This window comes from Schistocerca serialis, chromosome 1, assembly GCF_023864345.2.
Source record: "Schistocerca serialis cubense isolate TAMUIC-IGC-003099 chromosome 1, iqSchSeri2.2, whole genome shotgun sequence".
Taxonomy (NCBI): Eukaryota; Metazoa; Arthropoda; class Insecta; order Orthoptera; family Acrididae; genus Schistocerca; species Schistocerca serialis.
The window spans coordinates 607906582-609055751 of record NC_064638.1 but is presented as its reverse complement, the minus strand read 5'-3'; the positions used below and the strand labels follow the sequence as shown (position 1 = coordinate 609055751).

At 40.4% G+C, this 1149170-nt stretch overlaps 4 protein-coding genes and 1 long non-coding RNA gene across 12 annotated transcripts; 3 read left to right on the top strand and 2 right to left on the bottom strand.

Annotated features, from left to right (window-relative positions):
• Positions 1 to 63992: 63992 nt before the first annotated feature.
• On the bottom strand, positions 63993 to 145265 carry LOC126477701 (uncharacterized). The gene is made up of 9 exons (XM_050103639.1): positions 144884 to 145265; positions 144550 to 144784; positions 131488 to 131718; positions 104990 to 105084; positions 104837 to 104906; positions 104529 to 104690; positions 91021 to 92361; positions 67618 to 67844; positions 63993 to 65359 (listed from the first exon to the last, which is right to left on the bottom strand). The coding sequence occupies exons 1-9, from the start codon at positions 144889 to 144891 to the stop codon at positions 65191 to 65193; spliced, it is 2538 nt and encodes an 845-aa protein (XP_049959596.1). The 5' UTR covers positions 144892 to 145265; the 3' UTR covers positions 63993 to 65190.
• Positions 145266 to 220361: 75096 nt separating this feature from the next.
• On the top strand, positions 220362 to 396983 carry LOC126477645 (transcription factor cwo). Of its 5 annotated transcripts, XM_050103634.1 has the most exons (6): positions 220362 to 220612; positions 310197 to 310259; positions 360731 to 360806; positions 389495 to 389684; positions 392849 to 393040; positions 393250 to 396983. In XM_050103634.1, exons 1-6 carry the CDS (start codon positions 220551 to 220553, stop codon positions 394257 to 394259), a joined length of 1593 nt encoding a protein of 530 aa, XP_049959591.1. In that variant the 5' UTR covers positions 220362 to 220550; the 3' UTR covers positions 394260 to 396983. The 5 variants fall into 5 exon arrangements, with proteins under 5 accessions (XP_049959591.1, XP_049959592.1, XP_049959595.1 ...); XM_050103635.1 differs by lacking the exon at positions 310197 to 310259; XM_050103638.1 differs by lacking the exons at positions 220362 to 220612; positions 310197 to 310259 and adding an exon at positions 330599 to 330742.
• Positions 396984 to 481129: 84146 nt separating this feature from the next.
• On the bottom strand, positions 481130 to 904472 carry LOC126477588 (helicase domino). 4 transcript variants are annotated; one of them, XM_050103629.1, is made up of 45 exons: positions 904265 to 904472; positions 903699 to 903889; positions 881886 to 882570; positions 870191 to 870435; positions 860662 to 860847; positions 850007 to 850147; positions 842258 to 842471; positions 827760 to 827962; positions 818622 to 818765; positions 804669 to 804828; positions 792865 to 792974; positions 785106 to 785201; positions 775452 to 775629; positions 773073 to 773210; positions 772204 to 772378; positions 768254 to 768440; positions 767927 to 768063; positions 749708 to 749894; positions 742793 to 743096; positions 742568 to 742651; positions 729524 to 729763; positions 726877 to 727295; positions 721227 to 721525; positions 716032 to 716234; positions 700051 to 700220; positions 687578 to 687774; positions 679606 to 679720; positions 679311 to 679427; positions 675348 to 675572; positions 671978 to 672202; positions 653434 to 653469; positions 644028 to 644199; positions 616290 to 616534; positions 616028 to 616164; positions 580056 to 580434; positions 572770 to 573147; positions 566642 to 566798; positions 561938 to 562152; positions 550370 to 550558; positions 537967 to 538212; positions 531279 to 531413; positions 514339 to 514482; positions 508830 to 508994; positions 486238 to 486411; positions 481130 to 482369 (listed from the first exon to the last, which is right to left on the bottom strand). In XM_050103629.1, the coding sequence occupies exons 2-45, from the start codon at positions 903876 to 903878 to the stop codon at positions 482361 to 482363; spliced, it is 8745 nt and encodes a 2914-aa protein (XP_049959586.1). In that variant the 5' UTR covers positions 903879 to 903889; positions 904265 to 904472; the 3' UTR covers positions 481130 to 482360. The 4 variants fall into 4 exon arrangements, with proteins under 4 accessions (XP_049959586.1, XP_049959585.1, XP_049959588.1 ...); XM_050103628.1 differs by having other exon boundaries at positions 903699 to 904472; XM_050103631.1 differs by having other exon boundaries at positions 508926 to 508994; positions 903699 to 904472.
• Positions 904473 to 904716: 244 nt separating this feature from the next.
• On the top strand, positions 904717 to 1109815 carry LOC126419029 (DNA repair protein RAD51 homolog 4-like). Its single transcript, XM_050086130.1, has 6 exons — positions 904717 to 904720; positions 905510 to 905643; positions 987481 to 987599; positions 987688 to 987898; positions 1084404 to 1084590; positions 1109036 to 1109815. Exons 1-6 carry the CDS (start codon positions 904717 to 904719, stop codon positions 1109365 to 1109367), a joined length of 987 nt encoding a protein of 328 aa, XP_049942087.1. The 3' UTR covers positions 1109368 to 1109815.
• Positions 988542 to 1042934, top strand: LOC126477634 (uncharacterized). Its single transcript, XR_007587434.1, has 2 exons — positions 988542 to 988610; positions 1039662 to 1042934. It is a non-coding gene; the product is annotated as an uncharacterized LOC126477634 (long non-coding RNA).
• Positions 1109816 to 1149170: the final 39355 nt, after the last annotated feature.

Here is a 1149170-nt window from a genome sequence, read left to right as displayed (position 1 = left end):
TACATGAGTTCCTAATACACATAGGTAATGGTCAATTTTAGCAGTGGTATCAACTGTCCAGCAGCACCTACTATGGTGAGAATGTCACCACGATATTGGGCCTCCACCTCCCCACTATCTTCTAGCACCAAGTCCTCCTTCATGGACTTTGTCTATTTCTGTTGGTGAGCCACCTGCAGGCTCAGCCTAGCAGCAGCCAGACTCCTGTCCTCTAGGGCATCAGATTAAGATAGGGGCAATACAGCAGCTCACCCTTCTGCACTGATGTGAGTGATCTCTCACCATGCACCCCGTCACTCAAAGGAGCAAGATCCAACACTGGAGGTTCTCATCCCCAGAAAGTATACCAGCTACCGTACCATGCGTAGCTGGAGTGCACGCCACTGAGCAAGCTTCTGATCGCATTCCTGGGCACACATGTCATGGCCTACTGGCTGATAGTGGGCCATGCACCGTGAACCATCCTAACCATGTGCTGAGGGGGCATGGCCACCACATCAAGACACTGCAAATGTAGCTGCATGAGTTTTATTAAAATATTTGATTTTTAATGTTTGCTATCTGAGCTGCCACCGGCCTCCATCCTTGCTGTGACACACCACCCGAACTTGACTGTGCACATAAGTGGCCCTTCACCCCAGTTCCACTTCACCTCTCTAAAATGTAAGTTCTAGGCATCCTTCAGCAGCCTCGATGCAGTGCGACAGTGGGATGTTGTGTCACAGGGAGTGAGGATCTTGGGTTAACTGTTCAGATTATGAGGGGTGGTATAAACTTGTACAAAAATCCTCAGTCTCAAGGTATGCTGTGCACCAATGAGGCATGTGGCTGTTGAAGTGAACAGTCATTAGGGTCACCTCTGTGGAACCTATCACACCTCAGTTGTACATAACTTACACAGGCAAGCATGGTTCTGTCTGAATGGACCCTTATTTCCTTGCTGCTCATGGAACCATCTAACTTTATCCAGTCAACTTCTAGTAGCATTGGAGTACCACTAGTGGGTTTCAATTCCCAGTCCATGTAGCCCAACTTATGTAGCCAGTCCTTCTGTAACAGGCATCATTCCAATTTCTTCAGTTTATAGTAACAGAACACATTAGATCACATACTACTAGACAGAATGTGTTTTTAATAGTTAGCAGAAAACGGGGCAACTTTGAGAAAGATCGACATTTCTACAGCAAAAGGTTTTAGAGTGATTTGCTGGCAACTTAAAATGTATAGAGTAATTGATAAATGGGACACTATTGGTGAGGCATCTAGTTCCCAACAACCAACAAACCTCCAGGCAGATAAATGCCTTGGAAAATCAGCCACTGAAACACAGCTACACAATATCTTGTACTATAGGAAAGTTGTTGTGTCATGAAACAATATTAAAGATATTCTCAAAGAAACGAAAGATGAGTGGACTCAAGAAAGTGTGATCAATTTGCAAAATGTGATTAAAAAGGATAGATGGCTAACTGGTAAAATCAGATGCCATTATTCTTAAGTTCAGTAGTACAATTCTGCCTAAACTTGAGGCCCTACATACCCAACACAATTTGCTTTTTTAAATGTCCTTCCAGGCATACCACATTAGCTTTGAGGGAGAGGACATTTGCAACAGTAAGGCTGCTCACGTTTATCTCCTCCAAACTGTCAGAGAGTATATAAATACTGCAGTGTATACTTTGAAGAAACATACATACAAGACCTTTAAGCTACATTGCGTGTCTCATATGATGATGCAAAAGAAAGATATGTAAATCAATGCAGCCTTCCACTTTCACTACTTCATTTGTCTCAGCTGTCATGGAGCATATTCAGAAATCTGATGCCTCTGTGGAAATAGAGGTTAATAGTGTTAGAACTAATATGCGTATTTGTAAGTGCAGTTGCCACAGTGGTGTTGTTACGAAGCCTATATCTTCCCCCAGAACATCAGAAAAGCTTGGTTGTAGATCTCCAATACTTCACTAGGCAGACTCCGGCAACAGGCCAGGGCTGTCACAGCCACAAACATTTCTCCAAGTCTCCTCCGACAAACAAACCAAAGGAGAAGCATCAACCACAGAGTAGGACAGGCTGTAAACTGTCAAACTTTGCAGATCTCATTCTATCTGATGGTTGCAATGATTACACATTGAAGACAACAAAATATGAAATTTGCCTGAGGCAATCATTTAGCCCCTGACAAGTACCCCCACTTGTACTGAACCTCCAGAAATGTCTCAGTTTAGCCAGTGAGACAGCAGAGCATGGTATAAGAGGTGTACAGTATGACTGGCCATGCTTTTCCACCCAAATGTTGTGGAGACTAAGACAGCCCATCCTTGGACTATCTTAGTGAATTGTCTTGTAGGAATCTTTCTATCTTTTTTGCCAAGAAGCTCTCGAAGTAAATGCCCCTCACAGAAGCAGTATCAGCGCTGTTGGATTTTCTGTAAATTGTAATTCCACTTCCTGTGATCCTAGGTGATGAATGGGGAAGCTGTATTAATTGAAATAACATCCAAAAGGTATGCTACTATGATGTATTTATTTCCTAAACACCATTTATTTATTAATTTGATTGATTTCTGGTGTTGTAATATAGTTGTGAGAAAGTGCTTATGACCTGTAGGCTTCTCCTAATAACAGTACTGGAATAAGTGACTTTTATTAGCAAATATTTATTAAACAAGATTACTTGCTTCATGCCAGAATAGCAGTGCTTTCCCTACATACCTCACTGCTGATGTAACAGGCATTCTCACATCTAGCTGCAGTGCCTCACACTATCATCCACTGGCAGGACCATATGGTCCAACAGCTCCTTCAACCAGCATGGGGACTGAAATCTTACTCCCAACTGTGTGTGTTCTGCAGTACTGCTTACTCACTGAATGCTCTGTGATATCTGCAGACATGATACAAAATTGTAAAACTGAGAAATCTGGAAATAATATGTGGCTTGAACAGGAGGTGTACCTTCCATCCTCAATTAAGCCTCCAATAGTCACAATCAAGATAAACTTCATGAATAACATGGCTCCCATACTTCAGTCAAACATCAGTGGGTTCAGGGCACATTAGGAACTGAAACTCCTTATGCAAGAACATCCCATGTGCTTGTGTTACAGGAAACACATTTTAAATTTACTTAGGCCCCTGTGCTAAAATATTATGTCCTTCACTGATGGCCTGACGAGGTAGAGTAAAGGGAATGGTAGTTGTGTTTGTCAACAATACTCGCCACTCCTCTGCTCTGGCCTTGATTACTGACATGCAACCAGCTGTAGTTGAAATTCATGTAGGTCAAAGGATTGCTATCTTCTTATGTAGAGCAAACAAGCATTGAAAAATTGAAGTGTGGTTTTCTCAGCATGATTAATAGTGGCGTGCTTCTGAGTGGTCTGCTGAGTCTTGTTTTCATTTATGTGCAGTATTTTGATCAGTAAAGCAGTGGTCTTGTTCAGGTTCTGCAAGTTTTTCTCTTATATGTACTTGCTGCCTTATCCCCAACCAGACTGTGAATTTTTTTGGTCTCTTCCTGTTATTAACCCTGAGTTCCATTCCTGGCACCGACTACACCCTTTGATACTCTTTTCTTTCTCAGAGCCCACACTGATATTCTGTGAACCGCACATTCTCCAAACATTTTTTGGCTATGATGAAGTGACAGCCGGCACGATCTTAACAAACTGAGTGTCAGACCCAAAGCCTAGTTTAATTGAAGCCTCTGTCCCTGTTTACTAGGTTTTCTGAAATCTTTATGTAGCGGTGTGAGGCCAACAATAGTTCACAGTCTGTTTGGAGTCCAGGCAGCGAGTACACATGACAGAAAAACTCACAGCACCTGAAGAAGATGTCTGGACCAGTCATTGAAATATTCTGCACAAAATGGAAGCAACAACTTAGCAGAACACCTGGAAGGACATAATTAAGAACTGAAATATTAATGAATATTTTAACTAAAAAACTGTAGTCTTTCACTGCTGGGCCAAGAAGTTTTCACCTTCTGCTATACATTTTAAACACCACAGCATGTATTTGTTTTTGTGCTGTTAATTGTACAAGCTTATTATAATTATAATGTACAAAAGTGGTTGTTGTTGTTGTGGTCTTCAGTCCTGAGACTGGTTTGATGCAGCTCTCCATGCTACTCTATCCTGTGCAAGCTTCTTCATCTCCCAGTATCTACTGCAACCTACACCCTTCTGAATCTGCTTAGTGTATTCATCTCTTGGTCTCCCTCTACGATTTTTACCCTCCACTCTGCCCTCCAATACTAAATTGGTGATCCCTTGATGCCTCAGGACACGTCCTGTCTTCTGGTCAACATGTGCCACAAACTTCTCTTCTCCCCAATCCTATTCAATACTTCTTCATTAGTTATGTGATCTACCCATCTAATCTTCAGTATTCTTCTGTAGCACCACATTTCGAAAGCTTCTATTCTCTTCTTGTCCAAACTATTTCTCGTCATGTTTCACTTCCATACATGGTGTAACGTTCCCTGGCAAACTCACGCTATTAATGAACAAGAGTTTATTTGTACCATATACGCCGCTCTGAGCAAGTTGTATATATCGTAATTATTGAACAAAATATATTATTGAATTTTGTGTAAAAGACATTTGTTATTATCGTAATACTTTTTGTAGTAATATTCTCTCTGTATTTAGGATAGTAATTTTTCTATATTTATTATGTGATTGTGAAATGTGTCAGTATCTGTGATAACAGAGATGTGAAATTTAGCCAGAGGAGAAAAATATTATCAAATTACATAGAAATGTTAATAGTCAGCAGTAGTATAAAAGAACCATGTACAGCGTATTCTTTGGTCTTCTCTGTATAGACCTGAATGCGAGAGTAAGCTGTGTCGAAGCGATTTATCAGTGGGTAGACTTCTTTTGTCTCTGTCTAGATTCAGCCGCCATTAGAGCAGAAGTTACAAATTAATGTGAGTTCAATTATTGTTTGATCTAAATATATCAGGATTTATCAAAAGTGTGTATTATTAATGTAAATTAGCTTGCCCATGTCATCTATAAAATTTCTTTAAAGAATTTTCAGCATTTTTAGCGGTGTTGCTGGGCTGTGCCGCGACCGATCGATTTGCAGCGGCGGCACATTTAAAAAATTGTTCCGCTAAAGGAAAAATCAACCAAACCCGTAAATCGGGAACAGATAGATAAAAATTAACAGTGAATTAAGAAATTGTTCTTCTTTTACAGTGATCCTGAGACTGATGAATTTTAAACTAATTATACGTTTGTGCATTCGTAGGCGGATAGTTAATGTTAGTTAACATTGAAATTTAACAATTTTGGTTCTTTCAAATAACTTAAATGTATAGCGAAGTAGGTTTGATCAGTAATAATTAAATGTCGGCTTGGCAATAATTAACCATTTTCTGCTAATAGAGATAATCTTGTGTTCCATAGTTAACGCCGGGATAGAATTCAGTAAATATTTAACAAAAAATCCACTGCATTTAGAAAATGTGTGCCAAGGCCGAATTATGTAAAGGATTTAATTCTCAACTAAATATTCTTAATCAGTTAATATGAGTTCACGTAATTTTTAAATGTACGTAATTCTTTTGAAAGTGAATTTTTTTATTACCACACGTAAATAAAAGAGAGGTTCTACAACAAAGTTCGTACTTACAGAAGAAAGTTAAAGAAAGGCAAATTAAGTAACTAAAAGCAATAATAATTATTATACTATCTTTAACGAAAATAAAAGCTATTTCGTTAAAATGGCTACACTCCATAGAAATACTTTCAGAAATGACTTCTTGACACTTAAATCTATACTCGATGTTAACAAATTTCTCTTCTTCAGAAACCATTCCTTGCCATTGCCAGTCTACATTTTATATCCTCTCTACTTCGACCATCATGAGTTATTTTGCTCCCCAAATAGCAAAACTCCTTTACTACTTTAAGTGTCTCATTTCCTAATCTAATTCCCTCAGCATCACCCGATTTAATTCGACTACATTCCATTATCCTCGTTTTGCTTTTGTTGATGAACATCTTATATCCTCCTTTCAAGACGCTATCCATTCCATTCAACTGCTCTTCCAAGTCCTTTGCTGTCTCTGACAGAATTACAATGCCATCGGCGAACCTCAAAGTTTTTATTTCTTCTCCATGGATTTTAATACCTACTCCGAATTTTTCTTTTGTTTCCTTTACTGCTTGCTCAATATACAGATTGAATAACATCGGGGAGAGGCTACAACCAAGTCTTACTCCCTTCCCAACAACTGCTTCCCTTTCATGTCCCTCGACTCTTATAACTGCCATCTGGTTTCTGTACAAATTGTAAATAGCTTTTCGCTCCCTGTGTTTTACCCCTGCCACCTTAAGAATTTGAAAGAGAGTATTCCAGTCAACATTGTCAAAAGCTTTCTCTAAGTCTACAAATGCTAGAAATGTAGGTTTGCCTTTCCTTAATCTTTCTTCTAAGATAAGTCTTAAGGTCAGTATTGCCTCACGTGTTCCAGTATTTCTATGGAATCCAAACTGATCTTCCCCGAGGTCGGCTTCTACTAGTTTTTCCATTCGTCTGTAAAGAATTTGTGTTAGTATTTTGCAGCTGTGGCTTATTAAACTGATTGTTCGTTAATTTTCACATCTGTCAACACTTGCTTTCTTTGGGATTGGAATTATTATATTCTTCTTGAAGTCTGAGGGTATTTCGCCTGTCTCATACATCTTGCTCACCAGATGGTAGAGTTTTGTCAGGATTGGCTCTTCCAAGGCCGTCAGTAGTTCCAATTGAATGTTGTCTACTCCGGGGGCCTTGTTTCGACTCAGGTCTTTCAGTGCTCTGTCAAACTCTTCACGCAGTATCGTATCTCCCATTTCATCTTCATCTACATCCTCTTCCATTTTCATAATATTGTCCTCAAGTACATCGCCCTTGTATAGACCCTCTTTATACTCCTTCCACCTTTCTGCTTTCCCTTCTTTGCTTAGAACTGGGTTTCCATCTAAGCTCTTGATATTCATACAAGTGGTTCTCTTCTCTCCAAAGGTCTCTTTAATCTTCCTGTAGGCAGTATATATCTTACCCCTAGTGAGATAAGCCTCTACATCCTTACATTTGTCCTCTAGCCATCCCTGCTTAGCCATTTTTCACTTCCTGTCGATCTCATTTTTGAGACGTTTGTATTCCTTTTTGCCTGCTTCATTTACTGCATTTTTGTATTTTGTCCTTTCATCAATTAAATTTAATATTTCTTCTGTTACCCAAGGATTTCTACTAGCCCTCGTCTTTTTACCTACTTGATCCTCTGCTGCCTTCACTACTTCATCCCTCAAAGCTACCCATTCTTCTTCTACTGTATTTCTCTCCCCCATTCTTGTCAATTGTTCCCTTATGCTCTCCCTGAAACTCTGTACAACCTCTGGTTCTTTCAGTTTATTCAGGTCCCATCTCCTTAAGTTTCCACCTTTTTGCAGTTTCTTCAGTTTTAATCTACAGGTCATAACCAATAGATTGTGGCCAGAGTCCACATCTGCCCCTGGAAATGTCTTACAATTTAAAACCTGGTTCCTAAATCTCTGTCTTACCATTATATAATCTATCTGATACCTTTTAGTATCTCCAGGGTTCTTCCATGTATACAATCTTCTTTCATGATTCTTAAACCATGATTAAGTTGTTAAACTATGATTAAGTTGTGCTCTGTGCAAAATTCTACCAGGTGGCTTCCTCTTTCATTTCTTAGCTCCAATCCATATTCACCTACTACGTTTCCTTCTCTCCCTTTTCCTACTACCGAATTCCAGTCACCCATGACTATTAAATTTTCGTCACCCTTCACTATCTGAATAATTTCTTTTATTTGATAATACATTTCTTCAATTTCTTCATCATCTGCAGAGCTAGTTGGCATATAAACTTGTACTACTGTAGTAGGCATGGGCTTTGTATCTATCTTGGCTACAATAATGCGTTCACTATGCTGTTTGTAGTAGCTTACCCACATTCCTATTTTCCTATTCATTATTAAACTTACTTCTGCTTTACCCCTGTTTGATTTTGTGTTTATAACCCTGTAGTCACCTGACCAGAAGTCTTGTTCCTCCTGCCACCGAACGTCACTAATTCCCACTATATCTAACTTTAACCTATACATTTCCCTTTTTAAATTTTCTAACCTACCTGCCCGATTAAGTGATCTGACATTCCACGATCCAATCTGTAGAATGCCAGTTTTCTTTCTCCTGATAACGACATCCTCTTGAGTAGTCCCCACCCAGAGATCTGAATGGGGGACTATTTTACCTCCGGAATATTTTACCCAAGAGGATGCCATCATCATTTGATCATACAGTAAAGCTGCATGCCCTCGGGAAAAATTACGGCCGTAGTTTCCCCTTGCTTTCAGCTGTTCGCAGTACCAGTACAGCAAGGCCATTTTGGTTATTGTTACAAGGCCAGATCAGTCAATCATCCAGACTGTTGCCCTTGCAACTACTGAAAAGGCTGCTGCCCCTCTTCAGGAACCATACGTTTGTCTGGCCTCTCAACAGATGCCCCTCCATTGTGGTTGCACCTACGGTACGGCTATCTGTATCGCTGAGGCACGCAAGCCTCCCCACCAATGGCAAGGTCCATGGTTCATGAGGGAAAGTGGTGTCCGATGAAAATCTGCTGGTTCTGGAATCTACTCAGCAACTATAGATACAACATATATTTTCATTTAATACACACAGACACTTCATACCACACATTATTTTGTCTTGTATGCTTCAACATTATCATGTGGAGCCATGCAATAAACTTCAGAAACAGGGATAATATTGGCCCAACAGCTGTGTTATGTACATGTCAGTAAACTTTCTGGTAGTCTGTTTCTAGATTAGTATCTATTTTTGCTCTGCACCTTACAGATCTATGATCAGTTGAAAAATCAAAGTGATTTGGGACTCTCACATCCTATACGGTTGCTTTATGATTTGATGGCACAAAAATGCAAATAATATATCCTACTAATGTATGATCTCCACCATTTCTACTATTCTTCAGCTTCAACATTTCATTGACAGGGAACAGCAACTTTATTTAACCCTTCAGTGGGTGCGCTTGCGGCAGATAGCCGCAAGATTTTACTTTCTGTTAGTATCACAGATATCATTACAGTTGCGTCCATGTCCAGATATGTATTTGTTGTACTCAACGGATGTCGCCACTTACGACATTTGCACTATTCATGCTTTCAGCAGTTTGGGTGCTATTGTTGTTTGAAATGTGAGTGTTGCATTTGCAGTGTGTTTGCTGCTACATGCCTTGTTATGTAAGTATTTTCTATACTTGTGTTTTTCTTTTGCCTCAAGGCAATCTTTCTTTTATATTAGTATATAATGAATATTGAAATTGAATCAAAGTTCCCATCTGCAATTTTCATTACTTTTTACAGTCTTGGATATTGATTTGCTACAATATATTACTTTTACAAAAACATGTTTCATTAGGTCTCATAAAAGCGTGGAAATGGAGAAAAAGAAGGCATTTGACAGGCACCGTCTAATTGTACATCTTGAAGACTATGAGGAACTGCTGCAAGAATTGTCAGAAGAAGAATTACAAGAATTGTTAGATTCATGTGAATCTGAGTTGAAAGAGGAAGTTATTGAAGAAGAAAACCACAGCAGTGACTCTGAACAATCAACAGAGGAAACAGATGACCACCTGGTTGAAGAGGGGAGACAACAAACAGAGGATTACCGATTTTACGTAGGAAAAGATAAAGAAACTATTTGGATAAGTAAACTGCTTACTTCTTCTCCTAAAACCAAGGCCAAGAACATCCTAAAAGTTTTGCCAGGTCCAAAAGCAAGCGCTGAAATTACAGAAAAAGAAATTGATGCATTTTACCTATTTATTACTGATGGGATGATTATTTTTCCTTAGGTTAAAAATGTAAAACTAATTGCGGTACAAAAGCCGCAACGCACCCACTCATGGAAGTATGAAAGCCACGCCCACTGAAGGGTTAAATTCCTTAAAGCATTTATTTATGGTCCTTTCAACAGTTGCACTAATTTATGAGATGACCATTTTCGAACCCTTACAGGTTCATTCTCAAGCCTGGTCCACTGAGGTTGCACTGACAGTGCTTGATGTTAATAATAAAGTGAAATGACAACACATACTCTATAAATGTCAGCAGGATGAACGTCACAATCCACACATGCCTGTTACCAACTACAACTGTTGACAGAACTGTTAATAAACACTTTAAAGGATTTCTACTATACTATGACCAGCATATACGTTGCAAGAGAATTCAGCCAACTGTGTTGAAACTTAAATTTAAAAAAATAATTTATTTTTCCATCTTAGTTGCATATTTTATTTAATAGCATGATTAATTTTAGTCAACACTGATCATCTTCAGATTATGCACTTGTGTAAACAACCCATCATGTCTATACAGTAACTCACTATGAGACTACTGTAAAGTATTCTGTTGAGTTCCTGAATTGACAAGACAGGTTTCTCACACATCAAAATAGATCATAAGATGATCATCTTTGTTTGAAACTAGTCATACTGTAAAAAATGTGTGATTGAGATGAGAAAATAATTAGTTACTAACTTTCCAATGCTTGTCTTTGGCCCAGCTGTCTCATCCACAAATGAAACAGGGCATTTTTGTGTAGCCGGATTATTGACCACTTAATATGCCACTTACTTTTAAATTCTTGCATATTGTTCAAGAATGTTTCTCATGGTTTACATATTTCAATACAGATTCGAGGTTTTCAGGATCTTTTCGTGGTGTACTGAATGTATGAGTACCATGTGTTGTATGTGGCTTTTGTAATATCACCAAGCTTTGTACTAAAGTATGCATAGCAGACATTTTCCATGAAACTATTAATGTCCTGTCTTTGCTTAGTAATTATCACAAATGTAACAGCATCTGTTTCACTTATTTAAACACTTGCAGGAACTCATTCCTAAGAAACTGAAAAACTATAACCTCATGACACTTCAGGATGTCAACAATCAACTAAATTTTCCTACCTAACAGAGAGATGGGTGTGATTAGAGTAGATTAGATTAGATTAATACTTGTTCCATAGATCATAAATACGACACTTCGTAATGATGTGGACCATGTCAGGTTAATAAAAGATGTCTGTACGAGATATTACATTACACATAATATTGCATGACACTAATGTTTAGCCGGCCACGGTAGTCTCGCGGTTCTAGGCGCGCCGTCCGGAACCGTGCGACTGCTACGGTCGCAGGTTCGAATCCTGCCTCGGACATGGCTGTGTGTGATGTCCTTAGGTTAGTTAGGTTTAAGTAGTTCTAGGTTCTAGGGGACTGATGACCACAGCAGTTGAGTCCCATAGTGCTCAGAGCCATTTGAGCCACTAATGTTTAAGTTGTTGTTGTTGTTTTTCCCTTAATTTATATCTAAAATTCAGCCAATAAGTAGAAGGAGTTGTTATCTAGAAATTCTTTTAATTTATTTTTAAATGTTAGTTGGCTATCTGTCAGGCTTTTGATGCTGTTTGGTAGGTGACCAAAGACTTTTGTGGCAGCATAATTTATCCCTTTCTGTGCCAAAGTCAGATTTAACCCTGCATAGTGAAGATCATCCTTTCTCCTGGTGTTATATCTATGCACACTGCTATTACTTTTGAACTGGGTTGGATTATTAACAACAAATTTCGTAAGTGAATATATATACTGTGAGGTTACTGTGAGGATCCCTAGATCCTTAAATAGATGTCTGCAGGGTGACAGTGGGTGGGCTCCAGCAATTATTCTGATTACACGTTTTTGAGCAATGAATACTTTTCTACTCAATGATGAATTACCCCAGAATATGATGCCATACGAAAGCAGTGAATGAAAGTACACATAGTAAGCTAATTTACTGAGATTCTTATCACCAAAATTTGCAATAACCCTAATAGCATACGCAGCTGAACTTGGACGTTTCAGCAGACCATCAATGTGTTGCTTCCAGTTTAGCCTCTCATCAATGGACACACCTAAAAATTTTGAAAATTCTACCTTAGCTACAGACTTCTGTTCAAAGTCTATATTTATTACTGGAGTTGTGCTGTTTACTGTACAGAACTGTATATACTGTGTTTTATCAAAATTTAAAGAGAGTCCATTTGCTGAGAACCACTTAATAATTTTGTGAAAAACATCATTTACAATCACATCACTTAGTTCTTGGTTTTTGGATGTTATTACTATAATTGTATCATCAGCAAAAAGAACTAACTTTGCACCTTCATCAATGTGGAATGGTAAGTCATTAATGTATATCAAGAACAGCAAAGGACCTAAGACCGAACCCTGTGGGACCTCGTACTTGATAGCCCCCCAGTTTGAGGAATCAGCTGTTGTTTTAACATTACATGAACCACTTATTTCAACTTTCTGACAAGTGTGGCCCTTCCCTTACTTGCAACAAAATTCCTCTTGTTGACCTTCAGTTTAAATGAAAAATGTGTTTACTTCATTTGTGAAAATAAAATATGCAGTAGAAGAAAAACCTAAAACAGATCTGAAATTAGCACGAAAGTACTTCAGAAACAATCAAAATTATGCAGACATCAAAAATTACATTGCATGGTATTATTTGTTAGTTTTAGGCCTTTTTTCCTTAATATACCCATTACCATCTTGTATTCTTTGAAGAGACCTGCCTCATCATAAGAATGTGAGCACTTTGGTGGATAACTGTAGATGATTTCCATGTAACATGTTTTGTTTATTTTCTAAATAACTCTCGACTTTATCTAAGATTCCTTCGATGCCTGTAATATTACTTCTAATGTTATTTTTTACAATAAAGTCTACATTTAATTTCCATCTTAATCCATTACTGTGTAATAAACTATGCATGTTTTTGCCATACTTTTGATACCCCACTATTCCATTTTATCTTATTTAACTCCTCTTCTAACTTCACTATCCTGTTTTCAGGTCTTGAAGTTCTTCAATTATCAAGTGGTAGAAGCAGTTGGCATTCTAAGTTCTACATTGTTATTTATTTTGCCAAACTCCTTGTAACAAGGTGTGGATGCAGAAATAGTTGGTCAAGCCTCTGGCCTAAAGCCATTGACTGAGTTCCCTCTGTACACAACTTTGCACACCAGTGAGAATACTGACATCACTAACTGACATATAGCAGTTGGGCATGTGACTACTACTGCCAGAGGAAATCCAGTTAAAAATAGAGGCCCCCATTACATTATGATATAGAGCCTTAACATGTTAGTATTATTGCTGGATTCAAAGTTCTCAATAATATCATTGCCATGCCCTCAAAAATTCTACGGTGTAATGTACCACATTATACTTCTCACCATGCCTGGGCTGTACACTGATATTGCTGCATGGTTATATTTTGGGGGTAACCCCTCACTATATAGTTGAGCAGTCAATAAGCACACAAACAAGACTAAAAACATTGACGAGCTTTCATACAGTGCTGTGCATGTGCACATGCATGGTCACATTGCCCCAGTGCTGCAGTTCAACTGGTCTGAGTAAATATGTTGAATGGAATGGGTGAGAGGAGTAAGGTAGTAGGGAAGGGAGACAGACTGCTGATAGGAGAGGCAGGAATGAAATGTGATAGAAATGTGGCACTGGTGTGCCTGCTCTTGGGCAGGCGTTGAAGGTTCCATATTCTAGCTAAATATATTTTTTTAAAATTTTACTACTCATACTTAAATATATTTACATGGTGAGAGAGTATGTTTACTTTTATTTATCTATAACAATCAAATCCTACACAATGCTGGAATGCAATCATGCTATATGTTTGGGTCATAAATTGTTGTCAAGAAAATTTTCTTTTGTATGAAATGCTAGTAACATAAAACATTGTAATATTTCATCATTTATGTTAACAAACATCTTTAATAAAACAGGTCCACTCCAAGCCAAAGTTCCCTGTGATTTTAGCTTGTGGGATTTGAATAAGATCACTGAAAATGTTTCACCGTGTCGCCTATCAGGAAAATCGTCAAACTTCTTTAATGTAATGTCAAAAACTGCTTTTTCAGATATACAGAATTGTTAAATGTAGGTGAAGCTGACTCTAAACTCTCCCACAAAAACCATGTCTTTAACATATGGCACTTATCTCACAATATTTTTGAATTAAGTTGTGACTGGGATTGCTTAAATAATACACACCACTTTGAATAACACTTTGCTTTAAAATTATGTTTTCAACACTCATTCACATTAACAGCAATCAGAATCAAATCAGCAAAGGAATGTGATGTGAATGAGAATACAAATGCTAATGAAAGAGTCTACATTGTTTCGTCACTTATAAATAAATTGTGAAATAACATTCTCATCATGTACTTACATAATCTTAGCCACTGTGCTTGAAAATTACTATTATTACTTACACATAACTAAAAAACCATAAGCATTACGTAAAAGCTCTGAAACTTGAGAGAAGAGATGCCACAATACGAATCGCAGTGAAGTAAAGGAGTGGAGTGGGATTTTTTCCCTTTTTCCCAGGGGCTAGTGGAGGTTGAGGTTAATAGGATTCTGGGATTGTGAATAGTGTGTTGCAAGGGGAATGCCTATCTTCATACTGCAGTTTCTAGGCCTATGGATTTTGTGAACTATGTAGTCTTGAGTTAACCATGTAGAAGATGGATAGGTAGAGGGTAGTTGAGGTGTGGAGGAAATGGACATGGGGCAAGTGGTCTGGGGTGGGTCAGGAATTTAAGTAGGGTTTGGATGATATGCTGGATTTCTAGTAAGGGATCACTACAGCAGGACTTGAAGGTGGAGGACGAGATATTTGGTGGATACCACCAAGTTGGGGATTGCTGTGGTTCATAGCCAACAGTCTTAACAATGAAATCAATATCATTACAAAAAATATTCAGAACAAAACAGCAGTGTGGTTATGACAAACACTCACTTTCATTTAGCAAAGAACAAGAGTCCATTCTATTAACTGCCTAGCTAAAATTTCTGCTTGTTGCTTCAACAAATTTAAATCACGAATCAGATCATTAAGATTCCTTTGATAAAAAAGTGTGCCTCATTTGATTCACAGTGGCTTTGAAATTTTGGGTCGGCACGCATATCTCCTTCTCTGTCTTCTGTTAATTTGCAGTATATTTGCCTTCACTCACTTCACATTCTCACCAGGCCCTAGTATCGGCAAGACTTCACTGTGACATACAGGCATTGTAACAGACAGTAATTTAGGAAACTGAACAATTTTCCTTGTTTGCAAGCTGTTTCCTCATACACTGCCTAAAAAAGGTGAAGCCCCTGGCAGATATTGTCAGATGCACATATACATCACTGGAAGGTCAGAAAACTAGAAAAGTTGCAATTCTCTGTGACAGTTAGTACAGTGACCAGGGTGCACCAGTGTTGTTCATGTTTAGTGGTGTTACCAGGCCTGATAGAGTAAGTAAGGAGTGTGAGCAGTGTCAGATGTTGAGTTATCACTATGACATATGCAGACAAACTACATACTTGTTAGAGATCAGAAATGGAGTGAGTCTGGCTCTAATGTAGCAGGTTGCGTACTTTCCAGGTCAAGGCACCACAGTTATATCAGTGCTATACCACCTTCCTTCTTTCCTTCCTTCCTAGCTTCCTTCTTTCCTTCCTTCCTTCCTTCCAGCTGTAGTTCCACAATCATGACAAATCTGAGAACAGTGGTGCTGCAGTAGCTTACAACTCGTTGACTCATTCTCTCTTACTAAAGTGTGCAGGAGTGTAGGGATAGTCGTGACTTAGTACAGTAGTTGAGGAATGATCTTACTGTAATACAGTAGCACTGAAAATGTAAAATTACTGAATGTCAGGATCAGTTGGCTTTTAACAAAGCTATGTTTTGTGAGACTGTGGAGGGTGTACAATGAAAATTAAGTGATGCAGTTTATGGAATTGCAAAAGTGTTCCATTAAACAAAAGGTGATATATGGAATAAGTTCCAAGCTAAACTGCTGGAATTGCTGTTCTGCTCTATGCCGCATAACCATTGTTGGTGAGTATGGTGGTGACGTGGGAAGAGATTCCTTTCTTCTAACGTTTTGCAGACACACAGTGGTACTACTCCTAGCATTATGGTATGGGGAGCCATCAGGTATGAGTCCAGATCAGGCTGGCATGATTGAGAGAATTATGAGAGCACAACATTACATAATGGGCATACTATGTCCTTATGTGTTACCTCTCATGTCACAAAACCTTAGTGCCATTTTTCAATAGGACAATGCTTGTCCACAAGTGGCATGCATGTCTGTGAGATGATGAGGTACTCCTGTGACCAACAAAAACCACAGATCTGTTTCCAAAAGAAGATATGGGGAACCAGCTCGGATGACGAATCCATCTCAGTGACAGTATCCAGGATATCAAGGGCCAGTTAACCCTTTCACGGGTGCATTTTTTGTAGCATCTTAGTGGAGGAAATTTTATTACTGTCCTGTTTTTGAACAACAGTACTGATCCCACAAAAAACAGAAACTGATTGTTGTAACAGTTTTCATACACTTGGTGCAGTGTACTACCACAAGATGACAGGTGCAGACATTGGTAGTAAGACATCTTCCCAAAATCTTTGGGATACACCTAGGTTGGTTGTATGTATGCTTCCCAAGGACCTCAAATGACAGATTGCTTTTGTGATAAGAATACTTCGCAAGCCCCTTCCAGAAACTACTTTGGTGGTAACTATACTTCCCAATAAGCTTTAAAACACCATTGTTTGTTGGGATATATATTTTCCACAGTCCTGAAGGCTATATTAAACCGTTATGAAGGCTATATTACACAGAAACTATAGCTGGTGCAACAGACTGCCACTACATGCCAGAGTGTACAGAAGTGGTAACACATATTCCCTTAAACACTGTACAGAAATACTTTTAGTGGGAAATATGTCCCCCATGGCACACGAAAGGATGAAAACAGTAATTGTGGAACAACTTGACTCAGTGGAGGGTACAATGGCTTTGTGACATCTTTCCCAACCACATCAGTGATTGCATCAAGGTCAGATGGGGTACAACATTTGCTCTGATAAGTGGTCTCATACTGACAAGCCCTTCATACATTTGACTCAATTTTTTAATCACTGAAATAACATCATGTACCCTCTCAACCATGATGTCTCATTTAATTTCCTCCTTTCCTTTTAGGTGCTTCACTTTTTTTTTGTCATGCAGTGTATTTTTTGTCAGACAAAAATCATCTGTTACATGGTCTGTCGGTTTGGCAATCACAACAATTCATATCCTATAAGATAGCTTTAAAACTGGGCATTCTGAGCTGGTGGAGTTGGTAGTCATGCATGTGTGAGGCATACTTGCTTGTGTGAATGTATAGTGTGTGTTCCTCTTTTTCCAATGAAGGCTGTGGCCAAAAGCTTATGTGTAAGTGTCTTTTATTAATTGTGCCTGTCTCTAGCTTAGCATGTCATCTTCACAGTAAGTAGAAGCACAGTCTACTAAAGGGGACTGATGACCTCAGACGTTAAGTCCCATAGTGCTTAGAGCCATTTGAACCATTTGAACAGTCTACTAAAATGTGGTACACTGTGGTCTGTGCCACAAGCATCACACATTGGAGGTTCCTCTCACTGGACCAGGAAGCCATGCATCATAGTGCTGTGTTCTATGCAAAGCTGACTAAGAAGTACTTCATCCTGCCTGCATGGCTTAAAGGAGGTACATCATGGCCAAGTTGTTGATTTTACCAGATGTAGCTTATTGTCTATCAGTCCCAGCCACTCCTGTTTCCACCGACACATGACACTGTACCTCAACAGCAAAGTGATAGTATGTAGGGCGATGGCACACCAAATAACCAGAGTATTGTAACAGTCTTCCTTGGCTGCTGCATCCATCATTTTGTTTCCCTCAGCACTCCTGCTCCCTGGCACTAAGCAGAAAGAGATCTCCCTCTCCAGCCTTTGTAGGTGAAGAAATGCACCCTGGATTATTTTACCCATTAGGTACAAGTGTTGTAACGAGTGAAGGGCACTCAGGGATTCTGAGCGGATGAGGAATTCGGCAGCTGGAACATATCTCATCTGCTCCACTGCCCTCAAGATCATGTATAATTCTGCAACAAACACAGTAAACTGTGGAGGCAATCAGATCTTGAGGATTCCATCATGGAAAACAACAGAGCAACCAATGGAGTGCCCCTCTTTGTACCTCTGTATAGCTGGCATAAAATGTGGTATTGAAAACAGATATAGGAATGCAGCCTCTCCTTTCCCACACTATATCTAAAATTTTTCTGGGCCTCTGCAGTAACTAGGGTGGCAGCCAGTTCCAGCTTTGGATTTGGGTTTGAACTTTCCCCATACCAAGTGACTCCAGCAGATGCTTCACATGGATCCCAAATGGACTTGTTGCTTATGGATGATTTGAGAAAAGGTATTGCATAGCTGGACAAGCAACACGTGGAATAGAGGTCTGCATCTGGCCTTTATGCTTGCTTTAATTGCCGGTTCATGAAGTTATGTGAAAGTCCTGCAGACTTCAGTGTAGCCACTTTGCATGCTATGCATTCAACTTTACTCATGCTCAATGCTTGAATGGCCTGACTGTCCTCTCTAGGAAAGGGGGATCGCGATTCGATGAAGTCTGCACACTTTTAGCATACTGGTAGTGTCAAATACTTCTGGAGAGACAAACAAATTACTATCAAACAATGCAGGCCTAGTATCTTGTGATTTTAATCATTAATTTTCAGGTAAATCCAAACTTATACAAATTTTTCCCTCAGTGATGACGCTAAAATACTTGGAGGTATATAAAATTTTGGTGACATGGTGATTATATGTTACCTCTGATTGACAAAACAAACATCACTGTCCTGTGTAATAGAGTGAATAATAATATCTGTGATGGTTTAGTATGCGTCAAGCCTCTGACCAGTCTAAGACACTGATGTAATTCTCTCCAGCAAATGAAGTAAGGATCTGTCTACTACACTCCATGTACCATTTATTACGTATGCATTCCCACTGGTACTGCACATCTTACATTGGTGACCCCATCTAACTTGCCACGTCATGGTGTTGTGCAAATCTACCATACCGGTTGGACACTCAACAATGCTGTCTTTGTTCGCCACATCCCTTCACGACATCAGCGAAGTCACTGAGGATATTTCATGAACAGTGCCATGTTGTGATATGAAGATTCTGTGTGACAATTTACAATTAACACTTGACATGGACTAGAGGAACTTCAGAGTGAGATTTAGACAGAAACAATGCTGAGTGGAGTAATGAACAATGGTGCCCTGTTTATCCTGCAACTATTACCTCATGTGCTCCTGGTTTTTCCTTTGTTCCTGCTCCTTTCCAGTGACTTTTCAAATGGTATTCTCCAACCATAATGCTATACAGACACTCCTAATGGCACCTTTCCAATGCATCAGCAATGGACTCTGCCAAATAATCATGCCGTTATCTCACCTATCGCTTTGATGTGCGGACAGCAAATTATGATGGCCAATCATGCCACGTTGTCTGAGTCTCATGTTGCAACTATTTCTGCACCATTCCTTCTGCTCAAAAGTGATCCCCATGCATTCAACAGTGATGTCGCAATTGTTGCAGTCGCTCCTCCCATGCCATATACTGTGTTTAAGCTAACCACCACCACACACCTGAGGTCTCACGCCTCTCAGATGCATTCTGTGTACAGTGCTAACATGCCTCGCAGGCCTGAACTTTTGCAGCATTCACCACTTCAGGCTCCATCTACAATGCGCCAACCCCTGCCTGATGTCATATCCGCAACAGTCGCGCCACGCACTTTTGACCTCTTGTACACACTAATGGAGACAGGCTATGACCATTCAATTAACTGAGCATTATACATCCTGTACCTGCCATGTCAGTTTTTGAGCCACACAACACCATGATTTCACGACCGCCTCATCAGTATGGTAGGTTGCCCAAGGTCTATGCTCCATACAACAAGACGCCCATGCCATCCAGGTCACATGCTTTTGCAATGCTGCCAGACAGGCATTTCCAAGAGATGCAGAATCGTCATTGTACATGCTTTGTTGCTCCATGCTGGCTGCTTTGGTCAATGCCATGCTATGGTTGGCCCCACATGTACAGCCCATGGACAGTCTCCACACCATCCGGTCTCTTTTTAGACTGTCCCCATTTGCAGCAACCTTTCAGCAGTATGGTTCACTCAGTATGAGTGCTTGATGTCCACTCACAGGATTGTCGATGAGGACACAAGATCTATGACCTTACTCAGCCATCTTGGCAATGACGCGGACATAATCAGCGACCTATTCCTGGCAGCAACCAATCACAACAAGTATGAGATGACTACAGCTTTGCTGCACCAGCACCTCTCACATACCCTTGAACAACAACTATACATAGTCATCCACAAAGATACGCTCTTGAGACAACCCACCATCCTCGCTCTGGCGACACCTAAGGACGCAGATTGATTCTGCACTGACGCCTGACTGGATGCTCTAGACACAGTGGCTATTGAAACTTCCCACACACATCCAGACTGAAGTGCTGTCACATGAGGATAATCCCCTCAATGCCAGACTTTGCCTTGCAGACCAAATTCATGCCTGGCGCATCATCATACTCTCATCAACAGCTACCTCTGATGTCAGCAAGGCCATCGCCCTGGTCAGCTATGAGGTGACCAAGGGTAATCGCCGACTACTGTCGAGCTGGCCCGAGCTCTACCACTCGCCTCTGGCCGCCATCATTGCCTCTACTCCATACAGCCGCGACACGTCTGTGGTCAACCAACTCTGGCAGATCCAGTCTGCCACCCCCCCCCCCCTCCCCGCACACTGCCAGGCCACGCAACCTTCACAGTGCCAAAAGACAACAATCACTGAATAATACTGTGCTGTCCATCTCCAACCTTTCAATGGCCAAGCGATACTGTTGGTTCCACAGCAGATTCGGACAGGAGGCTAGCAACTGCAGAGTGCCTTGTGCTTACCCACATGAGCACAGAGGCCTGCTGTAGGTGCATGAGGTCACTCTACAACCACAAGAGGTCTTAATTAACCACACCTGCACAATTCCACCGCCTCACATTGCCCTTCTGTTGGCTCATGCTTATATGTTTATGACTGTCTGATCCAAACCCACTTCCTCATCGACACAGGTGCTGACGTCAGCACCCTACCACCAGCTCAAGTGCCAACTACTCTCTAATCAGCATGGCATCAGTTACATACCACAAATGACTCTGTCATTGCAGTTGCCAGCACCACCTCAGTCATTGTAGTTATCAGCGAAGTTCTCCTGGAACATTTTGTCCACCTTCCACCACTTCATCACACAGAAATACACCACTGGACTTCCTCCTAAAGTGTTTAGTGGTCTTCGGCAAACTTTGCTCTCTGATATCCAATTATTCTTTGCCACGCACAGCAAATGACATCACAAGGTGCAAAAACACAAATCTTTGGCAGCCAATTGCTGACACTACAGCATCACTTCACACTCCCAATCACAACCTTGCTGTTCTCTGACATTCTCAACAGCCATTCTGCATGTCTCCCTCTTTGCAGGACACTAAAATACTTCCAGAGCCTATCTGCAGGGAATCTGAACAGCTTAGTGAAGTGCTGTATCCAACTTCATTGCATGGTTCTGACAGTGTACCCACTGCTCTACCCAGTGACCTGGCTCTACAAAATGGCGTTTTCCCGGCCACAGATGTGCACCGTACTACCAGACCACATGCAGTTTGAGCTATTTATGATGGTACTGTTCATTGTATGAAACTACACCCAGCCCTCCTGTCCAATATAGACCTTCACGCCTCCCTCCCCACATACTGAGAGTGGCAAAGGCCGCCATGGACAAACTAATGGAGGCAGGCATCGTCCATCCATCGGACAGCCCCTGGGCGTCAACTTTAAAGCTCATTTTAAAGAATGACAAATCGTGGTGCCTGTGTGGCGAGTACAGGTGGCTCAGTGACCGAACTGTTATAGACAATTATCCAGTCCCTAAGTTACAGGACTTCATTCAGTTGTTAGCTGATGCCAAAATATTAAGAGTTATTGACTGTAAATGAGTGTATGTCCAGTTTCACATGGTGGAAGAAGACATACCAAAGACAGCAATCACTACATCTTTTGGACTCTTTGAGATTTTGTATATGCCTTATAGATTAAAAAACGTTGCACAAATGTGGCAACGTTTTATTGACAAAGTTTTGTTCAGTCTCCCATTTTGTTACGCCTACATAGATGATGACGTTATATTCTCAACATCTGTGGAAGAGCATAAGGCTCACTTAGAACAAGTCTTTGACAGATTAGCTGCCTGTGGGGTCGTCATTAATGAAGACAAATATAAGTTGTGGGAAGCACACCTGACATTCATCCACCACCGTGTAGATGTCTCGGGCATCTGCCCGACACTGAAGAAGACCAACAACTCTTTCCACCTCCCTGCAGCTATGAAGAGCTACACAGATTTTTAGGTGTCATAAATTTCTACAGGAGACACAGCCTGCACACGGCTGAGACTCTCCTTCCTCTGACCAAAGTCCTGCATAGGAAGAACTGTGTGAAAATACTGCCTCAAGTGCTCAGTCTTTGATGAAATCAAGAATGGCTTACTGCACACGACTACACTGGCTCATCCATATCCCGACACCCAACCTACTATAACAACAGACACAAGTGACCTCACTATTGGTGCCATGTTACAACAGGAGACAGCCTGCATTCCCTACCCTCTGCAGTTTTTGTCTTGTAAATGTTCAGATTCACAGCATAAGTGTTCAACCTTTGACCGTGAGCTACTCACCATCTAAAAGGCTGTCTGCTACTTCCGACAAGAGATAAAGGGCAGCTCCCTTACTGTTTATGCAAATCACCATTCCCTGGCTGACGTGTTACACAACCCATCTGAGGACCCGTCCCCCTGACATTTTCGATACCTCAGTTTCATTTCACAGTTCATGACTGACGTGTGCTACATCAAAGGCTTTGACAACATTGTCATGGACTATTTGGAGTACATCATCTCTTCCTCTGTCCAGCTCAATTATGACCAGATTGCTGAGGTGGCAGACTCGGCTCAAGACTTACAGAACCTCCTTCATGACCCGCACAAGCCACAAACTTGAGCAACATACTTCCCTGGCTTCACCAAACCAGTTTGGTGCAATGTGTCCTGTGACTGGGTCTGACCAGTTGTCCCAAAACCTTTTTATAAAAAAAAACTTCAATCTCATCCACAAACACACACATTCCGGGGCATGGCCTTCTGTACTTTTAGTGACAGAACATTTTGTGTGGCCCCATATGTGGAAAGACTGTGCCACATGAACCAGAGCATGCATCCCATACCAAAAGAGGAAAACAGACCGCCATGCTCAGTCCCCGATTGGCAAATTCCCAATCCCCAAGGGGAGGTTCCAACACGTGCACATGGGCATAATATGACCACTTCCAGTCTCAGATGGACAGCATTACATTATATCACAGTGGTTCGAGGCCACACCTACTGCTGATACATCCGCCAAAACTATCAACAATGTCAAAATATCTACGGGTGTGCTGCCGGTCTATAGTGTCCAACGGGCACAATATTTCGGTGATCATACATGTCGCCATCAACAGGTGAACTGACAGACTGAACTCCTGTGAATGTGCCGGCACGGAGATCCGTATGCTATGAATGCTTAGAGGGAACTGGGTTCAGTCGCGGCGGTGGCCGATTTAAATACCCTCCGCCCGCGGCGCGCTCCCTCCGCCGTCCGTGCCACGGTCGCGCGGTGGAACAGATTTTGACGGTGTCTGAGATGACATCAGTGTGATGGCTCTGTCCACCGTGGTTGTCACAACCATACGTTTGCTCGATTTACTTTTGATTAACCCAATCGCTGGTTCCCAAGCCTTGCTAAGATCATAGCCACAGTCACGGTTTATGAGGTCGTCATTGGTGCGAATTTCGATGGCCTCTCTAACAACGCTGTCCCAGTATCTCGACGTCTGTACCAGAATCCTCGTGCGGTCATACTCCATGGCGTGATTTTCTGACAAACAATGTTCAGCGACCGCCGACTTGCTCGGATACATCAGTCGAGTGTGCCTCTGGTGTTCACGGCATCGATCCTCGACGGTACGCATCGTCTGACCAATATACAACTTGCCACATTGACATGGAATCTGGTGCACGCCGGCCTTCCTCAAACCGAGGTCATCTTTGGCGCTCCCCATCAGTGCACGAGTTTTATTTGGAGGACAAAACACAGTTCTGACCCGGTGTTTCTTCAGAATGCGGGCGATTTTCCCCGAGAGTGCGCCTGTGTATGGAATAAATGCAGTGCCTACCTCCTCCCTCCTGACTTCATCCATCTCAACAGGTTGTGCTGCAGTGGTTGGGCGGAGAGCACGTTGAATCTGCCACTCTGAGTACCCATTTTTTCGAAATACAGTTCTCAGATGTTCCAATTCCCGGGGTAGACTCTCTGCGTCTGATTTAGTGCGCACCCTATGTACTAGAGTCTTAAGTACCCCATTCCTCTGTGAAGGGTGGTGGCAGCTGTCTGCGTGTAAATACAGATCAGTGTGCGTTGTCTTCCGATACACCCCATGACCTAGGGTGCCGTCAGCCCTTCTCTTGACCAAGACGTCAAGGAAAGGTAATTTACCCTCCGTTTCAGTCTCCATAGTGAATTTGATGTTGGGGTGTATGGCGTTTAGATGTGTAAGGAAGTCAAGGAGTTTATCCATACCATGTGGCCAGATGACAAATGTGTCATCCACGTAACGGAAAAAGCAAGTAGGTTTCCATACGGATGACGACAGGGCTTCCTCCTCGAAGTTCTCCATGTACAAATTCCCAACCACCGGTGAGAGTGGGCTACCCATGGCGACTCCCTCTGTTTGTTCGTAGTATTCTCCATTAAAAAGAAAATACGTGGAAGTCAAGATATGCCTAAAAAGTTCAGTGGTCTTCTCGTCAAACTTCTGACTAATCAATTCTAGTGACTCTCGCAGGGGTACCCTCGTAAACAAGGAAACGACGTCAAAACTCACCATGATATCTGACTCTTCCAACCTGAAGCTATCAAGGCGTTTAACAAAATCCACGGAATTACGGATGTGATGAGGGCATTTACCCACATAAGGACTTAATATTCCCGTCAGGTATTTGGTCAACAAATATGCAGGTGCCCTGATGTTGCTGACAGTGGGGCGTAATGGTACCCCCTCTTTGTGAACCTTCGGGAGTCCATATAGTCTAGGCGGTACCGGACCTTGGGGTAACAATTTCTTAGCGTCACCCTCCGGTAAATCTGCGTGCTTGAGAAGCGCCCTCGTCTTGTTCTCCACCTTCTTTGTAGGGTCAACGCTGATCTTCCGGTAGGAATCGTCATTTAGCAGGCTCTGCATCTTATCAGTGTAGTCCTTATGGGAGACAATGATTGTAGCATTGCCTTTGTCAGCCGGTTTACGAGCGTACCCCTGTGAGAGTCACTAGAATTGATTAGTCAGAACTTTGACGAGAAGACCACTGAACTTTTTAGGCATGTCTTGACTTCCACGTATTTTCTTTTTAATGGAGAATACTACGAACAAACGGAGGGAGTCGCCATGGGTAGCCCACTCTCACCGGTGGTAGCGAATTTGTACATGGAGAACTTCGAGGAGGAAGCCCTGTCGTCATCCGTATGGAAACCTACTTGCTTTTTCCGTTACGTGGATGACACATTTGTCATCTGGCCACATGGTATGGATAAACTCCTTGACTTCCTTACACATCTAAACTCGATACACCCCAACATCAAATTCACTATGGAGACTCAAATGGAGGGTAAATTACCTTTCCTTGACGTCTTGGTCAAGAGAAGGGCTGACGGCACCCTAGGTCATGGGGTGTATCGGAAAACAATGCACACTGATCTGTATTTGCACGCAGACAGCTGCCACCACCCTTCACAGAGGAATGGGGTACTTAAAACTCTAGTACATAGGGTGCGCACTATCTCTGACACAGAGAGTCTACCCCAGGAATTGGAACATCTGAGAACTGTATTTCGAAAAAATGGGTACTCAGAGTGGCAGATTCAACGTGCTCTCCGCCCAACCACTGCAGCACAACCTGTTGAGATGGATGAAGTCAGGAGGGAGGAGGTAGGCACTGCATTTATTCCATACACAGGCGCACTCTCGGGGAAAATCGCCCGCATTCTGAAGAAACACCGGGTCGGAACTGTGTTTTGTCCTCCAAATAAAACTCGTGCACTGGTGGGGAGCGCCAAAGATGACCTCGGTTTGAGGAAGGCCGGCGTGTACTAGATTCCGTGTCAATGTGGCAAGTCGTATATTGGTCAGACGATGCGTACTGTCGAGGATCGATGCCGTGAACACCAGAGGCACACTCAACTGATGTATCCGAGCAAGTCGGCGGTCGCTGAACATTGTTTGTCGGAAAATCATGACATGGAGTATGACTGCACGAGGATTCTGGTACAGACGTCAAGATACTGGGACAGCGTTGTTAGAGAGGCCATCGAAATTCGCACCAATGACGACCTCATAAACCGTGACTGTGGCTATGATCTTAGCAAGGTTTGGGAACCAGTGATTGGGTTAATCAAAAGTTAATCAAGCAAACGTATAGTTGTGACGACCACGGCGGACAGAGCCATCACACCGACATCATCTCAGACGCCGTCGCAATTTGTTCCACCACGCGACCGTGGCACGGGGCGCGGACGGCGGAGGGAGCGTGCCGCGGGCGGAGGGTATTTAAATCGGCCACCGCCGCGACCGAATCCAGTTCCCTCTGAGCAGTCATAGCGTACAGATCTCCGTGCTGGCACATTCACAGGAGTTCAGTCCATCAGTTCACCTGATGATGGCGATATGTATGATCGCTGAAATATTGTGCCTGTTGGACACTATAGACCGGCAGCACACACGTGGATATTTTGATTATCAAATACGCCGGGAGAAACTCAAGAATCATATCAACAATGTTTTCGTCAACATGTGGATTACACAATTTAGTTGCCCTGTGTTGCTCGCTACTGACCAGGGCAGAAAATCTCAGTACTCTCTATTCAATGGACTGTGTCGTCTTTTTGGCTGCAACCATTTTCGTGCCAGTGCAGTCAAACAGTCTTGTTGAAAGGTTGCATCACATTTTAAAAGCGGTGCTAATGTGTCATCCTGAACCATGGACAGAAGCCCTTCCCTTGGTACTGCTTGCTATCTGCACCACCCATAAGGAAGACCTTGGTGCATCTTTAGCCGAGATCCTGTGCAGCGAGACATTCTCTCTTCCCACTGATTTCGTCAGATAGGCTACATCCACCTCTGATCATGACGTACCAGAGCTCATCGCCCACATCAGATGCCACATACAGAACCTGCTTATACCCCCCATCACATCATGCAATGCCATGTGTCTTCTTCCATAAGGACCCATCCAGCTGCTCACATGTGATGCTACGCATTGACGCTTTGTGACTGGCCATGCACCCGCTGTAGGCAGACCCTCATAACGTAACTGCTCCCACCACAAATTCAACATCATGTTCAGGGCAAATGATCAACAGTGTCAGTTAACAGACTGATGTCACCTTGGGCCATCGCAAAACTGACTCCACAGCTGCCGTCTAGCCCTGCACTCAACCAACCATCTTTCACCCCTTTCACAATGCAGCTCAACCTTTCCAACTTTCTCCCTGAGGATATATTTGTGACACTCATTTACAAAAATCTGTCCATCTTTGTGCAATCCGAAGACAGGAGATCAAGGATCAGCATGATTTCACACCGTTACCACCACTCCTTGCCTATACCAGCTGATACCTGAACACACTGTAATTGACATCCTGACTCACTACCGAGGGCTCCCTCATAACTGTCCTGGTTTATGGTACAGCTGTCCCAGCAACAGCTGACAATAGAACTATACCACTGGCCACTCCACCCTCAACGCCGACAGCCAAGGCTGCTACTGACAACAGTGCACTGGTACAGACTACTTCCCGATACGGACGTGCCCTATGGCCTCCTGCCAAAGAATATGAGATCTCTGGCATCACTGTGGCCATTGACCACCACAGATCGACGCTGACACTTCACTTCCTTGTAACGTTTTCCCTTCTCCTACACTACGGGGGAAGGGGGCTCTGTGGTGCCATAGTGACTATACATGATCTCTGACTGACAAAATAAACATCACTGCCCTGTGCAGTAGAGTGAACAATAATATCTGTGATGGTTTAGTATGTGTTGAGCCCCTGACGATGTAATTCTGTTCATGAGATAAAGTAAGGATTTGTCTACTACATCCCGTATACCGTTCATTACTTATGCAGTCCCACTAGTACCATATTTCGTACAAAACTACACCACATTGTTTTATAAACTTTTTTTCATCAAAAGCTTTATTTTCCTTGTGAGAAACGAAAATCCCTTTTCATTTGTGTAATTTTTTAGTTCAAAAATGTTTCTCACTCGATTTTGAAGAAAGTATACAGTTAAAAAAAATATGACTTCTTTCACAGGTGGTAGCATGAAATCTTAGCTTCTTTTCATAATTTGTAACAGTCATTGTGGAAAAACACTATCTGTCAAGCATGTGCACTTGATTTGCAAATCTTATATTGAAAAAGTTTAATAGCATGCAACTTACTGAGCACTATGTTTTAGAATGTATATCACTGCGAGTAAAATATAGCTAAAAGTACAAAAGAGATTTTGGAGTGGCAGTGACACTGATATATGTCTTCCTTCACAAGTAACTGTTAGTTATTAAATGGCATAAATGCTGCGATGGCAAGCTGACAGAGTCCGCACAGTTTTAACATAGTGTCAAACACTTCAGGGGTGAAAAACAAATTACTAGCAAATTATTCAGGCCTAGTATCTCAGGTGATCTTAATCATCCATGTTTGGAAAACTCCAAACATATATGAGTTTTTCCCTTGGCAATGGCTGATTATGTGGGAGAATCATCTGCTACCAAATTACAGTAGCTTGTATGTTATATCATAAAAGCAATTAATTTTTCTCCATTTCTTGTGAAACTGCAGAAGCTCTTCATGCCTCTCCCTTCTTAAATTGATGTTGTAAACAGGGGCTTCTAAATATTTGAGCCTAAGGGTTACACTGCATCTTCCAGTAAGTCCTAAGAGCTGAGACCTAGCTATAATCTAAGTTTTCTTGAGGCCTGATACCCTGCTAGTACTGCTTGGAACTCCTTGGTACAGTACAGAAGTTTCTGTGGTGCTTATCACTGCTGCCAATCTTTATGGTGTGACAATGAATGGCACTGTAGTAGTCACTACGCAGTGAACAGCTTATTGTTTGACCTCGAGCTGTGGCCTTAATTTCATTTCATATTCATTGTTACATATACCACTCTTGAAAGTAGTTGTAATCCATTTTCAAGAAATCTGGTTACTTCCATGTGTCATTAACATCACATCAAGTGATGAGAATGTAGCAAAAAGTGCATTGGTGTCAGCACTGCGAGACATCCTCCCACCGAAGCATTCCTCGCCGCACAGTGGCAGTAGTGATTGCCTCTTTGTAATCTGAAGACACCATTGTCATGGCTCAAGAAAACTTTGACAGATTATTTTTGTAGTGCATACTAACATGATGTAGTTTTAGAGTGGCAGTGGACTCCACTCTGCAATTTCTGTCGGCACTTAGGAGCAAGTGTCCTGGTCATTTCACTGCCATGGTAGTAGCCTATGCACATGTTGCATGCTGTGGTAATAGCCGATGTGCGTACTGCGTACCGTGGTAATAACCAATGCACCTGCTGCATATTATTATGACTACTTTATAACTACCTCTGATAATGCTGAATGGGTAGCACTGAAGTCTTGCAGAGAGTAGAGAAATGCAGTAATACAGCAATTCGTGCTAGTTTCTGCGTGGCTCACTCAAAAGATAAATATGAAAACTTGACAGTGAATTAATAAAGGATTGCATGATTGCAGCAGTTGAAGAAACATGTCCAGAAAAAGATAATTTATTTGAAAATATAATATTGTCAGCAAACATTGTGGCTTGGATAACATGTTGCGCGACTGGCTCCAGTACTTATGTCCCACTAGGGTCATCTTTGCTTTCGATTTTCCTTTGGCCAGCCTTGAGTCAGTTGTTCATTGTGGGTCCAGCAGGGGTGGTGTGTGGTCTGTTGGTCAACTACAGAGTCGGGAGGTTGGCCCTTACTTGATGTGCATGCTCATTGCAAATGTTATGAGTGGTATGCTACAGCCGGAGATGGCGGCAAAGTTGGGTTCTGGCAGGATGCATGGTGTTTGGTTTTGTGCTCACTATGCAGTGAACAATGAAATGAACAGCTTGCCAGAGCATCACCTGGATTAACTGTTCACCTGCTCATATGGTTTGATTAAAGCAGGTGCAACTGTGTGCTTAGTTATATCTATTAATGGTTAATCAATGTTGTCTGCAGTCTGTGAGTTTGGTCCCAAGTGTGCCATGGCAAGTTAAGTCACACACGTCATGATAATGGGCCTTAGGCATTCCATCTTTGTTTCTTACTACTTGATAAATGATCAGTAGATATATGTATGGAAGGCTGGTGAGCTGCTCACTATTTAGTGATTGTATGTTTATGGAGGTCCTAACCGTGCCTTTTAAATACAAGTATCTACACGTTTATAATGAGTAACAGAAGATGATGCTGTCTCATCAGAACACATCATGTTTCATGAAAATATAATTCTGCTCGTCCTTGTCCTTAAAATAAACTAAGCTGTTACTATCATGTGGCATTATGATGTTTAAATGAATGTTTAAGTTGCTGAGTAAAAACTTTTTTTTCACGCTAGCTTTCCTGTTTTAAATGTTAGTGTTTTATGTTTTGTGTAGTATGAATGTGGAAATGCAAGTGTGCTGTTGTAGTTGATTTATTTTTCAGTTACGTGGTGTACACTGCATTTCGTCTTCTACGGTGGGGCATGGCATCAGGGCTTGTTGCCAACAGAACTGCGATTGTTTGACTGGTTTCATGTGGAGGCCCTCTTCCTCAGTACATCTTTATATTGCATCTCTGGCTCCATCAGGTCACTAAGCTTGGTACCCCATTCCTCTGCCAATGTACTTTGGGGTTGATGTACAACTTTGAACTTGTAATGTTAAGTGGCACTATGTCATTAGTGCCCAATCAGATTCATTAAGGATCCACTTGGTTAATTGTCCTTTTTTTATCATACAGGATGTTGTTATTTGTACCTTGTGTGTGAGTTATAACGGATTAAATTTTTATAAAGCAAGGGGTTTTATGTGTTTATCTTACCAAGCAATCTTTAGAGGCAAAGGATCTCTTTTATTAATTGTTTGTTATTTTAATTGGTGTTTATCTGTACTAGCACCTACTTGATTATTCTGTAGTCAGAAGTTTGGGCATTGGCTACCTTCAGTAGGGAGCGTTAAGATTTTAGAAATGACCTTTTTATTCCTTGGGTTTTGTAATATTTATTTACTTTATTCCTTTGGTGTTGTTGTTGTTGTTGTTGTGGTCTTCAGTCCTGGGACTGGTTTGATGCAGCTCTCCATGCTACTCTATCCTGTGCAAGCTTTTTCATCTCCCAGTACCTACTGCAACCTACATCCTTCTGAATCTGCTTAGTGTATTCATCTCTTGGTCTCCCCCCACGATTTTTACCCTCCACGCTGCCCTCCAATACTAAATTGGTGATCCCTTGATGCCTCAGAACATGTCCTACCAACCGATCCCTTCTTCTGGTCAAGTTGTGCCACAAACTTCTCTTCTCCCCAATCCTATTCAATACTTCCTCATTAGTTATGTGATCTACCCATCTAATCTTCAGCATTCTTCTGTAGCACCACATTTCGAAAGCTTCTATTCTCTTCTTGTCCAAACTATTTATCGTCCATGTTTCACTTCCATACATGGCAACACTCCATACGAATACTTTCAGAAATGACTTCCTGACACTTAAATCAATACTGGATGTTAACAAATTTCTCTTCTTCAGAAACGCTTTCCTTGCCATTGCCAGCCTACATTTTATATCCTCTCTACTTCGACCATCATCAGTTATTTTGCTCCCCAAATAGCAAAACTCCTTTACTACTTTAAGTGTCTCATTTCCTAATCTAATTCCCTCAGCATCACCCGACTTAATTAGACTACATTCCATTATCCTTGTTTTGCTTTTGTTGATGTACATCTTATATCCTCCTTTCAAGACACTGTCCATTCCATTCAACTGCTCTTCCAAGTCCTTTGCTGTCTCTGACAGAATTACAATGTCATCGGCGAACCTCAAAGTTTTTATTTCTTCTCCATGAATTTTAATACCTACTCCGAATTTTTCTTTTGTTTCCTTTACTGCTTGCTCAATATACAGATTGAACAACATCGGGGACAGGCTACAACCCTGTCTTACTCCCTTCCCAACCACTGCTTCCCTTTCATGTCCCTCGACTCTTATAACTGCCATCTGGTTTCTGTACAAATTGTAAATAGCCTTTCGCTCCCTATATTTTACCCCTGCCACCTTTAGAATTTGAAAGAGAGTATTCCAGTCAACATTGTCAAAAGCTTTCTCTAAGTCTACAAATGCTAGAAACGTAGGTTTGCCTTTCCTTAATCTTTCTTCTAAGATAAGTCGTAAGGTCAGTATTGCCTCACGTGTTCCAGTGTTTCTACGGAATCCAAACTGATCTTCCCCGAGGTTGGCGTCTACTAGTTTTTCCATTCGTCTGTAAAGAATTCGCGTTAGTATTTTGCAGCTGTGACTTATTAAGCTGATAGTTCGGTAATTTTCACATCTGTCAACACCTGCTTTCTTTGGGATTGGAATTATTATATTCTTCTTGAAGTCTGAGGGTATTTCGCCTGTTTCATACATCTTGCTCACCAGATGGTAGAGTTTCGTCAGGACTGGCTCTCCCACGGCCGTCAGTAGTTCCAATGGAATATTGTCTACTTCGGGGGCCTTGTTTCGACTCAGGTCTTTCAGTGCTCTGTCAAACTCTTCACGCAGTATCGTATCTCCCATTTCATCTTCATCTACATCCTCTTCCATTTCCATAATATTGTCCTCAAGTACATCGCCCTTGTATAGACCCTCTATATACTCCTTCCACCTTTCTGCTTTCCCTTCTTTGCTTAGAACTGGATTTCCATCTGAGCTCTTGATATTCATATAAGTGGTTCTCTTATCTCCAAAGGTCTCTTTAATTTTCCTGTAGGCGGTATCTATCTTACCCCTAGTGAGATAGGCCTCTACATCCTTACATTTGTCCTCTAGCCATCCCTGCTTAGCCATTTTGCACTTCCTGTCGATCTCATTTTTGAGACGTTTGTATTCCTTTTTGCCTGTTTCACTTACTGCATTTTTATATTTTCTCCTTTCATCAATTAAATTCAGTATTTCTTCTGTTACCCAAGGATTTCTACTAGCCCTCGTCTTTTTACCTACTTGATCCTCTGCTGCCTTCACTACTTCATCCCTCAAAGCTACCCATTCTTCTTCTACTGTATTTATTTCCCCCATTCCTGTCAATTGCTCCCTTATGCTCTCCCTGAATCTCTGTACAACCTCTGGTTCTTTTAGTTTATCCAGGTCCCATCTCCTTAAATTCCCGCCTTTTTGCAGTTTCTTCAGTTTTAATCTACAGGTCATAACCAATAGATTGTGGTCAGAGTCCACATCTGCCCCTGGAAATGTCTTACAATTTAAAACCTGGTTCCTAAATCTCTGTCTTACCATTATATAATCTATCTGATACCTTTTAGTATCTCCAGGGTCCTTCCATGTATACAACCTTCTATCATGATTCTTAAACCAAGTGTTAGTTATGATTATGTTGTGCTCTGTGCAAAATTCTACCAGGCGGCTTCCTCTTTCATTTCTGTCCCCCAATCCATATTCACCTACTATGTTTCCTTCTCTCCCTTTTCCTACACTCGAATTCCAGTCACCCATGACTATTAAATTTTCGTCTCCCTTCACAATCTGAATAATTTCTTTTATTTCATCATACATTTCTTCAATTTCTTCGTCATCTGCAGAGCTAGTTGGCATATAAACTTGTACTACTGTAGTAGGTGTGGGCTTCGTATCTATCTTGGCCACAATAATGCGTTCACTATGCTGTTTGTAGTAGCTTACCCGCATTCCTATTTTCCTATTCATTATTAAACCTACTCCTGCATTACCCCTATTTGATTTTGTGTTTATAACCCTGTAGTCACCTGACCAGAAGTCTTGTTCCTCCTGCCACCGAACTTCACTAATTCCCACTATATCTAACTTCAACCTATCCATTTCCCTTTTTAAATTTTCTAACCTACCTGCCCGATTAAGGGATCTGACATTCCACGCTCCGATCTGTAGAACGCCAGTTTTCTTTCTCCTGATAACGACATCCTCTTGAGTAGTCCCCGCCCGGAGATCCGAATGGGGGACTATTTTACCTCCGGAATATTTTACCCAAGAGGACGCCATCATCATGTAATCATACAGTAAAGCTGCATGCCCTCGGGAAAAATTATGGCTGTAGTTTCCCCTTGCTTTCAGCCGTTCGCAGTACCAGCACAGCAAGGCCGTTTTGGTTATTGTTACAAGGCCAGATCAGTCAATCATCCAGACTGTTGCCCTTGCAACTACTGAAAAGGCTGCTGCCCCTCTTCAGGAACCACACGTTTGTCTGGCCTCTCAACAGATACCCCTCCGTTGTGGTTGCACCTACGGTACGGCGATCTGTATCGCTGAGGCACGCAAGCCTCCCCACCAACGACAAGGTCCATGGTTCATGGGGGGGGGTTCCTTTGGTATGAAATAATATTGCAAATGGAAGTCATTGTATAGCCTAGTCTTGCCAGTTTTGAGTTTGGCAAGTTTTGGTTTTATTAAATTTTTGTGCCAGGAGCAACTTTAATTAATGCTTTATACATTGGTAAAGTCCCTCCCCCCCCCCCCCCCCATGAACCATGGACCTTGCCGTTAGTGGGGAGGCTTGCGTGCCTCAGCGATACAGATAGCGGTACCATAGGTGCAACCACAGCGGAGGGGTGTTTGTTCAGAGGCCAGACAAACATGTGCTTCCTGAAGAGGGGCAGCAGCCTTTTAAATAGTTGCAGGGGCAACGGTCTGGATGATTGACTCATCTGGCCTTGTAATACTAACCAAAATGGCCTTGCTGTGCTGGTACTGTGAACAGCTGAAAGCAAGGGGAAAGTACAGCCATAATTTTTCCTGAGGGCATGCAGCTTTACTGTATGGTTAAATGATGATGGTGTCCTCTTGGGTAAAATATTCTGGAGGTAAAATAGTCCCCCATTTGCATCTCTGGGCGGGGACTACTCAGGAGGACGTTGTTAGCAGGAGAAAGAATACTGGCGTTCTATGGGTCGGAGCATGGAATGTCAGATCCCTTAATCGGGCAGGTAGGTTAGAAAATTTAAAAAGGAAAATGGATAGGTTAAAGTTAGATAGAGTGGGAATTAGTTAAGTTTGGTGGCAGGAGGAACAAGACTTCTAGTCAGGTGAATACAAGGTTATAAATACAAAATCAAATAAGGGTAATGTAAGAGTAGGTTTAATAATGAATAAAAAAATAGGAATGTGAGTAAGCTACTACAAACAGCACAGTGATTATTATGGCCAAGATAGATACGAAGCCCACACCTACCACAGTAGTACAAGTTTATATGCTAACCAGCTCCGCAGACGATGAAGAGATTGATGAAATGTATGATGAGATAAAAGAAATTATTCACATAGTGAAGGGAGATGAAAATTTAATAGTGATGGGTGACTGGAATTCGATAGTAGGAAAAGAAACAGAAGGAAACGTAGTAGGTGAATATGGAATGGGGGTAAGGAATGGAAGAGGAAGGTGCCTGGTAGAATTTTGCACAGAGCATAACTTAATCATAGCTAACACTTGGTTCAAGAATCATAATAGAAGGTTGTATACATGGAAGAAGCCTGGATATGCTGAAAGGTTTCACATAGATTATATAATGGTAAGAAAGAGATTTAGGAACCAGGTTTTAAACTGTAGGACATTTCCATGGGTAGATGTGGACTCTGACCACATTCTATTGGTTATGAACTGTAGATTAAAACTGAAGAAACTGCAAAAAGGTGGGAATTTAAGGAGATGGGACCTGGATAAACTGACAGAACCAGAGGTTGTAGAGAGTTTCAGGGGGAGCATTAGGGAATGATTGACAAGAATGGGGGAAAGAAATACAGTAGAAGAAGAATGGGTGGCTTTGAGAGACGAAATAGTGAAGGCAGCATAGGATCAAGTAGGTAAAAAGATGAGGGCTAATAGAAATCTTAGGGTAACAGAAGAGATACTGAATTTAATTGATGAAAGGAGAAAATACAAAAATGCAGTAAATGAAGCAGGCAAAAAGGAATACAAACACCTCAAAAATGAGATTGACAGGAAGTGCAAAATGGCTAAGCAGGGATGGCTAGTGGACAAATGTAAGGATGCAGAGGCGTATATTACTAGGGGTAAGATGGGATACTGCCTACAGGAAAATTAAAGAGACCTTTGGAGAAAAAAGAACCACTTGTATTAATATCAAGAGCTCAGACGGAAACCCAGTTCCAAACAAAGAAGGGAAAGAAGAAAGGTGGAAGGAGTACATAGAGGGTCTATACAAGGGCAATGTTCTTGAGGACAATATTATGGAAATGGAAGAGAATGTAGATGAAGATGAAATGGGAGATATGATACTGCGTGAAGACTTTGACTGAGCATTGAAAGACCTAAGTCAAAACGAGGCTCTGGGAGTAGACAACATTCGAAAAGAACTATTGATAGCCTTGGGAGAGCTAGCCCTGACAAAACTCTACCATCTGGTGAGCAAGATGCATGAGAAAGGCGAAATACCCTCCGACTTCAAGAAGAATATAATAATTCCAATCCCAAAGAAAGCGGGTGTTGACAGATGTGAAAATTACCAAACTATCAGTTTAATAAGTCACGGCTGCAAAATACTAACACGAAATCTTTAGAGACGAATGGAAAAACTGGTAGAAGCCGACCTCGGGGAAGATCAGTTTGGATTCCGTAGAAATATTGAAACACGTGAGGCAATACTGAACCTACGACTTTTCTTAGAAAATAGATTAAGGAAAGGCAAACCTACATTTCTAGCATTTGTAGACTTAGAGAAAGCTTTTGACAATGTTGATTGGAATACTCTCTTTAAAATTCTGAAGGTGGCAGGGGTAAAATACAGGGAGTGAAAGGCTATTTACAATTTCTACAGAAACCAGATGGCAGTTATAAGAGTCGAGGGGCATGAAAGGGAAGCAGTGGTTGGGAAGGGAGTGAGACAGGCTTGTAGCCTATCCCCAATGTTATTCAATCTGTATATTGAGCAAGCAGTAGAGGAAATGAAAGAAAAATTTGGAGTAGGAATTAAAATCCAAGGAGAAGAAATAAAAACTTTGAGGCCCGCTGATGACATTGTAATTCTGTCAGAGACAGCAAAGGACCTGGAAGAGCAGCTGAACGAAATGGACAGTGTCTTGCAAGGATGATATAAGATGAACATCAACAAAAGCAAAACGAGGATAATGGAATGTAGTCGAATTAAATCGGGTGATGCTGAGGGTATTAGATTGGGAAATGAGACGCTTAAAGTAGTAAATGAGTTTTGCTCTTTGGGGAGCAAAATAACTGATGAAGGTCGAAGTAGAGAGGATATAAAATGTAGACTGGCAATGGCAAGGAAAGTGTTTCTGAAGAAGAGAAATTTGTTAACATCGAGTATAGATTTAAGTGTCAGGAAGTCTTTTCTGAAAGTATTTGTATGGTGTGTAGCCATGTATGGAAGTGAAATGTGGACGATAAATAGTTTAGACAAGAAGAGAATAGAAGCTTTCAAAATGAGGTGCTACAGAAGAATGCTGAAGATTAGATGGGTAGATCACATAACTAATGAGGAGGTATTGAATAGAATTGGGGAGAAGAGAAATTTGTGGCACACCTTGACTAGAAGAAGGGATCAGTTGGTAGGACATATTCTAGGCATCAAGGGATCACCAATTTAATATTGGAGGGCAGTACGGAGGGTAAAAATCATAGAGGGAGACCAAGAGATGAATACACTGAACAGATTCAGAAGGATATAGGTTGCAGTAGGTATTAGGAGATGAAGAAGCTTGCACAGGATAGAGTAGCATGGAGAGCTGCATCAAACCAGTCTCTGGACTGAAGACCACAACAACAACATTGGTTAAGTAAATGTTCATAGGGGTTTGAGAAAAGTCATATTGTAACGGTGGTGAGGTTATTAAACTCCAAGCTGTCTTGTTGTATTAAATTGTGTAAGGTAAATAAAATTGTTTAACACAAGCTGTGTATGTTTGATATTATGGCCCTACTGCTTTCTGTGTAATGCTAAGATGAAAATGCGTGTAACAAATGGTAGCAGAGCCTTCGTTTCCTTAATAAGGGGCGTGGGGGTGGGAAGGGGGGGCAGATACATCCATCATACACTCCTGGAAATGGAAAAAAGAACACATTGACACCGGTGTGTCAGACCCACCATACTTGCTTCGGACACTGCGAGAGGGCTGTACAAGCAATGATCACACGCACGGCACAGCGGACACACCAGGAACCGCGGTGTTGGCCGTCGAATGGCGCTAGCTGCGCAGCATTTGTGCACCGCCGCCGTCAGTGTCAGCCAGTTTGCCGTGGCATACGGAGCTCCATCGCAGTCTTTAACACTGGTAGCATGCCGCGACAGCGTGGACGTGAACCGTATGTGCAGTTGACGGACTTTGAGCGAGGGCGTATAGTGGGCATGCGGGAGGCCGGGTGGACGTACCATCGAATTGCTCAACACGTGGGGCGTGAGGTCTCCACAGTACATCGATGTTGTCGCCAGTGGTCGGCGGAAGGTGCACGTGCCCGTCGACCTGGGACCGGACCGCAGCGACGCACGGATGCACACCAAGACCGTAGGATCCTACGCAGTGCCGTAGGGGACCGTACCGCCACTTCCCAGCAAATTAGGGACACTGTTGCTCCTGGGGTATCGGCAAGGACCATTCGCAACCATCTCCATGAAGCTGGGCTACGGTCCCGCACACCGTTAGGCCGTCTTCCGCTCACGCCCCAACATCGTGCAGCCTGCCTCCAGTGGTGTCGCGACAGGCGTGAATGGAGGGACGAATGGAGACGTGTCGTCTTCAGCGATGAGAGTCGCTTCTGCCTTGGTGCCAATGATGGTCGTATGCGTGTTTGGCGCCGTGCAGGTGAGCACCACAATCTGGACTGCATACGACCAAGGCACACAGGGCCAACACCCGGCATCATGGTGTGGGGAGCGATCTCCTACACTGGCCGTACACCACTGGTGATCGTCGAGGGGACACTGAATAGTGCACGGTACATCCAAACCGTCATCGAACCCATCGTTCTACCATTCCTAGACCGGCAAGGGAACTTGCTGTTCCAACAGGACAATGCACGTCCGCATGTATCCCGTGCCACCCAACGTGCTCTAGAAGGTGTAAGTCAACTACCCTGGCCAGCAAGATCTCCGGATCTGTCCCCCATTGAGCATGTTTGGGACTGGATGAAGCGTCGTCTCACGCGGTCTGCACGTCCAGCACGAACTCTGGTCCAACTGAGGCGCCCAGGTGGAAATGGCATGGCAAGCCGTTCCACAGGACTACATCCAGCATCTCTACGATCGTCTCCATGGGAGAATAGCAGCCTGCATTGCTGCGAAAGGTGGATATACACTGTACTAGTGCCGACATCGTGCATGCTCTGTTGCCTGTGTCTATGTGCCTGTGGTTCTGTCAGTGTGATCATGTGATGTATCTGACCCCAGGAATGTGTCAATAAAGTTTCCCCTTCCTGGGACAATGAATTCACGGTGTTCTTATTTCAATTTCCAGGAGTGTACATAGCTTGTGGTGTTTATTTTTGTGCTATTGATTGTGACCTTGTATATATATTCATCTATACTAATTCTGTCGTGTTTTGCTGTTACCGTGGTCGTGGTTAAGCACACGCCATTCCCAGCATTGCTCATTTACACAAGGAACATCTGGTATATGAACTCCAGATCAGAGGATTATCTGCCAAAGGAGAAGTGATTAATTTTGCCACCTGTCTCTGTGCCACAGTACAAACATGAATTACCTTCTATCTGGAACTTTTGCTGCTCTTGGTGTCGCAGGAGCAGTTCAGGAAGTAACATAAACTGTAGAATTTTTAGAACTGTCTCGACCTACCCAGCATCAGGTGTACCGTGTTCAGGATCATTTGGCACATTACAGTAATTATTTAGCTGATATAACAATCATCAATCTGATGGGGTTGGATAACCACCTTCATCAGAAATTATGCGATAAACTGCGCTCATTGCAGATTCGCCTGGGTCCTGAACATGATGAGGCCTAGATACATCCTTTATGAACTGAACAGTTGGCACTGGATAGTTTAGCTGATCAATTTTTTCATTTGCCTAACCCGATATTGTTGCTTATTAAGGATATTAAGGAACTATTCTTAGATTCTGTGAGTGGCTGTTTGTATGCCTTCAGGTTCATGTGAATGCCTTTCAGGTTTGTCACCCCATTTTGCTAGCCTTACTTTATCCAGTAACTAAAGGCAGGTTAAGTATACTTTGGGCGGAAGTCTTGCAGGAACTTGTGTTGTTAGGGCAGCTTAGGCAACGTGTGTTTAATCAAAAACTGTCAGCATGTATGCGTGTTCATTTAGAGCAAGCATATTATTGGAAAGTGCAGGCGCAGCATGAAACCTTGGGACAATATTTTGACTGGGTATGTATCACTGTCGAAGCATTAGACTTGCGCATCCCAGAAGCACAGAGCATTGATCACATTATTGAACAGATGCGGCCCTAAGACCATTCACATTTTACGTTTGCGAATAAGCCTTCCTCATGGAGACAGTTGCAAGATCTTGTAGATACAGCAGAAACTCTTGCATTTTCTGACAAACAGTGCGTTGCTATGAGGGATGGTCAGGACAGTGTGAGTGAGTCCACGTATAAACAGAAGCAAATACCCAAGATCCAATGTTGTTTTCACTGAGGCACTGATGGCCATTTCGTTCACCAGGATTTGAAGCAATGAGCTTCCCGTCCTAATAGTTGACATTTAAAGAAAAGTGGGTAGCTCATTGTAGGAACTGGCCAGTTAATTGTAGGGCTATTGGCCCATTGGCCACCCACTCCCTCCCTTATGTTTGTACATGCAATGGCAATAAACCCATATGTGCCCTGCTTGATTCAGGCAGTTCAGTTTCTCTCATTGATCAGAGCTGGAAACTGGAGTATCGACATTATATCGATTTTCGGTTCCGAGGCTGGTCCCACAAAGATGTAGACTTGCAGATGGCCAAGAGTTGCATTTGTTAGGCAAGAAACATGGCAGTTTAGTGGTTCAGGGGTTTCATGGCCCATGAAATTTGCTATTGCTAAAAACTAGAGCACACTGGTCATCCTAAGCTGTGATTTTATGCATCATACTGGGTTAGTACTTGATTATCCTGGCAGTACCTTCCACTTTCAGTTCTCACCTGGAGACTGTTTTGGTTTCTGTGTCTGCCGTAAGGGCAGTGGGGTGCATACTGCACACAGCTGTGAGGGCAACATTGGTCTTAGTCACTTAGTTGATCTGCACTGTAAGTCTATGAGGGAATGGTTGAATCATTATCCTGATGTTGTATTGGACAGGCTGGGTGTCACAACCTTTATCCAGTATGATATCCATCTTCTGGATAGAATTCCTGTGCACCAGGCACCCTTCAGACTTTCTCCTAAGATTAAAATCCTGCAGGCTAAAATCGACTGTTTGTTGGACGGTGTTATTCGTTGTTCTACCTTTCTTTATGCCTTTCTGGTCTTGCTTGTGCCTACAGGGCAGGGTGGCAATTTTCAAGCTGTCATTGATTATAGGGCACTGAACAAGAAAGTCATCCTGGAATCAGTTCCCTTGCTCGACCTTCAAAATTGTTTCACTTGGTTTTCGGGAGTGCACTTCTTACCCATTTTGGACTTAAATTAGGCATACTATCAAACTCTGCTGGCATAGGACTTGAAGGTGGCTACAATGTTCTGTACCAATTGGAACTTATTTGAGTTCAATTGAGATCCTATCAGCCTTGCACTGGTGCAGCTGTTCTTTCCCGTCTGTTGGATAATGTTCTGGGAGATCATAAGTATAACTGTGTTCATTATTATCTAGGTGACTTGGTTATTTTTAGCAAATCTTTCTCTGACCATATTGAGAATCTTGATCAGGTTTTTTTTAGACTGTGAAGGGCTGGTCTTATGGTCAAGCCAAATAAGATTAGCCCGTGTCAGCCTTGTATTTCATTTTTGGGACATGTGGTCTCTGCCGATGGTGTTAGAATTGATCAAGAGCGTACTAAGGCTCTCAGGCAATGTCCTCCCCCCAAAGATAAGAAGGGCATCGCCAGGTTTATTGGCATGACGAATTTCTTTTGTAAGTTCATTGCTAATTTTGCCACTTAGTGAGCTGTTTAAGAAGCATCACCCGTTTGTTTGAGGGGAAGAGCGGCAGCATGCCTTTGAAGCAATTAAAACAGCTACCTCCAATCCTCTGGTTTTAGCAGTACCTAACTTTGATGAGACTTTCATTGTGCAGACTGATGCTTCTCATGAAGGAACTGCTACCATTATTCTTCAACAACACAAGACGAAAGGCGTCCTGTAGCATCTCATCAGCCTACTTTGGCTGAGGCTAATTATTCCATCTACACTCCTGGAAATGGAAAAAAGAACACATTGACACCGGTGTGTCAGACCCACCATACTTGATCACACGCACGGCACAGCGGACACACCAGGAACCGCGATGTTGGCTGTCGAATGGCGCTAGCTGCGCAGCATTTGTGCACCGCCGCCGTCAGTGTCAGCCAGTTTGCCGTGGCATACGGAGCTCCATCGCAGTCTTTAACACTGGTAGCATGCCGCGACAGTGTGGACGTGAACCGTATGTGCAGTTGACGGACTTTGAGCGAGGGCGTATAGTGGGCATGCGGCAGGCCGGGTGGACGTACCGCCGAATTGCTCAACACGTGGGGCGTGAGGTCTCCACAGTACATCGATGTTGTCGCCAGTGGTCGGCGGAAGGCGCACGTGCCCGTCGACCTGGGACCGGACCGCAGCGACGCATGGATGCACGGCAAGACCGTAGGATCCTACGCAGTGCCGTAGGGGACCGCACCGCCACTTCCCAGCAAATTAGGGACACTGTTGCTCCTGGGGTATCGGCGAGGATCATTCGCAACCGTCTCCATGAAGCTAGGCTACGGTCCCGCACACCGTTAGGCCGTCTTCCGCTCACGCCCCAACATCATGCAGCCCGCCTCCAGTGGTGTCGCGACAGGCGTGAATGGAGGGACAAATGGAGACGTGTCGTCTTCAGCGATGAGAGTCGCTTCTGCCTTGGTGCCAATGATGGTCGTATGCGTGTTTGGCGCCGTGCAGGTGAGCGCCACAATCAGGACTGCATACGACCGAGGCACACAGGGCCAACACCCGGCATCATGGTGTGGGGAGCGATCTCCTACACTGGCCGTACACCACTGGTGATCGTCGAGGGGACACTGAATAGTGCACGGTACATCCAAACCGTCATCGAACCCATCGTTCTACCGTTCCTAGACTGGCAAGGGAACTTGCTGTTCCAACAGGACAATGCACATCCGCATGTATCCCGTGCCACCCAACATGCTCTAGAAGGTGTAAGTCAACTACCCTGGCCAGCAAGATCTCCGGATCTGTCCCCCATTGAGCATGTTTGGGACTGGATGAAGCGTCGTCTCACGCGGTCTGCACGTCCAGCATGAACGCTGGTCCAACTGAGGCGCCAGGTGGAAATGGCATGGCAAGCCGTTCCACAGGACTACATCCAGCATCTCTACGATCGTCTCCATGGGAGAATAGCAGCCTGCATTGCTGCGAAAGGTGGATATACACTGTACTAGTGCCGACATTGTGCATGCTCTGTTGCCTGTGTCTATGTGCCTGTGGTTCTGTCAGTGTGATCATGTAATGTATCTGACCCCAGGAATGTGTCAATAAAGTTTCCCCTTCCTGGGACAATGAATTCACGGTGTTCTTATTTCAATTTCCAGGAGTGTATAAATGTGAGTCTTTGGCGGTCTTGCTCATGCTCACTCTTGAGAAGTTTATTTTTTATTTGGAATGCCACACCACCAGTTTCTTCTTGAGATGGACAATCAAGCCCTGAGTTGGGTGTTAGCCAGACCTCACAAGACCGTTCAGATAGCCCATTGGGCAGTCCGGATATCTGCCTTCCGCTTTGCTGATGCTATTAGCCAGATGCTCACAGAAGAGTTGGGGAAGGTGAGGAGATATCTCAGGTGGTTCTTGGAGTGAATAACATCCTAACTGAGACACCTGGGCTCTTTGGTGATCTGAAGGCTAAGCATGGAGAAGATCCCATATGGGGACCCATTCACCAGCACTTTGAGGCAGGAGAGCGGAGTGCAGAGTACTTCCTGAGTAAGGGCATTTTATGTAAAAGGGTGGGAGCCCGGCAGGAGATGAGGGTCTGCCTATCTGGTGATTTGGTACCCATGGTGCTGCACTATTTTCATGATTCTGCTGTCGACAGCCATCTTGGACTTTATAAAACTCTGAATCGGGTCCATGTGGGATTTGTGTGGCCATATATGTATCACATTACTCATCAATTTGTGGTGAGGTGTGATCACTGCAAACACGCCAAGCCTGTTTTGGTGCCCATAAAGGTCTTCTTCAGCCTCAGAGGGAACTCTACCTGCTAGATAGCCTCAACATGGATTATATAGGTCCTCTGCCTTGTAGGAGGAGAGTTAATCGTTACGTCTTAGTAGTTGATGCATTTTAGTGCTTCATGTGGTTGCTCCCTACTCACAGTGTTACAGCCAAGAACACTATCAACCAGTTGTCTAAAGTCTTCTCTTGGTTTATTTATTTATTGTTCCGTGGGACCACATTTAGGAGAAGTCTCCATGGTCATGGAACGAGTCAATACATGAAATTATAACATGATTGTAGAAACAGATAAAATGAAATATAAGAAACATATTCAGGCGACAAGTCGTTAGTTTAAATAAAGAAAATCAAGAATGTAACACTGGAATTTGCTTAATTTTTTAGCTCTTCCAGGAGCTCCTCGACAGAATAGAAGGAGTGAGCCATGAGGAAACTCTTCAGTTTAGACTTAAAAGTGTTTTGGCTACTGCTAAGATTTTTGAGTTCTTGTGGTAGCTTATTGAAAATGAATGCAGCAGAATACTGCACTCCTTTCTGCACAAGAGTCAAGGAAGTGCATTCCACATGCAGATTTGATTTCTGCCTAGTATTAACTGAGTGAAAGCTGCTAACTCTTGGGAATAAGCTAATATTGCTAACAACAAACGACATTAAAGAAAATACATACTGTGAGGGCAGTGTCAAAATTCCCAGACTATTGAATAGGGGTCGACAAGAGGTTTTCGAACTTACACCATACATAGCTCGAACAGCCCGTTTTTGAGCCAAAAATACCCTTTTTGAATCAGAAGAATTACCCCAAAAAATAATACCATATGACATAAGCGTATGAAAATATGCGAAGTATACTACTTTTCGTGTTGAAATGTCACTTATTTCAGATACTGTTCTAATGGTAAATAAAGCGGCATTTAGTTTCTGAACAAGATCCTGAACATGGGCTTTCCACAACAGCTTACTATCTATCCGTACGCCTAGGAACTTGAACTGTTCCGTCTCGCTTATAACATGCCCATTCTGTCTGATTAAAATGTCAGTTCTTGTTGAATTGTGGGTTAGAAACTGTAAAAACTGAGTCTTACTGTGATTTAGCATCAAATTATTTTCCACAAGCCACGAACTTATATCATGAACTACATTATTTGATAATGTTTCAATATTACACACAAGATCCTTCACTACCAAGGTGGTGTCATCAGCAAACAGAAATATTTTTGAATCACCTGTAATACTAGAAGGCATATCATGTACATAAATAAGAAACAGCAGTGGCCCCAGCACCGACCCTTGGGGAACGCCCCATTTAACAGTGCCCCATTGGGACTGAACATCATTACCACTCTCAATATTGCGGAGGATTACCTCCGAAATCTCTTGTGCGTGATAATAATCCTGCTCTTGGTTCTAGGTTCTTTAAGAATTTTTTGCTTTAACCATGGGATTAAACACATCACCACCACACCATATTATCCTAACCTGTCTTTTGCAGAATGGATTAATAGGAACCTTAAGGCTGCACTTAGTATTTACCATACCATGACTCCAACCCGCTGGGATGTGACTTTACTGTGGCTTAGCCAGACTTCTAATTCAGCCCGCCATGAGGCTATCGGGACAATGCCTGTGTCATTTACGTTTGCCTACTCTCTCAATTCTCCGTTATCTAATCTCTGGAGTATTAGTGACCTTTTCCCTGTGACCATTACTCTGGTGGCCCTAAGAGAACATTGGGATTGAGCCAGGTGAAATATTACTGAAGAGGGTTCTAAGAAATCTGAGTCCATCTCATGAGTTCTGTCTTTTCATGAGATCTCAGTTGATACAGTGTGTTTTGTGAAAAGGACTGTTTGAAATGTCTTCTGACTGGGGCCACAGATGAGTGAAGTATGTTGACTATCTGCAAAAGAGTGATATACAAGACAAACAAAAAATCAGACTTTGTTCAGGTTGGGAATAAGTGTTCTCATTTGAAGACTCTGTTTAAAAGTGAAGATGTTTCTGGTGATGACGTGTTGTGTTCTAAATGTTTTGACAGAATAACAACAATGATAGTATCTGAACAAGGTGAAGCCTCCCGTGGTACAGATGATGCAGATTTTGCATCAATAGAGGAAGAATTAAATACCCTGAATCAGTCAACTACATTGGTAGCTATTAGTCTTGTTAAGAAACTGTGGTCAATGAAGTTGAGTCATAAGCCCTATGCATCAAGAAAGTAAAGACAAATTACCAAAGCTATGGATGAACACACTACAGCAAAACTGACCACACTCTTCTAAACATAAATTCCATCTTCAGAAGAAAATGAACCAAAGCATTCTTGCACCTCTTGCCAGGAATTTCTCACAAACATCAATTCAGCTGTTGAATATTGTGCATCCTACAGTGAAAAGGTGCACGTTTTAACTATTATTCCAGAGACATTTTCAAACAATTTTGAACCTTGTTCCATCAATATCAAAGTACATGGTAGACAAATCAAGAAATGTAATGTGTGTAAAAGGAGTCTTTGGAAGACCAGATCCCTATTATGGTCATCCTGTAGAAGCAGCTCAAGTTCAAATAGTGCAGTCATTTTATCTGGAAGATAAATGGGACTGTTCTCATCAGAGTGCCAACAAAAAAGACACTATAACTGTTACAGCTGAAGGTCAAAAATTTGTGAAAGTGAAGAGGTACACGAGTCACAGTATTAGAGAAACTTTTGCAATTTATAAGAACAACTATACAACTTCACATATTGGAAGATCAAAATTTTATGCATTATGACCTATTATGACTATCATGTGTGTACTGTGCGAATTTTGAACTTTGTGTGGTAACTTTGAAGAACTTAGTGGAGCACATGACATATGACACCTTGGTTGGGCGTATGAAGTCATTAGTAGTCTGTGACGTAAAGCAGGAGACTTGTTTGTTTCAAGAATGTGGTGACTGCCCTGGAAAGGGACTGTCTTTACAGCCACTTGGACTGGAAGACATAGCAGATAACTCTGCAGAAATTACATATGCGACATGGGAGGAAAATAACCTAATTAAGAAAACTGCTGCCTTTAAAATTTCATTGATGAACTTGGTACTTGGTCAGTGAGAGCAGCAACACCAGCATCTGAAGAAATTACAAAAACAACACATTGCAGAAGTGAAAGGGTGTGCACAGGCTGAAGAACTGTGTTTAGTGCTTCACAGTGATTTTTCTGAGAAGTGATCTGTAATTCTCCCACAGGAAGTACAAGGGTATCATTGGAGTAATAACCAGGTTTCAATTTTTGCAGAAGTGACATATTTTCAAAACAAGACCACAAGTGTTGCAGTTATAAGTGATGACACAGGACATGACTCAGCACATGCTTTGCTAGCAATGCGCAAAATTCTTCAATTGCAAACAGGGGCAGAGAAGATGATCTTTATTTCTGATGGTGCTCCTAGCCATTTTAAAAATCATTACCAGCTGTTTGAATTTGTCGCCTTACCCAAGTGAGGTGCCATTTGGCATTTATCAGTGTGATGAGTGGCTTATGAACAGCCGGCCGACCATGAAATCCAAGTTTTCGCACCTCCCGCTTAACTGTCATAGTACTTGCAGCGGATCCTGATGCAGTTTGGAATTCCTGTGTGATGGTCTGGATAGATGTCTGTCTATTACACATTACAACCCTCTTCAACTGTCGACAGTCTCTGTCAATCATGCTGTAGATGTCCTTCACATTTCCATTTTACTATCACATCGGAAGCAGTGGACCTAGGGATGTTTAGGAGTGTGGAAATCTCCCTACAGATGTATGACACAAGTGACACCCAATCAACTGACCACGTTTGAAGTCTGTGAGTTCCACAGAGTACCCCATTCCGCTCTCTCAATTACGTCTAATGACTGCTGAGGTCGCTGATATGGAGTATCTGGCAGTAGGTGGCAGCACAGTGCACCTAATAAGAAAAACATATGTTTTTGGGGGTGTCTGGATACCTTTGACTACATAGTGTATCTGCTGATCCTTATCAAGTAATAAGAAACCAACGTGGAATGCCTAAGGCCTGTTACCGTGGCATGTGTCACTTGACTTCCCATGGCACACTCGGAACCAAACTCACACTGCAGGCAACACTGATTAACCATTAATAGATATAACTAAGCACACAGTTGCACCTGCTTTAGGCATAGTCCATATAAATTCAGGCAGGCTAGGACAAAATCTTACCTTCTTAGTCTCACATGTTACTGAATATAACATTTATGTTAAAATCAAGGACTAAGTAAGGAACATCTATTTTCTGTTCTGAGATACAGCCCTCCAAAAACGACAAGGCGCATACCATTTTGAAGATGTGAATTTTGGAAAAAATTTTAAAATGCTGTGTTTGGAACAGTTCTAGATATTTTGTTGGTTTTTTTTTATTATTTGAAAGATAACTGCTTTATGATTACAAAGAAATCCTCAATTTGGACTTATTTGTCAAGTTCTTCTACTATAGTGTTCTTAACTTTTTTTTTGTAATTTATGGAATTTTTTTTTTTTTTTTTTCAAAAATGCCAGTTAAAAAAATTTTGATTTTTTCTGTTGATTAGTACCATATAGTTCTACATTTCCTGAAAAGGAGAGCTTCCACTTTTAAGCTGAACAGGTTTTGAAAACAACTGAAATTTTTGCCATAATTAAAATCTGTTTTATTACCACATTATCACATAACAGGCTCATAAAAATCAAAACCTAGCCGTATTTAACATAATTTTAGTTTTGGAAGATGAGAAAGTGATTCATTTTTCAAGTATTTAAAATGGTTCCAAAATGTTTATGAAAGGCCCAAAGACTTAAAGGTTTCAATTTATACAACTTCTGTGGACTCTTGTTTTGTTCTGAAATTAGCCAGTTAATGAACTAAAAATGTGTTCCACTGCTTCAGTATCTTCCTTTGAAGTGAAAAATCATGGCATTGTTGCTGCCCTTCAGCTGGAAACCTATATCCAGCAGCTGGTCCATGTGCTACCATAAAGTTCACTACAATTTCGTTTAACACATAACTGGTGTCTATAATCTCTGCAATCCACGAGTCACAGTTGTTCACACACGTCACAATCATCCCCCTTCTCAGGTTGTGTATCTGAATATTATGCTGCTGTTTCTGAGGCGTTGGCCGAATGAACGAAATTTCTTCTTTCTTGTTCTTTAAAGTGCGTGCAGTATGAATTCGTCCATCACTTTGACTCCAAAAATGTCTCTTCTGAATTCCTTTCACAGGAGTAGTTTGTTTGGACAATTCTTCTTTTTTCTGATCATGGAATTCTTCATTTTCCTCTTTGGATAAAAGAATGAGGACTGTGGATGTGTAAGATTTCATGATTCTCATAATATCCTCAGCATCCTGAATCGCAGCTGTATTTGGTCTGGAAAGATTATGTTTTGTAGCGTGGTGTTTCAGCAGGCCTCCTACACCATCACAAGGCCCCTTCCCATGACTAGTAGCACTGTATACCCAGTCAGTTGGCACAAGCGACTTACTCAATTCAACCAGCTGGTAATGATTTTTAAAATGACTAGGAGCACCATCAGCAATAAAGATGATCTTCTCTGCCCCTGTTTGCAGTTGAAGAATTTTACGCATTGCTAGCAAAGCATGTGCTGAGTCATGTCCTGTGTCATCACTTATAACTGCAACACTTGTGGCCTTGTTTTGAAAATTGAAACCTGGTTATTACTCCAATGATACCCTTGTACTTGCTGTGGGAGAATTACAGACCAGTTCGCAGAAAAATCACTGTGCAGCACTAAACACAGTTCTTCAGCCTGTGCACACCCTTTCACTTCTGCAATGTGTTGTTTTTGCAATTTCTTCAGATGCTGGTGTTGCTGCTCTCTCTGACCAAGTACCAAGTTCATCAATGAAACTTTAAAGGCAGCAGTTTTCTTAATTAGTTTATTTTCCTCTCATGTTGCATATATAATTTCTGCAGAGTTATCTGCTATGTCTTCCAGGCCAAATGGCTGAAAAGACAGTCCTCTCTTTCCAGGGCAGTCACCACATTCTTGAAACAAACAAGTCTCTTGCTTTACGTCACAGACTACTAATGACTTCACATGCCCAACCAAGGTGTCATATGTCATGTGCTCCACCAAGTCCTTCAAAGTTACCGCACAAAGTCCAAAATTCGCACAGTACGCACATGAACAGACATCTGTAGGTGGGTGTGGAACTACCCACTTAGGTCGTAGTGCATAAAATTTTGATCTTCCAATATGTGAAGTTGTATAGTTGTTCTCATAAACTGCAAAAGTTTCTCTAATACTGCGAGTCATCTACCTTGTCACTTTCACAAGTTTTTGACTTTCAACTGTTACAGTAGTGTGTCTTTTTTGTTGGCACTCTGGTGAGAACAGTCCCATATATCTTCCAGATAAAATGACTGCACTATTTGAACTTGAGCTGCTTCTACAGGATGACCATAATAGGGATCTGTCTTCCAAAGACTCCTTTTACAGACATCATATTTCTTGATTTGTCTACCATGTACTTTTGATACTGATGGAATGTGGTTCAAAATTGTTTTCTTTGAAAATATCTTGGGAATAATAGTTAAAACTTGCACCTTTTCACTGTAGGATGCACAATATTCAACAGCTGAATTGATGTTTGTGAAAAATTCCTGGCAAGAGGTGCAAGAGTGCTTTGGTCAGTTTTGCTGTAGTGTATTCATCCATAGCTTTGGTAATTTAGCTGCACTTTCTTGATGCATAGAGCTTATGACTCAACTTCACTGACCACGTTTTCTTAACAGGACTCGGTAGCAATTGAAACTGAGCCAGATCATACAGCAGTTTGTATAACTGAGCAGTCTCAATCTGCAGAGGGTGTCAAACAGAACCCTGCACCTGCTGAAGACCCTTTTGCAGCTTTATTACACAGAATTGTGCTCTTGCTGAACACAATGAAGCACAGCTGCAAAAGAAAGAGAAAACAAGAAATCACAAGCTGCTAGGTAAAGAGAATGTGATAAAATGCCCATTAAGCGAATCACAGAACATGACAGGCAACACGATGAAATGCAGGTGGCATAAGAAAGAGAATACGATAAAATGCAAGCTCCAAGAGAAAGAAATCACAGTGAAGCATTAGCAGCAAAACTGAATACTAGTTTCAAAAGTATTATGAAAGAAGTCTCAGTAATGCAAAAGATCACTAAATTCCTGGCCAGTGCTCTACAAACGGCACAGAAAACCATTGAAGGGACTATAGAATCAGTGCAAAGGGCACAAAAGAAGATGGAAGAGTCTGTTGCACAATTAGCACAGGTAGTAAATAGTTTCTGTCCGAATCAGATCCAGCTGCTACGGCTAAAATAGCTGAGCAAAGTGGGACTGTAAATAAAGAATTCCACGACTGGTTGAGAGAAAAAGACAAAATGATACGTAATCTGATTAAATCCGAAGTAAAGAGCGCGATAGCCAGCACTAGCGGCGAAGAAACCATAGAACTAAATAAAACTAAGAAGGTTGCTATGGGTTAAGATGACCATAGATACCATAGCCTCGCACCAGATGAAATGGGATAGCCAGCAGTAAGATGTAAACTCTTATCGCCATTCAGAAAAAGTCCATGGAAGCAATGTCTTTGCCAGATGAACAAAGACAAGATTAACGTTTACTTTTGGAGAGATATGTTCTGGTCTTTTCCAAAAGGCCTGGCATCATAAAATGATACGAATACCGGATGGACGTATGCCCCCATAAGACCTCTGCACATGCAAATTACTCTGCCCCATGGTCTAAGTGCAAGGCTGCCAAATGATTCAGTGGTGCATCATCGAACCATCTTTCTTCCCATAAGCAGCTCTCTCTTAGACGGAGGCAAAGGAGTTGGAGGGGTGCAAATTGTCCTGGATGCAAGGACAATCAACAAGATTATTGTTCCAGAGAGGACTCAACCTGAGAGTTTAGAGGAACAAGGAATTTTATTGGGTACAGTACTTGTCATCACTTGACTTGTGCTACTCATGCTGGCAAGTGGAGTTAGCAGAAGAATCTAGAAAGCATACTGCTTTCATGTTTGCTGGCAGGTCTTAATAATTTAAGGTTTTGCCCTTCCACCTTAGTGTCAGTGATGGAGAGTTTATCTATGCCCTGGACATGGCCAAGGGGCCGGAATTGCTGGGTCAAGTAACATTGTATGTGCATGATTTGCTAGTTGCAACACTCTTGTGGGAAGATCAATGTTACAGTTCAAGACTTATTTCTTTTTACATCTTTATTGCCATGCAATGAACCAAGCAGAGGATGTCAATGAAAAAATTCAATGCCCTCATCTAAGTGTTGCTGATCTGGAGAAAAATATATGAGGACTTGATTTGTATATTGAATGGAAGGCATGATAGTTTTGAACACTTTTGGGAATTGTGTTTAAAAGAAAAACCTTCACAAGTTGACAATTCTTCACTTCCTCGGAATCGAAGTATACCAAAGAAGTATGAAAACAACGAAGTCAGCTCACCACACACTTTTAAAACCCAAAGGTACACTACAAAGCTATTTACATTGAAGTTTGTGAAATGGTGCAACCTTGCATTACCGAGCTATTTGCTTCAATTGGACTCACACAGGCCATTGCAGTTGAACAAGAATGCTTGCTTTTAGTAAACAGAGGTGAAACAAATTTGGAAAAATCAACTGAGTTTTTCAAAAATGACCTAGACATTGAGAGACTGTGCTTACAGTTGAATATGTTAGCTGATATCACTAATAAAAAACAACTGGTGTTAAAAAACACGCTTGATGTAAGAAAGTACATTACACATGAGCCGGCAGTTGGAGAAATGTTATGTGACGCAGTGAAGTGCATTAAGCTTCTCCAAGAAGTTCCAATCACGACAGCAACAATAGAACGGTCATTTAGTGCCCTTAGACATCCGAAATCTTATCTCCGATCAACAATGGGACAACAGCGACTGAACAACTTGGCTGTTCTTCATGCTCACCAAGATGTTTTGGATGAATTGGATATCCGAGCAGTCATCAACAACTTCGTATTCAGTAATCCAGTCAGACAGTCAACATTTGCACCTTTCTAAAGACACACTAGCCCTAATAATGGCATTAAAAATCTTTATATGAAATAGAGAATTAAATACATACATAATGTTAAATTTTCATTTTCGAAATATTAGTACTAGTTTAGAACTGTATTACTATAGTACTGTATTAGTTATTTTCAAATAATTAAATACTTTTAGGGTATAAGACCCAATTAAAACCTGCTATTTACATAGTTTTTTACTGAAAGTATTAAGCATACTGTATTAAAGCATTAACTTTGAGATATTGTTTTTATTTAATGAACCTTGTGTCTTATTCGAAGTAAGCTTAAATTAGCTAGTTGACTTCAAAGTGCTATTACTGTGCGACAGCAATATTTTATGTTTTATTCTTTTAATGATAGTTTAGGATTTATTTAAATATAATTTCAGTCTTTTCCGAGCTATATATTAAGTGCTCCATCTATAAGCATGATTATTACTGTAAATAAATTTTTTACGAATATACCGTGCATGTTTATGTTTTGTTTCTTTTTTCAAAGCCAAAAAATGTGTCAGGCTTGTCAAGTTTCACAGAGTGTTGAGTTATCGAGAGTCCAGTTTTCAGGCTTCTAATGTTGATCATATGACTCTAAAATGCTTAAAAAACTTTAAAACTCACTATTTTGCATCTAAAATTTAGAAAATTTACCAGGGCTATACCCCCAGTCTGGGGCCCCGCAATATTTTTTTATAAATTGATACCCCTGTTGCATACTGCTTTCAGAAAACTTTTGATCCCGTCATACATCTCATTATACATCGTAGAAATATATTTACTTTAGAAGGTGTCTATCTAGTACTAAATCGTGGCACTGACATTATGAAGAACGTGAGTTGAGTTTTGTACAAGTTATGTTTTTGGAATCAATGCTAATTGCAAAGTTTGATGTTTCAAGTGAGTCATCATGTTTCAACTCAGATGTTCTAAGTGTCTACTACAAACAGATGTGAGTGATATAGGACTATAATTCTGGGCTTGATTTGTGAATTCTTTTTCATATATAGATGTACGCTGTACTCTTTTTGAATTTCAGATAACACATCTCTGCTCAAGGTACGACGTAAATTATGGACGAAAGAGAAGCTAGTTCACTCAATTCCTGTGCAGAAGTTGATAGTGGGCCCTGGGTCCTTACTGAGTTTTTGTAACTTAAGCTGCTTTTTAGTACCACTAATACCGATCACTGTTTTACTCATCTTAGCAGCGACAAGGCTATTTAATGACTATATACCACTGTTTTCCTTTCAGAAGGAACATTTGAGACAAAATTGAATATTTTGGATTTTGTTTTGCAATTTCCTACTTCAGTTGTTGTCTTGGCACGATTACACATGAGTGAATTTACTTGACGTTTTGGAATAGGTCCTGTGATAACATTTTGCTACGAGAGCTACAGGAAACATCACACATTACCATTTTAGTAGTCATGAGTGTTACAAATAATATCTGCCTATGAGTGGATTTTAGTATTGTTTTGCAGCTATTGTACAGTAGCTGCTATTTCTTAAATAGCTTCCTGGTACTTTTTATATACAAAGTGTTCTCTGTCCCTGTAATTATTCTGCTAGGTATGTATTCTTTTTAGAGCTTGACCAGTTATCTATTTCAGCTTGAGTCATAATTCCTGTATATGTTCACTGGGCCTTAATAAAATGATTCTAGGTGCTGACAAGAAATGAGATAAGTTATTCATTATCTTTTTTACTGAATGTACAAAATTTTCTGCTTACTGGCCCAGATAGTCATGTGGGTTACAATACCACTTCCTGGACATAGAGGTAAGTCAACCATGGATTGAATCTGCTGGGTGGATTAACAATGAGGTTTGGTGTGTCAGTCAAACTGGATGCAGTTTCCCACATCTCACTACGTGAATACTGGGCTAATACCCAAGTCCCACACCAGTTACATGATTTCACAAATGTTAAGATAACTTTTGCACACTTTCACTTGGATAACACTACTTGCAGACATTCCATTCCATCCAGGGGCAAGGGGTGCTCCTTGGTGCCTTTTTGCTGCTACAAATGGACTCCAATCTTGATATGATCGTTGTTAAAGGGGTTGGATCTTTCTGTCAACAAGTATAATAACTTTCCATAATTGTTACGAGGCATAACGATTGGTTGTAAGTAATTTTCAGAGAATGCTTTTATAATAGTTTCACAGGAGGTTCTCTATTATCTGCTTGTTGTGGAGTTGTAAATTTACCACTCAGTTGTGAGGTGATTCAAATCTACAACTGTTATAGTATGACTTGAAAACAATTGTTCTAGGGCATAGAGGTTTTCTCTGAAATTCTCATTTATTTCTGGAGCTGAGTGGTGGCAAGTAGAATGACCCTGCTATAGCATTTATGCCAATTATAATTGTTACCCAGGCACAAACCATTTCACATATAGACAACTATGAGGGCAAATCAAATATAAATGGGATTTTGGTTCCTGAGCATCTGTGGTCAGTAGGACTGGATCCATGCTTCTAATAAGCTTGGAAGGGGTTATTAGGAGTGGGGAGAAATCGCTGTTCCAGCTTCCAATCAATTCATCAGTAGTGCTCACAATGTCAAAGCAACAGATGCACGCCTTAATTATAAAATTTCTTGCTCGTGAAGGAATTCAAGTGATGGGAATTTTTCAGAGACTGACTACACAGTTCATGGAAAAAACACTATCAAGGAATTACGTGTTTGCCTGGCATTAAGAGTTCAAGGAATGACAACAACAAGTGGAAAATCAGGAACATTCTCAGCGTCCTTGGACCAATATTACAGATTGAAACAATCATGTGCTTAAAGACATTCTCGAAGTCAACAGATGTGTGTATCCAGATTAGATTAGATTAATACTTGTTCCATAGATCATGAATACAACACTTCGTTATGATGTGGAACGTGTCAGGTTAATAAAAGATGTCTGTACAAGATATTACATTACACAAAATAATGCTTGATACTAATGTTTAAGTTGTTGTTGTTTTTCCCTTAATTTATATCAAAAAATTCAGCCAATGAGTAGAAGGAGTTGTCATCTAGAAATTCTTTTAATTTATTTTTAAATGTTAGTTGGCTATCTGTCAGGCTTTTGATGCTGTTTGGTAGGTGACCAAAGACTTTTGTGGCAGCATAATCGACCCCTTTCTGTGCCAAAGACAGATTTAACCCTGCATAGTGAAGATCATCCTTTCTCCTGGTGTTATATCTATGCACACTGCTATTACTTTTGAACTGGGTTGGATTATTAACAACAAATTTCGTAAGTGAATATATATACTGTGAGGTTACTGTGAGGATCCCTAGATCCTTAAATAGATGTCTGCAGGATGACCGTGGGTGGGCTCCAGCAATTATTCTGATTACACATTTTTGAGCAATGATGAATTACCCCAGAATATGATGCCATATGAAAGCAGTGAATGAAAGTACGCATAGTAAGCTAATTTACTGAGATTCTTATCACCAAAATTTGCAATAACCCTAATAGCATACGTAGCTGAATGCAGACGTTTCAGCAGACCATCAATGTGTTGCTTCCAGTTTAGCCTCTCATCAATGGACACACCTAAAAATTTTGAAAATTCTACCTTAGCTACAGACTTCTGTTCAAAGGCTGTATTTATTACTGGAGTTGTGCCATTTACTGTACAGAACTGTATATACTGTGTTTTATCAAAATTTAAAGAGAGTCCATTTGCTGAGAACCACTTAATAATTTTGTGAAAAACATCATTTACAATTACATCACTTAGTTCTTGGTTTTTGGATGTTATTACTATACTTGTATCATCAGCAAAAAGAACTAACTTTGCATCTTCATCAATGTGGAATGGTAAGTCATTAATGTATATCAAGAACGGTAAAGGACGTAAGACCGAACCCTGTGGGACCCCGTACTTGATAGCCCCCCTGTTTGAGGAATCAGCTGTTGTTTTAACATTACATGAACCACTTATTTCAACTTTCTGCTTTCTTCCAGTTATGTTTGAATTAAACCATTTGTGCACTGCCCCCCTCAAACCATAATGATCCAGCTTAACCAAAAGAATTCCATGATTTACACAACCAAAGGCCTTCGAGAGATCACAAAAAATACCAATGGGTGATGTCCGGTTATTCAGAGCATTTAATATATGATCAGTAAAAGCGTACACTACTTTCTCAAAAATTTTTGATAGAGCTGTCAGAAGAGAGACTGGGCTGTAGTTGTTGACATCCAACGTATCCCCCTTTTTATGCAATGGTTTTACAATGGCATATTTCAGTCTATCGGGGAAAACACCCTGCTCCAAAGAGCTATTACATACGTGGCTGAGAATCCTACTTATCTGTGGGCAACAAGCTTTAAGTACCTTGCTGGAAATGCCATCAATTCCATAAGAGCTTTTACTTTTCAGTGAGCTTATTATTTTACTGATTTCAGAGGGAGAGGTTGGTGGAATTACAGTTATTTCAAACTGCACAGGTATGGCCTCTTCTATTAGTAGCCTTGCCTCTTCTAGTGAAGATCTAGATTCTATTTTCTCCACAACATTTAAAAAATGATTATTGAAAATATTTTCAATTCTGATTGTTTGTTAGTACTCTTGTCATTCAGTTTTATGGCACTAAAGTCTTCCTGTGCTCTTGGTTGCCCTGTTTCCCTATCAATAATATTCCAAATTGCTTTAATTTTATTATCAGAGTTACTGATCTCAGACATGATATACATGCTTCTGGACTTTTTAATAACTTTTCTTAGTACTGCACAATAGTTTTTATAATATTGAAGAATTTCGGGGTCAGTACTCCCTCTTGCTGTTAGATACAGTTCGCTTTTACGGTTGCAAGATATTCTTATTCCTTTAGTTAGCCAAGGTTTTTTATATGTTTTCTTGGAATTATGTTTAACTATTTTCTTGGGAAAACAATTTTCAAATACACTTAAAAATATATTGTGAAATAAGTTATATTTCAAGTTTGCATCGAGTTCCTGTCTAGCTGCTGTAGGCTTTCCCTAAAGTTTGCAATATTTACATTGTTAATTGAACGCACTGCTTTGAAAGTCTGATTTGATATACTGCATGGAGCTATGTCTTATACTGTAACTAGCTGTGCACCATGATCTGAAAGACCATTCTCAACAGGATAAGCATTTATGTCCTTAAACTTATCTTGGTCTATAAAAAAGTTATCTATCAATGTACTGCTGTTCTTTGTTATCAATGACGGAGCTCAAATTGAAAGAACTGAGTAATACTACAAGGTCATTCTTCCTATTACACTCTTTCAGGGAATCAACATTGAAATCACCACAAATGATAATTTGCTTCCCCCTGTCTGACAGATAGCACAACAAAGTATCCAAGTTTTCTAGAAATAGCTGGAAATTCCCTGAAGGGGACCTATACACCATTACAATTATGAAAGTGCCATCATTTAGTTTAAGTTCAGTGGCACATGCTTCCATATGTTGCTCTACACAAAATTTTTTAGTTTCTAAATTTTTTACACTGTGGAAGCTTTTGACATATATGGCAACTCCTCCTCTCATCAAATTATCTCTATATCTTCTAAACAAAGCAGAAGCTCATCAATTTTATTCTTCAATCCCCCAATATTTTGATGAAATATACTAACATTAGTTTTCACTTTACTTTTGTGAGTATCTTGAACTTTTTTAACATCTTTAGTGCTTGCCTGGCTGAGTTTCCCACTGGACACTGATCTTACACTAAAAAAGAGTTTCCACCATGAGATGTAGTTCCTCCCCCCTTAAAATTTCCTGCTATCAGCCCAGCCAGTTTACCCTTCCCTTTCTTGTTGAGGTGTAGGCCATGTCTAGTATAGTCCCACCTACAGAGTGAATCAACAGGAACCATACCGATGTGTGACCCTGCACCAGATCCAAGTAGCCGTTCCAACTCCAAATTAACTCTCCTGACAGAAGAGCTCAACTGAGGTCGGTCATGGCGCACCAGAAACGACACAAACCCAACACTGGTATGACTAGATGTTGACGCAATCTTTGCCAGGTCACACTCTATGCTGTACCCCGGATCTCTGTCAATACTGCTGCCCTGCCCACCCACAATAAACACGGTATCTTCCTTAGTAAAACCTCTACATAGTGAACCTAAATCCCCTGTAACCTGCCCCAGTCCAGCACTAGGTTTGAAAAAACTTGTGACCTGGTATTCTGACACTAATTCATCCTGCAGAAGTTGGCCCACACCACTAGCATGCGAACTACCTAGCAACAAGACTTTCTTTCTCTTTGCAGACTTCCCTACAGTCTTATTCAATTTGCTGCTGAAAGCTTGTTGAGCCCTGTCTGCATCTACTTCTGTGAGAGGCTCATCAGTTTCTGACTGAGGCAACAGGTCAAACCTATTTTGTACATTAATAACAAAGCTGTCAGAAGAATTTCTTGGCCTGTTCCTTATGCCTGTTGCTACTTCCCACCCGTTTACCCTTCTCCCCCCTTAACCTGCCCAGTTCTCGCCTAGCCTCATCTAACTCAGCCTGAAGGGCAGCAATTTTCTCCTCCTGTTCCACAATCTTTATATCTCTACTACATAGCCTACAGAACCACTGATGAGTCTCGCTCATTTTCCCAATTCCCACGCCACTACAATCGCCCCAATGAAAAAAGTTACTACATCCATCACACCAGACCCCGGAGCTAACGATTCTACGGCATGTCAGGCGCTTCACACTCATGGTACAAATCGATTTTGGTGACAGAAAGACAATTAAGTTACCGGAAAACAATGAAAATACGTGTACGAAAAATTAGGCCTACTCGCGACTATGTAAACAGTGGTTCAGAAGTTTTTTACTGGAAATTACTTAAGAGATGACGATACTCTACAGATATAAAGGGGCAGCAAACATATTTAACACACTAAACTATCAGTAAATGCACTTAAAATTGTGGTATGAAGTTTAATCTGAAAGCTCAAGAGTTCGGCCTGGCCGCGATATGTAAACAAAACGAACTTTACGTGATTACTGTGAAAATACGCGAGTAAGACAAAAACCTTTAACGGTACGCTTGAAGAGCACTATAATTAACATAATAAATTAGTTTAAAGTGTTAAAAAGAGTTTATTACTACATAAATTACTTATCTTGTACGAGAGCTGTGACTCAGACATCCGTATAGCAGGCGCAGGGCTACCAAGAACAGTTCAGAATAAGTTATGGGAGCTGCCAAGCAATCATCACAAATGACAAAGTTCCCTTTAGATTGTGCCAGTTGGGACCCTCACCTTTTGACTGCAGATCAGAAGTTGAGGTGGTCTGTCAGAGGCTTACAGCAAGGTATGCAAAAGAGGGTGATGCATTTTTGAGTCAGATTATGATCTTCAGTGAAACATGGGCCCACCAATACACTCTTGAGTCCAAACAATCCAATAAGGAGTGACAGAGGAACAGGGACACAGCCCCAGTGAAAGCCAAGACTTGACTCTTGGCTAGCAAGCCTCGTTCAAGTGTTTTCTTTGATAGGTGAGGCATTTTTCTCAATGATTTTTTGCATCAGTGATGTCAATTAATGGTTTTTACTACTGTGAGCTGCTGAAACAGATAAGGGCTGCTTATTGCTGCAAAAGACACGAAAATGCCACACCCAACACGGCATCTCTAATGGTATCAAAACTTGAAGAAATGCAGTGGACTCGACTCACTTGATCATCCTTCCTACAAACTTTACCTATCATTCTGCGGTTTTCATTTGTTTCAGCCACTTAAAGAAGCTAGAGGAGGGTACTGATTTGAAGACGATGAGAGCATGGAGGGATTCATGCACAACCGGCTCCTGACACAGCCAGCTTCATTTGACAATTCTGGGATACAGAAACCTTCCTTTTCACTGCGAAAAATGTATTTCTAAAGGGGGAAACTACGTAGAAAAATAAACTGTATTTGCCTTTTATGTTTCAATGAATAATTTTTTTAAATAAAATACCAATAATAATTGAGTTACCTTTGTATATCTCAACCGATTAAAGATTCTTGTCTATTGGTATCAATACACTGCCTCAAACCTCATTGAATTTGTCTTTCCAGTAAACACACTTTCCCCACAGAACTCTCACTACTATTGTTTTGAACTTGGGCACTTTTCTGCACATGCTTGTATAATTTATCACTGATAAATTGACATTATTGCATATTTTGAAGCATTTATTGAGATCTGATAAGAATACATTTTGGAGCCCACCACGCAACATTTATTCTGGCTGGATGGAAATTTATCTATTCTAAAAGTCCCTGTATACATTCCCCACATAGTCAGCTGCCTCTGGCATATTTATGGGGACCCTGCACCCATTAATCCTGTGGCACAAATCTAGTAGTTGATGGCTTCAGTTGTTAAAGAATCTCCAAAATCTCTGTTCAGACCTTCGGCTCAGCACAAAACTACCGGTTGTGGTCCACAATCACAGTCATTTCTGAAAACAAAGTTAAGATTGTGAACTTCACCACAGCATGACAAGCAAAACATCACCTTCTCTGAAAGGAACTAAATATGACCTCAGAAGACACGTGACAAAAATTTGTTCCAAAATATGCAGTAATATACATGTGGTTGCACTATGTGCCTTCAGTTGCTGTGGATGGCCTCTTCAACCTATTAAATAAGTTCCCTTAGCATACATACTAATGATGATAGGTTTGTGGGCGCTCAACTATGCAGTCATCAGCGCCCATACGAAGTCCCAATTTTTACACAGTCCCATTTTTTTTACACAGTCCCATTTTTTTTCCACAGTCCAATATAGACACTGTCACAAATGATGATGATGATGACAGCAAAAAACCCAGTCCCTGAGCAGAGAAAATCCCCAACCTGGCCATGATTCAAACCTGGGATCTCGCTATCCAGAGGCAGCAACACTACATAAATATTGAATGTGCATAGTAGTTTTCCTTTCCATACTTTGGTGCATTTCTCAGGGGTACCATCATTTGCCATTAAGTTTGAACTACTGACGACTAACAGATCCCTTTCTGTACACACTTCCTTTGATATCATGTAGCATATATATGGTTTTCCAATGGTACAACTGTACACAGCAGTTCAGGTTAACTGCCAGTTTATGATAGCACTCCATACTTGTTTGTGGTAGTTGTTGATCTATGGGTTCTACCCATATTCTGCTTCCCTTGTACAGGGTACTTGGTCCTGTTACAGATGAGCCAACTAGGCTTCTCTGCAGAGTAAACATCACCCGTGAGAGTAGACAATACTTGCTGTACGTGAGTGTGTTCAGGTACTTTTTTGTTGGGATAGTTCCTCCGAAACACCCTCACACATCTGCTTACAGTTCCATTGAGCATATTCAAGGTAGATTTCAACCACCACAAATTTCAGCCAATCCATTCCACGCCTGGAGACAGCATCTTCAATAGGGTTCCACCCTATTTGAGTTGCATGAATGTACATCCTACAGGTATATTGAATGTCTACTTTTATGACATTGACTTTCAGACCACTGAAAGTTCAATATCATAAATTTGTTCGTCAACTGACCACTGACGAATAATTATACTAGTAATCTCTCACAAATCTGCTTTGAATGTCACAAATATCAAAACAGATGTACTATCTCCAGACTTAAATAGGAACAAATTTTCTCAGTCTGTGTTTGATTGAGAAGAAAGATAGTGGAATATTCCCCTGAGAAAGTACACAAAAAATTCTCTCATTTCAAAGAGTAGGAGCAATTATTGATTTTCCAAATACAAACAAAATAGCAGGTGGGACTTCCTTACATTTTAAAACCGTGTGTCATACTATGACTCAAACCTGGACCTTGGCTTTTGCAGGCAATGCCATTATGAAGTTATCCACTCATCACATACCTCAAAACTTCCCTCCTACCTCCCGAGCTTCTCAGCAGCATTCCTCATACCTTGTTAGACTAGTATCTCTAGGAAGAAAGGATATTACAGAAAATAGCTTGGGTAAATCCTCTCTTCAGTGGAGATGATTCAAACGCCAAATACTGACTACTGTGAGCAGCTAATTGTCTTGCATTATTCCAAATGTAAGTTATATATAAAACAAAAATGCAGAAAAACAGTTTACAAAAGAAATAAGAGAAGTCACTTTTCGGTTATTTGTGGCTTTTTATTTGTTTTCTTTCTGGCTCATGAACAATACTGATAAATCCCGTCACAGATGGCTACTGTGAGCAGAAGTGCCATCTTTCAGTGAAAAGTAGGGGCTAATACCTTAAATACCACTCTAGTGTGTATCCACTGCAGATCAGATGCATTTTATTCTGTTAAATTCTGTTCTACCCCTTGCAATCGGGGAGAGCCCTTTGAATCCCCATTATTATTTAATATTTTATCAACCCATTCTTCATTCACTATAGGGTTCGTTCAAAACACGCAATTGCTAAACATGGTTGTTTGTAAGATACACATTACCTGGAATGTAAATACCTACAGCAACTTCTATAATAACTGTATTCCTTTTTCCTATAATTCAAATTTGTTTGCCACCTGGAAGGTCTGTCAAGCACAGTACAATGGGCCAGCATGTTTTTTATCTCTGTCTCCTCACTTGTTAATGGTTACAAACACACGTATCATATGCAAACAGTTGGGACATCAAGCAAAATGATGGCTTAAAACTAAAATATTTGTACTGTAGGCTAATTACAAAAGTCTGTTAGCATAAAGTTTTCATTCATTACATTTAAGGACACTGACTAGTAAGTGTGTGCTTCAAATAATTTGAGTTAAGCTGTTAAAATATGCTAATAATTATAAAAATTAAATATGATTAACAAAACAATAAGTAATAACATAATCACATTACAGAGTATAAATACTAATCTCTTATGACAGTGGCATTGTGTGGCACCCAATACTACAAAGAGAATTTGATTGAAATTGTTTTAATGTTACTCAAACTTGAGAATAAAAACTAAATTCACCATGTTACTTCCTTCCATTCACGCTATTTTTCAAAACAATTGCTTCATTATTAAGTATCTTGTTACACATTTTAACAAATTAAAGACTAATGGAATGATTTTATTTTAAAATCTCTTTATGAAGCAAATGTTTTAAAATTTTGCAGAGACACAATAAAACATCACATTGACTGAACAGACTGCTTTTCTTTTTACAATCTGCAGCAAATATGTCATATAAATAAAATATTTACATTTTATAAATGCAAATAAAACTTAGGCATAAATAGAAAATCTTTCCATAAAGCCTTTACAATTATATCACATTTCTGGACAGGCATGAGAAGTTTAACTTCTACACAATTGCACAACAATAAAGCATTACAGTAGCACTATTCCATGATCACGTTCCAATCTGCGTCTAGCTTTCAATGAAACAGTTCCCATTAGGTCAGATGGTGTGGGTAAACCAGCTGTATCGCCAGTACTCTGTTGATAGAATACTTCTGTATTTCCACACTGATAACCATAAACTGTCCTATCTTCACACCTGGAATTAAAACAATTATATTTGAAACTGTATTAGAGACAGTCCAAACCATAAAATTCCAATAGTCAGAAAGTAATTACGGTTTTCAAAATGTTTCAAACTGCTGACAACAAAAAGCAAAATGTCAGGATCTCAAGCTACTGGAATCAGAAGTTCTCTTTGGAAGGAAAACATGGGCATAAGGCTGAAACCACCTGTGTCAGAGAAGCCGCCACACTGATATAACAATACGAAATCCAGAATGAGATTTTCACTCTGCAGCAGAGTGTGCGCTGATATGAAACTTCCTGGCAGATTAAAACTGTGTGCCCGACCGAGACTCGAACTCGGGACCTTTGCCTTTCGCGGGCAAGTGCTCTACCATCTGAGCTACCGAAGCACGACTCACGACCGGGCGTGAGTCGTGCTTCGGTAGCTCAGATGGTAGAGCACTTGCCCGCGAAAGGCAAAGGTCCCGAGTTCGAGTCTCGGTCGGGCACACAGTTTTAATCTGCCAGGAAGTTTAATACGAAATCATTTGGTGGGATAGAATCCATCACCAGAGAGCAACAAGTAGGAATTTAATTACTAATAAGTAAATTAGCTTCCTTGCCAGAAATAAAACAACAAAAACATGGAAGAATAGTATTTAAGATCAAATGTTGGTTGAGAGAATACGTAGTGGAATGAGAGTGAACACAGTACCAAGACAATTTTACAAACATATTAATAATACTTCACTTATTTCATCACTAAATCAAGAAGGTGTAGTGACAATATATCACTGGCAACATGAAAAAAAAGTGACTTCAAAGAAAAAGAACTGTGCAAACAACAGCACTTCACGCATTATTTCCTGTAGCATAATTTCACATCTAATTCAGTTCCATGCACTAAGATCCTTAGCATTTTGCAGGCAAGCTGTGTTTGTTCTCACCATTAATAGTTAGGTGTCATAGCTACAATGGGAGACATGTACCTGTTTAATGTTTATCTGCGCACCTTATTCCACAATACAATGTGTAAATTTAAAAAAAAATGCACTGTCTACCATGAACATTATTTTAGTTAAGCTAAAACTGCCAGGAATAATATTATTCTCTTCACATGTACAATGTCTAACTCTGTGTTAATTAATAAAAATTTTCAACAAAAAGCACCTTTAAATTTTTATACACTTGAAAGATGATCCACACTGAGAAACTTGCATATTAAAATTACATGAAATTATGAACAAGGATTCTCTTTATAATAACAGTAACACTATTTTTGTTTATATCCTTTATTGTGACTTGAGTAAGACATTAGAAAGTTGATATAAAAACTGTCACTTAAAGAAATGTGGAAGAGAACTCATTCTATACTCTGGCATTACCAAAAGAATTGGTATAATGAAAGGTAAGAAGAGTTAAATATGCTGTCAAGGGTAACTTCATTAGCATACTATCCAAAAGGGAAAGGGGGAGGAAATCACAATGATTCAGCTCAAAGCCATCATCCCACTATTCACTGTAGTCAGTTCAGATAAACCACAGAAACCCTAAACCTGAATAGGCGACATGGATTGAACTTTGCTCCTCCTGAATGTGACTCTAATGTCTCAACTACTATAACCACCTCAATCAGTACATGGTAAAATATCTTGGACGTTCAGAAATAAAGCTCTTCCCAGTACAACTACTTTTACTTCCTTAATTCATTCTGAAAATTATCATCTCAGCTTGAACACCTCTCATTGCCCCTCACCTTATAAATTCTTGTTTACATACTTATATCTATTGCATTCTTTCGTGCACTGTAAAATAAATGTCTTGTATGAGAACATATTTCCTGCATAAACTGTTTTTATTAACATTGATTCTTGTAATTGTTGATAAATACAGCACATGCAGGAAAAATGTTCTCATGTAACTAAAATAATTATTTTTATCATGGATACACCACAGTGAGCTGTATATTCTTTATTGTCTGAATAACGTAGTCTACTTTTGATATTTCTGAAAACAGATTTCAGCCAGTATAGACCACCCTCAGAATTGAAAATGCACACCACTTGCTGCAAAGATGTTTTGGATCTGAAAATTACTTACACTGGCTGAAACTGGTTAACAGATATATAATAAAATTATTGTATATACTGTGCTATTCAGACAAGTTCTCACGTAAAACATGTACTTCAGTTAACAAGTATCCTAATTCTGCATGTTGATCCTCAGGTTAGTGAAGATGCTGTTACTTGGACAATTCATAACTAAATATTTTTTAAAATATACATTTACCTTACAACAATTTCAGTAAGATTTGGTGAATGAATAAAGCTTTCATGTAGGCAGCTCACTGTATCAAGTTCTGATGGTCCCCATGGCCCTCCTCTATGCAGCATATCCCAGTTAGGGTCCAAACAGAGGAAACTATACTGTTCTGAAACTTCTGTGTGAGGGAAGTATTCCAGACAGTGTTTCAGACGAGCCTCCAGATGGTTTAAGCCATTGACACTGGTTTGCCACTGACAGGAAGAAAAGGCAAAATAATATTTATAATTTTTGCAGATACATTATAAAGCATGTTGTAAACGGAGACTGTACATGTCTGAAAATATGTTCAGCATACACTAATACACTTTTCATCTAAAAAGTTGAATCAAAAGAAACACAAAACAGCTCTTCAAAATTCATGCCAGCACTGTGCTGTACCTTATTTCCTAATACATACAACAACATCATAAACATGTCATAATAGCATTGTAGCAAGAATGTCACTACAACAGTCATAAGAACGAGTAAAATTACGTATGTAAGTGAGACGTTGATTGCAGTTTATGAATGCAGTTGGAATATCCATATAAATTGCTAGTGCAGCCCTCCTTGATCGTTATTGCTATGTCATGGCTCACAGACCTCCAGTACTGCAGCACTGTATCACAGGTGGCCTATGCCACAAGTCACAGGGGCTACATTGGCTAACATCCCACTGCAATTCTGAGGGCATGCCTCACTGGCAGGTGGTTGCGGTATCACTACCAAAGGGCACAGTTGGCATAGCTCTAATCGCTTATGCAGATTCATGTGCTCAAAAACCAGAGTCACTGTGTTCTGGCACTTCAGTAATATTTACACTAGTACTCACCATTCTCGATAGATGTGTTCTCTGCGCAATTACACAAACCACTGCTGCAGTTCCTCAGTCTGAAGCTTTCCTAGAGTCATCCCACAACCTGTCGGCCCTTATCAGCCTACCAACCACAAATCTTATGCCTCCAGTGTGATGTGGAGCACCCAGCAATCACCTTCAAGCCACAATGGACTCGCATTCGAGAGGACGTCGGTTAAATCCCACGTCTGGCCATCCTGATTTAGGTTTTCCGTGATTTCCCTAAATTGCTCCAGGCAAATGTCGGGATGGTTCCTTTGAAAGGGCACGGCTGACTTCCTTCCTCATCCTTCCCTAATCCGATGAGACCGATAACCTCGCAGTTTGGTCTCTTCCCCCCAAACAACCCAACCCAACCCTCACCCTCAAGCTATACTGAGACCTCTCAGTGTGGACCTCCTGGACTTTGGTATTTGGCCCAACACAAGTGTTGTATGCTTGGACATTCTTTGTGAACCACACATTGATTCTAATAATTGTTATTCATATTTTTTGTAGAGGGTAGTCCTCAGGACTTAACATTTCCTTTTCTCTCATTTGAAAGACAGAAACTTAATTGTGAACAATTACCTAGGTTGGCTAGTTATGGTCCAAGGAAGGAGAGCTGAAGTTTTATGTTCAGTCTAATAAATTTACTTTGCATTGTCCACCTGGGCATTGGTTTCTCTGTGCTAAAACTGGTATGAGCTGCTTCAATATGGAATGAGGTTTTATGTGGACTCACTTTGCATATTTGTATTATGCCCCATGTAGACGTTGTTTCTTTATGTGCCTTCCAAGTTTCTGGTAGACTAATGTTTGTTATTCACTCCAGTGTGTCTACATCTATGGATGCGACTATTTAGGTCTTACAGCTTTTCCAAATCATGCAATAGGCTCAGGAGTTAATGTTACAAATGATGGCTGCCATCACAACCTTGCCACCAGGAATCTCTACACAGTTGTCTCACATCAACTTGTTGGTAAAGGGATCCTGGATAGAATTTTCACTGTGCCCAGTGTTTGACAAAAAGGTGAAGGCACAGCCCACCTTGAACAGCACATCATCACTCATGGGATATCAGATGATGCCCAGCAGTGTGGTTTCTTTCCCCCCCCCCCCCCCCCCCCCCCCCCCCCCACAGCAGCAGCAGAAGTTTATCTTCTGTTGCAACAGCTCAATTCTGAGGTCAAGTCTCATGCTTTGCATTATGAACATTCAGAATCCTGTTTGTTGGACTACTTTGGCTCTCAAGTGAACTCGGCAGCTGCCCACAGCAAGTTTTTTAGCTGTTGTACACAAAATGGACAGTCATATAGGGAGTGGGTAGCCCAGTTGCAAGGCCATTCAAGGGATTGCCATTTCCATTGTTCATATCCTTAGTGCAAACAGTTTTCCTGGTACTGCAGATCAAGGAACAAGCTGTTATGAGAAATGTATTGCCACCTGGGTTCCCCTCTCCTAAACCTTTTTCCATGCACCTGTAAAGCTGTAGTAATGACACCATCGAAGTAAAGTGTCAGTTGAGCAGTCAAGTTCAGTACCAACAGCCTCCCTGACAGCCGACATCTTTGTGGTCGACACATCAGCTGGTCCATGAACATTTTGCGATTGAATGTACTCAATGCCCCTTGGTTTGGAAGTCCACAGCTCAATCAATCGCATTAAACTGTTTGTCTCGAGCTTCTACCCGCATAAATTTTGTGCAAAATATGCCTGGGTTTTCTCACATCCATCAACCAGTGTCACCAATTTTGAAGTGCACTTATCTTTGTCCTTCAGTGAACATAGGTTTCCTTAAAGCATAGAACGTTCTGTTTGCTTTGCACAACAAGCTTCATCTTTAGCTGCAGTGCTTGCGGGGAAGGAGGAATTCTGACTCCTACTACAGTCAGTGGGCCACACCTATAGCAATCGTTAGGAAACCAAGTAGATCGTTCACGATTGGTGAAGATTTTAAGGCAACTGTCAATGCCCAGTTCATCATTAACACATACCCTATTATTAAAGTGAAGGATATCATGGTGCGCCTTGCTGGAGTGGAAGTTTTTGCAAAAATGGACCTACAGGATACTTACTTGCAGCTTCCACTGGATGAAGCCTCCAAAGATATCTTGGTCATCAATATTCTATTTGGTCTTTTTTCAATATAATTGTCTACCCTTTGGTACCATCAGCGCATCAGACAAATTCCATCACTATTTGGAACAACTCACATGGAACATTTTAGGGACAGCAAATTATTTGGAGAAAATAACTGTCACTGGTAAAAATGCGCAGGATCTCACACACAATTTCAAATTCTTGTTTGGTGTGCCCAATGGGCTAATTTGAAATGTAATAAGGAAAAATGTTGCAGGTGAAGTATCTGGCATATGTTTTCAGCACAACTCAAATCATTGTTAGGTCAAATGAACTACTGCAGAAAATCCATTCCCCACGTGGTAGCTATTGCCAAACCACTACATAAGCTCCTTTGCAGGAATGTTAAGTAGAAATGGTAGTCCTGCTTGTGACAACACTTTTCAAGAGCACAAACAGGATCAATTCGCTCAACGTGTCTCATGGTGTACAATCCTTCCACGTGCCTGATACTGGTGACAGATGCGTCTGACTGTGCTTGGGTTCAGGTCTTTCTCACGAAGTTGACCACCTGACTGCAATTTGTTTCCAAGACATCAATGCAACTGCAGCAAAATTACAATCAAATCATATCTGTGTTGAAAAACTTTCAGAATTATGTGTATGGATGGAGATTCATCCTGTTAACGGATCATGCTAATACACAGACCAGGAGCAACAACTGCCTGCAGAGATGGGCATTTTCTTCTTTGGGTACCACTATGGAATCTAGCATCGGTCCACAATGCAACACGCCACTGCAAACATCCCATTGTGTCTACCCTTGGGATAAGACCCTCAGATTGATATGGCTCCTGATGCTGAAGCTGAAGCAGCAGTGGCCGGCTTGCCTTGATGCTGCAGTCATCGTATGTCGGTCACCAGAGGACACAGACCTCCATGAAGTAATGCGATTAGTGAAGAACAGTTTGTCACTGGACTGCAAGACTCCTGAACGTTGGGACATTCAGGCCTGTTGGTATTGTTGATATGAGCTGTCCTCTGTCAAAGACACCCTCTTGTTCCCTGGAGATAATGGCCCCCACCAGAGTGGTCATTCCACAAACACTCCAACACTGTGTCATGACATTACTTCAGAAAAGCCATTGTGGTATGGTCGTCACCAAATGGTTGGCTCACCAACACATCATCTGGAGGGGAACTGACAACGATATCGAACACGTGGTTGTGGCATACACGACATATCAAAGCAAGAAGGCAGTACTGGCTCATCCGTACTTTCATTGGCCTGATGTGACATCTCTATGGTTCTGCATTCATATAGATTTTGCAGGGCTCTTCCTACACTACACTCGGTTGGTCTTCATAAATGTCGACCACAGTTTCCCATACATTACATGGATGCAGTCAACATCATCAACAATAATCATCCAGGCCTTGTCTCACATGTTCTCAATTCAACGGCTGCCAGGAACCATTGAGAGTGTGTGTGTGTGTGTGTGTGTGTGTGTGTGTGTGTGAGTGTGTGTGTGTGGGGGGGGGGGGGTGGAGAACAGCATAGCTTTGGCACGTAAAGCACCATTTAACACTGCTTAAAATGGACTGGCAGAGAAGTTAATCCACACTTTCAAAACTCGACTATCCAGACAGAATAATCCCCACAATTTTCTGTTCCAGAGTTTGTCCCATCAAGGCCCAGGAACATCGATCACGACCATGACCACAGGACTCACAGGCCACAGGAGCTGGGGACACAGTCTTTTCATGGGCCAGGTGCACGCTTCTATGGACGCTGATGGCACTCCCCTGATCCTCCATTTGCCCAGGATGCTGACAGTGGCACCACCACCTTCTGGCATGTCAAGATGTGTCACAATATCTCTTCTATGGCAGGATGTTATGTGGGTCTGACAGCCCTCCAGCATAAAAGCAATGCATCGCGGGTGGCCTACATCACAAATCACAGCAGCGACATTGGCTAACACGGCCACTGCAAGTGCAAGTGCAGGCCTCACTGGCAGGCAGTGGCAGAATCATCATCAAAGGGCACAGTCAGTGCACACCTACCCACGACAGAGACGTAATGGTGAACTATTACTTGTGTTGTGTAATTAGGCTACAAAGAAGGAGAATTGAAATTTTGTTTTCATTCTAATAAACTTAATCTTCATCCAAAGCAAATCAGCAACCAGTGTCTTTCTTCAGGGCTCCAAATTATGGGAAATTGCATGGGGGGAGGTTGGGACTTATGGAAGATGTGTAAGGGCTTCCCAGCAAAACTTCCAAAGCATACTCTAAACAGTCTTGGCAACTTGTGGGCAGGCAACTCTGCAATAGAATGATGTCATCCAACAACATTCCTTGGTGTTTAGACTTGATGGGGCACCTCTGTTTTTACAAAGCCACCACATACCACTGTGCATTAATTGTGGTGCCATGTTCCAGATAGTCAATGAACAGCAAAAAGGCCCTTGCATTCAAAGAAAAAGGTTATCACAACTTTTCCAGAGGTGGCATTCGTATTGTTTTGAGTTTGCAGCTGAAGTTTTGCTGAGAAGCCTTCACACATACTCCATACCATTCCAACCTCTCTCCACACAATTCCTGCAATTTTGGAGTCCTAAAGAAAGACATTTGCAGCTTTCAATCTGCTTCAGATGAAGAAGGGTCCAATCGTGGTTCCACAGGCAACTGCAAACATTTTTCCACAAAGGCACTGATCATCTTGCCTCTCAGCAGGATAAATGTATTAACACCTATGGCAATTACTTTTGAAATAATGAACAGTTTCTTACTTTCCCAACTTGTCTTGGTTTCATTTGACTGCCCATTGTATGTAGAAGATATACTGCATCCAAAGAAATCCATTGTGAATAATCCTCCTCCTCCTTTTTAATAATAATAATAATAATAATAATAATAATAATGTGATTTCTCGAGTTTTTTTTATTTATTATTATTATTATTATTATTATTATTGCATGATTGATTAACTGTGTGCCTTTTCAGTGTCTGGTCCATTTCACATTTTAATGCACACTATTTCAAACATCCAACATAAGCATCATGTTAAGATGCTGTGAGCTGTGTTATTACTCATATTCAATGCTTGAACTCCATCTTGACTGTGGAGTTTTGTTGGTGTCATACTGCTACTGATGGCAGAGATGGACTCCTGATGCTCACTATGCTCTTTGATGCTCTGATGACAAGATGGCTGGCAAGATCTTAATAAATTGAGTGGTTTCTTAAACTGAAACCTCTATCTCAGTTTATTAAATTTTCTGTCATCTTTTATAATATTCAAGACAGTGTTCAGTGACAGATGATCCAGTTCAAGTCAGGTATGTCACCGATGCTCCTTGCTTTTTTGCTCAACTGTCCTAATAGTCTGATCAAAATACGACACGCCACATTCGCATGGAATGTGGTACACACTTGGTTTTTGGAGACCTAGATCACTTTCAACATTACAAAGACTTATTTTTGTTGATGGGAAGAAAGGAAGATTAAGAGTTTAGCATCTCGCAAACAATGAGGTCGTTGGAGATGGGGTACAAGCCCAGATAAAGGAACGATGAGGAAAAATCAGCATTACCCTTTCAAGGGAACCATCAGGATTGCCATAATCAATTTAGGGACACCGTGGAAAATCAAAATCTGGATGGCTAGATTTGAACTCTTGAGTCCAGTGTGTTATCCTCTGAGCTACCTTGCTTGGTCTTTGTTGATGGGGCTGAAACACAATGGCTGCAACGTTTCCATGGGAATCTACTGATCCTTTCCGGATACTGGGCCAGCATAAGGCAAGTAAGTGATTCTTCACTCTTCTGTTTCTTAGTTTCAAGTTTTGTCTCAAATGTTGGTTCTAAATGCAACACCCACTAAATATGCCAATCTGAGCACTGATTCTTCAGAACACTATTCATAGGTGCTGTAATTCTTCAGCGAGGCTCTCCTTGTCTGCCAGTGTTCGAGCTCTGTGGATTAAAGGCTATGATGTATATAAGTACCAGATGTAGAAGCATATATCACTAGGGATAAGATAGATACTGCATACAGGAAAACTGAAGAGATCTCCACACAAAAGAGAAACATCTTTACGAATACCAAGAGCTCAGATGGAAACCAGTCCTAAGCACAGAAGGGAAAGTCGAAAGTGGAAGGAGTGTATAGAGGGTTTATATAAGGGAGATGTACTTGAGGGCAATATTATGGAAATGGAAGAGAACATAGATGAATATGAGAAAGGAGATATGATACTGCATGGAGAATTTGACAAAGAACTGAAAGACTTCATTTGAAACAAGGCCCCGGTAGTAGACAACATTCTGTCAGAGCTTCTGATATCCTTGGGAGAGCCAAACATGACAAAATTCTTCCACCTGGTGAGCAAGATGTATGAGACAGGTGAAATACCTGCACACTTCGAGAAGAATACAATAATTTCAGTTCCAAAGAAAGCAGGTGCTCACAGGCTTGAAAATTACCAAAACTATCAGTTTAATAAATCACAGCTGCAAAATGCTAACACGATTCCTTTACAGAAGAATGGAAAAACTGGCAGAAGCCAACCTCGGGGGAAGATCAGTTTAGATTATGGAGAAATGTAGGAACATGTGAAGCAATACTGACCCTATGACTTCTCATAGAAGATAGGTTAAGAAAGATACACTTATGTTTATAGCATTTGTAGACTTATAGAAAGCTTTTGACAATGTTGACTGGAATAATCCCATTCAAATTCTAAAGGTGGCAGGGGTAAAATACAGGGAGTGAAAGGCTATTTATAATTTGTACAAAAACCAAATGACAGTTATAGGAGTCGAGGGGTATGAGAGGGAAGCAGTGTTTAGAAGGGCTGGAGACAGGGTTGTAGCTACCTTCCCCAATGTTATTCAATCTGTATACTGAGCAAGAAGTAAAAGAAACAAAAGAAAAATTTGGTGTAGGAATTAAAGTCCACAAATAATAAATGAAAACTTTGTGGTTTGCCAATGACGCTGTAATTCAGCCAGAGATAGCAAAGGAATTGGAAGAGCAGTTGAATGGAATGGACAGTGTCTTGAAAGGAGGATACAAGATGAACATCAATAAAAGCAAAATGACGATAATGGAATGTAGTCGAATTAAATCAGGTGATGCTGAGGGGAGTAGATTAGGAAATGAGACACTTAAAGTAGTAGATGACTTTTGCTATTTGGGAAGCAAAATAACTGATAATGGTCGAAGTAAGGAGGACATAAAATGTAGACTGGCAGTGGCAAGAAAAGCATTTCTGAAAAGAGAAATTTGTTAATATTGAGAATAGATTTAAGTGTCAGGAAGTCCTTTCTGGAAGTATATGTATGGAGTGTAGCCATGTATGGAAGTGAAACATGGACAAATAAATAGTTTAGACAAGAAGAGAATAGAAGCTTTTGAGATGTGAAGCTACAAAATAATGCCGAAGATTAGATGTGTAGATCACGTAACAAATGAGGTACCATTGGGGAAAAGAGAAATTTGTGGCACAGCCTACCTATAACAAGGGATCAGTTGGTAGGACATATTCTGAGTGAGGTATCAAGGGAGCACCAATTTAGTGTGTGTGTGTGTGTGTGTGTGTGTGTGTGTGTGTGTGTGTGTGGGGTGGGGGGGGGGGGGGGTAAATCTTAGAGGCAGACCGAGAGATGAATACAGTAAGCAGATTCAGAAGGATGTAGGTTGTAGTAGTCACTTGGAGATTAAGAGGCTTGAACAGGATAGAGTAGCAAGGAGAGCTGTATCAAACCATCTTTGGACTGAAGACCACAACAACAAATACCAGGGAATGAGATCAGAAATTGGAATTAATGGAAAGCTGAAGAAAAATCAAATAAAAAAGAAATAAAAGCCAGACTTCACCATTTCTGTCAGTCCTACCAAAGTGAGAAAAATATCTCAAATTCCTTTAATGCATGTTCTTTTCCAGCCTTGCCATAAAGTTTTGGAAATATTACCTGTTTGAAGACACATCTCTGCAATTTGTATTGTGTCTTACGGGCCTCCATGTCAAAATATAGGATGCATTACTCAAAAGTCCTGCACACACAGAATGATTCTACATAGACACAAAAATTACGGAGAACAGAATTGCTCCAACTTATTTCCACAATAAGCAGACTGAGACTACCAGTTGCTTGACTTGGTCACTCGTATGTAAGGAACAAGCAACAAGTGAAAACTGATGGACTTCAGAACCACTGCATGACAAGTTCTATCATGCTCACCCTCTGCATACTCATATGGTATTTAAGTGAAAGCTAGTCAACGCTAAAACATTCCCCATTATATCGCACTCAGGAGTCATCCATACCAGGCTTCCAGAAAATCTTTCTGCAATTGGCATCATGAAAAGCTTCATAATACTGATCGAAAGTCCATGAATCTTAGGGTCTATCAAATTGTCCACAATTCTTTCACAGTGAAACAATATTAATGTTACTTTTTGTACTATTTATTATTAACAACACTCTTGTCACAAGCTTTATTAAAGTCTCTAGCAGTTTTCTTGGTAATATCTTTGTCTGACCAGTCCTAACAAATTGCTTTCCTTTGGTGTCATTACTGTGGTCTTCAGTTTGAAAACTGGTTTGATGTTACCTCCATGCTAGTCTATCCTGTGAAAATCTCTCTTTCTCTGAATAACTACAGCAACCTATATCAATGTAACCCACTTACTGTAGTCAAGCCTTGGTCTTCCTGTAGCTGTAGAATTACAACCCCCCCCCCCCCCCCCCCCCCCCAAACACACACATACACAAAAAAACCATCCCACTATTACCATATTTGTGGTTCCTTGCTGCCTCAGGATGTATCCTATCAACCAAAGTCTAGTTATGCAATACATTTCTTTCATCTCCAATTAAATTCAGTACCTCTTCATTAGTTATACAATCTATCCATTTAACCATCAATATTCTTCTGTTCACCACTTTTCAGCAGTTTATTTTCTCTGCTTGTCTGAACTGTTTATTATTCACATTTTACATCCATACAAGAGTACACTCCAGACAAATACCTTCAGCAAAAGGCTCCTAACATAATTTCTTTTTTCAGGAACACTTTTTGTGTTATTATTAGTTTGAATCTTATATACTCTCTACTTAACTCATGATGAGCTATTTTGGTGTCCAAATAACAAATCTCAATTACTAGTTTTAGTGTTCCATTTCTTCAACCAATTCCCTTAACATCGTCTGAAGTGATTTGACTACATACCATTATTCTTGTTTTACTTTTGTTGATATTCATCTTATAACCTCTTTTCAAGACACTGTCCATTCCATTCAACTGATCTTCAAAGTCCTTTGCCATCTCTGACAGAACTATAATGTCAATGGCAAATCTTTTTCTCACTTAACATTAATTTCCTTTCGAAATTTCTCCTCGGGTTTTGTTTACTGTTGGGTCGCGGGTCGCTGTACAACTACTGCCTCCCTCTGAGATCCTTTGACTCATATAACTGCAATCTGGTTTCTGTACAAGCTGTAGACAACATTCCACTCTCTTTATTGTATCTCAGCTGCCTTTGGTATATCAAATAATGTATTCCAATAAACACTGTCAACAGCTTTCCCTAAATCTACAAATGCTAAAAAGTTAGTTATATCCTTTTCAGTCCATCTTCTACAGTAAGTTGTAAGGACAGCATTGCCTTGAATGTTTCTACATTTCTCTGCAAACCTAACTGCTCTTCCCCTAGGTTGGCTTCTACCAATCTTGCTAGTCTTTTGTCAATAATTCTTATCATTCTAGCAACCGTGACTTATTAAACTGATGGTTCAGTAGTATTTTTACTTATTTTATTTATTTAAGTCTTACATTGAACCATGGTTTCACACATACAGTACCATTTTTACACCATAATTACCTAAGAAATATCAATTTTAATATGACAAATGTTATTACATGATCTGAGTGTCTCAAGTGGCAGTGTGAGTAAATTGTACTGCGTATGCAATACACTGAAGCACCAAAGAAACTGGTATATGCATGCATATTCAAAATACAGATATATGTAAACAGGCAGAATATGGCACTGTGGTCAGCAATGCCTATATAAGACAAGTAGTCAACAAGTGTCCAGCACAGTTCTTAGATTGGTTACTGCTGCTACAATGGCAGGTTATCAAGATTTAAGTGAGTCTGAACGTGGTGTTATAGTCAGTGCACGAGCAATGGGGCACAGCACCTTCGAGGTAGCATTGAAATGGGGATTTTCCATATGACCATTTCGGGAGTGTATCGTGAATATCAGAAATCAGCTGAAACATCAAATCTCTGACATCACTGCGGCTGGAAAAAGATCCTGCAAGAATGGGACCAACAACAACTGAAGAGAATCGTTCAACATGACAGCTGTGCAATCTTCCGCAAATTGCTGCAGATTTCAATGCTGGGCCATCAACAAGTGTCAGCATGCGAGCCATTCAATGAAACATCATCGATATGGGTTTTCAGAGCCGAAGGCCCACTTATGTACCCTTGATGACCACACAACAAACGCTTTATGCCTCGCCTGGGCCCGTCAACACTGACACTGGACTGTTGATGACTGTAAATATGTTGCCTGCTCAGACGAGTCTCATTCCAAATTGTATCGAATGGCTAGACATGTACAGGTATGGAGACAACCTCATGAATCCATGGACCCTGCATGTCAGCAGGGAACTGTTCAAACTGGTGGAGGCTCTGTAATGGTGTGAGGCACATGCAGTTGGACTGATATGGTACCCCTGATATGTCTACATATGACACTGACAGGTGACATGTACATAAGCATCCACCTGCATCCATTCATGTCCATTGTGCATTCCGACGGACTTTGGCAATTCCAGCAGGACAATGCAACACCCCACAAGATCATAATTGCTACAGAGTGGCTCCAGTAACATTCTTTTGAGTTTAAACACTTCTGCTGGGCACCAAGAACATTACTGAGCATATCTGGGATGCCTTGCAACATGTTGTTAAGTAAAGATCTCCACCTCCTTGTACTCTTACGGATTTATGAACAGCCCTGCAGGACTCATGATGTCAATTCCCTCCAGCACTACTTCAGACAACAGTAGAGTCCATGCCACATTGTGTTGTGGCACATTTGTGTGCTCGTGGGGATCCTATGCGATATTAGGCAGGTATACCAGTTTCTTTGGCTCTTCGGTGTAATAAAGTTAATACTGGCAGTACTTGTACTATTGCAGCTGCTGCCACTAATAGTGATGATGATGATGATGATAATGATGATGATGATAACAATACGAAAAAGAACTAGAAGAATAAGAATAATGATGACAATAACGATAGTGGCAGACAGAAGAATAATTTGTGTGTGTACAAAATAGATTTTTTTGGTATGGTGAGTTCTGGGGAAAGGAAATTCAAGGAGACTGCAATGGTTACGAATGCTGGGAAATAAGGAAAGTTGGAAAGAAGGATGTAAAAGGGTAACAAGTGCACACAGGAATAATGGTAATCCTTAATGTTGCTTTAGCAGATATGTCATTAATTATCTTCTGAAGATGATGATGTTACTCAGTTGTATAATATAATGTAGGATGTTATTCCAGAGTCAGGTTCCTGCTACTGAGATGCATTTCGAGAAAGAAGCTGAACAATGTGTGGAGTGGGACACAAAGAATTTTGTTTTGATAGGAGTATGTGTTTCTGTCACATTGTTCAGACAAGACATTTAAGATTTATGAGAGATATGAGGGACAGTTTTCATTAATAAGCCAGTAAATAAGACAGAGTATGGAAATCTTTGCATCAATTGCCTGCATACAGCCAGGACATTTGTGCATAATATGGTGAAATATGATCACAGAGTTGAACATCAAAGGTATAATGAACACAAGCATTCACACCAGTTCCAGGTACCACAAGCTTTCCTGAGAATGGCCTTCCAGAATAACATCACTCTAATCAATAATTGGAAGGATAACTGTTTGTACACGTTTCTTATTCAGGTCCAGATAGAGACTTTTTTTTGTATTTCTGTAGGGCTTAGAGAGATGCTGATGCCTTCTTGTTCATTGCAGTTATGTGCTCAGTCCAATTTAGATTTTCTACTATAATTATTCCTAGACTCTTTGCTGAAGGAGAGAAGTTGATATTTTTCCCATTTACAGTTAAAGATTGTAGGCATTCCTGATATTTTGGGCTAATGAGCCCAGAATTACCATTAAGTACTGCTTGGGTTTTGGATGGGCTGAGCTTTAACTCTATATGCGCTCCACCTATTTTGATAGTGCACCCGGGTCAGTAATGAGATTCTTGATAGCTGTCTTCAGGTAAGGTTTTGCTCTCGGGTACAGCTGGAAGTCATCAGCGTACATGTAGTATTTGCAGGAGGACAAAACTAATGAAATATCATTTATACACAATGAAAAGATTATAGGACCTAACATTGGGCCCTGAGGGATGCCTAATACTACCCACCTTCACTGTGATTTTATGGTTCCGGATATGGTACACTGGCGGTGAAACAACAGGTATGAACAAAACTCTTGCACTGCACTTGGCAAGAAATTTAAGCTGCTCAGTTTGGCAAGTAAAATATCATACTCAACAGTTGGGGAGGGGGGGGGGGGGGGGGGGGTTGTTGCGGGGAAGGAGACCAGACAGCGAGGTCACCGGTCTCATCGGATTAGGGAAGGACGGGGAAGGAAGTCAGCCGTGCCCTTTGAAAGGAACCATCCCGGCATTTGCCTAGAGCGATTTAGGGAAATCACGGAAAACCTAAATCAGGATGGCCGGACGCGGGATTGAACCGTCGTCCTCCCGAATACTCAGCAGTGTCAAAGGTTTTGCTGAAGTCTAAGAAGCGTATGATAGTTGCCTCTCGTGCATCTGCAGCAAGATTCAGATCATCTGTTACCTTTATTAAGGCAGGTAATATGCTGCAATGTTCACAGATGCTGATTAACATTAGTCTAGCCTAGTAGGTTGATTGTAGTTAAGTCATTTGTTAGTTGGTGGTGGTGGTGGTCAGTGTTTAACGTCCCGTCGACAACGAGGTCATTAGAGACGGAGCGCAAGCTCGGGTTAGGGAAGGATTGGGAAGGAAATCGGCCGTGCCCTTTCAAAGGAACCATCTCGGCATTCGCCTGAAACGATTTAGGGAAATCACGGAAAACCTAAATCAGGATGGCCGGAGACGGGATTGAACCGTCGTCCTCCCGAATGCGAGTCCAGTGTGCTAACCACTGCGCCACCTCGCTCGGTTTGTTAGTTGGTGATGGACAATATGTCCTAATGCCTTGGACAGTGCAGGAAGCATGCAAATAGGTCAGTAATCAGAGGGTACTGAGGCAATGTCCCTTTTAAGTAATGGATTAACTAGTCCCTGTTTCCAAACACTTGTGGTTAAAGACTGGTTGACAATAATGTGTTATATTGGGCAGTGGTGGGTCATTAATACACTTCATCATTTGGACTGTGATGTCATTATGTCCAGTAGATGCTGATCTGATACATATGATGGCTTTCTGATGGTACTGCGAGTAACATGCCTTAGATAGAATGTTTCGGAGCTGCAGTCACTTACTCCCATGAAGTAATCAATGAGTCTGTTTTGTTTGTGGTTCAACTGTGGTTGTAAGTAATGTGAAGCACCAGTTCAGTTCATCGGTTGGAACTGTAGGATCAGTTGCAGCTTTTACTTTGCCTATACCAAGACTACACAGGTTTTTCCATAGGGCAGTGGTCCATTTCTGTTGTCAGTTATTGTATGAGATGCCCGAGTTTTGCATTTCTCACAGCTTGACTGACTCTGTTTTGCTTCTGCTTGGAAGTAATATGTTTTTAAGGTATTGGGCGTAGTTTATATGCCTGATGTGCAGTGTCTCAGAGATTCATATTCACACCTGCCTTTTATGAAACTGGAATGATTTTCTTTATCTTGATGTCTGAGGGTATTTTTCTCTGTCTCATATACCTTGTATACAAAGTGGGACTGTTATGTTACAGCTCACTCTACCAAGTATCTCAATAATTCCATGGAAATGTCATCCATTCTAGGTGACTGGTTTCAACTTTTTCAAATTTTGTCAAATTCTTCTTGCAGTATCTTTTTTCCCATCTCATATACAGTCATGCAAGTATCAAAACCCTCTTACATTTCTCCTCTAGCCTTTCCTGGTTTGGCTTTTTTTTCTGTCAGTAACAGTTTTTTATATGATCCACCCCCTTCCACCTGCTTCACTTTCATATTTTCCCTTTTTGTCGAGTTGAATGTATCCTGGATTATTCAAGGATTTCTTCTGGGCCTTGACTTTCGGCTTATTTAATCCTTGGCTGCCTTCACCATACAATCTCTCAAAGCTACCACTCTTATATTGTATCCTTTTCCTCTGTTTCTGTCAGTTATTGCCCAAAGCTCACTTTCAAACACTCAACAACCTCTGGGTTTCCAGAATGAGATTTTCACTCTGCAGCAGAGTGTGCGCTGATATGAAACTTCTTGGCAGATTAAAACTGTGTGCCCGTCCGAGACTCGAACTCGGGACCTTTGCCTTTCGCGGCCAAGTGCTCTACCATCTGAGCTACCGAAGCACGACTCACGCCCGGTACTCACAGCTTTACTTCTGCCAGTATCTCATCTCCTACCTTCCAAACTTTACAGAAGCTCTCCTGCGAACCTTGCAGAGTGAAAATCTCATTCTGGAAACATCCTCCAAGCTGTGGCTAAGCCATGTCTCCGCAGTATCCTTTCTTTCAGGAGTGCTAGTTCTGCAAGGTTCGCAGGAGAGCTTCTGTAAAGTTTGGAAGGTATGAGACGAGATACTGGCAGAAGTAAAGCTGTGAGTACCGGGCGTGAGTCGTGCTTCAGTAGCTCAGATGGTAGAGCACTTGCCCGCGAAAGGCAAAGGTCCCGAGTTAGAGTCTCGGTCGGGCACACAGTTTTAATCTGCCAGGAGGTTTCAACCTCTGGGTTTTTCAATTTATTCACATCTTCTTTAATTTATTCGGTATTAATCTGCAGTTCTTAATCAATAAATTATAGACAGAGTTCATAGCTGCACCTAGAAATGTTTTGCAGTTTAAAATTTGGTTCTGAAATTTCTCTCTTACCATTATATGGTCTAACTGAAAAAGCTTTTACAACTATAGAATTCTGTATATAGCTTTTGGGTACACTGGATTTGAAATTAAGATTATAACTGCTTTAGTAGTGCGAAAATACAATTAAATTAATTATACCCAGGTACATAAATGGCTTGAAGACTTCTTAAGTAACAGAACCCAATATATTATCCTCAATGGCAAGTGGCCATCAAAGACAATGGTATCCTCAGAAGAGCACCAAGGAAATGTGATAGGACTGCTGTTTGCTGATGATGCTGTGTTGAATGGAAAGGTGCTATTGTTCAATGATTGTAGGAGGATACAAGATGCTTACACAAATTTTCTAGTTGGTGTGATGAATGGCAGTCAGCTCTAAAAAAAGAGGAGACTATGAACAGGACACTAGTGCGACCCACTGTTGAGTACCTTTCGAGTTTTTGTGATCCACACCAGGTCGGATTAAAGCAAGATATTGAAGCAATTCAGAGGTTAGCTGCTAGATTTGTTACTGGTCGGTTCAAACAACTGACAAGTGTTATTAAAGGGCAGTATTGAGAAAATTTCGAAAACTGGCATCTGAGGCTCACTGTATAGAAATTCTACTACTGCCAACGTACGTTTTGCATAAGGCCATGAAGGTATGATTAGAGCGATTAAGACTTTTATAGAGGTATATAGACAGTCGTTTCTCCCTCACTCTGCGAGTGGAACAGAAAAGGAAATGTTTAGTAGTGGTACAGGATACCCTTCAATACACACTATATGTTAGCTTGCGGAATATGTATGTAGATGTAGATTATTGGTTGTAATGGTCTTTCAGACAATGTTTTATTTGTATCATGTTTCTATCACTGGACTATTGAAATTTTTGCTAAAGGCTCCAAGTATTCTGAAAACCAAACTTTTAATCAGTAATACATTTATGAAATCAGAGCTCTATTTGCCACATACAAGTAGTGCTATGCTGCGACAGGCACACAGAAAGGGCAATAAATTGCTTAGTTTTTGGGCGATGTACATATGCATGCAAGCATGGATGTTTGGTGGGGACAGGGACGAACAGAATGGAAGAGGATTTGTAAGGATCATGCCAGTGTGTACCTTGTAGGTGCATTCAGGGGAGGTGGCAGGCACCTGCATTATTTCTCCCTAAAGCTTATGTAAATTTCAGTTTTCATACAACTTAAACATATTATGGACAAAGTTGATTTCTGTGTTTGTTTTATTTCAGTGTATTATTCATAACCAAAACATTCTTGCTAACCACGCATTCCAAAGCAAATAATCAGACATATAATAGTACTAGGATAGTACTAGGAACAAGAATCTTAAGTTGGATCACATCTAGAGAGCAATCAAACTGTCACACTACATAACATTAAATGTTCTGTGATACAGAAATATTGACTGCCATTTAAGGTACCAAAGCAAAAACATCAGTTCTGCCAGATAAAATCCATTCCCAAAATTATACAGAACCACAACTAATTCTTGCGAGGCTACACTTATGTTGTGGATGAAACTGAGTTCCACAAATTTAGATACATGTAGGACTCATGTTTATGTTTCCAAAATGTTGACTCAGAGGAAATATTGTGGAATTTGCACAACGTGATCCAGTGGCAAACCCATGAAGACTATTTACAACATATCTGCCAGGAAAGCTTAAGGAGTCCTCTAGTCCCCATCTTCAACAAATATGCCAAAGTGACAATCACACACCTTATTAACTATGGAAAGAATGGCCTCTAACGCAGTCTTTTTTAGAATACAACTAATCACTGTCGAATGTAATAAGAAAATAGCTCAAGAACCAGAGGTGCACAACAATTAAATTTGCCTCCCCTAAAGAAGTTTTGATTTATGAAAGTTTTTTTTTCTGTGTTGGAATACACCAGTTGGAATACACCAAAACCACCGCTTTGAACCCTCTCTAGCCATGATTTTTTCCAAAACTGTTTCTCCATCTCTATGCTGCTCAAGGTAGCACTTCAGTTTTAAAAATGGCGGCCAAGTCGAAAGTGTATCATGTGTCTCCACGAAAAAATGTAAATTTCGGTAGTAAAAGGAAAAGGTGTGCAAGTTGTAAGAATGAAATACTGAAGCTGAACAAAAGGATATCCAGTCTACAGTTTACAATCGACGCTTAAAAGGTGGAAATAAGTAAACTACAATCTGAAAAACGTGAGACGCTAATGAAGAAAGAAGACTCGGTCTCAGGAAGATGGAAGATAATGACTGAATGAAGTTGTACTCAGAAGGTGAAAGATCTGAAAGACAGTGAACATTTAGTGTAAAAAAACTCTTTTGAAGTGGTTTCTGCTATGGATTCAGTGAACATATTGGAAAGGGTTGAAAAGTTGGAAAACAAAGTAGGCAAACCATTGCTCATTGTAAGTAGGTCAAACAGTGAAAATACTGCATCAGGAGAGATTCTAAAAACTCCAAAAATAAGTGCGCACACCTACACTACCACAGACTTCAATGCAACAAAGGTAACTACGTTAAAGAACGCATCTCCAGCGAAACTGCAAACTGAAGAACATTGAAGAACCTAAATCTTTACAATAAGTGTGAAACACAAAACAATCTGTGTGTTACGTGATAGCCATGACCGTGAAATTTCTGCAGTGTTGATGAGAACATGTAGTTTGAAGGCATCTGGTTTCATAAAGCCAGGGGCTCCATTGAGTGAAATAACGGACCTAACAACATCAACTGACGTGGATAGTTTGAATAAAGACGATTTCGCTGTGTTAATAGGAGGATCAAATGACGTCTATAGAAACGAGACATAGAAGATTATTACAGAAATGAGGAAATGTTTAAATAATTTAACCCACGCAAATGTATTCATTGTGAACATCCCACATCGTCATGATTTACCACCCTGGTCATGTGTGAACCGCAAAATTAATGTTGCAAACAAGTATATCACTGAAATATGCACTAACTTTAAGAATGTCAATATTGTAGATATAAACAGATTGGAGCAAAGGTTCCATACAGTCCATGGACTTCATTTAAATATGCCAGGAAAGAAATTACTAGCCAAAAAAATATGTACTCGCATCTCAAAGAAGAGTGAAGAAAAAAGTATAAGTGACAAACAAAAGGAGATTAATAAGTGCTTTAGACGAGTTACAAGCTGTGCCATCGGCCAAACACAAATTACCAAGTGGTTTAAACCAATTAGGTGAGAAACAAACAATCAAGTTGTCAGCCAAACGAAAATTATGAAATGGTTTAAACCAAAGAGGACAGATGTGGATGAAGCAAAACTTATACAAGCTCCAGAAGTTAACTCACCTGCTGATTGCCACCAGCAAACAGAAGCCACACACAAGAAAGATACCGAAAATTTTTTTGGGTAAGTGCTGTATTAGAAATGCCATTAGATAAAGAATCAGAAACCATTTCAACTAAAGTTACTAAATACCCAGATTTTGCTATACTACACCATAACGTTCAGTCACTCACAAATAAAATTTCTATGTTGGAAGCACTACTCCAGTATGCACTAAACGTAGAGATAATTTGCATTACTGAACATTGGCTACGAAATGACGAAGTAAAATCAACCTCAATCTCAGAATATAGATTAGCAAGTCATTTTAGCCGAGAGTTTTCCAAACACGGTGACTGCTATCTTTGTGAAAGAACAAATAAAGTTCTGTGGTGTCAGTAAAAGTTATATTGACCCAATTGAAAAAGACTTCGAACTTTCCTTTACTAAACTGCCAGAGCTTAATTTCATAGTTATTAACATATATAGAGCACCAATTGGAAACCTGCCAATCTTCATGAATAAACTAGAGGTTCTGTTGAACAGGATCAGTACACTAAATATGAAGATAGTGCTTTGTGGTGATTTCAATATTGAGTTTTCAAAAGACAGCAGCACCAGAGATGCTTTGATAAATATGACCAATACATTCAATATGATCCCCACAATACACTGCCCAACAAGATTAATAGAATGCACAAATTCCATTATTGACCAAATATTCATCTCAGAAACAACTTAGTTTGGCGAGCAGAGTACTGAGCATGGGTTACAGTGATCATGAGGCACAGCTGCTGTGTATAGAAATGCCAACAAGTAGTAGTAGTTCCAAAAAAATAGTCGAAAAAAGAACCTTTTCTGAAGATAACATTAGAATTTTTAATCTCTTACTGGTGAATGAAAACTGGGAAAGCATTGCCACTCAGAAAAATGTTGATAGCATGTACGTGAGTTTTTGGAGCATCTTTCTTCACTATTTTAATGAAGCATTTCCAAAAGTAGTAAAAACAGTAAACCTAACAATAATAAGCAATGGATAATTAAAGGAATAAAAATTACCAGTGAGAGAAACAGATTTCTGCAGTGCTGATGTAAGAAATATAGAGTAACCCAAGAATTCGCAGATTATTCAAAAGCCTACAAAAGAATCTATGGTAGAGTAGTCAAAGAGGCAAAAATTATGTGGAATGACAATTTGATAAGAAACTCATCTAACAAAATGAAATCCACGTTGAGAGTTATAAAGAAAGAAAATTGTAGTTCATCTCCAAAGAAAAAGAATGTTTCATAACACTAGAAGGCTCAAAAGTCACAGACCCAAATTCAGTTGTGGAAAAATTCAATGAATACTTCACTTCACTAGCTGAAGACCTCATTCAAGTACACTGTCAAGAACCAGCCCCAAGTTTCTCCAGCAAGTCAGTGATCGCGACTGCTTCTATGTATGTTTATGAAACAAACCCCAATGAAATTACAAGTAAAATTAAATCATTAAGCAATAAAATGTCAAGTGGTCTTGATGAAGTACCTGATTTCAAATTAAAAGCATGTGCTCACCACACAGCAAACCCCTTGGCAAAAATTTCCAACCTCTCTTTAAAAACTGGTGTATTTCCAGACATTTTTAAAATAGCAAAAGTTTCACCACTGCTAAAACAAGGTTCTTCTGAAAAAATATCAAACTACTGACCCGTGTCACAGTTAAGTTCCTTCTCAAAAATTCTAGAAAAACTCTTCTATGACAGGCTTTTAAGTTTCATAAATAAATATGCACCTCTTACAGTACTACAACATGGTTTTAGAAAGTCTAAATCTACACAGACAGCAATTTTCGAATTCTTAGACTGCATTTTAAAATCCCTTGATCAACATAAATTAGCTGCAGGTATTTTTCTAGATCCATCAAAAGCCTTTGATGTCCTGGACCATAACATTATGTTCGAAAAATTAGAAAGACAAGGAGTAAGAGGTGTAGCACATAGCTGGTTGTGTTCATACCTAAAAAACTGCAGGCAGAAAGTATCACCTCAGTATGAATTCAACAAAATGAATAAAACATGAAACAACTCCTTTCTTTCTAGCAAATTACCAATAAAATATGGTGTACAGCAGGGCTCAATCTTAGGTCCACTACTCTTCTTGATTTATGTGGACGACTTAGTTCAATATATGAGTCCCACAAAAACTATCCTGTTTGCCGATGACACCAGCATATTGCTCACTGGATCCAGTCCAGAAACTTTGCAGTCCACAGCAGAAAGTTCTATGAAAAGACTTTCTGAGTGGTTCACAAAAAACAAGCTCATTATAAATACTGAAAAAACTGTGTGTGTTTATTTTCATTTAATTGCTCCAACTAATCAAATGCCTATTCAAGCACAATTAAAAATGATCCCCTAGAAAATGTAAGTGTCACAAAATTTTTGGGTCTGTGGGTTCAGCAAGACTTAAAGTGGGACACACATATAAGTAACTTACCTAGAAAACTATCATCTGTGTACTATGGCCTAAGAATTTTAAAGGCTACAACAAGCAAAACAACAGTACTGTAGGCATACTATGCACAGTTCCACTCACTAGTCTGATATGGGATTATTTTCTGGGGCTACTCAACTCACAGTGTAAAGGTTATTAGAATGCAAAAAAGAGCTCTAAGAATAATTTGTGGCCTTAAAAAGATGGAGTCCAGTAAATCCTATTTTACTGAGCTGTGTGTTCTAATGTTCTAAGTTTATTCATTTATGCAACTATCTTGTTCTCTAGGGACTACATCCTGAAAACAGGCACATTGTTACAAAAAATGTACACAACTGTAGTACCAGAGGGAAATCAAATATACATCAAAAATATCACAGAACAACCACATATCAGAGGAGCATAATTAACATTGGTGTAATACTACACAATAAGATACCAGAGGAAATAAAAAATGCTTCTCATCCGATATTTAAAGCTAAACTAAAGGCATTTCTAATAAAGCACTGTTTCTATTCTGTCAGAGAATTTCTGAAATTAATTTAATAGGTACCTATTTTTAATTTGCCTACAATTTTGCTAAGACTACATATTATTGTAACTCATCTTTGACCTGTCCAATATCAATTGTACAATTTGTGCTGTATGATAAAACTGGACCAATAAAAAAAATCAAATCAAATCAAATCATATGTCTGAAGCACTGAATAACCAGTCCTTAAGAAAACCATGATCAAATTCCTAGTGAATATTCTCAAGTCTATGAAACCATCATGTAAAAGTCATTACATATTTTAAAATTTAGTCTCCATTTTCAGCAGTACTATCTCACCAGCACTAACAAATACAAAGTTCATAGAGAGGAAATTTTCTGTGCGAGACAATTATTCTTAATCTTCAAAAGAGTAAAAACAGTCTATATGAACTGATCTTGAGATCGCAGGAGACTGGTTTACACACTGGCAGTAAGGTACAGTGCAATGTTATGTAGTGACACTTCACATGTAACATATTGTCTCCAACTTATCTTAACACATCCATCAATATATATACGTTTTTTTCCCACAGGACATTTTAGTTAACATATTGATCATGACTGCATCATACAAACAAAACCAAATAGAACTTGGTCTACGTTCTGATTGCCAAGACATATGCAAGTTTTTGCAGTGTTAGGTGAACATCTACTACTTTAAAATTAACCAGAAAATGAAAATGACATCAAAAGATGCAGTTCACAGGTAAATAATTGTCTATTGTAAACTATGGTCTTACAAATTAGCTATCCATATACCTGTCGAATACAGCTCAGGACGTCAATCTGACATTACCTCTCTCATACTTTCCAAACTCTGGAAGGCTGTCCTGAGTAACCCATTCAGTAAATGCATTGTTCATGAAACTGAAAGATCTGAATATGAGGTCATGTGTGGAGCACAGTTTTTAACTATCAGAATGTTTCACAACAGCGTACATTCTGTTACCGAGTGGGAAGATCATTTTGGAAATTTCCTTGTTTCCTCTTTTCTCTATAATATGAAGTTTAAATACAGTACTGGCTAATTAAATAAACACTTGTCATTTCCATGAAACTCTGCATTTGCAGTTAGAACTTACCAGTGAATGAATAATCTCAGGATCCTGAGCTGCAGAAAGTTCTAACACAAGTGCCATGGTCATATGCTGCTGCCTGTATACATATAAACAGGCTTCTTTTGGTAATGCTGATTGGTGGACTTCCTCCTCCACTTTTATGGTGTTACCAGATTTCTCTGTGCACTTTCTATTCTCTGTGTTGGCGGGAAAAATGGATTCTTCATGAATTTTTGAAAATTTTAAATCTGAAAGTTCATTAAAGCTTTTATCTTTTTCACTGATGCCACCTGACTTTTCATCATGAGCTAACAAACTCAATTTGGACAGAAGAGGGGTGAGTTGCAATGGACCAGTATATTTTGGTAGCACTGGAGAGTCAACCTCACCTTCACAGCATGAAACAGATCTCTGTCGATCACTGTCTCCACAATCTTCAATCATGTTAATTGTTTTTAAAGGTAAGCTAAGAGAACGTCTGTACATTTCCTGTTTGGACAATGAAGCACCATTATCTGACGCACTTGCAATTTGACCAGTTGGAGCAGACTGCAAACTGCTGGAGTTGGCGTGGTTTTCGGTTGTTACATTTGAAGAATGGCTAACATCAGGTACACTAATTTCATCCTCATGGGACACAAGTTTCACATTACTTGCAGCAGTATTTTCTTGTGTTCTCTCCATATCTAAAAGCTCATAATGGCGTGAAACATATTCATCAAATAGGGAATGTGATATTGGTACACCATCCCAACGAAAAACAGGAAACAGAGGATCTGTAATTGTATTAAAAAAATGTTTCCCTGGAGATAATTTTTCTTCTGGAGAAATGTCTTCCTCATGGCACAATTTCCGAGTAACTCGTGGAAGACCAAAACTGTAGCACCTTAATGGAACTCTTTTACTTGTGATCTTTGTGTTTTTATTAATATCATTTAAGCTGAGGCTGTGACCTTCAGTTTCACAGTAATTTGACAAAAAATTGTTGATTGACTTGGAATTTTTCAGGGTCTTTTGTTTAAGTATCATCTCATTGTTTCTTTTAAGGAAAGAAGGAACTTTTTCACTTTTGGACTCATCATCATTCACTGTATTATTTGAGCCACGACATATTGACATGACCTTTGCATGCAACACCTTACCAACATTCAGTTCTTTTAATGGTGTTGCGGCAATACTATATGAAGGTTTGTCAGGCATGTCATTGTTTAGTGATGCATTTTCTCCATTTAAGCCATTGAAACTAGTAGTAGTTTCAACATGTTCTCCATCTTCTTTTTCTTCTGGCACTGTAAATATTCTTGAAGTATCTCTCTTCATAGACGACAACTGTTCCTTTGTTGTCTGTGGTTTTCCACTGGAGACCTAAAACAAAGAACTACAGTAGAAGTGGAACGTGTGGTAAAATATCATACACCCATTCTTCTAGTACATCTACGTTAGTAGTCCAGAAAAAAAAAATTAGAGTGTACCAAATACAGTTACTTGCAGTTTTAGTTACTTTGCTCCCTTTTTCATTCACAGTAAAAACAAGGAGATGCTAAATGTAGGCTAAATATATGCTTTGATCTCAATTTTTTATGCTTCATCTGATCAATGTATTTTTACTATAAAAATGTGTGCAAAAATATTGTCTTTATACACAACTAACAAACTTATTACAGGACGTATGACTTCTCTTGTAATCTAATGAAACTTCCTCACACACTTTGTTCATTAGTAACTTCAAGAATTTACAGTTAAATACTGTATAGCAACTCTGAAAAGGGCTATATCAAGGAAAGCAGCTGGTGTGCAGAATAGGAATGTAGGAAGAAGAGGCAGCAGGTGTAAGGGATAGTATTGTGACTTACGGATACTGGTGCTACTGGGTTGAGCGATGCACAATGACGCGACATGGAGGTCTGGATTGGGAGGGGGTGAAAGGACGAAGAAGAGTGGGACTGTTGGGAGGATGGTGTGGATGCAATGGTTTATCAGAGACTGAGATCAGGATGATTACAGGAGAGAAGGATGTACTGGGAGGGAAGGACCCCGATGGCAGGGGTTGTGGGTGGGGGAAGACACCACACATGTATGTGCTCTCTATCTTGTTAAAGGATTTTTTCGAAAGCCATCAAGTTTTTATTAGCTTTCAGGTGGATGTCAACAACTCAACACTTCTACTATCCAGCGAGTGGTCTTGTTTACTCCTAAATTATTTGCATTCTACCAGAACTTTTCTTACTATGTTACTTACCATATTAAGTATTTATCTGAAAAGATTGACATGTTTTACCTATTTTCACTCTATTATGATTAATAATTTACTGTGGTAATAAACATTTGCTCCAGAAAGTAAGCTGCAAGCCAACTGTGTTTGACTAATAAGTATAATGGATATACCTTTACAAAGATCTTCAAATTTAAGATCCTCTATTCTTTATAGCAACATATCGCTATGCTGTGAGATTCAGGAAGGACCCGCTGCATATACAAAAGCAATATTATTACTCACTAAACAAAAACTGTTTTGTTGACATTTCTGATAAATATTCTGCTATTTGATTTCAAACATACAGCATGAATTGACAAAAAGTAGAGTATATATATATGGTTATAATAGAGGGAAACATTCCACATAGGAAAAATATATCTAAAAAACAAAGATGATGTGACTTACCAAATGAAAGTGCTGGCAGGTCGACAGACACACAAACAAACACAAACATACACACAAAATTCAAGCTTTCGCAACAAACTGTTGCCTCATCAGGAAAGAGGGAAAGACGAAAGGATGTGGGTTTTAAGGGAGAGGGTAAGGAGTCATTCCAATCCCAGGAGCAGAAAGACTTACCTTAGGGGAAAAAAAGGATGGGTATACACTTGCACACACACACATATCCATCCACACATATACAGACACAAGCAGACATATTTAAAGACAAAGAGTTTGAGCAGAGATGTCAGTCGAGGCAGAAGTACAGAGGCAAAGATGATGCTGAATGACAGGTGAGGTATGAGTGGCGGCAACTTGAAATTAGCGGAGATTGACGCCTGGTGGATAACGGGAAGAGAGAATATATTGAAGAGCAAGTTCCCATCTCCGGAGTTCGGACAGGTTGGTGTTAGTGGGAAGTATCCAGATAACCCGGACGGTGTAACACTGTGCCAAGATGTGCTGGCCGTGCACCAAGGCATGTTTAGCCACAGGGTGATCCTCATTACCAACAAACACTGACTGCCTGTGTCCATTCATGCGAATGGACAGTTTGTTGCTGGTCATTCCCACATAGCAAGCTTCACAGTGTAGGCAGGTCAGTTGGTAAATCATGTGAGTGCTTTCACACGTGGCTCTGCCTTTGATCGTGTACACCTTCCGGGTTACAGGACTAGAGTAGGTGGTGGTGGGAGGGTGCATGGGACAGGTTTTACATCGGGGGCGGTTACAAGGGTAGGAGCCAGAGGGTAGGGAAGGTGGTTTGGGGATTTCATAGGGATGAACTAAGAGGTTACGAAGGTTAGGTGGACGGCGGAAAGACACTCTTGGTGGAGTGGGGAGGATTTCATGAAGGATGGATCTCATTTCAGGGCAGGATTTGAGGATGTCGTATCTGTGGTGTCACCGCCAGACACCACACATGCTAGGTGGTAGCCTTTAAATCGGCCGCAGTCAGTTAGTATACGTCGGACCCGCGTGTCGCCACTATCAGTGATTGCAGACCGAGCGCACCACACGGCAGGTCTAGAGAGACTTCCTAGCACTCGCCCCAGTTGTACAGCCGACTTTGCTAGCGATGGTTCACTGACAAATTACGCTCTCATTTGCCAAGACGATAGTTAGCATAGCCTTCAGCTACGTCATTTGCTATGACCTAGCGAGGCGCCATTATCATTTGCTATTTATCTTGTGATGCATGTACCATCAGACCGATGTTCACCAATTATGGATTAAAGTTAAGTATTCCAGAAGCTACGTACCTTTTATGCTAGTCTCTATTCCTTTAACTGTTCCAGACCTCACGCCAGCCTGCGTGAGCTTAAACGCATGCCTTCGGCTTCCTCTCATAGTGGCTTGGCTGTCTTGCCAAGTCACAACAGTTTGGCGACGAGCCAATTCGCGTTCGTAACTATACAGACTGCTTTACTTGTGTCATGGCTTCGCCACAATCTCCAGATGTACTGTCCGAATTTTATCGCTTACAGAATCAGCAGACGCAGGCCCTACTGGATGCCCTTGGACAGCTCGTCCAGGGTCAACGTGCAATGCAAAACAATGCGGCGGCCGTCGCTCCACCGCTCCCACAGCCACAACACGCAGTTGCACCACCTTTTCGTCCTTTTGATGCGGCACTGGAAAGCTGGACGGAGTGGTCCCGCCAATTTGGATTCCATCTCGCCGCCTACAGAATTCAAGGTAATGAGTGGCAGCCTTTTCTCCTTTCCGCTGTCGGCGTCCAGACGTACCGTGTGATAGTGAAATTATTTCCCCAATGCGACGTAGCAACTCTGTCCTTTGAAGAAATTTTGTCTGCATTAAATGCATATTTCAAAGAATCAGTCAATGTAGTTGCCAAACGGTATACCTTCTTTCGTACAAAACATACGGCAGGACAGACTAATCGGGAGTGGGTTGCAACCTTGCAAGGCCTTACTAGGGATTGTGCTTTTGAGTGTGAATGTGGACTCCCTTATTCAGATACTATGGTACGTCATGCTATTGCACAGAACGTTTCTGATGTTCGTATAAGGGAACAGATTTTGAAACTAGTCAGTCCCTCCCTTCAACAAGTGATAGACATATTGGATCGGCAGGACACACTTGACTTTGCTCAGGAATCGTTTGAAACTTCACCAGCCATGTGTCAGGTTAACCGGCCCGCCAGGCGCGCTGCACGGAACAGTAAACAGCCCTCGCGCCCGTCCGCGCAGCTGCCGCCAAGCTCTCAGCCACGTGTGCCGCGCAAGCAAGCAAATGCAGTGATAAAATCATGCCCGCGATGTGCTACTAGACATTCGCGTGATAACTGCCCGTCACACCAAGCTATTTGCTTTTTCTGTAATACAAAAGGACATGTTCAAAGTGTTTGCCAGAAAAAGCTCAGAACGGACACTCACAACCATTCCAGGCCCTTTGCTTTGCGCCGGAATAGAAATCGAACCCAGAATACTCAGGCTCGTGAACCTTTGCCCATGGAAATTCATAGTCATTCCACTCCGCCCAGTGCCACTCTCTCTAACAGTGACTGTGTTCGTCCCACAAATAGTGTGCGTTGACATCGCCGGACATCCCGTCAAGACGCAAGTGATTCTGTACCAGTGTCAGTTCACGTTGCACGAGACAGTCGCTCTTGTCGTCAGCAGGACAATAAACTTTTTGTAGACTTGGACATTAATGGCAACGTGATACCATTCCAGCTCGATACCGGAGCTGCAGTTTCCTTGATCAATCGAGACACGTACAAACAGCTGGACAGCCCTCCGTTGCGTGCCGCAAATGTTAAGCTCAGTAGTTATTCAGGACAAGCAATCCCTGTGTTAGGACAGTGCAGCCTTCTTGCAGAATACAAAGGACAAACAAAACTTGTGTCATTTTACGTCCTTCGTTCTTCTTCTGCAGTGAACTTGTTTGGTTTCGATTTATTTCAGTTGTTTGACTTGTCTATAGTCAATCAGGTCCTATCAGTGAACCAGACTGTGCCTTCAGACAGTGTTTCTCGTCTATGTGAAGAGTTTTCAGACATTTTTGCACCGGGCCTCGGTTGCGCTAAGAACTATAAAGCACATTTGGAACTGAAAGTAAACGCGCAACCGAAATTTTTCAGAGCGCGCAATGTTCCCCACACATTGCGTGATGAGGTCGCAAAAACATGAAACGATTTGGAATCACAAGGTGTAATTGAACGTGTGCAGGCTTCTCTCTGGGCATCACCCTTAGTAATTTTGCCAAAACCTTCCGGAAAATTGAGACTGTGTGTGGACTTCAAGGCAACAGTGAATCCACAACTAGTGATTGCAACTTTTCCATTACCCCGCCCGCAAGATCTTTTTGACAAACTGTGCCCGGGTAAATATTTTTCGAAGTTGGACCTAGCAGATGCGTACTTGCAAATACCGGTGGACGAAGAATCCCAGCTCATTTTGGTGGTTAACACGCATCTTGGTTTGTATCGATTCAAACGACTGCCATTCGGGTGTGCATCCGCCCCTGCATTGTTTCAGCAATATCTACAAACTGTTTGTGCGTCGGTCCCTACTGCAGCAAACTATCTGGACGATATTGTGATCTCTGGAAAGACGGAAGAAGAACATTTAGCCAATCTCAGAACATTATTTCAGGTCTTGCGACAAAATGGTCTTCGCTTGCGGAAGGACAAATGTGTGTTTTTTGCTCGTGACTTGCCATATCTGGGCCATGTACTCAATGCCCAAGGCATAAATCCCAGTCCAGAGCACCTCCGTGCCATACAAGACTTACCTTCGCCGCAGAATTTGAAGCAGCTACAGAATGTGCTGGGAAAAATAAATTATTACCATAAATATGTGCGCCACGCCTCTTCCATTTCAGCTCCGCTTCATCGCTTACGCCGTACAGGTGTTCCGTTCGTCTGGACGACGGAATGCGAACGCGCCTTTCGCCAGTTGAAATCGGCGTTGCTTTCCAATACTTGCCTTATGCCGTTCGATCCCCAGAAGCCCCTTTTGTTGATGGTGGATGCATCGGATTTCGGGATCAGTGCTGTGCTTGCGCACAAAGATGGATCGCACGATCACCCTATTGCCTTTGCGTCCAAATTGCTCTCGTCTGCGCAAAGAAATTATTCACAGATCGAGAAGGAAGCTTTGGCTCTAGTATTTGGTGTTACTAAATTTCATGATTTCTTGTATGGTCGTCACTTTACCATCATCACAGACCACAAACCTTTGACATCGCTTTTTCATCCGAAAAAGCCTGCACCTCCGCGTACAGCGCAGAAATTCATTTGCTGGTCTATTTTCCTCTCGCAGTACCGCTACGATATCTTGTATCGGTCCACTGTTAAGCACGGAAACGCTGATGCGTTGTCTCGCTTGCCTGTTGCTGAGGATAGAGCATTCGATTCTTCCGAACTTGCTTGCATGTTCATTGATGCGGAAACCGATGACGTGGTCGAATCGTTTCCGATTGATTTTCATCGTGTAGCTACAGCCACAGCTGCTGACCCTGTCCTTGCTACCGTTCTGCATTTTGTTGCTACGCAATGGCCCTTGTCAAAGTCACGGATCGAGGATCCGTTGGTTCGCCGAATTTTTGCTCACAAGGAGAGACTTTTTGTTCGACGTGGTGTTTTGCTGTTGCGTTCTGATAATGATCAGTCCAGGGTCGTGGTCCCACGTTCGTTACAGTCCTCTGTCTTATGGCTTCTCCACCAAGGACATTGGGGTATAGTGCGAACGAAACAACTTGCTCGTCAGCACTGTACTTGGTTCGGAATCGATGCTGCGATTACGCATATGTGCTCTTCTTGCATGGCGTGTGCCGAACAACAATCCGCACCACCGCGGAAATTCTTTGCATAGCCAAAAGCCACTTCCCCTTGGCAACGCTTACACATCGATTTTGCTGGTCCATTCTGGAATGCTCGATGGTTAGTTGTGGTAGATTAATTCAGTACTTTTCCTTTTGTTGTCCGGATGTCTTCCACGACGTCTTCTGCCACCATCCAAGCGTTATCCGCTATCTTTTGCATTGAAGGTCTTCCACAGACTATTGTTTCCGACAATGGCCCACAATTCATGTCCGCAGAATTTCAGTCATTCTGCAAGGCCAATGGTATTCAACATCTGACGTACGCGCCGTTTTCGCCACAGTCAAACGGTGCCGCTGAATGTTTGGTCAGGACTTTCAAGTCACAGGTGTTGAAGCTGAAAGAGTCGCATCCTCGGGAGGACGCATTATTGCTCTTTTTGTCCTCGTATCGCTCTCAGCCTCGAGATGGTCGCTCGCCGGCTGAGTTGCTTCACGGTCGCCCTCTTCGAACCTTGATGTCTTTGCTACATCCGCCGCATCAGGTTCCTGTGCAGTGGCACACCTGCTTTTGCCCCAGGCGACGTTTTATACTATCGCACCTATCGAGGTTCACGGCGTTGGTTCGAAGGGAGCATTCTTCGCTGCCTCGGCCGCGCTATGCATCTGGTTTTGGGGGCCTCTGGTGAGGTGCGCCGGCATCTCAATCAGCTGCGTCTCTGTCGTCGCACGGGATCTGCCGCTCCCCATCTGCTTTCAGCGACAGTGCCGTCCGGTCAGCGCCCTGGGCACCCATCTACTGGCTCGCCTCAGCCCAAAGTGTTACCGACGCTGCCTTCCATTTTGCCCCATGGCGACGCGACGCTGCCGCCTGTTCTCCCGCCGGCAACGCCCGCAGTGGACGGGTCGCTGCACCCGCCGGGCGCTTCCATGGGTCACGTGCCGCCGATCGCTTCCCGTGACCAGTTGTCCTCTGCAATGGAACTCCTGCCCGCTCCGGACCATTGGTCGTCTTCGCCCGTCGGGTGCCCCTGCTCGATGGAGGTCGACCCTTCGGCCCCTCCTGTCTCTCTAAGGGCGTATACACCGCATGTTGGCGTGCACCCTGGACTAGGTTTTCAGGCGTTTCCTAGCTCCCCTCAGACCGAATGGCAGGGTGCGGGTGGCACAGCCTCGCCTGTTGTTAGGCTCCCCACCTCGTCGCATACGTCAACATGGGGTCCTCCCCACGGCGGGCGGATGCCTTATAACACAACCGTACGCCGATTTGTGGGGGAGGAATGTGGTGTCACCGCCAGACACCACACCTGCTAGGTGGTAGCCTTTAAATCGGCTGCGGTCAGTTAGTATACGTCGGACCCGCGTGTCGCCACTATCAGTGATTGCAGACCGAGCGCCGCCACACGGCAGGTCTAGAGAGACTTCTTAGCACTCGCCCCAGTTGTACAGCCGACTTTGCTAGCGATGGTTCACTGACAAATTACGCTCTCATTTGCCGAGACGATAGTTAGCATAGCCTTCAGCTACGTCATTTGCTACGACCTAGCAAGGCGCCATTATCATTTGCTATTTATCTTGTGATGCATGTACCGTCAGACCGATGTTCACCAATTATGGATTAAAGTTAAGTATTCCAGAAGCTACATACCTTTTTTGCTAGTCTCTATTCCTTTAACTGTTCCAGACCTCACGCCAGCCTGCGTGAGCTTAAACGCGTGCCTTCGGCTTCCTCTCATAGTGGCTTGGCTGTCTTGCCAAGTCACAACAGTATCCCTGCTGGAGAGCCACATTCAGAGTCTGATCCAGTCCCGGAAAGTATCCTGTCACAAGTGGGGCACTTTTGGGGTTCTTCTGTGGGAGGTTCTGGGTCTGAGGAGATGAGGAAGTGGTTCTGGTTATTTGCTTCTGTACCAGGTCGGGAGGGTAGTTGCAGGATGCGAAAGCTGCTTTCAGGTTGTTGGTGTAATGATTCAGGGATTCCGGACTGGAGCAGATTCGTTTGCCACGAATCGTGACAAACAAATCTGCTCCAGTCCGGAATCCCTGAATCATTACACCAACAACCTGAAAGCAGCTTTCGCATCCTGCAACTACCCTCCCGACCTGGTACAGAAGCAAATAACCAGAACCACTTCCTCATCTCCTCAGACCCAGAACCTCCCACAGAAGAACCCCAAAAGTGCCCCACTTGTGACAGGATACTTTCCGGGACTGGATCAGACTCTGAATGTGGCTCTCCAGCAGGGATACGACTTCCTCAAATCCTGCCCTGAAATGAGATCCATCCTTTTTGAAATCCTCCCCACTCCACCAAGAGTGTCTTTCCGCCGTCCACCTAACCTTCGTAACCTCTTAGTTCATCCCTATGAAATCCCCAAACCACCTTCCCTACCCTCTGGCTCCTACCCTTGTAACCGCCCCCTGATGTAAAACCTGTCCCATGCACCCTCCCACCACCACCTACTCCAGTCCTGTAACCCGGAAGGTGTACACGATCAAAGGCAGAGCCACGTGTGAAAGCACCCACGTGATTTACCAACTGACCTGCCTACACTGTGAAGCTTGCTATGTGGGAATGACCAGCAACAAACTGTCCATTCGCATGAATGGACACAGGCAGACAGTGTTTGTTGGTAATGAGGATCTCCCTGTGGCTAAACATGCCTTGGTGCCGGCCACTACATCTTGGCACAGTGTTACACCGTCCGGGTCATCTGGATACTTCCCACTAATACCAACCTGTCAGAACTCCGGAGATGGGAACTTGCCCTTCAGTATATCCTCTCTTCTCGTTATCCGCCAGGCTTCAATTTCCGCTAATTTCAATTTGCCGCCGCTCATACCTCACCTGTCTTTCAACAACATCTTTGCCTCTGTACTTCCGCCTGGACTGACATCTCTACCCAAACTCTTTGCCTTTACAAATGTCTGCTTGTGTCTGTGTGTGTGCGGATGGATGTGTGTGTGTGTGCGCGCGAGTGTATACCTGTCCTTTTTTCCTTTTTTCCCCCTAAGGTAAGTCTTTCTGCTCCTGGGATTGGAATGACTCCTTACCCTCTCCCTTAAAACCCACATCCTTTCGTCTTTCCCTCTCCTTCCCTCTTTCCTGATGAGAAAATTCTGCACAAAACAGGTACCAAATACTTTGACACACTGATACTTGGTTTAAACACTGAATTCTAGTACAGCCCATAATACAGTACATCCACCTTTCATTGTCGCTATTCAGTTAACACCTTAATGAAAACTGTTATGAGTAATATACTTCTCTTTTTAAACCAACAGTTCAATTCATAGAAACAATACAAGGAATGTGGCTTAAGGTCACTCACTTTAGTTCATAAAGGTGCCCTTCATCAATGAAGATATTTTCTACAGTTTTCCAACAGCTATAAAAAGTTTAGCTAACAATGTCTAGCTTCAGGAGGGCCTAAAAAATTTATGGCGGACAACTTTCCCTACTCCACTGATCAGTTTCTTAACAGAACGAATTGATGCACATATTATTAACTATATCACATTATAAGGATGTTATGTAATGGCAGCTTCAAGATTGTAATGTACCTATGTAAGAGAAGATATGAAGAATGATGAGATGCAATAGTAAACCAGTGAACCTGAACTCCAAAACAAAATTTTGAAGGTTATTCGTTAATATTGTCTGAGTATTATCAGGAATAACTGTTCCACTGACTCCAGTGGCTCATTGCAGAGAACTTTCATTTCATTTGATTTTTTTACCAGCACTTATCTTTGTATCTGTTTTGCACTGAAAACATCTGCACAACAGTACAAATGTCAACAATGTCCACAGTGTGTCTTGCCTGAAAACAATGATGCCTGCTTTATTCTTATCCCTAAAGCTTGCAATCAGTGCTGCTCAGTTGTTTTCATTTTCAGGTTTGCTTTTTCTGGCAGTGAGAGTTGTGCAGTAGCATTGATATGCAACAATACGGGTTGGTTTACTGATCAAAAGTCAGGCATTGTGAACCCTGTGTATGAGTTCTCTGAATACACTGGGAGAGGCATGACAACAATGTGCTGAGCTGTTTGCACAGAGCTGGCAATCATATTGCAGTGTTTTTGCATCTGAGGATCATAGCATTATTTTGTGTTTGCGTTTGATACTTTCACTTTAGTGATTGCCTAGTACAGGTTTTTTCCCTTCTATGGAAGTATTTTCATAGAAACAAAGATAGTTGGGAACAAACTAAACAGGAAAAAATCATAATTATGTTGACATGAGCCACCAAATAAAACTAACTCTTATATCAAAATACTCCGAAAATATCCTTAAACAACCTCTCAAATTTTGTCAGTGGAGTTCAAACTCATCCTGTACAAAATTTTAGACTGCAAAATGACATCTGTGAAAACTGATTTACATATAAGGTACCATCTCCATTTTCCTGTATATATACTCATCTAACATGACAGTGTCACATGGGGGCAACAGAAGTTCTCTTTTCTGTTTATGTCATTGCTATATTCTCTGAAAAAATTATCAGTTATTATGATAAACAATGCCTCCATGATGGTTCCTCTGTTTACACCTTGGTTCTTCAGTTTTTCAGAACTATGGCAATACAGACTGGCTGAATGGGCCAATTCTCAAGTAGAAAGAAGGAAAGGAACCACCTCCAAGGAGAGCACTCTTGGACTGAACTAACCTCGTACTTGCCAAATGTTTTAGTTTATTTTCTCCCAGTAATCTCTTGAGGACTACACCACCCTATTTTATACTATCAAGATTTTTCTCCTAACATGACAAAAATAGTTACACAGATTTTGTATCTCACAAGCATGAATGTACCAGGTATATACATTAATAATCACAAGTCACATGTTTAACTGAAGCCCTGTGTATAAAATGTGTTGAAATCCATGGTGCTGACCTGTTAGGGAACTAACACGCTGATAGACGATCAATCAAGTTCAGCAAGCCTCACGCTATCACTATTCTAGCCTGCAGACAAAAATACTATCTTATAAAATTTACATTCTCTGGATCATTAGATAATTATTTTCTGAGACAATGCTGCTTAAGATAACGTATTTTTTCTACAAGAGCAAGTAGTAAGATTTGTTGTGAAACAGATCATTAGTATTTCACAGAAAATTCTCCAAAGATCTTGGAAGTACTGCACTCATTTTCTAGTACACATGACCTTTAGTGATATTTTTGGTTGATAACAACAATCAGTTTATTGGAAAATGTGACACAAACAACCACACCACTACACAAGAATCTTTATTCATCACTGACTATGTATGTAGCCTGTGGCTAGGAGTGGAAGTCTATATCCTGATGCAAAACTCTCTTTACAAGTTGAGCATAAATGCCTGCAAAATTCAAAGTTAATTAAAAGCATTCTTACAGCTACTACCTCAATAAATTACCTGATGATCTACATACAGAATATATGAATACCTTTAGTAGTGCACTAGATAATGACACCACTGCAATCATGATCCTTTGAAATTTATTAGCGTACCCATGAAAATGATTACATGTTAAAAAAAGCACCAGGAGATAAAAATCAATTGACTGTTATAAGTTATAGTGTGACAGTCTCCTTCAGTTTGGATCTTTCTTGCTAATTGCTGAGATGCTTATTTAATGCCTTCATGTGACAAATCTGATAATCACTAGTTAGTGTTAATTTTATTATAGCAACTATTTATCGGTTCACTTATACCCCAAATTGTTTTACACCCTAGGTGTTCTGCTCCATAATGTAGTCTTTGAAACAATTATGAATGAATTAATGAAAGGAAACAAAGAAGACCAAATCAGTATAGTCAGTTCTTTAACTCAGAATGTCAGCAGCCTGGTATCACAAAAAACAACCAGTCCAGATTGCGAATTCTGTTTATAAATATAAAGCATCTGCAATAAGGGCAGACAGTTTTTTTGTTTCAGTGTACTGAGCTGTGATGTAATTTGTTTCCCTCTCCATGAACCATACTGATAATATGAACCCTATCATAAAGCAAGGATAGGTCCTAATTATGATAAGTACATTGGTTAATATCATCCTTTTACCTTTGGTTGTTGTAATTTTTGTATAGAAATATTCTTGACAGATGTTCCAATAGTATTCAAATTTGTTAACATTTTACTATATTCATTTCCATCGACATACACTTTTAACAGCTGCACACCTATTGGGAGGTGGAAATGTGTTTCAAGGTGTTCAGCTGGTGACTGAAACAGAAAGACCAGAGAGATAGAGCTATCTTAAATAGTCCCACTGGTCAGCTGTGTTAAGAACCACATGTCAAAATTAATTTTCTAGTATAAAATAATGAAATAAAATTAATAATTTAAACAGGTGTGCTTTTAGTACTTACTCTAATTCTATATGGATCAGTGTAGATAATTGTTCTTGTGAGATCTGGGCTCAGCTGTGTTGCAACAATCCTACAAAGACAGACAAAATTTGTGTTTATGAAACAAGAAGAGCCAGAAGGAGATCTCATAAATTGTTTAACTTTTGAATTTACCTATTCTGATGTAGAATTGTTCCACTCAACACACCTTTCTTCTCTTGACAAGAATGAAGGATTTGTATTGCTTCTAAGAAGATACTGCTGGCACTCTGAAAACATTTATTAAAAATTTACCAGGTGCTCTCAACAATAACAAAAAAGAACATATAATCTTCACCCAAAAAAGTAATATCAATGATTATGAGATATATCACAAAAGTTACTGAAACTGGAGCAAGGCAAACAGTGGCACAAAAGGTACATTTGCTGACTCCAACTACAGAATATCTACGAGGGTTGTTTTTTAAGTAAGGGCCGTTCGCGCATATAGTCCCGTAGTTCACGTGGATGCTGCAACAAGCCACCGCGCCACTTGCCGGCATCCTTCCCGTTCACACTGATGCAAGTTGCAGCTCTGTAGCTGATGTGTACGCATCGCTGTGCTACTTTATAATGTTTACGATTATTGAATTGCCCGCCGCGTGTGAGATACGGTCAGAGATACGTTTTTTGACCGCGAGAAGCCTATCAGCTGCAGAAATTCATCGTCAGTTAACAGAAGTTTATGGCTTGAATGCAATGAGTGAAGGTAAAATGCGTCAATGGGTTAGAGTGTTTAAAAATGGTCATCAAAACGTCCATGACGAAGAACGCTCAGGCGGGCCCTCTGTGATCACTGATGATTTGGTGGCTGCAGTCAAAACAAAGATTCGTGAGGACAGAAGATTCACAATTTCCACTCTTTCTTTGGAATTTCCACAAGTTTCAAGATCGGTTTTGTACAAAATTGTGTCTAAAAACCTAAACTTTAAGAAACTGTGTTCTCGGTGGGTACCCAGACTCCTCACAGAGGACCACAAAGGGAAGAGATTTGCCACTTCATTGGACTTTTTGATTCGTTACGAGGAAGAAGGGGATGACATGTTGAGTCAAATTGTCACTGGAGATGAAACATGGGTATCCCATATCACTCCCGAAAGCAAGCGACAATCGATGGAATGGCGACACACAACCTCACCCGTCAAGGTCAAAGCCAAACAGACGCTGTCAAAGCGCAAGATTATGGCAACTGTGTTCTGGGACCGGTGCGGTGTTTTGCTAGTGGACGTTATGCCACGAGGAACGATAATCAACTCAGATGACTACTGTGCAACTCTAAAGAAGCTCCGTAGAGCAATTCGAAACAAAAGGTGCGGCATGCTGACAAAAGGAGTTTTGCTCCTGCATGATAACGCTAGGCCTCACACCTCTCAAAAGACTCGGGATTTGATTGATTCTTTTGGCTGGGAAGATTTGGACCATGCACCACACAGCCCCGACCTTGCTCCTAGCGATTTTCACCTTTTTCGGTGCCTGAAACACCATCTTGGCAGCGTAGCGGTCGCTCGGTTCCAGACTGTAGCGCCCAGAACCTCAAAACAGGTATAAAAGGCAAACATATCATGGTGCATGCACATTACAATATATGTCCCTTTTGGCAAGAAATCTAAGGCACTTTTCCTCCTCTTCACTACAGTATATCATTTCTTAGGCATTGTCTTGGCCTTCCAAAAGAAGAAGCACCAGATCTGAAAGTTCATTACTAATTGTCTTTGCAATTTATGTTTGTGCTGAAAATCTAAATTTAAAAAACCAATTAGGAATTTGCTCCCCATCCTTCTAGATATGACTCCAATAATTTAATTACTTCTTCACAACACTCAGTTTCTTATATCTGTAACACATGTTTCTCAATGGAGAACTGCCAAACAGTCAATAAATGTTCAAAGATTGGTTTCCTTGCACTTAGATATAATCTGTCTCTAGTGTAGCAGTTACTGCCCTCTGGTAGTATTTGTGTTCATTTCTCAAATTCCTTTTGAGTCTGCTTAAGTACATTTGACCTGGTTATTTTCCTTTAACTCTTATCTGTTACTTTGGGACTGTTTTATCTTTACCTCTTGCAAGATTTTTGTCAGTCTATGACTCTCACAGTCAATACTGCCTTCAATCTATAAAAGGTTGTATGTCACTACAAACTGATATAATTTCTGCTAGTCTGCTTTACTACATAGAAACTGTGTGTTGTGTGTGTTTTTGTGTCACACTTGCAGCCAAGTTTGTGATTATGACATTATGATTGCTGTGTGTAGCCGTGTTGCATACTTCCCATGATACAATGAGCCTATTAGATTTTTTATTCGCTACTGTAAAGTCAGTCTTTGATTTTGCTTCTGCTCTGTTGCTGTACGTGTAAGGCTGACCTCCCTGTTAACTATATATAGGTTGGTCATGTTTATCTTGTCATTAATGCAGCATCCCTGGCTATCTGTCCATGATGAGTGCCATAATGTTGAACAGGTGTTCATATCTGCAGTGATAATTAACTTTTTACGTTGTTCATGTTGTGCAGTTCTCTCTATCCATTCTCCGTGAGGATGGGCTTCATCAGAGAATTGCACATAAATTGATGAGACTACCTATATGTCATTCCCTTTACATATTTCTCCAGAATTACCTGGTCAAAGCATAGTTGTCACATCTTTGTCACAGTCCACTGCCTGTTGACTAATGTGACCACAACTTCTGGACTGGTACTCCCTGTGATCACTATTGCATGGTTTGCGAGACGAATCAGATGTTCATTCCTTGTGTATGGCTCCTAGGAGCATACCACATCCACACAACTCATCCAGGGCCTTTTGCAACTCCACATTTATGACAGTGCTCTGTACAGTGTTTAGTTGGAACAGCTCCAGGGATGATTGGTGAAATAAGAGCATTTCATAACTGTTCCTGGTCAGGACAAAGACTGCATGCCATGTGCTCTTGCAGACACTCTGTCCATTTGGTCCAGATCGAACACTTGCAATCTTCACATATATGCTCTCCCTATGAGTTCATGGGGATCTGTTGGGAGATTTCAACCTGTAAGATCTTTTGGTCTGATTGTTCACTACAGGAAAAACATACTGTGCTCCTTTTCGAGTTCATTTTGCAAGTTATGAAACACTGTGAGGTTTCAAAGATATCTTGCTGTTGCAATCTGTAAATGCACAAGTTCTCCTCTAGGGGTCCAAAGTCACAGAAGCAGTTTTGTTGGATTTTGTGAACATCTTACTCTTTTTCTGCAGTTTGTGGTTTGTGATAAGTTTCTTCTTTGTGTTCAGCAGATGTCTGGTTTTGTGTGTTGTGTTGTCTGTGATCTGTTGCAGCTGACTAGATGCATCTGTTTGTGTGTGGTCATCATTGTCAAGTTGTTGCCTATCCCATGTTTTGTTGGTTGCTGTTTATCGTTGCCGATACAGTCATTGTTCTGTTATGAAATGTGATGTGCTGCATATCGTTTTTGCTGTGAGTATGTAGTCCCTTGATACAAAGTGCACTGGCTTGATGTATCAACTTCTTTTTGTCACATCATATTCCTTTTTCTCTATTGCATCTGTCATTATTTTTGCTGTCTGCCTACTCCTCCTGGTCACCCGGCTTGTGTTGTGTTAATGGTTTGTGTGTTCATATGTGTGTCTGGTCTTAGATTTGGTCTGAACTATCTCAGTGATATGTCTACAATGTAAGGAAAAGGTAGACTCCTGCTTCCCGTAAAGACGAAATGTTAAGTCGCAGACGGGCACAATTGAAAGTCACTTACACATTAACTTTTGGTCAAAGTGAAAAAGAAAGAGAAATATACACCATTCACTCACACAGGTAAACAGACCTCACACACATATGACCCCAACTCCGACAGCTCTGGAAGTGCCACAGTTGGTGGTTATGTGTGCATGAGGTGTGCTTGGTTGTGTGAATGAATGGTGTGTGTTTCTCTTTCTCTTCTTTTTCTGATGAAGGCTGTGGCCAAAATCTAAAGCCTTTTAATTGTGCCTGTCTGCAGCGTAACACGTCATCTTTCAGTATGTAGCAATCTATCTTTTCCTTACATTGATGATATCCCAACCCAAAGTTTCTATTGTTCGGTTTCAGTGATACATCTCCAACAGAGGGGTCTGTTTGGTGTTAGTCTGCTGGTGACTCTGATGTTCTAGCAAAGAATGCACTTGGTTGTGCACTGTGTGTGTGTGTGTGTGTGTGTGTGTGTGTGTGTGTGTGTGTGTGAGAGAGAGAGAGAGAGAGAGAGAGAGAGAGAGAGAGAGAGAGAGAGAGATTTCCCTACAGTACACTGGCACATTCGATTATGACTAGTACATTCCCTGTTTATGACATTATACTCTAATTCCTCAACGCGTAAAGCAAACACTATTTGTGTAAATGTGTGTTGGTGTAGTCCATGCTTCAGTTGCCTAGCTATGTTGTAGTCCATTAGGACCTGCATTACAATCTTCTCTCAGTAGTCTATCATACCAAAGTATATGGTACATATTTCAGTCAACAGTGTATGAGGCAGAGAGCATGTTTGCACGTTGACTTTGGCCTGGGCAACTGTGTAGTGCCAGGCACATATCCTGGTAGAGAGTGATCTGTACTACTTACTCATTGTGTTGGAACTGAAGTTTACGGTGCAATCGACACGCTCACTGTCATTCTCTTGTACCATGTAAGTGAACATGTGCATGGCCATATACAGTGACGCAATCTCTCTATCACATAGTTGTCTGTATGACACACTCTCCCAGTCCACCTACCTTATCGCAGTTCCTTATTCACCTTTTGCGCAGTGTGCACCCTACACTTTCAGACATCCTGCAATCTGACTGTCTGAGGTCTGGTTTGCTACACTTGGCACAAGTTACTTCCCATTCTCTACATTTATTTTCTGCAAGGTCTAGGTCTTAAAAATTACAGCACTATTGAACACACACAAAATCTTTGATTTGCAGCTCCTTAAGTCGATGTATACTTGGTCCTTCAGGGGTAGAAGGTAGCGAACTTGAGGGCTCTCTTCAGTTATATTGTTTGGAACCATTTACCCCTTTCTCCTGTTCTGAGTCATAACTTGACCCATCTCGTGAATTCCTCTTTATCTAGATCATCACTTAAATTGATTTTATACAATTTGGCAAGAAAGTTTTCATTAGAAAATGTTATCAGCACTTGATACATTGCCAAGCACGGCCATCTCTTTTCTGACTCTTCACACCTAAGTCCTTTATCAGAGCGCAGTTTTCCCTATATCTTTTTGTGGTCAATCTGTGACACTTTTTCTACTGTTGCCATGATGGCTGTGGATCTGATGGTCTTTACCCTAATTTTGTATTGTCTAGGATTGAGTGTCTTCATCAAGGTTTCCCTAACAGCATACATATCTTGATTATTGTTTACTTTGAAAAACAGAACATTTGTTTGCTATTCTCACTACTCCTATCCTAGGTTCTACCTTATTTTCTGGCTTGCTCGCAGTGCCTGCCACAACTATCTCCATAAAGAAAGTGGGAGGTGGTCTCACTTGGTTTCTAAGTTGTATATATTCCTGCTTCATTTTCTTTATTTCTACCTCTAGTCTTCTGTCTTGTCCTTCCAGTGCACTCACTACAGCCAACTCGCAGCATAGGTAATCATTTTCTACATGTGACGTGACACTATTCTGTTTTTCAAATGTTACTTATGTCAATGTGAAGGCCCAGGTTTTGTTTCTGACTCTCACTGTGATTGTTGTCAACAATCTTGTTTGTTTCATTCAATCTGAAGGTCACTCAGTATCTCATCGACGGCTGCAATTTTCTCTGTAGTTGAAGTGCTCTAAATTGCATCCTGATCAGCTACGCTACCTGAATTAGTTCTCTTATTAACACCTGGTTTGCTACTCAGTGGTCTCCTGATTGTTTGTTTGTTTTGTTTAAGGGCGCAAAAACAACTGGGGTCATACACATGCAAGTCAAAAGTACAGAACACAAAGACGGAGAGGAGTATAAAAAAAAAAAAGATACATCAATCCCAACTGATGTAAGAGAAGACAGCTACAAACAGGGACGCGGAGAAACAGCTACAAAAGACACCACACCGAAATGGAGGTCCAGAATTAAAAATTACATGGCCTTCGTCATATTGCTACAACAGGTACAAAGTAAAAACTGGTCAACAGCCCTCGTGTCATTTGCTAAAACGGCCAATAACTCAGATGGCAAACCAAAGCAGGAATGTAAACGGTTAAAAAATGAGCATTCCGTCAGGAAGTGGCGGAAAGTTAAAACTTGGGCGCAATGTGCACAAGGGGGGGGGGGGGGGGGGGGGGGGGGCAGGAGCGCCACTTAACAAATGACAATGGGTAAAGAGGCAGTGCCCAATGTGCAACCTAGTTAAAGTGACCTCCTCCCAGCGGGAGGGCCAAGAGGAGGTCGTCCAAGCCGCTGGGAGAGGCTTAATAATGTGGAGCTTACTCCCATAAAGGGAAGACCAATGGTGATGCCAAAGTGATACCACCTTCTGACAGACGGCAACAAAGAGATCATTGGAGGGAATATAGTAATTAGTGGGCTGAGGTACAAGGACTGCAGCCTTGGCAGCAGTGTCAGCAGCCGCGTTTCCTGGCAGCCCGACATGACCAGGAACCCACAAAACATCACACTGGCTCCAACAGGAGTGAGCAAGTGACAGTTTTCCTGGACCTGTTGCACTAATGGATGGCTGGTGTACAACACACTTAGACTTTGAAGGGTGCTGAGAGTGTCTGAGCAGAGGAAACAATTGAATAGTCTGTGTCTCTGCATGTACTCCGTGGCCACATACAGAGCGTAGAGCTCGACTGTAAATACTGAGCAGTGTGCCAGAAGCCGATATCGAAAAATGTTGGCGCCAATGACGAAGGCACACCAGACACCACAGTCAGTCCGAGAGCCATCAGTGTATGCAAAGTTACTATTGTGAAGTTCCATGCGAAGGTCGTGAAACCGAAGATGATAGAGCGAGCCCGGAGTAGTGTCCTTAAGAAGCGAATGACAGCCAAGGTTAACATATGCCACTTCATGAAACCAAGGTGGTGAAGGGTTCACACCCACTGGGAAAGCTGCAGGTAGTGTGAAGTTAAGCCGCTGGCGAAGTGCCGAAAGTAGACTCCAGGAGGTAACAGAGAAGAGGGACACACACCCTACTGCTGCTCAAAGGAATCATCGAAGAAAGAGGCATAGGATGGGTGGCCATGAATGGCAGACAGGCAGCATGCATACCTGTTGAGGGGAAAGTCACGGTGATAGGGTAGTGGTAGTTCAGCAGCTTCAGCATACAGACTCTCAATCAGGCTAGTGAAAAAGACACCAGTGGCCAAACAGATGCCATGATGGTGGATAGTGTTGAGACGGCATAATAGGGACGCACATGCAGATCCTTAAACAAAGCACCCATGGAATGGACAAGGGACTGGTACAAATGGAGGAGAGTGGTTCAATCAACACCCCAGGAAGTACCACTGAGGACACGTAGGACACTGATAGACCAAGTACAGCGGGCTGCCAGGTTAAGAGACATGGGAGGACCAAGAGTGTCGTCTACCGAGCATGAGCCCCAGGAATTTCATAGTTTCAATGAACAGAAGAGCAATAGACTCAAGATGTAAGGATGGTACAAGAAACCAATTGCACCACCGGAAATTCATACAGATGGTTTTATCAGTGGAAAAACAAAAGCCATTGTTGACGCTCCAAGAGTAAAGACGATCAAGACATCACTGAAGATGCTGCTCAGTGAAACAGGTCTGTGGAGAACTCCAATAGATGGCAAAATCGTCAACAAAAGGGGAGCCGGAGATGCACGGCAGGAGACAGATGACAGCAAAGAGGACAAAGCTCAGGACGGAACCCTGAGGCACACCGGTTTCCTGGATGAAGGTGTCGAACAAGGCAGAACCCACATGCACACTGAAAAGTCAGCTTTTAAAAATTTCTGAAGGAAACGGGGCAAGCAGCCATGGAAGACCCACATGAAAAGTGTACGGAGGATATCAGTTCTCCAACAGGTGTCGTAGGCCTTCTCCAAATCGAAAAACACGGCCACAATCTGGGATTTCCACAGAAAACCATTCATGACATGGGTGGACAGAGTGACGAGATGGTCAACTGCAGAACGACACACTTGAAATCCACACTGTGCAGTCATTAGTAAATTGCAAGACTCAAGCCACCACACCAGCCAGGCATGAATCATAAGTTCCATCACCTTCCAAACATAGCTGGTGAGATAGATGAGGCAGTAGCAAGAAAGAAGGTTTCTGTCCTTTTCAGGCTTAGGTATGGGTATGACAGCAACTTCATGCCAACATACGGGAAACGTGTCCACTGCCCAGATGCGGTTGTACGTATTAACAGAAAGTGCTTGCCCGAAAGAGAAAGATGTTGCAACATCTGAATGTGGAAAGCATCTGGCCCTGGGGTGGAGGATTGCTATGGATTGAGAGCACGATTTAGCTCCCTCATAGTAAAGGCGGCATTGTAGCACTCACAATTCTGAGAAGAGAAGGGTATCACCTGAGACTACTCTGCATGTTTCTGCTGGAAGAAGGCAGGGTGATAGTGGGAAGAGCTCGAAATTTCCACAAAATAGCGGTCCAAGCTGTTGGAGATAGTAATAGGATCCACGATGACATCATCTACTACTGTCAGACCAGAAATTGACAAATAGATCACGGTCCTGGACAGCTGTTGGAGGTTGGCCCACACAACAGCGGGAGGGGTGGAACTGTTAAAAGAACTAGTGAACGAAATCCAGCTAGGTTTTTTGCTATCCCGAAGAACGCGACGACACTTTGCACACGTCTGTTTATAATGAATGCAGTTTTCCATCGTAGGATGACAGTTAAATATGCAGAGCACCTGCCTCCATGCCTGATTTGCATTGTGGCATGCCTCAGTCTACCAAGAGCCTGGGACACGGCACACTAAAGAGGAAGTGCGAGGAATGGAACACACTGCAGCAGTAAGGATAATGTTTGTGAGATATTCCACCTGGCCATCACAACTGGGGAAATATTGTTCTTCGAATGTTGCCAGGGAGGAGTAAAGCTGCCAGTCAGCCTTAGTAAGCTGTCATTTGGGTGTGTATGCAGGTGGGGTAGGAGTCAGAAAACGGACAGCACATAGGAAATGGTCGCTTGAGTAGGTGTCAGGAAGAACGGACCACTCAAGACGATGGGCAAACTGGGCAGTGCAGAAGAATAGGTCCAAAAGTGAATAGATGTGCGAGGAGTCGGAACAGAAAGTGGGTGCTCCAGTATTAAGGCAGAAGAGGTTAAGTTGGTTAAAAAGGTCAGCCAAGAGGGCACCTCTCTGACAGGTCCTGGGAGAACCCCAAAGGGGATGATGCACATTAAAGTCACCGAGTAGCAAAAATGGAGGAGGTAGCTGCCCAATAAGCTGAGAGAAGTCTGCCCTGGTGACACTGAATGACGGAGGGACATAAATGGCACAGAAGGAAAAAGTCAGGTGCGGGAGGAAAAGGTGAACTGCAACACCTTGAAGATCGGTAGTCACGGAGGTAGGGTGATTATGAATGTCATCCCATATGACCAGCATGATGCCCCCATGAGAAAGAATGCCGACCTCAGGGGGAAGGCCAAATTAACTGGGAATAAATGTGAAAGCTCAAAGCATTCATGAGGACACAATTTTGTTTTCTGAAGGCAGAATACAAGGGACTTTGTGATGCTAAAAGCAGTCGTAAATCCTCTTTGTGGGACCAAAGGCTGCAAATGTTTCATTGGAGGAGAGTCATGATGGGGAAGAAATGAAAGGATAATACCTCGGCGGCTGCCGAGTGGCAGCCTGCAAAAACTTGCTGCTACAGGGCACAAAAGCAGGATCCTCCTCCACGAGGTCCACAGAAGCATTGGCTGGCTTGGGCTGTGTCTGTGGAGTCCAACACAGAAAAACAGTTGATGGTGCACACCAGCGACACGGAGGCCGGACAGGCTAAGGTATCACATGGCAACACTGTCAAAGAGGATCTTGCCTTTGTTGAACTACTTCAAGCCTTTCCATTTAGCAGAAGAAGACTCAGATGTTGGTTGGCTCGAGGGACGTAGGAAGTCTTCACGGGAGTACTACTCCCCTTTTCAGCCTACTGGTTGTGTAGCTGGTGGCTTCGCCCTTGAGGTGAAAGTTTGATGGCTTGTTGCTCAGCTGGACAAGGGGATGGTGATGCTACCTCGACACTGGGCAATTTCACAACTTTAGAGCTGAATTTGAGGTTGCATGCTTGGGTGGCCATGTTCTTCATGGAGCGAGAGGTAGTAAGAACAGAACTATAAGTGCCAGATGAGAGAATGTGGTGTTTGCAACTAGCCAGTAACTTGCGAGTGACTGGGTAAGGCACTTTTTCCTTTACCCAGATCTCCTGGACAACCCGCTCATCAAGATGCAAGGGACAATCCTGAGAGGAGGTGGCATGGCCACCATTCCAGTTGATACAGTGGGGAGGAGGAGGCGGTAAATCGCCCTTGTGCGCATCCCTACCACAGGTTACACATTCGGGTGGGTGCTGACAAGACATACTTGTGTGGTTGAAACGATGACACTTGTAGCAGTGCATCGGGTTTGGAATATAAGGTCAGACTGTGATAATTTCATAGCCGGCTTTGATCTTGGAGGGAAGCACTACTCTATCAAAAGTAAGGTACTAAGGAGGAATCTTTCTCATCACCCGACGGACGCAATGACACCGTAATCAGAAAGGTATGATTGGATTTCGGCCTCGGTGAGACCTTCAAGCAGCCTAGTGTAAACAACACCACAGGAAGAATTCAGAGTTCTATGGGCCTCGACACGAAGAGGATAGCTGTGGAGAAGTGATGGGATACGCAGTTGTTGTGCTTGAGAATCAGAAATAGTCTCCAAAAGCAAAGTGCCATTCCATAAACGAGAGCAGGATTTCACAGGGCTGGAAATTGCATCAACACCTTTCTGAATAATAAACAGATTTACCATTGCAAAGGATTGACTGTCTTCAGTACATGCAACCATGAGGAACCGTGGCGCAGCTGGAAGGGTCTTAGAATCGTTAGCCTCATTCAGTTTACATTTCGTAGATGCTGATTGTGAAGATGATTGGCTCAATGTGAGAAAATTCCCCATGATTGCCAGTGTCTCCAATCATGCACTCCTGCCAACTGAGGGCTCCCTTCACAAGGGGGCACACCCACCTTAGGTGATTGTTCACACCTTAGGTCACACTTCGCCGAACACCTGACAGAGGGACCAACTGGCAATTTGGGAAGGTAGCAGCTCTGGCAATCATCCACCCCTGGGTCTGGCCTGTACCGGGGGTATATGCAAACCCTATCTTTCAGCCCAGGGCTCGGAATTACATGTTACCCAGTCACCTGTTACGCATCAGACGCATGGGCCGGCCGTCAGTAGTGTACAGGGAGGAAGAAAAAAAAAAGAGGAACCTCAAACGCCGAAGCAGAGGAACAAGAGGAGAAGGAAAACAAAGAAAGCAAAATGGAATGAAAAACAGTGGTGAGACTGTTCTTATGTCAGCGACGGACAATGTAGAACATTCCGATTAACCATTAACACCCCAAGGGTGGAGAAAAGGGATAGCAAGAGGATAGACATGCAGTACGGAAGGGAAAAGATCCTGCTAAGGCTGGGGCGCAGGGTAGCCACGCACAAACCCACCAAAGAGTGGCGAGCCCCCTGGGGGTGGTGTCTTGTTTCTTATCATCTCTGATATTACAGTTATGCTATTTGGACTAACGGTGGCTGCTGCCAGCAAAGCCCATGTAATTTACCCCAGTGTCTGAGTTACAGAGCAAGTATGGAACCCTACAGGGTAGAAAGCTGGACATCCACATCTCAAACAATATACAGAGGTGAGATGATGGGAGCTTCCATCAACTAATAATGCCATGCGACAGCCAACCCCTAATTTAACAGTGAAGCTCTGAGATGTTATGGTACAAGCTGAGAGTTTGAATCAGGATATCATACAGATTTCACTATTGAGAACACCTGCAAAACAGCTTTTTGTAAGATACACCACAATGGAGCACTGCCGACATGTTCCACAACAGTGTCGACTGAGTCACCAGCAGTTGCCAGTGACAGCTGGGCAGCTGGCAACACTTGATGTGGAGCTAAAGGCATTGTGTTGCTCTCTCAGCTCAGCTGACAAAGCATGACAGACCGATTAACAAGAGCACTAGCTTGCAATAAGCAATGTGCGAGGGTGACGATACCTCCAAGCTAGTGGTGACCAGTTTCACTTCAAAACAGTTATCACTTCAAATGTGTTATTTGCACTTAATATCTCTTTCAAATACCATGCACCAAAACAAATGTCACTTATGGCACTTGTGAGAGTAAATAGGCAACTGTTAACTTCAACTTTTAGTACGCAAAAACCTCATCTCAGCATGGAGCTGATATCAAGACAATCTTGGCTATGTTTGCCAAAGCTAAACTGCCTCTACTTCATGAACTTAACTTTCACTAAAATTCAAAATTATCTCATACAGAACAAAATCTCTACTTTATCGTAAATAGGTAATAAATTGTAGTAAGGTGCTGGAAGTGCACTGTGTGTGTGTGGGAGGGGGGGGGGGGCGCAGGGGGGAGGGAGGGGGCGCACGAATATGTGAGTGTGCACACATGTGTCACAGAATGGTAAAAAGATGTTGTGAAACCACAATGACAAGCTTCAGGTGTGGATAAATAGAACACTCTCTCAGGTAAAAACTAATACCAGAACCACCACTCAGACAAACAGCAGAAGCAAGTAGTGGCCAATCTTCAGTGTTTGCAGCCAACTGGAGTGGGTCCTCCCATCTGTAGATCTGACCATGAATCACACAGATGTAGCCAATACAAATATGACAAAACAGATGTTCCCTTTGGGAAGAGTGAAGGAAAACTTGCTTTACAATAGGGGAATCTTCCATTGCTTGTAGATTGTTTGTAGCGGTATAGGTGTCTTTCGGAGCAAGAAATATGTCAAGATCTGAGTGGAAGAAACATCAAGCTCAACAGAGGCAGGTGGAAGTCAGAGCAAAGAGATTCTACGTGAAGCTTCCTGGCAGATTAAAACTGTGTGCCAGACCAAGACTTAAACTTGGGACCTTTGCCTTTCGCGGGCAAGTGCTCAATCAACTGAGTTTTCCAAGCATGACTCACGACCCATCCTCACAGCTTCAATTCTGCCAGTACCTCATCTCCTACCTTCCAAAGCTGTGAAGACGGGTCATGAGTTGTTCTTGGGTAGCTCAGTTGGTAGAACACTTACTGTGAAAGGTAAAGGTCTCAAGTTCGATTCTCAGTCCAGCATACAGTTTTAATCTACCAGGAAGTTTCATATCAGCGCACACTCTGATGGAGAGTGAAAATTTCATTCTGCATTCCATATGAACTGCTGCTGCAGCAGCAAACCTGGGTTGTCTTTCTAGGCAAAGAATGCCACTGCTGGGGAAAAGGATATGGTGATTCAGGTGTTCAGGACAATTGCAAACATGTATTGCTTAATTCAGTAACAACTTGTAGTGCCTTATATGTAGAGGAGGAATCCCAGGAGTCTGTCTAAAAGGCCAACTGGAAGTCTGACCCCGGAATGGTGCACAGGGTGTAACACACATTTTGCCAATCGAATACTAGAAGTCATGGGTGAGAGCCCACAGCTGAAGTTTCATTATGGCAGCTTGTAGTTGGTGTTCAGCAACAGTCGTGACTGAACAACTGCAGTAAATACAAAAGTCAGTGTATAGGAACAGTGAGACCATAAGCCCCATAGCCTCTGTGTGGGGCTCCTTTCTCTTGTGTATGAAGGATGCTAGAATTGAATGTGAAACAACTGAAAAAAATGGAAAATCGTGAATAAAACTCAGATGGTGAGTTCTGAAACGCCATTCACACAGTGAAGTAAACATGTGGTAAGTCCAAGAGATGTCACAAGCCTTCTAACGTTAAAGAAGATAGCAATGAGATGTTGATGATGGGAAAAATCCACCCTAATCACAGATTTCAGGTGAACTGAAAAGGTCAGTTGTTGATGACTATCACGAAATTAACACTAGGAGTTGGACAAAAGAACCTTCGGCTCAAGAAACCAACACAGCTGTCAGTTCACTATTCATTTGACCAATTTCCATAGAATAATTGTGAGGCTGATAAGTCCAAAGCGCTCCATCTCATATGAGGTTTTACCCAGTTTCAAGAGAGGGACAATCATGATTTACTGGGCTGGGAACTCACCCTCACTCCAGAAACGATAAGAGATCACAAGAACATGATGTCAGTAAACCACAGATAGGTGTTGCAATATTTTATTGTAGATTCTATTAGGTCCTGGGACCATGTCATGGCCGAGGATAGGATTGCTAAGGAGTTTCCATTCAGTGAAAGGAACATTATATGGTTCCAGATGTAGTGTAGTGTAATCCTTGATCCATCTTTCATGCAGCTGGAGGGTGGAGGAGTAGTTGACAAACACAGATTATTGAATGAAGTTTCCACCAAGAGTTCCAATACAACAGGAAGGTCAGTATGAAAACTGCCCATCTAAAAGGATAACAGGAACACTGGTTGCTAGCTGGTAGCCATATATACAACACAGCTTGGCCCACACCTGGAAAAAAGAAGCATGGACACCTATGATAGTGACATCTTATTTCCGTACAGAGTGTTTTCTAGAGTTTTACTGCATTGTGTGCCCAAGGACAGGGCCCTTTAAACCAATAAGGTTTCCCAATGACAGATGATAATTATGTCGGTGGGGAGTGTCAGCCAATGATGTACGATTGCCTAGGAAATTTTCCGTGTCCAGCATCAGACTGGTTTCTGATGAGGCTTTCCTGAGAAAAGGGACATTGTTATGTCTGCTGCTGTTAGTCTAGTGGTAGTTGTATCCCGTAGTACATCATCAACATTCCCTTGTGGAGTAGCACTGAATGGTTTGGTAGAGGAAGGTAACACTCTGCTTGGGTGTGCTATTTGCGTGAGACAATTTTCCAACAGGAATTCAGGGCCCTGATACAGATATAGTGGGAAGAGAGAGCATATTGCCACACTCATGAGGTTGGTTGGTTGATTGATTGATTCAGGCAAAGCAATCAAACAGCGAGGTCATTGCTCACATTGGATTAGGGAAGAATGGGCGAAGGAAGTCAGATGTGCCCTTTCAAAGGAACCATCCCGGCATTTGCCTGAAGAGATTTAGGGATTACATGGAAAACCTAAATCAGGATGGCTAGACATGGGTTTGAACCGCATTCCTCCCAAATGCGAGTCCAGTGTTCTAACCACTGCGCCACCTCGCTCAGAACTCTCATGAGCAGACGTATTCACACAGCCGTCAGGGCCCAACACTGGCAGAAATGTAGATGTGATCACCCTCAGTATAACTAGGACTTAGTCATCGTATTTGCACAGTTTACTGTCATTTCAGTTGGGTGTAAGCATTCACAGTTTTTCCTCATTTCAAAACATGAAACACAGTCAACAGTTTTTACTCTGGTGTCTTCATTCCTTCTCCGAAACAAGACAATTAAAAGACTGAGGGGAATATTGTCCTCGGCGGTTGATATATATTGAGAATTGGTTGCACAAAGTATCATCATGCACCATCTGTCCACAGTTTCCACAGATGGAGGACATTTGTGCAGTGTGACAACTTTTGCCCAAAATACAAACATTTAAAATAGCATGTGGGGAAGAAGGTATGGCTTTTCATTGCAACATTAAACCATTAACTTTACCTTTTCTGGTAATATGTCCCCTTTGACAACCAAAATATATGTACAAGTGAGTATACTGTTATCTTTTGGTGCCCGTTGTCTATGGTAGATACAACGGAGACACAGCTGTTCCAAGTTTGTACACAGTTCTTCATATGTCTGCAAGGCGCAGTCACAATGAACAACAAGCTCCTGGGCTATATTGAGGCTCTTCTCATGAGTGATGATGATGATGGGAATCTTACCACATTTCTCACAGAACTGTCACTGAGTATGGTTACAATATTTATCAGGACGGAGCTGCTTCACATTTTGTTAATAGATATTCCTTCCCCAGAATTTCATTCAATATGGAAAGAAAAAAATGATCTTGTGGTCCAAAAAATATATCTTCAGTTTGAGCACAGTCCAGATACTGAGAGGAGCTTTCTCTAAATTCTTTTTGAATCTGCTATCCTCGTATAACAAGACCAGAGAAGGAAAAGATTTGGGATCATACACTATGTGATCAAAGTATCCAGACACCTGGCTGAAAATGACTTACAAGTTTGGGGGGCCCTCCATTGGTAATGCCGTAATTCAATATGGTGTTGATCCATCCTTATCCTTGATGACATCTTCCACTCTTGCAGGCATCTGTTCAGTCAGGTGCTGGAAGGTTTCTTGGGGAATGGCAGCCCATTCTTCATGGACTGCTGCACTGAGGAGAGGTATCGATGTCAGTTGGTGAGGACTGGCACGAAGCCAGCGTTCCAAAACATCCCAAAGGTGTTCTATAGGATTCAGGTCCGGATTCTGTACAGGCCAGTCCATTACAGGGATGTTGTTGTGTAACCACTCCACCACAGGCCATGCATTATGAACAGGTGCTCGAACATATTGAAAGATGTAATTGCCATACCCAAATTCCTCTTCAACAGTGGGAAGCAAGAAGGTGCTCAAAACACCAATGTACACCGGTGCTGTGATAGTGCCACACAAAACAAGCCCCCTCCATGAAAAACACAACCACACCATAATACCACCACCTACGAATTTTACTGTTGGCACTACACACTCTGGCAGATGACATTCACCGGGCAATCGCCATACCCACACCCTGACATTGGATCACCACATTGTGTACTGTGATTTGTCACTCCACACAACATTTTTCCACTGTTCAATCATCCAATGTTTACGCTCCTTACACCAAGTGATGAGCCATTTGGCATTTACTGGCATGATGTGTGGCTTATGAGCAGCCACTCGACCATGAAGTAAAGTTTTCTCACTTCCCCCCTAACTGTGATACTACTTGCAGTAGATCCTGACGTAGTCCGGAATTCCTATGTGATGGTCTGGATAGATGTCTGCCTACTGCGCATTATGACCCTCTTCAACTGTCGGCAGTCTCTCTCAGTCAACAGGGGAGGTCACCTTTATGCTTTTGTGCTGTACGGTCCCTTCACGTTTCCACATCACTATCACATGGGAAACAGTGGACCTCGGGATGTTTAGGAGTGTGGAAATCTTGCATACAGATGCATGACAAAAGTGACACCCAATCACCTGACCATGTTCGAAGTCCATGAGTTCCGCGGAGCACCCCATTCTGCTCTCTCATGATATCTAATGACTACTGAGGTCACTGCCTGGCAGTACGTGGCAGCACAATGCACCTAATAAAAAAAACATGTTTTTGGGTGTGTCTGGTTACTTATGATCACATAGTGTATCTTTCTACATTGAAACAATATATTCTCTCCAGTGAGACTGCTGGGGTCTTGCAGCCATCAGCATGAGAAAATTTGATCTTCCTCACTGTGAATCATCTGTTACTCTGCCACCTGCTCTGACCAGTGGCTCTCCCCGTAGGAGCCACCCCACTATAGCAATGGCTGTCCTGCACAGTAACTGTTGCCCAGAATCCCAATGCCCCAGAAACTGACAAGTACATCCTCCTTAGCACACACAGGGAGTTTTCAACTCTGTCACAAACAGAGCATTCCTTGCACTGTCAGGCGACAAAGACTGTGCAGCTCCTAGGAAACTTCACACAATGGACTGGCTGCCTTGTTAGGTTTCAGGGACCTAACTCTATCCACATACACAAAAGGTGATTATGAGTCAATTACTCAGTGGGAGGTATATCCACCACTCTCGGCAACCTTCCACGCATAGCAGACACAATTTTAAAATTTTGAAAGAATGGTGGCCAAATCCTGAAGCAGGAGCAAAATGTGAGTTAATCAAAATTAATGAGGGAAAAAGGTCTGCAAAATCAAAGCAGCCCAACCACAACCAGTTGCATAAAAATGCCAGGTTGTCAACAAGGAATTCGTTCTACATACTACGTCAGAGAAAAGTAATAGTGTGCCGAAATATAGCACAGATAAGGAAGGAGTATTGCAATGGTTAGGAAGCCCATGTTTGTGTTGTATTTATTCTCAAAAAAGTTGGGCCCAGTGAGATGAATATAAATCAGTTACAAATAATTAATTTTCTTGCGTTTCAAATAGTGAAACTGTTTCACTTTTCCTTTTGGTTGATACACTACTTAGTGACATGTCACACAGGGTGTAGAATCAATATGATATGTTTTGAAATGCATTTTCTTTTACTATTTATGAGTCATTAGCTAATAAATTAAATAAAGCCAACTACTTTACATTGCTATTGAAGTAACCAATATGCAGCCATCTATGAACTGACTATTAAACCATGAAACTTTAACAGATCAGGGGATGACACATCTACTCTAAAACAAAAATCTAAGTGTCTACTAAAATACAGCCTTCAAGCTCTGAAGAAGATCCTAATAGTTTAGCATATAGTCACTTCTTTTTTTTCTACTTTTTGTGTGTTTCCCCATGACTAAGCACTTCATCTTATCACTGACCCATCCCTTGAATGCATGCTAATTTTCCACCTACAATTACCCATTATTATACTTGTTACAGTGACAAAAAAATCGTGCTGTTATCTTTATCTCTACAATACTAGAAAGTCCAAGATGGAATACAAAATACAAACAATGGAAAATGTGACGATAACCACTCATAGTACACCTACGGCACTGAGCAACACACAGACACACAAACAACAGTTTTATAATTTATTCATTCATCCAGAGAGCTTTCAATAAATCTCCTTCTTCATTCCGACCAAAAAAAACTAAAAAGCAGGGTGGTCCAAAAGTCACTACCCATAACAACCTAATTGATAACAAAACAAAAAATTGGAATTCGGAAGTAACTGAACACTTTAATGAAGTCTAAAATTGAACACTTTACTACAGCTACAGGATTATTTATAACATTCCTTCTCAAAGTGTTTTTCATCACTATTGATAAATTACATCAGGTGACTTATTACTACAATATCAGTGAGTCACTGTCGGAATTGGCCAACTCATGAAAATACCTGGGTGCAACACATTGTAGGGATATGAAATGCAATTGCTTACATTATTATTATTATTATTATTATTATTTGCATACAGAACAGTGTTGAATGACATGGGGAGTAGGTAATTGAAAGATTGTGATTGCGTAACTTGCCAGAAGCTGCTGTCGTCTAACAGTAGTGGCGGGACACCGGCTTCCGCCAGGAGGCTGTCAACAGGGCTTGTACAGAAGGACCCCGTTGCCAAGTGCATGCCAGTGTGGTGAACAGGGTCCAGCAGGCTCAGTACAGATGGTGCTGCCGACCCATAGGCGACACGTCCATAGTCCAAGCGGGAAAAAATCAGCGCTCTGTAAAATCTCAGAAGAACTACCGGGGGGGGGGGGCCAAAAACAACCGGAACTTCTTTCTAGAAAGCATATACTTTATTGTTTTCAAATACAACCTTAATCTCCTTCGAAGTACTCTCCATTAGCATTAATACACTTGTCCAAATGTTCATTCCAGTGATCGAAGCACCTTTTAAATTGATACCTGCTAGCACTTTCATGACATTGCATTTTACGTCTTCCACATCCGCAAAACGCTTCCCTCTCAAGTCTCTTTTCATCCTCGGGAATAGGAAGAAGTCCGAGGGTGCTAAATCCAGCGAAAATGGCGCTTGGGTCAAGGTAGTTGTGTTTGTTGAGGCCAAAAACTGGCAAACGCTCAGAGCCGTGTGTGCAGGAGCATTGTTGTGATGCAGGAACCACACACCAGAATCCCACAAAGCCGGACGTTTTCACGCCAAACTTCTGCGAAGCTGTTTCATAACCTCCAAATAGAATTGTTGGTTTACTGTCCGGTTTTCAGGGACAAATTCAGAGTGTATGATCCCTTTGATGTCAAAAAAACAGATCAACATCGTTTTCACATTCGATTTCACTTGTCGAGCTTGTTTTGCTCGAGGTGAGCCAGGTGACTTCCATTGTGATGACTGTTTACTTTCTGGATCATACCCATAGCACCATGACTCATCACCTGTAATGATTTTGTTGAAAAAATGTGGATCATCTTTGAACGCGTCCTTCATTTTGAAACAGGCTTGAACACGATGATCCCTTTGATCTCCGGTACGAAGCTTCAGCACGAATCGATGGTCAAGATGCGCTGAATTGAGCTCCAGGACAACCAGACAAGTTCTCAAGTTGGTCGATTGTCCTGCGTCGATCTTCACTGATAAGATCACGGTTTTTGTCGATGTTGTCTTCGCTTTGAGCAGTTGAAGGTCGACCGGAACGGTGCTGATCTTCAACCACAATTTCTCCCTTTTTAAACCGAGAAAACCATTCGTACACTTGCGTTTTACTAAGAGCATGGTCTTTGTAGGCTGTCTGAATCATCGCAACAGTTTCTGCTGCGTTCTTGCCGAGCAAGAAACAAAACTTCACTGCAGCACGTTGTTCGCAAGAACTAGCCATTTCCTAGTGCCACATCTGCACTGTACACACACTCAAAGAACTGCCAAAGAAACCACACTTCTCACTGTTGGGTGACGCTGCGTGGCAGAATGACTCAGCAGAGCTCCTACTACAACCCTCTGGCGGCGCAACCTGCTACTACAAGTACACGATGTGCAGCGTTACAATTCCGGTTACTTTTGGGTCCCCCCTCTTATGTGGTCCGTACCCCATGAGGAGTGACTAAGAAAACAGAGAGCATTCAGCTTCTTCATGCAAGAAGCTTTGAGCCAGCAGACATGCGGCAGCAAAATTAGCTTCTGGTCAAATAAAATACTTAAGAATTGAAGAGTGTTAATGATTTCAAGTAACTGGACACCAAGATAAATTTCTGGGTGTAGGTGAACAGTCTGGAGTAGAAAAAAATGCATGACTCATGATTCTGCATGGGAAAATTGACAGTCGCATTTCAGCAACCACTCATTGACTCTCCAGACAGCCCCCTAAAGCTGGCACTCAGCAGTGCACAATGATGCAGAGGAATAGTACAGGCAAAGATCATCCATGTACAGTGGCAGAGAGACTGTGGGGGCCACTGAATTTATGATACATTGATGATAACAAAGAGCATTACACTCAGAACTGATCCCTGAGCGACTCCAGTTCCTTTATATATTGGCTGCTGACAGTTGAACCTATCTGGAGCCGAAAATGTCAGAGATACGGAATTCTGGATAAAAATGGGTAAACTGCCCCAGAAACCCCACTTATGCAGTGTAGCTAGTATGTGATGTCACCAGGTGGTATCATATGCCTTTTGCAGGTCAAAAAACACAGCAAACAGATGTTGGCAGTGCAGAAAAGCATTGCGCACTGCAGATTCCAGATGAACTCAATGATCTGTGGTGGACTGGAAAGCCCGAAAGCCACTTTGGAATCATGATATATGCCCTCCAGCTACAAGGCGCCAACAAGACGATGGTTGACTATACGTTGAAGTAGCTTACACAGTCCATTTGTCAGAGACATTGGCTAGTAGTTAAAATATGTAGGTCCTTTCCCAGTTTCAGGACAGGAATAATAAAACTTCCTGCAGTTAAGAGGAAATTCTCCTTCCAGTCAAATATGATGATAAAACCCAAGGATATGTTTCCTGCTGTAGGCATGAAGATGTTTCAGCATTTGGTTGTGGATTTTGTCAGCTCCAGGGCACACATCTCAACACTCTGCCAAAGCACTGTGCAACTCCCATTCATACACTTCAGTGATGTGTACTGCAAAACATTTGGCAAGTACCACGGGATCAGTGCAGATGTTACCACTGACACGGGACCAGTGCAGATGTTACCACTGACAAGGTGATGGGGTGGGTGATTGCATAGGTGACACATACTGCTCCCAACACTCCTGCTTCATTTTCTTTATTAAAAACTATGCTTTCACCTGGAGTCCCTTGAATCCTATTAATTTATCCATAGAGGGTTTGCGCTTGTACCACTGAAGTGCCAGGTTGGCACTTGTGCCAATGAAGTGCCCTGCGGCATTCCCTTATAGCTATATCTTCAGACCACCATGGCACTGGTGGTCATCAGAATGAGCCAGAGGAGTAGGGTATCTTAGCTGCAGTAGTACCACTTTGTTGATATCCGTCACATGACTGGCTGCAAAAAAGTGGCTGTAGAACAGATAGCCTGCCAGTCAGCTTTCTGAAGCAGCCAATGTGGAGCACGTTCCAGATGTCTGTGAGTGGAGAGAGAGAAAATGAAAGGAAAATGGTCGCTGTCACACATATTATGGTGGACACACCACTCAATCAGGGGTAAGATACTCAGGCTGCAAGCTGTGAGTTAAATAGTTGACTATTTTCCGTGGGCTGCACTGAAATGTATTGTACTTCCAGCATTGAGTAGGCAGTTGTCCAGGTCTGAAAGGAGGTACCCAGCCTCTGAGAGATGTAGTATCACCGCCCTACAGAGTATTATGAGCATTAAAATCACCCAGAAACAGGAAGGGAAAGGTAGCTGTTCCACTCACTCTAACAGTTCGTGATAATGGAAATGTCCATCTGGGGATAAATAGACATTACAGATTTCATCCGAACTGACAGACATTAATGACCACAGCCTCTAGCTCTGTGGTAAGGGGCACCTACTCACAGAAAATATCAGGGCATATGAGGGTACAAGCGCCACTCAATGTTTTCTCAACTTTAAGCGATTGGTACAGTAGGATTTTTAGTTTTTCAGAGCAGGAAGATGTGTTGCTGTAAACAGTGTTTCCTGAAGTACTATGCAAATTACAGAGTAAGTAGCCAGTAAATGGCGGAGTTTGGTCAGATGGTGATAGCAGCCATTATAGTTCCATTGACAGAGCACTGGAGTCAGGTCTGAGAAAGTGGTGAATGGAAAAGGTGGGTGTGAATACTTTGCTACAAGGCTGCAGTTCACCTGGTTGTGTAATATCTTGTCAAGATGCACGTTTGACCTTCGCAGGGGTGGGGAGCGGAACATCTGAAATCTCAGAAAGCAGTTTATCTTTCTGCTTGTCCTTCTTATCCATGTGAGACTTCAATTTCTAGGAGTGAAGAGGACCATACTTTTCACTGGCCCACAGTCAGTGGCTGCTAGTCCTTGTCTCAAGAGAGGGGACCTTGACAGATGTCCTTGCCCTGACTAGGCATCTCTGGCCACACCGATAGTGTGTCAACCACCAGTATTGCAGGGGTATGGGGTGTGAGATCAGACATTCCCTCCCCCAACTGTGGGGCAGGCCCTGGAATGTGACCAGGGCCAGGAGGTGTCGTGCAAGACCTCGTCATTACGTGAGGTACAGACTGTGACACAACAGTCACAAAATTTGATACCTTATCAGTCAGGTAAAGTCTTTCAAACTTATTCTTTGCATCTTGACAAGACAGGTGGTCATGGGTTTTATTCTCCTGAATTTGCTTCTCCCTCTTAAATAATGAGCATTGTGGTGAACAAGGAGGCTGCAGTTGACACACTGAGGGGGTTGGTCACAACGGCTGCCCTCATGGGATGCCCGTCTATATGCCCGGAGGATAGCCTCATTAGAACAGTGGGATGGCATGTGTCCTAACCTCTGGCATCTGAAACATCTCTTCGGAGGAGGAAAATAAGACGTGACATCACACCTATAAACCATGACCTTAACTTTCTCTGGCAAAATGTTGCCATCAAAAGCCAGGCTGATAGCTCCAGAGTCCATTAGTATTTTAGGTCCCTTGTGGATGCAGCGAACAAAATGGACTCCACACTGCGCCAGATCAGTATGCAGCTCTTCATCAGTTTGTAGCATTAGGTCCCGATGGAAGATAACATCTTGAATTCTACTGAGATTGTTTTGAGGAAAAATTGTGACTGGTATATCTCCTATCTTTACACAGATCTGAAATGCCCGCGATTGTTTGGTCAGCACAGATCCATTTATCATCTTTTCTATTGCTGCAACCTCCCCAAAGCGATCTTCAATATTCTCAATGAAAAACAGTGGCTTTGTTGTAGAGCAAAGGATCCACCATAAGTTCAGGAATAAACCAAGAACTCAGCAAACTGTCGACTTCCATCTCTCCTTATCTGGCTCTCGTCTTGAGGCACGGTTAAAGATGGAAATGCCATATGATTATAAACTTCTGCAGCAAAATCACTGTTCCTGACTGTTGAGGCAGCTGTGTTGACACAGCCAATGTTAAGATTCATTGCAAATCATCCGCCCTGATGTGACTCACTCCCATCAGAGGCTCACCTGTGGATGCCATCCCGCCAAGGCAAAGGTCACCTGGCACAGTAGACATAGCCCAGTTTGTCAATACCCCAAAGTTGATAGGCACCTACTCCTTGGCCGACATGGGGAGGTTACAGCTCAGGTGTCAGCAGTCAAATCCCTGCATAGTCACGGGGCTACCACTGAGTGGGTACATAACACCCCCACCAAGACAGACTGGCTCCTGTGCTGGATTTTGGGTGCAGAGTAGATCCACTTGATTGGTGGGTGCAAAAGAAAACACCACACTGTGGAGAGTTAATGCACCTCTAAGGTATTGTTTCCAAATGGCCCAGTCTTCTGTAAAATTTGGAAAGGGGATGTCAAACCCAAAATGGGGACCAGAATTTAAAAAGTAAAAAAAGGTGAGGGAAAAGCATTAAAAAAGCAAAAAGAGGGAAAACCTTCAGAAGTCCAAAGAATAATCAAAATATCAAGGTAAGAATGTGACCAAATAAAAAGACTCCTATTAGTCGCCTCTTACGACAGTCAAGGAAAGGCTGTGGGTCTATTCTAGACCTCGACACCACAAGTGAAAAGGTAGCTTACAAATCATTGGTGTAACCAGTGAGAAGGGCAGTGTGAGTGCTCACAGGTTTGTTTGATCCATGGGGAGTCTCACAGAGATAATGAAGAAACTGAACTGGCGGACTCTTTCAGATAGACGTAAACTATCCCGAGAAAGTCTACTAACAAAGTTCCAAGAACTGTCTTTGAATGATAACTCTAGGAATATACCACATGCCTCTAAGGATCATGAGGATAAGATTGGAATAATTACAGCAGGCACAGAGCTATTCAAGCTATCATTCTCCTTGCACTCCGTATATGAATGGAGTGGGAAGAAAACCCAGCATGTAGTACAATGGGACATACCCTCTGCAATGCACACTACCGTGGTTTGCAGAGTATAGCTGTAGGTGTAGAATGCTTAGGCGTACTTTTATATAAAGTTGTTTATTAAATTCAGTATCTTCAAAAGCTTCTTTCAAGTCCTTCACTTTGATTTTGTAGTGTACACTTTATCTTTAACATAACCCCAAAAGTAGAAATCCATTGGTGATCTAGGCAGCACTTCTATTGGCCTTGCTGCTCAATAACTTTCCCACCAAACACCTTGTCAACACAGTTTTGCAATAACTATTGCATAACACGGTGGGGCACCATCACGTTGAAATTGAAGTGAATTGAAGTTACTGTAGTTTATTTGTAGTCCTGGAATGACATAGGTTGCCAACACTTCCAGATAGTTCTTCAGTTACTGTTCCATCAAACAACCACATCCTAATTAGCCCAGGACAAGAGATACCATCCCTAATGTAACACCACATGGATTCAACTGGCTCTCAAAAACAATTCTATGGTTCTCTTTATACCAATAGGTAAAGCTGTATCTATTGAAATGGCCTGATAATTTGAAAGTTGTCTCATCACTCCAAATTATCTTAGAAAATGACTCATTATCATCTTCTCTGAATTCATTTAATATCGTTTCACAAAACTGATGCTTAGAAATAGGACTGTATTCCAATATCCCATGTTTGAACAAGTTATGTAGTTTGAATTTGACAATAATATTGAAAAGGATAGCTGCTACTCACCATTTAGTGGAGATGGGCATAACAAAATAGACTGTCAAACAAGTAAGCTTTTGACCAAAGAGGCATTATACACACACACACACACACACACACACACACACACACACACACACAAAACCACGGTCTCTGGCAGCAGAGGCCAGAAAGTTTAATATTTGAATCTGACATTCTGTAAAATTCTCTACGCAAAAGTTGATAAATAACCTACTTCTTATGGCTCTGGATAAGCACTTTTAGAACTTTAAGCTTAGTTTCATCACTTATTAACAGCCTACCTGACCCGTAGCAATCGGCTGCATTTGCACGTTGCTCAAAATGTTTCCATAAATTGTAGGCACCCTTCCTTCCAGATGGAATAGTGTCGAATTATTATTCCACTCATTTATTATTACATTGTAAGCACCATGCTATCACATTTTTAAAGCAAAAACTCTGTCTTCATTAGAAATCATCAGAACAGGTTAGAATCAACAATGTCAGGAATGTCTGGTTTAATAAGAGTACTATCTGGTGTCTGTATCTATAATTATCAGTAACAAACAAGACTAACTAAATGTTTTCAATGTGTTACAATGGGTAGTCACTTTTGGCCCACCCTGCATTATTGCACTTTGTTAATATAAAGACTATACCTACTCTAAAAATAAAAATACAATATTGATCTCTTCTGATATGTTTTAACAATTTCCAGTATTCTTATAACTCATTAGTACAAACCTTTGGCAGACGAACGGATGGCATGTTTGCAAAAATATTGCCAGAATGCTGCACTATAGGCACATATATTTCAAAAATCTGCTGCAATTTCTCTGCAAATTTACTTCCATCTGGGCCAGCAGATGAATGTATGGTCTCAAAATCATTATGATAAAATCGAAGAAGATCAAGTAGTACTTTAGATCTGTATTTAAGTATCCATTCATCAATGTTCTGGTCCGTGCCCACTGTCTGTTAAAAATAATTTGAAATATGAAATACACAATAAATTATGGGCTAGCAGAATTTCTTCAAAATTATTACACAAATATATTAAAATTCAATTAACTTCTCGAAGATTTTTTCTTGCGAAGGGAAATGTATCAGTTATTGTGTTGCTTATGAAGGAAAGTACAGACTGTTAATATGCAAAATAAATGTCTTCCAGAATTAGTACAATTTTATTCAATCATCAGTTAATTATGTATAATGTGATCATTGTGGACAGTAGTCAAGTCATTCAAGTAGCTTTTTCCAAGCCATATTGAGACAGACATTAGAACTCCCATACTGAACAATCAGGTTTCTGCCGGTCATTCGCATCTTTCTTGCATGATATTTCAACTGTGTGACTTGTAGTCTTCTTCAGGTGCTGTCTGATACTGATTCCAGAATGGAACGAGTCCGGTATTTATGCCTATGTCGTGCTAGGTGCTGTGCCTGTGTCTCGCACCGTGACAGGTGCCGTGTCAGGCGCTCAGTTTGTGGTACATGTCAACCAAAAGATGCGACTGTAGTGTTTTCTTCTAATTGTGGCTGTTCTGAACACTGTGCGTGTACTTTATGGTTATTGTCCATTGTCGTCATCATTTAAACCCTCCTGTGATCTTGGACAGTTACTGTGGCGTGCTGTGTCAGGCACTCCATCTGACCTAAGACTATAGACTTAATACCTAAAGATGTTGTACCAAATCTCAAACGGCAATTTGAACACCACTGGCCTGAAAGTAACACTACAGGCACTGCTTGTGGGCACGAGCTTTGAACAAAATGCCTTTAGGTTAGCATCTCACTTTTGTAGATCAGAAATGGAGAAAGGAGGAGTTGCCACATTCATTAGGAACTGTCATAAATTTAAGAACATAGACATTCATAAATTTTGCCTAGAAGAGCATATGGAAGCATGTGCAACAGAATTAGAATTTCACAAAAAATCCTTGATAATATTAAGTGTATATTGAGCACCTGCAGGTAACTTTAGTCTGTTTGTAAACCACCTTGAAGCTGTACTGGCCCATTTAACAACCAAAAACAAAGAAATAGTGGTTGCTGGTGATTTCAATGTAGATTTCCTTAAATACTCTCCCAATAAGAACTTATCTGTGTTAGTAACACTATCATTCAACTTAATTCCCACTGTAAAGTTCCCCACTAGGGTAGCCACTTGCTCACAAACAGCCATTGATAATATCTTTATAGAAAAGTCCAGTGAACAAAATTATATAACAAAACCAATAGTCAATGGCCTCTCAGACCATGACATGCAGTTCCTTCTGTTAAATGTTAATACTGAACAGGATATAAAATCTGTTAAATCTGAGCTCAAGAGGGTAATCAATAAGCCAAAAATTGATTATTTTAGGACACTCTTCAGAGACATTCACTGGACTGATGTTTACAGTGCTCATGGCATGAATGAAAAATATAACACTTTTGCTAATAAAGTGCTTACCTTATTCGAACACTGTTTCCCCCCAAAACTTACCAAGGTTAGAGCAAAGTCTACAAAAAAAGCCATGGATTACTCGAGGAATAGGGGTATCTTGTAAAACAAAAAGAAAACTGTATCTGTCAATCCGAAACAGTTCCGATGTTGATGCTATAGCACATTACAAGAAATACTGCAAAATATTAAAGACTGTAATACGGATGTCAAAGAAAATATATTACAAGAAAAAGATAGTCATATCAGATAACAAAATAAAGACCATATGGGATATAGTGAAGGAGGAGACCGGTAGAACCAGACATGAAGAGGAACAAATAGCATTAAGAGTAAATGATACATTGGAGACAGATGTGTATAGTGTTGCAGAACTTTTTAATAAACATTTTATAACTGTCACCAAAAAGATGGGGTTGTCAGGTTCGGTAGATGCTGCTATGGAATACCTCAGACCAGAAATTTCAAGCAACTTCCATAGTATGAATTTGACCCTCACTACCCCCAACAGAAATAATGTCCATCATAAAATCTTTAAAATCAAAAACATCTAGTGGGTATGATGAAATATCAACAAAGTTAATTAAAGAATGTGATTCTGAGCTAAGTAACATATTAAGCTATCTGTGTAACCAGTCATTTATCAGTGGAATATTTCCTGAATGGCTGAAATACGCTGAAGTTAAGAAGGGAGATAAAGAAATAGCATCAATTTTCCATCCAATTTTACTGTTGCCAGCATTCTCAAAAATTTTCGAAAAAGTAACGTACAGTCGGCTTTATAACCATCTTATCTCAAATAACATACTGTCAAAGTCACAGTTTGGATTTCTAAAAGGTTCTGATATTGAGAAGGCTATCTACACTTACAGTGAAAATGTGCTTAATTCATTAGACAAAAAATTGCAGGCAACTGGTATATTTTGTGATCTGCCAAAGGCATTTGACTGTGTAAATCACAATATCCTTTTAAGTAAATTAGAGTATTATAGTGTAACAGGAAATGCTGCAAAATTGTTCAAACTTTATATCTCTGGCAGGAAACAAAGGGTGTTATTAGGAAAGAGACATGTATCAAGCTATCAGGCATCATCCAACTGGGAACTAATTACATGTGGGGTCCCACAAGGTTCCATTTTGGGGTCCTTACTTTTTCTTGCGTATATCAATGACCTTTCATCAGTAACATTACCAGATGCCAAGTTCATTTTGTTTGCCGATGATACAAACATTGCAATAAATAGCAAATCAAGCGTAGTCTTAGAAAGATCAGCTAATAAAATATTTGTGGACATTAATCACTGGTTCCTAGCCAATTCTTTGTCACTAAACTTTGAAAAAACACATTACATGCAGTTCAGAACTTGTAAGGGCTGTCCCATGAGTATATGTCTAACATACGATGACAAGAAGATAGAAGAAGTGGACAGTGTTAAATTCTTGGGATTACAGCTTGATAATAAATTCAACTGGGAGGAGCACACCACAGAACTGCTGAAGCATCTTAACAAATCTCTGTTTGCAATGCGAATTTTGTCAGACATAGGGGATATAATAATGAAAAAGTTGGCATCCTATGCTTACTTTCATTCCATAATATCATATGGGATTATTTTTTGGGGTAATTCATCAAGCCAAGCTAAAGTTTTCCAGGCACAAAAACGTGCAGTAAGAGTTATATGTGGTGTGAACTCAAGAACATCCTGCAGAAGACTGTTTAGGGAACTAGGGATACTAACTACTGCTCCCAATATATTTATTCCTTAATGAAATTTGTCATTAAAAATATATCACTTTTTCAAACCAATAGCTCAATTCATGGAATCAATACTAGAAATAAGAATAATCTTCACAAGGATTTAAAGTCACTTAGTCTTGTACAAAAAGGTGTGCATTATTCAGGAACACACATTTTCAATAACTTGCCAGCAGCCATAAAAAGCTTAACAACCAATGAAATTCAGTTTAAGAGAAGCCTAAAGGATTTATTGGTGGCCAACTCCTTCTACTCCATTGGTGAATTTCTCAGTAAAACCAACTGATTTGTGTAAAATATATATATATATATATCCCACGTGGAATGTTTCCCTCTATTATATATATATATATATATATATATATATATATATATATATATATATATATATATATATATATAAAAATAGAGGGAAACATTCCACGTGAGAAAAATTATATATATAAAAAAAGATGAGGTGACTTACCGAACGAAAGCGCTGGCAGGTCGATAGACACACAAACAAACACAAACATACACACAAAATTCAAGCTTTCGCAACAAACTGTTGCCTCATCAGGAAAGAGGGAAGCAGAGGGGAAGACGAAAGGAAGTGGGTTTTAAGGGAGAGGGTAAGGAGTCATTCCAATCCCGGGAGCGGAAAGACTTACCTTAGGGGGAAAAAAGGACAGGTATACACTCGCACACACGCACATATCCATCCACACAGACAGATGTCTGCTTGTGTCTGTATGTGTGGATGGATATGTGCGTGTGTGCGAGTGTATACCTGTCCTTTTTTCCCCCTAAGGTAAGTCTTTCCGCTCCCGGGATTGGAATGACTCCTTACCCTCTCCCTTAAAACCCACTTCCTTTCGTCTTCCCCTCTGCTTCCCTCTTTCCTGATGAGGCAACAGTTTGTTGCGAAAGCTTGAATTTTGTGTCTCTCTCTCTCTCTCTCTCTATATATATATATATATATATATATATATATATATATATATATATATACATATATATATATATATATATATAAAATAGAGGGAAACATTCCACGCGGGAAAAATATATTTAAAAACAAAGATGATGTGACTTACCATACGAAAGCGCTGGCAGGTCGATAGAAACACAGACAGACACATACATACACACAAAATTCAAGCTTTTGCAACAAACTGTTGCCTCATCAGAAAAGAGGGAAGGAGAGGGAAAGACGAAAGGAAGTGAGTTTTAAGGGAGAGGGTAAGGAGTCATTCCAATCCCGGGAGCGGAAAGACTTACCTTAGGGGGAAAAAAGGACAGGTATACACTCGCACACACACACATATCCATCCACACATATGCAAACACAAGCAGACATATTTAAAGACAAAGAGTTTGGGCAGAGATGTCAGTCGAGGCGGAAGTGCAGAGGCAAAGATGATGTTGAATGACAGGTGAGGTGTGAGTGGCGGCAACTTGAAATTAGTGGAGATTGAGGCCTGGTGGGTAACGGGAAGAGAGGATATATTGAAGAGCAAGATCCCATCTCCGGAGTTCGGATAGGTTGGTGTTGGTGGGAAGTATCCAGATAACCCGGACGGTGTAACACTGTGCCAAGATGTGCTGGCCGTGCACCAAGGCATGTTTAGCCACAGGGTGATCCTCATTACCAACAAACACTGTCTGCCTGTGTCCATTCATGCGAATGAACAGTTTGTTGCTGGAAGTAGAATGCATCACAGTGTAGGCAGGTCAGTTGGTAAATCACATGGGTGCTTTCACATGTGGCTCTGCCTTTGATTGTGTACACCTTCCGGGTTACAGGACTGGAGTAGGTGAAGTAGAATGCATCACAGTGTAGGCAGGTCAGTTGGTAAATCACGTGGGTGCTTTCACATGTGGCTCTGCCTTTGATCGTGTACACCTTCCAGGTTACAGGACTGGAGTAGGCAACAAACTGTCCATTCACAGACACTGGTTGCGAAAGCTTGAATTTTGAGTGTATGTTTGTGTGTCTATCAACCTGCCAGCACTTTCGTTTGGTAAGTCACATCATCTTTGTTTTTAGATATATTTTTCCCACGTGGAATGTTTCCCTCCACTATAAATATATAAGTACAATATAACTTCTGCGCAATTTCAGTGCAGTAATGTGTTCATTGTAAGTGTGTGTGTGTGTGTGTGTGTGTGTGTGTGTGTGTGTGTGTGTGTGTGTGTGTGTGTGTAAGTACAATCTAACTTCTGCACCATTTCAGTGCAGTAATGTGTTCATTGTAAATAAGTATTATAGTAGTTGTATTACATGTTTATTACCTTATAAATAAATAAAAAACTTTTTTATTTTAAATTCAGTGCATTAGTATTTGTAAAATGACTTTCATATAGTGTTCATTAAAAAATGGCGATCATTCCACTTGGGACCTGTGGATGGTACATTAGCTTATTTGTTTTAGTTGTAAATATTTGTCATGTATTGTTGTTTTTCTGACATGTTCCACATCCTGGAGGACCTCCTCACTACGGATCAATTGGAATGAAAGTAAATCTAATCTAATCTAATCTAACCTGATACGGCATGCCACAGTAACAGAACGTTCTAGATCACAGGAAAGCTTAAACGACAAAATTTGGAAGATAAAATGTCTAGCATGACTTGGATGTCATTGAGAACTTCATACAGAAAGATTGACAACAGATAATAAGCACAAATTATAAGCACACAGCAATTGCAACAGCTGTGGCTAGAAGAAAACACTACAATTGCTGCTATTGGTCAACGCATACCATTGCTTGGTGCATCATGGATCAGAAACGGAGCACCTAGCACAACACAGGCATAAATACCAGACTCGTTCCACACTGGAATCAGTATAAGACAGCACCTGAAGAAGACTGAAAGTCACACAATTGAAATATCATGCAAGATAGATGGGAATAACTGGCAGAAACCCAACTGCTCAAAATGACAACACCTCGGTACAAAATCCTGAAGGCATTAGAACTGGTAATACCATTCGTCAGTATAATTCTTTACATTTTTTAGTGTATCATGAATATATCTTCAAAATGAGAATTTTATGTAGAAGAGTAAAAGAAAACGATGTAATAAACCTATATGATTGTGCCACTTCTCATGTTTTAAGAACTGACACTGATTCACTCCCATAAAACATAACACATGCAGGATATCTTATGATAAGACATATGGGCAAGAACAACTTATGTATACAGACTATAATACAAACATCCAGTCATTTGTATCACTGTACATAAAGCCTACTGTAAGCCAGAAGAGGACAATTTACAGGCCTAAATTATGCCAGGAAAATTGAGTAATGTAGCAGCTAAATGAATTAAATCTATACTTGACACATAGCGGATTCTTTGATTTAAAAAGAGTTCAGATGCATTGCAGTGATTTCATAGTGCCTATACCGTATACAAAATATTCCAAGATTTGTCCTTAAATACAATATGTTTTGGAACAGCAAATATTTTGGGGCTGAACATCTGTAGTTAGAAAAATGACCTATAATTAACATGTTCTCCTTGTGAGGCAGTTACTCTTCAAGAAAATAGAACTGAAAAACAAAACGCCAAATGATGAAATCAAATATTTTTCAGGCAACATATGAATTGAGGAAAGGATGGATAAAAGGAAGAATAAGATGATGATGATGATGATGATGATGATGAGGAGGAGGCGGAGGAGGAGGAGGAGGAGGAGGAGGAGGAGGAGGAATGCATTAATACAATTTGTTTTGGAATGACCCAGTATTCCCGGAGATTAGATGGTTCAGTTTATTAGAATATTTATTGGGCTACATATGTCATGTCACAAATCTCAACTTGGAATGACACTGCAGATAAAGATAAGAAAGGAAGAAAAGATTTTAGAAATCCTGTCAATATTAAGACTGGAACACTTGCTAAGACTTGTTACACATGGAAGAGGAAATTAATCACACCTTGTTTAAAGAATACCAGCAGCAGACACATACCAAGATCTAGGAAATTTTGTCATCTGCTAGGTCAGTTTAATAAAAATGAAGTGTTTTTGAAAACTGTTACCAAATGACCTACATAGATGAAAAACATTGCACACAATAAATTAAATGTAACATTACAGTAAATAAATTACATATTGTACAAACTTTCCAAAAAACTAAGACTAAAACAAAATCTATGTCTTACAGTTTATAGCAGCTACTCCACATTCATTCTAGTATGATATATAATAAAGAACAAATTTTATATGCTTCTCATTAATTATTAACAGTTCATAAATCATTAATCCATTGTTAAAGAAAATGGGCTACAACTGAATGTTGAGAACACATCCCATTCCAAAAATTGTGTTTTTTATTATAATTTTACTTTCCATTTCCTAGCTTTGAGCAAAGCAAACTCATTGATTATTTCACTGAAATCAAATTTAGAAGCAGTGCCGTACTCGACCAACAAGACAGCTGAATCTGACAGTCTGCTACACCTGTACACGGCCTTACATAGCATTTTTTTAAAATCATCTTTGATTTGCTAAAACTGCACTGACAAAATGCTGCAGTCACTGGAACTGGCATAAACAACATCAAAACTTTACCATCCTCTGAAAAAGCAATCACAACCCACAAAAAAAAAAAAATAAATAAATAAATAAAAATAAACTTCAAAGTAACCAAATGAGAAGCCGTGGCAGTGCTCATCATCAGCTCTTCTACTGGAGTCTGAAAGCCACTGTTTCATTAACTAGCTCAGCTGAATAAATATTTCTGTTATATTTGGAGCCAGCGTTGCAGCATATATTTCAAAATTAGATACAGAGCTATCATTTAAGATGAACACGTCAGGAAATTAAAAGTGAGATCAAATAGTGTGTTATATGTGAGATCTGTTTCCCATTTTATTTACTATTCTGTCAAATATGTTGAAGCCGTCTAGCTTCAGTTGTTTCACTCTAGCCGTCAGCTGGCAGAGAAAGGGAAAAGTCACAAGCCTTAGACTGTTAAACAACAAGTTTGCTTCAGCACCTGCTGGCCAACCTTTAAGGTCCTACATTACTGGAGCAAAGAAGGAGCAAAAATTCTAGTGTTAAACAAGAGCTAGCAGTGTAGGCGGCATCAGTATGAACCAAGCACACTGATGACACACAACCCACATGACGCCTATTTGGTAGCAGTTATTTCTTTATGACACTATTTGGATGAAATGGCAGTGTGACAGCAAGGTCTCTCTACAATCCGGGGTCACGGGAAAGGGTTCTTCTCACAAGCAGAAGATACACCCATGCTCATAAATTAAGGATAATGCTGATACATGGTGAAACATCACTCTGTTGGGCGCGGGTTTAATTCACCTCAGGGTATGACCATGTGGTGTATTTGACCTGCGGTCGTCGCACGGTGGCGCTGGCAGCAGTCCACATACACAGAGGTGTGTTGGTGCATGTCAGAGTATGGTGCAGCGAGTAAGTGTGCAGACATTTTCAGACGCGCTAATGGTGACAGTGTGTTGAAAATGGCTCAAAGAACACATATTGATAACATTATGAGGGGTAGAATACTAGGGCGACTGGAGGCTGGTCAAACACAGCAGGTCGTAGCACGGGCCCTCCGTGTGCCACAAAGTGTGATCTCAAGATTATGGCAACGATTCCGGCAGACAGGAAACGTATCCAGGCGCTACAGTACGGGACGTCCACAGTGTACAACACCACAAGAAGTTTGATATCTCACCATCAGTGCCCGCAGAAGGCCACGGAGTACTGCAGGTAGCATTGCTCGGGACCTTACCACAGCCACTGAAACCGTTGTTTCCAGATACACAATCTACAGACAACTGAACAGACAAGGTTTATTCACCCGGAGACCTGCAAGGCGCATTCCACTGACCCCTGGTCACAGGACAGCCCATAAAGCCTGGTGTCAAAAACACAGTACATGGTCATTGGAACAGTGGTCCCAGGTTATGTTCACGGACGAATCTAGGTATAGTCTTAACAGTGATTCTCGCCGGGTTTTCATCTGGCATGAACCAGGAACCAGATACCAACCCCTTAATGTCCTTGAAAGGAACCTGTATGGAGGTCGTGGTTTGATGGTGTGGGGTGGGATCATGATTGGTGCACATAACCCCTGCATGTCTTTGACAGAGGAACTGTAACAGGTTAGGTGTATCAGGACATCATTTTGCACCAGTATGTCCACCTTTTCTGGGGTACAGTGGGTCCCACCTTCCTACTGATGGATGATAACACACAGCCCCACCGAGCTGCCATCGCGAAGGAGTACCTTGAAACAGAAGATATCAGGTGACTGGAGTGGCCTACCTGCTCTCCAGACCTAAGCCCCATCGAGCACGTCTGGGATGCTCTTGCATCTACATCTACATTTATACTCCGCAAGCCACCTAATGGTGTGTGGCAGAGGGCACTTTACGTGCCACTGTCATTAGCAGCTTTCACTCAGTTAATACTATGCAGAAATCCAATCTGCATGTGGAATGCACTTCCTTGACTCTTGCGCAGAAAGTTCTGCTGTATCCATTTTCAATAAGCTACCACAAGAACTCAAAAATCTTAGCAGTAGCCCAAACTCTTTTAAGTCTAAACTGAAGAGTTTCCTCATGGCTCACTCCTTCTATTCTGTCGAGGAGCTCCTGGAAGAGCTAAAAAATTAAGCAAATTCCAGTGTTACATTGTTGATTTTCTTTATTTAAACTTACGACTTGTCGCCTGAATATGTTTTTTTATATTTCATTTTATCTGTTTCTACTATCGTGTTATAATTTCATGTATTGACTCGTTCCATGACCATGACCATGACCCACGGAACAATAAATAAATAAATAAAATTACCTCTTGGTCGACATATCGCTGCACGTCTTCAAACCCCTATGGCACTTCAGGAGCTCTGACAGGCACTGGTGCAAAAATGGGAGGTTATACCCCAGCAGCTGCTTGACCACCTGATCCAGAATATGCCAACCCATTGTGCGGCCTGTGTACGTGTGCATGGTGATCATATCCCGTATTGATGTCGAGGTACATGTGCAGGAAACAGTGGTGTTTTGTAACACACGTGTTTCGGGACGGTTTTCTCATCTTGCCACCAATACTGTGGACTTACAGATCTGTGTCGTATGTGTTCCCTATGTGCGTATGCTATTAGCACCAGTTTTGTGTAGTGTCACATTGTGTGGCACCACATTCTGCAATTATCCTTAATTTATGAGCATGAGTGTAGGAACACAAGGGGATGAGAACTTTGGTGCTTTCCTGGTTAATTTTTAAAGCACAATTTTTTTTCTTGTTTTTAACTGGTCAGGTTTTGCACCCACTCCACACTCCATGAGTGTGCCCTTGGCAGGGGCCTATCTCACCATGGCCTCAGAATGGCCCTGATCAGCACAAGAACCTACGAAAACGTAAATCAGAAGGAACTGTTGGCTATTTAAACCCCATTCCTACTGACTGAGTCCGGAGTCTTAACCACTTGGTCACTTTTACCTAGGAATTACAATTACGAACAACTTAAATTGGAAAGAACACACAGAAAATGTTGTGGGGAAGGGTAACCAAAGGCTGCGTTTTATTGGCAGGACACTTAGAAAATGTAACAGACCTACTAAGGAGACTGCCTACACTACGCTTTTAGAATACTGCTGCGCGATGTGAGGTCCTTACCAGATAGGACTGACAGAGTACATTGAAAAAGTTCAAAGAAAGGGAGCACGTTTTGTATTAGCGCGAAACATGGGAGAGAGTGTCACAGAAATGATACAGGATTTGGGCTGGAAATCATTTAAAAAAAGGCGTTTTTTGTTGACGGAATCTTCTCACAAAATTCAAATCACCAACTTTCTCCTCCCAATGCGAAAATATTTTGTTAACACCAACATACATCGGAAGGAATGATCACCATGATAAAATAAGGGAAATCAGAGCTCGTACGGAAAGATATATGTGTTCCTTGTTTCCGCGCGCTATCCGGGATTGGAATAATAGAGAATTGTGTATGTGGTTCAATGAACCCTCTGCCAGGCACTTAAATGTGATTTGCAGAGTATCCATGTAGATGTAGATACCTCAACTGACAACATAAAAGTGTGTGTTTTGTGTTGGGCAGGGGAGATGGGAGGGGGCGTTGGGAGCAGGGGGGTGGGGGTGGGGTAGCAAGAGAGTGAGACATGGGTCTAATGAAATAAGCAGGAAATAATTATAGCAAAATTTCAGAATATATTGTGACAGAGGAGCTGCACTTCATCATCAGGCACGAGGAAGTATCTACAAATGTTCAGTTTTCATGTCACTACAAAAATCACACAATACGTTGTGACTAGCGTTTTCCTGATTTCATTTATCTTCATATGAAACTCTCTAAGATATTACACGTGTTAACTGAGCTGTTGCAGAAAGTACAGAACAATGAATTTCTCATTGTTTAAGATGACTAGCTCTGCAGGTCATATTAACCACAAAGAAAGAGTACTAGGCACTGTATCTGTTGAACATAGATCAAAAACAAAGAAAGTTGTACATACTATAAAATGACAAAAATTATTTAGCAATGAAACTTGGAAAACATGATCAGCAGATATGTGTGGGATAGTATTTCATGGAGAACTTCTTTACATTATTGGTAAATCTAACAGCTTCCATCATGTAAGCCATTACATTTGTAAGAACACTAACAATGTCCCTCCTATATGCTTATCAAGCAGTAATAGGTGTACTTACCAATATGATACAGGTCTGCTGTGGGTTGCTTAAAATGAAAAGCTTTTAATTTCACTACTCACACAGCCTGTGTTGAAACAATGCTCAGTGCTTCAGACAGGCATCTTTGTGGAAGATTATTCAATTGAAAATATGATCTTGTACAGAATCTAGTCATGAATTATCTTTAGCTTTCAGATGAAAATTAATATAAATGAAATAACCACCTTCATTTATACTTGGGAGGTCACTGAAATATTGATGGGAAAGGAATTAAAACACACACGGTCAACGATATGAGTTACTGCTCTCATTGTGCCTCTCTGTGATTAATTAGTATAATCTTATTTACAGATCTATAAAGTAATAGTTCATAGGGATATGCGGTATGGCATATTACCAGATTTTTTTCCTAAAATAAATTCTTTGACTTTTGTAAGGTTTTTCTTGCAGTGGCATGGTTCAGATGTCTGCTAAACCAGATTTATCATCATTCCAGTGTCACTTCCTCAAATGTTCACCTACAGTCAATTATACTTCCCTTCATTATGTAATTCCACATTACCCCGATTCAAAACCAATCCCGCACTTTACAACAAGAGTCCAGATGATGTTACAGATTTGTTATGTAAGCAATCTCTTACACAAATTAGCGCAGTTTTAAAGTTCTGAACCACCGACCCAAAGCTTCCCACCACTTTGCCCAATAGCTATACTTCTGTATTCAATTAATTCCATATTTCAGTATATTGTAGCTCACAGATCTCTAATCACATTAAAATATTTTTAGATGGTACTATCTCCATGACACAGCAAATGCCCCTGAACAGGCTGTCTCACTGAAAGACTGGTTTAATGATGGACAGTGTCTAATTGTGATTTTATAATTATTCATATAATAAACAATTGATAACAATATAAACTCACAAGGATAAATCTTCCACACTGCCATACGAGGAATTTCCCACTGTTCAGACACAAGATATTGGGACAGCTAAAAGACGACCTGAAGAACTGTGTTGCCCCCATAAGCTGCCCACACAATACCATTTTCTGCTGCTCAGTTACCCAGGCAGGATGAAAATAAACAACAGCTTCTTGTGGATCGTCCTCCTCCTTCTGACACTTCTGTGTGTCATACACAAACATAATAAACAATTCCCTGAAAATAAATAAATCACGTAAAATGAGTACCAATAAAATATTGAAACACATAGACCGAGTCCCATTCTGTAACTGTATTTACACATCTGGTTCTTACTTTGCCATTTTTAAAGTTACAACTCTTTCATGTGATCTAGTGGGTGACACTGGCTCGTAAATGTCCGGCACTTGTTCCTACGGCTTATAGAGTATATTTGTTTACACTGGCTAAAACTTCAGTTCCAAACTGTTTTGCTGTGCTCGGGGCGGGTGCGTTGCGCACAGCTTTTGGAACACATTGTGTTATGTAAGCGGTCAATTATTCAGCCCATATTTTCTTCTTTCTTTTTTCTACTGGATGACTGCATGCAGGTGTTCATGCATTCCAGAAATTACATGGCAGTAGCCAAGTCATCCCGAAAAGGGTGTGTATTTCCAAACTTGACAGTGCTCAAATTCATCAAAACACGCATGATCAAGCTTTCTAGCACTAGCTGTCACAAACTCCGACTATTAAATATAATCTTTGTTCATTGCGTCAGAGATGTGCGTAAATTATCTTAAATTCCCTCCAATTTCGTATTTGTTGTCCAGTGAATAGCCTGCTGAAGTATTACTTAACCTGTTTGATTATAATAGTTGTCACATAGATGCTTTGGGTTTTTTTTCAAGAAATATTTGACTACGCAAGAATTTAATTTGCAACACCTGTTCCATGGACTACATTGTTACGTAATCTTTAGACTTTCTCTACTGCATATTGGAGCAAATTTTTCGCATGTTCGTTTATCAACGAACTTACCTTTAGGGGACGAATCTAGGAACATCCGACAAATCGCTACCAGTAACTTCATTTCCATTCTTTCATAAGTGAATTGCCATTCACTTTGTGTATACATTTATTATTTTCTGCCACAAGACTTTCCTATGTTGTTGGTAACATTTTGATTTACATGTTAAATTTTATAGACCTATAGCATTGCTACCTGGCTTTCTAAAAATTATTATACATCTCTTTTGAGCTCAGCTAAAAGAATTTTTCAATCAGAATAATATATTAAAAGCCAGGATGTGTTTAGAGAACAGTGTTCCACAGAGACTATCAAGCGATGTGGAGTAGTGGTTAGGACATTGGACTCGCGTTTGGGTGGACAACGGTTCAAACCCGTGTCGGGCCATCCTGATTCAGGGTTTCTGCGATTTCCCTAAATCGCTTCAGGCATCATTCTGATTTTCCCTTTGAAAGGGCATGGTCGACTTTCTTCCCTAATCCGATGGGAACGATGACCTCGTTTTTTGGTTCCCTTCCCCGAGCCAACCAGTCCCCGAGACTGCTACTTTTAATTTTGTCAACTACATCTGAAATGCAGTTGACAAATATTCCAAAATAGCAGATATTTTCTAAAGGCCATTCAACATGCATCGATCTATCTACATCTACACCCATTCTCCGCAAGCCACCTGACGGTGTGTGGCGGAGGGTACCTTGAGTACCTCTATCGGTTCTCCCTTCTATTCCAGTCTCGTATTGTTCGTGGAAATAAGGATTGTCGGTATGCCTCTGTGTGGGCTCTAATCTCTCTGATTTTATCCTCATGGTCTCTTCGCGAGATATAAGTAGGAGGGAGCAATATACTGCTCGACTCCTGGGTGAAGGTATGTTCTCGAAACTTTAACAAAAGCCCGTACCGAGCTACTGAGCTTCTCTCTTGCAGAGTCTTCCACTGGAGTTTACCTATCATCTCCGTAATGCTTTCGCGATTACTAAATGATCCTGTAACGAAGCGCGCTGCTCTCCATCAGACCTTCTCTACCTCTTCTATCAACCCTATCTGGTACGGATCCCACACTGCTGAGCAGTATTCAAGCAGTGGGCGAACAAGTGTACTGTAACCTACTTCCTTTGTTTTCGGATTGCATTTCCTTAGGATTCTTCCAATGAATCTCAGTCTGGCATATGCTTTACCGACGATCAACTTTATATGATCATTCCATTTTAAATGACTCCTAATGTGTACTCCCAGATAATTTATGGAATTAACTGCTTCCAGTTGCTGACCTGCTATATTGTAGCTAAATGATAAAGGATCGTTCTTTCTATGTATTCGCAGCACATTACACTTGTTTACATTCATTGTTCAATTGCCATTCCCTGCACCATGCGTCAATTTGCTGCAGATCCTCCTGCATTTCAGTACAATTTTCCATTGTTACAACCTCTCGATATACCACAGCATCATCCGCAAAAAGCCTCAGTTAACTTCCGATGTCATCCACAAGGTCATTTATGTATATTGTGAATAGCAACGGTCCTACGACACTCCCCTGCGGCACACCTGAAATCACTCTTACTTCGGAAGACTTCTCTCCATTGAGAATGACATGCTGCGTCCTGTTATCTAGGAACTCCTCAATCCAATCACACAATTGGTCTGATAGTCCATATGCTCTTACTTTGTTCATTAAACGACTGTGGGGAACTGTATCGAACGCCTTGCGGAAGTCAAGAAACACGGCATCTACCTGGGAACCTGTGTCTATGGCCCTCTGAGTCTCGTGGACGAATAGCGCGAGCTGGGTTTCACACGATCGTCTTTTTCGAAAACCATGCTGATTCCTACAGAGTAGATTTCTAGTCTCCAGAAAAGTCATTATACTCGAACATAGTACGTGTTCCAAAATTCTGATCGACGGTAGAGATAAAGGTCTATAGTTCTGTACATCTGTTCGACGTCCCTTCTTGAAAACGGGGATGACCTGTGCCCTTTTCCAATCCTTTGGAACGCTACGCTCTTCTAGAGACCTACGGTACACCGCTGCAAGAAGAGGGGCAAGTTCCTTCGCGTACTCTGTGTAAAATCGAACTGGTATCCCATCAGGTCCAGCGGCCTTTCCTCTTTTGAGCGATTTTAATTGTTTCTCTATCCCTCTGTCGTCTATTTCGATATCTACCATTTTGTCATCTGTGCGACAATCTAGAGAAGGAACTACAGTGCAGTCTCCCTCTTTGAAACAGCTTTGGAAAAACACATTTAGTATTTCGGCCTTTAGTCTGTCATCCTCTGTTTCAGTACCATTTTGGTCACAGAGTGTCTGGACATTTTGGTTTGATCCACCTACCGCTTTGACATAAGACCAAAATTTCTTAGGATTTTCTGCCAAGTCAGTACATAGAACTTTACTTTCGAATTCATTGAACGCCTCTCGCATAGCCCTCCTCACACTACATTTCGCTTCGCGTAATTTTTGTTTGTCTGCAAGGCTTTGGCTATGTTTATGTTTGCTGTGAAGTTCCCTTTGCTTCCGCAGCAGTTTTCTAACTCGGTTGTTGTACCACGGTGGCTCTTTTCCATCTCTTACGATCTTACTTGGCACATACTCATCTAACGCATATTGTATAATGGTTTTGAACTTTGTCCACTGATCCTCAACACTATCTGTACTCGAGACAAAACTTTTGTGTTGAGCCATCAGGTATTCTGAAATCTGCTTTTTGTCACATTTGCTAAACAGAAAAATCTTCCTACCTTTTTTAATATTTCTATTTATAGCTGAAATCATTGCTGCAGTAACCACTTTATGATCGCTGATTCCCTATCATGCGTTAACTGTTTCAAATAGTTTGGATCTGTTTGTCACCAGAAGGTCTAATATGTTATCGCCACGAGTCGGTTCTCTGTTTAACAGCTCAAGGTAGTTTTCAGATAAAGCACTTAAAAAATTTCACTGTATTCTTTGTCCTTGCCACCCGTTATGAACATTTGAGTCTCCCAGTCTATATCCGGCAAATTAAAATCTCCACCCAGAACTATAACATGGTGGGGAAATCTACTCGAAATATTTTCCAAATTATCCTTCAGGTGCTCAGCCACAACAGCTGCTGTGCCAGGGGGCCTATAGAGACATCTAATTACCATGTCTGAGCCTGCTTTAACCGTGACCTTCACCCAAATTATTTCACCTTTCGGATCTCCATCAATTTCTTTCGATACTATTGCACCTCTTATCGCTATAAACACGCCTCCCCCTTCACTTTCCAGCCTGTCTCTGCGGTATGCATTTCAATCTGAGTTTAAAATTTCATTACTGTTTACATCTGGTTTCAGCCAACTTTCTGTCCCTAGTACTATGTGGGCAGGCATTGTGACCGTTTATTAATGAGAGCAATTCTGGGACCTTTCTATAGACGCTCCTGCAGATTACTATTAGCACATTAATATTGTTATTCCCTGTTGCATTTTGCCTACTACTACCTTGTCGCATCTCAGGAGGCGTCTTGTCGGGCCTAGGGAGGGAATCCTCTAACCTAAAAAACCCACATGTACATTCCACACGTACTCCGCTACCCTTGTAGCCGCTTCCTGCGTGTAGTGGACGCCTGACCTATTCATGGGCACCCTACATTTCTCCAACCGATAGCGGAGGTCGAGAAATTTGCACCCCAGATCTCTGCAGAAACGTCTAAGCCTCCGGTATAAGCCTTCCACTCGGCTCCAAACCAGAGGACTGCGATCGGTTCTGGGAACGATACTACAAATACTTAGCTCAGATTCCACCCTGTGGGCGAGGCTTTCCGCGTTCACCAACGCAGCCAACTGCCTGTATGAACTGAGGATGACTTCTGAACCCAGATGGCAGGAGTCATTGGTGCCGACATGAGCAACAATTTGCAGTCGGGTGCACCCAGTGCTCTCAATCCCCGCCGGCAGGGCCTCCTCCACATACCGGATGAGACTCCCCAGCAGCAGAGTGAACACTGGCTTTCTTCCCCGACCTTTCCGCTATTTCCCTAAGGGGCTCCATCACCCGCCTAACGTTGGAACTCCCAATCACTAATAAACCCCTCCCCCCATGTGCCTGCTCGGACCTTGCTGCAGGAGCGGCCACATGTCCATTCACAGGCAGAGCGGGCGATGCCATACGGCCAGTCTCCACATTGACCCTCCGCCTCGTGCGCCGCGAACGCCGCTGAACCCTCCACTACCCTTGGGGAGAGGCTGGCCCAACCGCCCCCAGTACCCACGAAGATGTCTCGACAGCAGCGTATCACATCGGCGCAGACAGGTCATTGCATGTGAATAAGAGATTTGCGCAGATTTGAGTTGTGTGCAAACCTTGAAGTCGGAGATTTGGTCGAAATTGCTCTAATCTGTGGGTTCAAATCACATCTTCGCAGACAAGTTGGACCTTGTAGACTGGAGGTCGCCACACGTCTGGCACTAAAACGTGTTTGAGTCAGCTGTTTGTTCACTCGGGTGTTTCTCATCTGTGTGTGCATAGTGATTTTCAAAATGGTAGATACACATCAGTGTTATAGAGAATTCATTAATGAATTATCCAAATGTATAGGAGTCATATATGTTTATGGAAAATTAAAAGCATGGAATACATCATTAGGAATAAATAGGCAGCTGCTTATGATTCTTTAGTTGAGAAATTACGAGGGGTTCACCCAACGGCAAATAGGAAAACGGTACCGCCACATAAAAAAACAACGTAATGAAATCTTTTCGATTTGGTACCTGGGAGGGGGGGGGGGGGAGGGTCTGTTAGCATACTTCCACTCAGCAGCGGTACTGTGCTTTGCCGTAATTCAATGTGAATTGTGGGAGCATAGCAGAAAGAAGTAGGGCATATCTGTTCTAAAGGAGAGTGCAGTCAGAATATTGTGTTAAGCTGATGGCGGAAGATCTTGGACTAGCGTCTTCAGGGACATACTTATTATTATGCTTGTTTTACTTCCTAATGTAATATATGTTTCATAACAAGAGTGCTTTAGAAGTGAACTGTAGAATTCACTACCACAATACTGGAAGCAAAACGTTCCAGGTCCACGAAATGGAATTTTATATTCTCGTGCTAAAATAACTGGTAAACTTCAGGCAGGAAATTGGAAATCTCGACTTAGAAACGAACTGAGCTCTAGCTCAATGGCTATGAATATAAATTCTAAGAATATAATATATCTCAAACATTTCTAAAACTGTAAAAATATTATCTCCGACTTGGCAGAACTGAGGTATAGTATTTTACCTGCTTTCATGAAATCATCCTGCAGGGCAGTGTAAATAGCTTCACGTGTGTTGGGTATGATTTTATTCAATGCTTGTTTCGAAATTGTACTAGGAAATTCTAGATCCTTGTAGTTCCTGTTACCAGGCTTCTCTCCTCGTACAAGTCTTATATGCTAGAGGCTATGAGTGTCAAATCCTCAAATAATTACACAGTCGTCGAGTTCGCCTTGCAATTAGTCAAGTAAATTCATGTGCAAAAACGTCTTAGCTTAAGCAGACTCTATTTAGACTATTCTGATCTGTCTTTCTGTTTCTCGCATTTTTTTTTTGCATTTTTTTTTTTAGCAACACAAGTTGTGAATGCAGACCGTAAAAGAATTTCTTCCATTTCTGAATAAATGAAATAAACTTTGGGGCCACTGTAAGATTGTGTAGTCGCTTGCCATATCGACAGATGGCGCGTGAGCAGTAGATTGGGACTGATGTCATGTGAACATACTGTGTTTACAGCACTCTATTGCATGCACAGACATTTGCTCAGAAATCTCCACAGATCGTTGCCTGTGGACAGACCTTTAGATTTGTCAAAGGCTTTTGATAATATAGATCATTCAGTTGTCTTAAACAAACCGCATCATTATAGTGTGTGAAGTGCATCAAATGCATGACTGCAACTTTACTGAAGTAATCGATCTCAGATTACAGAGGTCAAACAGAAGTATGGTACCACTACACAGAGCTACCACAGCCTAACATAACATATGTGATAGACTGCAGAACTACCTTCCATAATCATCCTTACTGTCATCCAGAGTACCATAGGGCTCTGTCTTAGGACCACCTGTGTGAAGAATGCAGAAGCAGTACTGTTTGCAAATGATACTAGTCTGCTTATTGAAGCAAAAAATAGATCTCTTACCACTTCTGTAGGTATCAACACAGGTGAAGTTTCTCAGTGGCTCTATAGAAACAGTCTCATTTTAAACCCACAAAAATCTGTTATTTTACACTTTCAGACTCAGCAAAAAAGCAGAAAAGTCAGTAATTCACACCAAGAATCAGGATATTGAAAATGGCAGTGAAACAAAAGTTTCAAGGCCTTTGCCTACAACAAAATCTAAAATGGATTTCCCACATATCATCCTTAAATATCTCTAAATTAACATACAGTAGTGCTCAAAAGTATTTTCACAAAACATATTAATTGGATTAATTAAAAAAATATGAAACATGAAAATCATTAATTTATTTCATTGATGGATGTTCAGTGTTCTACAGAATAGTGACGAAGTAGCCCTTGTTCGCAACCTAACAGAGTGTATTTTTTTTAATGAGGAGAATGGTGCAGCAAAAGTATTTTGACATTGTTGAAAAAAACATTTTTAACTCATAATTATCGTCTACCATAATAAGAAAATCAATATTTAGTAGGACATCCCTTGGCTTTTATGACAGCCTCACACTGGTCTGGTAGTGAGTCGACCAATATTTGGAATCGATCCATCGGAATTTTATCCCACTCAGTTTTGAGAGCTTCAAAACAAAGCGTCTTTGTTCGAATAATTTTTTATTCTTATTCTGCTATCCAACTCCTCCCACAGATGTTCTGTAGTATTCAAATACGGACCATGACTTGGCCACTCCAGAACCTTGACTTTTTTATGTTTAAAAAATCGCTAATGTACTTGAATTTGTGCTTGGAATCGTTATATTGTTGAAAATACCATCCAGCTGGCAAGCGGCGTTTGGCGTTTGGTAGCATTTGAGTCTTCAATCCTTATTCATAAACTAATCGATCCATATTACTTTCAATTTGAACTAACGATCCAACTCAAGAGCATGAAATACATCCTCAGACCATCACACTGCCACCTCTATATTTGACTGTGGGAATTTGGCACCGAAAGTTGTATCTTTGATTTACAGGATGTCGAACGTACTTGACACCATGAGATGACATTAAATGAAATTTGCTCTTGTCACTCAACAGAATCTTAGACCACTCTCAACTTGACCATGATCTGTGCCATTTTGCAAATGCAAGTCGGGCCATCTTGTGTATATATATATATATATAAAGGTTTTTTCGTCGATCTTCCTCCATGTACTCCAAAGAGTTTCAAGTGTCGTTTGACAGTGGAAACGTGAGAACGTGAGTGTTAACTTTATACTTTTCTTTCATTTCTCTGTGTATCATGACGGACGACCTGCGAACATCACTTGTAATAAGTTCTTCACGATATGATCGACTTTAGGAGACTTTTTTTGGACGTCCACTGCGTGGCTTATTTTCGACAGTCTTTCGTTTATTGTACAGTTTCTTCCATATAATAACTAGCTGACGAGACACATTAAAAATACGAGCAACTTCCGTGCTTTAGTGCATTTATTATGGTGTTTCTAAAGTCACTGAAATATTCCTTACGTTTTGGCATATTGAAATAATCACAATAAGTAAATATCAGTAGAAATCAAAACTATGAAGCAAGTAACGTCCATGAATTCCGGAGCAAACTGCGTGTCAAAATACTTTTGAGTTCGCTGAAAGATGCATTCTTCTGGCAGCGCAAAGTGTAAACAAAAAAATCGCAACCTGACACCTTCAAATAATCGCAGTTATTTTGCTCTCCACTATACTCAAGACACTTTCCGATAGTATTTTGTTTTAAGAGAAATAATAACGAATTTTATGTTGTCAAAATACTTTTGAGTGCTACTGTATGTAATCAAGGTACTATCCAGGAATGCAACTCACGGAATTAAAACCGTATTTTTCTCAGATACACTAGTTCTTAAGATAAGTTGTTGTCTTTTGATGCAGTTGTCGGCATGCCTTAGTAAAATCTAGGAAGCAAAAGAGAATAAATAGAATAATAAAAAAGCAAGCAACAAAAGTTCATATAGTCTTTTTTTAGAGATTAAATAGTTTTCCTCTTCCTTGCCTTTATATTGAAACTGTACTATTCATAAGTAAAACTATGATGAAGAAGGAGAATGTCTTTATCCCAATCACTGCTGCACATGAGCACAATACTGTATGGAGGGAAAATATTCATATATTCACATAAAATATTCCAGCACAACTCTGTGTCAGAAGGGTGCTTATAATTCAGGTGTAGCATTCTATGAAGGTCATCCAACATATGTGTTCTACTATTTTATTTCTCTGCAAACTAGCTGTGTCCATGATACGTGTGAGCTGGCGACTTTGGTATGCTCATAAAAGCTTAGGATGAATACCACAGTATCTTGCCAGTAAGCTTCCAGTTAGTATGGAGTTACCACTACAAAGTGCGTCCTCTTGTGAGCTGTTCCATCATTCGTTTCTCTTTTTTTTTTGCCGCGAAACAGCTGTCTGCTGTGGACATCCATCAGGAGTTAAAGTCTGTTTGTAAGAAAGGCTGTATGAGTTTTAAATGGGGATGTACCATGTGTCCTTCATTTGACACCTGAGACAAAACGTCAGATTATGATGTCGAAGAAATTTTTTAACATTTTTATGCAGTGACAGCAACTGATATTGTTTATATAAGAATATACAGCCTATAGTTGCAGGTTAACTTTATCTTTTACCTAGGTTTCAACGTTAGTAATAACATCTTCAGAACCTGCGACAAGTTAATATTATAATGTGCTAGTAAATTATATTAGATATGGTCATCCTACAGGCTGCAACGTGTAGTACTTACATAAAATATTATTTAAATGTTTGCCTAAAACAGGCCATGTCCTAAGTCAACTTTATAAAACTTGATGCATAACCATAAGGTTTTGTCACTTCTAATAAACAAGCTGTAGTAGATTTACTTTAAGCCCATTGTATGGGCCTCGTCGTGCGACTAGAGACTGCGGACCACGAGGGCTTCACGGTCTGCCTCACAGAGGGCGGCGCACATGTGTGAGACGTATAGAATCAAACTCTTATTACGCACGCGTCAGATAAACTTTTTGCTATGAATTAATTTTATATTTTACTATTGTAAGTTAATTACAGTATCCAGCAGTAAAACGTAGTCATGCTGGATACTGTAAGAAGCCTCTACTGAGAAGGGAATCTTGACCAAGCAACTAAAGGGCTAGGTTATATTGCAAGTTTGTATGTCACAGAATAAATATCCCACAAGTGATATAAGAACATCGGAAGACTGATGTTTTATAATTAAATAACACAGTAACTAAATAATGGAATTTGCACACAGTGATTTGATCAGAACTTGATGTGATATCTTCAGAGATAACAGAAACAGGAAGATTATTTCAGATGATCCCCAAATTATTCTAAAAAAAATTCTAAGTTTCTGCCTGAAAGAATGGATGTGAATAAGAGAGTTGAAGAAGTGAAACGTCTTCATTAAAGTCCTTAGTAGTCTTGGTGATATGGATAAAGAGCTATCTAGGTTAGTCAAACAAATTTAAACTGCTCAACAACACCAGAGGGAAGGAAAATAATTATATGAATGCTACAGTACATTAAAGGAAGATAGTGGCAATAAGGTAATGCATGACATGATGAGAAACAAAATAAGATAACAGAAAATATATCAATACTTAACCAATGCTAAAAATCTGATGTTAAGTTCAGTTCATTCAACTGTGAATAGGCAGTAATCTAAGAGCACAGCTAGAGTTGCTGTGAATGAACACAACAGCAGTCATATCTGTAGCCTTGCTTGCTGTGATTGAATCCTTAACAATGCATTCATGAACTTGGGGGTCAAAACGAAGATCGTACCATACAGCAAGTGAAGAACATCATGTGATCACTTTCTGATCTCAGCTATTCATTGTTCTTGTTTCAGTTGTGCTGTTCCTAACGAATGGAGGGCGTTCTTATTTAAACATAGTATCGTTATTTCATAACATACTACTGTTAAATTAATAAGAAAGCTCCAGAATCTGTTACAAAATATTAAAAGTGAAATAAAAATAATTGTAAAAAGTATGCCACAAAACAGAAAGCTTTAAATTTACAGTACAGTACCTCCTCTACAATTTTATCGCTGACAGACTTTATACAAGTCTATGTCTTCGATAATACGATGTCTTAAAGGTTTCAGCTGGCGAAATGTCCTTACCTGATACGACGCTTTTTTGATAAATAGTCAATGGGACATTGCCCTGAAACAGAACACTTTTATACCATGCAAATTCTAATACCAAAGACATGCCGTTTTATGTCATTTTATTGTAAAAAAATCATACCAAAAATTACGGAATTTCGAGAGATCGTAAAAGTGATGGTGCTTTCCAGCTAGGAATATCGACAAGACTTGAATTATAATGTACAAACCACCAATTACTGGCTTCAACTGCAATACTGAGTAATCAAAATGCTGCTTATTGTGTATAAAGTGATCTTGCATCTCATTGGCCTTGTTACTCTCCATGGTGCATAAATCTGACACATCTCGTTCTGTCTTTCAGACTTGAGAAAGCTCCACAGCGTGAAATTTTATATTATGACGTCAAAAAACTCGTCCAGCTTCACATCCACGTTAGATTCCATGTCTCTTATGATGTGGTTTGAGAATCTGTGAACGTGTTTCGCTTCAACGATTTGCCTACAGGATTTATTAATACTAGAGGAGTGAATGACTCTCTGCTAAAGTCGTTGAGACACGCGTGATCATTGATACAGAACCGAGTTGCAGTCAGAAAACGTGAAATTCAGGCTGGGGATGAGTTTGATTGATACTACATATTTTCAAGAATGGTCGCTTGCGCAACTGCTAAACACTACTGCATCTCTGAGTGATTTTCAGCCGTACCAAAATACAAAATGTTGTGGCTGGGTGCCTGACGGACAATGAACGTGGACGAGGTACAGTACATACGGGATTCCACAGGCATGAATTTCTTACATATGCATATGCATCCCTGCACCACCATTCACGTAAGTCAATTCACATGTAGAAATGCCATACCTGCGAACTGTCATGCCAGCTTACATAATGGGCTTCGTCTTCAGTTAAGTAATTAAATACTTTCAAAATGTCAAAATGTTCTTAAACAGTGTGATAGGAATATCATTCCAGCATTCAGAAAATCATTGTAATCACTTATTTGTAACAGAGTAACATACCATTCTTTGAAATGGGTTAAAGTATTGAAACAGAGAGTGTGCACTTGCTAAGGTCCATATTATTGCACAGCAGTGAATACCATAAACGAATCTTTTTATTCCTCGTGAAATGGAAATTAATTTGTGCTTCAGAGATTTAAAACTACTCTTGACCCTCATTGAAAACCTATATAAATATAAAGGTGTTTATATTGGTGCTATCACTGAGTAATGGCCGTTCTGCATTGTAATACAATGTTTGGCTACAAAATTAAGTACCATACTGATAAAACAAACGAATATTTATAGCACCTGTGACCTGTCAGAACGTTGACTAACTCTGAAAATAAAAACAAAGCTGAACTGCTGAGACGAAGACCTTACTCTCTAATGCACTTCCAGTGTATAGTAGATAAAACAAAAAATTACAAAAAGTCCTCTTCAGAAGGTAATACATATATTGCAGTGACTCCTGTAGACAGATATTTCAATGTTACTTGTAATCTAATGTTAGCTGGCACGGTATCTCATATATTAGTATCAGACTTTTGTACAGAACCAGAAATATTGTTCAAAAAGATTTCCAGATTGATTTTACTCATTCAAAAATGATTTTCGAACTAAACGTCGTCCTCATCAGATAACTCCCTTATTAACATATTTGATATTCCCAAACGATTCCTATAAGATGACCATTTCCGTATCAAACATCAGTGGGGTCGTTTTTTTTTGTCAACGTCACTATAAGATCTACTGTGGAAAGCTGCACAACTCCTGCATGAATAATTCCATTTGTCGCCATCTTGAAAGTCATGTAAGTAGTATTTTCAACACAGTTGTGTGGAAACACCAACTTGCTGGTGAGGGTAGTGGTGGAGTGATTCATGTGTAAGAAATTCATGCCCGTGGAAACCCAGATTACCACTATGTTCTATCTCAAGGTAACAATTGGGTAATTAGGTTGTGTTCGATGAGTAAACTCACCTGAAGTTCATGTGCATGTCTACTCCGACTGTACACTCCCTAACAAGACAAATGTCCACATTTTTGATGATTAAAGTGTGAATAAGCATACCATATAACAATGACCAAATAAGAGGAGTCAATTGTCTCTTCCCAATGCCATCCTCACATTTGGTACTTTATTGCTAGCACAATACAATGGTCTTTTTGTAAGTTCATATTTTCAGAAACTGCTATGTAGTTGAAGATAAGATTAGATTTGATTCAGTGGGTGTGGAACATGTCAGAAAGTACAGCATAAAAACATAAAACATTTTAGTATAATACTATCCTGATTATTTGTCAGGAGATAGTCGAAATAGGTTAATATAATGCGGTAAACTGGAACAGCTAATATTTACAGAACTAACACACTGTCAGAATGAAACACTGTTATGCACTATTAATAAATTTATCATACACAACATACCTAATCTTGGTCGGCCGCTGTGGCCGAGCGGTTCTAGGCTCTTCAGTCTGGAATCACGCGACCGCTACAGTCGCAGGTTCGAATCCTGCCTCCAGCATGGATGTGTGTGATGTCCTTAGGTTAGTTAGGTTTAAGTAGTTCTAAGTTCTAGGGGACTGATGACCTCAGATGTTAAGTCCCATAGTGCTCAGAGCCATTTGAACCACACCTAATCTTGACTGTTGTGACCAAATGTTGTCAAAACCTGGTCTAAAAGTCTCTGTTAAGATATTCATCTATGGAGTGGAAGGAGTTGCCTATCAAAAAGTCTTTCAAACTCTGTTTAAACCATACTTTATCTGAATACTTTGTCCAGCTTTTCAATCTCTAGAAATTGTTTTGCAATCACATAATTATTTCATTGCTCTGAATGTCATTAAGGAAATGTAAGCCATGTCCATCCAGACACGCAACTAATGTGATGCGATTGTTTGTGGCATTCTGTAGAGTCACTGTAAATTACCATTTACATATAAGATATAAGGAGGTTGTTTGTGTTGTTACCCCCGGGTGATAATTACACGAAATATTTGTCAGGATTCGTAAGCGGTGGGTCCCTGAGGTATAGAATAAGCAAACACCGAGAAGTAAGTTTAAACAGTTTATTATAAAACACACACGCTACACGCACCCATCATCACTGTGTCTGACATCCTAACACCGGCTAATTACGGTCATATCGAAAGGCTCCATGGTGAACTAAGAAAAGAGACATATTCGCGCCCAAGGTCGCGCTAGTTTTATGGCGCCCTGCGGATGGCGACGGCCAGTGGCATACTCTCTTGTGGCCAGACGCACATCTACTGAACAAGCAAATTGTCAGCATTCCAAGATCGGTCGGCTGGCGAGCACGTGTTACGTACTGTAGAGCTACATGCAAACCCATAGACTCTTACATCACTCTCTCCAGAGAAAAAGAGCAATCACAGGTGGCTGAAAACGACCTCCTGGGCGTTATGATTTTATATCGCCATTCATGGCATCAGGAGGCTTTGCAACATGTATTGCATTTGCAGACACAGCAACGTTCAGTACAGAGAAGCGAGCTTTCAGGATGAGAATTTCATACATGACAAATGCTGTTGACAAAAGACAAATTAATGAAAGCAATAAAAACACAATACTGACAATCAAGTATGCATTTACATTACTGGATGAATCGAGGGACTTAATTCTATTAGCTGCTTCAATGAAGTTTAACTCATTATTGGAAAAAAATTACATTTTCATGGATATCTTTAACTAAATCATTTTACCCAAGAGGATGCCATCATCATTTAACCATACAGTAAAAGCTGCATGCCCTCGGGAAAAATTACGGCTGTAGTTTCCCCTTGCTTTCAGCCGTTCGCAGTACCAGCACAGCAAGGCCGTTTTGGTTAGTGTTACAAGGCCAGGTCAGTCAATCATCCAGACTGTTGTCCCTGCAACTACTGGAAAGGCTGCTGCCCCTCTTCAAGAACCACACGTTTGTCTGGCCTCTCAACAGATACCCCTCTGTTGTGGTTGCACCTACAGCACGGTTATCTGTATTGCTGAGGCACGCAAGCCTCCCTACCAACGGCAAGGTCCATGGTTCTTGGGGGGGAATGAAATCATATCTGCAGTTATTAATGTTATAGTGCAGGTAATGGCATTAGAGCTGTGGCAAAAGTTAAATACAAGGAAGACAAAACCCAAATATTTCATCCGACAGTAGATTTTGCGTTGGATAGATCAGGCACCACAAATATGTTTATTGAAGAAATAGTACTTGAAGACAAAAATGGTGTCTGCTATGCAAAACTGACCGATATCTGGCATATAAATATTATCTGCAGATGTGCAACTCTTCCAAGATTTTCGAATCTTATTGTGTTGTCACACTTGGAGGCAATTTGCTGCATGTAATCCACAATTCATACAGTGCCTGGTCTCACAAACAATGAGGTTTGTATGGCTCACTTTTTTTGGTAACATATTAAGTTTACCATTTTTATTAATCGAAAATGGTTTAAAGATTGTGGGCTATATCATTTGCTTGCAAATACACACACGTGTGCATACACACAAGTGCAAGTGCCACTACAGAACATTTAACAGTACTATAGTAATATTCGACTGTTGTTCTTGTAGTTTCAGAAGCTGCAAAAATGCGCTTGACAAACACCGTTTTGACTTGTTTCAGTAATAAAATGAAAACACACTGAAATCGAATGGAGTGCAGCAGTAGCTACTCCACAGTAAGTGCAACAGAATGCTCGTGTTTCGAACTATAGCCATCACAGAACAGTGGTGGAAGGCCACTGGTATCTCAAAGCCTCATACAAGTGAGTTCAATTTTTTGTGGCGTGACAATAGTTGCAGCACTTGAACGACGTCACTGCAAATTAAATGTTCACATGTGTTCACACAGTCGATAAAGCGTCTTCCCATAGCTAAGTTCTCATTTCTCTGCATTTCTCATATGTCAAAGCCGTCTTTAGATTTGGGAACCAGACTGCTCGTATTTTGTCACACTTTCCTGCTGAGTCTTGTCATTTTTTGCTGAGTGTGATTGAGATATTCTAGTTTGATTCATTGCATCATACACATTTAAAAGTCTCAAGGCAGGACGTGTGATTACCAAGACACTCGTTGGGGATGCTCTGCTGACAGGAAGAGATAGCAATTTTTGAAACTCTGTAATGCAACAGTCTATTAGAGCCTCTATGAGGTATGTGACAGTGGTATAAAAAAAGTTTTGATAGACAATATTTCACAGAATGGAGAAATCCAGTTACTTCCCGACAACAGTGTATGTATGGGGCTATTCACCTGTCACTGTATTGGAGTATCTATAACCATCTTTACACTGGTGACACCTACTAGCAGGCCAGTAACTTACGAATGTTGGTTATGGCAAGTCACTATAGAATGATAATCAAAGTGTTGCTTGAGTGGGCAGGCTGCAATAAACACCCAACCTAAAGTTTCCAGAATATGACTTCTAAAGCTTATTAGTCATGACAAAAGACCAGATCTATCCTGCTGCAAACTTGGATGGCTAAACATTGTGCTTCAGATATAAGTAGACATATATTAAGGCACATTCCATATTTTGTTCATTTAACTAAAACCAACTTTTTGGGCAGGTTGTAGCTGTAATGGTTTTCCTATGATTCTACAAACCTCATAACTTTTAGAAAATATAGTATCACATTGTCAATATTCAACTTCAATTGCGCCTGGTGATTTGGTTTTTTAATTTATGCAGATTATTCAATCACTATGTTTGATTAAGTGGTCTATGCTTCACTATATTAATGGTGCAGCGTAAATGGTATCCATAAAAAAACCACACACACACACACACACACACACACACACACACACACACACACACACACACACACAGCTTTGACACACTTCAGTATCAAAATTATTCACCTGACTTTTCATTATATTGTTTAAGTTCTTCTATTTGACAAAAAAAGTCAGTCAGTATTACTCTGTAATGCATAAGACATTAATCTCAGGAAAACGAAAGGAGATACATGTTATTCATTACAGACTTTTAGTATAAAGTGTCTGTTGAAATAAATTGTTGTTGTTGAGGCTTTTCAGTCTGCAAACTTATTTGATGCTGCTCTCCATACTAGTCTATCTTGTCTAAGCAGTTTCATCTGTGCATAACTACTGCAACCTGAATCCAGTTGAACCTACTTAGCAGAGTCAAGCCTTGGTCTGCCTCTACAACTTTTACCTCCAATCCCACCCACATGTCATTTTGAAACTAAACTGATGATTCCTTGGTGCCCCATGATGTGTCCTATCAACTGCTCCCTTCTTTTGGTTAATCTGTATCATAGATTTCTTTTCTACCCATTTCATTTCGTTGGTCATCAGCAGTTATTTTGCTGACAGCATAGGAAAGTTTCATCTACTACTTTTAGTGTCTTATTGTCTATCAAATTCTCTCAGCATTGTCTGATGTAATTCAACTGTACTCCATTATCAACTTTTTCTTTTGTTGATGTTCATCTTATAATCTCTTTTCAATACACTATCCATTCCATTCAATTGCTCTGCTTATCAATAGGCACAGCTCGTCTTGAAACAGGAACAACCAATAGCATTTCACAGTATTGGGGTCAGATCACGTGATGTCCTCACTTGCTACTTTGGAGAATCCATATTGGATTTCATCATATGTTGTTGTTTCTATATTATAACTTGCACGTTATGAGAGTATGCCATTTCAAACAAAGGTGCACTGTAAACTTATCACATCATTACTCTTGCTAAGATTTGTTGCACTTAGGTGGCAGGCAATGAGACATCATCTGTAAAGAGCCTTAAGGAGATACTAAGACAAACAGTACTAAGAAACTGACCCCTTTGTGAATGGCATAGTCTTATGGTTTAAAATATGTAGGTATGGTTATGGTGTTGGAGGAAGTAGGTTTACATTCTGCTGCACACAAATACCTTTTTTTCATTTTCGTGGTTGTAAAAGATTCTGTTTCTTTCTTATTCATGTAATAAATGTATGTTCTGCAATATTCTATGTAATTTATATATAACAGCATGCTCTCTGTGGAACTAGTTTCTACCGTTTTGTAACTTCAGTCTGATTAAAAAGCGAAAAATGAAACTCCTGCAAGTGAAACGACCAATAATGACATTTGAATTCTGGCTTGTTTAGAATATCTTGCTGTTTATTACGAATATGTCGCAAATTACAAGGGTGTGCATGTAATGTCCCAAGAGGACAACTTAAATTGCTGTGTGTGAAACAAGCAGCAATCATATTTCATGCCTCGCTTGTCAGAAATACTTAGCTTTTTATTCCGAATATGTCACGAGTTTTGAGGGTGTGGATGGGCAAGAACCTAAAACCTCAACTTAAATTACTACAAGTGAAATGAGCAGCAATGACATTTATATTCTTGAGTGTCACAAATATTTAGCTGCATTTGAATTAACAACACTTTTGTAAAAAGTCGTCAAGATAGAGATTGTACCATACAGTGAGTGAAACTGAACTTTTAAATCTCAAGAATGGACAGTCATGCTATTATGCCTGACAATGATTTGTACCATAATTTCCATATTTCAAGTTCTACTTCTCAGTAAGTAATCCTTTAGTCCGAGAAGTACCAACTAAAGAAAAACAAATTTTGTTAATTGTTGTTAACTTTTACTAACAGCATCCTTTTTAAATAGGTGCAGATGTATAAGTAAGTCCAGGACCTGAAAACATCTTTTAGCAGAATCTTACCAATAATGACATAGTTTCTATTACATATACACAAGAGAAAGGATACTTTCTGATAACCGCAAAAAATGTTAAGAAACGCACATTTCGGTAATTTTCATTGAGTTTTATTAGAAACATACTTTTTAAAGATATACAGAAGAGTAAGATGGGTCCTGAACCTGAAAATATAAACAAAATATTTGTTGCAGAACATCACATCGCTAGTAAAATTAAATTTTTTGTTACATTCTACTGAAAATTTCAAAACAATTACAGAATCTGTTATAAGAAATCATTAGAAGCAATAAATATTCTTTCAAAACTTTAAAACACAAAGTACATGAGTAGACTACAATATACTCAAAAGTTCTTTGTAAAGTACCCCTCCCCCTCCCTTTGGTATTTCAAGGCTTAAGGGCAAAATATACACCCAATTGTAACAAGGATCTCTATTTGCCAAGACAACTATTGAATACACAAATTACAGAAAATTTGCTGAATCTTTCCAATATGTGAATGTTCCAGAGGCAGAAGCCAGAAAGATAAACATTCACACATTGAAAATGTGAGCCAAGTTCTATTTCCTCCCCTTTTTCACAAAAACTACTGCAATGACAAAACAGACTTTTCTATGAATCACTTGGTGGCAAATTGTTCTTGCAATGTTTTTTCCAATTTCTCATTGATTTTATTCACAGCCTGTTGCATATAGAGATTAAATAACACTGAGAATAGAGGACAACCCCATCTCACCCCCTCCTCAACTTCCACCTCCCTCTGAGGTCCATTGCCTCTTACAACAGCAGTCTGGTTTCTGTATGAGTTGTAAAAAACTTTTCACTTTCTGTTTTGTATCCCTGCTATCTTGAAGTCTGGCATCGTTTAGCCTGTCTCGTGTATCTTGTACACCAGGTAGGATAGTTTTGTCAGGATACAGTCTCCCAAGGCTCTTATAAATTCAGAATGAATGTCATCTGCTCGTGATGCCTCTCACCACCTCTTCCTTTTGATTAATAATATCTTTAAGTTTTTTTCCTTCGTAGAACTCTTCTATATATTCCTTCCACCTTTTAGTGTTAGTACGGGATTGCACCTAAGCTCTTAATATTCATACAGATGCTTCTCTTTTCAACAAAGCAGTATTCGATTTTTTTAAAGTGACGCCTATCTATCCCAAAGTCAAGCTTGTTTCTACAGCTTTAAATTGCTTTACTGGACACTTTTGCTTTACCATTTTTCACTTTCTGTCAGGCTCATGCTTCAGACTACTTAATCTCATTTCTATGCATAATTTGCTATGTATTTATATTTTCTTCTTTTGTCAATTAAATTTAGCAGCTTGTGTGTTAGGCAAAAGTTCCTATATGACCTTGTATTTTCCTATTTTTTTCATCTTCAATCACTATACCATTCATTTACCTTCTACTGTATTCCCTTTCCCTGTTACAGTCAATCATTGCTTAATGCTAGCAATGAAACTGGTTCTTTCAATTTATCTATTTTGAATCTCCTTAATGCTTTTCTTTGCTACAACTACTTCAATTTTAATCTGAAATCCATAATTGCCTCTGTAAATGATTCGCACTTTGAAATCTTGTTTTGACCACATATTATGTGATAGATTAGACGTGTACTTTAGTATCCAAGTTAATGATTTTTAATAAATGTTCAGGAAACCTGTATCTTCATCTCATAATTTGGAACAAAAGAGGTATATGGTCATGGAATTCTTGGAGTTTCAATTTTTCTTTATGTGCCTGACACCTGGTTAAATTCTATAAAATAGTTCCTGCTAAATCTTGAGATGCAGAAAAGCTGATGTGAAATTTAATGTACTTCCCAATAATTTTTGGCTGGTAGCAGAAATCAGCGTTCCAACATAAACATATAAAAACTACATAAAAAAGAGAACTTTAACATGTTTGACAGCTAAATTGGTTTAAACATCTTATATATAACATTGTGGATAAGTAAATTGTCTATATTACCTGCATTGTGATAAATGGTGCAGTGTATGAAGAAAAGTTATTCGAAGTTCTACAATGTTTTTATGATATCATATAAATCAGTAATATTAATAACAAGTTATATGCAATGAAATCAAACAACACGTTAGCCAAAGAACAAGGAATTATCAATGTTAAGCTAAAGAACTATTTCACTGGTGACAATACACAAGCTGCAAGTACATTTAACAACAATTTTAGTAACTTGTTTGATGTTGCAGGGTCAAATGTATCAGTTAAAGGGGTAATGGGATATTACTTGTAAAATAATTCACTCTACAAAAATATAATCAACTTCAAGCATTACCTTTACCATTTTTCGAAATTAGTCAATATACACAATTTCAAAAAAACAAAAGCCTACACAGACCTAATAGAATGTTGCAATTAATTATTAATATTTCTTCTAATTTATTCATTCATGTAATAATGCATTTGTAGCAATTCAAATTCTTTATCCACATTGATTAAAGTGTGGGATTATTTATCTTTATGAGAGAGGTGACAGGAAAAATGTAAATAATTATACCAAAATTTGTTACAGGCATCTGTTTTTAAATTTATTGAGAAAGTAATACTGGTGATGAAGATGCACTATAAAAACCACCCTGAAAAAGTAGTCAATAAACAAACATATTTCAATTACTCTCCACTTCTTGACACTGTTAAATCTAACTGATTGCCTATTAATATCGTTATTTATGCTTTATACAATCCTCCAAAAACAGACTTGATTTAGATATCAATATATCTTGCAAAAAACCGATAATCAGTGATTTGAATGCTGATTTTCCTCCATCAGTTATGAAGTATTAATGGATCTAGTGAAGCTGTGGAAGAATTCGTATCTTTGTATATGATATTACCTGTATATAAGTACAGTGACATACGCTCTTACATGCATTATAATGGTAATACAACAAATCCATATTTAACGTTGGCATCTTCTCATACTGGCTGTTACATAACCAGAAAACCATAGTTGATTCTGGCAGTGAACACTATATGATAATTTTCAACTTGAAGTACAAAACAAAGCAAAAAGCAGATTAACTATATGAACACAAAGCAGCTGAAGCTTCAAGTAGGCAAAATGGAATCAATATCTAGAAGAATTAGGAAAAAAATTTATTTTGTCTAATTGTGATTTCATTAAAAATCTAACAGAGAAAAACAATAAAAAAACTGTGTAATAGCATATAAGGCAGCCAAAAGAGATATCATCAAAGCAAACAATTTAGATATACACCATTCTGAACTTGGACACTGACAAAACTGAAAATAGATACAGAGAATGTAAGGAAGAAAGCCGAATCAACAGGAGAAAAAAGGGATGTTGTAGAATGGAGAAAGATAGAAGTGAAATTTAAAAAGATAGCAAATGAATCCAAAAGAAGTGCTTTCAGCAATTCGCTGAAAACTTAAATTACAGAAAACACACGAAAAAGATCCATAAATTAAATCGAAAATTTGAAAAAAAACCTATACTACAATATAAAGAAAAGTCGTCTTTAACATGGTTGCCAAATGACGAATTTCATTTATATTTTTATACAATACTCTAACAAATGTTCAGACGGACACAGGTTGTATATTTTTGAAAACTATGTTTGGAACATGAATATATATAAATACAATTTTTTTACTACTACACAAACATAAGTCATTGTTTAGGCTTGTTACCAAAAATCTCAAAGAGATCTTGACCAATTTACTTCTAATTTTTACAGGATACTGAAACAGACATTTAGATAGACATATGCTAAAGACTTTTTTAAATATTTATGGGTATATAAATATAGATCTACTGTTTAAAGTGGGACTCTAGAAAAAGTCTCAAAAGATGTTGTGCAGTTTCCTTCATCTTTTTACAAGATATTTTTTAAAAAGTGAATGGATATAGGTTACACATTTACTTTATAATATGGTATATAAATATATATGTACTACATAAATCGGAAATATTATTATCAAAGGTCTCAAAAAGTTCTTGACCAGTTTAGTTCCCATTTTTAGACGGTTCTCTAATAAACATTTGGGCAGTCATAGGCTATATAAACACACACACACACACACACACACACACATATATATATATATATATATATATATATGTATGTATGTCTGGGGGGGGCAACAACATACTTAATAGACAGTGCAGTGATCCTTTTTATTGTTAAGATGTTCTCAACTGACGAGTTTGCCGGCACTCAAGTTAACATGATGTCCAGCATTGTACCACTATCACATCTGAATGACCCATAAATCTGGGTATTGCACTATTCGACCAACCAACAATGCCTGGTATCAACACTCAACACAAACAATACTAATACACTTTAGTTGGAATTATTCCAATCCCAGAAAATTGCAATTTCGATAAATCATATAATCATCAATGGCATGTACATGTAAGAGGTTATATTGATATCCTATCTTGTCTTCTAGGTGTATCACTTCTGTTGTTAGGCTGTGGACTTTGACTCTAATAACTAGTTTTACTTAGAAGACAATGTCTTAATTTATTATTACTGTCGTTAATTCGCCATTTAGGAAAGTGTTAAAACACAATCAATTTTCATGGCACTTTTTTTGTCTCTTTCTTTTCTCTTCCCAAAAACCTCTCATATATTCACTAGGTTTCTTCTTCCTCTCTTCTGTTCACTTCTTCCCTAGTTTCTTCTCTTTTGGTGTTTCCTCGAATTTCTGTTTCCTGATTTTTATCTCTGTATTTTTCTCTGTTTGTTATTTCTTCTGTAGAGATATTTAGTTTCTTGAGGTCTTCCGGGGTTTCTTTTGCTCAATTAGTTTTCATCGAATTACTCATCACTATGTTAAAAGTCTTCTCGATCAGCCTATTTTCGTACATAATATAAATGTGCCCATGGAATTTAGCCCTTCTTTTTCTGATGTTGTCTGTAATTGTCTCTGTATGTACAGTTCTTTTGTCGATCTTTTTATCCAGATCCCCTGTCTCTGAACTGGCCCATAGATCTTTCTCAGAATTTTCCTCTCTTGCTTTTCTGTTTCCTTGATTTTCGTTCTTCTCCTGATTACTGTAGTTTCTGAAGCATACAAGGCATCTGGTAAGACTATTGTTTTGTAATGTCTTAATTCGGCATTAACAGAAATACTTCTTTTGTTGTAATGATTCCATGTAAGTCTGTAAGCCTTATGTAGCTTTGCAACTTTTTCTTTATTGGCTGTAGAATTTAGTCCTGTTTTCTGTATAATCTCTCCCAGGTATTTGAAACTTTCTACTTGTGCTATCTTTCCATACTTACCAATGGGTTTCTGTCTGTGGATTTTGTATCCATGTACTGGTTTTTTTCATACCAAATTTTTAGTCCTGTCCTGGCTGCAATTTCATGTAGTGTCCGTAGGCTTCTTTGGCTTCTTTTCTGTTATGTTTTATTATGGCTATATCATCGTCAAAGGCCAGAAATTTCACGTTGATGGTTCTATTTTTGTGTCTCCCCATCTTTAGCCCATTGACTCCTTTGTCCCATGTCCTGATTATTTTCTCTAAAACTGCATTAAATAAAATGGCTGACAGGCCATCTCCATGTCTCACTCCTGTCTTGATTTTGAGTGGTTCTGAGATCTCTCTCATAAACTTCACTTTGGATTTTCGATTTGTTAATGTTTCCTGGATTAGTTTTCTGGTCTTGCTGTCTACCTTCGTTTCTTCCAGTATACTGAAAAGTGTTCTCTGTCTATGAAATCGTAGGCCTTCTTGAAATCAACAAATATTATTTTGGTTTTTCTAGACTTTCTCATTGTTAATATTGTTCTCAGACACCAGATCTGTTCACTGCACGATCTTCCCTTCCTGAACCCTGCTTAGTACTCTCCAATATGTGTATCTATCTGAGGTTCTAGGCGATTTAACAGAGCTTTGGATAGAATTTTGTATGTCACATTCAGTAATGAAACTCCTTTATAATTATTAGGTTCCGTTCTGTCTCCTTTCTTGTCGAGAGAGTGTATTAGGGCTGACTTCCATTCTTCTGGCACCTTTTCTGTTTCCCAGATGTTTTTGATTATTCTGTGTATTTTGGTTGTAGTGTTTTCATGGTCTAATTTCCATATTTCTGCAATCAGTCCATCGTCTCCTGGTGCTCTGTTATTTTTCAATGATTTTATTGTTTTCACTACTTCTTCGTGTGGTGAAGGTTCGGAGTCCTGGTTAGGACCTGGTTTTGTAAATTGTAATCTCTGTTTCGGTTCATCACAGTTGGGTAATGTGTCAAAGTATTGAGCTAATATTTCACAGTTTTTCTTCGGATTTGTCTCCAGTGTTCCATATTGTCTTTTGACACATAAGCTTGGAGGTTGATATCCTGTCATATTTTTTCGGAATATTCTGTAAAAATTCCGTGTGTTGTTTCTGGTGAAGTCCTCTTCTATCTCCTTCAACCTGCTGTTTTCGTAACCTCTTTTTTTCTTTGTGGTTTATTTTTGAAGTTTCTTTCTGTATCCTGTTGAATTCTTTCCATTTTTCTTGTGTTCTATGGCTGTTAAATTTTTTCCAGGTTTGTATTCTGTCTTCTATGGCTCTGTCGTGTGTCATGTTCCACCATCGATGTTTCCTTTTTCTCGGTGGTTGCCCCAATTTTATCAGTTCTCTAATTTGTTCTGACAGTTCAGTCCAGTTGTTGCTGTTCAATTTCGTAATTTCTTCTATTAGTTTGTTCTTGTTTAGTTGCAGGCACTCTGGATCTGTTCTGAAAGGTCTGTTAGTTCTCTAGATTTTTCTGTTGGGTATAAATTTTGCTTTGATTTGGAGAAGGTTATGATCAGACTCAAAAACTCCTTTCTAAGTTCTTACATTCATTATTTCTCTAGCGTTTTTCATATACATTACTATGTGTGCTACCTGAAATTCTCCTAGAGCATTGTTGGGGGATTTCCAAGTTATTAGTTTTATGTGTGGTTTCTGGAATTGCATTGAACTTCAGCTCAATTTTCCTGCAGAAATTTATCAAGTTCTCTCCATTTTTGTTTGTTCTCTTGTGGGCTGTGTGTTTCCCTGTCGTGTCTCGGAATTTTCTTTTCTTACCTAGCTGGGCATTGAAATCAGCTAGTAACAATTTTACTTGATTCTTGGGGATTTCCTGTATTGACATAATTTTGATGTTGCATTTATCCATGGTGTTTGGTAATTATTTCAATTTATGTGCTTCAGTAGTGTGTTTGTGTTGATTGTTCCCATGTAAAATATTCTCTTTGTCTTGAGGGTTTTTTGAGAAGCTCCGATTTTTCTCTTCATGACATATCCAATACCCTGGAATCCAATGATCAGGTCTATTACCCATCCTACTGACTAGGGCCCAGGGAAGTGGATTCTTTCCCATTGTTCTGCCATAATGATTGGTTTATGTTGAAGTTTTGGTGGTGATATCACGAAGGATCTCACACGATTTCGACTGGAGTTTTAAGTTGCAGAATATTCAATCACAGCCGAGCTCACAGAACCAACAGACGCCGACCAGGGTACCGGTGGCTACCACATAGACGTGTCTGGATTTTTGGGCTTCACCTGTAACACAGACAGGGGCCCCCACAGGGTGCTCCCATCCAGAGCTAGATGGACCCAGGTTTCTTTTACGAGGTGTTACTCCTCACCCTCCTCCTTCCTCCTCACTTACAAGATGAGGCAGCGGGCTTGGGACTGGCAGTGGTGGAGTTACAATGCCTTAATTATTATTAATTATTTATGACATCAATAACTTTTGTAGTATTTTAGTAGACGAACCACAGTTTCAATTTTGTATATATCACAATGACACTCTACAATTTGCTTTTTATTTTTGTATTTTTCCAGCGACTTTTGGTTTTGTTTGTTTTCGGCCATTCAACCTGCTTCTGAGTCCTATTCAGTCAATACAGAAACTGCATAAAAGAAGAACAGTCAATTTGCAGGGCACTGAATGTCATTTACATACAGTAATTTATCCATGTAGCTGGTCCTCTACTTAACTTAACCCTTTCAGACTTGGTGGCCAGAATGGTGTACATAAAGTTTATTGACTAATATTTCTCTTACAAGAAATATTATGTGCATACAAATCCACTGCGCACAATTGTTTTAGCCATGTGCAAGTAGCTCCTGCACTCTTGTCAGCAGTAACTAACTAAGTAGTGAATTATACTATGTGGTGTTGTGTCTCTGTGGGAAGGCAATACTGCTTGATTATTGCTTTCACTGGAAAGTTTTCTGCAAAACATTAAAGGCAAACCAAGCCCATGGGGAACGAAATTCTTAATGTGTGTGGAAAGAGTGGAATAGTGCTTGATGTTCTTTTGTATCAAGGTGCTTCAACTGAACTAAATTCTGCATGCTATAAAAATTTGGATTAGGTCTTGTTGTTGTGTTGAGATTTTCTGTTCCGCTCTCAGAAGCTAAAGCTCATAACGTATATTTTGACAACTTCTTTTCATCTTATCATCTGTTTCAAATTCTGAAATCTCAAGGTATCACTCCAGCAGCAACTGCCTGGCAAAGTAGATTTGGAAATAACTTGCCATTTTCTGGTGATAACACAATAATGAACAAATCTGAGGTATCTGCGAAGAAAACACTAGTGTTGATGCCATTACTTTGTGTAAGTGGGTAGACAATTGTGTTCAGACTTCGTTAGTATAGGCACAGTGGATGAAGTTGAGCACTGGAATAAAGAAAGGCCATGTGTGAGTCTCTAAAGACCTGAAATAGTAAAAAGATGTAACACCGCAGGGGATGGTGTGTATATGTTTGATCTATTAGTAAGTTCTACAGAATTTTATTACATCTCGAAAATGGGTCTGTGTGGATGATTTTTCATGCTGTTGACTTGGCCATTGTGCAAAGCTGATTAGATTACAGACAAGATGCAGAACGCTTGTCTATCGCTAAGAAAAACAACTGTATCTTCCCTCCTTTAATACCAGCGTAGCAAGTGAATTGATACTACACCACAAAAAAGTACCTGAAAAGAATACAGTTTGATTCCATTCAACAGTTACCTGTCTAAGTCACTGGAAGTCACTATCTAAGTCACTGCAAATTGCCAAAATGTACAGGGTGTTCTGGAATTAAATACAAAAAATAAGAAGTACATTTGTTTTTCCAGAAGGACACGAGCTGTTCTTTTGCAGTTTCATGCTGAACCTCACGTTCAATGTGCTGCTTATACTCATTTAATTAATTGCTATAATTTGGAATTATTTTTATTTAAAATGAAATAAAGATTGGTTAACTTGATCCTTAGCATTAATTTCCTTAAGGTATGAGATTATGCTGGAAACCTGATGTACACAGTTGTGTACATTAAACATCCAGAAGATTAGGGGATGTTTGGAAATTTTTGTTAGACAAAATGTTTTCCGGGAGAATCTTGAATGTAAAATGATGTCAGATTTGTAAATAATAATTTAGATTGGAAGAAGTTAAAATTGTATGAAACTTAATTTAATTCTTAAGACAAGCTGTAATTTGAATGTAGAGCTTGTCTGAGGAACTGGAAATTATGTCACAAGACAACAGAATAAGAAAAGCACCCTCAGCTGTTGTTGGGAAGTTTTGGCATGCTTTTGACAGGCGTGGCATGCACAGGCCTTAACAGCCACAGATGTATACATTTTCAAACTGATACTGCATTATTTTCGCCTGATGTGAAGGTGACAATACCGATGCAGTGAGAAGGTTCAGTGCATCTCAATTGTATTGTTATTTCCGCCTGGAAGCCAAAGAAACATACTTGCCATAAAGTTTTTGTTTGTTGTTCTTGCTGTCATGGTTTACACACCCCCTCCCGCCCCTCTCCCTCCCCCCCACCCCCCCCATACACACACGCACACTTCCTTTCATTACCAAACTGACAATTTCTCGACGGCTCATGAAGTGTCCAATCAACTGATCCCATCTTTTAGTCAAGTTGTGGCAATTTTTTTCATCCTAATTCGATTCAGCACCTCTTCATCAGTCATTCGATCTTCCCACTAAACCTCCATTCTTCTACAGCACCACATTTCTAAAGCTTTTATTCTCTTCTTGTCCTATATTCAGGAATACACATTTTCAATAAATTGCCAGCAACCATTAAAAACTTTATTTCAGATAAAGCGCGGTTTATACAGAGATTGAAAGATTTTTGATAGGCAACTCCTTCTACTCCATAGATGAATATCTCAACAAAATCTGTTAAGCCAGCTTAAGTAAAAATATCTCTTAGATTTCAGTTCTGACAGCACTTGGTCACAACAGTCAAGATTAGATATTTCGTGTATGATAAATTTATTAATAGTGCATAACAGTGTTTCACTCTGACAGTATGTTAATTGTGTAAATATTAGCTGTTCCGGTTTACTGCATTGCTTTCACCCATTTAAACAATCTCCTGACAAATGATGAGAGTAGTAAGTGTTATATTCAAATGTTTTATGTTTTTGTATTATACTTTCTGAAAAGTTCCACACGCACGAGAATCATCTTATTTTTTGGGTCTATGGAACGCAAATTAAATCTAATCTAATCTAAAACTTGTATGAGCTGTTTATTGCCCATGTTTCATTTCCGCACAAGGTGTCACTCCATACAAATACCTTCAAGAAAGACATGTTAACGTTTGAATTTGTATCAGATGTCAATAAATATTTCTTTTTCAGAAATGTTTTTCTTGCTGTTGCCATTTTGTATCTTCTCCACTACAGAGTCATCAGTTATTTTGTTGCCCAAATAGCAAAACTCAATGAATACTTTTAATGTCTCATTTCCTAATCTAAATCTCTCAGTGTCATCTGATTAAATTCTACTACATTCCATTACCTGTGTTTTACTGTTGTTGATGTTCATCTTGTAATCTATTCAAGATGCCTCTCATTCCATTCAGTTGCTCTTCCAAGCCACTTGCCGTTTGTGACAAAAATACAGTGTCATCGAAAAATGCCAGAGTTTTTATTTCTTCTCCCTGAACTTTGATTCCCTTTCCAGTTTCGCCTTGGCTTCCTTCACAGCTTGCTCGTCATATAGATGGAAAAACATTGGGGATACAATTGTAACTCACTCCTTCCTGAACTATTGCTTTTCTTTCATGTTCTCCGCCTTTTAAATTTCACTCGATTTTCTATACAAGTTAGAAAAAAATCTTTTGCTCCTTTTTTTGTCCCTTATACCTTCAAAATTTCAAATATTCTAGTTCAGTCAAAATTCTCAGCAGCTTCCTCGTAATCTACAAATGTGGTAAATAAAGGTTTGCCTTTCATCAGGCGATCTTCTGAGATAAGATTTAGTGTCAATATTGCCTTGTGTCTTTCTAACTTTCTAAGGAACCCAAGGTAGTCTTCCTTGAGATCGACTTCTACCAGTTTTTCTATTCTTCTGTAAATAATTTATGTCAGTATTTTGCAACCATGACTTATCAAACTGACGCTTCGGTAGCATTTACACCTGTTAGCACCTGCCTTCTTTGGAACTGGAATTATTACATTCATCTTGAAGTCTGAGACTATTTCGTCTGCCTCATGTACCTCTAAGAGTATTTCATCTGTCTCACATATCTTGCACACAAACTGGAATAATTTTAACATGGATGGCTCTCTCAAGGATCTCAATAATTCTGGAGGAATGTCGTCTACTTCAGGTTCCTTGTTTCCACTTATGTCTTTCAATGCTCCATCAAATTCTTCTAGCAGTATTATATTTCACACTTCATCATCGCCTACTTCTTTTTCTCCTTCTACAACATTGTTCTCAAGTTTGTTTCCTTAATACTGGTTTGCTATATGAGCTATAGATATTCATACAACTGCCTTTCTTTTCTCAACACATCTCGTTAATTTTTCAATAGCTGGTATCTATCTTTCATGTCCGTGTATTTTTCCTCTAGCCATTCCTTCTTAGCCATTTGCTTTTTCTGTCAATATCATTTTTTAGAAGTTTATATTTCCTTTTATCTGCTTCATTTGCTGCATTTTTATATTTTATCATTTTGTCAGTTAAACTCATTATATCCCCTGTACAGGAATATTTAGGTATTTTAAATCCTAACAAAGAGTATTTATAATGGGCTTCTCTGTACTCTGAGCAAGTCGCAACCTTGCAGTGTCAGCCAACAAACAGTTTCTGCATGGCAACATTCTACTGTATGTCTACTCAGGTAATAGTGGTACATGCAAATCGACTACTGTTTTCGGTGATTTTCTGGAAAAGAGAGCCATTTGCTCCTAAACTTACATGGATCTGCATTAAAGGACGACAGGAAGTAGATGGAGTGATCGGTTGAGAGTGAGAGAGGAAGATGTTGTTGCAGGTTTATCAAGCATTTAACGACTTTCTTCCGCTGTTCTCTTGGGATGCATCAGTTATGTAGTAAAACCTTGTAATGTTGTTACTTTATTTTGCTATGAAAGCGGTACTGATAGACAATAAAAGCGGTTTAAAAGCTGTGAGCTGTCTGGGGAAGTTAACGTTGCATTACTGACCAACTGTTTCACCAGGTATCCAGTCTAGCTTACCAAATTCCCAACCAGACTAACATTAATTATAATCTTTTAATAGTCATATGACAACCGGTGATATATATATATATATATATATATATAAAAGATCATTTAAATAAAAAGAAATAAATCAATTTATATTTGGAAATTTATTTTAACATTGATCATTGAAATTTCAGCATATTAAACTTGATTCCTAACTAAACTGGTGCCTTATTTAGGATTGTGAAAATGTGAGATTGTAATCTTACGGAACACATCAAATATGGAGCCAAGATTGGGAGACTGCATACAACACTGCATTTATAAAACAACACACAAAGAACGTTGAAACATATCCAAGAGAAAGTTAACCACTACCAACCGATTCAATTTTTACCCAAAGAAGTTACGTTCGTAGCACAATCCTGTCCGTCATGTAATTACCACACACTGGTATACTAAATTCATATTAACTCTTTGTGAAATCTTCGCGAAAAGAATAGCTGAGGGCTACTTTGATGATTACACCACATGCTTCACGTGGTCAACTTGGTTTACACAAACAGTGTAACTCCACAATAATTTTGATAATTAAAATAAATTAGATCGAAAAGCAATTTACAAAAGAAAAACCTCGAACTGGTTACTATCGTCTTACTATTAACCTGATGGGTCAAACAATTATATAAGCACGTGATAGTGGCCTCACAAAGTACATCCCACATGGGTTGAACATAAAGAAAAGTTGCTATATTGAAAAATACTGTCAAGACGAGACATTATAATCTCACGCACATTCGCATTTAAGATTGATGAACTTAGTTAGAGTTACTGATCAACACGTGGTTCCACTTTACTCACAAAGTAGTGACAAAGCAACTACTGGAATATATTCTGAACTTCACACGAGAATTACACTGTGCTGCAATTTAAGATAACATTAGATATTTTAGAGCTAAACCTGAAATAAAGGTGATTAAATTTTCAGTTAGGCTGAACTTAAGAAATCCATTGTCCTATGGACTTAGCAGACACGCGCTTAGCCGGAGATCTTACCACTTCAGACGCTCGCCACGGACTGACTGACTGGTCCCTTTCTGTGGGTGGCTCACAAATACAAACGGAAGTGGCCAGAGGGGCAGCTTCCTATACCAACATGACAAGAGATGGACAGGACCATACTAAGGATAGAAACCTCTTTGCTTTTAGAAAGCGTAGCTACCTGTTCCGACGTTGGTCCTACTATTCTCTAGCAGACAGGCTTGTCTGCTACCCTCAAGCATGCAACTAGAAATACATTTGCTCATTCAGCCTCTCACCCAGAAGGAAAGGGGGATGACAGTATCTTATCATATACAGTATATAAAAGAAAGCGGATGTAGGTTCCGTATGAGACTGTGTGACATGAATTACATATAAACTGTGTTTTAAAGTGTAGTAGTGTGACAGATCGTTCTTGTTTATGTGTAAAAGTAACATGTTCCACTACTCAGTCTCCTCCCAGATAGTCAGAAACGCCACAGTAAATTTAGAAGAGGAATTTATGCCGTAAATGACAACAGATTTAAGAAATTAAACATGAAAGGAATCCAACAGAGACCTTTCAACCTGCGATTGACTTGTTTACAATTGTGTGTTCTGCGTGACACTTAGAGTGGATCTCTGCCACATCTTGGACGTAAATCGAGTCTTTAGTTTCATATAGGTACAAAACGAGTTTTACTATACTTTTATGTTCGTTCTATCCTCAATGCATGCAAGTAGATCATTGGAGAGAGGGCAAGTCATGACCCTCTGGAAACCTATGTAATGTTTGTGTTACAAAGAATCGATGTTTTGTTTGGTGTGCAAAATAGTAGTTTTTTCACTTTACAGTTTGTCACCATAGTTTATCGTAGAGAAACTTGCATGGAGAATGTATGTCATACGCTGGAGATATATTTCTTACATTGGAGTATTAACAGCATTGCATTCTGCACAACTAATAGGTCGGGAGTCGCGCTGCTCTAGAGTTATAGCATGTTTTAAGTGCAGAACCGTGTAGCCTAAGGAATGTATGTGTTTTATATTCTCTCTTACCAATACCCTCTTGGTACTAACCTCAGACACTTGAACAATACTTCTGAATTGATAGCGCTTTAGATTTACGTAAAATGCTTCAAACTACATCTGTCTGTAGCTTTGTCATGCATAAACCACATGTTTCTTCTTCATAACAATCTATTATATCATCACAACACTTTCATATCTACTACACAGCGATAAGGTATGTAAACCTCCTCAAGATGCGCGCATGAGGAGAGATCTTGTGACATGGATGGGTGCCGTGATTATGATTGGTGTGGAACAACAGTTATGGACTCAGCTTGTTCTGCTCCTTCACGAGACGTGTAATGTAGGGGTTGAGCCATGCTCCGGCTCGCCTTCGTGCCATTGACAGGTTGGTGTCATGTATTGGGATTGTCACCTCTCGTTTTCTTAGTCTGTTCACTGGAGCCACTACGTTTGCTCGCTTCCTCTGTCCGTGAGTGGCAGCAGCAGGGTTTATCGATAGTGAGTACTGTGGTACTATATTTGGAGCGACCTCTAGTTTTCCGTGTCGTGGTGTGTCAGGCCAGTTCGGTTGGGACGGAGGACCAGTGAGGTCCGCACAGCCCCAGGACTCGCCGAGGCAGCTGGCAATGCATGCACTATGGCCGGTATTACACTATCAAATTTCTTTGTCTAAAATTTTATCAAACATGTGATCAAATATTCCATCAAATACATTTGACAAAGATCTTTGATGTAGCGCTAGAAGGGGTATTACACTGTCATCATATTTTTTGCCAAAGTTCAAGATGGTTGACAACAACTTGTTATTAACCGCAGCAGTTGCATGTACCACAATTGCACTGTGTGCACATGCGGAGGAGAAGCGAGGGAAAAAAAGGAAACATACCTGGGTGAAGCCGTGGGTTTTACGACGACACGATAAAAGCATTCAACAAAACTTGTTACATGAGCTTATAGTGGAGGACGTCAAGTCGTACATCAATTACTTAAGAATGGATGAGCATACATTTCTGTATGTGCTCAATGAAGTGTATCCTCATATCACAAAGCACATTATTCACTTAAGAACTGCTACATCTGCAGAAGACAGGCTCACTGTAACACTCCGATTCCTTGCTACAGGAGAGGGTTAGGTTAGGTTAGGTTAGGTCAGGTCAGGTCTCCAATCTTCTTAATCTATTTTTGTGTTCAGCGTGCCTCACATTGTAAAGCGCCTCATCAGCTTCATACATCTCTATTAATTTTGTAGTTGTCGGCACACACCAATTGTATTTACAGGCGAAGTTCATATAAACACTACAGACAACAGAATGCTGCAGCGATGCTAGCGCTCCATGTGGTAACATATCACATTGCAGTGAACAGAAGACAAGCGACTTCTTTGATCAAATCTACAGCGAGGACCTAGATTTGATCAAATATTGGACGACATTTGACAATGTTCCCTATTAAACCATCAAATTTCTTTGACAAAGATATTGGACAAAGATATTTGACAAAGAAATTTGATAGTGTAATACCGGTCTACCCAATGGAAAGATGTGGTCGCGAGAGGACCGGATTCAGCTAATTTAATTTGAATGGATCGTTAATCCGAGTAGCGAAACTGCCACCATTGTATGTGTCCGTCCATTGAAGTGACCTCATGGTAACAAGCTGTTAGTTGGCGATTCATACTGGGACGTTTGCCTTGCCTGACTTGATCCAGAGCGACCGTTGGTTGGTCGTTCAGTCGGTCGTCTCAACGTACGACGTGTATTTGGTCTTCTGACGTCTACGGGTTCTCTGTGTTTGTGTCGCCTTGTAATTCGTCCCTGTTGCTCCACAGTGACTGGTTTTATTTATTTATTTATTTATGCATTTATTTTACCTGGCAAGATTAGGGCCTTCAGGCCCTCTCTTACACCTAACCAGGAATACTCAGATTCAACAAATTTCAGTTCCTACAGAACATTAAGGACATATAACATGTTATACAGTATTAATGTTAAAGAAAAAAAATAGAGACTATAAAAGTAGTACAATGATAATTATAACAATCAAAAAATAATTATAACAATCAAGAATAATAATAATAATAATGACTATGTATATGAAAGTAAACATATTTTTCTTTTATGAATGTCAGTCCTGTTGCTAGTTGGAAATTTTCTCGTTATATTCTTGCAGCTTGTGAGTTATTCTCATCAAGCAGAGACATAAGACGATGGAATGGGGTGAAAGAGATATAGAAGAGGTAGATAGGTTAGAGGAAGAGAAATAGAATGGTAAAATTCGAAGGTATGATGGAGAGGAGAAAGAAAAAGATGAGAGGGGCACAACAATGGTGGCTATACCGTCCCTAATATGTAAGTCTTGAGTTCCCTCTTGAATGTTGAGTGGTTTTGGATAAGACGCAGATCACAGGGGAGCGCGTTCGATAGTCGTATGGCTGAGATGGAGAATGACACGGAGAAAGATTTTGTGTTATGTAAAGGCACAGCCAAGATGCTAGACGTATCCGATCTGGTATTGCGGTTGTGGAATGATGATAGGTGTTTAATGTGAGAAGATAAGTATTGGGGGCACCAGTGGCTAAGAAATCGATGAAGTAAGCACATCGTGTGGAGATTGCGTGCCTTATGTGGGCGTATCCAACCTAGCTGGGAGTATGAAGGACTGATATGATCATACAACCGTATATTGCATACGTATCTAACGCAAGCATTCATCACTAGCTCGAGGCATCTCGAATTTTCACTATTTGTGCCGTGTTAAACTACATCACAGTAGTAAAGATTAGGCAAGACTAGTGTTTGGACTAATTTTTATTTAACTGTTTTAGTACTGTTTGAGTTATTTGTAGAATTGTTTTCGCGTATCCGCGTGTATCTAGTGTGGTTTTGAATGAGAAGTCATTTTACCGCTGTCTGCATACTGGATTCGTGGAGACAACTTGTGATTACCTCGGATTATTCTTGCGTTTGAACACGTTCGCTTGTATAATTTTTGTCGTTTTACGACATGGGTTATTCTGTCATGTATTGGGCATCGATTTTGCGAGAGTGTTGGTCTTGCGTTTAACTGTGACTGCTTTTAGTTGCCATCCCGTTAAGTGAGTATAGGCCTAACACTGGGCTGCCTGTCTCACTGCTTACGCAGCTGTAGGGACTTTCTCAGATCGATCCTTGGAGCACTGTCTGTGGAGCACTCCCTTCTTTATTTGATCTGATTGTGTCAATTGTTTAAAAATAACATTTGTTTAAATTATTCCTATTGCTTGTGGCCTTCGGCCGACAAATAATTTGAATTCTTCTTAATAAGGCCTTCAGCCGTCAGTGTAGCTTGTGTTACAGTCAATTTTTAATGATTATTTAAAGATTATTTTGGTATTTTTTAAATTTGTAATTGTCTTCCTCATTTGTAATTCAGGCCTTCAGTCATTAATTGTTCTGAAGTATTGCTCGTGGCCTTCAGCCGACAAATAATTTGCATTCTTTCTTAATAAGGCCTTAAGCTGTTACTGTTGCTTGTGTTGCAGTCATTTTTTAATGATTGTTTTAAAAATTATTTTGGTATTTTCAACATGTAGTTGTGGTGGTGGTGGTGGTTAGAGTTTAACGTCCTGTCGACAACGAGGTCATTAGAGACGGAGCTCATGCTCGGGTTAGGGAAGGATTGGGAAGGAAATCGGCCGTGCCCTTTCAAAGGAACCATCCCGGCATTTGCCTGAAGCGATTTAGGAAAATCACAGAAAACCTAAATCAGGATGGCTGGAGACGGGATTGAACCGTCGTCCTCCCGAATGCGAGTCCAGTGTGCTAACCACTGCGCCACCTCGCTCGGTCATGTAGTTGTCTTCCTCACTTGTAATTCAGGCCTTCAGCCGTTAATTGTTCTGAATTATTGTTTGTGGCCTTCAGCCGACAAATAATATTGAATTCTTTCTTCATAAGGTCTTCAGCTGTCAGTGTAGCTTGTGTTCCAGTTAATTTTTTTTTTTTTAAAGATTGTGTTGAAAAAATTATTTCCTTAAATAAAGTGTATGTGCTTACTGTGCAACCAACGGTAACTGATTAGGCCCCGTCCAGACCTTTTCCTGCTTTCCCCAAGTCCCACGTTGCTCCAGTTCAGCCGACAAAACGCCCCACATCTCAGGGGTCTACTTGGTTAGCTGCAAACTAAATCATCGATTATCCTAAGAATGCGAGAATGCTCTGTGATTCTCATCCATATAGGGAAGGATGGGCAATCGTAATCGTAAATTACGCACTATGGTTGATGTGCTAGAAAATATGTAGATCACTGTCTGGTATACTTTGGTGTATATGTTAAAGAATTAACAATGAATGGACGTACTGAACAGTCATCTATCTACATTTGCAATCTAGTACATAGTACTCACAAAGTAGTTGAAGGGTGATTTAGCAATAATACAATAATTTGGGAGCATGCTGCAGCATTATTGGTCGGTGTTAAAATTATAGAAAAACTGGTAAAATTGCTCAAATTGGTCACACTGCCGGCCGCGGTGGCCGAGCGGCTCTAGGCGCTCAGCCCGGAACCGCGCGACTGCTACGGTCGCAGGTTCGAATCCTGCCTCAGGCATGGATGTGTGTGATGTCCTTAGGTTAGTTAGGTTTAAGTAGTTCTAAGTTCTAGGGGATTGATGACCATAGATGTTAAGTCCCATAGTGCTCAGAGCCATTTGAACCATTTGGTCGCACTATCAACTATGACGTTTATTACAGTGCATCAACAGTGTCTTTTTCATCCCATCTGTCCATTGGTACGCTGTTGATTACCACATAACGACAGACTGACATCGCCTGTTTGAGATGGAGAAGAGTCTTCACAGGGGGGCAACACTTTACAAGGGGCCCTAGCACCGAAACAGTGATAAGATACACGACTGCAGTACGAGAAATCAATCGAAACTGTGAAAGATGACTTTAAATGAGCAGACTGTCAATTACCTTTGGACAGTTGTTTGGAAATGCACCACAATGCCGCAAAACTCTTCTAGTTTCCATATGTTGCGACTGTCTTTTACTTAAAATCATCCTGTGTGTGTGTGTGTGTGTGTGTGTGTGTGTGTGTGTGTGTGTGTGTGTTGTGGGAGCAGCAGCATAATTCACACTGTGCATGTCCAGCTTTCAGTCAGAGCCAATGAATCGAAATGAGATAATGCAGTTTGGCTCAAATGGTTCAAATGGCTCTGAGCACTATGGGACTTAACTTCTCAGGTCATCAGTTCCCCAGAACTTAGAACTACTTAAACCTAACTAACCTAAGGACAACACACACATCCATGTCCGAGGCAGGATTCGAACCTGCGACAGTAGCGGTCACGCGGTTCCAGACTGCAGCGCCTAGAACCGCTCGACCGCTCCGGCTGGCAATGCAGTTTGGAACATGATGCTGATCTCAAAGTCATGGTGGAGAAAACGAAATGCTTGGCGATGTACAAAAGTGTGTCATACGCCCCTTGGACGTGTTACAGCAGAAAAAAACAATGCATCAAGCAACAAAACAGGGACCCTCTCTAGTCACTGATAGTCTGTGGGATATGGTCCTCCTACAGTACAGGCAATGACACTTTACACTGGTCTGTGAAGGCGACTTCGATCACTGAGTGAATCGATACCTGTATATTTAATGGGGGGTCAGTGCATATGCTCGATGCCAGCATGCAGACTGGGACACGGTAAAAACTTATCAAGTTCTCTACTGGATGACCATAGTGGAGTTTATATAGTTTGTAGTTTTATATTCTCTGTTAGATGGTGCAAAATAACAATGATAGAGAGAATGTTTGGGTGACAGACAGGAAAGCACCCTGATGGATCCAGATCTTCGGGCTGCAGTACCTCTATGTAGTTTGGAGATTAACCACAATGTGGTAGCCAACTCGTCATCCTTCTTCCAGTTCCCATGCTGTATTTTTCTACTGCTACCTCACGTTGCAGGAGAAAGCTTTGTTGGCGTTGGCGTTACACATCGTACACTGTCGACGGAGCTACAACAACATCTTCTTATTATCACCGAACAGTGATAACGAGGTCCTGTTGCATTAACTCAGCTCACCCTGTTTCTACATGGAATGCAGGAGGTGGTAGATATAGCGCTCTACGACTTCTGCTCAGTTCCGACTTATGGAATGATCACATACACAGAGCTGCAGGGAGTAGGGCTGTGACTGAGGAACAGTTACAAGATGCATAGGGATTGCCTAGAAAACCACAGTGGAGTTTTACTGTAGCAGATGGGTTCGAAAAAGGTGACTCGTTTTCAAGATATGAGAGTTGCACGAATGTGGTTCACTAGTGGCTGTAATCATTAAAAGACATCTCCATAGGATTCAATGTAGGTAAGTTCTTGAATGGAGCATTTCTACCAGAAAGCGTAACGCTATCAGCGACTCTTGTGTGTGCCTGTAGAACCAAGACCGCTTTTTATGCAGGGTGACCGTAACATAGTCGTAGTGATCGTGTTTTTAATAGCGTGTACCTTACGCGAAATGTATGTTGCTGGCGGTAGAATCCTTCTCTGGTCAATTTCAAATGTCGGTTCTCAATAGTGTTCCTCAAAAAGAACATCGTCTCCCCTCCGGAGATTTCCATTTCAACTACCTGGTGAGTCTAATACGATTACTGAAAAAGAAAAATTTTGCGCCATGCGAAGTGACTCTCATGATCAATGTAATTCATAGGCCTATCAATTTGATATCAGCGACCTGCCACCTGGTGAGTGGAGGTGATGGCTAGGGCACCATGGAAATCACTTGGCGTTTTTTTTCTTTGGGATGATATCTTTTAACAATAGTTGAATCTCTCCCCTACAAAGGGAGGGACTACCATCGTAATAAAATCAGATATATTAGCGAATTTATAAAGTGATATGTAGTATAAACCTCATATTTACAACTTCTCTGTGCTGTTACTTTAAATGAGAGTCTGAAAGTGAGGAGGCATCCTGCAACAGTGGTAGATCTTAGCACTCTATCATAAGCAGTTCTGTGATGTAGCAGGACATGACAGATAAGAAAAGATATTTTTCCACCTGATGGGAGAACACATAAAAGGTCTATAGCCTATACCATGGAACTGTACAGGATTTTCACAACAAGCAACGATACTTTAACGATGTGAAAACGCTCGTATGGTCAGATTTCTTCCATCTTCGAAAATAACTAGTATAAAAGGGAGATATCTGCATTTCGCAGAGAAATTCGAGTTGTATGGCCTACAACATCGCTGCCTCGGATTGGGTAAAGTAGATTTTTTAAAACTAGTGTGCCTTTGTCAGGTTGGTATTGTTTAGAACCACTGTATACTTCCAAGCTGTACCTGCTTGTTTCACAGTGCACCACGGCTGGCTGTACGGCGTTCACGAGGAGTCGGGGACCGGAAGTAACGGACTAACTGAGCCTGGGCCGGGTACAAGGAATGCGCCGACCTGTCCGATCTTGCCCACGGCAGCAAGGGCTGGCGACGTGACCAGTGTGCTGGGTTACCACGACAGAGAGATATGTGTGTGTGTGTGTGTGTGTGTGTGTTGAATGAGATAAGATTCAAAAAGATGGATGTTTGTGCAGGACGTATTGATAACACCTGAAACTCTACCACTCCTATCATCCCCGCATGCCCTCCATGGCTGGGGGTGGTGCATTCTGGTATACACACACGTCCACAACTGTGGCTGCAGCCATAGCTATACTTTCCTCCAGTCCCTGAATGTTGGCGCTGATGATGTACAAGAGAACGGGCATACTGTGTGTGGACATCTGGGGGTTAGTGCATGGGATATGTGAGTGTTCCAGTGATCTCTGACATCTACCCATGGCAGCTGCTGCTACAGACTGGGTCGTAGTTTAAGTGTCACGTCTTTAGCGATTCTCAATACATAGCAATAGACTCTGCCTTGCAGTGGTGTTTGCTGTTGTGTCTGTCCTATCACGCAGTAGAACTTTCCTTCTTCCGAGTGTAGCGGAGAGAATCAATTTAGGAAGTGTATAGTACTTTTAAAAACCCAAGTGCGATGTCAAATTTCTGATTGATCAATTTATTGTTTCCGATAGTTGTATTACATGCACACATGCGTTCAGTATGGGTAGGTATGGCCAGCATGGGAGTGGATCTCTCTCCCAGCCGGCACGGGATGGGGCTACCCTCCAGTCAGCGGACAGCACCCTTCATGTTTGTGGGTTTGTGTAATCATCAGGATTTCTTTTTCCACCAGACATGTTTAGTGGAAACGTCATGGTGGAGGAGGGTGTTTATGCTCTCAAACGTTGGTGCAAACAGGACCTCGGATATATTTAGTGCTATAATCTATTTGGATTTGGTGGACACCATTGAAACTAACGGAAAAAAGTATGGAATGAAAATTAACACAAATAAAACAAAAGTATTGGCGCTAGGAGGAAATAAGGAAATAAAAATTATGCTGAATGGAGAAATACTAGAATAGGTGCAAAATTTTAACTATCTTGGAAGCAGGATAGACACTGACTGGAAGTGCACCACAGAAATTAAAACAAGGATAGCAATGGTAAAAGAGGAGTTTTATAAGAATAGGAGAATTTTCTGCAGCGCTCTGGACAGAGAACTCAGGAAGAGACTCATAAAATGTCTTGTATGGAGTGTTCTTCTACATGGCGTTCAAACATGGACTATTAGGAAGAAAGACAGGGAAAGGCTTTTGAGATCTGGACGTGGCGGAGGATGGAAAGAATAAGTTGGATGGACAGAGTAAAAAATGAAGAGGTACTGAGAAGAGTGGGAGAAAAAAGACAGTTACTAGATGTAATAAAGAGAAGAAAAATAAATTGGATTGGGCATATATTAAGAAAGAATGACAGACTGATAAAAACAGTTTTAGAAGGTTATGTCGAAAGGAAAAGGAAGCGAGGAAGGAAGAGATTCCAGATACTGGATGACATGATGGATGGTACAACATACAGCAGCCTTAAGAAGGAAGCAATGGATCGCAGATAATTTGCTTGATTTGGATAATATTTGTGTGTGATACTCAAACGTTGAAAATATGTTCTATTATGGAAAAGGATCTTAGTAAGATGGAAGTGAGTGTTTTAAGCAATCTATTTAACTCCTCTAAATTGTTAAACAATTAATTTGACACCTTAGTGCAAATGATTTATTTCACTTTATTTTTAATGCCGAAATTGCGTCAGCTTTCCCTTTGTCTCCAGCATTAGCCAATAGGAATACAGTATTATGAGGAGAGCTGAAAACCTCCATCTTGGTGTTGGGAGACGTTGGTTCATACAGGCAAGCAGGTGTAATGTCCACACAGAAAATACCGTCTACCATGCACCAAATAATCATTTTCAATCAAACCATCCAAAAGTTATCTGATCTGATTTTCTCCTAATATATGCGGCGACAGCTCGTCGACGCCAAAGTATTTTCTAGTGCGTTTATTCTTTGAAGTAACAGAGATGCATATATGCATTCTCCATGGTTGTTAGAGTGGTAACTAGGACAGCTTCTGGAGTATCTGTTGAGGTATTGACGTGTTTCTGAGAGATACATATTCTACTTTTCTTCTCGCTAAAGCGAGCCAATTAACATTTGTGCCGCTAGCGGTTTGTTTGAAGAGAAAGAGACTGTAAACGGAAAATAATTAAGGCGTGGAATCACCGGAGATCTGGACATGTAATGGAGATGGATTTAATACACAATTTCCTCCATAAATAAGGTTTGTGACTTTTTTGTTCTGGAGTGAATGAACGAATGAGTTTTTTCTGAATCATTTGATGATCACGTTGGCCCTGTAATTAGTGGGGAAGTTTCAGCTGTGTCGAAGAGAGCCTGCAATCACTGAGTCTGTGTTAAATCGTCCAAAAAGGCTTTGTACACATCTGGAATTCGCAATCTTTCGTAAAAGGAACAAATTGTCCAAACGATTGATTCTCTCGACTGACTGCAGTGTTTAACAGTAATAATAAATGTAACGATCTCTTACAGCAAGCCAGCCGCTGATTACCAAGACGAAGGACTCCACCAAAGATCCTGTTTGGCTGATTTCATGTAATGAAATATTATATTACAAACTGTACATAGATAAAGGAGAGAAAGAGAGAGAGCGAATGAAAATAGAGATAATACTAATAATCCTCCAGTAGTCTAATTTTTCGCCTGTCTTATCACGGATCAGCCAAAAACGGGGAGGGCCTTACTTTACTGTATAGATTTATGTGTGAAGGTGAAGTGATCTTAAAGGCAACAGATACACGTCTATACAGACAAGACATTACACAGAGATAGCGGCTAGCTGCATTCGTCATCTATTCTTAGATAAAGAGATGGCAACTTATTATCCGAACATTTTAAAAATGTTAAAATGGCGACCGGGACAGGACACGTTTTTGGACGTTGCTAAAATAATTTTGTTCTCTGTTTCATGTCAACTCCGACGAGCTAACCTAACTGACGCTTGGAAAAGAGAGGAAAGACCCGCAGGTGATATAACTGGATCTACAAATAAAGCCAAAAGACAGCACAACAGGCCCAGAGAAAAGGCCAGATCTATATTTTTGTTATTAAAGCTTGCTAGTACAGTTGAAGTATACTCTTTTCTGTTTAGTGTTATTTGATATTTGAACATTGATTAATTGTGTTCATGTTAGATATAGCAAGTGTTCTGATTGACGTGTCCAAGTTGCATTTATCTGTACATGTACATTAAGAAAGTAGACACAGAAGTACTCTTGTGTGAAGGGAGTTACATATAGTGACAGTAGAAGGGAGTTATATATAGTGGCAGTAGAACATTTGTATGGTTTTAACTAGGGCAATGTTTAGGATGAGTCAAGCAGAGCAAAGCAGCACGCATCAGCCTTCAGCTGTTAGCACTGATAATAATTATGCAGTAAGAAGTCTTGTAGGACCAATGGCTACAGATAGCGCAACAGAACGCCCTGTAGACACGGCTGGAGGTGTAACAGCAGGGATTAGATCCATTGGTAATTATCATGAGAAAGATGCAGATGATAACTGAGAGCATGATTACTCTGAAAACCGACATAAACGCGAAATTAGCCTCAATTACTGAAGGGCAGGAAAATATGAAAACCGATATTAAAACACAATTAGTGACAGTCACTCAAACTCAAGAAGAGATGACATTAGTCCAGACTGAGATTAAGCAGCAGTTACAAGACAGTTTTTCCGAATTAGAGCAGCGGATAGAGGCGAAGACCAAGGAACTCAAAGATCAGGCCGAAGAGATGGAACGAAAATTAACTGCACAAATAGAATTGCTGAAAGCACAATGTGAGGAATCTACTTACCGTGTACGTGTCGGAATGAAGGAGTATGTGGCTATTAAGATAGAGGGAGACCAAGAGATGAATACACGAAGCAGATTCAGAAGGATGTAGGTTGCAGTAGTTACTGGGAGATGAAGAAGCTGGCACAGGATAGAGAAGCCTGGAGAGCTGCATCAAACCAGTCTCAGGACTGAAGACCACAACAACAACAACAACTGTACGGGAACAAGTGGAAATGGTTCCACAATTAGTACAAAAGCAAGATGCCATGTCATGTGCAATTGCGCAACTTCCTGAATTGTTACGTACACAGACTAACCTAAAGGATAGCGTTGAACATCTGACAGAGCGTCAAGACGTTATAGACCACCAAATCAACGTATTAACGGGTAGATTATCCGAAATCACATTAGAAAACAAAAGGCTAATGTATGAAAACGTTGAGCAAAATGTTAAGGCAGCATTCCAGAGTTTATCTGGCAAACAGGAAGAGAATTTGTTTGCGAAAGGACTTGAGGAGGTGCGAGAGCAGTTAGGTGCTGATTTGGAGCATTTGAAACAAACGATAGAAGAGTCGATGCGCGCTTCACAACAAAGAGAGCCAGTTACTGCCCATTCGCACACAATACCGACTTGTGCAAGTAATTCAAACATTAAATTGCCACAAGCTGGTTGTTCGCGTGAATTCTTATCTAACGGAGATTACGAAAGCCTTTGCCACGCCGAAGAAAAATTGATAAGGCATCGGCAATTCCAGATTTTTAACTCTGACAAAAGGGGGGGTCCATCCAATTGTTTTTATTCGAAGTTTCAGAGGAGTGCTACCCAGAAATTGGTCGGAGTGGCAGAAGATCAGTTTAGTTACAGGATATATACAAGGTTCAGGGGCGATCTGGGCCTCGGACATGACTTCTGTTTGCCCGACATATGATGAATTTGAGAAGGCGTTTTTAGCAAAGTTCTGGTCAGAAGGGGTACAGGAACGCCTAAGGCAGGAGGTGCTCTACCCAGAGCCTTTCTCCTTTTCGAAAGGAAGCCTTAGAAGGTATTTCGAAAAATATATAAATAAAACGAGATACTGGGACAGACCTATGCCCTTGCCAGACATAATAAACATACTTAAGGCAAGACTACCAACTAGCATCCGGAATCAATTGATTTACAGCAACGGCAAAGACTTGGAGTCGTTCCTCACGACGTTAGACCATATAGATATTATCGAAGAGAACAACCAGAAAGCCCGTGATAACAGATTCCAATATAGGGCGATAGAACCTCCGCCAAACGGTAGGCAAGGTGGAAGTATGGGTTATACCAATGGCGATCAATCGACACTTAGAAGGAATGAACAGAGATCGTTAAATAATGGAGGAACCCCTAAAAATCTCAATAGTAATCCCGGCAATGGTCTTGCGAGGGACTATTCAAGGAACAATAGAAACGGGAAAAGATACACCCCCGTGTGGGGGAACGAAAGAAATTTCAGACCCAAAGCCTGGAATAATAACAATAATAGAAAGTGGAATCAACCGGGAGGAATGAATTCAAATAGCCAACATCAGTGGGGACGGACATCTACGAATCAACCGGTAATTACTGAAGTGACGGATGATGTCAAACAGCAGACAAATCAAAATCCAACAAACTTGTAAGGACCCACTCGTGCCCCGGAGGAGTGCCCAACAATTCAACAGGATATGTGTACCCATGCTAACGTATAATGATGGACGATTACTGGCAGATGAACTGACCGAGGTGGAGGAGGAGATTTAGTGTTCAACGTCCCGTCGACAACGAGATCATTAGAGACGGAGCGCAAGCTCAGCTTAGGGAAGGATGGGGAAGGAAATCGGCTGTGCCCTTTCAAAGGATCCATCCCGGCATTTGCCTGAAGCGATTTAGGGAAATCACGGAAAACTTAAATCAGGATGGCCGGAGACGGGATTGAACAGTCATGCTCCCGAATGCGAGTCCAGTGTGCTAACCACTGCACCACCTCGCTCGGTAACTGACCGAGGACTTAGAACCACAAGATGAGGATAAGGAACAGGTGGCAGGCTGGCAGTAGGCCGAAGTGCAAGTCATTATGGAGACCGTACCTATAGTGGCGGTTTTAGACACAGCTGCAACCACAAATGTTATTTCGAAGGCACTATTCAACAGGATCAGAAATATAAGACGAGTACCAGTTTTTCCAGTTCAGAATTGCAGAATAATAGGCACCGTTGGGGCTCGATCGGCTAATGTAAAGGTGCAGTCACTGCTTGGTGTGGAATTCGGAAATGTAGCAATATTAAGCACATTCCTTGTTGTGAAAAATTTGGTGGTAGACTGCATTATCGGAGTCGACAGCCTACGTCAATACGGATGCAGAATAGATTTTTAAAACAGGAAAAATTTGGTTGAATGTTAATAAACAAGAAATTGAGTTGGAGTTGTCGAAAAAAAAGCCTTACGAGAAAATATAATTGTGGGATCAGTGTGCAAGTAATCAGGACGGCCCAAAATTCTAAACAGCACGTAATTAATGAGTTCCAAGTCAAAGAAGATTTCGGTCAATTAGTGTTTGAAAAGTTAAATGAATCCGACTGCATTATCGAAGATCAGAAGAAGCAGCTCAATGAATTATCATTAACGTATGAAAACGTTTTTGATGAAAGGCCAGGAGTTATTAAGGGATACATATGCCACCTCTACGTTAAGCCGCACGAAACGTATTGTAGAACTTCCTATCCTGTTCCCTGGAGGTTAAAGGCTCAAGTTCAAAAGGAAATAGATCGCATGTTGAAATGGGGTTTGATTGAACCCTCTCAAGCCCATACTGCTCCCCATACGTGGGCAAATTATGTGGAAGAATTTGAGAAGATATACAACAACATGCCCCACTCCTCCACTGGATATACACCTCATGAATTGATGTTCGAGGCAAAAGAAGAAAACTTCTGGACTGAACATATGCCCAAAATTCAGGAAACGGAGATGCCTTGGGAAGAAAAAAATAAGACAAACCATCATAAATATGACGCAAAAGGCTGGTCAGAGAAAACAACAATACGACAAATTAATCAAGAGGGTACAGGCGTACCACGTCGGAGAGAAGGTAATAGTCAAAAGACATACCAAATCATCCTTAATAAAGAAGAGTATAAAGAAATGGGAGTTATTATATACTGGCCCATACATCATTCTACAAATTCCAAACCCTGGGGCTTATCTGTTAGCATACCCGGGATCTAACAAAATTAAAGGGTTATTTTCCCATAACGACTTGAAAAAATTTAATGAAGATTAGAAGATAGGAAGGAATGGTGTTGCGAGTGACAGAGATGAACGCTCGTAAAAACATAACAATAAACTGTGTGTGTTTAGTGTTAGAAAACTTTACTCTGAAATAATTAATAAGTGACACAGATTGTAGAAATAGTGACTAACTGTTACTATCGAGTGCTGCAGAGAAGATAGTGAAGATAGGCTTCACCTGTGTTTGGGTAAACATAGAACTTCAGCATTGCTAATGTCATCAAGAATTATAAAGGATCTGAATAACCTTCAAGAAGAAAGAAATATTTCCCGAAAATGACGCTGTGTAATCAAAAGAGGTTCCCAGTGAATGTTCATATATAATTTCAAGTGCACGCTTAGATGTGTTAACGTGTGAAGTGAAGTTTTGCAGTTAAGTAGTGAATCATGAGTGACGGTTAACGCCGCAAAAATAATTTCCCGCGCAAAACAATTGACGTCGGCGCGAGAGTTAGAATCGATATAGACGACACAGATATGCTTTGTGAGAGACTCGCATTAAACGTGAGGGGAAACTGATTGATGTTGAACTTCAAACAGTGTCATAATTAGACGTTAAGAGTTCTTGATTTATTGTTTAATATCAAAAGAAAGTAATATTCATAGAATTAGTGGTCTTGTTCACTTTGGAATTTTGTTTGAAAATCCATTTCCATATATGTGCATGTATGAATGCCGGATGAATCGGAGAATAAATGAAAGAAGTGAATCCACATTCCTCACTACTAATAACTTTTACATTACAGCAATCAAGCGGAGAAATATATGTATTTAGGATAAAATTTTTATGAGTATAGATAAATGATATGACTTTTCAAGGAAAGGATGGATTATTTCTTGTATAAAATGAACCACACTTTCCGTTATTCGATGATTTGAATCCAGAATCTACTGCAAGTTGCATGAATCCTTTAAATTACGAAGAATAAATCATTGACAGAAAATATGTCAGAATTTTTGGACTTATAAGCACAAGTGGTGATGCGAAGTCTAAAAGAAAATTCAAACTAGAGTAAATATTATGATGTTTTCGGCAACAGCATTAGTCAATGGATAAATGGAAACCGTAAGTCAATGGCTAAATTCATTGCAATACATCATAAGAAAAAGGATGCATGAAGCCATAGGGATTTTGTTTTCAAAACCAGTTCTTTTACAGGAAGAGTTTCCCTTTCGGTCTTTGCTAATTCTTTTGGAATGAATGTTGCATGTAAAATCTGGTATCCCTGTCCCTTCTACTCTTCCCATTGTGGGCCGCGTAGAAGACCGACTACAAACGTGGACGTCGGAGACATGCAAGATGCGAGGGAGTTTCAGCACCGCAAGATATTGTCCTGGGAACAAGATTGTAAAAAACAAACTCGAGTTATTGATTGTAAAATTTTTTTTAGCTAGAGGCACAAATCATTCTTCTCCAAATCGTTATATAAATCGATCCCTATCTTTCCTTTAGATATCAATTTCAAAATTATTTTTTCTCTTCTGTAGGCTATCCTATCTTCTATGTACCTTAGGCTGGGGGTCTAGGCTTAAGAGGCTTTCCAAGGGTTCCCTGCTTAAGAAAGTTCCCGAATGGGTAGACCCTGATAACAGTTTCATGAAAGATCATCTTCCTTGGTTGTGCATAGCAGACATAACACCTTGATGCACCTAAAAGCAATACAGCTACTGTACCTGTCTCTTCATTTCTTCTGTTTTCAATGTTTCTTTTCTTCGTCTGTCTTAAACATAATTTTTTTTTTCAGTCGGAGGACTGACTATCATCACTTTCGGGTTACCCACACTAATAGATAGCTCGCGAAGTATGTTCGGTAAATCAAAATTAGGCTCACAAACTTCGCTCGCTGCGAGGGGCATTGTAATGTCCCCACAGAAAATACCGTCTACCATGCACCAATTAATCATTTTCAATCAAACCATCCACATTCATTCACTTTGGAAAAGTTATCTGATCTGATTTTCTCCTAATATATGCGGCGACAGCTCGTCGACGCCAAAGTATTTTCTAGTGCGTTTATTCTTTGAAGTAACAGAGATGCATATATGCATTCTCCATGGTTGTTAGAGTGGTAACTAGGACAGCTTCTGGAGTATCTGTTGAGGTATTGACGTGTTTCTGAGAGATACATATTCTGCTTTTCTTCTCGCTAAAGCGAGCCAATTAACATTTGTGCCCCTAGCGGTTTGTTTGAAGAGAAAGAGACTGTAAACGGAAAATAATTAAGGCGTGGAATCACCGGAGATCTGGACATGTAATGGAGATGGATTTAATACACAATTTCCTCCATAAATAAGGTTTGTGACTTTTTTGTTCTGGAGTGAATGAACGAATGAGTTTTTTCTGAATCATTTGATGATCACGTTGGCCCTGTAATTAGTGGGGAAGTTTCAGCTGTGTCGAAGAGAGCCTGCAATCATCAGTGATTGCAGGCTCTCTGTGTTAAATCGTCCAAAATGGCTTCGTACACATCTGGAATTCGCAATCTTTCGTAAAAGGAACAAATTGTCCAAACGATTGATTCTCTCGACTGACTGCAGTGTTTAACAGTAATAATAAATGTAACGATCTCTTACAGCAAGCCAGCCACTGATTACCAAGACGAAGGACTCCACCAAAGATCCTGTTTGGCTGATTTCACGTAATGAAATATTATATTAAAAACTGTACATAGGTAAAGGAGAGAAAGAGAGAGAGCGAATGAAAACAGAGATAATACTAATAATCCTCCATTAGTCTAATTTTTCGCCTGTCTTATCACGGATCAGCCAAAAACGGGGAGGGCCTTACTTTACTGTATAGATTTATGTGTGAAGGTGAAGTGATCTTAAAGGCAACAGATACACGTCTATACAGACAAGACATTACACAGAGATAGCGGCTAGCTGCATTCATCATCTATTCTTAGATGAAGAGACGGCAACTTACTATCCGAACATTTTAAAAATGTTAAACAGGGAGTGGCCTCTTGAGAGAGACAGAGACAGGAACAGAGTCTGGAATTTTCTGATCAACAGAATGCCGCCACTTTATGCTTTGTTTGGGGGCTGTGAAATCAAAGGAGGCAAATATCCGGTCCTTGGTTTGTGGTATTTAGGAACGTGATCCGTAATTAGGACATTGGTCTGTTTTGACCTTTGTGGTGGCACCCTGACGATAGACACACACATGGGAGACCCTCAGATAGTGGCTACTATACTGCACTTCATTCCATTTTTTGATGATTACAGTTATAATGTCATGGGGAGCAAGCGTGGGAGAGTTGCAGTCTTGATGTCTACCCAAGTGGGGGAACCCTGTCTCCCATAAACTGATTAAATAAAGAATATGTATCAATATATTATTGTCTTTGATTTGAATTCAGTGTCGTGAGATCCTTCCTCTATCAATTTTTTGTGGGATACATGGGGAGGTTCAAATGGTTCAAATGGCTCTGAGCACTATGGGACTTAACATCTGTGGTCATCAGTCCCCTAGAACTTAGAACTACTTAAACCTAACTAACCTAAGGACATCACACACATTAATTCCCGAGCCAGGATTCGAACCTGCGACCGTAGCGGTCACGTGGCTCCAGACGGAAGCGCCTAGAACCACACGGCCACACCGGCCGGCACGTGGCGAGGGATGAGCGAGGGAGGATGTCCTCTGGTGTTTGCACTATGCGCTAGCTCAGTCGATCCCTGCATGTCAAGGTGAGTGCACACGTGAAAACTTTCCAATAAGACGACTCCTCCAATCTGCAATGGTGTAATTATGTAATTAGGATAAGTAGTTACTGAACTTGAGCTTTTCCCACCAAATAAAATTGAGACCAAGCCCTTGCGAAATGAATTTCGTAAATAAATGGTATATTCTATGCTATAAAACTGAATTTCCTGTCGTGAGATCTTTCCTATGCAGCACAGACGGCTGCTCAGAGCCCATGGCGGAATCCATTCACATTGAGGCATTTGCCTTAAAAGGAGTTCTCACATGCATCAGTATTTCACAGGTGTTTACTGGATAAATGCTGCTTTCTTTGCAATTCAGTCCAACCATGACTGACAGTGTGTACAGGACTGTGTGTAGGACGCTACAGGAGGAGAAAGAGAGAGAGCAAATGTATCAACAGGAATTCTTTCATCTGGAGATTAGCGTGGCTTCCAGTTTGTCAGTCATGGGGCATGTGGTGTCACCACTGACAGACGTGTCGCTTCTCAGGGCCCCCGTGCACCCCAACTCTGGGCAGCCTGCACGGGTGGCGTTAACTGGCACTGGGTGTGGGCTAGCAGATAGTGCATGCTTCACGACTGAAAGATTTTTAACAGTTAATTGTGCTTGATGACTGTTTCATGATGGTATTCCTTGTACAATGGGAATAAAAAGAAAATTGATTGATTTAATTACCTCTTTTCAATGTATATTACGAAAGACCTGCATCTTCCCAAATGCAAGATAGATCCAATCCCTGTAAACTTTATTTTTTATAAATAAACAATATACCTTCTGCTATGTAATTGAATTTCCTGTTGTGAGATCCTTCCTCTCCAGTAAAGTGCCGCCAATTTCCAGGTAGGGAAGGGGCAAAGGGGAGGGGAGGGTTGGGGGTTTATCAGAGGGGGAGAGTTTAATGAATTGATAAATTTAATTAAGAAGTCAATCAAATTGAAAGAGTGAATGGGGAATATTCGAATAACTCAGGCCTGAAAGTGTACTTGTATCAGCAAGGAGGAGGGGGGAGAGGTGGAGGTTTCCTGAGAGGGTTGGGGGAGGAGGGGAAAGGAGAGTCAGGGGGACGCTTCTCAGAGAGACCCACATGCCGACTGGGGAAAACGCATGACGTCATCATAAGGATGGGGTAATTAATTGATCAATTTAATCAATTTGTATAATCATTTTGATATAAATTTCATATATATTGATCTAATTCCCGCTTTGTCCTACTACTATGATTGTACTAGTTAATCTACTGGTCGCCCTTGGGAACTCACAAGTGATTCCTTCTGCTGATTTCATGCATGTTTTTACAACCACCCTCCACTACACTCGATGATCCCAATCCGAGGACTTTCTAGTCTTGGGGTTAATCTGTGGTTGTTTCTTCACGTTTTCACTTAACAGTATCATCACTGATAGTCGAATTGGGCACCTTTATTAAGGATGAAATGTCTCTAATGAACCTGTTACTCAAGTGACATCCAGTGACTAGTCCACGTTCGAAGTCACTGAGCTGCTCTGACTAACCCATTCTGCTGTTACAGTTTTACTACTGACAATGCAACACTACCTGCTCCTTTTTATACTGCAAGGTCCACCTCTCATAACAACTAGTGGTCAATTACACATTACATGGGGGCGTGCAGACACTTTTATCGGTTAATGTTGTGATATTCTACTAGCTTCCGTATTAAATCTGTCAAAGATACCCATTCGTATTCAATTGAATTCCTTTCACCTGTTTCACGCCAATGTTACTTAATGCTCACTCTGGAACTCTCAGCAAACTCTGATTCCTTCAGTTTCTCCTAACCTCATCAACTTCATTTCCTACCTTTCCGTAATTTCTTCAGTTTTAATCATAAGTCCATGACAATAAATTATGGTTAGAGTCCACATTTGTCCCTAGAAACGTCTTAAAGTTTAAAACCGGGTTTCAAAACCTGTCCCTTGTTGTTGTTGTGTTCTTCAGTCCTGAGACTGGTTTGATGCAGCTCTCCATGCTACTCTATCCTGTGCAAGCCTTTTCATCTCCCAGTACCTACTGCAGCCTACATCCTTCTGAATCTGCTTAGTGTATTCATCTCTTGGTCTCCCTCTACGATTTTTACCCTCCACGCTGCCCTCCAGTACTAAATTGGTGATCCCTTGATGCCTCAGAACATGTCCTACCAACCGATCCCTTCTTCTAATCAAGTTGTGCCACAAACTCCTCTTCTCCCCAGTCCTATTCAATACCTCCTCATTAGTATGTGATCTACATCAGTAAAGCTGCATGCCCTCGAGAAAAATTACGGCTATAGTTTCCCCTTGCTTTCAGCCGTTTGCAGTACTGAAACAGCAAGACCGTTTTGGTTAGTGTAACAAGGCCAGATCAGTCAATCATCCAAACTGTTGCCCCTGCAACTACTGAAAAGGCTGCTGCCCCTCTTCAGGAACCACACATCTGTCTGGCCTCTCAATAGATACCCCTCCGTTGTGGTTGCACCTACGGTACGGCTATCTGTATCGTTGAGGCACGCAAGCCTCCCCACCAACGGCAAGGTCCCTTACCATTACATAATCAGTCTGAATGCTTGTAGTGTTCCCAGGTTTCTTTCACTAACACAGCCTTCTTCCACAATTCTTAAAACAAGTATTAGCGATGATTAAATTATGCTGTATGTAAAATTCTGCAAGGCGGCTTTCTCTTCCATTCCTTTCATCTAAGCCATATTCTCATACTATTTCCCCTGCGCTTCCTATTCCTTCTATCGACTTTCAGATCCTAGCTAGAATTACAATTTTCCTCTCCTTTTGCTATCTGAATAATTTCTTTTATCTCATCATACATCAGTTCAGTATCTTAATCATCTGCAGAGATAATTATCACATAAATTTTAATTACTGAGGTAGGTGTTGGCTTCATGTCTGTCTTGGCTATGAAAGTGTGTTCACTATGCTGTTCATAGTAGCTTACCTCAATTTCTGTGTTCTTATTCATTACGAGGCCTTCTCCTGCATTAACTCTGTTTGATCTTACATGGATAATCCTGTACTGACCTAACCGGATGTCCTGTTCATCCTGTCCCATACTTCACTAATTCCCATTATATCTAACTCCAATCTGTCTATTTCGCTTTTTAAATTCTCTAAAATGCGTGCCTGATTAAAGGCTCTAGCATTCCATGCTCCGACCCATGGAATGCCTTTTTTTCTTTCTCCTCATAACGAAACCTTCCTGAGTAGCCGCCTCTCAGAGAATCAAATGGGGGCAGTTTTCCTATCCGGGAGCATTATCATTAAGCTGTGCAGTAGAGCTGCATGCACTAGGGAAAAAGAATGGCTGTAGTTTGCTTACACCTTTTCTCAGTGCCAGCGCAGCAAGGTCATGTTGGCTAATGTTGCGAGGCCAGATCAGTCAGTCACCCAGATTGTTGCCCTTGCATTTACTGAAAAGGGTGTTGCCCCTCTTCAACAGCTACAGGTTAGTGTGTCCTCTCCACAGACACCCCTCCATTGTGGTTGCACCTATGTCAGGGTTGTCTGTGTCATTGTGGCATACAGGTCACCCCATCTCAGCCAAGTCGATGGGTCATGGGGTTTATGAGCTTTAGTTTATTACACGCAGCTTCAAGTATCATTTCAAACATAAAATAGAGCTTTGAACCTGCAATCATGGGAAGCTAAAGACCACAAGATAACTTTATTCACAGGTGTTGTGGTTTGGGGTTTTTACATAATTAGTGGTGGCTTATATTAATGCAATTTCAAAAAATAATAGGTAGATCTCTGTACTTTGATGATATTGGCAAATTATTTGACAAGGTAATTACTCAGACAAACTATAGAATACTCACAGGGAGCACGTATCGAGAAGTGAAATGTGTACACATAGCTGAAAAAGGAAAAGGTTGATTTGTACCATCTGCTTCCAAGATGAATATCATTTACTTTCTTCAACGATATTTGGACAACTGTAACTGCAAATTGTATGTCAAGCATACATCCATCAATACACATGCTCATGCATAGATTCTAGTACCCAATGGAAGATGTGTAAACATATTTATTCCGTTTGTCTTCACAAAATAAACAAATTAAGTGAGCTCGATAACTTTTCTTTCTATTAGTGACGATATCCACAAAGATATATTAACCACACGTGAACAAAGGAATAGTAAGTGAGAAAGAAATTATTCTGGTTTACCCATATCCTTGTGGGTTACTAACAGAAGGGTGGCTGTATAGAAATATCGTTACCATGACAAGTTTTTTACTGTGTCGCATTCCTAGTGAGTGAATAACATGTTTGTGTCCCCTAAGTGGGTTCCTATAAATGGCGTGTCTAAGTGCATTCTCAAGTTGGAATTTGCTACAGGCTTCAGCCTGTCAGGGAAGCAATGTGTATGTGGTGGCTGGAGTCAGAACAAAGAAAAGCACAAAACAGCAGACAGGAGTGGACTCATCTAAGATTACATCGCTAGCACACGTCTGGTTTCTTGTTTTGTATACTTCTCCTATTCTTGAGTAGTTTTCCATACACATTGTATAGTAACCCACTAACACTGTGACCATTTGAGAGTTGCACATTGCATTTATACATGTTGATAATAGTCAGTTTTGAGATTTCTCTGTGTAAAACTATATAATATTTATGTATACTGGAAGGTGATTTGTTACAAATTCAATGTAACATGGAGTATTTTGTAAGTATTTTTTCTATAACATAGGATAAATTTTGACTTTGGTACAATTTGTTAGTTTTGGTGCAGTTGGTTACAGTTTTTGGGCAATTTGTTACAGTTTTGGGGCAATTTGTTACAAATTCTTGATGAACTGCAGTAATTTCTCACAATTTTCAGGCAATTTGTCATAGTTTTGGGGGCAATTTGCTCCAGTTTTGAGGTAAGTTGTCACAGGTCTGAGGCAGGTTGTTACAGTTTTGGAGCAATTTGTTACCATTTTGGGGTAATTTCTTATAGTTTTTTAGTTATTTGTTAAGGTTTCAGATGCAATTTGTCACAACTTTGATTTAGCATGCAGATGTATGGGGTGACGTGTTATGTAATCTCCACTGTTCAGTGCAGGAATTGTTCAGTTTCCGTGTCATATTCCTGCTTCATATTAAAAGTTCAAACTTCGTCCAAAAAACTTCATAGTAGCCTTCACAAAATCTAACACCGCACAACCATGAATAGCTCCAAGTTTTACGACTGTCACAAAAAACTGCACAAAAAAGGATCACTTTTTCGAAACCCTCTAACTGTCTCTCGTTGGGACGCATAAGTTTGAAACATGGTTCAAAGCTGCCTACGACGTTCCTCTGTTATGGTGCAAAAGGGTTGCACGCTGCGACGTCGCTCCCAGGCTCGGCAGCGCTTCAAACGACAAGGTGCTGACATACAAAAAAGGCCAGAGCTCAGAAGTTCAGGTGAGGTGTAACGTAAGTTAATGATGCCACATTGGCACCAAATTTCACAACTCTTCTCAACGTCATAATGGGTGTGTCACACGATGGGAAGGTCATCACTCCCCCCCTCTTATTCACATTCAAGCGCTCCTTTGATGCCTCAGCAGTGGAGGTCAGAATCGTATTGAAATCACGTAGTTTTCTTATGGGTGGCCGAGGAAAACATTTCAAACACACTCCCGCAAATAACTGACATTAAAGGCTTCACGGGATGGCATAAAGGTGTGTAAATGAAACCAGCACTTCCCTTGGGGTGTTGATTCCTGTCCACTTTGCGATTGAAAACGACATTTCGCAGTGTGATGATCAACAGGACGAGGTTCTCGACGACACTGCTGACATGCCCCCCGACAATTCAACCCTTCTCTAAGGACATAATTTGGTTGCAACACCGCCGAAAGTGATCTGATCCCTTTGGAGCGTAGCGCGATCGCAATTTTTGCAGTTATATACATGGTGGAACCACTGGGGACCATTCGAAACCACTCCTCCTGTTTCTCACCCATCTGTCGCGCAAACACAGAGGGAGGGGGTTGGAACATTGACTAGTACGTGAATAAAATGGCGAAAACTCCAGCTAATACCCACCAGCTCAGCAACACACTAGCTGCAATCAGCGCACTGACCGTATAAAAAAGGTATCTATACAGAGACTTTGACGCCCCTTCAGCTAAGTGACGCTCCACTGTCACCCTATCGCCTGAGGCAGGAAACCCAGTCGACACCCCTTTATATTCCATATACCAGCAAGCAAGGCACTTGAGCAGCAGTGGACAGCCACTCAGCTGAATGTACTGGCACATTTTTAATGTGATCAACAAAGGTGCGCAGATTGCAACGAGGGTGTTGCCGACTTGGGGGATCTTAGAGGGAACCTTCGCTATTATATTCATGCACTGATCAATGTTTCACCCCCAGTGATTACGCCACAGAAGGGCACGAAAAGCATGAACATCCTTTTATGCTCCAATTACATTCGAATTTCGTCGAATGGTCCCTAGAGGTTCCACCCAGTGCACCAAAGCAAAATAAACGCCAAAGTGGTCAGATCACGTTCATGGGATTGCGACCCCACGATGTCTTTAGAGAAGCGTTGAATGGTCCAGGGGTGTCTGCAGTGTTGGACATTGTCAAAAACGTCGTCCTGTGGCTGATCACACTGTGAAGTGTCGTTTTCATCCGGAAACTGTGTGGGAATCAACGCCCCAAGAGAAGGGGTGGTTTCGTTGACACCCTGTATATCACCCGCTGAGGTCTTTTTGTGTCGATTCTGAGCTGCGGTGTGTCTGAAATGTTTTCTACGGCCACCCATAAGAAAACTGCTTAATATTAATCAGGGCATAGCGATTCTGTCCTCCATTGCAAAGACATCAAAAGATGTTGTGAAACGTAAGAGTGGATGTGACGACCGTCCTATCGTGTGACACGTCCACTGTGATGTTCGGAAGCATTGTGGTAAAATTTGATGCCAGCGTGACTCATTAACCCACCTTACACCTCACATGAACTTCTAAGCTCAGGCCTTTTTTACCCATGTGTCGACACCTTCCCGTTTGGAGCATCGCCGAGCCCGACAGAGATTTCGCAGGGCGGTACGTTTCTGCATCATTACAGAGGAATATTGTAGGCAGCTTTGAGCCAAATTTAAAACTTATGAATCATAATAGCTGACAATTTCGGGATTTTGGAGAAATGATCCTTTCTTTTTTTGCGCAGTATATTTCACTATAGTCGAACATACATTCTAAGACAAAAAAAAGACGTACCAGGAAGAAATTATCCGAATGGGACGGAAATCAGTAGATGTGATGTGCATGTACAGACAAGCAACTGATTGCAGTTTCAGAAAAAACGGATGATTTGTTCAAGAAAAAAAGCTTCGCAAATTGAACAAGTCAGTAATGTGTTAGTCCACCTCTGGACATTATGTCTTGGCAATGATTGACAGAGTTGTTGGATGTCCACCTGAGGGATATAGTGCCGACTTCTGTCCAATTGGCGCGTCAGATTGTCAGAATTCCGATCTGGTTGGATGACTCTGCTGACAATGCTCCAAATGTTAACCATTGGGGAGAGATCCGGCAACCTTGCATACCAAGGAAGGGTTTGGCAAGCGCGAAGGCAAACAGTACAACCTCTCGCCGTGTGCGGGCGAGCATTATCTTGCTGAAATGTAAGCCCAGGATGGCTTGTCATGAAGGCCAACAAAACGGAGCATAGAATATCGTCGACGTACGGTTGTACTGTAAGGGTGCCGCAGATGAAAACCAGAGTGGCCATGCTATAAATGAAAACACAACTCAATCCATCACTCCTGGTTGTCAGGCCATATGACAGCCAATACTCAGGCTGGTATCCCAATGCTGTCCGGAGCCTCTCCAGACACCTTTTTTCTGGTAATCAGGTATCAGTTCAAAACGATACTCATCATTGAAGATAATTCTACTCCATTCAATAAGATTCCAGGCCGAAGACGTGTCTGGGGACGCCTGGACAATGGTGGAATAGCGACCTGAATGTCGCCTGCCATATGGTCCTACAACGAGGAGTAATGTTCTGGGGTGATACTTGTTTTCATCCCTTTGGTTGTCATCCACGGCACCCTTACAGCACATGCAATTGTCAAAGATGTTTGTCAAAGATATTCTATGCCCTATTTTATTGCCCTTCATGGCAAGCAATCCTGGGCTTACATTTCAGCAACATAATGTCTGTCTGCACATGGTGAGAGATTCTACAGCTTTTTTCGTGCATGCCAGACCTCAGCTTGGCCAGCAAGGTCGCCAGATACCTCCCCAGTTGCTAACGTTTGGAGCATTGTGGGCAGCGCCCTCCAACCAGCTCTGGAATTTGACGATCTAACGCGTCAATTTGACAGAATTTGGCACGATATCCCTCAAAAATACATCCAACAACTCTGTCAACTAATGTCAAGTCGCCTAACTGCTTGCATAACAGTCAAAGGTAGACGAACACGTTATTGACTTGCTCAATTTGTGAAACTCTTTCTCTTAAATAAATCATCCAATTTTTTTGAAATTATAACAATTTATTTGTCTGCTTTTGTACACCAAATCTCCCGATTTCCATCCCATTCGGATAATTCCGTCATGGTGCGCCTAATCATGCCCAGTATCACGCGATATTCAAGCTTGAGGTTAACAGTGGGGTCATGGAGAAGGTCTTGCAGTTGCTAGTTCTGCAGCTGTGTCTCCGCTAACGTATCATAGTAGATTTGTGTACAGATGGGATTTATCCATAAGAGACAGACTGCATCAACATTGTCTGTGCTCATAAGGTGATGGAGCTCGGTCATAAGCTGTGCAATATAGTCCAGGAGCCGGATCTGCCTTGGGCAACTGTCGACCACTTAGGCTGTGAAACTGTCAGTGTACGTGAGAAAAATCAAAATGGTTGCTCTACACCTGTCATTTCCGCATAGAGAACCGCCCCATTAGTGAGGTCAGTTGCATCAGACATAACAAAGCTGACTGCAAGTGGGTGTGCCAAAGTCATTTCATGTGCAGGACAGTCTTCAAGTTAGTCAAATGCAAGCTGCATACTTGGGGACCGGCGCCAGCTTACGTCTTGACCTTGCAGCAAACGTTCATTCTCTGCAGACCTTCCTGCGTTTCGGCACAACTTCCTGCCGTTGTGACTTTCCTGTACAGGCCATTATCATCCACCAGCAGATTAATAGAGCGTCCGACGCTTTCCATATAATTGGTTGCAATGCTGTGAACATTAGCAGCCATATAGAAATGCAAGTGTTCTCATCGGCGAAATCTTCTGGGGATATCAGTCGAATGGCAGTAACGTCTTTTAGCAACGTTTCAACGAGTTTGCTATTCTCTTCGCTTTATGATGACTGGCAGGAAACCTGCTGAAACCTTGCTTCAAGACGACACTCGTACTGAGGTGATATTCCGAGATTTCAACAGTAACAGACATGTAACACTCTCCCATCGCACACATCAAATTAATTCCACATCTGAGCATTTATCTTTGTTAATAATAATGAGCTGAACTTTGTAACGAAAACTTTAATGGAATCATAAAACTTGGCCAGTATTCCGTACCCTGTTTTGTGCAGCAGACAACAGCACAAAGCTGTGACGAATGCCTCTTGAAAGTCCCTCTCGTCTTATTTGCTGTCGAGAACATGAACTTTCAGAATCGAACAGCTTCACCTCATTCAGGGAGCTGAGGACAGAGAAACAGTTTGTAAGTTTGGAGATGCAGTGTTTCTTCGAGAGATGAGGATCTATTTTTTATAAGTTGGAGTCTAGAGTTTGCTTCGTAAACTATTTCTCTTACCTTCAGAAACAAATATAGCCCATTTAACTGTGACTGGTGGTATTATAAGCAGGAAAACTCCTGTAAAGTTTGGAAAGTTGGAGGAATCTACTGGGAAATGGAGGCCAAGAAGACAGACTGTGAAACATACTCGGCGAGCTCAATTGGTAAGAAAGACAAGGGTTCCAGTCTGAGTTCTGTTCTGGCGTATCTTTCAGGTAGTCCCAGAACAGCGCATACTCTGCTGCCTCATGAAAGATTCATTCAGACTTATTATTAATAATAAAAAGTGTCGCTAGTTCAGCGGATAGGTGACAGACTGCAGATCCAGAGGCCGGGTGTTCCAATTCTGACAAGATCGAGCGTCCAGCTTGGCACATTGACCAGCAAAAAACTCAATGCCTACCTGCACGATTTTGATGGAGGGGGTGTGGTAATCAACAGGCCCTATAAAAAAAAAGGCAACAGACAGATTATCTGACATGGTCTTTCTATCTCCTTCCTTTCCCTCCTATTCTTGTTCTTAACTTGTTCATTCATTTCTAACGTCCTTCTGTAGCATCACTAAGCCGTGCGTGGCTCGTGTTCGTCCCGTTTATTGCTTGACATCTTGTCTTTGAGGTACTGCCGTTCCGTTTCTTATTCGATTTACTGGCGTCAATACGTTGCTGGCTTGCCTGCCCGTGAGTGGCAGCAGCAGTGCTCATCGATAAGAGCACTGTAGAACAATCTTTGGAGAGACTGCTAGTATTTCCGGGTCGTCGTGTGTCGTGAGTTGAGTTGGGACGGAGAAGCAGTGAGGTCTGGACAGCCATGACTCGCTAGACCGTTGCCGACACACGTGACTTGAGTGGGGACGACCTTGGTTGGTCGTTCGGTCAGTCGCCTCATCGGATGACGTGTATTTGGTCGCCGACTGCTTCTGGGTTCTTCGTGTGTGTCGACTTGCGATTCGACCTTGTTGTTCCATAGCCACTGGTTTTAGTATTGTTTGAGTTGTTTGTGGAAGTGTTTCGTGGAACCGTGTGTAGCTTGTGTGGTTTTGACTGAGAAGCTATTTTAATGCTATCTGTGTGCTGCAGGCAGTCAGTTGGGTGGGACGGAGCAGCGAGGAACTCTCCGCAGCGCGGGGCCAGGCTGGAACCGCTGGCGGCGTGCAGGCGCTGTCGGATCGTGACGTGCTAGCTGCGAGAGCAACAAAGTTCGTTGCCCACCGAACCTGGACGCTGTAGTTGAGTGATCATTTAACCTGTTCTGAAACCTCAATTATTGTTGCATCTCTTCTTTCATTTGCGGCTTGTTGCTCCCTGGGCCATTCGGGCTAGCAGCAACGTATGATGTGTTGGAGTCGGCGAAATCTTGCAACTGTCTTCCTATATTGTGATTAATTATTAAATTGACTATTACTTGCCAGTGAAGTGCACCAGCGGTATTTTATGCCCTGTGCCCGTTAACGCCCCAGTTACCTGCCCTGGTCGATAGCGTACTTTCCGGCAGTGTGCCTTTCCTCGCCGTGTTGATGCTGTCCGGCACGGCATGTAGTTCGACAGTCTTTTAAGTTATTTGGTTCGTATTTGCTTAGAGTGGTTATTATTCTCTTGGCTGTTTTAAAACATCAATTTCTGAAGACGTAGTGCTGTTCGTATCCTCGTCCTCGTTCGATATTTTCCATCGTTGTGCCGTTGGTCGTACGGAAGGGAATTGGTTAAATTGTTGGTCGGTCCTTGGGCAGTCCCTAGTTTGGGTTGCCACCTGATTATTTAACTTCAACTCTTGGCTGCCTGTCTCACCTCACCTTACGTTTGAGCTACCTTCTCAGGCCGACCGTTAGAACACTTCTGAGTACCACTTACTCTGTTTGTTTAAGATTGTGATTTTCATTTCAGTTTGAAGAATTGTGTGAGGACTTCGGCTGCGTATTAATTCAGTTCCTTTTAAATTTTACATAAAGGCCTTCAGCTGTGTTAAATTAAAATTTTGAAGATTGATTTTATTTTTAAAAAGAAAAAAAATTCTTCCTTAAAATTGGTTATGTGTATGTGTGGCCTTCAGCAGAGGATTTACGTGAACCCCTTTTAATAAGGCCTTCAGCCATGTCTATTCTTTAAAGGAAAATTTTTTATAAGAAGGAAGGGCCTTATTTTAAATTGTTTGTCTGATCTTCAGCGGCCGGCCGGGGTGGCCGAGCGGTTCTAGGCGCTTCAGCCTGGAACCGCGCGACCTCTACGGTCGCAGGTTCGAATCCTACCTCGGGCATGGATGTGTGTGATGTCCTTATGTTAGTTAGGTTTAAGTAGTTCTAAGTTCCGGGGGACTGATGACCTGAGATGTTAAGTCGCTTAGTGCTCAGAGCCATTTTTTGACCTCCAGCCGTTGTATCAAATTTGTTAGTGGCCTTCAGCCGTGCAATAAGTTAATATTTCTTTAGTTACGCCTTCTGCCATTCTGTTGTAAATTTAAGAAGAAATTTCTTGGTTGGAAAAATTGCTTATTAATGTGTTTTAATTATAGTCGTCCTTCAGACGTGTAGTGTAGGCCTTCATCCGCTAATTGTTTTCAATTGCATGTTTTTTTTAAAGAAAAAATAAATTTTTATCTTCTATTTTTAATTACTTTTGATTTCTAAGCCAGGCCTTCAGCCTTTCTTGTTTTTGGTGTGGTTTTGGGCCTTCAGCCCAGAAATCATCTCAAGTTCTTTTATTAGGCCTTCAGCCGCATTGTTTAGTTGTGATCTTTTAAAGCAATGTCTAAATCACTGGTTCTTAGAAAAATAAAGTTGTGTGTTTGATTGTGTAACTCACAGTAACAGTTTACGGCCCCATCCACAACCATAACCATATCCTGTGCGCTCTCTGAGCACCTACCCAACCAGGTCTCAATCACCTTTCACAAACACTTTTTTTTTTTTGCTCCCACAGTCCATGTGTCACTTTCCTACAGTCCAAAGTGCCAGGCATATAGTTTTTGCATTCCTTTTTCGTTATTTTTTTATGTACTAATATTTGACATCAGTAGAACTTTTAAGGACCATCGATAGCTGGTGAAACAATAAATGCTGCAGGTTTTGGAAGAGCATAAGTGAAGACATTGCACGTTTATTTTTGTACTGAGGATGTGTCTGTTCATAAGCTACAGTATTAACCTCACTTTCCCTCTGTTCCTCACGTAGTAAACTTAATAAACCACGATTTCAGAAGTCACTCGTAACTGCGTCTGCACAACTAGGTATGAGGGACATTGTATAAACTCGCTGTTCTGGCAAAAGAAGCAAATTTTAACGTGGTTACAAGAGAAATGTAGGGTTTGCTCAAAATTCGCCGCTCATGACGCTTCTCTGAAAGTTACAAATGTAAGCCAGACGAAAATAAATCGTTGCTTTTGTCGCATTTTCAGCGGAAATTTTTCTAGGCGCTAAGCAAAGTAGAGGTGACAGTAAATCTTTTTGAATAGTTACCATGCAAGTGTGAGCGTGGAGTGGTTCCACTTAACATTTAGAAAAGATGCGAGCGTAGGGTTCACTTTAGAACGGCATTTCCCCTCTAGCGCTCGGCATTTCATCTACAGCATCTGCCCACAACCCCCACTACTATCCCTCTGCCAATGGGTGCCTGCTGATTGCACATCCATCAGTCACATTATTCTGTGGCTTTCCTTTCATTTCGACATTTTGTGTAATTCTGTCTCTTAGAGAACGGAATTGCCTCTTTTATACAGCGTCTTCCTCTGTTCATATGTTTAGCGAAGTAAAATTCTCCTTCACAATTTCTCCGTAGTTTCACATTTGTGTTATTTATTCTTAACCAAAATTCTATGCTATCCTGATTCTGTCGAGCCTTACTTACTCTACGCAAAATGAGAACTACTACCTTGGTAGCTTTTCCTTTCACAAAAGCAATGTGACCCTTGTACAATGTCACTTCAGCTGTTCTTTCTGCTTCCTGCACTCTTCAGTAGTGTGATGATAATGCTTTTCTGTAAACTTGATGGCAATGGCTCCCACTTCATGAGCCTTTAATACCAGATAAAACGATATCTGAGTTCTTATCCCATCCATAAATTTTCCTTTTCTTCTTCTTCCTTTTTTCTTAGGCTAAAGCCTGTTTCCTTCAGTGCTCCTCAATCTGCCCTGAGATTGTCATTCCATCTTTTCTTTGGACGGCCAATGTTTGTTGTATCATCTGATGATTTATTTCTTATGATTTTCCAATCTTCTGTTCATCCATCCTCTCTGTGTACCTTCTGTTCACACTTTCTCTTACGTAGCCATTAATTAATGGAGTCCACTTGACAATCTTTTCTAATGCTTTCACTTTTCTATCGATCTCTCAATGTCTTATCTGAAATCCTTCACAGAATTTCTATTTCTGTGGTTTCCAAAAGTCTTCTAGTTGTTGATGTTTAATTTCTTGTCTCAGCTTCGTATGTCATAATTGGTCTCACTATTGTCTTGTATACTCTTACCTTTGCATCTTTTCTTATATGCCTCTGTTTCCAAGTAGTATCACTTTAACACCCTACCACTTTGTTTGCTTTTGCTACTTGTTTTCTTAACTTAGTTTTTGGCAACACTGCTGTACAGTTCAGTACCAAGATATTTAATTGCCATTAGTTGTTAAATAACGTTTCCATCCACTTACAGTCTTCATCTAATTGGTTCCACAGATGTGGTCACATATTTGGCTTTTTCAATGGATATGACCATACTTAGATTTTTGGCTGCCACATTAAATATATGTAAAAGTTTCTGCAAGTTATCTTCACTGTCTGTTAGCTGAACTGCATCGTTAGTATAAAAAATAATCTTTATTTTTTAGTACCCCATTCTATAACCACTTCCAGCCAATATCTTTTTATCACTTTGTCCATGATAACATTACAAAGTAGCTGGCTCAAACAATCACTGTGTCTAATACCACTGTTAACTGCTATGGAAACTAGTGAATTGTGCGAGTAATGTAAAATAGCTGCTGAAATATAAACTGTTTACAGCCCTCCTGTTTTTTTGTCACATAAAAATAGGCCTGTCGGTACCATAAACTATAAGGTGTTTGGTCCAACGTAAGAGAAAACCTGAAGGACCTCTTTCCCCACGTCAACGTCTTTGTTATCTCCTACCTCACTAAAGGGCTCTTCCACATTACAAACTTTTGCTGAAGTCCCGCCCCATATTCACTTTTATTCCACTCTTCACATAGCCTTTCCATCTTCTTTTCATCTCATTTTAGTTTCATTCCGCCGGCCGCTGTGGCCGAGCGGTTCTAGGCGCTTCAACCCGGAACCGCGCTGCTGCTACGGTCGTAGGTTCGAATCCTGCCTAGGATATGGCTGTGTGTGATGTCCTTAGGTTAGTTAGATTTAAGTAGTTCTAAGTCTAGGGAACTGATGACCTCAGATGTTAAGTCTCATAGTGCTTAGAGCCATTTAAACCAGTTTCATTCCAAAAAAACTTCTCTCTCATAGACGACTGCCGAAATAATTTTGCTGTAAAAAATGTTCCCTTTTACTTAAGCCAAGGAGGTCTAGTTTTTCACATGGCCTTGTATGACATTTTTACCCGGAAGTCACTTCAGTGAGGCCGATCTGGAACTGCTGGTATTTAATGAGCTGCTCGTGCAATCGCGTATCATGCGTGATCGTCATACTGCGTATCTTGAGCAAGTCATCGACTTTACTGTGTATACACATGACCAGTTATACACATTCACATATTAGGTTCTGACCAAGGTTTTCGGTAGGTTTCGGCTGCTGGAACTGGAAATCCCCTCCCATATATTCCCATTTAGGATTCCCCTTACACTACTAACAACTCGTCAGCTGGGCTGAGAGGTAACTGAGTGATGGCTCGTTACTTGAAGAGCTTGCTTTACCTTTAGGAATACGGATTGAACAGTATTTAAAAAATTGTATCGCAGCACGCACTACACATAAATAAGCAAAAAACAATACTTTTGTCCAGAACAATGGACAATATTGTCCCATAAATAAATGTAATACTTCCAATCCATGCACCACCGCTCCCCTCACCGCGCCGACCAGCGTTTTCGGAATGTTTCCCTTCGTTATCAGACGAATTCTGCGTCAGAATCGTGCTGGGGCTCGCCAGTTGTGGGTGCTGTCTGTCTACGACACTTCCCACGACTTAAACATTGAAATGCTAGACGAGCGTGTGCAATGCTCGTTGTAGATTAATTTACGTAAACTGATCAAAATCTCTAAGTGCGGGCGCCGCTATTGCAACGGAAATACCATCACAATGAGACAGCAAATTAATCCAAATATCTAACTATATTTATTATTTAAAGTGTCACCTAGTTCGTATTAGTTGTACGACGATCGGGTTTATAATAGTAAAATAAGAGTGCAATGGACAGTATCGTGATAAAAGTTCTACATGAACCAAAGAAACTTACTAGTAAGCGAACGAACATCAGTTCTCCCACAAGTAACGGCAAACAGTGGCTCAATAGAAGCTTAATTGTATCTAAATGTACTCCTAACACATTGGACAATACCTCTAATTTAACTGGAAGACTACTTGGGAAGTGCAGTAAACTTTCGTAATTTGTGCAACTTGCAAAGGCAAAATTATCGAGTGCAAGACTTGCAAAATAAGAGAAGTAATCAAGCAACCCAAGCTGTGGTGCAAATACTGCAAATTGCGAGCTGCTCAGATAACAGGCAGCGCTAGAACTCAGCGAACATGCGCCCCAACGCAGAAGTCAGCACTGAATGCAAATGGCTGAGATGGCGGCGGAGAAGAGCTGCTGCCGACGTCGGGACAGGTCCACGCATCTTCTCCACGGCAAGTGCCGAAACGGAATCCGCGTCTCCACGTAATTTTCTAACCCTCGAAAAATTCAGCACGGAGGGAAGGATATCTAGACATTGCCATAGTGACCAGGGAGAACTTCGCTTTCTTTTCTTGCACAAATTTCCCATTCGAAAGGTGAAATCGTCACACATGACAATCGCCTGGGGGCTAGTCGTGAACTCTTTTCAAAGGAGAAAACCGCATATGTAGCCGAAATGTAGGGTCGGCTGTTTACTACGACACCTCGAGTCCGGCTTCCTTCCAGCAGAGCCTCGGTGACAGACCTGTGTTCAGGCCAGAAACGCAACGCGGTCACTCAGCCCGCTCGCTTTCCATCAGTGCAAACTGAAACCTTCCTCCGTAGCTAGACAGCCTTGTGCTTTCCTCAAACATAAGCAAATATGAGCAAATAGAAAGATAAACATCACATAGTGATATGTGACTGCAATGTCATAATCTACAGCAGCCTGCCCAGCTCTCGTAAGCAGGAAATGAAACATGTAAAAATAGAAAAATAAAAATGTAAATTTCGTATGGCACTGTTAGCTATCATAACACAACAAGATGTTGTAAATAACAGATTTCAGCTATCAGTCGTCCTTTTTAAATTTTATTGGCAGATCTAGATTTCAGCTAGAAACTAGCCGTTCTCAATGCACTATCATTTTTGATCAATGCATGTAATGCCTGTTGGTCGGGCTTCATCCACAGTTCATAGTATTCAAAGAACTGTGGATGAAGCCCGACCAACAGGCATTACATGCATTGATCAAAAATGATAGTGCATTGAGAATGGCTAGTTTCTAGCTAAAATCTAGATCTGCCAATAAAATTTAAAAAGGACGACTGATAGCTGAAATCTGTTATTTACAAGTCAATATAACAGTCGCTGCGTGCAACAGCCTTCGGAATAGAAGGTAACCTGACAACAAGATGTGGTCATCCGCCTATGGAAAATACTGGCCTCTTTCGTTGCGAATAAGTGTGAGTGGTATCGTAGGTGTGATTGTACAGTGCAGGCGAGTGTAATGGATGTGAGTAAAGTGTAGTTTTAGGTATGTGTTGTATGATGATGAGAAAAAGGAGAGGGAGAAGCCTGGTGCCGGAACATAGCACACTCCTATCGAACAGCACCAAAGAGCAGAGATGTTTGGGATTTAATCCAGGACACTGGCGCAGAGGTTGGTGATCAGGAGCTCCACGCCATCCTATCTCCTCGCCTTGTGGGCTAAACACTGAAGAGAAACTTTCATTCATCACCATGATTCGAAAAGGCTTACCTCCGAAGCACAGAAGCAATACATATAAAAACAAAATCGCCGTAAGGGCACTGCATATCAAAATGGCTCTGAGCAATATGGGACTTAACTTCTCAGGTCATCAGTCCCCTAGAACTTAGAACTACTTAAACCTAACTAACCTAAGAACATTACACACATCCATGCCCGTGGCAGGATTCGAACCTGCGACCGCAGCGGTCGCGCGGTTCCAAACTGTAGGGCCTAGAACCGCTCGGCCCCTCTGGCCGGCCATTGCATATCATTTACAGCTGCAGTACGTCTTCTAGTTGATGACCAACTCCATCTCAAATAATACTCGATTTCTGGAAAGAACGAAAAAAAAAAAAACAAGATTACATCATAACTGATTACCCGATGCCGACGAAATACATGATACTAAAGGGCCATGGTCCACATCTACTGTATCGACGAAGTATAGACGACAGATACAGATATATGTGCTACGAAACCAAGGCGACTTTTGTTTAAAGAAAGAATAAAATAAAACTGTCCTCAACCCAAAAAGGTCACAGGGCGTAGTCGTAGTCTGACCTTGCCTTCCGCCGACCTTTGAAATGACTTAACCAACCACATATCGTGCGACTTACCATTTTACGTGGACTCGGAGCCACTGTGTTATTTGACTTTATCCCATTAAAATTGGGGGTGTGACACGTTACAGGAGGTGTAAGTGACAGAAAAAAAGTCCTAGGACCGACCAAGAATTGAAATTCAGACCTCTAAATTTAAGGCGTGACACCTACTCACTCAGTAACTGAGGAGCCACAAAATATCTCTGGAATTAGGCATTATAATCTAATGTCTTTATAGAGATGGAGCGTTCAGAAGCTTGAGCTCATTTTATAGGTGACGGCCTCGCATCCTACCTCACTAGCCTAGTTGTCAAGAGATGCAGCACGGCTAGAAGTTCTCAGACAATTGCATTTTAGTTGAAAATGTAGAATTCACCACAGAAATAAATATTTAAAGAACCATTGCAAGAGTAAGTCAGAATTCATCACAGATATAAACATCTTTTAAAGAAATGCTACATGAAAAGCTGCACAAAAAATATTTAATCGATTTCATCTGCCGGAAAGATTACGCACGGTGAATCCTGGTATTCAATGCCTTGTAGTGGGTAAAAAAAATGAATGCTAAGAATCTCGTCCAAACAAATCGAATGGTGACAATACGCGAGGAAAGACCTGAATTGAAAAATTAAAAAAAGTAATTTGCTCATAAGCGTATTTGGACAATGGGAAAACTGAGAAATTTCAAGTGTAACCAATTCGTGCAACCAATCTGTTCGCCGAATTTGGTACCCAATCATCTGAATCCAGTGAAGAGATTACTGCAGCTGTAGATGGGTACGAATATACGAGGGGCATTCAATAAGTAATATAACGCTTTGTTTTCCCAAGCAATTTCGCTGAAAAAATGATGGATTTGTCATGAACATCGAGCAATATTTACGCGTCATCTTCTATAGTTTCATGAAGTTCCGGTAGATGCCGGAGCTATACGTTGCCTTCAAAGTGACGTGTGTAGCGGAGATGCGTTCCAAGCAGAGAGCTGTCATTGAGTTTCTTTTGGCAGTAAACCAGAGCATCGCAGGTACTCATAGGCGCTTGCAGAATGCCTATGGAGACCTGACTGTAAACAAAAGCACGGTAAGTCGTTGGGTGAGGCATCTGTTATCATCGCAAAATCACGAAACCTGTCCTGTGTGCGGGCAGGCGGCACACAGTTGTGATTCCTGCTATGATGGAATGTGTGGACATTCTCATTCGAGATAATGGGCGGATCACAATCAGACACCTCACTGCACAACTGGACGTCCCTGTTGTTAGTGCTGACACATCGTCCACCAATTGGTGTACCCGCTAGATTTCTCGCCGTCTAATAGAAAAACGTTAAGAGCAAAGAGTTTTTGGTCCAATGAATTGATGCCCTCAACGGGGAGCAATACGTGTATGATGGGAAGTTGTTGCTGCAGTAAGCAGTTGTCTCTGGCGTCAATCAATATAGTGGTATCATGCAGGCATATATACCCTCCCAATAAAGTAGCGTAATACCGTTGCATTAAACGAAGATTATGTTGAAAAATAGGGTATCGCATCCAGAATAATGGGGAATAATATGATGTACTGGAATCCTGAATAAACGAACCTGCTTTCAGAAAGAAATGTGTTGCATTACTTAGTAAACGCCTCTCATACGGTACTGTACTTTGGTGCACACCTGACGTGGCGTTAGATCAGCAGATTATATCGTCAGCTTGACGAAAATCACATGACCCTATTTCACACCCCGAGGCAGAGGGGATTCTCTTTTAAATTTTTCAATCCTTACCTGTGATACGGTTTTCTTATTGCATAAACTGACAGTCACACCACCAAAATGGTTCAAATGGCTCTGAGCACTATGGGACTTAACATCTCAGGTCATCAGTCCCCTAGAACTTAGAACTACTTAAACCTAACTAACCTAAAGACATCACACACATCCATGCCCGAGGCAGGATTCGATCCTGCGACCGTAGCAGTCGCTCGGTTCCGGACTGAAGCGCCTAGAACCGCTCGGCCACCGTGTCCGGCTTCGCACCACCAAACTGGAACATTCACAAGCTGCAACATTGTCGCGAATAAAACAGTGACCCACATATCGAATAAATTTACTTTAATTTACGTCTATGGTCACAAACTTTTTGTTCAGAGATTACCGGTTTAGGTCTATAATGACCATCTCCAGATCCGTGTTTTTATAAAACACAGATCTGAAAATGGTCATTATAGACCTCCACTTCTAATCACGCGTACATGACCACAAGCCTAACGCAGAAAAATATTCTAGTTTAAATTTCCTTTAATTTGCGTCTACGGTCGAAAACTTTTTGTTCACAGATTACCGGTTTCGGTCAATAATGACCATCTTCAGATCTGTGCTATAAAACACAGATCTGAAGGCGGTCATCTGTATTATAAAATACAGATCTGAAGACGGTCATTACAGACCGAAACTGGTAATCTGTGAACAAAAAGTTTGTGACCATAGACGTAAATTAAAGGAAATTTAAACTAGAATATTTTTCGGCTCAGGCTTGGGGACATGTACACGTGATCAGAAGTGGAGGAGTGAATATTTGGAAGAAAAGTTAGAAATATTAGGGTGTAACATTCCGTCGACGAAAAGGTGAGACGGAGCATGAGCAGCGTTTGGGGAAGGTAATCGGCCGCGTTCTTTCCAAAGGAACTATCCCAGAATATGACGAAAGCGATGTAAAGAAACTGTGGAAAACCGTCAAGCCAGGATATGAACCACTGTCCTTCGGAAAGCGAATCCAGTGTCTGCCCCACCTTGATCCGTCGAACATTTCGAGGGAGTGAACGGAACACCTTGCAGGAACGCTCGTCACGTGCTGATAAGAAAAACTCCACGTCTTCATTTCAAAGTATGCCGCCTACATAAAGCGCCACGTGAGCTCGGCAGCGCTCATGGAAATGGAACACAGCGTCTGACTAACCCATTTATTAGGCGCCGGAAGAGCAGATATCTGGCAATGTAACCAGCTATGAAGATGCGCCTTTCCACTTATTCATCGAGATGGTCAGGGATAAAGGCGACGTTATACTAATGGAGGCAGCTGCGGTATTCATATTAGACATCCGCAGCATTTCACTTCTGCAGCAGCAAGATAGAAATCCATTAATGTCATAACAAGAGAAAGGCTTGTTAAGCAATCTCTACATTCGCCTCAAGTGGTTTAGAGATGCCATGAAAATCTAAATCAGAATTGGCGGATGCGGATTTGAACCCTATCCTCCAGACTCCAGTATTATAATTCATATTAAAAATGGCTCTGAGCACTATGGGACTTAACTGCTGAGGTCATCAGTCCCCTAGAACTTAGAACTACTTAAACCTAACCAACCTAAGGACATCACAAACATCCATGCCCAAGGCAGGATTCGAACCTGCGACGTAGCGGTCGCGCGGTTCCAGACTGTAGCGCCTAGAACCGCTCGGCCACTCCGGCCGGCAATTCATATTACCCCCTCGCTCTGCAACACAAACTGTTATTATATGTAGATAACAAGAAATAAGCATAATATGTCTCTTATTTACTCCTGTTAGCACACTCTTGCTTAATCTGACAGGGGGGAGTGCATGTTTAGTAGGGAATATTTATATCTGGACCCGCAAATATAAGTGAGAACAGTGTACCAGCTTATAAAGCATGATTTCCCAAAACACCGGACTTTACATTGACGAATGTACGTTAGCTGTATCTTATACACTGGCCCGTAGAAAGCTATGGGATCTAACAAAGACACTGACGTACAAGATGGCTATGATAATGTGCCCCTGAAAGTCTCCTTTCTCCTACTATTGGCGGAATTCTAGTGACAAAAATTACTTCCGTCGCAGGGATTTTTGCTTGCGATCTTCAAGTCGGGAAGCATCTTCAATAAATCACATTGGAAACAATGCCTCTTCTGATTAAGTGCGACAGTGTAAAGGAGTGTGTAGACGAGTGTTGCACGCAATACACAGCTCAATAGTTACAGGATGATAAAAGAAAAACGGAGGTGTCAGCAGTTACATTACGTCTTCTAAACGCTCGTTTCAGCCTCTCACGGCAGGGGAAAACACGGAGACAGCGGGAAGGTGGTGTGGCTTGCTGGAGGAGCTAGGGTCGATGAAGGGGCGGGGCATGGGGGGGGAGGGGGAAAATCAGCGGAGCATGCTGACACAAACGTGACCGGCGCAGGCAGCAGGCAGCGCATGCGCAGAAGGCTCCTGGACCCCGCCCACTGGCCGCCTCACGTGTGCCTACATGCTGCCGGCCACTCGTCTCCGTCCACTTCGTGTAGTTCCGGAGTCGAATCCCACATGGATACAGTGTCTAATTCAGTTTATCTAAGTTCGACTCGTCTGTCATACTGAACAAGGAAAATCCCGAGGCCGATATCAGTGATAACTGCACTTTCTCGTGTCTCTTTTTAACATATCCATATTTAGCCCTAACTCTTTCTTTGGGCCAATTACCTTTTTTATGCAACGTCTCGTCGACAATATCATCGAATCGAAGCAGTATTTCAGTTCCTTACTGAATTAATTATTACGAGTAGTTTTCAAGAAAACTATAGAAAATCGATATCGAAACTGCAGAACCGACATTTCAACTTCGTACTTTCTGAATAGTAAAAAGTTATTTTTACGCTCTGTCTTAAAACGTCCGTTATTTTCTACATCCATACTTTGCAAACCGCTGTGAAGCGCAGGGCAGGGGATTCAAATGTTCACTAAAAGAGTTGTACGCTTCGGGACTATCATAAAATTCACCTTGAGGCGTTAGAATAAACGCTAAGAATGGAACATTGGCGACGGAAGGCAAAATCAGCTTGTGGCCCTGTTAAGCTAATAGATAGGCCACGTGTTGAAACAAACCATACCTTTTTTTTTTTTCAACTTCTGCTACTGAATGTTGATAATGACCGAAGCACATGTATGGCTTTCGAATACACATATTACCATCATGTATAGGCATAGAAGCTACTGAGCTCTATGTGCCGAGAACGTGGGCCAAGTACCTATCCCCACCCATTGTAATTCAGCTTTAATTTTATGGCTGGCTGATGTTTCGTGTTGCGAGATCAGGAGCAGTCAACACTTCACTAACTATTGAGCGATCTTGGCAAGAAAGCGATCTCTGAAAGCCTCGCTGATGGTGATTTATATACTTATTTATTTATAGATTTACTTGTATATTTATTTATAGATTTTATGGCAAGATTAGCACGTCCTGCGCCTAATAAATTGATTGGCCGCTATAGTATCTTTTACTTTCAGAGCGGTACAATCCATCTTGTTTGCAGAGAGTTCTGTAATTATAAGAAGCTTAGAGTTTTCCGTTGACTTTCACTGGACTAATTCTTCAGCGAATTTTTGCAAATCAGTTACACGCAGTGCGGCTGCAGTCAGCGCTTGTGATTGCAACTTCTGCACCTATCGCGGAGAGCGTCTAGAAAAGTCCTTGCTGCGCGGCGCTGCGGCGTTCTTGGCAACGTGCTGCAGACACTGGCGGCGCGGTCGCGTTGGCTGCCACGTGACCGCTGGGGGCCGGGCACATGGCGATCGTGTGACTCGGTGACGTCACTGCCACCGGCACGTGTGCCAAGGCGTGGAAACAAGTGACTGTTCAGTAGCTCGCGCAGCGCAGCAGTGTTCCTTCTTGGTGGTTGGCGTTATGCAATTGTACCTGTCAAAAGAAGGTTTCAGCAGTTTGTTCGTCGTAAACAGCAGCATATTTCTTGCCACAGCATCAGTTGCCTACATCTGCTACTAGTCCCATGTCAAGGAAATCATTTGATCCACTATGGAGACGCACGGTTACTGGGATGAAACATCAGCGTCTTCTCAACATCTGAAATTTGAAACGTGAGTGCCAACTTCCTATGTTTATTTATTGCGCAGTTAACATTCAGCGCATTGACAAAGCTCTTGCGAGTAGCTCTGTCAGTGACACGCGCGACGAATCCTTGTTCGTGCACGTGTGTCACATCTTTCGGTCGCACTGTACCTAGTCACGTTTTCCGCAACGTGCTACGCAACGGCTGAAAGTTGTGTCGGTGCAACAATGTTTCTGCGCATTGCAAGTAGTTCTTTTGCATAGTGCTAAGCTAAAATTGTAGTAGTTTTATTAAATTATTTGCCTAAATGATATGAATGCTTATGAGGAAGGTCAAGTTTGGTTTATTTTGTGGGAAGTAAGTGCGAAGTCAGTGTCAGGTGTGCCACCTGTGAATAGAAAAAAGTGCTGAATACATGAACATTCAACTGTAAAGCCAAAAGATTAGTTAAGCTACCGTATTCTGCATATAATCTATTGTACTAAATTGTTAGTTTATTTCTCCTTTTTTTTTTGCTGTACTGTTACGTCCCCTAATTACATAAGATTGACATCGGATATGGTTCAAATGGCTCTGAGCACTATGGGACTTAACTACTGAGGTCATCAGTCCCCTAGAACTTAGAACTACTTAAACCTAACTAACCTAAGGACATCACACACATCCATGCCCGAGGCAGGATTCGAACCTGCGACCGTAGCGGTCACGCGGTTCCAAACTGGCGCGCTTAGAACCGCACGGTCACACCGGCCGGCGACATCGGGTACCTTATTTCAATTAAAATAGAGGATATTTTGTTGTTCATCATGTAAATCTTGTCTGACGTGCAGCGGATGGATTTGATTCTTGGCGGATAAGAGGAAGGGGAGGAAGAAGGTTATGTGGTAACGTTTCCGCGATAAAAACTATGACAGTTGTTTCGATTATATACTTTTGTATTCGGGTATATTTGCAACGCATCAGTTATTGATTTGATTAGTACATGTAGAACGTGACGTCAGAATCACGCCCCGATTCGGTTTTTATCATCACGTGAGGGTTTCGCCGCATCGTTCACGTGATAGGGGAATGGAACAAGGTTGTAGGAAGGTCGCATGCCAATAGCGAACGAATTTTTGAAGCGTTTGTGACCGACAGATGTCAGAGGCGTGCTCCTTTTTCAGCTGTGAATAGAATATGTTTGTAGAAAAACTGGAATTTGCAATTTCTGACACGATATGATTGCGAACTCTCTCGTACTGTTTTTGAAGCGTTTGTGACCGACAGATGTCAGAGGCGTGCTCCTTTTTCAGCTGTGAATAGAATATGTTTGTAGAAAAACTGGAATTTGCAATTTCTGACACGATATGATTGCGAACTCTCTCGTACTGTTAAAAAAAATGAAAACTGAAGCAAAACAGTATAATAGCTGTTACTTGGCTTTTTAAAACTACTTTTGTTTTTCCGACGTCGAGAAATCATAGACTGATGCCAAGGTTTACTCGCTTTTATGTACATTTCGTTAAAAATTCTGCAGAAACAGTTAGCCCTATTGGTAAACGCACTTCATTGATATGTTTTTCCTTTGTTCTAGTTCTCGCAATTTGAAGCTGGTGTTTGTTAGTTAATCCTCATGAAGCTTGACCTTTACTGTTGATACTGGTCACGTGCCGAGACCTTGACTAGTGCGTGAGGGAACTGCTGAAACTAGAGCAGACACCCCCCCGTAACTTTGTTACCCACATTTGCTTTCAGTTCTGTCGACCATTTTTCGTCACTTTAAAATCTGATGGTAACAGGGGTTTCACCATTTTTTTATTATCGCTCACAAATCTTCATATTATGAATACAAATTAAATGTTGTATCGCCCACAGCTTGCTCGGAAAATTTTAGCCGATTTTGGTAATGTTAAGTGCTGTTACAACATTGCTTCTCGGTTGTGCGTTCTACATTCTAAACAAACATCGGTAGTTCTTGCGTGCAAAAAAGTGTGCTGCGAAAACATTTCAAAACGGTAAAGTCATACTTTCTGTATTTCTAATTGGCTTGGCATTTGCTTTACGGATCTTTACTTCTTGCCTATGTTTCCCCTACGGTTTTTTTTTTCCTTCCTGTAGTACGTCATTCATCAAGTTAGCCGAAATGCTATAGTTTATATTTTCATGCGAGAGAATGTACACAAAATTGTATATTTCGCAAAAATTATGGGTCATTTACTGGACGTGACTTCAGCTATGAGTTTGTTGCAGATCACAGGGGAAAATTTTGTTCCCAGAGAATACTTGCTCGATATTGATTAACTGCCACTTCAGTAAGGCTATATATTTCAAACTTGTACCGTACTTCTTGTAAATCATATCTCTTTCAAGCTAGTTACTTCATTGGCACAATATTACTGTCAGAAACGAATGGTAAACACGACACGGTTGAGTGAATATTTATGTGGATCCTTATGTATGAAAACAACCATGTCAAAGGTGTTAGTAAAGCTCATTTTCGTTCCTGTGTTATAATTTCTGGCTTACGGTGATTTTAACTTTTGAAATGAGCTGCATCTTTGAGATGTCAAAGAGCTCATTTCTTACTGACAAATGTGGTACGTAATTTGCTTTGAAGTCAGGGATCTAGGTACCATTTAAGTGGTGGTGATTTATCCTGTATTCGGACTACGTGCCCAGTGATGTGAAGAATGCAATAGATGATAAGACTAATTTGAAACACAAACTGAAATCATATCTGCTTGACAACCCATGTTATTCCATATAAGAATTCCTGAATATGTAGCACTGTAAAGTGTGTGTATGTGTGAAAAAAATAAACATGTCTTGAGATCGATCTAAAAGATACGTGATCAGATATTATCATATTTTTTACTGAGTAAGTGCTTTACATCTGTTGATTTACGGACTGACGTGTTCCACATCAAAGGCAAAGAAGCAAACAACTAGCTACGAGTGGTAGGCGCACTGGTCACGTGTTGCATAAAAAGCAATCTTTCACCGATAACACACAAGGGGAACCTTATAAACTAGCTAACCTTATAAACTAGCTGTAAATCTGCCTGCGTTGTCTGGATCTTCCTCCGGAGGAATCATTTATCTCCACAACAGCCAAATCGAGACTTGAAGACATGAATTTCGCTTGTGGAAGGTCAAATTTTTTTATCATGATCGATTTGTTTTATGAGTTGAACTGCTGGTAAAATGTATTAAGGAATCTACATCAACATGAATACTCTGAAATCACACTTACGTGCCTGGCAGAGAATTCATCGAACCACCTTCACAATAATTCTCTATTATTCCAATCTCGAAGAGCGCGCGGAGAAACGAACACTTACAGCTTTCCGTGCTAGCTCTGATTTCCCTTATTTTATTGTGATGATCGTTTCTCCCTATGTAGATCGACGTCAACAAAATATTTTCGCTGTCGGAGGCGGAAGTGGTGATTGAAATTTCGTGAGAAGATTCTGTCGCAACGAAAAATGGTGTCCACCCCAAACCCTGTATCATGTCAGTAATAGGCTCATCCCTATTTGGGGATAATACAAAACGCGCTGGTCTTCTTTGAGCTTTCTCGATGTACTCTGTTAATCCTATCTGGTAAGGATCCTCGACCGAGCAGCAGTACTCCAAAAGAGGGCTGTCAAGCGTAGTGTAGGCAGTCTCTTGAGTAGATATGTTGCATTTTCTAAGTGTTATGCTAATAAAACGCAGTCTTTGGTTTACCTTACATTTTCTGTGTGTTCTTCCCAGTCAGTCTAAGTTGTTCGTAAATTTAATTCCAAGGTATTTAGTTGAATTTGCGGCCTTTAGGTTTGATTGTTTTTTAGTGTAAAGGAAGTTCAACGGATTCCTTTTAGGGGTACATTGCCAATTTTCGCATCAAACAGATATCTTTTCTAAATCGTTTTGTAGTTTGTTTTGATCTTCTGATGACTTTACTAGACGATAAACGACAGCATCGTCTGCAAACAACCTAAGACGGCTGCTCAGATTGTCTCCTAAATCAGCAGAGGGCCTAAAACATTACCTTGGGGAACGCCAGAAATCACTTCTGCTTCACTCGATTACTGTTCGTCAATTAAAGTAAAACTGTGACTTCCCTGACAGGAAATCACGAATCCAGTCACGTAATTGAGACGATATTCCATAAGCACGTTTTGACAACAAGCCGCTTGTGTGGTACTGTGTCAAAAACCTCCTGGAAATCAAGAAATACGGAATCAATTTGAAATCTATTTTCAGTAGCACTCAACACTTTGTGTGAGTAAAGAGCTAGTTGTGTTTCACAAGAACGATGTTTTCTAAATCCGTGTTGACTGTGTGCCAATAGACCGTTCTCTTGAAGGTAATTAATAATGTTCGAACACAATATATGTTAGAAAATCCTGCTTCATATCGACGTTAACGATATGGGCCTGTAATTTAGTGGATTACTCCTATTGTCTTTCTTGAATATTGGTGTGACCTGTGCAACGTCCCATTCTGTGGACACTGATCTTTCGCCGAGCGAGCGGTTGTGTACGATTGTTAAGTATGGAGCTATTACTTGAGCATACTCTGAAAGGAACCTAATTGGTATAAAATCTGAACCGGAAGACTTGCTTTTATGAAGTGATTAAAGTTGCTTCACTAGTCCGAGGATATCTCCTTCTAAGTTACTTATGTTGGCAGGTGTTCTTGATTCGAATTCTACAATATTTACTTCGTCGTCTTTGGTGAAGGAATGTCGGAAGGCTGTTTTTAGTAACTGTTTGGCAGCACTGTCGTCGAAAGTATTTTCATTGCCATCGTGCAGAGAAGGCATGATTGTGTCTTGCTGCTAGGATACCTAGCATACTACCAGAATCTGTTGTAAATATCCTGCCAGGTTTCGAAACAAAGTTTCGTTGTGGAAACTGTTATAAGCATATCGTAGTGAAGTCCTCACTAAATTTCGAGCTTCTGTAAAAGATCGCCAATCTTTTAGGTTTTGTGTTCGTTAAAATATGGTATGCTTTGTTCCTTGCTTCTGCGGCAGTGTTCTGCCCCGTTTTGTGTACCAAGAGGGATGAGCTCTGCCGGTTGTTAATTTATTCGGTTTTAAATCTGTCAATTACTGCCGATACTATTTCTTTGAATTCAAGCCACATCTGGTGTACACTTACACGTTAATTTGGAAGAAGTGGAGATTCTCTCACAGAAAGGCCTCAAGTGACTTCTTAGCTGCGTTTTTGAATATGTATATTTTTCATTAATTTTTGGAGGATTGGGGGTTGGAGTATTCAGCCTCGCTACGACAACACCGTGTTCACTAATCCCTGTATTCGTTTTGGTGCTCCTCAGGATTATTTGTTGCTAAGAGATCAAGTGTGTTTTCACAGCCGTTTACTGTTTGCGTGGGCTCATGAACTAACTGCTACAAATAATTTTCAAAGAATGTGTTTAACACAATTTCGGATGATATTTTGTGTACCCTCGGGTTTCAACATGCATTATCGCCAACATATCGAGTGTAAATTAAAGTCACCATCAGCTGCAATTGTATGAGTCAGATGCATGTTTAAATTAAGCACAAGTTTTCTTTGAACCTTTCAGCAATTGTATCATCTGAGTTGGGGGTTCGTCAAAAGGATCCAGTTTATTATTGTATTCAGGTCGCCAAGAAAGACCTCTACACATACTAACTCACAGGAACTACTTCAGTTTCGTTAGAGGATAAATTACTTCTAACAGCAACAAACACGCCGCCGCCAACTGTGTTTAACCTATTTTTTCTGAACACCGTTAGGTTATCGGTCCTGTCAACTATGCTGCAAATGGTGAGCTCTGCAGGCATCTTGCAAGCAAGACTGGCAGCATTTACCACTTCTGTTAGCCACTCGAAACCATAGAGAATCTCTTCCGATCCAAAGCGACACACATTATTGGTACTGATGTGAGCAATCAGCTGCAGATGGCTGCACCCTGGCTCTTTGTTGCATGTGGAAGGACCCGTTCTATATCTGGAATGGGTCCACCCAGTATGCACACAGAGTGCACATTGGCTTTCTTCCCCTCCTTGGCACACTGGACGCGCATTTGGGGCGATGACAGTTCAAACCCACATATGGCCATCCTGATTTAGATTTTCCATGATTTCCCAAAATTGCTTCAGGCAAATGCTGGCATGGTTCCTTTGAAAGGGCACAACTGGCTTCCTTTCCCATCCTTCCCTAATCCGATGGGACCGATGACCTCGCTGTGTGGTCCCCTCCCTGGAATCAACCAACACTCCTTGGCAGCTATGTCCCTAAGTGGCCCCATAACGCGTCTAACATTGGAACTCCACCTACCAATAATCCCACACTCTGTGATTGCCTCGACCTTGCAGGCTGAGAGCTTCCCTCTGAAACATGACAAGTGACTGCATCTGGCTGAGACACAGTGTCAGCCACAGGCAGCACCCTGAAACCTGTTTGTCGACTAACTGTGGAGGCTGTAACGTATGGCCCCCTGGAAAGTATTTCGCTGCCTGCCACGACCCGAGGTGACTTCCCACTTGACCACGAGTAGGGGTCAACTTCAGTGCAAGAAGTAACTGGACTTGTGCGAGCTGATCGGCAGACACATATGTGCTGGACATCCGTTGTGTCTCCACTGCCGGCCCACAAGAGTGATGCCCACCCACCGCAGCCTCAAGCTGTGTAACTGAAGCCATCACAGCCTGGAGCTAAGAATGGAGTGTCACAAACTCGGCTCGTCTCAGCACACAGCAATAACAGTCCCAGACCATGGAAAACTACACTACACAAACAGGAACAATCGACATGTGCTACGGAACTCTACTGTGGACATGGAGGAAAATGCGCAACTGTGTCTAATAAATCAGATTAACGCTCAGAGATTCAGAAACTGAACTATCAAAGCTCTCAGCTGAGGTTAAATAATTGGCACGTGATTAGGTACTTGTAATATATCAGAAAATCAGGTTACTTTCCGACGCAAACAAAAACGTGAGAGCTGTATCTCTTAAACATTAAGTTAACACGCAGAAACTCAAGAAACTAAACTACCAAAGTATACAGCTGAGACTACACAATTCGTTCCTGCTAAGGAACGCATAAAATGTCCCAAAATGGGTTACTTCCCTGTCGCTGCTGTGCCTCGGCTGGCTGCTGCTGCCTAACTATGGATTATGACGTGCTTCCTCTGTTTGTTGCATTTCCTTTGCAGTTCTGGATAAGCCTGCGCGATAGTGTCGGCGTTTGAAAATAATGTGGGCACTCATTCTAAGCGATTTCCGAGGGGCAGCCACTGGAAGGAGAACATGTGCACACATTCTCCTTGTGTAGTAAATGGTTCAAATGGCTCTGAGCACTATGGGACTTAACATCTGAGGTCATCAGTTACGCTAGAACTTAGAACTACTTAAACCTAACTAACCTAAGGACATCACATACATCCATGCCCGAGGCAGGATTCGAACCTGCGACTGTAGTGGTCGCGTGGTTCCAGACTGAAGCGCCTAGAACCGCTCGGCCACATCAGCCGGCCCTTGTGTAGTAGTGACGTCATAGTGCTCCACCAGCGTTATGTGACGCCTTCAGGACTGCGCAGCATCCATCAAAACTGACGTCAGATGAAACGCGAGCTAAGAAGTGTGGGTGTGTTTCTGGCTGCAAAACTAGCCTGTAATTGTATAGACGACAGATGATAGGCCAAAAAAGGGCCATTCACTAACTCCTCTTCAGACTCTTCTTCAAAAACTGAGAGAAACTACACTAATAACTATTATTATTATTATTATTATTTCTCCATACAGATACGACACTTCACCGGCTATTATCTGTGGAGACTTGCAGACTTTTTTATTTGACTGGGAACCAGCATTTCGTCTCCTGCGACGCTTTTGTCTCCTGCGACTTAGAAATTTCGTAATTGGTTAGAAGGAATATTGGAGTTCAGCGTCCCATCGACGTTTTTGTCGTTAAAGAAGTAGGGCTATGTACATGTTGTATATTACTGTCATAGCGGACTACGTTAATAGTAATCTGAACCTTTTTGCAGATTATCCAGTAATCTGATGACATACTTCACTAGAATGAAGCACTTCGCAAAACTCGAAAATGTAGTACCCTGTGAACACAATATCCGTGAGTCAGTTAATGGGGATATGAAATAAAATAGGCTTAATCGTAGGTAAATCAGTTGGCAGACTTCGGTTCATTGGCAGGAAAACAGCTGTCCGTCATAAAAATGGAGACAACTTACAAAACAATCGTGCAGGCGAGCCTACACCATCACTCAACACTATGGATTCCATAAGAAACAAAATTAACTGGGTACTTTGAACCTATACAAAGAAGAGCGACAACAGTGATCACAGATTTGTGTGACTCAGCCGATGAAAAACGGGAACTGGAAGACGCTTGAAGTCAGACATAAACTACCCATTACAAACCTACACAAAATTGCAAGAACCAGTCTTAAGGAATCAGCATCCAACGTATCGTTTCCATAGGGATCATGGAGCAAGATTAGACTAATTATAGCATGCACAGAGGTAAAAGCACAGTCATTCTTCTTGCACTCCGTAAGCGGATTAGATTGGAGCAAACCCTAATTTGTAGTACAATGGCAAATTCCCTCGGCCATGAGTATCGCAGTGGTTCTTAGAGAATGGATGCAGATTTAGAGTGGAAGGGTGAGGAAGGACATTGCTTGTTGCTGTAAGGCAGCGTAACGACGTTTGCCGAATGTGATTAAGGGGAAGCATGGAATATCAAAATCTGTATGGCCAGACTATTGATGGCCTGTACCACTGCCTTCCCAAATCCGAGTCTAGTGTTGTAACGACAGCATCACTTTATTCCGTATAACAGGCTCGAGGCAGATACCGGAAGTTATAATACTGAGCATGGACTTTATTTTCACAGAGCTGCACTTGTATATGGACAAACCGAGGAGCTTAAATTGAGTATTCCACATATGACTGATGTAAAACGCCTCTCATTTTTATACGTTTCCTAGTCTCTGCATTCTTCGCTAAGTAGTCTTGTAACGTACCCGTTTCAGCTGCGTTACTCATGGTGCTTGCATTCATCTTGAGTTTGTCTGAGTCATTTAATGTGATCGCATTTCGTTTTTTCTGGTTGAACAGACGAAGAAGCACTGGTTATCTCAGTACCTGTCCAAAGATGTAAATGAACTCGTAGCTTCTTCCCCCTACTGAAAATATGTGAAGAATAGTAAAATGTCTCTCTCAACTTGCTTATATAAAAATCGTCAAGGATAATTTTCCCAGGAAATTCTGCAGTCAACTGATGTTTATGTTATCATCATGTGATTATACTGTCATTTTTGTTTTCTTTATTTAACATTCTATTAACATGATGATCGTTGGGGACACTTTTATCTCTGGTGTCCAAGAGTGAGGCCGCAATCTGTTGTTAATTCACTTCGGCCTTCACCTAATATTCTCCGAAGTCACAGGAAGGCAAATCTTGTGCCTTGGCGAGCAATTGAGTCCAGCTCTTCACAAATGTGCTGTCATTGCTGTAACATCTGCACGCCCCTTTGAAGTGGTGATTTTACCTGTAAACATCACAGTTGAAGTTTTTCGCGTCATACCTCGATCGGTTGTGTTACCCTCTCCGCATCCCGTCTTAGCAACTGCAAAATACACTACAGGCCATTAAAATTGCTGCACCAAGAAGAAATGCAGATGATAAAAGGTATTCATTGGACAAATATATTGTACTAGAACAGACTTGTGATTACATTTTCATGCAATTTGGTGCATAGACCCTGAAAAATCAGTACCCAGAAAAACCACATCTGGCCGTAATAACGGCCTTGATACGCCTGATCATTGAGTCAACCAGAGCTTGGATGGCGTGTACAGGTACAGCTGCCCATGCAGCTTCAACACGATACCACAGTTCATCAAGAGTAGTGGCTGGCGTATTGTGACGAGCCAGTTGCTCGGTCACCATTGACCAGACGTTTTCAATTGGTGAGAGATCTGGTGAATGTTCTGGCCAGGCAGCAGTCGAACATTTTCTGTATCCAGAAAGGCCCGTACAGGACCTGCAACATACGGTCGTGCATTATCCTGCTGAAATGTAGGGTTTCGCAGGGATCGAATGAAGGGTAGAGCCACGGGTCGTAACACATCGGAAATGTAACGTCCACTGTTCAAAGTGCTGTCAATGCGAGCAAGAGGTGACCGAGACGTGTAACCAATGGCACCCCATACCATCACCCATCATCAGTAATGTATCTCTTACCCTATTTTTAAAATGCCGTTTGATTGTGGCACATAGCATTTTTGTAGCTTTGTACTCACGTCATCGTTTGATGTGTATGTAATATAGGATCCAAAAAGTAGTTCAGCTTACTTTATTTCTGTGACTATTTTGCCTTTAAGTCTTTCACATCCTCCAAATGTCATTACTTTTCAGAGCACAAGCGAACGAAAGATTACCTGTCTTCTTTCCGCCAGCAGTGCTCGGTGTATCGCCCTATAATCTACCCTCCATCTTTCGCTTCTTGTCCCTCTCCCGCCACTTACCCCTCCGCTTTCAAATTTATTTACAATGATCACCCCTGTGCTAGGCGAAGGGCCGTGGGGGGGGGGGGGGGGGGGCGTCACAGGTCACAGGAAACTCATAGATAGAGAGGGTGAGAAAACGATGCACATTTTTTTACAAAATAATGCTGAAAGACGTTGAAAAACAAGAGTTTATTAACCATCAAACATACTTATTTTTCTAATCATTCCATGCTGCCTCCAACTGTTAATTTTTACTTTTAGTATTGTTAAACAATTTCGGCCATATACCCTTTTCATTATAAAAAGAATATATATCTTCAGTACACTGATCTTTAAGCTAAAGTAATGACTAAACAATATAAATTACACTAGATGAACTAATTTTCTAGATAAATTTGTTAGCTGTGTGATTATCCAAAATCTGCAATGACATATATTGTCAATTCAGTCGGAGGTGTTGTTACAGGGAACTTAGCTCCATGTACACAACATATTTACAGTGATGATGATGTTTGGTTTGTGGGGCGCTCAACTGTGCAATTTTTTCACAGTCCAATTTTATACACAGTCCGATCTAGCTACTGTCACGAATGATGATGATGGTGATGAAATGATGAGGACAACACAAACACCCAGTCCCCGGAAAGAGAAAATCCCTATCCCGGCCGGGAATCGAACCCGGGACACCGTGATCCAGAGGCAGCAACGGCTAGACCACGAGCTGCGGACATATTTATAATAATGACACACACACGCATTGCGGGTACTTCATATACATCTAATAGCGTGGATACAGGGCAAGTAGCAACTTTAATGGCATTGCAGCTCTACCACTTACAATAAAATACACTGACAGAAATAAAATCGGAACACGAAGAAGGAGTTGTACGACATAAACGGAAGTTGGTAGGCGTGTTTCTAAATCTGAAAGATGGTATCTATTAAAATTTCGTGCCAGTCGCATAAGTCAATTAGTTTTGCTTTAAATACGCTCTGTAATGGTCGTGAGCGTTAGTTACGGTTGAGAGTGGTGTTGATGTTAGTCAGCAAATATGCCATTGGCAACGTCTTACTGAGTTTGAATGAGGTCGTGTAATAGGGCTACGAGAAGCTGGATGTTCCTTCTGCGATAATGCAGAAAGTCTTGGCAGGAATGTAGCCACTGTACACGATTGCTTTCAGCGGTGTTCGCGAGAATGCGCGGTCACAAGAAGACTGTGCTCCCTTGGACCATATGGCACTACCGAGAGATTTTTTTTTTTTTTAATGGTTCAAATGGCTCTGAGCACTATGGGACTTAACACCTGGGGTCATCAGTCCCCTAGAAATTAGAACTACTTAAACCTGACTAACCTAAGGACATCATACACATCCATGCCCGAGGCAGGATTCAAACCTGCGACCGTAGCGGTCGCGCGGTTCCTGACTGAAGCGCATAGAACCACTCGGCCACATCGGCCGGCCCGAGAGGAAAGAATATCTTGTTCGGTGCATGGCTCTGGCGCATCGTAATGCATCTCTAGTAGCAATTTGAGCAGCAGCTGACCATAGTGACACAACGAACTGTTAAAAATCGGTTACTTCAAGGACAGCTTGGAGGGAGGTGCCTTGTAGCGTGCATTCCACGGTCCCCAAGTTACCGCCATTTGTGACTTCAGGGCTGTCAAATGAGAGTCATTGGAGGGCAGGGAGGAGGCCTGTTGTATTTGCTGATGAAAGCTGGTTCTGCCTTGGTGCCAGTGACGGCCGCGAGTTGGTTGGAAGGAGGCCAGCTAAGGGCCTGCAACCAACCTGTCTGTGTTCTAGATACACTGAACCTACACCTGTTGTTTTGGACTGTGGTGCAATTTCTTACGACAGCAGGAGCACTCTAGTGGTTATCCCTGACTGCAAGTCTGTTGATTCGATCTGTTGTGCTGCTATTCATGAACAGCATTCCAGGGGGTGTTCTCCAACAGGAAAACGCTTGCCCGCATACCGCTGTTGTAATCCACATGCTATACAGATTGTCGACATGTTGCCTTGGCCTGCTGGCTCACCATCGGGCATATATGCGACATCAACGGACAACTCTAGCGGCATCCACTAATTGCTTTAACGTTCCCCGTGTTGACCGACCAGCTGCTAGAGATACGGAACTCCATCCAGTCGTGTGAAGTTAGCACCCCTTTTTCGAGAAATATACATTTTTTTCAGAGTTCTTGATAGATATGGCATAGTTCTAGAGTTCTTTGTACAAAATTTCAATAGTTCTGCAGAATTTAGCGAAGAAAACAACAATATTCGAAAAAATTTTCGTATCGAAAACGTTCTTTGGCAATTTCCGCAAAATGTAAATAAGTACAAGAGTTCTGAGCACAGTTCTGAATAGAGCTCCAAGAGTTCTTTCGAAAATCCAAGTAACATTTTTTTGTGCAGCTAATAGTTTACGAGATAATTGCATTTTAATGAGAAAATCTTTTTACTTACTGTGAAGTTGGCACCCTTTTTTTCAGAAAGATATATTTTTTTCAGAGTTCTTGATATATATGGCATAGTTCTAGAGTTCTTTGTACAAAATTTCAATAGTTCTGCAGAATTAGCGAAGAAAACAACAAAATTCGAAAAAATTTTCGTATCGAAAACATTTTTTGTCAATTTTCGTAAAAATTAAACTTGTACAACAGTTCTGAGGACAGTTCTGAACAGAACCCCAAGAGCTCTATCGAAAATTACAACAACATTTTTCTCTGGCGATAATGGTTTGAGATAAATTGATTTAATATGGGACACACTTTCTTTACGGAAAATATAAATATATTCGTACAACAGTTCTGGACACCACGTGAAGAGTTCTATCGAAAATCCTAGTGAAATTTTTTTGTGCAGGTAATAGTTTAAGAGGTAATTGCAACTTAATTAAGAATTCCATAAGAGCTCCTACTGTGAAGCTGGCACCCTTTTTTTCAGAAATGTATACTTTTTTCAGATTTCTTGATAGATATGCCATAGTTCTAGAGTTCTTTGTACAAAATTTCAATAGTTCTGCAGAATTTAGCGACGGAAACAATATTCGAAAAAATTTTCGTATCGAAAATATTCTTCGTCAATTTTCGCAAATTGTAAATAAGTACAACAATTCTGAGCACAGTTCTGAACAGAACTCCAAGAGTTCTATCGAAAACCCAAGTAACATTTTTTTGCGCAGCTAATAGTTTACGAGATAATTGCAATTTAAGGAGAAAATCTTTTCACTTACTGTGAAGTTGGCACCCTTTTTTTCACAAATGTATACTTGTTTCAGATTTCTTGATAGATATGCCATAGTTCTAGAGTTCTTTGTACAAAATTTCAATAGTTCTACAGAATTTAGCGACGAAAACAATATTCGAAAAAATTTTCGTATCGAAAACATTCTTCGTCAATTTTCGCAAATTGTAAATAAGTACAACAGTTCTGAGCACAGTTCTGAACAGAACTCCAAGAGTTCTATCGAAAAGCCAAGTAACATTTTTTTGTGCAGCTAATAGTTTACGAGATAATTGCATTTTAATGAGAAAATCTTTTCACTTACTGTGAAGTTGGCACCCTTTTTTTTAGAAATATATATTTTTTTCAGAGTTCTTGATAGATATGGCATAGTTCTAGAGTTCTTTGTACAAAATTTCAATAGTTCTGCAGAATTTAGCGAAGAAAACAACAAAATTCGAAAAAATTTTCGTATCGAAAACATTTTTTGTCAATTTTCGTAAAAATTAAACTTGTACAACAGTTCTGAGGACAGTTCTGAACAGAACCCCAAGAGCTCTATCGAAAATTACAACAACATTTTTCTCTGGCGATAATGGTTTGAGATAAATTGATTTAATATGGGACACACTTTCTTTACGGAAAATATAAATATATTCGTACAACAGTTCTGATGACAGTTCTGGACACCACGTGAAGAGTTCTATCGAAAATCCTAGTGAAATTTTTTTGTGCAGGTAATAGTTTAAGAGGTAATTGCAACTTAATTAAGAATTCCATAAGAGCTCCTACTGTGAAGCTGGCACCCTTTTTTTCAGAAATGTATACTTTTTTCAGATTTCTTGATAGATATGCCATAGTTCTAGAGTTCTTTGTACAAAATTTCAATAGTTCTGCAGAATTTAGCGACGAAAACAATATTCGAAAAAATTTTCGTATCGAAAACATTCTTCGTCAATTTTCGCAAATTGTAAATAAGTACAACAGTTCTGAGCACAGTTCTGAACAGAACTCCAAGAGTTCTATCGAAAACCCAAGTAACATTTTTTTGCGCAGCTAATAGTTTACGAGATAATTGCAATTTAAGGAGAAAATCTTTTCACTAACTGTGAAGTTGGCACCCTTTTTTTCAGAAATGTATATTATTTTCAGAGTTCTTGATAGATATGGCATAGTTCTAGAGTTCTTTGTACAAAATTTCAATAGTTCTGCAGAATTTAACGAAGAAAACAACAATACTCGAAAAAAATTTCGTATAGCAAACATTCGTTATTAATTTTCGCAAAAAGTAAATTCGGACAACAGTTCTGAGGGCAGTTCTGAACAGAACCCCAATAGTTCTATAGAATATCCTAATTACAATTTTTTGTGCAGCTAACACGTTACGATATAATTGCAATTTAATTAGGGAACCTCTTCACTTACTGTGAAGTTGGAATCCTTTTCTTCAGAAATATATATATATTTTCAGAGTTCTTGATAGAAATGTCATAGTTCTAGAGTTATTTGTACAATATTTGAATAGTCCTGCATAATTTAGCGAAAAAAACAACAATACTCGAAAAATTTTTCGTATCGAATACATTCCTTGTCAATTTTCGCAAAAAGTAAATTCGTACAACAGTTCTGAACAGAAGACCAAGAGCTCTATCGAAAATCCTAATAACATCTTTTTGTGGCGATGATAGTTTATACGGTAACTGCTTTGATGTTAGACCCACTTTCTCCACAGAAAAAGTAAATTCGTTCAACAGTTTTGATGAACAGTTCTTGTTAACACGTCAAGACTTCTATCTATAATCATAATAACATTTTTTGTGGTTGTAATAGTTTGTATGGTAATTGATTAATTGTGGGGCACTCTTACTCAAAAAAAAAAAAATTATGTCTGTTCGTATGCTCTGATGCCAGCTCTGGATAGCATTGTAAGAGTTCTATCGAGAAAACTAGTAACATATTCTGTGCAGGTAATTGTTTACGTAGTAACTGCCATTATTAAGGAATGCTTATGAGCATTTCCCGTGAAGTTTGAACCCCTTTTACGATAAATATAAATTTTTTTCACAGTTCTTGATATATATGCAATAGTTCTAGATTTCCCTGCTCAAAACACGAATAGTTCTACAGAATTTCGGGAAGAAAACAATAACACGGCAAAATTTTGGTATGGTAAAAAATTATTTGTCAGTTTGGAAAAAATAAATTTGTATAACAGTTCTGTTGGCAGTTCTGGATAGCACCGGAAGAGTTGCAATGAAAATGATAAGAACATTTTTGTGGCGATAATAGTTTATACAATAATTGTTTTAATCTGATACTCACTTTATCTAATATAGCAAAATTCGTAGAATAGTTCTGATGACAGTTCTGAATATCACCCACAGAGTTCTACCAAAAACTATAATAACATTATTTGTGACGATGACATTATATGAGATAATTAATGTGGGACTCACTTTTGTCATGTAAAAGTAATAAATTCGTACAAAAGATCTGACGGCATTTCTTAATACGACCCTAAGAGTTCTACCGACAACTGTAATAACATTTTTTGTGGGGATAACAGTTAATGAGATAATAGCATTTTCGAGAGACCCACTTGGTCTACATTATAATAAATTGGCACAACCCTTTTGCTACCAGTTCTGGATAGCACCGAAAGAGTTCTTTTAAAAATCCTCATAACATTTTTATTGTGCCAGTAGATTATGAAATAGATTGTGTGTTCACTCTGCAGTGGGTGTGCGCCGATGTGAAACTTACTGGCAGATAAAAACTGTGTGCCGGACCGGGTCTCTAACCCGAGGCTGTGACCAAAGAATATCGTCACAATATCCTTTCGTCCAGGAGTGCTTCTTCTGCAATTTTCGTAGGATAACTTCTACGAAATTGGGAACGCAGGAGATGAAGTACTGCTGGAAGTACAGCTATGAGTACGATCGTAAATTCTCACTTTTTATTTTGGAAAACCGAAAATCGAAAACCGGATGTATATTCTACTAAATACAAAAAGTCTAAATGTTCAGCACTATACAAATGCCAGTACACCTTCTTAAGACTGACTGTAGTAACTGTAGGTGGAAGCGTGGGATGTGCACGCTTAGATGATTCAAGGAGAGAAGGCTCGTCAGTGCAAAACAAACAGATGGCTGAGAGAGCAGATACATTCACACGCGCCACTAACCAGATGGTGTCACACCTGTCGAGAATCGCACCAGAGGTACAATGCGCTGTGGTGGAGTGCTGTTGGCGTGGTTACTATGCAACTTACTTGATGGGCATCAATACACCGTTATATTAATGTACCATACTTGAGAAACAATGTCATTCACACACTCCGAGTTCCTTATCACTCAGTACTAGACTAAATTACCGGCCTGGTGATAAGCAGCCTATGTACCTCACCGACTACACATCTTCGTGTTATAAGAAAAAAAAGAGAAAAATACCAAGGGACACAAAATATGAATCCGGATAAACCGGAAATCCGGATTATTGAGGACCAAATAAACGAGATTCTTATTTACAAATTTCGAACTTCTTATTAACTTTAATACTGTATCCCCTCAACATTATAACACCTCTATTAGTCATGTATTGAATTAGGATTTAAACATACTACTTAGTTCGTTTGTACGATATATTCAGTAAATATACTTACATTTCTATACATTGTAAAGACTTTTAACTCTCGCTGTAGTGTAACTCATCAAACTTCCACACTTCCTTTCTAACTAGAACAAATGTTTGCAACAATATTAACGACATCAATTTCAAATTTATTCGTTACACACAGCACATGTTTTATGTATCCTAGCGGCTGGTGATGTTGCAATATAACTTTCATCCATGAGGGTCCTGTGCATATTTTTAGCTGTTAGTGGGTCCTGGATGTCATGAGAGTTCAAAACAATTACTGTTTTACGTGATGAAATTCATCTGGTTCTTCCTGATTCTAAAAATATACACTTCATGTGTGCCTTTCATTGTTGTATGTATGATTCAGTATCGACGCTAATGCTCTCTTGATGAGATATGAGCCGATTGCTCGTTTTTATCCACTGTGCCCTTTCGTATTTCATTTCAGCGATTAGTTTATTTGTTTATCAACGTAGTAAGTAGTACAAAGCTAATCCAGAATGTAAACTGCACGTAAATTCTGTTTGAACTGTTTAATAGTCAGTGTCCGCTGTCTGAACGTCAAATATCAGATTAATACACTGCACCTGGTTGCGTTATTTTATAGGAATTTTATTATTTTAAGTGGGAAGTACTAGATAATGTTGAAGAAATTCGAAGCATATTGTTCGAAGAGCATAATATTATTCGAAATTTACCTGTACCAATAGGTGCAGCCAAAGCAGCATTTGTGATGCTGTAATTACCTCATAGATGACGATATTTGTCTATTGTAGTTTTGTATTCCAATCAGAATTTTGAGAGCATCAAAGCCTCATTTCAGCGTGAGAGAGGGGTAAAATCAATAGATGATATTGAATTGAAAGCCTTCATCAGTCTCTTGTTTTTAATTGTTGTTAACAAAAGTAACAGATAAAGCCTGGAAGATCTGTGTGGAACTGATGGTGATGGCATTGAAAAATTTCACCTCGCAAACGAACATAAAACGTTTCAAATTTATTCTGGAGAGCCTTAGATTTTACAGTCGCGCTATTCGTGATGAAAGGAGACAATTAGACAAGCTAACAGCTATTCGGGAAATATTTACTGTGTTTGTACGCAACTACCACAAATCTTACACCCTTGGAGAAAATGTTACAGTAGGCAAGAAGCTGGAAGGATTCTGTGGAAGGTACAGTTTTCGCCAATATGTATCAATCAAAACAAACGAGTATGAATTCTTAAGTGTGGATTGTTAAGTATTGTACCTGTACAATTTGGAAATATACGCTGTGTTGCAACCAGAAGGATTTACCAACTGAGCAATAAACAATTTGATGTTGTTCTGTGACTGTGTAAACCTATATATCAGTCAGGTCGAAATGTGAAAGCGGACAACTGGTTTACTAGTACTGGAATGATAATAGAGCTATGAAGGGAGAGTTTTTCTTTTGTTGGCATGATGAAGAAAAACAAGTGTGGAGATTTCTCTAGAGTTTGCTATCAGTAAAAGAAGGGCTGCCCACATTTCCTTTTTTGACTTCCACAAGACTGAACTCTAGTTTCCTCCGTACCTAAAAGGGGAAGTGAGTGATCCAGGCATCACGTTTGCATGAAGATAATTCGATAGATGCTGACATTGTAGATAAACGGAAGCCATCCACCGTAAATTTTAAAATAACGTTAAGTGTGATATTTTCACAGCGGATAAGCCGAATGCTTTGTACAACGCTGCAAGAAATGTGCGCCGCTGGTCAATGGTTGTATTTTTGTAATGATCAGTACAGTTGGAATCTATGCACAAGTGATTTATTGTGGCAACAGGAAGAATTGTATCAAAAGGAAAGGGTTCCTGAATCAGCTTTGTTATACAATGTTGTTTTCTTCGCTAAATTCTGCATAACTATTGAAATTTTGTACCGAGAACTCTATAACTATGACTTATCTATCAAGAACTCTGAAAAAAATATATATTTCTGAAAAAAAGGGTGCCAGCTTCACAGTAGGAGCTCTTATGGGGTTCTTAATTAAGTTGCGATTACCTCTTAAACTATTACCTGCACTAAAAAATTCTACTAGGAATTTCGATAGAACTCTTCACGTGGTGTCCAGAACTGTCATCAGAACTGTTGTACGAATATATTTATATTTTCTGTAGAGAAAGTGTGTCCCACATTAAATCAATTTATCACAAACTATTATCGCCATAGAAAAATGTTATTAGGATTTTCGATAGAGCTCTTGGGGTTCTGTTCAGAACTGTCCTCAGAACTGTTGTACCAGTTTAATTTTTGCGAAAATTGACAAAAAATGATTTCGATAGAAAAATTTTTTCGAGTATTGTTGTTTTCTTCCCTAAATTCTGCAGAACTATTGAAATTTTGTACAAAGAACTCTAGAACTATGGCATACCTGTCAAGAACTGTGAAAGAAATATACATTTCTGAAGAAAAGGGTGCCAACTTCACAGTAAATGAAAAGATTTTCTCCTTAAATTGCAATTATTTCGTAAACTATTAGCTGCACAAAAAAATGTTAATAGGGTTTTCGATAGAACTCTTGGAGTTCTGTTCAGAACTGTGCTCAGAACTGTTGTACTTATTTACAATTTGCGAAAATTGACGAAGAATGTCTTCGATACGAAAATATTTTCGAATATTGTTTTCGTCGCTAAATTTTGCAGAACTATTGAAATTTTGTACAAAGAACTCTAGAACTATGCCATATCTACCAAGAAATCTGAAAAAAGTATACATTTCTGAAAAAAAGGGTGCCAACTTCACAGTAAGTGAAAAGATTTTCTCCTTAAATTGCAATTATCTCGTAAACTATTAGCTGCACAAAAAAATGTTAATAGGGTTTTCGATAGAACTCTTGGAGTTCTGTTCAGAACTGTGCTCAGAACTGTTGTACTTATTTGCAATTTGCGAAAATTGACGAAGAATGTCTTCGATACGAAAATTTTTTCGAATATTGTTTTCGTCGCTAAATTTTGCAGAACTATTGAAATTTTGTACAAAGAACTCTAGAACTATGGCATATCTATCAAGAAATCTGAAAAAAGTATACATTTGTGAAAAAAACGGTGCCAACTTCACAGTAAGTGAAAAGATTTTCTCATTAAAATGCAATTATCTCGTAAACTATTAGCTGCACAAAAAAATGTTACTTGGATTTTCGAAAGAACTCTTGGAGCTCTGTTCAGAACTGTGTTCTGAACTCTTGTACTTATTTACATTTTGCGGAAATTGCCAAAGAACGTTTTCGATACGAAAATTTTTTCGAGTATTGTTGTTTTCTTCGCTAAATTCTGCAGAACTATTGAAATTTTGTACAAAGAACTCTAGAACTATGCCATATCTATCAAGAACTCTAAAAAAAATATATCTTTCTGAAAAAAAGGGTGCCAACTTCACAGTAAGTGAAAAGATTTTCTCATTAAAATGCAATTATCTCGTAAACTATTAGCTGCACAAAAAAACGTTACTTGGATTTTCGAAAGAACTCTTGGAGCTCTGTTCAGAACTGTGCTCAGAACTCTTGTACTTATTTACATTTTGCGGAAATTTCCAAAGAACGTTTTCGATACGAAAATTTTTTCGAATATTGTTGTTTTCTTCGCTAAATTCTGCAGAACTATTGAAATTTTGTACAAAGAACTCTAGAACTATGGCATATCTATCAAGAACTCTGAAAAAAATGTATATTTCTCGAAAAAGGGGTGCTAACTTCACACGACTACTCCATCCCACAAACTGACATCCAGCACCTGTACGACATAATGCATGCACGTTTGCATGCTTGCGTTCAACATTCTGGCGGTTACACCGCATTTCACATTTGCAATGACTTATCTCTTAAGCCGCGTACACACTGCCACTGGAAACATGTTTCTGCCGGAAACATTGTTTTCTGCGATGTTTCGCAAATGTTTCCGACTTTGTTTCTGGTCTGTGTTTCCGTCCACACTGGCGGCAAACATTTCTCGTGTGTTCACGCCGTCTGCAGTGCCCCTTGTGTTATTGTGTTCGTATCGTCTGCTGCTGCGTTATGTCTGGTGTCGAAGAAACAATAATGATATGTGGAGCTGCATTATTAATGCTAGAAGGTTTACACATACAAAATGAAAGGCGTCCTCGTCGTTGGTGGAGAAAAACATTATATAGAAGAACTGGCGGAAATAACCTGCTACGTGAGCTTCCGCAACTTCACTCGGATCTCACCTAACGATTTTGAATATCTGGCAAATATATCACCATTTGTTCCAAAAAAAGACACGAATTTCAGGAAAGCTATTTCAGTCAACCAAAGGCTTGCAGTTACTCTTCGTTTCCTGGCAACAGGAGATTCATTTCAGAGCCTTGCGTATTTATTTCGCATTTCGAAACAAGCAATATCTAAAATAGTACCCGAAGTATGTGGAACTCTGGTGGAAGTACTGAAGGATTATGTAAAGGTAAGTAAATGAAAAACATCGTTAAATAAGCACATTTTCGAAGTGTTATTATTTCTCAATTACGTTACATAATTCGTCAAACACAACTTCTTCAACTGCGTTGTCACTGTCTACATAGCTTGTAAATGTAACAGGGGAATTGTTACTTGATAATGATGGCCCTGCTACATTCATACCCCTTTTCGACTGCTCACTTTCTAAATACGCTACATTTTGTTTCATTAGTACATTATTAAGCAAAGCCATTGTTTTTGCTCGTTGTAACTCGGGCAATTTCCGTAAAACTGAGGCCACATACTGCCCATACGCACTGCATTCATCGTCCTTGTCTTCTTGTTTTTGCAGCACTTTAGTTAGCAATTGAGACGCAGTCTTGAAGGGTTGCTGCATGTCTTTTTTCTCGCCCATCATCCTTCTGATTTTTGATGGTGGAGGACTGGAAGGTCCAGCTGCAACCTCTTCATCCTCATTTGTGCCCTCTGGCGAATGTACGAAAACCTGAAAATCAAATTTCTTTCTTTCAGATACCTGCGACTGAAAACGACTGGAGTGAAACAGCATGTTTATTCTCACAGATTCTTCAGTTCCCCCATTGTGTCGGAGCAATTGACGGGAAACATATCGTGCTACAGTACCCTGTTGGTAGTGGAAGTGAATATTATAATTATAAAGGTTCATTCAGCATTGTGCTGCTTGCTGTTGTCGATGCCAGCTACAACTTTTTGTACGCAGATATCGGCTGCCAAGGCAGAATATCAGATGGTGGTGTGTTCAAAAACGCGAGCATAAATGAGTTAATTAACAAAAAGAAACTTAACTTGCCACATGCCGAATGCTTACCAGGTGGCACCAAGGCCCTACCATATGTTTTTGTAGCAGACGATGCTTTTCCCTTACAGGAAACATTATGAAACCCTACCCGGGAAAACATGTTAAAGGTTCAAAAGAGAGAGTTTTTAATTACAGACTTTCAAGGGCCAGAATGGTTGTTGAGAACACTTTCGGCACTATGGCTTCAGTTTTTCGTGTGTTTAGAAAACCTATGTTGCTACAACCGGAAAAGGCAAAAACTGTCACACTTACAGCTGTATGTCTCCACAATTTTTTAAGGCGAAATGCTGCGGCAAGGAACACCCCACATGGAAGCTTCGATTCCTACGATTTACAAATAGGTGAAATGATTCCAGGCACGTGGAGACGAGATGACGCTGCATCAGTTTTCATTTCAGCACAGAACATACCAAGGAAAGCTGCTTCCACGAATAAACAAATTCGAGACGAATTTGCTAATTATTTTTTAAGCCCACAAGGAAGTGTACCGTGGCAAAATAACTATGGGTGAATGTGAATGTGTACTATAAAATACAAATAAAGACAAACAAGCATAATTTTCGTACCTCATTTTCCACAGTATCTGTTGTCTCGTTTGGCTCATGTACATCGTCCAAGAACTGCAGCAGCCGATAGCCGAACCAGTTCGAGTCATATGCAGTGTCTGCACCACTACCAGATGGTCTGCTGGCAATAATTTTTCTTTTCTCGCGCCTGTACGCAACCACGAGCGATCGTATTTTCTTCTCAACACTTCCCTTGTCCGTGCCAAAAGCTGCTGTAATTTTTGCAAGTGCATCGTGTTTTTTAACGGTATTTTTGTAATCCTTACTCCGGACGTTCCATAAACAATTCTCCCCCTGGTGCATTGCAATTAAATCGACAATTTGTTGTCTTGACCACTCCATTATTCTACAAAAACAAAGCGAAAACGAAAACGACAGTAAACAGAACACCGCTAAAAAGTTGACGACACACACACACATACGCTAGCGCCGTGCAGCGGTGACAAGTGGTAGCTAGCCGGAAACATTGTTTCCTTTGATCTGTACCGACACTGCTACGGATAGATGTTTCTGTGTTTCCAAACATGTTTCGAAACATGTTTCCAAATGGTGTCCACATCAAGCTACCGGAAACATGTTCTAAAAACATGTTTCAGTCTCAGTGTGTACGCGGCTTTACACACATTAACCTGTGACCTTGCAATGTCAATCTTTTTGGTGTTGCGATTGTTTCCGTCAGTGTATGTTATAACATTTTACATCTGCATATTAACAGTTGTGGACGAAAAGGAATAATTTTAAAATACTTAGGAACGGTGGACCCAGGTTCAAAGAAAATCAAACTAATACTACCACTTTGTAATAGGTACCTACTACACACAATGTACTTTATTGAGGGAGCATACTTTGTACGAGATTTGTACCTGTTATTTTGCTGTCAAGCAGGTAACGTCCAGATGTATGCGAATGCTTTCTGTATTCACATTTTTACCGGTTTTTGATGCGCAAATGTGACTCGAGAGAAATGACGCGAACTGAAAAGACAGCGCTATTGCAGTTCTTCAGAACCCAGAGCCATGTGGCATTTTCCGTCGCGAGGTGAATAGCGAAAATCGACAGCCTAGTTGTCATATTTCGCGACAAACTACTCTGGGGATCCATGCTGCTAGTCAGTCTCGTGTTCTGGCTTTCTTTGGACTGATGCTCAGTTGATACTTTTGTCTACATGGCGGGGCAGGGAGCGAGATCGGTTTTATTTAATTTAATTTATTTATTTATTTATTTTTCCTTGGGGGAAGGGGGCGTTTGTTTCCTCTTCCCAGGCCACTCTCGGGGAAAGCCCTTTTTGAGACGTAAGCATGCAAGATGCTTTACGGCAATTATAGTGATACGATGGTTGCGTTGCTGCAGCTTTTTTTTACGTCTGTGGGATGGAGAGCGTGAGGCTGTTATTGCGCAGCTCAACCGCTTTTCAGTCCAGGTGCTGTAGTCCTGATGTGGCATTGTTTTATTCACTGCGGGCGCCGCGCGGAAAGAGTAAACATTGGGTCGCTTCTTTGCGACATTCGAGTGAGAAATGCGTCTAGAAATCGGCGGAGATGGTAGAAGTGCACGAGCTGTCCTTGGCGGCGCTCGCGCCCGGGAGAAAATGTGTCAGTAGGGCGGCCGGTACGGCAGCGACACGCAGCCAGCGGGCCTCGGCTGGCACACAGGACAGGAGGAGGGGCTACACGTGTCAGCTGCAGTCTCATGGGCGTGCTTCACAAAGCGAACTGTTCGCTAATGCCGCCCTCGCTGTGTGGGCACAGCGGCAATACGAGTGCTAGGAGAACAGATGCAGATGCTAAGCTTTGCAAACAGCCCCCCCTCTGGCCAAGGGTGTGAAAGGTTTAAGAAGTGTTGAGTGTTGTGCACAGATTTCGAATGTCAGAATTACGGCTACGTCCAAAAAAGACAAAGTCGGGAGCGACGAAAAGAGGTAGAAATAAAAACACTTTAGAAGACGTGTAAGATTATTTGTCTGTATAAACCAAGAATACTCAAGATGCAGAAAGGAAGAGACACAAATTAACTTAGCGGATACCAAAAAGTTTTTCTTTATTTGGTCCAGGTATCATATATGGGCTTTGAAATTAAGAAGCAGTTTCTGCAGTTGGAAATTGGGAGCACATGGAAATGAACCCTAAGCAGTGGGAAACTACACACTGAGGTGACAGGTCATCGGACACCTCCCAAAATTGTGTCGCACCTGCTTTTGCCCGACGCAGTGCAGCAACTCGACGTGGTATGGACTCAACAAGTCGTTGGAAATCCCCTGCAGGTATATTGAGTCATGCTGCCTCAATAGCCGCCCATAATGGCAAAGATGTTGCCGGTGCAGGATTTTGTACACGAACTGACCTCTCGATTATATCGCATTTAAATGTTCGATGGCATTCATGTCGGGCGATCTGGAGAGCCAAACCATTCGCTCATTCATAAAAATTCCATCGTTGTTTGGAAACATGAATGGCTGCGAGTAGGCGAACATAAACATTCCAGTCATGATCGGTTCAGTTGTACCAGAGGATCCAGTCCATTCCATGTTAAGACAGTCCACATCATTATGGAGCATTTCCAGTTTGCTCAGTGCATTGTTGAGAACCTGGGTCCATCTTCTCGTGGGGTCTGCGCCACACTGGAACCCTACTACCAGCTTTTACCAACTGAAATCTGGACTCAACTGATCACCCGTCTAGGGTCCAACTGATATGGTCACGAACCCAGGACAGGCCCTGCAGGCAATTGTTGTGCTGTTATCAAAGGCACTCGCGTCAATCTTCTGCTACCATAGTCCATTAACGCCAAATTTCGTCGCATTGTCCTAATTGATATGCTCACGGTACGTCCCACATTGATTTTCGCGTGTATTTCACGCAGTGTTGCTTGTCTCTTAGCGTTGACAGCTCTACGCAAACGCCGCTGCTCTGTCATTAAGTGAAGGCCGTCGGCCACTACGTCGTCGGTGGTGAGAGGTAACGCCTGAAATCTGATATTATCGTCACACTCTGTCAATCTCGGAATACTGAATTCCCTCACGATTTTCGAAATGGAATGTCCCATGCGTCTGGTTCCAATCACCATTCTGCATTCAGATTGTGTTTATTCCCTTCGCGCGGCCGTAATAACATAGGAAACCTTTTCACATGAATCACCTGATTACAAATGATAGCTCCGCGAATGCTCAGCTCTTTTAGTATGCGCGATACTACAGCCACATGTATATGTGCATACCGCCATCCCATGGCTTTTGCCACCTCACTGTACACATCCCTCTCACTTTCATGATCAACGTGCCACAAAGGAAAGGTAAGGTAAAAAGTAAAATTGGCATTGTGTGGTTTGAATACACAGTGCTGTGTTATGCAGGGTTCTTATGAAGGTGGTCTGACGTTGCCTTCCTCCGACATTTCAACTGACTTCCGCAGTCAGTTATAGAGGGACCTACGGTTTTAAGGCGGGCTCCGAACTGCGGCGCGACGTGACATTTTACACATTAACGAATACTGCCAGAGCTGAAGGATTCATTAGTGACAGACTGGACTGGGGTTCGAATCCGCTTTGTAGTCTGGCACTTTTCCTCTGAGCCAGCGAAGTTTGAATCACGAAAAAGGTAGAGATTGACGTAACTTAGTAATTGAACCTTGGTTGCTCAGTGCTTAAATGTGAGACTAATAGTCCAAAGATGTGGAATTGAAACCCCAATTGGCCCTAAGATTTTTATGTTACGTACCGCCTCTTCACCCCTGGAAAACATATGTTAACTGGAAAAATGTCAATTTGCACCAAGGCCCGGAATCATCCTGCAACTGGCATATGTGCCCAATGGAACACCGTCTTCAGTACGATCGTGCCCAGAAAAGCTCAACGGTGCTCATACTAATCAGTGGCTGGAAGACGGCTTTATATTTTTCATTCCTAGAAAACTTCCCAGCTAAGAATCCCAAGCGTCTTTATTTTACACTAGAAACCCTACGTTCTTGGCAATTCGTTTCCTCTCAAAAAAGAATCGCTTCGTACTGAGAATTTTCAGTCTTGTTACGCAGCTTGACAGAAAGCGCTTTTCTTCCTCGGTTTGCCTATTCGTAAGAAAGGAAATTAACATTAACATTATTAACATTAGGAATAAACATCCCGCTGCCGCCGAGGTCATTAGATACTCGCAGTTCGCTCACGTCTTCTCAACAGACAAATGGCTATTTGACTGTAGGACGGCTGTTGGTGCTGAGAGTATACTGCTCGGAAAATAGACGTAATACACTCCTGGAAATGGAAAAAAGAACACATTGACACCGGTGTGTCAGACCCACCATACTTGCTCCGGACACTGTGAGAGGGCTGTACAAGCAATGATCACACGCACGGCACAGCGGACACACCAGGAACCGCGGTGTTGGCCGTCGAATGGCGCTAGCTGCGCAGCATTTGTGCACCGCCGCCGTCAGTGTCAGCCAGTTTGCCGTGGCATACGGAGCTCCATCGCAGTCTTTAACACTGGTAGCATGCCGCGACAGCGTGGACGTGAACCGTATGTGCAGTTGACGGACTTTGAGCGAGGGCGTATAGTGGGCATGCGGGAGGCCGGGTGGACGTACCGCCGAATTGCTCAACACGTGGGGTGTGAGGTCTCCACAGTACATCGATGTTGTCGCCAGTGGTCGGCGGAAGGTGCACGTGCCCGTCGACCTGGGACCGGACCGCAGCGACGCACGGATGCACGCCAAGACCGTAGGATCCTACGCAGTGCCGTAGGGGACCGCACCGCCACTTCCCAGCAAATTAGGGACACTGTTGCTCCTGGGGTATCGGCGAGGACCATTCGCAACCGTCTCCATGAAGCTGGGCTACGGTCCCGCACACCGTTAGGCCGTCTTCCGCTCACGCAACAACATCGTGCAGCCCGCCTCCAGTGGTGTCGCGACAGGCGTGAATGGAGGGACGAATGGAGACGTGTCGTCTTCAGCGATGAGAGTCGCTTCTGCCTTGGTGCCAATGATGGTCGTATGCGTGTTTGGCGCCGTGCAGGTGAGCGCCACAATCAGGACTGCATACGACCGAGGCACACAGGGCCAACACCCGGCATCATGGTGTGGGGAGCGATCTCCTACACTGGCCGTACACCACTGGTGATCGTCGAGGGGACACTGAATAGTGAACGGTACATCCAAACCGTCATCGAACCCATCGTTCTACCATTCCTAGACCGGCAAGGGAACTTGCTGTTCCAACAGGACAATGCACGTCCGCATGTATCCCGTGCCACCCAACGTGCTCTAGAAGATGTAAGTCAACTACCCTGGCCAGCAAGATCTCCGGATCTGTCCCCCATTGAGCATGTTTGGGACTGGATGAAGCGTCGTCTCACGCGGTCTGCACGTCCAGCACGAACGCTGGTCCAACTGAGGCGCCAGGTGGAAATGGCATGGCAAGCCGTTCCACAGGACTACATCCAGCATCTCTACGATCGTCTCCATGGGAGAATAGCAGCCTGCATTGCTGCGAAAGGTGGATATACACTGTACTAGTGCCGACATTGTGCATGCTCTGTTGCCTGTGTCTATGTGCCTGTGGTTCTGTCAGTGTGATCATGTGATGTATCTGACCCCAGGAATGTGTCAATAAAGTTTCCCCTTCCTGGGACTGAATTCACGGTGTTCTTATTTCAATTTCCAGGTGTGTAGAACGGCCTTGAGACGTCAGTTACTGGATGAAATGTGGTGAAGGTCCATTGATGGATAAGATTCATTCTGAAAGGAGATATCCAGATGGTTAAATTTAAGGCTATCTGTAGTTCGTAAACTGTATTCACAATTACTAATTGCAAGTTTCGCACCCAAATGGTTCAAATGGCTCTGAGCACTATGGGACTTAACATCTTAGGTCATCAGTCCCCTAGAACTTAGAACTACTTAAACTAAGTACATCACACACATCCATGCCCGAGGCAGGATTCGAACCTGCGACCGTAGCAATCACGCGGTTCCGGACTGCAGCGCCTAGAACTGCACGGCCACCGCGGCCGGCTTTCGCACCCAGAAAGTTACTGTCTAAGATGGTCAGTGGCTACCAAGGGGCCATGTGACCGATGATTGTTGCTATGCACTTGCAGGAATAGGTGGCGACCTCCATTCCAACTCGTTGCCGCCATCCCAGGAGTGATCAGCGAGTACTGCGGTCAGCATGCGTCATAAACACAGGACGCGCGTTAGGCGACCAGACCACATGTGCAGTGCTCTGCTTTTACCCTAGGAAATAGTGTTTGCAGTTTGTCTGTAGCTGTGTTCAGTGGATTTCGGATTAAAGCAGGGTCGTTCTCTTCACGAATGAGCCTTAGTTCAGCTTCCAAAGTGGGAGAGAATGTATTGCAAATTGGCGAGTACTTAGAAACCATTTCAAGCGGTAAAATATATCCCTTCGTAGCTGTGTTTATGTATGCGGTGCTATTTCCATAGGTGGTTGCAGAGATCTCCATTTGGAAGTGTAGCAGCGCAGGTCTGTAGGAATGACATCATTGACTCCTATGTCCGCTTTTGTGCCCGTGCAATAGGTTCGACTTCAGACTACAAGACGACAACACTAGACAACAAAGGGTCTCGTGGACGAATACTTCCAAGAGCAAACAACTCGTCGCCCGGAAGGGTCAGCTTGATTTCCGGATGGGGATGGCATAGAACATGTTTGGGTGGTGAGCAGTTCTTCTACCAAGTCCCATGCCGCTCTGAGAGCAGCTTTGCAAGAAAGATGGCGTTCGCTTCCAAAGGATCTCATAGACACCATCGTTAATTACTTCACACACCTCAGAATGTGCTGTTTTGCTGCTCGAGGTAAAGACGACCCCTCTTATAGACGCTACTTGGGCTACAACAAACTGACACATCAATTTTGTACATTTGAAAACGTAGATTCTTTGTCTGTTGCTCTGTTGTCTTGTTTTACTTGCTCAGTGTCGTATGTTCTACTCTTCGGCCAAACGTCATCGCATTCTCAACCTTTATTGTTCCTTCGTTTATCGAAATCAGTGTAATACCATACACTACAATCCTCACCCGGGGATTGAACGAAAGTTTTCACTTGAATTATGACGTACACTGGGTGTCCTGCTATTTTGCGCTGTTGGCCTTTAAAACAGCAACACTGTGAAGTCGGTATGCAGCAAACGTCAAACTGGGATGAAATGTATTACATGTTGGGATAAGCAAATGATTAATATGTCAACGAATCCCGCGCAAAATAGAATGAGTTACCCCATCTACATTCTGTGTACATATAAGAAAAGACTTCGCAGCTAATTTCTCATTTACGATACGCCTTTGAATGTTGGTTGTTTGTAAAAGGTCGTGTTATGCCTCGTGTAAAAAGGCAAACATCTGCCAGCACCTGACGGATTTCGACGTCAGGGCTGGCGACTTCCGAGGCTGCGGCAGCAGACAGTGGTGCTTTCAACGACAGCTTCGGGCACAGAAGTGGCACCACGTCGTCGTCTTTGCAGACGTCCCGGTTCTGAGTGCAGTATCACCAGGGACGTGTCCATGAATGGACGCTCCATGAAGAACGGACGTTGCCATATTGCATTCGTCACCGATGGACGGGTCTGTTACCTAGCCTGATGATATGTGGGCCCATTGGGTACACAACACGGTCAGCTCTGGTTCATGAAGCCGGTAATTTGGACAGCGGATGTTGTATTTATCACATGGTAAGGTCGTTGTCCTGTTTTCGAGGTCTCCATTACTTTACTTTTCAGCAAGATATCGCAAGACGGCATGTTGTCGGTGCTGTCTTGGCAGGGGTTGCCAGGTGTCCGGCTGTCGCAGGACATGTCCGGCCTTAACGGTTTTGTCCAGGCAAGTATATGCGAGTCCGGCTTTTGTTAGCCTTTTTAACGCAGAAGTAGAGAACGCATAACTAAGGTCTGTTCCAAGCTAATGACGTAAGCACGAGTGATAAGTGTAAGGAGGAATAAAGGAGGTACACCGTAAGAATACACAGGGCGACCCAGGAGGAATGGTTAATATTGAGTGATTCGACAGGAACGATCGTTCGAAGCAAAAGGTCTAGTAAACATGGACTTTAAAAGGCATATCTGAAGAGCTATGAGCACCTCTTCATCTTCCATACTGTTAAGCAAATCTCTTCTACTGCACGCCGACTGACTTTCTTACTTTAAGAGTGACAGGATGGACCGAAAACAGAAACGAAACCTTCACTTAACACGGTCTCTAAAGTGTATATGTTAAGAACTATGAGCCTTTTTCATCCTCGCTGTCGAACTCATCTCTGCTACTGAGCATGTGTTCTTAAGGTACACACTTTAGAGCCCATGTTTGCTAGTCAATGTTTTCTTGTTTTGGTCCATACTTCCTCCTCCCAAATAAGGAAAGCAGAAAGTTGCGGTAGAAGAGATTTGTTTCACAGTATTTAAGATGAAGAAGTGCTCATAGCTTTTAAGATACCGGTATGCATTTTAGAGCGCTTGTTTACTAGAATCTTTTGCTTCGAATGGTCGTTCCTGTCATATCCCTGAATACTGACCATCCTTCCTGGGACGCCCTGTATGCATATACCAACCAGTACCACTTTTGTCTGTGTTCTAAGTTTTTCTTCGTAGGCCGAACGAGCCTCACACAGAATGTCACAATCACACTAGGGGCAGAGCGAGCGAGACAAAGTACAAGGGCGTGCTGAAAAGTAACGCCTCCGAATATTTGTGTGAAAACTCTTTAAGGTTTTTAAACAAAATAAACGTTATTACGAGTAACATTCTACATCCTTTTTTCTTCATGTCTACATATTTATTTCTCGACATAGTCCTCCTGGCGACGAACACATTTGTGCCAACTAGAGACCAATTTGTTGATACCGTCACAGTAGAATGTTGGACATTGTTGACGAAGCCACAACCTCAGCTCTGGTGGTGGTGGTGATAAGTTCCTATGGGACCAAACTGCTGAGGTCATCGGTCCCTAGGCTTACACACTATTTGATCTAACTTTAACTTACGCTAAGGACAACACACTCGCCCACGCCCGAGGGAGGACTCGAGCCTCCGATGGGGGGAGCCGTGCGAACCGTGTCAAGGCGCCGTAGACCACGCGGCAGCCTCAACTCTGCTTGCACCGTTTCATCGCCATTAAAGTGAGGTCGTCGAAGGCGTTCTTTAAATTTTGGAAACAGTTGAAAATCGATGCTCCTTGTGTAGACGATCTCTTCGGATTCGAAACCCTATTATAGCACGCTTTTTCTCACTAACCGATAAATTACCTTACTCACCGCTATGTCACTCTACAATTCGGAGCTCTTGTGAACACGAAGAATAAAGATGTAAAATTATAATAAGGCTTGTTTTATTTAAAAAGCTTAAAGAGTTGTCAGATAAAAATCGGATGCGATACTTTCAGTACGTCCTCGTAGAATGTACGGTCAGCCAATGGTAATTTCCCCCACACGCCACACTCGCTCGTCGTTTCTACCGATGTTGAGGGACACGAATGCGCAAGACAGTTAGTCTGCGCTGCATCTTCGCTGGGAAAGGCTGTTTGCAGATTTCTTTTTTTTTCTTTAGTTTGAGCACATTTAAGTTTGATTTCAAAAAAACCTGCAGTAACTGATTATTAACAAACGACTAAAAACAGCCAACTGACTCCATCTAAAATAGGTAGCCCAGCTTTTAGAACAGAACGAGTGGCTAAATATAACGCCAAGGCCGGCTTTGTGTTTTTGGACCTGACGATGCTAGTAAGACCTACTTCGTAACAGAGGTCGTTGGACTGCTGCCATGGTCAACACTTACCCCAGATATCTCAGCCATTGGAAACATCTGGCCATGGGTTGCCGAGATACTGAAATGCCACTACTCGCTAGTCACTACGATTGTTTAACTCTACCATAGAGCTGAAGCAGCATGAAATGTCGTGTCCATATGTCATCAAGCTTAGTTCTACTCGTTGAATATTGCTCGTCAGTGTGGCATCCGCACCATACAGTACTTATAGAGGAAATAGAGAAAATACAAAGAAGAGTAGCGCGTTTCGTTACAGCTTCATTTAGTTAGTAAGCACGATGGCGTCACAGAGATGATCAACCAACTCCAGCCGCAGACGCTGCGAGGGAGGCGTTCTACATCACGATGTTGTTTAAAGTTCCGAGAGCGTACATTCCAAGATGAGTCAACAGACATAATATTGCTTCCTCCTACGTATAACTCGCGAAAAGGCCGCGAAGATAAATTTAGAGAGGCTCGAGCCCGCACGGAGGCTTACTGGCAATCTTTCTTCCCGCGAACTGTTTGCGTCTGGAACAGGAAAGCAGAGGACGGGAGAGTGACAGTGGTATACAAGAATGACAGTGGTATACAAGACAGGTAAGTAGAGTTTACTGTACTACATTTTGCACCCTTTATACCCCAATATAATCATGTATTCTTCCTACTGTAACTGTATATGCGGAATAAGTGCAATTTTGTTATATGTTGCCCTTAGTATTGTAATCTTACTGGTCAGCCGTGTACTCACAGCTTATTAGGTTATCTTGTTTCAGCCAGTTTATTAATTATTGTAGCCACGTGCTCAGTGGCCTCATTGTAACTCGAAGTTTCATGCGAACATAATTACGCTGCATATTTTTAACTGTTCCGGAAGTGAATGCAAGAAGTACCGCAAGTAATCTTGAGAAGGATACGTCAAGGCGGGCTCGAAAACAAGAGCGTTTCACGGTACGGCTCACACAAAATTATCTCTGATGGGACCGTATCGTCCACTCCGTCAGACGTGTGTGATTGGTACTAGCAGAAGCTTTCGTCATCCGACAGAATTAGTGGCGATACTGTACACACTCAGAAGTAGCGTAGAACTACACGCCGGGCATTCACCAATCGGGTCTGTTTGTCGTGGCTTGCAGCCTGTAATATCTAGCCTAATGACCTAACACCTAAAACTTGTAATAAAAATGAGCCATCAAATAAACTATAACATTTATCTAAAACATATTTTTTTAGTTCAAACACTAATGCAAGTGTGAAAGCCAGTAGTATTTTAATTATTTTTATAAGTTGTGCGGGTTTTTGAAATTTGTGTGTAAGAGGACAAGATCCATTAATGCAAGTGTGATCACATTGTTGGGCAGGATGCCAGAAACTTTTTTTAAAGTGGTCGGATAATTTCAGTTAAATATTATAAGATGATGTTTTGAGTGATATGGTAAATAATTCTAGCATCAACATGATGAATTGTTGTAAGCTTGTAATGGAGGACGAGAAAATGGAATGAATTTGATTTCAGTTTCTGTTCTTCAGACCAAAACTTTCATTCATTGTTAACATGACATTTCTTTGACGTCTACTGTCTTCCATTACTAATGTAAAATGTAGGACAGAGTGTTAGTGAATATCACACACACACACACACACACACACACACACACATACACACACACACACACACACACACACACAAAGCTGAGTAGACTCCTAAAATTTTAAGTTCTGATATTTTTCTCATGACAAAGACTATGTATAGCTCCAAGCTACACTCTTAATTACTTGTTAAAATCCATCCACCGGTTTTGGAGGTTAGTGTTTTCAAACGGATAGACATGATAGCTTTAGAGAAAACTTTAAATCATGTTGGCTTTTATACACAATTTTAATGAAATAATGCCTATATGATGCTTGAAGCTGCGCCCAAGTTATGTGGGAAAACTCCTTGAAAATTCATCTAGTAGTTTTGGTGATTAGTGTGTTCAGACAGCAGACGCGACGGTTTTAGATAGAACTTTAAATCACAGTATCTTTTTCACATGATCCAGTTTTGATGAAATAAAGCCTGTATGTTGCCCCAAGCTACACTAAATTTACCCATGAAAACCTAATGAAAATTGGTCTAGTATTTTCAGAGATTAGTGTGTTCAAACAGACAGGCAAGCACAACAGTTTTACAGTATTGATATTATTGTATGTGTCAAATGACATAATTGGGATTTCACCTCTTGGAAGTACATTTTGGCCAGCCATTTTGTTTCCTTGTATTTTTAGGTCATACGAACGTGGTAACTACTACGTATGAAACTGTTAACATATAAAAAAAGTTTGTGAGAATACAAAAAGGACCTGTCTACCATTTCACACTGAATGAAACTATTGTTGTATGTCATTCATTCTTATGCAGCACTCATTGCCAATCTCCATTGTCTGGAGAGCCAAATAACTCGACGATTAATGAAATAGTTCACTGTTGAAAACGAAAGATCTTATAATTAATTGTTTCCTTGAGACATTTAAGTCTCTTTTTATTATCTAAGATAATGATCGAAGTAGACGAATGAATTAAAATTCTTTTTTCTTTTTTTTTTTTTTTTTCTCGTTGCGGACGTCACATGACATCAGCACAAGTTCGTTTTTTTTTTTTAATCCTTCCACTCTGTTTTTTTTTATTACAGAGGCCAATCAGCTCTCTGACCGAACACGCAGAGCTACCGTGTCGGCTCCCTTACACCACCACAGCACAATGGTCAACATTGCTGCACAAAGTACCTAAGCGTAGTGCCCTCCTCAAAAAAAACTTCAATTCATTTTTCCCTCACATATTGTCACTACTGCCAGGGCTCTCCGATATTGGCAAGCACCCCAGCACTGGACGTAAAGGGACGTCCTTGTACCATTGATGATCTTATAGATCATTAATTAAATGTTTCCCTGAGACATTTAAGTCTCTTTTTATTATCTACGGTAATGATCGAAGATGTGGTGGTGTAATGGTGAACATTTATGCCTAGCAAGCAAGAAGACCCGGGTTCGAGTCCCGGCCGCAGTACAAATTTTAATTCATTTCATCTGCTTCGATCATTATCGTAGAAAACGAAAGAGATGGAAAAAGTAAGTAAACTGTGTATTATTTCAAGAGTAATCGCCACAATTGTTAATACATTTATCCCACTGTGAGGCAAGCCAATCAGTGGCTTAATGGAAAAATGTTTGCAGTTGCCTACGGAACCAAGATTGTACCCAGCCGTGCGAAGAGGTGTACGCCTAAATAAAATCATGGTTCCGTATGCAACTGCAAACATTCTTCCAATGAAGGCACTGACCGTCTTGTCTGACAGTAGGATAAGTGTATTAACAGTAATGGCGATTTATTTAGAAATAATAAATGATTTACTTACTTTTATCTGTTTGTCTCGTTTTCATTTGACTGCCTCTTATAGATTGCCTTCTTCCTGAATGCCGCAGATATAATTTTGTGACGCATGCTGAATGGTATTATGAAAGAAAAATCAGAAGAAACAAACTTAATACTTTCATTTGCCTCCAAATCATCTTTGGCAACTATACTCTTTTGACGTTTACAAAACTGATAGAAGCAGTGTGCGCTTCATCTTTTTTAATCTATCTCACCGTTGAAGTCATATATCTTTCGGTATTGGTATATCTTCAAAAGCAAGCTTTTCATTATTCCCTCGGTGTGAGGCAACACCAAGAAATCTGCGGGCACCAGATCAGGAGAGCACGCTGCATGCTCAAGAACCGTTACACGGCACTTGGCCAACAAGCTGTGTGAAAGTTGGCATCTTGTCTAATGTGCCTCCTTTCAAGATGGTTTAAATGGTTCAAATGGCCTGAGCACTATGCGACTTAACTTCTGAGGTCATCAGTCGCCTAGAACTTAGAACTAATTAAACCTAACTAACCTAAGGACATCACACACATCCATGCCCGAGGCAGGATTCGAACCTGCGACCGTAGCGGTCACGCGGTTCCAGACTGAAGCGCCTTTAACCGCACGGCCACCCCGGCCGGCTCAAGATGGTTTATATTTCGTTTGTGTTTTAAAATCGATCACAACCTTTTTGGCTGGACCATTCAATCCAAACTTCCACTCATAGCAATCTGAGAAATAATTAATACCCAACAACCTTATGTGAATAAGAGAATAAGAAATAATTTTATTATGGGTTTCTGTAAAACTGGTTGAGGCCGTGTGCGCTTCATCTTTTTTTAATCTATCTCACCGTTGAAGTCATATATCTTTGGGTATTGGTGTATCTTCAAAAGCATGCTATTCATTATTCAGCAAAACAGTTTGTGAGTAGATTCTTTCGAAACGTACGAATTCTCACTTTGGATACTTTGGGTGACGTCTTAGAAAATGGGCCTGTCAGTTGGCCTTATGTATAAAATTCGCCCGGTTTCACTTTTATGCGTAATAGTGTTATTTATACTGTTTTTTTTTTTAATTATGTTGAGTCGGGGGAACTTTTAGCTTATGTGCGGTTTATCACCACCGAAGGTCATCCAAGGCAAGAAATCTGGTTCATGACCTGTGATTAAAGAAAAGGGTGGCTCGAGTCAAACGTCAGCGAATTAGTCATGAACGTAATCAACGTTAAGGAGGAACCAAATCCGCAACCGTGGATGATAACTTTTAGAAAGTGAACAGTATGTTAGTGAACAGTGTGTGAAATGATGACTCCACAGGAAGATTTGAAGGAAGAGTATAGAACAGTTTACACTAATGACTGATCGTGAGAAAGTTCTCTACAGGGAGGATGCCTTATTGTGATTAATTCTGACCAAAAGCGACTTCGAAACCATTTTTAGATTTTCCTGTGCGTAAATGAAGGTGATCCACCTTGTGCTGGAAAAGAAACAGCACTCAAAGCGGTGGGGTGTACGTTGGTAGACAAGAGTGAATTTAGTCCTAATTGGTTTTCTTAAAAAAAAGAAAAGAAACAAAAAACAGAGAGTGAGGGAGGGAGAGACGTGTGTGACAGTAGAATGTACTCGTATACTACTTATCGGCTAAAACGGTGCTCCATGCGCATACCAGGTAGCCTACCTAACGCTTCCAGGGACAGTGAAAACCTTATTTTCAGTATGTCATACACTATGTGATCAAAAGTATCCGGACACCTGGCTGAAAATGACTTAAAAGTTCGTGACGCCCTCCATCGGTAATGCTGGAATTCAATATGGTATTGCCCTTGATAACAGCTTGTATCTCGAGGGCATACATTCAATCAGGTGCTGGAAGGTTTCTTGGGGAATGGCAGCCCATTTTTCATGGTGTGCTGCACTGAGGAGAGGTATCGATGTCGGTCGGTGATGCCTGGCACGAAGTCGGCGTTACTAAACATCCGAAAGGTGTTCTATAGGATTCAGGTCAGGACTCTGTGCAGGCCATTCCATTACAGTCATGTAACCACTACGCCGCAGGCCGTGCATTATGAACAGTTGCTGGATTGTGTTAAAAGATGCAGTCGCCATCCCCGAATTGCTGTTCAATAGTGGGAAGCAAGAAGGTGCTTAAAACATCAATGTGGGCCTGTGATGTGATAGTGCCACGCAAAATAACTAGGGATGCAAGCCCCCTTCATGAAAAAAAACGACCACACCATAACACCACCGCCTCCGAATTTTACTGTTGGCACTACACACGCTGGCACATGACGTTCACCGGGCATTCGCCATACCCACACCCTGTCATCGGATCGCCACATTATGTACCGTGATTCTTCACTCCACACAACGTTTTTCCGTTGTTCAATTGTGATGTGTGGCTTATAGCAGCCACTCGACCATGTAACCAAGTTTTATCACCCCCTGCCTAACTGTCATAGTACTTGCAGTGGATCCTGATGCAGTTGGAAATTCCTGTGTGATGGTCTGAATAGGTGAAGTATGCCTATAACACATTACGACCCTCTTCAACTGTCGGCGGTCTCTGTCAGTCAACAGACGAGATCGGCCTGTACACTTTTGTGCTGTACGTGTGTCTTCACGGTTCCACTTGACTATCACATCGGAAACAATTGACCTAGTGATGTTTAGGAGTGTGGAAATCTCGCATACAGACGTATGACGCAAGTCACTTGACCACGTTCGAAGTCCGTGAGTTCCGCGGAGCGCCCCATTCTGCTCTCTTACGATGTCTAATGACGACTGAGGTCACTGATATGGAGTACCTGGCAGTTGGTGGCAGCACAGTGCACCTAATATGAAACCGTATGATTTTGGGGGTGTCCGGATATTTTTATCACATAGTGTATGATTGTATATTGAATATAAAAATGTAAAATGCTGTCAAGATCTTCTCATGAAGAGGTATTATCTTACGTTAAACGTTTACAAGTCAAGTATTAAAGTTAGACGCTGAGTATATGTCATGAGGCGGTGTAACTCTTAGCGCAGAAACTACCCAGACCCTATGTATCCGGTATTGGAGAGTGAGAGCACTTAGTAACTTCCAGCATACTCTACAAATAATTTTAAACCTTTTTGAAACTTTTTCTTGCTGACTCCTCTCACCTCCTCCCTCACACATGTTAATGAAAGGAAAAAAAGTTTATCGTTAGTTTATTTTCGCTGTTCACGCACGACGTCTTCATTTATTTCTTCTTTATTATTAAGTCTATTCGCAGCACATTTTGCAGATGGTATCCACATGTATCAGTGAATGTACTTGCAAAATGATATCATTGTACAACGCATAGTTCAGGAGAAATGACGTCACAAACATTGAAACGCGTGAGAAGCTAGCTTGCTCGTTTTACGGAGCGCAAAATACTAGGACTATACTTGCCAGTGTTTGATAATGAAAACATTTAGCGACTTAACAACAAAATTTTAAATTTAACTTCACACCTTTCAAAAACTTCATATTAGTCCGAAACTAATAAAACCAACACAATTTTGCGTCTTCAGCTCAAAAGGTTTTACATACTTAACGTCAAATTTTAGCACATTAACTCAATTAGAAAGTAATCTGACTGTTGAAGCTGTTTTATACATGGGAATCGATTTTGGTGAGGCAGAGGGGAGGAGGGTTAATGGTGTACTCCTGCTGTGTGACCTTCCTTTCGCGGACAATGCTCTTATCGGCTGAGCTATCCACTCAAGGCGCACGACTCGTCCAAATAGCTACACTTCCGCCAGTAGCGCTGTCTCTCACTATCCTCCTCCCCCCTCTCTCTCCCTCCCCCTCTCCGTCTCATTCTCCCCCTCCCTTGCAAAAAAATGGTTCAAATGGCTCTGAGCACTATGGGACTCAACTGCTGAGGTCATTAGTCCCCTAGAACTTAGAACTAGTTAAACCTAACTAACCTAAGGACATCACAAACATCCATGCCCGAAGCAGGATTCGAACCTGCGACCGTAGCGGTCTTGCGGTTCCAGACTGCAGCACCTTTAACCCCCTCCCTTTCATTAAGGAGTTCTGTGCCGTGAATAATGCAGAGAACCTGTCAAGTCTATAAAACTAGAGAGAGCTACAGGCAGGAGCGAAGCTGTGGGGGCTGGATAGCGCAGTCGGTAAGAGCACTGCCAGGGCAGATTGTCCTGCATACAGTTGTAATCTGCCAGCAAGTTTAGATTACTTCCTCATCGAAACGTGATAAGTCGCTATTCAAATTACTTTTGTGCCTTTTAATCAGTTTTACAAGTGACGCGCCAGGATAGCCGTGCGCATTTAGGCACTGGGCTTCCGCGATTCGCGGATGCGCGCCGGCCCGGGGAGAACGAAACCGTCCGGTGGATGAACGAGGAGGGTCGGTAGGCCGCCTAGCCTGGATGTGGTTTTTAGGCGGTTCCCCACATCCATCTAGGTGATTTTCGGGGTGGTACCCACGTCCCGCCTCAGTTACACGAGTCGCAAATATTTCTAAAATGGTTCAAAAGGCTCTGAGCACTATGGGACTTAACTACTGTGGTCATCAGTTCCCCAGAACTTAGAACTACTTAAACCTAACTAACCTAAGGACATCACACACATCCATGCCCGAGGCAGGATTCGAACCTGCGACTGTAGCGGTCACGCGGTTCCGGACTGTAGCGCCTATAACCGCACGGCCACTCCGGCCGGCGCAAATATTTCTAACTCATTCTCACGCTGTCACATGGGATAACACAAGACGCAGACAGATGGGGTGCACAAATTCCGCTCTGGAGGGAAGGGTTGGTGACATGGAGGACACCCTGCATTTCTTTACCTCTAACGTAGCCAAATTCCGAATAACATGACGACCCCGAGAAGATAGGGGATAAGACCAGGAAAAAGAAGAAACTTGAGTTTTAGAAGTGCACGTATTTACGTATATTTTTTCAGTGAACTTACACATCAAAGGCACAGCTTTTGTGTCTAGCACGTCTTGATATAACTGGAAGAACGCAGCAGGATGCTAAGGTAACAACATACAGGTTATCCCAGGAGGAATCATCAGTATTCAGCTATATGACAGGAACGATCTTTCAAAGCGAAAAGACTTAGTAAACATGGGCACTAAAACACATGCCTTAAGAGTTATGAGTACTTGTTCATCTTCGCTAATGTGAAACACATCTTTTCTACTGAACAAGTGCTTATAGCCCTTAAGGTATGTGTTTGGATCTCTTTTTTCTTGTTTTGGTGCACATTACTTCCTTCCGAAATGTGCAAAGCAAAGAACTTGCATTAGAAGAGGTTTGTTTCGCGGTATCGAAGATGATGAAGTGCTCATAGCTCTTGAGGAATGCATTTAAAATCCCATGTTTACTATACTCCCTGCTTTGGATCTTCGTACCTGTCATATACCTGAAAATTCACAATTTCTCCAGGGAAGCCTTGTATGAAACTTAGGTTTTACCGAGGTATTCTTTTTAACCATTGTAAAGTTAGGAAATCTTCAGCCAAATACCTGGCGACCTGATAGTGTGTCAGAGGGAGTCTCAACTAAGAATATTGGGGATGGGATGTCCAGTTCCGGCTTTTGTCTTACAGCCATGGAACCGGAAACCTTGGATATAACCCGATCATGGGATCTGTTTTTAACTCTTGGTATAATATATAACAGACACAAATTCGAAAGCCTGATGTATAGGACCTAGTATTTTCTACGTATATAAGGAGTAAAGTCGATAACTTGCTGCTACGTCAAGTATAAAAAAAAAAATGGTTCAGATGGCTCTGAGCAGTATGGGACTTAACTTCTGAGGTCAGCAGTCCCCTAGAACTTAGAACTACTTAAACCTAACTGACCTAAGGACATCACAGACATCCATGCCCGAGGCAGGATTCGAACCTGCGACCGCAGCGGTGCGGTTCCAGACTGTAGCGCCTAGAACCGCTCGGCCACCCCGGCCGGCCGTCAAGTATACATACGTCGTTGCCGATCGCCGGCGACTCATACATGATTATGAGAGGTACAGTATACTGAGTACTTGGTGTATTTATGTAAACTCCAATGTCATTTGAAATGTCAATTTTATAACTGTGGAATCGTGCCCATTGAAGTCGTACTGTACAATTTAACTTAAAGTATTTATAGTTTTGAAGTATCTCTGTAATTCTATATACGAGGACGTGCTGGAAAGTAAAACCTCCGCATTTTTATGTGAAAACCCTTAAAGCATTTTAAATAAAACAAACATTATGAACATTCTACATCTTTATTCTTCATGTCTACTTATTTGTTTCTAACATAGTCACCCTGGCGACGAACGCATTTCTCCCAACGACAGAGCAGTTTGTTGATACCGTCACTGTAGAATGTTTGACTTTGTTGACGCAGCGACAGTCTCACCCCTGCTTGCTCTGCTTCGTCACTATCAGTGAAGTGCTCGATGGTGGTTGGTTCAAAATGGCTCTGAGCACTATGGGACTTAACATCTGTGGTCATCAGTCCCCTAGAACTTAGAACTACTTAAACCTAACTAACCTAAGGACATCACACACATCCATACCCGAGGCAGGATTCGAACCTGCGACCGTACAGTCGCGCGGTTCCGGACTGAGCGCCTAGAACCGCTAGACCACCGCGGCCGGCTGCTCGATGGTGTTCTGTAAGTTTTGGTAAACTAATTAACATCGTATTGCGTCAAGTCGGGACTGTGTGGAGGATTATACGGATATCGCAGCGCTCGTGTGTATGTAGCATTACCATGCTGAAGGAGAGGGTGCTCCATCTGTCAACATCTCTTCGAATTCGAAACGTTACGCACCACCATGTTATATACTACGATTCGGAGCCATCTAGCGGCAGAGGGCTGCAATTAATAATGTGTGTTTTATTTAATAAGGCTTAAGAGTTTTCACATAAAAAATTGGGAGGCCTTACTTTCCAGCAGGCCTTCGAAGAAAAGTCAAAGTAGTTCCGCACTCAAGAAATGAGCGCAGGGAAGCAGATGCAGGAATCCTGCATCGCGTCTCATGGCGAGATCCTAGTGGAGGCGGCTTTTCGTCGCCTTTCTCCGATTTGTTATGAAGTGTCAGGTTGTGTGTTGTGATGAGTGCTTGTACATGGAAGTGTCGTGTTTGTGTTATTGTGGACGAAAGGAAGGGTAAGGGTGAAACTCGGTGCCCACACGTAGCTTGTTCCTCAGGATCGACACCGAGGGAACCCCCGAATTTAACGCCCCCATCCGACGGACAGATCGCCATCAACAGTGCCACATACACGTCGGGCAGGTTTGGAATTTAATTCAGTACATTGGTGCAAATACCGGTGATCAGGAACTTTACGCCACCACCTCCCATTCGCTTGCCGGCTAAATACTGTCTGTGAAAATTTTCCTTCACAAGGATTCGAACCGGCGTACCTCGAGTCGAGCGCCACTGCATAGGCGTGCGTTAGCGATCTCGGCTACGCGGGCGGATTAATTTTATATATTTTTTCCTTCCTGGAAAGTGTGGTGTTTATTGTCACTTCTCGTCACTTTTTGAGATTTTGTATAATATTTCGTTCGCTCCTATTCTGTCCAACGATATCACTCATCCTGCCTATCCGAACCGACCTCAAATAACCCCCACGAGCACTGTAACTATTCCGTGAATCCCGCAGACTCTGTCATTCGTTCTTCCGCACACAAAAGACAGGGATACGCTGGCATGCGACCGTACAAAACTGTTGAAAGCAGAAAAACATTGAGACTGGTATCACACATGAACAACCCCCAGTACAACGCTACCAAAAAACTTCAGTAGGTACTGAAAGGCCTTCCATTCACTTATAGGACACAGTCCTACTTCGCACTATCCACTCGAATTTACAGCGAAAAGCGCTAGCCGCTAGGCCGCCCCTTGTGCAGCAAGTATCATTTGCAACGGTGACGGACCGTATGCGAAACTCCTCGCAGTGAGCCAGGGCTTTAAATGCCGTCTGATGCGTCCATGCCTGTCGCAACACTATTGAGATCGCTAAGCTCAATGACACCAAAGACGTCAGCACTACAATTGATATTTGCTGCCGAAGGGTGGCCTAGCGGCAAGAGATTTCTCCTGACCTCCTAAGCTCTGTAGAGCTGTTGGATGGGTTCCTGTCCTCAACATACCTCCACAATCACTCGAAGTTTGTCAGTATACTCGTATTTTTTATATCCTATGTATACAGTGATATAATTTGGGAATGTGGTGTCTGATAGCTCGTAAGTACGCAAAACAAAGTATATACATCGTATTTCAACCACCTAGTGCTGCTGATAAACAATTCTTTACTCACAAACAGTTTCGATCTTCAAAGCAGTTTGAAGTATATTACAATAATTTGTAACAATTTACAATAGCATTATTAAAACTAAGGCGTCAAATAACATATAAGGCACTGCCGTCATTAGTAAAATTAAGTGTTGGTATAGCTGAGAGGTCGTCGTGGCTGGCCGCCATGCAGTGGGCCCGGATTTGGTTCCCGGTACGGCCAAGGATTTTTCCTTGGTGAAAGTATGGTAAGGGGTGCACTCTGCCTCATGAGACCAACTGAGGGGTTGCTCGACCGATTGGTAGCAGTTCAAAGGTCAAAAGACTGGGAGAGTGGTATGCTGACGACATGCTTCTTCATATCGCATCTGATGACTCCATTGGCAGTGGATGACACGGCTGTCGGTCGGACCCGACTGGTGCATCGGATCCCAGAACGTAGAACTTCACTATTTTACATTTCACTATTAACTATGTAATGTATTTTACTATCGACAGAATTGATGTAGGATGATTTTTTATGGTGTGACGCCAAAGTTTTAATTTTGCAAAGTAAGTTTTTATAGCTTAAGACACCTGAAGGTAGCGAGATGGTCAGAACCGGTTATGAATTAAGAATCTTTTATAAGCAGCTCTTACACCTGAAATACAAAGTTTTCTCTTACCCGTATACAGAGTGATTCAGACCCACCAGGATAGCTGAGAACGCTAACGCGCTGCCTCCTGGACTCGGATAGGCGCGCCGGCCCCGGATCGAATCCCCCCGGCGGATTAACGGTGACGGCCAACCTGGATGTGGTATTTAGGCGGTTTTCCACATCCTACTAGGTGACTACTGGGCTGGTCCCCACGTCCAGCCTCCGTTACACGACTCGCAGACATTTGAAACACATTCACACTATTTCGCGATTTACACTAGACACAGACAGCTGGAGTACACTAATTCCATCCTGGGGGGTATGGGGTGGCGGCAGGAAGGGCATCCGGCCATCCCTTAAAATTCACCTTGCCATATCCGTACTTAACCCTGCCGACCCTGTGCACAGTGCGGGATACAGGCAGTAGCAACAGAAAGAAAGGAAAAGGTACAGGGTGATTCAGCTGCCCCTACCTATGAATTTCATGCAACATACAACGCCTTCAGAAACCACACGCAAGATATTCATGCTCTCGCGCGCTATGCACAAACTATTAGTCCTACAGAAAAAATGAAGAGGATCTCTTTGTAGGAGATTTAATGTAGCTAAATTTTGCACCAGAATACCTTTTCGCTGGAGGCCACAGTTTTCGAATTATTCAAGAAAAACCCCTTTCAGGGTCACTTTTGTATTTTTTTTGTCGAATACGTCGAGAACTGTGGCCGCTAGCGAAAATGTGTCCCAATGCAAAATTTAACTATATTAAATTTCCTGCAAAATGAGCCTGTTCACTTTTTCTGTACCGCAAATAGCTTACGTGTAGCCAGCGAGAGAATACGAAAATCTCGCGAGTCGTTTTTGAAGGCGCGGCGGGTTGCATAAAACCCATAGGTAGGGGCAGCTGAATCACTCTGTGTAGTCACATGGATTTTATCGAAACTTAAGATTTAAAGCCATATTGGCTGTTATTCAGCACTGACTGTTGGTTAGAGACTGGACACATGTTTTCCTTTAACTTGTTTAAATTATGAATTACTCCATCATGTATTATGTTTTTGAGAACTGCGACTACCACTTAAATGATGCTGGCCGGAGTGGCCGTGCGGTTCTAGGCGCTACAGTCTGGAACCGAGCGACCACTACGGTCGCAGGTTCGAATTCTGCCACGGGCATGGATGTGTGTGATGTCCTTAGGTTAGTTAGGATTAAGTAGTTCTAAGTTCTAGGCGACTGATGACCTGAGAAGTTAAGTCGCATAGTGCTCAGAGCCATTTGAACCATTTTGAACTTAAATGATGGAAGAAACGTATTAGTCTGTATCAGTCACAAAATTTTATTTTATCAAAAAAATGGTTCAAATGGCTCTGAGCACTATGGGGCTTAACATCTGAGGTCATCAGTCCCCTAGACTGAGAACTACTTAAACCTAACTAACCCTAGGACAGCACACACATCCACGCCCGAGGCAGGATTAGAACCTGCGACCGTAGCAGCAGCGCTGTTCCGGACTGAAGTGTCTAGAACCACTCGGACACAACGGCCGGCTTTATTTTATCAACTGTGCGTTTCGATGGTTAACCATACCAAGTGGAAGGCGTCTTCGACATGGGTGATTTTAATGCCAAAAACTATTGATGTCGTGCAGCATCAAGTGAGGCGGCCAAGAGGTTACATGGTGATTTGCACTGTTGATAATTGAGGAGATTAACCCCAGAACTTCAGCTGTAATATAGCTGTAGTTTAAAGATATTAAAAGTGCTTGCAGAGCAAGTCCAGAAGTATTCATTGTACATGAGTCACACTATGTTGTTACGCAGCGAAGATGTTGGACGCCTTTCACCTGATAATGGTGGTCAACTATCGAAACGAGCAGAAGATAAAATACATTTTCGCGACTGACGCAAATTCGGTCTATACGTTTTTCGTTCGCTTAACTAATCCGACATTTGAACATATTTTGAAGTGTAACCTCATTATCAGGCAAAATGATAATACAGAAACATTTCACATAAACACGAGTATGTCTTGAAGTAGTAGTGTTCTACTTTGCCTTTTGCTTGCCTGCCAATGAAGAAAGAGAAGTAGGCTACACCTCATATGGAGAGTGTTAACGCCTTTTGTTGGTCTGCTGCTAATACAAAAAACCTAAATAAATACTCAGTCTGTTTGAGTGGTTGCCTTCCTGTGGCGTATTCACCTACATCTATTGCTGTAGCTGTCTGTACATAATTGTGCACTGTTTACGAACTCGTTGTTAATTACAATCAACAACATGCGCAGTAGAAACACGTTGGCGGTAAAAAAAAGTTGGTTCGACTTGACTACTGATGTGCCGATCGTGGTCTTCTCTATCACCTTTTAATGTCACCTGCACACAGATGTTAGTAAATAAAGTGTGTTACAGTAAGAGAGAATATAAACTGCTTAATACCAATAATCGACACATATATCTATTTTTAAAAAATACAAAGGTTGGAGTTGAAGATATATACATATTACTAATCATTCCAGATATTTTGATTCAACGGTACTGAGTTAAAGTTGGTGCAAAACTAAGAATTCTGTAAATCAGATGTTTCATTCAGGATTTAATTTTTGACCTCATCCAAATGTCCATTTTCCATCTCTTTTCTGATGTGGTACTCTCCGTCAGGCGCGCCCCAAAGAGGGGCAAGGTTAGAAGCGCGGACTACAGTTGTAGCTATTTTATTTTCAAAAGGCGCAGGTTAACTCACTGAAGGTTGGACTTTCACTGGCTCAAAGCTCACTGCCCTACAGGAAGCTACTAGTTCCGAAACATGTCTGTGCCTGATAGAAGCGGGAAAGCAGTCCTTAGTGTTCGCAAGAGTTACGCTTGTAGTTCATGCTACTATCCAAGGCTTAAGATAATTATTTATTAAAACACTGTCGGTTTCGCCTGTATTTTTATCTGTAAGTGCTTTGCTGCGTTTGTTTGAAACAATGTGCTTTTGCAAGCTACTGCGTGAAACTTTTGTGCGTAGTGGAGCGATTAGTGTGCTGGAAAGAAGTCTCAACATCTCATTCATGTTGGATAAATGCTCTCGTTTTCAGATTTCAGGACTTCGTCTGTTATCCTGGTAGGTTAAAAAATCTAATCCCATACTTTGCCAAAATTTTCCCAATGCGACGAGTAATCTTGTTTGTAAATGGTAGCAAACTTTTCTCTGTAGCAGGTTGTTGTTCTTGTTAATGTCGGAACGTTTTCTTGTTTTTCTAGTGCACGACCCTTCTTATTATAGTTACTATTTTTATTAATAACTATACTGTTATTGGATAACCCGTACCGTTGTTTTATTGGTGGTATTTAATTAATATGATCGATTATAAAATTTCGTCAGTAGACTTGCTTGTGGCAGTCCACCCACTGTGACAAACACACACACACACACACACACGAGCGCACACACGCACACACACACACACACACACACACACCTTTATGTTCTCTTTTGGGCGATGGCTAGATTCCTGATGTAAATACCGGTCTTTTTCTGTTTACCCTTTATAAAAAAAGCTCTCGTTTGGCGAGTCTGGCCAGCAGGTTGCCGCACGCTTGAGGCCACGTGACACAACCAGGTGCGCACGGGCACGTGCTCGCTGCACTGCGCCTCGCCTCGCCTCGCAGTGCTGTGCTGTGGCTTCGTCTCGTGTTCCGGCTGGCTCTGCTGCCGCTGTGCTCCTTCACACGTGATGCGCTGCGCGTCGTTCCTGCTAAAATCAACTCTGCAGTTTCCGTTCGACGCGAATCACGTAACAGTGAAAGAGGTATTCGAAGCGGCCTCGCCACGTGTACACACGAAGTGAGATAAGGGCGACAGGAAACACAGCAAGAAGTGGCTGTAGAACTGAAAACCATTAATAATCCGGGTTGGTTCAAAAAATGGCTCTGAGCACTATGGGATTTAACATCTATGGTCATCAGTCCCCTAGAACTACTTAAACCTAACTAACCTAAGGACATCAAACGACACCCAGTCATCACGAGGTAGAGAAAATCCCTGACCCCGCCGGGAATCGAACCCGGGAACCCGGGCGCGGGAAGCGAGAACGCTACCGCACGACCACGAGCTGCGGACACTCCGGGTTGGTGCTTGCGGTTGATACTGACAGTATGAAACGGCTTCAATAATCAAGTAACCCATAGTCTTGGCAGTGTGAACCTTATAAGAATATCGTTAATATCGCTATAGCTACTGAAAACTGTCGAACTCTGCACAACGGATTAACTATAGAATTATGTAACCACTGGGCAAAATTTTCTAGAGGTAAATAGTTTTCCTGCTGGTGTACGTAAGACGTTTCTTTTAAAGATTTTTCTACATAAAAAAGCGTATATCACTCAACTGTCAGTACTGCTTCACAACGGTCACTTTAACACAATTTCCACAAAGATTTTTCAGTCAGAGCTGTCAGACGAAATGTATCTTCCATTTTTTCCCCCATTCTAGCCATCCAACTTTATACAAAGAATTTTTCAGTTCCCTGTCAGCCCAGTACTTTTTCATTCTCTCGGATCTCATCCTTCTTTCTTCATCGGAAATCACACTTCCGATTGTCTGTTGATTCTCGTTTGCAGTCTGGTTTGTTTGTCTGTGTGATTCCTGATTTTGTCTGTTTTGTTTCTTAGATCTTCCAATGTAATCTGTAGCTCATCCATATCTTCCTTGATTTCTGTAATCCACTTAATGTTGCACTTACTATTCCACAATTTTTCTATTAGTCTCCTGATGAGGCTATCAATAATTCTGGTGGAATGTCGTCTACTCGTGGGACCATGTTTCGACTTAGGGCTTTCAGCGCTCTGTCAATCTGTGCGACCTTGTAGCTCTTCAAATACAATTTTTGACTGGTTTGAGGATTTCTTAGTAAGAAGCACGCAGCATACTATCTTAGCTGTCGACGACAGAGAAGATAATATGCGGCGATTTAGAAGTAACTGCAGGCGTGTCCCAGACATTTCTTGCTGTTCATGATAAGTATTCTTGATCTGATAGACAATGTTAGTAGCAACCACAAACGTTTCGCAGAGATGCAGTTACCTATAATAAAGTACTATCTGCAAAAAAAAAATCCATAAATATTCAGTCAGATCTTGATAAGATTTAAACTGGTGCATACATTGCCAAGTTCCCTTAAGCGTTCATAGATGTAAAACTGTGCACTTAACAAAACGTAAAAAACGTATATCCTGTGACTACAATGCAAGTCATAAAACTACCTGAACAATTGGTTGTGAGAATCGGGTGTGAAAGGAAGGGGTCAGGAAGTGGTATGAAATGGAATGATCACATAGACACAGTCGCAGGTAAAACAGTTGGTAGATTTGGGTGCATCGTGGATAATTGGAGCATGCAGTCAGTCTACAAAGGGTAATGCGTACACAATATTTGTCCTAGTCATCCTAGAGTATAATTTGGGTGTATGGAACCCATACCAAAAACGACTAATAGGGTTTTTGAAAGTATACAAACAAGGGTAGCATATGTGGTCACAGGTTTGTTCAACTCACGAGAGCGTCATTGAAATGCTGAAAATCCTGAACTGGAGGACGCCTGAAGATAGAAGTCAAATATCTCATGAAAACTACATAAGTTCCTAGAACCAGCCTGGAGGAATCTAGTAATAAACTACAGTCCTCTACGTATTGCTCCCGTAATGATGATTGGGACGGCAGAATTTGACAAATATCAATGCCCGCAGTGGCATTTAAGTAGTCTTTCTGCGACCCATATGCAAATGGAACTCGAAGAATCCCTAACATGTGGAACAATTGGAAGTTGCCATCCACTTCTCAGTGGGTTGCAGAGTAGGTGTGCAGATGTGTGGTTGAAATTCTTGTAAAGGGAATACTTGAAGAAATACGTATCTCATCCACATCCACAAGAATAAGATTCGTCCTGTGAAGAGGGAAATGCTATGCATAGATCCCTGCCACGAGTTCAGGGCTAACTACGAGCAGCGCAGAGCAGTGTGTTGTGACGTAAGCGGCCGCACGTGTCGCCGTATCAACTCCTCTTCGCTACGTTCCCGCCCTCTAATTTCTTCTTATCATTTTGTCGTCCGTATTGTGCTTTACTACGCCGTTACCTCCCGTTATGGCATTCCCATATTCATGTCAAACGCAACAGGAAGCTTCGAATCTAAACTCTAATGATGTTGCAGTTGCACACATTCACGCTTTGAATTAGCAGCAGCCGAACATTTGATTGTAATTTGCGTTTGTTATCGCTGTGCTCTCTGCAGTGTATAAGCAAAGGGAAAACAGTTAACGTTTGAAGCAGCATAAGGAACAATATGTCATCCTTCTAGTATTCAACTATCTCGTTCGGCGAAGGAGGATTGAGCTGAAAATGTAACGGAAAGCAGACCAATGAACAAGTGATCAGCTCTGGAAAGAAGAACCACTTTCGATGAGGCTCGAATCGAGATCTGTGCTGGAGACCGTGTGTGTGTGTGTGTGCGTGTGTGTGTGTGTGTGTGTGTTTCACTGGGGTAACCCTATATGCGGTTATCCGAGCTTTATATGGCGCATGCAACTGTAGAGCAATCGGAGCATTTCATCTCCTTAACATAAGTGTGTTCAAATCCAGAACCGGATTCAGTAAATTTAGTGGGATTTTCCCTGCCTTGCTCTTCACTCCGACTAAATGTACTCACGCACCTGACACGGCCAAGAAGAACAGCACCTTAGAGAAAGAGAGAAACAAGGAAGGAATATAAAAGTTAAGCGCCTTTTCGACAACGAGTTAAACAAGGAGCACTGCCGTAAGACAGGGGCGAGGGTTAGAAATCGGTCGAACCATTTACGCGGGGACAATTCCAGGATTCGTGTTCATCGATTTTGGGGAAACTACGGAAAACCTAAATTTGGATGCCTCAACGGGGATTTTAACCAGACTCTTACGAACGCAAGTTCAGAAATTGACACGAAAGGTGAGCACGTTGTGAACACATTACCGCCACACTAAACCACCATTTGCGTGCCAATGTACTAAAATAATACCATGACTGGTGGAGAGGGCGGGTGGGGTGGAGTTCAGTAGAGATGACCGCATTGAGGTGTATGTAAGGGAACAGTAACTGCGATTTCATTTTACAAGTCGGGGACAATCGAATAGCCATAGCCGGCCGCGGTGGCCGTGCGGTTCTAGCGCTGCAGTCCGGAACCGCGGGGCTGCTACTGTCGCAGGTTCGATTCCTGCCTCGGGCATGGATGTGTGTGATGTCCTTAGGTTGGTTAGGTTTAAGTAGTCCTAAGTTCTAAGGGACTGATGACCTAAGATGTTAAGTCCCATAGTGCTCAGAGCCATTTGAACCATTTGAATAGCCATAACCCCGTGGACGAATACCTTTCAACAGCAAACAATTTATCGAATGCAGTGGTCAGCTCGGCCGCTCAATCTTAGTCTCATTGAGTGAATGTACGCAGGCTGCAAACACGGAGCACTGGTGAGCCATCTCGGAGAAATCCATGGGTGCAAGGCCTTCTCTGTAAGTTTCGTCACCTTCAACACGTAGCTCTGTGAGTTACCATTATTTCTGCGAGTGCATCACATACAGCACACGTTACAGTTATCTCGTCCGTCGTGCCTCCCTACTGCTGAAACTGAATTTTTGCCTTGATATCGTGCTTTTTCATGGTGATATTGCCCTTCTCATCTGCCGCACACTGAGTCTGGGGACCCTTGACACTTCCTCCTTTGACATCTGCTTCCATCACCCCCTTTTACTCTGTTTTAATTGCATTTAGATACGGTTTGCCCCTTTTTTGAACGAACGTACCCTATTTTCCGTTTTAGGCAAAGCACTCTGTTGAATAGTGGCTGCTGAGCATACCAACACGAACATGCTTGAGCTTATGTACTGACAAAGAGCAGGCTTATGTAAGCAAACCTCAGTTGTGGAGCAAACTTCGTAACTATACTTCGAGATAAATCCAGCAGATCAGTAGTAAATTGCTCGAAAAGTTTGTTCGAGTATGTGGATACTTGGCCATTTTCTCAGGAACAGTAAGGTAAAGAGGGATGTTGCATGCGTTATACATTTAACCAATACAAAGCAATTGCCTCGTTATAGACAAATACGGAGTATTCCAGAAGCATGTACAAAAGGACAATGAAAAAAATCGAAGGTATTTATTTATCTGTGGCAGGAAAGGATGTACGTAAATCAACATTTGCGTTTTGCAGTTGTGTATAGATGCGTACTTGTGGCTTCATATCTGCTACATTTAGCAAGAAGTGCCAATATTACTCTTATTCTTTCAACTAGTGTTATAACATCTCTCATCATTGCATTCTGCTTTTTAATCCGAGGTTTTACGGGTGATAGGAGGTCATTATGTTTTTCCATTGATCCTGGAATAATTGTACCAATCATGTGGACATATCCGTGACTCGCAGAGTGAATTACTGTGAGAAAAAGTTTTTCATTTCATTAAAGAATGCTTACGTAGTATATCACGTCTCCTTTTTTTGTTTCACACCTGTAAATCCCGGCGAGGACGTCCAAATCGTCGTTCTTCTTCTTCTTTTGCCTTTTCCCGTTGCTGATGTTAGATCGCCATTGTTGTATGGATTTTGGCCATGTTAATTGGTGGCCAGATGCCCTTCCTGCTTCGTGACGTCACCAGCCTCCCCCCCGCCCCCCGTCTGCCGCTTGACGGACTATTTCAGCAATCTGCGCCAGAGCAAGCTCGTGAGTCCAGGGTGGGAACACCTGCCATATGTTTGCGTACCGTCTGTCTCTGAGGCCATGTGTTTATCTAGTTGTATGTGGAAAACCGCCCAGAAACCACATCCAGGCTGGCTCGCTGCCTGGCCCACGTGACCACCTCGTCAGTCCGCAAGGCGGATTCGATCAGGGGGCGGGTTCGCTCCCCGTATGCCGGAAGAGGCGCGTTAACGACTCAGCTATCCAGGCGGGTCACCGAATGGCTGTCATCCGAGCTCCACTTTGTGCTCGTCAAGCTTGCAGTAACGTGTGTTGCCCTCTTTAGGTAACGGTAGGGTAGGAAGTATCTCACGGGCTCCTTAAACAAACTATCGCGGCATTCGTGTGAAATGATTTGAGCAAACCACGGAAGACGTGTCAAGATGTCTGCACAGCGTTTCAATCCGCGCTACTTTTGAATTCGAGTGTCACTTCACCGCCCTCCCAAGGTAATAAACTGTTCAAATTTGGTCTGGTAACTACATTATTTTGATCTTCCTGGCTTTCCACATTCGAATGGCAGGCAACAGTCATAAATAGAACATAAATCCGATTGAATCCTCGTGTACTTCGCAAGATGCACTTTCTGATTGTTCTCTTAACTTAGTTAGGCATAAAGGAAAATTTACATGTCCACTTTCTTGTTGAGTTAGAAATATCCTTGATTTTTTTATCGTATGTTCATTTGTGAAAAGAACTTATATTTAGTAATTTTAGTGTATCGTGCCGTAAAGCTTTAAGAACGCCACCCAGACGGACACCAACGCAAATGTGGATGATATCATGTGCCAGAAGTTAAGAGATTAAACCTAGACACGCATAGTAGAGTGTTAGCGCACATTTAAAAAATTGTTTTTGGTTATGCATTTCGGTTTATTTTTATACTATTACATATCCACTAGCGAATTACCCTGAGAAACTGTATGCAAAAACCTTTGCGACAACATTCACGTGAGAGAGACGGTGGCAAGCATATGAGGTAATTATAAACAAATGTGATTCAACGCGAAGTGGTGCGGGCGGGCGAATAAAAAGAGAGACGGCGAGAAACGCTTTTGGATCCTATTCCGTGAGTAGCGTGCCGTTTACGTAACGACGGGAAGTTGGATTTACATGGGCTGTATGGGGGAGAGCGTGGCGCGACTGCGTGTTGGGGACGCCTGCGGACGCGAGAAGGCGTCGGCCTCGGCCAGTGGAAAGTTTGGCGCCGGTCACGTGTGCGTCACCTGACGTGCCCCTCCCCTCCCGCCCCTCCAAACCCCACCACTGGCCGGGACTATGCAACAGCCTCCTCCTAGTCCTAGACAGCTGCCGACGGGCGCGTTCTCTGCACGGGTGTCAGTGTACCGACTGTGTTTTTATTAAGAAAGAATGCCAGCCAGTTCTAACTGAGCTACTCCTGTTACACGGATTTGTATACTTTCTAACAAATGCGTTAGAGTGTACCTCGATGTATTGAGTGACAGCAGCATTGTTTTTATTGTCGGTCGTTCGGCTGGGTTGATGCCACTTTCGTATCCCGCGATTATTTATTGCATTTCTGCGTACATGCTACTCTCAGCTCTATTGTAATCTTTGTCAGCCCCAAACATCTTTTCTTCTACACCACATCCTTCAGCGCGAAGCTGTAGCAGATTCCCCACTTACCTGTTTTTGCATTTGATAAAGCAGTTCCGTGAGCTTAGTACCACGCCTATTACACTCTTAAGACAGAACTATGCACCGCGAAGTGGTCAGAAATCGGTAGATGTGATGTACATGTACAGACAGAAAAATGATAACAGTTTCAGAAACACTGGATGAGAAAAAGAGCTTCAGAAATTGAGCAAGTCAATAACGCGTTGGTCCACCTCTTACGCAAGCAGTTCCACGACTTGGGATTGACTGACACGGTTGTTGGATGTCCTGAGGGATATCGTGCCAAATTATGTCCAGTTATGTCGTCGGGGGACACCAACTTGCATGTCACTCGTCATACGGCTCAACAACCAGGAGTGATTTTCCGGGGTGATATTTCTTTCCATAGCAGGACCCCTTTGCTTTTTATCCGCGTCATCTTTACAGCACAGCGCTACGTCGACGATATTGTACGCTCTGTTTTGTCGCCCTTCATGACAAGCCATCCTCGGCTTAAAATGGTTCAAATGGCTCTGAGCACTATGGGACTCAACTTCTGAGGTCATTAGTCCCCTAGAACTTAGAACTACTTAAACCTAACTAACCTAAGGACATCACACACATCCATGCCCGAGGCAGGATTCGAACCTGCGACCGCAGCTGCCTCGCGGTTCCAGACTGCAGCGCCTATAACCGCACGGCCACTTCGGCCGGCATCCCAGGCTTACATTTCAGCAAGATAATGCACGCCCACACTAGGCGAGAGTTTCTACTGCTTGTCTTCATATTTGCTAAACCCTGCCTTGGGCAGCAGGGTCCCCCGATCTCTCACCAATTGAAAATGTTAGAAGCATTATGGGCAGGGTCCTCGGACCACCTTGGGATTTTGACAATTTGGCGCCCCAGTTGGACAGAATGTGGCACGATAGCCCTCAGGAGGACATCCAACAACTGTATCAATCAGTGCCACGTCGAATAACTGCTTACATCAGGGCCATAGCTGGACCAACGCGTTATTGACTTGCTCAATTTGTGAAGATCTTTCTCTGGTGAACAAATCATCCAATTTTTCAAAAGCTGTAGTCATTTGTTTTTCTATATATGTACATTACATCTGCCAATTTCCGATCCATTGGGATAATTTTTTCGTGGTGAGGTTTTTTATTTTTCTTTATTTTTTGCCTTACAGTGTACTTTTAGTTCCTGTCCATTTCGTTCTTCATCTCTCTACACAATTTTTAATATCCTTGTACAGCACCAAATTTTAAATACTTGCACTTTCTTCTTCTTGTATTTCGGCACTGTGTAGGTTACACCAAGACACTTCCAAGGGCATCTTCCAGTAGTGAACTATGAGTGTTTTTGATATTTTCCCTTATTCAGCCATGTATGTGACCTTGCATTGCAGTCAACAGAATTCCTTCATTTCTTCTATCTCCATAATTATAATAATAGTAATAATAATATTAATAACAGAACGATAGTGCAAGGAGTGAACGAATTCTCTACAATGTAGGCTCACACAGATGGCCGAATAAAGAAAGAAGTAAAAAATAGATTCCTGTATGAAAATTCCTCTGGAAGTGAGTGAGTTAAACGTGTACAGTGGTAAAATATGCAGAGAAGAAAATTGGAGCATTGAAAATTTGGTGCTATAGAAGGATATAAAAATTATGTAGAGGGGGTAAAATACTAATTGGAGAGAGACTAAAGAGAATAGGCGTGATAAGAACTTCGGAGACGCAAGAGCAGGTGAGGGGGAAACCTGTAAAGCTTCGTTATGAAGAGGACGGTGGATTGTAAAAATTATTTGGGGCTATTCTTAATACCTTTGCTAAACAGTTCTCTGTTCTCTTTCCTTCCATTCCTTACCACTTCAGTCTTTCCTTTGTTTGTCTTTCAACCGTGTTCTTTAGGAAGTATTATGTCCATTCAATAACATTCACAAAAAGCAAAAAAGTAATATCCTATGACTACAACATTATTGAGTTACAGTTGTTTCAATTTCTACAGCTATCTGGTTGTAACAGTTTGCGAGGATTTGAGGTTGAATGATGACAGAGGCTCAGTTGTATGTTACTACCGTGTCAGACTTTGGTTCACTCACAGAATATTGTGAAAATGCAGTCAAGCTACAAAGGAGATAGCTCGCAAAACACTCAATGCGACAATCATAGAATACGGCTGTATGGTACCTATATCAAATAGGGCCGACAGGGGTATTGAACGTACAGAATGGAAGGCAGCACGTAACGCCACAGCATCGCGCAAACGCTGAAAGACTTGAACTAAAAGACACTCCAAAAAATTGAAGTCAAGCGAAAGCCTGCTTATAAAGTTTCAAGAAGCAGTAATCACTGAGAAATCCAGGAATATACTACAGCCCCAACACAGACGGACCGCGAAGACAACTAGACTATTTAAAGGACGCACAGTGTCATTTAAGTAACCATTTACGAATCGAACGGGAAATAAGTCTTGGAACGGGAATTGCTCCCTGGTATGCACTTCACAGTGAATGTATGTATACGTAAGCACCGCGTCCGCATCATGGCGTTCAACCAAGAAGAGCGCGAGTGTGGCTACACGAAACGTGCCATCGAATAGGCGGATGACTCATAGAGGTTCAAAGTGTTGTACTTCCCTTAGTGGGAGCGCTTTATCGCCTAAATGTATCGCATAGTTGATGGGACCACGGACTACTTGTCTGGTTACACAAGAGCCCTCTGCTTACACGCTTCACGTGACAGCCTTAGCGGAGCTTGCGCACACTCATCCGTCTGACTCAGACCAATATGGCGAACAGTTAGCAATGCTGGCAGGCCTTTAGCTGCCCACCAGTAAACCCCGATTCTTTAACAGATCGAAGTCTCATGTATAAAGCAGCTTCAAACGTAGTAAATATTTGACGTTAAGCATACGAGCGAGAAAAAAGTCCAAAAAAGATTTGAAATTCAGTGTAAAGTTTGTTGGAAGTCACTAAATGCTCTCATCATTAAACTCTAGTCCAGGTAATTTGCACTCCGTTTTACGCAAAAGCTAGTTTTTCGCACATCTCGGTGTTTACCAAGTCATATCTCCTGAACTGTGTGTCGAACAGTGACAATTTTGCAGGTACGTACAGCAATATACGCGGATACTGTCTGCAAAATGTGTTTTGAATAAAGTTAGTAGTAAAGAAGTAATAAATCACAACGCCACGCCTGAAGCTGAAATGTAGTAAGCGACAAACTTTTTCCCTTTAACGTCTTGTGTATGTGTGTGTGTGTGTGTGTTTGTGTGTGTGTGTGTGGGGGGGGGGGGGGGGGGATATACCAGCAAGAAAAGCTTTCGAAAAAGGTTTGATATTAATCCTAAAGTTTGTCGGAAGTTCGCAAGTGCTCACAATCTCAAATACTAGATGAATAAGTCCAGTTAATTGCGCGTCAGTAGTCATGCAGTCTCAAGACATGTACCCAGTCTTAGTGTGTTACACCTTTACCATAAGATTGTACAGGGTAATCAATCGTTAACGTAACGGCCTGGTAACGGCCGGCTGCTGTGCCCGCGACGCGAGCCGTAAGATGTCCGCAATAAATATAGTACGGTTTGTCGCTTCAGTTATTTGTAACATACGCAACATAAACATAAATTACTCACTTATATTATGCATGGAAATGCTGGAACTGCCTCCTTTCGTTATTCAGGCATTTGTAACACCTGCTTAGTAAATTGCTCGTTACATTCTGCTGTTCTCTCTGAGAAATGGCAGCAGTTTCTGACAAATGTTAGTTTTATGTTCGTCTAAAGTCTGTGGATTTGATGTGCAAACTTTCTCTTTTAATGACCTCCAGAGATATTAATCGCAGGGGGTTCAATCGGGGGAAGTAGGAAGCCATATGTTCTTGGTGACGACCCTGTCTTGGAACACGACACGAATTTCCTGTAATGAGAAGTTGGCTGTATATGTTGTCGCAGAGTCGTGCTGAAAGGTCGAGAAAGAACGTTCTCTCTCAGTTAATTGGCCGAAAAATACCACAAAATGTTTTGCACATATCTCTCACTCTTAACTGTTTCCTAAAAAAAATAGGGCCTATTATTCTCTCATAGGGCACTGCAGTCCAATTTTTTCATCATGCAGGGATGCCTCGTTTGTTTCAGAACTCAATAACTGTTGTTCTGTGAATTAACATATCCACTTAGGTGGAACGATTACTCGCTCGAAAAGGAACTTAGGTGAGGGTCAATGTATCCATCATGCACGCTGTTCAAGCTCTGTTGACTTTTTACAGGGTCATCCAGATTAAGTTCTTGCACTGCAGTTAATTGATAGGGCTGTAACTTCAGTACCTTTGTAGCCGTTTGGACAGACCCATACGAAAGTCCCATTTGCAGAGAAAGACGCTTAACTGCCTTTTTTATATCTTTCCAGAGAATGCTCAGTGTTACCCAGAGTTTCTTCTGTGAGTAGTGTACGCCATTGTCTATATTTCATGTCAAGAACACTTCCTGTTTCAGGAGGTTTATTTACGAATCGATGAATCATACTCGGATTACGAACTTGAACATCAGGAAATTCCTCTGATCTGTACACACGTGTATGTCGTACCTGAATACCTTTAAGGATTGATGACTCTGTAGCTCTTAATAAGCAGATCATGACAGCATTTTAAATTCAGTCAATAATTATATGAAATACTGAAAACCTACCATTTGTTGCCCCAGGAAGCAGTTAGACAGCAACCTGCATGTGTAGTCGTGGAAGCCGACACGTTCCCTACCTCATACTGTTTAGTGAGCCATTACCTGTTTTCTGTTTGGGTTTTACACGTTTCTACTTAGATGTCATTCGAGTTCTTGTGGGCTGCTTAATCAGCTGCTTGTAAGCTCTGCGTTTGTGCAGTGCACTCTTGGACTGCGAGCACACAGGGACTTCGCCCTCAGTAATCACAAGTAGGTTACCTTAGTTCGTAGATGCTGTAGTGAATTCGATCAGGGCAAATCATTGGTAAGTAATCGTTGTGTTCCCTTAGGGTGCTAAGTAGACCAAATGGTGAATCCAAAGTAAGCTTCTTCCTGTATTCCATTAGTAAAAACTTAATGTTGCTTCTCCCGCATCCAGGGAGGCAATCAGTTCCTCCTGTTAATATGGACCGACACATGGTTCTAAGATTCCGAATGGGATTAACTCGTGAAGAAAATAAAACACCAAGTGCGAACGTAACTTTGGTTTTATTTTATTTCTGTTGTTTATTTGGCTGGAGTTTGTTGAACCATTCTTCCAACAGCAATACAGAGGAATCAGAGTAAAAAGAATTAGATGGTTTCAGAGTATTTTACAGTGTACACACAGGCGTAATAATTACAGTTAAAGACTCTTGGTTGGTTGGTTGGTTTTGGGGAAGGAGACCAGACAGCGAGGTCATCGGTCTCATCGGATTAGGGAAGGAAGTCGGCCGTGCCCTTTCAAAGGAACCATCCCGGCATTTTCCTGGAGCGATTTAGGGAAATCACGGAAAACCTAAATCAGGATGGCCGAACGCGGGATTGAACCGTCGTCCTCCCGAATGCGAGTCCAGTGTCTAACCACTGCGCCACCTCGCTCGGTACTCTTGGTGTGATACCAACTATAGACAAGGAAAGTACATCAAATTTCTAAACACACGCTACAACTCATATAAAATCGAAGTGCTTTTTATATTTGAATATCTTCATGACAACAAAAAACCCGTAGTAATTTCTGGTAAGAGCACCTTCACTTTCACAAGGTTTTGCAGTAAGCGGTTTCGCCGTGCGTCGAAGAATGTGCAGGAAAACAGACTGGTTTATTTTTAGTTTGGCGCACAGCGCAGTTGATCGCTTCAGTGACTGAGGAGTGAGAGTGCCGTACGGTCGATACCTGATACTACAAAAGAATTTTCCTCTGGAAGGACTGAGAAGGGTTAAGATCTTGTGAGATACTCAATGCGAATTTGACAGAGAAGTAGCGATTCTGAAACCCAGAGAAACTTTGTGTTGGAATCCAAGCAATCGTAAAAGTCCCATATTAGTAAGAACTTAAGGTGTTGTAACGATGCTGAAATCAATTCCAGTTCGAGGAAAAGCAAACCTAGGCACAGAAAGGAGACCAGCGAAATATTTTCGTTCCTTGCACAGCACGTATTTATGTAGAGTAATTAATCAAGTACAGCTGCTTGTGAACTAACCCGTTGGACGTCGTTAGAGTATCTTGTAAATCATTTTTGTAACTTGGCAGTTCCTAACGATCCTGTCAGTACCTTAAATACACTCCTGGAAATTGAAATAAGAACACCGTGAATTCATTGTCCCAGGAAGGGGAAACTTTATTGACACATTCCTGGGGTCAGATACATCACATGATCACACTGACAGAACCACAGGCACATAGACACAGGCTACAGAGTATTCACAATGTCGGCACTAGTACAGTGTATATCCACCTTTCGCAGCAATGCAGGCTGCTATTCTCCCATGGAGACGATCGTAGAGATGCTGGATATAGTCCTGTGGAACGGCTTGCCATGCCATTTCCACCTGGCGCCTCAGTTGGACCAGCGTTAGTGCTGGACGTGCAGACCGCGTGAGACGACGCTTCATCCAGTCCCAAACATGCTCAATGGGGGACAGATCCGGAGATCTTGCTGGCCAGGGTAGTTGACTTACACCTTCTAGAGCACGTTGGGTGGCACGGGATACATGCGGACGTGCATTGTCCTGTTGGAACAGCAAGTTCCCTTGCCGGTCTAGGAATGGTAGAACGATGGGTTCGATGACGGTTTGGATGTACCGTGCACAATTCAGTGTCCCCTCGACGATCACCAGTGATGTACGGCCAGTGTAGGAGATCGCTCCCCACACCATGATGCCGGGTGTTGGCCCTGTGTGCCTCGGTCGTATGCAGTCCTGATTGTGGCGCTCACCTGCACGGCGCCAAACACGCATACGACCATCATTGGCACCAAGGCAGAAGCGACTCTCATCGCTGAAGACGACACGTCTCCATTCGTCCCTCCATTCACGCCTGTCGCGACACCACTGGAGGCGGGCTGCATGATGTTGGGGCGTGAGCGGAAGACGGCCTAACGGTGTGCGGGACCGTAGCCCAGCTTCATGGAGACGGTTGCGAATGGTCCTCGCCGATACCCCAGGAGCAACAGTGTCCCTAATTTGCTGAGAAGTGGCGGTGCGGTCCCCTACGGCACTGCGTAGGATCCTACGGTCTTGGCGTGCATCCGTGCGTCGCTGCGGTCCGGTCCCAGGTCGACGGTCACGTGCACCTTCCGCCGACCACTGGCGACAACATCGATGTACTGTGGAGACCTCACGCCCCACGTGTTGAGCAATTCGGCGGTACGTCCACCCGGCCTCCCGCATGCCCACTATACGCCCTCGCTCAAAGTCCGTCAACTGCACATACGGTTCACGTCCACGCTGTCGCGGCATGCTACCAGTGTTAAAGACTGCAATGGAGCTCCGTATGCCACGGCAAACTGGCTGACACTGACGGCGGCGGTGCACAAATGCTGCGCAGCTAGCGCCATTCGACGGCCAACACCGCAGTTCCTGGTGTGTCCTCTGTGCCGTGCGTGTGATCATTGCTTGTACAGCCCTCTCGCAGTGTCCGGAGCAAGTATGGTGGGTCTGACACACCGGTGTCAATGTGTTCTTTTTTCCATTTCCAGGAGTGTATTTAACTTGATTTTTCAGACCTCCAAGTATACGACGTCACAAGCAGAGGACGAGGAAATAGAAAAAGTATATGAGGATATTGAACGAGTAATTAAGTATATAAAGAAGGGTGATAATCTACACTGGTGCCCAAAATTAAAGCAACAAAAGGAAATTTTGGAACGTTGCGTTTATTTTGACATAAGATAGTGTAAACAGGTGACAGTAAAGTAAAAACAATGTAATGAATACACAATGGAAACAACTGCAACATGCATAATGGTAGACAAATATGTTCTTCCTTTTTTCTAACTTAACGGGTTTGCATACACACTCCGACTACTGGTTAATGTGCTGAGTGTTGGATGTGATCACCTCTAACTGCAATACAGGCCTGACAACGACGGGTCATGCTGTGAATGATGTCGTCAGTCTCATGTTGGAGGCAGTAACGCCCATTCTTCCTGCAGAGCTGCTCGCAGTCTTGGAGAGTGGTTGGTGGATGCTATTGTGATGCAAGCCGCCTCCCTAGTGGATCCCAGACATGATCTATGGGGTTCAAATCGGCAGAGCGAGCAGGCCATGCCATGCGTGCAATATCTTCCGTTTCCAAGAAAACATCAACCACCAGTGCTCTATGACGTCGAACGTTATCGCCCATTAATACAACGTCTGGGCACACAGCACTTCGCAACAACCGCAGATGAGGTCCCAAGATCTCGTCAGAATACCGGACAGCAGTTAAACCTTGCCGAGTCACCAGTATAATTTCATGAAGAAGGGTTCGTGTGGTAAACATAATCCCTACCCTCACCATTTAGGAATCCTCATGTCGGTATCTTGGGTCCCGGAATTGTTTCTCACGTTCCCTCCAGATGTGAATCTATCGAGAATCACTCTCCGGAATAAATCGAGACTCATCTGTGAAAAGAACATTGGACCACTGTTCGACTGTTCAGGTGGCATGTTGATGACGCCACTCTAGACGTTCTCGTCTGTGAAGACGAGTCAGAGGTAGACATACAGCATGTCTCCGACAATAAAGGCCTCTCTGTTGACCTTCTGCACGCAGTTGGACTCGATGCAACACGCCCAGCGGATGCTGCGAGCTCACATGCCAATTGCCGTGCTGTACTAAGGCGATACTGTCGTGCTGTTACAGCCAAATAAACGGTCCTCTAATCATCTTGCGGTGTTGCAGTTCTTCTTCTTATGTCCGTGCTTGCTATGAAAATAGGACGAGGAAGTCTGCCTTATGCAAGACACCTTTTCTGTTTTGTTTTACCCAGACATGTTTCAGCCCTTTTGTGCTATCTTCAGTGGGTTATTTTCTGTTTTCTTACTTACATGATGCTGTTGGACATTTATGGTGGTGGCTAGTCTGCCACGCAATCTACAACTTCTCATGGTTTTCATGTTGTAGTGCTTTCTCATATGTTGGCGAAGTGTGAATAGGCTGATTTCGTGACCTATGGTCGCTTGACACTGCACTTTCTCTGATTTTTCGAAACATGTGTGCACAGCTATTGTGGAGTTGGGGCTACCAGGCAAGCACTACATCATTTCATAGTGCCCTGTCGTCATCGTTGGGGTGGTTATCCGTTGTCCGGAATGCCACCTTCCGTGCAGAACACTACCGTTCGGACATCTGGTTGACAGTTAGTATGATTATATCGAGGATTAAACACAGGATGGGGAAATAGTGGTTTGTTGCTTTAATTTTGGACTCCAGTGTATTAATCATGAGCAATTGAAACGCTGTAATAGGAAAAGGGATAAAAGATAGAGTTATGTGAGAATATGGGCTTGGTAGTAGGTATGAGAGAGGAGAAAGACTATGTGAGTCCTGCAGTGAACTTTTAGTTTGAGGAGTGCACTGACCAAAAATCGCAAGAGGAGGAGGTATACTTAGAGACACGTAAAATTGCAGCCGGATTACGTCATGCTCAGACAGACATTGCGAAATCAGATACTGAATTCTGAGATGTAACCAGGTGCAGATATAGAAGACAGAAGTTTAAGAGATTCTCCCGGAAGATTCAATACTGAAAGAAATGGGGTAGTGAATTACTGAAGAATACGGACAGGTGTTTGAGGTTCTCTAAAGATGTATATACTGCCATAATGAATACCAAAGTAGGCAGTTCATGTGAAGAGCAAAGGACATCTCTAATTAGAGCACAGAAAGTGAATAGAAAAACATAGGTACAACGAATGCAACTCCCAAGATACTTCAATTAATCGGCGAAAGAAAGAAATACAAAAATGTTCAGAAAAAGACAGGAACACAGCAATGTAAGGCACTCAGGAATGAATTAAATAGGAAGCCAAGACGAAATGGCTGCAGGAAAAGTGAAGAAATCGAAAAAAAATGGTCATTGGAAGCATAGATTCAGCATGTAAGAAAGTGAAAACAGCGTTCGGCGAAATTAAAAGCAAGGGCGTTATCATTAAGAATGCAATGGGAATTCCATTGTTAAATGCATAGGAAGGAGCGATTAGGTCGAAAGGGTATATTGTAAGTCTCTGTGAGGGGGAGGATGTGTCTGGCGACGTGATAGAAAAATAAGTGGGAATCGATGTGGAAGACATACACGTACAGGATCCAGTATTAAAGACAGAATTTAAAAGAGCTTTGCAAGACTTGCGTTCAAATAAGGCAGAAGGGATGGATAACATTCCTTCGGAATTTATGAAATCATTGGGGGAAGTGCCAACCAAACGACTCTTCAAGTTGGTATGTAGAATCTATGAATCTGGAGACATACCATGGAACTTTTGGAAAAATATATCCACACAGTCCCGGAGATAACAAGTGCATACTAGTGCGAAAATACTTAGCCACGGTGATCTTAACAGGCTGATGCGTCCAAGTTGCTGACAAGAATAATATCAAAAGAGTGGAAAAGAAAATCGAGGAGCTGTAAGAGGACGACAAATTTGGATTTAGGAAATGTAAAGGCACCAGAGAGGCAGTTCTGATGAAGTTGCACTTGATAATGGAAGCAAGACTTACGAAAAATTACGAACACGTTCACTGGGTTTGTCGACGCAGAAAAAGCGTGCGATAAGGTAAAATGGTGCAAAAATTTCGTAATTCTAAGAAAACTAGGAATAAGCTATAGGGAAAGACGGGTAATGCACAATATGTACAGGAACTAGGAGGACAGAATAAAAATGTAATATCACGAAAGAAGTGCTTGGATTTGAAAGGGTGTAAAGACAGAGATGCAGGCTTTCGCCCCTACTGTTCAGTCTACACACCGAAGAAGAAATGACGCAAAATAAAGAAATGGCGAAGAATGAAAATAAAATTCAATGTGAAGAGATAGCATGATAAGATTCACTGATAACATTGCTATCCTCCGTGGAAGCGAAAAATTACAGGATCTTCTGAATGGAATGAGTACAGAATGTGGATTGGGAGTAAACATAAGAAAGATGAAGGTAATGAGGAGTAGCAGAAATGAGATTAGAACGTCAAAATTGTGGGCTGTGAAGTAGGCGAAGGAAATCTACTACATCGAAAAAATAACACGCGAGAGACAAAACAAGAACGATATAGGAAAGAGATTGCCACAGACAGAAAATGCTTTCCTGGCCAAAAGAGGTCTACTAGTATCAAACATCGGCCTTAAATTGATACAAAATTTCTGAGAATGTGTCCGCCCCCATTAGCTGAGTGGTCAGCGCGGCGGAATGCCACGCCAAGGGGCCAAGGTTCGATTCCCGGCTGAGGCAGGAGATTTTCTCCTCTTAGGGACTGGGTGTTGTGTTGTCCTCATCATCATTTCATCCCCATCTCCGATGCGCAAGTCGCCCCATGTGGCGTCCACAATGCTGTTCGCTCATTTCCATTTTTCTGAGAATGCACGTCTGGAATACAGCATTGTATGGGAGTGAATAATGGACTCTGGGAAATGGAAAATAAAATCGAAGCTTTTGAGATGTACTGCTATGGAAGGATGTTGAAAACTGGATGGACTGGTAAGATTAGGAATGAGAAGGTTGTCCGCGGAATCAGCGAAGAAAGGAACCAACGGAAAACGCAGACAAGAGGAAAGGACAGAATTATAGGACATGAGTTACGACAACAGAGAATAGTCCCCAAAAGGAGTGACGTTGCCACAAAAAGAAAACGAAAAGCTTTTGCGGAAAAATCATGAAACCACTTGAGATTGTAACTTCTGCGTAGGTTTTACTTATGTTGGTCACTGAATGATTATTGGCATTAGTGGCGTCTTGGCTGGTAACATGTGACCCAGACGAATCTCTCCACTATTTCACAAGACAGTAAATTCGTGCCGCCGAAGCTAATAGATTCCGCGCCCAGTTTGACAGTGACTCACTCTATCGACATCTTCCGGCAGTCAAATCTGAATCTCTCTTTCATAGTCAAAAGAAATTAGCACGATATTTTAAAACTGTTTGCGCGCTACCATTTCATTAGGCAGTGATAATATGCTCATGCAGATTAAGGTTTCAAAGAAAGAAGTGGTCTGGCTAAGCGACAACGAGTGATTGATTTGTTACGTTACCCGAGCTTGACTGATAGAAACCACTTACAATTAATCTGGTTAGAGCACAAGATCATCTCTCACAGAACCTGTCCGAGACCGAGAGGCCAGTCTTCGAGATATCACACAGTCATTTGGAAATGAACATGCAGAGTGTAGATCACTACTTTTATTGCTAGAATTTGCTTCCGCTGAATTAGACCGTCGTCAGATATTTTGCCGCCCCGCACTACATGGTGATACCTGTGATAACTATGATTCTACCCGAAGCCGGCCATGGTAATGAAAGTACATGATCTACCCTGTGCTTTGATTACAAAATTGTGAAACAAGGTCTCCTGGCGACACAATCTGGCTCAGGTGCGTATCCGTACCATCAACGCTTTTTTTAATGTTCTGCATGTGTGACAACTGTGATCAGCAACTGTTAGCAGCAGAAGAAATACTAACAGTCATTTAGTCATGTAATAATTTGTATTTGTGTACAGTGCTCATCTGTTCCCCGATGAGCTATTTACTCTTAATTCCAATGACGAACCCTATAAAATTTATTCCAGTGAAAAATGCTTACCAGTTGTTATGTTATTTGTAGTGATAATTAAAAATGGTGAGGTGTAGCGATAATCCCCTATTAACGTAACAGATTATGTAACTGTGATGTACCGTATTAAGCAACAGTGCAACTGGCAAAATGTCTAGGCAGCTAGAGGCTAAATAAATACAATAAAAATAACAATAAGATATGTCAAATGTATTAATACACTAGTAACGATGATAGTAATATGTTTACATCAGTGTTTGGTGTATAAGAGAAATACAGCATTTGAAAAGCTTTAGTCGAAAAATTTGAGAAATAGTAAATCAGTTTATTTAAGTGCTGTAATAGCAACAAAATGACAATCAGAATTTGTACAATGTTAAATCGAAGTACGTTTTCAACATATCGGTATTTCACTTAGCACTACGATTGTGGAAACAGATCTTCAGACTACGGCTATGCGAACGTGTAAATGAGAAGACGGAGCCATTTCCGGCTTCACGCGAGAAGTCAGTCTTGCTGTTATTCTTTGGTGGAGGTTGTCTTTCCCTTCTGCATAGGTTTACTATATTACCAGTGGTTTGACAATTCTGCGAACCTGCTGATGTCAGCAGGTATTGTCAGACAGTGAGTGCTTAGAAGATCCTTTGCAGTCAAGCTCTTCCAGATGAGGAACTGACTGAAATAAGTCCTGCGTTAAACATAGCTTGTAATGTTCTACAGTCCCTTGCCATTCTTGAGACGTTTACTTCAAATGGTTCAAATGGTTCTGAGCACTAAGGGACTTAACATCTTAGGTCATCAGTCCCCTAGAACTTAGAACTAATTAAACCTAACTAACCTAAGGACATCACACACATCCATGCCCGAGGCAGGATTCGAACCTGCGACCGTAGCAGTCCCGCGGTTCCGGACTGCAGCGCCTAGAACCGCACGACCACCGCGGCCGGCGAGACGTTTACTCTTCATATTACTGTCCTCGCGGTTTTGGGGTTGTGGGCTCGATCCCCGGCCGGGTGTTCTCCGCTCGGAACTGGGTGTGTTTGTTATTCTCATCATTTCTTCGTCCTCGACATGCAAGCCGAACTGCCCAGAAAGGGACTCGAGGTCAAATATGTCATATGCACATTAAATTTTTTTTCTTTATTCTGCGTAAGCTGGTTGAGAAATTTGGAAATTAACATATGTAAACACTGTTACTAAAATGAACTCTTTTTTTTTTGGGGGGGGGGGTGTCATGATACATCCCCCGCCCCTTCTACCTCGGATCCGTGCTAGCATTGCCGCTATTCTGAAAATAGGAATCGCCAGCCGCAGTCGCTTAGGTCAACGTGTCTGGCATTGGTGTTACGGGGGTACTGCGGAGTAAAGTACCATTTCCGGAAAAAGTCGTGTCTAATTCCGTCCCGCGGCCTGCGCTGAGTGACGTCACGTAACGGGGCGACGTCACGGCCGGCGGTCTCGTGTGGCGCACGCTTGTGGGCGGCGCGGACGCAGGTGCGCGGTACGCGCTCAACACGTGGCCGGCGCAACGTGAAGCTGGCTGCCCGCGATCAATACTCGCGCGGCCCACGCCGCTTGCGCACGCACCGCCGCCCACATCGACCTGGCGACGCGCCGATTGCAGCCGCGGCCTTGACCTTTATCTCTGCCGCCCCCGGCCCACTCTGCCCTTCCCTGCGGGGTTCAGCGGCCCGCCCACGCAATCGCGCCTCCTCACGTGTTCCATCCTTTATTAACATAGGCCACTGTCCGCACAGCGGATTACTTTGTGGGCACGTGCCCGGCTAGACGGCAAAAACTCCTTACTCAGTCTACTATCGAAATCTGGCTTCTGCGTTATGTAGCTGATGTCGCAATCGTAGCAGCTAACCACTTATTTCACGTAACATCCCCTCCCCGCAACCCGAGAGACGCGTGCTGTGTTCTGTGCATAGTAACATTCTTTTAACTACAAATATTTCCTCCCCGACTTAAGTTTGCTGAAACTAGAAAAATTTGATTTCAACAGACGATTATTATATTCCAGTATAAAAGTATCTGAAGCTGCCATTACTCTCAACTTTCGCGTGCCTCATTCAGTTGGCCGGCCTAGCCTTTTGCGTAACACGTTTCCGCTTAAGCGTATTCGTTGTACTGAGAGCAGAGATCTTTTACTGCCTGATTGGTTACTGTGTACAGTTTGTTAATTTTCTTCTATTGCCTTACGCAATCACAACATGATATGTTAATTCCATACAACCCGTTTCGAGGCTCTGTACCTCCTCTTCAGTTCTTCTATGAAGTATTGTGCTACGAAAAGTGTAAGAAATTATTATATTTTAAATTTTACTTGGTTATTTTTATAATGGTTTCTCTCTACTGTATACGAATGAGGACGGACTGCTCGAGCTCTGAGTTTCAGAAACGGAATTTATATGTTTCTTATCTTAACCTCAGTCTATCACTTTTTACGTGACTGTTGCTAGCGAGGTTGCAGTCATTAATCATTCAGACTGGTTTTACCAGAATGTCAGTCCTATCTTGATCTACATTCGAGAGTCTGAATAGAAAAGAAGGGCACAGTGTTGAATTATTGCTCTGTGTACTACAACAGAAATGGACAAGCAACCTTGAATCTGCAGGTATTAAAGTGAGAAATTGTGTAAATCATATCCGTGGAGGGCAGTCTCCTAGTTAATAGGCAATTGGTTCAACCAAGGAATTAGACTTCTCATTTTTTTTTTTTTTTTTTTTTTTTTTTTCATGTGGGGTACCACAGCCGTGAACTTGCCATGGTTCCATCTCGGTTATTGCTTGATTAACAAATATTTGCTATATTACATTTCGCACGATTGGCTGTAAGCTACTTATAGTCGTGTAATATACAACAGGTACGGTACCGGTACCGGTACGGTACCGTGCAGTGGATCACCCGATTAAACACCAGTGTAGTGGTACTGCTTCAGGAGCAGTTTTTCGGCTCGTAGCTAAAAATCTTTCTTTTGTAGATGAGGACTGAATATACTATCATTGCTATGTTCTTATTGCACATGTAAATCTCAGAAGTGCTTTTGGTGTGGAAACCCAGAGGGATTCAACGTCCAAAATCGCTCCCACTGGTGATCTTTCCTTGCGAAGTGTGACATTGTACATGACGTGCAGTTTTTATATAAATTGTTTCAGAGTTAGCTGCAAAATAATTTATTTGGCTTATACAGGACGTGTTTCTTGTTTCGGCTATTGCGCCATTGTCATGTGTACCTGTTAATGTTACGATTACTAAAGCTTACTTACGTCTATGGGTGTTTCACATAAAACTGTTTTATAATTTTACTTGCACCTTGGTGGAGTAACGTTCATAATGCATCTTGAAGCGTATATCTCTCTTGTGACAATTTGTATGAATCACGTAATTTCGTCTGTATAGAATACTATTTTTGACAGATAAAATGACAGTTCTCGCTCCTGTGATGCTTTATGTTTACAAAGAGTAACGCATCTCTGACGTTCAGGGATCTTTTTCATTTAATTATCGTTAATGAATTTTGTTTGTGAGTTCCCCCTTCCTCCAAAATTTTGCACGAAGCTCTTGATGCGTTGCACAAAATTAGATTTTGCTGTCACTTTTATGCTTTCCTTCAGAGATACATATAACATCATAGGAGCGATAACTGTCATTTTATCTGTCAAAAATAATATTCTATACTGAAGAAATCATGTGATTCATACGTCATCAGGCAAATATCTTCTCCAAGAGGCGTTATGAAAGTCACTCCATCTAGACGTAAGTAAAACAGAAAAACAACTTTGCATGAAGCATACATAGACGTAAGTAAGCTTTATTAATTTTAACATCAAAAGCTACACGTGACGGTGACATACTAGCCGAAACCAGCTTGTAGTGAAGAAATATAACCAGAGAATGGTAAATAAAGTATTTTGCAGCTAACTGGGAATCAAGTTATGTAAAAATGTCACATATTGACCTCTTTTTTTTTCTGCGGTCGCAGCAGAGAAGAAATTATTGAAGTGCATTTGTTTCTCATATGTCAATGACTTGTATACGTGTAGTGCCGTGCTTGTTTCGCTGGTGATGATGTTGGAGAGAGAAAAGAGGGTTCGAAGCCGGAGTCTGTATACGGCCTATTTCTGTCGAAAAGCACCAAGCAGTTACTGGCCGTAACCTAGGCGACGGATAAATCGTCTACGGCAGCGTTGAATAGCTGTATCTCATGAACAACTGCTGTGAGGTTTCGATCATAATCCAGGCCATTGGTATATCGTCTTTTAAAAAGAAACCTAACGCTACCGAGCCTCCTGTCTTTTGTTCTTGCTGTAGCACACATATACCTGCTCTTAATCTCGTACGTCTTCGAGACTGTGGTGAGTACAACATAAGTGAATAAATACAGTCCAGACCAAAACATGATGGCGGCTCAGCGTATAGCCAGTTACAAGCACTAGACAAACGTCGACACCAACTCTGAATGAGAGAAGTCGCGCAATGCTCAAGCCGCTGCACATGCATTCTGGAGTAGAGTTTTCCGTGTTTGTGTGTTTTTTTTGTGTTCTACTTAGGATGAAGGGTGCGGTGGGTACGTAGAAAAAGCCCACGACCTATTTCTTCTATACCTTTTCCTCCGTCTCTGATCTTCCCTGTTCTTTTCACCAACAGGCCATCATTCCTTTTCAGTTGCGCAGTTTATCGCCTTGCTAGTTTACCGGAAGCAGTTATCGGTGCGTAGTTGATTTACGCATTACTATAACATAAGACTGACTCACGTTCTTTCCAGTGTAGAGTCCTTTTAAGCCGAGAAAACTTACCACGACGTAACGGTGTTCTTTCCGCAACGAAGAGAGTTATCACAGAACTGAGTGAGTCCCCCTGATTTTAAGGTGATAAGCGCAGACATCGATATTACGCGGAGCGCCCCGTTATCTTGCTTCTCCGGATAAGCGAGCAGCGTGCAATTGCTCTGGCCGCTAGTCACGCAGCGGGGAATCCCTTGCGCAAGTTTTATCTTTGGATTACCGAATTCATGCAAAAGTATGCTCATACTGTGCGTATAACGCAATTCTGGTGTTCACCACAAATGTATTACTTATTGCCATAGCACTATGCTATGCACCCAACACACATTTCGAACAAGATGTTCAAAATAATACGTCTTAATAACTGAGGAATGAGTGTTCTTATCTAGCAACACAACTGTCAAGTTTATGAGTTAACCTGGTCCAATAATTATGTGGAGCTTCAAATAATTTTCGTACGCTGCAGTTAGCTTTGATAAATAGGTCGTCTCGTTATAAGGAAAACTGCCCCGTGTTTCACAGTGTCGTAGTTGCTCAGAGTGACAAAAGTAAATGAAAGAGGGAATCCTTTTTGAGGAGGACGCGGACCTTCCAATACCTGCCATGTTACATTTAAAGAACATTTTATCTTACACCGCATGCACTGTGGAACGAAGATTTTTGGAGTAGCATTTTGGGTGTGTCTGACACTTTTTACCAAGGGGTTTTTGTGCATTGGTAATTATTCTTTTATAACTGAAAAAAAAAACAACCTTCTCACCGACTTCTGTTGCTAGTGAACTTTTATTTTTGACATATTACAAAAAGGCTATGATAAAAATGTAAATTTATATGCTGCGCACACTTTGAAAATTTTGAGCCTTTATCGTTAGCAGTTTACTTGAAAATGTTTCTTACATGGCAGAAACCTTATTTGTGAGAAACTCTATTGAATGTACAACAACAAACCGCAGGAAGAATTTTCTGTGTCGTTAAACAACTTTTCATCTGTTCTTTTAGCAGCTTTCGCTCTTCATCTGGCATGCCCCTCGAAATCATTGTTTCCTTTTAGCATTCTTCTTTATCGCGTTGTCTATGAATGACACTGAACTATGGTCTTTTTCAGAACACATGAAAGTAATATGCCTTGTTTTGTATGTGGCAGTAGCATCATATGTTTCAAAACGTTGAGTGTAATATTGTCTGTCTACAGATATTGAACCTTTGCATGAACTATGTCCGGCGGGACCAAAAACTTGGTGCAAAAACAGTAGATAGCGCAACACGTTCATACACGTAGCCACAGTCTAAAAAAGGTGTCATGAAGGTTATAAAGTTAATATCCACAGATCTGCCTGATATTGAATTTAAAAAATTTCTTCATGATCTACACAAACTCAGGATGAGAGTGTGAACAATGTAATTTTGACCAGAATTCTCGTTCTTCAACCCATGGCGCTTCCATGCATTGGATTACTGCTAGTAAAGTTGTCCCCTTAGAAACTGTCATTATTATTTTACTTATGCAGCTTCGTGGAGGTTTCATCTTTTTACAAACGCGACTACTGAATCGCGTCATGTTAGCACTAAACAAAAAATTCAAGTCACAAAGTAACAACAAATTTATTATGTTATTCTTGAGACTTGCTGTCGGAGACAGGAACACTAGCTTGCAGTACCTTGTTAGCTAACTATGGAAATTCTTCCAAAAATGTTTTAAATGAATTTTTTGGAGTAAATGTTGCGACAAACCTGTGTCAGCATATTTTTAGACAATAAATTAAAATACTTAGTATAATGCTAAACACAATATAATGTGTTACTTTAATGAGGAAGGGCTCTGTTATTTTAGTATACAAAAGATCCAGAAACGAAATTTTCATTATTTTCTGGAGCTTTGTTCTCTTAAGGAAGTGCAATAGATCTCTTCCTGAAAAATATGCAACAATTTTTGTTGCAGACACAAGAGAATACTGAAATAAAATCGATGATGATATATAGAGACGGAAGTATATCCTCGAAAACACAGTCAGTTAATGCTTTCTTTTCACTGATGAATGGCATAAAAATTGTAAGTTATGTGTCCTCGCGATTGGCTACGTCCTTCGTCATTGCATCGTTAAAACGTATGAACCAAGATCACACGTATCTCAGACAGTTCTGACTACGGCATTCAGTGACATACGAGCGCTGCTGTAATCAATATTACTATGGCGAAACTACAGTCAGGTAGTGTAAAGTACATATTGCAGCTCAGCAAGTTTGCGTGAGCTTAATCGCTGATATACACACATCAAAAATAGTTTTTCATCACCCAGGTCCCCAGAACTCATGAAGATAGGCGTTGAGTGTGGATATTGTGTCACAGACACAGTCCCTTTGACTGTTCAGAGATGTCACTAAACCCGCCCAAAGATGTAAACAACCAGGCATGAGCAGCGCCTATTAGACGGAGGGGGTCCGGCAGCCCATCAGTTCCAGTCATTCCACTAGGAGGTACACGGTTCGTGTTGCCTGTAGTTTAACTATGCCTAGACGGTCAATACCACGTTTCGATCGCGTCCGCGTTGTTACTTTGTGAAAAAAAAAAGAAGTTCAAATGGGTCTGATCACTATGGGACTTAACTTCTGAGGTCATCAGTCCCCTGGAACTTAGAACTACTTAAACCTAACTAACCTAAGGACATCACACACATCCATGTTCGAGGCAGGATTCGAACCTGCGATCGTAGCGGTCGCGCGGTACCAGACTGTATACTTTGCGCCACGAAGGGCTCTCAATAAGGGAAGCGTCCAGGCGTCTCGGAGTGAACCAAAGCGATGTTGTTCGGACATGAAGGAGATACAGAGAGACAGGAATTGTCGATGACATGCCTCGCTCAGGCCGCCCAAGGGCTACTACTGCAGTGGATGACCGCTACCTACGAATTATGTATGGCTCGGAGGAACCCTTACAGCAACGCCACCATGCTGACTAATGCTTTTCGTGCAGCCACAGGACGTCATGTTACGACTCAAACTGTGCGCAATAGGCTGCATGATCTACAACCATCGTTGCAACCACGACACAATGCAGCGCGGTACAGATGGGCCCAACAACATGCCGAATGGACCACTCAGGATTGGCGTCACGTTCTCTTCATCGATGAGTGCCGCATACGCCTTCAACCAAACAATCGTCGGAGAAGTATTTGGAAGCAACCAGTTGAGGCTGAACGCCGTAAGGCCGGTTCCCACTAGGGCTGCCGCGCGTCAAAACCGCGCGTCAGCGGCGTGGTTGCCATGGAAACGGCGTCAGCGGCACGGCGCCGCGGGTTCTGCGTCGCGGTTTGACCATGTCGAACCGCTGCCGCGCTCCAGGTCCGCGCTGCCAATCACAGAACGCGCTGAGCGTGACGTCAGGTACGGAACCCCGGGCCACACGAACTTTCGCCGAACCGCTGGCGCGGACGCGGCGGCAGCTATGAAATACTTATCATCCGATTCCAAGGAAACTATTCGGCAGAAAAATTTGATTCTAGGGCATGTTACAGCCTGATATCTTCTCTCGATAAAGGACCGAATTTCTTTTCGTTATTCGTCGTGGTTACTTGCCGTATCGCATTTGCGTAAACCTTTACACGAAATTTTAATGTGTGTGCAGAGGTAAAAACGCATTGCGTGGACTTTGCGTACAGTTCATTTTAGGTAATACATTATTGCGTATGAAATTTAGTCAACATATCGACATTGTTTTTAAAGCTAAGAGCAGATCGATAGCTTTCACCGTTCTCGAGATATTGAATGATATGTCGGCGGACGGGCTGTGCCGTGACCGCGCGCGGGTTGCTCGCGACGCGACCGAATCTTCGTCCTGCTCGTCGTAAACCATGTGGTTGTATCAACCGCAAGTTTCGTAAACGGTTCGAGAAATCGAAACGTGTTTTTTTGCAAACGATAACATGTGAAAAGTCATGTATTTCGTCGCATGATAAATATCCTAAATCTGTTTATCTACCGAGATATGAAAGTAACTACAGTTTTTCAGAAGGGATAGATGAATTTTTTTTAAACAGCATTTAATAGCATGTGGAATGAGAAGTTAAACCGAAACTAATTTGCTGGTATGTCATAAGATGTAATTTACTAAATATCTACAGCTATTGATTATTTCCTTTGGTAAGTAACAAACTTTTTTTTCTTTATCCAGTGTACTTTACTGATTCAAGACGCGTTTCGCCTTTTACTTTAAGGCATCTTCGATGGAATCTAGAATGATTCAGTTTTGTTTTGATCTGTGATACTTGCAGATTATAAAACAGTTCACATCTTTTTTTACGTGAATGACTGATTGCTTACAGTGAATCGAGTTTTTGGCGGACATATACGTTTCCCCTCACCTGGTCACATGCTGGAGGTTGAACTAAAACTTAGATTATGGAACATCATCACATTCTCATGTTCGCTCTTTTTTCTTCTGTCACTAGCAGTAGACGTTTTACCGAAAACTGTGATTTGAAGTCGTAACTACAGTGTGTTCACCACATGTCCCTTCCTGTCTGATTTGTTTCTGTACATGTTGCCAACCTGCAGAATTATATGCTGAAAACTAATGTTTGTTTATTTTTGTTCTCCTTATATCTGTATGTGTGTGTGGCTAGCCAGTGATAGTTATAGAAAGTTGAAAGTGAATCCAGTAGTTGTCAGACAGTGGTTGAAAGATTTGGTGTTCAGCTGATTTCAGTTTTGGTTTAAATGTTTTGTGGAGGAGTGCATGGAAGAGTAAATTCACTCCTTACATTAATAGATAAAATAGTAGGATAGTATTTCAACAGATGATTGTTATCAGAATACTATCACCCAACCCCTTTGTCCTCACTCCTTGACGCCCCATAGTACGTCCTGTCAATTAACTCCTATTGTTGTCAAAGTTGTGCCGTAATTTTCTCTTCCTCCTCTATTTAATTCCGTACCTCTTCTTTAGTCACACGATCCTCGTATCTAATCAGCATTCTTATTGATCACCACGTTTTGAAAGCGTCCATTGTATTCTTGACAGAACTGTTCTTCGTCCACGTTTCACTTACATACAAGACTGCACTCCACACAAATACCTTTGTAAAATAGTATCCAACCATTAGAATTTATATTCGGTGTGAACAAATTTTCTTTTTCAGAACGCTTTTCTTGCTATTGACAGTCTTCAGTCAGGTTTGCATCTGCACCAGGAAATGCCTTACAATTTAAAATCTGGTTTCGAAAACTCTGTTCCAAATATATATTATTCTTTTGTGATTCTTAAGCAAGGTGCTGGCGATGATTACATTATGCTCTGTGGGAAATTCTATCAGGTGGCTTCCACTTTCATCCCTTCCACCTAGCCTTTGTGTTCTTACTGTTTTCGTGTACCTGCTACCGTATCACATTTTAAATTTTTGTCTCGCTTAACTATCTGAAAATCTCTTTTATCGTACATTGTTCCAATGTGTTAGGAGATAGTGAACAATCATGAACGGTAGTCATGAAATCTGTTTATGTTGAAATGAGAAAACATGAATAATGAAATATGTGAAAGAGTACATTGTACAGAAAATGAAAAATTGGTATGTCTTCACCCAACTTTGTCTTTCCTTCATGTAGATGTAAGATACAGTTAATCAAACGCACCGGGCGTTTCAGTGGGTCCCGCCCCGTACCTCAGTGGCTGTCCGTCATGGCTACCGCTAGCGTCTGCCGCTTCCAGATGGGAACGCCAATTCCGCGAGCCGCCGCGTCAAAGCGGAAAACGATTGCCGCTGCCGTTGCCGCACGCCGCGCTGCCGCGCTCTAGTGGGAACCGGCCTTTAGACACACTGTCCAGCGAGTACAACAAGGTGGTTCCCTGTTGTTTTTGGGTGGCATTATGTGGGGCCGACGTACGCCGCTGGTGGTCATGGAGGCGCCGTAACGGCTGTACGATACGTGAATGTCATCCTCCGACCGATAGTGCAACCATATCGGCAGCATATTGGCGAGGCATGTCATCCTCCGACCGATAGTGCAACCATATCGGCAGCATATTGGCGAGGCATTCGTCTCCATGGACGACAATTCGCGCTCCCATCGTGCACGCTCGACTAGAGCGGCCAGCCTGTTCTCCAGACATGAACCCTATCGAACATGCCTGGGATAGATTGAAAAGGGCTATTTATGGACAATCCTCTGAGGGATTTACGCCGAATCGCCGTTGAGGAGTTGGACAATCTGGACCACCAGTGCCGTGATGAACTTGTGGATAGTATGCCACGACGAGTACAGGCATGCATCAGTGCAAGAAGACGTGCTACTGGGTATTAGAGGTGCCGAAAAAAAAGGGGGGGGGGCGGAAATGATGTTTATGTTGATCTCTATTTTAATTTTCTGTACAGGTTCCGGAACTCTCGGAACCGAGGTGATGCAAAAGCTTGAAACTGCAGGGCAGTCTTGTGACTGCGTTCGTGGAACTATTGGGATTCAGAATTCCCCAGCCGTCAATACACATGTTACAGGTTCATATGGTTTGCATATACAGGGAAAGCTATACAACATCTGAATAAACGGGAAACTTATACTAGGGAATCATGCGTCGTAGTACCATGCGCCTTGTTCTTTAGACCTTGCAAATGCATATTACTGTTCCGAAGAGGTTTACAAAATTTAGAGCAAACGCTGTGTCCTATTTTAATATATCTGTTTTGGGCTGTAAGATCAACTAATTATTAATTCATTATCATCGTCATGTAATCAGCGTTCCAAGCTACGTAAATATCATTACTTTGCAAATGTACAAAAAAAAAAAAAAAATCTGGCGAAATAAGAAGGTTGCCATTGCGGAATCGCATATTCAATAGATTGACAAACTGCAAGAAATGTGCAGTTTTTGTTTGATACCAAAATGGAAGTGTAGATTTTCCAATCAGACGTTGATTGTAACATCGGAGAAGAATTTGCTTTGAGATTATAAAGACATTTTCGGAGTGTCAAATGCCCACTGCTTCAGAATAGGCAAAGTTTAGCACGTATTTAATCGATAACGTCAAAGATTAGGAATGTGTCCCTCACTCAATACATATCGAAATCGTTGTAAAATATCTCAAATGGAACCGCATGCAGTTCAAAAAATCTCTGTCTGGTTTTTCTTGGAAGCGAGCAACAAAAATTTCCGTATCTACAAAAATATATTAAACAGTATTAATGATTTTCGCTTTTTTTGCACTAACACACTTTTTAGACTACACAGACGAAAGGGACGAGTTTCTGCTCGTTGTGTGCGACACTTTCCCTTTGTGCCAATTGCATTAGCTCAGTTTCGTGTTTTAACTCGTGTACGTCAAATTTCAAGGATGAAATGAGCAAAACCAGCCAACCGTTCTCCGAATTGTTTGTGGGAAACATCCTGGCTTGCACGTATAGCGTAACGCCCATCGCGCTATACTGCGAGACTTGGAGGTGAGCCGGCACCCGGATCAAATCCGTGTGACGGGGTAACTGCTGTTGATTCAACCTGAATGTAGTTTTAGGCGATTGTCACGCTCATTTATGCAAATATTAGGCTGGTTTCCATACTGTTAACATACAGGGCAAAGCGTCTGCAAGAGCATCCAGCCACAAAGTTAAATATTATAAGTCTGGGCGTTGACTGTTTCGGCTTGGGCTCTCCTCCTTGGCGCCCTGCGAACTGTGCTGTACGTGAAAAGCAGACACGAGTGTAAAGAGACACATTACTTTGACGACAACATTTAACTGGTGGCACCATTTGTTTTGAAAAAAAAATTGTTACTGTCAAGAGGCTTTTGAAACTGTAATTATTATTGCCTAGTTAGTGCTATTTTTGTCACATTGAGTAGGTGGGACAGAAATAAAAGTCATGTACATAAAACGAAAAGTAGCTAAAGTAGACATTTTCACAGCAAGCGCTTATGTGTTATTCACTGGCCACTTTATTCTATAAAAAGAAAAAAAAATATCGTGTGGCTGTACAACACGAAGCAGACAGATAATTTTCGGAGAAACTATTATTTCCATCTTGTAACAAGTAATGTTTTCACGCATTTAATCAGATGTAAGTAACCGAACATCAAATGATTTTATGCGACAGGTTAAGAGTGTTGGCTGGACTGGGTCTCAAACTTTTCCGGGTCAGTGTGTTTCCAACATTCGCGGTCAAAAACGACAGTTTACAATGCCATGTGCAACAGAACGACGTTCTTGACAATCATTGACACTGCCGGTAACCTCTCGGACGATTTAACCCTTCTCTAACGACGTCGTGGTGCTGCAACCCCACTGAACCTGATCCGACCCCGTTGGAATGTAACACAACGGCAACTTTTGCTCTGGTATGCAGGGCGGAACCGCTAGGGACCGTTCAAAACCATTCGATAAAATTTGAACGTAGTCCAAAGCAGCAAAACTGTTTTGTGCCAAGATCACGGCGGGAAGTAGGGATGGGAATGGAGGAGGGGGATGCGACACACACATACATGAATGAAACGGCAAAGGGTCCCTCTAAAACCACCGAGTTCGGCAACATCCTCGGCGCCACACGCGCTTCACTATTAGTACCTGAAAAATGTTCCTGTACACGGACAACACTTGACCAATTCCTAGGCTCTTTGGGGCAGGTGCCAGCTTGCGGGCATGAGTAATGTAATGGGTGTCAAAGGGTTGGCCTGCCCACAGGTGCTCAGGAATCGGTCAAGGATTACTTCTGTACAGGTACATTTTTAAAGTGCTCAACAAAATCGCACGCGTGGCACTGAAGGTGTGTCCGAACGGGGATTGTGATCACGCCACGACATGGCACGGAACAGGTGGACTGAAACAGCATACCTTTGCTGCTTCGCTACTCGACCGAATAGTAGCGGCTCCGGTCAAAGAAAACCATCATAACGACCGGGAGAGCGGTGAGCTGACCACACGACCCTCCTATCCGCATCCTCACCTGAGGCTGACACGGCGGTCGGATGGTCCCGATGGGCCACTTGTGGCCCGAAGACGGAGTGCTTTTGCTGCTTCGGATTACGTTCACATTTAGTCGAATGGTTTTTATATGTTGTTGTTGTTGTGGTCTTCAGTCCTGAGACTGGTTTGATGCAGCTCTCCATGCTACTCTATCCTGTGCAAGCTTTTTCATCTCCCAGTACCTACTGCAACCTACATCCTTCTGAATCTGCTCAGTGTATTCATCTCTTGGTCTCCCTCTACGATTTTTACCCTCCACACTGCCCTCCAATACTAAATTGGTGATCCCTTGATGCCTCAGAACATGTCCTGCCAACCGATCCCTTCTTCTGGTCAAGTTGTGCCACAAACTTATCTTCTCCCCAATCCTATTCAATACTTCCTCATTAGTTATGTGATCTACCCATCTAATCTTCAGCATTCTTCTGTAGCACCACATTTCGAAAGCTTCTATTCTCTTCTTGTCCAAACTATTTATCGTCCATGTTTCGCTTCCATACATGGCTACACTCCATACGAATACTTTCAGAAATGACTTCCTGACACTTAAATCAATACTGGATGTTAACAAATTTCTCTTCTTCAGAAACGCTTTCCTTGCCATTGCCAGCCTACATTTTATATCCTCTCTACTTCGACCATCATCAGTTATTTTGCTCCCCAAATAGCAAAACTCCTTTACTACTTTAAGTGCCTCATTTCCTAATGTAATTCCCTCAGCATCACCCGACTTAATTAGACTACATTCCATTATCCTTGTTTTGCTTTTGTTGATGTTCATCTTATATCCTCCTTTCAAGACACTGTCCATTCCACTCAACTGCTCTTCCAAGTCCTTTGCTGTCTCTGACAGAATTACAATGTCATCGGCGAACCTCAAAGTTTTTATTTCTTCTCCATGAATTTTAATACCTACTCCGAATTTTTCTTTTGTTTCCTTTACTGCTTGCTCAATATACAGATTGAACAACATCGGGGAGAGGCTACAACCCTGTCTTACTCCCTTCCCAACCACTGCTTCCCTTTCATGTCCCTCGACTCTTATAACTGCCATCTGGTTTCTGTACAAATTGTAAATAGCCTTTCGCTCCCTGTATTTTACCCCTGCCACCTTTAGAATTTGAAAGAGAGTATTCCAGTCAACATTGTCAAAAGCTTTCTCTAAGTCTACAAATGCTAGAAACGTAGGTTTGCCTTTCCTTAATCTTTCTTCTAAGATAAGTCGTAAGGTCAGTATTGCCTCACATGTTCCAGTGTTTCTACGGAATCCAAACTGATCTTCCCCGAGGTTGGCTTCTACTAGTTTTTCCATTCGTCTGTAAAGAATTCGTGTTAGTATTTTGCAGCTGTGACTTATTAAGCTGATAGTTCGGTAATTTTCACATCTGTCAACACCTGCTTTCTTTGGGATTGGAATTATTATATTCTTCTTGAAGTCTGAGGGTATTTCGCCTGTTTCATACATCTTGCTCACCAGATGGTAGAGTTTTGTCAGGACTGGCTCTCCCACACCAGAGCAAAAAATACCGTTGCGCTGCATTCCAAAGGGGTCAGATGACGTTCTGTGGGGTTACAGTCCAATGATGTCATTCGATAAGGGTTGAACCATCTGGGGTATATCGGCAGTGTCGAAGATTCTCAAGAACGTCGTTCAGTTGCACACATCATGCAAACTTTCGTTTTCGACCGCGAAATATGTGTATAAGTGATCGCCCCAAGGATACCGGTTGTTTCATTGATGCTCTTTATGCCACCTCCTGAGATTTCCTCGTGTCGATTTTGAGCGACGGTGTGTCTGAAATGTTGTCCTCAACTACCGACAAAAAAATTGTGACTTCAATGCTGGGCGTCGCGGTTCTGACCTCCAATGCAAAGGCGACAAAAGAAGGGGTAGGATGCACAGTTGCAGAGAAAGGTTGTAGTAACCTTTGAGCCAAATTCCACGCTTCTGCGTCAGGGGGGGGGGGGGGGCATTGTTTAGTATATCGGAAGAACTTTCCCACACCCTTCGACACGGAATTTAGGCGTTTACCAAAACTAGAGATAGTGTTACTTGGTGTTAGCATGATGTTTCTGGAGGAGGGGGGGGGGGGATTATTTTAATGCTCGGTGTGCTTATATTGTGAGGTGAAATGAATATCAGGAGCAAAAAATCAGCACAAGAATCTGAAAGCTTAAACGAAAACAATACACAGGGCATTCAAAAAGTTTTGTACAGTCGTCTCTTAATTTTTTTATTTTTTGCAGGAGGAGAATAAATTTTTTTGTCAACATACATGGAACATTTACCTATACATTGAGCCTACTCAGTGTAGCTTGCATCAGCTGTGACGCATCTGGCCTAACGTTCACTCCACGATGTAAATGCGCTGTGGTAAAATTCTGGGAATTGACTTTTACACCATCGCTTGACACAGGAAATAAGATCTTTATCACCATCAAATGTTTTACCACGCAGGTAGGCCTTCAGACGACCAAAGAGGTAAAAATCAGACGGAGCCAAGTCCGGACGGTAGGGAGGATGAGGAAAAATTTACCAACCCATTTTCCTGATTTTCTACTGCATCATAACGGCTGTATGGGGTTTGGCATTGCCATGGTGTAGTCTGATGAGCTGAAACTGAAGCTGTGATCTGTGGATCTTGATTGTACGTCGCAACTTGTCCAATGAGAAACAGTAACGGTCCCGGATAATTGTGGAGCCAGGTTCCAAAAAGCCAATGAAAATGACACCACACTGATCCCAGAAGAAGGAGGCCATCACCTTTCTGCTGTTCGTGGAAGTCTTTGTTTCTTCTTCCGAGGGGAACCCGGCTGACCCCACTCTGTGGATTGGGTTTTGCTCTCAGGTTCGGACAAAAACAACCATGTTTCATCTTGTGTAATGATGCCGTCAAAACACTGTTTCCACTCTACAGTAAAGGTCTTCATGAGACCCTCGCACACATTCTTCCTCATCGTTTTCATTTCTCTTGTCAATAATCTAGGCAGACAACGTGCACAGATTTTTCTGCACCCTAGTGACAGTACCAGTGATGCCACACTACCCAATGACAAACGAGTCATTTCAGCAAGCTGTCGTGTTGTCACACATCTGTCATTTTGGATGATTTGATCAATGGTCTTCTTATTCACATCACTCACTGTCGTCGATGGTGTGCCTCATCGTGGATTGTCCAGTAGAGAGAAATCACCTTCTTTAAACTTCTGCAACCACCGCTGGATACTGCTGCCATCCACTGTGTCCTCCCCACAAACAGGGAGCAACTTCCTGTGATCGATGTGGCAGAGTCACAGCCGATCTTGAAGAAGAACTCCATCACCGACAGTTGTTGCAACCTGACATCTACTTCACGGTTCGTTATGGCTCACCTGTAAATAAAAGAAAATACTTTTATATACCAACTTATAGCTACATGTTCCAAGTATGTTCACAAAAAATTTCAATTTCCTCCTGCAAAAAATAAAAAAGTTAGAGACGACTGTGCAAAACTTTTTGAATGCCCTTTGTACAACGATAATAAAGCTGCATTTCGCTTCCTCCTTCATTGTGGACAACGACGACGGTTTTAATAAAAACCTTTTGTAGTGTTGGCAAATTATTAATGGATGTTTTAAGTTACCAATGCCGCGCGGGATTAGCCGAGCGGTCTATGGGCGCTGCAGTCATGGATTGTGCGGCTAGTCCCGGCGGAGGTTCGAGTCCTCCCTCGGGCATGGATGTGTGTGTTTGTCCTTAGGATAATTTAGGTTAAGTAGTGTGTAACTTAGCAGTTAAGGCCCATAAGATTTCACTCACATTTGAACATTTTTTTGAAGTTATCAAACGGTGCATTTAGCACTTTAGCATACTTGCTGAGATAGTAGGAGCGATAGCCATCTGAGTAGATCGAAACTGATGTCCGTTCACAACAGTCAATTCTGAATTAAGAAAACTGAAGTACTAACTGGAAAACTCTTGTAAACATGATAAACGTAATCGTTGACTTACAATAGAGCTGCCGTAAGAGTACTCAGAATGGAAGACAATATTTCCTTTTAGTTTTATATCGACCTAGCCGAGTGCCCGGCGTTGCCCGGGTACCTATTTACTCAAATCTTTTATTAGTCAGTCACTTTCTGTCCCTCTCTCTGTCCATACACCCATGTCTTCCCTCTGATTCCATATCCCTGTCCACCCGCCTTTTGTAAGTCTCCTCCTCCCCCCCCCCCCTTCTCCCTGTTCATATCCTTTCCTTTCCTTTCCCTGTCCATCTCCTAATCCCCCACATCTCCGTCTATCTTTTCCTCCACTTGTCTCTGTCCATCTCCTTCTCCTCTTGTCTGTGTCTTTTCCTCGTTCCCCCTTGTAGTCTGTCCATCTCCTTTCTCCCTTCTCTCTCCACGTTATCACGCTCACCCCAATAGGAGGGTGGTCGTTACCGCTATAGTATTTCTTTCCGTATTGTGACCAAAATGTGTACCAAATTTGATTGAAATCTTCCTTTTTTTTTATCCACAACTTTTCTCGCATACGCTCATGTCAGAGGTATTTTACATATATTTAACGAAGTTCGTGCGTATTGTGTACATATTTCACCTGTACGTCTAGTGAATTTGGGCGAGCCGTTTCATTTTCACTCAGCTCAATGTTTATGACATCGTATCTCCTGAACTGTGTGCTGTACAGTGATATAACTTTGCACGTACCTCTAGTGCTGTGTGTCTACTGTCTGCGAAATGTGTTGCGAATAGAGTTAGTAGTAAAGAAGTAATAAATTAAAACGTAATGCTTCATATGGCAGTTCTACAGCATGAACAGCGAAAATGTAGTAATCGTAAACTATTTTCCTTTCATTATTCTGTGAGGGTAGTCAGCGAGAAAAAGTTTCATAAAAATTGGAAATTAGGTGTTAATTTTGTTACAAGTTTCTACGCGCTCTCATCCACAAATACTAGATGACAAAACTATGGGTATGCTTACGTCGTGGGCTACACTCCTTTTTCACCTCCACTCCTTCCCGTGTGGTACGTAGGTGGTTCCTGCCCCACAGCGGTTCTTTTTAGACAGTAAGTGATACGTGTACCAAGTTTGGTTGAAATCGATCCAGTGGTTTAAGAGGAGATTTGGGAGGAAGATACATACATACATACATACATACACTCACACATACATAGGTACATCCATTTTTATGATTCTACATCTACATTTATACTCCGCAAGCCACCCAACGGTGTGTGGCGGAGGGCACTTTACGTGCCACTGTCATTACCTCCCTTTTCTGTTCCAGTCGCGTATGGTTCGCGGGAAGAACGACTGTCTGAAAGCCTCCGTACGCGCTCGAATCTCTCTAATTTTATATTCGTGATCTCCTCGGGAGGTATAAGTAGTGGGAAGCAATATATTCGATACCTCATCCAGAAAAGCATCCTCTCGAAACCTGGCGAGCAAGCTACACCGCGATGCAGAGCGCCTCTCTTGCAGAGTCTGCCACTTGAGTTTGCTAAACATCTCCGTAACGCTATCACGGTTACCAAATAACCCTGTGACGAAACGCGCCCCTCTTCTTTGGATCTTCTCTATCTCCTCCGTCAACCCGATCTGGTACGGATCCCACACTGATGAGCAATACTCAAGTATAGGTCGAACGAGTGTTTTGTAAACCACCTCCTTTGTTGATGGACTACATTTTCTAAGGACTCTCCCAATGAATCTCAACCTGGTACCCGCCTTACCAACAATTAATTTTATGTGATCATTCCACTTCAAATCTTTCCGCACGCATACTCCCAGATATTTACAGAAGTAACTGCTATCAGTGTTTGTTCCGCTATCATATAATCATACAACAAAGGATCCTTCTTTCTATGTATTCGCAATACATTACATTTATCTATGTTAAGGGTCAGTTACCACTCCCTGCACCAAGTGCCTATCCGCTGCAGATCTTCCTGCATTTCGCTACAATTCTCTAATTCTGCAACTTCTCTGTATACTACAGCATCATCCGCGAAAGCCGCATGGAACTTCCGACATTATCTACTAGGTCATTTATTATATATATTGTGAAAAGCAATGGTCCCATAACACTCCCCTGTGGCACGCCAGAGGTTACCTTAACGTCTGTAGATGTCTCTCCATTGATAACAACATGCTGTGTTCTGTTTGCAAAAAACTCTTCAATCCAGCTACACAGCTGGTCTGATATTCCGTAGGCTCTTACTTTATCAGGCGACAGTGCGGAACTGAAACGCCTTCGGGAAGTCAAGGAAAATAGCAGCTACCTGGGAGCCTGTATCTAATATTTTCTCGGTCTCATGAACAAATAAAGCGAGTTGGGTCTCACACGATCGCTGTTTCCGGAATCCATGTTGATTCCTACAGAGTAGATTCTGGGTTTCCAAAAACGACATGATACGCGAGCAAAAAACATGTTCTAAAATTCTACAACAGATCGACGTCAGAGATATAGGTCTATAGTTTTGCGCATCAGCTCGACGACCCTTCTTGAAGACTGGGACTACCTGTGCTTTTTTCCAGTCATTTGGAACCTTCCGTTCCTCTAGAGACTTGCGGTTCACGGCTGTTAGAAGGGGGCAAGTTCTTTCGCGTACTCTGTGTAGAGTCGAATTGGTATCCCGTCAGGTCCAGTGGACTTTCTTCTGTTGATTCCAGTTGCTTTTCTGTTCCTTGGACACTTATTTCGATGTCAGCCATTTTTTCGTTTGTGCGAGGATTTAGAGAAGGAACTGCAGTGCGGTCTTCCTATGTGAAACAGCTTTGGAAAAAGGTGTTTAGTATTTCAGCTTTACGCGTGTCATCCTCTGTTTCAATGCCATCATCATCCCGGAGTGTCTGGATATGCTGTTTCGAGCCACTTACTGATTTAACGAAGGACCAGAACTTCCTTGGATTTTCTGTCAAGTCGGTACATGGAATTTTACTTTCGAATTCACTGAACGCTTCACGCATAGCCCTCCTTACGCTAACTTTGACATCGTTTAGCTTCTGTTTGTCTGAGAGGTTTTGGCTGCGTTTAAACTTGGAGTGAAGCTCTCTTTGCTTTCGCAGTAGTTTCCTAACTTTGTTGTTGAACCACGGTGGGTTTTTCCTGCCCCTCACAGTTTTACTCGACACGTACCTGTCTAAAACGCATGATTGTATAAATATTCTCCTTGGTAATCTCTTGAATGTGAGGAGATTGTATAAATATTCTCCGTGGTAATCTCTTGAATGTGAGGAGATTGCCTCCTCTGAGTGCAGTAGAATTACGTGATCACGTTGAGTTTGATTTTGTAAATAGTGACGGGTTTCACTTGTTCATATACCACGCATGGAACTGAACTGTGTAAAAGAATCAACTTTCAGCAATCACTGGGTAAAAAATATAATTTTTTCATTAAGTCTGAGGAACCAGTATTTTTTTGTATTTGTACCTCTTGCGAATGGATACGAAATGATTTGTAGAGATGAAACTAGCTTATTATAGATGTACAGTGTAGGATAATGAATTTCTCGGAGGCACGATTACCAGTGAGAGGAAGTAGCTGTCACAAAGGGACGGTTTGCTGTTTCAGCTGCAGCTCCGCCGACGGGTCGTCGCGCAGGGATGATCAGACCATCTTCCAGTACTGTGACGGGTGAGTTCTCGCTCCAGGCGACCACTCAGATAAAACGACATTACTCGCTGGAGCTTCCGCTTCCACACGCTCTAAATTCACAACACAAATGATCTGTGCCACAAACTCAGAGAAAAGACAGATCTTGCAAGGAGAACCGTTTCTTGTCCAGCAACCGTTAGTACCCCGATGAGTCCCCATGCCGAGGAGAGTTACGAGCATTCGTCCGCGTTTCTAGTTGCGCTCACTGTTAGTTTGAACCTCTTTGACGGGCGGTAAGCAGTTCGTTATTCTAGCGAAGATACAAGCAGAGACAGCATTTTTGTGCTTGTGTGAGAGGGAACGGAGGAGAGGGATCGTCCATCAAGAAAAAATTAGAGGCCCACTACTGTTCGTGTGAAAAAGTGAAGAACCCACGAGGGGAGGAGGAAACAAACCAAAAATTCACGGTTGGAGAGGGGTCGTGATGTTGTTTCAATGATTACAATACCGAGGCAAATTTAGCAAGACTGGCGCTGTGAGTCCACTTATCAGTGTGACGTTGCACCCCCTGTGGCCTGGGTGCGGGCACTGATACGGTTGGGAGAAATGTCATAAAGCCGTTGTGTCCTCTCCTGAGGCGAGCTGTTGTAACTGGACCAGGGTACCCTGGGCGCAGACACTAGGCACAAGTTCACGTCCGAGCTGGTCCCAAGTGTGTTCTGTTGGGGCAGATCTGGGGACCTTGCAGGCAACGGTAGTTTCCTCAACATAACGCCGACAGTTCATAGAGATGTGCTCCACGCGTCGACGAGTATTGTCCTGCTGAAACGTGGCACCAAGATATTGTCGCATGAGAAGTAACACACGAAGACGCAGATGTCCGTGACATACCGATGTGCCGTCAGGTTTCCCTCAGTTAGTAGCAATTGTTATCCGAGGCCACACCCGATGGCTTCCCACGCCATAAAGCCACACCGCTGCGGCTCTCTGAAAAATTGAAAGAACGGAACATCTACTCACGAAGCCACCATACTCGCCGACGATGGTCATTCGGGGTAGTGAAGAACCACGATCCGTCGCTGAACACAAGGCGACACCATTGATCGGCGGTCTATACTTCCTGGTCACGGTAACACCACAAACGCAGCCGTTGGTGTTGCGGTGTTACCGGCAGGGGCAGGCTACGCTTGGGATGGCAAATCCGTAGGCCAGCTGGTGCTACTCTGAGACCAGTAGCGCGGGGTGACACAGGGTCTGGCAGCGAGCTCGGGTGGCAGGTGCAGATGTGGAGGGGTTGCGGTGTGCCTGGTGCACAGCACGGCGATGCTTCCTCGTAGTAGTCAGACGTGGCCGGCCGGAACCTTGACGGCGAGTGTGCCTGCCCTCACGTTCGCATGTTGTCCTGCATAGGGTCACTGTTACATCCAAATACCCCACATATCTGGATATTGCTCGATTCGACCATCCACCGACGGTGAGACTCCTTCCAAACTCTGACTGGTGCTGATACCGCTGCCTCAAATGAGTACGCAGCATCTTCGTGTTGTGCACAGTGAGCGCTGGACAGCCGACGCTGTTCGAGCCCCTTGTTCACCCTACCAGGCCTGGCAAGAACACTGAGCGCGAAAATCACTAGTCCACTCAGGTGCCCGAATAGCAGTGACAGAGAACGCCAATTCTAATCACTTCCGCGCACGACCCCCCCCCCCCCCCCCCACACACACACACACACTCCGTGGTGCATACGTGCACAAAATTGCACTCAAATTGTATTCTGAACGCTTCACTTTATTTTGTCAGGCATTGTAGTTATTCGAGGAAGTTTTAGCCATTAAAAATTATTTTGGTATTTTGTCAGATTTTGACAAAACATCAGCCTCGTGTAAAACTTGTTAGTCGCTTTCAGTGGGGAGAAAATGTTAAGCTCTGCGCTTCGCAATATGTAAAAAATATAATCTCCTTTCACTACGTATTCAGGGAGATGCAACTGGAGTCAATCATATCACAGGAATGTCTGGAAGTAACAATGCGTGGCGGTATGAAATGCAGCGACCACGGGCAGTCTGGCGGTTGGATACAGGGAACCTGCGGTATTTTTGCTAAAGATATCGCTCACAAGGCCCTTGCAAGCCGTATATTGGTCAATCATGTGAGATCCGTATCAGAGTACAAAGAATATCAGCCCGCATCACCCAAATCCTCGTTTTAGTCGCGCGACTACTTGGTTCAAATGGCTCTGAGCACTATGTGACTTAACTTCTGAGGTCATCAGTCGCCTAGAACTTAGAACTAATTAAACCTAACTAACCTAAGGGCATCACACACATCCATGCCCGAGGCAGGATTCGAACCTGCGACCGTAGAGGTCACTCGGTTCCAGACTGTAGCGCCTAGAACTGCACGGCCACTCCGGCTGGCGCGCGACTACTAAACTACCCACAGTTTGATTAGAGTTAAATATTGTCGATACAGTCTAATGTCTTGCGATTATCGGTTTACTAATGACTTCTTTTGCAGGTACGAGTCCTTATGAGGTACCTTTGATAAAATACTCGGGCGAAGAAGCAGAAACCCAATTTTTGCGTTGCTTTCCGTAATTACGATCTTTACACACCGAAATAATATTACCTTGTAGAGACTTTCTGCGGCTGCAGATGTAACAGAGATATTATTCCGTATACAGATTGCTTGGCCAATAAATATGCTATCCTACACGAGATCCATCGTCCCACTGAGTTTGTACCTACAGGGTGTTTCAAAAATGACCGGTATATTTGAAACGGCAATAAAAACTAAACGAGCAGCGATAGAAATACACCGTTTGTTGCAATATGCTTGGGACAACAGTAAATTTTCAGGCGGACAAACTTTCGAAATTACAGTAGTTACAATTTTCAACAACAGAAGGCGCTGCAAGTGATGTCAAAGATATAGAAGACAACGCAGTCTGTGGGTGCGCCATTCGGTACGTCGTCTTTCTGCTGTAAGCGTGTGCTGTTCACAACGTGCAAGTGTGCTGTAGACAACATGGTTTATTCCTTAGAACAGAGGATTTTTCTGGTGTTGGAATTCCACCGCCTAGAACATAGTGTTGTTGCAACAAGACGAAGTTTTCAACGGAGGTTTAATGTAACCAAAGGACCGAAAAGCGATACAGTAAAGGATCTGTTTGAAAAATTTCAACGGACTGGGAACGTGACGGATGAACGTGCTGGAAAGGTAGGGCGACCGCATACGGCAACCACAGAGGGCAACGCGCAGCTAGTGCAGCAGGTGATCCAACAGCGGCCTCGGGTTTCCGTTCGCCGTGTTGCAGCTGCGGTCCAAATTACGCCAACGTCCACGTATCGTCTCATGCGCCAGAGTTTACACCTCTATCCATACAAAATTCAAACGCGGCAACCCCTCAGCGCCACTACCATTGCTGCACGAGAGACATTCGCTAACGATATAGTGCACAGGATTGATGACGGCGATATGCATGTGGGCAGCATTTGGTTTACTGACGAAGCTTATTTTTACCTGGACGGCTTCGTCAGTAAACAGAACTGGCGCATATGGGGAACCGAAAAGCCCCATGTTGCAGTCCCATCGTCCCTGCATCCTCAAAAAGTACTGGTCTGGGCCGCCATTTCTTCCAAAGGAATCATTGGCCCATTTTTCAGATCCGAAACGATTACTGCATCACGCTATCTGGACATTCTTCGTGAATACAGTGGCGGTACAAACTGCCTTAGACGACACTGCGAACACCTCGTGGTTTATGCAAGATGGTGCCCGGCCACATAGCACAGCCGACGTCTTTAATTTCCTGAATGAATATTTCGATGATCGTGTGATTGCTTTGGGCTATCCGAAACATACAGGAGGCGGCGTGGATTGGCCTCCCTATTCGCCAGACATGAACCCCTGTGACTTCTTTCTGTGGGGACACTTGAAAGACCAGGTGTACCGCCAGAATCCAGAAACAATTGAACAGCTGAAGCAGTACATCTCATCTGCATGTGAAGCCATTCCGCCAGACACGTTGTCAAAGGTTTCGGGTAATTTCATTCAGAGACTACGCCATATTATTGCTACGCATGGTGGATATGTGGAAAATATCGCCGGCCGAAGTGGCCGTGCGGTTAAAGGCGCTGCAGTCTGGAACCGCAAGACCGCTCCGGTCGCGGGTTCGAATCCTGCCTCGGGCATGGATGTTTGTGATGTCCTTAGGTTAGTTAGGTTCTAGTTCTAAGTTCTAGGGGACTAATGACCTCAGCAGTTGAGTCCCATAGTGCTCAGAGCCATTTGAACCATTTTGGAAAATATCGTACTATAGAGTTTCCCAGACCGCAGCGCCATCTGTTGTTGAAAATTGTAACTACTGTAATTTCGAAAGTTTGTCTGCCTGAAAATGTACTGTTGTCCCAAGCATATTGCAACAAACGGTGTATTTCTATCGCTGCTCGTTTAGTTTTTATTGCCGTTTCAAATATACCGCTCATTTTTGAAACACCCTGTATATCATGACACAATGTGACACTCCGACAAGTGATGAATGAGATGCCTGTGGCACCAGAACTTTTAATAAATAAATAAATAATTTATTTGTTAAGTGAATGCGCTTTCATAGATAACGTTTGTGCGTCGTAATTCCACCGTCCGCCAGGTATTGGAAGCCTGCGTCGGAGCTTTTGGCAGCTGAACGGTCGCGGCTACGTGCCGGTTTCAAACTGACGACCCGGCGTTTCTCCCTGTGGCCGCGTCTCAGGCTCAGTATTCAGACATCACCACAGAAAAACGGAAAACTGTATACAGTTGCTACAGCAGGCTTAGACTTCGACTCCGGCACCAGCTCCTAGGCTCAGAAAGCAATAAATATGGATCCACGTCGCCGACGGTGAACTCCGCTACTGCTTTATTTGCCCTCTAGCATTCACAGAAGAGGCTGCAGAAGCAGAGGACAGACTGGAGCTCCTGACCGCCGCATAAGGCGTGACGCAAGACCTAACTGTAAGGCTAACGGCACGCGCACAGGCTTTTACAAGTCCGGTCATCGAAACTGTGCTGTGTCATCCCTGCTTCGACTGAGGTTTGGATCTGCAGCTTAACTTCGAAGTTCCTGCTGCACTGAACTATATCCTTGCCTGCTCATTGTCTGAACTCAACTTGGCCGGAACTACTGTCGTTGCCACACTACCCGTACTCGACAACTGGCAGTATGTCTCTGATTATCTCACGGTGCCGCCACGAAACACGTCAGTACGTCATATTGTAGGAGTATAGCTAAGTTAACGACAGCATTTATATTACAAATTTTTAAAGGAGGAAAATATTATGCTAAATACCCTGACAGAAGGATGACGAAGTATTTAAAGAACTGAAATGATGCAATAACGAGCTTCAATTGCAGTTAATCTAATTCCTAAGATATCTTTAAGCTAAAACTTAACGTTTCAGCTTCGTAGGAAGCGCCCTTCAGTAGTTTGTTACTACTCTCAAGCGGTCGATTTCACCGTTGCACGAGCTTATTCTTGATGAATAATTGCCTTGCTTTGGTTTTATTGTGAGATTTTTTGTATGGAACCAGAGCTGAATGTAAGTTTCCGTAGCCTCCTCTTCTCGAGGTACACACAAAAATGTAAACGTTATGGTGAGCTACTTGAAACAAACAGTTAAAATCAGAATGAAAAGTTCTCCAAACGGCCGAGCACCTACGTGAAGAGCAAATTGCAGAATTCGGAATTACTAGACACTTGCTCCACCTTTTCTAAATTGCGGAGAAGTGCCATCCCCTGCTTGCAGCTGTAAAGTGTAACAGTATCTCATATTGAGAAATGAGACTATATTTCAGTTGCCAGCAGCGATAATTTTTATTCCACTCTGTGGAGTTGCCGATGGGTACGTAAGAAGCTCTGCGGAAGGAAAACAGGAACAGATAGAGATAATCGTGAATACGAGACAGAGTAGCGTGTAATTTATGTAGCTGTCCGAAGTTTGACGTACCAGTGAAAACAGAGTTTCCGGGCGGAGAAAGCACTGCGCTACGGAGAAAAGAATTCAGTGCTCGTCGCCACGGCTCGTCTCTCTGTAATAAGGAGGTATCGAACGCTGGATGCAGCCAACAGTTTCGTCTCACTCACGAAAGTCACGATTTTGAGTAACGCTATAGAACGCCCCTCACGTGAACTACCGAAGCAAATGTCGCATCCACACATGGACTGATTTTAGCTGTGCGGGAAGTAAATTCGTAGGAAGAATAACACAGCAGTTCCATCCGCGTCCCCCGTCACGAGATAACGCATATTTGATTCATGTAACTAACTTTTACTGCGGCTTCTCTTGGAGTCGAGCCGTTGTTGTTTGATAATATTGTACGTAATTTTAGGAGTTCAGTATGAGTCAGTTCTTGGTGTTTCCGAAGATGCCCACCGTCGGGAGCGGCCGTGGCGTCGCCATGGCGGCGTAGAACCTGCAGGTAAGTGAGACACTCTTTTTCTCTTCTGCGCGGCGTTGCGGCTGCCGGCTACTGTTTGCGAGCTGACGAGCTCCGCCCCGGAGGCAGCAGGTATCCACGCCAAGTAGCTCAGCGGGCAGACGTCTCTGCAGCAGCGCTTCCACACTCCCGATCGAACCAACAAAACTTAAAGGCGAACGCCGTTAGACTCACTACAGTGGATTCAGAGGGCATGAAAATAGGAAAGATATAGTGGCATGAAGTGAGAAGAGGAAAACTGTTCTGTGTAATGAATGTGTTGTGACTAATGAAAATTTGTACCAGACCGGAACTCGAACTGGGCTTTTCTGTTTTTTGTAAGCAGCCGCCTTAACCATTAGGCTGACACTGAACACCACGCCATCACGCCTCACTCAAACTTCCGTTGTCACTGATGTTTCCATTTACACCGTCCGTCGAAAAACTTAAGATGATGATTTTATTCCTGGCATCCGCGCAGTAACTACGCTGGCAGCAACTGTAAACAACAGATATGCATTCGACCAGTCGTTTGTGCGCAGGTAAGTTGTGGACGCCGACCCTAGCGTTGTTGTGTCACAAATCGCAGTGGCGCAACATCTCTAAATGAAGCGTTCAAAACATTCTGCAGGCTATTTTGCAGAAGATAAAATACTGCGCAGAGTTTGTCGCGCACACCTTGACTATTGTACAAAAACGCTTGGATGCCCGCTGCTTGACTGAAATGCAAAACGGGGACCGTTCTTTTCTGGAATAAACAATTGGTCCGCAGTTCGTGGTCGTGCGGTAGCGTTCTCGCTTCCCGCGCCCGGGTTCCCGGGTTCGATTCCCGGCGGGGTCAGGGATTTTCTCTGCCTCGTGATGACTGGGTGTTGTGTGATGTTCTTAGGTTAGTTAGGTTTAAGTAGTTCTAGGGGACTGATGACCATAGATGTTAATCCCATAGTGCTCAGAGCCATTTAAATAAACAATTACTGGTGGCGAGACTTGGTGAGTATTAAAGCCACCATCTTAACGTTTCTCTGTTTGTTGTTAATCCGGTCTCGAAACTGGTAAGAAAGACGGTGTCTGTGAAGTTTGTGAGAGGCCTGGTGGCGTTTTCGGATAGACTAACGGTAAAGGCGACTACTTAAAAAAAGCAGAGAATCCCAGTTCAAGTCACGGTTTGCTACAAATTTTCATTAGGCACGATACATTCGCAAAGAATTCTGCGTCAGATATGTCGTTCAAACCGCTTCGATCAGGCCATTCTATTCTAGTGCTTTCTCATGCAGGGTGATCCCTAACTCCATTCACAAAGTGTCAGCGATTGTTCAGGGACATCTATTTTAGTGTAAAGGACCCTTGGCGTCCGGTGGTGGTTCGTTACAGAGTGAAAATTTAATTATGATGTATTCTGTTTCTTACATCACTCACCTATGTTGATCTAAAATTGCCTTTACAACATTGAAGAAGCCTAATGTGCAATCGCAAAACGCCCAACGCGAAACACAAGGTAATACGAGAGCACTCAGTCAGTGGTAAAAGTACTGCGATACGACTGCCGTCGCCGCGGAAACAACTCAGCGTAGTCGTTATGCCGCTTTGGCAGAGCATTCAGTGAACCTTGTACACGAGGTGCATTTCAGTAAGCACGACATCTGTGAATTTATCCATACCACTGCGTATCACTGTTAACGTGCAACCAACACTATTGGTAAAATAAATCCGAGACAGAACCGGGGAAAATAGGCCGAAGAGCGTTATTGTCGTCAGCAGCACGAACGGTGAGTGAGGTGTACAAGTTCGTTTCTAAACAAGACACGCAGCGCATACAGTCTATCGCTATTCTGTTGCTATTTTTAGTGGAATACAGATACTAAGATAATAGGGGTGAGGAAATTAAACGAAATACCCTAAATCCTTGACGAGCCACTGGAGACCACAGGTCTTTTATATTAAAACAATCAAAAGCTACGACATTTTGTCGGCGAAGTTCGCGTTCACTCTGTTAACAAACATGACATTGGACGCACATTATTGCAGCCTACCCTTTCTTGTAATTTTAATGTTCATGATCATAACGCGGATGGGTGATGGTTCAGGAGGACAGGGTAAGTAATATTACATTTCTTTATTCTTCTAGGAAAGCCGCTTTCTAAATTTCAAGGTTAAGCCTTTATGCGATGTATAGAGTCTTTCCTGCCAGTAGAGATGATTGGAGACAATTTCTAACGCTATCGCCTTAAATAAACGAACCAGTAACAAAATAACCATCTCTTTGCGCTTTCTCTGTCTGTCTTGTTATTAAACTTTTGATGACGGTGCCACACCGACGAGAGTTCGGTAAATGACTTTCTTGGTGTAAGGACTATTCTTAGTTACTGTCCGAAGTGGAAGATAGCCTAACATAGGGGAAACCCCTTGGATATATGTGGGAGTTGAGAGTTATGACTGATTTCAGTGATTGCTCCACTATGGTTTAACCTAAAAATACCGGCCCATGTTTCTATATACGCATTCCATTAACATTTTTTTTTTAAATTTTGGGCGGCATATACCTGTCTTTGCGCCAAGCGTTGATAATTCCTGCTGGTTGTAACAAATTTCTGACCAAGAGTTGCATTTTCAGTGCCACTGTCGTTTTGATAATACATTAGCGTGACAAAAGTCACGGTATACCTGCTAATATTCTTTCAGTCTTGCTTTTTCCAGGCATAGTGCAACAGCTCGACGTGGGACGGAATCAACAAGTCTTTGGAAGTCTCCAGCAGAAATATTGAGCCATGTTGCCTCTATAGTTATCCATGATTGCGGAGGTGTTGCCGATGCAGGATTATGTCCCATAAATATTCGATAGCATTTATGTCGGGTGATGTGAGTGGCCAAATCATTAGCACGAACTGTCCAGAATGTTCTTCAAGCCAATCCCGAACAATTGTGATCTGGTGACATGGCGCATTGTTATCCATAAAAAATTCCATCGTTGTTTAGTAACATGAACTCCATGAATGGTTGCAAATGGTCTCCAAGTATCCGAACATAACTGAGGACCTACTCCATTCCATGTAAACACAGCCCACGCCATTATGGAGTCACCACCAGCTTGTACTGGACTCGCATTCGGGAGGACGACGGTTCAATCCCGCGTCCGGCCATCCTGATTTAGGTTTTCCGTGATTTCCCTAAATCGCTCCAGGCAAATGCCAGGATGGTTCCTTTGAAATGGCACGGCCGACTTCCTTCCCCATCCTTCCCTAATCCGATGAGACCGATGACCTGGCTGTCTGGTCTCTGGTCTCCTTCCCCAAACAACCCCCCCCCCCTCCCCCCCTCAGCTTGTACAGTACTTTTGACAACTTATGTCCATGGATTCGTGGGATGTGCGCCACATTCGAATCCTCCAACCAGCTCTTTCCAACTGAAATCGGAACTCATCTGACCAGGCCACGGTTTCCCAGTAGTCTAGGGTCCAACTAATATTGTTACGAGCCCAGGAGAGGCGCTGCAGGCGATGTCGTGCTGTTAACAAAGGAAAAGCCATAGCCCATTAACGCCAGATTTCGCCGCACTGTCCTAACAGATACGACGGTCGTACTTCCCACATTGATTTCTGCGGTTGTTTGGCGCAGTGTTCTCTGTCTGTCAGCACTGGAAATTCTAAGCAAACGCCGCTGCTCTCGGTCGTAAACTGAAGGCGGTCTGCCATTAAGTTGTCCGTGGTGAAAGGTAATGCCTGAAATTTTGGTATTCTCGGCACACTCTTGACACTGTGGATCTCGGAATATTGAATTCCCTAGCGATTTCCGAAATTGAATGCTCCATGCGCGGAACTTCGTTTACCATTACGCGTTTAAAGTGTTAATTCCAGTCTGCGGCCGTAAACACGTCGGGAACCTTTTCACGTGTATCACCTGAGCAAAAATGACAGCTCCGCCAATGCCCTGCCATTTTATACTTTGTGTACGCGATACTACCGCCGTCTGTATGTGTGCTTATCGCTATCCCATGACTTTTGTCATCTCATTGTATATCAAATAATGACTGCGCCTCCCCAATGTAATGTTCCTTTGGTGTTTAAATGCAATATTAAGAGTATTCAGCTAAGTCATCCGCCATGCTTTTCAGAAAGGCGCAGACGATAGCTTATCAAATCATCGTGTGTAGCAACGGTCCTATTACGCTGACCTGAGGCACACCCGATATTACTCTCGCTTCCGACAACTCGCACTGGAGAACGACATACTGAATTGTCTTCTAACATGGCCGGCCGGTGTGGCCGTGCGGTTCTAGGCGCTTCAGTCTGGAAGGTGACCACTACGGTCGCAGGTTCGAATCCTGCCTCGGGCATGGATGTGTCTGATATCCTTAGGTTAGTTAGGTTTAACTAGTTCTAAGTTCTAGGCGACTAATGACCTCAGATGTTAAGTCGCATAGTGCTTAGAGCCATTTGTCTTCTAACATGTTGTCAAGACAGTCACATAAATTTTTCCTTAATTCGTAATTACGTATTTTATTTACTTGATGGCAGTGCAGAACAGTTAGTAAGACATTTCCGGAATGAAAGAATACGAAATTCATTTGGTGTGCCCCATCTACGGTCTTCTGGAACAAAGTGAGTTTGGTTTGAAATCGCTTGCTTGCTTGCTTTCGCTTACGCCGTAGCCCCGCAGCGATCGCAGGGTCGGCTTGGTTACAACGGATTTGGCAATGTTAGTGTTAGGGATGGCCGGATGCCCCTCCTGCCACCACCCCATACCCCCCAGGATGGAATCAATGTACCCCAACTGTCCGCGTCTAGTGTAAATCGTGAAATAGTGCAGACGTGTTTCAAATGTCTGCGACGCGTGTAACTGAGGCAGAACGTGGGGACCAGCCCGGTATTCACCTAGCGGGATGTGGAAAACCGCCTAAAAATCACATCCAGGCTGCCCGGCACTCCGGCCCTCGTCGTTAATCCGCCGGGCGGATTCGATCCGGGGACGGCGCGCCTAGCCGAGTCCAGGAAGCAACGCGTTAGCGCTTTTTTTTCTTTCTTTTTTTTTAGATCTCATTTTTTTCTATATTGTTCGTTGAATTTGTTCGGGGCGGACGTCCGACGACACCCGTTCAGGTTCTGTGTTGATACTTTCACTCAGTTTTTTATTACCCAGGGTAGCTAACCACTGACCGAGCACGCTGAGCTACCGTGCCGGCTGCGCTCTCGGCTACCCTGGCGCCTCGTGGTAAAGGAAACGTGAGTGCTTGCATTCCAACATGGCCTGTTAGTGCGCGACTGACTTTCGCCATATAACTGTGTCCTTATGCGAAACAAATTTCGAAAATAGATCAGCTCAGTGGCACGGACGAGCGACACATTTAGCGATGCGTCAATTCGCTCCTCAGGAAGGCTAACAACACATCGGGGTTCATACTCAGCTCACGGAAAACAACAGCTAGAAATGTTTTCAGGCGTGGAAGGAACCAATATACACACTGCTATAGACTCAAACGGCACCTACTTTGCAGGCGACCGTTAATAATTGAACTTATTTGTTAAGGAAACAAATGTTCGGGGATAATTTAATTTTTTTAATGTGAGACCTCGTAACATAATATTTCCTGTCGCAGCGCAAGATGCTGTATTTAGTAAGCTGCTCGTTCTCTACCACAGAAACTATCGATTTTGTTGAAATTTGTCACCGTGTTGAACTCGGTTGTTTTTGTTGTTATTGTTTTCAGTTTGAATACTGATTTGATACAGTTCTCCAAGCTAGTCTATCACCCACGATTTTCTTCGTATCTGCGTAATTACAGCACCCAACGTCAACAATCTTATTGTTTTGATGCTACTATCTCCCTCTACAAATCCCCCTTCCGGTCACACACACACACACACACACACACACACACACACGCACACACAATAGCCAAATTAACTAACACTATGTGTCTTTCAGTCTATCTCTTCCTTTACTCAAGTTGAAATTTTTTTTCTCTTCCGTTTCGATCCTGTACTCCTTCTCTTCCGATTCGATCCTGTACTCCTTCGTTAGTTCCCTGATCTACTCGTACATTCTGCATCGTTTTTCTGTAGCGCCGTATTTAAAAACCTCTATTATCTTCCTGTCTCTGCTGTTTACCGGCCACAAATTTATATTAGATATTAACATACTTCTCTCTTTCAGAAATTTTTTTCTAGCCATTACCTGTCTGCATTTTATATCGTCTTTACTTCTAGCGTCGCCAGTTACTTTGCTGCACAAATCGGAAAACTTGTCATTAATTTTTATGTCTTGTTTCCTAATTTAATTCCCTTGCCATCACCTGATTTAAATCCACCACACTCCGTTATCCAGGTTTTACTTTTGCTAATGGTCATCCTAATACGATCGATTCATATAACTGTAGTCTAGTTCCTGTAGAAGATGTAGATAACCTTTCGCTCCCATTATTTTGTCCCTGATAACTTAACAACTTCAATTTAACGCCACAAAACAGTCGTGCACAAATACGCTACGACAATAGTTCCTTAGTAATCTGCGTATTACGGTTCTATACTGTTAGATAATATAATCTTTGTTGGTTCTTGCGAATGGATTATCAGTCTTCGAAAAGAATTTCGTGATTCTACAACAACAAGTCCGTAGACCTAAGCATCATTCCAGTCCCCTCTTTTCGGTTTTGGAACGGCATTAGCATAGTCCTAAGAGCGTTGGAACTTTATTAGTGGTTCAAATGGCTCTGAGCACTATGGGACTTAACATCTGTGGTCATCAGTCCCCTAGAACTTAGAACTACTTAAACCTAAGTAACCTAAGGACATCACACACATCCATGCCCGAGGCAGGATTCGAACCTGCGATCGTAGCGGTCACGCGGTTCCAGACTGAAGCGCCTAGAACCGCACGGCCACACCGGCCGGCCTTTATTAGTGGCAACTATTTATTTACAATTCATACAAAATAGATACATGGTTCACAGCTTTACTGTCCTTCAAAGTAGCTGCCAGAATTGCGTGTAACCAGTTGCCACTGATGCGGAAGCCGCAGAATACCCTTAGCAGCACCAGTTGTTTCGATATTTCGTATGGAGCGTTCTTTTGCTCGACGAATCACTGTAACAGTTATGAAGCGAATGCCACGAACTGCTTCCTTAATCTTAGAAATAAAGTCAAAGTCACTGTGGCGAATGAACGGGGAGCATGGTGGATAATACAGCATTTACAGCTCCATCGATCTAGAAAATCAGTTTCAGCTTGAACTGTATGCGCCCATCCATTTTCCTGCAAAGTGGCTGACGGGCTCTGCACTGAAAGTGTCGCCGGTTCTTCTCCAAACCTGGTCGCAGATTATACCCCAAAAATCGACAGAAATACGGCGAATTAACGGTCATCCGTTGGGAAACAGTATGCGTTGCGATAACACCATCGCAATCGCACACCAGAAAAAAACATAACTTTCACATTACTGAGGTTCAGATGAAATTTTCGGTCGTCTTCATGACACGTAGTGACGCCATTTCTTTGATTTGCATTTCAATTGTGACTGGTTCGGTTTGACTAGTGCTTTATCCATCGCTTGATGCGGCGTAAGAAAGCCTCTCCTCGCGTTCATAGCGTTGCAGATGGACGCCAGCAGCGTCGTGTCATAACCATTTCCATGTTTCCATCAAATCATGAGGAATCAATCGTCGTGGGATTTTTCTCATGCTCTGGTGTTGCCTCAGAATGAAAAGCACAGTCGTATCCGCTAGTTCTGTATCTCGGGCCATCTAACGAATCGTTTGGCGTCGGCCCTTGTCCAGTACTGTGGGAAGAGCAGAAATTTTTTCTTCATCGGCAAAGGGGCTAGCCGGCCAATGAATGCCTGCCACACTTTACCGTGCCTCGTTGACAGCTTTTACATCCACCTCGCGAGGGTTCTGTAAAGGCAATGCAGATTCTCCTCTGTCCTCTTCAACACTTTGATGACACTGTCGTGCTATACGTCCTCTGTCGCATTCAACTTCTGTCAAACTCGGCCCATCTTTGTTTCGAAAATGTGACAGCACGGGATTTTGACCGTCCAAGCTAGTGATGTATGAAGGTAGAGCCCTTTTGCGCTGAGGTGAAAGTTTTATATTACTAACGAGCGATATAAGCGCGTATCTTTGTCAGTGTTGCAAAGCTCCAAACTTCGTAGACACGTGAGGTACCAAAGATAAACTGCTGCTCTAAGGAGCCAATCTTGCAGATAATCAGTACATGTCTGAAACTTGCTGGCAGCTTAGATCTTTGTGCCAGGTAGGGACTCTAACCCGGAGCCTTGCCTTTCACGCGCAGTGCTCACACCGTCTGAGTGCTCCAGATACAACTCGCAGCTCTCCCTCACAGCTTCACTTCCGCCAGTACCTCAACTCCTACGTTATAAATCCCACATAAGTTCTCCTGCGTACATTACTGGATTACCTCACCTGGAAGAAAGGATATTGCGGATAAGCAATCCCATAGGCTGTGGCTGAGCCATTTTCCTGCAATATCCTTCCTTCTGGGAGTGATAGTCGAGCGAAGTATGCAGGAGACGTTTGGATTGTGGGCAGCACGGAAGCTGTGGGGGCGGATCCTAAGCCTTACCTAGTAGTTGACTCGCTAAGAGCGTTGCCTGTGAAAAACAAGATTCCGATTTCGAATATCAGTCCGGCACATAGTTTTAATCCGACAGGAAGTTCCAGACCAGCACAAACTGGGGTACCTGTCCCGGGAGGCAATTTCAGGGGGATCAACGCCAAATTCATATTCTTGAAGGAAAAAACCTTGTTTCACAACGCGCCTAGCATCCAACGCACGTTGGTCTATCGATTATCCACATGATTTTGAGACGCATCGCTGTTGGTTTTTGAACATTGTAATTGATTTCTGAACTAATCGTAAGTTGATTTTTGAATGCATACCTAGGCGTACGCGGTGTCTATGCCAGCGGAATCCCCGTCGCATCTACAAATAAAATAAATAAATAAATAAAAAATAACTTTCCCGTGGGCAAAAGGGGACGGGGCTACACGAGTTCAGCCGAATAAACAGAACGGCTGAATGCCAATCGCTGTTTATGTGGTTGTCTAGGTGTGCTAATGATCAGCGTTGTTTTAATTATTAGCGAATAGATTCACACTACCAGAGTGAAAATAAACGACTAAACGGAATAACAAATAAGAACGATTACATACTAATCTTCTTAGTGTATCCAAGAAAATGAAATTTTGACAGAAAATTTTTGCCAGATGGCTAGACTACCGAGGGCCAGTTGTACAGTCCACAGATAGCAGCCTCTTAAAAGTTCTATTCTCGGAATAGCGCGGAAAAGCGCTTTGTATGAACACGTAACAACGCCTAACCGGAGAATAAACGCTGGATAACTAAACTGGTGATTTTGGCACGGTTAGTGAAGTTACCCAGAGAATACGTTTTGACTATGGCAGGAATAGTTACGGAATTAGTAATGACATAATTGTGTGTAAGAATGAGGAAGGAGAAGAAATGGCAACATCACACAAATTATATGGAAGAATATGACTATTCCAAATTTATCTAAAAATTACGTACTACTACTTTTCGATTTCATACTTGAGAAGAGTTATTTTTTAACTTACTTTGATTGTAAAGACTGTGTAGTTATACGACCGCGTGTGATAAGAGCAGCAAACTGAGCACACGCTAAATTAAATGTGGGAGGGCTAAAAAAACTGACAGTAACTCGACTGGATGACTTACGTAGAAAGAATTGTTTGGTATAGAATGAATGTGCGTCACTGCGAATTACTATACGACGATAAATTCAGTAGTATAAGTCAACGTTAAAGCTGTTCTCAGTTCAAGATTTCCTTTAATTGATAACGTATCATTTAAAATAATATCAACAAAAGCAAAACGAGGATAATGGAATGTAGTCGAATTAAATCGGGTGATGCTGAGGGAATTAGATTAGGAAATGAGACACTTAAAGTAGTAAAGGAGTTTTGCTATTTGGGGAGCAAAATAACTGATGATGGTCGAAATAGAGAGGGTATAAAATGTAGACTGGCAATGGCAAGGAAAGCGTTTCTGAAGAAGAGAAATTTGTTAACATCGAGTATTGATTTAAGTGTCAGGAAGTCGTTTCTGAAAGCATTTGTATGGAGTGTAGCCATGTATGGAAGTGAAACATGGACGATAAATAGTTTAGACAAGAAGAGAATAGAAGCTTTAAAAATGTGGTGTTACAGAAGAATGCTGAAGATTAGATGGGTAGATCTCATTACTAATGAGGAAGTACTGAATAAAACTGAGGAGAAGAGAAATTTGTGGTACAACTTGACTAGAAGAAGGGATTGGGTGATAGGACATGTTCTGAGGCATCAAGGGATCACCAATTTAGTACTGGAGGGCAGCGTGGAGAGTAAAAATCGTAGAGGGAGACCAAAAGATGAATACACTAAACAGATTCAGAAGGATGTAGGTTGCAGTAGGCACTGGGAGATGAAGAAGCTTGCACAGGATAGAGCTGCATTGAGAGCTGCATCAAACCAGTCTTAGGACTGAAGACCACAACAACAACATATATCACACCTGGGATGAGGACTTCGATTGTGATCCGATGACGGCAGATGGGTTATGCTGCCTGGGAAACAGTAGATGTACTGATGGCGGTTTCTTCTCCATGGATTTTAATACCTACTCCCAATTTTTCTTTTGTTTCCTTTACTGCTTGCTCTCTCTCTCTCTCTCTCTCTCTCTCTCTCTCTCTCTATATATATATATATATATATATATATATATATATATATATATTTGAGAAAGGATGCGTGGCTGCCGGGAAGCTTCGGCATTGCATTACTTTATTCACAGATCTAAGTCAGGGTATTATCATCGCTTAGTCGAACTTAGTGAAGTCATGTGACAAATTAAGGCTATCCATCGCCATATTCCATGAGTCATTAAGCATTAAAATGATATGAGTATAAACGTTAACATTTAGCAATATGCAATTCATAATTTTGACAGTTTTTTTCATGTCGCCTAATAGTATGTATTGTAATACAGCTTACAAATATATTTTGATTTCAGTGCAACTGAGACGTGGAAAATGAAGGATAATTTTAACGTTTGACTTAGTAGGTTGATCCAGAATTATTTCACAGAACGAATTAAAAAAGAAAGACTGCAGAACTGAAAATGCCATCGTTTGTGCCGAGTGCAGAAAGAGAGAAGAAGAATCTCTGAAGATAGCTGATACTTTTCTCAGAGTGGTATTTATTCTCGGTGCAGCAATGCCTCGCTTTATATTGGTTACTGACGATGACGCCAATAATAAGAGATGAGGTGGTGAAATATGGAGATGCCTGACGCGCATCGTTTGTTAACAGCATGACCTTGTGTGGTGTGGGTACGGACGTTAGAAAAATAGGGACGTCGCGGCGTGCGAGCAGCAGGTGCATTATGCGCGAGCGGAGCTATGCATGAGATTCGGCGCGCCTGCACCTGCGACGCGAGCGGTCACGTGGCTTTAGGCCCTCACGTGACTCCTGCGGCCCCCTCCCCAGCATACTTGGGTCTTCCCGGCACCGCCCAACGAGCGGCACGCGGCCGCGCGTGCTGGACTTCGCACTTGTGCCACCGCTGGCGTTTATAATCGCCTCGCCTCGTTGTGTATGCGGCAGCTAACGCAGATGGGCGTCCCTAGTTGAATACGTGAAGGGCATAGTCAGCTGCGTCTTTTTTATTCCAGGCCATTGTACCTCCAGCTTCTTCTTTTAAGATCATCTTGCTGATACGAAAGCTCGCTTTTTATTTAGTTTAACATTGTTAAAGTTGAAGAACTTAAGTTCGATGATTATATTCCCACTTTTTATAATGATATGTTTATTGTAGCCAAATAGCCATACAAGTTCAAAGTACAATTATAATCACACACAAAATTATAAATTTTACATATTGTTGTTTGCATAATCACTTATTGACGTGTGCTTTTAGTACAGATTTCTATATGGAAATGTTTGCATATTCGATGACACAGTTGACACTGACACATTACGTTTGTTTAATGATATGAAGTGTTATTGCAAATAATGTGGTAGAAACCATGGACTGCCATTCTGATGGTCACGAGTCTCATTTCAAAGTTTTCCTTTGTCTTTCTTCGGTCGGTCATGGCGCCTGTGCTGTAAAACGCTGGAAGTATGTCTTCCCTTTTCTCCTCCAATGTGTTTAATAGACTTTCCGAAGTGCTGGTGTTGGGTAGCACCAGCTTTGTACGTAGGTCTTCAATGAGGAAGCGTTCTCTCGACAGCAGGTACACAAGTCTGGATCGTGTCGTTTTGGACACTCCGATGGCCTTTTTTTATGAGGGATGCCTACACACCTAGTGTCGTTAGATTTTTCACTGTGAGATGTAATCCAACGATTTCTGTTCCGTACGGCAGTATTTGCGAGATTTTAGCTCTGAAGTGTCATTGCTGTTTCTAGGCTGAGCGATCTGATGTGTTCTATTTCATGGATAGCCCTTATTGTTTGCTTTGCTTTCTCTGTTATATGTTTTGTGATACATTTTGCACTTGTTTGTATCGTAACCCCTAGATACTCGAAGTCTGGTACATTTTTCAGTATTTTCTCCCGTGTGAAGATTTCAGCCGATGTACGTGCTCTTCCTCTATTTTTGAGCTCAATCATTTCTGTTTTGCCACATTTATTTCGAAACCGTTGGTTGGTTGGTTTGTTTGGGGGAGGGGACCAAATAGCGAGGTCATCGGTCCCATCGGATTGCGGAAGGGCGGGGAAGGAAGTCGGCTGTACCCCGTTTCAAAGAAATCTTCCTGGCATTTGCATGAAGCGATTTAAGGAAATCACGGAAAACCTAAATCAGTATGGCCGGGCGCCGGTTTGAACCGTCTTCCTTCCGAATGCGAGTTCAGTGTGTTAACCACTGCGCCACCTCGCTCGGTATTTCGAAACCGTGTTCGACGCACCAATCTTCCATATCATTTGTCGTTTCTTGTAGCTTTACAATGTTCTTTGAGCCTATTACAATATCGTCTGCATATGCGTATGAGATTACATCCTCTCATTGAGGTATTCTTACAGTTTCTTGCTCTGCAAGGATAAATAACGGAGCACTCGGTGGGTCTTCCTGAAGTACTCAGTTTGTTTAGAGTATCGGCTCTGATAGGGAGAGGTTATCCGCGATACTTATTTCGTTCCACCTCAGTATTGCACTTATTGTTCGTGACCAAATGTTGTTTTCACCTAGGGTTTCCTTTAGATTTTTTTTTTTTTTTTGTCACCAACTTTCGGTTTATAAAGTCAAAGGCTTTTGCGAAGTCTATAATACTACATAAAGCTCTTCTCTCGCTTCAAGGGCTTCCCATACGCTGTTTCACAGGAGTTCTATTGCGATCAGAGTTTACCTTCCTTCCCCAAATTCCATTTGGCTTTCGATTTTTCTCGTCGATTGTTTGCTTCATTCTTTCCGTTATTATTTTTGTGAGTGTTTTGAAAGGTATGTTTTCTAGTGCTGTGCTTCTGTATTTTGTAGGGTCGTCGGCGTCCCCTTTCTCTTTATATAGCACTTTTCTTATTGGTTGTCCCCACTGTTCTGGAATGGAGGCTGTGTTAGCATTTGGGCTGTGTCTTTTAAATGTTCGGTCCGGCACACAGTTTTAATCCGCCAGGAAGTTTCACATCAGCGCACACTCCGCTGCAGAGTAAAAATTTCATTCTGGATTCCCTATACAGTGTGTCAGGGCCTACAGCTTTTTTCTTCTTGGTACTGTTAATGGCGTCTTTAACTACTTCTGTGGTCAACGGGACTCATTTCGTAGTTGTTTATAGCGATGTCTTCTGTTTGCACTCTGGTAAGTCTTTGCAACCATTTATGAAGTTCGTTGACAGTATTTGAACTGCTGAACCTCTTGGGGAAAAATGTTAATTATTGCTTCGTATTTCTTTTCAGAAAACCATATTTATGGTCAGTGTAGAAACCAGACGAAATTCATTTGCAGACCAACATTTATTGAGAAAAGTTGATAATGCTTGTAAACATAAATACCAGGGGAAGTACTAGGTGAAGACTTTGGATTACACAAAGAAGATAATAAAGTAAGAATGCCAAAACTAGTAGTTATGTCCGAGATAATTTAAGTTATTTATAATATCAATAAGAGAATGGTGCATTACCACACAGTAACCAAGCTAGTAAGTCTTAATACCGTTGCCTGCATTTTCTCGATGATATAAGGGAAAAAACAAAGCAGGGAGAGAAAGCATTTAAGAAAAATTTAATGATAGAAGAGAAAAAGTAAGTTCAGAAGCAGCGGTAATGAAGATGTTTTCAGGTATTACTTATTAAGATACCGTAAAAAAGATGAGTTAAATCGTTTGGCGAAGTAGTGCTTGACAAAACGTGACGCACCAGACGAACTGCTAATCATGTTTGTTGTTGTTGTTGTTGCCTTCAGTCCAGAGACTGGTTTGATGCAGCTCTCCATGCTATTCTGCCCTGTGCAAGCTTCATCATCTCCAAGTAACTACTGCAATCGACATCCTTCTGAATTTACTTAGAATATTCATATCTTGATCTCCCTCTACGATTTTTACCCTCCATGCTGCTCTCCAGTACTAAATTGGTGATCACTTGATGCCTCAGAACATGTCCTACTAACCGATCCCTTCTTATAGTCAAGCTGTGCCACAAATTCCTCTTCTCCCCAATTCGATTCAGTACCTCCTCATTAGTTATGTGATCTACCCTCTAATCTTCAGCATTCTTCTGTAGCACCACATTTCGAAAGCTTCTATTCTCTTCTTGTCTAAAATATTTATTGTCTGTTTCACTTCCATACAGGCCTACACTCCACACAAATATTTTCAGAAAGGACTTCCTGACACATAAATCTACACTCGATGTCAACAAATTTCTCTTCTTCAGAAACGCTCTCCTTGCCATTGCCGGTCTATATTTTATATCTTCTCTACTTCGACCATCATCAGTTATTTTGTTCCCAAAATAGCAAAACTTGTCTACTACTTTAAGTGTCTCATTTCCTAATCTAATTCCCTCAGCATCGCCTGATTTAATTCGACTATATTTCATTATCCTCGTTTTGCTTTGGTTGATGTTCATCTTATATCCTCCTTTCAAGACACTGTCCATTCCGTTCAACTGCTCTTCCAGGTCCTTTGCTGTCTCTGACAGAATTACAATGCCGTCGGCACACCTCAAAGTTTTTATTTCTTCTCCATGGATTTTAATTCGTACTCCAAATTTTTCTTTTGTTTTCTTTACTGCTTGCGCAATATACAGGTTGAATAACATCGGAGATAGGCTGCAACCCTGTCTCACTCCCTTCCCAACCCCTGCTTCCCTTTGATGCCATCTGGTTTCTGTACAGATTGTAAATAGCCTTTCGCTCTTGTTTTTCACCCCTGCCACCTTCAGAATTTGAAAGAGAGTATTCCAATCAACATTGTCAAAAGCTTTCTCTAAGACGACAAATGCTAGAAACTTAGTTTTGCCTTTCCTTAATCTGTCTTCTAAGATAAGTCGTACGGTCAGTATTGCCTCACGTGTGCCAACATTTCTACGGAATCCAAACTGATCTTCCCCGAGGTCGGCTTCTACCAGTTTTTCCATTCGTGTTTGTATTTTACAGCCGAGACTTATTAAACTGATAGTTCGGTAAATCTCACACCTCTCAAGACCTGCTTTCTTTGGGATTGGAATTATTATGTTTTTCTTGAAGTCTGAAGTTGTTTCGCCTGTCTCATACATCTTGCTCACCAGATGATAGAGTTTTGTCAGGGCTGGCTCTCCCAAGGTTTTCACTAGCTCTAATGGAATGTTGTCTACCCGTGGTTTTTGTTTAGACTTAGGTCTTACAGTGTGTTCTGTCAAATTCTTCACGCAGTATCATATCCCTCTTTTCATCTACGTCCTCTTCTACTTCCATAATATTGCCCACAAGTACATCACCCTTTAAGTGTCTCATTTCCTAATCTAATTCCCTCAGCATCACCCAACTTAATTCGACTACATTCCATTATCCTCGTTTTGCTTTTGTTGATGTTCATCTTATATCCTCCTTTCAAGACACTGTCCATTGCGTTCAACTGCTCTTCCAACTCCTTTGCTGTCTCTGATAGAATTACAATGTCATCGGCGAACCTCAAAGTTTTTTTTTTTCTTCTCCGAATTTTTCTTTTGTTTCCTTTACTGCTTGCTCAATATACAGATTGAATAACATTGGGGAGAGGCTACAACCCTGTGTCACTCCCTTCCCAACCACTGCTTCCCTTTCATGCCCCTCGACTCTTATAACTGCCATCTGGTTTCTGTACAAATTGTAAATAGCCTTTTGCTCCCTATATTTTACCCCTACCACCTTTAGAATTTGAAAGAGAGTATTCCAGTCAACATTGTCAAAAGCTTTCTCTAAGTCTACAAATGCTAGTATCGTAGGTTTGCCCTTTCCTTAATCTTTCTTCTAGGGTAAGTCGTAAGGTCATTATTGCCTCACGTGTTCAAACATTTCTACGGAATCCAAACTGATCTTCCCCAAGGTCGGCTTCTACCAGTTTTTCCATTCGTCTGTAAAGAATTCGCGTTAGTATTTTGCAGCTGTGACGTATTAAACTGATAGTTCGGTAATTTTCACATCTGTCAACACCTGCTTTCTTTGGGATTGGAATTATTATATTCTTCTTGAAATCTGAGGGTATTTCGCCTGTCTCATACATCTTGCTCACCAGATGGTAGAGTTTTGTCAGGACTGGCTCTCCCAAGGCCGTCAGTAGTTCTAATGGAATGTTGTCTACTCCCGGGGGCTTGTTTCGACTCAGGTCTTTCAGTGCTCTGTCAAACTCTTCACGCATTATTGTATCTCCCATTTCATCTTCATCTGCATCCTCTTCCATTTCCATAATATTGTCTTCAAGAACATCGCCCTTGTATAGGCCCTCTATATACTCCTTTCACCTTTCTGCCTTCACTTCTTTGCTTAGAACTGGTTTTCCATCGGAGCTCTTGATATTCATACAAATGGCTCTCTTTTCTCCAAAGGTCTCCTGTAAGCATTATCTATCTTACCCCTAGTGACATATGCCTCTACATCCTTACATTTGTCCTCTAGCCATCCCTGCTTAGTCATTTTGCACTACCTCTCGATCTCATTTTTGAGACGTTTGTATTCCTTTTTGCATGTTTCATTTACTACATTTTTATATTTTCTCCTTTCATCAATTAAATTCAATATCTCTTCTGTTACCCAAGGATTTCCGCTAGCTCTCGTCTTTCTATCTACTTGATCCTTTGCTGCCTTCACTATTTCATCTCTCAAAGCTACCTATTCTTCTTCTACTGTATTTCTTTCCTCTGTTCTTGTCAATTGTTCCCTAATGCTCTTTCTGAAACACTCTACAACCTCTGGTTCTTTCAGTTTATCCAGGCCCCATCTCCTTAAATTCCCATCTTTTTGCAGTTTCTTCAGTTGTAATCTACAGTTCATAACCAATAGATTGTGGTCAGAGTCCACATCTGCCCCTAGAAATGTCTTACAATTTAAAACCTGGTTTCAAAATCTCTGCCTTACCATTGTAGTATAATATATCTGAAACCTTCCAGTGTCTCCAGGCCTCTTCCACGTATACAACCTTCTTTCATGATTCTTAAACCAAATATTAGCTATGATTAAGTTGTGCTCTATGCTAAATACTCCCTGGCTTCTTCCTCTTTCATTCCTTATCCCCATTCCATTATCACCTACTACTTTTCCTTCTCCTACTATTGAATTGCAGTCCCCCATTACTTTTAAATTTTCGTCTCCCTTCACTATCTGATTGATTTCTTTTATCTCATCATACATTTCTTCAATCCCTTCGTCATCTGCAGATCTACTTGGCATATAAACTTGTACTACTGTGGTAGGCCTGGGCTTCGTGTCTACATTGGCTACAATAATGCGTTCACTATGCTGTTCGTAGTAGCTGACCCGCGCTCCTATTTTTTTTTATTCATTATTAAACCTACTCTTGCATTACCCCTATTTGATTTTGTATTTATAACCCTGTATTCACCTGACCAGAAGTCTTGTGCCTCCTGCCACCGAACTTCACTCATGAAATTACAATGATATCCAGATCTTTAGCTGCTTACCGGCGTTGATAAATATAAACGCAGGCAGTTGAAAATGTGTGCACCGACCGGGACTCCCTGTTTACATGGCGGACGCTCTATCCGTCTGAGCCATCGAGGACACAGCGGATAGCGCGACTGCAGGGATCTGTGACACGCTCCACGTGAGACCCACAGTTCCACCTTACTGTCCACACACTACATTTGTAGTGCCCTACCCACTATACTCATTACTCGCGGCAGTCAGTCTACCGAATCCCGTACGAGTTAGGGCAAGTGAGTGCATCCGCACTCAGGAAGATCATTGGCCAGTAAGCCTTTCTATTTGAAGATGGTATCTGTTCTTTCTTTCATATGAAATTCACTCATTCCTAGTATTTCTAAATTTAACCTATCCATTTCCCTTTTTAAATTTTCTAACCTACCTACCCGATTAAGGGTTCTGACATTCCACGCTCCTATCCGCCGAACGCCAGTTTTCTTTCTCCTGATAACGACGTCATCCAGAGTAGGCCCCGCCCGGATATCCGAATGGGGGACTATTTTACCTCCGGAATATTTTACCCAAGAGGACACCATGATCATTTAACCGTACAGTAAAACTGCATGCCCTCGGGAAAAATTACGGCTGTAGTTTCCCCTTGCTTTCAGCCGTTCGCAGTACCAGTACAGCAAGGCCGTTTTGGTTTATGCTACAAGGCCAGATCAGTCAATCATCCAGACTGTTGCCCCTGCAAATACTGAAATGCTGCTGCCCCTTTTCAGGAACCACACGTTTGTCTGGCCTCTCAACAGATACCCCTCCGTTGTGGTTGCAGATACGGTACAGCTATCTGTATCGCTGAGACACACAAGCCTCCCCACCAGCAGCAAGGTTCCTGGTTTATTTGGAGAGGAAATCATGTTTACAGGAGTGAAAAGTATAGTAATATAGTTTTGGGGGAAATGGCCTAGCTTAATGAAAGATCACTATTGATGGGAGAACATTCACATTTCCAGTATGTTGGGTCAGACATTAGTTATACTTTAGTCCTGATAAGCCACAGGACGAACACTTGCTGGACATGTGACGTCTTATGACATTATAGCAAGAATGTTTCATAATGGAATTTTACAAGTGTTGAACATATGGGGGTTAGAATGCTTGACTCCAAAGGAAAAAGCCCTAAACCAAAAACAAACATCTGAAAGAGTTCCTTAGGTCGAAATTGATGAAACTGAAAAAGGGTGACCCTTTCTAAACTTGTCAAGTCAGAAGAACAACGCGAACATGAGCGGGAACATGGACAACAGAACACGAAGAACACTCTGCCAATAGCGAGTTTCACCTTAATTCCTCCACGCCTAAGGCTAGAGTAACGTAAGTCATTACAGCATCATCCAGTGTCGTCATCAGCATTATCGTCACAGCACATTGCATAATGGAGACGGGGTGAGGTGTCGCAGTGGTTAGGACACTGGCAGGAGTGGGGTTCTAATCCCCTTCCGGCTGTTCACATTTAAGTGTGTCCTGAATCGACGAAGGCAAATGTCGGGATGAGCCAGCCGATATTCTTCCCACTACTCAATCTCTCCTAGCACCGTCTTAAATAACTTCGGTGTCGACAGACCATTAAACTGTAGACTACCATCCGGTGTTTTTTTTTATTATCTCATTCGCCAAGTTTGGCATTCTCTGGTTAAGGCTCTTTTTCACCATTCTTTTAATTTTACAGTATCGAATTTATCCTGGTGTCGTCTGTTAGTTTGCATTTTCTTGCTCTTTGAGCTTTTGCCCAGTCGCAATTACCTCTAAACCATCCCTTATTACGCAAGGTTTTTTCATCGAATGTCCTTATTCATTACATTTATTACCTTTGATTGTCCTCAGAAACCGCCTTCCTTTACTCATCTCCTCCTCCATAATTTTGCTCTCCGAATTGTTTACGGTTCAGCACCGCAAAAGTTCACACTCCAAACGAAACATTCAACTAATCCTTTTCGTGGCTGCTTACCCAAAGATCTTCAGAAGTTTATTCTATGAAAACGATATCTTTGGCGTAGCTCCTGTTTTTAAATAATAATAATATTAATGATCATATTTGTATAAAGTAAGAGAAAGCTGTCCACAAACCAAAGATTGGTTTGAATACAACTGTGTTTTATATCATTCGTGCACACCAAGACGACTCGTGGCTCAGGGGCTCTTAGAAGTAGCTGAATCGATAGAAATTAAATTACATCAAAAGTTTTTGATTGCTTTCTGATAGTTGCCTACGTTAACTAGCAGACATCATTGTGTTTAAGGCATCTAAAACTATCCAACCTAAGCTACACGCGGAGTTTACAATCGCTGAAACGTTGAACGTATTTGAGTTTGAAATCACTTATATAATGTTACATACATTAAACATTATGTCGCCTGCTATCTAAAGTGGATAGCTATCCTAAAGCATTCAACGTCTATTAACGTATGTTGGATTCTTTCGTTTCACTACTTCCATCAGTCACCTCGTCGAGAATGGTGGCATTGCCCTTTCGAAAGCGGTAAGCCATTGACAGTCTCCCATTTGCCATCCTCCGACCTTTGAACTGATTTACGCAGCCAAAGAAAGAAAGAAAGAGAGAGAGAGAGAGAGTGTGTGGGGGAGAGGGGGCGGGGGGTGAGGGGCGGAAACTACAGTTTAACCTAGACTCCGGACCCCAGTAACCCTACACATTTTTCACATTAACGCCACTGCGAAAGACACCGAGGACACATTAGTAAACACTGATAGAGTAATACTAATGTTGTCCTTATTACTGAAAACAAGGATAACAATGAAGTTTTCTGTAATAATGGCAATAGTAATGTTATTATTGAGAAAAGGTTAGCAATGAATGATTCAAAGAACAACTACATAGGCTCAGTTGCGCAGAAGTATCACGTTCATGCAATAGTTGGAGGTGACTTTAGTCTAGCGAATACAGACTGAGAGGTCTAAGGATTCGTTACAGGTCGAACGAGCAGTCTTGCGAAGTACTTTCGAACGCTTTCTCCGGAAACATTGTAGATTTTTTTAATGTCTCCTCTTTTCAAATTACAGATTACACAGTTTAAAATATGATCCATAGTTGGAAGTTCACCGCTCTCCGAAAGCTGTCCTGAACAATTAGTCCGACACCCTACACACTTTGGGCCGGCCGGTGTGGCCGAGCGGTTCTAGGCGCGTCAGTCTGGAACCGCGCGGTCGCTACGGTCGCAGGTTCGAATCCTGCCTCCGGCATGGATGTGTGTGATGTCCTTTGGTTAGTTAGGTTTAAGTAATTCTAAGTCTAGGGGACTGATGACCATGGCTCAGAGCCATTTGAACCCTACACACTTTGGAAATATACTGTCCAGTCACATAAATGTGATCACCTGACAAAAGCCGGTACAACCACCATTTGTAGCGCGGACGTGCGTGAAGAGAATCAGTGAGATGGAAGATACCGACAGGGATGTGGAGCCGTGCCAATTCCAGTGCTGTGATCAGCTGCTCTAGTGTTTAGGTTTCTCATTTGAGGATCCATTGCGGGGAACAGCCCGATCAAGGTGGTCCTACAAATTCTCGATTGAGTTAAAATTCTGGGAGTCTGGTGGCAAGGGGAGTACGATAAATTCATCCTGGTACTCTTCGAACCACGCACCTACACTGGGAGGTCTGTGGCACTTTCCTTGTCCTGCTGGTAGATGCCAAAGTGCCGAGGAGAAAATAAACTGTGGATATGGTCACCAAGAATAGATGCATAATTGTGTTGATTCATTGTGCCTCCCACGGAATGCTACGAAAAGATTCCCCATCCTTCTCCGGCCTGGACCCTTGCTACGATTGTTGCTGGGTGTTTGCTTTCAGACGTTTCACGCCGTGCACACCAACGGTCTCTGTTCGATGGAGCATAAAACGTGATTCGTCTGAACAGATTACTTGTCGTCAGTGGACGTCCAGTTGTGCTATACGGGTACAAATTCCAGCCTTCGTCGCTGATGAACAGCAGTCTTCACGGGTGCATGAAACTGGCGCCTGCTGTGGAGGACTATATGCAACAACGTTCGCTGAACGGTCGTTGAGGAGAGTCTGTTGGTAGTCGCTTGGTTCATCTCGTGGTCAGTTGTTCAGCTGTTGCAACTCTTTTGCCCCGTACGTATCTCCGCAGCCGTTGTTCACCCCTGTCATCTATGGCCCATGGCGCATCACAGTTGCCGGCGCCGGTTTTGGATAACGCCATGTTGTCATGCACGGTGTTCCTTAACCGCGGCGGCACGCACGCTGTTTACAAACTGTAGCCGTTTCGGAAATGGTTCCATCCTCACCGCGAAAGCCAATGATCATGCCCTTTGGGACGACACATTAATCGTTTTCTTTCTGCATCACAACAACAACTGCACTGTTTTCCGCATCCCTCGCATCACGCTTTATATACCCTCCCCTGCTAGTGCTGCCACCTGCCGTCTGTGAGTAGTTATTGCACGTTGACGTCGAACATAGGATGTGATAACATTAATGTGACTGGACCGTGTATTTTAGACCACCTAGCTGCAGACACCCTTGACGTTATCGACAGTACCAATATAGAGACCCTGGCCACTCAGGGATCTGTGGCAATGAACAAGCCGATAGATTGGCTAGGATGGGGGCAACAACTCCATTTATTGGACCGGAACCTGTCTTGACAATCACCAAGGCTATGATCAAATTAGAACTACGGAGCTGGCTTAGGAAACAGCACGTAGGACATTGGACCAAGGTCCATAAACAAAAACATGTTAAGGTAATGATGCCCAAGCCATGTTTTAAAAGAAGTTCTGTAATCCTGGGATTGAACAGGAAAGAGATCAGACTCATGACTGAACTGATGACCGGCCATGGGAACTTCAAAAAACACCTACACACAATGGGTATAATGGAAGAGGACCCTAAATGTAGGATCTGTGATGAGGGTGAAGAAACTGCACCTCACACTTAATCTTTGAATGCATGGCATTGGAGAGTAAAAGATACAGATCTTCGGGACAACTAGACCTGAAGAAATTGTGTCTAACAAAAAACTGGTAGAGGGACTCCTTGCACTATTTAAGGGCACTGGTTGGCTTTACTAGATATACAGGGAGCGATACCGCACAATAAATCCAGTTTCGGTGCGGGCATTGGCGGGTTAGACCTAAGCTGTTTTAGCTCTCCTGTTAAAATCAAATCAAACCAGTATAGAGATAAGGATTAGCTATCACGATGTCATCCTAGCCATGATGGTTTCTAAAGTTAATAAATCCATCAAAAAAGGCTAGGAAGGTTTTTATGTTCGAAAGAGCAGATAAGCAATTGTTAACATCCTACTTAGACTATGAATGGATATCATTTAGTTCCAGTATAATGAGGGTAGATGAGGTTCTCGCAAAGTTTAAAATAACCGGAATCGCAGTCTGCAGAAGTATACGCGGAATAAGTGATTAAAGGATAAAAAAGACCCACCGTATCTTAATGAAAAAATTCGGGCAATGCTGAGAAAACAGATTGTTACACTCTCGGTTCAAGAAAGGTCGCAGATTTGTCGAGAGACAAAGGTTAGTTGAAACTTGTGCGTCTAGGACGGATACGTCAAGTATGCAACTACTTCCAACGTCATAAGTTAGCGAAAGAACTTACCGACAATCCTAGAAAATTCTAGCCCAACGTAATTGGCTTCTAGTCAGTCACTCGTACACCAATATGGTGTGGCAGTACAAGACTGCAAAAAGAAACCAAAAGTTTTAACTTTCGCGTTTCAAATATGATTCACGCAAAAGGCTCGAACATATCTAACATCGCTTGATCGCCACACCGAATCCTATACGGAGGACAAACATGGGCATCTTTGGTGTTGAGAAGCAACTAAATGGCTGAAAAGAAATACGTCGCCAGGTCCAGATAGGATGCCAGTTGAGCTTCACAGAGAACAGTCTTGGGCATTGGCCTCATACTTACACTGTGTTATCAAAAGTATCCGGACACCTGGCTGAAAATGACTTACAAATTCATGGCGCCCTCCATCGGTTATGTTGGAATTCCCGCCCTCCATCGGTTATGCTGGAATTCAATATGGTGTTGGACCACCCTTAGCCTTGGTGACAGCTTCCACTCTCGCAGGCATACATTCAGTCAGGTGCTGGAAAGTTTCTTGGTGAATGGCAGCCGATTCTTCACGGAGTGCTGCACTGAGAAGAAGAAGAAGAAGAAGAAGAAGAAGAAGAAGAAGAAGATGATGATGATCTTTGATTTGTGGGGCGCTCAACTGCGCGGTTATCAGTGGCCGTACAAATTCCCAGCCTTTGGTCAGTCCAGTCTCTCCACTGTCATGAATGAGGATGAAATGATGAAGACAACACAAACATCCAGTCATCTCGAGGTAGTGAAAATCCCTGACCCCGCCGGAAATCGAACCCAGGACCCCGTGCTCGGGAAGCGGGAACGCGACTGCAAGATCACGAGCTGCGGACTGCACTGAGAAGAGGTATTGATGTCAGTCGGTGAGGCCTGGCACGAAGTCGACATTCCAAAACATCTCAAAGGTGTTGTATAGGATTCAGGTCAGGACTCTGTGCAGGCCAGTTAATTACAGGGATGTTATTGTGTAACCACTCCGCCACAGGCCGTGCATTATGAACAGGTGCTCGATCGTGTTGAAAGAGGCAATCGCCATCCCCGAATTGCTCTTGAACAGTGGGAAGCGAGAAGGTGCTTTGCATATGATGACCCTCTTCAACTGTTGGCGGTATCTGTCAGTCAACAGAAGAGGTCGTCCTGTAGTCTTTTGTGCTGTACGTGTCCCTTCACGATTCCACTTGACTATCACATCGGAGACAGTGGACCTAGGGATGTTTAGGAGTGTGGAAATCTGGCGTACAGACGTATGACACAAGTGACACCCAAATCACCTGACCAGGTTCGAAGTCCGTGAGTTCCACGGAGCGCCCCATTGTGGTCTCTCACGATGTCTAATGACCACTGAGGTCGCTGATATGGAGTAACGTGCAGTAGGTTGCAGCACAATGCACCTAATATGAAAAACGTACGTTTTTGGGCGTGTCCGGATACTTTTGATCACATAGTGTAGCTTCCATTTATAGCGAATCATATTTCTCAAAGCTTTTGACACATTGCCACGCTACAGACTGTTAACGAAGATCCGAATATACGGGAAAGGTCCTCAGTTATTTGAGTGAACCTAAGACTTCTTTTTTAAGCAATAGAACGCACTGCTTTGTTTGGGACGACAACTGTTCAACAGGGACAAGGGTATCGTCCGGAGTGATACGATCATTCTTTTACATAAACGATCTGACTGATAGGATGAGCAGCAATCTGCGATTGCTTGCTGATGACGTTGTGATGTACGGGATAGTGTCGTCGCTGGGTTACTGCAGGAGGATACGGGATGACTTACCTAGAATTTCTATTTGGTGTGATAAATAGCAACTTGTTCTAAACGTAGAAAAATATAAGTTAACGCAGCTGAGTAGTAGAAACAATCTTCCAATGTACAAATACAGTATTAGTGGCAAGCTGCTTGAAACAGTCACGTCGATTAAATATCTAGGCGTAACGTTACAGAGTGACATGAAATTCAGTTGTAGGGAAGGCCAGTGGTCGACTTCGGTTTATTGAGAGGGCTCTAGGAAAGTGTGGCTCGTCAACAAAGGAGACCGCGTATAGCACACTTGCACGATCTACTCTTGATTACTGTTCGAGTGTTTTTTTTTTTTTTTTTTTTTTTTTTTTTTTTTTTTTTTTTTTTTTTTTTTTTTTTTTTTTTTTTTCACCGAAACAATTCAGAGGTGTGCTGGTAGATTTGTTATCGGTAGGTTCGATCAGTATGCGAGTATTGCGGAAATGTTGCATGAACGCAGCGGGAAAGCTGTAGGGAAAAAGTGCTATTCGCGAAACACGATTGAGAATATTTAGAGAATCGCCATTTGCGACAGAACTACCCTGTTGCCAGCAACAGCAAGGGCCGTCAAGACGAGACAAAGCAATGCTCCTACGGAACCTTATAGATAGTCGCTTTTCCCTCTCTCCATTTGTGAATGGAACACGCACCGTATAGGGGCTTGTAAATGTATCTAAATGTAGATGAGTGCCAAAGAAATAGTTTTCAAAGAAAATAAATTTCCTGTGAGTCTTTGGGAACGTAACGAACAGTAGATTCGTACATATCACTGCTTACTCGATTACAAAAATCAGTATCTTGGTCTGACAGTATTTTATTAAAATTGATTGTCGGTTTCGGGTTTGCAGCCTTCAACAAATCTAAAAATTCAGCAACGTCACGTAGGCACGTAGTCAATTTTAATAAAGTACCATGTGGTCAAAATATTGATTTTTATGGTCAAATCCGTCACAAGTGTCAGTGGTCTCCTCAGGAGATACAAACGGTCTCTTTCCGCGGCATTGCTTATTCTGTAAACACACATTAAAGGACACTATAAGGATGATTTGAAAAATTCCTCTGGCGGTTTCTCGAGTTGGTATTCGTTTTTATTAGGCGCAAGCCGATGGTACGACAGGACATAGGGGCTGTCTCCAATGGCCCACATACTTCATGTGGGAGTTCCCCACAGTGACGGAGTCGACCGCTCTTATCGACTTTGGCCGCGACCGCGCGTGCGTGGTTGCAGTTCCATCACGCAGGAACCGAATGACGACAGGCAGCAGCCGCTGCGTGCTCGCCTGCACGTTACAGCGCCGTAGCTGACGCCACACGTCTCCGCTTTCCCTCATCTCGATCCGAACCACCACGGCCTCAGTTCTGGCAACTTCCGAGCTCTCACAGCCGTCTTGTGGGTTAAAGTGTGCACCAGCCCGACACTCGAATGATTAACCGCATTCCTGAGGCATGTTTTTATGCCACTCACAGAAGCGATGCTGCAGATGTATGCACGGGCTCCCAAATCCGCCTTCTGTGAACCGATTTCCCAAAACCGCCTCTGATTGGTTGTGTAAACACACCATTATCTTCTTTTACAATTGACATAGTGCCAACTAGAAGTCTGAGATATTTGTAAATGTTTTTATAATAATTTATTAAGTCACAATAGCTTGAATATATGTAAACTATTCACACTATTAGTTTCAGCAAGTAGTTGCCATCTTCAGGAGTGATAAATCCACTAAGTAGGTTCGCACAGATATAAAACTAATATAGTTAGGCTCTTGAGACATCACGAAGCCAAATAAAATATTTAAATTTATATCACATCACCACGTGGCCAAAAACTGTATTTGTTATACACGAGTACAAAACTTTATTAGAGGATTTGTCATATCTGATGGTAGCAACTACTTGTTGAAACTCGTAATGTGAATATTTTACAGATTTATTTAAATTATCATGATGTAAGAAGCTGTTATACAAACTTCATATTTATCTATTCCGGTGATGCAGACTTCGGTGCCGGATTTGTGTCGCTACCCACTTTCGCTTCATGTAAACACTCTACTGCAGTTGAGTCGTCATTGTGTTGTCAGGTTGCTGCTTCCTTATACGATGTTGGTTTATGTGAACGAAGTGATTTTACGTTGAGTGAAGGGAAAATAGTAGAGTTGGACTGACCAACAAGTTATTCATTTTTTTTATTTAATTGATAATAAGTACCTTCTTATTTTTATAAGGTGCAAAGTAGTACGTAAAAACTGATACTTTGTATAGTCGAACTACTTGGTAGCAGTCACAAACAGTAGCTGGTGACAGAACATTCACTAATTCTATACACAGGATTATGAGTTTGTCTTTACGCGTTAGGAAATTTTCTAGCCGTTCCAGGTCTCTACAATGGATATTGGACATTGAGTTGGATAAGAGTTACGAAATGCGTCTTGCAAAACACAGCAGTGATTACTTTTATATTTACTATCAATTTCGATCACATTCTGACCATCCAAAGACCTTGTGGACCGTTGTAGCAGTAGACTAGCCACTAGACATGTTCCAGGCATATTAATGTTTATATAGCAAGACAGAGTGTATATTTGTTATATCACATGGAAGAGGTTGCAGTGTTACAGCTGAGGAATGCACAGTTAAATACTTCTTTAGTAATTGAGACTGTATTAGCGCATGTAATACTCGATGAACACTGTTTCTCGAGGCACTATGCACAGTCATTGTATGCACTTTATATGAACAATATCTGGTCAGAAACATCTGGACCCCTATTGGTGGAATCTCTTTGCCATTATAACGGATTCAACTCTGCTGGGAAGATGTTGTAACTCATACCTGAGGTGTTCAGTTGGATTTAGGTCGGGACTCTGAGCAGGCCAGTCCATTTTGGGAATGTTATGATCTACAGATCATTGCCTCGTGGGTGCTGCTTTCTGACACAGTCATCGTCTTCGAATCGCCTCTACAGTACGCAGTACACAGTACTGTAAAATATGTTCATATCGTGCATGTACGTTTTTATTAAGAGCAGTAAGAGAGCAACACCCTAACCACAAGAAACACCCCCGTACTGTAATACCCACCCCTCCTTACTTCACAGTTGGCTTTCAGCGTTGACTACAGAAATGTGTGGCTTGTGATGAGCTGCTCGACTATTGTGCCCCTTCTTTTTCGTCTACACAGTCATTGTGCTAGACGAACTGCTGGAAGTCACAAGTGATTCATGCAAATTTAAATAACCACCCTCTGCAGTGTTAGACAGTACCTGTCAAACGAAGCGTTAGACCTGCCTGGTCTTGGTTTAGTTGTGATTGTTCCTTCACAGTGACATCACCAGCAGTCTGCTGGGAAGCTTTAGAAGGGCTGTAATTTCTCTGATGGATTTTTTACTCAGGTGACAGTCAGTGACTAGGCCACGTGCCAAGCCACTGAGCTCGCTTGACTGCCCATTCTGCTGTTAACTTTTCTACTAACAACACAACATTCCCCGCTTCCTCCGCCTCTCCTGACATCTAGTGGTCCATCACTCATTACATAGGGATATCCAGGTGTAGTGGGGCTAAGAGAGAATGGCCACAGCCCGTACCATTGCCTGGTTCCCCGTCCCCTCCTCATTGATATAGAACAATTTACATATGTTTAAAGTGGTTGTAAATTCAATAGCTCAATTGTTCTAGAGATTTTCGTCCATCCTTATGACATCACAGGTCAGAGCCCAGTTGTTCGAGTGTAAATTGGCTGGAAATCCATGATGAGCAGGTATCCTGTTGGACCTGTAATTATGAGCAGAGCCTGTATGATGTAACAATCGAAGAAGGCAGACCTGGGTGGTGGTGGTGGAGGTGGTGGTAAGTTCCTATGGGAGCAAACTGCTGAGATCATCGGTCTGCTGACCTGCGAACATGACTACAGTCTGCATAGTTGCTAGGTTAATTGTGTCCTGAGTTTGGAATCCAAAATGACCAGCCGGTTTTCCCCTCAAGTCGCGGACCACTTACCCTAATTTTAAAATGGTGAAGAATTAAAAAATGCCAGAGGTCGCTTATGTTAATTATAGAATGGTAGGAGTTCAAAGTCATTGGTTTTCCACACTTGCAGTTCACTAGCACACATTTTAAAATGTTGCTAACGCGACTTTCATACATTAAATAATTTCCCCTCATCCATGTAATTGCCACAGCATGCATATTTAAACATATTCCTCCACACCAAGTACCCCAAGTTTAAAGTGATGGGAAATTAAAAAATCCACTTCCCCTAAGTTTGACATGGTGGGAAGCCCACTGGTTGATAGAACTGGAGCACTTTCCCGAAGTTTAATTTCTGTAGCTCCTTGGTGTAACCTGTATGGTCATTAAATAACTGCCACGTGTAAGCTTAGCAGGAAAGAAAAGGAGTAGATATGCACTTGCTTTTTATTTGTTTAAGTGTTGCCAGTTGTGTCGCACCGACCCACTCACATTCATGCAAAGTGTTTGGTCGTGTATTTATAAGGACCACTGACTTGCCAGTGCAGCCCACAAGTCCTCGAGAGACGGAGTTCAATGTTGTAAACCTCAGGCAGTTACGGTATACATGCTGAGACCCTGAATCTCAGGCACAATATTCGTAACTGAATGCTAGGCGCTCCAGTGGGCCACTGGATCCTGTGTATTCAGCCACTTTCGCCTAAACAGCTTGTGTCTGAATCGGCCGGTGACATATCTCGCAGCTGGAATGCGGGTAGGTTTTTGTCACCTGTTGTGCGCTACTGGGAGGCATCCTCATCAGGGCTACACAATTTCACAGTTAGCCTGCTCTAATATTAGAGATGAATTGTTTCTGGCCTCTTATACGTCTGGAATGCATCATTTTCAGACACATTACCAAGGCCATAATTAGTTTTATAACCTGACAGGCACTTATTATGCCAACATACATCCAAGCTGAGTGTAGAAGCAGGAACCAACACTGTTGCATTCACTGCTCCAGACTGCACTGCTGCTAGGTGCTGTAACGCACCTCGAGGAACAGCAGAATGGTGCACTTCTGTCAACTTACGTCTCGCGTAAGGACAGCGAAGGTAAGACAAAATCAGAGACCAGATTGAATCATATCGTCATCGTTCCTTCCATCCGTTTACGACTGGAATATAACTGAAATGAGTAAATGAATGAATATTGTACTGACATCACTAAGTTTTCCGTTGAAATCAGTGACTGCAGTAATGTTATCAACCAATTTTCTGTGTAAATCTGGGAATTTGATTTGGCTACATGCCAGACAGTTATGTGTTATTGGGCAAATGATCAAACATTTTTGTTCTGCATATTGAACTCCTTTTTGAGCCACTGACAGCTTTAATACTGGGTAATAAGGGTCATTGCTTCCTCTACCGTTATAGATTCTAGACATTGCTTCCCTACTCAGATTGTGATGTAATATTTTAATTGGTGAGTATATGTTTTGTACAGTTAAAATGCCTAACTTCCTGAAGGGGTACCTACATGATGACTGCAGGTGAACACCACATATTATTCTTACTGTTCGCTTTTATTCAATCAGTTCTTTGTTTGTAAGTGGTGAGACAACCCCAGAAAATTACTCCATAAAACATTATCGAGTGAAAATTTGCAAAATATATATGGAGGTTGATTCGTGTGTTCCCAAGACTAGCAATTACATACGAGCGAAAGTAGTTGAATTTAAGTTTGAGAAGCGCAGTTATATGCTTCTTCAGTTCAGGTTTTCATCAATATTTACACACAAAAAATTCTACCCTATTTATTGACTCTTGTTCCTGTGCTACATCAATTGTCGGCATGACTCTGTTTGCTGTACAGAACAGAATTTCTCAAAATTTAGGGAGAGTCCATTTTCAGAGAACCAATTAATAATTCTTTGGAAAGCATTGTTAACAATCTCTTCTCTGTCTTTCTCTGTAATGGGATTTATTATAACACTAGTATTGTCTGCAAAAGGCACCAATTCTGCTTGTTGAATGTCAAGTGAAAGGTGATTCACATTTATAAGGAATAGGAGTTGACCTAAAATTGAAAACTATGGGACTACTTTCGTGATTTCTCTCCAGTCATTAAACTTTTATACCCTTCCAACATTGTTTGAATTAGTTGTCACAATTTTCTGCATTATGTTTATTAAGTATGATTGAAATCAGCTGTGTGCAAAGCCATCGATTCCATAAAACTTGAGTTCTTTTAAGAGTGTAACATTATCCACACAATCAAATGCATTGGAAAGATCACAAAACTACCAACTGGCGATATTTTATTACTTAAGTCTTACAATATTTGATGAGTGAATATAAAAATAACATTTTCATCTGAGCAACCATTCTGGAAACTCAACTCCGGTATGCTAAGTAATTTGTTTCTACTCAGGTGGGAGGCCGCTCTTGAGTACATTACTGTTTTGAATATTTAGAAAAAAGATTTCAGTAAGGAAATTGTATGATAATTATTTAAATCTTTCTGTTCACCTTTCTTACGAAGAGGTTTAGCAATTGCATATTTTAATCTGCCTACAAAAATTCCTTGTGTCAGTGATGCATTACATACATCACTAAAGATATTACTTGTGTCGTAAGTTAGAAGAACTTTTCATATTCCTGTTTGAATTCCATCAATACGATATGAGCTTTTGTTTTTTAGAATTTTCATAGTTCTGTTAATTTCACTGAAGGATATTGGTGCTACATCTGGTTGCTTAAAGTTTTATGAAATCACATTTTTATGATTATTAATAATATCCAATATATATATGTTATGATTCTATGGTTTTTATTTATTATCTCTCCCTCAGAGTTACGGTCCCCTGATATTGACTGCTCAGTGCCTGATACGTTTAAGCAGCAGTGGCAATCAGCTCACCATGCAGACAGACTCCCTCATGCAGGACTTCATGTATTGAAGCAGGACACAGAATTGCTTGCAGACTTCGAGATTCCTATACCTCCCGTAGCTGCACTGATCATCAAGCCACCAGCCTGATACATTGGAGCAGAAATCAAGTCAACACGTAGAATTATTTCCAGACTTTGAGTTTCCATTATCACCAACATCTGCACCACTTGTTGTGCCTTTAGCTTTACACAGAGCGCCTATGAATGTGGTGTTATTCCCGCAAGAAGTGCAGTCTAAATGCGATTGACAGTAAAAATGTTTTTGTTGGCTTGTCCACAGATCAAGAGTTCAGTGCAGTCATAATTTTTGAAAATCCACAGTTTAGTGACTTAAAATTAGTGCTTTCACGCTATGCATGGTATTAATTATGACATAATTCAACACAAATAACTGCAGTATTTAATGCTCAAATACTTGCAATGTTACTTGATTGTTGTACCACATGTGTTGGGGAATGCCTGTAGCGTACAGTAGGTGACAAACACCTACCCACATTCAAGCCACATGACTTGTTGCCATCTGATTTGGACACGTATTGTGAAGCTGGCTACATAGGACCAAGCGGCTTACTGGAATGTCTAGCCCTCAGTTACAAATACGGTGCCTAAGAGACAGGATCTCAGCACGTGCACTGTAACTGTCTGAGGCTTTTGGCAGTGGAATCCTGCTCTTGATGGCATGGAATACGATGCGACAGTGGCACTTACAAGTGCATCGCCAAAAACATTGTAAGAATACAAACAGATGAGCATGGCATGAATGGAAATGCTCAAACAAATAAAATACAAGTACATACCTACACCTTTCCTATCCTGCGCCACGAGCGCGCGCACACGTACACACACACACACACACACACACACACACACTCACACACTCACTCACACCGCAATTGTTTAACAACCATGCATGCTACATCAGTGAGTTTTACAGCTATGAACAAGTACTCTATATCGACAGCCAGTGGTCTTTCCCGCAATTTTAAACTTAGGGTAAGTGTATTATTGGATTTCTCGCCATTTTAAACTCAGGATGAGTGAATTCTTTTGAAAAAAAAATCGCCATTTTAAACTTAGAACAAGAGGTTTTTTAATATCCCACCATTTTAAATTAGAGGTAACTGAGGTGGAGGAATTTGTTTAAACATACAAGCTTTGATGTCAGAGGGGTGAGGGGAAATTGCTTTAACTTACTACACAAGTGCTAGCAACGTTTCAAATTTAGGGCAAGTCATAGGAATGGGGAAAACCAACGATTTTTAATTTCCCGGTGTTTTAAACGCAAGACCGGATTCTGTACTTAACAGAAGAGCCCATGTTGTATTTTTTTTAAAATTTCTCATCATTTTAAAACTGGGACAAGTTCTGTATGAATTCAGGCGAAACCCTCTGGCCACATTGGATTCTAAACTTAAAATGCAAGTGACCAGACAATCGTGCAGGGTACGCTCATATTTCCAGGTCAGTCTTCTTGGATTGTGATGTCATAGAGGCTGTGCTCGTATTCAACCAGTCGGATAATTGCCCATCTTGGATTTCCAACCAATTTACACTTAGAATTACTAGGTTCTGGGCTAGGATGTCGTAGTAGCAGGAGGAAAACTTGTAGCACAATTTGGTTATTGAATTTCCTATGATTTTTTGGAATTTTCCCCTATTTTTATACATAGCGAAATATTGGCCAATATCAGTGGGGTATGGAGTGGGAAGTCTGGCAACAATGTAGACTGTAAAAAGTTTTCAGTGGCGCCGAGCCACAGTCGTATAGTTATTTTTGGAAAGAATACGCCGCCCTTTGACTGTATATTAATGTATTTATCTTCTGTACTTTCTAGATTTAGGGTTTTGTGCTATTATCTAGTACAGTGCTAAAAGTTCTTAGGCCATTAACACATAACATGTGGTAAAGGTCGTCCAAAGCAGGTAAACAAGACTGCTTTGGACTGACTTTACCAGGTATGACATGTTAATGAACTAAGCACTTTTAGGATTGTACTCGATAATGGCATAAAGCTGAAACCTAGATAGTACAGAAGATAAATATCGTAGTCCCACTACTTCCAGATGCTTTTTGATCAGATAGTGTAGCTGTTCTCGTTTGGTCCAGATGGTCCACAGTCAAAATTTGACCGAAATCGATAGTCAAAATAAAAATAAGTAGATCTGTGTATTACATGATGCAGTTCCTAAATTTTACGAAAGTCGCCCGAGACTGCGTTCACAAAATATTTCAGTTAGATAAGAGTTTTATAAAAATCTCCTGGCTTGTAGAACGTCTCATGCTTTCAAATGATTTACCAACGTTTCAGTCCTTGCCTCAAGTGTCCTTCATCAGAGTAATACTGTTGGGACAATGCAACTCTTATCACAGTACAGAAAGTTTCAGAAAGATATTAATGATTTGAGAATACTTTATCGTTTTCGTGAATGAAAGTAGAAACTTTGGGTGGATTTTAAGTTACATATACGACTAAAAATATTTTATTAAAAATAACCCCTGTTTTACAAAGGTATATGTTTTACACGCACGTACATACAGTCTTGGGGTGAATTGTACAATTACATTTATAATCACAGTTTTCATGTACCTTTCATAAATGTTCAATGTGTCCTCCAAGGGACGCACAACAAACATAAAAACTATAGTAAAACTTGTCCTGTACTTTTGCGAACAGGTCTGCATTCACTGCTGTTGTTAGGCGGCGTTGCAATTTACTCAAAGTTGTTGAAAGAGGAGCCATACAGATAGAGTCTTTTACAAACCGCCACAATAAAAAAAGGGTCACATTCCCTGAGGTTAGACAATATTGGAGGCCAGTGGAGCAGTGCGAGATATGTCCGCCCCATACGGCCGACAATTGCTGAGGCAACTCATTAATGAGCTCCTACGATTCACGTTAAAATAAGTTAAACGTAAGACTGGATGTCGTGAGTGGAGGGGAAGGGAGATATTACATACTCTGATGACCATCACTAGCAGTACTGGCCGAAAAATGGTGCACCGTTTCACGACAGGACGCAGTCTCTGACTCCGAAGAATTTTGTTGAAATTGACTTCGTGAATATGAAATTAAATACGAAGATCATGAGCAGGCGGGGAACTTTAGGGCCGCTGTAATAAAGGAGGCCGTGGAGATGAGTGTCTCGGATAAATTAGTTGGTAAGGGCGGACACTTTAGTTGAATTAAACCGTGGGCTTGGGCGCTGAATTTGCTGAGATGTCGTCGGAAGTCGCAACGCTCCATCGAGGTGTACACTGCTGGCATGTTGCCGAAAATAATAATTGCAGCTCTACTTCTACACCATACTCCGCAAGCCGCCCAATTGTGTGTGGCTGAGGGAGCGTCTGGCACCACTTAACTCCCCCCCCCAACCATGATGCACTTACGAATCGCACGCGAGAGGAATGATCGTCGGTAAGCCTCAGGATTGGCTGTAATTTCTTGAATTTTCTCGGCGTGGTCATTACGCGAGTTATACATTATGTGATCAAAAGTATCTGGACACCGGGCTGAAAATGACTTCGTGACGCCCTCCATCGGGAATGCTGGAATTAAGTATGGTGTTGACCCACCCTTAGCCTTGATGACAGCTTCCACTTTCGCAGGCATGCGTTCAATCAGGTGCTGGAAGGTTACTTGGGGAATGGCAGCCCATTCTTCACGGAGTGCTGCACTGAGGAAAATTATCGATGTCGGTCGGTGAGGCCTAGCACGAAGTCGGCGTTCCAAAACATCCCGAAGGTGTTCTATAGCATTCAGGTCAGAACTCTGTGCACGCCATTCCATTACGGCATTGTTATTGTCGTGTAACCACTCCGGCACAACCCGTGCATTATGAACAGGTTCTCGATCGTGTTGAAAGATGCAATCGCCATCCCCCAGTTGCTCTTCAACAGTGGGAAGGAAGAAGGTGCTTAAAACATCAATGTAGGCCTGTGCTGTGATAGTGCCACGCAACACAAGGGGTGCCAGCCCCCTCCATGAAAAACACGACCACGCAATAACACCACAGCCTCAGAATTTTACTGTTGGCACAACGCACACTGTCAGATAACGTTCAGCGGGTATTCGTCATAACCAGACCCTGCCATCGGAACGCCACATTGTCTACCGTGATTCGTCACTCCACACAACGCTTTTCCACTGTTCAGTCGTCCAATGTTTCCCTCCTTACACCAAGTTCCATGCGGCTTTTCGCGGATGATGCTGTAGTATACAGAGAAGTTGCAGCATTAGAAAATTGTAGCGAAATGCAGGAAGATCTGCAGCGGATAGGCACTTGGTGCAGGGAGTGGCAACTGTCCCTTAACATAGACAAATGTAATGTATTGCGAATACATAGAAAGAAGGATCCTTTATTGTATGATTATATGATAGCGGAACAAACACTGGTAGCAGTTACTTCTGTAAAATATCTGGGAGTATGCGTGCGGAACGATTTGAAGTGGAATGATCATATAAAATTAATTGTTGGTAAGGCGGGTACCAAGTTGAGATTCATTGGGAGAGTGCTTAGAAAATGTAGTCCATCAACAAAGGAGGTGGCTTACAAAACACTCGTTCGACCTATACTTGAGTATTGCTCATCAGTGTGGGATCCGTACCAGATCGGTTTGACGGAGGAGATAGAGAAGATCCAAAGAAGAGCGGCGCGTTTCGTCACAGGGTTATTTGGTAACCGTGATAGCGTTACGGAGATGTTTAATAAACTCAAGTGGCAGACTCTGCAAGAGAGGCGCTCTGCATCGCGGTGTAGCTTGCTCGCCAGGTTTCGAGAGGGTGCGTTTCTGGATGAGGTATCGAATATATTGCTTCCCCCTACTTATACCTCCCGAGGAGATCACGAATGTAAAATTAGAGCGATTAGAGCGCGCACGGAGGCTTTCAGACAGTCGTTCTTCCCGCGAACCATACGCGACTGGAACAGGAAAGGGAGGTAATGACAGTGGCACGTAAAGTGCCCTCCGCCACACACCGTTGGGTGGCTTGCGGAGTATAAATGTAGATGTAGATGTAGAAGCGAGGCGCCGTTTGGCATTTACCGGCGTGATGTATGGCTTATGAGCAACCGCTCGGCCATGGGATCCAAGTTTTCTCAACCTACCGCTTAACTGTCATAGTATTTGCAGTGGATCCTGGTGTAGTTTGGAATACCTGTGTGATGGTCTGGATAGATGTCTGCTTATTATACATTACGACCCTCTTCAACTGTCGGTGGTCTCTGTCAGTCAACAGAAGAGGTCGGCCTCTACGCTTTTGTGCTGTACGTGTCCCTTCACGTTTCCACCTGACTGTCACATCGGAAACAGATGTTTAGGAGTGTGTAAATCTCGCGTACAGACGTATGACACAAGTGATACTCAAATTACCTGACCACGGTCGAAATCCTCGAGTTCCGCGGAGCGCCCCATTCTGTTCTCTCACGATGTCTAATGACTACTGAGGTTGCTGATATGGAGTACCTGGCAGCACTGTTGCAGCACTGTTCCGTTTGTTGCTTTAGTTTAGGATACAAAATGGCTCTGAGCACTATGCGACTTAACTTCTGAGGTCATCAGTCGCCTAGAACTTAGAACTAATTAAACCTAACTAACCTAAGGACATCACACACATCCATGCCCGAGGCAGGATTCGAACCTGCGACCGTATAGGTCGCTCGGCTCCAGACTGTAGCGCCTAGAGCCGCACGGCCACTCCGGCCGGCAATTTAGGATACAAATGAATTTGTCACTTGCCTTACATCGGGCTTAGAGAAGACACAAAATGTTTCATAGCTGTAAAGCGCAGGTAATTTTCGCTTCGAAACTCGATGACAGAACCAAAGAAGTGTTTCTCAATAGTTTTAAATGTCCGCTACTGGACTGCAGCAATCTCCAGAAGAATAAAACGAAGTGGGCACTTGACGCTATAGCCGTCCTTACCGTACTACTGCTTCACCTGACCGCGATGGAGCTCCTCAGATGAAATTGTATTTTTAAATAGTGGTCAAGAAGGAACTGTATTTTGTTTAAAACTGGTTCCCTAACCATACATTTATTATTGAAACAAACATGCACGTGAATAGCTTTTTGAGAGGGAAGAAATCCTAAAGAGTGAAATTAAGCTACTTTGAAAATTTATTTTTCGCCCCAAAGTACGTCTATACTCGACAAAATAGGTGTATACTTGACTCGTCTGGTACTTTTACATTAAGTTTTTTCCTTCTAATTATGTGGTTTTACGGGGTCTCAGGAACAGTCCGAAAAGCTTGTAAGGGTGTAACAGGGAAGGCCTTGAAGAGAAGTAATTGTTAAGAAAAAAAATCGATACGTTGCGCCGTTTCAGAGATATTTAGCATTGAAGATAGCTAATCAGGTCGTTGCGCGCGCAGATTCAAGCACTTGCACGCGCTAAAATGCGGTAACGGACAGACATCTGTGAGTTGCCACTTGTAAAAGTGCTCAGTATCAGTTAAAATGTGCCATTTCAGGAAGTGATAAATTTAGGTTAGGTGAGCAAAAGCGGCGTTTGCTCGGTCTGATTAAACGAAAGGAAGAACAAGTTTAGGGGCACTGTCTCTAGCAGGCTCCAGCGCGACGACTTGATTGGCTAATTTCAATTCTAAACAACTCTGAAACAACGCAACATATCGACTTTTTTTTCGTAACAATAATTTCTCAGGAACCTTCCCTGCGATGCCCTTACAAGCTTTTCGGATTGTTTCTGATCACATGTCACCTGTAAGGCTATTTCGTGTACACTTCACTACAGAATGACTGTTACATTATCTATGGAATGTGTTCCAGTCGTCAATTGTCAGACCAATACATCTGCTTGCAAAGGTGCTTTGAAAACTCGGAAAACTTAAGTTTTTGAACTACAGCTAGTTGGAATATCGTCCTTACGCACCGAATTCGGCAGGGACTGCCTTCAGCCTATTCCTGTGTGTAATGAAATTTGTGCTTGAAAACCGTATTGAGTGGAGTGAGGAATCCATGAGACCTGTTGACGAATGTTTTGCAGGACAACCAGAATCACACGTCAGAGACAGAATCAGTGCACTACAAGAAAGGGGCTATGTGGAAAAATAATTCCGTCTTTTATGCCCGAGGAAACATTATCTTTTTCAGAAAGTACGAGAAATCTGTACTTTACCTTTTTACTCTGAAGTCTTACTGAATTATGAGTTGGTATGTTTTCCGAATAAGTTTACCTGCCTCTGCCAAGCAGGTATCCTGGAATCTAGCAGAAATCTGAAACGAAAATGATTGAAGCATAATAGGCTGACGTAACGCCAATGGCTGTGACGCATCCGCGGCCAGTGAATGTCTACGTAAATGCGCCTGTTAGCGCCTGGAGACGACTGCAGGACTAGCACATCACGGGGCTGCTGCTTGCGCCCGTGGCGCTAGTCGTAACAGCGGAACGGTTGAGTTCACGTCACACGAGGCGGGAGTCACGCAAGCAAAACAAACTGCAACATCTCGAAGGAATCCTCGAAAGCATAAAACAAGTGTTACGGACAGTTACGAGCTTTATTGTTAAATACTGCGCATCGACCTCGCTGCATTACGATGTATGTTGCGCGTGAGCTGACGGCGTTGCTTTGTCACATGAAAATGAATTAGGCTGTACCAAAACAAATAACAAATGCTAAGAAAGTGACAAGTATTCGAATGAATACAGGTAAACCGGTATACTTCACCTTAACCCACCTGCCAAAAAATGATAATGCACTGCAAATTAATAACACAACCTTTGCGAAGAGTCATCATCAGATGTAGAAGTAACTTCGGTGCCCCAGGGAAGTGTGTTGGGATCCTTCAAATGGCTCTGAGCACTATGGGACTTAACATCTGCGGTCATCAGTCCCCTAGAACTTAGAACTACTTAAACCTAACCAACCTAAGGACATCACACACATCCATGCCCGAGGCAGGATTCGAACCTGCGACCGTAGCAGTCGCGCGGTTCCGGACTGCGCGCCTAGAACCGCTAGACCACCGCGGCCGGCGTTGTTGGGATCCTTGCTGCTCATGTTGTACATCAGTGACATTGTAGACAATGTTAATAGTAACCTCAGACTTTTTGCAGATGATGCACTTCTCTGTAATGAAGTATTATCCGAAAAAAGCTGCGTGCTAATCATGGCAACTTATTTTACATGTACATACATGTAAAATTGTGCGCTTAACAAAACGAAAAAACGTAGTATACCATGTCTGTAATATCAGTCAGTCGCTGTTGGAATCCGACAACTCGTACAAATACCTGGGTGTAACATTTCGTAGGTATGTGAAATGGAATGATCACATAGGTTTAGTCGCAGCTAAAGCAGGTGATAGACTTCGGGTTATTGGTAGAATACTGGAGCAGTGCACTCAGTCTACAAAGAAAATTGCCTACAAATCAGTCGTGCGACCATTTCTAGAATATCCCTTAAGTATGTGGGATTCATACTATATGGGACTAATAGGGGATATTGAACGTATACAGAGGAGGGCAGCACGAATGGTCACAAGCTTCTCAGATCCCTGGGAGAGTGTCGCAGAGATACTGAAGAAATTGAACTACCAGACTCCCGAAGACTGGCATTAACTGTCCTGAGAAAGACTTTTAACAAAGTTTCTAGAACCAGCTTTAAATGATGATTCTAGGAATATACCACAATCCCCTACGTATTACTCGCATAGGAATAGTGAGGATAAGAGTAGAATAATTACTGCACACACGAGGCATTCAAACAATCATCCATCCCGCGCTCCATACGTGAATGGAACGCGAAGAAACCCTAATAACTGGTTCAGTGGATGTATCCTCTGCCATGCCCCTCACGTGGTTTGCAGAATATAGATATACCTGACCAATGAATTTCGTTAACTTGGCGACTGCTAGCCTCTGATACTGCACAAAAGCCGAAACCGAATACTTCGTGCAAAAGGATAACTTTTGTTAATATGGCCGTATGACAGTTTTCAAAAGCGAGTTCACTCTAGAAAATCTAAATCTCTCACATCAAATCATTAACTGTATCAGTTTGAACCGACATCCCTGAAACGTATACTTTCACAAAAAAAGAAAGTAAATTAAGGATATTTTGGCCTATAAGAGTTAGCGACGCCAATACTACGTAATGACGAAGATTATGATTTACACAGAGAACCAGATACAGTAGCAAGAATGAAAACCTTACGATTGCAATGCATAGGGCTTGGCATTAAGGCACTACCAAATAAGACCTTCAAGAGAGTTAAAGAAGAGTTTCCCATCGGAGGACGACCTCTTGGACATACACATAAAAGAGATTTTGACAAATATCAAACTGGCTTGGAAAAATTAAGATTGTGTGGAGACTGGAAAATTACTTGCGATGACAGAGGAAAGTGATTCAGTGGTGTTCACTCCTCAGCGGAGAACCTTAATTCCTTGTATAATAATAATTTAAAGAGTTCGTTCGCGCACATCCTATTCTTGCTTGCTTTGTTTTTATGGCTCTCCTGCGAGATAAACTATGAATGTACCAGAATCCGTTTACAGTTCATCCCGAATGTTTGTACGAGGTCTGTTCAAAAACTTCTGGGACTTTGTCCACAAATTTTTTTTACGCTTACTTTTTGTGTGTCGTGCAATGTGTTCGAAATAATCTCCTCCTCAATTGATGTACCACTCCTAACGCCGCATCTACTCCTGGAAGCAGTCTTGGTACATGTCTTGCTGAATAGCGCGAAGCGCCGTCTACGAATTTTCTTATGTTTCATATGTCGTTGCAAATCTTCGTCCTTTCAACGGGGATTTTCAATGAAATTTAAAAAAGTCCGCAGGGGCCAGGTCTGGAGAGCACGGAGGATGAGGCAGCACAACGATTATGTTTTTTGTGCAGTAGTCATGCATCAGTGGGAATGAATGAGCGGGTGCGTTATCGTGGTGCAAGAGACATGGATTGGTTCGCCACATTTCAGGCCGTTTCCTTCTCACATTTTCTCGCAGGCGTCGCAACACTTCCCGACACTACTATTGATTTAAGGTTTAACAGTTTGTCCCTGTGGCACGAATTCATACTGAACTAATCCATTAAAGTCAAAGAAAACTACCAGTATGGCTTTGACGTTTGACCTGACTTGATAGCTTTTTTTGGTCTTAGAGAATCTTTCCCAACCCATTGTGAAGCTTATACCTTGGTCTCAACATCATAATCGTAGACCCATGTCTCATCACCAGTTATGATTCTCTCAGGGACATCTCGTTCTCATTTGCGCAATCCAAAAGCTCTTCATAGACTGCGAGACAAAGATCTTTCTGGTCTTGACTCCATGGGATGAACTTGGCGGCAACACGATGGGCTCCAAAATGTTGTGTCAGGATTTCACGACATGATCCAATTGAAATGTTACATTTTTATGCAATCTCTCAGACAGTCAGTCTTCGATTGGCACGCACAATTTCATTGACATTCGTGACATGAACGTCATCGGTAGACATCGAGGGGCATCCTGAACGAGGGTCATCTTTAACTTCCGTCTAGGCCCTTTTTAAACCGTGTGAACCATTTGTAACACAGACGAGTGCTTCTCTGACTCTGTTATTTCGAAATTCGCAAATCGTGCGACACACAGCGCCGAACAATGAGTAACAGACATGCAACATAATACTTCCGGCTGTTACACATTAAACATAAGGGTGTGCAGGGATGCCAACTGCATTTGGCTTCAACACACCATTTGCGCGAAATTACGAATGTTTCGGAATTTTTTGAATAGATCTCGTACTTTAAACTTTCCAATTAAACTTCCACACAAAGAACGTCTTTCTTCCAAAACTTCCATGATTTGAAATCTCTGGGTTTGTTCATTCCATTCTCATACTGAACTGATCGGTCTTTAAAAATCTGTGAGCAGCCCTCTGAACTACTGTAGTCATCTACTGTAATCCACCTTGACATGGTCCCCAAACAGACGAGCAACGCACAAGAAGAAATAACAAATGTCAATTGAGGTCTATTTTGTAGCTGTGGTGCACTTTCCTATAAACCTCCCAAAGAATCAGTCATTCTGAAGAAAAGATTAGTTGTTTGACGAAGTCCTTATTAATTACATGCTCCATCAGTTCTTGCCTCTCCCATGATGTTTAGTATCAGCAATGTAGTTATGATTCCAACGGGCATGCTGCTTGAAATGTTCATTTGGGGTACGTTCGTGGTATGTGCTGTCTTTCCTTCTCAACTCTCAACTTCTGCTGGCGATATTACGAGCATCAAGACGATGTTAAAGTCAAGGGAACTAACGGTGTAGTCGTTGTGTAATATTACGCACAATAAGAGACAGGATACATTATAGTTCATTTGTTTCAAATGACGTGTTTGTGTCCCTCTTCCCACTCTGTTTCCAATTTAGCGGCTGTTGAGCATGTGATGCTCTTCCTTCCAAATCAGTTCGTCAGTGCAAACTACAGCTGCTCTTCCAGTTGTTACATTTCTCAATTGCTTGTGCACTTTGTTATACTAAATGTTTGTTGTAAGTCGATGTAATGTGCCAAGCTGGCAAGCATATGTTTAGTGTTGTTTTGCAGTATCAGACTTAATTTTCTTACATAATTTTTTGAACTATTTAAAATGTTGACGTTATTACTGTGTCTGAATGCTTACCGAAGCGAGTTTGTTTCAGGAATCTCAACTTTACAACTGCAGCAGCTACATCAGAAGACGACGAATTTAACTTTCATAAGAAGAAAGTGTCAAGGGTGAGTTGTGATCTTCAGCTACCAACATTATCGTAGTTGTGTTCTTGTTAACACATTCTGTTTAGCATAAATTGTGTACTTTTGCATCAGATAAATCCGATGCACTAAATGAGTTTCCGTTTTAATTCCTTCCCCATCTACCCAAGTTCGGTCTTAACCCTCGGACGCCTAAGCTTTTTTTTTTGTAGGAGAGCCGAAAGAGGAGGCTGAGTTCAGTGAAGCCACTGGTGTTAAAATAATCTGCAGGTAAAAAAATTACAGGTTTCAAAAAGGATTACATATTTTAGAAGACTGTATAAATGTTGTCAATACTTTCAAATACTAGATTGAATCAGTAAAGAATTGGCATATAGCAACACAAAATAAAAATGTTTTGATATATTACACATACTACTCTGATACTCAACTTCAAGCAGGAGATACACTACACAATTCTTTCTGAATGCATGTTACACACATGATTATGACACTGTCCACAGTACTAAAAATGGCTCAAATGGCTCTGAGCACTGTGGGACTTAACTTCTGAGGTCATCAGCCCCCTAGAACTTAGGACTACTTAAACCTAACTAACCTAAGGACACCACACACATCCATGCCCGAGGCAGGACTCGAACCTGCGACCGGAGCGGTCGCGCGGTTTCAGACTGTAGCGCGTAGAACCGCTAGGCCACCCGGGCCGGCTGTCTACAGTAATGTTTTGGTTTTGATTGTTGTACTTCTGCTTCTTTTACGCAAAAATGGCACCGACCTTTTCATACAGGAAGTTGATCTTTATGTGTTGTCACTTCTTTGATTTTCTTTTGTAGAATACTTTCCATTGACTCAACAGTTTAGTTAGAAAACCCTTCTGCATTAGTACCTATTTCTGCTGTTTGCAGGTTCACTAGTTGGAACTCAGGTTGCAGAAGGAAAAGTTTCAATTCGTTGTGTTTCTTCTCATTCGATCTTGGATGTTGCTTGATGAATATGGTGGTTACATAGATACTGATGGCTGCACTGATATCGTTGGGATAGTAAAATATTGTGAGAGGCCATCTCTTTGTTCCCTTCTTTCAGGTGTATGAACCATTTGATCAGTGGTATCAATTCCACCTTTAGTGGAATTGTAATATAGACTCTTAATCTTCTTTCTTTCTTCAGTGCCTTTATGTTGGTAGGAAGTTAATAATATTAGTAAGTTTTAACTTGGTTTTGTTTTTACTGTGTAAAATACCAAAATAACTTGTGGCTTACCTGTCGTTGGATCTGTGAACATGAACATTGACGAATATAACTTTCGATTTGAGGTATTCTTGGTTATCTCTGGAATGTGCTTCCTGAGTGACTGGAAAGTTTCTATTGTAGGAACTTTCTAGTCTTGGTATAACTCTCCTGTCAAATGCACTGATCTGTAGTGTCGCTTTATAGTACGAGGGTAATCCCAAAAGTAAGGTCTACTATTTTTTTTATAAGTACATAGACCTGTTTATTTCTACAATGTTTTACATCAGTTTACAGCTTGAACATTTAGCTATTTTTCGACATAATCACCATTTCTGTCGGTGCATTTTTGTAGACGCTATGGCGGTTTCTGTATGCCCATGTCATACCAGCTCTCCGCCATGCTGTTCAGAAAGTTATGAACCTTATGAATCTCTTCTCTCACCTCGTCGTCCGAGCTGAATCGCTTCTTTTAACCCAGGGAACAGGTGATAGTCACTGGGCGCCAAGTCAGGACTATAGAGTGGGTGGGTGATTATGTTCCACTGAAACTGTTGCAGGAGAGCAACGGTTTGCCGAGCAATGTGTGGGCGAACGTTGTCATGGAGAATGTGTACGCCCTTGCTGAACATTCCTCTTCTCCGGTTCTGAATTCCCGTTTTAGTTTTTGCAAAGTCTCACAGTACCTGTCAGCGTTAATTGTGGTCCCAGCGATTCAGCTCCGACGACGAGGTGAAAGAAGAGGTTCGCAACTTTCTGAACAGCATGGCGGCGAGCTGGTATGACATGGGCATACAAAAACTGCCACAGCGTCTACAAAAATGCATCGACAGAAATGGTGATCATGTCAAAAAATAGCTAAATCTTCAAGCTGTAAACTGATGTAAACCATTGTAGAAATAAACAGGTCTATGTACCTAGAAAAAAAATAGGAGACCTTACTTTTGGGATTACCGTCGTAATATTTCGACCAATATTTTTCAGATGCACTGCCAAGCGTTTAACGACAGCTGCTGAACCTCGTTCTTCCTTGGATAGTCTCCATACTTTACCTGCGTAGTGTTCCATATTCATGAAATATCTGATCTTGCGCCTGACATCATTCATACAAGGATGCCATACTTGCCCAATTCCTCCTACTTTGAAGGAGCAGCGTCCTCTAAACAAGCTTGAGCATCTCATCAATGGTGAGATGCACTCATAGTTTATAAAGTAGTGGAAACCTGTCGTTCACTTTTTTGTGAACTTGTTGCTTCATTCCTTTGCTGGCAGCTAGTTTCGTCATCAAACCTAATAATTCCAATTGAAAGTTTTCGCTCTGACTCGAGCTTTCGTTCGTTCAGGAGTATTAGAAGGTTTGTCTGTTTTTTATTGAACCCTGTATGTGCTGTCCTCTGTTGTAAAAAGGCTGAACTGAAATAACTATTGCGAACAGCTTGTCAGTGCACAAATTTACATAAAAACGGAACTAACTGGCGTAGACTGTGCAGAAAATTAAATCAAAACTGTTACTCGGAAACCACTACGAAAATCCAACTGTGCACTGTCCAAAACAATTACGTAGCAACACTATGAAACACACACTGTCCACTAGCCCATTAAAAATCTGAATTACAAGGAAATGCTTAGAATTTGCAAACGAAGGAACCAACAAAAATGAAAAGAATCTTACCAGAAAAATTACAGCGTAGTCAGCAAGAACAGCACAACATGAAGAAATCGCGCCGGCTGATATATGCTAAAGTAAAACAAAAATACTGGGAGAAAGATTGGGATGATTTTCTCATTGGTAGAAGTAACATTTAGCCTAATTGTCTCTTCATTTAAAGGTTTTTCTATAATGTCCATGCTGTCAGGTGTAAAAAGTAACATTAAGGCGTCTCCAGGAGAATGGCAAACACTGGCTGGAGTTCCTCCTGCCTGCTCTCTTACTATATTTGCAAGAGACCTCCCACATCTGTTTAAAATTAGTTGCGACTTTCTACAGTTCGGTACGGTGTGGGTCGACGATGGGTAAACAGCAAGCCACGAAAGCCGGCCCATCTACAATCTTTCTCTCACTATCTTAAAGAAACTATTCGGTAATAAATTCTTGGTTCTCGCACATACAGCTTAATTCGTCAGCTTCATGATGAACTGTCTATCATCTCATTAATCATCATGTTGTTGTTGTTGTTTTGTGGTCTTCAGTCCTGAGACTGGTTTGATGCAGCTCTCCATGCTACTCTATCCTGTGCAAGCTTTTTCATCTCCCAGTACCTACTGCAACCTACATCCTTCTGAATCTGCTTAGTGTATTCATCTCTTGGTCTCCCTCTACGATTTTTACCCTCCACGCTGCCCTCCAATACTAAATTGGTGATCCCTTGATGCCTCAGAACATGTCCTACCAACCGATCCCTTCTTCTGGTCAAGTTGTGCCACAAACTTCTCTTCTCCCCAATCCTATTCAATACTTCCTCATTAGTTATGTGATCTACCCATCTAATCTTCAGCATTCTTCTGTAGCACCACATTTCGAAAGCTTCTATTCTCTTCTTGTCCAAACTATTTATCGTCCATGTTTCACTTCCATACATGGCTACACTCCATACAAATACTTTCAGAAATGACTTCCTTACAGTTAAATCAATACTGGATGTTAACAAATTTCTCTTCTTCAGAAACGCTTTCCTTGCCATTGCCAGCCTACATTTTATATCCTCTCTACTTCGACCATCATCAGTTATTTTGCTCCCCAAATAGCAAAACTCCTTTACTACTTTAAGTGCCTCATTTCCTAATCTAATTCCCTCAGCATCATCCGACTTAATTAGACTACATTCCATTATCCTTGTTTTGCTTTTGTTGATGTTCATCTTATATCCTCCTTTCAAGACACTGTCCATTCCGTTCAACTGCTCTTCCAAGTCCTTTGCTGTCTCTGACAGAATTACAATGTCATCGGCGAACCTCAAAGTTTTTATTTCTTCTCCATGAATTTTAATACCTACTCCGAATTTTTCTTTTGTTTCCTTTACTGTTTGCTCAATATACAGATTGAACAACATCGGGGAGAGGCTACAACCCTGTCTTACTCCCTTCCCAACCACTGCTTCCCTTTCATGTCCCTCGACTCTTATAACTGCCATTTGGTTTCTGTACAAATTGTAAATAGCCTTTCGCTCCCTGTATTTTACCCCTGCCACCTTTAGCATTTGAAAGAGAGTATTCCAGTCAACATTGTCAAAAGCTTTCTCTAAGTCTACAAATGCTAGAAAGGTAGGTTTGCCTTTCCTTAATCTTTCTTCTAAGATAAGTCGTAAGGTCAGTATTGCCTCACGTGTTCCAGTGTTTCTACGGAATCCAAACTGATCTTCCCCGAGGTTGGCTTCTACTAGTTTTTCCATTCGTCTGTAAAGAATTCGTGTTAGTATTTTGCAGCTGTGACTTATTAAACTGATAGTTCGGTAATTTTCACATCTGTCAACACCTGCTTTCTTTGGGATTGGAATTATTATATTCTTCTTGAAGTCTGAGGGTATTTCGCCTGTTTCATACATCTTGCTCACCAGATGGTAGAGTTTTGTCAGGACTGGCTCTCCCACGGCCGTCAGTAGTTCCAATGGAATATTGTCTACTCCGGGGGCCTTGTTTCGACTCAGGTCTTTCAGTGCTCTGTCAAACTCTTCACGCAGTATCATATCTCCCATTTCATCTTCATCTACATCCTCTTCCATTTCCATAATATTGTCCTCAAGTACATCGCCCTTGTATAGACCCTCTATATACTCCTTCCACCTTTCTGCTTTCCCTTCTTTGTTTAGAACTGGGTTTCCATCTGAGCTCTTGATATTCATACAAGTCGTTCTCTTATCTCCAAAGGTCTCTTTAATTTTCCTGTAGGCGGTATCTATCTTACCCCTAGTGAGATAGGCCTCTACGTCCTTACATTTGTCCTCTAGCCATCCCTGCTTAGCCATTTTGCACTTCCTGTCGATCTCATTTTTGAGACGTTTGTATTCCTTTTTGCCTGTTTCACTTACTGCATTTTTATATTTTCTCCTTTCATCAATTAAATTCAGTATTTCTTCTGTTACCCAAGGATTTCTACTAGCCCTCGTCTTTTTACCTACTTGATCCTCTGCTGCCTTCACTACTTCATCCCTCAAAGCTACCCATTCTTCTTCTACTGTATTTATTTCCCCCATTCCTGTCAATTGCTCCCTTATGCTCTCCCTGAATCTCTGTACAACCTCTGGTTCTTTTAGTTTATCCAGGTCCCATCTCCTTAAATTCCCACCTTTTTGCAGTTTCTTCAGTTTTAATCTACAGGTCATAACCAATAGATTGTGGTCAGAGTCCACATCTGCCCCTGGAAATGTCTTACAATTTAAAACCTGGTTCCTAAATCTCTGTCTTACCATTATATAATCTATCTGATACCTTTTAGTATCTCCAGGGTTCTTCCATGTATACAACCTTCTTTCATGATTCTTAAACCAAGTGTTAGTTATGATTATGTTGTGCTCTGTGCAAAATTCTACAAGGCGGCTTCCTCTTTCATTTCTGTCCCCCAATCCATATTCACCTACTATGTTTCCTTCTCTCCCTTTTCCTACACTCGAATTCCAGTCACCCATGACTATTAAATTTTCGTCTCCCTTCACAAGCTGAATAATTTCTTTTATTTCATCATACATTTCTTCAATTTCTTCGTCATCTGCAGAGCTAGTGACACAAAGTGCTCCCTAGTGGAAAGTGCCAACTACTCATTATTATTAGATATTTGATTTCCTTTACTTTGTGCCTACAAAATTCTATTGATTACTCACACTATCCTTTCTGCTTCTCTTATGTAATATGACAAAATTTTCTCCCTTCTTCAGTTAGATATATTCTGTAGTATATGTAAAAAAAAAAAAAAAAGTTTCTTCCACTTCTGCTCCACCTATCATGGTGACGCTCCTTCATACTGTCCCACTAAACAGTGTAACTAGAGGAAGAGATCAAACCAGAATACACAATGTGCCTATGTCATCACAAGTGCATCACATACAGAAACATAAACTCAAATCAATGCAACGATGCCAAATAAACTGTTATGCCTGTCCTGCAATGTCTACCCCCCTAAAAAAAAAAAAAGACGACAAATGGCCATGTAAAAGGGTTTAAGGAACAAACAATAAGAGAAAAACGAAAAAGGAAAATATAAAAACGAAAACATATAAAATGACAATAATATTAACCATCACTAGGATAATAGATTAATAGAAAAATGTCTTTTTTTTTAATGTATCGTTGTTAAAATATTTAAATAAATATATATGGTTACAAAAAAAAAAAAATGACCACAGCAGTTGAGTTCCATAGTGCTCAGAGCCATTTGAACCATACTCTACAACACCATCCTCATCTTCACTTTCTTCTCTCTCGATTAGAATAGTCATTTAAAATAACATTCATAATTCTTTCTAAAGATGATTCACGAATTCTTTTAAACATTCCTGAATCTCAACATGAACAACGGGGAACTGACTGAACTAACTCGCTGGAAGTACACAAGATAAATAGCAACTGAATGTTATCAACAACCACTTCCGCTAAAAATAAACTGATTGTTGAGGATATCAAGAATGCCAACCAACAAGACACACAGGCATGCATAGTTGTAGAGACGAGAAATAAAAAAAATATTACGTAGAAAAATTTTCTGTAGTATGGAAACATAATGGGAGGCGGGCTTGTTGAAATTACATTGAAAATTTCATTTTTTTCCAGAGAAATTATCTACAAAGTTTATGGACAGTTAACTTTACACAATATCGAAAAAACAATAACTTGAAGGGAAAATATTGTATGACATTTACATGAGCAGAGCAGAACATAACCTGTTGTGAGTTGAAGGAACACCCCCTACCTCCCCCTAGGCACCCTAGGCTTGATACACATCGTATACGTTATCTGCCGACAGACAGAGTTAAAATTGCAACTTTTAATATTATTCGTCCTTCTCATGGTAGTAATAATTTATGGGCTTCATCGGTCACGGCAACGAAAAAAATATTCAGATGTGTGTGAAGTCTTATGGGACTTACCTGCTCAGGTCGTCAGTCCCTAAACTTACACACTACTTAACCTAAATTATCCTAAGGACAAACACGCACACTCATGCCCGAGGGAGGACTCAAACCTCTGCCGGGACCAGCCGCACAGCCCATGACTCCAGCGCCCAAGACCGCTCGGCTAATCCCGCGCGGCACGGCAACGAAAGCACCAACGTTTGGCTGTAAATTTGTGATCTCTTCATCGTGCTCGTAAAACCAATAAATTATTCGGAATTGGAACGCTAATCTTGCCCAGAATTCAGTACCAAGTCGCACACATCATCAGGGCCCCATTTGACTGAGGTCTAACCATAGTTAGTAATATGTGAAAATTAGTGCTAACGGTAACATTCGTCTGGGAGACCAACATGACCAAATTTTGCATTTTATGTCCACTTTAGTGACTATCGAAAATAAATGACAATTTAAAAGGTTGATGAAATATGAAAATTAGTATGTTTATTGTGTTTAAATCAAAATTTGGCATCAAATATGCAAAAATTACAAAATTATGTACTAGGTTTTCAAATGAAATAGTTTATAAATTTGATTATTCTTATGCACAAAAACAAATATTAGCGTTTCGAAGGAAATAGTTTCTAAAGTTGACATGTGTTTTCTCAGATAACTTGATATGTATGCAAACAAAGGGAAAAAAATTAACAGATTTTCTACACTAATTTTAACATTTTCATCGAGCTCTGTAAGCAGTTGGGTTTATCACATTTCGCACGCTTGTATGCCGCCATTCTGTTCAGCGTGTAGGGAAAATGTCTCTGCAATATCCTTTCTTCCAGTAGTGCTAGTTCTGCAAAGTATGCAGGAGAGCCTCTGTGAAGTTTGGAAGGTAGGAGACGAGCTGTGGGGTGGCGTCGGAGTCATGCTTGGGTAGCTCAGTGGTAGACACCTGCCCGCGAAAGGCAAAGGCCCCAGTTCGAGTCTCGTTCAACATTGTGTTTAGCATACAAATTAAGGAACTATCTCATAAAGAAATAAATGAGATAGTATATATATATATCTAGCAATCTAAATAAGAATTGAGAAGAATCTCATTAAACACACACGAAAACTAGAACTGAGACTGAGAAAATTAATAGTTTGGCGACTAGAGAAAAGTTTCTCATTTAGCTCGTTCCCAGAACATATATCTTAGGGTGTTCTTTTAACAACCTAAGCTGTATTTCCTTCGGAAGCCTCCTGTTCGATACTCGATTGCTGAGCTTACGTTCCAACAACATTTGAGCAAATCCTTTGAGATAAAGTCTTCTTTTGTAATTATTTTCTCTAGCGACTTCGGCTGTATAAATTTCGTACGAGTTAACTCTAGCAAATCGAGTTTTCTGAAGAAAATCGCCATAGGCCAGCTTCTTGTTTTCCTAGCTGCGCTCAATGTGAAACACATCTGATCCGCCGTGTCCACGCCCCCTTTTATCATATTACGAAGTACTAGTAGAGGCTTAGGTGATTGCGAGTTGATTTCAGCAGTATCGTGCGGAGTAGGCAAGAGAATTACGGCATTTTTCTTTCAGTTAAAAAACTCAACCAGAACATGCCATACCGAAAACCAAATAATGATGATCCTAGAACGTGAAGGATCATTTGCAAATTGTATCAGACGGAAGAAAAATCTTACCTGTACGGTAAAATCCGCCTGTGAGTCAATGTGGGTGACGTGTGTGCGCGAGTAAAAAAAACTATCACGGAAATGAAACGATGACGTCCACACAGTAACAAGTTCCACTTACAAATGAAGCATAGCTGAAATATCAGATCAAATTAACAATGCACGTATGCCAACTATACATTGAGAAATTTTATATTTTTCTTTGAGACGGACCCGCGCGAGGTAGCCGCGCGGTCTAGGGGGCGCCTTGCCACGATTCGCGCGAACCCCCCGTCGGAGGTTGAGTCCTCCCTCGGGCATGGGTATGTGTGTTGTCCTTAGCGTAAGTTAAAGATAGATTAAGTAGTGTGTAAGCCTAGGGACCGATGACCTAAGCAGTTTGGTCCCATAGGAACTTGCCACAAATTTCCAAAAATTTTGAGACGGATGATACTAATAGCTAAATATGCTTGCGCTTGTTATTTCGTAAATTCAGTTGCATAATTTTCACTATCATGATTCGACTTGTAATACTTCTTGCTGCTGATGCCCACGCTGTTAACTGTTCGAATTTTTTTCCGTGTGCTGTCTTTTTGCAAGCCCGCATCAACCATAGGTACCAAATATGGTTTTCAGTATTCATTTGTTTACTTTCAGTGGCAGAGTTCGTAGAGAAGTGTGTCGCAGAATGAACAAGTCCCTGTATTACTTGACTGCAGTTATCCGTTTTAATGGACAGCGATTATAGAGACATATCAAAGTGCTTTTCCTTTGCGACAATTGATTTTGAGCTGGAGTCGAATGTGCATAGGGGCACTAAGCAATACTTTAAAGTAAGCTCCACAAATTGCATGAAACAAGTTGAAGGAATGTGATACAGCAGTCATAAGTACTGACGTAGATTTTCTACGTCTGAGGAAGCACCAGGAAAAAAAATATATTTGTAAAAATATGACTTTGAGATTAATTGTGGGATACAGTCAGGGTAACAATATGAACGTTAATCTTGATCACTGGTACAATCAACTTGGAGACTATGATGTCATCCTTGGTGGCTAGTTAAAAACCAAGTAAGCGCTCAGATGCGGTGTACTGCACTTATTTGACTCAGGTTGAAATTGCGAACAGATCAATTTGAAAATAACCATTGAGTCATGTGCCGAATCGGTCGTTAAATAAGTTCACTGGTCAATGTGTGACGCGTTTATCTTCTTGAGTAACGTCCTCATGACATGCCACGACATTTAGGCTGCCAATACCACGCCCGTTGCAGCATGACGCCCGAGATGTAAATACGAGAGTTCGAATGCAGCTCGATTCATTCAGTCATCGATTGTGTATTTCCATACTGTTCTATCATACGAAATTATGGAAATGTAAAAGAGAACCATTTCTCGGCAGTTTTTGTCAAGAAGTGTGTGAATATGACGCTTAACGAGCGGAATTCGGTTGTATTCTGCGTGGGTCACTGCTTAGTGTTAAAAGTGATCTTGCCTTTTCATTTTGTCTGTGTATATGGAACTGGGAAATGAGGTGGGTGAAGATGAAGTGGAAGATTGGGAACAGCGAGAAAACTGGACAGAGTACTGATAGAGCAGGACACCTTCAGTAGACGATATTCCCTCAGGAGTATTAAGATACGTCGGAATAACTACCATGACTATCCACGCAAGACGATACTGACATTACGATTTACACTCTTAAGACATAAAAACGACGCACCACGAAGGAATTATCCGAATGGGACTGGAATCAAGAGATATGATGTACTACTTAGAGCAAGCAGTAATGTGGAAAATAAATTGAAGTTTAGAGAGAAGAAATAAAAACTTTAAGGTCTTCAATTCTGCTAGAGGCGGCAAAGGATAGTTGGTATGATAAGTGGGGTGATGCTGAGAAAGTTAGGGTAGTAACATAATAAAGATAATTATAGTGAAATGGCGAAAATCGTGTCATGTAGATAAGTTTAAGCTTTCGAAAGGGTTTTCTGGAAATATTTGTCTGACTGTAGCCTTATATGAGCTTGAAACATGGACGATTAAGAGTACAGAGAAGAACCGAGAATACAAGCTTTTGAAATGTGCTGCTGCTGAAGATTAGGTGGGCAGGTGGGTAATTAATGAAGAGGTACTGATACTAGTAGGGGAAAAAATAACTAAAAGAAGAACTGGGTGATAGGACGAGGCATCGAGTCATAGTTTCGTAACGGATGGAAGTGTTTATGTTTGTTGATTTGGAGGGGAAGGAGGGGGGGGGGGGGCTGGGTGAGCAGGTTGAAGTACGCAGTTAGGGGAAGATGGAGAGTCTTGCACAGGATAAGCAAGAGTGGAGAATTGCTTCAAACTAGTCTTCAGACTACAACAAGTGTAAAGGCGAGGTAAAATATTTCTTACGCTGTACTGAGTGATTCCATGATAATGTTACAGTTTCAGGGATGACGGAGAAGGGTAAATGTGTCAGTTTGTGGTGACCGACCGGGGCGAAAGTTACAAGCGAAAGTCTTTCAGCTGTACTAGCATGAAACACATCTCTTCTACTGAAGACGAGGTCATAGCTCTTCAGGTAAGCATTTTAGAGTCTTTGTTTACCGGAATTTCTTTCCTGTTTTGGTCCATGCTACGCCCTTCCGAAGAAAGGAAAGCAAAGAGATTGTAGGTACCAGAACAGTTTTCGCTTAGAACTTTCGGCTCGGCTGTCTCCGGATGTGGTCCCGTAACAAAAATTCGTTATTTATCCGACTTCGACATCACTGAAAGTGTGTTACATCATTACGGAATCGTCCTGTATAGTGTTCTCCGGCAGTCGAAGCATAATTTAGAAGACGCGTCTGTCCCAGAAGGGTGTGGGCCGTGACCAGCTCCCGACGTCTGCCGCGCCCGCGCAGTGTAAACGTGGCCCAGAACTTGGAAGACGACATTATTCTTGGCCATTGGCCGCCGCCCATTGTTGACCGCGCTAAATACGTATGACGCTTGTCGGTCAGTTCCGTCGCGATTCGGCTCGCGGCCGAACGGACGGCTGTGCGACGTGCGGGCCGGCACGTGCGGCCGGTGGACTCACGCGAGGCGACCACGTGCCTCGGCCCCCGCCCTCCCGCCTGTGTGTCTTCCCCCCCCCCCCCCCCCTCCTCGGCCCGCGCCTTCGCTTAGTCCCTGTTTTTCCCCTCCAATCCCTCGCTGCTTTTTGAACTTCTCAGTCATGCGTTATGAGGAAATAAATATTACTTTTCAGAGCCAGAATTACCAGTCCGGTTCCATAAACAAGAATCAAAACAATTTAAGAAAATATTTCGGTCCAACCACGCTTAACCATCTTAAAATTAAAATTGACTGGTTTCGAAAGAGATAGCTCCCACCTACATTCGTTATGAAAAGAATCAGAATAATTCATCGTATAGAAACTACTGGTCAGGTCCTAAATGTATACAATAAACGAATGTCAGACCAGGTTAGTTTTATTTCTTATTTATGAATTGATTAGTGGTTTTTTTGTCTGATTCTTGCTTTGGTGTGTGAAGATGGAAACTCGCTTTTCCGAAATATGTTAGTGTTGTTCCGATCAGATTTTAAGGCGAGTAACCCAAATATCTTGTTAAATTAAAATCGCGACCTCGCTTCCTTGTAGCTACAGATAAGCGTAAAGTGGGAAGACAATTTAGAAGGGCGATAAATGCCACGTAACATGAAGTAAACCCAGTGATAATGTTATTGTAAGGTTATGCAATCTTATCTAAGGATCAGTAGTCTGTTCGATTTGCCAGTTTTTCCCTCATCTAATACAAATGCACAGATAGTTTTTAGGATCGGAATTGAAATTCCCATCCAGCTTTCGAATGAGTGTTTCAGGTGTGCATCGAAATTTTTCAATACAAAATATCTGGTCTGCTATGGGGGAATGACACAATTTATAATATCCATGTACTAATGCTCTGGCTAATAGTATCTTGATATTCTTGTCTACATTTTGTTTTTCTATACGAAGAAAGCTGCAAATGCTTCATTGCCACAGCTGACTTAATATGCTCAGGAATACAGCAGCAAGTGTGCGTTTTATTAGCGAAGAACCTGCACTGTCGCCATGCCGCTGCGCATCTGATAGAATTATAACCAGCTATGTCAAATCAAGTAAGTTATACCTCTGCCTTAGAGTGTCGGACGCTTCTAGCCCAGCTCACGTTGTCGGTTCTCGTAGTTGACGGAATGATTAACCAAGGAGGCAAAAAATATGGCATTACACAGGTTCTACAACTGGCAGCACCCGATATTACAGTGGTTACCTTATTTGGCGATATGATACCCAGGTATGTACACACACTAAGGTATTGGGTGTTTCCAGGCCTTGACACGCCCTGAGTATGGGGCAGCTCTTGTATCTGATCTTGGACCTCTCAACGATTAACGGTTACCCTCCGTCTTACTCCTCGAATCTTAAAGAAGTGTTAATCATGTGTCACATCGGCTCAGGTTTGCATTAAGATTCAGACATTGCGCCAGGCCTCTGAAAGTCATGGAATTGGCTTTCATCATTGGACTAAAGCCTCATTTCTGCCCTGATCATCGAAGTCGCTCGAATAATAAACTTTTTGCTGACCCGGATAATATAGAAAAGCGACTAGCGAAAATGGTTCAAATGGCTCTGAGCACTATGGGACCTAACATCTGAGGTCATCAGTCCCCTAGAACTTAGAACTACTTAAACCTAACTAACCTAAGGACATCACACACACCCATGCCCGAGGCAGGATTCGAACCTGGTAGCGGCGACTACCAGGACACAAGATCTTTAGGTACTCTAACACAGGTGCTTGCAGAGCTTTAGTGTGAAGCGATGAAGGGTATTAAAATGCCAACAACTCTCACGATACCAAAAAATGTAACGTATATAATATACACTGATGAATCCAAACAGTATGACCACCTGCTTAATAGCTTGTTTGTCCGTCTTTGGGACGAAATACATCAATGATGCTGCATATCAGGAATTCGACAGTTTGTTGATAAATTTGTGGAGGTATGTAGCATTAGATGTCTACGCATAGGTCATGAAACTCCCGTAAATAACGGGCCGCTGACTCGCGTACGCGGTAATGGCACACGATAGCGAAACAGATGGGTTCCATAGGATTTACGTCAAGCGAATTTGGCCGCCGAGACGCTATAATGCCCCTCAAACCATTGTGTCACGGTTCTGGTTCCGAGACACGAACAGTTATTCTGCAGAAGGGTGGCGGCATCACCATCGTGGAAGAAGTCACGCATAAATAGATACAGTTGTACGCAGCTGTCAGCGTGTCTTCGATTAGTACCACGGATCCCATACAAGCGCAGGAGAATGTCTCCCATAGCTTAATACTGCTCCGATCAGCCTGAGTCCGTGACGCGCTGCACGTTTCGAGCCGCCGTTCACTTCGATGACGGCTTTTGTGGAAACGACCATCGGCCTAGTGTAACAAAAATGTGATTCATCCGAAGAGTTGACACGTTTCCATTGATCGACGGTCGAATCCCGACGGTCCCGTACCCACGGCAATCGTAATTGACGATGTCGTTGGGTCAACATGTGAATACGTAGGGGTGGTCTGCTGTGGAGCTCCATGTTCGACAATGTACGATGAACGGTATGCTCTGAAATACTTCTCTGTGCACTAGCATTGTGCTCTTTCGGCAGAGGTGCCATATATCACCATCTATCCTGCTTTACAGAGCAGGCAAGCCTCTGAACTCCACGTTCTGCGAAGAGTCGTGGACTTCGAACCATTTAGCGCCTAGTGGTAGTTTCACTGTCCTACCTCTTTCCGCAGATGCTCACGACAGTAGCAGGTGAATATTCGACCAGCTTCGCCGTTTCCGAGATTCTCGTTCACAGGCTCTACTTGATAATAATCTGGCCTTTGTCAAAGTCGCTTATCTCAATGCATTTCCCAATTTGCAGCCCATATCTTCGCTCGGGTGATCCCCCGTCCGTGTCTGCTCCGCTTAGGTACTTTTGTTACCGCGTCACGTTCTCTCACCGTCACCAGACGGCTTCCAACGTGGTGTTGGGCAGTGGTCGCAATGTTTTGGCTCGTCAGTGTATATTTCATGCCTGTTTTTTTTCGGAATATAGACTATAAGTTCATTGTATTGTCACAACTTAAGAAAAAGATGATGGACGAAGTAATTAGCTAGAATCAATTTTGTACCTTTTTTGGTACATCCATTTTTTATGTTGTGCTTGTTTATTGTAACTGCATAGCTTGTGCATAAACTCTACTAGATGTCCTTTCATTAGCTTCAAAGAGAGCGTCCGGCAGACTGGACTATGAGTGTTTGAAATGGATGATGACAAAATTCATAGTTGGTGTTAAATTCAAGCCGGCCGGTGGCCGAGCGGTTCTAAGCGCTACAGTCTGGAACCGCGCGACCGCTACGGTCGCAGGTTCGAATCCTGCCTCGGGCATGGATGTGTGTGATGTCCTTAGGTTAGTTAGGTTTAAGTAGTTCTAAGTTCTAGGGGCCTGATGACCTCAGCAGTTAAGTCCCATAGTGCTCAGAGCCATTTGAACCATTTGTTAAATTCACCAACACAGTAAATAATCTGTTATGAGTTCTCAGTCGTGTGTGGTTAAACGAGTAACATAGGCAACCCATCACAAGATAAATAGATTAGCCAAACTCTTTGTAATTGTCTTAGATCCACTATCACAGAAACTCGCTACGAAAAAAAAGGAAAAATACAGCGATCTTGGCACAGCACAGAATATATTATCAGTATAGAATAACTAGAATGTATCTGCTAGTGAAACCGTGAAAACTGTATTTAACATTAAGCTCGATTGGGATAACGGAAAACATACATGCCATAAGTAATTTAACAGGAATATAGAAGTCAAATTGACATATAAATGTTTGCTATCAAAAGCGTGGTGCGGGGCACAGTTTTTTATCGTCACGAAGGAGAAAGATGGAATGATTACACAACTGATGTGTTAGCTAGCGTGCCGACGAAATGTTACAGTTAATTTATGCTGCGTACACATTCAGTTCACAGGAATGAGAACTTGGGATAACTGATGTATTTTCAAAATGTGCAGCGCTATTCTTTCACTGAAAATTTTCCACAACAGGACATAATAAATTTTGTCCTAGCTATCAGTACTACAAAAGTACAGTCACAATCTGAAATCCCATCCATGATCTCTACCTGATCCAGTGATCAGTATGGTTCCTCACGCAGAGTTATGTTCCTAAAGAAAAAATCACTTACAAACCAGAACAGAGAAGAGATTATCTTATTAATGGAGACGACGTTCAGCAACAAACAGGTTCGAAGCGAAATACTCGTATTTTAAATGGAAAATCACCGCGAGATGTATTACATTGCATTTCCTCCCATCATCTGCCGGCAGTGATGGTTGAAGTGATCGCTATAGCAAGTAGAAGTCTACTAATACCAGTATTGCTGCCCCTGTTTTGATCAGAACCGAGGCCTGAAGATGGTGTAGAAAAATGCTGAAACTGGTAGCCAAATAAAATAAGTTTGGAAACTAGAAGACGGAAAGGTGTTTAATTTGAAATCCTGTATCGAACAGCTGAGTCTCGCAACCATCTCTAAAAAGATGGACATTCAGAGACGTATTTCTTTATTTCTGACCGAAAAACCAAACACCAATTTTCGTAGTTTTAACTTCCAAGTTGCTTTAGTTGTGACATTAAAATAAAATTTCATCCCCTATTCCACTCAGTTAAGGGTGAAATTTCGAAAAATCCCCTTTTAAACGAAACCTACAGTATAAGATCAACACCCTCTGCAAATTTCAGTTTTCTGTCCTAGCGGTGTGGGCTGGGCGATGATGTCAGTGAATGTGCCTGAATATTTTTCCTTTATATAATTGATTACTCGCAGGATACGAACTATTGACAAATTCAATGTTTTATATCTCTTACGTCACACTAGAGTGACACTGGAATACTGAATTAGGTGCCAAGGGTATGTAGCGGGGGCGGAGACTGCAAAATCAATGCTCAGTCTGATAAAAGAACTGTACAGAGCAGAATAGATAACAGCACAGTGATAGCACCGAAATTCCAACCACGTCCGTGCACCAAGCAAGAGAGCAGGAATGGTGTGGGTCGTGGCTCACATGGCTCATGCGCTTTTTGGTTTGTGATAGAAGAACAAACTTCAGTTCTTAATAAACAATATCAGAAAAATATACCATGTAGAAGATACAATTTTTGCGTCTAGCCACTGAGACAGCGTTTGCCACATTATTAACACGAATAACAGAACGACATACCAGGAACCTTCCATTTGACCACAAAAAGCATTGAGACTAATATTAAAGCAGTCAAATTTAACCTACAACCACGAGAAATCTAACGACCTGAATATTCTCATTTATACGCTGAAACAAGACGTTTATACAGGGTGGAGCAGAGGAAACGCATAGTTTTCACTATTGAATGACTGGGACACGGTTTGATAAAAACAGTAAAAACAACCATTAAGTGATAGATTTTTTAATGCAGTTTTGAAATAGACATACTTGAATTAGGTTCGAAAAATAATGTCTTGGAGATGACGTCCTGCCGGCCGCGGTGGTCGAGCGGTTCTAGGCGCTTCAGTCCGGAACCGCGCTACTGCTACGGTCGCAGGTTCGAATCCTGCCTCGGGCATGGATGTGTGTGATGGCCTTAGATTAGTTAGGTTTAAGTAGTTCTAAGTTCTAGGGGACTGATGACCTCAGAAGTTAAGTCCCATAGTGCTCAGAGACATTTGAACCATTTGATGACGTCCTTCTTGCTGGATACAAATTTGGATCCTCTCCCGAAAGTTATGCATGGCTCTCTCCAACATTTCATTCAGCATGGCTTCAATTTCCTGACGAATGGAATTCTTAAGGTCATCGATTGTGCGAGGTTTGTTCGTGTACACTTTTGATTTTAAATATCCCCACAAAAAGAAGTCGCATATCGACAAATCGGGTGAGCGAGGGGGCCAATAAACATTACCATATCTCGAAATAGCATGTCCTGGAAACATTTGTCGAACCACTTCCATGGATGCTCTCGTCGTGTGAGCTGTGGCACCGTCTTGCTGAAACCATATTTCTCTCATGTTCACTTGACGCGTTTCAAATTCTGGACGAAGAAAGTTGTTTAACATTTCAACATAGCTAAGTGATGTCACAGTAACTGCAGTTCCTTCCTCTTCAAAAAATAGGGTCCAACCATCCTCATCTTTGAAATTTATCACCACACTGTTACTTTTAAACTGTGGAGAGGTCTCCGGTGTAATTCATGTGGGTTCTCCGTCGCCCAGTACCGACAATTTTGAACATTGACGTAACCACCAACATGAAAATGTGCTTTATCACACATGAAGACTGTAGTATCTCACTCATGAAGACTGTAGAATCTGCATCTTCCGTAAAAATGTCGTTCATTACGCGACAAAACTCTCTGCGCTGCACAAAATCCCCTTCACTAAGCTGCTGGACGATCATTATTTTGTACGGGTGAAACTTACCCAGCGCTACGGCTTGTCGTCGAGCCGATCGTTTCGGTCTACCAAGTGCTGCCGTTCTCACTCGGTCTATATTTTCCTATTTTCCAGAGTACGAACTGAACGGGGAAGACCAGGTGGTTTCTTTTTAATCACAGATCCTGTACTTCTAAATGCTGCAACCCATCGGAGTACAGTATTTCGATCAGGCGCTGCACCTCGACGTCAAACTCTAAAATTTTGACGGAAAAGACGTTGCACTGTGACTACGGAATCATTGTTTCTAAAGTACGATGCTCTACGCTCCAACGCTCCATACCGACTGAAACTGCATTGTATGGGCAGTCTGCCAACATTCATTCAAGGTAAATACCCCCTCTCGTCGCCGCGTACTAGCGGTTCAAAAAACATGTTTCCTCTGCATTGCAAGCAGTTTATTGCGCATCAGACTATGCACGAAAGTTCATTTCCGTGAAGATTAACTGTTCCTTTGCATCTTTGTGCACTGTTTTCTTATCAAAGGCGAATGATGTATGTAGTCACATTCTAACGATGTGAAATTACAATTAAAATGCTGTGATGCAAAGAAATCAGCAATCTTGCTGTAAAAATAAACTTGGACCTAGAATTGCATGGTTAAACTGACTCTTTACTGGTGTCAATTGATTTCACCGAAGTGATAATGAAAATCTGCTTCCTAGGAAGAACATGAGAACAAGCACAACCACTGTGGGAGAAGTGGAACAATTGGTGCCTTGAAGGGAGATGCTTCTTTTGCGAAACTGCAGACAGTAATCTCTTTTTTACGGCATGAAGCGGCTGATACGGTAGCGTCACTCTCACGTCCCACAAAACCACAATACTGGCATAAATCAGATGTCGCTTTCGCACCTTTCCTGTGTTCACGAAGAATATATTATTTGCGCACCGTGAAGCAGGTGTAATACATAGTGCTGAACTGTATTCTCCAGTTACCGAAAAATTAGCATTCGTTACGTTCTTCCTTGTTTCTTTTTAGTAGACGACGAGCAGTTAAAACCGCTAATTTTTATATTGCTTTACGTGTTTATCTATATGGCAAGTAAGTTATAAATAAACTTACTTGCCATATTTAAAGTTTCATGAAAGATTTGTAAGTGTTTAACTGAAAGCAACCATTTTCCACCCAAAAACATTGACACTTGTTTTGCCTTTCCGTCTGATAGGAAACGTTGTCGCCGTACTCAATAGCTTAATTATCCGTAATATTTCTTTTTTACTTTTTTTTACGCGAAAGAAACGTAAAGCCCTTGTCATTGCCTTTAGATACTTTTTGTGCAAGATATGTCACCGTTTTGTAGCTGTGTTTCCTTCGAATTACTAACCATTATTGCGTTTTTCTCGCGGTTAATCTCACATTTGAGCAGCGCTGCTTTCCTCGGTTCTGTCGTTCAACCCGAGATGCTAGGTACCCCAACAAATCACAACATATTTTACACTCTTCCTCAGACATCGTTCCAGAAATCTCCGCGTGCTGTGTTATTCATTCCGATCCCCATTCTCTGCTGCACCTCTTCGAATGTTTACTCGGAGCTATCAGAATGGCGAAACTCCGTCGCGAGTTCCCTTGAAATCATAGATTCGTGGTGTTCGTTTTATCCGCATTGAAGCTTTCTAAATGGTAGGTTCTGGGTTACGCAACAGTATTCATCATTTAATGTCGCGTCCCGGCACAGCCTCACTATACCAGAATGAAGTAAGTGCGAACTGCGTAGTGCAATCGGGACGTTAACGACAATGGGTTAGTTATAAATTGCTGTCAACCTTTATATCGCAGATGAGAGGGAGAGAATCTCCTTGGTTTGAAGCAAATAAGTTTCTTGAAAATTGGTTACAGAATTGCAATAGGCAGAAAATACTGATTAGTTTCTATCAATTTTATTCTCACATATACTTATGTGAGCTGTTGGACCATAAACCCCTTAGTAAGATTCAGTTTATTTATTCGGACTTGCTACTTCAAAGCTAATTGCTGGTACATATAAGAAACAAGTACAAAGCAATCACTTGTTCTTGGTTAGCACTGAAATCTCTCTAAGTAATTGAGACAAAGACTGACAGCCTCTGTTCGACACTATTCCAATGAAACTCTAAAAGTCCTACTTGACCTGCAGTTCCTGAATGTCCACCAGAGTCTATCACCGTCTTCTCGTAGTTGAAGTCTTTATCAGCTGTGTCGGCTGCTACGGGCCTACTCGGCCCCGCTGGCGTCTCGCTGCGGAATCTCCAAACTGCCGGCACTGGCTCTGAATCTGCATCTGAATCTCTGCCTCTAGCTATTCCACTGCCTGGCCTTTTATTTCGTTTCTCATGTACTTGGGTGCAAGCGAGTTAATTTGTTTCACACGACCCTTGATTGCACAAGAATGCCTATGGTTCCACATGGCACTCTCGTTTCTAATTGGTCGGCTTGCGCAAGAATGCCTTCGGTTCCACACGACACTTTCGTTTCTAGCTGCACACAACTTAATTTGGTTCCACACGAGTCTTTTCCGCACGTGACTGACACTCTCTCTTGCTGTATTATCGCCCTGGTGTTTGCGTAAGTTTCATTCATGCTGCTTCCTCTGGCAGGGATTCAAACACTAAGTTATTTGATCAACAAGCCATACTTGGCTGCCTCCGCCGCTTATCTTGTCCCTACGTCCTGGTGGACTATTTCTTAATGTCGGCTGGCTGTTTACCTATGGAGCCTGGACTCTTTATTATGGTCACAAAAGCAAGAATAAAAATTAAAATTTTCTACAGTCACAACACTACGCACACCGTGGTTTATTAATTTACTATGTAAAGCTGAAATGCTGTATCTGTACAATGTGTGTGTGCCGTGTAGTAAAGTTTAAACTCATAGAGAAGAAGTACATATTTTCTTAAAAATATCCGCTTTCAGCTTACAGCAGATTATATCATGTAACTGGTTCCTTGCTCACAACTAGGAATATATACCCATTATTTTGTAGTACACTAAAATTATATACCCATTATTTTGTAGTACACTAAAATTATCTAACAGTATTTGGGAATTTTCGTAACAAATATGGTGTTCTACGTGTAGCAGAAACCATTCAAGTCTCGGCATGCCATAAAAATTGATTTTTCGTCTGCTTTTTGGTTGTCTTTCAGCTGATGTAATGCTGACGTTGCATTAAGGTTTCTCATAGTTAATTATTCATACAGAATGTTCCGTATCCTTTCTTGTGATGTATCTAATACTTCAGCCTTCAGCTGTTGTGAGAATTCTCAAATAGCAGTCGAATGAGGGTAATATACTGGTCGCGGACTTCTAGATATGTAAGGGTTATCACTTATTCCTGCGACTGATCGCCAGTCGTGTACTCAAATTACATAATATGTCATTCCGTTTATTGCGTTGCATTTGTCATGGTGAGGGCCAACGGCAAATCCTTGCATGAAATGTCGATCCTCTGCAACCTGACGAAGTAATGATTGCATGTGGAAGTTAAAGTTTTTACGCCGGTTACTCTCGAGTAGCGTGATATGATTAACGAGAATTTTCATACTCCTCCATTGGACAGGTTCTGTCGGCAGTGTATTAGATTTTAGAACTTTGCCGACTAAAATTGTTCATCAAATTCATAAACTGGCCAAACTGTTGAGCTTCAAGTGTCTCTCTTACCACAGATCCAGATGTTAAATTGTTGTTAATCGCTCGTAACCTCCAAGTTTGGCGTCCTAAACACAAGCCAATGAACCAACCGACCATCGATATTAGATTTCATAACTTTCTTAAAAGGGTCGTTTTCCATTTATATTTGCGCAGAACTATCATTAAGGTTAATATCGATTTTACTATTGGCTCTGAGCACTATGGGACTCAACTGCTGAGGTCATTAGTCCCCTAGAACTTAGAACAAGTTAAACCTAACTAACCTAAGGACATCACACACATCCATGCCCGAGGCAGGATTCGAACCTGCGACTGTAGCGGTCTCGCGGTTCCAGACTGCAGCGCCAGAACCGCGCGGCCACTTCGGCCGGCGATTTTACTATTGCTTCTCAATTCTTCTAAGATGCAGCTATTACCTGAGGTGCCTCATAAATTCTGTGGTGAAGTGCTTTACTTACAGTCTATTGTGTCTCTCCTAAGACTTGTCAGGCACATTTTATCTGGAGTTTCTGCAGCAATTTGCAATTTCGTTTTTGCAGTGTGTAACTAGAGTCGGTCCAAACAAATACTGCCCTTCAGGTCTTCTTGACAACTTACGAAACTATATTCTCCGTGCGTGTGGTTGGCTGGATTATCTGATCTTCGAAAATTGTAATGTAGGCTATTTCACAGCTTTTCAGGCTTACTTGATTACTAATTAGACGTCAAAGAACAACAGTTTTGAAGCATTCGTGTACGCTCATGGATAAGTAGAAAGACTGGTAATATTCGCGATAGACAATTTCAAGCTCTTGATAGCCCATGTTTCCCTTCGTATACACGGGCGGCCGAAAAATTTTTCGCCAAATGGGGAAAGATTCAAAACTTACCAGATTTTATATAACTGATTCGGTGACTATGGAAACGTGTAGGCCCCAAGAACTACATCTGATACGAATTACACCAAAACTTATTGTACCCCAAAAGACAGGTACTTACCTACTTAGTATTTTAAGGAAGATTACTCTGGCAGCCAAACGACAAGCCCTTTTCATTAGTACATGCAAAGTATATTTTTATGTTATCAACATGAACATGGGGGCCACATTTTTGACTGATTTATTCGCGCTTCCTAATGTTAAGTTGAAACTGAAAATTAAAAATCTGGAATAGGGAAAAAAAGTGGAATGACTGTAGAAAATGCTGCTGGATATCAACAAAAAATACCATATTAATACCCCTCGAAATTAAGAAACAGGGAATAATCATTTAAAAAGGCTTATCTACAACAAGTTGTATGTAAAACTTCACAACTGTTCACATTAATGGATTTATTGTATTACTTACATGATTTCTTTTTTTAGCGTCAACTGGCATAATTGAAGTGGAATGAAATGTGTTTCAAAGCTACATTTTTTTGGAGTTGGTTAGGTAAAGTGTAGCGCAGGGCCAGTATACGACTAGATGAATGTGGGAAATCTCCCGAAACAATCCTTAAATTGGCCAATAGAAACAACTTTTAGCAGCATCAGACTGCAACAAAATAATTCTTGTATCTCCAGATTGTCATATTATGAGTATGACGACTGGAATGCAGAATTCGTATCTCTGTGACTGCATTTGCTCCCATAGACATTAAGAAAGTACCATTTCTGGAGAGCACATCTTTTCATCCCCGAAATTTCACACCTTTTTCCGTTTAAATTCTTCATTTGTGTGGCCGTAGTGTCCGTAGTTGCATTATAATTCTTGAGGGTATTTTTGTTCTGTCGTTGCAACTACAAAAATTCGTGATTTTTTTTTCACCAGACGCGTTTCGCTTTATTGGGGCAAAGCATCATCAGTGGCCTGTAATTAAGTTATTTACCTTTTGATTTGCTTTTAGATCGAAAAACATTTCATTAAGAATAGGTTGATTTGTACTTATGGTGATTTTTCGTCTGATTTCTCACTTACATCGGGAAATGCCGTCTGCTAGCACATCGTTGTTTTTCTGTGTTAGACGCTGATAATTTCTGACTAATTTTTAGATGTTCCGCAGCACTATGCATTTCTTTTCCCTTTCTACCGATTTGAGATTAAGCATAGAGATACACATCTATAACAGCACGGCAGTGTTCTTCCGAGTGTAAAACTGAATGCAGCATCAGTAAGACATCACAGGTTTTCTTTTTCGCGGAAAAATGACAAACTGTTGTGATTACGTTGTGTGCCGATTGGAGGAGGTGCCCTGGTGGTAACAGGAGGGGCTAGCATTCATAGGTGAGGAGAACCCTACGTCATAATGATGTAACGCTACGTCATCGTGACGTAAATAACCTAAATCGGCTAAATGAGTACGTGTATCGATCTTTGCAGTTGTACCGATAACGTCAAAGCTAAATGTAAATACATGTGTACAAACGAAGTGGCAGGAGTTGTGTGATATGCTCATCCCAGCTGAATGAATTGTTAAATGTAATCCCAACAATTTGCGATGTTATTGTGTATTTCATGAACATAATTAATGTCTGAGCGAAGGAGCCATAACGAAATAAAAAAAAGCTTGTCATTCTTTTTAAATCCGATGAATCGTGCATAAATCGTGTAGACAGAAAAGTGAAGTAATTAATTATTAAGCTGCAATCCAAAGAATGTGGGATGTTATTGTGTGTTTCGTGAACGTAACGAATATCTGAATGAAGGAATCATAACCATAACGAAAGTTTAGAAAGTGTCTAGTCACGTTTTCAGTCCGATTAATATTGAATAAATCATGTGGATAGAAACGTGAAATAGGAAGAAATTAAAGTGTTTCGTATTTTTATAAAATCCAATGAATTGTACATAATTCATGTGGGCAGAAACGTTAAACTGAGAAATTGAAGTGGTTCTGAAGATAATTCCGAATGTTGCTAGAAACATTAAACCATCTAGTTCCATTTAATTTTGCCTTAGTGTTGTAAATCAGCTAAGAAAGATAGTGAAATTTTTCAGACTATCTTCATGGATCTGCTCGAAAGTTCTCTCATCTCCGTTAGGGCCCATGTTCAGAACGACGTACATGCTAGCAACACCGGGCATAGGACAATGAAAGCACATAAACAAATAACAATGTAGATTCAAGACACACACAACAGTCGATATTCACAGAATGCACACAACAGTCGATAGGACAACTCGTGAAACTCATGATGACGCGTGCCTACGTCACTATGACGTAGGGCTCTCCTCACCTAGCGTGAGATGAATGCTACCCAACCCCAGGCGGAAGACTGGCCCATATAGGCCTGCTGCAGCCATGTTGATGCGCTGGGAAACGACAGTTGAATCGGTGCATAAGGTTTCTATAGACTGTGTGCCTTGGTTTGCGATTGTCCCAGTTTCGTCAAAGACTTGGGGCAAACAAATTGTTGTATACGATTGAGACTCTACTGTTCTTCGGTCCTATAAAACAGTGATTGCAATGCATCAAATGTAACCAAGCTCTCTTATATTGGTTTCAGTTCGTCTTGGAACACCTGCATAATTTCGGATTTTGCATTTCCTCCGTCCCGTTTTTGGAGCATTACCTTACGCCAATTGATAAGAGCTTGCTAATGAGCTTTGGTCAAATTGTGCAGAGTCAGAAGGGAACATAACTTCTTCATAGCTAACAAAGTGTTCATGCAAAATCGAACGTACCGCGTAACACTCCTTCCTTAAATGCTTACTGTAAACAAACTACACGACTTGTTTCTGAACTGCCATTGTTTTAACATTAATATAAGACAAATTTTAAAACAGTACTAAATAAATCACATCTGAATAGCATGGTCGTTTGTTAAAGCTTAAAAGGTGACCCTCGTAATGATTGTAAAGCGTATCGAATAGACTTTGTTTCCTACCGTATTGTTAGATTTCTGTCTTTCGTTGTGTAGTCACAGGCTTCAGGTTTCCTTAAAACTGCAACTTTCCGTTTTTGTACTTTCCGAACTAGTTGCCAGTCTTTCCGTCCGCCTGATTTTTGTGGGAGAAGTACTGGACTAGGTATGACGCAAGTTTACATCGGGGGCAACGTGAGCTCTAAGTCTCATATGATTTTATTTTACGGTTAGGGCTCTACACGACTCTAGCACCGCAAAGGCCCACTGAATCGAATGTCTTCAACAGTTAACTCTCAATATCGCACAGTCTCAGGTGCAGCGAAATATTCTGTTTTCAATGTATTTTTATTTTATATTAGTTTTTGTCCGTAACACTTGTAGTCTTCCCTTTTTGATCAATTACAGCTTATCTCCGTCTGCTGCAGAGATGCAATGTAGTGGCTTCAAATGGCTCTGAGCACTATGGGACTTAGAACTAAGGTCATTAGTCCCCTAGAACTTAGAACTACTTAAACCTAACTAAACCAAGGACATCACACACATCCATGCCCGAGGCAGGATTCGAACCTGCGACCGTAGCGGTCGCGCGGCTCCAGACTGTAGCGCCTAGAACCGCTCACCGGTTCCAGACTGTAGCGCCTAGAACCGGCCGGATGCAATGTAGTAGTCAAGCAATAACTTCTATTTTTTCTCAAGCTCGAACATCAATCAACCCAAAACACAAGTCAATATGAAGAATACTAATAAAAATCAAAGAGTAAAGCAGATCGTCCGTACGCTCGTCGCCGCAGGATAATGCTGCGTTTCTTGTGCATTCAGAGGTGTTCTTCCGGCGACTCCCACACCTTCAATTGTCGTACCTTTTCAGCTCACGCACGAGTGCCAGTATTCGAAGAACCCACCATTGGGTAATACAAAGCCGAACTGTAGCATTTGTAAGTTATTTTTTGCTCCTGTTTGCAATTTTCGTGTACTGCCATCAGGAGGCCAAAAATAGCTGTAGCGCGTTTCAGCCTCGCACCGGCGATGTTTGCGATCGCCGCTCCCTTCCTCGCTGCCACAACGTGAGCGAACCCGTGAGCGCGAGCGAGAGGCGTAACCTGCAACGTGACGTTGCCTGCCCCCACCACCGCCACATAAAACATGACTACCAGGGGGCCAGTGCTACAGTTGCAACCGGACTCTGATGAGAACTTGTGGTGTCAGTCGCGGAAATCTTGGATAATGGTTACGCACAATGCCACGATGCTGGAGCAGCATTTACTTGTAGCTGGAGAATCTCCTCTGAATGCGATTCAGCGAAATAGACGGCGTTTTCTCAATAAAGAGGTAAAAGCTCAAGTGGAGTGCACCTAAGGTGTTGTTTCGATTTGCACTGTACTGCGTTCTGCTCACGTGCACGTGCACGTGACGGAAGCCTTCGGCGGAATGCCTGGTGATGAGTGCGTGTTCCCATTACTTCGTAGCAACAGCGCAAGAGTTTCGCTCTATCGTCGTCGAATATGGTGATTTACCTGTCTGAATTTTCGTAAAAACTTGTAACGGAAGCGAAAGAATAGAGTAAAGCGAAACATTACACCGTCACAGAACAAAAATATTCAGAGCATGTGCGAGTAAGATAGTTATCAGGGTGGCAGTGTGATGAAATGTTAATATGAGTGACGATATTATTGTACGGGGAAAGGTCTGAGGACCAAAAAGTGCCGGTTTTACAACAGTGTCATGTGTATACGGAATATTTATGTTTTGATAAGCCGTGTTCATTATTTGTATTATTGGACAGTAGTGATCATTAGAGCGCACATGAGATGAAGGAGATGGGTGCAACACGTTGTGAGGAATTGTATTGTATTGTATTTTTATTGATCCAGGCAATCATAGTATTGTACAGCTGTACATATGATATTGGATAGGTCAAGGGAGCTATTTACAAGTTATTTTTACAAATTGATTTTTACATTATTTTGTAGCAAGGAAATTATCTATCTTAAACAAAACCGTTAATACAAATCATAGAAATGTAAGGTTGTTCATACGATATTGGATAGGTCAAGGGAACATATTTGCAGGTAAAATTTAATAAATTGATTTTACATTGTTTTGCAATGAGGAAGTTAGCTATCTTTAACAAAACAGTAAATACAAATGTTGTATGGTAAAATACAAACAGCCAATACAAATGTAATAGTAAAGTAGTCCAGTGTATTTCATAGACATGCACAGTATATAATTTTCAGACCTAATTGAACATTTATCATATTTTTTACATTTTTAACCCCTTTCAAAAAAATGATCAACTGCATAAAAGCAATGGTCCAAGAGATATTTTTTTAACTTATGTGTGAAGGCTCTTGGGTTCTTTGTTGTTTTGATTTCATTGGGTAAATTATTATACATTTGTATCCCAACATTTAAAACACTTTTGGATTTGAGCTACGAAAGACTTTTCATTGTAATATAATAATATTGCAGAAGTATAGCTTATTATTCTACGGTTGTAAGGATCCAGTGAAATACTGTACAGTACTTCAGGAACGCATGGGAACAATTCCCTTACTGAAGCAAGAAGTCTAGTTTGTGTATGGGTGGTGGTACTATATTATGTACCAATTTCGTCACAGTTTTTCGCGGCATTTTTACTGTGACAGCAATAAATTCTATATTAATTTTCAGTTGTGTTTCCTTACATTCACTTGCATAGTCTTTGGCACATAAAATTTTAATTAAATATATAAATACAAAAAAGGCGTAATTTACACAACCCATACCCAGCAAAAAAAAAAAAAAAAAAAAAAAAATTGTGTTATGTTCTGTTGCAGGATCCAATGTCACATCGCATAATAGAGAAGCGGCGGCGGGATCGTATGAACAATTGCCTGGCTGACTTATCACGATTAATACCAGCGGATTACCTGAAGAAGGGCCGTGGTCGCATTGAAAAGACAGAGATAATTGAGATGGCTATCAAACATATGAAGCATCTTCAGTCTCTGGCGTGTCCTCAGCTAGGTAAGAAAAAATCTCGTTACCACGGTACTTGAGCATTCAAGAGTGATGTGGCTGGCCAATGACATAATTCTCCCTAATAAACCTCTGGAGTGATTGGGAACACTGAAGAAATAATTATTTTGCCTAAGCCATCACCCCTGCCCCTCTCCCCATACTTCTTATGGAGAATTAACATGATTGCTGTTACTTTTTAGTTGTTATCGTTTAGAACTTTTGTGAGACAATGGCAGATTAAGATTCATTAACCCATGAGGAGCATTCAGAGAGCTCACTTGCCATAGAAAGCCTTGAAGTTGGAACTTAAGTCCTTATTTGGTACACAGTTTTAAATATGTAACAATCTGCTGTTCATTGGGAGTCTATTTATTTTATAAATTTACAAAATTATTTTGTTATCTACAAATAACTGGCTTCATTTATGGACTGGAGGAATGTTTCCGAATGGCTTATTGTGATTATTTGCTGCTTACGTTGAAATTTTCTTTCCTCTATCTTGTGATTCATGTGCTTAATAAAACAATCCTCTGTGTTACTTATCATTGTAGCTTCTAATATCATGCTTTAGTGGTGGTGGTGGTGGTGGTTGTGTTGATGATGATACAGGTTTCAGGCCCCTCGAAGACATGATTGTCTTCTTCTAGAATATGTATCAAGTGTAACATATGTAATAAAATAATAGTAATTTTCCATTTCATTTATGGTAAGAAATTTGTTGTTAATTAGTTAAATAGTCACCCTATTCCAGAAATTCTTTTGGTTCATAATACACATTTTTCTCCTATACCACAAATTTCAGTAAATTAACAGTAGACAGCAGTAGGGAGATATGAATATAAATATAAGTATCAATGAAGAAATTAGGAATGTCAGTTTCTTGTTTTATGTTTAACGAGAGTTTGTTGAATGCCTTTGTACAGGAGCACATAACACTACTCTGAATTCTAGACAAAGATACAAAGACTTCATGAAAATTATACCATTTATTGTTTTATGATAATGGAAATCATAGTTTAGCTGGAATTGATAATAATTTTCAGCAACAAAAACAAGAAGTTAATAGACTGGGGAATCAGTGTAAGATTCTAAGACCCTTACAATTATATAAGCTCTATACATTGCACTTACTTCCTGCATATTAAGACAGAGGTTTAATTTTCTCATACAAGCCATACTAATCAATGGACTGAACTAGAAACAACAGCAGCAGTATGGATTATAAATAGAAAATCAATCCTTTGTCTTATAACACTTAAAGGAGGGCTTTTCAGGAAGTAAGTGCAATGTGTATAGCCTAAATAAGTGTAAAACTGTGTAATCACAATTTTTTTTATATTTTAGGACACAAATGTAAAACTTGCAAAGAAGTCAATGCTATCATCTAACGATGGGTAATGCCCAAAACTTGTAATAGTACAATAAAATCATTTCAAAGAAACTTGTGACTAGTTGTAGTATTTCCTAGCGCATAATAATCTGCAGTTTCTACTTTTTAGTGACACGATGTATTTAGTAATCTCTTTAGGGATTGTATTTTTGAAACTGTCTGCTGAAGCAAATATAATGTATCTGTAATTCATTATTTATTTGGTGCCACTATTAGCATATAATCACCAAATCTGGAAGCTAATGATTTCAGTGTGTCATCATTTTTGCCATTTATTTTTTGTGAGCACAATTTCTCTCTTGATGAATGGCATTTTATGCATACGCATATTATGGAGATTGCTTAAGGGGAGTCCTGTGAAACCAGCACAAGAATTTAATACTCTTCTAGAAGCACCATACTCTAAAGCATGCTGCCCAATCTATTGCACGATGAAAATGTCCTAAAAATCAATTAAAAGTTAAACTAAAATTTCTGAGGAAAAAAATCCCAGAAACTATGAGGCCATGATAGTATATTAAACAACCATTGAAAATGAGCATACAGCCCAATACTAGTCTGGCCAAAATAAAAAGAATCCACAAACAAGCAGCGTTGTCTAAGCATATACGTAAAATGTCTTTCTTTAATTTCATACAAGGTGCGAGACACAATGAATCTCAAAATTTTAGCCTTGTTTGTGTTAAGAGAAAAAAAGCTTTTAAGTGCTGTATGAATAAGGTTAAGAAAGAGTTAAGTTTTCCATCTACACTCTCTGCTTCACAAATATTTTCTCATAATTCTTCACATAATTTTTCTCTATATTCTACGATAAAGTCACTGTTCATGATTCTGAGCATATGATTAACTTCTCATGGTCAGGGTTCATAGTCATGTAGAATTTTTTAAAAGACAAATATGATGTTCTTTAAAAAGTAAGCAGCATAATATTTTACCATCATGGTTAGATATGACTGATTATTGCTTTTGCATCTAAATCGGTAAAGACAATTGGATCTAAACACAAACTGTCAGTGACTGTTGCACTATGTCCTATTCTCAGAGGAATCTTCACTGTGGATAGTAATCTAGATGTGTAAATCAGCATTTCTATCTCATTGATCAGTGTTACCTTATGTACAGTATTTAACATAAATTTCACATAGATATTTTACCCTCAATGGCAGTCTACAACAGTAAAGTACAGAATTATTAACAGTAGTATGTATGAAAGGTATTCTCAAAACACTTGGAAAATGCAGTCATGTCAATAGTCTTGTGATCAAACATGTACATATGCATTAAGTTACAATTGCCAAGCTATTTAAAAATTATTATCATTACAGACCTTTCATAACACCGTGAATAATGCCTAGTTGCATATAAAGTTGTCTGCAATATATTAATTAAAATAAAATAAAGTGCAGGAATACCTGAAGAAAGTTGCAAATCAAGTGATCAGACTTGCAGTATTTATTTTTGGCTGTGGTAGTGCCATGGCAACAGGTGAAATAACAATGGTCCAAGAGACACTGCTGTGTTTCAGTGATGATTTATAGTCTGAATGTGACCACTGAGGCACCAAGTCCTACAATAAGGACTATAACAAACACAATGTTAACAAGAGTGTAACTGTTACAATCACAATAAATCTCTTGTCATTTCTTATTAACTTTGCTTGCATTGCAAGATGCTCACTTTGGATTGTCTTGTAGGAAAATAAATGGAAAGGGAAATGTCATAAAAGTAAAAAGTTTAGTTTTTCTGATTCTGTTGTCTTATATCAGATTTACCATTGCAGAGAACTGTGACCTAGTGCCGGAACATACTCAGCCAGGTCCAATTGTACTGGAACATTATCGGCTTGGCTATCAGGAATGTCTGTCTGAAACTATGCATTTCATGGTTGAAGTAGAAGGATACTTTGCTGGGGATCCTTTGTGTGTCCAACTTATTAACCACTTACAGAAGCACTGTGACAAAATACTCAAAGGTAAGGCCAACTCAGTCCTTTTAATATTATAAGCCCACTAGTTACATTGTTAGTAACTACAAACCATGTACTGAATCATTTTGAAGCAACATATCAAAAACTCGTTTGAAACGTTTCATTGTATATACTGAGCTGCCATTGACAATGTGTACAATTTAGTATTCAATTGACCAGATCACCTATTTACTTTTATTTTCCACGCTCTCCAGGTGACAGGATCAACTTCCCACGAACAAATGTGGCAGAGACAACAAGCACTTCTTCTGGCAGTTCTGGTGGTTACGGGCACCATTCGCGACCCATCGGTGCAAGTTCCGGCCTCGGATCGAGCTCTTCACCAGGTTCAGGATCTGGTTGCAGCTCTGATTCAGGCAACAAGGATACTCCATCAGAAATGCTTACACAGAGGCAGACAGTTGCTCCAGTTCCCGGGATCACTGTGGAAGACAGAGAAGCAGTCCGATGCAGTCAGTTACGGGACATGCTGCAGCAACATCCATCTGCCACTGTCTCCTCTTCAGCAAGTATGTCATCAGTTGATCAGAGTTCAGCTCCCCCACTTTATAAGTTCAAGAACAATATCAAGCAACGCTTCACAGCAGAACACGATGCTTCATCAGTGATACCTCTGTCAGAAGTGTGTAATGGCAGCAGTGCCAAGAGAGCACGGTACATGTCAGAGATGAGTGAAGAAACAGGTGGAAGTGCAAGTAACATCCTAGGACTGCCTATTTTGACAGTAGATGCGAAACGTCGTGATAGTGAAACGTGTTCAGTTCCGTCTTCTCCTCCGTCACCGAAATACAACCCTCCGATGTCTCCAGTGACAGACTTGGCATCTCGTGTTACACCTCCTTCGCCACCTCAGCCTTCACAACCTCGGCACAAGTCTCACATTCCACACAGTCGGGGAATTCCTATATTTGCTCTACATTCGAAAGGTTCTTTCTATATACCTCTGACTTTGGAAGCAGAGGTTTTGGCACCATATTTAGCTGCAATAGGTGTTGACACTGATATGGAGAACAGTCATGACATACCTTTGAAGTCTGTTGTGCTTCATCCTGTAACTATATCAGTCAATTTCCAGCAGGCACAGAACAATATAAAAATGTATCACATGAACTCTTGTTCCTCTTCCATACCTTGGAAGATTGATTCTAACGGATTTTCCAGTACTGTGTCCAAGTGGCCTGTTTGTGTTCAAGACAGAGGTTAGACTATTGAAAACGGTGCAGTGAAAAGTTTCAGAATGGATGCTCTCATAATTTATTAAGCCAGAACAATGTGGCGACTGAATTCTGTGTTGTGTGTGAAATGTTTTTTACAATATTTGTCAGAGCATGTTGGTATATGCCTCACTGCAGTTGGAGGGACTAATTTGGTAGGAAATATAAAGTATAAACTTGTATTAATTCTTACGGTCTCAAGCACCTCAAGATTTCTACAGACTGATATTTCTAGTTGAACTAAAGTGAGTATACCAGTGATATGCCTTAATACAAAGTATTTCTGTGTACTTTATGAAATGAATTTGCACTATGTGTCAGGTATTAGTAAGGAGTGAGTAATAGAATAAAATTTTCGTGTACTGATGAATGGTTTGGAGTTGTCACATGACAAGTTTTTGTCAGGATCCAGTCACTACCTGATTTACATGAAGGTTGAAGTCGATAATTCAATTAACTCTCCACACAGTAATTTAAATGGTAAATGGTTTGTTTCACACCTACAAATGTTTTTTTTACAAAGGAAGTTGTTATGTTACATCAGGCAAACTGTTGCAGTGTAATATTTATACTATTCAGTTTGCACATTTTACAGTTTTTTAGATAAAATCTTTCATTTATTAGTGGTAGAAACTTTACATAAACTATTTTCAATTCTGCAAGAAGGTAACTCTTTCTTCTGTTTGACATAGAATGTAGCTGACACAGTGACAGTTTGAAAGCTCCACAATATAAGTTTATGTTTAACTATATTTGACCAGATTAGTGCCTGCTGCTTCACTCTTGTAAACTATATTGACTGCATAGATTTTTTTATAATATGTATAACCAAATTTTTATGTTGATACACATGTTGTTCATGTGTATATGTGTACACTATACAAGAGTAAGTGACCCATTAATGGCTGCCAGTATTTGGATAATTAACATATTCCAGTGGGTTCAATTCAGTTTCATAGAACAAGTTTAAAAAAAGGAAGAGACAAATTGGATGAGTGGTTCTATGGTCTTCAGCCGGTACTGAAATCTCTCATCTCAAACGGATAATCCAGTACAAGGAATCCCAGTTAAATGTGGTATCTATTTTATCATCAGTAAAGATTAGTTTGTATAGTAATTACGATGAAAGTAATTTTTTAGACATATACTTACTCCACTGAAAAATGTCCATTTCGTTTTCTATGCAATTCTGATAAAGCCGATTTGTTTGGTGGGTGCTAAATAGCTTTATTTTATTTAGTTCACAAATTGCAACACCTTCTAAATTTTTCACGCTAATTAAGGCTATAGAAACATGGTCTTTACCAAATGTATTTATGATGAAAAAGAGATTCTGGTACCTGCAGTCCAAGGTCTTTAGAATCTCACATAACTATTGCTGGCAGTCTCATGTTTGTGGAATCACATTCTTTTTGGGTTTAGCTCAGAAAAAAGTGGTAGTTGTAGAAAATGAAAGGCATTTCCATGAAAATTTGGTATGAACAAATTGCTATTCTATGTGTATTGGTACCTGAATTCATACTTGGGACAATAAATCATAGTTTTGCGTGCTTTGGATTGGTCCACACCATTGCAAAATGTTTACTGGTCATTAGTTGTGGGAGATTTACCTCACTGCTCTTGTGTGCCCAGCATCTGTTCATTTCTGCCTAGCTGGGAAGTAGGAAACCTGAAGTATGTGACAGAGCTTGATGTCTTGGTTGTTTTCTCTCAGTATTTCAAAAATTATGCTAAATAACAATAAATGTGAAGCAGCAATAGCTTTGGTTTTGTGAGCAGATTTGAAACTAACACAATAAATTAAGAGAGGAAATTCAGCCTCCATATTGCAATTTAAACTGTTTATTGTGTTGATGTGAAAAGAAATTTTATATAATATTGTTACTGATATTTAGAATTATTAAATAACATAGTCAGTGACCGACATTCCTTTCACAACGTGGATTGTATGTCAGCAGTGTATATGTTTTACATAGGGTGAGACTGATGTAACTTCTTGTGGGTAATCTTCAGACTTTTATAACAATTTGTGACAGCCTTCCATAACACTTTATGATTTTGTCCATCTTCTGATTTCTTCTCATGTAGCTTACTGAAAAAAATTAACATTGCACCTAATGACAGATTACTGACATACAACATCTTACAAATATGTTAATGGAATTTATATATTGGCAGCTAACAGTGTCAGTCAGTTCAATTTCTGATAATTTCTCAACAGAATTAGCACTTTATTTAACTTCTTTCTGAATATATAATGTTCATAAATAGCATATCCAGACATTCGAAGGTAACATGCATTACTCAGGGCTAACCAGACTTTCAAACAGTGTCCATTAAATTTCTGTCAACATACATTACTGTACAAAATTATAACAACATTGCACACTGCAAGGTCTGATGTGTGTTATTTATTATGCCTGCATGACTTTTTTTAAAAAAATTGTGGTGTGGACATGATACACACTGCTGTGTAATGGTAAATATAAAACTGATCATTTGAGGCTGTGATGAAATAGTGACTGTGTAACTAATTGAGATGTGATTGAATGGAAAAGAAAAATATTTTTTGTTGAAAAGACTAAAGATTCTATTGTTACTATATTTTTTAAGTTACAAAATGAATTTATTTACAATATGTTGAAAGTGACTGAGGATTGTAAGTAAAAGGATTTATATGTAAGTTTTATATGTAAATAAAAGAATGTTAACTATCTGGAGTTATTTCTTTGACAAATTGTGTATTTCATTTATAGTTTTTAATAAGGAGACATATGCTGTATATATGTAAATATAAACTTCATTTAGTTTATCATCTTGTTACAAACAGATCCATTAAAATTCACGTTTAATATTCCACCACAAAAACAGCTAGTGCTGGAAGAATACTGTGTAGGTAGTTGCGCGTAATTACAACAGGATCGCTTCTATATCCATAGGTACACTAACTGAAGCAAATATTAAATCAACATTTTTTGTAATTCCAACATTGTGTTGGTATGAAGATCAGCAACTCAGTGTGCTTGTAATTTATTAATTGAAGTTTGCATCAGGATTGCATATCATACTGTTATAAGTGACTAGTTCCAAACATTTTTGTTCATTGTCAAACTATTACTTGCATTTGTGAAGTTTGACTATACGTAATAGATTTGTGTTTACATCAGATCAACATAACAAATGTTATTTGAATGTTTTATAATTCTCTTTGTACAATCAAAACTTGATATACATCTTCAGCTGTTTGTACATTAAAATTTGACAGGCTCCTTCAGTTTATTGTGTGTTCATGTGATGTCTCTCTCTCTGGAGAGAGAGTACATAAACACACAAACAGCTGGAGGCACATGTCAAATTTTAATGTACAAACAATTAAAGATGCCTATCAAATTTGCATTTTACCAAGGCAATGAGTATATGGTCAAATAACATTTGTTTTATTCACATGGTGTAGAAACAAATCTGTTATGTACAGTCAAATATTGCAAATGCATGGTTTGAGAATGAGTGAAAATGTTGGAAACTAGTAACTAATAAAAATGTTACATGCAGCTCTGGCAGAAACCTTATTTAATTTATTACAAGTCAACATTTTCTGACGTGAGAACCCACCCCACGTCTGTTGATTTTCCCACATTTCACATAGGGACTGAAGAAAATAACACCTACTGAGAAATTTTATTTAAATTTCAGTATGGATTATCTCCCTTATTTTTGAAGGGACAGACAGATATTTTTAATCCGTAATGTAAGTGTAACATTTTATAAAACAGCAAATGGAATAGTCACTTCTTATTTATTAGTGTAGCAAAAAAGTAAAATATCAGGCTTTACTGGTGAATCTGTTGCATATAGGACTTTCACATCTGCTAAAGGAAAGCAATATTTCAAAAATTGATTACTACTAAGTAGCAACTGCTGGTGACCACACCAGGTTAAGAGTCTCCGTTCAGGGATTGAAATTTGAACTACTAAATGTGCACAAGAATACTAATCCTGCAGCTGTGCATTGCTGCAGCCAGATGTCCAGCAAAAATTAGACACTTGGTAGGTTTTTGGGCCCTTTGTTATGCTGCAATGGGGCTTCTGTTGGAAATTTTGATGTTGCTCAGTGTGACCTTTTAGGTCAAAGGGTGGATTTCCAAGATGTGGAATCTTGAGTCCCTGTTGATGAGGTTGTCTGACAGGGCAGTATGTATCATGTCTGTTACACTGAAGTCCCAGGAGGAGGAAACAGAGAAAATAATTTTTGTCATCTTGTAAATCATTTGATGTTCTGCACTTTGACAATGTTTGGCTATGTATGTTGTTTACATCCATCGCATTGGTCTTGTTTGTGTGACACATGTAGCTAATGTATCCTAGTCCATATTGACACAGAATAATTTCCTAGCTAAGACTGTCTTTTTACCAGAGCTAGGGGATTCTTCAATTTAGCAGTTAGATGACAGATATTCCTGATGTGTCTGTTAAGTATTTTTCTTATTCATGAAGGACTATTGCCAAAAATGATGTTACGGTAGATTATTTCATTTCTTGGAGATATTTCCTGTCTGCATTCACTGTGGTCAGAGTGCGCAATGAATTGTTTCTCTGACAAGCCATATTGGAAAACTGCCGCTAGGTGTAAGAGCTAGAACATTCTGCGAAACAACATATTCTTGTTCTTTAACAGTCCATAACTGGGATCCATTGAACAGGCATGTAAAAGCCGTAAATTCAAATAAATACCTAGGTATTACAATTACGAACAACTTAAATTGGAAGGAACTTATAGAAAATGTTGTGGGGGAGGCTAACCAAAGACTGCGTTTTATTGGCAGGACACTTAGAAAATGTAACAGATTACTAAGGAGACTGCCTACAATACACTTGTCCATCCTCTTTTAGAATACTGCTGCACAGTGTGGGATCCTTACCAGATAGGACTGATGGAGTGTATCGAAAAAGTTCAAAGAAAGGCAGCATGTTTTGTATTACCGCGACATACGGGAGAGAGTGTCACAGAAATGATACAGGATTTGGGCTGGAAATCATTAAAAGAAAGGCGTTTTTCATTGCGACGGAATCTTCTCACGAAATTCCAATCACCAACTTTCTCTTCCGAATGCGGAAATATTTTGTTGACACCGACCTACATAGGGAGGAATGATCACCACGATAATATAAGGGAAATCAGAGCTCATACAAAAAGATATAGGTGTTCATTCTTTCCACGCGCTATATGAGATTGGAATAATAGAGAATTGTGAACGTGGTTCGATGAACCCTCTGCCAGGCACTTAAATGTGATTTGCAGAGTATCGATGTAGATGTAGAACAGAAGCAGGAGAAACTCTTCAGCTACAGTGATAAGCCTTACACAATGCTACCTCATTTAATGTAAAATAGTTATAATCTTTGATACAATAACTTGAGTACAACATTCATGAAATAATTCAATGGTCAAAACATGTTAATCATATTTGTTTGGTATCTGTAATGCACCAAACTTGTTTGACGTTGGTGCATCAAACACTGTCTTATATAACACTTTGGGAGAAACGGCAGCTTTTAATGGCAAACTAAAGAAAACTGTTGTCAGATCATATGAGTGCTGTGCATTCAGGAAAATCATCAGACCAGTTATTGGTTACTCTTTGTTTATTACTATTTACAGTTTTAATTTATTTATTAGAGAGAATAAAAGTCACTGTAGAGTAGGAGTGTGACTGCTTAACTGCTACATAACTGTCATGCAAGAGAGCTACAGTGTTGTAATTGTCTTAGAACTGCTATTCACTGCCAGTAAAAATGCCTGCATCAGTGACTGGACATTGTTATCCAAAATACTTTTAAATACAAAGGAAGGTTAATATCTAATATCTCATTGTGGATCAGATCGTTAGAGAAAGAGCACGGGATGAAACTAAATATGGTTGGGGAAGGAAAGTAACAGTGTCCTTTGCAAAGGAAAGTAACAGTGTCCTTTGCAAAGGAACCATCCTGGTATTTTCCTTAAGAAATTTAGGAAAACCATGGAAAATCTCAATCTTGATGCCTGGACAGGAGTTTGATTGCTGTTCGTCCTGAAAGGGAGTCCAACAACTTAACTATGATGCCATTTCACTCATTGAAAATTGTTTCAAAATTATATCAGTTACTTTTATTTCAGTGTGACTATGGGACCAACTAGAAACCATGATGTGACTATCATGCTCCATAGCTGAAAGAAGATTATCAGGAATGCCTACATAGAGAATGACCTGTCGCAAGTTTAATCTTTGCTGGAATATAAATCTTAACTTCTTTCTCAGTGACAACTATAACTTATAAATATGTGGTATTAAGTGAATTGAACTTGACACAGCAATTGTAGCTGTGGTGAAACACTCCATCAGTATGTGATCTGTGTGTCTCATGCTAATATGGAGACTCCCATTTTACATTAAAACTGTAATTAACCTCCTCACTTTTGGTTCAAAAATACTTATTATGGTTTCTCACTCCACGTGGGCCTGCTGGAATGGTTTATTGTGCTCAGGAAATTTCACCACAATCTCCACTTGCACGTATCAATACTACCTTTTCAACCTGAAATGGCAGAAAATTCCCTGCAACTGGCCAGCATGAAAAATGTTACAGAGCTGTTTGCTGGTCTCTAATTGCAGAGTGACACTCCTCACTCAATCAGTGAACACAGGGTGTTTGTAGCTGTTCTGGAGAATTCTAACCAAAATCATCAGTATTATGGTTACTTATGTTTATAATGAGATCCACCTATTCCTGGATACTGTGCCAATTTTCATACAAAGGCAGTTCACTGTGATGTGTCCATTTTGCTTCGCTGAGTGCCAGACATTATTTGGGTAATACTCTGTCCAGTAAAAATATCAGTACAGCGAAGCAGACACTGGAGTTGGAAATCATTGGCCACTCCTTACTGAGCAATTTCTACAAGACTCTCAGAACAAACTGCAACATCAGTGGCAGAGAATTATCTTGTAGTGCTGCTCAAGAGTGTTTACTCTCTTGTTTTATTATGTCTATTTGATACCTGGCTCACTCCACTGTGTCACTAGCAGAAGTAGATCACTGTGTCACTTGCAGAAGTAGATGTGCTTCTTTCAAGTGTACCCAGATTTTTTTCCCATCATTGAGTAATGGCATGTCATCAGCATACAATATTTTTTATTCCTCCTCACTAACTTGAATATTGTTTACAAAGTGATTTAATGATAGTTGACCAGGTACTAGGTGGTAAAGTGAATTGATGTCCAATTACAAAACTGGATATCAGCAAAGTACCTCTAATTTCAGACCTATATCACATATAAGACAGAGATTTAGGAACCAAGTTTTAAATTGTAAGTCATTTACAGGGGCAGATGTGGACTGTTGGTTATGAGCTGTAGATTAAAACTGAAGAAACTGAAAAAGGTGGGAATTTAAGGAGATGGAACCTAGATAAACTGAAAGAACCAGAGGTTGTGGTGAGTTTAAGAGAGAGAATTAGGGAACAGTGGACAAATATGGGGGAAACTAATACAGTAGAAGAAGAATGGGTAGCTTTGAGAGATGAAATAATGAAGGCAGCAGAGGATCCAGTAGGTAAAAGATGATGGCTAGTAGAAGTCCTTGGGAACCAGAAGAGATATTGAATTCAAATGATGAAAGGAGAAAATATAAAAATGCAAGTAAATGAAACAGGCAGAAAGGAGTACAAATGTCTCAAAAATGAGATTGACAGGTAGTGCAAAATGACTAAGCAGGGATGGCTAGAGGACAAATGTAAGGATGTTGAGGCCTATATCACTAGGGATAAGATAGATACTGCTTACAGGAAAATTAAAGAGACCTTTAGAAGAAAAGAGAACCACTTGTATGAATATCAAGAGCTCAGATGGAAAACCAGTTCTAAGCAAAGAAGGGAAAGCAGAAAGGTGGAAGGAGTATATAGAGAGTTTATAGAAGGGCGATGTATTTGAGAGCAATATCATGGAAATGGTGGAGGACGTAGATGAAGATGAAATGGGAGATATGATATTGTGTGAAGAGATTGAAAGAGCACTGAAAGACCTAAGTGGAAACAAGTCCCCAGGAGTAGACAACATTCCGTTAGAGCTTCTGATAGCCTTGGGAGAGCCAGTCCTGACAAAACTCTACCATCTGGTGAGCAAGATGTATGAGACAGGCGAAATACCTTCCGACTTCAAGAAGGTTATAATAATTCCAATCCCAACGAAAGCAGGTGTTGATAGGTGGGAAAATTACCAAACTGTCAGTTTAATAAGTCACGGCTGCAATATACTAACATGAATTCTGTACAGATGAATAGAAAAACTGGTAGAAGCCGACCTCGGGGAAGATCAGTTTGGATTCCATAGAAATGTTGGAACACGTGAGGCAGTACTGGCCCTATGACTTCTCTTAGAAGATAGATTAAAGAACGGCAAACCTCTGTTTCTAGCATTTGTAGACTCAGAGAAAGCTTTTGACAATGTAGACTGGAATACGCTCTTTCAAATTCTGAAGGTGGCAGGGGTGAAATACAGGGAGCAAAAGGCTATTTACAGTTTGTACGGAAACCAGACGGCAGTTATAAGAGTCGAGGGGCATGAAAGAGAAGCAGTAGTTGGGAAGGGAGTGCGACAGGGTTGTAGCCTATCCCTGATGTTATTCAATCTGTATACTGAGCAAGCAGTAAGGGAATCAAAAGAAAAATTTGAAGTAGGAATTAAAATCCAAGGAGAAAAAATAAAAACTTTGTGGTTTGCTGATAACATTGTAATGCTGTCAGAGACAGCAAAGGACCAGGAGGAACAGCTGACTGGGATGAACAGTGTCTTGAAAGAAGGACATAATACGAACATCAACAAAAGCAAAATGAGGATAATGGAATGTAGTTGAATTAAATCAGGTAATTCCATGGGAATTAGATAGGAAATGAGACACTTAAAATAGTAGATGACTTTTGCTATATGGGGAGCAAAATAACTGATGAGGGTCGAAGTAGAGAAGATATAAAATGTAGACTGGCAATGGCAAGGAAAGCATTTCGGAAGAAGGGAAATTTGTTAACATCGAGTGTAGATTTATGTGTCACAAAGTCCTTTCTGAAAGTATTTGTGTGGAGTGTAGCCCTGTATGGAAGTGAAACATGGACAATAAATATTTTGGACAAGAAGAGAATAGAAGCTTTAAAAATGTGGTGTTACAGAAGAATGCTGAAGATTAGATGGGTAGATCACTTAACTAATGAGGAAGTACTGAATAAAACTGAGGAGAAGAGAAATTTGTGGTACAACTTGACTAGAAGAAGGGATTGGGTGATAGGACATGTTATGAGGCATCAAGGGATCACCAATTTAGTATAGGAGGACAGTGTGGAGTGTAGTAATTGTAGAGGGAGATCAAGAGATGAATACACTAAGCAGACTCAGAAGGATGTAGGTTGCAGTAGGTACCTGGTGATGAAGAAGCTTGCACAGGATGGAGTAGCATAGAAAGCTGCATCAAACCAATCTCTGGACTGAAGACCACAAGAACATCACACCTTTCAGTGTTTCCAAAAGTGTTCTAGAAAATGGATTATGATAGAGTATTAACTCATTTAACTGAACAGAATGTGTTGACCTCATCATAGTCTGGCCTTTGTAAAAGATTCTTCACAGAGAGAGCTCACTCTTGTTTCTAAATTACATAAATGAGTTTCCAGTCACTTTAAAAGGGCAGTTCAAAAACTGATATGTTTGCTGATGACACAAGTATACTAAAGAGGGGTAAAACTGAACCATAGTAGACACAGCTCTGCTGAAAGCATAGCAGGCCTACAAGTGGTTCACTACTAACAGTTCACGTCATAACTTCACAAAGCATCATACACTGCTGGCCACCGTAAATGCAACACCAAGAAAGACAAGAGGTAGCACAACAAGATTTATTTTGTAGATAACATGTTGACCAAGTATCAAATGATTACGTTTACAGACATCTGTGACATGTGGTTCCTGCCAGAATCAGTAGCCAGAGTAGCCGCCATTGTTGGAGATCACCGCTGCCACACGTCTCGGCATTGAGTCAAAGAGACGTTGGATGTGTTCCTGGGGTACAGCAGCCCAAGCAGCTTCCACACGTTGCCAAAGATCATCTGGTGTGGCAGCTGGGGATGTTATCTGGGTCACTTGTTGAGCAACCATGGACCACATGTTTTCTATCGGCGAAAGATCCAGAGAGCGAGCTGGCCAGGGAAGCAATTCAATCTGGTTACTGATGAAGAACCTTTGGACAATGCGTGCCACGTGTGGTCGCGCATTATCCTGTTGAAATATGGCTGTGGCCGAGCCCTGAAGGTAAGGAAGGACAACTGGCTCCAGCACCTCGGATATGTAGCGCCGGCTATTTAAAGTACCGGCAATGCGTACTAGAGGCGTGCGAGAGTAATATCCAATACCGCCCCATACCATAATACCCGTTGCAAGACCAGTGTGGCGGTGCATAATGCAGCTCTCCAGCATCCTCTCTCCACGGTGTCTCCACACTCGAATCCGACCATCGTGGTGCTGCAGACAGAAGCGTGCCTCGTCAGTAAAGACAACGTCATTCCATTCTGCCGTCCACATCCGTCTGTCAACACACCATTGGCGACGGAGACGTCTGTGGTTCTGCGTCAATGGTAGACGAAGCAATGGACGTCTTGCGGACAGACCACTCTGCTGTAAACGGCGTCGAATGGTACGCGCAGACACTGGATGATGCGTTACAGACGCAATGTGCTGTGCTATGGTTCGGGATGTCACTGAGCAATCCGTCACTGCCATGCGCACAATTTGCCTATCAGCACGTGCAGTGGTGCACCGAGGTGAATGCGATCGACCACGTCGGTCCATCGTACCCTCCTGCATCCAACGGTCACGTATCCGCATTACAGTTGTTTGGTTTCGTCCAACACGACTAGCGATTTCTCTGTATGATAATCCACAATCTCGGTAAGCCACTATCCTTCCTCTGTCGAACTCGGATACTTGATCAAAAGTTGTTCGCTGTTGTCTACGAGGCATAACTGATCGTCTTGTGAAACAACCACAAGGTAAACACACGTGCCGAACGTACACTCGTCGAAATTGCCAAGCCTTAAATGGTGCTATGAGGTGGCGCCACAGGCGCGAGTGATGTGTGTCTGCGCTGAAATTCTAATCAGTTGCATATCTCGTCGCTGCAAACCCATGGTGTAAATTTCACAGATTCGGATGCTTCCTTCAGGATGTTGCATTTACGGTGGCCAGCAGTGTATTATGCGATTTCAAACTACGTTCTAACACCAGAAGGAGACGTTAATTATGATACACAGAACTGACTACAGTGTGTAAATTGTCTTGGGCTCCAGACAGATAACGGTTAAAATGGAGGCAACATATGAATAAACTGATCAAGGAGTTCAGTTCAATGTTTGTTCCTTTAAAAACATCTCTTAATTGTGTTGACTTAAAGACAAGACTGTTGGCAGATTTTCAATATTTTCACTCCCTTTTGTCTTGTGAAATAATCTTCTAGGGCTGTAAATAAAGCATTTGTTCTGCTCAAGTGAGCAATAAAAATATTTTATGAAGTAGATAACCATCCACCTTTTAAGGATCTCGGAACTGTTACACGCACTTCACAACAGATTTGCTCCTTAATGGTTTTAGTTGCTGATATTAAAATGAAGCAGGCGAAGGGGAACACAAACGTTTAAAAAATTTAATTGACAGAAAGTGCAAAATAACTAAGCAGGAATGGCTAGAGGACAAATGTAAGGACTTAGAAGCATATTTTACTAGCGGAAAGATAGGTACCACCTACGGGAAAATTAAAGAGGTATTTGGGAAAAAGAGAAGCAGCTATATTAATATCAAGAGCTCAAATACAAAAAAAGTCCTAAGCAAAGAAGGGAAAGCTGAAGGTAGAAGGTGGAAGGAGGGCCTATACAGGGGACATAAACTTGAAGGCAATATTTTAGGAAGGGAAGTCAATTAGATTGAAGATGAGATGGGAGATATGATACTGAAAAGAATTTGACAGAGTTCTGTAATATCTAAGTTGAAAAAGGCCATGGAAGTAGATGATATTCCGTCAGCACTACTGATAGCCTTGGGAGACCCAGCCGTGACAAACATCATCCATCTGGTATGCAATAATTGGGAAATATGATTTATTCATTTCATAACATAAATAAGCTGATCATTTGATTAGAGTACAGGAGATATGTCAAATTTGGTTTATACTTTTTCATTTATATAAAACTATGGTTAATAAGATGATTTAACCATTAATGTAACTTTATGTGAAAAGATACCTTCACATATAGCAGAGATGCAAAGGCACAGGTAGGCACAACAAAAAGATTGTCACATATAAAGCTTTCAGCCTGTAAGGCCTTCGTCAAAAATAGACAACTCTCTCTCTCTCTCTCTCTCACCCACACAATGTGCACACACATGACTGCAATCTCAGCAACTGTAGCCACAATGCGAGCACCAGTACCTTTGCATGATGGAAGGTGGTAAGGAGAAGGCTGGGGAAGGAGGGGAGGAGGGATGGTTGAGTAGGGGTGGCAGACAGTGTAGAGCTGCTGGGGAGCATGCAGGGATGAGGTGGAGAGAGGATAGGGCAGCTATGTGTAGTTGGGAGATTAGATGGAGGAAAGGGGAGAGGTGCAGATTGGGGGGTGGGGGGTGGCGGAAAAGAAGAGAAGTAAAAAGACTGAGTGCAATGGTGGAATGAGGACTGTACAGTGTTCAAATGGAAACAGGGAGGCTGGATGGGTGATGACAATGACTAACAACAGTTGAGGTCAGGAGGGATACGGGAATGCAGGATACACTTTAGGGAAAGCTCCCACTTGTGCAATTCAGAAAAGTTTATGTTGGTGGAAAGGATCCATGTGACACAAGCTGTGAAGCAGTTATTGAAATGAAGGATGTCATGTTTGCTAGCATGCTCAGCAACAGTATGGTCCAGTTGTTTCTTGGCCACAGTTTGTCAGTGGCCATTCATGCTGTCAGACAGCTGGTTAGTTGTCCTGCCCACATAGAATGGGGCACAGTGGTTGCACCTTAGCTTGGAGATCACATGACTGGTTTCATAGGTAGACCTGCCTTTGATGGGAGAGGTGATGTTTGTGACCGGACTGGTGTAGCTGGTGGTGGGTGGATGTATGGGACAGGTCTTCCACCTAGGTCTCTTACACGGGTATGAGCCATGAGTTGAGGGTTTGGAGCAGGGGTTGTGTAGGGATGGACAAATATATTTTGTAAGTTTGGTGGACAGTGGAATACCACTGTGGGAGGCATGGGAAGTATAGTGGGCAGGACATTTCCCATTTCAAGGCATGACAAGAGGTAGTCACAACCCTGGCGGAGAATGTAATTCAGTTGCTCCAGTCCTGGGTGGTACTGAGTTACGAGTGGTATGCTCCTCTGTGGCTGGATGGTGGTACTTTGGGAGGTGGTGGGAGACTGGAAAGATAAGGCACAGGAAATTTGTTTTTGTACATGGTTGGGAGGATAATTAAGGTCTGTGAAGGCTTCCATGAGACCCTCAGTATATTTTGAGAGGGACTGCTCTTCACTGCAGATGCAATGAGCATGGGTGGCTAGGCTGTATGGAAGGGACTTCATGGTGTGGAATGGCTGGCAGCTGTCAAAGTGGAGGTATTGCTGCTGGTTAACAGGTTTGATATGGATGGAGGTCCTGATGTAGTCATCTTTGAGGTGGAGGTCAACATCTAGGAAGGTGGCTTCTTTGGTTGAGTAGGACCAGGTGAAGAAAATGGGGGAGAGGTTGTTGAGGTTCTGGAGGCATGTAGATACGATGTCCTCACCCTCAACACAGATTGCAAAGATGTCATCAATGAACCTGAACCAGGTGAAGGGTTTAGGACACTGGGTGTATAGAAAGGATTCCTCTAGATGGCCCATGAATAGGTTGGCATAGGTTGGTGCCATGCAGGTGCCCATAACTATACCTCACATTCTTTCATAGGTAGTGCCTTCAAAGGAGAAGTAATTGTGGGTGATGGGATAGTTTTTTCATGGCAACAAGGAAGGAGATTGTTGGTTTGGAATCCTCGGGCATTTGGAAAGGTAGTGTTCAATAGCGGTAAGGACATGGGCATTAGGGATGTTAGTGTAAAGGAATGTGGCATCAAAAGTCATCAATAGTGATGAGCAGGGCACTGTATGGTAAAGGGACAGGAATTGTGGAGAGTCGGTGGAGGATACGTTTGGTATCTTTTGTATGGGAGGGTAGGTTCTGGGTAATAGATTGATGGTGTTGGTCTATGCGTATATGCATTGCAGGAGAATTTTGCGGATGGAGAAAAAGTACTGCAAGGAGGTTTTCATTAGTTCATATGGTTGTGCAGGACTATGTTGGTGAGGGCTAAGGGCTGGCGGAGTCTGAAAAGGTGGAGGTCATTGTGGAAGGGGGAGTGGCAGCCGAGGATGGGTAATTTGATGGTAAAGCCATTTGGGGGACTCCAAGAGCCAAGCAACAATGCAGGAACAGTGACTCCATTCCAGAAATCCAGCAGGATCCCCAGTCACCATTCAAATCCTTAGACTCATCCCAGAACCTCTACCCAGAGTCCATCTCTCTGCTCACCCCTACAACTCCCCACAGTCCTACCATCTACATGCTTCCTAAAGCCCATAAAGCCAACCACCCATGACACTCCATTGTGGCTGGTTACTGTGCCCCTTCTGAGAAAATCTTTGCTCTCAGAAAACCAATACCTTCAACCTATTGCCCAGAACCTATTCTCCCATATAAAAGGTACCAACCATTTCCTCCAGCGACTCTCCACAGTTGTTGCCCCTGTACCACATGGTGCCCTGCTCATAACTGTTGATGCCAACTCCCTTTACACTAACATCCCTAATGCCCAGGGCCTTACCACTATTGAATACTACCTTTCTCAACATCTGACGGATTCCAAACCAACAACCTCTTTCCTAGTCACCATGACAAACTATATCCTCACCCACAATTACTTCTCCTTTGAAGGCATCACCTAAAACAAATCCAGTGTTCGGCTATGAGCATGCTCATGGCACCATCCTATGCCAACCTATTCATGGGCCATCTACAGGAATCCTTTCTATACTCCTAGAGTCCTAAACCCCTCACGTGGTTCAGTTTCATTGGCAACATCTTTGCGAACTGTATCGAGGGTGAGAACATGCTATCCACATACCTCCAGAACCTCAACAATTTCTCCCCCACTTGCTTCACCTGGTCCTACTCAACCCAAAAAGCCACCTTCCTAGATGTTGATCTCCACCTCAAAGATGGCTCCATCAGTTCCTCCATCCATATCAAACCCACTAACCACCAAGCAATACCTCCACTTCGACGGCTGCCACCCCTTCCATACCCAGAAGTCACTTCCGTACATCCTAGCCACCCGTAGTCATCACAGTTGCAGTGACGAGCAGTCCCTCTCAAAATATATTGAGGGGGCCACTGAAACATTCACATACTGTAATTATCCTCCCAACCTTCTAGAAAAACAAATCTCTCGTGCTTTATCTTTCCAGTCTCCCACCACCTCCCAAAGCCCCACCATTTGGCGACAGAAGAGCATTCCCCTCGTAACTAAGTACCAACCAGGACTGGAGCAACTGAATCACATTCTCTGCCGCAGTTTTGACTACCTCTCATCGTGCACTTAAATGAGAAATGTCCTGTCTACTATCCTTCCCAAGCCTCCCACAGTGGTATTCCACCGTCCACCCAACCTACACAATATACTCTTCCATCCCTACAGAAACCCTGCTCCCAACCCCTTTCCTCACGGCTCATACCTGTGTAAGAGACCTAGATGCAAGACCTGTCCCATACATGCACCCACCACCAGCTACACCAGTCCGGTACAAACATCGCCTCTCCCATCAAAGGCAGAGCTAGCTGTGAAACCAGTCACGTGATCTACGAGCTAAGGTGCAACGACTGGGTATGACAACCAACAAGCTGTCTGTCCGCATCAATGGCCACCGACAAACTGTGGCCAACAATGAAGTGGACCACCCGGTTGCTGAGCACGCTGCCAAACAGGACATCCTCCATTTTAATGACTGCTTCACAGCTTGTACCATATGGATCCTTTCCACCAACACCAGCTTTTCCGAACTGAGCAGGTGGCAACTTTCCCTGCAGTATATCCTACGTTCAGATAACCCTCCTGGCCTCAACCTTCGTTAGTTGTTGTGCTCACCCACCCAGCCTACCTGTTCCCATTCCAGCACTATACAGCCCTCATTCCATTATCACACTCAGTCTTTTTACTTCTGTTGTTTCCTGCCACCCCCTTCCCACTCCCCACCTACCCCGTGCCCACCGTCTAGCCTCCTGACTGCACATAGCTGCCCCATCCTCGCTGTCTTGTCCTTGCGTGCTCCACAGAAGCACTGCACTGTCTGCCACCCCTACCCTACTATCCCTCTCCCTCCCCACCCTAGCCTCCTCCTTACCACCTCCCAGTAGCCACTCCCATCATGCAAAGGTGCTGGTGCTCGCAGTGTGGCTACAGATGCTGAGACTGTAGAGTGTGTGGTGAGCACCAACAGCAGTATCCCCACATTTGTACCAGATTGAAAAAATCAAGACACAGCAAAATGATTCAAATTTTTTGATTATATTTGATTTGATTTTTTATTGGTCCAGTTTTATCATACAGCACAAACTGTACAATTGATACTGAACAGGTCAAAGATAAGTTACAATAATACATAGTATTAGCAAAATAGTAGGCAAATTAAAAATAGGTACCTATTACAATTAATTTTGTTACATATTCAGAAATTCTCTGACAGAATAGCAACAGTGCTTTATTAGAAATGCCTTTAGTTTAGCTGTAAATATTGGATGAGTAGCATTTTTTATTTCCTCTGGTATCTTATTGTGTAGTATTACACCAATGTTAATTATGCTCCTCTGATAGGTGGTTGTTCTGTGATATTTTTGTTGTATATTTGATTTCCCTCTGGTACTATAGTTGTGTACATTTTTGTTCTGTAGCAGTTTGCCTGTTTGCAGGAGGTAGTCCCTATTGAACAAGATAGTTTCATAAATGAATAACCTTGGAACATTTAGAACACCAAGCTCAGTAAAATGGGATTTACAGGACTCCATCTTTTTAAGGTCACAAATTATTCTTAGAGCTCTTTTCTGCATTCTAAAAACCTTCACACTGTGAGTTGAGTATCCCCAGAAAACAATCCCATATCGGATTAGTGAGTTGAACTGCAGTACTGTTGTTTTGCTTGTTGTAGCCTTTCAAATTCTTAGGCCATAGCACACAGATGATAGTTTTCTAGACAAGTTATTTATATGTGTGTCCCACTTTAAGTCTTGCTGAACCCATAGACCCAAAAATTTTGTGACGCTTACATTTTCTAGGGGATCATTTTTTAATTGTGCTTGAATAGACATTTGATTAGTTGGAGCAATTAAATGAAAATAAACACACACAGTTTTTTCAGTATTTATAATGAGCTTGTTTTTTGTGAACCACTCAGAAAGTCTTTTCATAGAACTTTCTGCTGTGGACTGCAAAGTTTCTGGACTGGATCCAGCGAGCAATATGCTGGTGTCATTGGTAAACAGGATAGTTTTATGGGACTCATATATTCAACTAAGTCGTCCACATAAATCAAGAAGAGTAGCGGACCTAAGATTGAGCCCTGCGGTACACCATATTTTTATTGGTAATTTGCTAGAAAGAAAGGAGTTCTTTCTTGTTTTATTCATTTTGTTGCACTCATACTGAAGTGATACTTTCTGCCTGCGGTTTTTTAGGTCTAAACACAACCAGCTATGTGCTACACCTCTTACTCCTCATCTTTCTAATTTTTCGAGCAGAATGTTATGGTCCAGGGCATCAAAGACTTTTGATAGATCTAGAAAAATACCTGCAGCTAATTTATGTTGATCAAGGGATTTTAAAATGCAGTCTAAGAATTCGAAAATTGCTTTCTATTTTGATTTAGACTTTCTAAAACCATGTTGTTGTACTGTAAGAGGTGCATATTTATTTATGAAACTTAAAAGCCTGTCATAGAAGAGTTTTTATAGAGTTTTTGAGAAGGAACTTAACTGTGACACAGGTCGGTAGTTTGATATTTTTTTCAGAAGAACCATTTTTTTAGCAGTGGTGAAACTTTTGCTATTTTAAAAATATCTGGAAATACACCAGTTTTTAAAGAGAGGTTGAAAATTTTTGCCAAGGGGTTGGCTATGTGGTGAGCACATGCTTTTAATATGAAATCAGGTACTTCATCAAGACCATGTGACATTTTATTGCTTAATGATTTAATTTTATTTATAATTTCATTGGGGTTTGTTTCATAAACATACACAGAAGCAGTCGAGATCACTGACTTGCTGGAAAAACTTGGGACTGGTCCTTGACAATGTACTTGAATGAGGTCTTCAGCTAGTGAAGTAAAGTATTAATTGAATTTTTCCACAACTGAATTTTGGTCTGTGACTTTTAAGCCTTCTAGTGTTAATGATACATTCTTTTTCTTTAGAGCTGAACTACAAGTTTCTTTCTTTATTACTCTCCATGTGGATCTCATTTTGTTAGATGCGTTTCTTATCAAGTTATCATTTTGAATGCCCCTAAGATCTATGTGTGTTACCAGTCAAATTAAAATTAAAAGCAAGTTCAGTGCCTTTGTGATTCTGGCAAAGTGCTTATCAAATGGTTGCCAGTCATCTATCCGTGCAGGCTGTCTCATTTCTGATGGTGTTTGAAGGAATAGCCCAATACTTTCTCTTAAAACTATTCATCTTTGGGGATTAAAATGAAAAAAAGGATTCAAAAAAATTCCAAAACAATGACAACATCTAAGCAACTCCCCACAGCATGGATGCCACAAAGATTTAATGAATGAGCACTGCAACGAGAAAAAAAACTGACAATGGACTTTTTTAACATATGTGCTTCAGCTAATGATAGAGGCCACACATATAATTCCTGTTGTCTCAATCCTGCCCATAACAGCTGCTTTTACGTTTGTTTACTTTTTGTTTTAGCTTTTTCTGGCCTTTCGATACTCCCCAGCCATAGCCTAGAACCAAATTGGACTTAGAGACATCTGTGCATCTCAAAAACAATCGGCAGGCAAAACAGTGCAATGTTTGCTTTTGTTTGCTGCCAATGGGCCAATTGCTTTCTGAAATTGTCCCATTTTTTTAAGATGTGCACAAACACGTTGTGGCAAAAGATCAATTACTTTCTCAATTCATTTCATCGCATATTATTTTAGTGACTGACTGACGTGTCTTCTGGTCACAGTCAATAAAGTCTAGAAAATGCTCTCTAATTCTGTATTAATTTTCTTCTTTGAGGGCAATGTATTGCAGCATAAAAACATTTTACTGTGTCTGGGCTTCATTGGGAGTTGCCCTACCATAACAGAAAAGTATTTACTACATTTAACCTCTGTTAAAATAGTGGGGCAAACTGAGTCTCCAGCTATTTTAATAAACTTGTTCTGAACACCCTGTGAAAATAATGAATCATGTGTTTTCCTCCTTGTTGTGATGCTCCAACTTTTCTTAAATGCTCTTTCATAACTGGATCAAACTTCACCAAAAACTCTAAGACTCTCAAAAAATTTACTATTTTGACAATCTCTGACTAAATTAGCCCTCAAACATAAACCTCTCTCAGCGAGGAAAAGAGTTGCTTTGATTATGCAGTGAAATACTTCTTATGTTTCGATCTAAAAGATTTTCTATAGCTGAACTACTATTTAATGCATTTTCTAATTTGCTCCATTCGAAGTACAACATTCTGTGGTCAGTGCTGCTTTCATTTTCACTCTCTTTTTGTTTTAGCTTTTTCCAGACTTTTGATAATCCTTGACCATGGCCTACAGCCAAATCAGACTTAGAGAGCTGTGTTGGCAAAAACAAGCGGCAAGCAAGGCAACACAATCTTTGCTTTTGTTTTGCTTAGAATAAGCTCGACCCGTTCTGAAAAGTCTCCATTTTTGAAAATGTGCCCACACCTTTGAAGGAAAAGGTTGAGTACTTTTTTGGGCCCATGCCAGCCTTTTCAGAGTTTGCTCAGGTCCTCACCTGAAAGTGTCTTCTACCTCTAAATTGCTGAAGCATTTTTTTCCCCCCTGAAATATAAAAGCTTCTCATTCCCTATTAATCTAGCAGTTAATATATTCAGTTTATGGAATGATTTTGTCACTGTCACTGCTGCTTGCTCTAACGCTACCATAGTAACTTCTTTATGTGCACACCACCTCAACACAAATGCCTCCTATACTGTCGCCTCTCTCTTGATCGAAGTGTTCCCATTTCTGCACCGCCAGTACCACTTGCTTTTAAACAATGTCTTTCTTGCATATCAACATATACAAAATGTTTGAAAAATTGCCATAATTTTTGTTCAAGATGGTCATTCTTAAGCACCTGTACCACAACACCCTTAATCAGTTACACGTGGAACTGTCTTACTAATGACTTACCTTGTCTCTAAGAATCCTGATCCTGCTCACTATCATTTAAGAAATCCTCAACTTCATCTCCACATCCTTATTACTCCCTGACCATTGTTGATTTAGTGAGTGGCCCAAAAGGTAACAATGTCTCTTGTTGCCCTTCTTGCAGAATTTCCTTTTTCACCATTATACTTTCATTTTTGATAACCTGATAAAGTATCGTAACACTTTTTTCCACTCAGATAATTCCTTTCCGTTAGAACAAAATTCTTAGAACCGTGTAATGAAATGATACAGTACTTCTAAATACTGCAATGCAAGCAACAATACAAAATAAACAACAATGCAAACACCTACATGTTGACATTTGCACTGATTTGGGAAACTAATTGCTGTGATCTCAGTCTGTCAAAATTACTTTTGATTGTTGGGCCTTACAACAGCTTACAGTAGAGGCTGATGGAGTAGTTCAGCTAACAAGATGCCTTTTCCAGTAAATGGAACTGAAAGCGTAAACTGTTTTAAAATGACTGAAATGTAAACATTTTTGTCTACAATTTTGGTCTAGTGCACTAAAAGGTGAGAAATGAAAAGAAGCAAGTATCAAATACAAAAGTTGTAGACATTAGTTAATAAAATTTTTTGTATTTAATCTTTTATCTGGAGGGTAAATGAAAAGCTACCCAACAAAAAAATTGTTTAAAGACATTTAATTCTTTCAATAATGAATATGCTTTAAATAATTCTATTATTATCATATGAAACTGAAATGGTCTTTCACAGCAGGATCAAGCCCCATGTTCAACAAAACTTGTGGCTGACAACATCTAGATTTATTTTGTGAAAACATTTAAAACTTTCCTTTACAATGAAATGTAGAGAAAAGCCAGTTAACAACAACCAATAAATAAATAAAAATAAAAAATTACAAGATCAGCATCAATAATCACAGTGCCAGAAGGTACAGAATTTCGTTTAAAATTCTCTCTTTAAAAAAAAATTTACAACAAGGTCAAAATAAATAATCACCAAGTGCCAGAAGGCTTACAAATTGCCTTGAAATTTTTAAATATTACAACAATGTCAAGATCAATACAGAGCACCAAAAGACTTAGAAATACTCCCTTAAAAAATTAAAAAAAAACCTTTAACAGAAATAGATCAAGGTATTTCACAATTCTTCCAAAACAATTTAAGAGAGTAAATGCTCCACTTCAAGACAACTAAGTCACAGTGGTGGCTACCAGGGATACAACAAATGCAAAAAGCAATGACAGCAAGCAGGCTTGTAGGGACTTAAAAGTTTATAATTGGCAGTGATTCCATATACATATTTTCTGGGAGAGGAAGGCAGGCAAGGGCACATTTAATGAGGAACAGAAAATTAAGAAGATCCCTGGGACAGAGCATCGCACCAAGCATAAAACCTAAACTTAAGTGACACATGATCCACAACCACAACTTGGCACAGAATGGCAGTCCTAATGAGGTCCTAGTACTGGCCTCTACCCAGAACCATGCCCACTTCCTCTCCCATCATCAAGTCGGCCAGCTGATGGAGTACATCAAAACAGTTCGTTGGCCATTCGGACAACCAGGAGCTGGGTCGGCATACAACGTGGCTAAATAGTCCAGCCTGCAAAACTGACAACCTGACATTTGCGTTAGATTGTCCTAGACAGTAAACACATAAAACACAAGGACAATTCACCCTTGGATCTTCTGCAAATTTGTTCCCCTTTCTTTAGAAACAAAATGACAAACACTTAAATAAGATTATAACACTTAAGCCCGCAAAATAATCAAAGATAACTGCAATGAAACTATTATCTGTCCCCAGAACTCTGAAAATATATACAAATATACTGACAAACATTTAAAGAAAAGGGTAACATTTAAACACAAGATTAATCCAAGGTAATTACAGGTAATTACAACAAGTTGTCTCTTCAGATCCAGTACTCAGACAGCCTTTGACTAGATACAAAACAGTCCACAGTATTCTCTACATGACAGTCGTATCCCTGTGCGGCTTCTGCTAATGGACACCCTACTGGATGGTCAAAGTAATTCTAAAACACAATAAAAAAAAGGAGTTTAACAACTAGGTACAATAATTTCCCTGTCTATACCAGCAGGACTCCTATTAATTGGATCCCTTCACAGATCCACCAAAAAACCATACCACAAGCAACTCAAGCATTACCAAAACCAGTCACTGTGCAGCAACAGGGACAAACTGCAAGTAATCAGGGGCACACAGAGCCCAGAAGCAGCCCCAAAGACCCAATACACATAATTTTCTGAGAGGACTGACCGACCAACCAACGGTCATTCTTGATTAAATCACAGGCATGAGAAAAGGTCGCAAGTGAATTGCCAACTGACAGCTTGTTACCAAAAGGTCACTTCAACAGACGGAAACACAATGGATGGCTGCGGCAACAAACTCTTGATAGAAAACTGATAGCCATCAGCCTCTCGCAGAATGGAGCCTTTAGTCACTTCCCGCACAATCAGCCAACTAACTGCTTCAACTCGGAGGCCCAATTTCCACCCAGTACTGTCCAAATGAGACTCACCCGCTGCAAAAGTTAAGCCCACTGGCAGCAATGCAGCTGCATTGTTGCTGGACGGGGAAGGCAAGCAGAGGAAGTTGTCTGGAAGAAAATCAGTATGAGACAATGCTGCTCTACCTCCACTGAGACGATAACCCCAGTCCCACAGTTTATTCCTGACAGAAGAGTGACAGAACAGAGGGGCTCCACAGAGCTTGTTTAAGCTGACTGATGTGTACTTAGGAGGTCCTACTGCTAGCTAGATTATGGATTAAACTGTTAACAGGACCAAGCACTCAGAGAACCCGATAAGGTTCTAGAAAATGTGGCCCTAGCTTTCTAGAAATACCAACTTCGCTACTGGCCCCAGAGCTGAAATTACAATCAAAAGTTCAATCCCCAACTTTCACATGAGCAGGCTGCCTCTCCTGATTATAACGCTTGGCTTGTCAGTCATAATCCAGATGGATATTTTGCCTATCCCTGTGCCGATTCAGCAGAATAGCCTCTGCGGTGACCTTTTGTGGCAAAAGGTCATAATATTCCACAAATAGGACAAGGGAGAATTGAGTGCGAGTAAGCAAAGATTACCAGAGCAGAAGTGGCTTTCAAAGCCTCATGTTGGGCGGAATTAAAGGCAAGGTTGATCTGTGGGAGCAAGACATCCCATTTTGTATGGGTCTCAGTATGACAGATGATGAGAGCAGCCATAAGGTTCCTATGTACACCCTCGGCTAATGAGGCCTGGGGATAGAAGGGTGTCATTGTAATATGTGTAATGGCACTCTGAAAACAAAATTGTTTAAATTCTTTTGAAACAAAGGCTGGGGTATTGTCACTAAGGCCCCAGGTGGATCAAATATAGAAAACACCTTAGAAATACGGTAGGTAGTAATTGCAGCTGTAACTCTCCTAATTGGAATAAGTCAGCCGAACCGCAAAAAGCCATCCGTGACAACATTGATGTAATGATATACTGCCTTACTTTGGGGAAGGGGGCCCACGTAATCAATGAATAATTTGTCCATAGAGTGTTGTTCTCTCTCTGATTGAAAGAGGCCCCTGGGTGAGTTGTGAGGCTTTCCCAGATTACATAGCTCGCACTGCCTCACTAACTGTCAGACATGCATACTCAATGATGGCCAAATTACATATTGTTTCACATTAGTGATGGTCTTGTTAACCCCCAAATGGCCCCCAAGCAAAAAATGAACGGGACAATTCAACCTCACTACACAAAATTCCCTTAATCAACAGATATCCCGGCACCTGCTTCCCAGCAAGCAGATGCTTTCTAACTGTCCCCAGCTTGGGGTCCTGGTCCTGCTTAACACCACGATCAGCAAAGAGCTCCAGCATCTTGATTAAGATGGCACCAGCCAATTCCTCAGACACTTTGTCACACTCAGTTACCTCCTCATCAGTCCGGGTAAGTGCGTCAGCCTCCTGGTTGTCAGCCCCTTTTATACGCCACACCTGAGAGCGGAACGTGATTATGAACACTGCCCACCTAGCAATTCTGCCAGTTTTCCTGGGATGCGGAAGGACCCAGAGTAATGCCTGTTTGTCAGTTTTGACATCAAACTCTCTATGCTTGAGGTAGAATTTAAATTTTTTGAGTGCAAAGAGCGTGGCCAAAGACTCACACTCATAAACAGAGTATTATAATTCAGCCGGTGTCGAGCTCCTATAAGTGTAGGTGACAGGTCGGCCCTCCCCAGAACACTGACAATACCAGCATTGGATCCATTGGTCTAGATGAGAAAGGCCTTTTGAAAGTTTGCGAAAGCCGAGACTGAAGGATTACTCAAGGTAGTTTTTATGGCCTCAAAGGTTTCTGCTGTATCTCTTCCCAAATGAAGGCCTCCCCTTTTTCACATAAACTATTAAGAGGGGTGGCAAGCAAGGCAAAATCTAAAACAAATTTATGGAAATAATTAGCCGTGCCAATAAACCATCACAAGGCGGAGATGCACTCTTGGTAAATCTTTATCCTGCCCTCTGAAAAAGATGCCCCACGAAGAAATCTAGGTAGGCTGACTTTAGATGGTTTAACCATTAACCCAGCTACCCAAAGCAGCAATAATACCACCTGAATATGACACAGATGCGGTCAAAAGAACTGCTACAGATGTGAGTGTCGTCAAGATAGTTATATATACAGCTAAACTGGAGATCGCCCAACACATGGTCCGACACATGAGAGAAGACCACTGCCCACATAGATTAGCCAAAAACAACTCAACTAAACTCATACATGTTCCAGTCAGTACAAAATGTGGTCACCTGTGTAGAATCCTCAGTAAGTGGTATCTCATAAAAGGCTCGATTAAGATCAAGCGCATAAAACAGCTGGCCCCAGAGAACCATGTGAAACAATTGTGTACATCAGGCAACGGCACAGATTCAAGGATGACCTTTTGGTTAAGGGCCCTATAATTGAGTGCCAGCCTAAAATCCTTGGCTTGTCCCTTGGGAATGAGAAAAAAGGGCGATGCATAAAGTGGTGTGGAAGGCCTGTTAACCACATCCTTCAACATTTGGTTCACTTTCTGTTGCAATATCCACATTTTGGCGGGTGACAAACAACTGGAGCTTGCCCCAAAGGGACATCATCTGATAAACAAATTTTGATTTTTGTCCATTATGCCTAAACGGTTAGTGGGGACTTCGGGATAGCCTCCCCAGATCTTCAACAGCTGGTGAGCCTGACCTTGATCAAGATGTTTAATGATAAACTCAGATTGAAATGAGTTAAGTAGTTTGCATGTGCAACTGCAATGACAATAACAAAGGGCTATTTTTTTCAAAGGAAAAAACTTAAATGAAAAGGTCTTACTGGTGAAATCAAGCACCAACCCAGTTTGATGAATAAAGTCAAAAGCAGTAAGGGAATAGTCTAATTCTTAATTATGGCCTATTTAAATGGCCATGAAAAATAACAAATCGATAGTTTCCCCCGCACCCACCTATGAGAGACAATAATTGACCATTAACTGCTCAACATCTCTGAAGAGTGCTAAACAAAGGGGACATTCAACATAACCTACCACATTCCAAATACAAATGGTAATCTAGCAAAGAAACTGATCTGCCATAAACTGGTTCCTGGTTAAGTTGAGCAGAATTATATGGCAAGGAACAATGATTGATGTCGCAGACATGAGCGCTTCGGCTATGAGGTTAGCGTTGACTAGTCTCCGTTTGGTGCGTATGGTGTCACCTATTGGGTCTCAACACACACTGGATTGGACAGTCACACACCAGATGACACTCTTTTCCACACAGGAAACATGCTTTATGACCAGAAGGTTTAAGTGGTAACTGATGGGCTTGCTGCCTTGCACTTGGAATACGGATTCCAACCCCTTTTGCAGGTTGTGCTGCTCACCTATGAAACTCAAAGCCTCCATGGAAGGCACCAATTCATTTAATTTAGAAAACTTAGTGGGCTTCTGAGCAAATGCAACCTATGACCAATCTGCTGGTCTCATGCTCTGGAGAATGTTGAGCATCCTGTCGTTTTCCGTGACCATCACATTTAAAGTGGCAACTGTCGTGCACACACTCTCTGTGTATTTGAGCAATAATGGTCATGATCTAATTCATTACAGACATGGGGTGATAACTTTAACTGTATTATGTGACTCCACAGATCTCTTAGAGTGCCCCTTTAGTATTTCCGAAAGTACACTACTCAGTGAACCTCAGGTCAAAGGCTATAATAAACATAATGTAACTGAGTGGGGAACCTGCAAGGAATCAGCACAAATCTCAAAATGGACAATCAGTCATAACAACTCTTCAACCTGGTGCAGTTGGTCAGTGGCTATATTGGAAACACCCCGAAACAAATGCATAATTGGGTTAGGCAACTTAGCAAATGATTCTACACTCGAACTACCAGGAAGATAAGCGTTAGTATCCTGGACTGGCTCACCTGACAAGTCTTGGGTGGTGCCACCCCTCTCTGTACCACTAGCCTCTCCTTCTAATCTCATCACACATGTCAGTAAACTATTGACTAACCATGTCATCTAGCTCTTTTGTAAGAGGGGGGTGCCTCAGTCAGAGATATGGTCCCCCTCCAATGAAAAGTTGAGCCTGAACTCTCATTAACTGCTTGTGACTTAGCTGATCCCCTTCAAGAAATTGAATATTGCGACTAAGCTCACTGAGAACACTAGAACAAGTAGAAAGCAGTGCACCTACCTTGCCAATCAGGTCAGAAGAAATATGAATCAGGCTGTACAAGATCATGTGCAGCCTTGCTGCTAATTCAGCGATGCCACCATATATTGGTCGCGACTGTAACTTAAGCTCATATTCTAGCTGGTCCCTTTTAAAATAGGGCAGGCCAAGGCAGCTTCTGGGCTCCATTTCTTGTAATACGTCCCTACAAAACCACAACAAATATTACACAAGAATCTTAATCAGGAATACAATTCAATTATGAAAACACAAGTGATGTCAAACAAGGGGAAGACGAACTCCTCCCTCACTGCCCCCCTTTCACACAATGGAACAACCCTGCTCTGCAGCTACCGTTCAAAAGGTCTAGGCAGGAATTCATGGATGGGCCAAACCCCAGGTTCAACATCATTTGTGGTTGACAAAATCTACATTTATTTGGTGAAAACATTTGAAATTTTCCTTTACACTGGAATAAAGAGAAAAGCCTGTTAACAATAACCAATAATCACAGAGCGCCAGAAGGACTTAAAAATTTGCTTTGAAATGTATCCTATCTATTTTTTGAAAAAAATTACAACTAGATCAACATCAATAATCACAGGGTGTCAGAAAGCATAGAATTTTCTTTAAAATGATCTCTTAAAAAATTTACAACAAGATCAAAATCAATAATCATCAAGTGCCAGAAGGCTTAGAAATTGTGTTCAAATTTTTAACTATTACAACAAGGTCAAGATCAATACAGAGCCCTAGATGGCTTAAAAATACTCCCTTCAAAAAATTAAAAAAAAAAAAAAAAAACACTTCAAGAGAAATGGATCAAGATATTTTACAATTATTCCAAAAAAAGTTTAGCTCCGTAAATGCCCACTTCAAAACAACTAGGTCACAGTGGTGGCTACGAGAAATACAACAAATGTAAAAACAAAAAAACAGCAAGCAGACCTGTAGGGGATTAAAAGTTTTATAAATTGACAACAATTCCAAATATATATATAGACAACAGACACACACAAACACAAACACACTCAAGCAAACACAACTCACACACACACACACACACACACACACACACACACACAAACACACACACACACACACACACACACACACACAACTGCAGTCTCTGGCAACTGGAGCCACACTGCGATTGGCAGCACCAGTGCATGATGGGAGTGGTGGCTGGGTATGGGTACGGAGAAGGCTGCGATGGGGAGGGATAGTAGGGTGGGGATGTGGGACAATGAAGTGCTGCTGGGGAGCATGCAGGGACAAGGTCAGAGAGGGTGGGGCAGCTATGTGCAGTCGGGAGGTTAAACGGAGGTCAGGGAGGGTAGATTAGAAGAGAAGTAAAACACTGGGTGTGATGGTGGAATGAAGGCTGTGTAGTGCTGGAATGGGAACAGGAAAGGGGTGGATGGGTGACAACAATGACTAATGAAGGTTGGCGCTAGGAGGGTTACGGGAACGTAGGATATATTGCTGGTAAAGTTCCCATCTGCGCAGTTCAGAAAAGCTGGTGTTGGTGAGTAGGATCCATATGGCACAGGCTGTGAAGCAGTCACTGAAATGTAGGATGTCATGTTGGGCGGCATGCTCAGCAACATGGTTGTCCACTTGTTTCTTGGCCACAGTTTGTAAGTGGCCATTCATGGAGACAACCAGCTTGTTGGCTGTCATGCCAACATAGAATGCAGCACAATAGTTGCAGTTAAGCTTGCAGATCACATGACTCATTTCTGATGGGACAGATGATATTTCTGGCCGGACTGGAGTAGATGGCGGTGAGAGGATGCATGGGACAGGTCTTGCTTTTTGGTCTATTACAGCGGTATGACCCATGAGGTAAGGGGTTGGGAGCAGGGTTTGTGTAGGCATGGACGAGTATATTGTTTAGGTTGGGTGGATGGCAGAATACAACTATGGAAGGGGTGGGTAGGATAGTGGGTTGGACATTTCTCATTTAGAGCACGACGAGAGGTAGCTGAAATCCTGGCGGAGAATGTAATTCAGTTGCCCCATTCCTGGGTGGTACTGAGTTACAAGGGGAATGCTGCTCTGCAGCCAATGATGAGGGTATGGAAGATGGTGGGATAGTGGAAAGATAAGACACGGTAGATTTGGTTTTGTACAAGGGTGAGGGATAATTACGGTCTGTGAAGGCTTCAGTGTGACCCATTGTATATTTTGAGAGGGACCGCTCGTCACTGCCGGTGAGACGACCATGCATGGCTAGGCTGCATGGAAGGAACTTCTTTGTATGGGATGAGTGGCAGCTGTCGAAGTGGAGCTACTGTCGGTGGTTAGTTTGTTTGATAAGGACAGCGGTACTGATGTAGCCATCTTTGAGGTGGAGGTCAAAATCTGTTGAGTAGGACCAGGTGAAGCAAATGGGGAGAAGCTGTTGAGATTCTGGAGGAATGTGGATAGGATGTGCTCGCCCTTGATCCAGATTGCAAAAATGTCATCAATGAATCTGAACCAAGTGAGGGGTTTAGGATTCTCGGTGTTAGGAAGGATTCCCCTAGATGGCCCATTGAATAGGTTGGCATAGGATGGTGCCATGTGGGTGGCCATAACCATACCCTTGTCTTTTTGTAGGTAATGCCTTCAAAGGAGAAGTAATTGTGGGACAGGGTATAATTACTCATGGCGATTAGGAAGGAGATTGTTGGTTTGGAATCCATCGGGTATTGAGAAAGGTAGTGTTCAATAGCAGTAAGGCCATGGGCATTAGTGATGTTAGTGTAAAGGGAGGTGGCATCACCAGTGACTAACAGGGCATTGTGTGCTAAACGGGCAGGAACTGTGGAGAGTCAGTGGAGGAAATGGTTGGTACCTTCATATAGAGGGTAGGTTCCGGGTAATAGATTGAAGGTGTTGGTCTATGAGAGCAAAGATCTTACATTGGGAGCACAGTAACTGGCCACAATGGGGTGTCCTGGGTGGACTTTAGGAAGCATGTAGATGGTAGAAGTGCGGGGAGGGGTAGGGTTGAGCAGACAGATGGACTCCAGGGAGAGGTTCTCAAATGGACTTAAGGATTTGAGAAGTGACTGGAGAGTCTACTGGATTCCTGGAATGGGGTCACTGTGGCAAGGTTTGTAAGTGGATGTATCTGACAGCTGGTGGAGTCCTTCTGCCAAGTAATCCTTTTAGTTCAAAACAATTGTGGTAGAGCCTCTGTCTGCAGGTAGGATTATAAGGTTAGGATCAGTTTTGATGGAGGACTGCGGTTCTTTCTGTGGATGTAATGTTAGTTTGCATGTTGAGGGATTTGGGGAAGGATGGTGAGGCAAGGTTCAAGGTTAAGAAATTCTGGAAAGTTAAATATGCACGACCTGTCTCATACATCCCCCCACTATCACCTACTCCAGTCCGGTCACAAACTTCATCTACCCCATCAAAGACAAGGCTACCTGTGAAACGAGTCATGTGATCTACAAGCTCAGCTGCAACCACTGTGCTGCATTCTTTGTGGACATGACAACCAACAAGCTGTGTGCCTGCATGAATGGCCACTGACAAACTATGGTCAATAAACAAGTGGACCGCCCTGTTGCTGAGCATGCTGTCCAACATGAAATCCTTCATTTCAGTGACTGCTTCACAGCCTGTGCCTTATGGATCCTTCCCACCAACATCAGATTTTCTGAACTGCGCAGGTGGGAACTTTCGCTGCAAATATCCTATGTTCCCATAACCCTCCTGGCCTCAACCTTCATTGGTCATTGTTGTCACCCATCCAACCCCTTTCCTGTTCCCATTCCAGTGCTGCACAGCCCTCATTCAATCATCACACCCAGTGTTTTTACTTCTCTCCTAATCTATCCTCCCTGCCCTCCTTTCAACCTCTCGACTGCACATAGCTGCCCCACCCTCTCTCCACCTTGTCCCTGCACACTCCCCAGCAGCTCTTCAGCGTCCCACACCACCACCCTACTATCCCTCCACTCCCTGCTGCAGCCTCCTCCTCACCCCCATCCAGTCATCACTCCCATCATGCACTGGTACTGCTACTCACAGTGTGGCTTCAGTTGTCAGAGAATGTAGTTGTGTGTGTGTGTGTGTGTGAGTTGCATTTGTTTGTGTGTATGTGTATGTTGTCATTTTTTGATCAAGGCCATGCTGTCCGAAGCTAATTTGTGAGTCTTTTTGTTGTGCCTATCTGCGACTCAGCATCTCTGCTATATGGTGAGTAGCAACTTTCCTTTTCATAACACTGTTACATTCCATCCTGGATTTTCCAGTGTGTGAAATACATATATATATCTGCAGTTAACTAAACTTGCAATAGAGATTAACTTGGTGAAATTTAGTAATTGTCCTAGGGCTAATCTTCCCGTTTGCACAATTCTGAAGCTTGATTCTGGGAGGGGAAGGCAGGCGAGGGCACATATAATGAGGAATGGAAAATTAAAAAGATCCGCAGGACAGAGCATTGCAGTGAGCATAAGAACTCAACTTAAGTGACAGACGACCCATAACCACAACTCAACACAGAATAGCAGTCCTAATGAGGTCCTAGTACCGGTCTCCGCCCAGAAAAATTCCTGCTTTCTCTCCTGCCATCAAGTCAACCAGCTAGTGAGGCACATCGGAAAAGTTGGTTGGCCATTCAGACAACCAGGAGCTGGGTCAGCATAGAATGTGGCTAACTAGCCCAGCCTGCAAAACTGACAACTGATATTAGTGTTAGATAAACCTAGACAGTAACCACATAAAACACAAGAATAATTCACCACTTGAACCTTCTGCAAATTTGTTCCTCCTCTCTCTTTTCCTTCCTTCTTTCTTTCTTTTTCCTTTTTTTTTCTTTTCCTTTTCTTTTTTAAAAAAGAAATACAAATAACACTTAAATAAGATTATATATCCAGAATGAGATTTTCACTCTGCAGTGGAGTGTGCGCTGATATGAAACTTAAAACTGTGTGCCGGACCAAGACTCGAACTCAGGACCTTTGCCTTTCGCAGGCAAGTGTTCTACCATCTGAGCTACCCAAGCAAGACTCACAACCCTTCGTCACAGCTTCAATTCTGCCAGTAGCTCATCTCCTACGTTCCAATCTTCACAGAAGCTCTTGTGCGAACCTTTCAGAACTAGCACTCCTGGAAGAAAGGATATTGCGGAGGCAAGTGCCTGTGAAAGTCAAATGTCCCAAGTTCGAGTCTTGGTCCGGCACACAGTTTTAATCTACCAGGAAGTTTGATATGAGCACACACTCTGCTGCAGAGTGTCAAGGTCATGCGGTTATTAATATGGACATTATTATTGTCACTGGTTGGTAGTATGTGACGTCTGAACGATCATATTACATGTATTATACAAGGGTTGGAATTTAAATAAGGCAGCTATTTATTCACAACCAATACAAAAGAGTTACATGTTTGTAGCTGTTACTTTCCTTCAAAGTAGTCACCAGCGTTGTATAAAACCCATTGCCAGTGATGTGGAAGGTGTAGTATACCGTTAGCAGAGCCTGTTCTGTTGATGGTGCGAATGAAGCAGTCTACTGCCAGTCGAATCTCTAGAACAGTTCTGAAGCGCATGCCATGAAATGGTTCCTTCATCTTCACAATCAAATCAGTCACAAGGACTTAAGTCTGTGGAGTATGGTGGATGACACAGTACTTCCCAGTCCCATCGAGCGATCAGAGCAACCACTGCTTGCACTGAGTGCATCTGCGCATTGTCGAGCAAAATGATAGGTGGGCTGCACAGAAAGTGTCGCCACTTATTTTGCAAAGCTGGTCGCAGCTGATGCTCCAAAAATGAACAGTAATACTGTGCATTGATGGTCTGCTGTGGAGGAATGTAACGCGTTAGGATAACACCATCACAGTCATACATGAGAATCACCATAACCTTAGACAGCTCCATTCGCACCATCAACAGAACAGGATCTGCTAATGGTATAATACGCCTTCCACATCACCGGCAATGGGTTCTACACAATGTCAGTGACTACTTTGAAGGACAGTAACAGGTGCAAACATGTAACTCTTTTTGTATCAGTTGTGAATAAATAGTTGCCACTATTTAAGTTCCAACCCTCGTAAATGACAAGTAGATGTTGTGTTATTGTACTGTGCTGTCATCTTTAGCATTTTGAAACTGATATTGTTTTTGTAGTTATTCTATCCTATGACAGGTCATTTGTTTCAACTGTCTATTTCTTATTTGTCTAACCACATATTTGTTATGTTCAGCATTACAAAATGTTGTAAATTTATGATATGCGTGACCTAAGAAATGGTGTATGTTACAGAATAATATGTCGGAATGAAATTAGCAAATAAAAAAAATGCATCCCAAGCCAGGATTGAACCCTCGACCTCCTGCATGCTAACCCAAAACTTTATACACTGCACCAACTGCAAAAAACAACCAATGTGTGCTGACAGAGGTAGTCACCATACATGTGGTTACAGTGATGCCAGATTGCCACTCTTTAATGTCCTTTTTCTGCCGGATGTACTCGCCAGCCAAAATTTTGCGACAGACATTTTTTTATTGCTGGCATGTGAGGAGTCGCGCTGCGAAGCCCAAGTGTGCGAATTTCGCTTCACCCTGTATATATTATAATAATTCAAGGTAAATGCAGTGAAACTATTATTTGTCCCCAGAACTCAAAAAATATGTTCATATATACTGAAAACATTTAAACAAGAGAGTAATACTTTAAGACTGACTGCTCATTCAAAAATTTCACTAGATACAAGTACTGTACCTTACCAATATAGCACATTATCAACAGTCCACAGTATCTGCTACATGACAGGTGTCTCCCTGTGCAGTTAGGGCTCAAGGACATCCAACTGGATGGCCAATGTGCATGTAAAACACCATCAAAAAAAGGAGTTTAACAACTAGGCTCAATAATTGTCCTGTCTATCCCAGCATGACTCCCATTAGTTGGAGCCCTTCACAAAAAAACAATACCACAAGGTACTCAAACAATACTAAGACCCATCACTGTGCAGCAATAGAGATGCATTGCAAGTAATCAGGAGCCCACAGAAACCAAAAGACCCAAACACGTTGTCCACTAATGCGACTAACCTAGCAACCAATGGTCATTCCTGATTAAATCGCAGGCAAGGGAAAAGGTTGCAAGTAAATCGCCAACTGACAGGTTGTTACCAAGAGGTCACTTCAACAGATGGAAACACAACGGACAGCTGTGGCAACATACTTTCAATGGAAAACCTATAGCCATCAGCCTCTTGAAAAATGGAGCCTTTGGTCATTTCCCACACAATCAGCCAACCATCATCCCAACTGCTTCAGCTTGGAGCCCCAGCTTCCTCCTAGCACTCTCCAAACGAGACTCATCCACCATGAAAATTCCACCCACTGGCTATGGCGTGGTGGCAGCGCCACTGGACGACCAGAGGAGAAACCTAGCAAAGGAAGTCGCCCAGAAGAGAAATCAATACGAGCCGACATGGCTCAGAAACTAGTAAAAATGGTGTAAGCTTGTCAGAACAAATACCACAGGTGAGCCAATATGCAAAACCAGAACTTGATGAGGGGTGTGAAGCTTAAAATTTGTATATGCATACTCATACATATTACTTAACCTACATGTTCCATATGGTTAGGAATATACTGCCCTTATTTGGTAATTAAAGCATTGTCCTTACTTTGATTTTTTTAAAAAAAATTATACTTCCATTAAAATCTGGTATCAACTGATGGAAATTAAAATGTGTTCATAAGTATTACAACACTTGCACATATGTAATAATAATATTTTATTCTCTGCAGTGTCTTGCATTAATTTAACTACTAGTTGCATATGCATATACATTTTTTAAAACAATCCTGTAGGTTTGCAAAGGTCCTCCAGCACACAGGCCTAAAACAAGCGAGCCTGGGATTCTTTTGCCCCACCACTTCCCCACAATAAATATTGGGTCTGGTTATTGAGAAGTGATAGATCTTGCATATCAGGGAGAGGAGATAGTATCCTCAAGGGAAGAACGTACTTGAGGTACCTGTGGTATCTCTGGTGCATGACTATAGGTAGTTTGTCCAATACATCCATTCACAGTAGCTTCCAATTGCCTTGATGGCAGTCAGAGCGAGTTCCAACTGCTTATGAACAGCAGATAACTCATCCCGTACCTGAGAGCAACGGTCTTCTGATGGATGCAACTTTTATTTGAACACTAAACAAATAAATTTAAATTAATCTCTCAGATTGTTTTCATTTCAGGGACTATTACGCTACTAGGATTGCAAGTTCCCTTTAAGATCTGGAGCTGCAAAACTCCTGACAGTAGCTTGTGTAGTACCATGTGAAGCGTGACATGACATTTTCAGTATCGTGTGTCACACTTCGAAGTTTCCGTGGTGACGAAAGATGTTCTTGACATTTAAAAATAAGCAAGTGCTGGGACATCCCACTGCAGAAGATATTATTATGATATTTATTGATGGGTGAATGGCTTGAACCATCATTCTACAATGCGAGACATCGAGTGAGCGTCTCCACCTGCTGTGTAGGGCTGCTTTTTCCTTGGCAGCTGGCTTTGAAGGTGTTTAGAAGACAAGGAGAGAAGGAGGAAAGGTCATGGCTACAATGGACACTGAAAAATGACTGTTGAATTAGCTTATGGAAAATATATTTCGCATCTTGATCTTGCACAAGCTACATATGTGCAAGACAATCTATAAACTCGCTTTGTATATGAGTTTTGTTGTCGTGGCAGTGTGGCTTCAGTTTCCAGAGACTGCAATGATGTGTGTGTGTAAGTTGTGTTTGTGTGTGTGTGTGTGTGTGTGTGTGTGTGTGTGTGTGTGTGTGTGTGTATTGTCTATGTTTGACATAGCCATATTGGCCAAAAGCTAAATTCCATTCTGGATTTTCCTTATGTTCATTTTAGTCTTTTGAATGGTTGAAATGTGTGAGATAAAATTTCAGATTCCTTGAAGACAACTTTGTTTCTCGAACTTTCATCACAATCATATAATTCCACACTAATTTAGAAGAAAGAAATTAATGAGGAGAACAAAGTGGAAAATTTTATTATAAGTATCAGTTTTTTCTACCTACACTGCAATAGCGGAAAGCAATTTTCTGAAAATATATTTCTGCCTAAGTTAGGATAATGTAAAACTGAATCTCACAACTTACTATGAAATACATTATTCACAACACTCACAAACTTCCAAAAATTCTCAGAATTGAAACTGAGGGAAAGATTATCTGAACAAAGATAACACTGCTGAAATATTTATTCAAAAATTGTAGTACATATTCTGAATCACCTACTTTGTATTTAATAGGGGCTTTGATGCACTATAATCAGCACACAGTGCCCAGTAATGTTTGATAGGACACAACATTGTGTAATACTGCTGCTAAATGATCTAGCTCGACATTCCTCTGCATCATATCATGTCATATGTTATCCACGCCATAACCCACTTTACGGACCTACACTGTTACTTGCAACAACTGAGTTACAGCAAATACACACCAAACTGGATTCTATGCATCAGCAATCTTGCCATTGCATGACATTGTAATTCATGAAATATGCAAACATTTGCAGTGCTAGAGGACATAGTGCCTTGCAACCAACTCTCTGACAAAGTGTCTTTTTCCAAAGCGACAGTAACACTCACCAGTGCAGTGCATCAACAATTGTCAATAATGTTGAACAATGATGTCATATAACTGACTTATTGTGTGACTTTGCCACTGCTCAAACTTTGCAAGTGGCTCAGTCTGAATCACTAGTAGCCGGCTGATTGTACCCAAGATTGTCAGTAGTGAATGATGACTCTTCTGCATAGTGTAAGCTAATTTTTGACCTAGTGCTGACTCAGCCACCAAGGCAGACGCATTGCCTGCCCATCCTTTCAACAGTGCCATGTTTGGAAATGGGACATTTGCCTATGTTACTGCTCCAATTCTTCTGTGGCAATTGGAACAATCATCCACAGAGGCCACCACCAACTGACTTAGTGTTCACCCCAAGCTACCACCATTTCGTACACTGAGCCCTCCGTATGATTCACCATAGCGGACAGCATGCTCATTACCCATGATGTCACAAGTGATGCTACAAAATTTGTCACACTAATGAGCCACTCAGATGAACATGCAGACATGATAAGCAACATCATCCTTGCACTACCGGTGGACGACAAATATTCTGCAGTCAAATCAGCTCTTCTGCAACACATTTCCCAGACACCAGAAGAGCAACTGCAACAAGTGATGCACAATGAATAATTAACAATCAAGACTCCATCACAACTAAGGTGACAATTACAAACATTAATCAACTTTAAATTGATGCCTGATCACATGCTGTGGACATTGTGCATAGCTAAACTCCCATCTCAGTGCACCTCATCATGATCACCAATGAGGGGGAACTGCCACCCTGCATGTCTGTTGGTGCGACACATAATTCGGCGACATCACACATAACAGTGTCTGCCCTTCAACCACCTAAAAATGCAGCATGGCGCACAATAGATGCTCTGGACTGCAATTATCATTCAAGGTGCCTCATCTCAAGCCAGACATTTCTCAGATGTGGGATAATGCAGGCTCTGCATCCTGTCTCATCTCAGACAGCAACACTGTTTAGTTGATCCCAGTTCTGACGTAAGTGTAGCACTCTGAGCTTTCCTGCTACAGCACATGACAACAGCGAAAAACTCGACAATCACTGTTTATGCTTCTGGACCCAGCATATTAGACTGGGTGTTTATCATGATGGTCACACAGAACTTTCTAATAGCAGATGTCAGCGAACCAGTACTCTCCACACCCTCTGGGAGATCCTTACTTCATCTCCTCCACAGACAAGCAGCAGCACACCCAAACAGATAGCCATTATTGTTATCTATTTTACTGAGTCAATTCATTCACTAAAACTCAACAAAATCAGTTTCTTTACTTCGAAACCCACCTGGAGTGTCTACACCTCCAACAGGAGGATGAAACAGTACAACTGGCAATTCAAAAAACATGAAGAGCTCACCACAGTACAACATTGCTTAAGAAACTTTCGACCAATCTTACATGTTAATGATTCTGTTGTTCAGGTGAGAAACACTTCCGATGTGCCTATAAAAGCCTCAGAGGATGCACCATCATCTACACAGCCTTCACATAACAACAACGTTAGTAATGCATCTCCTGCACAAGTGGTCCCTGCTCTTATCCTGCACCCATGAATTCTTCTTGAGCATTGTTCACTCAGTGTGACTTCACAAATGAAATGGGACACAAGATCCCCACCCTGTTGTCTTACACAGACTGTGCTGTCTTCTGCCAAACAATCTTTGCATGGCCAAGGTAGTGGTCAATGATCTTTTAAAAGCTGAAATGATCAGACTTTTGGTCAGTTCATGGGAACTGCCTATTAAACTAGCACCAAAGCATGGTGGTACTTTACGTTAATATGGTTACTACAGATCTCTTAATGCACATGTCCTATCTCACAGTTACTCGATTTTGAATATAGAGGATGTTACTCACTACCTTGAAAGTATTCTTCAGCATCCTGGACTGCAAACGAGCTTATCTTCAGATGCCAATGAGTGTGAAAGAAATGCAGAAGATAGCTATCATCACACATTTTGAACTATTCAAGTACCTTTTTACACCATATGGCCTCAAAAGTGCTGTCCAAATCTGGCAACGGTTTTTGGGCAGTATCTTGTTTAATAATTAATGATGAAAAAAGCCACCTCCAATAGCCAGAGGTTATTTTCCTCTATCATGTTGTCAGTGCTACAGGCATCCACCCTACAATATAATAAATGGTACCCATCCACTAACTACCGCCCGACAAGGCTACCACAAATTATGTAAGTTTCTAGGGATGATCAACTTCTACTAGCGCCATCTCCTGCAGGCAGTCACTATTCAAGATCCACTCACAGAAGCCTTCAAAGGAAAAACACACTAAAAGTAAATGGAAGATAATGTGGAACTCCAATATGCAGAAAGCCATTGGTGAGCTCAGAGACTGTCTCTCTCTCATGCGATGACCCTGACACACCCACTTAATCATTTAACCATAGCATCGAATGCAAGCGATTTCATAACCCGTCGAAAGACTTGTGCCCCATACGTTTCCAACACCTAGATTACATTGCACAATTTATAGCTGACATAGTCACTTGAAGGTGTCGACAATGTCATTGTTCAATATCTCATTGCTAAGCCATCAGATCAATATCATCCCTGCACCGATCGGCTACGATAAATTTTACAGAGATTCAACAGCAGAACAAACAGCTCCAAAACATCCTCAGTGATACAAATACTTATCTTAAACTCGAACATTGTCCAATATTGGGCTCAACAAGACTGATCTTGTTTGATATGTCATGGAACTCAACTCCTCCTTTGTGTCTCAACCATTTCGGAAGTTCATCTTCAACCAGCTGCACAAGTTGTCACATCCCAGCAATTGACTGATGAAATGCTTCACTACAGATCATTTCATATGGCCAAACACCAAGAAAGGGTGCAAGGAGAGGACATGCAGGTGTATAGCTTATCAAGAATACAAAGCAGGACACCATGCACAAACACCCTTTGGAGAGTTTACAATACTGAAAGGTCTGTTACAACATGTGCACCTTGAGCTGGTGGAGTCCCTCCCTGAATCCAAGGATTATCAAAACATCCTTTTAATCATTGACTATATATCATGGTTGGTAGGGGCCATCCCTCTCTGACACATGTCGGCAAAGTCAACAGCCACAGCTTTTATTGACACTGGAGGTGTCCATAACCAATGACCAAGGTTGAAAATTTGAATCTGCCCTTTCCAGTAAACTATGTAACCTCTGTGGTACTCATTTCTATCAAACTGCAGCTTACCACCCTCAAAGCAACAGCATTGTGGAGTGAAGAGATTACACACTAAATGCCTCCTGGTGTGCTGCAGCAGTCACTGGACAGGAGCTTTACTATGGGTGCTATTAGGCATATGCACCACTCGCAAACACAGCCCACATAGCTCCCTCATTGAAATTCTCTATGGCAAGATGCACATCATTGCCACCAACTTTGTGCTACAGGTGCCGTCGGCAGAAACCACTAAACATTCCACCCCATCAACAGGGTGAAAGAACGTATTGTAAGTCTCAAGATACCACCTCCACAATCTCACAGTACCATTTAAGTTTTCATTCATAAAGCAATTGTGGACTGCAGCCATGTCATGCTTCGTGAAATGATTTGGCCCACCATACAGCCTGTAACATTATGGACATGTTACCAGTAGATACAGTAGAACTTTCTGTTTGATCTTTACAATCTGTTCAAACTGTTCACACAATATTTCAACAGATAACATTTGTAGACACCCTATAAGTTCAGTTGAGAAGAAATATAGGATGGATTTTATAGCTTATCGAAAATTATGTACAATGTAGACTTAGAACCAAATTTGCAACCACACAGTTATCAAGAAAATGCATATTACATACTAACAAACCTCTGAGCGCTGACATCATAGAGATAGTCATGTTAATTTCAATAACAAACCAAAAGACAAAAATTACAAAGTGTGCTATACTGTTAAATTATTAATGAAATCACCTTTTGGAACTTTATGTCTCACCCAAAAACTTAGGAGACAAAGACACTGAAATGCTTCCTAGTTTTTGTCAGTTCTAACCAAATAGAAATAGCTAAATTTGAAATATGAAAATTGCATCATAATTTTGAATTAAAAAGTGTTATTGATTTGGAAAACTGTTCACACCAAAATTACTTTTATTGTTTGTAAATCCTGAAGTGGAACATAAAACAGATGTAACCTGTAGAAAAACAGAAAACTGCAAAGCACCTCTCTGACAATCAGAGTGGAAAACACACCGAAGTCAAATTGAGTATACCATTACAACAGAATATAAACATCATATTCTTGTAAATAATTACCAATAGTTACTGTAAGCATTATTGTCAACCTGTAAGTTTCATGTTTTTCTAGTTTTTGTGGTAGCATTAACCTGTGTCAGAAAACTGTGAACAAAATCCAGAATAACTACTACAGCCTGAACCTGGAGGTTTTACGAGGTCTTTGACATCTTGAGGCATATGACGTGCTTGGTTGTCAATGATGGTAGGAGTATGATGTGTTTTGAGGGCCACTCTAGAAACCGTTGTCATCATTAAAACATGTGAATATTGTAACCAGTGGCGAAAATGTAATCAGAATTTGGAAGTAAATCATCTGGTGGAAAATTAAATCATGTCCAAGATCTTTTTTCCAGACAAATGTTAAATGTCTTACCAGAGCCTATTTTTATAAACTTGCACAAGATGCAGCAGCAGCAGCAGCATCAGCCTGGGAGAAATCACCCAAAACTTCAACAACACCAAAAAGCTCAGCAGAAATCAATTCAGCTACACATTCTTCACTTTGTCCAAATTTATATACTGTACGGTAGAAGACGAGCACTGGAATCTGATCATACCCAAAAGATATAAGGACAGGTGGATGAACTGACATTAGAGACCTCTTTATCCAGAGCCACACAAAGTTTTAAAACATGGCACATATACATTCAAAATACTGTTGAAAGGAAGACCCAGCAAAGTATCTATCAACTGAGTAAAATCCATGTGGACACTTCACGAAGATCCATTGACCACTGACACATTGACCTCCACCACACATCACGGCAGCTCAACTGCATACCGTGACCATCAACAACTTTATAATACAACTTGACTCAATGACCATAGCATCAAACTGCTCAACCAATTCCTGGTTGTTGAAGGTCACCACTCCGAACACAGTGCTGGGACTGGTTTCATTAACTGGCGTTCACACATTTCTATGAACTGCCCAGCAATGTGGACACTGCAGCCATGACATTATGAGCATTCCCCAAAGGTTTGATCACAATCACTGTCTCCAAAACATCACACCCCTCCGCCACCGCAATTGAGGATAATGAGGTCACCTCTCAGCCGACTGACCATGTTGAATTGCCCCCAAAAACCAGTATTCCACAACAGTTTCATTACAGCCAGACTTGGTGCCCATCCATATATCCACAAGATTACAAGTTTACCATGCTGATGCTCTGAAATGGGAGGGTGACCACAGTATCTCTGACACATCTAGCTTGGATGCCGTCCTGCTCAATACCCACAAGATATCGCCCCCCATTGCACTGTTGCACAGGTGCCACCTTACCACACCATCATTGGCCCATGGTGATCACCCTCCCCTAGTGCTCCACAATGGGGGGTAGGTGGGGGGGGGGGGAGGGGGGAAGGGAGGGCTCTCTCTGTGGTGATACCACATTCTGTAATACCGCTCACAATCGATCTCGCTCTGTGCGTATAGTCAGTATGCTCTGTGGTCTTCAATTGTGTAAATGTGCTTTGCTATTATGAACTGTTGAACAATAAAATTACTTTCTTCTGTATTTTATGGTGTTGTATGTTAAATCAAACAATGGAAAATCCACGATGGAATGTAACAATACGAGAGAAGGAAATTTGCTACTCACCATTAAGCGGAGATGCTGAGCCACGATAGGCACAATAAAAAGATTCACATAATCATAGCTTTCGGTGATTAAGGCCTTCGTCAGCAGTAGACACACATACACACACACACTCACACAAGTGCAACTTACACACACATCTCCAGTCTCAGAGAGCAGAGTGTGGTTTCAGCTCTCTGAGACTGGAGATGTGTGTGTAAGTTGCGCTTGCATGAGTGTGTGTGTGTGTGCGTGTGTGTGTGTGTGTGTGTGTGTATGTATGTCTCCTGCTGACAAAGGCCTTAATGGCCGAAAGCTATGATTGTGTGAATCTTTTTATTGTGCCTATTGCGGCTCAGCATCTCTGCTATATGGTGAGTAGCAACTTACCTTCTCCCTTATTGTGTTGTATGTTACACGCACTATGCCCCACCTTATGGATCTTCAAGTTTGTTTCAATGTTCACTATAACCTTGAATTTTGGTTCCTAATTCACTTTTTTAATTCATGTAGTCACTGATTTTAGATAAAGCTTACCTATCACACTACTTTCACTATCTACCTCACTGAGATTTCCAGGGTAATTACTCGCCGGACAAGCACATTTTTTCTAACCATACACGCTTAGTCAAACAGGATGCAGGTGCCCATGCTAGTCCAACCTTGCCCACAGCGGGTAACTGGCATGTTGTGATTTTCTACAGAGACCACAGTGTACAAGTGCTGGCAAGATGGCAGAAGAAACAGAAAAACTGACTGACTTGTTGCATGAAAATGAATTTTTGTACAATACACAACACACTGATTATAAAAATGTGATAAAAAAGGGCTACAACATGGAAGAATACAGGTGCAGCTCTAAATCAAACAGATATTTTCTTTATTTATAAAAAAATGCATAGTTGCCATCTATATAGTGCCAGATGACTATGCAGTTTAAAAAATACAGTTCAGTTGAAGTAATAATATGCTTGTACAAACTAGTGGTAGCAATGTAATATGATTCAAGCTGCACACAGACGATTTACAATAAATGAGCATATGTTAACAAAAAATGTCAAAAATTGGTCTCATACAGCGTAAGCAGAACCGCAGAATCTTTCCTGTAACCTTTGCATGTTTGCGAAGTTTCAGCTGGTCTGTTGTCAGGCTATTCCTCTCAATCAGTAGATGACATGCCAATGGACAACAACTTCTGCTGTATGGACTTGTAAGTGTACAGGCCTTAAAAAGACTCGCCACTTTTGAACATTTTCCAACACATGATGGGCCCTGCATATTCATTTATTTAAAACTGCCTTTGAAAGACCCTCCACGGATGCTGATTTGGGGAAAAAGCACTTCTGCAATGTTTGTAATTTAAACCTGTAGAGTAAACCTATGTGAGGGTGGTCCATGTTAAATAATGGAGATCCTGAATACTGTGAAGCAGCACTTTACTGCTGGGTGAGATACATCAGAAAATGTGGATATACCACAAAAGACCAAAATAGACTAGTTCAAGGATTGTCCCGAGGTGGAGCTGCAGCATTGGCGGAAGAGTTTCCTCATGCTGCATCATGCAAATCACCGCTGCATTGCCACATAGCCCCCTATCCTGGGAGTGTGGAGCATGGCTTGGGGGGCTTGCTGCTGTAGACCTTGTCTTTGTGCATGTGCACATGACCATTGCTTATACAGGGACTTGGTTGGACTCTTTCTTGCTGTGTTGAGTAAGTGGAGTGTGCACAACTGGTAGCTGTCAAAACAGACAGTATTATGCAAGGTGACATGGTAGCCAGTGAGGTTGTCCAGAATGGGACTGGAGGTCACGGTAGCTGAGTGGTGGAGGCTGAAGTAAGGAAGGCGATGATGCCAAAAAAGTGCATGTTTCTAGGTCCGGTGGTGAAAGCTGGAGCTGACCATGTTTTTCAGCAGCTGTGACCATGAGAACCTCCATCTGCTGAAAATGTGGAAATAATGGAATCCAGATCAACATCCAATGAGAGTCTGTATTGTCAAGAGAATATCCCTGGAAGTGTGTTATCACGGACACATTGCTCACATTGTTGTGTTTCCATGACAAGGATGTTGTAGATTAGTTTGACTGAGATATCTTCAGGTTGGAACTGGTTCAAGTCAACTCGGGCTATAATTTTGTTGTCATCCAGGTCTTTGTGCAGAGTGTCATCTATGTGGTTTATGCTATTCCCAGACAACCCAACAGACTCCAAGTCTGTTAACTGTAATAGTAGTCAATTTCTCATGCAGAAAAATGGCAAAGGTGTTGTTGCCCCATCTTATCACCTTATGTGAGCCCTAGTAGAACAGGTGTAATGCTGGTCAGATAGTACTATCTCTCAGTATAATGTGATGAAAGTGCTGCACAGATTTATGGAAGAAGATTTTCTGAAAACCTTTCAACTGTGCGTGTGGCATCTTTAGATGTGCAATCTGTTACATGACTCTGCAAACAAAATGCAGCAGTTCTTTGTCGGTAGGCAGTTGGGAGGACACTGTGAAATCTACACAAAGTGTGAGTGATTCTCTATACAAGAGTTTCTCCCAAGACAAGCGGAGATCCTCTTTACAAGCCAAATGTACACCCAAAAGAGCCCAACACAGGGCACCTATCAATTCCTTTCCATGAAGCAAGAGAGCTGTTTTAAGTCTGCAGAACTAGCAGTCTACCAGTTCATTAATTTGTGGACCGTAAGCTGTTGTTCAGAAGAACTGAACACGACATAAGTGAGAGTTCGGTAAAATGTACTGACTTGAATTGTCTACCTTGATCTATTGTTACTGCAGTGGGTCAGCCAAAATGAGAAATCCACAGACTGAAAAAACTTAAGCAGTAGTTTGGTAGTGATGTTAGAAATTTGTATAGCCTTGACCCAGAATGTCACTCTGTTGATCACTGAGAAATATATCAGTAACCATTTGAATCAAGGAAGGGTCCAACAAAGTCTAAGCAGATTCACTGAAAACAGTCCTTAGGGATAGAACAACAGTCATGTTGTGATTGTGCATGCCATTCTGTTTTAGAGCCTTGGCAAGCAGTACACGCTTGAGCTGAGATTTCTGGTCTTCTTTGACATTTGGTCATATGAAGTGGTCTGTGAGAAGCTTTGCTGTATGTCAGCTCCCACAGTGAGAGTAAGTTATCGAAAATGGTTCGCCTCATAGCGACTGGTACTAGCGGATGAAGGCAGCTTTGTGAGACATCACACAGTACTTGTCTTGAAGAGCCAGGTACAATGCAGTGTTCAATGCACAATATTGTTACCTTTTCATGTAGGAGTTTGTGTAACTGTGCATCCTTTAGTTGCACAGTTGCAAATTTGTTGATATCAATACGTACTAAGAGATCATTGATCCATGAAAGGAAATCAGTGACAACATTGTTCACACCATGAAGATGTTCACCATCTGTTGTTACGTTGTGTGATGCAGTCCAAATGGTGGAAGCACCATGGGCAACAATCTTTTTACTGGGCTGCGAATAGAATCCAATAGGTGGCAATGATTCGTATACACTGTCAAAGATCTGCCCTCAAAGTCATCTTTAAAAATCATACTGCTTTGTATACTATCACCAGTTCCTTGTCAAAGACCAAATACTTACACTGGGAGTCTGTCAGCTTTTTGGAAAAGGTATGCAGTGGCTGTCGCATGCCGGCTACCGACTGTTGGAGAACACCACCCACTGCAAAATTGCTCACATCAGAGTTGATCGCCAGGTGAGTATGCCAGCTCTGTAGCCTGAAAACAGCAGTCTTCAATTTTTAAATGATTTTTGCATCTGCAGGGTCCAGTTAATACACTTTTTGCCTGAGGTGTGCTTGCCTGGCTGGCCGTTGTGGCCGAGCGGTTCTAGGCGCTTCAGTCTGGAACCATGCGACCGCTACGGTCGCAGGTTTGAATCCTGCCTCAAGCATGGATGTGTGTGATGTCCTTAGGTTAGCTAGGTTTAAGTAGTTCTAAGTTCTAGGGGACTGATGACCTCAGATGTTAAGTCCCATAGTGCTCAGAGCCATTTGAACCATTTGTGCTTGCCTGTTAACACATTCCTAAGAAGTACCTGGATGACAGTGCATAAGGCAGATGTTTAAAATAAAAGTTTATCATGTTGAGAAATTGGTGTGTGTACAATAATAATTTATCATGCTGAGAAATCAGTGTAATTCATGAAAGGTATGTGGCCACAGTAGTTAAAGAATCAGTTTGACACACTGTTGTGTACGCTGTATTCCACCATGGGAAAGCAAATGGCTGAGGAAGGTACCTGAGATTGTCTCAGATGACTTTTATGATCACTGATCATGACCCCATGTTTGCGTGAAGCATCAAAAACTAGTTTGTGATGCTCATCATATTACCTTTGGGAAGCACAGAAGACTAAAATATCATCGAAGTAAGCATAGTTGAAGGGAAATTTGAAAAGAGCATTTGTCTACGAATCTTTGCCAAGTCTGTGCTGGATTTTATCTCTGTATAGCAGATACAGGGATCGATAAAGTCCAAAAGGGGTGATAATAGCTCTCGTCAGAATGTAATCTGTGTTCACAGGGATCTAAAAATATGCTTTCTTACAATTTGACACACTGAATGCTGAGGAAATAAAATAATGTGCAAAGTCCTGGATATTCAGAACAGAATAACCATCCAGTATCATACAGGAGTTAAGAGCCTGATAGTCACCACTCAGTCTATAGGTGCCATCCTTTGATATGAGTCAAATGAGCAAGGCCTAAGATCTATTGTATCTAACAATTACCAGCTTGCAATAACTCCTCTATAACCAACTTAACGATGGGAAGCCTAATTGCTTTGTGGCTGCTCTTGAGCGAGCTGTTCTGAGTACAGACTTGTGGCGGTGAGCTTGTCTGTAGATGCACAACTTTGTCGTATATAGTGTGATTCTTTTTGCAAAGACAAAGCATTTTCTCCTGTATGTTGAAGTATTGCTGAGCAATTTGTTGCAATCCCAATGTTGACGATATGCAGTCTCACAGAATCTGTTGATAGTGTTTATAGTCTGTGTGCTGGGGTCAATGTCAGTGCTTGTATGAGAAATGGTGGGGCACCAGTGATTCCAGTCACAGAACGTCCGCTGCTGTGATATAGAAGAGTTCCACTGGCACTTTGGGGGGAGAGATGGAAATTTCTCAGAGTCAGCCCAAAATACTGAGTCACTGATGTCACGGATGAAAAACTACCAAGAGAATATGTCATCTACGCGAAAGTCCAAGGTTCAAGATGTGTTAACATCAACTGCAATGTGTGAATCATTCACTGCATGGAATTGAAATGGAGGTACAGTTTTTCTGGTAGTCTGTGAGGGGTGATGCTCACCTCAGACCCAGTGAAAATGAGGAAATAGTGGATACATGCCTGATACAAGATGTAGAGTCCTGCCATAGGAGGATGGTGTGCAATGAGATTGCCTCACTTGACGAAGCAGTAGGCAGCTTGAATTTGTGCAGTGATATTGATCATTTATCTTATGTGGGTGCTCGCAAGTCACCACATGATTACGTGCTTGATCGCCGAAATGGCCACGAAACCAACATAGGTGTAGTCGTGTCTTCTTGTCGATGGGTGGTGTGTCATTGTTAGCCAGCCATGTATTTATTTGCTGGTTGTGGTTACAGCCAGAACAGGTGCAGGTGACGTCATCCTCCACAGCATCTGTGTGTGCTCGGAATAATTCAGCTGCCTGCTGCCACACATTGTGGCATGATTCCTGAATAAGGCAGAGCTGGTAATTGTTGGCTGTTGAATTAACACATTGTTGCTGTTGTAACAGGGCTACAAGACAGTCCTGCATAATTAATTTCATCTTTAATGGCTCATTTTCATGCAAGGTCATTGTTAACTGCAACTGGGGAGGTAACTTTATGGTCTTCAGTGTCCATTGGGTGTGATCTGAAATGAGTGTTGAGTTGATGAGTGCTCACAGTTGCCTCCAGAGTTGCACAGGTGTCTTCGTGTCTAAGCCTTCATTACAAACAACCTGACGCAACAATTGTTCCAGCATTCAGGCGAGATGCTGGATAATGGTTGTCTTTGCCATATCATATTTGTTCGTAGCTGGGGGTGACAAAATAATGTCACTAACTAGGTCATCATTCTCGACAATGTGGCACAGTAATGTGATGAACATAGAGCTGTCATCACGAATCCATTATTATGGAGAATGCACTTGAAATAGTGAACGACATAGCAGACTTTTTGGCTGGGAAGGTGACAGCTTGTGTAATGAGTCAAAATTTTGGTATGCCTGTGGCGCCATATCTGGACAGATGGCAGGTGAAATTTCTTGTGTTTGCCAGGATGTGGAAGGAAATCCTGGTAAAGTATTCGTGCATGTCTTGACCGAGTGGAATCCACTTGGTGATGCTAGTGAATGTGGCATAATTGTATGTGATGTGGTAGGCTCGACACAGTCGATCAACATTATTCCATGTCTGTCAATGACAGTTTGCTGAAAAGCGTCTTGCTGGTATGCCAATGAGTTGCATCATCACTAAACTCAAGCAGAAGATCAGTAATTGGTACACATTGTTCAGGTTCATATGGTTCATTGTTGACAACACAGGAACTGTCCCAGAAAATGTCACTTACATGTTAAACCCAAGGCAAGGGTTCTGACTGTTGATGCAAAGAACTGGACTGAACACCATATAAATCACTGCCTTGAAATTTTTTGTCTCCAGCACAAAGGTTGTGAGGTGGCTCCATAGTTATTGCAAGCAAGATGAGTCACAGAACATAGAATAATCCACAGCTAATAAAGACATCTAATGTGGGGTCACCAATGTAGAGTAGACATAGCTGAGGATGCTCAAAGTTAAATAATGGTGCTCATGAATACTGTGGATCTACACTTCATTGCTAGGTGAGATACATCAAAGAACACGTGTACACCACAGAAGACCGGAATACACTTAGTGTACACCACAGAAGACCGGAATACACTAACTCAAAGACTGTCCTGTAGCAGAGCCATAGCACTGGTCAAAGAGTTTCCTCATGCTGTATCACATGATCACTGCTAGATCGCCACAAAACCTTCATCACCACCCACGCATGATGGATGGAGAGGTTTTTAAGGGCACACGACAGCAAGGTCTTCAGTGCCCGTTCAGTAACAGATTGAGATGGGTGTCAAGAAAAGACTCAGAACAATAAGATAAAACAGAATGTAAGACACAGGAAAAAAGCTTGGAAAAATATGTGCCTACCCACACCAAAGTGTGGGACGAAGCATGCCGCCAGAAGTAAAACATGGACAACCCAGGAAGAAAGTGGTAGAGGGAACTAAAACAATATAGCAGATGGAAGTGGCTGGCTGACTGAAAGGAAAAAAGGGAGGAGCCAGCCACTCTGCAATACACTAAAACCTCCAGCCTAAAAGTTTAGGCCAGAGTCTAGACACATCACAAAACTTTAAAACCCTAGACTCACATGTCTCACCATTAGCTAAGACACAGGGCAGATCCCCATCAACTTGTGCTTCTGCCCTTGCATCATGGTATAAAATGCAGTTTGTTCAGGGTGTATACGTGGACGAGGAAAAAAATTCCCGGATTTTTCCCGGATTTCCCGGTTAAAAATACACTTTCTCCCGGATGAAAATACACTTTTCCATGTTAAGTAACAGTATACTTTTCCTCGGAACTGTAAAACTTATCAGTCCTTTCAATGGTTGTGGTTTTATACACCGGTGTAGAATTTCCCGGCACTCTAGAAAACGAAACTCAGGGGAAAAAAGACATTTTGGAAAGATGTCTGATGTGCAGCAACATGTACACCGCATATTTTCATATTAGGAAAGTATAATTCGAATTCCACCAAACACCGTATGTTTCTTTCTGACAAAAATAACTTCATTGTTCTGAAAGGGCCGGCCGGGATGGCCGAGTGGTTCTAGGCGCTACAGTCTAGAACTGCGCAACAGCTACGGTCGCAGGTTTGAATCCTGCCTTGGGCATGGATGTGTGTGATGTTCTTGAGTTAGTTAGGTTTAAGTAGTTTTAAGTTCTCGGGGACTGATGACCTCTGAAGTTAAGTCCCATAGTGCTCAGAGCCATTTGAATCATTTTTTCTGCACGGCGATTAATGCTTGACTATCAGAAAGGCGGAAACAAAATAAAATCTGAAACTAATAACATATTTTAGCCTTCTGTAATTATGTGAGCATATTTTAATTCACGTGATAGCTCCCGGCCACAGAAATCCATTTTGTTTCCATTTGATGTGAGAGCAATTAACGAAGAGGAAACAGCAAAATCACTTAAACATAAACACAAGTCACGTGGAGACTACCACCTCTCCACTACAACTCAGACTGCTCCAGATCTACGATATTTCTGAACCGGGACAATATTTGATAGTGGCGCTCCCCCTCCCTCAAGCGTTTGAGGTAGGATGCCACAAATTTTAAAAATCGACTTTTCAAAAATATCTTCATTTTGTAGCGCACATCTCTCTGAAGAGTACAATAGATAAAACATATATGTTTGAGGGAATGTAAGACATGTTATTTGGTCTGTTTGCCGAAGATCAGTGCCACGCCTCTTCACATAGCGTTCTTCCTTTGCACGTCTCTCTGTGGAATTCATATGTATGATATTTTGTAATGGGTGCCATCAAACTATATTCAGGCCAGTGAAAATTAAAATGTCCTGTGGTGCCTCTCCTGCTACTAGTCAGCCGGTTTGACATCCTGCCCCACTTTAAAAAAATCTCGCAGTTAACACTGGATAGGATTATCTGTAACCGGCAGAACAAGAACTCTTTAAGAAAATTTGCAGTCTTTACTGCCTATTAGCTAATAACTTGCTGTTTTGTGTGACATAAAATTAAATATAGGATACACAAAACAAGTAAAGACATGAGACAAGCAAGATGGTACACATTTCTTGAATCCTCAAGTTCTTGTTTTTTTTTTTCTCTCTCTAATCTTGCCACAGGCGTACTTTCCTTTCTGGAAAAGAATCTATTACCTCATCAAAGTTCGTCAACATTTTGCTACATGAAAAAACGAAATGTCATTTTCTACTACTAGAAAAGCTGTTAATACAAGTAGTACCCAAGACTGGTGTGGTTTCTCGATCTGTTTGTGTGTATTTTGCCACTGTCTGCTAGATAAAACGAAATAGGCAAGCCTAATATTGCAGCAATTGTTACACACACCAAATAAATGGGACTGTTTTGGCACAAATGGTCATTTTTATAACGACACGACAGAATTTAATGAACGTAGTACCAATATCAAATGCCTATTAGGCCTACTACATGCAAAAAGTTTGATGTTAGAAAATAGTTTCACATTTCATTCACACTCTCTAGCTTCTGAAGAAAAATATGAATTTGCCCCCCCACCAAACCCGAAACTGCCACCTGCACAGATACCCTGGTTTGTCCCCGCCCCCTAGTTCCGGGCTTGTTACGCATACGTGGATCTGGCAGCTTGTTGCTATTGCTTATACAGCTAACTGCCACCCTTCTGTAGCCACAAGCGGAGAAGGTACTACTCATACACGACTCAACTCCACATGCGCATAAGCTCGCTTGCAACCCCTCATACGAATCTAATGTAAACAGTTGTGACATCACGCTCAGTGGAGGCAATTTGTTGTTATAAAACATTGCAGTCTTCCTAAAGCCTCTGACACATTTTGCTGCTTGCAGACGCATGTATGAGCACTGTGTTTTGTTCTTGTATATGGTGCATTTCCCTTGCAACCTTAGTGCTCAGAGCCATTTGAACCAGCCTTGCAACTTAAGTTTTATTTTCGTCTTTTTTTCTCTCATTCATGTTTTATTGCTGCAGTATTATTCTGCAGTAGTGAGATACAGTAATATTCTTTCTCAGAGTATTGGTTCTTACCACCCAAAGTTACAAAAATTTAACGGAAAAATAAAACAATGAAAAATTCCCGGAATTCTAAAAAATTCCCGGATTTTTCCCGGTTTTCTCCTGGATGGAAAAATTCCCAGATTTTTCTCGGATCTCCCAGTTGTCCCGGGTCGTATACACCCCGCTATGTATGTGACGGACAGAGATGAGCACACCACAAGCATCACAAAACGGTGGATCCTCCTGCCGTAATAGAAAGCTATGTGTGAGAGGACATTGCCCAATCCGAAGATGCATGAGGGGCACTTCTTTCCGCCTGAGCAACCGGCAGGAGGAACGTCATGGCCGAGTTGTTGACTTCACCAAACGCAGTTTATTGGCCATCACTGCCAGCCATTCTTCCTCCCACAACTCCATGCGCTTCTTGTGGAGTGCAGAAATGACAGACTGTAAGGGAATAGGACACTGGATCACATCCTGCTCTCTGCAGGCTTCCTTGGCAGCTCGATCAGCCTGTTCATTGCCCCATATTCTTACATGACCAGGCACCCAGCAGAAGGACACCTCCTTACCCCACCGTTGGAGCAAGTACAGTTGGTCATATATTAGCTGGACCATCTCCTCAGTTGGGTACAGATTCTGAAATGATTGTAAGGCACTAAGAGAATCGGAGCAGAGGAGACATCGATTGCCCTGAACACGATTTAACCCACACGAGGGACGAGCATGTTTGTTGCTGGCAATGGTTTGAAAGGCATAATACATTTGCCTTGTATGAATTCTTGGAAAAACACTATTTTAAAAAACCATGCAGTCAGAGTGTCTGCCATAGCTACCCATGTCAACAAACATGAAATTGTAATCATGATCAACAACTGCAAGCAGGACAATTGAAAAAGTTCCTGTGACAAAAAATATTTTTACCCACAATTTTTAGGGCACTTTATTCTCAAATGCTTCCCATCTATGCTGCCAATGCATTTATGAAATGGCCATCATTCCACAAAGCCCATCTCAATTTTGTACACATTTCCAACGATTCAGGTAAATACGATGATTGTAAAATGTTGAACAGTTCTTGGCACACACATTTGTTTATGATGAAAACAGTTATTCTTTCCATGCAGGATGAAAAAGCAATGGTGTGCTGTGAGTTACCAGTAGTCAAATATATGGAACAAAATGTACTATACGACATCTTAGTAATAAATGAAATAAGTGATTTGTGTGTTGTCCAATTGACAGGTCAGGCTGTACAATCAAAATGGAAGAACCTAGAGACTCCTACTGCGACTACCTAAAATTCATTATGAAAGGCATGGATTCAGCCAAGAAGTATCAGAACTGCCCATGGGCAGGTCATTTGGGGTTTCTTTCAGACACACTGTCATCCCATCTTACATTATTAAATGTTGAAGAGTCTGTGGAATGAATGGCTGATGATGGGGACTGAGAAGAAGGAGCTTTAAATGAATCTGCAATATCAGCTCCTCCACTGAAAAAGCCAAAATGAAAAAAAATGATGATGTATCTGCAGTCATAAATTATCTTCATGACATGTGTTGTAAAGGAGAGAGAACTGTGAGTTCGACACTATAGAAAATTTATTTTTGCGTTATGCACACTCATTCAAGACATTTCTTGCTTGAAGACAAACTAAAATAAAACTTGCACACTTGTTTGGAAAGGCTGAACTTGCGGTATTAAATTATGAAACACCACTGCAACTATCCCCTGCGGTCCCTACATCACACATCTTGGTGATGCCACAATGTGGTGCTGATAATGAATCATCAAATGAAATCACCATTACTATTCTGGAACTAAGGGAATCTTCCAGTGACTTTTCTTCTGTAAAAGATATGCACGAGAAGGCAGAAATTATGCTCACATTTGTTTGTACACAACACTGACAATATATAGTCATGGTAAATAGTAGAATAAAGTAAATGATGTCTATCATAAATAATGTTCTATCAAGCAGCGAAGGAAAAATCTATTAACGCCATAAATAATGTGCATACCTCAAACAAACCGACAATCCATCCGATATAATAATATGAAATATAGTGCATCACTACCCAAGGCATTTTTCTACAGAGACTGAAATATGATATTATTAAACCCCTCTTTCAGAAAAGTTATAAGAGAGACATCAATAACTACTGACCTGTTTCATGTTGACATCATTTTCCAAATTCTTAGAGGAGGTGATGTATTCTAGAATAGTATCTCACCTTAGTAACAATAACATTCTCAGCAAATTGCAGTTTGGGTATAGGAGGAGTTGCTCTACTACGAATGCCATTTACATGTTCACTCAACAAATTTTGCAAGCAATAAAGAATAAAACAGCACCAGTTGATGTTTTTTGCGACCTATCTAAGGCATTTAACTGTGTGAATCACAGTATTCTCCTAAATAAACTGAACTTTTCTAGGGTTAATGGTATAACCAACCAATGGATAATGCCATAGCTAATCAACAGAATGCAGCAAGTTGTACTTAGTAATTCAATCATTACAGTTTAGGGACATAATTCTGTCTGAGGAGATATCAGGTACGGGGCTCCTCAAGACTCAATCTTAGGTCCACTATTATTCTTCATATGTGTAAATGACCTTCCTTCTAACATACAACAAACAGAATTAGTTCTCTTTGCGGATGACATTAGTATTGTGATCAATCCAAACTTAAATACAGAAGAAGTGGTAAACAATGTTCTCAAAAGTATCACTGACTTGTTTTCTGCAAATGGTCTCACCCTCCATTTTAAAAAGAGACAATGTATTCAGTTCTCCACATCTAGTGGTAATAACTCAATGGTAAGTGAAACACATGGCAAGGAAATAATAAATAGGGTAGAATTTCAAAATCCTTAAGTGTCCAAATTGATGAGAATTTAAACTGCAAAAAGCACATTTTGGAACTCCTAAAACAATTAGTTCAGCCACATTTGCACTTAAAATCACTGCAAATGTGGGGAAGAGACAAATCAGTAAGTTGATATATTTTCATTCAATAATGCATGTAGAATGATGTTGTGGGTTAACTCATCTTTAAGACAGGAAGTCTTTATTACTGAAAGAAGTGCTGTAAGAATAATATGTGGTGCACACCCATGATCTTCTTGTAGACATCTGTTTAAGGCATTGGGCGTTATGACTACTATTTCAAAGTATATTTATTCACTCATGAAGTTTGTTGTAAATAATCCACTACAGTTCAAAAGAAACAATAATGTACATAATTACAATACCAGAAGGAAAAAAATGACATTGTCTTTAGCACAAAATAGGGTGGACAGTGCTGCAACAAAAATTTTTGATCACTTATCTAGTGATATAAACTGTCTGACAGACAGCAATGTAAAATTTGAAAACAAACTGATAAAATCTCTCCTTGACAACTCCTTCTATTCCATAGAGTAATTTCTGTTATTGTAATGTGTAAATGGAGATGGGTAGGAATTCCTAACACATATCTGCATTTCTTTCACTTTCATATGTTCAACATGTAGTCATGTTTAGAAATTAATTTGCGCTATGAATGTAAAATGACCCATTCCATATCATTATGATTTACCATGCTACATGATACATAGAACATGAAACTAACTGACTTACTAACTAGCCTATGACATTACTGGCTTCCTCCAGATCATTTCAATTTTGCAAATTTTTGGTTGAATGAGCTTGTGTAACATTTCATATTGATCATGAGACATTCAAAAATAACTGAAGAAACAGTCTTCACAAGATCATAGTTCCTTGCAAAGAAAGTGAAATTGACCATAATCTTGTTGTTTAGTGTTACTTTCATACACACACTTTCTTCGCTTCCTGGAAGTGAGTGCTAATAAAAGTAACCGTTGATGGTCATCAGAGCTGTTACTCATGTTCTAATGTTTTTCGGACGACAAGAGACGGTGCGGTGTTGGGTTGCAAGGCTCACACATCTCTCAAGTCATTTAAATGGTTCAAATGGCTCTGAGCACTATGGGACTTAACTTCTGAGGTCATCAGTCCCCTAGAACTTAGAACTACTTAAACCTAACTAACCTAAGGACATCACACACATCCATGCCCGAGGCAAGATTTCAACCTGCAAGGTCGTGCAGTTCCAGACTGTAGTGCCTAGAACTGCTTGGCCACGCCGGCCGGCTCTCAAGTCAGTTGACTTGACCGTTGTGTGTAGCCAATACTCTTCTTTGGGTAATCAGCTATGTCGATCTCCCAAAAGCTTCTTCTCTATCCTTGAAATAATTTGGATACTCAAGTCAGTTAACTTGACCGTTGTGTGTAGCCAATACTCTTCTTTGGGTAATCAGCTATGTCGATCTCCCAAAAGCTTCTTCTCTATCCTTGAAATAATTTGGATACTTGTAGAATACTTTTCAGTTCAATCACTTTATATTTTCAAAAAATGGTTCAAATGGCTCTGAGCACTATGGGACTTAACTTCTGAGGTCATCAGTCCCGTAGAACTTAGAACTACTTAAACCTAACTAACCTAAGGACATCACACACATCCATGCCCGAGGCAGGATTCTAACCTGCGACCGTAGCGGTCGCGTGGTTCCAGACTGTAGCACCTAGAACCACTTGGCCACTCCGGCCGGCTTATATTTTCAACTTCCACACACAACAACTTCTGCAAGCTAACTTAGTCCTTAAACATTAGACTCATTTACACATATTCAAATATCATTAGTTTGCTAACCAAATAATTTATGAACATCATACTTGTGTCTTGCTTCATTCACAACCTAGACATGAAGTAAGTTAAAAGTCTCTAGTCTCAAGCGAGTCCAATACGTGAATATACATAGAAATCTATATTCAATTGTTCATTAGTCTTTTTAAAATCAACGCAGACACTAAAGAGCATACTACATAAACTTTTCTTGTTCTTCTCTATCTGTACACGGAAACTTTGTGGACCATACAGCAGGTACTTGTCTGCTGCCGTTCGACTGCCAGGTCCATCTTTTTCTCGTGACTGTTTTTTGACCTGCACATACAAATAGGTGATGTGCAGTAGGGCATATTTGTTTCTCCCATTCACCTCTAAAATATTGGGTGTTCAAAACAGTGGAAGGCCGAGTGGTTCCAGAATTTACTCTGAAATTCTTGAAGCACTACATATTCTCCCCCTTAAATTGAACACGCGATATTTTGTACAATCATTATGTAAATTTATATCATATACAATTCTAACAATATACATTCCAACATAGATCTTTGTACTCATTTAGAATAAATTTTAGTTAATCTTTAATTTATTCTACTCTCACTCTATTTTGACATCAACCCCCAATATTCCATCGTGATCTGGTAAGTTTTCCCATTAGTTAGGATTCGTTAGGACTCTGTCTCAATTTCCAATCGCAAACTCCAGGTGTTCATGACATTTGAGTACTTTATTCTTTATTCCAATTCTTTGCACTACTTCTTTAGTACGCAATGGTCTTATCATTTATAAACTTTTTGTAGTCCGGAGGAACTCTGGGCAAAATAAAAGTGTTCCTATTGACACTCGTGAAACATAATAATGCTACCAGAATAATATGTACAAAATTTTGTGACTTTTGTCACGATACTGTCCATTCTCCTCTAGAAACAGTACCAATACCTCACATACGAGTTGATCCTATGAGTACCCTTTCTCCTGTTTTGGTAAGTGCACCCCTTTTTTAATTCCTATATTCCTATGGTACAGGTCAATCCCCTTCTTGGTGCCCCTGTCCACACAGTATAGGTCAGCCTTTCTTAGGTCTGCCTATCTGTCCTTTTCATCCAATACATGCTGGGTGTTTTGGACTGGCAAGGCAGCCAATCCACAGTGACGGGTAGCCGAAAGGCACGCGTTTAAGCTCACGCAGGCTGGCGTGAGGTCTGGAACAGTTAAAGGAGTTATACTAGCAAGAAAAGTACGTAGCTGCTTGAATACTTAACTTTAATCCATAATTGGTGAACATTGGTCTGACGGTACATGCATCACAAGATAAATAGCAAATGATAATGGCGCATTGCTAAGTCATAGCAAATGACGTAGCTGAAGGCTATGCTAACTATTGTCTCGGCAAATGAGAGCGTAATTTGTCAGTGAACCATCGCTAGCAAAGTCGGCTGTACAACTGGGGCGAGTGCTAGGAAGTCTCTCTAGCCATGCCGTGTGGCGGCGCTCGGTCTGCAATCATTGACAGTGGCGACACGCGGGTCCGACGTATACTAACGGACCGCGGCCGATTTAAAGGCTACCACCTAGCAAGTGTGGTGTCTGGCGGTGACACCACACTGGGTGCGTCCCTCTTATCCTTCTTGAATAGGCCTCATGGTTCACTGCCCTAGTAAACATCTTTATGTACACTATAACTAAATATTATCTGGTAAAACTAAAACCTACTTCACCCCTCATGCTCGCTTTTTCATACTTCTCTTTTATACCCTAGAGTCCTCCTTTACTTATCAAGTTCTATGTTTCCAGCATCTATTTCATGCATACATACACTGTTCAATATATAATATGCTTACTTGGGTTATAAGAGTCCCACTATCCTACAAGTCATCAGAATATTTGTTAGACTGACATTCCTGGATAATTATCACAATTAGTTCCTCCCTGACTTATACTCATTAGTTATGCTCCTTATCAACATGACAGCTTTTTTTCAAGTACCTAGGTGATTGAACAACCATAAGTGCAATTTCTTTATGTGCATGTTCTTTCCCCCTACAACACTTGACGGTTCTCACATCCTTTTAATCTGGACTTTCGTTGTTTGTGTCTTCGTGTTATGGTGTGTGTATGCAGAAGTGTGTTTGTGTAGCCTGATTCTTCTACCTACTTATATGAAATAAATTGCTGGTTATTGGAGACCATGGAAAATAAGAAGGACTTCAGCGATAGAAGTATATGCATATGGAAAGAGGGAAAGATAGACCGGTACTCAGATGGGCAGTAAGAAAGGAAAAAGTAGAAATGGTTGCTAAGATTGAAGAAGAGAAAGAAGATAGCCCCAACGGCAGGAAAACCATCCCATCCCCATTCCCCAGGATCCCTACTTCACCGGTACTTGAGTGAGAAGCTGGAGGAGGTATGATGTTAAACGTCTCCTACAGAACAGACATTCTCACCTACACCTTTGAAGTCATGAAGAAAAATCTTAGCAACCCCTGTGGAACAGCAAATGGTGAAGAACCAGTCACACTTGTCTGCAAGGGTTGTCTGAAAGGTGTGGTGTGTGTTTAGTGTTAGTCATGCTTGTACTTACACTACCCACCCCTTCCAAAACAAATATAAACTCTCCCCTATACATCACATCTCATAAAAGGGTAAAAAAACATTCTGCATTATGTGTAAAATTATGTATCATATTATCACAATTATGTAATGATTCATACAAAATCATATTTTCTATTAATCTAACATTCTTTGCAGTTTATTAATCTGCACCCAGGTTTGCGTAGACTAACAGGATAAGAGATTACTTTCAAAGAGTAGCTTAGGCAAAAATAGACCTAACTATACATGAATGGCATGAGAGACTGGCTGGCTAGACAAAAATAAGACCTAACTATATGTGCCTCCTCATGAACCATGGACCTTGCCGTTGGTGGGAGGCTTGCATACTTCAGCAATACAGATAGCCGTACTGTAGGCGCAACCACAACAGAGGGGTATCTGTTGAGAGGCCAGCAAACATGTGATTCCTGAAGAGGGGCAGCAGCCTTTTCAGTAGTTGCTGGGGCAACAGTCTGGATGATTGACTGATCTGGCCTTGTAACACTAACCAAAACAGCCTTGCTGTGCTGGTACTGCGAACGGCTGAAAGCAAGGGGAAACTACAGCCATAATTTTTCCCGAGGGCATGCAGCTTTTACTGTATGGTTAAATGATGATAGCATCCTCTTGGGTAAAATATTCAGGAGGTAAAATATCCCCCATTCGGATCTCCGGGCGGGGACTACTCAGGAGGATGGTGTTATCAGGAGAAAGAAAACTGGTGTTCTACAGGTCAGAGCATGGAATGCCAGATCCCTTAATCGGGCAGGTAGGTTAGAAAATTTAAAAAGGGAAACGGATAGGTTGAAGTTAGATATAGTGGGAATTAGTGATGTTCGGTGGCAGGAGGAACAAGACTTCTGGTCAGGTGAATACAGGGTTATAAATACAAAATAGGGGTAATGCAGGAGTAGGTTTAATAATGAATAAAAAAACAGGAGTGCGGGTAAGCTACTACAAACAGCATAGTGAACGCATTATTGTGGCCAAGATAGACACGTTTACAGCCTAGACATGAAGTAAGTTAAAAGTCTCTAGTCTCAAGCGAGTGCAATATGTGAATGTACATAGAAAACTATATTCAATTGTTCATCAGTCTTTTTACAATCAGCACAGATACTAAAGAGCACAGAATACTACATAAACTTTTCTTGTTCTTCTCTACCTGTACACGGAAACTAGGTGGACCGTACAGCAGGTACTTCTCTGCCGCCATTCGTTTAATAATGTATAAAAAAAACAGGAGTGCAGGTAAGCTACTACAAACAGCATAGTTAACGCATTATTGTGGCCAAGATAGACACGAAGCCCATGCTTACCACAGTAGTAGAAGTTTATATGCCAACTAGCTCCACAGATGACGAAGACTTTCTTCCATTGGTTTATTGGACTAAATACAATTACTGGAAACAGTTCTTGTATCCTGTTAGGCCTGGTTGCTATGGAAACTCATAATATCTTCTCCCCATTTTTGTCTTAAAATTCCCGTTTTCTTCGGGTCCTGTCACTTGGGTCGCCACGTTCAAATGTTTTTCGGATGACAAGGGACAGTGTGGTATTGGGTTGCAAGGCTCACATGTCTCTGAAGTCAGTTAACTTGCCCGTTGTGTGTAGCCGATAATCTTCTCTGGGTAATCAACTATGTCGATCTCACAAAAGCTTCTTCTCCGAAGACTATAGCTAGTGAAAGGAATTTATTAAACTATTTCTCTATCCTTGAAATAATTTGGGTACTCGTAGAATACTTTTCAGTTCAATCACTTTATATTTTCAACTTCCACAGACAACAATTTCTGCAAGCTAACTTAGTCCTTAAACATTAGACTCATGTACACGTATTCAAATATCACTGGTTTGATAGCCAAATAATTTATGAACATCATACATGTGTCTTGCTTCGTTCCCAGCCTAGACATGAAGTAAGTTAAAAGTCTCTAGTCTCAAGCGAGTCCAATATGTGAATGTACACAGAAATCTATATTCAATTGTTCATTAGTCTTTTTACAATCAGTACAGACAATAAAGAGCACAGAATACTACATAAGCTTTTCTTGTTCTTCTCTACCTGTACACGGAAACTCTGTGGATCGTACAGCATGTACTTATCTGCCGCCATGTCCATCTTTTTCTCGTAACTGTTTTTTGACCTGCACATGCAAATAGGTGACGCGCAGTAGGGCATATTCGTTTCTCCCACTCACCTCTAAAATATCAGTGTTCAAAATGGTGGAAGGCCGATTGGTTCTAGAATTTACTCCAAAATTCTCGAAACACTACAATGTTTACTGCACACCAGCTCACTCACTCGCAACGAGTGCCAGTTGACACCTGGATTGCTGTGTTCTGCCTGGGCTGTGTCCATAGCCGACCGTGGTGTGCATAAGGCAATCTACCCACATGGGCAGTCCGGACTCTCACTGAGCCCTAACACTGTAGTGACTGTGTTATCTATGTTACTGTTTATCACTGTATCTCCACTTGTCAGTTTTCTTACTGTTTCCTACTGATATGGGTACATTCATATATTAACAGCAACCTGACTTGATCGGAGAATTCACACTCCACTACATGTACCAGTACCTTGCTCCATTGGCTTGTAAGCCCATTCTATGATGTCTACTAGTTTAACACAGCGATTGCCAAGAAGCCACATGCAGCCACAGCAGAACTGCACATCTGACACTGTTTGGCCACTGGTAGCCACAGCAGAGCCTCATGACTAAAGTGGTCCATGGACAGGTAATAATACAGTGTGATTCAAAAAGAATACCACAACGTTAAAAATGTGTATTTAATGAAAGAAACATAATATAACCTTCTGTTATACATCATTACAAAGAGTATTTAAAAAGGTTTTTTTTCACTCAAAAACATGTTCAAAGATGTTCAATATGGCCCCCTCCAGACACTCGAGCAATATCAACCCGATACTCCAACTCGTTCCATACTCTCTGTAGCATATCAGGCGTAACAGTTTGGATAGCTGCTGTTATTTCTCGTTTCAAATCATCAATGGTGGCTGGGAGAGGTGGCTGAAACACCATATCCTTAACATACCCCCATAAGAAAAAATCGCAGGGGGTAAGATCAGGGCTTCTTGGAGGCCAGTGATGAAGTGCTCTGTCACGGGCTGCCTGGCGGCCGATCCATCGCCTCGGGTAGTTGACGTTCAGGTAGTTACGGACAGATAAGTTGATTGTGGAATTTGCAGCTCTCTGCTAGCTCTGCGAGTCGATTTTCCTGGGCTGCGAACAAATGCTTGCTGGATGCGTGCTACATTTTCATCACTCGTTCTCGGCCGTCCAGAACTTTTCCCTTTGCACAAACACCCATTCTCTGTAAACTGTTTATACCAACGTTTAATACACCACCTATCAGGAGGTTTAACACCATACTTCGTTCGAAATGCACGCTGAACAACTGTCGTCGATTCACTTCTGTCGTACTCAATAACACAAAAAGCTTTCTGTTGAGCGGTCGCCATCTTAGCATCAACTGATGCTGACGCCTAGTCAACAGCGCCTCAAGCGAACAAATGTACAACTAAATGAAACTTTATAGCTCCCTTAATTCGCCAACAGATAGTACTTAGCTCTGCCTTTTGTCATTGCAGAGTTTTAAATTCCTAAAGTTGTGGTATTCTTTTTTAATCACCCTGTACTGTCCATTACATTGCGCAATGTGACAGTCAACCAGGGTAGCTTTTTAATGGTAAAGGTGTCTTTGTACAACTTACCACTTTTGTTTCATATAGTTGTTGGTCTACTTACTTGCATTATTTTGTGCTGAAAGTAACAGTTTTATTGAAGTTAAGACCTTCTGGGTTGTAGGCTGCGTCATATTTCTTCAAACAAGTGATGTTTCAACCCCTGTGCTGGGATCTTTTGGTATCCTCTGTAGATTGGGCACTGTCAGAGATCAGTTTCACCTTGTCTAATAAAGGGTAGTTTACCCACGCTCGTGCTGGAGAAATTGGATTATTGGGTAAAAATCTTGGGCTACCATTAATGGGCTATTGTCATTTAACAGAAAGAGAAGTTTTACCACACCAAAGTTGAAAAAGGGGGTTATTGGTTAAAACTCCTGCAGCTACCATTGGTGGGCCAACATCATTGGTTAGAAGTGGAATGGGCAGAGCATGAGAAGGGGCATGTTTATCCAAAATATTATTACCATATGCATTCTTAGAAATTTCAATTGCTCTTGGACTTTTCTTCTATAAATGTTAGCTTCCTTAGCCAGCACATGTACGAGGGCAGTTCAATAAGTAATGCAACACACTTTTTTTCTGAAACAGGGGTTGTTTTATTCAGCATTGAAATACACCAGGTTATTCCCCAGTCTTTTAGCTACACAACACTATTTTTCAACATAATCTCTATTCAATGCTACGGCCTTACGCCACCTTGAAATGAGGGCCTGTATGCCTGCACATTACCATTCCACTGGTCGATGTCGGATCCAACATCGTACTGCATCAATAACTTCTTCATCATCTGCGTAGTGCCTCCCACGGATTGCGTCCTTCATTGGACCAAACATATGGAAATCCGACGGTGCGAGATCGGGGCTGTAGGGTGCATGAGGAAGAACAGTCCACTGAAGTTTTGTGAGCTCCTCTCGGGTGCGAAGACTTGTGTGAGGTCTTGCATTGTCATGAAGAAGGAGAATTCGTTCAGATTTTTGTGCCTACGAACATGCTGAAGTCGTTTCTTCAATTTCTGAAGAGTAGCACAATACACTTCAGAGTTGATCGTTTGACCATGGGGAAGGACATCGAACAGAATAACCCCTTCAACGTCCCAGAAGACTGTAACCATGACTTTACCGGCTGAGGGTATGGCTTTAAACCTTTTCTTGGTAGGGGAGTGGGTGCGGCGCCACTCCATTGATTGCCGTTTTGTTTCAGGTTCGAAGTGATGAACCCATGTTTCATCGCCTGTAACAATCTTTGACAAGAAATTGTCACCCTCAGCCACATGACGAGCAAGCAATTCCGCACAGATGGTTCTCTTTTGCTCTTTATGGTGTTCGGTTAGGCAACGAGGGACCCAGCGGGAACAAACCTTTGAATATCCCAACTGGTGAACAATTGTGACAGCACTACCAACAGAGATGTCAAGTTGAGCACTGAGTTGTTTGATGGTGATCCGTCGATCATCTCGAATGAGTGTGTTCGCACGCTCCGCCATTGCAGGAGTCACAGCTGTGCACGGCCGGCCTGCACGCGGGAGATCAGACAGTCTTGCTTGACATTGTGGCGGTGATGACACACGCTTTGCCCAACAACTCACCGTGCTTTTGTCCACTGCCAGATCACTGTAGACATTCTGCAAGCGCCTATGAATATCTGAGATGCCCTGGTTTTCCGCCAAAAGAAACTCGATCACTGCCCGTTGTTTGCAACGCACATCCGTTACAGACGCCATTTTAACAGCTCCGTACAGCGCTGCCACCTGTCGGAAGTCAATGAAACTATACGAGACGAAGCGGGAATGTTTGAAAATATTCCACAAGAAATTTCCAGTTTTTTCAACCAAAATTGGCTGAGAAAAAAAATGTGTTGCATTACTTATTGAACTGCCCTCGTATGTTATTGAAATTAATGTCAAGGCCACAGTTCTCGTAAGCTTCTGCTATTGCTGTTTTCACACTTTATTTCAACTGCGTGTGACGTTCATGTTCCTTAATACGGTACCTCAATAGTCCTTTCCATTTCGTCTATGCACAATTTGTTACAGCCACACGTCATTTCATAGACAGTGTGGAAGTAATCAGGTGCATCCGTTTTCCATTGGAAAAAGTCTTTTACTTTTTTCTGCCTGAAGAAAGTGGTCAGAATACCATTTTTCCTGAGAATTCTGCCTATGCAATCAGTGACCCCAGAAACAAACAGTAAGGCAGTTCGTCCTTCATATTAAGATACTTAATATTTTCTTAATAGCCCTGTCTATGGACAAACTGTCATAGCTGTTTCTGGGGTCAGTGACAGCATAAGCAGAATTCCACGGAAAAATGGTATTCAAACTGCTTTCTGCATGCAAAAAAAAAGTAAAAGTTTTTTCTGATGGAAAACAGGTACACCTGTTTGCCTCCATGCTGTGGGGGTCTATGAAATGAAGTGTGGTTGCAGCAAAGGATGAAGCAGGAAGGACTATTAAAGTATGTATTAAGGAACATAAGAGTCACATGCAGTTGAAACAAAAGTAAGAAATCAGAGACACTGAAAACTCATGAGAACTGTGGCCTTGACATTGATGTCAATAACATACATGTGCTGGCTAAGGAAAACAACATTTATGCATGAAAAGTCCAAGAAGCAATTGAAAGTTCTAAGAATGTATATAACTTCAATAAAAAGGATGGCTATAGGATTCTGGTGTCATGGCTCTCCATCGTGAAGGAAGTGAACAAGCGACAGCAGCATTTTGGTCATACGTCCCTCCTCTCATGCTCTGCCTGTTTTGTTTCTAGCTACTGATATGGGCTCACTAACATCAGCAGGAAAAATTTTAAGCAATAACTCTTCTCCAGCATAAGTGGGGGAGAAATCCCTTTTGAACCATTGACATTGGTCCACCAATGGTAGCCTCAGGAGTTTTAGCCAATAACCCCTTTCTTTGGTATTAGCATGGAATAACTTCTCTTGATGACCCACCAATGGTAACCCAAGATTTTTACGCAATGATCCCACTTCACCAGCACAAGAGCAGGAAAACTTAGTAAGGGAAGGTGACACAGGTCTCTGACAGTGCCCAGCCTATATAGGACACCACAAGATCTTGAACAAGATGCCATTTGAGTGGTTGAAACGTTGATTGTCAAGAAAATTGATGTGGCCTAACAGTTCAGAAGATTTTAACTTCAGTGACAACGGCCACAAAAGCTTGCAAACTTACATAAAACTGTTTTATTTCCTCTGTGATATCCAGTTAGTATTCCAGTTGTCTTTCTGACCTCCTACAAGCTCTCTGGCTTGTGATCATCCTTTATTTGCGTCGGCTGTGAAACAGAGCATCTGGCGACGGTGATTTAAGTTCGATACAAATACCCTGATATTTGAACATTGTTTTTACTTCTTAATAACATGTAGAGGAACTCTTGCTCAAGTTTAAAAGAATAATTGACCAGGCACTGGATAGATATGTACCAAGTGGAACAGTTCATAATGGGAGGGAACCACCATGGTATACTGTCACTGTAAAGAACTTCTAAAGAAACAAAAATTACTGCATCACACATGTAAGACAAAATGTATGACTATAGATAGAGAGATGCTGAATGAAACGCATTTGGCTGTCAACATAGCAATGTGTGATGCCTTCAATGACTACCAAATCCCAAGAAATCCTGGTCATAAGTAAAGGCTTTAGTGGTACTAAAGTTAGTGTCCAGACCCCAGCGAATGAGACAAGAACTAAAATTGAGGGTAGTGAAGCAAAAGCTGAAATGCTTTACTCTGTAATACAAATGTTCCTTTACAAAGGATAACCCAGGAGAATTGAGCCAATTTAATCCTTGTGCCACTGAAAAGATGAATGAAATAAGTACTAGTGTCAGTGGCGTTGAGATACAGCTGAAATAATTAAAACTGAGCAAAGTTCCAGGCCCTAATAGAATTCCTGTCAGATTCTATACTGAATTTGCGGCTTATTTAGTCCCTCTTCCAACTATAACCTTTCGTAGATCCCCCAGACAAAAAAAGAAAAAGAGGCTCTGCCCAGTTCTTGGGAAAAAGGCACAGGTCACACTCATCTACAACAAGGGTAGTGGAAGTGAACCGCAAAAATATCGCCCAATATTCTTCACATCAGTTTGTTGCAGAATCTTAGAACATATTCCGAGGTCAAACATAATGAGATATGTTGATCAGAATGATCTCCTCAATGTAAAATAGCATGGATCATGTGAAACCCAAGCCACACTTCTCTCACATGACATACTAAAATGTTTGGATCGAGGCAACCATGTAGATGCAGTGTTTCTTGATTTCTGAAAAGTATTGGACTCAGTACGGCACCCATGCTTATTGTCAAAAGTATGGTCATATGGGTATCAAGTGAAATTTACGACTGGGTTGAAAAATTTTTGTTAGGGAGGACACAGCATATTATTTCAAATGGAAAGTTATTGTCCGACGTAGAAGTAACTTCGGGTTTGCCCAGGGAAGTGTGTTGGGACCCTCGCTGTTCATGTTGTATAGTAATGACCTTGCAGACTAACAGTAAAATCAGGTCTTTTGCAGATGATGCAGTTATTTACGATGAAGTACTATCTGAAAGAAGCTGCATTAATATTCAATAATATCTTGATAAGATTTCAAAGTGGTGCATAGATCTGCAACTTGCTCTAAGTGTTCAGAAACATAATATTTTGCACTTCACATATCTGTGAGTCACTGCTGGAATCAGCCGACTCATAAAATTACCTGGGCATAACACTTTGTAGGACTTCTGTTGGTAGAATACTGGGGAAGTACTATCAGTCTACAAAAGAGATTGCTTAAAAATCACGCGTGCAGCCCATCCTAAACTATTGCTCAAATGTGTAGGACCCGTACCAGCTCGGACTAACAGGGAATATTGAAAGTGTATGAAGAAGGGCAGCACGAATGTCACAGGTTTGCTTAATCCGTGGGAGTGTCTCACATATCACAAGGTGGTTTGCAGAGTAAAGATTTCATTCTGGATCGATCTAAATTTATCTTGAGCATTAGATAGAGGAAAAAAAAAAATTTTTTTTTTAAGTCTAGTCTGAAGTTGCCCTGCATGACAATGTAACTTTGTACCAGAGAAATTGTTGGCGCCATGATAAAAAAGCAAAACGCTACAATGAGATACATATTTCCACAAGTTAACTAGCGGTGAAATATCCGTCACTAGGAGACGCCAGCCAACGTGTTAAGTATCATAATTTAACTTTCGCCATCCATTTCGACACACTTAATGTGATACCAATTCTTCGAAAACGCGTCGCACAAAGTATTTCATCACTCGGTTTCACTTTTACCTTATACTACGCGCAAATAGGGTTACTCCGTATGCGGCATCTTCCAATGCATTAAGAAACTCGCATTTTCATTGCATTTTGCCTTTAAAGTGAACAGTGCATAACAAATCGCACTATCAATTTTGACACTGTACTAAACCCTGGTACATACCGGCACTGCGTAGTAATAATAACCCCCAAAAATAACTGATATCGAAGGGTAACTTTAACAGCGACAACTGATATCCCAATATGATTGTATTCGCCCAGCTGGATATTATTAACACAATCCTACATTATAAATAAATCGATTTTTGATGATGAAGGAATAACTAGTTTAAATAGCCGAAAGTGGTAACGTCGATATAATAACAATCCAGTATTCTGTTCGTGATGTGACGCGACAATGCTGGTGTCATGCGACTATATCGTACTTTCACACGGGCTTACTTAGCCTCAAGACGGTGCAAGTGACATAAAATTTGTGTTCTCGTGGTACAGATACAATATGTTCGTTTGTGATTCACCATTAACAGACTTAATTAACTTATTAAATCTGTGGTGATTTCTACATCATGCGCGATACGCAAAAAGGCGTTTTTTCCCCGTAACGTGACAGCACTAGATTTCACAGGTCATCGACAGTCAACAACTAAAATGTAAGTACAGTACAGTATTCGTTGTGTTTCCGTAAATGCGCTATATTGTTTCAGGCTGCCAATAGTTTTCTGTTTTACGTAAGACGCGAAACATCCACGTACTTATTGACTGTAGGCTTTCAGCTTTACAACTTACCAGGCACCAGAAAAGATTAGCCGGCGGTTAACGTACAGTGAGCTGAACCTCTGACGCCAACTGCACAAGCTAGGTGGTGCCGTGCCAGGCTCAGAGGAAAGAAGTTTATGGTTGAAATTTAGTTTGAACGTAAGCACAGACCACGGCGGAAATGTTTGTTTTGGTAAACTGTGTTTTACCTTAAAAATACCAGATTTCAAATAGGAGAGAAAGAAATTTTGTGGCGGATGGACGCATAACAGCAGATCAAGATTCAGAATATAGAGACTTCTCAGTAGCCCCTAACTGCGTTTCCGCGCTTGAAATTGGGAAAATTTGCCATTAAAGTCAGTGAAAAGAAATAAAAGATTGAATATTGGAATCGAAAATGAAATGCTTAGTGACATACAGAGGCATGAAAAAAATCCTTGTTAGCATTCTACGTGCCCTAAACAATTGGTGCAAATTAGTTACACCATGAAGAGTCAAGTTTCTGGAGGATGTACATAGTTACCAAATGAAGTTGAGAAGCATGACCTTTGGGTTTACATATAGACGTGTGCTATGGAAGGAAGGGATTAACAGCAAAAAGGCAGCTTACATGTGAATTACGGATGAAAAGTGATTTAAAATTTATTAATAGAGTGCTTTCGGGTACTGGGATTAGGAATGATCACAGATGTTGAAAAACTTGAAGGCACATATTCAGAAAACACTAGAACCCCACTATCATTTTAACACCACACTACATAATTTGTAAATAAGTATCTGAATTACTAAATTTCAAAAGCAAATAAGAAATACAAGTATTTTTCATAATTAGAGCTTCAAAATTCTTTCTAGATCATTGATGCTTTAGGTAGTCCACATCAATTCAGGCAGGCTAGGAAAAATCTTATCTTCAAATCTCGGATGTTGTTGAATTTAGCATATGGTAAAATGAAGGACTAAGTTATGAACACATATTTTTTTGTTTACCCCCAAAAAATTTCTGCTTCGAGATACAGCCCTCCAAAGATGACACTGCACATACCATTTTGTGGATGCAAATTTTGGAATACATTTTAAAATGCTGTATGTCTGGAACAATTTTAGATACTTTGTCACTGGTTTCCTCCATGTGAGCTTATCTGTCAAATTTCTTTTGCTATAGTGTTCTGAACTTTTTTTATAATTTATGAAAATAATTTTTTTTTTCAAAAAGTCCAATCCATAAAATTTTGATTTTTGTTGTTGTTGATTAGTACCACATAGTTTTACATTTCCTGAAAAGGAGAGCTTCCACTTTTATGTTGAACAGGTTTTATAAACAATTGAAATTTTTTCCATACATAAAACCTGTTTTATTATCACATAACAGGCTAATAAAAAACAAAACCTAGCCTTATTTAACATAATTTTAGTTTTGAAAGATGACACTTAATAGTAACAGAATGACACTTTCACTTGAAAATTACCAGTTTTATTCTGCACTGCTGACTGGGTAGGGAAAATGGTACTTATTCCTCTGATCTATAGTAGGCGCAGCTAGTTTCTCTACAGTTTGATCTTTTTTTACCCAACATTTATCTTCCTTTGAGGTAAATGTAAATATCTTTCCATTGGCATCATTCTTTGTAAGAAATGAAATTTTATAACCATTTCCAACATAAATCACCTGTCTCATAAAAAATCTTGATCTCTTTCTTTGCATAGGAAACCAGAGCAAAATCCCCTTTATGCAAGGCCGTATGATTGATCAGGTCCTGTAAATTTTCTTTGGCTGAAGATCACTTTTTGCAATTGTGCACAAATCTCTTGGGAGATAGCAAGTAATGCTGGTATTCAATAATAAATGGAGTGATAGATGTAACAGCATGGATGGGTTTGGTCTGCTCTATTGGAACTATTCCCATCCACATTTGATCTAATTCCTCCTTATTCTCTTCAATTTGCAAGACAGAGATTAAAAAAATAATGTTTATGCCACAACATCTTTTACATGCAATTTTTGCTAAGTCCTCAGCACCAGTCTCAGCTTTTCAGATATTCCAGACTGCACACTTTACAGTTCCACCAATCCTGCCCACAACACCTTGCCACCCATAACACCTTTGCTATGTGATGTGGCAAAGAAGTCCCATGAAATATTTATTTCATAGCATTCTCTGAAATATGTCAAGCTGGCAAACAGGAAATGCTGCTTGAGTTGACTGGCTGCACCATGACTCATGAATGTGACAGATTCTGCCTCTGGGTTCATGGTTATAATGTGATCTACAATCTGATTTAGGAAAGCAGGCACTGAATATTCATTATGATCAGGTTCATCACTAAAAACAGCACAAGAATATCCATCATTTTGTGATTCCCAAACATGTAATGTTATGCAAGAGATAGTTTTGACCAATGAGCACTGTGGACTTCATTCTGCAGTTGGACAGTATAATCTTCTGCAAAATCTACTTGCACCAAGATGTTCTTCTTATTTTTGTTTTTAAAAAAATTTGATTGTTGTCTTGTGATGTATGTTGTAAGAACTGGAGAAGTGTGTTTGAAAGAGCATCAAGACTCTGACCAACAGTACCATGAATCTCTTTTAGGGTGATTTGCTGGTTCACTGTTTGCCATTGGGTCCATTTGATTGGCTTCTTCATTAAGTTCTCATCCAAAGAATACTTATCGTACAAAGATTCATTTGCACACTTTTCACATTTTGACATCATGCAAACTTCTTTCTCTCGATTGCAGACTGTTGTGCTGATCAAGTCAGAAAATGTGGTTTTTCCTTGAGGAACAACCTTGTTTATAACTTTCAAAAGTAGCTTTACATTCTTGTGGTAGCGGCAGACACACACGTTGTGCAGTGTATCCTGTAAGCTGCACACAAACTTTAGTCTAAATGTGCAGAACTTGGACAATTTTATTGGCATGTCGGGGAATTCCTCTTGATATATAGCACGTGCTTCTTTCAAGGTCATGATCATGTACCTCTTCTGGACTGTGGTTTTCCTACCTTTCTTATCCTTCATTATCACATAATCTTTCATCCCAGCAGTTTGCCGTGAAATGTCATCTCGAACAGAAAAAGCTCATTTTTCACCTGTTGTTTGTTTACTAAAACTCCATGAGCAGCAGCTAATTCCAAGACAACATTTCTTGCCTTTTCTTGGCCTTGTAGGTAAACAAGTTTCCACATGTTTAATGCTTTCCTTAATGTAGCTGGAGATTTATATGGACTATTGGTGTAGATGACGCAAGCATCACCGTGATTGCCTTCACTGCTGCCTCTAACTTTGTTTCTGAATTTTCTTTGATTAAGTTTTTCTTTTTCTCTTTGCTTCTTAAGTTGAGCAGCAGTTAAACTGTGCCATTTTAGCCTTTTGCTTTCCCCTGTTCTTTTTCTTAATCTCATCAATGAACCCTTTCTCCTTGAGTCATTTCCAGTATTCTCTCATTTTCTCAGATGATGTGAGAGGCATGATAACAATTGTAAAAATGAAATAGCTTATTTGAGAATTATTGTGGAAACAGTGTATTTGTTATAAATAAGCGAATGTCTGTTTTAAACAAAAAAAATCTATTCAATATAGTGATCTTCTAACAACACAATACATAAAAATGTCTATTATTTAGGCATCATACATAGTGAACTTCGAAGATATCAACATTCTGCTGCAATACATAGGAAGTCAGTAACTTCTTTTTCTATAGGCAATATTGAGGTTTTTTATAATTTGGTGTTGCCATTGCTTCCCAGAAAAACCATAGGTTATGGAAGAAGAAATACTGTTTATCAATATAATTAATTCCATTCTACATGTAGTATGCAGCCATTTAGTCATTCATTGTAATCTTTATTAAAGAAGCTTATTAACTCACCTCTCAGCAGTTACTCTTCAGACTCACTGAACACAAGTTTCTTCTCTCTGAATAGTACATTCTTGATTTGTGGGACTTCCCCACTTTCCCTCTAATTTTTACTAACAATTTAGTCAACATACAAAATTACAGTATTGTTGTTGTTGTTGTAGTCTTCAGTCCTGAGACTGGTTTGATGCAGCTCTCCATGCTACCCTATCCTGTGCAAGTTTCTTCATCTCCCAGTACCTACTGCAACCTACATCCTTCTGAATCTGCTTAGTGTATTCATCTCTTGGTCTCCCTCTATGATTTTTACCCTCCACGCTGCCCTCCAATGCTAAATTTGTGATCCCTTGATGCCTCAGAACATGTCCTACCAACTGGTCCCTTCTTCTCGTCAAGTTGTGCCACAAACTCCTCTTCGTCCCAATTCTATTCAATACCTCCTCGTTAGTTATGTGATCCACTCATCTAATCTTCAGCATTCTTGTGTAGCACCACATTTCGAAAGCTTCTATTCTCCTGTCCAAACTATTTATCGTCCATGTTTCACTTCCATACATGGCTACACTCCATACAAATATTTTCAGAAACGACTTCCTGACACTTAAATTTATACTCGATGTTAACAAATTTCTCTTCTTCAGAAATGCTTTCCTTGCCATTGCCAGTCTACATTTTATATCTTCTCTACTTCGACCATCATCAGTTATTTTGCTCCCCAAATAGCAAAACTCCTTTACTACTTTAAGTGTCTCATTTCCTAATCTAATTCCCTCAGCATCACCCAACTTAATTCATCTGCATTCCAGTATCCTCGTTTTGCTTTTGTTGACATTAATCTTATGCCCTCCTTTCAAGACACTGTCCATTCCGTTCAACTGCTCTTCCAGGTCCTTTACTGTCTCTGATAGAATTACAATGTCATTGGCAAACCTCAAAGTTTTGTATTTCTTCTCCATGGATTTTAATTCCTACTCTGAATTTTTCTTTTGTTTCCTTTACTGCTTGCTCAATATAGAGATTGAATAACATTGGGGATAGGCTACAACCCTGTCTCACCCCCTTCCCAACCACTGCTTCCCTTTCATGCCCTTCAACTCTTATAACTGCCATCTGGTTTCTGTACAAATTGTAAATAGCCTTTCGCTCGCTGTATTTTACCCCTGCCACCTTCAGAATTTGGAAGAGAGTATTCCAGTCAACATTGTCAAAAGCTTTCTCTAAGTCTACAAATGCTAGAATCGTAGGTTTGCCTTTCCTTAATCTTACTTCTAATATAAGTCGTAAGGTCAGTATTGCCTCACGTGTTCCAACATTTCTACGGAATCCAAACTGATCTTCCCCGATGTCGGCTTCTACCAGTTTTTCCATTCGTCTGTAAAGAATTCGCGTTAGTATTTTGCAGCCGTGACTTATTAAACTGATAGTTCGGTAATTTTCACATCTGTCAACATCTGCTTTCTTTGGGATTGGAATTATTATATTCTTCTTGAAGTCTGAGGGTACTTCACCTGTCTCATACATCTTGCTCACCAGATGGTAGAGTTTTGTCAGGACTGGCTCTCCCACGGCCGTCAGTAGTTCTAATGGAATGTTGTCTACTCCCGGGGCCTTGTTTCGGCTCAGGTCTTTCAGTGCTCTGTCAAACTCTTCACGCAGTATTGTATCTCCCATTTCATCTTCATCTACATTCTCTTCCATTTCTATAATATTGTCCTCAAGTACATCGCCCTTGTATAGACCCTCTATATACTCCTTCCATCTTTCTGCTTTCCCTTCTTTGGTTAGAACTTGGTTTCCATCTGAGCTCCTGATTACAGTATAGCCAACATATAAATGTGTTTGACCTACAACATCTTAAGGAGTGTCAGTCAAATTCAGTTATAAAATTGTTGTCATTCTGTTACTCCATTTACATCATTCTGATACCGCATGTGTGTCATTTGTTCAGTTCCAGCACTTCTTAACGTGAAAATGAAACTTCAGATTAAAAAAAAATTGTGTTTCAGCTAACAGAATTGATAATCAGATTCGTAATAAGAATATTTTTAATTTTTAAGGTTTGTGTCCATGTTCTCACGGGACAGCCCTTCTATCTCCTAGATAATTTATCATGCAGACCCCAAGTGGAGAAAATCTTTGACCTAGCCAGGGATTGAACCTGGACCACTTGTATGGCATTCAGTCACTCTAGCAACCTGACTACGGAGGTGGACAATTAGTTGAAGACCATCGTGGACGATTCGGCACCCAAAACACTGGCTTGTCATGAGTTATATCACTTTCTTTCTTATCAACATATTTCTACATCTACATCTATACTCTGCAAACCACTGTGAGGAGCATGGCAGAGGGTATGTCCCACTGTACCAGCAGTTCTTCCCATTCCATTCATGTAAGTAGTGCAGGAAGAATGATTGTTTGAATGCCTCTGTGCATGCAGTAATTATTCTAATCTTATCTTCACGCTCTCCATGTGAATAATACATAGGGGGTATATTCCTAGAGTAATCATTTAAAGCTAGTTCTCAAAATTTTGTTAATAGACTTTCTCAGGATAGTTTACGTCTATCTTCAAGAGTTTGTCAGTTCAGTTTTTTCAGCAACTCTGTGACACTCTTCCTTGAATTAAGCAAACCTGTGACCATTTGTGCTCTCCTTCTCTGTATACATTCAATATCACTTGTTAGTCCTGTCTGGTATGGATCCGACAAACTTGAGCAATGTTCTAGAACTGGTTGCATGAGTGATTTATAAGCAATCTCCTTTGAAGATTGATTGCACTTCCCCAGCATTCCACCAATAAATCAAAGTCTACCATCTGCTTTACCTACAACTTTTCATTTCAGTATCCCTGCAAAGTGTTACACACAGGTATTTGTATGAGATGACTGATTCAGCAGTGACTCATTGATGTCAGAGTCATAGGATATAATGGTTTTTTTTTTTTTTTTTCATTTTGTAAGTGCAAAATTGTACTTTTCTGAACATTTAAAGCAAGTTGACAACCTCTGCACTGCTTTGAAATGTTATCAGGATCTTACCGAATATTCATACAGCTTATTTCAGATACTACTTCATGATAGATAACTGCATCATCTACAAAAAGCCAGATTTTTCTATAAATATTGTGTGCAATGTCTTTGATATACAACATGAAGAGCAAGGTTCTGAAAGCACTTCCCTGTGGCACACCCAAAGTTACTTCTGTATTTGACAATGGCTTTCTATTCAAGATAACACGTTGCACCTTCCCTATAAAAAAGTTCTCAACCCAGTCACAAATTTCGCTTGATACCCCTTATGATCACACTTTTGACAATAAGCATAGGTGTGGTACAGAGTAAAACCCTTTTCGGAAATCAAGAAATACAGAATCTGCCTGATGTGTCTTGATCCAAAGCTCTCAGTATGTCATGTAAGAAAAGTGGGTTTCACATGATTGATGTTTTCAAAATCCATGCTGGTCGGCATTGAGGAGGTCATTCTGTTCAAGATACCTCATTATGTTTGAGATCAGAATATGTTCTAAGATTCTACAATAAATTGATATTAAGGCAAATGTGTTTATTGGTAGAATATCTGCAAATATTGTTGACTTTTAAACAACCAATACAGTGTTTTTCCTGCGGTTTTATGAACTTTGTCTAGTAGAAACTTTCAGAACTCCCCTAAAGTGCTCAGATTAAATGTCATAACAAATATATGATCCCATGACACCAGAACATATCTAGTCAAGTAGCACATAACTCAGTCTTATGCAAATAATCTAGAAGAGGAATCGATGACCTTCTGTAAAACAGTTACACATTCAACTGAAGGTACTGTTGGTTTTCTGAAAAATAAGTTAGAAAGACTAGTGTATAGCATGTCCACTATTGCTGCATTATCTATTAAAGGTAAAACTGTTCTTCTAATTTTGCTCTGTCGACTGCAAACTATTTCAGAGAATATATTCACAGAGTTTCATTGTGATCTGCAGTTCAAGGCAGCTTCAACAAAAATAAGCAAAAAGTGTCCTATTTCTTAGTGTTGAGGAAAAAAAGGGAATTTCCTTCAGTTCCAAGACTTACTATCTGAGCAGTACGAAAATGCCTCAAGTGTAATAATCATTTGTTTATCTTTCTGATGCTCTCCATGATAATGTGATTACGCATGTCCTTAACTTACATAATGTTTTAGAACTATTTCTGATCATTTACACTTTGAAACAAGATTGTGTGCTTGCACCAAGGAGGCTAGGATGTAGGGAGACGCTTTTATGCTGAAAAAGTGAAGCTTGCCTCTGCCTTGTTGGTGAGTCTTAGTCAATGTTTGTATTATATTGCTGCTCTCTGATTTCACTTAAAACAGGAATAAAATGTTCAGCATGTATGCCATAATGTAGACCATGCTGGATGAGTGAGAACTAGCAGTAAAAAAATAAGTTTTCAACTGTTTGATGATGGGTAATCATCCACGAAAGTAAACTGTTTCAAAGTACATACTCATAATTGACTGTCAGTTCAATACATTAATACTGAGAGTGTAGGTCCAACATAGAACTTAACAGAGAAACAGATTTCTAAGACTTACCAAGAGGGCAGAAAGGCTTCAACTGGTGTCTGTGCTCAGGATAGTCAATGCCATCTCACCTTTATTCTAATGTCCTTGGCTTGCACCAACCCTGTTCTTCCATACTTACTAGTGATGCTACGCGAATACAGCCAGTTAACAAACAGTATAGTGCAGTCATCCCAGGTTACATGATCTACATCTCAGATTTTGCAGAAATGGAAGATGCACTTTCGTACTACTTTTAATATCTATGAAGTAGCCTTGATGTGGAGAGGAGATTGTGTGTAGCTCATATATCACAGTGTGGCTTCAGATGCCAGAGACTGCAAGTCATGGTGTGCGAGTTGTGTTTGTGTGTGAAAGCTACACCATTTACTGCTACAATAACGGGAAAAAGGACAAAAAATTGATTTTTATCCAGCAAAAATGAGATAAGTTTTGAAGATCATTTGAGAAGGCCATGTCTCCAAGATATAAATTTTAGGAAGAGCACAGATCAGTAGCATGCAACTTCAAACATCTAGAAAAGTTTGAAATATTAGTGACACCAGTTTTCCTCCAGTTATTTGTAGCAAACTGTGCTGTGGTTCAACAGCTTGTAAAATTCGTTAGACTGGGGTGTTGGAAGCTTATGCAGAACCACTACTCACTCCTTTTTTGGTGCTCCGGTTTTTACTTTCAATGGGTTATACAAAAACCTGTGAAGGAAGCAGTGCACTGCAGCTGACAAGCTGAAAAATATTTGATGCAAGATTCAAAGTATCTAAAGATAACTAAAGATGTACAGCAGAGGCAGAAAGACACTGATAGGCCAAAGTTAGAATGTCCTAAAGCTAATCAAATGCAAGTTTCAGCTGGTTGAGACTGCAGTTTGTGTGAGCTGTGTTTGCATGAGAATGTGTGTGTGTTGTTGTTGTTGTTGTTGTTGTTGTTGACAAAGGCCAATGGCCGAAAGCTTTAATTGTGAAAGTCTTTTTGTTGTGCCTGTCTGCGACCCAGAATCTCTGCTCTATGGTGAGTAGCAACTTTTCTTCTCTTAATATTGTTACTAACCAAATGCAATGATGCGCTGCATGAAGAGGCGGCACTCTTCGTTGTAAAACACGAGTAATCTCAAGAAACTACAGTCGAAAGAAGTGCTGACTAAGAAACAGGTAGGAAGATCAGGTTTTAATGTCCTGGCAAGGTCATTGGGGAGGGAGCACAAGGATGGAGTGGAAATCAGGTCTGTCCTTTGGAACCACCAGGGCATTTGTCTTGAATAATTTAGGGAAATTATGGTAAAACTAAATCAGGATAGCTGGGCAGGGATTTGATAGCTGGGCAGGGATTGGAACTGCCATCTTCCTGAATGCAAATCGAGTCGCCCTGTTTATACCTCCATCCAGCTGTGAACCTTCTCCACTCTCACTGACTCACCTCTCTGTTTACCCAGGGAGCGCTGACATTGACGTGACCTCACTCTCCTTCCCTAGGTCCCCTCCCTGTCCCACAAACCTTTCGACTGAGGGAAGAATAGCTGTCCTCAATCTTCAGACTGACTCCAATTTGTCACCCTAATAGTGGACAAAAACTCCACAATTTTTGGAATGAACCATAGTGGTTACTTGACGGAAGGTATCTGCCAACTGTCTGCAAGACCTGCCATAGTGTTCCCAACCCAGAATTTCAATGTAACATGCGATCTCTATTAAAATCCTTAGACCCACCCTAGAACTTCCCACCAAACCCGTCTTGTCTTCACCTGAATGCCACAACTAACCCCCCCCCCCCCCCCCCCCCCCAAAAAAAAAAAAAAAAAAAAAAAAAAAAAAAACCCTCTTCCCTCCCTCCCATCAGTGCTGCATGACTTGCTTTCCGAAAATCTATAAACCTAACCATCCTTGATGATTACTTGCTCTTAAGGAGTATCACGGGACCAACCAACCAAGTGTCTGCAGCCTAGCTTTTTATATCAAAAATACAAACCAAATTCTTCGCCATCTCTTTACTAGTTTCATCTATTACCTCCTGGATCTATTCGTCACTGTTGATGGTACCTCTCTATTCCATAGCTATGGCTTGACTGCTGATGAACACCACCTCTCCCAATGTCTTACCAATTCCAGATCACAGTTGCATTCATAGGTATGTCCATAGGCATAGCCACGTGCACCCACATGGCGCCCTCCTCTGTCTACTTTTTTATGGGTCTTCTGGTTGAAAACTTCTTAGCCAACTCTCTTGTGTGGTTCAGGCTCATTGATATCTTTGTAATCCAGACTCAAGGCCAAGAAACACTATCCTCATTCCTCCACAGAATCAACACCTCTCTCATCCGATTCACCTGGTCACCGTGCTATCAATTCCCTGACACTTGCCTCCATATATCTGATGATTACATAGGTAGAAACTTTTATCCATATCATCTGCACTAAAGTGTGGAAGACCTGTGTGCAAGACTATCGATGTACTCTACACAGATATTGACATGGGTGTGACAGCGTGCACTAACAATATGTTCCAAAAGTGCTGCACATAAAGACGGGATTTTTTTGGAGCTTTACCTTGTGTTCTATTGGTGATAGAGTGGTAGGGAAAAGTGTTTTGCTTAGCCCTTGGGCTAAGGACCATTTGTATACCCAACGGAAAGATTGTCTTGCTGTAACTATCCTATAGTACAGGATCAAAGTTTGAACACACTTTAGGTGTGTCCTACAGCACACCTTAAGGGGCTTATTGATGTACTATTTAGCCCACAGGCGGTTTCTGAGAAAATCCATAAAAAGCATTTTTCACTACTGCTTCGCGATCAGCAGTGGATATCTAAAGAACTGAGTGCAGCAAATTGCTCTAATTTTAATGGTATGTTCTCTACGCATTTTTCTGGAAGTGTCTTCTCTCGTTTTCAAACATCTTTATCTGTTATTGAGAAACATTCCAAAAACACGGTTTTTGAGTACCAAAACTAGGCCACAGATTCCAAGATGGCTATGTACAGCAAAAAGCTGAAATTTTTATGATATATTCCTAATATTCTGTTCTCGAACAACCTTGAAAATTTTCTTGCTATCTTTACCTGATTCTGAGATACAGAGGTTCTATGTTACCCTACTTCTACATGTAAAATACACATGCAAAATCCAGTATGAGGCAAAAACGTAGTTTATAAAGTGATGTAGCTAGGAGAAATATGCTGTGAAGTGTCTTCATTATCATTGGAACTGTTCTGGGAACCCAGTGAGGGCAAAAAATTTTATTCGTGTAACATCGAGTCTGAGGTACGAAATTAGTTTTGTGTTATTCAGTTTCTCATAAGTAAACTACCAAATTTTGCTGACCTACAAAGTTCTTTTTATATGAGTGACATGCTCTGCTGTAGCAGGAAAAAAAAGGAACCAGTGGAAAAATGCTCTATCAGAGCACTAAAAAGGTGAATATGCTCCTGTTTAAATGACTCTGAATGGAAAGTGGGGAACCAGCTGCCTCATTCTACTCTCCTTAGCACCTTTAAAAATTTTCCCAGAAAAATTGGCATATGAACATATCCGTGCTGTTTTATTCTAGAGAGAAGGAGACAGTGGGAGTGTGAAAGATATGGAAAAATAATAAATATTGGAATGTAGTAGGCAGCAGTTGTGGTATAGAAAGAATGAAGGAGACAATGACAGTGTGAGAGAAGCAGAGGGACACAGTGGCAGTGGAACTTAGTTGACAGTGACAGAATAGTGCTAGTAGAAGTGTGAAGGAGACTGTGGGATGGGAAACTGACAGTTGTGTAGACACAAAGGGATAGTAAAAAATTAGTTGAGCTGAATGAGTGAGTGAGAATGGGCAACTGGTAGTGGATGGCTATGAGTGATTACAACAGTGGACTAGTGGGTGTGAGCGAGTTATAGGAGCTTGAGGGAGTGAGTTAAATGTTAAGAAGAGCGTGAATATGTTTCCATACCAAAATTTTTAAAGGTGCTGAGAGAGGTAGAGTGAGGCAGCTGGTGCCCCACTTTTCAGTCAATCTTTTAAACAGGAGCATGTGCGCCTTTTTTGTGCTCCGGTACGGACATTTTTTCCACTGCTCCTATTACATGAGAGGCAGGGTCACCCACAAAAATAATCGTATACCACCTCCACTCAAAATCTTTTCATAGCCTTTTGAGTAAGCATAATCACCAGCCAGTTATCCACTTGAATAAATGGCCACTTCTTAACTGTGACCAAAAGCAGCGTCAGCTACCCAATGATAGGACATGCTGTTGTAACACAAAATACTCAAGTTCAGTGGTTGCTTCACAACCTATACCAATTGGTTCCCTCCTGCCCAATACCAGTTTCTCTGCACTCTGTAGATGGGAATTATCTTTACAACATGCACTTCTATCCTACAATCCTCCTTAACTCAATCTCCGCTGGCCTATGTTTTATACTCGTGTCCACCCCTGTACCAGTGCCCCTCTCACCCCTGCCCACGCCCTTTTCATTCATTCTCCATTCACATACTCCTCTCCAAGTCCCTCTCTTATCCGTTGTATCTCCCCCTCCCAGTTCACCCCTCCCCATCAATTTTTATTACTTGCAGCTTCTGCTGCCTATGCCAGAGCAATCTTACTTTTACTACATTCTTATCCTATGCCTCTCCCTCCCAGCCATCAACCCTCCTCATTTGTTTTATCCCCTCACCCTTATCACTCAATCCAGCTGCAATGTCTGTACAATGTAGTCAGTCTGGACAATACAGCTGTTCAAGTGTACGTGTGTCTTTGCACATTTAGTGCTTGCTTACCTCTGCAGAAGGGCATTACCTGAAAACTTCAATATATTCGGTCTTGTTTAAAAGTCTATCGATGACTTGACACCTGAACTATATAGTATATACGATGTGTTTGTTTCTTTGCTGCTTCTGTTATTAGCTGATTGAATATGGACATGTGAACAGACTTGACAGAGAATGTGAATGGGGAAGAGAACCACTTGTGATGGTGGTGCAAGCTATGGGAATAAAGAACAGGCCACTTCAGTCTGCTGTTGGTACCATTACATGCTTCCATTCTGTTTTGTTGGTCTAATTGTTTCCATTTACTGGATATGAATAGGCACTATTATTTGCTCCATTGTCATGATCAAAAGGGTTTTAAAAGAACAGTATCCACTTGTTGTTATCTTTGTGAACAGTGCTCGACATATTTGGTACTTTGGACATAGCAAAATTTACATTGACATGGACAGACAGATTATGGGTATTTAAAATTTTTTGGTTCAGAAGATAATTTTTGGCATATTAGTATGAATTTAGGTATCTATTATGGACTGACTTTTATTTTTAACTCATAATATATAGAAGCTCCATTTCAGATGTTGTATTTCCACAATTTATCCCACTCTATTAGTATTTCTTGTGTTTAGCTTGAACCTTTCTGAAATGAAACATAAACTATACATGTTACTTTCTGCATATGTGTTCTGTTCTCTAGCTGTAGCAAATTTTTAGTAGTCATGCCTGCACTCCCCACAAACTTTTCACCCTGGTGTAAAAGATGAATACACTGTCTTGTAAATGTATTGTCAATTATAAATTTTCTTTTTTTTAATGATGCAGCTGAGGGTTTATTTGTTGTTTGTAGAAAGTTACAGTCAGATTTATTCTTAACCGTATCTTCTGTGAATTTCTCGTGGAGAAGGTTCCACTAGAGGGAATGAAATGACCTGTATTTAAGACTTTTGGCTTAGAATCACCGACTTAAAACTTCCCAATGGCCTGCACAATATCCACTCCACACAAGTTGTAGCATGTTCCCTTACTAACAACTCTGCATATTCTACAGACCACCATTATTGCAGTAGAGTTAGTAGCCCAGTCAATGAAGCTAAAAAAGGTTGATTAGGGGAAAAAATTTACATTGTTGCAAATTTTTGTACGATGGTACCATGGAGTGCCACAAACAACATACTAAAAATCCTGACTGATAGGGTGTGAGCACTGGGTTGGGGTTAGCATGTTAAGGTCACTTTGTTATGTTCCTCTGGAATAACTTGAAAAATGTAGCTTCAAGCAAATACGTTTCCCAGTAAAAAAATTAAACTACATTAAATTTAATAAAAAGAAACCCTATCATTTTTTCTACAGGACTCATAGTTTCCATGTTGCAGGTGATGAAAAAATCACAGATTATTAAAAATATTGTTTTAACAGTAATGAACCAATGTTTACTTTTAAATGAATTGTAAAAATAAAAAAAAAAAAAAAAAAAAAAAAAAAAAAAAAAAAAAAAAAACAGAAACTGAATGTGAGTATTGTATCAAAATGCAGTAGATTAAAGTATAAATTGTGTTCTGGGAGTGTGACAGGTTAGAAAGGGGGGGGGGGGGGATGGGTAGAAGTGTGAGGGAAGGTAGGTTGCTGGATTATGGTCATGCACTTTCCTCCTCCATATGTCAGGAAACTGAAGAGCGAGCAGGTGATTCCCCACTCATATACAGTGCTATATTACAAGAAGTACCTACAGGGTGTTTCACCAAGTTATAACGACACTCCGTATCGTGCCTTATGAATCACTGGCCAGTGCACAGACATGCATGAGAGGGGTGTGTAGTTTCCATGAAGTATGTTAATACTACGTGGAAAGCATATATGAGTCAGTAATGATGCTAATGCAAGAAATGCATATGGACAGAATCAATGCATATATCTGCACACCATTCTACACTGCTAGAGGGGAAATTAGTTTTTAGTCATCCTGTGCAGCAACTATAGTGTTTTTCTTGGCTAGATATCTCCTGCACCAAGAGCACTACTTGCTTTTCAGTTTACAGACAGACTGTCTCTCCCCTGCATTTCTTGTTCAGCTCTCTTACATGGGTATAAAACGTAACTTTACTGAGCTCTTTTTGTTTATTCAGTGAGTATATATTTGGTGTTCTTATTATGTAAAAAAGCTCAACAGCTGGAGCTGTCAGCTGCCTACCACACTGAAGAGCCTCTCCCAAGTGTAACAAGTTGTCGGATCGTATTCAACAATTACGACTTCATTATCTCCACTGTCACAAGAGGGAATACTTTTCACTGCATGAGATGTCTCAAATGCATATAGTCTCAGCTCTTATAACATCTGAAGAGGACTGGGTATTTAAATTCTCTCCCTTGCAACAGAAGCAAGTCAAGCAATACATTAGAGCAGCTTACTGATCAGACTTGAACATGATCTGTCCTATACTATTAGACAGAACCATGCTCACTTTGGAAGATATACTGTGGATGTGCAGTAGGTGGCTCCACTCTACAAGTGCCAGCAGTTCCTCAATGGAAGTCATTTAGGTAGTTTACCAGCAACATAATTAATGGTGAAGAAATGCAGTAATTTTCCAACCATTTGTTAATTAATCACCAAATGACTACAACACAAGTTACATTGTTTCACAACACGCTGTCAACGTTAGAAGGCAGCAAGGTGCTACATTTACCATTCCAATCCCTTTCGCAACAAAACTACCTAGGTCACTGACAACATCACACTTAAAATTAAACACTACTCAGCCATTGCTTACAGGAATGTGTTTCACATCAAAGCATATCATCAACGTCGAATACATTTTGACTGTATTTTACACTTGGGAGAGGCACTCCAGCGTAGTTGGCAGTTGACAGCTCCAGCTGTTGAGCAGTTTTATATAACAGCTCACTTAACAACTGCAAATAAGCACTCATTTAATAAATTGAAAATAACTCCAATATATAAACACATGCCCACTGAAGTTATTTTGCCTATTCATGTAAGAGAAATGGACAGGAAATGCAGAGAATCCTGTATGCAAACTCAAAAGCAGCTCGAGGTGGGGGTGTTGTCTTTTCTGAAAGAATCCCACAGCTGCCAAACAGGTTGAGTGAGAAACAATTTCCCCTCTAGCAGTGTAGAACAGTGTGCAGTTATTTAAATAAATTCTGTCCATATGTGTTACTTGAATTCGTATTATTATAAAAATATATCTGCATTCCATGTGGTGTTAACGCAATTTGTGGAAAATAAATGTGCTGTCCCAGGCATATTTGCGTACTGTGTTGCCAGTGATTCATCAGGCGTGATGAGGGGGGCTGGTATAACATTGTGAAACACTCTGTAGTTGCTTCTTGTGATGTAATGGGGTAGAACAGGTGTGGAATCATCTCCTCACTCTTCAGTTTGCATAAGTATGAGGAGGGAAGCACATGACCACAAACTGGTGACATGTTTTCTTCCCTTGTACTTTTACCTTACCCCCCCCCCCACACACACACACACACATGTTTAATATTTGTTTTTAACCCACTTCACTTAAAGATAGACCTTGATTTTATATTATTAGAACAATCTGAGATTTTTCCAACCCCTGAAACACGGAAACTGTTAGTCCTCGAGAAAAAATGAATGAGGTTTTTTTGCACTATATTTAATGCAGTTTGATTTGGCACTGGAAGACATTTTTGACAGAAGTCACTGTTTTTTAGTTATTCAAGAAAAACATAAAAAAATGACCTCTGGATGTGGCCCCCCTCCCTAATGCACATGCCTCAGTGGTCAGGATTTTTAGTACGTTGTTCACGGCACTCCTTTCTACCAACACAAAATTTTGTGGCTCCATGTTTCTTCACCCTAATTTTTGTTGTTGATTGGGCTGTAGGCTTTTTGTGCAGTGACCACATGATGACAAGATAAATATAATTGTTGCCTCACAGTCTATATTACAGGGAGAGGTTATGGGTATTTCATCTCACCCTCCCCCTTCCTCTCCCCTCCCACCACCACCCCTGAAAAGGTCTTATATAGAGGAGGAACAAAGGAAAAGAAACAGATGGGATTTGGATCTTCACAGAAATACAAACTCATTTTATGTACAAATTCAGATCACTGTAATTTACACGATTTTATGAAAGATACAACAAGTCTTCCACTTACAGTCTTCAGACATCCATTTAGTTACACTCACTTAAATATAAACTTGACAGTTACATTTATTTTATCACATACAAACATGACAATTATTTGTTTCACAAATGTGCCTAGCCTGGAGTGTCTGTTGGTTTTAAAACTGTGTTTGTTAAAATGTGCATGTATCATCTTTCTCTTCTCCACATTCTATTCTTTTCAAGGACAGATCATACTAAATTGTTACAACTATGACCATTAAAAAGCATTGTAACAAACAAGATTAAAATAATATAGTATGCAATACAGTGAAAATACAATACAAAATGAAAGTTATGAAATACATTAAAAACAGAGGAAATGGTTATTTAGACCTACATTACTAGTCCATCTGTGAATGTTAACTTCAGGAAGCCATTTTTTCCTATCTCTAACATGTATGTAGTGCATTAAACACTACTTGTTGACACAAGAAGAATCATCTACAGGTTATGAAGAAAAAAAAAATTTTTGCCAGCATGCATCAGTACATAAATATTTCATGGAGTTCCATACATGTATATGTTTTCACTCATTATATATTTTTTTTTAATTTACCAAGAACTGCAACTTAACACTGTAGGCATTTCGCTAAAAGTTGTTTACAGATGGATGCTAATTTAAATGATACTTGAAGCAGGGTAGGTGAGGATGTCCATGAATTACAAGTAAATTGTATAATTACTAATATTACTGAAAAAACTTTTCTTGGAACTAAATACGATTCATGGGTGGTTATTTCAAGAATTCTCTTAAGTACAAATCTCTCACTGAACATTCAAGTTCTTCCGTTTGAGTTTCAAACATCAGAAAAGAGTCTGTCCTTGAAAATAAGATGTGTGAATCAGTTTAAGCAGAACACTTCTTTATGCTGTAGGCCTGTGACTCACAGTAAACTGAAATGGTACACACATCAAGTTGTGTTATACTGTGATTTACTCATTGCACAATTTGACATCGACATTTACGTTATGGTACACCTTTTACAACTAAATGCTATGGCTAAAACGATAAGCCAACATCAGTATTAAAATACACATTGTACAAACTGGATATGGGAGGGAACAAATTATTGAAAAATTAAATTACTGATGTTATACACAAATTGATACTTATATCAACAGTCTCTTCTTTCTGATTCATTTCCACATTTCACTGAGCCTGGAACAAAAGCATAATGTTAGAATACAGTGTAAAACACCGTGTGTGTGTGTGTGTGTGTGTGTGTGTGTGTGTGTGTGTGTGTGTGTGTGTGTGTGTGTGCGTGTGCGTGTGCGTGTGCGCACAACAGCGGAATGTGAATTCTTAGGTTAGTATTGTAAGTTCAAAAGATGATAAAACTAAAGGGCTACTGAGCAATGGAAGGAGATTTTCAGTAAACCTGTGAGCTAGGATTGTAACTTTAAAAAGGAAAACTGATTGATCACTAGTAGTGTCTGGTTGCTTGAGACATGTGGTTCACTAGGAAATAGTCAGTGTCATTTACAAAGTTAAAGGAAGGAAAGAAAAGAAGAGTAGGGTTTATATAGATTTTCTTTCAGAATGCATTGCATCCTGGTTCTGGGAATATCCAGCTGTTGTGAACATTGGAGAATAGATTTTACCAGACGTATACCTGCAGAACGACATAACAGGAGGGCACCCCCCAATGTTCACCCATGCTTATATGACTAAGTAAGGAGTTAAATAAAATAGAAAGAAACATTCCATATGGGAAAAATACATTAAAAACAAAGATTCCATGACTTACCAAACGGGAAAGCGCTGGTAGATAGACGCAATAAAAAAACACAAACACACACACAAAATTTCAAGCTTTCGCAACCAACGGTTGCTTCGTCAGGAAAGAGGGAAGGAGAGGGAAAGACGAAAGGATGTGGGTTTTAAGGGAGAGGGTAAGGAGTCATTCCAATCCCGGGAGTGGAAAGACTTACCTTAGGGGGAAAAAAGGACAGGTATACACTCGCGCGCACACACACACATATCCATCCACACGTATCAGACACAAGCAGACTGCGTGTGTGTGTGTGTGTGTGTGTGTGTGTGTGCATTGACTGTTTTCGATGAAGTCCTTGTTGGCCAAAAACTCAGCATCTCCACTACATGGTGAACATATTCTTTCCTTTACACATTTAATTACTGTATTAACTCACTCAAGCATGGTCTCTTGTACTGGGAAGACACTGATTGGATGCTCTAGTAATTTCCTCTCCCACTCTGTCCCTTCCTTGGCCAGACCACATCTTGTTCACAGTAAGAAACTTTGATTTATTATAATGAAGATCTCGCACATCTTAATGAAGCTGTGATTGTTACTTGGCAAAATTTTCTTATATTTTGTTCCATGATATTTGCTTATTCATTTCTATATGTACGTCTTTCATCAGACAAGGTCTGATGAGGGCCCACTGCAGTATCACACCACATTTAACTCTATCAATACATGCTATTTATCATAAGCTGCTGATTCCACCTTCAATGTATTAGTACTTAAAGCTAATACTGTTTGCAGGAAAATAATTAAATATATCAAATAAAAAGTACTACCTTTTAACAAGTGTTAACATTTCATCAGGTGCCGTATGGAAGTTCACTTTCATAATGGAACAACTTTCATCGCTACGGAAACTATTTTCACTTACTGCTCAAAACAGTGTTTGTTGTTGAATGTGAGAACATATAATATGAAAAACTTCAGAGATTAGAGGGTAAATTACCGTTAATATCCCATAAGAAAGCAATCGGCCACAAGTAGAAAATAAGTATGTGTTGTTGTTGTGGTCTTCAGTCCTGAGACTGGTTTGATGCAGCTCTCCATGCTACTCTATCCTGTGCAAGCTTTTTCATCTCCCAGTACCTACTGCAACCTACATCCTTCTGAATCTGCTTAGTGTATTCATCTCTTGGTCTCCCTCTACGATTTTTACCCTCCACGCTGCCCTCCAATACTAAATTGGTGATCCCTTGATGCCTCAGAACATGTCCTACCAACCGATCCCTTCTTCTGGTCAAGTTGTGCCACAAACTTCTCTTCTCCCCAATCCTATTCAATACTTCCTCATTAGTTATGTGATCTACCCATCTAATCTTCAGCATTCTTCTGTAGCACCACATTTCGAAAGCTTCTATTCTCTTCTTGTCCAAACTATTTATCGTCCATGTTTCACTTCCATACATGGCTACACTCCATACGAATACTTTCAGAAATGACTTCCTGACACTTAAATCAATACTGGATGTTAACAAATTTCTCTTCTTCAGAAATGCTTTCCTTGCCATTGCCAGCCTACATTTTATATCCTCTCTACTTCGACCATCATCAGTTATTTTGCTCCCCAAATAGCAAAACTCCTTTACTACTTTAAGTGTCTGATTTCCTAATCTAATTCCCTCAGCATCACCTGACTTAATTAGACTACATTCCATTATCCTTGTTTTGCTTTTGTTGATGTTCATCTTATATCCTCCTTTCAAGACACTGTCCATTCCATTCAACTGCTCTTCCAAGTCCTTTGCTGTCTCTGACAGAATTACAATGTCATCAGCAGACCTCAAAGTTTTTATTTCTTCTCTGTGGATTTTAATACCTACTCTGAATTTTTCTTTTGTTTCCTTCACTGCTTGCTCAATATACAGATTGAATAATGTCAGAGAGAGGCAACAACCTTGTCTCACTCCCTTCCCAACCACTGCTTCCCTTTCATGCCCCTCAACTCTTATAACTGCGATTTGGTTTCTATACAAATTGTAAATAGCCTTTCGCTCCCTATATTTTACCCCTGCCACTTCAGAATTTGAAAGAGAGTATTCTAGTCAACATTGTCAAAAGCTTTCTCTAAGTCTACAAATGCTAGAAACGTAGGTTTGCCTTTCCTTAATCTAGCTTCTAAGATAAGCCGTAGGGTCAGTAATGCCTCACGTGTTCCAGTGTTTCTACGGAATCCAAACTGATCTTCCACAAGGTCGGCTTCTACTAGTTTTTCCATTCGTCTATAAAGAATTTGCGGTAGTATTTTGCAGCCATGACTTATTAAACTGATAGTTCGGTAATTTTCACATCTGTCAACACCAACTTTCTTTGGGATTGGTATTATTATATTCTTCTTGAAGTCTGAGGGTATTTCGCCTGTCTCATACATCTTGCTCACCAGATGGTAGAGTTTTGTCAGGACTGGCTCTCCCAAGGCCGTCAGTAGTTCTAATGGAATGTTGTCTACTCCCGGGGGCTTGTTTCAACTCAGGTCTTTCAGTGCTCTGTCAAACTCTTCACGCAGTATCTTATCTGCAATTTCATCTTCATCTACATCCTCTTCCATTTCCGTAATATTGTCCTCAAGTGCATCGCCCTTTTATAGACCCTCTATATACTCCTTCCATCTTTCTGCTTTCCCTTCTTTGCTTAGAACTGGGTTTCCATCTGAGCTCTTGATATTCATACAAGTCGTTCTCTTATCTCCAAAGGTCTCTTTAATTTTCCTGTAGGCGGTATCTATCTTACCCCTAGTGAGATAAGCCTCTACATCCTTACATTTGTCCTCTAGCCATCCCTGCTTAGCCATTTTGCACTTCCTGTCGATCTCATTTTTGAGACGTTTGTATTCCTTTTTGCCTGTTTCACTTACTGCATTTTTATATTTTCTCCTTTCATCAATTAAATTCAATATTTCTTCTGTTAAAAAAATAAGTATAGTCAAAAATATATTTGAAGAAACTAACTAAACGTCATAGACAAACTCCAGTCTGTGACGTTATGAGTTCACAATGTGGGAGTCACAAGGGTGGGAACCGTACAGTACAGAAATGAGTTGATGAGGGAAAAAATGGAGACAAAGAAAGAGGAAATACGGAGCAGTATAGGAAAAGTGACCCAGAGTAGACAAAATGTAAATGAAAATGCCCTTGTTCTGTTATTTGTCTCCTCCACCAGTAATCTGAGTTTCTATATAACCTTCTTCCACAAAAGAATGCTTTTTTGGTTTTTGGAGATACTAGCACGGTTAGAGGAAGTACACTAATAAAAATTTCTCACCGTATCGTTTGATGAGCCAGGTGCTGCTTGTGTGTGTGTCACCTGACTCGCAGGCTGCACAGCAACTGCTACTAGTGGAGCAGTGCCACTGGTTGCTGCCTGGATGCGAACTGGGCTCTGTGATGTCTGGCGCACTGTTACAGGTACTGTTTGACCTTGTAATGCTGCACTCACCTAAAAAACACAAAAATGTTAATAAGAGTAAAATTAATTGTACTATCACAAAAATTAGTACAGCTGCACTTAAAAGTAAATGAAAATAAATCCTTATTTTAAGAATGTGGAATATGATGCAGCTGATTTGCTGATAAAGGTAAATTACAATGACATGAAACAGCTTTTCATTTTGAAGCCCTGCTATACGGACTGTGAAAATCTGGAAATGTAATAATAGTAACAAAAAAGTGAAGAATGGAATTCTAAATAACACAGTTGACCTAGTGGCATCACAATATATGGCTCCCTTGCATTCCAAAAGAAAACAGTCAGTCTTATCACATGACAGATACTGGGCACTTCATGAGAGTTTTAACATGTATCCCTTATTTACAAAGGTTTTATCATATTTTATAGAAGTTTGTAAAGAATGGAAGAAAGGGGCCAAAAGCCATAATAAACTAAAAGGTCAACATGGAGCTCAGTTCCCTGGGAAAAAAATTCTCCATAACCTGTCAATAGTTTGTTCCATTAAATAATTCATGAAGGACAATTTTACAGTTTGAACAGGAAAACTAACTACTCTGTAGATTATAGTTCAATAACATGTGTAAGAGAATGGGGACTATTGCTTTCTCTTTCTCTTTGGTTAGGCGATTAGGTTTGTCATGAATATGGCATCTTCCTTATAACAAACATTTACAACAAGAGATTTCCTCGGAGCAACTGTGCGGCATCTTCAGGTGGTTCATCCTTGCTGGTGGCTAGGTACAACAAACTGTATGCGCACATCGACATCCTGCATGTAGAACATGCACGCAAAGACAGCGCAGGTGCGGAAATCACGCATGCGCAATGATTTGCAGCTGTATGGTGCCATACTAAAACACCCTCTGTTGACAATCGCAGAGCGGCCCTCCTGTGCATGCGCTGTGCGCTATGTTTACTAACAGTGCGGCCAGATGTCACTCACTAAAAAAACTATAATAGACCAGTGCCATGACAGGTCTGTTATATAAAAAAAATCTTGATTTTCTCATCGTGATTTAATAGCAGCCAATGCAGGGTTCCAGGCTGTGCTCAGTTGGAATCCCGCATATCTGCTGATGAGATTATTGGATGTGTATTGCTTTCTTAATGATGCAATCCCAGAAAGATGATGCTGGGGCTAAGACTTCTGTCTTTTCATAAATCATGTGATATCCTTTATTCGGACTATGTTCCGCAATAGCCGACTTTACCGGCTGACACAGGCGTATATGACGCTGATGTTAAGTGCATCATTCTTGTACTGTGAACATGTCTGGGTTATATATGCTGCCCCACATCGAGAAGGGATCTTGTACACACCACATTTCCTCAGGCCAAAAGCATCCTTAAATGAAAGTTCTTCAGTTTTGCAGACGGTCGAAAAACACACTTAATGTCATATCGTCCGAGGACTCTTCCAATTCTTGACGACATGGCACCAAAATATGGCAAAAATGCCAAAGTGGTGGGTGTCTTTGTATTTTAATTTTGCTCCATAGACTGAACTCACTTTGGCCTGAATGCATGACGTATCTGTCTCTCAGAGTAACCATTTTGTCAGAACACTGCTTCAAATTATGTATTTCACTTGACAGGCTTTCAGGATCGGATACTCCATGCTCTATGAACTAACATATGTAAGGTACTACTACATTTGCACATGATGATGGCAGCTTGTGGCCAGGAGATATAGATCTGTATGTGTTGGCTTCAGTAGCCGCTATGTCTTAAGGTTCCATCTGCTTTCCTACATACCAAAACATCAAGAAAAGGGTAAAGTACCATCTTTTTCCACTTTCACTGCAAAGCTTATATTTGGATGGCGCAAATTTAAATGCTGAAGAAATGTAGGTAGAGTATCAAGTCCATGTGGCCACACCAGAAATGTATCATCCACATACTGCAGAAAACAAGAGGGTTTGAGAATAGCTGAATGTTGTGCTTTTTCTTCAAAGTCCTCCATAAAATAATTGGTCACCACAGGAGACAGAGGGCTTCCCATGGTGACACTGTCCACTTGCTCAAAATATTGGTCATGAAATAAGATGTATGTTGGAGCAAGCACATGTTTAAATAATGCCACTATGTCCTCCTCAAAGTTTTTGCTAATAAGCTCTAAAGAGTCCTGTGAAACAGCACCTTTGTAAATAAAGACACAACATTTAAACTTACTAAGAGATCTGATGATTGCAACCTAAGAGTTTTCTTGCGACCTATAAAATCTTTAGAGTTTTGAATATGACACTTGCACCTGCCTATGAGTTATCCCAATAGTGACGTCAGATGTTTGTCAACAAAATAAGTAGGTGCTTCTATGTTACTTAACAATGGGATGGAGAGGCACCCCATTCTTATGGATCCTGGGTAGGCCATAGAGTGCAGGAGGAACTGCAGCCTGTTGACACAAACCTTTAGTGACTTGCCCTGGAATCGAGCTCTTCCTGAGTTGCAGAGTCTCTCTTTGTATCCTACCTGTCAGATCACTTTTTAATTTACGGTATGCAGAATCATCGAGCAGTTTGTGCATCTTGTTATAATATTCCGTGCGTGGGAGAAGCACAGTAGCATTTCCGTTGTCATCAGGTAAGATAATGTCTTGGTCTCCTCTCAATTCTCTTTCAGTTGAGATGATGTTAAAATTGGACTTCTTAGAGAGCTCGAGTCAAGATGTGGCATGTGTCACACCTAATCTCTTTGACAGCATCGTAGGAAGTTTCGAAACAGCCTGCTCTATTCCACTAATCACATCTCAGATGCGAATGGTGTAGGTGCAAAATCCAGACCCTTCCCTAGCACTGAAACTGCAGCATCGTCAAAGTCTTGTCTGTAAGATTAAACAAGGCACGTCTTCTTGGCATGTCTTCTTGCATTCGGGCTTTGAGTCAATCATATTTTGTCATTTGATGAACCTTAGATTGTAGTTCAGTCCAATTAGCTAATGAGCAAGTGGCACTATCTACCCAGTTCCAGGATACCGCTGAAAGGTTCGGTGAAATCTTCAGATGGAGTGGTAGTAACTGTCTGGACAGCAAACAAAATTCCTGACGTGTATAGCACATCCTTTCTCTCACAAGTGCTGCATTCGCCCATTGTTTAATTCTAATGGCAGCCACAGAATTTATATAATGTTTAAATTTAGCAAACATAGGAATGGTTTGCTTGTCGTGGCATCTCAGTAAAAATGCAAGGCTGCCTAACAGTCTACCTCTCTTGAGACATAACTTGTCAAACTCACATATGTACCAGATGTGTAAATTTAAAACATATCTGCTGGGAAAGCTTGAAGAGTCACAATTGATAACTTACTTCTATGAAGTTTCCTCTTACCCTCAGTCTTTTCAAATATTTTTGGATGGGACAGTCAATTTTGCATGTTGCAGCTCAACAAAGGATGTATACGTGGGAGTTCAAACCAAGGGATTATCAGCATAATGGCAAGAAATTAAGAAACATAAGGAATTTTTAGTACAGGAAGAAATACTGTAAAAATAAAATAAAATAAATAAAAATAAAAAATATAAAAGAAGAAAACCAAGCCTAATGTAAGTTGTAAATGAAGGAATCAATCCTCATTCTATGGCCGAAAGGTATGGTGCCTAGGCAGTTTAAGCTTTTGGCACCACAACATATTATTATTATTATTATTATTATTATTATTATTATTATTAGTAGTAGTAGTATATTCATTTACTACAATGGAACAGCATGAAATAAAATATGATGAGAATGGAAACTGAAGGATTTGAGAGAGTGAAATGAGAAGGGGTGGAAGTGGGGAACTACTACTCACCAATGATGAATGAAGGGTGACACACAGAGCAGATAAGGAAAAATCATTCTTCTTCTAACTGTTGATCCAGTTGGGACAACACTTACTGTTTATGAAAGGCTGTCCAAAGCCACGGGTGTATGGAAAAAGAAAGGACTGTCAGCAATGAGGGGTAGGGGATGAGGGGAGATGTGTGTGGGACAACGAGGTGTAGGGAAATATTATGGCAGTAGAGGGAGAGAAATGGCTCTCGGTGGAAGTGGCAAAATTGGATTAACACTGTTTACAGTAAGAAAACTGAGAGGGTTATAGAGAAGAGAGTTCGACAGGAGGCAGGCAAGAGGAATTTGGGTGAAGTGGCAGTAGAAGGAAATATGAAAGAGGTAGTCAAAGTTAGGGACTTGAAGAGGTTTACGTCAGGAGTTTGCATAAACAGAATATACTATGAAGGAACAGCTCTTGACTAAGGCCAGGGGAGCTAGTAATATGAAATAGCACAGGTTATTGAAGCTGGTGTAGGTGCTTAAGTTTGCAGTCGGTCATTTGGCAGTGGGTAGATAGCTGTTTATTTTATTTGTCTGATTTTATTGGTATTTGGTATACTTACCATACATTAGTACTAGTGGGTGGTTATAATTAAATTGCAGCTACTCACAGAGGTACAATGTGGGCAGTAATTATCGTATGGCAGCAACACTAGGTAGATATGCATTAATTGGGAAAAGATTTATGCTGGAAAAAATTAGTTCCAATTGTAGCTACCATGTGCAAATATGGTGCTGTACACGGTTTGTATGACGGTGTGACATTTGACAAGCTATAATGTGAATGAACGGTTTGTCTATCAAGAAGAGAGACCGTGCACTGGTAGTGAAAATGTTTTACGTGAATAGCAGCAATTGCGGTGCTACATTGTGAGAGTATCCCTGACTGAAAGGTTTGAGGAAAGGATCAACGTCATTACATTGTGTAAAGATAACGAATATGAAATTAAAAAACACGGATGAGCTTGGTGCAGCACCTGGAAGAGGAAGACATCGTATCACAGTGTAAGTTACTGATCAGGTTGCTGTTGCTGTTGCTGACCATGCAATATTTGCCCTGGGTAGTCTAGTGCTCAAGCAGTGTCTCGAGAATTACCCATTCCACAGTCAGCAATACCAAAAGTATTGCGGTCTATTTTATACTGGTACTCATACAAGATCCAGATGGCGCAGCAACTGAAACCTCACGATCCACAGTAACGTTCTGAATTTGCTCTTCCATTTCTGCCACAGATCAAAGTTGATGACACGGCCAGGCAATATTCTATGGAGCGACGAGGCACATTTTACACTACATGGTGCGATGAATACACAGCCAGTATACACGAGAATGTTGCTCAGATTCCACCAGAAACGCTGTGAGCAACTGTTGATCTTGTCGTTTGACAGATGCTGCATTTCGTCGATATCTCCAGTGCTTGTATGGAACTATTTGTGTAAGCAGCAGTTAATAATAAAATCAACATTATGCCTTTCACACGTGTTTGGCCTTTTCTGCCCTCTTCCTGTTCCTAATCCATTATGTATGGTATGGAAATATTCCTATATGGGCTAGATTTGTACCTGGTGGCGAAAATTGGAATTAACTTTTTTCCAGTGTAAATCGGTTCTGTATTGATGTATTAGTATATCTACCATGTTTTGCTGACATACAATAATTACAGCCCACAGTGGACCTCTGTGAGTAGCTGCACTTTAATTATAACCACTTGGTACATCTATTAATTACAGCCAACTAATATTAATAATAAATTATGTTTGTAGGTTACTACAGTCTCTTAAAAAGTAAGGGATTATTTCATATTAGCATGTTGACAACGTGAGGATAGTGGTGCCTAGCCTCTTGTACAAAGTTACACTAGTGTGCAGAATGTAAGGCCTAAAATAACTTCTGCATAATGTGTGTCTGGCAAGTAACGTAGCTTGATGAAACTTGGGCCATACATAGAATGAACTGCTACAGTACATAGTACAGAAGGTAACTGAAAGAAATATGCAATGAAATGAACAGAAATTACGCTTTTTATTCAAAGATAATGCTATACATAAGTCACCGCAAATTATGATGGTTCCCAGGACCTTACAAATGGTGAGGCACAGTTTTTAGTAGGGTTTGTGATAACCACGGATGGTAATGCACGCTTTGCGATGCGCTTTCATGCTGGCCACGAGGTTGGTAAGGTGGTGTTGTGGTAGGGTGTTAAATTCCTGCACGTAGACATGCTGCAATTCACCTCACCAATGAATCCCATCAGTACTCAGTGGCGAATAGCAGCTCAGTCCGTTCGCCGAATATCCTCTTGTTCCAAAAGCTCCTCCACCTGTGCTGTTTGATGCAGTCATGCATTGTCATCCATATAAATGAAGTCAGGACTGAATTTACACCCGAGAAGATGCATATGAGGAAGGAGTAGAGTATCACAATAATGTCGAGTGAGTGAGCATACCACATTCAAATATCTGGAGGTCAGTATGCCCGTGCAACATTATATCTCCTCACACCACAACACTCTGTTCACCGAAATGATCAAGTTCAACAATGGTGCACATGTAATGCACCCATAAACAGTGTCAAACATGACACCCAGAAACAATGTCAAACATAATTGCCTTGGTTGGCCTGGAGTTTGGTGATTCAGGTGTTAAGGTGCATTTGGCCCTTACCTCATTTTTATAGCTGACAATGCATCAAACAGTGCAGGTGAAGGAGCTTCTGGAATGAAATAATATTCGCTGGATGGACTGGGCTGTCCAGTCCCCTGAATTGAATCCTCGAGCAATGATCGAATTCATTGGGGAGATGTACTGCAGCACGTCCAGTTTATCAGTGACCATCCAGCAGTTGTCAACCGTACTCGTGGAGGAATGGAGTGCCTTACTACAGCACCACCTTGCCAACATTGTGGCCAGCACGAGCACGCTTTGCCATCTGTGGTGATAACGCACCATATTAAGAACCACGTCCCGCTGTTGGCGAGGTCCAGAGGCCGTCGTAAATTGCAGTGACTCGAGTACAATTATTGTCTTTGAATAAAAGTATCATTTCTGTTCGTCTCATTGCGTATTTCTCTCAGCTACCTTCTGCAGTATACTGTAACTGTTCTTTCTCCTTATGGTCCCAGTTTCTTTGAGGTCTGTTACTTGGGCGAGACACATTGTGCAAAATTTACTTTTAACCTTAAGTTTTGCACACCAGTGTACATGCATATTACTGTACCACTAACATGAAAACAGTGCTTGACTTATATCATTTTCTGACACTGAGTCACGCAAATAACTTGAGGAGGAATCTCTAATATCCATCCTGTGGCTGTCACAGCAGAAGTTCCTGTGACGGAAATTCATCCACTGGGAACTGGTGTCGACATTAAGAAATGTGGCCACTTCTGAGAACAGAGTATTCGGCAGTGTTGACGGTGTAGTTTCGACAGACAGAGGTTCTAATGCAGTGTTATTGTGTTTTGTCCAATCTGACAAGTGCCAGATGGATGACATTGTAACCCACTTGACGGCACATCAGCATTCAGTACAAGTTGAGAATTGGGGTGGGTGTGTTCCCACCTAGTATGAGGCAACTTTTCTTCCAGTCTCAAAAGAGATGTTAGCCGCAAGTGTTGGATTAGCCCAGCAACTGAGGTTACTAATGTCATATTGCCTCCCAGCTTCATCTGCACATCAAGCTGCTGTAAATATTTGCAGGGTGATATGGTTAGCCCATTTCTGCAGCCAGTCAGCAATATGACAATGTGATCTAAACTTTGGCAAGTATCTTGGAGGGACATGGCCATTGTGGCACCCTTGACATTGAGAAACAACTGAAAGAATTGAAAACAGATAAGTAACTAGGTCCAGATGAAATCCCAATTTGATTTTCGAAAGAGTACCCCAACAAACTGGCACCTCACTTGGCTCAGATTTATCTTTAACATCTCACCCAGTGCAATATCTCAAGCAACTGGAAAAAGTGCAGGTGACTCCTGTATATAAAAAGAGTAAAAGAACAAAACTTCAAAATTACAGACAACATCGTTGAATGCTAGAACGTTTTCTTAGTTCAAATACAATAAAATTCCTAGAGAATAAAATGCATACATTCACGAATAAGCACAGTTTTAGAAAGCATCGCTCATGTGAAACTCAGCTTGACCTTTCTCACATGATGTACTGCAAACTATGGACAAGCAGATACCACCATTTCTACATTTCCAAAAAGCATTTGACATGGTGCCCCACTGCAGACTATTAACAAAGATATGAGTGTATCTTTGCTAACAGGTTAAAATATGGAATAAGTCCCCAGATATGTGAATGGCTTGGAGACTTGTTAGGTAATAGAGCCTAGTATGTTGTCCTCAAAGGGGAGTGTTCATATATAGCTTAGACAAAATTTCTAGTTAGTGTGATGAATGAAAACTAGCTCTCAATGTAGAAAAATGTATGTTACTGCAGATAAGTAGGAAAAAGAAACCTGTAATGTTCGGATACAGCATTAGTAGTGTCCTGCTTGACACAGACCCATCACTTAAATATCTGGGTGTAATGTAGCAAAGCTACATGAAATGGAACAAGCATGTGAGGATTGTGGTATGGGAGGCGAATGGTTGACTTCAGTTTATTGGGAGAATTTTAGGAAAGTATGGTTCACCTGTAAAGGAGACTGCTTATAGGACACTAGTGTGACCTATTCTTGAGTGCAGCTCAAAAGTTGGGGATCTGCACCAGTTCAGATTACAGGAAGACATCGAAGCAATTCAGAGGTGAGCTCCTAGATTTCCTAGGCTAGGTTCGAATAACATGCATGTATTATGGAGATACTTTGAGAACTCAAATGGGAATCCCTGGAAGAAAGGCGACATTCTTTTTGAGGAACACTATCAAGAAAATTTAGAGAACAAGTGTTTGAAGCTGAATGTAGAAAGACTACTGCCACCATCATACATTTCGCATAAGGACCATGAAGACAAGATATGAGGAATTAGGGCTGATACAGAGGCGCACAGACAGTCGCTTTTCCCCTTGCTCCATTTGTAACAGGAAAGGAAATGACTACTAGTGGTACCTGGTACCCTCCACCATACATGGTATAGTGGCTTGTGGAGTATGTATGTATGTATGCATGTATGTAGATGTATAATATATACATAGATGTCTACATATTATAGGCATAGTCCATATCACCCTCCCATGAACCACGGACCTTGCCGTTGGTGGGGAGGCTTGCGTGCCTCAGCGATACAGGTAGGTGCAACCACAACGGAGGGGTATCTGTTGAGAGGCCAGACAAACGTGTGGTTCCTGAAGAGAGGCAGCAGCCTTTTCAGTAGTTGCAGGGACAACAGTTTGGATGACTGACTGATCTGGCCTTGTAACACTAACCAAAACGGCCTTGCTGTGCTGGTACTGCGAACGGCTGAAAGCAAGGGGAAACTACAGCCATAATTTTTCCCGAGGACATGTAGCTTTACTGTATGGTTAAATGATGATGGCGTCCTCTTGGCTAAAATATTCCGGAGGTAAAATAGTCCCCCATTTGGATCTCCGGGCGGGGACTACTCAAGAGGATGTCATTATCAGGAGAAAGAAAACTGGCGTTCTACTGATCAGAGCGTGGAATGTCAGATCCCTTAATCGGGCAGGTAGGTTAGAAAATTTAAAAAGGGAAATGGATAGGTTAAAGTTAGATATAGTGGGAATTAGTGAAGTTCGGTGGCAGGAGGAACAAGATTTCTGGTCAGGTGACTGCAGGGTTATAAACACAAAATCAAATAGGGGTAATGCAGGAATAGGTTTAATAATGAATAAAAAAATAGGAGTGCAGGTAAGCTACTACAAACAGCACAGTGAACGCATTATTGTGGCCAAGATAGACACGAAGCCCACACCTACTGCAGTCGTACAAGTTTATATGCCAACTAGCTCTGCAGATGATGAAGAAATTGATGAAATGTATGATGAGATAAAAGAAATTATTCAGGTAGTGAAGGGAGACAAAAATTTAATAGTCATGGGTGACTGGAATCTGACAGTAGGAAAAGGAAGAGAAGGAAACGTAGTAAGTGAATATGGATTGGGGCTAAGAAATGAAAGAGGAAGCCGCCTGGTAGAATTTTGCGCAGAGCATAACTTAATCATAGCTAACACTTGGTTCAAGAATCATGAAAGAAGGTTGTATACATGGAAAAACCCTGGAGATACTAAAATGTATCAGATAGATTATATAATGGTAAGACAGAGATTTAGGAACCACGTTTTAAACTGTAAGACATTTCCAGGGGCAGATGTGGACTCTGACCACAATCTATTGGTTCTGAACTGTAGATTAAAACTGAAGAAACTACAAAAAGGTGGTAATATAAGGAGATGGGACCTGGATAAACTGACTAAAGCAGAGGTTGTACAGAGTTTCAGGCAGAGCATAAGGGAACAATTGACAATGAGGGGGGGAAAGAAATACAGTAGAAGAAGAATGGGTAGCTTTGAGGGATGAAGTAGTGAAGGCAGCAGAGGATCAGGCAGGTAAAAAGACTAGGGCTAGTAGAAATCCTTGAGTAACAGAAGAGATATTGAATTTAATTGATGCAAGGAGAAAATATAAAAATGCAGTAAATGAAGCTGGCAAAAACGAATACAAACGTCTCAAAAATGAAATCAACAGGAAGTGCAAAGTGGCTAAGCAGGGATGGCTAGAGGACAAATGTAAGGATGTAGAGGCTTATCTCACTAGGGGTAAGACAGATATTGCCTACAGGAAAATTAAAGAGACCTTTGGAGAAAAGAGAACCACTTGTATGAATATCAAGAGCTCAGATGGAAACCCAGCTGTAAGCAAAGAAGGAAAAGCAGAAAGATGGAAGGAGTATATAAAGGGTCTATACAAGGGGATGTACTTGAGGACAATATTATGGAAATGGAAGAGGATGTAGATGAAGATGAATTGGGAGATACAATACTGCATGAAGAGTTTGACAGAGCACTGAAAGACCTGAGTCGAAACAAGGCCCCGGGAATAGGCAACATTCCATTAGAACTACTGACAGCCTTGGGAGAGCCAGTCCTGACAAAACTCGTACCATCTGGTGAGCAAGATGTATGAGACAGGCGAAATACCCTCAGACTTCAAGAAGAATATAATAATTCCAATCCCAAAGAAAGCAGGTGTTGACAGATGTGAAAATTACCGAACTATCAGTTTAATAAGTCACGGCTGCAAAATACTAACGTGAAGTCTTTACAGACGAATGGAAAGACTAGTAGAAGCCGACCTCGGGGAAGATCAGTTTGGATTCTGTAGAAATGTTGGAACACGTGAGGCAATACTGACCCTACGACTTATCTTAGAAGAAATATTAAGGAAAGGCAAACCTACGATTCTAGCATTTGTAGACTTAGAAAAAGCTTTTGACAATGTTAACTGGAATACTCTCTTTCAAATTCTGAAGGTGGCCAGGGGTATAATACAGGGAGCGAAAAGCTATTTACAATTTGTACAGAAACCAGATAGCAGTTATAAGAGTAGAGGGACATGAAAGGGAAGCATTGGTTGGGAAGGGAGTGAGACAGGGTTGTATCCTCTCCCCGATGTTATTCAATCTCTATATTGAGCAAGCAGTGAAGGAAAGAAAAGAAAAATCAGGTATTAAAATCCATGGATAGTGTCTTGAAAGGAGGATATAAGACGAACATCAACAAAAGCAAAACAAGGATAATGGAATATAGTCGAATTAAGTCGGGTGATGCTGAGGGAATTAGATTAGGAAATGAGACACTTAAAGTAGTAAAGGAGTTTTGCTATTTGGGGAGCAAAATAACTGATGATGGCCGAAGTAGAGAGGATATAAAATGTAGACTGGCAATGGCAAGGAAAGCATTTCTGAAGAAGAGAAATTTGTTAACATCGAGTATTGATTTAAGTGTCAGGTCATTTCTGAAAGTACTTGTATGGAGTGTAGCCATGTATGGAAGTGAAACATGGACGATAAATAGTTTGGACAAGAAGAGAATAGAAGCTTTCGAAATGTGGTGCTACAGAAGAATGCTTAAGATTAGATGGGTAGATCACATAACTAATGAGGAAGTACTGAATAGGATTGGGGAGAAGAGAATCGGTTGGTAGGACATGTCCTGAGGCATCAAGGGATCACCAATTTAGTATTGGAGGGCAGCGTGAAGAGTAAAAATCGTAGAGGGAGACCAAGAGATGAATACACTAAGCAGATTCAGAAGGATGTAGGTTGCAGTAGGTACTGGGAGATGAAGAAGCTTGCACAGGATGAGTAGCATGGAAGGCTGCATCAAACCAGTCTCAGGACTGAAGACCACAACAACAGTCCATATCAATTCAGCCAGGCCAGGAAAAAAACCTTACCTTCACAGTCTTGGATGTTATTGAATTTAGCATATTAAAATGAAGGACTAAGTAAGGAACATGTATTTTTTTTTTTGTGTCTCAAAAAAAATTTCTGCTCCAAGATACAGCCTTCCAATGATGACACTGCGCATACCATTTTGAAGATGGGAATTTTGGAATAAATTTAAAAATGCTGTATCTCTGGAACAGTTCTACATATTTTGTTGGTTTTTTTATTTGTAAGGTTCTGAACATTTTTTATAATTTATGGAATTTTTTTTTTCAAAAATGCCAATCCATAAAATTTTGATTTTTTTTTTTCTGTTGATTAGTACCATATAGTTCTACATTCCCGGAAAAGGAGAGCTTCCAGTTTTAGGTTGAACAGGTTTTATAAACAACTGAAATTTTTGCCATACATAAACCCTGTTTCATTACCACATTATTATATAACAGGCTCATAAATATCAAAGCCTAGCCTTATTTGATATAATTTTAGTTTTGAAAGATGAGTAACAGACTCGTTTTTCAAGCATTTTAATTGTTTCCAAAATGTATGTGAAAGGTCCAAAAACTTAAAGGTTTCAATTTATCCAACTTCTGTGCACCCTGTTTTGTACTTAAATTAGCCAGTCAATGAAATAAAAATGTGTTCCATTGCTTCAGTAGCTTCATCTGATATAGAGTATCTTGGAGCTGAGAATATTCGGTTTGGCCGTCGACACGGAAGCATGGCCGGGATATTCCCATGATTTTTTTGCATTTAGGGTTATCATAATGAACCCATTTTTTGTTTCTGGTCACAATGTGATGCAGAAATCCCTTCCGTTTTTGCCTCTGTAGCAACTGTTCACAAACACACAAATGCCGTTCAATGTCTCTTGGTTTCAGCTCACAAAGGACCCAAGCTTCTTCTTTATGAATCATGCCCATAGCCTTGAGACGTATTGAAATGGCTTGCTGTGTCACTCCCACTAATCGTGCTGATTCTTCTTGAGTTTGATGTGAGTCTTCACTCAGCAATGTCTCCATTTCTGCATCTTCGGAAACATTCTCTCTTCCACCACTATGCCAGTCTACGGTGTTAAAATCACCGTTCTTGAAGTGTTTAAACCACTCACGTCACGTTCTTTCACTAATAGTGTCCTTACCATACGTACTTGAGAGTATTCGATGGGACTGAGAACAACTTTATACGGTGCAGACACAAATCGACTAATGTTTGAATGGGGTTATGTTGACTGAGGTCCAAGCTGACTGCCTGATATCTGCGATCTGTTTCTTTCGACCACTACCTACCGTCGTCACCACCTGTCAGCAAACAGTGGAAGCAAAGTTGTACACCTTGTATTTAAGACCAAAAAGGTTAAAAAGCTTATACCTAATTCCAATTAATTTTAAAATTAACAAGGGAATGAAATTAAAATTACAACGCAGGGAAGTTGTTTTGTATAGTTAACTGGCAATGTGCTATATATAAAAGACAAAACCTAAGTAATTATCAAATGATAAAAAGCATCAAATTACAGTGTAATGCTAGAAATATGAACAACGTACCATAATCTCAAAGGATGCAGGTAATAAACAAGGATAAAAGGCCAGTTGCATTACTAAAAATTGTGTCATGTGCCATTATTTGCAAGTGTACAGAAGGAATTATAGAGATAAAATTACATGAAAGGGTAACAAGAATTGTCATCTGTTCTCTAGCTGTGAAAATAGGAACCACACAGCTTTGCAATCAACGGTCATAGAATTAGAGAGAAATACCATACCCTGGCTTACAAAGGAGTGAGCCATCGTGATGTATAAAATATTTATCCCTATAAAATATGCGCAAGTTGAAGATTAAAAGTAAAATGCCACAGGGTTAACAGTCTTAGCAAAAAACGCCAAAACTAACTGAATTATGCAAGGGCCTCCTGCCGCCTAACCGGAGTAACCGAGCCCAACAAGGGTGACAGGTGGTATGGGTGCGCTTGCATTTACAATAATTGGTACAATAATTGTACCCTATGTGTAGAGTTTATAAAAAAGAACATGCTGTTGTTGTTGTTGTTGTTGTTATGGTCTTCAGTCCTGAGACTGGTTTGATGCAGCTCTCCATGCTACTCTATCCTGTGCAAGCTTCTTCATCTCCCAGTACCTACTGCAACCTACATCCTTCTGAATCTGCTTAGTGTATTCATCTCTTGGTCTCCCTCTACGATTTTTACCCTCCACGCTGCCCTCCAATACTAAACTGGTGATCCCTTGATGCCTCAGAACATGTCCTACCAACCGATCCCTTCTTCTAGTCAAGTTGTGCCACAAACTTATCTTCTCCCCAATCCAATTCAATACCTCCTCATTAGTTATGTGATCTACCCATCTAATCTTCAGCATTCTTCTGTAGCACCACATTTCGAAAGCTTCTATTCTCTTCTTGTCTAAACTATTTATCGTCCATGCTTCACTTCCATACATGGCTACACTCCATACAAGTACTTTCAGAAATGACCTGACACTTAAATCAATACTCGATGTTAACAAATTTCTCTTCTTCAGAAATGCTTTCCTTGCCATTGCCAGTCTACATTTTATATCCTCTCTACTTCAGCCATCATCAGTTATTTTGCTCCCCAAATAGCAAAACTCCTTTACTACTTTAAGTGTCTCATTTCCTAATCTAATTCCCTCAGCATCACCCGACTTAATTCGACTATATTCCATTATCCTTGTTTTGCTTTTGTTGATGTTCATCTTATATCCTCCTTTCAAGACACTATCCATTCCATTCAATTGCTCTTCCAAGTCCTTTGCTGTCTCTGACAATTACAATGTCATCGACGAACCTCAAAGTTTTTATTTCTTCTCCATGGATTTTAATACCTGAATTTTTCTTTTCTTTCCTTCACTGCTTGCTCAATATAGAGATTGAATAACATCGGGGAGAGGATACAACCGTATCTCACTCCCTTCCCAACCACTGCTTCCCTTTCATGTCCATCTACTCTTATAACTGCCATCTGGTTTCTGTACAAATTGTAAATAGCTTTTCGCTCCCTGTATTTTACCCCTGCCACCTTCAGAATTTGAAAGAGAGTATTCCAGTCAACATTGTCAAAAGCTTTTTCTAAGTCTACAAATGCTAGAAACGTAGGTTTGCCTTTCCTTAATCTAGCTTCTAAGATAAGTCGTAGGGTCAGTATTGCCTCACGTGTTCCAACATTTCTACAGAATCCAAACTGATCTTCCCCGAGGTCGGCTTTTACTAGTTTTTCCATTCGTCTGTAAAGACTTCACGTTAGTTTTTTGCAGCCATGATTTATTAAACTGATAGTTCGGTAATTTTCGCATCTGTCAACACCTGCTTTCTTTGGGATTGGAATTATTATATTCTTCTTGAAGTCTGAGGGTATTTCGCCTGTCTCATACATCTTGCTCACCAGATGGTAGAGTTTTGTCAGGACTGGCTCTCCCACGGCCGTCAGTAGTTCCAATGGAATGTTGTCTACTCTCAGAGCTTTGTTTTGTCTCAGGTCTTTCAGTGCTCTGTCAAACTCTTCACGCAGTATCATATCTCCCATTTCATCTTCATCTACATCCTCTTCCATTTCCATAATATTGTCCTCAAGTACATCGCCCTTGTATAGACCCTCTATATACTCCTTCCACCTTTCTGCTTTTCCTTCTTTGGTTAGAACTGGGTTTCCATCTGAGCTCTTGATATTCATGCAAATGGTTCTCTTTTCTCCAAAGGTCTCTCTAATTTTCCTGTAGGCAGTATCTATCTTACCCCTAGTGAGATAAGCCTCCACATACTTACATTTGTCCTCTAGCCATCCCTGCTTAGCCATTTTGCACTTCCTGTCGATCTCATTTTTGAGACGTTTGTATTCCTTTTTGCCGGCTTCATTTACTGCATTTTTATATTTTCTCTTTTCATCAATTAAATTCAGTATTTCTTCTGTTACCCAAGGATTTCTACTAGCCCTCGTATTTTTACCTACTTGATCCTCTGCTGCCTTCACCACTTCATCCCTCAAAGCTACCCATTCTTCTTCTACTGTATTTCTTTCCCCCATTCTTGTCAATTGTTCCCTTATGCTCTCCCTGAAACTCTGTGCAATCTCTGGTTTAGTCAGTTTATCCAGGTCCCATCTCCTTAAATTCCCACCTTTTTGCAGTTTCTTCAGTTTTAATCTACAGTTCATAACCAATAGGTTGTGGTCAGAGTCCACATCTGCCCCTGGAAATGTCTTACAATTTAAAACGTGGTTCCTAAATCTCTGTCTTACCATTATAAAATCTATCTGATACCTTCTAGTATCTCCAGGTTTCTTCCATGTATACAATCTTCTTTTATGATTCTCGAACCAAGTGTTAGCTATGATTAGGTTGTGCTCTGTGCAAAATTCCACCAGGCGGCTTCCTCTTTCGTTTCTTACCCCCAATCCATATTCACCTACTATGTTTCCTTCTCTCCCTTTTCCTACTGACGAATTCCAGTCACCCATGACTATTAAATTTTCGTCTCCCTTCACTATCTGAATAATTTCATTTAATTCATCATACATTTCTTCAATTTCTTCGTCATCTGCAGAGCTAGTAGGCATATAAACTTGTACTACTGTGGTAGGCATGGGCTTCGTATCTATCTTGGCTACAATAATGCGTTCACTATGCTGTTTGTAGTAGCTTACCCACATTCCTATTTTCCTATTCATTATTAAACCTACTCCTGCATTACCCCTATTTGATTTTGTGCTTATAACCCTGTAGTCACCTGACCAGAAGTCTTGTTCCTCCTGCCACCGAACTTCACTAATTCCCACTATATCTAACTTTAACCTATCCATTTCCCTTTTTAAATTTTCTAACCTACCTGCCCGATTAAGGGATCTGACATTCCACGCTCCGATCCGTAGAACGCCAGTTTTCTTTCTACTGATAACAATGATGATGATGATGGCGTCCTCTTGGGTAAAACATTCCGGAGGTAAAATAGTCTCCCATTCGGATCTCCGGGCGGGGACTACTCAAGAGGATGTCGTTATCAGGAGAAAAAAGAACATAGTAATGACAAATAAAAATGAAGGCAGTGTTTAATTTACACCTAAGTATGTACCCAAATACTTGTAAGTGTATAAATAGCAGGAATTAAAATATTGTCACCGGCATACAATTTTACAGAGAAAAGTAAAAACATTCGTCGAGATAACGTGACAGCTGACGGTGACAGGTGCCGCCTCGTGCGAAACATTTTCTAAGATTTTCTCTCGAATTATTGATAGTTACATAGGACTTACCTTTTACACACGGCATGTTGCCAGTTAACTATGGGTATATAACACAGTTTCCTTACCTTTTAATTTTAACTTCAGTCCCTTGTTAATTTTAAAATTACTTGGATTTGGGTATAAGCTTTTCAAGATTTTTGGTCTTAAAAGTTTCTTTCAGCAAATCTGAAGGAGGGTGTGGACAGCAACCAAAACTAGTCACCACGCTTTGCTCATATAATGAATTCTGTGGTTCAGGCATTGAAAGTTTTTTGCATTAAAAACTTTTAAGTAAAAAATTACGTTAAGACTGCTGTCTCCTTCGTAACAATGTCAGGCTTCACTATTAACTGTGTTACTGCTAGACTGCATTCAGGAATTGTGGAGACTTGTAGAGTGGGCTGCATGGGTGGAGCCACTTACCACACCTCCACAGTATGTCTACAAAAGTGGGTGTCAATGTCTGACGGAATAGACAGATCTAGACAGTAATCTGCTGTAATGCACTGCTTGACATATATTGAAATGTTTGAAGTTCAGTAACACATAAGTGACCTACTTCTGTTATAAAGGGAGCCAATTGAAACCTTTGGGCTCTTCAGGTGTTGGAAGATCTGAGGCTGGGGTGTCGTATTTGATACAACTCATTCTGCGAAAAGTATTTCAGCCGGTGATAATGGAGACAGTGAAATCAGCATTGTGGAATACATTTTGCCAGCAAGTTGCACTTGAAACAGGCTCTTCACTGTGGCAGATAGTTTACAGGATCTCATTTACGTAATAGCTCATTCAATAATGGCAAATATGGTACTTAATAAAGTGAAAATAACTCCACTATATAAATACAAACTCAGTGAAGTTACTTTGTCTACTCATGTGAGAGAAATGGAAAGGAAATGGTGGGAAAGCATAGTCCGTCTGCGAACTAAAAAGCCAACAGCAATCACGGTGCAAGAAGCTACCTTTACTGGAAGAATATACAGCTACAGGATGACTCAGAATCAATTTTCTCTCTAGCAGTGCAGAATAGAGAGCAAAGATTTACACATATTCTGTCCTGATGCTTTTCTGGCTTTAGTATTATTAGTAATTCGTATCTGTATTTCAAGTAGTGTTAATGCACTTTGTGGAAAATAAACTAACCTGGGTGTGTCTGCACACTACATCACCAGTAATTTGTAAGGTGAGCTGCAGAAGGGTTGGTGTAACTTTGTGAAAGAGCCCTGTAATTGGTTTTTGTGATAGTGCAACTCAGAAACTATTGGTCCTAGGGAAAAATGAATATGTCGTGCTTTTTTGGGAAATTTAATGCAGTTTAATTTTGTGCTGGGGAACATTTTTGCTACATCTTTAGTTTTCAAGCTATCAAAGAAAGACATAAAATGTTACCTTTAAACGCCTCCATCCCACCCCAAAGCTCATTCTCACACCCTCACACCGTACCAGTCAGGATTTTTAGTATGTTGTTTATTGGACTTGCCTCTACCACTTCCTTCAGTGACTGGACTAATTAGAAATGTGCATTCACCATCACTGTAAAAGGTAAATACCCAAATGTTATTGAGCAAGATGATGGTGAGCATTTACAGTGATTGCCATGCCGTGGTACTGACATATTATGCTTGTATTGGACCCACTATCACAGAAGCATAGTACCAAAATCTCCAAAGAGGTTACGGGAGGCTGCCAAGACGAACTGTCGTGGGAAACTGGACGAGGGGCAAATTTTGCTTCACGACAATCCTCGTGCTCATTCTGCTCAGGACTCAAGTCACACATGCTGGCTATAAAATTTTGCCACATTCCTATTTCCTCCTGACACTTTATCCTCTTTCCTCGGAAGAAGAGACCATTGTGCGGCAAGTATTTTCAGAACAGTTTTTGAGGTGAAACATTTCCCGATTTCTCGATTTTATTGAGGTGTTAATTAAAACTTCATTACTATCCCTCATACACTTTATTGATATTTTGGATGACGCCATGACTATGAAGCAGGTGCATATGAATGTAGGTGTCTAAATATTTTTGCTGCTTTATGCTGCTTGCATTCAGTAACATGTTGGCACAAGTGATTGATTTAAAATATATTTGAATTGTGCTCCTGCCAGTATTGCAAAAGTTAACAACATAAATTATTAATAGTGACTTTGAGCCATGTGGCAACTTCCTGATAACAAACAAGAGGGTGAAGTTCCTTGCATTCTTGTCCTTTCCTTCCACATTTCATGCCCCTTGAGCTTTGGAAGCACTTTACTGGGTCAGCTCTGGTCATGTCCGCATTTAGATTCCTGTCTTCCCCATTTTTTGAATTTTCATTGCTCTGTTTGGTAACATATTCATTACATAATTTTCATTGCTAATCTCCTAAGATTGTTCCCCAGTATCCCATTGCTGTCTGACTTGATGATTGGCAACCTGGTGAGATTCATCTAATTCATCTGCTAGAGAATTGTGAAGAGTTTCTGGGAATGACTGTCGTAGTTCCGCAAGTTAGTTGGCAGTCGGCTCCAAGCTTAGCTCAACATTTCTATCTTCATGCTGTTTTTGTGGTTTTTGGTCTGGTTTGATGCAACTCCCCATGCTAGCCTATATACAAACCTCCTTCTTCTCTGCATAGCTATTGCAACTTACATTCATTTGAACATGCTTACTGTAGTCGAGGCTTGGTCTCCCTCTATTATGTTTACAATGCCACACTTCCCTCCATTGCTAGACTGACAATTCCTGGATGCCTGAGAACTTGTTCTATCAATCAATACCTTCTTTTAGTCAAGTTGTGCCTCATATTTGTTTCCTCCCCAACTCAATTCAACACCTCCTCATCAGTTATTTGATCTACAAATGTAATCTTCAGCATTCCTCTGAAGTGCTACATTTCAAATCTTCTAGTCTCTTCTTGTATGAACTGTTTATCATCCACATTTCACTTCCATACCAGGCTGCATAAAGAATTTCCAACACTTAAATCTGAATTTGGCTTTAAGAAATTTCTCTTTTCAGAGATGCTTTTCTTGTTACTGCCAGTCTGAGTTTTACACTCTCTCCACTTCGACCATTGTCAGTTTCTTTGCTGCCAAAATAGCAAAGCCAGTCTACTAATTTAGTGTCTCAATTCCTAATCTAATTCCTTCAGCATAATCTGATTTTACCACATTCCTTTACCATTTTTACTTTTGCTTATATTAATCTTAATACAAATTTTCAAGACATTGCCCAGTCTGTTCAACTGCACTTCAGGGTTCTTTGTTGATTTTAACACAATTACTATATCATTAACAACCCTCAAAGTTTCTTTTTTTCCCAAGAATTTTAATTCCCTTTCTAAATGTCTCTTTGGGTTTCCATTATTGCTTGCTCAATAGACAGACTAAATGTTGGCAATAGGCTACAACCCTGTCTCACATATTTCTCAACTGCTGCTTACCTTTCATGCCCCTTGTATTTTATCTCCGCTCTCTTGAGAATTAGAAAGTGTATTCCAGTTAACAATGACGAAAATTTTCTCTAAATGCCATAAACATAGGTTTACCTAAGTCCTAGTGTCAGTACTGCTTTGTATGTTCCAAGTTTTTTTTTTTTGAGTTATCAGTCTTGTGACTGGTTTGATGCGGCCCACTGCAAATTCCTCTCCTGTACCAACATTTTCATCTCAGAATAGCACATACAACATTAATCCTCAATTATTTGCTGTATGTATTCCAGTCTCTGACTTCCTTTACAGTTTTTGCCCTCCTACATTTATTCTAAAATCAAAACTGATCTTATATGAATTTCAATTCTATCAGTATTTCCATTCTTCTGTAAATAATGTGCGTTAATATTTTGCAAGCAGTACTTATAAAACAGATGGTTCTGAAATTGTCCTGTCCTGTCCTTTTCTGTCCACAACAGTCACGTGAAATTGGAATTATTACACTCTTCATGTCTGAGAGTACTTCACATGTCTCATGTACAAGTATCGTGAGATCCAGCCCAATATAGTGTGTTGCTGACAAGGGACACTACTTTAATGACATAGTATCACAAATATGTGGGCCTGAGTAATGTGCTGTTAATTATTGAGTCAAGACCACACTTTCTATGTGATTCAAAGCAAAGCGACTAGTGTACCATGCACAAGGAATTATGCACACTCGTAAACTTCTCCAATTAATCTAAATAAGTCAAGAAAATTAGAGTAGTGAAATTCTATAGCACAGCTGGTGGCTGATATCGATTCTCTCACATGTAGCCATACCTTTGACTGGATAGAAATTGGCCTCTAATGTTATTAGTATGTTGCATGGTGGGTGGGTATGGGACGGATCTTCCACGTGTCATCCACTCAAATGACTCAAAGGAGCAGGATTGAGAGTAGGGCCAGTATAAATACAATGCACAGATGGAGGGGCAGCGAGAATAACACTGTGAGGGGCAAAGGTATGTTTTTGGGTAGGATAACCACTATCAAAATGTTGCATGTTAAAGGGAGTACAGCTTAATTTGTATGTGAAAGGGGCAGCTGTAGCTGTAGCAGAGCACAATATAGTCAAAATATTCTTAGCAACCACGTTGTTTTTGGGTTCTTTGATTTTCACAATTGTCAGCCATTACACTTAGGTAAGTCCACTCACAACAAATTTCTTCCCAAATTCTTCTATGTGTATACATGTTTAGTTGCTCTCCTCAGCTCTGTACATTTATAAAAAAGAATTAGCAGTTTCATCATCATTCTAATATCTCTCAAATGTTCTGACCTGCTACTTCCTTTTATATCGAAGAGGATTCATGTTAATTTAACCTCACCATTTTTCAATAAAAGTAATAGTATCCAAAGTGAGAAAGTACTCGAACAATAAAATTACAGTGGTAATATAGGGTATAGTATTTCAGGACAGAAAAAAACCACATTATTATCATTAATAATATTATGGATAAATGTGAGCAAAAACACAACTCTACAGCGAAGGTATTGCAAATTATTTGCTGAGAAATGCTGGTGCTACCTGAGATAAAATTGCCTGTTGTTGGACAGTTGATCCTGACTGAGCCACTTTTATGGTATTAGCAAGTGCAGAAGACAAGGTTGAAGCTACACTCACTTGAGGCCTTCCACAAGAGTCAATAGTAACATTTGGTACTGAACTCCGGACATTTGGTGCTGCCACAACCTGAAATTTCAAAAAGAAAAAGATAAAAATGTAGGGAATTAAAAATCCTATCACAGTATAAATACTGTCTCTTCCAATGTCACAAAACCTCTGAGTTTTGTGCAGCAAACTTAGACATTACCTCACAGAGTACAGTACAAATATCACCTATTGTCAGGACTTCAATTTTTGGCTTCTAGACCCTACAGAAAAGCTGGGTGTCAGAGGATGGAGATGGAAACCATAGACTGGATAGAATGGCAGGATATTGTGATGCAGGCCAAGGCTCTCCAAGGGCTTCAGAACCGAGGAGTAGTAGTAGTAGTAGTAGTAGTAGAATCTACAGTATTTTGCATCCTTGATGACGTAACAGACATTTTTAAAAATTTGGTGAGAGTATTCTCAGCAGCTCATTGCACCATAAGCTGTTATCAAACAAGAAATCCATAGTCATAAAAAATTATAGAGTATATGCTGGTATAATCAGTTTGAAGGACAAGCCTGAGTAATAAGGTTAGTAACAACATGGACATTGCTGTGGTGAGGTGACTTGCATGCCTTAAAGACAATAGCTGAATCGTAGGATACACTAAGAATTAGTAAAGTGAATTAGCAGGAAGATTTCTGGTAAGGTGAGTATGGGGATATCAACACTACACCAAATAGGGGTAAATCACTATGAACTGCAAAGACAAAAACCCATGTATATATGCCTTATGGCTCCACAGATGAAGAGATTGAAAAACATGTACAATGAGATAAAATAAAATTATTCAGTACATTTAGAGGAGACAAAATTTTAATTGTGATAGGAAGAGAAGGAAGGCAACAGAACATGGACTGGGGAAAAGGGGTACAGTTTTGTGCACAGCACAATTTAATCCTGAAATGAGTGTATATGTGGAAGTGTCATGGAGACATCAGAAGGTTTCAGATAATTTTATAATGGTATGATAGCGATTTAGAAGCCAAGCTTTAAGTCATCATACATTGCCATATGTGGACTTGAAGCAATAATTCATTCATTATGAAATGCAAATCAGAGGTGAAGAAATTATAGGAAGGTAAGAAATTAAGGAGATGGGGTATGGATAAGTTGAAACAACCAAAGGTCATTGAGAATTTTAAAGGAAGCATTAGGCTATAACAGTCTGAACCAGGTGAAAAAATATAATACAAGATGAATGGGTGTCTTTGAGAAATGAAATATTGAAGGCAGCACAGAAAAAAATAGACAGAAAGACAAGGAATCCTTGAAATACACATGAGATATTAAATTTAATTGATGAAAGAAGAAAATATAAAAATTCAACAGGCTAAATGAAACACAGTTATTCAAAAAGTGAGGCTGAGAGAAAATACAAATTTGCTAAGCAGGAAGGAATAGAGGAGAAATGCAAAGTTGTAAAAGCATGTATGACTAAGGAAAGGATAGGTGTTGTAAATACAAAAACCAAGAAAAACTTTGGAGATAAGAGTAACAGGTGTATTAAATTTAGAGTTCAGATGCTGAGCCAATATTAACCAAAGAAGGGAGACTGAAAAGTGGAAGAAATACATAGAAGGACTACATAAATGAAACAAACAAGACAGTATAATGGAAAGGGACTCGAACCCAGATTTCCTGCTAATTGCGAGCGGCTGCCTTACCATTTGGCTATCCATGCACAACCCACAGCCAGACCCAAAATTCCATATGTCGTCCACCATGCATCTATGACCTGTACTCATACATCCATTATGTATATTCCCATACAGGTCAAACACAGTGCCTGTTCCTCTGGATGTGCATGCATGTCAAAAGGAACTTTGTATCATAATCATAATAACACAGGCACTGCAATATTGTATCGGCAGCTTCAAATGTCAAGATTTCAACATTAAATTGCTGAGGCACTCATAAAGTCCCTAAATTTACCACCTAGTAGGAAAGCTGTCATGCTCAAAATATTCTTAGAATGGAGAGCTGGATGAAACCTAAAATAGAAAGCTCTGAAATATTTAAGAAGACATGGAATGTATATCCAAGGGCAGGTTAGATATCATAAGAAGGGAAGTGTTCATTGCAGTTGATAGAAATATTATGTCACTCGAGATCGAAAATGAGTCCAGCTGCAAAGTTTCCCGGACATGAGTAATTGTTACTTTTTTTGTGTCTCACCACAAATTTCTCTCCCTCTGAGTAGCAGTTGTACACAATGTCTTCAATTATTTGTTGCAGTTATTCCAATATCTGTCTTCCCCTACAGTTTTTATCCTCTACATCTCTTGTCTTATCATCCTGTTCCTTCTTTCTGTCAGTGTTTTCTAGGTTCCTTTCTTCACAGGTTCTGTGGGGAAGTCTTCATACCTTATCATATCAGTTCACCTAATTTTCAACATTTTCTAAAGCCTCATATCACAAATGCTTTGTTCTATTCTTTTCCAGTTTTCCCACAGTCCATGAGTTACTGCCATACAATGCTGTGCTCCAAAATAACATTCTCAGAAATGCAGAATTCTTCCTCATATGATACTAAAACTTACAATGGAAAGCCCATGATGCTACTACGTTTGATATTAGTAGACCCTGCTTTTTGGATAGGAATGCCTTCTTTGCCATTGCTACTCTTGTTTTTTTTTTGTGTCCTCCTTGCATCCATCATTGTTATTTTGGTTCCAAGGTAGCAGAATCCCTTAATTTTGTCTGCTTCATGCTTGCCAATTTTGATGTTAAATTTATCGCTAATCTCAGTTTCCTACTTCTCATTGCTTTTATCTTTCCTAGATTTACTCTCAATCCATATTCTATACTCAATAGGCTGTTCATCCAAAAGGTCCAGTAATTCTTATCACTCCTTTCCCTATGGCTGAATCCCATTTTTCTCAGAATTTTGAAAATCTTGCACCCTACAAATGCTGTTTCTACGTCAACAAACACTTTGAGGGTGTCTTGATTTTACTTAAATATTGCTTCGATTATAATCACTACATCTTTTCCTTTCCGAAAGCCAAACTGACCATCATTTAACAGATCCTCAGTTTTCTTTTCCATTCTTCTGCATATTACTCTTGTCAGCAATTTGGAAGCATGAACTGTTAAGCTGATTGTGTGATAGTTCTTGCATGTATCTGTCCTTGATATCTTCGGGATTGCGTGGATGATATTTGTCCAAAGTCTGATGATATATCTCCAGTCTCAAACATTCTACACTTTAACTTGAATAATCATTGGGTTACCACTTCATAAAATGATTTTAAAAATTCCGAAAGAAAATTACCTATTATTTCTTTCCCTTTTTTCTGCAACCATTTCACACTGGCTTCCACAAACTTCCTATTTGTTGTATTTCTAAGTGCCTTTCCCTGAACATTTTTGCAATTCATTCTTTTCTGGGTCAACTGAAGTATTTCTTCTGTAAGCCAAGATTTCTTCACTGATCTAGATGAACTCAAATTAATCACTGGATATTTTTACCACCCACTTGATTCCACCGTAACAGTTGCAGAATGATTCAAAGGAAGTCTATGCTCCATAGGGCAGAAGTACCCTTGCAATAAAGTATTAGCTGGTTACTTTAATCTTCTGAGTATAGACTGGGATGTTTATGGATTTGTTGAGGTGGTATGAACAGTCATATTGCAAAGAAGTTCTGAATGCTCTCTCTGTTAACTGTCTTGAACAACTCATGTGACAATCCACATGCATTAAAATATTTTAAGCCTTGTAGTTACAAATAGACCTGATCTTACTGACAGTGTCAGTATAAGGGCAGACACTGGTGATCATGGAGTCATCATAGTCACATTGCTTGCTAAAGTTAATAAATCCATCAAGAATGCTAGGAGGGTTTTTATGCTGGACAAAGCAGATAAACAGTTGTTAGCATCCTACTTAAACAATGAATGGATGTCATTTAGTTTCCATATGACATATGACATACATAGATGAATTTTGCACAAAGTTTTAACTGATTACAAATCGTACTCTGGAGCAATGTGCTGAGTAAGTGTATTAAGGATGGAAAAGACTCACTGTCGCTTAATAACAAAATGTGGAACTTGACGCATTCTTGGTTCAAAAAAGAACACAGAGCTGTCAATAGGCAAAAGAAAAATCTCCTACGCAAAACTGATAAGCCAGTCGAAGGGTTCTATTCAATCACTCAAAGACCTGTCTGTTGTGGCAGTAGAAAATAGGAAAAGAATAGGCGATGTTTTAAATTTTGGTTTTAAAAATTCATTTACACACACACACACACACACACACACACACACACACACACACACACACATATATGACCACAGCCTCTGGCTGGCAAGGCCAGTGGATGATGGGAGAAGCAATCTGCGTGATGGAGGTAAGGAGACAGTTAGGGTGGGGAAGGGGAGGCATAGCAGGGTAGGGGCGGGACACAGTGAAGTGCTGCTTGTGGGAGCATACAGGGATGAGGTGGAGAGAGGATAGGGCAGCTACGTACAGTTTGGAGATTAGATGGAGAGTAACCCACGGGGTTGGGGTGCTGCGGAAAAGGAGAGAATTAAAAAAAAGACGCAGGTGCATTGGTGGAATAGAGGGCCGTGTGCAGTGGTGGAGTAGAGACAGGGGAGGAGATAGGTGGGTGCAGGACAATGACTAATGAAAGTTGAAGCCAGGAGGTACAGGAATACAGGATATGCCACATGGAGAGTTCCCACCTGCGCAATTCTGAAAAGCTGGTGTTTGGATATAAGGAAAGCAAATTGTTGACTTCGGTTAATTGGGAGAATTCCAAGAAAGTGTAGCTCATCTGTAAAGGAGGCTGCGTACAGAACACTTGTACAATTCACTCTTGAACACTCTTGAGTGTTTGAGTTCACCACCAATTAGGATGAAATTAACACATTCAGAGACCTGGTAAATTCGATCAGTATGTGAGTATTATGGAAATCTTCTGCGAACTCAAATGGCAATCCCTGGAGGGTAGATTACATTATTTTCATGAAACACTATTAAGAAAGTTTAGAGAAATGCAATTTTTAACAGACTCCAGGACAATCGTACTGCCTCCAACACACACCTTGACTTGCAGGACCAAGAATACAAGACATGAGAAACCAGGGCTCGTATGGAAGCTTATAGACAGTCATTTTTCCCTCATTCCATTTGCATGCAGAACAGGAAATAAAATAACTACCACTCGTACCAGGTACCCTTTACCACCCACCATATGGTGACTTGCAGAGTATGAATATAGATGTATATTTCCTAGAAGCTTTCATACTTGAATAAAGCAGATGTGGTTTTTATCTGTTGAATATTATTCAACACTTATGGGGTATAATTCAGAGAGATGATTCAACTCAAGAACAACACATTCATTTTATTTAGTGACCAAATATTCACCTGTATTTGCTTCAATGTCTGCTGGTTGCCTGCAACAGGGAGCATACGTGTGTGCAATGTAGCACCGGACACTTGTGTACCCTTTGCAAGGGAATAAACTTGGCTTCCAGACACCTGGGTGGCTAATGTCTGTGCTCCAGATGCCTGCAGAATACAACATATAATTTTTACTACAGAAATCTTCAATATTTCAGGAAGAAATAAAGTTCTGAGAATATACTTAACACTTATTAAATGGAACTAGACTTTTTAAACAAATCTGCAATCTTTAGTGGAATAGTGCAAGACAAACACTGAAAATTCTGCAGGTCATGGGAAGCAAAAATCCAAATTGATAATGACACACAAAAGGAAGGACTGAAGGATTTTTTGTACTTGTAGGTGACTAACTAGTAAACTAACTTCCTTCTCATTTTTTTAATGGTAATATGTGGCCTATCTCCAATGAAGAAATGTTTTTTTTGTGAAAGTCTGATTATGCTTGCCCAGTAATACCTAGTTATAATAGCCAAACCAATGTTTAATATGATGGGATATGTGCATCATTCTAATTTGGTTTTCCTATTCTGAGACCAGATCAACACATCACGCAGTTTATGAAACAACATTATAGAGTTATTCCTAAAAAATAAGGTGAACAAGTCATTGTTGACTTTTTTTTTTTTTTTTTTTTTTTTTGGGGGGGGGGGGGGGGTGGTGTAGTTGACAGTTCTGTTTTACACAACTCAAAAACTTGAAAATGGATAACCAGTAAACAAACAAAAATCATTAGTGCACTGAAATAAAATCATCAGTTTTATTTCCAAAATAGAAATACAGCTCACAGGCCCGCTTAGAGAGACCACCTGGGTTGGCTCCCTGGTGTGCTTTGGTGAGCCCCCAAAGAAACAGCATCATTTAAGTGATCGTGAAGAATGTTGGACCTATTCTGTGTCCTGTATCACGGTTTTCCAGTCAATGTGATCAATGCTACACATGACCTGTACTTCATTGTATCTTATGTTTTTATAGAGTACTGCACTCCATAAATCATTTGTTCCCTGCTACCCCAGTTTACTTGCTGCCTTGGCACCAACCAGACTGTGAACTATTGTTGGTCTCACACAGCTATTTACAATCAAGTTTAATTCCCTATGATGCAGAATCCACAGGAGCAGTATTCCTGGACATAGAGAAAGCATTCGGCCGCGTCTGGCACGATGGCCTAATATTCAAACTAGATCACATAGGGTGCCCAGAACATAGCATAAAGATCATTGACTCATTTCTTGCGGAGCGTCACTTCTTCGTAAGAAATGGGACAGGATCGAGCCAGATGCGACCGATTGCGGCCGGAGTTCCGCAAGGTTCGGTTTTAGGTCCCGTCCTATACTCCATTTACACGAACGACATACCGAAGCAGGTCGGCGGAGAGATCGCTCTCTACGCCGATGACACTGCCATCTACAGGAGTAGCCGCAACCTTGACTTCGTACGACGAAAGCTGCAAGCCCACCTCGACTCCATAACGCAGTGGTGCAATTTATGGAAAATTAAAATCAATCCGAGTAAAACCCAGGCCATATACTTCACAACCAGGCTAAAACTCCCAGACCAACAACTAACAATTGGTGGTCGGGACCTAGCCTGGTGAAATTGTATTACCTACCTCGGGATGGAGATTGACAACCACCTCACATGGAGACAACACATAAAGAAAGCGGCAAACAAGGGGTGCGCACTCCTGTCCCAACTATACCCTCTTCTGAAGGGTGAAGGACTCACCTTGAAATGCAAAATGCTTCTCTGGCGCCAACTCATGCTTCCGGTCATCTTGTATGGTTCGGAAGTGTGGTCAATGGTGTCAGACACCTCACTTTCAAGACTACAACGGCTACAAAATAAAACCTTCCGGGTAATCACAGGTGCTGACAGATACGTCCGCAACACACAAATCAGAGATTTCTTGGAACACCCCACCATCTATTCCCTCATAAAGGAAAAATCTGCCAAACTTTATGAGAGGACACAAACATTGCCCCATCACCTCATTCGAAATTTAGGCTGTGAACATCCAGACCTTCAACATAAGAGACCTAAACTAACCCTTACGCGCCACTTTAGGGACATTTAAAACACACAAACACACACACAAAACAAACATTTACTCAAAAACACGCACACAAACCAAACCACCATCTTCATGAACCCCCTAGCGCATTCCTAGAAGTCAGACGGGCACAGCCCAGTGGTACTTCAGTACAAGAGTGCAAACAGAAGGCCTGTCCTATGATGCCCGCTATGCCCAATGATGCTATTTTGTTTCTCAGAGCTCGCACTGATATTCCGTAAAACAAATTCTCTCTGAGTTTCCCAACATATACACCTTACGAAGACATAGATTGTGTTTAACTTTACAATGAATACTTGAAAAGGATCATACAACCAGTTGTGATGTTACAATGAAGTTGCAAGTTCATTAGTATCCTTGGCCTAAGTATTGATAATCATAAAATTATCTTCTTCAGAAGATTCTTTCCAAGATTCTTGCTGTACACTTGCTGTTTACAGCCATGTTCAAGATTTTAAAACAATCTTATCTTCGTTGAAGGGAGTAAAACACACTGGATGCCTTGTTTCTGTAGGAGTCTGCTGATAGTTCCTATTATTGGGCCAGCATATGATAGATCGGCAGTTTTTGGCTTCTCTTCCTCACTGTCAGTTTCAGCCTCTTTCTCAGGTGGTCGTGATTCTGATTGTATCACCCAGTCAACTTTATGATCTGAATAACTACTCCTTCAGAACGTTATTCATAGGAGTTGTAATTCTTTGGCAAGGCTCTTCTTGCCTCAAAGTGTTCGAACTCTATTGAGCAGAGTCATTAGCACCAAATTAATTTGTGGTGAGAGATGATGGCTAGAGGTCTGGACACAGAGGTCAGTGTACAAAGATTTTCTATATACAGTGCAACTCAGGGATCTGTCCATTCTTCTCTTAACTAACACATCTAGGTAAGATAGTGGGTCCTCTTTTTCAGTTTCTATCACGAGTTTTATATTACGAAGAACAGAGTTTAAATGTTATAAGAACTGTCGAAATTTTTTACTCCATGTGGCACATACTACAAATGTGTCATCCATCTACTGATGTTGTTGTTGTGGTCTTCAGTCCTGAGACTGGTTTGATGCAGCTCTCCATGCTACTCTATCCTGTGCAAGCTTTTTCATCTCCCAGTACCTACTGCAACCTACATCCTTCTGAATCTGCTTAGTATATTCATCTCTTGGTCTCCCTCTACGATTTTTACCCTCCACGCTGCCCTCCAATACTAAATTGGTGATCCCTTGATGCCTCAGAACATGTCCTACCAACCGATCCCTTCTTCTGGTCAAGTTGCGCCACAAACTTCTCTTCTCCCCAATCCTATTCAATACTTCCTCATTAGTTATGTGATCTACCCATCTAATCTTCATCTACTGATACGAACAATTTACTTTCAACCTGGTGTGTTCTAGTGCCTTTGCTTCAATGTGTTCCATGTCAGGTTTGCCGTGATAGGTGATAAAGGACTATCCATCGCCATGCCATTGGTTTGTTCATAACAATTTCTGTCAAACAGGAAACAAGGAGATGTCAGAACATGCCTAAAACATTCTGTGACACAAATGTTGAACTCTTCTGCAAGTAATTCCATGGAATAAGACAGGGGAACTCTCATAAAGATGGAGACTATGTTGAAACTGACCTGAATATCTTCATCCTGGAAACGACAGTTGATTGAGGTACTGTACAAAGTCTGCAGGGTTGCAAATGAGGGGTTCGCAATGATGTGCCAACATTATTATGGGTCTCAGGAGGAATTCTTTCATTGGGTACTTGTTTTACAGCCCTTAATAATGTTATGTGGGAAGCCTGACTCAGTGAGAAGAGTCATCATCTCCCTCTCAGTTTTATTCATAGGATTGACATCTATCCGTCTGTATGAAATGTCATTCAAAAGATCAAAAATCTTCTTATTGTAGTCCACTTGTGACACTAGGAAAATGATGATGTTTTTGGTTGAAAAACCTTCAGTTTCCTTGTATCCCGCGGCTTTCTCAATGCTACTCATTGTCCCTTGGAAGATATGGGTTCTTAGCACATTCACCTGTTGTGGCGAACCTATAAATCGGACACTTTTGAAGCAAAGGCACTACAATCCGCTAACATGTTTCTGTTGGTACAAAGGTGACAAATCTGTGGTGAAGCCACATGGAGTTGAAAAGCTACAAGAGTTCCTGGAATATTTAAATTCTCCTCATCGTAATATTAAGGTCACAATAGACCTTGAAAAAGAGATAAATTGAACTTGAATAAACTGCAGACAGCTACTGTGCAAAGATTTACTAATGACCAGTTTCACTGTGTTAAAGCAGCATCTCCAGGTAGATAGTAGTGTCACGTAGATAAGGGCCCCCAGCATTCTTTGTCATATAATCCAATCCCATGAAGAGGGGAAGATGTGAACAAATAACAAGTGTCAGAGCACTGGGGCAGGGGATGAGGCACCTGCAGGTGGTTACTGGAAAGGTAAAGCTGACAGCCTCCAGTGCTTTTGCACCCATACACATCTCCACAGCTGTCATTCAGCCCTGTTATCTATGATTCGTGGTGCACCACAGTTGGCTCAGTGCTTTTGGATAGTGCCATTCAGTCAGGCATTTTTTTTTTTAGCTTGAAATGAGTATAAAGGTCTTTCACAACAACAAAAATGCCAATGTCTCCGACATCAACAGAAAAATAGACACACACACACACACACACACACACACACACAGAGAGAGAGAGAGAGAGAGAGAGAGAGAGAGAGAGAGAGAGAGAGAGAGAGCGGTAGTGGTGGTGGAGGAGGGGGGATACGTAGCAAGTGTCATTGCTACTGATGTACAAGAACCAGTTAGACAAGTACACAATAGAAACAAATTAATATTATCTGTATTTACTCCGTGGTGTGCAGTCTCCACTAACAATTTCCTAGGAAGCAAGTGTTTACTGCACAATAGGAGTAATGTAATGAATATTATCTTCATTTACTCTATGGTGTGCAGTCTCCATTAACAAGCTTCTGAGAAAACGGAGACTGCTGCACAATAGGAATAACATAAAGCACAGGGATATAGATAAAAGAAATACTAAATGAAAGGACAATACATGTAGTTTTCCTGGCTACTGTAGCAGAATGTTATCACAAAACCCAAAGATATTCTGGTCATATAAAAAGGCCACGAGTGACATCAAAGTTAGTGTACAGACACTTATGGAAGACTGAGGAACCCAAATTAAACATAGCAAAGCAAATGCAGAAATCCTGAACTGCAGCTTTGAATGTTCCTTTGCAGCAGAAGACAGAAGAGTGCTGTGCCCCAATTTAATTCTCACGCTACTGCAAAAATAATAATAACACGTATTATTGACACAGCGGTTGAGAAAGGAAATTGAACAATGTGCAAGGACCCATTCATATAGAGAATTTTCAACAGACTGTCTTCTAAATCATAAGATACCACAGATTTCTCAAAAAACCCCGAGATTAGCTGTTAGAAGAATGCACAGGTAAGATCCATCTACAATAAAGGGAGCAGAAGGGATCCACAGAAACATTGTCAAATAACACATTCATCTATTGCACAATCTTAGAATATATTTTGAGCTCAAACGTAATGCAGCACCTCAAATGAATGATCTTCTTTATACTACCCAGCTTGGATTCTGAAAATATAGCCATATGAAGCCCAACTCACACATTTATCACAACACTTTTACGTGGATCAAGCAATAAGGAAAATGCAGTACGTCTTGACATGTAAAATTTGACTCAATACCACACACTGATGCTTATCAAAAAATGTATGATCATATTTGGCATCAACCAAAATTTGTGACTCAATTGTGCATGCTTAGGTATGCAATTTATTTACAGATGTAGAAATAACTTCAGGCATGTTGGGACCCTTGCTGTTCATGATGTATGTAAATGATCTTGTCAACAATATCATTAATGATCTCAGACTTTTTTTGCTGATGATGCAGTTATCTATAATATAATATCTGAAAAAGTTCCACAAAAATTGAGTCTGATTTTAAAAAGATTTCAAAGTTATGCAGTGATTGACGACTTGCTTTAAATGTTCAAAAGTATAAAACTGTACACTTTACAAACCACAAAAATGTAGTATGTTGTGAGTACATGAGCCACAATTAGAATCGTCCAACTCGTACAAATTTTTGGGTGTAGCATTGTGTGGATATGTAATTGTATGATCATATTGGCGTAGTCGAATATAAAGGAGGTGGCAGGTTTGGTACATTGGTAGGATACTGGTAAAATGCAGTCCGTCTACAGATTGCTTACAAAACACTCTTGTGACCCTTCTAGAATACTGCTGAAGTGTGTGGAACCTATATCAGATAGGTATAGCAGTGGATATAGAAAGCACTAGTCTGAATAGTCAATCATGTTAATACGCCGCTTCCAGGATGCGATGGCATGCTCGCTCCGGATGGAATCTGCTTGGTGTACTGACAGCCAGCCAGCCTGAATGTGGTTTTTAGGTGGTTTTCCACATCCAACTAGGTGAATACCAAGCTGGTACCTAAGTCTTGTCTCAGATACACGATTTGCAAACATTTAGAAAACTTTTGCTCACTTCCACATGAATATTATTAAACACAGACAGTAAAGGGTGCACACATTCAGCCCCAGGGGAGTAAGGTGTGGCAATAGGAAGGACATCTGGCCACGCCTTAACTAACCATGCCAAATCCTTAATCAACCATGTCAACCCTGTGGAGGTGAGGGACAAAGACACAATAAAAAGAGGATGAGTTGCTATTGAAAGCACACACACTAACAGTTAAAGCATATATGAATTGTAGCTGTGTTCAGGACTCAAGATAATGCAAATTTTTGTTGTAATACTCTGTAGAATTATGTTTTGAAGAGAGCTTTTGTATAAATTACAACATCAAGATCTGTTGTCATTATTACGAAGGCCTTCCTTTATAAACCATATGTTCAGTGGACACAAAACAACTTATTTTAGTAAACTAAACTCATGCTCATAAATTAAGGATAATGCTGATACATGGTGAAACAATGCTCTGATGGGTGGTTTGCGGGTTTAAATCACCTCGGGGTATTACCATGAGGTGCATTTGACGCGCGGTCGTCGCATGGTGGTGCTGGCAGCAGTCCACATATGCAGAGGTGCTTTGGTGCATGTCAGAGTACGGTGCAGCGAGTAAGTGTGCAGACACTTTCAGAATGCTAATGGTGACAGTGTGCAGGAAATGGCTCAAAAAACACATATTGATGATGTTATGAGGGGTATAATACTAGGGCGACTGGAGGCTGGTCAAACACAGCAGGTCGTAGCACAGGCCCTCCGTGTGCCACTAAGTGTGATCTCAAGATTATGACAACGATTCCAGCAGACAGGAAACGTGTCCAGGTGCTACAGTACGGGACATCCACAGTGTACAACACCACAAGAAGACCGATATCTCACCATCAGTGCTCGGAGACGGCCGAGTACTGCAGGTAGCCTTGCTCGGGATGTTACCACAGCCGTTGTAACAGTTGTCTCCAGACACACAGTCTACAGACGACTGAACACACGTGGTTTATTCACCCGGAGACCAGCAAGGTGCATTCCACAGACCCCTGGTCACAGGAGAGCCAGTAAAGCCTGGTGTCGGGAACACAGTATATGGTCATTGGAATGGTTATGTTCACGGACGAGTCCAGGTATAGTCTGAACAGTGATTCTTGCTGGATTTTCATCTGGCATGAACCAGGAACCAGATACCAACCCCTTAATGTCCTTGAAAGGGACCTGTATGGAGGTCATGGTTTGATGGTGTGGTGTGGGATTATGATTGGTGCAAGTACACCCCTGCATGTCTTTGACAGAGGAACTGTAACAGGTCAGGTGTATCGGGATGTCATTTTGCACCAGTGGGTGCCACCTTCTTCCAGATGATAACGCACAGTCCCACCTAGCTGCCATCATGAAGGAGTACATTGAAACAGAAGATATCAGGCAAATGGAGTGGCCTGTCTGTTCTCCAGACCTAAACCCCATGGAGCACGTCTGGGATGCTCTCGGTCGACCTATTGCTGCATGTCTTCAAACCCCTAGGACATTTCAGGAACTCTGACAGGCACTAGTACAAGAATGGGAGGCTATACCTCAGCAGTTCCTCGACCACCTGATCCAGAGTATGCCAACACGTTGTGGGGCCTGTGTACATGTGCATGGTGATCATATCCCATATTGATGTCGGGGTACATGTGCAGCAACCAGTGGCATTTTGTAGCACAGGTGTTTCGGGATGGTTTTCTCAACTTATCACCAATACCGTGGACTTACAGATCTGTGTCGTGTGTATTCCCTATGTGCCCTATTAGCGCCAGCATATTCTGCAATGATCCTTAATTTATAAGCATGAGTGTAGGATGAGGAGGAATGAAATGCTGATAGTAAAAATCCATCTATTATAATTTTCCTGCAATCAATGTGGATTTTAAAAGAAGTGTTCTAGTGACAAGATCTACAATTGTCAGTGATCATAATGTCAGCATCAAGGGTCAGTTTAAGAGTCAAACGACAAGAGTTGCCACGAGCTAAGAGAGGCACAAGAAGTAGCAAAGTCAGGGTGTATACGACCCGGGAGATCCGGGAAAAACCCAGGAATTTTTCATTGTTTAGTTAGCAGTTAAAATTTTTGTGATTTTGACTGGTAAGAACCAATACTCTAATGAAGGATATTACTGTATCCCACTTCTGCAGAATAATACTGCAGCAACAAAACATGAACGAGAGAGAGAAAAACGAAAATAAAACTTAAGTCGCAAAGGAAATGCGCCATATACAACAACAAAACACAGTGATCATACAAGCTTCTGCCAACCAAAGTGTGTCAAAAGCTTTAGGAAGAATATGCAGTGCTTCCTAACAACAAATTGCCTCCGATGAGCGTGACGTCACAGCTGTTTTTACGTTAGATTCATTTGAGCAGTTGCGGGCGGGCTCTTGCGCATGCGCATTTGAGTCGCATCTGAGTAGTACCTTCTCCTGCTTCTGGCTACAGAAGTGTGGCTGTGTGCCACTATCTAGTATTGTCCCAGTTCGGATATATTGTAGATCCGGGGCTGATGCACAGAGCAGTCTGAGTTGTAGTGGGGAGGTGGGTAGTCTCCATGTGACCTGTGTTTACGTTTAGTAATTTGTGCTGTTTCCCCTTCGTTTATTGCTCTCATATGAAATGAAAAAAAAAAAAAAAAAAAACAAATTTCTGTGGCCGGGAGCTACCAAATGAATTAAAATATGTTCGCATAATTACGGAAGGCTAAACTATATTGTTAGTTTCAGGTTTTATTTCCACCTTTCTGACAGTTAAGCATTAATCACCTTGCAGAACAATGAAGTTATTTTTGTCGGTTTGCTAAAGAGATTTGGCTTTTATTAGTCTTTTGTGATGAGGCAGTCAATTTATTTGAAACGAAGTGTTTAATTTCACACTGTTGGATAGTTTCAATTGTTCGCTGCATTTCAAGTGCATGTTTTCCATCTTATAGCTCGTATGGCATTATGCCATAGTAAAGAAGCAAACATGAGATAATGCAGTACTGGTACTCAAGTAAATTAACATCCGAATCTGGACATACGATTGTGCACTTTAAGGCGAATTATGCATTTTAGTATGGTTCATGAAATTCCGATGCTCTTGAAGTATCCTTTGGTGTCTTGTTTCTTTTATGACATAATGCAAGATCTTTTAATGTTTTACACGTTCGAAATGCGGGCTTCCTGCATCATCGTAGCTGCGCAGGCACAGTGACGCCTGTTATTTGGCGCTCTCTGGCAACTGCTGAAACGAACCAATTTCTAACAGGTCACGGGAAAATATTGCGAATGGTGGTTTGAAAAGTATTACTTTCAAAGTAAATTTCCTTTTACACAAGATGAATTATGTGCGAGAATGTACAATGAATTTCTTTAATCACAGAGTGTTTGACTCTCATTTAAAAATCAACTCATTGAGGACGACCATCTAGAAGAATTTCGAGCCCAGAAGATCAGACATTTACGTCGTTATTAAATATTTTACTGGCACATTTTTGTGACGTATCTTATAGTGTAACACGTGCAAAAAGATCAGCATTATATGTGGAACCTTAGCTTCTCTTGCAGCTTATTAATCTTCGTGACCAATATTATTTGTGAAAGCTTTGTTTTTCTTGTAGCAACAGTATGTATATTAATTTAAACCATTAACTTTTCTTTTTGTATGTTTACGCTACTTAAGAGTGATCTTGCTATTGGTTGACTACATCACGTGTCCTATGCTGTCATCAGCTGGCGAGATCACGTGACATGAGCTATGACTTGTTTTGGTGGAATTCGAATTTATACCTCCGTAACACGAAAAAATGCAGCGTACATGTTGCTGCACATTAAAGATCTTTCCAAAACGTGATAGTCAGTCAGCTGGTACTTTAACAATGTGTGAGCCAGTTGGTCCTTCCTGCAATATAAAATGAAAATTTGAAAGTTTTAAATAAATTGGTAAGGAGGTCATAACCCTATCAAACAGGTGAAAAATTAATATCGTGTTCCCAACTTAAAAGGGTGAGAACAAGAAAATCCAGAAGTCAGTACTTTCTGATTTTTCTAGAGATGGCTATGCTGTGGTATGTCACACAATATGGATAGATTTTTGTGTAAGTCTGTATTTTTATTCAGTAGGAGGGTGGAATAACTCTAATGAGTCACTAAACTTTTATAAAAGTTCCACAGGGTGTCAAACAGAGATGTATAACTGCAACAACACATTCTTATTTTAATAATTCTCAGCATGACACACAATGTAAGCCAATAATAAAAATTCTCCATTTTGAAACCAATGGTATTGTCATGTGGATTACATCATGCTGGATAATGAAGATACGAGATAATTTAAATTTGACAACATAAATAGAACTGTCCACGACCACCCTAGCCTCAAAACAAATATGTGGCTTGTAAAAATAGCAAAGGTTGAGACTAGTCAGACAGTTATAATAAACAGCAGCTTTGGTATTAAAATGTCTTTTCTTCAGTACCTGAGTGATGCAGGACTTGATATGCTAAAAAATGTTTAGCCTTAAAATTAATTTTTTTGGTACCTTATAGCTTGTACAGCCATGTGTTTATTAAAAAATAGGTTTGAGCTTGTGGGCAATCAAAACAAGAGCTTCAGCTTTATATACAATATTCATGATTTGGAGATGCGGGATTGTGGAAAACTAAAAGCTGCTAGCGTGGCTCTTGACACTGTGTTAACTGGTGGTAAATGTAAATGTCGTGTGACTAGGACCTCCCATTGAGTAGACCGTTCGCCGGGTGCAAGTCTTTCAATTGGATGCCACTTCGGCGACTTGCGTGTCGATGGGGATGAAATGATGATGATTAGGACAACACAACACCCAGTCCCTGAGCGGAGAAACTCTCCGACCCAGCCGGGAATCGAACCCAGGTCCTGAGGATTACTAACCACTCAGTTTCGGGCGGTGGACAACTGGTAGTAATGAATATGAAATCAGTGGGAAGGAACCAAATGATTAAGTGTTGATCTTAGCACCAATTGTTTCCGCTGAAAGATCTCCATGAAGCTCATTAGTCACATAATAGTTACATAATAGAAAGTAATGTTATTGACATTTTTCCCAATACTTCTGTAAGCTTACAAATATTCCTAACTTGTCCTACACCTGTCACTGGCGGTAAAAGGCATTTTTCAAAAGTCAAGTTGATAAAAATACACCTTAAGTCAATACTTTCTGTAGAATGATTGTGCAGACTGTCAACTTTAGCCTTTGAATGAATTAGCTAGTCAATAGTTTCAGATTCTATTTTGAAAGATTAGTATGGAAAATATTCTTGAGTTAGTCCAGTTAGTATCACATCTGTCTGCTACCTGTTTATGTTTAATTTAGCCACTTACATGTTCCATGGGTCATTATTGTGACCTATCGCTATGATATGTTGTAATGACTCCACACACAAACCATATTATTACACCCTGCCCATGTGGGGTTGCTGGTCCCCCACTGGGTGCCTCCCCAAGGGCAGACAGGAGAACGTCCTCCAGAAACGGAGGGTACCAGGGAAATAAAATACCTGGGGCGGACCAAAACCAGCAGGTATGAGGGCCAATGGCTTGGAAGAAAGGCAGAGGAGCCCCCAACCATCAGCTGCTACCTTGCAGTCAGTAGAGGGATCTACAAAGGCTAAGGATGTTACCCTGAAAATGGAATCAGCTACCCGGCGAGCTGTAAGAGGCTACCCCTCAAATGGTTGGGCGGAAGATTAACAATCTTTCCCTGTAAAAATCTCTTGTTGTGGATGCTAACAAAGGAATAAGCTGGACAGTTATTTTGGTGACTAACTCAGCAAACAAAAATAGGATAAGAGATATGTACATAGGAACATGGAATGTGCAGAGCCTATACCAAGCTGGAGCTCTATGGCAGCTGCTCACGCAAGTAAACAATTACGGTATAAAACTATTGGCTCTCCTGGAAATTAAGTGGAAGGGAAGTGACACACTGGCCTCAGTAAATTTCACAATCTTCTATACTGGTGGGAGAATGAATACCTTTGGTTCAGGTTTTGTGGTCGCTAAAGGACTGGAACATGCTGTAATGCGACATCTGTTCGAACCAGTCAGTGAAAGGATGTCCACATTAAGGTTTAGGGGAAAATTTTTCAACTTAACAATTACAAATGTACATGCACCCACAGAGGAGGCAGATGAACAACAGAAGGATGAGTTTTATAGTAAAGTAGAGCAGTTGTATGATCAGGCTCCTCAAGATGATGTTAAGATCTTAATAGGAGACTTGAATACAAAAATAGGAAAAGAAGAGGGTTATCAGCCAACTATTAGAAGACAGAGCCTCCAAGAAGTAACAAATGACAATGGAATTTGGGTTGTAGATTTTGCTATAAGTAAAAACATGACTGTCAGCAGTACATGGTTTCCACACAAAAATATACACAAAGAAATAAAAAATATACACAAAGAAACATGAATGTCACCAGATGGACAAACTAGAAATCATGTAGAGCATATATTGATTGACAGGAGGCATAGATCAGACATGAGCCAACATGGAGCTCACTGCAATTCAGACATCATCTAGTGAGAATTAAGTACAGGCAAAGGATCTCACTATTGAGTAGACAAAAAGGCCACAAACAGAAAAGTTTTGACATTAAGAAACTAAAGTCAAAAGAAGAAATACAGTGGGCATATCAGGCAAAAATAGAAGAGGGGATTAAGATCGATACCGACACATCAAATGGACATATAGAAATAAAGTGGAAACAATGTAAGACTGCAATCCTCGAGGCAGCTGGGGAGATTTTGGGACATGTATGGGCTCAAAGGAAGGCAGAATGGTTTGATGAAGATGTATGAGAAGAACTGAGGAGCGTAACATAGCACGAATGCAATTATTTCAGAGAAGAACTACAGCAAATCTGAATGAATATAATGAGAAGTACCGTGTACCTAAGAGGGTTTACAGAAAGAAGAAAAGAGCACTAGAAAGAAAAAATTGGAAGAAACTGAACAGCTAGGAGAAGAGAAGCAAGTACGTGAAATGTACCAAAAGATAAAGATGGAAAGGCTGGGTTTCAAGCCAGAAAAAATATATGTAGAAATAAAGAAGGGGATTTGATAGGGGAGAGTAATAAAATACTCGACAGATGGGCAGAATACTTCCAAGAGTTACTGAACCCAAAAGTAGAAGGATTAGAATAAGAAGAAGTGGTGGAAATAACTTATTATGGACCAGAGGTCGTAACACCAGAACCCACGCTGGAGGAAGTGATACCAGCCAAAGACCTTAAAAAATAATAGAGCACCTGGAGAAGATCAGATCCAGGTGGAACTTCTCAAATATGGTGGGGAAGTACTGTGGGAAGCAATACATAATGCCCCATACATAAAAAAGGAGATAAATTAAACTGCCAGAATTACCAAGGAATATCCCTGCTAAATACTACATATAAAGTGTTCTCCAAGATCCTAACTAGGAGGCTTATTCCCTATGTGGAAGAGAGAATTGGAGACCATCAGAGTGGCTTTAGAAGAAATAGATCAACAACTGACCAAATATTCACATTACGCATACATCTTGAAAAATGTTATGAACATCAAATAAACACACATCAGCTTTATATCAATTTTAAACAAGCCTATGATATCATCTCAACAACACTGCGGAATGTGATGGAAGAGGCAAGAATACCTAAGAAGCTTGTTAAACTTACTATGATGACCCTCAGTGAAACCAACTGTAAAGTAAAAATACAGGGTGAAATCTCCAGAGAAGAGGAAGTGAAGATGGGACTGAGACATGGTGACAATATCTCCTCACTGCTATTCAACCTTTGCCTAGAAAATGTCATAAGTCAGGCAGAGATAAATAGAGGAGGAAACATTTTTAATCATTCACTGCAGTACCTGACCCACGCAGATAATGTGGCATTACTCGTACGAAATACCGCTGTGCTGGCTGATGCTTATCAACAACTGGAGAGAGGTGCAAGGGAACTTGGCCTGGTAGTCAGTGTCGAATGGATGAAACATGTGGCAATGACCAACCAGTGAAACCTACCATATCTCACTAGCTGACAAGGAGTTTGAAAGGGTGAGAGACTTCAAGTACCTCGGATCAACTATCACAGAGACAAATGACATTGCAGCGAGGCGAAAGTTAGAACAGCAGTAGGCAACAGATGCTACTTTGCCACACTACCCATGCTTAGGAGCTCACTTCTATCATGAAAGTCTGAAATCCTCATTTACAGAACAGTAATAAGACCAGTTGTTATGTATGGTGCAGAGACATGGACAATGACAGTAAATGAGGAAAGGATCCTTAGCATTTGGGAGAGAAAGGTTCTGCCTAAAATATACAGCCCAATATATGACCAAGAAGGTTGGCACATCCGTACGAATGCAGAATTAGAACAACTTTTTGAAGAACCTGACATTGTCACTACCATTAAAATAAGAAGACTGCGACGGGCAGGACGTGTGGTCAGAATGGAGGAAGACGGAACATGTAAGAAGATTTTTAATGGTAAGACTGGAGGCAGACAACAGAAGGGACGTCCCAGAAAGAGATGGATGGATGGAGTTGAAGAAGACATGAAAAAGACGGGTGTCAGAGGATGGAACCGGAAAGCCATGGATTGGATAGAATGGCAGGATATTGTGATGCAGGCCAAGGCCCTCCAAGGGCTTTAGAGCTGGGTAGTAGTAGTAGTAGTCACGCTATGTATGTAACAACCTAACTGGTGCACTGTTTTATTAATTAAATCATTTAACACTGGTTTCAATTTAGAAATTTACTTCTTTTGAAGAGGAAGTTTTATGTACTGCTTTAAATATGATATATAATTATACATACCTTCTGCCATGGCCACTAGATTTAGATTGATTTTTACGTGCCCAAGGAAAAAATTAATTTCTAAAGGTTTGGGATAAATGATATAGTGTTTGTGTGGAAAATGTTCTGGAGTTAGTCCAGTTAGTATCACTTCTGTCTGCTACCTGTTTTATTTTTAATTTACAACTTACGTGTTCCATGGGTTATCATTGTGACCTATCGCTATGATATGTAATGACTCAGTTTTACAGTCTCTCTCTCTCTCTCTCTCTCTCTCTCTCTCTCTCTCTCTCTCTCCCCCTCTCTCTCTCCCCCTCTCTCTCTCCCCCTCTCTCTCTCTCTCTCTCTCTCTCTCTCTCTCTCACACACACACACACACACCATATTATTATACAGTTACAAATTCTTCTATGAAGTAGGAGTTGTTAAACGGATATGATTCAAGTTTGTGTTATAAGTTCTTTACACTACTTGGTAGGTGATAAAAGTACTTTGCAGGAGATTTAATGGGCTGTGAGACTGTTGCCAGTATGCCAAACTGTTTAAAAAGCTCTCTGCAAGAGGTACTACAGTGGGCAACACATATTATCTTTTTTCATGTTACTGCGCAAGAAATATTCTCTCCTTCTATGATGAAATATTCTAGGATATTATAAAAATAGGAATGGAAAGTCAACTTTTCCCTCTCCAAACTGCATTACTTTCTGTAACACGGAAGTTGCAGAGCTCATCATAATACTTCATTTCAACACAACAAATACTGCAACTAACGGAAATGTTTGCTGGTTATAGTGGATGACTGGTTTAATTTGGAAACTGTAATCACGAAAAGGCAACTGTAAGTAATAAAAAATTAAGAACTTTGAATGGGCACTTTATAAACTTTTCCGAACAGATTTCACATTTCCATAACCTAGCTTATGTTTCCACTGTGATTTATTAAGTACAAGGTAAAAAGAGTGCCTTCCTAGAGAGAGAGAGAGAGATAAGGAATGGGTGTAAGACCTGATGTAACAACAAAGTCTAATTTAGCACACTAAAGCTACAATGGAGTTCTATAGGGAAAACAATTCAGTGGGGGAAGATGATATTGTGAGGATAATGTTCACTGACATACTGCCAGTGAATGTGTAATATTAGGCGAAGCACAATAATTTTAAATTTATTATAGGATTATGATCCCCCCCAGCTCTCTCCCTCTCCCTCCCTCCCTCTCTCTCTCTCTCTCTCTCTCTCTCTCTCTCTCTCTCTCTCTCTCTGTGTGTGTGGTTTTTTCCTTCTTCTTCTTTTTTCAAAAAAGGAGCAGGATTACCGGATTAGGAGTATATGGATGATGGATGTCACAGTTAGGAGAGCAGACAATGTAGCATTTCAGGAAAAATACAATAACTCCTGTTAAAAATGAAGATGCATAAGTATTTGATAGAAACTGAAATATATAAACATTTTAAGAACAAATACTGGAAACCACACTTACATGTGTGAATTGTTGAACTGTCTGTGGCTGTACTTGCTTTATGACCTGCTGAATATGCTGCACAGTCATTGTGGATGGTAGAGTTTTCTGTGACTGTACAATTAACTGTGTCGGTACTCCAGCTTTATTGGCCACCTGCTCATGAACAACATAAAATAACTATTTACTTATGAAATAAAGTAACATCATAATGAGATAGCTGGCGAAGTACATAAAATTAATAAATCATGGCCCATGGGTGCATTATACCACTAGCCTCTATGAAAAACAATAAATAACTAAAAGGAACATATTAACAGTATTGAAAGTTCTTATTCTCAGTGCATATCTTTCCACATGTTTTCTTTCTCAACGTTGTTAAGCATGTGCATTACCAGGCCTGATCGGTGTAATCGTATGTCACCTTTGGGTCATCCTATAGCACTGATTGTGACTGCTTTGACTATCCTCCTTCCACCCTGTCTGCTGGATCACAGTTAAACATTACTTAACTAGCGCATTCCTACATTTCACTTCCAACTCCAAATGGATCCATCCCTCCTCTACACATCATTTTATGGCAGTTACTTATTTTTCTGCAGATGTTGATTGCTAATGCAGCCTCGCATCACAGAATAATCCTAAAGTTCCCAATACAGCTTCTTTCTGCGTTTTCATTTCCCTAACCCACAAATTATATCCATAGTTCCCTTTAGAACTGACTAATGCTTTCATCTGTCCATTTTCTGTGTTTTGTTTCACATTTTTTACTTTGTTTTCTCTCTCATCAAACATCAGCTTTTTATACCTTCACTGTTACCCTGTGTTTACCCATCACTAATCAAACCATTTACAATCCTTTCCTCCTCTCTAGTGACATCCCACCCCAAGTGTGCCTTTTGTCTGCATCAGTTCAAAAAAGGACTCCTACATTAAAATCCAGTCCCACGTCCTGTTCCTTAAATGCTGCCAAAGCTATGGGTCATGGAATATTGGTTTCAGCATGGGATCCACAGCAGATTGGAATGATACAGGATACACAGAAGATTCAAAGAGCAGCACATTTTGTTATAAGTTCATTTAGTAAGTACAAAACCATCATGGAGTACTAAATTATTTATAATGGCAGACACCACAAGAGAGATGTTCAGCATCATGGTACTGTCTACTCTTGAAGTTTCCTACAAGAGTCAACAAATACATTGCTGCCTCCTATGCATACCTCAGGAAAAGACCATCAGAATAAAATTAGAGACATTTGAGCTCACACAGAGACTTACCAGCACTTGTTCTTCCTGCGAATTACATACGACTGGAACAGGAAAAGGTGGACGTGACAGTGGTACACTAAGTACCCTCCACCACACACCGTAAGGTGGCTTGCAGGGTATAGATCCTGATTTAGATCTCTATGACACACCCATTATCAACCCCTTGCATGTGGCTCATATCCCTGTTAAAAAATCAGGCGCAGGACCTGTCCAATTCATTGACCCAGCATACCCTAGTCCAGTCCAAATTACAGGTTTATCCTATCCGACCAGAAGCAGGGCCACCTATGAACTCGTACAAGTCATATAACAGCTCTGCTGCAATTTCTGCACAGCATTCTGCGTGGGCATGACCACCAACCATCCACCCAAATGAACTGTCACTGTCGAACTGTAGCCACCCAGTGGTGTACCACGGTGCCAAGCATATTATGTTCAATTTCAATGGCTCCTTCATACTGCATCCTTGCCCCTCAGCACCAGCTTTCATGAACTTAAATTTCCTCATCCACACACACTTTTCCCCAAGAGTCTCTCTTTCCTACGTCCCTCGGTTCTGTCGTCCCCTCCCAACCAACTCCCTTGTCATCATCATCATCATCATCATCATGTGTTGCAAAAACTCACCAGTGCCACTGCCTGTGTGTCATTCTGCTATCCTGTGCACCTGCTGCCCTCTCCCTCCCACATTTCTATCATTTACACCTGCTGCTTATCTCTGAGTCTTCATCATCCTTCCCCAACCCCCCTCCGTCCCACTCCTTGTCTCCTCTCTTACAGACTACAGCCCTGGCATTGTGTACTGAGCAGGCACAAAGTAACTGCAAAGGTTGTGTGTGTGTGTGTGTGTGTGTGTGTGTGTGTGTGTGTGTGTGTGTGTGTGTGTGTGTGTGTGGGCGCGCACGCGGAAGTACGTATGTGTAAGATAACTTGAAAAAGAAAGGAAGTAGATTAGGGATTAATGTCCTGTCAACAATGAGATCTTTAGAGACAGAACACAAGCTTAGATTGGTTTGAGGATGGCAAGGAAATTGGCTGTACCATTTCAAAGGAACCATCCCTTCATATGTCTACAGCCAGTCAGGGAAATCAAGGACAATCTAAATCTGTTTAGTCAGACAGGGACTTGAACCGTCATCCTCCCAAATGTGAATCTAGTATGCTAACCTGCACCACCTTGCTCGGTGTTTGGAAAAGAATTTGTCTAAAGCAATTCGTCTGAACGCCAGCGAAGTTTTCAGGCTTGTTTATGGGCCTGCAAAGACTCAGTGCCTCTGCTGTTAATTTAAAAGGAACGTATAGTTCACGTACCACACAGTCCAGGGCAGGTGCAAGGCTCGTGCAAAACATGTGGCTGCAAGAGGCACCACATCTGCGGGATGACAAAGCAGTGGCAGGTTCGCTGTGCCTTTTGGACAAGGCAAGGGAGAGAAGGGAAGAGGGATATTGTGAGAACTCACCTCTTTTTTGTTTTGTTTCGAGGGTAGCCACGGTTGTGTTTATGTGGCTCCTGAGAATGAAAGCTATTTTTGTCAGCTGCTATCTTTATTTTTGTAAGAACCATCGTAGCTATTGTTGCACATCCTTTTTGAATGAAAAAAACAGAATTTGTTTTGGCAGTTGGTCAAAGGAGTCAAGACTAATCAGATGCACTTCTACTGCTTTTTCTAACCACAGAAAGAGAGGCATGTCACAATTTACATTGATGCAACAGGTAAGTATTTTTCATGTACAGTACCATTAGTATTGTGAATGCACATTGTTCATAAGTTAGACTTTTTCTTCTTCAAGGTTGTAGAAGGAAAATTTGTTTTCTCATGATCTGTTATTTGAAAAATTGGTAGGGCAGTAAATAAGCGTGCGCTGACCTAATAGCTAGAATGAAAATAATGGGAAGAAAAGGCAGCGATATTGCAATGAAAACTAGTTTGTTATCCTTTATTGAATAAAGAAACACGAAAGAGCTAATACTTGACAAGGATGACATACTATCAGTGGCGGTTCTTTTTAATGAGCGATCACAGTGTAGCGTGTAAATAGTTTTCTATTTACATTCTTAATTTCAGAATTATATATGAGAAAGTTATGAAAAATGAAAAGAACATCAGTCCATTTGCTTGCTGTCATGACAAATTATCTCCTTATCTGTGTAAATGGTATTGTAAATTACATAGTCTCTGCTAAGCACTAAATCTGAAACAGTGAGTTCAGAAGACAGTGATAAAAAACTGTTTCAGCAGGCTGCACTTTTCTGTAACACTTGCTTCGCTGTTGTATGAGGGGTGGGGGGCCACGGGAAAGGATAGGAAATGGCTAAGTTCCACTGCATAAAAGCACACCTAGAAAGAGGGGTTTAAATTGATTTCATTGGCAGAAGTCAAATTTTATTTCATGTACAGTCAAACAGGAACATAGTTTGTTGGAGTGACATCAAGTGTTTATTCCTCCAAAATTATTTCACTGATAAACATGTAATTTTGAACTTTTATAGAAATTACTAGGGAGCATGGTAATGCCTTGCAATTATTGCTAAATATACATGGGAACTGCATACATACTCTAAATTCCTTGCCCTCCCCATTCTCTCACCCCATCTTCTCTACCCTCCCTGTACACCCCCCCCCCCCCCCCAACCCTTCTCTGTAAGATCTGTTTTTGGTAACAATGTTATCCCTTTATATGTTGTGTATCTCAAAGACATCCTGCTACCGCAACAATCCTGCCCACCAAGTCCCCCAGTGATGTAACAGCACTGAGCACATGCTTACAGAGACTTAAATTATTCAATTGTCGAGTGAAAGGGATTTCACAGCGAAAACCAGGAAGGTTCCATATGTCTAGTTCTTTTTTTTAGTTCAGTTGCTTAGTTCTTTACCATATTGCTTTTTATTTTGTTCACCCCAAAATAAATTGTAAGTACACATTATTATTCTAAGCAAATTAATATGTAAATTTTAAATTGTGTTGCAATTACATTTTTTTTTACACAGAGATTATCAGCAGACAATCATAAAAAATGTTCATTTATGGTAGCCATAAATTTGAATTGTTTAGTAAATTTCTTTTAAGAGCTTGGTTTGTTTAAAACATATGACTGACTTTTCCACTCACACCAAAAAATGGACAGATTTTAGCAATACACAACAATGGGTGTGTGTGTGTGTGGGGGGGGGGGGGGGGGGGGGGGGGGCAGTTTGCAGTTAGTCTTACACGCGCAACACTTTACTTTAAAGGTGTGAAGTGGTCTGTCTTCTCAATCTTTGTTTAAATTATGTGCATGACTTTCTGTTATCATATTAAATTCACACTAACAAACAACAGAAAAAAAAAGAACTCTCTCTCATCCACAGGCAACCAAGAAACGGACTCAGTGGTTTTAAAAAGTGGTGGCACATGACTGTCATAAATGAAAACAATACCAAAGTCTGTTATACACTGAAGGGCCAAAGGAACTGGTATAGGCATGCATATTCAAAAACAGAGATATGTAAACAGGCAGAATACGATGCAGCGGTCGGCAATGCCTATATAAGCCAAGAGTCTGGCACAGTTGTTAGATCAGTTATTGCTGCTACAATGGCAGGTAATCAAGATTTAAGTGAGTTTGAATGTGGTGTTATAGTCGGCACACAGCATCTCCGACATAGTGGAGGATTTCCCGTACAACCATTTCACGAGTGTACCACAAATATCAGGAATCCGGTAAAACATCAAACTTCTGACATCCTTGTTGCCAGAAAAAGATCCTGTAAGAATGGGACCACCGATGACTGAAGACAATCGTTCAAAGTGACAGAAGTGCAATCCTTCCGCAAAATGCTGCAGATTTCAATGCTGGGCCATCAACAACTGTCAGCATGAGAAACATCATTGATATGAGCTTTTGGATCCTAAGGTCCACTTGTGTACCCTTGATGACTGCACGACACAAAGCTTTACGCCTTGTGCCTGGGCCTGTCAACACTGACGTTCGCCTGTTGATGACTGGAAACATTTTGTCTGTTTGGGCGAGCTCGTTTCAAATTGTATAGAGCAGATGGACGTGTATGGGTATGGAGACAACCTCATGAATCCCTGCAAGCAGGGGACTGTTCAAGCTGGTGGAGGCTCTGTAATGGTGTGCGAGTGCAGTGGGAGTGATGGGATCCCTGATATGTCTTTATATACTCTGACAGGTGGTACTGTAGTGTTTCGGGATATTTGTAAACATCCCAACACACCATTGGGAAGCTGTCGACAAGAGATGCTCATGAGTAACTTGAATAAGGATAAATGTAGTGGGAAAGGGAAACTGTGGTTTTCCTTTCTTGTATGCCATGGATGTGGAGCAGTGGTGGAGCCAGCAAGAAGGGGACCAGTAAATATGGTATTGCAACTACTGGTCGTCCGGGAGTCATTTGGGCCATGGTGCAGCAAGTGCCTGAAAACAAGACCATGGAGTAAATGATGCACCAACAAGGGTGTAATGAACATTTGAACAGCAGTAGTTGTTTATCTGTGTTTGCTCTCTCAGGTTCTAAAGTACACTTGTACAGACGTTTCTGAATGTACTCAAGAGGGTGGTATTACTGTAGAAATTGTTTATTGTGTTGTTAAAAGAAATAGTGAAAATCTTGGGCAAAATATACCCCTGTTTGTGAGAAGTGTGGCTTTTAATTTAGTAGCGCGAACTTGCGGAAGCATTCCAGGAATCTTCACCACAGTTGGATCGACAGGAGGTGGCACAGAAGGATCTGGATCACCGAACAACTACTCTGGGAAGAGAGGATAAAGGTAATATTACTTTCATCTGGCAGTGTATTAGGGTAGGCAAAATACTGCCCAGTTATATCAGCTAGGGACACTGCTAATGCTTGTATAAGACCCACCACAAACCCTACAAAATATACATCAGCAGGAGAAGAGGGAAAAATACACCCCAATACGTACGTAAGCATCCTGTCTGAACACCTGCATCCATTCATGTCCATTGTGCATTCCGATGGGCTTGAGCAGTTCCAGCAGGACAATGCAACACCCCATACATCCAGAATTGCTATAGAGTGGCTCCAGGGACACACTTCTGAGTTTAAACACTTCAGCTGGCCACCAGGCTCCCTAGACATGAACTTATTGATCTGGGACGCTTTGCAATGTGCTGTTCAGAAGCTTTTCGTATGCTTACAGATTTATGGACAGCCCTGCAGGATTCATGGTGCCAATTCCCTCCAGCACTATTTCAGACATTTAGTTGGGCCCATGTCATGTCGCGTTGCAGTACTTCTGCATGCTTGCGGGTGCCCTACACAATATTAGGCAGGTGTAACAGTTTCTTTGGCTCTTCAGTGTATGTTGATTTGTATTAAATTATTTGCATCAAATGTTCTTGTATGAATCAATAAGAATCAAAAGCAAATCTTTGCGGGTTATTTTATTAGAAATGTTTGAAAAGCACAAACCTGGGTGAGCTGTGCCACTTTCTGGCCAGCCATCTTGCGCTGCTGCAGAAGCTGCTGTTGCTGCAATGCAAGTTGCCTCATCTGTTGAGGCGTTGCTTTCATTGTGCCTGGTGTCAGTGCCTTAACCTGTGGTATGGTCACCCCTGCGACTGGGATAGTGACACTTTGCTGACTGCCACCAGCTGCCGATACAGCTTTAACGAGTGTAGCAACCTGCGTTTGGCCTGAGGTTCCTGCTTGCTGCACCTAAATGGAAACATTGTTGTATCTGCTTCATTTCTTTCCAGTGTTTCAGAAATTTTCAATGGTGTCTGATTACCGCCACTTACTTATTATTTTTCTAAATTTTGTTATTACTTATTATTCTAACATGCACAAATGTATATAAATATAGGTTCATTATTAATAAAATGGGAACAGTGGGCTTTAAAGGTATGTAAATTATTTACTTTCCAGAGATTCATACTTTGCAGTCTATTTCACACATTCTTTTTGTTGGATAGAAATTCTGGTCAAGACATATTTCTTCAAAAATGTTATGGTGATCACCTTGCTGAATTTTTTGAGCACTAATTTGTGCTTCAGATGTAAGTGTTGGTATCATGACAAGTATGTGTAAACTGTAAATACCTAAATGATGAATCTTTCCGCAGTGCACTGTTAGTGCCAAGAAAAACAAAACAAGGAACATGCCTCAACAAAAGAAAGAAATAATATAAAAACAATCAACTCTAAATATAAAGAGTTAGAAAATAAATAAAGAGACATACAGTGCCCAATTCATGACAGTGTAGTTGTTAATAGCCATACTTCACAGAAATCTCATTGTGCCAAACAAAACGTGCAATCAATTACAACAAGTAAATGTAGCTCCAGTAATATAGCTATGAAAAAAATACCTGACACTAGATAAAACAATCAACACAGGTGAAACAAAAGGAAACAATAAAACTTATGATAAAGCTTCAAGTAAGAACATTCTGACACCAAGAGGTACAAAAATACTTGCACATTAAATCAACTACAATAAGACCTCTCTGTGCCCATCTGTGAAAATATATACACAAAGTATTATGTATTCATAATAATTCAACCTGATATAATGTTCAACATAATGGTAGAATATATAAATGTAAAAACAAGTCACCTGAGAAAAGATGATCACATTAATTATAGGCATCTATAAAAACAATAGCTACGAAGTTTTTAGAAACCTTTTATTGTACCTACATAAAATGAATGTTGTCATGGCAAATGTGCCAGTGCAACATACTTTGCCACAATAGATACATGTTAATATAGAAACAGGGTATTACAATTCAGACTAAAAGAAATGTGATAAATTTAATTAGGTACAGCTGCCCCATAAAGCTGAAATGAAGTGCAAGGAACACATAAAAAATGGTCTGCCAAAAAATTTCATTAGCTATACTTGCCCCGTAAAGCTGAAAAGAAGTGCAAGGAACACAGAACCATGGTCTGCCAAACAAGACCTATATAGTTGGAGCCTCTGAAAATCATTTCTAATGATTCTGATAATACTGTATCTCAAACAAATGTGACTCCTGTGGAACTAACATGAAGGGTACAGATTGTGAACTAAATGTTTGATACTTCAGAAACAAATCTCTCTTACTGCAGTAATTTGTGCAGGAACATTCATCACATGCAAAGCTGAAATGCTCAACTCTGTTTTCAAATGTTCCTATACAAAATAAAACCCACAGGAGAATTGCCCAATTTTATCCTCGTGCCACTGGAAACACGAATGAAATAAGTATTAGTGTCAGGGGTGTTAATAAACAACTGAAATCATTAAAATGAACGGAGCTCCAGGCCCTAATGGAACCCCTGCCAGATAAGCTTTTGACTTTGTATACCAAATCTTAGTTTGACAACAGAAAGCGTACAACAGTGTGATCTCCAGTTATGTGTCTTTTAGTGACATTACCGATGAATCATAAATGAATCACAAAAATAAAATGTAAAATAGATGAAAATATAAATTTTCAACTCTCTAGTGAAACAGTAACACAGGTTGTACCTCAGAGCTCAACAGTTGATCATTTTCTCTTCCTCAAATATATTAACAACATAGTGCAATCCCATTAAGTGCCATATAATAACCTATTTAAATTATACCCCAATCTCATTCTATGGTAGACAGTACAAAAAGTGGGAATCTTTAGTGACTAATGGTGAACTTTCATCATCATGTAAATCTCAGTCACTGACATGTAAAACAGGCAGTTCTCATCACGCCAATGTGAATTACATATATAGTCTTGGGAATGGAAAATGGTAACTGTAAAATATAGTCTCTAACAAAAAAATTATATATTATGGGAATTTCCTTTATTATGGGATTGATTTATGGGACTGTGCAGTGGACATACGTTTTCATTCATTATACCTTTTCACATTACATTTTTTCTGGTCCAAAAAATGAAACAAATTAGTGATGTATATGATCACAACACCAGGGGAAAAACTACTTTCAGCAAAAGACAAAACTAAAAATAGCAGTTCCACTTAGCATTGGTTTGATTTGGTTTAATTATCTGTCAAAATCGTTAAGGGAATTATTTAAACATAAAATTAATTTTTTTATTGGCAAATGTGTATTTTCTTTCACAAGTTTAAGCGAGAATTCTGACGTGTGTTATCATGTTGATGATGTTATGAATCATTGGAACCATAACATATGAGCTGCAATATTGTGAAAAAATGTAACAACATATAAAGTAGATATAAGCTGCGCCAATTGTTTTGTTGTTATGGCTTTCAACCTGAAGACTACTTTTATGTGCAACTCTCCACACTAGGCTATCCTGTGCAAGCATCTTCGTCGCTGCATAACTACTGGCACCTACATCAATTTGAACCTGGTTTCTACAGTCAGATCTTGCTTTCTCACTACAATTTTTAAGTCCCAGACATCCCTCCATTACCAGAAGGCAATTTCCTGATGTCTCCAGATGTGTCCTATCAACCAATTCCTTCTTTCATCCAAGCAGTGCTATAAATTTTTTTCTACCCAATTCAATTATGCAAATTATACTTACAAAGTATAATTACTGTACTAACATTATGTGTGAAGTATGAAAAATAAATTGATTTGATGACCTCATGAAAAAAGTAAATAAATACAATCAATCTTTTGGAAACACTTTGCTTTCTCTCAGATTTCAGATTTGAGAACGGGCGAGACAGAACAGTCAAAGGACAATATACTGTCCACATCTCTGACACACTGTTTTGGATAATCCATTATTGTTCCTCTTACATCATATTCCTGCTCTCTTTCTCTTCTATCTCTTCTGCTCCTAGTGTCTCCACTCATCTGTTTCATGTTTATAACCGTTCACTATAGTCAGACCACAAGACCAGAACAATGAGCACTTTGAAGAAGTGATGATATTAGCTTTAAAATACTATATTATGGGAGGCCCAATGTCCACACATGAAAATTACAAGTCAACAGATTTTGTAAAAATTAATTTTATGAAATGGAAAAACCAATTAATAAAATTGTTAAAATTAGAGAGGCAGAATGGCTAGCCCAGTGCTTATTTTCACTGAGCACATTTTCAAATATTGTGAATATAATCAGTTAAAGTAGAAATCAAGACTTCTAGCTGTCGGAACTGTATAGCTGTCTCTACTTTATCGATGAGAAGACGACAACAAGAGCATGTTTGCAAGCACAATGGAGGTACAGCTGCAGCTGTGACTTAAGTTTGTTTACTGGTTCCACATTTCCTTTTGCTTAGTGTGAGCAAATTGTACAATTAAAATTAAAGTATTTCAGTCACAATAATTTAGCAATTGTTTAGTGCTTAGACTAGAGCTGCACATTTTGCATTACTTTCCCAGGGTGAGCATTCATTGTAAGTGGAAGAGCTGGTCACAAGTGCAACAAGTGAGTGGATGAGGAAACGGGTGTTACTAACATGGCAATTGTCATTGGTTGCTAGTTTACTCTTTGGTGACTGAAACTTGGCAAGCACATAACAGAAGTAGAAATTCACATTACAGGAGATGCAGTTTAATAAAACAACATAAATCGATTATTTCTTCTTAGCTGTTGGAGAATAATAACAATGCTTTATATGCCAAACTGATATAAATAGCGAAAAGGTATCAATATGGAGTGATATTAGAGTGTGAACCACATGTTTGAATGTAGCACTTTCACTGCAGAAGAAAGCGGTCCACAACATAAAGGAATTTTTTAAAATAATAATAATGAAATTAAACAAAAAACAAGGTTAAGGGTTTGATAGGCCATTACTCGCACTCAAGTATTGTGTCAGTAAACATATTGCTTACTGTGACACTTTTTCTCCTTTGATCCCATAGGTCCTTGATACTTACAACAAAGTTGAACTAGATATGAGCTTACACATTTCTCTAATGCTGGCAAAGGCACAAAAACAATTTCTGACGGTGTACTGAAAACAATAGCTGGTTTCATATCTAAAATTATGAAAGATTTTGCATATAAAGTTCTCTGAAATGATTTCTAATTTTTAATAATGTTTTAGAATGGTAGATTTATCTGACAGAAGAAGTCATGATCTTGCTCCCCCTCTGTAGAATTGAAGCTATTACATTTCTACAAAGCTCTTTAATTTTGTATTATTCTAGGGCCCCACATCTGGCAAAGACATCTTGATGCACACTTTTATGTTCAGCTGGCAGAACTCCCAACTGATTCCAGAAGTTCTTTCTGAAAATTGCTTTGCACAGAGAAGAACTATTCAACTCTTCTGGAATATTATCTGATTTTATTTGCCAGATTGCAAGCAGATTAGAATTCACAATTCAAGTTACGACTCATTAGTAATACAAAGCGTGACCGATCTGTTCCAAGTCTATTGGCAGAATTCTCCTTTACTTCATTTTTACACTTTCATTTTACCACCATCTTGGGATTTCATCATGGAGGGGCTCGATGGTGCGATACATGGCACTGTAGACTCTGTGCCTAGTTGTGATGAATCGGTTTCAGCATAGATGGTCTTTCTGCAATGCACGACACCCCAGGAGCAGTTCTAACAAAAAATCCAAATACAATGAACCCAGAATCAGTTTAATACTCTGACTAACAATAACAACATAACTTAAACTTGATTGCCTATCGGCTAGCAATGATTTCTCAGTTGTATCAGCTGTTATGGGGGCAGGCGTTTTACAGAACTACTGAATGATTAATTCACATCTCTGCACCTCACATCTGCTGCCCCTGTAATCACGATTATGGTAATTTGTGACTAACTTATTGCAGCCACTATAGCACAATTACGCTGTCTACCACACAATATGTATAAAAATGTATCAATCTTTGAATAAAATTTGTAACTCATAACAAGTTTAAGTGTTCTTACTCACTGTCATTTTCCCACACTACGAACTCCCTAAACTGATAGTTGGTAAACTGTGTGCCCACATTTAAAAGCAAGTTATTTGGTCTTTCCTATATTCCTAAAATAGTGGTCCCTTAGTGCAGATATCACTACACAGCTTGTAGCTTTTCTTCATCGCCTATAATATAACTAACTTTGACCAGCATCCAACCACAACAACAATGCCTGCCAACACCCCCCCTCTCCTAGTCCCCCTGCCCTATAGGCAGTGGACCAACATGATTCACAGCCCCAAAATGCCAAAGAGCTTTTGGCATTATTGTGTATAGAATAACATATATGCTTGAAGTAACTGGTTTCTCCTCATGACATTTTCTGTAGGTTCTCACTGCACTGCTTCCTGGACTCACGTCGGCACGCTGGCCCTGGATTGAATCCGCCCAGCAGCTTAACAATGAGGTCCGGTACACTGGCCAGCCTGGATGTGGTTTTTAGGCAGTTTCTTCATCCCGCTAGGTGAATACTGGCTGGACCCCACGCTCCGCCTCGGTTACACGACCCACGGACATTTGAAAACGTTTGCGCTGTTTCATAGCTTAAACTAGACGCAGACAGCTGGGGTACCCTACTTACGTCCCGAGGGGGGTGGGGGGGGTGGGGGGGGGGGGGCAGGAAGGACAACCGGCCACCCTCTGACACTTAACATCGCCAAATCCATAACAACACGGCCGATCCCACGTGAGGTGGGACAAGGCCCAAAGAAAGTAAGAAACTAAATGTAATTTTAAAGTAATAATGTTTCTTCATTGAAATCACAGGCTTATTTTGGTCAAAATATAAATTCTCCAATTGTACGCTGATCTCATGCCTGATATATTCAAAGTGTAAGTAAGTACTACTATGTGAATACTGCATAAAAGAACTCTTATCTTCATCATTATGCAATGAGAGTTCTTCTTCATCATTATGCAATGAGGTTTGTACCTCAGCTTGTGTAGCAGTAGTGCAAGATAGTAACCTATCATTAGTAACAACAGGCAGTAACTTATTAGTAGCAATAGATGTTAGTAATGTATCAGCAGTTACAGATGACGGTAAATTTTCAGCAACAATGGAAAACAATAAATTTATTGCAGTAACAGAAGATATTAAAAGATTAGCTAATAAATCCCTATTACAATCAGTTCTTCCAATGTTGCTGTCTATCTTACCATTTAGTGGGGAAGTGAAACAATATGTTACATTGCTTACTTGGTCTAGTCTGCTAGCCTATCAACCCCCCCCCCCCCCCCCCTCCCCGCCCCAGCAAATTTAGAACACTGCTTCATCATTGTGGTTGACTGTAATGTTCATTTCGGTGAATCTGTCATCTATCTGATTTAGTCTGTTAACAATGTATGAAATGAGAGATTGTTACTTACCATAAAGAAGACACATCAGGTTGCAGACAGGCACAATTAATACACACTTACATAAAGCTTTTGGCCATAGTCTTCATCAGTGAAAAAACACACACACACACACACACACACACACACACACAAGCAAGCACACCTCATGTACACACGACCGCCAATTCCAGCATCTTGGGCAGAGAGGCTGGAGTTGGCGATTGTGTGTGCTTACTTGTGTGTGTGTGACTGATGAAGGCTGTGGCCAAAAGCTTTATGTAAGGGTCTTTTAATTGTGCCTGTGTGCAACCTGATGTGTCTTCTTCATGGTAAGTAACAATCTGTCATTTCCTACATTGTTGAAATTCCTACCTGGAGTTTTCATTGTTTGATTTTGTCTGTTACCTATTTGATAGAATTTTGTATCCATATTAGGATTTAATTAAGTAAATATGCACATCAAATTCTCCATATATGGTTCAACTGCAAACTGATTTTCCTTTTGAGCCATCTTTGGTCCAAAACCATTAACTAATAATTTTAGATACCGTATATACAATCATACGACGAAAAAGGTATACACGCTATTGATGTCAACAAGGTCACCGGTAGATTTCAACTATAGGAATATTGATAGCACTATCAGCTATCGTGCATCCCTTCTTTAGCCGAGACCAACTACTGTACATTGTTAGCCTTACTTGAGCTCAGTTCTTACTTTCAGTTGAATTTGCCTTTACTGTTTTAGTGCTGTGTGCCATTATGAAATCTTCTAATTTTGGATACATTTGGAGCACGAAGGAAGAGAAAAATGATTTTGATTCAGTCAGTAACATTGCAATAAGTTAAAAATATGCATGCATTACTGTAAAAGTACAGTTACATATCTACAACTGTTTAATGTTATCACTAGACTCGTTATTTGGGGACTGGTAGAACTTTAGGGCTATAATTTTTCATTATTACATAAGACTGTGGAATGGTAAACATGATTGCAAATAGCATTATATTAAAATCAGTGCATAAACAATTAACTTGGATTTGTCTGTGACACCCAAAAATCACAGTGATCAACACAAATATCACCCAAAAGTTGATGGTTGCATTTCTTTTAAAAATTTGCTTAAAATTCCATAATTAGTAGCCCAAATAGAAAAGTATTGCCACTGGTTACCTAGGCTGAGGGGGAGGTTGTGGAAAGGGTACATCATGACAGCACTTTCTACAGTACGTTTTAAATGTCCCCCCCCCCCCCTCCCCCCCTCAGTGGGCCACCTGAATTCGTCTGAATCAACTGTACCCTGCAACCCCTCCTCCACATATTTCACCCAAAATCTATTTATGCTCTTGTAATACTAGAATAACTGAAGCCAAGAATGGCATGCACAATTTAACCTAAAAATAATCGTGTGTTCATGCAATATCAAATGATCAGAAATGCACAATTAAATAAAAAAAAACATAAAATATCGGAATTCCTTCTTTTATTTGTGATGCATTTTAATTTATTTTCAAACACTGTACAACAATAACTTTTCCCAAATTCTCCACCACAAGGGTAGCTCTGTGAAGGCACTGAGCTAGCAATCTCTGGATTTGGAAAGTGAGGTGGCTCGAATCCATCTGCCGGCAACCTTGAAATTGGATTTCTGTGGTTTCCCATTTTCAATTTAGGTAGATGCCTGGGCTAGTCTCTTATTGTATGAAATGACGAAATTAGGGAAAATGTTCAGTTGAATGGCTACAGATCCTTTGCATTTTCTCCATAAAAAATTGTTCTAGTTTCTCTTTCAAACACAAAAATAACAGATCTGTTTATTCCAACAGTCCTGTCATTTAATAATCCGAGCGTCCTGAAAAATTCATGCTTGTTCATTCCTAGTCACTTCCTCAGCTCAATTCCAGTTGAAAGAAGAGTGTAAATTGATCTTGAAAAGAGATTAGCGGATGACTACTTCTTAACAGTTTGCCATAATACAGAACTCCTAAGTAATGAGATTATAATTATATCTGCTTGATGAAAACATTGACACTATTGTCAGGTTTTTCGTTCTTTATAGAAATTCCGTATTTCATGGAGAAAAAAATGAGAAAATGCGTTATTATGCAGATCATCATAATATTATGCACTAAAGTTAGAAAAAGGTGATTAATATGTAGGATTAAAGTGTAAAATATGTCATTAAGTACAAAAAATAAAAATACCCAATATGCATGAATTTACTTCTTTTAAGATCAAAATATGCACTAGAAAACTCTGAGCCTGCCAGTGACATGGCACAAATGATACTGATTTGTTGAAAATGATAGAAATTTTATACGACCTGCATGGGCAACTGCACCCATTAGCATACCACTTCTGCGATTCAAGGAAGTGATAGTGAACTGTATATTAGAAGACTGAGCTGTGTTTTGATAAGAGGCAATATATTATATTATAATTATAATTTATTTGGCAATAGAGTGAAGTTATCATACTGTCAGGTTATTTCTTACATGCTGTTGAGAGTACATATTATGCTTTTTTGAGAAAAGTTTTTCTTGCTTAATTTTATAGAACTAATATTATTTGTATGAAGGTCTTCCAAAAGCGAATTACGTACAAAAAATTAAAAATAAATAAATGTGTCTGTAGAATAAACGAAAAATATGAGCCCTTTTAAAGGCATCTTTAACAAATCAGAGGTGTCCCCCCTTGACAGAATCCTGGTTACATCCTTGCACGCTTAACTAAATATAAAATATATTATTCAAAAATTATTTATCACTTATCACTTAAATATGGCAACTGCTATTCCTTTGTGCAATAAATCGGAAACAATTAATGATTTTCATGGATTGTTACTGCCAGTACTGTATGTGACACACTATAAGCACTCACAATAAAGTCTGCTACTTCTCACTGTAAAACATTCGGCTACCCACTGGATAATTTAATATTGTCAGTGGTCATTGCTGCTGTCATGTATGCCTATTCTTTGGTGGTAGTGTGATGGACTGCTGCAATATCGTCTGTCAGCATCTCACCGTAGAGGTGTGCCATTACTTCCACATTTTGCTATACTCCCACTGGTGAAGAGGTGAGCTACTGCTACTGGCTCGGCTGCTTTCTTGTTATAACCGCTCACTGCTGAGGTACAACCCTCGATAAATGTTGTCAATCATTGCTGCTATAATTCCATTTTATAGCTGTGATCATGCAAATTCATAATAGTCAGTTTTGTTTGATCTTAGTCATCCTGAATACTGCAGTTACAGTATGTGTTGTTGTGACAATAATCATCTCAGAAATTTCTCAGTTGTATCATGTAAATTAATCTTGAATAAACTCTTCTCGATAGGTCGTGTCAATGGTTTGCCTTTTTGTTTATTTGCCTGGCAACAAATTATATTCTTCTGGTCAACTCTGACTCAAATGTTCATACAAGTAATTCATACTCCACATGTACAGTTGTTGTAAGCCTAACTCATAATGTTACAGTTGCTAACACTACAACACTATCACTGGCATCAATGTACCCACACAATATTTGTGAGTTCATGTCTTTTACTTTTTATCACTTGTTATGTTGTTGCTAAATTTTGTTATTACTATAAGTTTAATTACTAATGTGGTCGCCTCTTGGTTGGCTGCCACAAGTCTTCTTGTGCAATATTTGTGTCGCATGACATCAGGTTTGAGACATTGTGTCAATATTGCCATTCTTTTATCAAAGAAACACAGTCACCATGTGGTGGCAACCCTGCCAGGATAGTAATTACAATAATTTACTCAAAATTTGCCATGATTACTCAATTATAGAATCAGCAGATATGAAGGGTACAAAGATGCAAATTAATAATTTGGGAGTTCGTAACACATCTGCCCCATAATAGGATATAATTGAGAGATCATTGCTAGTTAGTAGGCAATAAAGTTTAAGTTACATTACCAGGGTTAGTCAGAGAATTGGACCAATTATTGGTGTGTTGTGTTTGGATTTTTTGTTGAGATGTTCCTGGGGCATTATACGGTGGAGAAAGGCTGTCTTATGATGAAACCAATTCATTGCAAGTAGCCACAGAGTCTATACTGCTGTGCATCACACCAAGGAGACCCTCCATGATGAAGTTCCATGACAGTGGTCAAGGATGATCTAAGAGTGTAAAATGAAGTAAAGGAGCATTCTGCCAATAGCCCTGGAACAGTTCAGTCATGTTTATATTACTAACTAGTTGTAATTTGAGCTGGAAATTCCCATCTGCTTGTATCTGACAAATAAAATCAAGTAATATTTCAGAACAGTTGAATATTTCTTCTTTATAAAAAGCAATTTTCTTGAATTTGTGAATCCTTAGAATCTGTCAAGTTCATGCATTACAGATGTATCAGGCATCTCTTCTTAGAGGTGTTGGGCACATGTTGTCTGGTGTTCAGCAAATATTTAAAATTTCATTTTCACTATATGTAGATTGCAACAGTCCAAACATCACATTTCATTCAGTGTCCAGTGTTGACAGAAAATGTTTGTTAGTTTATTTCTTGCTACAAAGAATTTTTGAGTGAAATTTATTTGTCTTTTCAATAAAGCTGGCACAAATTAGTCTGCTATCATAATTGGTTTAACAATATCTACTACTAGGGGCACTGGAAAGCAAAAACCAGTGTCCCAGCAGCAACAGGGCAATGCTGCTGCATGACAGTGGAATACAAACAGTATGGAGTCGTATGGGTAAATATCCGGCTGCGACACATCGGGCATACGGAACTGAAACACTACGCCATTTTAAAGAACCATGTTACAGTGATGCTGTATCAGGCTCTATTAGCAATTCACCTCCATGGCTCTAACACACACTGAGAGATCAAATGAAGGTGACATTTTCTACAAATGAAGGTGACATTTTCTGCTTAGGTGTAACACATTTTACGACCTCTTCTTAGTGACAGAGGAGATCTTAATACCTATTACTGGCCAAATTTGTGTGACAAATTTAGGGCTGAGGTGCCCTGTATGAAGAAGACTTGTGAAAGATTAGTCAACGTTTGTTTGGTACATACTCTGTACCCAACGTTTCCCATCTCGAGTGCCAGCACAGGCCGCACTGCCTGTCTGCTACCGCATTGCTCAGTAGCACTGGTTATTCTTTATATTTGGCTATCCTTGGTAATATTTTACATATCATTATATTGAATATCACACTGGACTAATTTGAGATTGTTCTACTGAACGGGCATATAAAATTTTAATCTGACATCATTTTGTCTGTAATAAGAATCAAACTGATGCCTGTCGACATCGGGCATCGCACAAAACACATGATGAGGAATGTTCATCTGGGATGACTCCATCAGCATACTGCAAATAACTGCTGAAATACTAGAGAAAAGGAAGTATAGCGAATTGTGCAATTCATCAGCAGGTGAAACTTCAAGAACACAGTTTCATCAAGTTATGGATAGCCTTAATTAAAACTTTTAATTATATCCATTGTTATAGAATTATTAATTTACAAGTTTATGAATAATTGACGTAGTATGATTGTATCACTTTTTTTTTATATTTTACATAGAATCTTTCAAAAATTATCCCATTCCCAAAATGGGTTGTTCAGGCAACAAAAAGTTGGATGGTGAAAATAAAAACACATCAGAATGCCAACCTGTGCCAGAAAGTGTGCAGGTGTCAGATTGCCCTGTGTGGACACTTGGACTTGTGCCTTCTGCTGCTGTACAATAAGTTGTTGGCGTTTGAACATGGCTGCCATTTCGCTATCCGGCACAGCTCGTGTAACAGTCTGCTTCCCACTTGCTGCAACTGCAGTAGCAGCAGCATGGTGTTTTATGAGCTGCTTTTAACATAGAAACGGTTCATATTCAAGGAATAATCAGAACTGTTCTAGTAAAGCAATCATATAAAGAGAAGAGGATAACTTAAATTATTAGTGTTTTGTTCTATAACACTAAATTCTTACAATAAGCCTGGTCCAGAAACTAAATAATCTAAATACAAATAGCAAACAATAGTCATCATCAAATATTAATCACGTAATGCTTCCTTCCTTAGAATCTGCAATTAACTTTTAGATGTAAGTGTACTTGACTTTGTTGGACATACTCATTTTACTTGATTTTGCCAGATGTTAACTAAGCTAAAACAATTTGTATTTCTGTTACATCATATATCACTAAAAAAAGTTAGTATTTCTTTTACATGACATGTCACTATGAACATTTACTGATTACACCCTTTTTAGCAGTTTCCATTAATATTGCAAAAATATTCACAATTCTCGAAAACAGTACTAAAGAGAAAAGATAGTAGATAAGATATGGAAGATTCTTTCATTACCTAGTTTAATGTGAGGCAGTGTTTAATACAATCTGACATCAGTCTATCTTTGCATACAAGTAACTAGTATCAATAACGATTTGCTTAACAAAAATCCATACTGTATTATCCTTCATCATTATTGCCATAAATTATTTTATCAATGAGCCAAAACACTATGACTAAATATTGGCCATGTTTGCAGATAAAAATATTGAATATAAGATTATGCACAACATTGTTTTTCGTATAGAGCAAAACATGTCCCAGCATCCTTGTGCCATCATCATGTCCCAGCATCCTTGTGCCATCATCAGGTGTTTCCTTTATTCAAACCTGTGAAATGTGAACATGTAGTAAGTGATAACTAATATACAAAAATGAAGCCTAAAGACACTTTTTGTTTGTTTGCCTTTGCGTAGAGCACTGTAATCGGTCATAATCTGGTTTCCTTCTGTCAATGGCTCCTGTACATGGAAGTCTTCTTTTGTTGCAAGTTAATCATATAGGCTGTAGCAGAATTTCGTATTTTTAAAAAAATTGTTTATATTTTAGTTGTGTGTTGCTCGCAGAATATTAGGTGATCAGCAATGTGCTATGGGGGCTGTTATTTCTTTTACTTTACTGTATTTTTGTCTTGATTGACAAGTGTTGCATGTTATGTTAATGTATGTCTGATCTGTTGAATTTATCTGTGGTGTTTCCCGTGTTTTAGATTTTTCTGTACTGTGTTGTCTGTCCTTTCCTCTACTTGAAGTCCCCATTTTTTTAATGCTGCCAATTCCGGGAACTATTTTATTATTCTAGGTGAGTATGTAGCATTTTGTTTTGTGTGTGGATCATTGCTCTGTTGTGTCTTGCATACAGTCATTGTCTGTTGTGGTTTGTTGTTTTGTCTTGTGAAAGATCTTCTTTATATGTGGCCTGTTAATTCCTTTTCTATTTACATATTTGTTGGTTTGATTTCTCCATCTTATGAATATCATAACCTTTTTCTACTGCTACTTGTGTTATTTTGTTTAGCTCCTGTGTGTGTGGTTCAGTCGGATTATGGGTGTTCTGTGTAATCTATGGAGCATGACTCTGAAGCTTGTTTGGTGGTGGCAGTGGATGATTTGATTGATTGCGAATGGTGGTGCTTGTGATTGTTGGTTTTGTGAATACTGTCAAGTCGTGAATGTTGTTTGTTCTTCGAATGAATCGAGAGAATTTAATATGTTGTATGTTTCTGTTCCTAATGTGAAGGGAATTTTTGCATGTAACTTTATTTCATTATGTAGCTGTTAAGTGTATAGGTGATTAGTTGATCAGGCATATTATGTCATCACCATAATGATGCCAGTGTATAACTTTATATTTTCTTGCAATGGAAAATCCAGGATGGAATAATGATAATATGAAAATAAACAACACACACACACACACACACACACACACACACACACACACACACACACACACACACAGACACACACAACTGTGTCTGGCTGTGGGAGGTGCGTTTGTGTGAATGTGTGTGTTTTGTCTATTTCAGAAGAAGGCCTTCTGGTCGAAAGCTTCCATAATTAGTAGTCTTTTTGCTGTATTTGTCTGCAACTCAACATCTCCACTATATGGTGAGTACCTATACTCGTATCTAGATTTTTAAGCTGTTCATGAACGTGTTGGCTAAGAGGTCATTAATTGCTGATCCCATTGGCAGTCCTTCATGTTGTGCTGTTATGGCCTGAAGTATGGTTTGCTATTTTATCAATGTGTGTGTCTTGTATGTTGCCTTGTCGTTTTAGTCCTTGCATGATGATGTTGATTGTTCCGTCTATTGGAATGCATGTGTACACTGATGTGGCATCGGATGATATAAGGCTTTCTGTGTTCTTGATTGTATTAAAATTGTTTGGGTTTTCCAGGTTCTTATTGTTTCCAAAAATGTATATTTTCTTTGGGAATGTTTGTGTATGTTCTGAAGTTAATGGCTGATATTAATGGAATATTTTGTTTGTGTTCATATAGCACGGAATTTAGAATGATTGCTTTTGGATCTTTCAGTGTCATTGTTTTTATCTGGCCATCATGAATATGTTTTTGATGTTTTTCAGTCTTTCGTGAATGAATGTTCTTCTGTTATGTTGCTGTTGGGTGACTAGTCAACTTGGTAATATTGTTGTCCTTCAGGAAATCTACTGCTTTATCTATGTATACCTTCTCATTCATAACCATTATATTGCCTTTGTAGTATGGCAGAGTGTTATTTTAGATTTTATTTTAGTTTATAGGATGTGATTTCTTTAGCTACTCTATTATTGGAGATTATGGTGGATTTGTGTGTTCTAATTTTTTGTGTGATTTCTGCAACTACTAATTCTCTTGTTAAACTCCTATTGGAATTTGGCGAGATGAGTCTCTTTGTCTTTAAATATGTCTGCTTGTGTCTGTATATGCGTGGATGGATATGTGTGTGTGTGCGAGTGTATACCAGTCCTTTTTTCCCCCTAAGGTAAGTCTTTCTGCTCCCGGGATTGGAATGACTCCTTACTCTCTCCCTTAAAACCCACTTCCTTTCGTCTTTCCCTCTCCTTCCCTCTTTCCTGATGAGGCAACAGTTTGTTGCGAAAGCTTGAATTTTGTGTGTATGTATGTGTCTGTTTGTGTTTCAATCGACCTGCCAGCACTTTCGTATGGTAAGTCACATCATCTTTGTTTTTAAATATAGGAACATAAACAGATGGATGAAAGCTCATCATATGTTTAGCAGTCTTTTTGTTGTGTTTGCTGTGACTCAACATCTATGGCGAGTGGCAATCAATCCTTTTCATAATATTTAAATATTCCATCCTAGGTTGTCCATTGTTTGATTCATGACTTCACAATATTCAGAAAACTGGCAACCACAAGCACCACCATTCCCACCATTCGCAATCAATCAAACCTCCGTCTGACACACAAACAAGCAAGCTTCAGATTCATGCTAAACAGATTAAACAAAACATCCATAATCCAACTGAACTAAACATAGGAGCTAAAAAGTAGCTGTAGAAAATTGTTATGATACCCATACGATAGAGAAACTAAACCAACAAATATATAAATATATACCATAAATATATACACAAGACCTTGTACAACACAGAACAACACAAGACACAGACAATGAGCTTAAGTAAGACAACAGAGCAACAACCCACATGCAAAACAAAATGATACATGCTCACCTACCATAATAAAATAGTTCACAGAATAGGTAATATTTTAAAGAAACAGTGACTTCAAGAACAATTTAAGACAGGCAGCACAACACAGAAAAATCTAAAACACAGGAAACATCTACATACAAATTTGACATAGCAGGCATATGTGAACTTACATGCAACACTTGTCAGTCAGTGTACATAGAACAAATATGCAGAATCTTTAAAACAAGATATTCAGAACACTTCCCAGGTCTAAAAAGTAACAGCTCTCGTAGCACAATTGCTGACCATCTAAACAACTACACTATTCTGTGCAGAGGCACATAGCTTACAAGACAGACACAGACACAGACACACACACACACACACACACACACACACACACACACACACACACACACACAGAGAGAGACAGACAGAGCCAGAGGGAGAGAGGGAGGGAGGGAGAGAGAGAGAGAGAGAGAGAGAGAGAGAGAGAGAGAGAGAGAACAAAATTCAAATTTGGCAGTAAAAGCATTTCAAAATTACATTGTGTTAACTCACCAAGCAAATTCACATTAACATCATCTAGTTTCAGATGACAAGCTATTAGTACCTGATAATGTGCAGAGTACTGCATAATCCTACAATGTAAAATTAAGGTGATGACAATAAACAGACTGTCTTTAGGCTTAATTTTTGTAGATTCATTATCACTTAAATCATGTTCACATTTCAAAGATTTGAATAAAGAAAACCCACTGATGATGGCACAAATGTGCTGAAACATGACAGTGTTTTGCTTAAAAGTTGTCCAGTCCCATTAATGTGACCATCTGCCTGAATAACCAGCTTTGGAACTGCAGACTGCAGCAAGAAGTGCAGGAAGAGAGTCCATGAGGTTCTGGAAGGCACTGAGAGAGATGTGGAGCTGTGCCGACTCCAGTGTTATGGTCAGCCGTGCCAGGTTTCTTGGCTGAGGAACCATGGCATGAACAGCCTGATTGAGGTGTTCCCACAGCTTAAATCTGGGGAGTTTCATTGCAGAGGAGTATGGTAAATTCACCCTGGTGCTCTTCAAATCGTGCACATACACTGAGATCCATATGACATGCTGCATTTTCCTACTGGTAGATACCATTGTGCTGAGGAAAACCAAGCTGCTTGTAGAAGTGAACACGACCCCCAAGGATAGACATACTTGTGCCAATCAACTGTGGCTTCCAGAATTATGAGATAGAATTACAAAATCACTCAGGCAATACCCTTCAGCCTGATCCTTCTGAAGATTGTTACAGAGTGTTTGCTTTCAAACATTTCGTGGTGTACAACCCAAAGGCCATCTGTCCTTGAAGCATAAAATGTGATTTATCTGAAATGGCCATCTGTCACCACTCAGTGGATTTCTAGCTGCGATACTGACATGCAAACTCCGGCCTCAGTCACTGATGAACAGCAGTCGGCACAGGTGCACAGACTAGGTGGCTACTATGGAGGCTCAAATGCAGCAACACTTGCTGAACGGTCATTGAGGAGACACTCTTGGTAGTCTCTCAGTTCATATAGACAGTCAGTTGCTCAGCAGTTGCACGTCTCCTCACTCCGCAGCCATCGCTCCCCCGTGTCATCTACGGCCTGTGGTGCGCCACCGATAGTGCCATTCTGTCATGCACGGAATACTTCAATCGTGGCGGCATGTAAACGGGTTCCAAACTCAGCCGTTTTGGAAATGCTTCCACCATCGGCCCAATAGCTAACAATCGTGCCCTTCAGGATATCACTGAATAAATAGCTCCATTTCCATGTTAACAACAACGGCTGCACTGTTTCCTGCGTCTCTCTGATACGGTTTATATACCCTCGATTGCTAGTGCTGCCACCTGCTGTCTGTGAGTGTTTATAGCCCACTGATGTTAAATATAGGCGGTGATCACATTAATGTGACTGCACACCATCAGCTCCCCCAGATGCTTGATGCTTCGCTGAGGCCGATTTTGTCATCCGGCTGAATTACTGTCGGTGTCAAACGATCAGAATTGTGCTACAAATGTTTGAGATTCGTGATAGTGAACTCGTACTGATGTCTTGGCCAACAAATCTGCCTGATCTGAACCTGATGGAACACATCTGGGATGCTTACAGGTGCCAGCTCTCTGCTTGTAAACCACCAGATTGTAATTTTGGGGAATTGTATGACCTGTGTGTACACATCTGATGCCAGATATCCCTGGAAAGCTAGCAGGAATGAACTACGATATCCAGGAGGTTTGGAGCATGATGCTCTTCCGTTTCTTGACTTATGTCGATGAGTTACTAAGATTATTAAAAGATTCTCTGGAAACAGTAATATTTGTTAATTACACAAGTATGCTCATAAAAGGCCAAAACTAACCACAGCTGACACATTCAAGACAACAGCTGAGTCTCTGACCAAGAGAGATAGTTCAACTATTAATCTTGTCCAATTCCAAACTAATAACAATGATTTATAGGCCCCAGAAAAATATGGCATCACTCATGTGCTACAGGAATCTCCTCTCAGTAAAGACTCAGATCAACCTAATTTGCACTTAAAGATATCTGCTATTATTGTGATCCCTATTAAAAAATATTTTGCATTGTTTTATTCTATTTTACAACAATAGGCTTATTTGTGTACACGCCTTTACTAACCATATTAAAATATTGCGAAACGTGTGATTAAAAATGACAATACACTAAAAATTTCCATTTGAATAAAGTTAGCATATCCTAAAATGCTTGTGTCCATATGCATACATCTTTGTGCTCAATACAAACAACAATGAAACACACACACACACACACACACACACACACACACACACACACCAATTCTAACTAACCCAGGTTTTCAAACTTATGTGTAGAAGGACATATTCAGTAGAGAAACAAGTAAAATATCACTGTTAATATCTGTGGCTGGAAGATCACTGGACTAAATGTTGATAAGCCAACCACTCTGCAACACACTCCCAACTAAAAGCTTTGGCTGGAATTAAGAGAATAAAGAATTTTTTAAAATGTGTGCCACAGTCAGTCAGTCTGTTGTGATCTAAAATACAGGGCTGGTTCCCACTTTAAATTAAGAATGCCATCTTGGCACAATATAAAAGCTATCCTATTGGAATGGTGGTATGTGATGATTCTTAATCCACAATTACCAAAAACTATGTCATCCTCTGGAAACAATATGAAACCATGCAGAAACATATCATGAGGGCTTCATCTTGTATATGTGAATGGAATTAGACTTATCTCGGCCATACAATTAGTTTCATTGACTGCAGTTTGTTGTACCTCACTGCCAGTCATACGTGGCTCTCCAATTCAGCTGTGAGATACAGGGGAATGGGGTATTGTGCCACATACTGCTGCCCACTGGCCTTCTTGGCTACAATTCCTGCTTGATAGGTGTGCTGGATTCATATGCATCCATCCGACAGAATGATATATGCTTCTCCTACTGTTACAAGAGGGCAAGACAGCCCTGAATACTTTTCATCATTTTCTTTGCCAGATATTTTTGTCATAGGGTTTAAAGGGAATTTAGTTAATTGGAGCAGATGTGAGAATTTCTTACCTCACCTGGCACCCATCTGTTTCAGTGATTTAGGATTACATAGAGCTTAGCCCAGAACACTATTAATTATCTGGGAAGCCAACACTTGACAATACATTGAATGAAGACTATGAATCAATATTTCTGCTTTGAATTGCCAGCATACACTATGATGAAATAGTGATGCTCATCTGAACTACTGCAAAAGAGAGGCAGATACAATTTGGAAAGCAATCCTGCATGCACAGGTCTGTGCATAAACCTCTAAAGGCTTCAGCATAAACTGCACGTTGTTAGTCACTCAAATGTTGTGCAAGCCATGGCATAAATGTAGATGAATACAGATTTGTGTACATTTTGTTTATCTATCACACTATATGAAGTTGGTATCTGATGAAAAGTACCGGCTCTTCAAGCTCAGCTCATCTATACACTTATAGTATAATCTAATTTGGCAATAAATCATAACTCAATAAAGTATTTATTAGACAATGATGAGCAATAGCAACAGTTTGAGAAGTCAATAATAAGACCTCTTGCATACTTATCTACAAGGATATTAGATTTCTTACATTTAATGTCAATTCATTCACTTTTGTTCACCTTTCTTAGTGCATTAAGCCACATTGTTGGTTACAATTCTGATTCTTAGTAACTGTCTTGGTCTTTGTAGTTCTCCTTGGTCATGCAATTCACTTTGATCTTTGTGCAACTGGTTGATATCTATATTTATTTTTGCAAAAACTTTTTCTCTTTAAAAATTTTTAGTAATACATACTGATTACCAGAAAATTATGATCACTGCCCATTACAAATATAAATGCCATTTAGTGATGTTGCACACAGAACACAGTAAGAAGGTAAATAATCAGAAAAGAGGCAAATAGGGATCATTCTAACAATGATATGGACTGCAAATAGGGAAATCCTGTTTCCCATTACACCAGGTTTGATGGTCATTTTGCGATGTGTCATCATCCAGGGGAACAGCTGCTCAAAATATGCACCAGCAGGCTGCTGGTGGCAGTATCAAGCGTCATTCACCTGGGCTTACACAGAATCTGTGATAGTAATCAAAGGCACTGCATCAGCCATCGACTATGTGACCATAATTGCGTACCACCAGCACTGTTTCAAGCTTTGTATCTTCTCCAATGACGATGGAATCATCCAGGTGGATTACTGTTCATGTCACAAGGCCAGAATCATTCTGCAGTTGTTTGAGGAGCATGACAGTGAACTAATGTCGACGTCTTGACCAACCAATGGAACTCATATGGGACACTATTTAGTGCCGGCTCTGCATGCAATAATCACTGGCTCGTAATTTATGGGAAGTGCATGATGTGTGCATTCACATCTTGTGCCACATATCCCTGGGAAACTACCAAGGGCATGTTAGATCCATGCTATTCAGAATTGTTCCTGTATTGCATTCCAAAGGTAGACTTATATGCTACTAAGCAAGTGGTCATAATGTCTGACTTATCAGTATATACCAATCCATGAGAACATTATGATCACCTACGTAATAGCTGGCGTGTCCACCCGAAGTACAGATGTCAAACAGCTGTTCCCCTGGAGGAAGACACATTCCTGCCCTCCCACCGGCATGATGAAGAAGCTATCAGGATTTGTCAGACTGTGCAATGTTCTGCCACTGCAACAACATCCAGTGCCCATCTCAGTTGTAGTTGCCGAAGTGGTGTTAACATTGGCACAAGCATGAGCTGCGGAGGCTCATTGTTAGGAATGTTCAGTACACTGTGTGTTCAGATACACTTGTACTCTGCCCAGCATTAGAGTCTGATGTTAGATCCACCACAGTTTGCCACCTGTCCTGTTTTACCAGTCTGCAACCAAACAATGTCCAACATATGTAAAGAGGGGTGGCTGCCCAATCTCATGATGCCTGGACAAAGTTTCACCTCGGTTTCGCCACATATTGAACACACTCATCATGTTTCACCACACATTGAAGACACTCATCACATCACTCCTCCAACCCCTGACAAGTTGTGCAGTTCCTGAAATGCTAATGCTGCACCTCCGGGTCATCATAATTCGGCCTCGGTCAAACAGAGATAGATCACATGCCTTCCCCATTCTATATACATACAGCACACTCACTGATACTACATGTGCATGTGTCTGACTAGCAGTCATTCCTTGTCACGGTGACTATGCTATCACCTGGACAGGTTGGTGGTCATAATGTTCTGGCTGATCAGTGTGTGTGGCTACAGTTTAAGATACAAAAATAACTTGCACACAAGTTCTTCATTAATATGATGCATTTTTCAAAAAATTTGCTGGTCACAGTTGACAACAACTAAAAGCATACATGGGCACAACAATGTGACACAAGTGACATTTCATTATGCTCTTTGTTGTAGCCAGCAGATGAGTACAGTTTAACAGAGTGCTTCCTTACTATCTGTATTTACTGCAGCAGAGGGCTCCAAGTATCAACACGTCTTAAATATGCTATGTGGTCAAAAGTATCTGGACACTCCCAAAAACATATGTTTTTCATATTAGGTGCATTGTGCTGCCACCTACTGTCAGGTACTCCATATTAGTGACCTCAGTAGGCATTGGACACCGTGAGAGAGCAGAATGGGGTGCTCCGCAGAACTCACGGACATTGAATGTGCTCAGGTGATTGGGTGTCACTTGTGTCACATGTCTGTACGTGAGATTTCCACACTCCTAAACATCCGTAAGTTCACTGTTTCTGATGTGATAGTGAAGTGGAAACTTGAAGGGACACGTACAGCACAAAAGCATACAAGCTGACCTCGTCTCTTGACTGACAGAGATCGCCGACAGTTGAAGAGGGTGGCATTGTGTAATAGGCAGACATCTATCCAGACCATCAACAGAAATTTCAAACTGCATCAGGATCCACTGCAAATACTATGACAGTTAGGCGGAAGGTGAGAAAACTTGGATTTCATGGTCAAGCGTGTGCTATAAGCCACACATCATGCCAATAAATGCCAAACGACGCCTCGCTTGCACTGGACGATTGAACAGTGGAAAAATGTTGTGGAGTGATGAATCACAGTACACAATGTGGCGATTCAATGGCAGGGTGTGGGTATGGTGAATGCACGGTGAACGTCATCTGCCAGCATGTGTAGTGCCAACAGTAAAATTCAGAGGCGGTGGTGTTATGGTGTGCTCGTGTTTTTCATGGCAGGGCTTGCACCTCTTGTTGCTTTGCCTGGCACTATCACAGCACAGGCCTACATTGATGTTTTAAGCACCTTCTTGCTTCCCACTGTTGAAGAGAAAATTGGGGGATGCAATTGCATCTTTCAACACTGTCAAGCACCTGTTCATAATGCACGGCCTGTGGCGGAGTGATGATAAGACAATAACATTCCTGTACTGGACTGGCCTGCACAGAATCCTGACCTGAATCCTATAGAACAACTTTGGATGTTTTGGAACGCCGACTTTGTGGAGGACCTCACCGACTGACATCGATACCTCTCCTCAGAGCAGCACTCCGTGAAGAATGGGCTGTCATTCCATAAGAAACCTTCCTGCACCTGACTGAATGTATGCCTGTGAGAGTGGATGCTGTCATCAAGACTAAGGGTGGGCCAACACCATACTGCATTTCCACATTACCGATGGACAGCGCCATGAACTTGTAAGTCATTTTCAGCCAGGTGTCCAGATACTTTTCATCACATAGTGTATGTGTACCAGTCTTGAGATTTATATCTGCAAACATGTCCAATTTGCTGCCAGTTACCTTTCCATAGATATGTAAAAAATGAAAATCTAGTCTATGGTGTTTTAGGAATGTAATGGTTTAAATGGATAATACTTAAGATTCAGCAGTTAACAGAAATAAGATAAAAGTTAGGCGTTAAGGTCGGAAAAATATTCTAAATTTGGTAATAGACCTTGCAATTCAGTGACACTAATAGCATTTATGAATAATGCTGAGCTATTTAATTTAGAGGATAACGGCTGGGGATGACAATATAAATGATAGTTGAAACAGTTAAATTTATGCACTGTTAGTAGGGAATTAAACTCCAATTAATCACAATGTTTTCAAGACCATAATCTACAATAACATTGTTCATAGATTTTAACACTAAGGAACATTTATTAGTTTGTAATGTCTCACCTGTGCTCTTTGCTGCTGAGCTTGTGAAACTTGCACTGTGGTAACACCTCCAGCAGTCATAGCTACTGACACTTTCTGACCTGCTTGTGCCTGCAGAACTTTCAGCTGTTGGGTAGCAATTCTTTGCTGCCTCAACAGTGCCTGTTGCCTGTACAGTTGCAGCTGTGCTTGGGTTATTGTTGTCTTTGTTGTTGATCCCGTTACTGTTGGTACACCTGTTCATAAAACAATGAAAAGAAATTACTTCAAATGCATGTTTAAATGTAAGTATACTAAAATAATTAGAAACATTTGTAGAACAAACTGCTTCAGCTAGAGAAAGGTGTATCTCTCAGCACTCTTCAATTACTGCATTTAAATTTATTTCTGATTTCTGAAATATGATCACTAAAAACTATAGTAATATTTAGTCTCACATATTAAAGGCAGTAATGCCTACATAGAACTAGAAACAAGAATCTGAAACTGCAATTGATAACAGGAAAATCTTAAATTTAGATTGGAATATATACTGCAAGCATAGACCATGCCTAATGTTACTGTAAGGAATTCTGGCAAAGTTATTACAAATTACTTGTTCAGCTTTTGACAGCCAATCAATTTCATAAATGATGGTCGCACATATGTCAATGACAAATTTTGTGAACATTGTCCAAAAATGTTCATGCTGTGTGTTACATGATCAGTACATATAAGTTATTGTGAGACAGAGGCATCCTCAGGCTCACCAAACACTGCCTCAGGCTCACCAGACACTGCAGTACATTCAATACTACATGAAATTTAGCTGTGAAAAAGATCTGTCCCCAACATATTCCACATCATTTTGTCAAAGCTCATAAATGGGCTTGTATCAGTTGGAGTAACGAAAATCTCAAAAAATTTGACAGAAGAAATGTGAGATTTATTCATAAAATTGTAACACGAGACCAAATGTCAAAAACTACACAGCAACTGTTTGTGTCTTCCAAGATGAAATGTCATTGACAACAGTCATTTGTTCATGAATTACATCCACGAAAATGTCTATTCTTTTCTTCAGTCAGATATGACATATTGTGACTGCAGCATTACAGGATTGAAGAACAGTTGTTGTGACATGGTGCAAAAATTTATCTGACACCAGTAGTCAATGAAACCAGAAAAAAAACAAAGATATGATAATGCAATTGATACTAGCAATACCAGATGCCACACAGTAGATTGAACATCAAATTACTGTCTCAGTGCCAAAATTTAATGATTTATCACCTAGTGATACATTTTGTTTCTTTGAGTCAAAGAAAAAATGCATGAACAGTAATTTTCATCATATCAAGAAGCTGCTGAATGCTCATACCAATGTCAGAGTGCAAAGAAATATTTCCAGAATTGTCTCAAATGCATGCAAAAGTCTACAAAATTTTACAATCAATCCTCTGACAAAGAAGAAATTAATTTCTATGAAAAACAAATTTTTTTCCTTTGTTTTTATAAAAAATTAACAGCTGGCCAACATAATTTGTGGATGGTCCTGTTCCACCTATCACTAGTTGTGTAGCTCTTCTACGGCATTAACTTTTATAACATTTAAAGAACCACACTGAATTAGATTGAACTGCCAAATCTATATTTAATGTTCTGACAGACCCGGTAAATTAGTATAAATATCTACATCTACACTCTGCAAGCCTCCGTGAGGTGCATGGCAGAGGGTATGTCTAATTGTTCCAGTTATTAGGGTTTCTTTACATTCCATTCACATATGATGCATGGGAAAAATGACTAAATGCCTCTCTGTGTGCAGTAATTATGCTAATCTTATCCTCGCGACCCCTATGTGAGTGATACATAAGGGATTGTAGTATACTCCTAGAGATAACATTTAAGGCCAGTTCTTGGAATTTTGTTTCTCAGAATAGTTAATGTCTGTCTTCAAGTCTTCTAGTTCAGTTCCTTCAATATCTCTGTTACGCTTTCCCACTCACAGTTAAATAAATTTGTGACCATTCGTGCTGTCCTCCTCTGTATACATTCAGTATCCCCTGTTAGTCCTATTTGGGTCCCACACACTTGAGCAATATTCTTGAATTTCTTGCACAAGTGAATATAAATGCTATATAAGTAGGAGTCAGAACCATCTGATTAAATGATCCAATCAGCATGGGCCGACAGATGAGGCTCTGGTGTCTAGTTGGACTGTCAGCACATTAGTGGGCATGGAGGAATACAACTTCTTTCTGTGACATGTCCATCCACATTTGGTGCTACTGAAACTACAACTTTTGCTGTCCTTTATAGGAGCATAGAATATGGTATACCAGCTACACTCATACATTCTCTACTGGTGAGGAGTTATGCAACACAAGTACTGCAATACTGAGAAAACACTCACAGGACAACGAAATACTGTGGGGCCACACTGTGTAACGATGGAAACAGCTTCTTAGAACTGTAGCTATAAGAGGAAACACATGTGACCATACTGTCGTTACCCCTCGGTTTACAGATCAGAGTGATTTCATACCATCCGCAGTGACTGACCAGATTTGTACACGAAGAGAGTTATGACAAATTAAACCTACTTTAATAAACTTAATCCAATATTTTTGATTAAAAACTTATATTACCCACAAACTGTAATATAAAAGATCAATTCTATAAAATATACTAAGACAACACAAAACAAAAAAATTATTTCTATTACATAATTAAATGACGAAAAACCCAATATAACATATTGAATAATCAAGATATCCTTATTTGCACAGAAAAATTTTCAGTGTAAGCGAAATACTTTACAGATGGTATGTAACATTTACAAAGCAAAGGATTTAGACTGACTGCAAGGCCTCAAGGCATGCACACAGTCATTATTAATACCTAAACAAAAACTAGATTTATTGCCTCAGTTCGAGTCTTTTGTGGTTCAAAGTATCGTTCAATAACATCAGTCATACTGACTGCCATGTAAGCTATGTAGAATCAGGAGGTGATAGCTCGAGTAGACATGGGGATGTATAACAGTATAATATATGTGCCTAGATGGCAGGCAATGAAGCAGTTGATCCAGGCTGAGGAAGCAGTTGATCCAAGCTGACCGTGAAGCAACAGGAAAAAATATATGGACAACTTCTTTAGGGTGCTTAAGTTATTATTTTATTTTATTATCAATCTCCTAAAATCAACAAAGCATAGTGTTAAAAAAAAATTGTAATGGGACCTGCACCGAACTTTAGAAATATTGATAGTTTTAATATCACTAATTTGTGTTCTAATATTTCTTATTAGTACTAGTACAAAGAAAGTGTATACACTTGGGAATGAATGTCCTGGTGAGAAATACAAAGTGTGAGGAACAATTTCAGCATAAAGGGGTCGCCTGGAGGGACTATCGACTGCAGCGCACGTACCATATCCTGGTGCACTAGTGGGGCATGATAGGAGACAGTTACATGTCTTTGACGCACCGAGTAGGATGTCACTCTTTGCCACAGCATGTGCAGGACCCCCAGTGACATTGACAGGCTTCTTGGCAGTGAGCAGAAAAACACCGTGTGCACAAAGGGAAAGGCCCCCCTGACGTCAGATGACAACGAATGACAATGTTGCTGCAACTTGGGGGTTGGCCACAAAGTGGGAGGACCCTCTGCTGAAGAGAACACCACACCAAGCAGTTGTTGAGATAAACACACCTGACTGACAGCGGACGAGACACAGACTAGGATGAGCCCAAAGCAAACTATGCAACAATGAGGTACAAAGAGATAATCTTCACCACAATGATGTCAACAGGTTAAGAACAAAAAGACACACTATACAAAATGCGACCAAAGAGAAGAATAAACTACCAAGTGAGGTTTTTATCAAATAGTCCATAGTACAGCAAAGATAGTAACCGACAATATCAAATGCGAGTACAGAATTGACTGACCATTCACTGGGAGGCCATTTTTGTACCAGATGCGAGGAAACTACCTATTTATGCATACAGCAATGCCACAAATTTACTGATTGAACAAACTGACCTAAAGCACAAAATGTACACAGAAAACTTTATTCACATTATAAAGCAAGAAAATAAAACAAATTCTAGGCAAAAACATAATTAGAACCAAACCAAAAAATAATAAATATGAACTGAATTTCCAAACATCAATAATGGTAACTATGTAAACATGCAATATCACTGTTCAGTGTCATACAAGCTGTCAAGAGGAAAATAGCATACATCAAAACTGACTAAAAGTCGGATATGTCTCCAACGTACATCTAAAGAGAAACTAATAATTCTAAAAGAAGACAGGACATCACAGTAACATGTAAAGTAAAAAACCAAACAAATGTATTATAACTTTTCTCATCACAGTTACAGACCATTATATTAAGACCATCACGTAGTTATGTATTTACAGAGCACCTGATGATGGCAATATGCCAAAATGGGCTCATTGTGAATGATTTATAAAATAAAAATCATTTAACGAGCAGTGTAGTGGGTTGATATTCATAACAATCATGTCACTAGAGGACATATTTTTCACTGTGGGTCCCAAAGAACAAAAAATTATAACTTATTTGTAATTACATGCAGACAATAAAAACAAATTTATTGTGGCGTAATTGGAAGTGTACAAACTTACTGACCAAAACACAAGGGGAATGGAAGTGTCCTGCAATACAGCTATACAATTTGCATGTATTCTAAAACTGTTGTCTGCAAACCTTTGGCAACAACAGCTGTTGCAGATGAGGTGGCTGCAGAAGAGGACTGTGCTACAAGGCGCTGAGTTGCAGCTTGCACCTGAGCAGGTGTGAGGCCAGCTACAGACACAATGGGTGTGGAGCTGGTTACGGTACGCACCTGGCCGGATGCACCATCCTGAAATCCCCACATTCTTCAGATACATTCAGATATAAAAAGTTTGATTACTAATGGGTTGAACACTGATGCACATTAAAGCAGGTTTGGCATTAAACACAAAAAATAAACACTAAATAAAACATGTATAAATAATTAATGGATTGCATATCACAACCAAAATTAAACTGTTTGGGGATATGTAACTGCATATTAGTGCTTTGCATCAACTGTCTTTGGTTAAACTCCCACACACTACCCCTTTTTCCATTCCTTAACTTTGGTACGCAATCTAAGTCAGTATGCTTTTCTCGGATGTGTGAATTGCATGTTTGAGTGTTAGGAGGAGGAAGGGGAGGGGGGGGGGGGGGGGGGCAAAATCTGAAAACTAGGCACCGATCTCTCTACCCTATGTATTCTGACCACGCTTTTCCTCTGAAACATGTGCTTTTCTCCTACGTACAAGTATGTAATGTGCAGTCATATTTTGTGCCAGTTAGTTATGATGTTGGTGCAGAACTGTACTGATGAAGATAAACAAGAGCATGATAGTTCACAGTAGTTGACTAGGTTAAAATGTCACAGAACCCAAAAAAATATAAATTCTTTGAATTTTAGTACATGATACGTATATATTTTGCAAAGCTGACAAGATATTGATTGTACCCAAAAGAATAAATCAAAGTTAGTCAATCACTTTTATTGTTGAAGTTCTTTATAAAGTGCTTAATGCCTGTTTTATGCCAAAACCACATATGTGTGCAAAAACTTTTATGCAACAGCAATTTTTTGTGTTCTTCTAATTTTTAGCCTTGGTAGTTTAGGATGAAAAGCAAGGGTTAGTGCAAAAAGTGTGTAATTTGTAATACCACATTTGAGATTTTGGTTCTCTGTTAAGAGACCTTAATGAGGTATTTGCAGAGAAGAGGTGTGGCTGGAAACACATGTGATGAAGACAAAATGCTATCACAAAACGACCTATGTGTTGTAGCTGTAGATTTCCGACTACAAACCACACTGAACAATTCAGGGGGCGGGTTTGTAGCCAAATATTCTGCCTGAGAAAACATGAAGTATATGATCTGACCACATACAATTTGGAAAACTGAGGCAACATTTGTTATTTGTGGAATGACACAGAAAGTAAAAGAGGAGCAACTGCAATTGCCACATGGGAGAGGCACCTTGGAAATAACATATTGTGTACCTATCAGTTAGGACAAATGGCCATAGACAAAGGGTGTATACTGGCGACATCCAATATCCTGTTAAAGAGCATACTTTGTAACATGCAATCATGATCTCAGTGTCTGTTTCACCATTTGTGTCATCTGGATTCTTCCCCTGGACACCAGTTACTCAGAACTCCACAGTGGGAACTGGTGTTACAACATGTCCTTGGTTCTCACCGCCCACCTGGCATTAATGTATGTTAATTTCTTTGGCATTAGGATTTCTTCCCAGTAATATTTTTCCCTGTCTCCACTTTTACCACACACAATGCACTTAGCTTTCTGCTTTTATTAACCCCTGCATGATGTGTCGGTAATCTCTGTCTTGTTTGTTACCCTATCTTCCACCTGCACCAGGTTTTCAAATCACATTCAGTGCAATCCCCAACAATCAGTCTTTCCTTCTCATCCATTTTGGTAAGTCTCCCCAGACCCGGTGTTCTGGAAGACTTTTCCAAACTCTCAAAATTTTCGAACCTTTTCCTTCATCTCTCTTCCTTCTCCATCAACCCTTCTGCTATAACAATGAACCACTGGCTCTAAAAACTTCTTTCATTGTTTTATAAGACAGAATTTAAAGTCATCTTTAGTGAAGCAACATCAAAAAGAAAAGTGATGATCTTCAGCAAATGTTTCTGTTGCCAAGGCATACACAAAAAACTTCCGAAAGCAGTAGCAAAACTTAAGGATCTGTTCACTGTGTGTGAGAAACAGATGATTACATGGATACATCACGAATATTATCACTCTTTGTTGAGTGATGAAACTGTGCATGACATATTGCTTAAACCAAATACCGAATAGGACTCTGATGCAGATTAAAGGTTTCTGTGATTTAAATTGTTTGTTCCCAGTTTTACTGTTGATACGATCTTCAGTTTGTAGCTTTTATTGTTTATTTTGAAGCAATAGCATCTGATATGCCTGATGCCAATTCCAATTTTGTGTTGGATTTACTTTTAGTACACATGAGAAAATTAATTATGCCTTCATTATTCCAGATCAATGAATATGCATCATCCTCCTTCAATGGGAGGGAGTCACAGTTATGAGTCTCATATCCTAACATTTGTAAATATGGTAACAATAGATCAGATGCAAATCAATTTCTTAAATTGGTGTAGCTGATTTTTATGACCTTGTGAAACAACACCTGTATCTAAAAACTAGTATATACTGCACATTCACTGTTTTGGCATAAAGGGGGTGATATGTGCTATGTGTGAAACTTTTGAGAGCTGTTCTAGGTTCAGTTACATTCATTCACAAAATTTAATTGTTTGCACAGATATTTCCACATAAAACACCATGAAGCAACTTCCTGGCAGATTAAAACAGTGTGTTGACTGGGACTCAAACCTGCTCATGAAAGGCCCACCTCATGTTCGTGTCCCTGCCAACAGTTTCTATTGCCAGGAAGTTTCAAATCAGTGCACACTCTTCTGGAGAGTGAAAATTCATTCTGGAAACAATCCCCTAGTTGGTGGCTAATCCATGTCTATGCAGTATCCTATCTTCCAGAAGTACTAGTCCCGCAAGAGTACACAAGAAAACTTCTGTGAAGTTTGTGTCACATGTTTCATACTTCAATTACCTCTGAGGAGTTTACCTCTATAATTTGGCTGCAATAAAGAAATTCCTGAATGGCCAAAACATTATTTTGTGACTTTTTTAATCCAAAAACATTATTATGGTGAGGTGTATGCTTTGCTATTTTAGAAAGTTCAAATGCGTTGGATTGTTTCATCATGTTTCTCTGCCTCTCAGTTTGCACTCTAAAAGGAGCTGTAAGTACTCATAAACTGTTTCATTTCATTTGTAATACATTCTTTATTATGGAAGAAAATAGCTCATGAAGATAACTTCCATTTTTATTTCATTCATATTTGTGTTCTTAGGTCAAATTACTAGATGTTTACTATAAAATGTATCCTGGATTTGTGAATATAGTTCTAGAGTGGCAACTGAACTTAGTAAGTCTTCATCAAATGTACCTTCCAGTTGGAACTTGCAAACTTGCACCATTTTTAGCTTGTTCTCCATAATCACATCATCATACATAAGCATTTTCTTGTGCATTTTATCCCTTTTCTTTTCTGGTGATAAGATCTCTTATATCCAGAAACTGTAATATGACTATTTTTAATTGTGTTAATTTTATCTTTTCATGCTTGTTTTAAATCCAAGTCTGTATTACTTTCGTAGAATGTGGAAAAGGGGGGAGGGGAGATGTTGCATTGGTACAAGTATACAGTAGAGCCTTGTTTAACCAAATTTCAAGAGGTCAAAAAATAGCCCATTTAGTTTAATGAAGTTTGAATTAACTTTTTTTTATATAAAAATATACCACTGTTGAGTTAACCTTTTCTCACATTATGGGTACCAACAAATGAGGGTGCTGTATTTTCATGATCTATAAGAAGAAATAAAAATAACTACAGTGTATATGTACAATAGCATTTCTGTCATTTGTTTAACTGAGGAAGTAGATGTACATATTGTCAAAAGCTTGTCATAATTTTTTTAAACAATATAATTACATACATGTTTTAGTTTACAGCATTATTCTTTTACTTCTATATATTAATTTGAAAAAAAAAAGCCATCATGAATTGTTGTTTGCTGGACTGTTAGTTGTAATATATGGCACTCTTTCAACATACCACATTCAAAGCAGCCGCAAATGCCATGGAGACATCAGAAGTGGCAGAAAATCTCTCGTGAAGAGCAACTTCAGTGTGGGGGCAGTTTTGAGCTTCATGTTCCTCCACAGAAGGCAACAGTAAAGCACTGTCATTCTCTTCTGGACCATCAACAGAACTGATGACTGATTCTTCAGCAGCACAGATTTTGCAATCTGTCTGCATACATTTTTCTATATTGATAATACAAAACAGCACAACCAAGTGTAAGCCTGCATAAAGGTTGCATCAGAATCCAAAGTTGTATCCACATTATGAGTGAGTTCAAATATTGGTGAGTTGCATCTTCAGTTTCAGTTACTGTTAATACTGGCAGTTACTGTTCATGCCTTCTTAAAACAGTTAGTTATGGTGTGTGTTATAACTTCATCCCAAGCAGCATATCTGTTACAGGTAGCTTGCAGTACATTCTAATTTGGAACTGTTTCTTATAGTTTGACTGCATTGGTGGTAGCTTTAACAAATCAGCATGTGTTACTATGCTTCATTGAGGCGATTATTCCTTGCTCTAATGGCTGCAGACGGCTCGGGGAGTTAGCTGGGAACAAGACAACTTCTACGAGCAGAAGTTCCAGGTCACTGGACTTACGTGCTGAGCAGTGGTGCAAAGTTAGCAGAATATGTATCTTCCTTGCCGCCATCTGTTATTGAAACTTCAAGAGCTGGCTACAGAATTGAGATTTGGTCATCCAAGCTTTATTGCTATTCTCTTATTGGTATGGCAGATTAAATGGGTTAACTTTCTAAATCAATGTGGATTTTTGTATTTTCCAATCACTAATGGTTTCTGCTTCTCAGAACCATCCAAATTACAACACAAGACCACTGCCGGTCTCTCCCTGTGCGTTTTCCTCCATGATGTTTTTGTCTCTTGACATGTAGTGGTTTTTCAGGCATCAAGTTATACAAAATGTCTGTATTAAACAAGTCTCTTGGGTAACACAAATGACTGAAGTTCCCATGCCCACTCATTGGCATCTTCTTTGTTTACTCTATGTGCTCCCTCAGACACTGATGGCACTGATGTTGTACCTCTTCTGAAAAAGTGATAGCCCTCGGGACACACAGACCCAGAAATTCCCTTTTGGTGAGCTATTTCATGAGTCTTTTCTCAAAGCATAGGATCAGACAATGGAGCCTGCTGTAAGTGCACGTCTCGGAAGCATTTAAACAGTGAAAATCCTCCACTACCTCATCTTCAGCTGGGATCACGTGCTCACTGTTGTCACTAAATGAACAGACTTTGGGATCTGAAAATGTTCTGCAACCCTTGTTTCAGTCTTCTCTCCACTATTGACCATATGTAAAATTTGCCACTTTTCTTTTACCATCAGAGCATTAGGAGCTCATTTCTGTTTTGGCGGCATATTGTGAGTGATGAAGCAAAGGAAAGAAACACATATACTGTTTACAAACAGAGACACAGATATCTCTGTGTTTGGTGTATTGGTCAGCTCCTCTCCTGCCCTGCCCTCATGTCTTACACTGGGAAAGTGACACGTTACGGCAAGCAAGCGATTGGTCTACTGTTGCAAATTTATAGTGCAGTACCTTATCGAGAAAAAACATGTGAAATGTGTAACGGAAAATACTGCAGTGCACAGCACTACACATGAACATACTAACTCAGTTTAGACGAAGAATAAGATATGGAATATGTAACGTAGGGTCAAATTTTAGTTTATAGTACCAAAATTCAGTTTAAGCGGTAGATTTTTTTGACGTATTTCGAAAGGCACCGAGCAGCTAGTACGAGTCAACTGAGTTCTCGGTTTTATTTCGAAATAACGGGTACTGGTTCATAAACAGAAAATGTATCTCGTATGATCCAAACCTTGAAAACAAACACACAACTCCTACACTTTCAAATACCATATTAAAATTTAAAAAAGATCTGTAGCTGTAAGCATCCTGTAACAAAACTAGTACCTGCAGGACATCTTTGTACAGAGAAGAATATATCATGCATTATTATACAAAATAATGTAATATTTTTGCAAATACATCCCATTCGATAAGTTTACATTCCTATAATCTGCACAGAGTTAGATGACATACCTGCGATACTGAAGCAGTGACTGTTCTCGCATTACGAATGGCGTTGACAACAGACGAAACGACAGTTGCTGCTGTGACAGACGTTACAGTTGTGACAACAATTGGCAGTGAAGATGAAGCTGATGGGGAACTACTCGTAGCTATAACGGGAGCTACAGCAGAACTGGAAATACCATTGACTGTGGACCCTGTAGCAGCAACTGCTGTGGGTAATGAGCTAGCTGCCGTTGCAGGAGGCACAGGCACTGTGCCTGCTACTGCTGCGGCAGCCTGTAGCTGCTGACGCAGCTGATGGACCAGTTGCTGTTGGTGCTGCTGCTGCTGTGACAGCTGCTGCTGTGCCCTCTGCTGCTGACGCCTTTGTTCTTCTTGCTGATCCTAAAGAAATTACGAGTGAAGCTTTTTTACTTACCTCCAAAATAATTTAGTATATAAATGCCATGTGTAACCTTACACACAATACAAATTACACATACATTGAGCTCTTATTCCACAATAATGTGGGCTATATTTATGTAACTAGATATTATAAAATAATTAACAGTTATACATCACAGATAACCTAATATCCCATATACACTTTATAACTGGCACAGATCAGAGGAAATAGTGAGAGTAAGTCTCGCATGAAGAAGCATTTTGACATTTGAATGTAGGACTTCAGAAAACAAAAGACAGGCATGTTCTTTTCAGTGCATCCGTGACAAACTTATTTCAGAGTTCCACTGCACTTTCAACTGTCACAGAGATAATCAGTATCGGCATACAATCAGTGCAAAAGGTGTTAGCACACAGTAAGTCAGTTAGTAGCCCGGGCTGAAAATAGTTGAATATAAAAAGAAAGCACCCACTGTTATTAGCATTATCGCTATGGTCTAGTTCAAGCTGCTTATGTACAATGAAAGGGTGTCTCTGCTTTTTTATTCTTAGGAGGGCATCTTCATTTATGACCTAATACATTGTAGATCCGTGTTCTATGACGTCATGTTGAATCTCACCATTTCTTGGCCAGGCCATTTACTCTTATATTAACTTCTTCCACAAATTATTTAGGCCTGCACATTCAAGAAGTCTGTATCATCTTAATTTTATTTATTTGATGCTTGGATTTGGTAGTGTCTCTTGTATTTTGCCATCCTTCTATATGAAAGATCTACTGATGATGTTTGGTTTGTGGGGCGCTCAACTGCACGGTCATCAGCACCTGTACAAAGTCCCAATTTTTACACAGTCCAATCCAACCACTGTCACGAATGACGATGATGTTGAAATGATGAGGACAATACAAACACCCAGTCCCCGAGCACAGAAAATCCCCAACCCGCCCGGGAATCAAACCCAGGGCCCCGTGATCCAGAGGTAGCAATGCACGAGCTGCGGACAAAAGATCTACTGCCAATTACTTCTGAAACAGGGTGTTTGTAAGCAAATAACACAGTTTCGAACAGGCTCATCTTGAAAACAAAACGTTTTGAATTTTTTGCAAATATTATAATAGTAATTACAATAAATTAAATTCAATGATGGAATTATTCATTGTTTACTAGGCATTCAGTTTATGCTGTACTTTACTTTATTGTCAATTTATATCACCGTATCATCTGTAATGACAAAAGCTTTAAAATGAAGGGTTGTTACCGTGACCCTTAACCCTTTTCATTTCATACCTCTTACAATTAGGAATAAAAATGTTACTGTGCTACCTTGCTGCATACCATATTTTCTTGACCATTATGAATATCACTTATAGAACTGTATTTATAGTATCTCATGTTATGAATTAACACGAGGCACATTTCTATTTTATATACACACCTACATTTTATATCCCACATCTTTCCAATATACATGGAAATAAAAAAAATAGTTCTTGCTCCTATTGTTTATTAATTATAATTCTTACAGTGAATATCAAATCTGACAAAGCCGATTTCTTTTAAAAAAGGGCAACTGTTTCTCAAATTAGTAGATGTAGTGTTTACATCTTTTCCAAAATAAAGAGCACTATTAAAGTTTGAGTCCAGTTTCTAGGGTTTCTTTTTTTCGTGCAGAATTTGTGACACTGTGAACAACTGCTTCAGTCCTTTCATTGCAGCTACCTCGATCAAGTAAGCATTCACGTAATTTGTGGCTGTTGCCTTGAGTTCTTGTGCTAATTTTCTTTAGAGAATTTCTTACTTGTGTGAATGTCAGAAGATGTTTTGAACATTTTCCTCTTTTTCGGTATCATGCAGTTCATTCAAGCTATTTTCTTCACTATATGATTGTTTGAAGTAGAATCCCACCTCATTCCCAATCTTTTAAATGCCAATGTTATTTTTTTACCTTTCCTCATTGAGCCTTTTATTCATCTTTTTTACTTGTGAGAAACAAAATAAAAACTTGTCCTTCACTGTATTTACTGATGCAAAAATATGTGTGTTTGATGTAAAATATTAGAAGTGATCAGTTCTGAAGCTAATACCCTTCATCATGAACCAGTGTAACAACAAGCAATCAGTTATGTCATTAAGGCACGGCAACCAAACATTTCTGCGCCTTACAATTATTAAAATGCAATCCAGACCTAAAGGAAAGATACTAGTACACAATTAATAGTAAGTTCTTATTATAGTACTAAAGTGAAATGGAAGAAACATCTAAACCCAAACATTAAGGTCCCATATGATGGAATCAAAGTAACATATCACAATACCCAGCTAAGTAGTGGGCAATGTATTATTTTGAAACATGTGAAATGTGCATGAACATATGTAACCAACATTAGGCAAGTACCATAAATGTGACTAACGTATAAGTTGAGAAACAAAAGCTTTACAAAGGAACACAACTGTCAAAGCCAAGAGTGGAAATCTCACTCACTTAACATACATGGATCAGTACATGTTTAGAGCCCATTTTAGTTTGTGAACAGCTATCGTTAATAGTGTACCAATGTCTTTCCGTGATAGATATGTAGTGTGTTATGGTGTAACCACGGTAGTTTTTTAAACTTGGTTATTCATAAATGATGTATCTGATTGCTTTTTGGTATATGTACAAGTGCTGGGTGATGAAGCATATTAACTTTGAAATCAATCCTATTTCACATTTTTACATCAATATGTATGACAGAAGGAAAAGTTATAATTTTTAGTTAGGTATTTTATTGATTGAAGCTGCTTTTCATAGTCTTCAGCACTTAATATTCCAACTTTTGGCTGCATTTACTTTGTTTCAGGGCAAAGCTTCTCCAGGTGCTTGCGTTTTCAAAGCAGGCAACTCTCTTTGAGATCCAAGTCTCTTTAAATTCTCCACTTATTACGAGACTTTTCTAACTTTCTTTATTGCCATATTTCTTTACACCATACTTCTACTCTACTGTCATCAATGTAGCTTCACTTCAACATGGCATTGATCCCTATGCTGTTTGTTGCAGTTGCTTCTGTACTAATGCTGAGAATGTCTTGTGTGGAGCATACCTTGATATCACAACTGATAGTGCCAAAGGAGAGACTATTGTACTGTACTTTGTTAGGTTTCAAAGAGGCTAATCATTTTTGGGTGAATTATTCAGTTCACTGTTTTAAGTTTTATGGCTTACAGGACAGGTTAGACAACAATGTCATGGTATTTAGAAGCATCTACCATCTCCCACTAAAAGCACACTGTGCAATGTGCCTGTATGTCTACAAGAAATGGAATTTTATTTCCCATCTTTAAGCTTTCAATGCAAAACATTATCAAAAGTCGAGACATCATGATGACTACGAATTAAATAACAAAAATATGATTGTGGTTCTTTAGTTTCTCCCTGAGTTATTTCATAACAAAATAATTTATGTGTCTGCTTCTGGTTTCTGATGTACAACTGGCACAATATAACTGCAATCCATTCTGTTGTTATCATTACCATCTTCAGGTGTGCACTTGTTGATGGCAGCAGCGTTATCATTTGCTGTAATATTGTGCCCTTTAGAAGCCAACAACTAGCAGTATACCCATAGACTATTCCACCACAATATGACTAAGTTATTGCTCAGATGAGGAACATAATATCATTTTAAGACCTTGTGAAAACTTCTTATTTTCTTTAAAATAGGAAACCCCAACTCTACATGGATACAACACAGAGTATTCACCCTTACACAATTCCTACACAATATGACTGGAATGAGCACCTCTTCGTAGCCAAGACAACAGACAACTGTGAGCTACAACTTTTAAGTTATAAGATAAATTTTATAATAAAGATCAGCCTAAAATCAAGATGATGGTGACTATGTTTTTCACTTGAATAAGAATCTGGTCAGCATGGTCTTGTCACCGATGGGTAAGAGGTCTGCTTGGATAAAGAGAAATGAGACTGCATCCAACAGTGCCTTATCTACACAACCACATGACTCCATTTTTAGTTTTTCAAATACAATTTATCCCATTCAGTACACCAGACTGTGATGACAGGATTGAGGTTGGCTTAAATCTGCCTGTGCTAAAGTTGAGCCTCATTATTTACAATCCACTGGTTGTAGAGGCTGATCATGTTCGCACTTCAATACAAAACGTCCTGTCACAATTTTGATACATTCCTTATGTTGCAACTGTTTGCCATAATTAATGAAATGGATTTTATGAAATTTTCTGCAGAACATTTCCATGACACTGAGAAGACACATGAAGTCATGTTACATATTCTCTTCAGTTACTGCATACTACAAGGTGTGGCTATAAAATAATGGGACTGTTGTTGTCACAGAGTAATTCCGTGTATGCCAAAGATGAATGACAAATGACTGTGGAGCCTTCTAGCTGAAAGTAGCATCTCTGGTAACTGTAGACAAATCAGTGTGGCTGTGGTCATGGTTTGTGTAAGAGCTTTTATTTTTTCTGCTGGAAATATGACAAGTGTAACAATAGAGCAACAAATTGTTGTTAAGTTTCCCTGAAAGTTGGAAAAGATGCTACTGAAACCTATCTGTTACTAAAAGACTTGTATGGCAAAGATTGTTTATCATGTACACAAGTTTCAGAGTGCTTCAAGCATTTCCGAGCTGACCAAGAATATACCAAACATAACTCACGCCTGGGACACCCTTCAACATAAAAAACAGATGAAAAATTGAAAAAGTAGGTAACATGATTCAATGTGACCATTGGTTGAGTATTTGATCAATTGTTAAAACTATAGGAACTGACAAAGAGCGCAAATTTTACATAACCAACTTAACAGGAGGAAAGTATGTGTGAAACTGGTGTCAAAAATTCTCACGATTGAACAAAAGGAAGTATGTGAAAATGGTTGTACTGATGCTTCGAGTACCATTGAAAAAGACACTAATTTCTTTGAAAGAGTGATAACACATGAAGAACCTTTTTTTCCATTTATGATCTACAAAATGAGCACCAATCCATGCATTGGAAGGGCCCAATTTACCTGAGAGAGAAAAAAAAACTCGAATGAGCAAATCAAGATTCAAAGTAACGATGATCCCCCCCAATATTCTTGGATTTGTGTATCTTCACTGCGTTCCTGAAGGTCAAACTATTAATCAATATTACTACCTTCAGGTTCTTGCTCCATAAGAAAATAATAATAGTAATAATAATAATAATAAAAGACGTGAATTGTGAAATTACAAGTCATGGATTCTGTTAGAAGACAACATACCAGCTCATACCACATTGTCTGTTAAGAGGTTTCTAGTGAAGTACAGCATCCCAGTGTTGGACCACCTAGCTTATTTGTATGACCTAGTACAATATGACTTTTATCCTCCAAAGTCTGCATTAAAAGAAGCAAGATTTCCGTCCATTGAAGCAGTGAAAGAACAAATGGTAAGAAGCATGATCAAGGAGCTCACAGAGGAATATTTCCAGCACTGTTTCCATCAATGGAAAATTCACATAGAGTGTTAGAGTATATTCAGGATGACAGTAATTTAATAAATATGTTCTTGCAATAAAATGTTTTACAGTGATAGTCATGTTATTTTGTAGCCACACCGTGTATTTCAAGTTAGTCAAATGCTTCATTTATCAAATGTATGTTAGTTTACCATAACAGTGAATTACATTTCTCAGTGTACTGCACACTGCATGTACTAGTAAATATATTAAGAGCAATGTTGATAGATTCACTGATTTTATGTCAAACATTATTTATGTTGCACGTGATACACAAACAGCAGTCAGTCCATTAAGCTAAGGTTCCAATGGGTGGATAGCCTGGAAAAGTCCTCAGGTAGTTTTGTTGCAGCTTTCAGTAACTAAATAAGTGACATCTGTTAGTAAAAGTGAAGCAAGAGTAACTTACTAAAAGTAATACTGGAATGACTCAGATGTAAGGCAGCTGCTGGTGTGATAGAAATGAGACAAACATGTAAGTCTGTGGAAAACCAAGAAGCAAGAAGAAGGGCACGGCGCCACCTTCAGCCCTAGCAGACGTCAACAACGTATCTGCTTTGTACAGGACATAAAGAAGATTTAGGGCCCAAGCTACTTGGGGCACCAAGCTGAGAGGGGCGCCAGTGGCTCCACAACTGTAAGATTGCTGTGCAGGGCTTATCACAGTGTACTTGGAGTGCCTAGATGAGAGGAGTGCTGCAAGATTTGTATACAGTGTGTATCACAATTAGGAGCGAAAACTGACAGGGTGAAATTGGGTGAGGGAAAAGGGAGGGGGGGGGGGGGGGGTGAGAGGGGTGTCAAATTATGGAGGGGGAGGGAGGGGTGCCAAATTATAAGTTGGTTTTGAGGAGAAATGTTCTCACACTGGTTTGCCAAGCCACTGCAATTTACTCTTAAACAGAAAGTAATTATTATTGCAATTTTTACTTAAATACCTGCAAAATAGTTATTACTGTGGATATCTGTGGTTATATATGCAGACATCTGCATCTGTGCAGACCTCTACCAATGGACTGCATTTAAATGTAATGAGGGAAAGTCACATGTTCTGAAATGAATATAAATTCTATTTTAAAATCTTTAAGTACTTAAAAAGTCGCCAACTTTAATAACGTGTTTAAAAATTTAGTTTTTATATAAAATTTTAGATTTCTCACTTAAGACTAAAAACCCTATGGCACATTGGCAATACAAGCCAACTTCTCACACACAAATAAAGCATCTCAAAGAAACTCATAAATGACAGCTCATCTATTTAGCTTCATATTATGCTGCACCTCAAATATGTAGAAGATTTATGATACAGTTCAAACTAGCCAATATATGTTTCACAAATTCACTCTGAAGAATTCAAAAGCACAGGAGAAACAAAATATGACTGAGTAGGAAGGAGCCCATACCAATGTCTTTGTTTTGTCCCTGGCAATTCTTTCTAATCTTCTTGATGCTGCATCTCCAGGTGTTATCGGTTCATCGTAATCAATACCATTTTCTAAGAAGATAGGAGGAGGTCTCTGATTCTTCACACCAGGGGTAATCTGTGGCTTTTGAATTGGTTTCCTTTTACAGGCCATTTCTTTAATTACTTCAAATCTCTGAAGATATATGCTGGTGAATGAACTGTTGTTATCTTGCAAAAACAGTTGTGATGTTCTTAATGGCCTGCCTGCCTTCATTTGTGGTGGAAGCTTATAAACACCTTTTGTCTTCTTCTGCTTTTTTGGATTTGTATCATAAAAAACTTTGCCTTCTTCTCTTGGTACTATAACTGTTTCATACCTGAAATAATAATTATGAATCAACTGTGCTAAAAATCGAGATGTTTCCTTCATGATATCATCTATTTGTTAGATGTACAGTGATAAAAATTTTCAGGATTTTAATAAAAATTTCCAATTCACAAGTATTTAATTTAATTTATACATACACACAAACTAAAGTATGAACTCTTGAAACATTGCAGAAAAAGTCCCTAAATAAAAGAACAAAAATGGATAGTCAAATGATTAGGTATTCTGTATAGAACACCTTGACGTTTTGAGCAGTGAAGTTGATGGAATTCACTGAATTAATAATCTAATTCCAGGCTGATTTTAAAGATAAATGTTCATTAGTTACATGAATTAAACAGCAGTTTTCCACTTGTGCAGTAACTATCAAAGATGGCAACATAGTCACATATCAAGTTTCTTACGGACTAACTGACACCAGTTTTGCGTTAGACAGAAAGTGGATCTATCTAGCCACTGTGAACAGTACAAAGCCAGCAGTCATCTGCAAAGTAGTTACTAATATTTAACAAACACTGCTATACTTCAATTTCTCATTCCTCAAGAAAATAAATTTCGGTTGCTACGCAGTAATGCAGCGACACTCACCACCCAATAGTGATACAGGTTTACCATCATGTGTTTTGTAAATCAAATGTGGATCAAATAATTCTACTTGAAAAAGCAAACAACTAACCTAATTCTATGTTACATTTCTGGAGCAGTTTCTCTCTATGCTGCAGCAGCTCACAAAAACAGAATAATAATATTCAAGTTTATTTTTTGATGCATGAAGGGCTGTTCAAGAGGGCAAGGAACTCTTCCAGAAGAAATTTTCCTTACTTTTAAATCCAAAATTTTGGAAGTGCTTTTAAAGCACACAACGCGATGTCATGTCGCAAAGAGGTCTTTGATACTTTTAACTGTCTTCACATTATTTACAAAAATATTTAACTAAAAAAGAGGGGGATGTTCATCATTTCAGATCTTTACTGAAATACACTAGTTATTAATGGACATTCAGTTCAATGTACAATTCTAGGGTTCTGTCGTGCAATAAAATAAAACTTTTAAGACAAACATATTATTATTTTATCGATATAATTAAAAACAAATGGATTTTTTAATGCTACAGAAAACAGGTCACGGGTGTTACGACGGCATGGAAAATATCTTGATGATTATACTGCACAACACATTTTTTGCCTCTGCATGAGAATAGGTGATTATGACTAATTTTCATACACTGAATTCAGATTTGTCTTTAGTTTTTCTCCATCAAATACAGTTTCTTTTGGGTATCAATTTTACCCTATTATGGGAATAAGCTTCAGTTCACCTCAACAGGGAAACATTCTTTTCTATACGTATTTTGATCTCTGCGTTTGTACAGCTAGTGTTAGCTATCCTAAACAGAAGTCACAATTCTGTCTTGTGCTGCCACCTGGCAAGTTTGCATGAAAATTTGAAGAAAGAGTGTTCGTGCTACACTGTACTGGCAGTTATTATTATACTGTGTGTTGTGCATATTACGATATATGGGTATACTCTATCAGAACATTATGTACAAAACATCTTAGTCTGTGCTGGCGTAAGCTGGCACCAGCACTCAGTGAGTCAGCAAGTAGAGTCATCAGTCACAGCCCAATGGGAGTCATAGTTGCAGTTAGCTCAGCCTCTAGCTTGGAATCAGTCAGTACCTAGCGACCAGGTGGTGTACATAGCAGGGCTTGTACTGCACCAGTGGTGGCGGTGGTTGTTGGGATGTTTAAGGGAGACTAAACAGCGAAGGTCATCAGTCCCCCATTCCAAAAACAGGCGAGCCGAAAAGTTGCGGAGGAGGTTTTAGCGAAGGGGGAGGAGATGCCCCCCCCCCCAGGCGCTAAAAGAACACAAATGCAGCAACGAACACTACAGACACGAAGAGTACAGATGAACACCAGACAGAAAGAAACAGAAGAAAAGAAGATGGCCGGAGACTGGTTGACTGACCATGAGAACAAAAAAAAAGGGAAAGAGTCAACCATCCGACGACACACCAAAACAGCAACAAATATTGAGACGCGAGGACAAAAGACACAGAAAGGGAAAGGTGCAGGACCTCCCTAAATGGAACCATAAAAAGGACTACCACGGATAAAATTTAAAACATCGTCAGCCATGGAGGCATCGTCGCATAAAACCAAAGGCAAAGTGCCCGGGAGATTAAAAGATTGCCGGAGGGTGCGCAGTCGGGGACACTCCAACAAAATGTGGGCGACCGTCAGCCGGGACCAACACCGACACAGGGGGGTGGGGGGATCCTCCTGACGCAAAAGATGGCCGTGCGTCAGGTAGGTACGGCCGATGCGCAGCCGACACAGGATGACAGAGTCCCTGTGAGAAGCCCGCAGGGAGGAGCGCCACACATCGGTCGTCTCCTCGACAGCCCGCTGTTTATTCGGGGATGTCATGCCACGCCACTCAGCAGTCCACATCCCAAGCACCTTACGGCGCAACACCAGCTGCCGATCGCGAGCCGTGAGGCCGATCTCCAAGGCTGGGGCGTCGATCGCCCCTTTGGCCAGCCTGTCAACACGTTCGTTCCCCGGGATGCCAACGTGACCTGGCGTCCAAACAGAGACCACCGAACGGCCAGAACGGGTAATGGCGGAAACAGACAACTGAATAGAGGACACCAGAGGAGAAGAGGTATAGCAGCGGTCGATGGCCTGGAGGCTGCTCAGGGAGTCACTGCAGATGACGACGGATGTACCTGAGCAGAAACGCATATGCTCAAGAGCGCGCAATACGGCCACCAGCTCTGCAGTAAAAATACTGCAGCCAGCCGGCAAGGAGCGCTGCTCAACACGGGCAGCGTGAGCAAAAGCGTAGGCATGTACTGCACCAGTAGTGAGGCTAATGTGGACTATTATGGAAGAGCTTGTACCGCAACAACTAGTTTAAGTTAAGTAGCTTTTTTATTCTTATGAATAAAGAACCCTGTTAATATATGTGTGCAGTTGTGCAGAAAGAGGATACTGGCCACCAACCAATATCCTCTCCTTGCTTCCCATGGTACAAGCCTGCAGTGACAATGAGACAACAAAAAAACTGGCAACGAGTATAATTCAGTGCAGATTTTGCTTGCTTCTCTTGTGTTTTACCTTGTAGGGGTGTTCATTTTTCATTGCTAATCGTTGTGTTCTTGCATGTATTCCAGGAGGGGAGTTGCAGAACTAATCAAATTTCTCTTTCCAGATGCTTTGCTTGCTGTTTCTGCTATAACATACTTGCATAAACCACGGCTCCCTGCCACCTCTACCGTCTACCCCACGCCTCGGCTGCAGACGGCCAGTGTAATGGATCTAACACAAGCTTTTCAGTTTCAGACCCAACAAACTGCTGCCCTACTAATTATGGCTCAACAACTACTGGCTGCACAAGGTGCATCAGCCGCCCAATAGACAGACGGAACAAGCCCAACAAGTGCCGCAGACCAGCATACCACCATTCCGGCAGTTTAACAACACAGAAGAAGGCTTTGAATACCTGACACAGTTCCAAGCACACTGTCGAGTTAATCGTGTTGAAGGTAATGTAAAGCTACAATACTCTTTTTGATTGGGGGTCCCCAGTGTTTAGGTTAGTACAAAAGCTATTCCCAACTGCGTCTCCCGACGAACTCAGTTATGAGCAAGTAATCACTGAATTAACCAAATACTATGACCGGCAAGTTCAAGTAGCTGCAGCCAGATAACAGATGTACTGTCTGTGGTACATGGAATTAACAGGGATGACTAGGAAGTGTAAATTTATGTGTAATTGTGGCAAGTTTTACAGTGATTTAATGATTAGGGATGCAATGACGTTCAGTGTCCCAGGTAGTAGAATATGGAAACAGAGCCTAAAGTACTCTGATCCACCACTTCCTCAAGTATTGCAAATCTTAGAACAATACGATTTGAGTGCCATAGCGGTCAGTACATTTGACCAGACCCTGATTTGTCAGGTCGAGTCGCCCCTTGCTCACGACAACCCCAAGCAGCCACAATGACGAGCGTGTACATAGCCGCACCGACAGCCACATAGACATGTAAACAAGCCCGTGAATTTAGTTAAGTCTTGCACTAGATATTTTGGTTGTCATAAAAGACAAGATTGCCTATCACATAATGCAGCATGTTCCACATCTGGAAGACAAGACCATGTCAAAGCAGTTTATTTTCAACAACACAAAAATGCCAATTTTGCCCGCTCTCAGAAAAAACAGGCTCATGTACATGCAGTGAATGTTGTGTTTTCTAAACCTACAACAGGTTCTGACCAGAGTAAGATTAAGGTTGTGCCTCCTTCTTGCGCTAGTGCTGTGCAATGACGTTCAAAAGAACTATTTGTCTCGTTACAAATTGCTGGCCATTGTGTGAATTTCCAGTTAGACATAGGTGCCTCAGTGTTGAAATCAAAAGTCAATGAGAACATTTTCAGTTTAGATGCCTTTGATTTGTTTGGCTTGAGCATCCACAACAATGTACTATCAGCCTCTACATTGGTGCCAAAAGACAATGTCGCTAGCTTGCTTAAAGAATTTCCTGAACTACACTCCTGGAAATGGAAAAAAGAACACATTGACACCGGTGTGTCAGACCCACCATACTTGCTCCGGACACTGCGAGAGGGCTGTACAAGCAATGATCACACGCACGGCATAGCGGACACACCAGGAACCGCGGTGTTGGCCGTCGAATGGCGCTAGCTGCGCAGCATTTGTGCACCGCCGCCGTCAGTGTCAGCCAGTTTGCCGTGGCATACGGAGCTCCATCGCAGTCTTTAACACTGGTAGCATGCCACGACAGCGTGGACGTGAACCGTATGTGCAGTTGACGGACTTTGAGCGAGGGCGTATAGTGGGCATGCGGGAGGCCGGGTGGACGTACCACCGAATTGCTCAACACGTGGGGCGTGAGGTCTCCACAGTACATCGATGTTGTCGCCAGTGGTCGGCGGAAGGTGCACGTGCCCGTCGACCTGGGACCGGACCGCAGCGACGCACGGATGCACGCCAAGACCGTAGGATCCTACGCAGTGCCGTAGGGGACCGCACCGCCACTTCCCAGCAAATTAGGGACACTGTTGCTCCTGGGGTATCGGCGAGGACCATTCGCAACCGTCTCCATGAAGCTGGGCTACGGTCCCGCACACCGTTAGGCCGTCTTCCGCTCACGCCCCAACATCGTGCAGCCCGCCTCCAGTGGTGTCGCGACAGGCGTGAATGGAGGGACGAATGGAGACGTGTCGTCTTCAGCGATGAGAGTCGCTTCTGCCTTGGTGGCAATGATGGTCGTATGGGTGTTTGGCGCCGTGCAGGTGAGCGCCACAATCAGGACTGCATACGACCGAGGCACACAGGGACAACAACCGGCATCATGGTGTGGGGAGCGATCTCCTACACTGGCCGTACACCACTGGTGATCGTCGAGGGGACACTGAATAGTGCACGGTACATCCAAACCGTCATCGAACCCATCGTTCTACCATTCCTAGACCGGCAAGGGAACTTGCTGTTCCAACAGGACAATGCACGTCCGCATGTATCCCGTGCCACCCAACGTGCTCTAGAAGGTGTAAGTCAACTACCCTGGCCAGCAAGATCTCCGGATCTGTCCCCCATTGAGCATGTTTGGGACTGGATGAAGCGTCGTCTCACGCGGTCTGCACGTCCAGCACGAACACTGGTCCAACTGAGGCGCCAGGTGGAAATGGCATGGCAAGCCGTTCCACAGGACTACATCCAGCATCTCTACGATCGTCTCCATGGGAGAATAGCAGCCTGCATTGCTGCGAAAGGTGGATATACACTGTACTAGTGCCGACATTGTGCATGCTCTGTTGCCTGTGTCTATGTGCCTGTGGTTCTGTCAGTGTGATCATGTGATGTATCTGACCCCAGGAATGTGTCAATAAAGTTTCCCCTTCCTGGGACAATGAATTCACGGTGTTCTTATTTCAATTTCCAGGAGTGTATTTTCAGAAGGTATGGGAAAAGCTAATAACTTTGTAGCACATGTTACATTGAAAGACAATGCACAGTCTAAGTTTTTCTGAGCCCGCCCTGTTCCAGTTGCTTTAAGAGACAAAGTAGCCAGTGAATTGAAAGAATTGCAAGATAATGGTGTAATTGCTCCCATTCAAACTAGTCAATAGGCAAGTCCTCTTGTTTTGTTGCCTAAGCCTTCTGTTCACATTCGTGTTGACAGTCAACCCACAGACAGTAGTTGACACTTATCTGTTACCTTGCCCTGAGGAACCCATGGACAAGCTTTGTGCAGGACATTACTTTTCTAAGATAGATTTGTGTGATGCCTACTTGCAAATTCCATTGAATGAAGAATCACAGAAAGTGTTTGTTTTAGATACACACTTAAGACGTTCAAGTATTTGTGTTTGCCCTTCAACAGTGCTTCCGCACGTGCATTTTTTCAACGTTACTTGGAACAGCTGACTACAAAAGTGCCTATTTGTTCAAAATACTTTGACAATATTGTCATCTGAGGCCATACACCAGAGGAACAAATTGTCAGTTACTCTTTTTCAAGTGTTGTCAGAAGCAGTACTCAAGTATTGTCAGAAGCAGTACTCAAGTACTGTCTTGAAAAGCGTGACTTTGAACTGCAGTACTTAGGTCATGTGATAAACAGATAGGGTGTGCACCCCTCCAATCTCACTTGCTTGCAATCCATGATCTGCCTGTTCCTTGCAATGTGTCTGAACTGTAGTCAGTACTAGGCAAGATGACATATTACATTCGTTTCTTACTGAACGCCCCTCAGATTGTGGCTCCATTGCGTTGCAAAAATGTATCTTTTGTGTGGACTAAAGACTGTCGAGACGCCTTTCAGAAACTCAGAAATGCTTTGAAACTTCCTGGCAGATTAAAACTGTGTGCCAGATGGAGACTTGAACTGGGGACCGATGGCTTTCACAGGCAAGTGCTCTACTATCTGAGCTACCCAAGCACAACTCACGTCCCATCCTCACAGCTTTATTTCTGCCAGTACCTCGTCTCCTACCTTCCAAACTTTACAGAAGCTCTTCTGAAAGAAAGGATATTGCATAGGCATGGCTTAGCCACAGCCTGGGGGATGTTTCCAGAATGAGATTTTTCACTCTGCAGCACACACTCCGCTGCAGATTGAAAATCTCATTCTCAGAAATGCTTTGCTTAGTCACAGATGTTTAATGTATTTTGACCCTGCCAAGCCTGTAGTCTTGCAAGTCGACGCATCTTCCATCGCACTGTGCTTTTGCACAGAATTGGTGCACATGGCAGACCTGTTGTTTATGCCTCAATGTTGTTAACTCAAACTCAGTGCAATTATTCTCAAATTGAAAAAGAAGCTCTCACTATCGTGTATGGTGTGACAAAATTCCATCACTATTAGTATGGTCACGAGTTCTATTTAGTGACAAGCCTTTGCAGTCCTTGTTTCATCCGTCAAAGCCGGTTCTTACAAGCACTGCTCAAAAATTGCAAAAATGGGCTTTGTTGCTTTTGCAGTATCAGTATGTAATTGTGTACAGACCTGTGGCAAAGCTGCCAATGCAAACATACTATCTAGCCTTCGGATTGGCCCAGAATCTGATTTTGATACATCTGTTGCATCTTGTTACCAAATCGATGCACAATACTGTTCAATGAATGAGGCCAAGACGTTCAAATAAGTGATGAAGAAGAAGATGAAGACAAGTAATCGTCTTCTTCTTCTTCATCACTTATTTGAACGTCTTGGCCTCATTCATTGAACAGTATCCAGAACTCAGTTGTGTGCCAATATTTAGTATGTCAGTAAAACCTTTCAGTTCAACAGGGTGTGATTTTAGTTCAAAATGAGAGTGGACAGTCGTGTGTGCTTATACCCAAAGTATTGCAAAAGGATGTGTTGTGATTGCTCCACTAAGGACATTGGGGAATTGTTAGCATGAAACAATTAGTGTGACGACAAAACAATTAGTGTGACGGTACTGTACTTGGCAGGGTATGGATGCCCATATAGAACAGATGACGTCACAGTGTCGTGCAGATGTGGAAAACCAATCCGCTCCACCACAGGCAATCTTGGCTTGGCCTAAGACTCAATCGCCATAGCAACAAATGCACATTGACTTTGCAGGACCATTTTTGAACACTCGTTTGCTCATAATGGTAGACTCTTTTAGCAAGTTCTGATTCGCAGTGCCTATGAACTCTACAACATCACGTAGCACCATTCAAGCGTTGTCCTCAACATTTTGCATAGAAGATTTGCCAGAAGTTTATTTTGGACAACAGACCACAGTTCACTACAATTGCTTTTGAACAGTTTTGTGAACGAAGTGGCATTCATCATCTAACAAGTGCTCCATTTCGCCCTCAGTCCAACGGAGAAGCAGAACGTTTCACATGCACTTTCCTCCTGTCACTCTCATCCACGAGATGGACCATCACCTGCAGAACTTCTGCATGGCCGCCACCACTGGATGCTACTACACTAGCTACACCCACCGCAGCATCCGATGCCACCAACGGTCCACAAATATCATTTTGCGCCGCGCGATCTTGTTCTTTTTAGGATTTATGGCAACTGTGGGTGCTGGGAAAGAGGTGTAATCCAGGAATGCATTGGCTCTTCTTTGTATTTGATTTCAGGTCCCGATGGCTTGCAGTGTCACTACCAGAACAAAATTTGTGCATGTTATTTGCCCCTCAATTCTGCTGCTTTTCTTCCTCCAGACTCACGGCCTCACGAGACCGCACAGTCTTCGCAGCCACCCACTCGTGCCACCAGGGTACCCCTGGAGAAGCAGATGGACGATGTACCCTCACCCCCGCTGTCGCCACTCGCCGACCCCATTGACCAGGATCCTGAGGCTGAGACTGTGCTCAAGAGGGTGTAGGATTTCCTTTATCTTGTATCTTGTCTTCCCCAGACTCCACCTATTTTGCTGGATGTAGTGCTGCAGAAAGCAAGGAATTCAATAGTGGCTCACAATTTAAACTTCAACATATTCATGTACTTCAACATTTTCATGTTTCCTTTTCTTACAGAATGCTGACTTCATATCACATAACCCATAGGTCGTGTCATACAGCAGGATATCATCAAGAATCTAAGAGCACAAGCTCCTAGACCTCCTAGGCTGTACGGATTACCTAGGGTCACAAGGAAGGTATTCCACTGAAGCCAGTTGTTAGCACTATTGATTCTACTACCTACAGGCTGGCCAAATACACAATTAAGCTGATGACTTCGATAGTTGACCATTACGAACATCACAACAAAAATTCACATATTCGTTGAGAAAATTAAACAGATTATAGAGTTGGACCAAGTAATATTTTAGTCAGCCTGGATGTGGTCTCACTATTTAAAAAAGTTCCTGTGGAGGACACATCGAAACTGTTGGCACTACATTTTCCCCATGAAACAATAAAGTTGTTCTGACACATTATGAAGACCGCCTGCCTCTTGCATGGCAGTACATTTTATTAAATAACAGATGGAATGCCTATGGGGTTTCCCTTGTCTCCAATAGTGGACAATTTTTTTACAGAACATTTTGAGGAATATGCGTTAAATTTGGGTCCCCTTTGCCCATCTTTATTTTATTGTTACGTTGACGACACATTTTTGATCTGGCCACATGGCATAGAAGCTCTTGAAGCACTTCCATGAACACAAGAACAATATGCACTCAAACATCCAGTTCAGTGTCAAAACAGAGACAGTGGGAAAGCTGCCGTTTCTGGTTCAACCAAAGTCATACGGACGGCTTGACCACTCAGTGTATCACAAGCAAAAGCATACTAATTTCCATCTTAGCATCTAAAGTACAAAGAGAGACTATGGGTAACGTGGTATGAAGACAGCGTTCCCCAAGAAAAGGAAATGTGAAAATCTTGAACGTTCACTTGATGAGCCACTGATTGCAATCCTTCCTTTCTACGGCACTACATCCAGCAAAATAGGTGGAGTCCTGGGTAGACAATCTTTAAGATCTAGTTTCTGACCTGCTAAGAAGGTAAAGATAATGCTGCGCTCTGTTAAGGACATTCTTGGCCTCTGGATCCCTGGGATTTATAACCTCCCTTGTTACTGTGGAAGCAGTTACATCAGTCAGTCTGCCCGTACAGTTTCCAACAGCTGAGCCAACATCAATGGCATGCTACAAATCAAAGACTGGAGAAATCTGCAATTGCTGTGCACAGCCTCACAAACAGATACAAAAATATTGTTTGACAAAACAAAAGTTCTGTTGCACACTCCTGCATCTGTGGTTAAAGAGGCTATGGAAATAAGAATGTTTCGGAAGAATGTCACCCGTGGCAGCAGATACAATCTTAGCAGTGCACATAAGCAAGCTCTCCTTGTAGAGAAGACCCAGAGATATTCATTTCAATGTTTACGACATAGGTGTGCTATCTGTAACACAACTGCATAATTACTGACCAATTAGAAGCTGTGTATGGGCTATATAAAGCCACCACAGTAACAGTTTAAACAGTCAGTTTAAAGCCACCACAGCAGCAGTTTAAGCAGTCAGTTGCTACTGACTGAGACAATGTAGGAAATCGTTGAAATCTCAAATTTTTATCCCGAATTGTTGCTGCAAAAGTCCAACAATGTGTTATACAGTATAGAGATGCTCTCCAACAGCAGCAGCAACCAGCAAAGCAGGGTTCAGATTTGGAGTATTTGCCAGCACAATCAACCACCTCACTGTCTTTTCCTACAAAAGTTTGTGTATTATAGTGACACCAATCATTAGTTCGGAGAACTGTGTCATGTCCACAATTCTGACGAATGGAGACTCTTCATTGATTCCTTCAAAACAAGTTCAAGGGCAGTCCTCTTCCATAATTTCAGTCAGATATAGTGGAACCATTTCCCATAATGCGCAATTCAAATAACAAGCAAAACAAATTGTGAAAAAGTGACTCCTATAATGAGTGATGTTTTGCATAACGAGTGATGATGATGATTTAGCATGACATCACCAGCCATTCATGCTTGGCAGGGGAAACAATCAGTAATATGAACACCTTTCCTTCAGCCTGGGTTCAGCGCTCATTCAGTCTGTGTTCAGCGCTCATTCTGTTAACCTTAGTGCAGCATGTGATCACACATTTTTCTAAACTTGTGTTCACACAGTTTTTTTTTTGTGTGCAAATTTTAATAACCTTCTTAGAAATGTCCCCAAAGATAAAGCCACAAGCAGGTGACCATAAGAGAAAGAAAATGACCTTTGAAATCAAATGTAAAATCATTGAAAAACACGAACGTGGTGTGAGCCTTGCTGATTTAGCATGCACTTACAATTGGTCTACATTGTCTATTTGCACTACCCTCAAGAACAAGGACAAGGTTAAGCAGATAGGTGCTTCAAAATGCATGACAAGAGTATCTAAACAATGGTTTTGTATTCTGGACAATGTCGAAAGTTTGCTCCTTACAAGAATAAATGAAAAGTAATTGTGAGGTGACACTGTTAAGGAGATCTTTGTCTGAGAGAAGACAATGATGATTTTTGCCAACCTCATTAAGAAGCTGCCAAGATCATCAGCGGCCGTTTCTAAGGGAAGCCATGGGTGTTTTGAAAAGTTTAAGAGAAGAACTGACATCCACAGCATTGGGAGGCACGGCAAATCAGCCAGATCCGACACAAAGGCAGCAAAGAACTTCATCAGCAACTTCAAGATGCTCGTAGATTCCGAGGGTTACCTGCCCCAACAGGTTTTTAATTGTGATGAGATATGTCTATTCTGGAGGAAGATGCTGAAGCATACCTTTACAACAGCAGAGCAGAGGAGACTGCACTGTCCAGTAACAAGCCAATGGAAGACCATCTCACACTGCTATTCCGTGCCAATGCAAGCAGTGATTTTAAAATTAAACTGCTGCTTGTTTACCATTCAGAAACTGAAGGAGTCTTCAACAAGTGTAAAATCTGAAGTGCGTGTTAAATGTGACGTGGAGGTCCAACAACAAGGCTTGGGTGACACGTGATTATTTTTGTGATTGGATCAATGAAGTGATCTCCTTGAGGAATTTCAATTCATCAAAATCCAATTTCTGCCTCCCAACCTTACTCCATTATTCCAGTCTATTAACCAGCAGATTATTTCTAGCTTTAAGGAGCTCTACACTAAAACACTCTTCGAGCATTGCTTTGAGTTGACTGAAGCTACCAATCTTAGTCTCAGAGAGTTTTGGAAATATCACTTCAACATCGTTGCCTGCGTCAGGGTGATAAAAAAGATGTGGGAAAGGGATACCAAGAGAACTCTCACTTCCGCTTGGAAGAAGCTTTGGCCAGAGAGTGTTGTTGAATGTGACTCTGAGGCTTTTGAGTCGGAACTTGTGGAGCCTGTACTCAATGACATTGTGTCTTTGGCCGAGAGCATGGGATTAGAAGTGGATAACATTGATATCAATAAACTTGTGGAGGATCATAGCCGAGAAATGACCACCGAAGGGCTTATGGAGTTGCAGTGTATTTCACAGCAGAAAGTTGTGGAGAGGAGTTCAGAGGAGGAGGAGGAGGCAATAATAGCAAAGCAGCAATCTTCTGGTGCAGTAAGAGAAATGCTGAAAGCATGGGAATCAGTTGCATCGTACATCGAAAATCATACCCCAATAAAGCAGTGGCTATGTGAGCTACAAGTTTATTTGACAATAATGCTGTAGGTATAATTTTATTGGAATAAATTGCATGAATAAGACAAAACCTTTACTATTTTTTCTGCATGAATGGGCATTATCATATTTCACATTAATTTATGTGGGATTGATTGTTTAGCTTAATGAGTGTTTTGCTCTACGGGTACAATTCTGGAATGAATTATGCTTGCTATGCTAGGTACCATTGTACTTGTGTACTTGATTAACAAATAAGAAATTTGTAAAACCAATGCAGGATTTGGTCCATTACTTACACTGTGATATGTATAACTGGAAAATGTGTGCAGATATGAAAGTAACAGGGGCTATTGACTGTTATACAACCAGGTTACTTCTGTATGAGTGAGACAGTTGCAACAAGAACAAATATTACATACAGAAAGAGTGGCCTAAGCAAAATGCCTACACTGCAGGTAAAATGATTTTGTTGTAAGAGCCCGTAATAAGCCTTGAAGATGTATATCTCCCTCCACTGCATATTAAAAAGGGCTTAATGAAGATAAAAAGTACTGGACAGAGAAGGGGAAGGTTTGTGCAAAGGTTAGAAAGCCAGTACTTATTGCTCCCGAAATACAAAAATCTTTGCAACATACAGATTTCACCAACTTGTTAAGTGAGAGTGGAAAAGATGCATGGAATGCATTCAACTCAGTGTATATGTACTTTCTCGAAAATCACGACTATGATGACTATAAAGATATTGTGATTAACATGATAAGATATTTCCAATGTATGAACTGTCATGTGTCACCAACGTTACATTTCCTTGAATACTATCTTGACTTCTTCTTTCATAACTTGGGGGGATACAAGCAATGTACATGGGGAACATTTTCACCAAGACAAGACCTTTTAAACTTAACCTTGGGTGAAACATTTGTCTTTGCAAGGTTTCAAAATTATGTACTTTTCATAAATAATAAAACCCTTACTTTTGTAAAACAGTATGTGATGGGAAATTCTGATTTTCAAATCCTTTATCTCCATAGCCATGACAAGTGAAAAACTATAATTTTATCCAGAAGGGAGATGAAAAGTTAAGAAGTGTTACACGGTGTAATCACATAGTCTGCATCATATAAAGAGTGAACTGAACAAGATGAGCACCTTGCTGAAAAAAACTGAAAGCACTTAACAGTGTAGACTATACCACTGTATATATGACTGAGTCCTAAAGAAAACAAGATTTTCACTCAAATAAGATATGATTCCTTTTTCTGGACAGTGTATATGTAATTTCTTTTATTGCCAGTCAGTGTTTCTCCCTTATTTGCAAGAGGACGGGAGAAGGGCCTTATTTCTGATTGGGAATGATAACTTCTAATTTATAATTAGTACCTGAAAATCTAAAGGCTTTCATAAAATTGTAGTGTCAAGTTTCACAATTTCTTTCTGCTAAAAATCACTACCATGTAACAAACCAACAAAGGTTTGGTGCACTGGTCCTTAAAGGAATGAACATGTCTGTTCTGTAAAAGTATTGACAGTCTTGTGACAAAGTAATTCCCTCTAAAAGGTCACAACCATAACAGAGAAGGGTAAGAATATCGCAATGAGGAAGCTGGAAGAACACATGTGTGAGCTGGATTCAAGGGAATTCTTCAGCCAAACTATCTCAACTTGATCAACACAGAAAACAGAAGACGTAAAATCACAGAAATGCTATTCAACACTTTCATTAATACCACCTTAATAATGGGGTAACAGCCAGCTGTTAAGGTAGTAAAGCTTATTAATTGTTGTACAGTAGCTGATATGATGGATTACATGGTGCAAGATTTATTTCTATGTCAAACAATGGAAACTCTTGAGTTGGAATATTAACAATATAAGGAAAAGGATAGATTGCTACTTCTGTAAAGATGACATGTTGAATTGCAGACAAGCACAACAAAAAAATTGTTACATATTTAGGTTTCAGCCAAAACTTTCTTGAGGAAAGGAAACACACAATACATTCATTCACAAAAGCAAGCACACTTCTTGCGCACAAATGAACGCCGTCTCTGGCAGCTTGGATTGGAATGTAAGAGTCTTTTAGTTGTGCCTGTTGGCAACTCAATGTGTTATCTCTACAATGAGTAGCAATCTATCTTTTGCCATATACTATTCATCACTACGTTTTATCTAAGTGTGCACGGGTAGGTAAAAAAATACAATATTCCCAAGACTGCCACAGTTGCCACATGACACATCCGATTAATCACCTAATTTTTTTGTCATTATGATAATCCACGTGAAATGTAAATATCTAAGTCCACACAGCACATACTATGTGTACTTATTTTGACATCATTACTTAGTTTTAAATTTGCAGTAGTTGGAAAAATTTGGGGCCTTTGTGCTTTGTGCCTGGTGACTGCCAACCTTGGACAATCAAAAGATACTGTAGACAGCAGCACTATGCTGTTTCATTCCACTGATATATTTTGGCTTCAACAAAACATTCAAATCTTTATTAGCTCCTTGTTGTCACTTCTGTCTTTGTAGACACAGTCTATAAACCACAAAGTACAAGTATGTCATCTGCATTGCTTGAAAGAAGGTGGAGCTTATTCCCTCCTCACCACACAGCTTGTGTGAGGTGACAATTGCTTCCTCTTCTCACTACGCTCCCTTTTCAAATCCACCAAATTGCTTCCTCTTCTCACTACGCTCCCTTTTCAAATCCACCAAAAGTGTACATGTAGTGTACCAGGCTCATACCAAACATTGCCTTGGTACTTGTCAAAAAATTAAAAGGTCTCATACTAGAGTGAGTATATAGATGATTTTGGGCATACAGCTGTGAAGAAAATTGAGAAGATACAAGATGAAAAATTATCTTAAAATGTTACCATGGAAAGCAGATGCAAAGAAGTCTAATTTAATGTAATAATACTTGTTTTCTTCCACATCTTATGAAACCAGAATATTACCTCCAAATGTTTTGTTTAAAGCACCAGACATTCAATTTCTCTGACAACTGTGTACCAGCACAGGACTAGAACCACAACCTGCGCTCTTGCGGTAATGCTCTTAATGGGGTTAAAATCAGACTAAAACTTCAGGTTGGGTGATGAAGTGTACTTGGAGTCTCTGTAAGTGAGACTGTTACCTATGAAAGGTGATCTCGAGGTTCAAATCACAGCCCAGAGGATATAGTTTTAATGTCAGGGTATTTCATAATAGAGTATATAGACTGAGGTGAGAAAAGTCATGGAATAGCAATTTGCAGATATACAGATGGCGATAGGATTGCATACACAAGGCAGTGCATTGCCAGAGCTGTCATTTGTACTCAGGTGATTAATGTGAAACAGTTTCTGAAATGATTATAGCCACACAATGGGAATGTGAATTGGCTGTTGGAGCTAGATGCATGGGACATTCCATACTGGAAATTGCTTGGGAATTCAATATTCAGAGACGCATGGTGTCAAGACTGTGCTGAGAATGGCAACATTCAGGCATTAACTCTCACCACAAACAATGCAGTGGCTGACAGCATTCGCTTAGTAACCGAGAGCAGCGGTGTTTACGTAGATTAGTCAGTGCTAACAGACAACACTATGTCAAATAGCTGCAGAAATCGATGTAGGTCATACAATGAACATACCCGTTAGGACAGTGCAGCAAAATTGGGCGTTAATGGGTTATAGCAGCAAACGACCAACATAAGTGCCTTTGCTAACAGCACAACATCTCCTGCAGTGCCTTTCCAAGACTTGTGACCGTACTGATTAGACCCTAGACAACTGGAAAACCACGGCCTGGTCAGATGAGTCCCAATTTCAGTTGGTGAAAACTGATGGTAGGGTTCGAGTATGGTGCAAAGTCCACAACGCCATGGACCCAAGGTGTCAACAAGGCACTGTGAAACTGGTGGTGGCTCCGTAATGGTGTGGGCTGTGTTTACATTCTGGACAATTGCAGCAACTGATTTGGCCACCCACATTGGCCAACATGAATCTCATCAAACAGTTATGAGACATAACGAGAAACGGAGGCAGCGTAGCTCAATATTTCCGCAGGGAACTTCCGACAACTTGTCGAATCCGTGCCACATCTAGTTGACGCACAATGCTGGGCGAAGGGAGGTCCGACACAATATTATGAGGTATCCCATGACATTTGTCATCAATGTATTCCATGGAAGAGGTGAAAGACTCATTCTGCAAGAGATCTCATAAACTCTGAAAAAGTATTTCCTCTGCCATTTCGTTTTTCCTTGGAGGTGGAAGTCAAATATGGTATAGCAAAATATCTCTATGGAGTTTAGGAAGTATGAGAGAGAGAGAGAGAGAGAGAGACAGAGAGAGAGAGAGAGAGACTGGTGGCCACGGCATGACTGATTAATCAGTCTGGAAAAATCAGTCTTGTCACAGTTGCAGGAACATACATTCAGGTGCCTGCATGCTCATGTGTGTACTTTTGCTCGAAAAAGAGCCAGAGCTAAAAAAGCTAATGAATACCATTATCTGTCATGTGTCTGTGCGCCACACATCAGTCCAGTGCAGGAGAGTATTTGCCTTTCATTTGTTTTAAGTTTTATTCAATCCAGAAATTTCCACATTATTGTTCCAATTTGTTAGTTTGTTTCAAAACAGTGTCAAGTTTCTTGTGCAATAAAATATTCATTCCAATGAGCCAAAGAAAGGGCCTACCTACAAGAATCAAAGAGAACAGTGCTACCATACTTAATTACGGTTATATCAATAACCAAGGGTATGTGCATACAAGCTTCCATTAACAAAAATCATAGAAGCTCCAAACACAGCCAATAGCCAGAGCTATTATGGCCATAAGTTTATAACTGGACAGATATTGTGGGACTAAATGTGAGTTACACAGCTGTTTATCTTCTACAGTCACATCTGTAATGGCAGAATGGAGATTTATTTCCAATCACAGTTTCAATATGGATTCATTTAAGAGTTAAAGTATGATAAAAGATTACTACGCTGCAGGATATACCTTTTTCCTTTTAAACTGCAAATTCATTGTGGCTGAATTTGAGCTGGCCATTTCTAACATCAAGTCAAACAGAGTGGTTAGTGTTAATGAAATGTTTTTTATAATTGCACAAATTAAGAACTTTTGCCAATAACTCTGAAATGGTTTCTGAACACGATCAACACATGCATTACCTACTTGCACACCCCAAAGGCTTGGAGAAGGATTAGTGTGGTCACTTTGTAGAAACAAAGAAAGGAATGAAATTAACTAAACCATTTCCAATCTGTGTTATTGCTTTGCATGCTTTTAAGGTCCATGAAGGACAGATGCTCCAATGAATCACAAATATTCTGGAAGAGAAATTAGATAATCAGGAAACAGATTTCTGACCTGGAAAATCATGTACTTGCGAGATCCTAAACATAAAAAAACATAATGAAGACAGTTTTGTGTGAAAGAACATTACTTGAGAACCCTTCACTAACATAACAGCCGAAAGCACAGGAAGCTACTGATTAACCTGTTCGATTTGATGAGGATCACTATCTAACATCCTCAGTTGGCGTAGTCCTTTATAGCAGAAGATTCTATATCCGTCTCCAGTTAAAGTAATACAGGTAGAGGATACACAATAATGATTTACCACTAGGAAGAATCTTGGTACTAGCGAGCCACAGTGTGTACATGGTCAGCATGTGCTGCATCACATCAGGAAATTCATATATGACCCACTGACAATACATCATGGTAGTTCGAGGCTCCAGCTTTGCAGAGATCACAAATAAATTGATGCAAGATCTGAATTTTTTCTCCCTGTACAATCAGACAGTGGGAATTAGTGAAGTTCGGTGGCAGGAGGAACAAGACTTCTGGTCAGGTGACTACAGGGTTATAAACACAAAATCAAATAGGGGTAATGCAGGAGTAGGTTTAATAATGAATAGGAAAATAGGAATGCGGGTAAGCTACTACAAACAGCATAGTGAACGCATTATTGTGGCCAAGATAGATACGAAGCCCACACCTACTACAGTAGTACAAGTTTATATGCCAACTAGCTCTGCAGATGACGAAGAAATTGAAGAAATGTATGATGAAATAAAAGAAATTATTCAGATTGTGAAGGGAGACGAAAATTTAATAGTCATGGGTGACTGGAATTCGAGTGTAGGAAAAGGGAGAGAAGGAAACATAGTAGGTGAATATGGATTGGGGGACAGAAATGAAAGAGGAAGCCGCCTGGTAGAATTTTGCACAGAGCACAACATAATCATAACTAACACTTGGTTTAAGAATCATGAAAGAAGGTTGTATACATGGAAGAACCCTGGAGATACTAAAAGGTATCAGATAGATTATATAATGGTAAGACAGAGATTTAGGAACCAGGTTTTAAATTGTAAGACTTTTCCAGGGGCAGATGTGGACTCTGACCACAATCTATTGGTTATGACCTGTAGATTAAAACTGAAGAAACTGCAAAAAGGTGGGAATTTAAGGAGATGGGACCTGGATAAACTAAAAGAACCAGAGGTTGTACAGAGATTCAGGGAGAGCATAAGGGAGCAATTGACAGGAATGGGGGAAATAAATACAGTAGAAGAAGAATGGGTAGCTTTGAGGGATGAAGTAGTGAAGGCAGCAGAGGATCAAGTAGGTAAAAAGACGAGGGCTAGTAGAAATCCTTGGGTAACAGAAGAAATATTGAATTTAATTGATGAAAGGAGAAAATATAAAAATGCAGTAAGTGAAACAGGCAAGAAGGAATACAAACGTCTCAAAAATGAGATCGACAGGAAGTGCAAAATGGCTAAGCAGGGATGGCTAGAGGACAAATGTAAGGATGTAGAGGCCTATCTCACTAGGGGTAAGATAGATACCGCCTACAGGAAAATTAAAGAGACCTTTGGAGATAAGAGAACGACTTGTATGAATATCAAGAGCTCAGATGGAAACCCAGTTCTAAGCAAAGAAGGGAAAGCAGAAAGGTGGAAGGAGTATATAGAGGGTCTATACAAGGGCGATGTACTTGAGGACAATATTATGGAAATGGAAGAGGATGTAGATGAAGATGAAATGGGAGATACGATACTGCGTGAAGAATTTGACAGAGCACTGAAAGACTTGAGTCGAAACAAGGCCCCCGGAGTAGACAATATTCCATTGGAACTACTGACGGCCGTGGGAGAGCCAGTCCTGACAAAACTCTACCATCTGGTGAGCAAGATGTATGAAACAGGCGAAATACCCTCAGACTTCAAGAAGAATATAATAATTCCAATCCCAAAGAAAGCAGGTGTTGACAGATGTGAAAATTATCGAACTATCAGCTTAATAAGTCACAGCTGCAAAATACTAACACGAATTCTTTACAGACGAATGGAAAAACTAGTAGAAGCCAACCTCGGGGAAGATCAGTTTGGATTCCGTAGAAACACTGGAACACGTGAGGCAATACTGACCTTACGACTTATCTTAGAAGAAAGTTTAAGGAAAGGCAAACCTACGTTTCTAGCATTTGTAGACTTAGAGAAAGCTTTTGACAATGTTGACTGGAATACTCTCTTTCAAATTCTAAAGGTGGCAGGGGTAAAATACAGGGAGCGAAAGGCTATTTACAATTTGTACAGAAACCAGATGGCAGTTATAAGAGTCGAGGGACATGAAAGGGAAGCAGTGGTTGGGAAGGGAGTAAGACAGGGTTGTAGCCTCTCCCCGATGTTGTTCAATCTGTATATTGAGCAAGCAGTAAAGGAAACAAAAGAAAAATTCGGAGTAGGTATTAAAATTCATGGAGAAGAAATAAAAACTTTGAGGTTCGCCGATGACATTGTAATTCTGTCAGAGACAGCAAAGGACTTGGAAGAGCAGTTGAATGGAATGGACAGTGTCTTGAAAGGAGGATATAAGATGAACATCAACAAAAGCAAAACAAGGATAATGGAATGTAGTCGAATTAAGTCGGGTGATGCTGAGGGAATTAGATTAGGAAATGAGGCACTTAAAGTAGTAAAGGAGTTTTGCTATTTGGGGAGCAAAATAACTGATGATGGTCGAAGTAGAGAGGATATAAAATGTAGGCTGGCAATGGCAAGGAAAGCGTTTCTGAAGAAGAGAAATTTGTTAACATCCAGTATTGATTTAGGTGTCAGGAAGTCATTTCTGAAAGTATTCGTATGGGGTGTAGCCATGTATGGAAGTGAAACATGGACGATAAATAGTTTGGACAAGAAGAGAATAGAAGCTTTCGAAATGTGGTGCTACAGAAGAATGCTGAAGATTAGATGGGTAGATCACATAACTAATGAGGAAGTATTGAATAGGATTGGGGAGAAGAGAAGTTTGTGGCACAACTTTACCAGAAGAAGGGATCGGTTGGTAGGACATGTTCTGAGGCATCAAGGGATCACCAATTTAGTATTGGAGGGCAGCGTGGAGGGTAAAAATCGTAGAGGAAGACCAAGAGATGAATACACTAAGCAGATTCAGAAGGATGTAGGTTGCAGTAGGTACTGGGAGATGAAAAAGCTTGCACAGGATAGAGTAGCATGGAGAGCTGCATCAAACCAGTCTCAGGACTGAAGACCACAACAACAACAACAATCAGACTAACTCCAAAGCCAGGTTTGCAATTTCCATTTCTCTAACGGAGAAGTGGGGTGGAATAATCCAGTTATCTAGGATCACACTCCGACATTGAAGCAGCGTAGCATCGACATCAATGCTAATGTCTGCTCAAGGAAAAACATAATTATGTCCCTGACAGTCGCGAAATGCATTGCGGACCAGGATTGCTGCAAATGTCTGTTGTGGTACTGTGTGTCTCTGCCAGTGAATAAGCTGTTCCAAATATGGAGCACTTCTGTGCATGAGATGAAGGTGGACACTATAGTAAACAACTCAATGTAAATTTGATGGGATGCCTGAAATCATTTTCAGGACTGAAGCAAAACTCATTACTGGGATTGCACCCACTCCAAAGCACAAAGACATTGAATTAAGTGTGGGGAGGACAAAGACAGAAGGCAGACTTCCCCAACCATCTCCCTCCATCTTGTGTGGATCATAGTAGATGCTAGTAGATGTTTATTAGAACTATCAGCTGGAAGAATGGAGGACAGAGCTAGAGAGCTTGGACATGGTTCCAAAAGAAGGGCCTACTGTTGGATGTGACCTCCCTTACCTACTGTGGCAGGAACTGAACAGAACAAGGGTGTGAGTGCTGTGCTTCAATATAACCATTCAGAAGTTAGGTTTCTACAGTGAAGAAGTGGACTTTCTCTGCCTGTGGTATGAGACCTGGGTCACTTGCTGCTGATGCACCTTCCAACTACAAAGAACTGTTGATAGTTAATGATAAGGATGTCAGCAGCATAATTGTGGAAAAATTTGTTTGAATGAATAAACAGATAAATAAATAAATTGCCCGCTTTAAAGGGACATAATTGCCTGCCTTAAAGGGGGGTGGCTGACTCTTCATTATTCCATTTTGAATGATCATCATCATGACACCTGAAGAACATAACCAAACTTTGAAATGAGATATGAATAGTCACATAAATCTTCAGTGTATGTGTGGATTTTCAGCTTGTTAGATCCTCACAATCTCTAAACTGCCTCTGTTTCACTGTCAATGATTGCAGCAGCAAATTTAAAGATGTGAATAGGAATTTTCTATATAATGATATGTCATTCACTTCTTGTTATAATATTATTGATGATATTCAGTGTCTGTCTGACATGTTGTTACAATTTAAATATTTCAGTTATCTTGATAAAACTATCTGTAACTGCCATATCTATAAATTTAAGTATCTACCGTGTCATGACAATGAAATCAATTCTATTTTTTGTTTTTACTTATACATGTATTTTAATATATGTAGGACATCTGTAGGTAATTATACTCTCATTCAATAATTTCCATTAACACAAAAATTGGAAGTGTGACTATTTTGTTTGAAAAAGTATTCAAATTTATAAAATATGAAATAATTCTCGAGAAATTGATTGAAATGAGAGAAGAAAAAGAAACCTAGCGTACTGCTAAACACATGTTACATATATTATGATTAAGTCCACTGGTATTTATAATACACATTTTAGTGGCCTGCATATGCATGTACGACTTATTCTGAATTGTGTTTCACTGTTAGAAATTAATTTACTGATAATCAACACTACAGGCTCATTCACAATAAAAGTTTATCATCCTTCTTTCAACAGCACAATGAAGAAACCTGATGCAAATCACCTGTTCTTCTATTATGTCCAGCTCCATGATTACGAAATGATAATTCTCAGACTGCTCAGTTGTGGAGTTACGACGCTTTGTACTACATATTATGATCAATTGCTGTTTCTTCACACCACAGTAGTAAATACTACTAGCTGTAGTATTTCTGCTGACATAGTGTTCTTTGTGCTTCACAATTTGATCTGTGGTAATGTACACATCTTTCTGCACTTTTTTCCTTTATTTGTCACCTGCTGTTTGGTAATTTTGCATGTATAATTGTACTACCTATAATACAACAGGTATAATCTGCCATTGTGGTGTATCTTTTTGTCAAATTGACCTCAGAGTTTACTGAAATGACTTTAAGCACATCCTCTTTCAAAAGCAATGTAACATTGCTTACAAAATGTTCTCCCACATTTTTAGCAGCTTTCTGTCATGAAAATTTATTGCATTTATGATACTTTTAGCTTCCAGTTAAATGCATTAGTTAGTCCAGAATACTAAATAGTTGTAATAGACAGTCAAATACAAGATCTTGAAGTTTTTTGCATGTGATTATTACTTGAAAATTAGCACAATATTCAGTCCTTGGCAGTTCTAGACAAATGTTCTATCAATACATCCAGTGCTTGTGAATGCTGTGACACTTGATTAAAGCAATTCTTAGCATTTTATCTTCTGTTTCTGCAGTGGAATTGCATTTTTCTGTTTCTGCAGTGGAATTGCATTTTTCAAAAATTTGCTATGTTTTTTTAACTTAATTTGTTGATCATCATATACATTTTGGAATACTATTTAAGGAATTTATCAACTAACTCTTCTTTTTTTGTACAGAGATGAAAAATACGTATCAACTTTGTTACACTGAAATGCAACTATCTTATAATATGCACAACAGTTGAAACAGCTTGCTGTTCATCTGAAATGATTTTCTGCACATTAATGTAATCCAAACATCCATTCTGGTATCAATAAATATGCAACATGCTTTATGAAAGCTACACACGTTTATAGTTCCTTAACCACAACTTTTTTGAACAACTGGTCTTGTAGCATGTATGAAACTTATGAAAGTTACACAACCACACTATCCTCTTGCTGTTGGTACTGATGGGTATTATTGCAACTGTTCCCTCAACTTCTTCACATTCTTTCTTGTAGTTATGTAAGTAAAACAGTTTGCAAAGGTGGTGTCCGCATCAGTTATTTGATAGGTATTCATTTCTCAACACTTTAATCACTACAGATTAACGTGTCAGTGTACAAAAAGAGATCAATACATGACACCATAGCATGCATTTTAAGGTTGGTTGGTTACCACATTTCAGACAACAGAACTGCACCATAAAATAGTTAAAGACCACCATTTCACAAACAAGAACAAGTTTCACATATAATGACAGTATAGGTGTCCAAGGCTTCCAAGTATTAGCATGAGAGACATGCACACTTCATCCTTGGCATAAATAAGAAGTCAACCTCATTTGATCTCAAAGAAAGGCCAATGAATCAAGTATATGTGTCACTGATAATTTTAAAATATTTCTTCTTTACTGCATGTTAGCTTTTCCCTCTTATTTCAATGTCCTTTCAGAAGTATGTAAGTTTCCTCTCCCTTTAGACCCTTTTCACTCCGATTCTCTTTGGCAATGTTATTCTTTCCTTTTCATATGATGGGGTCCTGTTGTCTTAGTATAGACATTTCTGTGTCATCTTGCAGGTTCTCTATCTCATTTGCTCTCTTTAGCTGGAGTTTTACATTCTGTTTTTACCAACTCTTGCTTAAACTACTTGTCACTTATTTTTACTTGTTTACTTTCTTATCTTACGCTTCTGAATTGCAGCTTATAATTTTTAAAATGTGATGGTATTTTGATAACATTTCTGAATGGTGAAGATAAATGCACCAAATGTTCATTGCTTTATTCAGCAATAGCAGTAGAGATTATACCACACTTTTTGTCACTGACTAGGTCTTACTTTCCTATCAGTCAATATTCATAAAAGCAAAAAGATGTCCATAACATTTTCAATTTTCTCTACTGTCATGACATAATGAAAGCAGTAAATGCCTGTAATACATCCAATAGTTGAAATTAAATTAATCAATTAATTCATGATCAAATCAGTGCTCATTGTTTCACACCTTGTGATGCTTGTAGTTGATCTATGATTTGGTTTAAAAGTTCAGTTAGATTAGGATAATCATTTTACCAATTATAACTGCTCCTCAAACATTTTTTAATGTTTTTTCCCTCCTTTTTACCAGTGATGCACTGCATTTTAGAATGAATCAATTCATTTTTTTTTATATTCAGATTTACTTCAATACATAATTCTTCTTTGACACTTATTATTATTTTGCTTTCAGATAATAATGAAAAGCGCTGCAGACAATAGCCTTTCTCGATAGTAGAGGCTAACATTTACTGCTATGAAGGAAAAACCATAATCACAGTGTCTTTTAATGGATTTGGCATTTCTTATAATTATCCTGTATTGTCCCACAAAAACTTGTCTCACTGAAATTACTGTCACCAAACATTCCAGACAGCGTCTCCTAACAGAAGCAATAACATTACACGCCCAATCTTTACCATCTTGTCTTTCCTCTGTATGAACACTGCTACAAGAACAAGTCTGGAAATATTGGTTTTTAATTTCCTTCTCCTTTATTAAAGCCCAACGTGGAACTTTTTTTCACTTATGGTACTGTATGAGCTACTAAACTAAACTAGTGGTTTACACATGAACATCAGATTTTTCCTCATTCTTAATATTTACGCTTGATCAGTTTCTCACTTTAGACACTGCAGTTCCCCAAGAACATTTACATTGTTATTCTTGTAAAGAAAAACTGACATTCTAAAATTACTTGTATTTCTTGCTACCCTTTCTTCCATTGAATGCTACCTGGTAGGGCTACTCAGTGATTCCTCACTAAAAATAATGTTGCCAGATATTCTCGCATTCTATTACACATTGCTCCAAGTCTCAAGCTACCGCCATGTTTATGCCAGTAAATCAGCTACTGACACTAAATTAACTTCAAGCGACAACATGCACCTTGTTTTTTCTACTGCACTTCAGGTGACAATACACGTTTTTGTATGTCTCATGTGACATTGTTTCTTCCCCAGAAATAAAATTTGACATGTAGTCTCTTCCACTCGTCATTTACTTGCTTGTTTCTTACTTAAATGACAATTAATTACACTTTTTCTTGCATTACTTGATCAAGGTTGTGTCTATTATTTACTTTATGATTTGCATTCTTACTTGGTTACTGACTAGAATGCTATCTTGGAAAGTCAGTAAACAATTGTAGCTCACCCTAGATGCAATTTCCTCATATTCTCCCTCTTTATTTGAAGACAAAATCAGTACCACCTTTTTAACTATGATAGCTGCCACCCACAAGTAGTCTTCAAGAGCCGCTGCTGAGAGATGCTGGTACTCACAGGGAAGGTTTAAGATGAGACTTCTATGTCGACTTGTGACTATATCCAGCTACCACACAGTAGTTTTGATGCTTGGTACATCAGTGCACAACATTTCTAATAAATATAAATCTTAGTGATTCAGTAGCATACTTATTAAATATTAGGCACAAAATGCCACTATGTTGTCCAAAAAAAGTCACAACTCGCTCAGATTTCCTTGCATTTGTCATTTTTTATCAACTCGTTGCAGTATTGTAGATCCACTTTGTAGATGAATGATCAGCATATTATGGGAAGGACACACACACATCTAGTGCATGGGTGCTCATGGGGAAGATTTCAGATAAGACTGCTGTGCCAATTGTGTGACCATATTCAGCTATCACATAGTAGATTCAATGACCGATACTGCTGAAGATTTTTACTCGGTGGATGATTGCTACATTTTAGACTCTTAGTGGTGGTGGAGCATGTTGAAGATGTTAAACTACCACAGCCGATACGAGCAATCACTTCAGATTGCCACACATTAACATAGAAATTACTGGGCTCCCAGTAAATCTTCACACAACACAAGACTGTCATGCTTCACTTTCTTATTTGTATTCTTGTCTTCATTCAATATGCAGTCAGTTTCTAAATGTCTCTCTAGCATTCAGAGACTACCTGATTCTGACATATAGACCTGTAAGCTGGAATTCCTGGATAACAGTTCACTGCTTAACTGTTTTATTCAGAGATAAATTCATCTGTTTAATCTTAAAAATCATTATGCACACTGTCCTATTAACCTAAATAGTAATAAAACAAAATGAGCATTAACAATGCAATATCAACACTAACTGGACATATTGTTTCCAAGTGGGCAACACAAGGCTCTGCAATTCATACACCCAGTGACCATAGTATGATTGCAATACTTAGAGCCAAAAAGTGAACAAGCATACATCAGTATATGTAGTGTGCCAACAACAATTATTGCAATACTGTTGCATCAGTTTGACAGTGATATTCACGTTCTGTAGACTGGTGTTATTTAAACAGTTTATTCAAGACTGTAATCCTTTACTTAATTCCTTAATTGTTTACTTAATTCATATTACTTAACAATCTAGTGACCAACGAAGTTTTGTCTCTCTAGTTCTCTGCAGTATGTTCATTAAAATATGGTAACCCATCAGCAATAATTCCTTTAAATTTTTAGAAATATTAAATAAAACTGTTCTTCCCACAAAATTTATTCTGTGTGTTATCATTTTTTACTTCTTACTCACTCCCTAGGTGGTACATAATTTACAACATAGTCAGGTTGCAGTAATCCTGCTTTCAGTGGAAACAAAATCATGACTTTTTTCGGATATAAATTATTCATTAATTGTCAGGAAAATGCAATAGTAAAGAACATAACATATTTAGAAGTCCTTATTGGCTATTGTTAAAGCTTTCAAACCATGCAAAAACAAATAATAGTAAAGTATACATTACATAGAAATAAATTAATCCAAAATTAAACTTCAACTACAATAAACCCTTTTCTACAACAGAAGGTAAGGCACCAGTGGACCAATAATTATGCAAACAGGTAATAATAACTATTGTCCTTTAATGTGTGACTACTGTACTGTTGCTGCCTTTGAATCTGGTACCTAAATAATATTGTAACTAACAAATTTAATATTAACCATACTAGAAAAAGGACAGATCACTACTCACCATGAAGATAACATGTTGAGTTGCAAACAGGCACAATGAAAAGACTGTTACACATTTAGCTTTCAGCCAAAGCTTTCTTCATAAAGCAAACACACACACACACACACACACACACACACACACACACACACACACTGACACAAGCAGGCACACATGACCGCTATCTCTGGCTGGAATGCAAGTATCACATGGGACAAAAGCAGCAGTCTGGAGGGGGGCAGGGAAGGAGAAGCAGAGTACAGATGTGGAGAAGAGCACTGTCTGGTGGAGTGTGTATGCACTAGAAGGTGGCATAACAACACTGCCAGGTGATGGGGGGGGGGGGGGCAGGGAAGGGGAGAAGATGGAAAGATGCATTGGCAGACGGTGGCACACAATGAAAGAGAGGGGATGGAATAGGGATGAGGTGGTACTACAGAGGGGGCAGAAACTGTTGAACGGCAGGTCATGGGAACAGTAGGTTATCAGAAGTTGAACCCTCCACACAGCAGCTTTGCCCCCTCCATCCTATCACCCTCATTTGAATACTGCCCTCTGCCAACAGTTGCCAATCTTTCCGTGTTTCCTGTTACCTGCCCCACAGCCTCCTAATGCTGTACCTGGCAGTCTTGTCATGTCACCTTCTGGTTCCTGCATGCTCCACCAAACAGTGCTTTCCCCCCCCCCCCCCCCCCCCCCCCTCCCATCCAGATCCTGCTATACTTCCCCCTTCCCACCCCACTCCAGATTACCACTTTCATCCCACATGACAGCTGCATTCCAGTCAGAAATGCAAGAGATCGCAGTCATGTGGGTTGAGCTTGCTTGTGTGAATGTGTGTGTGTTTACTTTTCTGAAAAAGGTGTTGGCCAATTCTAAATGTCTAACAGCCCTTTCATTGTGCCCGTCTGCAACTCCACATATCATCTTTATGGTTAGTACCAGTCTACTCTTTTCATAATATTGTTGATATTCCAACTTGGAGTTTCCATGGTATAAATTTAATATTAAATTACTTCACAAAAAAAAGTAAGAGGAGGGGGGGAACGTAATTTATAGATAGTGGCAGGTTTATTGATAGGAACGAAAGCGGACACATTTTTTAGCTTTGCTATCTATCAGGCTGTTGCTGTTTTATTTCATGTGGTTGTCATTTCATTTTGGATTATTTTTAAATAAAACCACAGCATATTTCTAATAAAATGTTTCAGCATTGCATCATGTCATAGGCATTAAACTACAGGAAAAGTAACCAAGAATTAATGGACCACACGTAGCATATGTACATCTGTGAGACCTCAATAGCGAAATGGAAATACTAAGTACTTGTTCACAAACAAAAATGGGAAAAAACTGGAAGTTAACAGATATTTATTATGAGAAACATGAAGCATAGCATGTGTATCATGGGGAAAAGGGGGAAAAACTGCTGTAGATAAAATTATACACACATGTATACATAATGGAGTCAAAAGGAAATATCAATTTCAGAAAGTAAAAATTGACAAGAAGAGACAGAAAAGAATTCAGTAAATAACACAAACAATCCAAACAGAGTTGTGATAAAAAGTAAAAATTCAAGGAACAGACAGAAATAAGAAGGGAGGGGAAGGGGGAATGAGGGATAGAGAGGGGGGAGGGGGAGTAAGGGAGTTAGAGAGGAGGAAAAAGGGAGAAGGGGGGAGGGTGGAGAGAGAGAGAGAGAGAGAGAGAGAGAGAGAGAGGGAGAGAGAGAGAGAGAGTCATAGTGACACACACAAGGGAAAAACAGGATTGGACAATCAAGTCATAGAAAAGTTCTGGTTATGAGACAAAGATGAGGTAGTGATAGAAGAGATGAGATTGAACTGCTCTAATTATTGTTGCATTTTGAGGTGCTGATGATAAACACACACACACACACACACACACACACACACACACACACACACACACACACACAGAAGTCATGGGATGTAGTTTTGATGAAGAATCACCTGGTTTTGGACAAGTATCACAAAGTAAAAACAACAGAATCTAATTAACGCTCTAATAAACACAAAACGAGAAATTGGTTCCTCTGTCTTACCAATGAAGGGCTACTCTGAAAGCTTCAGAAAATTGTGTCAAATTTTAATTTTCTGAAAACTTTGATCTCCACTCAAAGCACGCTCCTTCAGTTTGTATACACTGATGAACTGTCGCTTCATTCGGTAAAAGTTTTTCTGTCACAAAATGTGCTGCTCTCTTGTGAATCTTTTACATATCCTCAATTTATATTACATAGTAAGACTCTCAGACCCATGATTAATACCTTAAATTAGTTTCAGGAGCTGTTAGCTACCTACTTCACAAACAAATTATGTTTCCTCTGGAATCTGCTTTCTCCACTACTTCCTAGTGTTCATTACTCCCTAAACCACTCCGGAAAAATACACTCACATTTTAATGTTTTACAGTTTATTCAGATTCAGTGGAAGATTGTACCAATGCAGCTGAATAATCCAATATGTTACTTTTGTCTGCGTCGAGGGTCGGCTGTCACTAGTCTCTGAGAGCTTTTTGTATTTTACTACAATTATGTACACACATCATTATCTGAAAACAGCCTCATGATGTTGGCATTATTATTCAGCAGTTGTTTATATATGTCAGTAACTGTAACAGCCTTACAGACTTCCTTGGTGGAAAGCCAAAGCTACTTTTACATTTGATAATTTCTTCTTGTTGAGAAGTAGGAAGTTCTCAATCCAATCAGAAAATTGATCAAATATTCAGTAAATTAACCTTTTCTTTTCTAAAAGGTCTCAGCACATGAGCATAAAACAAATTTCATTATGTGATAGCAGACCAGTGTTATCTGCAACCCTTTCATCTCGTCATACACGACCGAGTTGTTTTGCTAATAGTGAGCATTTTTTTACAAGCACAATAAGTCACTTTATATCTGATTAACATATAACAATTTTCTTTCTTAACGTACCTTTATTCTTCTACTGTAGGTAGCTCACTATTGATAAAATTTTTGCTGTAACATCTCCCACTGTCACCTCCCTCCTTCATTTCAAATTTTCTACACTTTTTGCCCTTATTTTTCTCATGTCCCACTCCAACTCCGAAAGAAGCTTAGGATGAGGAATTACAGTAGTGGGGAGTGCATCAAATGGTAGTGTGCATGTGATTTTCAGTGTACATCATGGTGTGGTCTGTAGAATGTTGGTGGCCTCTAATATAGGAACAATGTGTACATTTCACATTCACTTTGGGGGGGGGTAAGAGTTCCTGGTAACAAAATAATTTACTGTTGGTTATCAAACTTTACACAAATAGTTTCTACATTGAAACTGATATCCTGTCTGATCTCACACAACAACGGCGTTGTAAGAAAATTGTGGCAGTTGTTATGCTTTTAATTCACAAATCCTCAAGACATTCTAAACAATTATCAAATGGAAATGAGAGTGTAAAAGTCTCTTCTGAAATCTGCGAATGTATTTCTACAAAATAGTGATGATTGTACAAAGAAATGAAGACAAATGATTTTGAAAATTTATGTCAAGACCTCTTTAATGTCTGCATAACAGATTTTACTGGCATAGGGCATAGCGCACAGTAAACAAATAGAACTTCCAATATTGGTCTCAGGGTAACCTTTAGGAATGAGCAGCTCATGGGCTCAAAGTGAGTGTGGTGTGCATTTTTAACTTTGGTGTGGTGGATCCATACTTCTTTCAGGACAACGGTATTACAGTAAACAGTAATCATTACTGGCAATGTTACAGAACTTTTTACAGCCACAGTTGGTTAAAATCCTCAATTATTATGATGATAATGCACGGTTTCATTGTACAAAATTCCCGCCTCACGAACAATATTCCCTATCTCTGATGGTCTTAACAAAGTGATAAAAGAAGAAGCTGTTGGTATTGCACCTCAAATGATTGTCAAGTTCATGAATAATACTGAGAAGCGCAACAACATTCAAGATTGCTACTCAAGTTCCTTTTTGCTCAAAATAAGCTACAGTAATATGGCAACCTGTGTACTTTTATACATATATTTATTTTCCCTGAATTGCAAAGTGTCTTCTGTCACTCCCTGTAATAGAAACCACATACATACAGGGTGATTCAAAAAGAATACCACAACTTTAAAAATGTGTATTTAATGAAAGAAACACAATATAACCTTCTGTTATACATAATTACAAAGAGTATTTAAAAAGGTTTTTTCTCACTCAAAAACAAGTTCAGAGATGTTCAATATGGCCCCCTCCAGACACTCGAGCAATATCAACCCGATACTCCAACTTGTTCCACACTCTCTGTAGCATATCAGGCGTAACAGTTTGGATAGCTGCTGTTATTTCTCGTTTCAAATCATCAATGGTGGCTGGGAGAGGTGGCCGAAACGCCATATCCTTAACATACCCCCATAAGAAAAAATCGCAGGGGGTAAGATCAGGGCTTCTTGGAGGCCAGTGATGAAGTGCTCTGTCACGGGCTGCCTGACGGCCGATCCATCGCCTCAGGTAGTTGACGTTTCATAACTAACCTTTTTTGTAGGACTCTCCATACAGTTGATTGTGGAATTTGCAGCTCTCTGCTAGCTCTGCGAGTCGATTTTCCTGGGCTGCGAACAAATGCTTGCTGGATGCGTGCTACATTTTCATCACTCGTTCTCGGCCGTCCAGAACTTTTCCCTTTGCACAAACACCCATTCTCTGTAAACTGTTTATACCAACGTTTAATACACCACCTATCAGGAGGTTTAACACCATACTTCGTTCAAAATGCACGCTGAACAACTGTCGTCGATTCACTTCTGCCGTACTCAATAACACAAAAAGCTTTCTGTTGAGCGGTCGCCATCTTAGCATCAACTGACGCTGACGCCTAGTCAACAGCGCCTCAAGCAAACAAATGTACAACTAAATGAAACTTTATAGCTCCCTTAATTCGCCGACAGATAGTGCTTAGCTCTGCCTTTTATCGTTGCAGAGTTTTAAATTCCTAAAGTTGTGGTATTCTTTTTGAATCACCCTGTACTTTGAGGCCAGTACCAATTCAAGCATAGGGATGACAGAGGGAACTAAAGTGATGTAAATAATGAAGTGGTCACAGTAAACATGTTACTTTACAGTATATATTCTATAACAGTGTAATCTACCTTACTGATGTACACATTTGTAACTGTCTTGGAGCACTTTCAGAGATTTTACAGGATGTTCATCCAAATATAAATTGCTGAGTCGCAACAGTGATAACACTGAAGTGTGAGATCACTGAAGTTAAGCACTGTCGGGCTGCATCAGCACCTGCATGGGTGACCGTCCTGTCTGGGGAGCGCTTTTGGCAAGTGGGGTGCCAAGTCCTTGTGAGGCAAACTGAGGAGCTGTTTGATCGAGAAGTAGTGAGTCTCATAAACTGAGATACGGACAGGAGAGTGGTGTGATGACCACACACCCCTCCATAACTGCATCCAGTGACACCTATGGGCTGAGGATGACATAGCGGCTGGTCGGTACCCTTGGGCCTTCATGGCCTGTTTGGGCAGAGTTTAGTTTTTTAGAGTCTCAAAAGTAAGGATCGATTGGTTAAAATTATGACTTCCTGCGGCGATCAGCTAGCATGTAAGCAGTAGCAGGCACAAATCACGTGTGTGTGGGTAGCAACAGTTCATATGTTTATTGCTTTTTTCTTGCATGACACTGATTTACAATGACTGCAAAAACAAACAATGCATATGGTTTCTCAGTGAGAAAAAGTATAACACAGTTGAATTATATTGTGAACTGTGTGAAAATTTTGGGTCTTCTGAAATGAGTGAAGGAAAAAAAAAAAAAAAAAAAAAAATCTGCAGAATCGATGCATTTCAGGAAGACACACAAATGTCGGTAATGAGGAGAAAAGGAACAAGCAGAAGAAAAGTCCCAAAATTATGACAATTCCTCCCAAAATACAATGAATGGTGTCTGCATTTGGAATTTTGAAAAACGTATCAGGGATGGAAAGTAATTTATTTTCTCATAATATCACTGGTAAGCATTTCTCTTACAGTGTTATGGAATCTACAAGGCCCACCTGAAAATAAAAGGTTAATATCAAAATACCTTCACTAGCTTTCAAAGTAATAACCATTAGTGACACCACATGCCCAACATCAGTTGTAAAGCTGTTAGAAACTGTTAGGAAACACTTCTTGTGATATCACTCAAAGCACCTCAGTCATGTGCAACATCTGCAAAGAATAAGCCTTTCAACACTCATTTAAGGAGGGGCAACAAACAGATGCCAAATCAGAAGAATAAGGAGGGTGCTGTAGAACAGTCACTTTGCATCATGCGAGAAAGTTGTCACTTTGCATCATGCAAGAAAGTTGAACCTACAGATATTGTTGATATCCAACAACATACGAGCTCAGTGTTTCACATAGTTCTGCAAGAAGTGATTAGTGACAGTTTCCAACACCTTTACAACCTATATAGAAGTGCGTTGTAGACAACAGTAATTACTTTGAAGGCCAGTAAATATATTTTTTATGCATTTATTTTCTGAGACCATTCACCAAACTTTTCAGATGCACTTTGCATACAACTGTTCATTAAGTAGTGTCATTCAAACTCATCAAATATAAATAAGACCAAATGAACATCTGTCTGAGAAAGAATAGGAATTGTTTTGTGAGACTGACAAGATAGTGCTTGATTGATTTAAATTTTTTGGAGCTATGGAAGATTTAAAGTAGGTAAACTACAATGAGATTAATTAAAAGAAAATTATGTTTAAAAATAGAAAGAGTCAAATACATTCTGGTTAAAATTCATATTATGTCCCCACAGTCCAAGCATTTATGGTCTCATAACCTTATACATCTGTGTATCTCTGATTATTCCTCTTCAAGAAGTTCCAACTTCAGGGTGGCTACTCGAACTTGAGGGGGGTGGGGACTCCCTGAGAATTCCAGGTGTGAGGAGGAAGATGGTATCAATAAGCTCCTGATAAATTAATGGTGAGTAGGGAATGACTTTTCTTTCCTCTCGGCTGAGCTATATACTAGCTATAAGCAGCAGTTTAACTACAGTTTTTAAACATCAATAATTTATATAGAGAATAATATTCACATAATTAACACACTTTGAGATATTAAGTATTTTAAAATTTGTGGTGGTGGTGGTGGTGGGGAGGGGGGGGGGGGGGGGGAAGAAAGGGAAATTTCAATGCTAGCTTAAAAATGCAGAATTCCCTGAGACTTGATGAAATTCCTGAAATCCCCTGAGAGTTTGCTGATTTTTCCAGGTACAATGTAACTTCCTGATCGACTGGTTCTTCCTTTTTCACCACTTATCTACAATCCCCTCCCCCCTCCCATCCCCTCCTCCCCACACCACATGCACCCTCCCTCATCACTGCAGCTCATAATAATTCAGAGACTGATTATTTGCTCTGAATATATTATTCCTTCCTCTATATTCAAGCTGACATAACTGCAATTCGTGCATGTGTTAAGTATGGTCACTTTTCCTCTATACTTGTAATAACTGCTGGTTGGTATTTTGCCCTTTTCATTTACACTTCATCTATAATTTCAATAAGAATATACACGACTTACCTATTTCGGCACTGCTTTGGAGACCGATATGTACAAGAAACATTGTTTACAATATCTGATACCATATCCCAATTTGGTGTATGTGCTGGTGAAAGTACCATCAAGTTCAACGGTAATTGCAAGAAGCTCTGAACAGCCTGAAATAACAGATTAATGTAGTTATGCACATTAGGGACATGTTTTGCAGCTGTAATTTACACAGTACTAATAATTTCATTAAAGTTACAATTTAAGAAATGGATAAGATGGAAGTAGAATAAACCTGTAAAAGAGCCCATTCCTCATGAATATGCCATTCTGGCACATGCTCTGGTTCAGCTATTTGCTTCACAGTAGCTGCTGGCTTGAGGCTGGAAATGGATAACATGGGGCGTACTGTGCCACCACGATACTTCTGTAATTTCATGTCTCTTCGCATTTTCAGAAGAGCAGGAGAAGGTCGATCAAACAGAGAACGTGGTGCGTACACGGAATCTTCTCTGTGCCGCATTTTATGCGGCCGCCGAGCTGTAAAATAAAAGTTTACACAGGCATGATGACTTGTGTCAGTTTCCCACTAGAGAGAATTTAATAGTGAAGAACGGAATTACCACTCTGCTCCAGAGCTCCACAGTAATGAAACTTTATCACTGGTTAAACCACACGACAGTTTGGTATCTGAAACCTAAGATTTGATTTTCATGGGCAACAATACTCACTCAGCTGTAACAGCACAATTCATTTTCTACTTCACAGTCTACATCTGCCCAGTACTCCTCTCCTAATTTTCCAATTTACACAAAGATTATTGTGTTATGCTTTGCTGTAATAGCTTACTGGGAGAATGGTTATGGAGGTGAATGGATTAGCTGTTTCAGAATGAATCTAATTATGCAAAGGAGTGTGTGTTTAAAAAAAAAACTCATTGAAATACAGGGATGGCAAAGATTATTTAAATTCATAGAAACAATAATTTAACTGACTGTACATACTCGTGGTGTAGTGGCTAGCATTGCTGCCTCTGGATCATGGGGTCCCGGGTTCAATTCTCGGCCAGATTGGGGATTCTTTTTCTGCCCGAGTATTGGGCATTTGTGTTGTCCTCATCATTTCATCATCACTTGTGACAGTGGCTAGACTGGATTTTGAATAAATTGGACTGTGTATAAACAGGGAATCTGTACGGACACTGAAGACCGTGCATTGCAGTTAAGTGCCCCACAAACAAATCATCATCGTCATCATCATCATCATCATCATCATCATCATCATCATCACCACCACCACCTTTCATACTGATGAGCTAACACTAAAAATAACAACATTTTGTGAATTCTAATTCCAACCTGCTTAATAACTGTGAGAAGACAAAATCACATTAATGTCTTCCATTCCCAGGGAAGATTAGCCTACAAAATCGCATCAATGTTAAGATCACTGGAGATATCACAAAAGTCTGGATTACAAAGGATGATAAAGAAATTGGCCACAGTATAGTTTTGAGAACCCTTCTGGTATTCAAAGACAGTTCCATTTTTGACTTTCGCTGTCATACAATCAATGTCACGTACACCACACGACCAGCGGCTTCAGCGATGCACCAGTTTCAAGTGGTACCCCTGTCATCGTAATTTTACGCTGTCATCTTCTGTGGGTGTATACAAATGTGCATCTGTCATTTGAGTGTGTAACCACTGTTATTACAGACTTGTCCGAGAAAAACGTTGCATATTCGTCACCAACTTAACCCTTTCGTGGGCTGTGGGGGATATACTTCCCACTAAATATTTTTCTTTACGGCGTTTAAGGGAATATGTGTTACAGTATGCTCCTGGCAGCTAGTGGCAGTAGGCTGCACTGGCTGTAGTTTCTGTTTGTTATGAAATATAGCCTTCAGTACTGTGGGAAGTCTATACCCCACCAAACAAGATTGTTTTAATGGTTATTGGGAAGCATGGTTACCATCAAAGTAGTTTCTGGAAGGGGCTTATTAAGTATACTTACCACAAAGTTAATCTGTCTTTTGTGGTATTTGGGACGCATACTTACCACCAACTTAGGGGTATCCCAAAGCTTTTGGGAATATGTCTTACCACCTCTGTCTATGCCTGACATCTTGTGGTAGTACACTGCACCAGGTGTATGAAAACTGCTTCAACAATAATGAATAATAGTGTAATCAATAATAGTGTAAATGGTTCATGCACTATGGGCATTGAGGTTTCTAGTGATGGTACCACAAATGCAGAAGAAGAGCCATCGGCAGTAGACGAATGGTAAGATAACACAACTGTTTTTAACTTGCTTGACGTTGATACACAACAAGAATCAACTATCAACCACTCACTGACAAAACACAGCACTGACATGCCAGAGCATGTACCCCAATACTTTTATACCTCAAGTAAACAAATTCAAAACATAAATTGGTAAAGCCCTACTTCTACTGGATAATGCGCCAAGTTACCCCTCAGCAGAACTAAGACAGAAAATAGAATGTTTACAGTAAATTTTTGGTCTCCTAACGTGACACCTTTGCTACCATCAATGGATCAAAGCATTACTGAAACATTTAAATGACTTTATAGAAAAGAACTTTTATTTATATTGTTATCTGCTGATGACGTAGAATCCATTTTGTCATTTTTCAAGCAAATTAATTTAAAAGAGTATTGTTACATGGTTATACAGGGTGTTACAAAAAGGTACGGCCAAACATTCAGGAAACATTCCTCACACACAAATAAGGAAAAGATGTTATGTGGACATGTGTCCGGAAATGATTAATTTCCATGTTAGAGCTCATTTTAGTTTCGTCAGTATGTACTGTACTTCCTCGATTCTGATGATCAAATTGTAAATTTACACAATCAACATGTGTGGGCTGACAAGAATCCGCACACAATTGTGCAATCACATCATCGACACAGATTTTCTGTGAACGTTTGGGTAGGCATTGTTGGTGATGTCTTGATTGGACCCCATGTTCTTCCACCTATGCTCAATGGAGCACGTTATCATGATTTCATACGGGATACTCTACCTGTGCTGCTAGAACATGTGCCTTTACAAGTATGACACAACATGTGGTTCGTGCACGATGGAGCTCCTGCACATTTCAGTTGAAGTGTTCGTACGCTTCTCAACAACAGATTCAGTGACCGATGGATTGGAGAGGCGGACCAATTCCATGGCCTCCACGCTCTCCTGACCTCAACCCTCTTGACTTTCATTTATGGGGGCATTTGAAAGCTCTTGTCTATGCAACCCCGGTACCAAATGTGGCGACTCTTCGTGCTCGTATTGTGGACGGCTGTGATACAATACGCCATTCTCCAGAGCTGCATCAGCGCATCAGGGATTCCATGCGACGGAGGGTGGATGCATGTATCCTCGCTAACGGAGGACATTTTGAACATTTCCTGAAAAAAGTCTTTGAAGTCACGCTGGTACGTTCTGTTGCTGTGTGTTTCCATTCCACGATTAATGTGATTTGAAGAGAAGCAATAAAATGGGCTCTAACATGGAAAGTAAGCATTTCCGGACACATGTCCACATAACATATTTTCTTTCTTTGTGTGTGGTAATGTTTCCTGAAAGTTTGGCCATACCTTTTCGTAACACCCTGTAGATGAATGGGATTTGGCTGAAAGAAAAACTTTGAACAAAACTTAGAACAGAATACTGTAACAGGAGCATGAAAATTCAATAACCAATATGTATGATTCAGTTTTAGAGGATATAAATGACAAACATAGAAATATGCCAGGAATCTGATGCCGATGATATGAAAGAGTGGCTCACTTGTGAGAGTAATGATCAAGTTGTTTTAGATCATGTCAGATAATGATATTGTTGAAAATATATTGCATGTGAATTAACAGCAGGAAATGCATGCAGATGAAAAAGAAGCAAATATAGATGCAGAAAATGATGCAGGACCATATCATGCGGAAGCATTTCAAGTCCTGGAAACAGCTTCAAATGGTCGAAAAACGAACAGTGTGTGACACCGTCACTTTACTGAAATTAAAATGAATTCGTGATGCAGCAGCAATAAAAAGAGAAAAAACTATCTACATCAAGTGACAATTATCAATTATTTTAAAGAAAATAAAATTACAGCAACTGTGCTATGTGAGTTTTGTTAAGTATTTCACGATTACAATTATAGTTTTTTAGTAATTTTAAGAAAATATGAACATACATATGAAAATGTGTCTAATCTCTTAATAAACACTAATTTTTTATTTTAATAAGTTTAATTTGTTAACCCCAGAACGATAACCATATGACAATATAACCAAAACATAACCATATGTGGATGACATAGGTTAACTTTGTGGACTTGATAATATGAAAATCGCTTTTCATTAAACATTCAGTTATCCGGATGTTCAATTATCCACGTGACTTACAATTACAATGCGTCTGGTTAGTCTTGTTACCTATGTACCAGAAAGAAAGAAAGAGTAATGGATGTAGTCATGGAAATGGAAATATAAATGCATGCTAAAAGAGAGTGGGATAATACATTCAACAAACAGACAGAATTACTTAACATAAGGGATTTATAGAATATCAACCAAGGAATTCATGATACAGAATGGTATAAGTGTAGCAAATAACTGCCCGGAAAGTCTACAATTAAGTGTGTGTTTTTATATGACACTAACAGCTTTGTCACACTTGTGAAAGTTTTAAATTTGAGTGCTGAAAAAGCTCATGTAGAGCAATTTACTGCATGATATATTATGGGTTCTTGTTTTTACATGTAAGTAAGTATAACAGTAATGTTATTTTGAATTGTTGACAAGTTGGGATATTGTTCTTGTGCAAGTCTACAATAGCACTAGTCATATTTTAAATGACAGAAACACATCTGTATTCACTCACACAATGAGACAGTCCAAAATTACAATATTAGGAGTAGTATGTGAAAACAGTACGTTACTGAAGTCAGACAGTCACATGATATACAGGGTGGTAAGCAACAGTCTGAAACACATGTAAGGGTATTACAGGGTAGGTTGCACTGAGATATAATTGTTCAGGGTAGGTTGCGCTGAGATATAATTGTTAAGAAAAAAATTCGGTTTCTTGTGTCGTTTCTGAGTTAATTAGTATAAAAGTTAGCCATTCAGGATGTCGTGCACGCAAATTCAAGTGGCTGGCCAGATACAATTCGTGTCGGTTATACTCAGAGCATAGATAATAGTGGCTAAGACAGCTTAACCTTTGGCTTGGGTTCAGTCCCCAATACTGCCCCGTATCCCATTTTTGTATCACTCTCTTGTTCGGTTTTAGGAAACCAAAGTATACATTTGGGCACATTTACATTGATAAACTGCAATCCATCTTACAGTGTGTGGTGGAGGGTATCCTGTACAACTACTATTCATTTACTTTCCTGCTCGACTTGCTAACAGACTGAGGGAAATATGAGTGACTGTATGCCTCTGAATGAGCCCTAACTTCTCATATTTTATCTTCGTGGTCCTTATGTGCAATATATGTTCATCTCGTGGTCGTGCGGTAGCGTTCTCGCTTCCCACGCCCGGGTTCGATTCCCGACGGGGTCAGGGATTTTCTCTGCCTCGTGATGGCTGGGTGTTGTGTGATGTCCTTAGGTTAGTTAGGTTTAAGTAGTTCTAAGTTCTAGGGGACTGATGACCATAGATGTTAAGTCCCATAGTGCTCAGAGCCATTTGAACCATTTTTTTGTTCATGACAAGAGAATCATTCTGCCAGTTCTCTAAATTTTCTCATTAGTGTTTCTCAAAAAGAATGGTCTTCCCTCCAGGGATTCACATTTGTGTTCCCGAAGTATCTCCGAAACACTTTCGTGTTGTTTGAACCTACCAGCTTCAAACCTATCAGCCCACCTCTGAATTGCTTTGATGTTTTCCTTTAATCGGACCTGATATGGATCCCCAGTCCTTGAGCAGTACTCAAGAATAGGTTGCACTAGTGATCTGCATGGGGTCTCCTTTATGATGAAACACACTTTCCTAGAATTCTCCCAATTAACTGAAGTCAATCATTCAACTTTCCCACCACAATCCTCATATACTCATTCCATTTCATATTGCTTTGCAGTGTTATGCCCAAATATTTAAATGATGTGACTATGTCAAGCAGAACAATACTAACACTGCATCCAAACATTGCGGGTTTGTCTTTCCAACTCATCCACATTAGCTTACATTTTTCTACACTTAGAGCTAGCTGCCTTTCATCACACCAACAAGAAATTTTGTCTAAGTCATCTTGTATTCTCCTACAGTCACTCAACTTCAACACCTAACAGTACACTGCAGTATCATAAGCAAACAACCGCAAATTGCTGCCCGCCTGTCTGTCAAATCATTTATGTATACTGAGAATAACAGTGATCCTATCACACTTCGCTGGGGCTCCCCTGATGATACCATTGTCTCTGATGAACATTCACTGACGTGAATAACATACTGGGTTCTATAACTTAAGAAGTCTTCAAGCCACTCGCACATCTGCATATATGTGAACCTATTCTGTATGCTTGTCCCTTTTTTAAAGTCTGCAATGGGACACTATGCATGGAGAGCTGCATCAAACCAGTCTCAGGACTGAAGACCACAACAACAACATGGGACACCATATCAAATGTTTTCCAGAAATCTATAAATCTGTCTCTTACAAGTCACTTGAATTTGTGTGCACAATTGCTTGTTTGGCTAACTTCCATGTTAATTAACTTCAAAACAGCACAGTGTATAGAATTTTTTCTGAACAGTTATTTTGCAGCACAATCTACACTGCAACACCCTTCCTAGCTTTTCAGACTATTTCTGACCTCCCAGTATAAGGGGTAGTCAAATGAAAATGAGAAATCTGGAAAATAGTAAATAAACTGTTCATTATTTCAAACATAACCACCGGAACTGTTAACACATTTATCCCACTGTGAGACAAGACAGTCAATTACCTTCATGGAAAAATGTTTACAGTTACCTGCAGAACCTTGATTGTACTTAGGTGTGTACCTCTTCATCCGAAGCAAACTGACAGCCACGAGTGTCTTTCTTCAGGGCTCCAAAAATATGGAAACTGCACTGGGAGCTATCGGTACTGTATGGAGCATGTGTAAGGAAGTCCTAAAGAAACTTATGCAGCATACTTGAAAACAACCTTCGAAAACAACCTTAGCTACATAAGGTCCCACTCACTTTTCAAGTACACTGCAGAAGTTTCGCTGGGAAGCTCTTACACATTCTCCATACAGTCTGAGTTTCTCCCATATGATTTCCATATTTTTGGAGCCCTGAAGTAAGACATTTGTGTCCATCGATTTGCTTTGGGCAAAGACATGCCTGCCTGATGGTTCCGTTGGCAGTCACACATATTTTTGCATGAAGGCACTGACCATCTCGTCTCACAGTGGGATAAATGTATTAACAATAATAGTGATTATTTTTTAAATAATGCACAGTTTACTGAATTTTTGTTCCACTTGTCTTGTTTTCATTTGACTGCCACTGACAGTGGCTGTATAACAGCCAAGGTAGAAGTAGAAATGTCTCGTAATAAATTTGTGGTTGTGGTATCCAATAAAAGATACATACAGGGTGTACATAAAGTCTGGGAACACTTTCAATTATTTATTGCACAAGAGTCAAACACTATACAGATATCATACATATGTAATTCTGAAGAGAAACCCTGGAAGTTCTTTTTCATGTATACCACCACAGCACAGTTTGGTAATTTGCTGATAGTCAGCACTAATCACAAACATGGCGAGTTCAGGTATGGAGCAAGCTTCCTGTGTGTTGGAGTCTGACAAAAACAAGTGTGCTACAGCTGTTCAACAGATATTTAGAAACAAGTACGGTAAGAAGCCACCAACAAGGAAGGCCATTTACCACTGGCACAACAAATTCGTTATGATGGGTTGCTTGTGCCCGGCAAAGGGAAGGGGACGTCTCTGTGTGAGCGACGTGAATTCTTCTTCGCCGAGAGCACTGTCACTGGATATTCCTACCGTGCCATGTTGCAGCAATGGCTGATGCCTCAAATGCAGGACTCTCCGTTCATCTTTCCACCCCATTTTCATCGTGAAATTCGTGGGTACCTGAACATGGAGCTGCCGCATCGATGGATCGGCCATGCTACAGAAGGGGGCAGCTGTTTCGTGAAATGGCCTCCCTGATCACCAAATCTCACTCCGTGTGACTTTTTTCTGTGGGGACACATTAAAGATCTGGCGTGTGTACCGCCTCTACCACATGATGTAGCAGAGCTCCAGGAGAGAATACGGGACGAGACTGCCATAGTCGACAATGCCATGCTGGGACGGGTATGGCAAGAATTCAATTACTGTATTGACACCTGCCGGGTCACTCGTGGTTCACATATCAAATGTTTGTAAAAATAACTTTCAGAGTTTCTCTTCAAAATGCAATATGTATGACATCTGTACAATGTATAGTTATTGTGCAATAAATAATTGAAAGTGTTTCTGGACTTTATGTACATTCTGTATTTGAAATCCTCTACTTTCAAATGTGAGTCCAGAGTCCTAAACATTGCACCATCATACTCAACTGTGTCTGCAATATATTAGATTTGTATCTCCTCAAGTAGGTATCGAAGCTCTTTTCACAGAAGTGTCTTTTCTGTCTCAATTACCAAAGTGTCATACGAGAGTCAGCGCCCTATCAAATTACTTTTGTACTCATGCTTGCTTGTAATGAGTAGTTATTCGTGTGTATCAATTCACCACAATTGCATGTTTTCTGACAGTATCAAGTTATGGAAGTGAGATTATGAGGAACACTCAATCTTACAAAATGTTGGAATGCGGTAACATCATTAAACAACCAGCAATGATGGTTGAGTTTGTTACTTAATGAACAAATCCAAATTCGCAGTGAATGTTCTTGAAAAAGATGTTTGGTGTATTCTCTACATCTGTGAGAACTGAAAGAACAGGAAAAGGGCTGTCCAAACATTTGGAAATTACAACATTATATTTTTTCCTGGAGAAAACACATACAAACAAACACATCAAACAGTATTTATGATACATAGCTTCTCTTTGTTTAACCTTTGTGTCTTGTCTTCTTTTAAGTGACAACAGGGCTGACCTTTTCACAGTTGAAACCACCTTAATTGAAAAAAGAAAAAAAAAATTCATCCATTTATCTACGTACAGTGTAGGACTTTTTTTGTCTAGGTATTGCAAAACCTAAGTAACTTTTTGCTGTCACATATTAGTCTCTCTTGCTGCAGAAAATTCATATAGTGCTGAACTCTACATTCAGCATGATCAATTGATCACTGATAGTATTGAGCCAATTGCAATCTGGTTGGCTTAAGATAGGTGCCCAGCACAGAGTTCACTTACAGAATATCGTTGCTTATGTTAAGCCTCCTATTACCAGAATTTTTTTGTCTCACTGAGTATCACTGGGATCATGCGGATCCCAATTAATTTATGCACAATATATTGGAACTATTTTAATGAACTACAAAGGATACTAACATAAAAAGGACATTACAGAGGTTCAGTGCAACAGTAATGACTATATTTTCATAAATATTATGCTGAAGAAACAAAGAAGAAGAAGAAGAATCAATTTTAATGTGTTGTAAACATAAAATTGAATGTCATTGAATACAACCGACTCAGAGAGGGGAGCCATATACTTTGAGAAAAATATATAGCTTTCAAAACAAGACAGATGATTTTTTATCTACATCCACATCTATACTCTGCAGACCACCATGAAGTGCATGATAGAGTGTACACCCTACTGTATCAGTTATTAAGGTTTATTCCCATTCCATTCATGTATGGAGCACGGGAAGAATTATATGTTTGAATGCCTCTGGTCAATGCTGTAATTATTCTAATCTTGTACTACAATTCCTATGTGAGTGATATGTGGAGGATCTAGTATATTCCTAGAGTCATCATCTAAAGCTGATTCTTCGAAACTTTGTTTATAGACTTTCTCAGAACAGTTTATGCCTAACACACTGCCAAAGTCCTCAATCCAGTCACAAATTTCACTTGATACCCCACATAATTGTACTTTTGATAGTAAGCGTAAGTGTGGCACTGAGTCAAATGCTTTTTGGAAATCAAGACATACTGCATCTACCTGACTGTCTTGATCCAAAGCTTTTAGTCAGTCTAGTGAAAAAAGTGCAAGTTGGGTTTCATATGATCAATTGTTTTGGAATTCATGCTGGTTGGCATTGAGGTGGTCATACTCTTCAAGATACCTCGTTATGTTTAACCTCAGAAGGTGTTCCAAGATTGTACAACAAACTGATGTCGAGGATATTAGACAGTAGTTTTGTGGATCACCTCTTGTAGAAGGGTATGACCTGTGCTTTTCTCCAAGAAATGGCCATGGATTTTTGTTTGAGGGATCTACAACAGATTATAGTTAGAACAGCAGCTAACTGAGCTGCAAATTCAGTATGGAATCTGACAGGGATTCCAGCAGGCCCTGGATCTTTGTTCAATTTTACCGATTTCACCTGTTTCCCAAACACCAATGTCAGTAATACTTATTTCATTCATCTTTTCAATGATACGAGGATTTAACTGGGGAGTACTCTTGGATCTTCCTTTGTAAAGGAACATTTGAAAATGGAGTTAAGCATTTCAACTGTTGCTTTGCTTTTCGTAATTTCAGTTCGTCTCATTCACTAGGAAGGGTGCGGGGCAAAGTCAGGACATGCGGGGACCAAGCAGCAATTGGTATTGTAATTGTAAACTGTCGAAGCTGCATTGGTAAAGTACCGGAACTTCAAGCGCTGGTAGAAAGCACTGAAGCTGAAATCGTTATAGGTACAGAAAGCAGGCTGAAGCCAGAGATAAATTCTGCCGAAATTTTTACAAAGGCACAGACGGTGTTTAGAAAGGATAGATTGCATACAACTGGTGGTGGCGTGTTCGCCGCTGTTAGTAGTAGTTCATCCTGTAGTGAAGTAGAAGTGGATAGTTCCTGTGAATTATTATGGGTGGAGGTTACACTCAACAACCGAGCTAGGTTAATAATTGGCTCCTTTTACCGACCTCCCGACTCAGCAGCATTAGTGGCAGAACAACTGAGAGAAAATTTGGAATACATTTCACATAAATTTTCTCAGCACGTTATAGTCTTAGGTGGAGATTTCAATTTACCAGATATAGACTGGGACACTCAGATGTTTAGGGCGGGTGGTAGGGACAGAGCATCGAGTGACATTACACTGAGCGCACTATCCGAAAATTACTTCAAGCAATTAAACAGAGAACCGACTTGTGGAGATAACATCCTGGACCTACTGATAACAAACAGACCCGAACTTTTCGACTCTGCATGTGCAGAACAGGGAATCAGTGATCATAAGGCCATTGCAGCATCCCTGAATATGCAAGTTAATAGGAATATAAAAAAAGGGAGGAAGGTTTATCTGTTTAGCTAGAGTAATAGAAGGCAGATTTCAGACTACCTAACAGATCAAAACGAAAATTTCTGTTCCAACACTGACAATGTCGAGTGTTTATGGAAAAAGTTCAAGGCAATCGTAAAATGCATTTTAGACAGGTACGTGCCGAGTAAAACTGTGAGGGACGGGAAAAACCCACCATGGTACAACAACAAAGTTAGGAAACTACTACGAAAGCAAAGAGAGCTTCACTCCAAGTTTAAACGCAGCCAAAACCTCTCAGACAAACAGAAGCTAAACGATGTCAAAGTTGGCGTAAGGAGGGCTATGCGTGAAGCGTTCAGTGAATTCGAAAGTAAAATTCTATGTACCGACTTGACAGAAAATCCTAGGAAGTTCTGGTCTTACGTTAAATCAGTAAGTGGCTCGAAATAGCATATCCAGACACTCCGGGATGATGATGGCATTAAAACAGAGAATGACACGCGTAAAGCTGAAATACTAAACACCTTTCTCCAAAGCTGTTTCACAGAGGAAGAGCGCACTGCAGTTCCTTCTCTAAATCCTCGCACAAACGAAAAAAATGGCTGACATCGAAATAAGTGTCCAATGAATAGAAAAGCAACTAGAATCACTCAACAGAGGAAAGTCCACTGGACCTGACGGGATACCAATTCGATTCTACACAGAGTACGCGAAAGAACTTGCCCTCCTTCTAACAGCCGTGTACCGAAAGTCTCTAGAGGAACGGAAGATTCCAAATGATTGGAAAAGAGCACAGGTAGTCCCAGTCTTCAAGAAGGGTCGTCGAGCTGATGCGGAAAACTATAGACCTATATCTCTGATGTCGATCTGTTGTAGAATTTTAGAACATGTTTTTTGCTCGCGTATCATGTCGTTTATGGAAACCCAGAATCTACTCTGTAGGAATTAACATGGATTCCGGAAACAGCGATCATGTGAGACCCAACTCACTTTATTTGTTAATGAGATCCAGAAAATATTAGACACAGGCTCCCAGGTAGATGCTATTTTCCTTGACTTCCGGAAGGCGTTCGATGCAGTTCCGCACTGTCGCCTGATAAACAAAGTAAGAGCCTATGGAATATCAGACCAGCTGTGTGGCTGGATTGAAGAGTTACTAGCAAACAGAACACAGCATGTTGTTATCAATGGAGAGACGTCTACAGATGTTAAAGCAACCTCTGGTGTGCCACAGGGGAGTGTTATGCGACCATTGCCTTTCACAATATACACAAATGACCAAGTAGATAGTGTCGGAAGTTCCATGCGGCTTTTCGCGGATGATGCTGTAGTATACAGAGAAGTTGCAGCATTAGAAAATTGTAGCGAAATGCAGGAAGATCTGCAGCGGATAGGCACTTGGTGCAGGGAGTGGCAACTGACCCTTAACATAGACAAATGTAATGTATTGCGAATACATAGAAAGAAGGATCCTTTATTGTATGATTATATGATAGCAGAACAAACACTGGTAGCAGTTACTTCTGTAAAATATCTGGGAGTATGTGTGCGGAACAATTTGAAGTGGAATGATCATATAAAATTAATTGTTGGTAAGGCGGGTACCAGGTTGAGATTCATTGGGAGAGTCCTTAGAAAATGTAGTCCATCAACAAAGGAGGTGGCTTACAAAACACTCGTTCGACCTATACTTGAGTATTCCTGATCAGTGTGGGATCCGTACCAGATTGGGTTGACGGAGGAGATAGAGAAGATCCAAAGAAGGGTGGCGCGTTTCGTCACAGGGTTATTTGGTTACCGCAATAGCGTTACGGAGATGTTTAGTAAACTCAAGTGGCAGACTCTGCAACATAGGCGCTCTGCATCGCGGTGTAGCTTGCTCGCCAGGTTTCGAGAGGGTGCGTTTCTGGATGAGGTATCGAATACATTGCTTCCACCTACTTATACCTCCCGAGGACATCACGAATGTAAAATTAGAGAGATTAGAGTGCGCACGGAGGCTTTCAGACAGTCATTCTTTCCGCGAACCATACGTGACTGGAACAGGAAAGGGAGGTAATGACAGTGGCACATAAAGTGCCCTCCGCCACACACCGTTGGGTGGCTTGCGGAGTATAAATGTAGGTGTAGAACTGGATTGTAACTTGGAGGCACTAACAGCTTTTATGTACGACCAGAATTTCTTTGGGTTTTGTGGAATATCATTTGGCAATAGTCTTCTATGGTACTCACTGAAGGCACCACGCATTGCTTTCTTGGCAGTCAAGCACGTTTCATTCAGCATCTCTCTGTATACAGCCTAATACTTTATTTTACATCTATTATACAGTAATCTCTGTTTCTTTAGAAGTTTCTTTATGATATCTGTATATGTTGGAGGTTCCCTCCCATTATGACCTGTTCTGCTGGATACATAGCTATCCAGTGCATGGTCAACTATTCTTTTAACCTTGAGTCATAGTTCCTCTACATGCTCCTGCCTTGTGCTGAAGGTTTCAAGTTACTAACTGAGATATTACACTACTGAACATATTTATTTTTCTGCTTGTTTCAGGTGTCCTTTGTACTTTGGTAATCATTGTTTTCACAACTGTGCCATGATCACTGTTACCCGTTTCAATGTGGGCATCCTCAAAGAGGTTAGGTCAGTTTGTTGCTACTAGAGTCAAAGTATTTTCGTAAAGAGTGGGGTTCATAATTATATGTTCTAGGTAGTTTCCAGAGAAGGCATTTAGTAATGTTTCACAGGATGTCTTATAATGAACACCACTAACAAAACTGTAATTTCCTCTATGATTGTTAGATGGTTAAAGTCTCTGCGAATGATTACAGTACGATTGGGGAACTTACAGGCAAGTGAACTGAGGTATTCTCTAAAGGTTTTCAGATGCATCAGGAAACAAGTCTGGCAGGTGACAGAAGGATCCAACTGTCATTTTACAGACATCACTGATACTGAGTCTTGCCCAAACAATTTCACATGCAGTTTCAATTTTTATATTGGGGGGATTTGAAATTCTTGTCTACTGTGACAAATACACCACCTTCAATTCCCATTTGCCTAGCCTTTTGATATACATTTAAATTTTCCTCAAAAATCTCACTGCTATCAATTTCAGGTTTCAACCAGCTTCCTGTACATAGTGTTATGTGAGCTTCAGTGTTTTTTAAGTGCACTTCAAACTCTGACACTTTGTTGTGAATGCTTCGGCTGTTAACCATTAGGATTTTAATACTCCCACATATGAAAGGCATGTCTTTCTTTCTTACACTGACAATTCTGGGTTTGCTACAGCTATCGATACATGGATTGGATGGAGAGTCGCTGAATCTATAAAACCCCTGTGTGCACCCCTCACACAGTCAGCTACCTGAGTAGCAGCCTCTGACATGTAGTGCACAATTGACCCTTTTAGGGTGACCCTACAGTTCTCAACCCTATGAAGCAAGTCCAGGAACTCGTAGTCTAGCTTCTCACAGAACCTTCGAAGACTCTGGTTCCGTCCTTCCACTCAACTCAGAACCAAAGAGCCACAATTAGTTCTGGAGACAATGCTAAAAATTGCGAGCTCATTGAAACTCCATGCACAAGGCTGGTCTTCTCAACTTTCTCTGCCAGTTGCTGAATGATTTACGTATGACAGGCATCATTTGTTCCAATATGTATCATTTGTTCCAATATGTGCCACAGTCTACAGCTGTTGCACACTGTTCCCTCAATGAATGCTGGAACAGCCTCTTCAACATGTTGAAAGAGGCCCCAGGTATACACACTGAGTGCACCTGGTGTCCTTTCCTGTCCCTTGCTACCATTTCCCCGCCATTCGCCATACATCTGACCAGGCAACAATTTAAAAGACCCCTACCCTTTGACACTGGACAAAACAATGTGCTTATATTGATCCCAGTGGTACTGGAAAGAGTACAACAACATTTGATGAAACAAACACTAATGACTGGTACAAAAGTAAGCAGGTAATATTATTTTTACTATTGCAGATGTTTTGTAGAATAGCTGTTCACCATAACATTCATCCTTCTATTTCCATAAATATTACTTTCAGGACACAAATGAGATGGGATCATACTGAACTCAAGAGTACTCAGTGCAAAACACCATGTAAAAATTTGAACGTGTTGTAATATAAAAATGAATGAAACATCATGGGATACAACTGTCTCGGAGGGCGAAAGTGATATATTTTGAAAATAACAGTTTTGTAAACAAGGGAGATATATACGTATATTCCCATAGTCCTTTTGGGGTAATTTTGACCCTTGAGGTACTAGGAGGGTTAACTGGCCTTTTATGCACGAATGGACAGAAACATAATGATACCGAATACTAATGGTTGAAACACTTCAAGTGGAAATTTCCATCTAGAGGTGATTCCTATCCCTCCCCCCCCTTTTTTACAGGACAAGGAGCTGAACTATTATCTGTGACAACAAGAATTGCAATATGAGACTAATTTTCTAACTACCATTATCTGTGACAAGAATTGCAAGATGAGTATAATTTTCTAACTACCTACTATCTACAATCTGTGTTCTCAAATTCAATTTCATACATTTCTACATCTGTTACATCAACAGAAATGCCATAAAATATAATTCCGTTTTCAGTTAACCCTTAACATAAAACCCTGAGTTAAATTAAACTCCATGCACAAGGCTGGTCTCTCAACTTTCTCTGCCAGTTGCTGGAATGATTTACGTATGACAGGCATCATTTGTTCCAATATGTATCATTTGTTCCAATATGTGCCACAGTCTACAGCTGGTTGCACACTGTTCCCTCAATGAATGCTGGAACAGCCTCTTCCAACATGTTGAAAGAGGCCCCCAGGTATACACACTGAGTGCACCTGGTGTCCTTTCCTGTCCCTTGCTACCATTTCCCGCCATTCGCCATACATCTGACCAGGCAACAATTTAAAGACCCCCTACCCTTTTGACACTGGACAAAACAATGTGCTTATATTGATCCCATTGGTACTGGAAAGAGTACAACAACATTTGATGAAACAAACACTAATGACTGGTACAAAAGTAAGCAGGTAATATTATGTTTACTATTGCAGATGTTTTGTAGAATAGCTGTTCACCATACATTCATCTTCTATTTCCATAAATGTTACTTTCAGGACACAAATGAGATGGTATCATACTGAACTCAAGAGTACTCAGTGCAAAACACCATGTAAAAATTTGAACGTGTTGTAAATATAAAAATGAATGAAACATCATGGGATACAACTGTCTCGGAGGGCGAAAGTGATATATTTTGAAAATAACAGTTTTGTAAACAAGGAGATATATACGTATATTCCCATAGTCCTTTTGGGGTAATTTTTGACCCTTGAGGTACTAGGAGGGTTACTGGCCTTTATGCACGAATGGACAGAAACATAATGATACCGAATACTAATGGTTGAAACACTTCAAGTGGAAATTTCCATCTAGAGGTGATTCCTGTCCCTCCCTCCCCCCCCCCCCCCTTTTTTTACAGGACAAGGAGCTGAACTATTATCTGTGACAACAAGAATTGCAATATGAGACTAATTTTCTAACTACCATTATCTGTGACAAGAATTGCAAGATGAGTATAATTTTCTAACTACCTACTATCTACAATCTGTGTTCTCAAATTCAATTTCATACATTTCTACATCTGTTACATCAACAGAAATGCCATAAAAATAATTCCGTTTTCAGTTAACCCCTTAACATAAAACCCTGAGTTAAATTAAACTCATGCACAAGGCTGGTCTTCTCAACTTTCTCTGCCAGTTGCTGGAATGATTTACGTATGACAGGCATCATTTGTTCCAATATGTATCATTTGTTCAATATGTGCCACAGTCTACAGCTGGTTGCACACTGTTCCCTCAATGAATGCTGGAACAGCCTCTTCCAACATGTTGAAAGAGGCCCCCAGGTATACACACTGAGTGCACCTGGTGTCCTTTCCTGTCCCTTGCTACCATTTCCCCGCCATTCGCCATACATCTGACCAGGCAACAATTTAAAAGACGCCTACCCTTTTGACACTGGACAAAACAATGTGCTTATATTGATCCCATTGGTACTGGAAAGAGTACAACAACATTTGATGAAACAAACACTAATGACTGGTACAAAAGTAAGCAGGTAATATTATTTTTACTATTGCAGATGTTTTGTAGAATAGCTGTTCACCATAACATTCATCCTTCTATTTCCATAAATGTTACTTTCAGGACACAAATGAGATGGTATCATACTGAACTCAAGAGTACTCAGTGCAAAACACCATGTAAAAATTTGAACGTGTTGTAAATATAAAAATGAATGAAACATCATGGGATACAACTGTCTCGGAGGGCGAAAGTGATATATTTTGAAAATAACAGTTTTGTAAACAAGGGAGATATATACGTATATTCCCATAGTCCTTTTGGGGTAATTTTGACCCTTGAGGTACTAGGAGGGTTAACTGGCCTTTATGCACGAATGGACAGAAACATAATGATACCGAATACTAATGGTTGAAACACTTCAAGTGGAAATTTCCATCTAGAGGTGATTCCTGTCCCTCCCTCCCCCCCCCCCCCCTTTTTTTACAGGACAAGGAGCTGAACTATTATCTGTGACAACAAGAATTGCAATATGAGACTAATTTTCTAACTACCATTATCTGTGACAAGAATTGCAAGATGAGTATAATTTTCTAACTACCTACTATCTACAATCTGTGTTCTCAAATTTAATTTCATACATTTCTACATCTGTTACATCAACAGAAATGCCATAAAAATAATTCCGTTTTCAGTTAACCCCTTAACATAAAACCCTGAGTTAAATTATTTTTATCATTTCATATACACTTAAAATCGCGAGTATACTTGCGTAACTTAAGAACAGACCTTTGAAAAACTAAAACTTTCGTATATCCACTTCAGCACTGATAGTTAAGTATTTGGCCACTAGAGAGCAAATGGCCCTACATTTGTTGCCTGGCAGTCACGTTTTGGTTGAGGTAATTGCCACTAGACTCCATCTTGACTGTGTGCAGCGTTGGATACTTGACAACAAAACGCGTTCTCTCAGACTCTCTCCTCTATTGCTGTTTAGGCAGTGCTTTCAAAAAAGGATGGCTACAGTGGTCCTGAGTTTAACATTCAATTTATTGGTTCAGAAAGTGAAGAAGAATGTGATGGTACTTCATTAGAGACTGAAAGTGGTGAAAGTTCATCAGTTGAGTGAAAAGTGCTCGCAGAGCATTCCAAACAACTTCTCTAAGACTTATGGTCAAAGGAAACCATTGTTGAATACATGGTTAGACTTCATAGCTACACAGAAACTAAGAAATGACTTCATGTTTCAGGATATTTTAGTCAAAGTCTAGTAACTCATTACTTTGAGCTTTCTATCTATATATAATGTCATTCATTATACAATTTTTTATTAATAGGGAAAATTATTATTTTTTGGATCATAATTTGAAAACAAGAAACAATATGAATGGGCTGTGGGAAGCAGGTTGTTTAGAACTGTCACTACACCAGCACAAATCTTCAAAATAAAATTAAAAAAAATTCTAGTAGTTATGATATAATAATGACAAAGTTTATTAAAGAGCATGTTTCTGAGTTTAGTAACATATTAATTTATATGCTCTTCCAAGCAGAACAACAAACAAACATTGGACAAAAGAAAGGGGTCAAAGCAGTACTAGCCAGTCACTCTGTATTAGACATAAAAATGATGCTCAGTTATCATTCATGAATCAGATAGAGATAAAATAGTGCTCGGAAAAAAGCGAAAACATATTTACATAACAAATAAAACTGAGGAAAGAAAACCACTCATATATAGTTAACTGATGGGTGACGTACAGACTCGTGCAAAGGTACTGACACTACTGGCATTTGAGCTTTGTTTTAAGTGTAAGTGCGTCCCTCTTCCACATACACACTTGTGGCACACTGATTGTTTATGAATTGTTGCTCAAGTTGGCAGGAGTAGGACAAGAGGTAGGGTATGTGGCAAATGGAAAGTGATACAATGTATGGGGCCAGAAGTAGGTGGGGTAACGCCAATGAGTATAAACAGGAAGTAGCAAAATGTGGATTGAAAAGGTGACATTCAAAACACAAAGAAGTTTCTTGGGAAATGGATTGGGGGGGGGGGGGGGGGGAGAACAAAAATAATTATGGAGGTTAAGGAAACGAGAGTGAGGTATGGATGACTAGAGATTGAGGTCAAGGGCATTGCAATAATGCAAGGTATTTTGGCAGTTCCCACCTACACTGTTCAGACGAGAGAGGATCCAAATCAACCAGCTTGGTTGTATTTGTGGTTGTGTGTGTGACAGTTGTACTTTCACTCAAAAAAAGAGTGGCAGCCTGAAAACTAGTCAAGTCACTGTAACAGGTGTCAATCAAGTAGAGGTGAGTAACTGCCTTTCTTCATTTTTATTTTCCTCTTCCCATCCTGGAATTTCCATTACTGAAATATATTTACATAAAATCCAGATGAAATTTATCAAATCAAAAATATAAAGATGTGTTCAAATCCCAGCAGCAGATAGTACTGGAGAGCAGTAGCAGTAGAGCCCTTTTCAATTTGCAAAGGAAGTAGAAAGATGAGACAAGCATGTATTAAAAAAGGGCGTATTATGTGGTTGCAAATTATCTTCCCTGGTATTTCATTTATATGCTCACGAAATGATAGAAGAAGTGTAAGATGTTCATGGATATGTCATATCCAGGACCTCCTACTATGAAAGCATTTCAGGGACTTGGAATGAGTCATAGTAAATTGTAAGAGAACAGTAGTTAATAAAATTGTAAATGAAATCTTTGCATGCAAGAGGGGTAGTACTACTTGTGTTACTTATTAGAATTTTACGTAGTTAATTTCTATTCCTGGGACCTGCAGGTTATTGCCATTTGCTTGCAACTGCATACATGTATTATTATGCTAAGGAAGGTTATCGTAGAAAGTGAATAATGTGTGTGTGTGTGTGTGTGTGTGTGTGTGTGTGTGTGTGTGTACGTACTCTAATTTGAAACAGTTTTCATCCTAGTGAAGTTTTCAATCTCGTTTGTGTGCCTATCGACAATTCATTTGTCACCTTTATTTATAATACCGTAAGATCAAACCATTTAGTTGTTTGTCACAACTATCATAAAATTGTCCGTGATAATCCTGTCTCTGATATGGTTGACTTTGATCATTCAATCATTATGCTTGTAAAGGAGGTAAACATTGAAAAATCCCTTCAATGCCTTTAACAAATCAATTATAGTGGTCCAGAATAAAAGCAGGCCAGATACTAAGACACTACTCAACAAAGGATTCAACATTTTAACTTCCACCCTCCCTCCTTCCCCTACCTTGGGCCCTTTTCTGTTACAGAAGGAAGTGTGTAATTTGATAAAGTAATTTGCTAGCTAGGAAAGTGGGAGGGAGGGGTGGCAGGTGCATGAGCTACATATGTGATGCACAGGGTCAGAGATGGTGGAAAGTGGTGCATGCTGAAGGTGACATGGAGATGTGAACTGGAACAGGGGATGAAGGAATGGGAAATTGCTGGGTGGAGGATGTAGTGACAGTGTGTTCAAAGATCAAGCCCAGGACAGTAACGGAAGTGAAGACGTGTTGCAAGGATAACTCCATGTGCGTAGTTCAGAGAAGCTAATGGAGGAGGGGAGGATCCAGATGGCTTGGGTTCTGAAGCAGTCATTGAAATTGAGCATGTTACGCTCAGCTGCATGTTGTTCCACTGAGTGGTCAACTTTGTTCTTGGTAACAGTTTTGCATTGGCCATTCATCAAGGTGGACAGCTAGTTGGAAGTCATAATGACACAAAAAGCTATGCAGTGTTTGCACCAGATTAGGTATATGACGCGGCTGCTTTAACAGGGAGCCGAGCCTTTGATGGGTTAGGGTAAGCCTGTGACAGGACTGGAGCAGGAAGTTTGGGTGAGTGAATTGTCTGGTACCTGGGTCTTCCAGAGGGATATGATCTTTGTGGCAAGGAGTTGGGGGTGGGAATGGCTTAGGGATAGTAGGATGTTGTGTAGTTGGGTTGAAAACAGAATACCACTTTAGGAGGGGTGGACAGTATCTTGAGTACGATGTTCCTCATTTCAAAGCCCTTACGACAGATAGCTGATTTGTGGGGTTGGTGGTGGGAGGATTGGTACAATGGAGGATTGATGGAGTGTGAGGATATGGCACAGGAAATCTGGTTGCTGACTACGTTTGGAAAGTAGTGTTAGTCTGTGAAACCCTTCATGAGACCTTCAGCATAATGGGCAAGGGAGTCTCATCATTGGAGATATGTTGTAAATGAGTGGCCAAGCTACGTGGGAAAGATGTTTTGGTGTGGAAGGCATGGCATCTATTGAAATGCAGGTACTGTTAATGGTTAGTGAGTTTAATGTGTGCAGAGGTGTGGATGGAGACACCACAGAGGTGGAAGTTAATGTCCAGAAGGTGATATGGTGGTTTGAGGAGGACCATGTGAAGTGGATGGGAGAAGTGTTAAAGTTGTCAAGGGCTGGGAGTTTTGGGAGGCTAGAAAGGTTTTCTCTACATGGTCCAGAAATATGTTAGCATAGGAAAGTGCCAAGCGGGTGCCCATGACTGTGCTGTGGATTTCTCTGTATAACTTCCCTTCAAAGGAAGAGTAGTTGTGTGTCAGGATATAGTTGGTAAGTAGTATAAGGAATGAGGTAGTAGGTTTCGAATCTGAAGGACATTGGAGGAGGTAGTGTTCGATTGCAGTAAGGCCATGGGAATGAGGGATGTTGGTCCAGAAATATGTTAGCATAGGAAAGTGCCAAGCGGGTGCCCATGACTGTGCTGCGGATTTCTCTGTATAACTTCCCTTCAAAGGAAAAGTAGTTATGTGTCAGGATATAGTTGGTAAGTAGCATAAGGAATGAGGTAGTAGGTTCCGAATCTGAAGGACATTGGAAGAGGTAGTGTTCGATTGCAGTAAGGCCATGGGCATGAGGGATGTTGATTAGATTCGATTAATACTAGTTCCATGGATCATGAATACGATATTTCGTAATTATGTGGAATGAGTCAAATTTTCCAATTCATGACATAATTAAGTTAATTTAACAACATAATTATGTAAACATAACAACTTTTTTATTTTATTTTTTTAAATTTTTTAATAATTTTTTTGTTTGGTTTTTCTCTTTTTTCTTAATTTATATCTAAAAATTCCTTTATGGAGTAGAAGGAGTTGTCATTCAGAAATTCTTTTAATTTCTTCTTAAATACTTGTTGGTTATCTGTCAGACTTTTGATACTATTTGGTAAGTGACCAAAGACTTTAGTGGCAGTATAATTCACCCCTTTCTGTGCCAAAGTTAGATTTAATCTTGAATAGTGAAGATCATCCTTTCTCCTAGTATTGTAGTTATGCACACTGCTATTACTTTTGAATTGAGTTTGGTTGTTAGTAACAAATTTCATAAGAGAGTATATATACTGAGAAGCTACTGTGAATATCCCTAGATCCTTAAATAAATGTCTGCAGGATGATCTTGGGTGGACTCCAGCTATTATTCTGATTACAACGCTTTTGTGCAATAAATACTTTATTCCTCAGTGATTGGTTGGTTGTTTTGGGGGAAGAGACTAAACAGCGAGGTCATCGGTCTCATCGAGTTAGGGAAGGACGCGGAAGGAAGTCGGCCGTGCCCTTACAAAGGAACCATCCCGACATTTGCCTGGAGCGATTTAGGGAAATCACGGAAAACCTAAATTAGGATGGCCGGACGCGGGATTGAACCGTTGTCCTCCCGAATGCGAGCCCAGTGTCTAACCACTGCGCCACCTTGCTCGGTATTCCTCAGTGATGAATTACCCCAAAATATGATGCCATATGCGAGCAATGAGTGAAAATAGGCATAGTAAGCTAATTTACTAAGATGTTTATCACCAAAATTTGCAATGACCCTTATTGTATAAGTAGCTGAACTCTCACGATTCAGCAGATCATCAATGTGTTTCTTCTAATTTAATCTCAACTGTATGTACTGTGTCTTATCAAAATTCAGTGAGAGTCCGTTTACAAGGAACCACTTAGTAGGTGGTGGTGGTGGTGGTGGTGGTGGTTAGTGTTTAACGGCCCGTCGACAACGAGGTCATTAGAGACGGAGCGCAAGCTCGGGTTAGGGAAGGACTGGGAAGGAAATCGGCCGTGACCTTTCAAAGGAACCATCCCGGCATTTGCCTGAAACGATTTAGGGAAATCACGGAAAACCTAAATCAGGATGGCTGGAGACGGGATTGAACCGTCGTCCTCCCGAACGCAAGTCCAGTGTGCTAAGCACTGCGCCACCTCGCTCGGTAACCACTTAGTAATTTTCTGAAAGAGATTATTGACAATTTCATCAGTTAATTCTTGTTTGTCAGGTGTGATTACTATACTTGTATCATCAGCAAAGAGAACTAACTTTGCCTCTTCATGAATATAGAATGGCAAGTCATTAATATATATTAACAACAACAAAGGGCCCAAGACTGACCCTTGTGGAACCCCATTCTTGATAGTTCCTCAGTTTGAGGAATGTGCTGATCTTTGCATATTATGAGAACTGCTTATTTCAACTTTCTGCACTCTTCCAGTTAGGTACAAATTAAACCATTTGTGCACTGTCACACTCATGCCACAATACCTGAGCTTGTCTAGCAGAATTTCATGATTTACACAATCGAAAGCCTTTGAGAGATCACAAAAAATCCCAATGGGTGGTGTGCGGTTATTCAGATCATTCAAAATTTGATTGGTGAAAGCATATACGGCATTTTCTGTTGAAAAACCTTTCTGGAAACCAAACTGACATTTTGCTAGTACTTCATCTTTTAGAGATATGTGAAGCTACTCTTGAATACATTACTCTCTCAAAAATTTTGGATAAAGCTGTTAGAAGGGAGATTGGACAGTAATTGTTGACATCAGATCTATCCCCTTTTTTATGCAAAGGTATAACAATAGCAAATTTCAGTCTATCGGGGAAAATGCCCTGTTCCAGAGAGCTATTACACAGGTGGCCGAGAATCTTCCTTATCTGTTGAGAACAAGCTTTTAGTATTTTGCTGGAAATGCCATCAATTCCATGTGTAGGGAGGTGGTCTCAACAATGATGAGAAGGGATTCAGGAGGAATGGTGGAGAATAGGTAAAGGAAGTGGTTAGTGTTTAGTATCTTTGAGGTGGGAGGCCTGGTTTTGGACAACGGTAATAAGAGCAGAAATTCTTTCAATCCAAGCACAATAACCAGCTACAATGAGGCATCCAGGATTGTTGGGTTTGTGGACTTTGTGCAGAAAGTTGGTGTGTGGGATGGTGCTGTGGTCAGGAGGGAAATAGATTCCAGGAAGTGGTTCTGGGAGGGTCCTATGGATTTCAATAGGGTTTGAAGGTTATCGTGGACTTCTGGGATGGACTCACTATGGCAGAGCTTGTAGGTGGAGGAATTAGACACTTGGTAGAGGTCTTCTGCCAGGTAATCACTGTGACTTACCATGACAGAGGTAGAGCCTTTGTCTACAGGGGGTTTATTAGATCAGAATCTGTTTTAAGTTTGTGTATGGCTGTTTTCTTCTGCTGAAAGGTTAGTGTTCTTAGGTGGGGACCTGGGAAAGAATGGTGAGACCAAGTCGGAGGTAAGGGATTCCTGGAAGATAAGCAAGGGGTGGTAGGGGTGGTAAGGTAGGAGAGGGTGAGGGTCACATTTGGTTAGTAGTATGATTGGGAGAGGCAATGTTCAGTATTGGGATAGGTTGACTTGGTAGGAGGGACTGAGGGCAAAGAAGAGTTTCCGATGAAGGAAACACAGGGAGGAGAGTAGGCCTTTTACAAGTCCAACATGGTTAATCTCTGGTGTTATGCTGCAAGTGAGGCCTTTGGATAGGACTGAAACTTCTGTAGGACTGAGGTTTTTGGTGGAAAGATTAACAACAGTGTTTTAGGTTTGTTTGGGTTCTGAATTTTGAGCTGTGGGAAAGGAATTTTGGAGGGTGTGGTAAATTAAAAAGATCAGCTTGGCAGGGTCTGGGTGCTATGAGGGTTTGACAAGTGGAACTTTCCTATAAAGTGTTGAGACTTTAACACAGCTGTTCTTCTCCCTTAAGCAATCACAGACATGGAGACGCAATGACATGCAAAATATATTAAAGTGTTATAATAAACACATATTTAATTTGACTCTGTGCGTTACATTTTTTAATCTGTAACTAATATTTAATATTCATGTATTTATTTTTGTTTTGTATCATGCACACGAACAACACGACATTCTGGAGACAGTATTTTAAAAGTAATAGGCATATATGCTGAGCCAGCCACCATTGCAATTTAAATGACTGTTGCAATTGCAAGAAAATCTGGTTTTCCAGTATTGTAGATCTCTACATTCATTGTACTCAAATTACACAAAAAACTTTGTATTCTTTTCAATTATTAAGAACTAGAAAAACTGAAAGGAGAATATTGTCACATATTTTGAGTTAAAATTTGCTCAGGGCGCATTAGCAACTCATCAGAGAACACATGAAGTTTATTTATATGTGATCTATGAGTAATGTCAATAACTCCAGTTAAAACAGTGAACATACACAGAAAGAAAATATTCACTGGTTAATACTTATAGCCTTATTTACTGAAAAGAAAAACCATTTCTGGGGAGTTAATGCCATTATTTGCATTTTGAAGTTTTTATAATCAAAGAAGTATTGAAAGAAAATAAAAAGCAAACTATTTTGTGCTGGAAGCTATTATGACTCTAAGAGTAACTCTGAGCTGATGTAATGATGGATTTAACATGTAAAAGAGAATATCCATGGTTTTATTCAAGTATCACAAGAGACTAAATATTGTAATACTGTATAATTCAGTCTTCATTTTTTTTCACAAAACAGAAAGAACCTGCAGTTTACCAAAGGAAAACAACAATTTTGAGGCTGATTAATAATAAAGAAATTACATTGAATATTGTGTTTTATGATGAAGAGGAACAAACAACCAATCACTATTCAGAGTGTGATCATGTAATTAAAGATATCCTCAGACAATTGAAAATTAATCAAAGTTTTGGGCATAAGACCTGAAATATTACTGTATCTCATTACTACCTATCAGAACCCCTCGGAGAGCATTAAAGATAAACACCAGTCCTAACTGTCCAATTGTAAAGTGACCTGTTTCCAAATTACATACAAAAGTAACCACTATTTCAGTATACATATAATCCGAAAACGATGCTTTGCTGAAACCATATGCGTAAAAGCCACCGTGTGCATTTTGAATGTGCCAAAAGCATTTAACATTGTTCTTATGTGAGAAACACAATATAAATGTAAAATTAATACTGTAACTAATCGAAAGAAATAGAGCACATGGTCAGGAGGTACCAGCAAACCTATCAGTACAAAATTACTACAGCAAATTAAATAGAACATATAAATAAAGCATGTTAATTGAATCTCCGATATATGTTAGCACTAAAATTCAGGCACTAGTTGATTTGTTATAAACAAATTTAGAAATGTAATTGTTACCTGTAACATAATTGGTCAGAAAATGTTATATTAACTCATAACTAAGTTGAAAATAGGTTCATCTTGTTCAGCACTGAGATTGTAAATTTTTAGCAGTGTGTAGCTCATATTCGGTTTAACTTTTAATTGTGATTTTACATAAAATTGTAATTTTCATTGTAGGTAATTGTTAACAAAAGTATAAATAGAGGTCACACAGGCGCCTTGGGGCACTCGTTTTTTGGCTAGGGTTGCGAGCAAATGTATTGTAGGTTCACTCGTTTGTTGATTGTTGTGAACTCTGTGTCGTTTGATGTCAACTTTGGGTACATGTGATGTAACCGGTACAGTTCACCAGGCTCGGACACCAGAGTCCTGGAAATATATTGCACTGCACTGTATTTTGGAATTTATTTGGGAGTCTTCCGCAATCCTTTTCATAGGCTGCACAGCAACGAGACATGAATCCAGGGATTTTACAAAACCCAGAGAACTAAACAACTCTAAATGTTGGTAGAATTGACGTGAAAACAACAGCACATCGACTGGGCATTTCACTCAAAACATTTGCAACGCGGAGGTGGGAAAATATAAACATCTCAGAACACAAGTGTCACTGATAGCCTGTGATTTCAGTTTGCATAGTAAAATTTCATGAGCAAAGTATTTTCAAATGGTGGAGTAAATGAAAACTGGGATCAAATTAAATCTGGTATATACAAAGCAGCAGAAAAGATAGTTGGAAAAATTAAACCCAAAAACAAGAGGAAATGGATTACAGCATATGTTATTGAGCTTTAATTGAGAGTGTCTATCAGCAACTCAGCATCTCCGTTACATGGTGAGTAGCGACTTTCCTTCCCATAAAATAATATATCTGCTCTTTCCACCAGGCAAATGACACAAAATAAGGAACACTGTATGCAAATACAATATACTATTGGAAAACTGGATGTGACTCCTGGGAGGGGGGGACAAGTACACATTCGTGGTAAACAGAGCAGACTTCTATTTAATAGCTGTAATTACAAACAAAAAGGTTACAAACATACCATCTCTGTCTGATCCAGGAGAAATGTCCAGTCTATATCGCTTGAAGTCCTTCTTTACATAAACTGCAGGTAGCTGAGATTCAGACATTATTGTTTGTTCATACAGAAAACCAAGAGAGTGATCTATATAAACATCATTTTCATCTTGTGGTGGAGTAGGTGGACACCACATCTGAAAATGTATCACAGCCTTAAGACATACAACATGGAAAATATCAGTCCATTACAACTTAATCTACTGGAAAACAAGTCCGTCGAATAACATGACAATAGACCAAATACTGAATATAAATTCAAAAATTTCGAAATCATAAATTGTGTATATATCGGGATCTAGAAACATGCACTTTTGAACTAATACAGCATAATTCTTGATGTTGTTACAGGTCACTACTGGGTAGCTGGGGAGAGTTTTGAAGACTTACTGTAGTATCTGAAAGACAAAAGGAAGATATTATTGATTGGTGGTTTTTCTATAAAGCTCTTTTAAAGGAATCTGACAGGAACAATGATCTAGAGATGTTATAGGCCATTTACAATATAGTATCAGTCATAAATTCCCTTACGCGAGTTGCTGAAGATGCTAGTAACCTGGTCAACTATGTATTCATATAGCAAGCATAAGGTAAACAAGCAGATGCCTATCTTGTGGTAAATGGGTTGTCAGATGACATTGCTCAGTTAGTCACAATATATAAATACACCATGTATACAGGTCAGAACTACTCAAAGAAAACACTGAGATAGATTAATGACAAAACAATGGAAGACTTTAGAGTAAGCTAAAAAATGCTGACTTCATAAAATTTACATTTAGCCTAATCCCAACTCTAAATTCGACATGTTTCTTAATAACTTTGTATCCACTTATGATTTTTTTTTCCAAAAAACAACTAAATAACTAGGGAGTCTCCAAAGAGATGTTTTATGACTACAAGTAGCAGAGTATTTCAAAATGGAAGAGGGACATCTATAAAATAGCCTGAACAAATAAGAACCCAGAAGTACTTTCATATTATAAAAATGTGTAACATGTTATAAAAATTAAAAACCTCAAAAACTGACAGATTAGACACTAAATAAAATCATCATGGAGTATTGTTAAAACATTCAGGGAAAGAAGCCATTGAAGGCTATTCCTTTCAAAGAGAACGGAAGAAATGTAAAAGACAGTTGATGTGTAACAGATATTTACAAACAGAGGAGGAAATTGGTTCAAGAGTTCCAGAAGATAAAGTAACAAAAATAATCAGTTTTTGAAAATACAAGTAATTGAATACATACAAAAATCTACTCACCTTAAGCAGTGGCAGGAGGACACACTTATAAAGGCATTACAGTCTGCAAGCTTTCAGAGCTGGTGGCTCCTTCTCCTGGCAGAAGAAGGAGCCACTGGCTCTGAAATATTGCAAACTGTAATACCTTTTTATATGTGTGTTCCCTGCTGTCACTTAGTGAGAAGATTTATTTATCTGTCCAGTTACTTATAGAAGATAAAGTAAAATAGTGCACTGAAAAAGAAAGAAAAATTTAGCAAAAAATAGTTTCACATATTCTGATATGCAATATAATAATTATGATCATTATGAGTGAAGAGTTTTATGGAGTTAATGATGTGTCCAATACTACATTAAAAAAATTTTGGCCCTACAATACGTAATGTACTTAGTGAAACATGTAATACACCATTAATTTAGTGTAATTTTTTAGACAGATTAAAATACAACATTTTTAGGCATCTCTATGGTAAAGGTGACTCTACAGAGCTCAATGACTACTGGCCAGACTCACTGCTCACACGATTTTCCAAAATTTTTTTGAGAAGTACTGTACATGAGAACTGCCACCTGTCTCTCTAGTAATAGAATATTTAGTTCATCAAAATATGGATTTCAGGGGGCTGCTCTACTGAGGCAGCTCTCACTGAGCGTATAATAAAACTTCAAATGGTTAAAAATATAGGAAGCTGAGATCTTTTACATGTTATTATACAAAGACGGATGCCACAGTACGTGCCTAAGAAGAGAGAGAGTAGGGAAAAAGTGGACTTCTGTAGGATTCAATCATGAGCCCATTACTGTTCTTGCTCTATGTTAATCATCTACCATTTTATTTGAATCAGTGTCACCCTAACTGATAAAAGTGCAGTCTTGAAATCACTAGACATAATGTTACCAAAAAGTTAGATACTGGGCTTAGGTGGTGTAGTGAATTGTTGCCAGAGTCCGGGGAAGCAGGGCCTGTAGTCAGTCACCATAAGAAAGATGTACTAAAATGACTGTCAAACAGTGGAGTGATTAGTAGGCCCACATATGTCTTGTATAGGGTGACCAGCTGTTGATTTACAAGAGCTGATAAAGCATGATGAGTGTAGTATAGTTAAAGAAACTGAGCCAGCGTTCTACATGCAATAGAAAACTTAAGATGAGGGAAGAGAAGGAACAACAGGTCATAAAGGGGACTCCATAATGTGGCCAATATAGGTAGATTGGTATTTGTTGCGACCAAGCGAAACTATTTTCAGCTGGCCACAACTGTTGAGTCTTATGACTGCTCTCAGAGATGGCTCATCAAATGAGAACACATGAAATATTTGTTCGCTTTATTACATAAATGAATAAAAGATTTATTTAACTTTGACACTCTTCTTTATCACAAGAGTACTTGATAATTTACAGCTGTCATGGACTTGCAAAGCATCAACTGATGCACTAATTAACAAACTGTTCTCTTCAGGTACAATGTCCAACAATTCCATTAGAAACTTTAGCTATCGCATTGGTCTTAGACGATAATGTTGACTACTGTAGCTTGGTCTCGAGCTGAGCAGAGTACCTGCTAGCTTAACACTATACTGACTAAGCTTCAGGGTGCTGCTGTGCTGAGAGGGGACCCACAGTCTTCAGGGGTGCCTCCCATCCTTTGTTGCAAATTGCAAGGGGCCCTTGCTAATGCCTGTGGTATTGACTTGCTTTGCCAACTTTTGGAGTGGCAATTCGATCTCTGTACAATATCAAAGTATTAACATTACCTCATCAGCCAACAACAAAAATCTGAGCATCTCTCTTCTTCCACGCACCTTAGGGTAATGCCAGGCAGAAGAGGCTGGAGGAGGAGGAGGAGGAGGAGGAGGTCAATATTCAGGGGACAGAAGCCTTGAGAACAACAGCTGAGTCAGTCGGGAAAGTTCAAACCAGCCATTTGGCAGAGAAGCAGCAGTTGGAGCTGCGGGGCAGAGTTGGATGAGCACTATGTTGTCAGCAGCAAAGCCATTGGGGACCTAGGTGTTTCATTGCTAGCTCTGTTTGTCAGGGGCACATAGACAGAGACTTTTTACTTCTTCTTCTTCTTCTTCTTCTTCTTCTTCTGTAGTGGTCAATCCAAGGATTGGTTTGCAACAGCTACAATGGCAGCTTGTCCCCATTCTGTGCGACTTTCAGCTTTTCTCTTCATTTCTTTATAGGTGTTACATCCCACATCTTTCACAATTTGATTCATGTACCTCAGTCGTGGTCTGCCTCTTGGTCTTTTTCCCTCGACATATCCCTCTACGATTGTGTTCAGGAGTCCTTTATGTCTTAATAGATGGCCTATAACTTTACTTCATGCTGGAGAAAAGTGGATGACTTCACTGTCTTTACATTTTTGGCTTGCCATTCATTCGTGAAGGCTTTTCAGGTTGGAGGAGAGGCTTAGTATCTTATACAGTTTGAATAAATACCTAGTTAATTTCATGTCTTGGACTTAGTAATTTGTCCTTGTCATTTTTATTGCCAAGATACCATTACAGATTCCTTGCAGCTACAACAAGTTTATTAAAAAAAACCTCACACGATGAGCATAGGGTGTAGCCAACTGCAGGTGGTGGCTCGTGTCAGTACTAACAATGTGTATCACTTTGGATCGGAAGAGATTCTTACTGGATTCAGGTGGCTAGCTGAAGAGGTAAGGATTGCCGGTCTTGCTTGCGAGATGAAGGCTGAGCTCACCATCTGCAGCATCATCGACAGAACTAATTGAGGACCCTTGGTACAGAGCCGAGTGGAACATCTGAATCAGAGGTTCAGACAGTTCTGCGACTATGTAGGTTGCAGGTTTGTTGACTTGTGCCATAGGGTGGCGGGATTTCGGATTCCATGTTAAATAGGTTAGGACACCACCATACACACAAGGTAGCTACATGGGTAGTCGAATCTGAGTGGAATGGACTGAGTAGATTTTTAGGCCAAAGGGTCTCAGGAAAGTACAGAAAGGGCTTCAGTCTCAAAAAGGGAGCATGACAAACACAGGAAGAGAGTAGAGCTAGGGACAATCAGTATTGTAGTCGTGAATTTTCACAGCTGTGCTGGGAAAGAACCACAGCTGTATTAGCTAACAGAAAGCACTGACATACAGATAGTTACAGGTACCAAAGGCTGGCTAAAGCCAGTGATAAGTTCAGCTGAAATTTTCGCAGGGTACGTAATGGTGTCCAGAAAGGATTGATGAAACACAGTTGATGGTGGGCATGTTTGTTGTTATTAGAAGTATTTTATCATGTAACAAAATTGAGATACATAGTTCCTGTGAGTCCATGCGGGTACAGGTTATAAGTGACAACCAAAATAAATTAAAAGTTGGTTGCTTTTTCTGACTCCCTGATCCAGATGATAGATTTGCCAGAAGATTCAATGAGAACTTGAGTATCATCTAAAATAGGTACTCGATTCACACAATTATAGTTGGCAGTGGCTTCAATCTACGCTTGTCATGTTGGTGAAAAACCACATTCAAAGCTGGTGGCATCGGCAAAAATTCACATTCAAAGCTGGTGGCAGGTATAAAACACTGTCTGATATCTTACTACCTGCTTTCTCAAAAAATATTTTCAGCAAATGAATCAGGAAACAAATCGAAGTGAAAATGAACGCAAAAAATACTTGACCTCTTAGCACCAAATAATACTGACCAAATAGTGAGCATCATGACGGATACAGGGATTAGTGACCACAGGGTTATTGTAGCGAGACAGACTACCGAAGCATCAAAATCCACTAAAAATGAAAGCAAAATATATCTATTTAAAAAATTTGTTTGGTGCCTTCTTCAGAGACAGTTTCCTTTCCTTCCCAACTACCTATGTAAGTGCAGACCAAATGTGGCTTAGATTCAAAGAAGTAGTATCAGTGACAACTGAGAGATTAATACCCAATAAATTAATAAAAGATGGTACTGATCCCCCACAGTACAAAAAACAGGTCAAAACATTGTCACCGAGGCATTGAAGCACGTTAAGTTAAAAGCAACACAAAATTTCCAATATTTGCAATGTTTTATTGAAGCTCAAAATCTAGTGCAAACTTCAGTGCTACAAGCTTTTCATAATTTCCACAATGAAACTGTCCTCAATAGCTGAATGATTAGTGCAGCAGAATTCCACGCGAGGGGGCCAGATTCGATTCCCAGCTGGGTTGGAGATTTTCTCAGGGTGGGGTCTGGGTGTTGTGTCACTCCATCATTGTTTCATCCTCATCTACACACAAGTCACCATAGTGGTCTACCCGACGGGAGGACCTAGCCACATGAATATTTTGTTTACAATGAAACTCTGTCTCGAAATATGGCATAAAGTCAAAAGAGATTCTGGTCATATGCAAAGTACACCAGTGGGAAGACACAATTAATACCTTCAATGTGTGATACCAATGATAATGTTACCAATGACAGTGCCACTAAAGTGGAGATACAGAACATGGTTTTCTGAAATTTCTTCACCAAAGAAGACAAAGTAAATATTGTAGAATCCAAATCAAGAACAGCTGTCAACATAGTAATTTAGGAGTAGATATCACTGATGTAGTGAAGTTCCTTAATAAAGAGAACTCTTCTAGTTCAGAGTGTATGCCAATTGTGTTTCTTTCAGACTCTGATGATACTACAGCCCCTTTCCCAGCTGCTGCATACAACCACTCACTCGATGGAAGATATGTATATATATATATAATGGAAGGAAAAATTATATATAAAAACAAAGATGAGGTGACTTACCGAACAAAAGCGCTGGCAGGTCGATAGACACACAAACAAACACAAACATACACACAAAATTCAAGCTTTTGCAACAGACTGTTGCCTCATCAGGAAAGAGGGAAGGAGAGGGGAAGACGAAAGGAAGTGGGTTTTAAGGGAGAGGGTAAGGAGTCATTCCAAGCCCGGGAGCGGAAAGACTTACCTTAGGGGGAAAAAAGGACAGGTATACACTCGCACACACGCACATATCCATCCACACATACAGACACAAGCAGACATATTTAAAGATCATTAAATATGTCTGCTTGTATATATATATATATATATATATATATATATATATATATATATATATAGAGAGAGAGAGAGAGAGAGAGAGAGAGAGAGAGAGAGAGAGAGAGAGAGAGAAAAGTTGCACAGGTTACACCAATACTCAGGAAAGGAAATAGGAGTAATCCGATGAATTACAGACTTATTTCACTGATGTTGATTTGTGGTAGAATTTTGGAACATGTATTGTGTTTGAACATTATGAGAGCAAATGGCCACTGACACACTGTTAACACAGATTCAACTGTCTCTTTATTCACATGATGCAACAACTGCTATCAACAGGGGATCTCAGATTGATTCCACTATTTCTACATTTCCGTAAGTCTTTTGACATCATTCCTCACAAGAGACTTCTAATCAAATTGTGTGTTTATGAAGTGCCATTTCAGTACGGTATGTAGTAACTGACGGAAAATCATAGAGTAAAACAGAAGTGACATCTGGCATTTCCCAAGGAAGTGTTATATGTCCTCTGCTGTTCCTAATCTACCGGTATATACATCAACAAAAATAATAAATTTTTGAAAATATAATGTAGCTGTAAATAAAAAAAAAATCTACTCACCACTTGGCAGGAGAACACCCATATAAAAGGTATTAAATATGCAAGCCTTAGGCTCTTTCTTCAGGCAGAAGGGCTGAAGGGGAAAGAAGAGGGGTGAAGGAAATGAAATGTTGAAGTTTAGGAAAAGGGGTAGAGTTTGGAAAAGTCACCCAGAATTCATGGTCAGGGGAGACTTACTTTCCTTCTCATCCCATCCAATAAGTCTCTCCTGAACCTGGGTTCTGGGTGACTTTTCCGAATTCTACCCGTTTTCCTAAACCTCGCCAGCCCTTTGAGCCACTAGCTCAGAAATCTAGCAAACTCTAATACCTTTTTATAAGAGTGTTCTCCTGCCACTGCTTAGTGGATAGGTGTTTTTATCTATCCAGTTACATTACAAGTTACACATATGGTTTAGGAGATAATCTGAGAAGCCTTCTTAGATTTTTTTCAGATGATGCCATAATGTACCATCTAACGCAGGCGTCAGGAGATAAAACCAATTGCAAAATGACTTGGACACTTCTCTGTATGGTGCGAAAAGTAGCAGTTGTCTCTGAATAAGGAGAAGTGTGAAGTCATCCACATGAATACGAAAAGAAATCCATTAATTTTTTGTTACACAATAAATCACACAAATCTGAAGGGTGTCAATTCAACCAAATACCTAGTAATTACAATTACAAACAAATTAAATTGGAACAGTCACATAGATAATGTTGTGGGGAAGGCAAACTAAAGACTGAATTTTATTGGCAGAAGACACAAAAGCTGTAACAAATCCACTATTGCCTACACTACCCTCATCCATCCTCTGCTTGCCTGGTATGGGGACCTTACATCAGAAAAGTCCATAGAAGGAAAACCTGTTTTGTATTCATGAAATAGGAGAGAGAGTGTCATGGATATGACAAGCAAATTAGAGAGGCAATCATGAAAACAAAGTCATCATTTGTTGCACAGGGATCTTTTCACGAAATTTCAATCACCAACTTGTTCCTCTGAATGCAAAAATATTTTTTGTCACTAACCTACACACAGAGGAATGATCACTGTAATGAAATAAGAGAAATCAGAGCTCATACAAAAAAGATTTTAGTGTTCATTTTTTCCATACACTGTTAGAGAGTGGAACGGCGAAATAGTTTGAAGATGGTCCAAAGAACCCTCTGCTAGGAACTTTAGTGTGACCTGCAGAGTAGATGTCCATTACACATTTTAATGGTATGACAGGGAGCTGCGCACAGTGGGTAATGGTTACTTGTTTTAAACCTCTGAATAATGTTGGAAGATGAAAAACAGAAAAACCTAAATATCGGTCTTTCTTAAATCTCCATTCATCTCGATGACCACATACAAATGCGGCACAACGTGATAGGGAATTTTTAAAGCAATAACCCTGACTAAAATACCCATTTGACTGAAGATATTCCATACTAGATAATGGGAAGTATACGAGAGCTTGCTAAAAGATTTTGGGTCACTTACAACAGCAAACAAAAGCTCTTCATTTGTGAAGTATATTTTTCTGATTGATTGGATTCCTTTGCACTAACAGTACATAAATGCTGGGTAAATCATTTCAAGGATTGGAAAATAGCAAGGGCACACCTTTTGCTTCAGGGGTTTCTTTGCAAGGTACTAAGTTCTGCGTATAGGAAACAAATTTCGTTCCATTATTGTATATTTTATGAAATTATAGCAACAAAACCACCACTCTTGAAACTGTTATGAAACTTGAATTTCATTATTTTTAATGTTCATATTTTATTATTTTTAATGCTCATTTTTTAAATAACATAATTTTCAGCAGTCATATTTTTTAGCTAGAATAATATATTTGGTAAGACAGACTCCAGCCGACAAGTGTTAATTCTTTGCAAAGTTCAATGTTTAATAGATTTGTCACTTTAAATAACTGAATCTTAGTTAGGTATAAACATGTCAATAAAAATGGAAATATATTCCTTCTATATTTTTAAGCAATATATTAAGGAAAACAACCTTGCTAATGTGCACAAAATTATCAAACAATAAGAAAAACAGTAAAACAGGTAAAACAAAGTCACATAAACACTCATTTGGATTACCATAAATTTTAAGAAACCAATTTGGGCACAGAAAGCAACTCCCATTAACACTAAACAGACTTGACAGTTTGCAAGATCTTCAAGTGCTTGCAAGAACGGACCTGTAACAATTTAATGTTCCAAATTTGAAATGTGCAGGAAACAGTCGAAGACTGTGAGACATTAAAAAGCTTATTGCCACATTTCATTACATAAACATTGCCAACTCTTTGTCTACTTGTTGTTCATTGCCAAAAACCAACATCGTTCCTCAGAACAACCAAGAATTTGTTGTAACCTAATTTAGAATTGACAATAATTTTTAAGAATTTTCTTCATAGTTTTAGTTTCATATGTACAATTTTATGTAACAAAATTGAAATTCAAAATGTTCATCACATAATCCAAAAATGATTACATCCAATGCAAGGAAGTTACAATCGCTACTTACCATTAACTGTTCTTTCAGCTGTGTGGAACCCATAACCTGTAATGATTACAAGAGAGATAAGAGGAAAAATAAAAAAGAAACATAATCATCTTTCAAAAAATAGTAAACTTTTGATTTAAGTACAAGTATCTACCATTGGATATACATTCACCATTTTTAGGAGAAAGGCTCCTGAGGTTAAACAAAGTTTATGTTACAACTAATTTCTGAGAGAGAACTTTCACTAGTGATCTAAAAACCTCTGTTACTGCCATGAGCCTCCCTGATTTCAGTGTAACATGTTTTTTCTTCCCACAAAATATGAAAGTTGTATGTGACAACACTAAGCAGATCTTCTGATCTTGGGGTCTGAATGACCTGTCTTTGTTTTTCAACTTTGCCCCAATCTATTCCTCTCTCACTGTTGAGGAAGGAATTATCAGTTACAAGAGCTACGATAGTGTATCTACTTTTTTGGTGTTAGTTGGCAGTACGACATTTACTGGCCAACAAGTCTGTCTAATTGTTAAATGTTAACCATGATTGTTAACTGAGTGTGTGTTTTTGATAGCAAGAGTAGAAATATTAAAAAAGAAATTGTGACACCAGTGATAAGATACTTTCCTCAAAATATGGGTTGTCTAAAGACTAGCAGTGAAGATGCTCACAATATAGCCACTACATGTCAAGTCAGATGATCGACAATCAAGTCTTGGAGAAAAATTGAAGGATTCACGGAATCATGTTTTTGTGGAACATAACAACATTCTGATAATGTTCTGATCTGCATCCCTCATAGATATTGAATCATATTTTTCTACATTCTGAAGGTTACTCCATAATTAATCTGTTTCTACCATTTCCAAAATTAAAAAAAAAATTAAAAATAAATATTTCTTATGGGCATAACAGTAAGCAAAATCAAAAAGGAATCAACTAACTTAAAACAAGTTGCTCCATAAAAATCAATTTATATTGTTTCCTTTCTATGGTCAAGTCTCATATAAACTTACTAAACTTCTCAAAAAAACATTACATATAAATCTCAACTTCACTATTAAGTCTTTTTATGCATGATATTAATATAATACAAAACTTATACCATAACAGTGGCATACATAAAATTGACTATTCTGATTGCACAGCCAGCTACATTGGACAAGCAAGAAGAAACTTTAAAACACACTACAAAGAACACATGGAACTAGAAAGAATGAACTTATGAAATAACTCCACTTTTGCAGCTCAGTTCATGCAAGAGAAACACAGTGCACAATATAGAAAACAAACTAATACTATTTCATAAAATGAATGAAGGATATTTTATGAACATTTTTGGAAAAGAAATAGAAATTATGCCTAGCTAAAAAATTCAAAAGAAAACATGCTCATTGAGCAATAAACACTTAAAAGCTCAGTTTCCTGAACATCTGCTGCCCCATTATTGATAAATTCTTTAAAGTTACTCCACAAATTTGTAACTGTATCCAGATGGAATCTAGATGTTTATAAAAATGCTCTATAAGTAGTCCATGATGCATCAAAGTTATGCTATCATCCATCCTATGCTAAAATCCAAGCTATACCAACAACCTCTGCAGTTTCCTGTATTTCAGCTTTTGCAGACTAGGAATGTAAATGTGCACCTGACTTGGCTGCCCCATCCATCGCAACTATGTTGGACCTTTATTAGAAAGCTATTTTTAGCCTCTTTCTTATAGAATGTGCAAATTCAAACATGTTGAAACATATACCCAAACAATAATTGTAATGTAGTTAGTTATACAGTCTTGAGACAACAATATTATTATGACATCACTAATTTTAAATATACCACACTTTCATTTATATCTTCTCAAACAGTTGCGGAGCACATGGAAATGCTAAAAACGTTGTTAGTTTCGATTTTCATCATGATGATTTACACACACAAAAGAATTATTGGATGGAACAGTAGTATAAGTAACTTATGCTCATAATTTCCATAATCTTTCCAACAATATATGTTTTTAAAACTTTTGACATAGTCTTTTTTTGCGGGGGTGCTGGGGCATGACACAAATGATGCAGATCAGTGGTGAATTTAACCCCAAAAACCAATATTGCAATAGTGTAGAACTTACAAATTTCTGAAACAGGAAACATCTTCAGCTTACAGGTAAAAATGAAATGAAGGCTTATGATGAGATCTCATACAGGATTACATAATTCCCTACAAAAAAATAAGAAAACAGTTTCACAATTTATACTATTACCACAGATGTACTGCTACAAAAATAGATGACCCTATGCACAAGTAGTAATACTATGAAAAGGAATGTTGCTATTCACCATATAGCAGAGATATTGAGTTGCAGGTAGGCACAACAAAAGGCCTGTCACAAATAAAGCTTTTGGCCAGTAAGGTTTCAGTTGTCTGAACTGCAGTTGTGTGTGTGAGTGTGTGTGTGTGTGTGTGTGTGTGTGTGTGTGTGTGTGTGTGTGGGGGGGGGGGGGGGGTCTAGTTCTGACGAAGGCCTTACTGGCTGAAAGCTTTATTTGTGACAATCTTTTTGTTGTACATATCTGCAACTCAGCATCTCCGCTATATGGTGAGTAGCAACTTTCTTTTTCATAATCTGTTACATTCCATCCTGGATTTTCCATTGTTTGATTTATGCACAAGTATTACTTTTTCTCTATTTGCTTTCTTTATATTCTCGTTTTCTTTCTTGTCTTCTTTCTTCTCCTGCTTTGCAATCAAGCTCACTTAATTATTCATTTTTGCAGTTTAAGCCTTTGCAGAAAGTTTACTTAGTCTTGCAATACATTCTATATAGAAACAAGGTCATTCGCCCTGTTGGTTTGAATGCTACAGAGGTTAATTACTTACAGATCTATTGGAGATTGTATAAATTGCCTTCTTTTGTAAAACCAAGCCAAACTACCTTCGCTGGTTGACTTATGAGGGGAAATTTGTGTAAAATGTGATTTGGATTTTTCCACATACATAAAGTTTTGGCTGAGGAAAAATCATGTTATGATCTGTACAAATATAGATATCCAATAATAAATCAATTAAAAGTTTTGGATTAGTAATAAATAATTTAAAGACCTGAACCAAAAACCATAAACAAATAAATCATAGATGATTTGATGTTAAATCTCAACAGCTAATACACACATAAAAACAGTTTTGCATCACCTGGGTTCCGAGAGTTCCAGAACCTGTACAGAAAATTGGAATAGAGATCAAAATAAACATCATTTCTGCCCTTTTTATTGCTCATGAAAAACCACACATTGCATGTTGTACCACCATACAGTGAGACGTTCGGAGGTGGTGGTCCAGATTGCTGTAAACATCGATACCTCTAATAGCCAGTAGCACGTCCTCTTGCATTGATGCATACCTGTATTTGTCGTGGCATACTATCCACAAGTTCATCAAGGCACTGTTGTTCCAGATTGTCCCACTCCTCAACGGCGATTCGGTAGATCCCTCAGAGTGGTTGGTGGGTCACGTATCAAGATGAATGCTTCACCAATATGCTGCTGATATGGCTGCAATATCAGTCAGAGGATGGCATTTACGTATTGTCAGCCATTACGGCGCTTTCTATGAACACCAGTAGCATATGGTGGCCCAACATAATGACACCCCAAAACATCAGGAAACCTCCACCTTGCTGCATTTGGTGGACAGTGTGTCTAAGGCCTTCAGCCTGACCAGGTTGCCTCGAAACACGTCTCCGACGATCGTCTAGTTGAAGGCATATGCAACACTCATAGGTGAAGAGAATGCGATGCCAATCCTGAGCAGTCCATTTGGCATGTTGTTGGGCCCATCTGTACTGTGCTGCATGGTGTCCTGGTTGCAAAGATGGACCTCACCATGGATATCGGGAGTGAAGTTGTCCATCATGCAGCCTACTGCGCACAGTTTGAGTTGTAACACGAAGTCCTATGGCTGCACAAAAAGCATTATTCAACACGGTGGCATTGCTGTCAGGTTTCCTCCAAGCCATAATCCATAGGTAGCCGTCACCCACTGCAATAGTAGCCCTTGGGTGGCCTGAGCAAGGCATGTCGTCAACAGTTCCTGTCTCTCTGTATCTCCTCCATGTCCAAACAACATTGCTTTGGTTCACTCTTAGACTCCTCAATACTTGTTGAGAGCCCTTCCTGGCATAAAGTAACAATGCGGACACAATCAAACCATGATATTGACTGTCTAGGCATGGTTGAACTACAGACAACATGATCCATGTATCTCCTCCTTGGTGGAATGACTGAAACTGATCAGCTGTCGGACCCCCTCTGTATAATAGGCACTGCTCAAGCATGGTTGTTTACATCTTTGGGCGAGTTTAGTGACATCTCTGAACAGTCAAAGGGACTGTGTCTGTGATACAATATCCTCAGTCAATGTCTGTCTTCAGGAGTTCTGGGAAGCGCGGTGATGAAAAACTTTTTTTGATGTGTGTATTGGTGAAGGAACAGGATGACAACTGTGAAACAAGATACCATGGAGCAACACAGCCTGCTTCTGTCTTTAAAAAACTGTTGCCTGTAGCGAGTGTACTATCAGCCATAGGAACACACACACAAGAAAAAGCAAGCACAGCTCAGGTACGCACGACCACCAACTCCAGCATTTCGGTTTGAAATGCAACATCATGTGGGATGCAAGCAGCAATCTGGAGGGGGTGGAGAAGGAGAAGACATAGTAATGTAGGGGTGGGGAGAGAGACAAACATTGTCTGGTGGAGCGTGCAAGGACTAGACTGCCAACAGGCGCAGTGTCAGGAAGTTGCGAGGCAGGGAGGGGAGGGGGGGGGGGAGGGGGGCGGAGAGCAGAAAAAGGAGAGGACCGAGGAAAGATCAGTGGATGCGCTAGCGGAGGACTGCAAATAAACAAGTTGGGAGATGAGAACGGGGAGGAGATAATAGGACAGAGGGACTGTCCCCACACCCTCTATCCAGCAGTTTCCGGCCCCCTCTGTCCTATTATCTCCTCCCCATTCTCATCTTCCACCCTGTATATTTGCATCCCCTGCTAATGCATCTGTCCATCTTTCCCCAGTCCTCTACTTTTTTGCTCCTTTTTTCTCCACCTCCCTGTCACACAACTTCTTGACACTGCACCTGTTGGCAGTCTAGTCCCTGCACACTCCTCCAGGCAATGTTTGTCTCTCTCCCCAACTGCACACTACTATCCCTTCTGCTTCCCCACCCCCCTTCAGATCGCTACTTGCATCCCACATGATGTTGCATTCTGGGCCGAGATGCTGGAGTTGCGCTCGTGCATGCGTGAGGTGTGCTTGCTTTTGTGCGTGTGTGTGCGCGTGTATGTGTGTGTCATTTGCACTGACGAAGGCTGTGGCCAAAAGCTATGTGTGAGTGTCTTTTAATAGAGCCTGTCTGCAACATGACATCACCTTTTTATGGAAAGTGGCAATCTATCTTTTCCAACATTTTCAATAAATAGTATGAATTTATCAGTTTTACCTCCTGTGCAACACATGAACTGCAGAGAGTAACATTTCTTTGAAAGAATGATCAAATGAGCTTGGTAGTAAACAGCCAACAATATCTAACGAAGCATCAGGTGGAGGGTCAGAACAAAATGTGATGAGTAAACTATGCTTGCATTCTAAATAGGGACAGTTTGTTGTGATCAGTGTGTAGTTTTTATCTTTCGCCATCTTTACAAATACTGCAGAAGGAATATAGTGATGATGTACTTCCACAACTAACTGCATACTGTTAAGGCTCCAGACAATTTAAATTCACAATGAATGAGGCAGGTTTTCAGGTCTCCACAGATATCGAACTTTGGAAGAAAACTTAGATATTTTTCGAATCAGTGTAATTCCTATCAGGTACAATTATCTTCATGAAATCTATATATGAATGCTGTTAGATGAATTTTGTAATGCATAGACAGGTGGTGGCATAATTACACCAGTGAGTACATTATCCAATATCTCTCATTTTAGATATTCAGTACAAAACCTAATTTTAGTGGACTGCTGTAGGTACAAAGCGTAAATACAAGGTGGGCAGGGAACAAGAGGCAGATATGGTGGAGTGTTTTTCTTGGTGGTTTAACTCCTACAATTTTGTTATTGTAATATCTGTAACATCTGATGTTCAATATAAATAAAACTGGCACATGAAATAATTCAATTTTCCAAAACTGCAGGACATAATGATACAAAGAACACAATGCTACCTTTAGCTTTCAGAACGAATAACTTCATTCCAGTACATTCTGATATGTGGTTATGGCAACTTCATCTTTCTACAGTCAGCTTCATCTTTCTTGACATTTCCCTTTCTTTCTTCATCCTGTCCAGTTATTTGCTCTGAAAGCTAAAACTTCATCTCAATCTCAAAGTTATGACACACAATATTGTCATACATGCAGCAGTGCACCACATTTTTAGCTTGATGAACTGAAAGCTAAACTTATGCTTCCTGATGACAAATGTTTTACATAAGCATAAGTACTAAATAACATAACTTTGCTAGCAAGAATTAACTACTCCATCCAGTTACTACTAACAAGTTCTGCACTGTTCTATACTGAACTGGGTGTTGTGGGTTTTAAAAGAGGCTAAACTTAGTCAAGAGATGGTCCAAAGAAGTGTGATAGGATCATTCATCTTCTCGGTTATATGATGATATATCATGCCAGAATGACACAATCCTTATTCACTGGCAACAATATAGTTTATAGCAAAGTATTGTAGCTGAGAAACCCACACAAAGTTTCCATTTGGTACAGCAGATGGTAGCTCACCTTACAAATGGATAAATGTTAGGTGATTATCTGACATCCACTGCTGGATAAAGGCCTCCTGTTGACTTCTCCAAGCATTCAAGATTTCTGTTATACACATCCACATTGCTCCAGGAATGTTTTATAATGTCCAGTGTCAGTCTTTCCTCATGTTGTGGAAATTAGCTATGAACTTTCTTGGCCCATCTATTGGGTTGGGTTGTTTTTTTTTTTTTTTTTTTTGGGGGTGGGGGGGGGGGGGTGGGGAGATCAGACAGCGAGGTCATCGGTCTCATCAGATTAGGGAAAGAAGTCGGCCGTGCCCTTTCAAAGGAACCATCCCAGCATTTGCCTGGAGCGATTTAGGGAAATCGCGGAAAACCTAAATCAGGATGGCTGGACGCGGGATTGAACCGTCGTCCTCCTGAATGCGAGTCCTGTGTGCTAGCCACTGCGTCTCATCTATTCAATTGACTAAATTCCTCACCTGCCACCTATTAATTTTCATTATAGTCATAATCACAGTTTTCACTCCAGTTTGTTTCCTGATCCATTTATTGGTTTTTCTGCCCAACCTATTAATGTTCAATATTTACCTCTCTTATGCTCACTGAGCAACCCTCAGTTTTGAATGGTCTTTGGATTATATGTCCATATCACATTACAATAGTGATAAACTTCTTGAGTTCTGTCACATTGATTAAATATATAGCAATTAACTGTGAAGTGGAACATAAGTATTAGCAAAATCAACTGCATGGATGGGATATGCCTGTTGGTAGATGTGTGTGGCCTCCCTTGAGTGTTTGATCTAAGTGGAACATACGCATTAGCAAAATCAACTGCATGGATAGGATATGCCTGTTGGTAGATGTGTGTGGCCTCCCTTGAGTGTTTGATCTTCACTATCTCGGACTTGAAGATATTGAGCGACTTTACAAAAATATTTTTGAAGAAGTAGCTGGTTGTTTTACTTGATATGAAAGTGCTATTGAGATTCTCAGGAAAATTACATGAAAACTGTTGCAAGGAAATTGCTATTCAGCTTGCAAAATGCTGTTAGGTAAATATAGATCATCAATATCTCAGGCAATCTGTAGACCTATTCTATTGTCTTTAAGCACATTTTGCAAAAGTACCCTGAATACATGGTGAGACTGATTATGATGTGTGTGGAGGCAGACAGAGATTCACTTTTATCATATTGTACAGAAAGCAATGGTACTGTACATCATATTATTGCTAAATATACTCCACCACACACCAGAACTAATATTATTATGAAATATCGTCTGCCGAGCATTGTGCGCAGTGGTTCGAAGAGTATGGGTAAGTATAATTTCTTGCATACATGGGTCCCAGTGGATGTCTTTAAGGCTATATGCCTGAAGTCATGTCTCAAAATTTATCCAGTATTTTTTGTGCAGCTTAGTCATTTGTAACTGCCCTGTAAAATAACTTGAAACTCATGATTGATTAAATTAATTGGTGTAGGCTTCTTGCATTTAATGTGAACAGCATTACTACTCTTGTAAATTAAAAGTTTTTCATAAGTCAATACAAAAAGGCTATATGCCACTGTAAGTAAATTGTCTCCACTAATATCTTTTGTAATCTGATGTTTCAACTCTTGTACAGTCCTCTAGAAACTTTATACTCTTATTTTAATTCCTCATCTCATTTGTATTTAATTCACTGTAATACCATGTGTGTCCACAAAACACTGTTAAGAAAGTATGACGAAAATACATCCAGGTTATTGACATAATTACATGTTTGTTTGTCAATCACAGTCATGTTTCCTGATTTCTGGAAAGCCTGTCATCCTGCTGCCTAACAAACACAAAATATGCAGACAGAATGTAAGGCTATATATGTGACTGAAGTAAAAACTTCGTAATAAACAAAACCAAATAATTTTTTTTTTTCAATGGGAAGATATTTGTACAAAGTAAAAGCAACATCACCTGGTACAACTCTAAGTGTATTAAGAACATTAATAATAATGAGTATTGTTCTTCAGTCTGGGGCTCTCACCAATTTTGTCTGATGTAACGGAAATACAAGAGATTCAAAGATGATCTGTATGATTTATCAAAGGTTTGCTTTGTCAGCATGATAAGAACACAGAAGTACTTCATGTATTTTGAAAACACTAAAATTGTGACCCAGAAGTATGAAATTTGTCTCAAAGGTGCCTATAACCTTCCTTTGTAATTGTGCAAAGCATGGTGCCCTGTGATGTCATCCCTGGACGCAGTGATACTTCAAACAGCATGATGTCAACACATGCAAAAAAAGGCCATGGTGTCACCACATGCAAAAAAATGCCAGAGTTCAGAAGTTCATGTGAGATGTACGACGGTTTCATGATGTCACATTGGCACCAAAGTTCACAACAATTCTGCACAATGCCACAGCGGGTATGTCAATTGATGAGGAGGCTGTCAGTCTCCTCTTACCCACATTTTACTCCACTGTTAGATGCCTCTGCGACAGAGATCAGAATCATGAGGTCTTGTGTTGAAATCGTGCAGGTTTCTTATGGATGGACGAGGAAAACATTTCAGACACATCAACAGACACAAAAAGGCCTCAGGAGGTGGGATACAGGACATCAATGAAACCACCCATTCCCATTGGGGTGTTCATTTTCATGCATTTTGCACTCAAAAATGACAGTTTGCAGTGTAAAGTTGACTGGTAACAAACCCCAAGGTGATTCAACACTTTTCTAAGGACACCATGGAACTCCAATCTCACTGAACGTCTCACCCCTTCAGAGTGTAGTGTGACACAAGTTTTGTTTTGGTATACAGGGTGGAACCACAACCACTCGATGACATCTCAATATGACCTGAAACAAAAAAGGGTGTCTGCTCCAATCTTTTTCGTGCCATTCTGTGGCACGTGTATTCAGCAAAGGGTCCCTCTAAGACCCCCAGTTCAGCAACACTATATGTGCTACCTGTGCACTTTCTTTGGGCACTTAAAAAATGTTTCTATACCGAAACATCCATCTACCAATCTCTTACGTGGCAGTCAGACAGACAACTTCTTCAGCACCCCTCTGATTTCGCATGTGACCAACAGGTGCTGGTGCGAAGCAGATTGCCTGTCCCACTTACTGGTAAGAGTCAGTAAATGAATATGTTCGTGCAGGGACATTTTTAAAATGTCCAGTGGCACCAAGGCTGTTGCTGAACTTGGGTAGGGAGGTTCTTAGAGGGACCCTTTGCCATTCCACTGATGTGCATGTCAATGTTACACCCCGTTGAACACAAGCCACAGGAGGGTGGAAGTGGAATGAAAAAGCATAAACATCCTTATTTGCAAAGTACCACATTCAAATTTCGTCGAATGGTTCTGAATGGTCCCTGGTGGTGCCACAGCGTATACCAAATCAAAACTTGTGTCAGGGGTGTGAGATCGTGTTCAATGGGGGGTTGGAAGTAAAAAAAAAAAAGAGAGAGAGAGAGAGAGAGAAGGGTACTGCCCAGCACTGTTGAGGCACCTTCCCCACTGTGACAAAAAGACTGTCAATGGTTGTGTTGTAAAATTTCTGGGGCTGCATTCTGAATTGTTTCTAAACATACTGCTTGATGTCCTTGTCCAAGGTGAATTGTTTGCCTCTCAGAGCATTCTTTGGCCCACCAGAAATGGCATAATTGCATGGAGACAAGGCCAAACTGTATTTGGGGAGGCTGAGGAACTACCATTTGAATGTCTGCATCAGCTCCTCGACTGTGTTTGCAGTATGAGGCCTTGAATTGTGTTGCGAGCAGAATGACCCAGCAGCAGAGCAGCTGTGGTTGTTTCAATAATCAATTTTTGAAGGCCGATCAAGATTTGTGAGTACCACTGCACAATTACAGTTGTCCCATGCTGCAGGAAGTTGATAAGGAGGAGGACCTTTCAGCCAAAGAAGTTGAGCATAATTTTCCTACACCTATGTGGATGAAATTGGATTTTTGGATGGTGGTGACTGAACATGCTTACATGATGACACCGTGTCTCACCCCCAGCGACCACTTGTGACAGGAACACATTCCTTCTCTCAACAGAGCACTGCAGATATTAGTGTGTCCCATTCGACATGCTTCCTGTACTGGTATCTACTGGGCCCACACTCTGTACAGTTTTCATCTGTCTTTAATGATGGCACAAAGATTCCCAATGCTCACACTGACTTCTGTGGCAATGGTCGATTCTGTAACATGCTGGTCTCGAATAATGAGGATTTCCACCTTCTGGACAAAGGCATCGGCAATGCAGTGTGGTCTTCCATACCATGCATCACTGGTTGACATCCATTCTACCCTAAACTGCTTGTGCGTCACCTTGGTCCTTGCAATGGACATTTACTGCTCTCCATACACTTGTGCCACTGTCTGATGAACTTCTGTTCTCTACTCTCCATTTGCTTCAAGAAATGACTATATTCCTTTGCACCTCTTGTGGAGTCTCCATTTCTCTGTTTTCAACACGACTGAATACGGGGGTCGGTCGATGTGTGCTTGCATTTGCTCTGTTGTCATGTAGGTGTGTGCTCGTGTCCCTCAACCAGCAATTTCGAGACCTTATCAACCTCGCAGGGAGCACAACTCTTTCTTCTGGAGGCAATGACATTAGGATCCTTCCAGTGATTTCCATTTTACAGCCTCTAGCTCATTTCTTTCTGAATGCACCTTGCAGATTATGTATGCCTGTTTAGTGTTCAAAATAGAGTCTTATATTCTGTCGCAGAAGTCTTTAATGGGTTCCCAACGCACATCTGGCAGAAACTGGAAATATCACATTAAAAAAGTACCTTATCAAATATTGCCAGCCTGTGCAAGCATGTATGGAAGGGTCAAAGGCAGCAGTACGTTTCCGAGGAGCCACATCAGATTTGAGATCGAGACAGGACTCAGACAAGGGGATGCTCTCTCATGTGTTCTGTTCAATGTCATCTTAGAGAAAGTAATAAGAGTGTAGGCAACAGGAGTGGGCTGGAGTATAGATGGACGGTAAATTCAATTGTCTCGCATATGCAGATGACATAGTACTACTAAGTGAATAAAAGCATGAGTTGAAAGGAATGTACCAGAAAATGGACCATTATGCACAGTAGGTAGGGCTCAAAGTGAATCAAGACAAAACAGAGTTCGTGCAATTAGGAAGAAGACAAGAGCAGGAAGAATTTCTTGAGATAGATGGCAAGAGGTTCAAGAGAGTACACCAGTTCAAATACTTGGGATCTTGGTTTACCAAAGACAACAACATAAAAATGGACATCAAGGAAAGAATAGCAGTGGGAATGAAAGCACACATTCCCTCAGAGAGACACTTGGCTCTAAATCGATCTCAGGGAATACTAAGATGAAAATCTACAACACAGTGATGTGCCCAGCAGTAATGTACAGTTCAGAAACATGGAGCACGACTAAGCGAGAAAAGGAAAAACTATTAATATTTGAAAGAAGAGTAACGAGGAAGATATGGGGACCAGTTTTAAATAACAGAGAATGGAGGAGGAGGAAAAACGAGGAAATCTACCTTCTGATGTGACAACCAACTATCCTACAGATGTTAAATAGCAAAAGAATACAGTGGATGCGCCATGTAACCCATATGCCAGATGGAAGACAGGCGAAGAAGGCACTAGAGGGGAAATCAAACACCAGGCGCTCCATTGAACAACCAAGGCAGTGCTGGATGGATGACCCAATGAAGGACCTATCATCCCTGGGGATTGAAGACACCTGGAGGAAACGGGCACTAAACAGGAAGGAATGGAGGCAGTTTGTGGAAGGAGCGCGTGGTCTGCAGGGCCTATGATCGCTGGATATCTATCTATCTCTCTATCTATCAAATATTGCCATAATTTATCGGGCTCTTTTGATTTGGGAATATGGATCCTGATTAATAGTAATGTTCCTAATCACAAGTTTTAACTTCTATTAATAGACAGCTGATAGCGTTCTTGGTAATCAGTGAAATGACACAAATGCTTAGTATGAAGTAACAGATAAAACAGCAGCTTGGTAGTGTAAGAGAAAATAGCAGTGATTTTTTTCAATGTGACTACTTTTCTCCTAATATACATATCCTCTTCATTTAATATGATAATGAAGAAGTGCTGTATGCATTCCAAATGACAGAGGAAAGGCAACCACTCATCATTATAACTGAGGCATTCAGCTGACATGTAAAATAGGTAAATTCTTGCACCACCTGCAAACACACACTCCCCCCCCCCCCCCCCCTCTTTCCAGCGCGTGCACACACACACACACACACACACACACACACATTGTTCCACTGCTGCAACTGGGGCAGGCTGCAGAGTCAGGTCAGTTTAGTTGTGCACGTGTTCTTTTAGCCTCTTACTTCTGCTGAAAGACATTATGTTAAAGTTTAGTAACAGTTTCAATCTAGTTTAGGTTTCCGTTACCCTCTCAACTACTTAATGAGCTGTTACTTACACTCTTTCCACAATGAAGTGTTCTAGGAGTAGCTACTCTAATTAACACTATATGTAGGTAGTGTTAGTTGTAACCAGCTGTCGGAGTACTTTGCAGAAGTAGCATGCAGTGGCTACTTCAGTCTGTTAATGAATAACTTGACTAGTCTAGGTCCCTGAAGGCTCTCCATAAGGGGTGAGTGATGAAACATCTTGTTTGAATGAATCAATTAGTTTACAAAACCTAATGTCATTGCCTTCTTCTTCTTCTGCACATCACTAAATGGATTAGGCTTTAAGACTGTTCCACACTCTCCAGTTACCATATATATCCAGTTATATGATGACTTCTTTTTCCAAAATTTGGGTGGTTTTATATTTGCAGATTTAACTATTGCTGCTTAGGTCAAGGATTTTATACTGTTTAATAGACTGATATAGGGGTCGTCTTACATTTATACAAATGGAGTTTGGCTATTGAGGTTTATCAAACTTATTTTGAAGAATTCCAAAGGGTAGGGCTTAGTAAACATACTTTCATGTGAACGGGTTTGAGATTTCCCAATATGCCAAAGCACTCAATACAGTATTGACTCTGTTTGAACAAACATGTGACATTTGACTTGCAGCACTAGGGCTTACGCAAGAAACTGTGAACTAGTCACTACAACAATATAATGCTCTGCTTAAAAGTTCACAATTTTGTGAAACACAGGAGGAAACAGCATTAAATTCTGTCAACTTACAAACTTTTGCTGTATTTGAACAGGTTTGCAAAAAAAGTTCTCGTGCATGCATGGATATCTTATATATACCGTATATATGCTGCTTTTGAAATAAAGGTAATATTCAAAGGCAAAAATCTTGTCCTTCAAAAACCATATTTGATTCTGAACACAAATCAAAATTCTGTTTGGTTATGAGAAACTGTAATGATTTAACAAGTGGGTTGAAAATGATAAATTCAGTCGCTGTTTGCGCATTATAATAAAACGTCACCAGCTGTAGAGCAAGATGGTGACATTAAGGTGAAATGAGAACGAAAATTAATCTAGAACTAAATGTCTAACAAACAAAATATATCATATTAAATTGACTGTAATTGTTATCACAAGAACAAATTACAGCCGAAAAACCCTTTGTGGAGATAATATCAACAGAGATCAGTAGATCGCAGGACAAGCAGAAGTTCCAGAATTGCACTGAATCATGACTGCAATCTTTTATTTATGTATTAATTGCTGTAGTTATATATGACCTGTACTCTAGAAGATATTGCCATCCATGTTTCACTTTTGCTCAAGCACAGAACTATGGAAGGGTTGAAAGGGGGCAGTGACACCAGTTTGGCTGAGAACTACAATGACTGTGGATTGGGGTGTGGTGAGTAGCCAATACGTTTCATCATGTTGTTAACCATGGGAAACTATACTACATACTTTGGCTTTTTATGAATGTCTACCATGTTTAAACTGCAGTTTGTGCCAGAGTCTATTTGTACTAGGAATCGAAATGACTTCAAAATTGGACAAATACTCAACAACAGCATACAGTTTTGCTAAAAGTCTAGGCCCTGGGACCAGTGGCGTAATTCTGTATTTCGCTCAACTATATTGTCAAAGCCCACCGTGCTGTATGACGGTTGGCTGCTGGTTCTACACAGCCAGTGAACTGAAGATAGTCACACAGTGACTGAAATCAATCAGTAAAATAAAGGATTTCAATATTTATGATCAATGCTGCCATTTAACCAAAATATATTGACAATAATACAGTCATGGCACACACAGTTCGCAATGGAATTTGGCGTCAATGAGAGAGCAGCAGGCAGACAATATTTTTGGAAGGAACAGACATTGTAAAATTCCCACGGCAGTCCAGAAGCGAAATACGATGTGTGTGTTCTCATGTCCCACCGTAGCCACAGCCTCAGAAAGTGGAACATATTTTGAAGAAATAACAAAATATTTGTGGCGATGAAGATACAAGCTTTACAGCTGTCCCTTTAGGATGACAACAATGATGGTTGAAAATAGTGATACTGCAGATGACAGGCTAAGCACACAAAGAAGGCAGTAAATATAAAAATTAATGTAAACAATTTATTTTTGTTTATTTTATTACTTACTGTATATTAAAATGTAGACAATGAATAAACGGCCTAATTTCAGGATAAATGTAATATTAACTTTTTAAGCAGATATCTCAAGTCAGTATAAGTTTGTAATTTTCATTAGCTGGAATATGTTAAAATTATGTGTTTCTCAAGGAGCACCTTAGAAAAAGGGGGTCGTTTTACGCTCAAGTAAATATGGTACCTACCCACATCATCTTAGATTTTTCCTACATTTTTTTCTATCTGCCAGTTTGTATGCTAAAGCAATTTAAGTCTTGGTTATCCATCCTCTGTATGATTTAATATTAGGTATTGCTGTATTTAATTATTCTACATTCAACTGGTTCTACTTCTAACTCTTGTCACATGTTCCATTTCTTATGTGGCATGCTCTGGAGTAACATCTTGAGCTTATAAGTAGTTTACTCTTATTTACAGTCTGGTCTTATTGTTCAATGTGCAATGGATGGTGTCATGTGTAATTCCAAATTCATCCATTTTTTGATCTAGATCTTTGCTACTGTTTGTGTTAACCTGAGTGTCCAAACAGCTCGAAAATGACAGCTTTTCACCCCACAGCAATTTTTGTTGAGGCCATATCTTTATCACAGAAAACTAGCACTTTATAAAACTAACAATGAAAACAATCAATTTTGGCCAATGTAATGTAATTTTGTACACAGTACAGAAGCTAAAGCAATTACCAAATTACGAAACTTTCACTGCATGACTCAAGATCTAAACTTTGATTTTAATTTTGTGTACTACAAAACCAAAAATTTTCCTCCCAATACATGTAAAGATCTTAGCCTCATGTAACTGACAGTATACAAACGGATTTTTATAAAAATGCGACACTCCCACTCCACTAGCAGCAACATGACCATTCATTTAGTCTACGTCCATTTCAGTATATATATGCTTCCCATTTTCTCCTCCTTTTGTTACCCTGTGCCATATTTTTCTGCTACCAGCTATCATTATGTGATAGCGAACTTCACGATTTTTTTAAACATATATCTGACAAAGTAGATTTATGAACACTGGTGTTTTATTGATCTGTCTATCAGGCTCAATTGAATTGTTCATTCATGTTCATAAAATGGAAGCTCAGACTGTTTTTTTTGTTTTTTTTTGTTTTTTTTTTTGACAAGTTATATATGGCACTACGAATCATTCAGCTCGAAGTATACATTTGACAAGTTATATATGGCATTATGAATCATTCAACTCTTAAGTATACAGCCTGGTTTCCCTTCTATCACTTCAAAAACCCAATGAAGAAATATGCCCCGAGACAAACTTATGAAAGATTACTGAAAAAGAACTTGACCAACTTCCCAGAGAATTAATAGTTCAGTTAACATGTAATGCGTCGTACTGTCTCAAAATGTGTGTTATTAATTAATCTGTGCAACATCAGGACATGAGTCTCTAATATTGTGTTTCAGTGTAATTAAAATAAAACCTGATGATAAATGCCACTGGTCTCACAAAACATGGTACGAATGAAGCCTGACTTACACAAAACGGGCTATGAAACAGAATATATTATTTGGCAAAATGGCAGTACTGCATTACATGTCATTACTAAAACACTCACTCAATCTTCACCAATGTTTTCTGATGTGTTATGTGAGACTTGACAATCTGATTGTTCTAATTCAAGCAACTAAATGGCTTCATTGAAGAGCTACCACACTTTCCTCTCCTTGCTCGCTGTGCATGCTTATATCTTGGATCATCTCCAAGTTTGGAATGGCAAAGGCAGAGTTTTGGTGCCACAGTAAATAAATAAAAATAGGGCCATTTCAGTCTGCATGAAACAGGGCCTATCACTGCAACATGTTACGTAAGATTACTCTTCAAAATTTGCCTACTCAATGACAGGCCTGTGCCATACCAAACTAATTTTGACAGACTTCACAATACAAACAAGCACATCGAGCAATTTTTTGACACCAAAACAAGCTCAACCTTTGTATCCACTTGGAAACGTACCAGGAAATAAGTAAAACACAGGAAATAGCAAGGAAAGAAAATTTAATTTATTTCCTTTCTTCACACTAATCTTTTACACTTTCTTCAATACAAGTGACAACATGTCACAATTATAGTTCTCATATGAAGCACATGTTTTTACCACATGGCACCATACTACTTCTCACAGTCCATTTGTACATTGCACGTATAAACACAATTACATAACATGACATCTTAAATATGAACTTGCAATCAGACCACAAACATGTTTCAAACAGGTTGTGCCATTTCATCGCAAACATACAAATTGATTCACTGCCTGAAATTAAAATATAAAAAACTATATAAGACTAAAAGAGCTCTGGAAATGTATGTACAAATTACAAAGAAACTATGTGTTACTTGCAAGATAGACTGAGCCACTAAGGCTCCAAGTCACACAGCTCTTGCCAAATTATTAAAGTGCCTCCAGGCAGCTTAAAATATATATCTTTTAATTTTTTATTGGAGTGTTGCATGTAACTCAGGTCACAGGACCATTTCCATCAACACTGTTTTCAGATCTGCGTGGAATACGCCCTTGTCTTATTCCTTTCCGAGACAGTACTGCATTTATAGATTCATTAAGACTAGTGGGGGCAGGCATATTTGAAGGCGTGGTTGAGGCACGCCGCGTCCTTATCACAAGATTTGGATTTGCATAGGGGGTAATTGGCGATGATGCACTGAGAGGCACATTTTGTCCACTATTTATTTGGTTATGTGCTGCAGGTGGCCTGCCAGGGCCCGAGTTACGGCCTCCACGAATAATGCTATGTGGTCCAAAAGATGCTCTTTTCCTACCCCGTTTTGATGCAATACCATTCTGACCAGGAACACCACCTACAGGTTTAACTCCTGGTAAGATAGGACTCACATCTAAAGTCCAAAGATTAATGCTAACAGATCCCCTAGAACGAGTCCTAGGACTTTCATTATTTGAAACACGATGATTGTTGGCATACGATTTTGCAACATGTTTCACTTCCAGATCAGAATTTTCACTACCTGAACCACTTGAACCGTCAGGGTCTGCAAATGAGGTTGTAGTCTCAGATCCCATTGTGACCTCACTTTCACTGTCTGTAGAATGGCTTGCACCACCTCGACTTCGCACGCGAGTCGTTTGACTAGACATACGGCCCCCCCTACCCCTCCGCCCACGCGTTAAGCCACTGCCTCTGAATTTTGTTGTGTGAGAACTTGTGTTATTAACCTGGTTATGAGCAGCCACACGTGAAAATGTGAGTGGTTGTTCTTCTTCATCTTCAGTAAGGTGTGCACATCGCTCTTCTTCCTCCTTCAATGCCTGGAGTCTTCCAAGTTCCCATTCCCGCTTTTGTTGTTCAATTTCTGCCTCAGCTGCTGCCAATTGCTCTGCTGACCATGCTGCTTCAGTCTCCTCAACAAATCTCATTGCATAGCGTTCCACAGGAGTAAGCTGAAAATTATTTATGAGTTACTTAAATATTGTTACAAATGTAATGAAATGTGTAAGAGAAAAACTAAATAGCTAACATAATTAAGCCCTGTTTTACACTACTACATTAAGATAGCTTAAAATTGGGCACTAGTTACACTATCACTATCATACATAAAGATTGGTTATTACTATTCAAAAATGCAATGATATAACAGTCATTCTCATTATAATGGAAAGAGTTATGGTGCTACTAACATCAGTTAACAATGTGATGAGGACAGTGTTTTCAAAGAACGGTTAAACAAATGAATCCTGATGAGAGTAAAAGTATGGGTAGCTAATTTCCTGAGAATCACAAAAGTTAAAGGAATATGTACTTTTTTTTAATACTTATATAACGACTATGATATTGTGTCACATTTTGGAAAAAATAAATACATAAAAATTAATTCATAATGTAACTTCTATCAATGTCACCATGAGGATAGTGATACACCTTTGTTGCCCAGCTGTCATAAATAAAAATTTATTGATTCATTTTCCTTTCTTTTCTCCACTTCTCTTATCCTTTAATATATTTTTATTACAAAGTAATCACTTTAACAGAAGCATTTTCAGGAAAGTACATGTGCCCTGATTAAGAATTTTAAACTAGAATACTTGCACCTGAACTGAAAATGTTATCATTCTCATCATCAGTCCAGTCTTTTATCACTAACCAACTTTGCTTAGAAGAATCACATTATATTACATAAGAAACAGTATCACATAAGGTTTAAGTTAAATTTTGATATGGAATGAGCTGTGGACACAGTTAACAAGTGTATTAATATGAGGAAATTCATGAAACACACACAAAATTCAGACACTCTAATAGTGGAAAAAATTATATCATTCTCAATTAGAAACAAATAATTTGTTCCACCATATATATGGGTTTACAAATAAATAAAGAGGGAGCTAACACATCATACATTACATATTACAGATTTGAGACGGTTATGACAAAGATTTTTGTTAGACCAATGGAATGTCCGGATTGGAATATGAACAATATAATGAAAAGGTTACGTTGCTACTTGGTGTAAAGACAACACATTAAATTGCAGACAGGCACAACAAACGGACTGTTACACATTGAGCCTTTGGTCAAACCCTTCTTCAGAAGAAAAAACACACACACACACACACACACACACACACACACACACACACACACACACACAAACTGCTACCACCGCCCACTGCGGCCAGAATGCAACTCTCGCACTGAACGAAAGCAGCAATCTGGAGTGGTGCTGGGAAGGGGAGGGATATCTGGGTACGGGTGGGGGAGAGAAGAGTACTGTCTGGTGGAGCATACTGGGACTGGATGACAGCATAACAAGGCTAGCAGGTGCAGCATCAGGAGGATGTGGGTGAGTAAGGGGATGGGTGGTGGGGAATGGGAAAAGAGAGGAACGGAGATGGGGAAAAGATTAGTGGATGTGTTAGCAGAGAGTGAAACATGTTGAGGATGAGGAGACATTAACTGGGAGGTGGTGATAGGACAGAGGGGGTGGAAACTGTAGGATGGAGGATGTGGTAACAGTAGGTTACCTTAGGTCAAGGCTGAGATAATTACATAGTACCAGGAGGGGAGAATGTGTTGTAAGGATAACTCCCATCTGTGCAGTTCAGAAAGCTACTGGTGGAGGGGAGGATCTTGATAGCTCAGGTAGTGAAGCAGCCATTGAAACCAAGCCTGTTATGCTCAGCTGCATGCTGTGCCACAAGATGGCCACTTTGCTCTTGGCCACAGTTTGGTAGTGGCTGTTAATCCAGGTCGACAGCTAGCTGGGAGTCCTACCAATATAAAAAGCTGTGCAATGATTGCAGTAGAGTAGGTATATGATATGGCTGTTTTCACACATGGCCCAGCCACTGATTGGGTACAATAAGCCTGTGTCAGGGATGGAACAGGAAGTGCATGGTGGGTGGATTGCGCAGGCCTCGCATCTGGGTCTTCCACAGGGATGATCCCTGCGGCAAGGTGTTGTGTACGGAACACTGCTTTAAGAGGGGTGGGAAGGATCTTAAGTAGGATGTTCCTCACATCAGGGCATAATGATAGGTAATCAAAGCCCTGACAAATGATGTGGTTCAGCTGTTCCAGTCCAGGATGGAATGGGTGACAAAGGCAGTACTCTTCTGTAACTGGTTCTTGGGGTGTTTGGACAACTGGGGGTGTGTGGGGATATGGCATGAAAAATCTATTTGCAGACTAGGTCTGGGAGTAGTGCCTGTCTGTGAAGGCTTTTATGAGACCTTCAACATACCAGGCCATTCTTGTCACTGCAGTTATGCCATCCTGGGTGGCTAAGCTGTATGGGAGGGACTATTTGGGGAGGAGCAGGGGCAGCTATCAAAATGCAAGTACTGTTGGTGGTTGGTGGGTTTCATGTGGACACAGGTGTGGATGGAGCCATCGGAGAGGAGAAGCTTAATGTCCGGGAAGGTGGCATGCTGATGCTGTTTTGAAGTAGATCAAGTGAAGCGGATGGGAGAGAAGTTGTTACGGTTGTGTAGGAATGACAATAGTGTGTCTTGGTCCTACATCCAGTTCATGAAGAAATCATCAATGAACCTGACCCATATGAGGTGTTTATAGAGTTTTGGAAAAAGTCAGGACGGTGTATGACGAATGAGGCAGTAGGTTTGGAGCCTAAAGGACATTGGAAGAGGTTGTGTTCAATAGTGGCCAAGACCATGGGCATGAGGCATGTTGGCATAAACAGAAGTGATGTCAATAATGATGAGGAGGGATCCAGGAGGTACAAGTGTGGAGATGACGTAGAGTAAGAGGAGGAAGCAGTTGGTATCTCTGATGTGGAAGGCTAGATTTTGGGCATCTGGTTGTAGGTATTGGTCAATGAGGACTGAAATTCATTCAGTCAGGGCACAATAACAAACTGCAATGGGGCATCCAGGATTGTTAGGTTTAAAGGTTTAAGGTGGATGTGCGGAGTGTTGTGCGGGTGAGGAAGAATGAATTCAGGGCAGAATGTCTGAGAATTTCCTATTTTACTGCAAGTATGTGGCATCCAATGTATAAAATGGAGAACAAAAAGTAGTAAGTGTGAATGTCCAGAAACGCTGTGAACCTTTCTGGTTGCACATTTACCTGTTGTTCTAACTGTCTGACTTCTTGTTCTGCCTTGCTAATTTCCTGTTCTCCTGAAGCTGCATTTCCTTCTGCTTCCTCTAGTGGAATAGACTCATCAAATTCTGCAAGATCAGCAGCTGCCTCAGCTGTGGCAGTTCTTGCAGCAAGGACATCAGATTCATCTTCTGCAGCAGCCAAAGCTGATTCTAGAGCACCTAAAGCAGCCTTTTCTTCAGTGGGTGCCTGTAAAAGAAAGAACATACCTGTAATGACCATTTATGTTAAAATATATTTATATAAAATGCTAAGTTATGGATAAAATATAGACAACAGTGTTAGGGAATACAGTACATGAAGTAGATAAATAGCCACTGTGAGTGTCTGACAAATGATGCAAGTCTGAGGCTGAACTACACCCATCACCTTCTTGTTCACATGTCTATGGGTGACCCGATGCTGTTTTTATGGTGGAATCTCCCAAAAACATTTTTGAAGGAACCACAGATTTTGAAGGTCATAAGTGGGAAAAAGTACTACTGAAAATTACATCATTTGGTGATGATTTGATTTTTTTGTTGGTGGTAATTCAGAATTAAGGGTACCAAATTTTGGGATTTGGCAATATGCAATCTGCAATCTTTTAATGCCACACAGCCTGACATGCAATATAAATAAATTATAATTCAAAATGTGCCTTTTCAAGAACATGTTCAGACTATAACACCCATAAACTCTCAAAATTACACATTAGTATGCAAGAAACAAAAATGTGTTAAATAAGGTGAAATTGGCTAAATAAAATACGTCGGACATGTAATTTTTTGAGTTCTAGAGGGGCACCACACCCTTGATAAATTTGAAGAAGGGAGTCATTATGGACGTGTAGGAAGTGGAAAAGATTCTGGTTCATCCTCATTTTCACTTTCTTCTTGTATCTCTGCCATTTGTTGTGTAAGACATCATTAACTGCCATGAACTATCAGATGGCAACACCTTCGTCACTGTCAACAAATGCAGTGATTCTAAGGTACTGTGTGTTTCCTTCCTTCCCCATTTTTGCAGCCATTGTTCAGCTGCAATTACTTCTTTTTCTGGTGTGATGTCTTCCATAAGTACCATCCGATGAAAGCAGCCTTCTTCAAGCAGTTTCAGATTTATGCACAGAATTCCACGCACTTCTTACAAAATGTACAGCATCTAAGATTGTTACCTTTCTCACTGCAGTACGAAGACAGTCCAGCCTGTTCCTGTATTTTTGTTTCAGGCAATGTATACTGCCTTGGTTGAGTGGCTGAATGTGGCTTATACAGATGGGAAGAAAAATTTATATTACACTGATACGATGTGTCTTTGGGGATATACTTCACACCGACCAATAAACAAAATTTCTATTTCTAGCACCCAAACTTGCACACAAGATTTGTCCAAATATAGTTGTCATTACCCATGTTTTCAAATTAGATGTATACTTACATAGAAATGTCTGCACATTTTTAAGCCTTGTGGACTCTTTACCTTTCCAGTTATTAGTGGCATCAACTTTTCATTACAAAATAATAAGACAATTAGCCTATCTTTACTAAATTTTGTGCTGTGGCATTTCTCTCCTCTGAACTCAAGAGCTTCATTAGACAGAAGTTGAACAAATAAGCCTGTTTCAGCTGCACTACAAACATCACTGGGACAGTATTTTTGTATGATGGGAAAGTCTTTTTCCATGACTGAACAGTGTCAATGTTTAACACTTCCAGTGTCACCCTGAACACATTAATATGTTAAATTATTTCAGTTCTTGGATCTTTTGATCCACTATTGGATGTTTTGAAATCTGAGTGTCTCAACTTTGGTGCCAAATATATTGCTTTAGTGCGAATCACAGTACCACCCGTTGAAATATTCATGGCATGAGCTTGTTTTATCTACTTCAATAGCACCTTTTCCAGTTCTGGAGAGTGACTGTCATGCACTTATTTATGTTTGTCACTTACTTCTTCCAAACATGCTGCTCCTATTATTTTTCATTTGCTCATTACTGTATTTAATGTTAATGTTGATGGAGAAACATTCAGTTTTCATTCAATATCAACATGCTTAATGAAGGAATTTTTGTCCAGTTTCTGATTAATGTTCCAGTTTTCTTATCTTGTCACACTGTCTTTTTGTCCACGATGTATCACTACACTATTTGAAAAGAGAGAGAGAGAGAGAGAGAGAGAGAGAGAGAGAGAGAGAGAGAGAGAGAGAGAGAGAGAGAGAGAGAGAGAGAGAGAGTCAAATGCTAAACACTAACGAAGAACACACATGACATAGTTACACACTAATAAGTAGTTGATTTATTGTTCCACTGCTACAGAAATCAGAAGTGATCGGAGCTACTGCCAACCTATACAAACTATTTCTCTGTGTCATTTCTACGGTAGCAAATGATTTGTATGACACACAAAAGTTGCCAGCACTCAACAGCACAGTCTCCCTGCACTTTTCCTAACCAGAAGGCCACAAACATCCTGTTCCCACAATACCTGAAACTGTTGGCAACAAATACTGCAGCAGCCAAACAATACTTGTACAACTCAATTTGAAAACGATAAACGAGGAGGGAGCAAGTATAAACGAATGATTTTAACCTGTGTATATTGCAACTGGGACTGGGACTTCCAAAAAGGAATTTACTATGTAGGAAAGTGTAGTAATGAGGATGTACCAACACACGACACCACTGTACATGGTATCTGTCTTTCCTCATACTATCACGTCAATTAAAAATCAATTAAAGGAAAACATATTACTCTAAATTAGAAGTCAAAAGGGAATCATATCACCACCCACTTAAGAAACAATATGGCAAAATGATCGTTTTCTTCTCTTTTCTTTTTTTTAAATGCTATGCTGTCATAACCATACAAAAACATCAAGCACTAGTTACATTTTGGCAGAATCAGAGAAATATTTCACTTCATTTTTTTTTCTTTTGAAGGAAACACCTTCCCATTTACTAGAATTGTGGATCAGTTCTTACAGAAACCATGAAAAATGGAAGTGGAGTCCACTACGTAACTTTTACCAAATTTTTAACATAGTTTATTCACAAAATGCATATTGTTTCAGCTCCACAATACACAGGTAAACTTCTGAGTGTACATTCAAAAAACTGCACTTTAACTATTCCTGGTGTCAGCTTTTAACTGGAAGACCTGTACCTCCCACACTTCTCACATGCATGTCAACTTTAAAATACTTTCTTAAGTGTTTGTCAGTAATTGCTTGTCAAAAAATATTGGGTATGGGACAGCCTGAATAAGGGGAGAATGGAATTCTCATTATTCATTCACAGTATGTTTCACAATTATTTATCATCTCTTTCAGATCACATAATGACTTCAATGACACTCTCTTGAAATACTCAGTTAGCACACTTTACGTGGGAGAACATACCATTTTCATTGCATTAACACAGCTCAACTGCCCAGAAATATCAGTTAGTAAATGCACTTACTAGTGCCTGTTAGTTGCTGCTTGTGACCTAATCATAGTATTAACATCTACAGTGATAGCAGAAACCACATTTTAATGTTCCAGAGGGATGCAAGTTGTGAATTCATAAACTGTGGTTTTAAACTGTGACAAATCACAACTAAAAATCACAGTTACCAGAAAATAGAATTCTCAGAAATACTGATACCACAAAATCAAAGTTGAGCCCTTCCCTAAAAAGTTGATGTATCTTAAGCAGGGACCACATTACAAAGTCATTAGGACTTGCCTGTATATCTGAAGGGTATTGCCATGTAACTAAGATACAGACACTGTACCTCTGTTATAAAATGTTCAATTCCTCAAAACACTCCACTTTCGTTTGCATATTAGTAAGTGGCAAATCTGAGGCCATTCAGCTTAACCTTCCTCAAGGCACAATACACACATTTAATTTACATGGTGAACTGATCAGTTATTTATTATCTTGCAACAGGTATAGCATACCTGAGATTCATCCTTAGACTTTTTCTCTTTTTCATTATCCTTTTCCAAAATTTCAGCCATTCTTCTTGATGGGTCATCTTCATTGATATCAATATTAAAGAGATCCTGGATTGTTGACTGGAAACAAACAATATCAATATATTACACACAATTAAAATGGGAAATATAATTTAAAAATCAACTCTTTTAGGAAACCATTCAAACTACACAGAGTAAAAGACAAATGAAATTAGTCACACATTGATATGTAATAATCAGCTGAATGACTAATACACTGTACATATTGGTCACCTACTTTTTTAAAATATGCTGTTGTGAAGTTTCCTCCTTCAATTGCAAGATCTCCCAACAATCGTTTCTGATTAGCCTTCTTCAGAATATTTTCTTCAACAGTCATTTCACTAACGAGCCTGGAAATTAGTAATTACAGTGGTTACTACTATCAAAACATGTAAATCGAAGAAGGAATCTGTAAAAACTAGATTTATATCTGCATCTACATATATACTATGCAAGCCACTGTACAATGCATGGCGGTGGGTACCCTGTAGCACCAATACTCATTTACCTTCCTGTTCCACTTGCAAATAGAATGAGCGAAAAACAAGTCAGTAAGTTGCCGTACGAGCCCTAATTCCTCATATCTTGGCTCCATTGTCCTTATACAAAATGTATGTTGCCAGCAGTAGAATCTTTCTGCAGTCAGCTCCAAATGCCAGTTCTCTACATTATCTCTATAGTGTTCCTCAAGAAGTGTGTCACCTTCCCTTCAGGAGTTCCCATTTGAGCACCTCTGTAACAATTATGTGTTGTTCAAATCTACCGGTAACAAATCTAGCAGCCCACCTCTTAATTGCTTCAACATCTTCCTTTAATCCAACTACTGAACACCCAAGCAGTACTCAAGAACTGACTAGAGTCCTATATGCGGTCTCCTCTGAAAATTCTCGCAATAAACCCAAGTCGACCACTCACCTTCCCTACCATAATCCTGCATACTTGTTTCATTTCATACTGCTTTGCAATACTACACCCAGATATTTAAATGGCATGACTGTGTCAAACAGGACACTACTAACGCTGTATCCAGACATTATAGGTTTGCTTTTCTTACTCATCCACATTACTTACATTTTTCCACATTAAAGTCAGCTGCCATTCATCACACCAACTAGAAATTTTGCACAAGTCAACTTGTATCCTCCTACAGTCATTCAGCTTCGACACCTTCCCATACAACACAGTATCAACAGTAAACAATTGCAGACTGCTGCCCACCCTGTCTGCCAAATCATTTATGTGTACAGAAAATAACAGTGGTCCTATTACACTTCCTTGGGGCACTATTGACAATAACCTTGTCTCTCATGAACATTTTACATGAAAACAGCATACTGGGTTCTGTTACTAAAGAAGTCTTTGAGCAGCTCACATGCCTGGGAACTTATTCCATATGCTCGTACCTTCATTAACAGTCTGCAGTGTTAAATGCTTTTCATAAATTTAGGAATATGGAGCCTCCCAATTGTCCCTCATAGATAGTTCACAGTGTATCATGTATGAAAGGGGAAAGTTGAGTTTCACATGAACGATGCTTTCTAAAACCGTGCTGATTCGTGGACATAAGCTTTTCGGTCTCTAGGAAATTTATTATATTTGAACTCAAAATATTTTCAAGAATTCTGCAGCAAACTGATATTAAGAATATTGGTTTGTAATTTTGTCGGTCCGTTCTTTCACCCTTTTTATATACAGGAGTCACCTGCACTTTTTTTCAGTCACTTGGGACTTTGCCCTTGGCGAGAGAGATAAATTCACAATAACTGCTAGCTAAGGGGCCAATGCCATAGAGAACTCTGTGTAAAATTGAACTGGGATTCCATCAACCCCTGGTGACTTCTTTGTTTTTGCCTCTTTCAGTTGATTCTCTACACTAGGGATGCTTCTTACTATGTTGTCCTCATAGAACTCTGCACGATGGTCAAACAACAGTATAATAAATGAGAAGCACCAGTCTGCTTTTGTTCTACAATATTACTTTTATTGTGTTAACCGGTTTTCAGCTTACGAGGCCATCTTCAGACATTTACTGAGCATTGTTACCAAAGAAGTTACAATGTTTGCTAACAACATTGGAAGAGAAGTAACACGTCTAAACTGAAGCAGAACCATACAGTTAAGTAACATTTTTGACAGTGTGGTGGTAACGCAATGAAAAAGTAAAAAATTGAACAGTAAATAAATAAAAATGGAGTAGACAGGAAAAACTTTAACACAAAATAGGATCAGCATGCCATCATAACAGTTTCTATTAATAAACAAAACTAATAAAATAATATAAAATTAGTACTTGACAAGGCTACATCAGGAGGTACAAAACATGGAGAGTGATACACAAACCAATTAAAAGAAGAAACAATTATTAATGTAACTACAGAATACATAAGGAACTTAAGAAAATCAATAAGATAAACAGAAATAAATAAATGCAAGGAAATGGAGGCGCTTGAGGGAACATACAGTAAATGCAATCTTTGAGAGAGTGGTGGTACTGCATTTTAGCATTAACATCATATTCAGAACAGCGGCTGTGTAACAGTTTGCATTAAATAAATGAACAAATAAAATATGAACGATATTTGATGAGACAATTAAAGAGGTGTTAAACATGGACAGTAATACAAGTACCAGTTAAAAGAAAGCCTGAAACTACAGTCTATATGGAATCATAGGCAACTTCGATAAAACAAAAGATCTTAATGAATACAGGAAAATGGGAATATGTAGGAACAGACAGTGTGGGAAGTAGTAAATAACAGAGATGATTATATAAAGTTTAGGAGAGGGGAAGTGTTGAGCTGTGTGGGATCATTTAGGATTAGATCCGGACTGTGAGCAAGATGTTTTTTAATTTCCAGGGCTTCCAGCAGGTTGAATTTATGGCCTTTCTTTGCTAAGGGAAGTAAGAGGGTCACTCCAAAAGAAATGCACACTAGTTTTGTAAAAATACAGTTTTCATTCTGCATGTATGGAAGTTTTACAGTGTGTAGACACAACCTTCCCGCTTGTTTTCAAACTTAATTCAACCTGTTCCCGTGAGTGGTGCCATCACAACATGTCTTCAAGATGGCTGCTACACTTGACGTTCGTCAGAAGCAATGTGATGTCATAGAATTCCTGTGCTGTGAAAACGAGACAGTGGGAAACATCCACAACAGGTTGAAAAAGGTGTATGGAGATGCTACTGTCGATCGCAGTACAGTTAGTCGATGGGCAAGCAGGTTACGTGATGAAAGCGGGCACGGCAATATTGAGGATTGTCCTCACAGCGGCAGGCCACGTACTGCACACACTCCAGACAATGTACAGAGAGTTAAAGAATTGGTGACTGCTGACAGACGCATCACAGTGAACAAACTGTCATGCTACATTGGGATAGGGGAAGGAAGTGTTTGCAGAATACTGAAAGTGTTGGTGTTAAAAAAGGTTTGTGCCAGGTAGGTTCCCAGGAGGTTGACAGTGGCTCACAAAGAAACAAGAAAAATGGTATGCAGCGAACTTTTGAAACAGTATGAGAATGGTGGAGATGAATTTCTTGGAAGAATTGTGACAGGTGATGAAACATGGCTCCATCATTATTCACCAGAGATTAAGAGGCAATCAATGGAGTGACATCATGCAAATTCACCCAAGAAAAAAGAATTCAAAACCACACCTTCTGCTGGAAAAGTTATGGCTACGGTGTTTTTCGATTCCGAAGGACTCTTGCTTGTGGACATCATGCCAAATGGAACCACCATAAATTCTGATGCATATGTTACGACACTGAAGAAACTTCAAGCTCGACTCATCGTGTTCGGCCACATCGGCAAATGCAGGATGTTTTGCTGTTGCACAACAATGCACGGCCACATGTCAGTCAAAAAACCATGGAAGCGATCACAAAACTCGGATGGACAACACTGAAACACCTGCCTTACAGTCCTGACCTGGATCCATGTGACTATCATCTCTTTGGGAAACTGAAAGACTCTTCGTGGAACAAGGTTTAAAGATGATGACTCCCTTGTGCATGCTGCCAAACAGTGGCTCCAACAGGTTGGTGCACAATTTTACAGAGTGGGTATACAGCCACTGGTTCCAAGATGGCGTAAGGCAGTTGAGAGACATGGAAATTATGTGGAGAAATGAAAATTTTGTTCCTAAAGGATGTATCTACACACTGTAAAACTTTCAAACATGTAGAATAAAAGATATGGATTAAAAAAAAATAGTGTGCATTTCTTTTGGAGTGACCCTCGTACATGGGGCACTGGCTGGTAGTTGTGACCCTCACACAGTACGTGCTCAGCAAATGAGGAGTCAGAATTCTGTAACCTCCAGCTGCATTCATGTTCAGCCAGCCTAGTTGCTATGTCTCTGCCTGACTGACCGATGTAAAATTTGTCACAATCAGAACAGGTGATTTTGTATACCCCACTGTTGGGTAATAACTGGGTTTTATCTTTGCTATTAAAAACACACTGGGCTGTCATGTTCTCAACATAGTAGGAAAGCCTATACTTGCAAGCTTTCAGTGCTTTGGCAACAATCTGTGATACCTCACCTAGAAATGGTAGTGTACACCATTTCTTGCAGACAGTGGATGGGGAAGCAGGTGGGGCATAGAGGAGGAGTATAATTTTCCATTTTTGTTTCCTGTGCAGGATGTGGCCAATAAGAACTGGCTGTTGCCATTGGCTGTGGCAATAAATTTTACTGTATCTAACTCTGCTTCAAAATCATCTCTGGACATACGGGTAGGTATGAGATGGTGTACTATTGACTGGAAAGCTGCATGTTTGTGAGCTATGGGGTGTTGTGAGCAAGAAGGTATTACTGTGCCTGTAGTTGTAGTTTTTCTTCTATACATTTTGAAGGGGTGTGTGTGTGTGTGTGTGTGTGTGTGTGTGTGTGTGTGTGTGTGTGTGTGTGTACTGTCAATGGTGAGATTATGGATTTGTTGCCAATCTCAATTGTGAACTGAATGTTTTTATGTTGACTGTTCAGGTTTTTCAAAAATATATTGAGTTGTCTAGTAGTACCAGTCCACATACACAGGACATCATCTACATATCTAAACCAGTATTTGATATTTGCACACTCAAAGGTTCTGTTTTTGGAAAATTTTGTTCAAAATGATCCAAAAATATTTCAGCCAACAGTGGACTAAGAGGGGGAACCATCATAGCTAAGCCATCTAATTGTTTATAAAGAGCGACTTGGAATTTGAAATAGCTCTGTGCCAGGCAAGTCTGTGTGGCCAGTCTCAAGTCATTCAATTCCACAGGATTGACATTAGACATGTGCAACAGCTCTGTCAGAATATCAATGCATTCTACCAGTGGTATGTTAAGAAACAAACTGCAGACATCAAAGGACACTAATTTATCATTGTGGGAGACAGATATACCTTTTAACTTATTTACTAGGTCCACAGAGTTGGAAATACCATGCTTTGGTTTGAAATTAGTCTTGCTCTTAATTAGGACATCCAGTTTACTAGCTAGTTTGTAAGATGGAGTAGTGAATGATGATACAACTGGACGAACTTTATCCACATAATCACATTTGTTCAAAAGTACAATACTGCTGCCTTTATCAGATTTTGTGGCATTGATATCTTGGTGTTACAGTTCCTGTTTTAAGGACTCGAGGGCGTGAAAGTCAACAGACCGTGAGATGTTTCAAATTTGGTTTCATTCTTTAGTGCATTGGCAACTAAATATTTTGCAGTGGTGTCTTTCGTTAGAGCATATTCAATACCTACTTTCATAACATCCGGTTGTTTTTCTGATGGGAGGGTTGGGAGGAGCATATTTAAAAGCTTTCTCAAGCACTTTTTGTTCATTTGGAGACAGAACCAAGTTAACTTAGCAAACAAAGGCCATAAAGCCAACCTGCTGGAAGCCCTGGAAATTAAAAAACATCTTGCTCACTGTACGGACCTAATCCTAAATGACCCCAAACAGCTCAACATTTCCCCTCTCCTAAATTTTGTATAATCATCTCCGTTATTCACTACTGCCCATACTGTCTGTTCCTACATATTCCCATTTTCCTGTATTCATTAAGTTCTTTTGTTTTATCGAAGTTGTCTATGTATTCCATATACACTGTAGTTTCAGTAGTTAAGGCTTTCTTTAACTGGTACTTGCATTAATGTCCATGTTTAACACCTCTTTAGTTGTCTCATAAAATATTGTTCACATTTTACTTTGTTCATTTATTTAATGCAAACTGTTACATAGCCACTATTTTGAATATAATGTTAATGCTAAAATGCAGTACCACCACTCTCTCAAAGATTGCATTTACTGTATGTTCCCTCAAGCCTCCATTTACCTGCATTTATTTATTTCTGTTTATCTTATTGATATTCTTAAGTTCCTTATGTATTCTGTAGTTACATTGATAATTGTTTCTTCTTTTAATTGGTTTGTGTATCACTCTTCATGTTTTACACCTCCTGATGTAGCCTTGTCAAGTACTAATTTTATTTATTTTATTTTATTAGTTTTGTTTATTAATATTCCCCTACATCAATTCATTGTTTAAGTGAAATGCTAACAACTGCATATGTGCTCTTTCTACCTGAAACAAAGTTTAAACAGATTCCTAATCTTCTTGACTGATTCGTTAACCTCTGTAGCCAAAGTTGCTATGACAACATCATGATCAGTAACATTCACGTCTATACTAACACCATTGATATTGTCCTGCCATATTTAACTAAGGTACTTCCACCGTGTGTGGGCCACCGAACCAGCTACTGAAGACAGTTTTCGGAGATGTGCTCAAAAGTACTTCGCAAGATTGTCTGTCTGTACCCCCTGCATTGAATTCACAGATGCCCCAGTCTTTGTTCAGTAGGTTAAAGCTGCCTCCAACTACTATTGTATGATCTGGATATTTATGCATTACTGACCGTGGACTTACTTTGAATGAATCTAGAACTGTCACAGTGGAGTCAGATGGCAATTAGTTTGGTTTCATCTAGATCTGTTATACATGACAAGATAACTTCACAGTCACACTCAATTTCAAACTCGATAGAGACACAATTTTTGTAGACTGCAATAAACACTACTATTCCTACGGTATCTAATCTGTCTTTCCAATATACGTTCCTCTGCTTGCACCTTACAGACTAAGCCAGCAGCCTTCACCACCTATAGCATCAGCCTGAATGAACTGAGGATGGCCTCAGGACCCATGCAACAATCATAGTTGGTGCCGACATGAGCCACAACTTGCAGACAACTGCACCCTGCACACTCAATAGTTGCAGATAAGGCCACCTCCATATGTCGGATGAGCCCCACTGGCAGACATACCAAGTACACACTGGCTTTCTTTCCAGTCTTGAACAGTATCTAGCTAAGGGGCTCCACAATGCCCCCAATACTGGAGGTCCCCATCTCCTGCTCGTATGTGTCTTCTCAGACCCTGATGAAGGAGAGCCACCTATTAACTCACATGGCAAATAGGCGAGTCCAGATGGCCAGCATCCATATTGGCCCTCTGTCTCAAGTGACACGTACATGTTACCGCCCACTCCGCAGTGAAGGTGGATCAGCATAGACACGTAAACAAACACTCCCATTGCCATGGCACAACTGATTAATAATACTGAGTTTAATGTAACTGTTAGGTTAACTGCATATTATGTTTGGGTGTGTGTGTGTGTGTGTGTGTGTGTGTGTGTGGGGGGGGGGGGGGGGGGGGTGAATGTGCCCACTTATGCAAGAAAAGGAGCTAGTGTTCAAAAGCTACTGTGAATGCTGTTTTCTGTTTTGTGTTTCTGTGCTCCACTCACTGGTTTGCTATAGGAGAGTGGTTGACTTTCCCTTTTCATGTACTGCTCCATCCACGAGTTTCAATTATTGCTGTACATTTTCGTATTATTCTGACATGATTCTTCGTCACAGAGTACTGCTACTAAAGTATAATTCACCCCAGCATATAGAATCATGAGGAGTCTAATAACATGCAAATGACTTTAATTACAACAGCCATAATTAACACACAAATTCTGTTCACTGCCAAAGAAATCACTTCTAAACAACAATTCTCTTTCTAACTCAGCAAAGATTAGCGAACTTAACAGACTAGAACAATGCTGAACTTAATATGCTAGAATAATAAGAAAACAAAATAATAAAATGTGTCACATATGTTTACATGTTTTTCGAATGGAATACTGAATATTACGGTGCTTAAATTACCTGTAAATGTGTACATCTCTTGTCTGGCCAATTCTGTGACAGCGATCTTGTGCTTGGGCATCCATTGTTGGATTCCAGTCACTGTCGTAAAATATTACAGTATCTGCTCCAGTTAGGTTTACGCCAATACCACCAGAGCGGGTAGATAATATAAAGCAAAATATGCGCCTATCAGCATTGAAACGTTCCATCAAAAGCTGGAAAAAAAAAGAATATGTGAACAATTTTTTTAATGTTACATTTGAAATAAACACAATAAATAATCATGGCTACACAAAAGAGTGAAACTAAAACACTGGGGTAAGCGAAGTTAAACTTCCAAGAGGATTGTCAGAAAAAGCTCAAACAGCATCTAGTACAACTTTTTCTATTGTCAGTTTGGCATGACATCTAATAGCTGAACACTTGTGGTCAGCCAGAAAGTTTCAAACTTGTCATCATCATCATCATCATCATCATCCATCATCATCATCATCATCAAGGGTGCATTTGCATGGCTAAAATGAACATTGCTGAGATCATACAATGTGCACTGACATGAGCAAACGTGAAAAATACTATATGCTTTGTAAAAACAGGTGCTGAGTCTCCACACCTGTGTACTGCATGTGCTCAGCTGGTTACTTTTTACATTTAAAACTTGGAGATAGCTGTGTGATGGTGTGGGTCTCAGTTTCATGGCAGTCCATTGGTTCCATTGTTACTTTCCAAAGATTAATTATGGCTATGGATTATGCACAGGTTTCTAGCTACAAAAGTATAAATACTGTTAAGCTACAAAAGTATAAATACTGTTAATTTAAGGCAGTGACATTCAAGGTGAGAGGGATGCAGCCTACTTATATAGGACTACTATACTTGCACCAGCGACACATTGCACTTGGCAGTTCACGTTACGCCAAGTTAGATTGGCTATACTGCAATAGCAATGTTGCAACAGCAGCCTCTATACACATGCCAGATGATATGGATTTCCATTCCACCTTGTAAATGTAAGCTATTGAGCAATCATTTTTGAGTTGCTACCACAACGACAGCAAATAAACAATCGCATAATACTGTAGACATAACAAAGCACACATTTTCAATATCAGAGCAAAGAAATACAGGAAATAAGTACTTGATGATGACTGATATCTTGAAAACAATATGGTACATAGTTTACAAAATAAATAATAACAAAGACAGTAACTTCTTGCTCTAAGTTTTATTATGACAGTGATGCTATAAGTAACCTATATCCATCCCTTTTCACTCACCAATTTACAGCGACAACGGTGCAATTATACCTAGCTCCCCATCGTCACTGTTGCCGGAATCAGCGCCTAAACCATATTCATCGTCATCATCACCAAGACAAATCATTACCTGTTCATAGACACTAATGATACCTTTCATTGTCTGTGCCGCTCGAATAAGTTTTTCAATGTGCTTGACTTTTTTCGTCCATAAGACTACACCCACTGTCACAGGAGCTTCACCTATGTTACTGTAAAGGACTTATTGTTGTTCCTTATGTATGTCTTCACATCACTCCACACTAACTCGATGGGGTTGAAACTGCAGTGATACGGTGGCAGCCTTATTACAGTACGAGACTGATCCACCGTGATTTCGTCTACTACATATGTAATTATCATAGGCTTATTTTATTTACCAAGTGAATATAACAGAAGCTTTGTCATGCTCATATCTGTGGCAACATGTTGTGTGTGTAACCACTGCACCATTAACTTCTTTGCAGTTATCTGTGGTTGAGGCTTTGTTCAGTATCACTGAAAGATATGGAGCATTGCCCATTACAATTGTTGTGGGGACATAAAACGGTTTTAATAGGTGTGTCATCTATGTGTTTAAGGTAATAACCTGTCTTTGAAAGACGTTAGATGTGCAGCAAGATGTATGCTGCATATTTTCCAATTACGAAGGTATAAATTCGAATTCCGCCAAACAACGCATGTCACTTTCCGAATCATTGAAATCGAGATTATGATGGGCTTTTGTAAGCTAGTCATAGCTCATGTCACATGATCTCGCCAGCTGACGACAGCAGAGGACACGTGATATAGTCAGCCAATAGCAAGATCACTCTTAAGTAGTGCGAACACACAAATAAGAAAAGTTAATGGTTTAAATTGATATACCTAGCATTCACATATAATATTGGTCTCGAAGATTTATAAGCTGGAAGAAAAGTTAAGCTTCTACTTATAATGTTGATCTTTCTTGCGCATGTTACATTTTAAGATACAACACACAAATGTGCCAGTAAAATTTTTAATAATGACGTAAATGTCTGATCTTCTGGGCTCGAAATTCTTCTAAATCATCGTCCTCAAAGAGTTTATTTTTAAATCATAGTCAAACGCTTTGTGATTTAAGAAATTCATTGTACATTCTTGCACATAGTTCATCTTGTGCAAAAGGAATTTTGCCTTGAATGTAATGCTTTCCAAACCACCATTCGTAATATTTTCCTGCGACCTGTTAGAAATAGGTTCGTATCAGCAGTTGCAAGAGAGCGCCAGAGAAGAGGTGTCACCGCGCTTGCGCAGCTACGATGACGCAGGAAGCCCATATATACGTTGGTACACGTAAAACATTAAAAGCTCTTACATTATATCATAAAAGAAACAAGACATCAGATGATACTTCAAAAGCGTCGGAATTTCACGAACCATACTAAAATGCATAAATCGGCTTAAAATGCACACTCCTATGTAAATTTTCTTGGAGTACCAGTACCGTATTATCTCATGTTTGGTTCTTTATTATGGCATAATGCCATATGTGCACTTGACATGCAGCGAACGGTTGAAACTAGCCAATAGTATGAAATTAAATACTTCGTTTCAAATAAATTGACGCCTCAGCAGAACAGGTTAATGAAAGTCAAATCTCTTTAGCAAATCAGCAAAAATAACTTCATTGTTACGCAAGGCGATTAATGCTTGACTGTCAGAAAGTTGGAAATAATATCTGAAAACTAATAACATATTTTGGCCTTCCGTAATTATGCGAACGTATTTTAATACATTTGATAGCTCCCGGTCACAAAAATCCAATTTGTCATCATTTAATGTGAGAGCAACAAATGAAGAGGAAACAACATAATCACTGGACGTAAACATAGGTCACGTGGAGATGGCCCACCTCCCCACCACAACTCAGACTGCTCTGTGCTTCAGCCCCAGATTTACTATTATTTCCGAACCGGGGTAATATTAAAGTAGTGGCGCCCAGCCACACTTCTGTAACCAGAAGTGGGAGAAGGTACTCATATGCAACTCAACTGCGCATGCGCAAGAGCACACCCACAACTGCTCAAACGAATTTAATTTAAACAGTTGTCACGACGCGCTCATCGGAGGCAATTTGTTGTTATGAAGCATTGCAGTCTTCCTAAAGCCTTTGACACACTTTGTTGTCGGTAGACAGTTGTATGAGCACTATTTTGTTGTTGTATATGGTGCACTTCCTTTGCAACTAAAGTTTTATTTTCTCCCCCCCTGTTCATGTTTTGTTGCTGCAGTATTATTCTGCAGTCGCGGGATACAGTAACATCCTTTGTTCGAGAATTGGTTCTTACCAGTCAAAATCACAAAAATTTAACTGACAACTAAAACAAAGAAAAATTCCCAGAATTCTAAACAATTCCCACGTTTTTCCCCGGATGAAAAAATTCCTGGGTCTTTCCCAGATCTCCCGGCTGTTCGGGGTCGTATACACCCTGTAATAGCGTCCGTCTAGTGCTTTCTAATAGGAGTCCATACTTTCAGCATAATTTTTAGTGACTTTAACCATAATTGAAAAGTTCATTTTCTTTTAATGACATCAGCAACTTTGCTATGGTAGGATACTCTTTCCTGCTGTAGTAAGCATAAGTACGTCTCTGAAGTGCATCAGTCTGGAAACAATCTAAGTTGGTGAGACTGCTTTTTCTTCTTTCCAGGAGTCACTAAAAATACATTATCTGATCCAGAAGCCTTGGAATCATTACATCTTGTCTAATCTCTCAACTTCTACAGTAACACTCGACTGTTTATTTCTGTTCTTGCACTAACTCCAAGAATTTTTGATGTGTATTCCATTAATAAATAGGCAGAAACTGATGGCTGTCTATTGATGAGCTAATGCTCAAAAAACTCCAGTTTTCCGTAACAACTCCAACCTGGCTGTTTAGCAGCACACCTCGACACAAAGGATTAGCACTAAGTGAATAAAGTATTTTCTGTGGCATTTTTCACAGGTCAGAATTTTCTAAAACACAGAACGACGCAGGCACACAGTAGAAAACAATCAAAATGCATGTTGTTCATGTAAACACAAAACAAAGCTGGCAACACAAGAGCTTTGACGTCACAACCAGAAGCAAGAATTGTGCTGAGATTGGTTCGTGTCATATGCCTGACGCCTCGTACTTCTCATTCTTCACTAGTTAAACAGATAAGCTACCAACCTGAAACACATATATACGATTGCAGTCTTTCTCAGCGTATTCCACTGATGAATTCTTCTCAGGTTATCAGCCGAGTGGAGGCATCGTCTTGTTGCAATGTTTCAATGAGTTTCATACCCGTCATCTTCTGGCGAAGATGCCAGAAGATGACGGGTACAAAACCCATCGAAACGTTGTGACATGACGATGCCACCACTCGGTTGATAACGCGAGAAGAATTAATCACTGAAATGCACATGTCAACTGCAAAGTTTCGGTGGTCTCGGTATAATGCATTATTTGAAAGCATGCAGATGAAGTTAAATATCTCTCCCAGCCCATAAAACCAACCAATACAAGGATTACCAATACTTTGTTGTTCAGTCTCCAATCACTGCTAGCAGAATTAAAAGTAACACTGCACCAGCAGGGCTTGAAAGAAAATTGAAAGTAATTCACGTATACTATGCCTCATTCTATGATACACATCAGATGTACAATAATATAGGCACAAAACACTTACTTTATGAGTATTTTCATTCATCTACACACTGAAGGAATACAGAGTTCTGAAGTATACACAATACCACCAAGTTAACGCTGACTTCATTACAAAGAGGTTGATGCACAAGTGTTGTTATGTGTCAGGGTCACGAGAAGATTTGATCGAGCCCACAGATTATTTATATGGTGATGAGGATAGATTAAGAAGATACTGTAAAACCCACAAATAATACGCTGGGCAAAAACCAAAATTTACAATGTAAGGCATTATGTTAAGTGGTATTTTGGCACATCTATTGCAACTGTAGCACCAACGGCCTTGCCTCAGTGGTAATATCGGTTCCCGTCAGATCACAAAGTTAAGCATTGTAAGGCTTGGCTAGCCTTGAATGGGTGACCACTTGGGTCTGCTGAATGCCGTTGGCAAGCAGTGTGCACTTGGCCATTATGAGGCCAACTGAGGAGCTACTTGACAGATGTAGCAGCTTCGATCTTGAAAACTGACAATAGCTGGGAAAGCCGCATGCTGACCACATGCATCTCCTTATCCACAACCAAAGACACCTACTGGCTGAGAATGACTCATCGGTCGGTCGGTGCCATTGGCTCTTCTGAAGCCTGTTCGTACAGAGTATGACAATCCTAGCATTCCTAGAGATGGGATAAGTGTAGAGAAAGGGAAGCGGGTGACATGAGAGCGCAACTCAGAAAAACATAGAGCAATTTCAATCATGTATGTACTTATGGCCTGCTTGTTGTTGGAACACCACAAGAGTTGGGTAGATTATGGCTGAAATCAGAGCACAGGAAGACGTTGGTCTTGACTTCTACTTTTCAGGAATCATGTTAATGTTAATAGAAGAGGAGGACATGGTCCAGTCTTATTATCAATTACAACTTGAAATTATCAGGCAGGAAAATCCTTCCTGCAACATAAGCACATGGATTAGCACAGGCACTCAAATGAACTGCATGAAATGAATGCATCACATTTCAGTAGAAATCTCTTGACATTCTTAACGTCAGTTTGAGAGACGCAAGAGGAAATGATAACATGTTGGGAGGTGCTCTGGGATTTCTCTGTTGAACTTTTGTCAACTCTGACTGTCATCTCAAAGTGAAACATATTTAAAATGTGCAAGACATGTGAAAGATAACATGCGAGTGCACCTCGGGAATGAGTGCTCATATTTTCTCTGGTAACCTCATCACTGGAGGTGGTAGACTTCATTCGAGCCTTGTAGAAGGATATAACCACAATCCATTTTCTGTAATACAGAGAGAGCCATTGCAGAGCTAAGAGATGCTGTATATCTTACTGTTTTTCCAAAACTATTACAATCTGACATGATTGTGAAGAGGGCCATCCTTGCAAAATGACTGCAAAGTGGGCCAGTCTTGCCGCTATAATGATTACTTCCATAATCACATACTTGCTATGTTACCTCGTGTACTGATATAGTAGATTACAATGAATTTTCTACACTCACTTGATCCAGTTCAACCACAACAACACTGTCTTTTACTTAAACAGGCATCTCCAATAATTTAGCTGAAGTGACAGTCTTGAGAAGAATGGGATAGTGTGAAACAGTCTTCATACCATGCAGCAAAAATTAAAAGCAAAAATTAAAAATATTGTATATAATTATATTCAAACAGAAACAGATGGTGGGAAAATGTAGAGTCTGGCCCAAGTTGCCAGAGTTGGCGGTCATGTGTGCGTGATTTGTGTTTGCTTGTGTGAATGAATGGTGTGTTTTCTCTTTTCTGGCATAGAATGTGGCCAAAAGCTTATGTGTACACATCTTTTAATTGTGCCTGTCTGCAACATGGCAAGTAATCTTTATGTCAGGTAGCAATCTATTTTTCCCTACATTGTTAATCGAAAGTTTGTTTCTCAACTACAGACAGGTTTTGTCCCTCCTCCTACCTAAATAAAGGAGTGAGATAATTAAGTAGTTAGACAATACTGGAAAATCCTAACCAGTCACGTTGAGGGCGCACAAGACCTTGTAGCTTTGTGTAGATGGTAATATGTAAGTCCACCTCTGTGTGCTCTAAAGAACACTTCAAGCTTGTATGCTATTCCATTACTAGTACAATGTAGTAAGCCAAGACAATTTCGATGTGCAGGTGTATGCATAGTCTAAGGATTCATTCAATAGCTAGCAAAACTCTCACTCTTGTTTATATGCCTGTTGACAACTCAGCACCTCAATAACTCAACTATTCAGTGAATTGTTACCATTACTCCTATTCTTGCAAAATTGCAAATCATACAATTTGATGAAGAGTAAAAGGACAAGCTTTTGCCACTATAGATCTTTAACCAGGAATGAGAAGAAGACGAAGGAGAAACTGCCAGGAAGGTAACAAATGATGAGAATGTATAGAGATAATGAGAAAAAAATGGCAGTCAGTCACATAAAACTGACTGATTTGTGGCGATTACATACATAAGAGCATTAAGGCATTATCAGTTTTTAGCTACTCCTTTTCTCTGGATTAAGCCCCCCCCCCCCCTTACACACGTCACAACATAACGCACATCAAGAGATGCAAGTGGAAAGGAAGTAAGTGTGAGAACTGAGACGGGGCGAGATATGAGATATGCACTGAAGGAGAGGCAGGAGAGGCTGGAGAGAGAGAGAGAGAGAGAGAGAGAGAGAGAGAGAGAGAGAGAGAGAGAGAGAGAGAGAGGGGGGGGGGGGGAGGGTGTTTAGAGAGAAAAGTAAGTACAAGTTTTCAACAGGGGAGGAGCAATGTGGAAAATGACAGGAGGAGAAAGATGAATATAACGATACAGTTGTCGGAAGAGACCAGTAAATGTACCTCTTGTGTGATAGGATATGCCTGGGGCCTGGAAGCAGACCGCAGTAAAAGGTGATGGGTGGGTGTATAAAGCCCCTTTTATACAAGTGAATTTCTTTTCCCAGTCACCTACTTGAGACAAGCAGTGCCCCGAGTGTTTATATTTTGTACTGAGCCCCACTTGTCATATATGGTCATTTGCATTTACAAGCCCATGTCATAATTGTGTGTTTCCAAGTGTTGTCTGCAGTGAGAGTAAGGTTGTGAGGAACTACCCACCTTCAAGAAAATTCTGAATATAGTAGCACAATTCATAAATTAGCAATGATTGAGGAGTTTATTAATTAATGACCAGATCCAAATTCATAGTGGATGGGTTTTTTGTGCAATAAATAATTGAAAGCGTTCCCAGACTTTACGTACACCCTGTATTACATACATTATATGGACAATTAAATCCTGCTTTGAATAATGAGGTTCGAAACTGTGGTAAGACGTACTTCATTCCGAGAATGGTGAGAGGTAATCACAATGCTGGTAAAAGATGCGATTTCAGTTTTTCACAGCCTGGGTGATATTGGATGGTAAACAGAGTACTGGTACTAACTGGCTCACAGTAGTATCAGGTCTGTTGTCACAGGAAGAAATGATATAGGAAATTTGCTTCTAGACTAGTTGGGCAGAATATTTCTGCTCGCAAAGGCTCTGGCATGGCTAATGGCACATTTAGATAACGTTTGCTTCCCACTGTTGATGCAGCATCCGTGGTTATAGGGCTTTCCAGTCATAGCTCTTCCTTCAAATACTGTTTTTCCAAGGGAACACACATTATTCAAACAAAATTATTTGCTACAAATTTATATAATTAATTCCCACAAATATTTAATTTGGTTTCTTAGCCCAACATAGCACGCAAAATATAGAACCACAGTTTTATGATTAAATTGGGACAATATTTTCAGCTATGATAAAATTGGATGCTTCAAAGCTCTTTGATATCCACAGGAAGTAGTGTTGTATAGGTGAATTATTATTAACACTTTGGGACTGCCATTCATAAAAATACGAGTGTATTTCAGCTGCCTGGAAATCCACTATCCATTATTTTACAGACTTGCTTCCCCAATATTTCTCTTTGTATATTTACATGCAGTTACAGTTCCTACTTCTCTGGTTTTCTCATTATAGAACATAGTTTAAGTCTTAGGCCCTAGACGATGTGAGGAAACGGGGAAAGTGGGTGTATTTCATTCTTTTTGTAGGCATTTGGAGAAGCTTACTTCTTTTGTGCAGACTTGTGATTTGCATGATAAGAAAATTGTCTGTGAATTATTTAATAATACTTATCCTATCACTGCTGAGATTGAGCCAGCTGTGTATTTGCTTTTTGCAGTAGGGTGTGCCACCCGCAAGTTGCAACTGTGCTGGTCATTTCCGTACTTTGCCTAAGGAAACTTGTCTGTTATCATCCTCTTTTTTTGTCCACCAGTTTCACTCATAAAGGACAGATGCAGGAAATGTGAAGAATGATTTTATTGGTCCTGAGATACTGAATGGCCAGAATCGACAACAGCCACAGTATCCTCAGTCCAAGACAACAAAAAATTAAATTCACCCTCACTGTCACTATCCATAAGTAACCCTTCTACTTCTGCATTTGATAATCCACATTTCCACCTCTTTGAACTGCTTTGTAAAATGCCTCTACACTGATATCCCACCACAATGAGTGAAACACAACTAATAGGGGTAGTTCTGGAATATATGAGCAATGTTAATGTACTTAATAGAGCTAAAACTTTATGAAGTACTGCAGGTCAAGACATGTCTTAATGTTGTGTTAAAACACTAAAATGTATGTATGTGACATTTGTACTTCAGGTGCTATTCACTTGAGCCACATACGTACACTCCTGGAAATTGAAATAAGAACACCGTGAATTCATTGTCCCAGGAAGGGGAAACTTTATTGACACATTCCTGGGGTCAGATACATCACATGATCACACTGACAGAACCACAGGCACATAGACACAGGCAACAGAGCATGCACAATGTCGGCACTAGTACAGTTTATATCCACCTTTCGCAGCAATGCAGGCTGCTATTCTCCCATGGAGACGATCGTAGAGATGCTGGATGTAGTCCTGTGGAACGGCTTGCCATGCCATTTCCACCTGGCGCCTCAGTTGGACCAGCGTTCGTGCTGGACGTGCAGACCGCGTGAGACGACGCTTCATCCAGTCCCAAACATGCTCAATGGGGGACAGATCCGGAGATCTTGCTGGCCAGGGTAGTTGACTTACACCTTCTAGAGCACGTTGGGTGGCACGGGATACATGCGGACGTGCATTGTCCTGTTGGAACAGCAAGTTCCCTTGCCGGTCTAGGAATGGTAGAACGATGGGTTCGATGACGGTTTGGATGTACCGTGCACTATTCAGTGTCCCCTCGACGATCACTAGTGGTGTACGGCCAGTGTAGGAGATCGCTCCCCACACCATGATGCCGGGTGTTGGCCCTGTGTGCCTCGGTCGTATGCAGTCCTGATTGTGGCGCTCACCTGCACGGCGCCAAACACGCATACGACCATCATTGGCACCAAGGCAGAAGCGACTCTCATCGCTGAAGACGACACGTCTCCATTCGTCCCTCCATTCACGCCTGTGGCGACACTACTGGAGGCGGGCTGCACGATGTTGGGGCGTGAGCGGAAGACGGCCTAACGGTGTGCGGGACCGTAGCCCAGCTTCATGGAGATGGTTGCGAATGGTCCTCGCCGATACCCCAGGAGCAACAGTGTCCCTAATTTGCTGGGAAGTGGTGGTGCGGTCCCCTACGGCACTGCGTAGGATCCTACGGTCTTGGCGTGCATCCGTGCGTCGCTGCGGTCCGGTCCCAGGTCGACGGGCACGTGCACCTTCCGCCGACCACTGGCGACAACATCGATGTACTGTGGAGACCTCACGCCCCACGTGTTGAGCAATTCGGCGGTACGCCCACCCGGCCTCCCGCATGCCCACTATACGCCCTCACTCAAAGTCCGTCAACTGCACATACGGTTCACGTCCACGCTGTCGGGGCATGCTACCAGAGTTAAAGACTGCGATGGAGCTCCGTATGCCACGGCAAACTGGCTGACACTGACGGCGGCAGTGCACAAATGCTGCGCAGCTAGCGCCATTCGACGGCCAACACCGCGGTTCCTGGTGTGTCCGCTGTGCCGTGCGTGTGATCATTGCTTGTACAGCCCTCTCGCAGTGTCCGGAGCAAGTATGGTGGGTCTGACACACCGGTGTCAATGTGTTCTTTTTTCCATTTCCAGGAGTGTATATTGTTACGACTGAGTGAGCGCAAGGTTATTATGGACATATATGTCGCAAGTAATTAAAGGGTTAAAGACAGTCATGTTTTTCCAGAAGATGGTGTAGAAAATGATTGTGAGGATAAAGTGGGCTACAATAAGGAAGATATATTGAAGAGTTTGGGTGAAGAATGTTTGATTTGAAAATATATATTTTTTATTTTATTAAGAAGTGAATAAGAATACATTTCAGTGTGTAATTGACTACTTTTCTTCGCAATCGCTGGGTGGCATTGAGCAATGGAACCCAAATCCATTTCAAGGAATGATTTGAGTTGGTATATTTCATTAGTCACCACGCATCCATGTTGTCGCTTCTCAACTACATAATCACAGAGCCTTTATTCAAGGTCCACATGTTTCAATTTTTGGCCACAAAATGTCCGGCAATTACCGTTTGAATCTTGAAACTGCAATTTGTTTTTTGCAGTCGCGAATACAACCTACACTCACATCATACTTTCTTCTTACTGCACAGTTTCCAATGTTCTCTGCTGTGTACGAGCGATGACAAGTGATGACAAGAACTTGTAGCTAAAATTAACAAGTTAACACATGATTAATATTTCACTTCTAATATGCTATTGACGCATCACAGAATGAGGCCGCAACAATGCAATAGTAGAGGGGCAGTACCCATCTTTCTTCAATTACTTCATGCACCCCAGTTTTTCGTACTTAAATTTGGGGAAAAACATGGGCAGATTATTCACATATATACGGTATTATACAAAAAAATTTATAATATTGTCAATAGTTTAAAATATGGTACAAGAAGAAAAGTTTTTCAGCAAAAGTACAGCTGCATCTTAGAACAAAAGTATTCAGAAAAGTAGTTAGTAAATTTTAAATGCCATAAGCATGGGAAATTTTTATGAACACTAGCAAAATTTAGAGAATTCTCTGACCTTTCTACAAATACAGTAAACATAGATAATTTAATCATTTTCTTATTGTTGCAAAGGCCTGCAAAACTGAGGAAGAATAGCAGCAAAAATTAATATCACAGTGATCAAATGTTAGTTTTTTCATGCCAGAGTACATCAAAACACAAATTTGGCCTTATAATTGCACATTTTATTCAAAATTTTTATGTACCAATACATAGGAACTACATTTGGTATGAAACCTGGATCTCTTATCTCAGAATTTAAAAAGGTGTCTAAATGACAGGTAAATAAAAAGTAGAAGGAAATAAAAATAATGTGGAAAGATTATATTGTATACCACAATTTGCCCAAGAAGTGTTTTCAAAATGTGTGAATTCTTGGTGCCATTATGATACTAATCCTGTGTATCTGTTATTGACTTTTACGTAAGGTCAAAGTAAAACAAATCTACAGCTCTGCATACCTGTCTCTGATCAACTCTTGTTGTCCCATCTAATCTTAAATATATGTGCCCATGATAATTAAGAAATGCTTCAAGAACGTCCAACATCTTTGTCATCTGGGTGAAAATCAGGACTCGGTGATGTTCTGTTTTCAAATGCCTAAGAAGCTTATCAAGAACCTGCAGTTTGCCTGTAAATGAAAACATTTGACACACATTAAGTTTGGTATTTATAAAGTGCGTTGTAACCAAAGATGAAAATATATTATGCTGAATCAGAGCAAGCTGTCTTCTTTCCATCTGTTCTTATTGCACCCCTGTTAATAATTAATTTTTTCTCTTTACTTAGTTTTAAATCTACATACATGTTCTAAGTAATATGAATGTGGTAGCTGTGGATTCGTTAATCAAGGCATTATTTTCAATTTGCTGATTCCAACGATGCACCTACTTTTACTGAAATCTTGTTTATAAGATAAGAATTTTTGAATTTTTTACTACAATACGACTTTCCAGTAACTTATTTCAATTTCTGTGAAACTATTTAACTTACAAGACTATTAACATTAAAGTTCGTGACCAGAAACATGTTCCATGGCAGATTTTACCTCTGTGCTTGTTAGATTCAATCCTTTGGCGTTATACTTTTCTAGGCTTGAATTTTATGCAAAAGCTGACATACTTCAATAATTCATTAAGCCATTAATTGAGATTGTGGCATAATTTGCCATAATTCTCTCCTCTGGGAGGAAAAAGGAATACAGGCAGATCACTCAGACCCCTAAATGAGAGGGATGCACATGGGGTCTCTCTTCTGCCTGAGGAAGGAATAATAGTTCCATAAGCTAGGGTAATATCATCACTTTTACCCTTATATGAGTCTATAGGTAGTATTAAACATTTTATCTGTAAATAACAGCCAGCAGTTTGGTTTCATATTTATTTACTTTCTGTTTCCTTTTATACTCATAACAAACATTGTTGGACGTGACATGTTGGAATGGGCACGAGCACATACAAAGACTGGGGAAAAAAGTACACAAATGAGAAAAATAAAGTGAAGGGGACATTGGACGAAAATGAAGGCTAAGGATTTTCTCGTTCAGGAAGGTTCAAGAAAGTTCACTCTCGTTCTTGTGCCCATGTACTGGTCATTGGATCTATTATATGTTTTTAGTTATAATCAAACAATGGAACACCCAGGATGGTATGTAACAATATTGTGAAAAGGAAAGATGCTACTCACCATACAGCGCAGATGCTGAGTCGCAGACAGGCACAACAAAAAGACTGTCAGAAATATAGATTTTGGCCAGCAAGGCCTTTATCAAAATTACACACACACACACACACACACACACACACACACACACACACACACACACACACACACACGCACCACAAACGCAACTCACACACATGACCGCAGTCTCAGGCAAGGACCACAGAAGCCAGAGAATGCGGTCATGTGCGTGTTGCAGGTTTGCACGCACGCACGCACGCATGCATGTGGGTGCGGGTGTGTTTTGTGTTTGCCGAAAGCTCATTTTCTGAAAGTCTTTTTGTTGTGCCTATCTGCGACTCAACATCTCCCCTATATGGTGAGAAGCAAATTTTCTTTTCATAACATTTTTACTTACGATTTAATTTCCACACATGCAGTGACAAAAGACATCCACTTATAGTTAAGTACAGTATAATGCCACTTTTACATTCCCACAATAAATGTTTACCTCCTGTTTACAGCCATTTTTAACATTCCCATTAAATTTCCTAAAACCACAATGTTAATTTACACCCTATCGCGCGTTAACATGTTTATAGTTTTCCTGTGATTTACACTTGATGAAAAAAAATGTTTATGGGGAAAAGAGCTGTGTGATTGATGTAAAATGATGCTGGTCATCAAGTAGTGTTTACAAATGTAGACAAAGGGCACACTACTCAGCAAATCTGAACTAGTAAATGGGTAAAGTGGGAACAATTCATACTTTACGTACAGCCGCTGCCAAGTACTGCCCAGCGTGGTGGCTTTATACAGCTCTATGCATTCTAATAAAAAATGCTCGCTCTCCTTACTGAGCACTCATTTCAAATTTCTTGCAGTCAGCGAAGTTGACAAGAACATTAAACTGATACTGCCCACACAATGCACAATATTTCCGGGCAGTGCAAAATATTTCAAAAGTTTTTGATGTTCTCAGTATTACTGTGCAATCTCTCTATCTCACATCCACATGCTCAATACTCTTGCACTCATGAAATATTGCACTCTTCCTAACACCTTTGTGTTCTTCGAACCATATTTAGTGTGTTGTTTGGTCATGGGTAGTGCTAGCTGACAACTTCGCTCACTTTGTTTAAACAAAGCACCAGTTATGAATTTCTTTGTTGCTTAGTAAGACCTAATTTGATAATTTATTCTAGTTGTCAAGACCAAATATTTTTGTAAATATTTTTTGTGATGTTTCACAAACAAACTGTGTGAGTGATAGTTTGTGGGTGTGGTTTTCTATATAACTGAGGAGTCACGGTACCTGATAAACTCGAAAAGGTGATTACAGTGCAAGAAATGTAGAACAACAGATATGCAAACACCATACAAAATACTTACGTAAATATTTTCGCTCAACAACAAGAATAAATTCTCATAATGTGTCTTGCTAATAATGAAAAAATACATAACTGGTGTAGTGTTTTATTATTTATGTAATGAATGACAGTTACATCAGTAGTTTTTACTAGATAATCAACAAGCCCTAACAAGTATTTTGATGCCTATAATCTACACATGTCACACACAAAGTGTGAAAATGTAAGGGGGTGGAGGTCTTAGATGTAACTTTTACTGCTTAAAACATTATTTTCTAGGTTTTCTGCCAGGTATCAGCATCGTTCATGCACAATATTTCGAAAACATGACTCGTGATTGGTACCGGATACTACCTAAAACTGCTTGTCAAATGTAACGGGTCTAGTATTTGTACCTAAGGCCTTCCAACTCCGTAGTCAGATCCTGGCATTCAGTCTACAGTCCGCTCTCACTAGCAGCATCCTTTGGCATTCCCCCTTGGCCTGGTGCACCTGTCCATGTGCTTGGCATTGCTTTTCAGTTTGTTTCAGTTCCAAGTATTCCATGTGGACTTCACTTCTGCTAAAAATGTTGTTCCACATTCCCACTTCAGTCCGGTGTGCCAATAGAGCCTTAGTGAGTCAAAGCAATGGAATTAGGCACGCTATAGCTTACGTGGGGTACATTGTGGTAAAATATCATATTGGACAAACCAGTCGAACTGCATACAACTGAAGTAACACTAGATTTTTTTTTTCTGTGGTTTTCGGGCGCACAACTTCAATGGTCATTAGCGCCCAGACTACGATAGGAATGCACGGCGAGGCACAAGTTTAAAACAGCAACTAAAAGGGAAAACACGATAAAAGACAGACTGACAGGCATAGGATTAAAAAAACAGCATAATCAAATGTCCTTAGAGAGGTTTGTCAAGTTGATAAAACGAAGAACGCGAGCAGCTGCTCGTGGGTCATCCACTAAAATGGCATCTAGAGTACATGGCAGGCCAAGACCAAGACGCAGTGTGGTAAAATCCGGACAGGACGTTAAAATGTGGCGGACCGTCAGCAATTGCCCACATGGGCAGAACGGCGCCGGCGCAGCCGTCAGCAGATGGCGATGGTTGAACCGGCAGTGTCCAATTCGTAACCGGGCCAAAACTACCTCCTCCCGCCGAGAGGGACGTGAGGACGTCGTCCAAGCCGCGGGAAGAGGTTTCAAGGCCCGAAGCTTGTTATCCGTAAGTGCAGCCCAATCGGCATGCCACAGCGATAAAATGCGCCGACAAATGACCCTGCTACAATCTGATGAAGGGACACAACAAGAAGCTGTCCGAGGCTGGAGGACTGCAGCCTTGGCCGCGGCATCTGCAGCTTCGTTCCCAGGGATACCGACATGGCCAGGAACCCACATAAAGCTAACCGGAGAAGAACCGTCGTCCACCTGCTGCTGAAGAGAGCGTTGGATCTGGTGCACGAAAGGGTGAACCGGGTACGGATCACTGAGACTCTGGAGTGCGCTCACGGAATCGGAGCAGATGACATAAGCAGAATGTTGGTGGCGGCAGATGTAAAGAACAGCCTGGTAGAGGGCAAAGAGCTCAGCTGTGAAGACCGAACAATGGCCATGGAGCCAGTATTTGAAACTTTGTGCCCCGACAATAAAAGAACACCCGACCCCGTCATTGGTCTTAGAGCGACCCCGTCATTGGTCTTAGAGCCATCTGTATAAATGAAGGTCATATTAATGAGCTTCGAACGAAGGTCGACAAAACGGGAGTGGTATACCGAACCGGGGGTAACCTCCTTTGGGAGCGAGCTAAGGTCAAGGTGAACGCGAACCTGAACCTGGAGCCAAGGTGGCGTGTGGCTCTCGCTCACTCAAAAGGTTGCAGGGAGTGAAAAATCAAGGTGTTGAAGGAGGCGACGAAAGCGAACTCCAGGAGGTAGCAGGGCAGAGACATACAACCCGTATTGACGGTCGAGAGAGTCGCCAAAAAAGGAACGATAAGACGGGTGGTCGGGCATTGACAGTAGCCGACAGGCATACCGACAAAGCAGTATATCGCGCCGGTAGGTGACTGGCAATTCACCAGCTTCAGCATGAAGACTCTCGACGGGACTAGTATAAAACGCTCCGATCGCAAGACGTAAACCACGATGTTGTATGGAGTTGAGGCGGCATAAGATGGATGGCCGTGCAGAGGAGTATACGAAGCTCCCATAATCCAGCTTAGAGCGGACGATCGACCAATATAGGTGGAGTAGGACGGTTCGATCCGCTCCCCACGACATACCACTGAGAACACGGAGGACATTTAGAGAACGGGTACAACGGGCAGCCAAGGACGGTGGGAGAAACTCTTTGTAGTGCCAGAAGTTAATACAGACCGTCTTCTCGGCAGAAAAACGGAAGCCATTGGCGACACTCCAGGAGTAAAGACGGTCAAGAGAACGCTGAAGACAGCGCTCCAGGAAACATGTACGCTGCGCGCTGCAATAGATGGTAAAATCGTCCACGAAAAGGGAGCCTGATACATCAGCTGGGAGGCAATCCATTATTGGATTGATCGCTATGGCGAAGAGAGCGACGCTCAAAACTGAGCCCTGTGGCACCCCATTCTCCTGGCGAAAGGTGTCTGACAGGACAGAACCCACACGTACCCTGAACTGTCGTTCCATTAGAAAGGAACGAATAAAAAGAGGGAGGCGACTGCGAAGGCCCCATGTATGCATGGTGCAGAGAATGCCCGCCCTCCAACAGGTGTCGTAAGCCTTCTCCAAATCAAAGAACACAACCGCGGTCGGGCGCTTTCGCAAGAAGTTATTCATAATGAAGGTCGACAAGGTAACCAGATGGTCAACAGCAGAGCGGCGCCTACGAAATCCACATTGTACATTGGTAAGTAGGCGTCGAGATTCGAGCAGCCAAACCAAACGAGAGTTAACCATTCGCTCCATCACCTTACAGACACAGCTGGTAAGCGAGATGGGTCGATAACTGGAAGGCAAGTGCTTGTCCTTCCCCGGCTTAGGAATTGGTACAACAATAGACTCGCACGAAGGAAGCCTTTACCCACAGGAGAAAGCTTCTTCAGCATCTGAATATGAATAGAATCAGGCCCTGGAGCGGAGGACCGTGACCGGGCAAGTGCGTTTTCGAGTTCCCGCATGGTGAATGGGGCATTATAACTTTCACGATTTGAGAAGCGGAAGTTAGGTGGCCTAGCCTCCGCTGCCTGTTTTCGGGGGAGGAAGGCAGGGTGGTAATGAGCGGAGCTCGAAACCTCTGCAAAAAAGCGGCCGAAGGCATTGGAGACATCCTCAGGGGCCACAAGGACGTCAGTCGCGACCGTCAAGCCAGAAACTGGTGAGCGGACCTTAGTGCCAGATACCCGGCGCAGGCTACCCCAGACAACAGAAGAAGGAGTAAAACTGTTGAAGGTGCTTGTGAAAGCAGCCCAGCTGGCTTTCTTGCTTTCTTTAATAATACGACGACACTGTGCACGTAATCGTTTAGAATTGATACAATTCGCCACTGTAGGGTGGCGTTTAAAGGTGCATAAAGCATGTCGACGAGCACGTAAAGCGTCTCTACATGCCGCGGTCCACCAGGGGACCGGTACGCGACGTGGAGAAGAAGTAGGGTGAGGGATGGAATATTCAGCAGCAGTGAGAATGACTTCCGTGAGGTGTGCGACCTGACTATCGCAGCTTGTGAAGGTTTGATCCTGAAAGGTCGCCCTGGAAGAGAAGAGCCCCCAGTCTGCTTTGAAGATGTTCCAACTAGATGAGCACGGAGAGGAGGTATGCTGCAGGAGATGGATAACACACGGGAAGTGGTTGCTCGAATATGTATCAGAAAGTGCATACCACTCAAACCGGCGTGCAAGTTGGGTAGTACATATAGAGAGGTCTAAATGGGAATAGGTGTGAGATGTGTCCGAAAGAAAAGTAGGGGCGCCAGTATTGAGGCAGACAAGATTGAGCTGGTTAAAAAGGTCTGCTAACAGGGAGCCCCTCGGGCAAGATGCTGGAGAGCCCCAAAGGGGATGGTGGGCATTGAAGTCTCCAGTTAACAACAATGGTGCAGGTAGCTGAGCAATAATTTGCATCATGTCTGCCCTGGTAACGGCAGACAACGATGGAGTGTTAACGGTACAAATGGAAAATGTAAAAGTGGGGAGAGTAATTCGGATGGCAACTGCCTGCAGGTCGGTGTGCAATGTGATGGGATCGTAGTAAATATCATCCCGGACCAGCAACATAACCCCTCCATGAGCCGGAATACCTACCACAGGGGGTAGGTCAAAACGCACAGAGGTGTAGTGTGCCAAGGCAATATGATCATATGGGCGTAGCTTCGTTTCCTGGAGGGCTACGACGAGCGGACGGTGCTAGTGGAGCAGCAACGTCAAGTCCTCTGGGTTGGAGCGAATGCTGCGAATATTCCAGTGAATATGTGCCATCGTAAGAAGAAAAGGAAGATGAAAGAAGGGGTCACCTCGAAGGCCGCTGAGGGCCTGGCTTCGAGCGAGCACTGCCGCCGCTATCAGTAGGCGGACAGTCATCGTCCATTGGTTCTACAGGTTCATCGGCCATCTTGGTAAGATGGCCGGGAGGGGGAGCTTCCTCCGCCGGTGAACGGCCAGATGTTCAGCTACCAGCGGTGCGGCGAGGCGAAACGGATGACGGCCTGGGGCGGCAACCGCTGGGTGGCGCAGGAGAAGAAATGCGCCGTGGCGGAGAAAGAGAACTGTGCTTCCTATGAGCCTTCTTGGAAGGTCGTTTGGTGGAAGTACTGGTCGATGGCTGGGAGTTCGAGGTACGCAGGAAGTCTGCACGGGACGGTTCCTTCTTGAAGGCCCGTGCATCTGACTTCTGGGTCTTCGTCTTGGCAGAAGCTGATGAAGGGGCTTGTGTCTGTGGGGTGACGGGAGGAAGAGGAGACGTCGACCGCGCGATCTTAGCACTGGCCGAACGGACGACCGTAGTGCTGAATGTCAGATCGCGTGTCTGGGTTGCCACCTCCCTGGTAGTCCGAGGAGAGGTGAGGACAGTACTGTATTTCCCCGCTGGGAGCAGTGTGGGCTTCCTACTAGCAAATTGCTTGCGAGCAGCCGAGGTGGACACTTTCTCTTTGACCCGAATTTCTTGGATACAGCGTTCATCCTTATAGATGGGACAGTCGCGGGAGGACGCTGCACGGTCACCCTGACAGTTCACACAACGAGGAGACAAGGTGGACAGCCACCCTCATGGGCATCCCTGCCACAAGTGACACATTTAGCCGCATTGGAACAAGACTGGCGAGTGTGATTAAAACGCTGACACTGGTAGCAGCGCGTAGGTGTCGGGACATAGGGGCGAACAGAAATAATCTCGTAGCCCGCTTTGATGCACGATGGCAGCTGAACACTATCAAAGGTCAAGAAAAGTGTCTGGGTCGGTACAAGGTCATTGTTGACCTTTCTCATGACCCTATGGACAGCCATCACACCCTGCTCAGCGAGGAAAGACTGAATCTCCTCGTCAGTCAATCCGTAGAGTGATCTAGTATATACCACACCATGAGACGAATTCAAAGTTCGGTGAGCCTCCACCCGGACGGGGAATGTGTACAGGAGTGTGGCCCGAAGCAGTTTTTGTGCCTGAAAGGTGCTCTCAGTTTCTAGTAACAAGGTACCATTACGCAACCTGGTACACGACTTGACATATCCGTCTATGGCATCTACGCCCTTTTGGATAACGAAAGGGCTGACAGAGGAAAAATCCTTGCCGTCCTCAGATCGAGAAACTACTAGGAACTGTGGGGCAGGCGGTAGTACTTTTGTCACTGGTGGCTGGTCAAGTTTCCGTTTATGGGCAGAAGTCGAGAGAGAAGAAGAAGAGAAATCCATTGCGGAGGAATCCCCCATGATTGCCAGCGTCTCCGATGGCGCGCTCCTTCCTTATGGGGACCCTCTCAGAGGGCACTCCCGCCTTAGGTGAATGTTGACACCTCAGGTCACACCTCCCGAGAAACAGACGGAGGGACCAATCGGCATGGTCAGAAGGTATCAGCTCACGCAATCACCCCTCCCTGGGCCTGGCCTTTACCAGGGGGTACGTGTGTGCCTTATTTGTCTACCCAGGGCGGGGAATTACGCGTTACCCCGTCACCGGCTATGCGTGCGAACGCGTGGGTCGGTCTTCAGGCACGCACAGGGAGGAAGGAAGAAGACGAAAAAGAAGAGAGAGAGGACAGACTGTATCAAACGCCGAGGCGGAGACCAGAGAAGGCAAGGAGAAGAAGACAAGGAAAAGAGTGAGGAAGACAGTGAGATGGAGAAGAACAAAGAAAGGAACCAACCAAAGGAAGGAAGAAACGAGAAGAAGTGAAAAACCAAAATGACCACAAATATAGGTCGTGGAACCGTCCATCTCCGGACGCAGGCGCTAACTACCCCCTTGAGGGGGAGGGACTCCTTTTAGTCGCCTCTTACGACAGGCAGGAATAGCTCGGGCCTATTCTAACCCCCGGACCCGCAGAGGGGTACACTTGATTTGTACGACTGTGTGCCACGTGGTCCTGGGAAGTCACTTTGGGTGAATGTGGAGGAGTCAAATCTACCTGTGGGTGCATTATGTGCTGTAGAGCCTCCGGAAGAAAACTATATACCGGATCCAGCAAGCGTGGGTGGTGTTGTTTTTTTTTTTTTTTTTTTTTTTTTTTTTTTTTTTTTTTTTTTTTTTTTTTTTTTTGCGCACAAAAAAGATGTGGTAGGAAAGTGGTATCCGAGAATACAGATAATTTTGGTGTCTACAAAGTGAAATTAAGGAAGGACATGTTGATAGCGGGTTTAGATATTACAGATGAGGATGAATTAAACAAGAAAAGTGTGAACCACAAGCAGTAAAAATGGAGTGAGGACAGACCTGAGGCTACTACAAGCTGTATGAGAGTCCCCAGTGCCCAAGGAAATGTGATATTTTTTGGAAATCTCAAATTACTACAGAAAATTTGGCGAAGGGCTTGCTGACATAGTACAACCACTCATGCAGTTGCTACGGGAAGGAGCAAAATTCATATGGACAGAAGAGTGTCAAGCTGCATTTGAAGAATTAAAGGAAGTTTTGACATCCAGCCCAGTTCTAGTACTTCCAGACTTTCAGGAGGAGTTTACCTTTAATGTGATGCATCTAATCATGCTTTGGGATTTGTTTTAAACTGAGAGATTAATGGTGAAGGGCATCCTGTAGCTTAATGCAACTGAGAACTATTCACTGATAGAGAAAGAGATGTTGAGCCTCATTTACAGTGTCACGTATTTTAGATGTTGTCTTTATGGGAAAAAATTTTGAGTAGTAGTGACTGACCACACTACTTTGAAGTGGTTACTGGAACTCAAGGACCCATCTAGTAGGCTGGCAAGATGGGCCCTGAGAATTAGCAAATTCAACTACGGAACAGTACGCAGATAAGGGACGAAGCATGGGGATGCAGATGCATTAAGCAGCAGGTAGCAGTGGTTAAAATCCTGACTGACTGTCTTGAGAAGTTGCAGGCAGCACAGAGCGCCAAAAGTGACTGTAAACAGTACAGGACACAATTGCTATTTAGCAAATGTGATGGACTGTTATGCAACAAAATGAGGAATGACGTGAAATTTGTATGGACTGAGGAGTGTCAGGATGTATTTGAAGATCTGACGAGAGTTTTAACATTCAGCCTGGTTCTGGCATTTCGAGACTTTCAGAAGAAATTTATCCTTTTGTGAGGCACGTGTAATAACGCTTTGGGATGTGCTTTAAACCGCGAGATTAACAATGAAGAGCATCCTGTAACAGACATGTTGAGAAAACTGAATTCACCAGAGAAAAACTATTCAACAGCAGAGCAGGAGATGTTAGGACTCAGTTATGGTGTCACGTAATTTAGATGTAACATTTAAAGAAATAAATTTCGAGTAATGACTGACCACACTAGTTTGAAGTGGTTATTGAGACTGAAGGATGCATCTGCAGGCTGACAAGATGGACAAAGGGAGTTCAGCTACAAAATAGTACACAAGCCAGGGAAGAAGCACAGGAATACTGATGGATTAAGCAAGGAGGCAGCAGTGTTGAAAGTTCTCGGTCATGTTCTTGCAGAGCGGTAGGAATGCAGAGGGCCGGTAGTGATTGTAAACATTACTGGATGCAATCACAGTTTAGCACATGTCACAGACAGTTGTGCAAGAAAACAAGGCTAAGGCCACAGGTAGTACTGCCAGTGAAGTTTAAGAAGAGCTTCTTGTCTGGTCATGGAGTGTGCGCAGCAGGAAACCAGAGCATAGCTGAGAGATAGTGGTGGATGTGGACAACTACGCAAGGAATTGTGTACAGTTTGTACAGTGAGCTGACTTTAATCGTAAGGGACTACAGTTGCAGAGGCTATCAGGAACATCAAAACCATTTGAAATGCTTGTGATTGATGTATTCAGTCATACTTCAGCAGGAAATTAATTCATATTAACAATAGTAGATCACTTTTCTTGGTATGTGGAGATGGTTGCTATGCTGAACTAGCAGGCAACCACTCACACAAGTAATGGTTAGCATTTCCTGCTTATCGCGAGCGGTCGCCTTACCATTTGGCTTTCTGTGCACGACTCGCGGCCAGACCCAAACTCCCATATATCGTCAACCATGTGTCTACAACCTGTTCTCGTACATCCATGATGTATATTCCCATATAGGTCAGGTGTTGTACTTGAAAGTCGCTTGCCTGGTATCGGCAGATAAATATGATATTGCCAAATGATATGGCGACCACTCGTGATAAGCAGAAAATCCGAGTCTGGGTCGCGGTCCAGAACAAATTTTCGTTGTTGTGATTACATTCTACAGCTGGTGGTTGTCTTTATTTGCAACTGTGAATTCATTTAATGTATTTCATAATGGCTGTAGTCATCACAGTGTCTGTTCGTTTGGACATGCATGCGTGTTCAAAGGAACTTTGCATTGTAATCAGAATAACACAGGCATCGGAATATCGAATTTTGTCAGACTTACTGAAGGAGCTGTGTCTATTACTGGTTGATTTGTTGGTTGATTTGGGGGAGGGGACCAAACAGCAAGGTCATCAGTCCCATCAGATTAGAGAAGAATGGGAAACGAAGTCAGTCATGCCCTTTCAAAGGAACCATCCTGGCATTTGTCTGAAGCGATTTAGAAAAATCATGGAAAACCTAAATCAGGATGGCCGGACACATCTTTGAACTATTGTCCTCCTGAATGTGAGTCCAGTGTGCTAACCATTGTGCCACCTCACTCAATGTGTTTATTACTGCATGTGGAGAAGTCAAGAACTAGACCTCTTCACAAACAGGCCAATGGTAGAAAGGAACTGGTAAATAGAACAATTGGGAAAATGTTATGTTACACTGGGACTGGGATGCTCATATAAGAGGTGTCGTGTTAGCATATTATTCAAAAAGAGAGCACAAATACTAGACTATCCCCATTCGAGGAGGTGTACGGTCGGAAAATGCCGCAACCTTCCAAAGAGGTAAAGAAAGTAAAGCTAAGTTGATTGCAAATGTGCACATGGAAATGAGCACAGAAGCCGAATACAAAGACCTTAGAGAAGGAGGAGGAATCAGTAAGATATATGGTAACTTTACTGCAGTATAAAGTAGGAAATGGGTGATGTCATCCAGTTCGCAAGCTGAAAGAGGAGATGAAGAAGTTCATCACAATGTATTAAGGATGCTAGCAGGTGGTGGAGACTACTTCACCAGTTAGTGTGAAGCTTTAGTTGCCGTCATGGACAACAATAATGTACATGTTGAGCATCTACGACATTTTTGAGATTGCCCACAGTCAATTTCTGGAGTTTCAAGGATGGAGTCAGTGAATAACATGAGGAGAAGGAATCAAAGGAAGAGACAGAAAGATGTGGTTGAGCCTGTGTCAAAAGTACCGCATGCACAGGATTGTAGTTTGTTGTTTGTGAATAGGCTTGCTAGTAGCAACAGCCTTTTGAGGAGGGAGGAAGGGTGATATTTGTCCCTGCCCTCTGGTTGTGATACATCAGGGGTGAGAATGGAAGAAATAGAAGTCATAGCAACATTGCTTTGTGTCAGGGTTACAGAAAGCATGGACCGCACTGCCACTATGGAATCCAGCATACAAAACCTACCCTTCCGCTACTGCATAGGATCAGTAGAACTGAAAACCGACTGAGCGCGATTATATATTCTAATTCGATTCCCAGTAACAGGACGACAAACACAGTTTACATGTGTTACACCATTCATGTATGTCCAGTGAAGTGGGTAGTTCTTGGAAAATTCCTGCGGGGTATTATTAATTTCGGAAGATGGTAGCACACATGCAGTAATGATGGAGGAGGAGTTAAAACATTGTAAAAAGGAGGTCACAGTGTATCCGACCAGGGTAATACAAACCAGCAAGAGCAGATGCGCAGTACATTTCTTCTTAGCTAGACAGGGGGGTCTAGATCGTCCAACGGCTTTGCAGAATCCAGACTGCATTGCCAGCAAACAGGTTTTCACTGGATTTACTCCACTTATGGGGTCACTGCCAGCACTGAATATAACATTTCTGACTCAAAGTACATAACCTGACCTAATCCATTCCCTGTATCAATTCACTGTATACAGGAAGGGCGCATTTGAGCCGAGCAGTTATTGCAGCATGTACCATAGTTCCGAAGGACAACAAAGTGTAACATGATTTAGAGTTCCGCTACACCGAGTGCCACATTGCCTCTAACTCTGCTGTATGTAGCTTTTATTCTTCTAAGCTTATGAGGTTGAGAGCTACAGGGTGGTGCACGAAATGTGTTACCAATTGTTTCTTTCACAATTTACGACGCACATAAGATATCCCGCTGGGATCTCTACAGCAGTACCAGCAGAGCTTGGAAAAACAAATGGGTTACGAAATGATGTGTAATTCACGATACTGCCGCTAGGAGAGTAGTAAGCAGCAACAGCTCCAGAGAGCATGCTGGGATTGCCCCTCACCCCCATCACCTGCTCCCACCATCCTAGCTCGTGGCCACTCAACCCTGCATTGGGGCACTGTATTCCATAGAGACACTCTTGTAAGATCCCAGTATCTGGGGGTCTGTGCCAGTAGCTTAATTTCATCGTATTTCATTGGATGACCGAGTTCCATACAGTGCTCAGCAATGGCTGACATAGTTGCCTGCTTAGTTGGGTGTCTCTGATGTTCCTTGGACTGGTTTTCTACAGTTCTAGTTCTTTGTCCAGTGTACAAATGCCACATCGGTGGGGTATGTTATAAACTCCTGGTTTTCATAGCCCCGAGTCACATTACACATTTCCCACTACTCCTCTTATTTTGGAAGGTAGAGCAAACACACATTTGCTGTTACGCTTCTTGAGAAACCTAATGATTTTGGCAGAAACAGATCCTGCGTAGGGCAGGTATATCATAGTCTACGCCTCATCTTGCTCTTCTTCTGGATCATGTGATGGATTGGTTGGTTGAAGGGCCTTCCAAATCCGCTTGGCCATGTATCCATTCTTGCAGAAAACTGATTGTAAATGCTCTATTTCTGCTGCTGAACTATCTTTGTCTGACAAGGTAGGTGTCCTGTGAACCAATGTCAGCAGACTCCATTCTTATGTGCAGGGTGGTGACAGTACCAGGCTTGCAGGTATAAATCAGCAAGTGTAGGTACACACAGCGGCCGAACAACCCGTCAGCTCTCCTTTTGACAAGTACATCCAGAAATGGCAACTGGCCATCCTTTTCCAGTTTCAAGATGAACTTAATATTTGGGTGGCATGTATTTAGATGTTTCAGAAACTCACTGAATCTCTCCCTATCATGAAGCCAGATCAAGAAGGTTATCATCCACATAGAACTGAACTGGACTGATAATGGAATGCTGCCGTGCAGACAGGTGCACTGCTCCAAAGACGAAATAATAGTGCTCGGCCTGGCATACCAGACCGAAGAGGGAACACCTGAGAACATTTCTAGCAGAAGTGGATCACAGAGGGAACACCTGGAACTGCATTGGACCAAAAATGAAACACTAGTGTGTGGGCAGGCACACCAGATTGAAGAGGTACTGCCTAAGGATGCTGCTAGAGGGGACGGACTGTAGACAAAATACCTGGAGTCGACCATGGAGGAGGAAGGCCATAGCTATAAATACTGGACCCATTCTACTCGACAATGAGTGTAACATAGCATACGAAGAAGATAACAAGTAACACTGTCAAAATACCATGCACGAACAATGCTCATATGTGGCAGAATTCCCATTCACGATGCTTTATGTGGCAGAATACCCGACACATCAGGATGTCAACAGACTGCTGGGAAGGACTGAAGAATTACATCACATGTAAGATGTTTTTATTTCTCTAAATCCCCTAAAGTGAATTTTGATGGAATTGTACACAACTGAAAAAGGGAAACTGCTTTTAGATATGTGTTGGAAGGAACTGCTGAGGGGAAAAGCAGCAGAGGAGGACCAAGACTAGAGTATGCACAACTGATTATAGAGGATATTGAGATGAAAAGACTAGCACAATGCAGGAATAAACAGTAGACAGCTTAAGGTATCAAACCAGTCAAAATGGGGGGGGGGGGGGGGTGTTAAGTATGTAGCTCACAGTATTCTGCATACAATTTTTTTCCACTGATTCCTAATTTTGAGGAGGGACATTTTGGGGGAAGGGCAACAACTTTTCTACAGAAGCCTGGTACGTGACGCCACACATCAGTTCTCTATAGGTAGGGAGTTGCCTTTCCCTTATTTTATGTTAATTACAGGTTAACTTTAATATCACATATTGATTATTATTAGTGTAGGGGCCCATACCACAAAATAAATTTTGCTAGTTCTGAGTCTTATACAAGTTTGTGTCTATGACTGGATAAATTAATCATACATAAAGTTTTTTTTCACGATTTTGCTATACTGTACCTAGCACCTGTAGTATGACTGCCACACCAAATTAAGTGAATGCACCACATATTCCCTCCCCAATGAAGATTTGTAAAGACTTTGTAAATTTAGTGTAATAGGGAGGTTACAGACTTGAAGCACATATTCTGCTACTCTTATGAAGTAATGCTCAGGAATTTAACTTATTTCATGTAGTAACACACAATTATTAAAAAAAAAAAAAAAATCTGTAGTTCTGAGGCAAGGAAATAAAACTAGCAGTAAGCTAAGTGGTGAAGATTGATAAAATTACCGCCTACGGCTAGCTTCAAATTATTTAATGAAAGTATTTTAATGTGCTGAAAATAACAGTTGCAGTTGCTGAGAAATTGTGCATTAACTTCATCTTAAGACCCACATAATGGGAGGGTATTACATTAAATCAATGAAGATATTACGCGAGCAGCTAAGTAATATAGGAAAAAGACAGCTGATACTTCATTATTACTCACCGCAATCATACTGAATAAGCCTGGGATCAGGAAACTGGGTTGCCATTGCGCTCACTACAGGATACAACAATGCACAACGAGGTGACAACTCCCGTTGAAGTTCAGCTGTAAATCTTCTGTCTTCCCACAATCGTGAAGGTGGGGGGTGAGAGACATGAAATTTTGGCTGAGGTGCTGCCACTGCTGGCACAAACAACAGGAACCTGCAAAAAAAAAATTATTCATAAGAAAAATGGTAATTAAATACATTTCCAGGATAAGACAAGCACTAACATAAATCCTTTTGTCTTATTTTTAGAACTGACATCCCAGGAGTGAGGGTATAGCAATGCTTTGCAATACATAAGTACTAAGGATTTCCATTTATTTTTAATTTTTTTGTTCAGTCCAGAGAGAAATACATAACATGTTAGGTATTATCTGCTAGCATAAAAATGTTACGGGATAGTTTAACAGATCTGTGGCAGATGTTCAAAGACATACTGAGAGTCACAGAGGCACCTGGAATGCCAAGTGGGGGGAGGGGGAATAGATGTGAAGGGAAGCAGAAGTCCTGCAAAATGGAAACAAATTATACGGAAAATAATTTATTTGTTGGTGAGGTAACTACATAAGAACTGACATGAGGTAATATAGAATGCACAAATATTTCTGTATGTAACTACTATCTTAGTTTAGAATGGTTCAATGGAAAAATTGGGAAGGGATTTAAATTAATAAAAAGGGTCACTTGGCAACAAATCTCTTGTTAGTAATAACAATCGAAGAACATTATAAATTTTAAAACCAAAAGAACAGGGTGGGCAAGCTCTCTCATAAGTAACAATAATCTAAAAATTAGCCATAATACAGGTATAACTGGCAACAGCAATGTTCAGTTTGGAAAAGGACCAAAGAAACTTAGTGGACATAACAAAGAGTTCTAGTAACATATCAAACAGAATTATGGCACAAAATACAGTGACTACACTGAACAGACATGATCTTCAAAAAGAGTAACTCAATAACAAATTAAGACAAATGTCTGTCTTGAGCAGCTAGTTCAGTAGCCCACATGTAATGGAAATATCTTAGACCTCGTAGTTACAACAAGGCCGAACTTCATCAACGGCGCCAGTATAGGACACAGGAATTAGAGATCATGATGTCATCAAATCTACTGAGGTTATTAAAGTTAATAAATCGATCAAGAAGTCTAGGATTGTTTCTGCTACAAAGAACAGATAAGCAGCTGTTAGCACCTAACTTGGACAATGAACTGCAATCATTTAGGTCCAGTATGATGGACAAGAGGAATTATGGATAAACTTTATACAGATTGTAAATCATGCCCTGGACAAGTATGTGCCTAGTAAGTGCACTGACAATGGAAAAGACCCACAGTGGTTTAGCAAAGAAATTCGAAACTGCTGAGAAAGCAAAGGCTGTTGCAGTCTCGATTCAAAAAGGAATTGGCAAGTGAACAGGCAAAGATTAGTAGAGATTTGTGCATGAGCGAAAAGATCTGCGCGCGACACAAGAACAACTACCATCTTCACACCTTAGCGAAAGATCTAGCAGAAAACACAAGAAAATTCGGGTCCTACATAAAACTGCTAAGTGAGTCTAACAGTTCCATCCAGTCACTCATCGACCAGTCTGGTGTGACAGCCGAAGGTACACAACAAAATCAAAATTAAATTCCATGTTTAAATAATAATTCATGCAGGAGAATAACACAAATGTACCATCATTTGGCCAGAGCACAGAGTCATGTGTGACACAGTAATAGCATCCCTGGCATAGAGAACCAACTGAAAGTGTTGAAAAAAAAAAAAAAATCAGTAACCATGTCAGGACGGAATCTCAACTCTGTGTTACAAAGAGTACTCTGTGACATTCGCCCCTTAGCTTGCATTTATTGGTAATCTTTCACCCAGTGCAAAGTCCCAACTGACAGGGAAAAAGTGTAGGTGACTCCAGTATATAAGATGGGTAAAGGAACAGACATGCAAAATTACAGACCAGTATCCTTAACATCGGTTTGCTGCAGAATTCTGGAATATATCCCAAGTTCGAATGTAATAAATTTACTAGAGACTGAAAAGCTTATGTCCATGAATCAGCACTGTTTTATAAAGCACTGCTTACATGAAATACAGCTTGCCCTTTTCCCACATGATATACTATGAACTATGGATGAAGGGCAATTGGCAGTTTCTATATTCCTAGATTTCTGAAAAGCATTTGAGACAGTACCAGACTGCAGATTGTTAATACAGGTTTGAGCATACAGAATAGGTTCCCCGATATGTGTGGCTCGAGGACTTCTTAAATAATAGAACCTCGATGGTGGGTGTTCATCGGAGACAAGGGTCATCACCAGGAGTGGCTGGGATAGTGCGATAGGACCGCTATTATTTTCTGTATACATAAATGATCTGGCAGACTGGATGACCAGTAATTTGCTACTGTTTGCTGATGATGCTGAGGTGTAAATGAAGGTGTTAAAGATGAGTGACTATAGGATGGTAAAATATGACATAGACATAATTTCTAGTTGGTTTGATAAATGGCAGTTGGCTCTAAACATAGGAAGTATAAGTTCACGTGGACGAGTACAAAAAAATAAACCAAAATAAACACATTATGTTTGGATATAGCATTAGCAGTGTCCTCCTTGACACAGTCACGCCATTTAGATATCTGGGGATAGCATTGCTAAGCAATAAGAAATGTCACGAGCAAGTGAGGATTATGGTAGAGAAGTGGTCAACTTCAGTTTATTGCAAGAATTTTCAGGAAGTGTGGTTCATCTGTAAAGGAGACCATATATAGGACTCTAGTGCGACCTATTCTCGAGTACTGCTTGACTCTTTGAGATTTCCACCACGTCAGATTAAAGAATGAAATGAAAGCAATTCAGAAGTTGCCTGCTACATTTGTTACTGGTATGTTCGAACAACATGCCATTGTTATGGAGGGAATCCATGGTGAGAAGGTTATGTTCTCTTCGAAGAACACTACAGAGAATTAGAGAACTAGAATTTGAAGCTGACTGCAGAACAATCCTACTACCAACAATATATTTTTCACTTAAGGACCACGAAGATAAGATATGAGAAATCAGTGCTCATATGGAGGCATATAGTGTGTCATTTTTCCCTCATTCTGTCTGGGAATGGAACAGGAAAAAAATCAACTAATAAGTGTTACAGGGTACTGTCTGTCACACACCACACAGTGGCTTGTGTATATAAATGCAGATGCTGATCAATAAAAGAGGTTTATATTTTGAATAAATCTGATGATCTGGAAATATATTTGTAATGGAGGATTCCACACAAGCGGCCATAGCTGCGCAGCAGACTACATTATCCACACACATCCTTCAGACATGTAACTATCTGGCCAGAACCTCCACTTGGCCCAGTCTACATTCACCAAAGAAACTCCATCATTACATGATTATCACTTGGTTTTTAATGAGTCAGATAAAAAAAAAAACTATTTAGAAAATTTACTTACACATAAAGATGACTTTCTTTTCATGAACTATTTTTTCCAAATAGTACTTCATTTATGTAACTGCATCATCTCTAACAAGATGAACAGCAAAGCCAAGGTATGACCACAATTACTTCATCTGTTAATGGCTCTTCACTCTAGGTAACATGGTGCATCCTCTCTACAAAATAAATCCTCAATCCAGTCACAAATTTTATTTCATACCCCATATGACTGTAATTTTGTTAATATGCTTTGATCTAATACTGAGTCAAATGTTTTTTGGAACAATGAGAGATCATTCAGTATTACAGGTGAAAGATGTTAAATGCTCATTGGTGCAGTTAGTGAAGGTTTCATGACTGCAGTCTGTGTTTGGAAATGGTACTTATAATGCAATCAACAATAACTCTGAAACTGGGCAAGTCCTCAACTACCACAAGTGTAATGCATGAATTAAATCGTTAAACAGAATTGGTGCTTCCTGTTTGACAAAGTTTACGGCAATGTCCAGAAATGTCGTACACCTTCAGGATGCTTCTGTGATGGAATAGCTACACTAAACTAAGGCAAATCAAATTTACAAATGTAAACAGTTTACAGGAGGAACCAACATCACGGAAGGATGCCAAAGTTTCATAGTTGATAACCACAACACTCTCAAACGAAGAGTGTTGTCTTCCCACAGATGTCATCAAAGAGGAGAAAAAACTGAAAAAAATACTGAAAGCCAGAGGTGCAACAGCGGAAAAGGCAGTAATCAAAATTACACTTGATTAAACTTAAAAACAACCACCATCAGTTGCTCCATTGTCAAGGATACTGCAATAGTTAGCTAGGAGGGAAAACAGTAAGAGATGTATTGAAATACTGTGGGTATATTGTTCACATATAGTTAAAGAAAACTTCTCCTAAGGTGAAATTAACCTCTGTTTTTCTTTTCAACTGCGAGGGATTTATTTACTTGGTTGGCTGCAAGTCCAGAATTCACTAGCAATTATTTTGATAATGATCTTGCTGAGTTACTAGAAAAACTAAAAAGTGAAAAGACAGGGATATTTATAAAGTAAACGTTGGTGTTAACAGACACTAAAACAGTCCGCCCTGTAAATTCAAAAATGTGAAAAGCAGTGCAAGTAAACCTGCTACTGTAGCTCTAAGAATTCCTTACTTTTCTGTGAAATAAAAGTGAGTACCTCTATGTTTACCACCTCAAAGCCAATACTGAAAATAATTTTTGAGGCCAAGTGATGCTTTAAGCTATGATATCTAGCATTGTCTGAAACACCAGTGACAACTGTCTCAGCAGAAAAACTGAAATTGCGTAATAGTATTTCATGATAATCATAAAAGTGTCATTACATGGTTCATTCAAAAAGTCAACTAGTTTCGATACAGTTTAAAAGCAAATCTGCTATGAAACGTAAAAATGGTTCTTGTGAAGCTATTAGCTGTATTTCTCAAAAAGAATTTTAGAGCAGTTTAATATAAGTCATGTGCTATGTGTTACTGGAATGTAAGAAATGTCCAAAACAATAATAGTTTTATAGTGTCTTTTCTGCATACTTGTGAGTGGTTTGTGTTACCACTATATGAAGTTTTACTGTGTCACTAGCATTCAACTTCACTGCCCCATGGGATTTGGACGAGGCTACACATCAATAATGTAATTTTACATGAAATAATTTTCAAAAGAAAGACAAACTAACCTTGAAAATGCATCTTTCAGTTCTTCGACATACGAAGTATTTGTATGAATCACAGCCTTTAATGCTTCAGTAGTGTTCCAGTAAACTTCTGGTCTGTTACATTGCCTATGTGCATGTTGGCAATGAACATAACCACTGCTCTTCCATCCACGTGACGTACACTGCTGATCGACAATTCTAACTGCTTCAACTAAGTCAGACCCATAGATTGGACAAGCAGCACATCGCCTCTGATTGACCATATTAATCGTACAAAGCTTTTCTCTCCGTTTCATATGTCGCTTTTTATTCAGTTCCGGCTAAAACAATACACACAATTCAAAGAAATGAAATATCAACCACAAGAACAATATTGTTGGAAACTTCACATTTCAATTTTATCCATATTATTTGCATTCAGATTATTAGAAATTTATCACCATTTCTTTATCAAAGATTATGCACAGATGAGTCATTTTTAACACCTGCTTAAAATTAGAAAATTCACAAGAAACCAAAATCCCAATTACATAGACAAGAATTAAATCAAACACAAATACAAATTCATATAAGAAGAGTGAAAACAAAATGCATTAAAACCATACCTAAAAAGTTTAAATAAAGCAAGACAAAAGTGACTGAAAAAAACAGTGGGGTAGAAGAGTAATGGACGTGTTGTTAACAGGGAAAGGACAGTAGTGTATGGTAAAATATGAAATTTAATTGGAAGGAGCATCAAAATGTGAGAAATGAGAGAAAAACAATGAATAGGCAATAAAGGTGATGTGGGAGAAATTACAGTAATTTAAGTTGAAGACGTAGTATAAACTGAAGAGTTAGTTTTTATCTGCAGAGCTCAGATGTACTATTGCTAGAAATCATATCCACACAATTTCAAAAAAGCTGATATAACCTGCAGGGTCAACAGTAACCCATGAGTCAATAAGGACAAAAGAACACTGCCTTAGGTTGCATATTATTACTTTATTGATAACCAATAATCCAAATGTATTATAAAAAGGGATGTATATATATGTTTGTGTGTGTATGTATATTCCACATCTCCTCTTAAACCACTGGACCAATTTCAACTGAACTTGGTACACATGTCCCTTACTGTCAGGCAACAAACACTTTGGGGTAAAAACCGAAGTTCAGGAGATATAACATCACAAACACTGAGATTTGTGAAAAACGGCTGCATCATGAATGATGTTTAAATTTATTATTTCTTTGCTACTGACTCTATTCGCAACATATTTTGGAGACAGTATCCATGTATGCCACTGAATGTACCTAAAGAAGTATGTCATTGTATGCATACGGTTTAAGAGAATATGGCATCATAAACAATGAGATGTTTTAAAAAATGACAACTTTCAACTGTGAAGTGCAAATTACTGTAGGCAAAAATAATAGCTGTAAATAGAGCCAAGAGATGTTGCCATACAGATGTAGATACAAGCAGCAGCTGCACCAAAGATAGAGAAATTGTCCAGAATAATTTGTTTTGTAAATAAAATTGCCTTTTCTTGCTGCAACTGTACTTCATTTTTCCCACACACATTTTGCACTTTTCTTACTCCACGGCATCTTCAGTGGGATCCAGAATGATACAGTTTTGTTATTTTTTGACTATCAAACAGTTCATGAAGTGTGTGTGTGTGTGTTTTTTTTTTAATACGTAAATAAGTAATTATTTACAGTTTGTTGGCATCTGTGTTTCTTCTCATGTGGTCTCGAGGCTGCATTACTTTTATGCAAAACTATAAATTACAAAATGAAAATGCACAATGCTACATGGTCCTTGAAGATTCGACAACTATTGGCATTGAAATAACAATAAATTCTCAGATTCCAGAAACATCCCCTAGGCTGTGGCTAAGCCATGTCTCCGCAATATCCTTTCTTTCAGGAGTGCTAGTTGTGCATGCTTCCCAGGAGAGCTTCTGTAAAGTTTGGAAGGTAAGAGATGAGGTACTGACGGAAGTAAAACTTTGAGGACGGGGCGTGAGTCATGCTTGGGTAGCTCAGTTTCGGAGACAGTATCCATGTATGCCACTGAATGTACCTAAAGAAGTATGTCATTGTATGCCCGTGAAAGGCAAAGGTCCCGAGTTCGAGTCTCGGTCCGGCACACAGTTTTAATCTGCCAGAAAGTTTAGTTTTCAATTCTCAGATTGTTTATGGTGTAGGAAGTTTGCGCCTTCTCCTGTAAAACTGCACTTTTCTGACTCATGACTTTTTTGAAACAAGAAATTCAAATAATTTACTACTGCTTATATGCAACTCTCCAATACATGCGAATAAAGAATATGAGCATGATGTAAATGAGCAGAGCATGATGTAAATGAGCAGAGCACAATGTAAATGAGCAGAGCACAATGTAAATGAGCAGACAAGGAATAATTAAAATTTTTCAACTGAACAACACAAGTTCTACAACTTTAACAGACAACAGTAAAAAGTTATGCAACTTCAAGTTTAAGACGCTACCTCTAAAATTTTAACAGTCTCTCACAGAAAGGATGAGTCAGCTCTCAGAAGGCATAGTCAACATTTTAATTACCATCTTGGTAGAAACAATGTAAAGTACCATAACTGACAGTTTGCTTGCATTTATGTATCTGCAGTCCTCGTACACAGCGAAATCTGTGTGCCACAGTACGGTAGCACACTGTTACAGGATCCAGAACAAACCGGTGCAGCTTACTGATGAAATTTTGGGCAGCAGCTGTAGAAGGTGAATCAATACGATTTCTTTTGGCCATTGGGACCAGTCCAACATAGCTGCAAAATTTCCATCCTGCACCCCTCTCTCTTGAGTAGAGTGCGAGTTGACATTTTGTATCCAGTGTTCATGAGTATGTGCAAAAATTTAATATCTTAACGATTCAGGTAGGCAACATTAATGTTTGTGATAGAAGCTTTCTCAAATAAATAGATAAAGAAATTATTTGTAAACAGTATTACCAATGTATAAACAGAAGTTCAATTTTCTTTCATATTTCACTAATAGTGATAAAAACAATGCAACATACGTGAGTTGTATTAATGACATAGTGCATTACAATTGTTGTCTGATTATTATCTATAAATACTGTAGGGAATGAGTATGTCATTGTAAATAAGGTAATAAGTGAACTAATTTGTTATTGTCTTTCTAATTGTGAAATATAAACTTCCACAACTGGAAATGTCACACTTATTAAAATATTCCTGAGTATTAAGCTGTGGTCAGGTGAATTTTTTACTGAAACTTGATGTTTCATCCCTGTCTGTAATGGACATCTTCAAGGAGGGTTGTAGCTTCTTTGTAGGTCTGATGCACATCCTGACTTGGTTCACTAGTGAGCAATACTGTGTATTAGATCTCTGAGAAGATGTCCTCCACAAATGGGGATGAAATGGTATGTTTCAACAAGAAATCCATCTGACCACATATCATAATAGCATAGAATATTTATAATACATGTGATTCTGAATCCATTATTGCAGACACATTTCTCATGTTGATTATAGAGTATTTAGTGATATGGTTATAATAGAGGGAAACATTCCACGTAGGAAATATATATCTAAAAACAAAGATGATGTGACTTACCAAATGAAAGTGCTGGCAGGTCGACAGACACACAAACAAACACAAACATACACACAAAATTCTAGCTTTCGCAACCAACGGTTGCCTCGTCAGGAAAGAGGGAAGGAGAGGGAAAGATGAAAGGATTTGGGTTTTAAGGGAGAGGGCAAGGAGTCATTCCAATCCCGGGAGCGGAAAGACTTACCTTAGGGGGAAAAAAGGACGGGTATACACTCGCACACACACACATATCCATCCACACATATACAGACACAAGCTGCGGAGGGAATGTAAATAAAACTTAATGGGGTCGTTGTGGGGGTGTTGTGAGGGTGACATGGTATTAGAAGGTGGAAAGTGTACATGAGGTTGAAATGAAAATGAAAGATAAAAATATATGGGGAGAGATAAGGGTGAACTAGAAAATAACTGGAGATCTGGTATGAAAAAATGCGAAAAAGTGTTGGTTAAGTTGATCCTGTGGTGAACTTGGGTTGGTAGACAGCGATGTGCATAAAGGTTAGGTGGTTGTGTTGCCGCTAAAACACGTTAAAGGACGGAGAAATTCGGGAAAATTTCGAAAAAACGTGTAAATGTATTAAAAGGCGTGGTGTTGTGGTGAAAGATTACGAAAATGGGGCTAACAATTGTAAATAATGACGTTAAAACCGGTGGAGAGCGGCTAAAAATGATCAGTGATGTACGAAAAACGGAAGTGGAAATAAAGTAAAAGTTATTAGAACTAGCCGAAATGGTTGTTTAATACGTGAAGGCAGCTGTTATTGAACTAGAAACGGTTAGCGGTATTGTTGAAAGCGCAAAATAAAAATTTTTTGGTTATGGTTTGGAAGTGGGTTACGTATTATAGAGTATATATAGGCGGGATAAAATTGTATTACGGTAAAAAGGGAAGGTGAATAGAAAGTGAGACCACTGGTAAACGCAGAAAGAGAAAATAAGACGACAGGAAAGATTTCGAGATGCAACAGCGACAATAACAAACGTAATTGTTGGGTTCAAATTAATGATATGGTTATAATAGAGGGAAACATTCCACGTAGGAAATATATATCTAAAAACAAAGATGATGTGACTTACCAAATGAAAGTGCTGGCAGGTCGACAGACACACAAACAAACACAAACATACACACAAAATTCTAGCTTTCGCAACCAACGGTTGCCTCGTCAGGAAAGAGGGAAGGAGAGGGAAAGATGAAAGGATTTGGGTTTTAAGGGAGAGGGCAAGGAGTCATTCCAATCCCGGGAGCGGAAAGACTTACCTTAGGGGAAAAAAAGGACGGGTATACACTCGCACACACACACATATCCATCCACACATATACAGACACAAGCAATTTTACAAATTATAGAGTATTTAATTTAACAATGAATCAGAACAACAGAGCATTTCTGCAGTTATTTTTTTATACCCAGTATGCCACAATGAAATTTTTGTTTTCAACAATAAGGGATCTTCTGAATCACTTTTTTACACATTGGCAGCGTACACATTAAAAATACAAATCAAATAAAATCTTAATTGGGATCATGTTGTGTAGTGTCACAGTTCACCTCTGAAAGACGCAAAAATTCAAATATGACTTCAAAATTTACAGGAATTGACTAACAAAAAATGTGTGTGGTCTTGGGTTCTCCATAACAGAAAAATCTTCAATCAAACATTCAACAACAAATGATTCAACCCGGTTTTTAATATAATTGCAGTATTAAGTGACAACAAATTGTGTCAGCATTCTTCTTCTGCAAGGTCTCATACATAAATTACTGCAAGTGCTTGAGATAACAGCTGGCATGTTAAAAATACCTTTTATCAGGCCATATTTCCAAAATAATTAGTGGGTGTGACTAATTTTGACAAAAATTTGCGCAATATCACCTCATAACATGACTTGTTTTTAGTGAAGAAATTTCCCTCTCAGAGGTGTTATAGCGTTCTCATACCCACTGAATATTAATGTTTGAATGCAAATATTTAATAATTTCCATATTCATCTTTTTCAAATACAGCATAACTAGTATTTTTCATGCTGTAAGGCAATTAAACATTTTAGCTTAAAATACTTACCAAATAAAACACAGAATCCTTGCTTGCATCTGTCTCTTGTTTATGATTTGTGGGCACCAAAGACTTGACACCATCCAGATCCAGATTACCTCCTGTCAGTGTAATTAATGACTTCGAGGTGACATTATTTCTCGTCTGTTGCACAAGTGCTGCCAATACGGGCTGAGTCAACACTGCACTAGTTTTTGTGGAAGTAGATGTAGTAGTAGTTGTAAGAGTAGTTGTTCCAGTGATCACTACACTATTGGCTGAGCTATGATTGGAATGTACAACAGTGTTCACATTTAAGGGAGGCACTCTCATCACAGGTCTTGCCGATGTGCCAGATGTAACAATCCTATTCACTGATGAACTTGAAACAGATGAACTATTCACTGATTTTGAAAGAACTGTTACTCTTTGCCCATTTGGTAATACTCCTGTAAGCATTATTGGTGAATTAGTTTCACAATACAATTAACAAAAGAAAAATATATAAATATTTGCATGTAAACACCAGTTTTGGCAACAGCAATTTCATAACAGTATGCATGCAAGCACACCCTGTAACAAAATAGTCATGGCTTTTGATAGATAATTAACTCATATTCAACAATGGCTGACACTTTTTATTTTTCTGATCTATGCCAAAGTCAATACAGTAAAAAGAAAGGAAAATCTTATGCAATTCATGTAAATTCATAGAAGGAAAATTGAAAATATCAACAATAACATACATTTGGATTAGCAGCAAAAGATGTAAAAATATGACTATCAACATGTAAAAATCAAACAGTGGAAAATCCAGGATGGAATGCAACAATACTATGAAAGGAAAGTTGCCTCTCACCGCACAACAGAAATTCTGAGTCGCAGATACGCACAACAAAAAGACTTCACAATTAAAGCTTTCTGCCATAGTAAACAGTAAACGACACACACACACACACACACACACACACACACACACACACACACACGATAGTCGTGAGTAGCAATTTCTCTTTCATAGAAAGACACGTAACATACATGTATATAAGCCATAACAAGAAAACCATGCTACTTTCCAACAAAGCCTAACTTCAAAAGCTTTCTTTTCTTTTTTTTTCCCTTCCCATAAATTCCAGACTTCAAATAGCAATTGTTGGAGACAGCATCATGTGTGTGTAGTGTTGCCGAATAGATTGTCAAATATAGTCAACAATTCTGCTTCATAATTTCCTGTGTTGTTCTGAGGAAGCAGAATGTATGAAGATGTGTTTTACATACTGAGTTAACACTGAAAATGTGGGTTGCTACAAAAGCACATTGGATCATGACGTAAATTACCAATGCATCAAGTTTGGTAGCCACATGGTCACAGACAAGAGTGAATTAGCAAAATTAAATAAATATTTAAAAAAAATAGCATATAATATTTCTAAATGAATCTTGTAAGCACCAAAAAGAATAACAGTGTTGAAGAACTATCTTGTCCCCTATGTACTTGGAGGTATCTAAGGGAACATGTTTGCAAGAATCTTCATGTAGGTACAAAACTGGCAACACAGAATGCACCTGGTGCTCAAGAAGGACTGTGGTTGGTTGATTGCTGACTGTTATAATGCTGTTTTTCCAAGACACCAATGATCAGTAACTTTCTGCTTCATATGTGCAAGGGTCCTTCACAGCTTTTATTTATACCCACATTACAAGTCAATAGCCTGTGCTAAACACATCTACTGGTTACAACATTGGAATTGTCCCCTCATAAATGAACTACAAAATGTGAACTTAATAATAAAGAATTGGGAAATAAATAATGAAATAATGCAATGAAAAAAAAGAAAGAAGGAATAATATTTTTAATAAACTTTTTGACGACCCCAAAAATTATTAAAAAGTTGTGGCTATGTGACTGGGAGTTATTTGCGTTCCATCGAGAGTCTTGTCCTCCAGATGCTGGAGAAAACTGAGAATTGTTAAAAAACACCACACACACAACAATGACAACAACAATAACAACAAGAACAACCCATGAACCATATTAACTCTCAACTACCTCAAGTGTGGGCTACTACTCAAGTGTTACTGTGGACACTTTCTTCAGGGAACTATATAACTGTTTTCTCGAAGGCATGTAGGCATCTCTGACATGAAAGACTGAATGTGAACAATAACCATAAAGCGCATCCCACTTACTGGATGCCATGATGTATTGGGCAAGCAAATGTCGCACGATGCTGGAATAATCACACTGCCAGTTCTTAACTATACTGATGTGGATCATTATGCATTAATGCCTTTAAAAGATCTTCACTAAACCTCAAAAGTCCCCCTGAATGTGGAGAGTCACTAATGTCAAAATGAGCCTCCATATAAATAGAAAACCATTTTCAAGCCGTGTTCTGTCCAATGGCATTACCCCCATACATGGCACAAATGTTTCTTCCAGCCTCTTCTGCTGTCAAGCATCTATTGAAGCATATGATGGAAATGTTCCGATTTCTCCACGTGGCACTCCATTGTCTAGCATCCACAGCTCCATTCACTATCACAAAATGACAATATAAACTCAAACAGCAACACACACATACATTTCATCTCATTCACTGCACTGCATGGATCCACAAACATGTGATATAATAGTGAAACAAGAATAAAATTTAGAAGTATCTTAATATATTACCAGTTGAGTTTGCTTGGACCGTCTGGCTGGCTGATAAAGGCTGAACAATTTGTGCAGATGATGTAAGCAAGATGTGCCTACCACCAGATGACTGAACTATCTGTGCAAATCCTGCTGATACTGGTATCTTCTGTATACCATCTACTGGTTTTGACTGTTGAACTTGTATGGAATTTGGTTGCAATACTATTTGATGCTGCTGTTGGTGGTGTTGGTTTTGCGCTGCAGTGACTGGAACAGCTGGTAAACATTTTTCACGAATGAGCATCTGGCACATAATGATGGTAAACATAGAATTTAAGTGCATAAGAAAACACACCTTTATCATCCTAATCCAACATTTTCAGAATAAATGGCAAAGAAATATTTTACAAGCCTGCTTCACTACAGAGTGAACCTTAATGTATACATAATGAGTGTACTATTTCTGGAGTATGATAACTGTCTAAGACAACAATGAACTAAAGTCTATAAAAATTCTTTCTAGAGAAGTTACTCTGAACAACACAAAGAAACGACAGTGGAAGAGGCATTTATAGGAACATAAATTTTCTACATCTTTCAACTCTGAATGACAAAGATTTCAAGATGAAAATTTACTCAAGGAAACTATAAAATTATGATACAAAATTGCTGACCAATATGTCCCTTCAATATGTGAACTATTTAGTACACAGCCCTATCCTAGATTTCAGAACTAACAGTGCCTTCATTTCAAAGGAGAGAGGGATAGGTTTGTGAAGTTTAAAAGCAATGTCAGATCACTCAGCACACAGGATGAAAGGGATCCATCTGTTGGAAGGACAAAGGGAGACAAAGATAAAGGTAGAGGTAGAGGCAACAGAGAGAGTAGGAGGACAAAGATAGTACAGGTGAGCATTTAGACCAGTGATAAGGAGCACAAGTGAGAAGTAACGATGGACTAAGAAAAAAAGAAATGAATTAATAGTGCAACCAAGAATTAAGAAGGAATAGGATAGGAAAAAATACGATAATCCGATGTGAAGTGAGGGAGAACAAAAAAAGAAAAAGCAAAAACCAATAAGGAAAATTGTAGTGGTGTAGCAAGACAGCCACGCCACTCGGAAGTAGCCGAAAGACACGCGTTAAGCTCACGCAGGCTGGCGTGAGGTCTGAAACAGGATACGTAATGAATGCTATAAAGAAAAGTACGTAGCTGCAGGAATACTTAACTTTAATCCACAATTGGTGAACATTGGTCTTGTTACTGTACATGCTTCATTAGATACAAAAGCAAAGGATAAATGGCGCCTTGCTAGGTCGTAGCAATGGACTTAGCTGAAGGCTATGCTAACTATCGTCTCGGCAAATGAGAGCGTAATTCTCCGTGAACCATGGCTAGCAACGTCGGCTGTACAACTGGGGCGAGTGCTAGTAAGTCTCTCTAGACCTGCCGTATGGCGGCGCTCGATCTGCAATCACTGATAGTGGCGATACGCGGGTCCGTCGTATACTAGCGGACCGTGGCCAATTTAAAAGGTTACCACCTAGCAAGTGTGGTGTCTGGCGGTGACACCACAAAAATAATTAAATAATACATAATAAATAATAATATCAAAAGATGATGGAGAGTGTATGTTAATGGAATTTTCAAATCCAAGGAGGTGTTGGAATGTGATGATAATACATTGGAGGTCAAGTTCCCATCTCCAGGGTTCAGGAAAACCTTTCACTTGTAATTTATTTTCTATGCACCAAGCCATGTGATTATGCATGATGCAGAAGGATTTCCTCCTTACTAGCAGCTCCCTGATAATGAATTTTGTTTTCTTTTGCATTATCAGCATTCAACTATGCACATGTTTTTACTTAATATGTCTTACAATCCTCTGTATAGCTTCTGACTCCCCAGTGTGATGTGCAACACAATACACATTGCCTTTGTCCCTTTCTCATATTTCATTTGAAAGAAGGAATCCCTTGTCATCAGTTACAAGCACATATCACTTAAGTACTAGTCCTCCAATACTTTCCATAATCAATACCCAATGAGATATAATTTGTAACTGAGGTGAATTAAACATAGTACACTATATTTCAGTGAGAAGAACGGCTTCATTTTATCATTTACTGGAACAGAAGCAAAAAGCAACTGGACAGAAATTTACAGATACAACTGTTACTGTTTGGAGTACAGAGGATCGAGGATAAAAGAAAGTAGAGAGGGGAGGGAGGGAGGGAGAGAGAGAGGGAGAGGGAGGGAGGGGGGGAGGGGGAGGGAGGGAGAGAGAGAGAGAGAGAGAGAGAGAGTGTGTGTTAGCCAGAAAAGAAAAAGAAAGCCACATGAAAATCCTAATCAAAAAACCCCGCATGTAAGACATTCTCGCATTTAATAAGTATCTCTATCTGTCCCTGTGAAAAACTACTGAAACTTCTTTTTAACTAATCTCATATTCGAAAAATTTCATTAAAAAAGTAATAATATGACATTTTATCATGACCAGAGATTTGTGTGTGTATCTCTTATTTTTGAACAGGTTATAGTAAAATGCTAATAGATTAAATGACAATAATTCACAATCAGTTCCTTTGGTTGACAGATAGTTTTTTTAGTCAATTTATTACTCCATTCTATCTTTTTCACTGATAAGTAGATGATAACATAAACTCCACTCACGGATTAGGTCTTACGCTTGTTCTGACTGGCCAACTGCTGCTTTCAACGCAGCACGAGGAGCAATCTACAATCGTGGAACATGTGACTGATGTTGCCAATCCCTTCATTTGTTACTGATAGTAGATGAATCCTGCTGATGCCATTGTGTATTTATTCAATCATCTCTTCATTTGGCTTCAGAAGGGCTGACTGGTGCTGCACCAGATCTCCTATCTCAGAAAAACTCTGAGGAGGTATTGGGAAACGAACCTGGGTCTTTCTGCAATGAAGACAGTGATGGTAATCTTTTGTCCATGACGGCAATCTAAGTAGATGGTCTCCACTTTAAATCACGATGTGGCTCAGTGGCTATGAGATAAAAATATCAGACTCCAGATATAACAGCCTAGGTTTCAATCCCTGGTTAGTCCTAGGATTTTTATTCATCACTTGTCAGGCAATGTTGCCCCATGGTTTGGAGTCCATGTAAAACTGCATGTTCCCTATAACTGGCTAAGTAAGTCAGTTCAAAGGCTGGAAGAAGATAAGGTCATGTCACCTCCAGTATGCACTATTAAAGCACTGTGGTGTTCAAGTTGACAGCTTTGAAACCGTATCACTGTAATAAAGAGCTGCACTGTCGAGACTGTGAAGTTCAGCTATCAAATGAACCAGAGTGTAGATTTAAACACGAGTCTTTCTTAACACTATGCAGATAGCATGTGAAGAATATCCAAACAGCCAACATTTTTATTCCACAGCAATAATCTAAGCATGAAATGCTGATTGAATATAGTGGAACAATTAGCTTACAAGGATTTATGTAGCAATTTTGAGCAAATTTGTGTGCTGGCAGGTGGCACGTCACCTGATTTAATATCATGAATATTAACTTAAAGCCTAAGCTTGCAAACTTGTCACATTCTCTTTATTTTACACATTATAAAACAGTCGCAGAAACTTGTGATTGTAGCAGTTGGCATCACAGTGAAACAACGAACTGTCACTGCTGTTTGTTACTTCAGTTTTGTCTGCAATAACTCATTGAATGGGGGATTGGAGGCCCATTGTTGTGTTTTCTGCTGAAAGCCTGTTCTGCCGTGGTGCCAATGATGGCCGTGAGTTGATTAGGAACAGGCCAGGTGAGTGCCTGTAACCAACCTGTCTGTATCCTAGACAAACTGTACCTACATCTGGACTTATTGTGTGGTGTGTGATTGCATACGACAGCAGGAGCACTCACACTGGTTACCCCATGCATCCTGACCGCAAATCTGTATATCAGTCTGGTGATTCGACCTGTTGTGCTGCCTTTCACGAACAGTATTCCGTATGGTATTTTCCAATAGGATAACGTTCACTCACAAACTGCTGCTGTAACCCAACATTCTCTACAAAGTTTTGACATGTTATGTTCACCTGTCTGATCACAAGGTTTGTCTGCAGTCACATGTATATAGAACATCATTGGACAACAACTCCAGCACCATGCACAACCAGCATTAATTGTCCCTGTACAGACAGAAAATGAGCAACAGGCATCGAACTCCATCCCCCAAACTGACATCTGACACCTGTATGACACAATGCATGCACATTCACATGCTTGCATTCAAAATTCTGGTTGTTATACTGGTTTTAATGTACCAGCGTTTCACATTTTCAATAGCTTTTTTTGTACTTACATTAATCTGTGACCTTGCTAAGTTAATCACTTAGATACACTGACAGAAAAAGAATACATGTACCTAGAAATAATTATGTAGAGTAATGAAATTTAGAGAATGCATTTGTCTAGGTGACATATTTAAATGATTAATGTTGCAAAATCACAGATTAATGTAAGTGCAAGAAAAGTCATTGCAAATGTGAAGTGCAGTTACATTAATAACCACTGTAACCACCAGAATACTGAATGCAAACATGCAAATGTGCAGTGTCACATAGGTGCCAGATGTCAGTTTGTGGGACTGAGTTGAATGCCTGTTGCACTTGGTCAGTCAATACAGGAACGGTGGTTAACGCTGTTTGTGGATGATGCTGGAGTTGTCATCCAATGATGTTCATAACTTGCTCAACTGGAGACAGATCTGGTGATCAAGCAGGCCAAGGCAACACGTTGAGCGTTGTAGAGCATGTTGGGCTACAATAGTTGTACATGGGCAAGTGATATCCTGTTGGAGAGTGCACCATGAAATGCTGTTCATGAACGGTAGCACAACAGGTCAAATAAACAGACTGACATACAAATCTGCAGTCAGGGTGTGTGGGATAACCACAAGAGTACTCCTGCTGTCATGTGAAATTTCACCACAGACCAGAACTCCAGTTTGTCTAGGCTGTGGAGAGTTTGGTTGCTAGTGCTCAGCTGGCCTCCTCCTAACCAACACATGGCTGCCACTGGCATTGAGGCAGGACTGGCTTTCATCAGAAAACACAACACCCCTCCACTCCACCCTCCAATGATCTCTCATTGGGACCACTGGAGATGCAAATGGCGGTGGTTTGGGATCAGATGCTGCGAAGTGTCTGGCTTGAAGCTGTAACTGAAGTAACTGATTTGTAACAATTCATTGTGTCATTGGGATGGCAACTGCTGCTGCTCAAACTGCCACTGCAGACGGAGTACGATACACCACAGCCATATGCCGAACACAACAGTCTTCCCTCTTGATAATGCCATTTGGCCGAGTCCAGTCTTTTTGTGACAGTACCTTGCTGTGAACACCATGCCAGCAATTATGTACAGTGACTACATTCTTGCCAAGTCTTTCTGCAGTATTGCGGAAGGAACGTTCAGCTCCTTACAGTCCTGTTACAGGACCTCGTTCAAACCCAGCAAGCTGCTGTTAATGGTATCTTTGTCGTCTTAAAGATTTTCTTGGCTAATGTTAACTCACGAAGTCCAATCTGAAAGGTAACTAATGCTCATGCCTGTTACAGCACATATATAAAGCATACTCAATTTGCATCCTCATAGTGGAGCTGCTGTGCCACTCTTATGTGACTGGCATGAAACTTGAATAGATGTCATCTTTCAGATGTAGAAACATGCCTACTAACTTTTGTTTACCTTGCACAACTCCTTCTGGGTATTGGAAATTTGTTTCCATCAGTTTATGTTACGTAGACAAATGGTTCTCGAAATTTGTTTACCCTCCACTGATTATTTTTTGGTGTTGGGATTTTTTTCTGTCAGTGTATGTAGTGGGTGATATTGTTTATGAGATAATTCCCCTTCTCCAGATTATGACATCACAATGAGTTAAATGTGAATCAATTAAATCTGCATGAATTGCAGTGTATTTCTGGAAATTTCACTGTAATAAACAATCATTTACCATAATTGATGTTTCTTGCTCTACTGACACTGTGAGATCAAAACTGTTTCACACTTTCCAATACCTGTAGGAAAAGAAGTACCAAATTCCATAAACCCAATTTCCAGAAAGCAGGGCCCCACTACACTCTGTCAACGAAGAACCGAGCAAGCGGGATATGTTCTCTCAGATGTGATAGTGGCTCGAAGACATCTTAAGTAACAGAGCCCAGTACTTTGCTGTCGGTGGTGAATGTTCATCACAGACAGGGGTATCATCATGTGCGTCCCACGGATGTGTGACAGGACCACTCTCATTCTCAATATATATTAATGATTTGACACACAGTGTGAGCAGCAATCTGCAACTGTTTGCTGATGATGCTGCAATACATGGGACAAGATCGTCACAATTCCTGTTTGGTTTGATGAATGGTAGAAAAATGTAAGTTAATGCAGCTGAGTACGAAAAACAATCCCATAATGTTCAAATACAGTATTGCTGGTATGATGTTCTTCAGAGTCAAGTCAATTAAATATACCCATAATGTTGGAAAGCAATGTGAAAAGGAATGAACACGTAAGGATGGTAATAGGGAAGGCAAATGGTCGACTTCGGTTTATTGGTAGAATTTTAGGAAAGTGTAGCTCATTTTCAAAGGAAACTGCATATCAAACACTAGTGTAACCCATTCTTGAGTATTGTTCAAGACCTTGTGATCATCACCAGGTCAGATTAAAGGACAACATTGAAGAATTTCAGGGACATGCTGCTACATTTATTAACAGCAGTTTCGACCAACATATCTATTACAGATATGCTTTGTGAACACAAAAGGGAATTCCTGGAATGAAGATAACTTTTTTTTCTGCAATACACTATTGAGAACTGTCGTTTCCTACTGGCTACAAAAGATTCTACTGCCAACATACATTCATTTTGCATAAGATCTGCAAAGACTCATATGGAGGCATATAGAATCATTTTTTCCTCACACTGTCTTTGAGTGGAATAGGAAAGGAAATGACTAGTAATGGTACAAGGTACCCTCAAGCAGGCACCATATGGTGGCTTGTGGTTTATTTATGTACATATAGATCAGCAGTGGTTTGCATGACAGTGAAGCTTTTTCAATTCATCGTAACATATTAAAAAAACACTTAAAAATAGGAATCATTCCCTGAAAACGGTTGTTTGCAAGATGAGGGAACAAACATCATGATGACCAGGAGCAAATTTTTTGACTGTAAAAAATCGAAACCATCATCACATCATATCGTTTACTGTAGTGTCCAACTGTGTATGCATTGACATTTGTTGCATGCATTGGTGAGGCAAATCGATTACCCAATCATAGTGGGAACTAATTCCACTTACAGCAGCGTGCATTTTTACCTCACAGTGCGAGCATGCAAACTGAACACAAAAAATATCACTGAAAATACTTTAGACTGCATTTTCTCATGTTGAGAAATTAGAAGGAATGATTATGTTTTATTTGGTAAAAAACCTTCACTATACAAGATCACACAAATTTGTCTATTTTTGACAACCCGGTTCAACAGATACAACTGTATAATGTGCATAATGACCATACTGTCAGAGGTTCTAACAATGAACACGTTTTGAAACAAATATTTTTTGAAGACCAGAAGATAACTATGGTATCAATCAAAACTGAGTGTCAGAAATAAACATGAATTTATGGGAACTTGGCTATGGAAGGTTTTTTACCAAGGGAAATACCTATCACAGGAAGCTGCAACAATTTGCTGTTAACATCATTAATATTATTAACACTGACAACAAGAAAGGCATGATAGTGCTGACAGAGAAGACAATGGAAGGTGCAAACAAATGTCGACAAGCAAACATTGAGCAAGTCAATGGTATGCATATTAGGGAAGGAGGGACACAATGCTGAGTAGTACAGGATTCAGCTATTTTTGCCCCAAAGCAGAATAAGCAAAATGCACAAAAAAAATTTAATTGATGAGACAAATTAATATGCTATCATATTGCAATGTCTGAGATACTATAAACAATAGAAGGGAATATTATCTCCACAAAAAATTCACAGCTTTTAATGCACAGAACTGGTCTTTCAGGCTAGCGAAGAAACTTGTAATATTTTCCCGCGACGTCTTAGACATGGGTTCATTTTAGTAGCTGCCAGAGAACACTAGAAAACAGGCATTACTGCGTGTGGGCAGTTACAATGACATAGGAAGCCCGTATGTTCGTACACATATAGCATTCAGAGATCTTACATGACGTCATAAAAGAAATAGGACATCAGAGGATACTCCAAGAACATAGGAATTTCGTAAACCATACTAAAATGCCTAATTTGGCTTTAAGGACAGATTCAAATGTGCAGATTCACAGTGAAGTAGGCCCCAACCTGATATTAAGCTTTTCAGTGCGCTTTTCGGGATGCAAATTTTCTTGAAGTACCAGTACTGTATAGCCGCGCGATCTAACACACAGCTTCCCAAGTAGGAAGGTGTGCCTGTCCCCAGAACAAACTCGGTGGATTAGTGTCGAGATCCAGTGTGCCGGCCAGCCTTGGATGGTTTTTAAGGCGCCTTTCCATCTACCTTGGCGAATGTGGGGCTGGTTCCCCTTGCTCCACCTCAGCTACACTATGTCGGCAGTGAGTTAACAAGCATTGTGCTCTCATTTAAATATATGGCCATAAGAGTCAGCCTACAGGAACTGTGAAACGAGCCCTGTTGTCCAGGACCATGTGCCACAAAGGGTGCAGATTCACCACAAGATGGGATTTCGTCCGGGATAGGAATTTGGAAAGTGTTAGTTAAGGGATAAGAATCCTGCAAAGTGTTGAAACAAAATTGGATTTTGGAAAGTGTTAGTTGCAGAATATGAACTCTGGAAAGTTTAGAATTGGATTTGAATTCTGCAAAGTGTTTCCAAAAGTATTATCTGAACTTCAACAGGCAGGACCTCTTGCAAAAGTTAAATGTGAGATTGGATTCAGGACTGAATATTAGGTTTCTTTAATAGTTGTGAAAAAACAATTGTAATTCTCACAGTTAACAACATTCTGTGACTTAGGCCCCAAGTCTGTGGCAGTTTAGGCAGTTTGCGTGGGGGCTCTGAGCTACGAATTTTGCAACAGTTGTGTGCACCGAGTTTTTAGCTGTGGTTAAGAGTGATGAAAGAAAAGCAACATGGAAGAAGGGGCGATATCAAAAGCAAGTGGTTCCAGCCAGCAGCGGCATCTTCAACAACGATTCATCGCGCAGCACCTGTTGCAGTACCACAGCAGAGGCTACAAGATCTTCAGCATCGCCTTCAACTGCAACATCGACAGCAATACTATGGCAGAAGGGTCCAACACAACAAAGCTAAGTACCTGCGCTGATAGCGAGATTACGTATGATCCTGTAGTTCAATCGCCAATATTAGATGTCGCTAATATTAAGCAGTCAGCCAGTGAGTCCAAAAATACTAGCGAGCCGCTTAGCCCGAAGTCAGAGTGGGAGAGTGTGATCAGTGGTGAATTTAGTACGGAAGATAGTCCGAAATCAGGCAAGGGAGATGTATATGGAGGAGACATGATGTCGCAATTAATGCAAATGATAAGAGGATTGGGATCCAAAATTGGATTCTGTTAAAACCAATACGGATGATATAAATTTAAAAATTGATTCAGTTCAATCCGAAATAGCTTTGTTGTGAAAGACGAAGTAGGTAAAATTGATAGTGGAATCAAGGAATTGATAGACGGAAAATTAAAAACAATTCAGGATGAAATGGGCAAAATTTCTGATGAAGTTGGGACACTTGACTCTAAGGTAGATCAAGCAGAGAAAAATTTCAGTGATAAGGTGGAAAAGTTGTAGGCAGATCTGGGAGACAATGTAAGAAAATGGATGAGTACACAAGATGCTCTAATGGCTGAAATGACAGAGGCTATTAGCAACTTAGCTGTTCAAATAGGTAAAGGGGAGAAAGAAGTAGACAAAATAAAGGAACAAGTAGAACCTGGCATTAAAATTGAAAATAGTGAAGGTAAAAAGCAAATCAATGAAATAAAAAGCGAACTGAATTCTTTAGCTGCACATCAAACCTCTACAGCGACAGTGTTCTGTAGATGAACGTAGGATCGGTCAAATGTTTTGGGAAAAGCGGGAAATATAACCCAGTAAATTTTCTAGCAGCATGCACGGATGGTTTTATAAGGGGAATATCCGATGAGGTGAAAGAGAAATTCATGAAAACACATTTGGAAGGTGAGCTGCAATTGTGGGCAGATATACACAGTGATATGTTCACTACCTACGAAATATTTGAAAGCAGTTTCCTGAACATGTTCTGGAGTGAATTGAAGCAAACACGACGCCAAAATGAGTTTCTGAATGGGCCAACATTTCAATACGGGAACAGGTCGATGCAAGAATTTTATAAATGTGAACTTGCGAGATTAATGCATGTGAAACGTCCATTGAGAGTGCTTACTGAAATTACGAGGTTGAAAAGATGGTTACCGGAAAATTTGTAGTGGGATCTAGTGCACAGTCCTAGCAACTCAATAGATGAATTTGTGGACTTTGCAGAAAGATTAGAACAGGTGTTGAAATTTAAACTGCCATGTAAACAGACAAATAGTTTTCAGAGTGGAAATCATAACTACAGTCCGAGACATTACTATGAAAGATGTCCAGGAAGTTATCAATGGAACGCAAACAGCAGTTTTGATAAGGGAAACGGTGACAGGAAAATAAAATTCAAAGGGGTAATAAGAACGGATACTTTCGTGACAGGGACCAACACCAAGAACATAGATTTGAGGGACTGGCACCTGGCGAAATGAACCAGGATAATGGGAGATCGGGAAACTAAGTTTTGCTGCACCTCAGGTCCGGAGATGGCAAAATAAACTGGCAATGAATAGGATATGAGTAAACGGAAATGTGATAAGTGTTAATAAATCGGCAGAAAGGTACCAGAATACTGAAATGAAATTAGTAAGAGATGAGAATCAAATACGTAAATTTTCAAATCAGATCGTACGTAAAAGGCATAATCCTAAGATAATGAAAGATAACAATAAAGGCGATGATGACGATTTAGGGCTAAATGATTTGTTTTATGAATGTGAGATGAAAGAGTGTGTGTGCATGCTAATACAAAGAAAGATTCTATGTGCCAATAGGAGGCTGAGGTGGAGCTGAATTTGCTGGAGTTAGATGGTTTAGAAAATTCTAAAAAGTGGTAACGATTATAGTGATGAAGGTGATGTTGTTTCAGGTGATATTGTGATGGCGAAAGTTGTTAGGAGGTTAATAAGGGTGGCATAGCATTAGTCTCATCAGCTGTTGATGAATTTGTGTGTGTATATTGGTGAATTATTTTTGAAGGCAGGTAGTAATGAAATTTTATGTGCTGAAGTTATGAAAGTTGAAGCTTTTGGTATTGATACTTCAAAGGAAGAAATCTGTGCGTATCTGTCTACTAATGTAGGTGAACCAAAAATTCTGGACGGATCTGTGGATCTTGAATGTTTGTTTGAGAATGAATGTGGATCTGAATTTGATGTGCAATCTGCAATTTATGTGACGCAGGAGCGTGTAGGAGAGGAAAAGGTATTATGCTCAGGTTTAAATCAAAATACAGCGGAATTTAATGGTACTGTTTATTCTAAAATTGCATGATGCTATAGCTATAATTTATGTGATGTAATGGCACAGGATGGTGAAACTATGAGCTGTTCTTATATTGGTGATTTGTTGACGAAGGTAAATGAGGTTTTATGTAGTGAGTTGTATGATGTATCAGCGGTTGCTGAAAGTGCTGCTTGTGAAGGTGTTTGTAATGACGTGGAAGTAAAAAGTAATGCTTTATTTTATGGTATTGATGTTGTAGCCACTAATGTCGATAATTTTAAGGGAGAACACAGCGAGTTTGACCTAATATAGAAAGTGAAATTTGGACAGAATGGTATCTTAAGGAGGAATGTGATTTTACTGTAGCTGATTGGCGATGGTAAGGCAGAACATCACGATCGTTATTGCCTCATTTGTGGACTCAAGAGAAGTTTAAGATAGCGACAGGTCTAGAAGAAGAAGAAGAAGAAAAAAAAAGAATTAAATTGGGGCAAAAGAGGCATTTAATGGATAATTTTGGGACGAGTATGAAATTGAGGGGTGGATCAAACAGGATTTATTGTCGCTTGTTTGTTGTTTGTCGCATAAGGATTTTTTTTCGGCACAAGGTCTGTGCATTTATAAAGAGATAGTTTGGGTGAGAGGAGGTCGGAGAACTCAATTATTTGGTGAACGGTATCAAGTCAAAAATCAGTACAAGGTATGCATATAAATTGTGTTTTGAGGGGTATAAAAAGGATTTATTTATGTGTATGTATGTGTTAGGCTTAAGTTTTTTGATGGAAAAATCTTTGATGCTGCATATTTTCATATTACAAAAGTATAAATTCGAATTTTGCCAACAGGAAAAGTGGATGGTTTAAGTTAATACACACAGTGTTGCTACAAGGAAAGCAAAGCTTCCGCATGTTTGTCTCGAAGATTAATAAGCTACAAGAGAAGCAAAGCTTTCACATATAATGTTGATCTGTTTAGCGCATGTAACACTGTAAGATGCATCACACAAATATGCCAGTAAAACTTTTAATACCGACATAAATCTCTGATCTTTTGGGCTACAGTATTATTCTGCAGTAGTGGCATACAGTAAAATCCTTTGTTAGAGTATTGGTTCTTACCAGTCAAATTTACAAAAATTTAACTGAAAACTAAAACAATGAAAAATTCCCGGAATTCTAAAAAATTCCCGAGTTTTTCTCGGTTTTCTCCAGGATGAAAAAATTCCCGGGTTTTTCCTGGATCTCCCGGTTGTCCCAGGTCGTGTACAACATGACATCCATGCTTAATCATGACATACTGGATCTATGGAATATGTATCTCAAATCAAATAAAATAAAATAAGGCTACTATGAATGTTATGTGGATACAAGTTGCTTTCTTTTTCATTATTTCATGCATATAAAACTAAAGAGACCGATATAAGTCTTCTCTTATCATTAGACGGGAATCATAAGAAATGTTAGCTGAAATTCACCTTTCATGGTTCCTTCTTGATTCACTAACTGAATTGCATATGCCTGAGACGAAGTTCCTGTTGATGGTACTCGTAAAGTAATGCCTGGAAAGCAAGCAATGACAAAATAAATTAACACATGTAACTGAAATAAATGTGAAGCACTTAATCTGTGTATCTAAAGCACCATTCCATGATCTGACAAAAATAAATATTACCAGAGTTATATAATAAAGTGCACACTACCTTGACCAGAAACCTGTGGACTAACAGCAACAATCGAAGGTGACGTTCCAACTCTTGCAATGGGGATATTTGATATGGCTTTGTTAAATAAAGCAGAAGGGGGTTGCTGCTGCTGTGATGTGGACAGACGAACATGAATTTTTATTTTACCAGCAGGACAACGAGGTGCAGGATCTGGTTTGGTATCAATTTCTTCAATTAGCTTCTTTGGTGCCTGATACTTCTTAATTCGATGTGCAACAAATGCAGTTAAGCAAAGTTCCAAATCCAGCAACAACAAGTTGAGGTAAAACAAGTCAACGTGCTGTAAAGTAAGAAAAAAATCTTACATTTGTGTACCTTTGCAAAAATTATCTAAACATAAGGTCAAAAATATTAATTCACACAAAAAAATGGCTCTGAGCACTATGGGACTTAACTTCTGAGGTCATCAGTCCCCTAGACCTTAGAACTACTTAAACCTAACTAACCTAATCACACCACACACGTCCATGCCCGAGGCAAGATTCGAATGTGCGACTAGCGGTTCCAGACTGTAGTGCCTAGAACCGCTCGGCCACTCCAGCCAGATATTAATTTACACAATACAAGATTGGTACCTGATAGTATTCAAACTCTACCAAAAGGCAACAAGATGTATACGCTGCAACATTAAACAGCATATTTACATACAAGATGATAAAAAATGGACAGTTAAAGAAAAAGAGGAAAAATAGTTGTACATTACTAACAAAATGTATACCAAGCTATTGTTCATTTCTACAAAATTATATGAAACTATTCTGTAATATTCAATACATGGTAACCCTTTTATTCATTATGAAGTTGGTTGTGAAGACTGCGGCTGTTACTCTGAATGAAAATTAACAGCAAAATTTTTAATTTACATTTGATTAAAAACAGTCTCCACCTGATGATGATGGTGGTGATGATGATGACAACTGTATAACCACTGAAACGTCTTTTATAGAAAATAAAAAGCTTGCCACTGATTAAGATATTTTCAGGTACACTGTAATGTGCAAGTATAGTAAGACATCATAGCATTAAGAACTAATACTTTATTTGTAAGGAGGACAGAGGACTAAGTTGACAGGTCACTCGGGACACTGGATTAGGGGGAACCACCTACTGAGAGGACAAGGGGTGAAAAAGATGGGGGGGGGCTACCAGAGAGAGAGAGAGAGAGAGAGAGAGAGAGAGAGAGAGAGAGAGAGAGAGAGAGTAGGAGGTGAAAGACGGTACAGGCAGGCAGTTCAGTCCAGAGATGATGAGTAGATTGTGAGAAGTAAAGGTGGATTAAGAAGAAAAGAAAAGAAGGGGTAAAAAGCTGATGGGGATGGGGGTTGTGGGAATCCAAAACAAAAATAAGCAAGAAGTTGTAGAGAAAATAATTACATAAGAGATGATGATGATAATAATAATAATAATAATAATATAAAAACAGAGAGGGAGTGTACGTCCAACATTTTGCTACTAAAGACGTGCTCTTTCCATTCCTAACTGGGCACAGCTCTGATGTTGCACTCCTTGCCAAATGCTACTACCTGCGCTTACAGATGGCTATCCAGCCGCTACGTAATACTTTTCATCTGATTTCAAAAACATATTCACTGAAAAAATTTAATTTTTGCACACCTTACAGAGTGATACCTTTGCTCAATAAAGGACTAAATTTCTTTTCATTATACATCCAACAATGCAAAATCCAGGATGGAATGTAACAATATCATGAAAGGATAGTTGTTACTCACTGTATCGCAGAGATGCCAAGTCGCAGACAGGCACAACAAAAAGACTGGCAGAAAATGAGCTTTCAGCCAACAAAGCCTTTGTTGGACGTAGAAACACACACACACACACACACACACACACACACACACACACACACACACAGTCTCTGGCTGCTGAAGTTACAGATACCACACCCGTGCGCGTGCAAACCTGCGACAAACACACACACACACACACACACACACACACACATACACACGACCGCACTCTCTGGCTGCTGAGATTACAGAAGCCAGAGACTGCGGTTGTGTGTGCGTGGATGTGTGTGTGCGCGCGCGCGCGGGTGTGTGTGTGTGTGTGTGTGTGTGTGTGTGTGTGTGTGTGTGTGTGTGTGTGTGTGTGTGTGTGTGTGTGTTGTTTTGGCCAAAAGCTTTTTCTGACAGTCTTTTTGTTAACCCTATCTGTGACACAGCATATACACTACATGGTGAGTAGCAACTATCCTTTTCATAATACAGGGAGATTCAAAAGTCCTTGGACACCTTCAAAGACTAACGGGAAAATTGAAATGTGATGATGGGAATATAGGTTTGATGTGAGGCCGCAACTTTTGGAGTGAATGTCATTCATGGCCGCCAACTTGAAATCCGTCATTTTGGATTCAAGTCAAGTTTTTTTTTTTTTAAATGGTAAGGGGGTGTATGACACATCAAATAATACTCGCTTGAGCTCTGGAACTGAGTGGTGTAATTTGTTTTTGTCTATCTTGTACAGTTTAGAAGTTATTAATGTTCAAAGTTACCTTGATACCGACTCATGTCTCTCTTTGTTCCAGGTGATCTAAAATGGGTTTCACATGTGAACAGAAGATTGAAATCATCCTTATATCACAGGAACGCAGCTACTGAACAATAGCAGCTGACTACAACAGACGGCACCCAGACAGAAAACCTTTATCGCACAGCATGATGGCTCACGTGATCACCAAATTCTGGGAGATGGGCTCTGTTCACGACAGGGCACGTAGTGGGCGACCAAGGACTGTCACCAGTGAGGAAACTGCAACTGCGGTTGTTGCGTTGTTTGTGAAAAGTCCTAAACAAAGTACCCGTCATGTGGCCCTAGCATGTGGAATAAGCCAAACCGCCGTTGTCCGGATATTGCACACCAGTAAGTGGCATCCTTACAAGCTGCAGATGCAATATCGACTTAACGAGGATGACCCTGATCGCCGGTTGGAGTTCACCTGTGGGCTACTGAACAACACGAACTGGATCCTTCATTTTCCCATGACCTGTTAGAGTTCATTTCAGCAGTTGCCATAGCGCACTAGAAAATTGCGTTACTGTGCTTGCGCAGCTATGACGACATCGGAAGTCCATATGTTCATACGTATATAACATTAAGAGAGCTTACATTACATCTCGAATGAAACAGGACATCAGAGGATACACCAAGAACATCAGAATTTCACAAACATACTAAAGTGCATAATTCGGCTTTAAAGTGCACATTAGTTATGTCCAGATCCACAAAGAAGTAGGCCCCAACCTGATATTAAGCTTTTCAGTATGGTTTTCGGGATGCAAATTTGCTGCTTGGACTACCAGTGCTATATTGTTTTATGTTTGGTTTTCTATTATGGCTTAATGCCAAGCGTGCTAGAGGATAAAACCATGTACTTGAAATTCAGCAAACATTTGACACTACCCAATAGCACTTCAAATAAACTGACTGCCTCTGCAGAGGAGGTTAATAAAAGCCATGTTTCTTTAGAAAATCGATAAAAATAACTTCACTGTTATGCAAGGCAATTAATGCCTTACTGTCAAAAAGCTGGAAATAAAGTAAAACGTGAAAGCTGCAACTAATAACTTATTTTAGCCTTCCACAATTAAGTGAATGTATTTTAATTCACTTGATAGCTCCCAGCACAAAAATCCATTATGTTTTCATATGACATGAGAGTTATAAACAAATAGGAAACAGCAAAATCACTAAACGTAAACACAGGTCACGTGGAGATTACCCCCTCCCCACAACTCTCACTGCTCTGTGCATGCGCTAATCTGGCACCTTGGGCGCACCAAAAATTTTTTTTCGGGTAGCACCTGGCTGCTTGTTGCCACTGCCGATATGGCACTGCCCATACGCAACTCAACTGTGCATGTGCATGAGCCTGCTGGCAACTGCTCAAATGAACCTGATGCAAACCTTTGTGACGTCACGCTCTACGGAAACGGTTTCGTCCTAAAGCCTTTGACATATTTTGCTGTTGGCAGGCACTTGTGTGTGCACTGTGTTTTGTTGTTGTAAATGGCGATTTCCTTTGCAACTTAAGTTTTGTTGTTTTTCCTCATTTATGTTTTATTGCTGCAGAATTATTCTGCAGTAGCAGGCTAAAGTAAAATTATTTGTTACAGCATTAGTTTTTACAAGTAAAAACAACAAAAATTTAACTGAAAACAAAAACAATGAAAAATTCCCAGAATTCTAAAAAATTCACGTGTTTTCCTGGATGAAAAAATTCCTGTTTTGATCCCGAAATTCCCGGGGGCGTATACGCCCTTTGTGACAAATTGGGTAATTCTGAATTTTTTTGGAAGTAGGAATTTTACTGCGGCGGGGGTGGGGGGGTGGATGGAAAGGGGAGGAGGGTGGGAGGGAAGGGGGGGGAGAGGGGGAGGGAGAGAGAGAGAGAGAGAGAGAGAGAGAGAGAGAGAGAGAGATATGCTATAAAAATTTTTGGTTGTAATTTTTTCTGTTTTATTTCTATGAAATTGCATTTCATATTTTATGAATAAAGTGAATATTCTTTTTTGCAACAGTAGAAAAAGTTTCTCAATTGTCAATTGTTGCACTCGTATTTCTAATTCAGTTTACAGACTGAAGCACAATTTTTTGAGAACATTTGATTTTTTTTTTTCAGGTGCAACTGTAGATACACAGGCAAACTGATCAATGGGAATACTTGTTGACCATAGTTTGACTTTCTGTTCAGAAGCTATTTGACCTTTCTGGTACCAAGTTGTATGGCTAGTTATGTTTAATGACAAGGTGTGTGGTTTGAGGATGGACATGTCAGCCCAAAACCACTAACCGCTGCAGCCAAAATTGTATATTCAAGTAATTAAGACTGACAAAATAAACTTATCAAATTTCCTCACTACTGAACAGTTGCGGAACTACCATCCCGAAGCATCATGCCTCGAGTCAGCAACCATTTTCTGAGTGCCAGAGAAGATGCGACCAGGTGACATTAGCGGAAAATTTGTGACACCGGGGGTCTAATGCACAACAATACAGGAGAAAGAGAGCAGCAGCAAGGAATGAATAACTACATTAAAAATACAGTTCAGTACTGAGAGAGAAAACAGCAGTAAATAGAAGTTGAAAGGATCAATTTCAGACAACCCTCTAACACCCACAGATAAAGAGACAAGTAGACATCTGTAATGGAACATCCAAATACTCTAAAATAATGTTCACAGGAGGAATGTGATGGATGTTTTTGGTCAAAAACAAAAGAACTGGAAAACTAGTAGCAATGATTTGAGAATTAAAAATGGCACATTAGAGGAAAAGCTGAAAAATAGGCAGAGAATAAACCAATACAGATACTACAAGAATTTGTACATGAAATTGAATGCAGTTCCTATGTAGATAATGAAAGGTTTAAGTACAGATATTGCTTTGAGCACAAAAGAGCTCTGCTGATAAATGAACAACATACGATTATGGTAAATCAGAGAGGTGGGGCACTGCAGTAAATCATTTAACATTGGAATCAAAAAGAACAATGAACTGAATGGTAAGAATTATAGTTAATAAGAAAATATGGTTGCTGTGGAAATTTGAAAATAATAGATGATTTGGTATCTATATAAACTATTTGGGTGACAATCTGAGCAGCCGTCTTCAATTGTTTGCAGATGATGCTGTCATTTATCGACTAATAAAGTCATCAGAAGATCAAAACAAACTGCAAAACGATTTAGAAGAAATATCGGAATGTTGCGAAAAGTGGCAGTTGACCCTAAATAACGAAAAGTGTGAAGTTGTCCACATGAGTGCTAAAAGCCGGCCGAAGTGGCCGCGCGGTTCTGGCGCTGGAGTCTGGAACCGCGAGACCGCTACGGTCGCAGGTTCGAATCCTGCCTCGGGCATGGATGTGTGTGATGTCATTAGGTTAGTTAGGTAAGTTCTAGGGGACTAATGACCTCAGCAGTTGAGTCGCACAGTGCTCAGAGCCATTTGAGTGCTAAAAGGAAATTGTTAAACTTCGGTTATATGATAAATCAGTCAAATCTAAAGGCTGTAAATTCAACTAAATACCCAGAAATTACAATTATGAACAACTTAAATTGGAAGGAATACATAGAAAATGTTGTGGTGAAGACTAACCAAAGACTGGTTTTAGTGGCAGGACACTTAGAAAATGTTACAGCTATACTAAGGAGACTGCCTACCCCACACTTGTCTGTCCTCTTTTAGAATACTGCTGCGCAGTGTGGGATCCTTACCAGATAGGATTGATGGAGTACATTGAAAAAGTTCAAGGAAGGGCATTAAGACAAAGACTTTTTCATGAAATTCCAATCACCAACTTTCTGCTCCAAATGTGAAAATATTTTGTTGACACTGATCTACACAGGGAGAAATGATCATTGTGATAAAATAAGGGAAATCAGAGCTTGTATGGAAAGATATAGGTGTTCATTCTTTCTGCGTGCTGCATAAGATTGTAATAATAGAGAATTGTGCAGGTGGTTCAATGAATCCTCTGCCAGGCACTTAAATGTGATTTGCAAAGTATCCATGTAGATGTAGAATACTGCACGTATAGGGGCCATAGATTGAAGGAAGACAAGACATGAAAACAAAGTTGCAGGCCTGATGAAGAGATGAGAGGGGCGATTGAAGGGAAAGGCGAGGAGGCGGGGCACTAGGTTCTCATGCATACATTTCAAGGTGTAACTCCCTGTACACAAATTCATAGGAAATTATTAAGAAGCTTCCCATGAATGAAAAAATTGCTGTTTGCAATGTTGTGTTCACTATGGTGTCTAACTCCACAGGAAAATGGTTCTAGTTTATCTAACAATCAACATTTGGGTTAATCGTTTAGGCTGGGTAAGTTTAACTGCATATGTAATCTTAAGTTAAAAATCTCAATTTTACCTTAAATGGATCATAGTCCAGAGCACTATAAACTAAAGATGCAGTTGTATAAGTGAGGCCTTCCATCTGAAAAGGTGATATTGTAGGTCTCGCTTCAAACAGGTTTGGATGATTGCACACTTTGCGCAGTTGCATCAGCACATTGATCACACTCAGGAGATTTCCACTTGCAAGTGTTTCTCTGGTTCTAAAAACGATCAAAGACATATATATAACAACATGACAAAAATTATAAATTTATTTATATATAACATTCTCTCTTATCCAAAAAGTTTTTTTTATAAATTTTGAATGTGATTTAAAAAATAATAGGGTTATTTCTTGGATAGTGCAATTCAAGTTCTTTATCTAAGTCACCAAATCACTACAGTCATAAGCTATGGATAAGTAGGCATCTAAAAATCAGAAGGAAATGATCCCATGTGAAGGGACACTGTAATTGAAGAAAAGCATCAAAAGCTAGAGAAGTAGCCAAAGATACAAGCAAGTAAGAAATATAAAGTAGATGGAATTAGCAACAAAGTGAAATAGTCTGTCACGAGATAAATGAGAGAAGAGTACAGTGATGGGTACTTTAACAGTAACCTTTTTTTTTATTTTGAGAAAACACAACAAAAAATATAGGTGAAAAAAAAAATGATACTAGGGCATCGTAAACACAATAAACATTAATTAGAGTAATATTGTCTATAAACTCTTAACAATTTATAATGAATGAGACTACAAAACGTTTTTTTGAAGGTAACATTCCCATTTCTTGTTCCTATTTCTTCATTTTCACTTACATACATCACCACAATTTGTAATACAATCAAGTACCTAGAACTCTTCTGAACACTCGCAACATGTTTCACGACAGCGTTAGGTTGCTGCACTTTATTCCTAATTTATACAGCAACACACTATCACAATACTCCTTACAACGCATTTATTTTTTCTTGAGCACCTTGTAATTAGATAGAACATACTTTACAATTGGTACCACTGACATAAACAACTAAAATTACTATCTGTTAAATGAGAAAAGTATGCCCATTGCAGATCAGCTTTAAATATCAATATGAATGGGGAAGAACAACACACTGTTGTCTTAAGTGGGTGATTAGCAGCTGAGCTTTGTAACAAAGTCTTGTCACTTGCTGGCAGTAACACAATACCAAGATGTCTCTGCTGATCCACTGCAGAAGCGGGACAGTGGCTAGTCAAATATTTAAAAAGGAAAATCACAAAACAGCTGCACGATTTGAAACGCAGTTTTTTTTACAAGAAGTTTCGGCATATGCCATCTTTGGGTCCCATATGCACTTCATGTACAGACATTCAAACGTATCGATACATGCATATTAGAGCCATCAGTATCTGAATGACATGAATTTGTTTTTTCAATACTTCCTTATAAGACTTGACAACAACTGCTTGTTGTCAAGTCTTAAAAGGAAGCACTAGAAATACGACTTTACAGCATCCAGATACCGATGGCTCCAGTAAATCAATATCGATATGTCTGAATGTCTATACGAGGTCTGGCAAAAAAATATTTGGAACTTTGCCTGTAAAAATTTTCTACACTAATCTTTTACTTGTTGTGTATGGTCTCCTTCAAAATATTCTCCTCCACAGTTGCTACACTGCTCCAACACTGTTTTTTTCCACTTCCAGAAGCAGTCTTGGTACACCTTTGGCTCAACGGCACAAAGTGCCGTCTGCGAATTTTCTTTTATATCGTCTATTGTTGCAAATCTTTGACCCGCCAGGTTAGCCGAGCTTCCTGGACTCGGTTAGGTGCGCCAGCCCCGGATCGAATCCGCCCGGCTGATTAACGACGAGGGCCAGTGTACCGGCCAGCCTGGATGTGGTTTTTAGGTGGTTTTCCACATCCCCCTAGGTGAATACCGGGCTAGTCCCCACGTCCCACCTCAGTTCCACGCCTCGCAGACATCTGAACACTTTCGCACTATTCCATGGATTACACTAGTCGCAGACAGTTGGGGTGCACTAATTCCTTCCCGGGGGTACGGGGTGGCAGCAGGAAGGGCATCCGGCCACTAACATTGCCACATCCAATTAACGATGCTGACCCTGCGAATCCACTGGAAAAATGGCACAAGCACAAGAAAGAAAGATTGTTGAAAATCTTCGTCCTTTCAATATCTCAACATCATAACCATAGACCCAGATCTAATCACCAGTTAATTGAGGAACATTTCATTCTCTTTTGCACAATCCAAAAGTAGATTGCAAGGCAAAGGTCTTTCTCGTATTGACTCATGAGCCATGGGACCATCTTGGTGTTGACACGATGCATTCCAAGCTGTTGTGCCAGGATTTCATAAACCAACTGAAATGTTACATTCTTCTGCACTCTCTCAGATAGCAGCCTTCTATTGGCACGCACAATTTCGTTGCAGTTCCTGACACGAGCTTCGTTGACGGGTGTCCTGAATGAGGGTCATCTTTTACCTCCATTAGGCCATTTTCAAACCATGTGAATCATTCGTAGCATTGAGAGTATGGCTTAAGCACTCATCACTGCATGCTTCCTGCATCACTTGGTGTGTCCCTGTAAAGGTTTTCTTGAGTTTTGCACAAAATTTAATGCAGATGTGTTTCTCCTCTGACTCTGCCATCTCGAAATTCGCAAACTGTGCAACACAATGTTCTACTCAACACAGCACTAAACAATAACTAACAGATGTACAACAATGACACTTCCAGCAATTACACATTAAATACAGGGATGTGCATTTCACTCCAACACACCATCGGCACGAAATAATGAGTGTTCCACTATTTTTGGGACAGTACTTGTACATGAAGTGCATATGGGTTCTGAGAATAGCATACTGAATGGTTGAAACTACTTGTCAAAATAAAAACAAATCGCATGGCTGTTTGGCAATTTTCCTTGTTAAGAACCAAGATGTGGTTTCATATCAACAGTCATTTATCCTCACATAGATATTAACATACTATTCTGGATTTTTCACTGCCAGATAGGCCTACTTTTTATTTACAAACATATCCTTTGTTCTATGCAATGCTGTTTTTTTTTCTTCTAGGAATTTAAGTCCTTGCTTCAGAAAAAATGCACAGTTATAGAAATGACATCCTACTATGCTTTAGCAACATAATGCATGGCATCTATCATTGATACACAGATTTTTTCAGGTTTTTCTATTAATTATAGCTTATGAATAATCATTTTCTTTCACCTCCATCAACCATAAATTTAAGGCAAGAAGTTTGTTAAACAGTAAGATTTACTCAACATTTTTAATTAGCAGCTACAAATGACAAAGTATTTGAAACAGCCTTACACAATATCAAATCAGCAATTTCAACATTCAACTGGCTATTCCAAATGAATTTCATAATATGTAACATATATTCTATAATACATAATATAATGAATCACTTTTTTTTCCTTTACATGGTGGTCCGTGGATCGCCTTTGATAGACAGTTAGCTCCAATAAGCTAACTAAATGACCCATAACCAGAATTTTGAGGTTCTTAACCCGCATAAGACGCATATGACTTCATGATTTGGCCCTAATAAATCCCAAAACACATGGTGCCAAAAACTTTTCATTGATTAAAAAGGCATTTATTTTAAAGCTACACATAATATCACCTATTGGTGTCTTGATGTAAAGGCAGTATCCAAAATGATGACAAAATCGTTTCATTCGAAAGTTGTTTTAGTCGACTAATGTGAAATGTGTCGGCAATGGTCTGTATGTCCATGTGTAAAACTTAAGCCTCTAGAAACAAGAGCTTGTCACATCAGTAAAAACAATCTCTTAAAATAACAGACCATGTTAATAGCTACATGCCGACTGAGGAAGAGTAGAAAGCATAGATACCAGGAAAACAAATCCTGAGGCAAACAAGCCGATCAACAAGTACGCTTGGTGGTCTGAAGAACCAAAAAGCTTGTTGGCTGTTTAGACTGCCAAGCTTTTCTCACTGATTGCTAATGTGAAGCCTGTCATTGATTGCTAATGTGAAGCCTGTCATCTTTCTGAGGAAGACGGATTTAAATCCGTTAAAACCATGGTAAAGGTTATTTGAAAACCACCATTTACTGCAACTGGTTGATTATCTATTACACCTGCTATGGTACATAATTTAAAAGACTATTACTTTTTGCTAAAGATATACGAGGCAAATGAGTCATTTCCCAACACACTACTGCCACGCAGTATTGAGGGTTCTTTCATTTCTCATTCACCTTAAAAATAGCGAAAATTTATAGCCTATATGGTGAAATAAACTGAAAACTGTGAAGTATGGTGAAAACTGTCAGATAGCAACATCTCGGATGTTTGTAACGTCTCAGACGTTTGTTTGCAAACAGCATGCATTCACAATACTGCCCTGTTTCGACTGCTCAGCACAATGAACAAAGAAAAGTTTACAAGCAATACACTGTAGGTCTCTGTGCTCGTGTCACCACAGTATGCTGCACTGCTATTGGCTACAGAAGGAAAACACACACCCCTCCATGTTATATTTTGATACCTTTCAGTGTTATTCACAGTTTTCAGTTTAATTCATTATGTTCAAAAATTTTTGTCTGTTATTGGTTGAGCACACATGAAAGACCTCTCAATAACACATGTTTTGATGTATAATCTGTGGTCGTAGCATGTCAGAAAATAGCTTGATTACATTGTAACTAGACATCAATTTCAAATTTTTGACGAGTTTTTCCTTTCTATTAGACATCTGTGAGGTTTTAAGAACTGATGAAACTCATGACCGCAAATTATTGTATAAACATTGTACATTTAATTTCCTTCACTTGTTGTTGTTGTGGTCTTCAGTCCTGAGACTGGTTTGATGCAGCTCTCCATGCTACTCTATCCTGTGCAAGCTGTTTCATCTCCCAGTACCTACTGCAGCCTACATCCTTCTGAATCTGCTTAGTGTATTCATCTCTTGGTCTCCCCCTACGATTTTTACCCTCCGCGCTGCCCTCCAATACTAAACTGGTGATCCCTTGATGCCTCAGAACATGTCCTACCAACCGATCCCTTCTTCTGGTCAAGTTGTGCCACAAACTTCTCTTCTCCCCAATCCTATTCAATACTTCCTCATTAGTTATGTGATCTACCCATCTAATCTTCAGCATTCTTCTGTAGCACCACATTTCGAAAGCTTCTATTCCCTTCTTGTCCAAACTAATTACTGTCCATGTTTCACTTCCATACATGGCTACACTCCATACAAATACTTTCAGAAATGACTTCCTGACACTTAAATCTATACTCGGTGTTAACAAATTTCTCTTCTTCAGAAACACTTTCCTTGCCATTGCCAGTCTACATTTTATATCCTCTCTACTTCGACCATCATCAGTTATTTTGCTCCCCAAATAGCAAAACTCCTTTGCTACTTTAAGTGTCTCATTTCCTAACCTAATACGCTCAACATCACCCGACGTAATTCGACTACATTCCATTATCCTCGTTTTGCTTTTGTTGATGTTCATCTTATATCCTCCCTTCAAGACACCATCCATTCCGTTCAACTGCTCTTCCAAGTCCTTTGCTGTCTCTGACAGAATTACAATGTCATCGGCGAACCTCAAAGTTTTTATTTCTTCTCCATGGATTTTAATACCTACTCCGAATTTTTCTTTTGTTTCCTTTACTGCTTGCTCAATATACAGATTGAATAACATTGGGGAGAGGCTACAACCCTTCCTTACTCCCTTCCCAACCACTGCTTCCCTTTCATGTCCCTCGACTCTTATAACTGCCATCTGGTTTCTGTACAAATTGTAAATAGCCTTTCGCTCCCTGTATTTTACCCCTGCCACCTTTAGAATTTGAAAGAGAGTATTCCAGTCAACATTGTCAAAAGCTTCCTCTAAGTCTACAAATGCTAGAAACGTAGGTTTGCCTTTCCTTAATCTTTCTTCTAAGATAAGTCGTAAGGTCAGTATTGCCTCACGTGTTCCAGTATTTCTACGGAATCCAAACTTATCTTCCCCGAGGTCGGCTTCTACTAGTTTTTCCATTCGTCTATAAAGAATTCGTGTAATATTCTTCTTGGATTACAGCATTCCAGGCAGTAATAAACATGCACATAGCCCATAATTCAGTCTCACTGGGTCCTTTCTTTTAGGAATGAAACTGACCTCTGCACTACAGACAATCTGTATTTAGCTTTCACAAGGTGAATTATACCCAGTTTTAGAGGCTGCAGGCAACTTGTACAGTCAGTAGGAAGCAACACATCAATGTTCCTGACTTCCTGCTGCATTCATCTTGGCATCTAACTTCCTAAAAAACTTCGTACAAATTTCAGCAGTCATCCACTTGGGAGTTTAAAATTTTAAAACTGCTGATGGCAGCTATTTTTCACCTCTGTCACTATTAACATACAACAGTGCTGCTTTTTATTTTTGCCTCTCTGACATTTTTCCCTGAACAGAATAGGCCCATGTTTTTGAGAGAAATAAATTATAGAAGCTGCAGTTCCATATGCATTGAACATGTTTCTTGGCTAACATTTGTTATCGGCCATGGAAAAATATCCATTTTCCAAATGTTGGTATTACAGGTTCAGCCCCACACCCCGTAGACAATCCTGCAAGGTATTTGATGCACTGAAATCAAACCTCGAGCTTCGGGCAGTGCACTGAAGCTTCTCTATTAAGAAATTTCCATCTATTAGAATGTTTCCACTTCTCAGTTCACGAAGCCATTTTATTAGTAATAGGATGGTTTCTAACACCTCAAACAGCTCCACACCTCCCGTTTAGCTGCACGGTTTATCATGAGTGACGTCATTTCTGAGCGATAAAATGTATGATTACCTGAGGTAACTGTGTATTTCAGATACGCAGTTCACCTGCACCAGAGACTAGTATTTAGTGACAATGTATCTCACAGTTCCCTCTGGTAACTGCACAGTTTCCATAATCACCTGTCACCTGAAACTCAACCTGTTGCCACTGTTATCTCCATGGAAAAAATTGTGTGTTTTCGGATTTTACTGAAGACTTCCGCAATCTTCCTGAACACTGGGATATAGAACGTATTTCATATTCCAATGGTGTAAGAGAAATATATACGTATGCCAGTTTTAATAAAAAGATTGAAACCTTCCATGACCCAAGTGACTCCTGAAGCTGTAGTAAAGAAATTAAACAGCTTCCAGTCTGCTTTTTGATATGAATTAAGAAAGCAGTACAGTGCTACTACCCAACCAATTGTAATTCTTCTTCTGTTCCAGTGATGAAGCACAAATGTCCTCCCTTTCTAATGTTGAAGGGGCATTAGTTACAGCATTTAGGAATGTCTGCTCTGTGTTTTTTTTTTTTTTTTTTTTTTTTTTTTTTTTTTTTTTTTTTTTTTTTTTGCCATGTAGGAGAATTTAACTTTCTAATTGTATTCAACGTGGAAGATAATTGTCAGCTTCTGCTGAATCATAAGATTTCTTCTTTAGCAGGCTTTAACTACACAAAACTTTCACAGAGTAGAAATCACCACTTTGATAAACAAAACAATGTGACCTATGTGCGTTATTGGACGTAATGCCTACATTTTCTGGAATAACATATGATGTGATCAACATTCGGAAACTGGCACCTGTTTAAAATTACTGGCTAAAAACTGTGGCAATGGGAATTGGTTGTGAATTACTGGCTTTTCTCTATCAGCAGTAATGCAACTCATTCAAAAATGTTTGTCATAACTGGGGTTCAGTTTGCAAACTGTTCAATATTTATTCCTTCAAAGTGCACCTTTTCTTAAAATTTAATTTCAGTCACATTTTTCTTATGGCAATTTCACTGAGACCAACAGAAATATTATTCAACACCAGGAATTCCTCAAATGCAGGTGTGTTGCAACAGGGTTTTACTGTATATGTGGAAGCAATACCATACTGACTACAATGCTAATGTTTTTGTTGATGAGCATGAAATACATTGAAAAGATCTATTTCTCTTTGAACTTCCTGGCAGATTAAAACTGTGTGGTACGCCAGGAGTCGAACACAGAACCCTTGCCTTTGTAATCTGCCAGAAAGTTTTAAGTCAGCAAACACTCCACTGCAGAATGAAAATTCATTCCCCACAGTATCTGTTCTTCAAGGAGTGATAGTCATGCTAGGTATGCAGGAGAACTTCTGCGAAGTTTCGACGATAGGAAAGACATAATGCTGAAAGTAAAGCTGTGAGAGCACATAGTCAGTCATATCTGAGAAGCTCAGTCAGTAGAGCACAGCAATGGTTCCATGTTAGATTCCTGATTCAGCACATAGTTTTAATCTGCCAGGAACTTTCAAATGAACGCACACTTCAGTGTAGAGTGAAAATGCATTCTGGTCTATTTCTCCCATCGGCATCAATTCGGTCCCCTGAAGCTACAGATACATTCTTCTCAACACTGATCTATAACTGTGTGCACCACTGACATCAATCAAGCCACGATGACATAAAGTACTGTTCCTGAAGTGCATAACGGATTAAATTCTGAAGTGAACCACGATCTATGATCAGGAAAGAGTACCAAAAATTTTCACAGACTGATACAAACTGCCTATCATGGGAAATAATTTCCACACAAAACTGTCCATGAGGTGGAAAACATGTATTCTGAGGGCAGATGAAATGGTTTATGGGAAATGGTAGAGTCCACCGAGGATATGGTGCCTGATGTGTAGTGACACATTTTCGTTCAAAGCGTTGGGCGAGTTAATTCATTTGTTCAGAAGGGGAGGCCAACACTGTCATCCAACTTTTGGCTGGTCAGTGATGACAGAATCAAGGCGCATGCCCTACAATTTTTCTCAATCAATTTTACAGACAATATACAGGGTGTTACAAAAAGGTACGGCCAAACTTTCAGGAAACATTCCTCACACACAAATAAAGAAAAGATGTTATGTGTACATGTGTCCGGAAACACTTAATTTCCATGTTAGAGCTAATTTTAGTTTCATCAGTATGTACTGTACTTCCTCGATTCACCGCCAGTTGGCCCAATTGAAGGAAGGTAATGTTGACTTCGGTGCTTGTGTTGACATGCGACTCATTGCTCTACAGTACTAGCATCAAGCACATCAGTATGTAGCATCAACAGGTTAATGTTCATCACGAATGTGGTTTTGCAGTCAGTGCAAAGTTTACAAATGCGGAGTTGGCAGATGACCATTTGATGTATGGATTAGCATGGGGCAATAGCTGTGGCGCAGTACGTTTGTATTGAGACAGATTTCCAGAACGAATGTGTCCCGACAGGAAGACGTTCGAAGCAATTGATCGCCGTCTTAGGGAGCACGGAACATTCCAGCCTATGACTCGCGACTGGGGAAGACCTAGAACGACGAGGACATCTGCAATGGACGAGGCAATTCTTGTTGCAGTTGATGATAACCCTAATGTCAGCGTCAGAGAAGTTGCTGCTGTACAAGGTAACGTTGACCACGTCACTGTATGGAGACTGCTATGGGAGAACCAGTTGTTTCCGTACCATGTACAACGTGTGCAGGCACTATCAGCAGCTGATTGGCCTCCACGGATACACTTCTGCGAATGGTTCATCCAACAATGTGTCAATCCTCATTTCAGTGCAAATGGTCTCTTTACGGATGAGGCTTCATTCCAACGTGATCAAATTGTAAATTTACACAATCAACATGTGTGAGCTGACGAGAATCCGCACGCAATTGTGCAATCACATCATCAACATAGATTTTCTGTGAACGTTTGGGCAGGTATTGTTGGTGATCTCTTGATTGGGCCCCATGTTCTTCCACCTACGCTCAATGGAGCACGTTATCATGATTTCATATGGGATACTCTACCTGTGCTGCTAGAACATGTCCCTTTACAAATACGACACGACATGTGGTTCATGCACGATGGAGCTCCTGCACATTTCAGTCGAAGTGTTCGTACGCTTCTCAACAACAGATTCGGTGACCGATGGATTGGTAGAGGCAGACCAATTCCATGGCCTCCACACTCTCCTGACCTCAACCCTCTTGACTTTCATTTATGGGGGCATTTGAAAGCTCTTGTCTACGCAACCCCGGTACCAAATGTAGAGACTTTTCGTGCTCGTATTGTGGATGGCTGTGATACAATACGCCATTCTCCAGGGCTGCATCAGCGCATCGAGGATTCCATGCGACGGAGGGTGGATGCATGTATCCTCACTAACGGAGGACATTTTAAACATTTCCTGTAACAAAGTGTTCGAAGTCACGCTGGCACATTCTGTTGCTGTGTGTTTCCATTCCATGATTAATGTAATTTGAAGAGAAGTAATAAAAAGAGCTCTAACATGGAAAGTAAGCGCTTCCGGACACATGTCCACATAACATTTTTTTTTTCTTTGTGGATGAGGAATGTTTCCTGAAAGTTTGGCTGTACCTTTTTGTAACACCCTGTATAGTAAAAAAAAATCATTTTTGCTTTAATTGTAGCTTTACACCCCAGGTTATGATGTGCCCACCATTTCATTAATGGGCATAGTTATTGTGACATTTACATGAAAGTACAACACAGCACGAAATTCAAAGAAATTTGCAATGAAAAATAGGGGTCGCTATGATTGTGTGTTTGATGCATATTAGGTAATATGTTGCTGCATATGAAATTTAGCTAACATATTGAATTTTTCTTTAGGCTTGGGAGGAGGTCTTTATCTGTTACCAATCTCATGAAAATTAATCTGACATAGCACACTCATTTAGGATCATGTCACATGGGCAATAAAGCCAGACTGAAATATCCAGAACACTCCTTGTATTTCATAAATGGATTGAGGTATCAAAATGAGTAGCAAATGATAGATGCAAAGAGGGGAGTATTTTGCCATATGATTATTATGCAAAACTTCATTATCTACCATGATATTCCACTAACTACTGACTTTTTCAATGAAAGACTGTAACTTTTAAACACCATCGATAGTTGGTGAAATGAGAAATTGTATGAGTTTTGGAACAACATAATTGAAGACATTACACATATATTTTTTAACGATGATGTGCTTTTTCATAAGCTACTGATCTAACTTTTCCTCAATTCAACACTTAATAAACCACTGTTTCAGAATTCTCTCGCAACTGCATCTGCACATGTTAGTGAGGTGATACTGTGTAAACTCTGCTGTGTTTTGGCAAAAGCAGTAAATTTTAACATGGCAATAACAGAAATGTGCACATTTTACTCAAAATTGTGACACTACTCTGAAAGTTACACATGGTTAACAAACCAAGCAAAAAGGTGTCAATAAACCGCCACATTTTCAGGGGGAATTATTTTTAGATGATAACCAAAGCAAGGGTGGCAGTAGAGCTTTTTGAATGGTCACCATATAGATTTGGGGGTGGAGGCACTCCATCTACCATTTACAAAAAATGTGAGTGTAGACTTCAGATTAAAACGGCGCTTCCCCTCCAGCACTCGGCATTCCCCCTACAGCACCTGGCCGCAACCCCCACCACTACCACTCTCCCCATGAGTGCCCTACCTTCTATGAATCTACCAGCCACAGTATTCTGCATGGACTCTATAACTGGCAAGAAAGGTAAACAAAGTTTATAATGAAATGAATTGCTACTCTTCATATAAAAGAGATGTAGAATTGCAGACAGGCACAACAAAAAGTATGCTATACTTGTAAGCTTTTGACCAAAAGGCCTTATTCTGAATTAGAAAAAACACACACATACACGCACCTATTGGGTCTCACCTTAACATTATTCTGAATGTGACATATTTACATGCCTTATTTTATTAGAATAAAATTAAATGACAGACATCTTAAGTTTTGAAGTGTAACTTATATTCTTGTTGGGCCACAGCAAGACCATTCTGTCAACTTGACACAATGTCAGCAGTCCATCTGGCTGCCATCTTCACGAGAGAACATGTTGTTGTTGTGGTCTTCAGTCCTGAGACTGGTTTGATGCAGCTCTCCATGCTACTCTATCCTGTGCAAGCTTCTTCATCTCCCAGTACCTACTGCAACCTACATCCTTCTGAATCTGCTTAGTGTATTCATCTCTTGGTCTCCCTCTATGATTTTTACCCTCCACGCTGCCCTCCAATGCTAAATTTGTGATCCCTTGATGCCTCAGAACATGTCCTTCTTCTAGTCAAGTTGTGCCACAAACTTATCTTCTCCCCAATCCTATTAAATACCTCCTCATTAGTTACGTGATCTACCCACCTTATCTTCAGCATTCTTCTGTAGCACCACATTTCAAAAGCTTCTATTCTCTTCTTGTCCAAACTGGTTATCGTCCATGTTTCACTTCCATACATGGCTACACTCCATACAAATACTTTCAGAAACGACTTCCTGACACTTAAATCTATACTCGATGTTAACAAATTTCTCTTCTTCAGAAACGATTTCCTTGCCATTGCCAGTCTAGATTTTATATCCTCTCCGAATTTTTCTTTTGTTTCCTTTACTGCTTGCTCAATATACAGATTGAATAACATCGGGGATAGGCTACAACCTTGTCTCACTCCCTTCCCAACCACTGCTTCCCTTTCGTGTCCCTCGACTCTTATAACTGCCATCTGGTTTCTGTACAAATTGTAAATAGCCTTTCGCTCCCTGTATTTTACCCCTGCCACCTTTAGAATTTGAAAGAGAGTATTCCAGTTAACGTTGTCAAAAGCTTTCTCTAAGTCTACAAATGCTAGAAACGTAGGTTTGCCTTTTCTTAATCTTTCTTCTAAGAGAAGTCGTAAGGTTAGTATTGTCTCACGTGTTCCAACATTTCTATGGAATCCAAACTGATCTTCCCCGAGGTCCGCTTCTACCAGTTTTTCCATTCATCTGTAAAGAATTCGCATTAGTATTTTGCAGCTGTGACTTATTAAACTGATAGTTCGGTAATTTTCACATCTGTCGACACCTGCTTTCTTTGGGGTTGGAATTATTATATTCTTCTTGAAGTCTGTGGGTATTTCGCCTGTCTCATACATCTTGCTCACCAGATGGTAGAGTTTTGTCAGGACTGGCTCTCCCAAGGCCATCAGTAGTTCTAATGGAATGTTGTCTACTCCCGGGGCCTTGTTTCGACTCAGGTCTTTCAGTGCTCTGTCAAACTCTTCATGCAGTATTGTATCTCCCATTTCATCTTCATCTACATCCTCTTCCGTTTCCATAATATTGTCCTCAAGTACATCGCCCTTGTATAAACCCTCTATATACTCCTTCCACCTTTCTGCCTTCCCTTCTTTGCTTAGAACTGGGTTGCCATCTGAGCTCTTGATATTCATACAAGTGGTTCTCTTCTCTCCAAAGGTCTCTTTAATTTTCCTGTAGGCAGTATCTATCTTACCCCTAGTGAGACAAGCCTCTACATCCTTACATTTGTCCTCTAGCCATCCCTGCTTAGCCATTTTGCACTTCCTGTCGATCTCATTTTTGAGACGTTTGTATTCCTTTTTGCCTGCTTCATTTACTGCATTTTTATATTTTCTCCTTTCATCAATTAAATTGAATATTTCTTCTGTTACCCAAGGATTTCTATTAGCCCTCGTCTTTTTACCTACTTGATCCTCTGCTGCCTTCACTACTTCATCCCTCAGAGCTACCCATTCTTCTTCTATTGTATTTCTTTCCCCCATTCCTGTCAATTGTTCCCTTATGCTCTCCCTGAAACTCTGTACAACCTCTGGTTCTTTCAGTTTATCCAGGTCCCATCTCCTTAAATTCCCACCTTTTTGCAGTTTCTTCAGTTTCAATCTGCAGTTCATAACCAATAGGTTGTGGTCAGAATCCACATCTGCCACTGGAAATGTCTTGCAATTTAAAACCTGGTTCCTAAATCTCTGTCTTACCGTTATATAATCTATCTGATACCTTTTCGTATCTCCAGGATTCTTCCAGGTATACAACCTTCTTTTATGATTCTTGAACCAAGTGTTAGCTATGATTAAGTTATGCTCTGTGCAAAATTCTACAAGGCGGCTTCCTCTTTCATTTCTTCCCCCCAATCCATATTCACCTACTATGTTTCCTTCTTTCCCTTTTCCTACTGACGAATTCCAGTCACCCACGACTATTAAATTTTCGTCTCCCTTCACTGTTGTTGTTGTTGTTGTTGTTGTTGTTGTGGTCTTCAGTCCTGAGACTGGTTTGATGCAGCTCTCCATGCTACTCTATCCTGTGCAAGCTTTTTCATCTCCCAGTACCTACTGCAACCTACATCCTTCTGAATCTGCTTAGTGTATTCATCTCTTGGTCTCCCTCTACGATTTTTACCCTCCACGCTGCCCTCCAATACTAAATTGGTGATCCCTTGATGCCTCAGAACATGTCCTACCAACCGATCCCTTCTTCTGGTCAAGTTGTGCCACAAACTTCTCTTCTCCCCAATCCTATTCAATACTTCCTCATTAGTTATGTGATCTACCCATCTAATCTTCAGCATTCTTCTGTAGCACCACATTTCGAAAGCTTCTATTCTCTTCTTGTCCAAACTATTTATCGTCCATGTTTCACTTCCATACATGGCTACACTCCATACGAATACTTTCAGAAATGACTTCCTGACACTTAAATCAATACTGGATGTTAACAAATTTCTCTTCTTCAGAAACGCTTTCCTTGCCATTGCCAGCCTACATTTTATATCCTCTCTACTTCGACCATCATCAGTTATTTTGCTCCCCAAATAGCAAAACTCCTTTACTACTTTAAGTGCCTCATTTCCTAATCTAATTCCCTCAGCATCACCCGACTTAATTAGACTACATTCCATTATCCTTGTTTTGCTTTTGTTGATGTTCATCTTATATCCTCCTTTCAAGACACTGTCCATTCCATTCAACTGCTCTTCCAAGTCCTTTGCTGTCTCTGACAGAATTACAATGTCATCGGCGAACCTCAAAGTTTTTATTTCTTCTCCATGAATTTTAATACCTACTCCGAATTTTTCTTTTGTTTCCTTTACTGCTTGCTCAATATACAGATTGAACAACATCGGGGAGAGGCTACAACCCTGTCTTACTCCCTTCCCAACCACTGCTTCCCTTTCATGTCCCTCGACTCTTATAACTGCCATCTGGTTTCTGTACAAATTGTAAATAGCCTTTCGCTCCCTGTATTTTACCCTTGCCACCTTTAGAATTTGAAAGAGAGTATTCCAGTCAACATTGTCAAAAGCTTTCTCTAAGTCCACAAATGCTAGAAACGTAGGTTTGCCTTTCCTTAATCTTTCTTCTAAGATAAGTCGTAAGGTCAGTATTGCCTCACGTGTTCCAGTGATTCTACGGAATCCAAACTGATCTTCCCCGAGGTTGGCTTCTACTAGTTTTTCCATTCGTCTGTAAAGAATTCGTGTTAGTATTTTGCAGCTGTGACTTATTAAGCTGATAGTTCGGTAATTTTCACATCTGTCAACACCTGCTTTCTTTGGGATTGGAATTATTATATTCTTCTTGAAGTCTGAGGGTATTTCGCCTGTTTCATACATCTTGCTCACCAGATGGTAGAGTTTTGTCAGGACTGGCTCTCCCACGGCCGTCAGTAGTTCCAATGGAATATTGTCTACTCCGGGGGCCTTGTTTCGACTCAGGTCTTTCAGTGCTCTGTCAAACTCTTCACGCAATATCATATCTCCCATTTCATCTTCATCGACATCCTCTTCCATTTCCATAATATTGTCCTCAAGTACATCGCCCTTGTATAGACCCTCTATATACTCATTCCACCTTTCTGCTTTCCCTTCTTTGCTTAGAACTGGGTTTCCATCTGAGCTCTTGATATTCATACAAGTCGTTCTCTTATCTCCAAAGGTCTCTCTAATTTTCCTGTAGGCGGTATCTATCTTACCCCTAGTGAGATAGGCCTCTACATCCTTACATTTGTCCTCTAGCCATCCCTGCTTAGCCATTTTGCACTTCCTGTCGATCTCATTTTTGAGACGTTTGTATTCCTTTTTGCCTGTTTCACTTACTGCATTTTTATATTTTCTCCTTTCATCAATTAAATTCAATATTTCTTCTGTTACCCAAGGATTTCTACTAGCCCTCGTCTTTTTACCTACTTGATCCTCTGCTGCCTTCACTACTTCATCCCTCAAAGCTACCCATTCTTCTTCTACTGTATTTATTTCCCCCATTCCTGTCAATTGCTCCCTTATGCTCTCCCTGAATCTCTGTACAACCTCTGGTTCTTTTAGTTTATCCAGGTCCCATCTCCTTAAATTCCCACCTTTTTGCAGTTTCTTCAGTTTTAATCTACAGGTCATAACCAATAGATTGTGGTCAGAGTCCACATCTGCCCCTGGAAATGTCTTACAATTTAAAACCTGGTTCCTAAATCTCTGTCTTACCATTATATAATCTATCTGATACCTTTTAGTATCTCCAGGGTTCTTCCATGTATACAACCTTCTTTCATGATTCTTAAACCAAGTGTTAGCTATGATTATGTTGTGCTCTGTGCAAAATTCTACCAGGCGGCTTCCTCTTTCATTTCTGTCCCCCAATCCATATTCACCTACTATGTTTCCTTCTCTCCCTTTTCCTACACTACCTCCCTTCACTACCTGAATAATTTCTTTTATCTCGTCATACATTTTATCAATTTCTTCATCATCTGCAGAGCTAGTTGGCATATAAACTTGTACTACTGTAGCAGGCATGGGCTTTGTGTCTATCTTGGCCACAATAATGCGTTCACTATGCTGTTTGTAGTAGCTAACCCGCACTCCTACTTTTTTATTCATTATTAAACCTACTCCTGCATTACTCCTATTTGATTTTGTATTTATAACCCTGTAATCACCTGACCAAAAGTCTTGTTTCTCCTGCCACCGAACTTCACTAATTCCCACTATGTCTAACTTTAACCTAGCCATTTCCCTTTTTAAATTTTCTAACCTACCTGCCCGATTAAGGGATCTGACATTCCACGCTCCGATCCGTAGAACGCCAGTTTTCTTTCTCTTGATAACGACGTCCTCTTGAGTAGTCCCCGCCCGGAGATCCGAATGGGGGACTATTTTACCTCTGGAATATTTTACCCAAGAGGACGCCATCATCATTTAATCATACAGTAAAGCTGCATGTCCTCGGGAAAATTTATGGCTGTAGTTTCCCCTTGCTTTCAGCCGTTCGCAGTACCAGCACAGCAAGGCCGTTTTGGTTAATGTTACAAGGCCAGATCAGTCAATCATCCAGACTGTTGCCCCTGCAACTACTGAAAAGGCTGCTGCCCCTCTTCAGGAACCACATGTTTGTCTGGCCTCTCAACAGATACCCCTCCGTTGTGGTTGCACCTACGGTACGGCCATCTGTATTGCTGAGGCATGCAAGCCTCCCCACCAACGGCAAGGTCCATGGTTCACTGGGGGAGGCAGAGGTACATAATGGTCCCATAACCAAACATTCATACAGATCTATTTGATCAAGCCCAAGTACTTTCCTGGTAAGTAATATCTTCAGTGGCTTAAATATTTAACTATACATTGAAATCCTTCAATACTCTCTTACATTACACATTGTTAGTTAAATCTAACAAGAATTGCCTCCTGTCATGATACATCATATTATAAATAGAGATACATGCTATCTTTCAAGTAAAAAGTGGCACACTGTTTCATCTAAACTAAAAAATAAGTCTCAACAGTGATTCATCATTTCTGTCAGTTTTCACATTGGAGTGCCATACCTTCGCTTTATGTTAGAGGGCATCAGCGACTATTTCACTCAGAGGCACATTGGTTCTCTGTAGTGTATCAAACAGCAACTGCTCAACAAAGAAATCAGTATTGATGTGATCACCTGGAGATGGCCATAAAGACCTTTAATATCTAGGTGAATATTGCCTTTTATGTATGTTCTGATTGTACACTTAATACGTAAAGATGTACTTTTCAGCAACAAGTAAAAACTTTGAATAGCAGAATGTTGCACCAATAGCACCAAACATTCATCTTTCTTAACAATGACGGAAATTCCTGAATGGAATAATATATAAACTGGGGAAAGATGAGGCCACAGATACATGGATTTTGGAATATTTGTGGCCGTGTGTGTGTGTGTGTGTGGAAGTGTGTACTTTTGCTACAGAAAGCATGAGCTCGAAAGTTTGTGTAATACTATTACTGTTGCACGTTTCTATGCACCATACGTCAGTCAGCTGAAGGTGAGTCTTTGCCTTTCCTATTTTACCTTTCTTATTTGTGTGAACTAACACATTTTACTTATAAGACTTACTTTGCTCTAGACATAAAATCATCATACAAGAAGCGCTGTCTTTTGGAGAGCCGGCACATAACTACATGCTCATACTTCTTTGGTAACTGCTTCTCCACTTCAATCTTCAAACGCCTCAACAAAAATGGCCTCAGCACCTACAGAAAAGAAAAAAAGGACATGTTATGCAAGTTATAAAATTTACACATCTGTAAAGCCTATTTAGGTGTGAATCTTTTTAAATACTGAGCAAAGTTACAAAGTGTTTCCCCTTTTCTTATGAAGTTGTAAATTTCCCATCATATTAGCTAATAGCACAAAAATTATACACACAACCAGAAAACTTACCTTATGTAATCGCTTGATGATACTTTCATTATACTCTGAATTGCCTTCTATCATTCCTGTTACAGGATTAGAGAACCATTCCTTAAATTCCCGATGTGACTGGAAAACATTTGGCATTAAAAAGTGCATAAGAGACCAAAGCTCCATCAAATTATTCTGCAGTGGGGTTCCAGTCAACAGAAGGCGCCTATAAAATAATATTTTGTTGAACAATAACAAAAGGGTGAAATACACAATATATAAGGAATTAATTTCAAATTATTGTAGCAAACTGAATGTGTAATATCAAGATAGTTAACTAAACACAGTAGTGATAGAAGATACAGTCATATATGTATTAGTCTATATACACTCCTGGAAATTGAAATAAGAACACCGTGAATTCATTGTCCCAGGAAGGGGAAACTTTATTGACACATTCCTGGGGTCAGATACATCACATGATCACACTGACAGAACCACAGGCACATAGACACAGGCAACAGAGCATGCACAATGTCGGCACTAGTACAGTGTATATCCACCTTTCGCAGCAATGCAGGCTGCTATTCTCCCATGGAGACGATCGTAGAGATGCTGGATGTAGTCCTGTAGAACGGCTTGCCATGCCATTTCCACCTGGCGCCTCAGTTGGACCAGCGTTCGTGCTGGACGTGCAGACCGCGTGAGACGACGCTTCATCCAGTCCCAAACATGCTCAATGGGGGACAGATCTGGAGATCTTGCTGGCCAGGGTAGTTGACTTACACCTTCTAGAGCACGTTGGGTGGCACGGGATACATGCGGACGTGCATTGTCCTGTTGGAACAGCAAGTTCCCTTGCCGGTCTAGGAATGGTAGAACGATGGGTTCGATGACGGTTTGGATGTACCGTGCACTATTCAGTGTCCCCTCAACGATCACCAGTGGTGTACGGCCAGTGTAGGAGATCGCTCCCCACGCCATGATGCCGGGTGTTGGCCCTGTGTGCCTCGGTCGTATGCAGTCCTGATTGTGGCGCTCACCTGCATGGCGCCAAACACGCATACGACCATCATTGGCACCAAGGCAGAAGCGACTCTCATCGCTGAAGACGACACGTCTCCATTCGTCCCTCCATTCACGCCTGTCGCGACACCACTGGAGGCGGGCTGCACGATGTTGGGGCGTGAGCGGAAGACGGCCTAACGGTGTGCGGGACCGTAGCCCAGCTTCATGGAGACGGTTGCGAATGGTCCTCGCCGATGCCCCAGGAGCAACAGTGTCCTTAATTTGCTGGGAAGTGGCGGTGCGGTCCCCTACGGCACTGCGTAGGATCCTATGGTCTTGGTGTGCATCCGTGTGTCGCTGCGGTCCGGTCCCAGATCGACGGGCACGTGCACCATCCGCCGACCACTGGCGACAACATCGATGTACTGTGGAGACCTCACGCCCCACGTGTTGAGCAATTTGGCGGTACGTCCACCCGGCCTCCCGCATGCCCACTATATGCCCTCACTCAAAGTCCGTCAACTGCACATACGGTTCACGTCCACGCTGTCGCGGCATGCTACCAGTGTTAAAGACTGCGATGGAGCTCCGTATGCCATGGCAAACTGGCTGACACTGACGGCGGCGGTGCACAAATGCTGCGCAGCTAGCGCCATTCGACGGCCAACACCGCGGTTCCTGGTGTGTCCGCTGTGCCGTGCGTGTGATCATTGCTTGTACAGCCCTCTCGCAGTGTCCGGAGCAAGTATGGTGGGTCTGACACACCGGTGTCAATGTGTTCTTTTTTCCATTTCCAGGAGTGTACATGGCGCCACCATACCCGCAGTTATGTGGTGCCAACTTAAGTGTAAGGCAAAGCAGATGCACTGACCACATTTCATTTGAATTAACCTGATATATTCCTGATTCTAAATGAGGATGTGTGTAAGGGACGTAAATTTATCATCAAAAATTCAGCTGAATCCCGGTTGGTTGGAAATATTATCAGACGCACCTGAGGAATGAACACAATGAAGACCGGATTGTTATTTATTTCCTGTCTATCTTGAATAGGAGTATACGGTGACCTTAAAGCTTCTGTATCAATGTTTTCTCTTAAAAACAAGGAAATTTTTCAATAATTTTGGATATTTTCCACTAGCTGTATTAACATAGTTTGTCTATATGTTCCTATTTAGTAGAAAACACAATTCTACTGCATTTTGAAGGCAAAACTTCTGTCTAGAAAGATTGATGGACACACACTGTGATAAAACCAATTCCCCAATCTGACTCCATTACATCGAAAATGTATTAGAGTTAAAACCAGAATGGCCAGTTGTTGAAGCAGTGTACTCAAGTCACTTCTTTTAACATCCTTTTCCTTTCAAGTACATAGTATGTCACTTTGAGCACGGGTTAAAAGAACTTTTACCTAAAGTCCTCTGCTTTACCACAATTGTTCTCTTGTCCCATTCTGATTCACACTTTAGTAAGAGTGGTTGGGGTAGGGAAATGACAACCAATAGATGCAAAAGGTATAGAATAACAGATACTGGAGCTTCTTCGCTGTTAATTTCTGCTTATTATGATATACAAATATATTGTAATATAGCTCGATCTAACATCTATTTATGTTACCTACTCGCTACTTACTCCAGAAACAAAACACTGTCGGAAATGGAAAGTGCCACATCGTGAACACCTTGATCAAATGATACCAAATGGATACTCCACTATTTCCACACATGTGGGATATGTTAATTAAAATAGTATACTTAAACAAACATATTTTCAGTGCGGGAAGTCATTCCTACAGATGAAGGACAACGTGTATAGATGATAGCTGTTGGCCTGTGGCTAACATTACTGAAGCTTTTCAGTAGAGATCACAACACAGCACATCCAGAGGACATGTACATGCAGCTCATGGGTACGTGACGCAAATTCTGCCACATAATTCAAATTTATGTAATAAATGCTATTCCGTAGTGAACTGTATCCGGCTGTACTATTTGGCACAGATAGTTTAAAACAGTAATAGTTTCTGCATATAAGTATAAAAAAGTAATCAATTTTCAGTCACTGTTATTCCACGACAACTGGCAAAGCCCTTTTTGGAAAGAGACTGTGTGTAAAAGCAGACTGTAAAATAGAGTGTGCACCTATGCATGAATACAACAACTTATCAGAGTGCTCTGATTCCACATCAAACAGCATGCAGCTGAACAGTCCGAAAACATGTGCCACAAATAACAACACAGGAATCAGCCATGTGACCTATCATCTTACGACAAAGCAATGTACAATTGTCTGCAAGTTAAAAACTGTGTGTGAAACCGTGCAAAGCTTTAGCACTACAGTTTTAGATGTGGGCTGTTTTGAACTATTGCTGCATAAGACACTAGTACAAGTCAGACCAGGACTGTCATTTTCATCCCTGTTATGGGTAGCTCGTTATTTCATTTTCTTATTTTGGAATGAGTAAAGAGATTGATTTAGTCTATCACATGATTCAAGCACAACTCTCACGACACCAGGAGGAATTGGGGATCCAAATGACGATACGTCACTACTTCTTTCACAGAATACATAGAACACAGGTATGGGCTAGCTGCCCTACGAGGAGGAGATGGGGCTTCCCCCCCCCCCCCCCCCCCCCCCTTACATATAGTATCATGGCCACCAAACGATGACAACTGACACAGTATGTGGTTTGAGCACAACGATAAACTTCTCAAGATTCTTTCAGATACAGTTTGCTTCCATACCACAACACAAAAATATATTCCTGCCTGCGGTATCACATCTCATACTAATGTTGGAGGTAAACATCACTTCTGAATAAAATGAGAGTTTAATCATCCCATACCTGTCATGTGATGAATACCTGCAGAAAGTTTGATAAATAAATATCGGTTTTGAGCTTCATGGTCTAACACTTTGCATTTCCATCAAATTATTATGGAAGTATTAAAATACAAATATCGCAAAATAGTTACCTCTGAGTCTGAAAATTTAACAGAAGTTGCCATCTTTGAGATTTAAAGTTTTTTATATTTTGAGCTTCATCCAATATAAGATACTTCCACTTCTTCCTTCTAAAGCTCTGGTGGTCCTGAATTACCAGTTTATAGGAGGTTATACACACATGAAACGCATTGGGTTTTGTCCATCCTGAAAATTCAAATGAAAATTTTAAATATGACCAAAATACATGATCTGTAACAAAAGGTAACTTCTGTATAATATCATATTCTCACAGCAATAACTAATTCTCAAGAACCAGTAGGCTTTTACAGTTAATTATTCAAAATCTGATTTTACTACATCATCTTCTGTAATACAAAAAACTTAGTGTTATTCTTTTGTAGGTCACTTAAAAAGCATCAGGGTGTATAGTTTTCACAGCCACTTTCAATGAGATACGAGTTGGACTGAGAGGAATGCTCAAATACAGAGGGGTAGAAGAAAATGTAGACACTCTTTGATAGTTCATACCTCTGGAATAAAGTGACATATCATTGCAATTTTTTGTGGTAGCATAGGCCATCATTTTCTCAACAGATTTTGGTGCATGTTTTCCAGCAGATAACAGCGTAGTGAAGAATGAAATAAGACTGTCATTTGAACAATGCAAGGCTGTGCCGAAGAGGTACTGGAAGTACGAAAACACGATGTAGCTTCAACGACAATGGCGAAATGTGTGTGACTCAGCCACTAACATGTAAAACAATTTATTGTACTTGTGATAAATTTGAAACTGATGGTACTGTCCAGACAAGATGCACAAGTAATTTTTCTTTTAAAGACTCTCATGAAGCACTTCACTTCATTCAGGCTACCTTAAAAATAAATCTTCCACTTTTACCTGTACGCTTCTGTTTCCTTTCCTTCTGAGATCCATAATATGTGAGTATTTTGAAAGCTGGGCACCATTTCTTGAATTCCATTTCCCAATTTAACATCACAGATGTAGGAACTATAATGAGATGTGGACCCCAATTACCTGGAAAGTTAAAGGAAATCTTGTTAATTTTTTAATACAATATATTTCACACACTGCCATAATGGTGTAGTTACATTAAGCTACCTACCCTCATAAATGATATACAACACGTTACCAAAAATTTAATATTCTTTAAGAACTGCTGTGCTACATGAAAATACTGAAGACCGCATAAGTATATCAGGTAACTAATGAGAAGTTAATGAATGGTATTTAAGAAAATGAAATTTATAGAAAACCTTGACTAAAAGAAGGAACTGACTGATAGGTATTGACAGTGACATTAGATCGTTTGCCGATGATGCTGTAGTCTACAGGAAAGTAGTATCATACGAAAGTTGTGATTAAATCAATGAGGATTTGCAGAAAATAAATGTGTGGTGTCACGACTGGCAGTTATCTCTCAATATTAGTAAGTGTCACGTACTGCATATAACAACATCCCCATTAATGTACGAGTACAAAATAAATACCCAGTCTTTGGAAGCGATAACATCCGTCAAGTATCTGGGTGCGACTATTCGAAATGATCTCATATGGAATCATCAGACTACACAAGTAATGGGCAAGTCATCATGAGAGCGTTACAAATCTCTCAGAAAGTTTGAAGTGGGATACACTTACAGACAGACGAGGCGTTAAAAGGAAGGGGCTGCTCGCTAAATTCCGAAATCCGATCTTCGCCAAGGATGTAGAGCATATATTATTACCAGCAACTTTCAAATCACACAATGATCATCATGCAAAGATAAGGGAAATTAGAGCTTATACTGAAGCATTCAGATAGTCGTTTTTCCCTCATGGGATCCGCGAGTGTAACAGAGAGGGGGGGATATGACTTTGGCACGAATTGTGCCCTCCGCTACACACTGCTTGGCTCTAATGGTTCAAATGGCTCTGAGCACTATGTGACTTAACTTCTGAGGTCATCAGTCGCCTCACACTGCTTGGTAGCTAGTGGAGTATATATGTAGATGTAGATGGGTCATATTCTGAATCTTTTAATGAAATGTCAATTTGATAATGGAGGGGCATCTGGAGGATAGGGTGGTGGGGGAAGGGGGCGGAGGGTATTTGTAGAGGGAGACCAAGGCTAGACTGCGCGAGAAGGTTCAAATGGATGAAGATTACCAAAGTTAATACTTTCAAATTATTGATAACTTAACAATTTAAAATCTATAATTTGCTTACTGCAAAATAAAAAAAAGCCAACATATGCCTGTTTCTTACAAATATGTGCTATGTCTGCTTCCATGAGAGGGAGGGGAGGGAGGGGAGGGAGGGAGGGAGAGACTACTGTAACATTTGATCTCTGGTAAATTCACTCTGGAAAAAATTGGTTTCAGTGGCAGAATTAGGACATGGATCCTCTACAAACTGAACCTTGAATTTTCGACTTATTAACAGAATGTCGATCTACTGATCACACTACCACATTAAGTTTTTTATATTATACTAACTGGTAAACAGTCTGCAATTTTGTCATTCCATTTTCAGGGCTCTTCCTCATCTGCTTTGCAAAATGTGATACCACTTGGTGTTCTACTATTGCCATTTCATGTTATCACTCTTACATGAGCAGCTGCTTTCGATTCTGACACAGTGAGTCTCACTGACAAAATGCAGTTTTATGTGCTGAAATGAATCAGTACACAGTCAACTAATTGGCTACTGTCCATCCAAACTTATGACAGCACTAATTCTAATGGATTTACAGCAGGCTATCTTTATGCAGACATTAGGGTCCATATTTTGTTTTATACTGGCAACTGATGAATTTATGTGACTGACTAAGACTGTGGTATTCACTAAGAATAATAATAATGATAATAATAATAATAATAATAATAATAATAATAATGTTACACACTTCTTCTAAATCCATAGAAAACCTGGTTAACATTAAAAATATTTTATCCTTTAAGTTTTGTTTAACAACTAAGTGTAGTAGGTAAAATAACTCAACAATGAGTATATGACACAACTAAAGACAATTTTAAAAGGCCTCCGGACATATCATTTTGAAATTATAATAAATTTCATGTCTCAGTATCCTCTACAACCCTATGGAGAGCTTCATTGTTAATCTGTAACACACTGTGTGTGTGTGTGTGTGTGTGTGTGTGTGTGTGTGTGTCATCAGTTATGTAGGACAAATCAGATCTCTCTCTCTCTCTCACACACACACACACACACACACACACACACACGCACACACACACTGTGAAATAGTTTGCTTACCTTTCTCACATGCTAAATGAGCGAGCAAAGAAATTGTTTGGATTGTTTTGCCCAAACCCATTTCATCAGCCAGAATGCCATTCAGTTTACGATCAAACATTGTAACAAGCCAATCCAATCCGATATGCTGATACTCTCTTAAGGAATGCTTCAGGAGGAATGGTATGGGTGTCACAACCTAGAAAATATCATTACATTAGCATAATGTGTGTATATTTGCCTACATATCCCCCATAAATTTTATATAAAAGCCCGTAACCTCAATTTAAATAAGTGAAAACCACTTCAACAATAACCCACATACAACAATCAGGTTTTTCATCAGAGAAAACACACAAATGAAGATACTTAAAAAATTAATTAAGATACTTTTTACAATCCAAATGGGCCCCACATTGTAAAAGTTATCTCTCAAAGTTATCTCTCAGAGACATTAAGTGGTAAAATTCAGATTGCTACTATAGTAGTTTAATGATGTATTTATTGTGATGGGCCCATTTTGGCTAGAGAGCTATCTTTGTACTTTCTGCCAAAGTTACAAAACATTTATATTTTATTATAGTGTTGGTTAATCATATTTTCGGATGCACAAATTTGCCATTTACATCCATACATCATCCGTATTGTACTACAAAGTGATTTAAGTTAAGGACTCGTGCTATAAATTGTTTTGTGGTTTGCTCCAGTTGTTAATGTTCCTTTCTATTAATTTTTTTATAATTTGACTTTTTATTGTCAGATTTGACAGACTGACAATTGGCCAAAGTTGCTGTATGGTTACAGCTGCTATGGTGTGTTGATGTTATCATTTTGGGCAGTGTGTATTGTTTTCGTAATCAGTCTGTCCTATCCATTATCTTTGTTTAGGAATTCAATAAAATTTTGTATGAAATATTTATGTTTTAAATCCATTTATTTACATTTCCATCTCTTCAAGTACATTCATTATTACAGCTTTAGGTAGTATGTGCTAAATTTTCATTACTAACTCCATACGTTCAGCACTGTAGTAGTTGTTCTTAAGTGGTTGAAGAATGTAGATGGATTAGTTAACTAAATCTCACTTGCTCTCAATATCTTACACTGAAGCTGTGGCCTGTCCACCCTATGTAAAATTTATTGCAATCCTGACATTCAGTTTTGTACATTGGTAATTTTGCTTTTACAGAGCAAAGTCTACGCCAGATATTGTTGTTGGTTCTATAGGCAAACTGGATAGTTGTGTTCCTGATTGGTGTGCTAATTTTTTTAATACTGTACATAAATATGTTACAGATGTGTATGTTTGTTTAGTCTTTTTGGCATTTCTTTTGACAATTTTATGTTGCTTGGTTGGTTGGTTTGAGGAAGGAGACCACACAGCGAGGTCATCGGTCTCAACGGATTAGGGAAGGACGGGGAAGGAAGTCGGCCATGCCCTTTGAAAGGTACCATCCCGGCATTTGCCTGGAGCGATTTAGGGAAATCACGGAAAACCTAAATCAGGATGGCCGGACGCGGGATTGAACCGTCGTCCTCCGGAACAATTTTATGTCCTTTTGTTTTTGTAGGTGTAGCTTTTCTTTCATGTATCTGCACTACTATGTCTGAGTTGAAATAATTTTGTTGTGCTATATATTGTAATGTATCTACTCTTTTTGTATGGTAACAGATTTTGTATTCTGATTTTCCATGAATTTTGAAAATGTGCGAATTTTTATTGTTAGTGACTGTGAAGTCCAAGAAATTAATTGCTTTGTTCATTTCTTTTCCCACAGTGTAGTGCATTTTATGATGGAGTTTATTTAGTGCTTGATGTACGTGTTGGATGTCAAGTTCATCTCCATTTATGAGGGCAAGCATGTCATCCACATATCTAAAATTACAGATAATTTTCGTGGTTGGGGAATTTATGGGTGCAAAAGAATTCTCCTGCTAATGCATTCAAGAAGATATCTGGTAAGGTGCTGGCAACACTGCAAGCTACTGCTGCTCCATCTAATTGGGAGTATGTATTATTATTGAATTCAAAATACTTTTGTGTTGTACTTAAAATGAGTAGGTCTGTTATTTCTTGTATTCTCAATCACAATTTTTATATACCGTGAGAGATTTTTCTGTATGATTGTAATTGCCTTCTGGAACAATTCAATTGATTTCCTGGATCTCACTGTCAGTAACAACAAAAACTCATACATGTTTAAAATTTATAGAAAGCATGCAGCAACTAACATCATAATACATACTAATTCAGGTCACACACAAGCACGCATACTTCCAAGCCATGATCAACAGAGTACAAAATCTACTACTAACCAAACTGCCATACACAAAGAACTTGATACATAGCACAATGAATGGTTTGAACCCCGACAAAGCAATGCAAGCAAAAATTCACAAGGACACAAAATAACCCAACATACATGCCTACAACATCAAACTAGTGGAGAATGCAAGTATCCAGTTCATGTATGAAACCAGCAACAATATCCAGCATAGAGTTCACTCAGGAGAAACATGGCAACCAAGATACACAAACACACGCATAAGCAAAATCTAATGCCAGGATTGCAATAAATTTTACCTAGGATGGACAGGGTGCATCTTTAGCATAAGATATTGAAAGTACACAAAAATTGGTGAAAATAATTCTACAGTCTTCATCCACTTAAAGAAGATAATCACCATGCAGCAATAAAAATTTTACACACATTATCTAAAGGTTTAGCAATGAACATACTTGAAGAGAGGAAAATCTACATACACATAATATAACACTATGTATAAAATTCTGACTGACTCCCTAACCAAAGGTGATAGACAGACAGACACTGACATCTATCCATAGACACATTGATTGCAAACACCATACATACAGCATGAAATGATAATATCAACACACAGTCATAACTTTAACCATATAGCATCTTCTGTCATCTGTAACAACTGTCAAATCTTGCAATAAAACGTCAAATTATAAAAAATTACAAGAAGGGACCATTAACAACAGGAGCAAACCACAGAACAGCTTACAGCATAAGAGTCCTATACTTACTGCAATAACAATACAGAGTAACAGTGACGTCTGATGACACACGGACGTATCTATCAAATTTGTATACCCAAAAATATGTTAATATATCTAAAAACAAAGATGATGTGACTTACCGAACGAAAGCGCTGGCAGGTCGATAGACACACAAACAAACGCAAACACACACACAAAATTCAAGCTTTCGCAACAAACTGTTGCCTCATCAGGAAAGAGGGAAGGAGAGGGAAAGACGAAAGGATGTGGGCTTTAAGGGAGAGGGTAAGGAGTCATTCCAATCCCGGGAGCGGAAAGACTTACCTTAGGGGGAAAAAAGGACGGGTATACACTCACACACACACACACACACACACACACACACACACACACACACACACACACACACACACACACACATATCCATCCACACATATACAGACACAAGCAGACATATTTAAAGACAAAAATTGACATCTTCATACCATCTGTAAAAGTTACGTAACAGTATTTATTTCATTATAGTGTTAGTTAACATATTTTTGATATCAATATAATAGAGGGAAACATTCCACGTGGGAAAATCTTTGTCTTTAATTATGTCTGCTTGTGTCTGTATATGTGTGGATGGATATGTGTGTGTGTGCGCGCGAGTGTATACCCGTCCTTTTTTCCCCCTAAGGTAAGCCTTTCCGCTCCCGGGATTGGAATGACTCCTTACCCTCTCCCTTAAAACCCACATCCTTTCGTCTTTCCCTCTCCTTCCCTCTTTCCTGATGAGGTAACAGTTTGTTGCGAAAGCTTGAATTTTGCGTGTGTGTTTGTGTGTCTATCGACCTGCCAGCGCTTTCGTTCGGTAAGCCACATCATCTTTGTTTTTAGATATATTTTTACCACGTGGAATGTTTCCCTCTATTATATTGATATCAAAAATATGTTAACTAACACTATAATGAAATAAATACTGTTACGTAACTTTTATAGATGGTATGAAGATGTCAATCTAGCTGAAATGGATCCATTACAATAAATACATCTCAAACTACTACAGCAGCAATCTGGATTTTATCACGTAATGAAGACATGTTGCCTATCCTGCTACTAGTGTGTACAAGTACACCAAGTGTAGTGTCGCTGCATATGTGTACTTAAATCAATCACCAACTGTATTGAGACATCCAGGCCACAAGAGGGCACCTGTAGGAAGTGTGTGAACAGCACGGTCTCTGCTGTGGTGTTTACCGGCAACTCGCACCGATACAGGGTGATTCACGAAGACGTGCAAATATTTTAATGTGTTATTCTACAAGTAAAACCAAAGAAAAAAGTTCAAATAAACATAGGTCCGCAAATGTTTAGTTACGGAGTTAAGGCTAATAAAAGATTTTGCCTGAAATTTAGCAACTTAGCAATACGAAGCCACCGCAAAACTGTATGAGGTTACAGTAAAGCACGATTTCCATTTATTTTGTTGTTATTGGTCTGATGAATCTAATAAAACATGTCCCAGATATGAATCTGCAGTAGTTTTCCAGAACATCCAGAGATGCAAAGAAGTAATTTCATAAAAATTTTAAGCAAAGAAGTAATTTTGTAAAATTTCTATTTTATTAACAATTTGGCCCGATCTGTTTTTTAAATTCTAGACAACTGCGCAAAGTTTTCAACAGAAGTCATAAAGAATTTAATATTGGAAAAATGATGGTAATAACGTTCACTGAAACTGTATGAATGTGTCAGATAATCTGCTTTTATTAATACCATAGCACACGTGAATTTATGTTAAACAAGGAAAAAAAAATTACAGAAAACTTACTCATTTCAAGGTTAGGAAACGATTAAAGCAACTCACTAAAGGCTGCCAACAACGACATAAACCTTTCTACATTCTTAATGGAAAGTAAACAAATTTACTTGTATAATAATGTTCGCTTCTCTGGATGTTCTGGAAAATTACTGCAGATACATGTCTGGGACATGTTTTATTAGATTCACTGAACCAATAAAAACAAAATAAATGGAAATTGTGCTTTACTTTAACCTCATACAGTTTTGCAATGGCTTCATATTACTAAGTTGCTAAATTTCAGGCAGAATCTTGTATTACCCGTAACTCCATAACTAAACATTTGTGGACCAATGTTTGTATGAACTTTTTTTAGTTTTAGTTGTAGAATAACATATTAAAATATTTGCATATCTTCGTGAATCACCCTGTATATGCATGGAGCAGTGCTTACCCACTCTCACTATGTTCTTTTGGTCTGTAATGCTCACATCAGTTGTTTTGAGTGTTGATTATGTTGCACCTACTGTGCGATTCTTTTGTCTTGTTACGTGTGGAGTCATGCAAGGCTTATTTCCCTTACTATTCAGAGGTTTATGAATAAGGCCATATTTGGGTTACTTGGATTGTTCTCATGTATTACGTGGTTACTACAGGATTGATCCCATCCTCATCGCCAATTGTGCAGTAACCAAGTTTTACACGAAACCAATCCAAGTAACTCAAATATGGTTTTATTCGTTAACCTCTGAACAATAACGGAAATAAGCCTCTCATGATTCCACAAAGAACAACAAAAGTATCACACAGAAGGTGCAACATAAGTGATACACGGAACAACCCCAGTGCCTACACAAAATCCTAATGTAACAACATTAGTGGTACAAATCTAACAAGAACCTTTTTAATAGTAATTGCCCTCATACCAACACTATTTACATAAACAAAAAATTCTCCGGCAAACACCCACGCCACAATCAAGTACACAAGTTCACTATTATGACAACAGACCAAGTTATTCCAATTCAAAATGATGGACTAACGATGACAATTATAGCTACTGTTGTAATATTGTACACATATGGCTGCCTAAGAAAACACGATACCATGTACACTGGGTGGAAATGAAAAATCAATTTATTTTCTGCAAGTAATTATAAAACAAAAAATTGAGAGATTTTTTTGTGAATGATGACCCCCAAAATAAAACTATGAGGAGGAAAGATAGTGTGAACTTCACTTAACTGCGAAAGTAGGCTGACTACCCCTAAATCATGAATTTAGTGTACCTTCAGTCACACAACACGAAATTCTTTGAACATCTTCTGAAACCAGGCCTTGAAATGGTGTTCACGCTGAACATTATGCCCCCCAAGCCACCCACTGTATCTTTAGGTTTTTGCACATCAGCCTTCCCACCAAGCCATCCACTATAGCTTACGGTTTTCACACATCAGCCTTGTCAAAATACAAAGTTCTCCAAAATCTGTATTCTTGCCATATCATTCATATCCTTGTAAATTCCTCCCACTATATAATTTGGTGAAGGCATCCCAACATCAGTACACAGTACTTACTATAACAATACATCTGGTGCCACCTATTTCCATCAAACCCACAGACACCTGTGAGACAAACCATAATATATATCAATATTATGGAAAGAATAGGCTGTTACTGACCATATGGTGGAGTTATCGAGTTGTAGGTAGGAACAACAAAACGAGTGCTAAACAAATGATCTTTTGACCAAAAGGCCTTCTTAAGCAGAGAAAACACACATACACACACACACACACACACACACACACACACACACACAATGACCACTGTCTCTCGTCACAGAGGCTAAAAATCCAGCTTTGGTGGCCAGAGACAGCAGTCGTGTGTGTGTGTGTGTGTGTGTGTGTGTGTGTGTGTGTGTGTGTGTGTGTTGTACTTGCATGAATGTCTGTGTTTTGTCTACTTTAGAAGAAGAGCTGTTGGCTGAAAGTTCACTTGTTTAGCAGTCTTTTTACCAATCTTTTTGTTGTGCCAGTCTACGGCTCAACATCTCCACTACATGGTGAGTAGCAATTGATCCTTTTCATAATACTACCTTTATTCCATCCTGGATTTTCCATAATATATACCAGATACATGAACTGAACAACAGAAAGTTCAGGTCAGAATATTAACATTATTATGAAAAGGACAGTGCTACTAACTGTAAAGATGGCGTGTTCAGTTACAGACAGGCACAATGAAACTAAAATTATATACAACTCTCAACGAAAACCTTTTTCAGAAAAGAAAAATGCAGATATAGTCTCAGAAGCAAACACATCTCCACACACACGACTGTTACCTCCTGCCACTCGGGTAAGACCAACAGAAATGCATCAAAAGGGAGCAACAACTTGGAGTGGGTGGGAGGGGGAAGGATAGCATAGTAAGAGTGGTGGAAGAGAAATTGGCTCTGCCTGGCAGAACATGCAGGGACTTGAGTTGGCAGGACAGGGTTGTCAGGTGCCACTTCAGGAGACTGTGGGGAAGGGAGGGTGTGAGGGTTGGGGGAGCAGAAAGGAGAAGAGCAGAGAAGGGGAAAATACTGATGGGTCCACTGGCAAAGAGCAGCACACTGCGAGACTGAAGGGAAGGCAAATTGTAATGAGGTGACAGGACAAAGGGGTAGGTAAAAGTTGGGCAGAGGATGTGGAGGACAACAGGTTACTGTAGGTTGAGTCCGGGGTGATTTCAGGTGTGGTGAATGTCTTGTACAGATAACTCCTGTCTGTACAGTTCTGGAAAGATGGTGCTGGAGGGGAGCGTCGAGATGGCCCTGGTGGTAAAGCACTGTACAGCAGCCCTTGAAACCTAGCAACTTATGTACATCTGCAAATTGTGCCACAGGGTGGACCACTTCCCTTTCGTTGACAGTCTGGCAGTGGCCATTCATCCTTGTGGACAGCTGGTTGGTTGTCATAGTAATATAAAAAGCTGAGCAATGATTCTGGCAGAGTTGGTACACAACATGTCTGCTCTCACAGGTGGCCTGGCCTTGGTAGGCCTGTGACAGGACTGGAATTGGATGTGATGTGTCGGTCTTCCACAGGGGCTCCCTTGTCCAGCATGCTGAATGTAACACAGATAGACACTATCCCTCAGACCCAGTAAAAAAACAAATGTTCCTTGCCACATCCCCACACACCCCCATTCTCCCACTACCCCCAAGAAACACTGACCACCTTCATCACGCAATACCACCCTAGAATGGAACAACTGAACCACATGCTTTCCTCTGAGCTTTGATTATGTACCATCATGCCCTGAAACTAAGGACATCCTAACCAAAATCCTTCCTACAACCTCCACAATATTCTAGTCCATTCACATCACACTCCCAATTCCAATCCCTTGCCACAGAGAGCGTATCCCTGTGAAGACATGGGAGCAAGACCTGCCCAATCCACCACTTCCTATTCCAGTCCTGTCATGGGCTTATCCTACCCCATCGAAGGCTGGGGCACCTGTGAGAGCAACTATGTTATATACCAACTCTGAAGCAATCATTACTCAGCTTTTTATATTGGCGTGATAACCAACCAGATGTCTACAAGGATAATGGCCACTGATAAACTGTGGCCAAAAGCAAAGTGGACTATTTTGTAGCATGACATGCACCTGTGTATAACATGCTTGACTTCAATGGCTTGTTTCACAACCCAGGCCATCTGCATCCTCCCCACTTCCATCAACAGTTTTCTGAGCTGTGCAAGTGGGAGTTTCTTAAACCACATTCACCATTCCCGATATCATGCCAGCCTCATCCTCCAGCCACCTGTTCCACCACCTCTGTCCTCTCACTTCATTATAATTCATCTCCACTCACTCTCATTGTGTGCTGCTCTCTGCTGGTGCCCCCATCACTCTTTTCCCTTCTCTGCTCCTCTCTTTTCCACTCCCTGTTTCCCCTCTCCCTTTCTCTTCCCCACAGCCTCCTGACACATTGCACTTAAGTCAGTATTACAACCACAATACTGTCAGTGAGGATTGTCTGTACTACCAAAACAAAATATCTTGTAACAGAGCTTGAGAAATTTTGTTTCACTAATACAGACAACCTTCACTACAACACTGTAAATATGACCTTATTTGGTGCTTCAACACTTCGGTTCTTTCTCCAAACATCAGTACAAGAAGAGTTCCATAGATGGGCACCTCCTTTACTGCGTGTGGTAGGTATCAGCCACCTATCCTCATTTTACGCTACTACCATCATTTCACACACCCATCCCATTCCCTCCCCAATCCCATTTATAGTTCTGAAACTACCACTTTTTATATTTATTTTTATTTATTTATTTCTGCTGTCACCCAGTAAATGAATATGTTGTGTGTTTGCTTCATTGTTGAAGGTTCATTATGGAACATTCAAATACTACCTCTCTTATATACCTGCATAAGTGATAATTCAAGCATAAACAGAACAAACTTGAAGTGATATGATCCTAGATGTCAGTTTCTAGAACACTTAATCTGTATGATATATCTCTCTCTTTAAATTTTGAAGTAAAGGCTGATAGCAAACCTTGCAAAAATTATGTGCAAAGCTTCACAATACAAGACAGACCTTTACTTATGCCAGTAACAAGGTTGAATTTTTGTGAACATTTTCAGGTATAAGGGGCAATCTACCATCAAACATATCTGTTGTCATACCCATAAACATGAAACAGTTAAGGCCTCACCACAAATTACAGCTTTTTTTTACACATAAATAAATGATGCTAAATAATGGTGTAAAATATGGAACCATCTTAAATGTAAAATTTATATTTCACTTTATAAATCGCCACTTTTTAAATATATTTTTACATACACTTGTAGATGACAATGTGTTTCCTTTGGGCTGAATACTCTCTGCCAGTGCTGCAACATCGTTGATTTCTTTACCCGCAGTCTCGTTATCTACAATCTGTACAATAAATAAATAAATAAATAAATAAATAAATAAAATAAAAAATTTCTACTGCTAAAGCAATTCTAAGATCATACTTGTAGTAAAACATGTTTAAATAACTCTTTCACTACAATGACTCTTCTCTAGCATTAAAAAATTACAATAAAAATGTTTCACAGTCATGTAACAAAGTGAATCAGTTTTATCTCCAATCATACCATAGATCTATACCTCAGTCTGAAAGTGAAAGTCCTGGATGGTCCCATGGAAACTAATTAAAATGAGGAAACTAATCACATTTCTGAAATCAGTTAAATGTTATAACAAACTGCCAGTCACTGACAGTTCACTTGGTAACACTGCAACTGTATAGGTTCTACTAAAAAGATAATTACTAGGCACAGGAATCTCTCTCATGCATTCCTGTGTGTTTCTAAAGTGTACTGTAATGTAACAGGAGAATTGGTTATAAGTTAGCAAGGTGTTTAATTCATAAATTAGGTATCTACTCAATCACTGATTGGCAAACTCTTAATCAACAAATATCAACAGTACAACAACTGAAATTTGTTATGAGAGCCAGCATTTTTAGAAACTTAAATTATATTGGTAGGTAAATTGTTAGTAACTTATTAGGGTACACCAAGGCTGGTTTCGTTAAAAACATCCTTAACCTGACAGGTAAGTTTACTGAGGTAAACCCCTTGCAGCTCTCCCATCCACACTCGTCTTGTGTACTTGTGCAAAACAATCGTTATGTGGCAGTCACCAGTATAAGCATATTCTTATTTGAATCAACATGTCAAGTGATAGCCCAGTGAGTGGTGGTGTGATTCTCTGCATTCTTGAAGAATCGAAACATAATCTGAGCGGTATTTTCCACGACCATGGTATGGATGAAGATCCAACTTATGCTGAATCAGGATCAGGTAATTTTGTTGTAATTTTCTATACTTTTCACATATATTTCTTGCACAACTTCTCAGATGAAATAATTTATTGTGATATTTTCTTTTCTTATTTCTTTGCACTTACACTAAATGTTGTTCATATTCTTTCAACATATACATATTATTTCCGAATAGAGCACTGATAGTAAAAGCATGAAGCCAGTTGCTGCTGCAGAACCCTCAGAATTTCTGAAGCATTCACAGATGTCAAGTGGAAGCGAAAGAAAATTTACAAGACAGTCAGTGCAGGGAAATGACGAATGGGATGACACAGATGATGTCCCAAATACTACTCCAATTTATACTGGTGCGAGTGGAAATATAAGTACCGAAAAAAACTTTAAAAGTGGTAGGCCTATTACCGATTTTTCTGTTATTTTCTGGACAATGAGTTACTTGCTCAATTGAAAGAGCAAACAAATCTACACTGATCAGCCAGAACATTATGACCACCTACCTAACAGCTGGTATGTATACCTTTGGCACAGATAACAGTGGTCATACATCGTGGTATGGAAGCATGGAGCCCAGGTAGGTTGCTGGAGGGAGTTGGCATCACATCTGAACACACAAGTCACCTAATTTGTGTAAATTCCAGGGAGGAGGAGCACATCTCACACCACATTCAATCACGTCCCAGAAGCATTCAATTGGGTTCAGATCTGGCGAGTTAGGGAGTCAGCACATCAACTGGAACCCATCACTCTGTTCCTCAAACCATTCCATCACAATCTTGGCCTTGTGACATGACGCATCACCTTTCTGAAAAATGTCACTATCATCAGGAAACGTGATCACCATGAAGAAGTGTACGTGGTCTGCAACCAGTGTACATACTCCTTTGCCATCATCCAGTGTACAATACTCCTTGACCATCATCGTGCCTTACACAATCTCCACCGGACCGGTAGATGCCCACGTCAATGTTCCCCACAGCATAATGGAGTCACCGCCAGCTTGTTTCCATGCTGCAGTACAAGTGGCAAAGAGCTGTTCCCCAGGAAGATGTTGGATTCACTCTCTCCCATCGGCATATGAAGAAGGTATCGGGATTCATCAGACTACGCAACGCTCTGCCACTGCGCCAACATCCAGTGCCAACGGTCACGTGCCCATTTCAGTTGTAGGTGCTGATGTTGTGGTGTCAACATTGGCACATGCATAGGTTGTCGGCTGTGGAGGGCCATCGTTAGAAGTGTTTGGTCACTGCGTGTTCAGACACGCTTGTACTCTGTGCTCATCATTAAAGTTTGATGTTAGTTCTGCCACAGTTTGCCATCTGTCCTGTTTTATCAGTCTGCCCGACATCTGCTATGAGGGGTGGCCACCCAACCCCATGACGTCAGGATGTGTTTTCACCACATGCTGATAAAACTTGCCACAGCACTCCTCAAACACCCAACAACTTGTGCAGTTTCCAAAATGCTCTTACCAAGCCTCCAGGCCATCACAATCTGCCCTCGGTCAAACTCAGATAGATCATGTGCCTTCCCTATCCTACACATGGATAGCATGCTCACTAATACTACATGCACCACCTCTGTGTCTGACTAGCAATCATTCCTCGCCAGGTGACACTGCTATTGATAATAGATCAGTGGTATAATGTTCTGGCTGATTGGTGTGATTGCCAGGTAACAAATAATACAGAAGTGATGCCTGAATCGATTACTGTCAAGAAGCAGGCTAGCAGCATGGAAGACAGTTACCCTGGATGACATTAGGAAATTTACTGCCATCAGTTTGCAAATAAGTTTCAGTGACTAGCAGATCAATGGAGCACAAATACACTTGTGTCATGCAGTTTCTGTCTGAACAAAATGAGTAGAATCAGATTCCTTCTAATACTTTCAATCTTTCATTTGAATGAAAATAATCAAATGAAAGCTAAAGGTCAGGCAGGGTTTGATCCACATTCAAACTGCAGTTAGTGTACGACATAAGACAGTGGTGCAAAAAATGGATGATATCAACTGATTGGTGATATTACAATTCATAAGGGATGTCTCCATTTAGTGGTGATATTAACAACTGATGAAGGAATATGTCCAAATGGCACCTCGGTTTCCAGCTATGTATGCCACAGAAGCCAAGGCATAAAACTGTATATGCAATTTTGTGAACAATGTGGTGTTGAGACAGCTTGATAATTTAGCAGGTAAGGGTCACCATGCTATACACTGATTGATACTTCATAAGTGTAGTGCTGGCAACAGCTCCTGAAGATATATGTTGTGATTTTGTTGACAATGTCAAAAAAAGCAAGAGAGGAATGTCATCAGCTTCGTCTAGTGCTTTTCTCCAGTGCAATGACATTATTTACCACTGTAAGGGAAACATTTTAGCCTTAAGATGGAAAGACAAAAGAGACATGCTACTATCACAAGACACAGAGGCAGACAGAAGAGGGGGAAAAAACACCAGCAGCAGTGCTCATATAGTGCCTTACAGGATATTTGATCATTGTTCAGTCAAGTGGTAGGGAAAGCTGTCATTCCGCCTTATCCTAATGGCAATTTCAAATGTCCATGTGCTTTACAAGTGGGGGAGGGAAAGAAGAAGAAGAAGAGCCAGTTCATTTATGCTGTCTGCAAAAACTTGTCACCAGCATGTGCTACTGACAGTCAGCCTATTTCAAGTGGTGCTGAACTTTCATGACTGGATGAGAGGCATTTCTTGAGCACAATATCCATTCCATCAGGGAAGTAGAATGCACAGAAAACTTGGGGACTGTGTCAGAGAGGGTCAGGAAAGGAGGAGGAGGAGGAGTCACCAGAAGGAAGGATACTTCATTCCAATGTGTCGTACGGAAAGTGGGTTTTGTGTGCAACCCTGTTTACAGTTATATCATTAAAAAAGAACTACTCCAAGTAAAAGTTCATTTGCAGAAATTTAACATTCATGATCTCTGTACACAAAGGCAAACTCTGCCATGAGTCTGTAACATGGAAAAACAATTTTTTTCTTACCTGAAAACAGTTCCTTTGGTTTTGATTGGAGTGACGAAAAGTTTACAAAGCAGGGCACCATAAGTGACATGTATTTGAAGAGGAAATGATAAGCTTTATTCCTGCCCGAGAAAATCATATTTATGATTATTTCTGAATCTGTACTGAAGGGACAAAATACTGTAAAAATGGCTGGCTCTGAATGACAGACTGCAAAAATGGACTGGCACTAGGGTAGTAGAATTGCGTATATGGCTGAGACTCAAAGTGTTAAAACTGTAGGTACATTAAATAAAATTTGATATCATCCTTAATAATGATATTATTTACTGATGCAGTTAAATTACAAGGCATCATAAAATTAAATTATAAAGGTGACTGACAAACACTAGTGTGAACAATGGCCTTGCATCTCCTTGGAAACTTTGGTAAGTCAAGATTGAATGTTACCGTTTTTAATTTTTAGCACAATTCCAGGTGCTCTTTAATAAGACGACTTCTCAATTTATTCTCGATAAGGTTCATGTTTGAAAATGATAATTCACATGAAAATATGACGACCTGATTAAGTAAAGAATAACAGACACTAGTTTTTTCAGCTGATTATGTAAGTCAGGAATACTATTCTAAGTGTTAAAACATTAACATGTCTCTCTTCTCCAGGTCTTTCAAAGCAGACTGCTTGTGCTGTGAATTAAGTTCACATTCGTTTTTCTCCAACATTTATATAACAGCACAAAGATGTTCTGATTTCGAACTCCACAATATATTTTTCTTTTTTTTAATCCAGCAATTGTGTTTCAAACTGCTATTACCAGTGTTAAAGATTAAATTACTTTATCATACTACAGTAGCAGTAAGAGGTTTTTTTCTAACAAATTATAAGGTCATCCTGTTTACGAATTTATGAAACCTGTTGAGAAAAGCTTCCCTCATGTTGAAATGACTTGTTCTGAAATAGCAAATGTCAATATCAGTGTTATTATCTTGATGATATTTCAACAGGTTTGAAAAGGAAATTAAAGTTTCTCTTTCAAAATCCTGATCAAAAAGAGATAATATGTTTTTAAATGAAATACCTTCTTCTAAAACAAACAGTTCCACACTCTTCTGTAGGACAGATATTCTTTCCACTGCTTCATTTTGAATGACATTCACCACGTTAAAAATGATATCATGCACCTGACCTGGAAGCATTATCCACCCCTGCTTTGAAGACATAGTCACAAGTAGTGACAGCATCGCAGGTGGCAGTTAGTGCATGTGGTTTGAGTTCCGAGGGTGTGTAACAACCTCACCTAAATACCCATTTAATGACACATCTTTATCTTCAAAATAGACTCTCCACTCACCCACGCTGAAGACCGACTTTTGTGCAGGGAGCACAAAGATTCAGCTGCACTGTACATGTACTCCCACAGATGGTATTCTGTGGAAATCCCACACTCAAGGTGCCGAAGAGCTGCAGGTGGCTAGTGAGCCACCGTTCACTGACCATTGTACTATATGGTTAACATTGAGTCAGCAATATAATACTTCAACAGGCACACACAAAAGATTTTGTAAATGTCAACTACAGGATGAGAAATGTTTGTTGATGTGTACGTCGCATAATGGGTATTATTTCAAAATCCTAGACCATTGCCTATTGTGACACTTACTGCAGTCTGTGATGGTTACAGAGACACAAGGGAGATTTAACAGGCCACAAAAAGCAACGATGCAAGGTGAGAAGGGAACAAGAATTTCATATTTGATAGGTAGTGACTGGATCATTGGTCAATGGTGCAGTACATTAATAATAACCATTAAAGCTTTCATGAAGTGCCAAACCCTCAAGTCAGCATATCAGTTTACTACATACATGTCAAAAATGACTACATAAATTCATTTGGCACAAAATGTCCATTAATGAGGCAAAATAAATTAATAGAATAAATTTTAGAAGGCAGTGTTCATGGACAGTTCATAACATACTATGTTCTGGGGGTTTTATGTAGATATACAAACTTTCACCTTCATTTCAATACTTACTATTGTTTTCTGAAGTTATTCAGGATTCTAAAATTACAGCAGGGTGCAAACTGAAACCAGCTAAGGACATTTCATAATTATTTTAATCTCTGACTTGAAGAGTTAATGATTTATTTTTTAAATGTCAGCCGTACTCTGTGTTGCATGAGTAAACAAACTCCAGAGACACTGGGTCACAACTGCAAGAACTATATGCAACTACAATTTCAAGAGTCCTGAATAACAAACAAGAGAGCATTTATAAACAGTTTCACTGTACCATAGGCCAGAGGATATAACAGCAGACATTGCCACATTTATTTTTGTGGAAAAGACAACTGTGTATAGTACATGGAAATTAAACAATTTACTTGTCTCAGGCTTGTCAGATGCTCCTAAGCTGTTGTCGGATAACTCAGACTGGACTATTGATCTTTAGGGATATGTATTACTTGGCAAGGCAAAGTGGTAGCTCTGCCATAGCAGGAATTTAATGGTCACATGATGTAGTGTAACATATCACTTCGATTAAGTGATGTATTGCACAAGCGTTTTTGAAACCAACAAATGATGTTCGCCACTATAATAAATCTATTTTCTTAACGTATTGGATAATCTACTGTTTGGATTTATGTTTTATTTACGTGCATGTACCATGTGACGGATGGATGCAGTGTATCGGAAGCCAGGATGACAATAATCATCATACCACTTTCACAGCCATAGTAATGAGACAGTCATGTTACCAGTCATAATTGACATCCACAGAGCAATACGGCAATGGCAAACTAAACGGGAGGTATTGCTGCCTCAGTCTCAGGTTGATTTTTACTATGATAGAACTTTTTTAAACCATTGTTGTTCTGCTTTGAGTATAGTTTGAAAATTAAGTTGTGGAATGATTGCAATGTGCTTATGAAATTATACGGTTAGAAGTTAGATGGTCTCTGTATATCCAGCTCAAAGTAGGGGCCAGGCTAACTGAACCTCATAATGACTCTTACAATAATAATTCTAATTCTATTACACTTGAAAAGATGGAACTCATGAATGCCATAAAGGTAACCAACTAAGGGAGAGCCCCCGACAGCAAAAAGCAGGAGGAGGAGGAGGAGATTAGTGTTTAACGTCCCATCGACAACGAGGTCATTAGAGACGGAGCGCAAGCTCGGGTGAGGGAAGGACGGGGAATGAAATCGGCCGTGCCCTTTCAAAGGAACCATCCCGGCATTTGCCTGAAGCGATTTAGGGAAATCACGGAAAGCCTAAATCAGGATGGCTGGAGACGGGATTGAACCGTCGTCCTCCCGAATGCGAGTCCAGTGTGCTAACCACTGCGCCACCTCGCTCGGTCAACAAGCAGGCATAAAACACTGAGTTCACAAGCAGAATGTCTGGTTTGGTTATGGATCAGTAGTGTACTGAAGATTAATGTTACTCAGATTCTTCACAAAGTATAACCGGTAACAAAATTTTGGCAGCAAACAAAGCACAGAGTGGACAGCAGCAAACAAAGCACAGAGTGGACAAGGAAGTTGGAACACATGGGATGAGCAATTGGCATTGCGCACTGTCTTTAAAAAGCAAGGGCTCTACATTCAAGTTCCATCATAATATAAAGTTTTAGCTTGTCTCAAATGTTTGTCATAGCACATACACTACTAAAGAGCAAATTTCACTGCAATCATTGCAACAATTTATATTTTAACATTTAAATTTGTGGCATCCGTTTCCCACCATTTTTTCTTAACTGAAGGAAAACATCACCTTCTCATCTTTCATTTCTGCCTCTTCATCCAGCAATGTCTTCAAACCAATCTCGGTTCCTTCTTCACTACTGCTGGCTGCAGCTTCGTCCTCCGACTGACTCTCCTCACCTAATCACAAGTAAAGAGAGAGTTGTCTGTAAATTTTAAAATTCATTGTTGTGTGAACATTATATTCGCTGATGCATGACTGGAATGAGTTGTAAGGTTTAAGCATGCAAAAACCCGAATTTTAAATAGGCAAAAAACAACTGATGCTATGAATATTACATTTCAAAAATATTTGAAAAATAGTTCTATAATGTTACCAGTTATCACAACACTATCAAAAATAGAGAAAATTAAAACAAAGCAATACAAGAAATACGTTTTCCAGCTCCAACAATACATCCAAGTCTCAAAGCATGAAAGGCCCACAAGCTCTATTGAGGCTCACCATAATACTACACTACTGCAACCTTGAGCAAATTTCATATGATGTACTGGTATAAGAGCTGTAAGTTTTCACACAAAAGGCCCCATAAATATATCATACAAGGGAGAAATTTCCAACAAAATTATAACTGCTAAATATAATTCTAAATTGCACTGTTTCTTTTAAAAATGAGATTTAATTTATCAGATTTAACCCAAAAATCTTTTGCTACGACATAAGCCACATACTGTTTTCCCAGAAAATCTCTTTTTGCTATGACATTTCCACTACTACTTTTATTTTTAATTCTAAAACCTTCTTTTAGCAGTTAAACTACTGTATAGAATACAGCTAGAAAATGAATCCTACAAGTTGAACTGGGAAAGACAATTGGCACCAAAACTGTCAGACATGACATTGCCTACACCTAAAAGAGCTGATGCAATTAAAATATCTTGGTGTAGGTCCACCAATGCAAAACAGAATTATTTTGTTGTTGTTTTTATGTACCAAACATGTTTCATGTAGTTGCATCATACTCAATGGACACCTATTTCTTCACTAAATTGCATTTTTATTCCACAAATGCTCCCAAGATGAAATTAAACTTTTTTAACGTAAGTCAAACATACTATTTTTGGATCAATGGGTAAATTCACTTGAGAAAATTATAAAACTGGTGTTGTTGTTATTGTTGAGGTCTCCTGTCCAAAAACTGGTTTGATGCAGCTTCCCATATTTGTATTTCTTGAGCAAACATCTCCATCTCTGCGTAACTGCAACAACCTACATCTGCTCCAGACAGAATTTTAATCGGTTTCATAATGAGGACATTTTTATAATTTTATCAACATGTCTGGCTATACACTGGAACCCAGGTAGGCGGTGAGCTATTTATCATGTCGGGCTAGATAACATGGACATCTCTGATACTCCCCCCTTCACTGGTAATACTAAAAATTTTACCCCCTAAAGGTAAGCATTGGCCAGCAATTCTGCATTCATAGTTTTACAATATTTTTGGAAAAAAAATCACTTTTCACTAATATATGTCATGTACGTAACACAATGTGTGGTGGCTGTCATCTTATTTTCTTATTTTACACCATGTGATTTGCAACAACACAACATTTTTCCCCCTGCTGTGAAAATATATCCTAACTTCCAGTTTTACAATCAGGACAAAAGTTTCAGATTGGCACAAATTAAAGATTTTGGACACTTAAAAAGTTGGAGCAGATGTAGGTTGTTGCAGTTATGCAGAGATGGAGATGTTTGCTCAAGAAATACAAATATGAGAAGCTGCATCAAACCAGTTTTTGGACTGGAGACCTCAACAATAACAACAACACCAGTTTTATAATTTTCTCAAGTGAATTTACCCATTGATCCAAAAATAGTATGTTTGACTTACAGGCAAAAAGGAATACAAACGTCTGAAAAATGAGATCGACAGGAAGTGCAAAATGGCTAAGCAGGGATGGCTAGAGGGCAAATGTCAGGATGTAGAGGCTTATCTCATTAGGGGTAAGATAGATACTGCCTACAGGAAAATTAAAGAGACCTTTGGAGAAAGGAGAACCACTTGCATGAACATCAAGAGCTTTGATGGAAACCCAGTTCTAAGCAAAGAAGGGAAAGCAGAGAGGTGGAAGGAGTATATAGAGGGTCTATACAAGGGTGATGTACTTGAGGACAATTTTATGGAAATGGAAGAGGATGTAGATGAAGATGAAATGGGAGATATGATATTGCGTGAAGAGTTTGACAGAGCACTGAAAGACCTGAGTCGAAACAAGGCCCCGGGAGTAGACAACATTTCATTAGAACTACTGACAGCCTTGGGAGAGCCAGTCCTGGAGAGCACGATGTATGAGACAGACGAAATACCCTCAGACTTCAAGAAGAATATAATAATCCCAATCCTAAAGAAAGCAGGTGTTGACAGATGTGAAAATTACCGAACTATCAGTTTAATAAGTCACAGCTGCAAAATACTAACGCGAATTCTTTACAGACGAATGGAAAAACTGATAGAAGCCGAACTCGGTGAAGGTCAATTTGGATTCCGTAGAAATGTTGGAACACGTGAGGTAATACTGATACTACAACTTACCTTAGAAGAAAGATTAAGGAAAGGCAAACCTACGTTTCTAGCATTTTTAGACTTAGAGAAAGCTTTTGACAATGTTGACTGGAATACTCTCTTTCAAATTCTGAAGGTGGCAGGGGTAAAATACAGGGAGCGAAAGGCTATTTACAATTTGTACAGAAAGCAGATGGCAGTTATAAGAGTCGAGGGACACGAAAGGGAAGCAGTGGTTGGGAAGGGAGTGAGACAGGGTTGTAGCCTATCCCCGATGTTATTCAATCTGTATATTGAGCAAGCAATAAAGGAAACAAAAGAAAAGTTCGGAGTAGGTATTAAAATCCATGGAGAAGAAATAAAAACTTTGAGGTTCGCCGATGACATTGTAATTCTCTCTGAGACAGCAAAGGACTTGGAAGAGCAGTTGAACGGAATGGACATTGTGTTGAAAGGAGGATATAAGATGAACATCAACAAAAGCAAAACGAGGATAATGGAAAGTAGTTGAATTAAGTCGGGTGATGATGAGGGAATTAGATTAGGAAATGAGACACTTAAAGTAGCAAAGGAGTTTTGCTATTTGGGGAGCAAAATAACTGATGATGGTCGAAGTAGAGAGGATATAAAATGTAGACTAGCAATGGCAAGGAAAGCGTTTCTGAAGAAGAAAAATTTGTTGACATCGAGTATAGATTTAAATGTCAGGAAGTCGTTTCTGAAAGTGTTTGTATGGAGTGTAGCCATGTATGGGAGTGAAACGTGGACGATAAATAGCTTAGACAAGAAGAGAATAGAAGCTTTAGAAATGTGGTGCCACAGAAGAATGCTGAAGATTAGATGGGTAGATCACATAACTAATGAGGAGGCATTGAATAGAATTGGGGAGAAGAGGAGCTTGTGGCACAACTTGACTAGAAGAAGGGATCGGTTGGTAGGACATATTCTGAGACATGGAGGGATCACCAATTTAGTATTGGAGGGCAGTGTGGAGGGTAAAAATCATAGAGGGAGACCAAGAGATGAATACACTAAGCAGATTCAGAAGGATGTAGGCTGCAGTAGGTACTGGGAGATGAAGAAGCTTGCACAGGATAGAGTAGCATGGAGAGCTGCATCAAACCAGTCTCGGGACTGAAGACCACAACAACAACAACAAAAAGTTGTTGGTTGACTTTAACTTTAAAAAATTGTATTTAAGATAATGAGCAAAATTTTTTATTGTTCTCAACTCACTGCAGTAATGTAATGTCATAAGGACTTGTGTATCTTTTAACATTGGCATTTTTTATGTTTTATGAAGGCAAAAAGTTCAGAATGAAACTTTCATTCTGCAGCAAAGTGTGCACTGATATGAGACTTCCTTGCACAGTAAAACTATGTGCTAGACCGAGACTCAGACTCGGGACCTCCACCTTTTGCAGGCAAGTGCTTTACTGACTGAGTTACCCAAGCACAGCTCATGCCCCGTCCTCATAGGTTTACGTCCCACAGTACCTCATCTCCTACCTGCGAAACTTCACCGAGTCTCGGTCCAGCATAAGGTTTTAATCTGACAGGGAGTTTCAGGTAGAAAGTCATTTGGTATATTGGCTGGATAATGGGAGAAATTTCAATGTAAGCTTCACCAGATGAAACCATGTTGGATAACACGTAGCCCCTGAAATAAAATGCCGGCATTCCAGCAAAAGATGCTGGAGTTGGCAGACTTGAGTGCATGAGGTGTGCTTGCCTGAGCGCGCGCGCGCGCGTGTGTGTGTGTGTGTGTGTGTGTGTGTGTGTGTGTGTGTGTGTGTGTGTGTGTGTGTGTGTGTTTACCGACGAAGGCTGTGGCCGAAAGCTGTATGTGAGTGTCTTTTGATCGTGCCTGTCAGTAACTTGACGCATCTTCTTTACGGTAAGTAGCAATCTATCTTTTCCTAGATTGTTGATGTTCCTACCTGGAGTTTCCATTGTTTGATTTTTTATTCTTTGGCTATTTTCACCTTTTATAGTAGCAGATAACTGCCTTTATTGTGTTGGTTGCAAAATAGATGACAAAGAGATGAGATATAATTGACTACATCTTCAAAATGCAACAGAAGCATACAAATTTATCTATAATTTTTTAGACTTCTAGTCATCATAGAAACAGGGCTGCTTTGAGAACATTTTTCCACACAAATGACTGATCTGGCTGACCTCCATATTTCACAGGCTAGTGTACCTCATGTTCAGCTACACAATAAGACTGACAAGGAAAAGAACAGCAAGACGTAAGCACAAATATGTACAGCCAATACACCTAACAGTTTCCTACCTTCACAAATTACAAATACTACAGTGTTAAAAGTTTTCAATGGCAATTAAGAAAGCAAACTCGAAAGAAAAGTACTATACAATAGCTTAAAAATACCATCTACTAATAATAACAGTCATCGATGAACTTCCAGCTTCCAATTTCCTCATTTCTGAGGTTTGAAATTTATATCAAGAGTTCAAAGTTTGGATAAATTCAGTTTAAAAATGAGAAACAAACTTTTTACTGTGATTGTCATTACATAGTGTCTCACAAACATTTTAACTGCTTGTGTGAAATGGAATCTCCCAGCATATAGGCTGATGAAAAGGTCTCAAGTTTCCAGCCGGGTGGTAGTGTTAAAGCACTGCAATGTTTCAGAGTGTGAGCAGAGTACCCCCTACACCTGGCTACAGATGGCTGGATACTGGCTGGCACAAAGGCGGGGAAGTGGGTAAGATTGTTGAGATGAGTGTAACAGGTGCGTGTTCACGTTCCTGCCTCAGCATTCCGCGAAAGTGCTGGGCCTGCTCTCTTTGCACTGCCTCTTAATGCAGGACTCTGTGCTGCACTCAGTTGGTTTCCTTCGTACTTGTAGACCAGATTCACGTGAATCCCTATTTCAATGGATGCCTTTATGATGCAGCTCCAAGAGTCAGCTGTTCAGGGTAAAATCCTGGTGCTCTGAAATTCAAAGGTGTGATCTTCCTCAATGCTGTGCTCTGCTAGTGGTAATTTCTCTGTATGTCCCAGTCACACATGCTTGACACATTCCCCACAGAGTTTCGAAATATGGGACAGCATTTGTCCAACTTATTGCTGGCCACATTTGCAGACAAAACTGTAAATTCCACGTACATTCAATTTTAATGTGTGTTTCACAGAACCAAGCCACCATTTCATCTTCAGTAGTTGTTGGAAGACAGTTTTTATGCCGGATTTTTCAAGTAGCCTCACAATTTTAGCTCAGAGTGGTTATAAAATGACTTTTATATTAATAATATGCATATTTATATATGTGTTTGGAGAGAGAAAGAGAGAGATTGATTTTTGATTGAGTTTTTTACTTTAAGTCTTAACTGGTACCTGAATTTTGGTTGCTGCCTCCTTGAATGATCAGCTTCGGCACCAGTTGGTGATGTATTATAATTTGGAGGAAGTTATTGTTCTTTAAGGTTTAAAATACGACTCTGTTAGTTACTTGGCCATATTGCGGATAGGTCTGAGCCCAAGTTTTCATAGCTTTTCATACCTAAGGGACCACTGTTGTAAGTACATAAGCAAGCTCAAACACCAATCTGTTTTTTTGTGAGAAAAGGAGATTGCTTGGCACACAAACTTCCTTCAAACTACACGCCCTGCTGCATCAGAATTGGTCAGTGGAGTTCAGCACCATACTATTACACAAGAACATAATCCAATTACTGCAATTAAGAAATTATGAGAGGTTGTTACGTATTGAATGAAAAGTGTAGAGAATGCATTTCCTTTCCTGTATTTTAGTGAACTTTGTACACTTACAGTTCTGCCGATTGATAGCCGGTGACGACAATGAAGTTCACCTCCTTTTCCCAAAAAAAAAAAATATTTCTGTTCTTCACTTACAGAAAATTTGTATACATATATGTTTGGCAATTATTACACATACTTTACTCGGTTTTATCACTGAAATAGCAATTTTCATTAAATGTAACAAATCTTTCTGAGCGACGGCCTAGCAACACATCCTCTTTGCACAAGATACAGATTAACAGTCTTTTTTTTAATTAATAAATCAATTGTCTTTTGAGCCCACACTCAAAGATTCACAACTACTACTGTTGCGGGGATTGTGCGCCAAAGAGCCTCCTACTGTCCAGCCGCGCTTCACTTCACTTCAGGCACAAATTAGTTAAAAAGAAAGGGCAGTGAGGCTCACATAACATTACAAGGACCGGAGTACATAGGGAAAGCAAGTCTCTCGTCTCCGCCTTCCTATTCCTGGTTTGCTGCATCTTTTCTCTCTTTGAATGTCATACTAATATGAAGTTCACTGTACTCATTTTTGAGGAACACCTTCTATAGCTGTGGTAGTTCAGCTGGGAGGCTTTCTTTATCACAGGTGACATGCACCCTATGTACCAATATGGTCAGCACTGTCTGCCACTGTACTCGACAGTGGCAGCTCCTTGTGTACAGATACAGGTCTGTGTGGTTTTCTTTCTATCTGATGAATGACCAAGTTTACAGTCTGCCACCTCCTTTATTAGCATGTCCAAGAAAGGAAGACAGCCAGTCTCCTTTATTTTTACAGTGAAACCACTGTTTTGATGGATGCTATTAAGGTGGTCCAGGAACTCATCCACTACCTATGTGTCATCCTCCCTTACCACAAAAGTATTGTCAACATTGTGGAAGAACTATTGGGTTTCTGATGAACCATTTGAAGGGCCACTTCCACAAAGAGTTCCATGTAGAGATTTGTGACCCTTGGTGCCAGTGAGGAGGTCATGGCCACTCCATGCATCTGTTCGTACAACCTCCTGTTGCAATTTAAAGAGATGGCTGTCAGTGTACCTTCAAAAAGTTTCACTATTTGTGGCTGCAAGAGTCAAGACAGCAGCACTGAGGAGGCTTGCAGAGATACTTTTGTGAATATTGATGTAACACTGAAATTCACAAGCAATTAATCTTTTTATAGTTAAGTCATCTCTTTATAGTCGCATGTCCTTAAAGTACTTCACAAAATCTGTTGATTCTTAACATGAAAACAAGTGTCCCACAAGGGGTTTCAAAAATGTCACCACATATTTCGCCAGTCGATAATTGTGTGAATTAATGGTGTCTGGTATTGGCTGCAGAGGCACTCCTTCCTTATAGATTTTTGGCAATACATAAAGGTATGGTGTCGCTACTTCTTCACTGCCTTTGGCAGATATACGTTCTGCAACACATGCACTGTTTTGCTGGTGACTGTCAAGGTTGGATCCTTCTTGAGCTTCCCTTAGGCTGGGTACTGTAGCAGTGTACTAGTTTTATGATGGTAGCCATCAGTGTGTATCAGCACCTTTGCATTCACTTTGTCTGCTGGACAAATCATAGTTTAACTGCTAATGAAAAGCGAAGGTCTCTAAATGAAAGACAGAGTGCATGTTGTAAGTCAAATCTGTTGTTATTCATTTCTCAAACAAAATTTCATATCAGAAAGTACAAATGCTCCCACTAAGGATAATAACAACTACAATAAAACATCATCGAGGCATAAAAAGACCATTAAAAGGTAGTTGTATTAAAAGTACAAACACAAAGGCACATTCCCACAACCAGAGTACAACTGATTATTAATTATCAATTACTGAAAGCAGTTTCCTGGCCTGATGGAGATGGGAAGGTGAAAGGGGGGAGGAGGAGGAGGAGGAAAAGATTCAGGAGGCAAGTAGGGGGTAGTGGGATCTTTCAACACCTCATTCAGCAGCTGAATAACAAAATGAAAGGAGTTCGGGGGGGGGGGGGGGGGGGGGGGGGGGGGGGGGGGGTAAAACATATTAAACATAAAAGGGAGGCAGTTGGGGAGGGAAGAGAGGAAAGGAGAGAAGGTGAAGATGACAAGGGAGTTGGGAGAGGAGAGAGAGAAATGGAGAGAGGTGGAGATCATAGAAACTTGTGCTGGAAGGGACCATCAAAATAGCCCACATAATGAAGCAGCTGTCAACGTCATTAGTGTTTGGTGTACAGCATGTTTGGCAACTAAATGTTCAAGTCTACAGTCTGTCACAGTTTTGGCAGTAGCCATTCATGTGAGTACACATTTTGTTACCTATCATGCCCAAATAGAATGTTGCACAGTCATTGCAGCACAGCTGATATATTGTACGACTGTTTTCACACACGCCCATGCCATTGACTGGGAAAGAAATGCTTGTGACTGGACTGCAGTAACAAAGCTTTACATATATAATTGACCTCCGAAAATGAAAGAATCGTGGGTCAGGATGTTGCTGACTAGGAGGATTTGGAAAGAGATGGTGGGTTTCGTACCAGAAGGACATTAGGAAAGACACTGTTCTATGGCCACAAGAGCATGGGTATGGGAGATGTTGATGTACAAGGACACCGAACCAACAAGGAGTGTAATGGCAACTGGATACAAACTATGGGGTGGTGGTGATGGAAGTGAGCAGTGTCTTGAATGTATGATGGGAGGTTGCGGACAACAGTTTGCAGGTTTTGGTGAAAAAAGGAAGATGTTTGTTCTGTGTGAGCATTGTTCCCAGCCTTGTGGGATGGTATCAGGATCATGATTGTAAGATCTGTATGGAGAGGTATTGCACAATTGGTGGACACCTTGGGCCACATAGTCTCTTCGATTCATGAGCGCTGTGGTGAAGTCATTGTCTGTGGAAAGGATGATAAGATCTGGATTGGTTTTCAGGTTACAGATAGCTGTGTGTTCCATAGGAGCTACGCTGGACTCACTAGGGAGGGATTTAGGAAAGGAAGATAAGGTCAGGTGCAAGTGACGAATTCGGGAAAGATTACCAGGGAATGAATATTTGGAAGGGTTGGAAGATTATGGTTGGAGAGTGGTTAGAAAACCTACTCCCAAATCTGCTTTGCCTTATCCTTCCAACACAACAATCCAACTTTCTAGATTTCAATTCCAATATCTCAGATGGTTCCTTTAAATATGTCTGTTCATATAAATTGCACCAACCATCGTTGGTACCTCTAATTTTATGGCTATCAGCCATTCCATGTCAAAAAGTCTTTTCCTTACAGATCTACACCTGTGGACTTCACATCTGCAGTGGAAAGCTTGAGTTGTTGAAATACACCAACTGCCATCCATCCAACTTACAGAATATCTTTGTTCATTCCTATTCCAATAATGCTCACTACCTGGCAGCCCATGGGTCATTCCCTTGTGCTCAGCCCTGGTGCAAGACTTGCCCCACATTTCCACCCACCACCTTTTGCAGCAAACCAGCCACAGGAGCACGTGCGACAGCAGACATGTTATACATGAGCTATGCTGCAATTACTGTGCAGCATTTTGTGGGCGCAAGTAACCAACTGTCTACTTGCATGACTGGCCAATACTAAACTGTGGCAAACCGCAAACTTGACCATTCATGTATTGTGCCCCCACAATTCAAGTGCTTCAACAGCTGATTAATTACATGGCTCATCTGGATGGTCCCTTGCAGCATGAGTTTCTCATAACTACACAAGCAGGGATTGTCTCCCCAGCATAGCCCGCATACTTGCAATAACCCTGGCCTGAACCTCCACTAACCCGTGCTCACATCAGTCTGTTACAGGTGAGTGGTTGCCTCTTCCTATTTTATGTACTGTTCCATTCAAGGATTTTCCATTATTATAAAAAGAGAACTTTATTTTGTAAAGGAAGATGTCTACCAAATTATTATAATGACATCAAAAATAAAGAATGACAACAACTCATCTATAACTGATTGCCACATAGTGCAGTGATGTATGTAACATCACAGAGTTTTTGCTAGCTTCTGAATTCTACAGAGTTCACCAGAAAAATGTATACATTCTTTGTCAGGCTCTATCGAGACACTGATATTGTTGTTCGATTTGAGTTATGAGTGTGTTGTACTATGGTCTTTGGCTAAACAGATGTTAGAAATTTCATCTCGGTATTGAGAAGATGGCTGGAGTAAGATTGACATTTGAGTAACGAAAATTGTTTGTGAAGTGATTTCTCAAGTTTGATAACGCCATTAAAGTGCAACATCAGTAGAGGCTGGAGTTTTAAACAGAACTGCCAACCTGCCTAACAATTAAATGCACCATTGCCAAATTTGAATTGCAGGGACAATTTATGATATTCACAAAGGAATATCAGGAAAACTGTGTACAGATACAAGTCCTGCTTCGTCAGCTCTTGTGTTGGAAACATTTGTTACTTCTCCACAGAAGCCTGCTACGCAATGTGCATGTGAAGTGGGGGTTAGCAGTACAAGCGCACAAAGAACTCCAAAAGCTGCAAAGTGGAAAGTTTACATTCCACAATTACTGCTCGTGATTAATGACAACGATCCTGATCGCTGAATGCAATTTTGCGAATGGTATCAGCAAATGGTAACTGGCGCCAAACAATTTGTGACAAAGGTAGTGTGGAATGACAAGGAACAATTTATATGTAATGGAACCATCAATTGGTGTAACAGTGTGTACTGGGCACCGGAAAATTCACATGTTTATGTGGATAAAGCAGTCAATCTACCAAGGGTTCATGTGTGGTGTGGACTGTCATCTAAGGGCTTAGTAGGACCCTTTTTCTTTGATGCTACTGTCAATGCAGAAGTGTACCTGGAAATGTTATGCACGTCAATTTTGCCAGGTATATGTGCCTTTATTGAGCTGATGAAGAGGTCTTCAACCAAAGGGATGGGGAGCCACCACACTACCACCTAGCTGTAAGAGCTTTTCTGGATGACAATTTTCCGGGGCATTGGATTGGACGAAGAGGGCCCATTGAGTTCCCTCCACAATCGCCACCTATGGAGTTTTACTTGTGGGCAATTGTGAAAGATTATTAACATAAGCCATGCGTGCTGGAGGAGCTTCACCAGGAGATTACAGTGACATGTGCAGCAATCTCCACTGTAACACTGACTGACATAGTTGCAGTGACTGCTCGTCATTCTGTTATGTGTATAGCCGGGAACGATGAAGATTTAAAGTAACCTTGTGCTAAACTGGAGGTTGTACAACATGTATGATCAATTATTAAATGTAAAATAAACACATATGTAATACTTTTCGTTCCTTAAGTGTGTATACATTTTTCTGGTGGACTCTGTATTTTTCAGCCCAAACTGAATTCATAGTTATGATAAAACATATCTACAGACTGCCATCAATGCAACATGTGACATGTTTCTATTGGCTGCTCTTTTCTGTGTGAAATGTGAATCCATTGTGCTTAATAATAATCATCTTGATAATAACACTTCAAAAGAATAAACATTCTCCCTTAGTGAAATTACCACTATCACATAAACAGAAACCTACCATTGTCATCATCATTATCGACATCATCGTTGTCATCTTCATCATCTTCTTCTGTGTCTACTTCTGACATTTCATTGACTTCCATTTCCACAGTATCATCCGCTGACAGTGAACCTTTGTATTTGGCCAGGAGATCTTCAATGCTCAATTCACTCTCTGCCTGTTTTGAGAACACAGTGACAAGTTAAGCAATGGAAATGTAAGACACAGAATCACATATAAACTGCATGGTAACACATATGTATTGTAAACCTATGAGTTACAAAAGCCATAAACAAATGAAGGCTAGAGATGGATAGGAAGGAAGGAAAAAAATGAGAAAATATACTAACCCTAATTTCAGATTTTATTTTTTTAGAAGAGTCTGTAAGAAAATCTAGTTTTTCATTTTGGGTGCAGCATCCATAAATTTATGGAAGGATGATTTCATTTGCCATCCTGGCTGTTATAAAATCACCATGAACAGCTGACTTCAGTTGTTTGCCATTTTCAAGTGCATACTTCATACTTGTAAATTTACGCCATCACACCATGTGTGTGGTATGAGCACTTAAAGAGATTGGAAAACAAGAGAATTCCCAAGAAGATACATGAAATGGAGATGCACAGGAAATGACCATGAGGGAGGCAAAGGGGCAAATGGCTGAAAGGTGCGGAGCAGTGTGTTGAAAAAAGAAGCAAGGACTGGAGCACAATGAACACTGGAAGATGTTGGGAAAACAGGACTAGGCAAAGCTTATGTTCCAAACAGAGCCTGCCTGGGGCTGGAAATTGTTCAACATGACTATGATGACCCCATGTGATTGTATACAAATATACATCTGTAATTTTAATAAGAACCACTGTTATAGTAAACACGAGCAAGAACAACATTCTATATTTGTTGACAGTTTAAAATAACATTACTTTTGCAGCAGCACACATACATAAACATGAAAAAGTCATATGACACAAAACCTTGTCCTATGTTTGTGCAATATGAGTCTATATGTTTGTATACATATGTCAGTAATGTTATTTTAAAGCACTGACAAATACTTTGTGCTGTTCTGATTTGTGTTTACTACAAAGCAATTACATATTAAAATACAAATGTACATTTGTATAATCCCACAAGTGTAAATTTACGAGTATAGGAATATGCACTTAGACCAAGACCTGAGTGGAGCAGTGTGGGCAGCACTTAATGCTGTTTCCTCCTCAGCATGCAACACAAACCTATTTGACACTGACGAGATCTAGTTGCAAGTGTTTTGGGAGATACAGGTAACTGACAGTAACAGCAGACAGCAGCATGAGAGTGCAACACAAACCACTTTGTGTTTCTCAAGCACGCAGCAAGAAGCGAGCCATGTCCTTTGAAGAAATTGTCACAGCACTACAAGAAGAACCCGAAATTTGGCAGTCTAGTCCTTCTCAGTAGAAAAATAGGTTGATTGGAAGGAATATGTGAAGTGAAACAGCAATGAAGCTTAATATTGATGGCAAGTACATATTTTTACTGTGTCATTTAATTCTGACAAAAGTAGTTTACAAACATGTCTCACACATTGTTTGCTGCTACTCACATTACATACAATTGTTTCAATTCATCTACATCTACATCATACCTTGCAAGCCACCTGCTGGCGTGTGGTGGAGGATACTTTCGGTACCACTATTTAATACCTCAAACCCTGTTCCACTCGTGAATAGTGCGTGGGACACTCTTCCCGCTCCCCCCTCTGCCTTTCTCTTTCCCCTTTCCTAAGTCTTGAGGAAGGCAAATCCAAGAAGTGACCACTTCTGGTGTTGTGTACATGCACCTCAAATCTCAAGCCAAATTTTTTCAGATCTTCTCTGGCATACATCAAACATATATAGGCTAAGTAATGTCATTATGCCGAGACATTTAAAGCGGTTTCTGCAGGACTCCCTCTGACATAATCCTTCTAAACACCTGATTGTCATCTTCTGCCATCTGAAAACACATTTAGCTCCTGGGGGAATTACCCCAGACTGACATTCCATACTGCGGGTAAGAATGGAAGAAAGCAAACTATGACTGGAGCAAACAGCTGCAGTCTCATCTTATCCTCATCTATGTTCATAAAACAACGGTCCTTTACAGTTCTCTTCATTTCTGGAAACAGAAAAAATGTGACATGGGGTCATATCTGGAGAATATGGAGGCTGGGGCATCATTACAGGATTGTTTCTCACAAAAAAATTCATGGGCAAGAATTGAAGTGTGATTAGGTGCATTAGTGTGGTGCAAAAGCCGTGAATTAAGATGCTGCAAATCCTAGCATTTTTTCAGACTGACTCCTGCAAACAACCTTGAACTTCTAGGTAGTACTCCTTATTGATTGTTTGACCTTTTGGCAAGAAATCATGATGCACTGTCCCATTAAAATTGAAGAAAACGGTGAGCATAACGTTCAAATTCGAACACACTTTGGTCTTGATGTTTCAGAAACCTCCTCTGGGATGACTGAGTCTTAGTTTTTATGTCATATCCAAACACCCATGTTTCATCACCTGTTACGAAACATTTCAGTAGTTCTGCATCATCGTGACTCCTGAGCAACTAGCATTCACCACAGTTTTTGCTCAAAATTCAACATCTTTGATACAACTTTTGCTATCATACATTTCATATGCAAAAAAGATTTTGTGTCACGAGTCAACTGATATGCCATCATTGTTAGCAATTTCTCTGATTCTGATCCAGTGCCCATTCATAATTATTTCTTTCACTTTTTCCATATTTTCATCAGTAGTTGATGTGCTGGGGCAGAATCCTCGTCATCTTCAACAAAATCAAACAAAGGGAACTCCAGGTAGGAATATCAACAATGTAACCAAAGGATAGATTCCTCATTCGTCATACCACTCACAAATTCCTGTTTTACTCACAGCAGACTAACCAAAAGCAATATTCAACATTTCTTAAACTTTGCAACATTTTATTCCATTGTCTCGGCAAAATTAAATGCAAATTCCCTGATCTATTTCTGCAACACATCATTAATCACCACTCATAAGGAAACACATGGAACTTTCTTGACAACTGACAGCAGATTAAACATCCAATATGATTGCCACTGTACTGAAACGTTTCACACAAGTTTACCAACACAAGAATGAAAAATCGTGCACATCAGACTAATACTACCCACAAAATTACAAAATTCCCAACACTGTTTGTATATACCTTGTATGTGTTAGTTTTGACTGTAAAGGACAAAGGCAAAAATTAATAAGAATGGAGAACAGGAGAGTACACACAAACTCCACCTGGGATGAGAACAACTAATGAAGAGTGGAAAAAAAATTGTTGAAGGGCTGTATTTGTACTCTGTTATTGTTTGTATGTTTGGAGATAAGATGAATACAGTATGAAAAATCGGTCAAGCCACTAGTATCTGTAATGCTATCACATGCTGTGACCATTTCGAATATGAAACAATTCAAACATTTCACTCGACTTTGCTATCTTCATATGTCAGTAAATGCAGTGATTTGCTAATCACACATTTTCAGCTTTCTCACGTATCACTAAAATCTCAAGCTGTGTTAAAGATTATTCAAGTTGTTGTTGTTGTTGTTGTGGTCTTCAGTCCTGAGACTGGTTTGATGCAGCTCTCCATGCTACTCTATCCTGTGCATGCTTCTTCATCTCCCAGTACCTACTGCAGCCTACATCCTTCTGAATCTGCTTAGTGTATTCATCTCTTGGTCTCCCTCTATGATTTTTACCCTCCACACTGCCCTCCAATACTAAATTGGTGATCCCTACATGTCTCATAACATGTCCTACCAACCGATCCCTTCTTCTAGTCAAGTTGTGCCACAAGCTCCTCTTCTCCCCAATTCTATTCAATACCTCCTCATTAGTTATGTGATCTACCCATCTAATCTTCAGCATTCTTCTGTAGCACCACATTTCTAAAGCTTCTATTCTCTTCTTGTCTAAGCTATTTATCGTCCACGTTTCACTCCCATACATGACTACACTCCATACAAACACTTTCAGAAACGACTTCCTGACATTTAAATCTGTACTCGATGTTAACAAATTTTTCTTCTTCAGAAACGCTTTCCTTGCCATTGCCAGTCTACATTTTATATCCTCTCTACTTCGACCATCATCAGTTATTTTGCTCCCCAAATAGCAAAACTCCTTTACTACTTTAAGTGTCTCATTTCCTAATCTAATTCCCTCATCATCACCCGACTTAATTCAACTACTTTCCATTATCCTCGTTTTGCTTTTGTTGATGTTCATCTTATATCCTCCTTTCAAGACACCATCCATTCCGTTCAACTGCTCTTCCAAGTCCTTTGCTGTCTCTGCCAGAATTACAATGTCATCGGCGAACCTCACAGTTTTTATTTCTTCTCCATGGATTTTAATACCTACTCCGAACTTTTCTTTTGTTTCCTTTATTGCTTGCTCAATATACAGATTGAATAACATCGGGGATAGGCTACAACCCTGTCTCACTCCCTTCCCAACCACTGCTTCCCTTTCGTGTCCCTCGACTCTTATAACTGCCATCTGCTTTCTGTACAAATTGTAAATAGCCTTTCGCTCCCTGTATTTTACCCATGCCACCTTCAGAATTTGAAAGAGAGTATTCCAGTCAACATTGTCAAAAGCTTTCTCTAAGTCAAAAAATGCTAGAAACGTAGGTTTGCCTTTTCTTAATCTTTCTTCTAAGATAAGTTGTAGTATCAGTATTACCTCACGTGTTCCAACATTTCTACGGAATCCAAATTGACCTTCCCCGAGGTCGGCTTCTATCAGTTTTTCCAAGTTTTTCCATTCGTCTGTAAAGAATTCAAGTAGCAACAATAAAAGTATCTGAATATCAGAATAACTGATTGCCAAGGTGGCAGTGACGACATTAAATAAGAGTGCTCCCCCCCCCCCCCCCCCCCGTCCTGTTCCTGTTGTATAAATTATGTAGTATGAATAAATATATTTTGAGTTGAGCTCATTTTTTTCTGTTTTGACATTGCTGGAGCACAAATGGACCATAGCTTCTGATAAATAACTAAATAAAAAGTAAATAGGTTTCAGTGTTATTTCTTGAATCATAAGCAAACTGACTATTCTCAGCAAATCAACAAACTGAGCAGAAGAAAGATGGTTTCTGCACTTCTGTAATGAAGTAATTGTGACTCTCAATATTGGTAACTGTTCAAACTTCATCGTGTTGCTGTGTCAACTTGAATCTGTAAGGATGACTGACAACACGTATATCTGAAAGCTTACTGCAAAGAGAAAGTACCATAGATTCATATGAATAAGTTACACGTTGATACGACTGTATAACTGATTCATCTAAATGTGAAAGACTACAAATGTCTGCCACACAGGATTCAAACTAGTGAAGAAGCTTGTGTTAATATCTGCAGTTACTTAAATCCATAGGCCACACAGTAACAACAATTTTATTTCCAAATAAGGAAAAAGAAGTAACTACTTTCATAAGTGTTAAAGAATTAGCAACTTAGAAAGGAGAGAGGAAAATACACATCTCCTTATTCACATTGTTATTCTGAGGCAATGAAACTGACAAAAACAATAGTGGGGATTATTTGGATGTGAAGATATCTAAAAGTTTGTACTAAAATGCTAGGAGGCAAATTGAATTTTGAAAAGAATGAGGGGTGGTACTACCAAGTCCAGCCATGAAAATGGTGGTACATTCATTTCAGCACACATTATGTTGCTAAATGAAAGTTTGGTTGCAAATGTACCAACCTCTGAAATTAGGAAAATAACTGAAGGAATCTGAAATATCGTACTGCCAGTAGCAATGGTAATGGTAGTGGTGGTGGTGGTGGTGGTGGTGGTGGTTGTTGTTGTTATCAGTCTGAAGACTTGTTTGATGCAGATCTCCACAGTAATCTATTCTGTGCAAGCCTCTTCATTTCTAAATAATTACTGCAATCTAAACCATCTGAACCTGCTTACTATAGGCAAGTCTTGATCTCTTCATACAATACACCCCCCTCCCCCCTTACAGTCTTCCATTCCCATACTGAATATTCTTTGACAGCTCAGGATATGCCCACTTCTTTTGGTCAAGATGTGCCATAAATTTTTATTCTCTGCAATTTGATTCTATATCTCTCCATTAGTTACTAAATCTAACAGTGTAACTTTCAGCATTCTCCTAAAGTAGCAAAATTCAAAACTTCTATTCTCTTTATAAATGAACTGTTTATCATCCACATTTCACTTCAGTATAAGGTTACACTCCAGACAAATACTATCAGAAAAGACTTCTGAACACTAAAATTTATATTATTTGTTAACAAATTTCTCCTTTTTCAGAAATACTTTCCTTGTTACTGCCAGCACACGTTGTATATTCAGCCATCATTAGTTATTTTGCTACCCAAATAACAAAATTCACTGACTAAGTTTACTTTCTCATTTCTTAATCTAATTCCCTCAGCATCACCTAATTTAGTTTGACTACATTCCATTATCTTGTTTCACTTTAATTGGTGTCCTCCTTAAAATCTCTTTTCAAGCAACTATATATTCCATTCAACTGCTCTTCGAAATCATCTGCTGTCTCTGACAGAATTACAATATCAGCAGCGAACCTCAAAGTTCTTATTTCTTCTCTCTGAACCTGCATTCCATTTCCATATTTCTTCGTGGCTTCCTTTACTCCTTGCTCAACATACTGATTGAGTTACATTGGGGATAGGCTACAACCCTGTCTCATTCCTTTCTCAACCATAACTTGCTTTCATGACCCGCAGTTCTCAACAACTGTGATCTGATTTCTGTACAAATTGTAGACAAGCTTTTTCTCCCTGTATTTTATCTTTGTTATTTTCCTCTCTAAAGTACTAGAGGGACTACAAAATGCCGTTAAGGTCCTAGACCCGATGAAGGGAAACTCCTGATCTACATCTCCACGCAGAAGAGAGTGGGCAACGTCACTTCATGTGATGGCTAACGTAGACAGGGACCGAGGGATGACTGAGATAAGTCATCACCCCAGCATTTGCTGGACAGGGCACCCTCTTGCCCTGGAAATGAGAAATCATTTCCAAAAGCAGAAGAACCAGCTAATGGTCAACGACATAGGATGTGGAAGGCAACAGGAAACCACCATATTAAAGAACTATGGTTATCCCAAGCATCAGAAGTAAACCATGTCAGTATCTTCTGTAAAATTTTCTGGAAATAAAATAGTCCCCCAATCGGATCTCTGGGTGGGGACTGCAAAAGATATAGACAACGTGAAGGAAAAGAATCCAAATTTTAACATAGCCACTTGGAATGTGAGAACACTGCTTCAGTGTAGCAAGCTATAAAATGTAAAACTTGAAATGGAACGACTGGAAATCGATATCCTAGGCATATCGGAGATGAGATGGCCCCAACCAGTTGATTTCTGGTCTGGAGAATACGGAGTCATTCACACTGGAACTGACCAAGATAGACCAGGAATGAGAGGAGTTGGAATAATTGAGGAAAATCTATTGCTCATGTGTCAAGGGATATGTGCAATATAGCTCTCGAACAATACTAGTCAGACTTGAAACTAAACCAAAGGACACTGTGATAATACAAATATACATGCCAGTATCCAAAGAAGAAGATGTAGTCATTGACAAAATATATGAAGAAATAAGTAATGTGATGAGAAATGTTAAGGGAGATGAAAACCTGATTGCAATGGGGGACTGGAACGTGATTGTGGGTGAAGAACCGGAGGAAGGATTTTTGGGAAATTTGGACTTGGAAGAAGAAATGAAAGAGGAGATTGACTTGTCGAGTTCTGCTCGAGGAACCAATTAGTTGTTGCAAACACACTTTTCCAACATCACAAACAGAGAAGATACACATGGAAGGCCCCTGGAGACCTGAGGAGACAACAGATTGATTACATTCTAGTGAAAGCACATTTTAGGAACCAGATAAAAGATTGCAGGAGCTATCCATCTGCAGACATAGGCAGTGATCATAACCTGGTCGTAATGAAAAGTTCACTGAGATTCAAATGTTTGAAGAAGAAGCCAGTGAAACTTAAATGGGAACTAGAACTATGCCGGAACACCTCTTTCAGAGGAAGTAATAGGAAGAGAAGAGCAAGTAGATGAAGATGACAAGGGAGATGGCATTCAGCAAGAAGAATTTGACAGAGCTCTAAAAGAACCATGGGACAACAAAGCAGGGTATTGATGACATCCCTGGAGAACTAAAAAAGAATGCTGGTGACAGTATGAAAATGATGCTGCTTAAACTTATTAGGTCCATCTATAACACAGGAGAGATGCTGACAGACTTCCAGAAATGTATCAATGTTCCTATACCAAAGAAGGCAGCAGCTACAAAATGCGAACAGTACCAAACGCTAAGTCTAATATCACATGCATAAAAAAGTCTCATAAAAACAGTTCTGAAGAGAAGGTGGAGGATATGCTGAGTGAAGATCAGTTTGGTTTCAGAAGGGGATTGAGAACAAGAGAGGCGATTCTGGCACTGAGACTCGTTATTGAAAAGCAATTACAGAAAAATAAACCAACTTATATTGTCTTTGTAGACATGGAAAAGGCATTTGATAACGTTATCTGGCAAGAGATGTTCAGAGTGCTGAGGAAAATTGGAATAAAGTACAAAGACATCTGTGTGATACTCAGTTTCTATAAGAATGAGGTGGCAGTGATTAGGAACTGTCACCATGAACAAGAAGTAAATATTAGAAAAGCGGTAAGACAAGGATGTGCTCTCTTTCCTCTTATATTCAATGCTTACATCCAGGAAGCTATAGACCAAGTTAGAGAAACTACTGAGGTGGGGATCAAAATTAAGGGGAGTCGTACCGCCCTATCACGACAATGTTAAATTGGCTATATAAATACCCCAGTTCTCTCAGGAACTGTTGAGTACATAAATGTGGTGTTTTTATCACATGTTCTCCCAAGTTTTGTGACTATTGCTCTACAATAACTTTAAAATAACAACTGGAAAAAAGTTATGATTTTTTCCCTAAACATATAATTTTTTGGTGTAAATTTTCACAATTTTTCTATTGGCAGCATCTATGTTTCCACTAATCATGTATGCTTCTATAACCTTGCCTTTCTCATCCAGCCAATCCTTCTTTCCTACTTTGGATTTCACATCAATTTCGTTTTTTTTTTTTTTTTCAGACTTCTTTATTTCCTTTTTCCTTTTTGATTTTCTACCTTTTTACACTTTCTCCTTTTGTCAGTCAGATTTAATAAGGTGCATGTTATCCAAGTATTTCTACTAGGCCTAGTCTTTTTGCCTATTTGATCCTCCGCTGATTCCTGTATCTCATCTCTCAAAGCTATCCATTCATTTCCTACCATATTCCTTCTCCTTCTTCCAGTCAGTCGATTGTTGCAGTATGCTCCCTTGGAAACATTTAACCTGTATTTTGTGCAAAATTTGACATACAAATTTAAAATGTTATGCTACATGAGTGAAGACAAGCCTTATTGCTTTGAAAGTTACTGTTAAAAAAGTACTGATTGGGGAACTTTTTGACTGGAATTTCTGTTTTAGAAAAATCTTCAACAGTTTTTTCTTTCCGAAATGGCATTTTTTCCTTATTTGGGCTGTATTTAAGCTTTCAACTAATCACCTTTCTGTTGAGAAGCACATTTTCCCATCAGTGAACTAGTAATGTCTCCAGGTTAAGGTATTTCTGGACATTCTACCTCTTTTCCCTCACAATCTGACGATTAAAAATGTGAAAATATTAATTTGACCTTTTGTGGCACATACTTGACAACACTACTGATAGATCCAACCAGGTACTTAACATAGAAGTAGAACTGAAAATAGCTATTCGCACATTATGGGAAGAATTTAAATGCAGTCGAAATACAGTTGACTGACTTTGTTTTTCGGTCACTGTAGTGCAGAGTGCACACACTATAAAGTGGGAATCAGTCACAACAGTAAGCACACTAAAATTGTGAGTGTCATAAGGAGAAGAATGGTGCATGAAAACAAGCTCTGCCTCCCTCTCACACCCATCTTCTGTAAAAGTAGAACTGACATAATGTTACCAGGATTGCTGACAGCTTCTGGTGTAATGAGAGTCTTAATCGAAACCTGTGATGGACCAATGTTAAGTCTTTTCACTAATTTCAAAACAAGAAAAGAAAGCAACAGGCAGTGTACAGCATAAAGCATTTGGGAACAGCTACCACACAACTACCTGTTGAGGCTGGTGCAGTACTGTAAACCATGGTAGTTCACACCTGACATCTAGCAGTGTCTGACACAACCCACAGCTCAAAAAACCCATCGCCTAAAACTGGCACACTAAAACTGTCCACATTATACAAACGTTTGAGCTGTAGCAGACAAACAAGCATATGCTTTTCTTTGTTCTAAGATGATAGGTCCCATAGGTGGGTACTACAGTGAATTTCGCAACATGTATTTTATACAGGCCATTCAACTGCCCACAGGTGTCAAGGCACCTGAGCATCAAGCGCACTGATACATTGTTGTGTACATGCACTTTTCATTTCACAAACACTTTCTTAGGCACATTATCTTTCCTCACTGGGCTTAACAAGGCAACGTGCAATATCAATAATGGAAAATTGCTTACATTTTTGATATTTACACGCAGAAAATAAAGCTCGTTCAAGCTACCTCAGGTAAAATAGTTCATCTGGATACAATTTGCTATGAACAGTCTCTATTACGTATTTTTTCATTTTGGGGCAGAAATAGCATTTATTGTGAAAGGTGAATTTTTCAGGTCCCTACCAATAAATTATGAACTGAATCCACATCTGCCTCTGGAAATCTGGTTCTGAAATCATTGTCTTACCATGTTTTGAAATCAATGTCTTACCGTTATATACTGAAGAGTAAAAGAAATTGGTACAGCTCCCCAATATCGTGTAGCCCCCCCCCCCCCCCCCCCCCCAAGAAGTGCCACAACATGACATAACATGGACTCGACTAATGTCTAAAGTAGTGCTGTAGGGAATTGACACCGTGAATCTTGCAGGGTTGTCCATAAAGCTGTAAGAGAACGAGTGGGTGGAGATCTCTTCTGAACAGCACGTTACAAGGCATCCCAGATATACTCAATAATGTTCATGTCTGGGGAGTTTGGTGGCCAGCGGAAGTGTTTAAATTCAGAATAGTGTTCCTAGATCCACTCTATAGCAATTCTGGATGTGTGGGGTGTTGCATTGTCCAGCTGGAATTGCCCAAGTCCATTGGAATGCACAATGGACATGAACGGATGGAGGTCATCAGACAGAACGTTTACGCGTGTGTCACCTGTCAAGAGTCGTATCTAGATGTATCAGGGGTCCCATATCACTCCAACTTCACATGCCCCACACCATTACATAGCCTCCACCAGCTTGAACAAACCCCTGCTAACATGTGGAGTCCATGGGTTCGTGAGGCTGTCTCCATATTCATATGTATCCATCCACTTGATACAATTTGAAACGAGACTTGTCTGACTAGGCAATATGTTTCCAGTCATCAACAGTCCAGTGTTGGTGTTGATGGGTCCAAATGAGGTGAAAAGCTTTGTGTCATGCAGTCATCGAGGGTACAGGAGGGGGCGTTCAGCTCCGAAAGCCCATTTCGTTGATGTTTCATCGAATGGTTCGCACACTGACACTTGTTGATGGCCCAGCTTTGAAATCTGCAGCAATTTCAGGAAGGATTGCAGTTCTATCACATTGAACAATTCTCTTCAGTTGTCACATTCTTGCAGGATCTTTTTCTGACGACAGCGATGCCAGAGATTTTGTGTGTTATGGATTCCTGATATTCGTGGTACACTTGTGAAATGGCCGTATGGGAAAATCCCCAATTCATCGCTACCTCGGAAAAGCTGTGTCCCATCACTCGTGCGCTGACTATAACACCACATTAAAACTTACTTAAACCTTGACAAATTGCCATTGTAGCAGCAGTAGCTGATCTAACAACTGCGCCAGACACTTGTCGTCTTATACAGGTGATGCCGACTGCAACACCATATTCTGCCTGTTAACATATCCACGCATTTGAATAGGATGCCTATACCAGTTTCTTTAGTGCTTCGGTGTATAATTTATCTGTACCTTCCAGTGTCTTCAATTGTTTTCTATGACTACGATTCTCTTTTACGGTTTTTAAACCAAGTATTAGCAATGATTAAATTATAAGTTAGTGAGGCCATAATGCCACTTGATTATGTCACCTCTATTATTAAATTAATATACATTAGCGGACCCTGCCAGTAAGCAGGACAAACGCTGAGGAGGAGAAGGAGGAGGAGGAGGAAGAAGAAAAAGATTATATTAATATACATTATCAGACATGTTTATCAAATTAATAAAGGGTTGTGGAAAGCCAATGACTAAAGTCTTTGAGTCTAAACTCTAATGAAGTATAAATTCTCAAAATTTACACTTTTTCCCTCACATGTTGATCTATTTAGGCAATGCTTACTATTACAACTAGTGCTCATCATCTTAAATTTGTTAGCAGTTTTTAGACTCATAAGGGAACCTCCCCATCGCACCCCCCTCAGATTTAGTTATAAGTTGGCATAGTGGATAGGCCTTGAAAAATGGAACACAGATCAATCGAGAAAACAGGAAGAAGTTGTGTGGAAGTATGAAAAAAAAAAAAAAGCAAAATAAACAAACTGAGTAGTCCATGCGCGACATAGGCAACATCAAGGAGAGTGTAAGCTAAGGAGCGCCGTGGTCAGCGTGAGCGGCTGCGGAACAAGAGGTCCTTGGTTCAAGTCTTCCCTTGAGTGAAAAGTTTAATTTTTTATTTTCAGGCAATTATTATCTGTCCATCCGTTATGTTTTCATCACTTTTTTGGGAGTGATTATGACATCCACAAGAAAACCTAAATCGGGCAAGGTAGAAGAATCTTTTTACCCATTGGCCAAGTGTACAAGTTAGGTGGGTCAACAACATATCCTGTCATGTTACGCACATGCAGTCACCAGTGTCGTATAGAATATATCAGACGTTTTTTCCTGTGGAGGAATCGGTTGACCTATGACCTTGTGATCAAATGTTTTCAGTTCCCATTGGAGAGGCACGTCCTTTTGTCTACTAATCACACTGTTTTGCGGTGCGGTCGCAAAACACAGACACTAAACTTATTACAGTGAATAGACACGTCAATGAACGAGCGGACAGATCATAACTTTGCAAAGATAAAAAAAGTAAACTTTTCACTCAGGGGAGGACTTGAACCAAGGACCTCTTGTTCCGCAGCCGCTCACGCTAACCACGGGACCAAGGCACTCCTTAGCGCAGATTGTCCTTGATGTTGCCTATCTGGCACATGGACTACTCAGTTTGTATATTTTGCTTATTTTTTTCATAGTTCCATACAACTTCTTCCTGTTTTCTCGATTGATCTGTGTTCCATTTTTCAAGGCCTATCCAGTATGCCAACTTATAACTAAATCTGAGGGGGGTGCGATGGGGAGGTTCCCTTGTCAGTCACTTTTAGAGGCAGAGTCTCTAAGTGATACAATAGGCCAACAAATAAATGAATAAATTACGATAAAATGAGTGTTTGTCTTCATGTTACTTGACCCTGGGAGAGAATGAAAATGAGAGTCTTTTAAACAGGTAATCACATCACATCATTACAAAACTAAATGGTATGACAGACTACAGTTTTTAAAGGAATATGAGAGGTTATATCAACTTTGCCATCTGCCTTGGCTGAAACGAAAACTATGTACATTATGTTAGATGAGGAGGTAACTGTTTAAAGTACACATTCCAATACATACTTTCAAACACAACTTAGGTGCTTGTAAGAACACAGTTTATAATATACAGAGCTACCACATCAGATGCACTGTCACTATATTTCCTTTATAACTGCAGGCTTTGGGAAATGAAAGTGGGATAAAATGTCATACCATCATTGTAATGAAGTACAGGCTTACTTGTAATTCAGCTAACTCTTTTTTATGGTCAACATTTCCTTCAGTCGCTTCTTGTTCTTGAATTGTCTCTTCATCATCCGTTGATTCTTTATCTGATTCAATAATGAATTCATCATCATCTGCTTTTTCAGAATCTGTTTCATCCTATAAAAGAAAACCAGATTAACGGTCCTGTCTTTGTGTAACTGCAATAATTCTTATTTAAAAATTTAGGTCAAAGCAGAAGAAGTTTTTCAAAAGTATTGAGTGGCTCATAATTACTAAATTTCTTATTACATGGTGAGAGGGATGGAGAAAGGGAAGGAAGAAGTGAAAAGGTAGGAAGGGGAAGGATTGGTTGGGATAAAGGAGTGGAGAAAGAGGCAGGAAGAGGTCAAGAGGTAGGGAGGGAAGGAGGGAGAAAGGGAGAAGCTTCCAAGGTGACAGCAGAATATTTAAAGTTTAAGTTAGTGTTGAGTAAAGTGCATGCTGATATGTTTCACAAAATAGCACTATTAATTACAGTGAATTTAAGCAACACTAGACAATAAAACTCTCTTGAGCCTCAGCAACATTTACTACATTGGGAAAGCCTTAAGGGTTCAATACACTTTCAGTCAGCTATCAAAAATGTTTTAAAGTCACTCTAACAGAATTGTTGCACTTAGATATTTCATAAACAATTAAGTCCTAACAATTTTCATTGCACAGCATAATTACTCAATTTCCAAATCACACAGTTCCTTTGATATCACCACTCTCAAAATGAGATCGGCAGCATAACAAATATTCCATCTTGGGTAAAGATTTTCTAATGCTATATTTACATAGTGGGAGTTTGTTGTAAGTGAGCGTTGTCTTTAGTACCCTGAATGTAGGTAGTAGGGAAATGATACTGTAATAGGACAAGTTGCTTCAAAAGCATATACTGTATTCCTATCAAACGTCTGGACTGAACATTTTTGTCTTCTTAGAGACTGATGCCACTGTCTCCTTATTGATGTCCTGTGTTTCTCACAGTTCTTATCTTTCCATTTTCCTCTTAGCGTTTGATAAACATAAAACACTGGCAAGATACACACATTATAAAGTATCAAAAGGGAGAATTCTACGGAGTGTCTCAAAAAAAGTTTATATTTGTTGTATTGAAATAAAATTAGATTCAAATCTATCGACAAAATCTTTATTTATTTTTGAAATATACAGTTTAGGAATTTACTTCTTAAAAATAATGTCATTTAAATGCAATCCAGCATGCCTATGGCACTTGTGTAAACGGTGAGCAAAATTTTGCATGACTGCTCAAATGTAGACATGGGGGTGGCTGCCACTTCACTATGGACATTTTCTTTCAAGTGCTCCAGAGAAGTCAGATTATTGACATACAGTTTAGATTTGACATATCCTCATACGAAAACATCCTTGAGATTCAAATCTCGAGTGTGTGAAGGCCAATTTACGTCATTCCTCCTGGAGATCAATTTGCCATGGAAAATTTTATGAACTCGAAAAACAGATGCATTGGTTGTGTGTGCTGTGGCTCCATCTTGATGAAACCATGTTCTTTGGTTATAACCAGGAAAGTTTTGCAATTCAGGCACCATCTTTTAACATCAACATTGGCACACAATGCTCTGGATTCACTGTAACTGCACGACCTCTCTCATCCTCGGAAAAAGTACAGGCCAATTATCCCTCAAGCCAATGTCGCAGCTCATACATTAACTTTTCTTGAATGAAGAGGTTTCTCATGCTTCTGTTTGGGATTTGCTGCACTCCAGTAGTGGCAATTTTGCTTACTGATGTGACCGTTGAGGTGAAAATGTGTACGTCTGTGAACAAGATGTTTTAAATGAAGGGCACTCAGCCACATCATTAACAAAATGCAACCTATGTCTGGCAACCTGAGGACTTAATTCTTCCTCCAATTTAAGGTCTTTTTGCAGAATTCAATGCAGTGATGATCTAAGCACATTTAAAGAAGTTGCATGTTTAAGAATCAAGAGGTTAGGACTGAAAAGAACACACCGATTTACACTCTCCAATGATTTGCCTGTTCTTGGTTACCTTGGTCACCCAGATTTTGTTTTGGTCACTGTTGAACCAGTCTCCTCAAATGTTTTCCAGATAAAGGTAACACTCGGAACATTATTTACATTATGCAATCCACAATTACTGCAAAATTTCCTCCATGATATAGTCGCTGAATCACTGTTTTTGTAAAATTCTTGCACACAGAACGTGTGGTCCACTCACAAGAAGTGCTACATATCGACTGAACTACTGAAGGTCAAGCAAGCAATGAATGTATCCCCCCCACTCTACTCCAATTTGTTGCGCATGCACAAAGAGCTCTTCAAACATGGACTGACACCCTGTATACGCAATTTTACATTAAAGCATGTGGAACAGAAACAACAGGAGACAATGTACGTTGATAACTATGAAAGAAGTATATACAGACTGGTTGAATAATTTGTACCTGACAGGCTTAACGAGTTGTTATGCCTTATTTTCAACAGAAATTTGTGTATATGTAGCAATTCCAATACTCTTAGTTGCAACTTTTTATGTTATATTCCCATTGTGAGGCTGCAAATATGATATCAATGTTTCAGTTAACATGTGTGTGAAAGGTTTCATTTTTGAATAGTAAAGTAAATAATTCACGACTATGTGGCAACCTGAGTGATACAAAACAATGAAACTGTCCGTGTGCCGACATTTTGTGACGTATGAATTTTATTATATCTTCAGTGAACTAAAAATTGTTAAATAATAATGAACATCTTTCTCATTTGTGACCTATATTGTTGAGAAATGTAGACATTGCAGTGTCAGTAGAGTAATTGTACATAATTAATCTGATTCTAGCTACATGTGAAAGAAACATTTATTCCTTTCCTAAGATGTGCAACGGAGACTGTGTTTTGCTTGTCTTTCTATACCTAAGATTAAAGTTTGTAAAAACTTTACAGGGAACAACACAATGCACCCAACATTACTGATATAATGCAGTTGCAAATCAGCTTTATTTTTGAAGGTGTTCTCTCTCATAGCAGAAGTCAGTAACAATATAATATTACTCTTTGTTATGAGTTGTATAGAGCTTCAGATTTTCTAATTTCATAAAACAGTATAATACGAAACCACGTCGCACTGCAAGAAATTGCTTGACTGCACTGCCGTCTAACGCAATAATTTAATACTTTCCCCATCATCGCCCTCAGACAGCTTGACGTGGTAGTGGGGGAAGTGTGCAGTCAGATGAGAAGAGGTCCATTCATGTGCCAAGAGCTCCAAATGCATTCAGAGTTCTTAGCCATCCCTGCCTTACATCAAAGCATCAACTGATGTGTGGTGTTAACCCTTTAGCTGCTATGAATTAACTCTTCATGTTCCGCCACTCCCCTGGTGTAGAGGATATTTTTAAACTCATACGTTGGGATTCCCTTAAGTGCTATTGATGCGTTTAAATGCCGACCCTCTTACTGCTGTGGGTAAGTTATTTCCATATCTCAGTGAACCAAAAAAGTTTTGAGTATTTATTGTACAACAAGTGAGCCTCACTGTGTGCTATCAGTTACAAAAAACCTCATTTTGATATCTTGAATTGTTTATGAAACACGATGACTGTTATGATCACATGATTCCCAGTGTGCAAAGAAGGAAATGGGCACATTGTGGACTGTCTGCCGGATATAAAAACTAATAACTCAATAAAAAAATGAGATATCATTCTGCTCTCAATTTTAAACAAAATTTCAATATCTTATCTACACTTCATACACGGTGTTTTTGCCTCTGCAAACTTTTTAAAATATTGTGTAATGATTTAATTAATTTGATGCAGCACAATAAGTATGATGAATAATGAAAATAAATTCAATCGTTTATCGAGTAAAGATACCTTACTGTAAAATTATCAAATGTTTCTTAAATTATTTCACAGCAGCTGGAATGCCACCCTCCAGCACATGTAGCACAACATTAGGCAAGCAGTAAGACAACAAAGCCTCTCTCAACACAGAACATAGAGAGGATTACTAAGAAGCAGCCTGAAATTTTAGTATTTCCTTCTGACAATATTATAAATAAAAAAAGTTTTATAACAAATTCTGCATCACCCAAACACTTTTCCTACGTACATGCAAAAGCTGAGACATGTATTTTTGATGTATGTCTCTCTTTTCTCCTACTCTTATGAACTGATTTAAAGGCAAGCTAAGGAAGGATTAGTATAACTTTGTGCAACAGCCAATAGCAGCTCCTTGTGACTTAACTGGGGAGAAAGAGTTGGTTTGAGATTATGTGGCTGCTACTTACTAATATTTTCATTTTTTCTCCTTCCTTTGTACCTCAATTTCCTAATAATTAGGTACAATGCTGTTTGCCTAAGTTTACAGTTCTCTTATATCTACATACAATTAATCCTTCTCTTCTTTTCTTAGTCCCTACTCCAATTCAACAATTAATTTGATTTCTATGCGTCTAAAATGCCAGTGTTCCTGGTCAATATGAATATTCTCCATACATGTAACTGTGTCACTTGACTACAATCCTATTCTGAGTTCAGAGTCAAACTGAAGGCTGAAGGAAAATTTAAAGACAGACAGAATTCAAAAGGACAATACACCAGCCCCCACACTATCAAGTTAAATGACACTTGAGATCAAAGTAAAAAAGCAAACAAGCAGACAAAAAACGTCTGCTTGTGTCTGTGTGGATGGATGTGTGTCTGTGCACGAGTGCATACCTGTCCTTTTTTCCCCCCTAAGGTAAGTCTTTCCGCTCCCGGGATTCGAATGACTCCTTACCCTCTCCCTTAAAACCCACATCCTTTCGTCTTTCCCTCTCCTTCCCTCTTTCCTGATGAAGCAACCGTTGGTTGCGAAAGCTTGAATTTTGTGTGTATGTTTGTGTGTCTATCTACATGCCAGCTTAAACTTTGAAGCATTTGCATGCATCACCTTCACAAAACTTTCAAATGCAGTGCCATAGTCAAACAGTAATGATTTAAATGCAAATGTATGAAAATTCTTACAGTGAGTAATAAAATTTTAAATATAGAATAGGAACATCCTTTGCTCTTCACAAGTAAAAAATTATGAACTTCACTGAATAACCAAGACAGAACTGACACTCCTTGTCAATATGAGATAGTAATTTAAACAAATGTTATTGTGGTAAATGGATTTATCTTAGGGTTCAAGTCAGGTGTCGTCATGTACCAGCTGAGGTGTCTGAAGTAGAGCGAAAACAAAGAGGAGGAAACCGAAAAAGTGACAATTTTTGTTAAATACTTATGCACTATGAAAAGATTACAGCAGAGATTTAATTTTACGAAAAATAGCTGGAACATTATAGAAGCCATCAAAATTGTAGCTAAAGAATACCTTGTACAATACCACATTTACCCCAATGTAAGATGAGTCTTTTTCCCTGAATTCATCACTATAAAAATATAGGGTCATCTTGGAATTGTAGAAAAAGTAAACAAGGGGTCACTTCACATTTGCAGATGAAGCTTTGGTAGCTGCAGCCCTGCACAGATATGATTTGATGACTTCAGAAGGGTGGGATGAAGTGTGGTGGCAGCAGCTTAGCTGAATGTGGGAGGGTCGAGGTAAGAGGGCAGCAAATTTAGTTGTGTTGCCAACCATGAAAATGCATCCTGCATAACGTCTCCTCCCCCCCCCCCCCCCTTTTTAAAATATCTGCCAAGTGTTAACTGCAGTTTGCTTAAATCTAAATGTACTTGGAACTGAATCGACAAATGGATAAATACTCAGCATCAGTAAGCCTATGTATTTCTACAGGAGACAAAGTAATTCTTACACAGGTATGACTTCACACAACACTCGAAACATAGCACAATAAACGAAACTTGGCTTTCAGCGACAGTAAAAGAAATATTGCTAAGCAGCACTGTTAATTTTAAAATTTGGCAATCTACATCTACATCTACATCCATACTCCGCAAGCCACCTGACGGTGTGTGGCGGAGGGTACCTTGAGTACCTCTATCGGTTCTCCCTTCTATTCCAATCTCGTATTGTTCGTGGAAAGAAGGATTGTCGGTATGCCTCTGTGTGGGCTCTAATCTCTCTGATTTTATCCTCATGGTCTCTTCGCGAGATATACGTAGGAGGGAGCAATATACTGCTTGACTCTTCGGTGAAGGTATGTTCTCGAAACTTTGACAAAAGCCCGTACCGAGCTACTGAGCGTCTCTCCTGCAGAGTCTTCCACTGGAGTTTATCTATCATCTCCGTAACGCTTTCGCGATTACTAAATGATCCCGTAACGAAGCGCGCTGCTCTCCGTTGGATCTTCTCTATATCTTCTATCAACCCTATCTGGTACGGATCCCACACTGCTGAGCAGTATTCAAGCAGTGGGCGAACAAGCGTACTGTAACCTACTTCCTTTGTTTTCGGATTGCATTTCCTTAGGATTCTTCCAAGGAATCTCAGTCTGGCATCTGCTTTACCGACGATCAACATTATATGATCTTTCCATTTTAAATCACTCCTAATGCGTACTCCCAGATAATTTATGGTATTAACTGCTTCCAGTTGCTGACCTGCTATTTTGTAGCTAAATGATAAAGGATCTATCTTTCTGTGTATTCGCAGCACATTACACTTGTCTACATTGAGATTCAATTGCCATTCCCTGCACCATGCGTCAATTCGCTGCAGATCCTCCTGCATTTCAGTACAATTTTCCATTGTTACAACCTCTCGATACACCACAGCATCATTCGCAAAAAGCCTCAGTGAACTTCCGATGTCATCCACAAGGTCATTTATGTATATTGTGAATAGCAACGGTCCTATGACACTCCCCTGCAGCACACCTGAAATCACTCTTACTTCGGAAGACTTCTCTCCATTGAGAATGACATGCTGCGTCCTGTTATCTAGGAACTCCTCAATCCAATCACACAATTGGTCTGATAGTCCATATGCTCTTACTTTGTTCATTAAACGACTGTGGGGAACTGTATCGAACGCCTTGCGGAAGTCAAGAAACACGGCATCTACCTGGGAACCAGTATCTATGGCCCTCTGAGTCTCGTGTACGAATAGCGCGAGCTGGGTTTCACATTACCGTCTTTTTCGAAACCCATGCTGATTCCTACAGAGTAGATTTCTAGTCTCCAGAAAAGTCATTATACTCTAACACAATACGTGTTCCAAAATTCTACAACTGATAGACGTTAGAGATATAGGTCTATAGTTCTGCACATCTGCTCGACGTCCCTTCTTGAAAACGGGGATGACCTGTGCCCTTTTCCAATCCTTTGGAACGCTACGCTCTTCTAGAGACCTACGGTACACCGCTGCAAGAAGGGGGGCAAGTTCCTTCGCGTACTCTGTGTGAAATTGAACTGGTATCCCATCAGGTCCAGAGGCCTTTCCTCTTTTGAGCGATTTTAATTGTTTCTCTATCCCTCTGTCGTCTATTTCGATATCTACCATTTTGTCATCTGTGCGACAATCTAGAGAAGGAACTACAGTGCAATCTTCCTCTGTGAAACAACTTTGGAAAAAGACATTTAGTATTTCAGCCTTTAGTCTGTCATCCTCTGTTTCAGTACCATTTTGGTCACAGAGTGTCTGGACATTTTGTTTTGATCCACCTACCGCTTTGACATAAGATCAAAATTTCTTAGGATTTTCTGCCAAGTCAGTACATAGAACTTTACTTTCGAATTCATTGAACGCCTCTCGCATAGCCCTCCTCACACTACATTTCGCTTCGCGTAATTTTTGTTTGTCTGCAAGGCTTTGGCTATGTTTATGTTTGCTGTGAAGTTCCCTTTGCTTCCGCAGCAGTTTTCTAACTCGGTTGTTGTACCACGGTGGCTCTTTTCCATCTCTTACGATCTTGCTTGGCACATACTCATCTAACGCATTATGTACGACGGTTTTGAACTTTGTCCACTGATCCTCAACACTATCTGTACTTGAGACAAAACTTTTGTGTTGAGCCAACAGGTAGTCTGAAATCTGCTTTTTGTCACTTTTTCTAAACAGAAAAATCTTCCTACCCTTTTTAATATTCCTATTTACGGCTGAAATCATCGATGCCGTAACCGCTTTATGATCGCCGATTCCCTGTTCTGCGTTAACTTTTTCAAATAGTTCGGGTCTGTTTGTCACCAGAAGGTCTAATATGTTATCGCCACGAGCAATAAATGTAGCAGCACACTGTTAGCCTGAAGTGGATCAGTTTCTGCCGATTTAGGACTAGGGAGCAGAGAAAATAACAGATTGTTGTTATTTAGATAACTTAATGCTGTGTAAGAAAAGTAACGTATACGAACTGATTATGGATGCAAATCACAGCCCTCGCTTGAGAAACATGGATCTACAAGATTGCAGTTGACAACTGGTTCATGCATGCGATATGACTAATTTTAAGTTAACAGTTATTCATGAAGCAGAGGCCACAAATAACAATGCAGTAGGAAGAAAATTTGACTTTCGGCAGATCAGATCATGGAAAGTTTCATGAACCGGAGCAGCACATTGTTCAGTATATGGGAGAATAATGCAATTTAGACTTCCCAATTATTCGAGAAATTATTTAAATGAAGCTACTCAAGATGAAGAGGAATTTTACAGCTGCTTGTGTTACAGAACTCAAAGCAAGTGCAAGTTGGAGCATGTCGATGATGAAGAGGGCGGGGCTTTCATTATGATGCAGAACAAAGTAGCTCAGCTACTTCATGTGGCCTTTGATGAAAAACTAGTTGCGTATCAACACTATTTAATCTATCTCAGGAAACTTGACTGTTTACGGCAGATAATGTTAACTTTTTACACAGATCTTAAGATACGTTGTATCACTACAAATTTTTCATTAGTCAGAATATATTCAAGACAAAAATTTCTAAAGAAACCTCATCAAAAAATGGAAGATAATTTATATTCAGGGTCATCTTATAGTCTAGTAATCACGGTACATTCTCATACTGTAAAACAAATTTTAATCAACTTCTTTTCAGTGGTAACACATATCCTTTCCTCTAATTAGTTATGAAAGTTGTACTGTTGAAATGGAGGACAATAACAGCTTTTCCATACAGTTAAAGATATGCATATGATGACAAATAAACAGGAATTTTATCAGATATAATAAACGCGCCTTCTTAAATTCTTCATTACTATTGGTGTCTCTGCTCTGGAGGTAATCTTCTGGGAGCTCTTTAAGGAGATCTTCTAAAGGTATTTCTGATTCTCTTTTCAACATCTCAATTTCTTCTGAATGATTTTGAGTTTCAGTATCTTCTTCAGCCTTTGCAATAGTTTCCTCATCATCTGTGGAACTCTGGTTTGGTTGAAATTCATCTGCAAAGAATAATAATAATAATAATAATAATATTAAAGATCCCAATACCACAACAGATAAATGCAGACTTTGCAAACAACAAATAGAAACAGTAGATCACATCACAAGTGGATGTACAATACTAGCAAATACAGAATACCCCAGAAGACATGACAATGTAGCAAAAATAATACATCAACAGCTTGCCTTACAACATAAACTTATAAAACAACACGTTCCCACATACAAGTATGCACCACAAAATGTACTGGAGAATGATGAATACAAATTATACTGGAACAGAACCATTACAACAGATAAAACAACATCACATAACAAACCTGACATCATACTCACCAATAAAAAGAAGAAATTAACACAACTAATCGAAATATCCATACCCAATACAACAAATATACAAAAGAAAACAGGAGAAAAAATTGAAAAATACATCCAACTGGCTGAGGAAGTCAAGGACATGTGGCATCAGAATAAAGTTGACATCATACCAATCATACTATCAACTACAGGATATTGTGTGGTAACACAATATCCACCAGTACATCAATACAATACAGCTACATTCAAACTTATATATACAATTACAGAAATCCGTAATTATTGATACATGTTCAATTACCCGAAAGTTCCTAAATGCAATATAACATATACCGTACAGTAAAAGGAAGTGACGCTTGATCAAGGTCCGCGTCACGACCCATTTTTAACCAGACTTAACGTTTGAGAAAGTAAAGAAATAATAATAACCTTATTTGTCCATAAACTTTACAGTCTTGGACATTGTCAATTTTTGTACATTTACAAAAATACCATGTCATACATGTAACGCATACACAGGGTGAGGCAGGTAAGTCATAACACCCCTTGTATCTACCCAACCGTAATAGATACAAAGATACCGCTTGGACAGTGAGTTACAGGGACAGGGGCTACTTGAATACATCACATTTCATGTTTGTGCTATTTTTTATTAGGCCATCTTTGTTTTTTTTAAATGGAACCCTATGGTAACATGATGGGCTTAAAAAGACTGTTTCAAACATGTGTATATCATAATATTTAGGCAGATATTTTTTGAGACATATATGTTTTCGTATCATGTTCGTCCTTCGAAGCGGCGTTGTCCAATGCGACCTTTCCTGTTGCGTAGAGTACACGGTAAATGTCGCAAGTCCGTCCTTACACAAACACGCCCATTTACACGACAATAGTAATACATACAGCGATATTTTGCGCAAAAATTAACTGATGATGTCACACAACTATTATTCAGTTATTTGACAACTGTGATACCAAAATAGTAGACAGCATACAGTATTAAAATACTACAAGATGTTAACACATTTTAAGTAACAGAAATACAAATGTAAATGAAGATGCCCTTACTGGTCACAATTATTTCGTACATATTTGTTTTTTATTTGAAAATATTTACTATTGATCACAATACGAAGCAAGTACACACAAAGATGCAAAATACATACTGTACAAGATACAAAACTTTACTGAAGCATGTGCTCAAAATGCTTCCCCTCTGCTGCAATGCACATTTGTAGTTGCCATTCGAATGATTGGTGAACAGCTGTGAGGGTGTCACGCGAGATATCAGCACATGCTTCAATGATACGTTGCTTCATATCGTCTGGTGTAGTTGGTATTTGAGCACACACTTTATGTTTGATTGCTCCCGACAGAAAAAAATCAAGAGAGGTCACTTCAGCACATCGTCCTATCCAACAATCCGGGAACTTCTCATTTAACAGCTCTGTAGCCACATGGGAAGAGTGAGTAGGACAGCCGTCATGTTGGAACCACATGCACAGACGTGTAGTTAGTGGTAACTCTTCCAGCAAAATGGGCAGAATGTTTCACAGGAACTGTGTATAGTTATTGCCATTTAGTATACCCGGAATGACGTACGGCCCCACAATGACTTTTCCGACGATGCCGCACCACACTTTAATACTCCATGGTTGTTGATGTTGTACCTGTCAAAGCCAATTAGGGTTCCCTATTGACAAGTAATGCATATGATGCAAATTCACATTACCGGGGTTGGTGGAAGTCGCTTCATCGTTAAAAAGCACCCGCTGAAAAAATGTTGAATCATTTTTTAGGCGCTGCAGAGCAAACCAGCAAAACTCCTGGTGCCGTTAGAAATCCACACCGGAGAGTGCTTGATGTAATGAGAGGTGAAATGGGTGAAATCTATGCCGGTGCAATATGCATAGAACACTTCTTTTACTTATACCACATTCCGAAGCGATAAGTCGCGATGAAACAGTAGGGTCATTATGCGCCAATGCTAGAATGCCCTCTTCATGTACCTCGCCAGTTGCAGTTTTCTGCCTTGTCCTCTGTATGACATTCCATGATCCCGATTCAAATAGTTTCTTGCAAATAGTGCAAGAAGCTGGCGCGTAGGTCGCTCACAATCAGGATACAGCTCTCCATATCGCTTTATTGCTCTAACAGTATTTCTTCAGCTTTCACCATACACTAGAAGCATATCTAAATTTTCTTCGTTGGTGTCCATGTCTGCTCCAAGAAACTGTGACAGAAATGTGATGTCTCATTACCCCAGCAGCACATTTATACCCTTCTCTCCAGCTACCTCGTGTGTCACCTTGCAGCATTAACGAGAAGCAGGAAAACAACGCTTTCCCTGTTAAGTTCCTCAGTGGTCAACAGGAAAGGTCACATTGGACAACACCACTTCGAAGGACGAACACCATATGAGAACATATGTGTCTCAAAAAACTATTCACCTAAATATTATGATATACACATATTTGAAACCGTCTTTTTAAGCCCATCATGTTACGCTAAAATTTAACATAGGGTTCCATTTAAACAAAGCAAAGATGGCCTCACATCTCTGTAATAAAAAATAGCACAAACATGAAAAATGTCATGTATTCAAGTAGCCCCTGTCCCTGCAATTCACTGTCCAAATGGCATCTTTGTATCTATTATGGTTGGGGAGATACAAGGGGTGTTATGACTTAGCTGCCCCACCCTGTACAACATTTCTCCACCAGACAGTGCAACAAGTTCCTCCCGCATGCCCCCCCCCCCCCCCCCCCTCAAAAAACACCCACACACACACGTAGTGGAGATAAATAAACAGTGACTGGTAACAGTAAACTTGTTGTTTCATTAAATGTCAATAACATTTATGATAAATCCTAACCTAAAATGTTCGCATTTAAAGCTACTTTTTCAATTTGCCTTTTAACACTTTTGCTGCTGTAGACATGTATACATGACCCACTATGCCTTTCTCTAGGTGCTGTGGACTTGTACACAGGCACCGCTTGGGTTCTCCTACAGCACTATGGACATCTGCATGTGTTCTGAGCTGCCGACCTGTCACTACTGCGGTCAAGTTACTGCATATTTCAGTGAACGAAACAGGTGAACTGTTTATGAAATACGGTGATTGTTATGGCCACATTTTGTGATGCGCAAGGACACAAATGGGCATATTGCGCATGACTGTGCATAGGATATAAAATGCTATAACTCGAGAACAAAATGAGATATTGTTCTGCTCTCAATTTTATATAAGATTTTGTTATCTTATCAACATTTAATTCACTACAATGTGTGAGCTAAAATCAAACATACACAAAGTTTACACAACGCACTTTTACACCTGCAAAATCTTAAAATTTTGTGCCATGTTTTAGTTAATTTGATGCTGCACAGAAACTATGACATATAACACAAAAGAAATTCAGTCCTTGATTGGGGGACATATCAAAATACAAGAAATGCAGAAATCAAATTTTTCGAACAAATAATTTTTTTGGAATTAGATGATAAGTCAGCAAGTCTCCATGGACACAATTGGGTGTGTTGTGCACAACTGCCTGTCAGATATGAAACCAAATTACTTGAAAATGAAATATCATTCTGCCCTCAATTTTAATTGAAATTTCAAAATCATCCCTACATTTCATTCACTGCAATGAACGAGCAAGAATCAACCATACGCAAAGTTTACACAATGCATTTCTACCTTTGCAAACTCTTTAAAACTGCAAACAATGTTTTACCTAATTTGATACAGCATAGTAAATATGACTAATAATGAAAATTTTCAGTTCTTTATCAGGTGTAGGTATCATACTGCAAAAAACAATTTTTTTTTCACTCATTAGATTTCAAAATAACAGATAAGTATTTCACATTGACCAGAACACTGTCTTTCAGCATGTTGTTGTTGTTGTCTTCAGTCCTGAGACTGGTTTGATGCAGCTCTCCATGCTACTCTATCCTGTGCAAGCTGCTTCATCTCCCAGTACCTACTGCAACCTACATCCTGCTGAATCTGCTTAGTGTATTCATCTCTTGGTCTCCCTCTATGATTTTTACCCTCCATGTTGCCCTCCAATACTAAATTGGTGATCCCTCCATGTCTCAGAACATGTCCTACCAACCGATCCCTTCTTCTAGTCAAGTTGTGCCACGAGCACTTTTTCTCCCCAATTCTATTCAATACCTCCTCATTAGTTATCTGATCTACCCATCTAATCTTCGGCATTCTTCTATAGCACCACATTTCAAAAGCTTCTATTCTCTTCTTGTCTAAACTATTTATCGTCCACGTTTCACTCCCATACATGGCTACACTCCATACAAACACTTTCAGAAACGACTTCCTGACATTTAAATCTGTACTCGATGTTAACAAATTTTTCTTCTTCAGAAACGCTTTCCTTGCCATTGCCAGTCTACATTTTATATCCTCTCTACTTCGACCATCATCAGTTATTTTGCTCCCCAAATAGCAAAACTCCTTTACTACTTTAAGTGTCTCATTTCCTAATCTAATTCCCTCAGCATCACCCGACTTAATTTGACTACATTCCATTATACTTGTTTTGGTTTTGTTGATGTTCATCTTATATCCTCCTTTCAAGACACTGTCCATTCCGTTCAACTGCTCTTGCAAGTCCTTTGCTGTCTCTGACAGAATTACAACGTCATTGGCGAACTTCAAAGTTTTATTTCTTCTCCATGGATTTTAATACCTACTCCGAACTTTTCTTTTGTTTCCTTTATTGCTTGCTCAATATACAGATTGAATAACATCGGGGATAGGCTACAACCCTGTCTCACTCCCTTCCCAACCACTGCTTCCCTTTCGTGTCCCTCGACTCTTATAACTGCCATCTGCTTTCTGTACAAATTGTAAATAGCCTTTCGCTCCCTGTATTTTACCCCTGCCACCTTCAGAATTTGAAAGAGAGTATTCCAGTCAACATTGTCAAAAGCTTTCTCTAAGTCTACAAATGCTAGGAACGTAGGTTTGCCTTTCATTAATCCATTTTCTAAGATAAGTCGTAGGGTCATTATTGCCTCACGTGTTCCGATATTTCTTCGGAATCCAAACTGATCTTCCCCTAGGTCGGCTTATACCAGTTTTTCCATTCGTCTGTAAAGAATTCTTGTTAGTATTTTGCAGCCGTGATTTATTAAACTGACAGTTCGGTAATGTAGTCTACTCCCGGAGCTTTGTTGCGACTCAGGTCTTTCAGTGCTCTGTCAAACTCTTCACGCAGTATCATATCTCCCATTTCATCTTCATCTACATCCTCTTCCATTTCCATAATATTGTCCTCAAGTACGTCGCCCTTGTATAGACCCTCTATATACTCCTTCCACCTTTCTGCTTTCCCTTCTTTGCTTAGAACCGGGTTTCCATCTGAGCTCTTGATATTCATACAAGTGGTTCTCTTCTCTCCAAAGGTCTCTTTAATTTTCCTGTAGGCAGTATCTATCTTACCCCTAGTGAGATAAGCCTCTACATCCTTACATTTGTCCTCTAGCCATCCCTGCTTAGCCATTTTGCACTTCCTGTCGATCTCATTTTTGAGACGTTTGTATTCCTTTTTGCCGGCTTCATTTACTGCATTTTTATATTTTCTCCTTCCATCAATTAAATTCAATATTTCTTCTGTTACCCAAGGATTTCTACTAGCCCTCGTCTTTTTACCTACTTGATCCTCTGCTGCCTTCACCACTTCACCCCTCAAAGCTACCCATTCTTCTTCTACTGTATTTCCTTCCCTCGTTCTTGCCAATTGTTCCCTCATGCTCTCCCTGAAACTCTGTACAACCTCTGGTTTAGTCAGTTTATCCAGGCCCATCTCCTTAAATTTCCACCTTTTTGCAGTTTCTTCAGTTTTAATCTGCAGTTCATAAACAATAGATTGTGGTCAGTATCCACATCTGCCCCTGGAAATGTCTTACAATTTGAAACCTGGTTCCTAAATCTCTGTCTTACCATTATATAATCTATCTGAAACCTGTCAGTATCTCCAGGCTTCTTCCATGTATACAATCTCCTTTTATGATTCTTGAACCAAGTGTTAGCTATGATTAGGTTGTGCTCTGTGCAAAATTCCACCAGGCGGCTTCCTCTTTCGTTTCTTACCCCCAATCCATATTCACCTACTATGTTTCCTTCTCTCCCTCTTCCTACTGACAAATTCCAGTCATCCATGACTATTAAATTTTCATCTCCCTTCACTATCTGAATAATTTCTTTTATTTCATCATACATTTCTTCAATTTCTTCGTCATCTGCAGAGCTAGTAGGCATATAAACTTGTACTACTGTGGCAAGCGTGGGCTTCGTACCTATCTTGGCCACAATAATGCATTCACTATGCTGTTTGTAGTAGCTTACCCACATTCCTATTTTCCTATTCATTATTAAACCTACTCCTGCATTACCCCTATTTGATTTTGTGTTTATAACCCTGTAGTCACCTGACCAGAAGTCTTGTTCCTCCTGCCACTGAACTTCACTAATTCCCACTATATCTAACTTTAACCTATCCATTTCCCTTTTTTAATTTTCTAACCTACCTGCCCGATTAAGGGATCTAACATTCCACACTCCGATCCGTAGAACGCCACTTTTCTTTCTCCTGATAACGACATCCTCTTGAGTAGTCCCCGCCCGGAGATCCGAATGGGGGACTATTTTACCTCCGGGTCTTTCAGCATAGGCACTACCTTATGGTAAGCTGTACAGCCACAACAAATGCCACCTTCAACACGGAACGCAGGGAGTACAGTTGTAGCAGTGAAAATGTTAAAAGGAATTCCATGGACCTGTTTTACACAGAGTGTCTCTAAAGTCACTAACCATTTCCATGAAAACACAATTTTTTTTCCTCTCTGCAGATACTGGTACCTTTTGCATAGAATGGGTTGCCACTGTTTGTGCATGGCTACACAGATTGTCATACGAAGACACCAGAGCAGAATTTACCCATAAATTCCACAAACCAGCCCCATCAAGGATACGCGTGTCTGCTTGTGAACAAATTTAATCGTACTGGCAATGTGTATGATGAGGCACGTCATGGACAACCACGCGTATCGGCAGAAATAGTGCATCAGGTTCAAATTGCCAGTGACAGGAGTCCGAAGGCATCAACTCGACACCTATTTAGGGAATTGAATGTCCCTCGCAACGCAGTGTGGAAAATCCTGTCTTCACTCTACGAAAACATCCTTATCATATACAGTTTCTGCATTATCTTGAGGACGAGGGTTTCATCTGTCGTCGATGTTTTTGGGAGAGTGTACAGGCAAAACGGCCGAATATGGGCATACGAAGAATCACATGAGCTACTGGAGTGGGAACATGATACAACAAAGGTCAATGTTTGGTTGGGTATGACAAAAGCAAAACTGTACGGCCCATTTTTCTTTGCTGGAGGCCAATAACAGGTAACAGCTACCTTGACATGTTAGAACTGTTTCTCAAACTGCAGCTTCAGGATGATTGTGTACAGGATACAGTTTTGTCTAAGCAAGATGATGCACCACCACATTTTGCACACATTGTCTGTGATTACCTGAACAGAACCTTTCCAAGGAGGTGGATAGGCAGATACAGTTTTGTTTCAGCAAGAAGGTGCACCTTCAAATTTTGCACACATCATCTGTGATTACCTGAACAGAACCTTTCCAGGGAGGTGGATAGGCAGAGGGTCAACTCAGCTGTGGACTGCCCCTTGTCTGGACCTTACCCCTTCAGCCTTTTTGGTATGAGCATAAATCAAGTCCAAAATGTACACTACCAAAGTGAATGGTCTGCCTGATCCACGGATTCGTATTAGGGAAGCAGCATGCCACATTACAGTCGAAATGTTAAGGTCTACATTTTGTTCCACTACTAAAAGATGGAGTATGTAGTGTAGATGGCGTTCATGTGGAAGGGCAGCACAACATGGGTAAAACTTCACAATAAAATTGATTTTTCAATCACTACTGAAATGGTTAGTGACTTTAGACACACACGTTTTTATTTGACACACTATTTTAGAACTGTCCTTGAAGTGGACTGTGGTCTGTAGCTCTCTTATTAGTCAGTACCCCACAACAATCACATCTGATTCCTGTATTGTAATTATGAATTACCTATTCATTACATGCAGTTCATTGTTTTCTTTTAGAAAGAGAAAAGTCTTAAGAATATACAATGAATACAGTTAATAAATTATAATTTTTGAAGTAGTCCCTAAAGGATTGTCTTTACTTCAATTGCCAATTATCTTCACTGCTCTTTTGAAGCCTGAATATCCTATCCATGTAGACTGTGGGTGCCACACCACAAATTTCAACTGCATATTGCAAATGCAAGTGAATTAATTCATAGTACACTTGTTTAAGGACAGGAGTATTTATTATATTTGAGAGATGTTTTAGTAAGTAAATACTGCAGCTAATCTTTTTACAGATATAGCTGATACAATCCATCCACGTACAATGCTCATCCATCACAATGCCTAAAAACTTATGTTTATCAGATGTAAGACAGTGATTAAGTACGAGATTGGTTATGATTCAGAAAGAACTCTGTTTCAACAGTCTTGTCTTATTCAATGTACATTTATTCATTGTTAGGTGTTCTGTGATCAGTTCAGAGTTCTCTTTATTGCTTTGTAATGCTAGCTGATTAGTATGTCCCAGCTAATAAATGATGTATCATCAGCATAGTTCGGTAACTTGCTGTGTTATGTCAGTAATGTATACAATAAACAACAGAAGAATACTTCCCTCCCTGTTGGGCACCACAGTTGATACTTTCGTATGGTCATTTTACTGTTAGAATTTTACTTTCATTCTTGTAACACGGTTTAGTTAACTTTTATCTCAGAGATAAGAGCTTAAGAAGTTCAGTGCTACTCCTATTAGGCACTAAGTTTCTAATTTGGGTAATAGTACTGAATGATTTAAGAATCAAAGGCCTTAGGCAAATCCAGAAAGGCCCCAATGACTGTTACCTTTATCCAGTCCATTTAGCAGTTTGTGGAAAAAAGTTATCACTGCTTTTACACTAAACTCTCACCAATACAACTCTCAGTAGTCTGGCCTCTAAGTAATCCAACACACTTACAGCTTCTAGTCGTTCAACCTGAAATGACACCTACAATAACGAAATTTTGTCTGCCACAATGTTGTTAGTTGATTATAATGGTCAACACTCCTGTACACTCTGAATTATTGCTTTCCTTACGGATCATTATCATGACTTCTAAAGAGAAACAAGTTATGCTTGACCTCAAGCAGAAACTCGAAATTAGTTATAAACTTAATTGAGGTTCTTCGCATAAAACCATTGTTTATGGCAACAGTGTTGGACAGGCACTACTTACGACCAAACTTCAGCAGAAAAGAAGTTATCGTAAACTCACAGGGAAGTTACAATGAAACTGATGAAGAAGAGGACATAGGAGCAGACAACATGAGGATATCTCAAACTGCTGGTGCTGAAGCTGGAGACATCTTCCTGGAATACATTATGCAGCAATCAGAAACATGGCAGGACCTACGAAATGCTTGTAAAGCCGCTTTGTGATAAAGCATACTACCGCTGCATATCATCATGGTGACAACTATAACTTTGGGACATGCTTCATTATGAATGTCAATTGATACTAATATGCATATACACACCCAAGAACTAAGTTTTCTATAAAAATGAATGTATCTTTTAATTTGATAAAGTATAATCCCTGTGTTTATACTAAGTTTTAGACATTCTAACAACCCGGCACTTTCGCTAATCCGGCACCCATATGTGAGAGGAATGGCCGGTTTAGCTAGAGTCTAGTGTATTTTGAATCTGTCTTTTCAGAACCTGTGCTGCGAGATGTTTAATGAGATGTATTTACAGAAGAAAGATTTCCTTTTTCTAGAATTATTCTTCCAAGACACTTGCCAAGTGCTGAAGACAATGAAACTGGCCTGTAATTATTTATGTCAGTGGTTGCTTTCTCTCTATACATTGGTCGTATCTCAGAAAGTTTAAAAGTTCAGAAAAGGGCATTTAGCCAATTTAGCTGTTTATTAAATGTGTTATTGGTTTAATTAATTCGTTTTTGCATTCTCTAAGTAATGTAGATGATATGTCATCCCAGCCACTAGATGTTTTTACTATGAGTTTTGAGATTATTTTTGTTATCTCATATTGTGTTACACTCCTAATGGAAAATGAATTACTCATTTTGACTGAGTTTATTTTTAGTGTTGGTTCAATTTCTTCTTCATACACCTGAAAGCCTCACACAATGTTTGGCTCACTCACCAACATTCCATTTTCTACTAGTGCTATATTACAACATCTCGATTCTCTTTATTTTCACATTCTTTGTTTACTAAATTCCAAGGCGTTTTACTAACATTATTGGATTCACTTATCTCTTCAGTGTAACAGTGTGCTCTTAGAAGCATCAGAGATTTCCTGTAAGTTTTTCTGTTGTTTTTATACTGTATTAGGAAGTATCTCTGAATAGCACATACAGGACTTTCATATTTTTCTTTAATTTGCAGACTTCTGGAGGAATTTATATTCTTTGTGTACTCTCTAGTTATTTTTTACTATTGGACGCTAGTCAACTGTCTGGCACACTCTATGCAAAGATCTGTTTGTAAAACCATACCAGCTGCAGTTGTTACTAACATGGACTACTTGGGACAATGAAATTCGTTCCGACTTTTGTAATGACTTGTAGTAAATATTGGAGGAAAATGGTTTTTCACAGGATTTACATTTCAGTGATGAAGCCACATTTCACATATCTGGAAAGGCGGGCACAGAACATCCACAACAGATTGTGAAACCCTTTCTTGATTCAACTAAGAAGACAAAGTAAATATTCCAGATTTTGAATCAAAAACAGCTGCCAATATGAGTAACATAAAAGTAGATACCCTCTGAGGACTGAAGTAGCTTAAATCACTTAACAAAAGCAAGTCCTCTGGTACAGATTGTATAACAGTTAGGTTCCTTGAGTATCTCATACAATAGCTCCATATTTAACAATCATATACAACCGTTTGCTTGACGAAAGATCCGTACCCAAAAGACTGGAAAGTTGCACAGGTCACACCAATATTCAAAAAAGGTAGTAGGAGTAACCCACTAAATTACAGGCCAATATCATTAACATCAATATGCAGCAGGATTTTGGAACATATATTGTGTTCGAACATTATGAATTACCTTGAAGAAAATGGTCTATTGACACACAGTCAACAAGGATTCAGAAAGCATCATTATATAGTCTCGCTTATGTGACTGGATTCGTGATTCCTGTCAGAGAGGTCATAGTATATGTCGCAACTGACAAAAAGGCATTGAGTAAAACAGAAGTCATTTCTGGCGTTCCCCAAGGTTGAGTTATAGGTCCTTTGCTGTTTCTTATATACAGAATCGATTTGGGAGACATTCTGAGCAGCCGTATTAGGTTGTTTGCAGATGTCGCTGTCGCTAGTAAAGTCATCAGAAGATCAAAACAAATTGCAAAATGATTTACAAAAGATATCTGTGCGGTGCAAAAATTGGCAATTGGCCCTATACAACAGAATGTGTGAGGTCATCCACATGAGTGGTAAAAGGAATCTGTTAAACTTCTGTTACATGATAAATCAATCAAATCTAAAGGGCATAAATTCAACTAAATACCTAGGAATTACAATTACGAACAACTTAAATTGGTAAGAGGACATAGAAAATGTTGTGGGCAAAGCTAGGCAACAAGGTATGTTATTGGCAGGACACTTAGAAAATGTAACAGGTCCACTAAAAAGACTGCCTACATTACACTTGTCCATCCTCTTAGAATATTACTGCACGGTGTGGGATCCTTACCAAATAGGACTGGTGGAGGACATAGAAAAAGTTCAAAGAAGGGCAGCATGTTTGGTTTTATCGCGAAATAGGGGAGAGAGTGTCATTGAAATGATACTGGATTTGTGGTGGCTTAATTAAAACAAAGGCTTTTTTCGTTGCGGTGGGATCTTCTCATGAAATTTCAATCACCAACTTTCTCATCTGAATGCGAAAATATTTTGTTGGCGCCAACATACATAGGGAGAAATGATCACCATAATAAAATAACGGAAATCAGAGCTCGCACCGAAAGATATAGGTGTTCATTTTTTCCACATGCTATATGAGACTGGAATAATGGAGAACTGTGAAGGTGGTTCGATGAATCCTCTGCCAGGCACATAAATGTGATTTGCAGAGTATCCCTGTAGATGAAGATGTAAATCACCTTCTGTGCCATGTCCTCTTCAAAGTTTGTAGACCACTTTTCCTTGGAAAGAAAACTGTTAATGGTTTGGTGTACCTGGACATATGGCAGCAATGACCTGTGCCAAAATCACAGCAAGACGTTGGAGACATCATTTTGCAAGATGCTGCTCCACCACACTTTCTGTTAGATTTCTATTACCTCAATGCTGAACTGCATCAGTGACGGATTGGACCCCCCTCACACGAAAAAACAGAACATACTATACTGCACTTTTTGCTCACTATGTTGCCAACTGCTGAACAATCACAGCAGTGTCTGAATCATTTCAGAGATACAGTTAAATAAAATACACTTTGATAAATCAAATCCACATCTTTCAAATTATAAGCTATGTGATACAAAATCTGTGTAAAGAAATTTCAAACACCATTGCAATATAGCAATAGCAGTGGCCGAAGCTTCTTTTTTATATAGCACTACTGCAAAAGTTAACCACAGAGTAATACCATGGTCACTGATCGACAGTGCAGTAACAAATAAATACAGAATATCATTCAAAATACATGATGAATTTTAATTCAGTTATTCACAATGAAAGCATGTTGGAAGAATAAATCAGTTTTAATGACACAGAATTACTTGACTTAATTCTACAATGTGAAAAAATTAGATAATGTGACAGAAAAACTGACCAATTAGATCAGTTGGGCAACTAGCAGTGGAAATATGTTTTGCTAATTTTATACAAACTAACTTTAAACCAAAAATATTGTGACAAGGAAAGATCTGAGAGGAATGCAAGTAACAGAAATGTGCTTTCTACAAGGAATCCTGGGTAAGACAAGAAGGGACAGGATAAGAAATGAAACAATACAAAATATGTAGAAGATCAATACTGTAAAAGAAACTACGGAGAAAAATAGTCTGAAATAATTTGGCTGTATTAAAAGAATGGAAGTAGAAAGACTGTCACAAAGAGATCTGAAAGGCTAGAATCTGAAAGAAGACCAATTAGAAGATCACGAACAAGATGGAAAGCACAGGAGAAAGATGATGTGAATCTAAGAGGACTACAATGGATTGTGGGAAAAAGAGAAGACTGGAAGAGGCTTTGCGAATATCATGCACAAGCAGAAACGTTTTGGGAAGAAGAAGAATAAGAAGAAGAATGTAACAACCTCATAGTTTTGTACATGGGAAAAATTTCAGTTTCTCTATGACTTAAATTACTTGAATTTGAGATCTGTAGCAGTACCAAATACTTAATTTCAAAGACCTTAAGAACACACATTTAGAATTCTAATGACAACGAATGAGAGATAAGCAAATAACACTTCAGGGAAAAACAGATGCTGTTTTCTCACAATGGTGGCAGCTGACAAACCCATTAGGAAGAAACCATTTTCAAGACAGAGGTATGGTTACATAATTTAGAAAAATTTTACCATGCAGTTAACTTACTGGAAGTAATAATGTGAAATAAGCAAAATCAGAAATTAATCTGGATGCTGGCATCTGCTGTTTGAATGAAGAAGAAACCAACATGTAGATTAACCCAAAATAAGCAGTTTTAACAATGTCTCAGTAAACTCTGAACTAATATGAAGCATGAGAAGTTCACAGATACAATCGTCATTTACTTCACAGATAAACTGATTAGTCATAGCTTAGCCAATGATATAAATAAGCCTAGTCTCTTTTTTTAAATGTGGTACTCACCATCAGACACAGTTGTTCTCCTTGATGGCGATGACAAACGAGATGAAGCTACTGATGCAGGAACACTTACGTTAGTACTATCACCACCTTTGTTCATGCTTTCTGCCAACCAGTTGGAATATTTTTCAGTCTGATCAACAATAAAACTTAGGTGTTGATCTAATGCCTTTTTTCTTTTCTCTTCTAACCTTGTTTGCTGTTTATATTCAACTAACTGTAATAAATAGTAAAATTAAAACAAATTAAAAATATACAAGATCTCAGCAGCTATTACAATACATGTAATTTTTACAGCACAGAAGACAGAAAGGCAAGTATTTGCTTTCACTTCCAGGCAGTGAAAGTAGAAGGCAGTTTCCTAAGTTCAAAAGGAAAATTCCAAAGCATATTCCTTTACAATTTAGGGACTGACAAAGAGTCCAAATCTCCCCCCCCCCCCCCCCCCAATCCTCTCTATATTACCATTAACTGCAATTCAGTTCCAAGTTGGAAACTTTAGGAGTGTTATGGGGTTCAGACAAGGAAGTGTGGTGTTGCCATTATTATATACAATGGTGATGGATTGAGCTGTGGCACCAATCAAGCTTGTGGCGAGTAAGTGGTCTTTGCTTCTGGTCAATATGTGGCATCTTCAGTGGTTGTCAGCAGAGGGCAGGCAGAAGATGAGTGGATGTAGAGGTATGCATGCACATCTAGAGCTCTCTGGTGACAATGCACTTAGAGTAATAACAAGTGGTAGTGCTTTGTCTGCAAGCAGTGTGAGCACAGTGTTTTCGGCAAGAACGCTCAGCTGTGTTTCAGGGCTTGGCATGGTGCATAAGACAACAGTACAGTGTGGATTGCATTTGACAACCGGTGGAAAACAACAAGGCTCAATCTCCTGTCAAGAGATGTGAATCCTTCGGGAGGGTTGCTACCCAGGGGTATAGCAGTCAGATTCACCTCTACAGCTATATGCCTCGGGGGCATTGTGAGAACCGCACAACATTTGGGCTGTATGTTCAAAACTGCACTCAGACACACTGTGGTGGTATATGACCAGCTTACTTCAAGCAGACTGCATTGGTGTTAGAATGGTGAGCATTTGGCTTTACTAAGTTCTTTCAAGAAGTTATCTGCATTGTCTATGGAGCCTACCAGTCTATATCACACCAATTTCCAATCTGTCGTGTGGTGGTTATTAAGTGTTCACCAAGAGCGCAAAGAAATCAAAACTGTTTTTAAAATAACATGTACATCAAGTAATATGTTTTCTGTTGCCTTGAACATAGGGAAGTGTTGCCACTTATCAAAGATTGCTGTGTAATTCTCACCCGAGTGACAGGCAAACACTGTTACAATGAAGTTATAGTAACAGTTAATCAGTATTTCTTAGTTTCTGGCCTAGAAATTTCTTCAACCAATGGAAAATTATTTCAAGTAAAATACTTTAAAGTTAGTGGCTCATTCAGCTGTGGCTGTTGCGTAAAAGTACTTTTGGATCTTGAAGTTAGGGTAGTTTATTTTATTTTACGTGTATAAACGTTTTTGTGTTACAGGCAGCTTATTTATTATATTGTAAAAGTCTTGATAAAATAACCAGTTACATAAAGGCTTTGGTATATGATACAGTAAACAAAGGTGGTACGTTGGAGTCTTCATTTTATACAACGGAGAATCCTTGTATTTTATTTTCTTTAAAGAACATTGAATGTTATTGTCTTTAAGTTCATGCATCTTCACTGAGTTTTACAAGTCTTAATTGTTTGAAGAATTTATTCAAATAGCTTAAAGTTTTCAATAGTGAGTTTAATAATTGCTTTGGTTAGAGTTATTTTTAATTAAATTCATTCTGATAATAATTATTATTTCCTATGCAGACGTGTACTGTAAACCAAAAAGGTTATAGCTGTTGCCACATACTGAGTTTTTGAATATTTACATAAATTGTTTGAAGTATTGAGGTTTGTATTAAACTTCAACACCTTACCATCTAGCTCACTAAAATTTCATGGATGAAATTGTGAAAGAGACAAAAGAAGTTCATTGAAAACGCGAGATGAAGTTACTGCTATCTGCTAATGATGCTGTGTTGTGGGGAACCCGCAGTAATGAAGTACAAGAACAACTATACATACTAAATGAAAAAACTGAGCAACATGGCATGAAATGAAATGTGATGAAAAGTAAAGCTATGCTGTTAATCTAAGGGGATACAGGCAGGAAAGGACAAACTAATATTAAAGGACTGGAAATTGAAACTGCGGACAACTTTAAATATTTAGGAAGTGGCACAATGCAGAATGCAATGATGGCAGGTAGAATTTAGAAAAAAAGAGTACAACAAAGCAATGTGCTTTACCAGTGTGTGAGGGGCTGAGTCTGGGGAAGGGAGATGCCAATGAAGTGTAAGGAAGTGCTGTACGGGGTGTATATTACACCCAATATTGACATACGCACCGAAAACCTAGAAAATGACAAGAAGAGGCTATTGAAATCAAATTCTTAAGGATGTTAGGGAAAAACAAGGTGAGACATAGTAAGAAATGAAAATTTCAGGAGGGAAATAGGAGAAAAAAAAGTTGAATGATAGAACTGAGAAGAGTATGTGAAAGAATGTGAAAGATGGAAGAACGCCAAAATGAATGATGGAAGCCAAGTTTCAGGGCAAGAGGCACACCCAGAGCACGACTGAAAACTACCATAAATGTCCCAACCCAGCCTGATGCCAGATTAAGGAGGAACAAGATGATGACAACAAACAATGTACACAGCTAGTAATCTAGAGAAGAAATTGGAATGTGAATGCTAAATAGAAAGATAAAACAGCATCTGAAACATATGAAATATAAATTATAGTAGTAGTAGAAGACAAGACATAAATGCTGAAAATCAGTATACACAACTGGAAACAACAAAATGTGGCTACAACACTTCTTTCATTTATACAACACTTCTGAAAAATACACAATAGCATGAAACAACTATTCTGGTGAAACAATTATTCTTGCTGAGGCAAGAAGGGTAATAGCAAACACAGAAAACATCATTTCTCCTTCCCCCTCCCCCGTGTGTGTGTGTGTGTGTGTGTGTGTGTGTGTGTGTGTGTGTGTGAGAGAGAGAGAGAGAGAGAGAGAGAGAGAGAGAGAGAGAGAGAGAGAGATATAGACTGCTACTCGCCGTACAGAGGAGAGGTCACAGACAGGCACAATAAAAACAGCGCGGTACGTTTAAGTTTGCACCCAAAAGGCCTTCTACCAAAGTAGGAAACATACACACACGTACAGAGCAAATGCACCTGATGGGGGAAGCAATCTGATGTGGGGGACCAAAAGAGAGAAGCAGAGTAGGGGAAAAACTTGTGGGTGCGTTGGTGGAACAGAAGGCTATACAGTGCTGGAATGAGAGCAGGGAAGGGGATAGGTAGGTGAAGGACAGGGACTATGGGGCCGGGAGGGGAGGTTATGGGAACATAGGATATACTGCAGGGAGAATTCCCACCTGCGCAGTTCAGAAAGGCTAGTGTTGGTATGTACGATCCAGATGGTGCAGGCGGTGAAGGTGTCAATGATGTGAAGTACAGTGTATTGGACAGCATGTTCAGCAACTGAGTGGTCCAGCTCTCTTGGCCACAATTGGTCAGGGGGCATTCACGAGGACAGACAATTTGTCAGTTGAAATTTGCATTCTGCGATAAATGCGAATTCTGCATCAAAATGTAAAACCACCGAATTACTAATTAGATGCTGTTTCAAAGAAATTTTATCAAAATCAGCTATCATTGGATATAGTTTGCAACAGCTTAGTTTTCTGCATACAGTATCAAAAATGTAGGCAATTACTGGCATTGTATGTCATTTGCTGAAGCCCAATTTGGAAAGATAATGTGCACAAACTACTTGCAAAATAAAGTGTACAAATGCAACAATGTGTCAATGCGCTCAATGATCAAGTGCTGTGCCAGTTGTGAATGGCTGAATGGTCTGTTTAAGATACACATTGCTTAATGCAACGTAGTACTTAACCATTGACATGGCATTTTTTGAGAAAGACATGCACATGTTTGTTTGTTACCTAAAGCCCAAAAGATAATATAATGCAGACAATTTTAACTCAGCAATTAGGTGGAGCATGTTTTGAACTATAGTTGCATCAAATATTGCTAGAGGTTGGGCCTGAACTATCTCGTTAATGAGGTTGGGCCTGAACTACGTCATTAACAATACTCAGCTGACTTCAACAAACAATTGCGTGGTAACTGTCCCAGAATGCTTTACGTTGTGCATTGCTTGTTTTTTTTCCCCTTAATCTGCAATAGTAAAGCGACTAATCCCATTCCATCACGGATTTTGATTACGACCCTTCCAACACCAGTAGAGATTGGTGATCCCTGTGAAAATGTATCAACTATGCTGTACGCTACTGCCCAGTGAAATGGAGGTGGAGTTTGTTTCCCCGCACTGCCCCCCTGTGGAGGTCAAAATTCTCATCTATTTATGTTCGTGGCCATCTGCTACAAAGCCTACAGTGCCTGCCCGCTGCGCTATAGCGACTGGAAAACAAAATCTGTAACGTTTTTCAATTGTGCTGAAATTCTTCCCATAATGTTAAAATCAAGTTGCCGTATGCTCAGTTCTACTATTACGGTAAGTGCCTTGTCAGTTATGTCTGTAGCACTGTCAAAGCATGGATCGAAGATCTATGAATGTCCATGAAAGATCGAAGTTAGAAGTCCGCAGATATTTTGATCTTGAAATTGCGCAAGAAAAGACAAATAATGTACAGAAACACCTTCTATCGCAGATGCATTCACTTCAATGGCAGGAAAATGCTGCTGCTTTTCAACAGAGCAATCATTTTGGAAAGCTTAAATACAGCCAAATGAAGAAAACAAAGGCCATTTCGGAAGGAAAAGGTGTTGAAGTTTTTGGAAAAGCAAACATTCCAGTCAAAAATTTACCTACCAGCACTTTTTTTAACAGACAATTTCAAAGAACTAATAATTTGTTTGTCTTCATTCATGTAGCATGACAACCATTTAAATTTATGCATCCAATCATTTATAAAGAAAATAGAAGCGAATTTCAACAAAAGTAGATGCAAACTTTGCAAAGAATTGATGCGAATGTTGCCAAAAATAAATGCTATGTTTTCCGGTTCCTACTCATAGCTCATATCCCTGCAATAGACCTTGGTGCAAGACCTGTCCCACACGTCTTCCTACTATCACCTACCCCACTCCAGTCACAAGCATATCCTATTCCATCAAAGATATTATTCTGTTGCAGGATAATGTCTGCCCACACGTTGCCAATGTTGTTTCGACTATGCTGCAGAAGTTTCACCGGGACATCATTGCAGATGCTCCGTACAGTCCCGACATCTCCCCATGCATTTTCCATATTTCTGGAGCCCTGAAGAAAGACATTCATGGCCGTCAACTTTCTTAGGATGTAGTGAGGCACACAACTTTTTTTCACCTGTCTCATTTTCATTTGATTGCCCCTTACATCTGATAGTAAATGACAATATACTAACCAAAGAAAACAGTTTCAATTTTGATATTTGCTGCTGTGGAGAATAAAATAAGAGAAAATGTAGAAAATGAAGTGTGATTGTGGCAGGGATAAAATTAATAATTTTGCTCCAGTGTCACTGATTTCAATAAATAAATGAAGTCTTGATGCTTTCTCTTACACTTCAAAATGTACTGAGACAATACTGGCAATAAGGTAGCCATGAGTAGGGAAACTCTAAAGCGAAAACTCTCACTTTTTCTGCAACCAAACAATGCAGAAGAAATAACAAAAATGTTTACTATATGCCACTTTTTGGTCATTCATTAAATGAATGTAACTATTATAATAAAACAAAGGGAGTTACACCAATCTCTGATGGTTGAGGGCAGAGCTTATGAGATACCTGAGTGCTATAAATAATTAATACCTACGTAATGAATACCTGCAAACATATTTTTTAAACATGAGCATCAAACGTAACAATCAACATAATTTATGCTTAATCTTAAAATATAATGGTATGACAAAGAATATGAGCCAGAATTAAGAACTTTGACAAATCTGTTATAGTTATAGCTCAAATACAATGACTTTGTGATTGACAGACTGCAGTGCCAGAGAGCAGGGTTACATGCATGCAGAACATCACAGTTGAAAAGGCTCTGCATGTACCAACAGAAGAGACAATACAGCTAGCACATGCACCTCTAATGAGAACTATGTTTGTTTGGTGAATAACTCATAGTACTCAACTCACTGAAATATCAATCACAGAGTTTTTATGTAAGTATAATATGACAGGGCCCAAACAATCACATTCCAGTTAAAAAGAGATTATTAAAAATTTATATGCTAAAGGTAATAAGAACATCACACACAAATGTGATAAATTCCTAACACCCATATGCCAAACACATGAAATTAATATTCAAACATCACACAATGCAATGTTCAGTAAATTGGTGACTTGAGGAGAGAGAGAGAGATATGATATATGAGATTAAATAGAAATAAAGGTTAAAGGACATGTCGCAAGTTGTACGTGTTGTACTTGCGATCTCGTTATCATGTTCTTGTCTGCACCGAGAATAAGACACGCGCGGCGTATAATTCTGTTCAACACTTTATTTGGACGAAAAGTTTATTTAAGCTCACATAACAGCAAGAAAAACATTATGAAACATTTCCAGTGCAACGAATATTACCAGTTTTTTTGGTAATTAATGAGTAAAACCGTAACAGTAGCAGGAATACTAAAATAGTCAAAGCAAATTATTAAATTCATGGAGCGTGCACTGCAGCATGAAGAACGTGTCTCACAGCACACCTGGTGGTCAGTGCATGAACCCTGTTGACATGCACCGGCCAATCAGCTGATTAACTGACATCTGTTTTGGCTGCTACCCGACGTCGCTACAGACAATACAAACTACATACTAAAAGAATTATATACTAAAAAATGTGAAATCTGTGTGATACAACAATGAATAACATCTAATGACTATGAACTGTTGTTTCTGTTATTTAATAGTCACTGATTGTTGTCCTCCACAGATTATTTTGTATTTTACCTTCCCCGTAAAAACTGATTTTTAGAATGAACAGGCCTCTGACTGATCTCACATAGGCTTTTCCAAATGTAATATGGGGTTTTGATAGACAATCACAATGAAGAAAGCACGTCAACATTAAAATGTAAATTCGAAATAAAAAGTCTCGTTCTTGCTCGCTGGGGGACGGGCAACGAAAAAAAGTAAGGGAAAGTATATACAGTAGAATGGTAAATGTGGGTGCCGTGTGATTGATAAGGTAGCTGTGTCAGCCCCACAGGAATCCCTGTATCCTTACGAGTAAACAGAATCAGGAAGGCTTAAGTGGTGCAGGCTCATAAAGAGAATAACACATGATAGACAAAGATACATGACTTGAACAAGAGGAAGACCAAGGGAGAGATGGAGGAAGGGAATGGGCGAGAGTGTTCTGAGAAGAGGAGAAGACTGGAGCAGAATTGTGGCAGAGTGTTAGTAATAGGACAGAGCAAAAGAGAAAGGCTTATGTGCAAAACAGATCTAGCCATTGACTAGAAACTACTGCTAATGATGAATCTGATTTTGCTACATCTCAATTTTTTAGTAAATTACTGAACCGGTTGTGTTTCACACAATAATAGGTTATCCAGTAAAGTTAACTTTGCTCTAAACAAAATACCAACAGCCTGAAACAAAATACTGGAATGATTCCATTCACATACCTTCTCAACATTTGCCCAAAATGTTTTTACTTCTTTTGCCATAAAACCAGCAATTTTCTTTAACCTAAGTTCTTGAATCTTTTCTGCTTTCTGAGCTTGAGCTTCCTTCTCCTGGAAATACTTCTGCACATTTCTGGCACACTGAAAGAATTGAAATATTATTAAAATAAGCACATATTACTATAGGGGCATCTCAGTACACTTCTTAGACAACATACATAATTACATTCTCAAAATAAGAAACACATTTACTTGCTACCATAATGTGCATCCGCAGGCCTTTTCTTTTCTCAGATAGGTGCCAGCATTACATACTTTCAACAGCATAGAAATGGCATGTATTTTATGCGTGCTTGCTTTGTCCCATTTTTGGTAGGAATCTATTCATTATTTTTAGACTAACTGACTGACACAATAAGCCACCTCAGAGAGTGTATGTATTTTACTATTCCAGAAACAGTCACAGACATATTTTATTTTCTTACATGAAATATTCATAGCTGGTTTCCACACAGCAAAGTATTACTGCCACATACAATTTCTGTAGAAGCTGCATTAAGCACAACCTTATCTTACCTAGAAATAGGGATCATTAGTTTTCTAAGCACAATACCTGAATCTTGCAGAGCCTTTTTTAAGGAATGTGTGTATGCTGTAACACAAATGCACTCACTGTACTGCAATTCTGAAATGTGCTTATTTTTCCACGCATTTGCACTAACACACAGAAACCGAAGAATCATGTGGACATCCCTCTACATTCCGCATAAAATGGAAATATTACTGCTGTTAAAAACCACTACCCTGACACTTGGTGCTGTAGCTTTCAAAAATTTCTCCTTGTGCTATCAATGCGATTTCCGGTAAATATGTCAAAGTTTTTGATCAATACTGAGATTGAGAAGCTTTTGAATAAACCGTTTGAAGATTCTGGGGCATTTTTGAAAGTGAATACATTGCTTCTGCTTCCAAAAACAACTTTATTTCAGCATTACTGTTCCATTGTTCTACATTTTCTGGCTTGAGAAATCTGCTATGTAAGCTACATTTCCATTCTGTTTTCAAACGAAATTTCACCTCCAACAAGGCATAATATACTTCCTACTAATCAAGATACTTCTTCAAATGTAGTTTAGAGCCACCATGGAAGAAAAGTCATTCTAGAGTTGAAAAATCTTCAGGAGCAGACTTAGGATGGATGACATCAGACAAGGAACCATCATTGCCAGAGTTCAAAGGAGAGAGTGGATATGTTACAGAAGTGAATGACAGCTGTAGTTCTTTTGATATTTTTTAAAAAATTTGTTTCCCTGAAACAACAATAAACCACATCAAGGCGGAAACTAACAAGCATGTGAAAAGCATTGCAAATAAAATGAGAAGATGCAACAACATGAAACCCACAAGCAAGTGGAGCACATGAACTGGGGTAAAACTTCATGAAATGTATTTGTTCTTGTTGTTATAATCCATGTGTCAAGTAAAGAAAAAAGGATTGCATTATTAGAGATCTACAAATAACTTTGTTTCCACACCATTCTTTGCAGTTCTCTCCCATTTGCATGCAAATGACAATGCCTTACACAGTCCAAGAAATGAGGCTGATCATGATCCTATATGTAAAACCAGACATTTCTTGAATCACTTGCTTTCTCAGTTTCCAGGACTGTTTTCTTATGAACAAAACCTTACCACTGATGAAGATGCGTGGGGATACGGACGAAGATTTTTTTTCCATGTCTACATAAAAAACAAGCTTGACAAATATGGTATCACGCTTTACCTTACGTGATTCAAAGACAGGATATGCTTTATGCACTGAAGTTTACATGGATAAGGGCAGGAAGACATTCAGTCACAGCTCTTTTTCAGAGACTTCTATCCTGCTACTTCAACAAGGGACATACCATTTACAAGGACAGATATTAACCGTTCACAAGTTGTTTTTAATTTTCTGTGGCAGAATAAGACAATGATTGTGGGAACACGCATGCTGAACTGTAGAGGACTTTCTATACAAGGTGTAGTCAACAAAAAGCTAAGGAAAGTTGACTGTACATTTATGAGGAAGATATATCTGTTATGTCAGAACTGGATGGACACTAGATATGTTCTATACCTGTCAGCTCTTCACAAGATGACAAAAACAAGTAGAGATTCATAGCAAAACTGAGATGACATACAAGATCAAACCCAATGCCATTCTACCCTACAATCTCAACAAGACAGGTGTAAAGAGGAACGACCAACTCACGTCTTAATATCTTTTCAAAAGATGGCAAATGAAATGTTGGAAGAAACTATTTTTCCACCTTTTTCTTGTGGTGTCACCGCCAGACACCACACTTGCTAGGTGGTAGCCTTTAAATCGGCCGCAGTCCAGTAGTACACGTCGGACCCACGTGTCACCACTGTCAGTGATTGCGGACCGAGCGCCGCCACACAACAGGTCTAGAGAGACTTCCTAGCACTCTCCCCAGTTGTACAGCTGACTTTGCTAGCGATGCTACACTGACAAATACGCTCTCATTTGCCGATCCGATAGTTAGCATAGCCTTCAGCTACGTCAATTGCTACGACCTAGCAAGGCGTCATTACCAGTTTATATTGAGATTGTTATTAACGTATCAACAAGAGCGATGTACACCAATTATGGATTAAAGTTAAGTATTCCAAGATCTACGTACTTTATTTGCTACTATTAATTCCCTTAACTGTTCCAGACCTCACGCCAGTTTGCGTGAGCTTAAACGCGTGCCTTTCGGCTACCTGTCATTGTGGATTGGCTGTCTTGCCAGTCCACAACATTTCTAATGGTCGTGATGAACGGTTTCATTTTCTACTAAAAAAGTAGAAACAGGCTGGAAAAAGACTGCCATTTGGCAAACTGCTTCTGCAATTAGGTGAGGAGTTTCTGAAGAAAGGAGATATACATCAAAATATTGCTACTCCCCAAAATATGTGTAGCAACAGATTCCTGGGAAGCCATTTTGCTGACCAAATTCCTTCCACAGAAAAGGTGCATCCCACAAGTGTGTGCTAAGTTTCACAGAGAAAGCAAAACTATCCAGTGGAAAGTCTTCTAGAAAAGAGACAGTATGGTGGTGCCATAACTGTACAGTTTCACTATGCATCCCAGAGTGTTTTAAACTGTATTATACAAGGATAAATTATTGTTAACTGTAGTTAAAAAATCTACACAGATTTCTTTTTTCACTAAATATGTATTGAAATTTAAATAAAATATTGTGCTAAATTTGTAGTAAATGTGATTTATTTTGTAATTAGAATCTACAACCAGAAAATTTATCCATGTATGTACATAAGGTTGTAACAATGAAATGGTAAGCACTTGAAGAGATGCCAAAAATGCATGGGATTCTGTTACATGTGTGCTGCTCAGCACCTGGAATTAAATATGTATAATCTAATGATGGATACAAACTTTTAATGGAGCATTGTGATATTGCTGTTGCTAGGATGATGCACAAAGTCAGATCAAAAGGAATGTCAACTGTGTATTACCCGTATGAGATTTGGGCAAATCAAAAGCACATTTGAAATTTTATTTGCCAAACAACAGAGGAACAAGGACGCTTAAGAGTTACAGTGGGAAAAGGAGGGTGTCTTATAATATGTCATGCTAGTTCTGCTGTTACCGATTTTGTGGCTGAAAGTAAACTTGTATTCCAATCAAAATCAAAAACATACTCTGACTACCACTATGAAACGAAAACAATCAGAGAATTGTCTAGGAATCGGCGCTGCCTTATTTGCATCCAGGCTCTGTGAGCCTCGCACTACAAATACAAGAAAAAGTGATATTCTTTCATGGCTGTGAAGCAATAATATACAACATATTGAAATACGAACAAGATCAGAGCTGTTGTAGCTCATTAAGATTTCAAAAGGCAGCATTCAAAAACATGAAACTGATTCCACTGCTCTGCAATGTGGTCACAGGGCAATACAACTACATCCTTAACAATGCCCTCATAATCGCACAGGACTGGTGTGGGCAGAAGTGAAGAGAGATGTGGGAAACAAAAATACTATGTTTAAAGTATCTGATACTGAAAAATCAATCCATAAAGCAATAGACAATATCACCATTGCTGGTTGAGAAGCTTGCATACGTTGCACCGACAAAATGCATGAAGATTACCAGAACAAGGTTGTAAAAAGATGAAATAATGGCTTTGTTAACTGTCAATCTGGCACCCGCAGCCAAGAGACTCACGTTCCAAAGGCAGCAACAGTGAAACATCTGAATAAAAAGGTATGTGAATGGAATGTACGTTTATTTTGTAATTTACAGCACTTACTTTTCTGTCAAGCTGTCTGTGCAGTAGAAAGTACTTCAGAGCATAATCTGGTTTGTAATGGAAATTTTAGTTTACTTATCTCCCTTGTTTGACTGCAAAATAATATAGTATAAAATGTTGTTCATCCTGCTGTAGATATTTCAGATTTGATTGTGTTAATAAAGTAAGAGGCAACAGAAGGTCTAATCTGTTCTCTAAAGTGCAGTTTATTATATAACCCTTTCTGCAGTGTGAGAATCTGTATCACTGCTTTTTCTTCATATCATTAAGCCTGGGAAAGATTAAATGCACATTCCATTCTGTAACATGAATCTCATACATATTAGGTGCACTTAAATTTATTTATCATGAAACGGTTTGTAGCGCACAATGAATCTGATAGTAGCGAAGCAGGTTATAATTCAGCTATTGCAGCTGCCCATAATGTAGCTGCTGTCTATGCACTTTAGTTGATACTGCAGTACTTCTTGTGAGCTGTGCAGTGAGAGGCCATTAACTCTTTCTCTGTCTATAGGGAATGGTCAGACTTGTCATGTCGAAATCTGTGTTGCTTTTTTTACCACTGTGAGTTAACATTGCAAGAACTCTGTAAGCAGAATTTTAGCTGCTGACATGACCTGGAAGTATGTAAACAATTTTATGAAGTAAGACATTATTGTCACATGGTTTCCGCCCTTATAACTGCCTCTTGTACAACCCTGACCTCGCTCGCTACGTTATACCAACGCCATCTAGGGACAAGGTGGTGTTAGCTAATAGCCGCTCTTTTGCCACAGCAGTGAGAGAGCTGATTCCCCCAGTGAAAGCGATCGTATGATAATTAAACATTCGTTGACAAATATGGCTGATATGTTATCTACAACATTTTTTCCAAATAGCTATGAAATAGACACAAATAAATATACGGTTTAGAACACGTCCAAATTTTATTTCTTGTAATTACCGCAAAAATGCAAAATATTGATACAATGCTCAAAACATAGGTTTTTTGTGCACCAAGAACATACAAGCAAAGGCGACATTTGACAGCCATGCGAATCACAGACGTTGTTAGACGTCCGTAGACAAAACTGGGCTGGTGTTAGGAATGAATCAGGCCTAGTATCAGTATATTTCGAGGAGTGCCACGCATATTTAATCAAATTCTGAAAGTGTGGGGAGGAAAATTGATAATGTACTACTGATTGCAGCTTGAGAATACTGTCACTGTGATAGACAGAAAATTGCAGTTATCTGCACACAATAATTTTCTCTGTTAGTTTTCTGTAAAATGCCTTCCACTGACGGAAAAATTCTCTGTCTAAAGGTTGAATTACGTTCGTCGTGCCGGATGGAATCTGAAGTATCTCTATTTCTTTGTCAGGGTGGGCTCGAAATACAACTTTTAATGAATCAGACCTTTTATGACCTGACCACGAATCTAGAAGGAGAAGAGATTTGTTCCCGCAGATCGGAAGAAAAGCATGACGCATGAAAAGTGTAACGTTTTCATTTCCCATTTTTCCAGACTTCGATGCGTCTACCACAAGAGTGTTTGCATAGAACATTGTCGTGGACTGCGCAATCGTCTCAATATGTTTTTCCCCTTTGAATGACAGTGTTCTTTTCGCACACATTTATTTTTTAAAACCTGACAGATCGGCATTGTACACGTACGATTCACTAAAAATAGCGATCTTATTTTTTGCATTCATAAGAAAAGCTTCTATCATTTCAATTTGTGTCACTTCATTTTCCGACCTGTTTCTCGATACAAATTTTGTTATTTTTCTTGCCATAATTTTATGTGATCTTTTGAAGCGACTAATCCAACTTTGAGAAGCTGTAAATTCTTTAGCTCCTATCGCGTTGGCAATCTTTAACACCCAATCACGCAAAGTTGTATCGTTGACACTAAATGACTGTTGTCTGGCATCGGTAAATAGCTCAAAAAGTCGCGCATCTATCTCCGTCGCAATTTCCAGTCGATTCTTACGTCGTCCAGCGACTTCCTTTTTCCATCTATACAATTCAAGTTCAGAACGGACAAAGCGATACTTATTTTGAACAGTACTGACACTTAGGGGTTTCTTAGCACTTTCGTTCAACCAATACGTCACCGCTTTTTCTTTGTCTGACAAGGTAATTGTAGTTGCTGGTGATACTTTCGGAGGTAATTGATGATGGTACGTGGCACTATCACTCGAAGATTCTTCATGAGTGCAACTTTCGTCGGTGGCTTCGCCGTCTGTAGATTCACAGTCTGCAATATCGAGTGTTTCAGTTGTTTCTAGCCACATGTCTGAGCCATTTACGTGCTCATCTAAAAGGTTAACAACCATGTCGCACAACACATAGTCTTCACGCGTGTATTCTGTTGATTGCTTCATTTGGCGTCTGTGGTATATCTCCACGGAAAGCAGCAAAACATTTACAGGGTTCGCCATCACCTGTGAGGGGAGATTGAATGTTCACCGTAAAGTGGCTTGCGGAGTATAGATGAACATGTACAGAATATCTTTCACATCTCTAACCAGTTTGAGGACGGTATGTTTCGAAATACGTACCAGAAATTAAAAGGACGTGCATGCCACAGGAACGAATATTCGTTTCCCCTTTCCACCAAAACCGTGCAGCGATATTCCTCTTTAGTGAACGCTGCGATAAGACGGCCGCACTTCCCGACCATGCGCACAACGCTCGCGACTTGCCATTTCCAGGGGTGGCCAGCCGTCACTGCAAGCGCCAAGCAGGAAACACAGCCGTGTTCGTGATTTTTTTAAGGTGATTTCCTGTTCATGTCAGCAGCTACAATTTTGCATATGGACCTTTTGCACAGTTAAATAACAGTGCTAAAAAAAGCAATACATGTTTCGGCATGACAAGTCTGACCATTCCCTTGTTAGTTGAAGGTGGGATATCTGTTGTCTGCAGACAAATCAGTGTGGCCATGGCCTTCATTTGTGTAAGAGCTGTTTTGTTTTGCCGGAAAAAGTGATACATGTAATAATAGAGTAATGAATTGTAGTTTCACAATAAACTTGGGAAAACTCCTACTGAAACCTATCTTTCACTAAAAGAAGTGTATGCCAAATACCATTCATCATGCATACAAGTTTTTGAGCATTTCCAGGGTGATTGAGATGACACTGAAAATGACTCATGCCCGGGATGCCCTTCCAACATCAAAAATCGATGAAATAATTGAAAAAGTAGGTAATCTGATTTGAGCTGACCATCAGTTGAGTATTCAATTGATTGCTGAAACAATGGGAATTGACAAAGAACACGAAAATTCTCATGATCGACAAAATGGAAACTCGTGATAATGTTTGTATCAACACTTAAAACACCGTTGAAAATGATTCTAATTTCTTGGACAATGTGATAACATGTGATGAACCTTGGTGTTTCACTTACGACCCAGAAACTACATGCCAATCCATGCACTGGAAGGGCCCAACTTAACAGACTGCAAATTAAGATCCAAAGCAATGATGATTTCCCCCCCCCCCCCCCCTTGATATTCATGGCATTCTCCCTCTTCACAGAGTTCCTGAAGGTCTATCTAGGATCAACAGTTCTACTCTGCAGGGCGGGGGGGCGGGGACAGATTTTATGAAGACAAGCTGTGTGTTCTGCATAAAGGAAACACACTGACTCTCACCACATTGTCTGTTAAGAGGTTTCTAGTAAACGAAGTACAGCATCCCAGTGTTGGACCATTCTTCTTATATGCCTGACCTAACATCATGTGAGTTCTGTCAATTCCCAAAGATGAACTCTGTATTAAATGGGAACAAGATTTCAGTCCGTTGAAAAAGTGACATGCATCATCAATGAGCTCACAGAGGAACACTTAAAGCACTGTTTCCATCAATGGAAAGTTCGTATGGAGTGGATAGAGTAGGGGAGTATACTGAGGGTGAGAATAACTAAATATGTATGTTCTTGAAATAAAATATTTTACAGCAATAGTCGCTTTATTTTATAGTCACACCTCGTACCACTGTGACGGCACTTGTTCACAATGTAATGTATATCAAACCAGGCTGCATCTAAATAATGTACTGGTCTATTTAATTCTGATGCCTCTCTCTCTCTCATTCTGATGTCCCCCCTCCTCCCCCCCCCCCCCCCCCTCTCTCTCTCTCTCTCTCTCTCTCTCACTCTCTCTCTCTCTCTCTCTCTCTCACACACACACACACACACACACACACACACACACACCCTTTTCTTTTTGTAAAAAACTAATATAGTATGCCTTTTTGCAACAATGTAGCTAAGTTTACAAAACGACTTATCTAAGCCAAATTCTGTGTTATAAAAACTGGGAAGTTTTTACAACACTGTTATTTGTTTGTATTGTTTATAAAATTGCAGAAATTAATGTCTAATAACTCATTCATCATCCTGCCTCTGTCAATGAGTGGCCAATGTAAGTTACTGGGATGCAGGTGATCCAGGTTCGATTCCTTATACTGCCAGGAGTGGTACAGGGTGCACGCAGCTTTGCGAGGCCAACTGAGGAGCTACTCAATCAGCTAGTAGCCATTCCAAAGTTAAGAAACCAAACAATGCCACAAGTGCAGTGTGCTGACCACATGATCCTCCATGCCACATCTGATGAAACCAGTGGTAAGAGAATGAAAACCAGTGGTAGGAGAATGACAATCAGCTGGCAAGGCCCTATTGACCCATCTAGGGCCAGAAAGTGAGCTTTACTGATTTTAACCCGTTTACCTACAGAGGCAATGCGATACTTATTTTGTGCATTCTGATTCCTCTTCTCTGGGCAGATATTGGGATTCCAATCAGCTCCACGTAACACACCTCCTCAAAAAAATGGCACACCACTGATTTACTCTACTTTTAACACTTTGCTTGTATTCTGTAATCTTTTCCATTAGCACTGTCCCTCCTGTTTCCTTCTGACAGTCAATAAATTTAACAACAATAACAGCAAATCACTGCCCACACTCCATGACCAATTTCTGTGCCATGAGATAATAACCCACAATAGTCAAAACTGGTACTCGGCTGTACTTCCTCATGTGACCCAGTTAGTTTCCAATAAGAGGAGATCTATGATTGGCTTTGTTGAGTTATAGTTATTCTCATAATAATATCTCAGATCTACATAACTGAGTCATACAGTAATTGAGCATGTTTTGCAAGATTTTTTAATAGTTTTAATTTCTGGTCATAAGTAAGAGAGGACCTGCAGCCCCTTATCCGATCAGGCTAAATAAAACAACAAATAAAATAAATGTATTAAATACTTATGAAATAAATAATCTAAAAAAAATTAACTGCAGTCAAATATTAAAAACAAAAAATTCTACTTATAAGGTGGGAAAAGTCTGATATAAACAAACAAAATTTGACAGACATTAAGTTTCTTCATCCAATACAAGGGGAATATTGTGACGACAGAACAGGTTTTGACAGAAAAATCAGTTGGTACCGTATACAAAAAAGAACGTATCCTAAATGGCTTGGCTGCCTAATCCTCAAACTGTTGTTTTCTTTTCCTCCAACGCTTATCATCTCTTTTTCTGCATGAAGAAACAACTAGCCCTGAAAGAACTTGTATCTGTCTCCTTTTCATTGGCACCTGTCTGCTGGATCCTGCCAAGACACCAGGCTTCATTTATCTTTCTTGCACATATTATTGTTTAGCAAGTACCTATGCAATACTTGTACAGGTAATTCCGATTTTGATCTAATTTACTATTTACTTTTAACTATACTTTGAATTTCGATGTTTCCATAAAAGCTCCATAAACTCTCATACAATAACAGGAAAGGGTGAAAAGCTGCCCATAATGTTGCAGTAAGCACAAAACTAAATTTTGCATTCATATCAACAGATAGACAATAGTCATGGTGATACATTAAAAGCATGTCCCATCTTCTCAGCACCCAGCATTATTGTTAAAATAGCGATGTAACGTCCAGAAAACCACCTGAAGAAGAACCTGAAAAGGTTCAAAAACCGGTTCATGGAATAATAAATAACTATTCAAAATGGTGACTGGTTGCAGTTTTATGCATTTACATTCAAGTGTGAAAAGTATTTTTAACCTGTTCCATTGAACAGACTTGATTTCAAACCTTTCTATGCAACTGGGAATGAATTTTTCTTCTGGGATCATAATTAAACATGTAAAATGAAACACTGCGACTTTTCTAGATTATAGCTGATGGCTAAGAATTGAAAACTAATGTTACAACTGTCTATTATTTTACTCTGATACATCACAATGTCACAAAAAAATACACAATTTACATGCATCTTGCCAACCAGCTAACAAAATATTTATTTATTATTTACAATGTAAAATATACCTTTTTAGCTGCAGCTTTTTTCCACTTCCTTTCTTGGGCAAAATCAGCGGCTAACCACACCATCTCTTCTATTAAATAGTCCCAATGTGCTTTTGCTCGAGGTGGCTCCTGAACTTTTGGAAGACGTTTTTCTGACCACAGACCTTCTTTCTGCAGTTCTAGTATCCTCTGCATGACATATGCTTCCTTTAAAATGATATTTTGTTTTAGAAATCACATTCTCTCTAACACAGTGGAAGAAAACAATGAACTGTTTGTATATAAATGGGCTGTTCAGTAAAAAATGATCATAATTCTTTTCTCTTTCTTTTTGATAGCATACCTTCACTCATCCTTATAATTTTGATGATCCTTTTCAAAATAGTCTCCTTTCGATGTGATGCACTTATTCCAGCATTTCTATCATTCTGCAAATACATGCTGGAAACCAGTTTTTAAAGGTCCTTCAGAACTGCCTCCATAACCTTCACTTCTGCTTCTGATGATTGAAAATGCCTCCAAAGAAGGTGTTTTCTTTAGGTTATGGAATAGAAAAGTCACTTGGGACTAAATCTGGACTATATGAAGGGTGAAGGATGCACTTCACATTGACTTTTCAAAATATTCCGTAACAAAATTTGCAATATGCAGCTATGCATCGTTGTGGTACAGTATCCAGCCTGTTTCATGGATATATGGTCTTTTTGCAACTGTTACAAATTTGCAAAGTTTTCAGGACATTACTGTAGTACTATTCAGCTATTGATGTGTGTGCTGATACACAACATGTCAATAAAACATTCCATTCATATAAAAAAGATGATGTAACTTTCACAACAGAGCCAACTACTTTAGTCAATTGGGAAGGGGGGAGGTTTACACACTGAGCCTTGCTGTTTGTTTACAGATTCAAAATCATGTAGCCAAGTTTAATCAGAAATGATTACCTTTGAAAGAAACTCTGGATCTCCCTCTAACATTAACTTCAACTGTATACACACCTTACACGTATGTCCTTTTGCTTGGGAATCAGTAGCCTTGGAACCTACCACGCACAAACAAGGCTCGTGTACAACTTCTTATCATTATTTGACACTGTAATAGTGAAGCATAGTCCCACTACATATTTTTTTCCTTTAAAAAAAAAAGGGGGTTACATTACTGGTTTCAATGAAGTACGTTGTCATTTTCAAATGAAAAACATCAATTGAAGAATATACAATGGGAATCATGACCATACATTTCACAACAATTACAAGAAATAAGGAGACCAGGCAACTGAGACAATGGTGGCATAACCAAGTCACTACAATTTATGCCCATGCTTGCCCAACTGTTCATTCCATGTCCTAATATAGAATAGACAAAAACTACACCAGAGTAAAAATTGCCAAGAATTCTTGCAATGTGTCCTGCTGTGACAACAATTGTATGCCTGGTCTCTCTATTTGTCATAATCGTTGTCAGATGTATGGGCATAAGTCCTATTATATATTCTCCAACTGGTGTTTTACATTTGAAAATGACGACGTAGTTCATTGAAACCGGTAATGTAACTCCTTTTTTTAAAGAAAAAATTTTTATGTACTGTGACTATGGCTTCACTATTATAGTGTTAAATAAACATTTAAGTTATTTTATGATCACACTCCTTACAACAATTATGTCAGAATGTAGATGTGTAACTTTTCTGTCGCCAATTTGTGGGTGGCATGCAATGATATTTTCAATATTTCAGGGAGTGTTTTTCAGGCAATTCATTGATCCTCTCTCACAATGATAGCAGCATTTTGGTGCTTTCTTTTCTAAAAGCAGCAACTAGAGTGCCAGATACACCTTCCTTTGAAATTGACTACCTCCCCTCTTCAAAAAAATTTAAAGCATCTTCAAGCTGTGCTGCAGTGTATAACAGACTCTCCATAGGCTTCCTTAAAATTGGCTGCAGCTGAAGATCTGTTTAGATAAAAGCAGAATTTCTAAGCAGTATATTTGAAGTATCTCAGTTTGCCCGCTTCTCACAAATGGGAACCAGAAGTGCCAACAATGAAACTAGTATGGCATGTTTGCTACACATTAAACTAACAGAATAAATTCTAGCGCAAGAAATTATGGCCATAAAAATTTATGGTCATTCTTTATTGAACAGCCCTCGTATAATATGCTATTAATGAATGCATTTACCAAATATTTTTGAAACTCAAAACATATTTTATAAAGAAAATTCATCAATTTTTGAAAATATAATATAATTATATAGATACAAAAAGTCTTCTCACCAGGTGGCGACAGGAGAAAACACATATAACGGTTAAAGAAATATGCAAGATTTCGAAGCCAGTGGCCCCTCCTCCTGCCACAAAGGTTGAAGGATAAGGAAGAGGGATGAAAGGAAAGGACGGGCAAGGTTTAGGAAATGGGGAGAGTTTGGAAAAGACATTAAGAACCCCAGGTCAGGGCAGACTTATCAGATGGTATGAGAATAAAAGACTGATTGTTGTGGACTGCACCAGAAAAGATTTGAAAATCTGAGAGCTTAAGGGTGGAAGATGGGGTACTAAGAAAGACAGAGATTACTGATAAAACATCGTACATGAGGTGATAAGAATAAAATGCTAAATGCATTATATGTGCTGGATGTGAGGGGCAGGGAAAAATAGACAAGTCAAAAAATAAAAGATACAGAAAACTAAAAGGGAATGAAAAAAGGAACAGTTACTGAGAAGAACCGCTGAGACCGTAAATTAAAGCCAGGCAGGTGGTGAGAACTGAGGACATGTTGTAACACCAGTCCCCACCTGCGGATTTCTGAGAAACTTGTGTCTGAGGGAAAATTCTGATGGCACATGTGGTGAAATAGGCACTGAGGTAACAACTATCACGTTGCAGAGGATGCTCTGCGACAGGATATTGTGTATTAGTAGTACTCATTCTCTGTCTATGTCCATTCATCCTAACTGATAACTTGGTGATAGTCATGCAACTGTAGCAGGCAGAACTTTGTTCACATAACAGCTGGTACACTATACGGGTTGTTTCATGTGGTGGCTCTCCCTTTGATAGTATATGTTTCGCCAGTTACAAGGCTGGTATAGGTAGTAGTAGAAGTGAGCAGAGGGCAAGTCTTACAGCGGGGATGGTCACAGGGGCAGAAATGGATGGACCTCAGGTTAGGTTACGACTTTAGGAAGTTGTAGCCTTGTCGAAGTAGCTGATTAATACATACAAGACCAAGATAATACTGAGTGACACCAGGTGTACTCCTAAGCTGTTTTCTGAAGGCATCAGCAATATTAGGATTGGTGTGATGCCCAGGAAATCTGCTTTTGAACTAGGCTGGTAGGACAAACACATCGAGTGAAGGACGAGGGGAGAATGGTAATGTATTGTTGTAAAGAGTCTGCATCTGAGCAAATATGTCAAGGCTGTATGGCAGGGAATGTTTGACATGGAAAGGAAGACTACTGTCAAAATGTAAGTACTCTTGTTTTTCAGAAGGTTTAATGTGAACAGACTATGTAGTCGATCCTTTGAAAATGAGGTGAATGTAAAAAGAGTAGCATGGGATTAGGAATAAGACTAGGTGAAATTTAATTTGGGGAATGTGTTAAAGAGATACCAAAAATTTTAAGACGTCAGCCTCACTATGAGTCCATGTGGCAAAGATATCATCAACGTAACTAAACAAAATAACAGGCTGAAGGCTTATGGATCCGACTGAAGCTCCCTTCAAGCAACCCACGAAAATGTTGGCATAGGAAGGTGTCATCCTGCCTGGGAATCACAACATCTATTGCAGTTAACTTTCTGAAGATCTTGAAGGCATGTGATTTGTCTTGCCTCATTACCTCAAGGACCAAGAATGAAATATCGCCATTATTTTTGAGCTCTAAAGCGGAACTGATTATTACCCATCTTCAATTTGACCTATGAGCAACTCCATGTTGTCTGCCTACTAAGGAGACCAGGCAACTGAGACAATGGTGGCATAACCAAGTCACTACAATTTATGCCCATGCTTGCCCAACTGTTCATTCCATGTCCTAATATAGAATAGACAAAAACTACACCAGAGTAAAAATTGCCAAGAATTCTTGCAATGTGTCCTGCTGTGACAACAATTGTATGCCTGGTCTCTCTATTTGTCATAATCGTTGTCAGATGTATGGGCATAAGTCCTATTATATATTCTCCAACTGGTGTTTTACATTTGAAAATGACGACGTAGTTCATTGAAACCGGTAATGTAACTCCTTTTTTTAAAGAAAAAATTTTTATGTACTGTGACTATGGCTTCACTATTATAGTGTTAAATAAACATTTAAGTTATTTTATGATCACACTCCTTACAACAATTATGTCAGAATGTAGATGTGTAACTTTTCTGTCGCCAATTTGTGGGTGGCATGCAATGATATTTTCAATATTTCAGGGAGTGTTTTTCAGGCAATTCATTGATCCTCTCTCACAATGATAGCAGCATTTTGGTGCTTTCTTTTCTAAAAGCAGCAACTAGAGTGCCAGATACACCTTCCTTTGAAATTGACTACCTCCCCTCTTCAAAAAAATTTAAAGCATCTTCAAGCTGTGCTGCAGTGTATAACAGACTCTCCATAGGCTTCCTTAAAATTGGCTGCAGCTGAAGATCTGTTTAGATAAAAGCAGAATTTCTAAGCAGTATATTTGAAGTATCTCAGTTTGCCCGCTTCTCACAAATGGGAACCAGAAGTGCCAACAATGAAACTAGTATGGCATGTTTGCTACACATTAAACTAACAGAATAAATTCTAGCGCAAGAAATTATGGCCATAAAAATTTATGGTCATTCTTTATTGAACAGCCCTCGTATAATATGCTATTAATGAATGCATTTACCAAATATTTTTGAAACTCAAAACATATTTTATAAAGAAAATTCATCAATTTTTGAAAATATAATATAATTATATAGATACAAAAAGTCTTCTCACCAGGTGGCGACAGGAGAAAACACATATAACGGTTAAAGAAATATGCAAGATTTCGAAGCCAGTGGCCCCTCCTCCTGCCACAAAGGTTGAAGGATAAGGAAGAGGGATGAAAGGAAAGGACGGGCAAGGTTTAGGAAATGGGGAGAGTTTGGAAAAGACATTAAGAACCCCAGGTCAGGGCAGACTTATCAGATGGTATGAGAATAAAAGACTGATTGTTGTGGACTGCACCAGAAAAGATTTGAAAATCTGAGAGCTTAAGGGTGGAAGATGGGGTACTAAGAAAGACAGAGATTACTGATAAAACATCGTACATGAGGTGATAAGAATAAAATGCTAAATGCATTATATGTGCTGGATGTGAGGGGCAGGGAAAAATAGACAAGTCAAAAAATAAAAGATACAGAAAACTAAAAGGGAATGAAAAAAGGAACAGTTACTGAGAAGAACCGCTGAGACCGTAAATTAAAGCCAGGCAGGTGGTGAGAACTGAGGACATGTTGTAACACCAGTCCCCACCTGCGGATTTCTGAGAAACTTGTGTCTGAGGGAAAATTCTGATGGCACATGTGGTGAAATAGGCACTGAGGTAACAACTATCACGTTGCAGAGGATGCTCTGCGACAGGATATTGTGTATTAGTAGTACTCATTCTCTGTCTATGTCCATTCATCCTAACTGATAACTTGGTGATAGTCATGCAACTGTAGCAGGCAGAACTTTGTTCACATAACAGCTGGTACACTATACGGGTTGTTTCATGTGGTGGCTCTCCCTTTGATAGTATATGTTTCGCCAGTTACAAGGCTGGTATAGGTAGTAGTAGAAGTGAGCAGAGGGCAAGTCTTACAGCGGGGATGGTCACAGGGGCAGAAATGGATGGACCTCAGGTTAGGTTACGACTTTAGGAAGTTGTAGCCTTGTCGAAGTAGCTGATTAATACATACAAGACCAAGATAATACTGAGTGACACCAGGTGTACTCCTAAGCTGTTTTCTGAAGGCATCAGCAATATTAGGATTGGTGTGATGCCCAGGAAATCTGCTTTTGAACTAGGCTGGTAGGACAAACACATCGAGTGAAGGACGAGGGGAGAATGGTAATGTATTGTTGTAAAGAGTCTGCATCTGAGCAAATATGTCAAGGCTGTATGGCAGGGAATGTTTGACATGGAAAGGAAGACTACTGTCAAAATGTAAGTACTCTTGTTTTTCAGAAGGTTTAATGTGAACAGACTATGTAGTCGATCCTTTGAAAATGAGGTGAATGTAAAAAGAGTAGCATGGGATTAGGAATAAGACTAGGTGAAATTTAATTTGGGGAATGTGTTAAAGAGATACCAAAAATTTTAAGACGTCAGCCTCACTATGAGTCCATGTGGCAAAGATATCATCAACGTAACTAAACAAAATAACAGGCTGAAGGCTTATGGATCCGACTGAAGCTCCCTTCAAGCAACCCACGAAAATGTTGGCATAGGAAGGTGTCATCCTGCCTGGGAATCACAACATCTATTGCAGTTAACTTTCTGAAGATCTTGAAGGCATGTGATTTGTCTTGCCTCATTACCTCAAGGACCAAGAATGAAATATCGCCATTATTTTTGAGCTCTAAAGCGGAACTGATTATTACCCATCTTCAATTTGACCTATGAGCAACTCCATGTTGTCTGCCTACTATTTGTATTATGTTATCCTTTCTATTAAAGGATCATCAGATTTAAAAAAAAACCTATCTTGCAGATTCTTAATAAAAATATCTGCCATTGTGCCCAGCATACTTGAATCCATAACTAGTCCATTTTCCTGGATGTAATATTTGTTATTAAATGAAAATAGTTAAAATCAGTGACTAGACACAGGAGACCTGCTTATAAATTGACAAATCTACTCAACCATTTCCCTAGGGACAATTAAATGGTTGGTAACAGCTATTCTGAAAGGAACAGTACGGCCCTGATTAACAAAATTATAGATAAGCCGGAACTGAATCCTTCAGGCTAGTCTCCCTGGACATTAAAAACTTGTATGCTAAGATTCCAGTGGATAATATGATTGAGATAATTGAAAATAATCTTCTCAAGCATAAAAAGGTATCGAGATAGGAAATGTTTGAATTCACCAAGATTATGTGGTTTGCCACTGATTTTAAACTTTTTCGTTTAATAACAAATTTTACATTCGCAAAATGGGCTAGCTATGGGTTCAAGTATTTTAGGCACACTGGCAGATATTTTCACTAATAATCTGGAAGAAATTTACAATCTGATGATCCTTTAACTATAGCAATACCAAGGCATTTTCCATCACACACTATGAAAAAAAAAGTTGTTGAATTATATTAACACCATAGTTTTTTAAAGAGTTATTAGTGTACAAGTATGATCTAGAACCTGAAAGTATCTTTTTGCACACTATTAGCAATGTCAACAGATTTTCAATAATATGTACAACTGACTTTACACACAAAAAAATCGTTCATTGTTGTTGAAGTTAACTGTTGACTTATTTTTTAAAGGAATGTTGATGTACAAGTATGACCCTGAACCTGGAAATAATGAATACAACATTCACTGGGGAAAGCGACATCTGCTATTGAGACTTAAATTTTTGCGTTAAGTTTAACTGAAAAATTTGAGACATATATGGAATCTGGTAAAAGAAGCCATTAAAAACAATGAAGCTTTTTTCAGTTTTTTAAAAGTAAGTGATCAGATTAAAATACTTACAAAAGGTGGGCATAAAGCAGAACCCCCCGCCATCCCGCAGTATCACAGAGGTTAATGAAACAGGTAACATATTACATACACTGCATAGACAACATTTCAATCCTCATAGGTGGAACTGAAGAAAACACTTATAAAATAGTTTGTAAATTTAATGGGAGTTTGTAAATTTAATGGGTTCAAAAAAAAAAAAAAGAAAATTTCACTGCAGACCTCTAAAATAAAGGCTGTGTTTCATTCTTGGACCCTGAGATAAATGAAGCAAGACAAATTGCACACCTTCTGAATCCTCATTAACTGAACTGCAACACATGTGATTTCCAACCAGTCTTGCCACTCTATAAGGAAGTAGCATTGAGAAGCTTGGTGAACAGTAAATAGTGTTCCAATGAGTGCAGCAGATAGGTTACATGAATTAATCTTTATTCACAGATAGAAGTAAATAACAGATATGATGTGAAGATTACCCGTAGGGGCCAGAAGAAATGGGAAGATGAAACAGCAAAGGATAAGAAACTGGCAAACATTTTTTAACCATGCAACATCCAGCTGGCATTCCCAGCAGCAGATTTAATAGGATATAGTTTAAAGTATGAAGTTGGCAAAAGTATAAATAAATCTGAACAGGCCGATGTTTATCAAATACAGCACTCACGGCACGAAGTGAAATATATAGGAAAAACTGGTACAAAATTTTCGACAAGATGTAAGGAGCATGAAGAGACTTTTAGACTGGGCAACTATGGAAGATCTGTGGTTGAGGACTTAATGTTCACATAATTTCATTTGTTTGGAAACTTGGGACTTGGGGAATTTTTGAAGTTCATGCCTGTGTAGGATTAACTTCGACAGCTAGATGATGGACGTTCAACCCCCAAAGCTCTTTGCTGAGGATTATATTCCTAATATTAGTGATTGTAAGCTGAAGTTTTTGTAACAATTACCTCAATATTATCGCCTTCAGTGTTCAGATGGATATTATTAGAATCTTTACCAATGTACTGACCAATTCAAAAGCAGCCAAACAAGTGCAAACAATGAAGAAAGAGCAGGACCATCCATTACTGATGGCAACATTGTGCAAGTCTCTGACCTTACTTTGAATAACCAATGAGTGACTGCTGATGAAGTGGCAAGCCAAATGCAAACTAGTCTGGGTTCTGCATACATGATCATCCATAACTGGCTCAGCTTTAGTAATATCTGTGACCAATGCATTCCAAAACAACTTAACGTGCAAGGACCAATTAAGGAATACTACCGGGAAAAAGGGTCAACAGTAAATGTTACAGTGATTTGCTTTGCAAGCCAAAGTCTGCAATTTTAGACAATTGTTGAGGTTTACTGTCAAATGGCTTTCTTTCCTTGCCCAACGAAGCATGCCCACACACATTACTGCCCACACTTTTCAGAATATGAATTTCAACATAATGGAACATCCTGAATACGGTATTCATATCTTCTACTCAGATTTCCATTTTTTTGGTCCATTTAGAGATAGTTTAGGAGCCTGTCAATATACTTCCTTTTTTTCTGAAGGAATTGGAAAGGCTGTGCAACAGTGGACCAACTACACTGAAAAGCAAGTTGACTAGGTTGCAAAATGTCATCATAAATTTTGTACTGTTGTATTAAATCAGAACATATGTAGTGCGTATGCTTTATGACTTGCTCTCATGATTCATTCTTTCTATAAACTAACTCTGATCACTACTATTGGTACACTTCTCCAGAATAAAAATATGTACCAATGAAATAAGACTAAAAATTGTGTGTTCAATTTCCCCATAGGGTAGCATATTTCCTACAATGGAATAACATCACACATAAGGAAGAATATAGTTTATATTATGCATACCTGTTTTGCCTTTTCAGCTATTTGTTCCTGGCTTCCAATTGAATTATCATAAAGAGCAGAGATAGAATGTTGCCGTGCATGAAATCGAGGTGCCACATTTACAGTAGATGTTTTGTGCTTCACAACAGAACTTGGAGGTAAGCTTCTCTCTGCTGTAGTCTGTGACGATAAGCGCAGACTACTACTCACAGAGTTTGTTCCAGCTGTAGCGGTGGTTGTGTCATTTGTAACAAATGGCGTGCTAACTGTAAAGTCACAATTTCCATGGAATTAATACTGTATAAAATATAATAATAATCAGTCAGAACACAACCATTAAAAATTAAAAGTAGAAAGTAACCAGTTACAGAAGTCCTTAGCTTCTTTTAATCTGTATGAGAAGTTCTAATCATTATTGTATCAAATCTCTCTTCATTTCATTTTTAAGGAAATTTTACTATCTTCATATTACTAACATTTGATGTAAAATCACTTCAAGTGTATCAATCAACCTGTATGTATTTCAGTTGCATTATGTATACTGATGAGTCTTCTGTACATTAATTCAATGCTTTATGTATGTAACTAATGAGATAATAAAATTCTGATTCTGAATTTCACTCAAAATTCTCTTCACACAAATAGTATACATGTACAATATCAGTCCCCTACACCTTTGTTCAAGACATCTGCACAACATAAATTTAAGTCCCCCGCCACGTTTTCCTGTCTGTGTGTGAATTACTGCAGGGATTTTGATACGGTTCTCACTAATAGATTGATTTATAAGGAAGATTTGTGAAAATAATTTACAACTGTTACACCTGACAAGTTATCCTGCCATGCATACTTATACCCAAAGTAAATTAGGAAAATGGGTGAAATAATTTATAAAGTTTTCGAACTTTCGGAAAATACTCACAGTGGATGTAGTAGTACCAGGCATAAAAATAAAAATTCCCTCACCTACTGGGTGAGCATCATCCACCACAACCCCTAATTCAATTTTTTTTCTACCTTTCCTTCCAATTTTTACAAAAATCGCTTCTAGAAGACACCCATTATGACAAACAAATACTTCTGGTGAAATTTTGCTAAAAGAAGGTCACAGGCATGTTGTTGCAGCCATGGGTGAAATGTTTTGCGAATTTTCTCATCAATTTCTATCCGACCACTTCTCAATTCAACAGGTTGAAAACTGGAGACAGAATGTACATTGCAGAACTGTTCCATTGCTTCAGATATGTGATCGCCTACTGGCATTCAACAAATCCATCTGTTTAACACACTGTCACTGAAATGTCTTCCATGTGGAACACCCCCCAAAACTTCAAGTTCTTCATTAGACTTGTCCGATCACCATAGTGGTCTACACTTTGTGCCAATACTTACCAGAGCCTCAAACTGTGAGAAAGCTGTCATTGATGAATTAATTAAACTCCATGGGTTCATGAAACTTCCTAGCAGATTAAAACTGTGTTCTGGACCGAGACTTGAACTCGGGACCTTTGCCTTTCGCGGACAAGTGCTCTACCAACTGAGCTACCCAAGCACGACTCACAACCCATCCTCACAGCTTTACTTCCGCTAATACCTCGTCTCCTACTTCCACCTGGTGGAAGTAAAGCTGTGAGGATGGGGCGTGAGTCATGCTTGGGTAGCTCAGTTGGTAGAGCACTTGCCCACGAAAGGCAAAGGTCCGGAGTTCAAGTCTCGGTCTGGCACACAGTTTTAATCTATCAGGAAGTTTCATATCATCGCACACTCCCCTGCAGAGTGAAAATTTCATTCCATGGGTTCATGATTTCTTTCAGCTTTTCCAAGTCAACAACTTGCATGTCTTAGCATAAGGAAAATGTACAGTTGTATGGAAGAGGAGTATAGCTCTCACACAATGTACAAGTATATGTAGTTCCCTTGCACTCAGCCTGCATGAAATGTCTTGCAATACTATATGTGCAACTGTGAAGATTTCTCTCTTTGCTTAGCTTAATATCATCCATTGTGTCAACAGATTGATTCATTAGCTTTTCTATCACTTGACCTTTTTCCACACTGCTGAAGTATTTTCACCTCAAGTTAGAAAGACAATCTTTAAAATGTTGCTCCTCTTTCCCCATCACTGGCATTTCTTCCACTCTGATGGTGGAAGGAGCACATAATACTGTGTAGCTAGCCTGAACTGTCCTTGGGTATGCATGGCAATAAGTATGTGGAGAACAGAAGCAGCAGCATATTCTCCAATAGTTGAGACTCTGCTGTCTTTCATTAAAAAGCCTCTTGCACCTAGAAAAGATATTACCAATTGAATGTATGCCTTTTAATCGCATAACTATATCCGAAAATAGGTCATTCTCTCCGTTAGTTTCCACAGCAAATATATCTTTAGCTTTCATGTAGAGTGGTCAGTCAACTGGCACAAAAATGGTTTCTTGTACAATTCACCTAATCTTCGTGATGGCATAAGATAAAACAGTTAATATGGTGTTACAAACTATGGGTGGGTTGTTGTTGAAGAGAAATGCTAATACCTGCAATTTAGTGTAAGGTTCACCAGCTGTAATTTTCTCCGTAAAACTCCGCCAAGAAGGACTAGAAGGTTGCCGTAAGAACTTCCCCATCATCCAAGCAAAATCATGATTGCAAGGCACTGTCACTTTAATGAATTTCCTTCCGAGTTGGAATTCCACAGAACAATTTTTTCAATTCCAACTCTATCCTGCCTTCAGAACGATAGCATAGTATAATAGGGTAATAAAGAAGTATCTGTTCGCAGGTGTACAGTCCAGAATTGGTATGCCAAACTGGCAAAATCTATGTGAGCACTGAGACAATCATCCCACTGATGCACCAGGTTGAAAACACCCATTTGGTTAAACACTGTGCCCTGCTGTGTGAAAAAGTCCTTAACAGCCTGGTGCACATCCTTGTCCAACAAGAATCATTGACCATTCAAGGCCCTTTTTAAGAGATTGAAGGTGTGATATCCACATGGGGAGACATCAGGAATATAGGGTGGGTGCTCAGGTGTCTCCCACTTGAGTTAGCATAAAATCTGCATTACAACATTTGCAATATGGGGACATGCATTATCGTGAAGCAGCAACATCCCGTGTCGCAGTTTTCCCAGGTATGGTATTCAACAGACGTGCTGCCCCATACACATTCTTCCTTCTCCTACGTGAATGTCTACTGGTGTTTGTCCTACAGCACCCAAGAAAAGAATAACAGCAAGTTGGTCGCATAGTTCATGTTTCCGCATTTACTACATGCATGTTGAAAGACATGAATACCACACTCATCCACAGTACTTACATACCCACGTTGGAGTTGTGCCACAACGCATATAGGGTGCAACAATGCCCTCAAACAGTGATTTTCTGATCACTCCTTATAATATTTTGGGCACTTGATGTTTTATTAGAGTTGTAGATGAGAGAGTTTTATTACTTTCTGATTTTTTGCAGTGCTTCCAGCAGTCATACACCTGATTCCACCCATAACATTAAATGTACTTTTATCTGTCATTGTTCGAGAACAAATAATGAGAAATACCTGGTTTCTATAACTGAACAGCAGAAGCCTCAAAAGCCATACTACTCTAGGAAGAGCAGAAATCCATGTTTGAGACAATTTCAACAATGGTTTTTGATCTCATTTTATGAAACAAGTACACTGCTGTACATTTTCTCACATGGGATTGTTCACTACCTTTCTTCTTTGACACAACCACACCCTACACAATTTCTTGTATAGTTTCAAGAATCATAACACCAGCACTCTCAGTAAAGTCGGTGATTTCTGGATATTTGACAATTCTGTAAGGAGTCATTCTTCTGTTTTCATGGTTAATGTCTTCAGCTATTTCCACTTTTTTCATACACTTATCTTTTTCATTGATAGCGCATCCATTGTACACTGGTTGAACAGTTTGCAGCCACTGCCACGAAAACAAACAACGGAGGAAGGGAAATGGGGGTAGGGAGAGAGGTGCGCATTGTGGCTAACAGGACTCCGACACTGTAGTATTCAGTCAATTTGTATTTTAGCGTCTTTATGGTTATTTTATCTCCTTCTGGAAGACATTCTCTGGCTTGGTGGTTGGTTTGGAGATTAAAGAGACTACGCTGCGTGGTTATCATTTCCTTTTTTCTTAGTCACACAGGCCTCAGATTAAACCATACTCCCAAAGGAACCCTATTGCTTGAAATTCAGGGAAGGAACAAAAAGTGTAAAACTATGTGTCTAACCACATTGAAGAAGGAAATAAAAGTATAAAGCCAAAACTGAAAACATTAATGAAAAGGAAAAAACAATAAAAGATATTAAAAACAACAAAGTAGATGGCCTTGACCGGCTGATGGCAAGAATAAAAAAGGATGAGCCAGCCATTCTAGAACACACTAAAATCCCCAGCCTAAAGGCAGAAAGCAAGAGAAACACAGATGGTGAAAAGATGAACACTAATTCAAACAGGCAGCACGAAAGGGAGCGAGGCAGGATAAAACACAGGTAGGATGAAGGCCTGGGAGAGAAGGCCACTCTTAGACTGAGTGAAAAAACACCTCTCTCAAATAAAATTTAAAAGTAGATCAGCCACAGAGGCATTGTAACCTAACACCACAGGTAGTGTGTCAGGAAGATTAAAAGTCCGTCTCAAGGTGGCTAAAGATGGACACTCCAACATGATGTGGACCACTGTCAAAAGTGAACCACAGCAACACTGAGAAAGGCCCTCATCGACACAGCAGTTGATAGTGAGTCAGCCAAGTATGACTGATGCAGAACCGGCAAAGGACAATGGAGTCCTTGTGATAGGCTCATATGCAGAACGACACATTCGTCATCTCCTTTACATAAGTATCTTATTTGGCAAAGTCAGGGAGCACCATTCCACATTCCATAGCCCAAAACTTTACGATGTCAGACCAATAGGAGATTACTTTCTGCTGTGCCAATCTCCAGACTCTGTTTATGAATAGCCTCTTTGGCCAGCCTATCAGCAAGTTCATTTCCCAGGATTTTTACATGTCCCGGGGGCCATATGAAAAACCACTGCCTGTCCACATTGTTTGAGGACGTAAACAGATTCTTTGGTAGCCATTACCAAAGAATGGTGAGAATAGATCTGGTTGAGAGCTTGTAAGGCGCTCAAGGAGTCACTTAAGGTGAGGAAAGACTCACCGGTGCTGTAACGGGTATGCTCAAGAGTTCAAGGGATGGCAACTAACTCTGCAGTGAAAACTCTGCAGCCATCTGGCAAGGAGCACTGTTCATTATACCCTCCATGAGCAGAAGTGAACCCAATATGACCATCAACCATCAGTGAAAATTTCCTCTACCCTGGGACATGTCAAGAATAGAGGGAAATAGGTGGCGGAAGACTGCTGTGGTTGAAGTATACACCTTGGAGGTATATGTGAGTGGACCCAGAGGAGACGTGGTAAAGGGAAAGACTCGAGTTCAGTAAAAAGGAACTGGACAGGGGCGGCAATTGTAATCCCTGATCTAGCCCACTGTTGCAGATGGTTTGCCGTGTTAGGGAAAAAGGAGATAGTAATTTCGATATTGAAGCGAGCTCCGAAGCTGCACGGTACAATTGGCAAGCAGTTGTTGTTGTCTGATCCGCAATGGAGGAACCCCAGCTTATATGATCATGCTGTCCACTGGGCTTGTTCAAAAAGGTCCCATCACAAGTCGTATTCCATAATGGTGTATAGGGTCCAGCATCCACAGTGCTGAGGGTGGCGCTGAACCATTTGCCAGGCTTCCATAGTCAAGATGGGTTTGTACAAGGGCTTTGTACAGCAGTAACTGTTTAGGGCAATCTGCACCCCAGACATGACTCAGGCATTGAAGAATGTTACGGTGCTGCTTATGGTGACAAAGATGGGGAACCCAAGTTAAGTAGGTGTTGAAAACCAGGCTTAAAAAGCGATAAGAGTCCACAACATTAATGATATTGTCACAAGATAAAGCTGTGGGTGAGGGTGAACTGTGCAATGGCGACAAAAGTTCATGATGTAAGTCTTGGCGGCGGAAAACTGAAAGCCGTGGTTAGGGCCCATTAATGCATCTTTTGTATGGTTCCCTGTAGGCGACATTCAGTTTTTAAACTGTAGGGGAGCAAAAGGAAATGTGAAAGTCGTCAGCACACAAAAATGGTAATACTGACGACCCCACAGCTGCTGTGAGGCCTTTAATGGCCACTAAAAAGAGAGGGGCTCTCAGTACAGGGCCCTCTGGGACCCCATTCTCTCAGATATGGGGGCTCCTGTGTGAAGCACTGACTCAAATGCTGAAGGTGCAGAGCGATAAAAAGTTCTGTATAAAAATCGGGAGCGGGCCCCAGAGACCCCACTCGTGCAATGTAGCGAGGATGCGATGCCACCAGGTGGTGTCTAGGCTTTCGTCAGGTCAAAAAAGATGGCAATAAGATGATGATAGCAGGACAAGGCGTTTTTGGATGTCAGACTCCAGGTATATCAAGTTGTCAGTGATGGAGTGACCTTGGCAAAAGGCACCCTGAGATGGAGTCAGAAGGCCTTGAGGCTCAAGGCACACAACTGCTGGCATGCAGCAGGCACAGAACATTGGTGAGACTAACAGGATGATATCTATATGTAGTGGGTTCTTATCAAGTTTTAGCACTGGAACCATGATACATTCTTGCCATTGTGATGAAAATTTGCCATCGCTCCAGATGTGGTTGAAGATGACAGGGAGGTGGTACTGGTAATCCTCTGATAGATGTTTTCAAACATTTAAGCATTTGAGGATGGATACGGTCTGGCCCACGAGTTGTTTTGGGACAGTGTCCACAAGCATTGAAAAATTCACACTCACTGAATGGAGCATTATATAATTCAGGGTGGTGTGCAGTAACACACAAGTATTGTCGTTCCACTCGCTGTTTTAGGGTATGAAAGGCAGGTCGGTAATTCTCAGACACAGAAGTTTGTGAATAATACCCAGCAAAACGCTCTGCAATTGCGTCTGGGTCGGTGTAGATAGCTCGATTCATGGAAATCACAGTTATACCTACATGTGTCCAATATCCATAATGGCACCTGATCTTAGTCCAAACCTGGGACGGAGAGGTTAGTGTTCCAATTGTGGAGACATATCATTCCCAATACTCCTACTTCCGTCATTTGATTAGCTGATGGACTTGGGCACGGGTCCAGGGATGGATGCCGTTTAAAACGTTGGAGGGCTGCTGAACGTTGGAGGGCTGCTGCGATTCCTGGTGACCACCAAGGCACTGTCTTCTGCCAGGGGCAACTTGAAAAACAAGGGATTGCCAATTCAGCTGCAGAAACAATGGTACTAGTAGTGTTCTGAATCACCACATCAATGCTGCCACCCAATGGAGATCCAATGGTGGTAGCAGAGGTGAAAGCATCCCAGTCAACCTTGGTAAGAGCCCATCTGGGCAAGCATCCAGGTAAGTGATGCCGGGGGAGGTACAGGAAGAGCGGAAAGTGGTCACTACCACAAGTCATCGTGAGCTCATCTATGGATAGATGGTAGAAGGCCAGGACTGCAAACAGTGCGATCAATCGGCGAGTATGTGCCACGCACCACACGGAAGTGAGTGGGGGCACTTGCATTTAGGAGGCAAAAGTAGAGTTGAGTTAATAGAATCTCTACATCTTTACCACAGCCAGTAATCTTGGTTCCACCCCACCAAGCATTATGGGTGTTGAAATCACCCAAAAGCAGGAAACGTGGGGGGAGTTGAGAAACTAGTGCAACCAAGACATTTTGTGGAATGTCATCATCTGGAGGAAGGCAGATGGCAATTTCCTGCATTGTCCTCAACCTGACAGCTACAGCTTCGAAAGTATTTGAAGGGGCATAGGTTCGCTATATACGGAGGTAAGGACATATATATATACACATATTCCACCGGACACCCTGTTATAGTTATTTCGTGTTTTTGTAATATTCCCGATAACCACAAAGGGCGGGGACCCGCATTGCTGGAAACCAGATTTTGTGAAGGGCAATGCAGAAAGCAGGTGTAATGCTTAAGAGTTGTCACAGCTCTGCCTGGTGGTGGAAGAAACAGCCACAATTCCACTGTTGTGGGGGAAGGCTTGAAGGGACCAAGGAGGCAGTTCAGGCCTCATGGTCACCTACCGCCACCAATTGAGCACTTTTATCCACCACTTCCATTGCAGCTGAGGTGTCAGTGAGATCTTGGTCCTCGGGGAATGCTAAAATCTCCACCTCATCCTCAAATGTGAAGCTGATAGGGAGGGTACATGTGGGGGCCACTGGAGTCTCATTTCCTTACAGTCTTCGTCTTGGTCAGCTTGCCCCCTCACTGGTCTTAAGTGGCTTGTTGGGAGGGCTTCTCCAATGTAACTTCAGGTACAGATGAAGACTGTGAAGCTCTTCAACCAGCAGCTTTTCGATCCTTCAGGCACTGGCTGGTATACTCTTTTGCATGGGGGGAGATGTTGGAAGGTAGAGATCCAACAGACCCTTCACTGTGAGAGCCAGTGGAGGCTGTTGCTTCTTCGGCTAGTGGATAAGGGGATCGGGACCGACTGCCATGGCATTTGAGGGGGGGAGCAGTTATCAATGGAAGAGATGCCCCAATCACCAAGAGGGGGATGCAGTTGGGCTGCCCTGAGGGCCCACTATAGGCTTAGCCGAGGAGACTACCATTGCCAGCGAGGGCGATGTGTAGTATTAAGATGACAGGATGATAGCATTCAAATGGGGTTCAACCCTTCATATTTCTGTTTAGCCTCTCAGTAAGTCAGCTTTTCAAGGGTCTTGCACTCCGTAATTTTCCTCTCCTTTCAGAGTACTGTGCACTCCACAAAGCAGGGAGAGTGTGGTGCTCTCTACAGTTGACACAGGAGAGAGGAGGGTCACATGGAGTATTCGAATGCAGTGGACGTCCGCAGTCTCTACATGTGGTGCTGGAATTGCAATGCAAAGACATGTGCCCAAATTTCCAGCATTTAAAGCATCACAAAGAGAGGGGTGGAGGGGAGGGGGGGCATGTATGGTTCTATGTCGTATTGATATACCATCACCATGACCTTTTCAGGTAACAAATCACCCACAGAGGCCAAAATGAAGGCACTGGTAATAATCCTATTATCTTTAGGTCCCCTATAAATGTGCTGCACAAGGTGAACACCCCTTCGTTCAAAATTGCCAAATTGGCACATAAATCGTCGTCAGACTGCAACACGAGGTTTCAATGGAAAATAATCCCTTGGGCCATGTTTAGGCTTTTATGGGGAGTGATGGAAATGGGAGTATCATCCAGCTTGTCACAGGCAAGCAAAGACTTTGACTGGGTTGGGTATGCTGCCTGAACGAGGACAGATCCACTGCACATTTTGGACAGCACTGTCACTTCCCCAAACTTATCCTATAGATTGTCTACTAAAAATAGAGGCTTTGTAACCAGAAAAGATCCCCATCGGTTCTGCTGCATACCAAATACCGAGGTGAATACTGCTATTTTTTCGCTGCACTCCTTTCCTCCCATAGCATAGTTAGGGAGAGGAATGATATGGGGTCATGCGAGTTGGCTCTTTAGTCTACCTTCACTTTCTTAGAGACTGCTGGGGGACATTTGGTCACCAGCAAAAGTTGTCTTGGTCCGCTTCATTGTGGATCATCTGCCCTAATGCCACCACTCCAACCTAGGGCTCTCCCCACGGGCAGTACCCCGACTCAGCAAAGGCAACCTGGCAGGATGGCCATGGCTCGTAGTTCTGATGTCCCAGGTAGAAAGGCATCTACTCCTTGGCATACATGGGGAAGTTGCAGTGCAGGCATCAGCAGTGTGATATTCCTATGTTGTCAGGGGGCTACAACCAAAAGGGGAAAAGTTGGCCCCTCCACAACAGACTGGCTACCGTGATGGATATTGGGCGCAAAGAAATCTAATATTGTCATGGGGGCAAAAGAGGACAGCAGACAACAGAAGTAAATTATATACCCCATAAGGTGTACTCACCCAACTAGCTAGATTATCAGTGGAGTTGCAGAGCCATGAAATAATAGGTGCAGAAGGTCTATATGACACACCACGTAAGGTATTCTTCCCAAATGGCCTGCACTTTTGAAAAATTTGGAAGTGTTGAGGTCTAACTCTAAAGGGGACCATAATACTGAAGGCTGAAAAGTAGGAGACTTCTTTTAGTTGCCACTTACAACAAGCAGGAATACAATGGGCCTATCCTAACTCCCACCCGTAGGGGGACATTCATTGGCTTACTGCAGTAAACTGTACAGTGAAAACTGACATTCCTTTGATGAATCTACAAAGTTTCAAACTTCTTGAAAAGCAGCATCAGAGTTGGTATAATGAAAGCAGCCACTTTTTCAAACAATGGAGGAGTCAGCATAGCAATCTTGATGATAATGGACTTCTGCAGCTACTAAACACAAAACACTGTTGATGCATTTGGTAACCTTTCTACCAAAATTGTCTTCGTGTACCTGTGCTTTCTCAGGCAGTGTGTGTTCCAAAGTTAAAGAACGAACTTCAAACATTCCACAAGAGGGTTTTTTTCCCAAGCCTCCAAGTCACATTTTTCTGTACATATTAATCTTTTTTGAAACTGAAAATATAAGACAAAAACGATCTTAAACTTCTATCATCTGCATGTGTAGCTTTGTGGTTAATTAGTTTCTTTAGATTATGTTGACATAGTTTCAATCACTCCAACATTTTTAGAAGAGTGTGGGCCTTATCCTTCCATTCTGCAAGTATCAAAGTGACCCTCCATCATTTTTGATGTCTCTCCTTCCAAAATAGATGTACCGCAAATAAAACAAGCGTAGGGACCAGTATTATTCTTTTTACAGTCCACAGGAAAGACAGTAAGAAGAAACACTACACAACACAAAAAACTGAACTGCCCCACACATCCTAAACAAGTTTATGACATAACATCAATGACACTGGAAATATTTACGGAAATACCGTAGCGACAGTGTTTGAGAATAACAAGTGGATAGGGACTTGCCATTTTCATTGTTGGGCATCTAATCTTGTTTTTTTAAAAAATCATGAAACCTGCAAAAAATATGCATTGACAGAATACTATTCCAACTGTTATATCTCTAAAACAGTTATTCTGACTTTTAGGTGTAGACTTTTATGAGGAATATTTTTGAAATTACAGTTATCTTCTGAATATGAACCACTTTGTGCAAAAATTTTAAAAATGCAAGAAAGTGGCCTAATTTTTAAAAACTGAAAATAATTGACCTATTTTCGAGGGGGGCACACACATGACAACTTCTATGTTTCTTAATGCATATGAGTATTTCTCGAAGTTTCAAAAATTATAATTTGCTTCCCTCATTTGCAGTTTCTCTTTTTTTTCTAATTTTTCTGCGGTATAAGTGCATCCTGTGCAAAGCTGAGGCAGGTTGCTAGTTCAGTATAATTAAATACGTCACTTTCAAAGTGAATAAATCTTGACATGTTTCAAATGGCAAAGTCCTTTACTAATAAAATGTAAGCTACTATAGAATATTCCAATCTATACAAGGATGACACGAATAACAGAGTCAGAATTATGGATGTTGTTCACAATAATTATATTTTCTGAAAATCCACATTTTTATGGCAGTTAACAACACCACTTTTACAACATTAAGAAGAGATGTTATCTGGATCCAGGACTCTACTTAAGTGTTAACACATGCAGTTCAATTAGGATATTACCTTGCACTGGACTTGGTGAAGATGAAACAGACGAAGGCACTTTCAAATCTGCATTCTGTGAAGCATTTGCTACAGTAGCAGACAGTTGCTGTGTGAGGTCTTCATCATCATCGTCTGGATCGAGGCGGTGAGTACGAAGGAAATGTAGGAACTGTGGAGTGGATGGCTTTTTACGCCATATGTGATAGTCCATCATGTTGCCTCCAGCCTGTAGAAAAAAGGCCTCAGCAGCATGCTCCGCATACTGTTCACACAGTTCACGCATGCGTATTGTCTTTTGTTCCTGAACACTATGGCGCATGGTTGCAACTTCCTCATTTGGAGGAGGGCGTTCCTGAAGGTCAGACAGTCTGGCCCTCTTCCGCGGCACTGCAGCCTGCTGAACACCCGGACGTCCCGCTGGTGTCGTTGCTCGTTGTCTCGGTGGTGATGACAAAGAACTGACGAGGGTGGGATGTGATGATGAAACTGTTGCCATAGTTGGCTGACCAATGGCAACCAAGGACACAGTTCCTCTTCCAGGAAGTTCACTGCCATTTGCATTGTTTGACGTAAGTTGTAGGCTTCCAGCATGTCCTTGAGGCACTCCCAATACACTCAGTCTCCTAGATGGAGCAATATTTATTATCCGAGTTGTTCCTCCTTGCTGAATTGTAGCATTACTGGTCGCAATTGTGGGTATCACCTGAAAAATCAGAGTCCATTAAAATTATGAAATACAAATGCCAAAAATGAAGAGAGAGATGTGAGCATAATTTTTGCAAGCTATTTTTCATTTTTCTTTTTAAACTAATTGCTCAAATATGCTGTAGTGCATACCCACAGGGGAGATGCTTACCAACTCTGCTCATGCAACTAATTAGTGGATTATAATAAACTTATAAAAATTTATATAATGAACATTTTAGATTTCAAAATGGACTAATTCCACAATCTGCTAGCATCTATGATGAAGCACTCTTACATTTCTAGTGATTAGAAGTAATCCCCCAACCCTAATTCTACGAAGAACTGAATCTATATGTATAAAACAGCTTCCAGCATCCAGCTACTTTACAGATGACAAAAAGGATAGTTGCCACTCACCATATAGTGGAGATGCTGAGTCGCAGATAGGCACAACAAAAAAGACCGTCATAAAATGAGGCCTTTGTCAAAAAAAGGAAACACACACACACACACACAAAGTGTGTTGTCGTGTGTGAGAGCTGCATTCACTGTGTGTGTGTGTGTGTGTGTGTGTGTGTGTGTGTGTGTGTGTGTGTGTGTGTGTGTGTGTGTGCGCTGTCTTTTTCCAACAAAGGTCTTGCTGGCCGAAAGCTCATTCTGTGACAGTCTCTTTGTTGTGCCTGTCTGCGACTCAGCATCTCCGCTATATGGTGAATAGCAACTACTGTATTCATAATATTGTTGCATTTCATCCTGGATTTTCCATTGTTCAACTGCTTTACAAATGAGTTAGTGCATTAAATATAATACAAAGTGTTATCATTATCTAATACTGGATGAGTACAGTCTGGGTAACTTGCACAGTATTTTAAGAAAAGCTGGTTTTACATTCATCTGTGTATACGACACCCTATCTTCTCTACTATGTGTTGCACAATGATATAATTTTGTACGTCCATTCAGTGATATATCCATTTACTGTCTGCAAAATGTGTTGGATATAGAGTCAGATGTAAAGAAGTAATAAATGTAAACATCTTTTTACTGCGTGAACAGAAAAGAAGTGGTAAGCGATACACTTTTTTCCTTTCATTATTGTGTGAGTGTTAGTGGGGGTTTAGACTTATTGTGTAAGATCTTTAACATATTGCTTGACTAGTTGATTACGACAGCATTTTAAATTTTTAAATTTGGTCAGTAGCTAGCTATATGAAATACTGAAAATTAAATAGTTGTTGTCCCCAGAAGTTTTTAGATAGGCATCCAACAACTGTAACTGGATGACCATTTTAGCCATTAAGTAATCCAGATATGCACAAGATTATGTGTATCACTAATACAGAATTGCTTACTTAATACACATTAAATGTTCAGCATTCTCTGTTCAACGATGTGAGAAGTCGCCAGAATGATATGATACAGATTTCATCTTAAACTGTATGTCCTCTTTCCCTGATTGGATAGCTGGGATGTGTTATGGGCCCACAAGTTGTCAAAGTAATGTCCAATGAGAAGATTTGCACCAGGCCATAGAGACACATGAAATTTTATTATTATTATTATTATTATTATTATTATTATTATTATTACTACTATCTATATATGTAATTATGTTTGTATGAAACCCTAAGGGCACGAGTCCTACTCACACTTATCCAATTTTTTCCTTTGTTTCCTGTATTAACACAGTTAAACTTACAGTGGGTAGAGTATGTCAACATGTCGAATTCATTATTCAGTTAAAATGTACGTACCACAGTGATGCACGCAGCTTACTGGTGGCTCCTTCCAACAATGGGAAAGGTTGCGAACCACATTCCAGGGTTCCTTACTTTGTAACAAGACATATGTAAGGCATCTTGCAGTGAATCCTGACAAATAATCTGATTAACAGTGCCAGTAGTTAAGAGAGTCACAGTCTGCCTGCAGTTAGTGTGTCTGCTCAGAGGCATGATGAACTTTCATTTTGCAGTAGAGTGTGTACCAATTTGAAATGTCTTGGAAGATAAACTTGAGAGCCAAAGCAGGACTCAGTCCTGGGACCTTTACCTCTTGCAGGCAAATACTCTACCGCGGACCCAGGTTCGAGTCCCTGCCCAGCACACATATTTAGTCTGCCAGATAGTTTCAAATCAACACACATTCTGTAGCAGAGTGCAAATAGCTTTACGTGTTGGGTATGACAGAGGTTCTCTTAGTACAATAAACAGTCCTGCCCTCTACTCTGCAAACAATTGTTCCCATGTACCATGTATTTAGGGTTTCTTACTGTTCCAATCATGCATGGATGGCAGGGACAGTGGTTGCTTCAGTACATCTTTGCATGTTATAATTAATCTTGTACTGGAATTCACAATATCAATGAGAGCAATATGTAGGCCGCTGTAACCTATTACTAAATTCAACATCTAATACAGTTGGCATAGTCCATATCAATTCAGGCAGGCTAGGAAAAAATCTTCCCTTCATAGTCTTGGATGTTATTGAATTTAGCGTATGTTAAAATGAAGGACTAAGTAAGGAACATGTATTATTTTGTTTTCTCCAGAAAAATTTCTTCTCCTAGATACAGCCCTTCAAAGATTACAATGAACATACAAGTTTGAAGATGCGAATTTTGGAAAAAATTTTAAAATGCTGTAACTCTGGAACAGTTCTAGATATTTTGTTGGCTTTTTTATTTGAAAGATAATTGCTTTATGATTACAAATAAATCCTCCATTTGGAGTTATCTGTGAAAGTTCTCTTACTATGGTGTTGTGAACTTTTTTTTTATAATTTATGGATTTTTTTGATTTTTTCAAAATGTCAATCAATAAAATTTTGATTTTTTTTCTGTTGATTAGTACCGCATGGTTCTACATTTCCTGAAAAGGAGAGCTTCCACTTTTAGGTTGAACAGGTTTTATAAACAACTGAAATTTTTGCCATACATAAAACCTGTTTTATTACCACATTATCACATAACAGGTTCATAAAAATCAAAACCTAGCCTTATTTAACATAATTTTAGTTTTTAAATATGTGTAAGAGACTCATTTTTCAAGCATTTTAAATGGTTCAAAAATGTATGTGAAAGGTCCAAAGACTTAAAGGTTTCAGTTTATACAACTTCTGTGACCCTCTTCTGTACTGAAATTAGCCAGTCAATGAATTCCACTGCTTCAGTACCTTCCTATGACATAAGAGTGATGCCTTCCTGTTGAACCAATAGGAACTAGAGCACTTACAATGTTCCAAACATTGTGAACAGGAGGTGAGCACTGATGACATTGTTGCTGTCCTTCAGCTGAAACCTATATCCAGCACCTGGTCATGTGGTAGCATAAAGTTAGATATAATTTCGTTTAACACATAACTGGTGTCTACAATCTCTGCAATACATCAGTCACAATCATACATACACGCACACACATACCCCTTCTCAGGTTGTGAATCTGAATATTATCCTGCTGTTTCTTAGTTGTTGGCTGAATGAACGAAATTTCTTCTTTCATGCTCTTTAAAGTGCCTGCAATATCAGTTCACTTTGAGTCCAAAAATGTGTCTTCTGAATTCCTTTCAGAGGAGAAGTTTGTTTGGACCATTCTTCTTTTTCATGCTCATGGAATAATTCAATTTTCCCTTTGGACAGAAGAATGACGGCTGTGGAGTGTAAGATTTCATGACTCTCGTAAAATCCTCAGCATTCTGAATCGCAGCTGTATTTGGTCTGGAAAGATTATGTTTTGTAGCATGATTCTCCAGCAGGCCTCCTACACCATCACAAGGCCCCTTCCCATGACCAGTAGCACTGTTTACCCAGTCAGTTGGCACAAGCGACTTACTCAATTCAAACATCTGGTAAGAATTTTTAAAATGACTAGGAGCACCAACAGAAATAAAGACGATTATCTCTGCCCCTGTTTGCAGTTGAAGAATTTTACGCATTGCTATATGTCACTAATATAAAAATTGAAACCTGGTCATTACTTCAATGATACCCTTGTACTTCTTATGGGAGAACTATAGACCAGTTCTCAGCAAAATCACAGTGAAGCACTAAACATAGTTCTTCACATTTCTGTAAATACAGTCCTCCCTTTCCACAGTAGTCACCACATTCTTGAAATAAGCAAGTGTCTCGCTTTATGTCATAGACTACTAATGACTTCAAATGCCCAACCAAAGTGTCATATGTCATGTACTCCACTAAGTCCTTAAAATTTACCACACAAAGTTCAAAATTCGCACAGTACGCACATAAACAGACATCTCTAGATGGGCGTGGAACTACCCACTTAGGTAAGAGTGCATAAAGTTTTGATCTTCCAATACGTGAAGTTATATAGTTACTCTTATAAATTGCAAAATTTTCTTTAACACTGCGGGTCATGTACCTCTTCACTTCCACAACTTTTTGACCTTCAACTGTTACAGTTATAGTGTCTTTTTTGTTGGCACTTTGGCGAGAACAGTCACAATTATATTCCAGATAAAATGACTGCACTATTTGAACTTGAGCTGATTCTACAGGATGACCATAATAGGGATCTGGTCTTCCAAAGACTCCTTTTACAGACCTCACATTTCTTTATTTGTCTACTATGTACTTTGATACTGATGGAATATGGTTCAAAATTGTTTTCTTTGAAAATGTCTCTGGAATAATAGTTAAAACTAGCACCTTTTGACAGTAGGATGCAAAATATTCAGCAGCTGAATTGATCTTTGTGAAAAACTCCTGGCAAGAGGTGCAGGAGTGCTTAGGTTCATTTTCTCCTGAAGGTTGAATTTCTACTTTGAAGAGTGTGGCCAGTTTTGCTGTAGTGTATTCAAATTTCTCTGCGCTTTCTTCATGCATAGAGATTATGATTCAACTTCACTGACCACTGTTTCTTAACAGGACTAACACCTACCTCTGTAGTTGACCGATTCAGGGTATTTAATTCTTCCTCTATTGATGCAAAATCTGCATCCTGGGAGGCTTCACCTTGTTCAGATACTACCATTGTTGTTATTCTGTCAAAATATTTAGAACACAAAAGTCATCACTGGAAACATCTTCTCCTTGAAACAGAGTCTTCAAATGAGAACACTTGTTCCCAACCTGAACAAATTCTCTTTTTTGTGTTAATATATCATTCTTTTATGGATATGCACGGTCAGCACACTTCACTCTCCTGCGACCCCAGCCAAAAGACCTTTCAAACAGTCCTTTTCACAAAACACACTGCAACTGTGTCAACTGGCAAATTCTTCATGAAAACACAAAACTCAGTAGATGGTCTCAGATTTCTTAGAAGCCTCTCCAGTAAACAAATTAGCACTGAACGACTACAATACAGAAACCTACAATGAGCAACCATTACAAAGAAACTGACAAGAAACTACAACAAAGTATAAGAAATATCTGTAACAATGAAAGTGAAAAGAAATAACTGCAACAATGAAAGTGAAAAGAAATAACTGCAACAAAGAAAGTAGTAAGAAATAACTGCAACAAAGAAAGTAGTAAGAAATAACAAAGATGATGTGACTTACCAAATGAAAGTGCTGGCAGGTCGACAGACACACAAACAAACACAAACATACACACAAAATTCAAGCTTTCGCAACAAACTGTTGCTTCATCAGGAAAGAGGGAAGGAGAGGGAAAGACAAAAGGATGTGGGTTTTAAGGGAGAGGGTAAGGAGTCATTCCAATCCCGGGAGCGGAAAGACTTACCTTAGGGGGAAAAAAGGACGGGTATACACTCGCACACACACACATATCCATCCACACATATATAGACACAAGCAGACCTGCCAGCACTTTCATTTGGTAAGTCACATCATCTTTGACCGATGATGTGACTTACCAAACGAAAGCGCTGGCACGTCGATAGACACACAAACATACACACAAAATTCAAGCTTTCGCAACAAACTGTTGCCTCATCAGGAAAGAGGGAAGGAGAGGGAAAGACGAAACCCAAATCCTTTCGTCTTTCCCTCTCCTTCCCTCTTTCTTGATGAGGCAACAGTTTGTTGCGAAAGCTTGAATTTTGTGTGTATGTTTGTGTGTCTATCGACGTGCCAGCGCTTTCGTTTGGTAAGTCACATCATCTGTGTTTTTAGCTACATGGGAAAAATATAGCTAAAAACACAGATTATATATACGAAAGATAATTGCTTTATTATTATTATAATGGTATCCTTTGTTTGGACACACCTGTTAAAGTTCTTTTACTGTCGCCTTTTGAATTTTTTTTTATAATATACACAATTTTTTTTTCCAAATCTGCCAATCCAGTAAAGCTAGAATTTTTTTGTGTTGATTACTACCATGTAGTACTATATTCTCTTTAACGGAGAGCTTCCACTTTTAAGTTGGTTAGGTTATTTTTATATATATATATATAATGGAAGGAAACATTCCACGTGGGAAAAATTATATATAAAAACAAAGATGAGGTGACTTACCGAACAAAAGCGCTGGCAGGTCGATAGACACACAAACAAACACAAACATACACGCAAAATTCAAGCTTTCGCAACAGACTGTTGCCTCATCAGGAAAGAGGGAAGGAGAGGGGAAGACGAAAGGACACTGCTTGTGTCTGTATGTGTGGATTGATATGTGCGTGTGTGCGAGTGTATACCTGTCCTTTTTTCCCCCTAAGGTAAGTCTTTCCGCTCCCGGGATTGGAATGACTCCTTACCCTCTCCCTTAAAACCCACTTCCTTTCGTCTTCCCCTCTCCTTCCCTCTTTCCTGATGAGGCAACAGTCTGTTGCGAAAGTTTGAATTTTGCGTGTATGTTTGTGTGTCTATCGACCTGCCAGCGCTTTTGTTCGGTAAGTCACCTCATCTTTGTTTTTATATATATATATATAAACTAACAAAATATCTAGAACTGTTGGAGATACAGCATTTCAAAAATTCTTCCAAAATTCGCATCTTCAAAATGATGTCTGCAGTGTCATGTTTGGAGGCCTGTATCTTGAGGCAGGAAATTTTCTGGAGGAAACAAAAAAATATGTGCTTCTTATTTACCCCTGAATTTTAACATATGCTAAATTCAATAACATCTGAGACTATCAAGGTAATCAGCTGCCTGAAGTTATATGGATTATGCCAATTTCTTTATGTTCTGGAAGTTTGCTTATTATAGGATCTATCTACAAGCCACTGCCAGTTCATGTTTCTCGGCATTTATGTGACACTCTCCATGAGTTAAATAAAAATGAGACTGTTCGTGTTCACCTTGTTTGTATACTTTCAACATCCTGTCTTAGTCTTATCTGCTACATCCCACACACTTGAACAATGTTCTAGGATGTGACACACAAGTTTTTAGTAAGTCACCTCATTTGTAGAATGTATTTTCGCCATGTACTATCAACGAATTGAAGTCTATCATCTGCTTTACCTACATTTAGTGTAAAAGACCACTCTACGTCATACTACCACAAACCATAACACCCAGGATTTTGTATGAGTTGAGTGATTCCAACGGTAACTGATATTTACATTTTTGTGACATGCACAATTGTACATTTCGGAAATAAACAGAAGTTGCCAATCTTTACACCTTTTTGTGCAGCTTTGAATTTTGGTTACGTTCACTGATCTCTACTTGCTTTGGTATGGATATGTGACAAATCACTTTCTCTGAACACCTCTTCTGGTGGATACCATCTTGACATCTTGAGACTTGCATGTGAGGCTCTTAGGACCAGAAACCAGGACACCATCTCAATCGAGAAGACTTTACACCACTCTGTGTGGGGGACTGTCAACTTATAGCTTGAAAACTTAGATAGCCTATAAATGTGAGCAGGCTGCTAGTTCATACAGTTCCCCAGCATCCCACCCAATTTCTTCGATACAAACATAGTTTATGTTGTCTTTATCGTCTTCCAGCAAAAAGTGAATAATTGTATCAAGTCAATGTGTGTAATGTTTGTTTTATCTTGGCTCATAATTTGACACTCCAAAATCAGCACTTTTAGCAACTTTTGTGAATCTTACCTACTTGTAAATAAGTAATAATTTTGCAAAAATTCAAAATATGATGAGAAGCTAAACCACAAAATTATTATTCTAAGTGTCAGGTCATTTGGTCTGCAAATCCTAACTGATGTTGCAGCTAACAACTATCAAGATTACAAGTATGGATAGATGAATTCAAAAAATTTAGAAAGAAGTGGTTAAACTGAAGCGTGTTCCAACATTTTGCATAAATTCAATAACTGTCATAGCCAACACTCCTTATAAGAGCAGAAAACATCACTGCAGCATAATATAAAATAAAAACATGTGTAACAACTACAAAGGAGAAATATTCACTGTAATGACAGCTTCAAGGAAGAGGCTCTATTCACATACATGTGAGCTAGTAAAAACACACATATTACCCGCTTGATGTCATTGCTTCAGAGAAAGTTTACCAAATTGTGTTTTTGTTGTCATGCAATTGTCTCAATTGTGGAATTTGCACGATCAAACCTAATAGTTATATCTAGGAGCACAATATGGTAGGGAACTGGGTAACAGAGAATTTGGACAAACTTGTAGACAATTCATTTTGGACTACTGATGTACTTTCAAAAACATTTTCTGCAAGCTGTCTTGAACAGCTACTTCAACGGTCCACACACAATACAAATATTTTAACCTTGTAGCTCCAAACAGGCCCAATCTTATTGACTGAGTCAGTACAGAGACAGGGATAAGTGATCATGATGTCATCACAGCGACGATGGATACTAAAGTTGATAAAACTGTCAAGAAGGCTAGGACAGTAGTTTTGCTAGAAAGAGCAGATGTGCAGTTGTTAGTATCCCACTTAGAAAATGAATGGACATCATTTAGTTCCCGTATGATGGACATAGAGGATTTATGGGCAGATTAAACAGATTGTAAATCACACTCTGGAGAAATAGGTGCCAAGTAAAGCGCTTACAGACAATAAAGACTTATCATGGTCCAATAACAAAATTCATAAATTGCTAAGGAAGCAGAGAACGTTGCACTCTCAGTTCAAAAAGGAACACGCAAATGAGAATAGGCAAAATTAGTACAAAATTATATGTCCATAAAATGACTGATGCATGAAGGTTACAACAACTATCACCATCATACCTTACCAAATCTTTGAAAACGAAAAAATTCTGCTCCTATATAAAAGGTGAGTAAAAGGCTTATATATACACTACTGGCCATTAAAATTGCCACACCAAGAAGTGCAGATGATAAATGGGTATTCATTGGACAAATATATTATACTAGAACTGACATGTGATTACATTTTCACGCAATTTGGGTGCATAGATCCTGAGAAATCAGTACCCAGAACAACCACCTCTGGCCGTAATAACGGCCTTAATATGCCTGGCGTGTACAGGTACAGCTGCCCATGCAGCTTCAACACGATACCACAGTTCATCAAGAGTAGTGACTGGTGTATTGTGACGAGCCAGTTGCTCGGCCACCATTGACCAGACGTTTTCAGCTGGTGAGAGATCTGGAGAATGTGCTGGCCAGGGCAGCAGTTGAACATTTTCTGTACCCAGAAAGGCCCGTACAGGACTTGCAATATGCGGTCATGCATTATTCTGCTAAAATGTACGGTTTCGCAGGGATCGAATGAAGGGTAGAGCTACAGGTCGTAACACATCTGAAATGTAACGTCCACTGTTCAAAGCGCCGTCAATGCGAACAAGAGGTGACCGAGACGTGTAACCAATGGCACCCCATACCATCACGCCGGGTGATACGCCAGTATAGCAATGATGAATACACGCTTCCACTGTGTGTTCACCGCGATGTCACCAACCACGGATGCGATCATCATGATGCTGTAAACAGAACATGGATTCATCCGAAAAAATGATGTTTTGCCATTCGTGCACCCAGGTTTGTCGTTGAGTACACCATCGCAGGCACTCCTGTCTGTGATGCAACGTCAAGGGCAACCGCAGCCATGGTCTCCGAGCTGATAGTCCATGCTGCTGCAAACGTCATCGAACTGTTCGTGCAGATGGTTGTTTTCTTGCAAACGTCCCCATCTGTTGACTCAGGGATCGAGACGTGGCTGCATGGTCCGTTACAGCCATGCGGATAAGATGCCTGTCATCTCGACTGCTAGTGATGCGAGGCCATTTGGATCCAGCACGGCATTCCGTATTACCCTCCTGAAACCACTGATTACATATTCTGCTAAGAGTCATTGGATCTCGACCAACGCAAGCAGCAATGTCGTGATACGATAAACCGCAATCGCAATAGGCTACAATCTGACCTTTATCAAAGTCAGAAAGGTGATGGTACGCATTTCTCCTCCTTACACAAGGCATCACAACAACACTTCACCAGGCAACGCTGGTCAACTGCTGTTTGTTTATGAGAAATCGGTTGGAAACTTTCCTCATGTCAGCACATTGTAGGTGTCGCCATTGGCGCCAACCTTGTGTGACTGCTCTGAAAAGCTAATCATTTGCATATCACAGCATCTTCTTCCTGTCAGTTAAATTTTGCGTCTGTAGCATGTCATCTTTGTGGTGTAGCAATTTTAATGGCCAGTAGTGCAGTCACTAAAGGACAAATCTGGTGTGGTAATAGAAGACAGCAAAAGGAAAGCGGAAGTATTAAATTTTGCATTTAATAAGTCATTCACACAGGAGGATTGTACAGACAACCACCATTTGATAGTCGCACAGAGTCCCATTTGGAGAACATAGTAATGGGCATCCTGGCGTGGACAAGCAACTGAAAGAGTTGAAAAAAAAAAAAATAAGTTGCGAAGTCCAGGTGGAATCCCAATTCAGTACTACAGAGAGTACTCTAAGGCACTGGCCCCTAAACTTAGTTTGCATTTATTGTGAATCTCTCACCCTGTGCAATGTCCCAAGTGATTGGAAAAAAATTGCAGGTGACTTCCGTATATAAGAAAGGTAAGGACGGACATGTAAAATTACAGACCAATATCCTCAACACCAATGTGCTGCTTAATTGTTGAACATGTTCTCAAACTTTTCACTGAGATGGAAAATCTTCAGTCCACAAATCAACATTAATGTGCAAAGCATAGCTCACACAAAACTCATCTTGCCCTTTCCTTGCATGATATCCTGTGAACCATGGATGATGAGCAACAGCAACAGACATTTGACACAGTGCCCCACTGCAAACTGTTAGCAAAGTTACAAGCATATGGAATAGGTTTCCAGATATGCAAGTGGCTTGAAGACTTCTTAATTAATACAATCCAGTACGTTGTCTTGGACAGCGAGTGTTTATCAGAGACATGAGTCTCATCAGGAGTGTCCTGGGGAAGTGTGATAGGTACTATCTCATTCTCCATAAACACAAATGATCTGATGGACAGCAACACTTTGCAACAGTTTGCTGATGACTCTATGGTGTATGGGAAGGTGTAGTCGCTGACAGAGTATACATGATGACTTGGACAAAATTTAGTTGGTGTGAGGAATAGCACTTGCTCTAAATTTAGAAAAATGTAAGTTAACACAGATATAAAGGAAGAACAATCCCATAACGTCCAAATACAGTATTCATAGTGTGCTGGTTGGCACAACATATTGATTACATATCTAGAAGTAACACCGCAAAGTGATATGAAATTAGCAGGCACTTAAGGATGGTAGTAGGGAAGGCAAATGGCCAACTCGAGTAATGTTCGAGTGTTTGGGATACCCACAGGTCAGATTAAAGGAAGACATCAAAGCAAGTTGCTAGAATTGTTAGCAGCAGGTTCGATCAACACGCAAGTCTTACTGAGATACTTGATGAACTCAAATGGGAATCCCTGGATAGAAAATGATGTTCTTTTCATGAAACATTATTGAGAAAAATTTAGAGAATTGGCATTTAATGTTGAGTGCAAAACGATTCTGCTGTCGTCATCATACATTTCAAGTATGAACCATGAAGATAAGAGAAATTAAGGGTCATACAGAGACATATAGGCAGTCATTTTTCCTGCTTTCTATATGCAAGTGGAACAGGAAAGGGAACGATTAGTAGTGATACAAGATAACCTCCGCCATGTATCACACGTAGTTTGTGGTATTGTATGTAGATGTGGATCACTGGTGAGGGCATGGAGATTACCGTAATACAGTAAAACAGCTTTACGACACACTGTGCAGCACTGATGGTGATGTCAACTACAGCCTTCCAAAATATTTTCAGTTAGTTGTGTTACGCAGAACTGATAAAATTTAGAAATGATATCATGCAGCAGCAGCACAATAGGATTGTTTTTTCTATTCATCTGTATTAACTTACATTTTTCAACATTTAGAGCAAGTTGCCTTTCAACAAACCTGTCAGAAATTTTGTCTAAGCCATCTTGTATCCTCCTACAGTCACTCAATGAAAACACTTCCCCATACAGAGCGAACAATCAGAGACTGCTGCTCACCTTAACCATCAGGCTGTCTACGTTTACAGAGTGAAAGAGTGGTCCTATCAACCTTCCCTGTGACACTTCTGACAATACCTTTCTCTGATGAACACTCGCCATTTAGGACAACATACTGGGTTCTATTACATACAAGGTCATTGAGCTGTTCACATATCTGGCAATGTTTTTTCATACACTCGGGACTTCAATGACAGCCTATAGTGGGACACTGTATTGAACGTTTTCCAGAAATCTAGGAATATGGAATCTGCCTGTTGGCCTTCATTTATGGTTCAAAAGATACTGTGTGAGAAAAGGGCAAGCTGAGTTTCACATGAGCAATGCTTTTTAAAAATTTTACCTCTGTTGCATCAGCACTTTATTCCAATTACTTGGGGCTTTGCATTGGACAACAGATTAATGGTAAATGCAAGATAAGTGGGTAATGTCAAAGAGCACACTCTGTAAAACTGAATTGGGAATCCATCCAGGCCTGGCAACTTACTTATTTTCAACTCTTTCAGTGGCTTTTCAGTGCCAAGGATGACTATTTCCATTCCCTAAACATGAGAATCTGTACAATAGTCAAATGATGTTATTCCTGTACAATCCACTTGGGTGAATGACTTTTTAAAATGCGAAACTTCTAAGACCATCTTAAGTTTAAAACATATGCTAATGTAATAAAGCCAGAGTGATATTGTCAAGGGATCTGAAACAAATTTGCCATTGGCATCGTCAAACATGGCTACTGATATAGTGTGAACAAGGCCAGTGTGTTGGCAGAGTCATAATATCAATGGGGCTACTGTTCACAGCAAACTGCGTACAATTAGTGTGTAACACTTAAGTTGTCCTCCGTACAACTGGTGAAACTACACTTTTCAAGTGTACCACCAGACAATGTAGTGAAATATTCACACTTTTTCATCAAGATAACTGCTGAAAACCTTCACATTGTCATACACTGAAGCAAGTCTTAAAAATAAGTGCTGCTGATGAAAGTCCTTGTGGTTTTGGCTGCTAGCTATGTCCCTGGTAGTGCTGTGATGAGACCACATTTTTGAAGTATTGTGTTGTTCTTTGAGACCTGATCACAGTATGTACAGGGCTCCAGGTTATTTTCCGTGCGAATCCAGAAACCCTAATGAAGATATTTGCATCCTCTACAATGCAATCCTAGAAGGAAAATACTTTTAACACAATCCTGGTCTCCTCATACATCACACAGTGTCTCATGCTATGACAATGTTTAGCTATGGCAAATGAAACCAGATTTCCTAGGTCCATATATTACTAGTGTCAATCACAGCAGTTTTGGACTCTTCAACACATCTGGACAGAATAACTTTATAAGCCACTGGACTCCAATCATTTGATTTATTAGTTTTGATAAAGTAATTCCATTTTTAAAAGTTCCTTTAGAAAACTCTTTGGAGCTATGTTACAGGAAGTTTGGGGTGGACAATAGGGCACTATTCAAACAAGTGCTTACAATTGCATACTTTTTATTCTACTATCGATTACTTTGAGCAAGGAGACTCTCTAACATCATAGACAACAATTACAGCTGTTTCTCTTCTCCAGAGCAATACGCAAAGCACTTAACAAGACAGCTATGTCCACCAAATTAGCTTCATGGGCCGCATGTCGAACAGAGTCATGGAGTACTACGATTTATCTTACAATGAAAAGTAGGGACTGAAAGCAGATACTAACAACCAGGAGGGGTATATACTCATCATATGTCACACCAATAGCACTGTCTAATGTTTCCTTTACAGAGACTGACCCAAAATGGACCCAGGATATTATTCAATTTCTGTCACAGGAATACAGAAGTAGTGCGCTTTGACGCATGTCATAACAAATATGGTGGAAACGACCATACACGACGACTCCAATAGGTTGCCTATGATGTCACTAAGGAACATGACAACAAACACGAAAATACATTGAAAACCCAACACACATACACGTTCCACAAAAAACCTAATGAACCTAACGGGACAAGTGTGGGAAATTGGGGGTTTTTGGGTGGGGACAAAGTAAATATAAACAAATTTAGAGACATTACTAGCTTGCGAAAGGATCACACATCATAATATCTTTGCGTAAATGGGATTGTGGGGTGGTTGTGGAGACTGGGTTGGCCTACACAAGTGGGGCCATTTGTTGTTCTCGTGTCCCTCATGTGTCTGTCCCTGAGTGACTGGGAAATGAACACAGTCTATGACGCATTGGGACAAAACAAAAAACACCCACACAAAATAACTAAAAAAAAAACGACAACACAAAACTCCCCAAATTCCACTAAACTCAATATCCTCTGGAATCGGACACTTCCCTTGACCTATATAGCTCAACATCAGCTCCCAATCCCACAAATTGGAATCGAACACTTCCTTATTACCAATACAACAAACCACACAACTCAGAACCACCCCACCAGCCACAAAAATGCACAACAAATACACTAAAAACAAGAAAAAGAAAAACTTACCACAACAAAGTTCCGGCGCCACACTAGTCCGGCCACCATGATCACACACACACACACACACACACACACACACACACACACACACACTTCAAAATAAAATACCCATAAACAAGAAACAAACACACAATAAAAAAATCTCAATCACACACTACAACCCAACAAAAACTGCAACAAAATAGATCCTCCACAACTAAATAACAAACCAACACACTCCCCCCCCCCCCCCACAAACACTACCAACAACTAAACCCCCCCTCCCCACTCGCAGCCACCCACCCACACAAACCACCCTAACTAACCACCTTCGACCTGTACATCTTACTGATAGCCCTTTAAAAAAAAAACCAATAGCCTCAGGGTCACTCTTCCGCCAACAGTACTCATCTAAATGAGACTGAAGGTTAGAAGAGTGCCTCTTTCCCCCTCCCAAGAACTGACTTAACAGCCCCCCACATCCTGTCTATGGTATTCATACAAGCCCCAGTCTCATAATTTTTAAGCTCTAAACTATGGTTCACTACTAAATGATTGTACCCCTCTCACCTAACCCCCTATAAGAAGAAAAAGCATCAGAAACTACAGTAGAACCCGGTTCTATAAACTCCTCAATTAACCCCACTAATTCCCTCTTAGACCGCCCCTCCACAACCCTAAAAACACATTTCGAACACTCACACCAAGAGACCAACCACAGACTTACCCCTCTCATACTTCATTTTCCCACATTGAGAGTCATCCACCACCACCACAATCCCTGGCCCACCCAACTTACATCTGTACTTAATAAACTCGGAACATACTTCATGACAAAACGAAAACCATTCAAAGCACACTCCTCTCACTCGTGCCAATTTCATGCACGCAAAAACTGTGAGAGGATTTATAACAAAAGTAATATGTCAAGAACAGAAACTCATACATGCCCGACCTAGTCTTCTCGAACCAGGAACCGCGACGTACGGAGTGCCATAGGTAATTCCTACGGCACCGCCACATATAACCATCCCTGGTCCGAGATGCCAGAACTTTTGCCAATGTTGTTTTAAGCCCACAAACAGTGCACTTTACCTCCGCCAACAACCCAAACAGCTGCAGAAATTTTATTAACTCCAACGGAGTCACGCCCATCATAGCATGCAAGTGCACAGTATTAATTTTATTCGTCATATCCATACCTAACAAGAGCAGCAACAAAGTAATTTACTCAAATTAACACACGACCTACAGCGAACACCACTACAATAACTTTCACACAAAAACACTAAATCTTTAACTCACCGAAACCAATTCCGCTCCACACATAGTTAAAACGAGGACTAGCCAGAAGAAGCAGTAACATCAAACTGAACCCAATACACCACACAACACGAAACCCCTAAACAGACCACCAGAGGGCACCACAAACAGCAACACGACGACACCTACAAACACGCCATAACTCGCAAACCAAACTCCGCGCCGTCATGACGTCACACACCATAACAGCCTTACGTCACGGGTCAAAGCCGACAGGTGGGATCGGACGCTTCGGTTGACCTAATGCATCATAAACTGTGTTCATTTCCCAGTCACACAGGGACAGACACATGAGGGACACCAGAACAACAAATGGTCCCACTTGTGTAGGCCAACACAGTCCTCACAACCACCCTCACAATCCCATTTACGAAGTGATATTATGATGTGTGATCCTTTTGCAAGCTAGCAATGATGGGTTCCAATGGAGATGGAATCCTGTCTTCGTGCTCTGTCAATCCTAGGTCCCAGATCATGATACATGAACACAAATTGACCCTGACAACCAGTAGACCAGCCAGGTCAGTCACATGTACAACATCACCTTTGGTTGGTGCTAACTTTAAAACCACCATGCGTACCAATGTCAGTACAGCTTTTAACATTAACTAAATAAATACAAATATCAGTGACCAACCTCAAAAATCGCAATAACCAGTTCTGGAACAACTATATCAAGAACAAATGTAATCAATTCTCATTTTTCACCAAAAGTAATCATCAGATTCAGCAAATCTCACTGGCTACAATATCCTAACAACCAACTGCCTACGATGAATGTCAACAAATTGCCAAAACTGGATTGCAAGGCAAGAGTCATGCATACCATAAGCGCACTTTAGACCCAATCTCCTTGTGTACCCTGTAGGTCCTAGCGAATTAAAGGGAAGAGTGGTGGAGGTGCTGTAGTTTCTTATGACAGTAATATCGATTCATCCTCAGGAAGCAGAGATGTTAGCAGCATATAAATTGATGTCTTTCAATCCTGCCCACATGAGGCACTAGCAAGCAGTACAGGGAAAGGTTGGTACAAACTAAACCAAACCAGTGCTCAAAGAGCATAGACACTGGCAAGCTGCTTTAAATAGTCATTGTATCTCAATATTTGGCATTGCTGTGTAGTGAATCTCAAAAGCTCTAATTCATTCTGGATTTATTATCTGATTTACTCTTATAGATTTCTGTTCTGGTACTATAAGCTTGTCTGTGACAACTTTGACTAGTTACTGCACTTAGTTTAGTCTGACAATTCATTTGGTCTACACAATTAACAATCAATTCCAAATAAGTTAGGAGGTGTTATTGCGTTATTTTTATCTCTGTCTTTGGGAGCTTGCCGGTGAGTTTTGCAGTTTCTCTGCTTCAGAGCAGTTACTGTGTCACTAATAGTAGACAAGGTACGTCTCCTAGTGGAGCTAAGACAGCTGTGCCAATCTACTGCATGTCATAGGTAATTTTAAATAAGTTGCTAATAATTCATTGCTGCCATGGCACAAAAATAAGGGTACTGTGATTTCCTAAGTTAACCTCTCAAAACTTGTCTGCTGTTATAAATATCTAAAAATAATTATGAGTCCCTCTTTCCACAATAGCTTTCTGAGCAAAATATTCAATATTCATCATGTGATTGTTATCATAAGGATATAAACCAGGTTCTTGTATTGTGTGGATCTTCTTAGATTTTTGCTAATGTATGTTCATGCACAACAGAATAATGTATTCAAAGTTAATTAATATTTTGTGCAAGTACACATACATAATGTGAACAGCAATATCACACTGCACTTCTTCAGGCATCTTAAATAACACGCACAGGCCTTGGACAAAAATATGGAAACACCATAAGCACAACACATTACTGTGCCTAATAAGGTGCAGGAAACCCACTGGCATTCAAAACAGCTTTCAATCATCTCGGAGTGGATAAATACAGGTTTTGTATTGTTTTCAAGGATATCTTGTATCACCTTACAGCAAAATAGTTCGGGTAATAATGCTGCACTGCAAGTGACAGATCATGCTCACCCCCCCCCCCCCCCCCCCTTTTCTACAAAGTAGACCACAAAGGCTCGATAATATTGAAATGTGGTAACTGCCAGATACGAGAGATGACACAATTCATCTTTGTGATCACAAAACCAGTCCTGGACGATGTAAGCTTTGTGAAGAGGAGACCTGTTACCTTTGAACAAAGTATCAGCATTGCAGAACAAACACTGTACTGTGGAATGGACCTGATCAACCAAAATGGTCACATAATCCTTGGTAGTAATGCAACCTTCAAGGTAACTGTGAAACCCATGGAATACCAAAATATGGATGCCTAAATCATCACCAAACCCCTGGCATGTTTCATTCTTGGGACATAAACTCAGCCAGAAGTTGAAAAAAGTGTGAAACAAGACTCACCCAACCAAATGACTTTCTTCCATCACTACATAGCCCACGCTGTATGGCTTTGGCACCAAATTTTCCTGTTATAAGCATTTGCATCACTGATGAGTGGTTTCAGAATTCCAGCTTGTCTTGTAATTCCCTGTTTACGGAGCCCCATATGTTTACTTTTGCTGTTGACAGTGTTCGCAAATGTGAAATTCATTTTGGAAGTTACTTTTTAGCTGTTGTCCCCTTATTTTTCGTCACAAACATCTTCAATGACCGCTCGTAATGATCACTCAATGCACATTTTCACCCATTTTGCAACTTAGTGGACGATGTTTTTCGGTTTTCCTTGTATGCAGTACAAATCTTCGATAACGTGCCTCTAGAAACACTAAACACTTCGGCTCGCTTGGTTACATCAACCATTTGTCAATGTCAGAATTCATTTAACCCTAACACAATGCACTCAAAACTACACAGAACACTATTCTGATTACAACTGACACTTGCAATGTATTGAGGCCATGATACAGGTGCTGTTCACAGTCAAATATAACAGCAGAACATGCAGGCCTGGCTAGCAACCGCATTTACATTCAAGTATGCATTTCTCGAGGGTGTGCCCATATTTTTGTCCAACCCCTGTCCATCTGGGAAGCTCTTTCTGTCTACGCCTACATACTTTCTACAGATTGGGAAATTGATTATCAAACAATGTATCAGCTAAACAACATTTATTCGTCACAAATTTGCAAGGCGCACACATGGGCATGTGCACATACATGCACCCCCTCCCCCCCCACACACGCACGAACGCACGCACGCACACACGCACACACACACACACACACACACACACACACACACACACACATACACACACACACCAAAATACTTGTCAGAGATTTGTCTATAATGGAATACAGCTTTTCTTAAGTCACAAGTTTTTAGCTTTTATAGTGAAAAGTCCATTAAATGTTACGCAAACGTTGACACTGGGCTACACAAGTACTTTGTAAGAACATTTATTTCTCATTAACATTGGTTATCTTTGGCAACTCAACGAAATTGTTATCTTCCAGTCTAAAATATACCTCCATTGTAGTCAATAGATATCAATGGAAAATAAATTCTCATAGCTTCCTGAACAAAGAACTAGGATATTTGTTCTAATTTAGCTAACATTTAACTTTCCACAGTGTACAAGAGTGTTACTACATTGCACAAGCTCATTCAGTGGCATATGCAAGAATAAACTGACCATCGACATGCTGAAGGCGGCACAGATGCATAAAAACAGTGATAGATATAACATACTGCTAGTCAATAATTGCCTAGCACACTATATATGCTCGGGCAACATGAAAGTGTACCAACAATTTTATGCACAACTGCCCATTTTCCAAATGTACTGCATGTTTAAATAACAGTTATAACTGAGACAGTTTGCAAGATATTTCAACAGTTTTAGCATAAGTTATTTAAAATTAAGTTCTCGCAGCAATGACCAAGTGTAGGAAAATGCACAACATTACACAAATATGGTCTTTCATCAGTATGAAAGAAATTTAGTAGTTCATGTCATACTTATTTGTTCACTCTGTGTGCCTGAACAAGCGAAAGGAGTAGCTGGATTTAAAATGTCATGTATGGGTAGTCCATTAAGGCCCATATTACACTTTAAAATTTCTGTAAAATATCTTTTATAGGTGCCAGAACCACACTAACTATAACTTTGATAAAAGGTATGATGAAAGCGCTCCCAGCACTCCGTTATAAATTTTCTAAAGCACATTTAACAAAGTTCTTTTGTAGTGTAACAAGTGCAAAATATAAGCACCTCTAAACAACAGTAAGCATTCTAACAAACAATAAAAATAAATATTAATATGTAACAAGTTATCTATTTCCATTTGTCTTGTGTGTGTGTGTGTGTGTCCAGTGATTTGCAATGCAACAAGTTTTCATTTCTTCTTCACAAAACACTTCATCACAAAATAAAAACAATAATTAGTTTCGTCTTTTGGTGTGCGTTACCATCGTTCTCCAAAACACACAAAATAGCAGCACCTCAAAAACGAAATACTTCGTGTAATATGTTACCATGTTGCTATTCTCTGTATCTGCCAGTTTCCAGCATAAATAAGTGGTACAAAAATTCTCTTTGGTGCTATTTATCTTGAAGCTCAAAAACTTTGTTTATATTTCCAACATACACAAGACTCCTAAGTCTATCATCAGTCAAAACTATGTCAACCAGCATTGCTGCGTGATACAACTTGAATTTTTCTGAGATATTCACTGGAACGTAAGTCATTCAAGTATACTATTTACAGATACATATACTTCAATAAATGTTCAGTGCTCTGAAACTGAGAACCATTTAGATTCACTTCGTTACCGGCTTTTGTACCTTCTCAGCTTGATTCTAGCTTAAGATAAAAATTGTTTGCAGTCGTTTAAATGTCCTCCGTCAACACATCAGACTTGGGAAATTGCAGAAACCTTATTTGGCAATAATGCGGTACACTGTATACAAACAGTGTTCACTCATACCAGCACTAATTACCTGTGTCAATCCTGGGACTTGTGAGGTGATGACGAACTGCTGGCCCCTCGACGATAACACATTCAAATTCTGTGTCGTTCCCGTAGTTAAAACTTGTTGTAATCTCACTGTTTGTCCGGGTCCCACATTAAGTGAGTGCGAGGGCGGTTGTGGTCCCACCCCACCTTGATGATCACTCATCTTCCAGTTTCCTGGTTGTCCAAGGTGTGTTACAACAAAGTGCACACAACACACAATTCATGTTAAATTCATTATATAAGAGAAAAACACTGGAGTATTTGTAAACACCACTGCCACAAAGCATTTGTTGTTTTGTTAATTTATAAAAACATTCACATAACCTAATATCGTGGTAATACAACCATGATGTATTAAATACTGTAAAATGAAATTATATTAATAAACTGACTGCCTAAATTTCATTAAATAATTTTAGTGATCTAACAAAACAGTGAGATTTAGTTGCAAGCGCTTTTTCGATTTTTAGATATTTCCGTGAACACAAAGAGAAATCGAGTCCGTCTAACCGCCATATTGGTATTTCCTTCCTTCCCCCTTTAACTCACCATTATGTTAGCACTATGTTTTGTTGATTATTGTACACATCGTCCACGAAGTATTGCATATTTTCGCTTAGTAATATTAAATTAGTGTTTTAGTTTCACGACCTGAGCCGAGAACAGCAGGTATTGCTAAGGATTTAATGGTCATTTCAAACATTTTAATCCAAATACGCAACGCCCGCTCTCAACATGGCGACAAATTCTGCTAACAGCAACATACTACTCTGGGTTTTTTGGTTCACCATTTATTCACTAGGGGCGCAGCCGTAGACGCTTGTCTTCTGTGTAAACTCGACGGGAGTGCCAATTGTTGAAAAGGAAGTACTGCGAAGTGGGAACTTTGTCAGAACAACATTAAAATTGTCCGCGGTTAATGTAAACTGGTGAAGGAAACGAAGATGTTTAGATATTTCTTGTGTCGCTGAATATCGTTCGTTTTGCGGTACTATTGGGAAATGTGTATATATGCATAACAACTGAAGAATTGTTAAAGAACCTCAAAGAATTGAATGAAGTAGGATTTGTTTTTTTGTGTGTATTTATTGTAATGCCGAGATTAAACAAGCGGTTATCACATTTATTAACTGATAGCATATTAAAAACATTAAATCAAAGGAAAATATGTACTGTACTTGAATTCCTCGAGCAAGAACCGGAATATTTGGCTGCTCTTCTGAAAATAAGTTTTAAGGTGGGGTACTTACCATTTTCTTAATAAGATTTTTTAAAAATCGAGTTTTTGAGTTTTTTTCATATACTGCACGGCTAAATGATTTCACACTGTGTCAGAAGAGAGATTTGCATGTACAAGTGTATATATACAAGAATAACAATATTGCCAGAAAAACTACCATATTCCATTATTTTACAGTGCCTGTGCGAATAGTTAATATATGCAGGTTCTTCTTTAATTTTTAGGTTAACATATGTTAGAAGGATTATATCTGCAACAGTTTATTCCATTATACCAAATGGCTTTTGAAGCTATTGTGCTGAAATCATTTTTATAAGTATAATTATTGCTTCACTTTTGGGGGTGTGGTTAGGGATTTGATTTCATTGCTGTTTTTCTTCTATGTTGAAAGGTTTTGCAATAAGTAGTTCTGTAGTGTCAATGTAATATTTATGCAGTGATTATAAGGAGATAACAATTCACTTAGAACACTACATATGAATGCACAATTTCACAACGATATATACTGATAAAATTTTCTTAAGCTTCTACCCTCGTTAAGGGGTTAAAAATCTACAAGCTTTTAGCTGATTGCCTATCAGTCAGTGTTGGGTCTGACTGTCATGTGGAAGTACTCGGCTCAGAGTGCTTGACAGTGCTGAATCTGAAGAGAATTTCATCACCTAGAACACTGTTTGTTGGGCAACAGGTACATAAAAATGCATCTGACTACATATTAAACTATCTTTATTATTATTATTATTATTATTTCTTTACTTTCTCAGACGTTAAGTCTGGTAAAAAATGGAAAGTGACGCGGACCTTGATCAAGCGTGACTTCCTTTTAACTGTACGGTATATGTTATATTGCATTTAGGAACTTTCGGGTAATTGAACATGTATCAATGATTACGGATTTCTGTAATTGTATATATAAGTTTGGATGTAGCTGTATTGTATTGATGTAGTGGTGGATATTGTGTGGTATGACTCCTGTAGTTGATAGTATAATTGGTATAATGTCAACTTTATTCTGATGCCACATGTCCTTGACTTCCTCAGTTCACAACTGAACCTATCTGAGATCATTCAATTTCATTTGCCTACAAAATGTTTCATCCAGGTATTTGCATGACTTGGCCGATTCCAACAGTAACTCTGATATTATAGTCGTAGAATACTATGGTTTTTCGTTTTATGAAGTGCAAAATTTTATCTTTCTTAACATTTGGGGCAAGTTGCCAGTCCCTGCACCACATTGAAATCTTATCAATATCTGACTGAATATTTATGCTGCTTCTTTCAGATAGTACTTCATTATAGATAACTATCATCTGCAAAAAACCTGATTATTATTATTATTATTATTATTATTATTATTATTATTATTATTATTATACACATATAGGACACTAAATGTGCCAGCTTCTTTCATCTTCTCATTATGGATTTTCTTGCTGTCAGCCGGCAAAGTTGTTCTGGTCTTGAATTTCTTGACCTCTTGGCTGAATTTCCACTTCAGTATTTTGTGAGTGAATATTTGTGTGCCTTGTATATCTGAGTTTGTTATGACACCATCATTCAGGTGTCTCGCCCTACATCTACGGCTATACTCTTCAAGCCACTGTTGGCTGCATAGCAGAGGTTATGTCCCATTGTACCAGTTACTAGGGTTTCTTCCTGTTTCATTCACGTTTAGAGCACAGTAAGAATGACCCTTTGACTGCCTCTAGGAGTGCAATAATTATTCTGATCTTATCCTCACAATTCCTGTCTGAGTAGTATGTAGTTCAGTTCATTCAGTATCTCGGTGACATACTCCGACCATTCATGGTCCTTCTCTTTATATGGTCAGTATTCCCTTTTAGTTCTATCTGGTACTGGTCCCACACACTTGAGCAATCTTCTTGGATTGATTGCACAAGTTAATTTGTAAGCAATCCATTTTGTAGACTGATTACACTTCCCCAGTATTCTACCCATAAACCGAAATCACCACCTGCTTTACACACGACTGAACCTACCTGAGATCATTCAATTTCATTTGCCTACAAAATGTTTCATCCAGGTATTTGCATGACTTGGCCGATTCCAACAGTAACTCTGATATTATAGTCGTAGAATACTATGGTTTTTCGTTTTATGAAGTGCAAAATTTTATCTTTCTTAACATTTGGGGCAAGTTGCCAGTCTCTGCACCACATTGAAATCTTATCAAGATCTGACTGAATATTTATGCTGCTTCTTTCAGATAGTACTTCATTATAGATAACTATCATCTGCAAAAAACCTGATTTTGCTATTGATTTTGCCTGCAAGTTTGTTAATACACAACATGAACAGCAAATATCTGAATGCACTTCCCTGGGGCGTACCCGAAGTTACTTCTACATCTGACAATGACTTTCCATCCAAGATAACACATTGTGTCCTCCCTAGTGAGAAGTCCTCAATCCAGTCACAAATTTCACTTGATACCCCTTATGATCATAGTGTTGACAATAAGGATAGGTGCAGCACTGAGTCAAATACTTTTCAGAAATCAAGAAACACTGAATCTACCTGGTTGCCTTGATCCAAAGCTTTCAGTATGCCAAGTGAGAAAAGCACAGGTTGGGTTTTACATTATCGATGTTTTCAAAATCCATGCTGGTTGGCATTGAGGAGGTCATTCTGTTCAAGATATCTCCTTGTATTTGAGCTTAGAATATTTTCTAAGAGTCTACAACAAATTTATGTCAAGAATATTTGATGGTAATTTATGGATCACTTTTACTACCCTTGTTGTAGATGGGTGTGACCTGTGTCTTTTTCCAAGAACTTTTTTGTTTGAGGGATCTACAGTAGATTATAGTTAGAAGAGGGGCTAACTCAGCTGCAAATTCAGTGTAGAATCTGACAGGGATTCTATCGAAGCCTGGAGCTATGTTCAGTTTTAATGATTTCAGCTGTTTCCCAGCACCTTTGACTCTAATACTTGTTCCTTCATCTTTTCAGTGGTACGAGGATTAAGTTTGGGCAATTCTGCTGGGTTTTCCTTTGTAAAGGAACATTTGAAAATGGAGTTAAGCATTCAGCTTGTGCTTTGCTACCCTCAATTTCAGTTCCTGTCTCATTACTGGATTTTGTGAACTGTCATTCGGCAATATTATGTTATGGTAGTCATTGAAGGCATCACAAATTGCTTGCTCTCTTGACAGCCAAATGTGTTTCATTCAACATCTTTCTATCTGTAGCCCTACACTTTGTTTTACATCTATTATGTAATGTGTGTTTCTCCAGTGACTGTATATTATAGAGGTTCCCTCCTGTTATGAACTGTTTTATTGGGTGCATATCTATCCAGAGTGTGGTCAACTATTATTTTAAAGCTGAGCCATAGTTCTTCTACATGCTCCTGATCTGCACCTTCATTGATCCAGGTTATGTTATAAATGCTTTCTGTGTACTACAAGATCTGTCTAGTTTGTTGAGTGTCTGGCATCCTTTTGATATGCCCATAACATTTCAGTTGATGTTTCATCATGTCATGTACTATGTTATACAGTGGAACTTCGCATGGCGAGTATAATTCATTCCAGAATCTTACTCATAGTGCAAAACACTTGTTATGCAAAACAATTTATCTCATATAAATTAATGTAAAATACAGTGTTGCGTTCCATGAAGAAAAAGTGCTAAAGTGTCATCTTATTCATGCCATTTATCCAAAGAAAGTTATACATATTAAACTGTGTACTTTATTATTCACAATACATAATTAATTCTTTTTTACTAGGATGCTATCTATAGTCGTTTGTTTCTGCTGACACTTCAACACTTGGCAAAAATGCGATAGAGCATTATCATCAAATAAATTTTTAGCACACATAGCCACTGCTTTATTGGGGCAATGATTTTCATTGTACGATGCAATTGATTCCCGTGCTTTCGGTATTCATCTTATTGTGCCAGAAGGTTACCATATCCTCCTCCTCCTCCTCCTCTTCTTCTTCTTCTTCTTCTTCTTCTTCTTCTTAAAAATTCCTCTCCCCATCTTCCTGCTATGAAACACACTGCAACTCCATAAGCTGTTTGATGGTCATTTCTTGGCTGTTATGAACTTCCACAATTTCATCGATATCATTGTTATCTACTTCTGGTCCCATGCTCTTGGCCAGAGGGCCAATCTTGTTGACTACATACCCCAAAGGTACTGAATCAAATGCCTCAGTCATATTCGACAATGCTCTCTGGCGAAAACTTCTTCCAAGCAGAAGTGAGAGTTATCTTGGTAACACTTTCCCATGCCTTTTCAGTCATCTTTGTGCTGGCAATGATGTTTAAGTGATATTTCCAAAACTCTCTGAGAGTGAGATTGGTAGCTTCAGTCAACTCAAAGCAGTGCTCGAAGAGGGCTTTAGTGTAGAGCTTCTTAAAGTTAGAAATAGTCTGCTGGTCCTTAGGCTGGAGCAACAGAATGGTGTTGAGAGGAAAAATTGGATATTGATGTATTGAAATTCTTCAAGGAGGGGGTCCTGTAAGCCTGGAGTGGCAGATTCATCTCAAGCAAATATTTTTTCAGTAAAGGACCAAACACTTCATTGATTCAATCACAAATAAAGATCACATGTCACTCAAGCCTTCTTGTTGGACCTCCACATCACATTTAACCTGCTCTTCTGGACTTTATACTTCTTGAAGGCTCCTGGAGTTTCTGAATGGTAAACAAGCAGCAGTTTAATATTCAAATTGCTGCTTGCGCTGGTGCAGAATAGCAGTATAAGACAGTCTTTCATTGGCTTGTAACTGGGCAGTGCATTCTCCTCTGCTGTTATTAAGCTATGCTTCATCATCATTTTTCCAGATTAGACCCATCTTGTCATAATTAAAAACCTGTTGTGTCAAATAACCTGCAGAATCTGAGCATCTTGAAATTGCTGATGAAGTTCTCTGTTGCCTTTGTGTCAGAGCTGGCTGCTTCTCTGTGTCTCACGATGCTGTAGATGGTGGTTCTTCTCTTAAACTTCGCAAACCATCCATGGCTTCCTTTAAACATTTCTTTGGCAGCTGATGATCCTGGCATCTTCGTAACGAGGTTGGCAAAAATCATCCCCACCTTCTCCAAATGATGATCTCATTAATAGTGTCACCTCACAATTGCTTTTCATTTCTCCATATAAGGAGCAATCTTTCAATATCGTCCAGAATATGAAACTTTTGTTTAGATGCCCTTGTCACTCTCTTTGAAGCATCTATCTCCTTACTTTGTCCTTGTTCTTGAGGATAGTGCAAATAGTTGATATAGATCGATTGTATGTGTGTGCTGAATCATCAACACTCACACCACGTTCGCATTTTTCAGTAATTTTTACGTTTCATGTATGAGGTCATTTTCTTTCTCTTGTGATTGTCTTCTTACAGCTTTATCTTCGAGTACATTTCTACGAAGGCTATTAAAATTTACACACAAGAAAACAATGTGTGAACATAAGTTTAGAAAAATGTTGAGACCACAAGCTGCACTAAGATGGTAGCAGGAGGAGTGCTAAGCCCATACTGTAGTATGTACTAAACACAAAGCGAGTCATTTGTTTACAGTTTGTTTTGCTCATTAAGCGGATTGTGTGTTTATGGGAGCTGCTCATTAAGCAAGATTCTAAACAGATATATCTGTTTGGTCTCTTGTTTACTCCGCAGTCTGTATCATTATCTTGTCTTATTAGGCCCAAGGTACCTTTGTGCTCTGTGACCAACATTTCTGATAGATATAATGCTTTGGGCTTGATGACGATCCTGCAATGTGTCACTTTTATGTTATGTGATGTACGAGATTTGTTGAAGATGTTTCCAGTCTTCCAGAAGGCTCTAGTTTTGTTTTGATTTCTCTGTTCATATGTTTCTTTCCCTGTTGCCTGCTTCATCTCCCTGAGGTACTTGAAGTTGTGAACTTTCTTAATCTCACCATAATTTGTTGTGATCTGTTTCGATGTATCTTTCTGATTTGACTTGTATGTTTTATCCTTCAAAGGAAAACAGTATTTTTTTTAAGTGATTAAGATACTTTAATAAAATAATCAGTTTTACTTCTCAGTACAGTTTGTGAACTTTGTCAATGTCAGTAACTGGCTGGAAAGTATAACCTGTTTTTAGGTTCTGTAATCAATTGTTTCCATCTGTCCATTTCACAATGTTGCTATAGTTCATAAAATGAGGACTTCTTGGCTGCAAATTGTGGCTCTGGATACCTTCTTCTTCCAAGATCCTTCAAATGTCAGAGTTTTGGCACCAGTAGGTATCTTTACTTGAAATATTTCTGAGAACTATAACCAGAGCTATGTTGAAAACTTTCCCATAAATTCTAGAGCACTGATTTCTCAATCATGCTAAGACAAAATCTAAAGTGGCATAACATATGAAACTAGTTGACACATTTAAAATTGTGATTCAGATGTTTGTTTCCAAACTGTTTCTGAAACAACAAATTGCTGTCTGGAGCTGCCAATTTCGATTCTGAGAGATGTTTCATACAAACATAGACTACAGTTTCATTCAGCTAGTACATAAAAAATGAAGATGGTACTGTACAGAGGGTTATCAAATATATTCCAGAACATCACCCTATCAGAGGATCATGGTTAACATTGACATCTTACTACGCAATCAGATACCAGAGGAAATAAAAATTGCCACCACATATCCCATACTGAAAACAAAACTTAAAGGCATTTCTAATAAAGCAATGTATCTATTCTGTAAAAGAATTTCTGAATATGCAGAAATAAATGTCCCTTAAACAATTGCTGATGAACTCCGATGGTAAGAATACATATGTAATTTTAATTTGCCTACTTAGTTTGCTGATGTTATATATTACTGTTTTCTCATTTTGACATGTCCTTAACAATTACTGGTAAAGTTACATTATATGTGCCTACATGCTTTCATTTCTTTTTTGCAGATAGTAAATGTAATTGTATGCTAATTTTGATTTGTTCAATAGCTCTTGTACAATTTGTGCTATACGGTAATACTGAACCATTAAAAAGTAGAGCAATTAATCAATGAACTACACCGTGAGACCTGAGTTTCTCCTGGCATATACAATTTTGAAACAACTTACGGGAATTCAGCCAGGTAATATTAACAGCAACCGCTGATATTTCAGCGGGAGCACACCCCGCCATTTTTGAGGCAAGCTGCAATGGACAGTCGATGTACAGGCAAATTTAAAACCTCAGTTTTTGGACTAATGCAGGAAAGATAACACACACACACACACACACACACACACACACACACACACTGAACACTAGTGCCACCAAAGATGACCAAAGTTTTTGTTTAAACTATGTTTGAAATCCTGCTCTCTCCCTTGTCAAAAGACAGAGGGATGGAGTCAATGTTACCTCACCTGTTAGTTCGTATTCTCACTATGGATATCTTTGACTTTGGTCATCTTGGGTGGCACTAGTGTTCAGTGTGTGTGTGTTATCTTTTCTGCATTAGTCCAAGAACTGAGGTTTTAAATTTGCCTGTACAGCGCCTGTCCCTTGCAGTTTGCCTTGAAAATGGTGGGGGCGCTCCCGCCGGAATATCAGCAGTCGCTGTTAATATTACCTGGCTGAATTCCCGTAAGCTGTTTGAAAAATGAACTACACCCTTCACACACTGTGGGTCAAATGCCTCTTTGGTTTGTGAATGCACTTGATGCCTTGCGTCATTCACTGGACCACACTAAATACCTCATTAGCTAATGTCCAGTTTCTGTGTTGTTTGGCCTATTGAAGATATACAGCCTGATACGCCACTGTGAGCAATGGCTTTTTCCAAGGTACCTGACTTCATGTTCATTGCATTCAGTTTCCTTTACCATGTTTGCCCAGAAGCGGTTGAGATGAAACTGCATTTACTTACAGCAGGAATTCCTGTCAGGTTTGAAACAGACTGTCATTGGCAGTGTGTAACATTTGTCTTCCAGTCCCTATCAGTTAGGGTGTTTTTATAATCACTGTGTCATATCATATTCACGGCTGTGAGTGGTATACCATACTCGTAGACACGTTGCATAGTCCACATTGATGCATCAACACCAACAAGTTGGGCAACTTGTCTCACAGTGTGGTCATGGGTCATTCCAAACACCGTAGCTCCTTTCTATTATTCTGTCATATCTCCAAGTTGACCCATCTTACTGTAGTAATTCCATACAGCTGACTGGTGCATGAACACATCACTTCACAGTTCAGTCTTGCGTCAGCAGAGTAGGGTCACATGACTGCCTGTCACCAGTTCTGCACCATCTGGAGCACTTTAAAGCCCCCCCCCCTCCAGTGGGAGTAAGAATAGGCCTGAAGTATTCCTGCCTGTCGTAAGAGGCAACTAAAAGGAGTTTCACACGTTTTGGCTGTTATGTGATGGTCCTCTGTAGGGTTTGACCTCCATTCTTCAAAATTTTCCCGAAGAGCGAGCCAATTGGGGAAGGGTGCCTTACATGGTGCATCGTGTCCATCGTGCATTGAGATCTTTAGCCCACTTTCTCGTCATTGCATTTCAGTCGCGCTCATTCTCCATCTCTTAGGTGAGGACACCTTCCTGGGTGTCACTTTCTGTGTTGACGATGACCATGGACATCTTTGCACCTGATACCCAGCACGGTATCCAGTCCGTTGTGGTGGGGCCACCATGTACCCAGTTGGCTCTAGCCCTCTGCTGATGTGCTGATGCCTGCGCCGTTAACTCCCCACGTATGCGAAGGGGTAGATGCCCATCCCCCTGGGGCATCGGCATCGGGACTCCCGGCAATGGCCATCCTCCCCCCTGCGGGTCCGGGGATTAGAATAGGCCCGAGGTATTCCTGCCTGTCGTAAGAGGCGACTAAAAGGAGTCTCACACGTTTCGGCCTTATGTGATGGTCCCCTCTCGGGTTTGACCTCCATCTTTCTAAATTATTCCGAAGAGCGAGCCAATTGGGGAAGGGCGCCTTACATGGTGCACTGTATCCGTCGTGCAATTAGACCTTTAGCCGTCTTTCTCGTCATTGCAATGGTGTCCCGCTCGTTTTCGATCTCTTGGGCGATTACCACGCTGCACTCTGCAGTGTTTCTTTTAACTGCGACGACGACCTTGGCCTTTTTTGCACCTAAGATCCAGCACGGTAGCCAGTCCGTTGTGGTGGGGCCGCCATGTACCCTCTTGGTTGTAGCCCCCTGACAACACAGGGATCGCTCTGCTGATGCCTGCGCCGTTAACTCCCCACGTATGCCAAGGAGTAGATGCCCATCTCCCTGGGGCATCGGGACTCCCGGCAATGGCTATCCTGCCAGGTGGCCCTTGCTGTGGCTGGGTGGCGCCCGTGGGGAGGGCCCTTGGTCGGAGTAGGTGGCATCAGGGCGGATGACCCGCAATGAAGCGTGGTACATCATCTCTCGCTGGCGGCCAGCCGCCAGCAGTCTCTAAGCGTTCTCGGGCTCAATTTAATGCTCAGAAGTACGATCCGAAAACGTTCCCCTCCCTGGCCACGCCGTGGGAAGAGCGTAAGTCTCAGGATGGAGGTAACAGTTATTCGCCCCGATTCTTAGTTTGTACGAGAGCTGATGGGGAGTCTTTTCTCTCCACAAAGCCTCAGTTCTTCGTCGAGCATTTAGAGGACAAGTTTGGGGAGGTGGAGGGCTTGTCTAAAATGCGCTCTGGGTCAGTACTGATACAAACGGCATCCTCCGCCCAGTCACGCAGGTTACTTGCTTGTGACAAGTTGGGGGATGTTAACGTTACTATTACACCACATAAGAGTTTAAATATGGTCCAGGGTGTTATTTTCCATAGGGACCTCCTTTTGCAGTCTGATGACGAGCTGCGCGCCAACTTAGAACGTAGAGGTGTTCATTTCGTCCGGCGCGTTCATCGGGGTCCGAGGGACAATCAGGTTGCTACTGGTGCCTTCATCTTGGCCTTCGAGGGTGATACGTTACCGGAAAAGGTCAAGGTGATGGTCTACCGATGTGACGTCAAACCCTATATCCCTCCCCCGATGCGGTGCTTCAAGTGCTGGAAGTTCGGCCATATGTCTTCCCGCTGCACTTCCAGCCTCACATGTTGAGATTGCGGACGCCCATCTCATCCCGATACTCCATGTGCCCCGCCTCCCATCTGCGTCAACTGCGGGGAGCACCATTCACCTTGCTCGCCTGACTGCAAAGTCTTTCAGAAAGAGCGCAAAATCATGGAATATAAGACCCTGGACCGGCTGACCTATACTGAGGCCAAAAGGAAATATGACAGACTCCATCCTGTGAGAATGACATCTTCTTATGCAGCTGCTACAACACCTGTGCTAGCCCCATCAGTTTCGAGACTTCCAGCCAGCTCGATAAGCAGTAAGACTCCTCCTGCCCCCTTGCCCGTGGGGGGCTCTACCCAACCGGTTGCTCCTGCACCACCTACCTCAGGAGCAACCTCCTCCCACCCGTCGGGGACGTCCGTCCCCGCTTCTCATCCGGAGAAGCGTCTAACTTCTTCAGCTACTCTCACCCGTAAGAGTTCCCTTGGGACCCTCCCTTCCCAGGGTTCCACCAGCGGGAAGGATGACGGCCGCCAGTGGCATAAGTCCTCGCCAGCGGCCGGGCGTAGGGCTTCACGATCCTCCTCTGTCCCGGAGACTGAATCGGTGAAGCCTTCCCAGCCGGTGAAACCAAAGGTTCAGCGAGAGAAGTCCAAGAAAAAGACCTCTAAAGCCAAAGAACTTGCGGTGGCACCAACCCCACCGCACCTTTCGCGCTCTGCATCTGAGGATGAAGTCGAGATTCTAGCGTCCGCTGAGGACCTTGATCTCGCTGGTCCCTCAGACGCCATGGATGCCTCTCGTACGGGTACTGAATCGGTGGCAGTGAGTGAACAAGTGGCGTAAATTGCCTTCCCAGTCCTTTCACGCCTTTCTCAGCCATGGACAATATCATCCTCCAGTGGAACTGCGGCGGTTTTTTCCAGCATCTAGCTGAGCTCCGCCACCTTATCAGCCTTCGCCCTTTCTTCTGCATTGCTCTCCAAGAAACTTGGTTTCCAGCACTGCGAACCCCCGCCCTCCGTGGCTATCGGGGTTATTTTAAGAACCGGGCTGCTTATGAAAGGGTGTGTGGTGGCGTCTGCATATATGTCCTTCACACTCTGCACAGCGAGTCTGTCCCTCTCCAGACGCCTTTAGAGGCTGTCGCTGTACGCGTGTGGACGCCACAGGCTGTTACCGTCTGCAGTCTTTACATTCCACCGGATGGTGATGTCTCGCAGCATGTCCTGGCTGCACTGGTTGCCCAATTGCCACCACCTTTCTTGCTATTGGGCGACTTCAACGCCCATAACCCTCTGTGGGGTGGGTCAGTGGCCACAGGTCGAGGCGCCATCGTTGAGCATTTATTGTCGCAGCTCGATCTCTCGCTGTTAAATGATGGTGCCTTCACACACTTCAGTGTGGCGCATGGCACCTACTCCGCCATTGACCTTTCCATCTGTAGCCATAGCCTCTTACTGTCTGTCCAATGGAGTGTGCATGACGACCTGTGTGGTAGTGACCACTTTCCGCTCTTTTTGTCACTACCACAGCGTCACTCTTCTCATAGCCCTAGCAGATGGGCTATGAATAAGGCTGACTGGGATTTGTTCTCCTCCACTGCCTCTTTTGAGCCTCTCTCTACTGATGACATTGATGCGGTGGTTCAATCGGTCACCACCGGAATCGTTACTGCCGCCGAATCTGCCATTCCCCGTTCTTCTGGGTCCCCTCAGCGGAAGGCTGTGCCTTGGTGGTCGCCTGAGATCGCTGAAGCGATTAAAGATCGCCGGCGGGCGCTCCAGCGTCACAAGCGACATCCCTCCTTAGCCCACCTTATCGCCTTCAAACGGCTGCGTGCGCGGGCCCGCCTCCTTATCCGCCAAGGCAAGAAGGAGTGCTGGGAGCGGTATGTGTCCACCATTGGCCTCCATGTCACTCCCTCGCAGGTCTGGGCCAAGATTCGACGCGTCTACGGCTATCGGACCCCTGCCAGCGTCCCTGCGCTCTCACTGAATGGAGCCGTTTGTACTGACTCCGACGTCATTGCAAATCGCTTAGCAGAGCATTTTGCTATGAGTTCCGCTTCTGCGAATTACCCCCAGGCCTTCCGCTCCATTAAAGAGCGGCTGGAACGTCGGAGCCTTTCGTTTCGCACCAACCACCCGGAATCTTACAATGCTCCATTCAGTGAGTGGGAATTTCGCAGTGCCCTAGCTGCTTGCCCTGATACCGCTCCTGGGCCAGATGGCATCCACTGTCAGATGCTGAGACACCTTTCAGTGGACTGCCAGCGGCGCCTTCTCGATCTTTACAACCGTCTTTGGGTCGAGGGGGAGTTTCCGTCGCAATGGCGGGAAGGCATTGTCATCCCCGTTTTGAAACCTGGACAGACCCCTCTGGAGGTGGACAGCTACCATCCCATTAGCCTCACCAACGTTCTTTGTAAGTTGCTTGAATGGATGGTGAGCCGGCGCTTGCATTGGGTACTGGAGTCTCGGGGCCTTCTGGCTCCGTCTCAGGGTGGGTTCCGTAAAGGCCGCTCCGCCACCGACAATCTGGTGAGCCTGGAGTCGGCCATCCGTACTGCTTTTGCCCGCCGTCAGCACCTGATCGCTGTCTTTTTCGACATGCGGAAGGCGTACGATACGACATGGCGTCTTCACATTCTTTCTACGCTTCATGGATGGGGTCTTCGGGGTCCTCTGCCGATTTTTATCCGCAATTTTCTGTCGTGTCGTACCTTCCGCGTGCAAGTCGCGGCCTCGTATAGTTCCTCCCACGTCCAGGAGAACGGTGTGCCACAGGGCTCTGTTTTAAGTGTCTGTCTGTTTTTAATAGCCATTAACGGGCTTGCTGTGGCCGTGGGAAATTCTGTCTCCGCTTCCCTGTATGCTGACGACTTCTGCCTTTACTACAGCTCTACTGGCATTGCAGCTGTTGAACGTCAGCTACAGGGCGCTATCAAAAGTAAGGCGCAGTCTTGGGCTGTAGCGCATGGGTTTCAGTTTTCGGCAGCCAAGACCCGAGTTATGCATTTCTGCCGGCGCCGAACAGTCCATCCTGAGCCGCGGCTTTATCTTGCCGACGAACTCCTTGCTGTGGTGGAGACCCACAGGTTTTTGGGGGTGGTTTTCGATGCCCGGTTGACTTGGCTGCCTCATATCCGGCAGCTGAAACAGACATGTTGGCGGCATCTAAACGCTCTGTGATGCTTGAGCCACACCCGCTGGGGCGCCGACCGCTCTACCCTGTTGCGGCTCTACCAGGCGTTAATCCAGTCCCGTCTGGATTATGGGAGCCTGGCTTATGGCTCAGCATCCCCATCTGAGTTACGGGTGCTGGACGCAATTCTCCACAGCGGCATACGCCTTGCCATTGGTGCTTTCCGCACCAGCCCTGTGGACAGCGTACTAGTGGAGGCAGGTGTACCTCCACTGTGGGAACGACGCCAACAATTACTGGCTGCTTATGCTGCCCATGTTTTTAGTTTGCCCGGGCATCCAAATTACCGTGTCCTGTTCCCGCAGTCGGTCGTCCATCTGCCGGACCGTCGGCCCCGGTCGGGTTGTCCGATCGCCGTACGCGTCAAGGAGCTTCTCTGCGGGCTTGGGTTTTTCCCTTTTCCGCCTCCTTTCCAGGCGCCTCTGCGTACACCCCCGTGGTGTGTTCCTCGCCCTTGCCTTCGGCTCGACTTGGCACAGGGCTCGAAGGACTCGGTCCCTCCAGAGGCCTTCCGCCGCCGCTTTTATTCCATCCTTGCCACGTATCAGGGCTCTGGAATTGTTTACACCGACGGTTCGATGGTTGCTGGTCGTGTCGGGTATGCGCTAACTCTCGGGGACCATTCCGAACAATGGTCCTTGGCGGCTGGCTGCAGCGTTTACACTGCTGAGCTAGTCGCCATCTTTCGAGCCCTAGAGTATATCCACTCCTGCTCAGGTGAGTCCTTCGTGATCTGTAGCGATTCCCTGAGCGGTTTACGAGCTCTCGACCAGTGTTTTCCTCGTTCTCGTCTGGTGATGGCTATCCATGAGTCCCTGCATACTCTTGCGCGTTGCGGCCGCTCTGTGGTCTTTGTGTGGACCCCCGGTCATGTCGGTATCCCAGGCAATGAACATGTTGACCGCCTGGCGAAAGAGGCCACGTGTAAACCATCTCTGGATGTTGGCCTCCCAGAGACTGATTTGCGGGCAGTCCTCCGCCGTAAAGTTTTTGCGCTTTGGGATGCTGAATGGCGCGATCGGATTACACCCAATAAACTCCGTGCCATTAAGGAGACAACGACTGTGTGGCGGTCATCCATGCGAGCCAACCGCAGGGACTCCGTCGTCCTTTGTCGGCTCCGCATTGGCCACTCCCGGCTAACACACAGTTATTTACTGCGCCGGGAGGACCCTCCTGTATGTCGCTGCGGGGCGGCTTTGACAGTGGCCCACATTCTGTTGGCCTGCCCCCTTTTAGCTGTGGTCAGGCAGACATTTGCGCTGCCTGATACGCTCCCTGCCCTTTTAACAGACGACTCCACTATGGCTGACTTAGTTTTACGTTTTACTCGGGCAGGGGGATTTTATCATTTAATCTGAGTGTTTGTTTTATTTTATTGTTTTGTGTTGATTCTGGCCTTTGGCCTATGATTTTAAACTGATTTTTTAATATGTTTCTATGTGGTTGGCTTTTCCTTTTTTATTTCTATGGTCGGCCAACCACCGTCACACTCTGTGTGGTTTTCGTTCGTTTTGTCTTGTCTTTGTCTCAGTTTCTCTTGTTCTGTATCGTCTGTGATCTCTTCTGTTCCTCGTTTTTATTCTCTGTGGGTGTTCTTTGTCTTTGGAAAAAGGGACCGATGACCATAGCAGTCTGGTCCCTTTAATCCCCCAAACCAACCAACCAACCAATGGCCATCCTGCCAGGTGGCCTTTGCTGCAACTGGGTGGCGCCCGTGGGGACAGAAGTACGATCCCAAATCGTTACCCTCCCTGGCCACACCATGGGTGGAACATCAGGCTAAGGATGGCAGCAGATCTTATTTGCCCTGTTACTATGTATGTTCCAGAGCTGCTTGGGAATCTTTCATGACGATGAAGCCTCAGTTTTTTGTTGAGCATTTAGAGGACAAGATTGGGGAGGTGGAGGGATTGTCCGAAATGAGATCTGGGTTAGTCTTGATCAAAACAGCATTCTCTGCCCAGTCACGGGCGTTACTCGTTTGTGACAAACTGGGGGATGTTTCTATAACCATCGTGCCCCATAAGAACTTAAATATGGTCCAGGGTATCATATTTCACTGGGACCTTCTGTTGCAGTCTGACGATGAGCTGCACGCCAACTTAGAGCGGCAAGGTGTACATTTTGTCTGGCGTGTCCTCCGGGGTTCGAGGGATAATCAGGTTGCCACTGGTGCCTTCATCTTGGTCTTCAAGGGTGATACATTGCCCGGGAAGGTCAAGGTGATGGTCTACCGCTGTGATGCAAAGCCCTATATCCCTCCCCCGATGCGGTGCTTTAAGTGCTGGAAGTTCGGCCATATGTCTACCCGCTGTACTTCCAGAGTCACATGTCAAGATTGTGGACGCCGATCGCATCCCAATAATCCGTGTGCCCCGCCTCCCATCTGTATCAGCTGCAGAGAGCACCATTTGCCTTGCCCACCAGACTGCAGGATTCTCCAGAAAGAAAGGAAAATCATGGAGTACAAGACCCTGGACCGACTGACCTACACTGAGGCTAAGAGAAAATTTGAACGCCTGCATCCTGTACATATGACATAATCTTACGCTGCTGCTACAACAGTTCTGACGCCCTGCCCCCTTGATGGTGGGGGGCATTTCCCTCTCTGTTGCTCCCGCACCATTTGCTTCGGGAGCAAATCGGCGACATCCATCCCCACTTGTAAGCCAGAGAAGAGTGACTCTTCTTTGACTTCTCTTGCTAGGAAGAGGTCCCTTGGGTCATTCCCTTCCCAGGTTTCCGCTTGTGGGAAAGATGGCACCCACCAGTGGCTTAAGAGCTCAAAGGCAGCTTATCATATGGATTCACGCTCATCCTCAGTCCCGGAGACTGAGCCAGTGAAGTCCCCCCAGCAAGGGAAACCCAAGGAGCAGTGAGAGAAATCCAAAAGAAGACCCCTAAGACCAAGGAAATTGCAGTGGCACCCACACCACCGCTACCTACAAGCTCTGTGTGTGAGGGATGAAGATTCTGGCATCCACTGAGGACCTAGATCTCGCTCGACTCTCAGACACAATGGATATAGAGTGCTCAGGCAAAAAGCCAGTGGTAGCAGTGATTCTGAGGTGTAAACTGCCTCATTGAATGTTCCATGCCTTCCCAGTGTCACGATGACTTCATCCTCCAGTGGAATTGCAGCGGTTTTCTCTACCGCCTGGCTGAGCTATGGCAACTGTTAAGCTTTACACCTGCTATCTGCATTGCCCTCCAGGAAACCTGGTTCCCAGCAGTGCGGACCCCTGCCCTCCGTGACTATAAGGGACATTACAGGTACCGTAGTGACTATAATCGAGTGTCAGGTGGAGTTTGTGTTTATGCCCTAAACTCAGCCTGTAGTGACATTGTGCCCCTTCAAACCCCTCTTGAAGCTGTGGCTGCCAGAATAAGGACAACACAGAAAATAACTGTCTGCAATGTGTATCTTCCTCCAGATGGTGCAGTACCCCTGAATGTATTAGCTGCACTGGTTGATCAACTCCCTAAACCTTTCCTACTTTTGGGAGATTTTAATGCCCATAGCCCCCTGTGGGGTGGCACCGTGCTTACTGGCCAAGGCAGAGATGTCGAAACTTCACTGTCTCAGTTCAACCTCTGCCTCTTAAATACTGGGGCTGCCACACATTTCAGTGTGGCTCATGGCAGTTACTCAGCCACTGATTTATCAATTTGCAGTCCAGGACTTCTCCCATCTATCCACTGGAGAGTACATGACGACCTGTGTGCTAGTGACCATTTCCCGTCGTCCTGTCACTACCTCAGCATCAGGCCCACGGACACCTGCCCAGATGGGCTTTAAACAAGGCGGACTGGGAAACTTTCACCTCTGCTGTTACCGTTGAATCTCTCCCACACAGTAACACTGATGTTATGATTGAGCAGGTGACTACAACAATTGTTTCTGCAGCAGAAAACTTGATCCCTCGCTCTTTAGGGTGCCCCCCGCATAAGGCAGTCCCTTGGTGGTCGCTGGAAGTCGCTGAAGCAATTAAGGAGTGTCGGCGAGCTCTACAGTGGCATAAGCGGCACCCTTCTCCGGAGCACTTCATAACCTTTAAACGGCTCCGTGCCCGTGTTCGCCAACTTATCAAATAATGGAAGCAGGAGTGTTGGGAGAGGGGAGATATGTCTCGATCATTGGGTGCCATAAGTCACCTTCCCAATTCTGGGCAAAGATCGAACGTCTTTTTGGTTACCAGACCCCAACAATTGTTACCATAAATGGCGTGTTATCTACCAACACAAACGCAATTGCTGAACACTTTGTTCAAGCCTCTGCATCGGAGAATTACCCCCCAGCCTTTCACACTCTCAAATGGTGGCTGGAAGGGAAAGTCCTCTCATTCACTACACGCCACAGTGAATCCTATAATGTCCCATTTACGGAGTGGGAGCTCCTCAGTGCCCTTGCACATTGCCCCAACAGCTCTTGGGCTGGATCGGACCCACAGCCAGATGATTAAACGTCTCTCATCTGACTACAAGCAACATATCCTTGTCATCTTCAACTAGATCTGGTGCAATGGCATCTTTCCATCGCAAGGGTGGGAGAGCACCACCAATCCAGTGCTCAAACCCTGTAAAAACCTGCTTGATGCGAATAGCTATCGACCCATCAGCCTCACCAACATTCTTTGTAAGCTGCTGGAACGTATGGTGTGTTGGCAGTTGGATTGGGTCTTGGAGTCTGGTGGCCTACTGGCCCCGTGTGAGGGCGGCTTCCGCCAGGGTCACTCTACCACTGATAATCTTGTGTCCCTCGAGTCTGCCATCTGAACAGCCTTTTCCAGATGCCAACACCTGCTTGCTGTCTTTTTTGACTTACGTAAAGCATATGACACGACCTGGCAACATCTTATCCTTGCCAAATTGTATGAGTGGGGTCTCCAGGGCCCACTCCCAGTTTTTATCCAAAACTTCCTGTCGCTTCATACTTTGCATGTCCAAGTTGATGCCTCCCATAGTTCCATCCATATCCAGGAGAATGGAGTCCCGCAGGGCTCTGTATTGAGTGTCTCTCTATTTTTAGTGGCCATTAACAGTCTTGCAGCAGCTGTCAGGCCCTCTGTCTCACCTTCTCTGTATGCAGACGACTTCTGCATTTCATATTGCCGCTCCAGTACTGGTATTGTTGAGCAGCGCCTACAGGGAGCCATCCACAAGGCGTAGTCATGGGCTCTAGCCCACAGCTTCCAGTTTTCAGCCGTGCACTTCTGTCAGCATCATACCATTCATCCAGACCCAGAACTTTACCTTCATGATGGTCCACTCACTGTAGTGGAGACATATCGATTCTCAGCACTGGTTTTCAACGCTCAATTGATGTGGTTTCCTCACCTTCATCAGCTTAAGTGGAAGTGCTGGCAGCACCTTAGTGCCCTCTGTTGCCTGAGCAACACCAATTGGGGTGCAGATCGCTCTACACTGCTGCAGCTCTGCAGAGCCCTTGTCCAATCCCGAACTGACTATGGGAGTGTGGTTTATGGTTCGGCAGCGCCCTCAGCGTTGCATTTATTCGACTCTTTACACCACTGCGGGGTTTGACTAGCGACTGGAGCTTTTAGGACAAGTCCGGTGACCAGCCTACTGGTGGAGGCCGGGGTCCCTCCATTGCAGATCAGATTTGCACAACTGTTCGCCAGTTACGCTGCACACATTCGTAGTTCTCCTGAGCATCCGAATTACCGTCTCCTTTTCCAATTGCGGCGGTGCATCTCCCGCATCGGTGGCCCAGGTCGGGTCTAACGATTGCGGTTTGCGTGCTGTCCCTTCTCTCAGAACTGGAGTGCTTCCCTTTACGACCTCTACGTGCAGTCCATTCACGTATGCCTCGGTGGTGTACGCCTCTGCTGCAGCTTCGTCTGGACCTTTTGCATGGCCCTAAGGACTCCGTTAACCCCGCTGCTCTCCGCTGTCACTTCCTCTCGATTCTTGACTTGTTCCAGGGCCTGACGTGGTTTACACTGAAGGCTTGATGGCTGATGGTCACATAGGCTTTGCTTATGTTAATGGAGGAAATATTGAACAGCACTCCTTGCCAGATGGCTGCAGTGTTTTCACTGCAGAGCTGGCGGCCATATCTCTGGTAGCATCTATCCAGGAGTCCCTGGAATGGTCTCGTCATTCGGTGGTGTTCGTGTGGACCCCAGGACACGTCAGAATCCCAGGCAATGAACTTGCCCACAGGCTGGCCAAACAGGCAATATGGAAACCGCTTCTGGAGATGGGCATCTCCGAAGCTGACCTGCATTATGTCTTATGCTGCAAGGTTTTCAGGCTTTGGGAGACGGAATGGCATAACAGTACGCACAACAAACTGCATGTCATTAAGGAGACAACGAATATGTGGAAGTCTTCCATGTGGTGCTCTCGCAGGGAATCAGTTGTCCTCTGGTTGCCATGCATGGCTAATGCATGGTTACATACTCCGTCGTGAGGGCCCACCTCTGTGTTACTGTGGCTCCCAAATGACAGTCATCCACCTCATGCTGGACTGCCCAATTTTAGCTGTTCTTCAGCAGACTTTCAACTTTTCCAGCTCCCTACCTTTTTAATGTGTTGTAGAGTGGCTGGCTTTTCCTTTTTATTCTCATGGTCAGCCAGCCACTTTAATCTGCTTTCTTGTTTTACTCTCTTCTGTTTCTAGCATCTCTCTGTTGTTTTCTTGTCCTCTTTTGTTCCTTTTAGTGTTCGTTGCCTTTCCTTCATTCTTGTGGTTTTTCCTTTCTTCCTGTTTTGTGTTATATGTCTCGTCTGTTTTATCATCACACTTGTGGCATTGTTTTATTAGGAACAAGGGACCGATGCTCTTGTAATTTGATCCCTTCCCCCCTCTTTTTGGATGATTGCAGCACTGTGTGGTGTGACTGTTCACAAGGTACCACTCACAACTACTGGCAACAAGGACGCCGAATGCCTTGAGCCATCCTCTCTGTTGATAGAGCTAGGCTGCTTCACAATGTCAGTTGCTTCACTTATTTTTTGTGTAGACAGGTGAGGCTGTCTTACAAGTACTTGGGCTTTAAGGAACTTTTGTTGGCTACCAGCAGTAATGATGATGTATTCTTCAGGCTTCTTTTGACATTTTGAGATGTTGGGTGTTCGCCTGGATATCGGTGTTGTCTGTGCATAATATTTTGAAGTGTTACCTAAAACTGCTGGTTGAGTGTTTTCCTATAGGGTGGAGCCCCTCTGCGTCCACACAGGCATGATGGCCAACACAAAAGGTCTACTGCCACCTCTGCATGTTGATTAGTTTTCACTAAGTGAGGTCTTGCAGGATGTGGGTACTGCGATGTTTGTGTATGTCTGGTTATGACTAACCATTAATACGCGTAATAGATTGGGTCAAAAGTTGAACGAAGGGTAGCGGTTTGAAGGGCAGAGGGGAAAAAAGTGCCAAGAAATAGTGAAGGGAAAAAGACCTCTGCGATAGTTGGATCTGGTTGTAAGAACAGTAGCGGTTTTCTTGCTGCCTGTGACAGGTCATGCAAAGGTAGGCTTTGTTAATGGTGGATATCATGCAGACAGATACCTTTGACATTGTGCAGTGGTGTTACTCAGTTGCTGCAGCTGGATGCCGTTGTTGGCTTCTTGGTCAGTGTTAGCATACCTGTAACAGTAAGGTTCATCAATTTTTAGAGTTCAATAGGTCATATATTGGATTCACAGTGTACAGTAGTGTTTGCAGTTTGTTTATGCGTTAGTGTGTGAGCTTGTTGGTTCCCCTGCTGTAACCTGTTGGTCGGCCTTAATAGCAGCTGGCATATGCAGTCAGTGTTGCTGATTTGCAGGTGCTTGCCGATGTTGTCGCTTGTGGGTGTATGTTGGCTTACCAAAGGTGATTATGCCATAGCTAGTAGTGTGAATGAGTCCATTATTTATTCTGACTGCCTTCCCCATTAGTGGGCAGTTCTAGGCACTCCGTCTGTTGTCCATTCTCACTAGAATCATCCGAAGATGTTCTGTTGTCTGTCCGGTGCACCAGACAGTGAATTGGTATTCATTTTCTGTGTGCTTTGCCTTAGTCCAGACAATGAAGCAAAATTTGGGAAAAAATTCATGTAATTGTTAAAAATGCTGACTGATAAGTGTAACTATGGGGGTAGGTACTTTTTATGTTTTCTTGAATATCTCAAAAGTCACAACTTTTAGCAAAAATGTTGCCCGCTGCAAAATTAAACTACAGTAAATTTTCTACAAAAAAAGGTGCTATAATTTATTCTCTAGAACTAATTTTTTCCACTTTGCAGAGGATGAAAAAAGCAAAGACTGTTAAAAGTAGTATTTTAATGGTACAAAATTAATTTTTATTGTTAATTAAAGTGATTTAAGAACAAACATTCAATGTGTACCACACCTAAGAATGGTAGAACCATATTAAGGGAGAAATTGTGATCCGAGTGTGTATGGAATTGGGGGGGGGGGGGGGGGGCTGGATGGCATTCAAACTTTTATTACCAGATAACATGCCTTGTGCAATCAAAGATTGTGACAGGGGTAACTTTTCAATTGTAAGACGAACATACAGACTAATAAACTAACCAAAGGTGACAATACATATGTATTACTTTACATGGTAATCATTTTTAAGAAAAAATTTAAGGGTTATTGTAAGTGGTGTTACTTTTAGAGAGATACTGTATTACATGGTCATCATTCAAGAAATCTTCTACACTATAGAAGCATGTACTTTTAACATATTTTTCCAAGTCTCCTTCAGTATTTTACCCCTTACAGACTTTGTTTACAGATTTCATGCCCATTTAGTGTGGAGTTTTTTCATATAGTTTGAGTCTATCGTTAGGTAGCAAGTAACTTGCCCTACATCTAGTCACATACTGATACAGGAAGCAGTTATCCTCAAAAAGTTGTGGGTTTCTCTTTGTGAAAATGAGAATCTCAAATAGAAGTTTGCAGTGTTGATTCTTTTTAGCTCGTACCATGGCCGTGATGATTTTCTTTTATAGTCTAAAGGCTTTGAGGAGATTAGATTTCTCAGACCCCCCAGAAAATTATGCTATACTTCACTACTGAAACAAAATATGCGTAATATACAGTTTTTTAATTAATAAATTAGTGATACTAGATAAAACATTCACGACAGATACAAGACCCTTCAGTCAGCTAAGAATGCTTTCTATGTGATCACTACATATTTTTGCTTGTTAACACACCAAGGAATTTGACACATCTTTCAGTGTCCAATTTTTTGTCCATATAGCTAATTTCACTTCTAAATTGTGCTGATTGTTTTGTTGTGAAATGAAAATTTCTGTTTTTGCAAAGTTTAATTTCAAATTATTTTTTACCCATGCTTCTGCTTTCCCAAGTGTCTGCTTACTACAGCAGATTCAGTCTTCGCGTGTTTTACAGCAGGCTATCACTGTTGAATCATCTGCATAAAGGATGATATCTGACTTAACCTGGCACGGCATATCATTGATGTAATACAAAAATAGTAGTGGCCCTAATATTGAGCCTTGTGGGACATCTAATTGTGTTTCCAATCACAAAGGAATTGCTTGCCACTGTTATTAACAAGTACTCTTTGTTTTCTGTTTGCCAACTGTGATGACAACCAACTAAGAGATTTTTCTTAAAAACCTTAGCTGGTCAATTTTTGAAGAAGGCAGTCATGGTTATAGTGTCGGAGGCTTTGGTAAGATTACAAAGAATTCTTGATACACACATTCTATTGTCAAGACAATTGCTAACTTTTGTGGCCAATTTATCTATTGCATGGGTTGCTCTGCAGCCTTTCTTGAATCCGTACTGATTGCATAAAATAATGTTGTGGACTGAATTATAATTTTCTATCTGGTCACATGCAGCTTTTTCAAATGTTTTTGAAAAACAATGGTAACAATTAGACAGTCGTATAGTATCCCATTTCATCTTGTTTGCCGTTTCTATGAATTGGCAGCATATTTTAACTGATCTGGACAACATCCCTCTTCAAAAGTCTGGTTGATTATGTGGAAGAGTGTATGTGCAATACTATTACTGATTTTATTATTCTAGTAGGAGCCTCATCCCAGCCCACTGAGTTGAAGTTATTTAGGGACAGTATAATTTTAATGACATCATAGCTTGAAACAGGTGACATTTAAAACCTGAGCAGTTTCTCTCTGCCATACTAACAACAGTACAGGGAGGTGGGCAGTCACCAATTTTGTTACTACTAATGAAGAAATTACCGAAGGATTCACGTATGATACTAGTATCTGTAACTGTCCTACCATTTATCATTGATTTCGATGGACATTTTTTCTCTGTTTCACTGCCAGCCTCACTTCTTATAACAGACCAAACATTATTGGATTTGTTTTTTGCATTTAAAATGAATGTATTGTTTGCAGTATGCTGTACTTGTTTAACTACTTTGTCATTTTTTAATTTATTTTTTATTTTATTTATTTATTTATTGTTTTGTGCTTAGATATTTAATAAATTCAGGATTTTGACAAACTTTTGCCTTCTTATGCAGTTTCCTCTTCTTAATGCTAGACAACCTAATTACTTTTGTTACCCATGGTCTAATTTTATGAGACTCTGTCTATACTGCTACAAAAGTGAAGCAACCATTGAATATGCTCATGAATTCGGTTGATGATAACTAGACAGAAAATGTAAACTGAAAAGTGAACAGCATTCATGGTGGACAAAGTCACTTTTCCTAAAAGAATGCTACAGTTGCCATACAGGATGATAAGAATCAATTTCCTCTGTGTAAAACAGACTGTAGAGATTTACGCAGTCTGTCTATAAGCTTTTCTTGAGTTAGTGTTAGAACTCCACCTAGCAACTCATATCTTCATTCAGTGTAGTGTTAACTCACTTTGTGGAAAATAAACACCACCCCTCCCCATATCCCAGAAGTGTCTTCAGACTGTGTCACTAGTGATTCATAAGGTAAGCAGCAGGAGGTCAATATAACTTTGTGAAACACCTTGTAGAAGTTTTTTGTGACATAGTGGGGTAGGAAGAGTACTGTTTGCTCTTCACTTCACAAATTACAAAAGAGGGGAGGTGACCTGCCTTCCCTCACAGGTCTACCCTTCACTTCCCTCCGGCATGCCAAGTGAGGTTGGTGAAGGTGCTGTTGATACTGCAAACACACCTATGTGCTACATATCTTACACCTCATCTTTCTAATTTTTTGAGCAAGATTTTATGGTCCTGTGCATTGAAGACTTTTGAAAGGTGTAGGAAAATCCTGTTCCTATTTCATATTGATTCAGGGATTTTAAAGTACAATCCAAGAATCCAAAAATTGCTGTTATTGTAGATTTACAGTTTCTAAAGCCGTGTTGGATGCTGAGAAGTGAATATTTATTTATGAAACTAGCATTTTTCCTGCAACTTTGCTCATGTATACGTTTGACATATATATTGAACACACCATCCTCTTCCCCCTGTGAGTCAACCTCTTCCTTCCTCTAGCTGTCCACTTCATCCTCCCATCTCTCTCCTCTCTCTCTCTCTCTCTCTCTCTCTCTCTCTCTCTCACACACACACACACACACACACACACACACACTCATCCTCATTCTCACTCTTCATCTCCTCTTTTCTCTTTGTCCATTTCCTCCACCTTCTCTCTCTCTCTCTCTCTCTCTGACCATATCGTCCTCTCTTCCGTTTGATCATATCCTCCTCTTCTCTCTCTCTTTCTATCTCCACCTGCACCTCTTCCTTTTCCACCTGCCCTCTAACCCCATACACCTTCCACATGCCTCATGCATCTCCCCCTCCTCCCCTCTCTGTCCATTTTCTCCTCTGCCTTGCTCAGTCCATCCCCTCGTGTATCCATGTCAATATATTCCCAGCTGTGCACATTGGCAGGTGGAGCACCTGCAGAGCAGTTCAATAAAGCAGGCCAATGCTACTCCAATACAACACACATGTCTTGCAGAGCAGCCTACATGTCGGAGTCTGGATAACCATTTCTTGCCCCTGACTTGTAGGCTGGAAAGAAGTTTGTGTTGGCAGGCCAGGCCAATACTCTTCCTACACAACAAGCCTGCTATGCAGGACAGCCTATATGCCAGAGGCTGAAAAAAAAAGAAGGGGAAAAAAAAAGATTTTTGCTTATATTGGAGCTCGGAGGTTGTAAACCCCACATGCTCATACTCGTCAGACCTGCTGTTCCTGTGCCAAATTTGGTTCAAATTATTCCAGGGATTTAGGAGGAGACACTGGACGTACAAATACACTCTATTTTATATACATAACTGACGATGAGAGATCTGTGCGTGCCGAAGATGGAAATTTTGTCAGTAGTCCTCGAGTTGTGTCCACGGAAGAAATAACAGCCATTGAACAAGCAGGCATTTGTAGCATGGACAAGGTTACAGCTGAAGAAATTTGTATAGGAGCTGTAAGAGTATTGTCTTGCACAAAGCTTCCAAAAAGTAATTTAACTGTGGGTGAGAGGAACGCCATGAAATATCTGAATGAGAATGATAGTGTTATCATTCTCACCCCAGTCAAGGAAATGCATCTGTTCTTATGTGTGTGACCAACTATTATAGTAAGATTAATGACAAATTAAATCTGCAAACCTATAGGAAACTAAGTAGAGACACCACTGACAAAGTTCTTAGAACTGTTACACAGTTGGTAAAGAAGTCCTCTATTGAACAGAGCGTTCAGAAAAGTCTGTTCAATTCAATTGCAATAGCACCAAGACTTATGGATTGCCAAAGGTGCACAAGGAACATGTTCCTCTAAGGCCTATAGAGAATTATATTGGTTCACCCACCTATTCAAATGCCAAGTTCTTGACAATATTATTATGACCGTATGTGGGCTGATCGGATTTGTATATCAAGAATTCGTTGTTTTTGCCTCACAACTATGTATTTTATTAGAAATGAAGAGTTCTATAAACAGATGGATGGTGTCACAATCAGGAGCCCTTTAAGCCTAATTATAGCGAACCTCTTTATGGAAAAATTTGAGGAACATGCATTGGAAACTGTGAACAATAAACCAAATATTTGGTTACATTATGTGGATAATATGTTTGTTTTGTGCCGGCATGGCAGGGAGGAAATGAATCATTTTCACAAACATCTGAATGGGATCAATCTGTTAGTTTACCAAGGAGGAGTAGGCAGGTGGAAGATAAATTTTTTTTGATGTGCTAGTTTTCAAGAAAGAAAATGGTAGCTTGGGCCACACTGTTTGCCAAAAACCCACCCACCCACCCACACACACACACACACACACACACACACACACACACACACACACACACACACATCATTACTACATCAGGATTCGAACCACCACCCACAAGAAAACCGAGGCGTCATAAAAACATTGATGGAAAGAATAAGAAAAATCTGCAAACCACAGCTGCTACACGTGGAATTAAAACATTTCACCAATGCATTGCTCAAGAATGGTTATTCGTTTGCTGAAGTGAAAAAAGTGTTAGGACCATCGCATAGAAAAGGTAGCAATGCACAAGCATCAGTGAAATTGAAAGTTTTCCTGCCATTCGTTAAGGACTTGACTGATCACATAGGAAAAGTCTTGAAAAAGGGGACATCGTGGTACTGTACCCACCCACATGGAAGATTCAAGATCATCTAAAATCAGCCAAGGATATTCGCCAAGTGCTGGAAAAAGCTGGAATATAGGATTCTGTGTATTTGTGGGATGTGTACATGGATACTATAAAAAGAACTGTCAAAAAAGACTCGAAGAGCACACGGTCAATTGCAGAAGATGGGAGACTGACAGGTCAGTTGTTGCGGAACATGCTTTACAGCCAGTAGACAACCAAATTCGTTTTGATAGGGTTCAAGTACTGGCAGTCATAAGCAGATGCCATGGAAGACTATACAGAGAGGCCATAGAGATTGCAAAACACCCCAGCAATTTCAATAGGAAGGAGGAGGGGACGAAATTGAATGAAATTTGGATTCCGGTGCTGAAGAAGGTATGTACCTGTCTTCAACCATGGGATGATAGCAACAGCAGATGACAGTAGTTGACAACGGCGAGTTGCACTTGCGTATTTAAAATGTGACGTCACACCACTGCACAGAGGTGGAGTTTTGCTGTAGTCAGTAGTGAGCCAAGGTGCAAATTGGACATTCAACAATGCTATGATACCACTTGAAAATGTGTTCTGCGTATAGGGACAAAATTTTGGGTTTTAAGATGAAATCAATTTGACCACAGTATAAGAGCCCGTAACATGTTATTAATTGTGATGTTTCTGGCTGTGAAAATTTACATTTTACAATCAATGCTATCAACATTCTTCTGAATTTTGAATGGAAATGCTTTCCCAGTTTTCCCTAGTCAGTAAGAAACTAAAAAATCGAATGTTGTCTTTGGAGAAAGTCCTGTGGCAGCAACACGGATTTACTTCACCACAATGAGTGAGTGAAGTTATTGCTGACTATAAATGGAATCATTGCTCAAGATGGCATGATAACATCATTACTTATTCTGTTTATGGTTGTGTTTCATGTAAAAGTGACTAAATCTTCTTCTTCTTCTTCTTCTTCTTCTTCTCCTCCTTCTCCTTCAGCATTTGTTCCGCTTGTCTGCGGGGTCCACTACATGGGTCTGATGCCTCCATTTCATTCTATCGTGGTCTGCATTTGGATGGATGTTAACCCATTTAAGTTCTTTGTGAATCACATCAGCCCAACGTTGCTTAGGTCGTCCTTTCGGTCTTCTGCCGATGACTTCAAGTATGTAACCTGCCTTGGCAATAGAGTCATCACTGGCGGCCCGTAAAACATGGCCAAACCATCAGAGACAACTCCCATACATCCTGTCTTTGATTGGTGCAACACCAAACTGTTTCCTAACGCTGTCATTGGAAATATGATCTAACTTAGTGAGGCCCGCTGTCCAACTTAACATCTTCATTTCCATTACACTTAGGCAACATTCTGTCTCATCTGTAGACAGCCAGCATTCACAACCATACCAGGTGACTGGTCGGATGACAGTGCGATAGATTTTTTATTTTAAATTATCTTTCATCTTGCAGTCGCAAGTGACTGCGGTTGTTGTTCACCACTTCATCTAGGCTGCCTGAGTTCTGGTATCGACCTCTTCGGTGAGTTGGCCATCAACCAAGGTACTTAATCGTACTCACACGAGTCAGATCTTCAGCATTAATCGTGATGGTTCCCATTTTATGTCTGTCTGATGTCGTGTACTTGGTTTTCTTCAAATTAAGGCACAAACCGTGTTGCACCAACCAGTCACTCCATTTTTTAGTTTGGCTCTGCAAATCAAGCTTGTTTTCTGCTGCCAGCATCACATCGTCAGCATAAAGTAGGGTCCATGGTAATGGCTGGTGCATATCAGCTGTCATGGTGTCCATTATGAGAATGAACAGAAGTGGTGATAATGCAGAACCTTGATGGACACCGACTATGACAGGGAAGTCCTTGGATAGCCCTGAGGTTGTACGTACATAACTTCTTGGTTGTGCATAAAGTAACTGCACCCAGTTAATGAGCTGCTCTGGCACAGCATGCTTTTGAAGTGCTAGCCAAATGAGACTGTGTGGCACCCGATCAAAGGCCTTTTCGAGATCCAGGAATGCTAGATGCAGCGGCTTGGCTTTCTCATGATGTTTCTCAACGAATAGTCTTGCTGCATGAATCGTGTCAGTTGTGCTGCAGTCTTCACAAATCCAGCTTGGTTTCTGGAAACCTGTATGATCTCATGGATCCTTTGGTCCAGAACATGCGCAAAGATTTTCATGGCGTGGCATGTCGGAAGTTCCATGCATCTTTTTGCGGATGATGCTGTAGTATACAGAGAAGTTGCAGCATTAGAAAATTACAGCGAAATGCAGGAAGATCTGCAGCAGGTAGGCACTTGGTGCAGGGAGTGGCAACTGACTCTTAACATAGACAAATGTAATGTATTGCGAATACATAGAAAGAAGGATCCTTTATTGTATGATTATATGATAGTGGAACAAACACTGGTAGCAGTTACTTCTGTAAAATATCTGGGAGTATGCGTACGGAATGATTTGAAATGGAATGATCATATAAAATTAATTGTTGGTAAGGCGGATGCCAGGTTGAGATTCATTGAGAGAGTCCTTAGAAAATGTAGTCCATCAACAAAGGAGGTGGCTTGCAAAACACTCGTTCGACCTATACTTGAGTATTGCTCATCAGTGTGAGATCCGTACCAGGTCGGGTTGACGGAGGAGATAGAGAAGATCCAAAGAAGAGTGGCGCGTTTCGTCACAGGGTTATTTGGTAAGTGTGATAGCATTACGGAAATGTTTAGCAAACTCAAGTGGCAGACTCTGCAAGAGTGGCGCTCTGCATTGCGATGTAGCTTGCTGTCCAGGCTTTGAGAGGGTGCGTTTTTGGATGAGGTATTGAGTATATTGCTTCCCCCTACTTATACTTCCCGAGAAGAATACGAATGTAAAATTAGAGAGATTCGAGCGCACATGAAGGCTTTCTGGCAGTCGTTCTTCCCGCAAACCCTACACGACTGGAACAGGAAAGGGTGGTAATGACAGTGGCACATAAAGTGTCCTCCCCCACACCGTTGGGTGGCTTGCGGAGTATAAATGTAGATGTAGAGAAGTTGAATTGGACGGTAGTTGGTGCACTCAGCAGGGTTCTTCGTAAAGATAGACACAGTGGTGCTCCGTTGCCAATCAGTTGGTGTTTGTCCCTCATCAATGAACTTGTTGAAGAATTCCGTTAACCATTCAGCTGCCTTTCAATGATGAGAACCCCATAACTCTGCTGGAATGTCATCTGGGCTGGTGGCTTTCCCAGACTTCATTTTCCTCAAAGCAGTCTTGACCTCTTCGACTGCAGTTTCTCTTGCAGGCCCTTCAGCAGCATGGCTTGTGGGTATTGGAAAATTAGGGAACATTTCTGTTGAGATGTTCTTGAAGTAGCTGCGCCATTGTTCTCTGACCTTCTTCCACTCAAACAGCAAATTACCGGTCTCATCATTGACTCCGTGGAACCGATGAACATCTTCCAAATTGCGATGTCTTGCTTCAGCGAGTCGATATAAGTCCCGCTCTCCTTCATGTGTGTCAAGTTTTGCTTATAGATAAGCATAACGTGAGGATTTTGTTGCTGCTATAACCTGTTTTGCATCTCTTTAGGCTGTTCTATATGCATTCTGTCACTCTGGTGTTTTATCGGCAGGAAACTCATGATACAATAGTTTCTTCATGTGTACTGCATCTTTGACGGTGTCATTCCAAAGCCACGTATCTCTATCAATCCTCCATTGTCCTGGTTTTGTTGTCCCAAGAGTTGCGTGTGCAGCTTCGTGAGCAGATTCTTTCAGTTTCTCCCAGCTTTCTTCAACTGTGGTAACTGATGGCAAAGTAATTCGGGCTATGATATCAGCTTCCTTATCTTTGAATTTCCACCATTTGAATCTTGCAGGTCCTGTGCGATCTACATGCTTGTTTGTTGGCAGCTTGATTCGTAGCTTGCAGATCAATGGACAGTGTTGTGTCGCAACTGTTTCATAGGAGGTGACCTTTGCATCAAGCACACCTTAGAGATCATGGTGTCTCTTGAGGATGTAGTTGATCTGCGTGGCATAAGTGCTGCTGTAATGCGTGATTAGATGTGATTTGCACAATTGTCAGGTTATGAGCTTCTAAGAAATTGAGGATACGCTGACCATCGTCATTCTTTTCTCTGAATCTATGCCCACCGTGAGCAATATGTTCTTCCTTTCTGCACCGTATGCGCCCATTCAGATCACCAACGATGATGATGTAATTTTCTGGGGGCACTTCAGCAGTCTTTGCATCAAGCATCCTCCAAAAGGTGTCCTTGATGGAAGTTGCTTGGCCAATTTGTGGAGTGTAGGCATTGAAAAAGTGGATTTTTCTGCCATCTGTGTTGTACAGAATATTCATCAGGTGATCGTCATATATTTGCACTTCAGAGATGTTGCCGTCAGACTTGGATGATACTAATGCCAGTGCCACTAGCCTGTCTGCGTGTGCTCTTATGATTGTAGTTGTGATATACTTGATCATGGTAGGCTACAGTAGGACATAAGCCTGTAACCTCCTTGACCCAAATCATGTTTAAGAAATCCTAAAGATTTTGCTCAAGGAGAATAATAATGAAGTTCAGGAGGATTTTGAAGATGAAGTGAACACAGATTGTGATGACATATTTGGAGCTCTGCAGGAATGTTCAGATGCAGAGACAGTCAACAGTGAAGATGATAAAAGAAGTACTTGAGCAAAATGACCTTTACTATATTGGCAGCAATAAAAAGACAAAATTGAATAAAGTTCCACCATCATAGAGAGTACATTTTGGGGCCTACAATATTGTTCAAAAGTTAACCGGACCTATAGGAGTGGCAAAAGCAGTCACAATGCATGCTAAAATTGTCTTATAGATGACAACATTTTGTCTTTTGTAGTTTTGTATACAAATCAGTACTCTGAGAGTATCAAAGTTTCATTTCAATGTGAGCGAGATGCAATGGCGGATACATATGGGGGCTGCACACTCTCTCCTTGTGGGGTCACTCACATTGCCACCCGTGCCGCCCCCGCCAGCCAGGCGCACGCTATTCGTTCATTTTTTTCATCAGTCAATTTGACGGAATCGCTTTATCGAGTAGTTGTATTTTTCTATGTAGCATGTGCATCCACGTCATTGGGTTTTATATATTTCTCTCTGGCACATAGGTAGCTAACACATACGTACGAGAAAAGTCGTGGACATTCTACTGATCTCGATACGTTATTCTGTCTGGCACTTTGTTCGAGAAAAGTTGAGAATATTCTACTGTTTTCTTGTATGGAGAACCTTCGATATGTAATGTTATAAATAAGAACTATTTGCCTTATAGGACGCTAGTTTACAATCAAAAGTAGAAATATTAAGACTGAAGAATGAATAAGTAACTCATAACAATATTTTTACTAATAACATAACAATAGTTTCCCATACCTTTCTCATATTACGAGTTAGGTATGGGAAACTATTGATGTGTATATCTCTGGCAATAGTGACTTTCGAGAAGATTCCTAAAAACACCTTGTTACTATATAGGCCCTCTATCTAATGCACTAGAAAGAAATAGAATCGACAAGTAAAGTTCCACACACAAATTGCCGGATTACGTCATCATTGGAAACTCGCCCTTATGTTATATTTCGTAAGGTACATACTGGCTTGTCGCCTTCACAGAAGATATTGGCCCACACTCCATAAAAGTTTGGAAGCGAACATTCTGGCAGCGAATGTCCTCGAAACAACCAAGCCATGTATATAAGGGAAACAGAGTCGCTGCCAGGTAGTCAGTTTGAAAGCAAAAATCGTTGCCATAACTTGGAAGTCATAAAAAGTGAACAACTGAGATTATTGGCTATTACCACTGACTTCAGTCAGCGTTGTGGAGTGTGATGATGTGGGTTTTAGTGCTAAGTGTAATAGTGTTGCATTTTTCAGTGTGAATAAAGTGTTTATTCGAGAATAATTGGCATCTAATTTACCTATGTCATAACAATATAATAAAATGGATCATTATGTAATAAGAAAAACAAAAGTAGAAACATCTGAAGATCTGGTCACCATTCAGCTGCAAAAACACCACCAGATGTACAGATAGAGCCCAGCACTTTGTCGAAACTTCATCAAAGTTCATCGACTGATTCCTTTAATCCCACAGATATTGGCAATTATTTTGATATATTAGTGTCGGGAAATATTAGTGATGATATAAAAGACAAGCTTCTCGCAGCTCCAAGGAAACCTGAAAAAAGTTATATCTTTCCTACTTCTGAACACAACAAGAGGGACGGGTTGAACGCAGACAAGTGCACGATAATCAATTTGAACAGTATCCATGGCTGGTGTTCTCACAAGTTAAAAAGGGACTTCTTTGCATTAACTGTTCAATTTTTGTGAGTAATAAAATGGTTGGAGGAAAGAAATCCATTATCATCAAGAAACTTATGACTGAACCATTAACTAAGTTTGCCAGACTTACTAGTAAAGATGGTGACCTTGAGACCTAATCTCAGCCAAGTACCACATTGAGCATCAACGGATGCAAAATTATTTTTGGCGACACAAGACAGCCGTGAACTTGAGGTTGTAAATCAGTTGTCAGGACAGAGAATGGAAAGCATCAGGGAAAACAAGAGACCATCTTGTCCTTATAATAAAAACAATCATATATCATGAAAAGCAAAATATTACTCTGTGGGAGCATAGAAATTTTGGGAGTCTATCAGAAAACGAAAATGATTGTGAAAGTATAGTGAGTAACGAGGGAAACTTTATAGCTCTTGTAAGATTTAGATTTGACACTGGAGACATGCAACTAAAACATCACCTTGAGACCACTAAAGTGACCGCCACTTGCGTAAGTAAAACAATATGTAACAACTTCCTGGCAGATTAAAACTGTGTGCCCGATCGAGACTCAAACTCGGGACCTTTGCCTTTCGCGGGCAAGTGCTCTACCAACTGAGCTACGGAACACGACTCACACCCGGTACTCACAGCTTCACTTCTGCCAGTATCTCGTCTCCTACCTTCCAGACTTTACAGAAGCTCTCCTGCGAACCTTGCAGAACTAGCACTCCTGAAAGAAAGGATATTGCGGAGACATGGCTATGCCACAGCCTGAATGTATATAATTGATTGTAATTACAATGAAAGTATTGTAAATTGCTGGGTAAATGCCAAGTAAACTTTATTTAAATGTATTGATAGCAACGACAAAATGGTAGTAGCTGTACCGTTGTTTATCTTTGCGTATGGAGAGTCTCTGTCGTGCTGCGAGCAGAGAGAAAGGAGAGCAGCTTGGGTTTTGAATCTCATTCTGGGAATATGTAACAAACTTATTTTGCTGTGAAACAGGGATGTTATTGAGAATACTGGAGGAAATCAAAGATTCTCATTATTACAGCATAAACTTCGATGAGACTGTGGACATAGCGCACATCACCCAACTGAATTTAGCTGCAAGATATGGTGATGGTAAATTACATGAAAGATTTTTGGGTTTTTGACATCCTTAAAGACAGTGACTGTAGTGGAAACGTTGATGATGAACCTCAAGGGAGTCAAGATGAAGAGCGTAACATTACTTTTCAAGTATTAGGTACTACGATTCTAAGGAGAATGGAAAGCCTTTCTCTGTCACTGGAGAACTGTGTGGGTATAGGCTGTGATGATTGCTCAGTTAATATGTCAGAATTGAAAGGAGCTGTAGCTACAATAATAATAATAATAATAATAATAATAATAATAATAATAATAATTAAAAAAAGCTATCAATGTGGAAGTAGCAGTGTGTCGAAGTCATCAGCTCAACCTCGTTGTCTCTCACAGTTGCAAAGTTACAAGTGTGAGAGACTCACTTGGTACTATTGAAGAAGTGGTATTGTTCTTTACAGCGTCTAGCAAGTGGTTCACATAATTGAAGAGTCACCTAAAACACTAGCTGCAATCACATTGTCAAACAAGATACGTTGTGCAACGTGATGCTGTTATTCAATTCGCAGCTGATTTCTTAAAGAAATACAATGTTGGAGGGATAGAACAATGGCTGCCAAAGCCAATATTCTCCTTCGAGCTGTCTCTAATTGCGAGTTTATCGCCACTCTGTTTACACTGAGTGACATTATGAGCATAACATATCCAGTCAGCAAAATCTTACAAGACCCTAGCTGGGCAAAATTAGATTCGACACTCAAGGTGTATGACGGCATGAGAGCTAATGCTGATAGCCACTTTGCTCATATCGTTGAAGAGGTGAAGGCAGTTATGGAAGAGTTAGACGTGGAGATGAGTGTTCCTCATCTTACAGTCAGACAAAGACATAGGGAAAACTGTGATCATAATGATGATGCTATGACATATTGGAAAAGAACTGTTTTTATTCCAACACTGGACTATGTTACCACTGACATGAGTGAATGTCTTGCTGAAGGAAATATTTATCATTTAAAATTCAACATACTTTTGCCCTCACAACCACTGAAACATGACAGTAATCATCTGGCACATAAATTGAATCAGTGCTTAACTGACCTACTGTTCTTTGAAGAATAATCACTCTTTGTAAGTAAAAAGAGACTAATGGGAGAGATTCTTCAATACAAGCAAACAAGCATAAACACCCTTAATCATCATGATTCTGCTACGCAAGCTTAGTCTGTTTGTCCTAGATCTGACTATCCTACTTTACATACGCTGTACAAACTATTTGCTTGTCTACCTGCATCTATCGCTCCAGTAGAAAGAAGTTTTTCAACATTGCGGTGTACAAAGACATGACTGAGGTCGACAATGGTGGAGGATCGACTTAATGGCTTAGCTTTGTTGAACACACACCCTGACATTGATTGTCTTATTGACAATGAAATTAACCATTTTGCCAGTAAGAATAGCCACATGGAATTCGTCATTTAAGGAAGAGAACCACAATTGTAACTTTTTTATATCATAAGATGGCATTGTCTTATATATATAATCAGTTTAAATAAAACTTTCTTAAACTTTGCATGTGACTTGATTATTTTTTATTACGGTAAGAGAAAAGGTAGCTCAAGATATCTTTAGCGCCCCCTCCTTGAGGTTTTTCTGTATCCACCACTAGCAAGATGTAAAACTGGAAGATGTTATTGAGGATCGGGGGGGGGGGGGGGAGTGCTGGGCTGATGGGGACAGGATTGAAAAATTTTGCCCCTTAATGAACATAAAGTGTTTCAGGTTCATTATGTGGTGCCTTAAATTTAATAATCGGGTGAATCGTGATGAAAGGAAACTATTAAAGAACATAAAAGCTATTCAGGAAATATTTTCTATGTGTGAACAGAACTGCCAGAAATCCTATAACCTCAGAGAAAATGTTACAGTAGATGAGAAACTGGAAGGATTCTGTGGAAGGTGCAGTTTTTGCCAATATATATGAGCACCCAGCACATCAAACAAACATGGAATTAAGGCATGTGCTCTTGTTGTGGACTCCAACGTATTTTACCTGTATCATATGGAAACCAGAAAGATTATTATACCATGGAAACAATAAAAATTTGGATGATATTCTGTGAGTGTGTGAAACTATTTATCAGTTAGGTCAGAATGGGACAACAGACAACTTGTTTACCAGTATTGGCTTGATAGGAGAATTAGGAAGCAAAATGCTGTCTTTTGTTGAGACGATGAAGAAAAACAAGTATCAAATTCCTCTGGAGTTTGTTACCAGTGAAGGAAGGGCTGTCTAAAGTTTCCTTTTTGGCTCCAAAAAAGGCTGTACTCTAGTTTTCTGTGTTTCTAAAAAGGGGAAGTGTATAATCCTGGCATCATATTAGCATGTAGATAATTCAGTATATGCTGACACTGGAGATAAACAAAAGCCATCCATTGTAACAATGTGTAATAGCACTAAAGATGGAGTCAACAATATGTACAAGTTGATTGCCTTGTACGGTGTGGCAACAATGAGAGTTGTACCAGAAGAAAATAATTCCTGAAACAACTATCTCATGCATTAGTTTTGCCTCACTTAGTTCGAAGAATCTTGGATATCTCAGGAATTCCCAGAGATCTTCAACTGAAGATAGAACATTGCAGGTGAACATGTGAAGAAGCAGTAGAAGACAAACACACAACCAAAGAAAAAGGAACTAGGAACAAGAGGAAAAGGCGTAGTTCTGCACAGTAAAGACAAGACTGACAAAATGTTGTTGCAAAATGTTTTAAAAGCTAATCCACATTGAAACTTTTTGCTCTGACTGTCGTAAAATTTCTGATATGTACCACAGTCCGAAATTGTCAATGAGACAAATGATTAATGTAATTGTTTTTGTGCTGTAATGTCATCTTTGTCTTTCTGTAAAGATATTTGCCATTTAGAAAGAGTGTAATTAGTGAAATGTAATAAAGAAGCAAGTGAAAAAGTGTCATTTTTGTCAGTTGTTATCACAATCCAAGACTGATGATAAGAAAAATAAATGATTAATATTTCTGTTGTTGTTGTGCTTTTATGTCTTCTTTGTCTTTCTTTAAAGATATTTTCTCTGTATAATGTGTTTTGTGAGTGAAATTTAATGAATAATCAAATAAAAAAGCAATGTGATCGTCTGACATGTTGAAGGAATTCTCATGACTTTCGTACATAATCTATTACTTGCTGTCTGGTTAATTGGTTTCAATCACAATTTGATTTATTTTAACAAAACCTACCATCGGTTCTTGGTAGATCAACATTACAATAAAAGAAAAGCACCAGTTTGCTTTTGTTCTACAATATTTTATTGTGTTAAGCAGTTTTCGGTGTACAAGGCCATCTTCAGACATGTCTGAAGGTGGCCTTGTAGGCCTAAAACTGGTTAACACAATAAAAGTAATATTGCAGAACAAAAGCAAACTGATGCTTTTCATTTATTATTGATTTATTTGTTTAGGCCTACTACTAAATAGGTATAATATATCAGCACTCTAGGCTGATGACCTTGCTGTTTGATCCCCTCTCCCAAAACAAACAACCAACCAACCAATCAGCACTATAAATGTATTTAGGTGCAAAAAAGGAAATTTTATGTATTTTACTCATGTTGAGTGAAAGCATATTTGGGACATTTTGTTTTAACTATAATGCTTATTATTATACGGTAATGGTGAGACATACTTCTCCCTCCTCAGCTGACTATCAAGACAAGATTTTCCTGCACTGGTTCCTTCAAGAAGTTCATGAGCAAAGCCACCCATTATTATATTTGTAATATAGCTAATTCTGTTTCTCAAAAGATCTTGCTGTTAACAGAAGAAAAAAATATTTTCCAGAATATGTGCAAGTAACAGTTTTCCTCTACCTTCCAGGATTAGTTTTCAGTATGGGTGTAGTAATGTTATCTTCATTAAAAGATCACTAGTACTGTGCCAAATTTATAACTATGGTCTCAAATAATCAAAGGACCACTCACTGTATATGTGAAACACACACACACATGCACGTGGAGTGGGTGAGAGGAGGAGGAGAAGGAAGGGGTGAAGGCATAGGAGGCTTACAAGTGGTAGGGAAAGACACCAAAGGAACAGGGTAGGAATGTAGCACCGGTGAGACTGTCACGATACAAGCAGGTTGCTTGTGACACACTGTGAAGTAGAGGAGTGGGTTGAGAGGTGGGGAGAGGACTATAGGACAGAGCAAGGAGGAGACTGTAAAGTGAACAGCATGGAAGGAGAGTAGTGGAGTGTAGTGGGATGCATGAGGAAAGGGTGAAGGTTGGTGCAGGACAATAGTTTATGGAGATAGAGGTCAGAAGAATTGCAGGATCAAAGAAAGTTCAATTCCAAGCTATGTAGTTCAGAGAAGATAGTATGAGAGAAAGGAAGAGGAGAGGTTGGGGGGGGGGGGGGGGGTTACATCTGGCTTGAAGTTAAGCTGTTGTGGTCAGTGGCCTGTTTTGCCATTTGTTGGTCAGTTTCACTGTGGCAGCAATTTGGCTGTTCTCTTTTATTCCTATACACAACTAGTTAATGGTTATGCCTCATAAGGCCCGTAGTAGTGTTGGTAAATGAAATGACTATTTTACACAGGTGCTTGTGCAAATTTAATTGTAGAGTTAGAGCTGCAGTTGAGCCCATTGCTCACGTCACATCTCCATGAAACATGAAATGGGAACATCACTCGAAGGGAAATACTTGAGAAACAGTGCAGTGCATCCTAAGTTGGACCCATCAAATCAGGAAGAGAATAATTGAACATAAATGAAAACAAAATGTCTGGAAAATAAAAGTCAAATCAAGCAGACATTAAGACATCTGTGACATCAGAGGAGAACAATACTGTGATGTATAGTGAGATCTGCCTGAATGACCCATCAAATCTTCATTTTTTCCTTTTCAGATTTGGATTTTGTAATTTATAGAAGGGAAACGGGGGAAGGAGAAACCTCACTGCTAAGTAGCTCCCATACTACAGTGGAGCATGATTAATTTCACTGTGAAGACTTCCATACAACTTGGTTGCAAGTGTCAATGACAATATGCAGATTATACTTTGGCCACATCAGGTACCTTTTTATGTTGTTATGTGACTACCCACACCAGTGTAAATGTGATGCCAACCTGATAGTGGTCATTCTTGTAGATGCGCATTCTTGGCCAATCTGAGTAAGGTGCTGAATCTCAACACTCCCCCACTTCTGAAAGTGGCTTTTATCATAATATTTAATGACCTGGGCTGTGGTACATCACAGATGGCGTTAGGATTGTGCCTCTCCTTACAGTCTCAGCCCAGGAGGATCTCCACATTGTTGTCCTCCTTACCCTGAAATCCTCAACTCTTGAAATTGTTACTGACTATGATTCCATGGGTTAGCAATATATTACCACCAGCGCCTTTGACACCCAAAATAAACACACACACACCCCTCCCCCCAACTAAGTCACCTTCTCCAAGCCTACAATAACAATTCCTAGAGTAACACCCTATATGCTCAGGTTCTCCAACACTGCCTGTTTCAATTTGTTCATTAACTTGGCTGTCAGATTGGTGGAAAGTCACTGACTTTTCAATTTCCACACCATTATTGCTATCAAAGCACTTTGTGACTGGAGGAACTGATGGTCAGGCAGTGTAATCCCTTAACACACTAGTCTATGTCATCATCATCACAGTCATTATGACTTGTCATGGTTTGCTAGTGGTTAGGCCAGATGGTCAGCCATGGCCTTGCTGAAGGAACCATCCTGGCCTTTGTCATAAATGATTTAGAAAAGCCTTTAGAAAATCTCAATCAGGATTCCTGGACACAGGAAAACCTACCTTTCAAAATCTGAAGTCAGTTTCGTAACAACTGCAACTGTCTCATTTGGTTATTATCTACAGTACAATATTCTCTTGGGAACATACGCAGTTTGCACCAAATATCTTATAACAGAAACATGTTTACCACTGCACACACTATGGCCACCCACTGGTGTCTCCACAATTACAAACATGCAGATTTCCTTGCTCTTCCTTCAGTGTATCTGGAAAACTGAGTCAGCATCATCCCCCCCCCCCACCCCCCCAATGAGGGAGATGTTGACCTCAAGAGAATTATAAGACATTACCATCGTGCACTGTAGATCTTGGCACATTTGCTTGTGAAAGCATTACATTGTGATTATTATTGTACTATGACAGGATGTTGTTTTGTCCCAGTTTGTTATTATCCCTACTCTGAATCCTCTTAGTAATCTTAAATTGCAAAGTGTGCATTTCTTATGAAGCTGCCTTTTTAAATAGATTTCTTTTAGTATTATTTTTCATTTCCTTGTCTAATTTATTATATGTGGTGTCACCGCCAGACACCACACTTGCTAGGTGGTAGCTTAAATCGGCCGCGGTCCATTTAGTACATGTCGGACCCGCGTGTCGCCACTGTGTGATCGCAGACCTAGCGCCACCACAAGGCAGGTCTCGATATACGATAGAGCACTCGACCCAGTTGTACGGACGACATTGCTAGCGACAATACGGACGAAGCCTTCCTCTCATTTGCCGAGAGTCAGTTAGAATAGCCTTCTGCTAAGTCCATGGCTACGACCTAGCAAGGCGCCAATTGTAACAGTGCATGTATCTTACGAGTCGCATTTGTATAGTCAAGAGAGATGTATCACAAGGAGTCATTAAAGTTAAGTATAAAGCAGCTACGTACTTTTCTTGCTACCATTCAATAGTTATCCTGTTCCAGAATTCACGCCCGTCTGCGTTAGATAGCGTGCCTATCGGCCCCCTCAAAATAACACTGTGTCGGCACACCTGTCGACACATCATTATACACTTTTGTTCCTTGGCAGATAATGCTGTTTTGAGTTTTTGTTTGTTTTTCTTTTATGATGCAAGTCCAAATTGCCTCCTGTTCCAGCAATTCTAGAATACAGGAAAGTACTTAGCCTCAACCTGTGTGTGTTCAGAAGATATCAGTCAAACTTTGACATCATCACTCCACTGTAGTGACACATTTACATCAACAAAAATATACAAGACCATTCCCATTACAAAGGAACTGTATGTTGTGACATATTATTTCATAACTATTTTTGACCTTGGTCTGTGTCCTTATATTGGAACTAGTTTCACAAATTCAGTCAAGTCAGTGGTAACATTGGCAATTTACTATTAACTATCATTCCACCAAAAGGTAAAAGTGATGAAACTCCTTTCCAGTCACATGTAAAAGACAGAGAAATGTTATCCATGGGAAGAACAAATTCAGGTGTGTGCAGACATACTGCTTTTTAGGCTTCTCCCTGTAACTGAACTTAACTAGTACAATATGCAGCAACAGTCTGAATCCTTTTGCTGTAACTTGTGCATGGTATTGTGTGGTTGAGTACAAGAATAGAACTGTAGAAAACTGCTGTTTTACTGCCACTGAATTAAATTATTTTGGTTAAAATTGTCACTGCATAAGGAAAGCGAGCAGTCCAGAATCTTCCATGATGTCGTAAAACAATAATTCCTCTACCCATACTCCAAATAAGAACACACTTAATAGTTTTAAAAGTATGAGGAGCCTTATGAGTTCCACTTTCAATGATGGCTCAACGTGTATGGCACTCCTGAAGCACTTAATGAATATATTGGTAATTGGGAGCAGACTAAACATTTTGTTACATACAGGACATTTGAAATATAATACAAAGTTTGTTTGTGGCATGCAAGCAGGCAGATCCATTGCAGGGGATGGAAGTCTTCATGTATATACTGTGGGTAATTGGGTTACAGAAACATGCTGAAATGACACTGGAAAAAGTTGTCTTTCGAGTAATATTTTGCTGTATGGTACTTACTTTATTTATTATTCAACTCAAGAATCATTACATATTGTGTGATAAAGTATTGCGCATGCGTGCGTGCGCATGCATTTGCGGCCCACTCCTCTACCCCCCCTCCCCACACACACACATTTTAAGGTTATACAAAGCATATAAATTTTAAAAATAATATTGTAAAAACTAAAATAAATTAATTTTTTCCTCTTTTTACAGTTTAGTATCTCAAGTTTCACATGATCTAAAAATTTTGCCATTTGAAATAGAAGCAGTGAGTTAAAAAGTTCCTTAGGGATTTTTTTAAACAGAAGGAATGAAAAAATACCTGCCATCTCACAAAATTCAGAAATTTTTGGACAATAGACATTGAAAATAACTTATTTTCACTGAAAAAAAATTTGATTGGAATACTCACAAAGATAGTTATATAAATTTATAAAAGTGTCACCCAGTAGCTGCATTACTGAATAAGTCTTTTTAGCAAAGTTAGTGTGCAAATTTATTAAAATATGCCAATGAAATGAAACTACTCTATAAGAAAGGGATAAGGTAATATATGAGTAATTATCATCCTATCTCTCTGATGCTTTGAATATAGCAGATGCTAACCGGAACCCATATTTTAATGTAACCAGAACCAACTTAGGCTCCAGGAAGGAAAAATTCTGCAGATGTCATAAGTAAATTTATTAACAAGAGTAACATCTCACTAGACGAGAATTATTAAGTGACAGGAACGTTATGTGAGCTCACAAAGGCCTTTGGCTCTGTAAATCACACCTTGCCAATCTGGAGACCATAGTTCACATACAGTAGGCACCATCTTTTGTAACAGACTTCCATCTGACCTCCAAGACAGACAATTTAAACACCTTAAAGAATAAATTCAAGCATTTATTAATAGAGGAAAGCTGTTATTCAGTAGAAGATTTCAATTTGCGATCCCCCTTTGTAAAACAGTGTATATGTGATAAGTTTGTTTTTGCAACACAAAAACGATAATTTCTGATCTTCACACACTATAGCAATGTAGGCATTTATATTTCAAGTTGTAAAGTCTCTCTGTAAAACAGTGTATATAGCATAAGTTTGTTTTTTGCAACAGAAAATGATAATTTTAACAAGCAAATAAACAAGTGTGCTACAGCGGCTTATTTCATACCTATTTAACTAAAAGGTATCAGATAGATTATACGAGGGCCGTTCAGAAAGTAACCTCCGGTTGATTTAGAAAAATACTCCAAGTTAAATAAAAATATTTTAATATATACATCTTACAACTACATCTTTGCACTATTTTTCTACGTAGTCTCCATAGCGATTGAGGCACTTATCGTATCTCTTCACAAGCTTTGAAATTCCTTCTGCATAAAAATCACCCGCTTGTGCCTGGAGCCAGCCTGTGACCGCATCTTTGAGCTCTTCGTCGTCATCAAACCGCTGTGACCCGAGCCATTTCTTCAAATGCATGAAGAGGTGATAATCACTTGGCGCCAGGTCTGGGCTGTAAGGTGGATGGTTGATAACGTCCCACTTGAAGGACTCAAGAAGGGCCGTTGTTCTGCGAGCAGAGTGAGGACGGGCGTTATCGTGCAAAAAAACGATACCGGAAGTCAGCATACCACGGCGTTTGTTCTGTATAGCCCGTCGTAACTTTTTTATTGTTTCACAGTACACGTCTTGATTAATGGTCGTACCACGTTCCATGAATTCAACCAACAACACCCCTTTGGCATCCCAAAACACCGTTGCCATCAGTTTTCTGGCAGAAAAATCTTGCGAGGCTTTTCTTGGTTTGGTAGGCGAATTTGAATGTGCCCACATCTTTGATTGTTCTTTTGTCTCAGGGTTCACGTACTTAATCCAGGTTTCGTCACCGGTCACGATTCTGTTTAACAATGGTTCTCCTTCGTCCTCATAACGTGACAGAAAGTCTAATGCAGAGGCCATTCTTTGAGTTTTGTGGTGGTCGGTAAGAATTTTGGGCACCCATCGTGCACAGAACTTACGGTGTCCCAATCTTGCTGTCACTATCTCGTACAAGAGAGTCTTAGAAATTTGTGGAAAACCAGTAGACAACTCCGACATTGAGAAACGTCGATTTTCACGAACTTTTGCATCAACTGTCTGAACGAGTTCGTCAGTCACCAATGATGGTCTACCACTCCTCTCTTCATCATGAACGTTTTCTCGTCCACTTTTAAATAAACGTACCCATTCACGGACAACTCCTTCACTCATAACTCTTGGTCCGTACACGGCACAAAGCTCACGATGAATAGCTGCTGCAGAATATCCTTTGGCTGTAAAAAACCTTATGACAGCAGGCACTTCACATTTGGCGGGGTTTTCTATTGCAGCACACATTTCAAACTGCCACAAAAACTAAACTAGCGCAGGTACGACGTTCACTCGACCACGGCTTGATGCCGACTGACCTGTTGAGTGCGTGAACGCACAGATGGCGTCGCTACTCCCCCCACAACCCACACTGTGACCAATCGGAGGTTACTTTCTGAACCGCCCTCGTATAATGGTAAGACAGAGATTTAGGAACCAGGTTTTAAATTGTAAGACATTTCCAGGGGCAGATGTGGACTCTGACCACAATCTATTGGTTGTGACCTGTAGATTAAAACTGAGGAAACTGCAAAAAGGTGGGAATTTAAGGAGATGGGACCTGGATAAACTGAAAGAACCAGAGGTTCTACAGAGTTTCAGGGAGAGCATAAGGGAACAATTGAAAGGAACGGGGGAAAGAAATACAGTAGAAGAAGAATGGGTAGCTCTGAGGGATGAAGTAGTGAAGGCAGCAGACGATCAAGTAGGTAAAAAGAAGAGGGTTAGTAGAAATCCTTGGGTAACAGAAGAAATATTGAATTTAATTGATGAAAGAAGAAAATATAAAAATGCAGTAAATGAAGCAGGCAAAAAGGAATACAAACGTCTCAAAAATTAGATCGACAGGAAGTGCAAAATGGCTAAGCAGGGATGGCTAGAGGACAAATGTAAGGATGTAGAGGCTTATCTCACTAGGGGTAAGATAGATACTGCCTACAAGAAAATTAAAGAGACCTTTGGAGATAAGAGAACCACATGTATGAACATCAAGAGCTCAGATGGAAACCCAGTTCTAAGCAAAGAAGGGAAAGCAGAAAGGTGGAAGGAGTATATAGAGGGTCTATACAAGGGCGATGCACTTGAGGACAATATTATGGAAATGGAAGAGGATGTAGATGAAGATGAAACGGGAGATACGATACTGCGTGAAGAGTTTGACAGAGCACTGAAGGACCTGAGTCGAAACAAGGCCCCCGGAGTAGACAACATTTATTGGAACTACTGACGGCCTTGGGAGAGCCAGTCCTGACAAAACTCTATCATCTGGTGAGCAAGATGTATGAAACAGGCAAAATACCCTCAGACTTCAAGAAGAATATAATAATTCCAATCCCAAAGAAAGCAGGTGTTGACAGATGTGAAAATTACCGAACAATCAGTTTAATAAGCCACAGCTGCAAAGTACTAACACGAATTCTTTACAGACGAATGGAAAAACTAGTAGAAGCCGACCTCGGAGAAGATCAGTTCGGATTCCGTAGAAATACTGGAACACGTGAGGCAATACTGACCTTACGACTTATCTTAGAAGAAAGATTAAGGAAAGGCAAACCTACGTTTCTAGCATTTGTAGACTTAGAGAAAGCTTTTGACAATGTTGACTGGAATACTCTCTTTCAGATTCTAAAGGTGGCAGGGGTAAAATACAGGGAGCGAAAGGCTATTTACAACTTGTACAGAAACCAGATGGCAGTTACAAGAGTTGAGGGACATGAAAGGGAAGCAGTGGTTGGGAAGGGAGTAAGACAGGGTTGTAGCCTCTCCCCGATGTTATTCAATCTCTATATTGAGCAAGCAGTAAAGGAAACAAAAGAAAAATTTGGAGTAGGTATTAAAATCCATGGAGAAGAAATAAAAACTTTGAGGTTCGCCGATGACATTGTAATTCTGTCAGAGACAGCTAAGGACTTGGAAGAGCAGTTGAACGGAATGGATGGTGTCTTGAAGGGAGGATATAAGATGAACATCAACAAAAGCAAAACGAGGATAATGGAATGTAGTCGAGTTAAGTCGGGTGATGCTGAGGGAATTAGATTAGGAAATGAGACACTTAAAGTAGTAAAGGAGTTTTGCTATTTGGGGAGCAAAATAACTGATGATGGACGAAGTAGAGAGGATATAAAATGTAGACTGGCAATGGCAAGGAAAGCGTTTCTGAAGAAGAGAAATTTGTTAACATCGAGTATAGATTTAAGTGTCCGGAAGTTATTTCTGAAAGTATTTGTATGGAGTGTAGCCATGTATGGAAGTGAAACATGTAAGTAGTTTGGACAAGAAGAGAATAGAAGCTTTTGAAATGTGGTGCTATAGAAGAATGCTGAAGATTAGATGGGTAGAACACATAACTAATGAGGAAGAATTGAATAGGATTGGGGAGAAGAGAAGTTTGTGGCACAACTTGACCAGAAGAAGGGATCGGTTGATAGGACATGTTCTGAGGCATCAAGGGATCACCAATTTAGTATTGGAGGGCAGCGTGGAGGGTAAAAATCATAGGGGGAGACCAAGAGATGAATACACTAAGCAGATTCAGAAGGATGTAGGTTGCAGTAGGTACTGGGAGATGAAGAAGCTTGCACAGGATAGAGTAGCATGGAGAGCTGCATCAAACCAGTCTCAGGACTGAAGACCACAACAACAACAACAACAACAAAGGGTAATTTCTCAAATGCAGCAAATTATACTACGAAATGGAGAATAGTCATACAAGGTGTCCTTGAAGACTCTTGAGACATTTTCTCTTTCTGTTCTTTGTCAGCGATTTGCCCATCAATTTTAGCTCGCCATCAGTTCTGTTTGCAGAATACACATCTGCTTTAATTGAAAATTATGAAGCAGAAAAAAATTCCTGACTGCATCATTAATATACATGATGGATTAGTAACATAGTTTCAGTGAAACAGATTTTTTTGTGAATTGTGTTTTATTTGTCTCACAACGTACATAATCTAAGCCATGTGATTCAGGTACAGGAGGCACCTCAAATTGTGGTAAAATTTCACCATAAACGGAGAACAGTTGATGTTAACAAACAGCATCATAATAACAATACAGTTTTGTTATATATACCTCAAATTATCATTTCATCCTCTATGAATTCTTCTATTGAATAGTAGCATTTCTCCCACAGAATCTGCTGTAGCCTCATTTTTAAAATTTCTGGTTTCATATTAAATATGTTTTTGCCCATTAATTAGTTATATATTGTCATCCCCATATAGTGTGGACTCTGTGCATATAATTTCAACTGGTGTGTGGGTAGCATTAAATTGTTTTTATTTCTTGCGTTATTTATATGGTTAAAATGATTCTCCTCAAATAATTTTTGTCTGCTGTGTAGAAAGATTATAATTTCATAAATGTATAGAGAGGGAACATTTAGGCTTTGTAGTTTCCGAAATAATGGGCAACAAGACACTGTTTGCTGTGCAGTACAAATGTATCGGGCAATTGTTATTCCAGTTTCAGTAAACAAGATACACTACTTGAACTTCCCCAGGAAATTATACCATAGCTAGTTACAGATTCAAAATAACTACCATAAGCAGTTTTTCGTGTACTTAAGTCAGTGAAATTTGCTATTATTTGCACTGCAAATGCAGAACTGCTTAGTTAATTTGATGGGAAGTCAGCATGTATATTCCAACTTCAGTTTTTGTCCACATTCAATCCCAGGAATTTGACCGTGTCAACTTCTTTCATAGGTTGATTGTTATGTTGTATTTTAAGTTCCACAAATTTTGAGCATTTGGTTTTGATATGTACCATATGGGTTTTTGCAATGTTCAGTTTCAACCCATTTACCTGGAACCAGTTTTCGAAGGTAGTGTGCTTACAGTGGGTCTCGAAATTTTTTCTGCATCGTCATCTTCAGTTAAAACAGAAGTATCGTCTGCAAACCGAACTGATGGGGAAGTGTACATATGATGTTAGCCAATTTAGAGCATTGTCCTTAATCCCATATTTGTCTAATTTGTAGGTAAGCAAGTCACGGGTCACAAAGTCAGATGCTTTTGTGAGATCACAGAAGATACCTACAACTTTACTCCTCTGAACTAATGATTGGCGTATCTTTTCAATAAAGTTATTCACTGCACCCAGAGTGTTTTTTCCAGGTTGAAATCCAAATTGGTTACTTATAATAATATCATTTTTTACAATAAAGTTTTTGATCTGGTTTCCAGCTACTTTCTCTAACATGACTGGAAGACTAGAAATAGGCTGATAGTTCCCCACGTCTTCCCTCGACCCTTTCTGGAACCAGAGATCTGATTTCGGCATACTTCAAAACATCGGGAAAGAATCCCTGCTCAAAAGACTCATTGAATATTTTAGTCAGGGGAGTTGCTATTATGCCACACACTGTTTTGATAATTTCTGTGGGTATCCCAACTCACCCAGACTGACTCCAAACAACTCAAAACTACCACACTGCACAATTTCAGACTCAAGAATCAAAATGTCAAGAACTTAAAACCAACCATAAGAAGGAGGACATAGCGCAAGTAGAATGTCAAATTCCTAGGATGAAATAAGGTAATAATTTAAATTGCAATATGACTAGCAAGGTTTTCAATCTTGCTTGTGAAACAAGTAAATTAAACATTGGAAACTCCAGGTAGGAATATCAACAATGTAGCAAAAGACAGATTGCTAATTACTGCTAAGAAGACATGTCAAGTTGCAGACAGACACAATTAAAAGACACGTACATACAGCTTTTGGCCTCAGCCCATCAGTAAAAGAGAGAGATAGACACACCATTCACATACACAAGGTGCCCCTGCTTGTTTGTGTGAATGGTGCGTGTCCCTCTTTTACTGACGAAGACTGTGGCCGAAACCTATATGTAAGTGTCTTTTAATTATGCCTGTCTGCAACTTCACGTCATCTTTGCGGTAAATAGGGATCTGTCTTTCTCTACATTGTTAACAAATAAATTATATAGCTTTGCATTTGTAATGCAAATATTATTAATTACCACAGATATGTGGTATTGGTAATAAAGTATGGCCTTGTTCTTTTAGGGAGCTTAAGTAATATATGTTGTATGTATAGAACCCCCAGAAAAAGTGATCAGAAACTTGAGTTTTCTGCATCCAATGGAATCACCATTATTTAAAAACCTAGAGCTTTTAACAGTGCTCTCCATGTTCACCTGAGCAATAATCAGTGGAAGATGTTTTGAAAGTCGAACAGATAATTTAAGTGTGATGTCATTGATTGTTATGTAAATGTAACAGTTCATTCTTGGAAAAAACTTAATTGATTTTTGAAAACTACTCCATCACATCGGCTGTAATTTTATATAAGTGCTTATGTTACTAATTTTTGGAATCTGTTCTGTGCCCATTTCTGATGATTAATAGGTGTGATGTTATGAGTTGACTTACTCACTGTTCATTATAAACTATCATAAATTTGTATACAGCTCAGTTTGTAATGGAAGCTTGAAATGTGAAGGTTTTATTGAACACATTTGTAATTTCTACTTCAGCCTTGTATTATTTTTATGTGTATTCAAGTTTTTATTTGTGTCTTTTACATTCTTTCTCATATATTTGCAAGCCTTTGATATATAAATACTGTGAAATGGGAGAATTGAAGAAATTTCAAAGAGTGACTTCATAGAATTTGTTTGTTGAGTATATTTCATTGCTCTTACAGGACTTTTCTGAATCGAGAATCTCTCCAACTTAGATAACGTGTTTCCCTAGATTATAATTTCGTACTAAAGAATGCTGTGGAAGTAGGAAAATTAAGACAGAAGTCACAGGAACGTAGTTGGAATCATTATATGAGAACACTTAATCAGTCATGTAATAGATTTTGTCCCATACCCTGGCTGGACAGCTCCTGTAAAATTGAAATGTTTTTTGCACACAAATCTACAACCCAGAATGAAGATTTCCAATATTATGTATGGTGTGTTTTTATATAAGTAAGTGTGAAACTGGTAATGATGTTGAGACTGATCATGAAGAGTATGCGTGTGTTTTACAAATAACCAACACAGCTGATCAAGAGGTTGATAAATTGTATGAAGATAGCAAAGAGCTTTACAACATGTCGAGATACTGAACATATACCCCTGTCGGCATGAGAAATTTTTAATGTTAAAATGAGAAAAGGCAGTCAGGAAGACACGAAAGGAGTGTTTGAGCTGGAACTGTTAATGAGAGAAAGGACTGTCTCATTTAATTTTGGCAATAGGTACCTTGGACATCCCTGCATTTAGAAGCGAACAGGCTGTACATTATTAGCTTCTCCATGTTCCGGGAGTGCTGTTATCCCACAACTGTACATTCGATTAATGAAAATTCATTATAGTTGTTTTTGTGTCCTATGATATATCTCCAGAAGAGTATAGATTGGTACTCACTGTATAGTGGAGTGGAGGTGTTGAGTCACAGACAGGCACAGCAAAAAGACTGCTAAACAGTAAGCTGTCTGCCAAAAAGCCTCCTCCTGAAGTAGATACACACATGACGACTGTCTGTGGCCACCAAGGTGAGACTACGAGCAATTGCGCATAATGGAAGAAGCAATCTGGTTAGTGGGGTTAAGTTGGAGGCTGGGGTGGGAAGGGGGAGGGATAGCAGGGCAGGGGCGGGGAATGGTAAAGTGCTGCTTGTGGGAGCATACAGGGATGTGGTGGGGAGAGGGTAGAGCAGCTAAATGCATTTGGAAGGTTAGGCTGAGTGAAAGGGGGGGGGGGGGGGGGGGAAGGAGAGAAGTAAAAAGACTGTGGGTGCATTGGAGGAATAGAAGGCCGTGTGGTACTGAAGTGAGAACAGGGAAGGGGAAGGTTAGGTGAAGGACACTGATTAATGAAGGCTGAGGCCAGGGGCTTTACAGGAACATAGGATATGTGTCAATGAGAGTTCCCTGCTGTGCAATTTACTAAATCTGTTATTGGTATGAAGGATCCAGATGGCACAGGCTGCGAAGCAGTCATTGAAGTGAAGAATCATTGTGCTCAGCAACTGGTGGCTCGGCTGTTTTTTGGCCACAGCTTGTTGGTGGCCATTTACGCGGACAGACAGCTTGTTGCTTGTCATCCACACTTAGAACACAGCAAAGGGATAGGTGGTGCTTGTTACTGGCCTGAAGCAGGTGATAGTGGGAGGATGAAAATCATCTACTTTGAAACAATCCTCAGTCTTTCAGAGTTACAAAATCTTTATTAAAGTTATGATTCATAGGGAAATTGGATACACTGGTAAGTAAGGGAAAACTTGGGGAAATCTGAATGAGTGAGGGAATTTTGAGTTGCTCTAGGGTGAGTTGAAATGTCTGTTGATGCAAAGAAATGTCCTGAAACATTTTGTGAATATACTTTGAAATGGTTATGGAATCATGTAAAGAAAGAGGAAGAAAAGCATTGAATTGTTGTAATGTTTGTAGTGTGATTGAGGCTACCTTGGCACATTTGCCCATCTTAGGAACCTTTGTTATTTTCAATGTATTCTTGGGCTCCAGGTTCATTCCCCATTGCCTAAGAGTGAGAATGTAATGTGCACCTGAGAATTTGTCACAAAGCTGTGAATTCATCATTCACAAAAAAGCAAAAGCGTTTTTGTTAGTTTCATAGGAAATACAAATACAGATACTTATTTGAACAAACATGATCTGTACATCAGCACTGAATGTTTACACTTTGCTTCTTTTGTTCTAATTTCAGTGCAACATAGACATTCTTGCAGTGTCATGCTTCATTTTAACAATGATAATAGTGTGAAGAGCATCCAGTTTGAAACATAATGCATCACTGCTGCCAAAGTTTAGTGATACAAATTCCATTAACAACAATTTGAAGCATATTTTTGCAAGGTTTTCTCATATACTTGAGGTTATTGCTCAACAACACAGCATAGGACAGAATTGTGATGGAAGACAGTAACAAAGGAAGTTACAGAGACAGCAAGACCTTATAATTTACAGACTTGTTAATTAAACAGTAAATCGAAGTTAAAATTTCTTGTAATCTCGTGAAAACTGCTAGAGTAAAACTTACTCTCACATATGAAAAATGATTCTGGAATATTTGGAATTTCAGCTTTGATATCTCAGGGAATCTTTTGATGACACAAATTACTAACTTGCTCATCTTCTTACACTTTTTAGGTGCTGATTTTCATCTGCTAATTCATACCAAGGGCACCCACACAATAGTTTTTAGGGGTGGCCTGGACCTGGGGGTATGGAGTATTTTTAGTAACCTAGGAAATGAGTGGTGACTTCTAAGTAGCCATAAAAAAGTTCCATCTCCAACCCTGTTGAAAACCATCTTCTAAATCATTTTCTTGAAAGAAAAATACCTGACCACAGTACATTTTTTGCCTTTCAGTGAAATCTGGGGAAGGGGGGCCGTGGCCCCCTTTGACCCCCGGTATGGGCACCCTTGCTTCATACTAATTTTTATATAACTGGACTGATTCAAGAGAACACTTGTCAGATTGATATATAATGGGGAAGTCAAAAACCTGTATAATATGAACATTAACATGAACCGGAACTTACGACTGAAGTACTAACATTCTCATAAACTATACAAAGAGTGACTAAATAAGGTACTCTTTTATTTTGTTTTTGAGTATGTGGGATTTCTAGTTTCTGCTTAAAGTCTGCTGTGAATCCCCCATAGAATCTTGCTCCAGAACACAAAATTCATTACAAACCCTAGACAGGGACCCATAGTCTATATGCAAATTATTCTTACTTCTAGAATTATCATTATGAATTTTACAGTTCATCCTAAATTCCCTCTTACTGTTAAGCATAAATGGCATTGGAGAGTAAATGCATTTGCATGTGAGAGTGTGAATCCGAAGCCCTTTGATAAGCCTTCTGCAAGATATTCATGTAGCAACTTTACAAAATACTCTTACTGCACAGTTCTGTATAATAAATACTTTCTAAACTGTAGGTGCATTTCACCAGAACATTTTGCCAGAGGAAAGTATGAGGTTAAATATACAAAGTATACTGCAAACACATCTCTGGTAAACGCATTGAGACAGATAAGTGCGAAACAGGCAGAACTGAGCATTTGAGTTAATTTATAAACCATCTCTGTTGTCCAACTGGAAATTCACACATGGAGATTCATTTTGCAATTCAGAAGGACAACAGTTGAAACCCTGATTTACATTTTCCATGATTCCCGTTAACTGATTCAGGCCAAATGCCAGGATGGTTCCTTTGAAAGGGCACAGCCAATTTTCTGCTGCATCCCTCCCTAATCTGAGCTTGTGCTCTGTTTTTAATGACCTAATGGTTGACAGGATGTTAAACATTAATCTCCTCCTCCTCCATTTTGTGTGTGCCTATTGACATCTACATCTTGTACCTGTAAATCATTTTTATTTGTTTGACATTAAGTAATACAAATTTTTCTTAGGTTATGAGCAAAACTACTTACTGTGAACTCACTGTAAGCCTGTTAAATTATTCTTCTTGCTGCATTTAGTATGGATGGTTTTGGGTCCTTAATCTGTATACTTGTGTCAACAGCAGATGGAACATTTTTTGAATAGTCTTTCAGTGTCTTTGATAAATCATTGATATAGATCAAGGACAGTAGCAAACCAATGTACTTATAAAGCGTAATGCACAGAATCCTAGTTTGTGAGACGGGAGGCGAGCCAGACCAGGATGGAATCAATGTGGCAGATTCATGACCACGTCTGGTGCACCCGCCAGCCTGAGTGTTGTTTCTAGGTGACTTCCTTCACCTGTTTAGGCAAATTCTGGTCTTGTCCCCAATTTCCACCTCAGAAAATATAAGGGGCAGTCAAATGAAGGTGAGACAGATGAAAAAAAAGTAGGTAAATTGTTTATTATTTCGAAAATAATCACCATAACTGTTAATGCATTTATCCCACTTCCTCTTTTTTCCAGATCAAATCAACAGTCATAAATGTCTTTCTTCAGGACTCCAGAAATATAGAAATTACATGGGGAGAGGTTGGGACTATATAGAGGGAAAATTTATGCAGTGTGCTCTAAATGTATGGGCAGTCCTCATGTGCCAAGGTCATTTTGAGTACACTGCAGAAGTTTTGCTGGGATGCCCTTACACGCCCTCAAAACAGTACCGGTCACTCCCCATGCTATTTCCATATTTTTGGCACCCTGAAGAAAGACATTGATTTACTTTGGACAAAGTGGTACACAACTGGGCACAATGGTTCCAGAGGCAACAGCAGACATTTTTCCGCGAAAGCAGTGACTGTCTTGTCTAGCAGTGGTATAAATGTATTAACAGTCGTCTCTATTAATTTTGAAATAATAAAAAGTTTACTTCCTTTTTTTCTATCTGTTTCATTCTCATTTGACTGTTCCTTATATAAAACATGAACTGTTGAATTATGAACTGACACAGAACAAAGTCTACTCAATTCACAGACAAGTGACACACATCTTCCGTCCCTGAGGCAACTGATGACTGTGGCAATAGGGTGGGCATCTGGCCACAAAATTAAAGAAACATATTGGCCAACACTTGACTATGTGACTCCATATTAGTCGGAATTAACACATAGACAGAATTAACACAAAGTAAAAGAAGAAGAAGAAGAAGAAGAAGAAGAAGAAAAAGGTCTGCAACAAGTCAAACACTGAACTTCGTGGATCAGCATATGTAATGTTTACCGACTACAACTGGTATTAGGTTTTGAGGCCTGAGGGTGTCTTTCAGTTTCCTAGCTCTCTCACCCCAGTTCTGTGGGGTTTGATGCAGGACCCTAGCCCAAGGTTGTGGGTGAAGTCCCCAACGGTAGCTGCGGTGGAGGAGGAGATCTCTGGTACGGTGCATATGCTTGGCGGATGGGGCAACAGATCCGGAATACCATAGGCGACAGTAGGGTTCAACCTGAACAAATCGGCAACTCCTGCAACCCACTCAACTCCACACGTAGTGACCCATCACTCCTGTGGAAACAGTTGTTTGGGTCGAGACAAAGCTATGAACGCTGGGAAAATTTGTGGCTTTTAAATACGACCCGGGTGATGCAGTGCCTGTGGAGAGGACACTCTGCCTGCAACTGCAAAGGTGCGGATAACAACACAGGGAGTCGCAGTTATCGGTTTTAAGCCTTGCGCTGAGGGACGTGAGTGCAGGCGCCAGGGGTGACTCTCGTCGGTGGGATAGCCCATTGCGGCTGACTGACTGGTTATCGCCCACCTCAAGCTAGGCAGCCCCCAGCCAGTGAGGTACCAGTCCGTCCCCTACCTTGTGCTTCTATGGGTGTATGGAGCAGCAAGCATTTCGCAGTGCTTGATACAAGGTGGGTTACTGTGGCACCTGGAAAAAACAATAAAGTAGCTCATATGAGCAAAACCAACTATTCAATAACACAATTTGCCACCTGGAATGTCAGAACTATGTTACCCGGGTATGACACTCCTACAGATGCTGCCCTTATAGTCAGAAAAACAGCCATAATTGACAGAGAACTCCTGCGTCTTCGCGTTGATGTGGCTGCATTACAGGAAACTCGTCTCTCTGGGGAAGGCAGCCTGCGTGAAGATAATTACCCCTTTTCTGGAAAGGAAGAGAAATTGGAGAAAGACGTGAACACGGAGTTGGCTTTGCAGTGCGAAACAGTCTTCTCAGCTGCTGTGAACAACCAGAATCTATGTCTGAACGATTAACAACTTTGAGATTAAAGACAACATCAGGCCCCGTCACATTAATCTCTGCATATGCTCCCACTATGAAAGCGCCACGTGAAGTCAAAGACATATTCTATGAAGACCTGCGGAAATGCTTGGAGAATGTTCGTGGATCAGATAAACTCCTGTTACTGGGAGACTTTAATGCCAGGGTTGGGAATAAACGGAACAACTGGACCGACTGCATTGGCCCATACGGCATTGGAAATATGAATGAGAACGGTCGGCGACTGCTGGAACTTTGCACCTCTCTTTCTCTCTGCATCACTAACACTTACTTCCAGAACAGAGACTTGCACGAAGTAACATGGAAACACCCACATTCAGGCCATTGGCATCAGCTCGACTTCATTGTAACCAGAAGAAGCGACCTACGTCATGCCCTTAATTCCTGCATATATCACAGCGCAGACTGTGATACTGATCACTCTTTAGTTATGACCAAATCACGGTTCACATCAAAGAAGATTCACTCAGCTGAGAGCGTTTGTCGAAGAGTGAAGATCAACACCAAAGCCGTTCAAGATGATGCGCTATACAAAAAGTTCAGTGAAGAAATTGAGATGAAACTGAATCCTGTGCAATTTATAACTGCACAGAGTGCCGAAAATATGTGGCATCTACCTAAAGAAAATATTATGCAGACAGCTATTGGAACATTTGGGAAGCAGGGTAGGACTCAAAGTGATTGGTTTACTGAATGTGAAAGTGAGTTGTGTTCATATATAGACAAGAAACGTAATGCTCATATACAGGTTATGAATAATCCTAAAGACCAACGAGCAATAGCTGAATACAAGGCCTGCAAATCAGATCTGCAACGAGTTTCTCGCCATTGCGCAAATAGATATTGGACCAACCTTTGTAAAACTATTCAGATCTGCCGAGACAAAGAAGATTATAGTGGCATGTATCAAGGCATCAAAAAGGCCATTGGACCAACAAGAAGGAAGTTCGCTGCAATAAAAGATCTAAATGGAGACCCAATCAACAATAAAAACCAGCAGCTATATAGGTGGGTGTAGCACTATGCTAAACTATACTCAGAAGAGGTCAACATTTCTTCAGAAGCTTTGGGTACTTTACCAACTTACCCAGTTACATCTGAGCTTCATGATCCTCCCACTGTTGACGAATTAAAACTCGAACTTAAAAGTCTAAAGCTAGGCAAGAGTATAGGCTGTGATAACTTACCAGCAGAAATCATCAAACTTGACTGTGTTTTGCCGATATTGTATCAAATCCTACTGCAGTGCTGGGAAGAAGGCATAGTACCTCAAGACATGCGAGATGCAAATATAGTAACAATCTAAAGGGAAAAGGTGACAGAGGTAATTGTAGCAACGATAGAGGAATATCTCTCTTGAGCATTGCTGGAAAGGCATATGCAAGGATAATCCTGAAGAGACTGGAAACCTCGGCTGCTCGGATCTACCCTGAGTCACAGTGTGGATTTCGAACTGGCAGATCCACAAGTGACATAATATTCACCTTGCGCCAACTACAAGAGAAGTGCCGCGAATGCAGAGTGCCATTATATTTGGCTTTTGTTGACTTCAACAAAGCCTTTGACACTGTCCGTAGGGAGGGACTCTACAGCATATTGGAAAAAATTGGATGTCTCCCAACTTTTCTGTCTTTAATAAGATCTTTTCGCGACAATATGCGTGGCTCTGTAATCTTCGATGGCAGTACATCTAAACCATTCAGTATGAACTGTGGCGTAAGACAAGGCTGTGTGTTGGCACCTACCCTTTTTGGAATTTTCCTCTCGGGTCTGCTCCAAGTGGCTTTCGAGAATTGCAATGTTGGAGTACATCTGCATACTAGGAAAGATGGAAGGCTTTTCAGTGTCAGTCTTCTGAAGAGTAAGACAAAGCACTACGAGATAGTCGCTCGTGAACTCCTGTATGCTGATGATGCTGCAATTGTTGCGAACTCCGCAGAAAAGCTGCAAGAGCTAGTATCAAGATTTAGTCACGCATGCCACTTATTCTCGATGAGTGTAAACAGCAGTAAGACCGTAATTATGGTTCAGGATGCTAACACAAAGCCGAATATCACACTAGATGGCACTACTCTGCAAGTCATAGATAATTTCTGCTATCTTGGATCTACTATAGAATCAAACATGTCTGTTGACAAGGAAATTGATGCTCGCATTGGAAGAGCTGCGACAACTTTTGGCAAACTCTCTACACGTTTTTGGAAAAACAACAAACTCTCTTTGACCACCAAATTCTTGTATATCAAACTTGTGTCCTCAGCATCTTTTGTATGCATCGGAAACATGGACTACCTATGCCAAACAAGAACGTCGCCTTAATTCTTTCCAGATGCGGCACCTGAGATCCATCCTCGGAGTAACTTGAAAGGACCGAGTGACCAACGAAGCAGTGCTATCTAAAACTAACTGCAAAAGTATTTCAGCTATCTTGAAGCAGAGACGACACCGCTGGCTGGACACATCCACCGTATGGATCCTGACAGATTACCACGTTAGGTGATGCTTGGAGAGATCTCTTATACCCAAAAGACCTGTAGGACGTCCTGTATTGAGGTTCAAGGACTCCTGTAAACGAGATATGGAGAGCTTTGGAATTGACACAAACAGATGGGAGGCATGGGCTAGCATGTGACCAGAGTGGTGTGATGATATATCATCTGGAATGTCGAAGCATGATGAAGGCTTGTTAGACAGATTAAGGCAGAAAAAGCTTCGCAATGCTACCACTGCTCCTGCCTCAGCAGCCAGATACACTTGTGACAATTGTGGCAAGAGATGCTGTGCTGCCATTGGCTTGACAAGTCATATGAAAAAATGCAACCCATAAACACACAGACATTGCAACAATCATCTACCAAGATGTTGTGGCCAATATATATACCACAACTTTAGTTTTTTCTCATGGTATTATTTGTTAATGTAAAATTTCTGTTTTTATAATATGACTCCCCCCATGAACCATGGACCTTGCCGTTTGTGGGGACACTTGCGTGCCTCAGTGATACAGATAGCCGTACAGTAGGTGCAACCACAACGGAGGGGTATCTGTTGAGAGGCCATACAAATGTGTGGTTCCTGAAGAGGGACAGCAGCCTTTTCAGTAATTGCAGGGGCAATGATCTGGATGATTGACTAATCTGGCCTTGTAACATTAACCAAAACAGCCTTGCTGCGCTGGTACTGCGAATGGCTGAAAGCAAGGGGAAACTACAGCCATAATTTTTCCGAGGGCACACAGCGTTACTGTATGATTAAATGATGATGGCGTCCTCTTGGGTAAAATATTCCACAGGTAAAATAGTCCCCCATTCGGATCACCAGGTGGGGACTACTTACGAGGACATGGTTATTAGGAGAAAAAAACTGGTGTTCTACGGATTAGAGCGCAGAATGTCAGACCCCTTGATCGGGCAGATAGGCTAGAAAATTAAAAATGGAAATGGATAGGTTAAAGTTAGATATAGTGGGAATTAGTGAAGTTCGATGGCACGAGGAAAAAGACTTCTGGTCAGGTGAATACAGGGTTATAAATACAAAATCAAATAGAGGTAATGCAGCAGTAGGCTTAATAATGAATAAAAAAAAAAAAAAAAAAAAAAATAGGAGCGTGGGTAACTACTAAGAACAGCATAGTGAAAGCATCGTTGTAGCCAAGATAGACACAAAGCCCACACCTACCACAGTAGTACAAATAGATATGCCAATTAGCTCCACAGATGACAAAGAGATTTAAGAAATGTATGATGAGATAAAAGAAATTATTCAGATAGTGAAGGGAGATGAAAATTTAATAGTCACAGGAGACTGGAATTCAATAGTAGGAAAAGGGAGAGAAGGAAACGTAGTAGGCGAATATGGAATGGGTGTAGGGAATGAAAGAGGAAGCCACCTGGTAGAATTTTGCACCGAGCATAACTTAATCTTAACTAACTCTTGGTTTAAGAATCATGATAGAAGGATGTACGTGTGGAAGAGGCCTGGAGACACTGGAAGGTTTCAGACAGATTGTATAATGGTTAGAAAGAGATTTAGGAACCAAGTTTTAAATTGTAAGACTTTTCCAGGGGCATATGTGGACTCTTACCACAATTTACTGGTTATGAACTGTGGACTAAAACTAAAGAAACTGCAAAAACATGGGAATTTAAGGAGATGGGACCTGGATAAACTGAAAGAACCAGAGATTGTAGAGAGTTTCAGAGAGAGCATTAAGGAGTGATTGACAAGAACAGGCGAAAGAATTACAGCAGGAGAAGAATGGGTAGCTTTGAGAGACAAAATAGTGAAGGCGGCAGAGGATCAAGTAGGTAAGAAGACAAGGGCTAGTAGAAATCCTTGGGTAGCAGAAGAGATACTGAATTTAATTGATGAAAGGAGATAATATAAAAATGCAGTAAATGAAGCAGTCAAAAACGAGTACAAAAGTCTCATAAATGAGATTGATAGCAAGTGCAAAATGGCTAAGCAGGGGTGGCTAGAGAACAAATGTAAGGGTGCAAAGGTATATATCGCTAGGGATAAGATAGGTACTGTCTACTGGAAAATTAGAGAGACCTTTGGAGAAAAAAGAACCACCTGTATCAGTATCAAGAGCTCAGAAGGAAAACCAGTTCTAAGCAAAGAAGGAAAAGCAGAAAGGTGGAAGGAATATATAGAGGGTCCATACAAGGGTTACATACTTGAGTGTAATATTATGGAAATGGAAGAGGAAGCAGATGAAGTTGAAATGAGAGATATGATACTGCATGAAGAATTTGACAGGGCACTGAAAGACCCAAGTCGAAACAAGGCCAGGGAGTAGACAACATTCCATTAGAACTACTGGTAGCCTTGAGAGAGTGAGCCCTGACAAAATTCTACCATCTGGTGAACAAGATGTATGAGACGGGTGAAATGGCCTCAGACTTCAAGAAGAATATGATATTTCCAATGCCAAAGAAAGCAGGTGTTCATAGGTGAAAATTACCGAACTATTAGTTTAATAAGTCAAGGCTGAAAAATACTAACACAAATTCTTTACAGACAAATGGAAAAACTGATAGAAGCCGGCCTTGGGGAAGATCAATTTGGATTCCGTAGAAATGTTGGAACACATGAGGCAATGCTGACCATATAACTTATCTTAGAAGATAGATTAAGGAAAGGCAAACCTACGTTTCTGACATATGTAGACTTAGAGAAAGCTTTTGATGATGTTAGCTGGAATACTCTCTTTCAAATTCTGAAGGTGGCAGAAGTCAAATACAGGGAGCAAAAGGCTATTTACAATTTGTAGGCTACAGAAAGCAGAGATGGCGGTTATATGAGTCGAGGGGAATGAAAGGGAAGCAGTGGTTAGGAAGGGAGTGAGACAGGGTTGTAGCCTATCCCCGATGTTATTCAAGCTCTATATTGAGCAAGCAGTAAAGGAAACAAAAGAAAAATTTGGAGTAGGAATTAAAATCCATAGAGCATAAATAAAAACTTTGAGGTGTGCTGATGACATTGTAATTCTGTCAGAGACAGAAAGGACCTGGAAGAGCAGTTGAAAATGAGTTGAAAGTGTCTCAAAAGGAGGACACAAAATTGGACTAGAAAAAGGGACCGGTTGGTAGGACTTGTTCTGAGGCTTCAAGGGATCACCAATTTAGTATTGGAAGGCAGCGTGGAGGGTAAAAATCGTAGAGGGAGACCAAGAGATGAATACACTAAGCAGTTTCAGAAGGATGTAGGCCGCAGTACCTATTGGGAGATGAAGAAGCTTGCACGCGATAGAGTAGCATGGAGAGCTGCTTCAAACCAGTCTCTGGATTGACTATCACAACAACAACACAATATGACTCCATCACTTCACTTTAATGTCATATCTTATTCTCAGTAGAATAACATGGAAAGAATATTCCAAGATCACATAAATTATGAACTGGGTAATTTCTGAAACTTCCTGGAGATTTAAACTGTGTACTTGACTGAGACTCGAACTCGTACACGGGCAAGTGCTCTACTATCTGAGCTACCTAAGCACGACTCACACCACATCCTCATAGCTTCAATTCTGCCAGTACCTCTTCTCCTACCTTCCCAACTTCACAGAAGCTCTCCTGCGAGTCTTGCAGAACTAGCACTTCTGGAAGAAAGGATATTGCGGAGACATAGCTTAGTCACAGCATGGGGGATGTTTCCAGAATGAAATTTTCACTCTGCAGTGGAGTGTGCACTGATATGAAACTTTGAAGCTGTGGGGACGGGACATGAGTCATGCTTGGGTAGCTGAGATGGTAGAGCACTTGCCCATGAAAGGAAAAGGTCCCGATTTCGAGTCTCGGTCGGTACACAGTTTTAATCTGCCAGGAAGTTTCATATCAGCGCACACTCCACTGGAGAGTGAAAATTTCATTCTGGGTTATTTCTCTCTACCAGAACTGTGTTAGTGGGAGCATACATTGCTTCCTGTGTTTGAGTTGTTTATACTAGAAAAGATGAGTAGTCATCAAAAGGTTGTTGACAGATAGGTAGTTCAGTATTCGGTTGTAAGCTACTTTCCTAAAATACTTTCAATGTGCAAGAGGATGTTACATGTTTTGATAAATAGAGGGAGTAGGACTCAGCTATAAGTGGTGGGTGACTAACAGTAGTCCACAGTCTGGTTGGAGTCAAGGCAGCAAGTACACATAACAATATAATCTGCAGCACCCAAAAATGAGCTGAACATCAGGAAGCACACAATCAAGGGTCATGTACCTCTACTTTTGTTAACTGAGTATTGTTACTGCATATTTCATTCTATCAGTAAATACAGCTTGACATGCCAGATGATAATAAAGGAAACTCAAGAGGTTAGGGGCTATCAAGTCAGCACAAGATTTCAGTAGTCCGGTTGAAACACCACCATTCTCACAAGAGTTACTGGTTTGGGTACTGTAACCTAATGATGTTTTTGATTTTTTGAATATTTGATTTCACAAAACTGATGTCTGGTGGTGTATGTAATGCCCATTTAAGTAAATTTAATATTTCTGCCACCAATGCTCCAACTTTTCTACTGTGTTTTCAGCTACTGTTAAGAAGAATTATTCAGTATAGTGTCAGTTACATGAATATTAGATCATCTTTCTAGCTGCTACTTTTATCTGAGAGTTGAATATCATTTGCCCTAGCAATTTTGTTTGTTTCGTGCTTAATAATGCACCTAATTGCCTTTTTGCTGTGTTCTTGGACTTCTGTATTTTTTGTGCATAGTGTATTGTTTGTATTGTTTTTGCTTTTCTGGAGACATGGTGAAGAATTTCGTAGTGTTGCTTCTATTGCACATTAAATTCTTGATTAGATCTAGTTCTCCAAATTAAATAAAATACTCTCTCTGCATTGATCCTTAATGTTAGACAGGCTTTCTCTTGGCTTTCACTGTAATTGTACCTGTTGTGTTGGAAAGGAAAATTGGACTCATAACATTGTAAGAATATTTTTGAGAAAGACTTAAATTACTCATGTACTTTGTATCCTTTGTGTTTCATTATGCCCTTCTATTCTTATTGGGAATTATATTATGGGAACCAAACCAAAGCTGGACATCAGTAACTCTAAGTGCACTTGATGAGAACTAGCTGCAGTGAAATCAATATAGAAATCTCCTTATGCCCTTCTCTATTATTTCTACTAAGCCTCTCTAATTGCTCAGTGAAATTTAAAACATTTGCTGTTGGGGTTTATACACTACTATAACTGCTATTAAAAATGTGTGGATCTTGAAGAGCTGTTAAATGAAGCACTCTTTTATGTCTGTGGCCTTGGACTTTATTTCATGTTTTGTTTATACAGCCACTCTCCCTTACTTTATATTACATTTATAGTAATGTGATAGAAACTTCTATTGATCTAGGCAAATCCATTAAATTTCCATAATTCCAAATCATATTCTGTTATGCAAAGAACATCTGTAGAAATTCCTTTAGGTTTTTCATTTTATTTCTTGTGTAAACAAGCTGCTTATGTTTCAGTGGAAAAGTCAAAATGTATTATGATTGTTGCCCATTTTGATTTCCAGGCTGACATTTTTTGTTTCATCACTGTCGGTTTCAGCTGTGTCACTAGTTACTCAGCAACTGTGTCTTTCAAAACAGTTTACCCTAAAAATACCTAGTAAAATATTTGAAATCACTGGATAGGACAAACAGTGCTCTGGAAATTAGTTGTACAAGTAATCTCTTATGGGAAACATTCATATGCAAACCATGGACATGGGGTGTGATCATTTGTGGTGGATGGATTCGTCACATCCATGTGTGACTCACCCACCCTGTTTAGTGATGCCCATAGCTTTACATTGACACATTTGATGAAATGATTCATCCTCGGATTGTCACATCATTCGAAGAGTGACACAACTTCACATTAGTATGAGCAGCATTCCTGATGTCATATTCAATTGCATATTTAAGATTATGGTCCAAAGTGTTCATGGCACTTCAAAAAATTACTAGATTATCTTCTTTTTTAAGATATTTTCCATAAAGCCTATCACAGGTGACATCACTGAGTTCTCCAATTGGCTCAAAAATAGCAGTTACCTGGTTTTTCCTACCCTGACATACACACTGAGTGCACAAAGTGATATTCCACATCCCTTCATGCCATTTCTCTAGTGGATAGCTTTTGTACTTTTCTCATTGGTTATTTTCAAAGTTTAGTTTCTAGTTCAGGTGTTGACTACTAAAAACATTATTATAATTTTTTCATAGGCTGTTTATACAAAAGACTCAAATTTCTGCTTCTGAGTCTGGAGTATACGCCGGAAGACAATGATTTTCAGCAATATCTATTTTTCTTAAATAAATGTGCCACCACTGATTATGTATTCTGCCAGTTCAGTGCAAGAATCTTTCCATTACTAATACTTCCAGGTTTATTGCAGAACTAAGAACATTATTTCAACATTGTGGTTCAAAATCAGAATGAAAATACATCACAGTCTTCTGGTTCAAAATCAGAATGAAAGTACAACACAGTCTTCATACATCTTCCAAAGTTCATATAATCATTATTTGTTTCTGGTGTTTATTCCTGGACCAATGTACTACTATAATGTGGGCCAGCAACACACAGAATGTGTTCACATGAGTACTTCCTTTTGCAAAGTTATTTTGAACACAGTTTCATTTTGAAGATGTGTTGCCCTTGACATGACTTGCCACATGAAAAATAATTAATTAATTTACACAGTAGTCATACTCTTCTAGATTATAATCCATTGTACCATTTTATGATTCACAAGCATTATTTGTCAGAAAAGTAAATGCTGCATTACACGTCATTCTTCCAGAGTTACATGTAACACCATACTGCATTCACCCTACATTGAGATGCCAACTTTAATAGGCCTCTACATTTTTGCACATCCTTCCACCTGATACAGGACACAGCAGCCTTTACAGCAAATGCAGTATGTTTTTCTGGATAAATTTGAACGTGAGACAGCACCTCAGACTTGTTAATTAGGGGGATTGGTGTAACATCTCGAGTTTTCCCTTGACCCCGGACCAATCACTGGCATTCCATGAACGGTCAAGTAGATGAGTGGTGATAGCTCTTTTACTTTCAGTACAGGTACCTTCAGTATCTCTGTTATATCCCTCTTGGTAGCCCTCCCAATGTACCCATTCACAGCTGCTTCTAATTGTTTAAGAGCAGTTACAGCAATTTAAAACTGCTTACGAGTAACAACTAATTCATCATGTGTCTGAGAGCAGCATTGACAGGTCGATTTCAAAAGGCTGGTGCAGTGTTTTGCATAATGGTAATTAAATAAATAATTTAGGGCTAAAGGAGACCATTCACCAAATATCGGAGGTGTTTGAGTTGTCAATAGGCACACATAAAGGAGAAAGAAAATTTGCTAGCTTTCAGAATCAATCCTTTTTTGAGCTAGAGTACGAAAACACACACGGATGCACAATACCTTGATTGCAGTTCAGCAAGGGAAGGGGTAAGATTGGGATGTTGTCAGGGTGGAGGGGTGAGGGGCAGGTGCAGGAGAGGCATTGGGAGTGGGCAACTAGCAGCTCAGAGGGAAGCAGCCAGTCTGCTGGCTAGGAGTGGGAGGGGGAAGGGTGACAGGTGTATGAGCTAGGCATGTGATGCACTGATGCCGGAGCTGGTGTGGATTGACACATGATGAAGATGATGTGGATGTGTAAACTGGGAGTGGGTGATAGGACAGAGGAAGGGGAAACTGTTTGGTAGAGGCTATTGGGGCAGTAGGTTAATGGAAATTGATGCCAGGAGGATTACAGGACTGAAGGATTTTTTGCAAGGATAACTCCCATTTGCAGAGTTGAGAAAAGTGGGGAATGGGGGGGGAAGGATCCAGATAACTCAGGTTTGTGGAGTGGCCATTGAAAATGAGCATGTTATGCTCATCTGCTTTTCGGCCACAGTTTGGTGATGGCCATTCATAAAAAGCTGTGTGGTGATTGCAGCACAGTTAAAGGCGCTGCAGTCTGGAACCGCAAGACCGCTACGGTCGCAGGTTCGAATCCTGCGTCGGGCATGGATGTTTGTGATGTCCTTAGGTTAGTTAGGTTTAACTAGTTCTAAGTTCTAGGGGACTAATGACCTCAGCAGTTGAGTCCCATAGTGCTCAGAGCCATTTGAACCATTTTTGATTGAAGCAGAATTGGTGTATAAGATGGTTGCTTTCACAGATGGCCCTACTTGTGATGGGGTAGGGTGAGACTGTGATCAGACTGGAGTAAGGAGTCCTGGATAGGTGAACTGGGCAGGTCCTGCACCTGTGTGTCCCACTAGGCTATGATTCCTGGGGCAAGGAGGTGGGAGTGGCATAGGTATCAACTAGAAAGTTGTGTAAGTTGCGTGGGCAACAGAATACCATATCACCTGGTCTTCCTCAAACCCATGTGCTACCATCCTGGACATTGACCTCCACCTCTGATGGCTCCATGTACACCTCTGTCCGTATTAAACCCACCATCCACCAAGAGTACCTGCAGTTCAACAGCTGTCATCTCTTCCATGTCAAAGAATACCTCCCATACAACCTTGCCACCTATGGGCAGCATATCAGCAGTGACAAGAACTCAATTGTGTAATATTGTGAAGGTCTTACAAGGGTCTTCACAGATATGCACTATCCCCCCACCTCCAAACAGATTTTCTGTACCTTATCCTCGCACACCCTAACCCTCCCACAAACCCCAAGAATGAGCTACAAAGGAGAAAATTCCTTTCACCCTGTCTCTCCTTAGATTGAAGCAACTGAACCATATCCTTCAGCAGGATTTTGATTACCTATCATCATGCCCTGAAATGAGGGATATCCTACCCAAGATCCATCCCACCCCTCCAAAAATGGTGTTCCATCATACAACCGATATCCACAACATCCTAGTCCATCCCTACACCACTCTTACTCCCAACCCTTCACCTTCAGGGCTAATATGCCTGTGGAAAACCAAGGTGCAAGACCTACCCAATCCCCCCAGTCAGCACTTCCTATTTCAGTCTGCAGACTTATTCTACTCCATCAGAGGAAGGACCATTCATGAAAGCAGCCATGTCTTATACCAACTCTGCTACAGTCACTGCATGACTTTTTAGGTCAGTATGATGACCTACTAGCTGTCCACCAGAATGAATGGCCACTACCAAACTGTGGCCAAAAACAAAATTGACCACCCGGTGTCACACCGTGCAAATGAGCACAACAAGCTCAATTTCAATGGCTTATTTACAGCCCAGACCATCTGGATCCTTCGCTCCACCACTACCTTTTCTGAACTACGCAAATGGGATTTATTCTTGCAACACATCCCTTGTTCCCATAAACCTCCTGATCTTGATCTCCTTTAATCCAGTGTCCCTGCAACCCAACAGTTTCCCCTTCCTATGTTCTATCAACCCCTTCTAATTCACACCTTGTTGACATCTTCATTGTGCACCATTCCCAACCCGCTGCAACACCTGTGCGTCACATGCCTAGCATGCATGCCTGTAACCTGTCCCACTCACATTCCTATACAGCAAACTGGCTGCCTCCCTCTGAGCTGCTAGTTACTCACTCCCATCCTCTTTGCCTGTCTCCCACCTCTCTCTCCCTCTACCTCCTCCACCCAGCACAACCCCAATCTTATTCGTCCCCTTGCTGAACTTAATCACAGAATTGTGTGTCCAGCCAGCTTATGTAAGAGCACATGCATGCAAGCGTTTTGTGTGTCTATTTTCTAATCTAACTAGAGAAAGGATTAATTCCAAAAGCCAGCAAGTTTTCTCTCTCTCTTGAGTGTACTTGTCAACCACTTAATGCTTCTGCTATTTGGTGAGCAGTCTCCTTTACTTCTAAATTATTTTACATTCTACCTACTGAAATAATTCTGATACAAGCTTGTTAATTCCTTTTTAATTTCTGGATCTGTTATGCTATAAGAATTACAGTTTACCTTTAAGAACTGATTATCACTGAACAGAGTAATTTGTATTATAACGAGGAAGAAATTAAGGATAAAATTTACTGACTCCCAGAATTCTGAGCCTAATTTTTTAAAATTATGACCATTAACACAACAAACTGAAAACTTACTGGAAATATATGATAAATGCAGCCAATATAAACTGCTATTGCAAGGGATAATTAAATGTAACATGCAATGGCAGTTATAATAGGCGCAGAGCACACTATTATGCGACAGCAACAGACTTCGTAAGAGCTATACAGAGTAACCAGAACTCCTCATGCAGACTTGCAGAGATGGTAATAAGGACCAAAGTATGAAAAAATTGATATAAAACTTGGCTCTAAAATGCATACCTGAAGAGTTATGAGCACATGTTCATCTTCAATACTGTGCAACACATCTCTTCTACTAAACAGGTGCTCGTAGCTTTTAAGGTATGCATTCTAGAAAACTAGCAAGGTAGCACAGTGGACTCTCATTCGGGAGAACAACTGTTCAAACCCACATCTGGCCATTCAGATGTAGGTTTTCCATCATTTCCCTAAATTGTTTAAGGCAAATGCCAGGATGGATCCTGTTAAAGGTCATGACCAATTTCCTTCTCCATCCTTCCATAATCCGAGCTTGTGCTTTATCTCTAATGACGTCATTGTCAACAGGACATTAAACACTAAGCTCCTCCTCCTCCTCCTCCTCCATATTAGAGCCCTTTTTTAGTAGACAATTTTTTCTTGTTTTGGTCCATACTACCACCTCCTAAAATATGAAAAGCAAAGAGCTTGCAGTAGAATAAATTTGTTTCACAATATCGTAGATGAATAAGTGCTCATAGCTTCAAGGTATTCATTTTAGAGCCGTTGTTTACTAGACTTTCTCTCTTATTTTGATCCATACTGCCAGCTGTGCAATTTTGTTAATGGATTTATGTCATAATCGTACACTTATAAACACTTCCTTAGAGCGAACTGGTCTATGAATAAAAAGAAAAGGTAGAGACAATGCATTAATTTTGTAAATAGCTATACTGCAATTAAATGGAAACGAATTTCTAAACCAGATATTCCTTCTGCCATTTGTAGAATACACAACTGTTGATTTACTGTGAAATATGCTATGCACAATACTTATCAACTTCCAAAAATACCTTCATTTACAAAGATACATGTAAATGCACAAATTTTACAACGGGCAGATTTCATGATGCCTATAGTGTGCTAAATATGAACAATGTTGTCAGTTTGTCCCACTAAAGTGGCAAAAATCATGAAGCACACATTTCCTGTGTGTGGTGGCTAACAATGCCTGGAGAATGGAGAGCTGCATCAAGTGGTCATTAGGACTGAAGATCACAACAGCAACATTTTCAGTTATTGAACAATGATTGTTTTTAACTTATTAAAGTCTTTCCTTGCTTCTAAATTCCTCATGCGACAAATGGTCTTGTCAGTCATAAAGTTTACTGGTTGAGCTTCTGTAAATGGTTAATCCGTACCTAAGAATGAATGGAAATATGTGTAAAATATTACTGTGGATCTGCTTCTATTCTGGTTTAGGACACACTGTGCTTATCAAGCTTTTTAGAGGTTTGTTACAAGAACTATCACATAAGAGTGCAAGTTTAAATTTTCTTACTTCCTATAAGCTATATACCTAGAACTTTAGTTTGGAACAATATTATCAAAAGGATAGTTGCTACTCACCTTGTAGTTGAGATATTGAGTCGCAGGTAGGTACAATGAAAAGGCTGTCAGAAAGTGAGCTTTTCTCCAACAAGGCCTTTGTCGAAAACGGACACACACACACACACACACACACACACACACACACACACACACACGGGGAGAGTTCCCACCTGAGCAGTTCAGAAAAACTGGTGTTGGTGGGAAGGATCCAGATGACACAGGCTGCGAAGCAGTCACTGAAATGAAGAACGTTGTATTGGATGGTGTGCTCAACAATGAGTTGTCTAGCTTTTCCTTGGCCACACTTTGTCGCTGGCCATTTACGCAGACACTTGTTGGTTGTCAAGTCCACGTAGAATGCAGCACGGTGGTTGCAGCATAGCTTGTAGATCACATGACAGGTTTCACACGTAACCCAGCCTTTGATGGAATAGGTTACTTTTGTGAGCGGACTGGAGTAGCTGGTGGTGGGAGGATGTATGGGACAGGTCTTCCATCTAGGTCTATTACAGGGATATTAGCCTTGAGGCAAGGGGCTGGGAGCAGTTGTTGTGTAGGGATGGATGAGAATGTTGTATGGTTTTGGTGGGCGGCAGAATACCACTGTGAGAAGGATAGCAGGTAGGATATTTCTCATTTCAGGGCACGACATGAGGTAGTCGAAACCCTGGCAGAGAATGTAATTTAGTTGCTCCAGACCTGGGTAACACTGAGTTCCTCTCTGGCCTTATGGTGGGACCCTGGTATATGGTGGGTGACTGGAAGGATAAGGCACAGGAGATCTGCTTGTGTACAAGGTTGAGAGGGTAATTTCAGTCTGTGAAGATCTTGGCGAGACCTTCCGTATATCTTGGGAGGAACTGGTCATCACTACAGATGTGATGGCCATGGGTGGCTAGGCTCGGTACGGAATGGGTGGCAGCTGTCGAAGTGGATGTATTGCTGGTGGTTATTATGTTTGATATGGACAGAGGTACTGATGTAGCCCTCTTTGAGTTGGAAGTCAACATTGAGGAAGGTGGCGTATTGAGTTGGGTAGGAGCTTTGAATTGGAAGTCAACATTGAGGAAGGTGGCGTATTGAGTTGGGTAGGAGCAGGTGAAGTGAATGGGGAAGAAGATGTTGAGGTTCTGAAGGAATGTAGATAGGGTGTACTCACCCTTGATCCAGATCACCATGGTGTCATCAGTGAATCTGAACCAGGTGAGCAGTCTGGAATTCTGGGTATTTAGGAAGAATTCCTCTAGATGGCTTAGGAATAGATCAGCGTAGGATGTTGCCATGCGGGTGCCCATAGCCATACCCTGGATTTGTGTCTAGGTGATGTCTTTAAAGAAGAAGTAATTGTGGGTCAGGATATAGTTGGTCATGGTGACCAGGAAGGAGGTTGTTGGTTTGGAATCTGTCGCATGTTGGGAAACATAGTGTTCAATAGCAGTAAGGCCATGAACATTAGGGATATTAGTGTAAAGGGAGGTGGCATCATAGTGACGAGCAGGGCACAATGTGCTAAAGGACCAGGAACTGTGGAGAGTCAGTGGAGGAAATGGTTGGTATCTTTTGTGTAGGAGGGTAGGTTGTGGGTAACAGGTTTACTGTTGGTCTACAAGAGCAGAGATTCTCCCAGTGGGGGCTCAGTGACTGGCCACACAGGGAATTCTGGGTGATTATGTGTATGGTCTTTAGGAAGCATATAGAAGGTAGGAGTGCGGGGAGTGGTAGGGGTGAGGAGACAGATTGACTCTGGAGAAAGGTTCTGGAATGGACCTAAGGATTTGAGGAGAGACTAGAGATCCTGTTGGATTTCTGGAATGGGGTCAAAGTGGCAGAGTTTGTAGGTGGGTGTCCTTCTGCCATGTAATCCTTGTGGTTCAAAACAACAATGGTGGAGCCTTTGTCAACAGGTGGGAATACAAGGGCAGGATCAGTTTTTAGCTGGTTGGTGGCAGTTTTCCTGTGGATGTAAGGTTGGTTTGCATGTTGAGTGATTCGGGGAATGATGGTGAGGCAAGGTTCAATGTTAAGAAATTCTGGAAAGTTAAAAGGGGTTTATTTGTGGGCATTGGGGTGGATCACAGTTGTATGGAGGAGTGAACTGAGTCAGACAGGGTTTGACATTGGTATTCAGTTGAGTCTGATTGTTAGGTTTGGCGGTCAGAAAGTGTTACCACTGTAGGGACTCAGAAAAGGAGAGAAGGTCTTTAACAAGTCCTGCATGATTGAATTTGGGAGTGGGGCAAAAGGTGAGACCATTGAAAAGGACAGATACTTCTGCAGGACTAGGGCTTTTAGAGGAAAGGTTCATGACTCTGTTTCGGCTCTGTTTAGGTTCTGGATATTGTGTGGTGATGGGAGGGAGTTTTTGAGGACGAGGTAAATGTAGTAGGTCTGCAAGACAGGGTTTGTTATCTGTTAGGGGATGTGAGGGAGGTTTGGAAGTTGTTGTAGAGGTGGTGGACAGTGGTAGTCCAAGGGAGGAGTAGGAAGTGGGAAGGGTGGAGAGTTTTTTTAGGTGGCTTTGTGCTTGTTGCTGTAGTTCCTCAAGGGCAAAAGTTTCATTGTGTGTTAGTTTCAATAATATGTTGTTGAGTCTTCGTATTTTGTCATTTCTGTGTAAACAGGAACTACTGGAATTGGTGAATAGAGCTCTTTATTTTTTGATTTGAAACTAACTTGTAACAAGAGCTACTTGAATACTTACTGCCAATACTAAGGACATTCTACTTCCAACTGTTATTAAAATGCAAGTATCATTGTAATAATAAAATTATACAACACAGCTGAGCAAAAATTGTGTAACTTTTGTGCCAGACTAGTACAGTATAATTTAGTAACACTGTAACATTCAAGATAATAAGAATTACATTACTAACAAGAAGTATACAGTGTTGTGATAAAAGTCATGTGACAGTAACATGCACGTATACAGATGGCAGTAGTATCACATACACAAGGTATAAAGGATCAGGGCATTGGTGGAGCTGTCATTTGTACTCAGGTGATTCACGTCAAAAGGTTTCTGATGTGATTATGGCCGTATGGTGGGAATCAACAGACTAAGAATGTGAAATGTTAGTTGATGCTAGACACATGGGGCATTCCATTTCAGAAATCATTAGGTAATTCAACGTTCTGAGATGCACAGCATCAAAAGTGTGCCAGGAATACCAAATATCACTCATTACCTCTCACCACTGGCAAAGCAGTGGCCAAAAGCCTTCACCTAATGACCGAGAGCAATGTTGTGTGCGTAGAGTTGTAAGTGCTAGCAGACAACCAACTCTGTGTAATATAAATATAAAAATCAATGTGGGACATATGTTGAATGTATCCATTAGAATAGAGCAGAGAAATTTGTTGTTGATGGGCTATGGCAGCAGATGACGAATGCGAGTGCCATTGCTAATTGTACGACATAGCTGCAGTGTCTCTCCCGAGCTCTTGACCATATCAGTTTGACCCTAGATGACTGGAATACTGTGGCGTGGTCAGATGAGTCCTGATTTCAGTTGGTAAAGGCTGATGGCAGGGTTCGAGTGTGCCGCAGACCCCATGAAGTCGTGGACTCAGGTTTTCAATAAGGCACTGCACAAGCTGATGGTGGCTCCATAATGGTGTGGACTGTGTTTACTTGGAATGGACTGGGTCTTCTAGTCCAACTGAACTGATGATTGACTGGAAACAATTGTGTTTGTCTACCTGGAGACCATTTGTAGCTTTTAATGGACTTCATGTTCCCGAGCAATGATGGAATTTTTATGATGACAATGTGCCATTTCACCAGTTTGAAGAACATTCTGGACAATTAGTTTGAAGAACATTCTGGACAATTTGAGCAAACAATTTGCCCACCCTGGTCACCTGACATGAATCCCATCAAACATTTATGAGATATAACCTAGAGGTCAGTTCATGCACAAAATCGTACACTGGCAACACTAATGCAATTAGGGATAGCTATAGACACAATATTTCTGCTGGTGACTTCCAATGACTTGTTGAGCCCACGCCACATCAAGCTGCTGCACTATGTTGTCTCCTCTTTGTCCTATTGGGTATGTGTCCATACAATTGAGCAGTAGTCTAGAATTGGTCACACAAGTGATTTGTAAACAATTTCCTTTCCAGAGCGACTGCGCTTCCTCATTAATGTGCCATTCCATTTTGTTGTTGTTATGGTCTTCAGTCCAGAGACTGGTTTGATGCAACTCTCCATGCTACTCTATCCTGTGCAAGCTTCTTCATCTCCAAGTACCTACTGCAACTGGCATCCTCCTGAATCTGCTTAGTGTATTCATCTCTTGGTCTCCCTCTATGATTTTTACCCTCCATGCTGCCTTCCAATACTAAATTGGTGATTCCTTGATGCCTCAGAACAAGTCCTACCAACCGGTCCCTTCTTCTAGTCCAGTAGTGCCACAAATTCCTCTTCTCCCGTATTCTATTCAGTACCTCCTCATTAGTTATATCATCAACCCATCTAATCTTCAGCATTCTTCTGTAGCACCACATTTCGAAACCTTCTATTCTCTTCTTGATCAAACTATTTACTGTCCGTGTTTCACTTCCATACAAGGCTACACTCCATACAAATACTTTCAGAAAAGACTTCCTAACACTTAAATCTATAATCGGTGTTAACAAACTTCTCTTCTTCAGAAGCGCTTTCCTTACCATTGCCAGTCTACATTTTGTATCCTCTCTACTTTGATGATCATCAGTTATTTTGCTTGCCAAATAGCAAAACTCATCTACTACTACTTTAAGTGTCTCATTTCCTAACCTAATTCCCTCAGCATCACCTGATTTAATTAGACTACATTCCATTATCCTTGTTTTGCTTTTGTTGATGTTCACCTTATATCCTCCTTTTGAGACACTTTCAACTCATTTTCAACTGCTCTTCCAGGTCCTTTGTGTCTCTGACAGAATTACAGTGTCATCAGCAAACCTCAAAGTTTTTATTTCTGCTCTATGGATTTTAATTCTTACTCCAAATTTTTCTTTTGTTTCCTTTACTGCTTGCTCAATATAGAGCTTGAATAACATCGGGGATAGGCTACAACCCTGTCCACTCCCTTCCTAACCATTGCTTCCCTTTCATTCCCCTCGATTCATATAACCGCCATCTCTGCTTTCTGTACAAATTGTAAATAGCCTTTTGCTCCCTGTATTTGTCTCCTGCCACCTTCAGAATTTGAAAGAGAGTATTCCAGCTAACATCGTCAAAAGCTTTCTCTAAGTCTACATATGCCAGAAACGTAGGTTTGCCTTGCCTTAATCTATCTTCTAAGATAAGTCATATGGTCAGTATTACCTCATGTGTTCCAACATTTCTACGGAATCCAAATTGATCTTCCCCAAGGTCAGCTTCTACCAGTTTTTCCATTTGTCTGTAAAGAATTTGTGTTAGTATTTTTCAGCCTTGACTTATTAAACTAATAGTTCAGTAATTTTCACCTATGAACACCTGCTTTCTTTGGAATTGGAATTATCATATTCTTCTTGAAGTCTGAGGCCATTTCACCTGTCTCATACATCTTGTTCACCAGATGGTAGAATTTTGTCAGGGCTCAGTCTCTCAAGGCTATCAGTAGTTCTAATGGAATGTTGTCTACTCCCTGGCCTTGTTTCGACTTGGATCTTTCTGTGCCCTGTCAAATTCTTCATGCAGTATCATATCTCCCATTTCATCTTCAACTACTTCCTCTTCCATTTCCATAATAGTACCCTCAAGTAAGTCGCCCTGGTGTAGACTCTCTATATATTCCTTCCACCTTACTGGTTTTCCTTCTGAGCTCTTGATATTGATATTGGTGGTTCTTTTTTCTCCAAAGTCTCGTTAATTTTCCAGAAAGCAGTATCTATCTTACCTCTAGGAATATATACCTTTGCACCCTTACATTTATCCTCTAGCCATCCCTGCTTAGCCATTTTGTACTTGCTATCAGTCTCATTTTTTAGACATTTGTACTTGTTTTTGCCTGCTTCATTTACTGCATTTTTATATTATCTCCTTTCATCAATTAAATTCAGTATCTCTTCTGTTACCCAAGGATTTCTACTAGCCCTCATCTTCTTACCTACTTTATTCTCTTCTGCCTTCGCTATTTCATCTCTCAAAGCTACCCATTCTTCTTCTACTGTATTTCTTTCTCCCATTCTTGTCAATCATTCCCTAATGCTTTCCCTGAAGCTCTCTATAACCTCTGGTAATTTCAGTTTATCCAGGTCCCATCTCCTTAAATTCCCATGTTTTTGCAGTTTCTTCAGTTTTAGCCTACAGTTCATAACCAATAAATTGTGGTCAGAGTCCACATCTGCCCGTGGAATTTTCTTACAATTTAAAACCCACTGAGCAAGATTGCACAGTGGTTAGCACACTGGACTCACATTCAGGAGGACGACAGTTCAAACCTGCGTCCGGCCATTCAGATTTCGGTTTTCTGTGAGTTCCCTAAATCACTTCAGGGATGGTTCCTTTGAAAGGGCACAACCAATTTCATTCCCCCATCCTTCCATAATCTGAGCTTGAGCTCCGTCTCTAATGACCTCATTGTTGGCGGGATGTTAAACGCTAATCTCCTCCTTAAAACCTGGTTGCTAAATCTCTGTGTTACATTATATAATGCATCTGAAACCTTCCAGTGTCCCCCGGCCTCTTCCACATGTACAACCTTCTTTCATAATTCTTAAACCAGTTAGTTATGATTAAGTTATGTTCTGTGCAAAATTCTACCAGGTGACTTCCTCTTTCATTCCTTACTCCCATTCCATATTCACCTACTACTTTTCCTTCTCTTCCTTTTCCTACTATCAAATTCCAGTCCACCATGACTACTAAATTTTCATCTCCCTTCACTTAATTTCTTTTATCGCATCATACATTGCTTCAATCTCTTCATCGTCTGCAGAGCTGGTTGGCATATAAACTTTGTACTACTGTGGTAGACAAGGACTTCATGCTATCTTGGCTACATTAATGCATTCACTAAGCTGTTCATAGTGGCTTAGCTGCGCTCCATTTTTTTATTTGTTATTAAACCTACTCTTGCGTTACCCATACTTGATTTTTTATATATAACTTTGTAGTCACCTGACCAGAAGTCTTGTTCCTCCTTCCACCAAACTTCAATAATTCGTTCTATATCTAACTTTAACCTGTCCATTTCCCTTTTTAAATTTTCTAACCTACTTGCCCGATTAAGGGATCTGACATTCCACTCTCTGATCCATAGAACACCATTTGCCTGATAATGATGTCCTCCTGAGTAGTCCCTGTCCAGAGATCTGAATGAGGGCCTATTTTACCTCCAAAATATTTTACCCAAGAGGACACCTTCATCATTTTAACCATACAGTAGAGCTGCATGCCCTTGGGAAAAATTACGACTGTTGTTTCACCTTGCTTTCAGCCGTTCGCAGTACCAGCACAGCAAGGCCGTTTTGGTTACTGTTACAAGGCTAGATCATTCTATCATCCAGACTACTGCCCCTGCAACTACTGAATAGGCTGCTACCCCTCTTCAGGAGCCACACATATGTCTGGCCTCTCAATAGATACTCCTCTGCTGTGGTTGCACCTACTGCACGGCTATCTGTATTGCTGAGGCACACAAGCCTCCCCACCAACAGCAAGGCCCACGGTTCATGGGGGAGCCCATTCCATATCCCTTACAAAGTGCTAAGACCACGTGTTTGTGTGAGATGGCCAATTCCAACAGTGGCTCATTGACGTTACAGTATACTACGTTTTTTCATTATGTGAAGTGTACAATACTACATTTCTGTACATTTAGAGCAAGTTTCCTACGTCTGCACCACTTTGAAATCTTATCAACATCTGACTTAATATTTATGCAGCTTCTTTCAGATTGTACTTCATTATAGATAACTGAATCATCTGCAAAAAGCCCAATTTTACTGTTAATATTGTCTGCAAGGTAATTAATATGAGGCATGTTTTTTAAGTAAGTACAGTTTTGAAATTAAAAAAAGATGTGCTAGGATATCTCAATAATTTTATTTTTACGTGAAAGCCTGTACCTTAATCTGCACACTGACGCCATTACAGTCTGATTCTTCCTTGTTTACATTGTGTACTGAGTGTTTTAAGATGCCTCCAATAATCGGGAGTCCCGCCGACTGTGAAGTACGGGCTATTATAAGATTTCTTAGTGCTAAAGACCTAAAAGCGATCAATATTCATCGTGAGATCTGAGCATTTTACGGAGAAAACATTATGAGTGATGGAATGGTAAGAAAGTGGATGAGAGCATTTAATGATGGCCGCACAAATGGGCATGATGAACAATGGAGTGGGCGTCCTTCGGTCGTTAATGAAAGTTTAGTGCAGGAAGTGGACAATAATGTGAGAGGAAACAAGACGCTTTATGATTTCCTCCTTGCGGGATGACTCTTTTAATGTTACTCGTAGTGTTTTGTATGGCATTGTGACCGAGCACTTGAATTACCGAAAATGTGCACACGTTGGGTACCGAAAATGTTGACGGATGTGCACAAAACTAAATGTTTAGACAGTGCATTGAGTTTCCTTGAGCAGTACCACAACGATGGTGATGATTTCTTAAGCCAAACTGTTATGGGCAATGAAACATGGGTGGCCTACGTCACACCAGAATCAAAGCAACAGTCCATGGAAGTTGAGCAAGGGCATCGTTTTGCTGCAAGACAATGCCCGTCCGCATGTGGTGATCAGACCAAAGGTCTCATCACATCTTTTCGATGGGAAGCTCTAGATCATCCTCCGTACGGCCCCGATCTTGCGCCCAGTGACTACCATCTGTTCCTGCACTTGAAGAAACACCTGGGCAGTCAGTGTCTTCAAGACGAAGTCAAAACAGTGGTGATGCAGTGGTTAACAAGTCAGGTGGCAGACTTCTATGAAGAGGGTATTCAAAAACTGGTACAATGTTATGGCAAGTGCCTCAATATTGTCGGAAATTATGTAGAAAAGTAGATTAAGGTACAGGCTTTCATGTAGAAATAAAATTATTGAGATTTCTTAGCACGTCTTTTTTTTATTTCAATACGGTACTTACTTAAAAAACACGCCTCATATAAAATATGAACAGCAAGGGTCCCTTACACTTCCTTGGAGCATCTGAAATTACTTCTACATGTGTTGATGACTCTCCATCGTAGATAACTTGCTGCGTCCTCCATATGAAATCCTCAACCCACTCACAAATTTTACTTGCTACGCCATGTAATCATACTATTGGTAATAAATGTAGATGTGTTACTGAGTCAAATGCTTTTCAGAAATCAAGAAACATTGTGTCTGCCTCACTGCCTTGACTCAAAGCTTTCAGGATGTCATATGAGAAAAGTTCAGGTTGGGTTTCCACATGCTCGATGTTTTCAAAATCCATGCTGGCTGGCATTGAGAAGGTCATTCTATTCAAGATACCTCATTATGTTTGATCTCGGTGTATTCTAAGTAAGATTCTGCAGCAAATCGATGTCAAGTATATGGGATGGTAATTTTGTGGATCATGTCTACTGCCCTTCTTGTAAATGGATGTGTCCCGTGCCTCTTTCCAAGCACTGGGCACAATTTTTTGTTTAAGGCATCTATGATAGATGATAGTTAGAAGAGGGGCTAACTCGGCCACAAATTTAATACAGAATCTGACAGTGATTCCATCAGGCCCTGAAGCTTTGTTTAATTGTAACGATTTCAGCTGTTTCTCGACACCACTGACACTAATACTTATTTCATTCATCTTTTCAGTGGTACGAGGATTAAATTGGGGTAATTCTCCTGGGTTTTCCTTTGTAAAGGAGCATTTGAAAATGTATTTAAGCATTTCAGCTTTTGCTTTGCTGCTGCCCTCAATTTCAGTTCCTGGCTTATTCACTAGGGACTGGACACTGACTTTGGTGCCACTAACAACTTTTACATGCGAATTTTGTGAAATGTCATTTGACATTATTCTGCTATGGTGGTCATTGAAGGCATCATGCATTGCTCTCCTGACAGCCTAACATGTTTCATTCAGCATCTCTCTATCTATAGCCTTGTGTTTTGTTTTACACCTATTATGCAGTAATCTTTGTTTGTGTAGAAGTTTCTCTTACAGCAACTACCATGGAGCTTCCCTCCCATTATAGAACATTCTACTAGTATTTACGCGAAATTTGGGCTAAGTTATTGTAGACTAAACTGCCCATACTTTTAACCCCAACTGGATTCCTGGAAAATCTTTAGCTCAGAAGGTGCATTCTTGGCAGTGGAACATGCATTGCAGTTGTTAAGTGACTTGCAGGTTTGAAACAAATGCAAGTTCCTGTTAACAAAGATCACACTAATGTATAAATGCTTAATCTCATCTGCCCTTAATACTTTCCTCTACCACTTGGCTCTGAGGAAAGCCCATATCTATTAATCCAGGTACTTTTAATTATTCAGGTGCTTCTAACATCTTCATATTGTGATCACAAGTAACAATATTATGAAAAGGATAGTTGCTTCTCACCATCCTTTTCATAATATTGTTATATTCCATTCTGGATTTTCCATTGTTTGATATTGTGATCAACTAGACAAAATGCCTTTTACAAATCTAAGAAAATACAAGTATTTGGTGCTCCAATAAGTGATTCCAAGCCCTGCTTAGTAGATCAATGTAGATTGTTTTTTTTTTGTACAGTAATGATTTTAAAATGTTGGTTTGAAGCATATTATAAATAGTTAAAAAATATCTTCGAGAAAACATCTGTTTTTAAGCTACTGGAAGAAGTTTCACTTGATGGGAATTGATGAAAATGTGCAGAACTGCTTATATGACATAATCAAACAATTTCTGGTTCATATGAATATTTGTCGTTGAGTGACTGAATTGATAATCAGTAGTCAGTTCTATCTTCAGAGTGCAAGAGTGTAGTACTACTGATAGATACATATAAGGTGAAACATATACTCTACTGGTATGTCAAAGGCAATAGTTCATTTTTCGGGTGGGAGAGAGGGAGAGATTGGGGGAGGTTAAAAAATTAGGGCAGGTCACTCAGACCCCAGTATGAGGCAGACCCGCCTGTAATAAGAATGAAGTGGTTTGTGTGCCCTTTTCCTCACTGCTTGTGAGTCTCTCTCATACTGGAGTCTGAGTGAGCTGACCTACTTTTTTAACCTCCCCCAACCTCTCCCTCTCTCCCACCTGACAAATGAACTATTACTTCCGAAAGACAGACGGAGCCTCCCCTTTTACTTTTATATGTTTCTATCAGCAGTACTATACCTCTCATTTCTGTCTCAAATTCATTGTTTTTTGTGGTCTTCAGTCCAGAGACTGGTTTGATGCAGCTCTCTGTGCTACTCTATCCTGTGCAAGCTTCTTCATTTTGGAGTAACTGCAGCAGCCTACATCCTTCTGAATCTGCTTAGTATATTCATCTCTTGGTCTCCGTCTATGACTTTTACCATCCATGCTTCCCTCCAGTACTAAATTGGTGATCCCTTGGTGCCTTGGAATGTTTTCTACCAACCAATCCCTTCCTTTTGTCTGGTTGTGACACAATTCCTCTTCTCTCCAATTCTATTCAGTACCTCCTTATTAGTTACGTGATCTACCCACCTAATTTTCAGCGTTCTTCTGTAGCACCACATTTCAAAACCTTCTATTCTCTTCTTGTCTGCACTGTTTATTGTCCATGTTTCACTTCCACACATGGCTACACTCCATACAAATACTTTCAGAAAAGACTTCCTGACACTTAAATCTGTATTCGATGTTAACAAATTTCTCTTCTTCAGAAACACTTTCCTTGCCACAGCCTGTCTACATTTTATATCCCTTAAATTCATTAGGTTTCTTTATTGAATTTTGTATTGACAGTTTCATGTATATTAATATAACTGCTTTGTGGAATACAGACATAGGAATAAAACAGTGTAATGTCTAGGATGGAATAACAACAACATGGAAAGGGTAGATTGCCACCCACAAAACAGAGGAGACTTTGAGGTACAGGCAGACATAATGAATAAAATGCTAGAAATATTTCAGATTTTGGACAAGTCAATTATGCTGTCACAGAGTCTTGCCATGGCCACAGAAGTGTGCGTTTTGGTGACTTTTTGGTTATGTGTGTAAATGTGTATACTTTTGCTAGAAAAAGAGCTAGTGCAAATTTTGTTTTTACTATCAAATGTTTCTGTGCTCCAGGTGAGTGGTTTCCTTTTCCTTATTTTATGTACTGATTCAACCAGGAATTTCCATTATCGATAACAAGTCAAATACACTTCTATTTTCAGCAATAACTTTAGTTGGATATTTTAGTACTGTATAAAGCTAAAACTCTTGATTATTTTCAACTTATCTCTTCTGTGGTTGGAATTATTTATTACTTAGCTACCAATTTTTGCTGCATGAAGTGTGTCATACATGTGTCTGTTAAGATACGAGAAAGAACATAATCTCATTCAGCATAGTTCATGTTACTATCTTATCTCGCATAGATGTCTAACAAAGACTTACATAGATATTGCAATACATATTTGAAACTTTTCATTATATATGTTTTTCCAGGATGTGATACAGATTCGCAGCTCTCTTATAACTGATTACTCAGCATTTCCTCATAAAGGAATCAGCATGTACAATGATTTAGTAGCAAATTCAGCACTTATACAGACAGGCATTAAAAGGTATGGTAACAAAGCTACCTCTGTTTGTACAGAATAAATATCAATACTTGTTAGAATATGGCTCACTCATATTATTGAAATTTTGCAGCATTGACACAATATTGGAAGGTGGCTTGCTTACAGGAAACATATATGAGTTGTGTGGTCTTTCTGGTACAGGGAAAACCCAAATTTGTCTTGCAACAACAGCACATGTAACATCAAATTTGAAACAAAGTATATATTACATTGATTCAAATTTGTCTTTCTCAGGGGAAAGAATGCAGTCAATATTGGATGCCAGATGTCTTGATGATGAGGTACTGTTGTGTATTCATTACTAATTTATTTTCAGTTTGAGTATGAGTGATTAACACTCTATACCATTACTCTGATAGTGTATTTCTGACACATTTCCTTAGTAAGACTTGTCCTGTTCAAATTACAGTAACTGTATTTACCATGTTTCATAGGTGTATGGTTTAGTGGCTAAGTGGGTGTCAGGCTATGTATCCAAAGGTCTGGAACTCATTTCTGTCAGACAGGTATTATTTTCTGTCCATTGCCACTTCTTTCACTTCTGCCAATGATTTGTTTATGTGAAAAACACTAAGTTTCATGGTGATTCAGAGTCAATGTTTAACTGTAGGTGCCCTTACAACTGACTGAATAAATCAGTTTTAAGGTTGGAGGAAGATAAGGGCATACCCCATAAAACAAGACCATGCCTAGCTAGTAAAGGCGTGTGCTGCTGAAACCAACTTCTGAGCTAAGATAGCTTTGTTTTATTTCAAAGGCTTTAATGTAGTTATTAGTGATACAAGAATTTTCATACAGTTCATTGAATTATGAAAATATCTTCAGTGTGTCAGAGTAAAAAGGGGTTTTGGCCTGCAAGTTAAAGTGGCAGTTAACCGAGAGACCCATATTTATTTATTTATTTATTTATCTCTTGTTCCGGTGATCCATGTTGCAACACTATCACAGGATATGGAACGTGTCAATTTTACAAGCTTTCGGCCAGAATTTATGGTAATACATAAAACAAAACAAAAACAGTAAATAGTAACTTAGGTCCCACTATAAAAAAATACATTTTAGAGATAGATAGAGATTACAAAACAAAAAACAGTAAACAGTAACTTAAGTCCCACTACAAAAGTACATTTTAGAGATAGATAAAGATTACAAAATAATAAGTGTTACAGAGAAATAAATATTGCAAAATATATGTTTACAATAAAAATATTTGGTGTTACAAATACAAATTTGGGCATATATTTGCAATTTACAATACAAGAAATGTTAAACACTGTAGTTCAGGAACTCTTCTAATGTATAAAATGATCCTTGCAATAGATCATCATCTACCAAACACTTAATTCTTGAAGGGAGGGCATTAAAAAATCTTACAGCCACTGAAATGGACTCCTTTCTGTACCATACTTAGATTTGGCTGTTCATAGTGGATATCATGTTTCCTTCTAGTATTGTGACTGTGATATGCACTATTCAGCTTGAAGATGGATTTTTCTTTCCTTATGAAGCACATCAACGAGAATATATATTGCGCAGTGGATGTAAGTATTCCAAGCTTCTTAAAAAGATTCCTGCATGTGGCTCTAGGATGGACTCCACACATGATCCTTACGGCTCTTTTTTGTACACACAGTACTTTTTTAGCCAGTGGCTGATTTCCCCAAAATATAATTCCAAATGCCATAATTGCACGAAAGTAACCATAATACACTGACTTCATGGTTTCCATATTTCTATAAGAAGAAACAATGCGCAATGCGTATGTTGCTGAACTTAGACTTTTCCACAGATCCACGATGTGGTTTGACCAGTTCAGTTTGCTATCAATATGCAAGCCTAGGTATTTTGAGGAATCTACCCTGGTTATTGTCTGCTCACCTATCTTTACAAATATTTCCTCATCTTTGGATGTTTTGTAGAACTGAATGTAGTTTGTTTTACAGTAATTTAAAATAAGACCATTAATGTTGAACCAGTTCACCATTTCATTTAAAACCTTATTTGCTGTTTCCTCAAGTTTATCTACTGAATTATCAATAAGTAGTGTAGTGTCATCCGCGAAAAGTGAATCTACAATATTCTGTAGAGAGAGGAAGATCATTTATAAATATAATAAAAAGTAGGGGCGCCAGAACTGAGCCCTGCAGCACTCCACATGTGATAGTACCCCATTCTGAAGATACTGGGACACCATCTTGACTATCTACTACAACTTTTTGTTTCCTGTTTGACAAATATGAGTCGAGTCATTTCCCTGCTGCACCACTTATACCGAGATGTGCAGCTTTTTGGAAAAGAATTTGGTGATTTACACAGTCAAATGCTTTTGTTAGGTCACAAAATATGCCAATCACTTTCAGTTTTTTGTTGATAGATTTCAAGAGTTTGCCAGTAAATGCAAATATTGCATGAATGTTAATGACCATTCTAACAGGTATACTTCACTGAAACCTGACGTAGGGACAGAATTCTTAATATAATGTTTGAAGAATCATTGCACAGTTCCCACTTGATTACAATTTAAATTTCTGTGTTTTACCATAGTAACTCAAGGAAACTGTTGTTACTCATTTACTCCACTTTTGTGGAATCAGAGTGCTCTCATTAATAGCTTTAATGTTACTTTATGTGCAATGCCCCAGATGATAATTCCATAAGGTAACATCTACATCTACATACATATTCTGCAAGCCACCAAACGGTATGTGGCAGACAATACACTGTTCCACTACTATTAATTTTCTTTCCTTTTCCACTCGTAAATAGAGCGAGAGAAAAACAACTGTCCAGAAGGGTGGTTTGATGAATCTGGTATATTTCCATGAAAGGATGGTACATTTTTGTTGCACCTTCATGGTTGGTTAACTTGTTTATTCCAAGGGTCATATAAAGAATTTCAGCAATGTACAGTTGATAGCAAAAAAAAATAAAATAAAGGTACTGCTGAATGCAACCAACATAATGTAGCTGTGTTGCAGGTCCTCTAAGTGTCAAACTGGGGTACAGTTGTTTGACTATTCACAATGGTTACCACAAGAGACCACTAGAGAACACAGCTCTTTGTAGCAGTCAGTCAATTATGTAAACTAATACTAGAAAACACACTGTTAGAGGTGAAGCAGACTCTAATGCTTGTAAATTAAACTTCATTACAATAAGTGACACTTCAGAAGTCTTGTCACACTCATTAAATGACATGATGAGTAGTGGTTCATGTTCGAAATTTGAACCCACTGTAAACCAGACAAAGCTTGCGCGTCTGATTGAGACTCGACTAGGCATGAAGACAAGTAAAATATCGAAGTGTTCACCAGTATTTGTTTGCAAGGCCGAATATCCAAACCTGGAAATAAATGACAATGTGTTTAGCACTGCAGCGGGATCCCCATGAAGCTTATATTGGCCCTGAGAAGTAATCACAAAAGTTATGTAATAAAGTGCAATACACAAGTGTGAAGTATCATGAAGTAAAGTTATGATGATGGATGTGGAGTAGAACTCAGTACCTATATGAATTGTGCACAATCAAATGTCAGATACTAAATATGTTCACCAACTGTCTGATAGCAGAACCTGAAATGACAATGCAAATGATTTTTGCTGGCAGGGATTCAAACCTGGCACCTTTCATTATTGTCTTATACCTATGAATAGACATGAAATATTTTTTTGTTTCTTCACCAGTAGCAATATATGCACATGTTTGGCTAGAGGTGATGCAACAAATAGTTCTGTACTGTCTGAGACTCCAGCCCTGTGCATATCGATGTTGTTGTCCCCAACCGAAGAGGTGTCAACTATAAAATTCTCTTTCACAAGTAGTTAGGATCACATCATACAAAGAGACCTGGACGAATTTGGCACTATGAGGAAACAAAGAATAAGATTCCCAGTATGATCCCAAAGGTTTCAAATCGGGAGAAAAATTGGAATTGGCGTTCGAATACCAGTCCTGTGCCACTATTTTTAAAATCTCAATGTCACTTAAAATAAGAAGTGAAGGTCCTGTAATTTTACATGATGACTGGTTTGTGGCCGGCCGGAGTGACTGTGTGGTTTTAGGCACTACAGTCTGGAACCGAGCGACCGCTACGGTCGCAGGTTCCAATCCTGCCTTGGGCATGGATGTGTGTGATGTCCTTAGGTTAGTTAGGTTTATTTAGTTCTAAGTTCTAGGTGACTGATGACCCCAGAAGTTCAATCGCATAGTGCTCAGAGCCATTTGAACAACTGGTTTGTGAAATAAAATAACATTACTAGTATAAGAAAGCATATTAGAGTGAGAGTTTCTGCAAGCAGTTGCTTCAGCCTCTGACAGCCAAAACTGATCCAGTTCTGTTCCAGTCAGTAGCGAATGGACATGTTTAATGTTGATTTGGAATCACGGCACAGTCCTGTGTTCTTTACTTGGCATTACTGGAGGTGAAGAAGGTATGTTTGTGGCTGTTAAAACTGGTACCCCCAACGGAAATCGAACCCACTCCTTAGTCATTCCAAGCTAGCCTCAGTCCATCCAACCACCGAACTTCAAGTGTGTTAGCATCATGTTTTTGTCATAATGAGATACACAGCACAAGGTATGAGAACTTTTGACTTCCACTTGAGCTTTTGTTGTGAATAACCTACTCATGTTCTAGTAGTCAATGTCATGCAGTGCGAGCACAAAACCATGATATCAAACCCATGCTTTTCCTTTCATTTTTAATCTATATTCTGTCAGTCTGCTAAGAGCAGCAGTGTGACAGAAGGTCAAAGACAGTTTCGTTCATTTTTTTAACCAGCAAGTAATAGAAAAATCTTGCAGAAACATGTTTGCAAAAGGTCTCTTGAATGTTATATATGAAGGTAGTATCTGTTCCTGAAACTGAAAGAACAGATACCATTGATGACCGTGCAGTTTCTCTAGAATGAAATGATAATTAAATTGACACCCTGGCTGCAAACAGGCGTCGATATACATCATTGGGAACATGTTGAAAATGTGTGCCCTGACCGTGTCTCGAACCTAGGATCTCCTGCTTACATTGCAGATGCTCTATCCATCTGAGCCACGAAGAGCACAGAGGATAGTGCGCCTGCAGGGACTTATCCCTTGCATGCTCTCCGTGAGACCCACATTCCCAACGTGTCCACACCACTACATTCGTAGTGCGCCTAATAGATGTTTGCCCATCACACTCATGACTACTCGTGGCAGATTATTCTACCAAGTCCTGTACGAGTCGGGGCATAGCATGTGCGTTCGCACAAGTTCAGTTGAGCTTCTTAAATATTATATATAAAGTACTGTCAAATGTCCTGTTTGGTAGACTTTCACGTATAGCAGAAGACATTATTGGAAGCTACCAATGTGGGTTCAGACTAGGAAAGTCAACTGTAAATCAGATATTTACTCTCCGACAAATAGTAGAAAAGACCAATGTATGCAGTTTTGGCGTGCAACATTTTTCATTGACTTTAAATCTGCATATGTCGCAATAATCTGGGACAAACTTTATGAGGCAATGCGGGAATTTCGAGTGCCTGGAAAATTGGTGCGTTTAAAAACAAAATGTATTGTTCTTGATATACATCTGGTGGCACAAAGAAGGTTTTTTGTGTTAAGAACTGCTTCACAGTGATGTGTCCCTCGGAGTTGACATTTGTTGCCAACAAATGAGATGCCTCACAGTCACAGAGCAACTAATGTGATGTGGGAGCCAGCACATAGGGGCTGGGTTGGCAAACACACCTACCTTAAGTCTTCCAATCTGGCACCTGCATGCGTTTACCTTCCTCACTCCTTATCAACCAATCACCAAGAAAGTTGGTTTTTATTTGTTTTGGAAATTGCGCTTTAAATGTGGCTTAACTCAGAATCAGCAAGCTGTTACATGCATGGGATCAAAAAACTACCTGCACATTATCACAGTTTTTGATAACGAGGTGGACTATATTGTTGACAATTTCTCTGATATTTGTGTCTATTGTGTTCAATAACTTAACAAGAAATTCTATTAATATGCACTACAACAATACAACTGGCATCTCTACATAGTACCATACAACAAATGGCTATCTTAATTAAACATGAATTCTTTTGTCATATTCAAGTATCTTTACCGGACAATGAAAATATGACAATATGACTGTGAAAGTAGTTGCTAAAAGAAATACAGTTAACAGAGTATTAAGTGATATTATTTCATTGACACGTTTGTGTATTTTTAGTAGCAGTTCCACAGTATTTTATGTTTCTTACCGCTAGATCTACTGGTTACTGATCATAGTGAGACGTATTATGATGACAAAATTTCTAAAGGTGTCATTGGGCTCTGAGCACTGTGTGAGACTTAACATCTGAGGTCTTCAGTCCCCAAACGAGTCATTCAGAGCATTGTTACAGAGGAGGTAAAATGTTACTCTTGCACCAGTTTGGAACTGAGGGCTACTGCCTCTGCCTCTTTACAGTGCTTGAAGCAACAGCTGCAGCATTCATCACCTCCTCCTTGCCCTTGTTATGGTTGGTACAGACAATTTGCAGTCTAGACAATGAGATTAGTTGTAACTATTGCGTGAAAATAATCTCCACTGTCTGTAAACATTTATTGGCTAAGTCGATGACACATTAAAGCAGAATTTATTAAGAATTTTTGATTGGTATACTGCAAATATATCAAGTGAATCTTGCAAGATAATTCTCTGTCATTCCAGAAAGTAACAAAACTATCACAGCGTCACCAGACATGTTCCAGTATGTTGTGACCCTATCATAGACATAGCAGGACAGTTGTGTTTCCAGACAAGTCTTTCTTGAGTGGGCTAACAATTTAGGAGCACATCTTTTGCATCAACAAGGAGTAGTCTAGTATTTATGGTAATGGAGAAGAATGGAAAGTTGCACAGACCACTGCAATACATATTGAACAAAATAAACATAATCCACTTAATTTCAGATCCATTTCATTGAAATCGACATGTAGCAGGACACATGAACAAATACTTTGTTCCAGTATTATGAAATGCTCTGAAATATATTAACTATAGACATCAAAGCAGCATGGATTTGGAAAGCATCACTCTTGTGAGAGACAGCTGGCACTTTATTTGCACAGTGTATTGTGTACAGGGACTATCAAATTGACTCTGTATTTTAAAAATGCTTTTGATATTATTCATCATTAGCGGCTTCCTATCACAATACTTTCCTATGGACTACTATTGTCTCACTTACAGATTGGCTTTTTAATTTCCTGTCTAAAAGGTCACAGTTCGTAGTAACTGACAGGACATCACCTAGTGAAATGAAGTGATGAGTGTGATTCTGCAAGTAAAGTTATGTTGACCTTTTGCTATTTCTAATATACAACCTCTGACAATAAAGTTCAGTGAATGAAGTCAGAACGATTGATTGGGCAACACTGGTGAGTCACAATGCTGCACCTGCATAGCGGCCGGTATTGACAACCTGCTCCCCCATAGTTCAGTTGAGCGTCGTGTGTGTTCCGCGTTAGACCTGTTGGATGAAGCGCTTGTTTAGTGCATTGGTTCTGAACTGAGAACAGGACAATGAATGAGCAAAGGATCAATTTAAAATTTTGTGTTAAGCTTGGCAAGACACCGAAAGAAAGGCATTCAATGCTGGTATGTGTTTATGGGGATCAAGCACTGCCCATGAAGTGTGCGTATGAGTGGTTCATTCATTTTCGAGGAGGCTGGGAATGTGTTTCTGACAATCCCTGTAGCGGACAACCAGCACCACCATCAGTGACGAAAACATTGAGAAAGTGAGGACATTAATCAATAACAACCATTGATTAACTGTGCACGTGATAGCAGATGAACCATGAATCCGTGCGACAAATCCTTACCCAGGAGTTAGGGAAGAAGAAAACATGTTGTCCTCTTCTGCCACATCACTTGCCTGACAATCAGGAGTAGGTATGTTTAGAGGCTTAACAGGATTTTGTCAGAACGGTGGATTCGACACCCAATTTCTTGAACCGTATTGTCACCTGGTGTCACCTGGTGTCTCCGGTGTGACCCTGAAACAAAACGGCATAACATGGAATGGTGTTCTCCGACATCACGTTGGAAAAAGGTCAGAGTCGAAAAATCACTCATCAAAATGATGCTCTTCACCTTTTGTGATAGTTACAGCATTATCCATAAGGATTTTCCGCCTGAAGAAACGATGTTGAATGCTGCACACAACATTGAAATTTTGACCCATTTCATGCAATATCTGTGCAGCGTATGACCCCAGTACGCACAACAAAGTCCTGGTTTTTTATTCATGACAACACTCACCCACACACTGCCAATATTGTCATAGAGTTCCTGACAAAAAAGGGGGTGGTGCAACTTGAACATTCACCATACTCGCTGGATCTCAATCCTCCAGACTTTTTCCTATTCCCTTGACTCAAATTTGCTTTGAAAGCAAAGAGATTTGACAATATTTCTGACATCCAGTGAACTGTAACGCGGCTTTTGAATACTATCCCAAAGGAAGACTTCGTTCAAAGTTTCCAGGACATGTGTTGCAGAGCTCAGCAGTGCATAGTTATGGGAGGTGACTATTTTTAAGGACAGTAAGCTGCAGTTCCTAGTTCATGTGCATTAACATTACAGGACTAATCACCAAACTTTATTATCAGAGGTTGCATATAAACTATTTAGCAGACAATCAGAACATTTCTCTCAGATTTGTAGCAGGTAATGCTGTCATCTAGTAAACTTCCCAGAAGAGCAAAGTGAATTGAAAAATGATGTTGAAAAAGTATCCTCACAGTGCAGGACGTGGCAATTGACCCTAAATAATAAAATGTATGAGGTTCTCCACATGATTGCTAAAAAAGTTTCATCAAGCTTCGAGAAATCAATAAGTCAAACAAATTTGGGGGTTATAGATCTAACAAAAGCCCTAGGAGTACAAATATAAACAATGTCACTGGGAAACATCACATGTTGTGGTGAAGATGAAACAAATGTTGGTTTATTGGCACAACCCTTGAAGACCCAAGAAGTCTACTATGGAGATTGTCAGTACTATGGTTGTTCGACCTTTTTCTGGAATATTGCTGGGCACTGTGCAATCATTACCTGATGGAATTGACAGAGGACATCAGAAATATTGAAAGAATGCTGTTGATTTTGTAGTATAGTGAAATAGGGGAGAGAGTGTTGCAGATATTTTTTTCCTTGAGGTTTGGGGGGGGGGGGGGGGGGGGGGGCAGGGTGCCAGGCATGAGTTGCAAAAAAAAAAAAAAAAAAAAAACTTTTTCACTGTGGTGAGTTATTTCTATGTTAGTTAATTAGTTGCATGTTCCATTGATCAATTGCACATTATGGAAGCCATTATGATGTGGAACATGTCCAGTGCACAAGAAATGCACATACATATTTGCAGTACAGTGTTAAAGACGAATATTTCTGCTATTTACCCCATTGCCTTAAATGGCACAACATGCATGTACTATATTAATAGATTCATTTATTCCTATTCAAGAATTCATCTATTGGACAGAAGAAGTTGTCAAGGAGATATGATTTCAATTTATTCAATTTATTTATGAAGCTATTACTGCTGTCTCTCAGACATTTTATTTCATCTGGTAATTTGTCAAAAAATTTTATTGCAGCATATTTTACCCCTTTCTGTGCCAAAGATAGGATGAGTAAAGGATAGTATAAGTCTTTCTTTTTCTGGTATTACAATCATGAATGTCAGTGTTGTTTTCAAACTGGCCCATGTTGTTGAGAACGAATTTCATTATTGAGTAAATGTACTGTGAGGCTGTTGTAAGAATTCCCAATCTTTTAAAAAGATGCCTACAAGACATGTGACTATGAACCCCACAAATTATTCTAATCACTTTCTTTTGAGCAGTGAATACTTTTTGCCTAAGTGTTGAGTTACCCCAAAATATTATTCCGTATGACATCAGAGAGTGAAAGTATGTTAGATTTCTAATTTTTATATCCTCAAAATTGGCAATTATTCTGATTGCAAAAGTTGCTGAACTTAGTCGCTTTAGAAGATCGAAAATATGAATTTTCCAATTAAGATTCTCATCTGTATGTACACCCAAAAAATTAGTATGCTGTACCCTGTCTACTGACTTCTGTTGATGTCTTATGTTTATTGAAGGAACTGTACTTTTTGGATTTACTGTCTTTTTTCAAACTTTAGAGCAAGCCCATTTCTCAGAAAACCAATTAATGACTTTTCCAAAGACTTTATTTGTATCATTTTCAATTGGAGTTTCGACCACCATCTTTCTCCTCTGAATGTAAATATCCTCTGAATGTAAATAGTTTTTGTTGTGACCACCGTACAAAGGATGATATTACAACTGTAATAACATAAGAGAAATTAGAACACACACACACACATACACACACACACACACACACACACACACACACACACACACACACACACACACAAAGATTTGGGCATTTGTTTATCTCGAGCTTCATACATGATTGGAATGGTTGAGAAATTGAAGCAATTCTGTGAATCCTTTATGAAACACTTAACTGTGAATTACAGATTAATCATGTATCACCACACTGTAAATGAAGTGCCGCAGTCCAAAGTAATTTCATTGTGTTGCATTTATTGTTTCAGAAGCATTGAGTACACTTTATAAGTGCTTGAAATGTGAATGATATACTACTTATACACAATTATTTGGCAAGATTGCCACCAAAGTTTACTTTTACAATCCACATTGTTATCTTGGTAGAATAAATATTTTCTGATGGCAAGATATAATGCAGAGTGCTTACAAGAAAGAATAGTTTCCTGTGTCATGCGATTGCTAGCTATGTTTATCATGATTGTATTCTTTAACTTATAATTCATGAAATGTTTGATTGAATCATCAAAAGTAGATGTGCGTGCTCATTTTATAGCAAAATAACTCTTGCTGTTAGTTTATACTACAGGCTTGGGTAGGATAGGTGAAATATTTGATCCTTGAAGGGGTGACGGGCTGGATGGCTGACATCTGGCTAGCCAGTTATAGTCAGGTACCTGGGTGAGACCAAAGCAGGTGAGCCAGCTGGGGTGGGCCAACCCCACCTGGGACAGGCCAGCAAGGCCGCATGGCATGGCTCTGCCTCTGCCACTCCTGTTGACATAAATATGTTTACTTCCTCTCCTGTCACCTATATAAGAGTGGCAAGCAGAAATACACAACAGGCCATTCGTTGCAATGGCTCAGTGGAGCAGATCAACTCAAGATAGAGTCGTTGCTCTTGTTGAAGAAAGTGGATGTTCTGTCAGAGAATCTGGCAATAAGATGGTGGAAGAACTACATTGAAGGAGGCACTGCCAAAAGATCTCCTGGCTCAGGCAAGAAGAAAGTGACCTCAAAGCAGGAGGACAGGGAGCTAGTGTCCAAGAACAGAGAAAATCCCATTCTGAAAGTGAAGCAGTTGTCGTGGGAGACCAACTTCCCCGGCACCAGTGACATGATTTGTCGAAGGCTGAGGGAGTGTGGAGTGACACGTGATGATCTGTCATGAAACAGGAGCTCAGCAAAGACAATAACTTACACCGACTGGCATCTGTGGAACTCCATCTTAGTGCATCATGGGAAAACATCATTTTCACTGACTAGAAGGTGTTTCCCACCAGTAACGACAGCCCAAGAATCTTTAGAAACAACAAGGGAATCGCCATTGATGCAATGTGTAACCATGATGAGAAGTTTGCGGCTATCAGTTTCCTGCTGGGGATGAATTTCTGCAAGAGGAGCAAGAATTCTTCACAGAATAAAAGGAAAACTTGACAGCGAGCAGTACGCTCACATATTGGAAAATGTGATGCTTCCAACAATTCAAATGCTGTACAGAGAAGGAGATTCCACAGTGCAAGAGCACCATTCTCCCATTCACAAGTCTGTATTCGTTCAGCAGCAGCTCTCCATGATTGCATCAATGTCATGGGCTGACTGACATGGGCTGCTGGTGTGAACACTATGGAAAACAATTGCGCTAACGTCACCAGAACATTAATGAGGAACTGGCCCTGAAACCAACCAGCTACAGCTGATGCTCTTTGGAACTGCATTCTTGAAGCCTGTGAGGAAGTTGCTTCTTCAGGCCATTACGTATGATGACTTATAGATTCTATGCTAAGACACATGAGAGAAGTACAAAATAATGTGGGATTCTGGATAAAATATTAGAGTCATTAAAACATTTTGTTACATCATCTTTTTCTTCAGTTTTCCTCATTGAGAGGCAGTGAAAGATCACTTGGCAACAGATCAGATAAAATTTGAGATAGTTTTCCTTTGAGTTGCCTTTTTAATTGAAGTTACTTTCTTTTGAATATACAGTTTGTTAAAAATTCTGTTTTTATTTTATTTATACCCTCTCTAGATACTTACAAAGTAATCTGTTTAGATGGACACTTTAAAAAGAATTTTGTGTTATTTCAAATACATTTCTCTCTTACCCTCCATCCATTAATACACACTTCACCTTCCAAAAATTATGCACACGATTTCATCTTATATTTATTCGTTGTTAATTTGTCCTCCGTTCTTTCTCTCATTCTCTCACCTCTCTTATATTATCACTTCAGTTGCCCTTCTACTCCATCTTCCCAAAACGTTATAAACAAATTTAGCAGTTTCCATTGAAACTATACATTCTCGTTTAGTTTCTGCTTTCTTTACTGTCCTCTATCATTCCTTTCAACACCTATGAAACCATATTCTTTTACCTCCCCTTCCCTATAATTCATTCTTCATTCTGAAAACATTCCTTCCTTTTCTCTCTGTCCTAAGATAAAATGAACTGCAGCATAACTCTAAGTAAGGAATACTTTGCAAACTTTTCACTCTTTTATTTTACACTTCTGCAGTCCTATCCATTCCTAGATCACTTCCTCCTTCGTGCTACCCCTTCCTTGACATCTGCTTCCACATCTACATGAATACTCTGCAATTCACAATAAATTGGTTGGCATGGGGCTCTTTGAACCACTGTCACATTATTTCTCTGTTGCCCCGCTCTCAAGAAGCACATGGGAATAATGGACAACTAAACCTTACCGTGCAAGCACCAGTGTCTCTTACCACAACAGTTATGTCTCCCATGTATGTTCTGGTAAACAAAATATCACAGCATTCAACAGAGGAGGTTAACAATTGGAATTTAGTGAAAGCACCTTGCCACAATATAAAACACGTACATTTCAATAATTTTCATCCTAACTCATTTACCATATCCTTGACACAACCTCCCCTATTTCATGAAAATACAAAATGAGCTATCCTTCATTGAACTTTCTCGATTTCTTCTGTCAGCCCTACCTTGTAGGGATCCCATTTCCTCCCCACAATTTTTTCCATATGACGGTTTCAACTTAAGTTGTTTGTGACCTTACCTCCTAAATATTTAGTTGAATCAACAACCTTTAAATGTGACTGATTTATCATGTAAGTGAACTTTAATGCAATTGTTTTGGTATTCATGTGGAGAACCTCACACATTTCATTGTTTAGGGTCAATTGCCATGTTCTGCGCTGATAAGATTTATTTTCAAGATCATTTTGCAATTCGCTTTGCTCTTGTGAAGAGATTACTAGATGGCAGCATTCCCACCCTCAAATCGAAGAGAAGTGTTCTGATTGTCTACTAAATAATTTATATACAGGGTGAAGTGAAATTCATGCACTTGGGCTTCACAGTGTGACTCCTCACATGCCAGTGATAAAAAAATGTCTACATCTACATCTACATCTATACTCCGCGAGCCACCTTACGGTGTGTGGCGGAGGGTACTTATTGTACCACTATCTGATCCCCCCTTCCCTGTTCCATTCACGAATTGTGCGTGGGAAGAACGACTGCTTGTAAGTCTCCGTATTTGCTCTAATTTCTCGGATCTTTTCGTTATGATCATTACGCGAGATATATGTGGGCGGTAGTAATATGTTGCCCATCTCTTCCCGGAATGTGCTCTCTCGTAATTTCGATAATAAACCTCTCCATATTGCGTAACGCCTTTCTTGAAGTGTCCGCCACTGGAGCTTGTTCAGCATCTCCGTAACGCTCTCGCGCTGACTAAATGTCCCCATGACGAATCGCGCTGCTTTTCGCTGGATCATGTCTATCTCTTCTATTAATCCAACCTGGTAAGGGTCCCATACTGGTGAGCAATACTCAAGAATCGGACGAACAAGCGTTTTGTAAGCTACTTCTTTCGTCGATGAGTCACATTTTCTTAGAATTCTTCCTATGAATCTCAACCTGGCGCCTGCTTTTCCCACTATTTGTTTTATGTGATCATTCCACTTCAGATCGCTCCGGATAGTAACTCCTAAGTATTTTACGGTCGTTACCGCTTCCAATGATTTACCACCTATGGCATAATCGTACTGGAATGGATTTCTGCCCCTATGTATGCGCATTATATTACATTTATCTACGTTTAGGGAAAGCTGCCAGCTGTCGCACCATGCATTAATCCTCTGCAGGTCCTCCTGGAGTATGTACGAGTCTTCTGATGTTGCTACTTTCTTGTAGACAACCGTGTCATCTGCAAATAGCCTCACGGAGCTACCGATGTTGTCAACTAAGTCATTTATGTATATTGTAAACAATAAAGGTCCTATCACGCTTCCCTGCGGTACTCCCGAAATTACCTCTACATCTGCAGATTTTGAACCGTTAAGAATGACATGTTGTGTTCTTTCTTCTAGGAAATCCTGAATCCAATCACAAACCTGGTCCGATATTCCGTAAGCTCGTATTTTTTTCACTAAACGTAAGTGCGGAACCGTATCAAATGCCTTCCTGAAGTCCAGGACTACGGCATCAATCTGCTCGCCAGTGTCTACGGCACTGTGAATTTCTTGGGCAAATAGGGCGAGCTGAGTTTCACATGATCTCTGTTTGCGGAATCCATGTTGGTTATGATGAAGGAGATTTGTATTATCTAAGAACGTCATAATACGAGAACACAAAACATGTTCCATTATTCTACAACAGATTGACGTAAGCGAAATAGGCCTATAATTATTCGCATCTGATTTATGACCCTTCTTGAAAATGGGAACGACCTGCGCTTTCTTCCAGTCGCTAGGTACTTTACGTTCTTCCAGCGATCTATGATAAATTGCTGATAGAAAGGGGGCAAGTTCTTTAGCATAATCACTGTAGAATCTTAAGGGTATCTCGTCTGGTCCGGATGCTTTTCCACTACTAAGTGATAGCAGTTGTTTTTCAATTCCGATATCGTTTATTTCAATATTTTCCATTTTGGCGTCCGTGCGATGGCTGAAGTCAGGGACCGTGTTACGATTTTCCGCAGTGAAACAGTTTCGGAACACTGAATTCAGTATTTCTGCCTTTCTTCGGTCGTCCTCTGTTTCGGTGCCATCGTGGTCAACGAGTGACTGAATAGGGGATTTAGATCCGCTTACCGATTTTACATATGACCAAAACTTTTTAGGGTTCTTGTTTAGATTGTTTGCCAATGTTTTATGTTCGAATTCGTTGAATGCTTCTCTCATTGCTCTCTTTACGCTCTTTTTCGCTTCGTTCAGCTTTTCCTTATCAGCTATGATTCGACTACTCTTAAACCTATGATGAAGCTTTCTTTGTTTCCGTAGTACCTTTCGTACATGATTGTTGTACCACGGTGGATCTTTCCCCTCGCTTTGGACCTTAGTCGGTACGAACTTATCTAAGGCGTACTGGACGATGTTTCTGAATTTTTTCCATTTTTGTTCCACATCCTCTTCCTCAGAAATGAACGTTTGATGGTGGTCACTCAGATATTCTGCGATTTGTGCCCTATCACTCTTGTTAAGCAAATATATTTTCCTTCCTTTCTTGGCATTTCTTATTACACTTGTAGTCATTGATGCAACCACTGACTTATGATCACTGATACCCTCTTCTACATTCACGGAGTCGAAAAGTTCCGGTCTATTTGTTGCTATGAGGTCTAAAACGTTAGCTTCACGAGTTGGTTCTCTAACTATCTGCTCGAAGTAATTCTCGGACAAGGCAGTCAGGATAATGTCACAAGAGTCTCTGTCCCTGGCTCCAGTTCTGATTGTGTGACTATCCCATTCTATACCTGGTAGATTGAAGTCTCCCCCTATTACAATAGTATGATCACGAAACTTCTTCACGACGTTCTGCAGGTTCTCTCTGAGGCGCTCAACTACTATGGTTGCTGATGCAGGTGGTCTATAGAAGCATCCGACTATCATATCTGACCCACCTTTGATACTTAACTTAACCCAGATTATTTCACATTCGCATTCGCTAATAACTTCACTGGATATTATTGAATTCTTTACTGCTATAAATACTCCTCCACCATTGGCGTTTATCCTATCCTTGCGGTATATATTCCATTCTGTGTCTAGGATTTCGTTACTGTTCACTTCCGGTTTTAACCAACTTTCCGTTCCTAATACTATATGCGCACTATTTCCTTCAATAAGAGATACTAATTCAGGGACCTTGCCCTGGATACTCCTGCAGTTTACCAATATTACGTTAACTTTTCCTGTTTTTGGTCTCTGAGGACGGACGTTCTTTATCAACGATGATAATGTCCTCTCTGGTAAGCCGTCAGGTATTTTATCGTTTCGCCCAAGGGGGGGTCCCTCTAACCTAAAAAACCCCCGTGTGCACGCCACACGTACTCTGCTACCTTAGTAGCTGCTTCCGGTGTGTAGTGCACGCCTGACCTGTCTAGGGGGGCCCTACAGTTCTCCACCCAATAACGGAGGTCGATGAATTTGCAACCATTATAGTCGCAGAGTCGTCTGAGCCTCTGGTTTAGACCCTCCACACGGCTCCAAACCAGAGGACCGCGATCGACTCTGGGCACTATGCTGCAGATATTAAGCTCAGCTTGCACTCCGCGTGCGATGCTGGTTGTCTTCACCAAATCAGCCAGCCGCCGGAAGGAACCAAGGATGGCCTCAGAACCCAAGCGGCAGGCGTCACTCGTTCTGACATGTGCTACTATCTGCAGCCGGTCACACCCAGTGCGTTCAATAGCTGCCGGAAGGGCCTCCTCCACATTACGGACGAGACCCCCCGGCAAGCACACCGAGTGCACACTGGCATTCTTCCCCGACCTACCCGCTATTTTCCTGAGGGGCTCCATAACCCGCCTAACGTTGGAGCTCCCTATAACTAATAGGCCCGCCCTCTGTGACTGTCGGGACCTTGCCGGAGAATCGGCCACTGGCCCAACAGGCGAGGCATCCTGTGGTGGCTCGGAAACGATGTCATCACCACTAGGAAGCACCCCGTACCTGTTGGAAAGGGGTAAGGCAGCTGCCACGCGGCCAGATCCCACCTTCGCCTTTCGGCCAGGCACGCGCGAGCCCACCACTGTCCGCCATTCACCCTGGAGTGATGGCTGACCGGTAAGATGCTCACTGCCGGAAGACGCAGCGACATCAGGGGTTCCATGTGATTCCAAGGCCACCGAAGTAGGCATAGGTCTCACCACAGTTGCCCCAACGCCACTATGAGCCGACGCCTGCGCCTCGAGCTCGATGAGCCTAACAGACAAAGCCTCCACCTGCCCCCGAAGAGTGGCCAATTCTCCTTGCGTCCGTTCACAACAACCACAGTCCCTACACATGACTATGTTTACCCTACTCTATACGGTGACAAATTCCCAAGATAATCTTCTGATGAGCTACTCTGATAATCAAGAAACACTCACTGAAATACGAGACGCGAAAACTACGCTAGGTTTTCCCAGAAAAACTATTTAAATGCTAAGCGCAGCAAATAAGTACAAAAACGCTTTATACAAACAGTACTCGCTGCTGCTGGTGCTCTCGCTCTGGCTGTCACAAGACAACTGCTGATTCAAGTGACTAGTGGCTAACGGGCACGAAACAAACAAAAGACGGTTTTAGGGCGCTTTCTGTTCTAAACGATCAAGAAAACACTAAGAAATCTAACACGAAAACTACGTAAAGTTTTATCAAGAACTGTTAGTTACTATGCAGAGCAGATAAACACAAATAGAATCCCTTCCTTAGTGGAAAGTCGTAAACAAAATGCAAAATAAACGCTTTATACAAACAGTACTCGCTGCTGCTGGTGCTCTCGCTCTGGCTGTCACAAGACAACTGCTGATTCAAGTGACTAGTGGCTAACGGCCGCGAAACAAACAAAAGACGGTTTTAGGGCGCTTTCTGTTCTAAACGATCAAGAAAACACTAAGAAATCTAACACGAAAACTACGTAAAGTTTTATCAAGAACTGTTAGTTTCTATGCAGAGCAGATAAACACAAATAGAATCCCTTCCTTAGTGGAAGGTCGTAAACAAAATGCAAAATAAACGCTTTATACAAACAGTACTCGCTGCTGCTGGTGCTCTCGCTCTGTCCCAGAATTTCGTCTGGCGAGTACATCTGGCAGAAAAAGGACGTTAAAGAGAGGCAATCTGGCAACACTGTCAAAAGCATCTATGGTGACTACCTCTGTCAGCACATATTGGTTGTACTGTGCAATTGGTGCAGTGTATAAAGCTTTGGGTTAGCATGCAGGAGGTCGAGGGTTCGATCCTGGGTTGGGGCACATTTTTTTTATTTGCTCAGTTGAAACAAATGACCTGTCATAGGACAGAATAACTACAAAAACAATATCAGTTTCGAAATGCTAAAGATGACCGCACTGTACAATAACACAACATCTACTTGTCATTTATACTACATGTAATATGAGCACTCGGACGTCGCACATTAGCAACTAGTGACAATTATAATGTCCATGTTAATGACCACATGACCTTCACAACAGAATATGTTGTCCTAAGAACAACAGATGCTCAAAGCGATCTCTCTCCACGTCCAAACGTTGCGCAACTTGCCGGATCATACAGCTCTGGTCCATTCCCACCAAAGGGGCATCCACAGTAACAAGAGCAGCATGAACATGCGCTACCAATTTTTCCACATTCATCGGTGCAATAGAGTACATGTGCTCCTTCAGGTGTCCGCAGAGGAAGAAATCCAGGGGATTTAGGTCAGGTGAAAGCGGTGGCCATACAACTGGAGCCCAATGTCCGAGCCATTTCCCTGGAAATGTTCTATCCAAATACTGTTGCACATTAATTCGAGAGTGTGGAGGTGCACCATCATGTTGGAACCATATCCTCTGCCGAACATGTAGTGGAAAATCTTCCAGCACATCAGGCAGATAGTTCAAGAGGAATGCATGATACCTTCATGCAGTCAACCGGTTAGGCTACATGTAGGGCCCAACCACCTGTTGCCCAATATTCTGGTCCAGACGTTGATACTAAAGCAAACTTGGTGTCTGTGCTCGTGGGTGATGTTAACTCTAACCTCACACCAATGATGGACATTGTGCATATCGAAGACACCCTCACGAGTGAATGCTGGTTCATCTGACCAAATTATGATGTTCACAAAGTCATCGTTGGCTTCCTGTTGTTGTTGGAACCATTCACAGAATTGCATTCTCTGACGGTGATACAGGTGTTGCATGAAAGCATAATGATAGGGGTGCAGCCCATGCTCATGCAGCATGTTAACGACCATGCTTTGCAAGACACGCAGCTGCTTTACTACGCTATGTGTATTTCACTGAGGTTCTTGGTGTATGACCTGCTGAATAGCTTCCTCATTAGCTGGGGTACAGCAAGTCTGTGGATGGCCTCCGTCATGCGATGGTGGAAGGAGACAAACTGATTCCCAGAGGCGCAGCTCCAGATGACATCGATGAGGATATGTAACAGCATATTCACGGGCAGCAACACCGGCCCAGTTATCACATGCACCAAGGACTAGAAGCATATCCACATATACAACATTTGCCTATGCCAGATATCTGCCACACTGATTTAGAGATTTACAGTGAAGAAATTTGATACGTGTACGCATGTACATTGGAGCCTGTCACGGGCACGTTACTATACTCACAACTAGTCCCTGTCTGGTGGACAGCGCATACAGTACAAACACATCGTCAGTCCGGTGCGCTATTCCACTTAATCCACATTACCCTTATGACAGTTATTGTTCTGCATGATTCATGCCAACACCGCTAATTGTGAAATGTTTGGTTTCGAATTACATTGTTTCCCTAACGGTAACATAGGTGATGTTTCCACAATCCTATCAATAGAATAATAATAATAATAATAATAATAATAATAGTAATAGTAGTAGTAGTGCATTGAGATACGTACTAAACAGCTTGCGGTTACCATACTCAGTGTTGAAAGGCATAATTAGTGGGACCATGGTGATAACACATACAAATAGTAACCGAGTTTGGACAGTATTCACAAAGCACATTGATAATCCTACTGGTAACGTAAGGCCCTAACGAAATGTAATGGACCTGAACAAGGCAAGAATAATAGTTGGTACTAATCTGTGGGACCATTGGAGGAAAGTACAAGGAAAACAGGTTTCGCATCTAGTAGTTGAAGTTGTGCGAATAAATTCACACCCACGATGTGGAAAGGGCTCCTTCCAAAGCTGACAAGTCTTCCATTTCTACAATTGTAGTATGTAAGTGCAGATGTTTTCTAGAGGACCTGCTGCAGTCGCTGTTGACGATTAAGATGCCAGATACTGTACCATCTGGATTACATTTACCAAGTAAAAAATGTGTGCCTCAACCTAGGATCGAACCCTCAACCTCCTGCATGCTAACCCAAAACTTTATACACTGCACCATTTGCACAGTACAGCCAAAATGTGCTGACAAAGATAATCACCATACATGTGGTTACAGTGTTGCCAGATTGTCAGTCTTTAACGTCCTTTTTCTGCCAGATATACTCGCCAGACGAAATTTTGGGAGAGACATTTTTTTATAACTGGCATGTAATGTGTCGTACTGTGAAGCTCCAGTGCGCGAATTTCGCTTCAACCTGTGTGTTAGAAATAGCATAAGGTCTGCATCACTTTACTTGTGGAATTACACTCATCGCTTCTGTTGCAACGCTTCTGTTGCAATAGGTGATGTCCCATCAGGTATTGCGAACTGTGACCTTTCGGATAGGAAATCATGAATCCAGTTGCACAACTGAGACAATAGTCCACAGGAAAGCAGTTTGGTTGGAAGCCGCTAATGAAGAATGATATCAGAAACACTAGAATACTCCATATGACATTGTATCAAAAGTAATTAAGCCACTGCATCATTGATGCACAAGATGCACTCCTAAATTGTTAGCCCACTCAAGAAAGACATTGTTTGTAGAAACATAATCATCCTGCTATGAATAAGATAGGGCCATGGCTACATAGCAGAACATGTCAGGTGACAATGTGATAGTTTTGTTACTTCCTTGATTGACAGAGAATTACACTACTGGCCATTAAAATTGCTATACCCCGAAGATGACGTGCTACAGACGTGAAATTTAACTGACCGGAAGAAGATGCAAAAATGCAAATGATTAGCTTTTCAGAGCATTCACACAAGGTTGGCGCTGGTGGCGACATCTACAATGTGCAATGTGTTGACATGAGGAAAGTTTCCAACCAATTTCTCATACACAAACAGCAGTTGACCGGCATTGCCTGGTGAAACATTGTGATGCCTCGTGTAAGTGACTTTGATAAAGGTCGGATTGTAACCTATTGCGATTGCGGTTCATCGTATTGCAACATTGCTGCTCGCATTGGTTAAGATCCAATGACTGTTAGCAGAATATGGAATTGGTGGGTTCAGGAGGGTAATACAGAACACAATGCTGGATCCCTATGGCCTCGCATCACTAGCAGTCGAGATGACAGACATCTTATCTGCATGGCTGTAACGGATCGTGCAGTCACGTCTCGATCCCTGAGTCAACAGAAGGGGACGTTTGTAAGACAACAACCATCTGTAAAAACAGTTCAACGACGTTTGCAGCAGCATGGACTATCAGCTCAGAGACCATGGCTGCGGTTACCCTTGACGCTGCATCACAGACAGGAGTGCCTGCGATGGTGTACTCAACGACGAACCTGGGTGCACGAATGGCAAAACATCATTCTTTTGGATGAATCCATGTTCTGTTTACAGCATCATGATGGTCACAATCGTGTTTGGCAACATCGCGGTGAACACACATTGGAAGCGTGTACTCGTCATCGCCATACTGGTGTGATGGTATGGGGTGCCGTTGGTTACACGTCTCGGTCACCTCTTGTTCGGTCACCTGTACATGCCAGGCGTATTAAGGCCGTTATTACGGCCAGAGGTGGTTGTTCTGGGTACTGATTTCTCAGTATCTATGAACCCAAATTGCGTGAAAACATAATCACATGTCAGTTCTAGTATAATATATTTGTCCAATTAATACCTGTTTATCATCTGCATTTCTTCTTGGTGTAGCAATTTTAATGGCCAGTAGTGTACCTTGCAAGATTCACTTTATATATTCGTGGTATACTAATCAAAGATTCTTAATTAATTCCACTTTGGTGAGTGATCGACTTATCAAATGTATGTTTACAAATGGGGAGATTACGTTCACACAGCAACTATGACTAATCTCATTCTCTGCAGTGTGAATTATCTGTATCAGCTATCACAAGGGCAATGAAGAGGCTGCAGTTGCTCACTTGCTCTACGAAAATATTGGCGCACTGTAGAGAGGAAAAGGCAGTAGCTCTCAGTTCCAAACTGACACAAGAGTAACATTTTATCTCCTATGTGACAGAGCTACAAACAGCTACGTTGAACACAGAACATCTTCAGATATTTTGTCACCATAAGACGTCTCACTACATTCAGTAACCAGTAGGTCTAGAGGTAAGAAACATAGAATTCTGTCGAACTAATACTGAAAATACACGAATCTGTTAAAGAAATAATATCACTGAATAGTCTGTTAACTGTGTTTCATTCAGCAACTACTCTTACAGTCACATTGTCGTATTTACACTGTAGTGCAGTAAAGTTACTTGAGTATGACATAAAAACTTCACGTGTAATTAAGATAGCCATTTGCTGTATGGCATTATGTTGACACACCAGTTGTATTAGTATAGTGCATATTCATGGCATTTCCTGTTAGGTTATTGAACAAAATAGACACAAATATCAGAGAAACTGTCAACAATATATTCCACCTCATTATTGAAAACCATCTGAAGATGTGCTGGTATTTTTTTGGTCCCATGCATGCAGCAACTTGCCGAGTCTGAGTTAAGCCACGTTTAAAGTGCTAAAGCAAAACAAACAAAAGAAAACAAAATGTTTCCACAAGATTTTTCTGTTACTGGCTGATTAGAAAATGAACAGAACAGTCTCCGACCTTCTGTCAGACTGCTGCTCTTAGCAGACTGACAGAATACAGATTAAAATACAAAGGAAAAGCGTGGGTTTGATATCATGGCTTTGCGTTCACACTGCAGGAGATTGACTACTAGACCATGAGTAGGTTATTCACAACAAAAGCTCAAGTGGAAGTCAAAACTTGTTGTACCGCGTGTTTTGTATCCCATTATGACAAAATCATGATGCTACCACATTTGAAATTCGGTGGTTGGATGGACTGACGCTAGCTTGGAATAACTAAGGTGTGGGTTCGATTCCAATTGTGGGTATCAGTTTTAACAGCCACAAACATACCTTCTTCACCTCCAGTAATGCCAAGTAAAGAACACAGGACTGTGCCGTGATTCCAAATCAACATTAAACATGTCCACTCGCTACTGACTGGAACAGAGTCGGATCAGTTTTGGCTGTCAGAGGCCAAAGCCACTGCTTGCAGAAACTCTGTCTCTAATATGCTTTCTTACACTAGCATTGTTATTTTATTTCACAAATCAGTCATCATGTAAAATCACAGGACCTTCACTTCTTATTTTAAGTGGCATTGAGATTTTAAAAATATTGGCACTGGACTGGTATTAGAATGCCAATTCCAATTTTTCTCCGGATTTGAAACTTCGGGATCATACTGGGAATCTTATCCTTTGTTTCCTCACAGTGCCAAATTCGTCCAGGTCTCTATGTATGATGTGGTCCTAACTACTAGTGACAGAGAATTTTATAGTTGACACCTCTTTGGTTGGGGTTAAGAATGTCGAATCCCAGCCACACAAAAATCATTTGTATCGTCATTTAAGATTCCAATCTCATGCTATTGGTGAACATATCTAATATCTGACATCTGATTGTGCTTAGTTAACATTTCATATTGATACTGGTTTCTACTCCTCTCCATCACCTCAACTGTACTTCATGACACTTCACACTTGTGTATGGCACGTTATTACATACCTTTTGTGATTACTTCTCAGGGGCATTATAAGTTTCATTGGGTTCCCAATGCAGTGCTAAATGTATCATCATTTATTTCCAGGTTTGGACATTTGCCGCCGGCCGCGGTGGTCTAGCGGTTCTAGGCGCTCAGTCCGGAACCGCGCGACTGCTACGGTCGCAGGTTCGAATCCTGCCTCGGGCATGGATGTTTGTGATGTCCTTAGGTTAGTTAGGTTTAAGTAGTTCTAAGTTCTAGGGGACTGATGACCACAGATGTTAAGTCCCATAGTGCTCAGAGCCATTTGAACCATTTTTTTGACATTTGCATTTGTAAACTTTTTTTAGTCGAGTCTCGACCAGACTCTCAAGGTTTGTTTGGGTAACAGTGGGTTCAAATTTCAAATTCGAATAACGAACCACTACTCATCATGTCATTTAATGAGTGTGATAAGACTTCTGAAGTGGCCCCCCTTTTGTGGTGTCATATGTAGAACCATCAGCAGGTAGCGGTCAGTGTTTTGAAAGGAATCGAAAATGGAGAGAACCAAACTCCGCGTTGTTATTAAACATCGTAATTTCAAGGGTTGGACTGCCGCCTAAATCAAAACAGGACTGAATGAAGTTCATGTGGACTCTGCACCATCACTGAAAACCATTTACCTTTGTATTTTGAATTTAAAAATGGTCAGCGAAGGACTGAAGATGAAGTGCACTATGCCTGTCCAGTTGAGGTCACCACAAAGGAAACCATTGACAAAATCCATGATATGGTAATACAAGACTGCAGAATGATAATTCGGTAGATTTCTGAAACTTTAGGCAGCTTAGCTGAGTCAGAGCATCATATCCTGCACAGAGAAATGGCTATGGGGAAGCCACGTGTCTGATGGGTGCCACGATTTCTCAGAGTCAGCCAAAAGTGCATTGGGCACGACATTTCAGTACAAAGTCTGGTGATATTTAATCGCAGTCTGCAAGACTTTTCGTGCCAATTTGTGACTGTTGATGAAACCTGTTTCCACCATTATGTAGCAGAGTCAAAACGTGAGTCAAACAGTAGATAAAGGCTGGTGAAACTGCACCAAAGAAGGCAAAGACTATTTTGAGAACTAGTAAGGTGATTGCCACTATTTTTTGGGATTCCCAAGGAATAATCCTCATAGATTACTTGATGCCACTATTTTTTGGGATTCCCAAGGAATAATCCTCATAGATTACTTGAAAAAGGCAAAGCCATAACTGGACGCTGTTACACTTCATTGTTCGATTGTTTGCAACTTGGATTGGCTAAAAAAAGACCACAATTAGCACACAAAAAGGAGCTCTTTCACGAGGACAATACACCATCCGAAACAACAGTGATAACAATGGCGACAGAGTGTGGTTCAGGCTTTGAATTGGTTCCTCACCCATCCCATTCACCAGAGTTAATCTCACCTTACTTCTTCCTGTTCCCTAACTTGAAACTGTGGCTTCCTGAGAAGAAATATTCATCAAATGAGGAAGTGACAGTTGCATTCAATATGTACACCACTGGCAATTAAAATTGCTACACCACAAAGATGACGTGCTACAGACGCGAAATTTAACCGACAGGAAAAAGATGCTGTGATATGCAAATGATTAGCTTTTCAGAGCATTCACACAAGGTTGGCACTGGTGGCGACACCTACAACGTGCTGACACGAGGAAAGTTTCCAACCATACACAAACAGCAGTTGACCGGCGTTGTCTGGTGAAACGTTGTTGTGATGCCTCGTGTAAGGAGGAAAAATGCGTACCATCACGTTTCCGACCGTGATAAAGGTCGGATTGTAGCCTATTGCGATTGAGGTTTATCATATTGCGACATTGCTGCTTGTGTTGGTCGAGCTCCAATGACTCTTAGCAGAATATGTAATCAGTGGGTTCAGGAGGGTAATACGGAATGCCGTGATGGATCCCGACGGCCTTGCATCACTAGCAGTTGAGATGACAGGCATCTTATCCGCATGGCTGTAACGGATAGTGCAGCCACGTTTCGATACCTGAGTCAACAGAAGGGGACATTTGCAAGACAACAACCATCTGCACAAACAGTTCGACGATGTTTGCAGCAGCATGGACTATCAGCTCGGAAACCATGCCTGTGGGTACCCTTGACGCTGCATCACAGACAGGAGTGCCTGCGATGGTGTACTCAACGATGAACCTGGGTGCACGAATGGCAAAACGACATTTTTTCGGATGAATCCAGGTTCTGTTTACAGCATCATGATGGTTGCATCCGTGTTTGGCGACATCGTGGTGAATACGCATTGGAAGCGTGTATTCGTCATCGCCATACTGGTGTATCACCTGGCGTGATGGTATGGGTTGCCATTGGTTACGTGTCTCGGTCACCTCTTGTTCTCATTGACAGCACTTACATTTCAGGTGTGTTACGACCCGTGGCTCTACCCTTCATTTGATCCCTGCGAAACCCTACATTTTAGCAGGATAATGCACGACCGCATGTAGCAGGTCCTGTATGGGCCTTTCTGGATACAGAAAATGTTCGACTGCTGCCCTGGGCAGCACATTCTCCAGATCTCTCACCAATTGAAAACGTCTGGTCAATGGTGGGCGAACAACTGGCTCGTCACAATACGCCAGTCACTACTCTTGATGAACTGTGGTACCGTGTTGAAGCTGCATGGGCAGCTGTACCTGTACATGCCATCCAAGCTCTGTTTGACTCAATGCCCAGGCTTATCAAGCCTTTTATTACGGCCAGAGGTGGTTGTTCTGGGTACTGACTTCTCAGGATCTATGCACCCAAATTGCATGAAAATGTAATCACATGTCAGTTCTAGTATAATGTACTTGTCCAATGAATACCCATTTATCATCTGCATTTCTTCTTGGTGTAGCAATTTTAATGGACAGTAGTGTATTTTGCAGAACCTATTTGTCCGATGGGATGAAAGAGCTAGAAGATTGTTTGACCAAGTGTCTTTCCCTCAAAGGAGACTATGTCGAGAAATAAGGTGATGTTTTTTTATGAAACAAATATGTTTTCTTGCTTTTTCACTGGACTTATCAAATCACCCTCATATATGCATCCGTATGACCCCTGATTTCTCTATCTTATCTTTGTGGTCTTTATGCAATATGTATGTTTGTAACAGTGGTACCTATCTGCAGTCAGCTTGAAACTCCAGTTCTCTAAATTTTCTCAAAAGTGTTCCTTGAAAAGAAAGGTGCCTTCACTCCAGGGCAGACTGTTCCAGTTCATGTACTTTGTGCTGAGCTGCAGAATTTTCCCAGCTTCGTGGAGTATTGTCACTCGCTGTGAACAACCAAATGGGTTGGCAGCACATGGCACACCAAGTGGCATGGAAATCCTTTTGATATGCCTGCCTCATCTTAAGGCCCCTGTATACTATCAAACATTTTCTCAAACTTAACTATGCTTGCCAAATATTTGACTGTGTATGGTGCTGTTTGATGTGTTTGTCAAGCATAGATTGTGTTTGCCAGAAATTTTAATTGACAGAAAGTTTGACCAGATGATGGACGTTATTTGTGATGATGTTTCACCATATGTTTAGTGAAAAATTGTTTTATTACAATTTATCTCGTTATACCATGAGTTTACCCAACCACGGAAACTGCAGTCAAGTATAAAAACAAAATAGTATTGACAGCTACCCAGCCAAATATTACACGTGAAAAGGTTATGAACAAAATCAATATTTTACATATACAGTCACATACAAGTGGAAGTTGAAAGAAGTAAAAGAAATGGAAGTTCTCTGGTTGTTCCATGGATGGCGTGGGCTTTCCTAAGTTGTGATATTTTGATGAACTGTCTTAGAGGTATAGATAGAAGAGAATAAATATTTTGCATGCTTCTGTCTTCTTTTTCAGTGTGAGGGCAAAGTAATGCTAAACAAGATATTGTTTCAATGCTCATCCACAGAAAGTTGATTTAATCATCAGGTTCAGAATGTATCATTTCCATTAACAGGTTTTCAGTTGAATATTTATCTCTCATTTCAAACCATTACCTGGACCAGCATCTCGTTTCATTCTTCTTTCTTAAACACAGTGTCAGAGTCAGTGTTATCTTCTTTGTGACCTTCAGTCTGAAGAGTGTTTGATGCATCTCTCCATTTTACTGCAATGCTTTATCTGCATTTTTAGCCATTCTACTAGTGCCAAAATACAGCATACACGAAAAGCTTCTGCTTCAAAAGTATGGTTAAATTGACAAGCTTTCTTGATACATGAATGAGCTTCTTTGACACATCTGTAGCCAGATAAGAATGAACTCAACAGACAAGTTTGCTCCTTTAGGAGGGCCTTAACAAGTGTTAACAAATTTCATTATCCATTTTGAGAAAGTTGATGTGATCATCGGGTTCCGAGGGTAATATTTCCTTTAGCAGATATTCATGGGCAAAACTCTCATTTTAAGCCTTTCCCTTAATGAGAGTTTTCTTCTTCTTCTTCTTCTTCTTCTGTAAGCACAGTGCCAAAAGTCAATGTCTGGACTGGATTGGATGCATTTTTGGCCATTCTCACTACTGCAAAATACTTATGAAGACAGAAAGTGTCTGCTTGAAATTGAGATTAAACTGAGAAAAGTTGATGAATGTGTATGGGCTTGCTTGGCAAACCCGTGGCTAGATAAGAGCAATTTTGCCAAAGACATTTCATTGCCAAAGTCATATTCTTAGCCACCACGACATAGCAACGTCCTACCTCGGGAAAATAGGAAGTTAAGGAAATAAATTAGAAACAACTGTTTTAAAAGACATTGGGATCTGAAATTATATTTACTTTTCATAACAAGAGTAGAAATAATGGGCGTCAAAGTATTCACAGTGTTAATGTGATCTGAAGAAAAAATTGTTTCTTCGTTTTTATTCTTTTCATTGCTGAGAAAAGCTGATCACAAGAATGCATGGATCCAAACACACACATGATTTGTACAGCATTTTTGTGGAGCTTGTGGAATTTTTTTGCTGTAATGAATGATACCACCATGACAGATTTAGTGTATGGTAGTATTTGTCTTCCAGAAAAGTTGAATTTTGGGGATGAATAACTTCCAACTGGAGTGACAATGGAAATCATCGGATGAAACTGAGAAAGGAGTGCTGAACAATTACATTTTCATTTCAAAAATTGGGACCTCTCGGAACCTTTGACTCAAAAGATGTGAAATTGGTATCTCCAAGTAGTTTTAAAGAAGCCAAACTACTGAAGAATGTTAAAATTCCATCAACGATCAGCCTCTAAAACAAAAGTAACTTTTCCATGAATGCTCCGAGTGGGCCATGCATGTCAATTATGAGCTGCTCTTTGCCTTGCAATTACAAATTTAAATTATTCAGATGCATAGTTATGTCAGCTAAGAATGATAGGTCTGATGTCCATTTTAAATCTTCCAGACAACTAATTCCTTCCCCTTTCATTTCCAAGAAGAGAGGTATTTCCTCTCGAATGACAAATATAACATAAAGAACTTTTCCCTGACTCAGTTAATGAACTGTGCTGTGGTAAGGTATGTCCCCATACTCTGCTTCCTTTCAGGAAACCTTTGAATTGGTGATGACTTACACAGTGCCGACACACAAAATTGATGCACTTGACCACAACTTTCTTTACATCACCTAGTCCCACTGTTTCAGTGCACAGTGCCTCTTGGTGAATGAAATGATGAACAGTCACAATATCTTATCCAGATTCGTTCTTGAGTTTATTTTGTAAACGAGAGGCAAAACCTTGATGATGCCCAGTCATTTGTGGTGCACCTTCCCTTGCTACAGAATGGATCTTAGATCAAGGCAAATTTATATTGTTCACTGATTCACAAACACCTACAAAAATATGTAGTCCTATAGTGCTGTAAAGGTGCATCCACCTGATGGCCTTTCTGTGTCCAGCTTTGTGCATGCACATAAATTTCCGCATTCCTGGAAATGGAGGCTGTGCATGGCTACCCGCCTTCAGTGGGAATCTTTGCATTTTTTTAGCAGATGATGGGCTGCTGAGGTCCAAATGTGTTTGATTTTGTTGTATTTTGAGGTTATGCTGTAAAGTGATTTATGTGCTATAACGTCTGTTGACGCCAAAGGAAACTCACTTAAGTTTACAGATGATTACAGACAATGAAAAGAGTCATGGGTAATGCCGCTTCTGAAGATTATTTGAATAAAAATTTGAGATGTGTTGCCCTGAGCATCACATATTACATAAAAAGTCTCTGATAATATTTCTGTAAACAATAAGATACCATAAGTATTGAAGTAAGAAAATTGAGGAGTATAACCCAAAAATTAATGAAAAGTGTATATGAAAACTGTAGACAGATATTCGAACTATGGCAACTTCAAAGTGCAGTAGCTGAGGAGCCTGACATCTAACAAAAGAAATGATGGGGTATGTGTAGCTCCTCAACAAACTGCTAAAGAAATGAAATACACTGATAATGCAGAAAATACAAAACTGAAAAACTCAACCTCCATTCTAGTAGATTCTGGCATCTATGTAATTCCCAAATTCGTCAAGTCTGAAGATGCTAAGCTGCATATAATACTTCATGATTAAATACAAATGACACATTGAAAGTAAATTAGGACAAAATATGCTAATAATTACAAGCTTAGGCAGTATAAAACAATCAGATAATAAATTACAATTATTCCACATTACAAGTTACACATTTGATAGAATTGAAATGCTTTGCTTTGAAATGAGGTGTAACTAATTTGGATGAGTATATAAGTCGGATCGGAGCGTGGAATGTCAGATCCCTTAATCGGGCAGGTAGGTTAGAAAATTTAAAAAGGGAAATGGATAGGTTGAAGTTAGATATAGTGGGAATTAGTGAAGTTCGGTGGCAGGAGGAACAAGACTTCTGGTCAGGTGACTACAGGGTTATAAACACAAAATCAAATAGGGGTAATGCAGGAGTAGGTTTAATAATGAATAGGAAAATAGGAATGCGGGTAAGCTACTACAAACAGCATAGTGAACGCATTATTGTGGCCAAGATAGATACGAAGCCCACGCCTACTACAGTAGTACAAGTTTATATGCCAACTAGCTCTGCAGATGACGAAGAAATTGAAGAAATGTATGATGAAATAAAAGAAATTATTCAGATTGTGAAGGGAGACGAAAATTTAATAGTCATGGGTGACTGGAATTCGAGTGTAGGAAAAGGGAAAAAAGGAAACATAGTAGGTGAATATGGATTGGGGGACAGAAATGAAAGAGGAAGCCGCCTGGTCGAATTTTGCACAGAGCACAACATAATCATAACTAACACTTGGTTTAAGAATCATGAAAGAAGGTTGTATACATGGAAGAACCCTGGAGATACTAAAAGGTATCAGATAGATTATATAATGGTAAGACAGAGATTTAGGAACCAGGTTTTAAATTGTAAGACATTTCTTCCAGGGGCAGATGTGGACTCTGACCACAATCTATTGGTTATGACCTGTAGATTAAAACTGAAGAAACTGCAAAAAGGTGGGAATTTAAGGAGATGGGACCTGGATAAACTAAAAGAACCAGAGGTTGTACAGAGATTCAGGGAGAGCATAAGGGAGCAATTGACAGGAATGGGGGAAATAAATACAGTAGAAGAAGAATGGGTAGCTTTGAGGGATGAAGTAGTGAAGGCAGCAGAGGATCAAGTAGGTAAAAAGACGAGGGCTAGTAGAAATCCTTGGGTAACAGAAGAAATATTGAATTTAATTGATGAAAGGAGAAAATATAAAAATGCAGTAAGTGAAACAGGCAAAAAGGAATACAAACGTCTCAAAAATGAGATCGACAGGAAGTGCAAAATGGCTAAGGAGGGATGGCTAGAGGACAAATGTAAGGATGTAGAGGCCTATCTCACTAGGGGTAAGATAGATACCGCCTACAGGAAAATTAAAGAGACCTTTGGAGATAAGAGAACGACTTGTATGAATATCAAGAGCTCAGATGGAAACCCAGTTGTAAGCAAAGAAGGGAAAGCAGAAAGGTGGAAGGAGTATATAGAGGGTCTATACAAGGGCGATGTACTTGATGACAATATTATGGAAATGGAAGAGGATGTAGATGAAGATGAAATGGGAGATATGATACTGCGTGAAGAGTTTGACAGAGCACTGAAAGACCTGAGTCGAAACAAGGCCCCCGGAGTAGACAATATTCCTTTGGAACTACTGACGGCCGTGGGAGAGCCAGTCCTGACAAAACTCTATCATCTGGTGAGCAAGATGTATGAAACAGGCGAAATACCCTCAGATTTCAAGAAGAATATAATAATTCCAATCCCAAAGAAAGCAGGTGTTGACAGATGTGAAAATTACCGAACTATCAGCGTAATAAGTCACGGCTGCAAAATACTAACACGAATTCTTTACAGACGAATGGAAAAACTAGTAGAAGCCAACCTCGGGGAAGATCAGTTTGGATTCTGTAGAAACACTGGAACACGTGAGGCAATACTGACCTTACGACTTATCTTAGAAGAAAGATTAAGGAAAGGCAAACCAACGTTTCTAGCATTTGTAGACTTAGAGAAAGCTTTTGACAATGTTGACTGGAATACTCTCTTTCAAATTCTAAAGGTGGCAGGGGTAAAATACAGGGAGCGAAAGGCTATTTACAATTTGTACAGAAACCAGATGGCAGTTATAAGAGTCGAGGGACATGAAAGGGAAGCAGTGGTTGGGAAGGGAGTAAGACAGGGTTGTAGCCTGTCCCCGATGTTGTTCAATCTGTATATTGAGCAAGCAGTAAAGGAAACAAAAGAAAAATGCGGAGTAGGTATTAAAATTCATGGAGAAGAAATAAAAACTTTGAGGTTCGCCGATGACATTGTAATTCTGTCGGAGACAGCAAAGGACTTGGAAGAGCAGTTGAATGGAATGGACAGTGTCTTGAAAGGAGGATATAAGATGAACATCAACAAAAGCAAAACAAGGATAATGGAATGTAGTCTAATTAAGTCGGGTGATGCTGTGGGAATTAGATTAGGAAATGAGGCACTTAAAGTAGTAAAGGAGTTTTGCTATTTGGGGAGCAAAATAACTGATGATGGTCGAAGTAGAGAGGATATAAAATGTAGGCTGGCAATGGCAAGGAAAGCGTTTCTGAAGAAGAGAAATTTGTTAACATCCAGTATAGATTTAAGTGTCAGGAAGTCATTTCTGAAAGTATTCGTATGGAGTGTAGCCATGTATGGAAGTGAAACATGGACGATAAATAGTTTGGACAAGAAGAGAATAGAAGCTTTCGAAATGTGGTGCTACAGAAGAATGCTGAAGATTAGATGGGTAGATCACATAACTAATGAGGAAGTATTGAATAGGATTGGGGAGAAGAGAAGTTTGTGGCACAACTTGACCAGAAGAAGGGATCGGTTGGTAGGACATGTTCTGAGGCATCAAGGGATCACCAATTTAGTATTGGAGGGCAGCGTGGAGGGTAAAAATCGTAGAGGGAGACCAAGAGATGAATACACTAAGCAGATTCAGAAGGATGTAGGTTGCAGTAGGTACTGGGAGATGAAAAAGCTTGCACAGGATAGAGTAGCATGGAGAGCTGCATCAAACCAGTCTCAGGACTGAAGACCACAACAACAACAACATATAAGTCGCCAGTTACGAGCTAACAAAATTTTACTGCCAGCCTTATCGCTGCAGTTTCCCCCAGCTAAAATCTCGATGTGGCCTTTTTTGAAAGCTGCAGGCGAAATGTTGTCATCACTTTGTATTTCTTCTACCTCTGTTGTTCACATATGCCTTTACCTATAGTCGCTTTTGCATTTTCGTTTTCTGTCACTTTTTCATCACAATAAATGCAGGACAAGCTCCCAAGCAAAGAAGGAGATTCATAGGAGGCTTCTTTGTGCATTGAGGCGATGTGTGGATACGAGAATGCCCATGTGTACAAGCATTTCTCCCACAAATTTTTATGCGTACCCTTTTATTCCCGTGCATCTGTGATTGTGCATGATGAAAGAGGCATCACATGAACATACCTTGATCGAGTGGTACCACATCCTAGAGTTCATCAGTTATCTGTAGCTCTATATTGACACCACACACATCTGTGCTTCCATCAAGTGCTAGCAAAATTGCAACAAAGCTATTGGCTTTTTTACCTGAGCCATTTCTCTAAATTCACTGCGAGGTCAAGAATTTGATGAGAGACTGTTTGCTTTGAAAGGCAAACCCCTTCAGTTGCCTGTAGCTCTCTTGGAAACAAAAATTCTGTAATTGCTACCATGCACATTTTCATGAGAGGTCTCACAGAAAACCGCTTGCCATTCGTTGCTGTAATGTGAGCGACTTTGTTGCTTACACAATCCACTGCTTCAGTTCAGTTTTCTTCACAGTCATTCAACTGAAAAGTATAAACGCATTATGGTACAAGAACTATGCTGCGTATTTCTATAACTTCTGTCCTAAAAACTCTTTTTCAAACTTGCCTTTCTTGGCATGTTATTCTTAAGCCTGGCCACGAGCTCTTTGCTTGCTTTGCCCTCTGTCTACCCTTAAGGGCTGCGTGAAGACATGTATAATGACGCTTTAGGTTGTACTTAGCAGAATTACTTTGTGACATACAGGGCACTGCAGATGGCCATCATCATCATCATCTTGGACAGTTTCCAGCCACTGGCTGGGTCTGTCGGGAACACAAGCCTCTCCATCGTGTTCTGTCTTTCCACCATTCCCCCTCTTCCACCTTCGTCCAGTTCTCTCCTCTTCTCGTCACACATTCCTTCACTCCCTTCACCCATCTATCTCTTGGTCTTCCCCTGGGCCTCTTCCCCTCCAGTTGCAGATCAAACATCCTCTTTGGAATTCTTCCCTCATCCATTCTCTTCATGTGTCCATACCACTGCAGTCTTGATTTTTCTATCCTGTCCTGTACTGGTTCCTCCTTTAGTCTTTCCCTCACATACACATTTCGCAATCTGTCTCGTCTTGTTACACTCAACCTGCTCCTCTGGAACTTCATTTCACTAGCTTGTATTCTACTTTTGTCGCTTTTGTGCATTACCCATGTCTCACTTCCGTATGCCAATATGGGGACAAAGTAGGTTCGGTATATAATTCCCTTGGATTTCTGTGGCACCTCCTTGCTCCAAATAAGCCCCCTAATGCATTTGAAGAACTGCCCTGCTTTTCTGCACCATTCATTTATTTCCATTGCGTTTCCCCCCTTACTTTCAATCATGCTTCCCAGGTATTTGAAGTTCTCTACCACTTGTAGTTTTTCCCCTCCACAAGTTATATCCACATTTGGCCTATTCTTCTTCCTTGTTGTGACAATTATTTCACTTTTCTTTACAGAGAAATGCATTCCAAATTGTGCTGCCGTTGCCTCCCATACATCTAACTGCGCTTGCACCTCCTTCTCGCAATTTCCCCATAACATCAGGTCATCGGCAAAAGCACTGCTTTCATTTTATGATCTCCAGTTGCATCTGATACTTGCTGTAGGATTTCATCCATAACAATAATAAACAATAAAGGCGAAAGTGCACTTCCCTGTCGCAGCCCATTTTCCAGCTTGAACCATGCAGTACATTCCCTCCCCACTTTCACACAACTCTCACTTCCCTCATACATTTTTCTGACTTTTCGTGTTATCTCTTCATCTATCCCTTTTGCGTTCAGCACATCCCAGAGCTTGTCCCTATAGATACTGTCATATGCCTTCTCAATATCTAAAAAGGCCATGATTAAGTCCTTCCCTTACTCATAGTGCCTTTCCTGCAGTTGCCTTACCGCAAATATGAGGTCCGTTGTTGATCTTCCCGGTCTGAAACCATACTGCTCCTCTTGCAGTCTACTTTCAATACTGCTTCTTATTCTCTTCTCCAGGATCTTTTCATAGATTTTTTCACAGTGGCATAGCAGGGTGATTCCTCTGTAGTTCTCACATCTCCTTTTATCCCCTTTCTTGAAGATCGGGACTATAATTCCTTTCTTCCAATCCTCAGGAATTCTGTTCTCCTTCCACACCACCCTCAGCACTCTGTATAGCCACTGGGTTCCTACTTCTCCTGCTGCTCGTATCATATCCACTGCTACTTCGTCCCAACCTGGTGCCTTGCCCCCTTTCATCCTCTTTATGGCTTCTTCCACTTCATTCCAAGTTAGATCATCAATTTCCCCACTATTATAATCGTCTGCTGCCTTAGGCTCTCCATCGCTGTTAGTTACCCACTTGACAGCATTCAACAGATCTTCAAAGTACTCCTTCCAAATCTTTTTGAGCCCATGCATTTCCTCCACAACTCTTCCATTATTATCCATGATCCTCAGGCACTCGCTTCTGTCATTCCTCTTATTTCTTACCATGGTGTCAAGTACTTTTTTGTTCCCTTCACTGTCCTCTTCTAACATTCTTGTCCATTTTTCCATCCACTTCTTCTTCTCCGCCCTTACTATGGTCTGTGCTGCTTTTTTGCTTCCCTTATATTTTACCCTAGCTTCCTCTGTTCGGGTCTGGAACCATTCTCTGAAGGCTTTGTTCTTTCGAAGTACTGCCTCTTTACATATGTTGTTCCACCATGGGGTTTCCTTACTTCTCCTCTTTGTGCTAGTTCTTCCGCACACAGTCTCAGCTGCCTCAACTAGAGCCCTCTTAAAATATCCCCATTCTTCTTCCACTGTTCTCTGATCTTCCTTTGGCAGCTTCTTCCTGATCAGTGTCTGGTACTGGGTCCTCCGGTCATCCTCTTTCAGCATCCATGTCTTCAACCTTTTCTCCTGTATGTCTGTTGCCCTCCTATCTTTTTTCTCTCTCAGGGTGGCTACCAACAGCCGATGGTCACTGTCTAAGGCCTCAGAAGGAATGACCTTAACATCTGTGAGGCTGCTCATCATCTGCCTATCCACTAGTACATAGTCTACTACTGAAGTTTGGGACCAATCTCCACTGTACCAAGTTATTTTGTGGCTACTTTTCTTCTTGTACCAGGAATTTGCGATCGCCAGCCCATTCCTCTTGCAGAATTCCAGCAACAATTTTCCTTCTCTATTTCGGTTCCCCCAGCCCTCTGGTCCCATTATCTCCTCGAATCCTTTCCTGTCTGTGCCAACATGTGCATTGAGGTCCCCTATTATAATCTGATTACCTCCATTTAGCTGCTTTTGCATGTCATCTTCAAATTCCTCCTTCTCCTTTTTTGTACACACCACCTGTGGGGCATATGCTTGGATGATTTCAATGCTTTTTCCTTTCACTCGTACTCTGGCTTTTATCATTCGATCATTGATACCTTCCACCTCCTCCTGCAGACCTTCTCTGACCACTATTGCCACTCCATTTCTTCCCCTTTCATTCCCTATCCAGTACAGTTTACATCCTTTACTTAGTGGTTTTTCACCAACTCCTCTCCACCTACTCTCAGCAAGTCCCAAGATGTCCAATTTCCTCCTTTCCATCATTTCTAACATTTCTTCTAACTTCCCAGTTAGAGTCCATACGTTTAAGGTGCCCAGTCGTGAACCATCTCGTAATCCTTTTCCATTGCTTGGTCGGTTTCCTTTAAATGCAGATGGCCATCACTCTCATTAAATAGAAATCTATCTCCCAATTGAGGTGCAGGACTTCCGCGACTCACCATAGCTGCCACTGAACATGAACAGTTACGTCAGCTGTGGCATAATGCGGCCATCATGCAGTGAGTCTGCTATCCCCACCACACGGGCTCTGAGCCACTGCAATGAATGTGAAATGAGCAACACATGGTTCTTTGCCATTTTGAAACCTGTCTTACTGTGGGCTGGCTTACTGCCACTCCCACACACTAAGTCCAACCTGTTGGCAGTAATTAAACACATATGGTTATGCACAACACATTCATTCGCAACAATATACATACACTGAAAAGTTATAATAATTACACTGGAAATGTCCACGTGGGAGATCGTGTGACGCGGCGAATGGCTCGACCACGAATGCCAAAGAATATACACTCCTCAGTGATCGAGTGCACAGTACAGACTTGTGGCTGCAGATGACCATGGATGCATGTCTGGCTGAGCGCGCAAATGTTCTCTTGTCTCATAGATGCTGTTTAATCCGCAGGTGTGAGAAACTTAGCAAACGAGTGACAGCTGTCCAATTTGTGTACACAACGATGGGGAGCACACGTCGTACTCGACACACGTGGACCGTAGCTGTCAAGATTGCCGAACGGTGCAGACTTTCATTGAGTAACAGTGATGTCTCTCTTTGTGTCTTGTGCACCAGTTGGCGCTGCGTTGTTGCCATACTGTGGCCTAAAGGTACTTCTGTGCAGGGGTGCGTGGATGAATGTTGGCTGGTTCCCATTGACTGTGCCATCTGCAATTGCTGTACTGCTGTCCAGGGCTGACACACAGACCCCCCCCCCCACTCCCCCCGCCTTGAGGAACAGAGCTTGGTAGGTGCAAGAGATGAAAATGTCCTGTTTGTGGCCAGCATACAGTCAGTTCCACGAGAAAGTGAATGCCATTATCTGTATAAAATAAAAGACACTATTATAAATATATGTTTACATGAAAATAGTTGTATTACTAATCACACAATTACCTAATAAGTAATGCAGTCGCTGCCATTATTGATTATAGCTTGACTCCTTTTTGGCATACTTCTTATGAGATTTTCTGCATGTTCCCTCAGTAATGTCCATATTGTCCCAATTTTACATGACAGCTGCTTCAAAGTATATATTGTCTTTCCGTTAAGCTTGTTCTTAATATACAACCAAACATTTTTGATTGGATTTGCATCCAGAGACATCGCAGGCGAATCCATTGTGGGCCACTTTGTCTTGTTTCCACACTGTACAGAGACGGCTGCGAAGTTTTGGATCATTGTCCTCTTGAAGCACCCAGTATACATTTTTTTGATCAAAAGCTTCTTAATGGATCTCAGAGTGCATTGCTGATAAATATTGCACATTTTTAAGCATTTAAATATTTTGCACTGAATTTAAATTGCAATCAACAAAACAAAACATTCAACTCTCACACTGTTTAACTATATACTGTGCAAAAGTGCATTGATTACAGTTTCGAGACCACTACCAGAGATGTCACTGCAGATGTTACATTTAAAATTATGGCATACACTTTCTTGTGGAATTGATTGTATGTTTGTGCTTTGTGCTGATGTTAGCGCAAGCACAGTAATAGTGGTGCATGACGTCACGCGAGTGTGAAGGGGGCAGTGTGTGACATAACAAATGGCTGATGGGACATGCAGGGGAGTTTCCTGCACGGACCACTAGAACAGCAGTTCTTGGCGACACTGTGAAGGAATGCTCTGTAGTGATGAGTGGCAGCAGATCTAGTGTGCAGAAGTCAGCTTGGAGAACACTGACGCACAAACTAACTCTGGTTAACTGCTACAAAGGAAAAGAAATGAAGCATTGGTGAAGTCACACTGTTTGTGACACTGAGTTTGTTTGTAAATAAACAAGGTCTCATTAAGCATGGGCACAAAAAACTAAACAAAACGTTCGCAGAGATGCTCTGTTCATAAATCGTAGTTCTTTGCTTTGTTTGACAAACCTGGCGCAGAAGCACGGCATGGCCCTTGATCCAGTCCCAGCACTTGCAGCAGAGACTATGGAGAGTTGAATGTGGTGTCATTGTTGCTCAAACATGGCTTCCGGAGCTGTGGTGGACACATCCAGCAGCAGTGTCCGGAGCTCGATGGGCACTCGATGCAGCAACCAGTGCAGGAGTCGATCCTGCCTCGACACCCGACACAGTGGAGACGCGGAGACACAATGGCGATTCCAGAAGCTGTGACAGGCAAACAGCCAGTGACATGGGTAGTAGTGTCCAAAGCTCAGCTGGAGATTTCTTGTCAGCTGGTGAGGTGGCCCACCGGAGTAAGGATCTCAGTGCCGGGCATCTGGCAGTGGGCATGCGGAGCGCTGTCTGCAACGTGATGTGACATCGTTGTGATGCAGCACAAATATTTGAAGCATGCTAGCAGCACACGAGTTGTAGTGCTTTGAGAATTTCTGTGTAAATTCTAGAACCTCTTGGCCTTCCACTGTCTCGAACACCTGATACTTTACTTGTGAGTGGGAGAAAGCAACCCAATTTACTGCGCATCACCTGTCTGTGTGTGCAGATTTGAAGTTGATTGTGAGACGACTGTAGATGTGGTGATTGAATGGGACCGAAAAGTGTTTGCCGGTCGTGCCATGGAAGCCATAGTGAAAGAACAAGGAGTGTTTATGTATTCTGTGCTGTTTTATAACTTTGACTATTGTAGTGAAAAAAAAGGAAGAACAGTTGAAATACTGTTAAATTGTCGCTCATCTTGGACTTGGAGAGGATAAGATGTGTATTCAGATTCAGGATGAGAATGGACTTGGTTTTTAAGCCAACTTTCTCTTATGTGTAAGTGAACTTTGTTTCTAACCTTTGGAGATGCGAGGAGACTCACTTGACAGTGTTTGTTTGTGTGGAGAATGAGATTTGTAAAAGTTTGATGTTTAAATATAAGTTGTTTAGTGAAGCAAAAAAAAAAAAAATGCTTATGTCTGCTTATTTTTATAAGTAGAAATAGCCTTGAGAAATTCCTGTTCCTAGCAAGTATACTTCAAAGACGTAGAGAAAAGGAGGTTGCAGCAGCAAGCTAACCATCGAGGAAAGTCGGCTGACCATCTCAAGTTAGTCGTATCATTAAGGAAGTGGGAGTTTACACATATACCTGACCACTTTGTCGTCCAAAGCGTTAGAACTTGGCGACCTGTGTGAAAGGACAGAAGAAAACAGGAATTTTGAGACGAAAATGAGATAAGAAGATGATATGTGTTGCCATAGCAACCAAGTATAACAAGACAAGAGAACCATTACGAGAAACTGGATTAAGCCCAGCAATCAAATGAAAATAATTTGTGAATGCAACAAAGGAATAGTCATAATGTTAAAGAAGGGAGAGAAGATCTGACATATTAGACTAAGAAGAGATACAGCAAGAACAATTCAACTGAGAAGTTCTGTCGTGGGGAGAATACAGCTCTCACTCCATCGCGGGGACACAGACGGGGAAACCAGTCTACATCTGATGCCGCAGACACCAGCTTCTGTTTACCGATGCTGACCTGCCGCCACATCCGCCCACCTATGCAGTGAGAATTTTATGCCGGGTGAGCGTGAAATAAAAATTTAATTACTCTAGTAAGAAGTGTTACAAAATACTGTTGGGTGAATTTTTACTGTGTAATTGGTATAATTGAAATTAGTTTTAAATGCTCACAAGAGCTAAAGTCTATAGAAGCCTGGACAGTATACAAGTTGGAGAGACGTCAGTACCAGCCACGGCTATGAGAATTACTGAAGAAGGGCCTGACTTGTCTGAGATAGTAAATCTAATCAAAGCTCAGAATCTTAAGTTGGACTCAGTAAATGCTCAATTAAATGAAGCTTTAAATGCTCAGAGTCTGCAGTTAAATGCTAAATTGGATGCTCAGAGTACAACTTTAAAGATAAATTAGATGTTCAGAGTACAACTTTAAATGCTAAATTGGATGTTCAGAATGGAACTTTAGGATTGTAAGTGCCAAGGTAGATTCACAAAGTAAAGAATTTAGTAATCTATGTGAAGGCATGGGAGATTAGAAAACTGAATTCGATGCTTTAAATACTAAAGTAGAAATTTTAAGACAGATTTAAAGAATGAATTGATTAGTTCCCTGCACATTCGTGTAAATCAAATGTTCACTGACCTTAGTGGTAAACAGAATGATAATTTCCATGAGTTATCTAAAAAGTTAGAATTTGAGATTGAGGACAGATGCAATAATGTAGAATCAGAAATCAATGAAAAATTAGGATCTTTCAAAAAGATGTGTAATGTTAAGTTTGATGCTGTAAAGCAGAGACTCTATACCTTAAAAGGGAGCGTCGATAAGAATAGTGAATTAATACCAGCAATCCAATCGTAAATTACAGGCATTAATACACTAATAGAAAATGTAGAAAGAAGTTTACAACAGAGGGTAGCTAACTCTGATACAGTAAATATAAGTAGTTTGGAGGAACAGTTTGAAGGGATTAGTTTGGAGGAACAATTTGAAGGGATTATAGAATGAGAAGTTGCTGAGAGAATAACCTCTGGAAATGTTTCGACTATTGCTTCTTCCAATCTTAATGATACCAGCAAGGTTATAGATGACTTGTGGGAAGAATTCAAATTTATCCAGGATAGAGTAGAATATAGAATAAATTCACCTAATGTGGTATTGTCTAGTGAGGTGGTGATTGTTTTGTAGTGGGGAGACTTTTAAAAAAATTTAATGAGAAGTACTGGTCTGCACTTGCTCAAGTGAAGTTAATATCAGATCTGTGGGATCCTGGCAGAGTCATATATCCCCCAGGGAAGTTAACAATCTGAGTTAATGGGGGGAGTGATGACCGTTGGGTCCCGAGTTGTTTTCAGTGTTTGTTCTGTAATAATTTTCCTGCACTGAATTTCCTGAAATTCTTAAACTATTCTATCATCCCCCAATTAAAGGTACTGAAAACAACCATACCAGTGAGAATGTGTGATTATGTCATCCAAGATTGCTCCTGGTAAGAGATTTCCTTGTTCCAGTCAGTTAGACTTCTAACCACCTCTAACTCCCTATATAGTCTCTTGTGGAACTAAAGAAGTGTCTGCATAAGTGCTTCTGGTACTACTCTTATGTACCCTGCAAGAGCATGCAGGAAGTAGAAATCTGCACTGTGCAGTCACACCTAGCACACATGTTGTCTCCGATCTCCGTCATTTGGCACAGTGTTGGGACAAGATATATTAGAAGCGCCTGGTCAGCTCTCATCTCCCTCAGTTTTGACCGGTGCGGTCTCCATGTATGATTGGGTCATATTTTTGCCTGGACATCAGTTTCAACCGGTGTGGTCTCCACATGTAGCTAGGCCATATTTTTGTATGGGATGATCTTAGTATGTAATATCTTCACCAGTTTCTTTGCAAACCTGTGTGTAGAGGTCTGGGTGAAACCAACATCATCAATTTTGCATATCGTGATGATATGAGGTGATATTACAATGACCTCAACAATGGGTTTCGTGAAGGCTGCCTGGTGATCCCTTTCTTTGTGAAGTAATTTCTGAAGTCGTGGGAATACTATTCTCATACTGAATGTAATACAGTCAAGCCAGCTTTTGCCCTTTTGCTCTATGTGAGATTTCTGTCCTCGCTGAGCTGGCCTTAGGACACCTGTGTTACTCTTTGACAGATGTACGACCCCCTGTGGGTCCGGGGGTTAGAATAGGCCCGCGGTATTCCCGCCCGCCGTAAGAGGTGATTAAAAGGAGTCTCACCCCTTTTGGCCTTTATGTGATGGTCCCCTGTAAGGTTTGACTTCCACATTTCAAAATCTTTCCAAAGAGCGAGCCAGTTGGTGAAGGGCGCCTTACATGGTGTATTGTGTCCGTCATGCATTGAGAACTTTAGCCTGCTTACTCGCTGTTGCATTGCAGTCCCGCTCGTTCTCCATCCCTTGGGCATGGATACATTCCTGGGTGCGATTTCTGGCACGCACTGTGAAGTGTCACTTTCTGTGGAGACGACACCCGTGGACTTCCTTGCACCTAATATCCAGCACGGTAGCCAGTCCGTTGTGGTGGGGCCGCCACATCTCAGCCGGAGAAGTGTACGTCTTCTTCGGCTCCTCACAGCACTAAGGGTTCCCTTGGGTCTCTCCCTTCCCAGGTTCTAACTAGTGGAAAAGTGGGCACCCGCCAGTGGCTGAAGCGACCACAGGTGGCTGGTCGTAGGACTTCACAGTCCTCCTCAGTCCCTGAGACTGACCCAGTGAAGCCCTCCCAGCTGGAACCACCGGAGGACCAGTGTGGAGAAACCAAAAAAGAGGAAGGCACCCACGAATCCTGACCTTGTGGTGGCACCCATACCACCGCTCCCTACAAGCTCTGCGTCTGAGGATGAGGTGGCGATTCTGGTGTCCAGTGCGTACCTAGATTTTGCCCGATCCTCAGATGCAATGAATGTCACTCGCACAGGTACCCAATTGGTGGCAGCAGGTGACCCTGAGTCGCAACCTGACTCCTTGAGCGCTTCATGGTCTTTCCAGCGTAATCATGGCGTCATCCTCCAGTGGAATTGCGGCAGTTTTTTCCACCATTTGGCAAACTCAGACAGATTTTGAGCTCAACACCTGCTCTCTGTATTGCCTTCCCAGAAACCTGGTTCCCAGCAATGCGGTTCGTGGCTATCAGGGGTTTTATAAAAATTTGCACTGACTGTAACAGGGCATCAGGTGGTGTATGTCTGTATGTCCTTACCTCTGTTTACTTTGAATCAGTGCCTCTTCATACAGCTTTAGAGGCTGTTGCTGTGAGGATAAGGAAAACCTTGGCTATTACCATCTGCAATGTCTACCTTCCTCTGGATGGTGAAGTACCTCTTAATTAATTGGTTTCTTTGATTTCCCATCTCCCTCCACCATTGGTACTTTTGGGGGGACTTCAACGCCCATAACCCCTAGTGCGGTGGCGCCGTGATTACTGGCCAGGGTCGAGATGTTGAGAATCTTCTCTCTCAGCTCGACCTCTGCCTCTTAAGTACAGGACACCCCACACACTTGGTTCATGGCACTTATTCGGCCATTGACCTTTCGCTTTGCAGCCCAGGACTTTCACCATCCGTCCATTGGAGGGTTCATGACGACTTGTAAGGTAGTGACCACTTTCCGATCTTTGTGTCACCTCAGTGTCACACTGCTGGATGGACCCTTAATTGGGCCAGTTGGCTGGCTTTCGCATCTGCTGTCACTGTTGACACTCCTGCTCATGGTGCTATTAATGTGGTGGTCGAGCTCACTGCGTCGATTGTATCAGCTGCAGAATGCTCTGTTCCTCTTTCTTCCGGGTGCCTTCGGCATAAAACTGTGCCTTGGTGGTCGCTAGAAATCGCTGAGGCCATCGAAGAGCGTAGGCGGACCCTCCAGCGACATAAGCGGCATCCATCGTTGGTGACTCTCATTCTTTTTAAGTGGCTCCTTGCCTGTGCCCACCACCTAATACAAAGACGGAAGCAAGAGTGCTGGGAAAGATATTTTGCCTCCATTGGTTCTTGTACAGCTGCCTCCCAGGTGTGGAGTCAGATTCGCCACCGTTACGGTTACCCGACACCGCTGGGGGTGCCTGGGATTTCAGTCAATGGGGCAGTGTGCACCAACTCAGCGGAATCGCTGAGCATTTTGCTCGGAGTTCTGCATCTGCAAATTATCACCCGGCTTTTCGCTCCTTGAAAGAGCAGGCAGAACGACAGCATTTGTCTCTTACATTGCGCCGCCTTGAGCTGTTCAATGCTCCTTTTACTGATGTGGGAATTCCTCAGTGCCCTTGCAATGTCCTGACACATCTCCAGGCCCTGACAGAATTCACTTCCAATTTCTCAAACATCTGTCTGTGGCCTCACTGTGTCAGATTCTGTCTATCTTAAATCACACCTGGTGTGAGGGAGTGTTCCTGTCCCAGTGGTAAGACAGTGTCATCGTACCAGTGTCGAAACCTGGGAAGAACCCTGCAGCATTGGACAGCTACCGCCCCATTAGCCTCACCAACGTTCTCTGCAAATTACTCGAATGGATGGTGAGCCGGAGGTTGTGTTGGCTCCTGGAGTCTCGGGGCCTTCCGGCTCCATCTCAGGGTGGTTTCCGCTGAGGCCACTCAATGATAGATAATTTGGTGTGCCTTGAGTCTGCCATCCGAACAGATTTTTCCAGGCACCAACATCCGGTAGCTGCCTTTTTTTATTTACGGAGGGCCTACGACACGACCTGGTGCTACCACATTCTTGCCACACTGCACGAGTGGGACCTTCGTGGCTCGCTCCCAATTTTTATTCGGAACTTCCTCTCCCTCCGTACCTTCCGTGTTCAAGTCCGAGGCTCCTTTAGCTCCTCCCGTATCCAAGAGAATGGGGTTCTGCAGGGCTCTATATTGAGCGTTCCACTATTTTTAGTCACTATAAATGGCCTAGCAGCAGCTGTAATGGCGTCAGTGTCGCCCTCCTTATATGCTGACGATTTCTGCCTTTACTTCAGTTCCTCAACCATTGCTGTTGCTGAACGCCGACTACAGGGAGCCATTCAGAATGCGCAGTCACGGGCTCTCGCCCACGGGTTTCACTTCTCTGCCGACAAGACCTGCATTTTGCGCATCTCTCGGCGATGGACAGTCCGTCCTGACCCTGCACTTTTTCTTGAAGGCCATCCACTGTGGGTAGTCGAAACGTATCGCATTTTAGGACTGGTTTTGACGCCCGGCTAACATGGCTCCCCCACATTTGTCAGCTTAAACAAAAGTGCTGGCGGCATCTTAATGCCCTTCACTGCCTGAGCAACACCACTTGGGGGGCAGATTACTCTGCGTTGCTACGGTTCTACAAAGCCCTAGTTCAGTCACAACTTGACTATGGGAGTGTAGTGTATGGTTCGTCAGTGTCCTCAGTATTGAAGTTGCGATCCTGTGCACCACTGTGGGGTCTGTCTAGCGACGGGCACTTTTCGAACGAGTCCAATGGCCAGTCTACTAGTGGAGGCTGGAGTCCCTCCATTACACATCAGGCGCCACCAACTGCTCGCCCACTATGCAGCGCACATCTATAGCTTGCTTCAGCATCTGAATTACCATCTTTTGTTCCCGAACACAGTGGTTCATCTCCCGAAACGGCGGCCTCAGTCAGCGGTAACAATCGTTGTACGTGTCCGTTCCCTATTGTTTGAACTCGAGTCCTTTCCTGCACAGCGTCTCGTGCGGGTCCATACACATATGCCTTTGTGGTGTATGCCTCGGCCGCAACTACAGCTGGACCTATCCGCATTTTCATAAGGACTCCGTTCCTCCTGAGAAATTCTGCAGTCACTTCTTATCAATCCTTGACGAATCCCAGGGTTCTGAAGTCATCTATACCGACGGTTCACTGGTTGATGGATGCGTATGCTTTGCCTGTTCTCACTCGGCGCATATCGAACAGTGCTCCTTGCCGGATGGCTGCAGTGTCTTCACTGCTGAGCTGGTGTCCATCTCTCGTGCCCTTGAGCATATTCGTTCCTGCTCTGGTGTGTCCTACCTGGTCTGAAGTGATTCGCTGAGTTGTTTACAGGCCATTGATCAGTGCTACCCATGCCATCCTCTGGTAGCAACTATCGAGGAGTGTGTTTATGCCCTCGAACGATCTGGTCGATCAGTGGTCTTTGTATGGATCCCAGGGCATGTTGGAATCCAGGTAAATGAGCTCGTTGAGAGGCTGGCCAAACAGGCCACTCGTATGCCGCTTCTGGAGATTGGAATACCCAAACGCGACCTCTGATCAGTGTTACGCCACAAATTTCTCTGGATTTGGGATGCTGAATGACTCAGCTTAGTTACACCCAATAAACTCTGCGCCATCAAGGAGAGCACAACTAAGTAGAAGTCTTTTTTGCAGGCTTCTCGCAGGCACTCTGTGGTCCTCTGCCGCCTTTGCATCGGCCATAGTTGGCTGACACATGGATATTTATTGCGCTGCGAGGACCCACCTCTCTGTCGATGTGGTTCGACATTGACGGTGGTCCGCATATTGTTGGACTGTCCGTTTTTAACTCCGCTGATGCTGACGTTTGCGCAGCCTGATACTCTCTCTGCACTTTTATCAGATGACGGTGCAATGGCAGACTTAGTTTTGAATTTTATTCGTGCAGGGGGCTTTTATTGCTCAATCTAAGTGTTTGTCCCTTTTCTTGCGTTGAGTCCGGCCTTTGGCCTACGGTTTTAGATTGGGGTTTTTAGCGTATTTCTTGGTGGTTGGCTTTTCCATTTTTGTTTCCATGGTTGGCCGACCACTGTCACACTCTGTGTGCTTTTAATTCATTTTGTCTGGTCTTTGTCTGTGTCCTTCTTGTTCTGTGTTGTCCCTTGTCATCTCCGTTGCTTGTTTTTTTTATTCCTTGTACAATTTTGTGGCCATGGAACAAGGGTCCGATGGCCTTTGTAGTCTGGTCCCTTCAACCCCCCACAAACGCCCCCACCCCCCACAAATGCCCCCACCCCCCACAAATGCCCCCCCCCCACAAACCCACCCCCCCTCACACACACACACACACACACACACACACACACACACACACACACACACACTCACAATAAGATGTACCGCCATAATCGGGCCAGAGTTCCAGTTTATATTTCTTGACACATATTTTTCTTAGTGAACTGAAGGAAATATTAAGTTAGCAGAACATATAATATGGGATGACTAATTAAACAACTGTGATAATGTAGTATATAGATTTTCCACTTTGTATAGAATTTTTTGTACCTTTTACGAGATGTGATGAAGATGGGAGGGTTTGTATCAGTTTTGAAAGGGGTGGGTATTGTGTATAAAAGAATGGTTTATGAAAACACACAAATCATGACTAACATGAGACACACACCACACCTTTCAGACAACCCTCACAAACAAGTGTGCCTGATTCTTCACCATTTGCCATTTCCATAGGGTTGCTAAGATTTCCTTCAGCGACCTCAAGGGTGAAGGTGGGAATGTCCATTCTGTAGGAGACGATTTAACACCAAACCTCCTCCAGCTTCTCACTCAAGTACCTGTGAGGTAGGGATCCTGGAGAAGAGGCGTGGGAAGGGTTTCCTCTTTTTGGGGCTATCTTCTTTCCCTTCTTCAGTCTTAGCAACCATTTCTACTTATTTCCTTTCTTACTTCTCATTTGAGGACCAATCTATTTTTCCCTCTTTCCATATTCATCTACTTCTATTGCAGAAGTCCTTCCTCGTTTCCAATAACCTACATCTTATCTTCAGATAAGAAGGCTGAAGAATCAGACTACACAAACACCCATCTGCATACACACAAGAAGACATTTAAACACAAACAAATTACAGATTAGAAACCTGATGCGATGTGAGGACCGCCAGATGTGGTAGGTGATGTAGACAATGTATAACCGTAATATGCGCGCCCCCCCCCCCCCCCCCCCCCCCCACACACACACACACATGCAGTATAAAAAACTGTGACAATTTCCAAATTTCCGAGTACACATAAGAAGGAGGCATGAATAATGAAAGAGAACATAAGCCAAAGAGGAGGTAGTTGTGCTAGTCATTAAGGAATGTCAGCCTAACAAATATTCTGATGAATTGTAGGATAGTGGGACTCGTATAGCATAAGTAAACATTTTATCTACTGAATAGTACATCCAGATGTGGTATCTAATACAGGTGTAGGAGTTGATGAGTAGAGGAGGACTCTAGGGAGTTGATGATGTATTAAGAAAAATAAATGCGAAGTGTAGAATAGATTTTTACCAGAAAATATGTAATTATAGTATAACAGTACCAGAGAAGGAAACTTGCTACTCACCATATAGTGGAGATGCTGAGTCGCGATAGGCACAATAAAAAGATTCACACACTCATAGCTCGGCCATTAAGGCCTTTGTCAGAAGTAAACACACACAAACACACACACACACACACACACACACACACACACACACACTTATGCAAACGCAACCTGCACACACGTCTGCAGTCTCAGAGAGCTGAAACTACACTCAAACTACACTCAGGGGTGCATACCCGGCATTTACTGAATATAAAGGGCAGGTGTACCTACATGGAGATAGGACAACCTGTAGCCTGATGAATGGGGATGTTGTATAAAGGGGCATACCTACCAGAATGGAAAGAGGAAGTGCACTCATACAGTCAGCCCACAGGCAAGGTATAGGAACCGATCCTAGGGGAAAAGGACAGTATCATGACAGAAGTCACACATTTTATGGGGATTATACTGGTAAGTTTGAATTCTATACACAACAAGTATTATTACATTTTATGTACGTTTACAAGTGTACAAAGGAACACTTTCATGGTACCCAGAGTTCCTCCAAATTACATAAAATATTGAAAACAGTACAAACTTAAAAAAGGTAGTACAAAAAGTTGAGAACCGGAGATAGATTGTTCATATGTCATAAAACACCTGAAAGTTGTGATTGGAAAGATAGCAGAAAAAAAAAATAGTCTTTATGATTCCTAGATATTAAAAGAGCTTACACCAACATTAAGTGTAATGCTCACGTTTTATTATCAAAGTAAAGTGAAGGAAAAAAGAATAGCTAAATAGTAAATAAAAGGTTATTCTTGGTTATTAAAAGATGTGGAATGTATACTGGTGAAATGTGAATTGTTATTATATGTGGTATCAATGTACATAATAACTGTGTATAAAATATCGCGTGTTCAATCTTGGGGGGGGGGAATATGTAGTGCTTCCGAGAATTTCTGTGTAAATTCTAGAACCACTCTGCCTTCCACTGTCTCAAACACCAGATGTTTTAGTTGTGAGTGGGAGAAAGGAACCCTATTTACTGCACATCACCTGTCTGTGTGCGCAGGCTTGAAACTTATCGTGAGATGACCGTAGACCCGGCGATCGAATCGCACCAACAAGTGTTTGCCGGTCGCACTATGAAAGCCGTAATGAAAGAACAGGGAGTGTTTATGTATTATGTGCTGTTTTATAACTTCTGCTGTTGTAGTGGGGGGGGAGAACAGTTGAAATGCTGTTAAATGGATGCTCATCTTGGACTCGGAGAGGATAAGACATGTATTCAGATTCAGGATGATAATGGACTTCGTTTTTAAGCCAACTTTCTCTTATGTATCAGTGAACTTTGTTTCTAACCTTTGGAGATGCGAGGAGACTTACTTGACAGTGTTTGTTTATGTGGAGAACGAGATTTGTAAAAGTTTGATGTTTAAATATAAGTTGTTAAGTGAAGCAAAAGAAACTGCTTATGTCTGCTTATTTTTATAAGTAGAAAGAGTCTTGAGGAATTCCTGTTCCTTGCAAATATACTTCAGAGATGAAGAGAAAAGGAGGTTTCAGCAGCAAGCTCACCAGGAAGGAAAGTCGGCTGACCATCTCAAGTAAGTCGTATCATTAAGGAAGTGGGAGTTTACACACATACCCCACCACTTTAAGTTGTCCAAACCGTTAGAGTGTCGCCATCAACTGCTGGGGCAGGCTGTGCCTGGTCGGTTGCACGAGGAGTGTCGTCTGTTACCAAGTCCTGCACTGGATTAAAGAAGTGTGTGGCAGTGGGCTCTGTCAAGCCATACGCCAATTCGACCCTGTCGATCGAGACTTTAGCTAGCCAACCGCTATACTCAGTATCTGACATCTTCCCACAGCGTTACCATGGGGTGCAGTCCTGAGAATGGCAGCTGAAATGGTGGCTGTACTACATCAGTGCACAGCATCACTTGCATGCAGTGCTGTAGGTCTGCATGGACAAAGGGTTTGCCAGCACAGTGCTGCATCGATGGGTGTGGTTAGAGGCCAGCCACGTGACTGCGCAGGCGTTCTGCAAGTGGCGAGGCTGAGGTATTGTGTGGTGGTAGTAGTACTATCTCCATGAATACTTTGGGGATGGTGAGAGACTTGCATAATAATAATAATAAATAATGATATAATTAAAATGGAAAAAAACTAAAGGATAGTACAATTGTATTATTACTAAATGTTCTGTGTGTACTATTGAGCTATTCTTCATTCACTTTACCTTGCATCGCTTCTTTGTTTGTGTGTGTGTGTGTGTGTGTGTGTGTGTGTCCATCACTATATATATGTTTCGATTATATTTGTCATCTTTTGAAAGTTCTTATACTTCTGTTAATCTTATGATACTTCTGTTAATCTTATGATACTTCTGTTAATCTTATGAAATAGGACTGTGAACTTCCTCTCTTGCATTTCAATTGTAGATGCAGGCAGCCGACTCCAAGGACACCAGTGCCTTTCAAGATTCAGGAAATTCTTCCAACTTGGCTACACTTCACTTCAATAAAAATACTCAGTACTGTTATTAAGTCTTCTCTTATTCAGAATCACATACAATACAAAATGTTCATAGCATGTCATACTTTGAACAATACATCTTAACCAACCTTCTACATATGAAAGAGTGAAACAAAATCATGTACAAAGAAAAGTGAATGAAGATTTTTGTTCATTTGTCTGTGCCCTATTGCACATTCATAATTAATATCTTTGCCAATGCTTATGGTCAGTCCTTACTTCTGTTGTTATCACTGTTTCTCTCTCTCTCTCTGTTTTTCCCCCTTGAATTAATTTTAATTTTACCATATCTGGGAGGGGGATCTTACACCATGTACCTACACAATTGACCCCACTCTGTATGTTGAGATGGTATGGAGACGTACAGTATTTTTGCATGTACATATTTATATTTACATTTGCCAATAGAGGTCTGTGCCTTTCATTTGTCGGCTTCTCTTTTATTTAATGGAACTGATGTGCCAGCTTATCCTAAGTATGTTAAAGTTCTACAAGAAATTGAAAGATTATATACATAATTTGATAGTTCATTACATATTTTAATTTAGCACCCTGACGTTAATGTTCAGTTTGCTTTGGCCTTGCTGTCAGGTTTTGCGCTTGTGCACTAGTAGGTTTGGCGGCTAAGCACGAGCCACTAACGATAAATATGCTAGTTGCTACCGTCGCAAGTGTGTGCACTCATTTTGTTAGTGTTAATTTTACACTGAGTGTCACACTTACACCTGAGTATTACATATTAAAGAATTCCCGTGGTGTTTCTCTTCTTTCTGGGTGCAGTGTTTGTATGCTTATTGTTGAAAATCTGACGCTGTGGCAGAAGATCTCCATTCTTGTGGCCTGGGTGTCATTATTACCTGTCGTATTCACATTTTCAGCAGAGAAAACCTTGGCCAACAGCATCTGTCGACTAGCTAAGTACTGGCTTGAACAATTATGGTTCACTTATTAATGTATCAGATGTTGTGAGACACAATACTTGGAGATTACTTTGTTGCATACGTATGTTAATGTCACCACACTTCACCATCCACTTTGTTGAAAGAAACACAGACACAAAGAGACATTTTATATATTGCTTGTCTTTAAAGTTCACTCCTTTGCATGTAGTTTGGTTTCCAATGAAAATTCATACAAGTATTGAGTTACAACAATACAGAACATGATAGCTTATACCTATGGCTGACATTCCATCCATCGCTTACATTACGAATGTAAATTTCTAAACTTTTAAAATGTCATAAATTTTTCATTAACTACGTTCTTTTACTACAGTTTGTTAGTTAGTTTAAACTTAGCTTCATACACATCACATATACAGATTAATTATGTAATACATTATTATGGGAAAATACAAGCATATGATACATTTGTACTTCATTTTATAGATAGGCTTTTATCACTTATGGGCACTCATTTCTTCCTTAGGTAGGAGGGAGAAAAACATCCAAAATAGGACTAAAACATTACGCTTTGTTGACCTAACTACACTTAGTACTGCCTCCTTTGTTTGGGAAGGAAGAAAGGAAATACTCATCAACTGGTTCAGGGATTTATGAGGAAATGTTACTTGTACAATCATGGACTAGTTGCCAAGGAACTCTTTATTTCATGGAAATGATGTGTAGTGACTAATGATTCGTGTACTATCATGTTGTTTCTCCTTGCACTAGTGGTGCTTACTTCAGTTCATGTGTAGCTTAGTGTTAATTATGAAGAAGATTCACCCATCATAGACTTATCTTTCTCGAATACTTGGAAATGTCATTATTTATGCTCTCATGTGACATGATTAAAATTTATTGGTTTTTGTAAAATCACATGCTTAAATGTTTATGCATATTTTGCAGTGAATAGGTATTGGTAAATGTCATGGAGCTATACTGCAACAATGCATATTTTTATTTTTCATTGCCTTCTGACCTTTTTATAAATATCCTTAGAACTAAATTGTTTACTCGAGGTGTGGCGTGTTTATTCATTTGGTACCTGCTGCTCTTGATGTAATTATCTTCTTTTGCACTGTGATGATACACTGATAACTGGAAGAAAAAAATTTAAAACTAACTTAAAACTATTTGCATTATGTAGCTCGGTGGCCACTGATACATTTGCTCATTACACACGCCCGCAGATATTTCCAACTTTTTTAAAATTCATACACATTCATTTATTCTGATACCCTTTATGATCATTTACCCTGCAAAGAGAATTATTTGACATTTCCTACGGTATTTTATCGTTTCTTCTTAGCTTATACATCTCGTATATTTCCTCATAATGTAACGTGTTGTCAAGATTCATATTTGTATTGCTCTCCATTGTTTCATACATGAGCAGTATGTTGCTCTGGGAGATGCACGACATTGTCTTGACAATTGTAAACATTGTGTCGTCAAGGTTATTGTGCTGTGGAATGTCGCTATCATTGGTGACACCTGTGACACTCATCTCTGACCTACTTACACTTTCTGTGGTCAGCATGCACAGCACCTGAACTTCAATTGTTCGATTGCGCAGTTCTATGCCATCTTGGCTGATTGCATTTTTGCTATTGCAGTGGACATATATTTTTCTGCCATGTTGTATGAATGTGCAAAAATAAAAATTTCATAATAAGTGGTAAAATTGTGTATGCTAATTATTACACTTGATAATTGTAATTTACGTGATGTCAAAGCCTGTTTTATGACTGTGTAGTGCTCCCAGAATTTTACAAAAGTCTGGAGACACTTGTGATTCATCCGTTTCGAACACGCGTTATTTTAAAGCAGGACGTAAGGATGAGCATGGGATACTGCACCCATTTATTGTTTGTGCAGGCAAAACTGGAAGGGAGATAATTCTTCGGCGCTGGCAAGTGTTCAGCGCGACCTGCCAAGAATAATCAAATACGGCCCGGAAGATCTGTGGCCGGCTGCAAAGAGTAATGTAGCTTTGTATTGTTGAAAAACAAATGGAGTGACTCGAGGTAGTGACTGTTCATTAGACGTTGAACTGCTGTTGAGAGTACATGGACTGGACGTGGATAGTCAGCCACTATAAAAGCTTATGTATTAACTGTGTTCAAAAATGTGTAATTAACTGATTTTGGGTGCCCGGTAATGTGTGGGCTTACGTCATAAAGTTTAGTTGTTTTTTTGTACAAAGTGGAAATAAATATGTTCTGGTGCATTGAATGATATTACAAGAGTAGCGTATTTTTTAAATAAGAAGAGAGAGAGCGAGAGAGTGAAAATTTCCCCTTCCTAGCAGTGAAATCTTCGGAGAAGTGTCCGGTGCTAGTAGAAGACATAGGCGCTGCAAGGAAGCAGAACCAGCTTTCTTCAACAAGTAAGTCCACGAAAACGCTTAACATTACACAGGTGGCCCTACCGCAACTGCTATGATACGCAAACTATTGTGTCGCAAAAAATTCCTGTAAATTTTCCACAATAAAATTCAAGGGAGGGAATAATGAGGAAAAGATTTCTGTCTACATCAAAAGAGGTGCTACCAAGCTTATCCGTGCAAGCAACTTGCATAGCCATCCTCCCTTTGCTGCACTGAACAAAACAGCTTACTATGGAAAATTTTGTGTAACCTGGTTCCAATTCTTATTTCTTTCCAAAATTTTCTCCACAATTTTTTTTCCTTTTTGCTTTACTTGCTCCCTATTGTGATTCATGTAAACAGAAAATATGGACAATTAGTTTTTATGACTAATAACCATGTCATAGAAATTTCTTACTATAACAGTAGTTAACAAACCCTACTTACAACTGGTGCCCTGAAGTTGTGGCACTTAGGTCACCAACAGTTGTATAATAATAATAATAATAATAATAATGATAATAATAAATTAATGATGATATAATTAAAATGGAAAAAATTTAAGGATACTACAATTGCATTTTAGTAAGTGTTCTGTGCGTACGAAATTGTGCTATTCTTCATTCACTTTATCATTTCATCCCCATCGACGCGCAGGTCGCCGAAGTGGCGTCCAATCGAAAGACCTGCACCAGGTGAACGGTCTACCCGACGGGAGGCCCTAGCCACACGACATTTCCATTTACCTTGCATCACTTCTTTTTTTATGTGTGTGTTTGTGTCCATCACTATATATATATTTTAATTATATTTGTCACCTTATGAAATAGGACTGTGGACTTCCTCCCTTACATTTCAGTTGTAGATGCCGACAGCCGACTCCAAGGACACTAGTGCCTTTCAAGATTAAGGCAATTCTCCCAACTTGGCTCCGCTTCACTTCAATAAAAGTACTCAGTACTGCTATTAAGTCTTCTTTTATTTGGAATGACATATAATACAAAATACTCGTAGCACGTGTTACTTTGTGCAACACATCTTAACCATCCTTCTACGTAGAAGAAAGTGAAACAAAATCATGTACAAAGAAAAGTGAATGAAATTTTTTGTTCATTTGTCTGCGCCTTACTGTGCATTAATTACTAATGTCTTTGCAGAAACTTAAGGTCAGTTCTTACTTCTGACATTATTGTTGTTTCATTTTTTTTAAAAATAAATTTTAACTTTACCATATCCAGGGGGGTGGGGAGAGGGCCTTTCACCATGTACCTACAGACTGACAGTAGATGATGTCTGTAGGTGAGACTCTGATCTCTTCCTTTGGTGTCACTCGCAGGCCAAGGAGTACGGGTGGCAGTGCTTCCATCCAGGTGGAGTCATGGCACATTGGAGACACTTTCGGCATATGATGGGGCCCAAATTGTGCCACCCAGGTGTCAATGACCACCTCAGTGACGATGTCCACTATGGTGTTGTCTCTGGACAGTGGGCATGAGTGTCACCATAGTGTTAGAACTGGGACGTGGGCAGAGTTGAAAGTGCTGTGCCGGAATTTTGTCAGGAGAAATGTGCAGTGCATGCTGTCATAACATGGGTGGGCACCAGTTCTAGATGTAGGCCGCTGGAGGGATCCTTTCTGAAGCTTTCCAGTTCTCCATCGCCCTTCTGTTCTTGTACAACCTCTTCAAAGTTCACCGGGTTGGAGATGACTACACAATTGCAGGACAAGCAATCGACGACGATGTTGTCCATCCTGGAAATGTGTTGAATGTCCATTGTGAACTGGGACACATACTGCAACTACTGTAGTTGGCATGATGAACAGTTGGTGTTGATGGCCCAGAAATCCTATGTTACAGGTGTATGGTTGGTGAAGATAATGATGGATGGGCTTCTGCCAATGAGCAGAAGTGTTTCACTGCCTGATACGTGGTGAGCAGTTTACAGTCATATGCACTCCAGGAGAGCTGCCAACAACTTCCGTGAGAAGAAGTCTAGTGGCTGCCAGCTGCCGCCAACATGTTGTTAAAGCACTGCACCAATAACAGTCTGGCTGGTATCCACATCAACAGCTAACTCCACATCATGTATTGGGTGAGCGAACAGTGCCGCTTCAGTGAGGCACTGTTTAGACGCAATAAAACTTTACTCCATTTCATGTAAATGCAGGTAACAGGAGCCCTTCCTTTTGCTGTGGGGCCACATTATGCAGCAGTCAGGGGTTTGAGCACCACAGAAGTGTTACACAGATGGCACTGGTACAAGGTGACCATCCTGAGCTGACAGTGAAGGACTCTGTGTGTTTCTGGGCATGGCATGTTCAGGATCACTTGCTCTTTGTCTGGTAGAGTTGTGGATCCAGTAGGGGTGATTGTACTGAGAAACTCATTATCTCTGACCCAGAATACACGTTTCAATGGATTGATCACTACGCCAGCTTCACTGAGGCACTGGAAAACAGTTGTTAGGTGACTGCAGTGGAGTTCAAGTGTCTTTTAACCATTGCAAGACATCATCCAGGAAAAGCTGCTTGTTTGGCTGCAAACAAGGAGCACAGCACTTGTTCGCTTTGCTGCCAAAATGGGTGTGATACCAGCAGATGCCATCTGGAGTCTGCTCTGACGTCAGAGGGCTACCATTAAAGTGGCTCGTGCTGTGGTGTTGGCCATACGAGCTCTGCCGCTGCTGCGACACCTGCTGCCTTCTTGCTGTGAGTGCTTCAACCATCGACCTGTGTGCTGAGTTCTGCCATCTGGGTAGCCAAGTTCTGCACGAGGTACTGAAGGACTGTGTCCATTGCCCGGGCTGGGGGAGGCACGTGTCACCCTAGAGTGAAGGTGGCTGGTGGGGGTAAGGGCTTGTAGGTGGCTGCAGGTACCGTGCTTGGTGCAGTTGCCAATGTGTCAGGCACCCTGTCTGCCAGGTCCACTATGTCATCTAGCTGCACATCACCCTGCACTGCTTGCACATGGGTGGGAGGGGGGGGGGGGGCAGGCTACACAACTGGATAGGATGCAACAGTGAATCCAGAACCGTGTCGGACTGTTTGAGGCTCCGTAGATGACGCAGGAACTGCTAAAGCCTCGGGTAGCTGCATTCTTGTTAGCACTGCAGTTGCTGTACTCGTTGACCATCAGACAATGAAATCCAGCATATCAACTCATCCTTAAGCCACTTGTAGGAGGACTGTGTCAGCAGAGCAGTTATTATGTCCCATACCTTGGCTGCATGATTCTGGTCCAGTTGGCTCACTATGTGTCAAAATTTCACGAGGTTGCATGTGATATTGTTACTTGGAAAAACTGCCTCCACTTGGCTAAACCATGTGAATGAATGGGTCGTGGATCCAAATAGGGGGCAGTCTAACCAACAGACATCCAGCACTGGTCGCTGCTCCAGCAGTGGTGGAGGACGGCAGTGTGGCACTGTTCATTAGTAGAAGGCGGCATTGTGGCACTGTTCATTGGTAGAGGGCGGCAGTGTGGCACTGTTCAGTGCGTACGAATTATCATGGGCAGGCTCTGGGTGGACAGAGTCTGCACACATGAGCTATGCCAGCAGCTCACTTTCCAACAACCTATTATGTACCAACACCTCTTCTAGTTGCCTTTGGAGATCCTCCACAGTCGCCATTGTATGACTGCACTAAGTTCTCACATGAAAGGGGACATGCTAAAAGTATGAAACACGTGCAAAGAAAACACACACAAAAAGAATAAACATTTGAGGTCCAAATATTGTTTACATGAGACTATGGGCAAGCACAGAAATGTTCGAAAGTGAGTCTGTTTGCGATTCCTGGTAATTCACGCCTATCGAGTCCATCACAACATGTTTTTGCGTACAAACAGTCACATCAGGGTCACCACTGAAGTGAACAATGTGTGATTCTTTGCCACTTTCAAACCTGTCGTACTGTGGGCCGGCTGATTGCCACACCCACTTAGTAAGCCCAAGCTGTAGGCACATGTGACAGTAATTAAATACATGTGGTTACACACAACACATTTATTCTAGCAATATCCATACACTGAAAAGTTATAATAATTACACTGTAATTGTCCCTGTGGACAGTCATGTGACCATAGTGAATGACTCAAGCACTGAATTCGAGGGTATACACTCCTCAGTAATTGAGCACAAAGTACAGATTTGTGGGCACAGAAGACAATGCATGTGTGTCCTGCTGAGCGTGCAAATGCTCTCTTGTCTCTTGCCGTTTAATTCGCAGGCGTGAGAAATGTAGAGAATGAATGGTGACTGTCCATTGCATATGTGATGGTGGGGAGCGTACGTTGTGCTCAACCCATGTGGGCTGCGGCTGATGAGATTGCAGAATGGTGCAGACAACCATTGAGTAACAGTGGCTAGCTCGCATTGGTGTCTCTCTTTCTGTCCTGCACACTCGTCAGCACCCCATCCTTGCCTTTCTGTGGCCTAATGGTACTTTTGCATGGGGGAAGACGTGGATGAATGTCAGCCCATTGGCTGTGTTGTCTGCAATTAATGTGCTGGTGTCCAAGGCTGCCACAAGCATTCCGGAGCACACCTCCTTCCAGGGGCACTGTTGGAACAACCAGCTTCATGGATTCCCATTTTAATTCCCAAAGCATCTCCGTAATACTTGCAACAAATCCAGCGGCCCTCCTCTGAACTGCTTCAGTGCCTTCCTTTAATCTGACCTGGTGTGGATTCCAAACACTCGAGCAACACTCAAGAGCAGATTGCACTAGTTTTCTACTTGTGATCTCCTTTACAGATGAACCACACTTTCCTAAAATTTTCCCAATAAACCGAAGTTGATCATTCACTTTCCCTATTGCAACCCTCACATGCGCATTCCATTTCATATCACTTTGTAATTTTACATAAAGTAAGCCAACACCCTTGTCTTTAAGTAAACACAGAGAGAAATGTTCTAAGGGCATAACATGCTGAACTGAGGAGCTTCTTTAATTCTTGTATTGGCTCCATTTTAACTTGTTTTGCAGCTGTACGCCAAGGAATTTTACACACTGTACTTCATTTAGTGTATGACCATTAGTGCCTACTTATGGTGCTAAAATGATTTCTTGTTTGAAATTACATAATATGAGTCTCCTTGACAGTAAGACTTAAAGTGTTAGCTGTGAACTACAGCTAGCATATCAAAATTCTCTGGACACCTGTTAATGGACATTAATATGGGATATGTCCACTCTTTGCCTTTATAATGGCTTGTACTCTGCTTGGTATACTTTCAGTGAGTTTTCTGGATATCTGTGGAGGAACGGCAACCCATTTTTCCTCAAGAGCTAGAATCAGAGAAAATAGTGAAATTGGACTCTGGGATGTAGAGTGAAGTCGACATTCTAACTCATCCCAGAGAGACCCAATACATTGGGTCCAGGTCAGTATTCTGGACAGGTGAGTCCTTATCAATAATGTTATTGTCCGTGAGCTACTGCCTCATAGATGCTTCGTTATGATAGGGGACAGGAGGTCATGCTGATACAAACAATCATAACCTTCGAACTGTTCCTCCACTGTATGCACAACACAATGCTATAAAATGTATTTGTGTTCTTCTTCAATTGGTATTTTCTTAAGTGCAATAGGGAGATTACAACCTGGCCACGAAAAATACCAAATACCGCGTTTGACTGATGGCACTATGCACAATGACAGGTAATGTTCTCCAGACATTCACCAAACCCAAACCATTTCTCGAATATATCGAATAGGGTACAGTGTGATTTGTCACTGAAAATCACTCATTTTCAATCAACCAATTTTCAGAGGCATTGTTCTTTACACGACCCCAAGTGTTGCTTAACACTGGCTACAGAAATTTGTGGCTTATCACGAACTCCTTGACCGTGGTACACCATTATTTTTAACTCCCTAGACACAGTCATTATGCTAGCCAGGAGAACTGTGCTAGTATTTTGGAACTCATGAGTGATTCTATCTGTTGATTTCATGTGATTTTTTGCAATCAACCTCCACAGTGCTTGCTGTTCTCTGACCATTACTACACTGGGTCTGTACGGTCTCGGTTTAGCTGTGGTTGTTTCTTCACATTTCCGCTTCACAATCACTTCACCAATAGTCCACAGGGGTAGCTACAGAAGGACTAATTTGTCCCAGAGAGATTTTTTCCTCAAGTGATATCCAATAACTAGTCACGGAGCTCTCCTGCCTGACCACTTCAGCTGTTACTGCTTCTCTACTGACAACAGTATCTTCCCCATCTCCTTTTATACTGTTGGCTCCATCTCTCATGATATGTAGTGGTCAATTCCACATTGCATAGGCTTGTCTAGAAATATTTGACCTTACAGTGTACCTGTAGTCATGTTCAGCTGTTATCTGAGTGATACCTCATAACTAGGTGGACCCACGTATTTTGTCATTTGTTGTTTCATGTAATACACGTTATTACTTAAGAACAAACTTTAACAGGCTCAATTCATTAAAAACAAATTTTAACAATTATACCATTAAGAGCAGGACATGAAACTGGATGTATATAGTTTCCAAAAACAAGAAAAGGTCATACCAACTGGGCTTGGATGGTTCAACAAACAATTTTATCAACTAAATGCATTACAATAGCAGCCATTAAATGGACTAACAAGTTCCAAGCTTGGGAAATCATTACACAGTTGGATAGCATTCGTCCAAATACGAGAAGGATCACAAGTCACACCACTGATTGCAGCTGTTGGAAAAGGCCCCTTAGCACTGTAACTGGTACAAACCAGCAGAAACGTTGACAATAACCTTTAATAAAAATACAATTGCCAAAAATTCAAAGTAAACTGAGACCTACAGTAGACAGCCATCACATCCAACAAGGAATGAACAGCCGAGTTTCACAATAAGTGAAGTTAGCTAATAACTCTGGACCAAAGTAAGATTTGACAGTTTATATTGATAAGTAACAGGTCTTAAACTTAACATGCTGAGAAGGAATAATAATAGTGCAAAGTTTAAATGAATAGTTAAAGAAGTATAATGAGCAGGAACCTCGGGCTTCGCAAACACACCTTAAACCTCCTGAGCTTATGAATTTCACCAAATAGAGAAAACTACTGGTTCCCACTTAATCAGCGACACTCCACCATGACAGGCATTAAACAATCAACTTTACTTAATTTGAGCCACCACAATCGGCACCAGACTGCTGGTTGACCCAGACCCTGTGCGACGACGAAAGTGCTGCCGCGGCAAAAAGCAAACGCACCTCTGCTCCGGGCCGAGGGAACAGGAACCCATCATTTGCTGTCAAAGCTACCCTCCCAACACACATCAAAAGGGAACAGTAATCTACACAAATAAGGCTAACACACAAGAATGCCTAAGAAGTAGGACATGTGAACTAATGGCACATGAGGTTACCAATATAGGTTACAAGTTTAACACTCCTTAAAATTACTGTTGTTCAGATGGAAAAATATCTGCACCCACTGATGCAATAACTCGATCATACACATGTACCACAATTGCTTTGCCTCCCGCACAGATTGTTACACTTTAATTCCTTTCATGGAACTTATAACAGGGAATACTCGTACATTTGTACGACATATGGCCTGGAACACAAATTGTGATTAGTAACACTGACTGATGATGCACTCAATCACTTGTAGGTGCATTAATATAACAGGTCCAATTTCATATAACACAGATATGGCCTTACAATATCAAGTACTTAAAAATAAGAAAACAACACCTAACTCCACTCAGGTATGAAGCAGCCCTGACTTGAAGGATTCTGGCGAGGTGTTATTGCCTCCAATCCTTACAGGGGGTCGTTGAGGTGCTGTAAAATTTAAGCTTGCACAGTAGGCTGCAAACCTGCTGACCAGGTAGCAAGTGATGTATGTAGGTCTTCCTGCAGCCCGCCGCTACCAACCAGTCATGGCTTCTCGAGACCTGCGCTGGACAGCCAGAGGCCCCCAAAAGCGACAACTTGCCAGCCACATGCCCTCCAGCCAACTGTCTCTCCAGTTCCTGCCAAATCAACACCACACACACACACACACACACACACACACAAACACACACACACACACACCTCAACCAAAGATCTTAGCTCGCAAAACACTATCGAATCGATGTCGGCAACCTAAGTAGGTAGTGGCGCCAGTGGAATGCCGTGCCTCCAAAATTAGAGCCTCCATGGCTCACTGAGCTTTGTCTAATAATGTTGAGTTTAGGCCTTTGTTTAATATTTTTGTATCATCAGCAAACAAATAGTTTTGAACTTCTCTATATAATGATTGGAAGATTATTTATACAGGTTACAAACAAAGTGGGTCTAGTACCATTCCTTGTAGAACTCTACATGTTTTGTTCTCCGTTCTAAGATTGGTTTCGTGTCTAAGATCTAGTATGTGAATGAGACCTTCTGCTTTCTGTTATGGAGTTAAGTTTCCATCTGTGCTAGATAGATGTCATTAATTCCATAACACTTAAGTTTTCTAAATAGAATTTTGTGATCCACACAATCAAAGGCTTTGACTATGTCACACAATATACCAACAGAATAATTTTTCTTGTTTAACTCTGCTATTACATATTTTATTTTTGAAGTCTTGTGTTGAGATGGTTTGCTTATCTTCAATTCTGTAGATGAGCACATAGCACATTTAAATGTGGCCTGAGCTGTTGCTTGATTACAAAGATGGATTAAGCATAATCCAACAATTCAGCAAAATATTTTGATATTCTTCTAGCACTTAAGTTATGAGGTTTTGTATTGCTTGCTTTGTAGACAATCCCTTAAGTGAGCCAACTGACAGACAGTTAACAAGCTCTGCTCAAACACTTTTGAAAAAACTGGAAAGAGTGGTACAGATGTTTTGCTTAACTCCAGTTTTGTAGGTGGATGTCACTATAGCATATTTAAGTCTGTCAGCAAATGTGCCCCAAGTTATTGATTATTGATTAATTATAAAAATAGCTTAAGGATAATGCTTTCAACTGAGCAAAAGATTTCAATATTATAGTAGAAAAACTATTATAGCCAACAGAATTACTAGATTTTAATTACATGATGAATTCTGCAATCTCGTCAGGGATTGTATTTTTGAAACTAATGTCTGTTTATAACTTCTTCCTTCCTAATCGGCTTACGGGGTTGAGATATAACTGACCATGATTGCAAATGCCTAATGAAATTTTACAATGAGTAAGGCTATCGTTACCGAAGGAAAATAACATCAGTTAGTTGGAGGAAAGTGTACAACAGACTCCTCTGAAGGAAGAGTCTATTCTAAACTTAACCTAAATACTGATGATAATTTTGAAATGGGTGGAATACAGTGCAACCGCTCACAAACTGCACAGGGTGGAAAAAGGGTACCACGTAATAATTACTACAAAAAAAAAAAAAAAAATACTGATTAGCTAAAAAGAGGTATAATCAAATGGTCACCAGCCCATTAGAACAATGAAACTCCAGAATCTTAAGAAAGGTAATGGCAAAGAAATTTCACCAACGGCTTTGCCGCATTGGTGACACTGGTTCCCATCAGATCACTGAAGTTAAGTGCTGCTGGGCTGGGCTAGCACTTGGACGGTGTGTAGGTACATGTTGAAAGACCCCCGGATATGGGAAAGTTAAAATTTATTAAAAAATAAAAAAGAAACAGCAATTGACCATAAGCACCATTCGGTTTTCTTTGTAGATGATTTTGTTGCACTCTCTCATCTGTAGAAGGATGGTTAAGATGTATAGCTCAAGGTATGAAGTATTACAAGTGTTATATATTATATCAAGTGTTATATATTATATGTGAGTCTGAATAAGACTTATTGAAGTGAAGTGGAGCCAAGTAAGGAGGATTTTCTTCATTTTTGACACACACTGATGTTCTTGAAGTTAGCTGCCTGCATCTACAATTGAAATGTAAGAGAGGAAGTCCGAATAGCCTAACTTTGTATACGCAGAACATTGCTAATAATGCAGTTGTACTATACTTTAAATTTTTTTCCATTTAATTTTTTATTTATTATAATACAACTGCCGACCTGAGTGCCATGACTTCAGGGCACCAGTTGTAAGTAGGGTTTGTTAACTATTGTTGTAGTAAGACATTTCTATGGCATTGTTATTAGTCACAAAAACTAATTGTCCATATTTTCTGTTTACATGAATCACAATGGGAAGCAAGTAAAGCAAAAAGGAAAAAAATTGAGGAGAAAATTTTGGAAAGAAATAAGAATTGGAACCAGGTTACATAAAATTTTCTATAGTAAGGTGTTTTGTTTGGCGCAGCAGAGGTAGGACGGCTATGCAAGTTGCTTGCATGGTTAAGCTTGGCAGTGCCTCTTTTGATGTAGATAGAAACCTTTTCCTCTTTATTCCCTCCCTTGAATTATATTGTGGAAAATTTATAGGAATTTTTCAGTGTGATATGCGTTGACAGTAAAACATAAAGAATTACGACACAATAGTTTGCATATCACAGTAGAAGTAAAAGAGGGTTTGAAGCCACGTAAATTACAATTATCAAGTCCAGTAATTAGCATATGAAATTTTACCATTTTTTGTGACATTTTTATTTTTGCATATACATACTACATGGCAGAAAAATATATCTCCATTTTTGATAGCAATAGTGAAAACGGAATTAGCCAAGATGGCTTAGAATTACACAATCGAACAATTGAAGTTCAGGTGCCATGCATGCCTTCTGCAGAAAGTGTAATTAGGTCATAGATCAGTGTCACAGGTGTGACAAATGATAGCAATGCTCCACAGCAGGATAACTTTGATGACAAAACGTTTGCAATTGACGAGACAATGTCATGCATTTCCCAGAGCAACATACCACTCACAAATGAAACATTGGAGAGTGATACAAATATGAATCTTGACAACACGTTACAAACACCACTTGTTCACAACACAAACATTAACATAGAAGGTACAGCTGACAGCACCACAGTAGTACTGATGCACTGCTATGACAGTTATTATCTAACATAAACATGAAATTAAGTAGTCTCAACACAAATTTCAGTGATGTGAAACAAGATATGAACAAAAAAAAATTGATAATTTAACACATAACCTGAACACCAGCACACACGATCTAAATATAATAAACAAGAACAAAAATGTGTTCCAGGATTTGCAAGACATGGTCTCACAGAAGTTCAATGACTTAGCCAAAAATTTTCGCACTGAAATTGATTAAAAAATGAATGACATGGAAAAACAAGTAAAGCATGAAGTACTTTCTGAAGTTAACAGTAACATTACAGAGTTAAAACAGAAGGTAGATTCTTTTAACGACCCTCATGGTGTAGTATGGCAACAGATAAAGAATATCACTGACACAAATACCTATATTGAAGCCACACAAAACCAGTTGTGTTCGACAGTAAAACAGGCAACCACTGTAGTTAACAAACTAAATAAAGACTCTGAAGGTGTACCTCTAGCTGTAGAAGAGCTTACTTTAAGGGTAGCAACATTAGAAGTTGACAGTGTTAAGAAGGAGAGAGAGAAGATAGTGTAAATCTAAGTGATATCTTTAGTCAAGCTGAAGCAGATATGTTAGATAAGAGTAATACCCTTGCAGAGGTGTTAGTAACCGATTGCAAGTTATACTCAGATGTAGTAGAAAAGGCTATTCAGAAAAAAGAAAATGAAATAGTGAACAAAGTAAACATTAACTTACAAACTGCAGAAGATAGCATCCACAATCTGTTAGAAGAAAATATTACTGGATCTTGAACTATACACATAAATAATACCCAGGCTACAGTGAACAAACCACGACCTGTCAGTATTTATCCACAAATTGTCTTGAGCCCCACGACAAGCACCAGTGACAATTGTAGAGTGCAAAATGTAAACTCACCCACAACTCCAACATCTGAGCAATTACCAGCAGAGTTACAGTTTATGTAGACGACATGCTAATAGCCACACCCACTTGGTTAGAACATATCAGTCTGATTGAACAGGTACTTCAACAATTAGCAGATTATGGAGTAACAGCCAATTTAAAAGAGTCTAGTTTTGGGAAGGAGCTAGTCAAATTTTTAGGACATGCTGTGTCTAAACAAGGTGTATTACCTTATCCAAAAAAAACTTGATGCCACACACAATTGTCCAGCTCCAAGGAATAAAAAACAACTAAAAACTTCTTTAGGACCTGCATCCTTTGTTCGTAAATTCGTACCACAGCAACTGATGAACAGTGATGCATTACTCAACTTGTTTTGAAAAAATAGGCCTTGGATATGGGATGATAAGTGTCAGGAGGACTTTAATAACATTAAGCAGGCATTAGTCAGTGCATTCTTAACCACCCTGACATGTTCAAGGATTTTTGTCTATGCACAAGTGCCTCATCTCAGGGGCTGGGGCATACGTGTTCCAGATTCGAGAAGAAGAAGGTAAAGAAGTACCCGAGGTCATCAGTTCTGCTAGTCGAACGTTATCTGAAGCAGAAAGATCTTACTCTGTGTCAGAATTGGAAAGTTTAGTTGTAATATGGGCATTTAAAAAGCTAGAATATTTTTTGTGGGGTAAGAATACCAAAGTTTACTGTGACCATCAGTCACTGTCATTTCTATTGCAGATGTCTTCTCTAGGATATCACAAGGTTTAGAGGAATTTAGTGAATTAACAGAGCAAGATGCAGAAACCAAAACGTTATTAGTGCAAAGGTACAACACAACAGTCTTATTACCATAAGTTTCGTAAGCAAGTGAAACAAATGTACATTATACAACAGCAAGATCACAGATGGAGTAGAGTCATGCAAAACCTTGAACAAGATGACGTTGGAAAGGTAAATAAATGGTATCTGGAGTACAAGGGCATTTTGTTTTCATAGGAAACATGAAAAATCTTATCAGTGCCGTGTGTGTGTGTGTGTGTGTGTGTGTGTGTGTGTGTGTGTGTGTGTGTGTGTGTGTGTGTGTGTGCATTCCTGAAGATTATATTGACAAATTTATAAGGCACACACGTGAAGTATGGGACATTATGGAGTAGGCAATTGTACTGAAAAAATTGCAAAACTTTGTTACTTTCCAAATTTGAGAAGGCGAATCCTGCAGGTATTAGTAAAGTGTGCCAAATGTCAAAAATCAGAACAGTCCAATGTGTCAAAATATACTGAGTTACACCCAATACTCACAAAAAACCCTCTATATATAGTATACCTGGACATAGCTGGTCCATATCCAAGAAGTAAAGGAGGAGTAAGATACATAGTAGCACTAAATGATATTTTCTTGAAACATATCAAAATGTATGCCATTAAAAATGCAACTACCACAAACATCAGAAATGATTCGAGGGAGACAATTTGAGAAGAACAGGTAAACCAAAGGCTTAACTGATAATGTTTCATATTTTGTTAGGCCAAAGTGGAAACAATTTATGACCTCACAGGGCATAAAACATGTATTTGTAAGCTTCTTTCGCCCAGAAGCGAGCCCAGTAGAACGAGTCTTTAAATAATGTAACATACACCCCTCACAAACACACCCAATGGGTAGAATACGTAACTCCTTTCATGCAAGTTGTCAGTAACCTTCCACATTCTTCAAAAGCTTTCACACCTAATTAATTGATGTTGTGGACAAAACAAACGAATGAGTGGGGGTTGCGCATACCAAAAGAACCCACTAAGAAATGACACTGCAAGTCAAAGTCAAACAAGCCATGATTACACTTGAAAACAGAGCCAAGTATAAAAAGAAAATTTATTATAAGAAACTGAATCGTGTTACACAATTTTTTGAAGGGCAGCGAATCCTCTTATGGATGCACCCTAAATCGACAAAATTTGGCAATCTGAATAAGATGTGGCAATTACTCCATTCAGGACCATATATAATTTCCAAAATACCACACCCAAGGAAGTACAGATTAGTTTATGAGAAAACAGGGAGAGACAAGGGTCTGCATCCTCACAAAGATATAAAAGCTTTTATAGGATGATGAAGCTAGGTAGCATTTTTTCTTTCTATCACAAGATAGTTTTACATAGTATACATAACTCTAGGTGTAATTTTTTCTTCTGGAGTATATTTTACGATAAATTAATGTGTATAGGTGTGAGAAATTATTTTGATTTGTACACATAAGCATAAAACCAACAGGAATTAGAAGTAATACACTGCTTCACTTGGAATGAAAGTGTAAACAAAATTAGCTTATGGCTCAGCTGTGCACGCTCAACAATACGTGCTGATGTCAGTAGTAGGAGAGGAGGTATTGACGTGTGGGCATGCGTGTCTGACTGGCAATAGGCATAACCAAATAGGAATGCGATATGTACATGTACCTAACTTAAATACAAAGTAAGTGGAAATACTAAGCAATTACATTTTCTAAGAACTAAGGAACCTACTGATATATGTACACAGAGATTTAATTAAATACAAAGCTATATACAACATATTTACAATCAAAGGGAAGCATTATGAAGAAATATATGAGATATGTAAGCTAAGAAGAAACGATAAAGTACCGTAAGAAATGTCAAATAATTCATTTTGCAAGGTAAATGATCATAAACAGAATAAATGAATGTGTATGAATTTAAGCAGAGTATGGAAATATCTGCAGACGGATGTAGTGAACAAATGTGTCAGTGGCCACCAAGCTATATAATGCAATTAGTTTTCACTTAGTTTTAAATTTTTTTCTTCCAGCAATCAGTGCATCGTCATGGTGCAGAAGAAGAGAATTACGTCGAGAGTAGCAGGTATCAAATGAAGAAAGGGGCTGCACCTTAAGTAAACAATTTTGCTATAAGGATATTTGTACAAAGGTCATAAGGCAAATGAAAAATGAAAATATGCATCATCGCAGTATATCTACATGACATTTATCAGTACGTATTCGCTGCAGAAATATACATAAACATTTACGCGTGTGATTTTGCAAAAACCAATTAAAGCATAAATAATGACATTTCCAGGTATTTGAGAAAGATAAGTCTATGATGGTTGAAACATCTTCATATTTAACTCTAAGCTACATGTGAATTAAAGTAAACAGAGAAGAGACAAAATGATAGTACATGAATTATTAGTCAGTACACATCATTTCCATGAAATAAAAGTTCCTTGGCAAGTATTCCATGATTTTAAAATTAACATTTCCTCATAAATCCTTGAACCGGTTGATTAGTATTTCCTTTCTTCCTTCCCAAACAAAGTAAGAGGCATCAAGCATAGTTGGTCCAGCAATGCATAATTTTTTAGTCCCATTTTGAATGTTTTTCTCCCTCCTCTACCTGAGGAAGAAATGAGCTCCCATAAGAGATAAAAGCCTATTTATGAAATGAAGTACAAATGTATCCTATACTTGTATTTTACCATGATAATGTATTATGTAATTAATTTGTATATGTGATGTGAACGAAGATAAGTTAAAACTAACAAACAAACTATAGTAAAAGAACCCAGTTAATGAAAAATTTATGACGTTTTAAAACTTAAGAAATTTATGTTCGTAATATAAGCGATGGATGGAATGTCAGCCATAGGTGTAAGCTGTCATGTTATGTACTGTTGTAAGTCAATACTTGTATGAATTTTCATTGGAAACCAGACTCCATGTGAAGGAATGAACTTCAAAGACAAGCAATTTGTACAATGTTTTGGTTGGCTACATGTGTTATTCAACAAGTGCACAGTCAAGTGTGGTGACATTAACATACATGCGCAACGAAATAATTTCAGCGTATTGTGGCTCACAATGCTTGATTCTTTAATAAGTGTACTATAGTTGTTTGAACCAGTACTTAAATCATTGACAGCTGCTGTTGGCCAGGGTTCTCTCCGCTGAAAATGTGAGTACGACAGGCAATAATGATGCCTGAGCCATAAGAATGGAGATCTCCTGCCAAAGTGTCAGATTTTGAACAATAAGCACACACCCACTGCATCCAGAAAGAAGACAAACACTACAGCAATTCTTCAATGTGTAATACTCAGGTGAAAGTGTGACACTCAGTGTGAAATCAACACTAACAAAACGAGTGTACACACTTGTGAAGGTAGCAACTAGCATGTTGACCGTTAGCGACTTGTGCTTAGCCACAAACCCCCCCCCCCCCCCAAACCTAGTATTGCACAAGCGCGAAACCCGGCAGGCTAAAGCCAACTCTGAACATTATTGTGTCAGCATGCTAAATTCAAATATGTAATGAACTATCATATTAATATAACAGAGGGAAACATTCCACGTGGGAAAAATATATCTAAAAACAAAGATGATGTGACTTACCAAACGAAAGTGTTGGCAGGTCAATAGACACACAAACATATACACAAAATTCAAGCTTTCACAACAAACAGTTGCTTCATCAGGAAAGAGGGAAGGAGAGGGAAAGACGAAAGGATGTCGGTTTTAAGGGAGAGGGTAAGGAGTCATTCCAATCCCAGGAGCGGAAAGACTTACCTTATGGGGAAAAAAGGACAGGTACACACACACACACACACACACACACACACACACACACACACACAATATCCATCTGCACATACACAACATGTGCAGATGGATATGTGTGTGTGTGTGTGTGCGCGAGTGTATACCTGTCCTTTTTTCCCCATAAGGTAAGTCTTTCCGCTCCCGGGATTGGAAGGACTCCTTACCCTCTCCCTTAAAACCCACATCCTTTTGTCTTTCCCTCTCCTTCCCTCTTTCCTGATGAAGCAACCGTTTGCTGCGAAAGCTTGAATTTTGTGTGTATGTTTGTGTTTGTTTGTGTGTCTATTGACCTGCCAGCACTTTCTTTTGGTAAGTCACATCATCTTTGTTTTTAGAACTATCATATTATGTATATAATCTTTCAATTTCTTGTAGCACTTTAACATACATAGGATAAGCTGGCATATCCATTCCATTAAATGAAAGAGAACCGACAAATAAAGGGCATCGACTCATATCAGCAAAAGCACTGTATATCTCCAAACCATGTCAACGTAGAGAGTGGGGGCAATTGTGTAGTTACATGGTGATAGACCAGCCCCCCCCCCACCCCCCCAGATATGGTGAAGTTAAAATTTATTTTTAAAAAATGAAACAGCAATAATGACAGATGTAAGGACTGAGCATAAGCATTGGCAAAGACATTAATTATGAATGCGCAGTAAGGCACAGACAAATGAACAATAAACTTAATTCACTTTTCTTTGTACATGATTTTGTTTCACTCTCTCGTATGTAGAAGGATGGTTAATATGTATAGCTCAAGGTATGAATTATTAGGAGTGTTATGTATTATAAGTGAGTCTGAATAAGAGAAGACTTAGCAACAGTATTAAGTACTTTATTGAAGTGAAGTGGACCCAAGTAAGGAGGATTTTCTTCATTTTTTGACATGCACTGGTGTCCTTGAAGTCGGTTGCCTGCATCTACAATTGAAATGTAAGAGAGGATGTCTGAATAGCCTAAATTCGTACATGCAGAACATTTCTAATAATGCAACTGTACTATACATTAAATTATTTTTCATTTACTTTTTATTTACTGTAATACAGTGGGTGACCACTCAGTCTGCTGAGCACTGTTGGCAAGCGGAGTGCACTCAGTCCTTGTGAGGCAAACTGAGAAGCTACTTGATTGATAAGTAGTGGCTTTGGTCTCGTAAACTGACATACCACTGGGAGAGCAGTGTGCTGAACATATTGCTCTCAATACCTGCATCCAGTGATGCCTGTGGGCTGAGGATGACACAGTGGTGGGTTGGTGCTGTTGGGCCTTCATGGCCTGTTCAAGTGGATTTTAGTTTAGTAATGGCAAGGAAATTTAAGCAAAAAACCACTGGTATGGCAATAGAAGGTTATCACTCTTTTACACAGCGTAACAGTTGATGAGAAAATAAATGAATCGGAAAGCATTGAGTTTGCAGTTTCTTGTCCTAAAATACTAAATTCTGAAAATAAAATTAAATGGAATTACTGGTGAAACAAATGACTGGCTTAACTTAAACTCTGTGATGTAAAAAATGACTAAATGACTTTCAGTAACCTCAGTGTGACGTAATACAAAATTTAGAAAAAGCCAAGCAATTTACTTTTGATTATTGAAAGATTGAATTGAATTTACTTTAAGCAAATGAGCATCTGATTTTACTTTTAACAAAACAACAATAAACTATGCATCAAGCCAGCAGAAGTAACTCGCTAAGCTAAATACAGAATAAATGAAATTGCGCACTTGTAATTTGTGCTTTATCTTTAGTTATTAGTTTTGCCAGTGAAATTTTATGTTACTTTAAGTAAATGAAGTTAATACTAAAATTTGCAAATTAGTTTAGCTTCTGTTATGCAATACAAGAATGAACAGTTACTGAGACAGAAAATTTAAACTGAACTGATCATTAGCAAACACACAAAATTAGCAGTAAATAGTTAATCAGATTACATATTCTTACAGCACTCGGTGATTACATGGAAAGGAAAAGGGACCTTGCCTGGAAATAATGTACGAGGACAATGACAACACAGGTGCCCTACAAGTTTTAACTTGCAAGTTATTATTCAAGTTAGTCATACTTTGTGAAAGAAATGTAGCTGGGTGAGGCCTCTGCATTCATATATCTGTCAGTTAACAATCTTACAAAGTTGTAGCTGTGCGGATGATGAAGAATATAGCTGACAACAATGCTGAGCTGCTGTTGCTGTTCGAGAACCCTGAGTCATCTCCAGAGCTGCAGATAATCACGGGACAGGCAACAGTTAGAATAGCAGTTTCCTCCACCTGTCCACTCTTACTGTGCTCTTAATACTCGCGGGTTAATGAATCAGGTGCGTCTACTGGTACAAGCATAGCTGCACACCGCTTTGGCGGGAGCACCCAACAAGCACTTCTGCACTCTTTCATCACTCAAGCTGCTCTGCTCCCTCTCTGCTCACGCAAATATTAACAACAGCACAGCTACTGTTATTTTTTCATTGCTATTACCCAGCAATTTAATATATTTTCATTATAATTACAATCAATTATATAGAGTTAGAAATAAATACACTATTACATCGATTACTTATTAAATATAATTTCTATAACGCAGCTTACATTTCCAGAATCAGAAATTTTTGGATGGTGCAGAAAGTATTTTATCTGCATCTTCGGAGTTACACAATGATGCTGCGGAAGTAAATCTAATATGCTTGTATTTGGTGCATTACATTACTGGATGCACTGTTTGCAGCCAGCATAAGGAAATAATCATTGAATTGGTTGGCCAGTGATTTGAAAGTGTCACTGTTTTTGCCAGAGCAATTGTATGGGAGCTCTCTTTCATTTGCTTAACTAGTTTTGTTTGTTTCTTGTTTAATAATGTTCAAAATAGTTTTACCTTCATTCGTGGAGTGTTTTATATTTTGAACTTAGTACATCAGCTTTGCTTTTTCAGTGACAGATGTGTTACCTCTCGTTGGTTGATTTTGGAATGACCGTGCTTGGAGGCAGCCTAACAGCTAACGCAGAGTGTATGAATTGACGTGAAATTTATGTAATGAGAGATAATTAATACTTACAGTACTGGAATTAAAGCATGACTTCTTGTTGCAACTAAATTTGTTCCCATGAACAGTCTTCCTCGCAACATAAGAAAAATTACAATGTAACGTACCAAAACTACACAAACTGTATTTTGCAGCAACTTGGTGCTTAACAAAAAGTCAATTATTGTGGTTATTACACGTTTATATATTTAATAGAAGACACTATTAAATTACGTTGATGTTGCCTCTAAAGTTTTGTGGTTGCCAATCGTACGTCCACCCATTAAATCTTGATGATTAGTGGATGTTTTGCCACATAGGAGAAATTACTGTCTCCTCTTACAATTGCAGGTTAAAGTCACAGGTAGAAATTTAAAAAATCTTGTGTCTTTTATAACTTGTAATATATAATATATATTTTTTCCTTCCCCCCCCCCCCCTTTTTTTAAAAAAATCACACATAGCATTCACAACACTCATTGTTGACACAGGAGTGAAAATTACACGTCCTTCTTGTATGAGATCTAAAACATCAATACTCTCAAGCGGGAATGAAACAAAAGTTGTTAAAAAAATTGAATATTCTCCTGGCATTTCTCGTTTGTTACAAAGATTATTTCAAAATCCTGTCTTCACCTTCATCTGTGGTGATGTACCAGTTTCCTATTACTAATGAGGAAAAGAAAACATTCACATAAATTAATAGTGTGAGAAAAATAAATACATATCACACGCAGAGTGGAGGATTTGACATTATTTGTGGTAATGAAGTTTCAACTCTTGACTATTGCTTGTTCTCTTAATTATGTCAAACTCTCTTTCCATCAAAAGATACAGTAATAAACCAGAAGTTATCCACCCCTTATCCTAGTTTCTGTTCAGTTTTACACTTGTTTGTGTTAGGAAAACAAGACTCCAAGAGCTGTAGCAACATTTTTTTTTAAATAGCCAGCTGCACTAAGGGCTCTGTAGGCTCTGTACAACCTTAATCATGTATATACACATTTCATCTGTTCTGGGAATAAAAATCTCAACCATTTTTGGCTGTTATTGACATTGATACTGGCAAGACATTGATCCCAGGTATTCCAAGATTTTTGAGAATGTTTTAATTTCGGTAACATAAATGTGACATAAAGTGATGCAGGAGGCAATTGATTGCTATTGTAGTAAGCATTATTTCTCTATTAAGGCTTAGTGGGTTGCAATGGTAAAAGTCAAACATCAAGCAAGGAATGAATTTGTTGCTCATATGATGCATTTCAGAATTTACCCATCATGAGATATCGAGGAGCGATTACTGCATGTAGATATGGTATTTCAAGTTGTGTGTGAGACAAACATTTGCACACTAGTCTGTGGAACATGTCATGTGGGTAAATAGCCATTTTTTGTCTGCTATTTGATTTTTAAATTTGCAATCCAGTCAGCCTGAATTCAAAATTACTGATTGTTTTAACTTCAAGTTTGACATCAGGCAACAACTGACAAAAGAAATATTTGTTTCATGTGATATAATTACAAATCAACAATTTTCAAATTTTTTCCTTTCATTGTACTGTAGAAACTTACTTTTTGCCAAAATTCATCATTATAGATCAATGGGAAATATGCTATAGGTTTTGATGATGAGTGAGTTTGCACATATCAAAATATGTAGCCTAAATGGCCATTGCTTTTGGCTCCATTGGCTTAGAAACTTACAGTTATTACACCATCGTGCCAATAGACCTTAGTATGTGACAAAAATTTTGACTTGGTAAGTCTACTCATTCATGAGAAAGAGGGGTCTTAACAAAGGACAAACAGAGAGTGAGTCAGATAAGAAACAACAATTTTTTTATGCAGTATAATTACAAATTTACAGTTTTCAGATTTTTTTCTTTGATTGTACTGCAAAAATCTTCCTTTTTGCCAAATTTCATGGTTCTAGGTCAACAGGAAGTACCCAATATGTTTTGATGAATGAGTTTGTGAGTATCAAAATATGGACATAAATGGCTGTATCTTTTCACTGCATTGGCTTCGAAGCTTCAATGTTTTACAGCACCAAGGATCATAGACCTCAGTACGTGACATAAGTTTCAACTTGATACAGGTACTTGTTCCTCAGAAAGAGGGTTTTTGACAGACTGATGGATGGACAACAAAGTGATCCTATAAAGGTTCTGTTATTATCGACAGAGGCAAGGAACCCTAAGAAGAGTTAAAATTTCCATAAATTTGTTCACTTTATAAATTTCTCCCCAGTGTTCTTCCCACAGTTTGTCTCTAAACAATGTAATCAAGTCATTTTTATTTTCTGCGATACAATAATTTTCTTCTCTGGTCTGTACCTAACTGGTCAATAAATTTTATTGTTAACATTTGTCCATCATTGTCAGATAAACTGTTGACCATTGGTTTCACATTTAAATCACTGGAGGTTGTTGGATCTAAAAACAAATTGTTAGTAGCTGTTGCACTGTGTCCTTCAATCCTCGTAGGGAATTTTATGTGGAAAATATTCCAAAGCTGAGCATCAGCAATTATGGGAACCCTTGATCAATACCTAAGTATCAGTGATATTTGGAATTTAAGCATATGCTACACCAAGCACAAGTGATGACTGGAGGTTTCCTCGGATTCACAGGGGTCTCTTGTTGGCTGCATTTTGTGTTCACATTGAATCTCACATTAGTAGTGCCTTGTTATTAGCTCATGTTTCTGAACTGATGTGAATCTTATTGAGAGTAAAGGCTGGTTCAGAGCAATCTATGGATATCATGGTTGAAGAGCCACTGATGTCAACATCAGATGTTCTGACTTGGTGCATCAGTACAGTGTTCTGACCATTGTGCTGGGGTTCCAGAGGTTTCCAAATAGTGCTGTCTTGGGCATAAATGTATTTGCAGAAATTAAAGTTGTAGAAAATGTGTGATCACTTAATACTATGTTCTTTCGATACAGCAGGAAAAAGTATGCAAATCTGCAGGCATAGGTCTTATGACAAGTCTAATGCTTCTGTGATACTGTTTGACTTGCCTGTGGGGGATTCTCCAGGTTGCCACAATGTTTGTCCATATATTAAGGCATCCATTATTGCTTCAGTAGGGGCATCAGAGATGACAGCCCAACAATGGAGGCAGTGGCAGCTGTGGTGTCAGGTGCAGTAGGGGCTGCACCAACAATGGCAGCCGAGGAGAGGGGGCAGAGGCAGGAATCCTATACAGCAATCTACCAGACAGTGACCCCAACTGCAGTGCAAACTGGACCATCTACAACACAGGAACAGGCATCGGATGGTGGGGGGAGGGGGGGGGCAGTAGGCCCTCCAGAACAGACCTCGCTGTGTGAAGCTACAGCAGATCAAAGTGATGATGGAACGTCTGCCTGTCAGGACAGTGGACAATGCACAGCCACTGGCCTCGGTGCCACTCAGTAACAGCGGGAACCCAGTTCAGCTGGAGTCTGAAACTACGAACCCAGAGAGGTGCAACCGGCCAGAACCATCATGGAACCAGCGATGCCGGTAGATGCAGTGTCGGATGCAGCAGGTGGGGGAGGGTCCATGGCTAGCATCCGTTTAGCAGCTTCGCTGGGCTCTTGTCCCTCACCAGGGTGAAACAGAACAAACTCATAAAAACAGTCTGAAGCAGCTTCAGGAGAGCTGCCAGATAAATACCCCCACATCTTAGCTTTAAACATATGAACCATGTGTTCAGCCTAACTGTTAGATTGAGAATGAAATGGGGGAGCTGTGAGGTGGCAAACACCACTAGCCTGACAAAAAGATGGCAGTTCTTGGGAAACAAACTGGGGGCCATTATTGGTAATCATGGTATACAGAAGTCCCTCAATTGCAAAAATTTTAGACGGGGCCAAGATATTGGCCACCATGGGCATGGATAGAAAACATTCCGCATAGGGAAACCCCCCCATGAACCATGGACCTTGCCGTTGGTGGGGAGGCTTGCGTGCCTCAGCGATACAGATAGCCGCACCGTAGGTACAACCACAACGGAGGGGTATCTGTTGAGAGGCCAGACAAACGTGTGGTTCCTGAAGAGGGGCAGCAGCCTTTTCAGTAGTTGCAAGGGCAACAGTCTGGATGATTGACTGATCTGGCCTTCTAACAATAACCAAAACGGCTTTGCTGTGCTGGTACTGCGAACGGCTGAAAGCAAGGGGAAACTACGGCCGTAATTTTTCCCGAGGGCATGCAGCTTTACTGTATGATTAAATGATGATGGCGTCCTCTTGGGTAAAATATTCCGGAGGTAAAATAGTCCCCCATTCGGATCTCCGGGCGGGGACTACTCAAGAGGATGTCGTTATCAGGAGAAAGAAAACTGGCGTTCTACGGATCGGAGCGTGGAATGTCAGATCCCTTAATCGGGCAGGTAGGTTAGAAAATTTAAAAAGGGAAATGGATAGGTTAAAGTTAGATATAGTGGGAATTAGTGAAGTTCGGTGGCAGGAGGAACAAGACTTCTGGTCAGGTGACTACAGGGTGATAAACACAAAGTCCAATAGGGGTAATGCAGGAGTAGGTTTAATAATGAATAGGAAAATAGGAATGCGGGTAAGCTACTACAAACAGCATAGTGAACGCATTATTGTGGCCAAGATAGATACGAAGCCCACACGTACTACAGTAGTACAAGTTTATATGCCAACTAGCTCTGCTGATGACGAAGAAATTGAAGAAATGTATGATGAAATAAAAGAAATTATTCAGATAGTGAAGGGAGACGAAAATTTAATAGTCATGGGTGACTGGAATTCGAGTGTAGGAAAAGGGAGAGAAGGAAACGTAGTAGGTGAATATGGATTGGGGCTAAGAAATGAAAGAGGAAGCCGCCTGATAGAATTTTGCACAGAGCACAACTTAATCATAGCTAACACTGGGTTTAAGAATCATGATAGAAGGTTGTATACATGGAAGAACCCTGGAGATACTAAAAGGTATCAGATAGATTATATAATGGTAAGACAGAGATTTAGGAACCAGGTTTTAAATTGTAAGACGTTTCCAGGGGCAGATGTGGACTCTGACCACAATCTATTGGTTATGACCTGTAGATTAAAACTGAAGAAACTGCAAAAAGGTGGGAATTTAAGGAGATGGGACCTGGATAAACTGAAAGAACCAGAGGTTGTACAGAGATTCAGGGAGAGCATAAGGGAACAATTGATAGGAATGGGGGAAAGAAATACAGTAGAAGAAGAATGGGTAGCTCTGAGGGATGAAGTAATGAAGGCAGCAGACGATCAAGTAGGTAAAAAGAAGAGGGTTAGTAGAAATCCTTGGATAACAGAAGAAATATTGAATTTAATTGATGAAAGGAGAAAATATAAAAATGCAGTAAATGAAGCAGGCAAAAAGGAATACAAACGTCTCAAAAATGAGATCGACAGGAAGTGCAAAATGGCTAAGCAGGGATGGCTAGAGGACAAATGTAAGGATGTAGAGGCTTATCTCACTAGGGGTAAGATAGATACTGCCTACAGGAAAATAAAAGAGACCTTTGGAGATAAGAGAACCACATGTATGAACATCAAGAGCTCAGATGGAAACCCAGTTCTAAGCAAAGAAGGGAAAGCAGAAAGATGGAAGGAGTATATAGAGGGTCTATACAAGGGCGATGCACTTGATGACAATATTATGGAAATGGAAGAGGATGTAGATGAAGATGAAATGGGAGATACAATACTGCGTGAAGAGTTTGACAGAGCACTGAAGGACCTGAGTCGAAACAAGGCCCCCGGAGTAGACAACATTCCATTGGAACTACTGACGGCCTTGGGAGAGCCAGTCCTGACAAAACTCTACCATCTGGTGAGCAAGATGTATGAAACAGGCGAAATACCCTCAGACTTCAAGAAGAATATAATAATTCCAATCCCAAAGAAAGCAGGTGTTGACAGATGTGAAAATTACCGAACAATCAGTTTAATAAGCCACAGCTGCAAAGTACTAACACGAATTCTTTACAGACGAATGGAAAAACTAGTAGAAGCCGACCTCGGGGAAGATCAGTTTGGATTCCGTAGAAATACTGGAACACGTGAGGCAATACTGACCTTACGACTTATCTTAGAAGAAAGATTAAGGAAAGGCAAACCTACGTTTCTAGCATTTGTAGACTTAGAGAAAGCTTTTGACAATGTTGACTGGAATACTCTCTTTCAAATTCTAAAGGTGGCAGGGGTAAAATACAGGGAGCGAAAGGCTATTTACAACTTGTACAGAAACCAGATGGCAGTTATAAGAGTTGAGGGGCATGAAAGGGAAGCAGTGGTTGGGAAGGGAGTAAGACAGGGTTGTAGCCTCTCCCCGATGTTATTCAATCTGTATATTGAGCGAGCAGTAAAGGAAACAAAAGAAAAATTCGGTGTAGGTATTAAAATTCATGGAGAAGAAATAAAAACTTTGAGGTTCGCCGATGACATTGTAATTCTGGCAGAGACAGCAAAGGACTTGGAAGAGCAATTGAACGGAATGGATGGTGTCTTGAAGGGAGGATATAAGATGAACATCAACAAAAGCAAAACGAGGATAATGGAATGTAGTCGAGTTAAGTCGGGTGATGCTGAGGGTATTAGTTTAGGAAATGAGACACTTAAAGTAGTAAAGGAATTTTGCTATTTGGGGAGCAAAATAACTGATGATGGACGAAGTAGAGAGGATATAAAATGTAGACTGGCAATGGCAAGGAAAGCGTTTCTGAAGAAGAGAAATTTGTTAACATCGAGTATAGATTTAAGTGTCAGGAAGTTATTTCTGAAAGTATTTGTATGGAGTGTAGCCATGTATGGAAGTGAAACATGGACGGTAAGTAGTTTGGACAAGAAGAGATTAGAAGCTTTTGAAATGTGGTGCTACAGAAGAATGCTGAAGATTAGATGGGTAGATCACATAACTAATGAGGAAGTATTGAATAGGATTGGGGAGAAGGGAAGTTTGTGGCACAACTTGACCAGAAGAAGGGATCGGTTGGTAGGACATGTTCTGAGGCATCAAGGGATCACCAATTTAGTATTGGAGGGCAGCGTGGAGGGTAAAAATCATAGGGGGAGGCCAAGAGATGAATACACTAAGCAGATTCAGAAGGATGTAGGTTGCAGTAGGTACTGGGAGATGAAGAAGCTTGCACAGGATAGAGTAGCATGGAGAGCTGCATCAAACCAGTCTCAGGACTGAAGACCACAACAACAGGGAAACTTGGAGTAGGCGTTCACAACAGTGAGTCAATACTGATTTAGGAAGGGCCAGGGGGGAAAAGACGCCTTGGGGGGGGGGGGGGGGGGGGCGGCACGTGTTGCTGAACACAGTGAATGCAAGTGGCGACAAGCCACACAGTATTTGTGCACCTTCACTGTGCCAAGGTCTTGCTGAGAGGCAACTGTAGCCAACGTGAGATGCTGACCCGGCTAAAAAGTAACCAGACACTGAGCAGATTGAAGCCTAGATTTAAACAAAGTGAATGCTTGGTCACAAGCTGGTGACCAGAAAAAGGGCACATTGTTATGCTAAAGCATGTCCAGGGGCTGAGAAACAGCATATGTATCAGGTAAAAACTTATGGTAATATGCAGCTTCACCTAGAAACACCTGCAGTTCCTTAACGGAGGTCGGCCACTGCAAAGCCACAATTGCAACAGCATAGTGACACAATGGCTTGACCCTTGTGTGGAAACCTCTAAACCTAGGTACTGAGTTGATGGCTCAAAAAATTGAGATTTGGTGAGATTGCACTGGGGAACCACATACTGCAAAACAGAAAACAACAACCAGAGATTTCTAATGTGGTCTTCAGTCGAAGAACCTGAGACAATGATATTGATGAGGTAATTGATTCAGCCAGGTACAGAGGATGTCAGCTGTTCTAGAAAATTTTGAAAAATTGGTGGCATGCTAGCAACTCCAGAAGGCAAGCATTGATATTGGTATAGACTGAAAGGTGTAGTGACAACAAGAAGGAACCTAGTGGCCTCATCCAAGAGGAACTGGAGGTACAGCTCTGACAAATCAATCTTGGAAAAGTAGTGGCTGCCTGATAATTTTACAAGCAACTCGTCAGAGCTGGGCAAAGGGTATGTATCTGTCATGGACTGACACCGAAATGACCATGGAGGCGAAGCTTACCCATCGGTTTGTTAACTGGAATAAATAGGCCAAACGACATTGAGTGACTTCAAACAGAGTTGCGCAATGCAACAGACACCTGCCGCACCCAAGAAAAACAAGGGTGGGCGGACTCTTTCATGGTAATGTGGGCCTGAAAACTGGTAGCACAACTAGCCCAGGGGAAAACAGAGATGAAAACTCAGAGTGGTGGGTCTCAAGTTGCTGAAACAGAGCTTGATCTGATAGTGAGCTTACCTCATCAGCAATGGAGAAACCAAAAGCGTTAAAGGCATCTTACCCTAACAGGTCTGCAGTATGGGAATGATCCACAGCAAGGAAGGAGACGGAGATGGAGAACTGGCCTAGGATCGGAATCTGCTGATTTTTGTAGCTATCAAACTTCTGTGAAACCCATGCGAGGGGAGGGGAGCCGAAGGCCATGTATGTTGGTGCGTTAACTAAAGTCACTGCATCTCCTGTATCCACCTGAATTTTCAGTGGTTTATTAAACAACTCATTCGGGGAGACAGTTTAAGTCCATCAGTACTACTTGTCTGCCATGTTTGAAGAGGAGTTACACACCATTGCAGTGTGGCCTTTCTTTCAACACTTACTGCAAACAGCCCAATGCTTAGGGCCCACCCTTGTATTCGATGAAGCAGTGTGGCCAGGATGGAAAAGGGGGTGGGGGGGGCATGCAACTGCTGTTGTGTCCTGTTGCTGTAACCTTTGTAATTCAGCTGCCCAGGTTGTGCAAGATGGGTTTGGGCATTTTTGATAATGATAAAATTCTACATGCATCACAATGACATGCATTCTGTCATGGTAATAGGTTGGAAGAAGCTTGCACATTTCGTCAAATGATAAGCTGGCCAATTCTTGCAAAAGGACAAGTTGGCACAACAACTGATAAATGCACAGTGAAAGACAGCAAAGAAAGAAAGCCCTACACAGGTTTGCTTCATCCATGTGAAAAACCTGGAAATGTTAACATAACCATGTCTCATAGGAGTCCCAGTCTTCAGCTGATTCACCATATGACAAAAAAAAGTGCAACAGTTGCACTGACAGAACAATAACCTGCTGCAAACATGCAGATGCCACTTGATTGAGAGTGCTGATGAGAGTCTGCTGTTGTTCCACTAAAGCTTCCTTCTGGGCAGTGACATGTTGAAATAAAAAAATGTAACCCAGACTCTTCACTAAGTTTACTGTAACAAGGACAAACATGATTTATGGAACATAGTATTTTATAGAGCCACTTGTAAGATACAATAAAGTACAGGTTGTGTGTATCACTGAACACAGTGACTGGACAACAGTAATATAAATTACAGAACAGAGCAAGCCCTCATTTGTGATCATTTAAATAATTACTATTCCTTTGGTGGCTCACCAGAGAGTGACAGGGGGCCGCCCCAGTTGGCCTCTACAAGCGGGTCTCTGAACTATATGGATGCATGGCTCTGAAATCATGGATGTCATCAGTGAAGATACATCAGAGAGGTATGACTTGAACTGTTTTTCCTGATCGTTGCTACAGAGGGCCGTGCTGAACTGGGCAATCCACTGATGATTAAGGTTCTGACTACAGTTGTTGCTGTAGCATCTTTTGTTGGATAGTTTTCAGTCCAGCAATAGTAGAGATCAGCTGTCAGGCAGCATTGGTATACATCTGATGACGATAAAGGCCCGGTAATGTCGGTATGGATATGTTCAAATCATTGACTATGTGGGTTGAAAGTACCAATTGGAGCTGTAATGTGGTGCAGTCTTTTGGTGCACTGTCAAGCATTGCACTGGCATACAAATGTGTTGCAATCCACCTTGATCTGTGGCCAAACAAATACTGTTTTCACCAGTTGTGTAGTAGCCATTACTACTGCAGAAGAAAGAGTGTAGAGAGAGGAAATTAAATGTTGTTGGATATCCGCTGTAATTCAATTAAATTTTTATTATCACATAACATGCCTTATACAATCAAAAATTGTGACATAGGTGACTTGTCAGCTTTTACACTATATATAACAATACTAAAAATACAATAAACTAATAATATACATGGTGTAACATCTTCAAAGAGGTATTTTAATTACAATTATAATGCATTGTTACCATTCATGAAATCTTCTACACTATAGTAACATTTATCTTTCAGATATTTTTCCAGGTCTCTTTTGGTGCCTTTTACATTTGGGTCATCCATATCTTTCCATATTTTATTTACAAATTTCATGCCCATATAGTATGGGGCTTTTTCATATGATTTTAAACGGTGGGTAGGTAACATGTAGCTCGTTCTATGTCTTGTATCATATTGATGCAGGAAGAAGTTGCCCTCAAAAAGTTGTGGGTTTCTTTTCGTGAAAGTGAGAGTTTCATAGATGTATATGCTTGGAATGCTCATTAGATCCAGTTTTACAAATAAAGGTTTGCAGTGTTGCTTTGGTTTTGCTCCCACCATTGCCTGGATGATTCTTTTTTGTAGTCTAAAAGCTCTAAGTAAATTTGTTTTTTCAGACCCCCAGAAAATTATACTATACCTAATGACTGAAACAAAATATGCATTATATTCGGTTTTTCTTACAGCTAAATCAGTAATACTATACAAGATATTCATAATATATACAAGGCTATTCAGTCGACCCAGTATTTTGTTCACATGGCGACTCCATAACAGGTTTTTATTGACTAACACGCCAAGGAATTTGACACATGTGCAGTCTCTAATTTTTTGTCCATATACCTTATTTCACTTATAGACTGTGCAGATTGTTTTGTGGTAAAATGAACAATTTCTGTTTTTGTAAAGTTTAATGTCAAGTTATTGTTTTTGACCCATGCCTCCACTTCCCCAAGTGTTTGTTCAATATGACGAATTAGGTCTACCTCATTTTTACAACAGACTACAGCTGTTGAGTCATCTGCATAGAAGATAGTATCAGACTGGACGTGACATGGCATATCATTAATATAATATAGAAAAAGCAGTGGCCCTAATATTGAGCCTTGTGGAACACCTAATTGAGTGTTTTTCAGAGAGAAATTTCTTGCCGTTGATGTTAATAAGTACTCTTTATTTTCTGTTTGCCAAGTATGATGACATCCAGCTAAGAGATTTGCCTTGAAGACCATAGCGTGCCAATTTTTGGAGAAGCAGGTCATGATTTACTGTGTCGAAGGCTTTGGACAGGTCACAAAAGATGCCCGACACACACATTCTATCATCAAGACATCTGCTGACTTTTGTGACTAATTCATTTATTGCATGGATTATGCTGCGGCCTTTTCTGAAACCATATTGATTGCCTAAGATAATGCTGTTAGATGAATTGTGATTTTCAATCTGATCACATGCAGCTCTTTCAAATATTTTTGAGAAAATTGGTAACAGTGAGATTGGCCTATAGTTGCCCAATTCATCTTGTTTGCCTTTTTTGTGTATGGGCCGAACTTCTGCATATTTTAATCGATCTGGGAAACATCCCTCATCAAATGATTGGTTGATTATGAAAGAGAGTGGATATGCAATACTGTGACGGACTATTTTTATTATTTCAGTGGGGACCTCATCCCACCCCGCAGATTTTGAATTTTTTAGGGACATTATGATTTTGATGACATCTGAGATGGAAAAATGAGAAAACTTAAAACATGTGCAATTGCTATCTGTCATATTGGGCTTTGTATTTGGTGGTGAACAGTCACCAAATTTGTTACAGTTTATGAAAAAGTCATTGAATGATTCACAAATGGCACTGGGTTCTGTAACAGCTCTACCATTTATCACTATTTCAGAAGGGCATTTTCTCTCTGCCTCACTGCCAACTTCACTTCTTATAACAGACCAAACAGCTTTTGATTTGTTTTTTGCATTTGAAATGAAGTCGTTATTTGCAGTACGTTTTGCTAGTTTAACTATTTTGTCAAATGTTTTTTTGTATGTGCTTACATACTTAAGAAGTTGAGGGCTTCGATTTACTTTTGCCTCCATATGCAGTTTCCTCTTAGTAGCACTAGACACTCTAATTCCTTTTGTTACCCAGGATCTACTTTTTTGGGACCTGGTCCTCACTGTTACAAAAGGGAAGCATTCATTGAATATACCCAAGAATTCAGTTAAAAAGTTATTGTAATTGTCACTTGTGGAAGTGTGTTTGCTGACTGTCCACTTGGTTTGGCTTAGTTTTTTGCAAAATACTTCCACATTTTCTTGACTGAAATTCCTACATCATTTTGTTGTGCAGACTGAATTTTGCTTCGGTAGTGATACAAATAGTGCTTTTTGGTCTGATACTCCTAAATCTAGAAGAAACTTTTCTTTTACATAATAATTATAACTACTTACAATATTGTCAATACATGTTGCAGAGCTTGCTGTAATTCTTGTATACTGATCGAAATTGAGATTTAGCCCATTTGTGGCTACCAGGTTCTTTAAGTGTGAAGAAAATTTGTCATCAGTCCTTACATCTATGTTGAAGTCAGCACATATAACCACTTTCTTGTACAGTTTCTCACATTTTAATTTATGTAGCAATGTATCAAACTTATCTAAAAATACAGAGCTTATATGGTACTCAGGGGTGCGATATATGCTGATAATTAGTGTGTTATACTCTTTAAGTTCTATACAACAACTTTCAAATGTGCCTTCTTCATTCAGATGGCTAAAATTCTGTCTGATATCATAGTCTACCGTGGAATGAACTAATATGCAAGAGCCTCCATACCCATTGGTCCTACAAAAGCTGGTAGCCAGTTTATAACCTGTAAGTTTATTCAGGAGACTGATATTTTCAGATTTTAGCCAATGTTCATTAAGGCATATTACTTTCACAGATTGTTTCACACTTTCTAGCAAAATTTCTATATCATAAAGCTTCCTGATCATTCCTTCAGACAGACCTCTTATGTTCAAGTGCATAACGAAATTACTATTGCATATATTATTAGGTAGAGGGTCTTTAAAACTAATTTGACTATAAAGTAACGGAACGTCCACCTGAGTGTTGACTGCTTGTTCTGGATTCGTTGTATTGGGCCAAATTCGGATAGAACTGGCCCCCTTCATCAGTTTCCCTGTGTGTGAGCATCTGGATGATGAGTAGGTACAGTTTTCTTGACGATAATTTCAGGCTTTGCTGTATGTTCTGAGGCTGGTTCTGGAACGTGATGTTCCTGTTTGAGCTGGCGCTGTGGCTGCGATTTTGAAATTGTTTTCTCGTTTATCCATTTCCTTGGTCGAAACTGGTTGCACAGCAATTGATTTTCTTGCAACGTCGTCGTCTTTTTGTATTAATTTCGCTAGCATTTTGCCAACGTATGACTTGCCAGCGTTATTATAATGTAGTCCATGTTTCGTATAAAAATCTCTTGCATCTGGAAGATCAAGAAATGTTACATTTTGTTGGGACTTGCATATTTTGTAGAATTGTCTGTTTACTTTTGCAAGCTCCAGATTTACGATGGAATTGTCTTGCAGGTCGTATCTGTGAGGCAAACTAGTAACTATGATGTTCGGAACTTTCAGGTCAAGTAATGTAGTTTTTAAACACTGGGTCGCATGTTTACTCTCATTTCTGTATACATCATTACTTCCACCCATGATTATGACGGCATCATTCTTAGATAGCTCATTAAGTGAGTTGCTGCTCTTAATTATCTCAGTCAAAGGTGCACTGGGTTTCGTCATACCTGTTGCCGTGAATAACGTACTGTACTCATTTATTTTTTCGGCAATTTTCTTGGCGTGGCTGTCACCAAGTACAACAACTCGTCGTTTGATGTTCACTGGTTTATTTTTCGTATTAGATGTTTTCTTGGCTGCGCACTCGATTGGAAGTTTCGTCACTGCTTTTTGTTCGTCATTGTTCTTTTTCTTATCACAGTCTTCGTCTAGTGTTGTGAATTTATTTGCTACCGGTATCGCCGGAACTGTACTCACTGTCTGTCTGTTTTTTTCGGCAAACGCCACGTTTTTTGCGCAGAACGACGGTTAACAACACTGTCTTGTGCTAGACGATGATCTCGCTCTATCTCTTTGTATTTCGTTTCCAGTTCTTGATATTTCTGCCGAAGTTCTTCATATTTCGTATTTATAGTCATTAAATCCTCTGTAAGCACACTTATTATTTTTTCTTTTGATTTTATCGTGTCCATTACCTCGTTTTTCGTGACACAACGCACCGACGGCATGTCCAGTCATGTTCGTCTTTTATATATTTTAGATTAACTTTAACACATTTGTCGTGACACCACGACCTGCACTGGATGCATAGGATACCTCTCTTTACCTTTTTTACGCAGATTTTACACACGTCACTATCACTTTTTAAGGAAACTGAGACATCGTTACAGAACAAAGTTTCGTACAGTCATGCTTATGATGTCTATATTTTGCAATGTGGGGCTATGATCGAGCATGATATTTGAAGACATCAGATCCATAAATCTGATGATTCTTTGAATATCACATTCAATAAATTGTCCCCTTCCTGAGTACCAGAAAATGCTATGAAATTTCATCATAATGAAGTCAATGCATGGCACTGTGCCCGCTGATCCAGTGTACTCATTATTAATGTATTGAATATCTGTAGCAATCTGAGCCATGAAGTCAAATACTGCAAGTGGTATGTTGATCCCTTGTCTGGCTTGTGATGAAAGACTGTCACTAATGGTTTAAGGTCATGATAAGAAATAAATTTATACCTTCAAGCATTTGTCTATGATTGCAGCATAGTTGACATACAGATTGCAGACAGACATATAAGAATTTGTTTGAGATAGTGATAATTTTTTACCAGTGAAAGTCAGAAGTTGCCATCCATGTTTTACACATTGTTGTAATACAGCTCCAATGTCAGTTGCTGATACAAGTACCATAATTGTGATAGGTATCTCAGGAAGAGGATGAGGTAAAAATGAAGACCTGCAATAGCATCTTTTACTTTGGTGAATGATGTTTCATTTTCAGTCCACTGTAGCATGTGTCCTGGTTTGGCATAACCATTAGAAAGTCATTGAGTGGCACCACAAAAAATTCAAGCATATGCACAAAATGTGGATAAAAATTTGCAAACCACAAGAAATGGAATAATTCATATATTATTGTGGACTATGGAAATTGAACAATAGCTTCTAGCATGTCTTTAAGTGGCAGAATTTCTTATTAATTGGGTAAGCAGCCTAGGAATTTTACTTCCATTGCCCCAAAACACATTTTGATGGGTCACTCATTTGACACTATTCTTTTAATCTACCAAACAGCTATTGCAGTTGTGCTAGATGCTGTACCTCACTACACAACATTACAAGGAGCCGTCAATATAGACATAACAGAACTCTTAAGTCTCTAGTTGTCTCATCCATGATGTGCTAGAAAGTCTGGGTGTCATTGCACAGTCGAAATGACATTTAAAGAAATGTATGGAGTCCAAACAGAGTGCAGACAGTGCTTTTGCTTATGCCTCCTGATGAAACTGGTGTATGATAAAAATCACAGATGTGTTTGATTGTGAGTAAATGTTCTGCCATGAATGTGCATATAAAAGTCCTTGATATACGACACATAGTAACAGTAGGATATAGTCATCACCAGAATATGACTGATTACTATTCTTAGTACAGTATGGAGTGCTGCCAGATTCCTTGTGCTAATATGAAAGAGAACTCTGGCTTTATGATCTTGAATTTGTCTGGAGTGTGTGAATGAGAACATACATGGACTTGGGATCGCATCACGGTGACTGTGTGATGTACCAAAGAGTGTCTTCTGGTGCTGGAGTGGGTGATGAATGGGTAACTTTGGACAATCCCTGACAACCATTTAAGGGTCAGGTTAACTGGCATGGAATAAGTGTACATTTACTAGAAAACTGTGTTGCAGAGTCAAGCAGAAATTGATGGCAAAGATTTGGGAAGAGGCCATAATATAGTAAGAAATTTGCTCCAACGGATGGGTATAGTACATCAGTGACAATAAATCTAAAAATAAATTTACATCAAAGATTGAATTTTAGAGGCAAGGTGACATGGCTGCAGGTCTTCCTGGGTGGTCCACTTGACCCCGTACAGATTCACTGTGGTAGATCTGAAGATGGACATACTGGAGATATTAGCCCCTGTACCATTTAGGAACTGAATCTTGGTAGATGCTGTGCTATAAACAGTTAACAACTGTCCAGTTTGGAATCGACCATTATCACTACAGATTTCTGGTGGTATTTTCTTGTCAAAAGGTGGTTTACACTGCTGGGCTGCAATTCTAAATTTTCCATGTTAACCAGCAGATATTCTCACTACTAGGCAAATACTTGTTTCTATTGGAAAAGCATTACTGTTGTGATACAGAGATGGAATGCCATATTTGGAGAGCCATAACTTGTTAAATAAATTCAGTTGCTTGCCTTTGTAGCACTTTAAGAGGACTTTCTGTCATGGTGAAGATGGTTGCAACTCCCATGGATGGACACAACTCAACATTGGTTAGCAGTTTGAGCATTTGTGTGGTAGGCATAGATTACACTACACAGTTGTCATAGTTAGTTTCATGCAACACAATTGAAGAGGAAGCTTATGTAAAATGTGTTATCAGTATGAAGTAAGATTAAATTCCTCTAGAAAGTTAGTTGTTCATGATTCAGGAACTGTGGGTAATCAGATGTAGTGTGAAAATCCTATTTATTTAACACAGTGCCCAGGATGGTTACAGCTAAACTTTTGTATCTTGAGCCAGTGTAGACAGAAAGCTATTTACCTTATGGTTACTCACATTTATATGATGATGCTCCAATTGTGTGCTGCAGGATTTGAGTTGTGTTAGTAATGTTAGTATCATGACTTGCCATTAAATGCCAGCTATGGTACAGCAACCAAGGTTTGAAAAACAAGCATCAGTGTGCATTACAGTTGCAGTCAGTCGACATGTACTGGACAAGATGAGCAGGCTTTATTTATCAAGTCATTTTACTGAAATAGTAGCAATAGTGCTGATGCTCTTGATGCTTATTGACACATTAAAGGAATTTGGAGAGGTCCTTTTTCTGCACTGGGTTTGAAGAACATAATTTGAAAGTTCAGATTAACTGGCAATTTGGGAATTGCTCCAAGGAGAGGATGACAACCAGTTGCACTTCAAATTGTTGAAGAGGTTACTGTTGCCATGATTGAGAATGGTGCACACTATGTGCAATCTTCAAGCAGTGAAAGAGCTGTGTCATGACAGCTGAACATTCCATGACCTGTTGTCTTGGCAGCGGTAGAGAAATCTGTAGTGTGGTTCCAGGCTGTGGTGGATGCAGGTGGTCTTCCCATTGAGCAAGTTTTGTAACCTGGAATCTAAATATAGCAGGCAATTAAAAAATGTTACTCTCTCATGTGGGAATTAAAATGCATTTCTTTCAATGGTTTATTTGGTATTTCTCTTCCGCATATCCTTACGAATGTTTCTACAAAATTTCATTGTTCTATGATCACATGTTTTTCATGGGGGCCCTCTCAAGTAATGAAAGTTTAATTATAACCTCCCTGTAAATTATTAATTACATCACATAACAGTAAAATGTAAAAAAGAAAATTTGTGTTCTTTCATTTGTTTGAAGTTCAGATACAACATGAATAATTACACAGTATACACAGCATGTACAATACAGCTAACAATTTACTGTGTACAGATGAAAAGGTTGGCATTAATGAGGCTAAACAGGAATTAAATAAGAAAAGTTACGCGGGACCTTAATCTATGGCAGATATATGTAGCAAAATAGTACATCAGGGAAATCAGTTATGAAATACCACCAAGAAAATGTAGGAAATGACTAAGAGGACAATTAACAAGTCAGTCTTTTTTCTAATTCCGGAATCCACACACTTTTGCCATGTGTCTGGTTCTAATGTATTAGCATTATTTTCGGGATATTGACCCACAGTGTGGCTGAACAGCTTAATTTGAGGTAATATCTAAATATTCTTTGCCTCCTCGTAAATCTCATACCATCTTTCTCAGTACTGACTTTCATATCACTGAAGGTCCAACTCTTAACTTCTTGATGAACACACCAACATTTGTTGCCATCATTTACATATAAATATTCTCTCCCTTCCAGCCCTGGAATTTACAGAAAATGTACATCTTCAGCTACTGATTTGTTATTCAGTATTTCTCTTCATTAGTATGCCAGATTTTGTCCATAGCTGCCAATTCTTAACCTGCCAGTCTCAAGACTGCCTTCACTGCTCATCTCTTCCACACCCGTCTGCTTCCCTAGTGTGTCCGGTACTACATCAAATAGGCCTGACTCCATTTAAGAAGCAAGAGAGTTTACCTCTTGCCCCTAAATAAGATAATTGCTTGGAATGCATCAAAAAACTTTTTCATCAGGGCCGTAATTTCCTGAACTCATGTCATAAATGATGCCTATCTTACCCACTGTTCTCGTATCACCCAGAGACCATTTTGGTTTCCCCCCTGACCTTTTCTGCATCATGACCATACTCTGTGCTACTCCTCCATCCACTCTTTATATGTATAGGTTCATCTGAAAGAACCGAAAAAGGTGATAAACTGGTAAGAAATTTGACATGAATTTTTGATGATGGCACGTCAATTCTCCAGCTAGATTTATGTTATCTATGGTTTCCCTAAATCACTTAATGTAAATGCTGGATTTATTCCTTTGAAAAGAACATGTCCAATTTATTTTATTTTCCTTCCCCATATATGTGCTTGTGCTGTGTGCCTAATGCCCTCATCGTGTATGAGATATTAAACTCCAATCTCCTTTGAATATCAAAATATGTGACATAAGTGGCCATATCTTTTTATTGTATTTACTTAGAAGCTTCAGTGTTTTACCCCTCCAAGGGGCCATAGTGTGAAAATCCTATTTATTTAACACAGTGCCCAGTGACATAATTTCTATCTTGATATGTGACGCTATTCCCGAGTAAAAGAAGGTTTTCAACAATCAGACAGACAGATAGACGGACAACAAAATGATTGTTGTATAAGGGTTCAGTTTTTACCAACTGAGATATGGAACCCTAAAAAGCTTATCTATTCTTTGCAGCTGTAGGTCTGGTCTATCCACCAGTGAACCTGTAAAATCTCTAGTTACAGATGTTCTGAAATGTTTTGAAAGTTGTTCGTTTGTGTGTGATATGCTCCCTAATCTGAGCAAAACATTTGTCACTGAGTCACATGATATCCTAAGACCTAAATTTGAAAAATATGGTATCAAGCATAATGAATGGACTATCATTAATCCAATTCTATCTATTAGATAGGAAAGCAGTTGTCACTAAATAATTGTAGGTAAAATGCCATACCTGTTACTGCAGATGTGCCACAGAGATTTGTCCTGGGCCCTTTTTTTTTTTCTAATACACCCGAATGATCTCCCTGGTTCTTTGACCAACAGATCATTAATATAAGCTGAGAGTGGAACCCTCATAATGACCAATCCTAATATGGAAGAAGCAAAAAGGAAAACTTTGTCAATGGTAGATAAGCCTGCACAGTAGCTGCAAAAAGAGAAACTAATACTAAATAAAAAGAAAACTGAAACAAAGTACTTCTATCTCCACAAACTAAGTGAAAAGGTAAATGAGTGTTAATCTATTCGGACCCACAACTGAAGAGGGATGCACACACAGACCAGTTGTGCATTAACTTACACATATTTATTGTTCCAAAATCGCCATCGTCAGTGTGAAATCATCCTTGGCACCCTCATCATTCAGTGGTAGAACTGGACAAGATGGTAGCACCTCCTTAAGTGCAACAAAAGATCTTTCTTTGTCCCTCATTCCAGGAATATTTGGTATTTCTCTGCAGTAGTTCTTGCAAAGATGTGCCTTGGTACAGAAGTCCCTTATGAATTGCTGGTAGTACGAGCACAGTCCAAGAAAACTTCTCACATCATGAGTATGTGGAGGAATTGACTGCTTGTATTTTCTCTGGATCAGGACAAACTCCATAGCCATATTTCTTGGGCAACGAAGAAGCACTTTTTTGACTTCAGGCAGAGATGTGCAGCCTGAACACACTTCAACATGATCGTCAGGCAGCTTAAATGTTCTTCAAGTGTGTTCAGAAAAATGACATTGTAATCCAGTAGCAAAGGCATGACATCCGTTTAAGGTGTCAAAGCAGGTGCTGAGAAATACTTTGCTCCTTTCAAGAAGTCTAGGTTGTCATAAAGTTTGAGATTTTGTTGGCTTCTGTCATACTCAGATTTATCATGTGGCATAGGGCCAAAGCATTACATATGTATGACTGTGTTGTTTCCCCATGTTATTGGGCCCTGTTATTCATTGGTTCTGCTACAAATTGAGCCTGCTGCTGAAAGATGTCAAACATTTTCTTCAGTTCAGCCTGGTATTTGTACCAGCTACTGAGCTACTCTTCATTGTTCTTGAAACACTACTGGGCTGTGCCATCAAAGTAAAAGTACACATTTGTCAAACACGTCACATCATTCCACCTGTTCTATTTAGTAACTCAGTTGAAACCTTTCATCCATTTCATTGGATCCGGACAAGTATCACTGGCTGATGAATGCCTGATGTGGAGCTGACTTACTGCCGTTTTGGAAACCATCTGCCTCCCAAATATACGGATTTTAGGAATGGTGTTAGGCTTGTATTCTGATTTCTGTCCATGCAGACTACTGACTTTACATTTGTTTTGACACAGAAAATTTCTGGACTGGATGGTCATGAGCACTTTGTGCATGAAGGGCCTTGTATTATAGTTCAAACTGACAGTGGGATGTGTATTTGAAACTGTTGTAAGATTGTCAGTGCATTATAGAGCTCCGTGGCATAGTAGAGAAGCAAAATATTATGTTTTGCAATTGTTAAGTTGTGCCATAAACTGTTTTTGCAGTCATTAAAGAGAGCAATTGAAAATGAATGAAATTTTCCTTTGTTGAATTTTCAAGAAAAGTAAAGTGGATTCCATAAACCCTAATTTCTTCAGTGACAAACTAAATTTCACTCTGCCTGGCTACATGCAATGAGCTGACTAAATTGCTAATGTGGCAATAAAGTGCACATGCCAACTAATTTCTGCTATTCAAATGATGTTGCTTTCATGTTTTCACAAGCTCCAGATCATTATGGATTGCTTCTTGCAACAATAGCCACCCTTTACTGTGGTTATCAGAAAGGAATTGAGGAATTCAGAAACTAAAGAAATATGTTTGTAAATGATAGAACGCAGCAATCAGTCAGCCCCCCCCCCCCCCTGTTTTTTCTAACCCTCATTTTAGCTAGTGTCTAGCCATTATCAATGTACTATTTTTTAATCTCGATGCATGTTAGTTCCCTGTTGTTCGGGCATCACAGTTCTCGGAATACTAGTATTCAAAGACCTGTGATTGACACCCGAACAACAGGAACCTAGCATGCATCGAGATTAAAAAATTGTGCATTGATAATGGCTAGGCACTAGCCGAAATCTGGTTTTTTGAAAAGAAGAAAGAGAAAAAAAGAGGACGACTGATTGCTGCGCTCTATCATTTATAAATTACATAACAGCCACTGAGTGCATCCACTTTCCTAATGGAAGGTAACCTGATAAAGAAATATGTTATTCCAACAAGTGGGTAATTTCATCACTTATAATTTTGTGTTTAATGTGTGTTTACCTGTGTTCATTAAAATTGTATGTCACAATATACATAAATAGTCCACAGCAATTAAATTAGTATTTTTATTTGTTTTACTTCTTTCAGGAAATTGGTAATATAATGAATAAAGTAAAAGTGGTAAATGTTAGAAATATTTATCAGCTTTTTTCGTTCTTACACAAATGGAAAGAAGACCTCCAGGAAATGAGGGGAAACTACAGCATTCGTCTTGTTATTATTGATTCATTACCACCACTGTTTTTTAATTTTTATGGAGAAGGCCATAATGATGGTGAGAGAAAATTAATATATTATCAATTAATTGGCTTTTCTATTATTTCAACAACATTGTTTTGAAACTTTCACTGTGGTTTTAATTTTAATGGACAGTATGTGAAGGTTAAGCTGTGAATGTGCTTGTGTATTATGTTGGGTATCCTTCCTAGCAAAACTAGGAGAACAGGTTTTTGTTCGTTTTACTGAGCTCTCACTTGATAATCTTATACTGTTGTTGCATGCTTGAAATAAAACTACTTCTGTGAAATTGCAATCTTATTAATGCTTCAGTAGTTGATCATTAGATTCAGTCAAGCTTTAGAGCCAAACTGGTGTATGAGGGTTATCAGCAAGAGGGAAAACAGTCCCTTTCTGTGCTTCTAAGAGTGTTATAGGATCTGCAGAAGTTGAGATATTCTCTGATTTTGTATATTCTGTCATGACGGATAACTGTCAGGTACATGGACTGACTTAAAAAATTCATTAATAAATAAAAGCAGCAGGCATTATGCCACATTAAGTCCCATTAAAGTCCTATTTTTTGTTTGTGTTAACATGGACTACAGTTAAACATAGCATCAATAGTATAAGAGCATCTTTTCTGAAAAAATCTGATTTCCCAGTCATAATAAATAGCTGCTACTTGCTTAATATTTACATGACAGCACTGATTTTTTTATTTAGATAAGCAGATAATATGTCAAAGAAATGACTAATGAGAGAGGTTTTTAATTCTTCTTTCAATTTCCAAAACTTTCCAATTTATTGTTGCACATTTGTAGTAGCTTGTTAAAGTCATATCCATTCAAATACAGATTTCACATTCAGTGTGAAACTGACATTTATTATTTCCCCCAATACAAATCAGAAACAATGTACTGGACATTTAACGAAGGAATTCCATGATCTTTGAAGAGACCTTTGCAAGAGTTATGATTATCTATCTCAGGTAGTAATATTTTCCCTTATTGGTTTGTCCCAAAATGGTGAACAAAACCCAAATAAAATCTTTATTTACACCTGCATCTGTATTGTGCAAACCACTGTGAGTGCATGGTCTGAGAGTACTTCCGTACCATATGTTAAGGGTCTTCCTGTTCCATGCACATATTGAGTGCAGGAACAGTGATTCCTTAAATGCCTCTGAGCAAGCTGTAATTAGTCTATTGTATAGCCCCAGCCAAGTGGTGTGATTGGTAATGATAAATTTACATGCTGCAACAACAACTCTTTGTTTATTAAACTTGAACTAAACTCAGTACAGTTTTAGAGGACAAAATTCCAAACTTGAGTACAACAGAAAAGCGCATCTTGATTATGTGCAGCCATTGCCCGCTATGACAGAGTCCACGATTGTCAGAAGTTGTCATGCGTTGGGAGGTACTGTGGATGATCAGCAGCTCTGTGCCATGAGGCTGTGTGCTTGTGGACTATTGAGACACAGGTCCTGGTACAGAATGATCACAGTGAAGGGGTGAGATGACTTTGTCTGATGGGAGCAGCAGCAGCAGCAGTGGCAGTGGCAGTGGCAGACATTGTGGTCCAAAGCATATACTTGAGATGGCTAGTGGTTAGTCTGTGGCACAGAGTGTGAAATTCTGTCAAAAAGCTGAGCCATCAATGGAGGAATACAGTTTCTGGACACTTGACGCAAATAGGTGCCAGCAGCTTCAGCACTGTTTGCTGTGCCCTTTATGCTGTGTATTGGTGCATCTTGTGCTCCCAGATGCTCTAGCAGCTGCAAGAAGTGTGGCGGCAAACAGGCCACTGAATCTCCTGTTGATAAACAACCTCCTGAGGTAAAGCAGCTGCCATATGTGGCCCGCAAAGCACATCTGTGAGTGAGGTGGCCGAATGCCAAATGTGCAGGGGCTCAGCCCTGCTTATACTACATTCCCTATTGGAATGATAACATAAGAGGCTGTTACTATGTTCCTAGATTCCTCACTTAATTGAGGTTCTTGGAACTTTGAAAGTAAGCTTTTATGGAAAAGTTTGCATCTGTCTTCAAAAATCTGCCAGTTTAGGCATTTCAGCATTCCTCTGATGCCCTCTCATGAGTCAAACACTCCTGTTACTATTTATGCTGCCCTTATTTGTATAAATTTAATCCCCCCATCAGTCATGTTTCACACATTTGAGAAACATTCTTGAATGGGTCACACAAGAACTCTTAAACAATCTTTTTTGTTAACTTAGTGTATTCCTCATTATCTTTCCAATGAATCTAAAACTGAGTCTTTGTGATCACTCCATTTCAAATCGCTCAAATTTTTACACCCAGGTATTTGTGTGAGTTATGACACATTAATGTCAAAGTCATAGGACACCACTTTTCTGCATTTTGTTGAGTGTACACATTTTTAAATTTATGGACATTTAAAGCAAGCTGGTAATCTTTTCTCCACTTTGATATCTTTTCAAGATCTGATTGAATTTGCAGATTTATTTATTTATTTTTGGGTCATCAGTCTCCTGATCCTGTGCCAACCTCTTCATCTCAGAGTAGCATTTACAACGGGTGTCTTCAATTAATTGCTAGTTGTATTCCAGTCTCTGTCTTCCTCTATGGCTTTTGTCCTCTACAGTTTCCCTCTAGTAGCATGGAAGTCATTTCCTGATTTCTTAACAAGTGTCCTATCACCCTGTCCCTCCTCCATGTCAGAGTTTTCCACATATTCCTTTCCTCTTTGATTCTGCACAGAACCTCCTGATTCCTTACCATATCAGTCCACCTAATTTTCAACATTCATCTGTAGCACCATATCTCAAATGCTTCAGTGCTCTTCTGTTCTGCTTTTCCCACAGTCAATGTTTCACTGGCGTACAATGCTGTGCTCCAAACGTACATTCTCAAATTAAGGCCTATATTTGACACTAGTAGACTTTTTGTGGCCAGGAATGCCCTTTTTGCCACTGCTAGTCTGCTTTTGATGTCCTCCTTGCTCTGTCCATCATTCTTTATTTTGCTGCCTAGGTAGCAGAATTTCATAACTTTACCTACTTCGTAGCCATAAATCCTAATGTTAAGTTTCTTGCTGTTCTCATTTCTGCTAGTTCTCATTACTTTCATCTTTCTTCAATTTACTGTCAATCCATATTCTGTTCTCATTAGACTGGTCATTCCATTCAACAGATCATGTAATTCTTCTTCACTTTCACTCAGGATAGCAAAGTCATCAGTGAACTGTATTGTTGATATCCTTTCACCTTGAATTTTAACCCCACTCCTGAATCTATCTTTTATTTCCATCATTCCTTCTTTGATGTACAGTTTGAACAGTAGCGGCAAAAGACTACGTACTTGTCTTACACCCTTTTTAATCTGAACATTTCTTTCTTGGTCATCCACTCTTATTACTCCCTCTTGGCTCTTGCAGATATTGTGTATTACATGTCTCTTCGTATAGCTTACCCATATTTTTCTCAGAATTTTGAACATCTTGCACCATTTTACATTGTCAAACACTTTTTCCAGGTCAACAGATTCTATGAAAGTGTCTTGATTTTTCTGTAGTCTTGCTGCCATTATCAACTGCAACATCAGAATTGCCTCTCTGGTGCCTTTACCTTTTCTAAAGCCAAACTGATGATCGTGTAACACATCCTCAATTTACTTTTCCATTCTTCTGTATAACATTCTTGTCAGCAACTTGGATGCATGAGCTGTTAAACTGGTTGTGCGATAATTCTCGCACCTGCCAGCTCTTGCAGTCTTCAGAATTGTATGGAAGATATTCTCCTGAAAGTCAGATGGTATGATGCCAGACTCATACATTCTACACACTGTAATCTAACCCTCCCTCACATCATTTGTCGAATGTCACTGTCTTTATGGTTAACTCTATTAATAAGCTTCAAGAGGAGTAAGATTTACAATAAAATTTTTACTTATAATCTTTTCTTGTAGTTGGCTTCAGTTCTTTATGTCTTGGGACTGGTTCTTGAAGCTGAAATTTTTAACACTATAGGTTCTCTTGGTTCCAATTGACATAATACATTTGAAGTGAGCCTTGTATTTTTTTGTTTTATGCTAAAAATTTTATTCTCTCACATTTTTCTGTATAACACTGTCTTTACGATTTCCACATCAACAAAGCAGAAAATTATATTGTTCTTCCAAAAACTAAACACACATCTGATCACATCAGAGGCATGTCCACTACTCCCTCACTCTGCAGTACTAACAAAATTCCAAAGGGCTTATAAATTTTCTTGGCATACGAATTTCTATTAATTTACATTATCATTTTATAAATGAATCCAGAAATTGATATAATTAATTTGTAGAACATTATTCTTTTGTTAGCTATTCAATCTTTTTCTTATGGTCACTTTCCCATCAGGAGTTCCCTCCCAGGGATCGGAATGGGGGGCTATTCCAGAATCTTTTAGGCACTATTTCAGAATCTTTTGCCAATGGAGAGATCATCATGACACTTTGTCAATTATGGGTCACATGTCCTGTGTATACATGTTATGTGTCTTTAATGCAGTGGTTTCCATTACCTTCTGCATCCTCATGCCATTAATAATTGCTGATTCTTCCGCCTTTAGGGGCGGTTTCCTGCTCCAAGGACAAGAGACTGCCATAGACCTCTGTCCACTCCTCCATCCTCTTTAACAAGGCCATTGACAGACTTCTTACACTGGAAGTCTTCAGCCACCAAGGCTGATTATTTATAAAAATTTAAGTGGTGTCAGGTTTTGAACCTGGGACCAATGATGTTTTGAATACTAATCAAAGATGCTACCGCTAGATCACAAGTGTAATTATTGATATACAGTATGAACAGCAAAGGCCCCAACCCACTTCCTTGGGGCATTCCTGAAGTTATTTCTACACTTGTCGATGATTCTCCAGTGGAGATAACATGCTGCATCTTTTCTACTAGGAAATCCGAAATACATTCACTTTGTTTGATGTGCTATGTAACCACACTTCCGTTCATAGGCATCAGTATGGTACTGAATTAAATGCTTTTCAGAAGACAAGGTGTATTTCAGTGCCTAAATGCCATGGCCCATGTTTTGAGATTCTTCAACAGTGGATGTCAGTAATCCGTAATAGTGGATGGTAGTTTTGTGGATACCATTCTTGTAGACATGTGTGAAATGTGATTTCTTCTTTTACTGGGTCCCCCTTTTTTTTGTTTGAATAGTCTACAATTGATTATGGTTAAAAGAGGGTCTATGTTAGCAGAAAAGTCTGTGTAGATTCTGAAAGAGATTCTGTCAGTCCTTGGAGCTACAGACATTCTAGTGATTTCGGCTGCTTCTCATCACCACTAACACTAATATCTATATCAGTCATTTGTGCAGTGGTGTGAAAATTAAATTGGAGCAGTGCTCTGAGATTTCCCACTACAAAGGATCATTAGAAAACCAAGTTCAGTATTTCTGCTTTTGCATTCCTACTCTAAAGTTCAGTTCATTCATCAAACATAATTGTCTGGACAGTACAGACAGCTCTGCGTATGACCAGAATTTCTTTGGGTTTTGTAAGAACTCTTTCGATAATATTCTGTTATGGAGATCATTCAAGGCTTCGAGTGATGCTGGCCCTTGCCACCCTGAAATGTTCTACTAGGCACATATCTATCATTTGCTTGATTAAGTATTTTTGTAACCTTGAATCTTTGTTCCTCTACAGGCTTCTGCCAAGAGTTAAATGTATCAGTTTCTTCAATGAGTTATGACACTGCTGCCTCTTTATCTTGTTCATAGAATATGTTAATGTCCTGCTTGTTTGAGTTGCCCTTTTTTCTTTGGTAATCATTCTGGCTAAAACTGACTCTTGTCACTGATGCCTGTTCCAGGGTGAACACCATCAAAGAAGTAGGATATATTTGTTTCTAATAGATCAAATATATTTCCTTAACAGGTAGGCTTCTAAACTATCTGCCATAAGTAATTTTTAGGGAAAACATTTAGTATTGTGAATTTAAAAAAAAAATTACCAGCAGGTTGAATGTTTGAAGAAGCTTTGGGCTTGCAGCAGATCCTCATTTGTTGCACTCCACATTATTTCAAATTTGTACCTGCCGATCATCATCAGGTGAGCCATTGAACACTGATGAAGACTTCACCCATCATGCAGATTATTAGCACACTGAATGTATTACTCCCATGCATTAAGAGTACGGTGACAAACTGACCACATGACGTAGCAGGCAGTGCCATCGCTTTTGGAATTGCAGAAATCACCTGTCTCACTGTTGGCACTCCTAGTAGCCATCAGCATACTCTGATATCTTCTTTTAGAGCAAATTGTAGGAACGATGGGGTTCCATGCATTGTCCAGCTTGTACCTGCTGTCACAGTTCATCAGATTTTCTGCCGAGCATATTCCACAGAGTCTTTAATAATGGAGTTCTAAAAAGATGTTGCTGTGGCCAAAATTATTGTTTTATCATACTCTATTGAATGACTGGTGGAGCTACACTGTTCAGCAATAGCAGGCTTGGTTGATTGCAAAAGGCAAGTGTTTTGTTGATGTTCAGTGCAAAGTTCTTGCACATTGCACATTGTCTGGCCTATGTAAGCCATACTACAAAGGCATGGTATTTTATAAATTCCAGCCTTCCACAAAAACAAATCATTCTTCATTGTCCCAGAAGGTCCACAATAGTAGACAGTGGACAGAAATCAGTTCAACCAAAGGTTTCTATAGGATTCTGACATCTTGAAAAAATTATTACTAACAAAGGAAGAAAACCTAAGATTTTGGCACCATCAACTTCCTATTTGTTGTCTTTAATTGACAGTACCCTCTTAACATGCTGGATGTTGTTGTTGTTGTCTTCAGTCCAGAGACTGGGTTGATGCAGCTCTCCATGCTACTCTATCCTGTGGAAGCTTCTTCATCTCCCAGTACTATTGCAACCTACATCCTTCTGAATCTGTTTAGTGTATTCATCTCTTGGTCTCCCTCTACGATTTTTACCCTCTGCGCTGCCATCCAATACTAAATTGGTGATCCCTTGATGCCTCGGAATATGTCCTACCAAGCAATCCCTTCTTCTAGTCAAGTTGGGCACAAATTTCTCTTCTCCCCAATTCTATTCAGTACCACCTCATTAGTTATGTGATCTGCCCATCTAATCTTCAGCATCCTTCTGTAGCACCACATATCGAAAGCTTCTATTCTCTTTTTGTCTAAACTATTTGTCATTCACATTTCACTTCCATACATGGCTACACTCCATACAAATACTTTCAGAAAAGACTTCCTGACACTTAAATCTATACTCGATGTTAACAAATTTCTCTTCTTCAGAAATGCTTTCCTTGCCATTGCCAGTCTACATTTTATATCCTCTCTACTTCGACCATCATTAGTTATTTTGCTCCCCAAATAGCAAAACTCATTTACTACTTTAAGCGTCTCATTTCCTAATCTAATACCCTCAGCATCACCCGATTTAATTCGACTACATTCCATTATCCTCGTTTTGCTTTTGTTGATGTTCATCTTATATCCTCCTTTCAAGACACTGTCCATTCTGTTCAACTGCTCTTCCAGGTCTTTTGCTGTCTCTGACAGTATTACAATGTCATTGGTGAATCTCAAAGTTTTACAAACTGCCTATTGGCTCCTGTCTCGGGCTCTTCAGCCAACATTCATCTAATGATTTTACTGACGTTTCACCAGCACGAGTGGCTGGCTTTGTCAAAGCTTCATCCTCCATTGCCGGTGGTGAACTGGAGCCGAGCTCGCGGCCACAGACTATATGAAACCTGGCGCGCCAACGTTCAAGGGCTTCTCTGCGGTCATTTCCGGTGCTGTTCTCCTCTTGCTACCTGCAACAGTCGTTTGCTGCAGTACGGGAAGCCAGGATCCATTTACCTTTCTTGTTGAAACTGTTCTCATGTTTTTGTACTTCTACAGTTTCTCTGAACAAACATGTGATAGTGCTTCTCTACAGCCAGAACTTCAGTGTTGGCGAATTTTATTACGTTGTCAGTCTAACACAGTGCGTGCTCTGCCACGGCCGATTTCTCCACCTGCCCCAACCTTCAATGTCGCTTATGTTCTTTGATCTTGGTGTTAATTGATCGTCCAGTCATTCCAACATAAACTTTTCCACATGTGCATGGTATATGGTATATTCCCGACTTTGCAAGTGGGTCCCTTTTCTCCTTCGCTGATCTTCTTTGTCGGTTTGAAAATTGTCTTTATGCCATGTTTGCGCAATATAGGGCCGATGCCGTCCATCACTCTGGGAATGTATGGCAGAAAGGCCGTACCCAACATTTCTTTTTCTGATTCCTTACTTCGCTGAGTGTTTGGCTCTGTTACACTTCTAATATAATTTGTGGAGAACCCATTGCCCTCAGAACACTTTATAGGTGTTGCATTTCTCGTCTAAGGTGCTGCAGCTCACATATTTGCCCTGCTCTCGTTATGAGTGTATTAATCATGCCTTTTTTGTGGCTCAGGTGGTGGTTTGATAGTTTGTGCCGGTATCAGTCCGTGTGTGTCGGTTTTCGATACACGCTGTGTCCCAGGTTTTCGCCATCCCTTGTGACCAGCACATCTATAAATGGCAGATTCTTGTCCTTTTCTATTCCATGCTAAATGTTATGTTGGCATGGAGGTTGTTCAAGTGTCTTAGGAAGTCACTGAGCTGTTATTCACCATGGCTCTTCACCATGGCTCCACACCACGAAAGTATCATCGACATACCTGTACCACACCTTAGGTTTGCAAGTCGCCAAGTCCAGTGCCTGTGCTTCAAATTGTTCCATGAAGAAGTTGGCCACCACTGTACTAAGAGGACTACCCATGGCGACGCCTTCCAGCTGTTTGTAGAAATCGCCATTCCATGTGAAATAGCTCATGGGGAGACGTGCATGGAAGAGCTTTTCGATGTCTTGCGGGAAAATGGAACCGATGTGCTCCAGAGCGTCAACAAGTGGCCACAAAAGCCTTAACAATCTCAAAGTTTTAATTTCTTCTCCATGGATTTTAATTCCTACTCTGAATTTTTCTTTTGTTTCCTTTACTGCTTGCTCAACAGACAATTTGCCGGCCAGAGTGGCCAAGCGGTTCTAGGTGCTACAGTCTGGAACCGCGCGACCGCTACGGTCGCAGGTTCGAATCCTGCCTCAGGCATGGATGCGTGTGATGTCCTTAGGTTAGTTAGGTTTAAATAGTTCTAAGTTCTAGGGGACTGATGACCTCAGAAGTTCAGTCCCATAGTGCTCAGAGCCAACATACAAATTGAATAACATCGGGGATAGGCTACAACCCTGTCTCACTCCCTTCCCAACCACTGCTTCCCTTTCATACCCCTCATCTCTTATAACTGCCATCTGGTTTCTGTACAAATTGTAAATAGTCTTTCGCTCCCTGTATTTTACCCCTGCCACCTTCAGAATTTGAAAGAGAGTATTCCAATCAACATTATCAAAAGCTTTCTCTAAGTCTACAAATGCTAGAAACGTAGGTTTGCCTTTCCTTAATCTTTCTTCTAAGATAAGTCCTAGGGTCAGTATTGCCTCACGTGTTCCAACATTTCTACAGAATCCAAACTGATCTTCCCCGAGGTCGGCTTCTATCAGTTTTTCCATTCGCCTGTAAAGAATTCGCATTAGTATTTTGCAGCTGTGACGTATTAAACTGATAGTTCGGTAATCTTCACACCTGTCGACACCTGCTTTCTTTGGATTGGAATTATTATATTCTTCTTGAAGTCTGAGGGTATTTCGCCTTTCTCATACATCTTGCTCACCCAATGGTAGAGTTTTGTCAGGTCTGGCTCTACCAAGGCTGTCAGAAGTTCTAATGGAATGTTGTCTACTCCCGGAGCTTTGTTGCGACTCAGGTCTTTCAGTGCTCTGTCAAATTCTTCACGCAGTATCATATCTCCCATTTCATCTTCATCTACATCCTCTTCCATTTCCATAATATTGTCCTCAAGAACATCGCCCTTGTATATACCCTCTATATACTCCTTCCACCTTTCTGCTTTCCGTTCTTTGCTTAGAACTGGGTTTCCATCTGAGCTCTTGATATTCATGCAAGTGGTTCTCTTTTCTCCAAAGATCTCTTTAATTTTCCTGTAGGCACTATCTATCTTATCCCTCATGAGATAAGCCTCAACATCCTTATATTTGTCCTCTAGCCATCCCTGCTTAGCCATTTTGCACTTGTTGTCGATCTCATTTTTGAGACGTTGCTGGATAAAATACCCATTTTTCTCAAGTATTGCCTTTGGGTGGGCCAGCTCTTCATGAAACTATCTGAATCTGAGACTGTGTGAGCTCTGTGCACAAGTGTTTTAAGCACGCTTAACAGTTTGCAACAAATGGTGACAACTTAATGCTTGTAAATACGAGTAAGCATGAGTGGGCTCATTATAAACTGAGTACCACTGAGAGCCTTCATTTATCTATCTAACCAAAATGTCCAAGGCAGAGCGTCCTTTCTCTATTTCGTTTGTGAATTGAATGTTCTTTTGACTGGTGCTGAAGTGGTGTAAAAACTCTGTCACTTTATCTTCTTCATGAGGCCACTCTGTGAAAGTATCGTCCACACACCTACAAAATACAGGCGGTTTAAAGGTCACTGATTACAGTGCTCTCTTCTCAAAATCTTCCATAAAAAGCACTGTGCAATCTATTCAGAAAAATTCTTCATGAAGATAAAAGAAGTTGAAGAGACAGTATTCCAGAACAAAGCAATAATGTCCACCTGAAATTTAATACCACCTAGTGCCAAAGACTCTGCAGAGGGACCTTTATAAAAAGTGATACTGCATCAAAGCTAAGTAAACAGTCTGAACTTCTTAAATAAAGAGACCCCAATCGATTGAAAAATCAGTCAAGTCTAATATATGATGTGATTACTTGCTTAGTAATAGTCTCAGAAGAAAGAAATATGCATGATTAAATTGTATGTAGGAACACCAATGTTGCTTACTGTTGGTCGTAAATGTAGATTATCTTTACGTATTTTAGGAAGACCATACAGACTGGGCGTTACGCAGTCATGTGATCTAAACCTCTTGATGGCTCTTGAGGTAATAAGGAAGAAATCAAGAATGTAGAAGTTCTCTATTGCACATGTCCTGTATGGTCATAATCAATCTTCTTATACACAAAATCACTTAATAGACCATGCACCTTATCCACATACAGACTACAAGGTTGCAGTACTGTTGAATTACCTTTGTTAGACTTAAGTACCATTATGGCTGGATACTCATGAAGACTGTGCAGTGTGGCCCTTTCTGCAGAGGATCAGTTGCTGCCTGGAGGAGGAGTTTTCGAAAGCACATGACAGGTTTCTCTTCTTATTTTTTCTGCAGCATCCAAAGGCAAGTGTTGTAAGTTTCTTCAGCATGCTCACCAAATTTATTAAGGTTGTGCTTTTCATGTAGGTGAAAAATTCAGTTGATACCTTCCTTTGGGCACTGCAGAAGAATAAGAAGGGAAACATGCCATGCACTTTTAAGAACCAAAAACCAGGATGTAGAAACAGAGGAGATCATGCCAACAAAGTTCCTAGTTTTCTTCCTTTTGTTGGCAATATTTCTTTCAAGACAACTGGAATCCACAAGTTTTAGATTAAACTGGTTTTGCACCCACTATCTTATACTGCAGACCTTTTGGAAATTGTGCAGGATTACTTATTATTGTGGAAGGCTGGAATTTACAAAATACCATGTCAGTGTGTTATGGATTACATAGACCAGATAATGTGCACCATGGAGGCATGCTGCACCAAATATCAATGCTGCAGTTGCTTTTTGCAGCACATCAAGTTTGCTATTCCTGAATCTTGTAGCTCCACTGGACAACTGATGGAGTGTGGTAAAACAATAATTTTGCCCATAGAAACATTTTTTAGGACTCTGTTATTAAAGAATGTATGGAAATACACTCCTGGAAATTGAAATAAGAACACCGTGAATTCATTGTCCCAGGAAGGGGAAACTTTATTGACACATTCCTGGGGTCAGATACATCACATGATCACACTGACAGAACCACAGGCACATAGACACAGGCAACAGAGCATGCACAGTGTCGGCACTAGTACAGTGTATATCCACCTTTCGCAGCAATGCAGGCTGCTATTCTCCCATGGAGACGATCGTAGAGATGCTGGATGTAGTCCTGTGGAACGGCTTGCCATGCCATTTCCACCTGGCGCCTCAGTTGGACCAGCGTTCGTGCTGGACGTGCAGACCGCGTGAGACGACGCTTCATCCAGTCCCAAACATGCTCAATGGGGGACAGATCCGGAGATCTTGCTGGCCAGGGTAGTTGACGTACACCTTCTAGAGCACGTTGGGTGGCACGGGATACATGCGGACGTGCATTGTCCTGTTGGAACAGCAAGTTCCCTTGCCGGTCTAGGAATGGTTGAACAATGGGTTCGATGACGGTTTGGATGTACCGTGCACTATTCAGTGTCCCCTCAACGATCACCAGTGGTGTACGGCCAGTGTAGGAGATCGCTCCCCACACCATGATGCCGGGTGTTGGCCCTGTGTGCCTCGGTCGTATGCAGTCCTGATTGTGGCGCTCACCTGCACGGCGCCAAACACGCATACAACCATCATTGGCACCAAGGCAGAAGCGACTTTCATCGCTGAAGACAACACGTCTCCATTCGTCCCTCCATTCATGCCTGTCGCGACACCACTGGAGGCGGGCTGCACGATGTTGGGGCGTGAGCGGAAGACGGCCTAACGGTGTGCGGGACCGTAGCCCAGCTTCATGGAGACGGTTGCGAATGGTCCTCGCCGATACCCCAGGAGCAACAGTGTCCCTAATTTGCTGGGAAGTGGCGGTGCGGTCCCCTACGGCACTGCGTAGGATCCTACGGTCTTGGCGTGCATCCGTGCGTCGCTGCGGTCCGGTCGCAGGTCGACGGGCACGTGCACCTTCCGCCGACCACTGGCGACAACATCGATGTACTGTGGAGACCGCACGCCCCACGTGTTGAGCAATTCGGCGGTACGTCCACCCGGCCTCCCGCATGCCCACTATACGCCCTCGCTCAAAGTCCGTCAACTGCACATACGGTTCACGTCCACGCTGTCGCGGCATGCTACCAGTGTTAAAGACTGCGATGGAGCTCCGTATGCCACGGCAAACTGGCTGACACTGACGGCGGCGGTGCACAAATGCTGCGCAGCTAGCGCCATTCGACGGCCAACACCGCGGTTCCTGGTGTGTCCGCTGTGCTGTGCGTGTGATCATTGCTTGTACAGCCCTCTCGCAGTGTCCGGAGCAAGTATGGTGGGTCTGACACACCGGTGTCAATGTGTTCTTTTTTCCATTTCCAGGAATGTATGATTGCTAGGAAATATAATGAGTCATGACAGTGGGTATCAATTGGCTAATGCTTGAAACCCAATCATTTCCACAATTTGCTAAACAAAGATGTTAGAGGACTGAGCAGCATCTCTGAGGACAACTGAGTTCCACGAGTGATGATCCTGCTACCGGATAGTGTGGTGAGTCTGTCGTCACAATCTTAACACAGCCAGAGTACACTAATAAATTGCAGGACAAGAGCTGCCTTCATCAATCTTAAATGGCTTATGTGAGGTTTCCAGTCAAAATGTCTAAGGGTGTAATAAATGATAACCAGCTGCAGGCCCACAATTGCTTTAAATTTGTAAATAGTATTGTTTCACAGGATGCCTTGTCACACCCATCACTTACAAAACTGAAATGTCTCCACCATATTGTAGTGCCGGTAATTTTACAGTGTATATTGCAGTGTCCTTCAGCCATGCACGCATGTCTTGGAATGGCACAAATTTTTAGTGTCACGAGTACATTGTCCTGCTGGAGTCTGATGTTATTCACAACTGCAAATAAATTTCTTGCCATTTTTCCATTTAATTGTTGAATCACTAATGTCTCCTCTAGTGATGACTACATGATTGGGAAATGTATGTGCAAGCAAGCTGAGATTTTTTTCTAAAGGTTTTTTGTTATGACAGGGCACACATTTTAGGGTCAACAGAAATATGCGGTTATGAGTTTGTGCTCACCCTTGAAACCAAGTATTGTCCAGATGCACTCACATGCAGCTTCAATTTCAGTCTCAGTGGATTTTTGATGTACTGTGTACTGAAACAGATACATTACCTCCATTTCCCATTAGCCTGGCCTTTTTATGTACACTAAAAGTTACCCCAAAAATCTTGCTGCTGTCATTTTGGATTTTAGCCAGCTTTTTGTACCTTGTGGGATGTGATCTTCCCTACATTTTACATCATCTTTCAACACTTGGAATTTGTTCCAAATGCTTCGGTTGTTGATCCATGGCATTTTAATAGTCTCATCTGTGAGGTGCATGTCATTGGTGGTCTTTTTGAATATTTTTAAAGACTTATTTTGGTGAAGTTTCTCTCTTTTCATTGCAATAACAACCATCTGTTGCTGTCATTTCCTATATGATGGAGCATGTAATCTCCAAGTGTGATGCAACTATGCCACTACTGATGAGTGAGACATTTATTCCCAGACACAGATCACCACTTGAGTATTGTTAAAATAATTTAGATAAGGATTGCCAGCCTCTCCTAGACTCATTAGACAAGGATAAAAATGTTACCATTTCTGTACTACCTTTGGTATCAACTCTCGTTTTTTTGCATTCCATGAAGATCCAAAATCTGACCACTGAACTGGAAACATACACCATTACCATTCTCCCCAGCTAGCATCATTCTGTGTCACTGTAAATCTCAGCCAACACCAACAGCACAGACAGTCAAACACAACAATTTGGATGAAAATAGTATTTTTTATTCTCGCCTTAACAAGCCTCACAAAGTCTGTTTATATGACCAATACCTCCCCTTTTTGCTTGATTTGATTCATAACACCAGCTTCTGCTAAGTCTCCATATAGTCTTCTTTGAAAATTACAAATGCCAGTCAGCTATCACAACTAAAAACTGCCACATATCTTGTGTTACCCCACAAAACTGGTCTTCATGAGCCTGAAAGTACTAGTGCAATTCCACACCTGTGCATGGGAACATAAGTCAAATATCATGCAGTTTTTCCACACTTGAAACATAGTTTGGCTGATCTTTATGAGTTCAAGACTGCTGTCTTGAGAAACTGTTACAGTACCAAAATTAATCACCACATACAGCACCACCTCTGTGCTCTCAATTTTATAGCTACCCTTGAAATTTTTTGACTTCAGGTTGTTTTCACCAGTCCACAACTACAATTTTACTTCACATCTTGCCACAACCATGGACCTTTACCCTAGTTCAGCCCACTCTGCCCCTAGTAGAACTACTCATTGATGTACTGTGCCCTGCCTAAAGCTCTAGAAACTGTAATTTTCTCTGACACCACCAACATAGTTTCCATCACATCATAGGAAATTCTCCTATCAGCAGAACAACTGACAAATGTTGGCAAGGCACTCCGTGACATTATACAAACTAATGTATTCCAGTCAGCTTGTGAACTGCAGCTTCTGGCTCACAAGATTCACTTGTCCTTGTTAAGAGAAACCACATCTTAACTGAGGTGGCTACCCGCTGTGCTTAATGACTATAAGATTCTCAGTCAAATTAAATTTGAATAATGTGACTCAAAATGCTGAAAATGATACTGTAATGACTACTAAATTCACTGTTGTGATAATTACTACTATTCTGCATATAACTGTGTTTAATAAAGTAACATTGCCTGATTTAAATCTGAAATGAGGATCTTTACTTGGGTTGCAGAAGCTACAATTAATTTAATAATCAGTTCATTGCAGCCCTACTTTATCTGTTCTGATTTTTACTGATCATTAGTTATTCTGATGAATATGCTCTGCACTTTATTCACGTGTATTTTACATTTCACAAAATGTTAACCGAGGATAGGATTTCATTAAGATCTTACTGGAAAGATAGCAAGACAAATTTTTAAAAGCTGCTTTTATTGTGTCAAAATCCAGTGGATTAAAATTCTTTTTTTTATTTTACTAAGATGAATGTTTGACTATAATTTCTCTACTGCATATGAAACATTGTAGTTTACTTTTTACAATTAGCTTATTCTCCATGAATTTTTTTAAACAGTATCATACATTTTTCCGGATTTCTCCCTGGCTGCAACTCACTTGTCAAAAACTAGCCTGACTACACACAATACTCCACTCAGCAAACCATTAAAACAAATGGTGGAAGGGTGGTTGTTGGCTACTTCTTGATGTTGTGTAATACTTGTCAATACCTAAACTATCCATACCATCGGTAGGCTCAGTGTAAAAGTTTGATGTGAGAATTTTCATATTTGAATTTTTTTGAGACAGTTGTACAAGGTGATTTTTTTCCACCATGTAAAAATTCTAGGGATTGACTGATGAGAGGATTTTTTTTTTTTTTTTGGTCATCAGTCTACTGACTGGTTTGATGCGGCCCGCCACAAATTCCTTTCCTGTGCTAACCTCTTCATCTCAGAGTAGCACTTGCAACCTACGTCCTCAATTATTTGCTTGACGTATTCCAATCTCTGTCTTCCTCTACAGTTTTTGCCCTCTACAGCTCCCTCTAGTACCATGGAAGTCATTCCCTCATGTCTTAGCAGATGTCCTATCATCCTGTCCCTTCTCCTTATCAGTGTTTTCCACATATTCCTTTCCTCTCCGATTCTGCGTAGAACCTCCTCATTCCTTACCTTATCAGTCCACCTAATTTTCAACATTCGTCTGTAGCATCACATCTCAAATGCTTCAATTCTCTTCTGTTCTGGTTTTCCCACAGTCCATGTTTCACTACCATACAGTGCTGTACTCCAGACGTACATCCTCAGAAATTTCTTCCTCAAATTAAAGCCGGTATTTGATATTAGTAGACTTCTCTTGGCCAGAAATGCCTTTTTTGCCATAGCGAGTCTGCTTTTGATGTCCTCCTTGCTCCGTCCGTCATTGGTTATTTTACTGCCTAGGTAGCAGAATTCCTTAACTTCATTGACTTCGTGACCATCAATCCTGATGTTAAGTTTCTTGCTGTTCTCATTTCTACTACATCTCATTACCTTCGTCTTTCTCCGATTTACTCTCAAACCATACTGTGTACTCATTAGACTGTTCATTCCATTCAGCAGATCATTTAATTCTTCTTCACTTTCACTCAGGATAGCAATGTCATCAGCGAATCGTATCATTGATATCCTTTCACCTTGTATCTTAATTCCACTCCTGAACCTTTCTTTTATTTCCATCATTGCTTCCTCGATGTACAGATTGAAGAGTAGGGGCGAAAGGCTACAGCCTTGTCTTACACCCTCCTTAATATGAGCACTTCGTTCTTGATCGTCCACTCTTATTATTCCCTCTTGGTTGTTGTACATATTGTATATGACCCATCTCTCCCTATAGCTTACCGCTACTTTTTTCAGAATCTCGAACAGCTTGCACCATTTTATACTGTCGAACGCATTTTCCAGGTCGACAAATCCTATGACAGTGTCTTGATTTTTCTTTAGCCTTGCTTCCATTATTAGCCGTAACGTCAGAATTGCCTCTCTCGTCCCTTTACTTTTCCTAAAGCCAAACTGATCGTCACCTAGCGCATTCTCAATTTTCTTTTCCATTCTTCTGTATATTATTCTTGTAAGCAGCTTCGATGCATGAGCTGGTAAGCTGATTGTGCGATAATTCTCGCACTTGTCAGCTCTTGCCGTCTTCGGAATTGTGTGGATGATGCTTTTCCGAAAGTCAGATGGTATGTCGCCAGACTCATATATTCTACACACCAACGCGAATAGTCGCTTTGTTGCCACTTCCCCCAATGATTTTAGAAATTCTGATGGAATGTTATCTATCCCTTCTGCCTTATTTGACCGTAAGTCCTCCAAAGATCTTTTAAATTCCGATTCTAATACTGGATCCCCTATCTCTTCTAAATTGACTCCTGTTTCTTCTTCTATCACATCAGACAAATCTTCACCCTCATAGAGGCTTTCAGTGTATTCTTTCCACCTATCTGCTCTCTCCTCTGCATTTAACAGTGGAATTCCCGTTGCACTCTTAATGTTACCACCGTTGCTTTTAATGTCACCAAAGGTTGTTTTGACTTTCCTGTATGCTGAGTCTGTCCTTCCGACAATCACATCTTTTTCGATGTCTTCACATTTTTCCTGCAGCCATTTCGTCTTAGCTTCCCTGCGCTTCCTATTTATTTCATTCCTCAGCGACTTGTATTTCTGTATTCCTGATTTTCCCGGAACATGTTTGTACTTCCTCCTTTCATCAACCAACTGAAGTATTTCTTCTGTTACCCATGGTTTCTTCGCAGCTACTGTCTGTGTACCTATGTTTTCCTTCCCAACTTCTGTGATGGCCCTTTTTAGAGATGTCCATTCCTCTTCAACTGTACTGCCTACTGCGTTATTCCTTATTGCTGTATCTATAGCACTAGAGAACTTCAAACGTATCTCGTCATTCCTTAGTACTTCTGTATCCCACTTCTTTGTGTATTGATTCTTCCTGACTAACTTCTTGAACTTCAGCCTACTCTTCATCACTACTATATTGTGATCTGAGTCTATATCTGCTCCTGGGTACGCCTTACAATCCAGTATCTGATTTCGGAATCTCTGTCTGACCATGATGTAATCTAATTGAAATCTTCCCGTATCTCCCGGCCTTTTCCAAGTATACCTCCTGTGATTCTTGAACAGGGTATTCGCTATTACTAGCTGAAACTTGTTACAGAACTCTATTAGTCTTTCTCCTCTTTCATTCCTTGTCCCAAGCCTATATTCTCCTGTAACCTTTTCTTCTACTCCTTCCCCTACAACTGCATTCCAGTCGCCCATGACTATTAGATTTTCGTCCCCCTTTACATACTGCATTACCCTTTCAATATCCTCATACACTTTCTCTATCTGTTCATCTTCAGCTTGCGACGTCGGCATGTATACCTGAACTATCGTTGTCGGTGTTGGTCTGCTGTCGATTCTGATTAGAACAACCCGGTCACTCAACTGTTCACAGTAACACACCCTCTGCCCTACCTTCCTATTCATAACGAATTTTACACCTGTTATACCATTTTCTGCTGCTGTTGATATTACCCGATACTCATCTGACCAGAAATCCTTGTCTTCCTTCCACTTCACTTCACTGACCCCTACTATATCTAGATTGAGCCTTTGCATTTCCCTTTTCAGATTTTCTAGTTTCCCTACCACGTTTAAGCTTCTGACATTCCACGCCCCGACTCGTAGAACATTATCCTTTCGTTGATTATTCAATCTTTTTCTCATGGTAACCTCCCCCTTGGTAGTCCCCTCCCGGAGATCCGAATGGGGGACTATTCCGGAATCTTTTGCCAATGGAGAGATCATCTTGACACTTCTTCAATTACAGGCCACATGTCCTGTGGATACATGTTACGTGTCTTTAATGCAGTGGTTTCCATTGCCTTCTGCATCCTCATGTCGTTGATCAATGCTGATTCTTCCGCCTTTAGGGGCTATTTCCCACCCCTAGGACAAGAGAGTGCCCTGAACCTCTATCCCCTCCTCCGCCCTCTTTGACAAGGCCGTTGGCAGAATGAGGCTGACTTCTTATGCCGGAAGTCTTCGGCCGCCAATGCTGATTATTTATCAAAATTTTTGGCAGTGGCAGGGATCGAACCCGGGACCGAAGACGTTTTGATTATGTATCAAGGACGCTACCCCTAGACCACGAGTCTAATGAATTTAAATGAACAAAAAAGGTGTAATGAACTTATATCCAGAAATGCATGGTTTCCACGCTAGAGACCATTTATTCAATCATACATTGTTACAGAGACTGCGGTCTAATATGCACTGTACCACGCAGCCACAGTTACAGTATGCATGGTTTCCTTCTACAGGGTGGTACCGTTCATCATATCTCATGCCCTAGCACCCTCTCCTGCCATAGTAATTAGTAATGTTGCATCTGATTCACTTCTCTTGCTGACTCACCTTGTCCAGCCCACTATCCTTCCCACCCCTCCTACCGTGGTATTCCGCTGTCCACTGAACCTACACAATATACTCGTCCATCCTTACACAACCCTTGCTCCCAATCCCTTACCTCATGGCTCATACCCCTGTAATAGACCTAGATGCAAGACCTGTCCCATACATCGTCCTACCACCACCACCACCTACTCCAGTCCGGTCACCAACATCACCTATCCCATCCAAGGCAGGGATACTTGTGAAACCAGTCATGTGATTTACTAGCTAAGCTGCAATCTCTGTGCTGCATTCTATGTAGGCATGACAACCAACAAGCTGTCTGTCCGCATGAACGGCCACCGACAAACTGTGGCCTAAAAACATGTGGACCATCCTGTTGCTGAACATGCTGCCAAACATGATATCCCTCATCTCAATGACTGCTTGACAGCCTGTGCCATATGCATCCTTCCCACGAACACCAGCTTTTCTGAACTGCGTGGGCGGGAACTTTCCCTGCCATACATCCTACGTTCGCGTAACCCTCCTGGCCACAACCTTCGTTAGTCTCTGTCCTCACCCATACAACTCTCTCCCTCTTCCCATTCCAGCACTACACAGCCATCATTTTACCACCACACCCAGTCTTTTAATTTCTTTTTATTTCATTTTATTTCTCTCCTTTGCGCTACTTGCCCCCTCCCCCCTCTGCACCTCCTCTCCTGCCCTCTGTCTAAACTGCAACACATCACTGTCCACCACTCCCACCATACTATACCTCCCCCTCCCCGCCCCAGCCTCCTCCTTACCCCCACCCAGTCGCCACTCTCATCATGCACTGGCGTTGCTGTTTGCAGTGTGGTTTCAGCTCTTTGAGACTGCAGACGTGTATGCAAGTTGCGTTTACGCGAGTGAGTGAGAGTGTGTGTGTGTGTGTGTGTGTGTGTGTGTGTGTGTGTGTGTGTGTGTGTACTGCTGACAAAGGCCTTAATGGCCGAAAGCTTTAATTGTGTGAATCTTTTTGTTGTGCCTATCGCTACTCAGCATCTCTGCTATATGGTGAGTAGCAAATTTCCTTCTCTGGTATTGTTACATTCCATCCTGGATTTTCCATTGTTTGACACACCATATATTGTATGTAATACAGTGTTGCATACAACTGTTCTGTATTCGAATCGAGAGCTTGCCGACTTGGTGTTTACTTAGGGAAAGGCAAATGGCAGTGGGCAGCGGATAGCAAGGTTGTATCAGGAAACCCATCCCCTCCAACAACAACCACAGGATTTAATGTTTACAACATTATATCGCCATTTGTCTGAGACAGGGTCATTTCAGGAAGCAGGAAATCAGGAAGGACGTACCTGAAATGGTCTGACACCACAGTTGGAGGAAAATGTGATTAAAACTGTGGAAGGCAACCACTATGTCAGTACCAGGTAGTTGTTCTGCCTTTACAGGGTGAGGGAGATGACTGTGTGGAACATTCTCCATGACAGTTTTTACTACCCTTATCACTTACAGCATGTGCAGCGCATACTAGCAACAGACTTTCCATGCCAGTAGCAGTTTCGTCACTGATTTCTTCATCAAGCGACCACAATTCTGGGATTTGTGTTATCCATCCTATTCACAGATGAGACCACCTTTACACTGAATGGTATCTTCAACTTTCAGAACAGTCATCTGTGGGATAGTATGCGGAACCCCCATGGTATTGTGACAGCGAATCATCAGCATCTGTGCAGCTGGAATGTGTGGGCCATGATAATTGTTGCCCGTATTTTGGGACCAGTCTTCCTTCCAAGTTGTCTAACAGGCTGGAACTGTCAGTGTTTCTTGTGGATGTCTTCGCCCCACCTGCTGGAAGAAGTGCCATTGACAGTTCGAAGGTTTATGTGGCTGCTACATGATGGTGCTCCAGCCCACTTCGTTGTTAACATCCGGACACATCTCAGTCATGTCTTCCTTGGTCAATGGATTGATCAGTCCCTAGTGTTCGTACATGTTGGGAAAAATCACCCTGTGTACCTTAATTATATAACTGTGCATATAAATGTACAGTAATACAATCACAAAACACATAGTCTATTTTGCTCATAAGAAAGTACTAGTTGTGTACAATGTTACACACATTCATATAATCTTATCAGGTAGTGAACTGAAGCACGTCATAATCATAATAAAACTCAATTATGTATTTGGTAGGGGTGTTGTAGGCCAGAATAATTGAGGGCTGGCTTGAACAGGCTTCAGCTAGGAGAGCAAGTAAAAGACTTTGAGAGCTGTCTATGGCTTTATTTCTGCTTCTGGAGAAATGTTTGTCAACTCTGATTGTCATGACTTTCAAAAGTGGTCTGAGTTGTCCTACTAAACACACATGATAATTTCTAACTACATCACTCAAATATTCTTAACTTTTCCTCAGTCAAAGTGTGATACTGAGCAACTCATCTTTATTATCAACATAAGTCATTATTATGACAATGCGAGAGCAGTCAGCGAAACAGCAATTTGTTATCATTAAGACAACATGCTGCATGAGCTAGGAGTAGTGCTTTAGGAGAAAATGGTGACCATTTCAGAAACAAAATTGTCATATTGTATAGGACAGGAGAGGCACTCAGAATGTAAACATATTTTCACTGCGATTGGTGGAACTGAAGGCTACAGTTAGCTGCATAATAGTATAAACCTTGAAACTCTTAGATCACAAACATAAGATCAAATATTCACAGAATAAAATTGATTCTAAGATGCCCCTCTTGAAGTAAATATTAGTTTTTACTTTTTTGAACTAGTATTTCTTGGACTTTCCACATAATTTACTTTTAGCATGCAGACAAAATACTGTTTTATAACATTACGGAATGAGTCACCTTGAAAGTTGAGTTTGTGTTTACACTTCCTCTAGATATTGCCACAGTGTTTATACCCATGTAGATAACCAAATCTGAATTCTGATGCCATCTTGGCAAAGATGTGAGTACATGTGAAAATAGTCCATGCTGTTGCGGGTGAACAAGGGGCTGTAGTAATGAGAGAGCACAAAAGCTGGTTCCAGAACATAGCCCATACTGTTGCCAAAAAGTATCATACAGACAGATCACTAAATTTTAAGTCGTCTGGGCTTCATCAGTGGGATGAGCAACATGCAGATATAAAATATGTGACATCATCCCTTTTATTGCTCATATAGATCCAATAATTAAATTCTTTCATCAACCAAATTTGAACTTATTAATCTGAAGTTGTACGTCACTGCGTCACACTGATGTGGTGATATGCAGATGTTGAAAGCTTGCAGTTTTTGTGGTCTTCATTTCCAAGAGTTGCTTGACACTGCTCTCCACACTAGTTTCTCTTGTACAAGTCTTTTCATATCTGTGTAACTATTGAACCATACAGCCAGTTGAAACTGCTTACTATAGTCTAGCCTTGGTCTCCCTCTTTCCTCTTTACCTAACTGCCCTCCGCACTTCCCCTAACTATCAACTGATCCCTTCTTTTAGTCAAGTTCCACCATAAATCAATTTTCTCCCTGATCTGATCCAAAACTTTTCAATAGTTACTCACTCTACCCATGTAATCTTCTATAGTATATCTCAAAACCTGTTCTATTCATGTCTGTACTGTTAATCATCTATTTTTCACTTCAACAATATTAGGAAAAAGGTAGATTGCTGCTCATCGTAAAGGTGACATGTTGAGCTGCAGATGGGCACAAAAATTGACTGTTACACATTTAGCTCTGATGGGGCAGGATGACCCTATGACAAGAATGGAACAGGAAGTGTTAGGTGGATGGATTGGACAGGTTTTGCACCTGAGTCTTCCACATGGATATGATCGCTGTGGCAAGGGCTGAGAGTGGCTAAGGGATACTGAGACTTGTTGAGGTTAGGTGGGTGACTGAACTCCACTTTAGGAGGGGTGGCAAGAATCTTAGACAGGATGTCCCTAATTCCAGGGCATGATGATCAAAACCGTGACGAAGGCTGTGGTTCATTTATTCCAGTCAGAAGTGATACTGGGTGACAAATGGGGCATTCTGTGTACAGGAAGATGTTTTAATCAATGCTTCATGTGATTGTACTTTTTATTGTGCATATACAAAAGGATGGTCTAAGAGTGCCATCACCAAGTGACATATCACTTGGTGTGTCCACTGTTCTACACAAGTGACATATCCTTTGGGCTTCTTCCACTCTCCACAAGCGACATGTCATTTGCGCTGCTCCCCCCCCCCCCCCCCCCTTCCCCCCCTCCCCCCCACTCACAATACGCACACTGCCTTACACATAAGCTGCTGTGCAAGACCTTTATAAATGAATCTAAATCTAGTGAGCATGGAAATTGGTTGATTTTTGCTACTAATTATGATATACCCTGTGAACAAATATTGCACTTGGGCATTTCTGGCTCCCCTCCCAGATTGGTGCCCCAAGCAGTCGTCTGGGCTTTAAACTGGCCCTTCGCGGCACTCATCAAAGCATGCATGTAATTTGTCATTTTTTTCTTAACTCTTTTCAGGTTTACCACAAATGAACCATCTAAGTAATCTCATAAGACATCTGGCTCAGGAGCACCATATTGCATTCCTTGTAGTAAATCTTGCTATACAATATTTTGAAGCAGATGGACTGCTTTCAGAAGGGAAAATTAAGAATGCTTGTGAGGAAACAAAGAATTATTCTAATGTGAAACCCGCTCTTGGAAAGTATTGGTTACATCTACCAAATACAAGACTTCTTGTGGAAAAGAGGCCATGCAGCCAAGAAGCTCAAATAACAGTTACAAAAAGTGCCAGTATACCACTAGGAAGAAGTTGTAAAGTGAATCTAAATGGGAGAGATAGTCTATGAGTGCTGTTATATCTTTTGAGAAAAGTAATTGATTTTGTCTTGCAGTTATTGACAAATGTGAAATATTTCACATTTTAAGCATGCAACACTTTTCTCCTGTGCTAAATATCTTTTATGCCATGCTAATTCATTTTTCATATATGGGTAAGTTTTAAGTGCAATCTGTGGTGATTTTATTATTGTACAAAATTCTCATTCCTCAAATAAGTGGTGTATTGATAAAATATTGGTACTATATTACTGAAGAACTGTTTGATTCCCAGTGTTCTGTATTAGTATTCTTTGCAGTATGTTCCATAATTTATAAGTTTGCATTAAGAAACTCAGGGAAATTGTAATAATGCTGAAATAGTACATTTGTAGCATTATATATTGTTATACAGTGGTTAGATATAAAGTTGAGGGAAGTGAATAGCTTACAATAAAATGTGAACAGTTGTGTATTTAATTTTTTGTCTAATGAAACTTCCATACTTTGAGAACACACCCTCATTAAAAATTGGTAGTTAATGCTGCTGTCTTATACAGGAAAAGAAAGCCTACAAGCCAGCAGATGTTTGGTAAATTTAATTCTGATATTTTGATATTCAGGATCATAAATTATGACAAAACATGGCTACATCAGTGTTAACCAGTGCAGAAATGGTAATCACATCAACAATGGGAAATGCAAGGACTGTGTTGAAAGAATGATTTTCACTTTTGTTGTTACACACTCTAAGAAAATCAGACTTGTAACAGCAGATTGGCCCACTCAATGTACATTTCTGAGGTTTTCAAAATATTCCAAGAAAAACAACCTGTACAGGATTGACAGATTATTTGCTCAAAAGTCAATGTGAATGCGCATATTCTTGACCCATCCCAAGTCCAAACACTCCAGCTTCCATCTGATAACCAGGTATGAACTCTTATTATTTGTTTTCCCAAAAGCAAATCAAGCATCTATAGCCATCATTTCACTTTTTCTTACAAAGCATTCATGAACAAATTACGTAAGGAAACACATTGTAGAGCCTTCACCAGGTAGTTTGAGGGAACACACTGGAGGATACAACTTGTAGGAAACTATTGTGAGAAGTTATAAAGGTAAATTTCCAGAGTGCTGAGCACATAATTATCATCTAAGCTGATTCGCTTTTAGAAGCAATAAGAAGTGAAATAGTAATGCTGAATATTTTTAAGAGGAATACTTCATGTGGTTGTCACTCAACACATACCCTCATTCTTGTTGATGGTAGTTCTACTTCCATGAGCAGTGTTTGACTGACAAATTGTTGCATATCAGTGAATCACTGACTGAAAAATTTGTGTTGCAGTCTGTGTTCAGACAAATCTGTGCAAGTCTGAGCATGTAAATGCTATGCATATTTTTGCCCAGTGGCACCATTCTGTGTTTTGCCTTGAAGTAAAGCTAGCAGTAATCTTCGCAGGATTTACGTCATTACACACGTGAATTTATGATTGTATTCGTAGAACTGCATAAATCATTGCCAAGTGTATGGAAAATTAAGAGCAAAGACTATAGTCCCCACGGTAAAAAGGTTTATACTATGAGAAATTAGTTTCCAAATGTCAGTATTTCGAACATAATGCGGATCATGAAATGGTTCTAAAGAAAATTAACAACCATGGGAGCACATACAGAAGAGAAGTGAAGAACGTTAAGCAGTCAATGCACTCAGGATCTGGAAGTGATGATGTACACATTTCAGTATTGAGGTATTATGATTTGCTATCCTTCCCACGAACTCAAGAATTGCTATGGCCATCTATGTCACATATGGACAAACCGTCACAACACATAGTGACTCTAGTGTTTGTAGGTGTAGCTCACTACCGTGGTTAAGTACAAATATAGCTCTACAACAAAAATCCAATTTTATAATTAATGTTGTGTTATGTCAAACCTGTACCAATATATGTTATCTTAAATACATCCCATTCCACAACCTGTTCATAACAGAATTTAAATCAGTCAGTGCTATATATATGAAATTGGAAACAAATGTAGATTCTGAAAAACATTTCCTATTGTGCCCTATTCGTAATCCTGCTGCATGACTTTGCTCGGTGCCAGGAGCTTCCAGGTCTGTGAAATGTCAGCAGAACCACCATTTCTTCATAAGAAATTATGCAATAAACAAAATTAACTTTGTTTTCTGCTTTCAAGGCAATAGGAGCATGGAAAATTCTGAATCTGGCAGATAAAATTCTAAGGCATTTTCTACAGCTCTTTGAGCCCTCACTTATTTCAAATTTTGGAATATTGAGCTTATTACACTCCAGCCTTCGGTAAAACTTGTGTGTACAAAAGGACACCACAATTAGATATGTGGCTGTTCACTCCAAACTAAAGCAAAATAAATTCATAGGTGGTGTTAACTATACCAAATTAAACTAAACTGTGGTAACCTTCTTAGTTATTATCTGCTGGAGGAGTTATCCTTATATGCTATCCATCTGCAGCCTCTTATGTATTTTGGAATTTCCATTTTTCTTCAAACTCCTTTCCAATTTGTCTTCAGTCAAAAGTAACACAAAATTCACATTAGGATATTCCATAGATTTATAACTACGGGAATTTATATACTACACTGTTGGTAAATGCATCCCTGTTCTAACTATAGCCTACATCTGTTTAATTTTTATTTTATTTCAGTTTATTTTGCTTTAGCATTTTTAAATTTCACTTTATATTATTTTATTTGTCTGTCCTTGTACCAAGTGGTCAATGACAGTCCCTCATGTGGGGGCCATGGGTTTGATTTCTGGTACTGCCATGGATTTTTTCCCTGGTGGGAGGACTGGACCTACGGTCCACATTAACAGAGGCTGGGAGAGCCATGTGCTGACCCCATGTGCCTCCATACCACATTGTGTGCAGCTCATGGTTTAGTGGCTAACATTGCTACCTCTGGATCACAAGGTCCTAGGCTCGATTGCCGGCCGGGTCATGGCGATGTTGTCCTCATAATTTCATCATCAAGTGGTGAGACTGGACAGTGAAAAAATTGGGAATTTGTAAGGGCACTGATAACCACACAGTTGAGTGCACCACCAATCAAATATTGTCGTCATCATCATCCAGGGATGAATGCCCGACAATGATGAGCAGCCAGTCGATTATTGTGTGGGCTTCAGGGCCTGATTGTGAAGTTTCCTCCTTCATTATTTTATTTAAGAATAGACCTACACTGTAATAATCTATTTCTATGACACAGGATGTGCCATATCCTCATCTTATAATGCAGATGCAAATGAGGATGAACTGAATAAACTGGAATTAGACTAAGGAGACTACAGTGCATTCGAAGAAGCATCAGCTTCCTTGTTCATTAGCATTCCATCGACATCATATTGTGTTTCTTTCAGGAGGTTTATCAAGGGACCAAATTAAAAAAAAGTCTCCTGTTAACTGATTTAAATAGAAAAGGAAGATTTTACTGATGCAGCTGGTGAGACATATGCTAAGGTGTACAGATTCACTGCAAAGAAGCTTATAGGTAACATTCTGTTCAAGGCCCAGCTCAACAATCTCACAAGATACCCTAGGCTAACAGTATTGGAAGACCAGATGAATTCTTGGCAATCTAGGTTCCACATGCAGTCATCTCAAGGGACTAATCAGTTTGAGTTGATAAGTTGTGAACAATTAGCAGCTACTGGATCTCAAAACAACTTAGTAACTCACTTTTTACAAAGTTTCAGTCCAAATGACAACAGCATATATTAATTAACAACATAGGGTCAATGTCATTTTCATCAAAACTCCTTTGGATTATTATTGTAATTATTATTATTACCACATTGTATGTATAGGTATATGTATAAAACGTGTTGCTATAATCCTACTGCCTTGTACAGGGTGCGTCAGCATTCATAGCATAATTTGACTTGCGTAGTACAATGACATACTGCAGGAATGCGTGCCAGCTCGTGCCGCATTCATTAGTAATGAGCTGACATTTCGAGTGTGACAGTGATATGGAGTGGTGGAGTGCACAGCGTCGTGCCTTTGCTGTTGAAAGTTTTTTCAAGAATAACAACTCTGTTATTGCTATCCAGCATATATTTCAGCAACATTTCAACTTGGGACGTCATGGGAAAGTTCCAGATGGATGGACCATTGTGAGGTGGGTACATGGATTTCGATCTAAAGGTTCTGTTTGCAATGGCAAACCAGGAAGAAGTGAAAGAAGTGTGCGGACACCAGAAACCATAAAAAATGTTCGTGCTGCACTATTGCGTAGCCCAAAAAGATTTGCTTGTCGTCATGCGCAAACTGTGTATATGTCCGATAGCTCATTCAGGAGAATATTGCACGAAGATCTCCACTTTCATCCATTTAAGCTACAGATTGTTCAGGAAATTAGGCCTCATGATTGGTTTTCACACGAAACATTCTGTTTAACCATATGTGATCTCATTCGCTAAAATCCACAAATGTTGCACACCATCCTGATGTAAAATGAAGCTCATTTTGAGTTATGGGTTCAGTGAATAAACAGAATATGCATTATTGTAGATATATAAACCCACATGAACTGCACATCAAGCCCTTGCACAGTTCTCATATCACAGTGTAGTGTGGAGTTGCTTCCTTTGGGGTTATTGGCCCATACTTCTTTGAGGATGACAGCAGTGTGGCTGTAACTGTCACCGATGAATGCTACCTAAAGATGCTGCAAGACTTCGTTCTTCGCCAATTAGGTATAGTTGATGTGGATGTGGAACAATTATGGTTTCAACAATACAGACAACAAGACCTTGCATACAGCTAGAATTTGCATGGATTTCTTGCGACAGACATTTCCCGGTAGAGTAATTTCCTGTTTTGGTGACATTTCCTGGCCGCCTCACTCACCTGACCTTTCATGTGCAGACTTTTTCCTTTGGGGCTACCTGAAGCAAGAAGTGTTCTGAACATGTTCTGCCACCATTCCTGAGTTGAAGGATCGCATCAGAACTGCTGTTGGCAATGCCCGAAGGAATACATTACCCCGAGTTATGGAAAGCTTGCAATGCCACCTAGATGAATGTGTTGTGCAGAGGGGGCATCATTTGACAGGAGTCATGTTCAGAAAGTAATCCACACAATGGACAATCACTTACACATTAGTAAATGGCATACCTTTAACTATTAATTGACATAAGAGGTAATAAATAAATTACAGATACTGCATGATGGTGTGTTTTTAATATCCTACTATGAATGCTGCCGCACCCTGTATAAATGAATATGTCCTCATTACACACAAGAATAAAGAAGCATAGCTGTATAACAAGAGTGTATTATTATGAAGCCTAATACAATAAATAACTAAATTTCAATTCTCACCTTTAGGTATTTGTGTTTTAGTATTCCACATGTGGCTGCAGAGTAACATCAGATGGAATAAGCATATTGAATATCTCAGTGCAGAACTGAGCAAAACACGTTACCTTCTTTGTTCATTAAAATCATGCTGTAGTGAGAAAACAGTATTGAATGCATATCATGCATACTTTCATTCTCGTCTTAGATATGGGGTCGCCTTCTGGGGAAACTCTAAAACAGCTAATAGCACTTTTAAACTACAAAAAAGGGCCATTAGAATCTTGTTTGGGTGCAAGCCTAGAGACTCTCGTAAACCCCTGTTCAAGAAATCTGGTATTCCTCCATTACCATGTGTATACATTATGGAAACCCTTTTGTTCTTTAAATTAAATGTAATAGGCAAGGACTGGAGACTGCAAAAAACTGTAATATACCTGATCACTTTACCAGACAAAACAGAAACTTACATGTGACTCAAATCAGCAAAGCACTGTGCCAAAAAGGTACTTTTCACATGGGAGTTAAGCTTTATAGCAAACTTCCTGAAAACATAAAAGCTATCACTGAGGTCAATATATTTGGAAAATCTCTAAAGTCATATTTACAGCATCACTCCTTTTACTCCATTGAAGAATATTTAAATTTATGAAATGTGTTATATAAATACTTACGTGTAAAGTGTATTATTGTAACCTTAAATATGTATGCCTTGAAATGACTTTCAGCGTGTATATTTATAACTTGACTTGTCCAATGTCTTATGCATAAGCTGCTATGTAGACAACAGGACCAATAAAAAATACAATACAATACAATACATGTTTCATGAATTACGTGGCTCAACAATGAAGGTGATATCACAGCAGAAAATTCCAGATCTGCATAGCTTCAGCCACTTGCCTAATACTGTAATGTTAGTATAAGTCTTTTACAAGCACTTCACTGTAATGAGAAGATCTGTATTTCTCCTCATAAATGGTGTAACATACAGCAACAAAACAAAGGCCATCTCTTTGTCCATTCTTACGTAGTTAAAACCAGTTCTGTTTTTCAATTTTTAGCTCTTCTAAAGATTAAAATACCAAAGCGTTACACAGTTCAGAAGCCACTCTCTTGTCGGTCTTTTCCCATGTTATCCTTTTCTTTTTAGGCTTTCAAAATGATAACACTAGAAAAATAATTATCTTATCTTATCAGCAAATTTACTTAATTTGGTCATGGACTCCTGATTCAGGAATGTGCAACACTGCAGTAGCAAGTGAGAAGAATGCGTGTGAGGGGAAACAGTTCTTTTCCTCACTCCCTTCTGCCCCTGTGGTTGCCTGTGTCTGTGCCATTGGCCATCCGAAAAATATTACATTACCAATAGACTTGACTGTCCGCCTGCTTAGCTGGGTGGTAACGTGCTTGCCTCCCATGCACTGGGCCCGGGTTCGATTCCCGGCCAGGTTGGAGATTTTCTCTGCCCGTGGACGGGATGTTGTGTTGTCCCAATCATAATCATTGGCCGCAAGTCGCCCAATGTGGCGCCGACTGAAATAAGACTTGCACTTGGCAGCAAAACCTGACTGGGACCTTCCAGCCAACAATGCCATACAATCATTTCATTTTATTTTCATAGACTTGACTGTCAACCTTGTTGTGTGCCATTGTTCACTGATTATGTTCTCAGAGCTTCTTTCATTTTTCATTAACTGCTCCTCTGCCAAAGGGAAAATTCTAGTTCAAACTTAATGCAGACCTTATATCGACATTAAAATCAAGAAACCTATGAGAAAATCCAACTATTGATGGTGTTTCAACTGAATAAAATGAAAGATGTATTGTAATAAAAAAAAAAGACATTTCAGTAGTTGCCTACAGTACCAGGATACTAAATTATCAATACAGCATTTACAGATACCACGTACACAAAATGGAGAATTTAACCAATTGTTTCAGAAGAATCAGTGCTCTGTAGACATGAGACAATTTAGTATATTTACGTCGCTCAAAACTCTTCAAGTCAGTTGCCATTTAGATGCTTTTATGAAAATATTTTTAGAACAGTGCATCTATCCTGTCAAGACCACATGAATTCACAGCCACATTAACATGCATTCTTTTCAGGTGCTGACATTACATTGTGGGTGGAAAGTGTAAATACAAATTGACAATTGCAAACCGATGTGCAGATGGTCATTGCAAAAATAGTCTACTCAGACGAATGTGTGGCCCTTTACTCTGATGATATCCTGAAATGAACATGGCATAACAGTGATGGTTACAGATTGCTGAATAAATATAAAAAAAAAGTAGTAGGCATACAGAGTAGGTCATTGTTTTTGAAATAAATATAGATTAGCCCTACTGCAAATGATTCCAGGTGTGATCATAAAGAACTCTTTGGGTGATGGCTTCAGTTGCTAAATTTATTTTGAACATTATATTTTGCTTTCAAACTTTAGAAATAGATAAGCATATCCAACAACAATGAAGTACTGTAGTTGAAATCTACAAAGGAGAGTCAAGATGACACATTATGAGCGATCTTCGAAGCAGTAAGTCTTTTGAACATTTGCGACAGTTTAAAATAGTAAGCTGTACCATGACTAAAATACAAATATGACCATTTAGCAGGCAGTACAACCATTGTACTTAGAAAACTTGCCACTCGTTCCTCTCTATGTTTTTGAAACTCCTTAGACACTCATAAAGCGATGTTAGATGTTGCACTTCGTTGCACACTGCTTGACAGTCACCACTTGTCCTGCTGTGACATACTCTTTTAACTTGTTGCAATTTTCACGGTTGTGTGAATCCGCTACGGAGTTATGGCGTCGATAGTTCGTATCGACCATGAAACTTAATATCTGTGAACATTAAGTGCTCTGTCGAACATCCATCTTAACTTTGCTTTAGTCAGTTCTTTGTTCTGTACGGATGCAGTGTAAAGTGTAAATATATATGAGATACGACATATGTGGGAATTAAGTTTTCTATATCCTGATTAGCAATTCCCGTTCCCATAGTTGTGACCCCGCAGTTTGTTCATGTTTCACGTCTTTCGCGCCGGTGTTTATGCAACAGGTTACATGCACTACAACCGAGCGAGGTGGCGCAGTGGTTAGACACTGGACTCGCATTCGGGAGGATGACGGTTCAATCCCGCGTCCGGCCATCCTGATTTAGGTTTTCCGTGATTTCCCTAAATTATTCCAGGCAAATGCCGGGATGGTTCCTCTGAAAGGGCACGGCCGACTTCCTTCCCAGTTCCGATGAGACCGATGACCACGCTGTCTGGTCTCCTCCCCAAACAACCAACCAACCAACCTATATGCACTACGCAATGACCATGCCAAACAATGCCTTGTTTGAAGATGTAGAAGCAGAACTCCACTCACTGAGTTTTGTCGTGTCTTCGCCAACAGTGTATTCATCATTTATGCACAGTGATTCGCACTCTCAATCAACGCCATGTGCTAACCTCATTAATTTTCAATGGTCGACAACTATGCCATTAGAGCAAACAATGGACTCAGGCTTCATGTCGCCAGATTATGCCCATCCGACAGTGAAATGTGAACTAAAAAAATTTCGAATTGTGTCTCTTCTAATCGGAACAAAGTGATCTCCTTTTGAACACATGTTTATCCACCCATCAGCATGCTACATCAGTTACTGTCAGGCCATGTGCAATGCCGCCATTACTACAAACCATTCCGGATCTGTTCAACGCATGTGGTGTTCCAGTTGTGTCTAATTTACATGCACAATTCAGTGTTTTGCATAACATGGACCCCTTACCTCACCTCAGTGGCCCGCCACATGCATCACAGGCATGTTATGCATCAGACAGTTTCCACGTGGGTGGTATTCTCAAACCACCAGCCCCCCCCCCCCCCCCCCCCCCCACTTACAGGGGTCCCCATTTCCGGTCGCTCAACCACCTGCCACTCCCACAGCACTGTCTGTGTCTGCTGCACCGGTCTCTTGCCCTGTTCCGGAAATGGGTCGTTTCCATCCAGCACTCGTCACTCATGGTCCAGTTTCTGGGCCCCCCCTCGTGTGCCGTCCATCCACCCATTTCCACAGTACCATCCGTGCCTGCCATGCTGTGTTTTTGTGACACACAGTCAACTGTGCCAGCTGCCGCTACTACGGATTCACTCACCTAGTTTAAATCTGGGCCTACCACGCCGGCCTCTGACTTAACCTCAGTTCAGCCGCTACCCCAGGAGACACCGAAGCTGCCATCATCACCCCTTCCTGGCTGCCTGCTGAAGCTACCGCCCTTATATGAGAACAACCCGGCATCGCGGTTCGCACTTGTTGAACATCTGTTAAAGTTACATCATATGTCTGATGACTACTCAAAGTTTCTCTGCCTTGTCACACACCTCCATCACCAATAGGATTTGATTTGTGACCTGCTCCTTTTGCCGCCGCCTGCAACAAAATATGAGTTTTCAAAGAAGACTATAATGGAACGACTTGCCTGCTCGCCACACGAGTTAATAATCAAAATTCTCTACAAGGAGCACTTGAGGGAACGCACCCCCTCACAACTCTGGAGCCAACTTTGTTTGCTTGTGAACGAGCATACCATGCCTGACGCCATGCTATGGGCTGTGTGTTCTGCCAAACTACCTACCGATCTACAGATCCATCTGTTACCACACTCGTTCGAATCCATTGGCTCCCACCTATGCATCGCTGACCAGTTGTATTCGCTGTTACGGCAACATCAGCCAGTTCATTCCACATCGTTCATCAGCACAGCTGCCTCCGCATACTGACCTTCGGCTGGCAGAGGCAGGCCTTGCTCCACCGTCACCTCGTCTACTTCTCCTGGCAGCATCGGCTCACTCTCTCCGCTGTCCGAGCACTCCAGGATTGCCCATGCACCTTACGTACCAGTCTATTTACCGGAACAAATCAATGAGGACAAGCAGCCCCCGCTGTCGCAGTCTCCACCTCCTCCTCACCCTGCTCACCCTTTCTGCTGGTACCACGTGTTCGGCGACGACACCAAGAACTGGAAGTTGCCATGCCAACGCCCAAACACCGACCGCAGGAACGAAGAGACACCGATTCCTGCGGGGAACCTAACAGGCGTCCTCTTACATTACGCTCAGTTCACTCGTCCGCCCAGTCGAGTGGTCATTTCTATGTGATTGACATTGCGTCAGATCTAGCTTTTCTGGTCGACACTGGTGCTGACATGTCGATCATAGCTACCTCGATGGCTCCACCTGCTTCTTAACAGACGAAGTCACTTCTACAAGCTGTTAAGGCATCGACGTTACCTTCCTCAGGCTCAGTAAAGGTTACAGTGACCCCATTTCCTTCTCTATGTTTTCCGTGGGCATTCTACATTGCCGACATCGATGACCGATCCTCAGTATAGATTTTTGTTTCATTACAAACTATCTCCGAACGTCATACAGGGTTCAGTGCCCCACCATCCTACGAACACACACATACCGTGCACCTGCACCTATGTCCAACGCTCTGTTTCCACTGCAACATATGATACATGCGAGTGCTCCGCCCTCACGGGCAACATTGTGACCTGCGTTACTGACCTACTGTCAGAATATTATTTGGCGACACAACTGCGCCAGGACAACAAGAAGCTGAAACAATGCATCGCATCCACTTACAGCGAAGTTGTCGGGGCCCATACCTCACTTCTGCAACTGCAGTCCACCACGCCGCCACCTAAACAAGATTGCTCGGCTGAGCCTAGCTCGAACTCTCACCAGGTTACTTGCGTGTGATGTTCCAACCCCCCCCCCCCCCCACGTGCTCGCCCCATGCAGTGCCATGTGTTTCAAACAGTGCTGCTAATGACAGTCGCACACGCGTTGCGACCACGCCCACCTCTCGGACAGCTACTGCGCATGTTGATAAACATTCCCCCTCTCTCACTCACCGGCCACATGACCCAGCGGCCATTGTGACCCCACATGCGACGCCAGCGCTGCTCTCGCCCACTCAGTTGTTCAGCGCAAGGTTAACAGCGGACAGTCGCCACCCGTTCCCCTTTGCTTGGTGCTGCACATGCACCCACCCCCTCCACACAAGCGCAAGCCGCTCTCCCGTAAGAGACATGTGACTTTTGTGCTACTTTTCCCCACTCGCGCCCTACACATCCAAAGACTGGGCGCCAGGACATTAACCAATCTCATCTGCAATTCTCAGTTTCTTCCGTCACTGATGACACACAAGATAGTTACCACTGCTGGCCCTCCTATTAGGCATAAGGTCCGACGCCTCAACCCTATCAAATTGCACACGGCCCAGCAGCAGATTAATGAACTTTTGGCGGCAGGTATTCTGCACCCGTCAGACAGCAACTGATCTTCACCAATCCACCTCATCCCCAAACACAACAGATCTTTTCAAACGTGCGTCGATTACAGACGCTTAAACGCTCCTACCGTCATAAACAATTACCCAGTGCCAAACATCAATGACTTCACTCATATGTTATCGGGTGCCACAATTTTCAGTGTTATTGACTGTAAACGCACCTCCCACCAGATTCCCGTGGCGCCGGAAGACACTCCTAAGACTGCTATTATCATGTCACTTGATTTATTCCAATACCACTTCATGTTCTTCGGCCTAAAGAATGCGGCACAAACATGGCAACTTTTCATTGACTCTATCTTGTGACAATTCGAGTTTTGTTTACTTATCTGGACGACATTCTCGTTTTCAGCAGCTCAGCGGAGGAATATGAAAGTCATCTGTCTACAGTCCTCCAGACCTTGAACTCCAATGGTGTCGAGGTCAACAAAAACAAGTTTCAGTTGCGCCAGACGTCAGTCTCGTTCCTAGGTTACACTGTCTCTGCTGACAGAATACAGCCTCCCAAGTCTCCTGTGCAGGCTATCATGTCTCTGCCACCCCTGGCTACTTACAAAGAGCTACTCCATTTGCTTGGCACCATGTATTACTATCGTCGCCATCTGTCTTCCACCACTGCTGTTCGGGCACCCCTTATGGACGCTCTATCAGGCAAACAAACTTCGGGTATCAAACCCGTCTCTTGTACTGCTCCAATGCTAGAGGCCTTCAAGGCTCTGAAGACTTCCTTAGCTCATGCTGTGACTCTCGCCCATCCCAACCCCTCGGCCGAGTTATTCATCACTCCAGATGCCAGTGACATCGCGGTGGGTGCAGTGTTGCAACAACGCAAGGGCAACACGCGGATCAGTGCTGTTTCCTGCATTGTTGATCTTTCTGATCTGGCCTCCCTCCAAGCTTCTGACGAAGATTCTTAGGCTCTCCTATGCGACCCACAAACATCACTTGTTTTCACAAAGGCTAAATTTCTAGACGTTTCCGACGAGGTGTGGTGTGATTCTTCGACTGGCACCCTACGCCCTTTGCTCCCACCTGGTCTGCACTGACAGGCTTTTGTCGTCCTGCATAACCTAGCCCACCTGGGCATTCGAGCCACCACATGTCTCTTGTCAGAATGTTTTGTTTGGAAGAATATCAAACAGGGCTGTCAAACCTGGGCACGCAGCTGCGTTGCTTGCCAGCGCAACAAGATCAGCCGCCACACCTCCCTGCTTCTGGGCAAGTTTGACATTCCCGCAGGATGATTCCGTCATGTACATATTGATCTGATCGGGCCTCTTCCTCCCTCGGAGGGCCATAGATATATCTTATCAACTATCGACTGTTTGTCTCGGTGGGTCGAAGCTGTCCCTCTCCCTAACATCACTGCTGAGATGGTAGCCAAGGCTTTCATTGGCTCGTGGATTGCTCGTTTTGGGAGCCCGACTACTATCACCACAGATCAGGTTCAACAGTTCGAATCCTCCCTTTTCACCATCCTCTGCAATATCTGCATTATTAGAAAAATACACACTATCGCCTATCACCCACAAAGCACTGGGTTGGTGGAGAGATGGCACCGCACCCACAAGATGGCCCTTCGATGCCATGATTGTCTCTGGTCAGAAGACCTCCCATGGTTGCTACTTGGTCTAGGCTTGACTTATAAACCTGACCTACAGGGGACTATATCCAAATTTGTTTTTGGCGAGAATCCGGTCCTACCGGGGGAACTTATTCTTTGCCGTCACCATATTTCATTAGCTGGATGCGCGTGCATTTTCAACAAATGCGTTTGCACCCGCCCATCAGTCACTCACCGCCCAAGAGGCTGGCCCCTACAAGGTCCTGCGGCGGGGGATATGACTTTTGATATCATGATTAAAGACCTCACACAGACAGTTTTTCGGCATCACCTGAAACCAGCTTTCATCAACTCCGATGGTCTCACAGCACTGCAGTCGGACTCTGCAGATGATCCATCCTTTATCGAGAATGATTATGTGCTCCCATCAACCTCACCGCACACCTCTTCCACAAAAGACTGTTCGCCATCATTCGCTGGTTTCCCGACCTCACCTTGTGTTTCACCCTGTGCAGGTTTCCCACCCTCACTTCCAATGTCGGAGACACAAACACCTACATCAGTTTGTCCTGCAGCATGCTGCCGCACCGAGTGAATGACGTTTCTATAGTGACGTTCGACGACTGAGTCCTCATTCTATTGACAGATACCGAGGTCCCACCATCGAACGGTCGCTTACACGTCAACATTGCACACAACCTCACACTCCCACATCTCTACGTACTTCCATTTCTATGGATGGCTCGATCCACTTAAGGGCCACACATGCCTCCACCACGCCAACGCCTGCCCCACCTGCTTATTCCCAGGCCGGCCGCCGTCTCAGCCAGCTACGGTGGCTGGCTGACTACAAAGTAGACTTGCCTCTCGCTGCTACGCCTGCACAACCCACCTCATTTGAGATGGAAATACCTGTGGTGCACCTGCCTACGCGCATGATTTCCACCAACGCCGATGCCCGCATGCCCTCACCCTTGGACATCTGTAGTACTCTGTACACTGTGTGTGTGTGGTGGGGGGGGGGGGGGGGGGGGGGGGTGGCATCGAGGGTTGTGTATGTGTGTGTGGGGGAGGGGGGGGGGAGGGGGGGGGGTTGTGGCATCGATTGTTCGTATCGACCACGACACGTAATATCTGTGAACTCTAAGTGCTCTGTTGAACCTCTATCTTAACTTTACTTTAGTCAGTTCTTTGTTATACTTCATTCTGTACAGACGCAGTGTAAAGTGTAAATATAAACGAGCTACAACATATATGGGAATTAAGTTTCCTACATCCCGTTTACTGATCCCGTTCCCATAGAGTAAATATGTGACATATAACGCAGGCCAACAATGAAAAAACTTTTTTGCAGAAAATACCTTAATCTCATGTTTTTTAGGGTGGGAAATCCAAATATGATTCTTAAAAAACTGTATTACTCACCATTTCTTCACATTTTACAGTTAAATTTATTAAATTAAGCGATTTTTTAAAGAATTTAACAGCTTTTATATAGTTAAAATAATTTAAAAAGGAGGTGTAATGAATGTAGATGACATTGGTAGCACTGCTGAAAAATATTTGCTGACAAAAAAAGGTAGATTCTAATTTTGTGTTAACAGCTGGTGTTTTTTTTTACTGTCGACCTAACCTCACTTTCCCGTTTCCTGTACATGTGCTCAGTACAATGTTTAATCGTGGTTGTAAAAACTGCTCACAGTTTTTGTTATGTTTGTCGTGAATCTGTGATTAAAAAACACCAAAAAAACATTACAGACTTTGTGAAAAAGGTTTGTCTATCATACTTTAGATCTAAACTTGGTGATCAAGGTCAATCTTGGGTGCTGCATAAGGTATGTTATGTGTGTGTTGAAGATCTGAGAAAATGGTACAAAAAGGAGAAAAAAGCATTTAGATTTGCTGTTCCTATGATATGGAGGGAGCCAAGAAATCATTCAGATGATTGCTACTTTTGCAGTGTTGATATTACTAGTCATAATTCGATAAACAAGAAGGTAATAATCTACCCTAACCTTCCAGCCACCATCCGACCAGTAGGGCATGGTGTAGATATGCTGGTTCCTGAACCACCAGATGATTTAAATTCTATTCCAACAGAAATATTTTATGATGTACAATCTGATTCACACGAGCCAGATGATGATGAATTCCATTGTAATACAGAAAGTCTGGAGCCCAAATTGTTTACTCAGACCGAGCTTAATGATTTGGTTACAGATCTGGGCTTAACAAAAGAAAAATCTGAATTGCTTGGCTGTAGATTAAAAGAAAAAAGAATATACTGGCATTTGGAACCAGCATATACATGTATAGAAAGAGAGAGCAGCAATTGTCCAAGTTTTTTCCAACAAAAAGGTGATTTAGTGTAGTGCTGAGACATTCCCGCTCTGATGAATGAGTTTGGTGTTGAATACAAAAAGGAAGACTGGAGGCTGTTTATTGATTCATCCAAAACTAGTTTAAAGGCTGTTTTATCACACAATGGTAACATGTATGCATCTACACCTGTTGGACATTCTGTACATATGAAAGAAAGCTAAGAAAACCTTGAAATAGTGCTAAATAAAATAGGCTATTCTGCTCATGATTGGATGATATGTAGCGATCTAAAAGTAACATGCATGCTCCTTGGTCAGCAAGGTAATCCACAATGATCTTAAATGAGAAAGAAGCATGGTTATCATTTAAGCATGTCATTCCAAAGTTCTTAGGACATGAAAAAGACCCAGAATATGTTTCTATGATAGCTACAATGTTTAAAGAAGTTTAAAACTTTAGGATGTTTAATGAGCCTGAAAGTTCACTTTTTGAGCAGTCACCTTGATTACTTCCCAGACAATGTGTGAGATGTTAGTGAGGAGCAAGGAGACCGCTTTCACCAAGACATTAAAGTGATGGAAAAACACTACCAGGGCTGCTGGAACATGGGGGACTATTGTTGGTCACTTCACCGAGAGGTTCAGCAAGTGACTCATCATAGAAAAAGCTACACAAGAAGCTTCAAAGAAAAAATGAGAAAGAAAATACAAACCAATTCCAGCTGACAAGTGAAACCTTTATTAACACATATCATTGTTTTAAATAGCTTACTGTAAATACAAACCATGCTTATGCTGTAACAAAGTGTTTCATTAATTTCCCCATTTAGCATATAGCATAGGATTTTCATACTATATGATAAAAACTATGGGTGAAACAAAAAAAACTAAGGCTAGATTTGGATTCAGCTCATAAAAATTTATAAAGATCAGCTATCAAAGTAAAAAAAAGTTTTTTTTTTAAATTTTAGTTGGCTTTTTTTCATTTTGTATTTATAATTCCCTGTTCAGTATTTTGTGCTCATAAATACTTGAGTAAATATTTTGTTTCCAGTTCAATAGCAGTTTTAATAATATTACAAATTGCTCCAATCCTTAAACTTAAGGCCTGTTGTACTTCTGTGAATACTTTCCTTCTCAATAATTTTATATATTGAATTCTGCAACAAACAATCTCCACTTTGAACTAACAGTAGTTATGGTAGCTTTACATTAATTAAGACATAATGACATCTGTGCGGTACTCCAATGGGTGTAGTTAACTTTACCATGACTCTTTGGTATAATTTTTTCTTTTACTCATCGTACTTTCAATTCAATCACAGAACAGATTATAATTTGAGTTATTTTTGATGGTATTTATTACAGCCATTTTTGTCGATTTTCAATTTGTAGGACAGTAAATTTCTTTTCAGCTGAATTTATTACTAAATATTACAAGAGATTTTACTGTCTTCCTCAACATGCCAGAAACATTTGGACCTCCAAGCTTATTTATACTTTCAATGAAATTGACAGTGTTATTGTTCTTGCTGTTCCTGTTTTTATTTTAGAAATCTTGCTTTTGCAAAATAATATTTAATTTTTGTCATTGCTCAAACTTGTTGCATAGATTTGTTTTTTATTTCCAGCATTACATATGTGCAGTCCATATTCACATAGTTAAATGTAATCTTCTACTCAGCTTATTTAATCCTCATAAGATATGGACACTTCTGTGTTACCTACTAAATGGAAGGCATTTTTATATCAAGCCTACTAAGTTGCTTATCAGAAGCAGCTAGTAAGAGAAATAGCTTGTCATCTAAAAGACAAATGGAGTGTCTGTATAAATTCTTACTACCAAATCCAGTTTCTACCCTTGAAGTGTCAGTGTAAGTAAAACAGTATCTCCTATCACAGGTGACCAGCTTCCACTTCAACTGCCTGTTTCTGATAAGCTGTAGAATTAATATTAAAAATGAATTTGTGGTAGGAACACAAATAATGCATATATTTGACTAACAAGTGTGTGGTCCAGTCTCACATGTCAAAACCTGTACTGAAATTTTTACGCAGAAAGCATCCACTGAAAGGAATGCAATATCAAAATGTTAGCTGCTAAGATAAACTGTACATATTTTTTAAAAAAGCTAGTGAAGTTGCTACATGCAGAACAGTTTTTAACAATTGCTTGTACAGCCCTTCCTGCTTAGTGTGCAAAACAGATGACAGTACTTGGGAAAGCATTATCACGAGTCTGAAGTTGACTCTCACAAAAATGGGATGTTGTTTCATGTCAAAGCAAGGGATGATTTTTTATTATACATACTTAACATCACGTGAAACCTACATATGAAATTTTAATTGGATGTTCCTGAAAAAGTAATAAACACATTTTTCACTTTGCGCTTACAAGGAAGGTATATACATCCATGAATGCAGTTAATATGTGAATCATGGTCGTACAGTGCACCACAGTGTAGTTATAGAAATGATGCAAGTATTACGTGAATGCTGTAATGAAAAGGAGTAGACTGAAAAATCAACTCTGTTGCTATAAACAGAGTGTCAATTCTTGATATTTATTTTATTCCTGCACTTACAGTTCAATGATTATAAAACTTGTGACTGGTCTGGCTGGTTCAATATTATCCTTATTATATGTTTGTGTGCAAGTATTGTCCAAGAACTTTAGCCTGTGAGTATGCAGGTCATTGTTCATTGGAGGTAATGTTGTGGTTCTACCAACAAAACCTGGAAAAAGTGAAAAAAGTTTTAACTTTTTTACATGCCACTCTCTCCTTTCATTTCATGATCACATGATCTTTTTGTTATGATTGTTCCAGTCTCACCACAAAATGTCTGCAATTGGTAGCTACATTTTGGACACCCTGAGAAGAAAATAACATTTAATTCCAATGACAAGTAAGTCTCGATTGTTACATTTTTTCATCTGTGCTAAGCATTTTGTGGAAATTAATGGGGATTTTTAAACCTCATTAAATCCACTTGGAGCAGTTTGATTACACTGATAGTATGCTGACATCAGTCCTTACTCTGGTACAATTTTGTATGAAACTGTCAAAAAATGTATGACTCCTGGGACTGTCACATTTCAGATTTAACAGTGCCTTAGTAATACACTGGGTGACTTTTCAGTGTGTTGTGAAACTTTACCTGTGGAAAGTACAGTTAATTTCTAATCTAAAATATCTCTTTTGTTTTTTTCGTGGAGAGTTAGGCATAAAAATTACTATTTATGCCAAAATGTTAAGTCTGAAGGGCTAAATGCGAGAAACCACTGCAGCTTGAATACACAAACACACAAAAAGAGCTGTCTGATGAATTAGAATGAAATATTCATCCTTTTTATTTCAGTTCCTGTTTAGGTTTGAAGCCTGCACTTCTACAAGAGTTTTGAACATGTAATACACTGGTGAAAGATATTTTTGTGTGTAAATGTAGACTGAAATACTGAAGGGGAAATGAAATGAAAAAGCTGAATGCTGTTTTCTAATTTATAAAACACCCTTTCTTGGCTGCCTATTACAGCTGCAGCCACTTTCTTGATACCAGTTTGAAAAAACTTACGTATCATTTTGGCATACGGCAAAAAGTTTTATTCACTAGGCTGGTACGCATATTACAATTTCAAGAGAAAATTTCACCATGCAAATTGTCTGTACTTTCCACGACGGAAATTTCTGTACACATCAAAAATTACTCTGTATATTTTGTACATTTTATTACCAATTTACATTTTTAAAATAATTTTCAGGATCACACGACAAGTATCTCATGTATCTTCCATATCAGTTTTGAAAACAACTTTTGCAGATAGAAAGAAGATTATGTGTGTTTACAACAGTCTGTCTAGTCAGTGAACAAGCATAAGAAGCTGTGACTGTGGCAAGAGGACATAGCACAGGAATCCATATCACTGGGTGCTTAACTCCCCCCTCCTCCCTGCTCCTCACACATGAGATGTTCAAGGAAGTAAATCACACCAAAAATGGTTACATATCATTAGTTTTTTGGATAACTTTCCATTTGTATTGCAGTTAAATAGTTGCAGATGTAACTCTTACAAAGGGGATAATATGTAATAAAAATCATAGTAGGTTTTTAAACCACACTGCAAATATCTTACATTTCAATTGGCAAGGATGTAGCCAAAGGGATGGTCTGAATCCCCAAATCACCTAAATGAAATAACACATGACCAAGCTGCCATACATTCAAATTGAAAGATAAAAGGGGGAGATCTAAAAGCATCCATTCAAGAGCATTGGTGCAGCATATACGTGCAAATGTAGTGCGAGTCTGATGCAGATATACAAGCACAGACATGTGGGCAAGGGCTTAGTGCGGCATTCGTGTCTTTGTTACATGCATACAGTAAATGCGGACATTACTAACACATGCGCCCAAACACGACCAGTGTGCTGTTATTCTTTGCTTGGCTGCCAAAGAACAAACAGTGGTAGACATCCGTCGGAGAATGAAGAATATATATGGGGCAGCATGTCTGTTGAAAAGCATTATTATGGAATAGTGTGACAAAGGGTGCTGCCACTTCATGAAAACACACATTCCCAAACAGCAAATGTCATAACTTAGAAGTTACACACCACACCTTTGGTCCCTTAAAAAAAAGGCGTTGAAGGGTTGACGATTCCCACTGTACGAGGATGTGCAGCAGACATTTACAGACATCTTTATGCAACAAGACAAGGTGTTCTACCAAATGGGTGACTTCAGCCTGATGTATCGGTGGGATGATTGCCTCAATACTCGTGGCAATTTTGCCTGAGTGGCTTATCAATACTGGACTGTACTGCCGTTGAACAAAAATTTTTTATCATCGCTTAAATTTTGATTTTCAGTCTTACAATGGAAAAGAGAATGCACTATTGCCATTGAAAAAGGCGTTCGACAGATTTAAACTATCACTATAGCTATAGCACTATCGCCTTCCCCTACTTTATCTAAGACCAACCTTATTCTAGATTGTTGGCCTTACTTGAGTTCAGTTCGTACTTGCATTTTATTTAATGCAAGTGCTGTCATTTATTGTTTTGGTGATGCATGCTGTTCTGATGCTTTCTAATTATGGGTAAATTTTGTCACAAGGAATTATAGGAAAACCGATAATCATTCGTCTGCTAACATCGTGATTACTTAAAAATATGTACATGCTACTATAATAGCCTAATTATCTATCCATAGCAGTTTAATGTTGGCACTTGAGGCATTATTTGGAGATGGGTAGAACTTTGAGGTGGCAATATTTCAGTATTTGACAATGCAGCAGAATGTTAAATATCATTACAAGTAACACTAAATTAAAATCAGTGCATAATAATAGTCTCTGACTTCCTGTATCGCCCAAAAATCTCGATGATCAACAAAATTTTTCTTTAAAAAATTTGCTCAAAATTCCATCATTAGTAGCCCAAATGGCAAAATACCTGGTCACCCGAGCAACACTCAATTTTTGGAGAGTGGAAGGAGTGTGTGATGATAGCACATTTTACAGTTAGTTCATTTCTAAAATGTTTTTTCAGTGCACTGCTCAAATTCATCTGGGACAACTGCACCCTGCAGCCCCCCCCTCAATCATTCAAAATCTATTTACACTCTTGTAATACTATAATAACTGAATCCACAAACCTCATGCACAGTTAAATCTTAAAATATATATACATTCATGCACTATCAGAAATCTATATTTTGTTGTGATGCATTTTACTTTATTTGGAAACAATGTACAGCAACCAGCTTTTGCAAATTCTCCACCAAGCAGGGTAGCTCTGCATTTTGTGGCACTGAGCTTACAGTCCCTGGATTCAGGAGGCAAGGTGATGCGAACCCATCCACCGGCAAACTTCAAAATACTTTTCTGTGATATCCCATTTTTAATTTAGGTAAAAGCCAGGGTTGGTCCCTTAGTATAGGTCATAGCCAGTTCCTTCTGAATTCCTTTCTTTTCCGACAGATTTCAATTTAATTAAAGATGCAACCTCTCTGCTTAAATGAAAACAGCTGCATCGAAGGCGAGCCAAACATCTTTTCGGGGAGTCCCAGCACTAAGAGCCACTTTTACTTTGGAGTGCTGCTAGCGATGGTAATTTTGTGTTATGTACCTGTGCATAAATATGACTCACTTGCGGAACAGTGATATACAGTATCATGTCTTCAGTTTTACTGCAAGAAAAATGTTCTACTGTGAAATGTCTTCTTTGCAATATTCTTGGAACAGTGAGTCCAACTCACAACTCTGATGTATTTGAAAATAAATGTTATTTAAACAAAGACGTACATTGTACATCGTAGTGGACATTATTGGCATCAAAGGTTGTATGACCATATTATCATAAATAAATACAAACTCATTTACGAGGTTGCAGCAAACATTAGAAGCCTAATTGAAGTAACTGGGTTAATCAATGTAAAGATCCCAAAACTGTAGCTCATAATATTTATGCAGTTTTTTTTTCTTTTATAAATAAATTTGGCTACTATAATTTCAAGTTGACCATTGAAATAATAATTTTAAAAAGTTTTGGTGACTTAAGGAAATTAAGAATTTTAATGAAATGAAAGATACTTCAGTAAAATTTGAGACTGAATTGAGGAACTTGAGATGCTTTGATGTGCTGAAGAAATTATGACTTGGTTTCAGATAAGTTGTAAATTTAAATACAAGATTGTAGTAGGCGAAAGATAGCCATTGTCAAAAGAGATATGAACCTGTTCAACTTTATAAGTTATTTAACCCCACTTTAAGATTCTTAGAAATGATTTTTGTGCTTAATTTTATAGATTAAATACAATTTTTATGGGCTTCCCAAAACCAAATTATAAACACAAAGTTATAAATAAATACGTGTATTTTCAGCATAAAATGCAAGGCATGAGCCTTTTTAAGGTCCTCTTTAACAAATTGCCCCCACCCCCCACCTCCCCTTTGAGAATAGCCTGCTATGTCCTTGCAATCAAGAATTTAATTTGTTGAAATGTGATAGTATGAATACATAAATCATTTTATAACAGTTCTTGCAACACAGTTCTTATGATAATTTTCAAAATTTGCTCATTTCACTCACAACAAAACAGTTGCTTGCCTACCCCTCATAGTTGTAACAAAACCGCCGAAAGATTCCAGATTTGTTCACCATTACGATCTTTGGGAGGGGACTGCCAGAAGGGAGGAAACCACGAGAAGAAGATAGAATAACCAATGAAAGGGTAACATTCTATGATTCAGAATGTGGATTGTCAGAAGCCTGAACATTTTAGGGAAGCTTAAGAATCTGAAAAGGAGAATGCAAAGGCTAAACCTACATATAATGGGGTGTTAATGAAGCAAATTGGAAAAGAGAAAAGGACAATGGAGAAAAGATAAGGACTTCTGCTCAAATGAATATAGGATAATTTCAACAGCAGCAGAAAATGCTATAACAGGAGTAGGATTCATTATAATAGGAAGATAGGACAAAAAGTGAGTTACACTGAGAAGTTCAGTGATAGGAGTGTTCTCATTATCATAAATGGCAAACCAATGCCAACAACGATAGTTCAGATACACATGCCAATATCACAAGCAGAGGATGAAGAGAGAGTGAAAGTATATGAGGATATTGAATGGGTGATTCAGTACATAAAGGGAAATGAAAATCTAATAGCCATGGGGGTTAGAACAAGGTGGTCAGGGAAGGAATATAGGAAAAAGTTACAGAGAATGTAAACTTGGTAGTAAAAATGAGGGCTGAGAAAGACTAATTGAAGTCGGCAATAAATTACAACCAGTAATAACAAACACACTGATCAAAAATCACATGAGGAAGGAGGTACATTTGGGAAAGGCCTTGAGATACAGGAAGATTCCAGATGGATTACACCATAATCGGACAGAGATTCTGGTGTCAGATATTCTACTGTAAGGCATCCCAGGAGAAGGTATAGAACCAGCACACAACTTGGTAATGATGAATTGTACGATGACATGTAAGGGACTCCTCTGGAAGAATCAATGTGCAAAGAGATGGGATACTGAAGTACTGAAGAATGATGATGTATGTTTGAAGTTCTCTGAGGCTGTAAGTATTGCGATAGTGAAACCGCAGTAAGCGGTTCAGTTGAAGAGCAATGACCATCTCTAAAATGGGCAATCACAGTAGTTAGACGGACAACTACAAGTACAAGGAAGGTAACTGTGAAGAAACTTTGAATAACAGAAGAAATAATTTAGTTGATGGACAAAGGAGGGAAATACAAAAATTTTCATGATAACTTAGGCATCCAACAACATATAGGTCATTCATGAATGAAATAGTCATGTTCAGGAAAAAAGAACACCTTGAATGACTAGAGATAAGACGTTCATATTCACAGGACAAGCACATTAGTAGGTAATGGATCAGTGAGATCTGAGTGGACATACAGAACACCTCCCAGACACATGTCAGAGCTGAGTCTGAAAGAGGGCGCATTATGGGCATGAGAGAATGTGATGCATCCGTACAGAAAATTGCTGATGACGTGGAACAGTGTTTTGGCTGTGCAACAGGTGTGTGCAGAGTGGTTTACAGAAGGCCGAAGAATGCGATGAGATGGGTCAGGTCGTACCACCCAGGACATCCCCCAAGAACATCGACACCTCATATAAATGGCACTGCAGAACAGATCTGAGTTCTCCTCAGCTCTGGCACAACTGTGAAACAGTGTAACACATCTTACACATCAGGGGTGACAGTCCGTCACTGTTTATTAGGACATGGGTTACATGCAAGTCATCATCCACTACTCCACCTACCTTTGTCAAATGTGCAGAAACATGCTAGACAGCAATAGTGAAGGAACATCACTGGGGACAGGAACGGCAGGAGATGGTGTTTTTGGATGAATTCAGGTTCTGTTCGTTTGAAAATGATGGTCACATTTTGGTTTGCCACAAATAGGGAGCAGCAGCACAGTGACTGCATTCGCACAATACATACAGTGCCAACTAACTGCCTTACGGCCTGTAGTGGTACTGGGTACAACCTGTGAAATACCTAAACAACTAGCTCCCAGTATCATATCTATTTATTTTTTCTCCTTATTAATTGTATATTTGTTTTCTTTTCCTCATTGGTAATAAGAAATTTGTACATTGCTGCAGAAGATGGCAAAGATAGGCTTTTAAAATTATCTTTGTGACAGAAGAGTAATGTCAGGAGAATATTCATTTTTTTAACAACTTTTGTTTCAGTCTCACTTGAGAGTACACACATCAGGGTGTATACGTGGAAGAGGAAAAAAAAAAATTCCCGGAGTTCCCGCCAGTTAAAAGTACACTTCCTCCCGGGTGAAAATAAACTTTTTCCGTGTTAAGTGAGGGTATACTTTTCCTCGGAACTGTAAAAGTTATCAGTCTTTTGAATGGTTATGGTTTTATACACCAGCGTAGAATTTCCCAGCACTTTAGCAAAAGAAACTCAGGTAACAAAACACGTTTTGGGAAGATGTCTGACGTGCAACAACACGTACACTGTATTTTCGTATTATGAAAGTATAAATTCGAATTCCACCAAACACTGCATGTTACTTTCCGAAGCATTGAAATCGAGATTGCGATGCGCTTTTGTAAGCCAGTCATAGCTCACGTCACGTGATCTCGCCAGCCAATAACAACAGATATTCAGAACATAGGACACATGTGTAGTTAGCCAATAGCAACTTCACTTAAGTAGCGTGAACACACGAATAAGAAAAGTTATTGGTTTAAATTTATCTACGTAGTGTTGCCACAAGAAATGAAAAGCTTTCAGATATAATGTTGGCCCTTTTGCACGTGTTATACTTTAAGATACATCACACAAATGTGCCAGTAAAATTTTTAAGAACAACATAAATGTCAGATCTGGGCTCGAAATTATTTTAAATCATTGTACTCAAAGAGCTGATTTCTAAATGAGAGTCAAACGCTCTGTGATTTAAGAAATTTATCGTACAGTCTCACACAGTTCATCTTGCGTAAAAGGAAATTTACTTTGAAAGCAACGGTTTTCAACAATATTTTCCCGCGACCTCTTAGAAATATGTTCGTTTCAGCAGTTGCCACAGAGCGCCAGATAACAAGCGCCACCGCGCTTGCGCAGCTATGCAGGAAGCCCGTATGTTCGTACGTGTAAGAGCGATAGCGCACTAGTGCGGCCACGAGTCACGACCAAGGGCTGGCCGTGGCCGCAGCTGCTGCGGCCAAACAACGCCACCTAGGTGGCGTTGGACCAAGACTGCGGCTGGCCGGCAGTCGACTGGCCGCACGGCAGTGGCACGATGGACGTCACGGAGATAGCTACGGCTGTGTACCTCTGGAATCGTGAGAAAAAACGAAAGAAGAAGCGATATTGGGTACATCCTATGTTGCAATCCCGCTCTACAAACGGAATGTTTGTTATTTTTTTTTTGTGAACTTAGCGAACACGAAGATAAATTCTTCAATTTCACTAGAATGTCAACAAAAACTTTTGATGAATTGTTAAAGAAAATTGGTGACAGTATAAGGGGTATAAACACAACAATGCAGCTATGCATAGGAAATGAAGAGAAACTGCTAGTTACCTTAAGATAAGTTTTATTAAAAGTTATTTTTTGAAAAAATTAAAAAAATTAATTTCACTTACTTAGTAATATTGACTTCATCATTCATGAAACAACTGAGTAAAGGTGACGTAGCACTATTGTAAATACTGCCATCATTGATGGTTTCTTGTGGAGACTTCGCTGTGTTGTCTTGTGAAGAAGAATAACAACAACAAGCAGGTTGCGCAGGGTAGCTTTGCTGATAATATCCTTCTGCTTCACAAGGTAGAGATGTAACTAAAGGATGGCGTTGTGAGAAATATACTGATGATTGTGAAGGCTGAAATAAGTTCTGTCGGTGGTGTTCATGGCTGGATGTGGTTGGATAACTAGGTTTACATTGAGCTGCTTCGATAATACTTAAGATACGTCGTTTTACCGACAACTTCAAGTGCTGCGGTATTTTCTTAAAATCGGGGACAAAAGATAACATAAAGAGTCTGTCATCATTTGTGCGTCTAGTTGCTGTATGGCTTCTGCAGATTTTTGCAGCACATTGATTAATTCTCTACCAATTTCATTTTGTGGCTTCCTTTTCTTGCCTAGCACCCTAGCCGTGTACGGTCCACTTGCTGCTTCACTTTCTTGTGAGGCCTGATTGTCAACGTGTTCAGGCGATGCGCTGCTGTGCGTATGGGAGGGTGGACTGGTGATATTTAAGAATGACAGCAAATTGAAATACAAATATTGTGTCTTCCTTGCAGTGGCAGAACCACTTTTACCACTTAATCTCCTCTTCCCTCGGTTGTATGAGTCTTTGATATTGCGCCATTTCTTCTGTAATTGCATACCTGTAATAATGAAACATTATTTCAACTACGAATAAAGTCCATTGTTTGTAAACTGAAACCGCAAGCAGTGATATGTTAACGAGTTTCCACATACCATAAGTTAATTTTTTAAAAAAAGATTACAATAATTCTGCTTATTAGATTATCTTAGCAAAATGTTTCACGAAATTACGTTCAGGAAAAGGTTGCTTGAAATGTGACCTGTTTCCCAGAAGTGTGAACTGATTTAGTAATTTCTCCCTTTCAGATATCTAGCAACTGGAAATTCGTTTGTTGATTTGCACCATACCTTTCGACTTGGAGTAACAACAATCAGAGAAATTGTAAGAAGAGTATGTTCATCAATGTGGATTACCGTGAAAGATGAATGTTTGTCAGAACCTACCAAAAACGATTGGTTGCAAATAGCAAAAGATTTTGAAACTAAGGCCAATTTCCCAAACTGTATCGGTGCTGTTGATGGAAAGCCTGTGAGAATGGTGAAACCAGCAAACAGTACATCAATGTTTTTTTAACTATGAGAAATATTTCTCTATTGTATTAATGGCTGTTAGTGATGCAAACTACAAATTTGTCGCTATGGATGTTGGATCGTATGGTAAATGTGCTACTCAACAATATTTCAACAGTCAGTGTTCTATAAGAGAATACTGTCTAATAACTTGGACATTCTCAGTCGCACAGCATTCTGTGTCCATAGGCTAGTCTCCGAGTTGATATGAAAAAAAGTATTTAATTATCGTCATTGTCAAGCAAGACGTTTAGAGTGCACTTTCGGGATAATGGCAAATAAGTGGAGGATCTTTCACAGGCCTCTGAATGTAGACGTTGATTTCGCTATAGACATTGTAAAGGCATGTTGTATTCTACACAACTTTGTACGAAACAGAGATGGTGTACAATTGATACATTGTATGGATATCCTCGAATTCATGAGGATACTCCACAACCAATATGCAGGCACAGATCCAATTCACACTACAGAAATGTTTTTGCCGATTACTTTGCACATGAAGGCGCTCTGCCATGGCAATTATGTGTATATGTTGTTTTAATTAAATACAAATAAATGTAAAAGAATTTACACAGCATGTTTTGTTTCTGCAATGTTTCACATTCACCTCCCCCGAACATCATGGTCACTTCCTCCCACATTCTCTTCTTCAGGTTCCTATCAGCGTATTCTTCAGATGACAAGTCCCACAAAGAAGGCCTCTCCCTAATTTCTATAATAAATTTCTCCGTGTTGAAATCCATTACGTTTGAGAGATATTTTTGCATACACACACACACACGAATACTGAAACGTAAAAAATCCGCACAGCTGGAACGTCATCGACGGCCGGTCGCACACTGCTGCTGCTTCGCACTTGAATTCCTCTACTTGAGAATGGTAAGGAGGAGTTTGTTGTCGTTAGACATTTACTCCACTTAGGTGGGTTGAAGTTTGCTGGGACGTTTAGGAATAACTGGGACAGTAGTGCGTAGTGGGTAGTAATGATTGCCGATTAGGGACAGGCGGTAGGTCACGCGAATAACAGTTATGCGTCGGCTAGGGGCCTTTACTTGACTGGCCCTGTCGACGCCTGGGACTGCCAGTCAGCGACTGACAGGACGAATATTTAATGATGGCGATGATGATGGGTGTCGGGCGCGGTAAGGAGGAGAGTCTAATAAGTCCTCCTAGCGTCAGGGTACCTCTTCTGATCCTTCTTCTTGTTGTATGTGTCTGCTTGTGACACTTTAGGATCTGTCACATCCTCCCAGTTGATCTTCTGCAGCTGCGTCTAGGAGAGGGGGCAAGGGATCTCCTCCATGACGACTTGGGTTGCCTTGTTCTTCGCCGCGACGATTGTCTGTGTGGCTGCGTCTTGTGTTTCCACCCTCGTGGCTTCCTGTATTACTACAGGTTCCACGGGGGCGGCAGTCTGCGTGTCAGCATCCTTCTTCTGTGCTGGGTGAGGCTGGCTGGCCAGTGTATCACGGAGACTGTGCACCAGCTGCCGAGCCTCGGCTAGTTCGGCTTGTAGTGTTGCCCTCTCTTTCGCCATTGCGGCTTTGAGGGCAGCTATTTCTTCATCGGCGGCGGCGCGGACCGTTGCGCACGCCTCGCTGACTGCGTCCGGTGGGACAGCCGCGTCATCGGCCACCACGGATCCGCCAAAGGCGGGGGATGGCGAGGACGCAACGGCCTCGGCTGTATTCGCCTTCTTGGTGGTCTCGTGTCTCCGTCTAGCTTTATCACCGCGACTCCAGTTCTTGATGTAGCTGCAGCCGCGGTAATTCGCCGCATGAGCCCCGCCACAATTGGCGCAGCAACGTATGGCGTCTTTCTTCGCGTAGTGGCGCGAATCGTGTGCTTGCGCACACCGAAGGCGGAGGATGCTAAGTTCACCCAACCTGGAAATGATGTGACGTCATTATGACGTATATACGCTTTAGTCGATTAACACACCTATCGACTTTTACGAACGTTCGATATTCTAAACTGTCGTCAGCTAGTGGTTTGTTTTGACACGTGCGATTCTGATAACAGCTCAGTGTGGTAGCGTATATGTATTTCGCCAAAATAAAAGAGCTGGATATTAATAGAAATATTCCTGACCGTGGCCTTGAAAACACCACAGACAATACGTTTCGTAAAAAAGTGAAGTCTTCGTATGTCCCGACCAGATTTGATTGTGTGATTGTTGTGTTGAACGCTTACACCGAAAATAATATTTATTTATTATCAATATTTTAGTATGGTTTCATACAATTGGTCTTGTCAGTACATATTACATTGTAGCAGCATACTCTTGCTGACTTTTTTTTCTTAATTTATATAGCTGAAAGAGAACTCGTGCAAGTTTGTTAGCTAAGTAATTTATATGTCCATCCCAAGATAGTCTCTTATCAACCATAATTCCAAGTAATTTTACACTCGGACCGCAGAGACAGGTACCTTAGTGTCTAGTAATGACTGGTGTGTAGAATGATTGAATTTCGAACTTAAAAAGAAAAATATGAGGCATTGTTGAAGAAAAATCGTCGACCGGAGATGAAATATGAGGGGAAGTGGATTTCTCAATGTAATCTTAACCAAAGGTTAGTGTCTTGACGCATCTAAAGATTTTGGCTGCTGAGTGCTTCTTCGTACTGAGTACAAATAACCGACGCACTTCAGCTGGGTCAGAAGTACATCAATTTCTGCTTGAGATTCACAATAACCACGCAATTGCCCGTCGTCATCGATGCTGAACTCTTTCAGATTTTCTCTCATTAGTCTCTCGAATGCTGAACACATAATTAGAGACGAGCAAACGAAAAACAACGCACAGGACACAAACACAGTACAATACACGATTTAAACGCAAGGAGCGCAAAGCACATTTAAACGATTGGCGCAGAGCACAGCGCTACCCTGTCACTACCTCTCGAAAGTTCACAAAAGTCGAATAGTCGATATACGGTTTCTATCGTTTTCGACGTAGCGTGTATACGTCATATCGTATCCAAGTCCGGTGAACTTAGCATCCTCCACCGAAGGCACGCCACTGGATTACGACAATACTTGGCAACATGGCCAAGTTTTTGGCATCGATAGCACTGCTCCTTCCGCTCCGCCGACTCCTTGCGTTCCCAGTCTTCTGATGCGCCGAGCTCGAGGCCCAGCAATTGCAGCAGGGCGGCGGCTTTGCCTCCCGTTCCGCGTCGTCCATACATGCTGGGGAGCGAGCGCTTAACATGCACCGATCAGCTCACCTCCGCAGCCTGAGCGGGAATGGTCGCACACTGGCAACCTAGCATGCATGCTGCCCCATTGAGCTGCATGTAACTTTGGCCGCAGCGGCCAGCTGGCCTGAGGATGGTCGCAAGACCAGACACTGGCCGCAATCGGCTACGTGCGCGTTGCCCGGTGCACTCCCATGTAAAACTGGCCGTACCCGACCAGCCGCAAGTTTGGCCGTGGCCGCACTAGTGCGCTATCGCTCTGAAACATTGAAAGATCATACATAATGCCATAAAAGAAACAAGACATTAGAGGATACTCCAAGAGCACGGGAATTTCGTGCACCATACTAAAATGCATAATTCGGCTGAAAGTGCACATTCGTATGTCCAGATTCGGATGTAAATTTTCTTGGAGTACCAATACTGTATTATCTCATGTTTGGTTCTTTATTATGGCATAATGCCATGCGTGCTAGAAAATGAAAACGTGCACTTTAAATGCAGCCAACAGTTGAAACTAGCCAATAGTGTGGAATTAAACGCTCCGTTTCAAATAAATTGGCTGCCTCAGCGAAAAAGATTAATCAAAGCCAAATTTCTTTAGCAAATCGACAAAAATAACTTCATTGTTCTGCAAGGCGATTAATGCTTGACTGTCAGAAAGGGGACAAAATAAAATCTGAAACTAATAACGTATTTTAGCCTTCCGTAATTATATAAATGTATTTTAATTGACTTGATAGCTCCCGGCCACAAAAATCCGTGTTGTTTTCATTTGATGTGAGAGCAATAAACGAAAAGGAAACAGCAAACTCACTAAACGTAAAAATTACAACTTAATACTGCTCTGTGGATCAGCCCCGGATCTACTATGTTTCCGAACCGGCGCAATACTACACAGTGGCGCCCCTCCTCCCTCGAGCGTTTGAGCTAGGACGCCAAAAATTTTAAAAATCGACTTTTCAAAAATATGACAATTTTGTAGCGCACATCTTTCTGAAGAGTCTGATACGTAAAACGTAGGCGTTTGGTCTTAAATGTGCCAAAGTGCAGTGCCACACCTCGTCACACAGCATTCTTCTATCGCACGTCACCGTATTTCGTTCTGTGGAACTCAAACGTGTAACATTTTGTAATGGGTGCCATCAAACTGTATTCAGGACAGTGGTGCCTCTCCTGCTCCCAGTCGGCTGGTTTGACAACCTGCCCCTGTTTAGCCCTTTCACTGCTCCAGACGTCAATATACGCTAATCGTTTCAGTGCTCCAGACGTGTATATGCTATTTGCTATAGAAAATACTTACAGCGGTTCCCTGCTACAGTCGTATAGTTACGTATAACGCCGAAAATCGGGCCAGCGAGTCGGAGGTAATTGTTGCGCAAGTATGCAGTTTAATTGTTGGAATACTAGGAAATATCTGAACGACTATTGAATGCTCAATTCTCTTTCTGCTGAGTTCATTCGTATCGCTATATTACCTAGTTTGTGTGCGGCCGTTTCCGCGTTACCGAATAAAATTACGATCCGTTTACAGACGATGAGCTGAGTATTCTAAACCAAAGTGACAACGAAGACATCATCACGCCCAATCCAGCTGATTATGGGTGGACAGATAATGACGACGAGCTGGGAGATAAATCTGTCACCACAAATATAAAAAATATTTGTGAACCAACAAACGTTGAACCAGTAAATGCATATCCAGATTTTGATGTTATCGTCGATTCTTTCTCCGATTCCGAGGAAGAGCCTGAGCGTATGCCTGAAAACTCTCATAAGAGACACAAAACAGTTGATTTTAGATGGAACGACTCTGATTTGGACCCTAAAGTGTATAATTTACATAACAGTGGCTCCGGTTGCAAAATCGACAATTTAGATGATTTATGTACTGTATACGACTGCTTCCAAGTTTTTTTTAGCTAAGAAATTGTGAGTTACATAGCTGAGCAATGTAATTTATATTATGAACACCTTTGCAATGATGCCAGTGAAAAATCAAGACTGCGACGTTGGAAAAACACGAACAGTGACGAAGTTTACTGTGTCCTTGCTGTAAATTTTCTGATGACTCAAGTGAGAAAAAATGAAATAAACAGTTATTGGACCAATGATCAGTTACTGTCTACTCCAATGTTTGCGAAAATCATGCCGAGAGATAGATATCTTATGTTACTCAGAATGTTACATTTTGCCGATAACAGTAAGGACCCTGGAGATGACAAAATCTGGAAATTACATCGAATTGTGGATCACTTAAGAAAAATATTTCCAGGTGCTTTCTATCCTTTTAAAAATTTGTGCATTGACGAAAGTTTGGTTATCTTCAAAGGTCGTGTCTTCTTCAAGAAGTACATTCCTTCCAAACGCCACAGATTTGGTGTAAAATTTTTTGTGTTATGTGATTGTAAAACTGGCTATATTCTTGACTTTATTATTTATGTGGGTGCAGCAACAGACGTAAAAAAAGAAACTGACTTTGGTGTAAATGTTGGAATACCCGGAAACATTGTTCTCACTTTACTTGAAAGTTACCTTGGTAAAGGTCACACATTATGTTGACAATTGGTACACTAGCCCAGCGTTATTTTCTTATTTGCATGACAGAGTGACTAATGCCTGTGGAACTGTGAGAACAAACCCCAAAGGCATGCCTGCTTTATCAAAAAAACTTAGAAGAGGCGAGATCAAGTTTATGTCAACAGATAAACTTCCTGCTCTGAAGTGGCAGGACAAGCGGGAAGTGAGGATGCTTTCAACTCTTCAGACAAGCGAAATTACAGCGACTGACAAAATTGACAGGACCACGAATGAACCAAAAGCAAAACCAGCTTGCATCGTTAGCTACACTGAAAATATGAGGGCCGTCGACAGGAGCGACATGATGCTAAGTTCAGTAGAATGTGTACGAAAAACTGTAAAATGGTATAAAAAAGTATTTTTCATTTGGTTGGATCTGTCTCTGCTCAATGTGCATGCATTATATAAAACTCAAACGGGACGAAATGTTTCAGTATCTGATTTTCAACAGAAACTTATCAAGGAGATCCTAGAGATTCACCACCAACCGCAAACAGAGGGACGTCGTGGAAGGATATCGGCTGAAGGTGACAATCCCTTACCCTAACCGAGCACCACTTTATCTCGCTAATCCCAGGAACTTCAAAGAAGAAGGCCGCCCAGAGAAGGTGTATTGTACGTGTAAAACATGATAAACGAAGTGACACAAGATACATTTGTGTAAAATGTAATGTTCCTTTATGTTTGAATTTTTGTTTCGAGAGATATCACACTTTGAAGTATTACTAATGTAATATGTTTTGTATTTTTTTTCTCCTAATAAAGTACCTTTTTTGAACAAAATAAGACTTTCTGAACAAAGATTTAAAAAAAGGAAGCGATTTACACCGACAATACTAGATTTTCCGTCTCATTTTTATCTCAATAATAACGGTAGACTGCTACAGTCGTATATATATATACGCACCGGGTGAAAATAGCGCGCACAGAGCGGGAGCCGCTGAGAGTAAATGCGCAGTGAAAGGGTTAAAAAAACTCAAAATAAATACTGAATGGGATTATTTGTAACCGAGAGAACAGGAACTCTTCACAAAATTTGCACTCTTTATTGCCTATTAGCTAATAACTTGATGTTTTGTGTGACATAAAATTAAATATAGGATACATAAAACCAATAAAGACAATAGACAAGCAAGACAGTTCACATTTCTTCAATCTTTAAGTCCTAGCATTGCTTTTCTCACTAACCGTAGTACAGCTTTACATAGCGTGCTTTCCTTCTGGGAAAGAATAAGAATCCATTAGCTCATCAAAGTTCGTTAAAGGTTTTGCTACATGAAAAAACCAAATACCGTTGTCTAATACCGAAAACGCTATTAATACCTACGAATAGTACCCAAGACTAGTGTGCTTCCTCGATCTGATTACGTGTATTCTGTCACTGTCTGCTAAATAACACGAAATAGGTCTGCCTAATATTGCAGCAACTGTAACACACCGCAACTGTTTTAGCACAAATGGTCATTTTTATAACACGACAGAATACAATTACGAATTACCAATATCAAATGCTTAAGTTTCACATTTCATTCATACGCTCTAGCTTCTGAAGCATGAGGTTGAAAAGTAGTAATACAAAATTTTTATACAAATTTGGAATCGTCATATTCTTCCATAATTTGTTTGATATCCCCGTTTCTTCTCCTTCCTCGTTTTAACAAACAATCTTGTCATCACTAATTCTGTAACTATTCCTGCCAGGGTTAAAACTTATTCTCCGGTTAACTTGACTAAACCTGCCACAATCACCGGTTTAGTTGTTGTTGCTGTGGTCTTCAGTCCTGAGACTGGTTTATGCAGCTCTCCATGCTACTCTATCCTGTGCAAGCTTCTTCATCTCCCAGTACCTACTGCAACCTACATCCTTCTGAATCTGCTTAGTGTATTCATCTCTTGGTCTCTCTCTACGATTTTCCTCCTCCACGCTGCCAGCAATGCTAAATTTGTGATCCCTTGATGCCTCAGAACATGTCCTACTAACCGGTCCCTTCTTTTTGTCAAGTTGTGCCACAAACTCCTCTTCTCCCCAGTTCTGTTCGATACTTCATCATTAGTTATGTGATCTACCCATCAAATCTTCAGCATTCTTCTGTAGCACCACATTTCGAAAGCTTCTGTTCTCTTCTTGTCCAAACTATTTATCGTCCATGTTTCACTTCCATATATGGCTACACTCCATTCTAATACTTTCAGAAACGACTTCCTGACACTTAAATCTATACTCGATGTCAACAAATTTCTCTTCCTCGGAAATGCTTTCCTTGCCATTGCCAGTCCACATTTTATACCTTCTCTACTTCGATAGGAAAACTCCTTTACTACTGTAAGTGTCTCATTTCCTAATCTTATTCCCTCAACATCACCCAACTTAATTCGACTACATTCCATTATCCTCGTTTAGCTTTTGTTGATGTTCATCTTATATCCTCCTTTCAAGACACTGTCCATTCCGTTCAAATGCTGTTCCAAGTCTTTTGCTGTCTCTGACAGAATTACAATGTCATCGGCGAACCTCAAAGTTTTTATTTCTTCTCCATGGATTTTAATACCTACTCCGAATTTTTATTTTGTTTCCTTTACTGCTTGCTTAATATACAGACTGAATAACACAGGGGAGAGGCTACAACCCTGTCTCACTCCCTTTCCAACCACTGCTTCCCTTTCATGCCCCTCGACTCTTAGAACTGCCATCTGGTTTCTGTACAAATTGTAAATAGCCTTTCGCTCCCTGTATTTTACCCCTGCCACCTTTAGAATTTGAAAGAGAGTGTTCCAGTCAACAATGTCAAAAGCTTTCTCTAGGTCTACAAATGCTAGAAACGTAGGTTTGCCTTTCCTTACTCTTTCTTCTAACAAGGGAACCTCCCCATCGCACCCCCCTCAGATTTAGTTATAAGTTGGCACTGTAGATAGGCCATGAAAAACTTAACACAGATCAATCGAGAAAACAGGAAGAAGTTGTGTGGAATTATGAAAAAATAAGCAAAATATACAAACTGAGTAGTCCATGCGCAAGATAAGCAACATCAAGGATAATACGACCTCATGAGCGCCGTGGTCTCGTGGTTAGCGTGAGCAGTTGAGAAACGAGAGATCCTTGGTTCAAGTCTTCCCTCGAGTAAAAGTTTTACTTTCTTTATTTTCGCAAAGTTATGATCTGTCCGTTCGTTCATTGACGTCTCTGTTCACTGTAATAAGTTTAGTGTCTGTGTTTTGCGACCGCACCGCAAAACCGTGCGATTAGTAGACGAAAGTACGTGCCTCTCCAATGGGAACCGAAAACATTTAATCGCAAGGTCATAGGTCAACCGATTACTCCACAGGAAAACACGTCTGATATATTCTATACGACACTGGTGACGGCATGTGCGTCACATGACAGGAATATGTTGTCGACCCACCTAACTTGTACACTTAGCGAATGGGTAAAAAGATTCTTCTACCTTGCCCGATTTAGGTTTTCTTGTGGATGTGATAATCACTCCCAAAAAAGTGATGAAAACATAAGAGTTTGTCACATAAACTGCAACAAATGAATGCAACAGTTTCCCAGTCGCACAGTTTTCCCTGTGCTCTGTCAAAACATATGCTTTTAACGTTTTCAAATTTTTTCGTGTGTAGACCGTCAAATCCTGCATATGCCCAAGCAAATCTGAACATATCCTGGAATTTTGGAGAGCGAAGATGATTATGTGTGAGTGCCTGAACTTCGATAATTGTCTGAAAATAAAAAGTTAAACTTTTCGTTCGAGGGAAGACTTGAACCAAGGACCTTTCGCTCCGCAGCTGCTCACGCTAACCGCGAGACCACGGCGTTCTTTAGCTTATAATTTCCTTGATGTTGCTTATTTTGCGGATGGACTACTCAGTTTGTATATTTTTCTTATTTTTTTCATAGTTCCACACAACTTCTTCCTAATTTCTCGATTGATCTGTGTTCAGTTTTTCAAGGCCTATCCACTGTGCCAACTTACAACTAAATCTGAGGGCGGTGCGATGGGGAGGTTCCCTTGTAAGATAAGTCGTAAGGTCAGTATTGCCTCACGTGTTCCAATATTTCTACGGAATCCAAACTGATCTTCCCCGAGGTTGGCTTCTACCAGTTTTTCCATTCGTCTGTAAAGAATTCGTGTTAGTATTTTGCAGCTGTGACTTATTAAACTGATTGTTCAGTAATTTTCACATCTGTCAACACCTGCTTTCTTTGGGATTGGAGTTATTATTTTCTTCTTGAAGTCTGAGGGTATTTCGCCTGTCACATACATCTTGCTCACCAGATGGTAGAGTTTTGTCAGGTCTGGCTCTCCCAAGGCCGTCAGTAGTTCTAATGGAATGTTGTCTACTCCCGGGGCCTTGTTGCGACTCAGGTCTTTCAGTGCTCTGTCAAACTCTTTGCGCAGTATCGTATCTCCCCCATTTCATCTTCATCTACATCCTCTTCCATTTCCGTAATATTGTCCTCAAGAAAATCGCCCTTGCATAGACCCTCTATATACTCCTCCCACCTTTCTGCTTTCCGTTCTTTGCTTAGAACTGGGTTTCCATCTGCGCTCTTGATATTCATACAAGTGGATCTCTTTTCTCCAAAGGTCTCGTTAATTTTCCTGTAGGCAGTATCTATCTTACGCCTAGTGAGATAAGCCTCTACATCCTTACGTTTGTCCTCTAGCCATCCCTGCTTATCCATTTTGCACTTCCTGTCGATCTCATTTTTGTGACGTTTGTATTCCTTTTTGCCTGTTTCATTTTCTGCATTTTTATATTTTCTCCTTTCATCAATTAAATTCAATATTTCTTCTGTTGCCCAAGTTCTTCCGTTTAGTTATCCCGCGTGTATTCTACGGTTAGGCGTTATTACGCGTTCGTACAACGTGTTTTCCGTGCTACTCCCAGAATAGAACTTTAGCGGCTGCTACCCGAAGACTGTACAACTGGGCCTTACCAGTGTAACGTTCTGGCAAAAAATTTTGTGCCAAAATTTCATTATCTTGGTTACACCGAGAAGATAATACGTAATCTTTGTTACCTGTTATTCAACAGGGATGCGTTTCAAAATTATATGAATAATCGATAGACCGACGTGCGCTGGATGCTAGGCGCTTTTTGAAACAAGGTCTTCCCTCCCCCCAACAGAAATTGTGAATGTGACAGCTTGGGCGCGACAGTAAAATTTTTTCCGGGTAGCCTCGATCTGGCTGCTTGCGGCTACTGCTTATACAGCTAACTGCCACACTTCTGTAGCTAGAAGCTGGAGAAGGTACTAAGGTACTACTCATATGCTACTCAACTACGCATGGACTCGCTCGCAACTGCTCAAACGAATGTAATGTAAACAGTTGTGACGTCACGCTCATCGGAGGCAATTTGTTGTTATGAAGCATTGCATTGTCTTCCTAAAGTCGTTGAAATTTTGCTGTTGGCAGACTCTTGTGTGAGCACTTTGTTTTGTTGCTGTATATGGTGCAACTTAGTTTTATTTTCGTTTTTTTTTTCCTCTTTCATATTTTATTGCTGCAGTATTATTCTGCAGTAGCGGGGTACAGTAATATCCTTTGTTAGAGTATTGGTTCTTACCAAGCAATGTTACAAAAATTTAACTGAAAACTAAAACAATGAAAAATTCCCGGAATTCTAAATATTCCCGGGTTTCACCCGGTTTTCTCCCGGATGAAAAAATTCCCGTGTTTTTCCCGGATCTTCCGGTTGCTCCGGGTCGTATACACCCTGTACATAAAAAGGGCATATAATTTTTACTCGTGCGCCAACAATGTGTGTAGTAAATGCTATGTGTGTTTCAAAACACAAGAAAATATTATATATTAAAAATCATCATAGCTGCAAGAATATTTTTATTTATTACGCCAAAATATTTCAAGATTCGTTCATAAGTACGACTTTTGCCTGCAATCATAGGAGGAGACTGTAATTTCTTCCATCCTGCAAGACATCTTAAAATATGTATGTGCTAATCATCAAGATTTAGTGTATAATCGGCAACCACAGAAAATTAGAGGTAAATTAATGATATCAGTGCATCTACATCTACATTTATTCTCCGCAAGCCACCCAACGGTGTGTGGCAGAGGGCACTTTACGTGCCACTGTCATTACCTCCCTTTCCTGTTCCAGTCGCGTATGGTTCGCGGGAAGAACGACTGTCTGAAAGCCTCCGTGCGCGCTCGAATCTCGCTAATTTTACATTCGTGATCTCCTCGGGAGGTATAAGTAGGGGGAAGCAATATATTCGATACCTCATCCAGAAACGCACCCTCTCGAAACCTGGCGAGCAAGCTACACCGCGATGCAGAGCGCCTCTCTTGTAGAGTCTGCCAATTGAGTTTGTTAAACATCTCCGTAACGCTATCACGGTTACCAAATAACCCTGTGACGAAACGCGCCGCTCTTCTTTGGATCTTCTCTATCTCCTCCGTCAACCCGATCTGGTACGGATCCCACACTGATGAGCACTACTCAAGTATAGGTCGAACGAGTGTTTTGTAAGCCACCTCCTTTGTTGATGGACTACATTTTCTAAGGACTCTCCC

What these genes read in the sequence shown, in the direction of transcription:
- LOC126477645 (XM_050103634.1), top strand. Translation starts at nt 220,551, where the DNA reads ATGGAGACGCACGGTTACTGGGATGAAACATCAGCGTCTTCTCAACAT. An exon ending in TCTGGCGTGTCCTCAGCTAG is followed by an intron (nt 389,685 to 392,848) that starts GTAAGAAAAAAT and finishes TTACCATTGCAG; the next exon opens with AGAACTGTGACCTAGTGCCG. An exon ending in CTGTGACAAAATACTCAAAG is followed by an intron (nt 393,041 to 393,249) that starts GTAAGGCCAACT and finishes CACGCTCTCCAG; the next exon opens with GTGACAGGATCAACTTCCCA.
- LOC126419029 (XM_050086130.1), top strand. An exon ending in ATACAGACAGGCATTAAAAG is followed by an intron (nt 987,600 to 987,687) that starts GTATGGTAACAA and finishes GAAATTTTGCAG; the next exon opens with CATTGACACAATATTGGAAG. An exon ending in TGGAGAAGGCCATAATGATG is followed by an intron (nt 1,084,591 to 1,109,035) that starts GTGAGAGAAAAT and finishes AACTCTTTTCAG; the next exon opens with GTTTACCACAAATGAACCAT.
- LOC126477588 (XM_050103628.1), bottom strand. Translation starts at nt 903,878, where the DNA reads ATGAGTGATCATCAAGGTGGGGTGGGACCACAACCGCCCTCGCACTCA. An exon ending in GGTCCAAGCAAACTCAACTG is followed by an intron (nt 727,296 to 729,523) that starts GTAATATATTAA and finishes TAATGCTTACAG; the next exon opens with GAGTATTACCAAATGGGCAA. An exon ending in AGTCTAAGGATGAATCTCAG is followed by an intron (nt 675,573 to 679,310) that starts GTATGCTATACC and finishes TTTCTTTTACAG; the next exon opens with GCACCCACTGAAGAAAAGGC.
- LOC126477701 (XM_050103639.1), bottom strand. An exon ending in ACAATTCTACATCAGAATAG is followed by an intron (nt 104,907 to 104,989) that starts GTAAATTCAAAA and finishes CTGTCTTTGTAG; the next exon opens with GATTGTTGCAACACAGCTGA. An exon ending in CTGAGATTATTCATTCACTG is followed by an intron (nt 67,845 to 91,020) that starts GTAAGTTCTAAC and finishes TCTTCCTGTCAG; the next exon opens with TGGCAAACCAGTGTCAATGG.